Raw genomic sequence first — 1153433 nt, 5'->3', positions numbered from 1 at the left:
TATGTTAGTGAGTCATGCGCATATTTAAAGTAGCCTAGGATGCTGAATATCTTATTTACTGTGTACGGTATGTCATATCAGTGCTAAGGATGTTCGTCTTGTAATGTGTTGGGTGCGTTGTAATTGTAGTTGGTTAAATGTTGTCGTTTTGAAGGGCACGGGTTGTAGGGAATTTCCATTCCTGATTGTGCTTAGAAATAATCTATTGTAATTAGGATACGTCTGAATGTAGTATAGAATTATTGTAGTGTATTGTAGTATCTTAGAAATCAGTGTGCTCATTCCATTTCTGCGAAATGTTTGTGTAGTAACTTATAGTAGAAGTATCTGTAGAAACTTTCTTACTAGACTTCTGGTGTTTTAATTAGGATGGCTTAACTGCAGTATAGAAACGTGTACTTTTTGCGTATTTATTTCAGTATTCAGTAATTAACAGCAGTTTCAATCCTGTAAGGATGTTGTAGGAAAAATGTTTGTACGACTAAGTAGTATTTTTTGCTACTTGCTTTACGTCTCACCGACACAGATAGGTCATACGGTGACGATGAGACAAGAAAGGGCCAGGAGTGGGAAGGAAGCGGCCGTGGCCTTAATTAAGGTACACCCCAGCATTTGCCTGGTGTGAAAATGGGAAACCACGGAAAACCATTTTCTTGCCGACAGTGGGGTTCGAACCTACTATCTCCCGAATACTGGACGCACTTAAGCGACTGCAGCACTTTTGCGATAAATTCTGGGGTCGTAACACTTTTTGGCCGTTCACTACGCGGATCATCATCCAAGCTCTCCCGACCAAATTTAAACTCGCTGGTCCACTTGGCAACAGTTGAAAATGAAGGAGCAGAGTCCTCCAGTGTGTTCTGAAAGTCGGCATGAATTTCTTTTGCTTTCATACCTTTCTTTACAAGGTATTTAATCACTTCTTGAATCTCAGTTTTTCCATTGTCACGAATCACTACGCGGGAACAAAAACAAAGAGTCGTCACTACCACACTCCTGCAGCTAGAGCACTGACGCGCCACGTGTTCACTCACAAAGGATGTGTGATTATTGCGCGGGAACCTCGTTGTTCTAGCACTGGCATCTAGCGGTGATTCCGAGAACTTTTCAAAGCGTCCTCGTAAACGGGGTTGAGAGTCAGGTTGTATCACAGATAGGAAATTTCCTCTCAGTTTTAATTACTGCGTTAATGGGGTGGAAGTTCTTTTTGGGGATTACTGTAAGTACATAGGTGTTAATATAAGTAAAGGTCTTCATTGGGGTAATCACATAAATAGGACTGTAAATAAAGGGTACAGATCACTGCACATGGTTATGAGGGTGTTTAAGAATTGTAGTAAGGATGTAAAAGAGAACGCATACAAGTCTCTGGTAAGAACCCAAATAGGGTATGGTTCCAGTGTATGGGAACCTCGCCAGGATTACTTGATTCAAGAACTGGAAAAATCCAAACAAAAGCTGCTCGATTTTTGTGGGTGATTTCAGACAGGAGAACAGTGTTACAAAAATGCTGCAAAGTTTGGGCTGGGAAGACTCGGGAGAAAGAAGACGACCGGCCCGACTAAGTGGTTTGTTCCGAGCTGTCAGTGGAGAGATAGCATAGAATTACATTAGTGCACGAATAAGTTTGATTGGTGTCTTTAAAAGTAGGAAAGATCACAATATGAAGACAAAGTTGGAATTCAAGAGGACAAATTGGGGCATATGTTCGTTTATAGGAAGGGGAGTTGGTGATTGGAATAACTTACCTCGGGATATGTTCGATTTAAGTCCAGTTTCTTTGAAATATTTTTTGAAAATTCTAGGAAAACAACAGATAGGGAATCTGCCACTTGGCCGACTGACCTAAATGCAGATCAGTAGAGATTGATGATAGGACTATTTTATTGAGTCGCGTGCACATTTGAAGTAGCTTTGGTTTCTGAATATATTATTTGCTGAGTACTTAACCCTCCAAGTGATACGTAAAAACCTCTTAAGTGATAAGTGACTGTGACGTCTTAGTACAAGTTTTCTTTTTAAATTCATAAAAAATACAAAATGACAGTAAAATATATCGTATTACATATGTTTTTGTTCAGTATAAACTAGAGAATGTGATTATGTAATAATATTGGGTACACAGATTGATTCCCTTTTATTGGGGACAGTGAATAACAATTTTCCATTTTTGAAAAAACAATGTTTCAACTTTCACTGTACGTAGCTTAAAAACTGTAAAAGCCCGAAACAAAAGGTTAATGTATAAAATGTTCACCATTTTGTTAGCAACAATAGACTTAGAGTACATATTTACGTAAAACTAAAGATCAGAAAGTTATGTACACAAAACCAAAACTATGTACATCTCCTCTTCGGGCATAATTCTTTACTTCCGGTCACTTGCAAGAATTTTTCTTTTCCTCCCCTTTACTATGGGCCTGTAGAAGTGTTTCAACTTAGGGAAGCAAGTAGGATGAATGCCACAATTACACTTAGGGCACCAGAATTTGCTTTGCTTTCTTTTTATCATCCTCGTTTTCTGACGAGTCACCACTCAGAGAAACTGCTTTTGATATTTCGTCACCTGGCAAATCACTGTCATCGTTGCCATCATTGAAAACATAATTTTCATAATCTTCTTCTAACATATCCCCAATATCGTCAGAACAACATGGATCGCATATTTTAATTTATTGAAACACTAACCAATCAAGTAGAACAAAAATAGAACGCTGCCATGCGGTGTGGCGCTTCGAGCGACTGACGCTAAGATTTGTTTTAGACAGTACATAAGCAAAAAATACCTATTTGATAATTCAGCTAGATGAATCGAAATAGCCAATGAACTGAACTACTGATTAGTGCAAAGTTCGACGATACTCATTAAATGGTTGCCCAGCAACACGGCTCTAAAATAATGAGTCGTTAATAACGACTTTATCATTTCACAAAGGCATAAACTCATATCACTTGGAGGGTTTATGTCATTTACTCTCATATATGTTTTGTGTTTTCTTGTAATGTGTTGTCCGTTGTTGGTTTTCTAACAAATATTAATTACTTGCATCTTGTCCTTGTAAATTGATCGAGTACTTGTTTCGATTTTGGTATACTATTTTAAAATTTTTTGTGTTTTGTAAGTATGGAAACATGATTTTTATGTCATATACTATTTATTATTTATGAAGATTTTTAACTTTATTGCCGTTTATTATATTATTAGGAATTAATGTCCAGCTGCGCTTCACAGCAGTCAGTGGCCCAATATATCCGCTATGTTGGATTCTGCGTGAAGGTGTGGTAGGTTGTAGTACGAAGTAGTGTGTACGAGACGGCTGGGATCGCCCGACTTGCCATTATCTTTTTAATCTTCAGCTGTGTCATGGCGTTAAGCGACGTGTCTTTGAACAGCTGTTTTCTAGCCGCGTACTTATAAAACTCACCGTGATAAAGACGTATACTCACATATTTCCTTACTTTACACAGTAAAATTGGTATAAATTATGAACGGTAATCAAATTTTATAAAAATCGTGTTCTGTACACTTGATTGTACACAATATATTGTTTTACCTTAGTTTTATTTACATCACATATTTTGTGTGTGTGTGGAGGGGATTAGGTAAATGGGATTCAGCTTAAGTCACTTTCTTTGTACCAATAGAGTATTTAATAACATTCACTGAAATCGGCATACTGTACACACAAACCTCAATTTAAGCTAGATGTACAGTGTTTAACAATAAAGTTCATTGAAATAAATACATAAATGTCGTGTGGCCTCCGGAGAGGCCTGGCAGATCTTTCGAGTTAACTCCTGGTAGGCGACCAGCTCGTCTGCGAGAATGGAGCCCTACCTATTATGAATTGGAACGCTTAAGACGGCACACACACCCAGAGCCCGAACCATCGGAATTAACCAATAGGGGTTACAATCGCCAACACGACCGGGAATAGAAACCAGGAATCTTGCATCAAAGGTCAGCATACTAACCATTTAACCATGGAGTGAACATTCATTGAAATTAGTACATTGCACAGAAACACGTCAACGAATGCTAGATGTACAGTGTTTAATAACATTAATTGAAGTAATCACACTGTGCAGGAAAATACACCCTGTGGGTGGGGGTGGTCGAATTAACACACACGGTATCTCCTGCCGGTCGTAAGATGCCACTAAAAGGGGCGCAAGTGGTGCTTAACTTTTGAGCCTGGTTTGGCGACTAAGGGCCCCTTAACTGAATCCTGGCATTGCATCCACTCACTTGTGATAGTCTACATTAACAAATTTGGGCACATTATGGTGACTTTAATTAATGTGTTGATTTCAATGAGTGTTATTAAATGCTGTGCATATAGACTACCTTGACAGTTTCCTCTACACTGTGGTGATTTCAATTAATGTGTAGATTTCAATCAATGTTATTAAATACCGTGTCATCGTATAACCTACTTTAACATTTTCAGTACAATGTACTGATTTCAATTAATGCTGTTCAATACTGTACACATCGCCTACTTTTGCATTTATCTGCACAGGCGGTGGTTGATTGTTTTAAGAGCAAGCACATCTAGCCTTCTGTTTTCTATTAACACTAATCAGAGGAAAAGGATGAGAATTTGAGGAATTCGTGGAATGCCTACCTTTGGAGATTTCTACGGAGTATATTGTTGTCTACCGTATCATATGCCTTTGTTAAATCTTAAAATATAGAAATAGTCCTTTTGAGCTATCAACGACTTTATATAGGTAATCAGTTAAAGAGAATAATATAATACCTTGAGCGCTAATATTTGGTCTAAAACCAAACTGACCGGGCGAGTTTGCCGTGCGGTTAGGGGCGCGCAGCTGTGAGGTCGCATCAGGAGAAAAGTGGGTTCGAATCCCACTGACGGCAGCCCTGAGGATGGTTTTCCTTTTTTTTCCCATTTTCACACCAGGCACACGGCTGCTTCCTTTCCATTCCTAGGCCTTTCCTGTCCGATCGTCGCCTTAAGAACTATCTGCGTCGGTGCAACGTAAAGCAACTAGCAAAAAACCCGAACTGATTAGGCGACAATATGTTATACTTAATCAGGTAGGCTAAATGAATTTCTCTAGTAATTTTGATATGTTGTTATGAGAGAAATTGGATGATAATTGTTGAACTCTCTCTTACGGGCGTATTTATGTATTCGGGCTAGGATAGCAATTCTGAATGGATCTGAATTTCTTCCTTTCATTAGTGACACATAACAAATGTATTGAAAAGGCTGCAGACTATGTCAACAAATGTTCTAAGTGTCTTGCAAAATATGTTGTCCTAGTCATTGGCTGAGTTGTCTTCTAGCTCAGCTGTGTGATTTGTTATTTCTCTTTATGTTGAGCTATTGCATGTTCATGCCGTGTGTATATGTGTCATTGGTTCTATTCTGGTATTTTTATGTTGTAAGCAAGTTCTTAATCTATACCGCTGAAATAATCCAACAATTTGACTACAATGGTAGTTGGTTGGGTTGATTCTAGTGAATCTGTAAGAGTTAAGCTGTCTATAGCTGAATGTTTGTTTCCGTTCCTGCATGTTATACCATAGGATTTTAGAATTGTTGGACCTTGGCATAATTTGATTGTGATAGCACATCTCTTTTGCTAATTCTTTGAGCGTGTTTATCAAGTTTCGATATATATTATGTTTCTTTATAGTGTTTGTGATCTCGCCATTTTTTGAGGACTTCATCGTTTGTTTTACAGTCGTTTAGTGTTATTTGTCCCTTATTTTAATGCAAATTATGTCTCTAGTTATAATCCATGTTGTTATCTTTTTGAAATTTGAAGATACCTGTCTTGTGTTAAAATTAAAACTAACTACGACATATTTCAGAATATTTTTCCCTGCTGTATAAAATATGTTACGGCATCTCTACTGCATCAAGAATTTTTATTCTTCTTACCGTCTGCCAACCTCCGCGTTCTACTGCTGCTATATTCTCACCGTCCACATGCTCACTCAGATGTTCACTAACTGTGGCGTTCCACTCCACTGTTGCTTCTCCGCTGTTACGTCACACTTACGTATTCTACGTTCTAGTAACTTCTGGACTCGCCTTTCTACCACCTATATAAGCGTGCTCCTGCTTCTCTTCGCTGGTCACAGAAACATCTATCGGCTCAACCCAGCCACCGTCCACCAAACAGCAGCACACCACACAGAAGAGGCAGACTCGTCTGAACCCACCTCAACCACCACAAACAACAAAACCATTCACCCGTAAGGTGTCAACCCCCACCCCTCTACGGTTTACACCAAGAACACGCACGAAACTGGAAATGGAGCTCCTCAAAAAGCTGCCACATAAACAGAGAAAATATTGCTTCTCTAGGCCGAGAGTAGACGCACATGAAGCGATCCGGCTACACACATCAAGCTTTGAGAGCTATGAAATTGCTATCGAGATGCTAAAAGGACTGAATATTAATTTTGTAAAAGTATTGCCCAATACCACTATGAAGCGGTTCGTAGTGAGGACCCCCATTAACGGAAGTAATGCGGACGAAATCCAGCTTGCATTAAAAGCACAGGATATCCCCGCATTCTCCGCGGTGCGGATGCGAACAGGGAATAGGCCAGCAAAGGTCAACCTATTCCTGGTTGCCGTGGCGGACACCCCAGGAGCGGACAACCTGCGGAAAATGCGGATGCTCGCGAACATGCTGGTGTCGGTCGAGCCATAGCGCCCCCCAGCTACTGGCGCCCAATGTGGAGTGTGTCAGAGGCATGACCATCCAGGGGCGGTGTGCCGACTGGAGCCCAGGTGCCACAGATGCGCTGCCTCCCACTTGTCCCGCGACTGCCCCCTCGGAAGCGACCCCGCGTACTCTTAGTGCGCTAACTGCGGGGGGAGGCACGCGGCTAATTTTAAGGCCTGTCCCAGCCGAAGGGACTTCGAAGCCGCCTTTCATGGCAAAGGGCCAAATGGTAACAAACGTGGCGACCCTACATACCAACCAGGCCCGTCAGGCACAGGCGCTTCGCGCACAAGGAAATCAGGCCACTCAGACAAAAAGGACCCTTAAGGTCCTGCAGGGCCTTCAGGCACAAAGGACCAAAAAAGGCCCTTCAGGCAATCAGCGCCCATCAGGCGGAGGTCTATTGAATTTTAAACCTACACGGACGGAGGGTGAACACACCCCCGCGCCCTCAGCCCTACCAGCCAATACCTCCGTCCAAACCAAGACCTCCAACCTAAATGGAAAGAAGGCCCAGCCCCATGCAATGAAACAAAGGCAGGTTAAGTCCACGCTAGCTCCCCCCGAACTACCACAGGGCCCGCCCCATGCTAGCTCCACCTCCGCACAAATTCTGCCCCTAGTAAATTGACACACGCACCACCGCCCCAAACGCCCGCCCCCAGCACCACACCAGCCTCTACCATCTCACCGCCTGCATCTGAAACACTATCACAGTTGCAACAGCCAGAGGGGAACATGGCAGGAGGGGTGTTCGGATAAAGGTATTCGAAATTCTGAAAAACGTCTTCTCGAACCTGTACCTAACCGAAATCATAACTACTGGAGTTATGATAGCCAAATTGCTGGCCACGACCCTATCAATCCCATGGCTATGGGACCTGGCGAACGCAATCTCCGACGTCCTAACCCAAGATGGCTGAACAACCCAAGGATAATAATAATAATAATAATAATAATAATAATAATAATAATAATAATAATAATAATAATAATAATAATAATAATAATAATAACAGCAACAACACCAACAACACATAAGTGCTTCGAGTACTAATATGGAACTGCCAGGGCGCCAGGTCCAGAAAATACGAACTCGAACCCTTCCTAGTCGCGAACACTATTCATGTAGCACTCCTAACAGAAACGATCCTCCCACCGGGGAAGAAGTTCAACATAAGAGGCTACAAAATACACAGAAGCGATAAGGCCAACGGAGTTGCGGGGGTGGGGGTGGCAGTTCTGGTAAGAAAAGAAATCAAACGTATGGAGGTGGACATACCAGAGCTGGTCGAACTGGAGGCATGTGGAATTGCCATGCAAGTCCGAGGAACACTCATAAATGTCATAGCGGCATACTCCAGACCGAAAAGCCTGAACACACAAGACATAGAAGCAGTACTAAGGCTAAATCGAAACACGATCCTAGGAGGAGACCCAAATTCGAAAACACCAGCTGGGGATGGCTGAGACCTAACTCGGAAGGCACAAGGCTGTACAACCACATGCTATCCCAGGACTATGTGGTAACAGCCCCCAGCGAACCTACGTTCCTAGCGCCAAACTATCAGGTCTCCGATATACTAGACATAGCCCTACTGCAACACATTCCTCAAAGGCATAGTGAACGACCTTGGGTCGAGACACCAACCAGTGATATGTACACTAAATGCGACCCAGAGGAATATGAAAACAACCCCGAGCACATGCTCAACTATAAAGCAGCCAAATGGGGCAAATTCGAGCACAAACTAGACACACTCCTACAGGGAAGCGAGGGCATGCTATTAGACAGCACAGCCCAAATTGACGAAGCAGTCAAAACCCTTGTGGAAGCAATTCATGTAGCCACAGCAGCAAGCATACCAGAATGCAAACACAAAGAATACCCTCATTTCGAAATTCCAAACCACATTAAGGAATTAATACGCAAGCGCAACAGCCACAGACGCAACTGGGGACGACGCCATACAGGCTACGACCTCATTATGAAAAATGAACTCAACACAGAAATACAAACAAAACTAAAGGAATGCAGGTCGCGAGAATGGAACAATAAACTCCGTCTATTCGACACAAACACCAGGCCTGTGTAGAACTTAGCGAGAAACTGCACTCGTGAAACACACAGCATCCCTACTATTAAGGGACTTAACGGCCCGGTATATGAGAAACGTGATAAAGCGGAAGTCATAGCGGACTCGATAGAAGCGGCATTCACTCCGAACGAAATACCATCTGACCCCGCCTTCACCAGGCAAACCGAGGCAAAGGTAGCTGAGTTCCTTGAAAACGCACCTATGCTGGAGGTTAAGAGGACAAATATACACGAAATTAAGTGGATTATAGGTCATCTTAACCCCAAGAAGGCGCCTGGCCCAGACGAGATGCAGAATATTATAATTAAGAAATTAACATACAAAGCCCTAACACTACTAACCAGCATCTTCAATGCAATGTTCAGAATACAATACTACCCTGAACAATGGAAAAGGGCTAGGATACTCGTATTTGGAAAACCAGGCAAAGACAAGACAGACCCTAACAATTACAGGCCTATCAGCTTCCCGGACGCCCTCAGTAAATTATTCGAGAAAATACTGGTTAATAGGGCATATCAAAGGAAGAGTAATAATTCGCAACGAGCAATTCGGCATCAGGAACGGGCATTCTGCCCCACAACTACTCACGCGATTCATAGTACAAGCTACCATAGGTTTCAATAAACGAAGGGACACAGGTTCGGTTTTCCTTGATATACAGAAAGCATTTGGAAAATTCTGGCACGAAGGCCTACTAGCGAAACTAATAGACCTCGAATTCCACCCAGGCTATATGAGGCTAATCAAATCCCATCTCAAGGGCCGAGAGTTCCAAGTAGACGTACACAACACGCTGTCAAGCACGCGAAGGATTAGAGCGGGCGTAGCCCAAGGGTCCCTTATTGACCCAATCCTCTTCATCCTCTATGAATGAATACGCTTCTCTCCCAGTCACGGATGACCACCAGCTGGGGAGAGCGTATTCGTTTATTGTAATCTAAAACATTACATGTAGTTAAATTAAACGTACTCCAAGCCAACAAACCAATAACCGAAAGCAAGGTACACATAAATACAGAGATTTTAAAATTCGTTTACAGTTAGATAATGTTAGTATATACTGCAAACCACATACATATTATACATCCGTATAAAAACAGCGAACAGACCCCCCGCCAAGTCAGGGACAACCGCCCAACAGGAGGGAGAGAAGGTCGGCCCGCCGCGACCATTGCACACACATGCGACCAGGATTATTAATTACAGTAAATCGAATATATTTAACTCCACACCACCGATTGGAAACAATGAACGGACATCTTCCCCCCCCCCCCAGCCAATGAAGACCACCCAACCGGGGGAGAGACCGTCCGATCATCGCATCCATCGCTATCACATGCCACTGGTTCTGTTCAAATTCGAAATGCCACTCACTTGTAAATGATACCACATTCAATTATAATTTACAAACACAGACATATTCTTTAATAGTTACTTACATATCTCTTTGAACGTATACAACCTCATCCTTATGAGGTATTTCCTGGATTTTAACTAAGTTGTACGGTCCAGGACACCTCTTCCGTAACTACATGCACTTATCTCTGTTTTCTTTACCTTTTTCCCAAATACCTCTAACAATATTAAATAATTTTGCTATTTTTCTCGGTTTCTTCCATTCTCTGTTTAATAGACTTGAAAGTATGTACAGTTCATGTTCATTTAGAATTTTATCCAACTCTTTCATTTCTATGTATTTCCTTCTAATGTTTCTTGTTTCTTTACAGTCCTTAATCAAATGTGCCACTTCCATTTTTGAATTACATAAAATACATTTATTTTCGTAATTTTTTCTCTTAAAGCTTTATTTTTATACACTCCCATCAACCACCAGATTATTCCTCTCATTCCCCTTTTTTTAACATATGTGTCCTTTAGTCATATTCTCACTTATTTTACAAAATTCTATTAGTGTTCTCTTGCTGTTACATTCTGCCCTAATTGTTTGTCTTTTTATATCTTTCACTCTTTGAACTACTTTCTTATGCAATCTCCTGTTATCCCTTGAAATATTACTTACCCAGTATGATCCCAATCCTATGTACTCTAGAAGATTCTTCACCCCATCCACCCAGTAGCCTTCGTTTAGATGTTTCACTTAGTGCTGATAGGCTAAGCCTAATATTTCACCACCTCCCCCCGTCTTTAATCTCAACCAATATTTGACTATTCGTTTTGCAATATCTGCCCGTATACTCACCCCTTCACACATCATTCTTACTCCACTGTTTGTAGTACAGTTTGGTAGTCCCATAATTATTTTGACAAATTTGCTAACGATTACATCTAATGCTACAATTCCCTGATCTATTTCCCTAATTTCTTATCCATACAATACATTTGCTTTAAGTATTGCATTAAATATATTTTCCTGAATTTTGTATTCTACGTTAGGCATATTTTCATCTAATATTTTGATGCTAGCTGTACCGGCTGGTAAACTTCTACGTCGCACATTTGAATTTTCCACCTTAAAGTACTCCTCTACAGGAGAAACTCTGAACTTTAACAACTGTATCAACTCATAAGTTTGCTCAGAAGATGTCACTACCGTAAATTTTGTGATTACGAAGTTGTCAGTACTGTGTGGAGTTCAACTTGTTTTGTCTTCTATTGATCAAGAAGTGTGGACATTCTCTGATAGATGTCTCTACAAAAAACTATGACCATGCACCCTAGTGCGAAATGGAAGTACTATATTTGAAGAAATTTTGTATTCATAAGTTTGCTCTTTACTAAATTTGGTTCTTTCATTTGTGGGTTGGCAATATAAATCTTTTCTTTCCGCCAGTTTTGAACTTAGCTAATCCTGAATTTCTGTAATTAATTTTTGACCAATCGTGTATTTCTTCTTCGGTTTGGATGTGTAACTGTAAGCTACCCAATAAACGCCTGTGGGTGTGTCTTAATTATTCATGAAAGGTCTCAAATCTTCCCCGAGAGTATAAAAACTGCTGATTTTCCTGTCTCTGGGCCACTCGAACAACATCTAGCCTAGTGTATGGAAGTGTAGCAGGGGGCGGGTAGCGTCTCTTCCTTCGGGCAGCAGCTCTCCAAAAAGGTGATGGCCGTTTAACACCTTTATTTTCTTGTTATCTCAGCAGTTTAACCCTCGGGGAAGGTCCGAAACCTTTTTATTACGTAACCTATCTCTTAAACAGGTAAAATTTTGTAAATTTCATATAACTTTAACTGAAAATCGGGGATAGAGAGTGCTTTACACTCTTGAGCTCCCCTTCATTTTGAATTCGAGGTGACTACGTTTTTGTAACCGTTCTTCTACTCTTCAGTAATGTATTAAATTTATTCTGTATAGGAGTCACCTCCATAGTTTGGGAATAGCCCCTGCTTCATCGGCCTAGTGCCTCTTAGGTTTTAAGAAGTTTTGTGTAGGAGTGCAAATTTACGCCTCCGTTCAGTTTTGCATTTTGGGCCAATTACTTAACCTATTCTTTTTCAACGAAGGCCCAATAGGTTGGGTACAAGATACCCCTGTTTCATTGTAAGTTGTGCCTTGATGGCAATCATGTGTAAAAGTCTGGTAATACCTTTATAAGCTTGAAAAATTGAGAGCGGTTTAGCTCTTTTATTTGTGGTAAATGTGCCTCAGAGAGGCTTGATATTCGAAGGTGGGAGCAAGTGCTCCATGTTATTAGGGGTTTTCTGCCCTTTGGTAAATATGTGTTTGGGAGCTGAGAGCTCAGGAAATGTAAAGTGAAGGCTTGAAGACTAAGTTCTGTTATACCACCAAATCTTGTCGTTCCTAGACTTAAATTTTGTTACTGGTACTTTATTACTTGTTGTTATTGGTTAAAGGTGGAAATTCTATATCAAAACTGTTAAGTTTGGCTGTTTTGAAAACATAACCTTTAATGAAATTTTAATTCATTTCTCGGCTTTGTAGTTAGACCAATTACAGCCCGCACCTTCTTTCACAACTGCATTCCACGGGTAACCCCGTAACACTAGCCAAGGCACTTATTCCCCTCATTTTCCACCACCTTTTCTGTCATCATTCTTATCTCTTCTTTTATACAGTCTTTCATTTCTGTCATGTCCTTTCTCAACTCGCGAATTAGCTCCCTCGTTTGCTCAATCTGTCAAGCATCACTGACTATTTTCCTAATGTTTTCTATGTCCTCCCAGCTCAATGATCTCGTTGGTCCAGGGATCACTTCTACGCCTCCTATTATCGGAAGAATTGCCACCACTGCTGCCACCATCATAGTTCCCTCGACCCCAGATTCTCGTAGATGCACCTTATCACTTGGCGTACACACACACTTCACTCGCCCGTGATATCGACCTATGGCCGCGCGATATCGCTCTATAGCAATATTCATACTTCTCACTCAGGACTCACTGAACAATACAACCTCTCGCTTCGCTAGCTCGATTACAACTGTCTTCATCCTATATACAAACGACATGCCCACTACGGAACTTACCACTACACACCTCTACGCTGATGACACTGCTATCACAGTCCAACAACTAGCGTGCACTCGGAAGAAGCTACAATTAGCGCTACGAACTCTCGAGCCATGGCTAACGAAATGGCGCATCAAGGTCAATGTTGACAAGTGCCAAGCCGTGCTGTTCACTAGGAAGAACAGACGCACACGCAGACCAGTCAACATAAAACCGCTAAAGCTTTTCAATCAAGATATAACATGGCATGACAAAGCCAAATACCTAGGAGTAGTCCTAGACCGAAAGCTCACCATGCTACACCATATCAAAGATATCCAAAGGAAAGCTCACTTTAGACACAGCCAGCTATACCCTATACTGAACAAAAAGTCCAGTATAAACACAAACGTAGCCATAAACATGTATAAGGCCTTATTTAGGCCAAAAATCATGTACGCAGCACCAGCGTGGTGGTTCACTGCAAAGACGAACCTGGATAAGCTAGAACGAATACAAAATAAATGCATTCGATCAGCGGCCAGACTCCCTTTCGAAACACCAATACGCCAATTACGCGATATTGCTAAAGTCAGCTCGATAAGGCGCCACATGCATAAACAAACACTAAGAATATACACCAAGTCATTGGGTAATAAGATCAACCCGCTAGTAAGCGTGATCGGACGCTAAGACGTCGATCTTTACACCAAGTACCCCACACCGAAACACATTCTGTTCAGCCACAGTGTTGGGGAGACGGGGGCCGATAGCCGGGCCCCTCCCCAAGCTGACACCTATACAACACATAAACCCACGCACTGCAGACAAAATGTACCTATGTAAATATGGTCCTTTGATTACAGCTGTCTTTATCCCAGGGACCAGGTGAGGAAAGATTGATAAGAAACAACACGAGAAGACGACGGCAACGTAGCTAGATGACCAAGAACGAATCAATCCACCTCCTCCCCCCAAAAGAGACACGGGAGCGGAACGCCAGCCCGCGCCCTATAACGAAGACAACAGTACTAATATAGTTACTTATGTGTTTGTGTTATCTCACTATTATTTAGGTAGTACACTGGACATATATTCAGGCAACCAAGCCGGCACTCCAACGAACACCTGTATATATGTATTTACTGTTACTAATAACCCTAGCATTGTTGCAGATCTGCAGTGACAAGTGTGTTCTAACAACACCGCACAGAGGGACATCGCCAGGCGGAAGAAGGCAGCCCCTTGCACCAAGTAAGGCTTGGCTCTTAATCCTCCACTCTCCAAACGGAGACATGGCACTTGGGACCACTGGCTGCTGGGCAAAGGGACGAACCTGTGACCCAGAGCCCAGACAATAGTGGACCCGAGCCGACCCGACAGTGACAAGAAGGACTGATCCCCATAATAACAGACAATGGCAAGGAAATGGTTATGATTACATGACACATTTTCCTAACTAACACAACCTCTGGACTTTTCCAGCCCACATCCTTGCATGAGCTATCAAAAGATGTCAGGTTTTACACCTAGGCTCTTTCTCATTTCCGCCTTTGTGTTTTTTCCCTGACCCTTCAATACCATACTTCAACACCACCTTACCTAACACAAACTCTTGCCGTGGTAGCGAGTCTAACTCGGAAACCGGCAGATACTCCTTGTATCACTTCCCACTCTTCCCTGCTATCTCTTTCTTCTTAGAAATTAATAGCATGTCGGAGGCCATGTAGATTGAGTCGATGGTTACGGCGGGTGAGCGGGCTAACCCCCCCCCCAGTAATAAAACCCTTCGCTGGTCAGACATCGAGTGTGATTATTCTGGAGTGGAGAGAGCAGTTTATTTCGCAAGCGACTGGTCCGTTGCGATACTTTAATTTTGAAAATGCTACTTTGAAAATCGTCGTACAGACTGAGTGAGCAAATATTTTAATTTCTTCATGTTTGTTGTTTACCATCGAGACGTAAAGACTGAAAGATTGATTATTCAATGCTTTTCTGGCTTTGACTCTAACTAAATCCTCCAGACGGATGTTTATTTATCTTCTTCACATAGTGGATTATATATGGACAAATGTTAGGAGTGGTGTCACGTCATGAACTCTTGCTTGGTAGCGCAGTGGTCGCGCTCAATGTTAAGAGATATGTTTTAAGCAGCTTGAAAATCCCCCCCTTTTCCCTCTCTCCTCTGTCTGTCTCCTTTTTTCCCACGTTTTTAATTCCTATTTTCTATTTTCTAACATACACTAACTTTTCATTTTGTTATCTCTGGTTGGGTTTGTGGCCTTTAATCAGTATTGTGAAATTGTATTATCACCCCTTTCTTCTCAAGCTTTATGGTACACAAAAAATAAATTGTGGTTGTGTATTAATCACGGGTCTTAGGTTTTGGAGAGACACATTGGTGCCGCTTGTAAAATTCCTAGTCAAGATATAATCTGATCTCATTCAATTGTAAAAGGATGTGCCTGTTCTGAAATTGTTGTGATTGCATTTTTTTAAAATCTGGTTTGTTATACACCGCGTGTTCTAGTTATTTATAGTGCAAATATAACATACTCAAAATTGATTTCCTTTTTCTTTAAATCTTGTCTGATTTTTCCTCCTTTCCCTCTGTATTTTTATATTGTACTTGCCACGGACAACCCTCTTAGTCGGTCTGGCAAAGCTCCACTGACTCTGCTGATTGAAAAAGTCATTTCTAATACATTAGTTTTCGTGTCGTCGTTACCTAATGAGATTATGGGTGTTGGTATCCGACATATGCCTTTCCGCGGTCTGACAACTTCCCTCCAGTAAAATAATTCCTGCTTGCTCTAGGTACTGAGTTGCTCGAGATAAAAACCGTTTCGTAACCTTTGAGCCGTGGAACGATCCCATTATTATCATCTGTGTTGTGATTATATATCGTTTTGGTCAGAACTATAAGTCTTATCACACCCCAAAGATATTTATCACGCCACACATGGTAGCAGACAATCTTTTTTACTAATTATATGCCTTGTTTTATCACTTGTAGATATGGCATGTTTTTTCAGATAACTTTCCATTGGTTGTAACTTCCAATTCTTCACCACTTCCCTCATATCATAATTTGTCCTTGCCCAAACCTCCCGTTGGGGTTTTGATTTCTTTTTCTCCTTCTTCTAGTTCATCAATGCATTCTCCTTCATCTGATCCATTCAATGATGGCACTAAACCTCCTCCAGCCTTTTGTCAATACGCAATGTCTCCGTCTCCACTACCCCTTTATCTTCTTCCCCGCAACTTACCTCTGTTGAAAGTGCGATTAATATTCAAATAGTTAAACAGTCCTTGCTTCAGGTGCCTCAATTATTACAAGCTACTGATCCTCGCAGCTTGACTACTTGGCTTTTTTTCTGTTCGATAATTTTTAAATATTACACCATAACGGATTTTAAATAACTAGATGCGAGTCATGAAGTATTTTGCAACTCAGTTGATGCCTTCATGTGATATGTGGCCTATTGAGTGTGGACCGTCGTTCAATGCATTTACTTATTCTCTGCTCGCTAATTGTGCGCCTCCTAGCGGGCTAGCATTGTACTAGCCTCCCTGTTCGCCTGTGCGTGCTGCCACCTGGATACGTCAAGTGGAACTCGCTTTGCGATCGTCACATGTGTAAGCTCTACAATGAGTGAAATGCAGTTGTCTGGATTGTTTGGTTCAAGAAGGAAGCTTGCTGCCTAACGTTCTGGTTGAATTTTAAGTGGAACAACTAGTAATCGAGAGCTGCGAAGATGTTACCCGGACTAGATCCTGGTAGAATGATCGCCATCCGTCCGATTAGGCCTACAATGTTGGTTTTTCTTTTTTAATTTTGAAGTCTCCGACGCTGCGAGTATGTTTTGAATCTTCTTGTCTACGGCACTGATCTCATCAATGAATCCATCTAATGAATGATATTGAGAAGCAAATAGAAACTGTTTTGGCGTAATAACATTGTGAGAAATTATTGATTCAAGTTCCGTATAATTCAGTATTGGTGAAACATTAGAAAATCAGGCCATAATCATGTCAATGCAATGTTTGGTTTGTAATTGGGGGTTTCAATGAAAATGTAAATATGTATTTCGGTATGACCTTCATGGTGGGATAATTAAATGATTCATAATGTAAAGTTAAATGAATCTATACTGTGGGAGCTCCTAACGATAATTGCTTATGAATACGTTAATGGTATAAATCTCTATTCGGTGTTTTAAATTGATACGTTTTAACTTATTGCAGTCATGGTTATTATCTTGTATATTTCACAACCACCATTTTGGGGATAAGGTAGTAAGGTGAACACATTTTACTGATGGTCTACTCGGTTTGTTTGGGTAGCCATTTTGTTGGTGTGGGTGTCACGTGTTTCGTTGCCATGTAACCGAGTGTAAACAGTTTGGGAACGTGTGCTGTGTTGATCCTGACATTTGCGTGTCGTCTCATTATTATGACATTTGACATTCGCCAATTGGATTGAGAATTTTTTTCTTGTGTGGTTGGATTTTCGCCTACTCTTTCGATAATTTAGTCTGATTTACTGAGTCTCTTGTGGTAGTGATATTTAATTTATTTCAGCCTTTATTAGTTCTTCGTGCTCGTTAATTGGATTTTATTGATTTTCTTCTGTTTAATTTGGAGCTTGCATGCCTTTTGTGTTTTAAGAACCGATTTTATATCCCAAGTACAAAACCGAGTTAGTCCCTTAGAAATTGTTTTCTGTTTTCAACTCCTCATTGAAGACTTCAATCACTGTGAGATTGGTATTAATGCATTTTCCCTTTTACTCATTTCTACTTAATTGTTATTATCTCAATTGGTTTAATTTGTAGTTTGTTTATCATTGTGGAATGTTTATTCAATCAATTCAATATAATTAAAGTTTATTTTCTCCACAAAACTGAGAATTTTATTATTTCAGCCAAGGATAAATTAAAATTAAATTTTAATCGTTCCGCTCGGCCTCGTGCGGCCTTGCTTTCCCACTCTGCGGCGATCTTCCCTTGGGATCTCTTTGGTAAGTGTTTCTAATTGTATTTGTTGTTCTACTGCTTGTTTTGATCCCTGGTCTTGCGAAACGCTCTCATTTCGTCTGATTTCTTGTGTCGTGAGAACACTAGCTTATTTCCTCGACTAATCGGTCTCTTGTATTCTAAAACTACTGGTTTCTTTTCAAAATTTTGGCTCGGTAGTATGTCTAATTCTCTTCTTGCTTTTACTTACGGACTGCAATACATCATTTTTCCATATGAGACGAACAGCATGGAAAGAGTTTATTTCATGCTTTGACACTCATATTCCTGTTACCCACCTTAAGAATGCTCTCCGCGCTTTTACCCGAGTATTAGAACATGCAACTCAAACAGCAATATCCAGTTACATTCTGTCTAATTTCCTTACCTCAATAACTCCGGATTACATCGTACCTGATTTAGATTTCCCTGCTGCCCCCACCAATACCCAATTCTCAACATTACTACAACTCATCCATTTCCATGAACATGAGTCGGTTCTACATGCAACTTCTAATTCTACTCCGGGTCCGTATTACATTACCTATACAATGATCCGATTATTGCCCTCGTGTGCTAAACAAGTGCTAATTGACATTTATAATAATATTTGGAAGACCACCTACACACGCGTACAATGGAATGAATTTTTCCTACTTCCCGTCCTCAAACCATGCCAGATAACATCTGAACCCAGTAGCTATCGTGGGATAGTGTTAGGAACATGCCTCTGAAAAACATTTCTAAGAATAATTTTGCAGGGATTTATGTGGGCATTAGGGTATTGTAATCTGGTTCCAAAAAGTCAGTATGCCTTTCTTTAAGGGAAGAGCCCCCATGATGCCATCAATACACTGATTATTGATGTTTTATTAGCAAAACATCGTAAACACAGTACGCTATATTTTAGATACCCAAGCAGCATATGATTCTGTGCCACTTCACATTCTGTGGAAGAACCTCGCCTTAAGAGGAATCTCAGTTATTATTTTACATATCTTGCGACAAGTGCTCACATACCGTACACTCATAGTCAAATCATCACAATAATTTATCCCTAGTGGACGAACTTCTTATGGTCTGCCTCAAGGAGACATCCTAATTTGAACATTATTTGCGCGGTTTAAGAGCGACTTTGAGCAGTTAATTATGTGCTCGGCTCGTTTACTTGCTAATCCTGACGATTTCGTCATCTACTACTCTCATGAGAACATAGATACGTGTAGTCATCAATTGTCACATATCATTGTCGAAGCAATAACATGGTTAGATTTCCATGGCCTTCAACTCTCCATTGTAAACAGCTCACCTATGATTTTTACCAATAAGCGCAGTTATAATCTTTCTCCTATTACCTTTGATAGGTATACCTTAAGGTATGAAATACCCTTTTACATCCACCATAAATACATCGAAGTAATATTAGATATTAAACTAAACTGGAAACAACTTATCTCCCACTTAAGTTACAAAGCTGATGTATATCCAAAGTACTTAAAAGAGTCACGCGCCGGCACTCCACGGAATTATTCATATTATAAGATCACCACATCAAATATCTCACACATCGGTATTTCAAACTTACCTGTAGCATTCAAGATCACACTCGCTTCACAACTGTTCCACTAACACGGAAAACAACGCAGGAAAGATCGCCTAACCCTAATATTCACCGACGGAAAACATGATATGATATGTTTTGTGGATCGATTCAGTGATGGTTGTATGAATAATAGTGAAGCTCTTCAAATATATTTTAGCCCATTTATGTAGGAAATGATGAGTATTTTCGTTATGTGGTGGACATTGTGTGGCGTAAAATATGTAGGGTCATCTAAAGGTATAGTTGACGGTATAATTAGAGAATAATTTATTGAGTGGTGAATTGCGGTAGTAATTTAATTCTTTGAGATGGCCAATGGTTAGGATAGTGTTATTGAGAAGTATTTCCGCCGCGTATGTTTGAGTTTATTAGATGAGCGAGTTTCGTAGCGTTGCTTGAATGCTTTTCGAAGAGATTGGTTAGGCATACGAGCTGACTTGAGTTTAATTTGGTATCACATGGATAGCGGAATGTATTTTACGAACACACGAGTAGGATCTTCGACAAGCTACTCGAACAATAATTAGATTGTGGGAGTATTGTCAACTTGTAGCATTGCTAGATGTAGTAAGTTGGCGCTGTAGAAGCATTTTCCAGCAGGGTGGAGTGGAGCCGATGCAACGCAGATCGTCTGGCATTTGATCGTTCACTTATTTATAACAGTAGTTAGTACTTTATTTCAGGTGCAGCCATATGATGCCGTTGGTTGGATGGAGACATGCAGTTATTTATTTATGGAGCAATGATACTATTATTATGTATTTGAAGGATTTTTTGTGTTTATCATGCGCCGTTAGAGAATTCAAGTTATTATTCAGTTAGTTAGAAGGTTATAATGAAGTAATAGGAAAAGTAGAGCAGGGAGGACAGGTTCGTCTATGCGTCAGCGAATGAACAAACAAGATGAATGAATAGAAACTGAAATTGCTGATTTTCCATTATATTAATTTACATTTATTTAAGTGAATCAGTGTTGTGTAATGATGAGATTTTAATTTAATGACTGACAATTATTTTTCAAGATGGACTTGATTATTTTAATGCGGTGCGATAAGAGATGAACAAGGATAATTTATTTCACGTTGCATATTCAGTTGTTCAATTGTAGTCAGTTAATTTCATTTTATTAAAATTATTATACTTCCAATTTCTCATTGCAACTTTCATTTATGCCTAATTTATGTGAACTCATTATTTTGAGACTGATGTTGGATCATTACCAGGTTAATTATTGATAGGATGTGCCCGCTTTCTTTCCGAAGGGGGATGCCCTGAGTGGAGGATCATGTAAACCACTGAATTCTAGTCGAGCGAATTATAAAATTTATTATCTTCGAACTAGGCGTCCCACGAACGGTCACAACATATATCAATGATATGTGTAAAGAAGTGGAATCAGGGAGAAGACATTTTGCAGATGATGTTATTCTGTACAGAGTAATAAATAAGTTACAAGATTGTGAGTAACTGCAAAATGACCCGGATAATGTTGTCTAGATGGAAAGTAGGCAATGTTATGATGATAAACGGGAATAAAAGTCAGGTTGTGAGTTTCACAAATAGGAAAAGTCCTCTGAGTTTTAATTACTGCGTTGATGGGGTGAAAGTTCCCTCTGAGGATCACTGTAAATACTTAGGTATTAATATAAGGAATTTTCTTCATTGGGGTAATCACATACGAATGATTGTAAATAAAGGGTACAGATCTCTGCACAATGTTGTGTGGGTATTTAGGGGTTGTAGTAAGGATGTAAAGGAGAGAGCATATTTGTCTCTGGTGAGACCCCAACTAGAGTATGGTTCCAGTGTATGGCACCCTCACCAGGATTACTTGATTCAGGAACTGGAAAAAATACAAAGAAAAGCAGCTCGATTTGTTCTGGGCGAATTCCGACAGAAGAGTAGCGTTACAAAAATGTTTCAAAATTTGGGCTGGGACGACTTGGGAGAAAGGAGACGAACTTCTCGACTAAGTGGTATGATCTGAGCTGTCAGAGGAGGGATGGCGTGGGAAGACATCTGTAGACGAATAAGTTTGGGTGGTGTCTTTAAAAGTAGGAATGATCACAATATGAAGATAAAGTTGGAATTCAAGAGGACAAATTGGGGCAAATGTTTGTTTATAGGATGGGGAGTTAGGGATTGGAATAACTTACCAAGGGGGATGTTAAATATATTTCCAATTTCTTTGCAATCATTTAAGAAAAGGCTAGGAAAACAACACATAATGAATCCGCCATTTGGGCGACTGCCCTAAATGCAGATCAGTAGTGATTGATTGATTGATTGATTGATTGATTGATTGATTGATTGATTGATTGATTGATTGATTGATTGATTGATTGATTGATTGATTGATTGATATTCGGGGAAGAACCCTATGATCGATTGAAATATGGATGTTTGTAAAGAACCAATTTCAAAAATGTTGACATCAAGGGAAAAATGAACCTAAGTAGAGCAGATCCGGCAGCAATCCCAAGATGAAGAAATGGAGGCAGAAGTCCAACTGCACTGGCTGTCGCCGACTCAAAACAAGAAATAGCAACAGAAGACCCGATAGAGCAGACTGTTTACAGAATCAATCTTCACGATACCAAATTTCTAACACAAGAGTGGAGAGTGCTGAATGTCACTTCAATCGATAAGACAGGAAAGACAGACGTTTTAGACCTTGGTGAAAGAGATTTTGAAGAGCTCAAAAAGAGACGCCTTAACCCTTTATAGGGCAAAACTTTTTTTAATTCATAATGGCCAAAATCTAACATACTTACCTTCTAAAGTAAATACTAGAACCAACAAACCTTTAATCGATAGCAGCTAAATCCTTTTACGATAATCACTACTAAAATTGTTTTTCAAAATTTTAACCACAATCCTATTAGGGACATGCATGTATTGTGGTCAATAAATTAACCACATCCATAAATTATATTCATTTATTGAATTAGTTTTAATTATGCTGTTATAATCATTGATACATTTTTGAAACAGAGCTGAAAAATACAATATCATTTAATTCTGCTGTTATAATCATTGAAACATTGTTGAAATAGAGCTGAAAAATACAATATCATTTCTTATTGTGATATGGTTCAAAGTAAGTTTTGCACAGTGCAACATTGCATGAGGAACAAGACAGTTTTGATCGTTTGGGCTTACTCCTTGTGCCACAAAGTGCACACCTCCTGCAAGTACCAGGTACTGGCATGTGGTCTGTTACACTGTGAAATTGTGATGTGTATATTCCTGGAGTTCCTTTTCCAAATTTTGCTTTGCTAATAACAACTTTAGGGCTAGGAGTGGGGCCTCTTTTAGATTTAGAGCAAAAGTCACCTATCAGTTGGTTAGCTAAAGAACTTCTGAATAGCAGATGGCTCATATTTTTATTCCTTGCCAAAGAACAGGTCTCCTTGTAGATGAGATATGAATTTACTATGGCTGCGTCAATGAGATAATACAATATTTTCATCCAGCCTCGCCTTGATTTCCAAGATATATTGTAACTGGAGTGATATTGGTCAAATTTGTCAACACCACCCATATAGCAATTATAATCTGCTATAGACTTCGGGCATGCCATATCCTCTTTCTTACCTTCTTTATTCCTTCTCGTAACAAATGTTGTACATTCTGGATTATGCATATTACTTGCTATTACAACTGCTTTTTCCCTCTGTCCCTCCACTTACTGATCGATACATCACCTGACATTGTAAAATCCGAATCTCCATATCTCAGATCTTTATCAGCAGCTAATGACATCTTAGGAAAGTACTTCCTAGTTGATAGAATTGTCCCACAACCAAACAAACCACGAGTCAACAGTTTTGACAACAGTGGCAAGCTACTAAAAAAATCTATCAAAAAACAAACAATACCCCATAAATTCATATGATCTAGCTAATCCTAACACTGTTCTTTCACCTAAAGACATATCTGTATTATTTTCACTTTTCCCTTCATAAATCTGAAAATTCAACACAAAACCAGTAACAGCACAGCATATAACAAACACTTTATAGCCACGCTTGATAGGCTTTAGTGGCATGTATTGTTTCAGACTACTTCTGCCTTTGAATGCCACCATGCTTCCATCGATTGAAAGATACCTACTCGGATTGAAGACTTTTTTTAAAAATGTCATTCAGTTGTATTATTAGTGGCCTCACTTTATATAACTTATCATAATTGGGTTCATGTCCGACTCGTTGGCTGAATGGTCAGCGTACTGGCCTTCGGTTCAGAGGGTCCCGGGTTCGATTCCCGGCCGGGTCGGGGATTTTAACCTTAATTGGCTAATTCCAATGGCCCGGGGGCTGGGTGTTTGTGATGTCCCCAACATCCCTGCAACTCACACACCACACATAACACTATCCTCCACCACACTAACACGCAGTTACCTATACATGGCAGATGCCGCCCACCCTCATCGGAGGGTCTGCCTTACAAGGGCTGCAATCGGCTAGTAATAGCCACACGAAATTATAATTATTATTGGGTTCATTCCTTTTGGGCATAGCATCATTGTCATTCAGATGAACAAACCTAAGGATTTTCTAAAACCTTTTTAGGGACATGATTGAAGCAATTCTTGGCACATAGATATTAGGATCAGATGACCAATAATTCCTCAAGCTGGGAAGGCAATGAAACCCCATTATGATAAGAATGCCAAAGAATGCCTTCAGTTCAGGTATAGTTACATTTAGTGTGGTGCCTTTCTGAACTGCATACTTATTGGACTCATCAACTATGATTTTGAATATACATTCAGTGAAGAATATCATAAATATCTCAAGTGGAGAAGCTAAATTCACAGATACATTGGGTCCAAATGGGTGAGAGAATACAAAGCTTTGAAAACTACTGGGATCTTTTGCTCTGTTAGTAAAATTATACTGTGTAGGCTGTGGAGGTGGACTGGAGGAGTCTGAGTCTGGTTCAGTATCAGAATATGAATCGGATGTTGAAACGAAAGATTGCTGGTTCTTATCTGCTTGGTCCTGGTCAGATGGATAATACATGCTGCCATCCGAATCCTCTTCCATCAACTGTGCACTTCTGGTACCTGCCAGTGCGTCGCCACTGCTTGTACTAGAATCTGCTACTGGTATGACTAAGGCATCTTCAGCATCAGAATCACCACCGGCCTCTGAATCTGTTCCTGGTGTATCCAGGAGTACCTCAATTTCAGATGTTCGTAGATGTGGCATGTTTCTGCAAAAGTAAATATAAGAAAAAATATAAGAAAAAATGATTTTTTAAAATAAAAGATATAATAATCATGCACCAGCATTATTTCTCTCTTCATCTAAGACTTCATTATGCACTATGGACATTCTATACTATTTCAAAGAGCAGCTAAACAAGCTGTAATACGTTTACGAGAGTTTTCAGGTTACTGCATTCTTATTATTATCTCCGTATCATCTAAGCACAATACATTGTTATCAATATTTCAACTTTATTCTACAAAACACACTTTGTACTCACCTAATCACAGGAAACTGGAGAAGAACCAAGAATTTAGCAAGAAAAACAAGACCTGCAAAATTAAGAAGTGAGGTTAGATTGGACAGCTGGTCACAAAGCCTAAAATATATTCACATAAATGGCTACAAGTTGCGCAGTCAATTACAGTCATAACAAAACCTATTTCTTTTATTAATAACTCACTGATATAACATAGTTTTACGCACAAAATTATGAGAAATATTAACTTACCGGCTGAATAAACTCGTGTGCTGCTATTAGCTATCGGAAATGCATTGTGGTTAAAATTTTGACCACAAAAAACGTGGGCGATTCCCTATGATGGCCGTACTGAAAACTAAGGTTGTGGTAAATATTGGGACCACAAAGCAGTCTAGCTGAACACTGATGATGATAAGGTTGAGTTTTGTAGCTAAATACAAAATATATTGAACCTTGTCCGAGGTGGTTAAATAATTAACCACAATCCTATAAAGGGTTAAGGCTAAACTCGGATTCGGGCAGATCAAGTTTCAAGCCGTCAGGGGAAAAACGAAACAAAATGTTGATAAAGATGGAGCTGACTGTCCTTCAGGCCAATCTTCAGGATAAAAAGCTGCTGTGGCCAATTTCGCCAGGAATTTCAAGTCCGAGGCTATTGACATGGCTCTTACTCAAAAGCCATGGGTAGTCAAGGGCAGAGTAGCAGGACTGGCGGAATCTTGAGGTAGGCTGATATATGATACAACATCGGAAATACCCAGAACATGTCTGCTTGTCAATAGGATATTAAAAATGTCTTTTGTTGCAGGAACACTGTTCACGGAACTTAATCGTGGCCAAGATTAAACTTGGAAATTGGGAGGACCCAGGGAAATAACCATAGGTTCTGCATACCTCCCATATGACTCAACTAATCTGCCCCCATCAGAAGAACTTGAGAACATAATTTGCAACGCAAATAGGAAAGGCGAACACCTAGACCATTGATCAGATGCAAATTCACACCACACAGCATGGGGCAGGACGAACTGCAAATGCAAGTGGTGATTCTTTACTAGACTTTATTATTAGAACTGAGTTGACGATACTAAACCTAAGAAACAAGCCTACATTTACAAAAAAATCGTAGGTAGGTAATAGACATTACACTAAGCACTACGCATATTGCAAACTTTATTAAAGACTGGAAGGTGCTGGAGGAACCATCATTGGCAGACCACCAGCACATCCAATTTGCAATAGATGCGAGACTGTCTGGGATTGAGATGTACAGAGACCCAAAAAGAACTAACTGTGATAAATACATAGAAATTCTAGGGAAGGCTGTTCAAAAAATTCCAACTAACACGAGAGGAGAGGAATAATTGGATGAGACGGTGGAACTATTAGAAAAGGCAATTATAAACTCATTCCGTGCCAACTGTCCTCTCAAAGAAAAGAAAAACACCAAAAATGTAAGGAGGTGGAACAACAAACTAGCAAAAATGAAAAAGAGGTTAGGATGCTGTAGAGAATATCATCTAAAAAGTGTATGTGGGTTGTATATCATAGAAAACTCACTGAGCATAACCTAGAGATACCGAAAGAGAAAAGAAAACCTTGGAGACTGTTCTGAGAGAAAGTGGAATCACACAATGAAACAGCAAGTCTCCAGAAGGTTCTGAAAGCAACGCTTATAAATCAAGTGGTGACATTTAATCAGGCGGGGAGGGACACGCTGGAATAATGGCGTGTCACTTTCATGAGGCTGAGATGACGGAAGGAGAAACGGTTGGAACAGAGACCGGAGCTCGAACAGCAGACTGGAACTGTGCAAACAGAATAATAAAACATAACCATATAAAATGGGCAATCGACACTTTTCATCCTATAAAGGCCCCGGGGCCAGATGAGATACTTCCGATACTCCAACAGGAAGGACGGGAGATACTCGTCAATGCACTGACGGACTTTTTCAGAGCTAGTCTAGCTTTAGGGTAAGTGCCGAAATCATGGTCTGAAGCTAAAGCCGTATTCATACCGAAGATGGAGGGGCAAAGTATGCCCGGCCAAAGCATACAGACCATTACGTTGAACCTCCTTCATGCTGAAACAATGGAGAAAATTCTGGATAAATATATCAGAAGAACGGTGCAACTGAACTCAACGTTACATGAAAATCAAGTTGCATATATACATGGCAGGTCCACTGAAAAAGCACTTCACCAGTTGGTTTGTAAACTAGAGGAAAGCCTAGAATGTAAAGAAATTGTAATGGCAGCATTTCAAGTATAGAAGGAGCCTTCAGCAAAAAAACCTGTGACTCTATTATCAAAGAATTGGAAAAGAGCAAGCTGTGTAAAACCGTCGTCAAATGGTTTAAATCCATGTTAGACGGAAGGAAGATAATAGCAACCCTGTTTGAAGAAACGCTGACGGGTAGGGCCACCGGAGGCTGTGCTCAGGGAGGAGTTCTTTCTACTCTGCTGTGGAACATCGTGGTGAACAAAATCATAGCAATGCTCAATGAACAAGGTTTTCATACACAAGGATACCCAGATGATCTAGTGATTGTGGTACGACGTAAGGTGATGAGTGTTATCCAGGACCTCATTCAAAGATCGCTTAACCTTGTAGAGAACTGGTGTCGGGAAGAACAACTATCAGTCAACCCGAACAAGATAACTCTGTTCCCTTTTACAAGGAGGAAATTAGAGGGAAAGAGATCATTGAAAGCTCTTTGGAAAAGATATATATATATATATATTATGACCTTTCAATGATGTTGAGGTCGTGTGTCAAGAAATCATTGAAAGTCATAAGATAAGCAGATTTAAGCGAACAGCACGGAAGTAATGTGAATCACCGGTATGCGGCTGATATATGCGTTTCATCATGTACGAAAGCCGAGACAACTCGCAAATTTATTGCGAATCTCATGTAAGAAGAGGGAATATCAAGCTCAGAACCCCGCGGTATATAGAAGATTGAATGGAGGTATAATTCGGACACAAACACAGATTAGTATGAAAATTATATCAACAGCTGAGAAGAGGAAAGGTCAGACGTTGTATTTAGTCCGGAAAGCGTCTTAGAGGACCATGGAATAACTTGGAATCATGCACGGTCAACCATTTAGAAGGCGTACGATGTGACGTATCACATGTGTTAGAAGAATGAATAATTGTAGGCTGTTTTCCTTTGTGAGGTTCTGCGAAAAAAAGAGCGACTGCGGTGACAAGTTCCTTAAATGTCAAAATAAGGTTTGATGGAAATTACAATATGGTGGTTCTATTGGATTATGAAAAGCGAATCATTCATTACTGTAAGATAATGAAAATGGAATTTTGTTTTTTTTTCTGACAATACATGTGTGAAGAAAGCAGTTAGCAAGCCAATATTGAGGATAGCTCTGATGTACGTTTAACATACATACATACATACATTATCATTATAGACTGTTATGCCTTTCAGCGTTCAGTCTGCAAGCCTCTGAGAATTTACTAAACGTCGCCACAATCCTCGATTTGCAACTAGTGTTGTGGCCTCATTTAGTTCTATACCCCTTATCTTTAAATCGTTAGAAACCGAGTCTAACCATCGTCGTATTCGTCTCCCTCTACTTCTCTTACCCTCCATAACAGAGTCCATTATTCTCCTAGGTAACCTATCCTCCTCCATTCGCCTCACATGACCCTACCACCGAAGCCGGTTTATGCGTACAGCTTCATCCATCGAGTACATTCCTAAATTAGCCTTTATCTCCGAGTTCCGAGTTCCCTCCTGCCATTGTTCCCACCTGTTTGTACCAGCAATCATTCTTGCTACTTTCATGTCTGTTACTTCTAACTTATGAATAACATATCCTGAGTCCACCCAGCTTTCGCTCCCGTAAAGCAAAGTTCTTCTGAAAACAAACCTATGTAAAGATAGTTTCGTCTGGGAGCTGACTTCCTTCTTACAGAATACTGCTGATCGCAACTGCGAGCTCACTGCATTAGCTTTACTACACCTTGATTCAATCTCACTTACTATATTACCATCCTGGGAAAACACACAACCTAAATACTTGAAATTATCGACCTGTTCTAGCTTTGTATCACCAATCTGACATTCAATTCTGTTGAATTTCTTACCTACTGACATCAGTTTAGTCTTAAAGAGGCTAATTTTCATACCATACTCATTGCACCTATTTTCAAGTTCCAAGATATTAGACTGCAGGCTTTCGGCACAGTCTGCCATTAAGACCAAGTCGTCAGCATAGGCCAAACTGCTTACTACATTTCCACCTAACTCAATCCCTCCCTGCCATTTTATACCTTTCAGCAGATGATCCATGTAAACTACAAACAGCAAAGGTGAAAGATTACAGCCTTGTCTAACTCCTGTAAGTACCCTGAACCAAGAACTCATTATACCATCAATTCTAACGGAAGCCCAATTGTCAACATAAATGCCTTTGATTGATGTTAATAATCTACCTTTAATTCCATAGTCCCTCAGTATAGCGAACATCTTTTCCCTCGGTACCCTGTCATATGCTTTCCCTAGATCTACGAAACATAAACACAACTGCCTATTCCTCTCGTAGCATTTTTCAATTACCTGGCGCATACTGAAAATCTGATCCTGACAGCCTCTCTGTGGTCTGAAACCACACTGGTTTTCATCCAACTTCCTCTCAACGACTGATCGCACCCTCCCTTCCAAGATGCCAGTGAATACTTTGCCTGGTATACTAATCAATGAGATACCTCGATAGTTGTTGCATTCCTTCCTGTTCCCTTGCTTATAGATAGGTGCAATTACTGCCTTTGTCCAATCTGAAGGTACCTTACCAACACTCCACGCTAATGTTACTACTCTATGAAGCCATTTCATTCCTGCCTTCCCAGTATACTTCACCATTTCAGCTTTAATTTCATCTATTCCTGCTGCCTTATGACAACGGAGTTTATTTACTATCCTTTCCACTTCCTCAAGCATAATTTCACCAACATCATTTTCCTCCTCCCCATGAGATTGGCTGTTTGCAACACCGGCAGGATGATTTCCTTTTACATTGAGAAGATGTTCAAAATATTCCCTCCACCTCTCCAGTGATTCCCTGGGATCTATTATGAGTTCACCCGAATTACTCAAAACACTGTTCATTTCATTTTTCCCTCCCTTCCTAAGATTCTTTATTACTGTCCAGAAAGGTTTCCCTGCTGCTTGACCTAGCCTTTCCAGGTTATTACCAAAATCCTCCCATGACTTCTTTTTGGATTCAACAACTATTTGTGTCGCTCTGTTTCTTTCATCTACGTACAAATCCCTGTCTGCCTCGGCCCTTGTTTGGAGCCATTTCTGATAAGCCTTCTTTTTACGTTTACAAGCTGCTCTCACTTCATCATTCCACCAAGATGTTCGCCTTTTCCCATCTTTACACACAGTCGTTCCTAGGCATTCCCTTGCTGTTTCTGCTACAGCATCCCTGTATGACACCCATTCACTTTCTATATGATGAACCTGCTTACTGTCTACTGTTCGAAACTTCTCACTAATCATATCCATGTACTTCTGTCTAATTTCCTCGTCCTGGAGATTTTCTACCCTTATTCGTTTGCAGACAGATTTCACTTTCTCTACCCTAGGCCTAGAAATACTTAGTTCAATACAGATCAGATAGTGGTCTGTATCATCGAAAAATCCCCGAAAAACTCGTACATTCCTAAAAGATTTCCTGAATTCAAAGTCTGTTAAGATATAGTCTATTATGGATCTGGTACCCCTAGCCTCCCATGTGTAGCGGTGAATAGCCTTATGCTTGAAGAATGTATTCGTAACAGCTAAACCCATACTAGCACAGAAGTCCAGCAAACGCTTCCCATTCCCATTAGCTTCCATATCTTCCCCACATTTACCAATCACCCTTTCGTATCCTTCAGTTCTATTCCCAACTCTCGCATTGAAATCGCCCATTAGCACTATTCTATCCTTGCTGTTCACCCTGACCATGATGTCACTCAATGCTTCATAAAACTTGTCAACTTTATCGTCATCTGCACCCTCACATGGTGAATACACGGACACAATTCTTGTCCTAATTCCTCCCACTGACAAATCTACCCACATCTTTCGCTCATTTACATGCCTAACCGAAACTATGTTGCGTGCAATGGTATTCCTGATAAAGGGCCCTACCCCAGACTCTGCCCTTCCCTTTCTAACACCCGTCAAGTACACTTTATAATTTCCTATCTCTTCCTCCTTATCTCCCCTTACCCGAATATCACTTACTCCTAGCACATCCAGATTCATCCTTTTTGCTGACCCAGCCAGTTCTACCTTCTTTCTTCCATAAGCCCCATTAATATTGATAACTCCCCATCGAATTCAATTTCGTTCGCCAAGTTGTTTCCAAGGAGTTCCTCGCCTGTCAAATGGGAGTGGGACTCCATTACTCCCATAGGTCCGAGGCTTGCTTAAAGTGTTCTGAGCTCGGTAAATTCATGAAGCAGGATGCTACCCTACTTGCACATAGTCCAAGTGAGGATCTCTCCTCTAACGGGTTATGGACCACCGGTGAATTGTATAGCCCTATCCGCCTGAGCACAAGGAGGGCCACGACTCAGAATATGTCCGAGATGCCCACTCCCATTCCATAGCAACTGGTATCCCGACTCTCAGGACCACTTACTAGGGCACTCAGCCGTTGCCCATGGTTCACGAACTAGGACGTGACTACAGTAACCCACAAACATGAACCATTATACGTTTAAAACTAAGTAAATCTGTTTAATTTGAAGGCCAAATAGCGTTAAAAGATCAATCATTGGTTATATAGCATTGACATATGCGGGGAAGTGTTAACTAATGGAAGTTGAATTATAAGATCTGTATAAACTCTGTTTAACGAATCTTATGAAAGTTTCAGGGTTGGAACCAGTAAGATTGTCCACAATTATGAACCAAGACAATAACAAAGTGGAGATGTTCGCTTAAACTGGCAGTGTTCCTGATGGATCCAAACTCTACTGAAATGTCCGAGATAACATGAACAGATGACCAGGATACCACTGCTTACATGATGGGATGAACGACTGGATCTTCAAACGATGAGTACCCGTACATTGTCTGTCCTTGCTCTATTTGTTGTTGCTTATTGTAGAAATAGGTGTTAATATCTCATAGGTGATTTCAAAGAAAAAACTTGAATAAACTAATGGGTCAGTTGTCATTAATTTAGTGATGTGTAGTCCAACCGCTCATGTGATGAAATTTCGCTTGCCGTCTGTAACTGATAGGGTTAGGACCGATCACGTTCATTCGTTGCTCCTGCACTGATGGAATAATTGGGGAATGTAATTGTAAGATAATCTCGAGCACTGCAGGTAAGTTTTCGGATATGTATGTGTGTGCTAATTAGTGTTGTGATCCTTTATATGAGTAATTCGCAGTGTTGTTATGTGTTTATTCAATAGGAATTAAGTGATGTTTCGTATACATGAAATTAGGCTCTTCGATTGCCTTTGCTTGTTTACCTAGGTAATGATTTGATACGCTGCATATTATGATGGTGTAAAACAAGTGTAGGATCGTGTGAAGTTATGATTCAGTGCGATATGTTTGTGAATAAGATTTGTTGGATTATGTATTACGATGGTAGATTTATTTTTCGAGATAGTCAATGTGATAGGATGGTTTATTGAGTGATATGTTCGCCGCGTATGTTAAGTGTCGGATAAGGAAGTGAGGTATTTATTGCTGAAATTGTAAATATTTCGAAGAGATCACGTTGAGAGCATATGAATTGTCACGGTTTTAGTTTTGGCATGACATAAATAGTGGAACAGATGAATGGATATGTAGGTAGGATCTTCAATAATTATTACACCTGAACGGTAGATAGAATTATTTGTGGTCGATGTCACCTGTGATTATGAATTGAAACTTGTAGTACTGCTTTAGGTAGCTATTTGTGCATTAGCATTATTTTCAGCATCATGGAGAGGAGCTGACGCAGTGCAGATCTTCTGGCATTGGATTATTTAACATTTCATAGTTTGTGGTTGATTTTTCTGGTGTGGCGATGCGGAACATCCAGATGAATGATGGCATGTGATCATTCAGTTATGGAATAATTACATTATGGTTGTTCATTAGAGATGATTCTATATTTTTGTTGAAAGACCGTTAGCGAATTCAAGTTATTATTAGCTAGCTAGATGTTCATTGAAGGAGACAGATAGAACAGGGAAGACAAGCTACGGATGAAAGTGAATTATAGTTGAATGAACAAACAATTAAGAGGAATTGGAAGACTCAATTAACTGATTTCCTTTCAAGTGATTTATAATTTTGTTGTTGAAGTTTCGGAGAGTGTAATGCGTTATTGTAAAATTTGAATTCAGTGTTGAATAATTCTTTCAAGAAAGACTTTGATTTAACAGAGTATGACAGGATTTACATGAGAGTATATTCCAAGGTGTTGCTTATTCAGATTATTATTAATTATATTTAATTAGAATTGGTTATTAAATTTAATTTCCTTCCAAATTTTTATTGCAGTTATCGCTTCTTGCCTGGTATATAAGAACCTAGAAGTAATGAAATAAGATGTAGAATCGTCAGTTTTTGATTAACTATTGAAAGTTTGTGACCGCTTTCTCGTCGAAGGGCCATGCCCTCGAGTGGAGTTTTGTGCAAACCACTGAATTCTAGCTGAGGCCTATTGAAAATATTATTATTCCGAACCATACGCGTCCATGAACGGTCACAATATATATATGTGGAAGAACAGGCACTGCACCTAGGTGTAGTGTTAGATAAAAATCTAACCTGGAATCCACATATAGAAAGGAACATAGACCGGGCCAGAAACTTGCTGTATGCATTTAAAAGATCCATCGGGGAAGGCATGGAGCCTAAGACCATCAATAGTAATGTGGATATATACCTCGTACAGTGATCATTAGGCCGTTGATGGCCCAAGCTGCAACCATCAGGTGGCAGAAATTAAGTCAAGGAAAAGTCAGCGGAGATTGGATAGCCGCAGAGATTGGCACCAAAACCATAACTGGGGCTATGGGAACTACACTGACAGAAGCCTTGAATACTTAACTTGACATCCCACATCCCTACGCAATTTCATAAAAGGACAGGCTAGAATGTGTTCATATAGATTGGCACAATCAGAGTTCTGGAATCCGCAAAGACCCAATCTAGGACACTGTAAAATGAACAGAGTAATAACAGAGGAAGTTCTACACATGCCTCCTGATCATATGATACGAAAGTATAACTTTGAAAAACCGTTTGAGACCCAGATAATAAAAAAAGAAGACTGGGATGTCAACAAATGGAATACTGACAATGAAGATATAGTGTGTTGGAATGATGGCTCAAAGGCTGTGGACGGCACAGGAGGTGGAAGCAACGAGAGCTGAGAGATCAATCCAGATGAGACTGGGAAAACACCCTACAGTCTTTCAAGCGGAAGTGATAGCTCTCACAACATGTCTTGAAGAAAATCTCAAAATAAGCTATAGGAATAAGAACATTTTCATTTTTACGGACAGCCATGCGGCTATTAATACACTAGAAGCCGTCCTGATAATATTCAGAACTGTCTGGTATTGACATTCACTTCTCCTGAAGCTCTCAAAGTACAACATTGTCAAAATAATACGGGTACCAGAGCATGCAGGTATAGAAGGAAATAAGAAGGCAGAAAAAATGGCCAGGAAAAAGGCAGAAGCACATTTTGTAAGCCCAGAACATGTATGCGAGATTTCCTATGGACAAGCCCGACACTACATAGGAAAATGCGTACAAAGGAAACGAATGGAGAACTGGAAATGCACTCAAGGTTGCAGGCTTGCAAACGAACAGATAAAAGGACCAAACAAGAAGCATACTAAAGAACTGTTGAAACACTGCAGAGAAAATGTAAGATGGCTACTAGGACTATTGACAGGATAATGACATCTGAAAAAAACACCTGCATAGAATTGGAGTAATAAGAGACAATATATTTAAGAAATGCAATGAAGCAGAGGAAACGGCTGAAAACATACTTTTCGAATGTGATGCGCTGTAATAGACTCAAACTCCCCACTCTAGGACTACCAGGTGAAGAGAGAGAAATAATCCAAGAAGACCCAATAATAATAACCTGCAGCTTTGTGAAGGGAGCAGGTATATCTCGGTGGGATTCTGGGTGCGAATCCGCGATGGGAAGGGATGGTTCCCCCACAGATGATTTTATCTCAAAGGTCCCCACCCACTAAAATTGCCCATGGGGATTCCTTCATTATAAAATGAGGAAAATGTAACACATATAGTACTGAAACAATGTATTTAACTGCGTATATTTTCATTAAAACATCAACAATAGTACACAAATGATAGAAATAAAACGATGACTGCCAGACCTTGAGCAATAAAGTAACGCAGCGGTTGCAACTCTGCACATGCAGCCTCTTTTTCATGTTTCATTCTGGCAGGCCCATCTGGTACCCGATAATCATTTTCATTTGAACATCATTCGTTTATAACAAAAGAATTCAAACTAAAACCTTTTAAATTTACATTTTTAAGGGGGAGTGGTAATTTACTTAGAAGGGAATTATATATCCCTATATACTGTTTGAAATAAACACTAGTAGTTTAGCCCTACCATCCTTCCCTCGCCTCCCCCCCCCGGCAATATTTTTCTGATTTCGCATCCTGGTGGGAATGAAGGAAAAACGTGGTAGCAAAAGATCTTAGAGATCGACGCTAATTAGGAACTTATATTTAGAGGCCCCATGAAGAGAAGAAGATGAATAAGAAGGACACTGCAAATACAGGGAACAAATTTCACAGGGCATATCAAACAAAGATTAACAGCAGCAGAGATAGCTATTAATAACATCAAGTATTTATATAAAATATCCCTTCAGACAGCGTTGAAGTTATTCAGAGTGAAAATAGCACCTGTAATAACCTACGACATCTCATGTATCTGGCAGCACCTGTCAGTAAGAAACATTTTTTAGAGAGCCTTGTGTTTGTCGAAATTCACCTCTTCGACACTGGTGTATAACTAAGGAAATAACTTTTTTGAAAGAAATACAGGTCAAATTCTCTCTCCCATCAACTCCCATACCAAAGTTTTTTTCGCGAACATCAGAGAAAGAAATTGGAAATCTGGCTGGACTTCTACAGTACGGATGCGAAGACAAATGGAAGGAAGCCAAGTACGAGTTACGGCACGTAACAATATGCCTAGCTGTGCATGGCTTTCACTTCAAACTAAGCACCACGACGAAGTATCACTCGCCAAATGAGGGATGTATGTGTGCTTTGTGCGGGAAGCAGTGTGATCGCTATCACGTACTGAGGTGTGCAGGAAGGAAAATTGTTCTAATTAGGTTCTGCATTGGATGACTTTGTTTATTATTTTTGTATGGCAATTGGCTGCATTAAATATATTATTATAATGTTAAGTACCTACTCTACACGCTGGATCCCGGAGTCTATCTGACACAAGTCTGGGTGCCGGAAACATCGGTATATACGGTAATGAACAAGCAGGTTATTTCGCCACACGTGCCGCTCGACTTTCGACTCCTCCCTTTCGCGTTGCTGTACCTCCAACAGATTAATACCAACTTATAAAAGATAGCGCCCATCGTACTTGGCAGGAGGACTGACAAAAATCTTCCACGGACAAAGGAAGATTTTACTATCATATACTACCCTACATCCCTCCCAAACCTCGGTATATGGGAGGTTCATATTCCCGTCGCCACATCGCAAATATAATTCGTTTACGTTTCCATCATGCTCTCACACCTCAATACAAATACAGATTTCATATTACCAACCTGCCTAATTGCATATGCGGTAACCGAGATGGAGATGTAAATCATGTATTCATTCAATGTCGGACGGTATCGCAATTGACCTATCTAAAGCATTTGATAGAGTAGATCATGCGAGAATACAGGCAAAAATGAGTGCAATTGGACTTGACAAAAGAGTGACTAAATAGGTGGCTATGATTCTAGAACTCAGAGAATTAGAGTAGGCGAAGTTTTATCTGTCCCTATAATAATTAAGAGAGGCAGTATTACTGGACATTTATGTTTTCTTATATATATCAATGATATGTGTAAAGAAATGGAATCAGGGAAAAGGCTTTTTGCAGACGATGTTATTCTATACAGAGTAATAAATAAGTTACAAGATTGTGAGCAACTACAAAATGACCTCGATAATGTTGTGAGATGGACAGTAGGCAATGGTAAGATGATAAACGGGGTTAAAAGTCATGTTGTGAGTTTCACAAATAGGAAATGTCTTCTCAGTTTTAATTACTGCGTTAATGGTTTGAAAATTCCTTTTGGGGATCATTGTAAGTACCTTGATGTAAATATAAGAAGCGATCTTCATTGGAGTATTCACATAAATGGGATTGTAAATAAAGGGTACAGATATCTGCACGTGGTTATGAGGGGTTTTAGGGGTTGTAGTAAGGATGTAAAGGAAAGGGCATATAAGTCTCTGGTAGGACCCCAACTAGGATATGGTTCCAGTGTATGGGACCCTCGCCAGGATTACTTGGCTCAAGAACTGGAAAAAATCCAAACAAAAGCAGCACGGTTTGTTCTGGGTGATTTCCGACAAAAGAGTAGCCTTAGCAAAATGTTGCAAAGTTTGGGCTGGGAAGACTTGGGAGAAAGGAGACGAGCTGTTCGACTAAGTGGTATGTTCCGAGCTGCCAGTGGAGAGATGGCGTGGAATGACATCAGTAGACGAATGTTTGAGTGGTGTCTTTAAAAGTAGGAAAGATCACAATATGAAGATAAAATTGAGATCAAGAGGACAAATTGGGGCAAATATTCGTTTAGAGGAAGGGGAGTTAGGGATTGGAATAACTTACCAAGAGAGATGTGCAATAAATTTCCAATTTCTTTGAAATCATTTAAGAAAAGGCTAGGAAAACAACAGATAGGGAAGCTGCCACTTGGGCGTCTGTCCTAGGCAGATCAGTAGTGATTGATTGATATATTCATCTGCTCGTGAAATACTCTTGTGCCGTCTTTAGCATCTTAAAAATCCTTTTCTAACCAGCGTTTCCTGTTTGATACATAATCCGACACCTCTTATGATTGATACGATCAATAAGTTTATTGAAGATTCCAAGCTTGTTTTGTAAACTTCCGTATCACATTAACATTCTGAATGTCATATGCTCCTGGTTCCAGTAGTGTATTTTGTAATTCATTTTGTTATTTTTGACGTAATCCTATTGATGTACAGATGAATACACGTTTTACTATGTGATGTGGTGTTAGTATTCTACATCCTTTGTGAGAGTGTATCCCATAAAACAAGACTTGTGCCTGGCCAAAATATAGGAGCCCATAACCTTCATCAAGCAGAAGAACACTTTGATGGATATCCCGCTAATCAGTAGTTCTCGTCATATTCGTATCTGTCAGAACCATTTTCTTCTTCTTCTTCCTTTGAATTTTTACGTGTCGCCCAGTCACAAAACGTGATTATAGTAGTGTACGCACTATAACATTTATCACTTGTGTCAAAGACATAAAAGTACTGATATTCATACTTACACCGAAAAGTATTTGGTTGCACATGCAAATTACCAAAGCAAGAACCATTATTGTTCACACAGATGAAATATCATCTAGTACTTGGAGAAATGTATGAATTTATGACATATACCACAGTCATATAACGCACTGTAAACTTTCACCCTCTCGAGGGCCTTAACATAGTCACAGCACTACGCCAGTTAACCGTATACCGTAATCCCATCTGAGATAAGTGTAAACACATCACGAATGGAAACAGGAACGTATGACCTTCAAGGAAACAAATGCAATACCAAGTTTACAAAATTAAGTGAGAATCATCAAGAAAACGATCGATTATCTGAATCATAACAGGGGTTGAGTCATATAATATACAAGAAACACTGGTTGGAAGAGGGGAGTTTATGCGTACTAATCGTGTAAAAATAGTCTCCGTGCAGAAGAATAAACAGGACATTGGAAAAGTAAATGGTTAATATCTCCATCTTGATCTCCACATATAGAGTGCGGTCGGGTGATGAGGTGTAAGCGATATTGTATTGTGGTGTAAGGGCATGATTAAACGGTAAACGTATTATGTTCGTAATGTGTCGTCGAGTGTATGATCCGTGTAACAATGCTTAATGGGTATATGAGGTTGAAGTTGATAATAAAATTATCCTTCATATCTAGCAGAGTTACACCAATCCTTCTGCCAAGTATGGTTGGCTGCGTATTTGATAAGGTTATAATAGTCAGGGGGTATGTCTACTGTAAGGGCCGAGTATTTTGCTGCAGAATCCGCTTTTTCATTGCCTATAATTCCGGAATGTCCGGGGAACCATACTAAAGTTAAAGAAACTCCAGATTGTTCAAGTTGGTTAATGAGATGTTTGACATTGTACAAATACCAATTAAAGGAGGATTTGCAGGAAGTTAGAGATACTCTAGATACCGTATATCATTAATAAATATTAGAAACAGTACTGGTCCCAGCACTGATCCTTGTGGGTCACTATGTTTTACATTGTAGATGGGCCCTTTAGTTTCATTGATATCAGTTAAGTAATTTTCAAACCACTCAAAGGCTATTCCTCTAATTCCTGCATTTGCAAGTTTATTAAGTAATAGGATATGGTTAACTGTGTCAAATGCCTTTGCAAGATCTATGAAAAGCCCAGCTACTATTTTATTATTATCTAATGCATTCTGTATAAGGGACACTATGTCAAAAGCAACTGAAATTGTACTGTGTTTGGCTAGGAAGCCACACTGAAATTTGAAGAAAAATGTGTTTTTGTTAAGAAATTCAAGAATTGTTTTTATTATTACTTCAAGTACTTTTGCTAGTAAATGTACTATACATTGTGGCCTGTAATTATTGGGGTCAGACTGTGTTCTTTTCTTAAGAACTGGTATCACTCTTGCAATTTCACATTTATCTGGTATTACTCCTCTTTGCAATGACAAATTAATTGTCTCAGTGAGCAAGGGGACCAGAAGATTTACACACCTCTTGAGGAGTATATTATTTATTCCGTCATCTGTATAGTTATTATTGTTGGCTAGTGCTACTATGATTTGTGTAACTTCCTTAACATCTGTTGGTCTAAAGTACAGAGAGTTGCAGATTGTATGATTAGATAGCAAATATGGGTTACATGGACCAAGATCTTTAACCAAGTTTTAATTACATTAACGAAAAATGTGTTAAAAGCTTTACAAATATCTTGACTAGAAGTGTGTTGAACATTTTCATACACAAGTTCTATAACTTTTTGTTTACTATTAGTTCTACCAAGTATCTGGTTTACTGCCTTCCACATTTCTTTGTTTGTATCCCCTTTTCTAATTACATGGTTATAATATGACCTTCTTAGCAACCTTTTCTTTTTAATTACGTCCTTGCAACATCTTGTGTACTCTTCGTTTGTTTCAGTTGAAGGGGTTTAGCTTTAGTATTGGCGTACAGATACTTTTCTTTTTACCACTTCTAGGAATTTTTGTGTTAACCATGGATTATGTGTATCTTTTCGTGGTGGTTTTGCCCAATATTAAAACTAGCTACTCTAAGTCCCTCACTAATAAAAGCACGGATGATGGATTTATAACCTCACACCCCTGAGAGGGGGACCCCCTGGTGAGAAGGTTAGTAGCTTGTCCGCCCCAAAAGGGAAGAAAAGCGAACACCGTAGAGCGGGCAGAAAGAACAAGCAAAACAACAACGCACAAGAATAAACCAAACAATAGGAAAGAGCACACTTACCTGGGAAGTAACAGGGAAGCAGATTAAGTGCGCGGTCAGAAATTAAATAAGAAACCGTGACAGTGCTTCATCGATTTAGTGAAATGCAAATCCACAATTAATAAGAAAATAAATGACTTTAATTCACCGTATTCCAAGAAAAAGTAAATGTTGCAAAATTAAAGGAGAAAATGGAATTCAACATGAAGTTAAAGATCTTGAAATGTTATTTAAACTCTCCGGTGGCTCTAATAAACAATGTAAAGTCTTCCAGTTGTGGAATATTCAAAACCAACAACTTAAAAGAAATTAACTTAATTAAATGAAATTAATAGTTATTTGAAATGACATTAAGTTAAAAGGACAACCAAACATAAATTCAATAAATAAGTTTTTTAAAGAAAATAGAATGCTGACCTCGATAAGAAAACTAATGAAACACAAGGATTAAAGCTTACCTATTCGACCGGTCGCGTACTCTAAAATTGTTAATCTTAAAATCTAGAAAAGCTAGCCCTAGGTTGCTGTAAAATTCGCCACAAGGAAACTCTTACTGCACGGCGAGCCTTCGCAAGGGATAGTATATAATACCACTAAAACACGCGAAACCACTTTTCAAAATTTGCCAAAGCGGGAAAAATACATGGTGAAATAAATATAAGATATCTTTACACTAGAACACACGTAAATCAATCACATCCACATTAAAGAATGTACCACTAAGACACCACACCCTGATCAAAATCCAAGTTAGCCCAACAATCAAATAAAAAACCCGTTGCTAAGGCAACAACAACAACAACAACAACAACAACAAAAAAGCGTGTCCGCAAGGACAAAAACGGACGCAGAAAAGACCCAAAATGAATAATAAATAAATAAGAGCCGGAAAAGGCAGAACAGGAACCAATAATTAACCCCAAAACCAACCCCCAAAGAAAAAAATTTAGTAAGGTTAACCAAATTTCAAACAGAACCTTGCGGTGGCTCTCCATTTACATAAATTTCTAGAAAAATTTTCCAGTTAAAATCTTAGTTAAACTTAAAATAAATTTTGATTTTAGTCCGCACCGTACTTTTCTACTAAAGCACTAAGATGGAGTTTCTTTGTGAACACATGGTAATGTAACGAACATTCAGTCATTACACCGATCGGAGATGATGATGATGATGATGATTATTATTATTATTATTATTATTATTATTATTATTATTATTATTATTATTATTATTATCGTCCCGGTTAGAGATCACTTTTGTCAATGCTGACCAAGATTTTCCTTGACATTTTTCAGTTTCTTAGATTTTAAAAAACGGTAACTTTCAGTTTTCGATCCATGAATAGGGAAGACCCCCTGCGAGCTACATTCTGTTATCTTACACAACCAGGCTGCAAGTGGAAATAAAATGCAGTTTAACTGCTCGTGCACCAATCTGAGACTAATCTAGGCCAGCTACCATGGTTTTTTTTTTTTTTGCTAGTTGCTTAACGTCGCACCGACACAGATAGGTCTTATGGCGGCGATGGGACAGGGAAGGGATAGGAGTGGGAAGGAAGCGGCCGTGGCCTTAATTAAGGTACAGCCCCAGCATTTGCCTGGTGTGAAAATGGGAAACCACGGAAAAACATTTTCAGGGCTGCCGACAGTGGGGTTCGAACCAACTATCTCCCGAATACTGGATACTGAGCGCACTTAAGCGACTGCAGCTATCGAGCTCGGTACTACCATGTTTATAGGGCACAAAATGCCCACAGGGGCCGGGTTTTATCCATTATCGATGCTAATGCTCCGAACTATACCGCCGGTCCAACACACACGACTTCTTCCCATGGCGATTCAACTCCAACTGCCAGCGTTCCACGCTAAGGAGCGTGGCTTGCCTTGTTGCCACACGCACAAGCGCAGAGCCTTTCAGGCAGGCTCGAAAGATTAAAGCCTAGTCGCCAGAGCGTACCAATTCATACCGCGACAAGATATGGTAATCGAAATCAAACAAGAACGGCGAGAAATTTCACATTAAATGTGAAACGATAATGTTCTTTCACAAGGTTCATTGACACAAATTTCTAGGAGTGCAGAACACAGTCCAAAGGGTTTACTTGGGAGGTTAGGTAACTTAAAATATTGTCACAAATTGTAGATCCAGCGGCCCACGATGTGGTAGGTTTTCATTACACCACCTAACCAATGATTGTCAACAAGACCCCCTTCAGTGTATTCACTGCCAAGAGATGGCTCTTCCAATTGTTCCATGCATATACACCAAGTGACTGTCAAGACGTTTATGTGCACAGATAATATATCATATAAGGAGGCCAGTGATAAATTAAAATTTCCTGAATATAATCCCCAGCTGCATCCACAGCACTCCACCCCCCACCCGTTTTCACTTCCTGACCAAGTTCTTCATAGTACAAATATATCTTCTCCATCTTCCCCTACAACTACTCAGCCCTCCTTTATGTTGCAAAAACAATGACTCCAAACTGAAATTAATAACATTTTTATGCTACTGATACAACTATTAGGGAGCAATATTCAATGGTCTCATATTGTGTATAAACTAAAAGATATTGTGACCAATTTCCTAAGCTTGTATCATCAGAATACGGCAATAGCATAGTAAAACTTTAATAAGCAGGGATATGAATTAAATTTACTAATCCGAGAATATATCTCACATAGAGTCCTTCTACAAGCAACATGGTTCAAATCAACAAATAAATGGATATAAAACTGAGAGACTCGATGGAGAGGATATGATGGCATGGCTATATTAATTGCCAATAATTTGTCTTATTGAGTGGTACCAGTCCATTCTAATATACCTAATTTTTAAATACTAGTAATAACCTTTCTCAATATATGTATAATTAATATCCACTGTCCAACTGAACACTATGATACAAGACAGCAGAAGTATACACTTTTTCAACAATTTTCAGAATATAAGCCTTTAATTATTTTTAGTATTATTATTTTAAACATGTTTATTCCCGATCAATACCTTACATATACATACAAAGGTAGTAAAAATACGGTTTAAATCCCACATAAGGTAAACTTGTGTGTGACCGGGCGATTTGGCCGTGCGCGTAGAGGCGCGCGGCTGTGAGCTTGCATCCGGGAGATAGTAGGTTCGAATCCCACTATCGGCAGCCCTGAAGATGGTTGTCCGTGGTTTCCCATTTTCACACCAGGCAAATGCTGGGGCTGTACCTTAATTAAGGCCACGGCGGCTTCCTTCCAACGACTAGGTCTTTCCTATCCCATCGTCGCCATAAGACCTATCTGTGTCAGTGCGACGTAAAGCCCCTAGCAAAAAAACTTGTGTGTTCGCTTCACAAATACAATAGCTAGATTTTGTATAACATGGCATCTAGTGAATATCATTTACTCTATTATCATTCTGATGATATTGTACTACAGTGATTTTATGAAATGTTTTTCTGCATTTGGTGTAAAAAACAAGAAATGAGAAAAATGGAAATGAGACACATGGGTTAAGGAGAAGGTTGGTTTCTTAGTAGAGAGGAATAGTGTGCTAGTTGATTTGAACATTGCAATGGAAATTTACAAGTTGATCTACATTGTAATAATTGTTAATGAGCCATGTGTATAGCCTTGTCTTCAGGGTAGTCTCGTGGCCACTGATCACGTCCACAGGTAATGCATTTTATAGCCGTGGCCCTAGACAACTTAGATTTCTTTGTCCAAGTAAAGTGTTCCGGAGTGGTGTACTTATTCAAGTTCTGTCTTGCAGCCTAGTGCAAATTTTTGACTTGTGTTCTTTGCTGAAGAGCTTTAAATTTTTATGCATGTATAGGGTCACTGACTGCACAAATAGCTGCCGTACCTTAAGTACCATGTTTTTCTGGAATAATTCATATGTTGGAAACATCAGTGGCCTTTTGTACAAGACTTTCAGTATGTAGATCTGGCATGTATTTATCTGAGCCAAGAGTGAATCAAATATTCAACTCAACCTGTTAATTCCATATTGTAGTTGCAATTGAACTAAGGCAAAGTATGCAGACTTCAAGGCTATTGTTGAAAAAACATTTCTAATTCTGTAAAATGTATAAATAAACTCTGAAGTTTAATGATCAAATTTGATGCATAAACATTCCATTTCAGATAACTATCTATAATTACCCCTAGGTACGAAACATTGATTAATTTCTGTAAAGTATAACAGTTGCAGTTTTCTGTATTTTTGCAAGTTGGTGTGTGGAGTCTTAGAGTTAGATTATCTAAGGGTTGCATTGTTTTATTATGCGAGAGGCAGAGGAATTTTGTTTTATTTACATTTAATGTAAGAAGGTGGTTATTTAGCCATTTCTGAATTATGATTAGGGTTTCTTGAGCTTTGTTGAAGGCGTGCTCCCAAGTTTCACCCGTAACTGTGACAACCGTGTCATCAGCATATGAGTTAATTTTTGCATTACAGTTCAGCTCGCACAGATCGTTGATATATAACTGTTCCTTGGGGTACTCCGATTATTTACTTGAACACCTTTACTTAGGGTATCCTTGATTCTTACCTTTTTATTCCGTTAGAAAGAAAGCTTTTAATTAGATTTTGAGGAATTCCACGAATGCCTACTGTTTCAAGTTTTCTAAGGAGTATATTCTGGCCTACAGTATCAGTGCCTTTGTTAAATCCATAAATATAGAAATAGTACTTTTGAAGCTATCAATGGTTTTATACAAATAATCAGTTGAGGAGAATATTGCATCTTGAGCACTATCTTTTGGTCTGAAACCACACTGATTGTGAGAAAATATGTTATACTTATTCATGTAATTAAGTAATCTTGTTTAAATGCATTTCTCTAGTAATTTCGAAAGGTGGGTTGTGAGAGAAATTGGGCGATAATTGTGTAACACTGCCTAATCGCCTGATTTTTGGATTTATGGATTGGGATTGTGATAGCAATTTTGAATGGGTATGCAAATAGTCCTTTCATTAGTGATAGATTAAAAATATAATGCAGAGGCTGTAGAATATGCGAACTAATTGTTTTAAGTTTTTACTTGAGATATTTTCATAGCCATTGGCTGAGTTATCTTCTAGTGCAGCTATGTGATTCATTATTTCTGTTTCTGTCATGGCAAGAAAAAAAGAGTTATTGTGGATGTGGTATTGCATGAATGTCATATATAGGCCTGCATGTGTCATTAGGTTTTTTGCTGTTATTCATTACTTTGTCAGCAAGTTCTAAACCTATACTACTGAAATAATCTACAAATTTGTCTGCAATGATAGTTGGAAACTTAAATTACCACCATACAGCTTGCGGATGTGCTTAAGACACACCTAAAAGTAACAACGTACTAAATGCTGCCTAGAGAATCACTGATTAATACTGAATGATGGGTCTCATTCTAGGATAACGTCACCACGAACTCCCCCAAGTGCAGTCGATTTATCTTTGTGTAGCGTCTTCCTGGCTCACCAAATGACCTGGCAAACTATATAGGATACTCACATGAGTGAACACTATACCATATATATAACAGTAGAAGTCAGCAAACCTAACCTAATTCAGATGAGCCACCATTATAGAGTTTATACCAGATCACTAAAAAATATTCATCAAGACACTCACAGTTCCTATATTTTGTCCCATATCCAAAATTTGGGGGTCTCCACAGTAACATATTTCCACTTGATGGCAATTATACAAAAATACTTGGATGAACAAATACCTCAATTTATAAATCCAGTGGCTAAGATTGACTGATGGGATAAACAATGCCATCAATTGATTGTAGCCAGAAAAGAACTTTTCAGGCAATATTGACGTGAACTTACACCACAAAATTAATCTTAAAAAGCATAATGCCAAAATGAGAAAATTTTTAAATAATAAACGCAGAGATGCCTGGAAATATTTCATCTCTTCGTTAATTATATCATCCAGTTCCAAAGTTATGTGGACAGCCATCCATTCATTGACTAACATTAATCATAACTACAGTGCTAAAATTATTGATACAGACATACTCCAGAAGTTTTATAATTAATTTTACACCAGATATGGTACTGCCAGGTTACCAATTAAATAGTCAGGCATTCAGCAATCAATATGGAACATTAATGCAGCCCATCCATCTAAGTGAACTGGATGCTTGTATAAAAAGAAGAAATCCACATCACCTGGACCAAATTACATAACGCATTCAATGATCCCTTCATTGCCCTATGCAACGAAAAAGTTACTAGTACACTTCTTCAATGGTATACTGCTTTCAACCCAGCTACATTCTGAATTGAATGAGTTTTTGTTAATACCCATACAGAAAAATAATAATGATTCCATGAACTAACTCAATCATAGAGGAATTGTTCTAGGATTTTGTAATAGAAAAGTATTTTTAAAATACTATAAAATCATCTCATCTGGTTCTGGAATACTATAATCTTTTCCTCAAACACCAATATGCATTCATCCAAGGAAGAAGTACTTATGATGCACATAATATTTTTATAACATATATCCTGCTAGCTAAGTTAAGGAAGCATAGCATGATAGCCATTCCCTTGGATATAAAAGGAGCCTATAATAAAATCAATACTGATCTTCCTTTAAGGAAACTCCATTATAAAAAAAGTTCCCAATAACTTTCTAAACCTAGTGAGTCACTTATAACATATAGAAGATTGATCGTCAAAGCTCCTTGCCTAACAAATCCGACTCGATTTGCTTTCCAAGGTATCCCTCAGGGAGACATATTAAGTGGTTTACTTTTTGCTTTATATATGCATGACTTAGAACACCTTGTTTTAAGATCAGCTCGAATCATAGCATTTGCTGATGATATCCATATACATATACTAGTTATGAAAACATATGCATGTAGACAAAACATAACGTCAAATTTGCAGGAAGTTAACTCCTGGCTATTGAACAATGGATTCAATCTGTCCACCAATAAATGCACATCGATAATTTTTACTCATAACAGAATCTATAATCAAACATCTCTTACCATAGACTCAGTAGAGATTCCTATTCGTAACGTTCATAATTATGTAGGCTTATTTTTTGATAAAATTTTACATTGGAAAACCCATTTCCATAAACTTCACCAAAGCAGTAATTATATCAATATCATTAAATCAGTTCTAAGGAGGCAATTGGGAGCTGATCCCATAGTCGCATTATCATTATGTAAAGCTACAGTACGAACAAGATTAAACTAAGGAGCGCATAACTTTGACACTTCTTCTAGGACCAATCTACGAAAATGAGATATAATCCTATTCAGTGCCATCCGCCCTTGTAATGGTGCCCTCAAAACAACACCAACAAATGCATTATCAGTTGAAGAAGCGAGCTGTATTAAATACACGCCGATTACTGTTAGCAAAAAATACATTTTAAAAAGTCTATAACACGAAGTCCGATTATACCCAAACTCCAGCTATTATATGAATACTTGCAAAGACCTAACGCGCGTAATACAGGATGCGGCAGAAATACCTGAAGAATTTCAGACGTAAATAATTTAGCAACACAACAAGCCATTCAAAATGTTGTTGCGCAGTTTAACAGAGCAGGTTTTGCCATTTATGATACATACAGTAGATTGGAGTGAACTAAAGGTCGCATTGGCCACATCTTTCAAACAGATGTTATTGTCGTGGAGCGCGCGGTCTTGGTCTTGGCCTTGGAGAACACGTGCATCTCTCGTCCGGGCTAGTCAGTCAGCCAGCCAGCTAGTCGCTAGCATGGCGTGGAGTGGTGAACACCGAGGTTTCGTGATTGAGACCTATTTAAAAATAACGACTCTGTTACCACAACAGAGCGTTTGTTTCCCAGACACTTTGGCTTAGGTCGACATAAGAAAGTTCCGAGCAGGACACCATTCTGTTTTAGGCAACTTCCTGCAGCCGACACTCACAGACTTAGGGAATCCTACTGTGTGGTTCCAACAAGATGGTGCCACTGCACACACAGACCGGTCATAAAGTATTCTCCAACATTTTATTTGACCGTCTTCTTCCAATTGTTCAGAGAGTGACTGGGATTTATCAGTGTGGATTTATCCCAGGAAAGTCCACTGTAGATCAGATTTTCATTTTAACGCACATTTTAAAGAAGAGAATCGAATTTGCGATTGGCACGCATCACCTCTTCATTGACTACAAAGTAGCGTATGACAGTATAGATAGAGAGCAATTGTACCATGCTATGATTGAACTGTTTATTCCTGGAAAATTAGTAATGCTGGTGAGAATGACAATGCCTGGGACACGAAGTAGTATAACAACGGGTGGGATGATGTCTGAGACATTAAATATTCAAAATGGGGTACGGCAGGGTGACGCGCTGGCACGTCTCCTTTTTAATGTTGTCTTAGAGAAGGTGATGAGAGATGCAAATATCCTGAATAGAGGAACAATTGTCTATAGATCAGTGCAGATACTTGCTTATGCCGATGATATAGACATAGTGGCAAGAACTCGAAATGCAATTGAAGAGACATTCATCGCCGTTGAACAGGCCAGTAGGAAAATGGGACTGAACATCAACCAGCAGAAAACTAATTTTTTGGCTGCTGGGAAAGCACGCAAGGAGAACATTCCACCCTCAATAACCGTGGGCAATTACACCTTTGAGAGAGTTGAGCCGTTTAAATATCTGGGATCGACACTCACCTACTCAAATGATACCTCTCATGAAATTAAACAGAGATTAATAGCAGCCAACAAAGCCTATTTTGCTCTAACAAGGCTTCTCTGCTCAAGGCTCTTGACCCGTACCACTAAATTAACCATCTATAAAACTAGCTACTAGCTAGGGATGGATCAAGCATGCTCATCAGCAACGAGGCAAAGATCTCACCGCGACACTTGGCGAAAATAACTAAGTTCCAATGAGACGCTTCAGAAAAATAACGAAGTTCCTATATGGCACTTTAAGAAAGTATCAAAGTCCAATCACGACACACGAAAAATAACAAAGTTCCAATGTGTCAATATGACAAAGTTCCAACACGATGCTCGCAGAAAATAACAAAGTTCCAATCAGGCACTTCAAGAATATGATAAAGTCCCGACACAACACTTAGAGAAAATACCGAAGTTACAATACTTGGATTTCGAAGACTTTTCAACTGTAAGTTAGACACACACAATACTCCTCCTGTCACCCGTGTCACAGAGACGGCGGAGTGACAGATACTGAATTCGTAGGTCGGGTGATCCTCCTTTCATACACGTTCGCATGGAAGTGTCTAGAACTCGGATATTAACTACCCTTATAACTCCTATAATACTCGGTGGATTTTCTTGAAATCTTGACAGATTACGTCCATTGTAATAGTTTTTAAGATGGCAGTGTCGAAATAGTGATAAAGTAGCGCAAAATGTACTTTTGAGGGTAAGCTGGAACATTACCATACATGGTGGCGTATAGCTGGCTTACGGCGGCCACGTCACTCTCTGGGTACGTCACTGCGTTCGGCGGGCTGCCTACCTTCCAGCTCGCGCGAAGTTCAACAAACAAACTTCGGACTTATCTCGTAGCGGCGTTCCCGGTACATGCCTGCTCCTCTCAGGGTAAAGAAAATTCGATAAGTTTTTTCTTTATGCTTCCTTCTCGAAGTATGTTTTTAAGCTGGAAGAATTATATGTGCCGTCGGTGGTTCCATCTAGTTTATCCACTGTGTACGCGCCATTGGTGAGGTTTTCTCCAATTTGATAGGGTTCTATAAACAATGGGCATAACTTTGCATAGACTCTTCTTTCAGGATGCGATACCGCTGGTTTGCGAATGAGTACAAGATCGCCGACCTGCAATGGTTGTCTAAGAGCACGACGTCGTTGTCTTCTCTCCCTAAGCTGTGCTGCATGTCTTAGCTTGCCTAAGGCATTTCCTATCCTAGTTTATTGGTTAATGTCCACCTCAGGGGGAGCGTGTAACCATTGGTCCCACGGTCGGTCAGGTGTTATGCCTCTATGAAGTCTTAGTGGAATGTCCTGAGTTGATTCGTGAGTCGTAGAGTTTAAGATTTCCTGCATGATTGGAAGTACCTCTATCCATTTCCAATTTTGGGATCAACAAGAGATTCGACAGAACTTTGCGATTTCTCGCATTACCCTCTCGGCAGTGTTGGCCTCGGGGTGTCGTATCGAATTCATGATATGTCGTATTTGCATGTCTTCCAATGCTACTCGAAACTCGTCAGATGTAAACAGAGTCCCGTGGTCAGTCAAGAGGAACTCAGGCTTCCCGACCTCTGGTATAATATTTCATTGAGTCGCCTTAGGATATTAGCAGTGGTGGATCTTTGTATAGGCAAAAGCATCGTGTATTTTGAGAATACATCAACTACCACAACGATGTGCCTATTGCCTCGAGTTGCCTTGGGCAAAGGGCCGTAGATGTCTAAAGCAAACTCCTTTCACGGTTTCTCTTGGACGATTGGCCTAGGAATCTCTCGTAGTAGCCGGTTGTTAGGCTTAATCCTCTGACATAGATCGCAAGTTCTGATGACCTTGCGGATATCCCGTCTCATATATTCCCAACTGAATTTCTCCTGAATAATGCTGGTGCCTTCATCTGTGCCAGCATACCTTGTAACAGAATGGTAGTGCCAAATTATTGCAGAACGTAATTTAGGTGGGGCATAGATATTACTCTTAGTTTTTGCCCGATCTACATATTTGCATATGAGTCCACCGTAGTAGCAAAATGATTTAGCTAGTTGACGGATACGGGGGTATACGTTATCGTCAGCAGGAATAGATCCTTTAAAGTATCTGATGAGCTCATACGTTTTCCTATGCCTTCCTTGCATCTGGGGAAGATAGCGAAGCTTCCTTAGAAATTCCTCATCATCATCATTCAGTACTTCAATGGGCTGGACCGTTATTTCTTCCATGGGATTGCGACTCAAGGAGTCCGCAAGTGTGTTTTTTCTTCCAGGCCGGTGTACAACAGTAATATTAAACTGCTGAATGAACAGCGCCCACCTGGTCACTCTCTCACTGGTAAGGTCTGATGACATTATAAACGTGAGGGCCTTATGGTCGGTGTAAACTGTAACTGGGTATCCGAAAACAATCTTTCGCCAGTACTGTAACGAATAAACAATTGCTAATGCCTCCAATTCCGTCACGGTGTATGCCTTCTCATGAGGCTTGAGTTTCTACTCATGAAAGAAATAAAGAATCTGGAGTTGGGATTAGCTGTGTCAACTTGATACAGTACTGCCCCATTCCCAATCGTACTAGCATCACATTCGATGTTGACCGACCATTCAAAGTTCGGATATGACAATTTAACACAATTGGTAAGCATTTCCTTTGTGGCTAGGAATGATTGTTCGCAATCCTCTGTCCACTTCCAACGATTATTCCTCTGCAACAACAGTTGCAACGCAGCTACCGTTTCTGTATACTTCGGGCAATGCTGGGAAGGGAACTGACAAAGGCCTACAAACTGTCGGACCTGTTTAATCCGAATCGGCTTTGGAAAGTTCAAAATACATACAATTGTTGCTGGGTTGGGATTAATGCCATTTCCACTAATCACATGGCCAAGGAACAGAACTTCTGTTTTAAAAAATTGGCTCTTCTTCACATTTATTTTGAAATTCTTGGCTTCTAGTTCTTGCAATACTTTATGGACAGCTTTTCGATTTTGCTCTAATGTTTCAGAGGGGATCAGGATGTCATCAACATAAATAGTGGTTATAGACTTCACCTCCTAAGATAGTTTATTTTCTAACGCCCTAATCAATACGGCTCCTGAATTTCGAATTCCAAATGGAAGCCGATTAAAGGCGTATGTGATGTTGTCAAAAATGGAGCCTGTAAACACTCTACTCTCATCGTCCAGCACGATGTGAAAGTAAGAGGAAGTCATATCAAATAGAGTGAAGTATTTCTTCCCATAAAATTTCCGGATAATATCTCTAAGTAAAGGTGGGTGGTCGTTCTCCATGACTAAACTCTCATTTAAAGTCCTAGCATACAAACATACCAGTAGACTACCGTTGGATTTTCGGACTATAGCCAAAGGGTTGACGTAGGGAGTGACGCACTTTGATATTATCCCATCTTGATCCATCTGTTGGATGAGCGATCTCGCTTCGGCTCTATACTTCTCCGGTATAGGATAGGGACGTTTTTTATATGTGGAAGTATCTTTGACATCCAGATGATATTTAAAATCTCGGATCTCTCCGGGTTTGTCATTGAACACTTATGGATAAGTCTCGAAGATTTCCTTGACTGAATCCGCAACGTCTTTGTTGGCCACTGGATCTTCAATCACACTGATTATGGAGCTGACATAGTCTGGACCGTCGTCGTACATCTCATCTATCAGGGGTACATCTTCGAGGGTCCCACTTCATCGGGATCACCAGGGGCGTATTCTCCTTGAATGCAAGGCATTCACTGCATACGTTATGATAACACAAAGAACTGTCTGATGTACGATTTTAGATTGTTTTAAGTCAAGTATTAACGATTTCATCTCTCACAAGTTCAAAAGGTCCGCGCAACTGTACTAGTTCCGTTGCTTGACTACGTGTGGTGCTGGTGTAGTCTCGCCGTCTACTCCTCTCTAGGAAGAAAGAGACAGCATGGCGGAGTTAACGATGCAAGGCATTCAATCTTAAAATTGCATTCGGTGGCAGACGTAGTTCTGAAACCCTCCGAACGACGTCGCTGCAATTGAAACTTTGTCAGAATTTGTCACCCCATACCCGTGCTACCCTCTGCCATCTGTTAGCAACTTGGAGAAAGTCGACATGTTTACAGCGAACGAGACCCACAGATTATCCCCCAGCGAGAACCCAACGTGACGAAACTGACCAATGCCACTGAGGTGACTTTCCTCCAGTGCTTCAGTTGTGGCTAACTAGTGAGTTAATTCATTGTGTGTTTTGCTGATTAGTGGTTTCATTCTGTGTGTGCTGTTCCTGTGCTATTCGTCGTTTTCGGTCTTTTTGTATATTTTGCGCTTATTGTGGTATTAACGATGGATGAGTCTAAAACGGATGTAATTGTAAATCAGTTTACTGGCCGTTCGTTTGATGAAAAGATTCAAATAGTTCAAGCCGGGAGACCTCTACCTTCCCTCGTATATTTCTTCTTTACCGGGCGAGTTGGCCGTGCGTGTAGAGGCGGGCGGCTGTTACCTTGCATCCGGGAGATAGTAGGTTCGAATCCCACTATCGGCAGCCCTGAAGATGGTTTTCCGTGGTTTCCCATTTTCGCACCAGGCAAATGCTGGGGCTATACCTTAATTAAGGCCACGGCCGCTTCCTTCCAACTCCTAGGCCTTTCCTATCCCATAGTCGCCATAAGACCTATCTGTGTCGGTGCGATGTAAAGCCCGTAGAAAAAAACTTCTTCTCCTTCTTCTTAATCTGCTTACCCTCCAGGGTTGGCTTTTCCCTCGGCTTTTCGGACTCAGCGAGGGATCCCACCTGTACCGCCTCAAGGGCAGTGTCCTGGAGCTTCAGATTCTGCGTCGGGGACAAAACTGGGGAGCGTGACCAGTACCTCGCCCAGGCGGCCTCACCTGCTATGCTGAACAGGGGCCTTGCGGGGGATGGGAATATTGGAAGGGATAGACAAGGAAGAGGGAAGGAAGCGGCCGTGGCCTGAAGTTAGGTACCATCCCGGCATTTGCCTGGAGAAGTGGGAAACCACGGAAAACCACTTCCAGAATGGCTGAGGTGGGAATCGAACCCACCTCTACTCAGTTGACCTCCCGAGGCTGAGTGAACCCCGTTCCAGCCCTCGTACCACTTTTCAAATTCGTGGCAGAGCCGGGAATCGAACCCGGACCTCCGGGGGTGGCAGCTAATCACACTAACCACTACACCACAGAGGTGGACTCTCGTAAATTTAAAATAGAAAAGAAGAACTGTGTACGCACGTTCAATCCAGGAACTTACAGTAAAACTGTTTGGCTCGAGCTCACTTACATGTAATTAGGGTGAGTAGAATTGAAATTTACTTAATACATTGTGTTAACTGCATGGTTACTAGTTGTATGCCTCAGTGGAGATTCCAGGATACGCCAATGGGGATCACCCTCTTCATCTCCGACTGGCCCAGCATCGCTATTTAAACCATCGAATTCTTCTTGTGGGGTATCTATCACTTGTATCCGACCATCGTCTCCTTCGATCAGCTGTAATTCTACAGGTTCAACGTTATAGAATGTAATGACGTTTGCCATGTAATCAATCACTCCTCCATGTTTGATGAGAAAATCCGATCCAAGGATAACATTAAATTTCATCTGAGAGATTACTAGAAAGACGTGCTCAAATTGAACATGTCCCACGACGAATTCCATAAAAGTCTGTAATTTACATTTAATGCACTTATCTGGAACTATTCCTTTGATCCTAATTATGGCTTCTAATAGTCTACCTGAAATGAGGGAGGCTTGAGCTCCTGAATAGACCAACGACATAACTTTAATGTTGCCAACCCTGATGGTGATTACTGGCAGGCTACGTTGGATTCTTGGCCTAGACGGTGTCATGTTTTCATGGATTATTTTCGAGTCTTCTACGTGCCAATAATGTACCTGAGTTACGCAGAGCGGCTCTTCCCTCCTTCCGTTTTCAGGCAATCTTTCTAAGAGGACATCGGAGGTTTTTTTGCACCCGTTGTGTTAGGGTCCGGGGCGGGCGTTTCGTTTCTCCTACTAGCGGATTCCTGATACTCTAATAAAGCGGCTCCTCCTTGATCCTCACCTTTCCGCTGTTCTTTCAAGTACTCTTGAGTATCTCAGTTCCCTCTTAGCAGTGATCGTGTGCAGTTTAGCGGACAGTCGCTGTGACGAGGTAGCGTGGACGGTATTGAATAGTGATTCTACGAGTGTAATTCGTAAACTACGGGGGAGCAAAGTGGTGGCGAGGAGTCTCCGGATCCTTCAATCCTCACAGTTGCTCGGGAAGAAACAGTTCAAATGGAACAAGATGTGGATGATAGTTCAAATGAGAATAGCGGTACATTGAGTAATTCTAATACAACAGATGCGGGTGTGAATAATGAGACTGGTGCTCCGGTTTCGAAGACTGAGACGCAGGAACTTTACCCTAGTACTCATTATGGACCATTCATTATTTTTGTGGAGTCCACGGCATCAGGCAATGTTGGTAACATGCACCCCATGACCTTGGGTAGAATTTTCTATGAGAAAAACATTCCAGGAATTAAATCCGTGGCCCGAAAGGGTCGAAATAGAGTACAAATAGAATTTGTATATGCCGTGCAGGCGAATTCATTTTTGAAACACCCTTCATTAGTTGAGCTTAAGCTCCGGGCATATATAACAAGCTCTAATGTATTGAGTGTAGGAGTTATCAGGAGAGTAGAGAAGACGTTAAATGAGGCTACTATATTAAAACACTTGAAGTCTACAGCAGCCATAAAATCGGTACGGCGTTTGAACTGTAGAATTGTTAACGAGGAAGGAACTCAGTATGTCCCCACGGGATCTATAAAAGTGGTTTTTCGGGCGCAGAATCTTCCACAGTATGTGTCATTATATCAGGTACATTTAGAGGTGGAGCCATATGTTTTTGCTCCCGTCCTCTGTAAAAAATGCCAACGGTACGGTCACGTTGATAAACATTGCAGGGCAACAAGTCCAAGTGTGGGAAATGTGCATTGCACCATACTACGGCAAACTGTACAGAAACTTTCCTGCAATGCGTGCATTGTCGCGGCACCCATTTAACTGGAGCCGTTGACTGTCCAGCTCACCAACAGCAAGTCCGTATTAAAAAGATCATGAGCAATCAGAACTTATCTTTCAAGGACGCTGTACAGCAAGTTCAACCTATTGAATATAATATTGTGGACAATTCCCAAAATTTTCCCCCTTTAACTGGGGAGGAGCCGATTCCTACACAGGAGAATCCCCGTAAGGGAAAATTTACACAAGTAATTTTAAAATCACCTAGACCAGTACCAGCCCCATGATATGATCGGCATGGTTATTATAATTTGGTTAGAGAGATTCCCCGTACGGAGATGGGTGCTTCACGAGTTACAACTTTTTCCAATGGTGCAAGCCGGAGGATGGAGGTATCTTTGGACGAGCCTGCTGCCACTAGTAGCGCCCCAATGGCGCAACCGCTTTCATCACTTCATAGGCAAAGAGAACATCTCCAAAGTGGTCTTTATCAATCTATTCATCAATTGGTGCAATTGTTGGGTGATCACCCAGCGTTAGCTCATAATGTATACCAGTTAAGGGACAAGGTTTGCAGTTTCATTCAATTCCATGATCAGAATCATTCAATGGAACTCTAGAAGTCTCATGAACAAACGTCATGAGCTATTTAAATTAATTCAGGAAACCGTACCTCACTTTTTAGCCATACAAGAAACTTGGTTTGATCTTGCAACTCGCATCGCGTATCCTAATTATAAAGTTTTACGTAATGATGGCCCCGGCTATGGCGGGGTTGCCTTTTTGGTTCACTCTTCAGTGATATATAGAATTCATTCGAATATTCAGGCCATACCCCATACATATGTTATAGGCTTATATTATATGCATATTTTACTTGTGAACATCTATTGTCCTCCTGACGTTTCCATTAATGAGAGACAATGGGATCAATTTTTTCACCAATTTACTACAGAACCATATGTTTTTATATTTGGGGATTTTAATATTCACCATACAGTGTGGGGAGGAAATTTGGATACACCTCAAGGTATGCAGTTCCTTAGTGCAGTAAATAACCATTCGCTTGCTATTTTGAATGATGGCTCTCCTACGCGATTGACTGCGCCTTCTGCCCCTCCTAGCGCAGTAGATTTAACATTGTGTACCGGTAGGCGAAGTATGGTGTCTATCACTACATGTCATACTTTAAGTGATACTTATTCCAGTGATCATTTTCCCATTGCTATTTCTTATGGTATAGGCCGACCTATTTCTCCACCGAAGCATACAGTTCACAATAACATGGTTCGTTCCTTGAGGAGATTTAAACCACACATATATACCTCTTACATTGAGGATGAGTCAAACTTTACTTCAGATTTTAACAGATTATATTAATCTTCACCACCCCATCATTGCCACACCTCCTTTATCTTCTAGGAAACCTATGAAAGTTAAATGGTGGGATGCGGAATGTCATTTACTGATTCAAACCCGCAAAGTGCTTTTCCGAAAACATAGGCAGCACGCCACATCTGAAAATTATTTCCGGCTCAAACGACACATAACACAGGCTCGCAGAATTTTCCATAAAAACGTCGTGTCGCTTGGAACGAGTTTATATCGTCCTTCACGCGTCAGGTTCCAATTGCAGCCTTGTGGAATGCCATTAGGGCAATCACAAGAGTTTCGCAACACTCCCCTGCCATGGCCATCCCAGGTCAGGTCTTATCCGATTTTCTTGTTCGAGAGACGCCAGATTATGTCGTACCACAGTATGTTCATTCACAAGACCCACAAGATGCACGTTTTTCCGTATTGTTACAACCATGCGATTATCAGGAATTAGAGGCAGTTCTACAATCGTGCTTGAAATCATCCCCCGGTCCAGATAATGTATCATATCATATGCTTAAATTATTACCTCTTAGAGCAAAGAAGGTATTATTAAATATGTACAATGATATTTTTCGCAATTACAGTACCCCAGTTAGTTGGAATGAATTTTTTCTGATTCCTATTCTTAAAAATAAGCAATTACCCACTGAAGTTAATAATTATCGCGGTATACTACTAGGTTCGTGCCTCCGTAAAATCTTTATAAAGATCTTACTTCGAGGAATTATATGGGTATTAGAATACTATAACTGGACGCCTCGATATCAATATGCCTTTTTTAAGGGACGTAGTACATATGATGCATTTAACAGTTTTGTTATAGACTTGTTATTAGCTCGTCATAGAAAATATAGTACCATAGCGGTTTTCCTTGATATACAGCGGGCTTATGATTCCGTACCTTTGAACATATCATGGGAAAAGCTTGCAACTCTTAAGATTCCTGAGGGATTTATTATCATTCTCAGACAACTTCTTACATATAGATCACTGAGATTTAAATCGACACATTATACAATCCAACCCCGGCTGGTAAGTAATGGGTTGCCGCAGGGCGATATTGTGAGTGGTATTCTTTTCGCTCTTTTTATGAAGGACTTCGAAACGGTAATTCTCCGTCATGACCGAATACAGGCGTATGCTGACGATTTTTTGCTTTATTATACGCATGAGAATTTACAGCTCTGTAGGCAACATATTATTTACAGGCTTCACGAAGCCAGAACATGGTTAGAAGCCCATAGGTTAAATCTTTCTATAGCGAAATGTCGAGCGATGATATTTACACATCACCGAACCTATGACCGATCACCACTTTCATTTCATCAGTATGAAATCCCCGTAGTTAGTCACCATAAATATCTTGGGTTATTTATCGATCAGAAACTTACATGGAAATAATATTTTTTATATTTGCCTTCGAAAAGCGAACGGTATATTCAGGTAATACAAGCTGTAACACGTAGGCAATGGGGAGCAGATCCAGTTGTGGCGCTATCCTTGTATAAAACCACTATTAGAGCGATATTGGACTACAGATCACATATTTTTGACTTGGCATCATATACGAACTTGAATACTCTTAACATCTGTCAATATAAAGCAATACGCTCTTGTATTGGAGCTTTAAAGTCCACACCTACAAATGCACTTTTGGTAGAATCCTGCGAAGCTCCCTTACATGTGCGTAGAAAAATACTTGCTACGCAATATATACTCAAGAAATTTTCTCTGACAAGTCATCCTTTAATTCCGAAGTTACAGTTACTCTCGGAGTATTATTCCTTACCGCGTCAGGGTTTGCGACGATTGCCAGTTCTGTATCATGTTTTTACCACATTGAAGTCGAAACAGTATACATTATTACACAGTGTTAACTTAATGCCTTATTCCTTACCCTATCCGGTATCTTATTATAAGCCTCTGATAATATATCCTACACGTAGTAGCTCTACTAACGTAATTTGTTTGCAAGAGACCGAGATTCGTCCTGTTAAAAGAGTGAAACTTTCCAGTATCCCACAAAGCATAAACATTTTTACAGATGGGGCCAAGAATATTACTGGAGTTGGGGCCGCTTATTATATACCTTCTCTAAATGTTAAAAAACAATATGGTTTACCTAGTGATTGTTCGATTTTTACTGCGGAGCTATTCGCTATACAGCAAGCTTTACTTTTTTTTCAGCGTCAGGGATATACGCGGGTTACGATCTATACGGATTCGCTGAGTGCATTACAGTCGTTGGTCTCGTACGAGTCATCCTATAATTGGTATGTATACAATATCAAGAGTCTCCTCTATATGCTTGACAATTTCTGTATTTATATAACATTAGTATGGGTACCAGGACATGTGGGTATCTTAGGAAATGAAAAAGTAGATTGTCTTGCAAAACAAGCTTCTCGTTTCCCTGTTCCGAATACTAACAATATTGTTCCTTCTTCTGACTATGTAGTTGTTATCCGACAAGCTGGTCGTCAAGAATGGCAGAATTACTGGCGACACACTGCACAAGTCAAAGGTAACTTTTATTATCATTTACAACCAACAATTCCGGTTAAACCATGGTTTATGCGAGGATCATATTCTAGACAACATATTATCAACATCATTCGGTTAAGGTTTAATCATGCCCTTACCCCACAATATAGATCTCGTTTCCATTTAACGCAGGATACAAACTGTTCGTGTGGTACAAATATTATTAATGGCGACCCCAACCATATCTTATTTGAATGTTCATTATATGACAACCCCCGTAAAAATTTTATGACTAATCTCAAGCGACTCAAGCAGGTATTTCCAATCAGTGTTTCTTGCTTGCTCTGTAATCCTACCATCGAGATTATTAGAGTTCAATATTTGTTTCTGGATGAAGCCATTATCGTATTATAATTCTGTCCGCTATATATGGTAAGATGTTCTCATGTTTTTGGATGGTTCCATTTGAGTGATTCTTCATATCATTAGTGTTTTCCTTGAGAGTGAATTTTCGGATTATCAGAATGTGTGACACTATAGAAGAAGTGTGATTGCAAGAACGGAAGTTTCTCGTATGGGATCAGTGTGCTGTAGCAAACTAGGGTTATTATGTGATATAGTGAACAATAGTGTTTGTGTAATCTACTTGCAAGATCAAACATAAATTATTGAACAGAAGTTTTCATTTATACTAGTGCTATTACATAAGTAAGGGAGTATTGACTGGGTGAAATGTCGTAGACACAGCCCATAAGCATCAGCAAGCAAGCAAGCAAGCAAGCAAGCAAGCTCTTGAGTATCTCGCCACCGTCTATTCAATTCATCCCGATAAGAAACCTTGTCCTCTACGTTTTGGGCCTCTGTTGCCTTTTTCCATGTTAATCTATTTTGGTACGGCACTTTCCCTCGGTCCGGCCGTCCTTTATACCCTCGATATCGGGTAGATGTGTTCGTGGTGTAGGCCGTTCCTCTGGTATTTATGGATCTGGACGTCCTTGTGTCACAATGGCGACAGGACTGGTAGTCATTTCTTTAGCATTACTCCCTTTCGGTAAAGATTGAGCATGGGCTGTGTCTAATCTACGAAGTATCCCATCCATTTGTTCTAGAGATTGTATATTAGCAGCTACCAGAATCTCCTGGACTTGGGCTGGGAAATGTAGCGTGATCGCTTGGATCAACTCTTGTTCAGGCACTGGTGGGTCCAAAAATTGCATCTTCTTAAGTTGCCCGATGAAATAATCTGAGTAACGGGATGTGTTTATAGAAGTATTATACTTTTTAGTATATAACTGTAATTTAATTAAATGTTGCGTCTCTAAATTCCAAAAACGTTTCAGTAGAGCTTCTTTGAACTCAGAATAAGTGTTAAAGCAAGATTTAAAAGAGGAATACCATGATAGAGCGCGTCCCTCTAGCAACTTGGAAGCGACACGGAGCTGTCGATCGGGACTGATTTTATTATCTTGGAAATATTCTTCGGTGTTGAGTAGAAATTCCCTAGCGGTGTATTCGTCCTTCCCGGAGAATTTAGCAGGTTTTTCATCGGCCATTCGGATGATAGTGGTAATGTTTGTGTTTTCGTTAGTTATCAATAGACCAGATGAAAATAAGGGAATATCCTTCAGTTCTAAATTAGAGACCTTACAGCCAAGGGTTTCTATCTGTCCATGTAATTCTGTTTTAACATCCTTCACCTGTTGTTTAATAGTATCTTCTACCACCTTAACTTCATCTTGGAGGTCCTTCTTTAGTTCAGATATCTCTCGATATATACGCGTAACCTGAGTGTGCGTAGTGTCGAATTGAGACAAAAACTTTTTATCAAACTCTCCCTGTTTACTTTTTATAAGACTGACTTCATTATTTACTCTTTGAATGTCGGTTTTAGCGTGTCTCTAAGATTCTCCTGAATGGAGGCTATTTTAACCTCGGCTAAGGATAATTGTGAATGTGATTCTTGAAACTGAGTTCTTAAGTCTTCTACCTCTTTAGTAATTTCTTGAGAAATTGGAAGAACAGCTTTGAAGTCGTCTTTAAGAAGAGTTACAACATGGGTTTTAATTCCTTCTTTCATGACCTCCCTCTATTTTTAATAGGACATTCATTTCGGAAATTTTTTCATCTACCCTAGCGTTGGACTCTTTAAATTTTTGTTCAGTGCGAGCACCAGCCTGAGTAAGTCTTTGTTCTAGGGTGGCATTCGCTTCTGCAAACTTCTTATCTACTTCCGCAATAATTTGAACTACGGATTCCCTAAGTTGACGTTCAAGATTAGAACTGGATTCATTAAGTTGATGTTCAAGATTAGAACTGGATTCATAAAGTTGATATTCAAGATTAGAACTAGACTCATTAAATCTGCGTTCGACATAAGAACTAGATTCGTTAAGATGACGTTCAAGTTTAGAGCTGGACTCGCTAAGTCGGCGTTCTAAGTTTTCAGTTGCTACTTTCATACTGAGCCTAAGGGCTTAAGTCGCTGCCATAATCTCCTCCATTTTATTAAAATATATAACGCTAGTACCAAGTACAGAAATAATGATTGACACACTTCACATTTTTTAAAAAATATTTTCAAAACTTGCATTCAGTCAAAAGTTCAAAGTCTTAAGTCGTAGTGCCACGGTTTCAACACAAATTAATTTAACCAAGTCTTTGGAATTAATGCAAATCACTTCTACCAAGTCACTTAAATTATGCACTTATATTTCAGTTAAGTCAGTGTCCAATGAAATTTCCGAACACTCCTATTCTGATCGAATTTAGTCACCATAGCTCGGGCTGTATGTAAGTCTTTATGTTAAGCTACAACAGAATCGAGCCCTTGAAACTTGGGTGTCAAGCATTCCAACTCTTACGTGAACCCTCCAATGAAATCGAGCCCCACGTTGGGCGCCACGTATACTACCTCCTCTCTGTACCCGTAAAAAGTGTTCATATCTTTAAGGCGCTTGATATTAAATTAACGAACATGGATCTTATCCTAGGAAGTGGCTTTATCATTGCAGTTGGTACAGAGAGGGGTATAGTTATCAATTTTAGAGATTCCTTTGATAAATTGATTTTATTGATCATCAAAAGCAAGTTCATATCACATTCGTACAGCAGCATGGAAGTGTCGTGGCTGGTTGGTACCTTCGTGTCCTGGGATGGCGCTGGACATCGCCTGGACAGGGACCACACCTGCTCGGATGAGGAGTTCTGGAATGTCTCGGGGTTCTGGAATGTCTCGAAGATTGGCACACGTTCCTGGGTTCGATTTGAGACGTAATTCACACTTGAGTTTTCTGCACGGTACTCCACACATTCATGGCACTGTCTGAACAGATATGACCTTTTAATGATGGTTACTGCACACTAGATATTAAATCAAAACCTTCTGCAATAATCACTCGAAGAACAAGATGATTTTGACTTTGTACCGGTAGAAATGCAAGTTCATAACGCAAGCTTACCGTAAATTGGAATGTTCTAGTGGATTATAGTCACCACAGTTCTCAATGCATAGTTTCTGAAGATTTAAAACACATTCGCAATGAACTGAATAAATAGCACTCGGAAACTGTCTTGTTCCGTCAATACGCCAAGTGAATAGCCATTAAAGAAAATAATATTTGAAAGAAAAAGTCTGACTTCATAAATTATGGATTCACTCAAACTACTGGAGAGTTCTTGGCGTTCTGGGAACGCGACATGCGTATTCTGAATTGTCACAGACTTTAATGAGGATAAAAATCAAAACACAAGTCCCAGTGCAGCACTTGGAAAGTATTGCATATTTTACAATTAAACATAATGTTGAACGTCCCCTAAGTTTCACAGTTTTTACAAGACGTAAATTCAATGAGGTACTTGGGAAAACAAGTCATATCGTTCACACGAAAGTTTATGTTGGTAGGGCACAAGATCATCCTACACGCTCGGAAAGTTTCAATGTTCCAGAAATTGATTCACTAAATACAAGTTCGAATAAGTTCGAATCGTAAGTTCAATGTGGTATACAACACTCGTGAAAATTCAAAGTCCTTTCAATCGTCGTCGGATAACTAAGTCCCTATGTGGCACTTCAAAAAATAACAAAGTTCCAATGTGTAGAAATAACATGGTTCCGGTGTGTATAAATATTAAAGTCCCACCACGACACTCGAAGAAAATAAAGTTCCGATGACAATGTTCCAGTATGTCACCTTAAGAAAATAATAAAGTCTTACCGCGACACTTGGCGAAAATAACTAAGTTCCAATGAGACGCTTCAGAAAAATAACGAAGTTCCAATATGGCACTTTAAGAAAATATCAAAGTCCAATCACGACACACGAAAAATAACAAAGTTCCAATGTGTCAATATGACAAAGTTCCAACACGATGCTCGCAGAAAATAACAAAGTCCCAATCAGGCACTTCAAGAATATGATAAAGTCCCGACACAACACATAGAAAAAATACCGAAGTTACAATACTTGGATTTCGAAGACTATTCTACTGTAAGTTCGACACACACAATACTCCTCCTGTCACCCGTGTCACAGAGACGGCGGAGTGACAGATACTGAATTCGTAGGTTGGGTGATCCTCCTTTCATACACGTTCGCATGGAAGTGTCTAGAACTCGGGTATTATCTACCCTTATAACTCCTATAATACTAGGTGGATTTTCTTGAAATCTTGACAGATCACGTCCATTGTAATTGTTTTTAAGAAGGCAGTGTCGAAATAGTGATAAAGTAGCGCAAAATGTACTTTTGAGGGTAAGCTGGAACATTACCATATATGGTCGCTTATAGCTGGCTTACGGCGGCCACGTCATTCGCTGGGTACATCACTGCGTTCGGCGGGCTGCCCACCTTCCACCTCGCGCGAAGTTCAACAAACATACTTCGGACTTCTCTCGTAGCGGCGTTCCCGATACAATATATATATTCAAAGAGTATATGGAGCGGAAGATAGTTAGAATTCCATTGCTCTGGATTTTTAAGCGGAATTGAATTTCATCACCTTCCTTTACAGCAATTGGTGCGCCTACTTTTAATTCGATTGGTTTGGCACATGATTAATAATCGCATATACCAGAGAACTATGTGAAACTGTTATCGGTGTTAGTGTACCTGTGCAGGGAAGCTTATACATCAGGCGACATTTTCGTAGCATATATATTGGTGACTGATTTGATGGTAGAATATTAATTTGAAAAAGAACTTTTCTTGGTTTATTGTTCAGTTCTTTTTTATCATTTCAAACTCATCTTTTGTAGTAGCAAACGTTTCTAAATACTGTTTGTTAACAACATCTTGCTCGTGGATAGGAAAATCAACATTTAAAATTCGTTTATTCTTCATATTTCATTCTCCGTGAGATTCTACTGCAGATAATTTTTCTGAAGTTTAGATAAGTCAAATTTTAACTCGTCAACCTCTCTACGCGCAGCTGCATACTCTTCTAGAAAGATTTTATTTGCAACGTCCTTCTCATTTAACGGATTATATGCGTTAGTAATTCGTTTAATTTTCGTACTCAACGTGCCACCTACACCAACGTTTAGTTTCCTGATATAGCTTATTTTATTCTTCAGTTTTTCGAGTTCTTCTAGCGCTGCTGAATGTTTTCCAGTTATAATTTATTGATCACATCGGTCGAATGAATACGTTTGCTGATGTATGTTACTTGTTTATTTTGCATATCAATCGATCCATCGTCACTTAGTTGAAGTAGCCTACGTTTTGAAAACTTTTCTAAAAATAAAAGCTATATTGCATCTTGTTCCTCTTCAGGATCTGCTACACCCGATATTCTCTTGTTGTTCACGTTGAGATTATTGTCAGTCGGAGGAAGGTGATCTTCCACGATATCACGTATAAGTGAATCAACATATTCTATGCGTGCTGAAACGTCATTAACTCGTTTCTCCAAATTTCTCTGCACATTGTTAGTGTGCGTACGCATTGTGTCAAGCGAAACTGCTTCGTTTTCATTCATAGCTGGAGTTATTCCTTTCAGCCTTTCGTTCTTAAAATCACCTGAATCTTCATATAACTCACATATATCACGTATTTCATTTTTAAGATTTAAAATGTGATGTATTTCTTCTTTATTAATACTGTCCTTGACGGCTTTTAACACATAATTTTTATTACAAGCATCTTCCATGTTTATAGGAAAGCCAAAGTTCTTCAGCCGATTACCTTGAATACTTACTTTTCCGTCAGATATTGATGTTACGTAATTTGTATTAATTAACATTTTTCATTCACATATGATTTAGTGGCAATATCATGTCGTGATGATGGTCGCGTTACGTAAACGTTACTAGTTCTGTTGTTTGGCATCGTGATGTTCTTTCTCTACTCAACAATTCGAAAATGAGTTCGTTATTGCATGCACTATAGTATTTATATGTCATATAATATATATCAAATCCATTTCGATATCGACCATTGCTTATTTCGCTCTAGTTATCGATAACGAGAGAGCTGAATTTCGAGTGCGACCAAAACCGATAACATAAATCAGTGAACTGGTTGTAACTCATATATGTGTTTACACGATCATCGCAAACATGACGAAGGTTTCTTGCATCTTGTTTAAACAAAATAATAAAATAAGCGTTGTCTCTAATCAGATGTGTGGATATGCAGGAATAGGTTTGACAAAAGTACAAAACATCTACGATATAGTGTTGACCTCGACTAAAGTAGTTTTTCGTGTGCTGCGGTTTGTCGCTTGCTACATCGTCAAAAATAAAAACAGAATTCCTTAGAGCTTTTTCTGGCGGTATTACTTGCTCATGATCAGAGTAAAATTCGCTTTTTATTTCTTTAATATATTTTAAAAGCTTCTCTATTTCAATATATTTCTTATGCGACAAAGATTATGAGTAAACATACACATTCTCAAATCGTAACCCGTTTAGTTGGAATAACAAATTAATCATAACAGTGGTCTTTCCTGTATTCGATGGACCGTATGTAATACAGCGTACTGTGTCCGGCGACAGTTTATTATGTCTATTATTCCTTCGTATTGAACGGTTTGTTTCGTTCAGATTCGCCACTTGTAAAGATAATTATTGTTTTATTGCCTTTACCACATCTCTCCTTTGATAATAATTTTCAACGATCGAGTGCAGAGGAGCAACCCGTAGAGCAGGGCCTCTCAGGGTGCATGCGCGTGGTGCATGCACTGTGCACGGTGCAAAAGACGACTTGGCTTGGTTGACCAGAGTGCAGACCCCCCACTCCTCGATTTGGAGCAATAGCGCTTACTCTCTCTTTCCTCGCGCCTGTCTCGCTCGCTCCGCCTGTCTCCCTCTGCCCCACTTGCGCCGTAGCGTTCCAAATCCGGGCTGAGTTGAGCCGAGTATAGCCGAGTAGAGCCGAGCTTAGCCGAGTAGCCCAGAGACGAAGCGTTGATCCGAGCCATGCCGAGCGGCAGCGATGCACAGTGCACGGAGCTCTTGCGCCTCTATCTGCACGCGTGAGATTTTGGGCGTTTGAGAGGCCCTGCCGTAGAGTGTTCTTTTTAGATGACGACGTTATTGTAGATTAATAAATAAACACGAACTTTTTACTTTCTGTTTCACTTATCTAGTTCCAATATGGTTCATGCAGCACACTACAGCCAGTATTAAGAAGTGCTGAAACAGCTATTGTGTTATAGAGATCTAATGGTATGTTGCCAACTTCACACCCCCTCATATACCGACACGAAGGGGACCATTTCCTGTGTTCTGTTAAAGGATTGTCATCTTATTCCCACGAAAACAGTCTAACCTAGTCAGCGTTCGGTGACCGACGCATTGTGTGGAGGTGTCAAGAGAGCCGGCGTGGAATGTGAACGGTGGGCAGTAAAGTATTTCGAGAAGGAAGGAAGGAAGGAAGGAAGGAAGGAAGGAAGGAAGGAAGAGGAAGATGATTGGCGTGGATCAATATCGCGTGGCTATTGGAAGATGGCAGATGTAATGGAAAAAGGAGATAGCTAGAAATAAAAGAAGTATAATGGAAACAAGAATGATGGACGAGATGATTTTGGCGGCAATGGTGATTATGATACCACTAGCTATAGGAGGAGTAGAGGTAAACCCCGGCCCGACTTCTAGTGGAAACATGAACTGGGAAGACGTGGAGGTCATGAGAAAAGTGGTGAAAGAAGTGGTGGAAGAAGTATGCCCGTTTGAGCAGATTAAGAATATAATGAAAGAGCAAATGAAAGAACTTGATCATATAAGGCGGTGGATACAGGGATAAACAAACGAGACAATGAGTAGAGTAGAAACCAACGAGAGAGAGATCATATCACTCAAGTCAAAAATAAGGGAGATGGAAGGAGAGGTGGTGAAGTTGCGAGCGAAAATTGAAGACTGTAACCGAGAACGGAGGAAGAAATGCCTATTCATATATGGAGTACCGGAAGACAAAGCAGAAGATAAAGTACTGACAACATACAAAGTTGTGGAAGTCATCCAGAAAATGATGAGAATTGATTTTTGCGAAGTTGATATTGATGATGTAGAAAGGATAGGTAAAAAATGGGGTGATAGACCGATAGAACTGAAGCTATTCTCCACCTTGATGGGGGAAGTAGTGATAAGAGGTGCAGATAACATACGGAGCACAAAAATTTGGATTAAAGAAAACATTGGTAGAGAAGGGGTAAAGAACATAAACACTCTGAAGAAACATTTGGCCAGGGCTAAATTACAGGGGTTAAGAGCGCATATTAAGGGTAAAAAATTAGTAGTGACCAATGGTATTTGGACTAGAATGTGGACTGCGAAGAAATTACGAGAAATGGAAGATGACAGGAATGACGAAGTGTTAGTGGGAAAGAAAGTGGAGGAAAGACAAGCCAGAGACTGTAAAGTGGGGGATGACGGACATGGAGGCAAAGAAAGAAACAAGGATAATAAGGTAAAGGAACCAAGCTCGCAGCATGAAGGAAGTAACTTGATAGATTTTTAGCCAAATCATTCGAAGAAGCGAACAGGGAGGTAATTGCAGAGATGAGGAGTGCGGTAAGGAAGGAAACCAGGGAGACCAGGACATTAACGAAGGAGTCCAGGACGGAGGCCAATGGGAGAGAAGAAAGAAGGATACATGGAGAGATGGAGAGTAGAAACACAGGATGTAACACGAGTAAGTAAACGAAGCGAAAACACGACTGGGAAGCGGGAAGAAGAAGCAAGAGGGGCCCTAATGAGAGGGAGAAGTCTGAGCCTAAGAGAGTTATGGGGCAAAAAGAACACAGTAGACGAAGGCATAGTGACAAGAAGCAAAAAGTTAATGTGTAGTGAGAAGTAAATGGCTGTATACACGATAATAGTGGAGTGTGTGCGTGTTATTCATAACTGTGTTAAGAGCGAGTAAATGGCAGGTGTGATAGAAGAGGCAAGTTTCCAGGTGGTCAAGTGTATAGTGAATGAGGAAGAGAATGAGATAAATTGGTCAGATGTTAAGGAGAAAGTCAATATCTGGAGACGGTTGGTTTATGAGCTGGGGTCCTAGTTATCCTAGTTATAAGTGAGTGAACAGGGCTTAATTTATCGTGGTGAGTTGCATGGGTTCTAAAGTTGACAATATAGTGAATTAGTAAAGGTTGAAGAGTGATCAACAAGAAAGAAATGTAAAGTGCAATAAATTGCACATTGGCATTACAGTGGAGTTAACACGAAGTCAGGTTCGCAACATAAGTAGAATATAAGAAAGGTCAGTGTCTAAGAGAGAATGTGCTGAGAGCGAACCCGGCCGGAAGTGGAACATTCTGTGGTCTATGTGCAGACTCAGCCCGACACAACATTGTACTCTGCTCAGTTATATGTTTCCAGTTTTATTTTCACATTACCATTAATGCCATACTGTCTATAGATTGAATTACCTTGTTGCAGTAGTTCTTTTAGTCTTCGTTTTATCCCTTTTCTTAATAGCAATATTGAGTTTTTGAGGTTTTGTTTATATCTGAAAAGATATTAGTGACGCATTGACATTTTATTATTATTATTTTCAGTACTATTAGTTTTCGTTTATCCCAGGTCTTAATAGCAATATTGAGATTTTTTGAGGTTTTGTTTATATCCGTAAAGATAACAGTGACTCATTGACATTTGATTATTATTATTTCCAGCAACTTTGTGTTTCCACATTTGGTGTTAGCTATGTTTACTTTACGAGTGTTACTTTATGTGTATAGCAACTTAAGCTGTCTAGGTTGGGCATTGTTATTTTTGTCCCTTAATGGATCAATAAGGCTTCATCGCTGTAGATCTGGAAGAAAAATAAAGGCTTCTATCTATCTATCTATCTATTCTCACGTAAATAATTCGATTCCGCAAAACCTACATGTAACTTCGTGTAGGTATCCCGTGTAACAGAAGCCAGCTTTAGCTAAAATTACGGGGTCTATACACGGTACACGCCATCTAGCGAAAATCTGTATCCAATCTACCACAGATTTTAAATTTAACGTAATAGGAATGTACGCCATGATGAAGTAAAATTAGGAGAGCAAAAAATATCTCTCTTATTTATATATCTTACGCACCTTATAAAAAATCTGAACTCAAATACATTTTAGTATGCAACAGTTGCACATCGTGTGAAATTTAATTCGTATATAATTAATAACACACTTGCCAGCAGGAGATCTCATTTGGGTGTGATGCGTCGAAGCCGCAACGTTGTTGCAGCTCCATGTAAACGAGTAGGGAAAGGAGGAATACTAGGCAAAGTTCTTAACAAAGCCTTAGATAATTTGCCAGTAGGATTGCACATACCAGGGTTAGTTAGAAAAAGATTTAGGAGTGGTGATCAAGGAATAAACCTATTAGGAAAGGCATGTAAAGAATACGATACCACTTATGCTACATTCAAAGATCAGAACAGAAGGAAAGAAGCAAATGAATTCTTAGCCTCTAAGGCTTGGTCTCGTGTAAACTCTCAGGACGCATAATTGGGAGAAAGAGCAGTTGCACAAGCAGTTACGGGTATTATGAAAGCGAAAACTAAAGTAGGTGTGGGTAGACGAAAAAGAAAATCAAAACATCGAAGAGAACGTTTAAAACCGAAAAAGACAGCATGCTGTGATAAAAAAAAGCTGGTTTTCTTCCACTCCTTCCGATATTTGCAGCCTTGTCGGGATTGGACGGTCTAGCAAGTGGAGCTGCAGGCATAGCATCGGCTGTAAACAAGGCGAAAGTCGTACAGGAAGAATTAAAAGAAATGAAGCATCACAATCTAATGCTAGAAGCAATGCATCGGAAAGTGCTTCCTAATCTAAACAAAGGAAGGGTCATTTAATAATTCCTCCAGCATACAAAATATAATGGAAGACTTGCCGAACAGAGCTATATCGTTACGCATTTCGTCTGAAAATTCCTTACTTCAGAGGTGTGTTTATGTGAGATACGTTACCGAAAATTTCTCATAGAAATGAGAGTTGTTCTTTGAATTTAGATCCGATAAGTAAATCTGGTTCGGACTGGGTTGCGTTCAGTGAACGAGGTGCATATGTGTACTACTTCGATAGTTTTGGTAATTTACGTCCCCCTAAATAGGTATTAGAATATATACAAAACTGTTGCATTTGGTATAATTTTCTTTCTTATCAAACTCTTAATTCATCAATTTGCGGACATTTGAGAAGCTTATTTCCAAAAGGTACAAATCCAAAAAGTAATATTTTACAGGAGAGAGGACAAACGTTCAGAGTGTAAAATTTCAACTGAAAATTCATTTGAGCATTTTTATGATGTTCAGATAGAATAAATGCATTGTTGTACAAATTATTTCTGTTGAAGCTTTTGCGGTTTAGGAAATATTCAAAGAAAATGATGGATTTGGTACTTTTTGGCACTGAAATTCTAAATATCTTCACCTGAAAGACATAAATTTCACTGCGGTCATCAGAATTTTTGATAAAACTGACTGTATTTAGTTATAAAATGGTCATATTTAAGGTATTTACAGTAAAGGCATAGATTATTTAAATAATATTAAATAAAATTGAACAAAACAATGAAAATAATGCAAAGTACCAGCAATGAACTAAAGGAATTCTCTTTCTTCTCCTTAACAGCATTCTCAATTTTCTTTCGACTTACATTCAGGAGGCTTAAAAATGCACCCCTACACACACTGACAACACCACTATCTCTTCTAGCTTTATATTTAATCGTAATTTTCTTCGAAACACGCGTACATGGTGTCTTTTGATTAGGCCTGTGCCTTTGCTGGTGATACAACCAATATACGAAGCAACATTTTTTTTCCCCAGAAGACACCATGAAACGCTACTATTTCTTGTTCTGTTCAATCACGGGCTCTACTAAACTCACCGACATTGTGGAAACAAGCAATTTTTGGTTAAACACTCGCTTTACTCTCGTATTTTTGCACTTCAGCACGCGTCTTCTTCCATTTATCTGGAGCTAATACCTTCTTCCTTGCTTTATTTACTTCTGCGGGAGTATCACAGTACTCATCTGAGATATCTGATTCCATACTTTTGAAAAGCAAACAGCACACAGTTACAAAACCAACTTCGTAAGAAAACTGTCACTTCACGTCGTGTAAACATAGCGCGGCAATTTTGCTGCTGTTCACGTGACCCAGAAAAGCCTCTCATTGGCTGCATGGATACGGTACGTATTGGCACATTCAGGCCACAGGATTTGGTATTTATTGGCATCAAACGAGATTTTTAATGCCCTGTTTGATATGGATTTATGTCGTTTTGGGTATTTCTTTTTCTTTTATACGATGGAGCTACCTACCAACGTACGTTTTCCATCATAATCTCAATTTCGATTTTTTTTAAGTTGGTACCTTTTGGAAATAAGCTTCACATTTGTGATTAATATTTTTATACTGTATAAATAAAACACGAGTTTAAGATTTGTTTTCAGTGTTCACTGTGCCTTATGAAAGACGGATCACACTCGAGGGTAAAGGCTCGGAGATTGATGTAGTATTAGAAACCCCAATTCTGTTAAATAGAGCTTCTTTCTATGAAATAGGTCTTGCCTCACTATTATTCGAAACGTCACTATTAAAAATAATACATTTGCTATATATTTGAATAATATAAAGAATATTTTGAGTGTAGCAAAAGGTACTTATGAATACGACATGACAGGGAACTTCTCAACTCATGAGTCAAACGTCACCCAGTTGCAACAGTCAAGTTTTAGGGAGGAAGGAGGTCTGAGATTGCTCTTGGTAAACTGTCAGAGTGTAGTAAATAAACAATTAAAATTCGGTACATTGATGGAATCTTATGAGACGGATGTGGTGATAGGAGTGGAATCGTGGTTGAGAGAAGGGGTGGGTAATACAGAAGTATTTCCAGAAGGGTATACAGTCTATCGTAGAGACCGAGGAGATAAAAAGGGAGGAGGGTTATTTATTCTGGTGAAGGAAACTTATTGTTCGCATGAATGGTTTAGTGATGAAAGGGATGAAATATTAGGGATAAAATTAGTTTGTGATAATATGAAGGAGGTGGGAATTATAGGAACATATAGGCCTGGAAGAGAGGAAAGAGACATGGTAATATTTGAGAAAATAATAGATTATACTCATTAAAAAAATAATGATACGGTAATAATTGGAGGAGATCTAAACTTGCCTGAAGTTGAATGGAATGGAGATGCAAGTGAAGCCCATGAACAGAAACTGGCAAATAAGTTAATTTGGGAGGGAGGATTTACACAAGTAGTACAAGAACCAACTCGTCTCAATAACTTGCTAGATGTATTCTTGGTTAAACCATGGAAAATTGTTGATAAAACTGAGGTAATTGAAGGAATAGGTGACCATAAGGCTGTAATAATGGATGTAGGACTTCTACCAAAAATGCTTAATAAGAGGGTCACAAAAGACAAGAAATTATACAGAAAAACTAAAGTTGATGAATTTGGGACTTACCTTAAATCACAATTCAGTTGTTGGATAAGTGAAGGGAATAATGTGGATACACTTTGGGCTAAATTTAAAGGAATCATTTGGGAAGGAGAGAAGAGATTTGTACCTGTTACGAAGGGTAAAATGACCTCAGACCCTGTTTATTACACAAGGGAAATAAGAAAATTAAAAAGAAAATGTAGAATAGTAAACAGGAAAATCAAAGAAGGTAGGGTGAGTAGAGAAAGTAGAAAACAGCTAATGAGGGAACTGAATAGAGTGAAAAAGGAAGCAAAAGAGAATTATATGAATGGCATTCTTCAAGAGAGTAATGACAACAGGAAATGGGAAAAGCTGTATTCATATATTAGGAATCAAAAGGGAAAAGGAATCCAAATTCCTATAATGGTGGGAGAAGGGGGTGAACACTATTTAACAGATACTGAGATAGCAAACCTCTTTAGTAGGGAATTCCGAGATTCAGTAGATGATTGTCAGGACTCGGAAACCGTAACAGAAGATAGAGAGGGAGAGACACAGAGGGAAACAAGAAGCTTCTCATTCACAAATGAAGATATTTTCAGAGAAATCCAACTGCTTCAGCAAGGAAAAGCAGCAGGAAGTGATCGAATTACTGGGGAGGTATTAAAGACAATGGGGTGGTATATAGTGCCATATTTAAAATTTCTCTTTGACTATGTCATAAATAATAGTGATACCAAAGGAATGGAAGGAATCTATAATAATAATACCAATTTATAAAGGAAAGGGTGATAAAAGGAAACCAGAGATCTACAGACCAATCAGCCTGACCAGTATAGTTTGTAAAATACTGGAGTGTTTAATAGCAAAGTACATCAGAGGGATATGTGATGATAAAAATTGGTTCATGAGGAGCCAGTATGGATTTAGAAAGAAATTTTCTTGCGAGGCACAACTGGTGAGATTTCAGCAGGACATATCAGATCAGTTAGATTCAGGAGGCCAGTTAGATTGCATAGCCATAGATCTTTCCAAAGCCTTTGATAGAGTGGAACATGGAATATTATTAAGGAAATTGGAGGGAATAGGATTGGATGTAAGGGTTATACGTTGGATAAGAACATTTCTAAATTCAAGGGTTCAGAAAGTCAAAGTAGGAAATAATATATCACAGGAAGAGAAAGTCTGGAAGGGAATTGCACAGGGTAGTATAATCGGTCCGTTACTTTTCTTAATATACGCAAATGATTTAGGGAACAATATAACATCGAAAATAAGATTGTATGCAGATGACATAATTGTTTATAGGGAAATAAATAACATTGAGGATTGTTCAGAATTGCAAAGGGACCTTGACAGTATCCAAGAATGGGTTGAAGAAAATAATATGAAGATTAATGGAGGCAAATCAACTGTTACATCATTTACAAACAGGAGCTTTAAAACTGAATTTGAATATACTTTGGATGAGGTAGTTATCCCAAAAGATGGCAAGTGCAAATACTTAGGTGTTAGATTTGAAAGTAATTTGCACTGGAAGGGTCATGTTGATGACATTGTTGGGAAAGCATACAGATCGTTACATGTCATAATGAGACTACTTAAAGGATGCAACAAAGAATTAAAAGAAAAAAGTTACTTAAGTATGGTTCGTCCATTATTGGAATATGCAAACAGTGTTTGGGATCCTCACCAAGAATACCTAATAAAAGAACTAGATGGTGTGCAGAGGAAAGCAGCAAGATTTGTAACAGGGGATTTCAGGAGAAAGAGTAGTGTATCAGAAATGTTAAAGGAACTTGGGTGGGAAACTTTAAGTAAGAGAAGGGAGAAAACTAGACTTATAGGATTATATAGATCCTATACAGGAGAAGAAGCATGGGGAGATATCCGTGAGAGGCTTCGGTTGGAAAATAATTATATTGGTAGAACTGACCACAAGTACAAAATTAGAAGGAATTTTAGCAGAAGCGATTGGGGTAAATTTTCTTTCATTGGGAAGGGCGTGAAGGAGTGGAACAGTTTACCAGGGGTAGTGTTTGATCCTTTTCCAAAATCTGTACAGATATTCAAGAAGAGAATAAACAACAACAGAGATAATAAATTAAATGTTAGAGGGCATTCGACCAGTGCAGGGTATTGTAAATAATAAATGTGTGTGATTAAATTAATTCAATCCCCTGGTCTAAGGAGTTTGGACAGCCCAAGTAGGGGACTGCCTGTAGGGGTGAAGTACAGTGGGGACTTCGAGGGCCCTGGGACCGCTACGGTAGCTGTGAAGGCCCTTCAGGAACTCTGAAAAGTGGTGGCAAAAGGGGCTCTGGTTAAGACGCAGCAGGTCGTTATGCTACTTAGGTTCCAAAATGGGTAAAATATAAATATGTAAATAAATTCAGTGTTAATTTTAATCTTATACCAGTTGTATAGTATTATTAGAAGTAATTTTACATACCGTACTGTATATGAGTTGACTATGTTTGTAAGATATTATAAGTAGAATTTTGTAAGCAATATCAATTTATTAAGGATGATGTGTGTGTTTAATAGAAAAAATTATTAGCGTAAATTGTATAATATTGTATTCTAGGAAAATTTTCTTCGTCTCCTGTTAATTTAAAATTTAGTGCTTGACAATAATGTATTTTAGTGTACCATTTGCCACCGAGGTAGACACCTCATTAGCAAATAAAGAGATTTTGATTTGATTTTTGATACGAAGATCTCGTTGCAAAAATAGGAAGTTTGCTCACTATTAAAAATGTGAAACTATTTCTTCAAGAGTACACACCAAAACTTAGTTTTTTATCTCAAATATTAACAACAAACCTACTGTGCATTCTCCGTTTGACATTGATTTTAATGTACCTAATGGGGTTGGTACTAGCTTAGGTAATCTGTTAAATGTATATGAGAAATATGCTAACCATGAATCTCAGCTGATTGAAATCGCTAACTTGAGCGTTAATAGGACAAATAACGAGATTGGTATTAAAATGAAGGGAGACAAAGCAACTGTAATCACATTACCTGAAGGTAGTTACACTTTCTCAGAAATAGGAGATCTAGTTCAAGTAGAATAATTAACAACTTCACTATTCTCGAAGAGGTGAATCACCCTCTAGAGAGAGATACTAAACTTATTACTGTTACTTATCAAAAGACCTATCTACGCTGTAAAACGTCTTCACACCTAGACGTAGACTTTGATGTTACCGACTCAATTACAGATATGTTAGGATTTTCACGTCAAAAATATGAAGCTAATAAATTAAAAATTCAGGGGTGATCATTAAAATTAATAACGTAAACTCGATTCGCGTATGTTGTAATCTCGATTTTGGTTCAGGTTCCTATCTCAACGGTATACAAACACATTCGTTATATAATTTTAATCCGCTTGTTCCAACAGGCTATCCTATTGCAGTTCAACCGCCAACTATAAGCTTCTCACCAGTAAACACTACTGTTATTCAACATATATCTATCGTACTCGAAGATCAGTTCGAAAACCCAATCGACATACAAAATGAGTATGTAACAGTAGAGTTAATTATTCGTCCAGTGAAAATACAATAATCGTATGTAACATAAAGATTACATTTATATACTATCTTTCGAGTAAGTAACAGTTGAACAACAACATCATGGTAGTAATTTATAATAACCGGTCAATAAAGCTAGGATTAAAAGAGAAAGCAGACAGAGCAGTAAAATATAGAGTCAAGTAAAAAAGATCTCATCTTGTACGCTATACGAAATATTAACTGCAAACAATAAAGATTTTTGCAGTCGCTAGGCTACCGACTACTATAAATACTTTTTCTCCTTCAGAACCTACTTAATTCTCTTTTCGTGCGTAATCAAGTTAACATCAAGAAGAAAAATGTTTAACGTAACTGGCAAAATTGTTTTTGATACCGGAGTAGCCAGGCAGGAAGTAAGGAGCTAGCGTTCATATGCAGGCACGAAATATGAAAACATCTATGAAATTCGAGTTCCTGTACACAACAAAGAGCATGCCTTTTTACCTCCTGAAGCCGATGTTCACATAGAAAGGGATATAGTTAGATGAATCACAGAGAATACACTTTCAACTACGGCCGTCCCCGATCAAAACTTTGCAGCAAATCACTACGATTAAACTCGTATTGAATTAAATGGGAAGGAAATTGAAAGAACTCGGCGTGTAGGTACGACTAGTGCTATGAAAACTTTCGCCTCTTATTATAAAAATGAAATATTAGAGCTTCAAACTGCCGGTTACTTTTCCCTCAATTACTACACCTCCAAACGAAGCGAATATTGCTTACGCAATCACAAAGCTATTCCATACAATCACCCCACTGCGTGTTCCTTGCGATTTATTTGAAAACTACAGGAAGCCGTTTATAAACTGCAAACTTGAAGTTATGTTTATTCGTTCTAGAGATGAAAAATGTGCACTGTTTTCGGCCAACGCTGAAGATACATGTAAGGTTAAAGTACTCAAAATGTATATAAAGTTACCAACTCTAATACTGTCTGTTGAAGATGAAAAACCCATAAAGTTGATACAAAAAATCCGTCTATTCTTGTAGCATTTCGATCGTAGGTTTATCATGAGTTGCCCACTATTCCAAATTCAATGAAAATTAATTGGACGATTATGACTACGTCACAAATAGAAAAACCGATAGTTTTCATGCTTCCTTTCCAAACCGATAGAAAGAATAATGCTTCTTCTTCTTCTCAGTTCGATCACTGTAATATTCGATCCGTTGTTGCCGTATTCTTAAATTTAAACTTCTTCCATATGAAAAAGCTGTGGCTAATTTTAACAATGGCGATTGCAGTGAATTGTATGATATGTTCATCAAGTTTAGTAATGCGTATTATCAGCTTGACGATAATCGCTCTGAACCGAATATATCACGAAGTGAATTTCAATCGCATTGTCCTATTTTATTTTTTGCATGGAACAGCGAGAATCGATGAAATCTTCCTCTGCAGATGTTCGCATTGAAATTGAAACAAACGAACCTATTCCATCCAACACAACTCTACATTTCATCATTATTCATGACCGCATAATAAATCATAAACCTCTAACGAGTGAAGTATTTTTCTTCCAATAATCTTGCACGAGTTTTTCTTCCTTTTTCTTTTCCTAACTGTATATATAAAAGAGGGAGAGAGGGTTCTCTGCTTCAGTTCTTCTATATCGGACACACCATGAGTGCAAAACCTAGAGGAGTGATTGTTGACAATTAGAAATTACCCACTGGAGGTTACAAGATAGCTTGTTGTAATATTGATTCGTCTACAAATGTGTTATCCACAGCAATATTAGGTATGAGTGCACCTAATTTGCATTTCACGCTTACGTCGTTCTGCAATCTCCTCAGTGATCAACAATACCAATATCTGCTTGCGTACAACTGTATTAATGAATTGCGTCTAATGGCACTGCGAGAGTATACTCGTTCATGCATGATTGACTTTAACACTATAGAAAGTGTGCCCGATTTAAAGACAATGAGTAACGGGTGTTTTCCTGTTGACTGTCCGCGTCATTTACCACATGTTGCAAGACATTCAGACAGCTGTGCTATGTTCAACGTTCGTGCAGTTCATAGTTGGTTAAAATCATCAGGTGGTGGGATGAGAATAGTGTGTTCAGTAATAAACAAATTCAAGAAAGAAGGTGTGAGCAGATTCAATACATTTGAGTGGGCTTTCTTCCCTGTAAATATATTAACTATTTACGAACAACATCAGTTAGGTGCGCTCTGGCAGTATCTACCAGATCATCTTAAGGCAATATTACACCATCCATGTCAATATATATGAGCCAACAACGACAACCACTGCCATTAACGCCCGAGCTTAATATCGGTTAATAATTCATCAATTATTAAGGTGAAGAAAATAGATAAAGGTTTCCTTTTTTGCCTAAATTTTCTGCCTATTCTGCTATCAAGTAATTATCTTTTTTCTCCTCTGCAGGTCTCCTCGTTGTGCAAGAAATGGCAAGATTGTACAAACATTTATTTTCAAAAACATTCTTTAGTTATTTCTATAGTTTTATGATTAAAATGAATTAGAGTGTAATTTAATAACAAATATATGTTTTTTAATTATCCTACTCCTACTTTAGTCAGAGTTTAAGGAATAAAGAGAGGTGGCGCAGGAACTAATAGGGTAGGATATTTGGAAAAATCCAACAACTTTTGATCATCTAGTTTGGTTTTATTTTTCGAAGAAAGAAAAAGATTAATAAAATTAAGGTTTACAATGCACTTTAATAAAGAAAGTAGAAATACAGTGCAATAGTTTAAATAAAGAAAAAATTACAGTGCACTTTAAAATAGAAACTATAAATACAGTACAACACTTTGAATAAAGGGAAAACAAAAAATATTTTTTATCTAGTTTGCAATTCTATAAGATTACAATTTTCTCTAAAATATAAAAATTAATAAATTGAATACAGAAGAAACAAAAATAAAGTTTTTATGTTTATCTAGGTTGCAATTCTATAAGATTGCAATTCTCTAAAAGAGCTTCTCCTGCGCATTTTTCTACTATCACCTACAGAGTAAATTGCATTCTCTTTACATAAGGAAGGGTAAACCGATGAGGAAGAGGAGGAGGTGCTTACAAGAAAAAGATACACAAAAGGGAACCTACCATGAAAGATAGCTCCCCGAGGCAAAATGTTTGCTATACATTGGTTATAATTTGTTGATCTAAGATTTTCTCTTTCTTTATTTCGCCTATTCCTTCTCTGCAAGACTGTAATGTCCTAATGGTAATGTATTAATTTTGTTGTCTGTGATGTAACTTTTGTCCTCATTACATGAGGGTGCTACTTTATTTTGACGAACCCTGAACACAGAATGAGAAGTAGAAGTGATGCACACTTGCAATTTGGTCAGTCGTTCACCTTCATACAGACAACGTCTATCCTGATCAATTGTAAGGTGATGGACAACATTTTTGGCACCTTTAGCTTTACAAGTAGGTTTCTCCTTTTCACACAACTTATATCATATACCTTTGGTCGCAAACCTACAAATTCTTCGACGATACTTCCACCGTTTTCATCCTTTATTAGATCTATTTCACCTTGTTTTTCACCTTGTTTTTCAATTTGGAAAGGATTATTTTCGTCATAGTCTCCTATGTCAAACAAAACTGAATTTTCCTTCACAAACTCATATATATTAAATGAAAAATTGTATATTAAACTCTCGGTGTCAGTGTATAGTAGTTGCGAGTTTGAATCAGTGTTTGTCAAAATAACGTTGTAGTGAAAATCGTTCATTTTCATGTTTGATAAATCTAGAATTTTAGCACCGAGGTAAACCGGTTGATTGTGAAGAATTTTAATTTTCTTTATTTCGATAATCATACACTGATTATCCACTATGATACGGCGTTTGAAGTTTGTTTTTGTGATCAACGCACGAGCACCACAACGATCCTCCCACTGAGCGACCCATTTTATGTCGCGCAGCTTCCTTACGTTCATTAATGAACGACCGAAAATGGCGTTATTCATTAATTTATAGAAAATTTTCTCGAACTCATTTCTTGCTAGCTTTCGTTTCTCTGTGTTCAAATCAATGTAGCATTTTAACCATGCGCTCTGATTAAATTGAATTGCTCTGTAAATGCGAGTTACTTGCATACCTAATACTACACATTGTTTTAATAGTCTATAATGAAGAATATACCGTTCTTTGTTGTAAAGAGTGCTCATTAGTGTCGTAGATTTTTCAGGGAACAAAAGATAATCGGCATGTTTATAATGAGGTTTTGGAGGGTAAATTAAATATTCCTCCACCATTACCCTATATCTGCTTCATCTCTTATATTCATAATCTCCAAATTCTAGACCTTCTTTACCCAACCCGACCGTTTGAAGAAACTGTTTCATAGTGAATCCATACAAATTTTACACGTCAAAATACATTATGTATGATTCTGGTTTTGACTCGTCATATGTATGTAACAAAGGCTTTTCAGTCGGTCAAACACACAGCAAATACAATGTAAATTATAACACTATAAACATACCTGTGTTTTCTTCCCTGTAAATATATTAACTATTTACGAACAATATCAGTTAAGTGCGCTCTGGCAGTATCTACCAGATCATCTTAAGGCAAACTTACACCATCCCTGTCAGGATTTATGAGCCAACAACAACAAACACTGCTATTAACGTCCGAGCTTGGTATCGGCTAATAATTCATCAATTATTAAGGTGAAGAAAATATATAAATGTTTCCTTTTTCGCCTACTTTTTCCGGTTTATTCTGCTATCAACTAATTATCTTTTTGTCTCCTCTGCTGGTCTCCTCGTTGTGCAAGATAAGTACGTGAGTTTTCATTACATTAATACTTGTATATATTTTATTTTTGTCATTACTGTTTCATGTTATCACTGAACTCTCTATCATTGACAAGTTTACTCTACGTAAACAATACTGTACATATATAAGCTGGTTTTTAAGTGATTTGGTAGAATCTGAGGATGTTCTTGTAGAACGAAACATTTCATTCTTTGTATGTTAGTGTGTATTTTTCCAGGTATGTTAATAGTGTTACAATTTACATTCTATTTGCTGAGTGTTTGACAGACTGAAAAACCTTTGTTACATTTAATTAAGTCAACCACATCGGTTTAGTTTCGAAATAATATGGTGCAAGGGTGTCTGTTAAGATATACATCTCATCTACGAGCCATTTAACACAATCATTACCTCGATAGAGTTTGAAAGAACACAAATCTCTGTCAGAACTAAAGTGTAAATAATATGCCAGGCGGTATGGCATATGTTCGTGAATTGGAGTTGAATGCGATGTGTTATCATCTGGAAAACAAGTAGACACAGGTTTCAGTATGCACTCTGTGTCGGCGTACTAATATAAGGCACTGTCTCTTTAACATTATACACTGTAAAGTGAACTAATTTCACTATTCGAAGGCATTATACTTCTTGCCACCGAAAATTGTTTACAGTCCTTACTGTGCAAATCTAATTTTTCCTCACTACGGAAGTACGACAATCATCGTCTGCATATATAAATTTTATTCTAATGATTCGTAAGAGATGAGCGCACAAGATGTGAAAGATTCTTAATTAAACAGAAGTGATACTTCTCAGTGTCACCATTCTGAAGCATTAGTAGATCTACTTTCTTTTCCACACGATGTTTGTGTGAAGCGTACAAATGTACAAGGGTAAACTCTTTATTGACTTCTTTCTATCCTATGCACACCCAGTTGTTTTCATCGTACTGCGCACCAAATACATTCACACATATCTCGTTTTGATCTTCGAATTTTGTGATATATGGCATTTCCATCGGGAATGGTATATCTTTCAAATTTCAAATTAAATTGTAATGTGGATAAGAAGAAATGCGGTTCACATTATATTTAGCTGGAAATAGACCAGCAACCACACTCCATGGGAAGCTAGCATCCCGTGTGTTCTGCAGATTAATAATTGCCTTCCTTTTTCTAGTTGCTGAAGGCAATGTTAGACTACTCTGCGACTTGCCCATGTACACACTATCATATTTATTAGTGTTTATCCGCAATTCACAAATTCGTAGCAGAGACCAACCCGAATCACGAGCCTCTAACTCTGTCAATTTTTCAGAATCGGTTTCGATACATGCTCGTTGTACCACTCTCTTAAATTCGTACCCTCGTTAATTTCTGCAGTCCTAGTATGAAAATAATTGTTAGCTATTTTATTGTGAGGAACATGTTGTGTGCAGAGAACAGTATTTACTTTCAATGCTTGTGTATTAAGTGCTTTCTTCACATATTTATTAAACCACACGTAAGATTTATCTAGGACCTCTTCGGGAAGTAAGAAAACATTTTTAACATTTACCACCGCTAGTGTGTACACACTGCGACGAAAGGCTTCCGCAATTTGCTTACATTGGAAAACAGACAGATGTTCTGTCTGAAGAGTTAGCCCATTCACACTGCGAGCGTGTAAAAAAATTTCTAAAATTTGCATACGCACTTCCTCCAGCTCATTAAGATTTTCAATCAGCTCTAACTGAGTAGCTTCTTCTCGCTTCTCGCTAGGTTCGAACTTATATGAAATTATTAGGGATCCATTTAACTCCCTCATAAACTCACGAATGAGTTCAAACGCTCTATCAAAAAGAGCTTGCATTCTTCCCTCGTCTTCATCCGTCTGTAAACGAACGCCTAACTTTCTATGTTTGCTCGAAGGAAACGCCATGACTAAAATGTGGCCACAAATTACGATCTGGTGCTAAATGTTTCTGCGTTCTCAAGACAAGTCCGACAGTTGCTGTAGCGCGGACTTATCAAGTATGTACAATCCGTCATCTCACAGTATAACCATCGAGCCAGCTCACTCCCTACTACATCTAGTGAGCAGTGAGCAGCTTCGCTTGCAAACTCGTCCTAAAACTTACCAAACAATGTATTCCGGTAGTAAGAAATTTTAGTCGATTCTTGTGAGGAAAAGGAAAATTCAGATTTGTATATTTCTTCGAATGTGTTGTACTCAACAAGCAATAAAAAAATGTTCATTACTTGAAAATTCGGTTAAGAGAAATCGCACTACAGCAGCTATTACCTCCTGCTGGCAGGGCCGTAGCGTGGTATGTAGGCGCCCAAGGCAAGGCTAAAATCGGCGCCCCCACCCCCTGTAAAACTCGTAATTTTGTTCGTTCCAGTTTTGGTTCGGGGGGGATGATACCCTATTTTTTTCAATAACTACTGATCTGCATTTAAGTCAGTCACCCAGGTGGCAGATTCCCTATCTGTTGTTTTCCTAGCTTTTTCTTAAATGATTACAAATAAATTGGAAACTTATTGAACATCTCCCTTGGTACGTTATTCCAATCCCTAACTCCCCTTCATATGTAAGGATATTTGCCCCAGTTTGTCCTCTTGAATTCCATATTTATCTTCATATTGTGACGTTTCCTACTTTTAAAGACGCCATCCAAACTTATTCGTCTACTAATGTCATTCCACGCTATCTCTCCACTGACAGCTCGGACCATACCACTTAGTCGAGTAGCTCGTCTCCTTTCTCCCAGTTTTCCCATCTCAAACTTTGCAACATTTTTGCAACGCTACTCTTTTGTCGGAAATCACCCAGAATAAATCGAGCTGCTTTTCTTTGGATGTTTCCAGTTCTTGAATCAAGTAATCCTGGTGAGGGTCCCTTACACAGGAACCATTCTCTAGTTGGGGTCTTACCAGAGAGAGCTCTTTAGAACCACTCCATTATCCACCACCTATGGGCTCGCCGTGTTGCTGACTGGAAAAACAGGCAGCTATTATAAATAACAGCATCACGGAGCACCCACCCTCCACTACATATTTGATATACATATACTACGATTTGGATTATTTATATACAAAATACAGTCTTTGATTTGCCATTATTTGTTCTTGACCTTGGTGCTCTTTTCTGTCGTCTATATAAAACTTCGAACATTGAAAGACATTCACGTTGCTTTTGCATGAGCAAATGTTTTCAGAATTTCTCTAAAGTCTAAGTGTTTTTCTGTGTCATTTTCTTTTGGTAGAATTGCGATAGAGTTTAGCCTTTCCTGTGCCACTGTGGAGCGCAAATAAGTCCTTATAAGCTTAAGCTTACTAAAGCTTCGTTTGGCACTAGCAACTGTCACGGGTATTTGTAGTAACACTCTTAATGCGACCCACAAGTTTGTAAACAAATCTTTACTGTTTGTGTTTTGATCATACGCAATTCTTCCTTTGGTGTGACTGTGTTTTTTCCACGATCCAAAATCGAACTTAGAGTTCAATGCCGTTGATATCAGCCACTTTGGTTGTTTTGTCAGTTAAATATCTTTCAAGGTCCAAACAATTTTGTTTTAGATCTTATTTTTCTGGAAGTTGAGCAACATTACCCAAAAATCCCCACACTTGTTGGCGTCCTTTCAACGCAGTTGATCTCCTCTTAAGTGAATTCAAAACTTTATCTACTAATGGATAAAAAATTTGTCTCATAAAGGTTTCTTCAGGGAACGATTGCACTTCCTCCGAAGTATCATACAAAACAACATGTTTTCGTTTACGAATCATTTTCTCGGGAAAAAACAGGTTCGATACCAAGTTCACCAGCTATTCCTTTAGCGGAGATTACTGCGTCCACATATCCATTCTCTAAATCTGTTTAAAAACTCCAAACACTCATTGAACTTTTCAGAACAGTCATTGATGTCTACCTCTGTCCCTTGAATGCTTTTACTGATCAAATCAACTTCAAAAAATGTCATTCCACAAGACCGAAGTTACGACGAAGGAAAAGTCTTCCATCTGATTAGTCAAAGATTGAGCTTCAGAGGCTGTTTGGAGGTCATAAATTTTGTCACCTAACTCAACCAATGCATCCCTAACTTCCGCGTATTGGTATCTAACAGCCTGAACAGCATTTATGCGAGATTCCCAACGCGTTTCACACACTTGCTTTAAAGTAAGTGCTTTAGTATGGTCGCTTATTACACACAAGCGCTTCGTTGAACTAGAGAAGATTATTAAGAGGCGATGTAAAATACCAAATAAAGATGTAGACTTACCTGATGATTTTGCTCCATCAGAAGTTACTAGATTTAGGCTATGGCACCCACAAGGAATGAGCACAGCCAAAGGGTAGTTGACTAATACAACGGCTTGAACTCTTTTATGTACACCTGCCATGTTGGCGCCGTTATCGTATCCCTTACCACGACAGTTTGTAATGTTCAAACCACACTCTCCAATTTTTTTAACAGCAAGTCAGCGAGCGCTTCTCCAGTGGTTTCTTTGACAACTCGATAGGCTATAAAGCTTTCTTCTACCTTGATCTTCCCATCATAATCTTCAGTCACGTAGCGAATCGTTAATGAAACTTGCTCCTTGTGACTTATGTGTGGAGTACAATCAAAGATAAAGGAAAAATATCTGGCTTCCTTTATTTTCGTCAAGATACTTTGCTGTACTGAGTCACCTAGTATAGTTATTAGCTCATTTTGTATTGACACACTTAATAAATGAAATCGTGTTTCTTAAGTGTCCCATTACTACATTATCATATTTTCGTAAAAATTGCACAAGTCCAAAACATTTTCCTTTTTTGTGAAAACTTTGGAAGATGGCCCACGAAATGTCATATTGTGCTCTGCTAGATATAATTTCCACAAACCGTCGCAATCCTACTTCTGAACGCTGACCATCAGTTTCAATTTGCTTCATGGTGTGCTAGTTGATTGATGTGTTTCCTTTAATTACTTTTTCTCTTTCAAACCATGTAGCCATATTTATGTAATGGACTGGTGACAACTCATGGGATTTTAAACGGTCTGCCAAATTTTTGCAGTTGTTAAAATCCATTGCTTGACGAAAATGTGACTTTGATGAGGGTTTTAACAATCTACAACAGATACAATAGATATAATATGATGTTTCTGAATAAATCAACAATCGCCTTGATATTTTTTCTCCATTTTCCAAAAACCGATACAGAAATTGGTTTTAACATAGCCTATTTTCGTAATTTCTCGGTTAACTATGGTCTTCTTTAGATTACTCAGTCGGCCCTTTCAAAACAAACTCATTACGCTGAATGTGCATAGTAAGCAATGGCTACGTTGCAGGATCTAAAGTAATCACCGGCACCTGCTCCGATTTGGAAATAAATTCAATTTCAGTGTCTGTTAACAGTTATATCACTCTTTTATTGCCAGTATCACTATCACGATCACTGTGGTCATGATCGCTTGTAACGGTATCATCAGTAGAAGAACGTACAGGTACAAATTCAGTGTCTTTGGCCTATTGACTGCTACTTTGTGAGGAGGAACTACATGCAGACGTACTGGTTTCAGCCGTGGCAACATTTTGTGTTGTATTAGTTAAAAAAAATTTAGTTTTGGCACTTTACTTAATAAAGCCTCATTCGCTAACTCACTTTCCTTGTACAACTTTCTCCTTTGCACCCCTGACAATTTTTTCGACATAATCCTTGAGTTTTGCACTAATTACTATCACTATGCACTTCACAACAACACCGTTCAGTACTCATAAAGCTCGTAACGCACGGAAAAATAAACTATTAGCAATTGGCTTAAACAGCGACGGCGTGTCTATATCAGTGTCACTCTAAAACCAAGTAACCAAGACAAGTGTAAACTGTGTCCGACGCGCACTGCGGGTGGGGAGGGGTATTGATGTCGACTCACCGGTGCCGATGAGTCACGATTCTACTACAACCCTCACCACCTGCTACCACAGCGGACAGCGCTGCTCAGTATACACAGTTACTACGGTGCATTATGCATAGAGAGAATTTGTGCGCAATCAGCCATGCATCCAATGTATTATTGTATAACACAGAGACCAATACAGTCGTCTACAGAATTAGACTACAAACGCGTAAAATATATTACTTTTTCCCACGGCGGCGCCCCCCGATCGCGGCGCCCAAGGCGACCGCCTCTGTCGCCCCACCCACGCGACGGCCCTGCCTGCTGGCTTTCATATTCTTTACTGAGTCCGTCACATACACTGTAAAATTAAAGAGTGCAAACCCCCTGTTTCATTGTTCTTAACAATTACCAGACAGTTCTTGCTGTTGTTCTGCGCTCAGCTGTCCCGCTCCACCTTGATCATGCTGTGCATTTGCGTCGACTTCCTCCCCTCGATGTACTTGCAGCCGTTGACTCTGTATGACTGGATACGCTTGATTTTAGGATCCAGATTTAATCTCCACTTTCTTCCACTTCACCATAGCAACACGGACCTGAAAAGAAGAAGCGCATACTATTTTGAATTAACAAAACAATTATACAAATAAGGAAATAATAAGTTACATATGGGAAAGAAAAGACCTGCATACTTACTTAGTTAAAATAATTGTTGTAACTGTCGGCATTCTACTGTAGGAAACACACTTGATGATACCCCTTCTCTATGACTTTATACATCATTTTCAGGTTTTCTTAGTAAATTTGTTTCTTCTAATTATTCTGCAGAAAGTTTCGCAAATTGCTCTGGTAAGAAAACACTCACGGTCTCATCATCTTCACCTTCAATATTGGCTATTATTTTACTTCCGAAACGTGTTTCCACGGCTCTCAGTTCTTCAGCCTTAAAAGGATGGTTAATTTGCAACTTGCTTAATTTTCTGTTATGAAACTGAGGTGCCTTTGCTATCTTATTTAATTTCAGTAGCATATCCATTCTGTTGAAAATGGTATTGCCTTTTAGAAATAACAAACTAAATAAACTTAAAACTCGCTTACTGAAGAGGAATGACAAGTAGTAGAGAAGTCCTCTTCCAACTAGATGATGGTTAGCACGCCGTGCTCTGCTCCTTAAATACTCCCTGCTACCAGCTTCACTCCTCACCAGTTGGGTGGAGTCGTCGCTGGTTAGCCTTCACTCGAAATTACAACTTGCCATAAACATCCTGTTCACCTTTCACCGGTAGATAACCTTCAACAAGCTGCAAAGCAGATCTTGCACATGAACAGCTACACTGCACCTCACTTTATTTTTCCCCTCACCCACAGTAGGGGGGGCTTCAGTACAGAACAAGTTGCTTCTTGCATAAACAAACATCCTGTTCACCTTTTACTAGCAAATGAACTTTAAAGCAATTCCACTCGCTCCATGGTCACTGCACCTCGCCAGCAACAATAACCTTCAGTAAATAATTGCCTCTTACGTAAGGACCTCCTGGTGTGTGTCGTTAATATTCCGCACACGCCTGGCCTGGCCAGTGAGAGGCCCCCTCAGAGGTTGAGGTGGTTCAGAATCCCCCAAAATCACCCTACTGTTATTCAAAGAATAGCACTTCCCCACCTGGCCTCTCCAATGCCCATATCATATTATAAACCAAAGATCATTATACCAAATACAATAGAGACAATACGCGACACTTACGGATTTAGCCTTGTTAAAATGGGAGACAATTCGATGGTGGCGGTCCTAGTGACTTGACCTGAAAAGTCGCGCTAAATTCAAATATCAATGGAAATGCATATACGAAAATGGGTAAATAAATTACGTCTAGAAAGAACGTATTATTGAGATAATAACTTCGAAGTTGCTAAAGCAATTCTGGATAAATGGATGCAGAATTATTTAAAAGGTTATTATTTAAAGACTAAAATTACACATATAAACAAGATGTGAAATGGACTACTGTGAAATGGGTTGACCTTTCATTTATGCATTACGTTTTTTGCTTTAGCATTCCTGCCTGAACTTTTGCGGTTAGTTTTGTCTTTTTTCATTTAAAAAACTTTGTATCATCACATTAAGACACTTGTCAATAAAAATATCGGCACATTCCTTACACACATGATGCAATGAATTAATATTTAAAATCTGGACAAATTTCCTCTTAACATGAAGCCTGCTAACAGCAAGAAAATCTATAAAATCCCGGCTTTATTCTGAGAAGAAGGATAAAAGAAAGAATATTATGAAAATATTTTCGATAGTGATGCTTTGAGGAATATTTCTGTACCATTAGAGTAAAAATGTAACATACCCTTGGCTGTATAGTCGAGAATTTTTAAAGTTGCTGGCCTGGAAATGATCTGAACAGATCTGATAATTCTTATATAAGCGTAACGTCCCTTCTTTTTTGTACACCTTATCCAAATAACTTCTGTGACATTTCAAAACCCACAGATCACACCTACAACAACACATCGGTATTGAAGGTTAACTGCTGCACTATACAATTAAATATGCGTATTATATTTTAAGCCAGTTAAAATATGGGTCGAGCTTTTCAGAAGATTATGAAGTACTATAAAAATCTCTTTGTCACTAAAAGAATATATATGCAAACACAATATTACTTACATTTTCTTGTCACGAGGGTAGCGAAAGAAAGACCGCGAATTCTTCTCTACTTCATAGTTACTGCAGCCAAACACAGCACACACGTTTCCCCTCATGTCGAGAGGAGATATCAAGGAATGACATACGCTACTATTTAATTATATCAACTCACTGAACACGCATAAATAACACCAAAAACTTCATACACAAAACGCACGTGCTCTTATGACAGAATCAGTAGTTCTCAGGTCTACCCACTAGACAGAGCTCTAATAGCTGTCCCTCGATATCTCGCTGAGTGTCGCGTATTTTCTCTACTGTATTTGATTATACCTCCTATATATTCATTTAATAATATTATTAATAAAAATCCTTTTGTCGTAGCACCTAATTAACGTGTTCGTTTGTCTAATCTGTATATTGGTATTGACATTTTTACAGATGGCTCAAAAAATAAGAATGGGGTAGGATCGGCCTTCTTTCCCAATCTCAGCATTTCACATAAGTTTCCATGACCCTCGTCATTGTCAAATTTCACTGCAGAAATTTTCGCCATTCGGCAGGCGCTTTTATATATAAAAGGTCACGATCTATACTGACTCGCTAAGAACACTACAGTAACTAATTTATATCAACACACCCATAAGCTGGTATGTTTATAACGTCAAAAATTTATTGTATGAGTTAGAAAAACGATCATTATATTACCCTAGCAAAACAAATTACCCTAGTTTGGATTCCTGGTCATACCGGTATTTTAGGCAATGCAAAAGCAGACCAATTGGCGAAGGAAGCGGCTTCCGATACAGAATCCGTAATGAATATTGCTACCCCCTTCAATGATTTTCTACCCTTAAAAAACAAAATAGCGATCAGCAGTGGAATGATATTTGGCAATCATCATCCAGAAGAAAAAGAGGATATTATTATAATATTCAACCCTATGTATATCCCAAACCATGATATTTCACAATAAATATAAACGAAGACATATAACAAATATTATACTCTTAAGATTTAATCTGTACCTAAGTTTTAATCCGAGTTACGTTATAAGGATAGGCCGATCCCAAAATTTGTCACTGGACTTTTTTTGTAAACAATGCTTCCGTGGCCGGCGATACTCGCCCCAATTTTGTCCTCTTGAATTCCAACTTTATTTTCATATTGTGATCTTTCTACTTTTATAAACACCACTCAGACTTAATCATCTACTGAACCCATAATTCTACGGTGAGAAAAATATTTTCTTTCTCAATATTTATTTGATATCAAGAAACTACTCTTATGTTTGAGGGCAGCCATGTTGCGCTCCTAAGAGCCCCGATGTCGCGTGAGAAGGATCTCACGGCAAGCTCGTGAAATACCGGGACACCTCGGTGGAACCCAAGTGCCCGACAATTCTTTAAATTCATGGAATTCTATACAACGAGGGATTTTGGCAATACAGCAAATAAAGAAATAAATAAGTTAAATTATTCGTACACCCTACGTGAAGACAGAGCCCCCAGGGAAAAACTTAAATGCAGTTAAGCCTAAGTACATCTCAGTATCAGATCAGTGAACTAGCTACACGTGCCAAGGTCAGGGGATGAAGAAAACGCGCGAAACGCACGGGCAGAAATAATTTATTTCCCCTGTTGTGAGTGTGGTAAAATTATAAGATTAACATCTAAAATAAGTGCAAGCCTGTCCGGAGTTCTGGGACAAGTCTCATCAAAATCGGTCTATTAGACGCAAATTTAGCAGATTACACAATCAAGCCTCATAGTGGGGATAGCGTCCCTTCTGAGATTATAAAAGAAACCCCCCACCGTAGATTTTTCAGTGTCGATCTGGAACTTGAAGCCGCGGGAGCTTGTGCCCGTCGTCATTGGAAATTCGTGCCAGATTGATCGACAAATAATTAAATACATGTCCGTGGCTAAGGTCCACACACTCGGGTAAGAAGAGAAAGTGATTGGAAAAGTTCTGAACGTTTGCCGACGAACTAGGAAAGTGTAGGCTGGTTGAAATATACACAGCGGTTTTTATTTATATCATCTCATGTACGCTTGAAAGTGAAGAGGGTTTGGGGAAGCTATTCAGAGTAGTTCTGCTCCCTTTATCTGTTGAACACCTGTTTTATTGGAGTAACGGAGAGAGACTCTGGGAACGAGTCAGACAGTTGTAGTCGACTGCAGAACGAGGGAAGTCGTGGTGCAAATTACAGAGAAAGTGCCTGATTTATGTGGTCATTTTAATATCGTGTGTGAGAAGGGTAGTGTCGGTATGAGTGAGATTTTGGAAATGAAAATGTTATCTGTGAAAATGTACGGCTAAGCCCGAGGTCTGCTGGTGACGATGTGACCAGAATGCTGGGAATGGTACCATGTGCAGGTCTGTCTATATTTCTATTATGTTGTAGTTAGTTTAAATTGTTCTGTCCCAACAAAATTTTCAAGATGATTGTCGGGTTGATATTCGTAATTATCAGGCGAAAGGTGTTGTAATTTTTGGTCAGCGTGTGAAAATTTCAGTGTGTAAATTTCATGTCAAGAACGGTAAAATGCGACGTTTAAATTTTGGTGTTAAATGTTCGATGAGATAGTGTCCAAAACGTGGATTTTTGGAAAGTTATAAGTGTAAATTAGTCGTGGCGAATATCTAAATTTCAAATATCAGTTGAATTCAGAAATGTTTGTCGATAATAATAATAATAATAATAATAATAATAATAATAATAATAATAATAATAATAATAATAATAATGTCTACGCGGGATAAAGAATTTTTTCTATGTTAAATTTGCATTTAACCGGTATATTTATTTGTTTACAAGGATCGCAGGCATATTTAGATAATTTCAGTGAAATTTGATAGAGTTACAGTCATTAATGGGAAGGAAATTTTGAGACATCGTGTATATCAATGATACGAAAAGTCGCTGTGTGCTCTTGGATTCTCGAGGTCTGAAAGTCGTAATAATAGTAAAGTAAGAGATGTGTTTAATAATGGTTGTTGTTTTCACCAGCGGATTGAATTATGAAAAAGGGTCTTGGAAATATAAGAGAAAGGGATTGAGAGCGACGAATTTATATGTATGTGGAGATGGATGAAATGAAGCTTGGATTTTAAGTGATACCGCTGGAATAAAGCGAGGAGAATGAGTTTGAGACAGGCTATATTTTTGAAGAGGAAGTATTTAGGAAACAGGCTGTGTTGAGGCAGGCTGTATTGTTTTCCGCAATCAATCCGTGTGTGAAGCACCGTAAATTTATAGAAAGATCCCAAGTGAAAACGATTCTAGTAAAAGGTTAAAATCTTGGTAGTAAACGTCCAGTGATTTTGTTACGTAAAGCCTGTATGAATATTAAAATGATGCGACCTCAAGGATAAAAGAGCACTTTGGACACACGGTTGGTGTTGTATTGAATTTGTTCACTGGATAGGTCATTGATAAAAATAGTTGGAGTTGATGATAGGCGATTGGAGAGTTTCGAATGCGGTAGTGATGATTATTATTTTGTAGGCATCCACTAAATGGTAGACGTGTGTTGGGAATTTTCATTTGCTTCCCTAAAACTTCAGTGCACAGGCAGAGATTGTGTTCGAGGTGGAGAATCGTTCGTCACGTATATTTATTTTTGAGTTCATATATTGTAATGAGGTAGAGACTTACTGTATTTTTCGACTTGCATTCATTTGATAGTAAGAGACGTTGGTTCCGTCGTGCGTTATTTGTCTGACCAGATTTAGTATTAAATGTCGGAGTTGTTTTAAATTGCTAGTTCGCCTGATATGTTAAGGGAGGCGTAGTACGACCCACTTTGACGCCCGACGATAGAATTTGGAAGGTATCATGTATATAGCGATTAGTGTTAGGATGTACAGATTTCAAGTGAGCCCGACGATAGGTCTGGGATGGCAGCTGTACATACTCAAGTCTCAGTTTAGATGTTTCCTTTGTTTTTTTTTTTTGTTGAAGTGGCCTGGACGAAGGTAGCATCTACAGTATGATATGATTTATGAAGAGGGTCAATGCGTTGCTCTCCTTGAGATAACGGGACCGCTATCAGCGAATGAGGGTTGTCCAAATGTTGGATATCGGCCCGATATAGATAAAATATTTTTACTGTGATTCTCCGTGCGTGTTAAGCTTTAATGACTTCGAGATGTTAATTTATTTTTACGGACTTAATTGTTTTATCGTTTTGACGTCCGTTTCGTTTGATAGTGTGCATATTGACACTTAGTGTATTAATGTGAGACTTGAGTTGCGAATGCGGTTTCGATTCGTCAGCCAGTAACAATATTTTATTTTCAATCTTGTCGTACTTTCATCTTTATTCATCGTTAAATTTAAGTAAGTAATCATTTTATAAGTAGTGTGTTGGGACAGACAGTAAATAGATAGATCTGTACGGGTAGCATTGTTTTTCAAGGGAAAGAATTCCTTAAAGTTGTAGTAAATTTTAGCGTGGACTGGTAATTTTATTAAGCACAACAAACCCCTTTCTAACCTGAAAATCGGTTCGATAATAATACTTTTCAAGTGACTTTCCACTTTTTAATTAGCTTCAGTGTTTGGCATTTCTTCTAAATGCATGATTAGTGTGTGTTTCCTGCATTTCGCAGTTTTGTTCCTTTAGAACGACATAACGTAAGATCCTCACGGATCATGTTGTTGTTGGTTCCTTCCGAACAGCTGTTTTGGGTGATGCACATTTAGCATCGGGATTTCCTTATCACTTAAGGGTGTCATGAATGACAAATACATGGTGGAATTTTATTTCAATTGTGAATGATGCTGTTAATTCGTAGTGAACACCATGCTTTCACATAATATTTCGCAACCTATCCAAAGCAACTGATAGTCAGTTTGGTTCGATTAAGGGTCCATTCGGCGGGTGTTCCGTATCCGTGAAAGGTATTCGACTGGTGGATAACCTTCACTGAGAGAAAATCAGGCGTTCTACTTGTTGAAAGTCAGATTTTCCACGGATCGTGTGGATTAACTCTCAGTTCTCGTTTGGAATAATAGGTGCCCGGTTTTCAGGTCTTCCCCTTTTCAGTTTTTCAGTTTCGCTGTCCACTAACATATTAACTTCTCCGAAGCAACCCTTCGATAGTGTAAGAAACAAATTGACGTTATGTAATGTGACTGTGTTTGGAACATTCAAAAATCAATAATTTATATTTTTTATTTTGCAAGAATGCATATTAAATTAATGATGTTATCGTGCTATTTCAATTTAATAAAAGTTAGTAAGCACATTTTGCTCCTCATTTCAAGTAGTTAGGCTCTCTTCTGAACCCCATCGTTTGGTTAAGATCGTGACCGAATTTATCCCCGCATCGACCCATGATTTAAGAGTTCTAGATTGTTCTACTGTAGCAGCCGTGGCCGACCGACGATGGAATGGTAAGTTCAAGGGTTCAGTAAGAAGTGGCGCCATCAACGTTGGGGCTTAAGCCACGCTAACGATGAGGAGCCCAAAGTCACGATAACGATACGATGCCACGATAACGATAATGAAATTATATATTGAAAATAAATGTTAGGAAAATATAAAATAATGTTGAGGCCTAAGCCACATTATAAATAATACAAGCGGGTGAGAACTATGGCTGAGCCACAGTTAAACGAATTATGCCCAATGAGATTGCTAGATATTATCACGTTTAACGAGGAGCGTAACTACTTGGTAGATAATAATAATAATAATAACAGTCTCAATGCATTTTAGGAAATCAGTACTTAAAGCTTTATTGAAGCTTATGTCATGTTGCCAATATAAATTTTGGAAGTGGTAACGCTGAATTACATTCAAAGTTTATGCGTTAACATGTTCTTTATTTAATTAATTTACGGAAGCGAAACTATTTGGGATATTTATCCAGAGTAACTTATTAACTTCAGAATTTTCTTTTTATTAAACAATTTGTGATACCATCCATATAAACAAAATTTTATAAGACAACTGTTGGAATGTTGTCAGTTTCGGTATTAAATTATAATAGCGTTTGTATGTGAAAACGCAGTAGATAGTGAATTCTTTCCTAAGTAGTTTGGAGTATTCTGGTTGCATCAACAACCAGCGTACTCATTATTGTATTCTTTGTGGTATTGTGATATGGAGGATCAGGCGGTGATGGAGATGCTAAAGCAGTTGAGGGAGGACATGAAAGTTCGTGATGAGAGGTTGGATAGTAAGATAGACAGTTTGGATAGTAAGATGGAGGATACGAAAGGGCAAATGTTAGAGAGTTTTGATAGTAAGATGGAGGACACGAAAGTCCAGAGTGAGAGTTTGAGAGAGGACATGAAGGTTCATAGTGAGAATTTAAATAGTAAAATGGAGGATATCAAATTTCAAAGTGAGTGTTTGGCGAATAAATTAGCTAAGATTCAGGACACTAGTGAGGAGTTACAGTATAGTTTGAAAGACACTAGTGACGAGTTAAAGAGTAGTATTGAGGATACCCAGGCTAGGTGTAAAGAGTCTAGTGATGAGTTGAAGGCTGGATTGAAGAACGTAGTTCATGAGACACACACTATTTGCACCGAACTTAAAGAGGAAGTTAGGGGTGAGATAGGTAAACTCAACCAGCGTTTTGATGATAGCCAAGTGGAAATTAGGAATGAAATTGATAAACAATTTGCGGAAGTGCAGGTCAATTTAAAGAACGATTTTGATAAACAGTTTTCCAAAATCCATGACAGTTTAAAAACCGATATGGACAAGCGTTTTGACGAAAGCTACGACATGTACAGTAGGTTATGCGATAGTCAGGAGGAGATGAGGAAGGAACTTGACAAGCATTTACTGGAAAGCCAGGCAGCGCACAAACAGCTGATCGGCAGTCAGGTCGAATTTAAGGACGACATTACACAACAGGTCGTAGAGATGCGGGTTTCCATTGATAAGGAAAAGGGGAAAACGCTAACCATAATAGAAGAACAACGTCAAATACTATCAGCGGACATTAAGTCACTGAATAACAAGGTAGATAAAATTAGTGTGGAATTGGATAGTCAAGTATTGTCAAAAACCGAAACCATGGAGAAGAAACTGTTGCAAATTAATGAGGAAGCAATTAGTAAACTCCAAGTGGCTAATGAGGACTCCGAAATTTTAATTAAGGAAATTCAAGAGGAGTTAGTTGAGATGAAAAATGAACATACCCGGGAATTCAACGACAGGCAAAATGGTATAGAACAGGACTTAAGGGAAATTACGTCAGCCCAGGAAGAAACAGGCAAGAAAGTTGGGTTCATTAAGAGCGAAGTGAGCAGTTGGGTTAGCAGCGTGGTAGATATGCAGTCCAAGGTGGACAAAGTATTGAGTCAAACCTCGACAGCTGTTAACTCTGACCTCAGTGGTCAATTGCCAAATATCAGTCATGTAAATAATAACGGTCAGAGCTCGAATGTAGATACCAGTCGATCTCAAGTCTCAGGGGTCACAAACGTTATTAACATGATTAAGTTACATGAAGACCAGCCTAAGAAATTTAATGGAGGTCCACATACCACGCCGAAGGGATTTCTTAAGGATCTCAGGGAGTACAGCCGGGACGCCAAGATTCCTGAGGAACGTCAGTTAAGGGTAGCTGAAAGATATTTAGAGGGGGCACCACTTTTATGGTTCAAAGGCTTCCGATACCACTTTGACACCTTTGATGAATTCCAGAGGGCGTTTCTAAATAAATTTTGGAGCACGGAAATTCAGCAAAGTCTCAGATTAGAACTATACTCACGTCGTTATACTGCAATAGGCCCTACTAAATTCAGCGAGTATTTTATTGCACAAATGGTAAAGTTCAGAGAACTTGAGGCGCCGCCCTCGGAGCAGGAATTGGTCCAGGCCATCCAAAAGCAGCTACCTCCCGAAGTACAAAGGATGCTCATTGCATCAAAGGTAGAGACCCCCATGCAAGCGGAAATGATCCTTAGGCAGCTGGATCATACCCATAATCAAGTAGCACCACGAGGGGGACGATCGCACGAGCAACATGTAAACACCGTTAGCCAGGTTCCAGAGGGAGGTCAAGAGGCACCTGAGCAGGGGAAGCCACAGTCGACTGAGCGGAGGCGTGAGTTTCGTAATAACTGGGGACCCTCGCATCCACGAAATGAGGATTGGAAAAGCGTAGGGGTAACTGGAATTATCCACATAGGAGGAACCCTTACTGGAGGCGATACGATGGGGGCGGAGAAACCCAGAGGAATTTCAGAAATGGATATAATAACCGCAGGGTCTGGGGAAATAATCGAACCCAGAACTTCCGCCGTGATGATGATGATGAAAGGTACCGCGAACGTGTTCAGTACGCCGACGGGTTAAGGAAGGACCACGAAAGGGAAAAATGGAAGGGGGCTATACAGCGCCAGGAAGTCAACACCGATTGTTTCGGGGCTGAAAGTCTGGAATTCCAGAAGGCACATAGGCAAGACCAGCGAAACTCCGGTCTGAACCCGTTTGCGCCAAATTTTGAGCAAGAGTCAATGTCGGCTCTTGATAGAAAAAAACTTCAAATTCCCAGTAGGAAAATTTTCAGAGTCTTTCATCCCAGATTCTGAAGGAGAGACGTCAGATGAGTGGGTGGTCGCACAGATCGATTCGTGGATCATTACCTCTGATGACTTGGTAGAAGACCACTTAAAACAGGAGAGCAATCAAGTAAAGAAACTGCCTTTAATAAATGTCCGCATCTGTAATTTTCATGTCAAAAGTTTGGTAGATACCGGAGCCAGTATCAGCATCATCTCCCAAGCTCTTTTTGACGATTTGAGACAACGAAATAAATTGCCAATTATTCCGGTGTCAAATGTGAAAATTCGAGGGGTCATTCCTGACAAAATTGCTGTTTGTAAGGTACAAACTTATTTGGACGTACAAATTGGAAATTCCACTTTCGCTCATGCATTCGTAGTCATGTCTAAAATGCACTACAATGTAATTTTAGGGGCTGATTTTATCCGTGAGACCAACGCAGTCACTGATTTGAGCAGGAACCGGATAAAGTTCAGGAAAGAAGAGGGAGCAGAAGTCGTTACACTAAACGAGGAATTGGGAGAAGATAGAACATTAGAATATGGCGAAGAGGAGGCCCAATGTGTAGACTTCGTAAATTCATTTGAGGGAGTCGCTGGTGAAATTGACAGTGTAGATGACGAAGGGATTCATCATGAGGAGTTACATGACGTCTTGGAGGCTGAGGTTGACACTGATTACGAGGCCTTAATCGGGTTAAAGGTCGCGGAATGCCCTGGTACTGTAGAAGAGAAGGAAAAACTTAGAGCTCTCTTAATGGAATTTATATCTGTGTTCGATTCCAAACCGGGTCTAATCCCTAATTTCACATATGCGCTAGCTATTACGGATTGGACACCGTTTAAGAGGAGACCGTACCCTATACCGGACAAATATTACGCTGAAGCTGCAAAGATTATTAAGGAAATGGAGGAGAACGGGCTAATTTCCAAGCAGCCCACTCCATATTTGAATCCGTTGGTCGGGGTTCAAAAACCGGACGGGTCTCTGCGCGTGTGTTTGGACGCACGTGCTCTCAACGAGCGCTTAGTCCCCGAGCATGACCATGCCCCTCCTATTAAAGAGGTTATCAAACGTTTTAGAGGAAAATCATGTTTTATTAGCGTAGATTTGACATCCTCGTATCATCACATCGGTTTGGAACTCAATTCTAAATTATTTACTGGCTTCATATTTGACCAACAGACGTATGTCTTCAATCGTCTTCCATTCGGGTTGAAAAACGCCGGTGCAGCTCTCATACGCGCCCTAGATCGATGTCTCATTGATGAAGTTAAAGCCGCTACAACTCGGTACGTCGACGACATCTTGCTAGCTTCAGCGTGTTTTGAGGAAAATATCAGGGATTTGAGGAAACTACTGGAGAATTTAAGGGCATCAGGTTTCAAAATCAACTTGAAGAAATCGCATTTTTGTCAAAAAGAGGTCCTGTTTCTCGGCCACGTCATTGATGGCGAAGGAGTTCGCCCAAACCCGGTGAAGCTCCAAGCCATAGACAAGTTCCCAAGACCGCTCAAAATTAAGAACGTCAGGCAATTCCTTGGAATGTGCAATTTCTTTTCGGCCCATTGCATGAATTACACGGAGGTTGTAGCCCCACTTCAGAGCTTGCTTCACAAGAACAACAGATGGAAATGGAGTCCCGAGCACGAGGAGGCATTCAGAAAGACCAAAGAGCTCTTGCTAAACAGCGTTAAGCTAGGGTATCCGGATTTCGAGAAACCCTTTATCGTACAGACTGATGCATCGACCGTAGGAATCGGGGCACTCCTATACCAGGAATGTTCGGACCAGCCTCATAATAGGAATTATTTATCTTTCTACAGCCGAAAGTTGAGATCACATGAAGTCAAATACAGCGTGACCGAATTGGAAATGTTGGCTATTGTTCAGGCATTGCAACATTGGAGGAAAATGATTTATGGTTTTCACATAATCATTAAAACCGACCACAAGGCACTGACCTTTATAATGAAAACAGCTGTCGCTAGTGAACGAGTGGCTAGGTGGGCCCTGTTCATACAACAATTTGACTTCGAAATTGTGCACTGTTCCGGAAAATCGAACATCTTGGCAGACCTGTTAAGCCGAAATCCTAATGAGGAAGAACACGCCGTGAATCATTTGGACTTAGTCCAGGAAGACCACGATTTCCTATCAGAGTTGAGACAACTGGGAGACTTGCAATTGAGAGATCCTTTCTGCGGAAAAATGATTTCTTTCCTCCGAGGGACACTTCCGGCTGACGATCCACGGTACTTTGCCATCCAAAAACTGTCAAACAACTACTTGTACGTGAATAACATGTTGGTAAAATTCGTGGACAGCGATCACGTGAAATCCCGAATTTTGGTACCACCGCAGCTTCGGAAGGGATTAATCTGGCATGTACACAGGGTTATTGGTCATGGAGGGATTGATAAGGTGGTGTCAACCATCCAAGAAACGTTCACCTGCGTGAATCTGAGGGAAAATGTCAGAGACATCATCATCACATGTGATACATGCCAACGGGTTAAGGCAAACCCTTATCTGATCAGGCAGGCGCCTATTCCTCTCTATTACCTTCGCAACCTAAAGAGGTGTTCGCGATGGTTATCTATGGGCCGCTCGTGAAAGGAAAGCGTGGGAACAAGTTCGTGCTGGTAACCATTGATGTTTTCTCCAAGTATACGACTCTGTTTCCCATGCAAAAAGCTAACACTAAGCTAGTCTTGAGGTGCATTTCCCGAAATATCATTCCGGAAATGGGCACACCGAAATTCCTTCTGACAGATCATGGTCCCCAGTTCACCTCTGCACAGTTCAAAACTGCCCTTCAGAATATGGAAATTCATCACATCTTGAGCAGCGTGAGACATCCTGAGGGAAATCCTAGCGAAAGGGTAATGCAAGTAATTGCAAAATTCTGCAGAATTTATTGCGCCCGAGAGCATTTCAAGTGGGTTGATGTGCTACCCCTAATAGTAACTTGTGTAAATAACACCATACACGAATCTATTGGGAGGATTCCCTCTATCGTGCACTTCAATAGGTATCCTGTGAGATCCTGGCATGGTGTCATCCAATGTCCCATCGATCCCCGCCCGTCACAGGAATTATGCATTCAGAGTACGGCAGAACATCTACGTCGGCAGGCAGACCGCCGATTACGCAGGGTGAGGAACCGGAGATTCCACCGTCCCTTAGAGGAAGGCGAATTGGTGCTTGTTAGGAGACCCATGATGTCAAAACCGCAGGAAAACATATATGCTAAATTTGCTCCCTTGTATGTTGGGCCTTTCAAGGTAGTCAAAAGTTTCAGGAATAATTCCTATAGAATTCAGAGTCTGGATGGCCGCAGTGAAGCTATATTGAATGCAGCAAATTTAAAGATTTATCATAGAGCAGAAGAAAGAGTTCCACTACAGGATGATGCAGCCTTACCAGCTGGGGAAATGGTCACCGAAGAAGATGAAGAAGAAGAAGTACAACCCGTAAATATGATCGTCACGTCGAGAGGAAGACATGTCGAGGCACCACTCCAAGAGCAGGCAAGCAGCTGTAGTAATCAAGAGGAAGACGCTAAATGTTTACAATGTTCGTTCTTAAGAGAAGACTTTATTGATGACATCTGTAACGCAATTCTATTGTTGGAAGAAGAAAACAGGGAAATACGTGAAAGTAACAGAGCCCTAAGTCAAGAGAGAGATTGACTGGGAAATTTTACGTAGAATCATGGTTCATTTGTATCAAAATTCCCATGTACAATTCAGAATTTTGAAGGAATATATATGTTTAAATATTTCCCCTTTCTGGGTAAACATTTCGTCGTTGTAGGTGGATTATGAACCCATAATTCTACGGTGAGAAAAATATTTTCTTTCTCAATATTTATTTGATATCAAGAAACTACTCTTATGTTTGAGGGCAGCCATGTTGCGCTCCTAAGAGCCCCGATGTCGCGTGGGAAGGATCTCACGGCAAGCTCGTGAAATACCGAGACACCTCGGTGGAACTCGAGTGCCCGACAATTCTTTAAATTCATGGAATTCTATACAACGAGGGACTTTGGCAATACAGCAAATAAAGAAATAAATAAGTTAAATTATTCGTACACCCTACGTGAAGACAGAGCCCCCAGTGAAAAACTTAAATGCAGTTAAGCCTAAGTACATGTCAGTATCAGATCAGTGAACTAGCTACACGTGCCAAGGTCAGGGGATGAAGAAAACGCGCGAAACGCACGGGCAGAAATAATTTATTTCCCCTGTTGTGAGTGTGGTAAAATTATAAGATTAACATCTAAAATAAGTGCAAGCCTGTCCGGAGTTCTGGGACAAGTCTCATCAAAATCGGTCTATTAGACGCAAATTTAGCAGATTACACAATCAAGCCTCATAGTGGGGATAGCGTCCCTTCTGAGATTATAAAAGAAACCCCCCACCGTAGATTTTTCAGTGTCGATCTGGAACTTGAAGCCGCGGGAGCTTGTGCCCGTCGTCATTGGAAATTCGCGCCAGATTGATCGACAAATAATTAAATACATGTCCGTGGCTAAGGTCCACACACTCGGGTAAGAAGAGAAAGTGATTGGAAAAGTTCTGAACGTTTGCCGACGAACTAGGAAAGTGTAGGCTGGTTGAAATATACACAGCAGGTTTTATTTATATCATCTCATGTACGCTTGAAAGTGAAGAGGGTTTGGGGAAGCTATTCAGAGTAGTTCTGCTCCCTTTATCTGTTGAACACCTGTTTTATTGGAGTAACGGAGAGAGACTCTGGGAACGAGTCAGACAGTTGTAGTCGACTGCAGAACGAGGGAAGTCGTGGTGCAAATTACAGAGAAAGTGCCTGATTTATGTGGTCATTTTAATATCGTGTGTGAGAAGGGTAGTGTCGGTATGAGTGAGATTTTGGAAATGAAAATGTTATCTGTGAAAATGTACGGCTAAGCCCGAGGTCTGCTGGTGACGATGTGACCAGAATGCTGGGAATGGTACCATGTGCAGGTCTGTCTATATTTCTATTATGTTGTAGTTAGTTTAAATTGTTCTGTCCCAACAAAATTTTCAAGATGATTGTCGGGTTGATATTCGTAATTATCAGGCGAAAGGTGTTGTAATTTTTGGTCAGCGTGTGAAAATTTCAGTGTGTAAATTTCATGTCAAGAACGGTAAAATGCGACGTTTAAATTTTGGTGTTAAATGTTCGATGAGATAGTGTCCAAAACGTGGATTTTTGGAAAGTTATAAGTGTAAATTAGTCGTGGCGAATATCTAAATTTCAAATATCAGTTGAATTCAGAAATGTTTGTCGATAATAATAATAATAATAATAATAATAATAATAATAATAATAATAATAATAATAATAATAATAATAATAATAATAATAATAATAATAATAATAATAATAATGTCTACGCGGGATAAAGAATTTTTTCTATGTTAAATTTGCATTTAACCGGTATATTTATTTGTTTACAAGGATCGCAGGCATATTTAGATAATTTCAGTGAAATTTGATAGAGTTACAGTCATTAATGGGAAGGAAATTTTGAGACATCGTGTATATCAATGATACGAAAAGTCGCTGTGTGCTCTTGGATTCTCGAGGTCTGAAAGTCGTAATAATAGTAAAGTAAGAGATGTGTTTAATAATGGTTGTTGTTTTCACCAGCGGATTGAATTATGAAAAAGGGTCTTGGAAATATAAGAGAAAGGGATTGAGAGCGACGAATTTATATGTATGTGGAGATGGATGAAATGAAGCTTGGATTTTAAGTGATACCGCTGGAATAAAGCGAGGAGAATGAGTTTGAGACAGGCTATATTTTTGAAGAGGAAGTATTTAGGAAACAGGCTGTGTTGAGGCAGGCTGTATTGTTTTCCGCAATCAATCCGTGTGTGAAGCACCGTAAATTTATAGAAAGATCCCAAGTGAAAACGATTCTAGTAAAAGGTTAAAATCTTGGTAGTAAACGTCCAGTGATTTTGTTACGTAAAGCCTGTATGAATATTAAAATGATGCGACCTCAAGGATAAAAGAGCACTTTGGACACACGGTTGGTGTTGTATTGAATTTGTTCACTGGATAGGTCATTGATAAAAATAGTTGGAGTTGATGATAGGCGATTGGAGAGTTTCGAATGCGGTAGTGATGATTATTATTTTGTAGGCATCCACTAAATGGTAGACGTGTGTTGGGAATTTTCATTTGCTTCCCTAAAACTTCAGTGCACAGGCAGAGATTGTGTTCGAGGTGGAGAATCGTTCGTCACGTATATTTATTTTTGAGTTCATATATTGTAATGAGGTAGAGACTTACTGTATTTTTCGACTTGCATTCATTTGATAGTAAGAGACGTTGGTTCCGTCGTGCGTTATTTGTCTGACCAGATTTAGTATTAAATGTCGGAGTTGTTTTAAATTGCTAGTTCGCCTGATATGTTAAGGGAGGCGTAGTACGACCCACTTTGACGCCCGACGATAGAATTTGGAAGGTATCATGTATATAGCGATTAGTGTTAGGATGTACAGATTTCAAGTGAGCCCGACGATAGGTCTGGGATGGCAGCTGTACATACTCAAGTCTCAGTTTAGATGTTTCCTTTGTTTTTTTTTTTGTTGAAGTGGCCTGGACGAAGGTAGCATCTACAGTATGATATGATTTATGAAGAGGGTCAATGCGTTGCTCTCCTTGAGATAACGGGACCGCTATCAGCGAATGAGGGTTGTCCAAATGTTGGATATCGGCCCGATATAGATAAAATATTTTTACTGTGATTCTCCGTGCGTGTTAAGCTTTAATGACTTCGAGATGTTAATTTATTTTTACGGACTTAATTGTTTTATCGTTTTGACGTCCGTTTCGTTTGATAGTGTGCATATTGACACTTAGTGTATTAATGTGAGACTTGAGTTGCGAATGCGGTTTCGATTCGTCAGCCAGTAACAATATTTTATTTTCAATCTTGTCGTACTTTCATCTTTATTCATCGTTAAATTTAAGTAAGTAATCATTTTATAAGTAGTGTGTTGGGACAGACAGTAAATAGATAGATCTGTACGGGTAGCATTGTTTTTCAAGGGAAAGAATTCCTTAAAGTTGTAGTAAATTTTAGCGTGGACTGGTAATTTTATTAAGCACAACAAACCCCTTTCTAACCTGACGGTTCGATAATAATACTTTTCAAGTGACTTTCCACTTTTTAATTAGCTTCAGTGTTTGGCATTTCTTCTAAATGCATGATTAGTGTGTGTTTCCTGCATTTCGCAGTTTTGTTCCTTTAGAACGACATAACGTAAGATCCTCACGGATCATGTTGTTGTTGGTTCCTTCCGAACAGCTGTTTTGGGTGATGCACATTTAGCATCGGGATTTCCTTATCACTTAAGGGTGTCATGAATGACAAATACATGGTGGAATTTTATTTCAATTGTGAATGATGCTGTTAATTCGTAGTGAACACCATGCTTTCACATAATATTTCGCAACCTATCCAAAGCAACTGATAGTCAGTTTGGTTCGATTAAGGGTCCATTCGGCGGGTGTTCCGTATCCGTGAAGGGTATTCGACTGGTGGATAACCTTCATTGAGAGAAAATCAGGCGTTCTACTTGTTGAAAGTCAGATTTTCCACGGATCGTGTGGATTAACTCTCAGTTCTCGTTTGGAATAATAGGTGCCCGGTTTTCAGGTCTTCCCCTTTTCAGTTTTTCAGTTTCGCTGTCCACTAACATATTAACTTCTCCGAAGCAACCCTTCGATAGTGTAAGAAACAAATTGACGTTATGTAATGTGACTGTGTTTGGAACATTCAAAAATCAATAATTTATATTTTTTATTTTGCAAGAATGCATATTAAATTAATGATGTTATCGTGCTATTTCAATTTAATAAAAGTTAGTAAGCACATTTTGCTCCTCATTTCAAGTAGTTAGGCTCTCTTCTGAACCCCATCGTTTGGTTAAGATCGTGACCGAATTTATCCCCGCAACGACCCGTGATTTAAGAGTTCTAGATTGTTCTACTGTAGCAGCCGTGGCCGACCGACGATGGAATGGTAAGTTCAAGGGTTCACTACTAATGTCATCCCACACAATCTCTCCACTGACAGCTCGGAACATACCTCTTACAACTGACAAATTTCATTGTCATGGTCTGTATTGATGTAATTTGTTTAAGAACACTATTTTATAGGGTCCATCTAATCAATCTAATCAATACACATCCCTTCACAAGTGAAAATGCAATGCTCTCATAGACTGTATTTCAAGTAAACTATCAAAGGTATTGTATCTCTTGACAGCTACCAGAAGTAGAAGAAGCAGAAGAAGAAGAAATACCTTGGGTTGTATAATCACCGCCGTCTCGATCCTCTTATACTGCCTGCTCTATGCCACTATTTTAACACAGGAAGGCGCGACTACCGATATTTCTCCAAGTCGCCGTAGGAGTGCAGCAGTAGACGCACAATCTTCGCTGTCAATGTGGGGGGTAGCACCGTGTTGTTGGTGTATGAATGTGTGGAAAACCTGAGTTATTTCGTACAACGGGTAAATGTGTCTGGTCACTTCCGTTCGTACAAGCGATATTTTGTATATAACAGTGAAATGAATTAATCATGTTATGCTTATAGATATTTCAAAAGTGATTTTGATGTGTTGGTACTTGTTTCTTTCCGTTTGTGTAAGGTATATTTTTCGCAGAACTGAAACTTCAGATTCTTTCCCCCCAATATTCAACTGTTGTGTACCATTTTGCCAGTCTAGGCAAGGTTGTTCACAGCCAGAGAAGATACCACTCCATGAAATACCGTCTAGACGGGAATTAAGAGAAAAGCGGATGTCGGCTTTATCTAGGCTAGGACCTAATAAAGGAAGTAATTGGATATTCTCAGATTACTCTCGCACCTGTGCCTTTACACCTTGTTTCAGAATGTGATGGACCCTCCGCAGCTCAGGCGGCAGCGCGCCGGCCTCTCACCACTGGGCTCTGTGGTTCAAATCACGGTCACTCCATGTGAGATTTGTGATGGACAAAGCGGAGGCGGGACAGTTTTTTTTCGGATACTTCCGTTTTCCCTGTCATATTTCATTCCAGCAACACTCTCGAATATAATTTCATTTCATTTGTTATTCATGAATCATTGCCCGGGAGGAGTGCGACAGGCTTCGGCAGCCGGCACGATTCATATCCTCGCTGCTAGATGGGGGCTTCATTCACTCCATTCCTGACCCGGTCGAATGACTGGAAACAGGCTGCTTTTTTTCAGAAGGTGATTAACGCCGTGGAGGATGGTGGATTCCTTGTGATAAGAATTGTGACGGGCAATCACACAACAAACGTCTTCATGTTTACACATTTTGGACATCAGGTATCCAGACGATAATATTCTAATCAAATTAGAAACAGGAAATCAGATCCTAATTTGCGGGTGCTCGGTTCGTGTTGAAGAAGAGAGGATGGAGTGTGACATTTGTGTCAGCAACATCTCACTGCCTAGAGCTTCGACACAACTAAATAGAACTGATTATGCATTAGGACAGAGGAGGAGTTCGATACACAAAACCTTGTTTTGTCGCTCTGGTGAAGCATCTATAGGAGTTCGTTTAAGCTGCTGTGCCCTATTGTCGAAGTTCTTGAAACGTACGATCGTAATACGAGGACTTGCGACGTCTTCCCTTTCAGAATACCGGGCGTGTTGTCCGTACGGTTAGGAGCGCGCAGCTGTGAGCTTGCATACGGGAGATAGTGGGTTCGAACCCAACTGTCGGCAGCCCTGAAGATGGTTTTCCGTGGTTTCCCATTTTCACACCAGGCAAATGCTGGGGCTATACCTTAATTAAGGCCACGGCCGCTTCCTTCCCATTCCTAGGCCTTTCCTCTCCCATAGTCGCCATAAGACCTATCTGTGTCTGTGCGACGTAAAACAAATAGAAAAAATACCTTCCAGAATGTGTTTTGTTACAGTGTGAGGTCAAAGAACATCGGCAAACTGTTAGTGATATTATCCTAACCAAGTTCGTAAGACCTCTATTATTTGATATTGCGTTGGCAAGAACACGAAAAGTGCGGTACCACTCCAAGCCTTCGTCCAGGAAAATCTTTAAATTGTGCATGAAGAGGCCAACTGCGACTTCATACAGGTAATATTGCCGATATTTAATATTACTGGTGTAATTTACGAGCTTTAGTGAACATATGACCAAACTGCATAGTGTTTTGTAGGCTGTCGTCATTAGAATAATTTTAGAACATTGGGCGTCTATGTCTGCCATCTAGCGGAGAAATTTTGTCGCAGCGTGGTCGCAAAAAGGCTCGCACAGAGCAGGCAGTATAGGAGGATCGAGACGGCGGTGGGTGAAATGTGAGTAATGTTGGGGTAATTTCACATGTACCTTGTGGCGACACTGTTTGTCTTTGAACATGTGTTTTTAAATTGGATGTAAAGTGAGTCCTATGGATGTTTATGTGTATATAAATTATTGCATACAGTGTATTATCGTGACAGTGTTCCAGAACTGTGCAGTCTAGTCACTAACTCGAGACTGTATTTATTACCGATACCATATAATGTTTTTCAGTCATTAAATATGTCACATACAATAGATATTGTTAAAAAATAAATTCAATATACATACGCTTACTAATAACAATATTTAATTTCAATATATAACAAACTCATTAATTTGGAAGTATTCTCGCACTGAATAAAAGAGAATTAGACTTCTTCAGCTGAGCAATGAAATGGCTGGAACCTGTTTTTTTGTAACCTATGACGAGGTACATCGACTTGGTTAGCTAAGCATTTCTGAGCTTGATCTTGTATGTTTCTGGATATACTTTAAGAAGTGCATTATAAATATATGTGTTCACAGCATTTGTGACAGATAGCTTAATAAGCACGCGGTATACAGTGTACCATCATAGGAGAGTTTGTTACAATACCTAGTGCCCTGTTGTGGAGAAGTAAAATTTCAGAAATTTGGATGTAGTTTCCCCACCGTAGAATGAATGCAAAGTAGGCATTTATCTCTGGAGACCCACGATGAGGCCACTTTCAAACTTTGTCAGGTGCTGATAAAGCTGTCTCACACAAGTACGCAGCATCTCCGTGTCCTGTACAGTGTGTCTCAAATTTTATTACAATATTATAAGCCCACCTGTTCAATACAATACAATATGATCCACTATTTCATATGGTCAAAAAAGTTTATACATAATACATAAAAGTCAATGGTACATGTTTCACCCTCCTTACGGGCATCATCAGCCTATATCAATCTTAAAAATAATACATGTAGAGTCATTCTAATCTTATAAATTATAGGTTAAAATGTTGAAAATGATTTCGTAAAACATTATACAATAACATCTAGAACAACGATAATGCACCAAAATATGTTAAAAGAGAGTAAATTAAGTTTTGAAGATTAAAACGTGATTAAACATGAAATTTTGAGAGTTTAAAACTAAAATGGATCCTTTTTTATAATATCATTAAGACTGTGATGGCCTTGAGTGTAAACACAATCATCAAAGGGGATGTTTCTTCAATTCCCAAGTTGAATCCAAGACGGTAAAATCACTGTCAGTATTTAAAATGGAAGTGTGAACGTAATGAACACGTTAAAATGTATATGGTTAGGATATCTGAAAGTCGAAAGGAAAATGGAACGTCTTGTAGAGGCGTTGCTAATGATAAAACGTATGTCAAAGCTAGCGGAGTTTAGAAATTAGGGAGTCGATTGGATCTAAAAGATAGTCAAGTTGCTGTTATAATTCCGTTGAAACATTTGTTGGAAGAAATGATCAGGATTTTTCGTACGGTACGTATTAGGTACGTCAGGTTGTCGAAAACCCAGTCAAGCTAGCGTTGCTGAAACAACCTGACGTACCTAATACGCACCGTACGAAAAATCCTGATCATTTCTTCCAACAAATGTTTCAACGGAATTATAACATCAACTTGACTATCTTTTAGATCCAATCGACTACCACATCATTTCTGAACTCCGCTAGCTTTGACATACGTTTTATCATTAGCAACGCCTCTACAAGACGTTCCATTTTCCTTTCGACTTTCAGATATCCTAACCATATACATTTTAACGTGCTCATTACGTTCACACTTCCGTTTTAAATACTGACAGTGATTTTACCGTCTTGGATTCAACTTGGGAATTGAAGAAACATCCCCCTTTGATGATTGTGTTTACACTCAAGGCCATCACAGTCTTAATGATATTATAAAAAAGGATCCATTTTAGTTTTAAACTCTCAAAATTTCATGTTTAATCACGTTTTAATCTTCAAAACTGTTAATTTACTCTCTTTTAACATATTTTGGTGCATTATCGTTGTTTTAGATGTTATTGTATAATGTTTTACGAAATCATTTTCAACATTTTAACCTATAATTTATAAGATTAGAATGACTCTACATGTATTATTTTTAAGATTGATATAGGCTGATGATGCCCGTAAGGAGGGTGAAACATGTACCATTGACTTTTATGTATTATGTATAAACTTTTTTGACCATATGAAATAGTGGATCATATTGTATTGTATTGAACAGGTGGGCTTATAATATTGTAATAATATTTGAGACATACGTCAACTTCAATACGGACCCAAAATGAGAATAGTTACTTGTATCCTGTACAGTGATCGCTCAATATCCAACGCTGTTCACTCCCCTTATATAACCTGCCCGGCCTGGTAACTGGATTAAACATGAACACCCCTAATGCACTCTGGTGGCTGTTCTACCTGTCACAGAGAATTGCAACTCTATAATCATTTACATATCCACCGATGGTGTGTAGATGTATCAATTTACATTGACATCCAACCATTTTGTCTGTGTGCTTCAATTCTTTTGTCAGGCAGTGTATTTAGCAGTTACTCTCATGAACCCAGTCAGGACATTGCTTGGGAAGAGGAAAATACAATGTTGATGATAACAAGGACAATGACTTCGAAATGGAGTGAACAGGCGCAGACTCCACCATTGCCGTTTCTTCACATGGTACACTTTCACTATTTCAATTTAAAATTTTTTTATGCTGATTAAAACCAATTTTATGAACTGAGGTGGCATTCTTCGGGTTGCTATTGTTGAGAGATTTTCCTCGTCTCAAAAGCTATTTTTACTAATGTGGCACAAATGGCACGTTTATCACCAACAGGATCCAGTTGGAAATAGTTCCACAGCTCACTCACATTCTCCAAAAATGGTGTATTTCAAAATGCATCAGCTTGTATTACTTCAAAATAACAACTGACTAGAAATTTTAAAATAGTAATAATTTAAAAGTCAGGTTTTATGCTAAAGTTGCTGATATTTTTACAATAAGTTGCTTCCCTGCTTGTAAGCTGATAGCTTAAATAAAACACAGAATCTGTTTACTAAAATTATCTGTTGTTGGTTACTCCCAGAACTAAGTTATTTTGTAGGCAGTGTGTGTGATTGCTCCATAGCCATCCAAATAAAAAATAAATGCTTCAAATTAGTGCTGTATCATGGTTGAAGATACACTATGTGATCAAAAGTATCCGGACACCTAGCTGAACATGACGTACAAGTTCGTGACACCCTCCATCGGTCATGCTGGAATTCAGTATGGTGTTGGCCCACCCTTAGCCTTGATGACAGCGTCCACTCTCGCAGGCATACGTTCAGTCAGGTGCTGGAAGGTTGCTTGGGGAATGGCAGCCCAGTCTTCATGGAGTGCTGCACTGAGGAGAGCTAGCGATGTTGGTCGGTGAGGCCTGGCATGAAGTCGGCATTCCAAAACATCCCAAAGGTTTCTATAGGATTCAGGTCGGGACTCTGTGGAGGCCAGTCCATTACAGGGATGTTAATGTTGTGTAACCACTCCGCCACAGGCCGTGCATCATGAACAGGTGCTCGATCATGTTGAAAGATGCAATCGCCATCCCCGAAGTGCTCTTCAACAGTGGGAAGAAAGAAGGTGCTTAAAACATCAATGTAGGCCTGTGCTGTGATAGTGCCACGCAAAACAACAAGGGGTGCAAGCCCCCTCCATGAAAAGCACGACCACACCATAACACCACTGCCTCCGAATTTTACTGTTGGCACTACACACGCTGGCAGATGACGTTCACCGGGCATTCGCCATACTCACACCCTGGATCACCACATTGTGTACTGTGATTCGTCACTCCACACAACGTTTTTCCACTGTTCAGTCATCCATTGTTTACGCTCCTTACACCAAGCGAGGCGTCATTTGGCATCGACCTGCATGATGTGTGGCTTATGGGCAGCCTATCGACCATGAAATCGAAGTTTTCTCACCTCCTGCCAAACTGTCATAGTACTTGGAGTGGATCCTGACGCAGTTTGGAATTGCTGTGTGATGGTCTGGATAGATGCCTAGGGACTTTGAGGGCCCTGGACCCGCTACGGTAGCTGTGAAGGCCCTTCAGGAACTGTGAAAAGTGGTGGCAAAAGGGGCTCTGGTTAAGACGCAGCAGGTCATTATGCTATTTAGGTTCCAAAATGGGTAAAAAAATAAGTAAATAAATGCAATGTAAATTTTAATCTTATACCAGTTGTATAGTATTATTTGAAGTAATTCCACATACTGTATATGAGTTGACTATGTTTGTAAGTATATGACATATTATAAGTAGAATTTTGTAAACAATATAAATTTATTAAGGATGAGCTGTGTGTTTAATAGAAAAAATTGTTAGCGTAAATTGTATAATATTGTATTCTAGGAAAATTTTCTTCTTCTCTTGTTAATTTAAAATTTAGTGCTTGACAATAATGTATTTTAGTGTACCATTTGCCACCGAGGTAGACACCTCATTTGCAAATAAAGAGATTTTGACTTGATTTTGATATTAAACTTGACGACCCTCTTCAACTGTCGGCGGTGTCTGTCAGTCAACAGATGAGGTCGGCCTGTACGCCTTTGTGCTGTACGTGTCCCTTCACATTTCCACTTCACTATCACATCAGAAACAGTGGACCTAGGGATGTTTAGGAGTGTGGAAATCTCACGTACAGACTTCTGACACAAGTGACACCCAATCACCTGACCACATTCGAAGTCCGTGAGTTCCGCGGAGTGCCCCATTCTGCTCTCTCACAATGTCTAATGACTACTGAGGTCGCTGATATGGACTACCTGGCAGTAGGTGGCAGCAAAATGCACCTAAAATGAAAAACATATGTTTTTGGGGGTGTCCGGATACTTTTGATCACATAGTGTATCTTCCTCAAGCTACATTATGGCACTTTTATTGCCCTGGTACATGACTTTTAAATAAATTTGTACTTCAGACATACTGGCACCAGAACAGCTGCAGAAATACAGAGGAAGGTCCCTTTTGTTGTGGGATCATTAAGAGCTATAAACGAGCCCAATTTTTGTACCTGCTAACTGCTATTTTGAAACTTATGAGTTGAGGCACATTCTTCGTGCGACCACTGTAAATCTGCTGCTTCAGGCTAGTTGGCAGTATTAATTAAAGATTTTAGTAAAAGTTTTAGTATTCTGTTCTGTGATGTGGGTTACTGTAGTCATGTCCTAGTTTGTGTTGCACTAGCAAGGAGAGAGGAAGTACTGTTGGAGCTCTTCATTAAGATGAGTTCTAACTTTCAAATATCAAAGGGTTCTTCATCATCATCATCGTCATCATCATCCCCCTCCTTTTCCCCTACACAGCTCCTGCTGGGTTGGCGAATTTATGGAACTTCTACAAATTCCTTTCTCCTTCCACCATTCCTCTTCCATCATTTTGTCCCAGCCCAGGTTTCTTCATCTTGCACTCCTCCTTATCGAATCAATCCACCTTGTTCTAGGTCTCCTTCTCACTCTCTTTCCCTCAAACTTCTTCTCCATCATTTATTTTGGTATTCATTTCTCCTCCATCCCCTTTACATGTCCAAACCATCTTAGTTCACTGCTGTTAGATCTCTCATTTAGGTTTTCCATTTCAGCTCCTTTCTCACATCTTCGTCCGGCTCCATGGCTAAGTGGTTAGCGTGCTGGCCTTTGGCCACAGGGGTGCCGGGTTCGATTCCCGGCAGGGTCAGGAATTTTAACTATCGTTGGTTAATTTCGCTGGCACGGGGGCTGGGTGTATGTGTTGCCTTCATCATCATTTCATCCCCATCATGATGCGCAGGTCGCCTACTCGAGTCAAATCAAAAACCTGCACCTGGCGAGCCGAACATGTCCTCGGACACTCTCAACACTAAAAGCCTTACGCCATTTCATTTTTTCACATCTTCGATTCGCAATCTGTCTTTCCTTGTCTTTCTTATCTTACTTAGTTATAACCAGAATTTAAACATAAATGTTTCTATGTTTCTAAACAATTTCCACCAGTTTGTAAAATGAAAAAAATTAAATAAGAGCAGTGTGATTTGATAGAATCTGATGATATTCTCTCAACAATGAAAGATGTCATTCTGTGTATAATAGTGTTTTTTACAGGTATATTATAGTGTAATAAGTGTTGTAATTAGTGTTTAACAGACTGGAAAACTTTCAAGTTACATTAACCGAGTCAACACTGAAAGGTATAGCTTGTTTCTTAACAAAATAACAGATTATAAGATATTTTAAAGAGATGTTACCCCCGTATGTGTTTTGTAAATATGTATATATTATATGTTGCTTAGTTATAATTAGTAGTAGTAAGTGCTGTTAATATTGTTAGTATTTGAATGTATTATATCATCTGTAATTGGAGAATTAAAAACTCTGTTGATGATAAATAAACAAATCAAATCAAACCCACGGTACCCCTGCCTGCCGTAAGAGGCGACTAAAAGGGACAACCTAGGTGTGGACATGGATTGCGGTTTGGTATCGTGTTATGGACTCCCTGTGGATGTGAGGGGCTGAATACATTCACAGGTAATTCCTGCCTGTCGTAGAAGGTGACTAAAAGGGTCATGTTGCCATCAGTCCCGTCTTTATTTTTTTTTAGGGTTAGTTGTAGACCGATTCAAAATTCTTGATGTGTGTGCTGCTCGGAGATGGGATTCTTACGTGTGTGATTACGCCCAAAAGCCCGCTTGTGACCCCGGGAAGCCTGCGGGTGAGAGCACCATGTACCCATGCAGTCGTTTCCGCTTGACAACACAGGTCCCCGCACAGCCGAATGCCAGAAGGACATATTCTTATTAATTTTTTAAAATATTTTTTCTACATTTATTACTCTGTACATGCTATAGGGTACATGCTATTGTGGGTGATTGGAGGAAGGGAGTGCTAGTGCTCATTGCCTCAGTCATCGTGTATTAGGCATTGTTCAGTATCGGACCTCGGGCAGTACCTGCTACGACCAGGTGGGTATTGCCTTGGCTGCTTGGTTCGGCTGCAGAGGCCCCTGATCGGAGTGGGTGGAATTTGAGAAGGATGACTTCGGGCATGGCTTTGAAACTTCTTCAGCCTGCCCAAGGTTGTCCCCCACCGAAGTCTTTAACATTTGATTCCTTGAGGGGTTCAACCCCCTGGGAACAAGCACAGCATGAAGGAATGGGATCCTGCTTCCCTAGGTTTCTGGTTGCTACCGGAACTGATGGGAGTGACTTCAAGCTGGTAAAGTCTATTTGTTTAGTAGGCACGTAGAAGGTGTCTACAGTGAACTGGGAAATCTGAAGAAAATGTGCAACAGTAGTTTGTTGCTAAAGACGTGCACTGCCGTGCAAGCTGATAGGTTGCTCAAGTGCAACCACTTTGGTGATATTCCCGTCAAAGTGGAGGAGCACATCACCTTGAATCTGGTTCGTGGAGTTATTTTCCATCGCGATCTCATCTTGAACACTGACGATGAGTTGATGGAAGACATGAAGCACTGTGGCATGACACACGTCCAGCGCATTATGCGCAGAGTCAACGGCGAAGACATTGCCACAGGTGTGTTCATAGTCTCCTTCAAATTGCCAGTGTACCGGGTGAGTTGGCCATGCGGTTAGGAGCGCGCAGCTGTGAGCTCGCGTGCGGGAGATACTGGGTTCGAATCCCACTATCGGCAGCCCTGAAGATGGTTTTCCGTGGTTTCCCATTTTCACACCAGGCAAATGCTGGGGCTGTACCTTAATTAAGGCCACGGCTGCTTCCTTCCCATTCCTAGGCCTTTCCCGCCCCATCGTTGCCATAAGACCTATCTGTGTCTGTGCAACATAAAGCAAAAAAAAAAATTGCCAGTGTTACAAGAAAAAGTCAAGGTAACAACTTATCGCTGCAATGTGAGGCCGTACATCCTGCCTTCCATGCGCTGTTATATATGCCAGATGTTCGGGCATATGGTATTTCGTTGCTCTAATCAGTCTGTATGTGGTACATGTGGCAGAGGAGCTCACAGCATGGAAGAGTGTACAACTCCTTACAGGTGCACTAACTGCCCTGGTCTTCATTCACCCTGAGATCGGAACTGTCCGGTATATCTCGGTGAGAAGAAGATCCAGGAGATCAAGTTCCTGGATGGCCTTTCCTGCGCACCATAATTTCTGTTCTATGAATGCACCCACCAAGACGTTAAGACTACATGAAGATAGCACAGAGTCTTCCACGTTTGTCGTTTACATCTTCTAAACCTGTTGCGATTGCTGCACCCAAGGCGGCTGTTGCTCCTGCGAGCAAAGCCGCAAAGAGTAAAAGCTTGAAGGGAGGTATCACCCCACCTTCGACCACTAAACAAGTCTGTGCCGGCTGGGACTCCTAAGCTGGCGCAGGAGTGGGGGAAGGCCAAGTCTCGCCCCGCACCAGCGGAGATGGCATCGTTGACCAGGACTGAAAAATACCTCCCAGCCCGTCTAAGCAAGAAAAGAAGGCGGAGAAGTGGAGCACCCTTACCAGGCGCTCCCGCACTTCTCCTGCTAAGAGGGAATCATGCCCTCCGTCTGGAAGGTATGAACCTGCGCCAGCAGGTATGCCTGCTCCTAAACCTGCACGCTCCCCTCGTAGGACAAAATCCGGCCCCCAAAATAAGTTGAAGTTCTGGACGATGACGATGGGATGGGTGTTGAGCTTTCCTCTACATCTACGGTTGTAGATGTTGATGTTAGTGCTTAGGTTTTAAGTATAACCTAACACTCATCCCTTTTAGTCCACACTATGGCACTGTTACAGTGGAATTGTGACGGGTATAGTAGGCATCTTGCTGAGCTGCACCAGCTAATTAGTGAATATTCGGTGAGTATAGTCTGTATTCAGGGATCTAATCTCAGATCAGGTCACTGTACGGTCTTGAAAAATTTTCGGCTATACTCGACAGAACGACATTATGCCAACCGGGCTCCCAGTGGTGTTGGAATTTTTGTCCATTCTGATACTTATAGCGAAGAGGTTCCCCTAAGAAACGTGCTGGAGGCTGTAGCAGTTTGCGTTCTGCTGCCTGTCATAGCAACGGTGTGTAATGATTATATTCCACCAGGCCAGCCTCTTAAGGTGACACTCCGGAGATAAATATCAATATTTTGGTCATTTTGGTAAAAAAAAAAAAAAATGACTGAAATTGAAAGGATTGAGTTTCTTCTTTCTTGTCACAAAGTTATTTCATTGAATTCAAACAATTTATCACTTTAATAATGCTCTGTTTGCCAGTCTGCACACAGCAGAAATCATCTGCTGCACTGCTTTGTTAGGTAATGATATCATTGTCATGTTTCCATTCAATCAAATATGCCTGTTCTTTGAAATTATGCATCCATGGGATGGACTAACAGCCCCCTCCCCCCCCCTTCTCGATATGTTATTTATACAGACTCAAGCTGTAAGATCTACCATATTTCTGAATGAATTTATGAATATGAAGCCTGTTACGGACTAATATTTCAGTACTTGACTCTTATTGAGCAACATTTTATGCTTGTATTGGTAATCCTGATGGTACTACAATAGTGCCAAAAACTACAGTATAAGTTTAGCCCCACTGTCGGCAGCCCTGAAGATGGTTTTCCGTGGTTTCCCATTTTCACACCAGGCAAATGCCGGGGCTGTACCTTAATTAAGGCCACGGCCGCTTCCTTCCACTTCCTAGGCCTTTCACATCCCATCGTCGCCATAAGACATATCTGTGTCGGTGCGACGTAAAGCAAATAGAAATAAATAATAATAAACTAGAAGTTTTGTTATTCCTGTATGTTTGATCTTTTTTGTCTGTTCTGTGGTGGTAGCTAGTCTGTTTACTTTCGTGAAGTACGTGCGCAAGTAACGTCTTGTAGTTGCGTATCAAAATACTGTTATTATTGAAAGACAGTGTGCTGTAATAATTGATAGCTTGTATCCAAGAGAATAAACAATATTCATAAACATAAATCAGCCTTAGCTAAGCAATAAATTGCTGAAATTTTGATTGGAAAGAAATGGGGATCAGCTATTACCGAACAGGAGTCTCCATTGAAGAAATCAGGGACAAAAGGTCATGAAATGTTAATAGAATCAGATTGTTCTCATCAGGAAAGTGCCGCATCAACTTCAAGCCATGTGTCCTGCACCTATAGCCAACAGTCATGGCATGACAGAAACCACAATCCCCATAACTTCAACTCAGGAAAAGTTGCATTGTGAAAAACAAAATGCAGGTGAATAATTTTCTGTTCTTTGGAGGAGAAGAAGAAGAAACAAGCTTCCAGAGCTACCAGTACTCGTGCAGAAGCTGCTAAGAAAGGAGGGGAAGGAAAAACATATTGTTCTGGTGACTTTGAGGTAATGAATCAGGAAGAAAACGTCACTTGAACTTTGCTTTAATTTCCCTGCCAATTGTAATTTTTACATTTAAATCACATTTTTCTCTCATAATATTCAGCCAATTGTAACAAAATTTGTATGGTATATGTATCACAGCTATGTTAAGAAACCTGCTTATGGAATTTTTGATTGCAGAATTTTTTCACGTAGTAGAGATTTCTAAGTCCAATATTTTAGAACGTAAAAATTACACAAACTTTAGTACGATATATCTCCTTATATAAATTATGTACAGAAAAATTGGTATGTAGTGCTTTTAAAAGAAGTATTGTCTACCTAATTACAAATTTACATGAACATGTTAATTAAATTGCATGAAAAAAATGGAATTGAAAATTTCAAAAAAATCAAAGCAATCTTTTTTTTTTGGAAAAACTATTAATTGTATATGAATGAAATGCTTGTGATATCTCTACTTTTATGTAGGTGACATTCCCACAAAGTTTCGTGAAAATCCATGTATTAGGTAAAAATATACTTTTATCTCTGGAGTGTCGCCTTAATATAAATGATGTAACTGATCTTATAGATCAGCCTCCACCTCTATTCCTCCTTTAGGGGCCATCACCCTATATGGGGTTCTGAAATGCCTTACCCCTGGGGAAGGGAGTTGGAATCATTAGTAAGAGAGCTGGATGGATGTATTTTGAATACAGGTGAACCAATTCATTTCAGTGTCTGTTACAGCCATACTCTTGCATAGACGTCAGTCTATGCAGCGAACAATGGTTCCCCATTTTCGGTGCAATACACACGATGATCTCTGTGACAGAAACCATTTTTCCATTGTTCTTACTTTGTTGAAACAGAAATACATAGAGGCTCCTCCTTGATGGACTCTTAAACATGCTGATTGGGCAAAGTTCACATCACTAGCTGTCTTTAACGACGTGACAAGACGGAGCGTAGACGGCGATATAACTTACATAACACAGATTATTCTTGCTGCTGCTGAGGAGTCTATTCCATCGTTTTCAGGGACTACTCGCCAAAAACTTGTTCCGTGATGGAACGAAGAAATTGCAGCAACTATCAAAGAATGCCGTCACGCTTATAAACGCTATTGTAGGCAGCCTACTGTGGCCAACTTTGTAACATTTAAAAAACTCTGTGCTAAGGCGCGAGTTCTTTTTCGGCAGAGTAAGAAAGCTTTGTGGGAGAGATATGTATTGTCTATGATGTCACATACACCGTCATTTCAAGTGTGGACTAAACTTCAACGTATTTCGGGTATACATGGATCATCTTAAGTACCAGGAATTTCCATTGCAGGCAGCATCGTCGCTGAACCACTCTCGATTGCTAATCATATAGCCAGTTATTTCGTGTATGTCTGGGTCTGGGAATTACCATTGTGATTTCCTCACTCTGAAGCGGGAGGCAGAACGTCACCACCTCACTTTTGCCACTCATTATTCAGAGGACTGTAACGTGCCCTTTACGGAGTGGGAACTCCGCAGCGCCTTGGCACTTTGCAAGGATACGTCTCCCGGACCAAACAATGTCCATATCCAGATGTTGAAACACCTTAGAGAAGATAGCCTGTTATATCTCCTTTGTGTGTTCAACCAAATCTGCACAGAGGGTGAGTTTCCATCTCAGTGGTGAGAGGGCATAGTCATTCCTGTCCTCAAGCCTGACAATCCTAAGTATGCAGGAAATTACAGACCAATTTGTCTTACTAACTGTTTGTATAAGCTATTTGAGAGGATGTTAAAATCGCCAACTTGTGTGGTGTCTGCAGAAAAAAAAAGGACTTTCGTCTGTGCACCAATGTGGTTTTTGAGCCGCTCGCTCAACCACTGACCACTTGGTACATCTGGAGAGTTCCATCCTGGGTGCATTTCTCTGCGAACAGCATTTCGTGGGTGTTTTCTTTGACTTAGAAAAGGTCTATGACACCACGTGGCGATATGGTATCCTTTCAGTCCTGGATCAGTGGAGATTCCGAGGTAACTTGCCGGTATTTATTGCAAATTTTTTGTCCCTCCGTGTATTCCGTGTACGAGTAGGGAGGGCATATTCGCAGTACCACTTTCAGGAAAATGGAGTCCCACAGGAATTGGTTCTTACTGTCAATAGTCGCGATTGCCATAAACGGTATTAATATAATAGGGTTTGAGGGATGTTTCACCATTCAACACAATGTAAAATATTAGAAGTTTACTAAGTGAAGACCGGTTTCAACTCCCTTGGAGTCATCATCAGATCTTGTAGAATAATTCAATCAGAGGGAATTTGATAACATTCATGAGGATTGCCTACATAAATCTCAATAGCTTGACATAAAACATAATGGCAATTGCCTAAATACATATCAATAGGTTGACATGAAACTTAATGACAAATTATATACACAATGACATGAAACGCTTGGCACTTTAAGAAATTTCTTGGATCTGGGTTAAAAATACTGCTGTGTGTTTGTAGAACATGGAACAGACTTGTCGGTCTTGTTTCAGTCAACTTGAAAACATATGAACTAGTTGAAATAAAACCTAATGACAAATTATATACACAATGAAATGAAATGCTTGGCACTCTAAGGAAGTTCTTGGATCTGTGTCATTGTGTACATAATTTGTCATTAAGTTTTATGTCAACCTATTGAGATGTATGTAGGCAAATCCTCATGATGATTGTTATCAAATTCCCTTTGATTTAATTATTCTACAAGAACTGATGATGACTCCAAGGGAGTCAAAACTGGTCTTCACTTAATAAATTTCTAATATTTTACATTGTGTTAAATGGTAGAACATCCCTCAAACCGTATTATATTAGTTATACGTCAACACAGAAATGAAAATCATAACCTATGACAAATGATATTGTCGCTGCTGCTGGTTCAGCAATAATACTCTCGCTATATGTAGACGATTTTGCTCTGCATTATAGATCACACAATATGGCAGTTGCAGAGCGACAATTACAGCAAGCTATTAGGAGAGTGGAACGGTGGACTTTAGAACATGGCTTTCGGTTTTTATCCGCAAAGACCTCTGTTGTACACTTTAGCTGGAAGCACACTCTTCACTCGCATCCTGAGCTTTATTTAGGGAATGTCGCTCTTCCTGTAGTTTTCACTTACCAATTTCTTGGGCTCCTTTTCGATAGCAAATTATTGTGTTGTTGTATTCACAAAGTCGCACACACAAGATGCTGTTAATTGTGTACACTGTTTTATTTACAAATTATATGCACATTATACACAAACATTAATAAACTGCCATCTTGAACAAAACACTGCTCGAGGAAGAATAAGAAGAAGAAGACTGCTCCATTAGCATGTCAACCGATTACCAATACAACCAAATCACAACATAAGTTCACATAATTGACTAACGACTTTCACTAGCAACTCTCACTAACAACTTAACTCCAACTCCCAAGACTGCCTTTTTATATACATTGCTCGGACAGGCTTCTAGAAAAGTATGACACAACATGTTTTCTCGTAATTTCTAGAGTCTCCAATTACCTATTTACAATGAATGGAATTTTCTGTACAACTCTAGTGACAAGATGCGTTGTTCTGGACTATTACCATGTGTTGCAGAACATTACACGGGATTTATATATCATATTTACAGGTAATAATAAATTATATACTATTAATTACATGTGCTTAGATTAAATAAACTCGTATTAACATACATACAGCAGACATGTCGTGACATAACCTCACATGTTTTGTTATGACCATGATTTATACCAAATAAAGTCCGTACATAACTATGTAGATAATAATAATCACAATAACCATTAGTAATAATAATCGGGCTCAGTATATTCATTATTTACCCATGGGTTAGAGAAAGTTTCCAAGTTATAACGTGCAGCAGTTAATGCAATGCACTAAGAAATTGAATATTTTAAAGTATCTTAACAGCACTACTTGGGAGGGGGCTGACCGCACGGTGCTCCTATGATTTTATAGGGCACATATTTTATACAGGTTAGACTACGGCAGTGTAGCATATGGATCAGCAAGGCAAAGCGTCCTTGTGAAACTGAATAGCATTCACCAAAGCGGGGTTAGATTGGCAACGGGAGCTTTTTGTGCAAGCCCCATTGCTAGCCTGCTCGCTGGATCTGGTGTGCCGCCTTTACACCTGAGGCACCAGCAAATGCTTCCGTCCTATGCTGCAAATTTGCGACAGATGATACTTCACCCAAGCTATTCTTGCGTATTCCACATTGAAAACCGTCGGCTGTGCGCTGCTTATCCTCGAGCAACGCTGCTGGTAGGAATACGCTTGGATAGCAGTCACAGATTGTTTGATGTACCTTCGGTTCCCTGTCTTGTCAGACAACCAAGTGGGATAATTCCGTGGATAATACGACGACCTGAAATAATTCTAGATCTGCACACTGGCCCGAAGGAAAACACGGACACCTCGATTTATCAGAGGCTCCTCCTGTCCGTTGTTGTCCAGTATCCATATTCAGTCAACATTTACTTGGATGGTTCGAGGACAGAAATTAAAGTGGGCTGTGCGTTTGTTGTCAACATAGGTTTCTTTTTGCTCTCCCGGAAACCTGTACTGTGTACACAGCAGAGCTCTATGCTATCTGTGAAGCTCTGTGGTACACACCGTCCGATGAGCGCCGACACTTTCTGGTGTGTACAGATTCCTTGAGTTCGCTACAATCTATCGATACGTATTTCCCTCGGCACCCTCTGTTGTAGTGGATTCAGGACCTGCAGGCTGGGTGTTCGGATGCCGTCACCGGAATCACATTGATGTGGCTCCTAAGCCGCATGGGTGTAGAGGGAAATGAGTTAGCTGATAAGGCTGCCAAGGAGGGTGTTACACTGCCCTGTTGCCTTACAAGGTTCCAACAAGTGATATTTGCTCTCAGCTGAGACATTTGGTTATGTCCCATTGGGAGATGTAGTAGCAGACCACTCCCCTTCCAAATAAGCTGAGAGCGATGGAAGGTACAATGAAGGTATGGAGGACTTCCCTTCGGGCTTCTCGGAGGGTAGCAGTAGTATTATGTTGTCTTCGGATCGGCAACAGTATATTAATTCACTCCTATTTACTGAAAGGAGAACCCCCTCCGGTGTGTACTTGCGGCGATCATCTTACCGTGGTACACACTCTTACATAGTGCGTGGACCTGGTCGATCTGCACCGTAGTCTAGAACTCCCAAGTGCCATTTCCCTCATCCTACGAGATGACGAGCAGACAGCAGACCTCCTCATCCATTTTATGAGGGATAGCGCGTTTATTTTATCGCATATAAACATAGTGTTTCGTATTAGTCTGTATTATTGTTCACTACGTTTTATTAATTTGACTCTGTTTTAGTTTGTGTTTGTATATTTTAATGTGTCTTTTAAAATAGTAATATGCATGATATATTATTGCATTTTAAGGCAATGTCTTATTCTACCATAATCCATCATCTATCATTTTACCGAAAATAAGGCATTGCGAATTAGGTCTACTGATTATTTTAAATTCGCAATCATTGGTCATCTTCATTTGTTTTAAATTCTAGTCATTGGATACATTTAAAAATTTTAATTATTATATCATGTTGTCCATCTCGTACCATTAAGGGCCGATGACCTTAGATGTTAGGCCCCTTTGTACAACAAGCATCATCATCATTAAGAGATGTTAAAAAGGGAAAGTCCAAATGTGGGGTAGGACTGTTCTTTAGGAATACTAGTGCATTCAACATAGATTCCATTAGGCATGTAAATGAGCGAATGATTGGTAGATTTAGCAGCTGAGAATTAGGACGAGAATTGTCTTGGTCTGTTCACCATAATAAGGGTGTAGATGGGGATTAATTTGACAAGTTCTATGAAGCACTGAGTGATATCATAGTCAAGGCTAACAGCAAGGATAGAATAGTACTAATGAGCCATTTCAATGTGAGATTTGGAAGAAGAAGGTGATGGGTAAATGTGGGGAAGTTAGGGAAGCTAATAGGAATAGGAAGCATGTGCTAGTATGGGATTAGCAGGTACAAATACATTCTTCAAGCATAAGGCTATTCACAACTTCATGTGGGAGGGTAGGGGTACCAGGTACAAAATAACCTAGAAAGACTAGTTCAAGCGACAGAGAAACTTTATGGACACTAATAAAAAATCTTAGAAAGGGAAGGGAAAAAAGTAAATGAATAGTGTTGTGGGTAAATCAGGTGAACTCATAGTAGAGTCCAGGGAATCACTGGACAGGCAGAAGGAATACTTTGAAAATCTTCCCGATGCAAAAGGTAATCTTTCTCGATGTTGCAAACAGAAGAGTTCATGGGGAGAAGAACAATGTCAGTGAAATTACACTTGAGGAAGTGGTTGGAAATGAACTCCATTGTAGTAAAGCAGCAGGAATAGAAGAAATTAGACCTGAGTGGTAAAATATAGTGAAATGATAGGGATGAAATGGCTTCATAAAGTAATAAGATTAACATGGAATGTTAGTAAGGTACCTTCTTATTGGATGCAAGCATTGACTGCACTTATCTATAAACAAGAGGACAGCAAGGATTGTAACAACTATTGAGGTATTTAATTGATCAGAATACCAGGCAAGGTATTCATTGGCTTTTGGGAAGGGAGGTTGCGATCTTGGTTGAGAGTAAGCTGGATGAAATGGTTTCAGACCACAGAGGGGCTTTTGGGATCAGATATTCAGTATGTGCCAGGCAATTGAAAAATGCTATGAGAGGAATAGATAGTTATATTTATACTTCATAGATATATGGAAGACATATGGCAGAGTGCTGAGGGAAAACACATTAGCCATACTGTGGGATTATAAGATTAAGGGTAGATTATTAAAAGCTTACATTGAAATGGGGGAATTGTAGAAGACAGGTGGTCTAATGTTCTAAGGGGAAGGAGATTGCAGGCTAAGGGCTCTGTTCAGGATCAGAATTCAGGACAGGTGTCTGTGAGAAATCGGTACTTGTCACTGCACGTAGAACAACAGAGAGAAGATGAGGAACAGGGAACTGAATCTGAGAAGTGTGGAAGTAGAAGGAAGGGAAAAGGTAGGAAAGGGAAATGTAGAGTAGAGGATAGGAAAAGTCAGGTGGAACAGGGTCATGGGAGGGAGAAAAGGGAGGAGGAAGAAGCTCCTGTAGCTGTCACTAAAGAGAGGGCTGACCAGGAAGGGAGGGGATCAAATGAGGTGGGTAGGGTTGAGGCTCTGGTCACGGGGGATTCCATTGTTAGACATGTGGGAAAAATGTGTGGAGGAAAGGGAATTAGGGTAGAGTGTTATCCAGAAATTAGTTTGAGGCAGATGCTGAAGAAAGTAGAAGAGAAGGAGGAGGGAAAGGAGAAGGTTGTAGTGTTTCACGTTGGTACCAACAACGTAAGGCCAGCTGGTATAAGTACCAAAATAGTTGGGGATGTGTGGGATCTGGAAAATGCAGCACGAGTGAATTTTAAGGAAGTGGAGTACTGTGGAATACTGTGTAGGACGGATGCTGACTGGAGGGTGATTGGAGATTTAGATGAGACTATGGAGTGGGTATGTGGGAAACTGGGAGTGAGATTTCTAGTTCCTAATGGGTGGGTAGGAGATTGGGATCTGCGCTCAGATGGCCTTAACTTAAACCGCAGTGGTAGGAACTCATTCTACCATCAATTCTCACTGCAGCCCAACTGTCAAATTTTTCATTCAAAACTGATCTGCATTTCTCCTAATATTTGCTTCATGGAAAATTATAACATAACTAATTCTGTCTTTGCAGATGAACCTGGCAAACAAATTTCACATGACCTTATGTTTTTATTCATGGAATATCGAGAAGCAGTCTGTATGCAGGCAAACCTGACATTTTTTTGCATACGTATATTATCCAGCTTTAACGCATCCTGCACCTTCTACTTCAATTTTCTTCATGGCGAATGATAACATGAGGAATTCGGTCTTCCCTCACGTTGCGTTATATGCTGTTCTTGCTTGGGTGCCCGAGGTTAATGTTTCTTCTGAGTGGTTGCTTTTTTTTGATCAAATTCTGAATCTTCCTCTTCATTTCTTAACAGACATAAAACTATGTCGAACTGAAGTCTGTTGGCGGGCAGTATATCTTCCATGTATTCAAAATTACACTGCAGATACCATTATAAAATAATGGCCACCACCACTTTTTGCCTCTAATTCTTATCCTGTCATTTTTTTTTTGTTTGCTATTTGCTTTACGTCGCACCGACACAGATATGTCTTATGGCGACGATGGGATAGGAAAGGCCTGGGAATGGGAAGGAAGCGGCCGTGGCCTTAATTGAGGTACAGCCCCAGCATTTGCCTGGTGTGAAAATGGGAAACCACGGAAAACCATCTTCAGGGCTGCCGACAGTGGGGTTTGAACCCACTATCCCCCGATTACTGGATACTGGCCGCTTATCCTGTCATTAGCAATGCCATTGTCATGTAAATTCACTCCTCCAATTCCTTGGTTGTACTTGTAAAACAATTTTTGTTGAGGAACCATGATGTACTTCTTTTCCTTTCTGTTGTACCTCTTCACATGCATTAGTGGCTCTAAGGTATCAAAATCGGTCACAACTGTGACAACAGAATTATCATGCGATGTAACTGCAAATAATTTATTGCTGGGATCAGTACTGAAATTAAAGCTAGCTTTTGGCTCCTTTGCTAGGTTTTTTGCTGTATGAATTGGACAGGATGCCATTCGATTTTCTAGCACCGTTCCAGTTGCAAAGAATCCCTTTTCTGACAGCACGGTAACAAGAGAATGGCTTGTGAAGAAGTTATCAAAAAATATAGTGAGATTTTCAGAATCTTGGACTACTTTCAGCAAATTCTACCTAAACTCAAATTTTCATCATTCTTCTACAAAGCTCCTCCATAAGGCTCAAACTGATACAGATATCCTGTTGCAGAGGCTATACACCAAAGTTTGAATCCAAATCGCATCATAGCAGAATGGCATCCAAAATACTGTATCAGCTCTTCATCTTTAGATATTTTATGAAAAAAATATAACAAACAGTAAGAATCATTTATTGAGCTCATTGAAGAAAGGTCATAGCTTGGAGAACTAACCCAGCTTTACCAATTCTTCATAGTTACAGAGGAGGATGTACTTCATTTCATCACATCTGTTCTGCAACATTATTTTGTGTATGAGAGGTACCTCTTTGTCAGTATCCAAACTTCAGTAAAATTTTGTCAGAGACCATGACCGGTAGCCGAGGAGTATAAGGATACTAATGAATCCTTCAGCTGTTCGTAGTTTCACTTGGTGGAAACTAATTCTGAAATGAAAACTGTGGACTAGAGGCAAGAAATGGTGTGATTGTGAATGTGGGATCATTAAAAAAAAAACAGTATATGAAACAATTTATTGGATATACTATGAATGAAAAAAGAAATCAAAATAAAATATTACTTTAACTACTTACGTGTATCTTAGACCCCTCAATAAATCAGAAGTACCAAATGTTCACTCTGCATTGTCATGTTTAGTGCTACATCCAGACAGATAAACAGACCAAGATTTCTCTTAACCACAGCTATTTCACTGTAAATTACCTTACTTATGGTTCTATACTGTTAAAATTGGCAGCAGAGAGTGTTCACAAAGACATTGGGCTTAATGCCATTATTGGAGGTTACTGTTAACAAAATTTATGCTTCTGCTGGGCAACTCCCTAAATGTTGCGTACATGCAACACCAATCAATGTTGTCCAATACATCGTCAGCACAAAATTGTGTCTGTATGAAATCTAAGGTTATCTATTTTGAAAAGGCCAATAATGACATTACGCCTAAAACATTCAAAAAATTATGGAATTTTGAAATACAAGTAACATTTACTTGTTGTGTTTAATGGTGATTAATAATTATTAATAAGCTACAGAACTGTAAACAATCAAATGTAAACATATAAATAGAGAGATAAAGGTTGGCCCTGAAGATGAATGTGAAGAATTTTACATCATAAATTTGTTTAATTGGTTTTTAGAGGGGTTAAGGCAAGTGTTGCATTTATGCAATGTTGGAAAGAAGTGGGTTAACTGAAGAACAATTCCCCTATATTGCTGAATCAAATAATCCTCATGTTCTAAATTTTGATTATATGATAAACAATTCATAACAACTCACAACATCCGATTCTCCCAATAATATCTTTGAATGTCAGTGTTCTCCCTTGCAATTTTCATCAGCTAGGTGGGGAATACTATGTAAGAATATTAATATGATAAAATTTCAATTTATTCCTCTCAGGACATTCACAATATCAGACAAGTAAATATTAACTGCAAATTTCAGTGTTGTTATCACCAACAAGACATAACAGAGTATTTTGAACTTCTAGTGTTGTACTGGTCATTCATAATCATAGAACACTGGGGCTTACCACTCAGTTACTGTGGAGTGCCATACAGGTTTATGACGTCATGCAAAGTCGATTGCTCGCATGCGATTCAATCAATCACAACTGATCTGCATTTAGGGCAGTCGCCCAGGTGACAGATTCCCTATCTGTTGTTTCCCTAGTCTTTTCTTAAATGATTGCAGTGTTCTCCCTAGCTGTGTGCAACTTGCATAATATTTTAAGTTGCTTTACGTTGCATCGACACATATAGGTCTTATGGTGACGATGGGATAGGAAAGGTCTAAGAGTGGGAAGGAAGTGGCCGTGGCCTTAATTAAGGTACAGCCCCAGCATTTACCTGGTGTGAAAATGGGAAATCACAGAAAACCATATTCAGGGCTGCCAACAGTGGGGTTTGAACTCACTATCTCCCAAATGCAAGCTCACAGATGTGCGCTCCTAACCGCACAGCTAACTCGCTGGGTTTACATAATATTAATACATATTTGAGTCATTGTGTGTTCCAAATTAAAATGTGAATACTGTAAATTTTTTAAATGGAGAAGCTTCATTATTGTCAGCATAATTGCATGAGTTACACCGGAGTTTAAACGTTTAGCTTATCGCGTAGTGTCATGTGGTACTCCGCAGCAATCGAGTGATTATGAATGAGCAGTAGAACACTAGAAGTTGAAAATACTCTGTTGTGTCTTTTTTGTGATAACACTAAAATAGTTCAGTTTTGCAGTTTACCTGTCTAATATTATTGTTAATGCCCTGAGGGGAATAAATTAATTTTTTACGTAGCTTTCCCCGCCCGGCTACTCATTCCTGCCACCCAGCTGACGAAAATTTCTAGAGAAAACACTGGATTGCAAAGAAATTGGAAATTTATTGAACATCTCCCTTCTTAAGTTATTCCAGTCCCTAACTCCCCTTCCTATAAACGAATATTTGCCCCAATTTGTCCTCTTGAATTCCAACTTTATCTTCATATTGTGATCTTTCCTACTTTAAAGACATCACTCAAAGTTATTCGTCTACTTATGTCATTCCACGCCATCTCTGCACTGATAGCTCGGAACGCACTGCTTAGTTGACGAGCTAGTCTCCTTTCTCCCAAGTCTTCCCAGCCCAAACTTTGCAACACCTATCAATTTTAATTATATGATAACCAATTCATAACATCTCACAACATCAGATTCTCCCAATAATATTTTTGAATGTCAGTGTTCTCCTCAGAAATTTTCATCAGCTGTGTAAAAATATTAATATGATAAAATTTCAGTTTATTCCTCTCAGGACATTCACAATATCAGACAAGTTAATATTAACTGCAAATTTTAGTGTTATCACCAACAAGACATAACAGAGTATTTTGAACTTCTAGTGTTGTACTGGTCATTCATAATCATGTAACACTGGGGCATACCGCTCAGTTGCTGTGGAGTGCCACACAGGTTAACAACGTCATGCAGAATCGATTGCTCACATGCGATTCCACGCTAATCCAGGCACCGCTCACACACATACACACTATGTATAAGTCAAGCTAAACTTTTAAACTTCGATGTAATTTATGCAATTATGCTCACAATAATGAAGATTTATCATTTACATATACAGTTTTACAGTATTTATATTCTAGTTTTAAACAACCAATTACTCAAATATGGATTAATATTATGTAACTAGCACATATCTAGATTATGTTATCTGGGTGGTCTGTAAAAATGGCAGGGCGTGTGCCCATTTAAAAGGTCCTAGGGAGAACACTGAATGTATCACGAAGACCATAATCATGTGTACTAGAATTAATAGGCTATATTTACGTCAAATCTTCATTGATTTAAATTAAATCTTGATGACTGAAACTTAGCTGTCATTAACTCAACCTTTCATAATAAATCAGTAATGTTACCAAATTACATTTCTAACATTACTGAGCACTTTCAAATAAATATTCAAATGATGACTTGAAATCCAATTAATTCATTAATAGTCAGCTGCCGGTTCATAAATTATTCCTTCACTTGAAATGATGAAAACACTATTCAACTCTACAAAACACATACTGGTACTGTATTTACACCTCGGAAATCTGGTGAAGGCACTATCAGTCTGTGGAGCTTGAATCTTCACAAAAATAGACATGCACATCCATACAAACTATTTGCATAACTCTTGATGGTCCTGTCCTGGCATTGAGGATGAGATCCGTCCCAATCTACCACACTTGCACTCATACGTATGCATGGTGAAATCTGACTGCATGTTTGCCCTTATAAATTCCCATCATTACTTAAATCAGTTTAATATACATTTTGCTTGAAATTATTCCCACAACAAAAACAAGATTATAATAGCAAAGTAAGCAAATCCAAATAATTGAATGTAAATCAAGTTAATCCACTTAATTTAAAATAAAGATACCTAATGCATGGGTCATAATGTACTTTATAATATTTACAATTGATTTGGAAATGACTCTGCGTCTTAATGGAAATTTAGGGAATCATCCTATCAAATTATTCTAACAGATTATCCTATTCCTTGGGCGAGTACACAAGTGTACATTATAAAATAAAATACAGGGTCCTGCGGAAACAATCTACCACTTTCAGTGGTTAGTAGCATGTGCGACCCTGCAGTGGGGATAAAACCGAACAGGGTAGGAGGAAGGATGCCATTTTAGTTACTATGGAGCATTGGACCGCGCTGTATTGCACTTATGTGACTGAAGTGTATTTCAAGAGTGGTGACAGTGTGGTAGCTACACAGCGGAAGTTTCGACAGCAATTCAACATTGGGAGACATGGAAGAGTATCAGAGCAGCACACAATTCGGAGGTGGGTTGATCAGTTTCATGCTACCGCAAGTGCCACAAATAAGAAGCCACCGGTAAAGCCAAGGACAGTGCGGATGCCAGAAAACATTGAGATCGTAGTACGGAATGCTATTGACAGGAGTCCTAGGCGTTCAGTAAACCAACACACTGCAGTTTACACATGTCAGACAGAAGTATGCGCTGCGTTCTCCACATTGATTTAGCTTATCGTTACGTACAGTGTTCGCGGGAATAATTATCCAACATTTTGGGGACATACTGTGGCTGGCCAGATCCCCCGATTTGAGTGTTTGCGATTTCTTTCTGTGGGGTTACCTCAAAATCCAAGTGTTTACATCATGTACCCCCAACTTAGAGACTCTGAGGCAACACATTCGTGAAAAGGCCCGGCAATTCCACCTGAAATGCTGGTGAAAATAATGGATAGCTTTGTTCGTCGACTCCATGCGTGCATCGCAAGGGACGGTGGTTATCTAAAAGATGTGATTTTCAAAAAATGAAAATAAAACGTGACTTGTATTATTGCATCATAAAATGGCATTATGTTACCTATCAGTTACCACTCTAGTTGTTTACATTCCCTATTTAGTGTTACTATAGGACCTATATTAAAATGATAGATTGTGTCTGCCGGACCCTGTATAATTGAGTATTCATTCTGTTCAGCTTCACCTCTAGCCAGGCTACCCCATGGTTTCAGTGACCACACATAACTACAGTAGCATCAGAAAACAAGATGAAAAATCTCTGTTACAGCTCCATATCTGCCAGTCCAAACTACAGCGCTCATTATGATGGCATATTTCTTGTGTCTTGTGCCCACTCGTAAATGAACAGTTATTTCCTGGTGCTGCCTAGACTACAAGGCACTGATAGATAATTGCCTGTGCTCCACTACCTGTATGACATAATAATAACATAGTTGAATGGCTGCTACTCATTATCTCTTGACCTACTGACTAAGCTCCTTCTTATCTCCCAAAACAAGCTTCTCGTGTACATAATATGAATCTGGCAGTTGGAATTCCTATCTCCAAAGTCCATGACTAAATTGCATAGCAATTCTAAATGGCGTGTCTCTTAACCTTAATATTTACAAAGTTCAAATTTCCTCGTAAAATTTCTCAACTGATAGATATCTCTGCACTCCTTAAGACTTACTAGATAAAGTTCTGACTGCTTATTCATCACAAGTATCTGCCTCTTGTTAATTTGTACATTAACTGTATTGTAGTTTGAAAACAAAGCCATAGTTCTGTTTCTCATACAAAGTCTGTAGTTCCTATGTTAAATGTTCTATCATTCATGTGGTAAAGTTCTTGTGTTCTATAAAAGCTAAATACAGTATTATAATCAACCAAACCAAGTCAAAGACTTCCCTTCATGTTCATGCTGAAAGTATAAGATGAAAACCTTCTTCACAATATAAGACATAAGACCCTCTCTGGATCGAAGAATATGACTCTCTCTTGATCATAAGAATAAGACGCTCACGTGCCTGATGCTAGTGCTTTGATTAATTCGGCTATTCTTGTTATGTCACCCTTGATAGGGGCACCAAGCACATCTTGGTTCAATCCTTTTTAAATATTTTCATGATGCTTTCTTTCCATTGGTTTTGATTTAGAGCATCTGATCAGTTTCTTCAAAATTAATTCGCTTTACTGTTTGTGCCAATCACCTCAAGTACCGCCCACGATTAGCCTCACACCAGGCGTCAGGCACAGGTGATGCATTGTTCCATTGTAATCTCAGGTTTCTCCTCTCGCTTGAAATATAGCCTCCTCAAGGTCATGTCGGCTTGAACAACAGCTCTCAAGTCCTTTCTCTTGTGACAGATATGCACTCGCCTAATCTTTTCACTAGAGTTGGTGCTGTTCACAACCTGTCAACTTGCCCCATTTGCCACAGAATGAAGTATAAAATTGTGAGGGCTATTACTTTAATGTATTGGTAGTTCATTATTCAATTTTGCCGTATTAATCGGCATGAGCACTGAATAAGGGCTCAGTATGAAGTAATGTTAGTAGGGATGAAAGATAAGAGAATTGAATGTCAGGTTATGTACACAAAACTGGAACACCGGGCGAGTTGGCCGTGCGCGTAGAGGCGCGCGGCTGTGAGCTTGCATCCGGGAGATAGTAGGTTCGAATCCCACTATCGGCAGCCCTGAAGATGGTTTTCCGTGGTTTCCCATTTTCACACCAGGCAAATGCTGGGGCTGTACCTTAATTAAGGCCACGGCCGCTTCCTTCCAACTCCTAGGCCTTTCCTATCCTATCGTCGCCATAAGACCTATCTGTGTCGGTGCGACGTAAAGCCCCTAGCAAAAAAAAAAAAACTGGAACAGATAATCATTTCAAGTATTTATGATGTGAATTCTTCCAGGATGGTATTGTAGTAAACAAGATTGAATTAAGATGCAGCAAAGCTAATGCAGAGCTTGCAGTTGCGATCAACTATATTCTGTAAGAAGGAAGTCAGCTAGCTCCCAGACGAAACTATCTTTGTACTGGCGTGTTTTAATACCAACTTTGCTGTATGGGAGTGAAAGATGGGTGGACTCAGGATAACGTATTACTAAATTAGAAATAACAGACATGAAAGAAGCAAGAATGATCACTGGTGTAAACAGATGGGAACAGTAGCAAGAGGCTACTCGGAATGAGGAGATAAAGGCTAAGTTAGGAATGAACATCATTGGTGAAGCTGTGTGCATAAACTGGCTTTGGTGGTGGGGTCATATGAGGCAAACAAAGGAGGATAGGTTACGCAGGGAAATAATGGACTCGATCATGGCGGGAAAGAGAAGTAGAAGGAGACCAAGGTGACGATGGTTAGACTCGGTTTCTAATGATATAAAGATAAGATTTATGAAACTAAAGAAGGCCACAGAGCAAATTACAAATATAGGATTGTGGAGACATTCAATAAATTCACAGAGGCTTGCTGACTGAACGCTGAAAGGCATTACAGTCAATAATGAAGATGTTTGTACAGTACGTATGTGTATTAACTTAGCTTCGAAAAAGTGTTAAACTCATCTGTAATGGCACAGTTAGATGATTATATAGGGTATCAAAAGTACTGAGAAATACATATGAAAAATGTTATATCTTGGTAGATCACACTCCTTATTATTTTCCACTTAAAATGTTAAGATTGTTCAAGGGCTCACTTCTTTCTTACAAAGTATCATTGTTCGCTACTGCAAGCTCACTGCATTAGCTTTGGTGCATCTTGATTCAATTTTACGTAGTATACTACCATTCTGGGAGAATAGTAATATTATCAAAAAAGGCTTTCACGGCCTAACCACCCAAAAGCTGGTTCTATTCCTGTGATTTTAATAGTAATATTGTTATTTTTAACAAATACACCAGACAAATACTAAGGTTATAAATTAATTAAGGCCATAGCTCCTGCCTCACCAGTGCTAGTCCTTTCCTATCCCATTGTCGCCAAAAGATTTATTGAGTCTGCACGATGTTAAAACGCTTGCTTGTTACAACCTCTTCATTCTCTCATTTCCTTTTTTACCAGTATGTGAAGTTTATTTCTATCTGCTCTTCTTCCAATTCTCTGATGAATTTCACCTAACATCTCTGTTTCTCATCCCTCACTATCCATTAACACATCTTTCTTGCTTCCTTGTAACTTTGTCTAGTTACTTCACTTTTCTTCTGTAACCATATTTTCCATGTTGTCTTCCTTTTGTCTCACTGCCTCTCTAACTTTCTTGCTCCACTAAGGTGTTTCTTTATCCTTCCTCTTAACACTAGTCCATCCATTACTTTCTCCTGCACTCTCTAAAATGCCTTCTTAAATTCACACCATTCTTCTTCCACTCCATTTGACTCCCTGTTTGGGACATTTCTTGTGATTTCTCAGAATTTCTCCTTGGTCTCTATTTCTTTCAATTTCCATGCTTCTCTCTCTCAAATCCTTAGCTCTTGGTAATTTTCCTATCCTGAATTGAGCTACAATTGATCTATGATTGCCATTAAAGGCTTCACTTGTAAATGCTGGAAAGTCTAGTAGAGTAGTTCTTTGCTTTTACTCCTCTGAGTAAAGAATTCATCAATCACGGTCTTTGTCCTACGATCTCCCACCACTGTCATCTATTCTTTTTTTAATGTCTAATTTTTAGAAGTAGCTCTTTTGTAATGTTAATTAATTCCTTTTCTTTTTCAGGCTGGTTTTGAAGAATTTCATATTGTTCGTGGGGAAGCTTGCATTGATTTGGAAATTATGCCTCTTAAAACGCAATAGAACAACCCTAGAAAGTTTGTTCTTGACCAACATTATGGCATTTCTTATCATTACACTAGCTTGCTATCTTCTACATTTCACAGAAGGTCAAATGTCTGACTCTAACATAGTACTTTTTCTCACCGATGATCAAGACCTAGTACTGGGTGGATTGGTAAGTGTCATTATTAACATGTTAATATTGTTATTGTAGAATATTGCATTTAATTATCTTTTTTAATAATCTTGGTTTAATTTTCATCCCTTACGGAATTATAGAATCTTCAGATTATCGATAAACGAAAATTGCTCAGTATTTTATATCATATTTGCCTGGGTTTATCTTTGTACCGGTAATTAATATTCAAAGGGTATGTAGTGGTTGTTAATTCTTCCATTAATAACTGATGGAATATCACAAAGACTTGAATGGATAAGTTGATGGTGAAATGAAAGATTATGTTGTAGAGTAACAGATTGTTGGAAATAAATGGCTGTTCTCAGACTTCAGTTACCAACTGAAGTTCTGAATGAAAAAAGTATACCTGCTTCATTCCAGTAAGTCTCCATTTGCTGTAACACATTCCTTCAGTTTTTCACCAGGCTCTCAGTTCCATCCTTGAAGAAATGGCTTGCATGAGGCAATGAACCCCCTGATTTTAAACACTCTGTCATTCAGGAAGAGGCTGTTATTCGTAAACTTGTTATTAGTTTTTAAGTCAGGGTAATATGGAGGGTGCAAGTGTTTATCATAATTCAGGACGCTCAGCTTCTGTTTCATAATTCTTGCCTACTGGAGTTTAGTTTCATCTGCCAAGATCGGTGGATCCTTCCTATTGACCAAGGATAGCAGCATTCTATATAACTGCCAATGCATTTCATCCATTTTTGCATACTCATTGACCACAGTAATGCTGTCTGTAATGCTCTGTCAGTTCCTGTAGAATCCAGTTGTCTGTGTCTTACACTTTTCCTGTTTATTGTAAATATTTAAAATGCAAAAGTTAAACTGTTGGGCAAATTCACAGTGATGTTGCATGAATTTGCCTCGACACATGCCTATAAATCATTGTTATCCACCCTTAAAATGCATCCTTTGCATTCCTCATCTTGGAGACTCAGGTCCCTGCACCATTTTTTCAAACCAACGGATGTTCTGAAGTTGAGTCTACAACCCATTCCTTCACCTCATAATGATATATTGCCTCATGTCAACGTGTGAACCTGTGCGACTGAATTACTCGTAAATCATTCTGTTCCAACATGGTGCACAGAGAACCATAAAGCATCCCATACACGATCTAAGTATTTGCTTAACAAAGGCTGTTGAGCAGACTGATTCATAGTGAGTTGTGAAGTTGTGTGTTGTGGAGTGTTGTCCAACAGTTCGAGAGCTGAGGGGGTGTAAATTCAGACGCATGTGAAATAATTTCTGCAACACGTAGCGTTGCACAACATATGGCGGCATATTTGAACAAGTTTGTGAAGTGTTTACGAAAACAATCCTCAGTCTAAGTGGAGCTCTCATACGGTTGCATTTGAATTTATTCGAACGTCCAAATTGATTCCTGACTTACATGTTCCTTACCATTTTCTAGAGACTTACGATTTTGTACACATCTACATCTCAACTGAATTCACAGTGTTGGTGCATCAATTTGCCTCCATACATGCCTTTCAATAATTCTCATGCACTCATTAATTCGCATCCTTTGCATTCCTTATTGTGGAGATCTGGGCCCTGCACAATTGTTTTCAAACCAACTGATGTACTGTTTGTTCAGAAGTAACGTAGGCTGTTGTGCAGACTGATTGATCGCATGTGGTTAAGTGTGTAGTCTTGTGCAACAGTTTAAGAGCTGTGGTTTAGATTCAGATGTGTTTGAAATGATTTTTTCAACACGTAGCATTGTACAGCATACGGCAGCATGTATGGACGAGTTTGTGAAGTGTTACAAAAGCAAACGTGGGCCGATGGCCTAGATTTTAGGCTCCTTTAAACAACACGCATCATCATCAAAGACAAACCTCATTCGAAATAGAGCTCTTACCCATATTCTGATGCAAGTGTAATGGACTAGTATAACTTGGAAACGATTCTCTAAACCCATGGGTAAATAGTGGAAATATCGAGCTTGATTAGTAGGTATTATTATTATTATCTACATAGTTATGTACGACAGGTTATGTATGGATTTTATTTGGTATAAATCATTATTATTTGGGTGTTGTATGATCTGTCTTGTAACAAAACATGTGAGGTTATGTCACGATACGTCTGGTGTAAGTACACTGACTTAGCAAATGTTATGGGATAGTCACCTAATAGCATGTGGGGCCTCCTCTGGCCCTGCGAACTGCAGTGAGACATCGTGGAAGTTAGTCGACAAGTCCCTGGTAGTCCTCTGGACGCAGCTGACACCAAATCGTTTGCAGAGCGGCCGCCAATGCTGGTCTGTTCGTGGGTGCAGGATCCATGGCACGGAGCCTGCGTTCCAGAACATCCCAGATATGCTCGATAGGGTTCATATCGGGGCTCCTGGGTGGCCATGGCAGTCGTTGGACCTCCGCTGCATGTTCCCGGAACCATTCCCGAGCGACGTGGGAGCGATGTGGCGGCGCGTTATCATTTTGAAACACCGCAGAACTGTCTGGGCGCTGGAAGGCTAAAAATGGGTGGAGATGGTCTCCGAGCAGCTCAACATACCGCGTACCATTCAAAGTCTCTCCCAGAACAACAAGGGGGCCCATTCCATACCAGTAAAATGCATCCCAGACCATAACAGAGACACCAGTGCCCTGGACCACACCTTCGAGGCAGGCGGGAACCATCGCTTCATGTGGTCTGCGCCATATATGGTGCAGTTGAAATCGTCCGACCATATCACGTTACGCCATTGTTCCAGTGTCCATCCCTGGTGACAGGCGACAAATGCGCGTCGTTGTGCCCGATGACGTTGGGTTAACAGTGGCACCCGTGTGTGGCGCCGGCTCCCATACCCCATAGAACCCATGATCCTACGGATTGTCCACTGGGAGACGTGTCTAGCATGGCCTGTGTTGAATTGAGCCGTGATTTGTTGCACGGTTGCCCGTCTGTCACAATTGACAATCCATCTCAGATGTTGCCGGTCACGGTCATCGAGGGTGGCTGGATGGCCGGTCGTTCGTCTGTTGTGGACGGTGACACCCGCATTCACCCATTCACGATACACCCTTGACACGGTTGATCGTGTGAAGCAAAATTCCCGCACCACTTCCGAAGTCGCCCTTCCCATCCGTCGGGCACCGACCACCATACCCCGTTCGAACGGTGTCAGCTCACGACGACGTTCCATGTTACGCCTGTCACATGCACAGCCACTGCTCACAAGGTCTCTTATACGACTGCTGCTGGCACAGAGGGCGTGTGGTGCGCAGACAACACACCTGCGCATCAGTGCTCCGCTATCCCATGACATTTGCTCAGTCAGTGTTTATTAATACGACTTTATTTAATGTAATTAAAAGTAAATAATTTATTATTACCTTTAAATATGATGTATAAATCTGATGTAATGTTGTGCAGCACAGGGTAAGAGTCCAGAACAATGCACCTTTTGTCACTAGAGTTTTATAGAATGTTCCGTCCATTTGTACATAGGTTATTGAAGAATCGAGAAGATGCGAAAGCATGTTGTGTCATACTTTCCTAGAAGCCTGTCCAGGCAATGTATATAAAGAGACAGTCGTGGATAGTTGAGTTGAGTTGTTAGCGAAAGTTGCTAGTGGAATTCAGTGTGTGAACTCCTCGTGATTTTGTTGTTTTGGTGGTTAGTTGACATGCTAATGTAGCAGTCAAGTGTTTTGTTCAAAATGGTGGTTCATTAATGTGTGTGTATAATGTGTATATAATTTGTAAATAAAACAGTGTACACAATTGTCAGCATCTCCTATGTGCGTCCTTGTGATTTTGACAACTGGCGACCGTGTGCACAGGACGCGAGAAACATTTTCAGTAGTGAATAAGAGTCAGAGTGGAAATCGGTATAAAGTGATACTGGAAAATATGTCTGTAAAACAACTTCAAGATGAACTCGCAAAACGAAATCTTCCAATGAATGGTAGTAAGAGAATATTGAAGACACAGCTAGAAGAAGACCTCATTAAAAACGGTGAAGATCAAAGAAAAATTTTATTGAGGTGGACGAACAACCGGACTCGTCATTGGAAGATGAAGTAAATATGACCACAATGTGTTCCAACTTAATGAACATGATACAATCAATAGTAAGATCTCCAAAGGTAATTTCACCTTAACAGAACAGATTTCACAAGTTAATTCCGCCTTAACGGGACAAATTTCCAACAACATTTCAAAAGTAAATGACAGAATTTCAGATGTCAATTCCACCTTAACAGAGCAGATTTCACAAGTTAATTCCGCATTAACAGAACAGATTTCCGAATAAATTTTGAAGGTAGATGACAAGATATCTCAAGCTAATACAGTTTTAACCAGACAAGTATCTCAAGTGTACATGCAAGTTTACAAAGTAGAACAGTGCCTAGAATCGAAAATTTCAACCGTAGATGATAATATTTCGCAGACCAATTCCCAAATTAACAACATCACCAATCAATTAACGCAGCAAATATCGGACATCAGGTCAAAACTGGGGCAGGTTGAGCAGATCGATAGTAGGGTAAGCCAGCTGGAAGGGGACATCTTGAAACTCAAGGAGGAGGTGGAAATCCAGGTTTCAGACATCAAACAACAGGTCGAAAGGAGAATTTCTACTGTCAAGGGAAATTTTGGAAGCCCTATCTCTGCTGTTGAGGGTAGTATTGGGAGCCGTATTTCTGCCATTAAAGGAAGATTAGAAAACCGGATTTCGACCATCAAGGGAGATGTTCAGGATATGAGAGAGACCATCCTTCACACGGTAGAAGATAGATTAAATCGGAGAGGACCTATCACCACGCCTTCAACCCTCTTTAACCTAACCAGCAATACAGGACACCTAGACCCGAAGGTGATTAAAGAGAGCCTTCCAGAATTCCACGGGAGACTGGAAGAGAACCAGACTAGCTTCATCGAGGGATCGGTCAGTCTACTAGGAAGGACTAATCTACCAGATTACATTTTCGTTCAACTTGTCACACAGAAATTAAGGGGGCAAGCCGTTATTTGGTGGGATAACTTGAAAGGCTTGGACTTAAACTGGACTGACTTCAAGAGGGAATTCCTTGCTGTGTTTAATTCCAAAGGGGTGAAGAGCTCTGTGAAAAGGAAGCTACTGACTGATGCACAACAAACTGGCATGGAAGCTAGCGTGTTTATCCCCCAGAAATACCAGCTCTTCAAGTGGCTGCATCGTGAAGGAAGCGAGAACGAGATCTTACCAGACATCGTAGAGCTACTCCACGATAAGATTACACCCCTAGTGAAGTTATCACAACTGAGATCCTTTGATGATCTGCATGGAATCATTGCCCAGATGGAAGAACACAAGAGTAAAACCGCGGAAGAGACCAGCTCGGTTAGGAAATGCTACCAGTGTGGAAGAACGGGACACCTGAAGAACAAATGCCCAACTTCTGCATCGGAAAACTAGGTCCACCCCATTCTGAATTAAGGAAGGATGGGACCGGGAATAGGAATGCACCTCGAGACCTGACAAACAAGCAGCCCTGGACAAGTAGGAAAGGGATTGGTCAGATTGTGAGCAGAACAGGCCAACCCCGCCCAACTATCATCTTGAGGATAGGCAACGAGAATTTTTCAGGCATACTCGACAGCCAAGCAAGCCACTCATTTGTAAACGGGACTGTTGCCAGATTACTACCGCCTATGAAGTCTAACCATCTCAGAAGGGTAGCGGGAGCAGGGGTCGGGGTAACCTGTTCCTCAGAGCACAGACTAACGTAACCGCTAAATGCATGGACCTGCCTGTTGTAGTTAACGTAGCAGTGATTCAGAACCTAAATACCTGACATTATATTAGGTCATGACTTTCTGGTAGAATACAAGGTGATCCTAGACTATGCAGCTCATGAAGTCTTTTGGGGAAAAGACAGATGTCTGAGGGTTGCCTGGCACGATGGAAATCTCCGGACTTGCAATGATGTGGAAGTTGACCTGGGAGATATTCAGTTAACGCATCTTCAACCAAGTGAAGAAGAGGAGCTAAGACATGCCTTAAAGGACTTCCCAGAAGTCATCACCAATAAAATAGGATGGACTGCCACTAGAACGCACACCATTGAATGCAGCACTTCCTCACTCATCAAGCAACGCCCATATCCAATCAACCCGGCTAAGCGCAATTTCATCATTCAGAAGATTGAAGAGATAGAAGGGCAAGGTCTCATCGAACCCTTTACATCCTGATGAGCTTCGCCTATTGTCCTACTGAAAAAGAAGAATGGGGAGTATCGACTGTGTGTGGACTTTCGCAAGTTGAACAAGAAGACCGTTAGTGACGCCTACCCCATGCCTGACCTGAAAGAATCGCTGAACAAGTAAGTGGATCTAGGATTTTCAGCACACTGGATCTCAACTCCGGATAATGGCAAGTGGAGGTGGAGGAAAGGTCTAGACCACTGACCGCCTTCTTGATACCGGGAGGGTTGTACCATTTAATACCGGGCGAGTTGGTTGTGCGGTGGGGAGTGCACAGCTGTGAGCTTGCATCCGGGAGATAGTGGGTTCGAACCCCACTGTCAGCAGCCCTGAAGATAGTTTTCCGTGGTTTCCCATTTTCATACCAGGCAAATGCTGGGGATATACCTTGATTAAGGCCACGGCTGCTTCTTTTCACTCCTAGCCCTTTCCTATCCCATCGTCACCATGAGACCTATCTTTGTCAGTGCGACGTAAAACAAATTTTAAAAAATGTAAAAATTCACCCTCAACTCCCCCCCCTTTCACCCCCCTTAGTGAAGGAATAACCATAAATCCTCCCTTAGTGAGCACCTACATTGTAATATAAATGCATCCTCAAAATTTCATTTCTTTATGTCCAGTAGTTTTGACTCTACGATCATGAATCAGTCAGTCAGGACATGTTATTTTATATATATGTATTGTTACTAATAAAACTTCATTTGTTTCATTACTCTAATTTATTTTAGAATGACCTAATAAATGCACGCACACATATTTAAACACAAACAATTCTAACTAGTTATGAATAGCCACACTAATTGCCAGTCTATTTACAAATCTCTCTACCTTATGGCGCAGCAAGGATCTAGCCTGTTCCTTTACCTGGGACACTAATCCTTACTTTCACTTTCCCCCAAGTCCAGTCACCTGCTACAGCCACTGTGCATAGACAGTTGATTTGAACACAGTTCCCCTGGCTGTACAACACACGACGACTGTTCGTTGGTTCGACTCCAATGATAGTCCAGTACTTCTCACAGTTCCATGCAGTGAACAACTAAACAGCTCAACACCATTAAACAGCAGGACGATACAATAGCGAACATTAACAAAGATCCATTTATCCTCGTACTCAAAATAGCGGGTTTCCTCGCTGGCTCACGGCGATCCTCAGTCCACAGAATTACACGAACACACAGTACAGTCTTTCGTTCTGTCGTCTTCACCTACACACTGTTGTCTCCGACACCACAACAACAGCTCGTCGTTCAGACCTCGGTGGAACACTGGCGACAGCCAACACCTGTGTTGCCCTCAGCCCAGCCACCGAACCGCAACTCACTGAGTGTCACACTGACTCCCCCCCCGGAGTCCAACTCTGAGTGCGAGTCCTGCACTGACTCAGAGTCCAACACTGACCGACTCTCCGCAGCTAGCCTCCCTTTTTATAGCTCACATAATTTGATCTAGAAATTTTACGATTTCACTACAGGCAGAACATTCCCGTTGAATCTACAAGGAACTCACAGCTAAGCCGGCTGCCGAGAACAATACACGGAAAGGCCTGCCCCACCCCACAGGCTGGCTAGGAAATTCCAGGTCGTCTGAGTTACCAGCCCCTTCCTGGAAGTATCGAAAGGAGCTACCACGGGGCTGGCGCATAACAATATTAATGAGACATGTTTCATCCATCTTTCGAGACATCTTCATCTAATGGTTCTCTGATGTCCTTACTTACTTATGGTTCTTGGTTTTGACTGAAGATGTCTTAAAAGCGGCATGAAACATGTCTCATTAATGTATTTTAATGTAGTCTTAACAATAAAGATGATTCATAGTATTGTAAAGGTGGAACATTTGATGTAAGGATTTCACAAGTTCATGCAGTAATGAGTTAAATAAAAATATTCTTTGATGTTGCATTTCTTTCTTTGCATCTCCCTGTATTTAAGGTCTGGTTCAATGGCTAAATGGTAGCATGCAGGTGTTTGGTCCAGAAAATTCCACGTTCGATTTCCAGCTGGGTTGGGGATTTTAACCTTAATTGGTTAATTCCAATGGCTCGGGGCTGGTTTTGTGTGCCGTCTTCAGCATTAGAATTCATCAAACGTAGGGCCCCATCCTCACAGACGCGCAGGTCGCCTATACAGCGTTAAATTGAAAGAGCAGCTCCGGGCCTCTCCGGAGGCCACACGGCATTATTATTATTACTATTACTCTATTTAAGAGTGGCTTCTTTTGATGACAGCTGCTTCCCCCATTGCCTAACTTGATCAACATGATCAACCATGACTTGTAAATACTACACACCACACAGACCAGCCTTTGCACGCAATTTTAATTGAGGCACTCGTACCTTTCAGTTGACACTGAATCCTCCCAAACATCCAGCGGTCAGTGGAGCCCTCTGTTATGTAAACATGTTATGTTATTGATGTAATAGTCCGATCTTCTCCATCCCACTGTACATTCACACAATGTACTTGGGAACATCTAAGGATGTGACCAAACTTCTTTTTTGAGTGGTGTACATAAATGCATACATAAGGGTGGCGTACGAATAGTTGATACATTTAATTTTAGAATATCAACTTTACTTTTCACAGAACACTAATGAAATTTTAGATACAGGCAGCTTGGACCCTGGAAATACATTTCACTATATTACATATTCAATGTGGCCTCCACTGCGGCAGATAATCTTCGAGACGAGTACGCATGTTTCTGACGACTTTTTTTCATAGGTCTTCATGAATTTCACTGCAGAGCTGCACAATCCGAGCATGCATTTCCATGCAGCTTTGAGGTCTTGAAGCGAAGAGGTTTTTTTTTCAAATAGCCTCATAAAAAGAAGTCACAAGGATTTAAATCTGGGCTTTAACGAGGCCATAGGAATCCGCCCTCACTGTTGTACTGTGGGTAACGAAGAGACATTACATGATCACCAAATACTCCCCTCAAAAACTCAAGAACATCGTTAGCTGTGTGAGGTATTGCACCATCTTGCATAAACCACTGCGTATGAATAGGGATAGCGAGAATTAGAGGCATGAATTCATTCCCCAGCATGTCCTTCTATTGCTGTGCATTAACTGTCTGACTGAAGAAAAATGGTCCAGTTAACGCATGACTCACATAACTACCCACAGACTCACTTTTTCTCCCTACGTGTCTTTTTCGTGAATAATGTCTGGTTTTTCTATAGCTCAAAACTGCACATTTTGTTTATTAACTGCCCGTTGAGATGAAAATAGGCTTCATCAGATAACCAAGTGTTAAACGTACATTATCTTTAGTCCATAAGACGTTCTGCAAACTCTTCTGCCTGTGAAGATCTGTTAGCTTCTGTAGAACAGTAATTTTGCAGGGGTACAATTGAAGGTTACCGTGTAACATTCTTTGAATTGAATGGTGCGATATTCCACTTTATCTTTAAGCTCCCCATGTTGACTTGCGTGGGCTACGCTGCATGGCGACCCTCAGCGCAGTGATGTTTTCAGGAGACTGGACTGTTGGTGCACGTGGTTGCTTTTCTTCCTTCACACCGCCTTGCTCTTCAAAGTTTCTGTACAAGCGAAGGATGGTGTTCCTTGCTGGTGCCCACCTAGTCTGAAACACAGCTCGAAATTTCCTTGGTGTCGCCGTAACACTTTTTGATTCACAATAAAAGATAGTTGTTTTGGTGCGGCGCTGAACGGAGAGTCGCCATGGTTGGCCATGGCAGAAAACTCACTGGAATGCAGGCATTTGGAGGCAAAGCAGCTGTGTCACCTGTACAGATATTTCCATGAAACAGGTAAGGTGTGCGCAAAATTTTAACAATATAGTACAAAAGTTGCATTTTATATTTGCTTTTCAAATATGTCAACTATTTGTGTGCCACCCTGTACATACATACATACATACATACATACATACATTGATAAATTTAAGGTTTACTGTTTGTTCTTGGTATAATTTTCTACCAAAAGGATTAATTCTCATCTCTTGAATTATTCACATTTTAGCAAAATATCCTTAATATCAGTTTCATTTACAGAACTAGTATTTCATTGTTGCTCCTGTAATAACAGCTTTCTGTATTTATCCATGTGCAATCAAACCAGCTGAATTTGCAAGTTACACTGATATATCAAGATTCTTGTAGGCCGTAGGAATTTATAATTTCTAACTGAATCTTTTAACAAAATGTTTCCTTGGTTATTATATATTACAAACATATTAGTAACATATTTCTTTTTTTACAGACACCAATGGTGAAAACTCAGAAACTGATAGCTGATGTGGGAGCTACTTTTACTAATGCTGTAAGTATTTTGGTGCAAGTTTTTGGAATATTCCTAATTTCCTATTAATATTTTGCATTAAGCCTATTGGTTTTACAAGTTTACTATCATGCTCCTCATGTTTTTCTCCCTCTTCTTTCTTTTGAAGATGCTATCTGTTGTGACTTTGTTATAAGTGCTGAGTTAAAAATATATACATTAGAAATAATGTGTGCTTTCTCTTTCAGTAGTAATATATCTTGAAACACTGATTATATAATGATTGCAGCCTACCTTATTAAATTTCATTGCCTCATCTTCATGCAATCGCATCACTCCCTGATACTATCAGCGTTCGTTGAGAAGAATCACATATTAAACAACACTACTGCTCCATGAGCTTATTGTCTATGTCACCTGTAGAGACTCTTCTCCAACTTTCTGGAAGACGTAACCTTCCATCAGTGTTCTAGTGAGTTCCATGCACATCGGTATAAATTGCTCGATCAACCACCCGGTCTTCATCGTCGGTGTGTGGTTGGAGGGTGCTGCTCCTCGCTTGTTGTTTCCCATATATCTAGGAACTTTGTTTGTGGACTCCATAATATGGTGAGTTAAGGCGACTCTATTATTTATCCCTCATGTACGGAACCAGGGCAAGTTTTACTTTGCTCCCGATTCCAAGTCAAATGTATTTGGATAAGGTTCCTTTCTATTTACGAGTGCTGGACACTTAACTTGGTGAAGTTCCTTTTAAAATGTGCTTTGAGCTGGACTGTGGAAATGCATGATTTAAGTCTATAATTTATTCACTTATTCTGTTAATTGGCTTTCATATTTTTGCTTAACAGCCTCCGGTGTTAAAATTATCTGTTTCTAAGGACTCCCTCTACTGTTCTTTTTCTCTCTTGAAAACTATTCCTTTTTTTCATAAATCCTGTAAAAGTGCGGTCTTTGAATAATGTTTTAATTGTATTAATTGTTCTACTTGTAACTAATATCTGTTTCTACTGGTCTAGGAATGTGGTCAGTTATTGATGTTCTGATTCAAAGTCATAATAAGTTACTATTTCAAAGAACTTGTTCTTAGTTTGGTTAACTAATTAACTGAACCATTTCCTATATCCATGTATCCTTTATCCATGTTTGCTATTTGCTATTTGCTTTACGTCGCACCAACACAGAGATGTCTTATGGCGACGATGGGGTAGGAAAGGGCCAGGAATGGGAAGGAAGCGGCCGTGGCCTTAATTAAGGTACAGCCCCAGCATTTGCCTGGTGTGAAAATGGGAAACCACGGAAAACCATCTTCAGGGCTGCCGACAGTGGGGCTCGAACCCACGATCTCCTGATTACTGCTTTATCCATGTACCCTCCATGGAGTCCTCTGAGTGCCCAGCCTGTTTTGGCAATGAGTTATGATTATGCACTTTGGATTATTCTTGCAATTACCTATTTTTCATCATTCTAAGTAGTATTGGTACTTGTATCACATAACTGTTGGATATTACTGCTGCTAAGAATGAGAATGGTTGTGGTGTTCCCTGGAACATTTTAATTTAACCTGACTGGCATTACTACGTCATTTTGAACTATATTGGTAAAAGTAACACTTCACTGGTAGCAGATCATGTATTACTACTGCTATAATTTTCTTTTGGAAGTTATATTCATCTTCTTGGTTTTTTTACAACCAAAATGGCTTACTTTCCTGATAATGTTTCTTTAAATAGCATTATTCTAGTGATGAACTTCCTCAGGTGACACCTCGTCACCTATTGTTACCAAATCCACCTTGTGCTGATTTGATTTCATTTACTGATAGTATAAATTTATCTTCGAATCTTCCTACTCATGCTTCACCATCATTTTATCCTGATACTTCATCCTCTATGGAACATCCCCAGCCACCTTAAATACTAATAATGTCTCACCCCTTTCAATCAAATCCAAACCACTTTCATAAGCAGATAGTTAGATTTCGAGGATCAGTATTTACTAGTTTAGGCACTTCCTGTTACAGTTAGATTTGGAGGATAAGTATTTACTAATCGAGGTACTTCTCTTATAGACTGCTTAATAATTTCAACATTAAATATGCTGTGCAGAGGGTTGGATTGCATAGTAGGTGAAGAACTACAAGGGTGAAAATTGTTTGGATTTGGGTGAAAAGGGTGAGACATTATTAGTATTTTAAGTGACTGGGAATGTTCTGTAGAGGTTGAAGTATCAAAATAAACTGATGGTGAAGAATAAGTAGGAAGATTCAAAGATAAAGTTATACCATCAGTAAATGTCCGTAGATCCTTCTGCCTTTAACGGGCTCTGTAGTATTATGAGAGGACCAAGACCCTTCCGTGCTCCACTTTTTCCAAATATCACTGTGGACACTGTAAGGCTGGTATTTTCTACATCCCAATTCTTCCATGTTATTGCCTCAGTCATGCATCTCCAGTCATCTACTTAAGGGCACCCGGAAGGGGTGAAATCGAAAAAAAAATATTTTTTTACTTTTTTGCAGTTTTATATACCTGTGACTTTCTTCTTTAGAATAATTTTTGTTTCAGACCTCTGCGACGTTTGAAAGGGTGTTCATTTTTAAATTACCTGGAGTGCTGCAGATGTCGGGCATGACATGTCCTCTAACTGATGTGACATAACATTACTTTCCATTTGTAAGCGGTGACAGAGACTCTGTTGAAGGTGTTTATGTTTCAGAACATGGTCATTTTCTGCCAGAGGATATCTCTGCTGCAGGAAAGTGCAACTTTCAATTGTTGGCCAACCTGGACGGCAGAATGATTGAGAACATAACTGCATGTGTTTATTGCTTGTTTTGGCGGCTTTTTTACAACAGTATTCAGCTGCTTTTTTTTCATTTGGTTTTATACACTTAACAAGATGCATAAACATAGTAATAGGATTTTCAAGGTGTGCAAGAATGTGGGAAAGAGGAAAATCACTGTTGTTATTCCGAACGTTACAAGTGAGTGTGCAAATGTGTGTTCCCCAACTGACTACAAAAAAGATGCAGAATGAACAACCACAGCACGGTTTGTTTCCAAAAGGGGAGGACACGTGGTGCAAATACCATAAAATGAAGGAAACTGCGACCACAACCACAAGCACAGTCTCCCACATGCAATCGCCGAACCCATAAGGCCAGTCTTCAGAGACTTATCCTATGAAAATCTCCTCCGGAAATGCCTTCTCGGTAAAACCCAAAACCCTAATGAATGCTTAAATCATTTGATCTGGACTCGGATACCCAAGAGAGTATTTATGAGTATAAAAACACTCCACTTTGGTGTTTATGATGCTGTGGCAATATACAATGGGGGCAATATCTCGAAGAGCGAAGTTCTACAAAGACTTTGTATACCGGTACCTCTAGGGCACAACACTGAAATGAATGTCAATTATAGATAAGGAAAGAAAAAGGAAAGCAGATGCAGCAGAAAGGGAGCTGGTAAAGCTTGGAAGACAGAAGAAACGAAGTGTAAATAGAAGATTACAAGTTGAGATGGAAGAGAACCCAGATGATCCTCTGTACGAATGTGGAATGCATAAGGAACTTTGAGGCTCGTTTCCTGAAAAGTAGTTTTTTGTGTATCTAAGGAACATTTATTCGGATACCACTGAACGTACATTAACCAAACTTGTAGGTGGCATGTAACTAATCATTCTACGTATTTTAACATGAGATTTTTAAAGTCAAAGGTACAATTTCTGAATTATGGAACAAAATGTCTCCTTTTAAAACATAAAATTTTGATGTTCACTTAAAAATGTATATTTTCAAAAAAACAGAAGATATTAAAAAATTATGTCGTCTATCTACGTGCGAGGGTGTAATAAATATGTATACAAAAAAGGAATTCCCTTGGTTCATAACTTTATGACCGAGCTCGATAGCTGCAGTCGCTTAAGTGCGGCCAGTATCCAGTATTCGGGAGATAGTAGGTTCGAACCCCACTGTCGGCAGCCCTGAAAATGGTTTTCCGTGGTTTCCCATTTTCACACCAGGCAAATGCTGGGGCTGTACCTTAATTAAGGCCACGGCCGCTTCCTTCCCACTCCTAGCCCTTTCCTGTCCCATCGTCGCCGTAAGACCTATCTGTGTCGGTGCGACGTAAAACAACTAGCAAAAAAAAAAATAAAAAAAATAACTTTATGAGAAAATGTTCCTTAAAAACACCCATTTTAACATGGCAGACATAGCCCCTTCCGAATGCCCTTAACACTGTTGGCAGTCATTACACAACTAAATGTGGTAGGCCTACTTACTTTCCTTTCCAGAACTTGGCAGCTCTGGCCATCCTTTATTTTGCCTAATTCTTTTCCTCCTGATTGAGAGGAAATCACCCAGATCGTTGCATCCTTCCCCAGCAACAAGATATCAGGCAAGGATGCCATAGTTGCCAAACTTCTGAAAATGGTTGGTCCCAATTTTGTTGCCATATTGGAGAATGTGGGCTAGCTCTTATATAGCCTCTCTATAAAAAATGCAAAAATGCAGATGTGAATAACTACAGAAGCATATCTCTTCATTTAAATGCCTATAAAATCCTGTCAAATTCACTTCAAATGTAACACTAATGATTTTCACAATATGGCAGTGGCGATACATAAATCTTGCTAGTCATGAAAAGAACAAAAAAACCATGACTATATAGAGCCAACGTGCAGGATTAACAGTAACTATAAGACATTGTATAGGCAAGCAGGGTCCCTAAACTTTATGGTTAGCGACACTGAATCGAACCCAACTGTTAGAAAATAACTATAAATCACTACCTTCAGTATTAACAGGGAAGAAAGGGTAAGGTTTTACCCTTAGTGTATATGTTTACATGTCAGGAAGTATAGATGAAATTGTGTTAAGATAGACACAAAAACATGTATCATAGTTTGGATACTAAAAGTAAAAAACCTTGTCGCGCATACAGCTCTTTAAATGGTTTGGCTTGCCACGATGATGGCTGCCCAGCCAGATGACCTGTAGATAATGGAGTTTCACATGTTCAGCATGACGGCATACTCAGTCATAGATCACATTACTTTCTTGACCAGATCTACTGCCTCTCATATCAAACACTGTCACGAGGCTGCATGAACTACGTACCAGACCTCAGTCCAGGATTAAGTTCGTAGGACGGACCGGGAATAGAATATAGTGCCCCCAGTTAAAAAAGGCAAATATGTTACCCTTATACCTTTGGGTTTTACGAAAAAGAATGTTTAAAAGTCCTTAATTTGTCCATGTTAACTGACCTTGTAAACATTTAAAAAGAACTTCAAGGAATTTAGATGGAAAAGTTTTTCTGAACATCAATGTGTCGAAGAGGGAAAGAAAGACTAATATGTAATAGTTTAGTTTGGTGGTATTCCAGTAAGTTATAGCATAAGAACTATTTTTATACTGTAAAAACATTACTGGTATTTCTGGTTTTATTTTCAGTTTGTGACTACTCCGATATGTTGTCCTAGCCGTTCATCAATTCTTACTGGATTATATCTTCATAACCATGGTACAGTAAACAATTCAGTAGATGGCGGATGCAGTAGTCCTAGTTGGCAGCAAAAACATGAGACTCAAACTTTTGCTGCACATCTTCATGAAAATGGCTATACAACTTTCTATGCTGGAAAATATTTGAATCAGGTAGCTTACATTAATCCCTCATTATTCCTTCTTTCTTCAGGGATGTTGCTTAATAATAGTAGTGGTAATAATAATAATAATAATAATAATAATAATAATAATAATAATAATAATAATAACAACAGTGTGCATATTTTTTCAATTTATGTACAACTTAGGAGTTTTGATTGGTGACAAACATTTTCAGAAATTTTTTGGTTCACATACATATACGTGCATAAACAGAATATTAATAATGCATGCATACATACATACATTCACATTTGATGTGAAAATAAAAGTGATAATAATAATTATAATATGATATTTATCACTGCAGTCATAATATCTGAGTACTATCAAATTCTGACACATATGTTGGTCTATTCTTATCACAACTGGGCCTATCTGAAGAAAATACATTTTGAGAAATATATTTTATCATTTTATGATTCAAATGTTTTGAATATTCTTGGGAGTGATGACAACAATGATGGTGATGAGAATTATTGGTATAATATTGATGATTTGGATTCTAATTCCAAACAAGTATAAAACACTAATGAGGAAATTAAGAACACAAGGCTAAGTCTAATACCATTTGGATTCATCTTTATCTTTTTGTCTCTTCCTTGTCTCCATCTTCATCTGACTCCCTTATCCTAAACTTCTCATATCAAGACTGAAGATTATCGAGATTGCTCCTTAGTGAGTATTGATGCTCACTCTCCAGATGAAGCTGTGAAACAGAAACAATGGTCGTTGTGGTCTGTAACGTCTTGGCCCTATGAAAGGAAATATAAAAATTCATAGAACTAATCATTTGGTGAGATCAAGGAGGCATGGCATAAAAAAAAAAAGAATAAATAAATAGAATGTTTGTATATTTAATAGTGGTTATATTTAGTTATAAATACGTTTAAAAATCAAACATGCATCAAGTGGTGACTCCGACATGATTTTCCAGACGTAATTCTGTCATCTCTCAGTTTACAGCAGTGTACAATGGAGGAAGATAACCCTAACATGGGAGGGAACTATGAAAGTGAGCTTGAAGGCAAAACGTGTGTTATTAATAAAGTTAGTATTAAGATTCCCCCATTCTGGTCGGAGAAACAATATATATGGTTCTACAGGTGGAGGCGCAGTTTGCCATAAATATGATAACGAAGGAAGAAATGAAATGCAATTACCTATTTTTTGCTATTTGTTTTACGTCGCACCGACACAGATATGTCTTATAGCGACAATGTGTTAGGAAAGGCCTAGGAAGTGAAAGGAAGCAGCCATGGCCTTAATTAAGATACAGCCCCGGCATTTGCCTGGTGTGAAAATGGGAAACCACGGAAAACCATCTTCAAGGCTGCCGACAGTGGGGCTCGAACCCACTATCTCCCGATTACTGATTCAATTACCTAATTGCCCAACTAGAACTAAAGTATGTGGAGAATATCTGGGACATAATAACCCGAAATCAGGTAAATAAGTATTCTGGTGCAAAATTACAACTTCTTGATATCTATATATATAAAATAAGAGTTTTGTCTGTACATTGCTCAGAATTTGAAAAGGATGGTATTTCTGTATCAGTCGTGTCCACAGTAACAAGGAAATGCACTTTTTAATTTTCCGTAATGTCTGTCTGTCTGTCTGTCTGTCTGTCTGTCTGTCTGTCTGTCTGTCTGTCTGTCTGTCTGTCTGTCTGTATGTATGTATGTACACGCATCACAAGAAAACGGCTGAAGAGAATTTAATGAAAATCGGTACGCGAAGTTGGGAAATAAGTCTCTACAATCTAGGCTATAAATAATTTTATTCATGCTGAAAGAAATGGTAGTTTACGGGAAGGTCTAAAATTTAATTCTCAAATATTTATGCTATTAAAGGTCGTATCTTAATGAAATTTGGTATGCATAGTCAGAGAATAAGTAGCTATACTCTAGGCCATAAATAATTGTATTCAAGCTGAGCAATATGGTAGTTTAGGGGAAGGGCTAAAAATTAATTATCAAATATTTATTATTAGTGGTCGTATCTTAATGAAAATCTGTATGCAAAGTCTTTGAATAAGTTGCTACAATCTAGGCTATAAATAGTTTTATTCACGCTGAGTGAAATGGTAGTTTAGGGGAAGGCCTTAAATTTAATTCTCAAAAATTTTTGTTATTGGTGGTCGTATTGATAAATACTACATAACTAAAGTTACACAGTATTAAATTTCCGATTATTTATGTCTTAGACATTGTTAACGTACCAGCTATGATCACAGAGATATTCTTGAATTTGGATTTTTGTTACTAAGTCCATATCAGCGCCGAGTCTGGAGAAAATGGGTAAACAGAATTTAATGAAAATCGATATGTAAAGTCGGAGAATAAGGAACTACAGTCTACACTATAAACAATTTTATAAGATGCTCTAATAACACAGAGTCGAAAGAAAACTAAATGTGAAAGCCTATAATATAGAAAGCTAATAAAAGTGATCAACAATAACATTACATTGACCATTGTTTGTTCTGATGTGCTTTGTGTCTTCTGTTGTCACTCATCTCCGATAGATAGGATTACTGCTGCGTACCGAGTTGTTTTTAAATTTTCCTTACATCGCACTGACACAGATAGGTCTTATGGTGACGGTGGGATAGGAAAGGGCTAGGAGTATGAAGGGAAGCGGCCTTGGCCTTAATTAAGGTCCAGCCCCAGCATTTGCCTGGTGTGAAAATGGGAAACAACGTAGTACCATCTTCAGGGCTGCCGACAGTAGAGTTTGAATCCACTATCTCTCGGATGCAAGCTCACAGTTGCGCGCCCCTAACCACATGGCCAACTCGCCCGGTCGTACCGAGTATAACAGCCTACCTGAATATTGGCGGGAAGTAGCTGGGGTGTTAGATAAATTTCTTCTTTAGCTTGCCATTCCTCTGGTTCATAAATTTTCTGATACCACTGGTACGTAACACACTGGTTCATCATAGCCTCCGAGTTATTCAATCCTTATTCTGAGGCACTCATTGGAATGAGCAGTGTGTATATTTAATGGAATAATGGCAGAGGAGTGTACATGGCTGTCTGCGGTCTGGTCATTCCAGCTCTGGGACTTTGGACTGTTAGATCGGCACCATAGTACTGTTCGTTAAAAGTGAGAAAATGTGCGGTTTTTCATTTGATCGAGTATTTTATATGGTAACATTGCTTTTAATCGCTACATTCCTACTGACTTCTTGTAATTACCTATGTTGACTTCAGTGGAAAACCACAAAGTCAGTCTTTCCCGTAGCGAAGCACCAGTACATCAGCTAGTAAAATAAAGTGAAGATAAAAGAATTAAGAGGTTAGTTACTGGTATTGAGCTAGGAGATTATAAGCTGAGCCAGTTACTAAGGAAAATGAAGTCTTTGGCAGGAAGAGATGTCTCTGACACAGTTCTTCTCACTCTTCGGCTAGAGAAACATCCGGACTCAATAAAAAAAGCGTCCTCGTTGTAAGTGAGGAATGTCTTGACAGAGTTGCCGTTATGGCAGACAAAATGCTAGAAATGAATCCTCATTATGATTTAAGGAATAGATTAGAGAGAAGCACAAGAATATCTTGATGTAGTAAGAATGAGGAATGAAAATCAGTATAAAGAAAAAGAAAAGCAAGACAGTGGAATCAGTAGAGGGGAGAGTTAGTTGCTAAAATTTCACAGTTAGAGCAACAAATAGCAACATTATCAACAGGAAGATGCTGCAGCCATAGCAGAAGCTCATACTGTAGATCTCCAAGCAGAGGCCACAGCTCGAGTTGCCGTAGGAGGAAATTCGACCCTAATGGTAAATGCTGTTGTTACCATTTTAAATTTGGAAGGAAATGCATGCCTGAAAAATGCAAACAGCCGTGCCAGTGGGATGCACAGGAAATCTCCAACGGGCAGATGTTTCCATTATTCCGGCATCCAAAGGTGATAAGTTAGACAACAGTTTTAAATTATATGCTGTGAATGAAACTCCAATTTCAGCTGGAGGTGTGAAAGTCTTGAACCTTGATCTTGGCTTACGCCGACAGTTTCATAGGGCCAAGATGTTACAGGTCTGTGAAGAAATAAATGTAGACCTAGTATTTATAAGGGGAGACTCCGTCTATTTGAAGATGGCAGTGTTTGAAGAAGCATATGGTGGTACAAGAATTAACTCATTGGTATTTACTGTTCATTATGATTTAAGGAATAGATTAGAGAGAAGCACAAGAACATCTTGATGTAGTAAGAATGAGGAATGAAAATCAGTGTAAAGAAAAAGAAAAGCAAGACAGTGGAATCAGTAGAGGGGAGAGGGAAATAGAACAGTAAAAAACAGGGACAAAGATATTATTATTGTAGAGAACTCCAAATAGAGAATTAATTAAAGAAAAATTCAAAACTGGAAATGAAAATCAGGGCATTATTACTAGGAGTGTTTTATGGTATCTACTATGTGCTCATGAAGGCTAAGGTAATGTACAAAGTATATTACATACCCTGTCTTGACATTTGCTGATGAGAAATGTCCAGTGTAAAAAAAAAAAAAAAAAAAAAAGCGAGCAAATTTGCTGTGCGTTTAGGGTTGCACATCTTTGAGCTTGCATTTGAGAAATAGAGTGGGTTCGATCTTGACTGTTGACAGGCCTAAAGTAAGGCCACAGCTGCTTCCTTCCCACTCGTAGCCCTTTCCTATACCATCATCGCCATAAGACCTATCTGTGTCGGTGCGAGATAAAGCAAATTTTTAAAAAAGTCAAAGAAAAGAGATAGAGTCAAATACAGGCAGCATAGGTGAAATTTTGGAGAATATACACTGACTGACAGAGCAAATGCAACACCAAGAAGGAGTGGTCAGAACTTTATGCCAATTGCAGGGTAGACTGACGTCACTGAGGTATGCTCATGATGTGAAATGCGCCGCTGTGCTGCGCACGTAGCGAACGATAAGTGGGACACGGCGTTGGCGAATGGCCCACTTCGTACCGTGATTTCTCAGCCGACAGTCATTGTAGAACGTGTTGTCGTGTGCCACAGGACACGTGTATAGCTAAGAATGCCAGGCCGCCGTCAACGGAGGCATTTCCAGCAGACAGACGACTTTACGAGGGGTATGGTGATCGGGCTGAGAAGGGCAGGTTGGTCGCTTCGTCAAATCGCAGCCGATACCCATAGGGATGTGTCCACGGTGCAGCGCCTGTGGCGAAGATGGTTGGCGCAGGGACATGTGGCACGTGCGAGGGGTCCAGGCGCAGCCCGAGTGACGTCAGCACGCGAGGATCGGCGCATCCGCCGCCAAGCGGTGGCAGCCCCGCACGCCACGTCAACCGCCATTCTTCAGCATGTGCAAGACACCCTGGCTGTTCCAATATCGACCAGAACAATTTCCCGTCGATTGGTTGAAGGAGGCCTGCACTCCCGGCGTCCGCTCAGAAGACTACCATTGACTCCACAGCATAGACGTGCACGCCTGGCATGGTGCCGGGCTAGAGCGACTTGGATGAGGGAATGGCGGAACGTCGTGTTCTCCGATGAGTCACGCTTCTGTTCTGTCAGTGATAGTCACCGCAGACGAGTGTGGCGTCGGCGTGGAGAAAGGTCAAATCCGGCAGTAACTGTGGAGCGCCCTACCGCTAGACAACGCGGCATCATGGTTTGGGGCGCTATTGCGTATGATTCCACGTCACCTCTAGTGCGTATTCAAGGCACGTTAAATGCCCACCGCTACGTGCAGCATGTGCTGCGGCCGGTGGCACTCCCGTACCTTCAGGGGCTGCCCAATGCTCTGTTTCAGCAGGATAATGCCCGCCCACACACTGCTCGCATCTCCCAACAGGCTCTACGAGGTGTACAGATGCTTCCGTGGCCAGCGTACTCTCCGGATCTCTCACCAATCGAACACGTGTGGGATCTCATTGGACGCCGTTTGCAAACTCTGCCCCAGCCTCGTACGGATGACCAACTGTGACAAATGGTTGACAGAGAATGGAGAACCATCCCTCAGGACACCATCCGCACTCTTATTGACTCTGTACCTCGACGTGTTTCTGCGTGCATCGCCGCTCGCGGTGGTCCTACATCCTACTGAGTTGATGTCGTGCGCATTGTGTAACCTGCATATCGGTTTGAAATAAATATCAATTATTTGTCCGTGCCGTCTCTGTTTTTTCCCCAACTTTCATCCCTTTCGAACCACTCCTTCTTGGTGTTGCATTTGCTCTGTCAGTCAGTGTATTACAGAAGACAAGGAATAAGAGAGTGGGGAAAATGAAGGTGTATGGTATGGAAAAAATTAAAGGTAGAAAAATGAAATTATAGCATGGAGAAAGAGGGACTGAGTAGTTTGGACATATTGAATCAGTGAACGAATAAAACACATTGTGGTGGATGGACATGGTTAAGACCATCATAGAGCAGCTGGTACTGGACTGGAAACATGGTGATAGGTGAGAAGTCATGGAAATATAAAGTAATATAGAAAAAAAGTACAGTTGAAACTGGCATATATATGTATGTAACCCATGCATAATTCTGATTCATACATACATTTCTGTAGATCCCAGCAAAATATAATTGAAAATATTGTTGATTAAACCTCATTTTGTATGTAACCCACTTACAAATATTTAGTTGTTATATTTATTTACGCCCACATTGGAGCACTTAAATCAAACCCAAATACATTTATGTTAACAAAGAATTAACTGAAGATGTAGCTTGCATCATCTTCTTCCTTTCCCAAAACCTCTTCATTCTGGCTGACCTGGCTGCCCTTTCTTCATCAGATATGACATATTGTTTGTGTTGTACAGTTTTTAATGACAATCTTATTTGTTTGTTCTTGAGAATCCTTTTTTCTTCTCTATTTTCAATTTGCTTCATTGTAATATTCATCTCTTCTAAATCATTCTGAACTTCTTTAAACCAATTATTTTTTGTTTTACTTTTCCAAAAGTAATTAAATATTTCTTTTATTACCCTATTATCATTTAATCTAGAAAGATGACAGAAAAAGGCAATTCTTCTCTTTCTCATCATATCTATTATAGATTCACTTTCCCTATAAACCACTGCATTAGACAATAATCTCCATTGTCCATCTACCTGATGTTTTTTATTAATGATTGTTCTGAGTATCCTTCTGTCAACCTTTTGCAGTGTATCAGTTGTTGCTTTGGTGTTCAATTTAAATAGTGTTTCACAAGCATAAGTCGCGTCAGGTTTAATGACGGAACAGTAATGCTGAAGTTTAGCATTTATTGAAAGAGATTTTTTTCTTGTACGTTGGCCATGTAATTCGTTGTGCTTTTTTTAACTTAAATATTCTGCTTTCTATTGATGATTTTTCATTGGAGTTCCAAGTCATAATTTCACCAAGATATTTAAACTTATTCACAATTGTAATTTGTTTGGTATTGGCTAAGGTAATGGTTGGTGCTGTAACAGGGAAGGTTGGCATTATTCTGTTTTTTCATATGAAATTTCCAATCCAACTTTTCTTGCTATGTTATAAAGTTCTTCTATTTGCAATTTAGCTTCTTCCATATCATTAGCAAGTAGTGCAAGATCATCAGCGAATGCTAAACAATTGAGTCTTATTTTTCTGCCAATCTTGATGTTAGGTTGACACATCTTATTCCATTCCCGCACGATTTTTCCAATACACAGTTAAACAATAATGGTGAGAGTCCATCTCCCTGTCGAAGTCCAGTATTAATGTCAAATGGCTTTGAGAGTTAATTTCTAAATCTGACTTTAGATTTAGTGTTCTTAAGGGTAATTCCAATAAGGCGAATAAGTTTTGGGTGTAAATCAAATTCTTTTAGGATATTCAATAATGACTCACGATGGATACTATTATACGCCTTTTTAAAATCAACAAAAATGATAACTAACTTTTTGTTTCTAACCCTACGATGCTTCATAATCCACTTTAAACTGATAATTCGATCTGCACAACTTCTCCCTGGATGAAAGCCTCCTTGGTATTCTCCAAGTTCACAGTCAAGTTGTTCTTGAATTCTCATGTATAATAACTTTGAAAATTTTTTGTAAGTGATATCCAGCAATGATATCCCCCGATAATTGTTGGGATCTGATCTATCACCTTTTTTATGTAAAGGGTGTATTATCACCATATTCCACTCTTCGGGCATTTTTTCAGTATTCCAAATGTCTATGAGGTATTTATGTAAATTCTGAATTGTTTGTGTATTAGCATTCTTCCATATTTCTGCAGTTAGTTGATTCTCCCCTGAAGCTTTGTAATTTTTAAGTGAATCAATGGCTTTCAACACTTCATTGTAATCTGGTGGTATAACATTTCTAATGGTGTTTTATTTTTTGAATGAAGGTCATACTCTAGGTATTGTGTTGGTTCTTCGCTATTACGTAATTCTTGAAAGTATTGAGCTAAAATTTTTGCATTCTCTTGGTTACTATGTACCAGTTCTCCATTTGTATTTCTCATCATAAGTGTTGGTGGAATATAGTTTGATTGGTATTGTCGAAACGTTTTATAAAAATCCCTCGTCTTATGTTGTATGAATGCTTCATCTATGGCGTTTAAAGATTCTTTGTGATAATTTCTCTTAACCCTTCTGATTTCTTTGGCTGTTTGTTTTCTAGCATTATTTAGTTCTTCACGGGACTTTTCTGATCTCTTTTGTTGATCATTCAACCATGCTTTGTGCCTGTTTTGAATCGCTGTGTCACACTCCACATTCCACCAAGCATGTTTCTTTCGTTTTTTAACAGGAGCAATTTCTTCAGCTATGGTTTTTAATTTTTCAATTACCATCCCCAAATTGTCGCTTAGAGAAGTTTTAGACCTTTCAAAATAGAGTTTATTATTAATTAAATAACTAGGGTCATACTTCTTCCTCCTATTGGATTTGGATACTTTGTTCTTCTTTTTTGGCGTTAATTTTATTTTAATCTTGGAAATATAGTGATCTGAATCTATGTCTACCCCAAGGAGTACTTTCACATTATAAATGTCTTTGTGATAGTTCTTGTCCATGGCCACATGGTCAATCTGGAACTCCCCCAATTTAATATTAGGGCATTTCCAAGTCATTAGTTTGTGTGGTCTTCTTTTAAACCTTGTAGATTCCAAAATTAATCCATGATCTATACAAAGATCAATTAATCTTTGACCATTTTTATTTGTAAATTTATGCGCTGGCCATTTACCCACTACTGTACGAAATCGTTTTTCTTTTCCTATTTTAGCATTAAAGTCACCAAGTAAAATTTTAACTCATTGCGGACCGTGGACGGCGTAAGACGCTTAATGTTCCGCGCGAAGGAATGCTGTTTATATTCTTCATCTATGCATTCTTACACCTTAGTCAGCGTTACTGGTTGTAGCAGGAAGTTGGTTGACCTTGTTGAGATAAGCCTCTCGTTGAGTGGGCCCATGTTTATCTCAGCAGTTTTAGCTGAAAAATCTCATAACTTCCTCGCGTGTCAAGGCGGTACTTGAGATTCCAATGCAGTGCGTGTCGTCCTTACCGAGTGTAGTATAATGGCTTATAATACAAAATTTCTTACGGAAGATTAAATAGATATTGTTCACAATGATTATTCTGGTGATGAACTTATTTCTGAAATAGACTCAGATAGTGAAAGTGAGAGTGACGAGGAAATTGCGATTCCCGAATTCTATAGGCCTATAGAGAAAAGTGAAGTGCCTGATACATATCATACTAGTTATTCTCCACCCATTCACCATTTACAGAGAATTCTGGTATAAACGTTCAAATAGAAAATAAGCAGGATATTTTGAGTTACGTGAGTATTTTCATGAATGACGAATTTTATCAGTATGTGTGTGAGCAGACCAATCTATACGCGAGTCAAGTGAGAAGTGCGGCGCCCCGGCCTTTCACAAAGAATTCGATCATGCAATCGTGGAAACCGATTAGTCCGAAATCCTGATATAAAAATGTACTGGACCGAAGACCCTGTTATTCATACTACGATATTTTCTAAAACAATGTTCCGAAAACGCTTCCTTCATACTTTCCTTTCTTTACTTCGGTGACAGTAATCGTTATGCCGAAAGTACAGATAGGCTGCATAAAATTAGACGTTTGAAACCTGTCACACCATATATCACACCTTACATATTTACTAGAGGTAAGCACAAAGTATCATTTTTCTAACGTTTATAGTTTAGGAGTAATTGTAAATTGTGATAAGTGATGCACGTCAAGTGGGCCGGGCATGAAAATGGCCGGTCCAGGCATTCAAGTGTCCCGCTCACAAGCAGGTACTGAACGTGTTAAGGCAATGTATTAGTGAAATTTGGTGAAAATTGTGAAAAAAAATCCTTTTTTAGTTTTTACGTTCTTATAATGTTTATACCTTGTACTTTCTTTTTGAGCTTTGTTTTATTTAAATATCAGCCATTTAAAGTCCTTAGCGGCCATTTAAATGACCCGGAGCAAGTGGGCGTTGCCGCCCATCGACACCATTCTCATGAATATCTTTCGTTTTTTTTTTTTTTTTTTTTTTTTTTTTTTTTTTTTTTTTTTTTGTTGAAGATTTTGAATTGGGCGCACGGGTTGAATGTAAGAAATTTTGTTCCTGTGGGTCTTTATGTTGGCTATTCTGATGGACTATCGATATATCGAGTGGAATTGGCGCTTATTTCAGTGATGGAGCTTGACCCTGTATTGAATGTAAACAAAGAGTTGTGATCTCACGTTTTGTTTTTATCATTCGTGTTTTAAGCCTACTCTGCTTTTCTGTAATTTATTAAATGTTGCATTTGTAATAAGTGTGTTAAAAATGATCCACAAACAATAAGAGGATCTACTTAGTCAAAGCAGCTTAGTTTTTGAGGTTGGGATTTGTGAGGTTGTGTAATTATCAGTGTACATAATGGGAAGGAGAAGTGAGACTTGTCGTCGCCGGAAGAAACGTCCTAGTAAAGTATTGGATAAAGTGAAAAATGCCATTTCTAACAGGAATAAGAATGTAAGTACTAGTTTACAAGATCAAGTAGGGGAAGTTAAAATCCCCACACCAAATATTGTGCCCGGGGAATGTATAGTGTAATTTGGGCTAAGTGTCCGAAGGAAGTGCTTATGTCAAATAAAGAACTGGAGATTGCTGTAACATCAGCAATTGCTGAATTCAACATGGGTTGTGAAGCAAGCTAGAAAATAAAAGCTAGTGTTAGGGGTGTTAGAGTTAGCAGCTCAGGACAGAAAATTAGTGTAATGAGGGACAAGCGTAGAATTTACCACAGTGGAGTGTCTGGGTGACAAGGGTTCAAAACAGCCCGAAGGAAACTAAAACTCTCAAAACTGCTAGTGAGGCCAGGAAGAAGGCAGCAGAGGGTCAAACATATGGTGCTGGGGAGTTTTAAGTCAACTAGATTCAAGTACTGGACTATTGTTCATCTCTAAAATTTCAATCTCTTTTTCCTCAGAATTTATTTTCCAGCACTTTTCAAGATTCAAAATGCTCCTCATGCCACAGTTTTCAACCAATCTTCTTGAAACTTTTAGGATAGTTTCAGATACAACATAATAACAAACTGATGTGCAAATTTTAAAATACACGCAATAGATCAGTGGCAATTTGTTTTTTTCTCATCATGATCATCATAAAATATATTTAAAAAGTTAAGCCTATGTGAGATAATTTGTTCCTTTCAGTACAATTAAAATTTGTCAAAACCCACACATCACTTCTTTTATATTGGTCTTTTAAAACCAAGATTAAATTTTAAGCCAAATCTGTTGAGCCGTTTGGCATGAGGAGCATTTTATAAATACATCGAAAATTTTTAAAAATATTCATAAATTTATGAATATCTCAAAAACTCTTATTGATAGAAACTTGAAACTTTGTATGTTGTATTATGCTGATACTGGCATTAAATGATCAAAATTCTAAGGTGATAGGATGAAAATGGTAGATTTTAGGATTTTCACAGATGCATTGCCTTAATATGTGTATCAGAGATACCTGATATCAACTGGTCCAATTCTTCCCAAAATTTTTCTGTTTCTTCCTTTTCTTTGTTATTTTTGTCATTCGTTGGGGCATGGACATTTATCAATGTGTATGTTTTATTCTCTACTTTAACTGTTAGGAGTGCCATTCTTGGGGAGGTCGAAGAAAAAGCTTCAATTGAATCTAATATGCTGTTATGGACCAAGAATCCTACTCCAAATTGAGGAACATTCTTCATCACTCTTTTCTCTGGAGGACCTTTGTAAAGGCGATATCCTCCTGATTCTAATGGGTCCTGATCTGTATTGCGCAGTTCTTGAAGAGCTGTTATTACTATCTTATGCTGGTCCAATACATCTGTTAAATGTTTTAACTTGCCAACGTTCATAATTGAATTGATATTTAATGTTGCAAAAAATGAAAATTGTCCTGGTTTATTGAATTTTAGTCTTTTCTTAACCTGATATGTCTGCATGTCATCTGTTGGGCTTCCAGGCGCTCCAGCTCGCCTTGATCTTCTACGTGGCACCCCACCATATCCAAGTGGTGTCTTTGTTTGGACCTGCTGATTTTGTATGTCCAAACCGGTGGATTTATTCGTGAGAAGACTAATCATATTTGGCTGATTATCTGATCAGTGATCAATGTTTCTGACCGTAGTCAGGGTTTACCATTCCAGATGTGATCTGAAAGGATGATTAATGAAATATGGTTTGATGAATGATGAATTTGTGGAGTGGGTCTTTAATGGAGTGGTTTCCCGTTGCCTTCTCCATCCTATGCCGTTGGCCATCTAGTGGCTCTTCCGCCTTTAGGAGCAATTTCTCACTCCAAGGGCAAAAGAGTGCCCTTCCTTCTATCCGCTCATCCGCCCTCCTAGGAGGCCGTTGGCACTTGATAGAGGGTGGTCTCCTTATACCGGGAGATACTCGGTCCCTTCATTCGTTAGCCGCCTGTAGATAATCTATATATACAGCCGTTGCCCCCTCTCTACCACGGGGAGGTGAATGTCAGGATTTCACCATCATTGAAACTGGGCCCAAAAGGCATTTCCCAATTTCTCCGGTTCTTTAGAGAGGTAGTTGTTATACATACTAATTTTCATTAAATACAGTTCATTTGTACGTAACAAAGTTGTGGACGTGCATTTCCTGTTGCTATAAAACTAAGGCGAGTTAGAGATGTGATACAGTAGTCGGCTTTGTTGGCGGTGCGACTTTAACTGCAGATGTTAGAAGGGTTCAGTAATGTTACAGAGGTCATAGAAAGTGACTACGCAACATTGAACTAAAAGTGAAAGATTACGAGACCGACACCTGTTTGTGGAATACAGTTGATTTTCATGCAAGAGATTTTAAATAACCGTACGGACATATGCATTTTTGTTGTTACCAATCCATAGGTGAGATAGAAATGCGATAGATTAGAGTCAGCAACGTTCAATATTGTTGGTGGTGGAACTTAAGCCGGAGATATTGGAGGGGTCGGTACGGTGTGTAACGAAGGTCCTGGAGAGCGATAGTGAAGCATGAAGCTGGAGGAGAAAGATTAAGCAGGATATGAAAACTAGGCACATAAAAATGATGCCATCAGCAGATGTTTGCCATATTCATTAACAAAAACAGAGGTTCTGTTGGTAAAAATTATAAGTTGCTGTCAGCCGGTCACAGAGAGCAGGAAAAGGGGAAGGTCAAATTTATGAGCTAAAGCTGAAATAGTTGCAGATTTAGGAATTGCTTTTACCATGCTTTGCTTAGTCATTAGATAAAGAAATGCTGTTTTAGACAGATTTTTTAAAATTGGCAAAATCAACAAAACGTAGTTATCAAAAACAGGGGCAGGTGCAGATTTGGAAAAGGCTTTCTTTACATGGCTTTTGCAAAGATGCACTGCAATTCTTCCATTCATTGGAGACATGTTGATAACTAAAGCAGTAGATTTAACTAAAATGATGAACATCACTGAAGATTTTAAGGCCTCCTCAGGATAGAATTATCAGAACAGTTTGTGGCGAACAGAAGTCTGTGGACGAAGTCACATTGCAATACTGGAAAGAAGAGATTCTACCAGAAATCACAAGAAAATCTCAGCCTCAAAACATTTACAACTGTGATGAGGTCAGTCTATTCTACAATCTCCTTCCAAGTAAAACACTAGCTAAGAAATGTGACCCATGCCATGGAGGGGCAAAAAGGGAAGATTTGCATTACTGTTCTTGCCTCCAATGCATATAGCTCTGACAAACCGCCTCCAGTTGTGGTAGAAAATTCTCAAAATCTAAGGTGCTTCAGGGATGTCAAATTACGCTGTATACTTATATCTCTGAAATAACCTTTCTTTAATCTAATTATTGAAAATAGACAAAATTATTTTAATAATGATTTATTTAATATATAAACTTGATTTGTAGGTAATTCTTAGTTATACGTGCAATCAGCTTTTAACCTTGATAAACATGTAACTCAGATTCAACTGTATATTTGCCTTAAGCCAAATGCATGTGGTAGAAAAGTAGTAGTAGGTTCGAACCCCACTGTCGGCAGCTCTGAAAATGGTTTCCCGTGGTTTCCCATTTTCACACCAGGCAAATGCTGGGGCTGTACCTTAATTGAGGCCACGGCCGCTTCCTTCCCACTCCTAGACCTTTCCTGTCCCATCGTCGCCATAAGACCTATCTGTGTCGGTGCGACATAAAGCAACTAGCAAAAAAAAAAAAAAGTAGTGGTAGTAGTACATCATGCGATAGTCAGGAGATCTTTTCAGATAGACTGGCTGCCAGAATATTGTTGCTCACTTAACACCACCCAGGGATCACGTGTAGGGTACTTCAACGTTATACTTACGAACGTGAGCAACATCAACCCTAGTAGTAGTTGTTGTTCTGGGACTGAACTGAGCAACAGCAGATATAGTGAGCATAAGATAGGTCTACCTTATTTGTGTAGCAGGATAGTCATTAGTCTTTATGTTCTACGATAACAGGTTTGATGCTTGCTGAGGTCAGTGGCATTTTTAGTACTGGTTTCCCTACTAGAAGGAGCCTGAGCAGTGCGAATGAAATTTAATCTTTCAGAATTAAAAGGGTCTTAGTCCAAATATGCACTGTTTAGGTATCCAGACTTCTAAACAATTAACAAACATTGCTTTGAATGGTGGAGGAAGGAAATGTCAGATCTCTTATTTCTTCAGAAATGATAATTCCAACAAGAAATTATTTTCTTTATATGTTTGAAATAATTTCATGCACTATAATAAAGGTAAATCATAAACAGTCAGCATTCTGCTTCCTTGTACCATTGTGTGCCCAGTGTCTGTTATTGTTATGAATGTTTGGAGCAGGATTATGAGGGAAGTGGGGAAGGGATTTTAAACCAGTTAAAATCCATCAAAACATGGTAGTAAGTAAGGAAAATATTCAGTGGAAGAATTCCTTACATATGGCACTCTTGGTACTATTACCTTTCTTTCTTTTGTTTTATTGCAACATACAGGTGAAAAAATATCACACTCTTGAGATTGCAACATATAACGTCCATGACTAATAACTGACTGAGAATGTTTCACCTTCAGCTTTGTTTATACTTTCATTTGTAATTCTGTATTTATTTTGACATTCTTTTCCATTTAACCATTTAACATGCAGTCTGAAGCGGGGTTAAATAAGACATGCAATTAGTGCACCGGGAATTTTTTTGAAAATGCCCCTATCATTTTAATTAAAAATTGAAGTTAATCCTATCTGTTAGCTGTCTGAAACCTTTATAGTTATTACAACTACTGTTTTGATTTTCAAATATTGTATTATATTCCCTTTGTTTTTTTTTTTTTTTTGAAAATTATAGACAGCTACTTCAAGAGTTGCTGTGATATGATTAGTTAATTTCAAAATTTTGCAGCTTACCCTTGAATTGGCTAGTTCACACAAAATTTGGGGTGTGATGCCCTAAGATTTCCGGTGCAGTGATTCACTTATTTAAAAAAATCATAAAGACACTGTGGTATTAGATTGCTAGAGGTGGAATAAACTTATCACTATTGCCAATGCAACAATTTATGTCTAAATCTACTCCATCTAAAGAATTATTCACCCACAGATTTCTTTACTTTCAGATTGAAAATATAGTCCTACTGCTTAGACATATTCAAAAGATCATTGTCGGATGAGGCTATATTCCATATTTCCGGCACGGTAAACGCACAGTTACTGCGTACGGGGAGCTGAACCCCTCCATGTAGTGACAGAGTACGAACAGGACTCTCTGAATGTGAATGTGTGGTGTGGATTGTTGAAGGAGAGGGTTATAGACCCGTTCTTCTTCGCGTAGCCTATAGTTAATAGAACACGTTACCTAGACATGTTGGAGCTGTTTGCTGTGCCACAACTTCCTCATGACGTGATTCAGCAAGATGGTGCACCATGCCATTATGCGGAACTTGTGAGAGATTTCTTCAATCGTGAGTTCCCAGATTGCTGGATTGGGAGAGGTAGTCCATCGATTGCTTGGCCCCTTAGAAGCCCCGACATTAAGCCACTTGATCTTTTCTGTGGGGGTTTGACAAGAATCAAGTGTAGCAGACGCCAGTTCTTGATCTACCAGAATTACGCCATCACATTTATGCAGCCATCGCAGATGTTATAGCTACCATGCTGCAGAACACTTGGAGAGAAGTGGAATACAGATTAGATGTCTGTCGCGCCACTAATGGTCCACATATCGAGGTTTATTAGGTGGGTAAAAAAACATTTTGAGTTACCCTATTTGTAGAAACAAACTACCAATAAATATCTCAACTACTTCTCAACTTATTAAATTTTACATTACTATACCTTTAACCTGGACACCGTGTATCATGCCATGTGTTATTCAAAATGGAATTTGTGAACTTCGCACGTTCGGTCGTGGTGGGAGTCTCGGATTCTGTCGAACCTAAGACAAATTTTAGGAAGTGAATAGAAATATGTGTGCCTTATTTTGCCAACATAATTTAAGTTCATTCAGAAATGATTTTCAAATAGTCACTCACGATGAGACGTGAGTGACTATTTGAAGGTCAAATCATATATTAATTTATTGAAAGAAGATAAGCCAAAGAAATAACACAGAAATAAAATATTGTAACAGCCGACATGCAGTCATGTGTTTGTAAAGGAACCGGAAGTGAACAGAGTAAGTGATTATAGGAATAATCGACAGTTAGGGCTAAACCATGCCTAATAATCATGTTACCGGGTGAGGTGGCCATGTGGTTAGGGGCACGTGGGTGTGAACTTGCATCCTGGAGATAGTGGGTTCGAACCCCACTGTCGGCAACCCTACGCGGGTCTCAGCCAACAACAACATAATATGAAATATCAGTAGGGCCAACTAGTGGATAATAAACCAGGAAAGTGGAAACAGGCAGGACCTACCGAGGGCATGGACATGGCTTAGATTGCAGATTCCGAAATAAATCGCCGTGATCCTTAAATTTGACAAAATATTATTTACAAGTGAAATTTTACCAAAAACATTCCAAACCAAATCCACCAAATTACAACTTACGAACTCTAAGCTCTGTGATACACATATCTTAAAGGTTCTTTGATAATGGGCTTCACTACGAGTTTCAAACTTCAAACCAACTATACAACTAGTTACAAATCCAGTAGTACAGTGCAAGTTAGTAGGTTAAAAGCAATGTAAAAACAATTACAATTGATGGTGAAGTGAATGTACTCTCCTAAACTCTAGCGTATATCAAGTGACACTGAACTACAAGAGGCAAACCCCAACGTAAATGTATTAAATCTCAATCTACATATTTAGTGAAATAAAAAATGGGAATGCCTCGAAAACAAACTGGGAACCCCAGCAGAAAAGCTAAGGCGTCGTAAATAATTGATTTGACGAATCTAGGTTAGGCTAGGGCAGACTCATATACGAAATAGCAACTGAACATTACGGAAATTTTAGCCGGAACGGAAAGTAAGAGTTCTTACCCGAGGGTAGCCCATCCCGGAAGCGAGGCGTAGCACACGACGCAGACCAACACAGACTAAAGGCAGATCAGGCCAAGACAAGACCGAATTATTGCGAACGCAGCCTCGCTCACTTTATATAGGAAAACTCTGGCCTTGGAGTAGCCAATCAGAATGCATGAGTCCGCCCATCCCCTCCTAGGTTCACCAATCACAATTCCTATTTCCGTCGCGAACTTTAACTAACATTCTCGAATACACACGTTCGCAAATCTTCCATTTCCAAAATAGTTAGAAAATTCCTTCTAGAAAACATAACCCACAAAAGGCACACATCCTGTTCAACAATTTTCTAGATACTTCCAGTAAGTACATAATAGAAATCTACTATTTACAAATACATATGTTACAAATATTACACAGTACAGGTTAGGTCATTACAAATAAAGCATTATATCATACTTTACAAATAATGACTTCAAAAACACTTTCCACTTCCACTATATTGTTCACCTGCGACATATTAAACACGGGGGATTATTGCATATTATTAGTTTTGAAATGTGTTTGAATTTACGTATTTCTGAGGTCTGAGTTTTGAATAAAATTACACCAACCTATTCTGCTTATGGATGCAGAAACAGATCTGGAAAGGGTTTTGAAATGTACTTGGACAATTGCTTGTTTTCAGCTCTGAAAATAGCACATTATAAGGCTCTCCCAGCAACGAGTAGAGTTTTCTCATGCATTTTAATGGTAACAATAACAACAAAATTGGTTGGTATTTTTATGGAGGCCAAGGCAGTAAATGTCAGATTTCTTCGTTAATATTCACCGTATCAAAAACCTGTATATAACGAAAATTGTTTAGAATATGTTTCATGCGATTTTACCGTGTAAGGAAAAATAACAGAGATTTTCAGGAATATATCATTCTTCACAAATTCAAATATCCCCAAAAATATTTGTTTTATCTAAAACCTGCACATAAAAAAAGTTACGGGAAAGGTCACTCCTGATCATTTACTGTATTTTTCATTCATTTTCACCGTACGAGATATCACAGTTGAGTTATTCTCAAATCAAGCTTTTATGGCTATTCATCTCATAAAAGACGTTGTTATAAGTGCTGAATAGCATCAAGGTAGGTTTTTCCGTACATTATAATGATGTCAATAATAGTCCGACTCCGTGGTTGAATGATCAGTGCACTTCGGTTCAGAGGGTCCCAAGTTCAATTTTCAGCCAGATAGGGTATTTTAATTCATTTGGAGACTGGGTTCTTGTGTTTGCCCACCACTCTCCCCTTCATATTCAGACAACACACTACAAACCACCACAGAAACACTCAATAGTGATTACATCCCTCTGTATAGGATTGGCGGCAGGAAGAGCATCCGGCCATTAAACAGGTCCAAATTCACATGTGTGACACAGTTCGCACTGACAACCCAACAGTTGTTGGGTAGCAGAGAAGCAGATTTCATTATTATTTATATTAGTACCCTGTGTAGAATGGGTACAGTATTGTATATTATGTTAACGATATTTATATATGGAGCTAGGTAATACAATTTTGTCTATCCATCGGTTAACTAATCATATTATTTTCTATCTTCTGCGTGTGTGAAGATTATATACATACTGGTAAGTCATACATAAAAAAGTACACTTCTGTGTATAGTTTGATGATACTGTGTGCATATTCTGATATGTAAAACCATGTAACCTGGAATATGGTAATGTTAATTTGTTAAATTTAAATGTGTCTCACAAAATCTGACATCAGGTAATTAATAAAATTCCAACACCTCACACACTGTTATTTATAAAAACAGGTGTAGAGTATTATTTATGAAGACTCTAACAATCATTACCTTCAGCAATTATATGTGAAAAACTTGTCATACTTGTGCATGTGGTTAAAATAAGTGCCATGTATTTGTTTATCAAATAATCGTCATTATGGTAAAGATCTGGGTTACATTTTGATTAATATCCTGCTCAACTTTTCTTACAGTGAGTCATCTTGATGATTTACAGGTGCCTAAACTGTATATATAACCTGCATAACATATTTTCAATATGTTGGATATGGAATATCTAGGAACTGTCACTCGTCATGGAATCAAGTACAGTACTAACCCTGAATTGCGTCAACCCTCTAATTTTTATCTGCTTCCATGCATTATTGACCTTATCTTCTTCTTTACCAACGAAACAATAAATATCACTTTTGTTATTCTTCTTCATATTCATTCAATATTCATATGTCATTTCCTTCATATCTCATTATCACATTTCTTCTTTCACCAAGCTCGATAGGTGTAGTTGCTTAAGTGCGGCCAGTATCCAGTATTCGGGAGATAGTAGGTTCGAACCCCACTGTCGGCAGCCCTGAAAATGTTTTTCCGTGGTTTCCCCACTTTCACACCAGGCAAATGCTGGGGCTGTACCTTAATTAAGGCCACGGCCGCTTCCTTCCCACTCCTAGCCCTTCCCTGTCCCATCGTCGCCATAAGACCTATCTGTGTCGGAGCGACGTAAAGCAAGTAGCATTTCTTCTTTCATATGCAAATACCCTTCATATACACGTTGACTTGACGCATAGAATTCTGTAACCATCATCTATCTACTTGATTATTCCATTTCTTCTTAATCAATTTCTGCTTCACTTCACATTATTCTCATATCCTCATATAATCCAACTATGATCTATATATGGCACTGTACTATCTCCATCTTACAAGATATTAAACCGTTATTCACTAATAATAATAACCATTATGTCGTTATAGATCTTATTATCACATATGATAACCTCATCATTTGATTAAATGTCATTACGAATGCACTTACATGTTATATATTTCACACTAGCAAGATACCCGTGCTTCGCTACGGTATTATACTGAAATTTATAATTGAATGCTTAACGTTTTATATAGGCCTATAATCTGTGGAAATTCGCGATCTGACTCGATTTCTGAGAGATTACGGCAAAGTTCCTCCCATTTTTCAATCCTTTCTTTCCAGCAATTGATTTCGTACTTCCCGGGCTAGGTCCAGGTATTCCACCCGCTCAGTTGGGTTCCTAAATCTTTGCCATCTTTTCCTATAAACATTTTTAATATGGATCAAATCCTTGAGGAGATCCGGTGTGGTGTCATCGTGGTTGAATTGGTGGTACTGAACCTGCGGCCGGACTGCAATCGTAGTCATTACCCGGCCAGGACCCGTTTCCAGCACGGTCCGCACATTTGACGATGGTCCAGAACATTATTATTAAAATTATTATTATTATTATTATTATTATTATAGATGTTCTGGACCCCACAGCAAGATGCAAGGCTGCTACTTGGCAGTAAATTACATCTGCTGCCATTGTCATTTTTAACAATGTGACCAGTACCATTGTTGAGTGTAGACAAGTGCGTGGGATTTCTGGCGATACGAATGACATACTTCCATGCATTATTGACCTTATTATAGAGGTGAACAATTGCACGGTCAATATAATTCCTATCATTTATTTCAAATGTGTTTAAATTTTTATTTATATGCCAGGAATATCTACTGTAATCTAAGAACGTTCTCCGAAGGAAAAGATGGCTCTTGAAAATGAACCCAGGAATGATTAAAAATGATCGGTTTATGATCAGAATAAGTACATCGAAAATCCACAGCCCATTTCCAGTCATTCGACCGGGTCAGGAATGGAATGAATAAAGCCCCCATCTAGCGGCGAGGATACGAATTGTTCCGGCTGCCGAAACCTGTCGCACTCCTCTGGGGCAATGATTAGTTAATGAAAAATGAAATGAAATGATATTGGACAGTGTTGCTGGAATGAATGATGACAGGGAAAACCGGAATATCCGGAGAAAAACCTGTCCCGCCTCCGCTTTGTCCAGCACAAATCTCACATGGAGTGACTGGGATTTGAACCACGGAACCCAGCAGTGAGAGGCCGGCGCGCTGCCGCCTGAGCCACAGAGGCTCCTTATAAGTACATTATGAACAGTAAAATCAATTAGTCTCACCTCCTTTTTCACCCCACCGCCGTTAAGTTTATTTACCTCCCACCCCCAAAAAAAGAAGGCGAGTTTCTTTATGTGTAAAGGAGATTCCAAACACGAATGTTCAAGTCTGTTACCTTCAGTTTTGAGATATAAGTATCCCCATAAAAATAATTCTCTTTTTTCACTTCCTTTCACACTCCTCCTCCCCCCCCCCCCCCACAAGTGAATTTTCCAGCAAAAGTACTTGTTTCTTTAATAGTAAAGGATCTTCTAAATACCATTTATCATGACTCTAACGTCTTCAGTTTTTGAGATACGTGTCCCCATGAAAGGAATTCAACTCCTTTTCACTCCCGCCCCCAAGATGATTCCCCCCAAAACGTGTTTTTCTTTTTTTTTTTAAGAAGACACAAATACCAATTTTCACGTCTGTAACAACTTTAGTCTTTATTACATGTAAGTATCCTCATACAATTAATTAATTTTTCACTTCTTTCACCCCCCCCCCCTTCATTGGATTTTCCGAGAATACGTGTTTCTTTACTTTTAAAACAGATTCCAAATACCAAATTTCACGTCTGTAACATCTTCAGTTTTTGAGATATCAGTAGACTAATTAAAATAATTCAACACCATTTTCAGTCTCTTTTACCCCCACACACACCCAGGTGGTTTTTCCGAAAACTAAAAATACGTGTTTCTTTATTTTTAATAGAGATAAAAATACCATTTTTCACTTCTGTAACATGTTATGTTTTTTGAGATATATGTAGATATTCTCATTTTAAAATTTCACCCACCTTTTTAGTTCTCCTTAAGTGGAGTTCCCAAAAACAAATCACCTATATTTCTTTACATTTAGTGGAGATTCCAAATACCAATATTTACGTCTGTAACATTTTACGTTTCTGAGATATTCTGTAGATATAGTCTTTCAAAAAATTCACCCCAATTTGTCACTCCTGTTTAACCCCCATTAACTGGATTTTACAGAAACAAAAAAATATGGGTTACTTTATTTTTAAAGGAGATCCCACATACAAATTTTCAGGTCTGTGATATCTTCTGTTTCTGAGATATATATATATCCTCATTCAACCCATTATTCACCCCTCCTATTGGGATTTACAGAAAAAAAAAAAAAATGTGTTCCTTTATTTTTAAAGGAGATCCTAAATATAAATTTTTACATCTGCAAACTTTTAAAGTTTTGAGATATAGATACACTCATTTTAAAATTCCACAAACCCCCCCCCCCCCCACTATGTGGATTTTCCAAAAAAATATACATTTTTTTAATTTTTAAAGTAGATCCCAAATACCAATTTTCAGGTCTGTAATATCTTCAGTTTCTGAGATATAAGTATCCGCATAAAATATATTCAACCCCTTTCTCACCCTTCCTATTGGGATTTTCCGAAAACAAAAAAATACGTGTTTCTTTATTTTTAAAGGAGATTCTAAATGCCAATTTTTACACCTGTAAGCTTTTAAAGTTTTGAGATATAGATACATTCATTTTATAAATTCACCCCCCTTTTCACCTCCATTATTTGGATTTTCCCCAAAACGAAAAAATATGTGTTTATTTATTTTTAAAGGAGATCCCAAGTACCCATTTTCAGGCCTGTAATATCTTCAGGTTCTGAAATATACGTAGCCTCAGTAAAGGCATTCAACCCATTTTTCACCCTTTTTCACCCCTTCTATTGGGATTTTCCAAAAAACAAAAAAATACGTGTTTCTTTATTTTTAAAGGTGATTCTAAATGCCAATTTTTACACCTGTAAGCTTTTAAAGTTCTGAGATATAGATACACTAATTTTAAAAATTCACCCCCCCTTTTAACCCCCTTAGCAACGGAATATCCAATAATCCTTCCTTAGCGAGCACCTACATTGTAATATAAATGTATCCTCAAAATTTCATTCATTATGTCCAGTAGTTTTGGTTCGGCGATGATGAATCAGTCAGTCAGTCAGGACATGTTCTTTTATATATATATATAGATATATCCTAGCCAAGCATTGGTTATATCATACAGATGACTACCTATCATTCCTTCATTTCGACACAAATATATTATTAATTTGCGAGAATTTACTATTTCTGAGCTAAGTTAAAGATCTCAGTGCCTTACTATTTGTTCACCGTACACAAGAAAATATAATTTTATTCGAAAAAGATTATTCTACTTACTGCACTAATGTATATGACTCATCTTTTTCCATCTGCTCCAACGGAGTTTGCATTAGATGTACTGGGACATCTATAGATCAGACATGGCCACTACATCCTTTGCTGGTCACTGGGATGTTATGGGATAGGTCGGGTTTCCCTAGCCGTCATCTCAGGTTAGCCTCCTCCAGACATCGGGCCATCGTCGTCTTAGCACACCTTGACAGCCATTTCTTGCGCAAATGCAACAAAAGTAAATATAGATGAAGTCAATTTGATCATCATAGGGATTTCATAGCCTTCTAACATGGTAATCTATATATATAAAATAAGAGTTTTGTCTGTACATTGCTCAGAATTTGAAAAGAATGCTATTTTTGTATCGGTCATGTCCACAATAACAAGAAAATGCATTTTTTACATTTCCGTAATTTCTGTCTGTCTGTCTGTCTGTCTGTCTGTCTGTCTGTCTGTCTGTCTGTCTGTCTGTCTGTCTGTCTGTCTGTCTGTATGTATGTACACGCATCACGAGAAAACGGTTGAAGAGAATTTAATGAAAATCGGAATGTACAGTCGGGTGTTGAACCGCTACTATCTAGGCTATAAATTATTTTAATCATGCTGAGTGAAATGGTAGTTTAGGGGAAGCCTGAAATTTAATTCTCAAATATTTATGTTATTAGTGGTCGTGTCTTAATGAAAATCGGTAGACAAACATGTGAAATAAGTCGCTACAATATAGGCTATACACGCTGAGAAACATGGTAGTTTAGGGGTAGGCCTAAAATTTAATTGTCAAATATTTATTGTATTAGTGGTCGTATCTTCACGAAAATTGGTGTGCGAAGTCGGGGAATAGGTCGCCATAATCTAGGCTATTAATAATGTTATTCACATTGAGTGAAATGGTAGTTTAGGGGAAGGCCTGAAATGTAATCTATATATAAAATAACAGTTTGTACATTGCTCAGAATTTGAAAAGAATGGCGTTTCTGTATCGTTCATGTTCACAGTAACAAGAAAATGCATTTTTTACTTTTCCGTAATGTCTGTCTGTCTGTCCGTCTGTCTGTCTGTCTCTCTGTCTGTCTGTCTGTACACGCATCACGAGAAAACGGCTGAAGAGAATTTAATGAAAATCGGAATGTACAGTCGGGTGTTGAACCGCTACTATCTAGGCTATAAATTATTTTATTCGCGCTGAGCGAAATAGTAGTTTAGGGAAGGCCTGAAATGTAATTCTCAAATATTTATGTTATTAGTGGTCGTGTCTTAATGAAAATCGGTAGACTAAGATGGGAAATAAGTCGCCACAATATAGGCTATACACGCTGAGAATAATGGTAGTTTAGGGGAAGGCCTAAAATTTAATTGTCAAATATTTATCTTCACGAAAATTAGTATGCAAAGTCGGGGAATAGGTCGCTATAATCTAGGCTATCAATAATGTTATTCACACTGAGTGAAATGGTAGTTTAGGGGAAGGCCTGAAATGTAATCTATATACAGAGTGAAGCGAAATTCGCGCACTCGGGCGTCGCAGTGCGACTCCCTACATGCCAGCAATAAAAATGTCTTTCACAAAAGTTCGTCCTGCGAGTATATCAGGCAGAGAAAGGACGTTGAATAGTGGCAATCTGGCAACACTGTAACCACATGTACGGTAAGTACCTCTGTCAGCATCAAGTATCCGTGCTGAGCAGTTGGTGCATTGGATAGGGTTTTGGGTTGGCATGCAGGTGGTAGAGGGTTCGATCCTGGGTTAAGGCACAATTTTTTGTTTACTAATTTCCATCGGACATTACATACTGTAATACAGTAAGACTCCGTACCTTAGGTCTCATGTATCCTACATTTACAACATTTTGTAACGCTGAACACAACAAATACCTTGCTAGGCCTATTGGTAATGTAAGCCCTTACGAAATACAATGGACTTGAACGAGGCAAGAATAACAGTTGCTACTAATCTATGAGATCGTTGGAGGACGGTAGAAAGAAAACAGGTTTCGCATTTAGTATATGAATTTGTGCGAATAAATTCACGCCCACGACGTGGAAAGGACGTCTTTCAAAGCTGACCAAGGGAAACGATTGTTCGTCCATTTGTAGGATCGTAGTATGTAAGTGCAAAGGGTTTCTAGAGGACCCGCTGCAATGGCTGTTGACGATTTAGTTGCCAGATACCATACCACCTGGACTACATTTATGAAATAAAAAAAATACGCTTCAACCCAGGATCGACCCCTCGACCTCCTGAATGCTAACCCAAAACTGTAACCACTGCACCAACTGTACAGCACAAAGAATACGTGCTGACAGAGGTAGTTACCCTACATGTGGTTACAGTGTTGCCAGATTGTCACTCTTCAACGCCCTTTTTCTGCCGGATATACTCGAAGGACGAACTTTTGTGAGAGACATTTTTTTATTGCTGGCATGTGAGCAGTCGCGCTGCGACGCCTGAGTGCGCGAATTTCGCTTCACCCTGTATATAAAATAAGAGTTTTGTCTGTACATTGCTTATAATTTGAAAATAATGGTATTTCTGTATCGGTCATGTTCACAGTAGCAAGAAAATGCATTTTTTACTTTTCCGTAATTTCTGTCTGTCTGTCTGTCTGTCTGTACACGCATCACGAGAAAACGGCTGAAGAGAATTTAATGAAAATCGGAATGTAAAGTCGGGTGATTAACCGCTACAATCTAGGCTATAAATTATTTTGATCACGCTGAGTGAAATGATAGTTCAGGGGAAGGCCTGAAATTTAATTCTCAAATATTTATGTTATTAGTGGTCGTGCCTTAATGAAAATCAGTAGACAAACATTGGAAATAAGTCGCTACAATATAGGCTATACACGCTGAGAAAAATGGTAGTTTAGGGGAAGGCCTAAAATTTAATTGTCAAACATTTATTGTATTAGTGGTCGTATCTTCTCGAAAATTGGTATGCAAAGTCTGGGAATAGGTCACTATAATCTATTCTATCAATAATGTAATTCACACTGAGTGAAATGGTAGTTTAGGGGAAGGCCTGAAATGTAATCTATATATAAAATAAGTGTTTTGCCTGTACATTGCTCAGAATTTGAAATGAATGGTATTTCTGTATCTGTCATGTCTACAGTAACAAGGAAATGTTTTTTTTTTTTTACTTTCCCGTAATTTCTGTCTGTCCGTCTATATGTATGTATGTACACGCATCAAGAGGAAACGGCTGAAGAGAATTTAATGAAAATCGTCATGTAATGTCGGGTGATGATCCACTACAATCTAGGCTATAAATTATTTTATTCTCGCTGAGTGAAATGGTAGTTTAGGGGAAGGCCTGAAATGTAATTCTCAAATAAGTTATTTATGTCATTAGTGATCGTATAGATAAATCTATATATATCACTCTCACAGCTGCGCGCCCCTAACCACACGGCCAACTCGCCTGGTCGTACTGACTGAAACAGCCTGCCTGTATATTGGCGGGAAGTAGCATGCCATTCCTCTGGTTCATACATTTTCTGATATATCTGGTTCGTAACACATTGGTTCATCATAGTATTCGAGCTATTCAATCCCTACTCGGAGGCACTGATTGGAATGAGTAGTGTGCATGTTTAACGGAATAATGACAGAGGAGTGTTCACGGCAGTCTGCGACCTGGTTATTCCAGCTCTGGAACTTCGGACTCTTAGATCGGCACCGTAGTACTGTTCGTTGAAAGTGAGAAAGTTTGCGGTGTTTCATTTGATCGAGTATTTTATATGATAACATTGCTTTCAATCGCTACATTCCTACTGACGTTTTTGTAATGACCTATGTTGGATTAAGTTAGGAAAACCACCAAGTCAGTCTTTCTGAGAATCCCGTAGCGAAGCACGGGTACATCAGCTAGTTTCTATATAAAGTGTGACATTTTTTAACTTCAATTCTAATTCCGCTTGTAGATTACCAAGATGTCTACTCTTAATTCACCTATTTGTGTTATAAATGCTGTTCTATATGTCAATTCAGTTATTTCCCGTATCTTAAATATTTCTTTCTTGGTAGCTATCAGTGGTCATCCCTTGCCAATTAGAAGTTGTGACGTAAGTTTTTCTCGCTATCTTCCTTACGAACTTGCCACTTTATTTTCGCCCTTTATTTTCTGTGTTCTTCCGTTAAATTATGTGGAGTAAATCATCTTCTTTAAATTTTATTAAGATTCTCTTCAAGTCTTGATCTGCTATTCGCGATGTATATCTATCTCAATACGATCGTTGTCTCGGTGTTCTGTTTCAATTTGCAGTTTTCTTTTATAGTAGTGTTGTAACAATTCCAGGCTATACTTTGTCTTATTCACTGCTGCCTTGATCTTTCCTGACTCGATCACACCATACATTACATTTTACTGACATAGATGATTGAATTTATGTGCCGTATTTACTCATGCCGTGGCAATTGCATCCATTTTAGTTCCAATAAACTATCAGTTTAGGACAGTGAACTGGCACATTACTGTACAATGATCCCATGAGAATTTTCAACCCATCAACACAAAAATTAAAACTGAGAGTACTGTTCCTTAGGGTAAAACTTACAACCTGACTTTTCACCCTGTTTACTACCATACCACTGTTTGCTGAACATTGTCGAGGTCTTTTTTCAGTCACTCACAACCTTGTAACTTATTTATTACTCCGTACAATGTAACGTCATCCACAAAAATCTGTATCAGTGTTTTGAATTCTTTACTCATACTATTTATATTCATAAGGAAACATAAAAGTCCAGAAATACTGCCGTGCAGAACCCCCCCTCCCCCTCTTAATAAATACAGGATCAGCTACTCTAATCCTCTAAGTTCTGCTTTCTAGAAACCCATTCAATCACTCTTTTGTCTAATCCAGTTGCCCTTATTTTCGTCAGTAGTCTCCAATGACCTATGCTATCAAAAGCGTTGTATAGGTCATGGTAAAACAGTCCATTTGACCTGAATTTAAAATATCTGCTACATTTTGCTTGAATCCTACTAGTTGAGCCTCACTGGAATAACCTTTCCACAGAAATCTTGTCTATTCCAACTGCTTATCTAGCTTTCGAATTGTTTATCTTTTTTAAAATATCTTTCTTACATACATACATACATACATACATACATACATACATACATACATACATCATTATAGACTGTTATGCCTTTCAGAGTTCAGTCTGCAAGCCTCTGTGAATTTATTAAATGTTGCCACAACCCTCTATTTGCAACTAGTGCTGTGGCCTCATTTAATTCTATACCTCTTATCTTTAAATCGTTAGAAACTAAGTCTAACCATCATCGTCTTAGTCTCCGTCTATTTCTCTTACCCTCCATAACATAGTCCGTTATTCTCCTAGGAAACCTATCTTCCTCCATTCGCCTCACATGACCCCACCACCGAAGCCGGTTTATGCGTACAGCTTCATCCATCGAGTTCATTCCTAACAGTCTTTATCTCCTCATTCTGAGTACCCTCCTGTCATTGTTCCCACCTGTTTGTACCAGCAATCATTCTCGCTACTTTCATGTCTGTTACTTCTAACTCATGAACAAGATATCCTGAGTCCACCCAGCTTTTGCTCCCGTAAAGCAAAGTTGATCTGAAAACAGACCGATGTAAGGATAGTTTTGTCCGGGAGCTGACTTCCTTTTTACAGAATACTGTTGATTGCAACTGCGAGCTCACTGCATTAGCTTTACTGCACCTTGATTCAATCTCACTTACTATATTACCATCCTGGGAGAACATACATCGGTTTTCTGTGGTTTCCCATTTTCGCACCAGGAAAATGCTGGAGCTGTACCTTAATTCAGGCCACGGCCACTTCCTTCCAATTCCTAGGCCTTTCCTGTCCCATCATCGCCATAAGACATATCTGTGTCGGTGCGACATAAAGCTGAAAAAAAAAAAAAAAACATACATCTTGAATACTTGAAATTATCTACCTGCTCCAGTTTTGTGTCACCAATCTGACATTCATTTCTGTTGAATTTCTTACCTACTGACATCAGTTTAGTCTTCAAAAGGCTAATTTTCATACCATACTCATTGCACCTATTTTCAAGTTCCAAGATATTAGACTGCAGCCTTTCGGCACAATCTGCCATTAAGACCAAGTCGTCAGCATAGACCAGACTGCTTACTACATTTCTACCTAACTGAATCCCTCACTTCCACTTTATACCTTTCAGCAGATGATCCATGTAAACTACGAACAACAAAGGTGAAATATTTCAGCCTTGTCTAACCCTGTAAGTACCCTGAACCAAGAAATCATTCCACCATCAATCTTTACTGCATCCCAATTGTCAACATAAATGCCTTCGATTGATTTTAACCCCTTCGGTGGCGGGTTTTGGCAGACCTCCTGTGCCAGAAAAGTGAGGTTTTTTCGGAGGAATTTATTTATTTTTAGGAAGCAAGGAATGAGTAACAATTATTAAGGGAACACATTCATATATTATTCAAGGTTAATAAAAACTTACTTTACACTCTATTTACACTTCTTAGAGTAGGCCTGTGATATAGTTTCATAAAATATTGGTGTTTTGAGTAGGGCCTATACTGTCCTGTGAGCAATGCATTTTTATTTCAGGCTTTTGTATTATTCCCATCAGCAATACTAACGCAATAAATTGCCAAATTTTGTAAGAGCTTCTTTTTTCCAAAACTGTACCCTTCCATGCGGAGATTTATTTACAAGGTTTTCAATGCACTTTTAGCATAGGGCCAACGAATTTTTTTCGGTCACTGTCAAATTTACAACTTCATCTGTTAGAATCAGTTCAAAACAGTCAATCGCACTCACCTCTGGTAATAAGCTAAGCTTCACACCAGGATTTCCCGTAAATTGAATAAAATTAGTTCACACACTATCCCCAGGCTTACACTTTTTCCAAACGAATGTATATTCAACATCTACCATCACCTTAGCGTCTGACGTAATATCTTCTTCACTTTCACTAGAATTACTAAGGTCATCATCTGAAGAATCAATAGAATCATTATAGCTACTATCAGAAATACTAATGTCACTTAGTGATTCATCTTTGATGTAGTTCCTTATTTTGTCTTCAGACAAACTTCTCTTCCATTTCGCGCTCGCCATTTCTTTTTACCTCGTCAGCTGGCCAGAGGTTGTATATGTAAAGTAGAGAAGATAAGGCATATTTTAAGCCAGACGCTACGTGAATACAGCTGGAAATCCTCCCGCCATCTGTTGAGAATACTTGAAAACATTTTCCCAAACGATTAGAGTACTCGAGAAATTATTGGGCGATCGCGAAATGAACACTGCAGCTAAACGAGAATTTCTCGGGCGGTGACGTTATGGGCAGGCGTGCGCCACCCGAGAATTTCTCGGGCGTGCCACTGAAGGGGTTAATAATCTACCCTTAATCCCATAGTCCCCCAGTATGGTGAACATCTTTTCCCTCTGTACCCCGTCAATATGCTTTCTCTAGATCTATGAAACATAAACACAACTGCCTATTCCTCTCGTAGCATTTTTCAGTTACCTGGCGCATACTGAAAATCTGATCCTGACAGCCCCTCTGTGGTCTGAAACCACACTAGCTTTCATCCAACTTTCTCTCAACCACTGATCGCCCCCTCCCTTCCAAGATGCCAGTGAATACTTTGCCTGGTATACTAATCAATGAGATACCTCTATAGTTGTTAAAATCCTTCCTGTTCCCTTGTTTACAGATGGGTGCAGTTACTGCTTTTGTCCAATCTGAAGGTACCTCACCAACACTCCATGCTAATCTTACTACTCTTTGAAGCTATTTCATCCCTGCCTTCCCACTGTACATCACAATTTCATATCTAATTTCATCTATTCCTGCTGCTTTATGAGAATGGAGTTTATTTACCATCCTTTCCACTTCCTCAAGCGTAATTTCACCAACATCATTTTCCTCCGCCCCATGAGCTCTGTTGTTCACGACACCACCATGAAGATTTCCTTTTACACTGAGAAGATTTTCAAAATATTCCCTCCACCTGTCCATTGATTCCCTGGGGGATCTATGAGTTCACCTGAATTACCCAAAACACTGTTCATTTCCTTTTTCCCCTCCCTTCCTAAGATTCTTTATTACAGTCCAGAAAGGTTTCCCTGCTGCTTGACCTAGCCTTTCCAGGTTATTACCAAAATCTTCCCATGACTTATTTTTGGATTCAACAACTATTTTTTTAAACTCTGATTCTTTCATCACCATACAATTCCCTGTCTGCATCAGCCCTTGTTTGGAGCCATTCCTGATAATCCTTCTTTTTACATATACAAGCTGCTCTCACCTCATCGTTCCACCAAGGTATTCCCTTTTTTCCATCTTTACACACAGTTGTTCCTAGGCATTCCCTTGCTGTTTCCAATACAGCATCCCTGTATGTCACCTATTCTCTTTCTATATCCTGAACCTGTTTACTGCCCGCTGTTCGGAACTTGTCACTAAGCATATCCATGTACTTCTGTCTAATTTCCTTGTCCTGGAGATTTTCTACCCTTATTCTTTTGCAGACAGATTTCACTTTCTCTATCCTAGGCCTAGAGAACTTAGTTCACTATAGATCAGATAGTGGTCTGTATAATTAAAAAATCCCAGAAAACTCATACATTCCTAACAGATTTCCTGAATTCGAAGTCTGTTAAGATATAGTCTATTATGGATCTGGTACTCCTACCCTCCCATGTGTAGTGGTGAATAGCCTTATGCTTGAAGAATGTATTCATAACTGCTAAACCCATACTGGCACAGAAGTCCAGCAAACGCTTCCCATTCCCATTAGCTTCCATATCTTCCCCACATTTACCAATCGCCCTTTCATATCCTTCAGTTCTATTGCCAACTCTCACATTGAAATCGCTTGCTGTTGACCCTGACTATGATGTCACTCAATGTTTCATAAAACTTGTCAATTTCAACCTCATCTGCACCCTCACATGGTGAATACACTGAGACAATTCTCATCCAAATTCCTCCAATTGCCAAATCTACCAAAATCATTTGCTCATTTACATGTCTAACAGAAACTATGCTGGGTGCAATAGTATTCCTGATGAACAGCCCTACCCTACACTCTGCCGTTCGCTTTTTAACACCAGCCAAGTACACTTTATAATATACTATCTCTTCCTCATTATCTCCTCTTACCCAAATATCTCTTACTCCTAGCACGTCCAGGTGCATCCTCTTTGCCGACTCAGCCAGTTCTACTTTCTTTCTCCCATAAGCCCCATTAATACTGATAGCTCCCCATCGAATTCCATTTCATTTGCCAAGTTGTTAACAAGGAGTCCCTTGCCTGTCAAATGGGAGTGGGAGTGGGACTCCGTTACTCCCATAGGTCCGAGGCTTGCTTAAAATGTTCTGAACTTGGTAAATTCGTGAAGCAGGATGCTACCCTATTTACACATAGTCCAAGTGAGGATTTCTCTTCTAATGAGTTAGGGACCACTGGTGGATTGTGTAGTCCTAGCTGCCTGAGCACAAGGAGGGCCATGACTCAGAATATGTCCAAGATGCCCACTCCCATTCAGTAGCAACTGGTATCCTGACTCTCACAACTACTTAATAGCCCACTCAGCCGTTGCCCATGGTTCACGAACTAGGATGTGACTACAGTAACCCATGCCATGAAACATGTAATATCTTTCTTATCATAGGTAAATTTCACCTCCTCCAGGTGGACATTATCATTATGTCCAACTGTCTTTGTGTACTGCTGATTAAATACTTCTGCCTTCTGTAAATCCTCACATGTATGTTCCCCTTGTCCATAAATATTCCTGGAATGTCCTTCCTGGTATGGGACTTTGGCAGTCATAAGAATTGTAGTGAAAAGTGGAAGAGTATAATAGGTTCCTGCCTTAAAGTACATATAATTACCATTCCATTTTTCATTAAAATTCATATGACTTCCAGTTATGCTTGCCACCATGTTATCTTTAGCTGACTTTTTTGCTAAATTCAGTTTCCTGGAAATTTCCTTCAGTCTCTCTATACTTTCAGAAGCATTCCTAACTCTCTTTCTGACCTACATCTCCTTCTTAAATTTCTCTGTTACAGCATAGTGTGTCTTTAACATTCCATACTACTTATAAAGTTACTGCCCATTTTTACACACATCAGCAATTGCTTTAAACCCATCCCATAGACTGTTTACATTTTTATTTACCAGTTTTCACTGATCAATTTTTACTTAACTCCCTCATGCCCCTCTTATCAACCATATGGTACTGCTTAGGTAACAGTCCTACTTTTATAATCTTCCTTCTTATCACATTTATTTGTAACATTGTCTAAAATTGCTTCATGATCCTTTATAACATCTACAACTTTGGTTTCTCTATAAAGCTCATATGGTTTTTTATCAGCACTATGTCTAAAATATTCTTCCCTCTATTTGGTTCCATTATTTTCTGATTCAGCTGTCCTCAAATTAGTATATTTACAATTTTTTGGTCATGTCTGTCATTCGCGTTACTTTTTCAATTGACATTTGGTAAATTGAGATCACCTGTTACAATCACATTTATTTCTGTGTCATTTCCTGCATCTTATAAAATAAGTTTGTGTTTGCGTGTCCCTGTTCGCTTCCAGGTCTTTACATCCCAAAAAAGTCTACGTATATATTTTTGCTCCTGTTCGTTTTTTTACCTGAGCGTTTATGCCTCAGTTGGGTGAACGTCTTCCATATCATAGTCAAGAAACTTGGTAATTAAAGTTTCTAATTCTATTCTTATTCATGGCCTTGGGGTTTACTCAGCTTACAGCAGTGATAAAATTAAAAATATTGGATGACTTTCGCTCCTCCAGGGCTCTCCATGACCTTAATGGAGGTAGTTTTTCTGTGTAAGTTTTGCTTGTATATTATGCTTTCCATTGTACTTCCAAACTTTTCTGTGTTGGTAGTTGCATTATATTGATTGTGGTATTGCTATTGTGAATTTTCTTATTAAATTTGTCTTTTCAGTATGGAAAGCATGGCGCAGGAGGTCCTGAACATGTCCCACCTGGATGGGACTGGTGGATTGGATTGGTTGGCAACTCCCGCTATTATAACTATACACTTTCTGTTAATGGAACAGCCAGACGCTATAGTAGCGACTATTTAACTGATGTTATTGTAAGTCTTTTTTTTTTTTTTTTGCTATTTGACACATTAAACACTACAACTCACTTGGTTGAAGGACATCATCATATTCTGAAGTCATGTTCAGGACTGTGTTGTTACATGACTTATTGAAGAGTTTGTCAGCATTGCATTTTCATGTTGAAACTAGTGTGTGCCAGCTAAGCAGTACCTTTTTTGTTTAACATATAAAATGCAGTAGATTTACAGCAATTTACAGAATGAAACTGGTCTGAGGCAAGGGGATGCACTATCTCTTCTTCTATTCAACATTGCTTTGGAGAAGATTATCAGGAAATTTGCTCTTGTACCTACTGGCATCATATTGGGGAGACAACTTAAAGTCCTTGCATATGCGGATGATATTGTTCTTATTGGCCGCAATGAATTAGAAATTAGGCAGTTATTTGTGGAACTAGAGGGAATGGCAGCAAAAATTGGGTTATGAATAAATGATAAAAAGCCACATTACATGGTTGTACAGAGAGTGAATCATGAGGAGGTTGACAGATTGCCTTTAAAGATTGGGAAATATATATTTAAAAGAGTGGAATAGTTTAAATTCCTTGGTGTATTAATCGATGAGCAAAACCAAAGGCAACAGAAACACCAAGCTAGAATTGTATGTATGTTGGGTATTCAGCCCGAAGGCTGGTTTGATCCTCTACAGCTCCACCAACAGCTGTCATAAACAGCCTAGGTGTCACTGAAGAGGCATACTAGGGAAATGAGGAGTGAGGTAGTTTCATGTTGCAAATGAGGCATTTTACTCTATGAGCCCTATATTAGGCTCCAAGTTTTTAACAAGGAATGCAAAAATGATTATCTACAATGCAATCATTCAACCAGTACTTCTGTATGATTCTGAGACATGGAGTATAACCAAGAAAGAGCAGCAGCAGTTGCAAGTCTTTGAGAATAAAGTTTATAGAAAAATATTTGGCCCATGGTTCAGTCCTATCTCTCAAAGCTGGCAGAACAGATCTAATTATGAGATTTACACCCTCTGTCAAAAACACACAATAATGGGTGTGATAGAATCCAACAGACTGCGCTGGGCTGGACATGTACTGAGGATGCAGGATAACAGAGAACCATTAGATCTATACAAGGGATCTCTTAATGGGATAAGACCTTCAGGAAGACCCTGAAGCACCTGGAAGAAGGAGATCAACAAGATATGCCGGACCTTCCAAATTGATAACTGGGAAGAGCAGGCTGAAGATCGAAAAGGATGGAAGAGGATTGTGAGATCGGTACAGGAACTTCACATCCCTAAGAAACCTATAGAGTGAGTGAGTGTGATTTACAGCAATGCAAGCCATTGCAACTGAAATTTAGGAGAAGGGTAATGATGAGAACTCTACTGCTGCTGCCGCCGCCGCCGCCACCACCACCACCACCACCACCACTTCTTCTACTTTGTGTCCGGCTCCATGGCTAAATGGTTAGCGTGCTGGCCTTTGGTCACAGGGGTCCCGGGTTCAATTCCCGGCAGGGTCGGGAATTTTAACCACCATTGGTTAATTCTGCTGGCATGGGGGTTGGGTGTAAGTGTCGTCTTCATCATCATTTCATCCTCATAAAGATGTGCAGGTCACCTAAGGGCGTCGAATCAAAAGACCTATACCTGATGAGCCAAGTATTACCTCGGACACTCCCGGCACTAAAAGCCATGCTTCATTTCATTTTTCACTACATAATGCCCTTTTACACATGAAGTTTCTTCCAGTTCTTGTATAAAATTTGGTCCTTTGTCAATCTCTTTACATCATTTGGTATTTTCTACTTTTTCTAGGCAAGTCCAAGAATATAGTCTATTCATTTTAGTCTGGGTTGTTCCTTTCTTGTTTTCCCCTGACACCAAGCTTTAAAAATCTGATTTGGCTTTCTCTGTTGGTGCATTCTGATGGCATGCCTTAACCTCCTTTCTGTCAAAGATGTTGGTCAGTGGTCAGACATTCCCCTTTTATTGTGGTGATTCTATATCTCTTCTCATCTCTTCCGCTGTATCGTAAGATCCGTTAAAACCGATTAATTCTTCCACTTTGTAGTCAAAATTGGTCCAAAAATTCTCAAAAATTTTATGTATAGAATACTTAGTAACCCACACAAACTCGCAAAATTATTCATTTCTCGTCAGCTTGGTTTCCCATCATTTTGAATATGAAATGCGATGAAAATTACCCAATAGGTTGTGGTAAAACTAATCGCTCATACAATTTCCCTTTTTAACGGTTTTAGACCATACGTTATGCAAAAATGATCATTTGATGCTTATTTTAATTATAATTTTGATGCATTATTATCAGAAACCTAAAATAATAATAATGACGACGATGTTGATGATGATGATGATGATGATGATGATGATTATGAATGTGAATTTGTTCTAAGGACCAAGATCTTGAAATATTTATTTTCAACCAGCTATAAGTATTTTTTAAATGTTATTGTTATGATAAATTGTTAAAATAATTAATGATACAAAAATTATACATAACTAAAACAACAAATATTCTTTATGGTATTTTGGCTTCTTAATTATTAAAATCTAACATACTGCACTTGAAATTATTGTAATATTACTGTGTCTGTTTAACATCATCATTTAAACATGAAAATACATGCCTACCTCAAATGGAACATCCCGTAACCTTCATAACATTATAACTTTTTTTTTTTTGGACGTACTGAATGTCCATTATTTCCGGATTGAAGTAGATACACCATTGGAATGTCAAAATTCTGCTGTATAATTTTCCTACCTCATTCACATGTGTCAGAACAGTGAATAATGAAAATGGGAGGATTCTGTATGGACAAATAATAATACATACATATATACATACATTATCATTATAGACTGTTATGCCTTTCAGCGTTCAGTCTGCAAGCCTCTGTGAATTTACTAAACGTCGCCACAATCCTCGATTTGCAACTAGTGTTGTGGCCTCATTTAGTTCTATACCTCTTATCTTTAAATCGTTAGAAACCGAGTCTAACCATCGTCGTCTTGGTCTACCTCTACTTCTCTTACCCTCCATAGCAGAGTCCATTATTCTCCTAGGTAACCTATCCTCCTCCATTCGCCTCACATGACCCCACCACCGAAGCCGGTTTATGCGTACAGCTTCATCCATCGAGTTCATTCCTAAATTAGCCTTTATTTCTTCATTCCGAGTGCCCTCCTGCCATTGTTCCCACCTGTTTGTACCAGCAATCATTCTTGCTACTTTCATGTCTGTTACTTCTAACTTATGAATAAAATATCCTGAGTCCACCCAGCTTTCGCTCCCGTAAAGCAAAGTTGGTCTGAAAACAGACCGATGTAAAGATAGTTTCGTCTGGGAGCTGACTTCCTTCTTACAGAATACAGTCGATCGCAGCTGCGAGCTCACTGCATTAGCTTTACGGCACCTTGATTCAATCTCACTTACTATATTACCATCCTGGGAGAACACACAACCTAAATACTTGAAATTATCGACCTGTTCTAGCTTTGTATCACCAGTCTGACATTCAGTTCTGTTGAATTTCTTACCTACTGACATCAATTTAGTCTTCGAGAGGCTAATTTTCATACCATACTCATTGCACCTATTTTCAAGTTCCACAATATTAGACTGTAGGCTTTCGGCACAATCTGCCATTAAGACCAAGTCGTCAGCATAGGCCAGACTGCTTACTACATTTGCACCTAATTGAATCCCTCCCTGCCATTTTATACCTTTCAGCAGATGATCCATGTAAACTACAAACAGCAAAGGTGAAAGATTACAGCCTTGTCTAACCCCTGTAAGTACCCTGAACCAAGAACTCATTCTGCCATCAATTCTCACTGAAGCCCAATTGTCAACATAAATTCCTTTGATTGCTTTTAATAATCTGCCTTAATTCCATAGTCCCCCAGTGTGGCGAACATCTTTTCCCTCGGTACCCTGTCATATGCTTTCTCTAGGTCTACGAAACATAAACACAACTGCCTATTCCTCTCGTAGCATTTTTCAGTTACCTGGCGCATACTGAAAATCTGATCCTGACAGCCTCTCTGTGGTCTGAAACCACACTGGTTTTCATCCAACTTCCTTTCAACGACTGATCGCACCCTCCCTTCCAAGATGCCAGTGAATACTTTGCCTGGTATACTAATCAGTGAGATACCTCGATAGTTGTTGCAATCCTTCCTGTTCCCTTGCTTATAGATAGGGGCAATTACTGCTTTTGCCCAATCTGAAGGTACCTTACCAACACTCCACGCTAATTTTACTACTCTATGAAGCCATTTCATCCCTGCCTTCCCACTATACTTCACCATTTCAGGTCTATTTTCATCTATTCCTGCTGCTTTATGACAATGGCGTTTATTTACCATCCTTTCCACTTCCTCAAGCATAATTTCACCAACATCATTTTCCTCCTCCCCTTGAGCTTCGCTGTTCACAACACCACCAGGATGATTTCCTTTTACATTGAAAAGATGTTCAAAATATTCCCTCCACCTCTCCAGTGATTCCCTGGGATCTATTATGAGTTCACCTGAATTACTCAAAACACTGTTCATTTCCTTTTTCCCTCCCTTCCTAAGATTCTTTATTACTGTCCAGAAAGGTTTCCCTGCTGCTTGACCTAGCCTTTCCAGGTTGTTACCAAAATCTTCCCATGACTTCTTTTTGGATTCAACAATTATTTGTTTCGCTCTGTTTCTTTCATCTACATACAACTCCCTATCTGCCTCGGCCCTTGTTTGGAGCCATTTCTTATAAGCCTTCTTTTTACGTTTACAAGCTGCTCTCACTTCATCATTCCACCAAGATGTTCGCCTTTTCCCGTCTTTACACACAGTTGTTCCAAGGCATTCCCTGGCTGTTTCTACTACAGCATCCCTATATGCCACCCATTCACTTTCTATATCCTGAACCTGCTTAATGTCTACTGTTCGAAACTTCTCACTAATCATATCCATGTACTTCCGTTTAATTTCCTCGTCCTGGAGATTTTCTACCCTTATTCATTTGCAGACAGATTTCACTTTCTCTACCTTAGGCCTAGAGATACTTAGTTCACTACAGATCAGATAGTGGTCTGTATCATCGAAAAATCCCCGGAAAACTCGTACATTCCTAACAGATTTCCTGAATTCGAAGTCTGTTAAGATATAGTCTATTATGGATCTGGTACCCCTAGCCTCCCACGTGTAGCGGTGAATAGCCTTATGCTTGAAGAATGTATTTGTAACAGCTAAACCCATACTAGCACAGAAGTCCAGCAAACGCTTCCCATTCCCATTAGCTTCCATATCTTCCCCACATTTACCAATCACCCTTTCGTATCCTTCAGTTCTATTCCCAACTCTCGCATTGAAATCGCCCATTGGCACTATTCTAACCTTGCTGTTTACCCTGACTACGATGTCACTCAATGCTTCATAAAACTTGTCAACTTCATCCTCATCTGCACCCTCACATGGTGAATACACAGACACAATTCTAGTCCTAATTCCTCCAACTGACAAATCTACCCACATCATTCGCTCATTTACGTGCCTAACAGAAACTATGTTCCGTGCAATGGTATTCCTGATAAAGAGCCCTACCCCAGACTCTGCCCTTCCCTTTCTAACACCCGTCAAGTACACTTTATAATCTCCTATCTCTTCCTTGTTATCTCCCCTTACCCGAATATCACTTACTCCTAGCACATCCAGATGCATCCTCTTTGCTGACTCAGCCAGTTCTACTTTCTTTCTTCCATAAGCCCCATTAATATTGATAGCTCCCCATCGAATTCCATTTCGTTCGCCAAGTTGTTTCCAAGGAGTCCCTCGCCTGTCAAATGGGAGTGGGACTCCATTACTCCCATAGGTCCGAGGCTTGCTTAAAATGTTCTGAGCTCGGTCGATTCATGAAGCAGGATGCTGCCCTACTTGCACATAGTCCAAGTGAGGATCTCTCCTCTAACGGGTTATGGACCACCGGTGGATTGTATAGTCCTAGCCGCCTGAGCAAAAGGAGGACCACGACTCAGAATATGTCCGAGATGCCCACTCCCATTCCATAGCAACTGGTATCCCGACTCTTAGGACCACTTACTAGGCCACTCAGCCGTTGCCCATGGTTCACGAACTAGGACGTGACTACAGTAACCCACAAACATGAACCATAATAATAATAATAATAAAAATAATAATAAAAATAATAATTAGACAAAATGTCTGTGTTCCAAGTAGGGGTGGACTATGTGATTGACCTGGAATGGTCCATCCAAGCTTCCATTCTGTTAACTATCGTAAGAAATCCAAAAAATGTTATGCTTCTCTTTAGGTTAATAATTATTGGCACTGCTATGAAACTATGCCAGTGGAAAGGCTGTGCCCATAAATAATCTCTGTCTGTGACTGATCTTATCACTGAGTTTACTCCCATAGCCTTCATATCAAACCCCTTTCCACAAAATTGTGAGATGATGGCTCTTCTGCCTCTTATACCATTTGGACTCGATTGTCTCATTCGTCATTGGAGCTGTTGACTGGTTTAGACAAGGGTAATTCCACGAGTTCTGAAGGCAAGCAAACTTATTGTCTTATGTGACTACATAGGAGACAGTGAATTAGGTATTGGAGGAGATATGTGTTTTTCTTGCCCATGTGTTCTCAGTTTATCGGTGTTTATGATGTTTGACACTTATTACCAAATTAGTATTTTTGTTGTTCATGTTTTTTTTATGACATTCATTACCCAGTTACTGTTCTTGTTTGTTTTTTATTACCTATTAATTTTCTTGTTGTTTGGCATTTATTACCCAAGTAATGTTCTTGTTATTTGATGCACTATTTTTGAGTACTGTATATCAGTATTTCATGCCTTTGTAAGACACCCATCATACTTTCCATTCCATGCCTTGGGTAATGCTGCCCCTCTCCTTGGATTATTATTGTCTTTGTCAATGAAATTCACAGTATTTTAAAACCATTTATCCTGTTCCACACCTTTTGATATTCATACTTCTCTGAGTGTAAATGTTTTCTGTATAGTTATAAATGTTCTGTGTAGAGAGATTACAGTTTAGATTTCCTGCGCCAGAAGCGAGTGATGAAGGGAAAGTTTTTGATGGTATTAGCTACTCCAGCACCACATGCTCCGTTTACTCCTGTGCCCAAATACCTGAACAGGTTTAAGAATGTCAAAGCAATGAGGACTCCAAACTTCAATATTCCAGGTCATATGGTAAGAAAAAATTAGTGAGCTTCTTCTGAGTATTATCAACTAGTTTAAAATTACTTTGACTGGTACTGTAGTAATTAGTGTGATAGTGAAATAAACCAGTTTCTACCATTTGAGGTTTTGAGTTTACTTGGCTGAATGGCCCTTATGAGCCCAAGGTGGTGGATCCAATCCCTGCTTAATCTGGTGATATTTGAGGGTTCTCTAATATGTTAGCCTTGTGTCAGTAAATATACTGGCACATAATAGAGTTCCAGCAGGACAAAATTTCCAGTACCTCAGCATTTCTGAAAACTGTGGAAACTGTAGTTAGTAAGACAGAAGAGCAATAACATTGTTATTAGAATGAGTGTTTGTTATATACTCTTTCTTCAAATTATTTACTTATTCTGCAGTGCGAAGAGAACTACCACACAACTTTGTTTTATGAGTAATATTTTGAGATGAAACCTTTACAGGAAAGAATATGGCATTGAGAGCTGCTTGGGGTTCATTACTTTTAAAGAAAGCCAAAATTATAGCTAACTATTTTGCCAGGTTCTTCTGTTCGTGATCTCCATTCATGAGCACCACTAAAAATTTTTCGTTTGTGGAACTCATTTTTTAAAACATACTAATGTCTGTCTGTCTGTCTGTCTGTCTGTCTGTCTGTCTGTCTGTCTGTCTGTCTGTCTGTCTGTCTGTCTGTCTGTCTGTCTGTCTGTCTGTCGACATCTGGCCGGAGGCTGGTTGGATCCTCAAATAGGACCACCGAAGTTCATGCATTTATGGCAGTGCTATAATGCGGCATACTAGACAAAATGGAAAGTGAGATAGTTTGGCATTACTTTCCTCACTGAACCGGACACAACTGACTCTAAAAGTAGCAACTTTCATAACATCCAGGCACACTAGTCCTGCTCTGAATGTCATTACTCTGCTCCACCCATACCTCAGTAGCTTCCATACCATCACAGCCATAAATGAGTGAGACTGAAACTTCAATGAAAGTCACATTTTGTACAGCATCCATCAAGCAGGCTAAACACTAATGTAGCACAGAATAAAGTGAAGCAGGCATTGAGAGCTTGCTCCCTTTTCAACGTAAAATAACTTCAGAATTAAGAACCGAATAACGGGGGGGGGAATGCTCCCTCGACTTATATATGTGACAAAAAATCATATTGTTATAAAATGAAGCTTGCTAGAATTATAACTAAAGGTACTGTAAAGTGTTAGTGCTGCTAGTGTTCTTTGCTGGAATCAACAATAATTATCTCATTGGTTTTACATTCCACCAACTACTTTTTAGTTTTTGAAGATGCCAAGGAGTTCTTATATGTGCTGGTAAACCTATGAGCACAAGGATTGCATTTTTGAGCTCCTTCACATTATGCCAGACTGAGCCAGGTTTGTACCTGCCACCATAGGCTCAGAAGGCTTCACCATCCAAGCTACCCAGCCCATCTTGCTAGAATTACAATTTTTCTGCCAATGCTTGAGTGTATCCAACCAAGTACTGATCTTAGCCTCAGCTGCATTATGAATTCATTTTGGCTAAAGTATCTTCAGTTCTTATTTGATTTCTGAAATTAAAATGACTTTGATAGGGTTTGAATATTTTACCTTGTTGAGGAAATGTGTAAAAAAAATACCCTGGCATTAATGTAAATACTCTATCACTGCACAAAAGTTATCTCTTCCTTAAAAACAAATAACAATATTACTAACTCACTGAAATAATATGAAAATTGGAAATGTTTTGATTAAAATGCCAAATTAGGTGGAATGCTATGCATTGCAGATCCTGCAGGTCTGTTAGCTGTTCCTCTGTTTACCATAGACCATTTGATTTAAATAGAGTCTTGTAATCAAAATAATTTTTTTACAAATTCTCTAATAACATCGGTAACTTCAGTCACTATTATGAAATGTTAGTATTTGTTGTTTTCCCTGTAATGTGTGTTGATACATGATTGTGGAAATTAACTGTTTCAATTGTTAAGGAAAAACACTGGTTACTTCGCATGAAGCCATCACCTCTACCAGATTCCATGCTACCAACCCTAGACAGTATCTATCACCATCGATGGGAAACATTGCTATCTGTTGATGATTTGGTGGAGGCAGTCATAAAACAACTTAATTCTATGGAATTATTATCAAACACATTTGTAATATTTACATCAGATCATGGCTATCACATAGGTAGGTCTGAATAACGCAGTATGAAACCCTTAAGGAACTAGATGACTGGGATTCTTCCGTACCTTTCTCCATTCCTTATACATTCAATGTTTTAGGTCAGTTTGGACTTCCATGGGACAAACGTCAGCCGTACGAGAGTGATATTCGGGTGCCTCTCCTGATACGTGGCCCACACATACCAAGCAAAATGCTTATCTCCCAACCAGTATTAAATATCGACTTGGCTCCTACATTCATTGCAATGGCTGGCTTGCTGCCCATTGAGAATATGGATGGGAAGTCATTCCTTGATCTTCTAATCTCTAAACCGGAATATACAGGGAGAATATTTCTTGTTGAATACAGAGGAGAAGGAGATGATGAGAGCGTTGCCTCAGAATGTGTATTGCCTTTGGATAACAACTTGGCAGTAAGTACCAACTAGGTACCTATTTACTACTATTTTTATGAATTCATTTCTATGCACAGCGGTATATTTTATCATCAGTTCTGTCATAACTTGTAGTTGTTTGCTTTAGTGTGTGTAATTGAAATTTTGGCTTAGAATTGAGATGAGTGTCCCATGATTTTGAAAAGAAGAATCTGGCATAGGATTTTTTTTTTTTTTTTTTTTTGTGTGTATTTTGGTTTGTATTCAAACTAAAATATCTGCTGAAAGTTACTGGGGTTTGGGTCTGAACCAAGTGATTTTGATTTCTTAGTTTTATAATGGAGTGTATCTTACCAATCTCATATTTCTTATATCTAGAGACTTGTTATCATGATGATCATGATGATGATTGTTTTTTTTTTTTTTTTTGCTAGGGGCTTTACGTCGCACCGACACAGATAGGTCTTATGGCGACAATGGGATAGGAAAGGCCTAGGAGTTGGAAGGAAGCGGCCGTGGCCTTAATTAAGGTACAGCCCCAGCATTTGCCTGGTGTGAAAATGGGAAACCACGGAAAACCATCTTCAGGGCTGCCGATAGTGGGATTCGAACCTACTGTCTCCCGGATGCAAGCTCACAGCCACGCACCTCTACGCGCACGGCCAACTCGCCCGGTGATGATTGTTTCAAGGGGCCAGAAAATGTCATTGACTCCTGAGTTGTCATAATATTCTGCTTCGAATCTTCATAATTGGTGGAAAGTTTGAATTCAGGATTGAGAATCTGATAATTAAAATATTCATGCCTTGTAGCAAATTGGTTTTTTTTTTTTTTTTTTTTTGCGTCGCACCAACACACACAGGTCTTAGGTGACGATGGGAGAGGAAAGGGCTAGCAGTAGGAAGAAAGCGACCGTGGTCTTAATTAAGGTACAGCCCCAGCGTTTTCCTGGTGTAAAAATGGGAAACCACTGAAAAACCATCTTCAGGGCTGCCAACAATAAGGTTCAAACCCACTATCTCCCGAATGCAAGCTCACAGCTGCACGCCCTTAACTGCACGGCCAATTCGCTCAGTAGCAAATTGTTCATAGAATTACAGTACATATGTAAATTCCACTTGATGCTATGCTGTTGTTGGAAAAGAACTTCACAGTACAACTCATTATGTGATGATGATGATGATAATGATTATTATTACTATTATTATTATCATTACTACATTCCTTCAGTTGCTATAGATTTTTAAAGAGATTCCAGGATGTCAGAATTTTATCGTAAAGGAGTTCTGGAAGTGCTAGATGGCAAAGACGTGGAATTGTTGCTTTTCACCCTTAAATTAATTCAGTTAAGAAGCACATATGTGCAGGTGTGCTAATTCTTCATGTTTCACTTCTGAAAGTTAGAATTCAATCCTCTTATTCTGGGTCATTCATACTTGTTACCCTGGCTTATGCTCTAACGCACCAAGCTCCCATGGTCTTCTTGGTGGGATTAGAATTAAGGTAAACAATTCAAAGTCAAATACCAAGGGAGCTGCCTTGCGTGGTTCCGGCTGTGTAGCTGTTAGCTTGCATTTGGGAGATGTTGGGTTCGAACCCCAATGTCAGCAGTACTGACGATGGTTTCCTGTGGTTTCCTATTTTCACACCAGGCAAATGCTGATGCTGCACTTTAAATAACGCCATGGTCACTTCCTTCCCAGGCATTGCCCTTTCCTATCCCATTGTCACCATGAAACCTGTCTGAGTTGTAGCAGCATTACGCTACTCACGAAAGAAATGAAAGTCACATATTTCATAATCAATATTCTCTTTATATTGGTAATAAAAATTAGATGTTTATAATTTTTTTTTTTTTTTTTTTTTTTTTGGATACTTGTAGAGGAAGCTCTCTGTGGTAGGGTAGAGAAACTGTATCAAAATATTTTTTTGGTAGCAACAACCAGACTACTTCTTCTTCTTCTTCTTCTTCTTCTTCTTCTTCTTCTTCTTCTTCTTCTTCTTCTTCTTCTTTATGCAAACCACTATTTATTTTTCATAACTCAATGGAATTAACTTGTGGGAATCATTGCTCATTGATCAGGTTCAAGTTGGCAGTGTGCATGCCAGTGGTTACAAGTGTTCTCCATGCATTAATTATAGTTTTATTGGAAAAATATCTTGACATACTTGAAAAGTGTAACGGTGCATTCGGATAAGTCTTGTGGTGATTTAAAGAAGATTCACCTATTGGAAAAGCTCTTAGTAAGCGAGAAGTGTTCTCTTAAGTGTCTGACTTAGTGTGGCAGTGAAAGCCTTGGTCAGGGTGGCCGTGCTGTGATGGGGAGGGCAGAATTGTCAGACTTCCTATCGCTGGGCAGCCACTGTTGTGCTTAACTCTCGCATTAATTGGAGACATTGAGCCCCGGACCTAAGCAGTGTACAATATGTGTGAAAGCAGTGGACATCGTAATCAACTATTGTGAAGTGCAACCGTTGTTCATTAAGTAGTCACAGGACGTGTGCAAAAATGTCAACTTCTGAATACTGGAAATTAAAGAAAGGGGGAAGAATATGGACTTGTTGGAATTGTGAAATGCCACCACTAACGAATTCTTTAATTTCCAATACCAGTGACACTGTTTATGAATCCATGAATATATAGAAACATGAACATAATAACATATTGGGAAGGAACAAATAGGTGAAAATTCAAGTCATTTAAGGAGAGGTAGGAACACAAAAAGGAAACAGAGTAGGATAGAAACAATAGGTCATCATAGGAAGAGGGAAAATAGAAAGAGAAGAAAATATTTTTTTTTTAAAAGACAGAATATTAAGTCAGTCTCTACATCTTCAAATAGGTGGGCTCTCTCCAGAGATGGGAGTTACATATTGTCGTCGTCATCATCATCATCATCATCATCATCATAATCATCAATTCCCCTTTTCCAGCTGACACCGGGTAGGGGCAAATATGATTCCTCTCCACGTCATCCTGTCTCTTCACCACTCCCCATCCAACACTGTGTTCCAGTCCTGGTTCTGTTGTCCTATGCTCTTCTTCACAGATTCCATCCATTGTGATCTTGGCCTCCTTCATCCTCTCTTCCCTGTCATCTGCATATCCCGTACTTGTGTTGGCAGTCTTTCTTCTTTCATCCACTTGATATGCCCAAACCACCTCAATTTGTTCTGTTCCAGTTTGTCGTTTAGTTTTTGCACATTTAGCTCTGTTTGTATGTCTTCATTTCTCACTCAGTCCTTGTCTTCTGTACCATACTCATGAGGAATTTCATTTCAGCTGCCTGTACTATACTCTCATCTCTCTGAGTCATTGTCCAGGTTTCTGCTGCCTTTTTTCATTATAGGTAAGTAATATCTCTTCTCTAGCCTGCATTAGCACATCTTTATTCCACGTTAATCCCTGTACCTGGTGGTAAAAGGCACTCCACAGTTGTACCCTTCCACTGATTTCCAAATTCAATCTTCCAGTTTCTGTCAGTTTACTTCCTAAGTATTTGAAGTGTTCTACTATTTCCAGTTTCTTGTCTGGCTCCATGGCTAAATGGTTAGCGTGCTGGCCTTTGGTCACAGGGGTCCCGGGTTTGATTCCCGGCAGGGTCAGGAGTTTTAACCTTAATTGGTTAATTTCACTGGCACGAGGCCTGTGTGTATTTGTCGTCTTCATCATCATTTCATCCTCATCACGACATGCAGGTTGCCTACGGGCGTCAAATCAGAAGACCTGCATCTGGTGAGCCGAACTTGTCCTCGGACACTCCCGACACTAAAAGCCATACGCCATTTCATTTCTTTTTTTTTTTCCAGTTCCTTGTCTCCAGTTTTGACAACTCCTTATCCTTCTTTACTTCCTCTATTCATCACCATTGTCTTGCTCTTCCCCGTGTAGATCCTCAGTCCCCATTGTTCAATTCAGTACCAGCTGTTGTTGTATCTCTTCCTCATCCTCTGTCTAGATCACATAATCATCTGCAAACATCATTTCATTCATTCTTTCCCCTTGAAAATCTCTTTTCTTGCTGCCTTTACGATGTCATCCATCACCATTATGAACAGTAAAGGTGACAACACACCTCCCTTATTCCAGTTTGTCCAAACCATTCTGATCTACAGACAGTTGTCTTCACACAGCTATTACAGGCCGGGCGAGTTGGCCGTGCGGTTAGGGGCGCGCAGCTGTGAGCTCGCATCCGGGAGATAACAGGTTCGAGCCCCACTGTCGGCAGACCTGAAGATGGTTTTCCATAGTTTCCCATTTTCACACCAGGCAAATGCTGGGGCTTTACCTTAAATTAGGCCACGGCCGCTTCCTTCCTATTCCATAAGACCTATCTGTGTCGGTGTGGCGAAAAGCAAATAGCAAAAAAAATTTTTTTAATAGCACAGCTGTTACAATTATCGTATCTTGCTTTTATCACTGTTATTAGTAGAGCCTGGATTTCCATGCAAATGCATGTTTTTAAATCAGTTAGTTACACTTCTCAAACTTTGGATATATTCGTTTTATGGCTTAACAATTAGGGGCTGCCTGGCCGAGGCGGTAAAGGCGTGCTCGGTTTGCCCGGAAGGACGTGGGTTCGAATCCCCGTCAGGAAGTCGTAAAATTTAAGAAACAAGATTTCTACTTCCGGAAGTGCATATGGCCCTGAGGTTCACTCAGCCTACACCAAAAATGAGTACCAGGTTAATTCCTGGAGGCAAAGGTGGCCGGGTGTAGAGCTAACCACTCTACCCCATCATGTGCCAAGGTTAACAATGGTGGAAGCCTTTACCTTCCACTCCTCCAGGGGCCTTCATGGCCTGTACGGGGGTGACTTTGCTTTGCTTTGCTTTGCTTTGGCTTATCAATTTCAAATAACCGTTCTTTTTTTGTGCATGTTTGCATGTTTTGGCCTATTAAGGAGAAAATTCATGTATAATGCATATCTTGAAGATTTTGGATTTAATAGCGAATATTTGGACGTTTAGTACTGCATAATATGACTTTTCCTCTAACTATTGCACATATATAATGTTAACTTCCATGATAGTGGCTTTTCTGAATGTTAGTTTGCAGAATTGGGGACCCTTTTTCCATGTTATACGTTATGTCTAATATTGAGAGACGGAGAGAATGTATTCCAGGCATTCTATCTGACAACCAAAGTTAGTACATACGGTAGAGGTCCTATAATTCAATTAACCAAACACTTCTTATATGTTGCTTGAGTAAACATTGATGCAAGCGGGAAGGCCCCACGTCGATCACTAATTCTTAGGAATAAGGTGTCCCAGTTTTACAGTTGTACATTGCTATAAATTGAACCGTAAATTGTGCATTACTCTTTGACGACTCATACTTTCGCCTATGTTAGACGAACAAAACGAAACTCGTATCGCACTTCTGTGGTGCCACATCACTAAGATAGCAGCTTACAAACCTTGGTTTTGCATTGAACCCTCTTCCATTGTTATCCTGTAATTTCCTACCCAGAACTCTCACTCGTCACATGCCTTTGTTATTGCAGCAGGCAATCGTTACCAGTTATTGAGGACATTCAAATGTGTCTGCAATCATCGCACAGAAAAGTGACCCGATCAAATCCTGATTTTGAATTTGTCAAGCTTAAAGAAAAAACAAAAAAAAACGTATTGTGGTGAAAATGTAAAAGACGTACAATTTGACTTCACTTAGTCCCAAATGTCTTAAATTAAGTATGGACCTGTCAATTCTTGTGACGTAGAAAGATCATTTTTTGTGCTTAAGAATGTGCTGATAGATAAACACATGAGCTTAAATAAAGACAATTTGTAGAAATTAGTAGTTGTAGAATGTTTCAAAAGGAGCTGAATTTTGATAATGCATATTTTCCACTTCATTGTGCATGTTTATCGATATGATAGTGCATGAATGCATGCATATTTTGAGATTTGATAGTGGATGGAAATCCGGGCTCTAGTTATTAGTTCCTTGCCAATGCCCCTGTGTGTCAGGCTTTCCCAAACTTTTAATATAGGGATGTTGTCGTATGCCTTTTCTAAGTCTGTAAAAGTCATTACTGTATCCTTCCCATATTCCCAGCTCTTTTCCATGAACTGTCTCAGAATGAAAATGGGTTCTACTGTTGATCTCCCACTTCTGTATCCAAATTGTTCCTCTTGTAACTGATTTGCCATCTTTTCTCTAATTCCCCTTTCCAATATCTTCTCCATTATCTTGGCAGCATAGGAGAGGATGGTGATTCCTTGGTAGTTACTGCACATCTTCTCATTTCCTTTCTTGAATATTGGTATCATAACCTCTTTTTCCTAATCCCTGAACAATTTTTCTCTCTCCATACACACCTGAGAATTATATAAGTCCACTGGGGTCCTGCTGGTCCTGCAGCCTTGATCATTTCTATGGCTACTTCATCCATTTCCACAGTTTTTCCCTTTTTTTTTTTTTTTTTTTTTTTTTTTTTTTTTTTTTTTTTTTTTTTTTTTTTTTTTAATGCTCATTCCACCTCTGTCATTGTAATGTCTGATTCCTTCTCTGTTACTTCCTCTATTCCTGCTGCCTGAATACCTTCTCCATGTACCTGGTTTCTCACATTCAGCAGGTCACTGAACTATTTTTTCCATCTGTTCATTATCTCTTCTGGTTTTGTCAGTATTACTCCTTCCTTACTCTTCACAAATCCCGAGTTCAAAGTTCCATTCCTACATTTTATTTTAATTCCAATTCTTTTTTTCCTCACAGTTCAAATCCTCCTTTATTTCCTGGGTGAAAGTTTTGCAAATTTTCTTCTTTTCTTTGGCTACAATTTTTTTGCAAACTCTATGTATCACACACTACTCTCTTCAGTCTTTTGTAGTTTCCATTCCTTCCAAGTTTTCTTCTCTTCCTTTATTTTGTCTTTCACTCTATCATTCCATGTTGTCTCATTCTCTCTTACCTTTCCTGATGTTCTGCCACATGTTTTCTCTGCACTCCATACAAATGCACTCTTAAAATGATTCCATTCCTGTTCAACATGGCTACTATCTATCCTTGGTATCAGTTTTCATAATTATTTCCTGAGCTCTTCCTGAACCTTCTTTTCCATTAATCTCAGACCCTTATCTTTTTTCTCTTTGTCTTGTAGTTTTGTGACCTTGCCTATTTGCAGCTTTGCTATCACTGCTCTATGGTCACCCCAAAAGCTTCAGCAAGCATAGCTGTAACACCCATAAGGCCTTTCTGATGTCCTTTTTCCACTAATATGTTATCAATCAGGGTTTTCATTCTTCTGTCCCCCCATCTGCACCTGGTCATTTTCTGGCTATTTTCTTCCCGAACCATTGTTTCTTATTATTAGTTAGTTCCTCTGGCAGAAGTCTGTTAAGATTCCCTTTCTGGATTCTTGTTGACATATCCATATGGCCTCAGAACCTCTTCTCTTCCCAGTCTCTCTCTTCCCACTTGTGTGTTCAGATCTCCCATTATAATTACTTCCTTGTCTTCTATGTATTTCTTCACTTCTTCGAGAAATCGTTCTGTATTCTCGTCTTTATTTCCAGTTTGTGGAGCATATACTTGGAATAGATCTCTTGTTCCTGTCTGAAACTGTATTCTTGCTATGACCATTCTGTCATTGATCTTCTTCACCTCCTCCACATATTCCACGGCATCCTTTCTAACAATCATTCCTACTCCGTGTACTGCATCCTGTCATTCTTTCCTCTCTTCCTCTCCATTTTGTTTCACTAACACCAAGGAGGGACCGGGCGAGTTGGCCGTGCTCGTAGAGGCGCGCGGCTGTGAGCTTGCATCCGGGAGATAGTAGGTTCGAATCCCACTGTCGGCAGCCCTGAAAATGGTTTTCCGTGGTTTCCCATTTTCACACCAGGCAAATGCTGGGGCTGTACCTTAATTAAGGCCACGGCCGCTTCCTTCCAACTCCTAGGCCTATCCTATCCCATCGTCGCCATAAGACCTATCTGTGTCGGTGCGACGTAAAGCCCCTAGCAAAAAAAAAAACCAAGGAGGGTTATGTCCTTCTCTTTTATGAACTCTGTCAGCACTTTGGTCTTTTCTTTCAGGGTCAAGGTGTTGACTGTCCCGATACAGATATACCATATTTTCTTGCATAATTAACACACTTTTTTGACAAAAAATACAGGTGAAAACCTCGGATACCTAAATGATTCAAGGAATTCAGATATTTAAAAGATTATTTACAATTTATTTACATTTAAAAGATACGTCAAATACAATATACACACAATTGGTTCAATTCCTTTGTGGTTATCATCATTTGGCATAAAATTACAGTGTGTGTTTTTTTCTGAAAAGTCAAATAGCGTACATCAGGTAAGTTGGACACGTGGGTTTGAAGTACCAACACTGGAAAATGTTCTTCCCATTACGATCTGACAATACACTGAAAGTACAATTCATGTAAGTACATAATAATGACATACCAGCAAAAAAAGAAAAGTCTTACCATTTATAGGCTACCGTCGCCGGGTTCTCTCCCAGCACTACAGGAAGAATTGCTGGTACTGCTATCACTGCTCACATCTGTCCATAAGATGTCATCTTCACTCCCGTCTAATGAATTCGAGTTTCCTGTTTTCTTGAAGCTGTTTTCAATCACCTTCGAAGAAATCATGCCCTGAAGGGCACAATATCCACTCACAGAGGAGTTCCACAGGTGGTTTTCGAATCTTGCCTGTTGGAGTAAGTTTGACAACTTATAAATCTCATTTTTATCCTGTATTGGCATCAACTCAACTAAGGTTAGGTTGAATGGAGAATCCCACCTTCCAATACTTATTTCTTTTTATTGCTAGTCTATTTACACTAGTGTCCAAACGTTAAGCATAATCACTAAACGAGGCCATACCACCTGATAGGAATGTCAGACGGATTGCTGAAGAAACAGAAGCTGACACACACACACACACACACACACACACACACACACACACACACACACACACTATATGTCACACAACTGTCCAAAAAAGCAGTGTCAGAAAGGTTCTGATAGCTAAGGTACACCTTTGACATCAACTAACAAAACTTGACAATGTCTTCCACACAAAATATGCTGCTAATAGGGCGTATGGTTACCCCTAACGGCCACACATGCTTTGCAGCAACGTGGCATGCTCTGTATCAGATGGTCCAAGAGCTCTTGTGACAGTCGATCCCATTCCTCCGAAATAGCAATGCGAAGGTCTTGGAGGGTCCTTGGTGGAGGCTGACAGGATACAATTCGCCTCTCCAATGCATCCCAGACATGTTCTATAGGATTCATATCCGCAGATCTCGCTGGCCAGTCTATGCGATGAATATCTTCCCCAGCCAGAAATTCATCCACCAGAGCAGCACGGTGCGGTCGGGCATTACTGTCCATTAAGAGAAAGTCTGGACCAACTTCACCTCTGAAGAGTCGAACATGTTGTCAGTACCTCATCCCTGTATCTCCGAGCGTGAACAGTGTTCCTTGGACCACTCATGAAGATGTGGAGGTCAGTACGGCTATTCGACATGATGCCGCCCCACACATGATGCCACCACCACCATACTGGCCCCATTCCACGATGTTCCTTTGGTTGTATCAGCTACCTGGTTCTCTCCAGATTAATGTGCGACGGGAGTCGTTCTGCAAATTGAAGCGGGATTCACCTGTGTAGAGTACATTTCCATTCGTTCATGGTCCAGTTTTGATGTTGACGACTCCACAGTAAATGGGCCCGTCTCTGTGCTGGAGTGGGTTCGAACCCCACTGTCGACAGCCCTGAATATGGTTTTCCGTGGTTTCCCATTTTCACACCAGGCAAATGCTGGGGCTGTACCTTAATTAAGGCCACGGCCGCTTCCTTTCCACTCCCAGCCCTTCCCTGTCCCATCGTCGCCATAAGACCTATCTGTGTCAGTGCGACGTAAAGCAACTAGCAAAAAAAAAAAAAAAAAAAAAATGTGCTGGAGGGAGTGGGACGCACACCGCTGGACGTCGGGCAAACAGCCCAGCTGTTCTGAGCCCCCGGTACACAGTTTGCCGGGAAACAGCAACCCCTGAGACTGCTGCAAGCTCCGCCGACAATTGTCTTGCAGATGCACTCCGACTTCGTCGGGCAGTTAAGGCCAGATATCGGTCCTGCTGTGGGATGGTTACCCTTGGTCGACCTGGTACTGGCCTACGACTAACATCTCCTGTGTCTTGAAATCATCTCCAAAGCCTAGGAATGACACTTTGTGGCACATTCAAGGATACGGTGACTTTGGTCTGTGTCTGGCCTGCTTCCAGGCGGCCGAGTATTCTACCCTGCAAAACGGGGTCCAAATGGCGTCGTCGTGCCCTTATGTTGTCACATTCACCATGAGGCTATACTCCGCACACTATAACAGGGCAAACACGGCTGAGGGATTATGGCGTGCAGGCACTGGCTGTGTTTACCTTGCAGTTACGCCACTAGTCAAAGCAGGGAACACTCCTTTCCTATACAGAGCGAACACGTAATGTTGGTAGGTGCATATGTCGTGCGATTTGTGGTCTGTTTCCTGTTGTACTGCTTACTCGTACTTATGCTTAACTTTCGGACACTTGTGTATGTATATAACATAATCCAGCTTAAAATATAATTACAGTCGACTCTCGATAATTTGACACGCGTTAATTTGAATCTCTTGATAATGTGAAGTTTTCTCCTTGGCCCTTGAAAAATACTCGATAAATTGAAAAAATCAATGTTATTTGGTCCTCTCGGTAATTTGAAGTTGTAGGAATGCCATCTTGCTCGCCGACATTCTATAATTTGAACTCGGGCTTCCCTACTCTCCATAATTTGAAGTCGGTGATTACAGTATGTATTGTTATCATGCACAGACCTGTCGTTTGTTTACATCAATAATGAGATGTATGAGTGAGTTTGCAGTCATGAGTCTTCTTTCAAACGTTAAAGTGTGGTACAGTATGCTAACGTTTGATTTGTGTAAAAAAGTGAAAAAAGTGAAAAAAGTGAAAAAAAGCATGTGATTCAAGCTGTGGAGGATGGACAATTTAAAAAAACATGTCGCCAAACAGTTCGGTATTTTACCATCAACATTGTCGATGATTTTGCAAAATAAAGATCGCGTCACCGAAAGTGCCTTAAGTGCGAGTAGAAAATGGTCATGTCAGGGTGAATTTCCCCGTCTTGAAGAGTGCTTGCTTAAGTGGATTCGTCAGTGTAGAGGACAAAACGTTCCCCTGGGCGGTTTCATGTTGAAGGAAAAAGCCAAGTCTTTTGCGCAGTCTCTCGGGATTAAAGGATTTGCAGCAGTGAGGGGTGGCTTTCAAATTTCAAAAACCGACACGCCATCACATTTAAAAAGATCTGTGGAGAGAGCGCCAGCGTGGATAGTTCCATTTGTTCCGAATGGATTGATAAACTAAATGAACTTTTGAATGGCTATGACCCAAGGAACATATTCAGCACTGATGAAACCGGGCTTTTTTATAAATGTCATCCTGATCGCACCCTGACGTTCAAAGACGAGAAGTGTCATGGAGGGAAACTGAGCAAGGAAAGAATAACTGTCCTTCTAGCATGTACCATGGATGGATCTCAAAAGTTGAAACCACTCGTTGTAGGGAAATCTGCCAAACCATGCTGCTTCAAAGGAATAAAATTGTTGCCCACAGCTTATCGGTCAAACAAAAAAGCATGGATGACGACAGAGTTGTTTAATGAATGGCTGACCTCGGTTAACAGTGACATGAAAGAGGAAAAACGCAAAATCTTGCTGTTTTTGGACCACTGCACCGTGCATAATAACCCACCACCATTAGCCCACGTAAAATTGATTTGTCTTTCCACCCAACACAACATCAAGATTGCAACCATTAGACAAAGGCATTATTCAAAGTTTAAAAACTCTCTACTGCAGAGAAATTGTTTCTCTTGTGCTGGATAGCATCGAAAAAGGTGAGAAGGCGAACATAACAGTTTTGACCGCTATAATCATGATTGATAAGGTCTTAAAAAATGTCAACCCTATCACCATTTATAACTGCTTCAAAAAGTGCGGGTTTAAGTAAACCGAAAACGTGGAACAGTCATCAGAGCCGCCAAAATTTATGAATTTTGACTCAGGATGGGGACTTCTATCTAACTGTGGAAAGTTAACGTTTGAGGATTACGTTCAAGTTGACAATGACATCGGTGTCCACGGTGCCCTAACCGATGCTGAACTGTTGGATTTAGCCTCTCTGGATGAGGACGAGGAAGAAAATGAACAACTGCCAATTCCAGTCACATTGAGCCAGGCAAGGGCAGCTCTTACTACCCTACTCTCCTACGCCCTCAGAACGGACACAAGTGACGATTTCTTCTCAGCTCTCACCACTATCGAAAATTCATTGGACCATGATAGATGGAAGTCGCTCACTCAAAAGAAAATTACGGACTTTTTTCAAAATGAACATTTCTGTATGAACATTCAAATGAACATTTCTGTATGAACATTTCATAATTGTACAAATGTTGTGAAAGAATTGAGTAAGTATAAGTGAAACTCTTGTTTATTTGAATTTTTCCCTCCCTCTTGGTTACTTGAACTCCTATTATTTTGAACTCTCAGTAAATTGAACTTTTTCTCTGGTCCCTTGAGTTTCAAATTATCGAGATTCGACTGTACGATATTAAACAGTACATGTTTTGTTCCTAATATGGAACATCTTCAACTAAAAAGGTACAAAAATTGGCATAAATAAAAAGCACTTATGATGATAATAATAATAATAATAATAATAATAATAATAATAATAATAATAATAATAATAATGTTCCTTCATGTTGGGTTAAAACCTCAACAAGTCAGTATTCAAATATGTACTTTTAGTATCTTTAAGATAGACTTAAAATATAAAATTTTAAAATACGATGATCGGAGGAAACTCCTAAAAAATAACCAAAGTTGAGGTTGACTTTTTTAAAGTTTTAAGATGTTGAAGGGAGTCTGTAATGAAAGAATTGAAACATTTGTTTAAAAAATGTAAATCTTGTAAATATACAGTGGTGAAGAGTATCCTTGTAAGAACTATAAGCAGCTGCTGCACTGGAGACACTGATAAGTTTCAGTCTGTTGAAAACTCTAACCCATTTTCAATTTCTTATAGTACCTTGTTCATTATGGCTTTGGTAGTTAGATATCTCTGCAGAAAACTTTCTTCTGACAACTCTAAAAAGTCATTTTTTTCTTAGTCTGGGTCATCCTTTGCCTTCTTCAGTTTATAAATAGTCTTCATACAGTAGTAAAGCTTCAAACTTACGTTTTCTACATGCTACATTTTGAAATTTGAACAGCTGTAAAGAAGTTTAACATAGGGCTGCTGCCATGTTAATTTAACACAAGTGTTAACAATTTACCGAGCTCGATAGCTGCAGTTGCTTAAGTGCAGCCAGTATCCAGTATGTGGGAGTTAGTGGGTTCGAACTCCACTGTCGGCAGCCCTGAAGGTGGTTTTCCATGGGTTCCCATTTTCAAATCAGGCAAATGTCGGGGCTGTACCTTAATTAAGGCTACGGCTGCTTCCTTCCCGCTCCTATTTAAAAAAAGTGTTAACAATTTGTTAGAGTTAACAATTCTTGATGAGACGGTCATTTTGTTGAATTATGTGTTAACTCCTTAACAGTCGTGTGAACACTTAACATTTGTTGAAGAAACTAGGCCTTAATTGGAGCTTAATGTTGTCATCAGCTCCCGTTTGGAGCGCTGTGCCAGCATACAGCGAGCCACCTGGTGATCAACGAGCGTACCACTACAGTCCTCCAACAGTGAAGCCTTCTTAAATTCAAACCCTAATTATTGTAGAAGACTTCCTCATCAACAGTAGAGATTTTCTTCTGAAGACACGGAGCAAAGTTATCTGCAAAACGTAAAGAGTTTCACCTTGTTTTCTTGATACGTCGTAAGCCCAAAGGCCCATATCATGTCTATTTTGGTACCTATAACTGCTTGCCTTACATTGTTGGTAGCAACGCGAAACATTACCACCTTCTTCTTTCCCTCCGCTTTCTATTCTACTTTCCTAAAAATCTGTCTTAACCTGATTCTTGGTTAACATTCTACCGTAGTTCAGAAAGTTAGCACTGTACGCTCTGAGCTACCCAGTCCTTGTGAATCAAAGTAAGTATATGATGACATTGTATAAGCTCTAGATATCTAAAGTAGCAATTGTATTGGCATAGAAATAGGGAAAATGACTCAAGATGTAGTACTTTTGTCAACCTGGGATTGTACTTTGTTATCCAGGGATTTGTTTGGTTTGAATTACAGTAAACTACTCTCTGAGCAGCTGCTGAAAATGGTATATTCCCATTCAAACACTTAGCTTCAAACATGTCATAATATTCTTAATAAATGTAAGGTGTCTTTTTGGGTGATGATTATAACAAAATAATGGTTCATATCAGTCTTGTCTTGTAAATATTGGTTATTAATATTATTTAAAAAAATTAAGATGTGCTGTCGTAACATTGAGGTATGTGGTGTTTCTGTTCTTCTTCTTTTTCAAAATGTTCATTGTTGTGCATATATTATTGTTAGTATTAGGAAATCACTTGACAACTCCTATACTGTTGGCATATTTCAAAATATGTAATTGTACAGTCTATGGAAGCTAAATAAATGAATGAATGAATGAATGAATGAATGAATGAATATGTACTGTTCTGTTTCTTGCAGGAGTGTGTACCTGAGGCTTGCTGTAAATGTCAAGACTCCCGTAATAACACATTTGTATGTATCCGTCATTTGGCACCAAACGACAATTATATATACTGCAGGTTTGACGACTCTGAGGTACTGTGCTACTTTAAAATCTTGAATATGATTAGTATACTAAGTACATTGTGAAATAGATTTAAACAAATTGAAAGTTAGTGAAAATGCTTAATTTAACAACAATCTAAATTCAGACTAATGTTTCTATCAAGATTCCATTGTGAACCTGCAAAATTTATCAGTAGTGTGGCAAATTCATACCTGAACTCTGACATATATTCCAATTCATTTTAAGGTAAGGCATATTATATATCTTTTACATGTCAGCTGAGTGAGTGGTTGCGTGGTTTGGATCACGTAGCTCTCAGCTTGCATTTGGTAGATAGTCAGTTTGAACCCCACTGTTGGCAGCCCTGAAGATGGTTTTCTGAGGTTACCCATTTTTACACCTGGCAATTGCTGGGAATGCACCTTAGTTTAGGGATAAGGACGCTTTCTTCCCACTTCCAGCCATTTCCTATCCTTTCATCGCTATAAGACCTGTCTGTGTTAGTGCAGCATAAAGCAAATTGTGGAGAAAAACAATTTTACATGTCACTAAGACAGAGTTTTAGTCCTGCCTTATCATTATTGCTAAGAGGTAGCTAAAAAACTTCAGGTCTCAATGAGCTGGGTAAGTCTGTAATGAAATAAAATATGTTTCATGAAGTTTTCTTCCTTCCACTTCTTTTCATGGCCTCTGACATTTTTTCCTGTTCCTATATCGGGGTATGATAAGAATTAAGCATTTTTATGAAATCGTCTGATGACTAAGGATATCTTGAGTCTGGCCCCGCGGTGTAGGCGGCAATGTGTCCGCCTGTCACCCAGCGGCCCTGGGGTTGATTCCTGGCCGGGTCAGGATTTTTTAATTGTAATGATTAATATCCCTGGCCTGGGGACTGGGTGTTTGTGATGTTGTTAATCTTCCTTTCCTCACACACAACATTCCATACTACCGCCATTCCAATTACACGCAGGTTCATACAATATGGTGCCAGTAGGGGCAAAAGATCCACATGGGTCGACGCCCCGAGCAAATAGCATTTAAAATAAAGTATATCTTGACCCCTTAACTCTTTGAGCTTGTATGTGAATGCCTCACTGTTCAGTCTACAGGCAGTAACTAATTCACTCTGACTCAGCATTCTGCAATTATCACACAAATTTTATCATTCAAGAACTGAAAGACATCATTTAATACAATTTTTAGGACAACTTAGCAAGGCTTCAGATCCTGCTCTGGTGCAGTATATCAGAAAGTCCAACGACTTATCTGCGCATGGCAGTGGAGTTTCTTCACAATACATATCCAGTATTGTGTGAAAATCCTCAAAATCATAATTCCATGCAAAGTCTAATCATGCACTGTCTTTTCACATATTTGTCTTTGCAGCAAAAGAAATCTCCCCCAACAGTATTAAAGCAAGACTCCAAAGAAAAATGTGCACTTTTACCTTCAGATTCAGTTCAGTGTGATTTGAAAGTGCTCAAATATGTCAGCCTTGTGTCGGTAGGTTTACTGGCACGTAAAAGAACTCCTGCAGGACAAAATTATGGCACCTCAGCATCTCTGAAAACCTTAAAAGTGTAGTTAGTAGGATGTGAAACAAAGAACAATCAATCAGTCACTACTGATCTGCATTTTGGGCAGTTGCCCAGGTGGCAGATTCTCTATCTGTTGTTTTCCTAGTCTTTTCTTAAATGATTGCAAATAAATTGGAAATTTATTGAACATCTCCCTTGGTAAGTTATTTCAATCCCAAACTCCCCTTCATATAAACGAATATTTTCCCCAATTTGACCTCTTGAATTCCAGCTTTATCTTCATATCATGATCTTTCCTACTTTTAAAGACAACCCTCAAACTTCTTTGTCTACTAATGTCATTCCACATCATCTCTCCACTGACAGCTCAGAGCATACCACTTAATACCAATATAATGGTCTGTTTATTGGACATTATAAATTTTCCAGCTAACTCATTCTTGGTTGCCAGCGTTTCACCCCAGTGTGCTATGTTGGGCTCATCAGTTGGTAAATAGCACACCTACCAAGACGCATGGCTAGTGCATACCGTGGAGGCCACTGCATAGGCTACTTGGAGTCAACGGCAGTGCCAATGCACTATGAGAGACTTTGTCTCATTTCCAAATATTGATGCCTGCCTGGCCATCAGATGACATAGATGTTGATTCCCATAGGGAACCTGAAATATTTCTCCTGAATCAGTAAATTTATAATACCAATATAATGGTCCATTATTGGACATTATAAATTTTCCAGCTAACTCATTCTTGGTTGCCAGAGTTTCGCCCCAGTGTGCTAAGTTGGGCTCATCAGTTGGTAAATAGCACACCTACCAAGATGCATGGCTAGTGCATACCGTGGAGGCCACTGCATAGGCTACTTGGTGCCACCGGCAGTGCCAATTCACTGTGAGAGACGTTGTCTCATTTCCAAAAATTGATGCTTGCCTGGCCATCAGATGATATAGATGTTGATTCCCATAGGGAACCTGAAATATTTGTCCTGAGTGATTTATAATACCAATATAATGGTCTGTTATTGGACATTATAAATTTTCCAGCTAACTCATTCTTGGTTGCCAGCATTTCGCCCCAGTTTGCTAAGTTGGGCTCATCAGTTGGTAAATAGCACACCTACCAAGACACATGGCTAGTGCATACCATGGAGGCCACTGCATAGGCTACAAAGAGCCATCGGCAGTGCCAGTGCACTATGAGAGACTTTGTCTCATTTCCAAAAGTTGATGCCTGCCTGGCCATCAGATGATATAGATGTTGATTCCAATAGGGACCCTGAAATATTTGTCCTGAATGAGTAATGCTTCTTGCAGTGATTCAGAACCTAATACCTTATATCATATTAGGTCATGATTTTCTGGTGGAATACAAGGTGATCCTAGACTCTGCAGCTCATGAAGTCTTTTGGGGTAAAGACAGACGTCTGAGGGTCGTCTGGCACGATGGGAATCTCCGGACTCGGAAGGATGCGGAAGTCGTCGTAGACTTGGGAGATATCCAGTTAACGCATCTTCAACCAAGTGAAGAAAAGGAGCTGTGATGCGCCTAAAAAAATTCCCGGAAGTCATCACCAATAAAATAGGATGGACTACCGTTGTAACGCACACCAATGAGTGCAGCACTTCCTCACCCATCAAGCAACGTCCATTCCCAATCAACCCGGATAAGCACAACTTCGTCATTCAGATGATTCAAGAGATGGAAGGGCAAGGTCTAATTGAACCCTCTACATCCTGTTGGGCTTCGCCTATCATCCTACCGAGAAAGAAGAATAGGGAGTATCGACTGTATGTGGACTTCCACAAGTTGAACGAGAAGACCATGAGTGACACCTACCCCATGCCTGACCTGAAAGACTCGCTGAAACAAGTAAGTTGGTCTAGGATTTTCAGCACGCTGGGTCTCAACTCTGGATATTGGCAAGTGGAGGTCGAGGAAAATTCTAGGGCACTGACTGCTTTCATGACACCGAGAGGATTGTACCAGTTTACAGTAATGCCTTATGGATTGAAGAATGCTCCTGCCACCTTCATGCGACTGATGGATAAGGTATTGACCAGATATGTTGGAGATTTATGCCAATTGTATCTTGACGAGATTTAATTCACAGCGAGAATGTTCAAGAACACCTTGTACATCTGAAGAAAGTACTGGTATGACTGAAGATTCATGGACTGACTTGCCAACTGGAGAAGTGCCACTTCATCCAGTCTCGCGTAGAATATCTTGGCCATATCCTAACACCTGAAGGATTAGAAAGGCAACCGGAGAAGAATCGAGCTTTCGAAGAAGCTGAGCGTGTGGACCAAGTGACAAGTACGTCAATTCCTTGGCTTGTGTGGATGGTATAGCAGATTCGTGCCACACTTTGAAGAGAAGGCAATACCACTCACCGATTTACTCCATAACAACCCCCCATTCCGATGGACCAGCAGGGAAAAGGCAGCATTCCAAGGCATTAAGGCTGCAATATGCAACGCTCCCGGTCTAGCCCATCCCGACCCTCAACAGAAGATGTGCCTGCAGACGGACGCCAGCGACTCCGGCCTAGGAGCAGTGATATTCCAGGAGAGGAGTGACAGTGGCAGGGACATCATCGAGTATGCCAGCAGAAAGCTATCTCCCACCGAACAATGCTACTGCACTGCCGAGAAAGAAGCTTTAGCCGTGGTGTGGGCCATGGGCAAATTCAGGGGCTACTTGGAGGGAAAGAAGTTCTGGCTCTATACCGATAACACCGCTCTCAAATGGTTGAACTTGGTCTCTGGCTCAAAATCTAAATTGATGCGATGGGCTCCGTTAATTGCAGAATCTGACTTCAATGTGTGTCATGTTCCAGGATCTACGAACATAGGAGCAGACAGTTTATATAGACACCCAGCGATGGAACCTGAAGCTAGGAGCACCATTGTCGAGAGGGAGTTCCCACGAAAACACCAGAGTGAGCCAAAGTAGCCTGTCCTTATGACCATCAAGAAGGAACTTGATCTGGAAGTAATTAAACAATGGCAAGAACAAGACAAGCTCTTTAGGACTATGATACAATGGATTAGGAGACAGAACACTGATAGTCGACTTGTCCCGAGGAAATTCAAGATGTGCTGCAAGAACTTCCAGTTTGACGGAGGACTCTTGATGTACAGATCTCACCTCTCCAACACGGCTGCATTAGTGGTGATCCCTAGACAGCACACGATGGACATCCTCAAGAAGTTCCACGACAGTACTGAAGCCGGACATCCAGGAGGCGAAGAGACGTATCAGTCTATCCGATGAAGATTCTTCTGGGTCAACATGGGGAAAGACATCCTGGACTATGTGAAGGGGTGCTACATCTGTGCCTGCACCAAGGCAAGCAACAGGAAGGCAGATTCCAGTCAGGAAGGAAGATGGCTACAACGCCCTTGGGAGGTCATAGCCCTGGACTTGAGGGGTCCTTACCCTAGAACACCATGGGGATAAACAGGACTCCTAGTAATCACCGACCTCTCCACAAGATGGATTGAAGCCTTTCCGATACCAGAAGCTATGACGGGACGCATCACCAGTCTTCTACAGGATGAGGTATTCAGCCGCTACGGTTATCCACGGTACATTCTGTCAGACAACGGAAGTCAGTTCACCTCAAGGAAGTGGCAGCAAATGACAGAATGTGATGCGGAGCACTGGACCACCCTTATCTACAACCCAAGGGCCAATCCAACAGAATGACAAAACCAGGAGCTAAAAAGGATGCTACGGGTCCACCTAATAGACAGAGAATATCGACTGTGGGACCGTCAGATGCCGCAGTGACTCTTTGCTCTGCGGTAACGCATCAACCGTGTCACTGGCTATTCCCCAGCGGAAATGTTCCTTGGTCAACAGCTATACAGCATGGGGGATTGGGGGATTGGGACATTCGTCCACCACCCACTTCTGGTCGAGATGATGCAGCTGTTTCCCTAGCAGTGTGGTAGCATAAGCAGCATTAGGACATCAAGGAAAAGCAAGCTTTGGCCGAGAAGAGATCCCTTCCCCAGGCCAAGGCTCATGATGTCGAAGAGGCCCAGACCTTCCTACCGGGCCAAGAAGTACTCCGATGTAACCACCCGCTCAGTAATAAGATTGGAGTGCTTCACGCAAGTCTCGTACCTAAGTGGGTTGGTCCTGTCGAGGTAGATAATCAGTTGGGCCATAGGGTCTACTTACTAAAGACCAACCCTCCTGTCAAGGTCACTGATCAGAGTTGCGTCGAGTCACCCAACCGCTGTGCATACAGAGTAAACCTTGTACTGCCTCAGGTCCACCTGGAGGAGAGGCTACTAAGGACACAGCACAACCTGGTCATCATGAGGAGAACGCATCGCCTATCATCGAGGAAGAGGCCAGCAGCGAGGCAACACTGACCCCCAACGTCGCACTAGCCGTTCAAAAGGAGAGCACATCCAGCGACGTCGAGGAAGAGAGAAGATACAGTTTATGACCAAGGCAAAGTCAGCGAGTGTGATAGACTGTTGAAATTGTTTCAAGTTATAGGGGGGATACTGTCAAAAGTGTAATAGACTAAGATAACTTGAAAATAATATTCTTTAACCCATGGGAAAATAATGCCAACATCAAGCTCAAATTATTATTATTATTATTTATTATTATTATTATTATTATTATTATTATTATTATTATTATTATTATTATTATTATTATTATTATTATTATTATTATTATTATTATTACTTGTGAGGTATGGCTACGAAGTGTTTACATTCATTTAGTATTATTATTATTTACGTAGTTGTGTCATTTGTTTGGAGGATTGTATTGTTTGTGAGGTTATATCATGAAACATGTGCTATATATATATTAATATGAGTTTAGTTAATGTTAGAACCCGTAATTAATAGTATATTATTTATTATTACCTGTATAGATGATGTATAATCCAAAGTAACATTGTGCAACACACCGTAATATCCAGAAAAACTCTAGGTACGACGAGAACTATGGAGAACCTTCCTTACATTGTAACTATGTATTAGGTACTCCAGAATTGACGACAAGATATGCTGTGACATATCCTTCTACAAGCCTAGCCAGGCAACCTTTATAAAGAGACAGTCTCGATGGTGAAGTTGAGTTATTGTTTAACAGGAGTTGTTTTGATGAGACGTTTATAGAAGTCATGCTTGAAGTATTGTACCCGGATGAGATAGCCCAGAGTTATCATGATTTGATATTATAAAATAAATGCTTTGTGAGTGTATTGAAATATACACATTGTCATTCTGGCAGTGACCAAGAGATTTCAACATAGTCAGACGTGTTTACGACAATCTGTCACTAAGAGTTAAGCCTGTCATAATGGGTAGTATTATTTCCTTGTCGAAAGCTAAGAGGATTAAATCTAGAACTCAGAACAACAGTCATAATTGCAACAAGGAAGTGAGAGAGCATTTATTCTTGAACAAGAACCTTTCCATGTGTCGCAAATACAAAGAATATTTCGCAATGGAGTTTCCAACGCCTCGAGGCATTTTGTTGTTAAGTTGTCAGAGGAAGATATTTAAACAAACCGCTGCAGTTTTAGCCAGTGACAAAATGAGTAAAAGACTCGCAGATGTGCCAACATAAACGAAGTCAAAATGAACTCCAGTTATCTCCAGTAATAATAATAATTAAAATATTCCAATCACCGAATTGAACAGATGGGATTTTTGTGATATCATCCCCAAGTTGATTAATTGTAATCTTGATGAATTACAATATAGAATTCTAGGAAAAGGCCCACGCTGTTTTCCTATTGGTCAGCGATATCTCACCAGCATAGACGCTGACTTAGCGTGCGAAAAATGGAGGACAGAAATCAAGTAATATCTCCGTGATCGCCGAACGATATGAGATCAGAATAAGACACGTGAATGTGTATTGCCAGTTTATTAAGTGGGATAAATTAAGAGACCCAAATCCACCTGCAAGTGCCAATTTGGGATAACCAACCCCCCTCCCTCTGGTATGACCGTGGATGACCCCGGCGGGAAACCATATCGTCCATAAATAACCAGCAGTTGTACCTCACATCACCAGTTGTTACCAGTCACCAGTCGTGTCAGTCGTATGAAGTAGTTGAGACTCTGACACGTTGACTCTGTAAGTCAGTACCTCGGGACGCATTCGAAGTCAGTTAAAGCTGAAAGTACGTGAGTTGTTATGAGAGTGAAGACGAACAGTGAGATTATCCATAGTACCGAGTGTAAATAATCAGTACAACTGTATGTTGAATTTAATACATTTCATGTGATTGAATATAAATAACTAACGGAACGCCGATAGTACTTTCGGAAGGCAGTGTGCGGAGCCTGAAGTAAATATTTCAAGATAGACGGTGGTACAATTATCCGAGCAGGGAAAAGTAGGAGCGAAGCGATCACGAGACGGCCTAGAATACATCGATATGCGCCGGGTCGAATAAAACGACACATCGTCGTGTCACGACTTGTGATTCGGGCTCAAGGAAGAATATAATGGTGAAAGTGTAATGGGTCTTTAGGCACCTATAAGTGTTGTTTTTGTATAAATCATTGTAAATTCTATAGTAACGTATTAATCATGGGTAATCGCCCAGAAGTGTTTTGTTAATATTATAAAGTGCGACATGATGCACGAGTAAACCAAGATGGGGCCATGAGGCTTCTCAATCGCCACAAGACAGTGGAATTCTACACAGGCATGAGTACACAAATTTGATATATTTGGGGATGTTATCACGACAAAACCGGACTCAGGGTAAATTAATCATGGTTACATAACGCACCACATGGATCGCTTCCCGAATCCATGATTTATTTAAGATAGACGGACGAACTAATTTACATTAACGTAATTATGGGTTAGAGTAACTAATTAAATATTTGTTTGTTGTATATAATGTAAATATGGGTTATTTCTTTCAATTTATGCATGCTGTTTGTGAATACTTTGATTTAAGTCCATTTCAAGTGTTAGATTTTTCTTTTATGCTAACCCAGTTTATTTTGACTTTTCAATCACCACGGTGATTATTTGTACCTTAGTTAGGCATATTTGTTACCAGACAACCAGATTATGAAAGTGGCAGTGTGTGTAAAATTTGTGTTTGCATACGAAAGGTCATGTGAAATAATAATAAGTTAAAATGAAGGAAATAATAATAATGCTTTATAAGTTCGCTAGTTAAAATATAATAATAATTGTACCGGGCGGTACACCTCCACACCGCTAATTTAAAATGTGCGCCTATTGAAACTCCTCTGCTGGAGGAAGTCTGAACTTTATGGACAGTATTAATTTTCAAGTTTCTCAGAAGATGTCTCTACCTGGAAATTTTGGAGTTTTTGAACTGTGTCATTTTCGACGTATTTTTGTTTTGCTTGTAGTAAGAAGTGTGAACTTTCTCTTCTAGAGGACACTACTGAAGATCAACAATAGTGCACCCTAGTGCGGAGTGAAAGAACTATTTTTTTTGGAGAAGTTCTTATTTCAAAAGTTTGTTTCTTGTTAAATTTCTTTCTGTTATTGTTTAAGTTGGCTGTATACCCCTCTTTTTCCCCTTGTTTTAGATTTATCCAATCCCGAATTTCTTTTAGTAATTTCCGACCAATCCGATGTATCTTCCCCCAACTTGGATATGTTTCTGTACCCTAGCCAATAAAGTGATTGTGGGCGGGTGTTCTCTTCCCTAAAACGCCTAGAACCTTCCGCGAGAGTATTTAAACTGCTGATTTTTGGGTCTCCGGGCCACTTCTGTTCCATCTTTCAGTGTGTAAAGTACATAGCAGGGGGCGGGAAGCGCCTCTTTCTTCTCCAGCTGTTCAACACCAGGTAATGGCCTCTTAATAACTTCTTTTCTTGCTAGGTTGGCAGTTTAACTCTCGGAGCAGGTTCGAAGCGTTTCCACCATGTAACCTTTTCCTAAAATGTAACCAATCTTTTCATCTATTCTCTTTTAAAGCTGCATATTGGGATAGAGAGTGCTAACCCTCTCGAGCTCCCACTCACATTGTTTTGAGGTGAACTTATTTTCTCAACCTATTCTTCGTTAACGTAAAACAAATTGCTCTTTTCTAAAGTCACCTCTGTAGTATGGGATTAGCCCTTGCATTAGTGGCCTAGAGCCAGATTAGGTTTTAAAAACAAGTGTATTAGGAGTGCAGATCGCCTCCTCTCAAATTGTTATTTTAGAGGTCATGTAATTGCCCCTTTTCATTTAATAGACCTCAGTAGGTTGGGTATTTTACCCCTGTGTCTATGTCCAGTGAGGACAACTCGAAGGTGGAGTTTGGTGTGGCCTTTGAGAGGCTTAAAGTTGAGCGCGTGTGGCTCTTTTGAAAATTGAGTGTTGTATGCCTCGTGGAGGCTTTTCAGTGTAATTTGGAGCAAGGACTCCTAGGCATGAATGGGGTTTTCTGCCCCTCTGTTGAAACTTGTGTTTGGGGTAAAACTGAGCTGATTGCCCAAGCATTGTGAAGTCAGGGCGCGAAGCCCAAATCCTGTAAATATTGTAACTACCCTTTGGACTTGCTACTTTGTACCTGCCATGCTTATTATTTCTTTGTTTTTGAAAAGAAAATATAACCTTGTTAAATTTTACATTAACTTTGATTCCGTAGTTTGAGACCCGTTCACGCCCGCACCTTCTTTCACCTCTACCTACCACTAAAACACGGTAACAAGTGGTAGCAGAGCGTGGTTGAATGGGTCTCAATTTAGCCCTTTTTGACGGTTAAACATTGTTTTATTCCGAACTCTAACAATTTTCTCAGTTGCTGGAATTTTTTTTTGAGTTTTTCAAAATTGTTCTGTCATCATGCCCGGACCTCGCGATGTTCTCCATCTTAACTATTTGCGCAAAGAGGAGTTCATATATGAGTTAACTATTAGAAATGTGCAATCTGGAGGCACGGTTGCAGTAGACACAAACAAGCTTAGAGAGTCCCTTGAATTGCCTATTTCAATCCCCACATTGGGAGAGAAAGAAGTTGACGACTCTCTTTCCACGATCGTCGAGAATATTACTGGGCTAGCATCTGTAGTTAGTTTTTTTGATGAAAATGATCCTTCTCCTAATCAAATTAAGCGTGTGCAAGCCAGGCTATATCACTTTTCAAATAGAGTTAATGATCTGTTGTCTCTGAAGTTGAATGACGTTCAGAGGAAGGAAGCTAGTACGCTGCTTGAAAACATTTCTGAATTATCTAGCAAGGTCACTCAATTGTTAACTGGGGAGGTTCCTCCCAAAACTGATCAACCCGTCACGGTGAATGTAGGTAGCGAGGAAGAGCCTCATAAGGGAGAAGTCAATAGGAAAACCATTGCTGCTCAAACAACCTCTGCCCCATTGGACGAGTCTGAACGCCGTAACTCATTAAATAATGTACGTTCTGAATTAACTACCTTGCCATTGAAACCTTTACCTACTATGTCACCCGGGTTTAGTAGCTTGCCTCATCCATTGGCAATGTTGCTCAGAGGTATCTCTAAGTTTTCCGTTAATACCACCAGTGACGTAATTTCATTTTTAAGATTTCTAGTTGAATTTCAGGATCATGCCCTTGTTTTTTCTCTTTCTCCATGTCAAATTTTGCAAATTATCTATCCGTATGCTATTGGTATTCTCTCTGATAAAATCGTAAGAGCCATTGCCGAGCAATCATCTATTGAGGATTTCCATGCCCACTTGCTAGCTAACTTCATCCCTGCTAGGGCCAGGTCCTCCCTTATTCAGAAGTACTATTATCGGGTACAGCGCTTGGATGAAAACTTGGCAGACTTCATCCAAGATATTAAGTTTTATACTAGGGTGTTTGCTCTTCATTTCCCTGAGGATCAGATTGTACAAGCTATTATGGAAGGGATTTCACCACCCTACAGGTCATATTTGTGTTTTGCGGCGTGCCCGCAAACTTTCTCGGAACTTGAAGCATTGGCCGTCTCAGCGGAAGGAGTTAGATACGCCGATTCTTTGCGTGTAGCGAAAGAAACCCCGCCTTCCTTTAGTAATACTCGGCCTCCACCTCGCCGATCAGTCACCCCTCGTAAATGTTATGCTTGTGGGTCGCCTGACCACCTGCGCAATAAGTGTCCACTGATCAAGTCGAGTGGGACAAGTAATGGGGCTGGTTCATCACAAGGCTGTTTTAAATGTGGGGCTTTCTCACATATCGCCAAGAATTGCCCAAATTCGAATAGCACCCCCTCCTGCTCAACTTCTGGTGCAAATTCCACCTATGCCAATAATAAAAAGTGACTAGTGGCTTCGGCTGAGTCGACTAATCCATCTTCCCGAGACTCAGCCCCTAGTAAACAGGTTGTAAATTCAGGGAACGAGCAATTTTCAAATGCATCTTTTGAATGTCCCAAAGAGTGTCTTAGGATGGTGGCGGATTCCCCCGCACCTATCCCTTTTCTTAAGATTGAGTTAAACAATGAGCCTATAACCGCTTTATTAGATTCAGGCAGTGTCTGTTCGATTATTTCGGCTGAATGGTATTCTAAATTGAAATCTGTTCGTAAACTACCTGACTATGTCTCATCTCCTGTTCTATATGTTTCGGCTAATTCATCTCCATTAGAAATTCTAGGTTCCTTACTGGTCAAAATTCGTATTTTTAAATTTACATGGAAAACCAAACTGTTTGTGGCTAAGCACTTGTCTTGCCCCATCATACTGGGAGCGGACTTCATTTCTCACACTGGTCTTGTGCTCGATCTTCAGAGTAAGTCGTGCACATTCAAATTTGCGTCCAATTGTAACATTCCCTTGTTAAAGTGTAATTCTGTATCATGTTCATCTATTTCGCCTACCCAGGATGAGATGTTGTTAGACCTTAGACATCTACCTGAGGAGCGGGCTGATAGTATTCGCAAATTGTGTCAGTCCTTTCCGGAGGTGTTCTCTGATACTCTTGGTGTTACTGACCTTATTGAATACAAAATTGAGGTCACGGATTCTATTCCTGTCCGTTTTCCACCTTATAGGCTATCTCCACCTAAAATGAAGGCTCTGAAAGAAATTATCAATCAGATGTTGAAGGATGGTATTATTAGGCCCTCTAAGTCAGCGTATTCTTCGCCTATTTTTCTAGTCCCGAAACCCCAAGGGGGCTTCAGGCCTGTCATTGATTACAGGGCTCTCAATCGGAAGGTGGTGTTACAATCTGTGCCCCTTCCCAACCTTCATTCTTGTTTTTCATGGTTTCGTAAGGCCAAGTTCTTTACTATCTTGGACTTGAATCAGGCCTATAATCAAATTCCCCTTGCCGAAGAGTCTAAACACCTTACAGCGTTTGCAACGGACTGGAATTTATATGAATACAACCGCGTGCCTTTCGGGCTCCCCACGGGAGCAGCTGTACTCACTAGGCTGCTAGATAGGGTCTTCTCCGACATCAAATTTGAATACTTGTACCACTACTTGGATGATGTCGTCGTATTTTCGGAAACCTTCGAAGAACATCTAGATCATCTGCGAGAAGTTCTCAATCGCCTTCGTAAGGCTGGGTTAACTGTCAAGTTGTCCAAGGTTGCCTTTGCTAAGCCCTCTATGTCATTCCTAGGGCATATTGTGTCACCTGATGGTGTTGCAGTCGATCATTCGAGAACACAGGCCATCCGTGATTTTAAACCTCCCAAGGACATTAAAGGCATCGCCAGGTTTATTGGTATGGTGAATTTCTTCAGAAAGTTCATTCCTAACTTTGCTAATAGAGCGGCGCCCTTAAACCTTCTTCGTAGGAAAGGCATCAAATTCGAGTGGGGACCTTCTCAACAAGCCGCTTTTGAAGATCTTAAATTGGCTCTCTGTAATGCCCCTGTACTTGCTATGCCTGATTTCTCGAAGAAATTCATCGTCCAAACTGACGCGTCGTCGTCAGCAGTAGCTGCAGTCCTTCTTCAAGAGACTGAACTAGGGAGGCGACCCATCGCCTATGCATCTAGGACCTTGTCGGCTCAAGAAGCCAAGTATTCCATCTATGAGCTCGAAGGTTTGGCAGTCTTATTCGCCTTAGAAAAGTTCCGTCTCTATCTGGAACACGTCAAATTCGACCTGGAGACAGATAATCAAGCCTTAAGCTGGGTCTTAGGTAGGCCGCGTCGTACTGGTCGTATAGCCCGTTGGGCCATCCGTATTTCTGCCTTCCAATTCGATGTCAGGCATATCAGAGGTACCGAAAATGTTGTTGCTGATGGACTCAGTCGTATGTTTTCTAACGACGTCGAGACCCATGAACCGGTCGACAGTTCATCACCTCCCGAGTCCGTACTATCTGGTGTTAATGCCATCTTAACAGATGCTCCCATGCTTTTTAGGGATATTGAGAAATACCAACGTGAAGATCCGACGCTGGCTCCGATAATGGAAACCCTTTCTTCTGGGGAACATGTTGTCCCTTATGTTCTGAGGAATGGTGTTCTATGTTGCCCATCGAGGCATGATAAGATGATGAAAGTTGTCGTTCCAGCTGTTCTTGTACCTATGATCTTCAAGTATTATCATGAAACCCCATTAGGAGGGCATCTGGGTATCTTTAAAACTCGTGAAAAGATTCGTGAAATGTTCATCTGGAAAGGTATGGACGGTGAAATCCGTGAACTTGTAAAAGCTTGTAAATCTTGTTTGCTCAGTAAACCCACCATGTCCACCAAGGTAGGCCTTTTGTCTTCGCATCAAGCGTCGCGCCCCATGGAACGCCTGTATATTGATTATGTAGGACCCTTCCCCCAGTCAAAGGGAAATGCTAACAAGTTCATCTTTGTATGCGTAGATGGCTTTACTAGATTTTCCTGGTTATTTCCGACTAAGCTGGCTACCGCTCAGTCTACCATTACTTGCTTAAATTCTATTTTTGCTTCTTTTGGTCCGTGCCAATATATTGTATCTGATAATGCTAAGGCTTTTACATCTAATTTATTTCGTAAATTCTGTTTTGACTTGTCCATCTCTCATGTAACTACTTCTGCTTATTACCCTCAACCATCTCTGGCTGAACGAGTTAACAGTAATCTCAGGTCCGCACTTATTGCCTATCATCATGAAGATCATTCCAGGTGGGACACGTCCCTGCATTGGTTAGCTTTTGCTTTGAATTCGGCGGTTCATGAATCACATAAATTTACTCCAGCCTCGTTGATGTTCAAGTTTGTTCCCAACACGCCGCTCTCTAACCTCTGGTCTCTGAGTGACATTCTACCCGAGACAATAGATCCGGACAACATTAAAGATCTTTGGAAGAAGGCTAAAGCCAATCTTAAAGTGTCTCATGAAAAGGTTAGGGAAAGGTATGATCGTGGACGGAGACCCACCCCTTTGAAGGTAGGTGACCAAGTTATGGTCAAGAACTTTCTTCCCGCGGGCAAGCTTGCCCCCAGATTTCATGGGCCTTGTATCATTCTCGATTTTCTTACGCCGGTTACATTGTTAGTAAGCAATCCAGCCACCGAGAGGATATTTAGGGTTCACCTGTCCCAGGTGAAACTGGTGTAAATTTTGTGTCAACTTGCTTCATATAATTTGATAGGAATATGAAGGTTATATTTTTTTTGAGTTTCCACTCTTAAGGCATTCTGCTCCTTCTATTTTGTTTTATATGTAAGCATTTTTGTAAAACCTTCCCCGATCCGTTAAACTGCCATTCTGTCCTTACCATGGCCATTACCACGCTCCCGTCTCCTGCTATACACACTGTGGCTTGCTTAGATTAAATGCCATGGATATTTGCACGCCGCTGGCCCCTCTACCTCTCCAACAAGCCTGTGCCCTCAAAAAAATGATGATGGTCCAACAAAATTCTGCCGCCTAGTTTTAATGTTTCAGTGCCCCCGCAGCCGCGCGGCGCCGTGCCGCGACTGGGTTTGAGGAAGGGCCCCCTCGGCCCCAGCGAGGACGACATGTGCACGGCGTGCCGGAGCTCTCCTCCCGGCCTAGGCTGATGTGCGGCGCACGACCTGCTACTTGCCCGCAGCCTGTATATGTTCACCGCGGGCGCGGCGTGCTTCAACACCTCTGCTCCCCTCATAGTGCGGGCGAGTGGTATCACAGGGTACTTGAGGGGTCCGAGCGGCCTCCTTTGGACGCAAGCTGCAACGGCCGGTCTGGCCATCCAACTTCATCAACATCAACTACATGAACAGTTACTATAAGCAATGACTACACTTGGGAATTCAACAGCAATATTTGGTGGACATTGCAAAATTTTTCATCACTTTTAAGTATTAAAAGTTTATCTTCAGAATTCAACTTCTACAAACATAAAGACTGTACTTCACCTGCAACAACAAAATTTTGAAACTGAATCAAACCAAATTAAGAAAATCTTATAAATTTTTTTTGGCAATTAATCTCCATATCTACATCAAAACTTGGACCTTGTTTTCAAACAATTTCATGTGTCACCCCGGGAGGAACTTTTGGGGGGGGAGGTCTGTACCGGGCGGTACACCTCCACACCGCTAATTTAAAATGTGCGCCTGTTGAAACTCCTCTGCTGGAGGAAGTCTGAACTTTATGGACAGTATTAATTTTCAAGTTTCTCAGAAGATGTCTCTACCTGGAAATTTTGGAGTTTTTGAACTGTGTCATTTTCGACGTATTTTTGTTTTGCTTGTAGTAAGAAGTGTGAACTTTCTCTTCTAGAGGACACTACTGAAGATCAACAATAGTGCACCCTAGTGCAGAGTGAAAGAACTATTTTTTTTGGAGAAGTTCTTATTTCAAAAGTTTGTTTCTTGTTAAATTTCTTTCTGTTATTGTTTAAGTTGGCTGTATACCCCTCTTTTTCCCCTTGTTTTAGATTTATCCAATCCCGAATTTCTTTTAGTAATTTCCGACCAATCCGATGTATCTTCCCCCAACTTGGATATGTTTCTGTACCCTAGCCAATAAAGTGATTGTGGGCGGGTGTTCTCTTCCCTAAAACGCCTAGAACCTTCCGCGAGAGTATTTAAACTGCTGATTTTTGGGTCTCCGGGCCACTTCTGTTCCATCTTTCAGTGTGTAAAGTACATAGCAGGGGGCGGGAAGCGCCTCTTTCTTCTCCAGCTGTTCAACACCAGGTAATGGCCTCTTAATAACTTCTTTTCTTGCTAGGTTGGCAGTTTAACTCTCGGAGCAGGTTCGAAGCGTTTCCACCATGTAACCTTTTCCTAAAATGTAACCAATCTTTTCATCTATTCTCTTTTAAAGCTGCATATTGGGATAGAGAGTGCTAACCCTCTCGAGCTCCCACTCACATTGTTTTGAGGTGAACTTATTTTCTCAACCTATTCTTCGTTAACGTAAAACAAATTGCTCTTTTCTAAAGTCACCTCTGTAGTATGGGATTAGCCCTTGCATTAGTGGCCTAGAGCCAGATTAGGTTTTAAAAACAAGTGTATTAGGAGTGCAGATCACCTCCTCTCAAATTGTTATTTTAGAGGTCATGTAATTGCCCCTTTTCATTTAATAGACCTCAGTAGGTTGGGTATTTTACCCCTGTGTCTATGTCCAGTGAGGACAACTCGAAGGTGGAGTTTGGTGTGGCCTTTGAGAGGCTTAAAGTTGAGCGCGTGTGGCTCTTTTGAAAATTGAGTGTTGTATGCCTCGTGGAGGCTTTTCAGTGTAATTTGGAGCAAGGACTCCTAGGCATGAATGGGGTTTTCTGCCCCTCTGTTGAAACTTGTGTTTGGGGTAAAACTGAGCTGATTGCCCAAGCATTGTGAAGTCAGGGCGCGAAGCCCAAATCCTGTAAATATTGTAACTACCCTTTGGACTTGCTACTTTGTACCTGCCATGCTTATTATTTCTTTGTTTTTGAAAAGAAAATATAACCTTGTTAAATTTTACATTAACTTTGATTCCGTAGTTTGAGACCCGTTCACGCCCGCACCTTCTTTCACCTCTACCTACCACTAAAACACGGTAACAATAATAATGCTGTGAGAGTTCACGGGTGAAAGTAATAATCAATGTAGAGATAACATGTGGCGTAAAAGACTTTAATTCAGGCAGTAAATTTGATTTTTATGTAAATTATTGATTTCACGTTTTTTTGGACTTTATCATAACCATAAAAAATTGTTTAGAAGTGATAGAGGCACGTGTATAGGATGGTCACGTTATGTTGAAAGCCCAGAGTGGTTTGAGCCCAATTTTAAGATCGGAAGCCGTGCGGGACGAAAATCCGGCACGAGGTGAGAATTGAGCCGGACTGTTTTTGATGATGAAATAGATAAATCTTGATGCCTAAGACGATGTAAGGTCAATTCCGGTGTTATGAGTGGCAGAATCCACGCACCGAGGATTAATTATTAAATTACATGTTTGAAGAGTTCCAGTGGTATAAAAAGGGACTTCAAATGAAAAGGAAGGAATAAGTTAGCAATCGCAGGCATTGGATGTATTTGCCCAGCCGCGATGTGCCATGGGATTTGAGATGTGTCTTGGGAGGACATGGTGTCCCCATAAAATTAACGGCAGTATGGAAATGAAGGTTGCGGTTCCGAATACTGTGGTGTCCCGATCGATGTAAATTGGATCTTGGTGGTTCATATTGGGACTCAACATATGTGACTAAATTCTAGAGAGTGGAAGTAAAAATATAAACTTTCCATTTTAATAATAAAAATCCAAGTGAATCTTGTCTTAAATCAATTGCTTAGTGCCAAAGTAGACCAAAATTGTAAAAGCTTATGCATTAACCATAAATATCGCTAATGGTAGTGTAACACATGAAATAGAGTTATAATAATAATGATAATAATTCAAAGAGGAATAATAGGAAGAATTTATTAGATTAATTTGAGAATAATTATGGTGAGATCAATGTAAAATATTAAATCCATGATGAATAAGTGTTACGATAATGATAATCTCCACTGATGAAATATATTATTATAATAATAATAATAAGAAGAAGAAGAAGAAGAACTCTTTCAATTGTATTTTGAGAATAATAATTATGATGAAAGGAAATTAAGATATTTAATGGATGATGATTCATTGTTAAGAATATGATATAATAATAATAATAATAATAATAATAATAATAATGATTTATTATGAAACTGATCATTAATTTGTGTGGATTAATTATGAGGAAAAACAACCCTTTGTTTGAGACTTTGGCAAAGGATAGCATGAAATCATCCCGGATGATAAATGATAATAATCAAATATAGGATGATAATTGAAATTAATGATGATAATAATAAAATAATTGATGGTAATCACAGAATATGATAATGATCAGATAAAGAATGATAATGATAATTATTTACAATAATCATAGGAAGATGATATAGGGATGTCGTCATGCATAGAATTGGTCGGAACCAGATGTTGGTTTTCCACGTGGGAGATTGTTGGCGGTAGGTGCGGAATAAGCCACAGCCGTCACATGTCTTCATTGTGTGAGCATAGTAATGAACCTTTCCGTACGTCTTGTCGTATTGACAAAACTAAATATTGAGATAAGTTTTGAGTTAACGAGCTACACCTGGCATGTTCGTGAATCTGGAAATATAGGCTAGAGTTTGTCTGTACAATAAATTCCCATTTTAGATACGATAACATTTCCACGGTGGAGGTCCGGCCTACTAGAATGTACATACCGGAAGTGACTCATGTCCAAAGGAACGTGGAGATGACAGTAAATAGTTACTCTCATGCCTATGTCTCCGAAAGAAGATCTCCAGCGGTGAAACGTCCACTCATACGGATGTGGATTCGATCCCCCGTAACCAATGGGGCGAATTCACCAAATATTTTACGCTATCAGAGTAGTGAGGTGAATCCAAGTATTATGTCTTTTCTTTTTTCAGGATGGAAATTTCTAAATGTAATAATTGTCATCATGTGCAGTTTGCAAAATAAGTCAATAAATTGCTCCTTATTGCAATTTCAATAGGAAACAGTTTTCATATCTTTTTATTGTAGTTAGTCCAGTTTGCCCATGGAATTTAAGTTGTCACTTCCCAGTCCTATTGTGGAGCTTATAATTTGTATCTATGAATGAGCCGTCCCCCTTTACCTTAATTTGCATGCCCCGTTCATCCCTGTGTTCATGTGGTGCGCCTATATATAATTTTTTTTGTTATTGATTAAAATTTTTAACATCTTTTACGAACTGATCACCCCTGAGATTAAGGCTAGTCTGGGACTCAGGAGGTGAGCAGGTGCAGTATGTCAGTTGGTTTGATAGAGTTAGTAGTTGATATGCAGTGGTTGCAGTCTCCTTGTGCTTCGTGATAGGCAGTTGTTAAAAATGGTGGTTTGTTGATGTGTGTGTTTAATGTGAAGTTAATTTGTAAATAAATTAATTTACGCTACTGCCAGCATTTTGTGTACGTCTTTTTGAATACATCAGATTATTTATTTGATTATTTAAATAATCTGATGGAGGTTATTTGAATAATAAAAGTATTCGATTATGTCATCACTACAACGGATTGATATTTGAAACACATTTGATTATTTTTTTTTGATTATTTAAATAATCGGATGGAAGTTATTCGATTATTAAAAGTATTTTATTATCCTAGCACTACTTGGAAGCAAGTTTGTCTGCAAATCATCCATCCATTAATATAGCAACATGGAGCTGTGTGTTACACTGTTCACTTATTGCAACGTCGAGACAGTGTTTCTCTCCCCTTTCATGGATAGCGTTCTTTTGGAAGAAAGATCATAGTTGATCTGACTCTGATCACAGTTCCATACAGAACGCATTTGGATGTTTTCTGTCCGGATATGCGCATTGACTTCAGCAACAAATGTTTGAGCCCTTTGAATCATCTTTTCCTCATCGTCCTTATCTTTTTTTGTTTGGAGCATAGATATACAGCAAGTTGTTACCCTAAACTCCTTTTTCAAATGAGTATTAAATCCCAGTTATGCTGCAAAGTTCATACACCCGATATTTTGGGCTGCGTCTAATGCCCAATATTGTAAATATTCATAATGAACGGAAGAACCGTGTTCTTGTTCTTCATCAAATTTCGTCATTACATGCTCATGTGACTCTGACGTGATAATCATCATATATGTTCTCTAGTGTGTTGTCAGCAAACACCGAGAGGACACTTTCGATTTTCAACCTCTTATCAGGAGAAGGTTGGAATTCAGTTTTGCCGCTTCCATCAGTTAATGTTACAACAGTATCTGCGTCTAACCAGTGATTATAATTTTGCACTATAATAGATACCAGAAAACATGAAATGATTAATCTTCTACACCCATACAATCTTCACAAAGAACAGTTCGTTGTAACTTCATCTCAACCAATCACAATTCATTAGCAGGGTTGATTACTGACCGCCGATCCATCTCATGCTTCACTACACAAATAAGGTCACAAACTGCAACTTCACATACACACTGCATCATCTCTACTGGTCTTGACTGGCGTAGCGGCAGGCAAAGCTCGAATGTGGCATGGCATACAGAGGCCTCTAGTGGACGACTGCAGAGGTTTGCAGAAAAACAAATATCACCAGTGAATGAAATGACATTGAAATGATCCCTCAAGGGATTGTGGTGTAAATGTGTTTGTTCAAGCCCAGATACTTTCCTTGTAAGACATCATCTGAAAATCCCTCAAGTATAAACGCTCACCAAAAAACTGAGTTTCATTTATCCCAGAACCTCTCTGTAAAACAACGTTTGTGGTATTGCCTTTTGGGACTAAGATGAGCAGGCTACTGGCAGAGCTAATTCTGGAACATGTGACATAGAACTGTACATGTGAGAAACAGCCCTCTCTCTCTAGTGGAAAACAAAAAATTAAGTGTTTCTTTATTTTTAAAGGAGATTCGAATACCCAATTCCATGCCTGTAACATCTTCAGTTTTTTAGTATCTCCATAACAACAATTCAGCACTTTTTTCAGTCCCCCCTCCAACCTAAGTGGATTTTCCGAAAACAAAAAATACGGGTTTCTTTATTTTCAAAAGAGATTCCAATTACCAGTTTTCATGTTTCTGACATGTTCAGTTTTTGAGATATACGCATCCACATAAGAAAAGAATTCAACTCTTTCTTCACTTCTTTTCACCTCCATTAAGTGGCTTTTCCAAAAACAAAACGAAAAAAAAAAAAAATGTGCTCCTTAATTTTTAAAGGAGGTTCCAAATACTAATTTTCACATTTGTAACATGTTAAGTTTTTGAGATATACTGTAGATATACTCGTTTTAAAAATTCACTCACGACAATAATAATAATTTTGTGTGGCTATTTCTAGCCGGTGCAGCCCTTGTAAGGCAGACCCTCCGATGAGGGTGGGAGGCATCTGCCATGTGTAGGTAACTGCGTGTTATTGTGGTGGAGGATAGTGTTATGTGTGGTGTGTGAGTTGCAGGGATGTTTGGGGACAGTACAAACACCCAGCCCTCGGGCCATTGGAATTAACCAATGAAGGTTAAAATCCTCGACCCGGCCAGGAATCGAACCCGGGACCCTCTGAACCGAAGGCCAGTACGCTGACCGTTCAGCCAACGAGACTCACGACAATTAAAACTTGAAATGTATCCACTGACTAAAATCTAGAACTAACGTATCCACAAAGACACACACGAGATGTCAGTTGGTACAATTATTTTATTTACATTTATATACAAATTAACACACATAACCTTAATCACTGTTGTGTGTGGCCTTCTAACCCCAACTTGGCAGGTTCGATCCTGGCTCAGTCCGGTGGTATTTGAAGGTGCTCAAATATGACAGCTCCATGTCGGTACATTTACTGGCACGTTAAAGAACTCCTGCGGGACTAAATTCCGGCACCTCGGCATCTCCGAAGACCTTAAAAAGTAGTTTGTGGGACGTAAAGCAAATATTATTATTATTATTATTATTATTATTATTATTATTATTATTATTATTAATCACTGTTGACAAAACCAAAACATTCACATCACAAACTGCCATTTTAGACAACTGCCTATCGCTGCACATCGAGATGACAACATTGAAACACAAATAAAACAGATGACTGCGTAAAAGCATGTCACTTCAGTATGGAGACTGCAACGGCATGTCAACACGAGAATAACTTCCAATCAATAACTCGTCCAACAACTGTAACTTAACAGCAACTCTCAATAACTCAGCAGTAACTCACTTCACAGTCAAGATCGTCTCTTATATATATGTGCCTGGCCAGGCTTCTAGAAAATTGCATTACAAAATATATCTTCGTGAAAATTCTATAGTGCGTAATACACAGTTTACAATGGATGGAATATTCTCAATTGTTCTTATGCCTATACCATTCTGGAAGTTACAATGTGTTTCACAATTATGGATTATAATTTATATATTCAGGTAAAAATAAATTATAATATTAATTTACAGGTATTTACATTAACAGAACTGATATCAATGTCTATGTACAACACGTGTTCCATGACATAACCTCACACACAATACGATCATTCAGCTAAGTAAATAATAACAATACTAATACCAAATAGATGTACACTGACTTAGCAAATGTCATGGGATAGTCACCTAACGGCGTGTGGGGCCTCCTCTGGCCCTGCAAACTGCAGTGAGACGCCATGGAAGTGAGTTGACAAGTCCCTGGTAGTCCTCTGGACGCAGCTGACACCAAATCTGTGAGCGGCCGCCAATGCTGGTCTGTTCGTGGGCGCAGGATTAATGGCACGGAGCCCGCGTTCCAGGACATCCCAGATATGCTCGATAGGGTTCATATCGGGGCTCCTGGGTGGCCATGGCAGTCGTTGGACCTCCGCTGCATGTTCCTGGAACCATTCCCGGGTGACGTGTGAGCGATGTAGCAGCGCGTTATAATCTTGAAACACCGCAGAACCGTCGGGCGCTGGAAGGCCAAAAATGGGTGGAGATGGTCTCCGAGCAGGTCGATGTACCGCCTACCATTCAAAGTCTCTTCCAGAACAACTAGGGGGCCCATTCCATACCAGGAAAATGCACCCCAGACCATAACAGAGACACCAGCACCCTGGACCACACCTTCGAGGCAGGCGAGATCCATCGCTTCATGTGGTCTGTGCCATACACGGTGCCTTCCATCGGCATGGTGCAGTTGAAATCATGATTCGTCCGACCATATCACGTTATGCCATTTTTCCAGTGTCCATCCCTGGTGACTGGTGACAAATGTGCGTCGTTGTGCCCTATGACGTTGGGTTAACAGTGGCACCCGTGTGCGGCGCTGGCTCCCATACCCCATAGAGCCCATGTTCCTACGGATTGTCCACTGGGAGACGTGTCTAGCACGGCCTGTGTTGAATTGACCCATGATTTGTTGCACGGTTGCCCGTCTGTCACTGTTGACAATCCGTCTCAGATGTCGCCGGTCACGGTCATCGAGGGTGGCTGGACGGCTGGTCGTTCGTCTCTTGTGGATGGTGACACCTGCATTCAACCATTCACGATACACCCTGGACACGGTTGATCGTGTGAAGCCGAATTCCCACACCACTTCCAAAATCGCGCTTCCCATCCTTCGAACACCGACCACCATACCCCGTTCGAACGGTGTCAGCTCACGACGACGTTCCATGTTACACCTGTCACATGCATAACCACTGCTCACAAGGTCTCCTATACAACTGCCGTTGGCACAGGGGGCGCGTGGTGCACAGACAACACACCTGCGCATTAGTGCTCCGCTATCCCATTGACATTTTCTCAGTCAGTGTACACTTCATAGCTATACATACAAGTAATAATAATAACCGTAATCGTTAAATAATAATAATAATAATAATAATAATAATAATAATAATCATGATAGTAAAATAATAATAACAATAATAATTCAAGCTTGATATCTGCATTAGTTACCCATGGGCGAGAGAATATTCTTTTCAGGTTATAACTGTATATCGCACTTGCGTAAAAATGAATGATAAAAATAATAACCATGAATCCAAAATAATCAGTGGGTCCAATTCCCAATGCCTCATATTCTGAGATGATGCTTGTTGTCCAAATGTCCAAAATCTAGGTCACCGGTCCCTCATAATTGTACTAATGACTGGTTAGGCGGAACCATGATGTTCCTTCTATAGTGATACTAATCACAGGTAACGTAGACTCACGGTGTTCCTCGCATGGTGGTACAAATCACTGATAATGTAGACCCATGATATGTCACACACAGTGGCATCACTCACAGGTAACACAAACCCATGGTGTTCCTCACGTAAGTGCACTACTCACAAGCAATGCAGACCCACGGTGTTCCTCACTTAGTGGGAACTAATCACAGGCCACGTATACTCATGGTGTTGCTCACATAGTGGTACTAATCATAGTCAATGTAGACCCACAGTGTATCACACATTATGGTACCACCCACAGGTAACACAGACCCATGGTGTTCCTCACATAAAAGCACTACTCACAGACAACGCAGATCCATGGTGCTCCTCATATAGTGGCATTACTCATAGTTAACACAGACCTGTTCTGAATACAGGGGAACCAATGCAATTCAGCATGGTGTGCGGCAGCCCCTTCCGCAAGGACACCAGTCTGTAATGCCGCACACCCGCTCCCCTGCCTTGGTGGAATCTACACAATGATACTAATCATAGGCAGTCCCCAGACCCATGGTGTTTCTCACATAATGATACTAATAGCAAGTAACTCTGACCCATGTTGTTCCTCACTTAGAGGTACTAATCACAAGTATCCTCATGGTTCCATCATCGCTTGGTCTCCCCTTTTGTGTCGCCTCTTATGACAGGCAGGAGATACCATGGGTGTACACTTCACATGGTGTTGGTGCTATGTAAAGCCCCTAGCAAAAAAAAAAAAAAACTCTTCACATGTGTCCCCAACCTCAGGGGGTATTGGTAGATTTACCAGCACAGAAAAGAACTGTTGCGGGACTAAATTCTGGCGCATTGGCACCTCTGAAAACCATAATAGTAGTTAGTGGTGCAACTACCGCAAGCTATTGAAATACTGAACAGATAAACGTTGAATCAAATAAGTGTAAATAACAAGGATAATGGGCGCCACCTGCCAAACAATTGCAGGAATATTTAATTATGTAGAGCAACGAGCCACTCCCTCTCCCAAGGCGACGGTCATCAGGCTGACGAGGCTCCAGACTTACTTTATAACCTTACCTGTTGCTATATAACCCCTGAAATTAAATTTGGGTAACATGCCAGGTTCAGCCTCACTCCACTGACTAAAGACTCACTTTAGGTTTGATTCTATGACTTTACTCCCAGAATAAGAACTAATATGTGACATTCACCAACAAAATAAACACTTATGCAACCCACTTAGTGCTTGCTGTTTACATAGAGCTAATATACACAATACTACCCAATAAAATCATCTCTTCACGAGATTTACTCGTTTGCCGTCCACAAAGGCAAATTACACATCATTAAAATCACTAATAAAAATAGAACATCATTATGCAACCCACTTAGTGCTTGCCGTTTACATAGAGCTAATATACACAATACTACCCAATAAAATCATCTCTTCACGAGATTTACTCGTTTGCCGTCTATAAAGGCAAATTACAAATCATTAAAATCACTAATTTAAAAAAAAATAGAACATCATTATACTTTTAACATACCTCCAGGTAAGAGCCCCTTCGCACTCCACTGTTACCGTGAATCCTAATCTGGTAGAGAAAAGTACGACGACTATTTCTCTACATATGGATGCAACCTTCTTTAAGACGAGCATCCCTAACCTTATTTACACTTCTTCGTCGACGTCTTGAATTCTTTCCAATTGCTGGCTGGACAGAAAGCGTTACATGTCCGGAGGCAAGCAAACAGCAAAATTCTCCATCAACTGAAGCTGCATACTGGGGTGACAAGTTCCAAACAAACACTTTCTTTTTCAGAAAGTCCACTGCAAAGCCGGTAAGTCGTTGAGATTATACCATGTTCACTCCGCAACAGATACTCCGAACAATAGCAGATCGTATAGCAAACTGCGCAAATACGTCGCTCCCGCAGACCAGTACAAATGAGAAAAACACAGTATCAGCATCAGAGTCAGAAACAGAATGAGAATCAGAATCAGAATGACTCGCCGCACACGCGTACCCACTCATATATGCTTGCTACACGTGGTTATCGCGTCCTGAAAAGTTTACTGGTAGCAACGCTCACACCGGCACTTCTTCGCGCGTCACTCTGTCAACCCAAACCTCGCTCAAAACAAAGCCCTCGCATTGGCTATCGAGTATATGATGTGACATAGACCGTCCACTCATGTATGTCACATTGATTCACTCCAATTCTTCAACCGATACAACCTGCCGTACCCCGTGTTTTCAAGCCACTTGTTGCAACACGTCCAACTGACTTCAACCGTCCTTCCCGATATAGTCGCAGTTTTCCCGGTTGCACAATCCTTACGGCTAGGCCATATTTACAGACTCTTACCCAAACGGAAATTTATACAAAATATAATGATGAACATATGCAATATTCCCTAACTATACATTCTTCTTATAATATTACGTTTTTACATGGTAAATAAACAAAATTACATGATTTTAACCTTACAAACTATACACGAAAATTTCCTAACCTAAAAACTCGGGGATCGTACATACGTACGGTTACAGTGGGACATAAAGCAAATAACATTATTAAAATTGCTGCAGAGTATTTGTAATAGAATGCTTATTATTGGACAGGAAGTGCCGATAGGTAAAATGATGACTGCAATTGACCCTTTTAATTAGAACATCTGTAATAATAATAATAATAATAATAATAATAATAATAATATTGACTTTTACATTCCACTAACTACTTTCTACGGTTTTTTGAGATGCCAAGGTGGCAGAACTTTGTCCTGTAAGAGTTATTTTACTTGATGGTAAATCTACCAATGCAAGATTGACGTATTTGAGCACCTTCAAATACTGCCGAACGGAGCCAGGATCGAACCTGCCAAGGTGGGATCAGAAGGCTAGTGCTCTATCATCCGAGTTACTCAGCCAGGAATTAGAACTTAGAGCAAGTTAGTCGTGCAGTTAGGGGCGCGTAGCTGTGGACTTGCAGTCAGGAGATAGTGGGTTCAAACTCCACTGTTGGCATCCCTGAAGATGGTTTTCTGTGGTTTCCCATTTTCACATGAGGCAAATGCTGGCAATCGGGCAGCCTACAGAAGTATGGCAATGTTACAGAGTCATCTTGTGATACTGTTGCCATGTGTGGCCGAGCATTATCGTGGTGGAAAATGGCTCTTGAAGACCCTGCCATGAAGGACAGTACATGTGGCCATAGAATGTCATGCACATATTGGTGTGCTGTCAGTGTCCCTCATATCACTTCTAAGAGTGTCCAACTGTTGTATGCTATGGCCCCCCCAGGCCAGCACACCAGCAGTGAGGATAATGTTGTCTCACAGCAAAGGCGGGATTGAGAAGCTCATTATAATAATGATAACCTGGATTCATCACTAAAGGGAAACTAGTTCCAGTCTGTTGCAGTCCAGGTTTGTCTTTCACAATGTCACTGTAAATGGACACTATGACAACAGTTTATACCGAGCTCGATAGCTGCAGTCACTTAAGTGCGGCCAGTATCCAGTATTCGGGAGATAGTAGGTTCGAACCCCACTGTCGGCAGCCCTGAAAATGGTTTTCCGTGGTTTCCCATTTTCACACCAGGCAAATGCTGGGGCTGTACCTTAATTAAGGCCATGGCCACTTCCTTCCCACTCCTAGCCCTTTCCTGTCCCATCGTTGCCATAAGACCTATCTGTGTCGGTGCGACGTAAAGCAACTAGCTAACAACAGTTTATTGTTAAAGCTACCCCCCTAATCAATACACAATAGCATAATGCAAATTTAAAATTCACATTTGTCACATCTAAGCATTTTTCGACCCTGATTGGTTCATCTTCAGTAGAATGTTAAAATTGGCATATGTAATGATTAAAACACTTAGGTAAATAGATATAATGTGACTGTTAAAACGCTCAGACCTACAGTCAATTTTAGAGGAAGCCCCACTTACAAGCTATCTCAGTTTGTGCGTAAATTCCTTACATCCCATTACCATTTTCAGGCTAAGACTTAATTTAAAAACACAATAGAACTGGTTGATAGAATTAGAGATTTAAATATTTTACCCCATTATACCATTCATTCCTTTGATATAGTCAATATGTACCTGAGCATACCCATTAAGAACACAGTCAAACTAATAAAAAACAACTTAAATAAGCACAGCAGACTTAGTAAAGAAGAAATAGAGGAGTTTATGTGTATGTTAGAGTTTATTTTAGATAATAGTTATTTTAATTTTAATAACACCATGTATCAGCAGGAAGGCCTGCCAATGGGGGCGATCTTGGCGGACATATATTTGGACCATCTCGAAGAAACTAAAATTCTCGGCATCCCCATTGGTATTGTATATTGGGCATGTTTTGTGGATGACATCTTCACAGTTATAGATCAATAACTTACTGGCAGTGAAAATATACTCGACCATTTTAGTGGGATAGATCCGTATATAAAGTTCACCAAAGATTCTGAAAAGGAGGACTCACTAAATTATTTAGATCTCACTATTATTATTATTATTATTATTATTATTATTATTATTATTATTATTATTATTATTATTATTATTATTATTATTATTATTATTATTAATATTAATAATAACAATAATAATAATAAAATAAATTATCTTTTAAGATTTTAAGGAAACCTACACAAGCCAGAAACACCATTAAGCAAAATTCAATGCATCCAGGAGCCCATAAAAAGCGTAACAGCATGCTACACAGGGTTTTCAAGATTCCTTTATCTTGCAAGGATTTTAAAGATGAAATTGAGACTATATGCCATAGCTAACAGTAACGGTTATAAGAAACAATTTACAGACCAAATACACAATAAAATTATAAACAAACCTTACACCACGTTAGTCAAGGATTCAACTGCAAAAAAGTATTATGCCTCCTTCACATTTAATAGTAATAATATTTACCAAATCTATATATATAAAGTAGCTTGTCCTGACTGACTGACTGACTGACTGACTGACTGACTGACTGACTGACTGACTGACTGACTGACTGACTGACTGATTCATCATCGCCGAGCCAAAACTACTGGACATAAAGGAATGAAATTTTGGAGATATATTCATATTAAGATGTAGGTGCTCGCTAAGAGAGGATTTTTGGATATTCCGTCGCTAAGGGGGTGAAATTTTAAAATGAGTGTGTCTATATCTCAAAACTTTAAAAGTTTACAGATGTGAAAATTGGTATTTAGAATCTTCTTTAAAAATAAGGAAACACGTATTTTTTTGTTTTGAGACAATCCCAATAGGAGGGGCACAAAAGGGTGAAAAAAGGGGTTGAATGCCTTTAATCGGGATACCGGTACTTATATCTCAGAAACTGAAGATATTACAGACATGAAAATTGGTACTTTTGATCTCTTTTAAAAATAAAGAAACACGTATTTTTTTGTTTGGGGGAAATCCAATTAATGGGAGGGTGAAAAGGGGGTGAATTTTTAAAATGGGTGCATCTATATCACAAAACTCTTAAAGTTTACAGATGTAAAAATTGGTACTTAGAATCTTCATTAAAAACGAAGAAACACGTATTTTTTTGTTTTCAGAAAATCCCAATAGGAGGGGTGAAAAGGGGTGAAAACGTGGTTGAATGACTTTCATGAGGATACTTATATCTCAGAAACTGAAGATATTACAGACCTGAAAATTGGTGTTTAGGATCTCCTTTAAAAATAAAGAAATACAAATTTTTTGTTTTTTGGAAAATCCAATTAATGGGGGGTGTGAAAAGGGGGTGAATTTTTAAAATGAGTCTATCTATATCTCAAAACTTTTAAAGTTTAAAGATGTAAAAATTGGCATTTAGAATCTCCTTTAAAAATAAAGAAACACGTATTTTTTTGTTTTCGGAAAATCCCAATTGGAAGGGTGGAAAAGGGTGAAAAAGCAGTTGAATGCCTTTAATGAGGCTACTTATATTTCAGAACCTGAAGATATTACAGACCTGAAAATTGGTATTTGGGATTTACTTTAAAAATAAAGAAACAGGTATTTTTTTATTTTGGAAAATCCAAATAATGGAGGGTGAAAAGGGGGGTGAATTTTTAAAATGAGTGTGTCTAAATCTTAAAACTTTAAAAGTTTACAGATGTAAAAAAATGGTATTTAGAATCTTCTTTAAAAATACAAGAACACGTATTTTTTGCTTTCTTTAAATCCCAATAGGAGGGGTGTAAATGGGTGAATAATGGGATGAATGCCTTTAATGAGGATACATATATCTCAGAAACTGAAAATATTACGGAACTGAAAATTTGTATATGGGAGCTCCTTAAAAAATAAGGAAACACGTATGTTTTTGTTTTTGGAAAATCCAATTAATGGGGGTTAAACAGGAGTGACAAACTGGGGTGAATTTTTGAAAGACTATATCTACAGAATATCTGAGAAACGTAAAATGTTATAGACGTAAAAAGTGGGTATTTGGAATCTCCTGTAAATGTAAAGAAAGATAGGTGATTTGTTTTCGGAAACTCCACGTAAGGGGAAATAAAAAGGGGTGAAATTTTAAAAAGCGAATTTCTACAGTATATCTCAAAAACTTAACATGTTACAGAAGTGAAAAATGGTATTTTTATCTCTATTAAAAATAAGGAAACGTGTATTTTCAGCTTTCGGAAATACCACTTGGATGGAAGGGGAGGGGTGAAAGTGACTGAAAATGGTGTTGAATTCTTTTAATTAGGCTACTGATATCTCAAAAATGAAGATATTACAGACGTGAAATCTGCTTTGGAATCTGCTTTAAAAGTAAAGAAACACGTATTCTCGGAAAATCCAATGAAGGGGGGGTGGGGGGGGTGAAAGAATTGAAAAATTAATTGAATTAATTGTATGAGAATACATACATCTAATAGAAACTAAAGTTGTTACGGACGTGAAAATTGGTATTTGAATCTCCTTAAACAAAGAAAAACGCGTTTGGGGGGCGGGATTGAAAAGGAGTTGAATTCCTTTCATGAAGACACATAAATCAAAAACTGAAGAAGTTAGAGTCGTGATAATTACTCTTTAGAAGATCCTTTACTATTAAGGAAACAAGTATATTTTGCCGGAAAATTCACTTACGGGGTGGGGGGGAGGGGAGTGTGAAAGGAAGTGAAAATAAAGTGAATTATTTTTATGGGGATACTTATATCTCAAAACTGAATGTAACAGATGTGAACATTGGTGTTTGGAATATCTTTTAAACATAAAGAAACACGTCTTCTATTTTTTTGGGGGGGGGTGTAAATAAACTTAACGGCGGTGGGGTGTAAAAGGAGGTGAGATCAATTGATTTTACTGTTCATAATGTACTTAAGGAGCCTCCGTTGCTCAGGCGGCAGCGCGCCGGCCTCTCGCAGCTGGGTTCCGTGGTTCAAATCCCGGTCACTCCATGTGACATTCGTGCTGGACAAAATGGAGGCGGGATAGGTTTTTCTCCGGATACTTCGATTTTCTCTCTCATCATTCATTCCAGCAACACTGTCCAATATTTCATTTCATTTGTCATTCAACGATCATTGCCCCAGAGGTGTGCTTCGGCAGCCGGCACAATTCCTATTGTCGCTGCTAGATGGGGCTGTATTCATTCCATTCCTGACCCTGTCGAATGACTGGAAACAGGCTATATAGTTTCGATGTACTTATTCTGATCATAAACCGATCATTTTTAATCTTTCCTGGGCTGGTTTTCAACAGCCATCTTTTCCTTCGGAGAACGTTCTTAGATTACAGTAGATCCTCCTGGCATGTAAATAAAAATTTAAACACATTTGAAATAAACGATACGAATGAGATGGACCGTCAAATTGTTCACCTCTATAATAAGGTCAACAATGCACGGAAGTATGTCATTGGTATCGCCAGAAATCCCGCACACTTGCCTACGCGCGACGATGGTGCTGGTCACATTGTAACAATGACACTGGCAGCAGATGTAATTTACCGCCAAGTAGCGATCTTGCACCTTGCTGTGGGGTTCAGAACATCTTTTAATAATAATAATAATAATAATAATAATAATAATAATAATAATGTTCTGGACCGTTGTCAAATGTGCGGACCCCCCTGGAAAATGGTCCTGGACGGGTAATGACTAAGAATGCAGTCCGGCCGCGGGTTCAGTACCGCCAAGGCACCTAAGACGACACCACGCCGGATCTCCTGAAGGATTTGATCCATATTAAAAACGCTTATAGGAAAAGATGGCAAAGATTTAGGGACCCAACTGACGGGGTGGAATATCTGGACCTAGCCCGGGAAGTACGAAATCGATTGCTGGAAAGAAAGATTGAAAAATGTGAGGAAACATACCGTAATCTATTAGAAAACGAGTCAGATCGCGAATTTTGGCGGATTCTCGCAGAAAACGAGTCAGATCGCGAATTTCGGCGGATTATATATCTAAAACAATTAGCATTCAATTATAAATTTCAGTATAATACCGTAGCGAAGCACGGGTATCTTGCTAGTCATTAATATTTTTAAAAGGCAAGGCATACAGGACTAGAAATACCAATTTAAATATACTGTTAATTCACAGATCATTAATAATAATAATAATAATAATATTAATAATAGTAATAATAATAACTCAGGGGTGTATAAAATTAATTGTCGATCCTGCAAAGCATCTTACATGGGAGGAATATTGTAACAAGATATCAAGAACATTTAAATGCCATCAGATATAACCACTTCTCAGCCATAAGCATGCATGTGAAAGAATCTGATCACAGTTACACATCAATCAAAAAAGATTTAAAGACTGTTAATCTAGCACAGAAAGGCCCATACTCAAAATCTTGGAAAATATACATATTCACATAGACCAATATATAAACCCGGAATATAAAATGAATGAAATGTAACAAAAAATTGAATCCTTTATTTGAAGCTTTTGTTCCATGTCTTTGTAAATTTACTTCCAATGACATATGGCCCCGCCTTCAACCAATGATAGCTTCATCTTCTCTGCATTCAGTTCCCCTACCTATCCCTTCCAGCTCCTTATCTCCACCTCCCTCTCTATCCCTCAAAACTACGAACCTGCAACATCATAACAAGCCTGGTTAGTGTGAATTAGACTACACATTTGAATACATCATTCTACTGGGCAATGGGAGGTTAGTCATATTTTACTACTTATAAACACATGAACTATACACTCATCACATTCCCCTTTACATCAAATTATTTTAAGCATTTTTGTTTACAGGAATTTTTATCACCACAACATGTGTTTTTCTATTTAATTTAATAGAGAAATATACACTCAAGTTTGAGCATTAAATAAATTTTACATTTCATTCTTTGCTATAGTCTGTAATTGTCCTGGTTCTTTTCGTGCATGTTATGATGTGATATCTACTACACTTCTGTCCACACAAAGTGCACTTACAATCTTTGTCTGGCTCACGGAACTTCTGGTTTACGCATATCTTGTGGTGAAACCCATGAATGGAGAGTCGTGTTATCACGTGACGTTGTGTGTTGCACTCTCTAGTCAATCTATCATCCGTCATCGCTGGTGAGGCGTAGAAGTCGAGGTAAATTTCACTTTTCTTCCTTTCCCTGATGTTTACTAGTGCCCTGCTTGCTTCCGTTGATTGTAGGTAGAATTGTGATCGTATGTCTTCTATGAAATATGTCTCCCGCATCATTTCGTATACCATCCGGGATGGCGCTGTCTTTCCAACTAGGGTTATCTTCATGATCATTGCTTTTATTCTTTCTGTTCTCATCAAGTCTCTGATCTTCAGCTTTTCCCACACGATCTCAATCCCATATGTTACCAGTGGCGCTACTGTCGTCTTTAAAAGTCTCATCGCCATGCTGATTGATAGGTTTTAAATGTTTTGGATGCTGTATGAGGCTCTGATTACTGCTGCCGTTCTTTCTTGAATATGTATACCAAAGGACACCGCGTTGTCTGTAGTGTTATTCCCAAATATTTGTAATTTCGTACCTTTTGTAATGGCTTGGTGTAATGTTATGTTGTCTTTGGGTGTTGATTTCCCACCTTTTCTGAAGGTCATTTGTACTGTCTTTTCTTCTATTCTTTTTTTCTATTAAAACTCCTTATTGCCAGCTAGCCTAATTATGAAACATTATATGTTCATCAAATACTGCCCAGTTCTGTTAACTGACTTCTAACTATTTGAGCATCAAGAGACAACATTGGCAACTCATTGAGTATTTTAACTATAACACATGCCAATTTTAACATTCTACTGAAGATGACCCAATCAAGGTTGAAACATGTTTAGATATGACAAATGTGAATTTTAAATTTTCATTATGCTATTGTGCATTGATTAGGAGGATAGCTTTAACAATAAATTGTTGTCATAGTGATTAGCTGTCAGTATGGAAATCTGAAATTTATATCTCATGGTACTGTAAATGGAGATGATAGTGGGCTGGTGTCAATGGTCAGGACACACAATGGGAGCTGTGAGACTAAATTTCCTTCAGCCAAGAACCTTCAAATTGTTCAGGGAGAGACAGGGGCTGTAATGATGGTGCTGCATATGCCTGGATGATGGACACCGTGTCAGTTGGATCTGATTGTGCTTGTCAGGGGTCAGATTATCCTCTCTCCTGGTGGTCAGTTCAGGGCATCCTAAGCCCGTTGCCATGTGTGCGTGTCCTCGCGCATCTATCGGTTCCAAAACCTCTAGGAGTCTGGTCAGGAAGACCTAGGTGATGGGCGATTGGTCGATACAATCATTAAGCCTAGTGCATTCCAATAATGTGCTCGCTCTTAAACTGACACCTAATCATTTGACTGTCTGCTTGAGATGTAACTGTGTGCTGAGTTTTGTAGCCAAACAACAACTCCTCCTTGATGTGTGATTCTTTTGTCACTGAGTGTTTATTTGGTTTTGTTTTGATTTGACTACTTACTCCTGCCTCTCCATAAGATTTCATGTTTGCAGATCTTTTCCTGTTTTCTTTCAGTTGCTGCTTTTTCTGTAGCATTCCTCAACATCATCTATATAAAACTATCACAAAGTGATCTGCATTTGTTGCATCATTCTAATACTATACGAGTATGATTCTTCAACTCTTCATTAATTTGTAGGATTAGAAATTTTCATAAAATCATTAACAGAATTAATATGTTGAACTTGAAAATGATTGTTAGTTAATAACCTGATCACTTGCAATTCTCTAATCTTTGAGTAAAATTTAGAGTGTAATATCCACTATTATTTCAATATTTGCTATTATTTTTCCATATAGCTACATCTCATAACTTTTTGATTATTAACATTAAGCCTTGACAATGTCCAGCAAGTTCAATAAATAATGTAATAAAATAATAGTGTGCCAACTTAAGATGATGGTGAACATTGGAATTTTTTAAATAAGAAATCAAAGGACTGTAGTCTTATAAATTAATTTTTATTGTAACTTTGTATATTGATGACTGCAAATTTATTTAGTAATCATATTTGTTAATGATTTTATCTTATGAATCAGTATTTTATTTCTGTCTTCACAGGATTTTAAGGAATTGTATAATCTGGAGATGGATCCTTATCAGCTGCAGAATATAGCTTACTTGCTTGATGAGAATAGTACTAACTCATATAATGAATTGCTCAGTCAAATGTCTACGTGCCATGGAAAAACATGCAGAATTGGCTGATAACATGGTTTCAAAAGTTTGAACTCTGCCTACCTTACAAACCTTGTGTTACAGAGTAGTGTACATGTTTATTGTACATGTTTAGTGTACATGTATTTTTCTTTTCTGTATAAAGCTGTGCAAGTAATCACCACAGTAATAGTAATATTTCATTAATTAGTTTCATATTTTGACAATTTTTATACAAACTGTTTGGATTAGAAAGAATTCTATCTACCTTTGCTTTTGCAGGACATATGCTTTGTAGCCATTGTGCTCCTAATCACCCAAGGCTAGTACTACTGCAGTAGTGCTTATATACGTATGTTTACTACCATTTATTCCAGTAATATTTTTCAATAAACTTGCATTAAAGATCAAGTATGTGATTGCTGCTCTCCCTCCTCCTCCTCTTCCTCCTCCTTCTGAGTGATTATTATTTCAGTGATGTGTTACACTTATGCTATGCAGTAATATCTGATAATTAATGAATACAAAATAGACCCTAAAATATTAGATATTAATAATAATGTTATTGGAATGGAATGATCAGCTGTAAGTCTGGCTACTTGGTTGAATGGTCAGTGTAATAACCTTTAGTTTAGAGAGACCCGGGTTTGATTCCTGGTCAATTCCTGTAGCTAAAGGGCTGGGTGTTTAAGTTAGTCTGGCGTCCAGCTATAAAACTGGGCACAATTCACTTATAGTGCCGACTCCAAGTAGTTGGAAAAAGCCAGGAGGAGAAGAAGAAGAAGAGACGGAGGAGACTGATCTGCCGTAGAGCAATTAGTTAGGTGCATGCATCAGGTTCTCAAGGTTATAATCCAAGTATAGCTGGTTGTCATCTAAGAGCACTTGAAATACTCTTAGAAATATTGTCAGTAGATTTAGTGGCATATTAAGAAAACTTTTTCTGGTAAAATTCCAGCACTGCAGAATCTTCTTACAACTGGGAGTAGTTGAAGGGATCTAGTAAGCATCATTATTATTATTATACTGTAAGAAGGAGGTGCAGACTGGAAAGAAATAGAGTTAGAAATGGCTGTGGAAGTAAGGAGAAATTGAAGGAACATACTAGGAAATTGAATCTAGTAAAGAAGGCAGCTAAGGATAACATGATGGCAAGCATAATTGGCAGTCTTACAAATTTTAGTGAAAAATGGAAGGGTATGTATAGGTATTTTAAGGCAGAAACAGGTTCCAAGAAGGTCATTCCAGGAATAATTAATGAACAAGGGGAATGTGTATGTGAGGATCTTCAAAAGGCAGAAGTATTCAGTCAGCAGTATGTATTGTTGGTTACGAGGATAATGTCCAGATAGAGGAGGAGACTACTGCTAAAGGAGTATTAAAATTTACATATGATAACAATGACATTTACAATAAGACACAAAAGTTGAAAACTAGAAAAACAGCTGGAATTGATAAGATTTCTGGGGATATACTAAAGACAATGGGTTGGGATATAGTACCATATCTGAAGTACCTGTACTTATTTGATTATTGTTTGGTCAAAGGAGCTATACCAGATGAATGGAGAGTTGCTATAGTAGCCCCTGTGTATAAAGGAAAGGGTGATAGACATAAAGCTGAAAATTACAGGCCAGTAAGTTTGACGTGCATTGTATGTAAGCTTTGGGAAGGCATTCTTTCTAATTATATTAGACATGTTTGCGAAATTAATAACTGGTTCGATAGAAGGCAGTTCGGTTTTAGGAAAGGTTATTCCACTGAAGCTCAACTTGTAGGATTCCAGCAAGATATAGCAGATATCTTGGATTCAGGAGGTCAAATGGACTGCATCGCGATTGACCTGTCTAAAGCATTTGATAGGGTGGATCATGGGAGACTACTGGCAAAAATGAGTGCAATTGGACTAGACAAAAGTGTGACTGAATGGGTTGCTATATTTCTAGAATATAGATCTCAGAGAATTAGAGTAGGCGAAGCTATATCTGACCCTGTAATAATTAAGAGGGGAATTCCTCAAGGCAGTATTTTTGGACCTTTATGTTTTCTTATATATATAAATGATATCAGTAAAGGAGTGGAATCAGAGGTAAGGCTTTTTGCAAATGATGTTATTCTGTATGGAGTAATAAATAAGTTACAAGATTGTGAGCAACTGCAACGTGACCTCGATAATGTTGTGAGATGGACAGCAGGCAATGGTATGTTGATAAACGGGGTTAAAAGTCAGGTTGTGAGTTTCACAAATAGGCAAAGTCCTCTCAGTTTTAATTACTGCGTTGATGGGGTGAAAGTTCCTTTTGGGGATCATTGTAAGTATCTAGGTGTTAATATAAGGAAAGATTTTCATTGGGGTAATCACATAAATGGGATTGTAAATAAAGGGTACAGATCTCTGCACATGGTTATGAGGGTATTTAGGGGTTGTAGTAAGAATGTAAAGGAGAGGGCATATAAGTCTCTGGTAAGACCTCAACTAGAGTATGATTCCAGTGTATGGGAACCTCACCAGGATTACCTGATTCAAGAACTGGAAAAAATCCAAAGAAAAACAGCCCGATTTGTTCTGGGTGATTTCCAACAAAAGAGCAGCCTTACAAAAAAGTTGCAAAGTTTGGGCTGGGAAGAATTGGGAGAAAGAAGACGAACTGCTCGACTAAGTGGTATGTCACTAAATTTTACACTATTGAGATTCTTCCACCGTTTTGATACTTTAAATATCAAGTATCAAAAGTATAAAGTCAAAATGGTGGAAGAATGTCAATAGTGTAAAATTTAGTGATTAGATTTTGATACGGAAAATGAAGCTGATTACTTGCAATAAGTGGTATGTTCCGAGCTGTCATATGGGAGATGGCGTGGAATGATATTAGTAGACGAATAAGTTTGAGTGGCGTTTATAAAAGTAGGAAAGATCACAATATGAAGATAAAGTTCGAATTCAAGAGGTCAAACTGGGGCATATATTCATTTATTGGAAGGGGAGTTAGGGATTGGAAGAACTTACCAAGAGAGATGTCCAATTAATTTCCAATTTCTTTGAAATCATTTAGGAAAAGGCTGGGAAAACAACAAATAGGAATCTGCCACCTGGGCGACTGCCCTAAATGCAATCAGTATTAATTGATTGATTGATTGATTGATTGATTGATTGATTGATTGATTGATTGATTGATTGATTGATTGATTGATTGATTGATTGAAGGGAGATGGGTAATATTATAAGCATCACTATGAGCAGTGGTACAGGGGTTAATTCGGAGTCGTGCTATCAATAAGCTGTATGATAAGAGTAGAAATACCCTTGTTAATCTATTTGATTCCGGGACATTGAATCAAAGATCGGGTCGATTAGTGCGCGGTGACACAGACGAACGGAACGGGTATGAACTGTGTGTATCTGTGCCGTAGATACTGAAGATTTCCAGTGCCTTAGGACCATGGAGTTTTTCCGTTACGTCGCCGCCAGCAGATGGAATGTGGACATGAGTCAACACTAAATCCCAGATTGGACGTCCCATAGTTAACCAAGATGTCATCGAGGGACAATAAGGCTGAGTAATACCATGATGTAAGGGGTACGGATAATTCACTTTAAAATGCTGTAGCTATTAATTGATAGGGATTGACAGTTTGTTAAATTGTAAATGTGCAAAGGCATGGCACAGAGTTTATTTAGTAACAAGTCTGAGTGACAAATTGTAGATATGGGGAAATTTGTTTGTGGGAAGTTTTTCCTTTTTCATTGTATGTGGGGAATATTGCTAGTATCCTTGGGGTTACTTTTCTGGGTAGTTGATTTGAATATAATGGTGAGTATCATTAGTTCTTTAACATGCTGGTGTTAAATGTTAATCAGTGGAGACCGGCCTTAAGAGGGGCTGGTACTCAACGGCTGACCTATCATGAATGCCAAGTGATCTTATTGTATATTATCCAGTGTTAAAGAAGAAATGTTGTGGTGAAATCACCTAGAGCACTAAAGCGATGACCCCAATGAAATATATAGCTTGGTCCCATTTTAAAATTATGTACGACTATAACGTGTGTATTCGATATCTGTAGGACCCTAATTACAGTTTGAATTGTGTGAAGTTACAATTGTGCTTGTTTGTAATTAATGTGTGAGCTTCTGTCGTCATATGGCAAGTGTAAAGTAAGAATTGGTGACAATGTAAGCCAAGTAGGCCCACTGGATAGAGATTAGGCCCATTTTAAGTGATTGATGATAATAATGATAACAATGATAATTATAATATAGAAGCCGGTGTTTTGTTATTTAGATTTCTGGGTCTGCTGGATTACTATCGGACCAGCTGTGTGAAAGAGCATGTGTAAAGGAAATAGTCTGCTGAAAAATGTGTCAGGCAACGATGTTGGTATGGATTAGAAGTCAGGACTCACGGTGTGAAATTTCGAAGTCAGATTGTGGATGGACACATGTGAAGGCTCTTTGAATTGAGAAATAAGAAATGTATTATGAATCACCTCGCTGTAATGAGGGTGTTTATTTTATGAAGCGAATTGATGTGTTTACGCGATATTTTAGGGACGATATTGCTCTTCCCTTGACAGCGATAAATTATGTCCCGTTGCCACGTCTACGGCTGATAGGGTGAGCAGACTGGCACTAGTGTTTAAGAGTGAGCCTCTTGTATTTTTTTGTGCCTTCGACTCCACACCGTGAAATCGAGGTCCGTATTTGTTCCTGCGTGGAGTGCTAATTGATTCATTTCCTCAGCCGACTTAGATAAATGTCAAAAATCAATGACCCGGTTACTTTTTCTTAGTTGTTTTCATGTATATAAAATCAGCAGGGATTTCAGGTCCTCTGCAAACATCCTAGATCCCGGGTTTCGCTCTGGAAGTGAGACTGGCAGTCTCAAAAATGTTGGGACTGGTGATTAGTGTTTCACCTGTGTTGTGTATATAATTTCTGTATGTCTTGAGTGTTATGTGTTTAATTGTGTTGTGATGTCATTCAGCGTCGACAATGGTTTCTACCATTGGTGCGACGGGTTAATGTATATACGAGTGGGGTTTCGATTTGAACCCAAGGCATCTGAAGTTTGTGTTTGTTTATGTTATATTATCTAAGGTTATTCCAGTGGGAAATCGATTTATGTTAGATTAGGTGTCACTCAGATTTGTTATATTTGAGTATTTTGATTTTTTTTGCCCAGTAAATTGGGAGTAGTTTCATTGATTAATGCGTAATATTCCGTACACATGACATCATGAAATAGATGCTTCTTGAATGATTATACTCGGGTCTTATCCCTGGAGGGTGTGTCGTAGAGATAGGCTGGGAAATGTAGGAGGGCGAGTATTCATTCTGGTGAAAGAAGAATTTGTAAGCTACGAAAAAGTTAAAGATGATAAACACAAAATTCTAGGGGTAAGGCTCATCTCTAAAGATAATAGGCAACTTGATGTCTTTGGAGTGTACAGTGCAGGAAAGGGTAGCGCAGATGCTGATTCAGAATTATTTAATAAGATAATCAGCTATGTGGGAAACGATAAGGAAAGGAACATGATTATAGTGGGTGATCTCAATTTACCAAATGTCGATTGGGAAGGTAATGCGAACAACAGGAAGCATGACCAACAAATGGCAAATAAATTAATATGGGAAGTGCACCTGATTCAGGAAGTGATGGAACCAACTAGAGGGAAGAATATTCTGGATGTGGTGCTGGTAAAACCAGATGAGCTCTATAGAGAAACCGAAGTAATAGATGGTATTAGTGATCACGAAGCTGTTTTTGTGGTAATTAAAAATAAATGTGAAAGAAAGGAAGATATTAAAATTAGGACTATTAGACAGTACCATATGGCTGATAAAACAGGCATGAGGGAGTTTAAAAAAAGTAACTATGATTGGTGGAAAACGGTAAATAAAAATGTAAACACTCTGGGATGGGTTTAAAATATTGTTGAACCAAACCAAACCAAACCAAACCAAACCAAACCCCATGGCACTACAGCCCTTGAAGGGCCATGGCCTACCAAGCGATCGCTGCTCAGCCCGAAGACCTGCAGATTCCGAGGTGTCGTGTGGTCATCACGACGAATCCTCTTGGCCGCTATTCTTGGCTTTCTAGACCGGGGCCGCGATCTGACCGTCAGATAGCTCCTCAATTCTAATCACGTAGGCTGAGTAGACCTCGACCCAGCCCTCAGGTCCAGGTAAAAATCCCTGGCCTGGCCGGGAATCAAACCCGGGGCCTCCGGGTAAGAGGCAGGCACGCCACCCCTACACTGCGGGGCCGGCACAAAAGAATTGTCAATAATTGTCGAGGAATGTGAAAATAGGTTTCTACCTTTTAGGTGGTAAGGAATGGTAAAGATCCACCATATTATAACAGAGAAGTAAAGAGACTAAGAAGGAGGTACAGGTTGGAAAGAAATAGAGTTAGAAATGGCTGTGGAAATAAGGAGAAATTGAAGGAACTTACTAGGAAATTGAATCTAACAAAGAGGTCAGCTAAGGATAACATGATGGCAAGCATAATTGGCGGCCATGCAAATTTTAGTGAAAAACGGAAGTGTATGTATAGGTACTTTAATGCAGAAACAGGTTCCAAGAAGGACATTCATCGTTAATGAACAAGGGGAGTGTGCATGCGAGGATCTTCAAAAGGCAGAAGTATTCATTCAGCAGTATGTAAAGATTGCTGGGTACAAGGATGATGTCCAGATAGAGGAAGTAACTAATACTAAAGGAATATTAATATTTACCTATGTCAACAATGACATTTACAATAAGATACAAAAGTTGAAAACTAGAAAAGCAGCTGGAATTGATAAGGTTTTGGGGGATATACTAAAGACAATGGGTTGGGATATAGTACCATATCTGAAGTACTTGTTTGATTATTGTTTGCTTGGAAGAACTTTACCAAATGAATGGAGAGTTGCTATAGTAGCTCCTGTATATGAAGGAAAGGGTGATAGGCATAAAGGTGAAAATTGCAGACCAGTCAATTTGACATGCATTGCATGTAAGCTTTGGGAAAGCATTCTTTCTGATTATATAAGACGTGTTTGCTAACATCTGGGACAGAACAGAAGAGAAATGTGATCCACCAAGGAAGAGAAGAAAGGAAGAAACTTCATTTTCGGTTAAAGATGAGTATAAGAGGGTTTACCTGGAAATATATGATATTATTCTAGCACAGTTAAAATATCGCTTTTGTTCATTAGGAGATCTGTACTTCATTGAAATGCTTGATTGTAAGAAATTTTCATTTTTTTCCGTCGATTTTCCTGAAGAACAATTCAGTAAATTGATTGAAGTTTATGGAAAATATTTTTATATAGTACGACTTAAATCCGAATTGAGGGCAATGTTCACTTCTGAACACTTCAATGATAAGACTGTGGCTCAAATCCAGAAATTCCTATTGACCAGTGGTCTCCACAGCGGTCTTCCCGAACTTTATAAGTTGTGCACATTGATTACAACTATTCCCGCTACATCATCATCTATAGAACGCTCTTTCTCGGCTCTAAAGCGAATAAAATCTTTCGTCCGCAATTCCCAAGGTCAGAGTCGTCTCTCTGCATTAGGAATGATGTCTATAGAGAAGGACCTTCTTGCTGAGATGAAAACACGTGAGGACTTCTACGGTGACGTCACCAAGGAATTCTGCAAAAAGAATCGCAGAGTTGAGTTCACCTACATGTAATTAGGGTGAGTAGTATTGAAATTTACTTAATACATTGTGTCCCTGCATGGTTACTAGTTGCATGCCTTGGTGGAGATTCCAGGATACGCCACCGGAACCTACCTCTACTGAGTTGACCTCCCGAGGCTGGGTAGACCCCATTCAAATTTTGTACCAGAGCGGGGAATCGAACTCGGGCTCTAGGGGGGTAGGAGCTATTCGATTTCTAGCCTTTTAATCGAACCCGGGCCTCCGGGGGGTAGCAGCTAATTATGCTGACTATTACATGGCAGAGGCGGACTTTCTATTCTATAAATCAGTTTTAAAACCCTCCCGAGATTCACAATATTTTTTGGGTTTTAATGTTACACAGTGAGTAATGTCCAAGGAGATGCTTAAACGTAATTAGTCCTGCAGTTGTGAATGAGTTCATCGTTATTGTCCTTTGTTCTTAAGGTGTAGAATGTTTTTCTCTTACAGGTAGGTCCTTCTGAAACATCTAAAAGAAACACTCTACAAAATGTACAGAATAGAATACTCCCGGTCCACCTCTGTAGTTAGCTACCATTTCCGGAGTCCCGGGTTCGTAAGAATCCGTTTTGTACAGCAGGTGGTAGATTATTATTATTAGTATTCGAGGTGACACTGTACGTAGCAAATGCATTCTCCCTGTCAAGCTCGAAGTAAAAGCCTTGCGTCGGCAGATTGTACCTCGCACACATCCGGTTAAGAGCTGCGAGCAGAATCAAACACGTCACCTTCTTCACTTCCAACGCATCAAGCAAAGAGCCTGTATCAATCAATGATTTATTTCCTTCCCCTTTTCACATGCAAGTATCTCAGGTAAAATGTAATTGCTTCTTCTGTAAATCGAGAGAGAGAGAGAGAGAGAGTGTGTGTGCGGAGAATTTTAAAACTCGTGTGCTCGTAAGCTCATAGCATTTTGAATTTTTGTGTGCGTGTGCTGATAATTTTAAGTGGTTTTACATTTGCAAGACAATGTCGGGAATCGAACTCGGGAACTTGCGCGTAAGCTCACAGCATTTTGCTTGTTCTACAATCATTTTTGTGTGCAAGACAATGTCCGGAATCCAACTCGGGGACTTCTATCACTAAAGACCAGAATGCAAACCAAATTCATGACTGTAGTAGTTGTACGTCGGGAAGGGCATCTAGCCGTTAAAATAAGGTTAATTCATTCAAGATATCGACTGTTAGCGTCGGGAAGGGCATCTGTCTGTAAAACTGAGGTTGGCTCCTCCAAGATAGCGGCTGTCAAATTTTTGTGCATCCTAAATCATAATGTAAGTGTCGACTAAAAGCAGTCAGAAAGGGAGGGCTTTGTACTTTAGTTCGTCGGGAGGGAGTTAGCGATATTCACATTAACTACTACTGCACAGCAGAAACGAAAATAATAATCGATACAGTCCTGCTATAAGCTAGTTCGTAGTGATGTGCGCGAGTGATGCCTGGAATCGCGGTACTCGATTCTTTCGAGTCCAGGCTCGGACTCGCTTCGCTTGCGAAGGCTCGATGATAGCATGACGTCACACGTTCGCTCACTCGCCGGCTCGTAGATGGATGAAGCATGCGTACAAGCGGTCGCTGAGGGTTTATGGGATTGCGACAGCGCGGTACGATATGAAAAAACTGAATGAATGCGCAAAAGGAATAACCTAAATTTGATAATTACTTGAGAACGATAATAATGCCACTTAATACGCATAATAAGATATGAAAATATCCGTTTACGGCGTCTCGCACACACTTCAGTGAATATGCCATCTATTCTAATATTGATAATATAGCTTATCTGGCGTTCATAGCCCAACTTGGTCGGTTCGATACTGGTTTATTCCGGTAGTATTTGAAGGTGCTCAAATACGTCAACCTAGTGTCGATAGAATTATTGGGACGTAAAAAATCTCCCGGGGGACTAAATGCGGTACCTCGGCATCCCCGAAAACCATACAAATGTACGTACTTGGACGTAAAAGTTATAACATTATTATTATTATTATTATTATTATTATTATTATTTCAAATCCCTGTCACGGTATGTATGTTGTAATTAGTGTATTTTAAACATGTGCTATTTGTAGACTATAGACGGTATTTCTGCACACATTGTATTGCTTCGCTACTGCTAAATTATATCTCATGTAGCCATTATGCATATACACGGGCGTAGATGTGCTAATATGATCGGTAGTATGACAGATTTATTGTAACCATAGCCTATTGCTAACCGCGCCAAAGCCTACAATCGTCCGGGGGAACAGGTGAATTACAGCAGTTTATATGTACATCATACTTTCGGCAGATATAATGTCGGGTATTAAGATGAGGCGTCCAGAATGTGACGTACGTTCACGCAGCAAATCAGCGGACAGAACGTCATTCTGTTCTAGCTAAACAGCGGACAGTTTGTTAGTAAGTCACAACCTTTAGTGCCTATGATGATGATAATAATAATCATAACAATCGAATTATTGACGACCGATGACTGAACAACATCAATCATCAGCAGCAAACATATTGCACTCCACGCCACAAAAATATTCTGTGGGTGACCCTGAAAGCCGTGCACTCCAGTACAGTAGATTTTAGTTCTAAGGCATGTCCACAGATAGCGACACCAGTATACTTGGACTCGAGTCTGGAGTCGAGTAATACCGATTCTAAGAGCACATTACTCGATTCCGTCGCTAGCCCATCACTACTAGTTCGTAAGGCTGAGGGTTCGATTCGAGCATACATCTATCGACTGTAAAAAAAAGTTTTCTTTAGATGTAAGTGTTTGTATTTTCTTCAATGTGTTCTGTGATCGTAGTACTGTAATGCGTTTAAAGTCCTGTGATAGAGCACTGTGTATTGGCAACACAGAAGAGGCATACAAAGTAAAATCAGTAAGGTAGTTTTGGAGTTTATTGTTCAGTATTTTTTTGTTCAACTTTGTAATTGTGTAGTCGAAAGAGATAGGTCCCTCCCTAGCATTTGCATAGCGACATCGCTAATCATGTTTTGAATGAGATTATAAATTTAGACTGTAGAGTTAGTGACTACAGTGCCCTTAGCTCAGTCCACGATTTGCTACTTAAAACAATAATCATCACCACTACCAACTACCTCCCTCTGTAGAGTGTTAGCCTCCAGATTGCAAGATAGGCGGTTCAAACTGTGATGTTTACATTACTTAGTAGTGGTAGTGCTTATTGTTTTAAGAGGAATGTGTCGTTTACTGTGATTGAGCACTAAACATAGAAGAGGCAACAGATTAATTTTTCAATGTAAGCAACGCAGAAGAGGAAATACTAGGGTTGTACACCCTTGTCGTTAGCCATAATAATATATTTTTTTGTTTGTTTGTTGGATGGGAACGTGCTAACCTCACAATGTTATTCGAAACAATAAGTATGTGTTACTACCCTTTCCCGTAAAGCCTATCCATGTATTCTGAATGTTGTGTTAATGCACGAGCATTGCATTTTCCGATCTGATGTAACAAACATGTTTTATCTTGTTTAGGAGACGTAAAGCTTTTTTTCAATTTATTCTGTGTTAGCATTAGACCTAGTCAGCATGATCTAATTTGTCGGATTCAGACGCGAAGCCTTAACGATAGTTAGAGGGAGGAAAAGGAGGAGGAGAAGGGATTCAGCTAACCTCTATAACTATAAGGAGGAGAAAGGGATTGTGCCAACCGCCGTAACTCTGAGGAGGGATTGAGCTAACCTCCGGTAATTATAATGAGGAGGGAATGTGTAAGGAGGAGGAGGGATTAAGCTCACATTCTTAGGAGGAGCGGTTGAATTGCCCTCTGTAACTGGGAGGAGGAAGGATTAAGCTGACCTACTAGACGTTACGCTGTCCTGGTAGGCAACTTGTTATAAAACTTAGACCCTCTCGTGTCGGGATTAGTGATGGGACATTCGATTCATTTTACTGAATCGATTCATTTGATTCCGTTCACGTTACTGAATCGATACAGTGATCCGACTCACGGCTCATTGGTCACCGCTCCTACTGCATCTGTGTAGTATGTGCTGGTAAGACAGCAGCAACAGCATTCAGTGCTCGCAGCTGCCATCTGGTCTTCATACTATGAACTCCTTTCTTAGAAACAATGCTAGTTACTTAATACATCGAAGGTTTCAGGCGACGCAGGGTGGGAAAGGTTAGGATTAGGAAGGTAGCAGCCATGGTCTGAATTAAGGTACAGTCCCAGCATTTCCTGGTGTGAAAATGGGGAAACTACGGAAAACCATCTTAACGGCTGCCGACGGTGGGATTCGAACCCACCATCCCCCGAATGCAAGCGCATAGCCACGCGATTTTAACCGCACGACAACTCGCTCAGTCATTTTTGAAAATATGTATTTTTCTATCAGCTGAGGATTTTTTAAATCGTCATATTTTGTATAGGCTACCCGAGATGTACAGTAGCCCGCTGGTTTTCTGATTCAACATACTGTTATTGCGTCTGTCCACATATGATTGAAGTCTTGTGCAACAATGTGACATATGAACTGAGAGAATACTGAGCCGTTCTTCCCAATATAAAACAGGTACTTTTGAGTGGTCATGAGCATGACTCATAGTCATAGGGCAGGCTAGAGTCGAATTTAATTGTCAAAAGTCAACTAAGTTATAATATTAAGATTCATTAAACTAATAAATAGTATAACCTAATAGCCTACCTACTTACTAGCTACTCCAGAATTATGTTGTGACTACCTTTTAACACTGCAAATAAATCCATCTATTATTTAAACCTCCCTGTAAGAAGAGGACAATGAATGCAAATGGGTATTATTTTCAAATGAGCTGAGCTCGAGAGTCCATTATAGCATACTATTCTTTCAGTGTAGCATGGCTCACTGTATGTCTCGCTGCAGTGAGCCGATAAGGAGCCGTGTGTATCATGTGTCTCACTGAGCCGCGCTCGTTCATGATTCTTTCGATGTGCCATGATTCACTGTATGTCTCGCTGCAGCGGAAGCTCGGCTCTCCGCGTGTCCAGTGAGCCGATAAGGAGACTCTTTTTCTTTTTCTTTCTTGATATTTGGTTGGGCTCTGTATGTAACTAATAAGGAGACTCGACGTTAGCCCCTGACGGGACGTACTACGGCTCCACTCTGAAGCTTTACCGAAGCCTTACGGAGCAAGCCGAAGCTTTCCGAATGGCGTACGCCGCCATCATGAATCGAGTAGTTCAGATTGCTTGCTTGCTTGCCGATGCTTATGGGCTGTGTCTACGACATTTCACCCAGTCAATACTCGCTTATTCATGTAAACACACTAGTATAAATGAAAAATGTCAGTTCAATAATTGATGCTTGCGCTGGCAAGTAGAACAACACAGAACACTGCACTTCACTATATCACATAACAAACCCTGTTTGCTAGAGTAGCCTGTTGTCATACGGGAAACTTCCAATCTTGCAAGCACACTGCGTCTAAAGCTTCACCCACACGAAAAATCCAAAATAGCACTCGCAAGTAATACACTAATGATATGAGTAATCACTCAAATGGAACCTTGAAAAGCATGAGTAATTCTCACCCTACATTACAGACAGAATTATAACACGATATTGGCTTCATCTAGAAACAAATTTAACACTCGAATAATCTCAACTGTAGGATTACAGAGCAAACAAGAAACACTGGTAGGAAAAACCTGCTTGAGTCGCTTGAGGTTATTCAGAAGTTTTTTACGGGGGTTAGCATATAAAGAACATTCAAAGAAAATGTGGTTGGAGTCGCCATTACGGATATCTGTACCACACAAACAGTTTGTCTCCTGCGTTAAATGGAAACGGGATCGATATTGTGGTGTAAGGGCATGATTAAACCGTAACCGAATGATGTTAATAATATGTCGTCTAGTATAAGATCCTCGTATAAACCAAGGTTTAACTAAAAGTGTTGGTTGTAAATTATAATAGAAGTTACCTTTGACTTGTGCAGTCTGTCGAAAAATATTCTGCCAGTCTTGATGCCCCTCCTGTCGGATAACAACTACATAATCAGAAGCTGGAACAATATTGTTAGTATTCGGAACAGGAAGACGAGAAGCTTGTTTTGCAAAACAATCTGCTTTTTCATTACCGTCGATACCCACGTGACCTGGTACCCATACTAAAGTTATGGAAATACCGACGTTGTCCAGCATATAAAGGAGACTCTTGACATTGTAAATATACCAATTATAGGATAACTCATACGAAACCAAAGATTGTAATGCACTCAGCGAATCCGTATAGATTGTAGCTCGCGTATATCCCTGTCGCTGAACAAAAAGTAAAGCTTGCTGTATGGCGAATAGCTCCGCCGTAAAAATCGAACATTCACGAGGCAAACCATGTTGTTCATTAACCTTTAGAGAAGGTATATAATAAGCGGAACCAACTCCATTAATGTTCTTTGCCCCATCTGTAAAAATGTTTATGCTTCGTGGAATATGAGAAAATTTCACTCTTTTAACAGGACATATCTCGGTCTCCTGCAGACAAGAAACATTAGTAGAGCCATTACGCATAGGCCAAATTATTTGAGGCTTAAAATAAGAAACAGGATAGGGTAAGGTATAGGGTAGTAAAGTAACACTGTGTATTAAGGTACACTGTTTCGACTTCAATGTATTAAACGCATGAAACAGTACAGGCAATCTGCGTAAACCCTGGCGCCGAACGGAATAATACTCCGAGAGTAACTGTAACTTCTGAATTAAAGGATGACGTGTTAAAGAAAACTTTATAAGTAAATATTTCGTCGCAAGTATTTTTCTACGTACTTGTAAGGGAGCTTCACAGGCTTCAACTAAAAGGGCATTGGTAGGTGTGGACTTTAAAGCTCCAATACAGGAGCGTATTGCTTTATATTGACAAGTGTTAAGAATATTCAAGTTAGTAGAAGATGCTACGTCAAAAATATGTGATCCGTAGTCCAATATCGTCCTAATAGTGGTTTTGTACAAAGATAGCACCACAACGGGATCTGCCCCCCATTGCCTACGGGTTACGGCCTGTATGACCTGAATATACCGTTCACTCTTCGAACGCAAATATAAAAAATGATGTTTCCATGTAAGTTTTTGATCGATAAATAACCCAAGATATTTATGGTGACTAACCACTGGTATTTCACACTGATCAAAAGCAAGTGGCGATCGGTCATAGGTTCGGTGATGTGTAAATATCATTGCTCGACATTTCGCTATGGAAAGATTTAATCCATGGGCCTCTAACCATGTTCTAGCTTCATGAAGCGTGAAATTAATGTGTTGTCTACAGAGCTGTAAATCTTCATGTGTACAATAAAGCAAAAAATCATCAGCATACGCCTGTAGTCGAGCATGACGCAAAATGACCGTTTCAAAATCTTTCATAAAAAGAGCGAAAAGAATACCACTCAGAATATCGCCCTGTGGCAATCCATTACTTACCTGCCGGGGCTGGAGAGTACAAGGTGTCGATTTAAATCGGAGTGTTCGATAAGTCAGAAGTTGTCTGAGAATGCTAATAAATCCCTCAGGAATCTTAAGAGTTGCAAGTTTTTCCCATAATATGTTCAAAGGTACGGAATCATAAGCCCGTTGAATATCAAGAAAAACCGCTATGGTACTATGTTTTCTATGACGAGCTAATAGTAAATCGATAACAAAACTATTAAATGCATCAGATGTACTGCGTCCCTTAAAAAAGGCATATTGATATCGAGGCGTCAAGTTATAGTATTCTAATACCCATAGGATTCTTCGAAGTAAGATCTTTAGAAATACTTTACGAATGCACGAACCGAGGACTATACCGCGATAATTACTTACCTCAGTGGGTAACTGCTTATTTTTAAGAATGGGAATTAGGAAAAATTCATTCCAACTAACCGGTGTACTGTGATTGCGAAAAATCTCATTATACCTATTTAGTAATACCTTCTTTGCTCTAATAGGTAATAATTGGAGCATTTGATAGGATACATTATCTGGACCTGGGGAAGAATTTGATCATGATTGGAGTACTGCCTCTAATTCCTGATAGTCGCAGGGTTGTAGCAATACGGAAAAACGTGCATCTAGTGGGTCTTGGGAATGAACATACTGTGGCACTACAAAATCTGGCGTCTCTCTAACAAGAAAATCTGATAATACTTGACCTGGGATGGTCTTGGCAGGGGAGTGCTGCGTAACTCTTGTGATTGCCCTGATGGCATTCCACAAGTCTGCAATTGGAACCTGACGCGTGAAGTACGATATAAACTCCCTCCAAGCGACACGACGTTTTTGATGGAAAATTCGGCGGGTTTGTGCCATGTGTCGTTTGAGTCGAAAGTAATTTTCAGGTGTTGCGTGCTGCCTATATTGTCGAAACAGTACTTTACGAGTTTGAATCAGCAAATGACATTCGTCATCCCACCACTTAACATGTACAGGTTTCCTAGAAGATAAAGGGGGTGAAGCGCTGATGGGGTGATGAAGGTTAATATAAGCTGTTAAAATCTGCAGTAAAGTTTGATATGAAAAAGTATTTTCCGGTATTTTTTGTAACGCATCCTCAATGTAAGCGGAATATATTTGTGGTTTAAATCTCCTCAAAGATCGGATCATGTTATGTTGAAATATGTGGTGCGGTGGAGAAAAGGGTCTGCCTACACCATAAGAAATAACAATAGGGAAATGATCACTAGAATAAGTATCACTCAAAGTATGCCATGTAGCGGTAGACACCATATTTCGCTTACACAATGTTAAATCTACTGCGCTAGGAGGGGCAGAAGGCGCAGTCAAACGCGTAGGAGAGCCATCATTCAAAATAGCAAAAGCATGGTTATTTACTTCATTAAGGAACTGTGTACCTTGAAGTGTATCCAAATGTCCTCCCCACAGTGTGTGATGAAGATTAAAGTCCCCAAAGATAAAAACATATGGTTCGGTAGTAAATTGTTGAAAGAATTGGTTCCATTGTCTCTCAGTAATGGAAAATTCAGGAGGACAGTAGATATTCACAAGTAAAAAATGCATATAATATAATCCTATAACATATGTATGGGGTATGGCCTGAATATGCGAATGTATGCGATATGTCACGGACGAGTGGACCAAAAAGGCAACGCCACCGTAACCGGGTCCATCATTACGTAAAACTTTGTAATTTGGATACTTAATGCGAGTCTCTAGATGAAACCAAGTGTCTTGTATAGCTAAAAAGTGAGGTACTGTTTCCTGTATTAATTTAAATAGCTCATGACGCTTGTTCATGAGACTTCTAGCATTCCATTGAGTGATTCTGATCATAGAATTGAATAAAACTACAAATCCTGTCCCTTACCTGGAATACATTATGAGCTAACGCGGGGTGATCACCCAATAATTGTACCAATTGCTGAATAGATTGATAAAGACCACTTTGAAGATATTCTCTTTGCCTATGAAATGACGAAAGCGGTGGCGCCATGGAGGCGCTACTCGAGGCAACAGGTTCGTCCAAAGGTGCCTCCATACGACGGCTTGCGCCTCCGTAAACAGGTGTAACTCTTGAAGCTGCCATCTCCATGCGGGGAATCTCTCGAACCAAATTTTGATAACCTTATCATATCCTGGGGCTGATACTGGTCTCGGTGATTTTAAAATTACTTGTGTGAATTTTCTCTTACGGGGATTCGACTGTGGAGGAGTCTGCCCCTCCCCAGTTAAAGGGGGAAAATTTTGGGAAGTGTCCACTAGATTATATTCACTAGGTTGGACTTTTTGTACAGCGTCCTTGAAAGATAAGTTCTGATGGCTCATGATCTTTTTAATGTGAACCTGCTGTTGGTGAGTTGGACAGTCAACATTGCCAGTTGAATGGGAGCCGCGACAATGCACGCATTGCAAGAAAGTTTCCGTACAGTTCGCCGTAGTATGGTGCAATGCACATTTCCCACACCTGGGACTTGTTGCTCTGCAATGCTTATCAACGTGACCATACCGTAGGCATTTTTTACAGATGATGGGAGCAAAAACATATGGCTCCACCTCTAAATGCACCTGATATAATGACACGTACTGTGGAAGTTTCTGCGCACGAAAAACCACTTTTATAGATCCAGTAGGTACATACTGTGTGCCTTCTTCGTTAACAAGTCGACGGTTCAAACGCTCTACAGATTTTATAGTAGCAGGAGACTTTAAGTGCTTTAATATAGCATCCTCGGTCAAGGTCTTCTCTACTCCCCTGATAACTCCTACCCGCAATACATTAGAGCTAGGTATATATGCCCGTAACTTAAGCTCAACTCATATAGGGTGTTTCAAAAATGAATTTGCCTGTATGGCATATACAAATTCTACTTGTACCCTATTTCGTCCCTTGCGGGCCACTGATTTTATGCCTGGAATATTTTTCTCATAGAAAATTCTACCCAGTGTCATAGGATGCATGTTACCGACATTGCCTGTTGCTGTGGACTCCACAAAAATAATGAAAGGTCCATAATGAGTACTAGGATAAAGTTCCTGCGACTCAGTCTTCGAAATCGAAGCATCAGTCTCTTTATGCACTTCCTCATTGGGTGGAATCGATGTACTCACGGTACTACTATTCTCACTTAGACTATCATCCTCATCCTGGTCCATTTGTACTGTCTCTTCCCGAGCAACTGGGAGGGTTGAAGGATCAGGAGACTCCTCACCACCACTTTGCTCCCCCATAACGTACTTATTACACTCGTAGAATCACTACTCTATACCGTCCACGCTACCTCCTCACAGCGACTGTCAACTCAACTGCACACGAGCACTGCCAAGAGGGAACTGAGTAGTTCAGATAACTAACTGATCTGAACTGAACTATTCTGAAGAACATTGCTGTATGTTTATTTTCACCTACTGCAGCTTCGCATGGTCAGCACTGTTTCTATTATTTTATGCTCAGAGTATTAGCATATGTGTATATAAACGTGACTCGTGTGTTGAGAATGTCTTGTGAGAAGATATTGGATAGTGCTTTCCGTCTCTGGAGCTCAATGATTTTTACTGTTTGTTGTTATATCTCCGAGTGGTACATGTGATCTACTGCCCGTTGCTTGTGAGAAGATATTGGATAATGCTTTCGGTCTCTGGAGCTCAATGATTGTCACTGTTCTTATATATGCGAGTGGTACATGTGATCTACAACCCGTTTAAAGCAAGCCCAGTCTTTTAAAATGTACAGACTTTATATAAATAAATGTGTAAAAAAATATTTGTGTATTTTTTAATATTATATTTGACGTTTATATTGTATATTTCAGCTCAATATTGCATCGAGTATTATAACCTCATATATTGGAATGAATGCCCTATTTTACCTACTTTACCTCAGATACCGATATACAGTTTGATTAATCAATAAGAATTGCACTAATAATCAGTGATCTGCATTAGGTGCTGTTGCCCAGGTGGCAGATTGTACTTTCACTTTAAGTCTCGACTAATACAGTATAGACCTACGGGATTGATAAAATTAGCCAAAAGATAATTAATTATAGTACAAGGTAGTGAAACTAAAGCTCTGCTTTTATTCCAGTATTGCTGATCTTGATGGGTATATCCATCAGTGGTTGGTGAATTTGCTTGAATCTGTATCAGAAAGTCAGAAGAAAGTGACAATGAGAAGGTTGAATATAATCCCATCAAACTCAGTACCTCTAGGTTATAGAAGAGGTTATGTAATTCCATAGGCAGAACTGACAGTGAGCTGATATTGAAGGGTATTCTTTTTTTTTCTGCCAAGCATGAGATAATAAGATTCAAGAAATTCACCAACCACTACCGTAATGGATATAGGCTATCCTTCAAGATCAACAATACCAAAATACAAGTACAGCCTCAGTTCGACTACCTTGTATTATAATTATTTAATCTTTTGGCTAATGTTATCAATACCATATATTGTATTAATTGAGACTTATAACAGTATTTCTAGTGAAAGTATAATCTGCCACCTGGGCGACAGCACTAAAGATAATCTCTCATCCTAAAGGGTCAGTGGTACACTCCTGTTTCTATTGTAAAAAAGGTCAAATCACATGAAATTTTCAAACATGATGTACTATGGTATGATTTTTTTATCACACTCCATGAACTGTGTGACTGATATATGATAATTACCTTCCTGAAAGCTGCAGTCAACAGCTAAATCTGCTCTCAAGATTGTTGATTTGCAGCTTCCCTGTTGGTACATAGTAGTACTGCTGAAAGTGTCAGTCATTAGTGGCTCAAATTGAGAGTTCTGCAACTGTTAAGCCATGATCAGAAATTTGAAAGAAAAGCGAGGTGTCATTTGCATAACTGAAATTTGCTTCCAGAGGATTCCTGTGCAAAGTAAATTTTACAAATTTCTTACAACCATACATCATCATCTTCAAGCTCCAGTTTCCCAGGTGTGGAGTACAAGCGCTTACTACTTCATCCTGTTAAAGTTTAGTTTCTGTTCCTCTATATCTTCCCACTTGGCATACCTCTTGCTGACCTCCAATTTCACTGTCTCTATCCATAAATTCCTTGGCCTCCCCCTTTCACTTCTCTGTCAAAATGATTCCTTGCTGTTCTCGTTCTGTCCATTGTCATAACATGTCCAAACCATTGTAGCCTGCCTCTTCCTAAAAGCTCGGTAACAGGCATTTTGATGCCAGCCTCCTTTCTATTTGCTTCATTTCTAATCTTGTCCTTCCTGGTCTTTTGGTTCATTGTTCTGGTGAATTTAATTTCTGTTGACTGGATTTACTATTTGCCTTGTTATGCAGGGTACATGTTTCAAGTCCATATGTGACAAATGGAATGAAGTAGGTATGAAACATGGTCAGTTTTGCTTTCTGGGGTATTTTATCATCCCAGAGTAGGTTTCTCACTTGAAAATGAAATTGAGAAAATTTCTGAGTCCTGTTAAGTATTTCTTTTCATGTGTTATCTTTTGGAGTGATTCTTCCAAGGTAGCCTATTTGAAGTTAGAACCAGACTGCAATAGACTTCCCTCCAGGAAATTGTTTGAATATGTACCTTTACTGTTGATAGTCATTTAAAGAGCTTTTGTTTTATTGATTTTTAGTCCATATTCTTTAAATTGCTGTTCCAATATTTGGACACAGGTTAAGCACTTTTGATAGAGCATCTTTACTTTATCAATCTGGATGTCTGGCAGACCTATACCTTCTAGGTATTCCCAGATTATCTCTCTAGGCACACTGTCGTAGGCCTTATCGATGTCCATACCAACCATTACTAAGTTCTTAACATAGCCTATTCCCAGTGCTTCTCCGTTATCATTCTGATGGCAAATATCAGGTTTGTAGTGCTTCAGTTGTTCCTGAACCCGCATTGCTCCTCCTCCAATAACGGTTCAACTATATTCCTAATTCATTTTCAAATGATCTCCAAAAGTTTGATTGAGAAAGTTGAGTGATTCCCCTATAATTTCTGCATTTCTTCCCATCTTCCTTTTTATACAGGGCAGTAGCGGCGATAGTGGGGGGGGGGGGGAGGGAGGACAGTTGCCCCCTCACTTTGTGGATAAAAGATTACATTTTTATTCCATTTTTAGCCAGCTGAAACTAGGAATTATAGAAATTATTTTTAAGCAAAGTAATTTGTACAAGCCCTGTTGTCTTATCGGCTAATTTTCCCTCATCTTATTTAATTATTAACAAAATTATTAGAGGAAATACACACAGAATGTCGTTCATCCCGCATAACCGATTTGTATACCGCCACAGCAAGTAGTGTACACTGCATGTGCTATGAGGAAGGGTAGCAAGGGTACATTTTTTGCCAAGGTCATGGGCACTGAGGTATGGTTCACCTGCTTGCCGCGTGCATTCTTCAGTCTGGCAGTCTCTTTAGTATCTGTTAGTTTCTTAGTGTGTAGTCAAATACTAAATGATTTTAATTGTATAATCACACCGTACTTTATTTAACTGTACTAAATGCGTAATATTGTTCCTTTGGTGAAAGTTTTATTGTATGGTATAGTATTGAATCGACCACCTCTGGGGTGTAGTGGTTAGTGTGATTAGCTGCCACGGTTCACGCAGACAGTTCTCATCCTAATTCCTCCAACGGCTAAATCTACCCAAGTCATCTCCTCATTTACGAGCCTAACCAAAATGATGTTGTGTGCAATAGAACTCCTGATTAACAGTCCTTCCCATTTTAACACCTGTTAAGAACACTTTCTAATCTATCTCTTCCTCATTATCTCCACTTACCTGAATATCTTTAACTCCTAGCACACCCGGATGCAGACTCTTTGCTGACTCTGCCAGTTCTACTTTCTTTCTTGCATAAGCCTCATTGATAGTGATGGATCCGCATTGAATTCCATTTTATTTGCCGTTTCCAAGGTAAATGCCCAGAAAACAAAAGCAATGAATATCAATGTGAAGAGCAAACAGAGATTCATTGTCAGTGATGAAGACATTCAAGAAGTCGAAGAGTTTACATATCTTGGCAGTATGGTTACGCAGGATGGAGGAGCAGCTGCTGATGTCAAAATGAGAATCCACAAAGCAAATGTGGCATTCATACAACTCTATCCGATATGGAGGGCCAGAGAAATCTCAATGAAAACCAAACTTCGCATTTTTCGAACAAAAGTAAAAACAGTACTGTTACATGGTTGAGAAACCGGGAAAGTTACCTCAGAGATCACTCATTAACTACAGGTATTTATAAATAGATGCTATAGGAGAATTAAATGCATTTTTGGCCAAAAGTAATTTCAAAGGAAGATCTCTGGAAACAAATAGAAGAAGAGCCCATTGGCATACGAATAAAGCGGAGGAAATTGAAATGGTTCGGCCACATACTGCAGAAGCAGCAGGATGCAGTGGAGAGAAAGGCTCTGTTTTGGAACCCCCAAGGATAACGGAAGAGAGGTAGACCCAGAAAGTCATGGAGAGACAGTGTGATGGAGGAGGCAAAACAAGAAGGGAAGACCTTTGCAGAACTGAAGACCCTAGCTCAAAATAGGATACTTTGGCGCTCCGTCGTCAAAGCCCTATGCTCTCCAAAAGAGTAAAAGGACATAACTAAGTACGTAAGTTTAAAAGGCGTGTTTAAAATATTCTGAGCTTGGTACATTCTGTGAAGCAGTGAGAATCTCTCCTATAGGAGGCAGGGACCACCGGTTGATTGTATAGTTCTAGCTGCCAGAACAACAGGAGGGTCCTGGCTTGGAACATGTCAAAAATGTCCACCCCAATTCCATAGCAATGGGTATCCCAAATCTGAGGACGATTAACTTTGCCACTCAGCCGTTGCCCATGTTTCACACACTAGGATATGTCTACAGAAACACTCACCATAAACCACACATTTGGACTTAACAGTTGAGGGTTATTCAAACATTTGTGTAATGTAATACTGTTATGTAACAAAATGTGTGACATTATGTTAGCTGGCGACATTACCTTGAGAGCTGCACGAACCATGGATCTTAATGTCATGGTCCATTCTCCATCAATATTTCAGATTACAGCCTGCATGGTTGCTAGGCAACATAGCATCACACATTTTATTGAAAGGCATTTATGCCCATTTGATTTTCCCAGAGGGAAATGCAATAACTTTTTTAAATATTCATTATTTTCCATTACTGAGACACAGTTTGCAGAAAATGTGTAATTCTTTACTCCGTTCTACACTCTTGTTTGATCACAGGAAATGTAGTTTTATAGAAGTTATTAACTGCACAAGAGTTGTTCAAGAGTACCTATGTGGAAAAACTATTCTGAAGTTTAGTTTGGGAGCCATTCTCAGCTAACAGCCACTTTCTTTGGGTACACGTTTCTGATATCTGAGAACTTGGCAGCTGTTAATTGTCATGGTAATAAAATGATGGAAATATTAAAGCTTTTTGCAGAGTCTGTTTGGTTAAGCTCAGCTGATTATGATAATTTTTAAAATATACACACTGTCAAAAATGAAAGTTTTGAAATTGTTTGAGAGATGACACTCATAACTTGCAGATATTGACAAGTCCTTAAACATTACATGGTTCACTCTGTTATTGTCTGCTATTATCACACAAATTTTAAGCCCTCATGTTACAACAGGCTTCACTTTCATAGGATGTTAGGTCCTTACCTGTGATATTTACAGGAGTAAGGGATAAAGTTTGTTTCTGTCTGTTAGGTCATCAGCCCAGAGGCTGGTTGGATCCTCAATTAGGACCACCAAAGGCTATGCAGTTACATGGAAACTGCAAAAAATAATGGCAGAGCCCAAATGAGGCATACTAGGCAAGACGAGGAGTGAGGTAGTTTGCCATTGCTTTCCTCACTGGACCAGAAGGTGCTACTGTAGCACGATTGATCCTATGAGCAACACCTTTCATAACACTCAAACACTAGTTGTGCTCCAAATGTCATTACTCAGCACGACCCATACCCCAGCAGCTTCCATATTGTCACAGCCATGGATGAGATTAGGACTTCGGTAGAAGCTACACTTTGCTCTGGCCTGTGCCAAGAGACAGATACAAAAAAAAGTGAAATAAATAAAGAGGCACTAAAGATGCCACAACAGTTTTTGCTGCTGCTGATAATTTAAGCAAACCCATTGAGCACACCTCCAGTGTAGACTGTACTCTCCTGTACATACACAAATTTCCCATTAATTAAGCCACATATTTTTAAGTTGAATGTGGTACCATTAATGGTGGACTTTAAATAATGTAAGTTTTCGCTGGAATTGTCAACAGCCACATTCAATGGGAAGTGTAAGTGCTGAAAGCAAACCCATTGAGCACACCTCCAGTGTAGACTGTACTCTCCTGTACATACACAAATTTCCCATTAATTAAGCCACATATTTTAAGTTGAATGTGGTACCATTAATGGTGGACTTTAAATAAGGTAAGTTTTCGCTGGAATTGTCAACAGCCACATTCAATGGGAAGTGTAAGTGCTGAAATTTTCTGAAAATTATTTTGCTTTTGAACTTTGGTAACTACTAACTCAAAAATTATAAAAAATGCATACAGCATCATGAGAACTGAATAATTTCTACCATGTTCTAACAGAGAGAACTAAGTCTCGCTCTTCAGAAATATTTTGAGAGTTTTACCACAAACATACCAGTACAGTTTGTAGATCCGTAACTACAAATTAATCGATACTTTCTTTTTTTTTACAAGTTGCTTTACGCTGCACCGACACAGATAGGTCTTACAGCGATGATGTGACGGGAAAGGATTAGGAATGGGAAGGAAGCGGCTGTGGCCTTAGCCCCAGTATTTGCCTGGTATGAAAATGGGAAACCACAGAAAACCATCTTCAGGGCTGCCGACAGTGGGGTTCGAACCCAATATCTCCTGAATACTGGCCGCACTTAAGCGACTGCAGGTATCAAGCTTTCCAAAAAAGAGATAATGTTTATTCAAGTTTCTGTATGATGAGCTGAAGAATCTTGGCTACTACCCGGTATATCATTTGTAGGTTTGCAAGACTGATGTATTATGGAGGCTGAATACAGCATGGATTAAGGAGGAGATATTTCAGTTATGCAACCTTCTTTAATGCTAAGTAGTATTTTTTACTACTTTGTGAAAGACTTGCCAGAAAAAGAAGCCATATTTTCTTCTGAAAAGTGTGCAGGAACACTAAATCACCAGTTGCAAACATCTTGTGGGGGAGGGGGAGGAGAATCTACTTCTGCATATTTTCTAATACATACCTGCTTTTACAACCTAAGGAGAAAAATTCACATCACTGCTGTGTAGATATGGTGAAAGTTGCAAAGGTTCTTCCCATTGATATTTCAACTTATATTCTTCACAATAATAATATTTCCATTTATTTAGGAACAATGTCCTGTATTTACAGGCTGCCACTAAGGACAAGATAAAACAAACCAAATTTCTGTACAGATCTATTAATTGAAGAAAACTCTAAATTATAAAGGAACAGTATAATAAGAGTGGCATTCCAGAGCCGTAGCTGTAGAGGTGGTGTCTCAGGATTTTGATGGAGCCTCTGAGGACGAGGGTCGCAATTTCAGGGATGAGCTTCATTGGAAGCGCTTCCATATGGCGACGAAATGACGAGGTACGGTACCGCGAACTCGACCATTATTTCTATTTCCTGAAGGTGGTATTTAGATTTGTAGTAAGGGATAGTGGATTTGTATTTGTTAATCTTTTCAAGATTAACTTCCTCTGGCTGACAGCTATGGTGCTCGAATCTGACAGTTGGATCTAATATGAATCCTTGAGAGCTGCTGTCTTTAAAGGCTATGATGTCAATTCTCTGCAAACTACTATTTATGGCCAGTCCGTGTATCTCTTCATGTACATTGAATCCCTTCTTTCTTAGTTCTTCGGCAATGAGAGATCTGATCTGGTGGTGCTGCGTGTTTCTTAGGAGCTCCCCGCGTGTGCAGAATCCCAGGACATAACCAAGAGTTTCTTTCTCTTCGTGGCAATGCCGACAGAGGTTGTTGTCCAGGGATCTGCCTGGCACCGAGCGCACCGCAGAAACATTAGCAGTCATCTTTATAGCCTCTCTCCACTCGTTACAAGACAGTCCGGTATGATCTCGCACCCAAGAGTTTGCTGGTGTACTCTTTGTACGGTTGTACTCAGAGTCCTTTTTGCGGCAGTGAACACCAGGAGGTGAATTCATGTTCTCGTAGCTCTTGCCGGATCTTCTTAGTATCGTACAAGCCGTTCTTGGTGCTTATTTTCTGGATATCAGCGTTTGTTAGTTTTAGGCGTTCTACGCATTCCCGACTCTCCGCATGAGAATCCCTTGACGTGACGCTGAGTGGGTGTTTAGTCTTAAGCAAGATGTTACAGGCGGTAATACATTGAAGGAAAACTTCCCACGAGGTTTTAAAAAGAGCGAGTCCTTTGTATTTCTTTTCAGTGTACAGTATGCCATTTGGAGTATCCGTCGGTAACTGCAATATCTCCTTTGTTGCACTTTTAATCATTTTATCGCTATCGGATAAGAATTTCTGTGCGATTTTCTTGAAACTGCATGTCAGGAAAGGGTACACCAGGGTGGGACAGATTGAGGAATTCAGTACTATGCGTTTTTGGTCTTCCTTAAGCAGTGGCGACGATGTTAGAAGTTGGAGCTTATTGTGAAGGTTTTTCATTACAGCAGTCTCGTCGAACACTAGAGTATCCCTGAAGGTAGTTCCAAGATAACGAATTTGTTCGCCGTCTCCAATTAAGTCAATCCTACAGTCTTCCTCCATGGATAGTATTATCCTTCAAGATGAATGGAAGATATTTAAGTTTGAGAAAGTTAAGGCAAATTAAAAATATGTAAGTTAAAAGAACCAGAAACCTCATATCAATCTACAACTTCCATGTGGGAAAAGGAAATATCCTGAAGTAGCAGATACAATTAAGATATGTTTCACTCTATCCTGTAGGAGTGCAGATGTAGAGAGCTTTCTCTCAGATGAGTCAAGATTTGACCAATGACAAAGCATCGCCCATGTCACCAGGAATATTAAATACAAGAATAAATATTCAGGATGCTTTTAAGAATTACTGCAGTAAAACAAACCACAACTGATCTGGTCACAACGAAGCAACTGACAATGACAAGATCTGCTCATTCTTGCTACACTGCTCATCCAGAAAGGAAAGAATGAGCACCAAATGAACTTTATGGAGAGGAAGAAAAGTACATCAAAATTGGAGAAGTAAATAAGAAATGCAACTTAAATACTGAAGAATTTGAAGATTTCAAGAAACTTAAGGAATAAAAGTGAAGAAATGGCAACTAGTGACAAGCTTTTTGAACAAGTAAAATTGAAGTTAAAGAAAGCTGTGTAATAAATGGTCTTGGCAATATAAAGGTTACTCAGGGAATGAATTTCATGGAATGATAACTTTAAAACAAGAGAAAGCTTGTATATAAAGAAGTAGAATGCATGCAGAAGAACTTAGATGGATGTCTTATCTTATAACAAACATTTTCCAGAAAAAATAGTAATTTAATGGTTCATAGCAAACCTTTTTAGTTATTGATCTAATATTCATATTATAGTACTTCTTTTTTTATTGTATTATGGTAGTATTCTGATAAAAATTAGAAATTAAGGGCAAATGACAGATTGCTGTAAGAGGTGACGTAAAGATTGTTTTGTGAAGAAGATATGCAATGTGTTTCTTTTTGTTTTATTTTAGAAAAAATTAGTATATCGATACTGAGTGGCAGCCTTGAGTTTTGTACACATTATTCACCCACTTCCAGACACAGGTCCGACAGTGAGCTGCTGATAAGTTTTTCCTTCCTCTGCCAAGTATGACTGCTATTGTTTATTAAGTGGCTTAAAGTGTTCTGTCTCCTGAATTTCCTCCATCATGACTTTGATACTGTTCCTTGTATGATTATTTCAACAAATGTAAACATCACTTATATTTTACTTAACTAGCATACCTATTCTAAATTACTTATGTATTCATAATAGGATATATTGCAGTTGATTTCGATGAGAAAGACTTTGGTAGAGGAAGGTGGTACAGTACTGTACTACAGCACCCTGAAGATAATCTCTTGCTCTAAACAGACAGTGATACAGCCCACGAGTCTATTGTAAAAGGTCCAATCACATTAAATTTTCAATTGTAATATCTTATGTAGATCTCACAAAAAAGCTTTGCCTCTTTTTCAACTCACAACCTTCTGCCCTATGAAAGGTCAACTATAAAGCAAGTAAGTTAAAAATAATTATACCCACCAAGTTATGCACAACCTCCATCATAATGTCTAATGATCCTTCAGAACAGTACTTCTGAGGATTTCAATTCAGGAAGAAATAAATAGTAGTTTGTATATGCCTAAATGTGTTTATTCATGATTAAATAAAGGACCTCAAATCTGTATCACATGTTCCTTTTTTTCTTTCTTTCCTTTTTGTGTGTGTGTAGTCCATATAGGGTTAATTATCAATGTTGGGGCCGATGACCTTCGATGTTAGGCCCCTTAAAACAACAAGCATCATCATCAAACAAGAGTTTTACAGTGATGCTCATAACTTGCTACTTTTTGCATTAAAATCCTGAAAACAGTGATTGATTAATTCTGTGTATTATTTACCTTCATACTGACTATATATTTCAAAACATTCTAAACCCTTTTCTTTACAAGAGGCCACAAACACATATCTCATCTAACACTGATATCACAACATTTTGGGCTGATGACCTAGATGTTAGGGCCCTTTAAACAAACATCACCATCATCATATCACAACATTCCAAACTACTCATTACTAACTGAAATAACAACCGCTTTTGATCTGAAACACTCAAAGCACAATGTTCATAGTCGCTTAAAATCAAATGTTGCATGATACTATACACTCACTGACATAGCTACTAGGTGTGCAAGACCACCCCCATTTAATTCACAAAAATCTAAATATTGTTGCATTATTGTTCTCAGAATTTTATAAACATTTCCTTGTTTTTCCTTCCCATTTACTTTGGTCTGAATATTCTTCCTCCATGCTCTGTCAACATGCTATGAGCAAAATAATCTCATGGTTGCAGGTCCCATGACTGCATTCCAAGCATTGTAGAAGGCTTCTGCCAAATTGGACATGAAGACCTTTGGGGATACACAACCAACCTCATTGTTAATGTAGGTGAAAAATATAGACAATATTTCCTGGTCACTTCTATTGGAAATCAGAAATGCACAAGGAAAGCCCTGTCTTAAGTCATCCAGAACTAAAAGCGTTATTAACTCAAACCCATAGCTATTAAGCCCATGAGTTCCATCAGTGCATATACAGTCACTACCATATTTCTTTAATATTTCACTTTGAGCACTGTTCATAATAATTAAAATAAAGTCATCACTAATGAGGTTTGGATGCTTTTCACTGGTGGTCCCCTGAGGTTTATAGAATAATACACAGGGACTGTCACCTGAATTAACTTCACTGACCCAGGCCTCAACACTTGTACCATCCTCCTGATGTCTGACTGATTTAGAGCTCAAGTTAAAACTACGCTCAATATTATACAAATCCTGTTTTGTGATTAAAAGAATTCTTTCAAGCTTTGAGTCTGTCACAGATTCGCAAATTTTGTCCAGAATAGCTTGAAAGGGAATCTGGTTGGCAATATCTGTTGCTAATGTTTTCCTGTTTGGCTAATGTTTACTTCACACATTCCATTTTCATGTTCAATTAGTCAAATACTTGCTGGACAGATCTCGTCAACTTTGTTGCTTCCCTGAAGCTTCAAGTGCCTGATGCCTTTACTTTCAGATACAAAAAAAGCCTGATCGATGACACACACAGTAATATTTCTTCATGTTAACTGCTGCAGTGTAAGAACCCCTTTTCTTTACATACTGTGAATATGTTTCGCTTTCAATGTGCTGTTTCCACTCTAGGAAGCTTGAGAAAGAAGGAAATTTTTTATCCTCTGTCTCAGGTCCTCCAATTAAGTTTGTGTGGCACTGACGCTCGTGCCGTTTTAAATTATAACTGTGCGTGAACTGTTTATCACAAAATTTACAGTGGTGCGGAAGAGATGTCCGCCCTTTAAACAATGCGCAATTTCATCTAGTTTCTATGGATGGGTCTTAGAAACATGTTTCCTAAGGTTTTTATTACACTCATAGCTTTTACCACATTCAGAACACGAGTATTGCTCAACGTTGCTCATTATAACGCTATGTAAGTAGGCCTACCTAAACTGAAGAAAAACTAAATAAACACGCGGCACGTAACTAAATACACACTATAGCTGGGCACACCAAACGAAATACACTAATCCCACAGGTACAGTAACGAACACTATGCACAAGTAGATATTCGAAAATATACACACGTAATTTTATTCTCAAACCACTCGTACAATAAATACACTTTCCTGGTGTCAACACGAAATCGTCACTGCCCGGTTCTCTTCGTATCTATTCGTAGTGTAGCCTACATTATAAACACTACTATAGTTCGTTCGTTCGTTCGTTCGTTCGTTCAGCAGATCTCCTACAGTTCGTTCTTTTGCACTGTCAACTCAAAGCCAGTGCGCCGTTCGGAAATCTTCGGCGTGTTCCGTAAGGGTTCGGCCGTGGTATCCAGGTGGAGCCCGAGTACGTCCCGTCAGGGGCTAACGTCGAGTGATAAGGAGCCGTGTGTATTATGTGTCTCACTGAGCCGCGCTCGTTCACGATTCTTTCGATGTGCCATGATTCACTGTCTCGCTGCAGCGGAAGCTTGGCTCCCCGTCAACGTCCAGTGAGTGCGCCACTCAGCACTGTCCGCTGGGAGTAAGCTGAATCGTGTGCCGTGAGCTCGCCGTTCCTGTGAATCGATTCACTCGGACACTTGAATGAATCGATACACTGCTTCGAATCATGCATTCAGTAGCCAACACTAGTCGGGATGGGATGCCCTCTAAGATAGTAATATGTCGAGAAGAGCAGCTTGCATTAAAACAATGTTGGAAAGGGCAGCTAGCTATAATCTATTGTAATTAGGCCCCTGACTATGCCCTGTTAGGATCGATTCCTGGTTCAAATAGTCGTCATCTTTCTCTACATTTTCAAATTCCATAGACAACGTAGTTAAGATAACAGCAGTAAGGTTAGAGTATGAGAGTATTGAGAAGGGCAGCTTGCGTTAAGATGGTAGTGTGTTGAGAAAGGCTGCTTGCCTTAAGTATAGCGAGAAGGGCAGCTCGCACAGCTCTACTTCTAAATTGACGTTTTGGCAGATTTTGGCTCCGTCTGGTGATTATGCGCTGAAACATAGGCATCCAACCAATCCTAATCTGCCATTCATATCGATTTATATCGGCAGAGCACGATCTCGAAACCCAGTTGCCAACTCTAATATTTACATTCGCCACGTGGTTAACCTATCTCACGCGAAGCCCATCAAATTATCAAGACAAGGCAACCTATCTCGCTCAGCGTGTATGGTATTTGGTATGCTTCGCGATCTTTTGCATTTTCCTTCAGTAATTAGTGTGTTTTTCATATTGTTGGAGGGTTCTAGTGACTGAGATCAGTGGACTGTTCCCTTTGTAGGCCATAACCTCCTTTCTGTGCCATCCATTAGCGGTGAGTGATGTTTTATTTCCTCATCCTCATTTATTCTTATTAATATATTCTCTTATTAGTGGCAGATGTTGTTAGTAAGTGTAGTTTTTGTGAATTTGTTTTCAATCCATATTCATTAGTTTTTCTGAGTACGGTATTACATTTAACAAGGGCTGTTTACCGCGGTCATATTTCATCAGCTGTTCTCGCGGGCGTAGCGCGCTGGCAACAGAGGAAAGGCGATGCTCATTTGTTTTGCGAAACTTCAATTTAGAAGTAAGGCCGTGCGGAGTATAAGATGGTAAGTATATCGAGAAGGGCAGCTTGGTAAGTATGTCGAGAAGAGCAGCTTGTGATAAGATGGTAAGTATGTTGAGGAAGGCAGCTTGCTATAAGATGGTAGTATGTCGAGAAGGGAAGGTTGCCCGTGGTTAGCCCCTCCCTAATTATGTCCCGCGGCGTGGCTAAGTCCTGTCAAGATCGATTTAAATTCCGCGCCATAAGGTAAAATCCATGAGGTTTCGCCCCGTTAAGATGGTTGCACGGAGTATAAAATTCCATGCCCACGTGGTTAAAGTTGGTAGCTGTCATCTTGACAGATGTCAAAAAAGCACGTAGATCAAAATTTTCCGCTACCACGTGCATAAGGTGGCAGCTATGAGGTTAGGGTCTATCATGATGCCAGCAGTGAGGTTAGCAATGTTTAAAATCACGCGCCCACGTAGTTTAGACCTGTCAAGATAGCAGATGTCAAAAGCACGTGGATTTCAAATCGCCCGCCACCGCGTGCATAAGGTGCTAGCCATGAGGTTTAGTCCCGTCAGATGGCAGCTGTGAGATTAGCGATGTTTAAAATTCCGCACCCACGTGGTTAAAGATGGTTCTACCGCTAGAGCGTGTACACATCTATCGAAATAAACTTCTTCGACTAGAGTGCACTTCCATCGCCTTTCAATTATGCATGCATCGACTATCGTACTAAACTTCTTCCACCAGAGTGTGCATCGATCGCCTGTCGATATGCATGCACATCGACTATCGCACTAAACTTCTTCCACTAGAGTGTGCAACCATCGCATTTGCGCGCGCACCTCCACTATCCACTGTTCATCGATCTGCATACCTCCCACCCGCTTACCGATGCAATAAGAAGCGGTGCACAGTGCGAATACATAGCCACTCTCTCGGAAGAGAGGTGGCTGTGCCTGGCTTCTTAGCCGGCATCCTTCTCTCGAAACTCGACTGTTCTATTCTCTGCGCATCTCCAATAATTTTTTACTCGGCCTGGTGGCTCACCAACTCTAAATTTGCTGCCTCGCCGAACCCAAAGAAGCATATAAGGCTGACACCAAGATGGAAGTCGGCCTCCCCACTCTGTGTGTTTGTCTCGCCAGGAATGTCAATCCAGCTATCCCCGAAGAAGACATTGAAGCAGAACTCCGCACGACTGGCATCCATCATGCAATACGATTCTCCGCCGTCCCAGGACCATCAACTGATGTGCTACTATATACTCCATCTGCAGATGACTTCTGGAACGCTGTAGATAATGGCGTGTATATCCATGACAGTCTCCATCGAGTAGAAGAAGTTCCGCTACCAACTACATCAGCCCAGCCATCTGCCTATACCATAACCGAGCCTACAACAACTACGCCATCACCAGAACTACCACAACTACAGACTTCTTCAAATTTCTACACCACTCCCATTACCACCAACTACACCACCACGACCACCACCGTCCCATCGACTTCTACCTTCACTACTTCACAGATCCCTGTCACAACAGTTGGCACGTGCCACCCTACATCGCTCATGTCCTCTTCAATCCTTCATTCCCTCATCCCTCCACAACCTCAACATCAATGTGCACTTGCTGTAACAACAGATTCTACAGTCGACGCACCGCCTTCCCCATCTTCACCCAGAACAGCAGCCTCCGCAACATAATCGACCTCGCAGCCATCACCAACTTCTCACAGAATGTCCAGCTGTGTGAACCCTGGAGTGGACCCGGCTCTCTCCGATAGGACCAAATTTCACCAACTACAAGCTGAAGACATCCCAGTCCGCCGAGTCTTCCGCATCAAGAATGCATCAGGGCCAACTTTTATGGTATGCATCCACGTCCCGAGCGCCGCAGATATTCAACAACTCATCGACCACGGAGCTTACATGTATGGCCAGCGTTATAGAGTAGAACCGTCCATCTCCCCTCCCCCCAATTCTGTAAGACATCCCACCAACAATTCTCACCGCCGCCTCCAGGCAGCCAACTTCCCACCTCGTCAATCTGTCAGTCAACCTTCGACACTGGATATTATCCGGTGCCTAATATCTTCCCTTCATAATCTCACTACGTCCTTGCATCTCCTCACCTTTCAATACTATCCTAATATACTTTTTGAACTTCAATCCTAGCAAAATTCCCCTAACATTCACATCTCCGTAGCCCAGAGGGCTCATATTTCCCTCTCATTTAAATTTGTCGCATCGCCCTTCCCATCTTCTTCATTCCTGGTCTCACACAGTTTTATTCGCTTCCCTTGGCCCGAGAGAGCGTGAAACGCTCTAAGGGGCCCGTCCCGCCCTCCGGGCAGGGAACGAAAACATTTTCGTCGTCTTAGCAGGGCAATAATTTTGGTAGAGGGCTACCAAGGCGGTAGACCTATAGGGAGAGGGCACATTTCTCCACCCCCTACTTTTTGTAAGGGGAGCTAGGGAAAAGAGGACTACCTTTTAAGCCCCCTACTCCACCGAATTCAATAAAGCATAAACATTTACTTATGTTAGCCTGTTTAAACTCCATGCCCACGTGGTTAAAGATGACAGCTGTCAAAAAGCATGTGGATTTCAAATTTCCCGCCACAGCTGTCAGAAAAGCACGTGGAATTTAAATTTCGCGCGCCCACGTGCATGAAGTGGCAGCCATGAGGTTTAGCCCCGTCAAGATGGCAGCACTGAGTTTAGCGATGCTCTGTTGTTTAAAGATGGCAGCTGTCAGCAAAGCACATGCCTTTCCTTATAAACAATAGCACGTGGTCGTGACGTCACCCGGGGTCAATGATCTCGGGTGCTGACGATGCTGAAAAATCAGACCAGCGGGTGAGGTTTGCCGTGCGGTTAGGAGCGCGCAGCTGTGAGCTCACATCCGGGAGATAGTGGGTTCGAACTCCACTGTCGGCAGCCCTGAAGATGGTTTTCCGTGGTTTCCCATTTTCACACCAGGCAAATGCTGGGGCTATAACTTAAAGCCACGGTTGCTTCCTTTCTACTCCCATCCCTCCCCTTTCCCATTATCGCCTTAAGACCTATCAGTGTGTGTGCGACATAAAGCAAAATGTAATTTTAAAAACAAATCTTTGGTGCATCCTTAACAGGTTTAGGACTGGGCACGGCTGCTGCAACTACTTGCGGCACAAGTAGGGCTAGATCAGCTCAGCAGTGTGATATTGCGGTGTAGAAGGGCAGAGTATCGAAAATCTTTTCCAGTGCTGCCCTCCCGTTCTTACTTGGAAGCCCTAATATCCTGTTCAGCCTCAATGCCAGGCCTTTAGAAAAAAAAACAGCAGCGGTCTCAACTCCTCACCTGCAGTCAATTGTTCACGTTTCAGTGTGTCAAGCACATCTGAAACCCGAGCAAAAATATAACTTTCTTGAAACCCTATTCCCTTGGCATCGCTCTAAGTAGCTCGAGCTTACACCCCTCATGTACTTCTTGGAGACAGTGTGTTTCCGATAGTTAGCCAATAGGACAATATTCACTTAAGGAGTATACAAACTTACAAAGTTGTTTAATCAACACATAGCCCTGGTAGAGGAAGGTTCCACTAATAAGGCAATGAATCGGTACAAATCGCACCTCGTCTGATGCTTCTTAAAAACTTCTCAGCCAATTGGAATAACTTTCTAATGTTTACCATTCTTGTTATAATAAACAGAATTCAAACACAAAGATTTAAAATGCACATTTTTCTGAGGAGAGGTTTATTTACACACCGGGAAATTATGTACCCCCTCGCCCACTAGGTACCGCCTGAAATAAACACTAGTACTAGTACTTCCCACCATTTCTTTCTGATTTCGCACCCTGGTGCAGAATGTTGACATAGGGTAGTTTTGTATTTTCATCCATTCAATGTGATTTCTATATGATTTAATAAAGCATAACTCAATAAACTAATCCTTATAACATTTTACTCAGTTTCTTATACAGTTTATATATTTCTTCTGCGATTGGTTAAATGATAATTAACTTGTATTGTCCCATTATAACATATTATAAACAATTTTACAATAACATTTTTTAGTTTATGTCCCACTAACTACCTTTCAGGCTATTGGAGGTGTTGGAATTTTGTCCAATAGGTGTTCATGGCAAGACACACGCCAAGTTAGGATAAATAAATACACAGGATGAAAATGTCCTTAGAGCTAGTTTTAGTAGAGATAATGCAAAGCGCAAAGGAATAGGTAATTACTCAAGAGAAGAAATGATTCAATTACCAACAGTTCATATATTTCTTCTGCGATTGATTAAATGATAATTAACTTTTATTGTCCCATTATAACATATTATAAACTATTTTACAATAACATTTTTTAGTTTATGTCCCACTAACTACCTTTCAGGCTTCTGGTGGTGTTGGAATTTTGTCCAGTAGATGTTCTTTTACGTGCCAATAAATTAAAAATGCGACGCTTGAATATTCGAGAACCTTCAAATACCACTGGACTGAGTCAGGATCGAAGCTACCAACTTGAGGTCAAATGGCCAGCGCCCTGCCACCTGAGATAGTCAGACCTAATTAAACGATCAGTAAATTTAATAGACAATTTTCACCACATTTTGCATGCACCAGGCGAGTTGGCCATGCGGTTAGGTGTGCGCAGCCGTGAGCTTGCATCCGGAAGATAGTGGGTTCGAACCCCACTGTCGGCAGCCCTGAAGATGGTTTTCCTTGGTTTCCCATTTCACACCAGGTAAAGGCCGAGGCTGTACCTTAATTAAGGCCACGTCCGCTTCCTTCCCACTCCTAGTCCCTTCCTATCCCATTGTCGCCATAAGACTTATCTGTGTCAGTGCGACGTAAAACAAATTGTAAAAAAATCTTTTACATGCTTCGTCATTTGGTAACCTCTGATGACAGGAGGTTATGCAAGATTGCTCTCTGCAAGATTTCAAGCTTGGAAGATGAAACCACAATCCTAATTATAAACAGAGGTGTCTAGTTCTGAGTACTGAAAGGCACAAGTGTCTAAAATGCTATGCTTCGTTTTGTTTCTTTACGTCGCACCGACGCAGGTATGTCTTATGGCGACGATGGGATAGGAAATGACTACGAAGTGGAAGGAAGTGACCGTGGCCTTAATTAAGGTACAGCCCCGGCATTTGCCTGTTGTGAAAATGGGAAAACACGGAAAACCATCTTCAGGGCTGCCGACAGTGAGGCCCGAACCCACCATCTCCCGACTACTGAATACTGGCCGCATTTAACCGACTGCAGCTATCCAGCTCGGTGCTATGCTTTTTTACATTGCACTGACACAGATGGCAATGATGATGGGATAGGACAGGACTAGGCCTGGGAAGGAAGCAACCATGGCATTAATTAAGATACAGTTCCAGCTTTAGCCTGGTGTGGAACATGGGAAAACATGGAAAATAATAGTCAGGGCTGGCGACAGTAGGATTTGAGCTCGTTATCTGCCGAATACAAGTTCACAGAAAGTCTGAAAGGAAGCAGTGTGAAAACGTAAGTAGACAAAGAGCCATATTAGATAGATAGTGATTTATTGCAATAATCAATTCCACGAGCCCAAGGCTCGTACAAAGGAGTTGTACATCGAGTAATATATTCGATGACGGATCTACAAACACAGACACTTACAATGATAAATTCAGGTGAGTTACACAGAAAAAGTAAACGCATCAATAAAGAAAGTGTTAAAAATAAAATACCATTCTATAATTCCCTTAATTATACTAAGATACTTAAACTATTTAGTACAAAAAGTGAGTAACAATGCACAGGATGATTGACAGAGAGGGTGGTTGTTTTAAACATTACCTGTTTATACCAGGTGGCTCACGGACGCCGTACTTTCTACTTATAAATGTCCCGCATGCATAAGTGATGTGTGGGGTGTCTACCAACTGATTTTAACAGGGGAACTACTGCCAGCGGGCAGGTTACGTCAGAATATGAAGAGATAAGAAACAGAGTCACACTCGCAGCATGTTATTCAGCGTTGCCGGTCGAATGCACCCCTTGCATTAGTAAACATCGTTTTCGACCGCATAGTTCTAGGCTGGTGTATGCTACAGCCGCACTATATTTGCTGTCTGCATATCGGCAGTAGCTAGTGTGATCAGCAGCGGTGAATACACAGACATTATTTTAATCTGAACAATCTGGTCGGAATGCAACAGAAGCTCCAAACAGACGTATGCATTCTACATACGTACTTCACCGAACAGTATTAGTTTTTGTTTCATACATGCAACTCTCCATCGAGTGGAATGTCTACACGTGTATAAATAAATAAGTTAATAGATTTCATTTACTGCATCTTTTTTTTGCTAGGGGCTTTACGTCGCACTGACACAGATAGGTCTTATGGCGACGATGGGATAGCAAAGGCCTAGGAGTTGGAAGGAAGCTATTTTTTTTTGCTATGGGCTTTACGTCGCACCGACACAGATAGGTCTTATGGCGACGATGGGATAGGAAAGGCCTAGGAGTTGGAAGGAAGCGGCCGTGGCCTTAATTAAGGTACAGCCCCAGCATTTGCCTGGTGTGAAAATGGGAAACCACGGAAAACCATTTTCAGGGCTGCCGATAGTGGGATTCGAACCTACTATCTCCCGGATGCAAGCTTCACAGCCGCGCGCCTCTACGCGCACGGCCAACTCGCCCGGTTTGGAAGGAAGCGGCCGTGGCCTTAATTAAGGTACAGCCCCAGCATTTGCCTGGTGTAAAAATGGGAAACCACGGAAAACAATCTTCAGGGCTGCCGATAGTGGGATTCGAACCTATCTCCCTGATGCAAGCTCACAGCCGCGCGCCTCTACGCGCACGGCCAACTCGCCCGGTACTACTGCATATTTTTGCGAGTCTACAAACAGAAGCGGAGGTTAGGGAGTGGGGTGAGAAGGGACAGTCGCTCCCACCCGCACTTTGTAGAGTAAATATGACTCGCAGCCCTTTTCTGCCTCATCGTCGCCATAAATCCTATCTACGTCGGTGCGACGTAAAGCCAATTGTAAAAAAAAAATTCAGTTGTAATCGTATTGCAACAGGAGCTAATACCAACGTTCCTATGTTATTTCTTTGTGTTATGTTATTTATTAAGTAAATGCCTCGTAGTATGTTTGTGAGACCTGGTGAACATTTTATTATACAACATTGAATCAAAATCTCAAAAAAAAACTATTATTACGAATAGGCCTAATCCACGGGGCTGATTAATTACATTTACTTATAAAAAAGCATAATACAAACGAAATAATTTAGTCCGGTGAATGTAAAGTTGGTATTCTCTCGCGTTGAAATTACAATTACAATTAAATATATCTGTTTTTACAATTGACTTTATGTCGCACCGACACATATAGAACTTATGGGAAGGAAGCAACCGTGGCCTTAATTAAGGTACAGCCCCAGCACTTTCCTGGTGTGAAAATGGGAAACCATGGAAAACCATCTTCAGTGGTGTCGACAATGGGATTCAAAACCATTATCTCCCGAGTGCACGCTCACAACTGCGCGCCCGTAACCCCACCGCCACCTCGCCCGGTATAATTACATAGAAGTACGGCATGATTATGCAATTAAAATAATTTAGTATTTGAATACTCACTAAGAAACTAACAGACACTAAAGAGACTGCCAGACTGATGAATGCGCGCGGCAAGTGGGTGAATTATAACACAGTGGCCACGACCTCGGCAGAAATTTGTACTCCTACTACCCTTCCTCACAGCACATGCAACGTCTCCACTACTTGCCGTAGCGCTATACAGTAAAGGAAAGATTTAGCACATAAGACAACAAGGCTTGTACAAATAGCTTGTTTTAAAATAATTCCTAGTTCCAGCTGGCTAAAATGGAATAAATGTCATATTTACTCTACAAAGTGCGGGTGGGAGCGACTGTCCCTCCTCACCCCACCCCCTAACCGCCGCTACTGTTTGTAGACACGCCAAAGATGCAGTAGTACCGGGCGAGTTGGCCGTGCGCGTAGAGGTGCGCGGCTATGAGCTTGCATCCGAGAGATAGTAGGTTCGAATCCCACTATCGGCAGCGCTGAAGATGTTTTTCCGTGGTTTCCCATTTTCACACCAGGCAAATGCTGGGACTGTACCTTAATTAAGGCCACGCCCGCTTCCTTCCAACTCTTAGGCCTTTCCTATCCCATCGTCGCCATAAAACCTATCTGTGTCGGTGCGACGTAAAGCCCCTAGCAAAAAAAAGATGCAGTAAATGAAATCTAATAACTTATTTATTTATACACGTGTAGACATTCCACTCGATGGAAGAGTTGCATGTATGAAACAAAAACTAATACTGTTCGGTGAAGTACGTATGTAGAAGGCATACGTCTGTTTGAAGCTTCTGTTGCATTCCGACCAGATTGTTCAGATTAAAATTATGTCTGTGTATTCACCGCTGCTGATCACACTAGCTACCGTACTGCCGATATGCAGACAGCAAATATAGTGCGGCTGTAGCATACACCAGCCTAGAACTATGCGGTCGAAAACGATGTTTACTTTTGCAAGGGGTGCATTCGACCGGCAACGCTGAGTAACATGCTGCGAGTGTGACTCTGTTTCTTATCTCTTCATATTCTGACGTAACCTGCCCACTGGCAGTAGTTCCCCTGTTAAAATCAGTTGGTAGACACCCCACAAATCACTTATGCATGCGGGACATTTATACGTAGAAAGTACGGCGTCCGTGAGACACCTGGTATATATTGACCTATGAGAATGTACGTTTACTGGATACGAAAGTACCGGTAATCACTCAGAACACAGGTGGCTCCGTGAATTCTAGCGCGTGGTGTCAAGTTGCTTCGGATTCTAGGAGGAAAAGTGTACAGGTAAATAAGGTCAAATTTGTAATTGATACCAAAAATAGATTTTCATCCCTGAGGGAAGGAAGCGATACGCAAGGACTTATCCGTATGGGAAGCAGTCAAACGTATAGCACAAACACCGTTACGAGACACGGCAAAGTTAGGCCTAATATCCCACACACTGCACCGGCAAAAGTGTCAAACATTCTTATATTTGGTGATAGCCAGGTGAGGGGAATTGCGAAGGAAATGAACGATGAAGATATTGCAGCATCGGCCGTCATCTATTTCGGGGCCCCAATCAAGAAGGTACCGGTACTGGAAAACACGGAGCAGGCAGCAAGAAATCTCGGAAGTCGTGATGGAGTTGTGATCACCGGCGGGACGAACGATGTAGCTCACAACGACGCTAAGAATGTCATTTCTCAACTTAAATGTACTCTAGGTGAGCTGACCCACACTAACATCTTCGTAGTGAACTTGCCCCACAGGCATGACTTGAGTAGAGACTCGTGTGTGAAACTGAATTGAACAAAGTTAATTCAGATATGGTTAAAATTTTAAACATTTTCGTAATACCGTACTCAGGTAATTGAATGCAGCAGTTTCGAGGGACACTGTTACACGAAGCATGGCCTTAATCTAAACATTTCAGGTAAACGAAAGATTGCAAATATTGTTCTAGATTTTATTAATCATAAGATATGTACCGGTACTGTATGAAAAGGCAACTCCCTTCAGTTATAATATTGACCAGGAAAACTAGGAGAAAGAGCCAGCTGTACTTCAAGCTGGCTCTGTCAACTAGAAAATGAAACTCAGGAAAGTAAGGAATTTCAAGTTACCTACCCAATTACAACAGTCAAGGTTTAGGGAGGAAGGGGGTCCGAGATTGCTGTTGGTAAGCTAGCAGAGTGTAGTAAATAAACAATTAAAATTCGGTACATTGATGGAATATTATGAGACTGATGTGGTGATCGGAGTGGAATCGTGGTTGAGAGAAGGGGTGGGTAATAGAGACGTATTCCAGAAGGGTATACAGTCTATCGTAGAAACCGAGGAGATAAAATGAGAGGTGGGTGTGTTTATTCTGGAGAAGGAAATGTATTGTTCGCATGAATGGGAGGAATCTATGGTAATACCAATTTATAAAGGAAATTGTGATAAAAGGGAACATGAGTCCTACAGACCAATCAGCCTGGCCAGTGTAGTTTATAAAATACTGGAGATTTTAATAGCAAAGTACATCAGAGGGATATGTGATGATGTGATGAGGAGTCAGTATGGATTTAGAAATAAATTTTGATGTGAGGCACAACTGGTGGGGTTTAAACAGGACATATCAGATCAGTTGGATTCAGGAGGCCAGTTAGATTTCATAGCCATAGATCTCTCCACAGCCTTTGATAGAGTGGAACATGGAATATTATTAAACAAATTGGAGGGAATAGGGTTGGACGTAAGGGTTATACGTTGGATAAGAACATATCTAAATTCAAGGGTTCAGAAAGTCAAAGTAGGAAATAATGTATCACAGGAAGAGAAAGTTTGGAAAGGAATTGCACAGGGTAGTATGATCGGTCCGTTACTTTACTTAATATACGTAAGTGATTTAGGGAACATTATAACATCAAAAATAAGATTGTATGCAGATGACGTAATTGTTTATAGGGAAATAAATTACATTGAGGATTGTTCAGAATTACAAAGAGACTTTGACAGTACCCAACAATGGGTTGAAGATAATAATATAAAGGTTTATGGAGGCAAATCAACTGTTACCGGTACAACATTTACAAACAGGAGCTTTAAAACTGATTTTGAATATACTTTGGATGGGGTAGTTATCCCAAAAGATGGCAAGTGCAAAAACCTAGGTGTGAGATTTGAAAGTAATTTGCACTTGAAGGGTCATGTTGATGAAATTGTTGGGAAAGCATACAGATCGTTACATGTCATAATGAGACTATTTAAAGGACGCAACAATTAATTAAAGGAGAAAAGTTACTTAAGTATGGTTCGTCCATTACTGGAATACGCAAGCAGTGTTTGGGATCCTCACAAAGAATACCTAATAAAAGAAAGAGATAGTATGCAGAGGAAAGCAACAAGATTTGTAACAGGGGATTTCAGGAGAAAAAGTAGTGAATCATAAAGGTTAGAGGAACTTGGGTGGGTAACTTTAAGTAAGAGAAGGGAAAAATCTAGACTTATAGGATTATATAGAGCCGATATAGGAGAAGAAGCATGGGGAGAAATCCGTGAGAGGCTTCAGTTGGAAAATAATTATATCGACAGGACTAACCACAAGTATAAAATTAGAAGGAATTTTAGCAGAAGTGATTGGGGTAAATTTTCATTCATTGGGAAGGGCGTGAAAAGTGGAACAGTTTACCAGGCGTAGTGTTCGATCCTTTTGCAAAATCTGTACAGATATTCAGGAAGAGAATAAACAGTCACAGAGAAAATAAATGAAATTTTAGAGGACATTCGACCAGTGAAGGTTACTGTAAATAAAAAAAATTGTGTGTGAATAAATGAATTCCATCCCCTGGTCTATGGAGATTGGACAGCCGAAGTAGGGGACTGCCTGTAGGGGTGAATTACAGTGGGGACTTCGCGGGTCCTGGGACCGCTACGGTAGCTGTGAAGGTCCTTCAGTAACTCTGAAAAGCTGTGGCAAAAGGGCCTCTGGTTAAGACGCAGCAGGTCGTTATGCTACTTAGGTTACAAAATGGGTAAAAAGTAAATAAATAAATATAATGTGCATTTTAATCTTATACCAGTTATATAGTATTATTTGAAGTAAATCCACATACTGTATATGAGTTGAATATGTTTGTAAGTACAGGAGATATTATTAATAGAATTTTGCGAACTATATAAATTCATTAAGGATGCGCTGTGTGTTTAATAGAAAGAATTGTTAGTGTAAATTGCATAATATTGTATTCTAGGAAAATATCTTCTTCTCTTGTTCATTTATTAATTTAATGCTTGACAATAATGTATTTTAGTGTACCATAGACACCTCATTTTCAAATAAATTGATTTTGATTTGTTGTGATCTATTCCATAAATTATCCTTTGCTTTTTGTTTGAAAGTTATTAAAGTAGGGGCAATTTTCACGTCAGCGGGAAGTTTGTTGTATGCTTGAACTGCCGAAAATTTACAACTATTCTTCCCATATTTTGACTGTGGATGTGATGTAAGGCCAAATCCTCTGCATTGGAATTTGTTATTAAAGTAATGTTGTGAATTATTATGTTTCTTTTTATTTTGTACATTATTATGACAGAATTAATCTCTGTAATTGTGCTGAGATGTAGAATTTTGGTCTGAATGTACAGGTCTGTTAATGGGGTGTGTAATGGTAAGTTAAATACCGATATGTACCTTATTGCCCTGAATTGTATCACCATTAGTGCATTCAAGGAAGACTTCATAGAATATGACCTAATTACACGTAAGTACTGCAAGTGGGTATGTACTAGTGAATAATAAATTTGTATAAGGATGGGTTTAGGGATTAATTGTTTAAGTCTTGTTAGTAACACAGCCACTGGGGCGGTTTTCTTAGTTATGTATTCAACATTATCATTTCAGATCAGGTTCTCATCAATAAGTAATCCAAGATTATTTTCCTATTTTCGTATTGTATATGAGTAATTTATTACTATTTGAGCGAAGTATTTTCTCTTTGGAAGTAATTATGTATTTTGTTTTCTGCAGATTCATTGTCAGTTCTTTTACAGTGGTACCAATATGAGAGAGTATGTCCTGCTGCATGTTTACCAAAACTGTGTCCTTATTCTTGCCCGTATATACGCTATTGGTGTCGTCACAGTATTATGTGATATAGCCATTTAGATTACATTAAGAAATATCATTTGTGTAAATGAGAAATAAAACAGGACCTAGTATGGAACCTTGTGGGACACGATGGGTTACATGATTGGCAGAGCTCGAGAAATATCATTTGTATACATGAGAAATAAAACAGGACCTAGTATGGAACCTTGTGGGCACCTAGGGTTACATGATTGGCAGAGCTAGAGTAATTATGCTCGGTAACATGTTGCTTTCGTCCTGTTAACTGATTTTCAAACCATTTCAGGGCAAGGCCACGAATTCCAGCGTTTTCTAATTTACTTAAAGGAATACTTTGATCAACAGTATCAAAAGCCTTGGTAAAACCTATAAGTAAGCCTGCTGCAACGTTGTTTGCTATTTACGGTGCACTGTAACATTGTAATAAGATCAACAATAGCTACCTCAGTAGTAGACCTCTCCCTGAACCAATATTGACCCTTATAGAAGAAATTCTTTTTGTTTAGAAAAGTCGAAGGCCATTCCTTCACAACTGTTTCCATAATTTTGGAAACAAATGATATAATCGAGATTGGCCTATAATCGCTTCAATTTAGTCTATTCCCTCCCTTAAAAACAGGGATCACTTGAGCTATCTCTAGTTTATTGTGTATTATATCAGTAGTCAGGCATTCATTTATGATCTCTACCAGTTATCCTATTATAGGGTCCTCTGATTTTTTAATAGTGAGGTAGTAATGCAATCTATTCCGCAGATATTCATACTTTTATGGTTAGATATGATGGACTTTACTTCTGTTATATCCGTTGGGTACAAGTAAAGGGATCCAAGCCTAGCAAATTCACAGAAAAACACCGTATTATGTTCAGGAATACCTAGAGATAGGTTTTTGGCAATGTTTATAAAAATGGAGTTGAATGAGTCACACAGAACCTGTTTATTAGTTATTAATTTGCCTTCAATTTCAAGCGTGCCACACGAGACATTCGTTAATTTTTATTATATATGACTCCGTTCATTAATTTCCATGTCTATTTTGAATTGTTATGAGATTTGAATTGGTTTGTGTAGTAGTCATGTTTGAGTCTTTTTTAAATTAGTTACTGTATTTCTACATCTGCAGTATTCTTGTCTCAGAAACCCAAGGAAATTTCCTAGGCTTGTTTATGCCCTTTAATGTTGTATTATGTTCATTAGGACAGCTCGTATTATCGTTCTTTTGTTGTATTTGGTTAATGAATGAATCATACAATATATCTATGTGGCAACTGTTCGCATGTATCTTTATTGTGTACAACGGTGTTCTTATGGTAATGGGAGAAAATTCTTATTAAAGTCTAGGGCAGTGGTACCCAACCTGTGGGCGATTTGGGTTATCAGGGGGACAATAAATAACTGGGGGGCGATTTGGGGCGATGAGTATTCAAAGGGGGGGAAATTAAAATAGTACTGTACAGTAGAAGTTGCAGGGTAGCACGAGTCGCTGGCTGTTCTCAGCCGGCAAGTTCATTGCACTCACTCCTCTCCACAGTCCCCACCTGTTGTTGCTCAGCGTGGCAGGCTGGTGACTCAACTCCCTCCCCCTCCTGACATCACAAAACACTTGCCATTGATCTACATTCGTCTTCAGTCTTAACTAGCCTTTGTGTGCCTCACTATCAGTTTTTGTGGGTGTCTTTCCTGATTTTGTGCGTTTGTTTGAAGTGTAGAAGTTCATGCACAATTGATTCAAAAAAGAAGTTTCGTCAATACTCAGCTGAGTACTTAAAATTCGGTTTTATCGCGTCACCGCAAAATGTGCACTTTCCACTTTGTCTTTTTTGCGATAAAATATGTACTTGTAATGAAGCCATGAAGTCTTCGAGAATGAAAGATCATTTATCAGAAGTACACAGTGGTAAAGTGAATACAGAAATTTATCTTCAACACCTCAAAGCTAAAGCTGATAAACTGTTGTGAATTGCGAGTGAATTATTTAAAAAACGAGCAACCGACCTTGACAAAGGTCTTCTTAGTTCTTACGAGGTGTCTTTATTGATCGTTAAATGTGGTAAACCTCACACAATTAGCGAAACTCTTGTTTTACCGGCTACCAAAAAAGGTTGAAATCATGCTAGGTGAGGGCCCTTGTAATAAATCATTCGGTTCCTTTGAGCAACAATACAGGTTCCAGGTAAATTGACGAAATGACCACGGGCGTTGAAACCAAACTCGCCAATTTGTTGAATAAAAGTAAATTTGCATTGCAGATTGATTAATCAACTGTGATTGATAACAAAGCAATTGCATTTAATTATCTTACGTGAGGTTTATCAGTAAACAAAAGGAAATTACCGAGGAAATGATGCTTGCTAGAACTTTGATAACTGATACGAAGGGATCGTCGATTTTTGAAGTGGTGCAAGGTTATTTTGAGAAAAAAGAGATTCCCCTAATAAACGTGAGCGCTTGCGCAACAGACGGTGCTCCTGCCATGTCAGGTCGCCATGCGTGGTTTCTAGGCCACCTCAAGAAAGAAGTGTCAGATGTCATCACTATTCACTGTGTGATTCATCGTCAACACTTCTCTGCGAAAAAATAGAGTGATGTTCCGCATGAAGCCCTACAACTGGTTATTACTGGTGTCAACAATATCAAAGCTCATTCTCTCAGTGACCGTCTGTTCCGATAACTTTGCCATGAAAATGACGAGGAATTCGAACGTTTGCTTCTACATGTGTCCGCGAGGTAGCTTTCCAAAGGAAACTGTTTGCGCCATTTCTTCGAATTATTTGACACTGTTACTGAGTTTCTCGACACGTCTGATCCTGTTTTAAGTGAGAATTTGAAGCAACGCAAGTTGGAACTTGCGTACTTTACACATATTTTTGAAAAAATTAACAAAGTCAATATAAGGCTTCAAGGAAATAAGATGAACCTTATCAGAGCCAAAGGAATTATTTTCATCATTCATCGCCAAGTTTGATATTCACAAGATAAATATTGGCCATAAGAGCTGATTGAGTTTCGGAACCTTAGAAGGTGTTCAGTGTCAGATAACGATACTCCTGAACTCCCAGAAGACAAAATCCTAATTTTTACTGATCACCTTGACCAGTTAAAAACTGACATGGAATCATGGTTTGAATAAGATTTGACCAAGTTACAAATTCAGGATTGGATTCTAGGTCCACTCTCGTTTGAAGCTTTAGATAAGTTTGATAACTCTTTTCAGACGGAGTTTCTATATCTGAAGTATGACTGTGAGGCGAAAATCATTTTCAAGCAGAGCGGTTATGAGTTAGCCTGGGGGAAGCTTATGTACACTTATATACAACTGTGGGGATAAACTGAACCACTTCTCATCTCGTTCCCGTCAGCATTCTTAGTTGCAAAAGAATTTAGTTCCGTTGTCCAGCTCCTCACAGAACAAAGAAATAATTCGGATATTTGCCTCAAAGGTGACTTGCGCCTGAACTTGACGAACATTAAGCCGGATATTCAATCTTTAACTGCAATCCACCAAGCACAAGGCAGAGATTGAAAAGGTAAAATAAAACAATAACAATGTTTTCAAACTTTATTTTACTTTTCAAAATTTAACTGTCAACTTTCTCAATGTTTCCAGATTCCAATTTAAAAATGAAAACACGTACTTCTGTTTTCTAAATGAACGTCAATGATTTTAGTTAATTGTTTCACTTCTTTGTTCTTAAAAATCTGTAAAAAAGGTACATTTTAATTTTTTCTATTTTATTTAAGAGTGACCGGATAAAACTGCTTTGGTTGTTTTTATAAACCGGTATGGTATTAAAATTTTTAAAATTATAAAACTGCTTTATTATTTACACTTTACTGCAAATTAAAATTAGGCATGCAATGAAAATGAGAAGGGGGCGATAGGTGTTAGTCAACCTACAGAAAGGGGAGATGGGCCACAAAAGGTTGGGAATCACTGGTCTGGGAGTTACCACGTCCTACTGAATGAGTGTCCAAAAGGATAGAGAAAGAGAAATAATCACTTTAGTCAAGATTTTTTTTCACCAAGAGTGAGGAATTGCTCCAGAACTACAGATTGATTTTCAATTACTGCAATAAGCCTCTCTGATATTTCGTTTTGTTAACGCCCATAATCGGCCTGCTGTAGCGCAGCCCTGGCCATAAGCATTGTGTCCTCGGCCTATTGCTTTGCAGCTTCGACAGTCATCAGTAAAGAAAGAGAACAATTTTAGATTAATATTTTATTCTTAAAAAAGTGACTTGCTACTGGTTTTATGTCGCACAGACTCGAGCAGTTCCTATCCCATTGTTACCACAAGACATGCCTGTGTCAGTACAATGTAAAACAAATTACAAAAAATACCCACGTGCCATTGCTAACTTGTCAGTAAAATAAACATATAAAATACATTAAGCATTAGCCAAGGAAATCCATTTGGTGCAATATGCATATGTATTAATGGGGATAGAAAAGAATGAAGTGTGTCATACATTTCATGCATACTGCTGGAGTAATATCCATTTGTCACAAAATTTAAATAGGATAACTCTGGTGTAGACATTAATCGTTAATTATGAATTCATCTCGTTTTGCAGATATAACCAGTTATTTCCTCAACACGTTAATATTTTGTATGAATAACTTTTGAAGGGTGGCCTATATTAGACTTTGCATAGCCAATCGCATCAGATGTGTGGACAATAAATATTTCAATATCTATGCTTCGCCGGTATATTTGTAACCAAAGCAAACAAAATTGTCATACACTGAATTCTTCAATCAAACTCCTGTTTATAACAAAATTTATAATGAACTGTCTTGCTATCCTTGAGTTCACTTGCCAAGAATGAACGGCAAATGTCATAGAGCTTGAGCCAACTCTTTATCATACTTCATAATTAAAATGTACATGGCATAAGCAATTACTTGATATCAAAGTGTAATCCAGCAGCAAATTTGGTAAGGACATAGCAAAAGCATACTTCTCTCTCTCTTATTGATGGTCATTTTTTTCATGCACCACAACTCAACATATCACCTATTCCTATACAGGAAAGTTCCCTTTATTCTGCCAGTCTTCTGAATATAACGTAAAAGCTTTCCAGGCTGTTGAACACTAATTATAACACCTACAAAACTATAACATACCTGTAAAAACACCCAATGATTTTACATATATGTTATATTGTTGTAGGTGTTGTTATTTGTGTTTAATACACTGAAAAGCTTTTAAGTTACATTAACTGAGTCAACACTGAAAAACATGGTTTCATTCTTTGAAACACCCTTGTAAAGAGAAACTTACCAACTGAGTTTTATTACTGTCTTTCTCATGTGCCTCAGTAAGTTGAACTCTACTTTTCTCCCTAATTGGAGTCTCGCAATTCTTCACAGTTGAAACATAAGACTAATTAAATCCAACTAAGTAAAAGGTAATGTTTCTAACAAGTATTCTAAACTAAAGCATACCATAATCCAACAGATGACTGTGTTTGGACCCTATGTAATAACTTTTGCAATTGCTACGGCCTCCAAAACTGTAAATGCGGACAAAAGTCACTGACTGAATACAGCAGAAAGCATTTCCATTAAAATTTAATTGGCACTTTAGTGTTCCTTATCATTGTTATCAAACTAAAGAATACTTACAATTCTACCATGACCCTGAGCTGTGAGTAAGTATTCTGATAAAGGGGTTTCCAAACATACCCTTGCTTCAATTGAATTTTCCATGCACCTCTAACGTCTTTTGATGATTACGTATAAATAAATCACTTACCTATTATTACTAGCTGATGTACCCGTGCTTCGCTACGGGATTCTCCGAAAGACTGACTTGGTGGCTTTCCTATCTGAATTCAACATAGGTCATTACAAAAACGTCAGTAGGAATGTAGCGATTGAAAGCAATGCTATCATATAAAATACTCGATCAAATGAAAAACCGCACACTTTTTCACATTCAACGAACAGTACTACGGTGCCGATCTAAGAGTCCAAAGTTCCAGAGCTGGAATAACCAGGTCGCAGACTGCCGTCAACACTCCTCTGTAATTATTCCCTTAAATATGCACACTACTCATTCCAATCAGTGCCTCAGAGTAACGATTGAATAGCTCGAATACTATGATAAACCAGTGTGTTACGTACCAGATATATCAGAAAATGTATGAACCATAGGAATGGCATGCTAAAGAAGAAAGTTATCTTACTCCCCAGCTACTTCCCGCCAATATACAGGCAGGCTGTTACAGTCGGTACGACCAGGCGAGTTGCCCGTGTGGTTAGGGGCGCGCAGCAGTGAGCTTGCATCCGGGAGATATTGGATTCGAACCCCACTGCCGGCAACCCTGAAGATGGTATGCCGTGGTTTCCCAGTTTCATACCAGTCACACCAGGCTGTACCCTAAAGCCAAGGCCGCTTCCTTCACACAACTATTCATTTCCTATCCCATCGTCGCCGTAAGACCTACCTGTGTCGGTGCGACGTCAAGCAAATTAAAAATACCTCGGTACGCTGCAGTAATCCTATCTATCGGGAATGAGAGGAAACAGAAGACAAAAAGCACATCACAACAAACAATGGTCAATGTAATGTTATTGTTGATAAAGTTTATGAGCTTTCTATACTGCAAGCCTTCACATTAGTTTTCATTCGACTCTGTGATATTCGGGTGTCCTACAAAATTATTTATATCGTGGACTGTAATTCCTTATTCTCTCACTTTACATACCGATTTTCACTAAATTCTGTTTACCCATTTTCTCGTGACTCGGCGCTGACATGGACTTAGTAACAAAAATCCAAATTAATGAATATCTCTGATTATATGCGGTACGGTAACAATGTATAAGACATAAGTGATCGGAAATTTAATAACTTCTTACATAACTACTACTAACTTACGACATAACTAAAGTTATGTTAGTTATGCAGTATTTATCGATACGACCACTAATAACATAAATAACTAAATGGAGAATTACATTTCAGGCCTTTCCTAAACTACCATTTCACTCAACGTGAATAACATAATTTGTTGCCTAGATTGCAGTGGTTCATCACCCGACATTACATACCGATTTTCATTAAATTCTCTTCAGCCGTTTTCTATTGATACGTGGACAGACAGACAGACAGACAGACAGACAGACAGACAGACAGACAGACAGACAGACAGACAGACAGAAATTACGGAAAAGTAAAAAATGCATTTTCTTTTTACTGTGGACATGACCGATACACAAATACCTTTCTTTTCAAATTCTGAGCAATGTACAGACAAAACTCTTATTTTATATATATAGATTACATTTCAGGCCTTCCCCTAAACTACCATTTCACTCAGTGCAAATAACATTATTGATAGCCTAGATTATAGCGACCTATTCCCCGACTTTGCATACCAATTTTCGTGAAGATACGACCACTAATAAAATAAATATTTGACAATTACATTTTAGGCCTTCCCCTAAACTACCATTTTTCTCAGCGTGTATAGCCTATATTGTATCGAATTATTTCCCGTCTTTGTCTAGAGATTTTCATTGAGACACGACCACTAATAAGAAATATATTTGAGAATTAAATTTCAGGCCTTCCCCTAAACTACCATTTCACTCAGCGTGGTTAAAATAATTTATAGCCTAGATTGTAGCGGTTCATCACCCGACTTTACATTCCGATTTTCATTAAATTCTCTTCAGCCGTTTTCTCGTGATGCGTGTACATACAGACAGACAGACAGACAGACAGACAGACAGACAGACAGACAGACAGACAGACAGACAGACAGACAGAAATTACGGAAAAGTAAAAAAAAAATGCATTTTCTTGTTACTATGGACATGACCGATACACAAATACCATTCTTTTCAAATTCTGAGCAATGTACAGACAAAACTCTTATTTTATATATATAGATTACATTTCAGGCCTTCCCCTAAACTACCATTTCACTCAGTGCAAATAACATTATTGATAGCCTAGATTATAGTGACCTATTCCCCGACTTTGCATACCAATTTTCGTGAAGATACGACCACTAATAAAATAAATATTTGACAATTAAATTTTAGGCCTTCCCCTAAACTACCATTTTTCTCAGTGCGTATAGCCTATATTGTAGCGAATTATTTCCCGTCATTGTCTAGGGATTTTCATTGAGACACGACCACTAATAACAAAAGTATTTGAGAATTAAATTTCAGGCCTTCCCCTAAACTACCATTTCACTCAGCGTAGTTAAAGTTAGATTGTAGCGGTTCATCACCCGACTTTACATTCCGATTTTCATTAAATTATCTTCAGCCGTTTTCTCGTGATGCGTGTACATACATACATACATACATACATACATACATACATACATACAGACATACAGACAGACAGACAGACAGACAGACAGACAGACAGACAGACAGACAGAAATTACGGAAAATTAAAAATGCATTTTCTTGTTATGTGGACATGACCGATACAGAAATACCATTCTTTTCAAATTCTGAGCAATGTACAGACAAAACTCTTATTTTATATACACTGACTGACAGAGCAAATGCAACACCAAGAAGGAGTGGTTCGAAAGGGATGAAAGTTGGGGAAAAAACAGAGACGGCACGGATGAATAATTGATGTTTATTTCAAACCGATATGCAGGTTACACAATGCGCACGGCATCGACTCAGTAGGATGTAGGACCACCGCGAGCGGCGATGCACGCAGAAACACATCGAGGTACAGAGTCAATAAGAGTGCGGATGGTGTCCTGAGGGATGGTTCTCCATTCTCTGTCAACCATTTGCCACAGTTGGTCGTCCGTACGAGGCTGGGGCAGAGTTTGCAAACGGCGTCCAATGAGATCCCACACGTGTTCGATTGGTGAGAGATCCGGAGAGTACGCTGGCCATGGAAGCATCTGTACACCTCGTAGAGCCTGTTGGGAGATGCGAGCAGTGTGTGGGCGGGCATTATCCTGCTGAAACAGAGCATTGGGCAGCCCCTGAAGGTACGGGAGTGCCACCGATCGCAGCACATGCTGCACGTAGCGGTGGGCATTTAACGTGCCTTGAATACGCACTAGAGGTGACGTGGAATCATACGCAATAGCGCCCTAAACCATGATGCCGCGTTGTCTAGCGGTAGGGCGCTCCACAGTTACTGCCGGATTTGACCTTTCTCCACGCCGACGCCACACTCGTCTGCGGTGACTATCACTGACAGAACAGAAGCGTGACTCATCGGAGAACACGACGTTCCGCCATTCCCTCATCCAAGTCGCTCTAGCCCGGCACCATGCCAGGCGTGCACGTCTATGCTGTGGAGTCAATGGTAGTCTTCTGAGCGGACGCCGGGAGTGCAGGCCTCCTTCAACCAATCGACGGGAAATTGTTCTGGTCGATATTGGAACAGCCAGGTTGTCTTGCACATGCTGAAGAATGGCGGTTGACGTGGCGTGCGGGGCTGCCACCGCTTGGCGGCGGATGCGCCGATCCTCGCGTGCTGACGTCACTCGGGCTGCGCCTGGACCCCTCGCACGTGCCACATGTCCCTGCGCCAACCATCTTCGCCACAGGCGCTGCACCGTGGACACATCCCTATGGGTATCGGCTGCGATTTGACGAAGCGACCAACCTGCCCTTCTCAGCCCGATCACCATACCCCTCGTAAAGTCGTCTGTCTGCTGGAAATGCCTCCGTTGACGGCGGCCTGGCATTCTTAGCTATACACGTGTCCTGTGGCACACGACAACACGTTCTACAATGACTGTCGGCTGAGAAATCACGGTACGAAGTGGGCCATTCGCCAACGCCGTGTCCCATTTATCGTTCGCTACGTGCGCAGCACAGCGGCGCATTTCACATCATGAGCATACCTCAGTGACGTCAGTCGACTTTGCAATTGGCATAAAGTTCTGACCACTCCTTCTTGGTGTTGCATTTGCTCTGTCAGTCAGTGTATATAGATTATTATTATTATTATTATTATTATTATTATTATTATTATTATTATTATTATTATTATTATTATTATTATTATTATTATTATTATTAATATTTCAAATAATGCACTGACTAAGAACAATATTTCAGATTGTGAGAAAACTTGCCAATATCAGTGTCTACCACTTCCAGTGGTAGCACTGTAGGAGCAATTGTCACATCTTGCAGCAAATGTGTTTGAGGAAGAGTCTGTAGGAGTGACATATCCCCCTCGAGTTGGATCTTTAGGCTCTGAAACACAGTCTATATTTAAAACCTTTTAAGAAGACTATACAAAAATGGCTATTATGTCTACTGTAAATAGTTACCTCTTATTCTGGCAGGCTGCCAGGGCAAGCAGTTCCCCCTACATACACAAAGCCAATCGCTTCCAACACCCTTAGCTCAATAGCTGTAAGAGGTATGGTAGTAATGGGCTTATTTCCAGTTCCATTTCTTTGGCACCTGCTATTAGCTGTTTTTTAGAAGCAGAGACTTTAAGATACCTTCAATCCTGTACATGAAAACTATATTAGTTGATTAAACACAAATACAAAAATATGACTTATAAATGTAATTAAATGCAAAAATTGCCACTGTTTACTCTCCTTGACAGTTCCTCTGGGCACACTGCTGAGGATTTCTGTCAGAACCTTCCACACACTTAGGCCTTGTTTCCCATCTTTCCCTAGAAATTTTCCACTTGCAAACAGATTGTGATTCTCACACAATTTCGTCTAACTGGCTTTCTATAGCTTTTCCAGCTCTTATAGTTTTAAAGCTGAACGTAATATCCCACATTGCTTAATCACCACAGTTTATACTGCACTGCAATATTTATTAATATCTCATTCTTGTGAACAAAGAGATATGCAGAGAAATTCTAGACTTATTTCCAGTAAGCATATCATTGTGGCCTGAAAATTACACATATTTTTATTATACTGTAGTGTGTTCAATCTGCAAACCTCTATGAATTAACTAAGCACCTCCACACTCCTTAATTTGCAACTAGCTCTGTAGCCTTGCTTCGTTCGTATTAAAACTGAACATAACCATCAATGCTTTGGTCTCCCTCCACTGCTCTTACCCAATAGAGTCTATTATCCTTCTAGGCATTCCTCTGAAGAATAATATTATAATAATTAACTTTCGGAGTCGCCAACGGGATACAGGAGAGCGTATCGACACGACGCCACAGAAGATGACTACCACAGCAGTAGTCGAAATGCCTGGAAGAAGAGAGGGGAGTGGACCACGGAATAATAGCCCGGAAGATTTTTATTATATGATAATTAAAGACTTTAAAATACTCTCTCATCAGCTATAGATACCCAAAATCGGTTACAATTTATAATATCTACATTCCGTTACCATCTTTCTAACTGATTGGCTGAATGGTCAGCGTTGAGTGCTTCGATTCAGAGGGTCCCGGGTTCAACGATTCTGATTAATTTTTCTCTCTCGGGGACTGGGTGTTTGTGCTTGTCCCAACACTTTCCTCTTCATTTTCAGACAACACACTACACTACCAAATATCAAAGAAAAACGAAATAGTGATTACATCACTTCATACAAAGTGTGCGTCAGGAAGGGCATCCGGCGGTGAAACCAAACCCACATGTGCGTCGCAGTTCGCACCCACGAACCCTCTGTTGTGGGAAAAGCGTTAGAAGAAGGAGTAGAAGAAGACTGTTACCACCCCACAGTGGAGTAATAAATTGTGTGTTGTATAATCACGTAAAAATGAATGGAAAAATATTTAACGTACCACTCACAATTAACACAAATTCATTCACCGGGATGTAGTAATATAGAAGGGAAATGAAAATTGTAGGGAGACATGGAGGGCAGCATCAAGCCAGTCTATAGACTGATGACCCAAACGACAAAAATAAATTCGGTACGGGAGCATCGTACATTTGAGTAATTTCGAATGCTTAACCTTACGAGTCTGCTTAAGCAAAGAGCGACATTTTGTTCTGGGAGTGTAATTTAGGATTATTTACGGCTATGTTTTTGAGCAAGTGTGTGTCATTTCCTCAATTAATATGCAAATCGTTAAGTTAACATTTCGCTCTGTTACCCATAATATATACGGATATTCTTCTATTCTGCCTCATATAACACAAGAAAATACCAAAATCAAACACTATTATAGATTACCACATCCAACACTCTACAATAAAAAGGAATATTCTAAACCACATGGTTCTCTAGTCCTAAAATGGGAATTCGGTACTCTTGTCAATCCTAACATTCTAGTAATTCCTATAATATTTCGCTGTTCGTAAAATTGTATTAACACTTACCTTGAATAGTTTCTTGAAAAGAATATCCATTTCAACAGCAAAAACAAACCTTCTAACGAACAATGTGTACGGTACTACCACGTTCAAGTTGGCGCTGAACAGGTTTTAAAGACCCCCGAAATGCATTTCACAAGCTGCCCTACTCAATCTCCTGTAAGAGATCATCACTTCTTGTTGGTAAAAAATTCTTGCTTTCGACCGGGGTGTGCCGAAGAAACTATTTTTACCGAGCAAGTTCAGTGACGTCACACAGCTTTCACTTGGACCGAATCGACAGATTACGGAATAACTCGGTGCCAGAACTGACGGCCCTTCAGACTATAATACTCGGACTTGCCGATCCGAACGTCGTCGTTTGTCATGTACGGAACAGCACCCCAGGTGTGGTGATATTTTGTACTGCGATCACGAGAAAAGGGTTAAAAACAGGTTACGGTAAATAAGCGGATCATCACTATTAGATATATGCATTAAGGTGCGAAAGTACGGTATTATTTTACTATTACCGAACGTTTAATTTCTGTTTACGCATAGTAATAACATATTGTAATTTGGGTACGCAGTTTAGAATTGTTGTAGCGTGCTTATTTGATTACTGCAAAGCATTTGTTTAGTAGGGGAAATATCAATCCAGATATTTAGTTTTATACTAGAAACCTATTGTTGTATTTAGGGTAGACTTACTGGAGTTTGAAATAGTTGGATAACTATGCTGATTATACAGTATCTTGCTTGCTTTCCTGCTTGATAATAATAATAATAATAATAATAATAATAATAATAATAATAATAATAATAATAATAATAATAATAATAATAATCTGTCTATAAGTATATGTATTTAGTGTAGATATACATTTCCATAGTTAGCCTGTTATTAGAAGTATTTTCAATCAATCAATCACTACTGATCTGCATTTAGGGCAGTCGCCCAGGTGGCAGATTCCCTATCTGTTGTTTTCCTAGACTTTTCTTAAATGATCGCAAAGAAATGGGAAAATTATTGAACATTTCCCTGCGTAAGTTATTCCAATCCCTAACTCCCCTTCCTATAAACCAATATTTGTCCCAATTTGTCCTCTTGAATTCCAACTTTATCTTCATATTGTGATCGTTCCTATTTTTAAAGACGCCACTCAAACTTAGTCATTTACTGATGTCCTCCCACGCCATCTCTCCTCTGACAGCTCGGAAGATACCACTTATATCTCAAATATTATTATAATATTTATAGGTCCAGCTCGGAACATAACACTTAATCGAGCAGCTCGTCTCCTTTCTCCCAAATCTTCCCGGCCAAAACTTTGCAACATTTTTCTAACCCTATTCTTTGTCGGAAATCACCAAGAACAAATCGAGCTGCTTTTCTTTGGATTTTTTCCAGTTCTTGAATCAAGTAATCCTGGCGAGGGTCCCACACACTGGAACCATACTCTAGTTGGGGTCTTACCAGAGACTTATATGCCCTCTCCTTTACATCCTTACTACAACCGCTAAATGCCCTCATAATCGTGTTCAGAGATCTGTACCCTTTATTAACAATCATATTTATGTGATTACCTCAATGAAGGTCTTTTCTTATATTAACACCTAGGTACTTACAATGATCCCCAAAGGGAACTTTCACCCCATCAACGCACTAAATAAAACTAAGAGGACTTTTTCTATTTGGGAAACTCACAACCTGACTTTTAACTCCGTTTATCATCATACCATTTCCCACCGTCCATCTCACAACACTATCGAGGTCACCCTGCAGCCTCTCACAATCCTGTAACTTATTTATTACTCTGTACAGAATAACATCATCTGCAAACAGCCTTATCTCTGATTCAACTTCTTTACACAATTCATTGATATATATAAGGAAACATAAAGGTCCAATAATACTGCCTTGAAGAATACCCCTCTTAATTATTACAGGGCCAGATAAAGCTTCGCCTACTCTAATTCTCTGAGTTCTATTTTCTAGAAATATAGCCACCCATTCAGTCACTCATTTTTTCTAGTCCAATTGCACTCATTTTTGCCAGTAGTCTTCCATGATCTACCCTATCAAATGCCTTAGATAGATCAATCGCAATACAGTCAATTTGGCCTCCTGAATCCAGGATATCTGTTATATCTTGCTGAAATTGTACAAGCTGAGCTTCAGTCGAATAACCTTTCCTAAACCCAAACTGCCTTCTGTCAAACCAGGTATTAATTTTGCAAACATGCCTAATATAATCAGAATGAATGCTTTCCCAAAGCTTACATGCAATGCATGTCAAACTGACTGGCCTGTAATTTTCATCTTTATGTCTATCACCATTTCCTATATACACAGGGGCTACTATAGCAACTCTCCATTCATTTGGTATAGCTCCTTCAACCATACAATAATCAAATAAGTATTTCAGATTAGGTACTATATCCCAACCCATTGCCTTTAGTATATCCCCAGAAATCTTATCAACTCCAGCTGCTTTTCTAGTTTTCAACTTTTGTATCTTACTGTAAATGTCATTGATATCACAGGTAAATTTCAATACTTCTTTAGTATTACTCACGTCCCCTATCTGGACATTATCCTTGTAACCAACAATCTTTACATACTGCTGACTGAATACTTCTGCCTTTTGAAGATTCTCACATACACACTCCCCTTGTTCATTAATGATTCCTGGAATGTCCTTTTTTGAACCTGTTTCTGCCTTAAAGTGCCCATACATGCCCTTCCACTTTTCACTAAAATTTGTATGACCACCAATTATGCTTGCCATCATGTTATCCTTAGCTGACTTCTTTACTAGATTCAATTTCGTAGTAAGTTCCTTCAATTTCTCCTTACTTCCATGACCATTTCAAATTCAATTTCGTTCCAACCTGCACCTCCTTCTTAGTCTCTTTACTTCTCTGTTATAATATAGTGGATCCTTACCATTCCTTACCACCTTTAAAGGAACAAACCTATTTTCACATTCCACAACAATTGCTTTAAACCCATCCCAGAGTCTGTTTACATTTTATTTACCATTTTAAACTGATCATAGTTACTTTTTAAAAACTCCCTCATGCCTGTTTTGTCAGCCATATGGTACTGCCTAATAGTCCTAATTTTTATACCTTCCTATCTTTCAAATTTATTTTTAATTACCACAAAAACAGCTTTGTGATCAATAATACCATCTATTACTTCGGTTTCTCTATAGAGTTCATCTGGTTTTATCAGCACCACATCCGAAGTATTCTTCCCTCTAGTTGGTTCCATCACTTTCTGAATCAGGTGCCCTTCCCATATTAACTTATTTGCCATTTGTTGGTCATGCTTCCTGTCGTTCACATTACCTTCCCAATTGACATTTGGTAGATTGAGATCACCGGCTACTAACACATTCCTTTCCATATCATCTCCAAAGTAGCTGATTATCTTATCAAATAATTCTGAATGAGCGTCAGCGCTACCTTCTCCCGGTCTACACTCCAAAGACATCAAGTTGCGTATTATCCTTAGAGAAGAGCCTTACACCCAGAATTTCATGTTCTTCATCCTTAACTTTTTCATAGCTTACAAATTCTTCTTTCACAGAATGAATACTCCCCCTCCTACCATTCCTATCCTAACTCTACGATACACACTCCAGTTCCGTGAGAATATTTCTGCATCCATTATATCATTTCTCACCAATGATTCAACTCCTAGTACAATATCTGGTAAGTATATATCTATTAAATTACTTAATTCGATTCCTTTGTTTGCAATGCTTCTACAGTTGAGCACTAACATTTTTATGTCATCCCTACTTGATTTCCAGTTCCCTGTTCGCATAACACCGCTCTTTACGCCACCCCGTTTCCCTGAATGTACCTGCCTATAACCCTTCTAAACAAATTTCCTAACTTATATGTACCATTGCTGTTTAAGTGAAGGCCATCTGGGCGCAGGTCCCTGTCTCCTACCCACCCATTAGGATCTAGAAATCTCACTCTCAGTTTCCCACATACCCACTCCATAGTCTCATTTATATCCCAAATCACCTTCCAGTCAGTGTCCCTCCTACGCATTATTCCTCTGATTACAATCTCCGCATCCTTAAACTTCAGCCGTGTTGCATTTACCAGATCCCACACATCCCCAACTCTGTTGGTACTTATACCTGCTTGCCTTACGTTGTTAGTACCAACGTGAAACACTACCACCTTCTTCTTTCCCTCTTCCTTCTCTTCTACTTTCCTCAACATCTGTTCATCCTAATTCCTTGATAACGCTCTACCCTATTTCCCTTTCCTCCACACACTTTTCGCACATGTCTAACGATGGAATCCCCCCATGACCAGTGCCTCAAACCTACCCACCTCATTTGATCCCCTCCCCTCCTGGTCAGCCCTATCTTCTCTCACTGCTGCAGGAGCTCTTCCTCCTCCCTTTTCTCCATCACATGACCCTGTTCCACCTGTCCTTTCCTTTCCACTACACTACATATCCCTTTCCTACTTTTTCCCTTCCTCCTACTTCCACACATCTCAGCAACAGTTCCCTTTTCCTCATCTTCCCTCGGATGTTCTACCCGCAATGACTCGTACCGATTTCTAACAGACACCTGCCCTGAATTCTGATCCTGAACAGAGCCGTTAGCCTGCAATCTCCTTCCCCTTAAAACATTAGACCACCTGTCTTCTACAATTCCCCCATTTCCTTCCCATCCCTCCTTTACACCTACTGTATCCTGTACATTATTTGAGGGAGGCCTACTTTCCTTCCTGTCCTCTGAGAGAATCCTAATTATCTCCCTCAAACCCTCCAACTCCTCCCTCATACTCCTTAATGCCTGGCCACACCCACATTTAATACAGTTGCACTGCTCAGCCATTATTTGCGGAATAATGGGAAGAAAATAAAAAATAAAATAACTTATTCTGTGCAAATAAAAGTGGAAGGAAAGAAATATTGTTTAGGATAGCTCGCAAAAGTCACACAACAACAAGATAATTAATATAAGCTACTACTACCCTACAATACTACTTAGTGGTACGAATTTTTTGTACAACACCCAAAGAGAATGAAAATTGCTGTTAATTACTGAAAACCGAAGGTAATACACAAGAATTAGCTCTACAGAATTCTAAACTGCTGTTAAGTCTGTCCTAATTACTGCAACAGAAAGCTAGTAAGAGAGTTAATACAGATACCACAGATACTATAGATACTATACTAAACAAATATTTCACAGTAATAGAATCAACATACTAACCTATATACATATAAAATAACTTGTCCTGACTGACTGACTGACTGACTGACTGACTGATTCATCATCGCCGAGCCAAAACTACTGGATATAAAGAAATAAAATTTTGGGGATACATTCATATTAAGATGTAGGTGCTCGCTAAGAGAGGACTTTTGGCTATCTCGTCGCTAAGGGGTGAAAAGGGGGGTGAAATTTTAAAATGTGTATATCTGTATCTCAAAACTTTAAAAGTTTTCAGAAGTAAAATTGGTATTTAGAATCCCCTTTAAAAATAAGGAAGCACGTATTTTTTGTTTTCTGAAAATCCCAGTAGGAGGGGTGACAAAAGGCGAAAAAGGGGTTGAGTGCCTTTAATCAGGATACCGGTACTTATATCACGGAAACTGAAGATATTACAGACCTGAAAATCTCTTTTAAAAATAAAGGAACACGTATTTTTTGATTACATATGTAAAAATTGTTATTTAGTATCTTCATTAAAAATAAAGAAACACGTATTTTTGTTTTCGTTTTCGGAAAATCCCAATAGGAGGGGTGCAATTGGGTGAAAAATGGGTTGAATGCCTTTATTATGGATACTTATATCTCAGAAACTGGAGATATTACAGACCTGAAAATTGGTGTTTGGGATCTCCTTTAAAAATAAAGAAACATATATTTTTGGTTTTTGTAAAATCCAATTAATGGGGGTGAAAAGGGGTGTAATTTTAAAATGAGTGTATGTATATCTCAAAACATGTATAGTTTATAGATGTAAAAATTGGTATTTAGAATTTCTTTTAAAAATAAATAAACACGCATTTTCTCGGAAAATCCCAATAGGAAGTGTGGAAAAGGGTGAAAAATGGGTTTAATGCCTTTAATTAGGCTACTTATGTTTCAGAACCTGAAGATATTACAGACCTGGAAATTGGTATTTGGAGTCTACATTAAAAATAAAGAAACAAGTATTGTTTCGTTTTTGGAAAATCCAAATAATGGGGGGTGAATTTTTAAAATGCGCGTATCTACATCTTAAAATTTTAAAAGTTTACACATGTAGAAATTGGTATTTAGAATCTCCTTTAAAATTAAAGAAACATGTATTTTTTGTTTCAATCAATACTGATCTGTATTTAGGGCAGTCGCCCAGGTGCTTTCCTAGCTTTTCCTAAATGATTTCAAAGAAATTGGAAATTTATTGAACATCTCCCTTGGTAAGTTATTACAATCCCTAACTCCCCTTCCTATAAATGAATATTTGCCCCAGTTTGTCCTCTTGAATTCCAACTTTATCTTCATATTGTGATCTTTCCTACTTTTATAAACGCCATTCAAACTTATTCGTCTACTAATGTCATTCCACGCCATCTCTCCGCTGACAGCTCGGAACATACCACTTAGTCGAGCAGCTTTTCTTCTTTCTCTCAGTTCTTCCCAACCCAAACATTGCAACATTTTTGTAACGCTACTCTTTTGTCGGAAATCACTCAGAACAAATCGAGCTGCTTTTCTTTGGATTTTTTCCAGTTCTTGAATCAGGTAATCCTGGTGAGGGTCCCATACACTGGAACCATACTCTAGTTGGGGTCTTACCAGCGACTTATATGCACTCTCCTTTACATCCTTACTACAACCCCTAATCACCCTCATAACCATGTGCAGAGATCGGTACCCTTTATTTACAATCCCATTTATGTGATTACCCCAATGAAGATCTTTCCTTATATAAACACCTAGATACTTACAATGATCCCCAAAAGGAACTTTCACCCCATCAACGCAGTAATTAAAACTGAGAGGACTTTTCCTATTTGTGAAACTCACAACCTGACTTTTAACCCCGTTTATCAACATACCATTGCCTGCTGTCCATCTCACAACATTTTCGAGGTCACATTGCAGTTGCTCACAATCTTGTAACTTATTTATCACTCTATACAGAATAACATCATCCGAAAAAAGCCTTACCTCCGATTCCACACCTTTACTCATATCATTTATATATATAAGAAAACATAAAGGTCCGATAACACTGCCCTGAGAAAACTCCCCTCTCAACTATTACAGAGTCAGACAAAGCTTCACCTACTCTAACTCTCTGAGATCTATTTTCTAGAAATATAGCAACCCATTCAGTCACTCTTTTGTCTAGTCCAATTGCACTCATTTTTGCCAGTAGTCGCCCATGATCTACCCTATCAAATGCTTTAGTCAGATCAATCGCGATACAGTCCATTTGACCTCCAGAATCCAAGATATCTGCTATATCTTGCTGGAATCCTACAAGTTGAGCTTCAGTGGAATAACCTTTCCTAAAACCGAATTGCCTTCTATCGAACCAGTTATTAATTTCACAAACATGTCTAATATAATCAGAAAGAATGCCTTCCCAAAGCTTACATACAATGCATGTCAAACTTACTGGCCTGTAATTTTCAGCTTTATGTCTATCACCCTTTCCTTTATACACAGGGGCTACTATAGCAACTCTCCATTCATCTGGTATAGCTCCTCCGACCAAACAATAATCAAATAAGTACTTCAGGTATGGTACTATATCCCAACCCATTGTCTTTAGTATATCCCCAGAAATCTGATCAATTCCAGCCGCTTTTCTAGTTTTCAACTTTTGTATCTTATTGTAAATGTCATTGTTATCATATGTAAATTTTATTACTTCTTTGGCCTTAGTCTCCTCCTCTACCTGGACATTATCCTTGTAACCAACAATCTTTACATACTTCTGACTGAATACTTCTGCCTTTTGAAGATCCTCACATACACACTCCCCTTGTTCATTAATTATTCATGGAATGTCCTTCTTGGAACCTGTTTCTGCCTTAAAATACCCATACATACCCTTCCATTTTCACTAAAATTTGTATGACTGCCAATTATGCTTGCCATCATGTTATCCTTAGCTGCCTTCTTTGCTAGATTCATTTTTCTAGTAAGTTCCTTCAATTTCTCCTTACTTCCACAGCCATTTCTAACTCTGTTTCTTTCCAGTCTGCACCTCCTTCTTAGTCTCTTTATTTCTCTATTATAATAAGGTGGGTCTTTACCATTCCTTATCACCCTTAAAGGTACTGTGACCTTATCGGTCATGTACATATTTATTTATTAATTATTTGGCAGTGAAAAACCTTTGTAAAGCTCCCTCGTACTTGTTACAAAAAGTTGCATTTGGTTGCACATGCTTACACAACCTTTGTAACCTGCTAAACACCACTCCGTCTTAACTAAAAGGATACACAGATAGAGAGAGAGGTAAGAAAATCTCAAGCCAGAAAAATCGATAATGATACCGTCACCCGTTGAAAAAATGGCCGAACACGATGTTGCCAGCTCGCGAATCGCATTATTATGATGAGATTTCGAGACATGCATAGTATTTAATATGAGAAACCTCGGGATGTTATATGATTTAATTATAGACATCTGCCAAAATTTTAATTCTTTATAATATATTAACGTGTGGAAGAATACGCAATCGTTGCATTATATAACAAGCTAAGCGTCCCTTGTACGCAGCACCTTCATGGAAGACATTGTAGGGGCATTATTTTGATAATTATTTTTAAATAAATGGCCGAACATTTCAGGTTCCGCACATAACCAGACTACTTAAGAATCTGAGTCACACGTTTGAGTGTATTACCGATGTCATACGACACGTGGAACTATTAATTTAAAAAAAGTAGTGGGGACTATCCACTGTCTCTTGCATGGAAGGGGGAAAGTTTATAAAAGGAACCGCGATGATGACAACAGTATCCACTTTACGCGAAGGATCCAAAGCAGAACCACGGTTTGATGGTGTTCTGATCTATTTAATGTTTCAGACTGTAAATGTACAGTTTATATCTTCGAGAATATTGTAATTGTCTACAAACAATAGTATTTAAAAACAGGTTGAAGTTATGTGATCGCAAGAACGGTATAATTGTAACTTTTTAAGTGATGCAACAAGTATTAATTTCATTATAGTGCAATTAATTGTATTTTGTGTGTTAAAGTGACGCAACAAGTCTTAATCTCATAAAAACTGTTATAAGTGTAGAAGATAACCATTGGAATATGAACGTGCTCAACGGGAGTAGCAACGGACATGAACCCGTGACCAACGTCAACACCATGGAAGCTTAAAAGGAAAGAATCAGGGTCTTACCCGGGACCCGAACCTTGGATTGTTACGACATGATGATAAGTACTAAAATGAAATAATTTTTTTAATAAATGCGCGGTTATTCATTATGCAGATCACGTAAATTAGGTTAGACATGTAAATTGCATGTATTTCTTTTTAATTAGAAAGAGAACTTGTGAGTGGTCTTCATATTCATTTATGTTCATTTCATGGAATTTATAGTCTACTCCATGGGCTTAAATATATATATAATTAACGTAATGCATGTATTTGACGTGATGATAAAATATTAGTTAGTCAGAGTGCTTAGATTAGGTAAATGTAATAGATAGTGGATTTGTTTTTGGCACTGAGCCGAGCCGTAATTTTGTATAATTTATTTACGTGATATCCAAGCTTATTATCATAATGCATGGTGATTATGCTTGTAAAAATGGATTATCGACTGTTAACATTAGGATAGCAAGGCACTCTTATTTTCATGTAATTCGCATGATGATATATTTGTAGATGGCTGTATTAATTATATGCGTAACTTGTGACATGCCTAGACATCGAACAGACGCCTTCCTATTGAGATTAGCGTTTTCCTTTAATGTCGAATAATTTCCCTTTCTGAATATGAGAATATCCTTATGGATATGTTTAAAATCCATATTTGATTTTATTGATTTGATTTTAAAATGTAGGAAAAACCTAGGCTGTATTCTGTAATCGGATGGAATCGAAGCTGGTCATTCTGAGATGATGGATATGAATATGAGACAATGAACAGTGGATTGATATTGTATTATATAATTGTGGCAGGACAGTGAATTTATAAGCCAGTGGAGCTTTGGAAATATGATATGAGAATATATAATGAAATAAGATTATTTAACAAATATGTGTTCCAAGGGAAACGATTTGCTTTCACCTTGAGATGTTGAAAGGATATTTCTGCCACACCGAGCCATTATTAGCCGGGCTTTGACGTCCAGAGATTTACGATGAGGGGAGAGTGAAGAAGGTTTGTCCCTTTTAAAGGATTACCGTATGCTGTATTGTTCGAGCTATTCCGCTTAGAATGAAATCCGTGCGACACCGATTATTGTTTAAAGGGTTCTTTGACTTTTTCATGTATGATCTTATAATAATATTTAACTAACTGGAACGCCAGTATTATCATTTATTTGTTGACCATATGATTAATTATGAAAGGCAGTTTTATTAGTCCCGTTTGTCGATGCTATCTTGGATATCATTGGTTCGAGTTTTGAGGCAACCATGGATTTTTGTTGTCACATTTTTTTTATATACTGCCTATTGCATGTGTATATTGTTATTGTTTATTTTCATATTGTGTACATATTTTCTTTTTTTTATACATTCTTTTAGTCGTATTTCACTCTTTATGTGGATGACAAATCGAGTTTTATTTTCGTAATTTTTTGTCAGTGGATTCATTGGGATGTGGGTTCGTTTTCTGGAACCGACATCAGTCATTTTATTTTGATTAGGATTATATCGACTAGCATTCATTTATTCTTTGTTTACTTTTGTATATAATTAATTTAGCTAGGTGACCACTTCAAGTTATCTTCAATTTATTTTGTTGTATAAATAATTGCTTCTGATAGTGAAGAAAGTTCGTAATGATAACCGTCGCATTTATAAGGATATTTTTAATTTCTTTTTATTTTGAAAAGTATGTTATACAAATTATGATGTAATATTTATCATCATGTCGGGAAGAAGAAAGAAGTAAAGGAGAAATAAAATTTTTTTTGACACTTTACAATTTGTATTTAGTCCGTTGGACATTGCATATTCAACATTGATATAATATAAATATTCAGGATCAACCTTTAATTAATTTGATTTATCAAGGCTCAATAAATAGGTATTTAAACTTTTGTCTGCCTGTCATTTTGCCGAATAACATTGTATCCCAGGTTTCCTTCCGTTCATTTATGCCTTTAAGCTAGTTATGTGATATTTTCTTTGATCTTCTGCCGCGAACGCACCATGGCCTTGGGAGGTCGGTGGTTTGATTCTTTGGAACGGAAGGGTGCAGTAGACCCTTGCACGGTCGGAAGAGCATTTGCTCACCCATCATTCTGAATTTTTTTTGTTCCTTCCTGATGAGGTGGCATTTGACTCTAGACTAACAAGGTCCCTTTCCATCAGGCGCTTTGGCGTATGGTGCTATATGGCGGTATCCCGATTTTTTTAGGGATTATCATGCAGTCATTTGGTTCTATGCGGCAAATGGCGTGGGGTGGAAAGGTTGCAGTACAAACCTGTTTTCGCATTCAACGATTTCTTTAAACCCATCGCAGAGTCTGTTTACATTTTTATTTACCGTTTTCCACCGATCATAGTTACTTTTTAGAAACTGCCTCATGCCTGATTTATCAGCCATATGGTACAGCCTAACAGTCCTACTTTCCAGACCTTCCTTTCTATCACATTTATTTTTACCTTCCACAAAAACAGCTTCATGATCACTAATACCATCTATTACTTCAGTTTCCCTATAGAGCTCATCTAGTTTTATCAGCACGACATCCAGGATATTTTTCCCTTTGGTTGGTTCCATCACTTTCTGAATCAGCTGTCCTTCCCATATTAACTTATTTGCCATTTGTTGGTCATGCTTCCTGTCATTCGCATTTCCTTCCCAATTGACATCTGGCAAATTCAGATCTCCCGCTACAATCACATTTCTTTCCACGTTGTTTCCCGCATAGCTGACTATCCTATCAAATAATTCCGAATCCGCGTCAGTGCTACCCTTTCCCGATCTGTACACTCCAAATATATCTAGATGCCTATTATCTTTAGAAATGAGCCTTACACCTAGAATTTCATGTGTCTCATCTTTAACTTTTTCGTAGCTTACAAATTCTTCTTTCACCAGAATGAAAACTCCCCCTCCCACCATTCCTATCCTATCTCTACGATACACACTCCAGTGCTGTGAGTAAATTTCTGCATCCATTATATCATTTCTCAGCCATGATTCAACTACTATTACATTATCTGGTAAATATATATCTATTAAATTACTTAATTCTATTCCTTTCTTTACAATACTTCTATAGTTCAACACTAACAATTTTATGTCATCCCTAGTTGATTTCCAGTTCCCTGTTCCCGTATCACCGCTCCCTAGGCCATCCAGTTTTCCTGAATGTACCTCTACGGAAAATCCCAATAGCAGGGGTGCAAAAAACGGTTGAATGCATTTGATGAGGATACATATATCTCAGAAACTTAAGAGATTACACAACTGAAAATTTGTATATGGGATCTCTTTTAAAAATAAAGAAACACTTTTTTTGGAAAATCCGATTAATGGCTGTTAAACAGGAGTGATTTCATCGGCGTCCGCCTACGGCGCAATCTCCAGGTTAATGACGAGAGCAGGAAGATCCAAACCATATCGACACATCGAGGTACATATCGCATGCATCGTCTTTCCTTTGGTATAAAAACAGCTCCGTCCGAATTTAATAGAATCATAGATCAAGTTTTATCTGGACTATCAAAAATTCATTCATATTTTGATGACATTATTATTCATCGTTTTACAATGACAGAATGTCAACCAAACCTATTTGCCTGCCTTCAAAAGCTCAAAAAATTCGACTTACATCTAAATCAAAGGAAGTGTGCTTTCTTTGAAACCAGCATCGTATATGTGGGCCATGTCATTGAATATAATAAAATCATGAAGCCACCAGCAAAAGTGAAAGCAATACTTGAATGCCTCGTCCGGTCAATACAGACGATGTTCAAAGATTTTTGGAATGATAACATATTATTCAAGGTTCATTCCAAATACTTCAACCTTGACCTACCCCTTGATGTAGCTTCTCCGCAAGAATAAGAAGTTTCATTGGACTATTTCTTGTGAATCAGCATTTGCCAGACTAAAGGACGAGATTGCAAGTGATCGAGTGCCGACACCTTATAATGCAGATATACCACTGGTTCTAGCTTGTGACGCCAGTCCAACAGGTATTGCTGGAGTCCTGTCACACATTGTTGATGATGTTGAAAAGCCTATCGCATTTGCTTCAAGGTCCTTGTCTTCAGTTGAACGTAACTACAGCCAGCTGGATCGTGAGGCTCTATCAATTATGTTTGCTGTCAACTATTTTTATATGTATCTATTTGGACGCAAGTTTAAGCTGATAACAGACAGTAGCCCACTTACCAGAATCTTCCATCAGAATTCAAAATGACCAGCTATGACTTCTGCTAGATTATTAAGATATGCTTCATTTCTTTCGGGATTTGGCTATGAAGTTGAGTATAAAAAAGGGTCAGAATATACCAACGTTGACTGCTTGTCAAGAGCAGCGATCAATCAATCACACATTTCAAAAGATGTAGTAATCAATGACGAAGTTCATAAATTCTGTTATTCAACCATCACTAAAATAGCAACCACGGAATTATATCCTGACAGTATTCGAATTTCAACAGAAAACGGTGAATTGTTATAAAAAATCAAAGCAGAGCTTATGTCATCTGAATCCATAGACAACGAATTCACGCTAGATGATGAAATCTTATTCAAGGGTCAAAGAGTCGTCATTCCGTCAAAACTCCAGCCATTAGTCCGGAAGGAATTACATAGCAAACACATAGGGATTACAAAAATGAAACAATTAGCAAGGCGTTATTGCTACTGGAGGAATATCGATAAGGATATTGAGAAAATGATAAAATCTTGTCAGGCCTGAGCTGACATTCGATCCTCTCCAGCGAAAGCACCGATTCACCATTGGGATATCCCTATAGACAACTGGAGCCGCGTCCATATGGATTATGCAGGTCCATTTCAAGGTTTCTACTTCCTTCTACTTATTGATGCAAAATCCAGGTGGGCAGAAATCAAAGTAATTCGAGAAACTCCGACATCTGTGAAGACAACTGAGCTATTAAGAGAAATATTTTCATTTCATGGATTCCCAATAGTGATGGTCTCTGATAACGCTACAATACTTTTAAGTGACCTATTCAAATCCTTCTCTAGGGAACACGGTATATTCCAAAAATTCATAGCTCCTGGACATCCAGCAACTAACGGAATGGCTGAAGGAAACATCCAGACGCTAAAACGTCGACTAAAAGCTATGCCGAATGAGCCCTTGTCTATATCCATAAAAGTGCAAGAGATCCTTCTGAAATATCGTGTCACCCCTCTAGATTGTGGAAAATCACCAGCTGAACTGTACCTGAACAGACCATCACGGATCTAACTAGACGTTATTCGCCCAATCAAACAGGAAGGAAATCAAGAGGAGACTCATGGACATCGCAATATAAGCGTGGGAGACAGAGTCCAAGTGAAATTCTATGACGGAAATAAGATGTCATGGATGTATGGAGTAGTCATTGGAAAGTTCGGTCATTTACATTACCAGATTCAGCTATACGATGGTTATAGCCTCAAAGGACATATTGACCAAATACTTAGAACGGAGGTTCCGTAGAAGACGGGAACAATCACTGATCAGAAATTAGGCCCAAGTCAACAAGAAGAACATCCTGAATATTGTGACCGTTCACCGTTATGCCATGGAGATGTTAGGAGGTCTGGCTAATTATATATGCCGTCTTCCGCAACATCCTGTGACATATAACGCAGTAGTTAGCATTCTGGTTGCTTAACCGGGGTATGATCCGCGACGCGCCAGTCCGGAGGGAGCAGTTTTCCTACGCTGTGACGAGAAGAAGACAGCGCAGTATTGTTAACCTAGAAACCGCGCTCTCTTTCCGAGCGAGTGAGAAGAGATGATAACGCTACGCACGGAGATGGAGGTTTTTTGGAGACCGGGCCGAATTAAGGTGTGTTAACTTCTGAAAAATAAACGCCCACTATAAATTCAACACCGCATTCATTAGTACCACTTCACCATAACTTACGAAAAAGAGGAAGAAGAAGAATACTTCTATATGAGATAATTTTTCTAAATTTATAAATCAGGTCTCATTCGAGCAAACGTATTTTATGCTGATTGTCAATACATATAAACACAATACTTTAAATATGGATCAGTAATGACGCCTATCATACAGTAGTATGCAGATCAAAGGCGACTACTGAAATCTGACATGTGAAAAAAAGTGGGAGATATTGCATGATGAAACATGACGCATGATTTTCCAAAAGGACGCTTTGGAAATTATGAATAACCTACTGATCGCTTTGGTTTCACAGATGTTCAGTAGAAAGTAGAGGTCATGAGCTTTAATTCGATTATTATCACGTCGTTCAAAAACTTCGATTACCGGACCCATATTTTCAGCAGCGACATATTTCACTTCCCCCCTGACCATTTTTCCGAAGGTTATAAATATAGCCGGGACCGAGACACTGTATCTCATTCTCATCCGTGTAGCTGCAGTGGTAACACGTTACTTAATTGTCGTCTGTATAGTGGCAGCCCAACATATTAGAAGCGGACTTGGATATCAGTTACTTGGATATCAGTTACTTGGATATCAGTGTATCTAGTGTTGTGCCATTGAAGAAACACATCAATGTGATTTAATATTTTCACGGAATAAGCCGTGTGGTACAAGTTAATGTACATAATTGCCGAATAGAAGCCCTAATTTGGCATTTCAACATCACAATCGTCGAAGATAGTTAATTATGACTTATGGTGCAATCACCAACGGAGGGCAAACGCTTCAGGTTATTTATCGTGGTGAGACAGTTAATTAATATATGCAGGGGTTAATTACCATCGCTCTTGAGCATTTAAGAACGAGTGACATTTAGCAAAAATTAAATAACTGTTCTTGACAAAATTAATATTCGCATCCTCCAGGGACATTCGTTGTGATAGTCTGTGTGACGGTCAGGGAATGAACAGTGATTTTTACAAACGTATCACTACTTATGTTAATCTGTTTGAACTTAAGAGTGGATCTTGTTACAAGTAGGCCCCCTTTGAAAGTGCATAAAACAGTATTTGATAACTCATTCTCCATTTTTCTGTATGTTCGTGAGTGGTCGTCGAACCCAAGACTCGGAGCCTGCAAGAATCGCGCCTCAGTGCCTGCAATCAGCTTTACAAGGATCGTCCCGAAATTCAACTGAGAAAACAGCAGTTCGAGTCATCGATCGTCGTATGAAGAAAAACCAAGGACTACTAGGAACAAGAATATTCATCATGTTCGTGTAAAGATCTAAGATGTACCCTAGATGACAGCAAGCCTTACTCACCAAATGTTAAGTACATACTTTAATATACCCTAAACACGAGAGATGCATGCCAGTAATAATAATATTTGTAAATATTATAATGTCATAATTAAATATTAAATATATAGGGAACATTATGCGCGTATGATTGGGGAAGATTTATTATTATTAGTTAGGATCATCAAGTGATTTTTAAGATAATCATTGATATTTAACAAAATTCATTTGCATGAATTATTATATAGACTTCAAAGTTCTTAGCTTATATGAACTATCTTTGGGAAGAACGGCAAGTTAGCTAGATTTATGTTTCTTCGTCTGGTAAAGATCTTCAGAGTTGTTTGGATATAAATGATACTTTGAATTTCGGGTATTTGTAATCCCGGATAATATTAGATAATCATTGGAGTTGATCCAACTCGAGGTGTAATTAATTTATAATTATATATGAAATTGTGAGAATAAAATAACCTGGAATAATGGGGTTTTCTCTGTGAATTAAATGAACGGATTGAGATATGATGCCAAGACATGAGAGGGCGAAGCTGTAACATGTTTGTTGTTGGAGTGATAAGGAAGAATAAATAATTATAGCTGTTGTGAGATATAAAATTGGGCTGAATATATAGCCAGATAACGAGTAATAAGAAATAATGGCTTTCAAGTGAGTGCATACTTGACAATGAGCCGAGATGATATGTAAGAGAAATGAAAGGGAGAGTGACGGATGATTTATGGTATCCACAACCCAGGACTAGTCACAGCTGTTATTGTGATGAACAGGTATATGCTGGTCGACCGTAGGCCGAACAAACTTTGCAGTCTCTAGCAAAGCGATGTTAATGGGCCAAGCTCTTTTCATTTACCAAAGTAATCTCAATCCCATTCTAATTATACGTTGCAAGTAACACGGATAATTTCCGGATTTTGTGAAGGATAGATCCCTTCCCGTGCTAAGCATTAATTTAGTCTCTGATTGGAGTCCAAAAATTTTTACCTTGGAAGCCGAAGCCTGTTGGTTCGAATGATGTTGGAGCGAAGATTTAACCAGATATTATGGCTTGGTTAAGCCATATCTTCAAGATGTGTTGTGTAAATATATTTGATATTTTTATATATATATGTTTCTGTGTGTTTTATTATTTCCCAAAATAATATGGTGATGGGTTTGATTCCAGCTTCGACTGAGTTTCTTTAATATATAATTTGTTAGGTAAACCCAGGATACGCACATATATGTTCAGCGTGTATGTTCATCGTAAGTGTTCAATGTAAATATACATTTGTCGTGGTCAAATGGATCACTTGTTCGATACTCGGCAATGCAATCTCGTGTGTATATCAGATGTGCTTATATTGTGTTATAATTTCTTTTCTCCAAATCATGACCGGTAGACAAAGGATACTATTTAATATCCATTTATGACTAACACAAGAAGGATATCTGGTTCTTACCCAGGAGTCTCGAGTTCGATCCTCGGTACCGGAACCATATTTAATATCCATTTGTGATTAACAAATAAATTCAACATCCATTTTTTTAATATCATGTATCAGTGTATGTTGATCGAATGAATTGGTGTACATCAAGAATTAATTATGCCAAGACAATTTCAAGAAAAGAAGGCATACAATGTATATAATTATGTCAGTTTAATTGTTTCTTTTATTCATATGTTGAGACACAACATTATTTGTGTGGTTCATATCAGTATAATAAATATGTTTAGAATATATACTTGAACGGAGATTCCTCTCATTTAACAAATATTAGCACATTCCTCTCATATTATAGAATCCTACTTTCATTATTTTAGATAGTGCCTATTTATTTCTTTATCGAACATTCCATTACCCATATTGCTCTACGAATTCAGCCGGTGATCTTATGAAAGTAGGGGGGATGAGACTTCAAGCCTGGTAAGTGACTTCTGGCGGTTCTCATCGAAATGTTCCATCTGTATATCTGTTTGTGAAACCAAATTAAATAATATTGCCTTGATATACCTGATGTAAGCCTTATTTTTGTTGCCCAATTTTGGGGGACAGTTTCATTTTGTCGCCCGATGTGTTCACAGCTGGTTCATACTTAATTTGGTGCGACGACTAAAGCCCTAACGGTTGCAATATAAACAACCTTTCATCTTCACTGACTGGATGAATGAGCCAATCCCTGGGAGTAATCAAGGACTCGAGGCAGAAGAAGACATGCAGAATCGAAGACTTGAAGCAGAAGAAAACGGACCTCCACCCCCAAACCTAACCTGCCGACCAGATAGTACACGCCGTCCGCCGCAGTACCTTAAGGACTATGTTACTTAAATGATCACCAAATTCTCTTCTTCAACAATAAGCGTGGGAGACTGTTATATCCCATTAGAATGCGGGCTTGTCGACCACAGCATTTATATAGAAACTGTGTTATTTTTTGTAGAGGTTGCTTTATGTCAGTGTATCATGAGACACTTCAATACAGTATTTGTGTAAGCAAGGTTTTCTTGTTTAAGTATAAAGGTCATTCGTGTATGGTCATAACAGAAACACCATGAAAACAGAAGGAAGTTTAATTTATGTGCTTACACTGAAATCTGTTTTATGAGAAGAATTGCTAGGTACCCAAAGAGATCTTACTATATCACCTTGCCTAGAAAAAGTTTGCTTCCATTTCTCCCTTAAACCGCACTCGGAAGGGAAACTATGGAACGACAGTTTTCATGCTTTTTTTAATGTCATCCGAAATACAGAGAGGTACACAACAGTGCACCTTCTTCTCAACCTCACAGACACTCACCGACAGAAACAATATTGACAATAAATTGCACAAAATCAACACAGCATCACAATTACTCCGCATATCACAACGTTAAAGTCCGGCAAGAACAGAAAGGATACTTGACATCTAGCGGCCAAACCGTGAACACGGCCGGGCCGGCTGTTCAGCGACAAATTAGTAGCCAAGTCCCGGCCTTGTATATCTCGTAGGCAACGGTGAGACTGATGAACTTTCAAAATTCATTCTGGGTCACTTTCGATCGAAAGGTTTGTGTTCTTCCTTGCCTCTTCCAATAACTTTGCTTCAAGTGGATTTTTGTAACGAACTTCCCCTTGTAAAAATCGCATTCACTATAAATTTTATATCTTCCTCCTTAACATTAGTGTAACTATCAATTTTAAATTTCCCATTGTGAAGCACTAGATAATGCGTTGATGTTATTTTGAACATAATTGAATTTTAATTCCAGTGAATACAAAGCTTTCCGTGTTTTTAAAGTCATTATAGGGTTATCCTGAACTAGTACCAATAGGTAGCGCGCGTGTACTACTCGGACTACGCCATTCCACCTTCATTTGTTTCAGTGCTTGAAGGTTAGAAAATCGCTGTCCTTTAATTGACTCATAAGTACTATTGTGGTATCCTGAGTTCAGCAAAATGCCGGATTACTGTTGTGTGCCATTGTGCAAAAACAGAGGCATGCCATTTTCGTTCCATCAGTTTCCGAAAGATGTTAAACTTAGAAAACAGTGGATACATTCAATCAGAAGGAAGAATCTTAAACTGAGCCAGATTACGAAGAATGATAGAGTCTGTTCAGCACATTTTAGGAGCGATGATTATAGAACGACGTTATTAGGTACGTAGATAAGTATATAAATGATTACTAGTACGCCTATGGACTATTTAACATTAAATGTGTTAAAGTGTGTGTAGAGGTACAGCAGAGAGGTACATGCCACTTGCAATTATATTATTGTTCGAATGACTATGAATATTTTGATTTTGTAGGTAAAAGGTCGCGGTTGAAATTACATGCAGTGCCATCTGTATTTCCCTGGACTCCTGACACCGGCTCAGATGTAAAGATGAGAGAGGTTAGGGCACGTAACAGAGGAAAGAAGGAGGATGATCTGATGACAAGGCAAGACACAGCTGTGCTTCTGGACACCAATGACTTAGGCCTACCTATAGCAGCATTTGAAGAGTGTCAGTCATCTAGTGTTAATGAAAATATGAACCTTCCATTATCAAGCGGTACCGGTAACTTATTTAAGGATGTTGCATGCCAAAACAAAGACAGTGAGGGTGTATTTGATATTGAAAGACTTCTAACAATATCTGGTGCAGTGCAACTCTTCACAGGTTTTGACAACAGAGATCATTTTTATTTAGTGTTTCAAGCCCTGGGAAGGGGTCGATTTAGTCTGCAGGTATTTCCAGTTTCACCAGAATACTGTTTCTTTTTAACAATGATGAAATTGAGAATGGCCAAAACAGATAGGGAACTTGCATATGATTTTGGTTTAAATGTAACAACAGTAGGGCTAATTTTTTCTGTATGGATAAATTTCATGTATTGCCAGTTCAAAGAATTAAATATTTGGGTTGATCAGAAGACTGTGAGGGAAAACTCCCCTACGGTATTTAACCCTTTATAGGGCAGGAATTTTTTGTTGGTTATGAGTATATTTTTATGTTTCTCTTAATCCTGAGTTGCAAACGAATAGGTTAGGACAGTTTTTAAGGCAATTTGCTCCTAAATTTGTTATATACGAATATAAATATTTACAATAAAATGAAGCCTACTAAAGCAAAACATGGTAGGTAGACTATATTATGTTACAAGTGAGCAGTTGCTGGAAGCATGATATAAAAACAATCTTCATTGTTCATTTATACCAGAGGCTCATGGAGCTAGTTCTCCATTAAAGCTGGAATAAAATACTCATAGTAAAATTTCTCAAGCTGTGGTAGCATTTCTTGAATAAACTCCTCATTCCTCTCAATGTTTATGATTACCATATCAACAGCTGTGTAGACAGCAAAACTACAGAACTGTCTTTCAGTGATAAACAACTGTCCTTGCACTTGAAAATAATAGTTGTGTGACTGCTTTAAATGTATGCAATCTTTGTCCTCAATTAAATAAGGTGCAATACTGGCAGATACTTTGTCATATTCATGGCTTGGCACACCTTTCAGTTCCAGCACTCTATCATTCCCAATGAGTCCATCACAACTTGCTGCTAGATAGTTTTTGGTGCGATGAATAATCAACCCACAAAACTATGATCTGTAATTTCTTCATACCTCCTCCTTGCCAGACATTCCTTATCCAAACCCCACTTCACAAATTTATTTTGGTATTGACTACCTGCAATTATTGTATGGGCCAAAGTTTTGACATCTTTAGTGTGGCATATTCTACCAAAATAACTTGCAGTTTGCCTGTACTTCCTTTCCTTGTACCATAGTGCACATCTGGATTGCCCTCTTGTTTCCCTTTCTATATCTTTTATGGCATCCTCAGAGACAGACACTAACTCAGATAGATAATGTGAGTTTGTGTCTGTTCCATAAAAATGATCATGTGCAACAGACAAGATGTTAACATTTGATTTGGGAAGTGATGACAAATAAGTTTCATTCCTGAATTTTCAATTAAATGTCTCACATATGATTCATAACCTTCCTCTTTTCCGAGTGAGGCTGGTCTTGGATCAAAATATAACCGTGAACCTGTGTTGCTATGGGTAGATTTGACACTTTTACGGGACTTCCATGTACTTTCCTTTTTCGTGCAGGCTGGTGAAATGTTTGTAAAACGTCAGTTGGTGTTTCTGAACATTTTATAAAACCAGTTTTGCTGAAGTACTCAAGGGCATTACAAAGGGCAGCAGTATGCTTACAACAGGCTTTGGGTCCAATACCTGCTACACACTCACAACTTGCTGCTAAAATGCCAGAACCACAGCGATCTGGTATCAACTTCACGGTGCACTCTTTGTTTTTGGTGAATTGTGATCTCACAGAAGACAGTACCAATACCCTATCACTCTCAAACACACACTTACTGATTTTAATGAACTTTTCATTAAATAAATTATATCCGGCATCACATAACGACTTATAATTCTTCACTGGAGCTCCATCGATCACGGGTTTTCTGAAAACGAAGTAGTCCATCAAGTGAATATGTGATAATTTCACATGAGGCAGAAAGGAGATTGATAAATCTTTAAAGTTCATGTCACTTGGAAATATAGGCCTACTGGTAACCCTATTTTCTGATGGCGTCTCCGTTGTCCGATGTATTCCCATTTTCATATAAGCCCACAATCTAAAAAAACAAACATTCATAGATAATTGTAGTACCAGTGTGTACGGTACTGATGATATCCCTGTATTTATTATTTAAAATACTTTCGAGCAGACAGCGTGTAAAACATCTCTATCGTACCTTTGACAAGGCTCTTGTTTATTACCACCAACTCTCCCTCCTCGCTTCCTGAACTCTTCTTTTAAAGTGATCATATTCATTTTATCTATGTTCGGATAAATATTAAATACGGCAGTATTGGCATCATCCATATTCTCATTCATAACTTTACTATGCATAACCTAGGCCTAATCACGTACTACATGTATTGAAAAACATTCTCATTATAGTCCGAGTAGTACACTTATGCCATCTAGCGGCAAAAGTTTTCATAGAATAACCCTACAGCAGTTATTTAGTTTCGCTTAGTAACTGGGTTGGTATTACTTAGTAAACATGGGGAATGTTTAGTTGTATAAATTGCCGTTCGATATGTCAAGAGTGACATCTATTCATTTGTTATAGGTTATGGTGCTCTTAGTGGGATGATTATTCTCGGTGAGTGGATTGTTATAGCTCTGAAATGTCATTTGTCTAGTTTCTATTATTGTATTCAGTTATTTGGACGCTGGACGTTAGAAAGAGATGTAGAATCACATATTTGGACTGCTGCTATTTTGCTTTGTGTAAGTGATGTATTGTTTGTTATATTCTGTTGAAACATGGGACTGATTTTTGCGGGTTGAAATTGATGAACAATAGAAGCGGATTGTGTTGAATGTGAAGCTGCTGAGGAAGTGCCTAATGGATAATATTTTTATATTAGGTTTGTGGTGGAAGTGAATGCGCTATATGCATTTGTTACAATTTAGTGTATACTGAGAGTTTACTTACGTTCATGGTAACCTTCGTGGGATTTATTACCTATTACATATTATTACATACTTATACTGAATTACATATATATATGTGTGTATTTTTGGAAGAGGCATACTCTTTGGTAATTTTCGGAAGAAATTTAGGCTAAATGTTTAGGCCAGTGTATTCACTTCCACTTTTGGGTGGGTTTTTTTATGTGTGTATCACAAATGGTCTATTCTATCAGAACAGTTTATCTATTGTCTGCTTTACTGTTTTTGATAAGTACTATTTACAGAATTGTTCTAAGGTAGGCCTATTTTATTATCGTGCATAGAGCTGTTCAAATGGTCAGAGGATGTACTGTACATCACTCCGAAATGGAGATTGTCTTTGAACTTTATTTCCCCTTAAAACACTAATCTGTAGTCAGTTACCTCTCTTGAACATCATATCAATTTGTAGACTATTCTGGACCAAATTTAAGGCCAGCATGTTCACCTACCATGTGATTGGTATGATATGGTAGGCTTTCTTTGTAAACAATTCCACCACACTGTGTATGTAGGGAATACATTTGGGAACTTCATGAATTGGAAGTGTGGTTAGTGATGTGAGTGTTATTTATGTAGAGTTTGCTGGATTTTTGAGGAAATGATATGAAGTATATGTCTTGTATATTAAAGATAAGTGTAGAAGAGAGAACAAGCTTCCACTTACAGTACACTTTATGCTAATTATATTCATGATGATGGTCATGATAATAGAATACGTTAACACTTAGAAATTAATGTTATGATGCATTAGCATTGCCAGGATCAACTGAGGGGGAGGAGGGTATAGTTACAAAATGCCGATAAAACATAATGAAGGTGCATGTACGGTGCTCGCATGCATGACTTGTCTATATAAGACCACTGATACAAGTGAATTATGTTGATATTCAGATTGAAGTACACTACAAAATCTTATATTAAAATACAGAACAATACGATCAAGGTCAATAGTTTTACAGTGAATTTTATTTTCAGTTTACAATCTAAAATCCATTTTTCGAGGCTTCTTAGAAAATAGATTCAACAGATCTGTCGCTTTTACAGTTATGTCTGTGTTTGTTTAGTTTATAGTTTATTGAGAATTTCTGTTGATTTTCTCTTTGTAAAAATTCCATGTGGGTGGATGGGTGGGTGTTATAACCCCCAGTAACCCTACTGGCTGTGCCCCTGTTATGATGGCAAGGACTGTAACAACTTGATGTAATGATTAATACTAACTTACTTACTACTTAATATAGGCCTATCAAATTTTAAACTTTTGATAATGCATAAATTGTGTGCCTTAGGTGATGGACATAATTTCAGATGTTGCAGCCAAAATCTAGTTTCATTGTGTATTCTGTGAAGTGGTGAGTCGTAATGTAGAAATAGCTGAGAATGATTTAAAAATGTAGCTTCGTAGTGATCACCTGCCAATTAGTTGTCACAATGACAGAAGTTAATTTTTTGTAGACAAGTGTGTGTTATCTGGTTGTAGTATAAATCCTTGTTAGCATAATTCTTTCAATAATTCAGTTCCCTACCAATCCGATCACACATTCATCTTTAGTGGAATGATGCACATCTTTTTAATGATTTGATAGGTTTTTTTAAATTTTACAGGTTTGTAAAGAAATCTAAACAAAGGTGGAAATATGCTTCAGAATTATTGAATACTCATGCAAATTTATGAATTATTATTTTAATACTTTGTTCTGTTCGGTATCAAGACATCTATTTTTTAACTTTATTATTTATGGCTAATAAAACCATGTAATGTCAAATGTCAGGTAGGCTATGAAAATCAAGAAAATGACCTAACTTATGATAGAAAATTTTATTTGTGACAGAAATAAAGTATACATTAATATTGGTACCTACTGGTAATCTTAACTTTTGAAAATAAAATTAATTTAAACATTTTAGAAGAAATATAAATAGAGTCAAGAAGCACAGTTGCAAATATAGATTATTTTGCTATTCATTAGACACTAGTTCAACCTAATTGTTTATAAACATGAAATCTTAGTGTATCCAGTGTTGAGAAAAGACAATGGGTCTTACAGGCTTTTACTTGTTATGGAAACATCCCTACATTGTTACTTGTCCTATTGTAATAAAACAACACTTTATTAGTCTTAGTTATTTTAAAAGTTTCAGGTTTACCACTTTGGAAAGAAGAGCCATGTCCTGTGGTGTACGATCGTCTATTCAGTTCCCCTGATAGCATAAGTTATGAAGTGCTGTCTGACATTGGTGTTACTGTTGTTTGTATGTGTATTTTATTTTGTGTTTCATCAAAATGAAATGGCTGTTGTTTTGGTGAAACAAAAAAAAAGTGGCAAAATATTGAGAAGTAAAAAGGGGACAATAGTTGTAAACATTTTCAGTTATTTAAAGAGTAGGAATCCCAGCAAAATCGTGAGTTGGAATGCTAAAGAAATGGCTGTTGATAAAGGTACATCCAGATCATTAGTGTTCAATCAATCACTACTGATCTGCATTTTTTAGGGCAGTCGTCCAAGTGTCAGATTCCCTACCTGTTGTTTTCCTAGTCTTTACTTAAATGATTTCAAAGAAATTGGAAATTTATTTAACATCTCCTTTGGTAAGTTATACCAATTCCTAACTCCTGTTCCTATAAATGAATATCTGCCCCAGTTTGTCCTCTTGAATTCCAACTTTATCTTCATATTGTGATCTTTCCTACTTTTAAAGACACCACTCAGACTTATTCGTCTACTAATGTCATTCCACGCCATCTCTCCACTGACAGCTCAGAACATACCACTTAATCGAGCAGCTCATCTTCTTCTCCCAAGTCTTCCCAGTCCAAACTTTGCAACATTTTTGTAACGCTACTCTTGTTGGAAATCACCCAGAATAAATAGAGCAGCTTTTCTTTGGAATTTTTCCATTTCTTAAATCAAGTAATCCGGGTGAGGTTCCCATACCCTGGAATCATACTCCATTGATGTATGCTGGGATCAAAACTTGGGCTACAACTAGACTTAGGTTTTCCCTATTCGATTGTTGCTTTAGTCAACATCAAGCCTTCAGCGTTTTGAGCTGCAGCCAATAGGCAATGGAGAAGCCTGCTGTGTTGTCAAGGCTGCTTCACATGCTATTGCCCTGGCCTCTGCCACTGCCAATACTCAACACCTGATCAGTGGAGGTGGTAGCCTAAGGTTTAGCAAATTAAAGTCCGGCTTTGTGGCTTATTGGATAGAATGCTTTCCTTTGGTCCAGTACCCCTGGTTCAATTTTCAGATTCAACCCCCTCATACTGTTAATTCCCCTGGCTTGGGGACTGGGTGTTTATGATGTCTTTGCCATTCATTTATCCTCATTAGGTCACCACCAAGCCTATATAGATACCATGCACTATTATTAGACTATTATTATTATTATTATTATTATTATTATTATTATTATTATTATTAAATAAACATGTTGAATTTTACAGTGATTGTACCCATCATTCCTCTGGAGATCAGTGGTGGTGTCCGACCCATGGTCACAGGTTCGATTCCAACCAAAAACAGAGAACACTAAGCCTGAAAGAATGCATTTCATTTTAGCATATCTACCTACAAAAAGAAAACTGTATCACTCCAATAACAGCAGCCGTATAAGGATGTAGAAGTAAACGGGAGTGAAATACCAGCGCTCTGCTATCTATATGTCAGAAGTATGAGGTGAGGAAGTGCGATGAGTAACGCATGGTTGATAGTTAGCAGTGGCGAGCTGACGGAACAAAGCGTAGCACAGCTATCATCCCGGTCCCAGCACCTATCGGACATACATCAGCAAGCCACATGAGGTGGGTCGAGGGGAGGGGGACGAGAGTCCTCGATGCCTTGCTCTCAGAAATACGTATGATGTTTTTTCTCACTGCTTTCAAGTTTTGTAAATGGAACAGTGTGTCATGCTTACATTATTATGTGGTTTAGAATTCCATCCTTCCTCAGTTGAGGTTTGGGCTTCACCAATAGCCTTCATAGCCCTCAGTATTTGCCACTGCCATACTCTGTTTGGGGTCGTACCAGAGACTTTCATGCCCTCTCCTTTACAAACTTACTACTCCTTAAACAACCTCATAACCAGGTGCAGAGTTCTGTAACCTTTATTTACAATCCCATTTATGCGATTACCCCAAAGAAGATCTTTCCTTATATTAACACCTAGGTACTTACAGTGATCCCCATAAAGAACTTTCACCCCATTAACGCAGTAATTAAAACTGAGAGGACTTTTTCTATTTATGAAACTCTCAACTTGACTTTTAACCCCGTTTATCATCATACCATTGCCTGCTGTCCATCTCACAAAATTACCAAGGTCATTTTGCAGTTGCTCACAATCTTGTAACTTATTTATTACTCTATACAGAATAACATCACCCGCAACTTCACAGTGAATCAGCTTGTGGCCCCTGGTGACACCTTATAGGAAATAGGCAAGAAAAGTGAAAATTAGTGAAATTTAGTGAGTGTTGAAAGGGCTATAAGGTGCATGATTTCTTTTTAAGAAATCAACCACAGACATTATTGCCGGTGTTAATGTTCTTGAATTGTGACCCCAACCCTCTGAATTTAAAAATAAGTGCATTTTTTTTTTCCCCTTTGGCTTTACTTCGCACCGACACAGATATGTCTTTTGGCGACGATGGGACGGGGAAGGGCTAGGACTGGGAAGGAAGCGGCCGTGGCCTTAATTAAGGTACAGCCCCAGCATTTGCCTGGTGTGAAAATGGGAAACCACGGAAAACCATCTTCAGGGCTGCCGACAGTGGGATTCGAACCTACTATCTCCCGAATACTGGACACTGGCCGCACTTAAGCGACTGCAGCTATCGAGCTCGGTTAAGTGCATTTTGTGCCCCCTCTAAAAGATCTTGGTTTCATTTACGAAAAGTAGGACAACGAAGTTCTTATGTTGGAAAGAGACTATATAGTTGCTTGGCACCATAAATATTTTCATCAAGTAAAGAAATTTCGAGGGGCGAAGAATATTGTTTATTTAGACAAAACCGGGGTAACCGCGGGATAATGTATCAGGGGAAAGAAGTGGATGATAAGGTTCTGGAACAAGAAGAGGCTATTGATGCTGATGATATGGAAGACCCAATTTTGAGATAAGAATTTGATGGAGCTTTGAGAGATCTAAATAGGAACAAAGTACCTGAAATTGATGACATATCGTCAGAATTACTGTCTGGTTTAGGAGAAACCGGCAAGATAAGGCTGTTTCATTTAGTGTGTAAAATGTATGATAGAGGAGAATGCCATCAGATTTTAGACAGTGTTGTCATACCTCTTTGCAAGAAAGCAGGTGCTGTCAAGTGTGAAAATAGCACACTAATAGTTTAGTATCTCATGCTTGCAGAATTCTAACACATTTACAGAAGAATGGAAAAACATGTTGCAGCTGATTTGTGAGATGGTCAGTTTTGCTTCAGAAGAAATGTTGGAACATGTGAAGCTTTCCTGACTTCATCTGAATGTAGAGGACTCCCCTGTGGGTCGGGGATGCAGACGAAGAATACACTCACGGTATCCCCTGCCTTTCATAAGAGGTGATTAAAAGGGGCGACAAGAGATGATGAAATTAGAACCATAAGAATACTTATGATTAGTACCATTACGTGCGGAACACCATGGGTCAACGTTACTTGCGACTAGTATCGCCTTGCAAGGAAAACCATGGATCTACGTTACATAGGAGCACTATCATTATGCGAGAAACCCTACGGGTCTGGGTGTTGTTTGTGATAATGGTCATCACGTGTATTCCACTGGTCGGTTCCACTGTGTCCAGAATGGGTCTGCGTTGCCTGTGAGTAGTACCACCTTATGAGAAACACCATGAGTCTACGTTGTCTGTGACTAGCGCCACTAAGTGAGAAACACCATGGGTTTGGCTAGTGCCCGTGATTAGTACAACTGTGAGTAAAACCATGGGTCTTTGTTGCCTGAGAGTAGTAGTACCGTTATGTGAGGAACACCATGGGTTTGTATTGCCTGTGGGCGTTGCCAAAATGTGTGATACACTGTGGGTCTTCATTGCCTATGATCAGTACCACTATGTGGGCAACACCATGAGTATACGTGGCCTGTGATTGGTTCCACTAAGTGAGGAACACTAGGGGAATACCAGTGCCCATGATTAGTCCCACTATGTGAGGAACTCCACAGGTCTGCGTTGCTTGTGAGTAGTACCCTTATCTGTGCAACACCGTAGGTTTGTGTTACCTGTGAGTGGTGCCACACCATGGGTCTACATTACCTTTGATTGATACCACCATGTGAGAAACACCATGAGTCTACGTTACCTGTGATTAATACCACTATAGGAAGGAACATCATAGTTTTGCTTTACCAGTGATTAGTACCATTATGAGGGGCCGTTGACCTGGATTCTGTATCCCTTTAGATAATGAGTATCATCCCAGTAATGAAGACATAGTGAATCCACGGATTGATTTGTTTCACAATCATTTTTTCATCATCATCCATTTTAGATTCTATCCAGTGGATGCTTTTTGAAGTTTTAATTTTCATTTCGTTCACCTCGTACCATTAGGGGCCGATGACCTAGTTGTTAGGCCTCTTTAAATAGCATTCGTCATCATCATGAACTTGAGGGTCGAATTAAGAAGGGCAAGGCCATGTGTATGGCATTCCGTAGATCTAGGAAAGGCATTCGATATGTTGATTCCACCAAGCTATTTGAGATTTAAAGGTGATTGTGATGTGATACCGAGAAAGGATTATCCACAGTCTGTAGAAATATGTCTGCTGTGATAAGAATCAAGGACTATGAAAAATGAAGCAGTCCACAAAGGAGTGGGGCAAGGCTGCAGTTTGTTCCCTCTCCTTTTCAATTTTTACATAGAACAGGTGGTAAAAGAAATCAAACCTCATTAGATTTGCTGATGATATTGTTTTGTTTGAGTCTGCAGAAGATCTGGAGAAATTGCTTGAACGGTATGGATACAGTCCTGGAGGTGGAGTACAAAATGAAAATAAATTAATCAAAAACAAAAGTGATGGGGTGGAGTTGAGCAAAGTTGGCTGATGCAGGAAATATTAGATTAGGAAATAAAGTCTTAAGGGAAGTAAATTAATATTGTACGTTTGTAGTATATTAACTAATGATGGCAGAAGTAAAGAGTACATAAAATGCAGACTAGCACATGCAAGGAAGGCCTTTCATAAGAAAAAAATAAATAATAAATTTGCTCACTTCGAACATTGATGTAGGAATTAGAAAGATATTTTTGAAGACTTTCGTCTAGAGTGTGGAATTGTATGGAAGTGAAACATGGGCAGTACCTAGCTCAGAAACAAAGGGAATAGAAGCTTTTGACATTGGTCTTACAGAAGAATACTGAAGGTAAGATGGGTTGATCGAATCACAAATGAAGAGGTAATGAATCAAATTGATGAGAGGAGAATGATTTGGCAAAATTTGACCAGAAGAAGAGAGGGAATGATAGGACACATCGAGGACTTGTTCAGCTATTTTCTGAGGGGAGTGTAGACAATAAAAACTGTAGGGGTAGATCAAGGCATGAATATGAATAACAGATTAGAGGAGATGTAGGATGTGGTAGTTACGTAAAAATGAAAAGGTTAGCACAGTACAGGGTGGCATGGAGAGTTGCATCAAACCAGTCTATGGACTGAAGATCTGAAGGAGAGCAACAATGTATTGGAAGGCACCGGCAAGACAGTAGAGTTAAGTCAACAAAGCAGGCTTTTTTTTTCAGGCCTAAGGGCAGTAACAGATCATGGGCCCTGATTTTTTTTTTTTTTTTAAATCCATGCAGGTAATGAGAGTGGATTTGTGGACAATGCAAAGTTAGGAATTATAAGTTATTCCTGTGTAAAAAGAATACCAGCAATGCACACAACAAAATGGATGGGGAAGGTAATGAACAAAATCATTGAAATGGCAAAGCATGCAAGAAATATTTATGTCCAGAGGTGTCCGTTATGAAGACTACGTACTTAAGGAGCATTTTGTGGAATTTGTGAATTTCGTTAATACCATCAAATGGAAATGTGATGCCTATAAAATAGACAAAAAGAGCAGGGACATGAAATGCTTTGCCAACCTCTATATCACTGTGAACTGAACCCATTGAGCTCATATGAAATGTTATGTAGGAATGAATAACACAATATACAAAACAAAAGATGTAGAAAATTTTAATCATGACTTTTTCAGAAGAAATTAGGCCTTTTATAATTCAGTTGGAAGAAAGTTGATCTGAAAATGACTGTGATAGAGACATCGATACTGAAGGAATCAAACCACTGGCGACCGAGTGAAGGATTACATGGTAATTAGAACGACTTCTTCTTCTACCAATTTTCCCACACTTGCGGGGTCGCTAATGCGAACTGTGTCGCATGTGGATTTGACTATGTTTTGTGGCTGGATGCCCTTCCTGTTGCCACCTTCATATTGAGGGATGTGATTACTAGTGTTTATTTCTGTGGTGGTTGGTAGTGTGGCATGTTTTCTGAATATGAAGAGAAGAGTGTTGGGGACAAACACCCAGTCCCCCAGCCAGAAGAATTAATCAGACACGATTCAACCCCAACCTGGGCGGGATTCGAACCCGGGACCCTTTGAACCAAAGGTCTCAACGCTGACCATTCAGCCAAGGAGTTGGACATAAGTAGAACACCTGAAAGGTCTAACTATTTATTATTAATAAATGTTTATTATATTATTATATTGTCACAATAAATTATTAAATAAATAAATATTGTTTACTGCCCCTCGTAAGATTACTAATACTAATGGGGAGATTAAAATCTTTAAGATATTCTTATTATGCACAGGCTATTAAAAACTAACTCTTGTTGCAGTATATCTGTTACATCAGATGATTTGTGCGTGGCATAGAATACACCTGAGAAGGAAGTGTTGTGTCGTCGACATCTGTCAAGAAGTAATGCGTCAAATCCTTATTAGTTCACTTTGATTATGTTTAATATTAACCCATTTCTTCAGAACGTATTTCAGGTACTGGTAGCTGTGAACTTGTGAAAGAAAGCACAATACTCGTAGTGGGTAGATGCTCTATAGGGTTTACAATACAGTTTTTGCAATGGTTCTCTGTTGTACAGAAAACTGAATAATGAACAGGACCACCTGTCAAGCTTTAATTACTTTTGACAGTGAAGTCCTGCCCAAGATGTAAGCTCTTTTAATGACAGGAACATCTGGGGGATTTGCAATATTCATATTAGAACTCTGTTATGAACTATATACTATAATCCAAAGCAGACATTTCAAGTGGTTTGGCCACATTTTGTGCAATAAGAGCTTAATACATCGAGCCCTAAATGGACAACTACGTGGTAGACCTAAAACTTCTCTGGAGAGACTGAGTAGCTTGGAAATTTAAAAAAGTATGTGGATCTGAAGAACGAGTCCTGGACAGTTCATAATACCATACAGAAATCTAAATGTAGTAGGTATCAAAGATATTTCTTATTTTCATGCTGGCTATCACAGAAGACCAGTTCGTTGATGAACGTTGTCAGTGACATCATCCCATAAAGTAACTTCTGTGCAAGAATGAGTTGTGGACAGTAAGGCTCTGGAAATATACTGGTCAGCATAGCTCCCTAACCTGTATCTGGCATTACTTCGGTGGGATGAAATAGAATACTGACTTTATTCCAGGCCCCAACGACCCATCTTAATCTCATTTTACTACAGCTTTCCTGGAAGATTGGACTGTCACTCCACCAAAGACATTTAGACACCTGTAGAAAGCCTCCCTATGGAATTAGAGCTATCATAAAGGCGAAGGTTGGTTCTACCCTGTATCAATATTCATTACTAAGAAATGTGTTAAGCGGAATTATATGATTAAGTTTGAGTATGTGTTTGTATACTTTTGGTGGGTACCGGGCAAGTTAGCCGGGCGGTTAGGGGCGCGCGGCTGTGAGCTTGCATCCAGGAGATGGTGGGTTCGAACCCCACTGTTGACAGCCCTGAAGATGGTTTTCCGTGGTTTCCCATTTTCACACTAGGCAAATGCTGGGGCTGTACCTTAAGGCCATGGCTGCTTCCTTCCAACTCCTAGGTCTTCCCTATCCCATCGTCGCCATAAGACCTATCTGTGTCGGTGTGATGTAAAGCCACTAGCAAAAAAAAATTTTTTTTGGCAGGATAGTAGAATTCAAATGTTAATGGAATGATGATCCCACACATCTCTGGAAAACAGACCATTTTACATGTTGCAAGTTCACCAGCAAACAGATAAAAAAACAAAAAGCGACAAGATTTTTTTGTAAAAATTCCTCAATTTCACTGTTGACAATACCAATATAGGAATTGTTCCCCAGATATTCACCACACCGAATCCTCACATCGACACAACATTTACAATGATTTATCACTGAAATATGCATTTACAGTAGCTCGCTGTGCCGTGGCATCACTCTTTACACCATGCTAGATGGTATTTATTGATACGTAGGAGAAATGTTTGATTTATGAGCATCTGTTTGAGCATGGAACTCCCATTCCCTTTAACTCATGATTAGGCTTACCATATATTTTTTTTTTTTTTTTGCAAACCAGGACACATTGTAGAAATAACTCTGGAGAGTTAAATCATCAGCAAGCTTTAGGTTCGGTTTTTAAATTTAAAATAACTTATTAATTCAAGTTATTTTATATGATGTAATGTTATTTTCCTTTTTTAAACTGATAGGCATTGTGTATTTGGATACAGAATGAGTATAATCATATGTAATTACCAATTATATATGTACTTTATTGTAGAATTAACACATTTACTGCTGTAACCTAGTTGTATAATTGAATGAAAGCATGTTTTTTACTGGCGTGGATTTTTGTTAGAAATGTCTTTTCATTCTTAATTTTGTTATAAAATTCACTGTAGCCAAGTTCAGTGTTTAATTTACATAGCATATGACATTTAATTGTTGAAACTGTCATTCTGTCCCGGTCTTCAGATCATACATTATTCATTGAAAACATCTTTTCAACAGAAACTGAAGAGCCAGATAGATAGGAACATGTTCTTGCCAATTACACAGGTTAGATACAGAAATATTTTAATCCTTGACATATCAGAACAGTTGAAGACAATTTTCTTCACATTTTTATTTCTTGGTTTTCCAGTTGTCGAAATTCGATGATCAATTTGCTTGGCAAACACTTCAACAAACAATTCATCCAAGATTATTGCTGGTTTTGCTCAAGTGTTTCATTGATTTGTTCAGTTGATGTTTCAGTTTTGGGCCAGGTAATGGTGTTGTTGCTTATCCTCATAAATGATTCTGCTCCGCACAGATCAATATAGGAAAGATATTGGCCATAAAAATTATTTCATTATATTAACAGAATTAATACTTCCATTCTCCTCAAGTCTCTTAAACAGATTTCGAACTTCTTGGTATACATATATTATCGCGCCTTTTTTTTATAACACTAGAATTAAAAACATGACGACAAATAGTCTTAGTACTGCAACAAGCGAAACTAAACAAAAAAGCATGAAACGGAGGGACACATTCATCCTTAACGTTGCAGTATAAAACACATCACGTCTATGTAATAATTTTGACGTCCCTTTAAACCAAGCTTAATAACAAATTGACCAGTAAATACAGGCTGACTCAAATCAATTGAAGATTGTGATGACTACAAGTATGAACATCCAATGAACCATCCCTTAATAATGGCGTAGATCTCAACTAACGAAAACAACGGAAAAATACAGCAAGTTTAACCTTTTAACTTTTACTATTTTTGTATGAACATTGAAACTTCGATAAATACACTGACAGTGTTTGGAAAAATCAAGAATCAAACGATAATTAGCCAAATCTTCCAATTTAATTGGCATATTAACTATGACTTGGACATCAATATTATGTTATTAACGTCTAGTCCATTAATGATACATTTTAATTGTCAAATTCTCTTGTTTACTTTTTAAGTAGTGGCAAAATTTTATCAGTATTATGTAATTAACATCTAGTCCATTAATGAGACATTTAATTGTCAATTTTTCTTGTTTTACTCTTAAAGTGTGACTACATTTTATTGTGTAAAACATTTTTAATGTGCAAATTTATTGTAAATAGGACTTAATGAATGACGTAACCTTTAGACAATCGTATAAAAGATGGCTGATGATGCTCGATACAGCGAGCGAAACGTGTACCAAATAACGTTAGTATTGTAATGTCCCTTTAGAAAACAGATCAGATGTAAGTAGAGATGGTCGATAAACCACAGCCTGCTACTTTGTCACCAATATTTTTCTGTCACCGATATATCAGATACGCTGTGGCGGAAGTATCTGTGACAAAATATCGTTTACGTCGTGTACTTGCGACTTGAATCACATTCACAGGTCTACCAGCGCTACCTAGGTTATAACCACCAACTACTTGAGTAAAGTGAACTTCTGTTTCAGAGGTTTACCTGAGAGATAGCGCGATTGTACTTTTTAAAAACAGAAAACAAGGCGGCATTTTAAAATGAGAATAGGGTAGTACGTTCGATTGTTTTTACTTAAGTACTGAAACCTATGGTTTATAAATATATTTATAGAATAGGAACTCTATTAAATAACTTTTCGTTAATGTTAAATTTATTTCACATTGAGTTAAAAAAAAATTGTAACAGCCGGGAAAATCCGGCAGTTGCCTCACAGATCAAGGGAATCACCATTTCCATTCCTGTTTTATGTGGTTGCTCTTTCAGTAAATAAGTGCTATTTTACTCACAAGTGCATCGTGTAGTGAATAATTTAATTAATTATTTATAATAGATAAATATAATACAGAGATAGGTAGATTAATAATAATAAATAGATTAATACATAAATATGTTTAGTAAGAGACAATGTAATAGTCCTGTGTGGAGTTTTTTTCTCTTCTATTGACAATGAATATGCCAACTGTAATATCTGCAGCCAGAAACTGTCTTACTGTTCATGTTTGTGGGTTACTGTAGTCACGTCCTAGTTCGTGAACCATGGGCAACGGCTGAGTGGCCTAGTAAGTGGTCCCGAGAGTCGGGATACCAGTTGCTATGGAATGGGAGTGGGCATCTCGGACATATTCTGAGTCGTGGCCCTCCTTGTGCTCAGGCGGCTAGGACTATATAATTCACCGGTGGTCCATAACCCGTTAGAGGAGAGATCCTCACTTGGACTATGTGCAAGTAGGGCAGCATCCTGCTTCATGAATTTACAGAGCTCAGAACACTTTAAGCAAGCCTCGGACCTATGGGAGTAATGGAGTCCCACTCCCATTTGACAGGCGAGGGACTCCTTGGAAACAACTTGGCGAACGAAATGGAATTTGATGGGGAGCTATCAATATTAGTGGGGCTTATGGAAGAAAGAAAGTAGAACTGGCTGAGTCAGTAAAGAGGATGCATCTGGATGTGCTAGGAGTAAGTGATATTCGGGTAAGGGGAGATAATGAGGAAGAGATAGGAGATTATATACTTGACGGGTGTTAGAAAGGGAAGGGCAGAGTCTGGGGTAGGGCTCTTTATCAGGAATATCATTGCACGCAACATAGTTTCTGTTAGGCACGTAAATGAGCGAATGATGTGGGTAGATTTGTCAGTGGGAGGAATTAGGACAAGAATTGTGCCCGTGTATTCACCATGTGAGGGTGCAGATGAGGATGAAGTTGACAAGTTTTATGAAGCATTGAGTGACATCGTGGTCAAGGTCAACAGCAAGGATAGAATAGTGCTAATGGGCAATTTCAATGCAAGATTTGGAAATAGAACTGAAGAATACGAAAGGGTGATTGGTATGTGGGGAAGATATGGAAGCTAATGGGAATGGGAAGCGTTTGCTGGACTTCTGTGCTAGTATGGGTTTAGCTGTTACGAATACATTCTTCAAGCATAAGGCTATTCACCGCTACACATGGGAGGCTAAGGGTACCAGATCCATAATAGACTATATCTTAACAGACTTTGAATTCAGGAAATCTGTTAGGAATGTACAAGTTTTTCGCGGTTTTTTCGATGATACAGACCACTATCTGATCTGTAGTGAACTAAGTATCTCTAGGCCTAGGGTAGAGAAAGTGAAATCTGTCTGCAAATGAATAAGGGTAGAAAGTCTCCAGGACGAGGAAATTAGACAGAAGTACATGGATATGATTAGTGAGAAGTTTCGAACAGTAGACAGTAAGCAGCTTCAGGATATAGAAAGTGAATGGGTGGCATACAGGGATGCTGTAATAGAAACAGCAAGGGAATGCCTAGGAACAACTGTGTGTAAAGATGGGAAAAGGCGAACATCTTGGTGGAATGATGAAGTGAGAGCAGCCTGTAAACGTAAAAAGAAGGCTTATCAGAAATGGCTCCAAACAAGGGCCAAGGCAGACAGGGACTGGTACGTAGATGAAAGAAACAGAGCGAAACAAATAGTTGTTAAATCCAAAAAGAAGTCATGGGAAGATTTTGGTAATAACCTGGAAAGGCTAGGTCAAGCAGCAGGGAAACCTTTCTGGACAGTAATAAAGAATCTTAGGAAGGGAGGGAAAAAGGAAATGAACAGTGTTTTGAGTAATTCAGGTGAACTCATAATAGATCCCAGGGAATCACTGGAGAGGTGGAGGGAATATTTTGAACATCTTCTCAATGTAAAAGGAAATCATCATGGTGGTGTTGCAAACAGCCAAGCTCATGGGGAGGAGGAAAAGGATGTTGGTGAAATTATGCTTGAGGAAGTGGAAAGGATAGTAAATAAACTCCATTGTCATAAGTCTGCAGGAATAGATGAAATTAGACCTGAAATGGTGAAGTATAGTGGGAAGGCAGGGATGAAATGGCTTCATAGAGTAGTAAAATTAGCGTGGAGTGTTGGTAAGGTACTTTCAGATTGGACAAAAGCAGTAATTGCACCTATCTATAAGCAAGGGAACAGGAAGGATTGCAACAACTATTGAGGGATCTCATAGTATACCAGGCAAAGTATTCACTGGCATCCTGGAAGGGAGAGTGCGATCAGTCGTTGAGAGGAAGTTGGATGAAAACCAGTGTGGTTTCAGACCACAGAGAGGCTGTCAGGATCAGATTTTCAGTATGCGCCAGGTAATTGAAAAATGCTACGAGAGGAATAGGCAGTTGTGTTTGTTTCGTAGATCTAGAGAAAGCATACTACAGGGTACCGAGGGAAAAGATGTTCGCCATACTGGGGGACTATAGAATTAGAGGTAGATTATTAAAATCAATCAAAGGCATTTATGTTGACAATTGGGCTTCAGTGAGAATTGATGGTAGAAAGAGTTCTTGGTTCAGGGTACTTACAGGAGTTAGACAAGGCTGTAATCTTTCACCTTTGCTATTTGTAGTTTACATGGATCATCTGCTGAAAGGTATAAAATGGCAGGGAGGGATTCAGTTAGGTGGAAATGTAGTAAGCAGTTTGGCCTATGCTGACGACTTGGTCTTAATGGCAGACTGTGCCGAAAGCCTGCAGTCTAATATCTTGGAACTTGAAAATAGGTGCAATGAGTATGGTATGAAAATTAGCCTCTCGAAGACTAAATTGATGTCAGTAGGTAAGAAATTCAACAGAATCGAATGTTAGATTGGTGATACAAAGCTAGAACAGGTCGATAATTTCAAGTATTTAGGTTGTGTGTTCTCCCAGGATGGTAATATAGTAAGTGAGATTGAATCAAGGTGGAGTAAAGCTAATGCAGTGAGCTCGCAGTTGCGATCAGCAGTATTCTGTAAGAAGGAAGTCAGCTCCCAGACGAAACTATCTTTACATCGGTCTGTTTTCAGACCAACTTTGCTTTACGGGAGCAAAAGCTGGGTGGACTCGGGATATCTTATTCATAAGTTAGAAGTAACAGACATGAAAGTAGCGAGAATGATTGTTGGTACAAACAGGTGGGAACAATGGCAGGAGGGTACTCGGAATGAGAAGATAAAGGCTAATTTAGGAATTAACTCGATGGATGAAGCTGTGCGCATAAACCGGCTTCGGTGGTGGGGTCATGTAAGGCGAATGGAGGAGGATAGGTTACCTAGGAGAATAATGGACTGTTATGGAGGGTAAGAGAAGTAGAGGGAGACCAAGACGACGATGGTTAGACTCGGTTTCTAACGATTTAAAGATAAGAGGTATAGAACTAAATGAGGCCACAACACTAGTTGCAAATCGAGGATTGTGGCGACGTTTAGTAAATTCTCAGAGGCTTGCAGACTGAACGCTGAAAGGCATAACAGTCTATAATGATAATGAATGTATGTATGTATATTACATTAAATTAAATGCGGCTAATTACATACCAATAATGCCATGGCATGGGTAATCTTATTTTTCATTATTTTTATTCAGCCACTGTCATTAAGCCCAGCAGTCGCTACTCGCACTCCATCAACCAGCACAGTTTCAACAGTACCTACTCCGTCAACCAGCACAGCTTCGACAGAAATCCAAGAAGTCTGTCAGGTTCTGCCATGGTTATGTCAAACTTCAGTGGCAACTTACATACCAAGAAAAGTGACCTTCTCTTTAAAAAAAGAAAAGGAACTGGATGAACTACTTGCTCAAATGGTAATATATGACCTTCAGCCTTTTCAAATAGTTGAAAACAAGGGTTTAAAGGCATTTGTCACAGCACTTAATCCAGGACATGTACTACCAAATCGACAGACGATTTCAACAACTTTGGTACCTTCGTTACATGAACGGTGTTTGAATAAAAAAATATTATGGAAGCTGTTAAGAAGGTGTGTATTACAACTGATTGTTGGGCTTCCATAAACAATGAAAGTTTTTTGGCCATTACTGCTCATTTCTTGACTAATAATTTTGAGCTAAAATCTGTTCTCTTAGAATGTTGTGTTTTAGAAGGAAGCCATACAAGTGGGCATTTATCACAGGAATTACAAAGGATTATTCAGGAATACAAATTGGAAAATAAAATCATGCTTGCAATGTATGATAATGCAGGTAACATCACAAGAGCTATTACAGACCTCCTTCACTGGAAACATTTTGGCTGTTTTGCTCACCAGCTCAATATTATTGTTACAAAGACTATCCACCTAATCGATGGGCTCCTGAAGAAAATGAAAATAGTGAAATTTTTGTAAAGGAGTTCTCAAGCAACTGAATAATTACTGAATTTCCAGAGAAACAGTGGAGGCACTCAAGTAAAGAAGTTAATTCTTGATGTCCCAACAAGATGGAATTCCACGCTCTGCATGTTAGAACAGTTTTGTGACATCAAAAGCACCACAGCAATCATTGACAAAGATTTATACCTGTTCTGAACTCCCAAGAGTGGAAAGTTATCCATGAAACGTGTAAAATATTAAAGCCCCTTGAAAGTGTGACAAAAACAGCTAGTGGTGAAAAGTACATATCTGGATCACTTGTCATAGTTTTGGCCAATGGGTTACAGTCAGTTTATGAAAAATTTAGTACTGAAAGTTTACTGACTTGTCAGAAAATATCATTCAAACATTGAGCTCTGGGCTCAAGGAGAGATTTGGCCATGATGAAGACAGCAACACTCTTGGATTATGTACCTTTCTTGATCCAAGATTTTAAAACTTTGCTTTTCAAGATCACGCAGCATTGGAAAACTGTAAAAAGAAGCTACAAAATTTGATAGCTTCAAAAATTACCGTAGGTCTCTGAAGGGTGATAAACCTCAAAGCCCCACTATTGAGAACAGAGATGAATTTTCACCATGGTCACTAATAGACCTCAAGCACTTCCACAAGGGACTCCTACATCCAGGTTAATAATTGAAGTACAGAGATACTTAGATTGTGATATTCTAAGTAGAACTGAAGATGGATTAAAATGGTGGTGTGAACACAAAGTTCATTTTCCCTTCTTGAGTGAAATAACTCAAGAAATTTTGTGTGTTTCATCTACTTCGGTACCCTGTGAATGAGTCTTCTCTAAGGGGAGCTTAGTCTTCAATGACAGGAGAACGAGACTGCATGGATAAAAAAAGGCACAACAAAACTTGTTCCTCAATAACAAACCTTGGAGTGTAGGAAAGGGTTCTTTCATTGTCTTGTGTAGGTCTACACACTGCAACTTCCAAACCTACAAACATCCTACATTTGCAGCTTTAGTTTCTAATGTGTGTACTTCAATGTATTTTATGCTTCCTACTAAGTATGTGATAATAAATGTTTATATTCTGAGCGTATTCTTTTCATATTATTTTATTCTATAAAATCATGTTTGCTTGAATATTCATTCCCCTATGCTTCAGTTATTATTATTAAGAAGAAATTTGCACAATGTACATAAGCTTATAAATAATGTTTTCACAAGTCTCTGGTACAGAACTCGGTTATGGGCACTTGTCTTTTCTCATGCATCATGCTGTGGCAACGATCACAGTGTTTGTTGCCCAATTCATCTAGGTTGTGGTGCTTCCTTGTTGCAGCAGCACCTTTGCTGTTGTGGTACTGGTTTTTTGAAGCTAGGTATTGTTTTGCAAGATTAGCAAAACAGTCAGTTCAGTGACTGCTTTTGTCATCATGAAGAAAGTGTCCTGAAAAAGAGTAATGAAACATGCTAGTGTTCTTCCTATGTTTTGTGTACATTTGTAAATATGAACATGTACTATATGCATTATCCTTGATATGCTTTTTTAATTATGAATACAACCTCTCATTGTACGAGTGTTATTTTTCTCAAAGAGCTGCTTAAGTGATCTTGATTGTTATTTGTTTCTTATACTTGAAATTCAGTTCATAAAGAACATGTCCTATTGTGTAATGCTATTTTCTGATTTTACAAGGGTAAAGTAGCAGCTTCGAAGTGCAATGTTAGTTTTGTGCATTTATGCACCATGTCATCTTTTTAGATAGTTGCTACATTATAAAGCACATTTATTTCGATTCAAATAAACCCTATTTTGCAGAACTAAATGCAAGAAAGGGCAAAATTGGCTGAATTTTTTTTTTTGCAGATTGTAAGGGGGAAGTCTAATTACCAGTACTTGCAAAATTGTACAGTGTTATAACTTAATAGGTTCCGGTACACATTTAAAATTTTTTTTACAATCCATAAATGTATATGGAAAGTACAGTGAATTTTCAATTTATGTTGGTGTTAGGACTGATTTTTTAGAGTGCATGTCATAGTAGTTACTAACGGTGCTCGTACCTTCTGTGATAAATTAGGCCCTATAGGCCTATTGGAAATGCACAGTTAACAAGCTAAGAGTACCTGTAAATGTTGTTGGCTTATAGAGATATAAAGAGAAAAACTGCTTTGTGACAGGACTTAAATTATCCTGCAGAACAGCAAGTGTGTCCAATTGTAAGCTGATGAATGTTTGCTACAGTACTTTGCAACTGTGATACGGTAAGCTTGAAGAAGTGTGCAACAGTTTACACTGTAACACAGTATTGAATGATAAATATATATGGGAGGAATCTTTGTATTAAGTTCATCAATTCCTTATTCGTTGTTAGCGAAGAAACTATGAATATAATATGCCTTAGTTTTTCAGTTTCTTCAATCGTCATTGCACTTAACATAAATAAGGTTAAGATTGTTTCTGTAACGAACACAAGGTTGAGTATCAGCCCCTGTTGTATGTTGTACTTGTATGACATTATATTGTACGATTAACACGCGTCATAAAAGTTAGTCATTTTATTCTTAAACCTACATTAAGTACTGTAAGCAATTGGTATCCCGGAGACAGGACATGGGTAATTACATTCCGTTTGTTAATTTATTGCACATTAGGTTAACAACCTTTTCCCTATGCATTACTTAAATCTTACAATAAATTACAAAGGTGAATATTATTTTTCCCACTTCTAATGTCCCGAATCTTCCGAAAAAATACTGCCCGATGATATAATTTATCATATCAACTACCGTATAGTATTTCCATACTGGCCACCCGCGACCAAAGAGTGACTGTGACGCCCGTTACGATAATCATATGCTCGCGCTACCTGTGACAGAATCACCGATAAAAGTCACAGATTATTTTGTGTCACAGATACACCTCACACCGATATTCTAAAATATCGGTTAAGCTCATCTCTAGATGTAAGGCTTTTCAGGCGTTTGCTCTATTAACCAGCGTTTCGTCTTATTTCTGACACTAGACTAAACTCTTTTCCATTTAATTGCCTCATGCTGAAGATTGAGTCCACTGTAGATCTGCCACTTGTAAAGCCATGCTGTTCCTCTTGCAACTCTCCTTCTACCTTTCTTCTCATTCTCCTCTTTAATATTATTTCCAGTAATTTTTGCTAATTGTGGTAACAGACACCCATTGTAGTCAAACAGGTCCAGCAGCCTTTATCATTTCCACAATAAATTCATCCATCCCTTGTGCCTTCATTTTCATTTTACAGATTGCTAATTCCACCTCTAACATTGTTGTATCATCTTCTTCTGTTGAGTCATCACACTGTATTGCTAGTCTCCTCTGCACAATTTCTGCATAGTTTATCAAAATACTCCATCTTTTTATTTCTTCTGGATGTGTTATCATCTCTCCACCTTCCACTTCCATCAGCTTTGTATAAATTCTTTCTTTCCTATAACCCCTTTATAATTCCTTGCAGCATTCTTTTACTGGCTGCTCCATCCGTTTCCATCTTTTTTGAAAATTATTCTCAACTTCTTTTACCAATTTCTTACGTTTCCTTTTATTGTCAAGATACTTCCTTTTGCTTTCTTTTCTTAATCTCTATTCCATTCTTGCCTTGTTTTCTTCTTTTCTTTACCCGCTGCGGGTGGAGGACGCACATGTAGAATACACCCGCGGTATCTCCTTAGCCAAGTCCTGGCATTGCTTCCACTTAGTTGTGCCGGGCTCCTCACTTTCGTCTATCCTGTCCGACCTCCCTTGGTAAACTCTTGTTCTTTTCTGACCCCGACGGTATTGGAGCATTCGAAGCCTAGGGAGTCTTTCATTTTCACTCCCTTCACGGCCCTTGCCTTTCTTCGTCCGTTACTTCATTTTTCGAAGTGACGGATCCCTTCTTTCTTCTTCTTTTCTCTCTCTTTACCCCCTGTGGGTGGGGGACACAGATGAATAATACACCCACGGTATACCCTGCCTGCCGTGAGAGGCAACTAAAAGGGGCGACCAAGGGATTATTGAATTAGAACCATGAAACTACTTTTGATTCGTACCACCACGCGGGGAACACCATAGGTTGCCTGTATTTGTGAGTAGTACCACTATATTAGGTACGAAATAGGTTTGTGATTAGTAGCAGCCTGGCCTGGGGTTTTCCAGTACCTGTGCGTCGTACCCTTGTGAGCAACACCGCGGGTCTGGGCGTTGCCTGTGATTTGTACCACTATATGAGCGACACCGTGGGTCTGTGTTGCCTGTGATTAGTACCCACTATGTGAGGAACACCACAGGACCCGTGGGACTGGCACCTGTGACTAGTACGCCTAGGTGAGGAAACTCATCGGTTTGCTTTGGCTCCGAGTGGCGCCATTGTGTGAGAAACACCATAGGTCTGCGTTACCTGTACGATGTACAATACTTGTGAGTAGTACCATCTTGTGTGGAACACCGTGAGTCTTCGCTGCTTTTGATTAGTACCCCAACATGACAAATACTTTACTCGCGACATGTACCATTCTGTGGGGCCTTAGATGTGGATTTTGCTCCCTTTAGACATCAAGCATCATTGTGCTTTATAAGTGGTCCCTTGGTCAGTAATACTATTCTTTACGATCTTTTTTTGAGTCTGATCCACTGGATTTTTTTTTTTTTTTCATGTCCATTCATTCATTCTTCATGACATTTTTAATTTTATTTTGGTCAGTGGATGAATTTGAACTTTTTGTTTCGTTTCGTACCATTAGGGGCCGATGACCTCGATGTTAGGCCCCTTTAAACAACAAGCAAGCACCTTCTTTTCTTTCATTGCTTCTCTCACCATGGTGTCTCTTTTTATTTCACTCTTGTTGATGTTCTACCACAGGCACGCTCTGCCCCACTTAAAAATGCCATTTTGAACTTGGACCGTTCATCTTCCACATTTCCTACTTCAGTAACTGGAATTTGTTTCAGCCTCTCCAGAAATTCTTCTTGTACATTGTTATACAGGGTCTTTATTTATGCTTGGAAGGGAGTTTATCGCTCGAACTTGGCCGCCGATGACAGGCCGCTACCGATGCAACCGCTCGCGCACGGTTTCTGCCACTCTGCAGTTGTTGAGAGCTGAACTCCGAGATAGTAGGGTGTTCAATGAAGCTACTGCGTACTGTATGTCGTATTGTATAGTGTTTTATTGTGATTGTGTATAGTGCTGTAATGTATGTGAAATATTCGTTACGTGAACGTGTATATCTGCATAATACTTGCATTAGGTGCAGAAAATCGTGCGCTAGGACAAGGCAAAAGTTTCAAGCGAAATTTCCAGGGAGACCCATTCCTGTCAATCGGACAATAAATCAACTGGCCAAGAGATTCAAACCTACAGGTTCAGTAAACAATAAAAATAGACGTAAAGGTTGCTATCTCCTTACTGAAGCGTGTTTGGTATGAGGCTCATAAGTAAAAATCTGTGGCCCCCTCGTAGCCCAGATTTAACGGCATGTGATTTTTATTTGTGGGGAATGTTAAAAAATGTAGTTTATGGGAACAACCTCCGCACACTAGATGAACTTAAAGACAATATACGAGTTGCAATTGCATCCATCAATGCTGAAGAATTTGGTAGAGTAACCAAAAACTTCATTAGGTGATGCCGATTATTTTGGCAGCGCATGGGGAACATTTTCAGCATAAACTGTAAAAATGGAGAGTAAAATGCATGATAATGATTTTGAGCACTGTAGCGGTAGCCGGCAACTGAACCCTCACTGGCGGCCAAGGTCAAGTGAGAAAGTCCCTTCCAAGCATAAATAAAGACCCTGTATATTAATTTCCATCCTTCCATTTTACTATCTCTTATCTCCTTCTTTTTCTATTTTTCCCATTTTCATTTTTGGTATTACAACTCTGATCTCCATCGAATGCTTCTCCTGGTAAAGCTGTTACATCCATCAACTGTCTGTGATTTGTCCTTTCCACCAGAAAGTAATCGATTACTAATTTTATTCTTCTGTCACCCCATCCATATCTTGTCATTTTTTCCTGCTGCTGTTTTTCTTCTGAAACCATGTGTTGCCCACAATGAATCCATTCGTCTCACAAAACTGAACTAATTTCTCTCCTTCATTCTTTTTCCCATATCCCTATGGTCTGATTACTTCCTCCTTTCCTCGTCTTTTGTTTCCCATCTGTGCGTTGAAGTCTCCCATGATATTCACCTCCACATCAATTAAGCCCTATCTACTTTCCTAGATTTTCCAGGAATTTCTCAATATCTTCCTCTTTGTTCCCTATCTGTGTTGCATACACTTGTTTTATTTGGGTTCATTATTCTCTATATTCAGCGTCTTACTGCAAAGAAACAAAAGATACGGTAAATTTTGAATTGAAAGGAGAAAATTGGTGACTACAGTATAGTACAGTGCACTGTGGAAAAGAGAAAAAGTGAACATAGATGGAGAACAGTTAGAGAATGTAGAACAGTTTACATATCTTGGTACTATTATTAATGGATGTAATGAAATCAACCCTGAAATTAATAAGACTAAGTAAAGGTACAACATTTTATCAAGTCAGAGAACTTTTATAGTGTGACAAAATATGCAAGAGAACGAAATTAGCATTATATAAATAGTATTTCCTACCAATTGTAACATACGGAAACGCTGGTAACTAATAACAGATAAGATAGTAAGATCCAAGCAGTAGAAATGAAATTTCTAAGAACACCGGTTAAAAAGACAAGAAGAGATGGAATTCAAAATATTAAATTCAAAGAAGGGGTAAATATGGACCTGTTAATACAGAAGATACAGAAAGAAAGACTGAGATAGTTCGGACATGTAAAAACAATGGGAAAGGAACGGGTAGCAAGAAGGGAATTGGAAAGAGAAGTTAAGGGAAAGAGACCAGTTGGAAGACCGAGAAGAAGGTGGATGGATCAGATTTGGAAGGACATCAGAGAAGCTGGATCAGATGTGGCAGAAGTAATGGAGCAGGAAAAGTGGAAGGACAGAAAGGAGTGGAGGAGGCTTGTTAACCACACCCGGGTGACAGGAGTGGGATGATGATGATGACAGTGAGAGGGAGGGGAACTGACAGGGAGTGCAGAGGTGAAGGACAATAAACGTTCATTTAAGTGCTGACTTTATTTAGTTTTATTTTCAGTGGACAGAAATCCACATCATTTTCAATTTACGTTGTAAGAAATAAGTTATTTCTGTTCAGTGCAGTTTATGTATTTTGACTGGTTACAATAAAGAGTTACAATCTCAAATAATTTTGTACTGTATATAATGAGTTACAATTTTCACTATTGTATTTTTAGAGGTGCTTCAGAAATATTTCTTAGATAATATCACTTCGTTTCTTTTTATCTTGAAAATCGCCGGCAACGTGTAACAGTTGGAAATTTGAGTTCAGGATGGCAAAGGAAGACCCTCGGCGTCCCTCAGGGGTCGGTTCTCGGACCACTGCTATTTATCATCCAAATGAATGATATATCAAAAGCTCTTAAATTCTGCAAATTGCAAGTGTACGCGGATGATATACAGATTTACTATCATTCAAAACCGAGTGATATTGATACTGCAATTACTAAAATAAATTCTGACCTTCAACATCTTAGTGACTATGCAAATAAAAACAGCTTATTAATGAATCCAAATAAGACTCAAGTTGTTATTATCGATACCAGTAAAAACCTTTATTCCCTCAAGCAACAGAACATTCCCCCAATAATTTTAAACAATAAAATCATACCCTACTCTACTTCAGTGACCAACTTAGGAATTATCATGACTGAGACTCTAAACTGGACTCAACAGGTAATAAGCACATGCAATAAAGTACATAAATGCTTATATCCCCTGAAACGGTTCGCTAATATATTCTCTGTTCGACTTAAAGTGCAAATAATTCGCTCTCTTATACTACCTATATTTGACTACTGTGACACTGTGTTGACTGGATTAACCTGGGACAGTAACAAGAAACTGGACCGGAGCCTGAACAGCTGCATAAGATATATCTTTAATCTGCAATATGATGCTCATATATCCCCTTATTATAAGGAGCTGTCGTGGCTTCGAGTGCACCAGCGCCGTGAACCTCACATGCTATTGCTTCTGCACAAAGTTCTTTCCACTAATACTCCCGACTATCTGTCTTCATCTTTTTCTTACCTCTCGTCCTATCATGAACACAATACAAGATCTGGTTCCTCTCTTGCCATACCTGTAAACCGCACTGCTGTGTACAACCGCTCCTTCATAATCTCTGTGTCTAGGTCATGGAATTCGCTACCTGCGAACATTGGAGAAAATCCTTCTCATCGCAAGTTTAAAGTGGCTTGCCAGGAGCATTTGCTGGGTACATCCCGCTGACTTGCTGGATAATTGTTGAGTGAATGAAGGAATGAATGGAATGAATGAATGGATTACTGCAGTTACATAATTTAAGTGTACATTATTTTGTGTATTTTAAAATTAAGGATTCTTTCATTATTATTATTATTATTGCTATTTCTATTAGTATTATTTGTTTTATTTGTATTTGAAATTATAAGTTATGTATATGTATACTCATCTAGTGGTTAAGTGTAAGAGAGGGCCTTGAGCCCTAACTTCGCCACCAATAAAGGCATTATCTATCTATCTATCTATCTAAGGTGAATAAGCTGTGGCTTGTGGTTGCTTGGGTTTTAATTATGTGAAATATTCACCAACAATCCAGTCATGCTTGCCAGGAATAACTTCAGTTAGGTTACTTATTTGAAGGCATACTGTGTATCTTTTTGGCAGGTACATGTACATTGGCCATGCGGTTAGGGACGCACAAACGTTGAGCTTGTATCCGGGAAATTGTGGGTTCTAACCCTACTGTTGGCATCCCTGAAAATGGTCTTCCGTGGTTTCTCATTTTCACATCAGGCAAATGCTGGCTGGGGCTGTACCTTAATTAAGGCCATGGCCACTTCCTTCCCACTCCTAGCCCTTTCCTATCCCATTGTTGCATAAGACCTCTCTGTGTCGGCATGACATAAAGAAAATTAAGGAAAGTTATCATTTACATTGTTGTTTTTCTTAAGTAAATATCTGTGTGTTCACTCATGATGAATCTCACTCCGTATTTAGGGGCTAGCTGTTTATCATCGGATGCCTGATAAGTTTCAAATACTACTGGATTTTCAGAAATTCAGTGAGCAGGGAAAGTCACATAACACTACAACACTGTGCAAAATCAAGCATTGAATTCATTGAATTGTTAAATATATTACATATTGCTGACTGAATAACAGGAATTTTACCTTTTTTAATGGAAATTCTGTCATTCCCATCCAAGGAGTTTTAAATCACAGCTTGTATGCTTAAACCCCATATCTTTGTAACCTGTAACACAAAAATTGTGACGTGTCAGTTTTTATTGAATGTGTAAATATAAGAAAATAAAATTATGACTGTTTATATTGAGTGCAGTACTAATGAAAACGGAATATCTTGAAAAGGCCTCTTTTCCTTGCAATTATAGTGCCTTAAAAAAAAAAAGATACGCCAATCAATATTTCGCTCAGTATCAGGAGGAGAGCTTCGTAATCGCAATCGAATGTCAGTACTCCACTTCCCTGCCATGTGTGTTCTGTCTCTTGCTTGACTGTGACGTATGCTTGTTACGTAAGCTGCCCACCTTTATGTCAGGCCAGCCCGGCTGCACTGGCCTGTTGAACTGAGAAATAAAATTTTATTTTGTTGCTTTATCAGTACTATACCTTATTGTTCTTCTGTTACAGCTTCCCTATAAGTGTCCAAGGCAAGGAGGCCCTGGTTTTTCAAATGGATGTGGGGTTCCATTACTTCCACATGTCATCAGAACTGACCTGGCACAAACATTTTGTAGATGGCTCTTTCCTGTATATTTTTATACTAAGCTGACTCTCTGATCTTAAAAAAGGACATGGCTGTTGAAAGTATTCACTTGAGAGTTGAGGTAAGCAGTATTATTAATATTTATTCTTATTTTCAGGTATCCTTGTTTTCTTCTTTCTGCAGGTCTTGTAGATACAAGCTTGCACTCGTGAAATGGGTTTGAACTGTATTTTGCAGCCTCGATTATTTCTTATTTTCTCACCAGACAAATACAAGGACTGTTTCTTAATTAAGGCCATTCTTAGCCTTTTCTCATTCCTGTGTCACCAAAAGTCTACCTGTGTTATATCAACAGAAGACCAGCTACTGACCGACATTAAATTGATCATTAAGAAGGTGAACCACCAAACGCGTTGGCTATGGGGTTTGGGTCACATAAGTGTTGGTTGTTACTGTTGTTATTATTATTATTATTATTATTGTTATTGTTATTATTATCATCATGCTTGGATTAACTGATAAGCCTACCCTGTTCTGAAGTTACCATGTTGAAGGGTGTGAATTATTTCTGCTTCATTCTGTACCAAACAATTCCAAGTACCTCCCTTCATAACAGAAGAGTGAAGTCATATTCTGTGGTAGGACAGCAGAAGTGCATGTTTTGAAGATCTTACGTGCAAATAAATCTCAGTCCTAGGTCTGGATAATAATTGTAGACACCCTGCCTCAGGTCAAGTAACATAGGTTATCAGTGTCTTTCCACACATACTTAGGTTGCTGAAAACCTTCATTATGTTAGTGCGATGTTAAACTACTAATAAAAAAATGCACGCTTTGGATTTACTAAGTCCCCAATAACTGCCATGACATCAGCAAAGAGTTGGGAGAGATTTGTCCTTGTTTTCATGCTACAGTCAAACCATTCTCTCTGTTTGGTTATGTTGCATAAATTCCCAACTGATGTACAATGCGATTGTTAAGAAAGGACTATGTGTAATTTACTGCCAGACACACAATCCTACAGATGTATCAGTTTGTTTTTCAGAAGTTAAATCATTAACGATATCAAGCATTACTACTCAAACCACTCATTTCAATGCTTACAAGTTGGCAATTATATTATTATTATATATATATATTTTTTTGCTAGTTGCTTTACGTCGCACCGACACAGATAGGTCTTCTGGTAATGATGGGATAGGGAAGGACTAGGACTGGGAAGGAAGTGGCAGTGTCCTTAATTAAGGTACAGCCCCAGCATTTGCGTGGTGTGAAAATGGAAAGCCACGGAAAACCATCTTCAGAGCTGCCGAGAGTGGGATTCGAACCCACTATCTCCCGGATGCAAGCTCACAGCTGCGCGCCCGTAACCGCACGGCCAACTCGCCCGGTCAGCTATACTTATTCGATCGTCACTTCTGTTTGCTACCTGTGAGGGTTTTGAAATTGATTGTGAATGATTGAGCTATACTCTGCTCTTCTCAAGTACGCGTAATTGTGGTATGGTATCTCCTTGTTGTGTGTGTAGAAGTGGGTTCTAATTATTCTAGTCTTTGATTCCAAAAGAAGTGATCGGTTTTGCAAAATGAAGCGGAGCCATTGTCACATTGCACCTACTTTTCAGAAGACAGCGGTGCATGTTGTTACAAAAATTTAGAGACAGTTACACAAAGAAATGGTCTTGCTACTTGCTTCATGTGTTAATAAAAGCCACATATACAGAGAATCAGTATTATGAAACAGGTCTATTTCATCATTCTTCATAAAAAGTAATGAAACTGCTGTACAATAATGAGTTGCTGTTCACATCATTTCTTTTGGAACATAATATTTTAGTATTTTTAACAGGAAATTCACTTACGGTGGGGGGAGTGTGAAAGGAAGTGAATTATGTTTATGGGGATACTTATATCTCAGAACTGAAGGTAACAGACGTGAACATTGGTATTTGGAATCTCCTTTAAACATAAGGAAACACACCTTTTTTTTGGGGGGGGGGAGGTGGAGAGTAAATCAACTTAACGGCGATGGGGTGAAAAAGGAGTTGAGACGAATTTATTTTACTGTTAATAATGTACTTATACTGATCGTTTAAAATCTTTCCTGTTTTCGTTTTCAAGAGCCATTTTTCCTTTGGAGAACTTATAGTTAGATTACAATAGATACTCCTAGCATATAAATAAAATCTAAACACATTTGAAATAAACGATAGGAATGAAATTGACCGTGCAATTGTTCACCTCTATAATAAGGTCAATAATACACGGAAGTATATCATGCGTATCGCCAGAAATCCAGCGCACTTGCTTACTCGCGACAATGGTTTTGGTCACATTGTTAGCAATGACATTGGCAGCAGATGTAATTTACCGCCAAGTAGCGATCTTGCATCATGCTGTGGGTTCCAGACCATCAATAATAATAAAAATAATAATGTTCTGGACCGTCGTCAAAACGTGCAGACCGCGCTGGAAACGGGACCTGGCCGGGTAATGACTACGATTGCAGTCCGGCCGCGGGTTCAGCACCGCCAAAGCACCCATGGCGACACCACGCCGTATCTCCTCAACGATTTAATCCATATTAAAAATGCTTATAGGAAAAGATGGCAGAGATTTAGGGACCTAACTGACCTGGTGGAATGCCTGGACTTAGCCCCGGAAGTACGAAATCGATTGCTGGAAAGAAAGATTGAAAAATGGGAGGAACTATGCCGTAATCTCTCAAATCACAAATTTTGGCGGATTCTCTCAGAAAACTGGTAGATCGCGAATTTCGGCGGATTATATATAAAACATTAAGCATTCAATTATAAATCTATATATATATAAAATAGCTTGTCCTGACTGACTGACTGATTCATCATCGCCGAGCCAAAACTACTAGACATAATGAAATGAAATTTTGGGGATACATTCATATTAAGATGTAGGTGCTCGCTAAGAGAGGATTTTTGGATATTCCGTTGCTAAGGGGGTGAAAAGGGGGGGTGAAATTTTAAAATGAGTGCACCTATATCTCAAAACTTTAAAAGTTTACAAATGTAAAAATTGGTATTTAGAATCTTCTTTGAAAATAAGGAAACACGTATTTTTTTGTTTTCAGAAAATCCCAATAGGAGCGGTGAAAAGGGGTGAAAAAGGGGTTGAATGCCTTTAATGAGGATACCGGTACTTATATCTCAGAAACTGAAGAAATTACAGACCTGAAAATTGGTACTTTTGATCTCTTTTAAAAATAAAGGAACACGTATTTTTTTGTTTTTGCAAAAGCCAATTAATGGGAGGGTGAAAAGGGGGTGAATTTTTAAAATGAGTGAATCTATATCTCCAAACTTTTAAAGTTTGCAAATGTAAAAACTGGTATTTAGAATCTTCATTAAAAATAAAGAAACACGAATTTTTTTGTTTTTGGAAAATCGCAATAGGAGGAGTGAAAAGGGGTGGAAAAAGGGTTGAATGCCTTTAATGAGGCTACTTATATCTCAGAAACTGAAGATATTACAGACCTGAAAATCGGTGTTTGGGATCTCCTTTAAAAATAAAGAAACACGTATTTTTTTGTTTCTGGAAAATCCAATTAAGGGAGGGGGGAAAAGGGGGTAATATTTTAAAATGAGTGTATCTATATCTCAAAACTTTTAAAGGTTATAGATGTGAAAATTGGTATTTAGAATCTCCTTTAAAAATAAAGAAACACGTATATTTTGTTTTCGGAAAATCCTAATAGGAAGTGTGGAAAAGGTTGAAGAAGGGGTCGAATGCCTTTCATGAGTCAACTTATATTTCAGAACCTGAAGATATTACAGACCTGAAAATTGGTGTTTGGGATCTCCTTTAAAAAAGAAACACGTATTTGTTTGTTTTTGGAAAATCCAATTAATTGGGGGGGTGAAAAGGGGGTGATTTTTAAAAATTTGTGTATCTATATCTCAAAACATTTAAAGTTTATAGATGTAAAAATTGGTATTTAGAATCTCCTTTAAAAATAAAGAAACACGTATTCTTTTGTTTTCGGAAAATCCCAATAAGAAGGGTGTAAAAGGGTGAATAATGGGTTGAATGCCTTTAACGAGGCTACTTATATTTCAGAACCTGAAGATATTACAGACCTTAAAATTGGTATTTGTAATCTACTTTAAAAGTAAAGAAACACGTATTTTTTCGTTTTTGGAAAATCCAAGTATTGGGGGGTGAAAAGGGGGGGGGGGTGAATTTTTTAAAATGAGTGTGTCTACATCTTAAAACTTTAAAATTTACAGATGTAAAAATTGGTAGTTGGAATCTCCTCTAAAAATAAAGGAACACGTATTTTTTTTTGTTTCCTGTAAATCCCAATAGGAGGGGTGTAAAAGGGTGAAAAATGGGTTGAATGCCTTTAATGAGGATACATATATGTCAGAAACGAAAGATATTACAGAACTGAAAATTTGTATATGGGATCTCCTTTAAAAATAAAGAAACACGTATTTTTTTAGTTTTTGGAAAATCCAATTAATGGCGGTTAAACAGGAGTGACAAATTGGGGTGAATTTTTTGAAAGACTATATCTACAGAATATGTTTGAAACGTAAAATGTTACAGACGTAAAAAGTGGGTGTTTGGAATCTCCTGTAAATGTAAAGAAACATAGGTGATTTGTTTTTGGAAACTCCACTTAAGGGGAACTCAAAAGGGGTGAAATTTTAAAATGAGAATTTTTACAGTATATCTAAAAAAACTTAACATGTTACAGAAGTGAAAAATGGTATTTTTTATCTCTATTAAACATAAAGAAACGTGTATTTTTAGTTTTCGGAAATATCACTTTGGCGGAGGGGGGGGGGGGGGCGGTAAAAGTGACTGAAAATGGTGTTGAATTCTTTTAATTAGGCTACTGATATATCAAAAATGAAGATGTTACAGACGTGAAATTTGATATTTTCAATCTGTTTTAAAGGTAATGAAACACGTATTCTCTTAAAATCCAATGAAGCGGGGGGGGGGGGGGGGGTGAAAGAATTGAAAAATTAATTGGCTTAATTGTATGAGAATACATACATCTAATAAAAACTAAAGTTGTTACAGACGTGAAAATTCGTATTTGGATCTCCTTTAAAAACAAAGAAAAACGCGTTTTGGGTGGGAAACCATCTTGGAGGGCGGGAGTGTAAAGGAGTCGAATTCCTTTCATGAGGACACACAAATAAAAAACTGAGGAATTTAGAGTCGTGATAATTGGTATTTAGAAGATCCTTTACTATTAAAGAAACAAGTATTTTTGCTGGAAAGTTCACTTAGGTGGGGGGGGGGGAGAGTAGTGTGAAATGAAATGAAAAAAGTAAATTACTTTTATGGGGATACTTATACCTCAAAACTAAAGGTAATAGACGTGAACATTGGTGTTTGGAATCTTACTTAAACATAAAGAAACAAGCCTTCTTTTAAATTTTTTTTTTTGGGGGGGTGGTGCGGTAAATAAACTTAACGGCGGTGGGGTGTAGAAGGAGGTGAGACCAATTGATTTTACTGTTATTAATGTACTTATAAGGATCCTCCGTTGCTCAGGCGGCAGCGCGCCGGCCTCTCACAGCTGGGTTCCGTGGTTCAAATCCCGGTCACTCCATGTGACATTCGTGCTGGACAAAACGGAGGCGGGACGGGTTTTTCTCCTGATACTCCGGTTTTCCCTGTCATCAACCATTCCAGCTACACATAATAGTAATAATAATAATAATAATAATAATAATAATGTTCCGGACCGTCGTCAAATGTGCTGACCGCGCTGGAAACGGCTCCTGGACGGCTAATGACTAAGAATGCAGTCCGGCCGCGTGTTCAGTGCCGCCAAGGCACCCAATATGACACCACGCCGTATCTTCTGAAGGATTTTATCCATATTAAAAATGATTATAGGAAAAGATGGCAAAGATTTACGGACCCAACTGACCGGGAGGAATACCTGAGCCTAGCCCGGGAAGTACGAAATCGATTGCTGGAAAGGAAGATTGAAAAATGGGAGGAGACACGCCGTTATCTAATAGAAAACGAGTCAGATCGGGAATTTTGGTGGATTCTCGCCGAAAACGAGTCAGATCACAAATTTCGGCGGATTATATATCTAAAACAATAAGCATTCAATTATAAATTTCAGTATAATACCGTAGCGAAGCACGGGTATCTTGCTAGTTTCATTATAATACTGTAGCGAAGCACGGATATCTTGCTAGTTTAATGTATTTTACAATATGTTGAAGGGTGGAACATCCCTCAAACTCTATTATATCATCTAACTCTTCGTTTCATTTATTATTTGTGTGTTGTATGATCTTTCTTCTGTAACAAAACGTGTGGTTATGCCATGGTTATGTATGTCTATCAACAAGAATTTTTTTAATGTAAGAACATGTAATGAATATTGTACCGGGTGGTACACCTCCACGCCGCTAATTCAAACTTTGCGCCAGTTGAAACTCCTCTACTGGAGGAAGTCTGAACTTTATCTACTGTGTTAATTTTCAAGTTTCTCAGAAGATGTCACTACTTGTAAATTTTGAAGTTTCCGAACTGGGTCGTTTTCGATGTATTTTTGTTTTGCCTGTAGTAAGAAGTGTGGACATTCTCTTCCAGATGGCACTACTGAAGAACTACAATTGTGCACCCTAGTGCGAAGTGAAAGAACTATGTTTTTGGAGAAATTTTGAATTCATAAGTTTGTTCTTTGTTAAATTTCTTTCAGTTATTGTTTAAGATGGCAATATTAGCCCTTTCTTTCTGCCAGTTTTGAAACTGGCCAATCATAATTTTCTGTAATTAATTTTCCACCAATAAGGTGTTTCTTCCTCATCTAGTGTAGGGGTTTTCGTCGTTAACCAATAAAATTTTTGTGGGAAGGTGTTCTCATTCCTGAAACGCCTCGAACTTTCCACGAGGTTATATAAACTGCTGATTTTCGGGTCTCCGGGCCACTTCAGTAAAATCTATCAGTGCGTAAAGTACGTAGCAGGGGGCGGGAAGCGCCTCTTTCTTCGGGCAGCAGTTCATCCACCAGGTAATGGCCGTTTAATAACTTCTTTTCTTGTCAGCTCAGCAGTTGAACTCTTGGGGCAGGTCTGAAGCCTTTCCACCATGTAACTTTTCCCCTAAAATGTAAAGTCACTTAGTATCAATTCTATCTTTTAAACTACATATTGGGATAGAGAGTGCTTAACCCTCTCGAGCTCCCACTCATATTGCATTGAGGTGAACTTATTTTCACAACCGTTTCTTCCTTTTTTGGAGATGGCCTTCATTTAAACCGCAGTGGTACGTATAAGTTAAGAAATTTGTTTGGAAGGGTAATAGGGAGGTACATTCAGGGAAACGGGATGGCCTAGGGAGCGGTGATAAGGGAACAGGGAACTGGAAATCAAGTAAGGATGACATAAAATTGTTAGTGCAGAACTGTAGAAGTATTGTAAAGAAAGGAATAGAATTAAGTAATTTAATAGATATATATTTACCAGATATTGTAATAGGAGTTGAATCATGGCTGAGAAATGATATAATGGATGCAGAAATTTTCTCACGGCACTGGAGTGTGTATCGTAGAGATAGGATAGGAAAGGTGGGAGGGGGAGTTTTCATTCTGGTGAAAGAAGAATTTGTAAGCTACGAAAAAGTTAAAGATGAGACACATGAAATTCTAGGTGTAAGGCTCATTTCTAAAGATAATAGGCAACTTGATATATTTGGAGTGTACAGATCGGGAAAGGGTAGCACTGATGCGGATTCGGAATTATTTGATAGGATAGTCAGCTATGTGGGAAACGACATGGAAAGAAATGTGATTGTAGCGGGAGATCTGAATTTGCCAGATGTAAATTGGGAAGGAAATGCGAACGACAGGAAGCATGACCAACAAATGGCAAATAAGTTAATATGGGAAGGACAGCTGATTCAGAAAGTGATGGAACCAACCAGAGGGAAAAATATCCTGGATGTGGTGCTGATAAAACCAGATGAGCTCTATAGGGAAACTGAAGTAATAGATGGTATTAGTGATCATGAAGCTGTTTTTGTGGTAGTTAAAAATAAATGCGATAGAAAGGAAGGTCTTAAAAGTAGGACTGTTAGGCAGTACCATATGGCTGATAAAGCAGGTATGAGGCAGTTTCTAAAAAGTAACTATGATCGGTGGAAAATGGTAAATAAAAATGTAAACAGACTCTGGGATGGGTTTAAAGAAATTGTTGAGGAATGCGAAAACAGGTTTGTACCTTTAAGGGTGGTAAGGAATGGTAAAGACCCACCTTATTATAATAGAGAAATAAAGAGACTAAGAAGGAGGTGCAGACTGGAAAGAAATAGTTAGAAATGGCTGTGGAAGTAAGGAGAAATTGAAGGAACTTACTAGAAAATTGAATCTAGCAAAGAAGGCAGCTAAGGATAACATGATGGCAAGCATAATTGGCAGTCATACAAATTTTAGTGAAAAATGGAAGGGTATGTATAGGTATTTTAAGGCAGAAACAGGTTCCAAGAAGGACATTCCAGGAATAATTAATGAACAAGGGGAGTGTGTATGTGAGGATCTTCAAAAGGCAGAAGTATTCAGTCAGCAGTATGTAAAGATTGTTGGTTACAAGGATAATGTCGAGATAGAGGAAGAGACTAAGGCCAAAGAAGTAATACAATTTACATATGATAACAATGACATTTACAATAAGATACAAAAGTTGAAAACTAGAAAAGCGGCTGGAATTGATCAGATTTCTGGGGATATACTAAAGACAATGGGTTGGAATGTAGTACCATATCTGAAGTACTTATTTGATTATTGTTTGGTCGAAGGAGCTATACCAGATGAATGGAGAGTTGCTATAGTAACCCCTGTGTATAAAGGAAAGGGTGATAGACATAAAGCTGAAAATTACAGGCCAGTAAGTTTGACGTGCATTGTATGTAAGCTTTGGGAAGGCATTCTTTCTGATTATATTAGACATGTTTGTGAAATTAATAACTGGTTCGATAGAAGGCAATTCGGTTTTAGGAAAGATTATTCCACTGAAGCTCAACTTGTAGGATTCCAGCAAGATATAGCAGATATCTTGGATTCTGGAGGTCAAATGGACTGTATCGCGATTGACATGTCTAAAGCATTTGATAGGGTGGATCATGGGAGACTACTGGCAAAAATGAGTGCAATTGGACTAGACAAAAGAGTGACTGAATGGGTTGCTATATTTCTAGAAAATAGATCTCAGAGAGTTAGAGTAGGTGAAGCTTTGTCTGACCCTGTAATAGTTGAGAGGGGAGTTTTCTCAGGGCAGTGTTATCGGACCTTTATGTTTTCTTATATATATAAATGATATGAGTAAAGGAGTGGAATCGGAGGTAAGGCTTTTTGCGGATGATGTTATTCTCTATAGAGTGATAAATAAGTTACAAGATTGTGAGCAACTGCAACGTGACCTCGAAAATGTTGTGAGATGGACAGCAGGCAATGGTATGTTGATAAACGGGGCTAAAAGTCAGGTTGTGAGTTTCACAAATAGGAAAAGTCCTCTCAGTTTTAATTACTGCGTTGATGTGGTGAAAGTTCCTTTTGGGGATCATTGTAAGTATCTAGGTGTTAATATAAGGAAAGATCTTCACTGGGGTAATCACATAAATGGGATTGTAAATAAAGGGTACCGATCTCTCCACATGGTTATGAGGGTGTTTATTGGTTGTAGTAAGGATGTAAAGGAGAGTGCATATAAGTCTCTGGTAAGACCCCAACTAGAGTATGGTTCCAGTGTATGGGACCCTCACCAGGATTACCTGATTCAAGAACTGGAAAAAATCCAAAGAAAAGCAGCTCGATTTGTTCTGGGTGATTTCCGACAAAAGAGTAGCGTTACAAAAATGTTGCAATGTTTGGGTTGGGAAGAATTGAGAGAAAGAAGAAGAGCTGCTCGACTAAGTGGTATGTTCCGAGCTGTCAGCGGAGAGATGGCGTGGAATGACATTAGTAGACGAATAGGTTTGAATGGCGTTTATAAAAGTAGGAATGATCACGATATCAAGATAAAGTTGGAATTCAAGAGGACAAACTGGGGCAAATATTCATTTATAGGAAGGGGAGTGAGGGATTGGAATAACTTACCAAGGGAGATGTTCAATAAATTTCCAATTTCTTTGAAATCATTTCGGAAAATGCTAGGAAAGCAACAGATAGGGAATCTGCCACCTGGGCGACTGCCCTAAATGCAGATCAGTATTGATTGATTAACGTAATGTAAATTGTTTCCTTCTAAAAGTCACCTCTTTAGTGTGGGATTAGCCCTTGCAGTAACGGCCTAGTGCCAAGTAGGTTTTATATAAAGTGTATTAGGAGTGCAAGAACGCCTCCTCTCAAGTTGGTATTTTAGAAGCCATGTAATTTACCTGTTTCTTTACTTAATAGGCCTCAGTAGGTTGGGTATTTTTACCCCTGTTTTCATGTCCTTGGAGGACAACTTGAATGTGGAGTTTGGTGTGGCCTTTGATAGGCTTAAATTTTGAGAGCGAGTTGCTCTTTCTTGAAAATTGAGTTGTATGCCTCGAGGAGGCTTTACCTTGTAAAGAGGAGCAAGTGCTCCTAGGCATGATTGGGGTCTTCTGCCCCTTTGTTGAATTCTGTATATCGTAAGGTTGGGCTTATAGCTCAAGAATTGTGTGTCTGGCTCTCGGAGCCCAAATCCTGTAATCACTGTAATTGTACATTTTCGAATTGTGTTTCGGCTACTGAGTACCTGTTCTATTTGTTATTTCTTAATCTTGAAAAGAAAATATAACCTTGTTAAATTTTTATCTTAACTTTAATTTCGTATTTTGAGACCTGTTCACCCCCGCACCTTCTTTCACCTCTGCTAATCCACCAAACCACGGTAACAAATAGTATATAATTTATTATTACCTGTAAATATGATGTATAAATCTGATGTAATGTTGTGCAATACGGGGCGAGATTCTAGAAAAATACACCTTCGTCACTTGAGTTCTACTGTGTTTTCTATTAATTTGTACATAGGTTATTGGAGACTCGTGAAGATATGAGAAAGCATGTTGTCATACTTTTTTTAGAAGCCTGGCAAGGCAAGGTATATAGAGAGATAGTCTTGGGAGTTGAGTTGTTAGTGAAAGTTGCTAGTCTAATTCAGTGTGTGAACTCGTGTTGTGATTTTGTTGTGTTGGTAGTTGGTTGACATGCTAATGTAGCAGTCACGTGTTTTGTTCATAATGGTGGATCATTAATGTGTGCGTACAGGGCTTTTTTTCTGGTGGAATGCACCGGAACGGCATTTCGGTACCTCTTTATGGATACAAATCTCTAAGTAATATTTAGACTTCAAATATGATTTTTTTCAGGTTAAGGAATTTTAAAAATATTATTTTTACTGTTCCCACGCTAAATGACCTTAATTGAAAAGGAAATCTCACATATCGCCTTGTTATTTCTAGAATCAAAATGAATCAAAATCGAAAATATTCTTCCGGTTTGCAGGCAGCATGGATATATGGTATTCGTTCTTGTTCTTTCTTTGCTCACTTTGTAGCTGTTTTGTATATTGGTCCCAGTTCTAGTTACGTTTCATCTGGATTGCCCTCAGTATAGAGAACTGTTGTTCGTTGATGTAGATAATTGCCTGTGTTTGTTGCATTCTCAGCCGTAGTTTATACTACTTCTTACGCGGCAATAGACATAACCTCAATCTGTTGACCATGAGGCGAGAATGAAAAGAATTTCAGAATATTTTTGTGTGCCTACCACCGATTGCAAAAATTGCCCAAGCAGTTCGTCAGTCCATCAAGCTGGAGTATCATCAAACTCAAGTGTGGAACTTGAAGAAACAGATGTGTCGACGAGTTCCATAACGGTCTGTAAAGTTCAAAGTGAATTTCAAAGTCTGTGGCCTAGTTGTTGGACTGTAGAACAAAAGAACAATTTTGTAAAGAAAAACAATTGGTTGTATTTTCATGACTGCAAGTTAGGTTGCTCAGTGTGCAAAAACATTGGAAGTTGAGGTGTACAGAAGAATGTGGGTAGAAAATCATAAACAGAAGCTAACATCTCTCAGGAAAAAGATTGTTGACCACAAAGAAAGTGCTGGACATAAAAGTGCTAATAAAATAACTGAAGACGGGGGAAGAAAGAAAAACTTCAGACAGTATGTCTTTTAAAGTCATTAGAGAGAGAAAAGGAAATTACTTGTGAAATATTTCGTACTGCTTATAAGGTGGCAAAAAAGAAGCAAGCTTTCTACAATTTTGAAACTGAAATTGATTTACAAGAATTGAACAAGATTGATATGGGGAGAATTTTGCATTCAAGTAATGCCTGTATAAATATAGTGTACCAGGAAATGATTGTGGGGTTTGAGCATGGGAAGGATCTCGGGTAGTGTTTGGTGTATTTTGGAGCAGGTACGGAGACGGATAGTATCGTAGGGCGAATAATAGATGGTAATTCTTTTTTGTAAAATTTATTAACAATATCCACAGATATATTGCCCTGCAATCTGAATGGAGAACCCAAATTTGTAGTTAATATTTGTCAAAAATGTAAAATCAAAGATTTATGTTATGATCTTCTTGAAGTCTGTTTGCTTGAGAATATCAAGAATAATTATCACTCTTCCATAGAACATGAATAACCTACAGTCTTTCTAATTTGAATGTAAACACAAAATATCAATTTGCACCAGGGATCAGTTCATTATTTATGGTGCTGACGTACAGTCTTTTTAAATTTTAAACCACAAAAATGAACACACACTTGTCATGGACAAATTGAATAAAATATTTAATCTCTTGTTGAATGTCTTTCAGTTCGTTTGAATTTTTAAAAAATGGAATTAATAAAGCACTTGAAAATCCTAAAGTTCGTCTAGGTAATGTGAATTCAAATTAATTAATAACTTTGAAAATGAATTTATAGCAAAATGTGAACTTCTTTTAAATGATAAAATTATGAATTGATATCCACTCGAAGCACTTGTAAGAGCACTGTACTGGACTAAGTGCTTTGTAAAAAGTCAGTTGTGATTACTCACTCAGAATACGAGAAGATCTGCTTACGAGTGTTGGAGTTGGAGACTTGGTGTCTGGAACATTCCGCGGAGTGCGGGCGAAGACTCGAACTCAGCACCGGCGATGTTCAGTGAAGATACCACGTCAGTCTCCCTCGTCGACGTCCCTCGATGGGTACCATAACTGAAGAAACCATGAAAATCCTTCGTTGGAAGCGATGTTTGATGTAACAGGATCTCGTAGCACTTTTGCCAAGATTTCTGTTGTTCTTGGTGGAAATACCGGAACACGGAAAGTTCAATTAGCACTATTGAATTCACAAATATCACGGATACTAATACTACACACTGTCGTAATGCACAATTCTATTCTTACACTGATTTTACGATGTTAAAATGAACATTCACAGTCCATGCTGCGGAAAACACAGTTCTTATATACACAGTTCATGGATTTGAGAATTAACATAGTTCATAATCATCACTAATTATGTCTGAAATACGATTGTAAAGTAGTGAGCACAGTCCATAAGCACTTGAAAATGTGATTTGTAACGGTCTCTATCACAGTCTCTGAACAAATATTATTAACAGATTAAGGCGATTTTATGGTTGTATTTACACCACACTAGTTTGTTCTACTTAATATTATTGTAAAAAGTCCATTTGCCGGGCTGAGTGGCTCAGACGGTTAAGGCGCTGGCCTTCTGACCCCAACTTGGCAGGTTCGATCCTGGCTCAGTCCGGTGGTATTTGAAGGTGCTCAAATACATCAGCCTCGTGTCGTGGATTTACTGGCACGTAAAAGAACTCCTGCGGGACTAAATTCCGGCACCTCGGCGTCTCCGAAAACCGTAAAAGAGTATTTAGTGGGACGTAAAACAAATAACATTATCATTATTAAAAAGTCCTTAATGTTCACTGGGTTTCTCACAGTGGTGATTGAAAGATCGAGAAAGTGCACTAGGAAAATAGTTAAGTCTTGCCCTGTTATGGGACGAATGTCGAGTAGATAAAGTTACACACAGTTCACTGATATAGTCTATTATCGTAAGAGAAATATGTTTTACACTGGTTGAAGTGGTTTTAAATTATGATTTCAGTTTACCACACGTAATGATGTAGGATATTGTCACAGTTCGGAATTATGTGGAATTAGTACAGTTCACGATGTCGTAGACTAGTCAGCAAAATATTGGACACTACAATTCTCACTTCAAATTATAGCTTTACTCTGTTAATAAATTCACAAGTATTATATTACGATAATTCACCTTGAGAAGCGTCTAGAATTTTACCGTCGGCGCGGCGGAAACTTCACGTACGGTATGACGTTCTTTCACTATTTCAACAGCGTTCGATTACAGCCATGATTATGTCCTCGCGAATCGCAACGGAGCGTACTTTCTGCACACACTGTGCACACACACTAGTCTGTACACGGGTCTGCACTGTCTATGGCCTTGGCCCAGTGGCCTATATATACACGTCTGGTGGGCAGTGCTCGAAATCAGGCGATGAAGGGGTGAGTATTCCTCCCAAACTTTAAATTGTCATATTTCGGAAACCGCTGGATGGATTGATTTCAAATTTGCAGGGTTTTGTTCCCAGAACATTGGGTACAATTCATTGGTCTCGTGTTAATCGGTCCAGGCATTAAAAAGTTCATGAAAATAGCCGAGAGACTTCTGTAGGGGAAGTAAGCTGCAAGCAGCGGTGACGTCACTTGACCTTGCTTGACTTGCGTTCTCGCTCATGGAGAGCAGTAGGTACGGGAACATTCTCTCACACAGCTGTTCACGGATTGGAACTGAATTGTATGTTAAAAAAGAACATAATACTCATGTTCACTCATGGGAATTGGGGGGGAGGTTAGGTGTAGTTTAACCACGTTCATTGTAAAAAGTTGAAAATTAATTACATTATTCTTGCACCACCATTTTAAGATTAATTTAATATAAATAATAAATTTGGTCATGATTTTCCGGATCTTTTAGGGACTGATTTAATTTTCTTTGTAGCAAGGTACGTTGGCTGATAGGGCAAATGCTAGGATAGGCATCATTAGTTTTAACTTCGGAAGTTTGGGCGGCACTCAGATTAGATCACCACCTTCTATGGGTGCATAATATCTTCCCTAACAATACATTTGATTTCAAAAATGATGAAATGATTAATGCACACAACATTATTAGGCCTATCATGCGGTTTGAAGTTTTCCTTAAGAGTGCTCTTAACCCAATTTCTTTTGGAAACGGGAACACTGAAGCTTGTGCCCTACCTTTTATTGACATCCAAGCACACAGCACATTAAACTATAAACATATTGCATAGGTAACTAAAAATAAAGAAAACACTTTCAGAGAAGAACACCAGAATCAACATTAACCTAATCACCACCGATATTGTTGGAATAAATAAGCTCTCTGAGAACAAACAGCTTCTTACTGCACTGAAAGAGGATCTGTAACCTTCTTAAGGCTATAAATAAATATAATGTACGATTAATAATATTCAAATTTCCGTAAATATTTGGTAACAACACAACTTACACAATTCGAAACAAACGCATGATAGCACTCCAGCTACCGCCATTATGGACAGTTTCGATAGGTTGGTTAAGGTCTGAGGTATTGTAGTTGGTCTTGGTTCAGATCAGTCTAGTCAGTTCCATTCTCCTTTGGTCGATTCTAGAGACTAGTCACTAGATATTGAGTCTTTCTTAGTAATTTACTGACAGAATTTCAATGATAACGACTAGTGACTTTTCTGGAGATTTTTGGAGCCATTTGGAGACAATTCTAATTTTAATTTATCTCAATATAAATAAGAGTTTTGTCTGTCTGTACATTGCTGAGGAATGAAATGGCATATGGCTTTTAGTACCGGGAGTGTCCGAGGACATGTTCGGCTTGCCAGATGCAGGCCTTTCGATTTGACTCCCGTAGGCGACCTGCGCGTCATGATGAGGATGAAATGATGATGCAGACAACACACACACAGCCCCTGTGCCAGTGAAATTAACCAATGATGGTTAGAATTCACGACCCTGCCGGGAATAGAACTTGCGACACTTGTGACCAAAGGCCAGCATGCTAACCATTTAGCCATGGAGCCGGATACATTGCTGAGAATTTAAAAAGAATATTTCCGTACCGGACGTGACCATACTAACAAGGGGAAATGCACGTTTTAATTTTCCGTAATTTCTGTCTGTATGTATGAATGTATGTACGTACACACGCTTATCACAAGAAAATGCCTGAAGAGAATTTAATGAAAATCGGTATATAATGTCGGGGAATAAGTTGCTACAATCTAGGCCATAAATAATTTTATTCACGCTGAGTGAAATGGTAGTTCAGGCAAAGGCCTAAAATTTAATTCTTGAATATTTGTTATGGTGCTATCGATAAATACCACATAACTAAAGTTATATATTTTTAAATCTCCTATCATTTATGTCTTATACATTTTTACCGTACCAGCTATTATAACAGAGATATTCATGAATTTTGATTTTAAAAAAATTGTTTAAAATGCTAAATCCATATCAGCCCCGAGGTACGAGAAAATGGGTGAACAGAATTTTATGTAAAGTCGGGGAATAAGGAACTACAGTCTACGCTGTAAATAATTTTATTCACTCTGTTTGAAATGGTAGTTTAGGGGAAGGTGCCAAAAATTTAATTTTTAATTACCTACCTTACTGGTCATATTGAAAAGTACTACATAACAAAAGTTATAGAGAATGCAATTTCCGATTACTTATGTCTTGTTCAGTTTTACCGTACCGACTATAATAATATTGGTGGTGATGGTGATTAAATTTTAAAGATGATTATAAGAATGTGGAAAAAGTCATGAAGGAACAATCACTTGAATAATAACACAAGAGGGAATCATGGAAGAAAGGACGACTCACTTTACATTAGATGCTCTAATATCACAGATTCGGAAGAAAACTAAATGTGAAGGGCTCCAATATAGAAAGCTCATAAAATTGATCAACAATAACATTACATTGACCATTGTTTGTTGTGATGTGCTTTGTGTATTCTGCTGCCATTTATCTCTGATAGATTGAATTACTGCTGCGTATCAAGTATAACAGCCTGCCTGAATATTGGCAGGAAGTAGCTGGGCAGTGGGGAGTTAGATCTCTCTCTTCTTTAATGTGCCACTCCTCTGGTTCATACATTTTCTGATACTCCTCGTACGTAACACACTGGATCATCATAGTATTCCAGCTATTCGATCCCTACTCTGAGGCAGTGATTGGAATGAGCAGTGTGCACACTTAAACGGAAAAATTACACAGAAGTGTTCACGGCTGTCTGCAGCCTGGTCATTCTAGCTCTGAAACTTTGAATTGTTAGATCGACACCGTAGTACTTTTCACTAAAAGTGAGAAAATGTGCTCTTTTCATTTTATCGAATATTTCATATGACAACATTGCTTTTATTCGCGACATTCATACTGGCGTTATTGTAATGACCTATGTTGACTTCAGTTGGGAAAACTATAAGGACAGTCTGTCTGAGAATTCTGTTGCGAAGCACGGGTACATCAGATAGTTATTTGATCCAAATAGCATTGCACTTTGCATAATCACGCGGGCGCTTGATGCAATATATTAAACTATGCATTTGCTAAGTAATGGCATCTAAGTTCATGACTGATTCACACGTGGAGCATGAGTTCATACTATTTTCGGTAGGCTTATCAGAGACCGATCATCTCACTCACACACTTCCTGTGAGGGAATAGAGATGTGTAATTTTTAGCCTTGTAGCCTCGTATAGCAACAGTTGGGCTTTGAGACAGTAAGTGTTATAAATATATCGTAGCACTGTATTGCGCAAGACATGTAGAATAAGCAGTTTTGACCAATTGTATGTCCTGATTTTTCCTGATTTTCATATCAAAATCTCTTGATTTTTGGTTTTGTAAAGTTGGCAGGTATGTAGTCTTCAATGACCTTTCGGAGCACTTCCACATTTATTTTTCTCTCTACCCAGCCTCTACAGGTCTTCTTTACAAATACCCACATCTCTACTGCTTCCGTTTACCTTTTGTTCTCTTTCTTCAGTGCCCAACTCTCATTATTATATAGCTGCTCCAGAAAATGTTTTTGAAAAAAATGATTTCTCAGGTCTATATCCATGTGTCTGCTAGTCAATAAGTTCCTTTTACTTACTTTCTTTGCTACTGCAATTCTCTTGATTTTTTAGGTACATATGTTATTCTGTGTAATGACATAACTGAGGTCTCAATTGTAACATTAGCTTTCAGTGATTAAGCGTTTTTCTACCAAATATTGCTTTTGCCTTCTTTATGTTTATCTTCAGTTTCCATCGAGTTAGAGCCTTTGATAATTTCTCGAGCATCCTCTTCATTCCTATCTCTTGGAGTCGGCTATAGCTACAGCGCCATCCAACAATCCAATACATAGAATTTCTTTGTCCGATCACCATTACTATTTGTCTTCACCTTTGAGGTGTCAGTGTTCATTTTGTCCTTTATGTTTGAATATAAGTAAAATATGTTCTATATAACATACCATCAAGTGTTCATTTTGTCCTTTATGTTTGAATATAAGTAAAATATGTTCTATATAACATACCATCAAATTAATAATTTTTTCCAAAAGTAAGAACCTTGAGATTTGTGATAATCTTTATGATTAAGCATAATTAAGAAATAACTGATTTTCAGTAATTAACTTCATATTAGTATTAAAAGAATGTGTTCATATTATTGATCACCCTTAATAAATTCTGAGAGGCTTTAAATTTTAAGTAAAACTTTAAGTAACATTTTATGTAAAAGTTGAAAACATGTCTCTTGGTATATTTCTGTATCAAACAGGAATTAGGTGGTAACTTGCATAAATTTTATACATCATTGGTGAGAATAATCTAAAAGTTTGATGTAAGAATAAGTTTTGAAATCAAAAACAAATGAGGCATCTAGTATTATCAAAACCGGCCAAGTCACTGAAGGCATATTTCTGAATGTTGACGAAAGACCTATAGAGACAACGCAATGATAGTCACAAACGATTTTTTTCATAGTTATATCCTTAATGGTTTAATATTTAAGTTCCGCTGTTTTGAGAAATCTGACTCAAAATGAACCCATCCTTTTGTTGATATAAATTTTTACTTGGCAGTTTTTGTTGCAATTTTGTATAATTTTAGGCAATTAAATGAAAATAAATGACAGCGTAATTACTTTTCTTCATTGCAATAAAAACATTCAGCATAAATGGAATAACAATATATGAAGAAGAACATCATAATGCTGAGGAGAATACAAAATAGGATTTCTCTCACTAAAAGTTTGTAGTTCACTTAGATCTTGAACACAGTAAAAGAAAATGATCAGCAGTAATAGTCACTTATATTAATAGAATCATCATTAAGATGGGTACTGGTCACACATACTAAGCAATAATGTTGTTTGAAGTCTTCAATTTGTTCTTATTTATAATACGTCAGGCATTTCACGTGGACTATTGATGCAGACTTCAGAGACGGTGTTGGAACTCTCTTGACCAGTGAAAGCTGTTTCACTTGCTAATATTTTAGTTTTATAAAACTGTAGTGAAGGATGATCTTGCCATGTTGAACCAAAGTGATTCTGCAGGAGAGATATTTTATGTCTTTTGTTTTAGACAGAGGAAGAGTAATGCTTTTGATCACTGTGTGAGGTGTCATTTGAGCCAGCGATTTTCCTCTTTTACACAGACATCGGTACTTCCCAGGATCAGAATTTTGTGCGAGGAACTTTTATAATCTGTAGTAAAATAAAATGAAATATTATTCTTACAACTTTTGCTTTCGCTGTTGTGATTTCCACTGTGATGTATCTCTTGTTTTCTTTCTTGCACTTGATCTGGGGGCTTCACCCATTTATGTTTGCATTATGTAGGACAAGGTATGAAAGGAAATTTTTCAGTTCACCACTTGGAAAAGGGCTCTATTCAGGATCAGAATTCAGGACAGGTGTCTGTGCGAAATCGGTACGAGTCACTCCAGGTAGAACAACAGAGGGAAGATGAGGGACAGGGAACTGTTGCTGAGATGCGTGGAAGTAGGGGGAAGGGAAAAGGTAGGAAAGGGAAATGTAGAGTAGAGGATAGGAAAGGACAGGTGGAACAGGGTCATGGGAAGGAGAAAAGGGAGGAGGAAGTAGCTTCTGCAGCAGTGAGAGAAGATAGGGCTGACCAGGAGGGGAGGGGATCAGATGAGGTGGGGAGGGTTGAGGCTCTGGTCATGGGGGTTTCCATCGTTAGACACGTGGGGAAAGTGTGTGGAGGAAAAGGAACCAGGGTAGAATGTTATCCAGGAATTAGGTTGAGGCAGATGTTGAGGAAAGTAGAAGAGAGGGAGGAGGGGAAGGAGAAGGTGGTAGTGTTTCACGTTGGTACCAACAACGTAAGGCAAGCTGATATAAGTACCAACATAGTTGGAGATGTGTGGGATCTGGTAAATGCAGCACGGGTGAAGTTTAAGAAAGCGGAGATTGTTATTAGTGGAATACTGTGTAGGAGGGATACTGACTGGAGGGTGATTGGGGATTTAAATGAGACTATGGAGTGGCTATGTGGGAAACTGGGAGTGAAATTTCTAGATCCTAATGGGTGGATAGGAGATAGGGATCTGCGCTCAGATGGCCTTCATTTAAACCGCAGTGGTACATATAAGTTAGGAAATTTGTTTGGAAGGGTAATAGGGAGGTACATTCAGGGAAACGGGATGGCCTAGGGAGCGGTGATAAGGGAACAGGGAACTGGAAATCAAGTAGGGATGACATAAAATTGTTAGTGTTGAACTGTAGAAGTATTGTAAAGAAAGGAATAGAATTAAGTAATTCAATAGATATATATTTACCAGATATTGTAATAGGAGTTGAATCATTGCTGAGAAATGATATAATGGATGCAGAAATTTTCTCACGGCACTGGAGTGTGTATCGTAGAGATAGGATAGGAAAGGTAGGAGGGGGAGTGTTCATTCTGGTGAAAGAAGAATTTGTAAGCTACGAAAAAGTTAAAGATGAGACACATGAAATTCTAGGTGTAAGGCTCATTTCTAAAGATAATAGGCAACTTGATATCTTTGGAGTGTACAGATCGGGAAAGGGTAGCACTGACGCGGATTCGGAATTATTTGATAGGATAGTCAGCTATGTGGGAAACGACATGGAAAGAAATGTGATTGTAGCGGGAGATCTGAATTTGCCAGATGTAAATTGGGAAGGAAATGCGAACGACAGGAAGCATGACCAACAAATGGCAAATAAGTTAATATGGGAAGGACAGCTGATTCAGAAAGTGATGGAACCAACCAGAGGGAAAAATATCCTGGATGTGGTGCTGATAAAACCAGATGAGCTCTATAGGGAAACTGAAGTAATAGATGGTATTAGTGATCATGAAGCTGTTTTTGTGGTAGTTAAAAATAAATGTGATAGAAAGGAAGGTCTTAAAAGTAGGACTGTTAGGCAGTACCATATGGCTGATAAAGCAGGCATGAGGCAGTTTCTAAAAAGTAACTATGATCGGTGGAAAACGGTAAATAAAAATGTAAACAGACTCTGGGATGGGTTTAAAGAAATTGTTGAGGAATGCGAAAACAGGTTTGTACTTTTAAGGGTGGTAAGGAATGGTAAAGACCCACCTTATTATAATAGAGAAATAAAGAGACTAAGAAGGAGGTGCAGACTGGAAAGAAATAGTTAGAAATGGCTGTGGAAGTATGGAGAAATTGAAGGAACTTACTAGAAAATGGAATCTAGCAAAGAAGGCAGCTAAGGATAACATGATGGCAAGCATAATTGGCAGTCATACAAATTTTGGTGAAAAATGGAAGGGTATGTATAGGTATTTTAAGGCAGAAACAGGTTCCAAGAAGGACATTCCAGGAATAATTAATGAACAAGGGGAGTGTGTATGTGAAGATCTTCAAAAGGCAGAAGTATTCAGTCAGCAGTATGTAAAGATTGTTGGTTTCAAGGATAATTTACAAGTAATATTGTAATAATACTTGAGACATTCAAGGATAATGTCGAGATAGAGGAGGAGACTAAGGCCAAAGAAGTAATAAAATTTACATATGATAACAATGACTTTACAATAAGATACAAAAGTTGAAAACTAGAAAAGCGGCTGGAATTGATCAGATTTCTGGGGATATACTAAAGACAATGGGTTGGGATATAGTACCATAACTGAAGTACTTATTTGATTATTGTTTGGTCGGAGGAACTATACCAGATGAATAGAGAGTTGCTATAGTAGCCCCTGTGTATAAAGGAAAGGGTGATAGACATAAAGCTGAAAATTACAGGCCAGTAAGTTTGACATGCATTGTATGTAAGCTTTGGGAAGGCATTCTTTCTGATTATATTAGACATGTTTGTGAAATTATTAACTGGTTCGATAGAAGGCAATTCGGTTTTAGGAAAGATTATTCCACTGAAGCTCAACTTGTAGGATTCCAGCAAGATATAGCAGATATCTTGGATTCTGGAGGTCAAATGGACTGTGTCGCGATTGACCTGTCTAAAGCATTTGATAGGGTGGATCATGGGAGACTACTGGCAAAAATGAGTGCAATTGGACTAGACAAAAGAGTGACTGAATGGGTTGCTATATTTCTAGAAAATAGATCTCAGAGAGTTAGAGTAGGTGAAGTTTTGTCTGACCCTGTAATAGTTGAGAGGGGAGTTCCTCAGGACAGTGTTATCGGACCTTTATGTTTTCTTATATATATAAATGATATGAGTAAAGGAGTGTAATCAGAGGTAAGGCTTTTTGCGGATGATGTTATTCTCTATAGAGTGATAAATAAGTTACAAGATTGTGAGCAACTGCAACGTGACCTCGAAAATGTTGTGAGATGGACAGCAGGCAATGGTATGTTGATAAACGGGGTTAAAAGTCAGGTTGTGAGTTTCACAAATAGGAAAAGTCCTCTCAGTTTTAATTACTGCGTTGATGGGGTGAAAGTTCCTTTTGGGGATCATTGTAAGTATCTAGGTGTTAATATAAGGAAAGATCTTCATTGGGGTAATCATGTAAATGGGATTGTAAATAAAGGGTACTGATCTCTGCACATGGTTATGAGGGTGTTTAGGGGTTGTAGTAAGGATGTAAAGGAGAGGGCATATAAGTCTCTGGTAAGACCCCAACTAGAGTATGGTTCCAGTGTATGGGACCCTCACCAGGATTACCTGATTCAAGAACTGGAAAGAATCCAAAGAAAAGCAGCTCGATTTGTTCTGAGTGATTTCCGACAAAAGAGTAGCGTTACAAAAATGTTGCAATGTTTGGGTTGGGAAGAATTGAGAGAAAGAAGAAGAGCTGCTCGACTAAGTGGTATGTTCCGAGCTGTCAGCGGAGAGATGGCGTGGAATGACATTAGTAGACGAATAAGTTTGAATGGCGTTTATAAAAGTAGGAAAGATCACAATATGAAGATAAAGTTGGAATTCAAGAGGACAAACTGGGGCAAATATTCATTTATAGGAAGGGGAGTTAGGGATTGTAATAACTTACCAAGGGAGATGTTCAATAAATTTCCAATTTCTTTGAAATCATTTCGGAAAATGCTAGGAAAGCAACAGATAGGGAATCTGCCACCTGGCGTCTGCCCTAAATGCAGATCAGTATTGATTGATTGATACACGTTATACTACACATTAATGTCAAAATACGACCACACAGGAAATAGGATTCCTTTCCCGCAAATGGCGTAACAAGCCTGCGAATACGTAAATCAGTGTTGCAAGCGAACAAAATAGGAAATATTATGACTTCAAGGAATATACAGTATAAGGAACGATTTTGCCTACTGATATCACATTGTTGCATAATGTAACAACATAAAATTCCAGACAATAATGCTGCAACATGACATGGCTGGTTATGAATTCACTGCCTACATGACTTATCCCATTCTGTTGCACAACCAAGAATTCAGTGCTCTGTAACATGATGATATGGATGATTTTAAAGCATGTTCTTGTTTCACGTGATAGTGCTATACTTCTACTTCAAACTGATAACCTTAACTCATTTTCGTAAATTTTGTGACTTGACCAGTTTTGATACTAGATGCCTCAAATGTCTAGTAATAATATAAAAAGAATGTTAGGGCTTGCTTGGCCCATCCACGAGTCAGAATTTAGCACACTAATGATTCAGATGAGAGAGAGAGAGAAATGTGTGTGACTAAATTATTTGTAATTCATTTGGAGGTAATTTCTTCATTTACTACTTTTGTACTTGGTGTTCCAAAATATTTTTTTTGCTAAAAATTCTCTTTAAGTGTGCAGTAACATTTCTTTAGGGTAGATGTTTGTGTTTTGTAGATGTTGGTATTCATACTACTTGAATAAGACTTTCAAATAGTTGCTCAGCACTATATTAATACATTTAAGTTCTTATATGATCATCATTGTTAAATATAAAATGTTATCAGTAACTTTTTGTCAGATTTGAAACTTCAGCTATTAGTTTTATAATACTGTATGCTGATATAAGATTTGGAAAACCAAATCTATATTGATATTTTCTTATTTTTGTCTAATCTGAGTCACATATTTTTCATTAAGGTGTTCTTCAACTGCAGTACATCACAATGAGGAATGGTAAAGGAAACACCATTTTAATGGTTTGGATATGGTTTTCCTTGTGAGGAAGATGAATCGTGCATGGTAGCCAAATATGTGATAATCATCTTCAGGTTCATTCCAGTGTGACTGAAATATGGCCATTCTGTGTATACTTCTATCTCTGCTGCTGGAAAAGCAATTTCTTTATGTGAATGCACAAGCAGGTATGTTTCTCTAAAGTAATACCGTATTTACACAAATAATGCCCACATATTTTTTAAAAACATTGAGGCATGAAATTGGATTGCGGGTTTTATTTGCGTAAATGTTGCCATTTTTCTTTCAAAATCAGCCTTCCTAAAGTTAGGGTGCGGATATTATTCGGTGGTGGGAATTATTTGCATAAATATGGTATTAACTAGTTGACATTTATGATTAATCAGCTTTGTGTATCTAAGATATCTCTTTTGTAAATAAAATCCATAACTTACTCTGTCCACTTTTACTGAGTTTTACTGAATTTGTAGCCACCTAGGAAGTTCAAACTTTGAATAATTATTCCTTATACAGTGTAGTTTTGTTCAAAAGTATTAACATTTCTGAAATTGACAGAAATTCTCTCAGTTCCTGCTAACTCCATCTCTCTTGCACGCAAGAACAGTTTATTTACTTTTTACGAAATCTTTAGTTTATTATCCACTTAATCAATGCAATTTACTCTCAGACAGTACTAGTTTCGACCCTACATAGTGGTCATCCTCTGCTATTAATCATAAAATTAGAATTAGGACATAGTGACATCTTAAACAAAAGTTTGGGGGGTGGGGGGGTTAAACCTCCTGAGTTGAAGCTACAAATACAAAAACATTAAATACATTAGAGTACACATTAAAAGTCTAAACATTAGACATATGATAAATGGTAAAGTGGATTTGAATAAAAACTAATAGGTCGCAAGATTAATGACACTTAAAATGATTTCAATACTGCACTTATGTTGAAGAAAAGATTACATAAAAAAGTCACTGTCTATTAGTTAGTTTTTTTTTTGCGCTATTTGCTTTATGTCGCACCGCACAGATAGGTCTTATGACGACGATGGGACAGGAAAGGCCTAGGAATGGTAAGGAAGCGGCCATGGCCTTAATTAAAGGTCAGCCCCAGCATTTGCCTGGTGTGAAAATGGGAAACTACGGAAAACCATCCTCAGGGCTGCCGACAGTGGGGTTCGAACCCACTATCTCCTGGATGCGAGCTCACAGCTGCGCGCCCCTAACCACACGGCCAACTTGCCCAGTACTGTTTATTAGAACGCCCATCATGGATCATAGTAAAATATGCATTACAGGTGAATATCACAGTATTGATGAAAATAAAATTGATTAATTGTTGATGTGCCTGTCAACGCCGTATCCTTGAAGGAACAATCTTCTTTTGTTACAATAAATGAAGGATATCTAGTTATGAAAGTAAGTCTATCCGTCCGTAACGGCGTTAATTGGGGGATATCCTTCTAGGTTGCAGTGGTGCACCCAGCACAGCTGTCAGTGTCGACTACAGCTTTTGGACACAAGTGCATTGTATTTTGTGTGTTTGTATTTGTAGCTTTAACTCAGGAGGTTTAACCCCTCCCCACCTTTCGTTTAAGACGTCGCTATGTCCTAATTCTAATTTTATGATTAATAGCTGAGGATGACTGCTATCTGCGGTCAAAACTAGTACTGTCTGAGAGTAAACTGTACTGATTAGGTGGATAATAAACTAAAGTTTTTGTAAAAAGTAAGTCATGTCCATCAATATGGGCCCAACCATGAAATTTATTGCTTATAGAACAGTTTGTCAAGCCCACTTGGTGTTCATTATCACTAAAGCATCAAGTCTTTACGAACCAATGCCATGGTTAGCTTTCTCAAGTCTTGTTGGTCAAAAGAATAATTAGCATGTGAATGTTAGCCAGGAGAGGCAGTGGTACATAATTCCTAATGACCATATTGTGTGTCAAAAGCCCTCTCCACAGTGCTCACATGAACTGAGGACACATAATACCATTGATGGTCATTCGCCCTCCGAATGGAGCAGACCTCTTGGTGTTATTCGACAGGTGTAGGCTATGTGCCATCACAGAGTTCCACCCTCTCCGTACCTCATTATCATCAAACACTACCCAGTACCCAACAAATAACAAGCAGTTATCACAACAACAAAAAACAACTTACACGCGTTTAATGAACTTAGTTTCCCTTTCTGAGGAAACTCGTAACTAATTTCATGATCAAAGAGATGTGGAAAAATAAATGAAGATGGCAATCTGCCCATCATCACTGCCAATGGATCGTGCCTGAGCATTAGAACACTAACACATGCAGACACATTCACTCTTCTCTGACTGACTCTACAGCTAACATGAGAACTCTTCGCTATCAGTCAGCTATCGCCTCAGTGGTACGGTGTTGACTGGCACATCAACAATTAATAAATTTTATTTTCATCAGTGCTGTGATATTTTCTTGTAAAACATATTTTACTATGATCCATGATGGGACTACTAATTGACAATGGCTTTTAAGTCATCTTTTTGTCGACACAAGTGTAGTTTTGAAATCATTTTAAGTGTCATTCAAATACATTTGGCCATTTATCAAATATGTAATGTGTGAATTTCATTGTGTACACTAATGTATTTTATGTGTTTGTATTTGCATTCTTAAGCCCTCAGCGTGGGAGGACTTTCACCTCGCTGCTACTCTGTGCTGTGGGAGGAGAAGAGCACAGAGCTTGCTTAGAAGTGCACGTCATCACATAAAACGTTATAACAGAGACAAGATTCATTGGATTTAAACCAAATTTTCAGTTTGTTAATGACAAATGTAGCCAGTGATAACATAATTTACTGAAACCATACTATCATATTTTAAAGACCATGCTTACCTTAGAAATGTAATTTGGTGTGGTAAATTTTAAAACATTCCTCTGTGCAGAGACCAGTTACGCAGTCTGGGCACCAGTACACTGATTCCTTCCTTTTGCCCTGTTTGTAGCACACCACACACTTCTTCTGTGGCCTAGCTTTGCAGTTGGAGGGATCCTCTGTAAAAGGTGCCTTTCGGTGAGACGAGGCACAGTGTTTTCCACTGGATGACGACCAGGAACATTTCTAGTTACATCACTCCCATACCTGGTTAGAATTCCCTCAACCAAATCTATCCTGAACTTCAAGTGGTCAACCCTGTTGTTCTGGAGGTTACATTTATATATTACAAAAGAGTTGTAAACTGTAATATTTAAAAGCCTCCTAAAAAAGTTTTATGTACAATTTACTAATTTTTTTCCTTTCTATCAAATAACTTTGCAGCATTTGATCTTTGAGGTCAACTCCACCCATGTATTTATTGTAGTCAGCTGCACAAACTGGTTTAGCTTTTCCCTCTCCCCTCTTCTGCACAATACTTATCACGACCTTTTGTTCATCCATTTCAGAACAGATATTGGTCCTGCATGCTGAGCTACAGTTTCACGTACTTTCAGCTTTGTGTCTTTCACTTTCTTTGATACATTCTTTCTATATAGTCTCAATGTACTTACACAATCTGTTTTATTGTCTTTCAAGAGTTTGGCTAACTGTGGGCTGTTATAAAAATTTTCCATCCATAATGTGTGGCCGCAATGAAGTAGAGGTTCTATGAGGTGCATAACAATTGCAGTGATCTTGGATGTATTAGAAGAAATTAAGGAAGAACTAAAAATAGTGTCTTTTCCTGTATACACCATGAATGACCATTAATATCCAGTTAGTGATTCAGAGTTCATATGTTTTTATGCCAAACTTCGAAGCCTTCAGAGGAATATACTGTTTGAATGAGAGTCTGCCTTTCCTCAATGTGAGGGATTCATCTATTGTAATGTTTTGATCCGGGAGGTACATTGACTTGAATTTATTATTGAGATAGTCTAGAACAGGTGAAATTTTGAAGAGTTTCATGGGACCCTGAATAAGGGGATTGGTGATATTGTCAGTGAAGTGAAGAAATCTTGTTATGCTTTCTAATCTATCAAGTGAGATGACGGAATAAAATTTGGGAGTAGCCAGTAAATAGCTTTTTTTGAGAAATAGGACCTCAGTTAGGTCAATGGGTTCCAGTTACTCTGGGGGAGATGTACATTGTCTTCGCATTATATATGCTGATGGGCATTGTTCAGAAACCCACACAAAGTGCCGGAAAGGTCATGGCCTCAGTTTTCTGGGATGCAAAAGGCATTCTGCTGATAGATTATCTTCCTACTGGTCAATTACGGGGCAATACTATGCAAACCTCCTAGACCAACTACAGGAAAAGATATGCAAAACAAGGTCTGGTTTGGCAAGGAAAAATGTCATCTTTCATCTTTCATCAGGACAACGGCCGAGTGGACTAGTAAGTGGTACCAGTTGCTACGGAATGGGAATGGGCATCTTGGACATATTCTGAATCATGGCCATCCTTGTGCTCGGGTGGCTAGGACTATACAGTCCACTGTGGTCCCTAACCCGTTAGAGGAAAGATCCTCACTTGGATTATGTGTAAGTAGGTTAGCATCCTGCTTCACAGTTTACCGAGCTCGGAACATTTTAAGTTAGCCTCGGACCTATGGGAGTAATGGAGTCCCACTCCCATTCGACAGGCGAGGGACTCCTTGGAAACAACTTGGCGAACAAAATGGAATTTGAAGGGGAGCTATCAATATTAATGGGGCTTATGGAAGAAAGAAAGTAAAACTGACTGAGTTAGCAATGAGGATGTATCTGGGTGTACTAGGAGTAAATGATATTCGGGTAAGGGGAGATAATGTGGAAGAGGTTATAAAGTGTACTTGACCGGTGTTAAAAAGGGAAGGGCAGAGTATGGGGTAGGACTGTTCATCAGGAATACTTGGGCATGCAACATAGTTTCTGTTAGGCACGTAAATGAGTGAATGATGTGTGTAGATTTGGCAGTTGGAGGAATTAGGACAAGAATTGTCTCAGGGTGCAGATGAGGGTGAAGTTGACAAGTTTTATGAAACATTGAGTGATACCGTAGTCAGGATCAACAGCAAGGATAGGATGGAACTAATGGGCGATTTCAATGCGAGAGTCGGAAATAGAACTGAAAGATACGAAAGGGTGATTGGTAAATGCGCGGAAGCTATGGAAGCTAATAGGAATGGGAAATGTTTGCTGGACTTCTGTGCTAGTATGGCTTTAGTAGTTACGAATACTTTCTTCGAACATAAGGCTATTCACCGCTACACATGGTAGGTAGCAGATCCATAATAGACTATATCTTAACCAACTTTGAATTCAGGTAACTGTTAGGAATGTACAGGTTTTCTGGGGATTTTCTGATGATGCAGACCACTATCTGATCTGTAGTTAACTAATTATCTCTAGATCTAGGATGGAGAAAGTGAAATCTCTCTGCAAACAAATAAGCATAGAAAATCTCCAGGACAAGGAAATTGACAGAAGTACAGATATTAGTCAGAAGTTCCGAGCAGTGGACAGTGAGCAGGTTCAGGATGTAGAAAGGTATTGGATGGCATACAGGTTTGCTGTAGTAGAAACAGCAAGGGAATGCCTTGGAACAACTGTGTGTAAGGATGGAAAAATGGCAACATCTTGGTGTAAAAAGAAAGATTATCAGAAATGGCTTCAAACAAGTGCTGAAGCAGACAGGGAACAATTGTCAATATGGACCATAATGAAATTCATAACTTATGACAGGAAATTGTACATTGATAAAAGAAATAAATAGTTGTTAAATCCAAAAAGAATTGTTGAGAAGATTTTTGTAATAATCTGGAAAAGCTTGGTCAAGAAGCAGGGAAACCTTTCTGGACAGTAACAAATAATCTTAGGAAGGGAGGGAAAAAGGAAACTAACAGTGTTTTGGGTAATTCATGTTAACTCATAATAGATCCCATGAAATCACGGTACAGTTAGAGGAAATATTTTGAAAATCCTCTCAACGTAACAGGAAATCATCTTGGTGGCGCGAACAACCGAGCTCATGGGAAGGAGGAAAATGATGTTGGTAAAATTACATTTGAGGAAGTGGAAAGGATGGTAAATAAACTCCATAGTCATAAAGCAGCAGGAATAGATGAAATTAGACCTGAAATGAAGTGTAGTCGGAAGGCAGGGATGAAATGGCTTCATCAAATAATATTAGCATGGAGTGTTGGTAAGGTACCTTCAGACTGGACAAAAGCAGTAATTGCACCTATCTATTAAGCAAGGCAACAGAAAGGATTGCAACAACCATTGATTGGTACACCACGCAAAGTATTCACTGGCATCTTGGAAGGGAGGGTGTGATCAGTGGTTGAGAGGAAGTTTGGATAAAAACCATTGTGGTTTCAGACCATAGAGGGGCTGTCAGGATCAGATTTTCAGTAGGGAGCAGGTAATTGAAAAATGCTACTAGAGGTGTAGATATGTTTATGTTTCGTAGATCTAGAGAAAGCATATGTCAGGTTACCAAGGGAAAAGATGTTTGCCATTCTGGAGGTCAATGGGATTAAGGGTAGATTATTAAAATTAATGAAAGGCATTTATGTTCACAATTGGGCTGTAGTGAGAATTGTTGGTAGAATGAGTTCTTGGTTCAGGGTACTTACCAGGGGTTAGACCAGTCTTTAGTCTTTCACCTTTGTTCTTTGTAGTTTACATGGATCATCTGCTGAAAGGTATAAAGTGGCAGGGAGGGATTCAGTTAGGTGGAAATGTAGTAAGCAGTCTGAACTATGCTGATGACTTGGTCTTAATGGCAGATTGTGCTGAAAGCCTGCAGTCTAATATCTTGGAACTTGAAATAGGATCAGTGAGTATGGCATGAAAATTAGCCTTTCCAAGACTAAATTGGTGCCAGAAGGTAAGAAATCCAAGAGAATTGAATGTCAGATTGGTGATACAAAGCTGTAACAGGTAGATAATTTTGAGTATTTAGGATGTGTGTGCTCCCAGGACGGTAGTATAGTAAGTGAGATTGATTCATGGTGCAGTAAAGCTAATGCACTGAGATACAATAGAGAGAAATTTTGATTGATCCACCTTTTTTCAGTACATAATACGTAGGTGGTTTGAAAAGTTCTCGGAATATACTAGAATTAAGTATCTTACCTCGGTGGAACTGCTTTTATTTTTCAACATAGTCTCCCTGTAGACTAATGCATGTGGTCCAGCGATGTTCCAATGCCTTGATCCCATCTCGAAAATGAGATTCCTCCAGGCCTGCAAAATACCTGTCCAATTCGGCTGTCAGTTCTTCCCTTGTAGAAAATCTCCGTCCACCAAGGAAAATTTTCTGCTTGGGGAATAGATGAAAGTCTGATGGTGCCAAATCAGGTGAATAAGGTGGATGTGGCAACACTTCGTACCCCAGTTCATGAAGTTTTGCCATGGCAATAACATTTGTGTGCGGCGGAGCGTTGTCCTGATGAAAGATGACCTTTTTCCTTGCCAAACCAGACCTTGTTTTGCATATCTTTTCCTGTAGTTGGTCTAGGAGGTTTGCATAGTATTGCCCCGTAATTGTTTGACCAGTAGGAAGATAATCTATCAGCAGAATGCCTTTTGCATCCCAGAAAACTGAGGCCATGACCTTTCCGGCCGAACGCACTGCCTTTGCTTTCTTTGGTGGTGGTGGTGGTGGTGGTGAATCAGCATGTTTCCACTGCTTTGACTGCTGTTTTGTCTCTGAGGTATAGTAGTGGATCCAGGTTTCATTTGTAGTCACAAACCGGCGCAAAAAATCTTGTTGGTTGCACTGATAACGGGCCAGACTTTGTTCGGACATTTCCAATCTGGTGCGTTTATTGTCCATTGTCGAGAGCCGCGGCACCCATCTTGCAGATAATTTTTTCATACCCAATTCTTCAGTTAAAATATAATATACCCGTTCAGAAGACATCCCTACAGCTTCAGCAATCTCCCGCACTTTCATTCGACGATCCTCCATGACCATTTTATGCACTTTATGCACCGTTGAAAATGGAGCAGAGTCCCCCAATGTGTTCTGAAAGTCGGCATGAATTTCCTTTGCTTTCATACCTTTCTTAGTGTTATGTAAAATGGTAGCATTATTACGTGTGGTTTTATAAGCTATTCTTAAATTGTCTCTCTTGAAAATGTTAGTTATGGGGTGGATGTGGGTGTTGTTGAAAGTAAAAAGTGTGAAATCTTTCTTGGGTTTGTTGTCTCTACTTAATTTAGATTTCGTTTGGTGTTTTATTTTATGAATGATTTTATTGCTCATGTCTCTATTGTAACCGTTTTGCTTCACTATTTTATGGATTAAATTTAATTCTTTTTTTAGTTCTTCTTGAGATAGAGGTGTGTTGAAAGCTCTATATATCATACTGTAGTATGCTGCTTTTTTATGGGTGTAAGGGTGAGTAGAGTCTATTTTTATTGTATTGGATGTTTGTGTAGATTTCCTATAGATTTTGTATGTTAAGTGGTCTTCAGTCTTAGTAACAGATATGTCAAGATAGTTCAGAGTGTGATCTTTCTTAGTTTCCATTGTGAATTTTATGTATGGGTCTATTCTGTTTAGCTGTTCAAGTATGTTATTTTCGTTTGTAAACCTGCAGTCCACAGTACTTTAGAAAGCAACTAGTGGACATAATGTAATCAATAAAACACGATATTTTTAAACGTCTCATAAGGATGCCAAAGACTTTTTAGATTTTAAGAACTGTACCCTGAAGTAACACTTCAATGAAATTTGTGTCACTCAATTTTAGACTAATATTGTTTTATACTATGCAATCGTTATAAATAAGCAGATTCATCAGCAGCTGATGGTGACCTTAATAATGGGTCGAAACCGGTACTGTGTTTTTAATGTGAATGAAATATTTTAGACACCTTATATAATAAAGTATTGATTAGGTGGAATATTCTCGACTTTATACTTGTGTACTCGAACTATTAATACAGACAATTAAGCTGATAGATTATAGTAAACTTTAAAGTTACATTAAAAATGAACAGCTGTGACATAACATTTTTCTTCTAGTTTGGAGAAGATCTTTGAATTTTTTCTTTATTTTTTCCCCTTATTTCTGTGTATGATCTGCTGTTCACCTCACAAACTCAAAGTTTCAAAGTTCTGATCTTCAGACCACTATGTATCCAAAATGTCCAAAAGTCAGATTTCTGCAAAATTAACAACAGGTTCATAAAAATATATCTGTGAGAAACTTTAAGACAACATTTCTAAATATTTCTAGCTGTTACTTTACAATTGTCTCTTGCATTGGAGATTAGTTCGTAATTCTCTTTTAAAATTAAAATGAAATACATTTAATTTTGAATAAACTGAACCATTCTTCAGATAATCAGTGCCAAACTAAGGTTCAGATACTTTCTGCACTGACAGAGACTGTTCTTAATAATCTTACGCCCATTATTTTGAATTAATTTGTTTTTATTGTCCATATGGACTAAAAAGCATTGCATTGAATGTAAGATAACCAGAATCTCTCTTTTTTTTTTTTTTTTAAATTCAGGGGAAGGTGTAACATCATCTCGTGGTGACTACTGTGCCCCGTACAGAGGAAAAATTTGCAAGCACTACTTGGAAGGTACTGGTCAAGTGTGGTTCAACTTTTCCCAACTCGGTGGATTTATAAATGAACAGATTACAACTGGCTTGTGGGAAGAAATGATTCAAGGACTCAAAGAACCTTGTAGAAGTGCTGCAGAGGTTTGTATTATATCTACAGCTGTGGCATGTTTTATTATGTTCAATCTTCTTGAAGTGGTACTTGGTGAGAAATCTCTGGATTTCTCCCTTGTTGTAACCAATGAGATAATTTTATACTTGCTAATATACATTGGAGGACTTGAATAACTACCCACCCACAAGGTTGAACTTCGAATCCTGGTCGATCCTGAGTTGAGAGATCTCAAAACTCGGTAGCATCAGGAAAGATATCTAGCCTTAAACCCTCAACTAAAACCAAAATGAACCTGGGTGGCTCCAGTGTCCCCCAGAAGCCAGGATAACCTGAAAGAAAATGAATTCATTATATGTGCGGCTTCTTCGCTGAATGGTCAGCATACTGGTCTTGAGTTCAGAGGGTTCTTCCATTCCTGGCCAGGCCGAGGATTTTAACTGCATATGATTAATTCCTCTTGCCTGCATCTGGGTGTTTTATATTGTATTTGCCTCAATACACTTCCCTTCATCTACATACAACAAAACACACTACCAACTGCCACAGAAACACGTAATAGTGAATACATCCCTCCACATAGGTTTGGCATCAGAAAGGGCATCCAGCTGTAAAACTGGGCAGAATCCACCGTGGGTAAATGCACAAAGAGGCCAGGAAGAAGATGACATCATCTTAATTTGCATTGATTTTTTTTAATTTTTTATAATCTTCATAATTGTCTTGTTTGCCTTCCAACATTGTTTCTCATCCTTGGCCTATCCTGCATAATCTGGTATTCAGTACCAACTGTAAATGTTATTAGATTTCTCATCTGAAAGTCATCAAAATAATCTTAAATTAATACTCTAATTAAACCTCTTTACTCATATCCTTTGTAGTTATTTACATAAATACCATGGATTTTCTCTACTTTATCTGCCCAGTGAACAAATATATAATATCGGTGAGCTTTGGTGCCCTACATGTACAGTGTGTGTTCTGTCTTCAGCATAAACTTTCTGAACCATGTCGGGCTGAGTGTCTCAGACGGTTGAGGCACTGGCCTTCCAACACCAACTTCGCACTTCGATCCTGGCTCATTCCGGTGTTATTTGAAGGTGCTCAAATATGCCGCTCTTGCGTCGATAGATTTACTGGCACATAAAAGAACTCTTGAAGGACTAAATTCTGGCACCTCATCATCTCCAAAAAGCATAAAAAGTAGTTAGTGGGATGTAAAGCCAATAACATTTTTCTCCTTCAGCTTCTTCTCTGAACCATTTAGTGTATATGGCAGTTTTTCTGACTCTCCTTGCTGGCTTCCTGCATAACTGTTAGCAGAGAGTAGTATCAGGCACATCATTTTCATATTTACCTGTCACCACCTTTGTCCTACAAGGCAGTGCTCTCGGATGTTTGCTATTTTTCGTGTTTTTGGACGGTCTAGAGCTGATACTCTACCCCTTTGTGACAGTTGCAAGATATTTAGATCAGGAACTCAGCTGATGCAACTCCTCTACTGTCTTAGTTCAACGTTCTTTCGAACAGGTACCATACTTGGAAACTTGAAAACAAAACTAAGTATGGAGTTGACATTGTGGACCAAATATCCCGAATGTATTTTGTCAAGCCAGTGGTGTGTAGGTGGCCATTGCAGACATTCAGTAACATTCTAGACTTGACAGGCATAAATGCTTGGGTGCTGTACTAGTAAGTTACAAATATCAGGATCTTGTGCCAAAAGTTTGTTACAACTCCCTAAGTAACTTACCAAGACAATGACGCATAATAGAAATAAAGGGACCCAAATTGCAGACTGTGAAGATAACAACAATGTACCTCAAAGTGACCAAATACACAGGAAATGTAAATGTAAGGAGGACATGAAGTGTGTGCACATGTGAAGATAATACTGAAGGATTGTCTGTAAGAAATGCTTTGGAGTGGAGAAAATGATTCATCACCTGCATACATATGTTTCTGTAAATTATGAACTTCTAGGGTGATATAACTGACTTAGCATATGTCATGGGATAGTCACCTAATAGCGTGTGGGGCCTCCTCTGGCCCTGCGAACTGCAGTGAGATGCCGTGGAAGTGAGTCGACAAGTCCTTGGTAGTCCTCTGGACACAGCTGACACCAAATCGTTTGCAGAGCGGCCGCCAATGCTGGTCTGATAATACCAATATAATGGTCCGTTATTGGACATTATAAATTTTGCAGCTAACTCCTTCTTGGTTGCCTGCGTTTCGCCCTCATGCGCTAAGCTGGGCCCATCAGTTGGTACTTAGCACAGCTACCAAGACGCAAGGCTAGTGCATACCGTGGAGGCCACTGCATAGGCTACTTGAAGCCACCAGCAGCGCCAATGCACTATGAGAGACTATGTCTCTCTTCCAAAAATTGATGCCTGCCTGGCCATCAGATGATATAGATGTTGATTCTTATAGGGAACATGAAATATCTGTCCTGAATGAGTAAATTTATGATAATTTATAATAAATAGTAAATTTATAATTAATTTGTAATAAATTTACTCATTCAGGACAAATATTTCATGTTCCCTATGGGAATCAACATCTATATCATCAAATGCTGGTCTGTTTATGGGTACAGGATCCATGGCACAGAGCTTGCATTCCAGGACATCCCAGATATGCTCGAAAGGGTTCATATCGGGGCTCCTGGGTGGCCATGACTGTCGTTGGACCTCCGCTGCAAGTTCCTGGAACCATTCCCGGGTGACGTGGGAGCGATGTGGCGGCGTGTTATCATCTTGAAACACCGCAGAACCGTCTGGGCGCTGGAAGGCCAAAAATGGGTGGAGATGGTCTCTGAGCAGGTCAACATACCGCGTACCATTTAAAATCTCTTCCAGAACAACTAGGTGGCCCATTCCATACCAGGAAAATGCACCCCAGACCATAACAGAGACACCAGTGCCCTGGACCACACCTTCGAGGCAGGCAGGATCAATTGCTTCATGTGGTCTGCGCCATACACGGTGCCTCCCATCGGCATGGTGCAGTTGAAATCTTGATTCGTCCAACCACATCACGTTATGCCACTGTTCCAGTACCCATCCCTGGTGACTGGTGACAAATGTGCGTCGTCATGCCCGATGATGTCGGGTTAACAGTGGCACCCGTGTGCGGCGCTGGCTCCCATACCCCATAGAACCCATGTTCCTACGGATTGTCCATTGGGAGACGTGTCTAGCACGGCCTGTGTTGAATTGAGCCGTGATTTGTTGCACGGGTGCCCGTCTGTCACTATTGACAATCCGTCTCAGATGTCGCCAGTCACGGTCATCGAGGGTGGCTGGACGGCTGGTCGTTCGTCTGTTGTGGGCGGTGACACCCGCACTCAACCATTCACGATACACCCTGGACACGGTTGATCGTGTGAAGCCGAATTCCCGCACCACTTCCAAAATCGCACTTCCCATCTGTCGGGCACCGACCACCATACCCCGTTCGAACGGTGTCTGCTCACGACAACGTTCCATGTTACACCTATCACATGCACAGCCATTGCTCACAAGGTCTCCTATACATCTGCCTCTGGCACAGGGGGCGTGTGGTGCGCAGGTAACACACCTGCGCATTAGTGCTCCGCTATCCCTTGACATTTGCTCAGTCAGTGTACTTAGGTCAGACACGTATTGAACTTATACACGCACTGTTCATACCGTAATATATCAGCATGGTTGAATGTGGTGAGTGTAGACTTGTGTAAGAAGTAATAAGAAAATAGACAGTGTATTGATATATCTGCCTGAGAGTTTTGACTGGACTTATAATGTGACTATTGGTTTAGAATATAGTATAATGATAATGATAGTATAATGATCAAGAAGTGCATTTCCATCATAAAAAACCTATCTCCATCTCTGTTTTTTTTAAATTCATAATCAGACTCCTCTGCGAACCATGTGACCTTGCCGCGGTGGGGAGGCTTGCGTGTCCCAATGATGCAGATAGCCGAGCCGCAGGTGCAACCATATCGGATGGGTATCTGTTGAGAGACCAGACTAACGAATGGTTCATCGAAAGGGGGGTAGCAGCCTTTCGGTTGTTGCAAGGGCGGCAGTCTAGATGATTGACTGATACGGCCTTGTAATAATACTCAACATGGCTTGGCTGTGTTGATACTGCTACACGGCTGAAAGCAACGGGAAACTACAGCCGTAACCACCTCCCGAGGACATGCAGCTCTCTCTGTATGAAAGATGTACTGATGATGGCTTCCTCCCGGGTAAAATATTCCGGAGGTAAACTAGTCCCCCATTCGGATCTCCGGGTGGGGACTACACGAGAGGGGGCGATCATCAGGAAGATGGATACTGACATTCTGCGAGTCGGAGCGTGGAATGTTAGGAGTTTGAATCGTTGTGGTAGGTTAGAGAATCTGAAAAGGGAGATGGATAGGCTAAAGTTAGATGTAGTTGGTATAAGTGAAGTACGTTGGCAGGAAGAAGAGGATTTTTGGTCAGGCGACTACCGAATTATTAACACGAAATCAAACAGGGGTAATGCAGGAGTTGGTTTAATAATGAATAAGAAAATAGGGCAGCGGATAAGCTACTACGACCAGCATAGTGAAAGAATTATTGTCGCCAAGATAGACACCAAACCAATGCCCACCACAATAGTGCAGGTCTATATGCCTACTAGTTCAGCGGATGATGAAGAAATTGAAAGAATATATGAGGAGATAGAAGATTTAATACAATATGTCAAAGGTGACGAGAATCTAATTGTGATGGGAGACTGGAACGCAGTGGTAGGCCAAGGAAGAGAAGGTAGCACAGTAGGAGAATTTGGATTGGGACAAAGGAACGAAAGAGGAAGTCGGCTGGTTGAATTCTGCACTGACCATAATTTAGTCCTCGCCAATACTTGGTTCAAACACCACAAACGACGGCTGTATACGTGGACGAGACCTGGAGACACTGGAAGGTATCAAATAGACTTCATTATGATTAGGCAGAGATTCAGAAACCAGGTGTTGGATTGCAAAACTTTCCCAGGAGCAGACGTGGACTCTGACCACAACTTGTTGGTCATGAAATGCCATCTGAAGTTGAAGAAATTGAAGAAAGGAAAGAATGCAAAAAGATGGGATCTAGACAAGTTGAAAGAAAAGAGTGTGATGGATCGTTTCAAGGAACATGTTGCACAAGGACTAAATGAAAAGGCCGAAAGAAACACAGTAGAGGAAGAGTGGAGAGTCATGAAAAATGAAGTCAGTAGGGCTGCTGAAGAAATGTTAGGAAGGAAGAAAAGATCAACTAAGAATCAGTGGATAACTCAGGAGATACTAGACCTGATTGATGAACGACGAAAATACAAGAATGCTAGAAATGAAGAGGGCAGAAAAGAATACAGGCGATTAAAGAATCAAGTGGATAGAAAGTGCAAGGTAGCTAAGGAAGAATGGCTGAAGGAGAAGTGCAAGGATATCGAAGGCTGTATGGTCCTGGGAAAGGTAGATGCTGCAAACAGGAAAATCAAGGAAACCTTTGGAGAAAGGAAATCTAGGTGCATGAATATTAAGAGCTCAGATGGAAAGCCACTTCTAGGGAAAGAAGACAAAGCAGAAAGATGGCAGGAGCATATCGAACAGTTGTATCAAGGTAACGATGTAGATAATTTCGTTCTGGAACATGAAGAGGCTGTTGATGCTGATGAAATGGGAGACCCAATTTTGAGGTCAGAGTTTGACAGAGCTGTGAGTGACCTCAATAGGAACAAGGCACCTGGAATTGATGATATTCCCTCTGAATTACTGACTGCCTTAGGAGAAACCAGCATGGTAAGGTTATTTCATTTAGTGTGCAAGATGTATGAGACAGGAGAAGTCCCATCCGATTTTCGGCAGAATGTTGTTATACCTATTCCCAAGAAAGCCGGTGCTGACAGGTGTGAAAACTACCGCACCATTAGTTTAGTATCTCATGCCTGCAAAATTTTAACACGTATTATTTACAGAAGAATGGAAAAACAAGTTGAAGCTGAGTTGGGGGAAGATCAATTTGGCTTCAGAAGAAATGTAGGAACACGTGAAGCAATCCTGACTTTACGTCTGATCTTAGAGGATCGAATCAAGAAGGACAAGCCCACGTACATGGCATTCGTAGATCTAGAAAAGGCATTCGATAATGTTGATTGGACCAGGCTATTTATGATTCTGAAGATGATAGGGATCAGATACCGAGAACGAAGAATTATCTACAACCTGTATAAAAATCAGTCTGCAGTGATAAGAATCGAGGGCTTTGAAAAAGAAGCAGCAATCCAGAAAGGAGTGAGGCAAGGCTGCAGTTTGTCCCCTCTCCTTTTTAATGTTTACATAGAACAGGCAGTAAAGGAAATCAAAGAGAAATTTGGAAAGGGAATCACAGTCCAAGGAGAGGAAATCAAAACCTTGAGATTTGCCGATGATATTGTTATTTTATCTGAGACTGCAGAAGATCTCGAAGTTGCTGAATGGTATGGATGAAGTCTTAGGTAAGGAGTACAAGATGAAAATAAATAAGTCCAAAACAAAAGTAATGGAGTGCAGTCGAACGAAGGCAGGTGATATAGGAAATATTAGATTAGGAAACGAAGTCTTAAAGGAAGTAGATGAATATTGTTACTTGGGTAGTAAAATAACCAACGATGGCAGAAGTAAGGAGGACATAAAATGCAGACTAGCACAAGCAAGGAAGAGCTTTCTTAAGAAAAGAAATTTGCTCACTTCAAACATTGATATCGGAATTAGAAAGATGTTTTTGAAGACTTTTGTGTGGAGCGTGGCATTGTATGGAAGTGAAACATGGACGATAACTAGCTCAGAAAGAAAGAGAATAGAAGCTTTTGAAATGTGGTGTTATAGAAGAATGCTGAAGGTGAGATGGATAGATCGAATCACGAATGAAGAGATACTGAATCGAATTGGTGAGAGGAGATCCATTTGGCTAAATTTGACGAGAAGAAGAGTTAGAATGATAGGACACATCTTAAGACACCCAGGACTTGTTCAGTTGGTTTTTGAAGGAAGTGTAGGTGGCAAGAACGGTAGGGGTAGACCAAGGTATGAATATGACAAACAGATTAGAGCAGATGTAGGATGCAATAGTTACGTAGAAATGAAAAGGTTAGCACAGGATAGGGTGGCATGGAGAGCTGCATCAAACCAGTCTATGGACTGATGACTCAAACAACAATCAGACCTAAAAGTATATCTAAAGTGAGGGTCATTTTTGACCCCTTCATATTTCCAGCTGGTAGGAGTGATACAGTCTTTCTAGATTTGATTCTTGTTACCTTATATCTTACTATCAAAATTCACGTCTGTTAATTCGTCTTTTGGCAGTACTAGCAAGATGTGCTCAGTGTAGTTGTATGTTGTGGTTTGAGTAAATAAATTTTACATTTCTGTTGGTCGCAACTGCTTTTTGCTGATTCTTTATTGCTACACTTATTAGTACAGACTACAATACCATATAATCCCAAATATCCCCCGCACTTTTTTGTCGAAAATATCGCTTCTGAAAATTGGGTGTGGGTCTTATTCAAGCCTTTTATTTCGCGGCGCAATACTTCACACATCTTAGGGAATATTACTTTTTTATTGTATGTTAGTTTTAAGGGTTGGCACTGAGTGAAAAAAGACAAAATTTACGTTTCACTGCTTGAATCCATTTTTGCTGCATTCTGCCTCAGTTATCCTCTTAGAAAAAGAATAGAATATAACATAAAACTAAATTTCCACCTGATTGACACTATATATTTGCTTTAAGCAAATGAATTATTTGTAGCACATGTTTCATTCCCTTAGGACATCTTCAGCTACATTACATTGCATAGGTGAATTCTTTGTAATTGTATCTCTTCATTTGTGCTAGTATACGTTATAAATGTGATTTAGGGGGAAGGAATCTGCTGGCAATGAATTGGCACTTTGACTCAGAATAAGTAGCAATAATATGGATATATTTAAGTCTTATAAAATGTTATTTAGGCATAATATGAGATATGTGTGTTACATTTAAAACTTTTGTCGAAGAAATTGCAAAGGTTATTTTAAATTTTACTTATAATACTTGATATTGTGTCTCTGGTCTATGTTTACCTTTGACTTATATCTTTTGTGTATGAATTTTGAGTATTTGCTGAAGTCATACACTATTATTTTTCTGTTTAGAAGTTGCTGTGTACATATGCATTCCCACAATGTGTCGTGCAGGATGGAGAAGCAGTGGGCCTCCCTCTCTGTGCTGAGGACTGTGTTGCAGTTCGTCAACTTTTCTGCTATAACAACTGGGCCCTTATTGAAGATAACAAGCAGCGGGGGATTTATTTCAAATCTAGGGGACATTTTCAACTTCCCGTGTGTGAAAATCTTCCAAAATTCAGAGATTCACCAACACCTACCTGTTCCTATGCACGATTAACAGAAATGAAGTCTGAAGAAATTACTTGTAAGTTTTAATATTCTAGTGATTAACAATTTATTACTTACTTACTTACTTATTGAAATATGTGTATTGTAACCGTAATTATTGATCTGGTTCGCTAGCTGACCATCAGAGTGACACAAGATGTGTCCAGTTCTTAACTGAAGCATTATAGAGAAGGAGAGGTTTGCATGAAATAAGTACCAGGGTTGGAACTTAAATAGTGGCAACACTGCTGTGGAGACGCTGTGCAATGGAATCTAATATTGTCGCTGATAGCAATGTTGGTTACATGCCTGCCTTTCCTCTGAGCAAATGGACTTGCCCTTCCCACATCACCTGCGTGCGCACAAGTGAGAGAAACACAGTCACATGTGAGCTAGTGGTCTAACATAACGTTGTCACTATGTTTTCCAAACAGGAACAACGGAGTTGGATCAAGATTGAATGTGCCAGAGGTCATACAGCATGACAGTGTCATCAAGGTCTTCAAAAGGCTTGCGGGGAATCTGCATTGCCTTTCAGAACAGTGGCACGTTGGGTAAAAACCTCAACGATGGTCGGCAAACTGTGGCGGACTTTCATCTGGCAGGTCGTCCTACGAGTGAAGAAGAAGTTACTGGACTGTGATCGAAACCAGACGATTCATGAGCATTCGCTTCAGAACTGTTACAGAGATTCGACATTCAGTAGACCTCTCCATTTGCACCATCAACAGAACAGGCTCTTCTAAAGGTATACTACAACTTTCACATCGCTGGCAACGGTTTATACACAACGATGGTGACTACATTGAAGGACAGTAAAGGTTGCTAACATGTAACTCTTTTTGTATCCCTTGTAAATAAATAGGTGCCACTATTTAAGTTCCAACCTTCGTATAATGAATTATTTAAAATTGCTGATATACACTTCAGAAAATGGAAATGGCAACACCATGAAGGCATTGGTCGTTTGTGTTGAGTTTCAAGATATGGAACGATGCCATGTAGGTATGTAAATAATCAAAGTTTCAGACCCATTGTATTGTTGCTACAGGTCTCCCCACGTGATTGGTCGCGGAGGAATCAACTCCAGTATACGGACTCTGGTGTAGCGTAGTTGACTTGCAGTCTGTGCAGTGAAGTGTTCCTCGTCAAACATGCCTCGACGACAGAGATGAGCACACTATCAACAACTGTCGCCGTTTGAGAGGGTTCGGATAATTGGGCTATGTGAGGCTGGATTATCGCTGCACGTGTTGGCTGACAGGCATCTATGGTACAACGTGTATGGCAGCAGTGGTCAAATGAAGGTACCCACACTCGTAGACCTGGCACAGGTCCAGCGCGACAGACAACTGTGAGAGAGGATCGCCGCATCATTCGGATGGTCCGGATGGAACCCCATGCAAGAGCAGCGCCAATTCGAGCAGCTGTGGCACCCCACGTTACACAACAAACAGTGCAGTGCGTGCAGCTGGCTTACGAGCCCATGTCCCTGCAGAAGGTGTTCCATTGACCCCACAGCTGCGACGTGTAAGGCTGGCCTGGTGTCGAGAAAGATCGACATGGGCCGATGAATGGCATAGGGTCATCTTTAGTGATGAATCGCGCTTCTGTCTTGCCCGCAGTGATCGCCGAAATCGTGTGCGCCTACGTACCGGGGAGAGGGGCCGCCCAGATGTTACTGTCGAGAGGCACACAGAGCCAACACCAAGCATTATGGTCTGGGGAGCTATTGGCTTTAATGTGAAATCGCAATTATTGCTTGTTGAGTGCTCTATGACTGCTCGACAGTTCGTTGATAGGGTACTCAATCCAGTGGTTGTCCCTATGATGGCGAACATTGCTGATGGGATGTTTCAGCAGGACAATGCCCGGGTTCACACTGCACGCATCTCCAGAAAAGCTCTCCACGACATCACAACCTTAGAATGGCCTGCCAGATCCCCGGACCTCAATCCTATTGAGCATGTGTGGGACATGATGGGTCGACAACTGGCCAACCGTCCTCAGCCACCCACAACTCTGGAACAACTGACCCGTGCAGTGTAGCAAGCATGGGCCACAATTCCTCAGGAAGCGATCCAGGGCCTTATTGACTCTATGCCTCGACGAATTCATCAATGTATTGCAGCTCGTGGTGGGCACATACTATGTTGATTGTTGTCCAAACTTGCGGTCAGAGGGACCTGAAAGTGTAATCATCGAATCACAACCGAACACTCGTCCTGCATGTTCAATTGCAGCAATGTAGCACCACTCCTTTTGGGTGTTGCAATTTCAATTTTCTTCAGTGTATTAACAAAATAGATGTTGGATTTCATATCACCTCTGTACAGAAGATTTTGAGAATGCCCACTCCTTGGACTGGTAATATCCACTGCGGTCCTGCTGTTATACTCGTTCACCCCTGAATCGTCTTCCGATGGAGATGTAGACAGTTTGGGGATGTCTGGAAGTTCTTGAAATTCTAGACGTTCTCGAAGTTCTCAAAATTCTAGGTGGTCTAGAAGTTCTTGTAGATGTTGATATAGAACACGGCAATTTACTTCTGCCCGAGATATATTTGGTTAGCACTACGTTGGTGGATTGTACACTCAAATAATAGTTAATGAATTCTACACAACAGAATGTAAATGAAATCTGATAGTGTTTGCAAATCAATCACTTGAGAGAAATTAAATAAGGTTGAGTGTTACTAGAGTTGAACATGCAACTGAGTTATACAGTTGAAAATGTTATTAGACTGAGTCGAATGTAAAATGAAACTGAACTCTTAATGTAAAACAGCCACTTAGGAAATTGCAAAATTATGTCACTTATCACTGTCGAATGTTAATAAAATCGAGCTAAGAATAATGTAATACTTGGAAAAAAAAAAAAAAGTACTTCACCTTGTGATTATAAGTTCACACAGTTTTCAACTAACTTCAATGAAGATTTTTATCGCGTGAATTTAGTTCCGTTCACTTAACTACAAGCAATAACGTCGCAACACAAATATAATCTGTTCGAAGACAGTCCTTAGTTCAACTTATACAAAAGGTAAATATTATTTACAGACACAAGTTCTATTGAGAATCTTAAGAATGTTTATGAAATATGGGAGAAATATCCTCCACTCGCTAAACACAAGTTTAATGGAGTAATCAGAAAGTCATGACAATTTATAAAGTACTACTTGGAATGTTATTCACTCGAAAAATCCTAAGTTCAATTGTAATGTTATACTTAGTCAAATATTTCAATCACTTGATGAAACTAAACACACAGTTCGAGGTTTATTATCGGAGAAATATTCCTATCACCTTAGACTGTGATTACTGAGTTATTCAAAATATTTCAATCACTTGAAGAAATGTTGCACTCGTGAGAAAATATGACAAGTTCTAATAACAATTTAGTTCGTCTCAGTAAGTCACTTAAAATAAAAGTTAAATTGAACTGTTTAAATTCGCGCTGGAAATTTTTCTATCACTCGCGAATGGTGTTGAGAATTTCTAAGTCCGACACAGATTATCACAGAGTTAAAGTTTCCTTATCACGCAGAATTTGTCAAACACTTGACGCGAACCGAACCCGTACTTCACATTACGACGATATAGGACCACCAGTCGACTGTCCGGCCTCGACTGTGGTACTTAGTTGACTGACATGGACATGCATATTTGCCTTCCTTTTATACTAGATTCTTGAAAATTAAGGCTGTTACATTTTATTGAATATCTCCCTTAACCTTGGTTGAATTTTCTTCAAACTTGGGGACTATGATGATAAAAAAATCGGTTAACATGATGATGTGCTTTTAATTGTACTCCGATCAAAAAAAAAAAAAACCGTTATTATTAATAGAACATTTAGAATGTTCTCTCGGCTGACATAATCTAGCCTTGGTAAAGATATGCAGGACGTGATGTCACATGTTCCACGTTGCTCTCAGCTGACCTGCTGTGGTGGGCTGGGTGCTAGCGCACGGTGCGTAGTTTGACTTCAAACATCGGGAACTCTTGTCGTGGACCAGCGTTTCTGGTACAGTATGCTCATGTAAGGTACTTTATTTTCTTCAATGGCAGTAGATGAAGTATGGTAAAATATATCAAAGGAATGTGTTTTGAACTACTTGTGAAAAATATGAAGAAAGGAAAGAAAAGTTCTGAAATTCAGTACAACCCCGCTTTTACATTCCTGGAATTTTTCATGCAATTTAAATAATTTTTTCTCTGTCCCTTCAATTCCCTATGATCACAATGCTTTCCAGTTCCCACTGTTACATTAATGAAATTTTCAATTTCCTACCATTTACACCTTGTAGACCATTAAACGTTATGGGAAGATTGTGGTTTCAAAGCAAACAACCAGTAACACAGTTGGTATACAGAAAGAACAAAATTCCCTTGTGGTGACCTTAAGTGTCGCAAGGCTGCACCAGGTGAACTATCTTTACCGAAGTGGAGCCGAACTGTATGGAGGGCAGGGTATGGGACCAACCTGCAGACAATCGTGTGGCCAGTGTTAGCACAGCTTCAGTTTATCAGTTGCTTGCATCTTTGCTGTGTTGTTGCTCTTGAAGTCTATCCTGCTGGAGTGTTTCTAATAAAAGTGAGCAAAAGTGAGTGTACAAAAATGGACCGAAAAAGAGACACTGTGTGTTTCAATCGAGAAGTTACAAATCCTCAAGCATGTTATCGTCAAAGAATACGTGTTTAACTCTCTGTAACCTTGGGGTTATCAGTTTCAACGTTGAAGACTATGAATATAGACACAGCAATGGAAGTGGTGAATAAAAGGGGAATCATCTTAGTCCTGCCCGGCCTGTGCTACGTCAATGTTGTTACTTCAACTGAAAATGGATCCACATTGAAACCCAAGAAGTTCAGTTCATCCTCTGAATTTGTCAAATTCAGTTTTATATCATCTTGCTGAAGTTGAACATTGATCGAGTCATCCCTGTTCACTACAATATCAAATGTTTCCATTGTTGACACGTTTCTCTGCTCTTTCGTCAAAATTCAGATCGCCAATTGTCTCAACAATATCTGGTCATCTCTTCTGGGTGAAAATCTTCATAACGACAACCATCCAATTTTGGAAGATCCTTCAGGAACTGCTCATCGTATGAAATCTCCACTCAATGTTCCTCAGGAATCCAAATTCTGAAGGCGTTGGAATCCGCAGTGAAGCCCAAGAACACGCTCTTTCGTGCATGTGGCTCAAACTTGCCTGTGATCTTGGTTTGATTTAAACAGTAGACCAATGAACCAAATTCCTGAAAGTTCCTCACGTCAGGTTTTTCTCCCATCTATGCTTCAAAGGGGGTATTTCCATCTAATGCAGCACTTGGGCTGCAATTCTTGATGCGATTCGCAGTTGACACTGCTTCTGCTCGGAATGAAGGTGGAAGGCCAGATTGGATCAGTAGACACCGATCTATTTCAACTGAGGTGCAGTTTTACCGCTCAGCTACCCCATTCTACTCAGGGTTATTCGGGACCGTCAATTGAAGTTTAATGCTGGAGCTCTTCAATATGTTGTCAGACTGCCTGTTGACGTACTCCGTTCCATTATCAGATTGCAGGAACTTTATATTCTTATCGAATTGAAGGCCTAGAATTCATCAAGTACTTCGGTCTTCTTTTGTAGAAAACAAACTTCACTCTGAGTAGAGTTGTCGATGAATGTAACAAAGTATCTGGCACAACCATTTGCCTTCGACTTTCGTGTGCCCACAGACATCCGTGTATATGAGTTCACCAAGAGCAGATTTCGTTCAACACGATTTTGGAAACTGCTGACGTGTCATTTTCCCCTGAAAACAAACCTTGCATTTAATGACCAAGATAATGTCACAAATTTAAAGTCCTTGCACTGTGCGGTTTCTTGCTGCTTCTTGAAAATCTTTAATGTTCATATATCCCATCATACTGTGCCAGTCCATCAATGATTTCCCATCTTTACAGCTTGCCGGAACAGTTATATCCGACTCGATCATGCGTGAATCATTCACAAAGTATATTCCGCCGATCCGTGTGCGAAACTACACTGTTGTCCTTTTTGTTCATTGATAACTTCAGCCTTGTGTTCATCGAATGTCACACAATATGGAAAATTCTAAGTTCCCATGGAGTGAAGTAGATATTTTTTACCAATAGAGCTTGTCAAAAACAGATCAGATGTAAGGCTTTTCAGGCGTTTGCTCTATTAACCAGCGTTTCGTCTTAGGTCTGACACTAGACTCATCAGAGTGGGATGTGTCAGACCCTACCCACTGACGCTGGGGTGTATAACCCTTGTCAACAATCCTCCCGACTGACTGAAGATTGGTTCATAAATCCAGCACATGCAGAACTTCACTCTAGTGTCTTATTGCGTAGGTTCACACTTGTCACTGGTTTTTGTGGAGCTGGAGTTTGCCAAGTTCAGCATTTCACAAAAGTTTTGATTCAATGCCCTTAAAACTGTCAAATGTCCTTGGCCATGTGTGTTATCCAAACACCACTGTTTCTTGTCTGTCAAATGAGCCAGCAAGATACTTGCTTCGTAACACTCAAAACCAATGCAGCTTACAATGCTGTGTTTTCTGTCTTGTTTTTATTTTGATCACTTTTCACTTTTGATTGATAATGCACTGCTTTGTGACTCAGCTCTTTGCTCTTGAAACACCTGAATGTGTTACAGTCATGCTAATCCGATTTACCTGTTTTGCCATAGAGTTAACTGTTGTTATTGTTATGTTTCTGCACCAACATCATATTCTGCACGAGTTTGTCACACTTTCGGGCAGTCTTTCTTGGATATCTGTTGCTCGGGACAAATGAATCAAAAAGTGTTCCTAAAATTCTGTAAACCATCAACATGAAAGATGTTTACTGGTGGGCTCAAACCTGGGACAAAATAAAATCAACCATAGAAAAATGTTGGAATAAACTTTTTGTTGGAATTTTAATTGAGGACAATACTAAAACAGACTAAAACTTGGCAAACTAATTGGAAAAATACCAGGATGTCAGATCAGCAAAGGTTAAATAAGTGAATGGTAAAATAGTGATGACTCAGAACTTAATTTCAATGACCCAGGCATCATTGACTTACTTCCTGAATTAGAGGAAAACAATAATGGAACAGATGATGATGATGATGATGATGATGATGATGATGTGGCAGAGAGCATCAGCCATGACACCGCACACGAGAGATTGGAGTTTAAAATATGGGATAGATAATTAGGCTGCGTGAAGTACGCGTTTTCTTCAAGAGTTCTTTGTTTTAATTTTCAGATGGCATTATTATTCATTGAATGATGTGACAGATCAAAGCCTCCTGGCATTCTACTAATGAAACAGTGGTGTGACATAGCAGCTAGGAAACGATATGAAAAGAAAATGGAAGATTTCTTAAAAAAATTTGTACGTGCTGTATAGTCAAAGTATATCCAATATGGAACATTGTTTTTTCAAAATATGTACAGTAGTTTGGGTTTATTAAAGTACTTATTTAACATCTTATATGTATTATTTTCATTTACTTTCATCTAGCTTCAAATGTTTATCTTCTAAAGAAAAGGACATTTTAATTATTATCCAAAATTTTGGTTATCCAAAACCATCTCCCCCCCCTGTTCTGGTTAGCAGAGTTTCTACTGTATACGTACATAACCTTTGATGGTGCTATTTGGGGTTCCAACCAGCCTTTGAGCTGATGACCTAACAAAAAAAACAGACTGACTGGCAGATAGTGTATCAAACAGCACCTGCAGTATGATGAAGCTAGTTACATTTTTTGGTCGCAAGGACACTTCAGCATATACAGACGCTTTCCTATGTAAAAATAGATCTGATGACTTGACATAATCTTTAAAATGCAAGAGAAAATAGGAGACTATTTGTTTTGTCACACCAAAGTCTTTTGTTGATGGTGGGATAGGGCAGGGCTTGGACTGTGAAGGAAGCTATTGTGGCATTAATTAAGATACAGCGTGGTGTGACTTGTGGAAATGGGAAACCATGTAAGACTGTCTTCAGGGATGACAACAGTGGGGCTAGAACTGATCATCTCCTGAATGCAAGTTCACAAGTGGCCCAGTTTGCGCAGCCAGATCGCTTGGTATAATATAGGACAGTTCTTGCAAACCGTTTATTGTGAATCCTGATAAACTGCTTATCAACCAACTACTGAATTCCTGTCAAAGAAACGTTCCGGTGTAGAACTTCATGGCCTAACGCTGTCGGTAATTAAACCAGTGGAATCCTTGTGGTTTTGTAATACTGAGATTAGTTACTGAATGTCACAAAACTAATGAAATATAATGAGCCAATTATCAGAAGACCGAGCATGTTTCCACGCGGCTTGAGTCACATAGCTATCAGCTTGCATTTGGGAGATAGTGTGTTCGAATTCCACTGTCGGCCACCCTGAAGATGGTTTTTTGTGGTTTCCCATTTTCACACCAGCCAAATGCTGGGCCTTTACCTTAATTAAGGCCACGGCTGCTTCCTTCCCACTCCTAGGCCTTTCCTATCCTGTTGTCACCATAAGACCTGTCTGTGTCAGTGCAACGTAAAGCAAAAAAATAAAAAGGCTGAAGGAAAAGCAATAAAACCACAAATATGCCATCTAGAAGATCAAAGCAAGCCTTTATTTCTAGCATGTTGAATAATATAAGAAACTTTTTTTTTTTTCCCTAGAAAAGGCAATAACAGACGGATGTGAAGAAATAATAGGCAGGCATGAAGACGACTTGTATGAACTGTAATCAAAGGAGGTAATTGCACCTATGAATTTCAAGATGAATGTAAAAAGAGCTAAAGAAATATTCTCTATTGAGGTCATAACTGCTGTAGAATATTTGAAGGAAAATTCTTTCCTCTTGAAGGCACAAGCTTTCCAGAATTTCCTTTTTTAAATTTGTGAAAAAATGGTTTGATATTTATGGTGTAAACTGTACTAATTCACATTAAGTAAACATGCACTCTCTTAATATAAGCGACTGTCCTGATTGGGAAATGAATTTCGACAGTATCTGGCAGAAATGAGGAATTGCTGTGAAGGAAAGCTGTTCTAAGTAAAGAAACATACAAAACTGTTCTATTGACTACTTCTGCTGTTCAGTGCTTCAAGCACCTTCTTTCTTCCGGATTTAATTTTGTACTAACTAGAACATTTAATTGCGATTCAATAGAGAACTACTTCAGTAAAGTAAGACATATATCAGGAAGTAGATTGTAGGGCGGTAATATTCTACATGAACAGGATAATGAAAACAGGTTTATTTTCATTATCATTCTACATACACAGGAATAATGGCCAAATGGAAATGACAGTCACACCAATGAAGAATGTTCAGAGGAAAATAGTTTTGTAGAGTCCATGTGACAGATATCCTAAACTACCTTATTATTATTATTATTATTATTATTATTATTATTATTATTATTATTATTATTTATTTTCCACTAATTGTAGGTACAATTTATGGATGGTGAATGGAGAAAGGGCATAGCCCCACATACACGAAAGTGCCCCCATCACCACTTAAAATTACAATATTCAAATATACAATTGCATTCTACATAGTGTGCTTATATACAGTTACCGTATTTACAAGACATATTTACATAATACTCACAAGACCTGTTCAACATTCAAGTAATTCGACACCCCCCCCCCCCCCCCCCACACACACACACAGAGTCTCTCTCTCTCTCTCTCTCTCTCTCGCTCTCAATCTCTATCTCTCTAGAATCCCCACATATACTTTAGCTAGGCCGACTCACTCATACTCGCATACAGTCTCACTCACTCGGGATCCCATAAACTTTCATCCGTCCTCTCACTCATACTGAAAATTCACACAGTAGAGAATTTTTCTTATGTACAGAAGGTTTCATTATATATACATCCTTTTTACCTGTTTACAAAATTTCTCTGGAGGTAGTTCTTTTATCTGTGGTGGGAGTTCATTCCACAGCCGAGCAGAACGATTAAAGAAGCCACTGTGGTATGATACTGTTCTTGCAAATGGAGGGAAAAGGGACACACCTCGACCTCTTTGAGCGGAACAATAGTTCAACTGCAAGCGGTTGAAAGGGTTTATATGAATGTTACCTGCAAGGGATTTTCTCAGTAAAGCAATATCTATTTGTTTACATAGGGTTGTTATGGGGGGACAGTGACCTGGCTGTGTTTAAATGACCGTGTTGAGTAATTAGTCGTTCTGCTCGGCGTTGAACTCTCTAGTTTCGTCATGTTCTCTACTGTAGTAGGGTGCCAGGAAGGAAGCCCGTACAACAGTATTGGCCGTACTAATGACAAATAGGCTGTCTGAACTGCTTTCTTCCTGGCTCCCATTAGAGATCTGCAGATGAATCCCAGGACTCTGTATGCTTTGCACTTTAATGAACCTCCTTATAACTGGAATTATGCATAATACTTTCCCAGATTCTTTATTTATATTATGTTTACTGTAATATTATGCACTCATCATTTATCTAAATTTCAGGTCTTGGATTCGTGACTGTGGAACAAGCATCGATGACGAACAATGGAAGTTTGATAGTAACTCGAGTGCAAAAGGAAACTCAGTGTAAATTATGCTATCAGCTGATCAGTAAAAGTAAAATTAATTCCCCTCTGACAGATTTAATTTTCATAAGAGATGTTTCAGATAAGCTGCATTATCCAGCAGAAGAATAAATGTGAATAATTGACTATAATTTTTTATTTCATGTGTGAAGCTACGATGTTTTAGCCTACCGCAATGTGCAAAAATGTGACAAATTTCTCTGCCTGTACTGAAAAAATTCCCAATCTTCTTATTTTACTGAGCTCGATAGCTGCAACAGCTTAAGTGCAGCCAGTATCCAGTATTTGGGAGATAGTGGGTTCGAACCCCACTGTCAGCAGCCCTGAAGATGGTTTTCCGTGGTTTCCCATTTTCACACCAGGCAAATGCTGGGGCTATACCTTAAGGCCACGGCCGCTTCCTTCCCAGTCCTAGCCCTTTCCTGCCCCATCGTCGCCATAAGACCTATCTGTGTCGGTGCAACGTAAAGCCAATAGCAAAAAAAAAAAATCTTGTTTTATGACTGCATAGAATCACTTTAGTCAGTTCATCGTTCAGGTCTCTTTGAAAGAATTGTTCGGGCTTTGCGGTCCTCCCAGTACTTCTTAAACTCCCCGATCTTCGTCCCTTTCCTCGGTTGAAAATGTGCATGTTGTTGGTTTGTTCCACGTAAGGGTAAAGCGGAGGTTTGTATTCTTGATTTTTATATTCAATTTTATCTTATTTGTGGTGTATTTTGTTGTAAGGCCAATTTCCTTCAGATCCTCTCTTACTTCTCTGATCCATTTACATCTTGCTGTGGTATTTTTTAAGACGAGATTGTGTTCTACTAGTTGTTTCAGAAGTCTCGAATCCTGCATCCTCGTGATATGTCCAAGGAATCCTGGTCTTCTCTTATGCATAGTATTTGTTCTAGCTCTTTTTACACAACTTTTTTTTTTTTTTTAAAGGTATTAACCTCCTCTGTCCATCTTTCTGGTATTTTTTGTTGATGCAGGTTCTTCCAACCCTCCTTTAAATTTCTGAAGTCTGTCAGTCTTTGATTGTTGATTCAGGTAAAAAAGTGTTTCTGCTGCATATGTAGCTTCCGGTTTTATAACTGTGTTGTTGTGTTTTATTTTTGCATTTTTTGATGGACATTTCTTTTTGTAGATGTCCCATGTTAATTTTGTGCTTTAGCTAATCTATTTGTTCTTGTTTGGATTGAGATTTTAAAAATTAAGGTTATGCTTTATTACTTCTCCAAGATATTTAAATTGAGTTTCTATTTTGATTTTATTACCATTTACGGTAACTTCTTTTAGTTGTGTTGGTTTATGGTGCATAATTTCTGTTTCTTCAAATGATATTTTGAGACCTATTTTATTTGCAATATTTTGAAATTCTGATACTGGCTTTTTGCTTCTCCTTTAATAATGTAAAGCTGTCATAATGAGCAGTTATGCGGCTAATTCAAAATGTTTAAATTCGAAATATTAAGGATTTAATTTACCTGCAGCAGATGCCCTGACAGCCAGGGACATTGTTACAGCGCTCTGAGCTGAGTAGTGGAGGATTGTAACACTGTTGCATGTATGGGGTTCTGGTTGAAATGGCGAGGTGTTGTAAGCATAGCAGATGGTCAGACAAAGATGACAGACTTGTTACCTTTCACACTGTATATGACTGTCATAGAACAAATACTATGCATAAGAGAAGACCAGGATTCTTTGGCCATATCACAACAACAGGAATTGCCTCGAATTTTGGTGAGAAATATGGGTGTTAAGATAGTGGGATAAAGTTTTATGGGAGTCAGTGCATTGGGCTGGGTAGCTCAGTTAGTAGAGTGTTGCCCTCCTGAGCTCAAGTTGGTGGGTTCAATCCCAGTTCAGTCTTGTGGTATTTGGGCTTACTCAAATACATCAATCTTGTGTTGCAATATTTACTGGCATGTTAAAGAACTCCTGTGGACAAAATTCTGGCTCTACAGCATCTCTGAAAATCATAAAGGTAGTTAGTGGGATGTAAAGCAAATACTTTAAGTTAGCTACTCTGTAGATTAGCATGACTGAAGTTTGGGAGTGATCATTAAATGGGAATGACAGTTGTTTCTGCCTTGTCTCTTTGATATTTGTGAAAAGGTTTGGAAGAGCCCAGAAGAGTGATATTCATCTCCCGCTTTCGGCTCTGCCTCATCAAGGGTATCCTTACTGTGACATGGTGGTTGGGGTTATGTGATCAGATGATTCTGAATATCTTAGCTACTATTTGGGCTTCCCGAGCTGGACAACTTGAATGTGATGAGCCTGATTACTAATGACCCAGACTGAAAGGGATGCCCTCGTCCTCCAGATGGGGTGCATGGTTAAATACTCCTACCACTTAAACTAATCTAATTCTTACAACAGAGCAAGTTGGCCATGTGGTTAGGGGCACACAGCTGTGAGTATGCATTCGGGTGGAAGTGAGTTCGAATTCCACTTTCTGCAGCTCTGAATATGGTTTTTATGTTGTTTCCCATTTTCACACCAGGTACATGCTGGGGCTGTACCTTACTTAAAACCACAGCTGCTTCCTTTCAACTCCTAGCCCTTTCCTATCCCATACTCGCCATAAGAGCTATCTGTGTCAGTGCAGCTTAATGCAACTTGGAAAAAAAAGTTATAAAACCTAAAGAGAATAGCTGACCAGATGCATTATGATCACAAACTAGGCAAAGGACTATGGGTAGTTATTTATGTCCTCCAACCTAGAACATCCAAACTTCAAATAAACTAGGAGCTATCAGCAGACTGAAAGAACAGCTAAGGAAATTTTGAGTTAAAATAGCTGCTCTACCCAAGGTGATATGGAAAGGAATTAATATCAACTCTGGGAATCGCAGGATATTTTATAGTGAGCGAAGTACTAATATCTTCAGCACAGAAATCAGAGTTGATAAAACTTATCAGCGATAATATTTGATTGTCTGTAGCAGTTCCTGCTGTCTGAGAATTGAAATGAAGTTCTTCAATATCACCAAAATCTGTGTTTATACTCCGACTGAGCAAGCAGAAGAAAATGTGAAAGGCCACTTTTGTGAAATCCTGATTAGAATACGTGATAATGCCCCAAAATGTATTAAGATTGTGTTAAGGTATTTAAATGCTAAAATTGGGGAAGAGGAGGCATTTAAGGCAATTATTGGTCCTCGTAGTCTGCATCACGAAAGCAATGACATTGGCATTAGGTTTGTGAATTTTGCAACTAACAAGAAAATAATCATTAGCAGCAATCAAATATTAATTCTTAAAAAAATGAAACTGTTTGTTTGCAATCATCTGCAGCATGTACTTTCTGCATAGGAATGTACACTGGATGGAAACACTCAAAATCGGATAGATCATGTTGTTATAGATCAAAGAACTGTGTCAAGAAATGTTATGGCTGTAAGAAGTTATCATGGAACATATATGGTTACCAACCATTTCTTAAGTCAAAATGAGATGTCACTCACCCACTCACTCTATAGGCTTCTGAGGGACGTGAAGATCCCGTGCCAATCTCACAATCCTCTTCCATCCTGTTCGATCTTGAACCTGCTCTTCCCAGTTATCATTTTGGAGGGTCTGGCGTATTTTGTTGATCTCCTTCCAGGTGCTCCAGGGTCTTTCTGAAGGTCTTTTCCCATTAAGAGATCCCTTGTATAGATCTACTGGTGCTCTGTTATCCTGCATCCTTGGTACATGTCCAGCCCAGTGCAGTATGTTGGATACTATCACACCCATTATAGTGTGTTGTTGTGAGAGGGTGTAAATCTCATAACTAGATCTTTTCTGCCAGCTTTGAGACATAGGATTGAATCATAGGCCCAAATATTTTTCTATAAACTTTATTCTCGAAGACTTGCAACTGCTGCTGCTCTTTTGTGGTTATACTCCATGTCCCAGAACCATACAGAAGTACTAGTCGAATGATTGTATTGTAGATAATTAGTTTTTGCATTCCTTGTTAAAAACTTGGAGCCTAATATAGGGCTTACAGATTAAAATGCTTTATTTGCATTCTTAATTCTAGCTTGGTGTTCCTGTTTCCTTCAGTTTTGCTCGTCGATTAATACACAAAGAAATTTAAACTCCTCTACTCTTTTAAATATTCATATCCCAATCTTCAAAGGCAATCTGTCAACCTCCTCATGATTTGGTCTCTGTACAACCATGTAATGTGTCTTTTTATCATTTACCCGTAAGCCAGTTTTTGCTGCCATTTCCTCTAGTTTCACAAGTAACTGCCTAATTGCTAATTTCCTGATAATCTTCTCCAGTGCAATGTTGAATAGAAGAGGAGATAGTGCTTCCCCTTATCTCAGACCAGTTTTATTCTGGAAGGAACTTGGTTTTTTTGCCCTTGAGCAAAACACAGCTAACATGTCCATACACAGTTTGCACATGTCAATTAATTTTATGGGAAAGCCAAACTCCATCATGATGTTCCACAGCCCTTCTCTATGGATTGAATCATATGCTTTGAAGAAATTTATAAAGAGATAATGAACCAACTCCTTTTGTTCCCACACCGTATCATTAATAGTCTTAATTGCAAATATGCTGTCTGTAGTGGATCTGTTACTACGAACACCGTTCTGATAGTCCCCAATAACATTTTCAGCAAATAGTTTTAAAGGCTGTAAAAGAATAAGACAGAATTTTGTAGGCCGTGTTCACAAGAGATATACCGCTATAATTTTGAAGTTCTTCCTTATCCCCTCCTTTATGAACTAGGACAGTAAGTGATTCCTGCCATTCTTTTAGAATAACTTCATCCTTAATCGTGCCATATCCTTAGAATGATCTTATGTATGTATTTATGTAATCTTTCTCCACCATATTTAATAAGCTCACCGGGCGAGTTGGCCATACGGTTAGTTCCGTGCGTCTGTGAGCTTGCATCCGGGAGATAGTGGGTTCAAATCCCACTGTCGGCAGCCTTGAAGATGGTTTTCCGTGGTTTCCCATTTTCACACCAGGCAAATGCTGGGGCTGTACCTTAATTAAGGCCACGGCCTCTTCCTTCCAACTCCTAGGCCTTTCCTATCCCATCGTCGCCATAAGACCTATCTGTGTTGGTGCGACGTAAAGCCACTAGCAAAAAAAAAAATTAATAAACTCAGCAGGAATGTTGTCACTACCTGAAGCTTTATTGTTTTTTGTAATACCTCTTGATATGAGGGCTCTGGTATTCGTTCTTCTGATGGGGAACTAGATGGTTTACCAATATAGGTTTCTGGATCAGCACAATTCAGCAAGGAATCAAAGTATTGTTTACAGTAATTTAATCATTTGTCCTGATCAGCAATTAAATTTCCAGACTTTACTCATAATACTCGATCTTGGTTGAAATTCCTTTTTGTGTTGACAGTTCCATACATCTTGTGGAGTCTTGGGTAGGCTTTTTTCTTTCTACGAATTAATTTACTACATTCTTTCTGTTTTTTCTCTGTATAGTTCCTCAACATCTACATTCTTATTAGACTGCAGCCACTTATTATGCCATATTGCCACTTCATTAACTGCATATTGGCATGCCTCATCAAACCATTTCTTTTTCTTACCAACACCTTTTGGTATCCCTTTCATTGCTACTGTTGTCATGATTTGTTTCTCGTTATTCCTCATTCGTTCAAGAACTTCATCATTTGTTTCATCAATGTAGGATCCTCTCCCAGAATATCAAAGCTGTTTGTAATTTCCACATTGTACTTCAATCTTTCATCCTTCTGCTTCAGTTTCTCAGTGTCAACTTTGCATCTTTCCTCAGTCTTTGACTTACTAGAGGTTTTCAATTTAATGTTAACAGAAGCAATTATCATGTTGTGATCAGATCCTATCTCGACTCCTCTGTAAGCTCTGATATCAGTTATGGAGCTTCTATGCCTGTTATCAATTAGTACATGATCTGTCTGATTGGCAGTCTTGCAGTTACACGAATATCATGTCAACCTGGAAGTAAAAATGGGAAACCACTGTAAATCATTAAAGAAAAAAGAAAGGAAAGGAGTATATCTAAATGTCTCAGGACAACCGACGGTGAAGTTTGAACCCACTCATCTCGTAAATGCAGAATGCTCGGCTCCACAGCTGTAGCACATTAACACTTGTGGCCACTCTGCTCTGTGACAAAACACTTCAATAATCCTAATTAATTCACCAACATGTCCAGAAGCAATTAAATTCACCTTATCTATCTCTTCTGTTATTTTGAAACCAGCAAATGGGAATATGGATAATCAGTCCCTAATCTAATTACAAAACATCTGCATTAAACACACTTTTCAAAAACAAATGCTGCTTGGGGATTTTACCAGGTTGCAGAATTCGGCATCTTCATTTTTCTGACAACCGCTTTGCATTGGATTGGAATTTTAGTGACATTTGTTAAAAAAAATAGAATATGTCTAAATGTGCATCTATGTGAGAGATGGCTTTGAACCAATTTCCCCACCTAATCAACACAGGTTCAGGTTGCAGTGATTGTGACTATCTAGGTAGTTTTGGTCTAGTAGGTGTGAACAAAACCTGTACAGTGAAACCTCGTTAGTTCATTCCTCATAAAACATTTTCCCGCTTAGCACATCGTAAATTCAAAGTCCTAATTCTCACTTTATTTTGCTTGAACCAGAATTCCATTATAAATTCATAAACCCTTCAAATAAACAGTTTAAACAATATCAAAAGATCAGAGTACATCTGGCAATAGATGTCATTAAGGATTTCTGAGAATTTTAGCTTCACTTCACTTGGCAAGAGGTCATGGCCATACAGTGGGCAATATTTGTGTCAAGTTACTTAGAAACCACTCCACGTTAACCCTTTCACTCTATATGGTCATGCCATTAAGAGATTTCCTAGAATACTAAAGCGAACAGGTAATTCTATTGAAACCGAGCAAGTGGCTGTGCAGGTTGCGTCATGTCACTATCAGCTTGCATTCGGGAGATAGTGGATTCAAACCCCATTGTCGGCAGCCCTGAAGATGGTTTTCTGTGGTTTCCCATTTTCACACCATGCAAATGCTGGGGCTGTACCTTAATTAAGGCCACGTTGCTTCCTTTCCACTCCTGGCCCTTTCCTTTCCCATTATCGCCATAAGACCTATCTGTGTCAGTGCAACATAAACCAGATTGTAAAAAAAAAAAAAAAAAAAAAAAAAAAAAAAAAAAAATGCACCAGTCCTTTCATTCATTTTTTCTCTCTCTCTTCAGTAAGTGGTAAAGGGGGGAGATTTTTTTAAACCTATTTTCAGCTCGCAGGCTGGTTGTATATTCAAGCTTACCCCATCCAGGAAACATACATGGGCACTAATGAGTCGAACTACATCAATGGAAATCGGGATGACTATGTCACTTAATGACTTGCTACTCCAGTTAGTTAATTGTCAAGATTTTTTTGCTTTCTTTGTTGCTGTAACCTTTGTCACACTGACTGACTGACTGACTGACTGACTGGTCTTATGGCAACAGTGGTATAAGGGAAGGCTAGAACTAGAAAGGGAAGAAGCGATCATCTCCTTAATTAAGATACAGCTTTTGCTTCGAATTAATATAGAGAAAGCATGAAAAACCATCTTTGGAGCTGCCAGAAGTGGGTTTCCAATCCACCATCTCCCTAATGCATTCTGTACTACCCCATATTAGACAGAGTTTGGAATTGAAACAGAGGCCAGCCTAATTATCTGTATATGGATCTTGAGTTCTTCAATTATATGTATAAGAACATTGGTGCCTTTGCTGGTGAGACCTAGTGTTTACAGGGCACTTTGTCTTCTTGTGTGAGCTAGATCAAATTTGTTACTTTCATAGAACTGTCTCATTATCATCCTTGGCTTTGGTATGTAAGTGATTGAGGTATGAGCGAAGCTAGTAATGCCATTCCTCATGCAGCCAGCCCCTATTATGAAAATGTCACTCATAGGGTTGGTTGGTGCATGCATTTCATTTCATGCACTTTTGGCTTAGCGAGGAAAGCAACAGAAAACTACCTCACTCCTCCTTTCTAGGACACCTTTTCAGTGACATCTAGGCCACCTATGAGAGCTGATGGTGGAGCTGTTGACGATCAAACCAGTATTTGTGCTGAATACCCAGCATACAAAGAACGTTATCTACCTTAACAAAAGATACTTCATAGAGCGAGTTAGCCGTGTGGTTAGGGTTACGTAGCTGTGAGCTTGCATTCAGGAGATAGTGGGTTTGAACCCCACTGTCGGCAGCCCCGAAGATGGTTTACCATATTCTCCCCATTTTCACACCAGGCAAATACTGGTGTATCTGAATTAAGGCCATGAACACTTCCTTCCCATTCTTACCCCTTTCTTATCCCATCGTCGCCATAGGACCTATCTGTGTCGGTGCAATGTAAAAAAAATAAAAGAAGAATAATTGAGAAGCTGTTTGACTTGAAAGGCAACGACATGATGGTCTATGAAACCAACCTTAACATTGGTAGGATTTGTCATCCTGACTACATAATCAGTCCAGGAACCCAGCAGTCGGTCAGTCAAAATCGTTTGTCATTTTCTTTAATACTGTAAATCATATTTTTCTCTTTTTCACTTTTTTTCAGATGATTGTATAAGAGGTCGGGGTCGTTTTTATCAAGGAACAATGAATGTTACGAAGTCTGGTTTACCATGTCAGTACTGGGATATACAAGAACCACACTCTCACAATCGACCACCTGATGTATTTCCAGAAATGCAAAATGCAGAGAACTATTGCCGTAATGCAGGTGGAGAAGAGCCTTCTCCATGGTGTTATACTACAGATCCAAATGTTCGCTGGCAGCGTTGTGATATTCCAGTTTGTGGTAAGCTTCATTATTAATTACAGTATTAACATCAGCAATTTTGGCAAATTATTTTCCTACCTTTTTCATGTTATAATTCTGCTGTATTTATTTCTTTGAGTTTTCATTTAAATATGGTACAGATTTTTCCAGATTTTGGATTGACCAGGTAACTCGAATATAGGAAAAATTCAGGGAAATTAATGTGGGCTCTAGCAGTCTCCAAATAATTGGGAAAAGTCGTATACTTACTTACCGTATTTCTCCGAATCCAAGACGACTATCCTTTCTGAGAATCTCATATAAAAAATCAAGGGCCGTCTTGCATTCACGTCCTAATAGTAATAAACAACACTGGCAGCTACCATGGTAACCACGCTGCTCCTTTTCACCTCCCATGCACAAGCGCGCACAAAATCTTAACAATCAACGTCTGCCTCTTTATTATACATTGCTAGCTGTGTCAACCGGTTGTACAGTCTCTGTATAATGTCACTGGATCTCAGGAAATAGTAAAGAGAGAATGACATTCTGTTAGCCTCTACAAAAATGTTTCTCCAATCTGCAGAATGGCATCAAAACATGCAAGCTTTTGAATTCTTAGAAAGGGGACGGCTACTCAGTGGCAGAGTTATAATGCATCTACTGTACCTGATGCTTAGTAAAATAAAGTTTTATAGGCAGCAGGAATTTTTTCGTGATGGATAGTCGTATTGTAAAGATACGTGGGACAGGTATTGCTGGCAAATTTTCAACGGGTTCTCGTCGATATTATGATGCCAATTTTAAGTTAATGGTTATTAAACACCCAGAAATGAAGAATATGTGTGCAGCCGCAAGAAAATATGGCATAGGCCTAACTGAAGCCAATATTCAGCCTTAGTATGAAGACAAAGATAGGTTAAAAAATGCATAGTGTACAAAAAATGAATTCAGTGGCCCGTAACAAGGACACTTCAAAGAAGTCGAAAATGAAATTGTGAGGTATGTGTGCAGCTGCACAATTATTCTACATTTCCGAGTGTTTAATAAACATTAACTTAAACTTGGCATCATAATATCGACTAGAACCGGTTGAGAATTTGCTATCTTTACAATACGACTATCCATCACGAAAATATTCCTGCTGTCTATAAATCTTAATTTTACTAAGCGTCAAGTGCAATAGACGCGTTATGATTCTGCCACTGAGTAGCCATGGCTTTTCTAAGAATTCAAAGGGTCGCATGTTTTGATGCCATTCTGCATATTTGAGAAACACACAGGCACTGTACACTGTACAACCGGTAGCGATGTGTAGTAAAGAGGCGGTCGTTTATTGTCAATGCTTTCCGAGCGCGTGTGAAAAGAAGCAGCGTGGTTACCGCGGCAGTTGCCAGTGGTATCCATTAACTTACTGTTAGGCTGCGAATGCAACAACCCTTGAGTTTTCGCATGAGATTCTGAGAAAAAAAGTCTTTGAGTCAGAGAAATATGTTTTTTTTTGCTAGTTGTTTTACGTCGCACCGACACACATAGGTCTTACGGCGACGATGGGACAGGAAAGGGCTAGGAGTGGGAAGGAAGCGGCCGTGGCCTTAATTAAGGTACAGCTCCAGCATTTGCCTGGTGTGAAAATGGGAAACCACGGAAAACTATTTTCAGGGCTGCCGACAGTGGGGTTCGAACCTACTATCTCCCGAATACTGGATACTGGCCGCACTTAAGTGACTGCAGCTATCGAGCTCGGTAAATATGGTATCACTCCAGAGATTTCTGTGGCAAACACCTGATCTTTCTTCTTCAAACAGCGTCACCTAACCTAACCGTATATGTAGCCTATCATGAAAACATATTTGAAACGCATGTAGAGAAATAACCTCCTCGCGAAAAATTTACATGTAAATAGCCGTAACTAGACGCGAGAAGTTATGAAATATCCTCTGAAATCAGTGATGTACTCTGCCATATCTTGAGGTGTATGACATTCTTACGTAATTTCCGCATATAACATTAAAATTAAGATATCGTTTATTCAGTCTTTAATTTTACGAGTTAACAACTGCTATCGGCCATGTCATTTACGCATTTATTACGAAAACGTGTTATCCCCTTTTTCATTTCGAATTTTCTTTAGAGAACAGCAGTCGATGGGTATTACTAATCAACTCCAACATCGCCTTTGAATGGCAACGAGAGAGCTCGCAAATGCACAAAGTGAGAAAACTATACTGTACCGAAGATGATCGATTGCATTTTGTTGCAAACTTTTCAGTTTTCTTATTCAAACAGCGTTACGTATCCTAACTTAACCGTACTAAACGTATGATGAAAACACACTTCAAGCGCTGGTAGAGAAATTATACCTTTCTCGCTATAAATTTTCATAATAGCCTTTCCGTAATTTAACTAGACGCAACAAAATACAAACTAACGTATGAAATCAATTAAGCACTCTGTCATATCTCGAGGTGTATCCCATTCTTACTTAATTGCAGTATTTAGCCTCAAAATTAAGCGGTCGTTTAGTCAGCCTTAATTTTTAACGAGTTAACGACCGTTATCAGACACATTATTTATGCATTTATTACGAACATATGTTCTCTTTCATTTCGAATTTTCTTTACAGAACAGCTGTCGACGGATATTACTAATCGACTCCGACATCGCCTTTGAATGTCGACGAGAGAAATCGCTAGTGCACAAAGCGAGGAAACTATGCCGAAGGTAATCGATCGCATGCAATATCATCGCTGGGGTGCATAAATATCGGTAACGGAAAAAAACCGGGCACGCTTAATCGCTCGTAATAACGGATGCGCCAGTGATAGGGTTCTCGCTGTAACCGAAGGACGATACACAGTTTAATATAGGAATTTTGAAGGGACAGAAAAAAGTAGACGCTATAACGGAGTTCTCGTTATATGCCGTACTCGCTATAGCGGACTTCTACTGTACTTGTTTCTTGTAAGGATTAGATATGTAATATTATTTATTTCTCAACGTAAATATATTAGAATAGTTTAGATACTAGGATATTAGACTGATTGAAACATTGAAAAGAACACGTGTAAATATTTGCCACTGTAATTGGGATTAGAAATCCTATAGTGTGCCGTAAATAAATAAATAAATGAACGAATAATTATTATTATTCTTATAAATGAGGAACTTTATAAATTTGAACTATTTAATTGACAAAAGCATAGTCACTCCTTCAATCACACATAAAAACAATGTAATTTACAATCTGATGCACTCATGGTGCAAAAACAAAATGCCGAAGACGTTGTACATTAGAAATTTAGGTGACTATGTCGATGTGCTGACGAATGAACTAGTGACCTGGTCCTTCGGTGTACAACACCATTGGTCCTAAAACAGATCATATGCTAGGATTAGCGACGTTCTGCAGAAATAAATTTACCATTTAAATTTATACATAATCAGAAAAAAAAGTGAGCGCTGTAAAACCCAACCAAAACAAAAGAACACAGAAGCTACTTGTGGCACGATTCCATTAAAATTGAATGAGCGTTAACTCACAACCCCTGGGTAATCTTCCCGGTTACCAGACAATCTAACGATCAAACCTAAATCAAATAATACACAAAGATATTACACATACTGTACACACAAATATAGACAAGCAAATGAAAAGAAAAATCTGTCAAACAAATAAATCTCATCTGGAAAGGAAAGGTACGAACTACTGCATGCGGCTTTTAAAAATGGCCGCTCACCCTCTGGGGTGCGGTAACTATGTCAACGACCTGGCCGACGGGAGTATGAGAGACTCCAAGACTCACAAAAAATCATAAACACTGACTTTGTCTCGGCAGCCTTTCCGCTCTCGAAACCAAGCAAGGGCTTTTTACTTCCATCTTATCTCGTCGAACATATGAGCCTACACAAAACTTCTTACGACAGGTAAGGAACCAATTCTCTTTCTAAATATCAGGCTCAGTTACCAGACCGCTTCTTGGGTCTAACTCGTTTAATTCAAAGTACTATCCTGTACTATTTTCTCATAAAAACACAGCGCTCTACACATATGGTGCAACTTCACGCCCCCAAGACCCAGGTTCGAGTCTATATCTTTGGCAGTGTGAAACTCGGTCAGAAATTTTAATGACATTGCCTACAACGTGGTTTTAGTTTCCTCAACAGACTTTAATCATGGTGAAAACATGCAGATAAATCATGTGCGTGCAGCATAATATAATTTAACATAATATAACTATAAGTTTTCTATCCTTCCCGATATCAGAGAGTGACAAGCTCTCCTTAGATGATTATTATTTACAGCAAAAATTTAAGTCATCATACTTGAGGAATATTCTGACCTACCACTAATATAAACAACCTTAAGTTAATATAGATGTTGATTCCCATAGGGAACATGAAATATTAGTCCTGAATGAGTAAATTTATAATACCAATATAACGGTCCATTATTGGACATTATAAATTTTCCTGCTAACTCATTCTTGGTCGCCTGCGTTTCGCCCTCGTGTGCTAAGTTGGGCTCATCAGTTGGTACTTAGCACACCTACCAAGACGCAAGGCTAGTGCATACCATGGAGGCCACTGCATAGGCTACTTGAAGCCACCAGCAGTGCCAATGCACTATGAGAGACTATGCCTCACTTCCAAAAATTGATGCCTGCCTGGCCATCAGATGATATAGATGTTGATTCCCATAGGGAACATGAAATATTTGTCCTGAATGAGTAAGTTTATAATACCAATATAATGAGTTAGCTGGAAAATTTATAATGTCCAATAACGGGAACATCTCAGCGGTCAAAGGGAATTTCATCACACACTTGGCTACCTACCAACTGACAACGTTCCCTTTCGACTAGTGCGCTCACCTCAACACGTCCAACAACAAAGAGCCACACCCATCACAATCTCTTTCCACAAATACATCAAAGAAGATGGCCTAATGATGTCTACACAGACTTCAATATAGCGTACGGCACCAGCATTCCAACTAATATTATCTTAAAAAGAACCAGGCCATATGAAAATTCTTCAAAATTTATAAGCATATAAATGAATATCAATACGTATTAACTTCAAGAACCAACCACCATTACCAATGCTCAGCTTTTCTCAAGTTTTTAACATCACGCCATTTGACAATTAAATGGAATGTGCTTTCTGATTTTTATCTTTATTGTAATATCTTTTAATATAAAGAACCAACAACCTATGTTATAATCCTCAAATAATTGTCATGTTTTTAGACTCAAATATTGTTAAGTAATAGTATACTACATTTTATATTGTAATAGTTGTTTAACGATCTCTAATCCATTTTACAAGACATAGTTTTTAACAGTATTCATAAGTCATTCCCAATCAGGTACCTGATCTAATCCTAAGGTAAAAAATGGCTGATGATGCCTACTATTGATCGGCGAAACATGTACCATCCAATATTTTATGTTAACATTTTGATAAGGACAAAGTCCTAACTTTTAAGATTGTATTGTATAACATTTTGATAAGGACAAAGTCCTAACTTTTAAGATTGTATTGTATTGAATAGGTGGGAGAACAATAAAAACATACTAGTGTTATTTGATACAAATACTTTCAATACGGACCCAAAAATAAATTTTATCACATGTAACATGTCTTTCACATCGAAATCACCACGTTTAATTTGTCAAAACCATGTCTCAAATGTTCTAATGGTGGATCATGTTAAAACCATGTCTCAAATGTTCTAATGGATGGATCATGTTCATATGTTTCTACCAGCAAACGATGACATTCCACAGCCTTTCTCTTTTGATTAAATAAGAAAAGCTATGTGTGCCGCAAATATTCTTTTTCAGGCACAAACGTCGACATGATCACCAAATGATACAACACAGACGCTAGCGTTTGGCGGACTCAACTTGTGTGTGTTGGTAGGTTAATGTCAGATGAACAAACTGATGTGTGTGTCAAATTTATGCGCTGTGTACTGTTCGCTGGTACTATCTCTTAGTGAAATCAGAAAAGACTTATACATACACCTGGAAATAGGACAAACACAGTGGCAGGTCAGTTTGAGAAGAGGGAGTGACAGAAATGGCATACAGAGACAAACATAGAAACAAAAGGACAAAGACAGTTTCCACAACTTCATACACGGCCATCTTCAAATTGATAGGTGCTCTCGTAATCATTCCTGTTTCCTCTACATCCATCTCTTCTCAGTCCCTATGAGCTTGTTTCTGGTTCCCAGTTTATCAGGAGGGCGGGCATCAACACTCACTAAGGCGCCATCTTGATAGATCTTCATTCTTGATGTGGGATTAGTGTAGAATAAGAAGAAAGTTAGATAAGTATAGGAAAAAGGAAGAAACATAGACAAAGATAAATACAGGTGGTAAATGAATAGGAACACAGGACAAACACAACAGGAGAAAAGGAACGCAATGAGGTGATAAGTAGTTTGGGATTTAGAATGGGTTGCACTTGGCCTTAGGTATTATAATTACTAATTAGCATCCGGGAGATAGTGGGTTCGAATCCCACTGTCGGCTGCCCCGAATATGGTTTTGCGTGGTTTCCCATTTTCACACCAGGCAAATGCTGGGGCTGTACCTTAATTAAAGCCACGGCCACTTCCTTCCCATTTCTAGGTCTTTCCTGTCCCATCGTTGCCATAAGACCTATCTGTGTCGGTGTGACATAAAGCAAATAGAAGAAAAAGTTTTCCCAAGGAGAAGGTTTGCAAAATCATTGTCAAAAAAGAGACTCGGTAAATGTACTGTAGAAAAGGTGCAAGCAATGTACAACTGTGTCAGCAGCACACAGACTCTGGTTGGAAAGACGGAATGGTTTAGAAATGAAACTGGGCCAAGACAGGAGTGTACTTTCGTCTCTTTCTTTTCTTTTTTTTCTAATGGTTATGGGTGAAATTGTAAAAGAGACAAAGGAAGCATATGGGAATAGGGAGATGAAGTTATTACTATTTGCAGATGACATTGTGGTCTGGGGAACAAACACCAAAGATGTGCAAGGACAACTTGATGTACTGAACAAGAAAATTAGTGCAGAGAAAAGCAAGACGGTGGTGATATCAAGAGGAGAAAGACAAGGGAAATGTAATGTGAAAATTGGTGGTCAATGCCTTGAAATTGACAGTTTCAAATACCTAGGGAATTATTGAATGCAGAATACAAGGCTAGACATGGAGATTAGCAAGGCAATGCAACAGGGCAATTCATTCTATCAGAGTGTAAGAAACCTTGTCTGGAATAAGGAAGTACCAAGAAAGTATAGAGAGATACTATACCTGTACAAAATATATTTTACACCCATATTGACTTATGCGGCTGAGACCTGGACAATGACAAGTAGGGAGGAGAGTAGAACTCAAGCCAGCGAAATGAAATACCTAAGAAGTATGATAGAAAAGACAAAGAAAGACAGATTTATAAACGAAGATGTGAGAAAGGAGGTTGGAATGGAAAACCTAAACGACGAATTGATAGGAGTAAACTAAGATGGTTTGAACATGGAGGAGGAAAGAATGATGGAGATGAAGTTCGAGGTAGAAGAAGAAGAAGAAAGAAAAAAAGAAGAAACCTGGACTCAACCATAATTTTCTCTGAAAAGGTCGAGTGTCTACGGATAAGCTGAAACTTGTTCGCTTATTTAGACCCCTCTTCCACTGAGCGAAGTTTCTGGGAAATTGGGTTGTTACGTGTGGCGGGTTCTCCTCGTAAGATAACATCGTGAGGTAGTTAAAATTCATCAGAATATAATTTTAACCATTTAGGAATTGCTATGTGTTCGCAAAGTGAAGGGTTCTCAGGTGATGCTGATCATTTGGGGTAATTTAGTGGCACATTGAAATGGTTGAACCATGAAATGAAAAAAAAAAAATCATTGTGTGTCAACTTTAAAACGGTCGTAACAGACGAGTTTACCTTGAATTATTTAACCTGAGATTGTAGTAGTGGTGGTGGTGGTGCAAATATTACAAAATTACATCATCTCATTTGTAGAAATTTACAGACATAATTGTTGTATAAATGTTAATATTGAGGTGTATTACTAGGTACATTCATGTTGTCAGTTATTTCTTAATCATGAATTTTCTCTTCGTATTGATTGTTACAGATGATATGAAAGACCTATCAATGGAAACCTTCTTTACACCTATGTTCATCTTGATTCTGGCAGCTATTGGATTTGTTGGTATTATGGTGATACTACTCTTATTTCTTTTGTGCCATCGGCTCTACAAACATCGATTAGGGTACAATCCTACAGCTACAAGGGAGGTAATGCTTTTCTCTCTCACATATGTGTACACCCTACCCACCTACCCCTATTAAATACCAATATCCTGTTTTTTAAATTACCTTATTACCCATTGTCCATTAATTTATTTCAATTAAGTTTATTGTTTAGTTCCCTGTGTTCGGAAATGTGGAAAACCCACCTGTAGAGTTTTTAGTTCTAAACATTTTTCTCTACCTACAGTGAAATTGCTTTACATACAGCCATTATAAGGAATGTGAATGACCTCAGTAGGTTTCTGTGATGCAGAAATTGAGACTTCAACCACCGTTCAAAAATCCTGTAGGTACCACTAAAAATTGTATGTTTTTAAAATAGGAACTATACTGGTAGTTAGCGTGTACCTAAATTTGTTGAAGCAGCAACAGTGTGTTCATTGTCATTGTACACCTCCTGTAAGCTGTTCTTAGATGAAAGCTATCCTAGAACATTTTTGGTGCCGTGACTGTTTATAGTTTTAAGTCGTGTCTATCACTTTACAGTAATGTTGATAATACTTTGCTCACATCATGACAAATGATGTAAATTATCCTTACTGATATTATATTGGAATGAAAGAGGTGGTTGACAATCAAAGTGTTCCTCAGTGACTATCCACTTGCAAAGATTGTCATGTCAGAGTGTAAGCTGAAGTATATTTGCCACTTCATTTCCTGAATGTAGCCGTATTGGGACTATGCCACATCATATATCGTATTTATCTGTATAATTCTCCCACTCTTTATTTTGAAATGGAAATTTCGGTAAAAGTAAAAAATTTGTATCATTTTCCTGCCATGATTATGTTAAAGTTTTCAGTCATAATTTGAGTTTTCTATTTATTTTTTTTTGCAAAATGTGTGGTCATGAAAATGTTAAGGCTACGGCTAGACGGGTGTTTTTAAATGTATCATTCGTTTGTTGAATAACGCAAGAAATACACAGTGGTGTGCAGTATGAAATGGCTAGACACTACAGAAGTTGTTGTGTAACATCGAAGTACAAAGCTGTTCACGATATAAACGGATGAATAGGGATGTATCACACAAAATTTCTCTGCTAGGTGGCGTAATAGTCATACACGGTATGCGCTTTACGCTTCTCGATTGTTTTACATGAGACTTACACAGAGTATTTCTAAATGTATGATAATCGAAACAAAACTGTTACTTTAAATGCATGAAAATGAAGTTACCATATTCTGCTGATGTTTTGAAAGAGATGGGAAATAATATAAGGTGCAGTAACGATAGCGGATTTCAAAGCGCAATTGAAGGAAAAGAAGTTGACTGAAAGAGAAGGACTAAAAGTAGCAACCTTTTCTTTTAGTGTTTTTGTTAAGATTAAATTCTTTAAGTGCAAATAGCCTTTTAAAAACATATATATATATTAGGGTAGAGGCATACATAAAGTACAATATTGGTACGATTGCAGTACCAGAGGCTACATCCAGTACTACTGAATTGAATTTCCCTGCAGCGCACGAATTTCAAGACCTTGTTTCAGGTCATAAGACATATATAAATATTTTAAGTTTGGAATTGATGAATTATTTCATGTTCAAGAAGTCTGGAATTGATGGTGCTCCAGTGTCAAATTATAGGTTACTTTGTTATTCAGGGTGTACCACGCACACAGTGTTATGGCTGCTTCCCTACTTCTAAATCTTCTTGCTCTCGGGATTATTTCCAAGGTGCCAGTGCCACTCCATGAAAGTATCGAAGGTACAGCGTTCTCCTTAAGCCTTCGTCTTTCACCTAAAATTATTGAATAATAGTGAAAATGAAAACCCTCAGCATGTTTCTGGTCATTCTACCAGATCAGGAATGGAATGAATGAAGCCCCCATCTAGCGGCGAGTATAGCCTGTCACACTCCTCTGGGGCAATGATTAATGGCTGACAGATGAAACGAAATGAAATTGAAAGTGTGTTACAGGAATGAACGATGACAGGGAAAACCGGAGGACACGGAGAAAAACCTGTCCCGCCTCCGCTTTGTCCAGCACAAATCTCACATGGAGTGACCGGAATTTGAACCACGGAACCCAGCGGTGAGAGTCTTGGGTGATGTCGCATAAGCCACGGAGGCTTATTGAATAATAAAGAATGTTATTGTTTTTACGTCCCACTTACTACTTTTATGGTTTTCGGAGACGCTAAGGTGCCGGTATTTTGTTGAGCAAGAGATCTTTTATGTGCCAGTAAATCTACCGACACAAGGCTGACGTATTTGAGCACCTTCAAATACCACTGGACTGATCCAGGATCGAACCCTGCCAAGTTGGTCTTAGAAGGCCAGTGCTCTACCGACCGAGATACTCAGCCCATCTGAAATGATTGAAATAGGTGATATTAACTAATCAGGACGTCACTAACTTATTATAAAATTATTTCTTGAACGGAATGAAATTATCTCATTCACTCGTTTCAGTATTGACAAAATTTTAAACTGCAAAATGCTTCAATCAGACATTAATATTATGAGTCACAATTTTATTTCTTAGGTCCTGTCTACGAAGTGCATGCAATCACTTTTTATGGAATGGCTCCTCCTTAGGAAATTGATGGTATGATTACAATTGACCTTGATTTTGGAACATTGAAATAGTGCAATAGTCAGGCAAAACAGTTTTCTTGCGTTCTTTTCTGCCATTGTGATATATTAAAACTTTAACTTCATCAATTAACTAGAAAACATCCATTAAAAACATAGAGGAACCAATGATGATCGACAAGCACATACCGTGTACCACTCGTGAGACATCTGTCAGTAGTGTTTCAGTACATACGAGGAGCAACACTGCAGTAATGGGACTAGTCGGCATACTATGCATAGTTTTGGTCTATGAATGCATCACTGGTACGTTTGTAGTAACCATTTGGGTGTCACACACTTGGCCTTTAACATATACTGGTCTCTATACTAATATTAAACTTGCAAACCAGCACATACTGGACTGGGCAAGTTGGCCGTGCATTTAGGGGCGCTCAGCAGTGAGCTTGCATTTGCAAGATAGTAGGTTCGAACCCCACTGGCGGCAGCCATGTAGATGGTTTTCCGTGGTTTCCGATTTTCACATGAGGCAAATGCAGGGTCTGTACATTAATTAAGGCCATGGCCGCTTCCTTCCCACTCCTAGGCCTTTCTTGTCCTATCATCGCAATACGTCCTATCTGTGTCGGTGCGACGTAAAGCAAATTGTAAGAAAAAAGTACGTACTGGTAAGTGAATAGTGGTTAGCGATGGGTAAGAAAAACTGGAATTGCAATGCACGGTTTAAATTAACGATTGCATTCACAGAAAGTAATGGCAGTCATGCTGCAGCATGTGAGTTTCCTGTCGAGTTATCACCTGTACGCTGCTGGCAAAAACAAAAAAGAACAGTTTTAGTGTGCCAAAACGACAGCCTTATCATTTTGGTGACTAAAATCCAGGCCAGTATTCATAAATTGGAAAAGAACTGTTATATAATTGGATTGACAGCCTTATCATTTTGGTGACTAAAATCCAGGCCAGTATTCATAAATTGGAAAAGAACTGTTATATAATTGGATTAAGAAACGACGGCCGTTCAGTTTTGCAAGAAATGCTACAGTTTAAGGCGCTGGAGATTGCAAAGGAAAGCAATATAGGAATCTCATGGTTTAAAACAAGCAGAGGGTGAAAGTGTAGATTCATGAAGAGGAAGGGTACATCTCTGTGCCAGCGATTGCTAAAAGGACAATTCTGAAGAAGTGGTGATTTGGATTCAATCATCTAAAACTGGAGGTCCTGTGGCTATTATCATGGTATCACACAGACCAGGAGCAAGTATAGTATAGGCTGGGAACTGCGCGCTGCATGTCAAGCCTAGTAGTACCTCACATGGCAAATGCGCGGTGGGACATGTGATAGTGGACGGTGCTCGAAGGTTCGAATCCCATATCAAGTACTACATACTTACCTGCCATTGCATGTTTGTGACATGTTTCAGTTTTATGTATGATAAAAAATATTATTATTATTATTATTATTATTATTATTATTATTATTATTATTATTATTATTATTATTATTATTATTATTATTATTATTATTGGAAAAATGCTATCATTCATCCTCTACACAAAAAAGGTGATAGAGCAGATCCTAACAACTACCGCGGCATTTCCATCACATCTGTAACTTATAAGACACTCTCTAAAGCACTACAGAGGAGACTTGTGGAACAAGTGGATCATCAACTAGGCGAGTATCAAGCGGGATTTAGGAAGGGAAGATCGTGCGTTGATCAAATCTGGAGTCTGAAACGTGTACTAGAGAATCATCTCTCAAAGGATCTGGTAGTCGTTTTTGTAGACTTTAAAAAGGCGTATGATTCAGTCGACAGGGAAGTGCTATTCAATATATTAGTGGAATTTGGAATTGACGCCAAAACAACAGCAATTATTAAGCAGACTTTAACTGGGACACATTCGAAAGTTAAGTTCATGGGAGAGAACTCCGAGCAGTTCGAAATTAAAACAGGAGTCAGGCAGGGTGGTGGATTGTCTCCAATTTTTTTCAGCTGTGTGTTGGAGAAGATTATCCGGGAGTGGGAAAAAGAACTGGACAGAAAAGGATTACTTAACCAAGTATACATTGGAGGGTCAAAAAGTGGTGTCATGATTAATTGCCTTGCCTTTGCTGATGACGTTGCGCTGCTATCTAGGAATACTGACACAGCAATAGAACAGCTGAATGTACTAAAACTACAAGCAGAAAAAGCAGGACTACAGATTTCTTTTGAAAAAACTAAATATATAACAAACATCAAAACAGCCCCTCGGTACCTGAAGACAGAACACGGTAAAATAGAAAGAGTTGATAGCTTTAAGTATTTGGGTGAAATAGTGCAATTGAAAACAAATGAAAGAGAAGCAAACAACACCAGACGGGAGAAAATGGCTGCAGCTTTTCGTAGGACATATCCTATATACAAGAAGAAAACCATCTCCAGACGAGCTAAACTAAGGCACTACAACACAGTGATTAAAACGGAATGTCTTTATGCTAGTGAATGCCTCCAAATGACAGGAAAAGCGGGACTGAGAGAAGCTGAGAAATTTGAAAGAAAGATCCTTCGCAAAATAATGGGTCCAAAGATTGTGGATGGACAGTATAGGCTGCGAGGAAGGGAAGAACTTTACCGAGACAATGAAAGGCTAACTGAGTCCATGAGAAAACGGAGACTTAAATTCTGTGGGCATTTATTTAGAATGGATGAGAAGAGACTAACGAAAAGGATTTTCACAATACTAGACAGCAGACCTAAAGTGTCGGACAAATGGTTCAGGGAGGTAAGAAAGGATCTCAGACAGGTGGGACTAAATTCGGAAGACATCTCAAACCGAACAAAGTTTAGGTCAGTGATCGACAGATTTCAGGGATTCCATGACGAACCAAAACTTAACCGTGGGTGGACGGACGAAAGAAGACAGGCTGCCAGAGAGAGGATGCTGAAGTTCTGGGCTGTGAGGAAGGCTTCCAGAAACATGTAATTGTTATCTAACGTGGTCTCTAATGGCCGTAAACGAATATATATATATATATATATATATATATAATTATTATTATTATTATTGTTATTATTATTTTGAATTTAGAAAGTACACTTTTTTGAACAGACTATTCATTTTTCTAGTCAAAACATTTATGAAATTTTTTGTCAGCACAACAATCCTCGTGTATTGGCTTTGTGTAGATATATAAAACTTTGCCGGACTGTGTGGCTCAGGCGGTTGAGGCGCTGGCCTTCTGAACCCAACTTGGCAAGTTCGATTCTGGCTCAGTCCTTTGGTATTTAAAGGTGCTCCAATACGTCAGCCTCGTGTCGGTAGATTTACTGGCACGTAAAAGACTCCTGCGGGACAAAATTCCGGCACTTCAGCATCTCCGAAAACCATAAAAGTAGTTATTAGGACGTAAAGCAAATATTATTATTATTATTATTATTATTATTATTATTATTATTATTATTATTATTATTATTATTATTATTATTATAAAAGTCATGGATTTATTTTGTACATCGTGAATATTTAATATTTTATTTAGACAAGTAAAAGCTTCCAAATATGGCTTCCACCACAAGATTTAGTATTGCCATTCTAGTATTAAATCCCAATGGAGAACCTGTTTGTGCAGCACAAGGGAAATATACTGTTAGGAGAACCATACTGTACAAGATATTAACCTGAATTTTTGGCAATAGTTGATTTAATAAATCTCACCGAAAATGATGTCTCGGAAAAATTTGGGAGATATAATGGAGTTCCGCGTTTCTTGCACTATTGCTTTGTCTCGTTTCTTTTCTTCTGTTTTGAGCACACAAAACGTCGCTTAGATGTATTGTTCTTTTTCCTTCAGCACTAGGGATGTGCATGGGGAAAATGAGCCCAGTTTATAGTTTGTAGCTGAAGAGGGTTTGTAACTAGCTGAAGGTCACCCCTTGATCTTGTAATCAGGCAGCTGTACAGTTGCCAGTAACTGTGTCACAACAGCCCATGGAGGTCTGTGTAGTATGGTCTCCTGCACTGTGACTATGAGATAGTAAAGAACTACACTACAAAGGAATTGAAAACACAAATGTCTAGAGGATAGAAAAATATATTTCTATACCTTTTGACTGTTCACCTCATGATGAGGAAAAAGGGCAGTGACCAGGTCTTGTAAATCTACTCCTTTCATCTCATCTGGGAACCCAAGGAGTAATGTTGGTTTTTCAACTTCTTCCCTTGGTACTTGCTTCTCCTGAGTTTTCCCATTGATCTAATATTTGCTGTTTTGTGTTTCGAGAAAGAAAGTGAACATCTGTTATCCTTCCACTTGAGGCACAAAATGTTGTTGGATGACCACGTTTCATATTCCCCTCTTTCCAGTCCTTCAGATGAAGTATCAGGTGGAATGTGTTCCCTGTTGGGCCCAACAATCCTACAGTAATAGTTCCTTTTTCAGTAACCTTTTTACAAATGTCTGGAGACATGTACCAGTTGTAGAGGTACAGGGCGTGACCCTTGTTGTACAAAAAGTCACATGCACATAATAGCATTAGTCAGTCAATCATGTAATTTCGTGTATTTATGCTAAAATGTTGTAGTAGCCTGTATTTGTCACAAATTTTGTATATTTTAGTGTTAAATCTAGCCCACTTCCTGCGATTAAATTGTACATATGGTAGCCTACCACACAGTTTCATGAGGGATCTTTCTAAGGCAATGTTTTCTGACAGTTCAAATAGCAAAGAAAATTTGTCTGAGAAATGCGTAGCTATAGGTCTGCTTTTTCTCAGTTTGTCACTAGCATTGCCTTCAACATTGTCATCAGTGAAACGGAGGAAACTAGAAATGTGGAGAAATATTTCCCTGCTTGTTGTTCTTGAAAAGTAGGAGTCTGAATGCACCCATCTTTATTTCAGTGCAATGGATATGCAGTTTCCAAACCCGACTGGGATACACAATGCAAAGTGCGTTTCTATTTCATCCACCATTGTGTCAAAGCATTTCTCTTCACCTGTTCACTTTTTTCTATCCTCATCTGCACATTGTTTTTAGCATAATTATTTGTCTCTGATGCAGTTACAAGAAATAACAGGTTCAGATAATCTATAAAAGCTTTGAAACTGTGGCCATATTCTTCCAGAATAAAAACTCAGAAATCCACCATTTGATTTTAGGGGCGAATGACAGAATTATTATCTCCACTTATTCACACCCAGTCTTCCTCTTTCCCATGTTTTGGTCCTGGAGCCTGACATGAAAGTTATGCTCATTATCACTCTGCGAGTGACTGGTAATATTTAAATTTTCGGACTCATTATGAAAGTTATGTTCACCATCACTCTGTGAGTCACTGGTGATATTTACATTTTCTGACTCATTTACACCATTTACACTCAACTCTTCCTCATTATCGTCTTTTAGTTCCTTAAGATCTTCACTTACTATATCCTTTGAATCACTATCTAAAACATTATTAATTAATTCCTCTAACTCCTCTTGTTCAGAAACTTACACGCTGCTAGTTGCCATAATGGCTTGAAAGGAATGTGCGATATTTCCTAGTCTTCTGTGCATGTGCTATGAAGATCAAACAAAGAGGAACTTGGAATTACCCGTGCCGCAACCTTTTAGTCTACAAAAACCTTAACACAACAGCCATCTGTTACAAACTGGGCACTCTATAAGAAGATGTGTGAGGTTCGGCAAATGCACGGGTCCACTTTGTCATCAGAGTTCTAGGCCATGTGAGCACAAGCGGGTATGCCTCATCATCTGAGTTCATTGGGTTAACATCTAGGACATAGAAGGGACCATTACATGAAATTTTAACTTAGTACTTTGAACGGTCTTGAAGAATTTAATGTTCCCATAACCTGGAAATCAAACTATAATAATGTTCAAAACATCTAGAATTGATTTTATGTTTTCATTTGTTTTTATCATGTTGTAAGTTTGACTGTAAACTATGGAAATATTTTTAAAATTGGCAGGTACTAGTATAAACCGTGACCTTATTCAGGATAAGGAAAGTGGTAATGAGAACAGGAAACACAAGTATAGGAAATATGATAATGGTTAACTAGATTTTGGTTTCGCGTGCACTCTTGTGAACAGTGAAGAGCGTCCATAGGGTATTTTGTGATAGAGTACTCTATTGAATGTATGGTGCTTAGCAAATTGAAGTGCTGTTTATGAAGTTTTAATTGTAATACAGTAGAAGTCCGCTATAGCGAATACGGCATATAACGAGAACTCCGTTATAATGACAGCTGTTTTCTGTCCCTTGAAAATCCCTATATTAAACTGTGTAGTATCCTTCGGTAACAGCGAGAACCTGATCCCTGGTGCATCTGTTACTATGAGTGATTTAGCATGCGTAATTTTTTCCATTATCAATATTTATGCACTCCAGCGATTTTATTGAATGTGATCAATCATCTTCGGTATAGATTTTTTGGTGTGCGCATTAGCAAGCTCTCTCGTCGACTTTTGAAATCGAAGGCAATATCGGAGTCGATTAGTAATACTCGTCGACTGGTGTTCTATAAGCACAATTTGAAATGAAAGAGAACATCCTCTCGTAGTAAATGTGTAAATAACATGGCCAATAGCAGTAGTTAACTCATTAAAAATAAAGGCTGAAGCAAATGATCGCTTAATTTTAAAACTATGTACTGAAATTAAGCAAGAATGTGATAAACCTCAAGATGAGGCACAGAGTGGATGACTGATTTCAGAGGTTAGTTTATTCAGTAAAACCTCTTAGGTGTTTCTGCAGGGGACAAGGAAAGATAATGCATTAAGCAAGAAAACGTATATTGAATACACGAATAAAAACTAACACAAATGTAAAAACACTTCTTTTTTTTTTTTCCGACATACGTGCATTTTACGTCGTGTATGTATGGGTACAGAGAAAGATATAGGCAATCTACCATTTCTGAAGATGCGATGAGAGTTTTAAAAGGTGTGAAAAAAGGCGAGAGATAATACGAAAACCTTTCCCAGTGGGGCATATTTTAAAAAGTGTGTAAAATACCTGATAACCAGAGCCCGGATTTCCATGCAAATGCATGTTTTTAAATAAGCTAGTTACACTTCTCAAACTTTGCAAATATTCGTTTTATGGCTTAACAATTCCAAATAACTGTTCTTTTTCTGTGCATGTTTGTATGTTTTGGCCCTTTTAGGAGAAAATTCATGCATAATGCATATTTGGAAGATTTTGGATTTAATAGAGAATAATTGGACGTTTAATATTAAATAATATGACTCTTCTCCTGACTTTGGCAAATATATATTGTTAACTTACATGGCAGTGCCTTTTCTGAATGTTAGTTTGCAGACTTTGGGACAATTTTTCCTCGTTATAGACTACAGTATGTCTGTTACTGAGAGATGGAGAGCATGCATTCCTGGCACCCTATGTGACGGTAGCCTACATATGGTAGAGGTCCTATAATCCAATTAACAAAACACTTTATTTTTGTTGCTTGAGTAAATAATGACGTAAGTCGGAAGGCCCCACGTTGATCTCTAATTCTCAGGAATAAGGTGTGCCAGTTTTACAATTGTACATTGCTATAAATTGAACCGTAAATTGTGCTTTACTCATTGACGGCTCATTTTTTCATCTGTGTTAGACGAACAAAACAAAACTTGTATCACACTTCTGTGACACCGCGTTTCTGAGATAGCAGCTTACAAACTCCTGTTTTGCATTGAACCCCTTTCCATTGTTTTCCTGGAATTTCCTACCCGTAATTCTCACTTGTCTCACGTCTTTGCTATTGCAGCAGGCAATCATTACCAGTTATTGAGGACATTCGAATGTGTCTGCAATCATCGCATGGAGAAGTAACTGCAGCAGCTAGAGATAGGATGAACAAATTAATTCGTTCAAATCCTGATTTTGAATTCGTGAAGCTTATAAAAGACGTACAATTTGACCTCACTTTATCCCAAATGTCTTCATTTAAGTATGCATGTGTCACTTCTTGTGATGTAGAAAGATAATTTTCTGTGTTGAAGAATGTGCTGACAGATAAACGGATGAGCTTAAATCAAGACAATTTGGAGAAGTTACGGTAAATTTTGTACAATGTTTTGATAGTGCATATTTTTCAGTTTATTGTGCATGTTTTGCTATATGATAGTGCATGGAAATCCGGGCTCTGCTGATAACAAATAGAAAAACATTTGCAGTGGGGCGCCATAAAATATCACCGCATTATTGCAGATCAACTCTTCGACCATGAATTATTTTATTATTTTACATGTAACTAATCTCATTATTAGACCTGTATTGAACTATGCTATGATATACTAACAATTCGTTGGTTGTTTTGATCCACCTTTTCAATACAAATTACAGTTTGTGTTGCTAAGTTGTAATGTTACAACACTAATTTACCGGGGCATGTTTCGCTTTTATTCACAAGCATCATCAGCCTATACAATTGCCTCAAGGTTTGTCATATTGGGATTGTTGTTACAAATTTCATTACATTGAATGTAAATCTAATTTCAGTGATAATAATTTTTAAAACACAAGAATAATATACACATTAAAAATTATGACAATATGATTTGCAATGTTAAATTGGAGTAACTCTTAATTCTAAAACACACTGACGTCCAAAACACAGTTTTTACAATTTGAAAATTTGGCTAAAAATTGTTTGCAATGTTAAAATAAAATTGATTCAACTATAATTTGGCATTAAAATTTGAGTCATAAATATAAATATTGGATGTTAATATATAGGAGCCTTAGTTTCTGAAGTGCGTTGGTTTCTAGAATACAGTAACATTTCAGTATTATTTAGAGAGCACAATTCTTAACTAAAATTCTCAATACTGAAATGTTACTGTATTCTAGAAACCAACGCACTTCAGAAACTAAGGCTCCTATATATTAACATCCAATATTTATATTTATGACTCAAATTTTAATGCCAAATTATAGTTGAATCAATTTTATTTTAACATTGCAAACAATTTTTAGCCAAATTTTCAAATTGTAAAAACTGTGTTTTGGACGTCAGTGTGTTTTAGAATTAAGAGTTACTCCAATTTAACATTGCAAATCATATTGTCATAATTTTTAATGTGTATATTATTCTTGTGTTTTAAATATTGTTATCACTGAAATTAGATTTACATTCAATGTAATGAAATTTGTAACAACAATCCCAATATGACAAACCTTGAGGCAATTTTATAGGCTGATGATGCTTGTGAATAAAAGCGAAACATGTCCCGGTAAATTAGTGTTGTAACATTACAACTTAGCAACACAAACTGTAATTTGTATTGAAAAGGTGGATCAAAACAACCAACAAATTGTTAGCATATCACATGAATTATTTGGCGGTTAAGCTCAGCCATGTGCTGGGGAAATGGCTTTGACCGTCATCTTAAATTCGACAACACTGTGATCGACTAGAGTCGAAACTCGACGGTGCGAGTTTCAACATACGCACCACCGTTGAAAGATGCAGATGCCTGTCCACTTCCTGGATTTGTCGTTGTAAATAAACAATTTCACAACTTTTTCATTATTTATAAAGGGGCTACCACAAGACAAATATGCACCACGCTAGTCACCTTCACACGATTATGTTCCTAACCCTTATGAAGTCTTTACAAAGGAAAAATTACGTAGTCTATCACGTGACAAATATTTGCTGCTCTTCACTGCATCACTCAACACAGAATACATTTCTAACTTCTGAATGGAATGCGAAATATAAGCTCAAACAGGTTTACTGGGTTATTCAGCAATATCAACGAAAACTGGAGAGGGAAAACTGAACTTTCCTGAGGCTAATGGCTTGCTTCCCAAAGCTATAATTTACTCTCTAAAGTTCCGGAAACCAAGACCATTTCCCGTTCTCGTGTAACTTTCTTCGACCTGCCTCCTCTGGGGAGGGCTCTAATCTGTGTTGGGAATCATGTTCCTTTCAGAAGGGATGATAAAGAACAATTTCAGGGCTGGGAAAAATGTGATCGTACTGAGCAATGATAATGAATTATGTGACATGATAAATGAGGTATTTTAAAATAGATTTAATACTGTATGAATCGGAACTTCGAATTTACAACGCGCTAAGTGAGAAATCGCTTTAATGAGGAACGCGCAATACGAGGTTAGATTCTATTTTCTGGCATCTGGTTAAATTTTGGAATATGTTATTTGAGATTTGTTGATAATTTAAAAAAAATGCAATTGTACGGGGTAGAAGTTGTTTTTTTGTTTTTTTGTCAGGAGGTGATAAGTGCAGGTCGACGGGCATAGATTTGTTTGAAATTGTGGACAACCTCATGGTCAAAAATTAAATAGATTGGGCTCATTGTGTTGGTGGGTGCACAGCTGGTGGCTGTTCAGTGTCGGGCCATTACAGTGGTGTACAAGCACTCATACATGGCAAAGCTTCTGATGCAGTTTGGACCCGCTGTATTATCCATAGAGAAGTACCTGTTTCATGGGATTTGAGTGTTGAGTTCAATGATGTCCTGCAAACTGTCATAAATTTGGTGAACTTTATTAAAACTTGAACTCTTGAAGCTAGATTTTTCAGTAAAATGTGCCAGGATATTGGGGCTGAGTATACATCTCTCTTACTTTATTGCAGCACTTGATGGCTTTCCAGAGGAGATGTACCTACTCTGCTCAACAAAATTTTGGAATAACATGGATACGACTATATTGGATTCTTAGTCATCCCTTGGTAGTTTTACAGTTAATATTTAACAAAATAAGCATATTTCGCTCTGAATCAAATATTTTGAACAATATATACCAAAACAAGCAAAACAAAAGGCATCTTCTGAAATTAAGTCCAGACAACTACACTTTGGAACTTGATCGCACCATGTTAACAGTCTTTAGTAATGGGTACGACCACTATGTATACAGGTGAGTTTTTCCAGCCTGTGCTACATGCTTCAAATGAGGTCATCAATTTTTTTGTGGGACAAACAGTCCCACTCCTTTATTGTAGCTTCAGTAAGTTCCTGAAAATTGTCCGGTGGGTTTGGATGCTGTAAAATGGCGACTTTCAGCATGTCCCATGCACGTTTGTATTCATCTACATGGTATGTCACTGCAAGGCTGATCACAAACCGACTGTAGCATTTGTTGATAGGGGACAATGCACCATCTGATACAGCACTCGGGGTAAGTTCACGTGTCTAGTATACAAGCAGAAATCATGCCTGTAGTAAACACTGTCGAATTTCAGGGTCATGATAGTCTAATGAATAATGTATGTATGTCAACACAGCATAGAATATCTCAGAATACTCATTTTGGCGGTATTCCAAACTCTTTTTTTCAGGTGTATATTATCATGTGTTTTTGAACTTAGGTGGGAAATTTATTTCTATTTAGAAGAAGGAAACCATGCCAGTGCTAGGTGCTTTCTGGTCACTGTATTAAAAGTTGCATATTTAAGTGATCTTTTTGCAAAATCGAACTTATTGAGTAAGTCTCTGCAAGGAAGTGTAACTCATTTCGTTTAGCTTGTTGACAAGGTTTTTGGCCTTAACAAAGAAGCATTATTCTTTGGGAGATAAAAATCAATGTATTATCTTCACTATAGACTGTTCTGTCTTTCAGCATTCAGTCTGCAACCCTCTGTGAATTTCCTGCCATAATCCTCTATTTGTAACTAGTTCTTTGGCCTCGTTTAATCTATACCTCTTATCTTTAAATCGTTAGAAACTGAGTTTAACCATAGTCATCTTGGTTTCCCTCTACCTCTCATGCCCTCCACAAGAATCCATTATTCTCCTAGGTAACCTATCCTCCTCCAGTCGCCTCACATGACATTGCTTCATCCATCAAGTTGATTCCTAACTTATCCTTTATCTCCTCATTCTGAGTACCCTCCTGCCATTGTTTCCACCTGTTTTTACCAGCAATCATTCTCGCTACTTTCATGTTTGTTACTTCTAACTTATGAATAAGAAATTCTAAGTCCATCCAGCTGTCACTCCCGTGAAGCAAAGTTGGTCTGAAAACAGACTGATGTAAAGATAGTTTTGTCTGGGTGCTGACTTCCTTCTTATAGAATTGTGTTGATTGCAACTATGAACTCACTGCAATAGCTTTACTGCACATTGATTCAATCTCACTTACTATACTACCATCCTGGGAGAACACACACATCCTAAATACTTGAAATCCTCTACTTGTTCCAGCTTTGTATCCCCAGCCTGACATTCTTTTGGATTTCTTACCTACTGACATCAGTTTAGTCTTGGAAAATGTGAACTTGCATTCGGGAGATAGTGGGTTCGAACACCACTCTCGGCAGCTCTGAAGATGGTTGTTCGTGGTTTTCCATTTTCATACCAGGCAAATGGTGGGGCTGTCCCTTAAGTAAGGCCACGGCCGCTTCCTTCCAACTCCTAGGCCTTTCCTATCCCATCGTCGCCATAAGACCTATCTGTGTTGGTGCGACGTAAAGCCCCCTAGCAAAAAAAAAAAAAAAAACCTATCTGTGTCAGTTCGACGTAAAGCAACTTGTAAAAAGAAAAATTCCACCCGTGTACTTCAGAGACCTCGAGACTGGCACATGTTTGCTTAGATCACACAGCCGACAATGTGATAAATTACCCCAAGCTGTAGCAAAATGTTTATTTGCTCGCTATCTACCGTCATACTGATATACTGTGTCATCTAACATACATTTGAACATTAAAAGTTGGCGTGAATGCTAATCCGACTTAGGTCAAATATGGTATTTTACATGCGTGAAACCTAATCCGACCATGGTCAGATATGGGAGTGAATGTGTTAATGCAAATTGTTAAGCACCTTAAAAACTAATGAAAAATTTTACAGAATGAATCTTCTACAGTAGTAACTTACTTCGTATGACAAGATATAAAGTGTAAAATGTAATCACTATGTGACTGATGATTGTAATATGTTTATTATTAGGGCCCAGATGTTGGTGACATGTTATCTTTTTATTCAGTGGACTGGTGCAGTGCTCCAATATATATGTAAACTCTACTCAAGGCACTCTGGTTACGTATATACCCTTTCTGTTTTGCATGTTTTGCTGAGTTTTTTTAATTTTGGAGAATTATTCAGTCATATTTAGGAGAAATTTGTCTCTAGGTCATTTTATCAGTTTTGTCATGTTAATTATTTTGTGAAATTATATCTGAAAGGCTTAACTAATAATTTATACAAAATATTGAAATGAAACATTTCAACATATTATTTTGCTAATACAGTAACTGGCAATGGAAATATTTTTCGACACTGAACGTTAAATGGCTGCACAAATACAGGCCTGAGTTGGTTTTTCAGGAAACATGTTTCTTGGGGACAGGATTGTCTGGAAAGTTACCTGGAGTTGCCAGTTGCCAAGAATTCTCTGACAGCTGTAGCTGTAAATGAAGAGGAAGGAGTGTGTATGGATTTTCCAGGAACAGTGTTGCCTCATTTTCGCACAGTTCATAGTGTGCAGTACACGGAAACATTCCAGTACCACTTTGAAAATGCCTAAATTTAAACCACATTTGTCAGTTCGTAAAAAATTAGTAGCTTGGCGACGATGTGTTTTGTGTTGATGGAAGCATACTACAGTATATTGTAAGCTGTGCAAAATCAAAGTGTCGACTGAAAGGTGGTGCGTGCTCTTGAGCTTTCATCAAAGAAAGCTGCAGTTCAGTGCTTGCTACCTGCTGATGCTTCGACATTCATCAAGTCCTCACATTTTAATAAGGAAATGTGTGATGTGTTAGTGTTAGCAAATATTTCAATATTTAAATTTTCTAATCCATTCTTGGAAAAATAAACCTAGAAGTACCAGGCGTGTCGACTTTACGAAAGAATTATTTACCACAGTGCTACGAAAAAATATTCAATTAAATAAGGTGCGGTACTCATGGAAAGAAGCTATGGGTTTCTATTGATGAGACCACTGGTGCTGTGGGATGCTATGTAGCCAACGTGGTGATAGAAACATTTGAATTGGATAGATCAGGTGAAATATTTTTATTGATTGCCGAAGGGTTAGAGAAGACCAATTACTTGACGATATCCAAATTGTTTGACAGTGCTATCTTTCTTCTGTTGCCTCAGGGAGTAAAACATGAAAATGTGCTTTTATTTTTTAAGTGATGCAGCGCTGCATATGGTATGAGCAGGTAATTCATTGAGGGCACTTTACTCTAAAATGGTATGCGTTACATGCCTAGCGCATGGCTTACATATTGTTTGTGAAGACATGTGAGCAAATTATCCCAACATAGACAGGCTTGTGGCAAATATTAAAAACGTTTTCTTAAAAGCCCACTCACGAGTTACACAGTTCAGAGCAGAAGTTCTGGACACTGCGTCACCACCGCAACCTACAATCGTACGCTGGGGCACATTGTTAAATATTTGCCTTATTATTGTGAAAATTTCCAGGTAGTGAATATATAGTACTGTGAAGAATTTTCTTCAATACAGATTGTTTAAGATACGCTCTCTGAACCAAACATGGAGGCAGTTCAGCATTTACTAAGTCAGACATTGCATTATTGTCAACAACTATCACATCACTGGTAGAAGAAACAAGTAAAATCATTTTTAGCATCTTTAAATAAGTTTTAAAATATTCTTTATGTTGTCAACATCTGGGCCTTATTGTTTATATTGTGTTAAATGATATGTGCAGGAGTTTGGTGAAGAATTTTATGTTTTTGTAACTAGCAAAATTTTGGAAACATTCACTGAAGCTTTAACTTTTCATACAGTCTTATGACTTCACGTCTCCTCACATGACAGTCAAAGGTACTGGAAAACTTAAGACATAGCAGTTAATGATCAAACTTATAATACATGTCAGAATGTAGATTCCGATAGTATATTCTAGAAATATCAAAGGAGAAATGCAGTGGATTTTTTCAGGAGTGTTTGACATGTCTAGTGGTAGGGTCTGCTATGGGGTTCCACTGTCTTCATTTCATTCGGTTGTGGGTCATGTCAGGTTGTCGATTACTTTCTTCATGTCATTGTGCAGTGGGTCAACCTGTCGTTGCACAGATTCTTGCCTAGGTTTCCTTCTGACGGCTTGCAGCATGTGTTGAAACCATTATCATCTACTTTTGTGCATTTTCTCCTGGATTGGCACAAGCCCAAATCTATTATGTCTACGTTGGAAACTGTCCAGTCTAGTGACATTGCCTGACCATCTCAGCATCATTGTTTCCATGATGCTTTGTCAGTGTTCCTCTTTCGTAGTTTGCCAACATTTGGTACCATAATGTACATCACGATGTACGATGGTGCGGTTGAACGGAACTGGTGATAGCACCGAGCTCTTGTGGATATCAGCTGTAATGTCAAAGCTATTGAACGTTCCTGTGGCAGCTTTGGACATAGCTTCTTAGCACTGCCAAATGACAAAGTACTCTATGACACAGTTTTGTTGATATGCTAACTAAATCGGACCTTGTGGAACACAGTTAACGTGTGCACTGCTGCCTGACACAGATGTACGTTAACTGGTTCCTGCGCTATTCACCAGTGGCATGCATGCGTGTCATTTTAAGTGATCCGGTTTGGGAAATAAAACTTATTGGCTTCTGGTGCAATTTAGAGATTTAACTAAGATGTCAGTAAACATGTTGGATGCGTTCTCAAGATCAGGAAAGTAAGATGGAACTGTTCATTCTTCTCACAGTGTTTATCAGCTAGGAGTCTTGCCACATATAATTAATCTATTATGCTGCAGTTCTTCTCAAATCCAGCTTGTATCTTTGTGATTTTGATTACCTTGCAAATCCACTTGCCCAAAACTTGTTTGTTGGAAGAAAGAACGGTGAAAACCATAAATTTACAGATTGATTCACAATAATAATACAGTACATTTGATTCAGAATGCCAGGTACATTTGTGGTCAGTACGAGCCCTTCGTTACAGAAGCGTATACTTAAGTGATGTCAGATATCAGAAAATGTAGCCAACAATGTAAATGAAACCAACACAAACGTTATAATTGGACAAAAGACTTGCAGATCAATAAAAAAATATGTGTTCAAAGAACTGACACCTCGGAATGGAACATACTAATACATCCTAACCCACCTCTGTTTGAATTATTTTCTGTTTGGTGAATTTAGCATAGACTAATATGTGGAGGTGTTTACAATGACAATGATAGAACTGACCCTATCATAAGATGGGTGAAACATTTGACTCTGTAAGTAAATTTATGCACTCTGCACTGGAAGAGGCATCGGATAATATCAGTGGTCCTGTAAGTTTGCAGATGAATATCCATAGTAATTACAATCTCGGAGTCTAATGGACTTGAGTACTTGGATATAACTAACTTTCTTTAGGGTATAGAATATGATTTATTGCAAATTTTTGTACTAAATGTAACATATCAGGCATTGCAATAGAAAACAATGGCTTAAATTTGATAGTGAATGGAGCATGACTGTTTTTATGTTGAGTATATGTTTCCTTATATTAGCTTTGTTATATGAATTGATAAACACATAATATTTGGTTTCAGGAAGTTAATATAGACCTGGAGAAATTACCAAGCAATGTGGCATATCATTCAACTGGAGCTCAATTGAATCCAAAGCTAGAGAAGTTGGAATTTCCAAGGAATGACATCATATACATAAGAGATCTGGGTCAAGGTGCTTTCGGTAGAGTGTTTCAGGTAATAATTAGTGCTGAAGTAAATTCATCTCCTTGTCCCGCACCTGTTTTCAGCCGCACCCTCGACGGAGGGGAGATTCGTGTACCATTTTAACCACATACCACCCCTCCTGCTATTCTTTAATTTCTGCAGTACCAGGGACCAAACCCAGGTATCGAGAGGATGTAGTTATTAATTTGAATTTGATCAGAGATTTATAGGACTATCATGGCTTGTTACCTAGTTTTAGGAACATTGCTTCATTTCTGTGTTGCAATTTATTGTTTAAACATATATAATACTTTGTAATATCTGACTCAGTTAATCTGGTTAAAAGGTAAATGGAACTGCAACGTAAGTTGCACATGAATGCGCAATTTAAATACGTGTATGGTTTATGGGCAATTTGGCAACACAGTCACGTTTGCGACATGTTGCACAACGTATAAATAAATAATACCGGTATATGTACGACGCATGGCTTACCGGTAGACTATCGGCAGTTTGACAACGTGGTCGCGAGACAGTGTACTATTTATTCACCACCTACATATTATGAGTTCCCATTTGAAATACGTAAGGCTGTAAGTTATCGCTTATCGGCAACGTCGCCAGGAAATACCGGCTAGGTAGGTTGAATGGACCTCGAACCAGCCCTCAGATACAGGTAAAATTCCCTGACCCGGCCGTGAATTGAACCCGAGGCCTCCGTGTAAGAGGCAAGCACGCTACTACACCATGGGTCCGGCTCCTGTGTTATTGCGCACGAAGTGAAATCCAAGACGATAACGCAGATTTCCATGGAATTATTCAGCCGAATTATTTACGATGTCTCAGTTGTCATCGCTAGACTCTTATCTTACTACTACGTCATAAGTGTCCGGGCATGGGATGAAAACTTTTATCCAAGCAGTCAAGATAATTATTATCCAATGCTATTAAAGTTTTATTTTATAAACTCGTCAGTAATGTAATGTAAAATCATCAATAACTGGGAAGAAATATTAACCTAATTACCGTATGTTTAAAAGAAATTGAAAAAAATTAATGTTTGTTACTGACGTCTCGGAATACAGTCAACTATACAGTAGATCTACACCGCGCTAGCTAGAGCTCCGGTTTGCGAGCTTTGCGCAAGCGCAGTAGTGTGTCGTAACCAACGAGCTAAACTGATAAATTGTTGCATGCTTCCTTGCTGCCTAACAGTATTGGCTGCTCTGGAATGGACAGATCACAGATGCATTCATTTGTTTCAGATTTACGTGATTACTGTAGACATGTGTGCGTGAGAATTTAAGTTTTTAATTTGTGTTTTGGGTGTTTGCAGAAATAATTTGTTTTAATAGTGAACAATTACGGAAAGTCATTTATATTGCAAAACATTAACGTGTGAAGCATTTATAAGCGATTATGGGTAAATATAGAAACTATTCTGCGGGCTTCAAGCTAAGCGTAATTGCCTTCGCTGAACAGCACGGGAACAGAGCTGCAGAAAGAAAATTTTCTGTGAGTGAAAAGTTGGTGCGTGACTGGCGGAAAGTAAAAAACAAGCTAGAAAGCACAAACCCTTCTAGACGCGCGTTTAGAGATCCTAAAACAGGGAAGTTTCCTATAATTGACGAAGAAGTGTTTAGGTACGTCAGTGAAATATGTAACAATGGCTGCAGTGTATCATATGAAATGTTACAAATTAAGGGACAGGAGGTAGCGCGCAAACACAACATACCGGTAACTCAGTTTAAGGCGACTTGTGGGTGGATTAAGGGGTTCATGCGACGACACAATCTGTCAGTGCGAAGGAGAACAACACTAAGCCAAGAGTTGCCTGCTGATTACACGGACAAGATTGTAAATTTTCACCGATTTGTCATACGTTTGCGCAAGGAAACTTCGTGCTTGCTTTCTCAAATCGGTAATGCCGATCAGATATGCCTCGCAACAGCACTATTGCGCTAAAAGGATCACGGAGTGTATTAATGAAAACCAGCGGTAGTGAGAAGTTGCGATGCACGGCAATGCTAGCCATTACAGCTGACGGGAGAAAGTTGCCGCCTTACATCATTTTCAAGAGGAAAACGATGCCTAGGGATATACAGTTTTCCCGTGGAATTCATGTACGAGTGCAACCAAAGGGTTGGATGGACGTAGAACTCATGCTGGACTGGGTTAAAACTGTGTGGAATAGAAGACCTGGTGCACTACTAAAACAACCAGCTCTGCTTGTTTTAGATAGTTTCTGAGGTCACCTCGTGAACGAAGTGAAGCAAATTCTCACTACAAATAAGACACGACAGATAGTCATTCCTGGTGGCCTAACATCTGCTTTGCAGCCACTAGACGTATGTGTTAATAAACCCTTTAAAGACCACTTACGTCGATTTTACAACAAGTGGATGATGAGCGGCGATCAGCAATTGACGCCCGCCGGAAATATCAGGCGTCCACCCTTGGACTTGTTATGCTCGTGGGTGAAGAAGAGTTGGGATCTTATACCACCTGAACTAGTCTCCAAGAGCTTCAAAAGGACTGGGATTTCGAATGCACTAGACGGTTCCGAAGATGACGCAGTGTGGCAGGGAGACGAAGAATCTGATACTGGTATTAACAGAGGCGAGGACGGCGCATCAGATAGCGAAACCTGGGATAGCGACACCGAAGTTTCGGAATAAATTACGTACCGGTAAGTCCGCATTTCACAACAAAGCGATAATTTTTTGCAAGTGTAATATTTTAACTTTAATACTCAAATTAATGACAAATTAATACGTTCATTTTTATTTTCAGGTTGGAAAAACGTTCGCCGAATTGTTGCGAAAAATTATGAATTTTGTTTTAGACTATTTTAATTATTTTGATGTATAAACGCGAGTATTACGTGCATCTTAAATTTGTATCAAATACAATTTAGTTATAAATACATTTTTTGAGTAATACAAATACTGGTATTAAATATTCATCGTATAATGGTCGCACCCTATATTTTTTTTCGAAAATTTTGGTATAAAAAGTGCGACGATTATGCCGTGAAACACGGTAATTAAAACACAATGGCAATTTCTAAATCATAAACATTTTACCAGTTACACTACTGTTCACTAAAATCAGAACACCTAAATATGTTGCACTATGATATACTGCAAACATGAAATGGTAAATTCTTATAGATTGGAAATTTAAATGAGTCCCCTTTTGATTATTGGTTTGAAAATTACATCTCTCTCTCTCTCTCTCATAATGGACATGGCCCTTTTAGGAGGGCAAAATAAAGAGCACATTGAGAAAGATCTTAAGATTCTGAGTATTTAATCCTAACTCAGATTTGCAGTTCAACCAAACTGATATCAAGTAAAAGGAGAGCCAAACACTTTGATAGTATGTGTTATATATATATTTTTAAATATGATGTTACTCTGCATTCATTTCAGATGATGAGGGACATCTTTGGTCTCATTCTCAGTTAGGACTACTCTTGTGTGTAGAACCTGTCTGATAACTGGGTGATTTTGGTGGCGGTAGTTCTGCGAGTGATTGTAATAGAAGGCATCAGAAGCAAAGCAGCATATGTCCACTGAATGTTGTTTTGAGAAAATCAGTTTATTTTTAGTTATTTCATTTTGGAATATAAATAATGTAATTTTTTTGTCTAGTGGTAGAACGTATTGTTGGAAATGTGTGAATTGAAATGAAATGTCGTATGGCTTTTAGTGCCGGGATATCCCAGGACGGGTTCGGCTCGCCAGGTGCAGGTTTTTCTATTTGATACCCGTAGGCGACCTGCGCGTCATGATGAGGATGAAATGATGATGAAGACAACACATACACCCAGCCCCCGTGCCATTGGAATTAACCAATTAAGGTTAAAATCCCCGACCCGGCCGGGAATCTAACCCGAGACCCTCTGAACCGAAGGCCAGTACGCTGACCGTTCAGCCAACGAGTCGGACATGTGTGAATTTATTAGTTTTCTACATCCAATGTTTTTATTTTTTAAATTGTAAAGAACTTGGACATCTGTTGTTTTGCAATTCAGTACATTTTATTAGTAATACAATTTACATTTGGAAACTCTAAACATAAACTGTTTTACATAATGTATTATTGTAGGGGATAAAAACTATATTGTTAGACCAAGGCATAAATATGACAAACCGATCAGAATGGATGTAGGATGCAATAATTGAAAACTAAAGTAGATCTTACCTTTCATCAAAGTAGCTGTTGAAAATGATGTCCATACAAATATTGAAAATTCTGAAATACTTCTTGTATCTCCACCTCTGTAATTCCACACATCAAGCATCTGATTTCATTCTGCAGGGCATTCTGCAGCACCACAAAAACGACAGAAATTTGCGAACAGTTCTCTGATATATTTTCTTCTTTAAGATTTTATTTATCATATGGCTTTTAGTGCCGGGAGTGTCAGAGGACAAGTTCAACTCGCCAGCTGCAGGTCTTTTGATTCGACATCCGTAGGTGACCTGCGCGTTATGATGAGGATGAAATTATGATGAAGACGACACACAGCCCCTCTGCAAATGAAATTAACCAATTATGGTTAAAATTCCCGACCCTGCCGGGAATCGAACCCGGGACCCCTGTGACCAAAGGCCAGCACGCTAAACATTTAGCCATGGAGCCAGACAATCTAGTGATTAGAAATTGTATACCACCACCTCTCCTATCCTGTCAGCCAACATTTTGATGGTGAAAACTACTTCCACCAATGGGACTTGAACCGGATAACCATGGTGTTAGACCATATAGTCTTGACGCCTTAACGATCGTGTCTTCTTTAAGAGAAATGTCTCGACTAGAAATATTCAGTGACCAATACTGTATGTCACCATGAAATGAAATGGCGTATGGCTTTTAGTGCCGGGAGTGTCCGAGGACATGTTCGGCTCGCCAGGTGCAGGTCTTTCGATTTGACACCCGTAGGTGACCTGCGCGTCGTGATGAGGATGAAATGAGGATGAAGACGACACATACACCCAGCCCCAGTGCCAGTGAAATTAACCAATGATGGTTAAAATTCCCGACCCTGCCGGGAATCGAACCCGAGACCCCTGTGACCAAAGGCCAGCACGCTAACCATTTAGCTATGGAGCCGGACTGATAGCTAACACAAATAACATGCCACAACAAGTGTAGGAATGCAACGCTAATAACGTGTGCTCAACAAGAACCTCACTCGTAAACTAAACATTCATTGTGTATGTGTACCGCTAACCATGCTTCTGCAATGCCTGATCATGCACTCTATCCCTGCAACTCGGGAAGAAAGCAAGCATTAACCCAGTCCACCTGCGTGGCAGCACCAGCTAAACAGCTGGTAACTTTCTGCTGCCTCTCTCTCTATGATATATTCATTCTCGCTACTTTAGTGTCTGGGCCCATCAGCCGGCCTCCTCCACATCCACCAAGATGCATGGCTAGTGCACATAGTGGAGGCCACTGCATAAGCTACTTGGAACCACAGGCAATGCCAATGCACTGTGTGAGACTTGGTGTCTTTTACAAAAACTGGTGCCTGCTAGGCCATGAGATGATATATTGATTCCCATAGGGAATCTGAAATATTTGTCCTGAATGAGTAAATTCATAATTCCAATATAAATGGTCCGTTATTAGAAATTATTTTGGGTACCCGCAGTCGAATTTTTACGCTTTGCTGTTTTGTCTGAGAGTACATTTTAATAATCTGGAGGAGGCCAGCATTGTATTTTTTAACATAGTTGAACTTCCTAATACATCAACTTAGTGCATTTACGATTCTTTAATGACTTCTCTTCTTCAGCATTTTTCACGAAAGTTTCTATTTTCAAATTTAATACCATATGTTTGTGCTGGAGAGTGCCTCTGAACTGGCAGCAAGACTCCAACAAGTATTCCTCCAGCCTATTGTTTGGCACAGTGTGAATCACTGCCTTGAACTAATAGATGGTGGTGTTTTGAAATTGACATAGATCAGCCATATGAGGAACTTATTTTTATCATGCTTCACCAGAAAATAGGAACCAGTTGCGGGAATGTGCTGAAAGCTTGAGTGTTAAAATGCAGGCAGTAGGAAGGATTTTAGGAGTTGGATGGATTTCAGCAAGTGCTAGGTCAGTTAGGGGGCTATTTGGAAGGATTATTCAGCACTTTCAGCTCATTTTATGAGTGCTGTGGGAGACCAAACAAGAAAATCTAAGAAAAGAGTCGTGTATGAAGGACTGCTGGATCATCCAACTAATGTCGACTCTGTCCTGAATTGGGTTTGGTAATTGATTCTTTGATCAATCAATCAATCAATACTGATCTGCATTTAGGGCAGTTGCCCAGGTGGCAGATTCCCTATCTCTTGCTTTCCTAGCCTTTCCCTAAATGATTTCAAAGAAATTGGAAATTTATTGAACGTCTCCCTTGGTAAGTTATTCCAATCCCTAACTCCCCTTCCTATAAATTAATATTTGTCCCAGTTTGTCCTCTTGAATTCCAACTTTATCGTCATATTGTGATCTTTCCTACTTTTATAAACGCCACTCAAACTTTTTCGTCTACTAATGTCATTCCACACCATCTCTCCGCTGACAGCTCGAACATGCCACTTATTACATGTAATAAATATCATTTTTGGTCCGTATTGATGATATTTGATTGAAATAATAACATTAAGTCATTTATTAGACCACCTAATCAATACAAAATCGTCTTGGATGATTTACATAAATTTGTTAACTAATAGTGGTACAGTTTCGCCTTCCCTGAAGGCATCATCAGCCATAGTCTTAACCTTAAATTAAAAATAAGCGTCTAAATAACATGTAATAATGAAATGAATTTTAAAATCTTGAAGAGATTTGAAGTAAAATAACATTAAAAATAACAATGATGGTTTAAAAATACAATGTGATGAGATATAATAGTGGAAGTATTAACAAAATTAACATTGGAAGGCTGCTAAAATAAGTGCAATGGATAAAACAACAGATTGTTATACAACAAGTAGTAAGATTGTATAAAAATAAAGTTGATAGTCTGGCGGTTATAATTAGACGATGGCAAAAAATCGTATATAATCAAAGTAAAGAAGAGAGAATAAAAGTCAAAGTTAGTCGAGAGATCCGAAGTTAATCATGATCTTGAAGATAAGACGAAAGTCAGAGGCATATGGTGAAGTTGTAGAACACGTTGAGGATATGAAGTTGTAGAAGTTGTAGAACAGTTTCAAATAGGATCTCTATGGACCATCTCAAAATTTGAAGTAATGCTCAAATGTTGTAAATTGTGAGTTTGTAGATTGTGGTCTCGTTTACAAATTCCCAAGCACACTTAAAAAATGCATGGCATCCAAAATTGAGATTTTACGTGAAGCCATTTCCAGGAAAGCCAGCCTGTTCTGCATGAGCATCTTTTTATATTTCTGCACTGGATGATGCCGTGGTCCAGTGGTTGGAGATGGCCTGTACAGTTCCCGGAAAGAAATGCTACATGTACATTTCTTAAATAAGATAAACCAATTGTGTGCGCAGCACATTGGTCAGTGAACAGTAAATTTTCCTCTCCTGCCCACCCATTTTGGCATCAAGTGATTGCAAGAAATTTTCAAAAATTGATGTCGTCCAAGCAATGGTATTGGCCGTGTACTGGCATGGAAAGGTATGTACATTCTTGAAACTGCGTGGATTCATCAACTTCCCTATTATGAGCAGCGTCAATTTCTCCTTACCGCTCCCGTTGCAGCATAATAGCACTTATAGTCTCTCTTTATTGAGTTTACCTCTATGGTATTTCTCACCCTTGAATGCAAACTTTTTATTAGGAAGAAGCTGGAAAAATAGCCCTGCTTTATCTCCATTAAAAACCTTATTAGTCTTTTAAGATTTCCTGCAGTGTCGCATCTCTCTAAATCTGAACAGAATCAATATCGACATGGGCAGTCTCCCCAATTACGGATTTGTATGAAAGTTAATTCCTTTCCTTTTTTATACGTAAAGCCTTCTTTTTGGTGGCTAAATGTGGTGCCTTAGCCTGAATCATTGTTCTATCAATAGGAATATTTGAAGCCCGGGCTTGTTTAAACCATTTCACCAGAATATCTTCTAAATCTGGAAACTGGCTTTTTACAAACGCATTTCATTTTGCTCCTTCCTCTTGGCTGACAAGCATCCTCAATCTTCTTCAGTGTTTAAAGTCATAAGAATGTCCAACATCTAGATGATTTGCACTCATTTTAGGTGTGGATTAGCATCCACTTTCTGAGTGAACTTGTTTGTGTCATTTTTAAACTGTCTAATTTTGTTCTTCTCCATTACTGAATGCGTAAGTACAGTAGGCCTAATTTACATACGTTGTTACACAATTCAATTTCAAATATAAAATTAAGCACCATCACGTCAGCTTTATGCATAAGAACAGTAGGACTAATTTACGTACAGAGTTAACTTTTCTACCAAATTCTTACCCAGGCCGGTTGTCATTGGCACATCGTGCAAGCAACATGGCCGGGAATGCTAATTTAAGTTCTCTTCACAGCGGGAGTTACGAATGTACTAAAGGGCGACATAAATGCTCTACCTGAATTTCTTTAGCATGTATTTAATAGGACATGGACTGGGACTTTCGAATAATGGTGTAATAACCCGAGGGGCTCTTAACGAATTTAGGTTCCTGTAGGGGAACAGTGACAGCTTTTAGGCTGTATGCGTCAGACAAAACAATACCAGATGATTTGAAATCTCTGCTTCGAGGTGTGAACATTACTATATCCACTGCAGAACGTAAACGTTCCTTCAGCTGAATGAATATACTGAAAGCAACCACAAACACAATTGAAAATTATCAGCAACTTGCTGTTCCTGAAATTGGACCCCAAGTACACTATTTCAAGCCAGATAAGTATGTGAAGAAATGGTTCAGAAAGGGACCTTGTAGTGCTGATGAAAACAGCTATATGAAACAGAGGGAATCAGAAGTTACACCTTCAGAATTGAAAGTAGTCTAAATAAATAAATGATTGTTTGCTCTATTAACCAGCGTTTTGTCTTAGGTCTGACACTAGACTCATCAGAGTGGGATGTGTCAGACCCTATCCACTGACGCTGGAGTGTATGCAGGTGAACTTATCAGAAGCCTATTTAAGAGGCACAGTCTGATAACTGCATAAGGGAGATAAAACTCCACAATGGAATTAATGCCCGCCTAGCAATTCCGAATGGAAATTCTAAGTTCCCATGGAGGGAATTAGATATTTTCCCACCAATAGAGCATATAAAAAATCAGATCAAAAATTAGATGTTTGGCTTTTCAGGCGTTTCCTCTGTTAACCAGCGTTTCATCTAATTTTTTAATCTGATTTTTTATATGCTCTATTGGTGGAAAAATATCTAATTCCCTCCATGGGAACTTAGAATTTCCATTCATAATTGCTAGGCGGGCGTTAATTCCATTGTGGAGTTTTATCTCCCTTATGCAGTTATCAGACTGTGCCTCTTAAATAGGCTTCTGATAAGTTCACCTGCATACACCCCAGCGTCAGTGGGTAGGGTCTCGCACATCCCACTCTGATGAGTCTAGTATCAGACCTAAGATGAAACGCTGGTTAATAGAGCACACGCCTGAAAAGCCAAACATCTAATTTTTGATCTGATACACTGTGACAATTCGGAGAGTGATGTGTCATCTGATAGTGAGACTAATGTTGAAATGTCAGGAGATAGCGAGTGCAATGGTGTAAGCGACTCAAGTGAACGTGCCGGTAGCACTAGCGGTGATATTCTGCTCGATGTATGGACAAAGATAGGATCTGAACAGCCAAGATTTACATTTACGGGGCAACCTGGACTGAATGTACAAATTGAAAATGTAAATAATCCGCTAGAATATTTTCAACTGTTTATAACGCCTGTACACAAGAGTATGTTAGTGTAGGTTTCCTTTTTCTTTCCTCACTGAACCAGAATCTCTTTCCTTGCCCTTTGCACTGTAATCATGTTAACAGCTTAAATGTGAGACTGTTTTTTCAACCTGATTAAAATACGTGACCAATTAAAAGTATCTCACCATAAGTTCACGTTGCTTTGCCGTGCGGTTAGGAGCGCGCAGCTGTGAGCTTGCATCCGGAAGATAGTGGGTTCGAACCCCACTGTTGGCAGCCCTGAAGATGGTTTTCCGTGGTTTCCCATTTTCACACCAGGCAAATGCTGGGGGCTGTACCTTAATTAAGGTCATGGCCACGCCCTTCCCACTCCAAATCCTTTCCTGTCCCATTGTCGCCATAAGACCTATCTGTGTCGGTGTGACGTAAAGCAACTAGCTTTCCTCAGTGAGCCAGACGCCTTGCCCTTCGTACTATGATCATTTTTGACAGCTTGATACATATTCTGTACTTTTGAACCTGATAAAAATACTATACTTCACAAGAATATCGCACTATATGTTCGTTCCCAGTACCTTATGGAAAAGGTGCCACTGCGTTAGTAGCTCCTCAAAAGAAACGTACCGCTTGATAGGTTAAAGCCAAATCTTAAACATAGTATTTTATAATTTTTATAGAGGTATGCCAGGGCAAATATCTTCAGGTGATGTACTATTTCTGTTTTTTTTTCTCGCTTCCCTCACTAGAGATAAGCTTGCAACTCTGCACAGGAATTAGTTTTTCCCAGAACTGCAAGGGCTGTGCACCTACCTTGAAAGCCTATGACATCTTTCTCAGAAACCCAAATGAAGGATTCTCCTGTGACATTCTTAATTTCCTTGAAGGTGTAAAAAATGGTTTCAGAATATCAAGAACTATGTAGTTAGCATTCTGCAGTCACTGGAGAAATAGAAAGTACTAATATACAAAGAAGTTATATTCAAATACATCACATTCAGATATATTTTTTCCCCTTTAAGTTGATGTATCTCTAATTTTTATACACACAACAGAAATACATTAGTGTGAACTGTTAAGTTTCTTCCAATAAATATGTTCGGTGTAGAGAATTTCATGATGCCATTATGTTAATGGTTGTTAGTTTGTGAAGTTCATTTTTAATTACATTATGAATAATTTAGAGCATTAGTATATTACAAGTACCTTGAGAGGCTATAGATCATAACGCACAATACAAGTCTTATTAGTTGTTCGACTTCAGAGAATAATTCATTGTTATGCTTCATTTTTTCAGGCTAAAGCACCTGGGTTAGTGAAAGGTGAAGAGTTTACCCTTGTTGCTGTAAAAATGTTGAAGGATGAAGCATCTGAGGATCTACAGGTTGATTTTGAGCGTGAAGCATGTCTCCTGGCAGAATTTGACCATCCTAACATTGTGAAGTTGTTAGGAGTTTGTGCTATTGGACGTCCAATGTGTCTTCTCTTTGAATACATGGGTCGTGGAGATCTCAATGAGTTTCTTCGTTCTTGCTCGCCTAGTAACTATATTGTTCGCAGTTCAGAGGGAGACGGTGAAATGTTTAAAGATGTGCAATTGACTCATGTCGACTTGGTCAACATTGCACGTCAGGTGGCTGCTGGTATGGTGTATCTCTCAGATCGTAAGTTTGTTCATCGAGACTTGGCAACTCGTAACTGTCTCATCAATGATGAGATGGTTGTAAAAATTGCTGACTTTGGTCTTTCACAAAAAATATATTTGCAGGATTATTACAAAGGTGATGAACATGATGCTATTCCTGTACGTTGGATGCCTCTTGAAAGTATTCTTTATAATAAATACACGGTTGAATCTGATGTTTGGGCTTTTGGTGTATGTTTATGGGAAATATTTTCATTTGCTCTTCAGCCATATTATGGTATGACTCACGAAGAAGTAGTCAAGTACATCAAGGAAGGAAACGTCCTTCAATGTCCGGATAATACTCCAAAATCTGTGTATGAATTAATGAAATTGTGCTGGAACCGTAAACCACCTTCTCGTCCAGGGTTTAGGACAATTTATCAGACATTGGAAGATATTCAGAATGAAGTTGAAAAAGTGCAAAATTGTCGTGCAAGCCCGTATATTCGAGGAGTACATGTGTGAAAGTGTTGTGTGAAGTGAATGGTGGGAATAACAGTGATTGTTGTTGCTGTTGATTTTTTAAGCAATTTCGTTTGCTGTTGTGATTGTCGCTACAGGAGAAGAATTAGCTAGTCCTGTCTGCTTGTACATAAGAACAAGAAATGAAAACCTGTATTTTGATTTCAATCATATTTTCTATAATCGTTGTTGTTTGTCATATTCATGTGATGGACCAATGTTGTGTGTCTTTAACTGTCCATACCCTTGTATGTATTTTATGACCATGATGCAGATTGATATTAGATTTTGTATTTTGTGGTAATGCTTATAAAGCAGTGCAATATGAAAATGAATGCAGTTGAAAACCAAAGTTTTTAATAATTTAAGTGCTTTGATAATTCAAACTCTCTGTGGTATACCCATACCTTGTGCAACCTATGAAAGATTTTATACATCATTGTTGAAGTAGAACACCACTTGTGTTAATGGAATGGCATGTTGTGAAGTAATTTTTTTGCTTTGTTTGCTTGGTAGTATGTTGATTAGAGTAAGAATTTGTGTGCATTGACATAAGGAAGGTTTGGCATGCTCTTAAGAATATGTCATGAAATGCACAAAACTGTACAAATGTGCACTGAAATGTATGTATTTGTATCCTTAGAGAATCCTTTGTTACTTTTCCACCCTTCACCAGACCTCTTTGTACAGAACCTTCATTCTCTCCTTTTTGCAAACTATGGAAGTGGTAATTCATGCAGCTACCTCAGCTTCCCCTTTCTGGTATGTATGTATGTATGTATGTATGTATGTATGTATGTATGTGGTTATTGAATGTTAGTGTTGAATTAAGTTGATAGCATGTAACCTCTGTTTCAATTCTTAGGCTAAATTGAATGACTGAAAGAAAGAAGAGGAGTATTTGTCAGTATACCGGGTGGGAAAATTGAAACTGAGCCAGAAAACATTTACAATAGGACTGACCCTTGTTAATCAGTATCACTGAAGGTGCTGGAAATGGCCTCATCTGAAGAAATGAAAAACTGAGGTTCCAAAAGTCCTGACTCCACTTCACTCAGAAACCACCAACAGAACTCAACACACACAGTTTTGTCTGGATACTTTAATGCATACACAACAGAAAATTTGTAAGGATACAGATGCAGGTCCTGTTGGATAATGATTCGACATGATGATTTCTTAATTTCCACTTACACAGATAAACGGTGTCAAGATTTCGTCAAACTTCTTCAAGGTTTTCCTTCACTCGAGCAATGTTTTCTGGTGTTCAAACTCTTTTCGGAGGGTTGCAATTTTTATTTGCTACAAAGCCCGTTTCATGCCATTTAGCCACTAAGTTTTGCCAAAACACTTCCAGTCTTAAACTCTTGCGGAAACAGTTCCGCACAGTTTTTCCACGAATCGTGCTTCATATAACACTCAACACTGAACACTCGCTTTTTGTGTTACATTGAAGTAGTCACTAAACACATCTGCTCTTCTCACTCACTTGCATGTAACGACACAGCGACGTACTCGGGAGATCAGAGTGCGCAGACATGTGACAGTAACCAATTGGTGCATCGAAATCACGGTTTCCAGCGTTTCCTGTGATGGGTAGTTCTGTTCATTAACGTGGGTCGATTCCGTGTCGTCTTATAAATATTTTCCTGGCCAGTTTTATTTTGCCCACCCTGTATTTGAGTTCCAGGAGCTGTAGAAACTTCCCAGCATTATGACAGTAGCATTGAATGAAGAAACAGACATATTCCATAGACTACAGCTCTGAGAGTTTTAAGGAAGTATACCAAAGTATCAATTTGGTACAATATGAGAATATTAAAAATACTTTGGTGAGCATTCCAAGATATGTTTCCTGGGCAATTATTGCTAGAAAGGGAAACAAATGTATTTGAGGTGCATTTATATCTTTCAAAGTAGTATGTTCATCTCTGACTGGGTAAGGGAGAGCAATATCCTCGTTAAATAAGCATTTTATCATGTAAAATTAAGCGATAAATTATTTGTTGCTCACTATCCAAAACTGGCTGCTATTGAGCCGTAGTTGATTGGTTCATATTGCGTTCGTTTGCGTAGTGTAGAGACCAAAGAATTAACCTCCAAACATTGTACGAAGTGCTTTTATTTTATCAGTGCCATTCAGGAAGGGGTTTGATGAAATTCAGACTTTTTTTTTGTGGTAAATTGACCTAATGATATTCCAACATAAACGCTCAATATAGATTTTGAAACACGAAATAATTTGATCGTCCTCAAAAGAACAATCTACCATGTCTATTTTAAGCAATTGTTAAAGATTTTTTTGAGGAAAAATTCCACCTTTACAATACTTAAAATTGTTATTCCTTTTCAGAACAGCATCAGAGGGACATGTTTTGTTTCTCTGTAGGAGACATCTTCAGGCAAAGAGCAAAAATAGTAAAGATACACATAAATTTCTAAAAACTAAGCTTTCTTAAATGACATGTCTAATCTTCTTGAGTTATAAACTAAGAACTCAAGTCAAATCGCACAGTTAAAAATATATGTTTCAAGTGACCTGCGTACATTAAAATAAAAAATAAAAAAACATTTTCTAAATTATTTAAAAGGACATCTTCAGAGAAGATCATAAAGTTAAAATGAAACTACAAGGTATAAAATTGGTTACATAGGCTTTTGGATCATATTGGTGGTTCTTTTTAGACCCTGTAAATGCTATTTAAAAATACTGAATGATAGTCCACACTTAGCTGATGAGTTATTATTCTTGATGGTGGAACTTCTCAAGTTATTGTGGATGAATTGCTGGGCTAGTCTAATTAGTGGGTCCATGTGTTATATGGAGAAGTCTAAAAGAGAAAAAAGAGAAAAAAAAAAGGAAAAAGAAAATTAGAAAGGATCTGAAAAGAATAAAAATATTATAAATATCGGAGTACTTCGTCGCCTGTCTCTTTTTGGCCTGGCTGACCTGTGTGCAGTCTTGTGTTGAACTATGGACAGCTGATCGTTTGCTGGAAGTAGCGAGCGTGTGAGCAGAGGCAAGAGGGAGGGGTTGAGGGGAAGGTAAAAGAGAAGGGGTAGAAAGGCTATGCATATTTGTAGTTTTTACAAAAAAAATGTATTAATGATCTCTCTGAAAAGAATATTGAAGGTTTCTGATATTTCATTTAAGTTACCATTTGGGTTACTTCTGTGATCTGTATTAATAAAAATGTTCTCATATATACACTCACCAGCAAGAAAAGTTAAACACAATGTATTTCAGACAAAATTTAATGTTAGTCCATTTGAAACATGGTGAAAAAATGAAAACCTACAAACTGTTTTCCAGTCATTGACCGGGTCAGGGATGGAATGAATGAATGAATGAATGAATGAATGAATGAATGAATGAAGCAGATATAGGCTGTTAGTATGATGGGGTCGCCACTCCCAAAGTAATTTACTAATGACTGATAGATGCTATGAAATGAGAATGGAGAGTGTTGCTGGAATGAAAGATGATAGGGAAAACCGGATTACCCGGAGAAAAACCTGTCCCGCCTCCGCTTTGTCCAGCACAAATCTCACATGGAGTGACCGGGATTTGAACCACGGTATCCAGCGGTGAGAGGCCGACGCACTGCCGTCTGAGCCACGGAGGCTTCTCTTGAAACATGGTAAAAATGAAATAATATGACATTACAACAATATGACAATGTGTTTTAAATTGTTTTAAATTAAATAGCCCATTTGAAAAGTTTCAGCTCACTAATTGAGAAACATCATTGATCATGAGTCACAACAGTCCACCAACACAAATTTGTAAATGTCGAAACTGGAGCTCTGCACCGTTTCGTATGCAGTCCATTTGTCAACAGGTTTTCAACACATTTCCATTGCTTCAGTAACAGATACTACAACCTGCAGCCGCAGTTACAGCTGTCAGATGTGCCAACTTTCCTGATTTAAGCGGGAGACTCCCGATTTTTCATCGTTCTTCCCGCTCTCTCAATTTTCAGAGCAGTTTCAGTAATTTTCGTATTATTTTAAACTCCCGCGTGTTTCCTCATTCTATTGATATATGGCCGAGTATGGCTGGTCGATAGTAGTTCCAATAATCACAACCGGGTGGCAGTACGCGGGGCACGATGGCCAGCCATGTGCTCCTCTTTGGTGTATAATACAGTCAAATACACAAATAGCTTAATAATAGGAAGTGGAAGTCGCAAGTGAGTAACCTAACCTCAGAAGTAGCACACCATAGACGTCTACCCGGGGCAGGACCTAAATAGATACTCATGTTATGTCACATAGTATTGCTTCTTGGTTGTATATCTTAATATTTGTTTTGGCCAAAATGTCAAAAAAGAAATATGATGCAGTGTTTAAAAGCGCTTATAGGGAAGAGTAAGTCATTTATCATAGAACATAACCTGCCTGTAAATTGTGCCGACTATGCGGGAACCTTTGTTTCACAAAATGTTTGCGGCTTTGGAAATCGCTAAACGATGTGGGTGTGCTAGAATGAAAACTGCGGCTATCCTTACAGAAATGTGCATGGAAGAAAGAGCGAAAATTGTATCACATTTGCAGGTGAATGCATTTTCTGTTGCTACTGATGGTAGCAATAAAAGTGGCTTGAAAATATATCCTATTTTTGTAATATTTTTTAGGCCTGAACTCAATGAAATTCACGAGTTGTCTACTCTCTGTGCCTAATTTAGAAGGGGATGCTACTGGAGCTAACATTGCCAATCCTTTGCTCTCAACTTTGCAGGAATTCTGCATTCCATTAAAAAAACTGCCCAGCTCTTGGTGCTGATAACGCTCCAGTAATGTTAGGATTAAAGAATGGTGTGGCAGGATGTTTGAAGCAGGAAAGTAGTGACATTATCATCGTAGGCTGCTCTTGTCATCTAATTAATCTTGCTGCAGAGAAGGGTGCGGCATGCTTGCTTGTAAGTGTAGATGAGAAAGTATAATTTATATATTTTGTCTGGAAAGAAGTGCAAAGAGGAAAGAAATGTTCAGAGAATTTCAGACATTACACAACAGAGAGATCAGGAAAATTCTGAAGCATGTGCCTACTCGATGGTTATCACTAAAATGTGTTTAGATAGGATTTTGCTGCAGTGGGCCCCTTTGGTTACTTTAGTCGGGAGCAAGGATTCTCAGATGGGAACTTTGAAGAATTACGAAGTTCGTAGGCACAGTCTAAGTGCAGATGTCTTGTTTGTCTGAAAAGCATTGTCGTAACATTTCACCACACTCCTCAGTTAAAAGGAAAACCCAGTAATTAGTTTCACAACAAAAAAGCAAATTTAAAAAAAAAAACTGATAACGCTAAGAGTCATCCTTTGTCATGTGAAGAACAACTGTTCATGTTCCTTTCATCAAATTACATAAATCTTTTTCCCTTTTTCTTTCAAGTTTTATGGATATCTTTGAGAATCCAAACGTAGCTCTTCAGTCAAGTATGCCACACATTCACTTATTGAAGTCAATTTTGGAGGAACTATTGAGAAATGTGATGGCAAGGTTTCTGAAACCACATTTTATTAAAAGCTCCTCCTCTCCCCTTGATGTTATTATCATACTCCAGAAAATCAAAAGGATAATTGTGATCTGATGATAGGAAACTCTGCATTTGTTTTGGTGAACACCTTAAGTCTGAGGAAAAGTGCATGTTCTTTAAGTCTTTAAGTCTTTAAGTCTTTAAGTTAGAAAGTGTTTGTCTTCATCATGTGACTACATGGTACTTAAATTTCCATTCAAAAATGAAGTTTTAACTAATGCAGAAGTTGCAAACATTTCTGCTATAAGTAAGGCATCATTTTCTAGCCATAGATTTTTCATTAGCACGTTTCCGAACATTCTGACTAGTGAAATGGAACATTTAGATAAAGAAACTGATTTTCTGCACTCCTAGTTCTGTAACTTTCAGCTTGAAGAAACAGACCTGACAAATGGAAGAATTGATGTTTAGTGGGCATTGGTAGGTCAGATGAAATCAGCTGATGGTGTACTTAAATATGACAGACTGTCTAAGGTGATGCTTATCGTCGCCATAAGACCTATCTGTGTCGGCGCAACGTAAAGCCCCTAGCAAAAAAAAAAAAAAAGTGATGCTTGCTATCTTATCAATTCCACATAGCAATGCAGAATGTGAAAGGATTTTTAGCAGAGATCCTTGCTGTCTGAACAAACTTTGGAGAAACTTTTAACCTTAAAATCAGTTCAGCAAGGCAAGTGTGTGTTGAACGGCAATTAGTCGTAATGTGTTTAGCATGTTAAGGATGAGAAGTCACATGTTCCTAAAGTTCAGGTATGTCCAGTATTTAGTATTCACATATAAATAATGAAAAATATGTATGTGTAGGCCAAATAGAGTTGTTAATGTATTGAATTATAATGAATTAGTACATGTTCTGCCATCAGTGATGTGTCGCAATAAGTCGCGATTCACTGCCAAATCTCTCCTGATTTGTTTTACTTTTGAAAGTTGGCATATCTGAGCTGTGATTCGATCAGGCATGGTCAGGATGCAATCTTGAATGCTCCCCTGTGATATGAGCTCCCATTTTGCCTGGAGCCAGCCTGAAGTCGAGCCAGTGTGTCAGGAGAACGACCCGTAGCATGTCTCCCATGCATATCACAGACATGCTCTATCGGGATTAGGTCGGGAATACCAGCAGGCCACACCATGCGCTCAATTCCAACTTCATCCAGGTATCTTAGAAGTGAAGCTTCCACAGTGTGGAAGAGTTATTTAGTTGTTGTTCTGGGTTGAACCTCGTTGTTTCCTGTACATTCCGTACAGAGTGCCAATGTTTCGAATACATTGCAGTATTCTTTGTCAAGGCGACTGAAACCCCTACTCGATCTGGGGTAATCGGTCTCCCAGGCAGCAACCACATGTGATTCATTGTATTCAAAATGTCAGCAAACTGTACGGAATGTACAGAAAACAACAGCATGGTTCAACCTGTAAGAACTAAATTCATCCAGGTACTCGCGTACACCAGGATAAAGTTCTCACCAATGATAGCTGCGAAAGGCACCACATGATCCACTAAAATGTCCTCGATATATCATTGGCCTGTCAGACTTCCATTCTCGACCAACACAAGCTTCATGCCCGCATCAATGGTAATTCCAGCCCTGACCGTCATAGAGCCTCCATTGAATGGTGTCCTTGCAGAGAAAGTACAGGGTGAATAACGTTCCCCCGACCTTCTCCCTTCCATCCGGTGCCCTCATGCACAATCTGGATTCATCCATAAACAGCACTGAACTCCACTGCTCCACAGTCCAGTGTCTGTGGGCAAAATTGCATCCGAGAGGCACGGTGCTCACAAGTAAGCAGAGGCCCTGTGGTGGGCCTCCTGGACTTTAAAGCCGCTTCATACAGCCTCCTCCTTACTGTCCTTTTTTACTGATGTTTATGCCCTGTACTTGCTGCAAACGATTTCTGGCTTCTACTGCTGTTGTGTGTCGATGAGGAAGAACTTGCATTATGAGAAAGCGATCATCATGCTCGGTAGTGCTTCTCCTACGACCAGAACCGGACCTCCTGGTGTAGATATTGTCCTCTTTGTACCCTTTAACAGTTCTGTACTCTTTAGAACAAGACGTGCCTATAACGTCTGCTACATAGCGTATTCTGCACCCATCCTCAACTAATATCACAGCCCGTCCTGTGTTTTCAGGTGAAAGAGCCATTATGATCCGATTTAGAAGCGAGACTAACTGTTTAGACAAGCCGTAATGTCCACAAAAATATGCGGCATGGGAATTCACAGCAACAAACCTTAAGATAGCGGTTTGTGGGTATTCTTGTCCGAAGGCAGGAAACGGCAGTATTCGTGTTGTGATTATCATGATCAATAATGTTTATCAATTATTGCATTGAAATTTCTCAAATGGGCTAATTAATTTATAATACATTGCCATATTATTGTAAAGTCACAAAATTTAATTTATACAAGATTTCATATGGACTAAATTAAAATTTTGTCTGAAATACGTACCGTTTCGCTTTTTTTTTTTTTTAAATGCTGTGAGTGTATTTAACAGAACACATTTGCTGGCTATTTTGAGAATGGACATGTCTTGTTCTGTGGTTGATAATGAATGATTCCTCAAAAAAATCTGTAACACTTGTTCAAGGTTGACAATATGGGTTAATAATGAAATTCATGTCTGTTTTAATATAATGGGATTTTGACTGAAGTTGTACTAAGATATCAACATTTATTGCATCTCTGTGCATTTTAGTTAGTAAAACTTTATAATAATATCTTTTCCTGCTGAATTCTCATCTACATGTGCCCTATATGTCAATCGCAGAAAATTATTACTTAGAAATAGTGAAGTATTCAGTTGAATGGATCAAGAGAAAAAGTGGTTGTTGTACACATTATAGTTTATTATACAATTATGTTGTCTGTAATTAAACAGTCATTAAACAAGAGTGCACAGTTTATATATTGTTTATTTCTATAACTGGGTTATGAGACCAAGATGGACATTTGTCATGATGTGGTTTCTCTGGTGTATAGTACTAATTTTTATCCAAAGTATTACAGTTAGATGCCCGTCTTCACTGTTAAACCATGTTTCAGTATATACTGTTTGGACTTAGTATGACTGTGCAAGCCTCTGTGATAGAACTGCTGTTGAAAACTTTTCTTACATTCATGACTTTTACCTTGAAATCACAAAATTAACTATAGTCTCCTAGATTTCCCTCTTGGACTATTATGGCAAGTTCATGGTCCTATTTTTCTTATTATCCTATTTTCCTTATTTCATCTATTATCTTGTTGATTCAGACCCACTACTTCTTACTTCTAGCATACGAATAAAGTAGCTTGAATTGTTTTGGTGCCACTCCCGTACATTGGAAGGCTGTAAAATAACCTATAATCATTTTTTTCTATGAACCCACATATCTTGAAATATATTGTAGATTTTGTCATAAGCTTTTCTGGATCTTTATTATTAAAAAAAAAAAAAAATCCTTGAGAGAATACACAAACTAAATACTTACAATTGTCCTTCTGCTTCCATTTTTATTTTCTGCCTGGCATTCAAACTTCTTTAGCTTCCTATATACCAAAATCATTTTCACACCATGCTTTCTGCATTTGTCTTTATGTTCCACATATTACACTGTATATTTTCCACTGAGTCTGCTGTGACAGAGCCTCCGTGGCTCAGGTGGCAGCGCGTCGGCCTCTCACCGCTGGATACCGTGGTTCAAATCCCGGTCACTCCATGTGAGATTTGTGCTGGACAAAGCGGAGGCGGGACAGGTTTTTCTCCAGGTACTCCGGTTTTCCCTGTCATCTTTCATTCCAGCAACACTCTCCATTCTCATTTCATAGCATCTATCAGTCATTAATAAAATCACTTTGGGAGTGGCGACCCCATCGTACTAATAGCCTATATATGATTCATTCATTTCATCCCTGACCCGGTCAGCGACTGGAAAACAGGTTGTAGGTTTTTTTTTTCTGCTGTGACAACGATTCCAGGAGCATTAGCCATACTGCTTATAACATCTTCCTGAATTCCACACTGACAAGTTACACCTTTCAGTAAACAATCAGTGTTAACTATGAGCAACAGCAGTGAATATTTACAATACTGCCTTCAATCAACCAATTAATCATCAACGATCTTCTCATGTGCCAGAATCCCTATCAATTCTTTACCTGATCTTTTCTTAAATGTTACCAAAGTAATTGGAAATTTATCAAACGTTTCCCTTGATAAATTATTTTGCTCCTTTATTCCTTGTCCTATAAATGAATATTTGCCCCAGTTTGTCCTTTTGAATTCAACTTTATCTTCATACTATGATCTTTCCTACTTTTAAAAGCTCCACTCAAGCTTATTCTTCTACTAATGTCATTCCACACCATCTGTCCATTGATGGCTTAGAACATACCACTTAATTGAGCAGCTCGTCTCCTTACTTATAATTGATAAGTTGTTTCTTCGTCTTTTTCAAGTATAATACTGTTACGATATGTTTTCTTTTTCAGATTATAAATTTATTAATAAAAATTAGTTTTGGCAGACTGAAGAACCTAACCATTATAAATTAACTGAGTTGAAACTGAAAAGAGATGGCTTCAAATATTGCAACAACAAGAAAATCCCTACTCGTAAGTCTTCCCAGCCGAAAATTTGCAACGTTTTCATAACACTACTCTTTGTCGGAAATCACAAGGAACAAATCGTGCTGTTTTCTTTTGAATCCCTCACAGTTCTCGTGAAGAGATCTGTATCCTTTCTTTACAACCTCATTAATGTAATTACCCCAAAGATCGTCATTCCTTACGTGAACACCTAAGCACTTAAAGTGATCCCCATGATGTACTATCAACAGTAATTAAATCAGAGAGGACTTTTTCTCTTGGTGAAGCTTACAGCCTGACTCTTCATCCTGTTTACCATCATACCATTGTCACCGTCCATCTCATAGTGTTGTCTAGGTATTTTTGTAATCACTCATAATCCTGTAACTTACTACTCTACCTAGTGTTCTATGATCTGGAAAAGGCTTTTGACTCAGTCCCGGGACCAGCTATGTAGACAGTACTGAAAGACTGGCTGTCCACAGCATTTTCTAGATGTAGTCAAGGCTCTTCTTGATAACACGTCTGGTCAAATCGTTCATCAAAATATTATCTCTTATCCCTTTCTGATCACTCATGGATTGAAACAAGTATGTGTGCTTGCTCCAGCACTCTTCGCTCTTTACCTAGCTGCCATGTGTTATATGGAACATATACAGACAACCAAGGTGTAAATGTCAGATATCGCTTCGATGGGGGACTGTTCTTTCTGGTTAGACTTCACTCCCAAAAGCTTACTAAGATTTCCTCCGTTACAAAATTGCAGTATGCAGATGATGCTGCCGCACCTGCTCCTAACACTTGAAGAGCTGCAACAGTCGGTCAGTTGTTTCAAGAATGCCCTTGATCGTTTCAGTTTCTCCATTTATATTCAGAAAACCAAAGTACTCTCACAGCCTGCACATGGATCGAACCTCCCACCTTTCAACATCTCCATTGCGGATACACCACTGGAGCAGGTTGACCACTTTTTACATCTAGGAAGTATCCTCTCAACAAATGCTAACTGCTCGCAAGATGTGGATAGCAGAATTGGTGCTACCCAGTCGGCATTTGGACGTTTATCCCGTCGTGTCTTCATGAATAAGGACCTTACAATGCATACCAAGATCATGGTTTACCATGCTGTTGTCATATCAACATTGCTTTATGGTTGTGAAACATGGACCCTTCACCGTCAGGATATCAAAAAGCTAGAACGCTTCCATCTTCAGAAACTTTGATCCACCTTGAACATCAAATGGGAGGACTGGGTCACCAACCTTGTACTCCTTGAGAAAGCACATGCTATAAGCATTGAGGCTACCATTATTGGCCACCCTCTCAGATGGATAGGGCACATCCATCACATGAGTGAAACCAGGCTTCCTCGTCAACTTCTGTTTGGTCAACTCTGTTCTGGCACAAGATCTCGTGGAGTCTCTTCGAGGAGTTTCAGGGATCAGCTAAAGCATACTATGAAAAGAGCTGGAATTAACACTCAATCTTCGATTAAGCTTGCTGAGAATCGTACACTTCGGTGCCATACTGTTTCTACATCAGTTTCGGTGTTTGAAGAAGAATGACGGCGACGTGAAGAGTATAAACGACAAGCACGGAAGCTCCGTCAAGCTCAGTTCCGCCCTGCCCCAACCTCTTCATGTGATCTGTGTGGACGTATGTTTCATGCCAAGATTGGACTACTAAGTCATATGAAACATATTCACAAAGCTTTGCGAGTGTGAAAACGTAAACTGCTGAAGAATATTGTTTACTCGGATACGAGTTGCAGATGGTGACGATAGAGTATATCATCTGTGAATAACCTTATCTGTGATTCCAGTTCTTTACTCGTATCATTTATATAATAATAATAATAATAATAATAATAATAATAATAATAATAATAATAATAATAATAATCGTTTGGCCTCAGCTACCATGTGCAGACATTTCAATTTGACATCATCTGGCTGTCTGCTCGTCAATTTCGACATTCCGTTTTACTCTAGGCCTACTAGATGCCCGACAGAGTAAACCGGATCTCTCTTGGGCATCTGTGGGTGAGATTTTAATGAATTTTGTCAGGTAAACACCAAATGTGTCACCAGAGTCTTTTACATGCCAACATCGTACGACATGGAGTGTCGAATGGACTTTTCTCTGCCCTTCAAAAATACAACTACCTCTGCTGGGTTTGAACCCACTATCTTGGGATCTGGAGGCCGACACTCTACCACTGATCCACAGAGGCAGTACCAAATAATGTTTCATGTACTCTAATTCCCTGCGTTATGTTTTCTAGAAATTTAGCCACCCATTCAACTCTTTTGTCTAGTCCATTTGCCTTCATTTTCATCAGGGGTCTCCCATTATCTACCCTATGTTATGTCCTAATTCTAAAATATCTGCTATATATTGGTGGGTTCCTACAAGTTGAGTCTCACTGTGATAACCTTTGCTATTTCTATATAACACTTTTCCGCCTTGTCAATACTTGAACATTTATTATGCTTAATTACTGTACATGTTTCAAGAATAAATACTCTTCTTGAGCAGTGCCAAAACATCAAGCTAAATCTTTGGACTTCATACATTTGTACAAATACAGTTATCAATAGAACAATTATATATAAATCTTGAAATCATTAAAAGAATTCTTTGTGTCTCAACTGATTACTTACTCACTATGTCCTTTGGGAAATCTTTAAAATAGAATAATTTCAAATCATAAAATGAATAAAACCTACTAAATTAGTCACTATATACTAAAATTCAAATCCACTTTGCTCTTGGGACTTAAGTCCTTATTTACACCTAAAAACAGAAATAAAATGTTACTTTTTGTCTAAATTTAGATTTACTATATCATTTAGTAAACACTTTAAACAGAATAATTTCCAATTCTTAAAATAAAATAGACTATTAAGTTGGTCACTATATGTTGAATTTAAAATATTTTCTGCTCTCTTCTTGAAATTTTTCCTTTCCTTAAGTCCTAAAAAAGACGAAACATTATATTTAAATTTCCAATCTGTAATTCAATTATCTTATTTATACTTACTGCTATATTTCTGAGACCTTTCACATATATTGGAAATGCCTCCTCTTAATCCCGTCCGACCATGCGAGCCATTTTAACCATCAAATTCCTTTAAAATAAACAACCAACAAACCGACTTTAGAGAACTGTTGATAACTGTATTTTTACAAATGTATGAAGTCCAAAGATTTAGTTTGATGTTTTGGCACCGCTGAAGAAGAGCGTATTTACTCTTGAAACTTGTACGGTAATTAAGTATAATAAATGTTAAAGTATTGACAAGGCGGAAAAGTGTTATATAGAAATTATCAGTCAATGCGGACAGGATTGAACCAATATGGTTAAAATAATGAATCTTTGCTAAACGTGAACTGCCTTGTATGTCAAACCAATTAGTAATTTTGCAAATGTCTAATATAATCAGAAAGAATGCTTTCCCAGAACTTACAAACAACACATGTCAAGCTGACTGCCCTGTAATTATCCACATAGTATTTATCAACCTTTCCCATGTATACTGGGGCTACAATTACAACTCCCTATTCATTTGGTATCACCCCTTCATGCAAACGGTAACCAAATAGGTATTTCAGATATGGCACTGCATCCCAACCCACTGCATTTAATACATCCCCAGAAATCTTATCAATCTCAGCTGCTTTTCTGGCTTTCAATTTTTGTATCTTTTTGCAACTGTCTTTATCATAGATAAATTTCAGTAATTCGCCAGTATTAGTTGCCTCCTCTATCTGGATATTATCCTTATATCCAACTACCTTTACTTACTGTTGACTGAACACTAGTGCAAGTCATCACATATATACTTCCCTTGTTCATTAATGATCCCTGGATTTTCCTTCTTGGAACCTGTTTCTGCCGTAGAGTATCTATACATGTCCTTGCATTGCTCCCTAAAATTCATATGTCTGCCAGTTATGTTTGCCATCATGTTATCCGTAGCTGACTTTTTTTCTAAATTCAATTTCTTAGTAAGTTTCTTCAGTCTACTCTCTACTCTCACAATCATTCCTAACTCATACCACATCAGTTATAACTTGGAGGTTACACGTCAGTAAAACATTCCATTACTAATTGTAAACATGCCCAAGAGTGCCATGACAGTTGATATGATGGGCGTTGGAAGATGATGCTGTTAGCCGACTGTGCTAATATTTAATATCCTCAACCACACTATGAAGATATAAAGATAAATTACAAAATTGACTTCTCAAATCGATCTTTAACCAAGTCCAGCAAAGTCCCATGTTCATATTGTGACTGATCCTTTGTCATTAATCGTGGGATATCCATTCACGTTAGTAGATCCCACCTTGATATTCAGCGAAACACCCTTTTTGAGAGGCAGTCCCAAATTTTGCGCAGATCATGGATTTTGAACGAGGTAAATACTGACGTGCCAACTTGGAAGTGGAGGTACCAAGTTCCAAAGCCCGTGCATTTACTGTTCTTCTCGGTCCTAAGCATCTAGCTATTAAATATTATGAAGCATGGAAAAACCAAAGAAATGTAAATGTTCAGTGTAAATGTGCAAATAGTTCTGATCCAGGAAGAGCAACAAAGGGAGACCGATAAAAGTGCTGTGAAAAGTACAAATACCTACTTACTCAATATCAATATTACAATCAAAGTCATAAAGCATTCAGGTCAATTATTGAACCAGATAAACCAATACCGGTATGTAAAACAAAAGAACACCTAGTGTACAATGCCTACTCTTCACATTTCTCAAATGTAAATAACAGTTAATGGAGGCACAAAGGCTCAAACTAGAAGAGTTGTTACAAATAAAGGTTGCTAAACATGAGTCTCTTTTGGTAACAGCTGACATAGCTAATGACACTGCCCCAGACCCTGATCATGTCTTCATGAGGACCATTAAACATGAGACCGTATTAGAGAGAATCACTCTCATTGCATAAAAAATGTTTGAAATAAGGTGTGTATCCCGGAGTTTCTAAACAGCTAGGTATGTGCTTGTTCACAAAAGGAAATACTGATGATATTGGAAACTGATGGTTGATCACCATGTGGTCATGTTGAGAATCATTGAGCGACTGCTGGACGGGTGTCTTGGAGTACATGTCATTCAATGATTGCCAGCATAATTTTACCAGTTCACCAGGAACCCTTATCAATACATCTGTTCTCCATTCAATTCTAGTTGGCACAAAAGAGAAGACGACCATCACTACGATTGTATTCCTGGATGTACGAAAAGCATTCAACAACGTAGGATGTGCATATCATTGAAAGCCTCTACAATCCTTGTTTATTCCAAGCAATTTACCTCGTCTAATATCAAACCTTGAGGAACATACTTCTCTCAGAATGAGGTGAACCACTGAATGACCAAGCCAATTGAATTGAAATGGGATGTTGATGCAAGGTTCTCCTCTTTCATCTACACTTTACAATTTTGCAACAGATCATATACTGGATGAACTGTCTGAGGAACCAGTCGCTGATGAATACAGCTATGATTTAATTCCTGGTTTATGGCCTATTATGGTTCTTGCCTTTGCAGATAACACCATTATTGTAGTTAAAGATAATCGGTCCGCTATAGAACTTAATAGAACAGCAGCCCTAGGTTTTAACATGATCGGTCTAGAAATCAGTTTTTTAAAATGCATCGCAGTTAGCATCTCCAAAGGAAAATTGTAGAATGACCATCTAAATATCTTTAACGATACCATTATTCTGTATCACCTGATCAATACGTCCGCTATCTCTGTGTAAACTTTACCGATGCCTGCATTTTTGATTTGGAGTCCACTCTTACTGTGCTCAAGACTAAATTACAGTTGTTGACATCTTCACCTCTGTTACATCCTGACCAGAAGTTTAGTGTAATCAAATCATCAATTTGTCCCATTTTAATTCATGTATTTCAAACAACACATCCAGAAAAAATCCCTCAAGCATTTCTTATCAATGGAGACAAGATTATCAAAGGAGCACTGATAGTAATTTTACACCTGCTTATAGATACACCCAACTCAGTGATGTACACCCATCATAAGGATAAAGGTCTTGTTCAGAGCCGAATGTGAAGATGTTCTCCAACAACTAAATGGATTGAGGACTCTTTAAAAAAATATATGCAAACCCATACATCACTAAATTTCACAATGTGCTTGGGTAAAGTGAGGTCTGTCTGTGCCAATTAAAATTAGTAAGATCTGAAAAAAATTTAAATACCAGGGACAATTGTATACATGCTCGTAAAGTTGGAACTGAGCTCCGTGGCATGGAATATCAATCATGGTGTAAACTACCTCATAAGGGTAAAGGTGTTATTCTTTATAAAGACTACACTTTTGCTAATAATTGGATCTGGCACCACAATGGACTCTCTTGCTCAGAATGGAAAGACGCCCCTAAAATGACGCGTAATGTTGCTACAACATTTTATTATAATTTTTGGGTCCACCTTATTCAATACATAAAAATTTTGTTGTGTAGATTTAATTACAACATATATTTTTTCACTCGGTACTAGTTTGAATGCCCTACTGCGTCATCATCAGCTGATAGAAGTTTGTAGAAAAATTGGTAATCATATAAGTTTATCAACATCAAATTGATCACAATTTAAAACCATATTAACAACAATGAAACTGTGTTGAAAATATACTGTCTCTGAGTTCATATTTTCAACAAATTGAATACTTGCGAGTCTTATGCCATAATCTGATAAAAACATATGCAAACCGGTTTGCTCACTTATGATATAAAGTGGATTTAAATAAAAGAACAGCAAATTATAAAATAGAGTAGTCTTGAAACACTATGTGCTTAATTTATCGCACTTCTTAAAACTTCATGTAGTATCGTAGTAGAAATAGTTCAATAAAATCTACAGTGTCCCTTTAATGGAGCAATCCTAATGAGGTGGAAACGAACACTAAGACCATTGAGATGTTATCAAGAACAACGTTCCCAGTTCAATGCAGACCTGTAATAACAAGAATGTTATAAACTATCACTTCACCAAGGAGGCAAGATATGAAATTGTCTTATAATGTAATTGTTTTTATGTGACTCACCTCAAAAGATCGCTGACTATGTGAAGCGCAATGAAGCACAGCAAGCAGTGTTGTGATAAAAATCAAGTGTCCAAGGTGGGTTGGGATTGAAGAGGGGAAGCAGGGGCGAGTGGGAGGCGCAACTGAAGAACGGCAATTTGGTTTAGCTCTGGAGGGCGTGGTCCTAAGAAGCAACTAGCACAGCTATTACGCATAATATGAAACACCGAATTATTGACCAGGACCTGTATGTTTTTAAAAACACAATAAGGAAATCAACTAGAATATTTGATTTTCAGAAATCTCATTTAAATTAAGGTTTGGATTAAAATACTGTTCCAGGTGTATTAGCAACACTCCGTAACATCCAGTAAACTTCCTTTCCCTAAGTTCTCCAAGACCTCAATGTCATGTTCTATAGATGTGAATTTATGCTTTAGATCGTGCATATGCTGGCCTACCGCGGAAAACCTATTATATTTTATGGCATTAGTATGTTCTGTATATCTAATTTTAAAGTTTCGTCCTTTTTACCTAGATATGTGCACCCACAGTCGTTACATCTAAATATATACACACCCGATTTGGAATATGGGTTCGATCTATTGACTGAGGCTGAATTATGCAATACATCAGTATTATTATTATTGGTATGAAACGAAACCCTGACATTATGCTTCTTGAAAATATTAGTAAACTTATATATATCCTTATTATAAGTAAATATTGCGAACGCCTTTTGATTAGGTTTGTCTTTGAGCAAAGTGGTTTGTAAATGTTACCTAAACTTGTTAAGTTAATGTTGCTGCAGTCTGAGCTGTGCCAGGGAGAGATCTGGAAGGTAACCACTGTCAGCATTGCCACAGTGAGATCGAAAACCTTCCGAACGTCCTTGGCTTTTGCCCGCACGATGAAACTCTTTGCAATACCCGTCACCATACCATCTGTCATATGCTAGCAGACTCTCAAAGCAGAGGATATACCACTCGTGAAGTAGTTTCTGGAATTGCTATACAAGGGAGCACAAAGGGAATAGACATAATAGCCTTTGAAGGTGACTCAAAAACTAGTGATTTACTAGATCCAACTGTGAGGTTTGAATTGAGTTCAGACCAGCCACAGGAGGTTGACAATGAGAAGAAGACTATCTATGAACCTACTGTGCCTTACTATAAAAATAAGTACAACCTTGAATGTACTGAGGCTCATGAAATGATACCAAGCCTTTTTGTAAAGACCTGCAAAATGCAAGGCATCCCAAAAGATACCATAAAAGAAAATACAATCTCGGCAGTTAAAGGATCTGTCGTGATTTTACAAAATCACTTACATGCAATGTAACTGTCGTATTGTCCTTAATCTCTTGTACTACGCGTATTTTACCTTTTTTTTCCTATTTGCTTTACGTTGCACCGACACAGATAGGTCTTATGGCGACGATGGGACAGGAGAGGCCTAGGAATGGGAAGGAAGCAGCCGTGGCCTTAATTAAGGTACAGCCCCGGCATTTGCCTGGTGTGAAAATGGGAAACGAGAACCATCTTCAGGGCTGCCGACAGTGGGGTTTGAATATATTCCGGATGCGAGCTCACAGCTGCGCGCTCCTAACCGCATGGCCAACTCGCCCGGTTTACCATCTTTCATCAGCTATTGTATTACCATATTATTTGTCTTTGTTATGCTTTGTCCTTGTGGCTGCTGTGATCATTTTCAGGAAGCTAATAAAATAAAATTTCTGATCTGCACCTCCTCCTTTATCTTTATTTTTCTGTTATGATATAATGGGTGCTTTCAACTTTTAAAGTTGCATACCTGTTTTCACACTCCCCAACAGTTGCTTTAAACCCATCCCATAGGCTGAATACGTATTTGATTGACCATTTTCCATTGATTATAATTGCTTTTAAAAAATTATCTCATGCCTCTTATCAACTATGTGGTATTGCCTGATAGTCCTTATTTTACAGCTTTCCTTTCTATCACATTTATTTTAAACTCCTGTTTTCACATCAGGCAAGTGCTGGGGCAGTACCTTAATTAAGCCCACAGCCACTTTCTTTCCACTCGTAGCCTTTTCCTAACCCTTCATCGCCATAAGACCTATCTGTGTCGTTACGACATACAGGAAATGGAATTACTGTACTTTTAACTACGACAAAAACAGCTTCATGATCACTTATACTATCCACCACTTCAGTTTCTCTATAGACTCATCTGGTTTTATCAGCACCACATCGTCCGGCTCCATGGCTAAATGGTTAGTGTGCTGCCCTTTGGTCACAGGGGTCCCGGGTTTGATTCCCGGCAGGGTCGGGAATTTTAACCATAATTGGTTAATTCCCCAGGCCGTCATTTAATACTCATCACTACGCGCAGGTCGCCTATGGGCGTCGAATCAAAGACCTGCACCTGGCCTCGCCGGAGGCCACATGCCATTTTATTTCATAGCACCATGTCTAGAATATTTTTCCCTCTAGTTTATTTTATTTTTTATTTTATTTATTTTAAAAGAGGCACCTGAGCCAAGGCTCATAATGGTGCAGTACAAATAATTACATTTGGCAACAAAGATGAGATTTGAGAACATCAGCTTCTAGGACAAAAATATAATATACTGTACAATTAATAATTATAATATTAATTACATTTGGCAACAAAGATGAGATTTTAGAACATCAGCTTCTAGGACAAATGTATAATATACTGTACAATGAAGAATAATAAAAATAATATTAAGGTATCCTAGTGATAGAAACCAAATATGAACAGCAGTGATACAGTATACTAAATCAGTACTCTATAGGCTTGGCATTTTTACTTTTAGAAAATTAACAAGCTTGGTTTTAAAGATGGGTAAGTTAGCGGCTTCTCGAATATGCTCAGGAAGGCTATTGAAAAACTTTACAGAAAAATGCCATAAAGAATTAGTGCCATACTTAGTAGACTTCAATGATTTACAGTGAATTTTAGTAGATCCTCTTGTACTGTATGAATGTATGTCAGAATTCAAGTTGCAAAGTGTGTTCGAATGAGTTTGTCCATTTTTCAATTTATACAACATAATAGCTGAAGCTTTTTTACGAAGACCATCTAGTGACAGCACATCATTACAATACTGGTAGACCTGTATGGTTGGTGTTAAGGTGGGTAAGTTGAAGAGTATTTTCAGTGCTCTTTTCTGTAAGATACTGATCTTTTCAAATTGTTCTTTACTGCAACATGCCCAGATATGAATCATATAATTCAGGTGGCTTTCAATTAGTGCATGATAAATACTCTTCAACAGTCCACGAGAAACTTTGTATTTTAATCGGCTGAGTACACCAATAGCAGGAGTTATTCTATCACACAGCATTGTGATGTGATTCTCCCAAGTTAGCGACTCATCTATGCTAAGTCCTAGAAATTTGGTTGATTGAACACGAGGTACCACTTGGTCATAGAAACTCAAGTTGATGTCCAGAGGAAATGTACATAATGGTTTGTGAAATATGATATAGTTAGTTTTATTATGATTAATTCTTAGTCGGTTGGTAGTAAGCCAGGTCTGAATTAAAGATATGTCATGTTGCATCTTTTCTTCAAGATTATATGTACAATTCCCTGTGTAGAAAATATTTGTGTCATCAGCAAATAATGACAAATTGCCGAACAGCGGCAAGTTACCAATATCATTGACAAATACAAGAAATAATATTGGTGCTAGAACAGAACCTTGAGGCACACCAGTTGTTATAGTCTGTAACGTGCTTTCTGCTCCCATACAACTAACGAACTGTACCCTGTCTCTGAGATAATCTGTAAACCAGTTAAGTGCTAAACCTCTAACCCCTGCTGCTTCCAACTTCAGTAATAAAATGTTATGGTCAACTGTGTCAAATGCTTTCTGAAGATCTATAAAAAGGCCTGATGCTACCATACATGAGTCTAAGGACTCCTGTAACTTAATAATAATGTCTTCCACAGCATTGTAGGTTGGTCCCATCACTTTCTGATTTGGTTGTCCTTCCCATATTAACTTATTTACCATTTGTGGGTGGTTTGTTCTGTCATTTGCTCTCCCTTCCCAGTTAACATTTGGTAAATTCAAATCACCCACTACAATAACGTTCCTTTCCGTGTCCTCCCCACATCGATGATCATTTTATCAAACAATTCTGCATTAGTGTCAATGCCAGCCTTGCCAGATCTGGGGTTGTAGTAAGGATGTAAAGGAGACGGCATATAAGTCTCTGGTAAGACCCCAACTAGAGTATGGTTCCAGTGTATGGGACCCTCACCAGGATTACCTGATTCAAGAACTGGAAAAAATCCAAAGAAAAGCACCTCGATTTGTTCTGAGTGATTTCCGACAAAAGAGTAGCGTTACAAAAATGTTGCAATGTTTGGGTTGGGAAGAATTGAGAGAAAGAAGAGGAGCTGCTCGACTAAGTGGTATGTTCCGAGCTGTCAGCGGAGAGATGGCGTGGAATGACATTAGTAGACGAATAAGTTTGAGTGGCGTTTATAAAAGTAGGAAAGATCACAATATGAAGATAAAGTTGGAATTCAAGAGGACAAATTGGGGCAAATATTCATTATAGGAAGGGGAGTTAGGGATTGGAATAACTTACCAAGGGAGATGTTCAATAAATTTCCAATTTCTTTGAAATCATTTTGGAAAAGGTTAGGAAAGCAACAGGTAGGGAATCTGCCACCTGGGCGACTGCCCTAAATGCAGATCAGTATTGATTGATTGATTGATTGATTGATTGATTGATACACCCCAGACATCAACATCATCATCATCATATGCAGTTTCTAGCTGTTGGATAGGTCTGCTTGGAACATAAGCCTCTCAATTTCCTCTTATCTTCCCACTACTTCCCCTTCTTCACTCTTGTCCAGTCTCCTCTTCTCTGCACACACTCTTCCACTCCTTTTATTCACCCGTCTCTTGGTCTTCCTCTTGGTCGTTTTCCTGTTATCTCCATTTTGTGCATCCTCCTGGGTATGCTTTTCTTCTCTGTCATTCCCTTCATGTGCCCATACCATCCAAGTCTAGATGCCTCTACCCTATTCTGTAGTGGCTCTTCTTTTGCTATATCGATAAACTTCTCATTTCTCATCTAATCCATTCTTATCACTCCTACCCTGCTTCTCAGAAATTTCATTTTACATGACTATCGTAGTCACGGCTCTCTGCCCATTCCCCATGTTTCTGCTGCATACGTATCACCATGCTGTATATCACTCTGAGGGACATAATTGCTCCAAACCAGTCTTCTGACAATTTTTGGGAAGCTCCTGCTGGTCTTCCACCCTCGATTATTTCCTTATCATTTCTTCCACTTTCCTCTATGATACTTCCCAGGTACTTCAAACTCTCTACCTTTGTAAGCTGTTCCCCTCCAAGCATTATCCCTCTCATAGGTCTCTCATTCTTTCTACTTGTGATCACGATCTCACTCTTCTTGGCATTATGTTTCATTCCATACTGTTTCACCTCATCTTTCCATGCATCTGACTGTTCCTGGATATCCTCTTCCTTTTCTCCCCAGATTATTATTAACAAATGCATCGCAATTGAGAAATATCCCAGTGGCAATGATCACTTGCAGTAGTGTGATAATAATACTTTATTAACGGAAATACCATTTTACATAACAGTAGAGAAGTATAGAAAAAACACAGTAAAAAGAAAGTTCAATGGAGTATAAGTAGAAAAAATATGTACAGATATATACACAGGATATATTACAAGTAAGCACAGGAAAGTAATAGTCAATTCTGGAGATTATGTAAATGAGTTCTAAATTTTGACAATGAGCAGTTAAATATATCAATATCCACTTTGTTTAGAGATAATAATAATAAATGATAATGATAATAAATGATAATGATAATAAAGTTAAAACATAATTACACAACAACAAGTGTACAACAATTCCATGGAAAGAAAATAGTACAAGCAATACTACTAGTTTAACATTCTAAATCCAGCTTCATCATATACAAATTCACACACAACGTAATTATTTCCAGTGCTTAACAATACGGCTTACAATACTATACAATACTTACTACTAACTGAACATTACAACACCGTCTTACACAAATTCACACGTACTTCAAGTATTTCAAAATTTTACACCTGACTTGCAGTAGATTGAGCGGTCCAATTCTATTATCTTAGCATTGTAAATACAGCACGTTAATATATAAATTCACCCATACCTTAAATAATTCAGATGCCTTAATACTACAGTTTACAGTGGATTGAGCATTGCATTTAAATATGACACCATCACAGAAATTTACACACAGTTTACAGATTAGCAAGTTATCTGCAAACAGCATCACTTTCATTTTTTTGTCCCCAATTTTCCTCGCCACTTTTGTCATTTAACTCATCCATTACTACAATGAAGAGCAAATGTGCCCGAGCACTTCCTTGTCTTAATCCACTCTTTTGCTCAAACCAGTCTGTTGTCTCCTACTTTCACACAACTGACACCCCCATGGTTCATCTCCCTCGTTCTTTCTATTGTCTGCTTTTCGACACCTTTTATCTGTAAGGCTTCCTATACCTTGTTTCTGCACACACAATCATATGTTTTGAAGTGACACCATACAATGATGTGAATATTTTTCAATACCTTGACACCCTTTTTAACATATACTGTAGATAATAGTAATTACACTAGAGTCCCATTAATCTGAACCCTGTTAATCCAAAAGTCTGATTAATCCAAACTGAAATATTCAATTTTAAAAAAATTCTTCTTACAGAAATGAAAGAACATATTATAGAATGAAGATTTGCTTGCATTTTATTAGTCATATTTTACTAGAATAACTTAATGTAAACATAATTACTCATCATAAACCATTAGTCACTGGTCGTTTATCTTTACAAAGTCTGTTAGTTTCTTTTTCCGTAGTGATTGGAATCTACTCGAGGATGCAGTGTTAAACCAGCGTTTCATAAACATCACATCAGTGGGCATAGCAGCGGAGTGTTGCTTGACGTAGCGTACGGCAAGTTCTAAGGCGGCCGCGGCATCTGAATGTGACACTAGTTGTTCATTGTGGTCTTCTTCGTCGTCACTGTTCATCAACTCTAGATTCTTTCTCCACCATAGCTACAATTTCTTAGTTTGTTTGTAATTGATAACAGTCAGCTTCCGTCCACTTGCTAATATCATTTTCATTGGCTTCCTCACACCCAGGAAGTTGTTGAACGATTTCAAGGAGATTGACATTTGCAGACGCTTCCGCTGGACTCTCGATGAATGCGAGACTCGGCCACAATTTCTTCCACGTTTTCCTCATGAACTGTTCACTGACACCCTCCCATGCGTGTGCTGCCCAGTAAACCACGTTCTTTACATTCATGTTCTTCAGTTTTTGAAGAATAGTAAGTGAACTTTCTTCTTAATCACGTACCTGAGAAGTTTGTTTATACACAAGTTTTAAATTTTGCAGAATGCCCTGGTCCACTGGCTGCAATATCAACATAATTGCTCTTATTTCACCACAAGTTAATTCACTTACTGCTGGGTGCGATGGAGCATTGTCAATTAAGAGCAATGCCTGAGAATGCAAACCACTTTTTACACTAAAACATTTTTACTGAGGGAACGAACTGTTTTTCAAACCATTCCTTGAAAAGTTGTTCATCCATCCATGCCTTTCCTTGATTTCTGTAGTAAACTGGAAGAGTGTTCATGTTAAATTTTATAAATACTCTTGGTTTTGCTGATTTGCCGATAACCATTAGGAGCAATTTATTTGTCAAACGCTAATATAGTAACACGTTCCTTACTCGTCTTAAACCCAGGTGCATGAGAATCCTCTGCAAATGCAAGGCTTTTACTGGGAAGGGCCTTGAAATTTAAACTCGTTTAATCAGTGGTGAATAATTTCCTAATGCTACCAAGTCATTAAGTTCCATGTTGTAATCTTCTGCAGCGGCATGCTCACCTGATAACTGGTCTCCTGTTATTGTTAATTGACGTATTCCCTGCCTTTTCTCCCACCTATCGAACCATCCAGTACTGGCAGTGAATGAAACATCTCCATTCAATAATGTATTTAAATGATGCGCCTTTTCTTGAACAAGAGGTTCACTTAACAGAGTACCTTTTTGCCTCTCCTGTGAAAACCATAAATAAAGCGCTTCATCAAGTTTATCGAATTTGGACACTTTTGATGTGTGGCGGATTTTAAGGATGTCTGTTGACGATGCTGTACAAAACAGTTTGATTTTAGGACGGTTTCTCTTCCAGTTGGAAATCGTAGCTTTTCCAACACCAAACTTGACAGATAATTTTGATGGACTGTCACCCTTATCCAACCATTTCAGGGCTTCAAGTTTTTCCTTAAGAGTACAAGACCTGTGCTTTCGTTTGCTTGATATTTTCAAGCCTTAACTTAATTGAATTTATCACAGTATAGCGTTGCTAATAAACTGAGACAAAGCCAGCAGCTAACTGAGGAGGCAGAATCACCCAGAGACCTTCACAACTGTGGCGTGCTGCGGTGAGTCACGTGTTCACGTTCTGCAGCGCTACTACTGAGAGAGCAACCGGTACGAGTCACTGCAGGTAGAAGAACCGAGGGAAGATGAGGATCAGGGAACTGTTGCCGAGAAGTGTGGAAGTAGGAGAAAGGGAAGAGGTAGGAAAGGGAAATGTGGAGTAGTGGATGGGAAAAGACAGGTGGAACAGGGTCATGGGATGGAGAAAAGGGAGGAGGAAGTAGCTTCTGCAGCTGTCAGGAAAGATAGGACTGACCAGGAGGAGAGGGGATCAAATGAGGTGGGTAGGGTTGAGGCTCTGGTCATGGGTTATTCTATCGTTAGACATGTCAGGAAAGTGTGTGGAGGAAAGGGTACCAGGGTAGTGTGTTATCCAGGAATTAGGTTAAGGCAGATGTTGAGGAAACTAGAAGAGAAAGAGGAGGGAAAGGAGAAGGTGGGTAGTGTTTCACGTTGGTATTAACAACGTAAGACAAGCAGGTATAAGTACCAACATAGTTGGGGATGTGTGGGATCTGGTAAATGCAGCAAGGGTGAAGTTTAAGGAAGCAGAGATTGTTATCAGTGGAATACTCTGTAGGAGGGATACTGACTGGAAGGTGATTGGGGATTTAAATGGAGTGGCTATGTGGGAAACTGGGAGCGAGATTTCTAGATCCTAATGGGTGGGTAGGAGATAGGGATTTGCACTTAGATGGCCTTCACTTAAACCGCAGTGGTGCATATAAGTTAGGAAATTTGTTTAGAAGTGTTATAGGGAGGTACATTCAGGGAAACAGGGTGGCCTAGGGAGCAGTGTTAAGGGAACAGGGAACTGGAAATCAAGTAGAGAGGACATGAAACTGTTAGTGCTCAACTGTAGAAGTATTGTAAAGAAAGGAATAGAATTAAGTAATTTAATAGATATATACTTACCACATATTGTAATAGGAGGTGAATCATGGCTTAGAAATGATACAATGGATGCAGAAATTTTCTCACGGAACTCGAGGATGTGAATGGAAATTCTAAGTTCCCAAGGAGGGAATTAGATATTTTTCCACCAATAGAGCATATCAAAAATCAGATAAAAAATTAGATGTATGGCTTTTCCGGCATTTGCTCTATTAACCAGCATCTACCTTCCCTGACTCATGACTGTCCCAGAGCTCTCTCGCCTCCCGGCTTTTATAGCCTGAGCAGAGGCGCGTGTAATGAGAAGCACTGGGCGCAGCCCGCGAGTCAGCGAAGGTAAAAGGCGACAGGTCCTTGAGGAGGTCCTGCCAGTACTTCATTTATTAAATTTAGATTACATTATATACATTGGTATTACGGCTTAAACACACAAAGTAGCATTACAAAGGTTATAACGATACAAGAAAGAAAGAATACAAGAAAGCAGTATAACATTATCTGATCAAGTGTCTGGTTGTCTTTGTGCTGGTCGTACCTTGTTGAGTTGGATGGTGCCGTATCGGTCCTGAGCTGGGGTCGTTCTTCATGGCGTGAAGGCCGGTGAAGGAACGGTGGAGAGGCCCTGCCGGAGACGGGGACGGGCTCCGTTGGTCTCGGCGGGCGATTCTCCCCCTGTTCAGGATCATGTAGCTGAGGTGGTTGCCTTCGCCCCCCCGAGTTCCGCGGCCCCGTCCTCTTCCTCTTCCGCGAGAGACCGTGGGCTGGCGAGGCGTCGTTTGAAATGTGAAGCCGTCCGGGACCCATGCCAGGGTCTCGGAAGTGGCTTGATCCAGTTGTATGGCGTGTGACCATCCCTTGCTGACGGCCACATATAGCAGGTTCGCCCTCGTGGCGATGAAACGCTGGTTAATAGAGCAAATGCCGGAAAAGCCATACATCTAATTTTTTATCTGACTCGAGGATGTATCGTAGAGATAGGGTAGGAATGGTGGGAGGGGGAGTATTCATTCTGGTGAAAGAAGAATTTGTAAGCTACAAAAAAATTAAAGATGAGACACATGAAATTCTAGGTGTAAGGCTCATTTCTAAAGATAATAGGCAACTTGATATATTTGGAGTGTACAGACCGGGAAAGGGTAGCACTGACACGGATTCAGAATTATTTGATAAGATAATCAGCTATGTAGGAAACGAGAAGGAAAGAAATGTGATTGTAGCAGGAGATCTGAATTTACCAGATGTCAATTGGGAAGGAAATGTGAACGACAGGAAGCATGATCAACAAATGGCAAATAGGTTATTATGGGAAGAGCACCTGATTCAGAAAGTGATGGAACCAACTAGAGGGAAGAATATTCTAGATGTGGTGCTGGTAAAACCAGACGAGCTCTATAGAGAAACCGAAGTAATAGATGGTATTAGTGATCACGAAGCTGTTTTTGTGGTAATTAAAAATAAATGTGAAAGAAAGGAAGAGATTAAAATTAGGACTATTAGGGAGTACCATATGACTGATAAAACAGGCATGAGGGAGTTTTTAATAAGTAACTGTGATTGGTGGAAAACGGTAAATAAAAATGTAAACAGACTGTGGGATGGGTTTAAAGCAATTGTTGAGGAATGTGAAAATAGGTTTGTGCCTTTAAAGGTAGTAGTGAATGGTAAAGATCCTGTTATAACAGGGAAGTGAAGAGACTAAGAAGGAGGTGCAGGTTGGAAAGAAAGATAGAAATAGCTGTGGAAGTAAGGAGAAATTGAAGGAACTTACTAGGAAATTGAATCTAGCAAAGAAGTCACCTAAGGATAACATGATGGCAAGCATAATTGGTGGCCATACAAATTTTAGTGAAAAATGGAAGAGTATGTACAGGTACTTTAAGGCAGAAACAGGTTCCAGAAGGACATTCCAGGAATCCTTAATGAACAAGGGGAGTGTGTATGTGAGGATCTTCAAAAGGCAGAAGTATTCAGTCAGCAGTATGTAAAGATTGTTGGTTACAAGGATAATGTCCAGATGGAGGAGGTGACTAATACTAAAGAAGTATTAAAATTTACTTATGACAGCAATGACATTTACAGTAAGATACAAAAGTTGAAAACTAGAAAAGCAGCTGGAATTGATGAGGTTTTGGGGGATATACTAAATACAGTGGGTTGGGATATAGTACCATATCTGAAGTACTTGTTTGATTTGTGTTTGCATGAGGGAACTTTACCAAATGAATGGAGAGTTGCTATAGTAGCGCCTGTATATAAAGGAAAGGGTGATAGACATAAAGCTGAAAATTACAGGCCAGTCAGTTTGACATGCATTGTATGTAAGTTTTGGGAAAGCATTCTTTCTGATTATATAAGACATGTTTGTGAAATTAATAACTGGTTTGATAGAAGGCAGTTTGGGTTTAGGAAAGGTTATTCCACTGAAACCCAACTTGTAGGATTCCAGCAACATATAGCAGATATCCTGGATTCAGGAGGTCAATTGGACTGTATCGCGATTGATCTGTCTTAAGGCATTTGATAGGGTAGATCATGGGAGACTACTGGCAAAAATGAGTGCAATTGGGCTTGACAAAAGAGTGACTGAATGGGTGGCTCTGTTTCTAGAAAATAGAACCTAGAGAATTAAAGTAGGTGAAGCTTTATCTGTCCCTGTAATAATTAAGAGGGGAATTCCGCAAGGCAGTATTATTGGACCTTTATGTTTTCTTATATATATCAATGATATGTGTAAAGAAGTGGAATCAGATATAAGGCTTCTCACAGATTGTTATTCTGTACAGCGTAATAAATAAGTTACAAGATTGTGAGCAACTGCAAAATGACCTCGATAATGTTGTGAGATGGACAGTAGACAATGGTATGATGATAAACAGGGATAAAAGTCAGGTTGTGAGTTTCACAAATGGGAAAAGTCCTCTCAGTTTTAATTACTGTGTTGATGGGGTGAAAGTTCCCTTTGGGGATCATTGTAAATACCTAGGTCTTAATATAAGGAAAGATCTTCATTGGGGTAATCACATAAATGTGATTGTAAATAAAGGGTACAGATCTCTGCACATGGTTATGAGGGTGTTTAGGGGTTGTAGTAAGGATGTAAAGGAGAGAGCATATTTGTCTCTTGTGAGACCTCAACTAGAGTATGGTTCCAGTGTATGGGACCCTTACCAGGATTACTTGATTCAGGAACTGGAAAAAATCCTAAGAAAAGCAGCTCAATTTGTTCTGGGCAATTTCCAACAAAAGAGTAGTTGTTACAAAAATGTTGCAAAGATTGGGCTTGGAAGACATGGGAGAAAGGAGACAAGCTGCTCGACTAAGTGGTGTGTGGAAAATTCTAAATTCCCATGGAGGGAATTAGATATTTTTCACCAATAGAGCATGTCAAAAATGTCAAAAACATATCAGATGTAAGGCTTTTCAGGCGTTTTGCTCTAAGACGAAACGCTGGTTAATAGAGCAAAACGCCTGAAAAGCCTTACATCTGATATGTTTTTGACATAAGTGGTATGTTCCGAGCTGTCAGTGGAGAGATGGCGTGGGAGGACATCAGTAGACGAATAAGTTTGGGTGGTGTCTTTAAAAGTATGAAAGATCACAATATGAAGATAAAGTTGGAATTCAAGAGGACAAATTCTTGTTGTTGAGTGATCCCCAAAACTTTGGCATAGGAATAAGGTTTCCATACGTCCGCATTTATCCCGGGCCCTCCGTAATAAAGTGGGTGGTCTATCTGGTCCACTGTAGGGGCTTCATTGTGGTGCACTAAATGACCACTCGCAACAATACGAAGTCGAAGACGTTACCACATGTTGCAGGGGCTAACAGAGAACTTAATTTACTGAAACTTCGCATGAAGAATCTGCGCATTGCTCAGAGTACAAACAGCTCTGGCGTGTAAACGTACAGTCTAATCAAATGCATAATAATGGAATGACCACATAATGTGAATAAACAAATTGTCAATATGCTGTCTATATTTGGGGAGGATCACTGCAATGAGCAACAAGCCACTGTTCTTTAAGCACAACAATACGCAGACAGACAACATCCAGATCGCAGTATGTTCCAAAACACAGAAAACAGTCTACGTCAGCATGGTACGCTCCACGTGACAACATGAGGACATTGCAAAGGGATCCAGATGAAGTTGCATCTACCACAAAACCTCATACAAGTACTAGAGCTGTTACACATTGGGAATGTAACATGAAGTAAGGATCCAAAATGAAATTTATTTCATACAAGATCACAGGAATAAATGTTTTCTGTTTGTTGCTTTAATTTTGGACACTATTGTACTAATTCTTATTAAGTTCACTTCTGATGGGTTTATTGAAGGTAGAGAAGAGAACAAGCCCAATTCAAGCCAAGGAAATTGCCTATATCTTCAGGTGCCAGCCTAAACACGATGCGATGTTATTACCGGCTGGCTGGCACAAGCTTCCTAGTGTTCATGCTGAGAAGTGAGCAAGCCCAGCGGTTCACAAGGTCAAGTCATGACGATGTGAAAGATCTTGGGCCACATTAGGGAGGAATCCAGAACACCTGTGTTCATTGCAGTTACATCCTCATTGAAGATATATATTCTAAGTGAATTTGAGAGTAAAATTTAAAATAAATCGAATGCATTAAAAGTGTGTTGTGAAGAGTGAGGTGTAGGAACGATTTTATCTTGTTGAAGACAAGAGAGAGAAAAGAGAATTTGTGCAATCCAAAATAGGATAGTGCCTCTTACGAAGCTCAAATACCAGCACATTAGCAAAGGCATTATTGGACTCGTTCTCCTTCGAGTCAGATGAGTGCTTCATGCAGTCCAGTTATTCCTATCTCTATAAAACATGAAATAACAGAGGCTTATATTAAAATGTGTGCCCAGGACCTACGTCCTTTCAATGTTGTGTCAGGTGCAGGGTTTCAAATGGTTGCACATGAAAAAAATGTAGGAAATGACTTTGGTAAAGTAAATGTGTCTGAGGTGCTACCACACTGGACGATTGTTTCCTGGCGAAGTCATGAAGTGGCTGATGATATTCGTCGCTCTATAATACCGGACATTCATGGCGCAATAGTGTTTTTCTTGTGCTGGAACTGCAGATATCTGGACGGATGATTACAAAAATAATCATTTTATTTCAATTACGGTTCATTACATTCATGAGTGGTCAGTAAAAGAACAGTTCTTTTAATCTGCCTCTTCCTCAGTACTCCGATGTCTGATGAAAACGTCATAAAAGAATTTACCACCCAGTGTGCTGCATTAGGAATTCAGTGGGCAGATTTACGAAGGGTTATATTTGTAGCAAATCAAGGAATATTACGAAGGCCTTAACAGTTCACAAAGGCTTTATGCAAATTCCTTGTGTAGGACATTGTTTAAATACAGTTTTTCAGCACATGTTCCAAGATGACATTCTTAATCCTCAGGCGCAGGATGTACAATTCATAATTAAGGAAACAAAGAAATCTGTGTCCTATTTTAAATGTATAGGGTTAGTCAGTCATGTTAAGCATATTCTGTATCAGGATGTAGAAAGAAGATGGAATACTAAGCTAATCGTGCTCAAATCTGTACACAACCAGTACCGTAAAAGATTGACATCCTATTGGCTGCAATTGCAGGCAAAGAGAAAAATAAACTGGAAGCAATCAATAAAGATCTCATAAGTGACTTGATTTACTTCCTAGAACCTTTGAAAGAAGCCGCGGATGATTTAGAAGGAGACATCACTCCAACTATACAAAACGTGCTCCTTGGGTCCATCATCTAGTACCGGGATTGAACCTGGATGCAGATGAGGAACTAGAATGCTATCTTGAGATTATGGCTGTGGACAATCTTGGTAATTGCAACTACATTATTTACAAAATAGTACCTAATATCTCATTTGTTTAACTCAGAAGGGAAAGGTGCAAACAGTTAGTCAACACAGCACACCAGTAATCGGCCACTCAGCCAGCCTGGCCAGTACACCAGCCTAGAGAGGAAAACAAGCCCTGTTAGCCGAGCTGCCTTGATGTGGCCCTCGTGACGTAACAAGCCCAGGCTCGCTGTGTGCTGCTGTCGCACGATGCAAACCTAGCTTAGCTGTAGACACAAGTACGAGCCCAGCCGAGCACGAGATTGCTGACTGCTCATTTGTAATTCCAGGAATAATTGGACTGAATGCACCTTTACATGTCCCAATGTAATATAGTACAAATTTATTCCTACTTGTGTGTTTTAACTACCTTTGATCCTTTATTATTAGAAACACTTTGCAATTGTGTTTTTGACTCAGTCTGGATGAAACACCAAATTGAACCTTGAACAGTGTGCACATTAGTTTTTTACTGTAAAAACTTGACTTTTGCCTGGGTATGTATCAAAATAGGCCATCTTTTGACGTATATTAATTAGTTAAAAGGTAACTGAATGCCTTGCCTTGCTTTTACTTGTACTGCTTGTTACCTTCCAGAAATTTGTTAAGAAATACAGATACCTGCACCAACTTCTGTCCCTCCATTCTTTTTTCTTGAATATAGATCAAGGTAGGTAATTGGAGACTGAAAATCAAGATTTTACAAGCTAGGTTGATGATGTGCCTTTGGACAATGATTAACTTCAAATACATTCATCATATATATGTTTATTACAGTTAGATAATTTGTTGATGGTTCAAACTTAAATACACAATCAAGTCATATTATTATGACCACCACCTATATTTGACATTGGCAGCGCAAGGAATATGTCATGAGCTGGTATGTTAGTTATATAAGGTGTGTGATAGGCCTTGTGCACAAATATCACTTGTTTCTGTCATTAGTAAAAGGGGTGATTTATCTAAGTTGCACAAAGGGATGACAATCAGCTTTCAGGTCAAGGGAGGCAGTTGTTCTGGAACAATAAAGGTTGTGAACCGTTCACATGGTACTGTTGTGAAAGTGTATTAGGAGTGTACAAATGGTGCTATGGAGCACCACATGCCATTGATGTGAGAGGTGAACATCAACTACAAAGGTGCACAAGAACCAATCAGCATACCACTGTACAGTGGAATATCTTGCCTTCTAAATGAGCCAGAGTACTACCAAACATGTGGTTAAAACTACAATTGAGTGAACCCTGCTGCATACGGGCCCCCAAAGTAAACATGTGCTCACTGCAGGTATGCTAACAAAAGTGCCTCGGCAGAAAAAGCTTCAGGACAGTGTAAAACAAACACCCTAACAACCATACTGGAAGAACGCAATCTGATGGCAACAGAGTTATGTTCTGGGAAATGTTGTCACGGCGTTCTTGGGAACCCCTTATCCACGTGGAAGGGGGTCAAATGAAGGTGAAGTAAGTCATGATTTCTTAATTGTTCAGGATAAATTATTTTTCAAAATCTAAAGCAACAAACTCGTATGGGGGGCGGGGTAGTTTCAAAACCAGTAATCTCCACCTTTTTCATAAATTGAGTTATTGGTACTGCATTAAACTTGGCATTGTATTCAACTCAAACTACCCCTTTCCTTCAAACCCAACAAAATCTGTGTTATTTTCTTATTATTAAATTATTAAATAAGGGGTGTCAATTTCAAACCTAGCAATTTGTTAATTATTGTATTTCAGCTGGTTGAGGCGCTGGCCTTCTGACCCCAAGTTGGCAGGTTCAGTCCTGGCTCAGTCCGGTGGTATTTGAAGGTGCTCACCTGGTTTGATACAGCCCTTCATGCCACCCTATCCTGTGCTAATCTTTTCTTTTCTACATAACTACTAAATCCTATATCTGCTCTAATCTGCTTGTCATATTTGTACCTTGGTCTACCCCTACCATTCTTACCACCTACACTTCCCTCAAAAACCAACTGTACAAGACCTGGGTGTCTTAAGATGTGCCCTATCATTCTATCCCTTCTTCTGCTCAAATTTAGCCAAATCGATCTCCTCTCACCAATTTGATTCAGTATCTCTTCATTTGTGATTCTATCTACCCATCTCACTTTCAGCATTCTTCTGTAACACCATATTTCAAAAGCTTCTATTCTCTTTCCTTCTGAGGTAGTTATCGTCGCATGTTTCACTTCCATACAATGCCATGTTCCAGGTGAAAGTCTTCAAAACCATCTTTCTAATTCCTATATCAATGTTCGAGGTGAACAAATTTCTTTTCTTAAGAAAGGCCTTCCTTGCTTGAGCTAGTCTGCATTTTATGTCGTCCTTACTTCTGCCATCATTAGTTATTTTGCTACCCAAGTAACAATAGTCATCTACTTCCTTTAAGACTTCACTTCCTAATCTAATATTTCCTGCATCACCTGACTTTGTTTGACTGCACTCCATTTGTCCATTACTTTTGTTTTGGACTTATTGTCATCTTGTATTCCTTCCCCAAGACTCTGCCCATACCATTCAGCATTTTCTCCAGATCATTTGCAGAGTCAGATAAAATAACATCTTTGGCAAATCTCAGGATTTTGATTTCCTCTCCTTGCACTTTGGTACACATTCCAAATTCCTTTTTGATTTCCTTTATTGACTGTTTTATGTTAACACTGAAAAGGAGAGGGGCAAACTGCAGCCTTGCCTCACTCCTTTCTGGATTGCCGCCTCTTTTTCAAAGCCCTCGATTCTTATCACTGCAGACTGATTTTTGTATAGATTGTAGATAATTCTCCTTTCTCGGTATCTGATCCCGATCACCTTCAGAATCTCAAACAGCTTGATCCAATCAACATTACCGAATGCCTTTTCTAGATCTACGAACGCCATGTACGTGAGCTTGTCTTTCTTAATTCGGTCCTCTAAGATCAGATGTAAAGTCAAGATTGCTTCACGTGTTCCCACATTTCTTCTGAAGCCAAATTGATCTTCTCCCAACTCAGTTTCAACTTCTCTTTCCATTCTTCTGTAAATAATACGTGTTAAAATTTTGCAGGCGTGAGATACTAAACTAATGGTGCAGTAGTTTCCACACTTGTCAGCACCGCTTTCTTGGGAATAGGTATAACAACATTCTGCCAAAAATTGGATGGCACTTCTCCTGTATCATACATCTTACGCACTAAACGGAACAACCTCTCCATGCTGGTTTCTCCTAAGGCAGTCAGTAATTCTGAGGGTATGTCATCAAATCCCGGTGCCTTGTTCGTATTTATAGGTCTCTCAAAATTCTGTCGAATTCTAACCTTAAAATTGGGTCTCCCATGACATCAGCATCAACAGACTCTTCTTGTTCCAGAACACTATCATCTACTTTTTTACCTTGATACAGCTGTTGGATATGTTCCTGCCATCTTTTTGGTTTGTCTTCTTTCCCTAGAAGTGGTTTTCCATCTGAGCTTTTAATATTCATACACTTACTTTTCCTTTCTCCAAAGGTTTCCTTGGTTTTTCTGTACGCAGCATCTACCTTTCCTATGATCATACAACCTTCAACATCCTTGCACTTCTCTTTCAGCCATTCTTCCTTAGCTACTTTCTATCTGCTTCATTCTTTATTCACCTGTATTCTTTTCTATGCTCCTGAATTTTTGCATTCTTCTACTTTTGTCGTTCGTCGATCAGGTCTAGTATCCCTTGAGTTATCCATTGTTTCTTAGGTAATTTTTCCTTTCCTCCTAACTTTTCTTCAGCAGCCTTACTGATCTCATTCTTCATCACTGTCCATTCTTCCTCTATTGTGTTTCCTTCATACTTTTCATTTAGTCCCTATGCTACATGTTCCTTGAAACATTCCCTCACACTATTTTCTTTCAACTTGTCTAGATCCCGTCTCCTTGCATTCCTTCCTTTCTTCAATTTCTTCAACTTCAGATGGCATTTCATGTCCAACAGGTTGTGGTCAGAGTCCACGTCTGCTCCTGGAAAAGTCTTGCAATCCAACACCTGGTTTCTAAATCTCTGCCTAATCATAATGAAACCTATTTGATACCTTCCAGTGTCACCAGGTTTGGTCCATGTTTACAGCTGTTGTTTGTGGTGTTTGAACCAAGTGTTAACTAGGTCTAAATTGTGATTGGTGCAGATTTCAACCAGCCGGCTTCCTCTTTCATTCCTTTGTCCCAATCGTAATTCTCCTACTGTGTTACCTGTGTTAATACAAATAAAAGAGCAACTTGGGTGTTGATAATTCTGTAGTCGCCTGACCAGAAATCCTGCTTTTCTTGCCAACGTACTTTACTTATACCAACTACATCAAATTTCAGTCTATCCATCTCCCTTTTCAGATTCTCTAATATACCACAGTGATTCAAACTTCTAACATTCCACGCTCCAACTTGCAGAATGTCTGTATCCATTTTCCTGATGATTGCCCCCTCTCGTGTAGTCCCCACCCGGAGATCCGAATGGGGGACTATTTTACCTGCTAGGAAGCCATCATCAGCACATCATTCATACAGAGGGAGCTGCATGTCCTCAGGAGTCGGTTAGAGCTGTAGTTTTCCGTTGCTTTCAGCCGGGTAGCAGTATCAACACAGCTGAGCCATGTTAAGTATTATTACAAGACTATATCAGTCAATCATCTAGATAGCTGCCTTTGCAACTTCCGAAAGGCTGCTACCCACCTTTCGATGAACCATTCGTTAATCTGATCTCTCAACAGATACCCATCCGATATGGTTGCACCTACGGCTTGGTTACCTGCTTCATTGGGACACGCAAGCCTCCCCCCCGTGGCAAGGTCACATGGTTCACAGGGGAGGAACTTTTATTATTATTATTATTATTATTATTATTATTATTATTATTATTATTATTATTATTATCATCAATTCTTGTATTTAGTAATTAAAAATGGATGCTAGTGCAACTTTCAGTTCGGTAATTTCTCCAGTGTCACCAAGCAAAGCTGGAAAACAGATACAGCAACCTGATAAATGGCCAAAATCGACAAATGGCTAAGGTAAGCAGTCATTGTTTAAACTAAATATTATAGGCAATTAAAGACCGAAGTAGATAGAAAGTGCTGGACAGCTAAGGAAGAATGGCTGAAAGAGAAGTGCAAGGTTGTATGTTCCTAGGAAAGGTACATGTCGAATACAGGAAAATCGAGGAAACCTTCAGAGAAAGGAAAACTAGGTGTATGAATGGTAAGAGCTGAGATGGAAAACCACTTCTTGGGAAAGAAGACAAGGAAGGAAGATATTCACCATATTTTGTATCAAGTAAATGGAATGTCGTGTGGCTTTTAGTGCCGGGATATCTCAGGACGGGTTCGGCTCGCCAGGTGCAGGTCTTTCTATTTGACGTCCGTAGGCGACCTGCGCGTCGTGATGAGGATGAAATGATGATGATGATAACAACACATACACCCATCCCACGTGCCATTGGAATTAAGCAATTAAGGTTAAAATCCCCGACCCGGCCGGGAATCGAACCCGGGACCCTCTGAACCGAAGGCCAGAACGCTCACCGTTCAGCCAACGAGTCGAACTATCAAGTAAAGAAGTTCTGGAACAAGAAGAGTCTGTTGATACTGATGAAATGGGAGACCCAAATTTGAGGTCAGAATTCGACAGAGCTTTCAGAGAGGAACAAGGCAGTTGAATTTATGAAATACTCTTAGAGTAACTGACTGCCTTAGGTGAGGGCAGCGTGGCAAGGTTATTCCATTTAGTGTGTGAGATTTATAATACAGGAGAAGTGCCATCCGATTTTCGGCAGAATGTTGTTATACCTATTTCCAAGAAAGCGGTGCTGACAAGTGTGAAATCTACCACACCATTAGTGTAGTATCTCATGCCTGCAAACTTTTAATACGTATTATTTACAAAAGAATGGAAAGACAAGTTAAAACTGAGTTGGGGGAAGATCAGATTGGCTTCAGAAGAAATGTAGGAACACATGAAGCAATCCTGACGTTATGCTTTATCTTAGAGGACCAAATTACGAAGGACAAGCCCACATACATGGCATTCGTAAATCTAGAAAAGGCATTCAGTAATGTTGATTGGACCAAGCTATTTGAGATTCTGAAGGTGATCAGGATCAGATGCCGAGAAAGGAGAATTATCTACAATCTGTATAAAAATCAGTAAGCAGTGATAAGAATCGAGGGCTTTGGAAAAGCAGCAACAATCCAGAAATGAGTGAGGCAATGCTGCAGTTTGTTCTCTTCCTTTTCAATGATAATATTGAACAGGCAGTAAAGGAAATCAAAGATGAATTTGGAAAGGGAATCACAATCCGAGGAGAGGACATCAAAACCCTGAGATTTGCCGACGATATTGTTATTTTAGCTGAAGAAGATTGCTGAACGGTATGGACGGAGTCTTGCAGAAGGAGTACTTTACCGGTTACGACCTGTACATGAGTATTTTTTGAGTATAAATGACATTTAATTATCACGCGTAATGTTCTGAGCGCGCCTGGTTTGTTTACCGTCAGCGGGGCAAGCAAGCGAGTGAAGGACAGCTGTGAGCTGCGACGTAGCCACAGGGGCTAGCTAGACCGCCCGCCCGTCACACCACGTGTTCCCAGCCTGGACTCGTATATTCTAGATTCCACGTCACATCTTCCCTAATGTTCGACGGGGAAAATTTTGTAACTCCCGTAATAATTACGCTAGCGGCTTGAGCGATATGTCATCTTGTTTGGGATCACCTGAACGTCGCAATGCTCCAGTTTTAAGTAAATCCATCGTGGGATTCAGGAGATATTCATTCAAGCCGTATTGTGACGTAGATGTCCCGGATCGAATAAAAGGAGGGCCCACTGTAGCCTATTCACTCAGTTACAGCTGAGTAGTCAGCGTGGACACTCTCGCTGCTACTATCGTCGTGTAGTGACAGTCCCGACGAGGAACCCTGTAATTTTCTAAGTATTCATAAAGTGAACTTGTATTTTCTTCGAGTGTGGGAGAACGAATTCTTCCAAGTATTCTCAAGTGGACTTGCAATATTTCGAGTGTTAAAGAACATTTTCTAAGTCTTCATAATTGAACTTACAATATTTACGGGTGTTCGAGGCTGGAATTTTTCCAATTATTCATGAAATGGACTTGTATTATTTACGTGTGCTAAAGAACGAATTCTTCATAAATTGAACCTGCAATATTTGCGAGTGTTAGGAGACTCATTCCTCTAATAAACAGTGATTTATAAACTTTGCTAGTGATGATCTCTGAATGTGCTCAAAGTTCCCGTAAGCATAAATTTGTGATTTTGCCGGTACTGGTTCAAAGACTTATAAACTTTGCCGGTGGTGAACTCTAACTTCATTCAACGTCTTTAAAACATAAATTTAGGATTTCACCTGTGTTTATTCAAAGACTTGGATACCTTGCCAGTGATAGACTATAAATTTATTCATGTGGATGGACTTGTGTTTTTCGTCACTCAAAGACTTGTACATTCGCCAGTGTTGATTCAAAACTTTATAAATTTCGCCAGTGATAGTCTGTATATTTATTCATGTGGATGGACTTGTTTTTTCGTACATGTTCACTCAAAGACTTGTACCTTCGCCAGTGATGAACTTTAAATTTGGTCATAGTTTCATGAGAAGGGACTTGTGTTTTTTTTTTTTTTTTGCCAGTATTTATTCAGAGACGAAGACTTTTGCTAGTGGTGAACTCTGAAATTATTTATAATCCTCGTATACAGAGACATATCATTTTACGAGTGTTAAATTTTGAAAGTCTTGACGAATAATAACCAGTGACTTCGCTAATAGGTTAATCACCCAAGGTTTTTATGAACTCATATTTATCAGTACTGCGAGTGACCTTGGGGAGACATCAACCCTCTGTCATGTTGGACTGAGGTAGTAAATGATCATCTGCAACATCACCTGGATCATCGGGGTTCAACCTGGGCCTCGAAAGTTCGAGGCATCTCTACCTTCTACCAACCCAGACAGTCCAGCCGCTTCTGTACGGAGTCCCTGGAATCTTCTGGAACGTGTTCCAATCTGCTCGGCTTGGTGAACTGGAGAATCCGAGCCATATTATACGACTATGTGGAAGACAACTTATATCTACCTGGAGGTGATGTGCAATTTCATGTCTTATATGAATAAACTCATGTTCAGTCAGAATCGAAGTTTTCTTGTAGATAGGACCCTACCTCCTGTACCGAGCCCTAGCTACTAGTCACCCAGTTTTAGCCCTGAGAACTATATTCTTGCTTACTTTAAAATATAATCTGAGAGTCGGGCTCTTTTACCGGTACAGTACTTGATGAAAATAAATATCCAAAACGAAGGGAATGAGTGTAGTCGAACAAGGTTAGTTGATGTAGGAAATATTAGATTAGGAAATTAAGTCTTGAAGGAGGTAGATGCATATTGTTACTTGGGTAGTAAAATAAGTAACAATGGCAGAAGTAAGGTGGATGTGAAATGCAGATTAGTATAAGCAAAGAGGGTCTGTCTTAAGAAAAGAAATTTGCTCTCTGAACACTGCTGTAGGGATTAGAGAAAGATGTTTTTGACTTTCGTCTGAAGCGTGGCATCATATGGAAGTGAAACATGGACGATAACTAGCTCGGAAAGAAAGAGAATAGAAGCTTTTGAAATGTGGTGTTACGGAAGAATGCTGAAGGTGAGATTGGTAGATTAAATCACGAATGAAGAGATACTGAATCGAATTAGTGATAGGAGACCGATTTGGGGAGAAGAAGAGGTAGAATGGTAAGACACATCTTAAGAAACCCAAGACTTGTTCACTTGGATTTTGAAGGAAGTGTAGGTGTTAAAAACGGTAGGAGTAGACCAAGATAAAGGGTTTGAACCCCACTATCGGCAGTCCTGAAGGTGGTTTTCCGTGGTTTCCCATTTTAACACCAGGCAAATGCTGGGGCTGTACTTTAATTAAGGCCACGCCTGCTTCCTTCCCACCCCTAGCCCTCCCTTGTCCCATCGTCGCCATAAGACCTATCTGTGTCAGTACGACATAGAGCAACTTGCACAAAAAAAGAGGAAAGACTATGATACGAATATGACAAGCAGATGTAGGATGTAATAGTTACGTAGAAATGAAAAAATCACAGGATAGGACGGCATCGAGAGCTGCATCAAACCAGTTTATGGACTGATTACTCAAGCAACAACATATTAGATATTCATATTCCAGAAGTAGAATTCAAAATTTTAATTACTTCTCAAACTAAGAGTCGAGAAGGAGGAAAATAACCTTTGTGGATTTGGAATGAATTATAACACCTTAGCACATTCCCACTCGGCAGATTTTCATGAGTCTTACTTGTCACTAGTCTAGTCAAGATGCAAAATGCAATAAAAGAATATATTTTATTTAAATGTCTGAATATACAGCAAATGACTTCAGAATTATAACATACTTGCTGCACAAGTATTTTTTAGATAATATCAAATTTAAAAGAGCCTCCATGGCTCAGACGGCAGCGCATCGGCCTCTCACCACTGGATACCGTGGTTCAAATCCTGGTCACTCCATGTGAAATTTGTGCTGTACAAAGCGGAGGCGGGACAGCTTTTCCTTCGGGTACTCCGGTTTTCCCTGTCATCTTTCATTCCAGCAACACAATCCATTATCATTTCATAGCATTTATGTCATTAATAAATCACTTTAGGAGTGGCGACCCCATTGTAACAATAGCCCATATCTGGTTCATTATTTACATCTCTGACCCGATCGAAGACTGGAAAACAGGTTGTAGGTTTTCATTCATTTTCATTAACTTCAAAATAAGTTTTATTGTGATTTTTGAATACCAATGGAATCATTTTATAGAGAAAGGAAAAAGAGAACTGTGGGGAATAAAATTTTAATAAATTGATTCGAAAATTGTCTAGTTCATTTCGGACCATACAGGCATGTTTAGCTATTTTGTCATGTTTTCCTTCTTCAAAGAAAACATTTAAGAAGCCATCTTACTTAAAACCTATCCTCGCTTTGTAATCATTATTGCAAGTCAAGTGAAAATAAGAGTAAACAGGTTAGCTCAATGCATTGTGCCACAGTTATGGTTACTGTCTCTTTTCTTGGGAGACAGGTGGGTTTGAATCCGACGTCGGCAGTCCCTGAAATGGTTTTCCGTTGTTTCCCTTTCAGTACCAATCAAATGCCAGGACGGCACATTTATCAAGGCCGTGGCTGCTTCCTTCCCATTCCTAGCCCATACAATTACATCTACACCCATAGATAACAACTAGTGATGGGCAGTCTGAGACGAGGTCTCGAGATTTCTCGAGACTAGTGCAGGCACCATTTCTCGCGAGAAATTTCGAGATGTCTCGAGAGCGTTGTCCCCGCATTGTGCGGCGAGCAGCGTGTCGTAGGCCTACAGATAGTCGGCGATGAATGTTGTTTGTGCCGAGTATGCGAATAGCCAACCACGGCCCTTCTCATTTTCGTAAATACGTGTCAACAAGCGACTAGGGCGTTCATTTCTACCGAGGTCTATTTTGAAGCAGTATAACATAATTATAAAGGATACTCATTCTGGCATTGTATGCACTGGTAGGTACACGAATGAGTGGTTTAAGTACAGAACCTGAAGGCTACTGTAGGTACACGTACCTGGATACTAGAGGCGTGCATTATTCGAATTCGAGACGAGGCAAGATGCGCCTTGCCTCATATGCAACCACCATTACGCATGAGTGGAATGTGTAATCTAAAATGCTTCAGTTTGCTCCAATTATTTCGACACGTAGGTGTACATCGTTATCAGACTCCGCATTCAATAATATATGACCACTGCTTGTCTTTACCGATATTTTGGTGACGAAGGAAATAATTCCTTATAATGTTATAGAGTATTCGCGTCATAATTAGGTACTTCGATATATAACGGTGCAATGTGAAAGTGTGTCTAGTTGTTCGCGACAACTTGAAGACGTTGTCCGAAACGCAACGTAAGTCGTGGATGTCGATTTTCTTAAAGAGATGTCACATAGCACAGCCCACTGTGTCGCTTATTCAAAAGAAGTAAAATACATTGGCAGAAATACTTCTGGGATGATCCGGTACTTACAAACGCATAATATCACAGAGCACCTCCGGCCCGGTCTGCATCACAAGAAGCTACCCTGCCGACAACGATTGTGAGGCATCCAGGTAGGTTTACATCCTAATAACAGTTCTTAACCCATTATACGGGTTATTCAGCTAAGAAGACCACCTGACATAACTCGTGAACAGTTTAAGATACTGGCATTCTGTATTCACATTCGTTAGTGGTATTAAGGAGCTCATATTTCAACCTGCAGTGCTTTCCTAGGCTTTTGAAAAAAAATTCGTCACACACGTTTCCATTTGAGAACTGATGATGATAACTATCAAGCTTACACTCGTAGTTACTGGGACGTCGCACAGCCTGCAGCACACGAGAATCGGTCTCGAGAGCGTTGCCCATCATCCCTGCTGAAAGAATTGGAGCAAACTCGGGCATTTTAGATTACACGTTCCACTCATATGTAATGGGGGTTGCATATGTAGCAAAGCACATCTTCCCCGTCTCAGGTTCGAATAATGCATGCCTCTAGTATCCAAGTAGGTGTACATACTATCTACAGTTATTCACAAATTATGCATGGTTATTCAGCTAAGATGTCCATCCGAAATAAGTCGTGAACAGTTTAAGATAAGCTTACTGTCATTCTGTTTTCACTTTCGTTAATGGTATTAAGGGGTTCATAGTTGAACATGCAGTACTTTTCCAGGCTTTTGAAAAAATGTATTGGCTCACAAGGTTTCATATGGGAACGTTATTTCACGCAATAACTGCCAATTATATACTATAGTTACTAGTACGTCGCACAGCTTGCACTACAGGAGCATCAGTCTCGAGCGAGATCGTTGCCCATCACCCCTGCTGAAAGAATTGGAGCAAAGTCGGGCATTTTAGATTACACGTTCCACTCATGTGTAATGAGGGTTGCATATGTAGCACGGCACGCCTTCCCGTCTCAGGTTCGAATAATGCACGCCTCCAGGATCCAAGTAGATGTACATCCTATCACAGTTATTCACAAATTATGCATTGTTATTCACCTAAGATGACCACCACAAATACGTCGTGAACCGTTTAAGATACTGACATTCTGTTTTCACTTTCGTTAATGGTATTGAGGGGTTCATGGTTGAATATGCAGTACTTTTCCAGGCTTTTGACAAAATGTATTGACACACACGTTTTCATATGAGAGCGTTACTTCACTCAATAACTGCTAATTATATACCATCAAGTTTACAGTCGTAGTTACTGGTACGTCGCACAGCTTGCACTAGAGGAGGATCGGTCTCGAGATTCTCGCGAGAGTCTCGAGATCTGCGACGTCAGTTTCGAGAGTCTCGAGGGCGCGTTGTCTTACCAGGATGCCTTTTACCGGAAGAAACACGTAGTCGCTGTGATTTTTGACCTGGAAAAAGCTTACAAAACTACCTGGCAGTATGGGATAATCTCCACACTACACCACTACTAATTTACCTACATTTATCAGATGACTGGTCTCTTAAACCATTTTATAGTAATTAACACCTACTATAACACCCTCATATTGCGGTACATGTAGCTCATGCTGATTCCCATGGGGAATCTGAAATATTTGTCCCGAATTAGAGACTGTGAAAGATTCCCTGTGGGAATCAATATCTATGTCCTCTGATGGCCAAGCAGGCGTCAGTTTTAGGTAATGAGACAAAGTCGCTCATAGTGCAGTGGCACTGCCGGTGGCAGCAAGTAGCCTACGCAGTGGCCTCCACGGTATGCACTAGCCATGCGTCTTGGTAGGTGTGCTAGGTACCAACTGATGAGCCGAACCTAGCACACGGGGGCGAAACGCTGGCAACCAGGAATGAGTTAGCTGGAAAATTTATAATGTCCAGTAAAGGACCATTTATATTGGTATTACATGTAGCTCATCCCGATGGAGTGTACAGGAAAAGCAACTACAGAATTAGTGAGCTGAACATCTCTGACATTCCTGGTACTGGAAAGCCATATGTTAAAACAGCAAAATTTAAAAAATCAAAATAAGCATCATTCATGGAAAATATATAATAAATATTTCAAAAAGTTGAATATCCTGAGAGAAAATTCGCACAAAAGTGCACAATTTTTACAGTAGTAGGGAAGAAATAATGTGTCAGAGGATTATCTCTTTCATTACAATATAAAATATTTGCTGATGTTTACAGTCATGTAGATTGCTATGTTTATTACTATCATTGTAACATGAACATCATTCGCTTTCATGTAAGGAAATTTAGTAGCTTGTGTGCAAATACCTTGTGGGTAGTTGATGGCCAAAATGCCTTACGGGTGGCGTCTGTAAGCTGTTTGAGAGGACGATGTGTGAGCTATGGAAAGGAAGGGTCTCCGTGAGTAACTACCAGTGTGGTTTACAATCTCATCATTCTGCCACTGATCATCTGGTCGGATTGGAGAGCATCATTCAGGATGCCTTGTACCGGAAGAAACACGTAGTCGCTCTGATTTTTGACCTGGAAAAAAGCTTACAAAACTACCTGGCAGTATGGAATAATGTCCACACTACACCACTACTAATTTACCTACATTTATTGAGAATTCCATGTCCCACCGGCTCTTTTGAGTCCGAGTAGGACATGCCTTTTCTCAATATTACGTTCCAGAAAATGGAGTACCAGTGGGATCTGTACTGAGTGTCATGCTGTTCGCAGTCGCCATCAATGACATAGTTGCGGTTGCTGGGCCCGCAGTCTTTCCGTCACTGTTTGTAGATGATTTCCTAGCTAGGGTCCTCATCTTCACAGACATGCAGGTCGCCTAATAGGCTGTCTACTAGAAAAAGACCAGCACCAGGCCTCTCCGGAGGCCATACGCCATTATTATGTAGATGATTTAGCTCTATATTACAGCTCCAGAAGGATGGCGTTTGTTAAAAGACGGCTGTAGCAAGCCATTAACCGAGTCGACATATGGGACCTACAACATGGTTTTCAATTATCAGCAGCGAAAACCTCAGTTGTACACTTCTGTTGACGTCGGATTTTTCATCCTGAACCAGAGCTCCGCTACCAGTGGTAGACACCTGTAGATTCCTGGGTCTCCAATTTGATAGGTGACTAAGGTGGCAGGCCCACATTGGTCAGTTGAAGGTTGCCTGCATGAAGAGACTTAATATACTTAAGTTTCTCAGCGGCATTTCCTGAGGTCTGACTATGCGGTGATGTTATGTTCTTACTCTTCCACGATTCTGTCCCAATGGACTATGGCAGTGCAGATTATAGTTCAGCATCAAGATGTATGCTGAAGCTGTTAGATAGTATTCACCGTAGTGGAGTTAGGCTGGATACCGGAACTTTCTGTACTACCCCTTTTTCTAGCCGTATCGGGAGTTCCACCTTTACAAATAAGACGGCAGCAGATACTCCTCACGTACGCTGCCAAGATTCGTGAAATGTCACAACATCCAGGTTATCAATGCATCTTTAGTACTTGCTGAACGACTAATTAACAAGAAGCTGCCTGCCTTCCCTCCCGTTAATCGCCCCCTTGTGTTAACAAAGTGACGTCACCTTCTTGCACAAATCCCTCACGGGGTCATTCACCTTTCATCATTCCTTTGACTCTCCTTATCCTACAGCTCCGTCCATCTTATACCACCCTTTGCATGAACCGAGTCCTACAAAGTAGTTTTATTGACTCGTTCATTGCTGTTTTGGAACAACCTCCCCGCCAACATCAAATGTAAAAATATAAATATAAGTAAATATTATGTCAGGGAGCACATGCGGTGAGAAAATATATGTGAATATGTGGAATAATGAAACAGGGAGTGAAAGGATGTGTAAATGAGGAATATGTGTATATTATACTTTGTTACTTCACGTGTAAATAGTGTATATGATTTTAGTTTAGGATTTAGGTAATTATTTCAAAAGGTCAGGGGGCACTACGTGTAGGTGGCCTGTCCTTTTCCCTAGCCTTGCATAGATACTGTAAAGGTTTATGGTAAATGAATGAATGAATGAATGAATAAATAAATAAATAAATAAATAAATAAATAAATAAATAAATAAATAAATAAATAAATAAATAAATAAATAAATAAATAAATAAATAAATAATACCACCAGAGGTACCAAGATGTGGATATCCACGATTATCTGGAGCGGACCGATAGCGAAGTACCTTCATAGCTACTACAGTGTGACAGACAAGGAAGAGGGAAGGAAACGGCAGTGACTTTACATTGGGCACCATCCCGATATTTGCCTGGAGGAAAAGTGGGAAACTACGGAAAACCACTTCGAAGATATTTGAGGTGGGAATCGAACCTCCCCCCCCTACTCATTTGATCTCCCGAGGCTGAGTGGACCCCATTCCAGCTCTTGTACCACTTTTCAAATTTCGTGGCAGAGCTGGGAATCGAACCCGAGCCTCCGGGAGTGGCAGCTGATCACACTAACCACTATACCGCAGGGGCGGACGTAGATAATGAATGATGTGTAATATTGTGTGAAATGATATTACGGTTGTTTGTTAGTTGGTTACTTAGTAAGTTAGTTGGTCTCTTACTAAGGCATATAATGGCGTGGAGCAAATACCATGCAGTGTAATTTGGTTTCGTGTTTTTGAGTTTAGATTATATAGCCTATGCTACTTGTTTAACGCCGCACTACCACATCGAAGGTTTTCGGCAACGGAAGGATGGGAAAGGACCAGGATCGGGATGATAGCGACCGTGGCCATAAATAAGGCACAGCCAAAGTATTTGCGTGCTGTGAAAATGGGAAACCACGGAAAACCATCTTCAGGGCTGCCGACGGTGGAATTCGATCCATAATCTTCCGAATGCAAGCTCACAACTGCCCGATTGAGATTATACAATATACATTTAATTTAATTTACAATGTAATAAAATAGATAATTAACGTACTATCCGTCTCCTTGGATGAATGGTTGCCTTAGTGGCTTTGCGTTCAGAGAGCCACGGGTTCGATTACGGGCCGAAACAGACCGGAGATTTTAATGGCGTCTAGTTAATTCTTTTTGTTTGGAGGCTGGGTGTTTTTCCTCGCCTTAATACACTTTTCATTTACATACAACGCACCACAATACCAACCACCACAGAACCATGCAGTGGTGAATACATCCCTCCACATAGGTTTGGTGTCAGGAATAGCATACGGCGTAAAATTAGATTTAATCTACACTTAATAATGACTCAAAATAACATTTAAAAAGCCAAGAAGGAAGGAAGGAAGAAAGAAAGAAAGAAAGAAAGAAGAGGGGAAGTTAATGTACGGAATATGTGTCTAATGAAAATATACCTAGGCTATTATACTTGAAAGGCTTATAACCAATAATGGGGTACGTAACCTACATTGTAATTGTGCATGAAGAAAATATAAGTAACGTTTCTTAATTGTACCAAATTCTGTGTCACACGCAATACCTCCATTCGTAACGCCTGTGCAGAAGGATCATGTGAAGATTTGCGAAGCTTTCGGAAGATGATAGGTTGCAACCACAGCGTCAGCAGCCTTGAAAATAGTATTCCGTGGTTTCTCATTTTCTTAGGAGTGAAATACTGCGACTGTACCTTCATTATGAACACAACCACTACCTTCCCATCTGAGCTCGCCGAAAATCTTTCTGAGTTAGTCCAATGTTGAACATGTATAAATTAACCTTGGAAAAAAATTAGGACAGTCCTCGCAGATGAAAAAAAATTATTTTACAATTTTGCTTTACGTCGCACCGATACAGATAGGTCTTTAGGTGACGGTTGGACAGGAAATGGCTAGGACTGGGAAGGAAGCGGCCGTGGCCTTAGTTAAGGTACAGTCCCAGCATTTGCCTGGTGCGAACATGGGAAACCACGGAAAACTATTTTCAGGGCTGCCGACAGTGGGGTTCGAACCCACTACCTCCCGAATGCAAGCTCACAGTTGTGCGCCCCTAACCGCACGGCTAAAACAATTCTAAAATAACACATTCTGAAGTGACAATTCTAAAATGACATTTGAAAGATCCGGACTGAGTGGCTTAAACGGTAGAATGCCGGTCTTCTGTGCCCAAGTTGGCTAATTCGATTCCGGCCCAGTCCGACAGTATTTAACGTTGTTGTAATATAGGCTACCAGCCTCATGTCCGGGCCCGTAAATGAACTCGTGCAGGACAAAGTATCGCTACCTCAGTATCTCCAAAAATCAAACATGTAGTTAGTGGGACGTAAAACTAATAACATAAAAATACATTTGGAAGACAAGGATTGTTCGTCAGTTTATTCCAGATATTTGTGGCTTTCCTGGCTGTTTGCCTTTTCGTTTGGGACTTTAGGTCTTACGCCACGTGACTCTTCAGGTGAAAATTCCCTCCTAGGATCCATGGGGATTCGGACCTCAGCCATCTGAGGGCAAAGCCAACACCTAAGGCTAACCACTCTCATAATTTAATAAAAAGTTTAATTAAATTTTACAAGAACTAGTCATTACCATGTGTGTATTACAAAGCAATCAAGTCACAATTCCTATACATTATTAGATTAATATTCCGGCTCCATGGCGTGCTGGCCCTTGTCACAGGAGTCCCGGGTTCGAGTCCCGGCAGGCTCGGGAATTTCAACCATAATTATTTAATTGTTTAATAATTGTTTAATTCCTCTGGCACGGCGGCTGGGTGTATGTGTCGTATTCATCATCATTTCATCCTCGTCACGACGCGCACGTCGCCTATGTGCGTCACATCAACAGACCTGGCGAGCCGAACTTGTCCGCGGACACTCCCGGCACTAAATGCCACACGCCATTTCATTTTTCATTAGATGAATAAATAATTCTCCATTTTATACGTGGTCTTTCTCTTTTCCTGCATAGAGGATGATGTGGTGCTCTAGATTCTAAACAGGCCACAGTGGTGCCACGAGTGGAGGAAGTTTGGGAACTCCTGCCTGTGTCTACCAGACATTAGCCTGGTATTCATTTTCTTAGTAAGTTGAGTAAACTCCAGAGCCATGAGCCTCTCCGGAAGTGGTAGTCTGCTTCCTGACGGGTTATCCAACTTCCAGGTGAAACAACCATGCCTTTACTGCATTAGCTAGGCAGTAGGCAACTCCTACCTAGTAGCAAATACAGTAGAGACAATACACGACACTGAGCGAGATATCGAGGGACAGCTATTGGAGCTCACTCTAGCGGATAGACCTGAACGGTACTGATTCTGTCATAAGAGCACGCGTATTTTGTGTGAAGTTTTTGGTGTTATTTATGCGTTTTCAGTGAGTTGACATAATTAAATAGTAGTGTGTGTCATTCCTTGATATCTCCTCTCAACATGAGGGGAAAGGTATGTGCTGTGTTTGGCTGCAGTAATTACGAAGTAGAGAAAAATGCGCGGTCGTTCTTCAGGTTCCCTCGTGACAAGAACATGTAAGTAATATTGTGTTTGCATATATATTCTTCCAGTGACAGAGATTTATATAGTATTTCATAATCTTCCGACCTGCTCGACCCATGTTTTAACGGGCTTAAAATATAATATGCATATTTTATTGTATAGTGCAGCAGTTAACCTTCAATACCGATGTGTTGTTGTAGGTGTGATCTGTGGGTTTTGAAATGTCACAGAAGCGATTTGGATAAAGTGTACAAGAAAGAAGGGACGTTACGCTTGTATAAGAATTATAAGATGTTCAGATCATTTCCAGGCCAGGGACTTTAAAAATCCTCGACTATACAGCCAAGGGTATGTTACATTTTTACTCTAATTGTACGCAGATATTCCTCAAAGCATCACTATCCACAACATTTTCAAACTTTTCTTTCTTTTATCCCTCTTCTCAGATTAAAGCCGGGATTTTATAGATTTTCTTTTTGTTAGTAGGCTTCATGTTAAGAGGAAAATTGTCCAGCTATTAAATGTTAATTCATTGCATCATATGTGTAAGGAATGTGCCGATATTTTTATTGACAAATGTCTTAATGTGATGATACAATGTTTTTAAATGAGGAAAAAAGACAAATCCAACCGTAAGATTTCAGGCAGGTATGCTAAAGCTAAAAAAGTAATGCATAAATGAAAGATCAAGCCATTTCACAGCAGTCCATTTCACACCTTGTTTATATGTCTAATTTCAGTCTTTGAATAATAACCTTTTAAATAATTCTTCATTCATTTATCCAGAATTGCTTTAGCAACTTCGAAGTTAATATCTCAATACCACTTTCTTTCTAGACGTAATTTATTTATCCATTTCCGTATATACATTTCCATTGATATTTGAATTTAGCGCGATTTGTTCAGGTCAAGTCGCTAGGAGCGCCACCGTCGAATTGTCTCCCATTTTAGCAAGGCGAAATCCGTAAGTGTCGTGTATTGTCTCTACTGTATTTGCTAGTAGATTCCATCTACTACTTTAATGATTAATGTTGGTACTATGTTCAGAATGAGAGGAGGAACTTGGTGAAATACGTGCGCAGTTTCCTATATTAGCTATGTTACGTAAATCCCGTGGCTTACAGAGGTGTAAGAAGGTGCCGGGGTGAATGGGCGGACAAGCAAATGACCAGAGCATAAGTTAAAGCACTAAATTCTTTCCTTTTTTTTTTTTACTTCAAGATTTGATAAATACAAGATCTGAATAAACAATAACATTGTTATTTCTTCTCGGTGTTTTCCAAATTCGTACGTTCCTCATCGCCAGATTTTTCATTCCAGGCTTGTGTCTATGTCATACACCTGTCAATGTCATAATTATGTTACGTACACATGTTATGTAAGGCTCTATAAGATGGGTATGCTCACTGCCTTCGTAATGTCCAGGCCGTATTGTACCTCTGATGACGTCACGCTTTTGGGGGAACTTGAAGGCGATACGCATACGCTCCGCTTGAATAACACACTCGTTTAAATTACTTAAAGAACTGTTAACACCTTATAAAACCAAAACCTATCGTCAAATATTTGTTAATTCTGACATACAATGCATATTCTTCTCCGTAACGTTCTATTTCTCGCTTATATACGTTCGTTTGCGTGAGTACAGCCTAACATTTTGAGACATATTCTTGCGATTTTATCCATTTTCTGGTCAACTGGAACATTCACATCATACACACTGACAGAAAACATGCAGCCAATTACCATACTATTTATTACAAATATAAATTATTTCTGTACCTCACTGTTTCCACTTCATGAACACTGCAGCTTTCCTGGACCTCTTACAGGAAGTTACACCAGTAAGGAGTAGGTCTGCTCTCTTTGAAGCACTTTGTTGAATACACAAGTCGGTGTGAATTTTGGAAAAATTATTTAAAAACATATTCACCCAAATATATATACACTGTCCGGCCAGGTCTTCCAATTTCTTCCCGCAGTCACAAATGACTAGGGAATCTGCCAACTGCATTGACTCCAAAGCCAAGGATATTGTGACACACTTAGGATTGTCTGAATTTAGAAATACCATCTTATATGTATCTGACACTAACACACAAAATACTTTGTACACCTCAATTCTAAGTTCTATTGACATGTCTGATGGATACTTTAAGCCCCCTCGATTTAGGAAATTCAGATATCTTACTTCTGGAGATAATTCATATATAAGATCTGAATCTGTCAGAAGATAACATTTACATAAATCACACTGCTGTCTGACACTTTTTTTTTTTTTTGTTGCTATTTGCTTCTCGTCGCGCCGACACAGATAGGTCTTACGGCGACGATAGGACAGGAAAGGTCTAGGAATGGGAAGGAAGTGGCCGTGGCCTTAATTAAGGTACAGCCCCAGCATTCGCCTGGCGTGAAAATGGGGAACCACGGAAAACCATCTTCAGGGCTGCCGACAGTGGGGTTCGAACCCACTGTCTCCCGAATACTGGATACTGGCCGCACTTAAGCGACTGCAGCTATCGAGCTCGGTGATGCTCATAAATAAGACTTGCATTTTCAAATACACCGAATTCAGATAAGCCATAGGTCTGATTACATAAAAATACAGGACCTACCTATTGGGACCCATGTTTATGACATAATAAAAAAAAATTACCTCACCATCTGGACGTGACACTCTTATTTCTCTCAGGATGTGATTTTCAGGAAAGTGCTTGATACACACAACTGTGTTTTGATTAACTATTAAATTCTCCCTGGGAATAGCCTTCTTCCATAACTAAACTAGTTCTTCATCAAAAGGAAAGACAAATACCGGAGTGTACTCTCCTTGTTTATAATTGGCTTTGCAGCCAGGCACACAGCAACTCTAAGGCATGGTGATTTCCCTCACTGATCATCTTAATTCAAGTATATACAATTCGTGGTTAATAATAAAACACAGAATGCAGAAACTCAATTAATTCTACACTATAAATATAACTTTACACAAATAAACTACAAAATTAAAACACCGAAGAACGATCTTCTTAACCTATAGCTTCACATAAATACACGCTCACACTAAGTTTTCTTCACTAATTAACGAGTTTCCACTTAATAATGCAGTCGATGACGACTCATTCTCACATATATCTGAGTGAACATGCAGCCATCGTTAAAAGTTTCAATAAAACTGCGAAAAACTGTGTTTAACTCTACTAACTCATGTGCTAAACTTCCCCCCTAACGATCAGCTGATTGCTTTCCCGCGCTAGTTACAATACGGCCTGGACATCACGAAGGCAGTGGTATGCTTACCCGCCATTTTGGTTCATACATGCGCAATGTGCCATGTGATCAAACTCTAGTTTCTCCTACGAGCGCTCGCTTCATCACATTGAACGTATCGCTATAATCACCACGTGCATGGACAGAGTAGTGCTATATTTGTGTGTGTATTTATTTCATTATGGTGGGTTGTTCTGCACCTAATTGTAGTAATGTCTCTAGTGCGGGATACAGGTTGTTTAGATTCTCTTCTGAAAATTCTAGGAGAGCAATCTGGCTTCAAAACTGTAGACGTGACAGGTGGAAACCAACATCAACTTCGAGGCTTTGTGAGGTAAGTTATTTCACATTAAACATTGGGTTAGAAGTACCGTACCTTTTTAATGATTAATGCTAAGAGTTATTTATTTTTTTAGTGCTATAGCTTGCCTCTCTGGTATTCTTTTCAAGTATGCACAGTACGAGCAATTATCACTTCTTATGCATCGACATTCTGATACAGCTTTGGTCTGATCAAAAAGGACAGACTACCGATAATAGCCGCATAGATTTAGTAGAAAGGCTGTCTGTATAAGAATAATGTGTGATCATAAAATACTAAAACTTCCTCATAATATGCCTAATTCAGAATAAAAGTATACTAGGCCTATATGCTGATGAATAGCATACTTAGAAAGGTCATACTTCTGTCCACCCAAGTAAAGATTTGAAATTTTACTTGCCGTTTAAGCAATATTCCATTAAAATGTCTATGTGTACCTTACCACTATGATATTTTAAATATTGTCTCAATAATCATAAGCCCTTAATAGTTTTGATGTGGAGGTAGGTAAGGTGTAAATGTTTGAGGATTTTGTTTTGTTTATAAATAGACCTACACTTAAGATTTTGAGGTACCTGTGTAACATGATTGCAAATTTTAACCAGGGCTAGGAAATAAAAACTGGTACCTACTTCAAATCAGTTACAAAATTGTAGGTACCAGTTCAACAATAATGTCAACAGATATGAGTACCATTTTAGGTATGTGCATATATTTGCAAAAAGGAGACATTTTGAGCATTTTAAAATGCTTTACTGTAAGGTTCATCTCTGTAATGATGGGCATCAGTTATGATAAAAATATCATAGAATGGTACCTATTCTAAGCAGAGAAGGGGAAACACTGTTTCTCCCTGTTTAGTTGTATTCATCTATCTAGCAGAAATATCTGATATGAAATGACCACAGTACTAGGACTCATGACATTGTCAAACGAACATAGAACGGTAGGTCTATTGCCATGTTTCTGCTTAAAATATTGAAATTCATGGTTTCAGAACAAGAACATGAGTCGCGTGATGGAAAAGCCATTGTAAGTTGGTTCATGACCTTTTGTAGTACCGTACCTGATTCAATTGAGGTTCCAGTATTATTTACAAATGAGTCCAAATTAATCTTTCATTGTAGTAGACACATCAATTTATTGTAGCAATGATGGTAATAAATTTATTCATAAAGGTGAATTTTCTTTACCAGGTTCAGAATGAACATGATAATGCAGAGCATGGTTAAAAAATACAGAAAACAATGAATTTCTCTGCTTTCCCTCTTAAAATAAAATATTGGATAGGTCTGTTTATTGTGGATGTACTGGTGCACTAGTAGGTACTATAACTAGGTGAACATTATTTATATTGATTCATAATGTGTAAATCCACAGATATAAAAGCTTGTACTATCTTGTATGAGAGATGCTAACTTGAAATGCAGGGCAAGCTTCTTTCAGTTGGGGATCAAGATTCATAATCTTCATGTGCAATGTTTTCCATTTTAGGTACACTTTGAAGATAATCAGTGGGAATATAAGATAGCAGATGGTTGGAAAAAACTGAAGCCCAATGCAATTCCTACATTGTTTAATGTCCCAAATCCCCCCCAGGAGACTTTTATCTGCCAGAAAGTCTCAGTATAAGGTATGTATAATAATATTTATTCTTCCTCAAATGACTGAGGTTGCCAAACTGACAAAGAATACCACAAAATATAAATTTTGTTCAGAGTACAGAGTAAAAATCTTCTTGATTTAAACCTTCAATACATTCTATTGATAATGTACAGAAAACGAAGAAGCAGCAGATAAATTACTTTAAATATTTTAGCACAGATGTATTGTTTAACAATTAATTATAAATATAAATGTGTAATTTTTCTGATTGCCTAAAATGAGCCAGTCTTTAATTATTCTGACAAAAGGAATGCCTAGTGGAAGGAAGATATGTGAGATCACTTTTAGTTCAGATCCATTATGTGCTTCCTTCCAGCTTCACAAGATGAAAATCATTCAGAAGGGAATGTTTCTGAACAACAGCTTCAGAATGAAGAAGGCTGTTCATCAAATAGTGAAGCCTTTGGACCTTCTACTAGTTCTACAATAGCAGAGTTGCAGGAAGAAATCAACTCATTAAGAAGTGAACTTCACAAGAAAAATGCATTAATGAAGACATTTCTTAATGATGAAGAGATCTCAGCCTTAGAACACACGCCTTTACCATGGAGCAGTGAATCCATTGGTTATGGTTTAAAGCTTAGGTTCAGTTTAGGTATTCATGGCTACAATTATTTACGTAGCACAAATTATCCTATCCCTTCCTACAGTACACTCACTAAACGAATTAGACATTTAAGAATAGAGTTTGGCATTTTTAAAGACCTTCTTGAGCCTTTGAGATGTAAAGTGCAAGCTCTTGATGTATTAGACAGAGTGTGTACTCTCTCCATCGATGAAATGGAAATACGCAAGTCAATTGATTTTAATATGCATGAGTATTCATTTTGTGGAAACATTACTCTTGGTGATGCTGAGTCTTTAGGCAACCACATTACTCTTGTTCTAATCAGAGGTGTGAAAAGTGCTTGGAAACAGGTAATAGCATGTGAAGTAACAGGCCCTTCAACCAAACAACTTATTGAAAGATGTATTCATTTTTCAGAGCTGTGTGGCCTTCATGTTATCTCTATCTCTTCAGATATGGGTAGTAACAACAGAGCTATGTGAGTTGTTTTTGGTGTAGAGGTGACACGAAATGAAAGTCGAAGGAATGTCAAGTTCAGTATTAATAATAATGACATTTATGTAGTACCAGACGTTTGCCATCTCCTTAAAAACTTGAAAAGTGCAGTTTTAAATACAGGTCTTCATCTCCCTCAGTCACTTGTAGGAAATGAAGGGCTTCTGAATAGCTTTGTGTCTGGAAAATGTATTGTACATCTGTGGCACTTGGAAATGAATAAGAATAAGGAATTGAGATTACTTCATCATTTGCAGAGAGCTGATGTGGAGCCAAGTCATTTTAGTAAAATGAATGTCAGCTCAGCTGTTCGCTTCTTTTCAGTAAAGACAGCAGCAGCACTAGAGTTGGCTGTAACGTTTAAAATGTTGTCCCCTGAAGCATTAACTACAGCATACTTTTGTCGGTTAATTGCACAGTGGTTTTAAATGTGTTCCTCGAAAGTTGCAAAGGCAGGTGTGACTGGTAAAAACAAAAATGTAAAATTTCAATTCCTTAGTCTATTTGTAGAGATCTTTCAAAATATTTCAATAAGTAATGGCTGGAAACCTCTGAATACAGGAATGATTATGTCAATATTGTCATTGTGTTCAATTTCAGAGCAACTTCTAAATGAAGGATATAAATTTGTGCTACTGCACAGGTTTACTCAAGATGCTGTTGAAAATATTTTCTCACAAGTTAGGAGAAAAGCTGGTTCTTGTCCCTCTGCACTACAGTGCCTCAAAGCATTGAAACTTATAACAGTTTCCCAATTTATCTCAGATGTAAAGAGATCTTCCTATTTTAGTGACAGTGATTCATTCTTAATTGATCATATACCACAAAATATTCCATCTGCACCATTTTCTGCCTCAGTTCCTATAACACCTATGCCCTCTTTCATTGACAGTACTGCATTTTCTTCTGAAACTACAGTATTTAATTCTACTTCCTCAGACATCACTTCAACTTCTGCCTTTAATTTGCATCCCATTGATGTCACTGCACTAACTTCAACTTCTATTGATCAGTTTCACACTTCCATTGACATTGTTGAACCCATTTCTCCTTCTCTTATTGATCTGCATTATGCCTCCACTACCTCTGCTACACCTTCTACTTAAACTGCTGATTTAAACCTGCATCCAACTGCCACTGACATTACTACACCCCTTAATACAGTCACTGTGGATCATTCAATATTCAGTTCTGCCCCCAAAGTCCAGTATCCAAACTCCTCAGTTACAATATTTGTCAAAACTAACTTCATATGACAGAAATAATTTGTTCAACATCGGTGGCAGTACAACAAATGCATTACTGAAAACCAAGATCTGTGGTATATGCAGACAGTTTTTGAACTATGAGCTTTCTGACTCGAGCTCTGAAACATTAGTAAATTTTTCAAATTTGGGTGGTCTAAAGAAATGGAACCAAATTGTGAAGTTATGGATTTAATTTGTCACTGTGAGGTTTCCTATAGAGACTATAAGCATTATATAATGCAAAATGGTGCAAATCTTGTAATAGAGAATATTTTGAGTGATAAATGTACCAGTACATGTTTTCCAATGTGTTGTAATTTAAAAGAAAAAAATTGTTAGACATTTCTTCAAAATTCGATCCTATGCTGTTGTGGACTTTAACAAGAATGTACGGAAACGAGGTAAAATGTATGGGACTGCTTCGGAAAAGAAGAGAAAATGTAAACAAGGAATGTTATTGTTTTGTAAATACTGTAATAAAAGGAGATAGTAAATTTGTAAAATATTACTTAAATTTCATATTTTAAAAAAATGTGCTGCCTGAGCAAGTTAACCAATGTTGCAACCCTTTGAAATTTAACAAGGTGAGTTGTGTTGAGAAATCATAATACTTCTCCTCAAACCAGAGGAATCTCTGTAAAAAAAGAAAAAAGAAAAAAAAGCTACTGTTAACTTTGCCTAAGAAAAAATTCAATATTCTCCACAGCTCGTGAGTCACTCCCCTTACAAGTCACTGGTAACTGATTATCAGTGCAATACTTCAGGCTGGGAGATAAGATTCAGCTATAGAAGTAGTTACTCTATTCCTGTTTTCTTCCTGAATGTAATTTATAATAATATTTGTTTCATGAATGTTCGGTTGAATAAACTAAAATCCTCTGTTAATTACAACTGCATAAGCTTATGAGATACATAACATTCACTAAAAAAAATTATTTTGCACATAGAATGTCCTTTTTTAAATACTGGTAAATAAGAAAAGGGGTCCGCCTCTGTGGTGTAGTGGTTAGTGTAATAAGCTGCCACCCCCGGAGGTCCGGGTTCGATTCCCGGCTCTGGCACGAAATTTGAAAGTGGTACGAGGGCTGGAACGGGGTCCACTCAGCCTCGGCAGGTCAACTGAGTAGAGGTGGGTTCGATTCCCACCTCAGCCATCCTGGAAGTGGTTTTCCGTCGTTTCCCACTTCTCCTCCAGGCAAATGCCGAGATGGTACCTAACTTAAGGCTACGGCCGCTTCCTTCCCTCCTCCTTGTCTATCCCTTCCAATCTTCCCATCCCCTCGCAAGGCTCCTGTTCAGCGTAGCAGGTGAGGCCGCCTGGGCGAGATACTGATCATCCTCCCCAGTTGTATCCCCCGACCCAGAGTCTGAAGCTCCAGGACACTGCCCTTGAGGCGGTAGAGGTGGGATCCCTCGCTGAGTCCGAGGGAAAAACCAACCCTGGAAGCCTATACAGTACCATGTCAATAACAATACAATAATGAGCTCGTCAGCTCCAACAACAGTGACTTAAAGTCCAGCAATCAGATACAGAACTAGAGAGAATTATCAACACGTTAATGTACGAAGGATGAGCATTATAGCTCTGAAAACAGGTACACTATTTTATAAGAGCATGTTTGCTCCACTAACTTACATAGCCTAGGAGTTTGAGCTCCATAAGTTAATATAGTCCAGCCTCTCAGAGCATAAGCTATTAATAGCGCACTTACAACCTGTAAATAGTTCTTAACTAACATCTTTGCCCTGATGTGGGCTTATTTATCGCTCAACAGTTTGTTACACACTGGTCTATACACAATTACAAAATCAACTGGGGCAATAAGTGCCCATTCTTAATGGCCTTAATGTAAAAAGAAAAGGTTTACAATGATTGGCCATGAACAAAAGGGTAGGAGGTGAAACACTTGAAACCCTCTAGAAGTTTCTAAAACCCGAAGTGGCCTAATGGCCCTACGACACAGAGGCTAAGCCTATTCTACGCCGGGGTGACTAAATGAAGAATATAAAATTCTAAGAGAGTGTTAAGAATTTTAGATAATTAGAAGCTGTAGTCACCCCACACCAAGTTGAATGGGAATCAACAGAGGGAAATCACTCTTCGTTCCTTTATGTTTCCTAGCAGGGATTTGAACAGAGCTATCACATTGCATAACATTTGTTCAAGTTCAATTACATAGATGACCTTATAGAAGGCGCGCAGTTTAACTGGACGGAGAAGTTTTACCCCCGGTACAAGCTATAATGTAGGAGCTTTCAGCCTCGGCGTGTAAATCTACGTGCGTCTCCGAAAACCATACAAGTAGTTAGTGAGAGGTAAACCAATAGCATTATTATTGTAAATTTACGAAGAACATAATATCATTAGAGGCTGCCTGGCCATGTCAGTAAAGGCGCACTCAATTCTCCCCGCAGGACGTGGGTTCGATTCCCCGTCAGAAAGTCGACAAATTTAAGAAACGAAATTTCCACTTCTGGAACAGCATATGACTCAGAGGTTCACTCAACATACACCGAAAATGAGTACCTGGATAATTTCTGGGGGTGGGGTGGGGGAAGGTGATCGGGCACAGAGCTAACATGAAGATAGTTTGGAAAATCGTAGACAAATAAATAATGCTAAATTTCTCTACAAAATCATAAACAGTAGCCTAGATAATCCGTACTTCTTGTCATTACTGCGTACCTTGCCTGAACTCAAGAGGATGGACTGTGTTCAGAACTGAAAGGACACTATCTTCCACTACAAATCACCACTCTGCACAATGTGTGTTGGTTTCAATAAAGCTGTTCAACAAGGCAAGAATATTTAGCTCATTCCACGTTAAGAAGACAGTATTGCATTTAATGGACGTACAAGGAGTGAACACCCCACCCCCTCTGAGACACCCATAATTCCTCGTGATTAAGGGATATTATACTATACGGTACTTAGTAATGTGTTATGAAAGACAGATAAAAAGGATGAAGCATTTTTGCCCATGAGTTATTAGAATAACTACATAACATTTTATTTATCATAAATTTATTCGTAGGGAGGATGCACAATGACGGGAACAGCCATCGCTGTGAGTTGGTGAGAGTGAGAGTTGGTTGTATATTGCATAGTATTTGTATGTGTTCTATTATTTTCATACTGCACATAATTTGCTACTGAAGATGTTGGTGCGCAGCGATACGTCATGGAATAACTTGTACTCATAAAACATATTGCCATGTGTTTTATTTGTGCTTGGTTTTGTTATTTAGCTGTTCTTTCTTAAGCGCATGTTAACTTTTCGACCGCATTTAATTTTTACTATTGTTTTTGTGAGCGATACGACAGCACAGCAGTACCCCATGTTGCCTGGGGAAATTTATTAAATGCATTGAATGCATCCCTCACCCCTCGAGCCCATAAAACATATTATTTTTCTATTTTCTCCGCCAATTTGCCTTACACTTCAATGCTGTGGTTTGTTATGTGCCGTAGTTTACCTCTGATTCTGTACAAACTAAAAATAGCCCCTGTAAACTCCCGTCCCCTTTAGTTCATAAAAATAATTTTCACCTTAGTTTCTTCTGCTTTTTGTATTGAACTTAAATACTGAATTTCACAAATATATGTGCCGCCGTTTTCCCGTGATGGCGTTTAGCAAATCCGTTCGATGTGTCAACCCTGTTGTTATAAGAGCAATACTGTTTTCTTAACATGGAATGAACTTCATAATTTTGTTGCCACATTGAAGAAAACAGAACACGCTACTATATTTTGATGAATAGGTTAATGTGTAATTGTTACAGAATAGTTTAGACTAGCGTAAGTTTATAGTAGTAACTAGATTATAGCTAAGATAGCTTCTACATTGTAATAATCATTATAGGTTTACTATGCTACCAGTTGTAAACCGGAACTAAATAAACAACCACTTTATTCCACTTGGTGCCGAGGTTAAGGATAGTAGGAGCCTTTGAATTCCACTCCTCCAAAGGCCTTCCTGGTCTGCATGGAGCTGGCTTTGCTTTGCTTTAAGAATAAAATATAGAGATAGATATAAAAGAAAAGAAGATGTAAGCGCGAGTCATAAGCTCGCGTTGATTATGTCCCTGCCCTTTGTACACACCGCCCGTCGCTACTACCGATTGAATGATTTAGTGAGGTCTTCGGATCGCTGCGCGGACCAATCCTCCCGTCTCACACACTCTCAGTGGTGGTGTCGCCGGTCCAGCTCCACCGGGGTGAAGCTCTTTTCAGGAGACGCGGCGGCGGCCGTGGCCGCACGAACCGCGACGCTCCCACCCTCCGAACGCAATGTCGCGTTCAGTTTTAGCAACCGACCCTCAGCCAGGCGTGGTCCGGGAACGGAATCCATGGACCGCAATGTGCGTTCGAAATGTCGATGTTCATGTATCCTGCAGTTCACATCTCGACGCGCAATTTGCTGCGTTCTTCATCGACCCACGAGCCGAATAATCCACCGTTCAGGGTTGTTTTTTTCATTTTTCGATCGTTCTCTCCACGGTGAGAAGCAATCATTTTCATGGGTTTCTCGTCACAGAGCTAAGAAGTGTTTCGAGCATGTGCGTTGCGTTCATTTAAAACCTGCCCGCTGGGCCGAAGCCGCGACGGGTCCCCTCGTGTTATCCCCGCTCCACTGAGCGAGGGAGGTGGGTACCCAATCGTATTGCTGTATATGTGAAAGCAGCACACAGAAGCACGTCTGATCGTATTGCTGTATATGAGAAAACAGCACGCAGAAGCACGTCTGAGCGTATTGCTGTATATGAGAAAGCAGCACGCAGAAGCACGTGTGATCGTATTGCTGTATATGAGAAAGCAGCACGCAGAAGCACGTTTGAGCGTATTGCTGTATATGAGAAAACAGCACGCAGAAGCACGTCTGATCGTATTGCTGTATATGAGAAAGCAGCACGCAGAAGCACGTGTGATCTATTGCTGTATATGAGAAAACAGCACGCAGAAGCACGTCTGAGCGTATTGCTGTATATGAGAAAACAGCACGCAGAAGCACGTGTGATCGTATTGCTGTATATGAGAAAACAGCACGCAGAAGCACGTCTGAGCGTATTGCTGTATATGAGAAAGCAGCACGCAGAAGCACGTCTGATCGTATTGCTGTATATGAGAAAACAGCACGCAGAAGCACGTCTGAGCGTATTGCTGTATATGAGAAAACAGCACGCAGAAGCACGTCTGAGCGTATTGCTGTATATGAGAAAGCAGCACGCAGAAGCACGTGTGATCGTATTGCTGTATATGAGAAAACAGCACGCAGAAGCACGTCTGAGCGTATTGCTGTATATGAGAAAGCAGCACGCAGAAGCACGTCTGAATGTATTGCTGTATATGAGAAAGCAGCACGCAGAAGCATGTCTGATTGTATTGCATTAAATGAGAGAACTGACAGTGAACTTTTCTCACAGAATAATATCTTCTTCTTGCAATTTTTCTGTATGTCGTAACGCAATCTGCCCGAGCGGAAGTTGTAAAATGCTCGCCTCGTTTGCGAGTCTGTCAAAATGTGCTTTCCACAATGCTTGGACTAAAAAGTGGTGGCCGTGTGGTATCAATATCTCGAAAACACGGCGTCAATTGGAAAGACCTGCACCAGGCCTCTTCGGAGGCCAAACGCCATTAGGCTATTATCTCGAATACGGTCAGTTTTAGGGACTTAAAACTTGGTTTCTGGTCACATAAGGACTTGCCGAGATTTGTTCCTCGCGTTGCATGACTTAAAATGAGATTTGTCTCGTCCTTGTATGTCAAGTTTGATTTTCGTCCATAGTAGCCTGTGCTGTTCAGCGAAGGGCCTACATCTAGGATAGAAGCTGAATTTTCAAAAACCCTTTCTTAGTGCACCTACAGAGCAGAAGATGAAATATTCCTAATTTCAGCTTTCTAGGTCTTTTGGATCGGGAGATCTCGTGATCAGTGAGTGGTATTTGGCTTTTATGTAGACGGTGTAGCTACAGACCTAAAACTTGCGACATTGTTATCCTCTCTCCATGTTCATTTAGTTCATAAGTTAACCTTCCACCTTGTATATCACAGCTATAGATTTACAGAAAGCTTTTTATTCCGTCAGCAGACGGGCGTTCGTTGTGAAGCTGGATAGAATTGGGGTTTAAAATAAGAAGATTAGTGCGATAAAAGAACTGTATGCAGAGGTTAAATGCACGGTTAAAGTAAAAGAAGACTAAGGGTGTATGTATGTATGTTGGGTATTCAGCCCGAAGGCTGGTTGGATGCTCAACAGGTTCACCATTAGCTGTCATAGATGGCCTAGGTGTCACTGAAGAGGCGTACTAGGAAAAATGAGGAGTGAGGTAGTTTTTCGTTGCTTTCCTCACTGAGCCAGAAGTTGCAATTGCACATCAGTCTGCTAAGACCATTGAAATGCGTGCACTAACCGACCCTATGAGCGACATTTTCATATAATTCATAGCAGGGACTGGCTGCATAAGGAATGGCATTACTAGCATCGCTCATACCTCAGTCACTTTCATCTTGTCAAAGCCAAGGATGAGACAGACAGGTCAATGAAAGTAACAATTTTGTTCTAGCCCATACCAGAAGACATAGTGCACTGTAAACACTACATCCCGCCAGCAAAGGCATAGACTAAGGGTAGAAGAGGTAAATTCAAATATTGGACTAAAGCAGGGGTGCAAACTACTCGTATCACCAATACTGTTCATACATTTTATTAACGATATTTTGTATAATGAAAATAAGGAGAGTATGACAAGCCCATGTCTTAACAATAAAGAAATTACTGATCTAGTTCCCGCAGACAACATCATTCTGATCTCTAACATCAGATGGTATGGAAAGCAGCATCACAAAAACCGTTGAATTTTGTAGGAAATGGAATGTTAAAATTAACGTTAAGAAAACAGAAGTAATGGTGTACGAAAATGGAAATAAACTAAATAAAAAATGTGATGGTGTAGAATTAAATATAGTCAATAAAATATATTATTTAGGAATTATAACAACATCTAACAGTAAATGGAATGAAGAAATAAGACGAGCAAAAGTGAAATGGCTGGCCACTGGATCTAGCACGAGATGTTTGGAGAGGAATATGCTAAATACTGAATATAAGCTACTGAAAAAATAATTTAAATTTGCTTGTAAAATCCAAAACGTTGCATGGGGCATTGGAGAATGCTATAAAGAAATAGATGTGTAGGTAATGAGTTCTGCAAATGGGTAATAATAGGTCTCCCAGAAAGTTCAGCTAATAGTGGAGTTAAAATTCAATGTGAAGATATTAGTATTCAAGCAGATATATCTAGAATGGCAATAACATATTGGTTAAGATTAAGAAGGGGTGATGGGAGGGGAATATTGAATTTAGTATACCAAGTATATGTATCAGATGGAACCTTTACATTTTGATTACGGGGTAATCAAGGAAAAAATATTGCTAGACAGAATTGGAATGGGAGATTGTAGGGTTAAATAGATTCAGAACGAAGAAAAGAAACTGAGTAGGAAAGTAACTATTAGAATGAAAGATATTGAGAAGCACATGATTATGTCAGAATATAAGACCAAAAGAACATTACTAGAATTGTGAAAAATATCGAAAATTTGTCAATAAGTAAATATATAAATAAATACAGAAAGAAAGAAAGAAAGAAAGAAAGAAAGAAAAGAAGGAAGATCTACGAATAGAGAAGCAAGTAGTATGGTATAGTGGTTAACGGGTATCTATAAGAACAAGGGTCAAAATGATAAACATGATGAGAATCGTTGTTTGTTATGTGAAGAAAGAAAAGAAGAGAAAACCTACGAATTATGAAGCAAGTAGTATGGTGTAGTGGTTAATGGGCATCTATATGATGTTGAGGGTATGTAGGGGGACAGATGCACATAGGGTCAAATGTCTAGGTAGTGAATATAAAGTGAAAATAAAAAGAGAAAACTCCCATACAATTTTAAAATTATAAATAAAGAGAGGATCGCAGAGGGAAGAACAGCAAAATGTTGTGTTTATAAAAAATATGTAGGAAAAGAAAATGGGAGAAAATAAAATAAGCTCTAACTTAACCAATGAAGGGTAGGACACATGTTTGTCCTAGAATATATAACATTGTATAACATCCAGGACAACAAAGTGATAATTTTAAAATGCTTATAAACAGGTGTAATTATAACGTTTAATGGAGTAAGAAACAAATTAGTTGTAATAAGAAAAATTCAAATGCATGTATCAACATTTAAAAAAATGAATACTCTCGCCTCAGTTTCAGGTGATCCGGCCCTAGGGGCTAGGAGTATCCTGTTCTTATACGCTGAACTGTATTGTCAGAACTGTTCTTACAAACAAGTATAATATATAGGATGCCTGGTTCCATGGCCAACTGGTTAACATGATTGCCTTTGGTCCGAGGGTTCCCGGATTCGATTCCCGGTTGGGTCATGGATTTTAAGCTTAATTGGTTAATTCCTATGATTCCGGGGCTGGGTGATTGCACCGTCTTCGACATTAGAAATCATATTAGGTAGGGCCTGATTCTCACAGATGTGCAGGTCGCCTATAAATCATCTAGTTGAAAGATCTGCGCCATACGAAAAGAAGAAGGGATGTAAGGTGGAAATCTCCCATTTTTGTGTGGTGGATATACATAAATCCAGCTTTCTACAACGTGGATTAAAAAAAATTGCATAACAATTATTATTGTTATGAATTTGTTTTTAAAGAACAATTTGAGTGTACAAAATCAAGTTTTCTTGGCTACAGCTTGAACAACTCACGAAAATCACGATGAATCGACAACACGACACGTCCGTTTCATAGTGATTCAGATGTACTTATTGTGCACTTATTGTTCGTTTCCATCTGTATCATTTGTTTTTCATTTCTTTTCTTCTTAGGTTTAATAAACCTTTTAGGTTTAATTATGTTTTGTAATAACCTTTTTTCACTGAATTTTGTCGCAGTGAGTTGTTTATTGCTCCTAGAATGTAAATGTGGTATATTGTGCTGCATAAAAATATGTCTCTTTTGACTTTTTTATTTGTTCCTTCATAATTTTTTGGCACATTTTTATCTTGTATTAAATAAATTTACTTTAACTTAACCCCCCCCCCACCTTATTTCACTGAAGAAGGCTCAAATGAGTCGAAACATGTTTGGACTTTATTACTCCATCTACTGATGGAACTATGTGATGTACTGATTTAGGAGGATGCTTTTAATTTTTCCTTTGTAAAGTAAAAACTTCTCAGATATGTTCTTAATTGTCTCAGTGCGGAAAATCATGTTTCTTTAGAAGCAGTCGAAACCTGTAAAACAGCTAATGCATTGAGAAGAACATTGATATTAGAGAAATATTCTTTGCCACATTTGGACGTAGCCACTGCAGTTTTAGCAATGCCTGTTTCACAGACCATTTTTCTCGCCTTAGTGAATCTTCTCTTACAGTATTTTCATCATGACAATAGTTTTTTGTAGAACTTCGCAGTAGGCTGAATAGATGGAAAATCAGTGACTGGCGTAAACGACAACCGAATAAGTTCCCTCAAGAAAACTTTCCTTATAATAACATATTATGTTTTTGTTTGTCATCAGTACATAGACTGGTTTGATGCAGCTCTTCATGCCACCATATTCTTTGCTAAACTTTTCTTCTCTACATAACTACTACATCTTACATCTGTAATCTGTTTGTCATATTCATACTTAAGTCTACCTCTGCTGTTTTTACTGCCTACACTTCCCTCAAAAAGTGACAAAATATAGTTTCCCTTTCTGAGGTAATTCTTCCCATTATGCACTGATTTTAACTAATTGTTTGTGATTAGCTTTCCTTAAAGAAATTATTTCATTGCTGGAGGGCCAAGAAGAAAATAAATTTCGGGAGGAGCCAGGGTCCTCTAGCCCGTCTCTTAAATACGCCCCTATTTTCTTATCATTGTGAGAAGATTTGTCCTCATTTAACTGTATGTCAATCCACAAGTGACGGGTACATTGAAATACCAGTACTTTTAGATTATCAACACCGTTATCCTAAACTCTCATCTGCAGTAGCTGAAGCCTGATGTACCCACAATTGACCTATATAAATACTGTGTGGTTCACCTACATTCTTACCGGGCGAGCTACCCGTGCGGTTAGGGGCGCGCAGCTGTGAGCTTGCATCCGGCAGATAGCGGGTTCGAACCCCACTGTCGGCAGCCCTGAAGATGGTTTTCCGTGGTTTCTCATTTTTACACCAGGCAAATACTGTACTTTGTACCTTGAATAAGGCCATGACCACTTCCTTCCCATTTCTAGGCCTTTCCCATCCCATCGTCATCATAAGACCGATCTGTGTCGGTGCGACGTAAAGCAAATAGCAAGAAAACTACATCCTTGTTAGAAACGCAGCTTAAAAGAATATATTGGGGAAGGAGAGAGTTGAAAAATAATTTACTGATGTCAAGGGTTACGCCCCGGGAAAATCATCTTCTAAAAAGAATAACGAAGATACCTTAATGCATCTAGATTTGGCCACAACATCCGGTGTGTTAATGGACAAAATACAAATATTTTATATACCATCTGAGAGTGAACTGTTGGACATTTACTGTTCGGCCAAGAGAGAGCAAATGAACTTCATACATATGATTTATATACGTTGATTTATATACTAGGTGAGATATTATATTAATTTATTAACAACTTGGATCCTGAAGCTGATCTGGATCAGCCATCGAGAAAGAAGAATATTATCTACAATCTATATGAAACTCAGTCTGCAGTGATAAGAATCGAGGGCTATGAAAAAGAAGCAGCAATCCAGAAAGGGGTGAGGTATGGCTGCAGTTTGTCCCCCCTTCTTTTCAATGTTTATATAGAACAGGCAGTAAAGGAAATAAAAGAAGAATTTGGAAAGGGAATCACAATCCATGGAGAGTAAATCAAAACCTTGAAATTTGCCGATGATATTGTTATTTTATCTGAGACTGCAGAAGATCTGGAAAAGTTGCTGAGTGGTATGGGCAGAGTCCTGGGTGAGGAGTGTAGGATGAAAATAAATAAGTCCAAAACAAGTCAGATGATGCAGGAAATATGAGATTAGGAAATGAAGTCTTAGAAAAGGTGGATGAACATTGTTACTTGGGTGGTAAAATAACTAACGATGGCAGAAGTAAGGAGGACTTAAAATGCAGGCCAGCACAAGCAAGGAAAGCCTTTCTTCAGAAAAGAAATTTACTCACTTCGAACATTGATATAGGAATTAGAAAAATGTTTCTGAAGACTTTCGTTTGGAGCGTGGCATTGTATGGAAGTAATAACTCGCTCAGAAAGAAAGAGAATAGAAGCTTTTGAAATGTGGTATTACAGAAGACTGCTGAAGTTGAGATGGATATATCGAATCACGAATGAAGAGATAATGCATCGGATTGATGAGAGGAGATCGTTGTGGCCAAATTTGACTGAAAGAAGAGATAGAATGCTAGGACACATCTTAAGATATCCAGGACTTGTGCACTGGTTTTTGAGGAAAGTGTAGGGGGTAAAAACGGTGGGGTAAGACCAAGGTATGAATATAACAAGCAGATTAGAGCAGATGTAGGATATAGCAGTTATGTAGAAATGAAAAGATTAGCACAGGATAGGGGACATAGAGAGCTGCATCAAACCAGTCTATGGACTGATGACTCAAACAACAACAACAACTTGGCCATAAAAGTATTAAACTTGAACCGCCGTGCTTTGGTAATTTTTTACAGCATTTAATATTTTTTGGTGAACAATATTTTACTTATTTTCAAGATATCCTTCACCTTTTATATAGCTACTGTCCTTGTGAATACCCTCAACAAATATTACTTCAACTGGTTCAACGGTTTCTGGTGAAAATGGGAAACCACGGAAAACCATCTTCACGGCTGCTGACGGTGAGATTCGAACCCGCTATCTCCCGAACGCAAACTCACAGTGTTAACAATTATTTATATTAATAATGATTAGTGCATAGTAACAGAAACATATATTTTCTCTGGCATAATAGCAACTAATTGACAAAGTATTTTCTGTACTTTCTTTAATTTATCATGTCGTGAGCAGCCACACGTATTATTATGGACAAACAGAAGATCCTCACAGACAGAAAGGATCGAACTCAAACACACTCGGCCGGATATTTCATACAAATCGGTTGTACAGTGGTATACAGTACTGCATCACAGAAGCGTTTGGTGGTTTGCCTGTATAGCCGGGCGTAAGGCTATTTCATCTAACACCATCTAGGACCACGTGACCCACTGGTGGGCACACTGATTTGTTAACCTGGGTCGCTGCTTCACGTGAATTTAGCGCCTATGGTCAAGCTTCCCATACAATATGCCTATATCAATGAACTCTGCCGGACCCGTATTTTGAAATACAGGCCTTGGGTTGGATCATTAGGGGGTTTAAGTAAATTAAAAACTCCGTTATTTACGATGTCAATATTAATAATATATTTGCTTATTACAAAGGAAACACATTAAAATACATAACACTAATTACAGAACATTAAAACTGATAGCGTTACAGGTCTCATCCCTCTAAAACTATTCAGTCATTCTAATGCCACATTTGTTTTGTACAGTTTATACAGAAATTTGGTAAGCAATTTCAGGAATGTGAATAACACAAAGTATCGTAGGATTTTTTTTTCTTTTTCAGTTGTAAACTGAAAGTTTATTTAGACCGAGCTGTATGCTCGCTCTGGAAAGACTTCCGGGATATGGACACTTTGTAAGGTTCACAGGATGTATTCATTTCCTTAGTTGGGGTTCGAGAATAACTGCTGTCATTTCCCTCGTCAGTTTTTTGTAGCGAATGAAGCAGTACAGAGCCAAAGTCGTCAAGTATCAAAAAGTGAGCCACTAATGCCAAATTTTGTAACGTACTTACATCCCACACAATACAAGGTGTGATCCCCGATGGGAATTTCCAAAATTATGACAGCACAAATAAGACCTTTAAAAATCACACTTCCGAGATTAAGAAACAAAACAAACAAACAAGGAGAACACTAAAACATGAATGTAGGTTGTTGATCCCACACAGTAATCCTCGATTTTTATGGCAGCACTAGATGTGCCTGTGGGCTTCATACTCGGTCATGTTGGACTCTAGTGTCAACACTCATAAATCTACAGCTAAACCAGAAATCGAACTCTCCACAATCATTCAGTAAACCGTACACCAGTGGTATTCAATGTATGGTACGCGTACTACTAGGGGTACGCCAGTATATCGTAGCTTCTGACTGTTTTCGGTGAACAATTCAGAAAAAAGTTCAGGCAGCTCGTTTCAATGAAATGATTGTATTGAACCTATGACCTTTGAGTCATAAGGAGCCAGAGTCGCAAAGTCATTACATGAGGTCGCATATAAATTACAAGTCATGAGCTCTAGCTACATTTCTATCTCTGACCGGAGACGGCACGTGGAGAAACAGGTGGTGATTCTCATTCTCACGCTAGAGAAATTTCGTCACCCGCATGTGCAGAATGTGCAGGGATATGTCGGGACAATTTTTCTAATAAAAAGTACATTTTAAGAAGAGTTGGCGACGAAACCGCCGTAGTAAACGTCAGTAAATTGTAAGTGAAACAATTTGGTCATTAATGGTACAGATTCTAGACCACTAAATAGCTTCAGAAGGAAATTTGTCGAAAGACGCCCCTGTTCGTTCGAACTCTGTTACTTCGACCAAATATAGTGCCTATCTTATGAGGTAATTTAACAATTCAGTTGGTTAAGAGAAACCCTTAAATGCTTATCATCAACACTGCTACTAAACTAAACAACTATGTGTTACGTCGTGATCTGTCATAAGTACACTTTTATGGGGTAGAAAAATTGTCTGTAAATTTTTGGCGGTAAATGCAGATGGCATGAGAGTGGGAGTAAGTGTTATAAAAGAACGAAGCGCCATTTTGCAATCCCGCACTGTGTTCAGAGAATTCGAAGTGACCGCACGCTTCTCAGAAGAACAGTACTATTCGGTTGTGTGGACTAAGTTCCCACCAGACGGGCAGTGTGGCCAAAGGTGGCTATATAATATCATCTCCAAGTGGAGAAAGATTGTCAGTCAATTAGTTAATGGTATTCCCATGTAGAACCATCATGTAAATTCATATCAAGTCAACAGACGGTCATTGTAATGCCGAAGTCCTGCAGTCGAATTAACCAACTTTTCTTTATTTAACTTCGTTTGCGTGTGCGGATCGGTGTGTTGACGAACGTGTTCGGTTCGCGAGGAAGAGAACGTGTGAAGGGCATTTTTTGTTTATGTCATTTCTTTCAGGTGAATGATAACAAAGGCAGAGAAGGGAAAAATATGTTTTGTGAAGCCACTGTCTGTCGAGATGGCTAAATAAAGAATAAGAGAGGCTGGTGAGCCTGTAATGATGGGAGACGACATATGACTACAGGTATGTGAACTACCACATTTATAAAGTACTTTTATTTATTTCATGATGTCACCATATTTTTGTATGTCTGTGACGCGTTTTGGTCACCCTTTTATTTCGTGAAAATATCATAGGAATATGACAAAACGCCATTATCTTTTATGTTTCTTGGATAAGCGGGAAAGTCGCGAAACTAGCGTGTGAAATATTGTTTAGTAGTAGATTTGATGGTTGAGAAACGAATATAATGTCTAAAGCAAAGTATCATTTCCGTACGATTATTTTCTATATTTTTTTGCCGAAGTTAAGATATTAATTTACCATAAAATTCTGTTCGGTGTAAAGTTGGAATTCATGTAAGCGTAATCCGTGGGTATTTATTTAGAGTGAGTGCACGGTAATAGTGAAGTGTCAGCTGGCGCAGAAGGCACACCGTTGTGTACAGCGATGTAATTTTTGCCACGGGAAGTTGCGAGGCGAGGCCGGTAAAATTTGTTACAGGGGATTGCTATTCCAAAAATCTGTTGAAATCTATGTAGAATTAATGAGAGGACAGTTTTTTTGCTAGTTCCTTTACGTCGCATCGGCACAGATATGTCTTATAGCGACGATGGGACAGGAAAGGCCTAGGAATGGGAAGAAAGCGGCAGTGGCCTTAATTAAGGTACAGCCGCAGCATTTGCCTGGTGTGAAAATGGGAAACGACGGAAAACCATCTTCAGGGCTGCCGACAGTGGGGTTCGAACCCGCTATCTCCCGGATGCGAGCTCACAGCTGCGCGCTCCTAACCCCACGGCCAACTCGCCCGGTTAGAGGAAAGTAACGGTAAAAATTTTGTACGTCAAGTTGTGAGTTTCGGTTTTGAAATACTAGCTCAGACATGCGAGGAGAGATGGTTAGATGTCACAGAGTGTTTTATGTAACAGCATTGTGAGTCACCCAAGAGAGATATTCCATATTATTGTCGTGTAGAGAATTTGTGATAGCGAGTGTTTCAAGTCTTGCGAAATGGGAAGGAATGAAGGAATGTGGATCAGGTTGCTGAAATTCTGTAGTGCTGATGCCGGGATTTTCAGTCTAGGAAACCCGAGGAGTTATTTTATGTAATTTAATGAGATGGGAATAGGGTCACTCCATAGTTAGAATTCCACGTGAAACCGTAGGACCGTGATGGATAAGAATATTTGAGTGACGTTTTAAATTAAATCTCTTCGCATATTCTATGTGGGTCAAGAGTTATATTTCATGTGATTTGCCAGCGAGGCGAGGTTTTTATTCGTCGCAAGTTAAGATAGCATGTGTGTTTTGTTTAGATATATCGGGGGAGAGCTCGTGTTTCCAGCCAGCTGTTAGGTGGTCGAGCCAGCTTACTGTTAGAAAGAAACTGTAACCGAGATTTGTCATTTGTAGTAAATGTTTGGAATTAGATTTCATAATTTAGAAGAGACTCGTCTTAGTAGAAACTTGAATTCATTATCGAAGCGACGGATATGAGACAATTGTATGATATGTTGGAAATAACCATTTTCAGGGATGTCAACATTTGAGAATCGGTAGTGGTGTTGTCTGATTTTATGGAGGTTTATACACAATTCGCGTTTATTTTGTTTGAATGTCACGATAGCTGTCAATTTATAGAGTTCGTGATGTATGATTGTGTTGTGTTGTTGTTAGCTCCACAGGCACAAATGTAGGTTCTTGTGATATGAGGTGCATTACGACACTTAAGTCTCATCGACCTGAAACTATATCGAAGGAGGTGCCGAAATTAGTCTAAGGGATAACCGTAGGCGTTATAAGCGATGTGACATGGTTTGTTTATTTTGCGTTGGGTGTAAATGTATGCAGATTGTAGGATTTAATGTTAGGATTATCCAAGCTAGTTTCTTAATAATTGTTAGTGTTATAATGTAAACTTGTTGAGTGACGTAATGATATAAATAAATAGTACTGGTAATTATGACAATATATCCCATTTCCATCGGCGATGAAGAAAAGTATGAGCATAAAACAATATTAGATCAAGACTTCGTTTCTGATAAACCGGTCCGAGTAACACAATAATGTAATTAAATAACTAGGGATTTAAAAGAAACCATTCGTCCGGGGTAGATAAAATTTGTTGTTAATTAGGATTATGAGATTACTTCATTTATAAATTTATTTAATTCAGTGGAATCGGTTTTAAGAACTACCTTTAAACCAAGTGACTAACTTGAAAATGTATTGTGGAAATCTCAGTTTTATTTGCTAGGAAATCTCAACTTATTTAAAGGGACTTAACTTCCACAAATGCCTTGCTGACGGGACCTTGTGTTTACAGTGCACTATGTCTTCTGGTATGGGCTAGAGCAATCTTGTTACTTTCATTGATCTGTCTCAGCTTTATCCTTGGCTTTGACAAAATGAAAGTGACTGAGGTATGAGTGATGCTAGTAATGCCATTCCTTCTGCAGCCAGTCCCCGCTATGAATGGTGTGAAAATGTTGCTCATAGGGTCGGTTGGTGCATGCATTTCAGTGGGCTTGGCAGACTGATACGTAATAGCAACTTATGGCTCAGTGAGGAAAGCAACGGGAAACTACCTCACTCCTCATTTCCCTGGTACGCCTCTTCAGTGATGCCTAGGCCATCTATGACAGCTGATGGCGGAGCTGTTGAGGATCCAACCAGCCTTCGGGCTGAGGACTAAACATACATACAATTTCCACAAGTGTTGTGTGCGTTTGCTGTTGTTGTTATTATTTTTAATTTTGATTTGTTGAGCATCAGATGTGCTGGGGATTTATTAATCAACTACTGTAATTTAATTGTGTTCAGCCTTCAGCTTAGAAATATGGATGGTCATGGGGTCATCAATCTCAGTGCCTTAGATTAGGGCCATCTGCCATTATAGCATCATTTTTCTTGCGGTCATCATCCACAATTACTTTAACGTAAATCACAAAGTTAGATGTCGGTCCATAACATAGTCGCAGGTCACATCGATTCAATTAAGGGTTCATGCCGTACAACCACTGTGTAACGCATATCGATTGGACTGCCTTGATTATACCAAGAGACCAGGGCTCGTTCTACAGGGGCTGGATCATCACGAATCATTATGGTGGTACATGCAATCTCACATGGAAACCAATCTTAGGGATCTCCAGACTTTCTTTATTTCATTCTTAAATTAAGATAGTGGTTTCTAGTAAGGATGCCCTTCAGGCAATTGAATTAAGGTCTCAAAAGCCAGTGTCTCTCATCACCGTTGTTATTGTTATTTTTTTCATATGAACAAGACTGAGTTCATTGTTTGGGGATGATAATAAAGTCACAAGTTTCTTCGACCTCATCGTCAATAATGAATAAATACCACTTTCTTTTGACTCGACTCCTCTCATTTAGTATATAGTTTAAATTCCTGAAACCCGCCTCTTACTTAAGCAAGGGACGAAGAACCCGTACCGAGCTCGATAGCTGTAGTCGCTTAAGTGCGGCCAGTATCCAGTATTCGGGAGATAGTAGGTTCGAACCCCACTGTCGGCAGCCCTGAAAATGGTTTTCCGTGGTTTCCCATTTTCACACCAGGCAAATGCTGGGGCTGTACCTTAATTAAGGCCACGGCCGCTTCCTTCCCACTCCTAGCCCTTCCCTGTCCCATCGTCGCCATAAGACCTATCTGTGTCGGTGCGACGTAAAGCAAATAGCAAAAAAAAAAAAAAAAAAAAAAAAAAGAACCCGTAGACGTCCAAGAGAAGGATCTCATGCCGATTTGCTAATAGGTAAGGAAGGTAGGTATGCTACGAAGGACCTTAAAGGGTTCAGTATTTGGTGTTTTTGTCTACCATTACACAGAAACCCCTCTCCGAATTATTCATTCTCAAATGTGTATGTACATCCCACTGAATTGGAAGTAAAAGTGCTAACTTATGCTGCATTGCTCTTTTTGAATTTTCTTTTTCGAAATTATCGCTTTAACTTTTTCAGTGGCAGTGTATATAGTAGTATAGTTGTAATTGTTGCATTAATAATAATAATAATAATAATAATACTCGTGTATATATATCGTTACTAGGTAACGAAAACTCACGCCGCGTTGCCTGAGAAGGGAACAGAGGACTCCAGTGCTATCATTAAGCACTGGAAGTGGCAGCCATTGATCACCGCTCAGTTCTGGGCTTCTTCTGTAAAGTTCATTCCGAAGGAGTTACTAGGTTTCCTTTTCCCAGCGACTACAGTATATGTGTACATTATTGTTATTACTGGTGTAGCGGCCTGTCATCTCGGCGACCGTGGTTTGATTCATGGTGTTGTTGGGACAGTACTCTATGTTGAAAATCCCGTAGTTTCAGGAAAGTCATGCGATCTTACATACCCTTCAAGCCACAGTGCGTATAAAGTAGTGTCGTGCAAAACACGCTCTATGCTCGGTTCGTGTTTGTCGAGTATGGCTATGACCGAATTTTGCTTCTCAAAGGCGAGGCGAGCCACGCTCCTTCACGCGCTGAGTCACAGGTAGAAGTGTTAGCCTCCCTCCATCCTTGCTTATCCGTGCTCTGTTGTTTTTGTCTCGCGTACCTTTATCTTTCGAAACATTCCGCTTTTGCGTCAATGGTGGGCTCATGACTGGGCACGAAACTCTCAATAATTAAACTCATATTTTTATACTATGTTTCTACACTATACTGGGAGAAATGGTTAATCGATTTCACGTGCTGCTACGTGTATTCCTCCTGGCTAGCGTATATTACCGCTCTAAATCATCATCATCATCATCTGTTTACCCTCCAGGTTCGGTTTTTCCCTCGGACGTAGCGAGGGATCCCACCTCTACCGCCTCAAGGGCAGTGTCCTGGAGCTTCAGACTCTTGGTCGGGGGATACAACTGGGGAGTATGACCAGTACCTCGCCCAGGCGGCCTCACCTGCTATGCTGAACAGGGGCCTTGTGGAGGGATGGGAAGATTGGAAGGGATAGGCAAGGAAGAGGGAAGGAAGCGGCCGTGGCCTTAAGTTAGGTACCATCCCGGCATTCGCCTGGAGGAGAAGTGGGAAACCACGGAAAACTACTTCCAGGATGGCTGAGGTGGGAATCGAACCCACCTCTACTCAGTTGACCTCCCGAGGCTGAGTGGACCCCGTTCCAGCCCTCGTACCACTTTTCAAATTTCGTGGCAGAGCCGGGAATCGAACCCGGGCCTCCGGGGGTGGCAGCTACTCACGCTAACCACTACACCACAGAGGCGGCACCGCTCTAAATACGGGAACTAAATACACATTATTAACGCATAAGCCATATATTTCACTACTAGCCATACCAAAGACACTGTGTATAAACTGTGCACATTAATGCCATTATAACACATAAAATTAAGTATAAACCTCAAGATTAGTGGAAAAAGTGTCCGACTCGTTGGCTGAACGGTCAGCGTACTGGCCTTCGGTTCAGAGGGTCCCGGGTTCGACTCCCGGCCGGGTCGGGGATTTTAAACTTAATTGGTTAATTCCAATGGCATCCTCATCAGGACGCGCAGGTCCCCTACGGGAGTCAAATAGAAAGGCCTGCACCTGGCGAGCCGAACCCTTCCTGGGATATCCCGGCACTAAAAGCCATACGACATTTCAGTGGAAAAAGTCCTATCGAAGGATATGTGGCTAGTGCAGAAGCTTGAGCTCAAAATTGGGAATACATTTCGAACTAAGTATTTATTGTTATGATTATTATGTGTTAATAACAAGTCATTGACTTGGTCTGGGTCTAGCTGACACCTTCGACTCGTAAAACGCATTCCAAATTCTTTCGCTGCTTACTGGAATGCACAACGTACGTCTAGCAATTACTGACAGAGTCAGCAGATTGATTTCATGCTCCTTCCACCAGCGCAGTAGGTCGTCGTCATCTTCACCAGCATTCATATCGCAGCACTAGCAGCTCAGTTGTTGCCTGTCCACTCACTGAATTTGTTCTGTTTCTTTGGAGGCTGTTGTGCACAGTCGACATGAAGAATCTACGACCAAACACCTTGTTTAGTTACTTTATTTCTCATCTTAAGTAAACCAGGTGTTTAGTGGACGTTAGGAAACAATTACTTAAACTACACACAGCAAATTATATTTTCTTTCTTAATCCGTCTATCGTCCAAGGTTTGTTTTCTCTCGGACTCGGCGAGGGATCCCACCTCTATCGCCTCAAGGGCAGTGTCCTGAGCGTGAGCCATTGGGTCTAGGGGATACAACTGGGCAGAAGGAACAGTACCTCGCCCAGGCTGCCTCAACTGCTATGCTGAACAGGGGCCTTGTGAGGCGTGGGGAGTTGGAAGGGATAGGCAAGAAGAGGGAAATAAACGTCCGTGGCCTTAAGTTAGGTACCATCCCGGCATTTGTCTGGAGGAGAAGTGGGAAACCACGAAAAACCACTTCGAGGATAGCTGAAGTGGAAATCGAAACCCCACTACTCAGTTGACCTTCCGAGGCTGAGTGGATCCCGTTCCATCCCTCGTACCACTTTTCAAATTTTGTGGCAGAGCCGGGAATCAAACCCGAGCCTTCGGGATGGCATCTAATCACACTAACCACTACACCACAGAGGCGGACGCAAATTATATTACGAACCTGATAGACAGATCTGTTATACAGATGCGTCTTATTTCGTCCATTGCGGCCTTCCTTTTATCTTCTTCTTAAATTTTGAGGTGGTGAAACGGAGGCCATGGCGATGTGGCTATTTTGTGTACAGTTGAGACTTGTAACTTTTCACTGAAGAGCTTGTGAGCTCTGATCTTTATCTTATGGATTTTCTGAAAGTAAAATCAAGGTTCAACATAATATTAATGTAATTAATGACTATATGCATATTACTTAAGTGACATAAACTGCAGAAGCCGACCTCAGAGTCTGATTCATTGACTGAGCACTGCTGTCGCTGTTTATGGAACCACAAGTGTACTGAGTGCTGTCTCATGTTCCAGCTCATTTCTGAATGGTTTAGGGAAAGCTATCATCTGTTCTGCAACCTCATAACTGAAGCCATCTGACTCTCGGAAGGCGTTATGATTTCGCAACGATACAAGGATTTGATCATACTGCTTAAGATAAGACTGTAACATCGTTTAGAGACTTTTCCTCCTCGTAATCGGTTTTTTATAATGGACAGCAAGACTCTGACCTTTTACGAAAGACATGGCTATAAGGACACTATAAATCACACTGAGGAATGTTTAACTCGTGAACTTCCTCAATTATACTTTCACTTGTTTTCTTTGTATCTGGAAATTTTGTAGTAAAAAGCACATTACTGATCAGCTTCCACTCTCTGCTTATTTTGCAAGTTGCTTTATGTCGCACCGACACAGATAGGTCTTATGGCGACTATGGGAGAGGGAAGGGCTAGGAGTGGGAAGGAAGCGGCCGTGGCCTTAATTCAGGTACAGCCCCAGCATTTGCCAGATGTGAAAATGGGAAACCATGGAAAACCATCTTCAGGGCTGCCGACAGTGTGGTTCTCTTCTTTTCTTTTTTTGCTAGTTGCTTTACGTCGCACCGACACAGATAGGTCTTATGGCGACGATGGGACAGGGAAGGGCTAGGAGTGGGAAGGAAGCGGCCGTGGCCTTAATTCAGGTACAGCCCGAGCATTTGCCAGATGTGAAAATGGGAAACCATGGAAAACCATTTTCAGGGCTGCCGACAGTGGGGTTCGCCATTCTCTGTCTTTGCTTGGACGTTTCTACTAATGGTGGAAGGATGTGGTAACACATCAACAATACCTACTTTGCCAAAATTAGCACCGATATTAATTAGTTCTTGCCCTAATTATTTAAAGCCTTTTCCGGAAACAAAATGTTAAACGGTCGGAAATATTTGACGCACATGAAAACACTCGCGCTAGCATTAAATTTGCCAACGTGTTTCTTTTTAATGGGTTGTACCGAATTTATAAGTTAACAGTGCATTGCATGATTCACAGGAAACATACCCTGTTTGCTGTGACCAGGAGCAGGATTTTTCTCCAAACATCAGAACAGAGCTCATCTCCCTTGATTAGTTTATATTCGCTGCTTTGAATTTTAACCATAACGCTGTCCGTCGATTCACGTGGCATGGTGAACTTCAGCTCAAAACTAATGGTTAACTCAACCACTCCATCATCCCTTTTATACCTCCAAATTTCCGGCCTTTGTTCTATGTAAAAAAGGTCCTACTTGTATCTGGATGAACCACATTGCTTGCAACGTCAGTACAGCAAGGACATCCCCGCTGGTCAGCAAATTTCGCTTCCAACAATCCCTGTCGAACGAATTGCAGCAAACTCAGGCATTTTAGTTTACACGCTCCACTCATGCGTGATGGCGGTTGCATATGCAGCAAGGAACACGTTGCTCCGTCTTGTTTTGTTTTTTAATGCTATTTGTTCGGGGCGTCGACCTAGAAAGATCTTTTGCCCTACTTGCACCATCTGTGAGGAACCTGCGTGTATTTTGTAAATGGCGGAAGTGTAAAGTGTTGAATGTGAGGAAAGGAACTTTAAGGACGACACAAACACCCAGTCCCCAGGCCAAGGATATTAATCATTTACAATTAAAAACCCCTGACCCGGCCGGGAATCGAACCCGGGGCCACCAAGTGAAAGGAATCCGTCTTGGTTACCCGTCTCAAGTTCGAACAATCCACACCACTAGTGTAGAGACAATGAGCAGGCGGGATAAGCTACGCAACATGATGATAGTGATTATAGTTAATATTATTTGGCATCCAGAAACAATCATTTCCGGCAGGTAAAATCGCAATATACTCGTACTTCGGGGAGTGTGAAGGTAAAAGAATTGGATGTACTGAAGTCTAAAGATGAGAGATGAACTTTTTCTATAGTTCAGGAGAAGAATTATGCTTATTTCGTTAGGTGTGATGAGTTGTATCGTCACTGGCTTCCCAGCGAGGTGACTCTCACTTATGAATGTCAGAGGCTTGAAAGGTAAGTCATATCCCTCTGGTTCTTTCCTTGTCTATTTCGTGGAATAACGACAGAGAAATAGGCTAGGTAAGGGAAATAAACCATAAGAATGGGCAGGCGTAAGGTGAGTACGGATGACAGATTATCTTAGAGTGAGATAAGAAAGGGTAGGAGATAGGTGCAAAATGAGAGGGAGCAGTCTTGTATTCAGAGGAATTAACTAGATGGGGCAGAAATCCCCAATCCCGTCCGGAAGCATCCGGGACCCCGGAACCGAAGGCCCCGATTCAGCTAAAGATCCGAATAATAATAATAATAATAATAATAATAATAATAATAATAATAATAATAATAATAATAATAATAATAATGTCCGCCTCTGTGGTGTAGTGGTTAGTGTGATTAGCTGCCACCCCCGGAGACCCTGGTTTGATTCCCGGCTCTGCCACGAAATTTGAAAAATAGTACAAGGGCTGGAACGGGGTCCACTCAGCCTCGGGAGGTCAACTGAGTAGAGGTGGGTTCGATTCCAACCTCAGCCATCCTGGAAGTGGTTTTCCGTGGTTTCCCACTTCTCCTCTAGGCAAATGCCGGAATGGTACCTAACTTAAAGCCACGGCTGCTTCCTTCCCTCTTCCTTGTCTATCCCTTCCAATCTTCCCATTCCCCCACAAGGCCCCTGTTCAGCATAGCAGGTGAGGCTGCCTGGGCGAGGTACTGGTCATTCTCCCCAGTTGTATCCCCGACCCAGAGTCTGAAGCTCCAGGACACTGCCCTTGAGGCGATAGAGGTGGGATCCCTCGCTGTGTCCGAGGGAGAAACCGACCCTGGAGGGTAAACATATATTTTTTTTATTTTTTATTGCCATTTGCTTTACGTCGCACCGACACAGATATATCTTATAGCGACGATGGGATGGGAAAGGCCTAGGAATGGGAAGTTAGCGGCCGTGGCCTCAATTAAGGTACAGCCCCAGCATTTGCCTGGTGTGAAAATGGGAAACCACGGAAAACCATCTGGTAAACAGATAAAGAAGAGAGAATAATAATAATAATAATAATAATAATAATAATAATAATAATAATAATAATAATAATTTTTAAAGCTGTTCAACTATCATCGATCCTAATAAGAACGGAAGTCGAAATTTTGTCCTGCAAATAAATTTATTATCGTAAGGGAGGGCGCCAGAATTTGAACCCACAACCTTGAACGTAATTAGCGAGTGGTTCTCAGTCAAGTCCGCATAGTTGCTTTTAATACACAGGCGGAAAAAAATTATCCAAAAACCATGAAATAAGGAATGTAGAATACGTAAATTTTGGCAATATTTGTCGAAGTAACATATTTAATTGACTAACGTACAAAACTACCGGTTAATATCCGCGCAAGAAAAGTAATCGCAAATGTGCCATGCTGGTCCATTAATTACCGGTGTAATGGACTGACTGTTGAATGCAGGCATGCAAACGTACATGCATTGTGTCGTACAGGTGCCGGATGTCAGCTTGTGGGATGGAGTTCCATGCCTATTGCACTTGGCCGGTCAATACAGGGACGGTTAATGCCGGTTGTGGATGACGCTGGAGTTGTCGTCCAATGATGTCCCATACGTGCTCGACTGGGGACAGATTGGGGGATCGAGCAGGCCAAGGCACCATGTCGACACTCTGTAGAGCACGTTGGATTACAACAGTGGCATGGGGGCGTGTATTATCCTGTTAGAAAATACCCCCGGGAATACTGTTCATGAATAGCAGCATAACAGGTCGAGTCATCAGAAGGACGTACACATCTGCAGTCAGGGTGTGCGGGATACCCACGAGAGTGCTCCTGCTGTCATAGGAAATTGCTCCCCAGACCAGAACTCCCGGTGTAGGTCCAGTGTGTCGACGCCGCAGACAGGTGGATTGCAGGCGCTTACCTGGCCTCCTTCTAACCAACACACAGCCATCACTGGCACCAAGGCAGAACCAGCTTTCATCGGAAAACACAACGGACCTCCACTCCATCTTCCAATGAGCTCTCGCTTGACACCACTGAAGTCGCAGGCGGCGGTGGTTTCGGGTAAGTGGAATGCACTCCGCAGGGCGTCTGGCTCGGAGCTGTTCTTCAAGTAACCGATTTCGAACAGTTCATTACGTCACGGTGGTGCCAACTGCCACTCAAATTGCTGCTGCAGACGCAGACCGCTTCACCACTGCCATACGCCGAATACGGTGGTCCTCCCTGTCGGTGGTGCCACGGGGACGTCGGGAGCCCGGTCTTCTTGCGAGCGTACAGACGTGCACATTAATGGTGCCCCGACATAAACAATCAACACTGCCCCACTCCAGTACTGAAAAGAAGGGGAGAGAGTGAAGGAGTAGTGTTGAAGGCCAATCCAGTACAAAATATGGGGGAAGGGAGTGAAGGAATAGTGTCGAAGGCACAATGACTCACCTTCTCGCTTAACGCATTGCTGCATGGACTGCATGCAGACAGCCCGCTACAAGACTTCGTTGTGATCGAAATGGGCACAGTGGCGGATGTATTGAAGTACAGCATTAGGTTACCTACTCGTCCGGCCCCGCGGTGTACGGGGCAACGCGTCCGGCCGCCCCGGGTTCGATTCCCAGCCGGGTCAGGGGGTTTTAATTGTAAATTATTATATCCCTAGCCTGGGGACTGCGTGTTTGTGTCGTCCTTAACGTTTCTCACATTCAACACTCAACACTTCCGTAATTCCTATTACATGCAGGTTCATATATTGTGAAAGTAGGGGCAAAAGAACTCTATAGTTCGACGCCCCGAACAAATAGCATTTTAATATTAAAAAAATTAAAAAGTAATCTACTCTGATAATTACAGTATTAGGAGGTAAAGGAGGTTTTTAACCGAAAATATTTTATACTAGTTAGGAATATTTTGTAGCTGCGTTATATCGGGTCTACCAATCCTTCTTCACCTCGTTTTTGCCATATTTCTATCCATCTCCAAACTGTCTTAAGACTGCATGGTATTGCTTGTGCTTGTGAGCCTCCCACATGCCAATAATACGGCCTCGATTCACCTGTGATAGGATAGGAGCCATCTTATTACAATGTTACAGTATAACGCCGGAATACACACACCGTGTATTCAGCACTACCTGTTCACTCCCTTCCCCTCATCTTCAGTACTGGAGTGGCCTTCAACACTATCCCTTTACTCTCTCCCCTCCTTTTCAGTACTGGAGTGGCCTTCAACACTATCCCTTTACTCTCTCCTATCCTTTTCAGTACTGGAGTGGGGCAGTGTTGATTGTTTATGTCGGGACACCATTAATGTGCGTGCGTGTACCTTCTCGTGACCACTGCTGCCAGCACGCATGCACAGTGGAGACACTCCTGCCAAGTCGTTCTGCAATAGCGCGAAAGGAAAATCCACCTTCACGTAGACCTATTATACGGCCTCGTTCAACCGCAGTGAGTTCTTCGTCGTCGTAAAGGCATTCTTGACCCACTCACAGTCACTCCGGCCAATCTTACAGGTAACTAACGGTCTCGTACAGTATTTAAAGCAAACTTGATGTGCAACGTCATGGGGCCGCTACAATCAATCAATCAATCAATCAATCAATCAATCAATCAATCAATCAATCAATCAATCAATCAATCAATCAATCAATCAATCAATCAATCAATCAATCAATCAATCAATCAATCAATCAATCAATCCTGAACTGCATTTAGGGCAGACGCCCAAGTGGCAGTAATCCTGGTGAGGGTCCCATACACTGGAACCGTACTCTAGTTGGGGTCTTACCAGAGACTTACATACCCTCTCCTTTACATTCTTACTAAATCCTTAAGCAACCTCATCTGTTATTTTCCTAGCCTTTTCTTAAATTATTGCAAAGAAACTGAAAATTTGCTGAACATCTCCCTTGGTAAGTTATTCCAATCCCTAACACTTCTTCTTCTTCTTCTCTTTCATCTGTTTACTCTCCAGGGTCCATTTTTCCCTCGAACTCAGCGAGGGATCCCACCCGTACCACCTCAAGGGAAGTAATCCCTAACTTCCCTTCCTATAAACGAACATTTGCCCCTATTTGTCCTCTTGAACTCCAACTTTATCTTCATATTGTGATCCTCCCTACTTTTAAAGACACCGCTCAAACTTATTCGTCTACTAATGTCACTCCACGCCATCGCTCCGCTGACAGCTCGGAACATACCACTTAGTCAAGCAGCTCGTCTTCTTTCTCCCAAGTCTTCCCAGCCCAAACTTTGCAACATTTTGTAACGCTACTCTTTTGTCGGAAATCACTCAGAACAAATCGAGCTGCTTTTCTTTGGATGCTTTCCAGTTCTTGAATCAAGTAATCCTGGTGAGGGTCCCATACATTGGACCATAATCTAGTTGGGGTCTTACTATAGACTTATATTCCCTTTCCTTTACATCCTTACTAGAACCCTTAAACACCCTCATAATCATGTGCAGAGATCTGTACCCTTTATTTACAATTCTATTTGTGTGATTACCCCAATGAAGATCTTTCCTTATATTAACACCTAGGTACTTATAGTGATCCCCCATCAACGCAGTAATTTTATTAAAACTGAGAGGACTTTTCCTATTTGTGAAACTCACAACCTGACTTTTAACCCCGTTTATCCTTATACCATTGCCTACTGTCCATGTCACAACATTATCGAGGTCATTTTTCAGTTGTTCATAATCTTCTAACTTATTTATTAACCTACTCTATACAGAATATCATCATCTGTAAAAATCCTTATCTCTGATTCCACTTCTTTACTCATATCATTTATATATACAAGAAAACATAAAGGTCCAATAATACTGCCTTGAGGAATTCCTCTCTTAATTATTACAGGGTCAGATAAAGCTTCACCTACTCTAATTCTCTGAGATCTACTTTCTAGGAATATAGCAACCCATTCAGTCACTCTTTTGTCTAGTCCATTTGCACTCATTTTTGCCAGTTGTCTCCCATGATCCACCCTATCAAATGCTTTAGACAGGTCAATCGCGATAGAGTCCATTTGACCTCTTGAATCCAAGATATCTGCTATATCTTGCTGGAATCCTACAAGTTGAGCTTCAGTGGAATAACCTTTCCTAAACCCAAACTGCCTTCTATTGAACCAGTTATTAATTTCGCAAACATGTCTAATATAATAAGAAAGAATGCCTTCCAAAAGCTTACACATGCCACGCATGTCAAACTTACTGGCCTGTAATTTTCAGCTTTATGTCTATCAGCCTTTCCTTTATACACAGGGGCTACTATAGCAACTCTCAATTCATTTGGTATAGCTCCTTCATGCCAACATTAATCAAATAAGTACTTCAGATATGGTACTATATACCACAGGGGCGGTGCGTGGTATTGTTGCAGTGTTGCACAACTCCCAATAATTTTACACTTCATTTATCGTCTTTTCTCCTATTGTTTTAGTTTAATATACCTAACATATATATTGGAAAGCAACTCCCTAGGGGACAGCGTGGCGCAATGTACCTCAGCAGGGATGAGCCTAAGCCTGTACAGCAGAATGTAGCATGCTTGCCGGTATCGGTCCCAGGAAGTTGCACGAGACTAGCAAGTCCCCACAGCAGAATGTAGCATGCTCGCCGGTATCGGGCTCAGGAAGTTGCACGAGACTAGCAAGTCCCCACAGCAGAATGTAGCATGCTCGCCGGTATCGGTCTCAGGAAGTTGCACGAGACTAGCAAGTCCCCACAGCAGAATGTAGCATGCTCGCCGGTATCGGTCTCAGGAAGTTGCACGAGACTAGCAAGTCCCCACAGCAGAATGTACCATGCTCGCCGGTATCGGTCTCAGGAAGTTGCACGAGACTAGCAAGTCCCCTGTCGAGAAACACTTCCAAATGTCCCCGTTAGACAACGCCACTCTGCGGAGATTACTTCATTCCTACTTTCTCTCCTCTCACAAAGTTAATTTCATTTCCATTTTTAAAATTTACAATTTTTGCTTTACGTTGCACAGACGCAGATAGGTCTTACGGCGACGATGGGATAGGAGTTGGAAGGAAGCGACCGTGGCTTTAATTAAGGCACAGCCACAGCTTTTGCGTGGTGTGAATATGGTAAACTGCGGACAACCATCTTCTGGGCTTCCGACAGTGGTGTTCGAACCCACTATCCCCCGAATGCAAGCTCATAGCTACGCGACGCTAACCGCGCGACCTACTTGCTGGGTAATTTCTTTTCCACGCCATACCAGGCCACCCACAATATTACTAACATCTTGCTTCAATGAAAAACAGGACAGCAAATGTTCATTTCAAGTGAGGCAAAAGTAACTGTGCCAGGCTAAGTGGCTCAGACGGTTGAGGCGCTGGCCTTCTGACCCCACCGTGGCAGGTTCGATCTTTGGCTCAGTCCGGTGGCATTTTAAGGTGTTCAAATACGTCAGCCTCGTGTCAGTATATTTACTGGCATGTAAAAGAACTCCTCCGGGACTAAAATGCAGCACCTCGGCGCCTCCGAAAACCGGAAAAGCTGTTAATGGGACGTAAAGTCAAAAGCATTATTATTGAGTTATAGTGTATATTTAGCCTCTTGTTTCCTGGGTTGAAATTCCCAGTCGATAGCTGCAGTCGCTTAAGTGCGGTCAGTATCCAGTATTCGGAAGATAGTTGGTTCGAACCCCACTGTCGGCAGCCCTGAAGATGATTTTCCGTGGTTTCCTATTTTCACACCAGGCAAATGCTGGGGCTGTACCTTAATTAAGGCCACGGCCGCTTCCTTCCCACTCCTAGCCCTTTCCTGTCCCATCGTCGCTATAAGACCTATCTGTGTCGGGCGACGTAAAACAACTTGCAAAAAAAAAAATTGCCATATATAGGCTACTTCAGTTTTAGTAAATTAAAGTAAACTCGTATCCTCATCCCCAGGTAGTGCAGCCTTTACAGGCACACCCCCGTTGCATGTGAGCTGCATGTACCATTTCAACCACATACCAGCCCTCCTGCCATTCTTAAATTTCTGGCAGTACCGGAAATCGAACCTAGGCCCCCGACGACGGCAGCTAATAGCACTAGCCGTTACGCTACGGAGACGGACTTAGTTTTAGTAGGAATGTAGTTCATTACTTAACGATAATGGAGTGTGTTGTTATTTCTGTAAGCTATTAAAATGTGACACTACAAATTTTGGTGCAACACCCAGCTTCAGATACCACCAGCCGCCACTGATATACCAACAAATTTTCTTTTGTATATCCCCAGTATTCTTATCAATTCGAGCCGCTTTTCTAGTTTTCAACGTTTGTATCTTATTGTAAATGTCACTTTTATCATATGCAAATTTTAATACTTCTTTAGCAATAGAATACTTCTGTCTTTTGAAGATCCTCACATACACACTCTCCTTGTTCATTAATGATTCCTGGAATGTCCTTCCTTAAACCTGTTTCTGCCTTAATGTATCTACCGGGTGAGTCAGCCGCGCCTGATGTTTCTGCTTTTAGGCATCCCAACGAACGTCGGTGGGGTGATCGTCGATTTTCCTGAGTCGTATACCAAGCTACAGTTGCCTTTAAAGAACTTACTGCGTCATCACTGCACGACTTTTGCAAAAGCATGTATGCGGCACGTATTTACACAATACATAAACTGTCATACGGCTATGTAAAATGCACGTGTCAACTACTACTAAACGTTTTCATTCCTCCCCTGAAGGGGGAGGCGGGCCTCTTAGACGGTGACGCCGTCTCTCAGGCCGGGAGATTTGTTACGGTGAAGGAGATGTGCGGAGAAGGTGAGGGGGTAGGCGGCCGTGGCCTATACTACGAACTGTCCCGGCATTCACCTTAGTGCAGGAGAATGGAAAACCACGGAAAACCATTCTCAGGACAGCCGACGGTGGGACCAGGCGTGAAGTCCGGCACTGTGCCCCAGGCCCGTCTCCCGAATGCAGAGGCGTAGAGCCACGGTAGAGCCGTGGCCAAATTTCCTCTGCTAGGTTGGCCGGTCAGAGTACAGAGCATATGGGACAACAACCCACTCTGCACCTACCGACGTCGTGTCAATTATAAGCTTTAGGTTGGTTATGAAATGATCGCTAAAAGCGATGGCATCATCATCATCATCTGTTTACCCTCCAGGTTCGGCTTTTCCCTCGGACACAGCGAGGGATCCCACCTCTACCGCCTCAAGGGCAGCGTCCTGAAGCTTCAGACTCTTGGTCGGGGGATACAACTGGGGAGTATAACCAGTACCTCGCCCAGGCGGCCTCACCTGCTATGGTGAACAGGGGCCTTGTAGGGGGATGGGAAGATTGGAAGGGATAGACAAGGAAGAGGGAAGGAAGCGGCCGTGGCCTTAAGTCAGGTACCATCCCGGCATTCGCATGGAGGTGAAGTGGGAAACCACGGAAAACTACTTCGAGGATGGCTGAGGTGGGAATCGAACCCACCTCTACTCAGTTGACCTCCCGAGGCTGAGTGGACCCCGTTCCAGCCCTCGTACCACTTTTCAAATTTCGTGGCAGAGCCGGGAATCGAACCCGGACCTTCGGGGGTGGCAGCTAATCACGCTAACCACTACACCACAGAGGCGGCTAGCGATGGCATACTGATAGAAAATGTGTGCAAGTCTGTGAAGCCGGACATAGTTTTACACCGAGTAAGCTTTCTGATATACTGGGGACCACAGCAGTCACCGTGGTGTAGTGGACTAATCACAGACGTGCTGACGCATGTTGTGTTGGTAGGTGGGTTCGAATTCCACGACCGCTATATATTGTTATTCACATTTTATACTATTCGTGCCACATTCGACCAATAGCATGCATGTTGAATGTGTAGTGGCCTGACACTTGGTGTATCCTAGCAGTCCTGGTCATCTCTTCGCTATGTATTCAACAGATCAGTATGCTGATATCCTCCTCATCTGCGGCGAAGCAAGAGAGAACGCACAGGAAGCACAGCGCCTGTACAGGAAAGATTTCCACACAGACAACAATCGAACGCAAATACGTTTAGGAGGGTGGAGCGACGTTTACGTATAACTTCATCACTTTCCCGAACAGGTCCTGTTAGAGAGGCACCAGTGACGTCCGATTAAACTGCTGAGATGGTTTCGGATACTTTCCGGGAGTATCCACAGACGAGTACCCGGGCAGTAGCACAACAGGCCAACATCAGCCAGTCGCCTGTTGTAAGGATATTGCATTCCAGTGTTTTTCGTCCGTATCACCTGCAACTACATCAAGAACCCCACGGACGAGATTTCGAAACTCGTGTTGATTTATGTGTGTAGATACTGACCCAAGTGTCAAATGATCCAGTGTTTGTATCACATTATATTTTCGGACGAGGCACGATTTCATAATAATGGTTCTGTAAATCGTCATAATATGCACTACTGGAGTGTCGAAAATCCCCACTGGGTGAGGCAGGCAGCATTTCAGGCACGATGGGGAGTAAATGTTTGGTGTGGTATATTGGGTGATCACCTAATTGGACCATATTTCTCTGAGGATCATTTGACAGGAGCCCGCTACCTACAGTTTCTTCAAGAACAACTAACATTGCTGCTAGAGGATGTGCCCCTGGGTGAGCGTGTAACCATGTGGTATCAACACGACGGACTCCCACTCACATGTTAGCAGATCTTCGCAACTACCTGAATGTTACCAATCCCGGTCGATGGATATGAAGGAGAGGACCTGTCACCTGGCCTGCTAGATCACCCGATTTGACGCCACTGGCCTTCTTCCTACGGGGCAATTTGAAGGATATAGTGTACGCTCAGCAGCCGGAAGTCCGACTCGTTGGCTGAATGGACAGCGTACTGGCCTTCGGTGCAGAGGGTCCCGGGTTCGATTCCCGGCCGGGTCGGGAATTTTAACCTTCATTGGTTTAATTCTAATGTCCCGAGGGCTGGGTGTTTGTGCTGTCCTCAACATCCCTGCAACTAACACACCACACATAACACTATCCTCCACCACAATAACACGCAGTTACCTCACCATGGCAGATGCCGCCCACCCTCATCGGAGGGTCTGCCTTACAAGGGCTGCATTCGGCTAGAAATAGCCACACGAAATTATTATTATTATTATTATTATTATTATTATTATTATTATTATTATTATTATTATTATTATTAGCAGCCGGAAAATCCTGAAAGCCTTCGAAACTTTATTACGGAAGCCTGTGAATCCGTAACACCTACAATACTACAAAGGGCCCAAATGGCAGTTCAACGGCGTGCTGAAACATGCATTACTGCAGAAGGTCATCTATTCGAACACTTACGGCGCTGACGGGCCGTTGCTCAGTCAAGCGGATTCAAACTCCCGACCATTCTATCCACATCCAGCCCTGTTTATAAAACATCCACATAAGCAGCCCTAATCGCCTAGAACAGTGCAAAAATAAAAATAAATAAATAAATAAATAAATAAATAAATAAATAAATAAATAAATAAATAAAATAAATTCTTTATTATTATTATTATTTATTTAATACAATTAATTAGTAGTTAGTTGTTAGTTATTAATTAGTTAATTAATTAATTAATCCAAGGTCCACCTCTGCGGTGTAGTTGTTAGCGTGATTAGCTGTCACCCCCGAAGGTTCGGGTTCGTTTCCCGGCTCTGGCAGGAAATTTGAAAGTGATACGAGGGCTTGAACGGGGTCCACTCAGCCTCGGGAGGTTAAATGAGTAGAGGTGGGTTCGATTCCCACCTCAGCCATCCTGGAAGGGGTTTTCCGTGGTTTCCCGCTTCTCCTCCAGACAAATGCCGGGAGGGTACCTAACTTAATGCCACGGCCGATTCCTTCCCTATTCCTTGTCTATCTCTTTCAATCTTCCCATCCCCCACAAGGCCCCTGTTCAGCATAGCAGGTAAAGCCACCTGGGCGAGGTACTGGTCACTCTCCCCAGTTGTATCCCCGACCCAGTGTCTCACGCTCCAGGACACTGCTCTTGAGGGGGTAGAGATGGGATCCCTCACTGAGTCCGAGGAAAAAAACCAACCAACCCTGGAGGGTAAACAGATTAAGATAGAAGAAAGAAAGGAATAACCCACGAGGTGAGGGCATTTGGTCGGATACATTGGCTCTGTGAATTATTCTCGAAGTACAAAATGCGAATAAAATTTACACGCTCATGGGGGATTCGAACCCACCTTCCAAGCGCAGCTGTATTGAACAGCACCGCACTTGACCTATGACACCACGGCGATTCCAGCGTGTAGGTTTCCAGAAAGCCTATTAGATGGACTACTACTACCACTTCACAATGCACACACGTTTTCTATCAGTATATCATCAGCGTTCATTTCATACCCTGTCCGACTCGTTGGCTGAATGATCAGCGCACTGGCCTTCGGTTCAGAGGGTCCCGGGTTCGATTCCCGGCAGGGTCGGGGATTTTAACCTTCATTGGTTGATTCCAATGGCCCGCGGACTGGGTGTTTGTGCTGTCCCCAACATCCCTGCAACTCACACACCACACTTAACACTACCCTCCACCACAATAACACGCAGTTACCTACACATGGCAGATGCCGCCCACCCTCATCGGAGGGTCTGCCTTACAAGGGCTGCACTCGGCTAGAAATAGCCACACGAAATTATAATTATTATTTCATACCCTACTGAAAGCTCATAATTATCTCGTAGTTTTTACATAACCGCATGAGAGTTGATGCATTATGTAAATGCCTGTCGGATACGGTTCATGTATCTGTAAAGGTAATGGTGCAGTGAGTGATTAAAGGCTATTGTTGCTTGGTATACGGCAAAGGAGAATAGACCATAACGACACCAGTGACGTTCGGTGGGATGCCTAACAGCATAAGACGTCAGGCGCGGCTGACTCACCCGGTATACCTACCTTTCCATTTTTCACTAAAATTTGTATGACTGACAATTATGCTTGCCATCATATTATCCTTAGCTGACTTCTTCGCTAGATTTCTAGTAAGTTCCTTTATTTTCTCCTTACTTCCACAGCCATTTCTAACTTTATTTCTTTCCAATTTGCACCTCTTTCTTAGTCTCTTTATTTGTCCATTATAATAAGCCGAGTCTTTGCCACTCTATACCACCTTTAAAGGCACAAACCTGTTTTCACAATTCTCAACAATTGCTTTAAACCATCCCAGAGTCTGCTTATATTTTTATTTACTGTTTTTCATCGATCATAGTTACTTTTTTTTTTAAACCCTCATGCCTCCTTTATCAGCCATATGGTATTGCCTAATAGTCCTACATTTAAGACCTTCCTTTCCAGCAGATTTATTTTTAACTACGACAAAAACAGCTTCATGATCACTAATGCCATCTATTACCTCCGTTTCTCTATAGAGCTCATCTGGTTTTACCAGCACCACGTCCAGAATATTCTTCCTTCTAGTTGGTTCCATCACTTCCTGAATCAGTTGTCCTTCCCATATTAATTTATTTGCCATTTGTTGGTCATGCGTTCTGTCGTTCGCATTACCTTCCCAATTGATATTTGGTTAATTCAGATCTTCCGCTACAATCACATTCCCTTCCATGTCACTTCCCATATAGCTGATTATCTTATCAAATAATGCTGAATCAGTGTCAGCGCTACCCTTTCCCGGTCTGTACTCTCCAAAGACATCAATTTGCCTATTATCTTTAGAAATGAGCCTTACACCTAGAATTTCATGTTTGTCATCTTTAAACTTTTTTGTAGCTTACAAATTATTCCTTCACCAGAATGAATACTACCGTTCCTATCTCATCTCTATGATACACACTCCAGTTCCGTGAGAAAATTTCGGCACCCATTATATCATTTCACAGCCATGATTGTCTGGCTCCATGGCTAAATTGTTAGCGTACTGGCCTTTGGTCACAGAGGTCACGGGTTCGATTCCCGGCAGGGTCGGGAATTTTAACCACCACTGGTTAATTTCCCTGGCACGGGGGCTGGGTGTATGTGTCGTCTTCATCATCATTTCATCCTCATCTCGACGCACAGGTCGCCTACGGGAGTCAAATCAAAAGACCTGCAGCTGGCGAGCCGAATATGCACTCGGACACTCCTGGCACTAAAAGCCATACGCCATTTTTACAGCTATGATTCAACTCCTATTACAATATCTGGTAAGTATACATCTATTGAATTACTTAATTCTATTCCTTTCTTTACATTACTTCTACAGTACAACACTAACGTTGTTATGTCTTCCTTACTTGACTTCCAGATCCCTGTACCCTTATCACCGTTCCCTAGACCACCCCGTTTCCCTGAATGTACCTCCCTATAACCCTTCCAAACAAATTTCCTAACTTATACGTACTACTGCGGGTTAAGCGAAGGCCATCTGAGCGCAGATCCTTATCTCCCACCCATCCATTGGAATATAGAAATCTCACTCGCAGTTTCGCACATACCCACTCCAGAGTCTGATTTAAATCTCTAATCACCCTCCAGTCAGTATCACTCCTACACAGTATTCCACTGATAATAATCTCCGCTTCCTTAAACGTCACCCGTGCTGCATTTACCAGATCCCACACATCTCCAACTATGTTGGTTCTTATACCTGCTTGCCTGACGTTGTTGGTACCAACGTGAAACACTACCACCTTCTCCTTCCCCTCCTCCCTCTCTTCTACTTTCTTCAACATCTGCCTCAACCTAAGTCCTGGATAACACTCTACCCTGGTTCCCTTTCCTCCTCACACACTTTCCCCACATGTCTAACGATGGAATCCCCCATGACCAGAGCCTCAACGCTACCCATCTCATTTGATCCTCTCCTCCTCCTACTCAGCCCTACCTTTCCTGACAGCTGCAGAAGCCACTTCCTCCTCCCTTTCCTTACTCCCATGACCCTGTTCCACCTGTATTTTCCTATCCTCTACTCTACATTTCCCTTTCCAACATTTTCTCTTCCTCCTACTTCCACACTTCTCAGCAACAGTTCCCTGTTCCTCATCTTCCCTATGTTGTTCTACCTGCAGTGACTCGTACCGATTTATCACAGACACCTGTCCTGAATTCTGATCCTGAATAGAGCCTTTAGCCTGCAATCTCCATCCCCTTAGAACATTAGACCACCTGTCTTCTACAATTCTCCCTTTCCTTCCCATCCCTCTTTTACACCTACTGTATCCTGTACATTGTTTGAGGGAGGCCTACCTTCCTTCCTGTCTTCTGAGAGAATCCTAATTATCAGCTTCACACTCTTCAACTCCTCCCTCATACTCCTTAATACCTGGCCACACCCACAGTTCCTACACTTATACTCCTTAGGCATTCTTTACGAAAAATGAAAAGAAAGGGAAAATAAAATAACTTATGTGCAAAAATATAAAGGAAAGAAATATTTTCTAGGATAGTACACAAGGGTCACACGACAATAAGGTACGGTAATTAATATACTGTCCGCCTCTGTGGTGTAGTGGTTAGTGTGATTAGCTGCCACTCCCGAAGGCCCGGGTTCGAATCCCGGCTCTGTCACGAAATTTGAAAAGTGGTACGAATGCTGGAACGGGGTCCACTCAGCCTCGGGAGGTCAACTGAGTAGAGGTGGGTTCAATTCTCACCTCAGCTATCCTGGAGGTGGTTTTCCGTGGTTTCCCACTTCTCCTCCAGGCAAATGGCGGGATGGTACCTAACTTAAGGCCGTGGCCGCTTCCGTCCCTCTTCCTTGTCTATCCCTTCCAATCTTCCCATCCCCCCGCAAGGCCCCTGTTCAGCATAGCAGGTGAGGCCGCCTGGGCGAGGTGGCCGTAATCCTCCCCAGTTGTATCCCCCGACCCAATGTCTCACGCTCCAGGACACTGCTCTTGAGGCGGTAGAGGTGGGATCCCTCGCTGAGTCCGAGGGAAAAGCCAGACCTGGAGGGTAAACAGATTACGAAGAAGAAGAATAATTAATATACTACTACACTACAATACTACTTATTCGTACTATATTTTTACCCTACAACACCCTAACAGGATAAAAACTGCCGTTAATTACTGAATTTGAAAGGAATACACAAGAATTTCACAATTCTAAACTGCAGTTAAGCCTATCCTAATCACAACAGAATTTTAGTAAGAGAGTTTCTACGAATATATCTACTATACTACACAAATATTTTACAATAATAGAATAAGCACGCCAATTTATAATAAGATATTACTTGTATACTGCAGTACTACAATAATTTTAAACTACGTTCGGACGTGTCCTAATTACAATATGTTACTACTAATCACAAACAGAAATGAAAATTTAAAGTTTGAAATTTGCAAGAACTACTCAAAGATTACCAACAAAGCTAAACGCGTAGACATATTATTATTAGTACTATTTTATCTTACTATGCTCTAATAGATACACATGAAAGATACACACACAAAGATACACACGAATATAGCAGGCAATATGCGGTACTATCTATATATACCGTATCTACACTACAATTCTCAACTGAAATGTGGTAATATGATTTTTACAGCTGGTGGATTACTATTATTTTCCCTACTACGTGTGACGGAGAATAGTAGTGTCCTTAAATGCTAAAAATACGAGGTTGTCTACAATAATTTCTGTCAAAACTACGCCGGGGCTTGAACTGCAATATTATTGGGAAATAGGAATTTGATTATTAAGTTTTACTCGATGAATAAACGAAGGTGCAAAGTACAAAGTATGCCGGGAACTTCGACTACAAATTATCGGAATACAGCAATCAGCTGATTTTTGTATTTGTTTACACAACTACCATGTGCATGTACTGTTTGATCTCGTCAGAATTCAGCCACAATCGTCAACAATCCAAGAACTGTTGAGTAATTATCCAGTGAAATACCGTGTAATCTCTTTAACTTCTTTTTAAATCGAATTTTACAGGCGTATCGTGTTATTTAATTTAATAAATTATTACCTTCGCGATAGTTTGAACGGATATCTATACGAAATACCGGAAAAGCTGCGGAAGTTATAACTCTTTATCATAATCTGCCTTTGTAAGTATTGTACCAACGAACCTACAGATATTAAACAAATAAAGTTAATTTTATTGCCTAAAGTATTTCCTAAACCTAAATTCGAAACATGGTACACCGAGCTAGCGTACTTAACCTAGAAAACGCAATCTACTGAACACCAACTGTACTACTTGTTATACAATTCAAATAAATATCACTAGTCCCAATTTCTACCAACAAGCACTAAATACCATTATATAAATAGCACTAAATGGATAACACACACACAAAATTAAACAATTTCAATAGGTTTTAACTACTTTATCACTACGATAATGCAAGAGCACTCTCAACAGCCGACCATTCACAAGCGCATCCAAGAATGGATCCGCCACTCTAATGCGATTTGCGGGAAACTTGAATCAACGTCATCTTTCAGATGTATGAACACGCCTACCAACTTTCGTTAATCTAGAACAACCCCTCCTTGGTGTTTGGATATTTTCTCCGCCAGTGTACGTAAAAAGAACTCGTTTAGGACAAAAAAATGAAATCTAGATGCCTCTCAATATCTATACAGATTGAAATGATACAATACATATAGAGTTGATTACGTGCGGGAATGATCTTGTAGTAAGAAATAAGTTCATGGAGATAATTGAACAAATTGAGACTACTAAGGATGATAATTTAGATACAGATAGGAAAAAAGTGGCAAATAAGGTCAATTGTTTGACAAAGTGTTCAAATATAAGGAAGCGGGAAATAATATGTAAAATATGTGTAGTCCTTCTATAAGACCAGAATAACAAGTAGAGGAATACATGCTTTGGTGGTTAATACGGACCAATAATTTCCAGGAAAAACGACAGTGATAAAGATGTTTTGCTGAGAATTTTGCATGGAAGAAAGATCCGTCAAATACTGACCCGCAACGCATGGTGTCTATAATTTCTCGTAGAAAATTGAACGATGTAAACATGTGATGCGGGCCAGTATCACCTGTGAGCAAAGGAGAACGACAACATAAATAAGAAGAGAGAAAGAAAGAAATGTTTACAAATAGGCAGTAGAGCACATCAAGTACGAATATAACTGGAACTCCAGAGAGCTGCTTAAGTCGACCATCGCCTCTTACAGGTTTCAGAAGAACTAGTCTATTCATCATCGCCTTACGTTGGAGGCCCCGGGTTCGATTCCCGGATAGACCAGTGATTTTTACCTGGACCTGAGGGCTGGTACGAGGTCCAATCAGCCTAAGTGATTACAATAAAACTGAGGAGCTATCTGACGGTGAGATGGCGGCGCCGGTCTATAAAGCCAAGAATAACGGCCGAGAGGATTCATCGTGTTGACCACACGACACCTCGTAATCTGCAAGCCTTCAGGCTGAGCAGCGGTCGCTTGGCAGGCCATGGCCCTTCGTGGCTGTTGCGCCATGGGGTTTGGTTTTATTATATGTGCATAGAGACTCCCGGAATACTGCAGACGTTCAGCTACGTTGTTTGCATCTAGAGAGGATTTCTTTCATAAGCTTTTACCTCAAATTATATCCTGCTGCTATTTCTTGATAGATGCAGTATTTGTGCAGTTAGCTTCTGCTGCAGCCTCAGTCTCATCGACGGCTGTGACAGTATGGAAATTCATGGGGTATGAATGGTGCTGAGTAATGACATTTGAAGCACAACATATGTTTTGCTAGTTGCTTTACGTAGCACCGACACAGAGAGGTCTTATGGCGACGATGAGACAGGAAAGGTCTAGGAATGGGAAGGAAGTGGCCGTGGCCTTAATTAAGGTACAGCCCCAGCATTTGCCTGGTGTGAAAATGGGAAACCACGGAAAACCATCTTCAGGGCTGCCGACAGTGGGATTCAAACCCACTATCTCCCGGATGCGAGCTTCTAGCTAACCGCACGGCCAACTCGCCCGGTGAAGCACAACTAGTGCAGCTGGATGTTATGAAAGGTGCTACTCATAGGGCCGATCAAGTGAGGAAATCAGCGGCAAACTACCTCACTCCTCATCATGCCTTGTACGTCTCATTGTGTTTTTGAGGTTACCCTATAACCGCATAACGTTGGTGCTACTATTTAAGGATCCAACCGGCCTCCGGGATGAAGACATAACAGATCCACATTGCGCTAGCAAGGCTTCATCATGCATTGTGCTTTTTTAATTTCTATCTCATCTGCTGAAAACTTTATATCTCCACTAAGCCCTTTTCTTCAAGTAACTGAGTTTGTCATTAAAATTAGCAGGGTAATGAACACTCCGACACCTAAAGATGACAGATATTACTGTAATTAGATGTCACGAATAATTAGATAAAATTTAACGAGAACTGTTGCGTATGATACGCTACATGTGCAGTGGAGCCGAGTGCTCACTGCGGGGCCGCGCGGATCGATGAACGTAACATCGTGTGGTGCCCTGGTCTTATCTCTCGAAAGCAGATAAAGATACAACGGAAAGGCCCACTTTAAAATACATTAATGCAATATTTGATGCTTTGTTATTAAGTCGCATAGCTTATCGGAAATTAACTTTGCGAATTGTACAGTGTGCTATTAAGTTGTTTGAAACTCGCAGGTATCCTGAATGGGACACGCCAATATTAAGTAGTCAAACTCTTGTGTCGTGACAGTTCTTGCAGTGTTTGCTCTAATTGTGAGACTCACGTGTCGACTGTGTCTAAAACGAACGCCCTATCCTCACCGGCGTTGTAGTCAGCTGAGGGAACATTGCTCAACGCTGGAGCTAATGTCTCGTAGTATCAGTAGATGGCACTGATGGCAGCTTTCCCTCTAACTTGCGCGAAGGCATGCCAGTGACAGGTTCGCCGTAATACAGTTGATGTTACTTTCCTGAGAGAAAAACTTCATTGTTGGGTCTTTGATATTATAAACGACTAAATAAATGGGTAAGGATATCATTTTCTTATTTCACAAATAATTGACACTATCACGTCAAATGTACACCTTTCATTATTATTATTATTATTATTATTATTATTATTATTATTATTATTATTATTATTATTATTATTATTATTATTATTGTTGTTGTTGTTGTTGTTGTTGTTATTACTGTTAAGTGCCATGCCATTATTGACTTATATTATTACAAATTAAGCAAAGAATACTTGTAGTTTTACGTGTCTGTTGATATCGAGATCATAGCCACTCGGCATTCAGTTTTACGTGGAATCCGAACAAAGGGTCATGCTTTTTCCTTTCGAAAATCACATCCCTGTGGCTCGAACTCCGCGTACAATTGGTGGTTCCGTGATTATGATCTCGATTATTATTATTATTATTATTATTATTATTATTATTATTATTATTATTATATGTCTAATACTAATGAAATAACAGATGAGTAGTATTATAAACGTTAATAATAATAATAATAATAATAATAATAATAATAATAATAATAACAATAATTGTAAACTCAATCAACAAAACTAAAATTCCGTATTTAGAAGGCTGTGATACGGCATCTACATTTGTGCAAAGTATTAATTTTCTTGAGGATATGTCCCTATTTTTTATGTACTGTTAGACTTACCATAATAATTACACTTTATTATTACCAGAGCTTTCATAGATTCAGCATTATTTGTAAATTGTTTGTGTCCCACACGTTCTCCTAGCAATAGAATACTATTTCTCTTGGAGGATTTAGTTCAGAAATTTTGAGTACGTTAACGTAAGAAAAGTTGTTGTGCTTTAAATTATTGAATATTTCTTGTCTTTTGCTGTTAACGGGTGTGTTTGTTTTTCCCCTTTGCTTTAGCTCATTTTACTTGACTTCATCAGATCTACGTCACTTATGACTATGTTTTCTTATAATAAACGTGTACGCCTACGCTACTCCTGACCTGGCCAATATATTTTAGGAAGTGTCCGATCAAGTTCTATATATTCAAACAGCTGAGTGCTTCGACCTAAATACTGAATGAAGGTAGTGTGGAAGGATACAGTAGACTCTGTGAAACAAGAAATTTTGGTAGCACTTTCCTTCTCCTGATATTTTTCAAATATTATTCTTAAACTAATTGTTATAATCTACGTCGAATAACAGTATTAGATCACACACTTCTTATTGTAATATTTTATGAGTGTATTTGTACCTTTTAACTTTGGGGATCGTGAATGGATGATGATGATTCCTACTTCAGAGTTTTCATTCTCGGAAGGAATCTCGATGTCAGTGGGGTACTTTCCTGAAAAACAGGAAATGAAGTTTTTTAAAGGTTCGAACATTTTGCACATACGCCAATCATCTAGTTTTACTTGTAATTTCTGATTTTTTAAATAACCAGGGACACTAAAGTACTTAAGCTTTTAAAATTCGAAGAGTGTTTACATAAACGAAACCACGTTTCATCACTGCGATTGTCTGAGTGTCAGGAGGTAGGCACTCTGTCACTGTTTACATGCCGTATGCACGATATTACGTACGCAGTTTACAGATATTAAGCTTCTCCCTGGCAGATGATATATTTTAAAGAAATACTGTTTCTTCGTGACACCGAAGTTGTGTTTTGAGCACTTTATATTTTGTTATATTAGTTCAGTGTGTCTAGAATGTAGCTTTGTAGTATAATCTGACGTTTCACCAGTTAAATCTTCAATTTCTAAAACTTTCACTCTAATACTACAGCTCAATAACTGCATATAGAAGAGTGACTATTTACCTGATTCTGATGTGATTCGCTAGCTACTAAATTAAGTTGATGGGCATCGAATGCCTTTATGTGAAAGAAATAAAGTGAGTTGATTTACTAACGTCAGAATCTGCGTGGCGCTTAACAGTTTGTAAATGTTAAACAATGTCTTCCTATCATGAGCAGCGAAGGAATTAGAACTGCACTGTACACAATAAACGTCATATTTTAATTTCTTCTTAAATACTGGATATTCCTTTGATAAATATTTATCAAAAACATGTTCATTTCCAACATATTTATCGCACACCCGGCAATACTTGACAATAACTATGCGGAGAAAGGGTGACACGCTGACTTAGTATGAACTGACCGACCGCCACGTGAATGGCAGAAAGCAGTGATCATATATCCATTTATTTTCGAAACTCTGGGATATACGGAAGGAGATTCTCAAATACACAACTGTCTCGTAAACTACAATTATGGATGGTCATTTTATGAAAGGGCGTAAATAATGTTATGTTGGAACGCTCGCAGATTCACATCCCCACACGCACGCGCTCTCACGTGTGGTCGAGAGTGCCACGTGTACTGCCGTCGTTCATACATTTCATGAATGAAAACGTTCGTATCGTAGCTTATGAATTACGTCCGGTCCAGTTGTCATTGTGGGGCTGCCAGACAGGCATCACGGCTCATAGTAGAAACACCCTACAGTCTTAAATAATAATAATAATAATAATAATAATAATAATAATAATAATAATAATAATAATAATAATAATAATATATTACATACTGAAAGTTTCGTCGGGCTGAGTGGCACAGACGGTTGAGACGCTGGCCTTCTGACTCCAACTTGGCAGGTTCGATTCTGGCTCAGTCCGGTGGTATTTGTAGGTGCTCAAATACGTCAGCCTCGTGACGGTAGATTTACTGGCACGTAAAATAACTCCTTTGGAACGAAATTCCGGCACATCGGCGTCTCCGAAAACCGTAAAAGTAGTTAGTGGTAGTTAGTAGTAGTAGTAGTTAGTGGGACGTAAAGCCAATAACGTTAGTATTAAAATTTTCATATTAGTTCCGTACTGACGTCACTAAACCCGTACAACTGTTAAGGATCCACCAATTCAATACACTGTTTAATCACATAAAAGACATCACCTGATAGAAATTATAAGTACATGTCATCCACATAGTGGACATCTTCACTGCATAAGTACTAAACCATTATTACATCGAGATTATTAAAAGGAGAACAACGGGAATTAAAATATCCATATGGGTAAATCATGCATGAGCCGTTAAAATTGTGGAATGAACCACCAAATTAAAATGCATGAAATGGAAAGTACATATATCGGATCTTTAAAACATTAAAAGTTTTTTGCGTGGCAAACCAATCACATGATAATTCTTAAAATTGTTCGTTGATATGTTAATACACAGTGTCTTGGTGTAATGGGAAATCAAATTAAACGTGTCTCATATTACAAAGTGTGCATAAGAAACATTCAAATTAGGGGTAAACATCCTCCTACAGCGTGGATCAGTCTATCTTATATTGTACTGGGCTTCGAAATGGAACCATTGAACCTTTTACCCATTAAGATCATGTAAACCGATAACCCCATATAACACTTGAAAGACGTGTAATGTTCCCCACTGGCTCTGCTGTAAGTTCTCAATCTGGTATGTAGCCTTGTTTGTATGTGACAAGTTCTCTGTGTATTAATGGGCCATGCATGATTTACCTCATGGATATTTTAATTTCCATTGTTCTGTTTTTAATAAACTTAATGTAATAATGGTTTAGTACTTATGTAGCTGAAGATGTCCGCTAGGTGGATGAAACATGTACTTGTAACTTCTATGAGGTGATGTCTTTTATCTGCTTAAATGTTGTATTGAATTGGTGGATCCTTAACAATTATATATGTTTATAATAATATATGTAAGCAGAAAATTATTTGAGACAGTGTCATGTGGCTTATTTGCGTCAGTCTTCAATCTTTAGTCGCACAAGTGCGACTTCTTGCGCGGAAGAGATCCCTATCTGCTGCCGCCCCATTGTTTCTGCTATAAGATAATTTATTGTATGTCTACACGTATTTACAGAGGAGGTTCACATGCATTGAGTTTTGCATCATTTAGGTCGTATGTGAAACAGAGCAGCCGGAGGACGAAAGTTTAAAGCGACTTGTGTGTGCAAGGTTCGCGGTGCACGTTAAGTACAAAAATAGACCGTGATTAATGGCTCTGCCACATGGTGGAAATGCTGACGGTTTTAGCTATCTACCAGTGGCAATAATAGAATAAACAAGGATGCGTTGGTTTCTCTGCACTTGTAGTAATTCATTTTCAGAATATCATCTTGAGAAGGTAGAGCATTTATCGAGAAAACAATTTCACGTCGTATAATTTGGGCGATGAGATGCACTAGGGGAAGCCTCTCCCTCTCGCAGGCAGGCAATGAGCGGAAATCTATGGAGAACTCGTTTCTGGTGAAATTGGCCGTTTTAAAGGAAACTGGAAGAAGCCATTCCACCGTGTATTTAACAACCAGGATTTAGTTTTCTGGAAGACTGGAGTGAGCAATAGTGATTCTTATCGAAATTCCGTCCTACTTCCATGCGTTTTCATGTTTTTTCGTATCTTCTACTTTGGCTCCACGTTTTCACGGATTTACAGAGTAAAATTTATTTCTACCTTTTATGGGCTACAAACAATCTATTTCCTACCATTATTTTCTCTATCTGTCACTATCCCGAAAAGGATGTAAATACAACATTCATTTAATGTCCGACCGCTAATGCAAACGCCATCTAGCTTATTTCAATAATCTGAGGCTATCAATACATTTATTTATAATTGGAGGGCCACTGCTTAGTATGGAGTCAGGCCCTTACAGCAACAAACACCTTCACCACTATCTCAGGGTTTCAGGTATGGGACTTTAGTACGCGGAACAGTGGTGTATCATTAACCATCCCTTAACTTATAAGGCCGATACCAATGAACTGATCGAAACAAATTAAAGAAAGCTGAACGTTTTGACTGTGCGTATGGTACACCACATTTCGGATTAAGAACAACTATCATTTAGGAGAAAATGCCTGAGAAGGGAGGAAGGAAAGTAAGTCTTTAAACTGTTAGTAGAGATAAAGTATAGTTGTGAACGGTCAGTGGCGGCCTCGTAAATTACGGTCGGATAATATTGACATAGAAAATAAATACTGTAATATTATGACTGTTGAATTTGGAAATGCTTGTTCATTCCGGACATCTAACTTACTTCTTTTCTGCTGTCAGAGTATGTGCAGAGAAGGTAAATAGTGCCTGATTGTTGTCTTTCTTACCACAACGATCACTACCAGGATAGCTTCCTCATATATCAAGGTTGAGTCACCAATCCATATTCGGCACATCCTTATCTCAAAGGAGTGCCGTATAATAGTCAGTGTCTATAAAAATCAGTTACAATTTCCTCATATCACTCCGGAAACATACCGACAACAAACTTTCATTGGCATCATCTTCACGTCCAGTCAGTTGAACCGTGCCGCTGTAGAAAATTGATGCCCCGTATGACAGTGCTCAAAACAAGGTTTGCATATTTCTGTTTAGTACAGTTTTTTTTTTATTTTGCTATGTACATTATACTAGGCGGCCCACGAGCGCCGCAATTTCTACTCACAAATGTCCCGGATGCACTAGTGATGCATGGGATGCCTAATCACTTGTTTTCGAAGAAGCAACAACGTGCTGTATTTCGGATGTTGTGAAACAAATAGCAGTCATTTTACTGCACGAGTTCTACAGTATAACAGGGTGCATTTGTAAATACGTAAAAGGTGCAGAAAATAACATTTAATAACTTATTCATTTATGCACGTGCAGACATTCTACTCCATAAAAGAGTTGCTTGCATGAAACAAAAACTAATACACATTATTGTAGCTTCAAAGATGCTCAAAAACCTGAAGGTGCAGGCAGTGCTGAACACGTCTCGCAGTGTCTGCATGGACACATCTCAACATTTCATGTGTCACTGTAGAGATGGCTGAAAAATAACGTAGCAGTTACTTTGTCACAGTTACATGCCTGTCACTGTTACATATGTAACGAGGACAAAACGGGTTACTGAGTCACGACTACAAAATAACGTAGGCTACTACTGAAAACAGTAACTGGGAAGTTGGAACTGTCACTAGTAGCAGCTTACAGACACAGAATGTGACCTTCTGAATTCAGATAGTCATCCAAGTGAGAGCGCTTTAGTAGGAGATTGCTTTAAGTCAAATACACTATAGTGTTTTTTTAAAGTTGCTGCTGTCATGTGGTAACTAAAGTGTAAACTGTTATAACATATTCAACTGTTTAGGGGTAATCGTTGACTCAGGTAACGTTGGTGAGTAACGTTGGACGTTATTTTTAACTGTTACTTTTCACAGTTACTTTATTTTAGCAGTGACACATGTAGCAGTTACACAAAAATAACCGTTTGTCACACCTCTAGTCACTGTAGCACAGGCCTCACTAAGTAGTTGTTATAGTTGTTCAGCATATTCTGGCTCAGTTTCGTACACTTTCGATTTGATATATCCCCACAAGAAAAAGTCCAGGGGAGTAAGATCAGGCGATCGTGGTAGCCATTTCCACAGTCCACCACGAATTATCCACCGTTCAGGATATTTTGCATCAAGACGTTCCCTAACGCCTCGATAGTAGTGAGATGGCGCACCATCATGCTGGAACCAATGTTGCAGTACTAGCTGCAGCGGAATATCTTCTAGAAGGTTTTCTAGAGACAAGTCTGTCTCTAAAAATTCCAGACAACACCTGCTGGTGAGCCTAGGGGCTTTAAAAACAGGCCCAATGATGTAGTCTTCCAGAATACCGCGCCACAAATTAACCCCCACTGTAGTTGCATGTCCTGTGCTCGAACCCAGTGGGAGTTTACTGCGGTCTAATAATGGAGATTGTGAGTGTTGACGATGGAATCGTTCGAAAAGTAACATTCGTCGCTCCACAGGATATTCCTGATAAAATGTGGATCTTGCTGTATTGCCCTGGCCATTCTTCGACAATATTGTTACCCTGCGATCAAAACCATCTCCGTAGAGTTGCTGATGTAGGTGCGCCTCATATGGGTGTCATTTTCTCTTTTTCAGGATGCATTGTATTGATGTTCGGGATACTCCTAGCAAATCCGCTGCTCGTCTTTGCCCTAAGTAATATTGAACATGTGCACGTTGTAACAATGATGGGCTGTAAAACATTATTATTATTATTATTATTATTATTATTATTATTATTATTATTATTATTATTATTATTATTATTATTATTATTATTATTATTATAGTAAGGTGCAGTTAAACTCACCGTGTGAAGGATTGCGTTAAAAGTATTGCGGTACATTCTGTACAACGTCAGCATTGCTGCAGACGGTTTTGTCCCTGATCATATGTGACTTGAACGATCCATTAGCTCTTAGGTGCAAGTCTGTTCGGCGAGATACGTGTATAGAAGGCAGACGTCTGTTTGGAAACTCCTGTGCGTACCGTCTGTGAGCATCGGCTGCATTCCGATCTGATTCTCCATAGATTAAAATTATGGCTGTATATTCGTCGTTGCCGAACACACTAGCCATTGCCGATATGCAGACAGCAAATGTTGTGGTGATGTACCATATACCAGCCTAGTACTATGTGGTCGAAAACGAGGTTTATTAATGCAAGGGGCTGCATTAGACGGGGAGCATTGAGGTTGTTATCTCTTTACATTCTGACGTAACCTGCCTGCTAGCAGCAGTGCTCCTGTGAAAATCAGTTGGTAGGCATCCCTTTCATCATTAGTGCATGCGCGACATTTATAAGTAGAACGTACGACGCTCGCGGGCCACCTGGTATATTACGAAGGGTATATAAAGAGAAATAAACATGCTGGCAAATATGCAAAAACAATAGAAGCGTAACAGAATCACAAGTTGGCGATGTAGGATTTTTATCATAAAATTATCGATCATTGTGTGGCAGATCAATACCGTGTATAACCACTTCATGTCCATACAATTCACTCTGTGCCATGCATCTCAAGGAACTGACTGACGACTCTGGCTTTATTGGAACGAGCATTATTATCCAGTAACGTAAATCCCTCGCTCACAGTGGCAGCTAATCCTGCAACTACAGGTTAGAGGATGTTGTCTGTGTACACCGGACCAGTCGTGTTACTTTGGATAGCAATTACAGGCGTACGTTGACCAAATATGACGGGACAACAACGCTGCAGATGGCGCACCGGGATGAAAGGCTTGCTCCATCTCTCACCGCATCGACTTCAGACCAATGCTTCTGTTGTATTGGTACAAACTTATGGTGACCTTGTCGGCAAAGTGCATGTATGCGCTTCCGCTGTTCCTGATGCCATAAACTACGAGTTGATGCCGATCTCACACGAACTGCACTATGGTGCTGCTTAAGAGGAACTTTCGGCACGGGCCTCCTTGATATCAGGTCTCCGTTGTGCAGTGGATTTCGCACTTTCTGATCTGATGCATTCTACCGGCGACCTCCAAAGATCCTGGCGAAGCGAGGAGGCATTTTCAGTGAATTTACGACGTGCTGATTCTTTCTCGGAGTTATTTTGCGTGGACATCCCGTTCCTTGTCGAGCATCAACTATTCATCTTGCAGCAATGCGGTCAGTAGAAGAAGTGGTCACTTTGCCTATGTTTAGCTCAGTCTTACACCACTGACTTTACAAGTGTTGTTACACTAACCGACACGACAAAATCCCCCTTTCGGACAAATACCGAAGCTGATCTGGATTTAGCGCCACTATATGACTCAGACATACCGTGCATACTGAAAACTTGTTTGAGGCATCGTGATTCATGTTGTGTGAAATCGTAATATGCAACACTTCTTTCGAACTTTGTATTTTACAGGTGCTGAAATATACAGGGTTGAACACTGTAAGTTTGAATTTACGTTTGTTCAGTCTACCCTTTCTCCCAAACGGGTTTCTGCTCCATCCAGATTGTGTTTCTTCTGCTGAGAACGCACATCTTGACTTAATTCGATCTCAAGCTTGAAGTACTTATGACTTAACACGTCGATGTTACCAGTTCACCACTGTCCTTCAGCCATCACTATCTCATATATTACTGTCAGGAATTAAGATATTTCCACATTATTAACTCTAGAATTTCCTTTATTATTTCTACCAACATCTTCAACCTGCTAAGATTTAAATGTGTCTAATTTCCTTGTTAAATAACAACATATTTCAGTACATGGACTTATCAACCCTAAGAACGTTCAGAAATCAGACGTTTTTCTGAATTCCTGTTCATGTCTCATACCTAGAGTTCAAAGAAGAAATATTTGGCGCGTACATTTAATTCAGAAGGCATAGTATAGTACGCGCACATTGTAGTGATAGATTTTTGTACTGGGTTGAGGAGTAAGGCAGGAGCACTGCCGGTTCCGGTAATACTGCCAACTGAATGGAAATGAAATCTGAATTGAATCGATAATATGATCGATCGATATGAATTTTCTAAACCTTTATTATCTTACGCCAACAACTGTGTCACACACACAATATAAAATACTATATAACATTTCCCGATGCGAAACGTGTTCCTAGCATGAATTCTATAGCTTGGCTTTGCTGTGTAAACAACAACAGTACGAGTACTTAAAGTGTACGCCAGATGTCGCACAGCGATGATAAGCGATTCTTAGTTTGTGTTTCAAAGGTTGCCAATACGAATCTCGAAGATAACCGAAGTCGACCGATTCAGCACTAGGGTGTAAATCTATCGCTAAAAAGTGCGCAGATAATAGTTTGTGCCTTGTAAGGTCATACAAGAAAGACTTAAAGGCTGCAACGTACAAGCGAAGTTTCGAAGTGTGAACAGTGTTAGCCTTTTAAGTGTAGCGTGTGGCACTGTAGAACTATTATGGCATTTGGACTGAGTCGATGTTCTATGTCCAGACTGCCGACGTTTCGAAGAAGGCGGCTGACATACCGGTACTGCTACTCGGAACGTCGGCAGTCTGGACACAGGACAACCCAGACGAAGAACGTAGTAGCAGTCTTCCAACAGACCGTGGAAGCTTCAACTCTTAAGAGTGTGGAGCCATGTTCATTGCTTGGATGCTGTGTAGAAACAGCAGTGCTAGTTCGGGCTAGCCTGGATTTTCAATTTGTACTCTCATATGCGTTCACGGATGTTTTATGATTCTGAACTATCCCCGGTCTAGAAAGCCAGGAATGAGGGCCGATAAAATCATCGCACTGAGCACGCGTCAACGCATAATCAGTAGGCCTTCGAACTGAGCAGCGGTCGCTTGGTAGGCCACGACCCACCAGGGCTCTACCGCCACGTTTATTGCTTTTCTTTGTTTCTGAAGTCTTAGATATGTTGACGTTATCATAGATTTATTGCATGAACTGTTTAAAATATCCTTTGATTTTCTCCTGTAAATAGGTAGTTGGCCTACTGAACAACTTAGGGTGCATATTTTCAGCATTAGCTTCACATATCCAACAGAGTAATTAGAAATCCTCGCACTGGAAACGTCCTTAGCTGCCTAATCTTAAGGCTGACTGAGTGAACATTTAATTCTGTGTTGAAAATTGAATCTTCCTTTGTAATCAACGTGAATATGTTCTTAATCTGGGAAAGGAGCAATGTCTTGGAACGCCTGATCTATGCCCATGAGCTGCAGAGTCTTAATGGACAAGTTACGCCTTCCATGTTCAAGCATTCCAGAACACCTCTCCAGCAAAGCGCTCATGTTTGCTTAACGAAAATGATGGTCATTATGCACCGAAAATTAGAGGATATCTGTGTAATAACGTTTAGGGCCCCATTTAGGGCGGGACTGTACTGCAACTGGACGTGACATGGAGTTCACTAGTGGAGGAACTCTGGGGGAGATTTTAAGCCGTCCTGTGTGGATAACTTCCCACACTCCCCTAGTATTTGAAGACTCAGGAAATCGCTCCGAATAGATCTCTTTACCGCGTGCCCTAAATGGTCGATTGGGTTAAGGTCGGACAAATATTATGGCCGCAATATTTGCTGGCATGTTACTGAATGCTCTTCAATAGTTTAGGACATCCCTGGTCCGTTAAGACGGTACATTATCCTGTTGGAAGATCTCATTGTTGAAGCGAATTTGCAGTCATAAATATATCGCAAGCAATAAAAGATTCAAGAAAAATTAACAGTCTGCCTCTGTGGTGTAGTGATTAGTGTGATTAGCTGCCACCCTCGGAGGCCCGGGTTCGATTCCCGGCTCTGCCACGAAATATGAAAAAAGTGGTACGAGGGCTGGAACGGGGTACACTCAGCCTCGGGAGATCAAATGAGTAGAGGTGGGTTCGATTCCACCCTCAGCCATCCTCGAAGCGGTTTCCCGTGGTTTCCCACTTCTCCTCCAGGCAAATGCCGGGATGATACTTAACTTAAGGCCACGGCCGCTTCCTTCCCTCTTCCTTGTCTATCCCTTCCAACTTTCCCATCCCCCCACAAGGACCCTGTTCAGCATAGCAGGTGAGGCCGCCTAGGCGAGGTACTGATCATCCTCCTCAGCTCCCCAGTTGTATCCCCCGACCCAATGTATCAAACTCCAGGACACTGCCCTTGAGGCGGTAGAGGTAAGATCCCTCGCTGAGTCCGAGGGAAAAACCAACCCTGGAGGATAAACAGACGAAGAAGAAGAAAAAAATTGACCATGAATTGTAACCAGTAACTAATTAGCTAATAATAAATCTATAATGTTCATTATCGCACATTATAGCGTTTTTACACCTAGAATAAGTGTATCTGTCCAAATTTTGATGGAAAAAATAGCGATATTCTACTACTCTATTGAGGTCTTCACAGATAGGTTCCCTAAAGCCCAGAAGAAATTATCTGACAAAAGGGAGACCTTTCCATGGTAGTTATAATCTGTAGGATATTTTTCACAAAGCATTTATTGATGTACCAAATGCTACAATGTATACACAATACTATTATGTACATATTTCACTCTACAGCTCTCATTGGTTTTAACGTCCGGCTCCGTGGATAAATGGTTAGCATGCTGAACTTTGGTCCAAGGGGTTCCGGGTTCGATTCCCGGACCGGTCCGGGTTTTAACTTTCATTAGATAATTCCTCTGTCTAGGGGGCTGTGTGTTTGTGACGTCTTCAGTATTAGATTTCATCTTTGATAGGGCTCCATCCTCACAGACGCGCAGGTCGCCTATACGGTGTCAACTCGAAAGAACTGCAGCAGGCCACACGCCATTATTATACTGGTTTTAACCTTAAACAAGGGCACATTTAATTAAAAGAAAATCTTAAAATTATTGTTAATATTTTCCACGTTTTTACAATATAATTCAATACGTTCAAGTAAGCTGATTGATCTTGGTACAGGGTATAGAAATGCCAATATCCACCTTCCTTGAAATTCGTATTACTTTACCAGGAATACTTCTACACGAGAGCAAAAAAAGAAACTTCGTGACAGCATTCACTCATCAGAAGTTCATTTAACATAAATCATTTAATTGGACAACGAATATACTACACATAACTAAACATATAGTTGTTCAAGAAGTTTACTCTATATATTGTTGATAAAATTGAAATTTGGGCTTATTTTTAACGTTTGGGTCTCCTTAAAACTCATTGCCAAGTCTTTGTCTCTGATGGTCACATCGAGTATATGTATGAAGTTCCAACAGTAACTAGTGGCTCATCTACGTCCAAGATTTTGCTTTGGCTCGTGGTGTGGGTTACTGTAGTCACATCCTAGATCGTGAATCATGTGGCCTAGTAAGTGATTCTGAGAGTCGAGATCCCAGTAGCTATGGAATGGGGCTTAGCTTCCTTGTGCTCAGGCGGCTAGGACTATACAAGCCACCGCTGGTCCCTAACCCGTTAGAGGAGAGACCCTCACTGGGTATTATCGTAAGTAAGGGTAGCATTCTGCTTCATAGAATTTCTGACGAGCACGCTTAGGACGTTTAAGCAAGTCTCGGACCTACGGGAGTAACGGAGTCCGAATCCCATTTGACAGGCGAGGGACTTTTCGGAAAGAACTTGGCGAACGAAATGGAATTCATGGGGATCTATCAATGGTGCTTACGGGAGAAAGAAAGTAGAACTGGCTGAGTCAGCAAAGAGGGTGAGCCTGGATGTGTTAGGAGTTAATGATGTTCGGGTAAGAGGAGATCACGAGGAAGAGAGAGGAGATTATGAGGTATAATTGACGGGTGTTAGAAAGGTAAAGGTTAGGACTAATCATCAAGAATACTATTGCACACAATATAGTTTCTGTTAGGCACGTAAATGAGCAAATGATGTGGGTAGATTTGGCAGTTGGGGGAATCAGGACGAGAACTGCCTCAGTATATTCACCACACGAATATGCAGACGAGGATGAAGTTGACAAGTTTTATGATGCCTTGAGTGACATTGCCGTCAGGGTCAATAGCAAGGATATGATAATGCAAATGCGCGACTTCAATGCGAGAGTTGGAAATAGAACTGAAGGGTACTAAAGGGTGATTTTTAAATGTGCGGAAGATATGGGAGCTAATAGGAATGGAAAGCGTTTACTGGAATTCTGTCCTAGTATGGGATTAGCAATTATAAATACATTCTTCAAGCATAAGGCTATTCACCGCTACACATGGGAGGGTAGGGGCACCAGATCCATAATAGACTTTATCTTAACCGACTTTGAATTCAGTAAATGTTTTAGGAACGTGCGGGTTTTCCGGGATTTTTTCATGATACGGACCACTGTCTGTTCTGTAGTGAACTAAGTACCTCTAGGCCTAGGATAGAGAAAGTGAAAAATATCTGCAGACGAATAAGGGTAGAAACTCTCCAGGACGAGGAAATACGACAGAAGTACAGGAATATGATTAGTGAGATGTTCCAAACAATGGACATATAATAAAAATCTTCCGGGCTGTTATGCCGTGGTCCACTCCTCTCGCTTCTCCCAGACGTTTCGACTACTGCTGCGGTAGACGAAACGTCTGGGAGAAGCGAGAGGAGTGGACCACGGCATAACAGCCCGGAAGATTTTTATTATATTGACACCGGCCGTGAAATCCTTCATACTTTAATAAAAACAATGGACAGTAAGCAGGTTCAGGATATAGAAAGAGAATGGGTGGCATACAGGGATGCTGTAGTAGAAACGGCAAGGGAATGCCTAGGAACAACTGTGTGTAAAGATGAGAAAAGGCGAACATCTTGGTGGAATGATGAAGTGAGATTAGCTTGTAAACGTATCAGAAATGGCTCCAAACAAGGACTGCTGCAGACATAAAACTGTATGAATAGGAAAGAAACAGAGCGAAACAAATACCGTAGTTTTTGAATCCAGGAAGAAGTCGTGGGAAGATTTTGGTAATAAACTGGAAAGGCTTGGTCAAGCATCAGGAAAATATTTCTGGACAATAATAAAGCATCTAAGAAAGGGAGGGAAAAAGGAAATGAATAGCGTTTCTGGTAAATGAGGTGAACTCATAATAGATCCCAGGAAATCACTGGACAGGTGGAAAGAATATTTTGAAAATTTTCTCAACGTTAAAGGAAATCTTCCTGGTGACGTCGCGAACAGTCGAGCTCATGGGGTGGAAGACAATGATGTTGGAAGTGGAAAAAATTGTAAATAATCTCCACTGTCATAAAGCAACAGGAATAGATTAAATTAGACCTTAGATGGTGAAATATAGTGGGAAGACAGTGATGAAACGGCTTCATAGAGTAATAAGGTTAGCATGAAATGTTGGTGAGGTACCTTCTGATTGGACAAACGCATGATTGCACCTATATATGAGCAAGGACCCAGGAAGGATTGCAACTATCGAGGTATCTCATTGATCAGTATATCGGGCAAGGTGATCACCGGAATTTTGAAAGGGAGGGTGCGATCACTGGTTGAAAGTATGTTAGATGAAAACCAGTGTGGTTTCAGGCCACATAGGGGCTGTCTGGTTCAGATTTTCAGTTAACTGAAAAATGCTACGAGAGAAATAGACAGTTATGTTTATGTTTCTTAGATCTAGAGAAGTCATATGTCAGCGTACCGGGGGAAAGGATGTTCACCTACTGGGGGACTATTGAATTAAGGGCAGATTGTTAAAATCGATCGAAGGCATTTATGTTAACAATTGGTTTTTTTTTGCTATGGGCTTTACGTCGCACCGACACAGATAGGTCTTATGGCGACGATGGGATAGGAAAGGCCTAGGAGTTGGAAGGAAGCGGCCGTGGCCTTAATTAAGGTACAGCCCCAGCATTTGCCTGGTGTGAAAATGGGAAACCACGGAAAACCATCTTCAGGGCTGCCGATAGTGGGATTCGAACCTACTATCTCCCGGATGCAAGCTCACGCTGCAGTGAGAATTGACAGTAGAATGAGTTCTTGGTTCAAGGTACTACAGGAGTTAGAAAAGGCTGTAATCTTTCACCTCTGTTTTTCATAGTTTACCAGGATAATCTGCTGAAAGGTATTAAGAGCAGGTGGGGATTCATTTAGGTGAAAATGTAGTAAGCAGTTTGGCCTATTGTTGACGACTTGGTCTTAATGGCAGACTGTGTCGAAAGCCTGCAGTCAAATATCTTGTAACTGGAAAATAGGTACAGTGAGTATGGTATGAAAATTAGGCTTTCCAAGACTAAATTGATGTCAATAGGTAAGAAATCCAAGAGAACTTAATGTCAGATTAGTGATACAAAATTTGAATAGGTAGATAATTTCAAGTATTTAGGATTTGTATTCTCCCAGGATGGTAGTATAGTAAGTGAGATTGAATCGAGGTGCAGTAAAACTAATGCATTGAGCTCGCAGTTGCGATCTATTATATTCTGTAAGAAGGAAGTCAGCTCGGGACGAAATTATATTTTCATCAGTCTGTTTTCAGGCCAACATTGTTGTACAGAAGTGAAAGAAGGGTGGACTCAGGATAACTTTTCATATGTTAGATGTAACAGACATGAAAGTAGCGAGAATGGTTGCTGATATAAACAGGTGGTAACAATGGCAGGAGGGCACTCGGAATTAGGAGAGAAAGGATAATTTAGCAATGAAGCTGTACGCATTAACCGGCTTCAGTGGTGGGGCATTGTGAGGCGAATGGAGGAGGATAGGTTACCTAGGAGAATAATGGACTATGTTATGGTTTGGTAAGAGAAGCGGAAGGAGACCAAGACTAGGCTGGTTAGACTCACTTTCTAAGGATTTAACGATAAGAGGTATAGAACTAAATGAGTTCACAGAACTAGTTAGAAAAAGGGGACTGTGGAGACGGTTAATAAATTCATGAAGGCTTGCAGACTGAACGCTGACAGGCATAGCAGTCTATAATGCAAATGTATGGTATTAATAGAATGATATCAACGTCATTAGGTTTAACGATAATAGGTAATTGAAGAGTTTAGTGGATGAAGGTGTTATGTTACAATTTGATAAAATGTTTTCGGGTGCTCTTTTTCATTATTTCACTTAATCAGTGTTTGTTGTGCGCTCTTACGCAGTCTTATTGAAAATTTTGGGGTTTCATTAACGGTACGTGTAGCTTGGCAGAGAAAGGGCTATTTCCAGAATCACATCTTCATCCACTGACATGTTTCGAGGAAATCTTTGAAAGCTTGTGTGTGCCTATTCAATGTCCTCATTATTGGGTTCATTACTTAGTTCACTGACAAAATTTACATATAAGCACTGGAATGAACTGAAAGCATATAGATAAAAAAAATCGCTGTATATTTAACACCATTTTGGCAGAAAAACAAGAGCACTAGGAAATCTTTTGCGAATATTACATTTGCAACAGCCTTCTCACAAATGAACTCTCATATAAAACATAAGAATTCAATTAAGCCGAAATTACTGAGAAAGCAATGTTACTTTTCAGTGACTGATTCATAAAAACATATCCACAAGGAAGGTGTTGCAAGTTTTCAATTTTTCCGGCGTCAATTTCACTCCGGGGTCAGTGGTCCTTTCCAGCTCATCCTCTCCATCCAGGACGGATCTCGTGGTACCACTGTTCCGTTTCGAGACATTTATTTTCTTGAAAGGTGTATAAGGATAATAATCCTTACAGAGACAGGTATGAGCCGAATTCCTCCACTCTAAACCATTTCATCTCCTCTCTGAAAGTCACTTCTTCACCGACCATGTTCATCCTTGGATTCATGAGATTGAGCTGGGTTACTCAAGGTCGACACTTTTCAACGGAGTGAAAATATCAGGTGCCTTTGACGCGTTTTTCTTTAACAGAACAACACCAAGCCGTGTACACACTATCTTATTCCACTGAAATCGGACTTCTTTGAAGGCGTAGCGAAATCGGGGATCATGCTAAGTTTACAAGGAGAGCGTAACCTGTTCTTCCATCTGAAAATCTCCATTTTTCTTAAACTGTCACTTAATTTGTTCATCCGCTAAACTCTCCAATTCAAAAGTCAAAATGGCTGATAATATTCAAACTTGGTTGTGCTGCTACGCAAGGCTCTCAACATATATTGTATCAATAGTAGTTTCAGTTCGAGAAAATTACCTAATCCTTTAATAATGCTTGTACATGTCCTTCGCTAATCAAAGCAATTCGAGTAAATATATCAGTGCAATATTCAATACGTAATCGGAACGTATTTTGCTCTTCATGCAGCTGATTGATAATACTGTATAATAGGAGTCCTTGAAACGCTTGGTGGCCTTTTAAACACTTGAGAACTAAGAGCCTAAACTTTGCTGTTAGGGGTGTTTAGCACTGAAGTAACATTTATAGTTAACTGACTGTACTGGGATTCGACTTCCAACCCTGAACACAGGAGCGTAGAGTATCCAGCTACTTCACGCAGCATACCCGAGGGAAATAAACTAGTGACTAACATGGCTCAAAGCTGAAAGGGAACATTAACAGAGTTTAACACAGTTTAACCCTTTATAGGGCAGAACTCTTTTTTGTTGGATATTTTTAATTTTATTTTTAAGTTATTCCTGAGTGACATCTTATTAAGGAAAACATTAATATAGATTGAATTTCAACATTCCTCATAGTTATAATCATGAAAACAGTAGGCAATTCTTTTAACCAAAAAGCATTTAGGGAAACCATGGGTGGTGATGTGGTCAGTGGTAATAAATTTACCACATTAAAGAACAGTAATATATGGTTATACATGTTTATTTAATTCAATTTTATTACATATATTTACAGTTTAAAGTCTAAACATTAGTGTGGTAAGGCTCAAAACATTTTTTGCATAAAGCTACCTTACAGCTAGAGCTAGAGCTGACGTTTTTGGCTTTCCTCGAGTACCACAATGTGCACATCGCCTACATGTACTGGGTATATGCACATGACCTCCACCACCCATGGAGGTATTATTACCCTTGAACTTTGCTTTGGTAACAATTACCTGACCAGAACCATTGGTTTTCTTTCATCAGAAAGTAAACTATTGAACTGTAAATGACTCATAATTTTAATTTTTGCAAGTTCACTCGTTTTCTTATCGAGAATGAACGAATTCACAATAGCAGAATCAATCATGTAATAAAAGAGCTTCATCCAGCCTCATCTTGACTTGACTTGATCAAATTTATCAACTCCACCCATAGACTGGTTATAATCGAACACTGACAGGGGCCATTCTATGGATTCCTTCTGACTTTTATTATTCCGCCTGTTTACGGAAGTTTTAGCCTCTGGATTGTGCATGTTACTACCAATAATAACAGATTTCCTGCCCCTATCTTTCCATTTGGACACTGAAATATCCTCTGCCATTGCAAAATCACATTCACCTAATTGCATAGAACTATCAGCTACCAAGTGGAATTTAGGAAATAACTTTCTAGTGGATAAAGTTGTCCCACAGGCAAACAATCCTCTGGATAGCAGCTTAGATAGCAATAGAATGGTACAAAAGAATCTATCAAAAAATAAACTATAGCCCAAAAATTAAAATAATTTCCCAAATTCCATTACAAACCTCTCTCCTAAAGGGTCACCACCACTACCTTCTTCTTTTCCTTCATAAATGTTAAATTTTAGCATGAATCCTGCCATTGCACAACATACAATAAAAACCTTATAACCCCTTTTTATTGGTTTTAGTGGCATGTGTTGTTTTAGGCTGCTTCGACCTTTGAAAGGAACCATGCTTTCATCTACAGATAGGAATCTTGAGGAATGTAAAGCCTGTTTGAAAACGTTATTCAAGTGATTTACTAGAGGTCTCACTTCATACAACTTGTCATAATTAGGTTCACCTCGCTTAGGCATGCAGCTATTATAATTTAGATGAATGAACCTCAGAATCTTAAGAAATCTCTTCACAGGCAAAATATCAGCAGTTTTACCCACTCTAAAATGTTGATTTGTGGACCAAAACAGCCTAAGGCTAGGTAAAGGGTGAAATCCTATTATAATAAGCATCCCAATGAATGCTTTCAGTTCATCACTTGTCAAATCTAAAGATGAACCCTTTTGTACAGCATACTTATTTGATTCAGTACAAATGTTCATCAATAGAATCAGAAATACTTTAAATGGAGACAGTAAATCTACAGGAACATTAGGTCCAAATGGCCGTGAAAATGAAGAATTCTGATAACCTTTTGGAGCAATTCCTACTTCGAAGAAGTTGTACTGATTGTGAGGCAGTGGTGGTGACGGCAGGTCAGATTCTGACTCCTCGTCAGTTGATAAATGGTGTAGGTCACTCTTACCATCATAATCCGGATCATCTATATTGTCATCAGAGTCAAAATCCATAGGCAGTGAGGAGTTATCACCATTATTGGTAAAATTATCACCACTTCTGAATGAGGATGTCAATGGCAAGGCATCCTCCGCATCCGAATCTCCACCACACTCTGAATCAAAAGGATGTAGAGTTTCCACTAATTCTTCTATGGATGAAGCGTCCAGTCTGTTCCTATTAGCCATTTCCTTCCTAAAATAGAAAAATAGAAATAAACGACACCACATTATGAAAGCATGTTGAAATGAAATGTCGTGATGAGGATGAAATGATGCAAACGTCAAGAAAACCAAATCCCCGAGCAAGAGGAATTAGCCTTGGCTGGGAATTGAACCCGGGACCCTTCAGGCCAAAGGCTAGCTTGTTAACCACTTAGACACTAAGCCAGACAAAACATGATTACTGTAAAATTGCATTAGCACACACTGGTACAAACGCCACAATAACACTAGGCTATTAGACATCTGATGAACAGCAGGCAGATGACCTTGTATTTCCTCACCCCTAAATAAGCAACAAGTACAAGCAGTTAAACTTTTCTTGCTTATGTTATCCATATCCATAACCATAGGCCCTAATATGCCCCCAGTTACTTATTACAACACTTCAAATCGTTGATCATGTTCAATACTTTGCCATATAGTAAGTAAGGGATCAACATAGGACATGCTTGATTGAAATTGCTCATAACATCTTAGCCGTACGTTTTTCCTGTAATACTTAAGTAAACACAAACCTTTGTGAAGAATGTGTCACAATGTGAAACCTCTGAATGGCTTCATACTTGAAAGAATCTCAGATGAGACACAGCCTACAAAAGGAAAAAAAAATAGGTTAGGTTGAACTTATCATCACGCTTCACCTAGGATGGTGATAAATATAGATATGAAATTTAATTACGTTATCTCAGAGATACTATATAAATAATCTGAACTATATAAAACAATAAACAAGTAATAAATACTCAGAGACAGCATATAAGAGTGCACTTACCTCAAAATAAAACACAAATATATTACTCAGTAGTCACACAGGCTTTGTGGTTAACTTGTTGACCACAATAACAGAGCATTGCTGCCATCTCTCGACGTGCAGCTGAAACTCCATTGTGGTTAAGAATATGAACACAAAGCGTTCCTGCAAACTGCAGCAAAGGATAAACATCGAAATTTAAAAATGCTTTAGGAATTATTGGACGTTTTGCATCTTGGTTAAATATTTAACCACAAACCTATAAAGGGTTGGGCAAAATGATCCAGCTTTGAGATTTGTGAAGATGTACCTCGTATGTACTGAAGTAGCTTTCACAGAGGCAGAGAAGAGAACTGTCCAGATATGATCTTCCCATTTCTAGGTCAGGATGAGAATCTTAGGAGATTGTGGAATGTTAACATCATCATATTCCAAAACTATTTTCGTTGATGTGAAAGCAGATAATTTACCTCTCTTACAAGGAAAAGCTGATGTGATTAAAGAAATAGATTGATATATCAACGGATTATCATGTCATTCATTTCATCTCATTAACTCCTCTGATGAGGATGACGTCAGGAAGGGCATCCGGTCATAAAAACCCGCCACGACAGATTTATCTCACCTCATACCCGACCCCGTAGAGAAACGGGACATGGGTTGGACAAACAACATCAACGAAGTAAAGACCAATACGAGATGGGGAAATAAGCGAGATTCAGCTGCTGTTGTTGATGTAGTGAAGGTAAGGCATAGATTTGCAACTGGCAAGTGAACGGTAAGGTATTGTGGTCCTATTAGTTAATCATATAAGCATGCTTTTGAAGAAAACAGAACGTCTATCTAGCACCAGGAATTTGGGAATCTGACAGAAGGAAATGGGTGCAATCATTAAGGTAAAATGTACGATTTCAGAAGAGAGCTGAGGCGTGGGCATGCACTTTTAAGGTAATATTATAATGCTTGCTTTTGTTGGGTCGATTGATGGGCACAAGGAGGTGAAACTGAGGAGTATATTATCAATTGGTGTCAATGTGACGATATCAACAAAAATTTATCGTCTGAAGTTTATGACTGATACTAGCTAGAGTGTAGTAATTTACCGAATTTACCACTCGTCACTTCCGGGAGAGAATTGGACGAACTTGTTGTGACTTATTCAACTGGACATCGGATACATGATTAATTTGAGGAGTGTATTTTAAAATGATGTCGCTGTGACGAATCAGCAGGAAGTCTCTGGAATATCAGAGAAAATGTTCTTAGAGAATAAAACTTCTTATCATGGAGTGCACACTGACTTAGCAAATGTCATGGGATAGTCACCTAACATCGTGTGGGGCCTCCTCTGGCCCTGCGAACTGCAGTGAGACGCCGTGGAAGTGAATCGACAAGTCCCTGGTAGTCTTCTGGACGCAGCTGACACCAAATCGTTTGCAGAGCGGCCGCCAATGCTGGCCTGTTCGTGGGTGCAGGATCCATGGCACGGAGCCTGCGTTCCAGGACATCCCAGATATGCTCGATAGGGTTCATATAGGGGCTACTGGGTGGCCATGGCAGTCGTTGGACCTCCGCTCCATGTTCCTGGAACCATTCCCGGGCGACGTGGGAGAGATGTGGCGGCGCGTTATCATCTTGAAACACCGCAGAACCGTCTGGGCGCTGGAAGGCCAAAAATGGGTGGAGATGGTCTCCGAGCAGCTCAACATACCGCGTACCATTCAAAGTCTCTTCCAGAACAACTAGGGGCCCATTCCATACTAGGAAAATGCACCCCAGACCATAACAGAGACACCAGCGCCCTGGACCACACCTTCGAGGCAGGCGGGATCCATCGCTTCATGTGGTATGCGCCATACACAGTGCCTCCCATCGGCATAGTGCAGTTGAAATCGTGATTCGTCTGACCATATCACGTTACGCCATTGTTCCAGTGTCAATCCCTCGTGATTGGCGACAAATGCGCGTCGTTGTGCCCGATGACGTTGGGTTAACAGTGGCACCCGTGTGCGGCGCCGGCTTCCATACCCCATAGAACCCATGTTCCTACGGATTGTCCCTGGGAGACGTGTCTAGCACGGCCTGTGTTGAATTGAGCCGTGATTTGTTGCACGGTTGCCCGTCTATCACTGTTGACAATCCGTCTCAGATGTCGCCGGTCACGGTCATCGATGGTGGCTGAACGGCCGGTCGTTCGTCTGTTGTGGACGGTGACACCCGCATTCAACCATTCACGATACACCCTGGACACGGTTGATCGTGTGAAGCCGAATTCCCGCACCACTCCCGAAATCGCACTTCCTATCCGTCGGCACCGACCACCATACCCCGTTCGAACGGTGTCAGCTCACGACGACGTTCCATGTTACACCTGTCACATGCACAGCCACTGCTCACAAGGTCTCCTATACAACCAACGCTGGCACAGGGGGCGTGTGGTGCGCAGACAACACACCTGCGCAACCGTGCTCCGCTATCCCATGATATTTGCTCAGTCGGCGTAGTACAGTACGTTAGAAATGAGACTCCGCAGCAAGCAGTGCAGCTGCGGCCTGTTCGAATGCCAGCAAATGCCAGTCACATGCGAGCGGACAGCTCGACTGCGCTTCGCAGTGAATCGAGAGATTAAAAGCACAATGGTGCTGTAATAACGTATTACACAAAAATACCCTGTTAACAAAGCCAATAAAAAGTAACTTGAATAGGAGTGAATTGTAAGCCTAGTGATTGTGGTGGTCGGGCTAAATGGCTCAGGCGGTTGAAGCTCTGGCCTTCTGATCCCAACTTGGCAGGTTCGATCCTAGCTCAGTTCGGTGGTATTAAGATAAAGTTACCTTAGGGATAACAGCGTATTTTTTCCCCACGCTAGTGCAGACACTAAGATTTATCACACTGACTTCGTATACACAGCGCCGTTGAACAAACCTTTATAATATTAAACAAGTGTATTGCTTGTGGTTGGGTGAAGGCGTGCTTAGTTCACTAAGTTGGACATGAGTTCGATTACCCTCTCCCTTATAAACGTGACACACTTTGAAGAGGGTCATGGCCCTAGAGTTTGCTCAGTATATATCAGAAATGAATACCTTACGAAGTGTATTACTGGGGGAAAAGTCGGATGGACACAGAGTTAACCAATCGATCACTTTTACGGATAGCGGAAGAGAGCCTTCAAAACCATTAGTCGGCTGCATGGTGCAGCGAATTAGAAGATCGCATCCTGTGCTCAAGATTGCAGGGAAAAATCTGGTCGACATTTAAGGGTAGATGCATCGGTGTGATTCTCATCCGTATCCAATAGACCAGCAAAATATGCCCCAATGGCTGTGAAGACATCAGATATTCCACATGACAATGATCACTCGCTCTTACGAATCCTTGGATTTTATTACTGAACCATATTGTCAAGTTTGTAAGGATTGTGACCAGACGCGGTTCTACCCGTAGACTAAATATTCACGTGCCCTACCATCAGTGAAACATTTAAGATAACGCATATTTATGACGTTATTTTTTTAAAGATGCTTTTTGTAGCGTTTGTGTGTTGCGCTCCTTTTTTTGTACTGGAAGGAACTTGACACCATAGCAATGGTCGCAGCCTGGTTTTGGACTTCCTCTCTCATTGATAGCGCCTCACTCACACTTACTGCTGTGAGAAGAGGAAGAGGGATTACGGTAAAATCCACTTACTAAAGCCACAAAGATTTTGAGACTGGACACTTCGGCGCTGTAATACAAATCTTCCACACAGTTTATAGAGATGGACATTCGGGATCTCTGGTGACGAGTTTGAAGGCCGCTGGCGGCGCTGTTATCAACTTGAGCACGTCAAAACGGGGAGTGATGAGATGATTCACGTTAGTACTGGGAACGTGTGTGTAGAGTTTCGTGACATTAGCTGCAACGATTGATCCTTACTGGGAGGGCTACATGGCAGTCCGTTCCCATGCCTAATTTAGCTATTCTGCAATCCAAGGAATGTGCAAGAAGCGTGATTTCTTGTTATCAAAGAACGCGATCAGTGGCGTATTGAAGAAAAAGAGCAAAGGCCGACTGGGCTTAATTCCAGAGGGGAAAAATAAAGGCAAATCCACAACCAGCCACCAGCCGTACACCAGAAGTGGAGAGGAAAGTGACGGTCCTTGCCTAAGATGGTAATCCTGTCCCGCAAAGGACTCTCGCACGTAAGTTCGGGATGTCTGTTTCAACAGTTAGCACCATAATCAACAAAGACCTGCCATTAGAAAAGCGGCATAAGCGCCAAGTTCACAAGCTGTTGCCTCGTCACATTTGGGAACGTCGCACTAACGCAAGGAAGCTGTATGAGGGCTATCTGGCATGGGATAGACGGGAAAATGTGGTAACATGAGACGAAGCATATGTGTACCTTAGTGACTGTAACAAACCCCGCTCGCTTTACTACCGCCCTAGAGACAACAACAATTATCAAACATTGTATAAAGAATGCCAGGAATGTTTTCCATGGGGTTTCATAATCATCGCTGGATACTGCTACAGTGGCAAGCTAACCAATCGTCGTGTCGCTAATAACGTGAAGGTGAACTCTACAAGAAGTTTTAACACCCATTTACAGCACGGATATCCCAGCAATGTATGGGAGGCCGAAAAATCAGGTATGGGTACATCAAGATAAAGCGTCCAGGCACACCTCTCGTTCAACTCGTCTGTTCTTAGAGAGAATGGGGATTAAAACTGGAATCCGTGCAATTCCTTTTACTGACATTCCGGTGAAGGCACTCATGGACTTTTGTGCATTTAGACTCCTAAAAGAAGCCTTAGGTAATAGACGTCCACGCACTATCAATGGTATCTGGCAAGCTTGTCAGGCGGAGTGAGATAACTTAGAAACATTCTGCTGCAGTAGAAATTACGTTGTCGGGCTATAGCTAGAAATGCTGGCTTTCCAAGTAAGCTTGATCGTGGCTTTTCATTAGCTAATTACGCTTCAAACATCGTCCCTAGAGAACCCGAACGACCTTCTGTATTCTTTCCACTAGATGATGAGTCAGGAAGAGTGTCGTTAACTTCCTTCGGTGCAGCCTGGCAGGTCCAAGGACATTTCCTTTTGTTTGTTTCCTTTCTAGAACGCTTCAGCTTACTTTCTTCAACGAAGAAAAGCTTTATATGATATAACTAGCTGATGTACCCGTGCTTCGCTACGGAATTCTACATTGTATACAGAATTGTAGGTTAGGTAGTGTACACGTTGTGAGCAAGACTGTATTAATTACATTGCATAGCTCTTAACGTTACTAGAAACGCGACGGAGAAATCAACAAACGTCTTTTCTCATATGAAGACTGTGTTAGGGAATTTTCATTGTAATGGTAGGCCCACTTGCCTACCCTCAGTCACAATCAGGTTTGGGAATTGCTTTATAATGGCAGACGCTCACTCTCCACCTGCCTTTTTACATCCTCAGAAAGACTGTCTTAGTAGTTTTCCCAACTGAAATGAACATAGGACATTACAATGACGTCAGTAGGAATGGCGCGAGTAAAAGCAACGATTTCACATGAAATACTCGATCAAATGAGAAACAACACATTTTCTCACTTTTAACGAACAGTACTACGCCGCCGATCTAACAGTCCAAAGTTCCAGAGCTGGAATGACCAGGCCGCAGACAGCCGTGATCCGTGAACACTCTTAGTCTCTTTTCGGGGGGGGGGGTCGAATAGTGGAGAGTCCCAGGTCAAAAGCTATGCCCTTTTACTAATATGTTTCCTAGGAGTACCCGATGAGCCGGAAAATCTCAATTCACTGCACTGGCGGCGGAAAAATCTATCTGACTTGGAGGCAAATTTTTCTTCAAAGCCAGAGGAGAAACCCCCTCTTCACTGCTAATTTTTTATAAAGTTAATGTAGAATTTAGAATGAAGAAGCTCTTTTTAAGAACTACAGTACTACGCCGCCGATCTAACAGTCCAAAGTTCCAGAGCTGGAATGACCAGGCCGCAGACAGCCGTGATCCGTGAACACTCTTAGTCTCTTTTCGGGGGGGGGTCGAATAGTGGAGAGTCCCAGGTCAAAAGCTATGCCCTTTTACTAATATGTTTCCTAGGAGTACCCGATGAGCCGGAAAATCTCAATTCACTGCACTGGCGGCGGAAAAATCTATCTGACTTGGAGGCAAATTTTTCTTCAAAGCCAGAGGAGAAACCCCCTCTTCACTGCTAATTTTTAATAAAGTTAATGTAGAATTTAGAATGAAGAAGCTCTTTTTAAGAAACGGCTCTATTCAGGGTTGAATTTTGAGTTATTTAGTGAATTGTGGTGCTATAATTTGGAATATGCCTAAATTGTAATTCTAAAGCAGGTCATAGTACTGCTACTACTAAGTGAGGCTCTACCTTTAGTGTGCACACTGTTCATTAAAAACAGTGCGTCAGAGTAGGGATCGAATAGCTGAATACTATGATGAACCAGTGTGTTACGTACCAGCAGTACGGTATCAGAAAATGTATGAGTCAGGGGAATGATATGCTAAAGAAGAAACGTTTCTAACTCCTCAGCTATTTCCCGCAAATATTCAGTCAGGCTGTTATAGTTGGTACGCAGCAGTAATCCATCTATCGGAGTTGAGCGGCAGCATAAGAGACAAAGAACATCACAACAAACAATGGTCAATGTAATGTTATTGTTGATGAATGTTATGGGCTTTCAATATTGTAGGCCTTCACATTTAGTTTTCTTCCGACTCTGAAATACCACTCTTATCATAGTCGGTACGGTAAAACTGAATAAAAACATAAATGGTCGGAAATAATTCTCTATAACTTTTGTTATGTAGTACTTTTCGATAGGACATAGCTATTTAAAAATTAAATTTTGGGCACCTTCCCCTAAACTACAATTTCATCCAGGGTGAATACAATATTTATAACTTAGACTGTAGTTTCTTATTCCCCGACTCTATATACCGACTTTCATTAAATTCTATTAACCCATTTTCTCGTGGCTCGGCGTCGATATGGACTTGGCATCAAAAATACAAATCATGAATATCTGCGTTATCAAAACCAGTACCGTAACAATGTATAACATAAATGATCGGAAACTTAATTCTATATAACTTTAATTATGTAGTATTTATCGATAGGACCACTAGTAATATAAATATTTGAGAATTAAATTGTAAGGATTCCTCTAAACTATCATTTCACTCAGCGTGAGTGAAATTATTTACAGCCTAGATTGTAGTGGCTCATCCCCCGACTTCATGTGCCTATTTTCGTTAATTTCTCTTCAGCCGTTTCCTCATGATGCGTGTACAGACAGACAGACAGACAGACAGACAGACAGACAGACAGACAGACAGACAGACAGACAGACAGACAGACAGACAGACAGACAGACAGACAGACAGACAGACAGACAGACAGACAGACATTACGGAAAAGTGCATTTCCTTGTTACTATGGACATGACCGATACAGAAATACCGTTCTTTTCAAATTCTGAGCAATGTACAGACAAAACTCTTATTTTATATATATAGATATGCACGAAACTAGAAACACAAATAATATGAGGACAGAAAAATATTCCTACGGTATTAGCTTTCACTGTTTTAAAGTGAACAAAGCCATTGGCGCCAATGAAGCAGTTCTTCCGCTGGACCTAGACAATTCGAGATGTATTTAGCAGGGCGAATTAAAAAAATGTATGTTCATGTAGGGATTTAGTGGTTATTTCAACTTCTTCTAGCGACATAGAAACATTATTTGAATTTATGATAAAAGAATGTTCGTTTCGTGCTTGTCGGTTTTCCGTGTAATTGTGTTGGCCGGACTGAACCAAACAAAAGTGATAACCGGGAAGTATTATTTATTTAGCGTTTGGCAGGACATATTACAAATAATTGTAAAATTAGACAAAGTATATTAAGTTACATATTTACGTCCCACTAACTACTTTTACATACCTTTGCTGGCAGGACCTAGTGTTTACAGTGCACCATGTCTTCTGGTATGGGCTACAGCCATTTTGTTACTGTCACAGATCTGTCTCTGTCATATCCTTGGCTTTGACAATATGAAAGTGACTGAGGTATGAGCGATGCTAGTAATGCCATTCCTTCTGCTGCCAGACCCTGCTGTGAATGGTGTGAAAATGTTGCTCATAGGGTCGGTTGGTATATGCATATCAGTGGGCTTGGCAGACTGATACGTAATAGCAACTCTGGCTCGGTGTGGAAAGCAACGGGAAACTACCTCTTTCCTCATTTCCCTAGTACGCCTCTTCAGTGATGCCTAGGCCATCTATGACAGCTGACGGACTGAACATAAATACAACTACTTTTACGGTTTTCGGACATTTAAGGATTTGATGAGTAGGACGAAACGCCAGGGTACATTTCGATACGACGAGTATAAGTCTCCTTATAAAATAATTTTTAAGGGGATGGCATGATAGACGAATAGGTCTAATTAACCGATTCTCGCAGACGGCTCTTCGATTATCTTGCTTCATAATATACTCTACCACAAGATGCATACCTTGGTTTCTTATCAAGACTACCGTGGTACGAATACCGGACAATGCATACGGGGTTTTGAAATGAAACATAACATCCCAGTCGTTCAGAGCCCACGTAAAACTCGAGGTCACGTGATTATGGTCACGGTATCAACACTCATCTAAACCAGAAGTTCTCAAACTATTATGAGATTGTACCTCTCGCTCAAAAATGTTCAATGTACCCCACGAAAGAATATCTAAATGATAGGTTAAAAATATGAGTTCCTGTCTAATTATTGAGGCATTTTAATTGATTATACACCATTCTTGTAAATACACATTGCAAATAAGACGAGATTGTGAAACTAAATACATTTTTATAACACATCACAAGAAATTTAAGAGTGTGTGTCTGTATCAAGTATAATGCAATGATACTAAAGTAATACAGGACACCCTGTTTGTATGAATGTTTAAAAAAACGCTAGATTAGCCTGAATATCAAAGTAATAAATAAGGATGAAACATTTTCGATCTTAATTCAGGAATTCAGACTTTGCGAACCATCAACATTTCAATAGGATGGATGTGTCTGCATGGCGTGGAACAGTTTTCTGATGTGCCGTAGTCCATGTGAAACTTTCAATCGAAGCGTGGCTCCATAGACTATATACATATTTATTTATTTATTTCCATATTTCAATTTTTCTTCATTTTTTCCCTGAAGGCGGCTCGCGTACCCCACTAAAAGTCCCAGGCGTATCCCTAGGGGTACGCATACCACAGAGTGAGAACCACTTATCTAAGCCTATGAGATTTTTTAAAAACAAATGATAGGGTGAATTACGCCACCAAGTCTGCTGCTTGAAATTATTATTTATGTACTTTATTACAGGGTTCACATCTGTTTTTCACACTGTTCAACAGTAAAGTGCACCCATTTTCCTCTTTGAAAATCTGGAATTCTAATGTAAAACTAGCTATAAGCAGAATGCAGTGCTTGAGTTAGATAACATCACGTATATCATAATAACATGAAAGGAAAGGTCTTATAGTTACAAGAAACAGACCGAGCTTAGTTTTTCATTTCCATCTGCGAACCATAATAGGTATCCCACCATACTGCACCCATGCGAACGTAATCGTTGGATTTACGAAAGCGTTGTTTACAAGAAGAGAAAGAAAGAATGAATTCGGTCATTTGGCTGAAACTGATAGATTAACAGAATAACAACATTGTTTTCTATAACCCTAAATGTATTTCCTCCATTATAATGAAGTTAATTTTTTTCTTCAACGATGACTACTTCGCATATTTTTGTCTTAAAAAGTGCATTTCCTTATAACATGAGGATAATGAGTTAGAGAGGGACATATTTGGTTAATTTCCACCTCCTGTATCTCTTGAGGAGGTCCCCTTGAGGATAGCAGACGATCATTGAGACACAAATTGAGCAATATGTTCGACTTGATCGGTCTAATTTGCCGATTCTTGCAGATGTCTCTTCGATTATCTTGCTTCATAACATCATTAATTTAGGATCGGTTGCCCCTACCATGTTATGTATACCTTTCATCTTCTTCGTACAGCGGGTTGCATCTTGTGCTGGTTCTTGAGGGCGGGGAGTCGAAGTATTCTGTCTAATCATCAGCAAAAAGAGCTTCTCCAGTTTCCCGTATGATGGCGCCTTAGCTGTAGCATCCTTTGACAGTTTGTAGTTGAACTTGCCAGATGTCGAACAGAGGTGAAAGGAAGCCGCCTCGTCACTCTTCTATAGCCATCCTTGTATCCCGAAGAACGGGCTGATGCAGTCAAGTACTTACTTCCCCCAAAGAAGCATATTGCTAACTGATCTCCAGCTTTTTTTCTTTTTTTTGTTAGGGGCTTTACGTCGCACCGACACAGATAGTTCTTATGGCGACGATGGGATAGGAAAGGCCTAGGAGTTGGAAGGAAGCGGCCGTGGCCTTCATTAAGGTACAGCCCCAGCATTTGCCTGGCGTGAAAATGGGAAACCACGGAAAACCATCTTCAGGGCTGCGGATAGTGGGATTTGAACCCACTATCTCCCGGATGCGAGCTCACAGCCGCGCGCCCCTAACCGCACGGCCAACTCGCAAAATGGCATTTTCAACCTTGAAAATTATTTCCATCTGTCCAGCTTCTTAGTTCATCGGTCTGAGGAGGAGCCTTCGATTCAATGGACTCCGAGTTCATTTCTCGACCTGTCCGGGGATTTTAATCGGTTCATTCATCTCGGGGCCTGAGAGTTTATGTTCGTCTTATTATTTATCTTCATTCACATATAACACATCACTCTACCTATCACTTCGGTAACACGCAATATGATTACATCCCTCCACGTTGGGTAGGCGTCAGGAAACGCGTTCGGGCATAAAACTAGGCTTAATCCATGTGTAGTATCACTCCAATTAGCTGCGAAAATGCCTGGAAGAAGGGAGAGAAAGTTATGTCCGTGTGGTTGGAGTTTTACGTAAAACTGTCCATCCGGTAGCCATGAACCTTAAGGGATGTAAACCTGTTACCATGCGTATCGGGTGCTATTATCATGTTCTCTGTTGTTGTTCTAGGAATATTTTGTGAAGAGTATTATCTCGGAAACCTGTAGAAGGAGATAGAATTGAATCCATGTAGGGCAGAGGTGAATCACTGTGTATGGGAGTATCTGTTAACACACTGAGCTGATACAATTAAAAAACCAAACTCTACGGCGCAAGAGCCCCGAAGGGCCACGGGCTACCAAGAGGAAGGGGAGTTAGGGATTGGAATAACTTACCAAGGGAGATGTTCAATAAATTTCCAATTTCTTTGCAATCATTTAAGAAAAGGCTAGGAAAATAACAGATAGGGAATCTGCCACCGGGGCGACTGCCCTAAATGCAGATCAGTAGTGATTGATTGATTGATTGATTGATTGATTGATTGATTGATTGATTGATTGATTGATTGATTGATTGATTGATTGATTGATTGATTGATTGATTGATTGATTGATTGATTGATTGATTGATTGATTGATTGATTGATTGAAGAGCTGATACAAGGGTATGCAAGTAATTACCAACTCCAGCTGCTTTAACTCGCGAGATTTCCATAGAGATGGTGAAAGTCGCAGCGACAACTCAATATCCGTCTGCTAGCGATATAGTTGGCGCAACTTGCTTTGGGCCTCGGGGTCCTGAAACCTATTCCCAATGTAGATTCCTTTAGCCCAGAGCTGGTTGTTTGCGCTGTTCCTTTCACACTTGTCCCACACAACAATATATAACACCAACCACCTCTGCACTCATAGTTAGTATCACACGGCTGACGCTGCCCACCCTCACGAGTTTACCTTAGAAGAGCTACATCAGGCCTAAATAAGCACACACAGCTCAAAACTGGCACATTTTTCCGGAGAGTATTTTGAATGTCTCACCCTCTATGCAGAAACATACGCGAGTTTCGAGTTACAATAACAAATAGGCTCGATTTTGCAAAGGACCACATTTTGTATTTTAATGTTATGCAGCCATGCAAAACTCTGGCTTGTTTCTCCAAAATGTGGATTATAATAACGAAAGATGTTCTCTGTGGTGGGTAGCCTATGTGTTATACTGCACGCATTACTGTGTATAAGGGAACTATGATATTTCATCCACAGCCTGTTTCCAGTCATTCGACCGGGTCAGGAATGGAATGAATGAAGCCCCCATCTAGCGGCAAGGATAGGAAGTGTGCCGGCTGGCGAAGCCTGTCGCACTCCTCTGGGGCAATGATTAATGAATGACAGATTAAATGAAATGATATTGGAGAATGTTGCTGGACTGAATTATGACAGGGAAAACCGGAGTACCCGGAGAAAAACCTCTCCTGCCTCCGCTTTGTCCAGCACAAATCTCACATGGGGTGACCGGGATTTGAACCACGGAACCCAGCGGTGAGAGGCCGGTGTGCTGCCACCTGAGGCACGGACACTCCATGATATTTGATATATTCAAAAATAGTTTACTTTGTTATTGCAAGTGTGTTTGTGTACGACTTGATGATGTAGTTTCAGAGATAACACTGACCTTAATTACAACAATCGGGCTGAATAGCGTGGAAGGTGGAGTTGACCTGAGCTCAAATTGGCCGGTTTAATTTCGCCTCAGTCCTGTGGTACTGAAGGAGCTAGGATACGTAAGAGAACTCCTGCGAGTCAAAATTTTGGCACCTCGACGTGTATGAATACCGTAAAACTAGTTAGTGGGACGTAAGACCGGTAACATTACTATTTATTAGAGCATAATCTTGCCGAGAAATGTGGAGATTCTGAAGACATGAGGTCATGATTCCTAAGGTACCGGTATTGTACTTAGGCTATGTGAAGCTATGCCATTGTAATTAACTGGGAAATGAAGTAGCCGTCTTAGGTACCATCCGAGCGTTCACCAGTCATTGATATCACGGAGAATCACCTCTAGGATGGCCACGACCTAAACTTTTACCTGCAGCTGAGTGTATCGCGTTCCAATCCCTCATACCAGGCTCTGTTTACTGGCAGGGTCGGGAATCGAACTTGGACAACAGGACGTGAAGCTATTTTAGAAGCACCTAAATTGTGACATGTCCTATTCGTATAGATCACAATTATGAACTTTAAAATCAGAAAGGGAGGAAAACATATTTTAACGTCCATTACACAATGGTTAAAGTGTTGCCGTTTTAAGTCAACGTTTCAGGATTTTCTTGCCTTGACCTCTATTTTCAGGTATTTCCAGATCTACTCAGTCCTATCGTAGGAATGTTCTCCATCACAGGATCAAGAGGGGAAGGTACTACTCGAGGTGTGGCGCTGGCCAGTGGTATTGGTCAACATATAGCAAAGCTATTGCCGTGGATTAATAATGTTGTTACCCTTCCAACATTAATGTGTTAGGTATAGCTCAAAAGAGCGGTGGAGTACTTAGATTCGAATCTCAACATTGACAGCTCAATCGGAGTGTTGACGTCCACGCATGTTGCAGAAGAATGCTGAGATGGTACCTTATCATTCTTGTTATGCATTACCATCTCTATTGCTAGATTAAATGTAATTTTTAACACCGACTGTGCTGTACTGTAGGGCCTGCACGACAGATGTTACAAAGGCGTGTTCGGTTCATCTAGAAGGACGTGGGTGCTTCCCCGTCAGGAAGACCAAAAGTTTAGAAACGAGATTTCCACTTCTTGAGAGACTCGCAACCCTCGACCTACACCAAAAATGAGTGCCGAGTTAATTCCTTGAGGCAAAGGTGGTCGGGGATGTAACTAACCACTCTACCCCCACTTACCGAGGTTACGGATAGTGGAAGCCTTTACCTTCCACTCCTCCAATAATCTTCATGGCCTGTACGGAGATGGCTCCGCCGTGTTCTTGTACTGTATTCTGCAGCAGAGGTTTCTCAAATAATTATTAGATTGTACCCCTCACTGATGGCTAAAAGTTCAATGTACCCCCAAGAAAAAATGCCTATATTATAAGTTTTAAAAAATACGAGTACCTGTATATTATTGATCCATTTTAAATTGATTATGACCATTCTTTTAAGTACACATCATAAATAAGACGAGTTGTGAAATTAAATACATTTTTATAACACGAGTTGTGTCTGTACCAAGTATAATACAATGATAAGGAAGTAACACAGGGCACCCTGTTTGTATGAAAGTTTCATGAAATGCTAGATTTTAGCCTCAATATCAAATTAATAAATAAGGGTGAATAATTTTGATCTTAATTCTTGAATTCGGACTTTGCGAACCATCAAACTTTCATTGGGATAGGTGTGCATGCATGCCGTGACACAGCTTTCTGATGTGTAGTAGTCCAGGTGAAACTTTCAAGCGAAGCGTGGCTTCATTTACACATATCTAACGTGCTTTACGTTGCAATCGACACAGATAGATCGTATGGCGACGATGGGATAGGAAATGCCTAGGAATGGAAAGGAAGCGGCCGTGGCCCTATTTAAGGTGCCTCGTGTGAAAATGGGAAACCACGGAAAACCATCTTCAAGCCTGCCGACAGTGGGGTTCGAACCCACTATTTCCCGGATGCAAACTCACAGCTGCGCGGCCCTAATCGCACGGCCAACTCGCCCGGTACATATCTAACTTTCTTCTTATTTATTTCCGTATTTCAATTAGTCTTTATTTTTTTCCCTGAAGGCTGCTCGCGTACCCCACGAAGAATCAGGCGTACCCCTAGGGGGTATCACTGCTCTACAGTGTTGTACCAAACTCGACCAAACCGATTGCAGTTCCGTGGGATGAGGGGCCTAGGAAAGGCAATTGTGACGTCTACACCAAAATTATGAAGTTCTTGAACTAACTGAGAAGAGGGAAGACAGGTGAACATAACTTTTGGGCACTAGAAGATTATCGGCGACGGAATCAAAGTTTCGTGAATTTAAACAGGCACGGCACATTTCGTTACGAAAGACTGTCCACAAGCACCGACTCTGGTTGTGACTGTACCTCGAAAACGACAATCTGCATGTAAAGGCGGATCAATGTTTCTGTCTCAAGATGTGAACGTCATGGCGTACCATCCTCCGGGGGGATGTAAAATTTTATAGTTCTTTAAAATCGGTTCAGTGATCATACCGGCATTTTTGTTCCTCACTGTGTCCCAGGACGTGAAGTCAGTCTCAAGATAGTATCGTAGCAATTTTATACTTCGGGTCCGATGACCTAGATGTTAGGCCCCTTTAATTGACAAGCATCATCATTATTTCGCTACTTCCTCAGGAGAGGCTCTTCTGGGTAAACTATTAACTTTTTAATCATTCACTACTGATCTGCATTTAGGGCAGTTGCCCAGGTGACAGATTTCCTATCTGTTGTTTTTCTAGCCTTTTCTTGAATAATTGCACAGAATGGGGAAATTTACTGAATATATCCCTTTCTCCCTTTCTCACACGCACAGAACATGAAGCCTGAGAATGGGAGAACCTTTCTTTTCTGTAAAGCATTCTTAAGGACAATAATAATAATAATAATAATAATAATAATAATAATAATAATAATAATAATAATAATAATAATAATAATAACAATAATAATAATAATAATAATAATAATAATAATATCTTATTCTTCTTCCGATTTTCCCTCAGCTGTGGGTCGCGAGTGCGAACTGCGTCGCACATGTGGACTTGGCCCTGTTTTACGGCCAGATGCCCTTCCTGACGCTAACCATATATGAAGGGATGTAATCACTATGGCGTGTTTCTGTGGTGGTTGGTAGTGTGGTGTGTTGTGTTGTCTGAATATGAAGATATGAAGGGGAGAGTATTGGGACAGTACAAACACTCAGTCCCCGAGCCAGAACAATTAATCGGAAACGATTAAAATCCGAGCCAGCCGGGAATTGAACCCGGGGCCCTCTGAAAAGAAGGGCAGTACGCTGACCATTCATTCAACGAGTCGGACAATAATAATAATAATAATAATAATAATAATAATAATAATAATAATAATATTTGTTTAAAACCTAAATATCTAAGAGTGTGAGAGCTTTCACCGGCTTCTCACCAAGTCAGTTGCGGTTCTTATTATAAACATTAGATGCGGGATTTTAATTAATTAATGTATTTTACGTCCAACTATTTTAACGATTTTCCAGAACGCCGAATTGCCTGAATTTTGTCCCGCAGGAGACTTTTGCGTACCTGTAAATCTATCGACACGAGACTGGCGCACTTGAGCACCTTTAAATACCACCGAACTGAGCCGGGATCGAAGCCGCCAACTTGAGCTGAGGAGGCCAGCTCTCTATCGCATAAGCTACTCAGCCCGGCTGTTGGATTTTAAAAATGGAAAGTCACGTCCCTGTGGTTCATATTGCACGTGAAACTGGAGGTTCTATGAGAACATATCACGGTATCAACAGCCACTATTAGGTTTTTACATACACTGGTACTTTACAAGTTATAAACTTAAACTTAAACTTAAGTGCGGCCAGTATCTAGTATTCGGGAGATAGTAGGTTCGAACCCCACTGTCGGCAGCCCCGAAGATGGTTTTCCGTGGTTTCCCATTTTCACACCAGGCAAATGCCGGGGCTGTACCTTAATTAAGGCCACGGCCGCTTCCTTCCCACCGAGCTCGATAGCTGCAGTCGCCTAAGTGCGGCCAGTGTCCAGTATTCGGGAGATAGTAGGTTCGAACCCCACTGTCGGCAGCCCTGAAAATGGTTTTCCATGGTTTCCCATTTTCACACCAGGCAAATGCTGGGGCTGTACCTTAATTAAGGCCACGGCCGCTTCCTTCCAACTCCTAGCCCTTCCCTGTCCCATCGTCGTCATAAGACTTATCTGTGTCGGTGCGACGTAAAGCAATTAGCAAAAATGAGCTAGCATCCTTCCCAGTCCTAGCTCTTTCCTGTCCCATTGTCGCCATAAGACGTATCTATGTCGGTGCGATGTAAAGCCTGTAGTAACGAAGAAAAACTTCATATTTGGTCTGTATCGTCAACCTTAGTGGGCTTGTTAAATTACAGAAATTACACTGGGAGGTCGAAATACTGTCCCTCAGTTACTCGTTAGCGTGCCAGAAGGCAACTGCTCGGAGACAGGGCGCTTAAATGCTATCAACCTCGGATGGGATCGAACCCGGTGTCCTAGGAACAGTGACCGCGTCACTTACCGTAGGTCTTCAAAGTTTGTAAACCGTTTTGTGCATGTTAAGCACACCTTAAATAAGTACTTAGGCAATTCCTGCAAATTTGATTCGTGTTTGAAAATTCCCACGTAAAAGAGAAATTGGTTAGAAAACTGCCCGATCATTTGGTACAATATTTGGTGCGTAAAACAGAGTGCATTTGGCCGTTGGGTCATGATAAATATGACAAAGTGGGAATCGTCTTCTTCTTATTTTTCTATTGCTTTTTCCCATACTTGATGGTTCGCGGTTGCGAACTATGTGGATTTGGCCCTGTTTTACGGCCGGATGCCCTTCCTGGCGGCAACCCAACATGGAGGGATGTAATCACTATTCCGTGTTTCTGTGGTGGGTGGTAGTGTAGTATGTTGTATGAATGTGAAGAGGAAATTGTTGGGACAAACACAAACACCCAGTCCCCAGGCCAGAAGAATTAATCAGACGCGATTGAAATCCCCGATCCGGCCGGGGACCGAACCCGGGACCCGATGAATCGAAGGCCTCAACGCTGACCATTCAGCCAAGGAGTCGGACTAATGTGAGAATCATCTATCTCGCGGTTTTCCTAACAGCCAGTCGATACACGAGTAATCCATCTACTGTTACACGTTATGATTTATGCAATTCTGAATGTCTGTCTAGTTAATACAGTTTTACAATAGTACATGTCCTTTATAACATGGCAGTCAGAGAGTGCTCCGCGAACCTATTGATGTCTTCTTCTTCTTCTTCTTCATCTTTTTCGGTATTCCTTGAAAGGGTCTTAAAATTTAAGGAGCAGTAAAGTAGAATTATGATAACACATTTTTAAGGTGACATTCAGAAAGAGAGATATATGAGAGCTCCGTGTCGGTGCACTCTGATGTTTGTTAAGACCGACAGCAGTCGAAAGGACGTGTTATAGAGGCTTAATAATAACCAAAACCCCATGGCGCAACAGCCCCGAAGGGTATTGGTTATTATTATTATTATTATTATTATTATTATTATTATTATTATTATTATTATTATTATTATTATTATTATTATTATTATTATTATTATTACCGAGCTCGATAGCTGCAGTCGTTTAAGTGCGGTCAGTATCCAGTATTCGGGAGATAGTAGGTTCGAACCCCACTATCGGCAGCCCTGAAAATGGTTTTCCGTGGTTTCCCATTTTCATACCAGGCAAATGCTGGGGCTGTACCTTAATTAAGGCCACGGCCGCTTCCTTCCCACTCCTAGGCCTTTCCTGTCCCATCGTCGCCAAAAGACCTATCTGTGTCGGTGCGACGCAAAGCAACTTGCAAAAAAAAATTATTATTATTATTATTATTATTATTATTATTATTATTATTATTATTATTATTATTATTATTATTAAGAAATTAGACCTGAAATGGTGAAATATATTGGGAAGGCAGTGATGAAATGACTTCTTAGTTTAACAAGATTATCATGGAGTGTGAGCAAGTTACCTTCTCATCAAACGAAAGCAGTAACTGTATTTGTCTATATGCATGAGAACAGAAAGTATTAAACGTTATAATTCTCATGTTAGGTCCGTATTGAAATGTACGTAAATACAAAATATGTTACAAGTGTTATTTTTTTAATATCCACCTATTCAACATAGAGAGATCTTTTTTAAGAAAAAATCTTTTTTTAAGAAAATATCTCTCTGTATTGAATAGGTGGATATTAAAAAATAACACTTGTAACATACTTTGTATTTAACAGAAAGGTTTGGATCAATATCAATGTATTTCATTGATTAGTATACCAGGTAAGGTGTTCAGAGGCTTTCTGGACAGGAGGGTGCGATTAATGGTGGAGAGTATGTTGGATGAAAATCGATGTAGTTTCAGACCACAGGAGCAGATTTTAGTACGCGTCAAGTAATTCTAAAATGCTATGAGAAGAACAGACAGTTATGTTTGTGTTTCGTACATCGAGAGAAGACGTATGACGAAGTACCAAGCGAATACTGGTAGCCGTACTGCGAGATTATGGGATTAGGGGTATGTTATTACAGACAATCAAATGTACTTTAATTGACAATCCAGCCATAGTGAGAATTGATGGTAGGAAAGGATCCAGTTGGATGGAAATGTAGTAAACTTGGTTTTAGCGGCACACTGTGCTGCTGAAAGCTTCCAATTTAATATTTTAGAGCTTGAAAGTAGGTAGAGGGTATTTGATAAGAAATTAGCATTTCCAAGACTAAAGTGGTGTCATTAGGAAAGAAACCTAAGAGGATTGAATACCAGGTAGGGAATATGAAACTGGAACAGGAAGATCATTTCACCTACTTTGAATGTATATTCTGTCTGGTGAAACTGAGCCGAGGTGCAGCAAACTACTGCAATTAGCTGGCAGTTGCTATCAACAGTATTCTGTAAGAAGAAAGAAAGTTCTCGGGCGAAACCGTCTGTTTTCAGACGGACTTTTCTGTACGGAACAGAAAGCTGACTGGACTCAAGACATCTTATTCATAGGTTATAACTTATAACAAACATTTTTTTTTTAAATATGCTTTACGTCGCACCGGCACAGAAAGGTCCTATGGCGACGGTAGGATAGAAAACGTCTAGGGGTTGGAATGAAACAACTTTAGCCTTAATTAAGGTCCAATCCCAGCATTTGCCTTGTGCGAAAATCGGAAAACCATTTCCAGGTCCGCCGACGGAGAGGTTCGAACCCACGCATGACACGCATACGATTGCAAGCTTACTTTAGAACAATTGAGGTGCTGTCTGATTGTAAGATAGCGGGCCTCTTCTAGAAAGCCTAATAACGACCGAGATCGTAATGTATTGACCACGTGCTGCCTAGTAGTTTGCAGGCTGGGTTGAGCAGCGATCACTTGGCGGGCCTTGGCCTATGAGGATTGTAGCGCCATGGGATTTATTATTATTATTATTATTATTAACAAATGCGTGGAAACAATAAAATGGATAATGCATACAAATGAGAAATATTTGCAAGTTGTGTAACATAATAATTACAGGCAAATCGCATAGGAATTCTTACGAAATTTGCAGGATATGACTTAAAATATTCCCGTATTGGGGTCATAACATTATTACAACAGTATCACCCAAGAATTCACTCAATGTGCTGTCTCTTGGACCCTGCGGCTCATAAAGGACAGGACGTTGATCAACTGCTTTGTCTTGTTCATTTACAATCCTCACAAATGGGAAATACTCTATAGTTTTCGCATTAATCGACATATTGAAATATCTCCACGAGACTCACAATTTAGAAGAGTAGAGTGGCAGTCACGGGATGCCAGATTCATTTGGGACTGCTTTCAATCACTTCAGACAGATTCGTGTCTGTCATCTTCCATTCACCGGGCGAGTTGGCCGTGCGGTTTGGAGCGCGCAGCTGTGAGCTCGCATCCGCGAGATAGTGGGGTCGAACCCGACAGTCGGCAGCCCTGAAGATGTTTTCCGTGGTTTCCCGTTTTCACACCAGGCAAATGCTGGGGCTGTACCTTAATTAAGGGCACGACCATTTCCTTCCCATTCCTAGGCCTTTCCTGTCCCATCGTCGCCATAAGACCTATCTGTGTCGGTGCGACGTAAAGCAGTTAGCATCTTCCATTCTCTTGTGATAGGCTCAATTCTGTGACCTTCCACTCACTTGCGACAGGCCCGTGTCTGTAATCTTCCATTCCCTTGTGACTGGCTCATGTCTGTAATCTTCCATTCCCTTGTGACTGGCTCATGTCTGTAATCTTCCACTAGCTTGTAACTGGCTCATAACGGTGATCTTCCACTCACTTGCGACAGGCCCATGTCTGTAATATTCCATTCACCTGTGACTGGCTCATGTCTGTAATCTTCCACTCACTTGTGACTGACTCATGTTTGTAATCTTCCACTAGCTTGTAACTGGCTCATAACGGTGATCTTCCACTCACTTGCGACAGGCCCATGTCTGTAATATTCCATTCACCTGTGACTGGCCCATGTCTGTAATCTTCCATTCACTTGTGACTGGCTCATGTCTGTAATCTTCCATTCACTTGTGACTGGCTCATGTTTGTAATCTTCCATTCACTTGTGACTGGCTCATGTTTGTAATCTTCCATTCACCTGTGACTGGCTCATGTCTGTAATCTTCCATTCACTTGTGACTGGCTCATGTTTGTAATCTTCCATTCCCTTGTGACTGGCTCATGTTTGTAATCTTCCATTCACTTGTGACTGGCTCATGTCTGTAATCTTCCATTCACCTGTGACTGGCTCATGTCTGTAATCTTCCATTCACTTGTGACTGGCTCATGTCTGTAATCTTCCATTCACCTGTGACTGGCTCATGTCTGTAATCTTCCATTCACCTGTGACTGGCTCATGTCTGTAATCTTCCATTCCCTTGTGACTGGCTCATGTCTGTAATCTTCCATTCACTTGTGACTGGCTCATGTCTGTAATCTTCCATTCACTTGTGACTGGCTCATGACGGTGATCTTCCATTCACTTGTGACTGGCTCATGTCTGTAATCTTCCATTCCCTTGTGACTGGCTCATGTCTGTAATCTTCCATTCCCTTGTGACTGGCTCATGTTTGTAATCTTCCATTCACTTGTGACTGGCTCATGTCTGTAATCTTCCATTCACTTGTGACTGGCTCATGTCTGTAATCTTCCACTCACTTGCTACTTGCTTATACCTGTAATTTTGTAATTCCACCTTTCTCTTTCCATTCTTTGTCTCCTCCGACCCGAAAATTATAAACGTATAGGAAGCTTTGGGACTCTTATATCTCCTCCTCCCTTATGGTACTTCGTTTTGCCTGACTGACACTCTTTCTTTGCAACAATCACGAACACCGGTAACATGTCACAAGTTCTTGCCGGATAGCCATAGATCATGAGAGGGTGAATCCTCCTGGACCTCGCTCTATAAACTCTTCCTTGTGTGGAGTACGGGGATGACACACCCTTGCCGTGTCGTATTGATCCTGGCGGTAGCTGAGGGGGGCGGCACTCACCAGCAACCTTCACAGCTATATCAGCTGGTTGTCATTATTTTCATTTAGTTCCCCATTATTACATTCAATCAATCAATCAATCAATCAATCAATCAATCAATCAATCAATCAATCAATCAATCAATCAATCAATCAATCAATCACTACTGATCTGCATTTAGACCAGTCGCCCAGGTGGCAGATTCCCTATCTGTTGTTTTCCTAGCCTTTTCTTAAATGATTGCAAAGAAATTGGAAATTTATTGAACATCTCCCTTGGTAAGTTATTCCAATCCCTAACTCACCTTCCTATAAACGAATATTTGCCCCAGTTTGTCCTCTTGAATTCCAACTTTATCTTCATATTGTGATCTTTCCTACTTTTAAAGATACCACTCAAACTTATTCGTCTGCTGATGTCATTCCATGTCATCTCTCCACTGACAGCTCAGAACATACCACATTCACATATGTGTATGAGAAAAGGAGCCAATCCCCTCTCAATTTGGACCATCTCCTACAGTACAGATGATGATAGACCCTTGAAACCGAACACATGGAAATCATTCCTTTTTACTGTCTGGTATTTATTTCTTCTTCTGTGACACCAACGTACCGTGGCATGTAGGTCGTCTTCTCGTGGGCATTTTTTTGTATTAGTTATGCCGCCTGACTACGGCGCTTCTTGTTTACAAATCACATAACCTCATTCTACACATTCCCTATGATCCAAACCTGCACTAACGGAAGAAACAAACATAGTGTACTGGTTTGATATTTGGAACGAGTAGGATACAACATGAATCCGGATTTTGGCGTGTAGACTGAACATATTGGTATTTGTGTTCGTCTTAATGCTCAACTATTGATATACCCAAAACACACCACACTACCATCCACCATAGAAACACACAATAGTGAATACGTCCCTCTACATGTTATAGACGTGAAGAAGGGCATCCACATGAAGTCCCGACCCAATACTGAACCCATGACCTTTGTGCCCTAAGAACATTATGCATAATGTAACAAAATAATTAAAAGTTGGATTCTTGATAGCATGGATTTGACACGTGACGAGGGGGTGATTACCTTCGGTCCCACGCTCTGGGGTACGTGACGTCAACCACACGTGTCGACGGCGGAAGAATCTCAAGTCATTTTTATGAACTATTTCAAAGCGCGTGTACACGGCGTGACCACGCCAAGTCAAAAAAATATAGTGCCTATCAAAGGAGGTTGATCATCTCACAAATCGAACCCGTAAAAGTTTTAAATGTCCATGAACACTATCGTCAGAAATGTAGCAAGCATGTAGTCACTTTCAAAACTCTTGAAATTACAGTTTAGGTAAGTCAGAAAATTTATAAAATTTTTCTTGGCGGCAAAGGGAGAGACCTGAAGAGAGGGGGTAACTGCTATAAATATGAAGGGGCGCCATGACGAAGCTTCCTTCTCCGGCATTTGTGATACAAAGCGGACGAAATTGTTGAGCTGCTCTGCGAAATCAAATCAACGAAAGTAGACTGAGTTCGACTGCAGATTTTAGCCATTGTGGCTAAGTCTTGACTCCATGGGGAGATAGTTTTCTTGAGAGAAATAAGTGTATCAGATAGGACGGTCAAAGTACTGAAATATTCTAATGTGATTAAGTAATTCGTGTGCGGGAATAATTATAGTCCATCGTGTGCGTACAAGCAAACAAGTGAAGGGTATTTTCTTTTTTTTTTAATGCTTTATTCCAGGAAACCTGAAGAAATAATTATAAATTGTAAAGCCATGAATGTAAAGATGGCTAAATAAATGCCAGGGTCACAGGTGAGCCCTAAGACGAATACTGGCGTGGACATGAGGTAGGTGGCTTTCCATCTTACTACCTCTTATATCTTGTCTCGTGATTTCTTGTATTTGAATGGGGATTTACGACGCAGTGGTCACCCCTACTAAGTTTTGTAAATGTGAGGGTACGACTAAAAGAGTCATTTGTTTTATTTTCCACTTGGATAAAATTTTGAAGTCTTGCGAGTCCATATAATGTTGTAAAAAGTTATTGAATAAGGTTCTGAAGTGATATCACGTCCAATGTAGATCGTCATCCGTGTGAGTGTACTGCCTGTATTTTGTGATGTCAATGTAAGATGTTCATTCGATGTAAAATTCTTCTGTCTGCAATTTGACGTTAATAATAATAATCCATGGTCACTCATTTTCAATCGAGTGGAAGCGCGCTGTCGGGTGAGAGCCAAGGGTGATGAATTTGGTCACGGAGAGAAACGTTTTCCTATGCCCATTTTAAACTGTGTCTGACTGACAATAAAAGATCTAGTAGAATGTTTCAGTCATTTCTCGTAAAAATCAAGTTATTAAATACGATATCATTTATGCGAAGTTATTCATGATTAATGCATTGTGCGATATTAGATGTCGGAATTTCTAGTGAGGATTTTATTCCAGTTCTTTGTCGATGATAATTGTGGAGCTGGGAAACAGAGGTTAGTTTGTGAATCAGGTTGGACCTGTCATTGAAGCCGGGATACAGAGCCCGAGGAGTGTTTTATATGAGTTGAGATGAGATGTGCGAATCAGGTTAGAGTCCTGTCATTGAAGCCGGGATATGATAACCCGAGGAATATTTTATAATGTTGGGAATGGAAAGAAATTCATAGAAATCCATAGCGGTATAATTGGCGACGCGTATAATTAGTGTGGGCATCTTGAAGCATATCTGCGCATTTTGTTGGGTAGAATATCGTATTTGTTGAATCATGTCGGCAGAGTTTAAAGGGAGCATTTTGAGAAGTCAGTCATCTGTGAATAAACCAGGTGGTTCCTGTAACTGCCAAGCGAGCATGGGGTGAGAGACCTAAGCGGACAGCGGGGATAATAACGGGAATAGGAGTGGAGTCGAGATTGTACTGTATTCTCGGCCAGGAAAACGTTAAAATGCTGGATTCAGTTGAAATTCATAGCCGGTAATGATCTGAGTATTGTGAAATACTGTAATTGAGGACGTAATGAACATTTGAAATCACGAACTTTGAGTATAAGGAACAGAGTAACCCAATTTCAAGGTTGTCCAAAATATAGAGCGATGGTCGTGATGATCGATTTGTCTGCGAGGGGTGTGCAAAATTCATAATGGTAATGACGAGATATGACATCGTAATTATATGGCGAGTTGTTTGGTTTGTACGTAGATTATTAGGATATCCAAGTGTTAAACGGTTAGGATTAGATTAGATTTTTAAGCATGATATCACGAGATGAGATATATAGCTGGACATGAATGATGTAACAAATTCTTTTCCAGCCAGATAAACATCGCAATATTGAATTTACATCGCAGCTGCGTAGAAATTTGGGAGGAAACCAGAGTCCGCGGAGATAAAATTTGTTGTTTGTTAATATTTCGTAAATCATTTAAATTTATTAAATTATTAAATTCAGTGAAACCGCATTTTGAAATAACTTTAATCAAGCGAATAACTTGGAGATGCATTCTGGAAATTTTAGTTTGTTGTCTGGGGAATATTAAAAATAAAGTAAAGATTAAAGGGACATATCCGAAGGAAATGGATTTTACTGCCACAAAGTTTGTGAGCATTGCTATTGTTGTAATTATTGAACTTTGATTGATTGAGCAGTGAATGTGCTGGGGATAGTAAAGTGGAACTTTGGTCATCAACCGATGTAACTTAATTGTGTTTAGCCTTCAGCCTAGAAACTTGGATGGTCAGGGGGTCATCAACCTCAGTGACTTAGATTAGGGCCATATGCCATTGTAGCATCATTTCCTTGCGGTCATCATCCACAATGACTTTAAAGTAACTTAAAAGATTAGAGGTCGGTCCATGACATAGACGCAGGTCACATCGATTCAATTAAGGGTCCATGCCGTAGAACCACTGTGTGGCACACACCGATTGGACGGCCTTAATTATACTCAGAGTCCAGAGTTCGTGTTACGAGGGCTGGACCATAACGAATCACTATGATGGTACATGTGATCTCACATGGAAGCCGAATTTAAGGATTTCCAGACTTTCCTTTCTTAAATGATTAATAATTGAGACAATGGTTTCTAGTAAGAATGCCCATCAGGCAGTTATGTTAAAGTCTCACACCAGTGTTCTGACATTTATGTTAAAATGATTGTGGTGTCCAGTGGACACATTTGACTATGACACCGTTGACATAGTAAACTACTTCAGAATTTTCCTGAATAAATAGGAATCCTTTAAATAGACCTTTCATTCCAGTAGATAGATTAGAATTAATGAACCCTACCTTTACCTCAGCAAGTGACGAAGAACCCGAAACGACCCAAGAGACAGATCTCATGAACTTTGCTGATAGGTAAGGAAGGTAGGTATCCCTCAATATGGACCTAAAGGGTTCAATACATTGAGGAAAAGGACAAGAAAAAGAAGAAAACTTTTGCCATACATTAACTCCAGTATATCTCACAATGGTTACGTATTCGAATAATAATAATAATAATAATAATAATAATAATAATAATAATAATAATAATAATAATAATAATAATAATAATAATAATACTAATAATAAAGGAGTTGGGTTGAGGTTAGGGGCGCGCATCTGTGAGCTTGCATTCTGGAGATAGTGGGTTCGAACCCCACTGCCGGCAGCCCTGAAGATGGTTTTCCGTGGTTTCCCATTTTGATATTAGACAAATACTGGGATTGCTCCTTAATTAAGGCCACGGCCACTTCCTTCCTACTCCTAGGCCTTTCTTATCCCATCGTCACCATAAGACCTATCTGTGTCGGTGCGACGTAAAGCAAACTGTAAATAATAATAATAATGATAATAATAATAATAATAATAATAATAATAATAATAATAATAATAATAATAATAATAATAATAGACATCGCGTAGGTCACCTCTCACACTATGTGCATGGAAGCATTGACGACCAACAACTTTAATTATAAGAAAGATGCGGGCAGGGGGTCAGACAGCTTCACTCACATTAAGTGTGGCTTGTTGTCCGTGTAACCGGCCCCGCGGTGTAGGGGTAGCTTGCCTGCATCTTACCCGGAGGTCCTGGGTTCGATTTCCGGTCAAATAGTGGATTTTTGCCTATATCCGAAGGCTGGGTCGGGGTCCAGTCAGCCTATGTGATTACAATTGAGGAGCTATCTAACCATGACATAGTGGCCCTGGTCTAGAAAGTCAAGAATAACGGCCGAGAGGATTCTTCTTGCCGACCACACAACATCTCGTAATCGCAGGCCTTCAGGCTGAGCAGCGGTCGCTTCGTTGGCCATGGGCCTTCGGGGCTGTTCGCCATGTGGTTTCGTTTTATAGTTGTTATTCACGCTGTTCAGTACTCACAGGATGGACAGTATTGAGAACATTTTCATTAAATGTAGCGGGTACGCCTCTATGTGGCCTCTATGTTCGTTTCCAACCACAAACCAGCTCTGCTGCCATCTTACATTTCTGACAGGGCGGGCTGGAAAACGAACCTAGGCCTACAGGAAAGGGATTTCATAGCGGTAACGATTATCCGTGGAAATGGACAACTAGGTGTAGTAAAGCAAAATCAGTGAGCTCTCAGCAGTGAATCTTCATGAATTCAAGTAACGTAAAACATTGGATGTGTAGTTACGCTGCTCCCCACTTGCGCACATTTGTGTAATAGTGTTTTGTGCACTGGTAGAATGCCGGACAGACACGAACTCCGTAATTCAGAAAATGTTAAGAAGTGTCCACTAATCCCCCAGTCCGAATTCAACAACTTACTCTTTTATTTATTTGGTTTTTAGCCCTATCGGCCATATCGCCAGCAAACTATTAAATATTCACAAGTCACACAGCAATGCATATATAGGCCTACATATGACAGACACCTGAAAGAAACGAGAGTTCTATGATAAGACCGTTGAAGAAAATAGATAGAAAGCATCACCTGAGACAGTGTCATTCAAAACACACATTCCCTGGATGCTTCGACATTCACAGTTGATAATTGTGTATTCTTTCGTGTCATGAAATCAATACTTTTTAATTTTTCGTAAGAGGAATTCCGCAATTTGCCTTTCAGGTAGAAAAACGCGTGCATGGCTTTTTCCGCCAAACAGGTGCATCTGGCCAGCTTGGAGAGGTGAATCTAGTGTTGAGAAAGTAAGGTACTGAGAAGTGCTGTTAGACGTGGAGGATAGTGATATAGTGTAAAAGTAATATATGGTAAAATGAGTCAGACACACCTATTTTTTAAAATTTTGCATTCAGACATTACAGGAAAGTGAAATCTACCGATGAACAGGGTTGGAGTTGCTCCAAGTAGAAGAAGAACTGTATTAGCTAAATTTTTTACACTTGAAGTGATCATGTTTTGTCTTGATGCGTGGGAAATCACACTCATGATCCATCTTACATACAAGAATATGCAGGAAATTAGTAACGAATGCAATAAAAAAAGGAAAGCTGAAGATGATTACGGTAATAAGGAGCTGGAGGAGCAAAGCAATATGGTCAGCATGTTGACTCATCGAGATATTACATACATAAGGAAGAACATTCACAACGTGACTTAGGAGGTACCATCCGAAATTGCTCAAATGAGCATATGAGAATTTTTACTGAAAAATTATCTCAACATGGGTTTTATAGCTTTTTCAACTGAATCAAATCTTCGTCACTTGTGTGAAAAGGACATAGTTTTGATGGATGGCACGTTTGAGCATGCTTCTAAGTTTTCCCTGCAGTTATTTACAACCCTTAGGTATAGCGATGGGATGTATATCCCACTAGTTTTCTGTTTGCTAAAGGATAATAAGATGGCAACCTACTTTAGTGTTCTCGACTGTGTTAAACAGAAATGTTCTAACAGAGAAATGTCTTTCGAACCGAAGACTTTCTTTTTAAGTGAGGTAGTAATCCACGCAGAAATTCATTCAATCTTTCCTCAGAGTGATACAGGTGGTTGCAGATTTCATGTAGCTCAAGCTTGGTACGATTTTTAAAAATCTTGAATGTTCACATCTGTTATACAAATTCATGTACTTTGCAGAGGACATTAATCACTCCAGAATAAAATAATTTAATTATGCGCGAGCTCAAAACACTCGTTATCGTCAAAACCACATAAAAAGAAAATGTTTATAAGATTGGAATTTAAGTTGATTTTTAAAAGTTAGATTATATTATTGGATAGTTGGATTATATAATAGATTCTTGACTGTCTTTCCCTTCTCATATAAGAAACTCACTTACTTCAATCACGTAACAACAGTAGAATATCTGACTCCTTGGCGAACCCTCATATCCCGTTAATCAACTTTATAGTGGTTTGCGTTCGCTGAATTAGAGGTGTTAGGACAACACAGCTTGCTATAGTACATAATCCTTTAACACGTTTCGAAATCTATCCTTTTTACTAGGTGGCGGAAAATTCAGGCGCTAGGACTTAGACCAGTTTACAAGTGAACCGAGTGTGAAGAAAAGAAAATGTTTTCGTTATTATTTCTCTCTAAATTACCTGAAACGTGAAGAATAGGTAGATGCGTTTTGTGATCTGATGAGGAGCATCCCAGAAGATCCATTACTTGCACAGTTCGCTTACTACCTCATAGAAAATTATACTGATGAAGAAAATGCATTTTTCTCACATTGCGCTTTGGAGAACGAGAAATTCGGGCGAGAGTTTTCATTATCGTTTGAACTCTTTGTTTGAATCGGCTCACCCTAATTTACATTTGACAAGAGTACAAACAGATTCTTACATTCAGCTAAATAGTGTCGGCTCTAATTCCATACCAGAAACTGACAAGAAGACCAAAGAAAGATAAATATTCATACAGAAGAAAATTGTGCAATGGCAAAATGGTGAAATGTGTTTCATTCAAAACTTAAATGTTATCGTTAAAAATATCTTCTGAATAAAAGTACTTGCAATTGAAGCTCGTTGTTTTGCTATATATCTTACTGATGTGTTGCGGGGAATGGCCAAGAGAAAATCACAGTGAGCAGAGATTGCCAGGTTAGTCAAGCTGACAGTCTGGCTGCCTATCCAACAGGGGCTACTTGTTCTTTTCTTGGGTCCAGAATGTAATGGTACCTTACTTTTTTAAAGATCACATGATTCGCCTCTTCTCTTTTTTATTTTAAAATTCGCTTTTTTATATTTTTCATTTTTCTGGTTTTTGTAATTCTTTATTAGTTTTTCCTTTTATTTTCTATTTAAGGCCAACACACACCCATTCCCCGAGCCAGTGGAAATAATCAATTAGGGTTAAAATCCCCGACCCGGTCGGGAATCGAATCGGGGGCCCCTTGAACCAAAGCCCAGCACGCTAACCATTTAGCCATGGAGCCGGCTATACTCGCAGACGGTCACTATCATTGAGCTACTGTACTTAGCTCGTGTTGTTTCACGGCAGACGTTTTCAGTTCTTCTTTTTGGCTCGCAGGCTTACCTGAAAGCCATGATATGTGACAGTGGAACTGTGTGGTGCGTCTGGTGCCAGTTTGAGTCCGACTTCGTGCGTGGATGTTTGTGTTGTCTTAAGTAATAAACAGATTGTATTAGTATATCGTAATTAATTAGATCATCTGAGCTGAGATGAGTTTATTTAGTATTTGTCTATAATACAAGAATTACGTCGATCGGCTACGTAGCGTAGATCGTTAGACGAATGCCTCCTGTAGTCAGAGTTGTGGGATCGATCCCTGTAACAGTGTGGGAATACAGGGTCAGTAGATTTCCTGGTCCGTCAAAGAACCCCTTTCAGGACAAAATTATACCATCTCTTATGACTGATGGAGCCTCCGTGGCTCAGATAGCAGCACGCCAGCCTCTTACCGCCGAATTCCTTGGTTCAAATCCCGGTCACTCCATGTGAGATTTGTGCTGGACAACGCGGAGGCGGAGAAATGTTTTTCTGGGTACTCCGGTTTTCCCCGTCATCTTTAATTCCAGCAACACTCTCCAATATCATTTCATCTGCCAGTCATTGATGATTGCGCCACAGGAGTGCGACAGGCTTTGTCAGCCAGTACAATTCCTATCCTTGCCGCTAGACGGAGGCTTCATTCATTCAATTCCTGACCGGTTCGAATGACTGGAAACAGGCTGTGGATTTTCATTTTTATTTTTCTTAAGACTGAAAGTAGTTTCAGGGAAATGATATAAAATTATTATTATTATTATTATTATTATTATTATTATTATTATTATTATTATTATTATTATTATTATTATTATTATTATCTAAAGTATATAGCTTTCGAGGAAAGTGATCGTATATAAAACCTAAGATATGAAAATGTGGAGAATGCCTCTCAGTGAATACGAAAAGTCTTGCAGAAAAGCTAGAAGTCAAAGAAAAGAAGATGCTAAGGAAGATCTTGGGCCCAGTAAATGAAAATGGAGAATATAGGAGAAGACACAAAGACTTGCAAGACGTGGACCGAAGAACGGAAGGAAGCTCATCGTGGTCCATAGCTGGCCGAAACGAAATAAATAAGAATAATAATAAGCATAAGAATAAGAATAATAAATTAATATTCTAAAGGCTAATGCCTTTTCGATGCAACCACTCTTTTCTTTCATTGGCTGTTCGTTTCAGTTCCATGTAATTGACACAACCTAACCTCTTCTTGATGTCGTCCAAATACTTCATCCTAGGTCTTCCTCTGCCTTTCTTTCCCAGCACTTTCCCTTCAAGTATGTTAGTGATGAAAGTATTGTGTCTGATGACATGTCCAATAAATTTTAATTTCCTGTTTTCCATTTCGTTTAAAAATCTTCTCTCTTCTTTAACTTCCCTTAAGACTTCCAGGTTGGTTTTTCTTTCCGTCCAGCTCGTTCTGGTCATACCGGGCGAGTTGGCCGTGCGCGTAGAGGCGCGCGGCTGTGAGCTTGCATCCGGGAGATAGTAGGTTCGAATCCCACTATCGGCAGCCCTGAAGATGGTTTTCCGTGGTTTCCCATTTTCACACCAGGCAAATGCTGGGGCTGTACCTTAATTAAGGCCACGGCCGCTTCCTTCCAACTCCTAGGCCTTTCCCATCTCATCGTCGCCATAAGACCTACCTGAGTCGGTGCGACGTAAAGCCCCTAGCAAAAAAAAGCGTTCTAGTCATTTTCCGCCATATCCACATTTCAGCAGCTTCAAGTCGATTCCTTTCTAATTTACCCAGAGTCCAACTCTCACTTCCATATTGAAGTGTACTCCATACATATGACTTTGCAAAGGATTTTCTGACATCTGTATTCATGTGTGTGCTGGTTAAAATGTTTTTCTTGCTCATAAATGCCTGTTTTGCCAATGCTATTCTTCTCTTTACTTCCAGGAAGCATCTATTATCCTCTGTTATCATACTACCAAGATAACAGAATTGTTTCACCTGATTAATTCTGACGTCATACATTTTGATATTGGTTTTAATTTCTTCCATATTTTTCCGTACTACCATTACTTTCGTTTTCCGTTTGTTGACTTTTAATTTTCATAATAATAATAATAATAATAATAATAATAATAATAATAATAATAATAATAATAATAATAATAATAATAATAATAATAATAATAATAATAATAATAATAATATATCATATTCAATTCCCATCTCTGTCGCAAATTTAAGAGTTATTTGAGGAACTGGACCGAGGTCGGCTGAGCTTCGAGAACAGAGCCGTGGGGAGGAGTGTGTTTGTAGTCTTCTCTCGACCGCCTTAGAAGTGCCTTTCAGTGGTTTACTGCCTCAATCCCGTGATGGTATACAACATAAGGGCCACCATTTCATTCAGGGTCTCACCTAGATAGATTTTTAACTATCAACGTAGATGTGTAAATGACTGCCGCATCGTTTATCACTGGAGCTCTGAACATAGTTCACAATCTTCAATACGCTGTAAAATCTACATCAGCTAGCAGTGCCTGTTACCATCCCTTGATTGATAGACAAGGTGTAATTTTGTTCCTATCTCTTAGCATGGGCTGATGTCTCTGTCCCATTTCTGGCTGCAATTGTATGTAAACTATCGGGTTGAATGACTCAAACGGTAGAGCATTGGTTTTCCGAGCGCAAGCTTGTGGGTTCGATGCCGGTTCGGCCCGGTAGTACTTGAAAGTGCTTCAATACAACAACCTCACCCTAGCGGATTTACTGACACATAAAGGAACTCCTTCGGGCAAGATATCCTGCACGTCGGCGTCTCTGACAACCGTAAATGCACTTGGTGGGAAGTAATACAAAAACATTATTAATAATGTGGGAAATGCTAAGGTATGGGCGACGCAGAGTAATAGCGGCACGGATAGTCTAAGTGGTGCTACAATAGCACATCCTGGCCCACCGAGGAAAGCAATGGCAAACCACCTCACTCCCCTTCATTCCTTAGTAAGAAGCTACAAAACATGAAGTTAGACACATCAACTCCAGTTTTATGAAAAATCCAAATCACAGGGACGTAACTTTTCATTTCGGCAATCCCACATGCCTTTGGCTAGGATTAGAATCGCGCCCGCCTCGGTGACGTTGTCACTCAGTTGTTATATGCCCGGTTCAATTGCTGAGTCCTCAGTGGCTTGTTCTCTGGTCCTCGTAGCCCTTACTTCAATTCACGGCTATTTTGAGGGATTTTGATCTTGATAATAATGTTATTGTTATAACGTCCCGAATTTACCGACACGAGGCTGACATATTTGAGCCCCTCAGATTACCACCGGACTGAGCTGATCGCACCTACTAAGTTGGGCTCAAAAGGCCAATGCTTTACTCAAACCACCTTTAATCTTATACGGTTAATTTCTTTGGCTCAAGGAGTAAGTGTTTGTGATTTCCTCTACATTCGTGCAATCACACACAGCACCACCATCCACCACACTGTCACGCAGTTTTCGATACACGGCAGACGCCGCCACCCTCGTTGGAGGGTCTGCCTTACAAGGGTTGCACCAGACTAGCAATAGCCACACGAAATTATTATACATATACATACATACATACATACATACATACATACATACATACATACATACATACATACATACATACATACATACATACATACATACATACATACATACATACAAATCATACATACATACAGTACATACATACATACATACATACATACATACATACATACATACATACATACATACATACATACATACATACATACTTCAACGTTATAGACCGTTATGCCTTTCAGCGTTCAGTCTGCAAGCCTCTGAGTATTTCCTAAACGTCGCCACAATCCTCGATTTGCAACTAGTGTTGTGGCCTCATTTACCTCTTATCTTTAAATCGTTAGAAACAGAGTCTAACCATCGTCGTCTTGGTCTCCCTCTACTTCTCTTATCCTCCATAACAGAGTCCGTTATTCTCCTACGTAACCTATATACCTCCATTCGCCTCACATGACCCCAACACCGAAGCCGGTTTACGCGTACAGCTTCACCCATACAGTTCATTCCTAAATTAGCCTTTATTTCTTCATTCCGAGTAACATCCTGCCATTGTCCCCACCTGTTTGTACCAGCAATCATACTCGCTACTTTCATGTCTGTTACTTCTAACTTATAAATAAGATATCCCGAGTCCACCCAGCTTTCGCTCCTGTAAAGCAAAGTTGGTCTTAAAGCAGACCGATGTAAAGATAGTTTCGTCTGGGAGCTGACTTCCTTCTCACAGAATACTGTTGAACGCAACTGCGAGCTCACTGCATTAGCTTTACTACACCTTGATTCAATCTCACTTACTATATTACTATCCTAGGAGAACACACAACCTAAATACTTGAAATTATCTACCTGTTCCAGTTTTGTGTAACCAACCTGACGTTAAATTCTGTTGAATGTCTTACCTACTGATATCAATTTAGTCTTCGAAAGGCTAATTTTCATACCATATTCATTCCATCTATTTTCAAGTTGCAAGATATTAGACTGCAGGCTTTCGGACAATCTGCCATTAAGACCAAGTCGTCAGCATAGGCCTGACTGCTTACTACATTTCCACCTAACTGAATCCCTTCCTGCCATTTTATACCTTTCAACAGATGATCCATGTAAACTACGAACAACAAAAGTGAAAGATTACAGCCTTGTCTAACCCCTGTAAGTACCCTGAACCAAGAACTCATTCTACCAGCAATTCTCACTGCATCCCAATCGTCAACATAAATGCCTTTGATTGATTTCAATAATCTACCTTTAATTCCATAGTCCCCCAGTATGGCGAACATCTTTTCCCTCGGTACCCTGTCATATGCTTTCTCTAGATCTACGAAACATAAACACAACTGCCTATTCCTCTCGTAGCATTTTTCAATTACCTGATGCATACTGAAAATCTGATCCTGACAGCCCCTCTGTGGTCTGAAACCACACAGGCTTTCATCCAACTTCCTCTCAACGACTGATCGCACACTCCCTTCCAAGATGCCAGTGAATACTTTGCCTGGTATACTAATCAAGGAGATACCTCGATGGTTGTTGAAATCCTTCCTGTTCCCTTGCTTATAGATAGATGCAATTACTGCTTTTGTCTAATCTGAAGGTACCTTACCAACACTCCACGCTAATTTTACTACTCTATGAAGCCATGTCATCCCTGCCTTCCCACTATACTTCACCATTTCAGGTCTAATTTAATCTATTCTTGTTGCTTTATAACAATGGAGTTTATTTACCATCCTTTCCACTTCCTCAAGCGTAATTTCACGAACATAATTTTCCTCCTCCTCATGAGCTCGGTTGTTCGCGACACCGCCATGAAGATTTCCTTTTACGTTGAGAAGATTTTCAAAATACTCCCTCCACCTGTCCAGTGATTCCCTGGGATCTAGAATGAGTTCACCTGAATTACCCAAAACACTGTTCATTTAATTTTTCCCTCCCTTCCTAAGATTATTTGTTACTGTCCAGAAAGGTTTCTCTGCTGCTTGACCTAGCCTTTCAAGGTTATTACCAAAATCTTCCCCCGACTTCTTTTTGGATTCAACAACAATTTGTTTCGCTCTGTTTCTTTCATCTACGTATCAGCCCTTGTTTGGAGCCACTTCTGATAAGCCTTCTTTTTATGTTTACAAGCTGCTCTCACTTCATCGCTCCATCAAGATGGTCGATTTTTCCTATCTTTACAAATAGTTGTTCCTAGATATTCCCTTCCTTTTTCCACTATAGCATCCCTGTATGCCACCCATTCACTTTCTATATCCTGAACCTGCTTACTGTCCACTGTTCGGAACTTCTCACTAATCATATCCATGTACTTCTGTCTAATTTCCTCGTCGTGGAGATTTTCTACCCTTATTCGTTTGGAGGCAGTCTCTATCCTAGGACTAGAGATACTTAGTTCACTACAAATCATATAGTGGTCTGTATCAGCGAAAATTCCCCGAAGAACCCGCACAATCCTAACAGATTTCCTGAATTCGAAGTCGGTTAAGATATAGTCTATTCTGGTACCACTACCCTCCCATGTGTAGCAGTGAATAGCCTTATGCTTGAAGAATGTGTTCGTAACTGCTAAACCCATACTAGTACAGAAGTCCAGCAAACGCTTCTCATTGCTATTATCTTCCATATCTTCCCCACATTTACCAATCACCCTTTCGTATAATTCGATTCTATTTCCAACCCTCGCACTGAAATCGCCCATTAGCATTATCCTATCCTTGCTTCCCACCCTGACTACGATGTCACTCAATGCTTCGTAAAACTTGTCAACTTCATTCTCATCTGCACGCTCACATCGTGAATACACTGAGACAATTCTCGTCCTAATTCCTCCAGCTGCCAAATCTACTCACAGGATTCGCTCATTTACGTGCCTAACAGAAACTATGTTGCGTACAATAGCATTCCTGATGAACAGTCCTAACCCATACTTTGCCCTTCCTGTTTTAACACCCGTCAAGTAAACTTTATAATCTCATATCTCTTCCTCGTTATATACCCTTTCCCGAATATCACTTACTCCTAGCACATCCATATGCATCCGCTTTACTGACTCAGCCAGTTCTACTTTCTTTCTCCCATAAGCCCATTTAATACTGATAGCTCCGCATCGAATTCCATTTCGGTAGCCGAGTAGTTTCCAAGGAGTCCCTCGCCTGTCAAATGGGAGTGGGACTCCGTTACTCCCACAGGTCCGAGGCTTGCTTAAAATATTCTGAGCTCGGTAAATTCGTGAAGTAGGATGCTACCCTACTTACACTTAGCCCAAGTGAGGATATCTCCTCTAACGGGTTTGGGAGGACGGGTAGATTGTATAGTCCTAGCCGCCTGAGCACAAGGAGGACCATGACTCAGAATATGTCTGAGATGCCCAGTCCCATTCTATAGCAACTGGTATCCCCACTCTCAGGATCACTTACTAGGCCACTCAGCCGTTGCCCATGGTTCACGAGCTAGGACGTGACTACAGTAACCCACACAATGATCCATCGACACCCTATTATTATTATTATGATGATGATTATTATTATTATTATTATTATTATTATTATTATTATTATTATTATTATTATTATTATTATTATTATTATTATTAGCTATCATGTAGCATAGGTTTGGGTTTACTTTATGTTTTCCTACTATCTCATAAGCCTTAGTGGTGCCATCTATGGCTTGAACATGGCTCTAAACAACAAAAGGCGTATCTTCCCTTGTTGAAGAATTCAAAATTTGATCAGTGAGTGATCTTGAAGTGCAGAGTGATATTTGCTTTGCTTTTTTTAATCCTGGAGATTTACTGGGACGTTAAGGAACTCCTGCGGGACTAAGTTCCGTCACCCCGCGTCTCTGATAACCGTAAAAGTACAGTAGTTGGTGGGACGTAAAGCCAATAACATTATTATTTTATTATACACTGTTCTTCACACACATACAACATACCACCCTACCAGTCGCCACAGAATTACGCCATAATGAATACATCCTTCCACATAGGTTTGGTGTTAGGAATGGCATCCGGTCGTAAAACTGGATCAAAGCCAAATCCAACGACGAAGCCAAGTGATTGAGAAACAGGCCATGGAGAAGAAGAGGCTGTATAGCTGTAAGTTTGTATTCGGAACACAAAGAGTTCCAATTCCACAATCGTCAGCCCTAAAAGCGGTTTCTCGTGTTCCCTCCAAGCAAATACCGCGGTTAGTTAAAACCACGACCACTGCCTTCCATGTCGTATTCCTTTCCCATCCCTCCGTCACTGAAAACTTCTTTTTGTGTGATGTTCAATCACTAACAAATAAGAAACGTCATTACGAACTGCATGATAGTCGTTTTAACATTACCACATAGGAAAGCAAGCCAACCCAGTGTACATGCCTCTTACCCAGAGGCCTCAGGTTCGACTTCCAACTGGTTCAAGAACTTTAATCCAGGACTGTGGGATGAAACTAAATTCATTCAGCCTGACTGGTTAAGCAGGTAGCTATCTGATATGAGAGTTATTGAATCTGGTGAACAAAGCTAAACGTAGACTGAGGATTTCACCACCCTGACAATGTGCCTGTAGGCATTCTGACTGGACAGTACTCGTCTTGGTAAGCCAAGACCCTTAATGGATCGTAAGTGTAATGCATTTAGTTCTCCTGTTTCTAGTGACACGTGCTAACGATATGAAAGACAATCTTTATATTCCCATTTCCTCCAGATTTAGGTTTTGACGACCGAGCTCGATAGCTGCAGTCGCTTAAGTGCGGCCAGTATCCAGTAATCGGGAGATAGTGGGTTCGAACCCCACTGTCGGCAGCCCTGGAGATGGTTTTCCGTGGTCTCCCATTTTCACACCAGGCAAATGCTGGGGTTGTACCTTAATTAAGGCCACGGCCGCTTCCTTCCCATTCCTACGTCTTTCCTATCTCATCGTCGCCATAAGACATATCTGTGTCGGTGCGACGTAAAGAAAAAAAAGGTTTTGACGCCCTAGAACACTAGATATGATTCTTTCTTATTTTTCATGACCGAACCCTGAACTGTATAGTTCGTTCCACTTGTTTTTGCTTCTTTTAATACACGGTATTGTCTTTCATTTCCTCCTCGTTTTATTGTATTCGTGATCTTTCTTTGATTATTCCTCGTTGCCCTACCAGTGTTTGTTATTTTCACAAACCCTTTAATATCTATTGATATTTAACTGTTCCTCTTCCACTAACTCAGGCAACCAAAGATGAAGCTTATATGCAAACATGACAATATGAATCAAGTTTCCGTTTATGACAGGCCAAGTGAGCCATCTGATGATGAGTGATGATATATGTTCACTCAATATATAATTATCATTATTTTTAGTATTATTATTTATTGGTTTTATGCCCCAATAACTCGTTTTGCGGTTTCTAGAGGCTCGGAGATGACAGAATTTTGTCGCGTATGGTTAATTCCTCTGGCGATCGGCTCCATGGCTAAATGGTTAGCGCGCTGGCCTTTGGTCACAGGGGTCCCGGGTTCGATTCCCGGCAGTGTCGGGAATTTTAACCATCATTGATTAATTTCGCTGACACGGGGGCTGGGTGTGTGTGTTGTCTTCATCATCATTTCATCCTCATCACGACGCGCAAGTCGCCTACGGGTGTCATATCGAAAGACCTGCACCTTGCGAACCGAACATGTCCTCGGACACTCTCGGCAGTAAAAGCCATACGCCATTTCATTTCAATTCCTCTGGCGCGGGGACTGGGTGTTTGTCCTCGTCTTAGTGCACTGTTCTGCATTCACATACAAATACAAATCTACCGACATAAGGTTGGCGCATTTGAGCACCTTCAAATACCACCGGACTGAGTCGGGGTCAAATCCGCCAACTTCATCAGTAGAACAATAGTGAAATTTAATTCAACCTTTCGGCATGATTAGAAAAGTCATCGTTATATCTTGGGAAACGAATGAGGTCTCCACGAAACGTCACGTTTTCTAGCAGTTTGTGTCGCTTTACATGAAATAGCACCAAACGATAAGTCCAGAAATCGACTATGTCATTGAAACTGGTGTCAGTAATCGTCTCCTTTTTTTTACGTCGCACCGACACAGAAGGTCTTATGACGACGATGGGATTGGAAAGGCCTAGGAATGGGAAGGAAGCGGCCGTGACCATAATTACGGTACAGCCCCAGCATTTGCTTGGTGTGAAAATGGGAAAACACGGAAAACCATCTTTAGGGCTGCCGCTAATGGGTTCGAAACCACTATCTCCTTAATGCAAGCTCACAGCTGCGCGCCCCTAACCGCACGGCCAACTCGCTCGGTAGTAAGTGTCTATAACAATTTTCTACTCCTGAGGAGAAGTACCGGGGCTCGTTAAGTTGTTCCTTTTGCTAGTGGTTTAACTTTGCGCTGATACATAAATGGTTCTTGGCGACGCAATGACAGGAAAGGGCTAGGATTGGGAAGGCTGCGACCATGGCCTTGATTAAGGTACAGTCTCAACATTTGCCTGGTATGAAAATAGGAAACCACGGAAAGCCATATTCAGGGCTGCTGACGCTGGGGTTTGACCCACCATCCCCTGAATACGAGTTCACAGCTACTCGGTCTCTCAACTCTCTTCAGTTTGCATAATATACGTAGTTACATAATGTGAGCTTTAATACCGAACTGCTGATACGCAGAACGTTACTGGGAGGGACCTGCCCCTCTAACAACGTCCAGCGCTGCTGAGTGCTTCTAATGGGAAAACAATGGAGTGACTGACGGTGGAATTCCAGCTCACCACACCCCTGAGGCTATGGAGCAACTGAGATTTCCTAGTCCGCAGTAGTGGCGATTGGGAATTAAAAGTGGGAGGGGGAGTGTTCAGACAACGAAAAGTGCCCGGGTTTGAGAGGTATAGCGGGCGGGGGGTGGGGGGAGGGGTATATACATCAAAACAGGAAAAAGGAGCTACAAAGTGGTAAGATTTTTATGCTCTCAGAGCGAATTTCGACAGAGATATGAAGGTTGACAGTTAACCAACTAAGTGCGATAAAAAATAGTGTTTTAGATTTTGATTCAATACTATACGATAAAACTTTCACCAAAGGAACAATATTACAATTAATAGAAGTATGGTGTGAATATACAATTAAAATCATTTAGTATTTGACTACAAACTAAGAAACTAACAGACACTAAAAAGACTGCCAGACTGACGAATGCGTGCGGCAAGCGGGTGAATTATACCTTAGTGTCCATAACCTTGGGGGGAAAATATACCCCTGCTTCCCTTCCTCACAGCACATGCAAAGTCTCCACTACTTGCTGTGGCGCTATACGAATCGGTTAGGTGGGACGAACGATATTTTGTGCGTATTTCCGCTAATAATTTTGTTAATAATTAACAGTTGCTATCAGCAGTATTCTGTAAGAAGGAAGTCAGCTCCCAGACGAAACTATCTTTACATCTGTCTGTTTTCAGACCAACTTTGCTTTACGGGAGCGAAAGTTGGGTGGACTCGGGATATATTATTCATAAGTTAGAAGTAACAGACATGAAAGTAGCAAGAATGATTGCTGGTACAAACAGCTCGGAACAATGGCAGAAGGGTACTCGGAATGAGGAGATAAGGGCTAATTTAGGAATGAACTCGATGGATGAAGCTGTACGCGTAAACCGGCTTTGGTGGTTGGGTCATGCGAGGTGAATGGAGGGGGATAGGTTGTCTAGTATAATAATGGACTCTGTTATGGAGGGTAAGAGAAGTAGAGGCAGACCAAGACGACGATGGTTAGACTCAGTTCTTAACGATTTAAAGATACGAGGTATAGAACTAAATGAGGCCACAGCACTAGTTGCGAATAGACGATTGTGGCGACGTTTAGTAAATTCACAGAGGCTTGCAGACTGAACGCTGAAAGGCATAACAGTCTTTAATGATAATGTATAAATGTATATAAAGGAAATAATTTGCTGGTAAGAGAACAGAGGTTGTACAAATTCCTACAATTCCTAGATTAATCCGGCTAAAATGGAATAAAAATGTAATTTCTCCACGAAGTACTAGTCCGTGATTACCTCCGCGATTATTATTCTTTCTGTAAGCTCTGCTCGGATGTGTACGCCCCTGGGTGGGATAAACCAACATGGGGAGGAAGAACAACTCCATGCTTGGATCTCTTCAAGCGGAAGTGTGAAACTCATGCCCTTCCGGTGACTTGCGTGTCTCGTCTGCAAATATCAATCGGGGAGATGCGCTCTGCATGCCGAGTGCATGTACCCACGTCAGAGGGATCAGGTTCCTCTCTACACTTCCCGACAGTGGTCTGCAGTCAGTGTCCAGCTTCCGCATGCGGCCCTCAGCAATGATTCAGCTTCAGATGGCATTAGATACGTGTCTGGCTCCATACTTGAATGGTCAGCATCTTGGCCTTCGGTCCTCGGGGCCCCAGGTTCGATTCCTGGTTGGGTCGAGGGATTTTAATCTTAAAACGGTTAATTCCCTTGGCCCGGATACTGTGTATTTATGCTGTCTCCAACATTCCTGCAACTCATACAACGCATACAATACTCTTCCACCACACCAATAAGCAGTTTCTCGTACACAGCAGACGCTGCCCACCTTTTTCTGTGGGTCTGCCTTACAAGGGCTGCGCCATGGTAGCAATAGCCACACGAGATTATTATTATTATTATTATTATTATTATTATTATTATTATTATTATTATTATTATTATTATTCCGGGCTGAGTAGCTGAGTAGCTCTGAGTACAAGTTATTGGGTTCGATACCAGTTCCATCCTGTGGTATTTGAAGCTGCTCAAACGTCAGCCTCGCATCGATGGATTTACTAGCACGTTGAAGAACTCCTGCAGAGCAAACGTTTGGTACTTTGGCGTCTCCGAAGGCCGTAAAATTTGTTGGAGATACGTAAAACCAATAGCATTATACACTGAGAGGCCAAAAGTCGTGGGAAGACACTGAATGTGATGTTAATAACGGGTTGCTTCTCCGTGAGCCCTCAAAACGGCAGCATTACGAATGGGGGGCATCGACTCTACAAGGTGCTGGAATCGTTCTGGAGGGTTCTAGACCCACCCATCTTGCACTGCTACCCACAGTTGGTCTTGTGTAGTTGATGCTGGGTTCATGAAGCGTATACCAGCTTCGATAGCATCCCATAAATGCTCGATTGGATTAAGATCGGGGGCTATGGAGGGCCAATCCATGGTGGTAACTTCACTGGAGTGCTCCTCCAACCACCTGCTTTACACCACAGAGTGGTGACACGGCGCATTGTCCTGTTGAAACATGGCATCTCCATCATGGTACTCTAGCGCCAGAATAGGATGCAGATGGTCTGAAAGAACGTCCGCACAACGTGCAACTGTCAGCGCTACCTGCAGCCAGACAATGGGGACTAATTGCGATCATGAGAACGCCGTCCATACCAGAACTGAACCACCACGCCCCTGGACACAACCTTGTTGACACGCAGGATCCATATCTTCGTGGGGCATACGCCACACTCTCTCGCGCCCATCAGCTCGATACAACCGGAACCGGGATTCATCGGACCATACCACACACGGCCACTGTTCCGTGGTCCGTTGGCGAAGTTCGCGGGCCCATACACGTCGTTGAGCTCCGTGTCGAGATGTCAGCAAAGGAACACGAGTTGGTCGTCGGCTGGTGAAGCTTATGCGGTGCAGTTGCCTCCTTACAGTCCTGCTAGAAATGTGTTCCCGACTCCCAACATTCAGCTCGACGGTGATCTGTCTCACAGCAGCCCGTCGAGCGCCCAGTGTGGTTCTGCGGAGGAGACGTGACGTCCGTTCGTTAAACACCTGTGGTCTTCCCGTGCGGTTGTTTACGCGGGTGGTAACATTCTCTCTGCGAAATTGAAGATCCACCCTCGACACTGTTGACATCGGAAACCTGAATTCGCGGGTAATCTCCGCAATGCTATGACCCATGCGTCGTGCACCGATGATCATCCCAGGTTCAAAGTCGGTTAACTCGCGACGTGTTGCCATCTTTACGGCTACGCCGCAGCTAGCCGCAACGCTCAGGTGTCATATACGGCACATTTTCTAATGGAACACCCCTTACCGTGACTTTTGGCCGCTCAGTGTATTATTATTATACGGTAATTATTATTATGTCCGTCTCTGTGGTGTAGTGTTAGTGTGATTAGCTGCCACCCCCGGAGGCCCGGGTTCGATTCCCGGCTCTGCCACAAAAATTTAAAAAGTGGTATGAGGGCTGGAACGGGGTCCACTCAGCCTCGGGAGGTCAACTGAGTAGAGGTGGGTTCGATTCCCACCTCAGCCATCCTCGAAGTGGTTTTCCGTGGTTTCCCACTTCTCCTCCAGGCGAATGCCGGGATGGTACCTAACATAAGGCCACGGCCGCTTCCTTCCCTCTTCCTTGCCTATCCTTTCCACTCTTCCCATCCCTCCACAAGGCCCCTGTTCAGCATAGCAGGTGAGGCCGCCTGGGCGAGGTACTGGTCATTCTCCCCAGTTGTATCCCCGACCAAGAGTCTGAAGCTCCAGGACACTGCCCTTGAGGCGGTAGAGGTGGGATCCCTCGCTGTGTCCGAGGGAAAAGCCGACCCTGGAGGGTAAACAGATGATGATGATGATGATGATGAATTATTATTATGATTATTATTATCATGTTATCAATCTCCATTTGTACTGAAGCCTTTAACGTAAGATCATGGGTTCAGTACATAGTCGTGCGTCCTCTGCACATGGGATCAAGTATGCTACATAATCGGACGACGATCGGTTACTCTTACTGTTATTAAGAAGTCTGTCTTGAGTGCTGTATACGAAGGTATGTCTGAGCTTTAGCTATGAAGTCTCTCAGCGAAGTTCTTTATTATGATTCTTCGCTGGGCTCTCCCCTAAAATCCACAGGAAAATTCTGATATATACCAGTTTTAATGTTACAGGACGTGTTCGATTCCTAGCTCTAAACACAGAGATGCATGCATTGAATAAACACTACAATAACACAGGTTATCCAACAGGCTTAATGAACACAACCTGACGAGACCAATACCTCTGATCCCTAAAATAGAAACAATATCAGTAAGAATGTAAGATAATAATAATAATAATAATAATAATAATAATAATAATAATAATAATAATAATAATAATAATATTGTTTGTACGTCCCACTACCTACATTTTACGGTTTTCAGAGACGCCGAGTTACCGAAATTTTCTCCCGCAGGATTTATTTTACTTACCACTAAATCTACCGACAGGAGGCTGACGTATTTCAGCACCTTCAAATACAACCGGTCTGAGCCAGGATCGAACCTACCAAGTTGGGTCAGAAGGCCAGCACTTCAACCGTCTGAGCTACTCAGCCCGACAAGAATGTAAGAGGGGACACGATAGCTGAATGGCATCGTTACTGCATTCTCTCCGACATGGCCACAATTCGAATCCCGGCCAATGTATGTGGAATATTTTAAGACGTTAACATGCCCCTTTTGTTCGGATTCCACGTAAAATAAGAAGTTCTATGCGAAATATCAGGTCGTTAGGTAAAATATGGCCAAGTTTCGGGGCTGCCACACTCATCATCCGCATTGTGCCTGCCTGTTCGAGCGGAAGGCCGACTTCTCGTGTACCACTGAGCTACAGTTCATGAAAGTCTACTGGAGTGCTACAAGATGTTAACAGGAGTTGACTTTTTCGCAGTGGTGGCCCGGGAGAGAGTGGGAAAATTCTCCCCTGTATTCCACTATGAACCTCCCAGAAGATTTCCTTCTCTCTTTTAACTAAATGCTTATAAATCCGTCACATTCATGTTGCTGTGTTCTTCTTCTTCTTCTCGTTTCGTGTTGGCCGACTAAGGACCACGACATTCAACTATTGAGTTCGGAGTGGGTTTTGATGTTTGCCCAGTAATTGCGCATCCCCTGACTGTGTTGTTCCTTTGTCCAGAGGGTTGTCTTTATTATTGGCGATTTGTCTTGGAACCTCATTTGTTTAAGCATTTTCTTGAGAGATGTCCGGTCTTTTAAGTATCTTTCTGTTCCTCCCAGTTCTTGCAGATCTTTGCTTACTTCCGTCAGCCATGGTACCTTGGTCTTCCTCTTTTGCCAGTAAGCGAGAAGCTGCTTGGTCAACCTGACAGGATGCATCCTGTAGACGTGTTCATAAAATGCTAGGCGTCTCTTCCTGGCCACATTCGTGATTTTTCACAGTATTTGTAGAGCTCTTTTGTATTCGGCTTTTGTATTCGGTCCCTTCCTTGGCTGATCCCAATATCTTCCTCATTATTTTCCTCTCCTGGATTTCGAGTTTGTTCGTGAGTCGCTTGGTGTTGTATATTAGACAATCTGAAGGATATAAGGCTTCAGGTCGATGACTGTCTGGTAGTGCTTCATTTTAGTATTACGGGAGATACACTGTTTATTGTTGTGTTCCTGGTCAAATGGTATCTTGTTAACTCGAGTAGATAATGCTACTCCTTCGGAGGTATTGAGCGCCAGTCATTCTTCCAGGCACTTAAACCTGCTGATTGTCCGGCTCCATGGCTAAATGGTTAAAGTGCTGACCTTTGGTCACAGGGGTCCCGGATTCGGTTCCCGATAGGGTCGGGAATTTTAACCGTCATTGGTTAATTTCGTTGGCACAGGGGCTGGGTGTACATATCATCGTCATAATTATTTCATCCTCATCATGACGCACAGGTCGCTTACGGCCGTCAGATGAAGTGACTTGCACCTGGCGAGCCGAAGATATCCTCGGACACTCCCGGCACTAAAAGCCATATGCCATTTCATTTTTACCTGTTGGTTTTCTCGATCGTTCCCTGCTCCAGACGCGATGTGCAAGGAGATTCACTGATGTGCGTGATATATTGTGTTTCATCGAGTCACATGTGCATGTTGTCTGAAAATAGGCGACGATGAGACAGGAAAGAGCTAGGAGTGGGAAGGAAGCGGACATAGCCTTAATTAAGGTACAGCCTGAGTATTTGCCTGGTGTAAAAATAGGAAACCACGGAAAGCCTACTTCAGGGCTGCCGAGAGTGGGGTTCGAACCCACTATCTCCCAAATACTGGATACTGACCGCATTTAAGCGACTGCTGCCATCGAGTTCAGTAGAAGTATCTATTGAATTGGATAGAAGTAAATAATGTTATTTATTTTACGTCCCACCAACTAATCTTGCGGTTTTCGGAGACGCCGAGGTGCCGAAATTTTGTCCCGCAGGAGTTATCTTACGTGCCGATAAATGTATCGACGCGAGGTTAACTTACTCGAGCACCTTCAAATACCACCGGACTGAGCCAGGATCGAGCCTGCTAATTTGAGCTCGGAAGGCGGCGCTTTTACCGTCGGAGCTACACAGCCCGTCTCTCATTCTCTTCCCCCACTGTCTTCTCCCGCAGCTAAGGAAATGAGGCACCCTACAGAGAAATACCTTCCCTAGTCCATTTAAAAGCCCGTTTTTGTTCCCCTCTTGTAGCCAGATGTTGGCACATGGCGTAGTGCTGACTCACTCCCACTCAAAGCAGTAGACGTGGGAGCGCTCCACCACACACTCTATGACATTTAACTTGGAAATGCAGTGTATTAGTACATCCGTGCTTCTCAAGCTGTGGTGCGTGTACCCCTGAGGATAGGGCATGCCAGTAAAACTGTCTCACACCACTTGCGAGTACGTGAAGGTAGCAGCATCCTCACTCATAAGCAGGGCTGGGATTTCTATGTAAAACGTACATATTTGTGTTTCATTAGCTGTAGTGAAAATGTTGTATCTTCACAAATTAGGATATTTGGCGTGATTTAAAACATATTTCATTCTCCATATTTGTCCATATTTCCATCCTTAGGGCATATTTTTTTACATATTTGAGGGAACTTACACATGTATTTACATAATTTAACGGTTTATTGTCCGGCTCCATGGCTAAACGGTTAGCGTGCTGGCCTTTGGGTCGGGAATTGTAACCATCATTGGTTAATTTCCCTGGCACGGGGGCTGGGTGTATGTGTTAACTTCATCATCATTTCATCGTCATCACGACGCGTAGGTCGCCTACGGGCGTCAAATAAAAACCAGACCTGCACCTGGCGAGCCGAACCCGTCCTGGGATATCCCGGCACTAAAAGCCATACGCCACTTCATTTTTTCAGCGGTTTATTTTATATATCTTCCATATTTTATGGCTTCAAAGTTATTCTTCTCAGAAAATAATTTGAAATTCATTTTACTAGAATCAATAACTGAAAATTAGATTCTGGTATTCCAATGAAATATGGTAAGAAAGTTCCGCTCTTTGCATATTTCTTCTTCCTTGCTGGCTTTTGCCGTGTTACTCGACCCGCTGTGACCCATGTCAAAAGGTTAAACGATTTTTATGTGGCTTTAATGTGCGTTCTTATAGTTGTGGCTACTATTTTTATTTTATACAATGTGTATATATATGTTGAGTACCGGGCGAGTTGGCCGTGCGCGTAGAGGCGCGCGGCTGTGAGCTTGCATCCGGGAGATAGTAGGTTCGAATCCCGCTATCGGCAGCCCTGAAAATGGTTTTCCGTTGTTTCCCATTTTTACACCAGGCAAATGCTGGGGCTGTACCTTAATTGAGGCCACGGCCGCTTCATTCCAACTCCTAGGCCTTTCCTATCCCATCGTCACCATAAGACCTATCTGTGTCGGTGCGACGTAAAGCCCCTAGCAAAAAAAATATGTTGAGTATTCAGCACGAAGGCTTGTTTGATCCTCCACAGTTCCACCAACACTGTCATAGATGGCCTAGGCGTCACTGAAGAGGCATACTAGGGAAATGAGGGGTGAGGTAGTTTCCCGTTGCTTTCCTCACTGAACCAGAATTTGCTATTGCATATCAGTCTGAAATGAATGCACCAACTGACCCTATGAGCGATATTTTCATACTATTCATAATAGAAACTGGCTGCATAAGGAATGGTATTAATAGCATCGCTCATACCTCAGTCACTTTCATATTGTCAAAGCTAAGGATGAGACTGAGGCAGGTTAATGAAAATAACCAATTCATTCTAACCCATACCAGAAGACATAGTGCGCTGCAAACACTACGTCTCGCCACAAAAGGCATGTACAGTATATAGGTATGTCAGTACTATTTGATACAATTGAAATTTGAAATTAGTTCATATTTCATTTCATATTTTGCATTTTTTAGCCCATATGTATGTACATATTTAGCCATTTTTATTACATATAGCCTAAATCCCAGCCGTGCCCATGAGTAATTGTTTAGACTATGGCCCCTCATTTTCCTGCGTGCTGGGAAGCAGGAATTTTAACTGCTTGCGGAGCAGAAGAAACAATTACACTTACAAATAATTCTACTTATGGTACACTGGATAATATCGACGGAAATGATCTGTCTATATCAACTCGGGTTTATATTGGATCTATCTCAACAGATTTGATCTATCTTCAAGTTATTGTTAACGAATAATTCGTTTTTAGTACCGACTGGCAATTGCCCCCGACGCTGCCAATTACTACTCGCCATATACGTACACGGTTATACGTACTACAGTACACATCAAGTAATTGTCAAACGAGTATTAGTATCTCTACTTGGACGATGCCGTATTTACGCGTGCAGATCTTTGGTACGCACTTATTTGAAGGAGAAAGAAGACACGTCCGCCTCTGTGGTGTAGTGGTTAGTGTGATTAGCTGCCATCCCCGGAGGCCCGGGTTCGATTCCCGGCTCTGCCACGAAATTTGAAAAGTGGTACGAGGGCTGGAACAGGGTCCACTCAGCCTCGGAAGGTCAACTGAGTAGTGGTGGGTTTGATTCCCACTACAGCCATCCTGGAAGTGGTTTTCCGTGGTTTCCCACTTTTCCTCCAGGCAAATGCCGGGATGGTACCTCACATAAGGCCACGGCCGCTTCCTTTCCTCTTCCTTGTCTATCCCTTCCAGTCTTAGCTTGGTGGACTTCATTCCAGCCCTCAGTCCAGCCATGGCGGTAAAGGCGTGTGCAGTTCACTCGAAAGGACGTGTGTTCGATTCTCCATCATAAATTAAGAAACCATACATACCGTATGCAGTGTCTTTATAAATTTATTACCTGAGAAATACAAATAAAAAAATACCCGTAAGACCGAGCGAGTGGCTACGAGGTTTGGGTCACGTAGTTGTCATTTTGCATTCGGGAGACAGTAAGTTCGAACCCCACTGTGGGTAGCCTGAAGATGGTTTTCCGTGGTTTCCCATTTTCACACCACGCTGTACCTTAATTTAGGCCACGGTTGATTCCTTTCAATTCCTAGCCCTTTCCTATCCCTTCGTCGCCATAAGACCTGTCTGTGTCGGTGTGACGTGAAACAAATAGGAAAAAATCATACCCTTAAGAGCTAAGAAGGCCCTTGGGGGAGTACAAGTTATGTGTAATTTCGGTTCGGTACGAAGCGAGATAGAATGATTAGCTCCATGTCCGGTTGACTTCGCTGGGTGCTCACTTCAGCTGTAGGCTGAGTGAACCCCCGAGTCACGTGGAAGCCACGTTTCTTAATTGATGATGGAGAATCGAGCACACGTCCTTTCGAGCGAACTGCACACGCCTTTACCGCCATGGCAGGACTGAGGGCTGGAATGAAGTTCACCAAGCCTCGTGAGACCAACTTAGGAACCGCCTGATGTGAGAAACAGTGGACCTGGCTGTGTGGTTCAAACGATACGGCCGAAGAGTTTTCAGTTTTTTTTAAATTGCAATTTCCTTTATGTCGCATCGTCACTGATATGTCTTATGGCGGCGATGGGACAGGAAAGGGCTAGGAGTGAGAAGAAAACGACCATGTCCTTAATTAAGATACAGCCCCAGCATTTGCTTTGTGTGAAATTGGAAAACCACAGAAAACCATCTCCAGGACTACCGTCACTGGGGTTCGAACACACTATCACCCGAATGCAAGCTGAATGCATGATTGTGCAATATCTGGCTGAGCAGCAGTCGTCTTGCCGATTTAATAGGTTGTGTGTCCCACAGGTTTGGTTTTCGAAACTAGGATTATATTTCGTGATAACTAATGTGTAGCTCAGTTATTCTGTAACTGATCTCATTGTTCTTCCAAGCTGAGTTCCACGGCTATTAGTAGATGTACAATCGGAAACAAAAGTCTACATACGCCCGCTTATTCCATAATTTTTTGGGTATGTTGATTGTTTTGACTTGCGCATGTGACGTCATTCCAAACAGTGAAGACTTTTTCCCTTTATTTCAGTGTGAAAAGAAGCAGAAAGTATGAAGAAAAAACTAATGAAAGCCTCCAAAAAAGAATTTGTTCCACTGACATGGGAACATTCTTGTTTGGGGTTGCATGTCTGGTGCTGGGGTGGACAATTTTGTGTTTATTGGAAATAAAATGGATAAATGGAAGTATCTGGATATATTAGAGAAATATCTCTGTTGAAAAACTGGGACTAAGAAATGACAGGGTCATGCAACAAGACAACAACCCTAAACATATCCTAGCAATAGTAAGAAAATGGCTGCTTTAAAATGTTCCCAAAAAATTTCATTCACCTCCCGACCTGCGGCATTAACCCTATTGAACACCTTTGGGAAGAAATCCATAGGTGGATTAGGAACTATTACATTCAGAAGGAGGACGATTTGAAACTTGCCATAAGAACAGAATGGAACAAAATTTCACCAGTGGTCACTAAAAACACAGTGGAATCGATGCCCATGCGTCTGGAAGCTGTGGTAGCTGCAAACGTTGGAAACAAAATGTGCTGAACTTAATATGAGGGTTCACTTTTGTTCCTAAACATTTTGTTTCGTTTCAGAAATGAACGATGTATGGCCTTTAGTTCTACACTTAGTTCTTAATGCCATAAAGTATCTACAAGTCTATCATTTTATTCCTAACGTGCAGGTAGGTATGATGTTCTGTTTTGATAACATTTACATACAGTTTTGAAGTGTATGTAGACATTTTGCCGGCCCCGTGGTGTAGGGGTAGCGTGCTTGCCTCTTACCCGGAGGCCCTGGTTCGATTCCTGGCAAGGTCAGGGATTTTTACCTGGACCTGAGGGCTGGTTCGAGGTCCACTCAGCCTACGTGATTAGAATTGAAGAGCTATCTGATGGTGAGATAGCGGCCCCGGTCTAGAAAGCCAAGAATAACGGCCGAGAGGATTCGTCGTGCTGACCACACGACACCTCGTAATCTGCAGGCCTTCGGGCTGAGCAGCGGTCACTTGGTAGGCCAAGGCCCTTCAAGGGCTGTAGTGCCATGGCGTTTGGTTTTGGTTTGGTTTATGCAGACATTTGTTTCTGACTGTATCTCTAGTCCCTACTAGACAGCACTTTGTTTTATAAGGAGACAACTGAGGATGGTGATGCTTGTTGTTTCAAGTGCCTAACATCTAGGTTATCTGCCCAGGAGACAACTAAATTCACGTCTGTCTTTATACGGCATGTTTCCTTGAAAGCATGACTGAGCAGAACGTTTGAGGGTACGTGATCATGATGACTAAAGAGACAACTTCTGAACCAGATCTGCGTGGGTTCAAATCCCACCGAAGGCGGATTGGTTCTTACAAAGAGCGAAGTTGCATAGTAATGAGTGGCCGACAGTAGAGCTTGTTTTTGGCTAGCAGTTAAACGTCCCACCTACACAAAAGCTACAGGTTTTCAATGACGCTGGGATGAGAAAGGGACAGAACTGGGAAGGCCGTAGCTTTATTCTAGCAGACCCTGCCTGTTGTAAAAATCTGAAACTACGGAAAACCATTTTCATTACTTTCAATGGTGGTGTTGGAATCTGTCAAAACCCAAATGCAAGTTTACAGATGCATGACCCTTGCTGCACAGCTAGCTTCATTGGTGCAATAGGACGTAATATGAATTGTACAATGCGGTAGAAAGACAGTCTCTTGAGAGGAAAAAAGGGAAGGAGTGTAAACGTTTCTGGGGATGATGATAATGATGATGATGATGATGATTATTACTTCTTGGTTTGGGGCACATATTGGGACTCAAAGTTTCTGGCTACGATTTCCGGCTCTGTCAGAGGTTGAGATCTGCTGTGAAGGCTGGCTGGGACAGGTGAGGAACATTGAATAGATTTTTCTTGAAACGTCAGTCCTCTGCCATCCTCTTTATTCTACACGAGCTGTTCAAATCACGCTGTGTAGCCGCCTGCAACCTACAAACTACACGTGACTGTCAAAACGCGGCTGTTAAACGGCGATCAAAACGCTGGGCTACTCTACACGAACAAATACAAGCTGATATTGAACAGGTTACTTTCAAAACGGACTTTATGCAAATCAGGTGTATTGCAGGACTTATTTTGGTTGAAGACATTCTTAAAATTTAAAAATAATGTCGAATTACCCTTTGGGAAGATCAAATAATCATAAATATGTTTCTCGGTCATGACTATCCATCAACTGCTAGGTACCGTCGTGTCTCACATACTGTATCGCTAATTTCAGATGATCGCCAGTCTTAAGGCAGAGCCTGCACGAATGCTAGGAAACATTGCCTGGCCATACATACATACCCTACATCAGAGCCTGCACGGCTGCTAGGAAACATTGCCTGGCCATCCATACATACCTTACATCAGAGCATGGATGAATGCTAGGAAACATTGCCTGGCCATCGATTCATTACTTACATAATAGCCTGCACGGCCGCTAGGAAATATTGCCTGGCAATCCGTTCATAATTTACATCAGAGCCTGCACGGCTGCTAGGAAGCATTGCCTGGCCATCCATACATACCTTACATCAGAGCCTGCACGGCTGCTAGGAAACATTGCCTGGCCATCCATACATACCTTACATCAGAGCCTGCACGGCTGCTAGGAAGCATTGCCTGGCCATCCATACATACCTTACATCAGAGCCTGCACGGCTGCTAGGAAACATTGCCTGGCCATCCATACATACCTTACATCAGAGCCTGCACGGCTGCTAGGAAGCATTGCCTGGCCATCCATACATACCTTACATCAGAGCCTGCACGGTTGCTAGGAAACATTGCCTGGCCATCCATACATACCTTACATCAGAGCCTGCATGAATGGTAGGAAACATTGCCTGGCCATCCATACATACCTTACATCAGAGCCTGCATGAATGGTAGGAAACATTGCCTGGCCATCCATACATACCTTACATCAGAGCCTGCACGGCTGCTAGGAAGCATTGCCTGGCCATCCATACATACCTTACATCAGAGCCTGCATGAATGGTAGGAAACATTGCCTGGCCATCCATACATACCTTACATCAGAGCCTGCATGAATGGTAGGAAACATTGCCTGGCCATCCATACATACCTTACATCAGAGCCTGCACGGCTGCTAGGAAGCATTGCCTGGCCATCCATACATACCTTACATCAGAGCCTGCATGAATGGTAGGAAACATTGCCTGGCCATCCATACATACCTTACATCAGAGCCTGCACGGCTGCTAGGAAGCATTGCCTGGCCATCCATACATACCTTACATCAGAGCCTGCATGAATGGTAGGAAACATTGCCTGGCCATCCATACATACCTTACATCAGAGCCTGCATGAATGGTAGGAAACATTGCCTGGCCATCCATACATACCCTACATCAGAGCCTGCATGAATGGTAGGAAACATTGCCTGGCCATCCATACATACCTTACATCAGAGCCTGCACGGCTGCTAGGAAGCATTGCCTGGCCATCCATACATACCTTACATCAGAGCCTGCATGAATGGTAGGAAACATTGCCTGGCCATCCATACATACCCTACATCAGAGCCTGCATGAATGGTAGGAAACATTGCCTGGCCATCCATACATACCCTACATCAGAGCCTGCATGAATGGTAGGAAACATTGCCTGGCCATCCATACATACCTTACATCAGAGCCTGCATGAATGGTAGGAAACATTGCCTGGCCATCCATACATACCCTACATCAGAGCCTGCATGAATGGTAGGAAACATTGCCTGGCCATCCATACATACCCTACATCAGAGCCTGCATGAATGGTAGGAAACATTGCCTGGCCATCCATACATACCCTACATCAGAGCCTGCACGGCTGCTAGGAAATATTGCCTGGCCATCCATACATACCTTACATCAGAGCCTGCATGAATGGTAGGAAACATTGCCTGGCCATCCATACATACCCTACATCAGAGCCTGCATGAATGGTAGGAAACATTGCCTGGCCATCCATACATACCCTACATCAGAGCCTGCATGAATGGTAGGAAACATTGCCTGGCCATCCATACATACCCTACATCAGAGCCTGCACGGCTGCTAGGAAATATTGCCTGGCAATCCGTTCATTAGGGATGGGCGCGACTGAAGCCTGGAATCGAGAGCGTCGACTCCATCGACTCCGAACACCGGTCTCGGTTCGCATGAAGCCTCTCGACTCCAAGTTAAACTGATGCTCATTGCGGGGCCGTACGGTCGCTTCGCAAGAAGCCTCACGACTCCAAGCGAACTTGACTCTCACTGCGGGGCCGCTTGCGTGTCGAGGCGCGGAAAATAACATGAAAAATCATACATGTTGCTGCTGATTTGCCCATTGTGTTTTTTAAGAGTACTGTAGAGTGAAGTACGATATTGTTAACGAAGACGACGAGCATAATGGTGTAGTTGAAATAAAATTACATGTGTCAGGTCAGAAAGTATCGGCATAGCAGACCAAGGACATTTAATTTCACGTCTTTATTTGTCGTGATCAGGAAATTGATAAACAGATATCGATGGTAAATCATTATGAATTGCACATGAACGATGAAAACAAATCTAATATGGGTAAATCCTCTAACATAATTCGAACATAGATTAAACCATTAGAAGCCTCCGTGGCTCAGGCGGCAGCGCGTTGGCCTCGCACCGCTGGATTCTGTGGTTCAAATCCCGGTCACTCCACGTGAGATTTGTTTTTCTCCAGGTACTACGGTTTTCCCTGTCATCTTTTATTCTAGCAACACTCTCCAATATAATTTCATTTCATCTGAGAGTCATTCATCATTGCCCCAGTGGAGTGCGACAGGATGGGGGCTTCATTCACTGACTGGAAAACAGGTTGTTGGTTTTCATTATAATTCAAGGACCACGTTAAGTCTTGGTGCATTATTATTATTATTATTATTATTATTATAAGCATTAAGTAATAAGAAATTGTTGTCATACGTTTTGTTATTATGTAAACTGAATTTCATATTGGGGATTAATTACGATTCTGTCATAATACATTATTAATATTATAAAAAACAATTGTTGAAACATGTGTTGTCATCATCATCATCATTATCTGTTTACCCTCCAGGTTCGGTTTTTCCCTCGGACTCAGCGAGAGATCCCACCTCTACCGCCTCAAGGGCAGTGTCCTGGAGCTTCAGACTCTTGGTCGGGGGGTACAACTGGGGAGAATGACCAGTACCTCGCCCAGGCGGCCTCACCTGCTATGCTGAACAGGGGCCTTGTGGAGGGATGGGAAGATTGGAAGGGATAGGCAAGGAAGAGCGAAGGAAGCGGCCGTGGCCTTACGTTAGGTACCATCCCGGCATTCGCCTGGAGGAGAAGTGGGAAACCACGGAAAACCACTTCCAGGATGGCTGAGGTGGGAATCGAACCCACCTCTACTCAGTTGACCTCCCGAGGCTGAGTGGACCCCGTCCAGCCCTCGTACCACTTTTCAAATTTCGTGGCAGACCCGGGAATCGAACCCGGGCCTCCAGGGGTGGCAGCTAATCACGCTAACCACTACACCACAGAGGCGGACAAACATGTGTTGTAATATTCCATTAAATTAAGGCCACGGCCGCTTCCTTCCAACTCCTAGGCCTTTCCTATCCCATCGTCGCCATAAGACCTATCTGTGTCGGTGCGACGTAAAGCCCCCTAAATATATATATCCATTAGTACATGAAAGTTGTTTGTATTATGTATTTTAAGTTCACGTTGGCGATTATTGAAGATTATTTTGTCAGAATATATTATTAGTAGTAGTAGTAGTATACACAAAAGGCCCTTTTCGCGACAGCCCTGGTAGGCATTGGCCTACCAAGTGACCTCTGCCCAGCTCGAAGGCCAGTAGATTACGAGATGACGTATGTTCAGCACGACGAATCCTCTCGACCGTTATGTTTGGCTTTCTAGACCCGGTTCCTACCTCACCGTTACCACGAAACCTGAGATACAGGTAAAAATCCCTGACCTGGCCGGAATCGATGCCGGGGCCTCCCTAGACTGCGGAGGCAGCTATTATGACGCACAATGTACGGTAACATATTTGTCGTAAAACCATACTGTAAGCATTCGCTTCTTTTTGTGTGTGTGTTTTATGCCCTAGGCCAGGGGTATCAATCATTTACAATTAAAAATCTAACCCGGCCGAGAATCGAACCCGGGTTTACCTCATGACAGGCGGACGCGTTGCCCCTTACACCGCGAAGCTGAACTCATTCAACACAATATTGGCGATTATCTAAACGTACACTGTCAAAGTATTATTACCACTACTATTCTCGTCATCATTATCATCGTCGCCAAAATAGACCTACAACATTAACACTAACGATCATAAAATCCCGAAACAATATTTAATGTTTGCTGGCTAATAATCATCTTGTATTCATCGTATCACAAGATACCAGGGGAGGAACGGGGAACTATAATCCCAAGCAGTTCCGACAATAGTTGTTAGATGGCGTTAGTGCATCAGTGGAGTCGACACTGGAGTCGAGAGTGTCGGTTCCAGAGGTAGCAGTCTCGACTCTTCCCGACTCCGTTCGCAGCCCATCCCTACCGTTCATAATTTACATCAGAGCCTACACGGCTGCTAGGAAACATTGCCTGGCCATGGATTCATTACTTACATAATAGCCTGCACGGCTGCTAGGAAATATTGCCTGGCAATCCGTTCGTAACTTACATCAGAGCCTGCACGATTGCTAGTCAAACTTTCATTACACATTTCGTGACGGTAATTTTTCAGATTACCCCAGCCATTAAGACATATTTATGTCACCAATACGTGAAGAGAGACGTTGGTGGACTCACTCCAATTTGACTAACTGTTTTTAAAATGATAGTTTCATATCATGTTCTGTAAACATAGAAGGTATCCAGACAAGTGTTTTCACTTCTATTGCGTATCAGTTTCTTTATTCTATGAACCTTTTGATTTAGGTATGTCCTAAAGGGCACCTGTCCTTGAACTCCTGGCAAAAACCCAGAAGTAGACATGTGGCTGCAGATACCTCAGGTATGCCTGGGATAAATAGAAGGAAATGCATGCAGCATAATTATGTCGGAGCATAGTGGGTTATATATGGGTACACGTTCAGCAGTGGACAAGTATCGGTAGACCTGACAGTTGACAACTACATTTTATTCTAGTGTTCTTGGCTATCCATTGGAGCAGGAACGTACAAAATAGTACATCTGGACTGTTATAGGAATATTTACCTCTTAAATTTGTAGTACGGAAGGTATGATGTAAAGGAAGGTGACAGCAATTTGATGACTACATGAGGAAACATACAAACAAACACGGTGCCTAATTAATACAAGGCTATCTCAGGACCTTTTCTGAATAAGGGAAGCGACTTCTGTTGATAGGAACCCACATTGAACGAACGGTTCGACAAAGAATTTAACATGTGCATTATTTGGTCACAGCATGTCTTTCAATATTAAGTAACAAACAACTGAAAATCACTTAGGAATGGAGAACCCTTATTGAACCGCGTTGTCATAATGTTAGTGTTGAACTGTAGAAGTACTGTAAAGAAAGGAATAGGATTAAGTAATTTAATAGATATATATTCACCAGATAGTGTAATAGGAGTTGAATCATGGCTGAGAAATGATATAATGATATGATATATATAATTTTCTCACGTAACTGGAGTGTGTATCGTAGAGGTAGGATAGGAATATTGGGAGGGGGAGTATTCATTCCGGTGAAAGAAGAATTTGTAAGCTACGAAAATGTTAAAGATGAGAAACATGAAATTCTAGGTGTAAGGCTCATTTCTAAAGATAATAGGCAACTTGATATGTTTGGAGTGTACAGACCGGGAAAGGGTAGCGCTGACACGGATTCAGATTTATTTGATAAGATAATCAGCTATGTGGGAAACGATAAGGAAAGGAGTGTGATTGTAGCGGGAGATCTGAATTTACCAGATGTTAATTGGGAAGGAAATGTGAACGACACGAAGCATGACCAACAAATGGTGATATGGGAAGGACAGCTGATTCAGAAAGTGATGGAACCAACCAGAGGGAAAAATATCCTGGATGTGGTGCTGATAAAACCAGATGAGTTCTATAGAGAAACTGAAGTAATAGATGGTATTAGTGATCATGAAGCTGTTTTTGTCGTAGTTAAAAATAAATGTGATAGAAAGGAAGGTCTTAAAAGTAGGACCGTTAGGCAGTGCCATATGGCTGGTAAAGCAGGCATGAGGCAGTTTCTAAAAGGTAACTATGATCGGTGGAAAACGGTAAATAAAAATGTAAACAGACTCTGGGACGATTTTAAAGCAATTGTTGAGGAATGTGAAAACAGGTTTGTACCTTTAAAGGTGGTAAGACATGGTAAAGACACACCTTATTATAATAGAGAAATAAAGAGACTAAGAAGGAGGTGCAGACTGGAAAGAAACAGAGTTAGAAATGGCTGTGGAAGTAAGGAAAAATTGAAGGAACTTACTAGGAAATTTAATCTAGCAAAGAAGGCAGCTAAGGATAACATGATGGCAAGCATAATTGGCAGTCGTACAAATTTTAGTGAAAAATGGAATGGTATGTATAGGTATTTTAAGGCAGAAACAGGTTCCAAGAAGGACATTCCAGGAATAATTAATGAACAAGGGGAGTGTGTACATGAGGATCTTCAAAAGGCAGAAGTATTCAGTCAGCAGTATGTAAAGAGTGTTGGTTACAAGGATGATGTCCAGATTGAGGAGGAGACTAATGCTAAAGAAGTATTCAAATTTACATATGATAACAATGACATTTACAATAAGATACAAAAATTGAAAACTAGAAAAGCGGCTGGAATTGATCAGATTTCTGGGGATATACTAAAGACAATGGGTTGGGATATAGTATCATATCTGAAGTACTTATTTGATTATTGTTTGGTAGAAGGAGCTATACCAAATGAATGGAGAGTTGCTATAGTAGCCCCCGTGTATAAAGGAAAGGGCGATAGACATAAAGCTGAAAATTACAGGCCAGTAAGTTTGGGAAGGCATTCTTTCTGATCATATTAGACATGTTTGCGAAATTAATAACTGGTTCGATAGTAGAAAGTTCGGTTTTAGGAAAGGTTATTCCACTGAAGCTCAACTTGTAGGATTCCAGCATGATATAGCAGATATCTTGGATTCAGGAGGTCAAATGGACTGTATCGTGATTGACATCTCTAAAGCATTTGATAGGGTGGATCATGGGAGACTACTGGCAAAAGTGAGTGCAATTGGACTAGACAAAAGCGTGACTGAATGGGTTCCTATATTTCTAGAAAATAGATCTCAGAGAATTAGAGTAGGCGAAGCTTTATCTGACCCTGTAATAATGAAGAGGGGAACTCCTCAAGGCAGTTTTATTGGACCTTTATATTTTCTTACATATATAAATGATATGAGTAAAGGAGTGGAATCAGAGGTAAGGCTTTTTGCGGATGATGTTATTCTCTATAGAGTAATAAATAAGTTACAAGCTTGTGAGCAACTGCAACGCGACCTCGATAATGTTGTGAGATGGACAGCAGGTAATGGTATGTTGTTAAACGGTGTTAAAAGTCAGGTTGTGAGTTTCACAAATAGGAAAAGTCCTCTGAGTTTTATTTACTGCATTGGTGGGGTGGAAGTTCCTTATGGGGATCATTGTAAATATCTAGGTGTTAATATAAGGAAAGTTCTTCTTTGGGGTAATCACATAAATGGAATTGTAAATAAAGGGTACAGATCTCTGCACATGATTATGAGGGTGTTTAGGGGTTGTCGTAAAGATGTAAATGAGAGGGCATATAAATCTCTGGTAAGACCCCAACTAGAGTATGGTTCCAGTGTATGGGACCCTCACCAGGATTACCTGATTCAAAAACTGGAAAAAATCCAATGAAAAGCAGCTCGTTTTGTTCTGGGTGATTTCCGACAAAAGAGTAGCGTTACAAAATTGTTGCAAAGTTTGGGCTGGGAGGAATTGGGAGAAAGAAGACGAGCTGCTCGACTAAGTGGTATGTTCCGAGCTGTCAGCGGAGAGATGGCGTGGAATGACATTAGTAGACGAATAAGTTTGAGTGGCGTATTTAAAAGTAGGAAAGATCACAATATGAAGATAAAGTTGGAATTCAAGGGGACAAACTGGGGCAAATATTCATTTATAGGAAGGGGAGTTAGGGATTGGAATAACTTAACAAGGGAGATGTTCAATAAAATTCCAATTTCTTTGCAATAATTTAAGTAGAGGGTAGGAAAGCAACAGATAGGGAATCTGCCACCTGGGCGACTGCCCTAAATGCAGATCAGTATTGATTGATTGATTGATTGATTGATTGATTGATTGATTGATTGATTGATTGATTGATTGATTGATTGATTGATTGATTGATTGATTGATTGATGGTGATATGATAATATTGCGAAACGGATACCGTCATGAAGAAGAGGATATTCCAGCGGACGGTAAATATAGTGTGGACGCTTTTCAACAGCATGTTACTTACTCGTGTAGATTGGTTCGCGTTCCTACCGCCAGGAGATACAGTGCCTCCGAAGGCGTTGTCACCGCCTGTAGCTGTTTAAACGCCAACAAAGCCCGCTGTGAAAACGCCCGTGAAGACGAAAAGGAAATTTTCCATTCTTATAACTGGGGGATACTCGAAGGCGTGGTTTATTAGGGGTCACGCAGTGGCGTTTTAACAGCTCGTGTAGAATTGCCCTAAGTGGCTTTCCAGCTTACGGCCTGAGCCGCCTAAACTCAACTTCCTGAAAGACCTTCGCTCGATGTAGCGGGCGGGGTGTCTGATAGCTGTTCCCCGTATGGGTAATATATTTCGCGAATCTAATGGGACTCCTACATAACTAAGTTATGAACCGAGTACTCTCTCACCAAGGATGAAGATTTCTCCGCTTCACGTTGCCATCATGTTCAAAGTTTACGTCGTCTGAATGCAGCATCTATTGGTGAAAATTAGAATTGTCATTGTCTTCTTTCTAGCAGCCATTCGATGAATCTGACAGTTTGAAGTCCACAGGATGCCCACCGAGTGACGTGGTGGGAGCAAGCGAGTGGCTGCGTCCTTCGCATCACGTACTTGTGAGCTCCCATTTAGGACATGGTGGCTTCCGCAGCCCTGAAGATGGTTTCTGTGGTTTTCCATTTTTTTTTGCTAGGGGCTTTACGTCGCACCGACACAGATAGGTCTTATGGCGACGATGGGATAGGAAAGGCCTAGGAGTTGGAAAGAAGCGGCCGTGGCCTTAATTTGCCTGGTGTGAAAATGGGAAACCACGGAAAACCATCTTCAGGGCTGCCGATAGTGGGATTCGAACCTACTATCTCCCGGATGCAAGCTCACAGCCGCGCGCCTCTACGCGCACGGCCAACTCGCCCGGTGGTTTTCCATTTTCACACCAGGAAAATTCCGGGGCTCTACCTTAATTAAGGCTCGGCCCCTAACTTCCCAATCCCATCCAGCCCATCCATGCGTCGTCGAAAATCTTCCATGTGTTGCTGCGACGTTAAACCACTAGAAAAAAAATCCCTACTGCTGGCTGGTGATCCTCTGTATAGACTTGTCTCCATACGTGATATGCTCGCTTGCTCGAGCACAGAATCGTAGTTCCGAGATCGCTTTTGAACATGAACTATTATAACCTGACAGCATGCAGCGGCAAAACATCCATTGTGTAGGCCTACATACTTATTTCATTCCACTATTCTATCCACTATTGTTCTCAACAAACTTACTTTAATAACATTCAAGCTCTTTAGGCCTTTCCTTTTTCTTTCTTTCTTTCTTTCTTTCTTTCTTTCTTTCTTAATCCGTTTACACTCCACAGTTGGTTTTCCTCCCGGACTAAGCGAGGGATCCCACCTCTACCGCCCGGAGCGTGAGACTTTGGATCGTTGATAACCTGGGGAGAATGACCAGTACCTCGCCCAGGTGGCCTCACCTGCTATGCTGAACAGGGATCTTGTGGGGGATGGGGAGATCGGAAGGGATAGACAAGGAAGAGGGAAGGAAGTGGCCGTGGCCTTAAGTTAGGTACCATACCGGCATTTGCCTGGAGGAGAAGTGGGAAACCACGGAAAACCACTTCAAGGATGGCTGAGGTGGGAATCGAAACCCCTCTATTCAGTTCACCTCCCGAGGCTGAGTAGACCTCCTTCCAGTCCTCGTATGACGTTTCAAATTTCGTTACAGAGCGGGAAATCGAACCCGGGCCTCCGGGCGTGGCAGCAAATCACACTAACCACTACACCACAGAGGCGGGCCTTAGACCTTTTCAACTGTGAAATTACCAGCGTTTCGCCCTATTGTGGTAGTGGACTTATCAATAGAACTCCTACACCTTCCCAAGACATCGCTGCAAGCTTCCTATTTAGGGCAGTGACAGTGCACTTGGCGAAGAATGTACCTCCACTTGTATAAATGACTGCCTGTGGTTTTTATATCAAAAATTAGTTCTCAGAAAGAAACCATAATTTAATTTCATCGATGAAATGTTGTAAAGAAGCATTCCTTTTAGTATGTGTCATTTGTACAACGTCGCACCGACACAGACAGGTCTGATGGCGGAAATGGAATAGGACTGGGAAGCAAGCGACCGTGGCCCTAAATAAGGTACAGCTGTGCATGTTTGCCTGGTGTGAAAATGGGAGCACGCGGATAACCATCTTCAGGGTTGCAGAAAGTGAGGCTCAAAACCCACCACCTTCCGAATGCAAGCTCACGGGTACGTGACCCAAATCGTGGGGCCAACTCGCTGGCTCCTATTAATATACGGCAGGTAGTGATTGTCTAGAGACTTAACAGCTGACAACCTAGTGTCCCTACCGGGGCGCACATTTGTGATTAATTTGGCGTGCGTATTTGGGCACCTTCAAAACCGGAACCCACCAACGTGGTTTAAGAAGGCCAGCGCTCTATGGTCTGAGCCATTCACCCGGCAAATTTACAATCTTGAACTGGGCTAGGTGTTCCAAGCCTCTGAAGCATCATAGTAGTCGTTACAATTCGTCTTCTTCTTCTTCTTCTTCTTCTTCTTATTATTATTATCCCCTACAGAAAGAAACGTTGATATATCAGAGAGTACATTGACGACATGCATCTTCCATTCACACTCTAATTACGTTCAATTATGCTGCTACCTGGCGGGCGATTCGAAATGTAGGGCGTGGTTAGCTACGTGTGCTGGCTTGCCAACCTGACAGAGGTGGTGCCAACCTTACAGACCTAAGTTCGATACCCAAGAGTGCAAGCTTAACTAACAGACTCAAAGTTCAACTCCCGGGTTAACCGCATAAGAGTGCAAGCTTAACCTTACAGGCTTAAACACCGAGCTCGATAGCTGCAGTCGCTTAAGTGCGGCCAGTATCCAGTATTCGGGAGATAGTGGGTTCGAACCCCACTGTCGGCAGCCCTGAAAATTGTTTTCCGTGGTTTCCCATTTTCATACCAGATAAATGCTGGAGCTGTACCTTAATTAAGTCCACGGCCGCTTACTTCCCACTCCTAGCCCTTTCCTGTCCCATCGTCGCCATAAGACCTATCTGTGTCGGTGCGGCGTGAAGCAACTTGTAAAAAAGAACAGGCTTTGGCTAACTAGGCAAGATGTCGGCTGTATACTATTCTTATGGACCTGAGTATAGAGGGCTACCTCAGGGGCTCACAACTTGTAACTTAGGCCCTATTAGCTTTATCGACCTAACTTTTGGGAACTGACGCAAGGGCTATTAAGCAAGATAGGTCTGAATTTAGAGAGCTACCTCATGACCTCACAACTTGTAACTTAGGACCTATTCGTTTTACCGGCCTAACTTTTTGGAACTGACTCAAGGGCTATTAGGCAAAATGGCGGCTATACACTATTCTTATGGGTCTAACTCTAGAGAGCTACCTCAGGGCTTCGGAGCTAAGCTACGACGTTTGAACAAGATGGCGACTATGCATTGCTCTTAGGAGACACAGGCGCAAATGTCAATACATTGCATTTATGGGACAATCACTGGAGAGCTAGCTCAGGGGCTTACAACTTGTAACTTCGAATTCGACTCCTTGGCTAATCGTAACCTTACAAGCTCGAGTTTAACCCGCCGGCTAAAGTAGAGTGCGCTTTCTGAGCTTGAGTTTAAGGGTTGGATTACTGTAGGCTACAGTTAATTCTGCTACTGGAAGGGGATCGATCTTTCTACTCCCCATCTTCACAAAGGACTCTATCTTCCTCCTCTTCCTTCTCACAAGAGACTCTATCTTCTTCATCAACCTCCTCCTCATATGACCTACTCCTCCTCCTCCTCCTCCTCCTCATAGATTTACTAGCGTATAAGCTCCTCCTCATAGACTTAGTACCATATGACTTTCTCCTCCTCACAACGGTATCTATCATCCTCCTCCTCACGAAGGGTTCTATCCTCCTCCCCCTCCTCTCTCTTACAAGGGAATCTATTCTCGTCCTCCTCCTCCTCCTCCTCCTCCCGTACCTCTACCGCCTCCTCCTGCACCTCCTGAGCTAATAGGTAAACGGAGATTCGTCTGGTTTGCAGATTTGAACTCCTCTAACTCAGAGACTTGGTTCTTTGTACTATTCATACTAGCATCTACTGCTAGGCCGAGTAGCTCAGGCGTGAAGCACTGGCCTCTTAGCCTCTAGTTAGCGGGTTCAATCTTGGTTTAGACTGATGGTATTTGAGGGTTCGAACTTACAGGTCTCTTGTTATTACTCTTATCGGGGGAGAACCTTAATCGTGAAAAAGCTAGCCCGCTTGTACTTTTGGAGGTAGATTATTAATGCATTTGGTATCAGGAAATCAGAATATGTGATGAGTTCCATGCTTTGCGAGCTTGCTATGATACGACGTGGCTTGTAATAGTACATTTATCAAACCTCCGCACTGCATTTCTATTAGGTACGTTTATTCAATATTCAATTTTTTATTTATAGTAAAGTTTATAAGTCGGAAGGTCTCTGTACTGGATCTTGCACGTAATATAATGTGTAAACTACTTGGGAAAAATCAGAGCTATTAACAGAAGGCTAACTATAATATGATTCATCGAGGAGAATGCAACGTCTCGCCGAGTCTTGGGCGTGGCAAGTTCATGTAAATGTTCTTGTAACAAGCTATTTCAAGAAGTGCGGTTATATCAAGTAACTCGATAGCCATGAGCCGAACGAGTTGGCCGTGCGGTTAGGAGTGCGCGGCTGTGAGCTTGCATTCGGGAGATAGTGGGTTCGAATCCTACTGTTGGCAGCCCTGGAGAAATATGTTCGTGGTTTCCAATTTTCGCACCAGGTTGTACCTTAATTATGGTCACGGCCGCTTCCTTCCCACTCCTAGCGTGTCCACTGTCAAGTATTCACTGTCAATAAATTATCTGGTCTGTCTGCGTATCCATCTGTCTGAGAACAGTAGTCAGCGAATACCATTGTTGCTCTGTTGGTATTAGCTACTGATATCTGGTACCATTGTGATTTCTGGACTTTTTGGTCGTATTTTTTTTCTGAGATAATGTGTGTTATTGCATACATTTCTACAGCGTGCTTACATGTGTAGATACCGGGCGAGTTGGCCATGCGGTTAGGGGCGCGCAGCTGTTAGCTTGCATCTGGGAGATAGTGGGTTCGAACCCCCCTGTCGGCAGCCCTGAAGATGGTTTTCCGTGGTTTCCCATTTTCACACCAGGCAAACGCTGGGGCTGTACCTTAGTGAAGGCCACGGCCGCTTCCTTCCCATTCCTAGGCCTTTCCTATCCCATCGTCGCCATAAGACCTATCTGTGTCGGTGAGACGTAAAGCAAATAGCAAAAAAGGAAAATGTATAGACAATGTGTTACCTATGAACGGCGTTTACCACATTTTCAAGGAAATGTGTTTGAAAATCTATGGTCCATTTGCAAGGCATAGCTACGCAGCGTATGTTTGCTAAAGTGAAAGTCTATTTAAGCCAAATGATCAAATCAGTGAGAAGTATAAGCTACAGTATTCAGTTCAAATCAGGATACCATGTGTCGAGGATTCAGTACTGGAACTTGTGTTTTATACACAAAATAAATTAGGGGTATTCTGTGTACTGTATACTGGCTTGTCGTTGTTCCCACTGCACATGGCAGCTCGTCTTTCGTTGTACGTCTTAAGTACTGTCATTACAGGTTCAAGTTTTGTTGTATATAGGGAGAATCTCCCAGCATTTTTGTCAATGTCCATAAGTGTGATAATATTTTATTGTGCTGTATATGTATCGATGAAGTGCTCCTGTACGGAATTATTTATGTCGGAATATAGATAGTTTATTTTAAGTTAGTATGAAGTAGTTACTGGAGAACGTTGGTGCAGTTCCCACGCGTTTAATCGTATTCAGAGCTTTAGGCAAGGCCCGTAGTGGATATATCAGCACAAAGCTTCTTGTACACGCTTTGGGAGAGAATAGAAAGTTTATCATACTCTAACATCAAGAGATCCATTTTAGTGAACCAAGGCACCCAAACGACGGCCATCCAATTATTATTATTATTATGATTATTATTATTATTATTATTATTATTATTATTAGTGGTTTAACGTCACACTAAAACATCGAATGTTTTTGGTGATGCAAGGATGGGGAAGAGCAAGGATTGGGGTGAAGTGGCCGTGGCCTTAATTAAGGTACAGCCCCAGCATTTGCCTGGTGTGAAAATGGGAAACCACGGAAAACCATCTTCAGGGCTGCTGATGGTGGATTTTTTTTGCTAGTGGCTTTACGTCGTACCGACACAGATAGATCTTATGGCGACGATGGGATAGGAAAGGGCTAGGAGTTGGAAGGAAGCGGCCGTGGCCTTTATTAAGGTACAGCCCCAGCATTTGCCTGGTGTGAAAATGGGAAACCACGGAAAACCATCCTCAGGGCTGCCGACAGGGGGATTCGAATCCACTCTCTCCAGGATACAAGCTCACAGCGGCGCGCTCCTAACCACACGGCGATGGTGGAATTCGAATCCACCTTCTCCCGAATGCAAGCACACAGCTACACGACCCAAACCTCACGGCCGACTCGCTCGGTATTATTACTACTTTATTATTATTATTATTATTATTATTATTGTTATTATTATTATTATTATTGTTATTATTATTATTATTATTATTATTATTATTATTATTATTATTATTATTATTATTATTATTATTATTATTATTATTACTTCAAGTTCAAGTTTAAAACGTTTTAAATGACACCGAATTGTGGGGTAAGCAGTTGTTTAAGTTACAGGCTTCTCGAAGACCCACAAAGCGACCCCTCTCATAAGGACCTAATTTCACAAGAAAATGTAAATATTCGTGTCCATGATACGCTACGCTTACATCGGACTGTTATGAAACACCGAGTATTATTGAAATGCGTCCAGTTTTGGAATCCAGGCATAGATGGTGCGTCGGTGGGAAGAGTACCATGTCACGTGACACGCATTGGCCTTGAAGTGAATTAAAATACCTACTACCCCGCACCATGCACATACTCTGAGCAAGTTTAAATTTACATCAATATCAAGGTGTTGCATTTCTTTCTGGCATTGTGTCTCTCATATAGCCCTAAACGAATACGTAACGTCAAACAAATTTGATCTCGCGTTTCCAGAAAACTCTTTAAAATAACAAGATCCAGATCATTGTCACTCGTATCTTTCTTCAGATTATCGCATGACTTTAATTCCAGATCCGTCACGTCCAGACGCAGAAGGTTGGATTCCCGGCCTTGGAGAAAACAGACCCCAGTCCCGAAGCCTAGGAAAGTCCTTTTTTGGTTATGTTCCTGATGCGTTTTCGATGAAAACACCGGAGATGCCGTCCGAAAAACCCTCTCAGAATTCTTCACAGGTAAGTGCACGCAAATTTCATTTTGAGCTGGCTATTGAAATTCAAGTATTGCGATATGTATCCCACATCCCACTTTATTGCTTTTTACAGTACGAGGATGAGTTTCTTCAAATGTTCAAAATATCAGTTCGTCCTTGCCTGGGGAAGGCAGGTTTTCAAGGCCCGGAAGTGTCTTGAGGATCACTACCATGTAAACCAGCACGTGCTCCCTCACCACACAGACGTACACGCGGAACGACTGTCCTTTGTTTACTTTTTGCGGCTTTCTCGGTCTCGGCCCATAGGTGGCCACGGCTTAGCATGCTGCGCTTTGGTCACAGGTGACCCGGTTTCGATTCCCGGCGGGGACGGGAATTTTAACCATAAATGGTTAATTTCGCTGGCACGAGGGCTGGGTGTGTTTGTAGTATTCATCATCATTTCATCCTCATAACGACGCACAGGTCACCTACGGGACTCGAATCGAAAGACCTGCATCTGGCGAGTCGAACTAGTCCTCGGACACTCCCGGGACTAAAAGCTATATGCCATTTCACTTCACTTCAGTGGCCACGGCTGGTCTGTGGTCCAACATCTCTGCACTCTGACCGGCCAACCGAGCAGAGATTGGGTGGCTACGGCTCTGCCGAGGCTGTACGCCTCTGCATTCGGGAGACGGGACAGGGCTGGACCTCATGGCTGGCCCCAACCTTCGGTTGTCCTGAGAATGGTTTTCCGTGGTTTTCCATTCTGCTGCACTAAGGCGAATGCCGGGAAAGTACCTAGTATAGGCCACGGCCGCCAACCCCCTCACCTTCTTTGAGCATCTCCCTCCCGGCCTGAGAGACGTCGTCACCGTCTAAGAGGTCCCTTCAGGGGAGGAATGAAAACGCTTAGTAGGCCATCTCGGGGAGGACGTTGCCAGGCGATGCACAAGTCTGCTAACCTCTATACTTATAGGGCCTGGACAGGACCAGTGATATGGGAACAAGCAAAGGGGCTCTGGGGTCTTAAGCCCCACGTTAGAGCCACGAATCGGTACTGGTCATCCTCCCCAGTTGTATCCCTCGACCCAGAATCTGAAGCTCCTTGAGGCGGTAGAGGTGGGATCCCTCGCTGAGTCCGAGGGTAAGCGGATTAAGAAAGAAAGAGAAAAGACTCTGAGTCACTAAACAAATTATTCTGTTGGCCTTGCTTATTGTTTGTTGCTGACTCGTTGGCTGAACGGTCAGCGTACTGGCCTTCGGTCCAGAGGTCCTGGGTTCGATTCCCGGCCGGGTCGGGGATTTTAATCTTAATTGGTTAATTCCAATGGCACGGGGGCTGGGTGTATGTGTCGTCTTCATCATCATTTCATCCTCATCAAGACGCGCAGGTCGCCTACGGGAGTCAAATAGAAAGACCTGCACCTGGCGAGCCGAACCTGTCCTGGGATCTCCCGGCACTAAAAGCCATACGACATTTCATTTCATTGTTTGTTGCTGAAAATTCCCCTTGGAACAGCAAGAAACGTTGATATGCAGATCTAAACAATCTGCACGAGCAATCAGATTGTCATATCCACGCATGGATACCTTAGGTAGGTACCTTTGGTAAAACTAGGATAGATTTGCAGTTGGATAAGCAGAAGCAGGAAAATGTTGTAAGACACAACAAAGCCGTTAAGAAAAATAGGCAAATTCTGAAACGGCTGACTGCGGTGACATGCGTTTTGGGGAAGCAAGAGTTACCATTCCGTGGGCACAATGAGGCTAGTGAATCCAACAACAGAGGGAATTACATAGAAGTAATTAAATTGTTAGCCGAGTTTGATGAAAAATTAACAGTCACTTCACAACAGCGAGTGTATTTACAGGACTCTCTCCACTCATTCAAAACGATTTAATTCAAAGCATCTGCACCGTAATGATCGCTGAAATAAAGATTCAGGTTGGGGAAGCTAAATTATTAGGAATTATGATCGATGAGACTTCTGATGTTTCGAACTTTTCACAGTTATCTACTGTATTGTCCTCAGATACGTTCGTAATGGTGATGTTGTTGAAAGATTTGTTGGTTTCTATAATGTGAGTTCTGATAGGACAGCGAATGCATTAGTGAGACTTGCGATTGTGTGTCTGGATAACTTTGACTGCCGCTAAAAATTAGTTGCGCAGACTTTCGATGGAGCTGCGGTGCTGGCAGGTCAGCTGAATGGTGTGCAGGCTAAATTAAAAGAAGTAGTTCCTGAGGCTGTATTCACCCACTGCTACGCTCACAAGCTTAATTTAGTCCTCTCTCAAGCCGTATCATGCACAAAAGAATGCCGTATATTCTTCGCAACGATGAGTGGCTTTGCGACATTTTTTAGTAATTCTTCTAAGAGAACTAACCTGCTGGACAGTGTCCTCAAGAAAAGGTTTCCTAAACTAGCTCCAACAAGGTGGAACTATTCCAGCCGTTTAGTACAGACCATCGCGGAATATCGTGTTCCTCTCCAAGCGCTTTTCGAAAGTATTTTGGAGGAACCTGGGAACTGGGATAACAATACAATTAATGAGGCAAACGGATTTCTCGCGAATTTAATAGAATTTCAGTTCAATTTTTTTCTGAACGTTTTAATGAAATATTTTCATTGACTGATGTTACATATAACATCCTTCAATCTAAGACCCTAGACATTGCATATTGCACCAGAGAAGTGAATTCTTTAGAAACTAAAATATCTATAATGTGAAACAGTGGATTTGATAACATCTGAGACAGAACAGAAGAGAAATGTGATCCACCAAGAAAGAGAAGAAAGGAAGAAACTTCATTTTCGGTTAAAGATGAGTATTGGAAGGTGGGAATCTCCTTATACTTAACCTTAGTTACGCATAATATTATTCTAGCACAGTTAAAATAGCGCTTCTGCTCATTAGGAGATCTGTCCTTCATTGAAATGGTTGATTGTAAGGAATTTTCATTTTTTTCGGGCGATTTTCCTGAAGAGCATTTCAGTAAATTGATTGAAGTTTATGGAAAATATTTTGATATAGTACGACTTAAATCCGAATTGAGGGCAATGTTCACTTCTGAACACTTCAAAGATAAGACTGTGGCACAAATTCAGAAATTCCTATTGGCCACTGGTCTCCACAGCGGTCTTCCCGATCTTTATGTTGTGCACATTGATTACTACTATTCCCGCTACATCATCATCTGTAGAACGCTCTTTCTCGGCCCTAAAGTGAATAAAATCTTTCGTCCGCAATTCTCAAAGTGAAAGTCGTCTCTCTGCATTAGAGGAATGATGTCTGTAGAGAAGGATGTTCTAGTTGAGATGAAAAAACGTGAGGACTTCTACTGTGACGTCACCAAGGAATTCTGCAAAAAGAATCGCAGAGTAGAGTTCACCTACATGTAATTAGGGTGAGTAGTATTGAAATTTACTTAATACATTTTATTACTGCGTGGTTACTAGTTGCATGCCTCCGTGGAGATTCCAGGATACGCCACTGCTCCTAAGGCTAAATGGCTACTAAAGAGAGCTAAAGACCTGAGGATAAATGGGGTATAAATACGTGTGTACCCGGGATGGGAAAAATATATGTGCGAAAAGATGATACCTCCCTAGTAATGAATGTCAAAACAATTGATGATATTGACAGGTTAGAATAATGAATTGTACAGTTTAGCCACTTAAACAAAAATTACCATCATAATCATCATAATCAATGGATAGGTCAGAAAATCAATTAAATAGCTTAGGAGAAGTTAGAGACAAAGGGAACAAAATTAGAATATTATATATTAATGCTCAGAGTATACGTAAGAAATGGATACAATTATTATCAACTCGCATTGTGCAAGCACACATGCCTGATGTTATAGCTGTTACAGAAACTTGGCTAAGTCCAGACGAAGAAATACAGTATATTATAACTTATCAAATTATGGTGGTTATTTTTGTTCAATATCGTTAAAAAAGGGTGGTGGGATTGTCATTTATGTCAAGCAGTGCTACAAAGCTACGGTCCTAGCAACTGTAAAAGCTACATATGTGCCGTTTAATGTGTTATTAGTGGAAATTTCTGGTTCTGATAGAGAGTTTCTTGTTCTATCTTGCTATAATCCAAATATTAAATATGCTGATTCATTCATCACTTGTCTTTAAGAGATGTGGAGTAAATATAACAGGAACTTCTGTGTTACTGTTGGAGAATTTAATATTGATAAATCGGAACAAAACCAGCGGTCAGAGGAATTGGACAGGCTAAGTGTATGTTATAATCAAATATCTTGTAATAATGTTTTTCCCACTAGAGTTACTAATAGTAGTGCAACTTTGATAGATCATATATATATAATCGAACACTGCTGTTTCCAGGTGAACACATTTTCAATTATTTTAGTGACCATAATATATTAATCTTTGACTTAGAAAATCAGATCCACGTCCAAAAGAAACAAGAAACGCTTTGTAAACAAGAGAATAAATGTTAAACGTGTAACTAAAAAAATAATCCCTTATTAATTGATAAGAATGACAAGTGCAACATAGTAGTAAATACACTAATTAGCTATATAGATGAAAAGTGTACGCTGTTCGTCAATAAGCAAGGTAACTTAAACAGTAAGGGACCAACATGCCAATCAGTCACTACTGATCTGCATTTAGGACAGTCGCCCAGGTGGCGGATTACCTATCTGTTGTTTTCCTAACCTTTTCTTAAATGATTGCAAACAAATTTGAATTTTATTGAACATCTCCCTTGGTAAGTTATTCCAATCCCTAACTCCTCTTCCTATAAACGAATATTTGCCTCAATATGTCCTCTTGAATTCAAGCGTAATCCTCATGTTGTGACCTTTAATACTTTTAAAGACAACACTCAAACGTATTCGTCTACTGATGTCATTCCACGCCATCTCTCCACTGAAAGCTCGGAACATACCACTTAGTCGAGCAGCTCGTCTCCTTCCTCCCAAGTCTTCCCAGCCCAAACTTTGAAACATTTTTGCAACGCTACTCTTTTGTCGCAAATCACGCAGAATAAATCGAGCTGTTCTTCTTTGGATTTTTTCGAGTTCTTGAATCAAGAAATCCTGGCGAGGGTCCCATACGCTGGAACTCTTACCAGAGACTTATATGCCCTCTCCTTTACATCCTTACTACAACCCCTAAATACCCTCATAACCATGTGCAGAGATCTGTAACCTTTATTTACAATCATAGTTTTGTGATTACCCCAATGAAGATCTTTCCTTATATTAACACCTAGGTACTTACAATGATAACCAAAAGGAACTTTCACCCCATCAACGCAGCAATTAAAACTGAGAGGACTTTTTCTATTTGTGAAACTCACAACCTGACTTTCCGGTTTATCATCATACCATTGCCTACTGTCCATCTCACAACATTATCGAGGTCATTTTACAGTTGCTCACAAACTTGTAACTTATTTATCACTCTGTACAGAATTACATCATCTGCAAACAGCCTTATATCTGATTCCACTTCTTTACTCATGTCATTTATATTTATAAGAAAACATAAAGGTCCAATAATACTGCCTTGAGGAATTCCCCTCTTAAATATTACAGGGACAGACAAAGCTTCGCCTACTCTAATTCTCTGCGTTCTATTTTCTGGAAATATAGCCACCCATTCAGTCACTCTTTTTTCTAGTCCAATTGCACTCATTTTTTCCAGTAGACTCCCGTGATCTACCATATCAAATGCCTTACTGTAGATAGGTCAATCGCAATACAGTCCATTTGGCCTCCTGAATCCAGGTTATCTGCTATATCTTGCTGGAATCCTACAAGTTGAGCTTCAGTGGAATAACCTTTCCTAAAACCGAATTGCCTTCTATCAAACCAGTTATTAATTTCGCAAACATGTCTAATATAATCAGAAAGAATGCTTTCCCAAAGCTTACATGCAATGCATGTCAAACTGACTGGCCTGTAATTTTCAGCTTTATGTCTATCACCCTTTCCTTTATACACAGGGCTACTATAGCAACTCTCCATTCATTTGGTTTAGCTCCTTCAACCAAACAGTAACCAAATAAGTACTTCAGATATGGTACTATATCCCAACCCATTGCCTTTAGTATATCCCCAGAAATCTTATCAATTCCAGCTGCTTTTCTAGTTTTCAACTTTTGTATCTTACTGTAAATGTCACTGTTATCATATGTAAATGTTAATACTTCTTTGGTCTTAGTCTCTTCCTCTATCTCGACATTCTCCTTGTAACCAACAATCTTTACATACTGCTGACTGAATACTTCTGCCTTTTGAAGATCCTCATAAACACACTCCCCTTGTTCATTAATGATTCCTGGAATGTCCTTCTTTGAACCTGTTTCTGCCTTAAAGTACCTATACATACCCTTCCATTTTTCACTAAAATTTGTATGACCACCAATTATGCTTGCCATCATGTTATCCTTTTTTTTTTTTTTTTGCTAGAGGCTTTACGTCGCACCGACACAGATAGGTCTTATGGCGACGATGGGATAGGAAAGGCCTAGGAGTTGGAAGGAAGCGGCCGTGGCCTTAATTAAGGTACAGCCCCAGCATTTGCCTGGTGTGAAAATGGGAAACCACGGAAAACCATTTTCAGGGCTGCCGATAGTGGGATTCGAACCTACTATCTCCCGGATGCAAGCTCACAGCCGCGCGCCTCTACACGCACGGCCAACTCGCCCGGTATATGTTATCCTTAGGTGACTTCTTTGCTAGATTCAATTTCCTAGTAAGTTCCTTCAATTTCTCCTATTTCCACGGCCATTTCTAACTCTATTTCGTTCCAACCTGCAAAGTAAGGAACTCCTCTTCAGCGCCAAATTCCGACCCTCCAGCGTCTCGTAAGATTGATAGTAGTTATCATTGCCTAACATCCTGGCCATGGCCTACCATCACTTACAAATACACATCAGTACGAACTACACAGTTATCATGGAGACTTGACATGTACTAAGTGTGCGCTGCTGATGACCATGGTATCCCAAGCCTCCAAAACAACTGGCCTTTTGAACACGTGTAACAAGAATTTTTTTGCTATTGGCTTTACGTCGCACTGACACAGATAGGTCTTATGGCGACGATAGGACAGGAAAGGGCTAGGACTTGGAAGGAAGCGGCCGTGGCCTTAATTAAGGTAGAGCCCCAGCATTTGCCTGGTGTGGAAATGGGAAACAACGGAAAACCATCTTCAGGGCTGCCGACAGTGGGGTTCGAACCCACTCTCTCCCGAATACTGGATATTGGCCTCATTTAGGCGACTGCAGCTATCGAGCTCGGTGTAACAAGGAAAGAGCTATTCCTGCATTTGAACGAAGGTAGTAGTTCTAAGCATGCATGCAGAGGTAGGAGGTTCCTGTGGGCGCCCGCCCATATTGCCCAGATATTTATTGGCATACAATGAGGCCAGGGCGTCATAAAATCCGTTGATAAGATCAGTGACTCATCACACGAAGAAGTGGAGTTCGATCACCGCGCATGTTCTGTGGTCAGTCCAGAACTTGTTTTAAGTGGTGTAGGTTGAAGCCCAGGACACTTGGTAAGTAATACTGCGGAATATTAAAAGAGAACTCAAGCTAGACAACTTTGGTTCTACAGTGAATGTGGTGCACGCCCTGGGCTCCAAAAAGTGCACGGATTCGAAATAAGATAAGGCTGATGATATTGGTTTTGCGTCGCACAAACTGCTTCTATGGTTTTTGTAGCCTCATGGTGCCGCACATGTTGTTTCTCAGGAGTTGTTTTGTGTGCTAGTAAATCTACCGACACGAGGCTGCCGTATTTGAACACAATCAGATACCGGTACCACTGGACTGAGCCGGAATCGAACCCCCCATCTTGGGTTCAGAAAGCCAGTGCTTTACCTTCTAAGCCGCCCAGCCCGACGAAAATAAGCTCATGGTTATTGGACAATGTTCTAGATATATCTTAATCACTAGGGCAGAATGGACCTCCGAACGTTTCTCCTTGTGAGAGTTCATTCGCTCACGCTGTTCATGAAGGCTAGGGTACAACCACTCCTATTGACAAGCTAGGCCATGAATGTAAGAACACTGTAAAGGGGTGGCCGGCTTTCGTGTATGAGGTCAGTTCATTGTTATGAAGCATTCGCCCATAATTGGCCACCTTCACGGGCTAGCTTCTGACCGGAATGCTGCGGCTTCAATTATTGGTAGTGTCACAAATTTAGTTTAGGTCTGAAAGTCAGGGTGGAGTAAATTAAACCTTGCGAGGATAATTGAGAAACTATCTGATCGGATATAGCAACGGTCCCTGGTGAACTGAAATCCCTGGTGCTGACTGCACGACTCCCAGTCCAGGCGGAGGAAGGTAGCAGGTAGCCTATGGTGCCAGTGGCTTTGATTAAGTCGAAGTAGACAATAGAACAGGTCCACATTATTGAAATGTGTAACTACAAGAGGATATCGCTCTTGGGCTGCGATAGTGGCATAACACAAAAAATCAAGTTCTCGGATAAATGAGTAGGCTACTAAGTTTCCCTTAGTAGTGACATGCAGACATCACACAATTAACTCATGGAATAAAGGGCAAGCGGCACTAAATGGATCGATAGGAGTTTAGTTAATAAAAAGTGCTACTTAAAATTTGCTCCTTCAGTCTCCTTGCCGAAGCCATGATCTAGGCGTTTTGAGGTGCATCATAATCGCTACAATGGTCTTTATGCAGATTATGTTGAGAGTTTGCGGCCTATAATAATGAAACAACTCCGATTTCGTATTTTTCGAGTTGTGCCACTATTGTAGCTCACTAGCGCTATGTTTTAACCCACTGCTAACAATTGAAAGAGCATCAAATTTAGAACACTGCAGTATTATTTCTTGTTTATAGTCATGGACACATGATTGCAGGTCTTAGGCTTGTAGGAGCCCAATATTGGGATGATTTTGTGTTCAATCTCGTTCCCTCTCGTTGTTGTATTAACTTGGATCAATTAATATATTTTTGTAAAAGACATCCCACTAAGTACTGACTGTTTACAAACGTCTCTTGTTCTCACAGCGGGTCTTCGGCTGACAGTCTTTACTTAAAACGGCCTTATCTCTACTAACAGGTTTCACTTTGCACATCACACAGCAGTTGTAGTATGGTTCGAATGTACATCTGTGAGCTATCGCAACGTAGAAGTGCTCGACTCCAGACAAGACCGATAACTCGCAGGATTAACTCACGTGATCGCTCTGCACACTGACAGTCGTACTACCACGTAACAGTACTATATTGCCATAACGTTTCGTTACCTAATTTAAGCTTTTTGAGGGCACTGGGTACATACGTACTATTTGTAAATGCAAATAACATACCTTTTTTCTTATTAGGTTTTCCACGCGGTGCAGGTTTCGCTCTTCTTTGTGCCAATTGCCGCTTCGGGAGAACGAAAGCATCGTTAAAAGTCACGTTGATGGATATCGTGTCCTCTCTCAGACGGTCTAGTCTCAGATTTCTCGGTCTTCCTCGCGGAAAGCCTCCATTAAGGTGAATGTTAACGGCCGTATTGGCCTCAGACTGCTCCTAGTTGCGGATGATGTGAATGTCCTAACGCAGAGTTTTTGTGTGTCCATCTTCTCATGTAAAGGCGCCAGTACTATGAGTCCTCGCATATTATCGTTTCTAACGTGGTCCAGCCGCGTGACACTTTTGCAGTATAACTTGCGCATCTCCAAGGCATGTAGGATCGTTTCATGTTTCATGGAAGCCAGCCAGCATTCAGCCCCACGAAGAGCAAGAAGACGCATGATGTTCTTGTAGACCCAGACCTTTTAGGTGAACAGGCGTCCGGCGATCATGCAGCGGTATATAATTGTGCTTCATTAAAACGTGGAACTTGATAAAATACTTCACAGAACGATCCAGCGTTCCACCGCTTCATTGAAAAGTTCATACGGCCTGTTCAATCAATCAATCAATCAATCAATCAATCAATCAATCAATCAATCAATCAATCAATCAATCAATGATCTGAATTTAGGGCTGTCACCCGGGCGGCAGATTCCCTATCAGTTGTTTACGAAACATTTTCTTAAATCTTTTCAAAGAACTTGGAAATTTAACGAACATTTCCCTTGATAATTTATTCTAGTCTATAACTCCTTGTCCTATAAATGAATATTTGCCCCAATTTGCCCTGTTGAATTCCACCTTTATCTTCATCTTTCCTACTTTTTAAAAGCTCCACTCACGCTTATTCGTCTACTAATGTCATTCCATGCCATCTTTTTACTGACAGATCAAAACATACCACATAGTCGAGCAGCTCGCTCCTTACTCCCAAGTCTTCCTAGCCCAAATTTCGCAAAATTTTCGTAACACTACTCCTTTGTCGGAAATCACTCAGAACAAATCGGGCTGCTTCCCTTTGGAACTTTTCCAGTTCTCGTATCAAGTAGTCCTGGTAGGGGTCCCATACACTGGAACCATGCTCTAATTTGGATCATACCAGAGACTTATATGGCCTCTCCTTTAAATTCTCACTACAACCCCTGAATACTCTCATAACCCGTGTGAAGAGATCTGTAACCTTTCTTAACAACTTCCTTTATATGGTTACCCCAATGAAGATCATTCCTTATATTAAGACTTAGGTGCTTACAGAGGAAGTTTCCTCTTGGGGAAACTTACAACTTGACTTTACATCTCATTTACCATCATACCATTGTCCGCAGTCCATCTCACAACATTGTCTAGGCCCCCCTGCAGTCCTTTAAAATCCTGCAACTCATGTACTCCTCTATACAGTATAACATCATTCGCAGATAGCCTTATCGGTGACTCCAGTTCTTAATTCACGTCACGTATACCAGGAGGCCCGCGAGCGCCGTACTTTCTACTTTAAAATGTTCTGCAAGCACTAGTGATGCGTGGGATGCCTAATCACTTGTTTTCGAAGGAGGCTACAACGTGCTGTATTTCGCATATTGTGAAACAAATAGCAGTCATTTTACTGCACACGTTCTATAATAGTGTACATTTGTAAATACTCCGAAGATGCAGAAAATAAAACGTAATAACTTATTCATTTATACACGTGAAGTCATTCCACTCTATAAAAGATTTGTTTGTATGAAACAAAAATTAATACATGTTATTGTAGCTTCAAACCTGTCCGACTCGTTGGCTGAATGGTCAGCGTACTGGCCTTCGGTTCTGAGGGTCCCGGGTTCGATTCCCGGCCGGGTCTGGGATTTTAATCGCTTGTGATTAACTCTTCTGACTCGGGGACTGGGTGTATGTGTCCGTCCCAACACTCTCCTCATCATATTCAGACAACATACTACACTACCAACCACCACAGAAACACGCAATAGTGATTACATCCCTCCATACAGGGTTGGCGTCAGGAAGGGCATCCGGCCGTAAAACAGCGCCAAATCCCCCATTTGCGACGCAGTTCGCACCCGCGACCCCACAGGTGTGGGAAAAAGCGGTAGAAAAAGAAGAAGATTGTAGCTTCAAACCTCAGAAAACTAGAATGTCACGCTTCGATCTATAAGATCGTTTCCCTCTACAACTACTCATAATAGATATGCTCAAAGCCATATCCCTGATGGTGCAGGCAGTGATGAACGCGTCTCGCAGTGTCTGCATGGACACGTCTTAACATTTCAGGTGTCACTGCAACACAGGCCTCACGAATTCATTGCTGTAATTGTTCAGCATTTTCTGGCTCAGTTTCGTACACTTTCGATTTGATATATCACCACAGAAAAACGTCGCGGAGGTGAGATCAGGCGATCGTGGTGGCCACTGCCAGGGTCCAGCAGACCTATTCAACATTGAGAATATCGTGCATCAGGATGTTCCCAGCGGCTTGAAAAGAGTAAGGTGGTGGACCATCATGCTGGAATCAATGTTGAATTACTAGCTGCAGTGGAATATCTTCTAGAAGGTTTCCTTGAGAGAAGTCGGTCTCAAAAAATTCCATCTAACACCTACCGGTGAGCCTATGAGCTATAAAAACGGGCCCAATTGTGTAGTCTCCCAGAATACCGCACCACAAATTAACCCCCGACTGGAGATGCGTATGCTGTGCTCGAATCCAGTGGGAGTTTGCTGGAGCCCAATAATAGAGATTGTGAGTGTTGACGATGGAATCATTCGAAGAGCAACCTTCATTATTCCGCAGGATATTCCTGATAAAATGTGGATCTTATTGTATTGCCGCGACCATTCTTCGTCAATATGTTAACCTGCGATCAAAATCGTCACCATGCAGTTGTTGATGTAGATGCGCCTAATATGAGTGCCATTTTCTCTCCCTCAGGATCCTTTGTATTGATTTTCGGGATATTCCTAGGTCATCCGCAGCTCGTCTTTGCTCTAAGTAACATTAAATATATGCACGTTGGAACAATGACGGTTTGTATATTATTATTATTATTATTATTAAGTTCAACTTACCGTGTGAAGGATTGCGCTCAAAGTATTGAAGTACATTCTGTACAACGTCAGCATTGTCGCAGACGGGTCTGTCCCTACGCATATGTGTCTTGAACGATCCACAAGCTCCTAATTGCAGCTCTGTTTGGCGAAATACGCGTATAGAAGGCAGACGTCTGTTTGGAAACTCCTGTGGATATCGTCTATGAGCTTCGGCTGCATTCCTACCAGATTCTCCATAGATTAAAATGATATCTGTGTATTCGTCGTTGCTGAACACACTGGCCATTGCCGATTTGTGGAGAGCAAATGTACTGTTGCTGTACCTAGTACTATGTGGTCGGAAAAGAGGTATGCTAATGCGAGGTGTTGCATTAGACGGGTAGAGCTGAGGAACATGCTGCGAGTGACCGTCCGGTTGTTATCTCTCCAAATTCTGTTGTAGCCTGCCTGTTGGCAGTAGTGCCCCTGTGAAAGTCAGCAGTGGCGAATTTCCCATACATGCGATTGATGTGTTACATCCCTTGTATTTTCAAAGAAAAGCAAATATTAACTGACCATATTTTAATGGAAGTTATTTATATACAATTCAAACGCACAGTTATCGTTACTAGATGAAACAAGCGTCGCTGGCCAGTGATTGCGACTAATTGCCAAACTACTCCAGAGATGGCAGCACGAGCATTGGACCCTTGTAGTTTGTTGATCTCTTTCGTGGAGTTGGAATGCGGGACGAACCGCCACATCCGTCAAGAGGGCGGTGAAAGGTGGAATCCTAAAAGTTATCGCGTGTGGCCAGGATTTATTTGCTATTCGTGAAATACTGGAGTTCTTGCTTATGAGCGGTACTTTTCTTGTGCTATAAATGATTATATATACCAAATGTGTGCTGTTGTAATATAAATGATTCAGTTTCGTGTGCTTGTAGTGTAAATATCAAACAAAGAAAATGCGGGAATGATGCGATTTTGAAATGACATCACACCAATCAGAGAGTAGTTCAGCAGGCACGGATGTGGGAGCGCTAGGGTCTCGCGTATCTGCCGCGCAATCCAAATTGAATTCTAACCATTGTGTAATTGAACGATCATTAAGAGAACCATTTAGTATACTTTCTTTTACGGAGAAGAGCAGAATTATAAATGAAGTACAACAGCGACCAACTCTGAATGTAACTACACAAAATAAGTCGTGTGTTCGTCATTTCAACAGAAATATTTATGAAACAGGCCATTGGATTAGTGGATGCGAGATCTTAAATAAAATTTTCTGTTGTCCTCGTTTGTTGTTTTCTCTTGAAACATGTGTTTGGAATGATGGGCTGTTTGCGTTGATATTTGCAATTTTTTGCCCGTTACATCCCCTAAAGCAGAAGTCAGGAGTCGCCACTGAAAATCAGGTAGTAGATATCCCATTCATCATTAATGCATGCGGGACATTTATAAGTAGAATGTATAGTGCTCGTAGACCGCCTGGTATATGTAAGAAAACTGAAGGTCCAAAAATACTGTCCTGTGGGACCCCGCTCTCAAACAGTACAGGATCAGCTAACATTTCGCTCAGTCTAATTCCCTGTGTTTTAATTTCTAGAATTTTAGCCACCCATTCAACCACTCTTTTGTCTAGTCCAACAGCCCTCATTCCCGTCAGTAATCTCCTGAACCTAAATTATCTGTTATACTGGAATCCTACAAGTTGAGCTTTATCTTTCCTAAACACGAAGAGCCTCCTATCAAACCAGTTAGTAATTTCGCAAGCTTATCTAATATAATCAGAAGGAATGCTTTCCCAGAGCTTACAAACAACGCATGTCAAGCTGACTGGCCTGTAATTATTCGTTTTATATTGGTACTCTTTCCCTTGTACACTGGGGCTACTATTGCAACTCTCCATTCATCTGGTATCGCTCCTTCATGCAAACAGTAATCAAATAAGTTTTCCAGATATGGCACTATATCGCAACCCATAGCCTTTAATATATCCCCAGAAATCTTATCAATCCGAGCTGTCATTCTAGCTTTCAACCTTCGTATCCTTTTGTAAATATCTTTGTTACCAGAGGTCAATTTCAGTAATTCGCAAGTGTTAGTCGCCTCCTCTATCTGGACATTATCTTTATAGCCAACTGACTCTACATACCGCTGACTGAATACTTCTGCCTTATGGAAGTCCTCGCATATAAACTCCCCTTGTTCATTAATGATCCCTGGACTGTCCTTCCTGGAACCTGTTTCTGCCTTAAATTATCTACGCATATGCTTCCATTGCTCCCTAAGTTCATATGGTTGCCAATTATGTTTGCCATCATGATATCCTTGGCTGATTTTTTCGCTAAATTCAATTTCCTAGCAAGCTTCTTCAATTTCTCCTTATTCCCGCTACCATTCCTAATGCTATTTCACTGTAATCCGCGCCTCCTTTTTAATCTCTTTATTTCCATTTTATAATATAATGGGTCCTTACCAATCCTTACCACTTTTAAAGTTACATATCTGTTTCCACACTCAATTTTTTCCTGTCTAGAATTTATATCCTGTAGGTGGAATACAGTATATTAATACTGTTATTTAACCCTTACTGATACAATTTCAAAGGTGAAATTTATGGGTGAGATACCCAAACCTGTTAAGATAAATACAGGGGAACGGCAGGATGGCGGTTTGTCACCCCTTCTATTCAACTGTGTTCTAGAGAAAATTGTAAGAATTTGGAACGTAAAGCTTAAAGAGCATAACATTTTGCCAGTAACTTTGGGAAGAAAAAACAAAGGCATTGAAATAAATTGCCTAGCATTTGCAGACGATTTCGCTGTATTGTCAGAAAACCTAACAATTTCAACAACACAAATCAATCTCTTGGAAGAAATGGCCAACAAGGCAGGTTTGAGAATCTACGTAGAAAAAACAAAATTTATTACAAACATCAAGAATGCTCCAAAATATTTGGCAACAGATATTGGTCCAGTGGTAAGAGTAACGAAATTCAAATATCTGGGAGAAATAATTCAAGAAAATGGTTTAGACAAATCTGCATTAGAAGAAAGGGTACACAAGATGGAAAGAGCATATGGCAACACAAAGAATTTTTATAACAAAAGTGTCTGTCTAAAAATCTTAAAATAAGGCACTACGCTACAGTGGTGAAACCAGAATGCTTATATGCAAGTGAATGCCTGGTACTAAACTATAAATTAGACAAACTTGAGGTACTAGAAAGGAGAATCACGAGAAAAATATTAGGCCCTGTGGAAACAACAGAAGTATGGAAATTAAGATCTAATGATGAAATATACAGGAACATAGAAAACATAACAGAAACCATAAGAAAAAGGAGTTTGCAATTTTCGGACATATTTACAGAGTGGATGATTCCAGATTAACAAAAAGGATTTATAAGTACATTTGGGACAAAAAAGCAACAACTAGCTGGATTCAAGAAGTAAAGAAACATTTAGAAAGAAATAATATAAGAGAAGAAGAAATTATGGACAGAAAAATTTTTAGAAAGAAGGTAGTAAGTATGGAAGGATTACAAGGAAGATTGAACAAGAACCCTGGTGCGAAGTGGTCCGAGGACAGAAGAAAACAGCATAGTGAAAGGATGAAAGAATATTGGAAGAAGCGGAAGAGAAAACAACAAAGTATGAAGAACTGATTTGAAATTGGCACGTGGTCCTTAGCAGGCCACATCGGAAAGAAGAAGAAGAATACTGTTATTTGTTTGACGTCCTTCCAGTTGCTGTAATAATAATAATAATAATAATAATAATAATAATAATACAGAGCTAGTAGCTGTGCAGTTTGATCACGTAGCTGTCAGCTTCCATTCGGGAGATAGTGGGTTCGAACTCCAGTATCGGCAGTCCTGAAGATGTTTTTCCGTGCTTTCCCATTTTCACACCAGACAAATGCTGGGGCTGTACCTTAATTAATCCCGTGGGAGATATCAGAAAAGAACCGTACGTCTAGTAGCTCTTTAGATCAATATTTACGACATGAGTGAAATATCTCTATAATTATCCAGGTTTTGTATCATCTCAGCCGCACTGTTTCATGCAGCTGGCCGAGTGAATTGTTGACCTTTAATGTGCTGTATCAATGACCAGATGTGGGAAGCGCGTTGAAAGACGAAGACTGTAGGAAGTAACATGGCTGTGAGAGCTTTGCGCAGGAAGTGACTGACTGTCCCAGGTCACTGACACGAACTCTGTCGTCACACATAGTGCGTACATGCACCTTTACAAGAGATGCGGGTACTTTTATCTGCTGGGCCGCGGGTTCCGTATGAACTGCGCATGTTGATACCGAACGTCAGCTACTTCCTGCTTGGTGGCGAAATAACGCTCCTTCGGTGTAAAGATTACATTTAGTTGGAAGTTACACCAGCTATCAACACGAGGCTGGCAAATATGAGCACCTTCAAATACAGAAGCCGGGATCTAACCGCCAACTTGGGCTGAGCAGCCAAGCGTTCTACCGATTCGGCCAATTAACCCGGCCATCCTATCAAGAGAGAGGATCACAAGCTTGAAGGAAACTTGTAGCTTGTTCGTGACTGTTGCTATCATTACCACAGCCATGGGACCGCCTCCAGTTGCACCTGGAATCCGATCCATAAGGTCGTGTCTTTTCATTTTTTTTAAGTACTTGCAGTGGCTGAGATTCGAACCGCGACTGCCTTGGTGAGAAGGCAATAACCCTTCTATAAAGGAAGTGGCACAATACTCAGATCATAATTTGAATTCACTCATTGAGGTTCCTCGTACTAACACTAGCCAATATTGTAGTAATTAAGTAGCGTGCTGCCCTTTGGTCACAGGAGTTCCGGGTTCGATTCCCAGCAATGTCGGGAATTTTCACCATCATTGGTTAATTCCGCTGGCACGGGGGCTTGGTGTATGTGTCTTCTCCATCATCATTTCATCCTCATCACGGCGTACAGGTCGCCTACGGGTGTCAAATTAAAGGACCTGCACCTGGCGAGCCGAACATGTCCTGGGTCACTCTGGACACTTAAAGCTATACGCCATTTCATTTTGCAAGAGAAATTAACCAAAAACAACGATCAATAACACTTACTGTCTTAGAGCCATTCGATTATGTTAGTCCATCAGTGACACTTCATGAAGAAACCTAACATATATTGGAAGCTGGTATCTTCATGAGATTACACTGGAGTGTCGATGAGTGAGCACTTAGTAACAATGTTTATTACATTTTTATACGTATAACAGAACGCGGAAAAGAAACACTATTATTAACTTTTAAAATACACTATTCCTGCGCACTCGTTCTTTTCACGCCACGATTGTTTATACCGTAACACGCCTAGTGTTGTCACAAAAGTAGTGTACCTCGCTAATACTCCAGCGTCTGGGAGGTAGGCAGCCGAAACATAATATGGTTCCTATGTTCACAATACTTGTATTCGTACCATCTAACACTTTCTTAATTCGCGAAACAAAGATTTTTCTGTACTCTGTAGGTGACCATAGATTTCACACTACTTCAGCTTCCATTATTTATGATACAGAAGTTTTTTCTTTTCTTTTGTGTACGTTTTGCTTTACGTCGCACCGACACTGATGGATCTTATGGCAACGATAGGCTAGGAAAAGGTTAGGAGTAGAAAGGATACGAACGTGGCCTTAATAAAGGTACAACCTTTGCGTGGAGTGAAAGTAGGAAACTACGGAAAAACATATTTAGGGCTGCCAACAGTGGGGTTCGAATACACTATCTCCCGAATGCAAGCTGACAGCTACATGACCCAAACCGCGAAACCACTTGCTCGGTGAAGTAGTAAAACTCTAATATTTGGATATCTATATATATAAAATAACATGTACTGACTGACTGACTGGACATAAAGAAATTAAATGTTGAGGATACATTTATATTACAATGTAGGTGCTCACTAAGGGAGGATTTTTGTTTATTCCGCAGCTAAGGGAGTGTGTTTTTAAAGTGAGTGTATCTATAATTATCTCAAAACTGAACAGTTTAAAGACGTGAAAAGTGATATTTCGAATCTCCTTTAGAAATAAGGAAATACGTATTTTTTTGTTTTCGGAAAATCCTCATAAGGGGGTGCAAGAAGGTGAAAAGGGGGTTGAATACCTTTTATGAGGATACTTATATCTCAAAAACTGAAGGTGTTACGGTCATGAAAATTGGTGGTTGTAATCTCCTTTAAAAATAAAGGAATGCGTATTTTTTTATTTTTTTTGGAAAATGTACTTAAGAGGGTGTAAACAGGAGGGACAAAGAGGGTGAATTTTTAAAACGAGTATATCTACAATACATCTCAAAAACTAAACACGTTACAGACGCGAAAATAGGTATTTGGAATCTCCTGTAAAAGTGAAGGAGCATGCATAATTCGTTTTCTGAAAATCCAGTTGAGGGGAAGTGTTAAAGGGGGGTAAATGTTTAAAATGAGCATATCTACAGCATATCTAAAAAACTTAACATATTACAGACGTGATAATTGGTATTTTTAATCTCTTTTAAAAATAAAGTTACACGTTTTTTTTGTTTTCGGAAAACACACGTAATGGCGGTTGACTGTAAAAGGGGGTAGAATAATTTTTATTATAATACTGGTATCCCCAAAATTGAAGATATTACAGACGTGAAAATTTGTATTTGGAATCTCCTTTAAAAATAAAGGAACGAATTTTTTGTTTTCCAAAAATTCACTTAAAGGGGTTGCAAAAAGGACTGAATAAGGGGTTGATTTATTTTTATTAGGATGCTTAGATCTCAAAAACTGAAGATGTTATAGACATGAAAATTTGTGTTTGGAATCTCCTTTAAAAATAAAGAAACACGTATTCTTTTGTTTTCGGAAAATCCAATTAGGGAGGGGGGTAAATGAATTGAAAAATGAGTTTAACTCTTTGTTTGAGAATACTTATATCTCGAAAACGAAGGATGTTACGGTCGACAAAATTGGTATTTGGATATACTTTAAGAATAAGGACACAAGTATTTTATGGTGAGGGAGGGGGGTTGGAATCAACTTAAGGGGGATGTAAAAGGATTTGAATTATTTTTATGAGGATACAAATAAGAAGTGGACTTAAAACAATACAACTCTAAGGGGGCTTTGACTGGGGGATGTGGAGTAATGTCAAAAATATGCATTTAAATGAAACCGTTTGAATTATGAAGTAAAATTTCAAATGATATCGTAGCTGTTAAGTAACAGAAGGTCTGAAACAAATTTAACCGCTTAGGGGGTTAAAATCCGAAAACAAATACTGTATATTCATTGTTTCCTGAGAAACGGTTTAACGTACGAAGACAAAAATCGAAATAGCGGTTTATATTTTAAATCCTAGGTGTGAAATAGGAAATATTTTTTAACGTTCCATCCCTTAAGTGTTAAATGAGATTGGCTCCGTAAACGAAATTTTTCACCCCTCCAAAACCGTTCGAAGTAAAAAGTTGTAATTTTACGAGAGGGGTCCTAGGTGTAAAATATCGTATACTTCAAAACATTTCTCTCCTAAGGGGTTTAGATGGTGGTTGACTCTCAAAAACACAATATCCATTCTTCCGAAACAGTTCCAGGCACGAACTTAACTTTTTTATGAAGGGTGATCTTCTATATCCTAGATGTTAATAAATATTTTAAAACATTCACCCTTAAAAATGTATTCATTCCTCCATTACTGTTCGACGTACAAAATCAAAATTTTACAGGTTGGTTTAAAACATTCAAATTCTTTCCTATGGGGTTCAAAATGAGTGCTAGATCTGAAAATAAATTATCATTCCCCAAAACCGTTTGAGGTACGAACTGAGGGCGTATTTTACAGGCTCAGCTGACCGTGGACTCTCCAAAGGTAAAACTTTGAATAATAATGTTCAGTTTAAAACCATAGCGAGCACAGGTGTCTTGCTAGTATTGTAGAATATACGGTACGTGTTAGTAAAGGAGATTTATAGAGCGTAAACTTCTGTTTGTTGTCAAATTCTCACTTTCGGTATAAAGTGTTCGTCTAACTTCAGAATAGAACTTTGGATATACCGTATTTCCACAGTGTATACTAGGATGGATTCACGATCTTGAAGGCTATGACGAGAAGCGACCGTCACCGAGCACACAGAGAACCTGTTTGTATTTCGTTGTGTGATCTAATATCAACAGTACACTCTATAATCTCCCTCAGCGTCGGATTGTATCATGGCACAGTCAAGCTCTGGCAGTGTCGTTTCGTAATAAAACATGAAAAGGATCCGGGCGACATTACAACCATTTAATGTTGAAAGGGGACTTCTGCAGGTTTTACGAAATGTTTGGTTTTGATGCGATACTACAGATGATAGTAGGGCCACCGGTTGGTGTTGAAAGGAGACTTCTGCAGTCCACACCAAGGCTGTGCCGCGCTTCTGAAATCCCCGTTGATGTTAAATGGAGTCATCTCCTCTAGATGTGCATAACATCAGTATTGTTTTGGTATTATTTCATTACATTGAAGTGTTGTTATTGGAATTGCTTTTTGTGTTTCAGTGATTACTGTATTCATATTGTAGTTCATTTTTATATTTCTATTAAGTTTGGCATTATTGCTTCAGTGTTCATACTGAGAATTGGATTTATTCCTTTCAAAAAACAATAATAACACACTTTGTATTTATTTTTAGGTTTTATGTGGAAGTTGGCATTCACATTTCTGAAGTTCACTCCATTTGATGTATTAAGGGGACTTTTGCAATAATGACAACTTTTTCATGATCTATGAATTGCATTTTGCATTTTCGTGCCCTGAAGTGTGCATTACTACAGGCATCATGCACTGGCTGAAGCGTAAAACATAGATCGACATTTTCCATCACCTAGACAGTAGTTTGCCTTCTCCTGTAAAATTTAGAAATGGAGAAAGGGAAATTTAGAAAGGGAGATGTTCAATAAATCTCCAATTTCTTTGAAACCATTTAAGAAAAAGCTAGGAAAACAACAGATGGGTATTCTGCCACCTGGGCGACTGCCCTGAATGCAGATGAGTATTGATTGATTGACTGATTAGAAATTATCAGAAGTTCCTTTTCAATTTACATAGAAATCCGTCTTCTTCTTCCTTTCGTTCTTCTTCTAATGCTATATCCTCATCGAATGTCAGCTGTCATCAGGCCGATTTGTTGTTTATTTTTCTGCAAATCGGAACAATATGGAAATCACACAGGTTTTTAACCAAGATACTCGTCTTCATCTAAGGCCTCTTCTTCCTTCAATTCACCTTGGAGGATAATTTGAAGAAGCTGGCACTTGTTGCTTCTCATCATGTGTCCAAAGTACATTCGTTTTTCCTTTATGATGGTGTGCATGACTTCTACAGTATCTTCAAATACTTTATCCACTCATGATATTTTTACTAGACATCTGTAACATCATATCTCAAAAGACTAATTGTTTTTCTTCCTGGAACTGGTTGTAAGTATCCAGGCCTCAGCACCATATAGCAATATTAAAAATCAATGACGGTGGGCTCTCAAGAGCACATTGGCATGTGAACACCCGGTTCTCGTGCATATTCACGCATTCGTGGATAATGCAAAATTGTTTCCTTTGTTTTGACCTGAGTTCATCAATCAATCAATCAATCAATCAATCAATCAATCAATCAATCAATCAATCAATCAATCAATCAATCAATCAATCAATCAATCAATCAATCAATCAATCAATCAATCAATCAATCGAAAGCATTCGACTTATGTCGATGTTCCGTTTCACTGACAGCTGTTCGATTTGATTGACAATACGCGGAGCACACGGCATTTTGTGCTACGATGCTGAAGACTATACGCATGCGCATGTAGATGACGTCATGGTTTATGCACAGATATCTCCATAAGCGAGGAGCGCGATAAGGTATGATCCTTTCTGTCTACAACGGCCATCTAATCGGAGATAGTGTTACAGCTGACCACAAGGCTCCGCCACCTTCCGTGTTACTGCTAGCTGCAGCCTCCCAATAGTTACTATTGCATTATCATGCCGGAAGATTTCGCTAGTAATTCTCAACAGGTGTTTGTAATCGGGGAAAGAAGTTTGCTTTACGTTGCGGGGTTGGGGAATCTTTTCAAGTGAAATGAATTTGAGTACCGGTAAATGTGGTATGCACTTATTTTTATGCTTGTTGTCATACCTAGGTGAACTTCGTCATCATCATCATCATCATCATCATCTGTTTACCCTCCAGGGTCGGCTTTTCCCTCGGACACAGCGAGTGATCCCACTACCGCCTCAAGGGCAGTGTCCTGGAACTTCAGACACTTGGTCGGGGATACAACTGGGGAGAATGACCAGTACCTCCCCAGGCGGCCTCACCTGCTATGCTGCACAGGGGCCTTGTGGAGGGATGGGAAGATTGAAAGGGATAGGCAAGGAAGAGGGAAGGAAGCGGCCGTGGCCTCATGTTAGGTACCATCCCGGCATTCGCCTGGAGGAGAAGTGGGAAACCACGGAAAACCACTTCCAGGATGGCTGAGGTGGGAATCGAACCCACCTCTACTCTGTTGACCTCCCGGGGCTGAGTGGACCCCGTTCCAGCCCTCATACCACTTTTCAAATTTCGTGGCAGAGCCGGGAAACGAACCCGGGCCTCCGGGGGTGGCAGCTAATCACGCTAACCACTACACCACAGAGGCGGGGTGAACTTCGTGCTATGTAAAAACCAAGAAAATGTGCTCACATCGTTTAGTATTCGGTACAATTGTAGAAAAATTTGCTGTGAATTTTACTTTCACCGAGCAGAGTAGCTTCGACTAACAGTGGCCACGGCTTTTCAGCTTTTTATTCGGGAGGCGGTGGGCTTGTTCCACCTTCGGCTGTCCTGAGAATGGTTTCCCGTAGTTTTCCATTCTCCCCACTAAGGCGAATGACGGCACAGTTCCTTTTATAGGCCACGGCCGCTCCCCTCTAACTTTCACAGCTACACATCTCCTGGCCTGATAGAAAACGTCACCCTCTAGGACAGGGCTTCTCAAACCCTCAAAATCTCACGCGTGCAAACCGAGACGCAGAGGTTATATGCACCGTGCATCGGCCCGACTCGGCTTGGTTCCTACCAGCGTTTTGTCTCTGGGCGACTCGGCTAAGCTCGGCTCAACTCTGCTCGGGTGCTGGAGCGCTGTAGAGCAAGTGAGGAAGGGGGAGACAGGCATAGAGAAAGAGAGAGACAGCGCTATTGCTCAAAATCGAGGAGTGGGGATCTGCACTCTGGTCAACCTAGCAGAGTCGTCTTTTGCACCTTGCGCTGTGCAACGCGCCGGTGCATGCGCTCTGAGAGGCTCTGCTCTAGGAAGCTCGCCTTACCCCACTAGGGTACAGAATGAAAATATTTTGGTAGTAGTAATAGTAATTTTACCGGCCCCGTGGTGCAGGGTTAGCGTACCTGCCCCTTACCCGGAGGCCCCAGGTTCGATTCCCGGCCAGGTCAGGGATTTTTACCTGGACCTGGGGGCTGGTTCAAGGTCCACTCTGCCTACGTGATTATAATTGAGGAGCTATCAAACGATGAGATAGCGGCCCCGGTCTAGAAAGCCAAGAATAACGGCCGAGAAGATTCGTTGTGCTGACCACACGACACGTCGTAATCTGCAGGCCTTCAGGCTGAGCAGCGGTCGCTTGGTAGGCCAAGGCCCTTCAAGGGCTGTAGTGCCATGAGGTTTGTTTTAGTAGTAATTTTAGTTTTTTGTACACTCTCAGATTGATCTCGAATAAAGGGTTCTACCATATGAGTGGAGAAGGAACCGTACAAATAACTCTTTCTTTCTTTTTTTCTTTGTTTCTTTCTTTGTTTCTTCCTTTCTTAAGACGACACTCTGGAGGTAAAAATCGATATTTTGGTCATTTTGGTGAAATTTTTTATGACTGAATTTGAAAGGATTGAGTTTCGTTTTTCTTGTCACGAAGCTATTCCACTAAATTCAAACAATTGATCACTTTAATAATGCTTTCTTTGCCAATTCGAATTTTACATTTAAATCCCATTTTCTCCCATAATATTCTGCCAAATGTAACAACATTTGTATGGTATATGTATCACAGCTATATTAAGAAACCTGCATGTGGAATTTTTTATTGCAGAATTTTTTCAAGTAGTAGGGATTTTTAAGTCCAAAAATTTAGAACGTAAAAATTACACAAACTTTAGTACGATATATCTCCTTATATAAATTATGTATAGAAAAATCGATACGTAGTGCTTTTGAAAGAAATATTATCTACGTAATGAAAAAATGAAATGGCGTATGGCTTTTAGTGCCGGGAGTGTCCGAAGACATGATCGGCTCACCATGTGCAGGTCTTTGGATTTGACTCCCGTAGTCGACCTGCGCGTCGTGATGAGGATGAAATGATGATGAAGACGACACATACACCCACCCCCGATGCCAGAGAAATTAATTAATGATGGTTAAAATTCCCGACCCTGCCGGGAATCGAACCCGGGACCCCTGTGACCAAAGGCTAGCACGCTGACCATTTACCCATGGAGCCGGACATCTACCTAATTACGAATTTACATTAACATGTTAAATACATTTCATGAAAGAAATTGAATTAAACATTTCAAGAACATATTTTGGAAAAAACTGTTAATATTCAGTCCTCAGCCCTAAGGCTGGTTGGATCCTCAACAGCTCCGCCATCAGCAATCATCGATGGCCTAGGCATCACTGAAGAGGCGTGCTAGGGAAATGGAGAGTAGGGTAGTTTCCCGTTGCTTTCCTCGCCGAGTCAGAAGTTGCTATTACGTATCAGTCTGCCAAGCCCACTGAAATGCATGCATCAACTGACCCTATGAGCAACATCTTCACACCATTCATAGCAGGGACTGGCTGCAGAAGGAATGGCATTACTAGCATCACTCATACCTCAGTCACTTTCATATTGTCAAAGCCAAGGATAAGACAGAGACAGATCAATGAAAGTAACAAAATTGCTCTAGCCTATACCAGAAGACATGGTGCATTGTAAACACTAGGTCCTGCCAGTATGCAAGAAATGTTCCTGTATCTCTACTTTTAAGTAGGTGACATTCCCACAAAGTTTCATGAAAATCCATGCATTAGGTAAAAAATATATTTTTATCTCCGGAATGTCGCCTTAATCCGTTTACCCTCCAGGGCTGGTTTTTCCCTCGGACTTAGCGTTAGATCCCACCTCTACTGCCTCAAGAGTAGTGTCCTGGAGCGCGAGGCTTTGGGTCGGGTGGATACAACTGGAGAGGAGGACTAGTACCTCGCCCAGGTGGCCTCACCTGCTATGCTGAATAGGAGCCTTGTAAGGGGGTCGGAAGATCGGAAGGGGTAGACAAAGAAGAGGGAAGGAAGCGGCCGTGGGCTTAAGTTAGATACCAAGCCGGCATTTGCCTGGAGAAGTGGGAAACCACGGAAAACCACTTCGAGGATGGCTGATGTGGGAATCGAACCCCCTCCTCTACTCAGTTGACCTACCGAGGCTGAGTGGACTCCGTTCCAGTCCTCGTGCCACTTTTTAAATTTCGTGGCAGAGCCGGGAATCGAACCCGGGTCTGCGGGGGTGGCAGCTAATCACACTAACCACTACACCACACAGAACACAAACAAGGAAATTACTTGCTTACTTTTACTGATCTGCGTTATATTTTGGTACATTTGAGACGAACGAAAATGTTGTTGAACCTCTTGAAAATTATGACATGAGCCGCCACTGCTCAAAATACATTGCTAGCGCCTTGTATGTGATAAAAGGATCTGCTCTTAATGGGCTGGACAAATTTGTGTATGGGCAGACAACGAATATGGGGTCGAAAAGAGTGTGTGGACTGTACGTAGTCATGTGATGCGGGCGAGGGTTGGGGGACATTGACCTTGCTATTCCAGTGCTATCGACCGCCTCCAGGCTCGCACACGGGAGTGGCCGGGTAGCGGAGAGCGCTCAGGGATATTTCCCATGTATCATGCCGTCATTACGTGTCACACAAGTCACGTTCAATATCATGAACACTGCTAGAAAAACCTCTGATTCTTCACCAGAACCAACTCGCTCTTTTCAATCGAGATAATAATAACGTTCACATTTTTCTTACTAATTTGTAACGGAAATTTGCACCTTGTCCGCCTCTGTGGTGTAGTGGTTAGTGTGATTAGCTGCCACCCCCGGAGGCCCGGGTTCGATTCCCGGCTCTGCCACGAAATTTGAAAAGTGGCATGAGGGCTGGAACGGGGTCCACTCAGCCTCGGGAGGTCAACTGAGTAGAGGTGGGTTCGATTCCCACCTCAGCCATCCTGGAAGTGGTTTTCCGTGGTTTCCCACTTCTCCTCCAGGCGAATGCCGGGATGGTACCTAACATAAGGCCACGGCCGCTTCCTTCCCTCTTCCTTGCCTATCCCTTCCAATCTTCCCATCCCTCCACAAGGCCCCTGTTCAGCATAGCAGGTGAGGCCGCCTGGGCGAGGTACTGGTCATTCTCCCCAGTTGTATCCCCGACCAAGAGTCTGAAGCTCCAGGACACTGCCCTTGAGGCGGTAGAGGTGGGATCCCTCGCTGTGTCCGAGGGAAAAGCCGACCCTGGAGGGTAAACAGATGATGATGATGAATTTGCACCTTTCTTCATTTGCAGTTGGGTTTTCATTCGTATTGCGTACTATTTAAGAACATATTACAACAATATGGCTCCATCTTCAGTTCGGCCCACTTTCATGATCATGAGAATTCTTATAAATCTATATATTAAAAAAATGTATGAAAACTAAAGTCAGTCAGTCCGGCCATTCTATCCAATCGATTTCCTTAATTTTTTTAAACTGAAAGGTATCCATGCTCAGATTTGTCCTCAGATACTATAAATCACTTAACTTCTGTCTTCCTCAAACTATCTGATTTTTTTCAATTTTTTGTCTCTTTGAAGCAATCATATCTTTGGTTCTGATTGAGGTACGGAGTTTGTTTTGGCCTAAGAACACTCAGTGGATCAAGCTCTTTCATTTCAGCTCTTAACTATTCAAATTGGTTGCTTCTGAGAAAAGTTTTGAGTGCACATTCAGTTAGACGTCTCATTTCTTCAACATTCTTTTTTCTCATTGAAGCAATCATATCTTCCGTTCTGATTGAGGTACGCAGTTCGTTTTGTTCTAAAAACACTCAGTGGATCAAGCGCTTTCTTTTGATGTGCCTCTTACCTGGAGGGCCCGGGTTCATTTCCTGGCCAGTTCAAATTTTAATTCTACACTGAGGGGCTTGAACACAGTTCACTCAACCTTGTTAAACCAACTGAGGAACTATATAAGAGGTAGCGAATCCGTTGACGACAATCAAACAATCCGGCTGAAGAGATCGCACGCTGACCACGTGGCACCCTAATATCTAGCACACCCTCTGGCTGGGCAGCAGTTGTCTTGGTAGTTCAAGGGACTTAATATCCTGTATGTGCCACGGGAAAACGACAATAATAATAATAATAATAATAATAATAATAATAATAATAATAATAATAATAATAATGATACAGGGATGAAATGACGACATCGAACTGATATAACGTACAAGCTTCTGTTTTGAGGAAGTTAGTTTCTCGGACCTCTGGAGACGTCTGAGGTCCTGTGTCAGCCTCAAGCTCGGACAAAAACACGATTGCTTGCACCCAGGTTGAGTAGACTACAGAATTAAGGGCAAAATAAAATGATACAGTACTTAAATACTGTTCATTAAAACAACCATAAACCTTCGCGGTAAATGGCTTGAAAGAAATATCTGGAATAATTTGTAAAATATATATATATATATATATATATTTTTGAATGTGACGTTGGGAGAAAATAGAGTACATCAGTATTTGGGAGTTAGCGAGTGTAATGCTCAATTCATAGACAGAATACACAGGGGAGGTAGTGAAATGTGCCAAGGTTCAGCCCTAGATCATAGGAGCGTCTGTCTCTCAACGCTGCCATTATTTCTGGAATATTAGTCACAAGCAAGAAATTATAAATAGAGCCACAAGCTACTGAGGGATAGCCCTAAGGCGATGTCTGCTGGGGAAACGAAATCAATACACCGGCGCCTAATAATCCGCAAAACCATTCCCCATGTGGCTCGCACTTGTTCAGCCGTATCGAAGGCGAAATTTAACATGGACTGATTTGCCGTGAGGCATTACGGGGACGTTGTCGGGTTTGGTGTCATTGGTTGTTCTTTTTGGACATCACTGTAGCGTCCGCAGATTTTTATTAAAGTTGGATTTACCGCAATTTCCCGGTATTTTAATTCGTATGTTTCCTTCTCCTTCAAAGTACAGGATGAATACACATTTCCGTCTTCGGAGACCAGGCATAAAACATGCGAAATAAGACAGGAACTAATATCCTATCTTGCTACTTTCCCACATGTCAAAAGGGGCATGTATTATTTCCGTGGGTTACGCCTTAGTTATACACCCCCATGTCCTCGTCGAACATTCCACACTTCCTGATTACTCTTACGTCACGTCGGTGCCCGTGTTCAGAGCGTGCCATTGTCCTGATCTTCGAAGACTGCATTTCATATTCACCCTGAACTTACTACTTACACTACTAAACACACCAATGAATATCTACAGAGTACAAAGTAAAGTCGGTCCGTTTTCTCTGTCTGTTGGAAATCGCTAAATCTCATGAAGTACTGATCAGATTTTGTTCGAACATTTATGTGTATTAAAAGTATGTTTTAGTTCGACCATGAATAAAGCACGGGGCTAAACTCAGAACGTTACACGTCTAGACCTGAGCGGTGAATATTTCTCTCAGCGTCAACTCTACGTCGCCCTGTCGCGTGTTAATTCTAAAGAAAATTGGTTTGTGTTGGCCCCAGATGAAGAGTAATGTAACGTAGTGTATACGGATATATTTAATATGTAAGGCCACCCATGCGAAGCCGAGGCGGGTCATCTACAATAGTATTAAATATTACTTGTTTTTTTTTTGCTAGTTACTTTACGTCGCATTGACACAGATAGGTCTTACGGCGACGATGTGAGAGGAAAGGGGTAGGAGTGGGAAGGAAGCGGTCGTGGCCTTAATTAAGGTGCAGCCCCAGCATTTGCCTGGTGTGAAAATGGGAAACCACGGAAAACCATCTTCAGGGCTGCCGACAGTGGGGTTCAAACCCACTATCTCCCGGTTGCAAGCTCACGGCCGCGCGCCCCTAACCGCACAACCATCTCTCCCAGTGACAAGCTCGGTGGAGCGCTACATAAATAAGAAAGCATAATTAAGAATTACGTGAGTCACAATAAACAAATTGTGGTCTTATTCAGAGACTTCCGGATAAACGAGCGAGTTGGCTACACGGCACAGGTCGTGAAACTGTCAGCTTGCATTCCGGAGGTGTTGGGTTTAAACCCCACCGTCGGCAGCCCCGAAGATTCCTATCCGTGGTTTCCCTTTACATGGCAAATGGGTATCTCAACCTGTATATGTGTCTCAAATAAGATAATGATGATGTTATTTGCTTTACTACTTTTACGGTTTTCGTAGAGCCGAGGTGCCGGAATTTAGTCCCGCAGGAGTTCTTTTACGTGCCAGTAAATCTACCGAAACGAGGCTGACGTATTTGAGCACCTTCAAATACCAGCGGACTGAGCCAGGATCGAATCTGCCAAGTTGGGGTCAGAAGGGCAGCGCGTCAACAGTCTGAGTCACTCAGCCCGGCTACCTCAAATAAGGCCACGCCTACTACCTTCCCAGTCTTAGCCCTTCCCCATCCCAGCGTCGTCAGAAACCTGTAAGTAGTAAGATGTTAACAAAGTAGGCTTGTGGTTTTACGTGACTGTTGATATCGTGACCATAGCAACGGGACCTCTTTTCTTAAGTGGTATCCGAACACTTAGGGACGTGGCATTCGATATCATGATCACAACAGCGGGATCTCGTTTCTTAAGTGGTATCCGAACTCATAGGGACGTGGCATTCGATATCGTGTTCACTGCAGCGGGATGTCGTTTCTTAAGTTGTATCCGAACACTTAGGGACGTGGCATTCGATATCATGATCACAACAGCGGGATCTCGTTTCTTAAGTGGAATCCGAACTCATAGTGACGTGGCATTCGATACCGTGATCACAGCAGCAGAATCTCGTTTTAAAATGGTATTCGAACTCTGCTGGCGATATGTAGTGTTTACAGTGCACTGTGTCTTCTGGTGTAGGCTAGAATAAATTTTGCTACTTTCATTGACCTGTTTAAGTCTCATCCTTGGCTTTGACAGGATGAAAGCAACCGAGGTATGAGCGGTGTTAGTAATATCATTCCTTATGCAGCCAGTCCCTGTTATGAATGGTGTGAAAATATTGCTCATAGGGTCAGTTAGTGCATGCATTTCAGTAGGCTTGGCAGACTGATATGTAATAATAACTTCTGGTTCGATGAGGAAAGCAATGGGAGACTACCTCACTCCTCATTTCCCTAGTATTACCAGGCAGTTGGCCGTGCGGTTAGAGGCGCGCGGCTGTGAGCTTGCATCCGGGAGAGAGTCGGTTCGAATCCCACGGTCGGCAGCCCTGAAGATGGTTTTCCGTGGTTTCCCATTTTTTTGTTATTTGCTTTACGTCGCACCGACACGGATAGGTCTTTTGGCGACGTTTCCCATTTTCACACCAGGCAAATGCTGCGGCTGTACCTTAATTAAGGCCACGACCGCTTCCTTCCAACTCCTAGGCCTTTCCTATCCCATCGTCGCCATAAGACCTATCTGTGTCGGTGTGACGTTAAGCCACTAGCAAAAAATCAATCCCTAGTATGCATCTTCAGTGACACGTAGGTTAACTAGGACAGCTGTTGGTGGAGCTGTGGATGATCAAACTAGCCATCGGGCTGATAACCCAACATACACATCCGAACTCATAGGGACGTGGCATTTGATATCGTGTACGGCTCCATGGCTAAATGGTTAGCGTGCTGGCCTTTGGTCACAGGGTTCCCGGGTTCGATTCCCAGCAGGGTCGGAATTTTAACCATCACTGGTTAATTTCGCTGGCACAGGGGCTGGGTGTATGTGTCGTCTTCATCGCCATTTCATCCTCAAATCAACAGACCTGCACCTTGCGAGCCAAACATGTCCTCGGACACTCCCGGCACTAAAAGCCATTTTTTTCATTTGGTATCGTGGTCGCAGCTACGAGAAGTCCTTTCGTAAGTGGTTTCCGAACACCTAACGGCGAATACATTCCTCCACATAGGGTTGGCATCAGAAAGTGCGTTACCGAGCCAGTTGACCGTCCCATTCGTACTGAATATACAGAATGTTCCCAAACATGTGGAAAGCAATCGGGGAGATGAATAGTACACCCCAAAACAACATAAGAAGTCCCTATGGACGTATGCCTTAAGGTGGATCGTTTGCGAGTTACAGACTTTCCAACTCCGTTCAGGAAGTATTGGTAACAGCCTTACCTGGTACATCCCATGTCGAGTAGCTGTCATCATGTTGGTATGAGTGTGTTGTAGATATCTGATGAAGAGTGTTTAGGGACAAACACAAACACCCATACCCCGAGTCAGAGGAATTAGCCAGTTGAGTTAAACTATCCAATCCGTCCGGGAATCGAACGCGGACCCTTTGAACCGAAGGTCTCGACGCTGACCATTCAGATAAGGAGTAAGACCTACATATATCTTTCAATACTATATTACTATATTGTAAAATTCCTAAAACTATTTTTTATAAAAACTCTCCATTGGCAAGAATGTGTTTGATTCATAACACGGGGCGAGTTGGCCGTGCGGTTAGGTGCGCGCGGCTGTGAGTTTGCATCCGGGAGGTAGTGGGTTCGAATCCCATTGTCGGCAGCCCAGAAGATGGTTTTCCGTGGTTTCCCATTTTCACACCAGGCAAATCCTGGGGCTGTATCTTAATTAAGGCCACGGCCGCTTCCTTCCAACTCCTAGGCCTTTCCATACATCTTCGCCATAAGACCTACCTGTATCGGTGCGACGTAAAACCACTAGCAAAAAAAAATTCATAACAAAATATAATACTAGAATCAGACCATGCTACTTCCTTTAGGGCATTTAACCAATTGCCTTGGAACTTTATTTCATGTGTTGGAACCTTTGGGTTATTAAAGCCCTGCGACATTTATTTTGGATATTTATTGTTGCATTGTTTAGGTTCTTTTCCTTTAATTGTTTATAACGCGTGCTTAGTTCTTGAGTTGTACACTGATGAGCAACTGAATTATAGTTGCATTGCTTGTATTGTGCAGCACCCACTTTCACCCTGATGATGGAGTAACATGATCTCCACAAGACACTGGAAGCCTTGGGGATCCATATTAATTCACGACCAATGCACAGACTCCCATATGTACAGAGATTGATAGGAGCACGGGGCAAGCCGTGTATACCCTTTTAAACAACATCCCAAATGTGCTCAATAGAACTGAGATAAGGTGACCTTGTAACCTAGGCAAGAATACTCATGACTATCTAGTGTTCATCTAACCAGTTGTCTACGATTCGGGAACGATTGGTCGATGAATTGTCTTGCTGTAGGTACAGGTGTCCTACAAGGGTGCTGGCGTTGAGCAAATGGCCGGACATGATCTGACAGCAGGTTTCGGAATCTTTCACCAGTGAGGGGCGTTGGTAGATGTATGAGGGATCTCATCACATCCTTTGTGGATAATCCCCATACGAGGATACTACCACCACCAGCCTGCTAGTAAGAGGAATCCATTGCCACACGTGCTTGGCGACACACTCGTACCCTGCTTGACTCATCTGTCCAAGCGAGAGTCCATTGACGGAGTTCCTTTGACCATGTCCGTCTTTGCGCCTTGCTATGTGGTGTAAGTAGAAGTACTGTAATGGGGTAGTGGCTTCTTTACTTCATTGCGAGGAGTTGATACTCGATGGTATGGCTGCTTACACGTCGTCGTTTTCTAGAATAGAATCTGCAAGTGATGTGTTGTATTGTGACCTGTCTATGCGCCCTTACCTCCTAAGTTAGCCGTCGGTGATCCCTGCCAACAACAGGTTGCACACCACGGCAGTTGACCCTGACGGCGGTGATTTTGCTCGAATCCATGTACTCATGGTACACTCCTGACACGGTGGTCAATTGCCTGTGCGACTTGTGAGATAAAATACCCCATACGTCTAGCATTGATAATCTAGCCGCGATGAAATGCACTGAGATCTCGTGTCTTAACCATCCTGTGCTCAATTGCCACTTACATGGTCAGTGCGAGGTCTGACGACAATACAACTACATGCCATGCCACACTGTTACATTTTCCGAGCCGACCACAGAGCCGTTTCACCAAAACTGTAGCTATCTCTAATTCAGTTGCTTATCAGTGTAATTTATAATTAGTCTGCCACATTGTCTATTCTTTAATGTGTTTTACCTAATACTTGTTTATTAGTATTACGTTGTGTTTATAATTTAATATAAAGTATTATGCATGTAGCAACTGTAACTGTAATCTGTTGTTGCATAAATAATAAATAACTGCAACGGGATGATCTGGGCGTTCTCAGTTCTTAAAATGAAGGCCAGCATCTCGGCGAGGAATCAACTTGCTGGCTACATGGTCAGCTGCTCTGTATTAGGAGGCAGCCACTTTCTGACATAACCAAGAGATCGATCACTGATTGTCTGAAAATAGAGTTCCATGACAGGAAATTGAATTTTAGGAGAGAGCGTCAGCATTCTGTTGCTAAAATTAGACAGAAGGTTGAAAGCGGCTATTACTTGAGCCTCAATTCATATTCGTCAAAACTTGAAACGCAAGCATTACAAACACAGACACAAGTTGATTAATTAAACTAGGTCCAAAGTGTCACATCCGAAAGCTATAAGTATTTGTGCGGGGGGATAACGTTCTTGAATGAGTGACTGCCATCAACTCACAAATGTGGTATACCAGCAGATGATGAGAAGCCATTCACTTACCTAAAATATAGAAATCTATGTGTATTATAAAGCTTCATGTTAATCTATTCTGTGGCATGCACTACCAAAAGATGATATAAAGTACAGGGTGTTCCTAAACACGCGGGAAGTAATCGTGGCATGGATAGGACACTCCAAAACAACACAAAAAGTCCCCAGGAACACATGCCCTACGGTCGATCGTTTTCTAGCTACGGCTGGTTTAGTTATTAGCTGGAATTGTTCGTATTTAGGATTAAGTTTGTAGTTAGGCATGCCGTTACGGACATTGCCACCAGTTTGTGACACAAGGTTACCATCGAGATCTCGAGTGCTCGAACGTTTCCAATAATCAATGAGGCGGCGTGTTCAGGCGTGCATTCAGATGCATGGTGGACATTTTGAGTACTTCTTGTATTATAATGCAGTACCCGTGCTCGCACACCAACATGGTGACAGCTACTCGACATGGGATGTACCAGGTAAGGCTGTTACCAATACTTCCTGTACGACAGGGCCTCTCAAACGTCCAAAATCTCACGCGTGCAGACAGCGGCGCAGAGTTCCTGTGCACAGTGTATCGGTCCCACTCGGCTCGGCTCGGACCAACGCTTAGTCTCTGGGCTACTCGGCTAAACTCGGCTCAACTCGGCTGGGATTTGGATCGCTACGGAGCAAGTCAGGAAGAGGGAGACAGGCGAAGCGAGCAAGACATGCGTGGGGAAAGAGAGACACAGCGCTATTGCTCCAAATCGAGGAGTCTGCACTCTGGTCAACCAAGCGAAGTCGTCTTTTGCACCGTGCACAGTGCATGCACCAGGCGCATGCACCCTGAGAGGCCCTGCTGTACGAAGTTGAAAAGTCTATAACTCGCAAACGATCGACCTTAAGGCATACATCCACAGGGACTTCTTATGTTGTTTTGGGGTGTACTATTCCTCCCCTCGATTGCTTTCCACATGTTTGGGAACATTCCGTATATTCAGAAAGAATGAGACGACGTTCACCATGTTGAACAGGACGATAAATTGATCATATTTTAGGAGGGGACGCACGTCCGGAAATCCATGGTTTGGGCGCTGTAGGGTGTCAAAATTTGACAACACTTCGCATATGGTGATGGGCGGGTGTTCCACATTTTGTCAAAAATCCTTCGCCAACCCAACATGAGTCGTGCATTAAATTACAATTGTTGGCCTGCAACTTTATTACAGAACCTACACCGTCGGTGCAGAGATTGACACTTGTGGTCAAAGGCGTTATTACTTAAGGTACTATCAATGGTATGGTGTACGGAACTGTTGTATCATCACAGGAAGAACTCATCCCAAGAATCCACGCAGCTTCTCACACACTGAGCACACAACCGCATACCGGGTGCCTCACCTAAGAGTCGTCAGGCGACTTTTCTCTGGTGTTTCTATTTAGTTTTTGTAATGTGTAGGTAAAGGAAGCCCAAATAAAGAATACTCATCAAGTAAGTTATACGACGTCCAGTGACTAAGAAAAACGTCGGTTCGATTCTCACTGCAAATGAAATGTTGTTTGAAGTGTAATGTTATGTGGCCAATAGAGCCTAGTGCAACATCCCGTTCAAGTGACATCACAACCACTTCCAGTAGCGGATGAGGGAGGCTGCTTTGTGAAAGCAGAACGCAGCGCGGTCAGGCGAGGGAGTGTACCGGTATGTGGAACTGTTTCTCTTGTTGTACTGTCACCGTCAGTAAATATCCTTGAACGTAAACACCGGAGAAAAGGCACCCGACGACTGTTTAGGTGAGACACCCGGTATATTTGACTATGTGCACCACTCCCTGCACCTCCGATGATGACCCTGTAATCAAGTTGTAGATCGACAGTTCGAACCCCCTTTAGTAATTTAATGCACAACATGATGCTCTTGTTTGTTTGGTGTAGGTTTCTTGAGAACATGTGGAACACACACCAATCACCATATCCGAAGCATTGTCAAAATTTGATGCCTCACAACGCCCAAATCATCCATTTTCGGACATGGATCCTAGCTTGAAAAATGATCAGCTTGCCGTCCCGCACAATATAGTAAACGTTGTCGCATTCATTCTAAACCAACCTATATAATGAAGAAAATAAGTCCAGTTTCAGATTTCTAAACTTCCTGATCCGCTCTAAATGGATTTAAGGTCCAACCGTAGCTATACGGCCGAAAACTGTTGTGCAATAATCGCTCGTCTCTCTTGTTCCTATCTCTTGGAGCAGCCACAAGTTCTTGATAATCACAAACACTGTACATAACTGTCAGAATGCTTCCAGTCTTTTATAATCTTCTAATTAACCTACAACATTCCAGTGAGTAATGTGGCCGAGCGAGCTACATGCTCGGTAATTGTCTTGTAGCTGTTAACTTGCATTCGGGAGACTCTGAGTTTGAACCCCACATCGGCAGCCCAGGAAATGGTTTTCCGTGGTTTCCCATTTCCACGCCAGACAAAGACTGTACCTAAATTAAAGCCATATTCTCTTCCTTCCCATTCCTAGCCTTTTTATAAACCGTCGTCACAGAACATCGGAGTTTGTGCGACGTGAAAGCACTAGTCAACTAATAATCATCTGCCTTGTTTGAAGTTGTTGTAACAAGTTCTTGCGAACTTATGACATACCTAACCTTTTGCTGTCATTTTTAAGTTAATCACTTTTTCGCGTAGAAATTTGCGCCCTGATACAAAATTTTACATTGAAAAAATGAAATGGCGTATGGCTTTTAGTGCCGGGAGTGTCCGAGGACAAGTTCGGCTCGCCAGGTGCAGGTCTTTTGATTTGACTCCCTTAGGCGACCTGCGCGTCGTGATGAGGATGAAATGTGATGAAGACGACACATACACCCAGCCCCCGCTCCAGCGAAATTAACCAATGGTGGTCAAAATTCCCGACCCTGCCGGGAATCGAACCCGGGACCTCTGGGACCAAAGGCCAATACGCTAACCATTTAGCCATGGAGCCGGACATTTTACATTGAGCCACACTTGTATGTTTCAAACGCAATTTTTAAAATGTACAACATAAAACCAAAGCAAAATTTAAACGGAAGGAAACGAAATGTGCAGTAAATGCAAAACAAGAAATAAAACAAATATACTGATGGCGCTACGGAAAACACAATCATAAATTATTTAACGTTTAATTTTTATTTGTTAGTATTTACAGAGACCACCTCTGTGGTGTAGTGGTTAGTGTGATTAGCTGCCACCCGCGGAGGCCCGGGTTCGATTCCCGGTTCTGCCACGAAATTTGAAAAGTGGTATGAGGGCTGGAGCGGGGTCCACTCAGCCTCGTGAGGTCAAATGAGTAGAGGTGGGTTCGAGTCCCACCTCAGCCATCCTGGAAGTGGTTTTCCGTGGTTTCCCACTTCTCCTCGAGGCAAATGCCGGGATGGTTACCTAACTTAAGGCCACGGCCTCTACCTTCCCTCTTCCTTGTCTATCCCTTCCTGCCATCCCATCCCCTTACAAGGCCCCTCTTCAGAATAGCAGGTGGGGCCGCCTGGGCGAGGTACTGGTCATCCTCCCCAGTTGTATCCCCGACCCTGAGTCTGAAGCTCCAGGACATTGCCCTTGAGGCGGTAGAGGTGGGATCCCTCGCTGAGTCCGAGGGAAAAGCCAACCCTGGAGGGTAAACAGATTAAGAAGAAGAAGAAGTATTTACAGAATGTTTAAAAATAGGTAACCGAAAACATTGGTGTTCTAACTATCCTTACACAATTACATGCTCCGCATGGCGTCCGTCATTGTCTACTTTAAATCAGCAATTTGAAACGTACTGCATGTGGTCAATGATGCATGTAAGCATACCAGCAGAATGATATGGCTTTATTTCACATATAGCAGACTCATTGTTTACCTTCAAGCCGTCAAAGGCATGTAGTACCTGATGGAAACACTATTCCTTTAACATGCTCCATAGAAGGCGTCACCCATCGTCAAGTCCGAGCTTCTGGGGGAGTAGGGAAAGGCAGATCCCTTGGAGACGACCCTACTAGGAAGGAATTCCTGGAGGAACGGTAGATTACCATGGCCAAAGCGTGGCGTGGCCCCGTATTGCTGGAAGACTTGCTGCTCAAAATCCGAACTTCTGAATTCACAAAAAGTCTGTAAATCGGCATAGAAACGGATAAGGACGTGCCGGTGAACAGTACCGCTGACAGCGATAGTCTCCTCATGATTCCCAATGAAATACGGGTACCGAGCAGTTAGCGTCATTTAGATGTGAGCTAGCACTGGGGAGATGGTAGGTTTGAATCCCACCGTCGGCAGCCATGAAAATGGTTTTACATGGCTTCTCAATTTCACACCAGGCAAATTCTGAGGTTGTACCTTAATTAAGGCCACGGCCGCTACCTTCCCACTCCTTGTCCTTTCCCATTCGCCGAAAACCCTCAGTGTGTTAGTGCAACGTTAAACCAGTAGGAAAAAACGGGTCAGCGACAGCATGACTTGATATTGCTGCCCATACGATGACTTTTCAGGATGTGGGAGTCTGTGCAGGTATTCGTCACGTTTCTCCCACCCAAGAAATCTGCTGTTCTGTTATTTATATGTCTTACCCTCGTCTGACGACTACCAATTGTCAAGACTGCATTCTTCCTCATAGAGGCAGGCCAGTACACGGACACAACACTGCAAGCGGAGGCGTTAACTCATGCACCACCTGGATCCGGTATGAGTTGGCACCATGCGCCATACACCTGAGGTGTGCAAGTGCAATTCCTGTGATATGCGACAAGAAACCTCCTTCGGTGACTGACATTCTCAGTGCTTCTGGTGGTGCGGGGTCTTCATTATGATTCTTCACACACCTTATTTGACGGAACGTTCCCCACCCAACACACAAGAGTTTTGTTTTGTGGTGTAGCTATCTCGAGCTGGTTCTGGAAAGCGGTTGCCACGAATTTCAGGGAAGGCACACAATTCCGTCCTGTTCCGTAACTTCCGAAATAATGTTCTACGCATCAGGACGGCATGCAGTGATACGTCGGCTGCCAGTCACTCACTCTGAAACATAAATAAAAACACAGAACGTAAGTTACCTTACATTGTTAAAAGGCAGAGACTCCGTTTCGGTTACCTTTTTTAAAACACCCTGTACTATGTCCTTTCTTTCTTTCTTTCTTTCTTTCTTTCTTTCTTTCTTTCTTTCTTTCTTTCTTAATCTGCTTACCCTCCAGGGTTGGCTTTTCCCTCGGACTCAGCTATGGATCTCACCTCTACCGCCTCAAGGGCAGTGTCCTGGAGCGTGAGACATTGGGTCGGGGGAAACAACTGGGGAGAATGACCAGTACCTCGCCCAGGCGGCCTCACCTCCTATGCTGAACAGCGGCCTTGGTGGGGGAAGGGAAGATAGGAAAGGATAGGCAAGGAAGAGGGAAGGAAGCGGCCGTGGCCTAAATTTAGGTACCATCGCGGCATTTGCCTGGAGGAGACGTGGGAAACCACGGAAAACCATTTCCAGGATGGCTGAGGTGGGAATCGAACCCACCTCTACTCAGTTGACCTCCCGAGGCTGAGTGGACCCCGTTCCAGCCCTCGTACCACTTTTCAAATTTCGTGGCAGAGCCGCGAATCGAACCCAGGCCTCCGGGGGTGGCAGCTAATCACACTAACCACTACACCACAGAACTATGTCCTGTAAATTAAAATTGATAGGAACCCGAATTCGGAACGTTATCGTACGACTTAAGAGAGAAAAATAACCCTCCTTGAATTGTGCTGATTTGCAATGTCTGTGAACATGATCACGTCCAGAAAAAAAGCAAGCAAGCAAGCTTAATTTTTCATGCTTATGCTATTATCAAATCCGCAACATTGCGACATTCGAAAAATCTCACTTGCGTTTACCCCAGCTGAGTTTTTGCGGAAGTCCCATAGAGCAATCACTGCCAGTGCTAGTGTTCGAACCTCACATCACTGCATTGGCAACGTCTAAACCATGGTCTCTCAAACGCCCGAAATCGCACGCGTGCAAACTGGGGCGCAGAGTTCCTGTGCACAGTGCATCGGTCCCACTCGGCTAGGCTCGGACCAACGCTTCTTCATCTCTGGGCAACTCGGCTAAGCTCGGCTCAACTCGGCTTGGATTTGGAGCGCTACGGAGCAAGTGGGGAAGAGGGAGACAGGCGGAGTGAGCGAGACAGGCGTGGGGAAAGAGAGAGAGAGCGAGCGCTATTGCTCCAAACCGAGGAGTGGGGGTCTGCACTCTGGTCAACCAAGCGCAGTCGTCTTTTGCACCATGCACCACGCAATACATTGGTGCATGTACCCGGAGAGGCCCTGGTCTAAACGTTTGAGCTTTGCCAGTGGAAAATGGGTGAAATCTTTTATAAATATTGAACATGTTGAACTTCAGTCGGGTGTTTGTCAGTGGGGAGCGGATATGTAGCAAGGCATAGCGATATTTATCAATGGTCACTACCGGTGACCTTCGGTACTGCAAGGTTGGGTGTATTGTGTGGGATGGCACGGTGAGTTGTGAGCTCTCTTGATCCCTCAGAAATGGTTCCTGTATTTGCTGCAAGGTACGATGGCATTAATTACTACCAGGAAAAACCTCATTGCGAATCAGAGGTAAAGTGTCGGATCCCAAAATCATGTGTTCGAATTCCGCAGAGGTAGACGGATTTTTGAAGGGCGGGAAAGGTCCGTTCGTCACTTCATTTTGAGCAATGTCGGCTTGTAAATTATCTCTGGTGACATATTTGGTCTTTACCCGACAAAACAAACTAAATGTCAGCCATAGATCGCCGAACAGACGTGCGGTTTACTCCGCCGTTTGGTAGAGTGTAACGGAACATCGAATTTGACGCTCAGGCAACCTAGAAGGCGTCAAATTATAAAGCCTGCACGTGGTAGTTCACGCCATATTATTATTATTATTATTATTATTATTATTATTATTATTATTATTATTATTATTATTATTATTATTATTATTATTATACCACTAGCAAGAAGGCCTAGGCTATCTATGACAGCTGTTGGTGGAGCTGTAGAGGATCAAACCAGCCTTCGGACTGAATACCCAACATACATACATACATACATACATACATACATACATACATACATACATACATACATACATACATACATACATACATACATACATACATAGCAAGAAGGATATTAACTCAGTAGTATATTCCTAAGCCGCCTCTGTGGTGTAGTGGTTAGTGTGATTAGCTGCCACCCCCGGAGGCCCGGGTTCGATTCCCGGCTCTGCCACGAAATTTGAAAAGTGGTACGAGGGCTGGAACGGGGTCCGCTCAGCCTCGGGAGGTCAACTGAGTAGAGGTGGGTTCGATTCCCACCTCAGCCATCCTGGAAGTGGTTTTCCGTGGTTTCCCACTTCTCCTCGAGGCAAATGCCGGGATGGTTACCTAACTTAAGGCCACGGCCGCTTCCTTCCCTCTTCCTTGTCTATCACTTCCAATCTTCCCATCCCCCCCCCCCGCAATACCCCTGTTCCGCACAGCAGGTGAGGCCGCCTGAGCTCCAAGACACTGCCCTTTAGGCGGTAGAGGTAGGATCTCTCTCTGAGTCCGAGGGAAAAACCGACCCTGGAGGATAACCAGATAAATAATAAGAAGAAAAGCACAAATTAAAAATAAGGTATGTGGAAAAACATCGCATTTATAAATGCTCAAATTAGTCCACCGTTACAGAGATTGAACCCGCGATCTTGGCCATAATAACAGTCACCGTTCGATCATTGGCATAGTACTTACTGAAAATGAAAACCTACAACCTGTTTTCCAGTTTTTGACCGGGTCAGGGATGTATGAATGAAGCATATATATGCTATTAGTACGATGGGGTCGCCACTCCCAAAGTGATATATTAATGACTGATAGATGCTATGAAATGAGAATCGAGAGTGTTGCTGGAATGAAAGATGACAGGGAAAACCGGAGTACCCGGAGAAACTTAGTATTTACTACAAACATCAAATTTAGTTATTTCTTACCGGGCTGAGTTGCTCAGACTGTTGAGGCGCCGGCCTTTTGACCCCAAATTGGCAGGTTCGATCCTAGCTCAGTCCGATGGTATTTGAAGGGGCTCAAGTACGTCAGCCTCGTGTGAGTAGATTTACTGGCACGTAAAAGAACTCCTGTGGGACTAAATTCCGGCACCTAGGCGTCTCTGAAAACCGTAAAAGTAGGTTTTCCTACAAGTTGCTTTACGTCGCACTGACACAGATAGGTCTTATGGCAACGATGTGACAGGAAAGGGCTAGGAGTGAGAAGAAAGAGGCCGTGGCGTTAATTAAGGTACAGCCCCAGCACATTCCTGGTGTGGAAATGGGAAAAATACGGAAAGACATCTTCAGGGCTGCCGACTATGGGGTTCGAACTATCTCTCGAATACTGGATACTTGCCGCACTTAAGCGACTGCAGCTATCGAGCTCGGTCGTAAAAGTAGTTAGTGGGACGTAAAGCAACTTATATTATTATTATTAGTTATATTTTCTTCTTCCATTGCTCTTATCACACCCTAGTTCAGTCATTGGTGCGCACAGGTTCATGGCCGGCTGCCGTTCCTGACGCCAACCATGAGGAGGAATGTATTCGCTCCTGCGTGTTTCTTTGGTGGCTGGTAGTGTGATCTGCTGTGTGTATATGGAGACGAGTGTATTCTGATAAAAACAAACCCATGGGAATTAACCAAACGTGGTTAAAATCTCCGACCCGGCAGGGAACTGAACCGGAGGCCGCGACGCTGACTATTCAGTGAAGGAGCCGGACATTAAATTTACGTACGTAGTTACAAATTCATTTTCTCATACGTTTTCTAAAAATTATGGAATGAGTTTTTCACGTGGTGCTCTGCCTTGCACATAGGCTACAGCAAAAGCAAAGCAAACTCATCCACGTAAGGCCATGAAGGCTTCCACAATCCGTAACCTCGGCACTTGATGGGCTAGAGTGTTTAGCTCTACGCCTGGCCGCCTTTGACCCCAGGACTTAACCTGGTACTCATTTTTGGTGTAGGCTGAGTGAACCTCACGGCCATGTGCACCTCCGGAAATGGAAATCTCGTTTCTTGAATTTTACGACTTCCTGGCGGGGATTCAAACCCACGTCCTTCCGGGTGAACCGAGCACGTCTTTACGACCTCAGTCAGGCAGCCCCTTCCTTGCACATATAAAACCCCATGGCACTACAGCCCTTGAAGTGCCTTGGCCTACCAAGCGACCGCTGCTCAGCCCGAAGGCCTGCAGATTACGAGGTGTCGTGTGGTCAGCATGACGAATCCTCTCGGCCGTAATTCTTGGCTTTCTAGATCGGGGCCGCTATCTCACCGTCAGATGACCTCAATGCTAATCACGTAGGTTGAGTGGACCTCGAACCAGCCCTCAGGTCTAGGTAAAAATCCCTGACCGGGCCGGGAATCGAATCCGGGCCTAAGCACGCTACCCCTACACTACGGGGCCGGCGCCTTGCACATATGGTACATGTAATTAGAGAAATGAGTTTTTAAAATAGTTCAAGGCGTGGTCTTGCTGATTCCCATGGGATTGAAGGTTGTTGCGCATTTAAAGGCAAGAAGAGCTCTCCCACTCCAGAGACATTTAATTATACTTTCATGAATATTTAGAGCTTTTTTTTTTTTTTTTTTTTTTTTACTTCGATGGTATGGAAAACTGCGTACAATTCTGCGGCTACATTTTCTGTGGAATGATCAACACACATGGATGTACACACTAGAGAGGGAGAGTGCTCAGTTTTTAAAATAATCAAGTTTCGCATCAAGCAAATGCCTGGGCTGTACCTAAATCAAGGGTACGGTTGCTCCCTTCCCAATATTAGCCCTTTCTTATCCCATAATCGCTATAATGCTGTCTGAGTCAGTGCGACGTTGAACTGCCAGTAAAAAACTGAATAATCAAATAAATAAATAAATAAATAAATAAATAAATAAATAAATAAATAAATAAATAAATAAATAAATAAATAAAAAAAAATAAATAAATAAATAAATAAATAAATAGTCAGGAGCTACTCGTATGTTATTTCACTTCTTGAACGCAAATGGATCGACGGCAGGAACTGCTCTCGATAAGTCGCTAATTGAAGTTTCATTCGATTTTCAACACTGTTGGCAACATTCCAATTGCTTCATTATAGCTAATGCATTCTTATTGGTCAGTACTAAAAGTGAGCACAATAAGAATTCTGAGACTGAAAAATGAGACATTTTTACGAGTTTTAATAGTATTAGTAACAAATACAGTGTTACCTTTTCTGGTTTAACATGAAATAATATTAACATGGAATCCTTTTTGAAACATATTGGTTTTCAGGATGAACAAATATCCTCATCCTACTTGTAACTGCACAATTATAAGACGTCGATCAGGGATATTTACATTAATATTTGATTGAGAATTGGAGTGGGGATGGGGGTGAGCAATGAAAGGGTCATACACGTCCCGTATTGCACTCATAAGACCTGGCGACCTTAACAAGATAGTACAGGAGCATATATTAACCCTTTATAGGGCAGTAATTTCATACTGTGTTAAAATTTTCTGAAGTTTTGTTGATTGTTGTCCGAAAATATTAAATACAGAAGTTATTCGAATATATTTTCTTACCTAAAGAATTAGTAACATGACATGCCATGAAATTAAATGAACAGTAGTTTTCGTTGCATGATCACTACTAAAATAATTTACCAACAGTCTGAAAGAATATCCATACACTAACTGATAAGTAGTTCAATCTAGCAGAATGGGCATGTTATTCAATTCGTGATAAACATATTCAATCAGTCACAATGGACTGCATTTAGGGTTGCCGCTCAGGTGGCAGATTCCATATCAGCTTGTCACCTAGCCTTTTCTTAAATGCTTTCAAAGAACTTGGAAATTTAGCGAACATTCCCCTTGATAAATAATTCCAATCCCTTATTCCTTGCCCTATAAATGAATATTTGCCCCAATTTGTCGTATTGTATAGGACCCTCTCTAGGATGACTTGATTCGAAAACTGGAAATTATCTAAATGAAACTAGTAAGATTTATTCTGGGTGATTTTTGACAAGGAGTAGTGTTGCGAAAATGTTGCAGATTTTGTGCTGGGAAGACTTGGCAGTAAGGAGACGAGCTGCTGGACTAAGCGGTATATTCCGAGCTGTCAGTGGAGAGATGGCGTGGAATGACGTTAGTAGAAGAACAAGGTAGAATGGATTTTTTAAAGGAAGAAAAGGCCTTAATATGTATATAAAGTTGGAATTCAAGAGGACAAATTGGGGCAAATATTTTGTTTATAGGAAGAGGCGTTAGGTATTAGACTAATTTACCAAGGGAGATGTTCAATACATTTCCAACTTCTTTGAAATCATTTGAGAAAAGTCTAGGCAAACATCTGACAGGGAATTTGCCACCCTGGTGACAGTCTGATATACAGTATTTCATTTTTTGGGTATATTATTCAGACCTAGCGATTCTTTCTCCCCACAGGTTCATCGTTGATAGATAAAAAGCCAAGAGTCGTCACTGCTCTCAAGGGTGGGGAAATTATTCAATCAGCGTTCTATAAAGGGTTAAATCACAAATTCTAGAGGCGACAGTTATTAAGTGTTCGTTGTAAAATTAATGTTTCTTGACATGTGGTTTGGCAGTGTCCTTTGACTGAATTGAACTCAGTCTAGTCTTTCCACTTTCTCATTTAACACCTGAACGTAGGGGAAATACCAGTAGTGAGGCAAATGACTTGGCTCATGTCGGACTTGCTGGCGACTGTAATTAATATTATACAGGGGTGATAATGTGTAGTAATCGGTAAACACTGCTTGTTGCTTAGCGACGTGCTACTTGAAAACCCCATGAACAGAAAGGAAAGTGCTCACAGGAAAATCCTCAGACAATTAACTCGTCATATTCACGCAATCACGTCACGAAGGGTATATTTATACCTGGACCCTGACGGCAGGATTCGAATTACCATAACAGGGGATCTCCCCTTGGTGATAAAAAAGAGTCCTTGGCTTGTAAAATAACAATTCGTTCCCTGGCAGGGGAGAGAGCTTCCCCACACATCCATAGCAAGAGTGGGCGTCATTCTACAACGTACTTTCTTCTCCGCAAGGAATTGGTAAAAGTCAACACTTTGGTGAGTAAACAAGATAACGAGATGCAGTCGGTGAGATTGGGTAACTATAGTATCAGTGACGAGGAAAATCGTGTATTTACTTATACAGCACATCACATTTTATGACATGTCACCTAATTTAAATTATTTTCTTGCACATGAGGATAATTAAGATCATATTCTACGATGAGCCGTAGAAAGGTATGTTGCTTTAACTTCCCTCTGCCACTGTAGTAGTGTGGAGGCTATCAGAGGACCCATGCTATCTAGGTTTGGCAAGTCTGGTAGACTTCACTGAAAATGAAAAACCTCCAACCTGTTTTCCAGTCAGTGACCGGGTCAGGGATGGAATGAATGAAGCACCCATCTTGCGGCAAGGATAGGAATTGTGCCGGCTGCCGAAGCCTGCCGCACTCCTCTTTTTCTTTTTGATAGTTGCTTTACGTCGCACCGACACAGATAGGTCTTATGGCGACGATGGGATAGGAAAGGGCTAGGAGTGGGAAGGAAGCGGCCGTGGCCTTAAATAAGGTACAGGCCCAGCATTTGGCTGGTGTGAAAATGGGAAACCACGGAAAAACATCTTCAGGGCTGCCGACAGTGGGGCTCGAACCCACTATCTCCCGGATACAAGCTCCCAGCTGCGCGCCCCTAATCGCACTCCTCTGGGGCAATGATTAATGACTGGCAGATGAAATGAAATTATATTGGAGACAGTTGCTGGAATGAAAGATGACAGGAAAAGCCGGAGTACCCAGAGAAAAACCTGTCCCGCCTCCACTTTGTCCAGCACAAATCTCACATGGAGTGGGTAGACTTCACTATACATGAAAAATAAGGTGGAGAATAGGGACGTCCAACAGAAATAATAATAATAATAATAATAATAATAATAATAATAATAATAATAATAATAATAATAATAATAATAATAATAATAATAATAATCCATCTTAATATGTTTATCCTCCAGGGTTGGTTTTTCCCTCGGACTCAGCGAGGGATCCCACCTCGACCACCTCAAGGGCAGTGTCCTGGAGCTTCAGACTTTGGGTCGGGGATACAACTGGGAGGAGGACCAGTACCTCACCCAGGCGGCCACACCTGCTATACTGAATAGGGGCCTTGCGGGGGATGGGGAGATTGGAAGGGATAGACAAGGAAAAGGGAAGCGGCCGTGGCCTTAAGCTAGGTACCATCGCGGCATTTGTCCGGAGGAGAAGAGGGAAACCACGGAAAACTACTTCCAGTATGGCTGAAGTGGGAATCGAACCCACCTCTACTCAGTTGACCTCCCGAGGCTGAGTGTACCCCCGTTCCAGCCCTCGTACCACTTTTCAAATTTTGTGGCAGAGTCGGGAATCGAACCCGTACCTCCGTGGGTGGCAGCTAATCACGCTAACCACTACACCACAGAGGCGGGCGCTGATATATTTTAAATAATATTATCAAACACACTGGAATCAATGGAATTTATTGTTTCTTTGTTTTTTCTTTTCTTAGTCATTCTAGTGTTCACTGATCCATGATTTAGTTACCGTATAAGGTTTCGAAGTTTTAGTCTTTATCACAAGGCAACTTAAAATGCGGAACAGCGTTTGATTTCAGCTTTCATCTAGGTTTAACTGAAGTAACACTGACTTCAAATCTCGTTGATAATCTTCATCTCCGAAATATTCAGGACAAACCCTTGCATTAAATGAAATGAAATGGCGTATGGCTTTTAGTGCCGGGATATCCCAGGACGGGTTCGGCTCGCCAGGTGCAGGTCTTTCTATCTGACACCCGTAGGTGACCTGCGCGTCGTGATGAGGATGAAATGATGATGAAGACAACACATACACCCAGCCCCCGTGCCATTGGAATTAACCAATTAGGGGTAAAAACCCCGACCCGGCCGGGAATCGAACCCGGGACCCTCTGAACCGAAGGCCAGTACGCTGACCGTTCAGCCAACGAGTCGGACACCCTTGCATTATTTGTTCAAAACGAAACACGTCTTTTACAAGCATGGCCCTATCGTTTTTTTAGGTCAGTGTCTTTAGGGAATGAATGAAGCTGTACGTATGTGTCGTTTCTTTGCATGTCTGCTATGATATGTACAGCCTACGACGGCGTACCAAACCATACTGAAAACTGTACACTATTACTGCTTTTTAAGTTATATAATATAAAATGAACACACGCTCTGTGTTACAGCGCAGATATGCTACTGTCGTGTATTATTAGCTCCAATCTTCTGCTTGCGCAGCAATTCTTAATCAAACTACCCCTACCTGCTTCAGCGAGGGTCCCGAGTGACGTCAGAGCTTCGCTTTGCTACTGCGCATCTCTCTCGTGATACCTATCTCCTATTCTGCGTACCTTGAGTCATGGAAGGACGACGAAAACTTCTCCTCAATCATGAAATTAAAACGTTTCCTCAGTCATGAAACGACAACTATAACTCATCCGCAGTAAAATCAGTCATAGAGAGAAGGCAATAACTTCTCAGTCCTGGCCTGACCGACCTGCGTCCTTCTGTCTGTCTGTCGGTGCAGGTTTCCCTATTGAAACCCTGTCTTGGAGTTATGTCGCACATGCATCCGAACTTCAAAATGAATCTGGCTCTCTGGTCCGCCTCTGTGGTGTAGCGGTTAGTGTGATTAGCTGCCACCCCCGGAGGCCCGGGTTCGATTCCCGGCTCTGTCACGAAATTTAAAAAAGTGGTACGAGGTCTGGGACGGGGTCTACTCAGCCTTGGGAGGTCAACTGAGTAGAGGAGGGTTCGATTCCCTCCTCAGCCATCATCGAAGTGGTTTTCCGTGGTTTCCTCACTTCTCCTCCAGGCAAATGCCGGGATGGTACCTAACTTAATGCCACGGCCGCTTCCTTCCCTCTTCCTTGTTTATCCCTTCCAATCTTCCCATCCCCCACAAGGACCCTGTTCAGCATAGCAGGTGAGGCCGCCTGAGGCGCTGTACTGGTCCCCCTACCCAGTTGTATCTTAATTATTACAGGGTCAGATAAAGCTTCGCCTACTCTAATTCTCTGAGATCTATTTTCTAGAAATATAGCCACCCATTCAGTCACTCTTTTGTCCAGTCCAATTGTACTCATTTTTGCCAGTAGTCTCCCATGATATACCCTCCTTTCTGGCGTGTTTATTGCCTTTACAAGATGGGTACGGCAATACACGGGATATATGGTATATGTTTGGTACTGAGGAGCAGTCGAATGTGTTCTTTTCTTCAGAATTTCACATTGGTTTAGAACATCATGCCAGTAAGATGAGTGGTTTTCTTGATGTTGTAATTCCAAAATGAAGCGAGTTACAGATACCAATCATGGAGTAGTGTGAGTCCTCATGCGCTCACTTAATAGCATGGCATTGTGTTGCACATTGCAACCTTTTGAAAGTGTTACAGAAAAGATCAATTGGCAAGTTATCTGCCCACTAAAGTGCAACAAGAGTTAAAGAGAAATAAAAAGTGTCGTGATTATTAGTAAAACGTGTGAAGCGCGCGGTCGACCACGCAGGAGTGACCACTGTATTGGCACAACCTCAAGATTAGAACGAAATGCATCAAGTCCGTTCGGTGACAGTATGTCGTCTGGTGCCGCCACAGGAAGAACCGGGGGATAGAGAAGTGAAGCGAAGTCCTATTCAGCAATAAAATCTCGCTTCGAACACTATTCGTGCACCCATGGATAAATTTCTGTCAGAATATCTCACTTCTGCTGTGCAACAAAGAGGCGGGTCGGTAATGGTGTGGGCTGCATCTCCTCCATAAAAGAAATAGGTTTCCTCTGGTTCATTGTTGGCTCCAAGGAATATATCGAAACGATAAAGAATAAATGCCCCACTCTGCATGAAAGCTTCACGGGAGATATTTTGTTTCCAGCAAGATAATGTCCAACTCGAAAGCCAGGCTTAAATCCGAGAGAGAATTTCTGGAACTACATTGGTACTTAAGTAGCGGAGTCGCGACCAAGAAATATCAACAACTTCATGATAAAGATTTTTACAAATTCTTCTGAAATATCACTTGATTATTGCCAGAATATTGTTCGCAGTATACCTACAAGAGTAAAGATATGTCTCAAGTCTTCAGGCGGTGCCACTGAAGACTATAGTCATTAACAGAGCGTGTGGAGAGCAGTGATTGATGATGATAATGATGATGATGATGATGATGATGATGATGATGATGATGATGTTTGTTGTTTAAAGGGCCCTAACATCGAAGGTCATTGGCCCCTAGAGCAGTGATTACGCGTTCGTATGGTTGTAATAAGCCTTGACAAATGAAAAATACATTTATACTTCTTGCTTAGTGGTCTTAAATTTTAGGTTGATATAGTAATTCTAATTATTGAGTTCTTGGCTCAGTAGCGTGCATCAAGGCTTGCAATAATTATACTCTTGCATTTTGTATGAGTAAACGTGGAGAGTAACTGGAGAAGGCTACCCACAGAATAGCTGTTATTACTGCTGGGAACTCCGAACAGTGCAGCTTGTTACTTGTATGGCTGGGCTCATGGCTCATAGTGCACTACCTTTCTCCGCAACTTATTTCTGAACTCGAACGTAAGAAAACACCACAGAACATGGTTTCCATTCGTTTTCATATAATACACTGACTGACAGAGCAAATGCAACACCAAGAAGGAGTGGTCAGAACTTTATGCCAATTGCAGGGTAGACTGACGTCACTGAGGTATGCTCATGATGTGAAATGCGCCGCTGTGCTGCGCACGTAGCGAACGATAAATGGGACACGGCGTTGGCGAATGGCCCACTTCGTACCGTGATTTCTCAGCCGACAGTCATTGTAGAACGTGTTGTCGTGTGCCACAGGACACGTGTATAGCTAAGAATGCCAGGCCGCCGTCAACGGAGGCATTTCCAGCAGACAGACGACTTTACGAGGGGTATGGTGATCGGGCTGAGAAGGGCAGGTTGGTCGCTTCGTCAAATCGCAGCCGATACCCATAGGGATGTGTCCACGGTGCAGCGCCTGTGGCGAAGATGGTTGGCGCAGGGACATGTGGCACGTGCGAGGGGTCCAGGCGCAGCACGAGTGACGTCAGCACGCGAGGATCGGCGCATCCGCCGCCAAGCGGTGGCAGCCCCGCACGCCACGTCAACCGCCATTCTTCAGCATGTGCAAGACACCCTGGCTGTTCCAATATCGATCAGAACAATTTCCCGTCGATTGGTTGAAGGAGGCCTGCACTCCCGGCGTCCGCTCAGAAGACTACCATTGACTCCACAGCATAGACGTGCACGCCTGGCATGGTGCCGGGCTAGAGCGACTTGGATGAGGGAATGGCGGAACGTCGTGTTCTCCGATGAGTCACGCTTCTGTTCTGTCAGTGATAGTCACCGCAGACGAGTGTGGCGTCGGCGTGGAGAAAGGTCAAATCCGGCAGTAACTGTGGAGCGCCCTACCGCTAGACAACGCGGCATCATGGTTTGGGGCGCTATTGCGTATGATTCCACGTCACCTCTAGTGCGTATTCAAGGCACGTTAAATGCCCACCGCTACGTGCAGCATGTGCTGCGGCCGGTGGCACTCCCGTACCTTCAGGGGCTGCCCAATGCTCTGTTTCAGCAGGATAATGCCCGCCCACACACTGCTCGCATCTCCCAACAGGCTCTACGAGGTGTACAGATGCTTCCATGGCCAGCGTACTCTCCGGATCTCTCACCAATCGAACACGTGTGGGATCTCATTGGACGCCGTTTGCAAACTCTGCCCCAGCCTCGTACGGACGACCAACTGTGGCAAATGGTTGACAGAGAATGGAGAACCATCCCTCAGGACACCCTCCGCACTCTTATTGACTCTGTACCTCGACGTGTTTCTGCGTGCATCGCCGCTCGCGGTGGTCCTACATCGTACTGAGTCGATGCCGTGCGCATTGTGTCACCTGCATATCGGTTTGAAATAAACATCAATTATTCGTCCGTGCCGTCTCTGTTTTTTCCCCAACTTTCATCCCTTTCGAACCACTCCTTCTTGGTGTTGCATTTGCTCTGTCAGTCAGTGTATTAGGGTCTCCTGTCCACATGAGAGCTACATTTGCCGCCTTTTCTCCGATGACTGTATTTAACCTATCCTGCTGAAGGATGATTGCGTAGTTCTCGATCAATTCTGCACGTAAATGCCAAATGATAAACATTGGTAAAAATCAGAAGGAAAATGTCAATTTCTAAAATGCTTGTATTTATCTTCATCAATACCATTGTTTATATTTGAAAATTTTGCCGTGGTTTACCCTGCGTTATAAAATATCTATTGTTTTGTCGAAGTGCGAGGGTTTTTTGTGTGTGATATTCTCCAATGGAAGAATACAGTATGTAGCCCCGAAAATCTGTTTTAAGTGCACTTAAATTTGAAGAAATCAGAATTCCAATAATTTAGTAATATTGGGCTACATCCTGATACAACCATAAAGAAAGCCTTATTCCCATTAGATACGCGCCAGTCAGACTGAGTCTCACGAAGTGTTTTGAGAACTGCGCCTGCAGCTTTGTCTTAGAGTTTGAAAACAGCTCCAGGACTTCACTGTGCCCTGTTCTATGGTGAACCCTGGATGAATAAGTAATTGAGGGTAGAGGGCATGAGATGATCACTAAATATTTTAAGAAGTACTGCAGGCACTGGAATTGCGTAGCAGAGAGCTCATAAAGCTTTGAAGAGAGATCCTTCTACCTCCTCGAGCGAGACTATCTGAAGTCTACTTGGACTCCATTATCTTCTTCTTATATCTGGTCTCTTACCAGTTAAATATCTTAGGTGGGCATTTTGTATAGATTTATTTCAGTTTTTTCGGCATGATGCCTTCCCTGACGACCGGACGAGTTGGCCGTACGGTTAGGGGCGCACAGCTGTGACCTTGCATCCGGGAGATAGTGGGTTCGAACCCCACCGTCGGCAGCCCTGAAGATGGTTTTCCGTGGTTTCCCAGTTTCACATCAAGCAAATGCTGGGGCTGTACCTTAATTAAGGCCACGGCCGATTCCTTCTCACTCCTAACCCTTTCCTATCCCACCATCGGCATAAGAACTATCTGTGTCGGTGCGACGTAAAACAAATAGCAAAAAAAGAACACCTTCCCTGACACCAGTTCTATGTGGAGGGATGTAACTACAATTGTGTGTTTCTGTGGTGGTTTGTAGTTTGTTATGTCATCATCATCATCATCTGTTTACCCTCCAGGTTCGGCTTTTCCCTCGGACTCAGCGAGGGATCCCACCTCCACCGCCTCAAGGGCAGTGTCCCGGAGCTTCAGACTCTTGGTCGGGGGATACAAGTGGGGAGAATGACCAGCACCTCGCCCAGGCGGCCCCACCCGCCATGCCGAACAGGGGCCCCGTGGAGGGATGGGAAGACTGGAAGGGACAGGCAAGGAAGAGGGAAGGAAGCGGCCGTGGCCTTAAGTTAGGTACCATCCCGGTATTCGCCTGGAGGAGAAGTGGGAAACCACGGAAAACCACTTCGAGGATGGCTGAGGTGGGAATCGAACCCACCTCTACTCAGTTGACCTCCCGAGGCTGAGTGGACCCCGTTCCAGCCCTCGTACCACTTTTTCAAATTTCGTGGCAGAGCCGGGAATCGAACCCGGACCTCCGGGGGTGGCAGCTAATCACGCTAACCACTACACCACAGAGGCGGACAGTTTGTTATGTTCTGTTGTTTATAAATGAAGATGTGTATCAAAACGAACGCAAACACCCAGCCTTCGAGCTAGAAAAACTGAACAGACCCGGCAGGGAATCGACCCGTGGTAATCTGAACCGAACGCTGCCACGCTGACCATTCAGCCAAAGATCCGGACTACTTGGATTGTTTTACATCAGTGGATAACACTCTAACCCCATCTGTTTCTTGCAGTTATAGTGCACCAATATTATGGCTGCATTTGTACCGACAGTCAAAGTGCTACATGGTAGACCGACAATATCGGGGTTAGCATTCAGCGACATCTAATTCATTTTCGTCGCATGACTAAATATGTGTGTGCGTTGTTAATGTGACAGTTTGACGCAAGTGTAATAGACTGATATAACTTAAAAATAATATTCTTTAACCCATGGCTAGATAATACAACTATTGAGCTCGAATTATTATTATTATTATTATTATTATTATTATTATTATTATTATTATTATTATTATTACTTGTGATGTATGTCTATAAAGTGTTTACATCTACTTATTAGTATTAGTATTGTCATTTACGTAGTCGGACGATCGTATTATTACCGGGCGAGTTGGCCGTGCGCGTAGAGGCGCGCGGCTGTGAGCTTGCATCCAGGAGATAGTAGGTTCGAATCCCACTATCGGCAGCCCTGAAGATGGTTTTCCGTGGTTTCCCATTTTCACACCAGGCAAATGCTGGGGCTGTACCTTAATTAAGGCCACGGCCGTTTCCTTCGAACTCCTAGGCCTTTCCTATCCCATCGTCGCCATAAGACCTATCTGTGTCGGTGCGACGTAAAGCCCCTAGCAAAAAAAAAAGATCGTATTATTTGTGAGGTTATGTCACAAAGCATGTGTTGTGTATATATTTATTTATGTGTGTTTAGTTAATGTAAGAACCTGTAATTAATAGTATATAATTTATTATTACCTGCATGTGTGATGTATAATCCACAGTAACATTGTGCAACACACTGTAACATCCAGAATAACGTATCTTTGACACTAGATTGTTGTAGAATTTCTTTTCATTATAACTATACTATTAGGCGCACTATAATTTACGAGAAGAAATGTTGTGTAGCACCTTTCTAGAAGTCTGGCCAGGCAACATATATATAAGAGGCAGTCTTGAAGGTAGAGTTGAGTTATTGTTTAACAGGAGTTGTTTTGATGAGACGTGTGTAGAAGTCGTGTTTGAAGCATGGGTAGAGTTGGTAGTTGACATGCAGTGGTTGCAGTCTCCTTGTGCATCGTGATAGGCAGTTGTTCAAAATGACGGTTTATTGATGTGTATGTTTAATGTGAGATTAAGTTGTGAATAAATTAAGTGTACGCAACTGACAGCATTTTGTGTGCGTCTTTGTGAATACATCATTGGCGACCGTGACGAGGACGTAAGAATCTTCGAGTGAATACGAGTGCAAGTGCGAAATGGAACAAAATGCAAGTGATACTAGAAAGTATGTCCATACAACAACTCAAAGATGAACTTGCCAAGAGAAATCTTCCGACGAACGGCAAGAAGAAATCGCTGCAGACGCGGTTACGGGAAGATCTCGTCGGAAAAGCAGAAGATCCCGAAAAGTCTTTCATCGAGGTCGGCGAAGATGCGGAGGGGTCATCAGAAGAAGAGGTAAATATATTTAAAAATGCGTTGTAACTTAATGACTATGATTCAGGCACTCAAGGACAAAATCTCAGACGCTGATTCACGAGTTAATTCCACCTTAACGAATGTAAATGACAAAATTTCAGACGTCAATTTTGGCCTAACAGAACAGTTTGCAGACCAAATTACGAAAGTAAATGACAAATTTTCAGACCAAATTACGAAAGTAAATGACAAAATTTCAGACCAAATTTCTCGAGCTAATACAGTTTTAACCGGACAAATATCACAAGTGTACATGCAGGTTTACGAAGTAGAACAGGGCCTAGAATCGAAAATTTCAACCGTATATGAAAAAATTTCATCCCAAATTAGCGACGTCACCAATCGATTAAGACAGCAGATATCGGACATCAAGTCAAAATGGGACAGGTCGAACAGATCCATAGTCGGGTGAGCCAGCTGGAAGGGGACATCCCGAACCTCAAGGAAGAGGTTGAAATCCAGGTTTTCTGCATAAAACAACAGGTTGAGGGGAGAAATTCCTCCGGCGAGGGAATTTTTGGGAGCCGTATTTCTACAGTTGAAGCACGGTTAGAAAACCGGATTTCGACCATCAAGGGAGATGTGCAGAATATAAGAGAAAGCATCCTTCACGCAGTGGAAGATAGATAAACTCAAACAGGACGTACTGCTACACCTCTAGCCCCCTCAAACCTAACCAGCAATACAGGACACCTAGACCCGAAGGTGATTACAGAGTACCTTCCGAAATTAAACGGGCGACTGAAAGAGAACCCGACTAGCTTCATCGAGGGATCGTTCAGTCTATTATGAAGGACTAATCTACTGGAGGACATCTTCGTTCAGCTCATCACCGCGGTTAATGGGGCAAGCCGCTACATGGTGGAATAACTTGAAGGGCTTAAATTTAAACTGGACGGACTTCAAGAGAGAATTCCTCGCTAGGTTTAATACCGAAGGGGCGAAGAGCTCCGTGAAAAGGAAGCTACTGACTGAGGAACAACCCACTGGCATGAGAGCTAGCGCCTTCGTCCTCCAGAAGTACCAGCTCTTCAAGCGTCTGCACCCGGAAGGAAGAGAGGACGAGATCTTACCAGACATCACAGAGCTACTCCACGATAAGATTTGACCTCTCGTGAAAGTATTGTAACCGAGATCCTTTGAAGATCTACGCAGAATCATCGCCCAGCTGGAAGAGGAACACAAGAGCGGAACTACGGAAGTGGCCAGCTCGATTAGGAACTCTACCATTGTGGAAGAACGGGACACCTGAAGAACAAGTGCCCAACCTTGACGTCGGAGAAACCACGTCCGGCCAATTCTGGATTAAGAAGGGGTGGGACCGGGAACAGGAAGGTGCCTCAAAACGTGACAGACGGGCAGCCCTGGAGAAGCAGGAATAGGATTGGTCAGATTATGGGCAGAACAGACGAATCTCGCCCGGTGATCATCTTGTTGATAGGCAACGAGAGCTTCTCAGCCATACTCGGCAGCCAAGCAAGCCACTCGTTTGTAAATAGGACTGTTGCCAGATTACTACCGCCCATGAAGTCTCGTCACCTCGGAAGGGTAGTGGGGTAGCGGTCGGGGTAACCTATTCCATCTAAGGACAGACTGACCTAACCTTTAAATACATGGACCTGTCTATTGTAACTGACGTTGTAGTGATTTAGAAGCTATTACCTGACATAATATTAGGTCATGACTTTCTGGTGGAATACAAGGTGATCCAAGAATATACAGCTCATGAAGTCTTTTGGGGAAAAGACAGACATTTGAGGGTCGCTTGACAGGATGAAAATCTCCGGAATCGGAAGGATGCAGAAGTCGACGTAGACCTGGGAGATATCCAGTTAACGCATCTTCAACCAAGTGAAGAAAAGGAGCTAAGACCTGCCTTAAAGGACTTTCCGGAAGTCATCACCAATAAAATAGGAAGGACTACCACCGTAACGCACACTATTGAGTGCAGCACTTCCTCACCCATCAAGCAACGTCCATATCCAATCACCACGGATAAGTGCAACTTCGTCATTCAGAAGATTGAAGTGATGGAAGGGCAAAATCCCATTGAACTCTCTACATCCTGTTGGGCTTCACCTATCGTTCTACCGAAAAAGAAGAATGGGGAGTATCGACTGTGTGTGGAATTCCACAGGTTGAACGAGAAGACCGTTAGTGACGCCTACCTCATGTCTGACCTGAAAGACTTGCTGAAACAAATAAGGGGGTCTAGGATTTTCAGCACGCTGGATCTCAACTTCGGATACTGCCAAGTGGAGGTCGAGGAAAGTTCTAGACCGCTGAACGCCTTCATGACACCGAGAGGATTGTACCAGCTTACAGTAATGCCTTTTGGATTGAAGAATGCCTGCCACCTTCATGCGACTCATGGATAAGGTATTGTCAGGATATGTTGGAGATTTCTGCCAAGTGTACCTCGACGACATATAATTCACAGCAAGAATTTTCAAGAACACCTCGTACATCTGAGGAAAATGCTGGAACGACTGAAGATTCATGGACTGACTTGCCAAATGGAGAAGTGCCACTTCGCCCAGCCCCGCGTAGAATATCTTGGCCATGTCCTCATAACGAAGGCTTAGAAAGTCAACCGGAGAAGAATCGAGCTGTCGAAGAAGCTGAACGCCCTCGGACCAAGCGACAAGTATGTCAGTTCCTTGCCTTGTATGGATGGTATAGCAGCTTCGTGCCACTTTGAAGAGAAGGCAATACCACTCACCGATCTACTCCATAACAACCGCCCGTTCCGACGGACCAGCAAGGAAGAGGCAGCATTCCAAGGCATTAAGGCTGCGATATGCAACGTTCCCAGTCTAGCCCATCCCGACCCTCAACGGAAGATGTGCCTGCAGACGGACGCCAGCGACTCCGGCTTAGGAGCAGTGTTATTCCAGAAGAGGAGTGACAGCGGAAGGGACATCATCGAGTATGCCAGTAGAAAGCTATCTCCCACCGAACAACGCTACTGCACTGCCGAGAAGAAAGCCTTAGCCGTGGTATGTTCCATGAGCAAATTCAGGGGCTACTTGGAGGGAAGGAAGTTCTAGCTCTACACCGATAACGCTGCTCTCAAATGGTTGAACTCGTCTCTGGCTCAAAATCCTAATTGATGCGATGGGCTCTGTTAATCACAGAGTTTGATTTCGATGTGTGTCACGTCCCAGGATCGACGAACATACGAGCAGACAGTTTATCTAGGCACCCGGCGATAGAACCTGAAGCTAGGAGCACCGTTGTCGAGAGAGAACCCAAGGAACCTATCCTTATGACCATCAAGAAGGAACTTGATCTGTAAGTAATTAAACAATGGCAAGAACAAGACAAACCCTGTAGGACCATGACGCAGTGGATTAGGAGACAGAACACCGATAGTCGACTTGTCCCGAGGGAATTCAAGACGTGCTACAAGAACTTCCGGGTTGACGGAGGACCCTGTACAGATCGCACCTCTCCGACACGCCTGCAGTAGTGGTGGTCCCTAGACAGCACACGATGGACATCCTCGAGAAGTTCCACGACAGCAGTGAAGCCGGACATCCAGGAGGCGAAGAGGCATATCAGTCTATCCGACGAAGATTCTTTTGGGTCAACATGCGGAAAGACATCCTGGACTATGTGAAGGGGTGTTACATCTGCGCCTGCACCAAGGCAAGCAATAGGAAGGCAGATTCTAGTCACCAAGGAAGACGGCTGCAACGCCCTTGTGAGGTCATAGCGCTGGACTTGATGGGTCCTTATCCTAGAACAACACAGGGTAAAACAGGACTCCTAGTAATCACTGACCTCTTCACAAGATGGATTGAGGCCTTTCCGATACCAGAAGCCACAACGGGACGCATCACCAGTCTTGTACAAGATGAGGTATTCAGCCGCTACGGCTTTCCACAGTGAATTCTGTCACACAACGGGAGTCAGTTAACGTCAAGGAAGTGGGAGAAAATGATGACAGAATGGGGTGTGGAGCACTGGACCACCCCTATCTACAACCCAAGGGCCAATCCAACGGAACGACGGAACCAGGAGCTAAAAAGATTGCTACGGGTCCACTTAATAGTCAAAGAACATCGACTATGGGACCATCAGATACCACACTCAGTCTTTGCCCTGCGACGACGCATCAACCGTCTCACTTGCTATTCCCCAGCGGAGCTGTTTCTTTGTCGACAGCTATACGCTCCCGAGGATTGAGAGACTCGTCCACCACCCACTTCTGGTCAAGATGATGCAGCTGTTTCCCTAGCAGAATGGCAGCAGCAGCAGCTGGACATTAAGGAGAAGCAAGCTTTGGCCGAGAAGAGATCCCTTACCCAGGCCAAGGCTCAAGATGTCGAAAAGACCCAGACCTTCCTACCAGGCCAACAAGTACTGCGACGTAACGATCCAGTCAGTAATAAGATTGGAGGGTTTCACGCAGGTCTCGCACCTAAGTGGTTTTGTCCCGTCGAGGTTGTTACGCAGCTGGGCCATAGGTTCTACTTACTAAAGACCAACCCCCCTGTCAAGATCCACACATCGGAGTTGCGGCGAGTCACCCAACTGCTGCGCATACAGAGTAAGCCTGATACTCCTACAGGTCCACCTAGAGGAGAGGCTACTAATGACACAGCACAATCTGGTTATGAGGAGAATGCATCGACTATCATCGAGGAACAGGCTGGCGGTGAGGCAACCCCAACCCCCGATACGGAATGATCTGGTCAAGAGGAGGAGAGCACATCCAGCAACGTCGAGAAAGAGAGAAGATACAATCTACGTCCAAGACAAAGTCGACGAGTGTCATAGACTGTGGAAATTGTTCTAGTTATAGGGGGGATATTTACGCAAGTGTAATAGACTGATATAACTTGAAAATAATATTATTTAACCCATGGATAGATAATACAACTATCGAGCTCGAATTATTATATTAATATTATTATTATTATTATTATTATTATTATTATTATTATTATTACTACTACTTGATATATATGTATATATTTATATGAGTTTAGATAATGTAAGAACCTGTAATTAATAGTATATAATTTATTATTACCTGTATACATGACGTATAATTCACAGTAACATTGAGCAACACACTGTAACATCCAGAATAACGTATCTTTGACACTAGATGGTTGTAGAATGTTCTTTACTTTATAACTATACTGTACTATTAGTAACTCTAGAATTTACGAGAACATATGGTGTGTACCATCCTTCTAGAAGCCCGGCCAGGTAACATATATATAAGAGGCAGTTTTGATGGTATTGAGTTATTGTTTAACATTAGTTGTTTTGATGAGACGTGTGTAGAAGTCAAGTTTGAAGTATGTGAATTGGTTTTGTAGAGTTGGTATTTGACATGCAGTGGTTGCAGTCTCCTTGTGTATCGTGATAGGCAGTTGTTCAAAATGGTGGTTTATTGATGCATATGCTTAATGTGAGAATAAGCTGTGAATAAATTAAGTGTACGCAACTGACAGCATTTTGTGTGCGTCTTTGTGAAAACACGGTCGCCAATGATTTACTGCGGTTTTCTCTGTCATATTTCATTCCAGCAACACTCTCCAAAATAATTTATTTCATCTGTCAGCCATTATCATGACCCAGAGGAGTTCAACGGAGCTTCGGCAGCCGGCACATTTCCTATCCTCACCGCTAGATGGGGTTTCATTCATTCCATTCTCGATCCCGTTATTATTATTATTATTATTATTATTATTATTATTATTATTATTATTATTATTATTATTATTATTACGGGGATTCCCGTGGAATGCGGAGGTGAAAGAAGGTGCCGAGGTGAATGGGTGGAGAATTGAATTTTAAACTTTAAAAGGTTGTATTTCTTTTCCAAAACAAACTTAACAACATACCAGGTACAAAAGCAATATTGAAACAAGAGTAGGAAAGTCCAAGATTAGTGGTTTTTACAAATTCTGGGCTTCAAGCCCCTACTTTTACAATTTTACAAAGGAAGAGGTATTATTTAGTGAGGGGCAGAAATCCCCTAATTCAAAGAGCACTTGTTCCCAAAATTACAACATCTAGCCTTCAGGAGGCATTCATTAATCTTACAAGAACTTTGAAAAAGAGCAAACAGGCTCTCATTTTTCCACGCCTACTCAAGGCGACATCAACTTACCATTTCTGGCCTCTCAAGGCACAACTTACAATTGGAAAATGATAATACAGGAGTATTTAATACCCGACCTACTGGGCCTTCATGGAAAAAGAACAACGGTTAAATAAATGGCCCGAATACAAAATGAATGGAGGCGAAAACTTGCACTCCCAGATGTGAACACTTAAAACCTAAAGGGCACTAGGCCGATGAAACAGGGGCTATTCCCAAACTACTGAGGTGACTCGTATAGGAAGAAATTTACCACATTACAAAATGAAAAACAGTCATAAACGTAGTCACCTCAAACCAAGATGAAGTGGAGCTCGAGAGGGTACATCACTCTCTATCCCCAATTTACAATTGAAGATTTTATGAAGTTTTTACATTAGCCGAAAGAAGATTTACATTTTAGAAAAGTTGATAACATAGTTAAAGATTCGGACCTTTCCCTCGGGTTAAACTGCGGAGGTAGCAAGAAAGACAGATGTTATGTGGCCATTACCTTGTAGATGTACTGCTGACTGATGAAAGAGGCCGACCACCTCCTGATTTGACCCACACACTCAATAAGATGACGATCAAGTGGCCAAGAGACGTGCAAAGCCGCAGTTTATAAACCTTCAGGGAAGGTTCGAGATCTTTCACGAATAAACCAGTCACACCCTCACAATTTTATTGGTCAATTTAAAAGTTACACTCAAAATCGAAGAGAAGAAGAAGAAGAAGAAGAATACTGTGATAGGTTGAAAATTAATTACAGAAATTTGGGATTGGCTAGATTCAAAACTGGCGGAAATAAAAAGGAAATATTGCCAACCCTAAAAATAAATGAGCATCAATCGAAAAAAACTTATGAATACAAAACTTCTTTGAATTATAACTTCTTATACCTCACACCAGGGTGCATGAGCATAGTTTTTAGTGGTGTCCTCTGTGGAAGAATGTCTAAACTTCTTGATGAATGTCAAACAAAACAAGTGGAAATTCACTCAGGTTAGGAAACAGTACAATAACAAAATTACATCATGCTTTAGTGGTGACCTCTTCTGATTAAAGTTCCAAGTTGGTGTAGTTTCAGTTTCACTGTTTTACCAATAGAGGAGTTCGTTTAGGCGCTGAATTTAAATGCGCGGCGTTGGGGTGTACCTCCCGGTACAATTATTATTATTATTATTATTATTATTATTATTATTATTATTATTATTATTATTATTGTTATTATTATTAATTGTAAGGATCTGGGAGGTGTTCAGACGCCTCCCCAATCCACCCTTCCCCCATATTTACGCCCTAGCATTTTTACAACATTTACAGGCTCGATGGGGAAAGAAATGATGAACAAATTCCCCAGCTTGCTTAGCTCTGCGATGGATTTATGGGGTTTCCCAAACTTCGGTGGTGACCTTTTGAAGATCCAACAAGCCTTGAGAAACCATCGAGTATAAAACGATCCTTTAAGATAGTGTTGGTAACACATAGTGGAGGATTTGAAAGTAGAATACATCACGGTCGAGTGAAGACCAGACTAAGAATGAAGTGGAGGGCACCTTGAATGGCGACTAGACGAGTGGTGGGTGTAGTCGGCTCGGGACGTCAATAGCGCTGACCCGCCTTAAAGGGGAGGAGGTCTTCGAGCAGCCAGGGTGTGTCCTCCTGCATCCCTCAAGTAATGGTCCATTTTAAAGGCATATAACAGTACTAACGGGTACATGTGGGAGACCGTGGCAGAGAAACTTCAATTAAGGGAAAATTCATCATTCTGAAATCTCTTCATCCCTATAGCCGTTCCAGAGACGTTAAATACATTTAATCAATTAATATACAAAATTCCTTTGAAAACGAAAAAAATTAAAAATCCATCTTAGTCAATACAGTTCAGTATAGCCTATATTAAAACACACGTAAAAGGTCATGATTAAAAACTTCGGTTTAATAATGTAATTTTTAACTTTACATCATTCGTTAGTCCGCCTCTGTGGTGTAGTGGTTAGCGTGATTAGCTGCCACCCCCGGAGGATCCGGGTTCGATTCCCGGCTCTGCCACGAAAATTTGAAAAGTGGTACGAGGGCTGGAACGGGGTCCACTCAGCCTCGGGAGGTCAACTGAGTAGAGGTGGGTTCGATTCCCACCTCAGCCATCCTCGAAGTGGTTTTCCGTGGTTTCCCACTTCTCCTCCAGGCGAATGCCGGGATGGTACCTAACTTAAGGCCACGGCCGCTTTCTCCCCTCTTCCTTGTCTATCCCTTCCAATCTTCCCATCCCTCCACAAGGCCCCTGTTCAGCATAGCAGGTGAGGCCGCCTGGGCGAGGTACTGGTCATTCTCCCCAGTTGTATCCCCCGACCAAGAGTCTGAAGCTCCAGGACACTGCTCTTGAGGCGGTAGAGGTGGGATCCCTCGCTGAGTCCGAGGGAAAAACCGAACCTGGAGGGTAAACAGATGAAGATGATGACATCATTCGTTTTTCTACTTATTGTTTTATATGTGGCTTAAGAAGGCCTAAATATTTGGTCGAGACATGTACCAAAGTTTCTTTGAAGTGTGTTTCAATAGAGGCTATATTGAACTGTATTGGTAAGGTGGATTTGTAAATTCTTTTTTCCTTTTTCAGGGGAATTTTGTATATTATACATCGTCAATACGAACCATTGTAAGCATGAGATTCTTAAACTATATTATAATCAATTAATTAAAATATGCTAAATTGAGGTCTCCGGTAACATTGGACGTCGCCCGTGGTCTAAGTGTTAGCATAGAAACTTCCCTTCCAATTATTCGGAGTTCAACTTCTAGTTCTGCTGCAGAGAATCGAAATCCTCGTTTGAATGTTGGTAAAAATTGCACTCAGTCTCGTGAAGGCAGCCGAAAAGGGAAGGGGTCTGAATCTTAGACTCAGTCACCGTCCGTGACTTTCTGCTACAACTGCTACTTACAAATACAACAAACACTACAGATGTACAGGATATCCACACAGCCTCTAACATAAAGCAACAAAACCAACATTATTAATATCAACTGATGATCATATGGTTCTGCTGGCAGGCACTACGAATTAGACTTCATATATCTGCAAAATGTTGACTTCTAGATTTGTTCATGAGAATTGTGATCTTGGCCGGCCCCGTGGTGTAGGGGTAGCGCGCCTGCCTCTCACCCGGAGGCTCCGGGTTCGATTCCCGGCCAGGTCAGGGATTTTTACCTGGACCTGAGGGCTGGTTCGAGGTCCACTCAGCCTACGTGATTAGAATTGAGGAGCTATCTGAGGGTGAGATAGCGGCCCTGGTCTAGAAAGCCAAGAATAACGGCCGAGAGGATTCGTCGTGCTGACCACACGACACCTCGTAATCTGCAGGCCTTCGGGCTGAGCAGCGGTCGCTTGGTAGGCCAAGGCCCTTCAAGGGCTGTAGTGCCATGGGGTTTTGGGGTTTTGTGATCTTGATGTCTCGCTTTAAAACAAAACATTTCATGACTAATAGTCATATTCTTATGAAAAGTCATGTTTTACCCTAACATTTTGCACTTCTATTATGGATTCTTACCATCACAATTACCCTGTTTCTATTGTTCATACACACCCTATATTTAGTTTTGTTTCGCACGTCCTAGCATTAGAGCGCTATAACATCCCTCCAGATAACATCTTACACAATTAGAATAATGTTTTATACTATAAAACTTTCAGATCGACTGTTACTTTAATGGAAGGTAAATATTAAAATGTATTGATCTGTTATTACCAATATTGTTAATTGGTCTATACTGGATCTTGTAAGGACGGAATCTGTGAAATGCTAGGTTTTGTACCTGAACAGTCAGATCAGATATAATGGGCTTTCTCTCATTGACTGCTCCAAATTTGCATTCCACATGCATTCTATATCTTGGAGGGTAGAGAGTAAAAGTATACATACATTATCATTATAGACTGTTATGCCTTCCAGCGTTCAGTCTGCAAGCCTCTGTGAATTTACTAAACGTCGCCACAATCCTCGATTTGCAACTAGTGTTGTGGCCTCATTTAGTTCTATACCTCTTATCTTTAAATCGTTAGAAACTGAGTCTAACCATCGTCAAGTTGGTCTCCCTCTACTTCTCTTACCCTCCATAGCAGAGTCCATTATTCTCCTAAGTAACCTATCCTCCTCCATTCGCCTCACATGACCCCACCACCAAAGCCGGTTTATGCGTACAGCTTCGTCCATTAAAACACGTAGATTTCACACTTCGGTAGCTAGGCAACCAACTCCTGTGCGATAACATTCAGAGTCAGTAGCTCTACCACCACATTAAAGAAATTTACAGACCGATATTTCGGCGGCCCAGTGACCCTTTAAAATAGCACGCCACGAATATATTTTCAGTTTAATTTTACTATGACTAGGACTAGATGCTCAAGTTTTCTATTAAAATATCATTAAAAGTGTGTCGCGTATTGTACTTTGTGTGAAGGGAATGATTTAAAAAGTTTTTTTGCTAGTGATTTAACGTCGCTCTAACACATCGAAGATTTTCGGCGGTGTAGGGATTGTTAGGGGCTAGAATTAGGAAGGTTGCTGCGCTGGTCTTAATTAAGATACAGCTTCCGGAATTTGCCTGGTGTACAAATGGGAACCCACAGAAAAACATCTTCAGCGCTGCCGACGGTGGCAATCGAACCCACCATAAAAAATCAGTTCAATGTGCTACAAGAGGGTGGTTAGTGCTGTACGAAAAAGTGAGGAGACAATGTTTGTAAAGTAATCCGTGATGTTGAACGAGGTCTACCTAGCATACGGGCGTGGTCATGGTTGGACTGGCGGCAGTGCTCTTGCGCATTTTCAACTTCAGATGGGTAGGTAGCACCAGGTATTCCTCACGGTCTCACTAGCATAGCGCACAAGGTGTGATCGTGTTCTTGCCCAAACAGGACAGGTCGAGAGTAATTTGAAATAAGTTCAAGATCGTTATTGGATAATAAATATACAACCCATTACAATTTAAGAAATACTGTAAATGAAGTAATTAACCAGATGAAAAACGGCAAAGCATGTGGACCAGATGGCATGTCCAACAAACATCTGAAGGGAAGTAGTGCATTTCTCGCTGCGGCCTTTTACTTAACCAGTGTGATGCACAGGCTAATACACCAGAGATATGGATATACTATATTCTATCATCAAACTCCTATACAAGGGTAAAGGCAAGACGGATGATCAAAATTCTTATCGCGGAATAGGTTTGGAGAATACGGGGCTTAAATTCCTGTCCACTCTAATACTCAACCGACTAACAGCTTTAACGGACTCAGTGATACCTGATGAAAAATTTGGCTTTCGCAATGTGTCATGCTGTCCAGTAGCTAATGGGAAATATATACCGAAGTTCTCCGTTTTCCGAGAAGAAAACTCCATGTGTTCTTTATAGACTATGCTAAAGCATTCGACTCATTAGACAGGGCTGTATTAATAAGTCAACTGGAGCAACTTATAGAGGAGGATAACTACCTATGCAGAGTCCGGCTCCATAGCTGAATGGTTAGCATGCTGGCCTTTGATCAAAGGGTTCCCGGGTTCGATTCCGGGCAGGGTCGGGAATTTCAACCATAATTGGTTAATTTCGCTGACATGGGGGCTGGGTGAAAGTATCGTCATCATCATTTCATCCTCATCATCACGCGCAGGTCGCGTACGGGCGTCAAATCGAAAGACCTGCATCTGGCGAGCCGAACTTGTCCTCGGACACTCCCGGCACAAAAAGCCATACGCCATTTCATTTTTACTACCAATGCAGGATAAATCAATCAATCAATCAATCAATCAATCAATCAATCAATACTGATCTGCATTTAGGGCAGTCGCCCAGGTGGCAGATTCCCTATCTGTTGTTTTCCTAGCATTTTCCTAAATGATTTTAAAGAAATTCGAAAATTATTGAACATCTCCCTTGGTAAGTTATTCCAATCCCTAACTCACCTTCCTATAAATGAATATTTGCCCAGTTTGTCCTCTTCAATTCCAACTTTATCTTCATATAAACGCCACTCAAACTTATTCGTCTACCAATGCCATTCCACGCAATCTCTCCCCTGACAGCTCGGAACATACCACTTAGTCGAGCAGCTCGCCTTCTTTCTCCCAGTTCTTCCCAGCCCAAACTTTGCAACATTTTTGTAACGCTACTCTTTTGTCGGAAATCACCCAGAACAAATCGGGCTGCTTTTCTTTGGATGTTTTCCAGTTCTTGAATCAGGTAATCCTGGTGAGGGTCCCATACACTGGAACCAAACTCTAGTTGGGATCTTACCAGACTTATATGCCCTCTCCTTTACATCCTTACTACAACCCCTAAACACACTCATAACCATGTGCAGAGCTCTGTACCCTTTATTTACAGTCCCATTTATGTGATTACCCCAATGAAGATCTTTCCTTATATTAACACCTAGATACTTACAATGAACCCCAAAATTAACTTTGACCCGATCAACGCAGTAATTAAAACTCAGAGGACTTTTCCTATTTGTGAAACTCACAACCTGACTTTTAACCCCGTTTATCAACACACCATTGCCTGCTGTCCATCTCACAACATTATCGAGGTCACGTTGCAGTTGCTCACAATCTTGTAACTTATTTATTACTCTATACAGAGTAACATCATCCGCAAAAAGCCTTACCTCTGATTCCACTCCTTTACTCCTATCATTTATATATATAAGAAAACACAAAGGTCCAATAATACTGCCTTGAGGAATTACCCTCTTAATTATTACAGGGTCAGATAAAGCTTCGCCTACTATAATTATCTGAGATCTATTTTCTAGAAATATAGCCACCCATTCAGTCACTCTTTTGTCTAGTCCAATTGCACTCATTTCTGCCAGTAGTCTCGCATGATCAACTCTATCAAATGCTTTAGACAGGTCAATCGCGATACAGTCCATTTGACTTCCTGAACCCAAGATATCTGCTATACCTTGCTGGAATCCTACAAGTTGAGCTTTAGTGGACTAACCTTTCCTAAAACAGAACTGCCTTCTATCGAATCAGTTATTAATTTCACAAACATGTCTAATATAATCAGAAAGAATGCCTTCCCAAAGCTTACATACAATGCACGTCAAACTTACTGGCCTGTAATTTTCAGCTTTATGTCTATCATCCTTTCCTTTATACACAGGGGCTACTATAGCAACTCTCCATTCATTTGGTATAGCTCCTTAAACCAAACAATAATCAAATAAGTACTTCAGATATGGTACTATATCCCAACCCATTGTCTTTAGTATATCCCCAGAAATCTTATCGATTCCAGCTGCGATTCTAGTTTTCAACTTTTGTATCTTGTTGTAAATGTCATTGTTATCATATGTAAATTTTAATACTTCTTTAGCATTAGTCTCCTCCTCTATCTGGACATCATCCTTGTAACCAACAATCTTTACATACTGCTGACTGAATACTTCTGCCTTTTGAAGATCCTCACGTACACACTCCCCTTGTTCATTAATTGTTCCTGGAATGTCCTTCTTGGAACCTGTTTCTGCCTTAGAATACCTATACATACCATTCCATTTTTCACTAAAATTTGTATGACTGCCAATTATGCTTGCCATAATGTTATCCTTAGCTGCTTTCTTTGCTAGATTCAATTTTCTAGTAAGTTCCTTAAATTTCTTCTTACTTCCACAGCCATTTCTAACTCTATTTCTTTCCAGTCTGCACCTCCTTCTTAGTCTCTTTATTTCTCTATTATAATAAGTTGGGTCTTTATCATTCCTTACCACTCTTGAAGGCACAAACCTGCTTTCACATTCCTCAACAATTGCTTTAAACCCATCCCAGAGTCTGTTTACATTTTTATTTACCGTTTTCCACATATCATAGTTACTTTTTAGAAACTGCCTCATGCCTGCTTTATCAGCCATGTGGTACTGCCTAATAGTCCTACTTTAGGACCTTCCTTTCTATCACATTTATTTTTAACTACGACAAAAACAGCTTCATGATCACTAATACCATCTATTACTTCGGTTTCTGTATAGAGCTCATCTGGTTATACCAGCACCACATCCAAGATATTTTTCCCTCTGGTTGGTTCCATCTCTTTCTGAATCAGCTGTCCTTCCCATATTAACTTATTTGCCATTTGATGGTCATGCTTCCTGTCGTTCGCATTTCCTTCCCAATTGACATCTGGTAAATTCAGATCTCCCGCTACAATCACATTCCTTTCCATATCCTTTTTCACATATCTGATTATCTTATCAAATAATTCTGAATCCGTGTCAGCGCTACCCTTTCCCGGTCTGTAAACTCCAAATATATCAAGTTGCCTTTTATCTTTAGAAATGAGCCTTACACATAGAACTTCATGTTTCTCACCTTTAACTTTTTCGTAGCTTACAAATTCGTCTTTCACCAGAATGAATACTCCGCCCCCCACCATTCCTATCCTATCTCTACGATACACACTCCAGTTCCGTGAGAAAATTTCTGCATCCATTATATCATTTCTCAGCCATGATTCAACTCCTATTACAATATCTGGTAAATATATATCTATTAAATTACTTAATTCTATTCCTTTCATTACAATATTTCTACAGTTCAACACTAACATTTTTATGTCATCCCTACTTGATTTCCAGTTTCCTGTTCCCTTATCACCGCTCCCTAGGCCATCCCGTTTCCCTGAATGTACCTCCCTATTACCCTTCCAAACAAATTTCCTAACTTATATGTACCACTGCGGTTTAAATGAAGGCCATCTGAGCGCAGATCCCTATCTCCTACCCACCCATTAGGATCTAGAAATTTCACTCCCAGTTTCCCACATACCCACTCCATAGTCTCATTTAAATCCCCAATCACCCTCCAGTCAGTATCCCTCCTACACAGTATTCCACTAATAACAATCTCCGCTTTCTTAAACTTCACCCGTGCTGCATTTACCAGATCCCACACATCTCCAACTATGTTGGTACTTATATCAGCTTGCCTTACGTTGTTGGTACCAACGTGAAACACTACCACCTTCTCCTTCCCCTCCTCCCTCTCTTCTACTTTCCTCAACATCTGCCTCAACCTAATTCCTGGATAACATTCTACCCTGGTTCCTTTTCCTCCACACACTTTCCCCGCGTGTCTAACGATGGAATCCCCCATGACCAGAGCCTCAACCCTCCCCACCTCATCTGATCCCCTCCCCTCCTGGTCAGCCCTATCTTCTCTCACTGCTGCAGAAGCTACTTCCTCCTCCCTTTTCTCCTTCCCATGACCCTGTTCCACCTGTCTTTTCCTATCCTCTACTCTACATTTCCCTTTCCTACCTTTTCCCTTTCACCTACTTCCACACATCTCAGAAACAGTTCCCTGTCCCTCATCTTCCCTCTTTTCTACCTGGAGTGACTCTTACCGATTTCGCACACACACCTGTCCTGAATTCTGATCCTGAATAGAGCCCTTAGCCTGCAATCTCCTTCCCCTTAGAACATTAGACCACCTATCTTCTACAACTCCCCCTTTCCTTCCCCTCCCTCTTGTACACCTACTGTAACCTGTACATTGTTTAAGGGAGTCCTATCTTCCTTCCTGTCTTCTGTGAGAATTCTAATTATCTCCCTCAAACTCTCCAACTCCTCCCTCATACCCCTCAATGCCTCGCCACACACACAGTTCGTACACTTGCACTCCTTAGCCATTCTTTACGGAAAAAGATAAAAGAAAAGGAAAAATAAAATAATTTGTTTGCAAAAAAGAGTGAATGGAGGGATATGTTGTCTGGGATAGTACTCAAAGATCACACGACAATAAGGTAATTAATATACGACTACACTACAATACTACTTAGTTGTACTCTATTTTATCCTATAACCCCTAACAGGATAAAAACTGCTGTTAATTACTGAATACCGAAAGGAGTACAAAAGAAGTACGCAATTCCAAACTGCAATTAAGCCTATCCTAATTACAACAACAGAATTTCAGTAAGAGTTTCTACGGATACATCTACTACACCAGTACTACACAAATATTTTACAATAATAAAGTAATCACACTGAATTCTAATAGAATATTACTCGTATACTACTGTACAGTACACAACAATATTTTTTAAACTACGTTCAGACGTATCCTAATTACAATTCCGATACCGTATGTCACTGCTAAGCACAAACAGAAATGAAATTTGCAAGAACAACTGTACTCAAAGATTACCAACAAAGCTAAATGCTTAGAGAGAATTATTATTAGTGATATGCTCTAATAGATACACACGAAAGATAACACACGAATATAGCAGGCAAGATACGGCACTATCTAAATATACTGTATCTACACTACAATTTTCAGCTGAAATGTGGTTATATGAACTTTTATCGCTGGTAGATTACTAGTATTTTCCCTATTGCGCAGGACGGAGAATAAAAGTGTCCTTAAATGCTGAAAAATAAGAGGTTGTATACAATAATTTCTGTCAAAACCACGCCGGGGGCTTGACTGCAATATTATTGGGATATAGGAATTTGATTATTAACTTTTACTCGATGAATAAACGAAGGTGGAAAGTACAAAGTATGCAGGGAACTAAGACTACAAATTATCGGAATAATGATTCAGCTGATTTTGTATATATTTACACAAACACCATGTGCATGTAGCAACAATCGTCAACAATCCAAAAAATTGTTAAGTACCGCAATTATCCTGTAAAATTACCGTGTATTCTCTTTAACTTCTCTTAAATCGAATTTTACAGGCGTATCGTGTTAATTTAATGTAATAAATTATTACTTTCGTGAGAGTTTGAACGGATATCTACACGAAATATCGGAAAAGTTGTGAGTTACAACTCCGTATGATAATCTGCCTTTGTAAGTATTATACCAACGAACCTACAGAGATTTAAAATTGTTGTTTTAAAAGCTAATATTATTACCTAAAATATTTCATAAACCTAAATTCGAAACAAAGTAAACCTAGCTAGCCTATTTAACCTACAAAACGTCATCTACTGAACACCAAATTAATTACTTGTTATAGAATTCAAATAAATATCACAACTCCTAATTTCTCCCTACAAGCACCAAACACCAATATATAAATAGCACTAAATGGAACGCACACACACACACCATTTAAATGATTTCAATAGGTTTTAACTACTTTATCACTACAATAATGCAAGAGCTCTCTCAACAGCCAACCGTTCACAAGCGCATCCATTCGCTGTTATCGAGAAATGTTATTTACATTGATGACAACCTGTCTAGATCATAGGCAATTCAGCAGACGACATGAATTTTACATGGATATCCATTAAGTCCGATATTGTTCAACATTTCCATAAGGGACGTCGTTGAATCAGTCATCAGTAAAGACGTCTTCATATATATAATATGATGATGACATGATTTTAGGTTCAACGTCATATGAAAAGCTACAGGAAGCATTTGATAAACTCATTACCTGGTCGGATAAAAAAAGTCTAAGACTTCATGACATTTAGAAGTGGTGGGAAACCCACATCTGTAGAAAACGTTAAGTACAAGAATACTGATCTTGCCAGGGTAAATTCCTACAAGAAAATAGGCGTGACGTTTTAAACAAACGGAAGAGTTTTCACCAAACACATTAGAGACAGAGCAGCTGCAGCAGTTGCAGAAATTAACGACGTTAAGGTCCTTCGACAATTGTGTGTAGAGACAGTGTAACGGTTCAAATCCCGTTACAAGATAATATCTGTATTTTATTATTTTATTATTTTATCTGTGATATTATTATTATCATTATGTCCGTATTATTATTATTTTATCTGTGAGATTACTATTATTTTGTTATAATTATTATCCAATTCCACTATGCAATGCTTATCGCTTGCGTATTCGTAATTGAGTGTATGCATATATACGTATATGCAGATTAACATTAAATACCTGTACAATGAGAATTGTTATATATCAGATGTTGGATATGACGTTGTTATATTGTGCTATACTGGCGATTCTGCCAAGTCATCGCTACGTCATGGCTACGTCATCGTGAGCTTTTGGCAATGCGCTCAGAGAGTCGGTCGCCCCAGGGCATTTCACCATTACATGCAACAGTTTGAGGCGTTGTGGGAGTATGTCATTGTTATTTCTGGAGATTACGTAGCTGTGTCAACCAACGTTTATAAAAGGTGGGTGCATATTGTAGCGTCAGTCATTATTTAAACGGAAGCAGTACAGTGAAGAAGTCTACTAGATGAAGAGGCCTCAGTCGGTCAGTCAACGAGTGTGAACGAGAGATGGAGAAGACTCAGTGAGCCATTAATCATTGGTCATTGAGAGAGTGAGGCCAAAGGTTGGTCGGTCACTTAGTTGAAGACACGGACGCAAGGGCTTACCATGGAGTCAGAGAGGGCAACCCTGGACCTGCCAAGAGGTAATACCATATTGACTTACAAAGAAGTCAGATGATATGGAGAAGAAGCAGTCACAAGGATGTATCACCAAGTTAGGCGTAACACAGCTACAGTAAACACCAGATCAAAGGAATACGTCGTAATTACACTCAAAGTGTTGAAGGTACAGTCAAGTGAATCAGTGAGGGAAATATTTCGTATAAATTGTTAAATGTCCGGTCAAGAAGAATTCAAATTCATGCCTAGTTTCTTTCAGTTGCAATGTCATAATTTCATATTCTCATCTGTTTTATCGCAACAAGACTCACTATTTTTTATATATTATTTAAAGAATATATTTTGTTCTATCAAACGAATTCATAGTTTTATTTCAATGACAGTAAAATATCTTAACCTCAAAATTAATGGGGAAACCGAACGCCAATCTCCTTTTCCCAGAACTTATATGGTATGTTGTCAAAAGTAAGCTTATTACCCCACACCCTAGAGATAGTCAAGAGTCTCATTCTATTATTGCTGCACTGAGTGGCAGCTGACGCCCTTCAAATAACGTATGTGTAAGTAAGCAGGTAACAAGTAAGTGTGAGTATTTTATTTAATGAATATTAATTGTCAGATATTCCATTTTAAATGCAGATATTCAGATTTTTCAAGTTAAATGCAGTTTTATAATATTTGTAAAATTAGTCAGCGATTAAGGAAAGTCACAACAGCAATATCTCTACTCCACATCAAGATTTCCCCCATCATGGCATACGCCTTAGACATTATCTGGGAACAACTGTCAAAGGATAACCTAGCTACACAAGAAAGAGTGAAGGCCGTGTATCTTAAAAGAGCTCTACCTGTTAAAAAACGCTCCTTCGAGACTAACTTATGAGCTCACAAGACAACGTCTATATAGAAGAACTGCGATTAAGAATAGAATTTCCTTCTACGACACAACACCAAGCTTTACTTAAGGAACTGCAAGATTAAAAAAGCTAATATATGGATAGATTTTTACCGAATAGACGCCATGATGACGTCAGAATGGATGAATTCTGACTACGAACTGCGGCATACCACAACGCGCTTCGCGTTCCATGGATTTCATTAGAAGCGTGCCTTAGAAATGACTTCCACGAACGAGATGAAAATTGTGTTTGCGAATTGTGTGAGAAAATTTGCCAATGGTACCACGCACAGCTGTGTTCCAAAAGAACTGTATTTAGTTGAACTGAATTGAAATATAATCAATATATACATGGATAAATAAAATAAATAATTGAATAAAAATAATGAACCGAAATGTCTGTAGTATGGGCACCAGAGTTCACCAGAATGGATCCCTCAAATTTTAATAAAGCATGATAATTCTCTCCCCAAGGGCGTGTACATAAACCTTCTGAAACCGAGCTCGATAGCTGCAGTCGCTTAAGTGCGACCAGTATCCAATATTCGGGAGATAGTAGGTTCGAACCCCACTGTCGGCAGCCCTGAAAATGGTTTTCCGTAGTTTCCCATTTTCACACCAGGCAAATGCTAGGGCTGTACCTTAATTAAGGCCACGGCCGCTTCCATCCCACTCCTAGCCCTTTCCTGTCCCATCGTCGCCATAAGACCTGTCTGTGTCGGTGCGACGTAAAGCAACTAGCAAAAAAACTTCTGAAAACGACTAAATAGGTAGAAACTGCACCTAGATTCATCAATAACTCTACTGATTCTAAAATAGCTAACTATATTCTAAATAACAACCATGCGAGAGCACCTCATCAACACACCAAAATATACATAAAAGCACACACAAAATACTGGTGGAAGACTTCATATTTACAACAACCACAACAACAAAAACGGTTGGAAACCAAAAGCGAGGAAGAAGCTACCGTTTGCAGTCAGTCCGTTGAACAAAGCACATATATATGTAGATAAATACGCTTCACTGTCTCTGTGTTTCAACACAACTAGCATATTCGTATAACTGGCACATTTTATATCAGATACTGTACCTTTATAATATTGTGTTCACTGACTCTAACTCTTGGTTTAAAGATACATTCACTCAAGTAACACACGCTTGTTGTTCCAGAACATATAATATGGAAAGTCAGAAATACAGCACCCCGTAGCTATCACCAACATATAAGTTACCAAGCCGCCACAAGTAATAAAATACCAAGTGCCTAAGCACTCCACAATTTGTAGATCAGTACCACAGATCACACTCCACAAAATTTCACGCCATTCACGTTCCAAACAAGTTTCAAGGCAAGTCATGTTTCCCTAAAATTTGAAGTCCTCTCCAGTTTTTCTGACCCCCCCTCCCCGAAGACCGTTCCCAACGCGTGGCAATCGTCATTATCCTACATTGCCTCCGACATGCTATTAGTTCTAAGAAGAAAGATATAGCAGGGAGGAGTGGGAGTGTGATATTACAGGAGAATCTGCCTGTCCCCATGCGCAGCATGCTACCAAACCAATGTGGTGATGCGTATCAATAGCGGTGTAATCGGGTAATAAGGGTCAGGACAAAACCACATACGTGGAAATAGAAATATACCTACATGTAAAACCTGACATTTTGTAAATAGCACATGCAAGGACGTGGTTCTGGAGAGGTCCAGGTAATTGCGTTAGTTGGGAACAGGTATCATGCACAAGCCATAAGCCTATTCCTCGTCAGTCCAGTTATTCAGGGGATCAGTCCTTCTGGGCACTGCTGTGACTAGCGCGGGCCTTGCCGGTTGCCGAGCCATGCGCCAATAGCTACTAGGGCCTGCCACCCCGCTCAAACCCCTTGGGGTCCCTCGCCCGGAGACTGAGGCCAAGCCCGCCAAGGCGGAGACCTGCTAGATGGATGCGGGACATGGCGCCGGGCCTCCTTCCTCTCTGCCCGGGCCATGGCTCTGTGTACAGGGGAACTGCGATGAGAGGCCGGGTGGCTCCCCGCGCAGTTGGTGCACACCTAAGTGTAGCACAGGCCGTGTAATGGTGATCACCACCACAGCGGTTTCACCTTACTTGGAGCCCACAGCTAATCTGACAGAGGTCCCATATCAAACAACGGAAACACTGCAAGAGCTGCTGAGGGGGACGTTCTATTCTCACCTGACTGCCGCTACCCACTAAGGTCCTCTCCTGATTGGCTCCTCGCTCGACTGCCTTCCTGGGAGCAGTCCTGGGTAGCCCTCTCCTGGTGGACCGTCGCCGTCTTCTTCTTCCTCCTGGTTCAGGGGTGGCGTCTGCTTCTTGGCGGTAGCGGTTCCTTCTCGGAGGGGGAAGAGGCGTCGTCCTGATGTCCCTCCTCCCGGCCTGGTGACCGTGGTGTAGCGGGTGGCCCTGCTGCTGTGCCAGCTTCTCCCTCTCGGCTGGAGGCGGCGGCGTCGCTGTGAATTCCCTGCGCTGTGGGGTGCACATCGATGTCTGCATCGTGAAAGAGGCGCTAGCAGGCCGGGCCCGAGTAGCAGCTTCTTTACGCCCGGGGGCGTCCGTGTCCGTGCCGCATTCCTCCGACCGGGTCGCTTTCCTGGTCTGCACGCGGGTGACGGGCCTTTCCTGGGTGGTCCTGGCAGGTGTTGTACGTTCCTGGTTGGCGGCTTTGTCGGTTTCCGTGTACTTCTTGAAGTACAGCTTTTCGAACTGGGTCGCCCCGCCTCGACGCTCGGGAGCGTCGCCGTCCTCCTCGGTTCTCAGCTCCTGGCGAGCCAAGAAGCGTGGGTCCGTGCCCAGCTGCTTGTGCTTCTGCCTCCTGGCGGTCTGCGTGGTCGTCGGCTGCAGCTTAGGGGCAGCTGTCCCCTGTCTGGGGACGTCCTGCAGCCTGGCCCCCCGTCCAGGCAAAAGGACGGTCTGCCATGTCTCGGACAGCCGCTTCTCGTAGAGGTCGACCCACTCCTGACCCGACGGGCGGATGATGAGCCCCCAGTAAAAGACCAGGTCCACGTCCTCGAACTCACCGCCCGTCGCTCGGAGCTCCGTGAGGATGAGATTTGCCTCCAGTTCCCAATTCGTGTCCTTTCGGTAGAAAACCAATAGGGCCGGCGGGACTGGGTCGAAACGTACCGTCCTCTCTGAGTCTGCCTTCGACCATTCCATTTCGTACTCCAGCTCCTCCTGTTTGTCCGCCATCCTGTTCGTACCTGAAACAATTATGCCTGAAACGAGAGAAATAGCACTGATTCTTGCTGTCAAAACAATCTTCGCCTAACGGAGCACTTTATTTCCTTTCTGTCGAACATTTGAAAGGTTTCATGGCATGTCGCCCGTACTTGTCCCAAAATGTGGACGAATTAGCCTAGCTTCAGAAGCTACTTGCCGTGCAATCCCACTTGACACCATCCAGTTACTTGATGTGCTAATTGCACGCCAACTAGCCGCTTGCAATATGGGCTCACCTTCTCCTTTCCATTTATTTTGACTCTTCCTTTTTCAGATAAATAAGCTGAATTCTCCTCTCTATGTATGACTGTTATACTGGCATGTACTATGTATCTACCAATTTTCATCTCTGTTGGACGTTTCCTACCGAATACTTACTAGTGTATAATATTGTAACGGGCTGGTGGGGTAGATAAATGAATACAGGAGCTGGTAACGTTCTACTTCTAAAATTTATTTACAAATTACTAAGGCTTCATATTAACACACACAGGCATTCCGAGATCACAGCTTCGACTCATTGTTCAGGTCACACAATTACAGTCCGCGCGCTCTCTCTTAGTCCTCACTGTTCATTCACACAGACTCCAATCACTAACGCTACGGTCTCACTCAGTCACACGGCTACTCTCGTTGCCACTGTCACGATCTACAATTCACAGCCTACTCACGTCAGTCTTTAAGTTCAGGATGGTATCCGCTGTCCACACGCTCCAGTAGAACTCTGTTCACAGCCCCGTGCCGTCATTCCAGTGTCCTATCCCACGCTGCAACAGAGAAACAACCCCGCTCACAGCATCTGGCCTCAGAGACACAACTCACGCCGACAGGTATACAGAACGAGTCCACAGTTCTACAGACGGACACTCCAGCAGACTGGTACACTCAGCTCAGACTGTAACTCACTCGTACTGAACCCGTCATGTTGCCCTCCTTCGCTCACAGGCTGAGTTCACACTGAACTCATCGCTTCTCGCTGAGTCCACACACTGAACTGAACTGAACTGAACTCTGCTTTTTTCGGGTGGGGGCGAAGCCCGCTCTCCCCGCATTGCAATCGTCGCTATTCTACATTGCCTCCGACATGCTATTAGTTCTGAGAGGAAAGAGATAGCAGGGAAGTGTAGGAGATGATACTACAGGAGTATCGGCCTGTTTCCATGTCAGACTTGCTACTAGGCAGATATTTCTGTTCATAAGGTGGTGTTGAGGCGTCGTATTAAGGGTCAGGAAAAACACATAGGCGGAAAAAGCTTACATGTTGTGCCCTTTTGATGGCATGTTTGACGGCGATCCTCTTGTAGACTCTTGCCTCGGCTGCTAAAAAGAAAAATACTCACGGCACACATAGATTCTTACCTCAGGGTTGGACCGTCCAATGTTTCCTCGTTCATAGGGCTAATGGAGATGGAAATAAATACGGGTCAAACTAACTACGAAATACCTTTACCCAAGACTGATTGAAATCAAATGAATAAAATTTATTAACAAGAAAATGAAATTAAGCAAAAATTGTAAAATTAACTGAAATTAATAAAATAAGAACTGGAATAACTTTCTATCGTTCAAAGGACGCAAATGTAAATAGAATAAAATAACAATATCTTGAAATCTAGGCTAGATTTAAATACCAAAAGATACCAAATACCAAATAAAATTAACGATATTTTTTACAGTCACAAAAAAATGTTGGTAAAATAATTTAACCGTTAATGGACTTGACACACGTAAATTCTGACCCCAACATGGTCAAATGAATGAAATATTTACGCTGTTAAACGTGTTAAACCAAATTTTGCTATGAACACACACTCTCTTCTCAAATGAGATACTACTTCTCTTGTTGTTATTATTAACGCACTATATTTTCAAGTGGCTGAACGTGGCCTATCATGGCTATCTTTACTCTTAATACAATGAAACGTTACCGACTAATTTATCAACCATAATAAAATATAAACTTATTCACTGTGATAGTTACTGGACAATGTTTATCAAAATACAGTACATTTGTTCTGTCGGTGGTCAATTGAACTCGCCTTTCTACACACATGGGATTTACTAGCGCATGTTACATTCAACAATCCTACTTACTATGCAACACATTCAGTTATGTACACTGGCGCAAGGTTTCAGTCCTCTGAACCTATATTTTGCGCCATTTACTTTACTCTGGTTTACTTATCAAAGTTGGTTCATTGACATGACTTCAGCTTAAGTTCTAATATTTGGTTGTAACATCTGTTTGTTTCCTTGCGTTGCCTTACCTTATGATAAAGATAAATGTTGTAATTTATTGACGGTGACCACCGGGCTGTCTTTTTTAATTATAACTAACATCCGAGGGATCGAAACGCCCTTAAAATCATATGTACAAAATCTACACAACACGGTCAACTTAGTGCTCATCAACATAAAGCATAACAAAATACAACAAACCTGAGTTTATTTATTTATTTATTTTTTATTTATTTATTTATTTATTTATTTATTTATTTATTTATTTATTTATTTATTTATTTATTTATTTATTTATTTATTTATTCACGAAGCACAAGATACAGCTACACTGAGCAAATTTCACTTGCACTGTCAACAGACTATTTAACAAACGTAAACTTTCATAATAAAATATAACAAACATAACAAAATATAACAAGATCAGGTACACATCCTACTAATAACTGTCCAAATCGAAAACCATGAGAATGTCCATGTTCATAGCCAAGTCGTCGTGGGTCAAGATGGCGGTATAATCCCTTCAAATCAACTTACAGTATCTTTAAGATACTATTTACACACCTCTCGAATACACTTTTATTTGATGCTATATCAAGCTCTTGTCTCCTATTAATATTGTTAAAGAGTGTTGGGAGGCGGATTAGGAAAGATCGTTGAAGTATTGAGTGCTGAGTATGGGGAATGTGGAGAAGGTCTTTGGTTCTGGTGGAGCGGGAAGGAACACGGAGAGAGAAGAGAGAAACAAGATGTTCCGAGCGGTAATGTCCATTTAAGATCTCGTGGAGGAAACTCAGGTCAGCTACCTGTCGCCTGATGTGCAGCGGTGACACATTAATTGCCATTAATACCTGCTGCGTAGACAGATTTCTGAGCTTGGGGTTTCTGTTCCTTACAATTGCAGCAAAGAAGGACACTGCTCTCTCTAACTGCTTAGTATTGGAGGGGGAGGCTGTTGTCCAAATCGGAGAGCAGTAGTTTAAGAGAGGTTGAACGATCGTGAGGAAGAAGTGACGAAGAGCAATGGGGTCAGAAATTTCTGTGAAGCGATAGAGAATGCCTAGTAATTTCATAGCCTTGGTTGTATATGTTTCTATATGGGTCTTAAATTGTAATTTTGTATCGAATATTACACCTAGGTCACGCTGTTGCGTAACCACGGTGATGGGCTTGTCGAGTAGGTAATATGATGTCGGTAGAGGAGATTTACGTAGTGTTATGGTCATGTGGCTGCATTTTTGTGGATTGGGGATAAGTTTCCAAGTACGGCATCAGTTCGAGAGGGCATTAAGTGAGGACTGTAGCAGAGCTGCATCTGCTGGATTCCTGATCTCCCTAAATATCTTGCAGTCGTCAGCAAAGAGTAGGGTATTCGCTGTTTCGTTGAGTTCGGACGGCAGATCGTCCATAAACAAAGAAAACAGCAAGGGGCCAAGAGTACTGCCTTGTGGGACACCGGAGGTGACTGGTAACCATGAGGATGAAGTGCCTGATATTACCACTCTCTGTCAACGGTTATGTAGGAAGCCAGCAAGAAGGGTCAGAAGATTGCCATGTATATTAAATCGTTCGGAGAGTTTATGGAGCAACAGAGTATGGTCAACCGAATCGAAAGCTTTCGAAATGTCTACGTAGCAGATATCCTGCTGTGACTTAGCTGCAATGGCGTGTGATGCAAAGCTATGCAGAGTGGCCAGGTTTGTTAGACAAGAGCCACCTGGTAGAAAACCATGCTGCTTGGTTGAGATATACGGCAAAGTGAATGCGAGGAGACGCTGGTGTATAATTTTTTCAAAGATAAAGGATAGTGTGGGGAGAATAGAGATTGGTCGGTAAGATGAAACATTAAATTTGTTGCCTGATTTGAGAAGTGGAACAATATTTGCCTGTTTACAGGTAATAGGAAAATAGCCCGCGGCAAAACATCTGTTAAATAATTTAGAGAGAGGGACGCAAAGAGTGCTGGCAGCATTTTTTAGGAAAAGAGGACCTATAGTGTCGGCACCGGTAGCTTTGTTGGTACGAAGAGTTTGAAGAAGGTTATGAACTTCACTTGGTGTGGTAGTTATGCTTGATAGGGTTCTGTTTGAAGCTGTACCAACGGGAGGGAGCGGTTGGTTTTGTAAGGGAGGGGAGAAGTTTGAGAAGAAATACCTGTTGAACAGTTCATTGCGATCGGCGCCATCTGCTGTTGAATCGCTGTGGTTCACGCTGACAGGAATCCGCTCCGTCCTTCTCCGTGTGTTGATGAGACCTCGTAGCGCTTGGGATTGCTGCGAACGTTTTCAGTGACAGTGTCTACGTGTGTTTTGTAGTCTCTTCTGACCATAAACCTCGCGTAGCGGCGGATTTTAACGAAGGTATTGTGAGTGTGTGGGTTAGGGAAGTCTTTCCACAGGCGCCAAGCTCTCTTCTTATTAAATAGTATCAGTCTGGTCTCTTGTGATATCCAGTGTTGATGTTTGCTAGTAGTATCCCGTTGTGCAGGTACGAAACCCCTACATTGAATTATAATAACATGACTTGATATTCACGCACCTTCCTACACGAAATTATGTTAATCAAGGTCAATTACTTAAATCATTACTTTTAAATAACACAAGTTACCACGATAAATCAAAACACAAATTAGATCACAGTTTATATAGTCTCACACGGTGGTAATTATATTGTTACATTCTATAGATGCTGAGGTTATATTGTCGGCGATCATTCCTTGTTAGATCCTTATCATATTACAAGATTCATCTCACAATTAAACATTTCATCATCAATAAATAATTCCTATCTCATTTCTATCTTGCTCAGTGGTTTTGTACCTTTATCGGTCCATTTGCTCCTCCATATCATATCTATGAGCACATTATTTAATCTAGTACCTTATCATCCATGCTAATTACTGGCGTATTCCACACCTCTTTTTCTCTCAAGTTTATCAACGTAGACTATTGAGCTCCAATTCATCGAGCTAATAACATCATATTCATTATGTCGTCTTCTTTACCTTAAAGACGAATTTCATTTATTCTTCGCGACGTGACTATTCTAGGCTCTATCTTATCACTTCACTTATTAATTATAATCAGGGATACCATATTTATGCTCGTGATTATCTTTTATATCTTTTATTTGGACCTCTTGATCATATTCATTTCAATTAGTATTATCTATTGCAAGTTAGCAATGAATTCCCTATTGAACAATGTAGCATTACTCTCTATACTCAAAACATGATTGCCTACACAATAGATTTTTGACCCTCCAACTCAAATTTGCATACAATGACGAATCTATCCGTTTAAATTCTGATATCGGATTATTTTTATTATAGTCTATAATATAGTTCAAAGATACCGTAATATATTGTATTCCTAGACGATTATATGCTACCTCAGCTGAATTCATTATACGTTCGAAATAAAATAAATTTTTTTTTTATTATCTCAAGTCGGTTATTGATTATTATGGGCTTAAATTATCACTGTGACCAATTATTCATCACGTGCATGTTAATTATAAAGAGTTGTATGATTTGACAAATTTGAACTGACGTTTATTTCTTCTCATCATTATCATTATTATTATTATTATTATTATTATTATTATTATTATTATTATTATTATTATCATCGTTATCATTACCGTGGTAACTCTCCTTTGAATAAATAACAAATATGCTGGTCCTAAATATACGTCGGATCTCGCAAATCATAAACACACAATGAACATTGACACTGACACACACAAACTTTTATTATTATTATCCACGACGCGAGTTTAAAATATTCAAATCCCGATTGTTAAATCTGACTGCTCTAATCTCTGCAGTGGAATATGATTATAATTACAAAATCTTATCATAATTATTATTACTAGGTACGTGAATTCAACACTATAACTAAACTATATCATTCTAACCTACACGGACAACGCGTTGTTCAACATCATATTGATTTACAAAGATTATAAATTCAACATTTTCTTTACCTTATTTGTTGGCTGCTAACTGCATTCTGCCGGTCCCCACTCCTAGGTGGTTTACTCCATGCTGGACCTCGTAATTAGGTTATAAAATACGTAGCACCGCGAATGGGATACATTATAATTTCACGGAGCACACGCATTAATTCTTCCACACGAGTTATTTAGGCTTATCCTATGATACAGCTTATACAAATTAAAACAATATTTTTATACATTAAATTTTTGATCCAAGTTTTTATCTGGAAGGAAATGATTCCACTACTCGACATTTGTTCTCTACCGATCAGCTGGTCAGACACCTGCTTCCTGCTTCAGTTCCTAACCTTCGTGAATTGTTTGTAAACAAGATTACTGGTCAACTACCTGTCTCTGTTGAAACTATGGAATGTGTCCTTGGACATGTGCGCCTTCCGTTACCTGGTGCTGACAGCCAGCTACCCTTTTAGCTCGTACCAACCTGTGTTAACTGAGCTTACTCGTACCAGGAAACGACCCCGGAACTCCGATGACGGCAGCTAATAACGGTAACCATTACACTACGGAGGTATAGTTGTATTAGCTGATGGTCGGACACTGGTGCTCTGGAAAATATCAAAATACAGCAATTAATTTTCACATAACTGCAAACGCAGAAAAACATGTCTTCGAATAAGTTACCTTACGTATCCGTACATTTGTCCAGTACACACTTTGTCAATAAACTTAGGTAGTTCTGTTATATTTAGAAAATGACAATCATTGTTTAAGGCAATTTGTAGCGATTGCTGCTCATTTAAACTCATTCTGAAAGCATATAAATGTATATATATAAAAGTATATTCCGATTTTTTAAAATATCTCGTGTGGCTGTTCCTACCCTGATGCAGCCCTCTCCGGCGAGAGTGGCCGCCATCTGCCGTGTATGGGAACTGCGTGATATTGTGGCGGAGTACAGTGTTGCGTGTGGCGAATGAGTTGCAGGAATGTTGAGAACAGCAAAAGTACCCGAACCCCGAGCCAGAGAAATAACCATTTAAGTGTTTTGCTAGTGGCTTTACGTCGCACCGACACAGACAGGTTTTATGGCGACGATGGGATAGGAAAGGGCTAGGAGTGGGAAGGAAGCGGCCGTGGCCTTAATTAAGGTACAGGCATTTGCCTGGTGTGAAAATGGGAAACCACGGAAACCATCTTCAGGGCTGCCGACAGTGGGATTCGAACCAACTATCTCCCGGATGCAAGCTCAGAGCTGCGCGCCCCTAAACGCACAGCCAATTTGCCCTGTCTATTTAAGTTTAAAAGCTTCGACTCTAGCGGGAATCGAAGGCCACTCCGTTGACCATTTCAGCCAACTAGCCGGACATACTCAAGAATTTTTTTTTGCTAGGGGCTTTACGTCGCACCGACACAGATAGGTCTTATGGCGACGATGGGATAGGAAAGGCCTAGGAGTTGGAAGGAAGCGGCCGTGGCCTTAATTAAGGTACAGCCCCAGCATTTGCCTGGTGTGAAATGGGAAACCACGGAAAACCATCTTCAGGGCTGCCGATAGTGTGATTCGAACCTACTATCTCCCGGATGCAAGCTCACAGCCGCGCGCCTCTACGCGCACGGCCAACTCGCCCGGTTACTCAAGAATTAACTACCCAGGAATACTGTAGGAAAATATGCTGCACAGTTATGCTTGTACTGGTTGTACTGGGGGGGACTTTTCAGCATATACATTTTGGTGTCGGGAAATGGACAGGAACAGTTGACCACAATTTCTCATTTATGTATGTTCAGCCCTCAGACCGAAGGCTGGTTGGTTCCTCAACAGCTCCACCATTAGCTGTCATAGATGGCCTAGGCATCACTGAAGAGGCGTACTACGGAAATGAGGAGTGAAGTAATTTCCCGTTGCTTTTCTCACTGAGCCAGAAGTTGCTATTACATATCAGTCTACCAAGCCCACTGAAATGCATGCACCAACCGACTCTATGACCAACATTTTCACACCATATATAGCAGGGACTGGCTGCATCAAGAATGGTGTTACTAGCATCGCCCATACCTCAGTCACTTTCATACCGGGTGAGTCAGCCGCGCCTGACGTTTTATGCTGTTAGGCATCCAACCGTACGCCACTTATGTCGTTATGGTCTACTCTTTTTTCACATATACCAAGCAACAATCGCTTACAGTCACTCACTGAACCATTACTTTTGCAAAAACATGTACCGTAAGCGACAGGCACTTACACAATGCATCAAACTGTCATGCGGTTATGTAAAAAGTACATGCCAATTATGAGCTTTCAGTAGGGTATGAAATGAACGCTAAAGGCCGTGGCATACTGATAGAAAACGTGTGTGCATTTGTGCAGTGGAAGTAGTAGTCCATCTACCAGGCTTTCTGGAAACCTAATCGCTGGAGTCGCCGTTGTGTTATATGTTAAGTGCGGTGCTGTTAATCCAGCTGCGTTTGGTAGGTGGGTTCGAATTCCACTTGAGCCTGTAAATTTTATTCGCATTTTGTACTTTGAGATCATCCACAGAGCCAATGTAACCGCATGCCTTCACATGCGGGGTTATTTAATTTATTCATTTATTCTTTCTTTCTTTCTTAATCTGTTTACCCTCCAGGTTTGGTTTCTCTCTCGGACTCAGCGAGGGATCCCACCTCTTCCGCCTCAAGAGCAGTGCTCTGGAGCGTGAGACATTTGGTCGGGGGATACAACTGGAAAGGATGACCAGTACCTCGCCCAGGTGGCTTCACCTACTATGATAAACATAGGCCTTGTGGGGGTTTGGAAGATTGTAAGGGATAGGCAAGGAAGAGGGAATGAAGTGGCCGTGGCCTTAAGTTAAGTACCATCCCGGCATTTGCCTGGAAAAGAAGTGGAAAACAACGGAAAACCACTTCCAGGATGGCTGAGGTGGGAATCGAACACACCTCTACTCAGTTGACCTCCCGAGGCTGAGTGGACCCCGTTCCAGCCCTCGTGCCACTTCATGGCATAGCCGGGAATCGAACCCAGGTCTCCGGGGGTGGCAGCTAATCACACTAACAACTACACCACAGAGGCGGATGGCGGACTAATTTATTTATTTATTTATTTATTTATTTATTTATTTATTTATTTATTTATTTATTTATTTATTTATTTTTGGCACTGTTCTAGACCATTAGGGCTACTTATGTGGATGTTTTATAAGCAGAGCTGGACGAGGAGAGAATGGTTGGGGGTTTGAATCCGGTTGACTGAGCAACAGCCTGTTAGCGCTGTAAGTGTTCTAATAGATGGCCCTCTGCAGTAATGCACATTGTAGCATGCCATTGAACTGCCATCGGGCTCTTTGTAGCATTATAGGTGTTACGGATTCACATGCTTCCGTAATAAGGTTTCGAAAGACACTACGGTGTCCGGACATTTCGTACCACGGACATTCCGTACCACTTGACTTTTGAGGACATTTCGTACCACCTAGGCCGTTATCTACCAGCGAACTATTTTCCTGTAATCCCCAAATATTTAAGCCAGGACAATGCGTACCACGTGATGTCAAACTGGAATTCGATGTTCACGCCAACGGGCATAATGAGTCTGACAGATACACTTTAGCAATCAGAAACAAAAATAATTTACAACATTTGCTGAAGAACATTTCTATTATATTTTAATAATTGCCCTTTAAACTATATTTAGAACTTATGTTTACGTAAATATTATAATAAGAAAGTCATTCTTTGAAGTATAAATCCTGAAACAAAACAATACAATAGAAATATACATCGTGTCCGGGCGCAATTTGCCTGGCGAGCATAAGGATGGATAATATTACTATTGTTGTGAATATTTATAAACTACTATACTATTTCATTATCAGGTAAGTAAAATAAAAGATTCTGATTAACTGGCCGATATGGGCTTGAAGGTCACGCGGGAACAGGAAATTGCTGAAAGGTGGAAGTAGATAGGTCCCCGCGAATGACGAATACGGGATAAGAATTAACACGTGTGCCAATCAGATCACTTGTGCCCGACGGAAGGTTAACATCAGTAGTGGTCACACCGTGCGGAGTCTTCTGCGTCACTAGTGGACAAGGGATACACACATGAATACATTAATGAGGATATCCTTTTTACTTTGCAATACTTCTCATTCTTTCAAGTGGTACGGAATGTCCTCTCCTAAATATTTGAAAGTCATCAGCCGACACTTCGCAGGTAATCAGCCCGTCATTTGGTACGAAATGTCCTAGAACCGTACACTACATCCTTAAAATAGCCCCATAGAAAGAAGTCCAGTGGCGTCAAATCCGGCGATCTAGCAGGCCAGGTGACAGGTCCTTTCCTTCATATCCATCGACCGGGATGTGCAGCATTCAGGTAGCTGCGAACATCTGCTGACATGTGAGGGGGAGATCCGTCGTGTTGATACCACATGGTTACAGGCTCGCGCAGAGCCACTTCCTCTAGTAGGAATGGTAGTTGGTCTTGAAGAAACTGTAGGTACCGGGCTTCTGTCAAACGATTCCTCAAAGAAATATGGTCCAATTACGTGATCACTGATCACCCAGTACACCACGCCGAACATTTACTCCCCATCGTGCCTAAAACACTGCCTGCTTTACCCAGTGGTGATATTCAACACTCCAGAAGTGCATATTATGGTGATTCACAGAGCCATTATCATGAAATCGTGCCTCGTCCGAAAATAAAATGTGAGATACAAACGATCGATCATTTGCCACTTGCGTCAGTATCCACGCACAGAAATCAACACGTGTTTCGAAATCTCGTCCGTGGATTGGTTGATGTAGTTGCAGGTGATACGGACGAAACGACCTAGAATGCAATATACTTACAACAGACGACTGGCTGATGTTGGCCGGGTTCTCGTGCGAGGATTCTCCCTGGAAAGTGTCCGATACCTTCTCAGCAGATGCACCGGACGTAACTTGTGCCTCTCTATCAGGACCTGCTCGGGAAAGTTACGAAATTACAGGCAAACATCGCTTCACCCTCCTAAACGTATTTGCGTGTGGTTGTTGCCTGTGTGGAAATCTTTCCTAGTACAGGCACTGTGCTTGCTGTGTGTTCTGTCTTGTTTCACCGTAGATGAGGAGCATGTCAACATACTTAACTGTTGAATACATAGCGAAGAAATGACCAGGACTACTAGGGTACACCAAGTGTCAGGCCACTACAAATTCAACATGCATGCTACTGGTCGAATGTGGCACGAATGGCCTCTTATTTGATCCACAAGTGGTTAACGTAATTAGCTGCCACCCCCGGAGGCCCGGGTTCGATTCCCGGCTCTGCCACGAAATTTGAAAAGTGGTATGAGGGCCGGAACGGTGTCCACTCAGCCTCGGGAGGTCAACTGAGTAGAGCTGGGTTCGATTCCCACCTCAGCCATCCTCGAAGTGGTTTTCCGTGGTTTCACACTTCTCCTCCAGGCGAATGCCGGGATGGTTACCTAACTTAAGTCCACGGCCGCTTCCTTTCCTCTTCCTTGCTTATCCCTTCCAATCTTCCCATCCCTCCACAAGGCCCCTGTTCAGCATAGCAGGTGAGGCCGCCTGGGCGAGGTACTGGTCATTCCCCCAGTTGTATCCTCTGACCAAGAGTCTGAAGCTCCAGGACACTGCCCTTGAGGCAGGGCAGGCCTTTGAGGGTGGGTGGCATCTGACATGTGTAGGTAACTGAGTGTTATAGTGGTGGAGGATAGTGTTATGTGTGGTGTGTGAGTTGCAGGGATGTTGAGGACAGCACAAACACCCAGCCCTCGAGCCATTGGAATTAACCAATGAAGGTAAAAATCCCCGACCCGGCCGGGAATCGAACGTGGGACCCTCTGAACCAAAGGCATGTACGCTGACCATTTAGCCAATGAGTCGGACAGCCGTACAGTGATGACGTAGTAAGTGCTTCAAGGCGACTATAGTTTGGTGTGTGGCAAAGGAAAATCGACCATCACCCCACTGACGTTCCTTGGGATGCCTAAAAGCAGAAACGTCAGGCGCGGCTGACTCACGCGGTATTGTCAGAGCCAAGGATAAGACTGACAAGAGAAGGGAGCGAACCGGGGAATCACGGATCTTACGTACATTTTGCACACACGTTAAATGAGCCAAGAATTAAACAACGGCCAAAACGGAAATTAACTCATTCGATCTACAGAACGCCCGCCTCTGTGGTGTAGTGGTTAGTGTGATTAGCTGCCACCCCCGGAGGCCTGGGTTCGATTCCCGGCTCTGCCATGAAGTGGTACGAGAGCTGGAACGGGGTCCACTCTGCCTCAGGAAGTCAATTGAGTAGAGGTGGGTTCGATTCCCACCTCAGCCATCCTGGAAGAGTTTTCCGTGGTTTCCCACTTCTCCTCCAGGAAAATGCCGGGATGGAACCTAACTTAAGGCCACGGTCGCTTCCTTTCCTCTTCCTTGTCTATTCCTTCCAATCTTCCCATACCCCTGCAAGGCCTCTCTTCAACATAGCAGGTGAGGCCGCCTGGGCGAGGTACTGGTCATCCTCCCCAGTTGTATCCTCAGACCCAGAGTCTGAAGCTCCATGACACTGCGCTTGAGGCGGTAGAGGTGGGATCCCCGCTGAGTCCGAGGAAAAAACCGACCCTGTAGGGTAACCAGATGAAAAAAGAAGAAGACCTACAGAAAGCGTTAGAGTTCGCGCGTTTGAATAGGCGCGCTTGGCTACGCAGGACCGCGCCACCGATCTTCTTCCTTATTCTGTTAGTAATTGCGTAGCACGTCGCGAAAATGATGTAGCCGCATTAAGAGAAATAATTTGATTCCTGCATTGATTGTGGGTCAATGAATGCAATAGAATAAGATTGTTATAGTGAAAATAAAGGTTAATCAGTATAACGAGGGACGTTACAGATGAAAGCAAGTTATTTCTTGTAGCTTCTCCAAAAATGATGCTTGTGGTAGAAATGTTAAGAGTACAAAACGGTTCTACACCAACCACACCTAACGAAGCGCGGATAGGGGATTATTATATGGTCCATATTTCTCTTTCTTTCTTTCTTTCTTTCTTTCTTTCTTTCTTCCTTTCTTAGTCTGTTTACACTCCAGGATCGGGTTTTCCCTCGGACTCAGCGAGGGATCCTACCTCTACCACATCAAGGGCAGTGTTCAGGAGCGTGAGACATTAGGTCGGGGATACAACTGGGGAGAATGACCAGTACCTCGCCCAGGCAGCCTCACCTGCTATGCTGAACAGGGTCCTTGTGGGAGGATGGGTGGGAAGGGATAGACAAGGAAGAGCGAAGGAAGCGGCCGTGGCCTTAAGCTAGGTATCATCCCGGCATTTTCCTGGAGGAGAAGTGGGAAACCACGGAAAACCACTTCGAGGATGGCTGAGGTGGGAATCGAACCCACCTCTACTCAGTTGACCTCCCGAGGCTGAGTGGACCCCGTTCCAGCCCTCGTACCATTTTTCAGATTTCGTGGCAGAGCCGGGAATCGAACCCAGGCCTCCGGGGGGTGGCAGCTAATCACACTAACCACTACATCACAGAGGCGGTCTATTTTTCTTCCAATGAAAAAGTAACTTTGCCTATGTTGATTACCATTATACAAAGAACCACTAGTCTCATACAGTAAATATAAGCGTATGTCAGTATGGCCTCAAATCAGTTGTTGGACAGTGTTCGCTGCGGGTATGGTGTGGAGCAGCGGTCTGTGTTGCCGAGCGCTCTAATTCAAACATACGAATTTTATCGCTTTCTGTAGTTTGCACGAGTTAATTTCCGAAAGAAATATTTTGGCCATTGTGTTATTGTTGACTCATTTTACGCCTGTGCAAACTTTACGGATGATCGGCGATTCCCCGGTACGCGCCCTTCCCTTGTGGGACAAATCAATGAATTTATTTATTTATGCTATTTGCTTTACGTCGCAGGATGGGAGACCTAGGAATGGGAAGGAAGCGGCCGTGGCCTTCAGTAAGGTACAGCCCCAGCATTTGCCTGGTGTGAAAACGGGAAACCACGGAAAACCATCTTCAGGGCTGCCGACAGTGGGGTTCGAACTCACTATTCCCGGATGCAAGCTCACAGCTGCGCGCCCCTAACCGCACGGCCAATTCGCCCGGTGACAAATCAATGAAAGTAAAATATTGCTGTAGGCCATACCAGAATACATAGTGCACTGTAAACACTAGGTCACGCCAGCAATGCCACACACAATTTCTCATTTCGTAAAAAAGAGGGTCCATAATAATCGGGTTGAAAAATACTACAATTACACCAATGTCGAGCCATTACAGTGCAGTTGACTACTGTTAAGAGACGCTTGAGTGATGATATGACATATAACAAATGGGACGGCATTAGTAGGAATTGATGTAATCAGGAAGATGACTCATTTCATGACACTGTTTACGAATGTGCAATTAGTTTTTGTAAGGGTCTATGACAGCTGTGAGAGCGGCCCTGAAGTGGAGGGGACCAGCTGGCGAGCAGTGAACTGCGGGCGAAAAACACTGTCATGTTCTATTCCCGTCCGAAGGAGAGCGACATGTTATTTTCATCGTGTTCGTGCCCTTACTCACAGGGGCGTGTCCACACGGTGTGTGTGCGTGAGTGGGATGTGGCTCTATTCGCGGCGGGCAACGACGCCCAGCACGAACTGTTACACAGGAAACGAGCCCATTCGGAAGTCAAGAGAATAGTTAATCTCGTGTATAAATATATGTCACCTCAGCCGTCTGCGCCTGCTACCGTCGTTGGTGGTCCGGGTTCGATTTCCGGTACTAACAGAGATTTATGAATGACAACAGGACTGGTATGTTGTACATGCAAGAATTTTAACTTTCATTGGTTAATTACTCTGGCTCAGGGGCAGGGTGTTTGTGCCGTCTTCAACATTAGAATTCGTCTTCAGTAAGACCCCATCTTCATAGACACGCAGATCGCCTTTACGACGTCATCTGGAAAGATCTGCACCACCTCGACGATAAGAGAACACAAGTTTACTTTACCTCGACTACCTGAGATTTCCTTTTCTCTTGGTCACATTTTAAGAGTACCGTACGTGATAGAGATCAGTATGAGCAGATTTACTGAATAATATAACCGGTTCCTCTGAACTCTGAACTCAATCCAGCTAGCAAAACTACAATGCGTGGAAAAATTCAAGTTTGGATGCAGGAAACCCCTAACCCACAACGATGCAGGATGCAGACGACCGAAAATTCACACGGTAATGATAACAGTTTCAGTAGACATGATAGATATGCCAGTAACATACAGTGTATTGACAATAAGGGAGCCGACGACTGTAAAGTTAGGACCCTTTATACATAATCAGTTTTAAAATCACCAGGTATTGTAAATTAAGAAGCAGGCAGTATAAAATTATTTTAATATTCACATTTCACAAGGAAGCAAATCAATATTTATGAATTTACAAAACAAGAATCAATTGAAAAAGTAGTGAACTCGTTCTAACCTGACTTCCGACGCAGGGAATATTATCGTAGTCAGAAGTAACAGCCACTTCTTGTGCCGGAGCATGTTGGCTACACGGAACCATAGACTGTGGGTTCGATACCCACCGCTTGCAAACCTGATGGTGATTTTCCACCGTTTCCCATTGTCCTGCCAAATGTCGAGGCTGTATCATAATGGAGGCTCCGGCCACTACCTTCCCGGTCCTAGCCCATGTCTACCCCAGCGTAAACAACTAACTAAAAACCGAGCTGCTTCCTGTATGGCCGGTTAGCGTGCTCCGAGCAGCCGTTCCACTGGAGGCTGAAAATAGGGTGAGCTGATCGTGCGGGTAGAGTCGTGCACGCAAGAGCTTGCGTTCGGGAGATGGTAGGTTCGAAGCCCATCGTCGACAGCACTGAACGTCAGGTTTTACATGTAGGCATCTTTCTATTTCCGCCTATGTGGTTTTGTCCTGACCCTTTTTACCCGATTACACCACTATAGATACCCACCACCACATCTGGCCTGGTAACATGCTGAGCATGGGGACAGGCAGATACTCCTGTAGTATCACACTCCCACTCTTCCCTGCTATCTTTTTCTTCTTAGAACTAATAGCATGTCGGAGGCAATGTAGAATAGGACGATTGCCACGCGGGGGGAGCGATCTACGGGGGCCCCCCGAAAAAAAAAGAAAAACTGAACGTGATTTGTTGTGGTTTCTCATTTTTACAATGGGGAAGTATCCAGTCTATAGGCTACACTGCTGAAGGACACGACCGCTTCCTACCCATTCTCAGCGTCACCGAAAACCTGCCTGTGTTAGTGTGACATTCAGAAGGAGAAAGCTCCACCTTTCCTCGACAGTAAAACAATAGCAAGAGGAAGTGTGGATCTTGACATTTTTCTTTATGGACTGTGTCACCGTTCTCCACGAATATTGCTTCCTTTTGAATTTTCATATACTTATAAAAAACCTATCGCCTGCTTATTAATTACTAATCGTCTGAGTGGCTCAGAGGGTTGAAGCGCTAGCCTTCTAACCTCAACTTGGGAAGTTCGATCCTGGCACAATCCGGATGTATTTGGAGGTGTTCAAATACGTCAGCCTCGTGTCGGTAGATTTACTGGCACGTAAAAGAATTCCTGCAGGACTAAATTCCGGCACCTCGGCGTCTCCGAAAACCGTAAAAGTAATTAGTGGGACGTAAATCTCTTATTATTATTATTATTATTATTATTATTATTATTATTATTATTATTATTATGTCCGGCTCCATGGCTAAATGGTTAGCGTGCTGGCCTTTGGTCACAGGAGTCCCAGGTTCGATTCCCGGCAGGGTAGGGAATTTTAACCATCATTGGTTAATTTCTCTGGCACGGGGGCTGGATGTATGTATTGTCTTCATCATCATTTGAGCCGAACTTGTCCTCGGACACTCCCGGCACTAAAAGCCATACGTCATTACATCATCATTTCATCCTCATCACGACGCGCAGGTCGCCTACGGGAGCCAAATGAAAAGACCTGCACCTGGCGAGCCGAACCCGTCCTGGGATCTCCCGGCACTAAAAGCCATACGCCATTTCATTTTTCATTATTATTATTATTATTATTATTATTATTATTATTATTATTATTATTATTATTACTAATCGGCTGGTAGTATGCAAAAGATAGCACAGTGAGCACACAAATTACGAAATATGCAATATTTTTACAAATATAATAAGCGAACGAGAAAGAGGCGAGACAAGTGTGATATCATTGCCGTGAAGTAAAGTTATTTCCGAGCAACTGGTTGCGTAGCTATCAACTTGCGTTCGGGAGATAGTGGATTCGAACCCATTGTCGGCAGCCCTGAACGTGCTATTCCGTTGTTTCCTATTTTTACACCACGCTAATGCTGGGGCTGTACCTTAATTAAAGCCACAGTCGCTTCATCCCCACTCCTAGCCCTTTCCTACCCTGTCGTCTCCATAAGACTCATCTGTGTCGATGCGACGTAAAAAAAAAGGTTTGGCAATTACAATATGCTCTTGCGTGTATCTAGGGCAGCTTTTCCTCGAATATTACAGCTAAAAAATGGTGATACTAAAAAAATTTCCTTGATTTGCCTTACTGTAGTAATAGGAGGTAATAAAAGCTGTTTTGTTCGTCATAATATGAGCATAACACATCCAACAGAAATTGTATGTACTAAAAGATAATGTTACCGGGCGAGTTGGCCGTGCGGTTAGGGGGCGCACAGCTGTAAGCTCGCATCCGGGAGATAGTGGGTTCTAATCCCACTGTCGGCAGCTCTGAAGATGGTTTTCCGTGGTTTCCCATTTTCACACCAGGCGAATGCTGGGGCTGTACCTTAATAAAGGCCACGGCCGCTTCCTTCCCATTCCTAGGCCTTTCCTGTCCCATCGTCGCCATAAGACCTATCTGTGTCGGTGTGACGTAAAACAAATAGAAAAAAAAAGAAGATAATGTTAATCGACTCTCTTGCGTAAGACAATCTAGAAGTATCAAGACTGTTTCCTATTCGTCATTTCTGAGCACATTGTACAGGACGTGGTCAGTGACGCAAAATTATTTAAATGTTTGGTTCGCTCTTTAAAGCTGCTAAACTCCCGTCAGCCTGCCTCTCCTTGCTCTCTTTCTCTCTCTCTCTCTCTCTCTCTCTCTCTCTGCTTCCTCCCTCGCAATATTATTGCACACTTGGTTAGATGACGCCTGTTGCTACTAGGCTCGCAGCGGCATTAAGCAATGTTTCATTGGTGGGAGGTCGCAAGGTCGTGCCGCCCAGCCGTTAACATTGTACATACTGTATCTCCACTGCGCTGCTGATCTACGATCGAGTGGCGTTAAAGCAAGAACTTAACAGAAACAATGAAACTCTCGTACAATCGCGGACAGGGAAAAACTTGAATATAACGGTAATACAGGTGAATTAAAGCAAGCGATTTTATATAGTACATAGCTTACCACTTGTATAGTTCCGAAGTATAGAATGTGCCAACAATGTCCTCAGGAGCTTTTTAACGTCTCCCAAGCCAATGGCACGATGTTATCGAATTTACACACCCTCAAATACCATCGAACTCAACGAGGAACGAACCCGTCTTCTTGAGAGCAGGACAGCGATTAAACGATTGCGCCTTGTGGTCAGCATATATAGAAGAATAAAATCTTCAGAAAATTTAAATTCACTCATCTTCGAAACGATGGCGGTTCCGTGTACCCTTCGTGAAAACACATTAAAATGACGTGAAACGACATCTGAAGTAGCGTACTGGAGAGGAAAGAAGAGATCCTTCCTTTATGTTTGCTAGGGAACTACCAACCCGCCCCTACAAGTATTCTTACTTATAGAACCAAACCAAATCCCATGGCACAACAGCCCTTCTCCGACTCGTTGGCCTAATGGTCAGCGTACTGGCCTTCGGTTCAGAGGGTCCCGGGTTCAATTCCCGGCTGGGTCGGGGATTTTAACCTTAATTGGTTAATTCCAATGGTCCGGGGGCTGGGTGTTTGTGCTGTCCTTAACATCCCTGCAACTCACACACCACACATAACACTATCCTCCACCACAATAACACGCAGTTACCTACAAATGGCAGATGCCGCCCACCCTCATCGGAGGGTCTGCCTTACAAGGGCTGCACTCGGCTATAGCCACACGAAATTATTATCATACTACAGCCCTTGAAGGGCCTTGGCCTACCAAGCGACCGCTGCTCAGCCTGAATACCTGCAGATTACAACGTGTCGTGTGGTCAGCACGACGAATACTCTCGGCCGTTATTCTTGGCTTTCTAGACCGGGACCGCTATCTCACCGTCAGATAGCTCCTCAGTTCTAATCACGTAGGCTGAGTGGACCTTACTTATAACGTTATAATGAATAATTAAAAACCAAGTCACTGCAAATCTGAGATTTGCCACCATTCTTTACGTTGCTATTAATTCAGCTGTCATGAACATTAATGTTCTATTGCGTGCCAACAAGGCTGCCACCTTCCTTGAGAAAAGAAAGCTGCGCATTTTGAACTTTTCATAGTGTGCGCCAGATGTGATTCAGTTCTGTACTTTTACTGTGTTACAAGTGACGAAATGCTACTTGCTAACTTTATAATCGCCCAATGATCTTGTCACAAGCCGCACCTTACATATCCAGACCAATGGTTTTGTCACTAGCCGGACCTAACCAGTCCAGACCAATGGTTTTGTCACTAGCCGGACCTAACCAGTCCAGGCCAATGGTTTGGTCACTAGCCGGATCTAACCTATCCGTCCCAACGATCTTGTAAAGATTCCTAAGTAGGCAGTCTTGTGTTCCCCCTGTGACATCGTCCGCGCTGCACCATTTTGGATCTCACCGCGAAGGATCAACCGGAATCTTTACTTTCGAAACTCAATAAGAACATATAACTTCTCATGATCGTGACCGAACTATACAGCGATACTCAGTCAAATGTCAGATTACTAGCGGTTATATCTGGTGTTTTTAAACAGTTCGATGATACGGTGTTTCAGGAGCTGGTTCTTAACGACAGACAACGTAAAGATAGTGTAGTGGCTTAGGCGGCGGTAAAGTAGAGGGCTCTCCATCGCACAAAGCACATCGTGGTGAGGATAGAGCCGAACTCTGCCCACCCTATCTAAAGCTACTCCTGTACCGGGTGCCTCAGTAAAATGGGTAATCCGCTTTAGGAGCTTTCATCGTGATACACGAAACGGCTAAAGGCAACGACATAAAGTCAGAGAAGTTGCAGAATGTTATAGAGGCTTCAGACTATCCGCAACGCTATCTGCAACGCTACGTAAGTGCTCTGTGCATTGCTCTGGGTGCAAACAACTGCAACGCGAAAACATTTGAGGATCGTCAGAACAGAAACCGATAATCACCGAAAAGCAGTTATTAGAGAATCTAATAAACACTCATAAAGTTGTGGTTACTCAAATTATAAAGAGAAATTACTACCAAATAGAGTAACAGGGAACGACATTCTGAGAGTTAAATCAAACACAACATGTCTATTTTAATTATCAAGGTATTAAACTTAAACCAGAGATGTCTGGTTTTGATCCGACTGTCTGGAGTTATTGGACTTAGATCAGACCGCAGCGGATATACTTCGTCAAGTAGCTAATAATGGCGGGTGACCCCCGACGAGGCCTGGTGCAAGTCTTTCCTGAGGCCCTACCTGTAATGAAATCCAATGCTGAATACGACACACACACCTAGCCCTGAGATGTGGAATTGACTAATGAAGGTTAAAATCCCCGACCCAGCTGGGAATCGAACCCGAGACGCCCTGGGGCCAGAGACCAGCACGCTAACTATTTAGCCATGGAGCCGGACATCAAGCGTAAGCACTTACTCTTGATAATACCATTTAGTTTATTGCAAACAAATGCAGTATACGTATATTTAAAATAAAATGCCATATTCCAAACAATCACACTGGTCATCTTCGTTTACTTGTTTATCATCTTCTTTTGTTTTTTATTATCCTAAAGCAGATCTCTCCACCAGAAAAGGTCACCATTCGTCCAGTCCTTTCCAAATTGGTTGACCTTCAAACCCATCACGTTCTATTTATTTTTAGCTATTAGACTATTTAATGTCTTCAAATTTTGTGGATGATTTCCTCCTCTCTTTAAAATACAAAAGCACATTTCCTGTATAGACATATTTCTACAAAGTATTTTACTTGAGTCATATTTCTGTTTGTCTTCTCCGTCATTTTCCTTGAAATATTCAGTAAATTACATAGTTTGAAGTCTTTTATACCATGCACGATTTTATATGACACTCCGGGAGATTTAATGTTCCGTAATACGTAGCCCTTTCCTGAAGTTAGCAGTGCCATGTTCCTTATATATGGGTATACAGTATATATATAATTTTTTTTCATATTATTCCTTGTTTATATTAATGCTTTGCTGGATTTATGGGATTGTCATCCAACCGATGCATTTCAGATGTCTTTTTAAGTGGATTTAAAGTGTTTTGTTTAATTATTTTTGTGGAATCATGTGTGTTTAACCCAAAACTCCTCCCTGAAATACGAAAATACGAGTGAAGCAAAAGTGGATTTTACGGGTTTTGTTCCGACGCTAGTCTAGTCCAATGCATAGCAACGAAACACCCACGTTATATGAATGACGAACTTCTGGATATGCTGCTTATATCTGGAGAGTGTCATCGCAATGAGAGACCAGCAGCTGCGCTTTGTGTACAGACACCATCCAGATCGCAGTATGTTCCTTAGTAAAGAGACTACTTCTTACTGAAATGGCACGAGTCATGTGGTAAGTCGTCCACACAGAACATGACCAAGGGATCCAGAGAATCCCCAGAAATCTTATCAATTCCAGTCGCTTTTCTAGTTTTCAACTTTTGTGTCTTATTGTAAATGTCATTGTTATCATATGTCAATTTTAATACTTCTTTAGCATTAGTCTCCTACTCTATCTGGACATTATCCTTGTAACATACTGCTGACTGAATACTTATGCCTTTTGAAGATCCTCACATACACACTCCACTTGTTCATTAATGATTCCTGGAATGTCCTTCTTGGAACCTGTTTCTTCATTAAAGTTCATGTACATACCCTTCCATATTTCACTAATATATATATATTTGCTTTACGTCGCACCGACACAGATATGTCTTATGGCGACGATGGGATAGGAAAGGCATAGGAATGGCAAGGAACTGGCCATGACCTTAATTAAGGTACAGCCCCAGCATTTGCCTGGTGTGAAAATGGGAAACCACGGAAAACCATCTTCAAGGCTGCCGACAGTGGGGTTCGAGCCCACTATCTCCCGATTACTGGATACTGGCCGCACTTAAGCGACTGCAGCTATCGAGTTCGGTCACTAAAATTTGTATGACTGCCAATTATGCTTGCCATTATGTTATCCTTAGCTGATTTCTTTGCTAGATTAAGTTTCCTAGTAAGTTCCTTCAATTTCTCCTTACTTCCACAGCCCCCGCTTCGGAACTGGGTATTTATGACATCTTCATTGGGTCAGAGGCTATGGAGCACATTATTATTATTATTATTATTATTATTATTATTATTATTATTATTATTATTATTATTATTATTATTATTTTTTTTGCTAGGGGCTTTACGTCGCACCGACACAGATAGGTCTTATGGCGACGATGGGATAGGAAAGGCCTAGGAGTTGGAAGGAAGCGGCCGTGGCCTTAATTAAGGTACAGCCCCAGCATTTGCCTGGTGTGAAAATGGGAAACCACGGAAAACCATCTTCAGGGCTGCCGATAGTATTATTATTATTATTATTATTATTAATATTATTATTAATATTAATATATATAATAATATAATAATATATAATAATATATAATATTATTTATATTAATAATAATAATAATAATAATACCAAATGAACATGTGATATTTTACAGCGTTACAAGCGGTCCTACACGTCGTTCACTGGTTTATTAGCTTTCTCGGTAGATCAGTGGTGGTGTTCGGCCCATGATCACGGGTTTGATTCCAAACAACAAAAGAGAATACTGAACCTGAAAGATTACATTTCATTTTAGCAGATCTACGTATAAAAAGAAAATTGTACTACTCCTATAACAGCAGACATTGCAATGTCTTCCTACAAGGATGTAGAAGTAGACGGGAGTAAAATTGAAATGCCAGCACTCTATTATCTATATAATTAATTCAGGAGTATGAGGTGAGGAAGTATATGTGTTAAGGAACACATGGTTGCTTTCTCTCCCTGGTTAGAAGTGGCGATCTGACAGTCCGGAGCTTAAAGGCTAGTACACACCAAGCGACAAAGTTGCGGAACACGTGTATCGCAACAAGTCCCAGGGGATGTCCTGCGACATTTTTTCCGTGTTTGGGACTGTCGCCATACAAAAGTTGCATGTCGCAGGTCTCCCATGTTGTGCAACATGATGTAGTCTGGACGTGTCGCGAAACAAAGTCCCGGTACACGCCGATGCCAGTGTGCAGATAGCCGCCACGTGTTGGTGTTGTGTTTCTTGTTCTGTTGTTTTGCGATGGAAATTACTCTAAAAATCATTGAGGATTTACACACCCTCCCTTGTCTTTGGGATGTTATGTCTACCGAGTATAAAAACAGAGACAAAAGGAGGGAAGCAATGGAGTCTCTGGCTAAAAAGTTCACTATGTCCACTCACGAGATGGAGAAAAAGATTCAAAACATTAAAAGCATATAAAGCAATTTCTTGCGCCATTTCGCGCCGATTCCTGTGGTGCAACTGGCTCTATAGATGTGGACGCGGGACATTGTATCGCAACAGTCTAGGGACAGTGTCTCGCAACTGTCCCCATACAATGTCCCGCAACTTTGTCGCTAGGTGTGTACTAGCCTTTACATACCTATCCCGTCGGTCCCCTCACCTATCTGATATACAGCAGCAAGCCGCGCGAGGTGAGTCGAGGGGAGAGGGACGCTACTTTTCGCTAGTTGCTTTACGTCGCAACGACACAGATAGGTCTTACGGCGACGATGGGATAGGAAAGGCGTAGGAGTTGGAAGGAAGCGGCCGTGGCCTTAATTAAGGTACAGCCTGGTGTGAACATGGGAAACTACGGAAAACCATCTTCAGGGCTGCTGACAGTGGAATTCGAACCCCTTACCTCCCGGATGCAAGCTCACAGCCGCGTGCCCCTGACCGCACGGCCAACTCGCCCGATGGGAGAGGGACGTACCGGCAGGGCTCCAATATCGGTATCCGATGCCTTGCACTCACAATTACGAGCGACGTTTTATTTTTCCTCATTGCTTTCAGTTTTGTAAATGGAACACTGTGTCAGATACATTATAATGTGCTTTGAGATTTCCATTGTCTCATTTGACGTTTGAGCTTCACCGATAGCCTTGGTACCCCTCAGTATACGCCACTGTTGCTGTGAGAAATAACGGAAACATGAACATGCAGATTCTGCTGTAGCCAAAGCGAGTGGAGTGACGAAACTATCGATCGTACTGTTATTAAGTAGGTTTTGTCCCTTGTTTCCCATTTTCACATCTAGAAAATATGGGGGCTGTACCTCAGTTAAGGACACGGTCATTTTCCTCTCAGTTCTAGGCCAGTCTTATCTCATCGTCGCCATAAGGCGCCTGAGTCACTGCGACGAAAGATAAGGTGAGATAAGGTATACAAAACTGCTCCCTTACATATACATCACAAGACAGAAACTAAGTTTGTGCAAGAAAGTTGGTTACATAGTGTCTTACCGTAGCTATCTATATAAACAGAATTTTTTTCGCACTTACTTGGGATATCCGTAATTTTATGTAGCTGAATGAGTCTGTTGTTTCTTTCTCTGTGAAATTTCTCAAGAATTACGTTGTACTGTACTTTTACTTTCGTTGCAGGTTTCCTCAAGTGACTCTGGAAAAATGACAGAGGTTTCTGAAGAAATTACTGTAGAATCTGTTACTACTGACGAAGCGCTGCCAATTGATGAGGTAAGTTGTGCACGCCATGTGCTCACTGCTTCCATTGTACTACCCAATTACCAGTACGTGTTTTTGAGGTTTTAGATGATTCCTTTATTTGTGGTGGAGTTTTGGGACAGTTCGGTATTAGTAGTGATGAACAATTCAACGACAGTCCAAAAAGGGGAAATATAACAATAGCTGTACTGTAAGATAAGATATGGCACAACTTCTATACTTGACAATGCGTCTAGAATCGTGGAATATAGTAAATTTACAAAAGATAAGATAGACAGGCTACTCTCAGTTATCCTTGATAGTAAATTTTGTTGAGAGTACCAAGTTCTCTAGGGCACGGGTAATAACAACAAAGGACCGGAGTACTCGAAGAATGAGGCTGTGGAGGTGTGACTATATTACCACCCATAGCTCAGTACCATAGACATATAATAGAGACCAGATATTAGCAGCTAATGCTGAAGCCGGAAGCATATGGCCGCTGCCATCTTACGTCATTACACTCTTGCATTTAATGAATGTAAAATCATAGCCAAAATACGAATATTGGACGGAAAAAAATAGAAAAGCACATGAAAATTACATAATAATAATAATAATAATAATAATAATAATAATAATAATAATAATAATAATAATAATAATAATAAGGGCGTACTATATTGTTTTACACTTTATTTTTCTACCCAAATGAATTACATTACACATCAGTTGTTACGTCCACCTTCTCAACATAATCTCCTTGTAACTGTATGCACTTCTGCCATCGATGTGTCAGTCTCTCCAGACCTTCCTGAAACCAATCTTTCGGAGTGCTGCGTACCCACGCCTTGACATCTGTGTCCAGTTCTGAAAAATCTTCTAAACGGCGACCACGCAGAGGTTCCTTCATGTTCCCGCCAAGTCGGGGGAGTATGGTGGGTGTGGCAGCACCGTGAATCCTATTTGAACAATGGCAGTTGTGGTCTCTCGGCTAGTGTGGGGCCGGGCATTGTCATATTGCAGAAGCACACCTTTAGTCTATTTTCCTGGACGCTTAGTTTGAACGGCACGACGTAAGTGCTTAAGGGTTGCCACATATGCTGCAATGTTAATCGTGGCCCCAAATTTCAGTCAGTCAATGAGGATGATGCCCTTTGTGTCCCAGAACACTGTCGCCATCCGCTTGCTAACTGATGACACTGTTCGACATTTCTTTGGCGGTGGACTGCCCCAATACTTCCATTGCATCGATTGTCGTTTCGTTTGTGGCTCATAGTAAGGTTGGCTGGTGCTGACACTGTCACATTCCCTCCAGAACTGGTTCCCTTGTCCACCGATGTGCGCCCTGTTTTCCAACCCTCCACCCTGCTGTAAAATGTTTTCCGTGAAGGCGCATGTTCTCCACAAACTGCCACCAAGCGTCGATGATTTTCTGCACTGGTCACGCCTTCTTTCCATAGGAACCAAGTCGTACAGCGCTGTCCCTGACGGTTGGTTTCCGTATTGTCTGCTTCTACGCTGACAGTGTTGTTATGAAATGGCTATGACGAGTGCATTCGTTGGCCCCTGTGCGTGTGCTGCTACCAAACGGTGGAACAAGACACTAGTTACACGTCACCACCTTCAAAAATGAAATGTGAACCATAATCGGACATATAAAAAATAAAGTTTAAACCAATATAGTACGCCCCTCGTAATAATAATAATAATAATAATAATAATAATAATAATAATAATAATAATAATAATAATAATAATAATAATAATAGCAATGCGTACATCAGAAGAAAGGCAGGAAATGTTTAAAATGAATTTAAGCGAGTGAAGGAGAGAATGTATGACTAGCTCAGGTTGACGGGTTCCAGTCCAGCGGTATTTGAAAGTGCTAAAATACACCAGTCTCATGTCTAGATCTACCGGTACATAAAAGAAATCTTGCGGGACGAAATTCTGGAAGCTCGGCGTATATGAAAACTATAGAAGTAGTTAGTAGAACTAGTAACATTATTATTCTCAATTCTGCACTGAGCTTGAAAGCTGACCTAATTTCCGTTCACGTGGCTCGGCACCATAGTGCTCCTATATGTTTCCTGGATAACCAACCTGCAAGCTGAAAATATGCCCAATAATCTCTCTCCTTCACTGGTTATTGTAGAGAGAAGGAAACGTCCGCGCAAAAGGAAAGGAAAGGTATTAAGTAATATCTGGAACTTTCGAAAATCACACTGCAAAGACTTATTAAATAAATTGCATCCTTTAAGACGCCTCTCTTTTCAAGAATATGGTTACTGTACATCACCATAAAGACAGAAATATGTAACATTAATTTGAGTGAGGAAGTGTGTTTATTTCCTTAATTCCTCATTGAGCGTGGAAACCGACTTAATTATGAATATCTTGATTTATTTCATCTTAACTTTTATCATTTACTAGGGTAGGGGAACATTCATTATCGATGCTTACATTGAAGTTACCTTGTTATGGTTATGTCTGGTGATTTTAATATGTAACTAGCAGTGATCAGCCATTACAAAAATGAGAAAAAAAGAGAATCGGGCGGCGATATTTACTTTCTAGTGTATGGCCTTACGTGACGATTATTATAACTTTGGTATCGGAAGTCTGTAAAATCTTGAAGTCGATGGATACGAAGAAGTCATGTGGTCCAGACCGTATTTCAGGAATAGTGTTACGTGACTGTGCTGAGGAGCTGGCATAATAATCAAATGGTCACTTCGTACAGGCGATTTCCCGTCCGAATGGAAGAAATGATACATTATTCCAGTGTTCAAGAAATATAACACAATTACAGACTAATAGCTCTTCTTCCATTCATTTCCAGACCAGCATGGTTTTGTCCAGAAACGCTCAACAACCACCAGTCTTGCTGTTTACTCCCACATCAAATCTAGCGCACTAGGCAATTGCAAGCAGGTTGATGCCCTGGGTACGCGGATATTTCCAAAGCTTTCGACTCTGTGCAGCATAATGCTCTACTGAATAAGTTGTCACGCATACGGAATTCATGGAAGCTTACTCGAATGGTTTAAGTGCTATCTTTACGACAGGAGGTATTCAGTAAAATACAAGGAGCTCATTTCTCGTTCTTACTAGCCTATGTCTGGAATTCCACAAGGTTCATTACTGGGACCTTCGTGTTTCTTCCTATTTGTTAATGATCTGCCATAACAAATTAATTCGAGCAACTACCTACTCTATGCTGATGACCTTAAAATTTACAGGGTACGGTAACTGAAAACATGAGTGACTGTGAATTGCTACATTTAGATATAAATAATATTAGTGACTGATGCGAAAAGTGACAATTATCCTTGAATATTTTAAAGTGTTGTGCATTATCCTTCACGAGAAAACCGAAAGTTAATGCTTTTAAGCATTCTATAAAGGGTCAAGAAGTGAAGAGTGATACTAAAATTAATGATATCGTTGTTCATTTTAACAAAAAAATGGCTTTATCTTTCAAGTAACATGTGTTTAATATCGTGAATAAGGCATTTAATAAGTTAGGCTTTTGAAAAGAAATTGCAGGAGTTTTAATCCATAGTCTCATTGAAAAACCTGTATTTCTCACTCATATGGTTGGGTCTAGAGTACTTCTCTGAGGTGTGGACCCTTTCACAGCAATACTTAATTAATTCTTTACAGCTATTGCAGATCAGATTCGCAAAATGGATCAGTACAGCGTGTTTTTGTACCAAGCTGTTGTTGATAGATTATGACCTGTTTTGTATGAAGATACATATTGATCCAATTAGAATTCGGCGCAAGTATGTGAGTGCACGTTTCATACATAAATCTATTGGTAATTTCCTAGACTGTCCTAATTAACTCCAGTTGCTGCCAGTTCATGTTCCTTCTTGTAACACCAGGCAGACTGTCACCTTTCATGTAGCCAAGTGCAGAACTGAATCACACAGAAAATCTTGGTTTATGCAGTTACTAAGATCCCTGAATGAAATTGGTGGGATGGTGGATGTATTCCACTCTCCAGATAGGCAAATTCGTAGACATCGCTATGGACGCGTCGTAGACGGGATTTTCTTTTTTTGCTAGTTGCTTTACGTCGCACCGACACAGATAGGTCTTATGGCGACGATGGGGGACAGGAAAGGGCTAGGAGTGGGAAGGAAGCGGCCGTGGCGTTAATTAAGGTACAGCCCCAGCATTTTCTTGGTGTGAAAATGGGAAACCACGGAAAACCATTTTCAGGCCTGCCGACAATGGGGTTCGAACCTACTATCTCCCGAATACTGGATACTGGCCGCACTTAAGCAACTGCAGCTATCGAGCTCGGTAGGCGGGATTCCTGGTATCCTATTCTGTAACTGACAGTTAAATGTTATTTTTCTTTTTAATTTATGAGTCATTTCAAATGTGCATATATTTTTCTGTTTTCACGTTCTTCTCTCCTATGTATGTGTTGCAAATATGTATATCGTCACTGCACCTAGAAAAATCCGCTACGTGAAAATATTTAAGCTTAGAATTGTGACCAGAAAGGTTCAGTCATCCAAGGTTCAGAATGTTCGTTCTGAGGGATACATGTGCTACAGGTCAGTGTTTCTCCCCTCAATATCGTCACATAACGGTATTTAAAGCCGCGATGATGATATATTGTACATTGCTACGTTATATTATTAGTAGCATTGTTATTATTTGTATTTATTATATCATCTGTAACTGGAGAAGTATTGACCTTGTTGATGATAAAAAACAAATCATATCAAATCAAATCACCGTGATACTCATCACGCGAGTACAGGTTCGCGCTCACCGGGTTTCTCGGGTGTGGAGTGTGAGCTTGCAGTCACGAGATGGTGGGCTCGTACTCGATCGTTGCAGCCTTCAAGGTGATTGGCCATTTTCACATGGATCAAATGCGGCAGCTGGGTCTTAATTAATGTCACAACCATTACTCTCCAAGTCCTTTCCTATCTCATTGTCATCAAAAATGTGTATGTGTTAGCAAAGATACAGCAAAAAATAAAAATATATCTAATCACTAGGCTGATGACCACGGAATTCCAAGAAAGGAACAACAGTTTTCAGTGTTAATTAATATTAGATGGAAATGAAAAAAAGTCCTCAGATAACATTCGTCTCCTCACACCCGTAGGTGGGGGAAAGTGTTCATTTAAAATGGAGAGATAATTAAGAAGTGTGGTGCCCTAGAGCAGCGTGCTGCAGTGACGCAGCTCATTCTCTTTGAGTTGTGAATTGCCGCAGTCACCCTCTGACCCAGATACTGGAACGAGTCTTCCCTAGTGTGATTATTGTCTCAGCATTCCACTTGTGGGCAGAGCGCTTGGGAGTCAGCCAGTTCACTGAATGCCAGGGAAATTCAGTGGACTGAAGACGATACATCGTACTGATCAGTTGACTTACAGATGTTGTACTAGTACGTTAAGAAAATAGCATACAGTCTGTTCGAATTACACTGGATGGCCTCCACTATAGTTCTTTGGAATTCTGTATTACCGGAGTTGATTTTTGAAGTAGTGATCATTTGGCTGGCCCAAGTAATAATTAACACAGATAAATTTTCCGCTGAGAGCAGTGAATTAAGTGGGTAGGATAACGTGACAATTATGAGTAGCCTCTCGAGGCCAAAACATTTCCCATTTCAGTCAATCAGTCAATCAATTATCTGCATTTAGAGCTGTCGCCCAGGTGGCAGATTCCCTATCAAAATGTATAAATATCTTCAAAAAAACTTGGAAATTTATCGAACACTCCGCTTAACCCCTAAATATCCTCATAATCATGTGAAGAGATCCGAAACCTTTTCGCACAACCTCGTTAATGTCATTACCCCCAATTAAGATCACTAACACCTACATACACATTGATCCCCATGACGTACTATCACCCATCAACACAGTAATTAAAAGTGAGAGGACTCTTCCTCTTGGTGAAACTTACAGCCTGACTTTTCATTCCATTCACGATCATACCAGTGCCCGCAATTCACCTCACAATATTGTCTAGGTCTTTTTGTAGCCGCTCACAATCCTGTAACTTGTTTACTACCCTATACAGTATAATATCATCCGCAAATAGCATTGTCTGTGATTCCAGTTCTTCGCTCATATATTTATATATATACAGTACCAGGTGGCCCTCCGGTCCCGAACGTTTTACTTACATCTATCCCGCATGCAATAATGAAGAACGGGATGCCTAACAGCTGGTTTACAAAGGAGCGTTACACTGTGCTGCATTTTCGATGTGAAACAAACGTTCTGTAAAAGGGTGCGGTTTTAAACACTCCAAAAGTGCAGAAAATGTGTAATAACTCATTAATTTACACACGTACAGACATTACACTCACCAAAAAATTGCTTGTATGTGGTATGTGCCTTGAACAATCCAGAAGCTCTTAATTGGAACTCTGTTCGGCGAAATGTGTGTATAGAAAACATGCGGATATTTGGAAACTCCTGCGCATACCGTCTGCGAGCTTCGGCTGCATTCCGACCAGATTCGATTAAAATTATGTTTGTATATTCGTCCTTGAACACACCAGCCATTGTCCATATATTGACAGGAACTATAGTGCTTCTCTACTATATACCAACCTAGCGTTTGGAAACGAGGCTTATTAACGCAAGGATGCGCATTTGACGGGTAGCAGCGAGTGGGCGTGCTGTTCTTATCTCCCCATATTCTGATATAACTAACCTGCAGGCAGTAATACGATTATGAAAATCCCATTCATCATTAGTGCACGCGGGATACTTACAAGTAGAAAGTACGGCGCTCGTGGGCCACCTAGTATCTTATAAGAAAACATAAAGGTCCAACAATACTGCCCTGTGGGACCTCCCGCTTAATAATTACAGGATCAGATAACATTTCACCTACTATTATATTCTATAGTTTTATTTTCTAGAAATTTAGCCACCCATTCAACCACTCTTTTGTCTAGTCCAATAGTCCTCATTTTCGTCAATAATCTCCCAAAATGTACCCTATCAAATGCCTTGAATAGGTCAATAGTGATACTGTCTATTTGAACTCCTGATTCTAAAATATCTGCTATATCTGCCTGGAATCCTACATATTGAGCCTCACTGGAATAAGCGGTCCTAAAACCGAACTGCCTACTATCAAACCAGTTAGTAAGTTCGCAAACGTGTCTAATATAACCACAAAGAATGCTTTTCGAGAGCTTACAAACAATAAACATCAAGGTGACTGGCCTGTAATTATCCGCTGTATGTTATCAGCCTTTCCCTTGTACTCTGTGGCTACTATTGCAACTCTCCATTCATTTGGTATAACTCCTTCATGGGAACAGTAATCAGATAAGTACAGTAGGCTATGTCAGACATGGCACTATATCCCAACCCATGGCATTTAATATAGCCCCAGAAATCTTATCAATCCCAGCTGCTTTTCTGGCTTTCAACTTTTGTACCTTTTTGTAAATGTCTTTATTATCATACGTAAATTTAAATAATTCGCCACTATTAGTCGCCTACTCTATCTAGACATTATCCTTATATAGGCCTATAACTACCTTAATATACTGCTGACTGAATACTTCTGCCTTATGTAAGTCCTCGCATATACACTCCCCTAGTTCATTTATGATCCATAGAACATCCTTCTAGGAACCTGTTTCTAGCTTAAAATAGCTATACATATCCTTCCATTGCGCCCTGAAATTCGTATGGCTACCAATTATGTTTGCCATCATGTTATTCTTAGCAGACTGGTTTTCTTTGTTTCTTTCTTTTTTGGCTAAACTAAATTTCCTTTTAAGCTCATTCGATCCCCCCTTACTCCCACAACCATAACTCTATTTCTTTATAATCTCTTTATCTCTCTGTTATAATATTTGACACGGATTATAGTTCTCTACTGTGGTATTTGTACCTATAATATCCGGCGTTGTAAATAGAAAACTATATAAAACTGTATCGTTTTTAAAAAAAAGCCCGGAGCGATCTCTTGTGATGTATATTGTTTACAGTGCATTCAGAACAAATTTGTTACTTTCATAGACCAGTCTCAGTGTGATCTTTGACACAGATTATGAACGTGACTGAGGTATGAGCAATGCCAGAAGCACCGTTCCTTATGCAACCAGTCCCTGTGATGAACGGTGTAAAAATATGGATTGCAGGCTCATTTAGTGATTATGTTTCATTGGACTTGACAGACTTATATGTAGCCTAATAGTGTCTTCTGGCTGAGTGAGAAAAGCAGCGGGGAACTACAACACTCATCACTTCACTTGTACGGCGCTTCAGAGACACCTTAACTTCCTATGAGGGACAATGTTCGAACTGTTAGGGACAAAACAAACCTTTGGGTTAAGGACTCAACAAACAAACAAACAAACAAACAAACAAACAAACAAACAAACAAACAAACATTTTTTTGCAATTGGCTTTACGTCGCACCGACACAGATCGGTCTTATGGCGACGATGGGATAGGAAAGGCCTAGGAGTAGGAAGGAAGCGGCCGTAGCCTTAATTGAGGTACAGCTCCAACATTTTCCTGTTGTGAAAATGAGAAATACGGAAAACCATCTTCAGGGGGGTTCGAACCCACTATCTACCCGATGCAAGCTCACAGCTGCGCGCCCCTAACCGCACGGCCAACTTGCCCGGTAACAAACAAACAAATAAGCAAACAAACAAAACAAACGCACGCATAGGCTTCCATATACACAAGCAAGTAAAACCATCTCCACACAGACCATGAAGGCCCCTGAAACCCTAACGGGGAATCGAAACCACGTGCTTCCGGTTGAACCGAGTGCACTCGGTTAGGCAGCCCATTACATATATTGTTTGAAAATGGTCCCATTAATGACGTAATTAAACTTGGCGCTAGGCTTAGTGTCTCAGACAGTAGAGCGCTGACTTTCTGATCCCAGGTTGGCAGTCCTGGTTCAGTCTGGCTGTATTTTAAGGTGCTCAAATACGTCAGACTGCTGGGCTGAGTGGCTCAGACGGTTGAGGCGTTGACCTTCTGGCCCCAACTTGGCACGTTCGATGCTGGCTCAGTCCGGTGGTGTTTGAAGGTGCTCAAATACGTCAGTCTCGTGTCGGTAAATTTACTGGCACGTAAAAGAACTCCTGTGGGACAAAATTCCGTCACCTTAGCGTCTCCGAGAACCGTAAAATTCGTCAGAGGGATGTAAAACCAATAAAATTATCATTAAAAACTAACCGCTGTTAGCAACATAAATTAAAATGCCACATGCGCTACATATTCGTTTCACAATTTGCATGCCTCACAGGAGTCTTTCAGTGTTAAACACTACATCACTTAAAATTCATTCCCAGGGCTAACGTCAGCATGTCCGAATTTGTTTATTTATTTACAACTTGCTTTACGTCGTACAGAAGCAGATAGGTCTTATGGCGACGATGGGATAGGAAAGGGCTAGGAATAGGACGGAAGCCACCTCGGTAGCATGTCAGCTACCCCTATGAGGGCGATAAAGTCCATGTCTCCACTGGAATATATCTGTAATTTAGACTTGAAGTTATTAAGAAAGATGAAACGTTCCAGCTATGCCTAAGGTCATTCGGTCAGCTGAAAACAGAGCTCTTTGCCAGGAAACTTTGCTTGCTTGCTTGCTTGCTTGGCGGAGACTCCTCATCAGCACAAAATGCAGGCACTGCTGTGTCTGAGCATTTGAAAGCTAATAATAAAATTACAATAATATGTTGTGTTACACACATTTGTCCCTCGGTTTTCCCGCAGAAGTTCTTATACGTACCTCTATGTCTACCGACACGAGTCTGACGTATTTAAGCACCTTCAAACACCACCAGACCGAACTAGGATCGAACCTACCAACCTGGGCTCAGAAAGCCAACACTCTACCGTGTGAGTATAACTGCGTCGTTATTGAAACCATTATATTATATTATATTATATTATATTATATTATATTATATTATATTATATTATATTATATTATATTATATTATATTTGTCCGACTCCTTGGCTGAATGGTCAGCGTTGAGGCCTTCGGTTCAGAGGGCCAGGGCCGGGTAGGGCATTTTAATCGCGTCTGATTAATTCTTCTGGCTCGGGGACTGGGTGTTTGTGCTTGTCTCAACAATCTCCTCTTCATATTAAGACAATACACCACACCAGCAACCACCACAAAAACACGCCGAAGGGCATCCGGCCCTAAAACAGGGCCAAATCCAAATGTGCGACTCAGTTCACTCCCGCGACCCCACAGGTGTGGAAAAAGCGGCAGAAGAAGAAGAAGAAGAAGAAGAAGAACATATTCTATTTATATTATTATTATTATTATTATTATTATTATTATTATTATTATTATTATTATTATTATTATTATTATTATTATTATTATTATTATTATTATTATTATTATTATTATTATTATTATTGAGTATTATCATCACACCAACAGAACTGTCAATTAAGTAGCCGTGTTGACACTCCGAATCCCATGGTATCTCTGAAGTTATGCAACTCTGGACGTGAACAATGCCTGTGTAGGTGGACCTCTTGCTGTTGGCTTGTGGAGTAGCGGAAAAAACTGACTACCCTACTCTTAGAAACTATCGAAAAGGAATGTCTAATTAGTAAGCCCTGAGGCCTAGTTGGGAGTACTGAATTGGTCACCAGCGTCATTAATTAATTGAATAAGGCACCAAGCATATCATCATCATCATCATCATCATCATCATGTAGAGCCGGTCTCATTAACTCGGACGGTAGAGCGCTGGCTTTCTGGGCCCAGCTTGACAGGTTCGATCCTGGCTCAGTCCGGTGGTATCTGAAGGTGCTCAAATACGTCAGCCTCGTGTCGGTAGATTTACTGCCACGTAGAAGAACTCCTGTGGGACAACATTTCGGCACCTCGGCGTCTCCTAAAACTGTAAAAGTAGTTAGTGGGACGTAAAAGCAAATAACATTATTATTACTTACCTGTAGCTAACATCGAAGGACGACGGTTGGCTTCCAACATGCCTTTCGAAGTCATGCGTTGATGTAGGCTAATCATGTCTGTACTTGTTCCGAAACGGCACCGAACGACATAGAGATATACCACAATGCCCCAAGCCGTGTATTAACCGACAATAACTACAACCTCTAAGAAATGGCCGTTAGTTTTGTAAGGCTTTGTGAGCATTAGCATGAGATTAGGGAATTCTGCTTAAGAAAGAAAATTCTGGTTTCAGCGGTCAGTTTTGGGTTCTCAAGGCCAGCTGGGCGCGACGTACCTTAAAAATCCTCTATTTTCGTTCCCATTTTCAGAGTATAAGCCAGTAATAAGTATGGTTAAAAATGTGGTGTAATGTTCTTGTACCCGATACTGGGCATTTGTCCGAAAGACAAAATATTTGTAGGCCTATCCGTAAAAGGGTAGGTCTACTTGTCGATACTTTAAAATACAGTATTAGTCTATAATAATTGTGGTCATGGCATGGATCAGTTACATTTATTATGTTGGTTGAATAATGACAGTAAACAGTTTTGAGAAATTCAACCGAGTAGTCTGCATTTTAAAATCATTTCCTCTATGTACTGCGGGCGCTTTTAATTGCAGAATTAGATTTATAAGTATGCCTATCATTCATATTAATATGTGCTTGCCTGTGTATGAATCTACTACTAAAAACGTTTTCATTCCTCCCCTGAAGGGGGAGGCGGGCCTCTTAGATGGTAACGCCATCTCTCAGGCCGGGAGATTTGTTACGGTGAAGAAAATGCACGTAGAAGTGGGGGGGGGGGTGGCGGCCGTAAACTGTCCCGGCATTCGCCTTAATGCAGGAGAATGGAAAACCACGGAAAACCATTCTCAGGACAGTCGACGGTTAGGGCCAGCCGTGAGGTCCAGCCATGTCCCGTCTCCCGAATGCAGAGGCGTAGAGCCACGGTAGAGCCGTGGCCACCCCTCCTCTGCTCGGTTGGCCGGTCAGAGTGCAGAGCTGTTGGACCACGGACCAGCCGTGGCGACTTGAGGGCCGAGACCCACTCTGCATCTCCCGACGTTGTATGAATTATAGCTTTCTATTCCGAAGCACACTTAAAATTTTGGGAGGAAACCCAGAATCTGAAACTATGAAATTTGTTGTTTATCAATCTAAAATGTTTGTAATATTAGAATTGCTGGGTTTTACGCTCATTAAATCTTCTACGAAAGCATCTCGTATTTCCTCAGGAGGGAAGAAAGCTGAAAGGAATAGTGCAGCTACTTTCCAATAATTTGATAATGGTAAACATTACACTACGTCCCTCCAGTTCTTGTTTGCACGAAACAGGTTGGCGGGCAGGTGGTCTGTTCATAGTACACCTGTTCGCGCGCAGCTGGTGTTCGTGCGCGAAGATTCCACCCTCTAACATCATACAAGTGGGTTCCGTATTTCTCTTCTTCAGCTCAGACTCGGTTAACTCTTTTGTGGAGAGAAGTGAGGTAAAATCCCACTCTTGGATATCGTAGAATTGGGTTTCCTTTTTTCTATCCCTTCAACTCGAGGAGAGAAGTATCTATGACAGTTTACTCTGCAATACACACACAATACAGTCACAAACACACTTCACATGCACCAAGTACATGGCGCTGTTATTCGCTCGTCAAGGCAAACTTCAGCCGCCAATTTTTTCGCTCTAAATGTTTTATTAATGAAATAAATTTTGAAAGGACACAATCCATATTATAAATATTTTGAAAAGCAAAATATTGAACCCATGACGTTCGAGTCATAAGGAGCCAGAGTCCCAAAGTCATTATATGAGGTCGCATATAAATTACAAGTCATGAGCTCTAGCTACATTTTTATCTCTGACCGGAGACGTCACATGGAGGAACAGGTGGTGGTTCTCATTCTCATTTCGCCACCCGCACGTACAGAATATGCAGGGATATGTCGGGACCATTTTTCTAATGAAAAGTACATTTTAAGAAGAGTTGGCGACGAAACTGCCGTAGTAAACGTCAGGAAATTGTAAGTGAAACAATTTGGTCATTAATGGTACAGATTTCAGACCAATAAATAGCTCCAGAAGGAAATTTGTCGAAAGACGCGCCTGTTCGTTCGAACTCTGTTACATCGACAAAATATAGTGCCTATCTTATGAGGTAAATTAACAATTCAGTTGGTTAAGAGAAACCCTTAAATGCTTATCACCAGCACCGCTACTAAGCTAAAGAACTATGTGTTACGTACAAAAAGTGTCTGTAAAATTTTGGCGGTAAATGCAGGTGGCATGAGAGGGGGAGTAAATTTTGCAATCCCGCATTGTGTTCAGAGTATTTGAATTTGAAGAAGAACAGTAAAAATCGGTTGTGTAGACTAAGTCCCCACCGGGAGGGCAGTTTGGCCAAAGGTGGCTGTATAATATCATCTCCAAGTGGAGAAAGATTGTCAGTCAAGTTAACGGTATTCCCATGTGGAATCGTCAGGTAAATTCATATCAAGGCAACAGACGGTCATTGTAATGCCGAAGTGCTGCAATTAAATTAACCAATATTTATTTATTCAACTTCGTTTGCGTGAGTGGATCGGTGTTTTGATGAACGCGTTCTGTTCGCGAGGAAGATAACGTGTGAAGGGCATTGTTTTGTTTATGTCATTATGTTCAGGTGAATGATAACAAAGACAGAGAAGGGAAAAATATGTTTCGTAAAGCCACTCTCTGTCAAGATGGCTAAGTAAAGAATGAGAGAGGGTGATGAGCCTGTAATGATGGGAGACGACGTACGACTACAGGTATATGAATTACCACCTTTACAAAGTGCTTTTATTTATTTCATGATGTCACCCTTTTTATTTCGTGAAAATGTCAAAGGAATATGACAAAAGGTCATTTTCTATGTTTCTTGGATAATCGGGAAAGTCGCGAAACTAGCGTGTGAAATTTTGTATAGTAGTAGACTTGATGGTTGAGAAACGAATATAATGTTTAAAGCAAAGTATCATTTCCGTACATTTATTTCCTATATTTGTGGTTTGCCAAAGTTAAGACATTAATTTATAGTAAAATTTCTGTTCGGCGTAAAGCTGAAACTTATCTAAGCGTATTTCGTGGTTTACCATTTAGAGCGAGTGTGCGGTAACGGTGGAGTGTCAGCTGGCGCAGAAGGCACACCGTTGTGTTCGGCGATGTAAATTTTGTCAAGGAAAGTTACGAGGCGAGATTGGTACAATGTGTTACAGGGAATTGCTATTCCAAAGTCTGTTGAAATCTGTGTAGAATTGATGAGAGGAAAATAACGGTAAAATTTTTGTGAGTCAAGTTGTGAGTTTCGGTTTGGAAATATTATCCCTGATAGCGTGAAGAGATGGTTAGTTGTCACAGAGTATTTTATATAAAAGCATTGTGGATCACCCAAGAGAGATATTCCATATTATTGTCGTGTAGAAAATTAGTGATAGCGAGTGTTTCAAGTCTTGCAAAAATGGGAAGGAATGAAGGAATGTAGATCAGGTTGCTGAAATCCTGTAGTGCTGATGCCGGGATTTTCAGTCTAGGAAACCCAAGGAGTTATTTTGTGTAATTTAACGCGATGGGAGTAGGGTCAGTCCATAGTTAGGATTCCACGTGAAACCGTAGAACTGTGGTGGATAAGAATATTTGAGTGACGTTTTAAATGAAATCTCTTCCCGGGTCAAGAATTACAGTATATATCATGTGAATTGGCAGCGAGGTGAGGTTTTATTTGACACAAGTTAAGATAGCATGTGTGTTTTGTTTAGAGATATCGGGGTGTAACCGTTACTTCAGCGGCTACAACAAACACAGTAAAGGGAGGAAAGTAAGTGCAATTACACGGTACCTAAGACACTACACACACATGAAAACAGCTGATGAACTACGCGGCACTCCGCCAATAACAACACTGGTAAATATCAGTAGGGACAACTTGACGACAAAAACCCAGGAACGTGAAAGGAGCTGGGAACCTACCAAGGGCATGGAGATGGCTTAGGTTGCAGATTCCGGAAAATCAACCCTGATCCTTGATTTTTCAAATATATTATTTACCAAAATATTACTTACAAAGGACTTTACAAACGAATTGCGAACAAATTCAGTCATACCGAACTTGTGAACTACAAATTACATGTTCCTTGAGACACACAAATTGCACGTTCCTTGACAATAGCTTCCTATAAGTTCAAAGAGTCAAGCAAATATCATACATCTAATTAAAACCCAAGTCGTACAATACAATTTAGAGTGAAGCTAAACGTACCTTTCAAAATATCTGAACAACATAATTGAAAAAGGGTAAAATCAGAACAGTAATATCAAAACTTGGCGCAGAGGCCAGTTCAACTTGGTCCCACGCCCAAAAACACTTCTGATGCGGGGCAGAGGAAAACTAGCGTACGTCAAGTGACACGGAACTACTAGAGGCAAAACCCCAAGGTAAATACATAAAACTACAATTTACATGTTTAGTGAAACAAGGAAAGGGGAATACCTCGGAAACGACAGGCAAGCCCAGCTGAAAAGCTAAGGCATCCGAAATAATTGAGTGGCGAGTCTGGGTGAGGTTCGAGCAAACTCCCATATGAAAAAGCAAGCGAACATTAAGTGAAATTTACGGTGGAATAGAAATCGAGAGTGCTTACCCCAAGGTGGCCCATCCCGGTAGCGAGACGACGTCAAAACTTCGGACAGCCAGGCAGACCACGAAATGCTGCCTCGCTCTCTTTAAAAAGGGAACCCTTGCCTTGGAGTAGCCAATCAGAACGCAGGAGCCCGCCTACGCCATCCAAATTCACCAATCGCAACTCCTACTTCAGTCGCGAAGTTTAAATAATTTTCTCGAATGCGCACGATCGCGAATCTTCCATTTCCAGAACAGTCAGAACATACTTTCTGGAATACATAACTAACAAAGGCCAATACACCCTGTTCAAAAATTCAAGTTACAACTTTCTGGATAGTTCCAGTAAATATCGAAATGAAATCTAGTTGTTACAAATACCATATGTTATCAAAATATTTACACTGTACAGATTAAGTAGTTACATGGAATACAAATAAAATATTTTATCACCACACTTCAGATCATACAGTAAGTACTACTTAACAAGGTTTACAAATAAAATCTTCAATAAATACTTTCCACTTCCAATACATTCTACACCTGTGACATGGGGAGAGGTCGTGTTTCCGTTATTCAAAGCCAGCTGTTAAGTGGTCGAGCCAGCTTACTGCTAGAAAGAAACTGTAACTGAGATTTGTCATTTGTAGTAAAATGTTTGGAATTAGATTTCATTATTTAGAAGGGACTCGTTTTAATAGAAACTTGAATTCATTATCGAAGCGACGGAAATGAGGCTATGGTACGATGTATGGGAAATAACCATTTTCAGGGATTTCAAAATTTGAGAATCTGTAGTGATATCTGACGTTTTTGACGGATATACACAGTTTTATTTGAACGTCACGACAGCTGTCAATCCATAGAGTTCGTGATGGATGATTGTGTTGTGTTGTTGTTGGTTCCCAAAGCACAAATGTAGTTTCTTGTGATTTGAGGTCATGCTAGTGGAGCTCATTGGGGTGCAGTATTCCAGCCACCCTAGAGTTGGGTGAGGTGCATTACGACATTTCAGTCTCATCAACATGAAACCATATCGAAGGAGATGCCGGCATTAGTCCAAGGGATAACCGTAGGCGTTATAAGGGGTGTGACATGGGTTGTTTTATTTTGCGTCGTGTGCGAATTTATGCAGATTATAGGATTTAATGTTAGGATTATCCAAGCTAGTTTCTTAATAATTGTTAGTGTTATAATGTAAGCTTGTTGAGTGACATCATGGAATAAATAAATAATACTGGTAATTATGACAATGTATCCCGTTTCCATCGGCGATGAAGAAAAGTATGAGCATAAAACAATATTAGATGAAGATTTCGTTTCTGATAAACCGGTCCGAGTAACCCAATAATGTAATTAAATAATTAGGGATTTAAAAGAAACCATTCGTCTGGGGGTAGATACAATTTGTTGTTAATCAGGATTATGACATTACTTCATTTATTAATTTATTTAATTCAGTGAAATCGTACTTGAGAATTAGCTTTAAACCAAGTGACTAACTTGAAAATATATTTGGAAATCTTAGTTTTATTTGCTAGGAAATCTCAACTTATTTAAAAGGACTTAAATTCTACAAGTGTTGTGAGCGTTTGTTGTTTGTTTATCTTTTGATTTTGATTTGTTGAGTATCCGATGTGCCGGGGATTTATTAATGTGGAAACCTTGGTCAGCAACTACTGCAACTTAATTGTCTTCAGCCTTCCGCAAAGAAATGTGGATGGTCATGGGGTCATCAACCTCAGACTTAGATTTGGGTCGTCTGCCATTATAGCAGCATTTTCCTTGTGGTCATCGTCCACAATGACTTTAACGTAAATCACAAAGTTAGATGTCGGTCCATGACATAGTCACAGGTCACATCGATTCAATTAAGGGTTCATGCCGTACAACCACTGTGTAACGCATATCGATTGGACTGCCTTAATTATACCAAGAGACCAGAGCTCGTGCTACGGAGAGTAGATCATCAAGAATCATTATGGTGGTACATGCAGTATCACATTGAAACAAATCTTAGGGATCTCCAGACTTTCTTTATTTCATTCTTAAATTAAGATAGTGGTTTCTAGTAAGGATGCCCTTCAGGTAGTTGAATTAAAGTCTCAAAAGCCAGTGTCTCTCATCATCGTTGTTATTGTTATTTTTTAAATGAATAAGACTGAGTTCATTGTTTGGGGATACCAATAATGTCACAAGTTTCTTCAACCTCATCGTCAATAATGAATAAATATCGATTTCTTTGACTCGACTCCTCTCATTTAGTAGATACCATAGTTTAAATTACTAAAACCCGCCTCTTACCTAAGCAAGTGACGAAGAAACCGTAGACGACCCAAGAGAAAGATCTCATGCCGATTTGCTAATAGGTAAGGCAGGTAGGTATCCTACGGAGGACCTTAATGGGTTCAATATTAGATGAAAATATGTTTCAGAATGATTTTGTTTTATGGCGTTTGCATTACCCGCTGGAGGGTCTGGAAGAATTTCATAATGTGTACCTCATCTTGCTATTCCTCTACCACCCAACCAAAACTTCCGAGAGAACTCTTATCTGTTCACATCCTGACATAAAAAAAGTGATCGACCAAAGAATTTTAAGTCCCAGACAATTAGCGCGCATTTTCATAGAGTATGACGCACCGAGCTCGATGGCTGCAGTCACTTAAGTGCGGCCAGTATCCAGTAATCGGGAGATAGTGGGTTCGAGCCCCACTGTCGGCAGCCCTGAAGATGGTTTTCCATGGTTTCCCATTTTCACTCCAGGCAAATGCCGGGGCTGTACCTTAATTAAGGCCAAGGCCGCTTCCTTTCAATTCCTAGGCCTTTCCTATCCCATCGTCGCCGTAAGACATATCTGTGTCAGTGCGACGTAAAGCAAATAGCAAAAAAAAAAAGTGTTTGACGCAAGTGTGATAAACTGATATAACTTGAAAACAATATCCTCTCACCCATGGGTAAATAATGCAAGTATCGAGCTCGTATTATTATTAATACTTTCCGATTATTATTATTATTATTATTATTATTATTATTATTATTATTATTATTATTATTATTATTATTATTATTATGACTTGTGATGTACATCCACTTATTAGTATCATTATTAGTTTACGATCGCATTATTTGTGAGGTTATGTCATGAAACATTTGCTGTATATAGATATTTATATGAGTTTAGTTAATCTAAGAACCTGTAATTAATATTATATAATGTATTATTACCTGTATATATATGAGAGCCTCCTTGGCTCAGGCGGCAGTGCGCTGGCATCCCACCGCTGGGTTCCGTGGTTCAAATCACGGTCACTCCATGTGAGATTTGTGCTGGACAAAGCGTTGGTGGGGCAGGTTTTTCTTCGGGTACTCCAGTTTTCCCTTCATGTTTCATTCCAGCAACACACTCCAATATCATTTCATTTATCGTTCATTAATCAGTGTCCCAGAAGAATGCGACAGGCTCCGGAAGCCGGCACAATTCCTATCCTCGTCGCTAGATAGGGGCTTCATTCATTGCATTCCTGACGCGGTCGAATGACTGGAAACAGGCTGTGGATATTAATTATTACCTGTATATATATGATTTGTAATCCACTACAGAATTTGTAATCCACTACAGAATTGTGAATCACACTGTAACATCCAGAATGGTACTGGGTAGACGAGAACTCGGTAGAATATTCTGTACATTGTATCTAGACCTTAAGCACTCTAGAATTTACGAGAAAATGTATCTTTCTAGAAGCCTGGCCATGCTCATATATGAAGAGGTGGTCTTGATGGTGGAGACGAGTTATTACTTAGTTGGAGTTATGGTTTAACAGGAGTATACTTGTGACCTCGTGCTGTGTTTAGGCAGACATGCTAGTCAGCAGTCGATTGTTATAATGTTGCGATCTCCATGTGGAAGTGCTTAGTGGTAGGCATTTGTTAAAGATGGCGGGTTGTTGATGTGTGCATTTTGTTTGTGACAACAGTTGATTAGGTTATGTGTACGTTTGTGTGAAGTTAAGGCGAAATAAATAAGTGTACGGTACCAACTGACAGCATTTTGTGTGCGTCTTTGTGGATACATCAAGTTTTCTAGGTTAATTAATGCAGGAGGGTACCCTTATACGCTTTTAGAGCAAGATTAAATGGTAATTTTCGTTACACATCACCGTAAACGCTCTTTGTCACTTTCGTAACATAATAGAGCTACGTGAATTTATCGAAAAAGCGTGTTTTGGGCAGATGTGTATGACAAGAAATAGTTTATTACGTAAGACCATATCACGGAACGAGATATACAAAGTTTGTCGCCAATCTTTCGTACAAGAGTCCACTCGGCCTTTGTGTCAGGAAGTGTAGGCTATTATGTACATGATTTGATTTGATTTAATTTCGTTGATGGTTTATTTGTTCCAGCAGGATTTAAAAGGCCAGATGGCTTTCTCTTACATATAATCATATTGATATGAGTCTGCATAATAATTATATTTACAAACACTAAAACAAAACATGTAACAAAGAAGTGTATGATAACAGATTTTAGATATGCAATTAATAGTTATAAGTAATTTAAACATATAGATAGGTAAGTATACCAACTAAAATCCACATATTTTAATCACTATACTGCATATCATTTTTTTTATTTGCTTAACGTCGCAACCGACACAGATAGGTCTTATGGCGACGATGGGAGATGAAAGGCCTAGGAATGGCAAGGAAGCGGCCGTGGCCTTAATTAAAGCACAGCCCCAGCATTTGCCTGGTGTGAAAATGGGAAACCACGGAAAACCATCTTCGGTGCTGCCGACAGTGGGGTTCGAACCCACTTTCTCCCGGACGCGAGCTCACTGCTGCGCACCCCTAACCGCACGGCCAACTCTCCCGGAATCAATAATGTAAAGGCCGAGCGAGTTGACTGTGCGGTTAGGGACGCGCAGCTGTGTGTTTGCTTTCGGGAGATAGCGGGTTGAACCCCGCCGTCGGCAGCCCTGAAGATGGTTTTACGTGGTTTCCCATGTTCACACCAGGAAAATGCTGGTGCTGTACCTTAATCAAGGCCACGCCCGCTTCCTTCCCATTCCTAGCTCTTTCCTATCCCATCGTCGCTATAAGACCTATCTGCGTCGGTGCGACGTAAAGCAAATTGTAATATATATATATTAACAAGTAATTAAATAACAATTAGATGCCCGGTTTCTTGGTTGAATGTTTAACGTAGTACCTTCGGTTCAGAGGGCCGCGGGTTCGATTCCCGGCTGGGTCGGAGATTTTAATCTTAAATAGGTAAATCCCTTGACTCGGGGATTGGGTATTTGTACTGCCCCGATATCCCTGCCACTAACACACACACACACACACACACACACAAAATACAACCCTTAACTATAATAACATGCAGTTTCGTACACACAGCAGATGCCGCTCACCCACGTCAGAGGCTCTACCTTACAAAGGGCTGCAGCAGACTAGAAATACGCCCACCGGGCGAGTTGGCCGTGCGTGTAGAGGCGCGCGGCTGTGAGCTTGCATCCGGGAGGTAGTAGGTTCGAAGCCCACTATCGGCAGCCCTGAAAATGGTTTTCCGTGGTTTCCCATTTTCACACCAGGCAAATGCTGGGGCTGTACCTTAATTAAGGCCACGGCCGCTTCCTTCCAACTCCTAGGTCTTTCCTATCCCATCGTCGCCATAAGACCTATCTGTGTCGGTGCGACGTAAAGCCCCTAGCAAAAAAAAAAAAGAAATACGCCCACGAAATTACAATGAAATAATTAAATATACATTAGACACAGTAGTATATGCACAATATGAATGTAATATGAGTCAGTGAATAAATGATTTGTAATTTATATTATTTTAAGATGAATGCATGCTTACAGACACACACCTTTGATCCAGTATAGGCTACACATTAAACTGAAATGAAGTTCAAACACTTGTAGCTCCTGTTTATACCAGTTGGTAGGAATACAGAAGAGGGCGAATCGCAAAGTGGAGGTGTTGATTGGGAAACCGAAATACCCAGGTTAAAGAAGAGCTGAGACCTGGCACAATACACAGTTTGACGAGCGATGAATCACAGGGGAGTAGGAGTGTCGAAATTTATAACGAACTTCAGAAATGGGGCTTCTTGCCAGCTGTGTGGGTGTGGCACTACCGCGGACCTTCTGCTCTCCACTCCGTCATTCTTGGACATGGGACGATATTCTATTAGCTGATGGTAAGACCATCTCCATAGTAAATATACTTTAGTACATAGATATCTGACTCCGATTTGCCGACCAAATGTCGTGGCCAAAGCTTCATATCAGAGATAAAATAATGTTATTGGTTTTATGTCCTACTAACTGCATTTACGATTTCCAAAGACGCCCAGGTGCTGTTTTTTACCCCGCAGGAGTTCTTTTACTTGCTAGCAAATCTATGGACACGAGCCAGGCGTTCGAACACAACCGACCTGATCCGGGCTCGAACATGCCATCTTGAGCTCAGAAAGCTAGCGCTCTGCCGTCTCAGCCACATAGCCTGCTGTACATCCGACAGAAGAAGAAATCCTTCTTTGTCAAAGAAGTATGTCATAAAATGAGTCACATGAGTTGTTTAAAAGACACATGAAATTGAAATGAAGGGCATAAAATTATGTGAGATATTAAATCAGTAACACATCCAGTGCTAAGAACGTTGACATTTGTTGGCAGATCTGACAAGACAACACAGTTTTCTTACTAGCCGGAAGATGTGTGGGTCATGCTAATGCGGACGACCAATTCTATCCTCTATGAAGTAAGTTGTGTATTATGTAGGCGTATTTTCGTGATCAAGGGCCGAGAACATCCCATCGAGATTCTAATTTTCTACTATCAACGTATCGTAGTGGTTCAACGATGAAGTTCTCTTCCCAGGATTATGAGTTCGATTCCAGCTGAGATCCTCAGTATGTTAAGGTGTTTATAGAATGGGGCAGAATTCAAACAAGCCATCATCTCTTAAAAGTCATAGACATAGAAGAGACGTTAAACTAAGTACTTTACTGTGGCATATCAATGATTAACCTACAAGGATCTCCGGTGTGAATGTACTCTGTGAGTCGCCCCTCGCGTTAACGGATAAGTTACAAGCAAGAAAGTCGGCTGGGTCCGATTTTGGGCTCTGCTGTGGAGAATTTATAGCCTTATTATAGGGTTGAACGTTTTGTGCATAGCTTCACAAGGACAACTGTAAAGATACGAGGATTCGAATCCCATATTTTTTTATTTTATTTTTTATATTTATTTATAAAGTAGCGATGTTAGTGCTGCTTGGCTGTCTCTTTCTTCACCGTAACTTTAGGTTATTCGAAAAGTGCTTTCCTTTCCAGCACATCACGTCTGCTTCTTTCCCATTTCTAGACCTTTTTAATTTCAAATACAAACACTATAGCCACACAGGTTATCAGATATATTGCATAATTTCTAAGTACTCGGAGCTGTCAGCCAAATAATAATAATAGTAGTAATAACCCCCTTCAACTGCAGTCAACCTTATGAGACGTTGCACTTGCAGAATTTAGCTCTGAAAAGGTGTTTTTAGCATTACACTTCCTTACATGAATTTGAGCTCCCTTCAAAGCCAATCGACTTCTCGAAACTCTATCTTGAGCATAGGAAGTGATTACCTTATCAATTACACGACGCAATCAATCAAGCTGTTCACCACACAAAGTAATAATAATAATAATAATAATAATAATAATAATAATAATAATAATAATAATAATAATAATAATAATAATAATAATAATAATAATAATTTCGTGTGGCTATTTCTACCCGAGTGCAGCCCTTGTTAGGCAGACCCTCCGATGAGGGTGGGCGGCATCTGCCATGTGTAGGTAACTGCGTGTTATTGTGGTGGAGGATAGTGTTATGTGTGGTGTGTGAGTTGCAGGGATGTTGAGGACAGCACAAACACCCAGCCCCCGGGCCATTGGAATTAACCAATGAAGGTTAAAATCCCCGACCCGGCCGGGAATCGAACCCGGGACCCTCTGAACCGAAGGCCAGTACGCTGACCATTCAGCCAACGAGTCACCAAACAAAGTAAAGTACACACACACACACACACACACACACACACACACACACACATATTCTCCTGTTATTGTGTGCAATCCGATCCATAACCTAAAAGTAGTTTTCAATTCGAGGCAGAATCAGGACTCGAACTCTGATCATCTCGATTGGAAGCTGAAATACTAGTCTCTAGAACACGGAGCAAAGAATTTCACGATGTAAATATCAGAACACCTCTTAGCTACCAAGCTCATCCCGAGTAGTCCCGGTCAATTAGATTTACAGCATCTTCCGGGAAAGTAATAGATGTAGACCCTCGGACAGAAGAGGTTAAACAATTTCACAGTCACTTAAGAAGGAGTTTATTGCCCGTTATCAAAACGCTGTCCTATTAATGCTAATGAACGTGGGCAGACCGTAATTACTTCTCAGGCAGTTGAGCTTAGAAAAGAAGGCTGGAGAGTTGAAAGCTTTCCATCTCTGTGAACTGAACGCGAGCCTTCCCAATAAAGCATCTTCAAGCAAGAGTTAGCCCGGTGGTGAATATGGACTATACACTAAGCCCGTCCTAGCACTGAGGAGTCACGAGAATCCACAGGGATGGAACGGTCGTGAGCCTGTTGTTTTAAAAGGGATGCGAGATATAATGATTTTGCCCAGGTAACACAAATTTCACAAATGTGTCATTTGCAAAACCAAATTTATTGACAAAGAAAAACTTCAAAAAGTAAGGAAATCTATGTTTGTGAAGAATTCACATCAGAAAAAAAATGTCTTGAGGGTGCTCAAAATTAAAATTAACCATTTCTGGTAACGATTTTAAATCTCATTAATAACAAATTCGCCGGGCTGAGTGGCACAGACGGTTAAGGCGCTGGGTTTCTGAGCCCAAGTTGGCAAGTTCGATCCTAGCTCAGTGTAGTGCTATTTGAGGGTGCTCCAATATGTCAGTCCCGTGACAGTAGATTTACTGGCACGTAAAATAAATCCCGCAGGACAAAATTCCGGCACCTCGGCGTCTCCAAAAACAGTAAAAATAGATAGTTGGACGTAAAACCAACAACATTATTATAATAAAACATTTATTTTAATAATTTGACACTGAATACTTCTGCAAATGACTCTAATCTCATTAAACAGTAATTTAAACAACTCAAAATGTAAATCTTAACCAAAATAATTTTGACGTAACAAATACACTAAACTTAATTAATAAAATTTAAGTTCAATTCTGATCTTAATGAAATAATTAAAAATTAATTAATGCTGAAGTCATTTAATATAAAATTATATTACATTATTTAAAAAATTTATTTAGCAACCATTTCATTAAACATATTTTTTAATTAAACATAAACGAAAGAAATACTAAGGTACGAATTCGCCTTAATCTCAACAAATGAGGAAATAACACCGAGCGAGTGGCTACGCCGCTTGGGTCACGGAGCATTCGGGAGATAGTGGGTTCGAACTCCGCTGTCGGCAGCCCAGAGGATGGTTTTCTGTAGTTTCCCACTTTCACACCAAGCAAATGCTGGGGATGTACCTTAATTATGGCCACGGTCGCTTCCTTTCCACTCTTAGCTCTTTCCTATCCCATCGTCGCTATAAGACATATTTGTGTCGGTGCGACATAAAGCAAAATGTAAAAAAAAAAAAAAAAAAAAAAAGAATCCTCTCCTTTCAGAAGATTTAGTAATTCAACTCTGGCAACACACATCAAATATTCACAATTGTAATTGCAAAAATGAACCAGTGAGATACAACCAAAGTCACACACAATCAACGATGTTCAGAGAAAAGAATACAATTCACAAAATCACACAATATCAAACACGTAACAAAATACGGTACACGCTATTTACAAGCTTATTTAAATAAAACCATTTAAATAATATCTACACGGTTATTATTCACAAGAAAATAAAATAGATTACACGCATATTATATGAAGAACGTCCTAAATCACACTCTGCCAACGTAACGAAGCTTAATTGATCGTGACTGAAATTTAAATAGGTAACTTAAAAGATCGGAATCAAATCGTAACGCTGGTATTATCCACATGAATAAAATCCACTTGAACTAGCAAGAAAAGGTGAGCATAAATATAACACCAACACGCACATCTATCTGGACGCTTCTTATAATTGAATGTGGAAAAGTCCCTTCTCTGACATGGGCAGGCATATCTTTACCAACATCCTCTACATTTGAGTACATACAAATTACAATAATGCTCCACAAATGAATTACACAATGCTCGCTCCAAAATGCTCCACAAATTATTCCATATTACATTAATAGGGGCTTGACGGCCTAAACGGTATTTTCCAACATTGCAGAGTAATAAAAGAAATACGAGCACACCATTACAAAGCTTGAACATTATTCGCATACATAAACACTCGACTCCAATTTTTAGGCATTATTATAACAAAGGATGAAACTGTGTTTGGTTAAATAGTAATTATTATCATCATCAACCTACATCCTGCCCTGCCAATATCCAAATTAAATAAGTCGAGATGACTTATAGAAATGACAAGTCCCATTCAAATGACTTAAATCGAAAACACACTAAATTATACAAGTAAAGGTGGACTATTGCTCACAAGTTATTTAGATTTAGATTTGGTCAGAAATTCGATCAAGTTAGAAACGTCTGGAGCTTTGAGATTCATTCAGCCTATGCCAAAATGTGCCCTTTCACAGAGCTAACCACACTTTATCACTTAAAACCTAGGGCCTTCATATCGTGTATGACTTTGCTCGTGAAAATAAGACACGTTAATATGACCTACCAATTTATGAAAGACCGTTAAGATTAAAGTCGTTGATCAGTGATGGAAGCAGAATAATTTTTCGTAATCTCTGGATTTCAGTCCGCCTCTGTAGTGTAGTGGTTAGTGTGATTAGCTGCCACCCCCGGAGGTCCGGGTTCGATTCCCGGCACTGCCACGAAATTTGAAAAGTGGTACGAGGGCTGGAACGGGGTCCACTCAGCCTCGGGAGGTCAACTGAGTAGAGGTGGGTTCGATTCCCACCTCAGCCATCCTAGAAGTGGTTTTCCGTGGTTTCCCACTTGTCCTCCAGGTAAATGCCGGGATGGTACCTAACTTAAGGCCACGGCCGCTTCCTTCCCTCTTCCTTGTCTATCCCTTCCAATGTTCCCATCCCCCCCGCAAGGCTCCTGTTCATCATAGCAGGTGAGGCCGCCTGGGCGAGGTACTGATCATCCCCCGACCCAAAGTCTCACGCTCCAGGACAGTATCCTTGAGGCGATAGAGGTGGGATCCCTCGCCGAGTCCGAGGGAAAAGCCGAACCTGGAGGGTAAACAGATTAAGAAAGAAAGAATGTATGCATTTCAAAAGGCAGGGATTAATACGCTGATACTCTTGACAGCCTGAGGGCAGTTCTGAATCAAATCAGTATTAGAAGTTCTAAACATAAAGACATGAAGTATATTGTAACAGCTTTCCTTCCGGCTCGCATTGTTCTCCTTCAATAGCATGTATATTGGCATATACATCCCCTGTCATATGTAATGAGTCTTATCAGGAAACTCATATCCCCTGATCCCTTGTGAGAAAGGAGAATGAACTTGGTAGACGTTCGGAGCTTGTGCCGTCTTCCCCTCTGGTGCATTGCGTGGTATTTATCGATTACATCCCTCCGTTCTGCAGTACACAGGGCGGCTCTGGTAATGCCAGGGTTAATATTGATCTGCTTGTCCATGAACTTGGTGAGAACAACTCTGCGGTCCTGGGGGTTGCTGTCAATTTAAATCAGCCCTCTCTTTCTTCATAATCCACATGCAAGTGCAACTTCTCTTCATGTCATACTGAAAGTTGATTAGGAAAATCTAAACCAAGGTTAGAGATGCGGAAATAGGAATAGCTCCACGACTAGTTGTAAATTGAGGATTTTAGAGACATTCAAATCATTCACACAGAGTTGCAGGCTGAACACTAAAAGGCGCAATTGGTATGTATATATGTATGTATGTATGTATGTATGTATGTATGTATGTATGTATGTATGTATGTATGTATGTATGTATGTATGTATGTATGTATGTATGTTTTCGCTACAATGAAGAACTAAAGGATGAAACTCTGACACGCTGGAATCTTTTAAAATCCGTAGTAATACGTCGGGCAAATAATATTATATATTACTTGTTAGTATGTTTATGGGGGCTGCCTGGCCGAGGCGGTAAAGGCGTGCTTGGTTCGCCCGGAAGGACGAGGGCTCGAATCCCCGTCAGGAATTCGTAAAATTTAATAAACGAGATTTCCACTTCCGGAGGTGCATATAGCCCTGAGGTTCACTCAGCCTACGTCAAAAATGAGTACCAGGTTAATTCCTGGTGGCAAAGGCAGCCTGGCGTAGAGCTAACCACTCTACCCCATCCCGTGACGAGGTTAACAATGGTGGAAGCCTTTACCTTCCACTCCTCCAAGGGCCTTCATGGCCTGTACAGAGGTGACTTTGCTTTGATTTTTTATATGTTTATACAAGGAGAGTTTTTCTTCACTTAATTACTGTAATTTATTTACATTTTTATGGTATATATGGATAGATAGATCATTTATTTATCTGCCGGGCTGAGTGGCTCAGACGGTTGAGGCGCTGGCCTTCTGACCCCAACTTAGCAGGTTCGATCCTGGCTCAGTCCGGTGGTATTTGAAAGTTCTCAAATACGACAGCCTCATGTCGCTAGATTTACTGGTACGTAAAAGAACTCCTGCGGGACAAAATTCCGGCACCTCGGCGTCCCCGAAAACCGTAAAAGTAGTTAGTGGGACGTAAAACAAATAACATTATTATTATTTATCCCGACAAAGTTACGGACTGAGCGAAATGGCCGTGCGGTTAGCGTCGCGCAGCTGTGACCTTGCATTCAGAAGATAGTGGGTTCGAACCCCACTGTAGGCAGCCCTGAAGATGGCTTCCGCGGTTTCCCATTTTCACGCCAGGCAAATGCTGGGGCTGCACCTTAATCAAGGCTACGGCCGCTTCCTTCTCACTACTAGCCCTTTCCTATCCCTTCGTTGCCATAAGACCTATCTGTGTCGGTGCGACGTAAAGCAAATTGGAGAGAGAGGATAAGTTCAGAATAAAACTTAAGATCATGCCAGCAATGGAGCTTTAGATGTGAGCTTGCATTTGGGAAATGGTGGGTTCGAATCCCACCGTCGGCAATCCCGAGGATGGTTTTCCTTGCTTTCCTATTTTCACACCAGGCAAATGATGGGGGTGTAACTTAATGCAACGTCGTAAAAGTGGCCGACTAAGTTTAGTTTATACTAGTTCAAACTGCCTATTAAAAACAACTAGAAGTTAAGTAGATAAATAACAAATAACTGAACCCATACAAGAACTAAAGATTTAAAAAAGAGGTATTTACAATGAAGTACATAAAGCTCCAAGCATCCTTGCTTTGGACAGAAATAGTGAGTACCGGTAGTGACTGATATAATTTTTTCTTCTTATTTGCTATTTTCCACGTCTCTTGATGAGATAATTCGAAAATAGAGCACTGATGACCTGTAAGGTTTGCATTTTTGTAATGGTGGGGGTATACCCAAAATAAACTTACGTTGAACAATTGATAACTTCAGGATATAATGATGACATGTGACTATTACGAGGTACGATTCACCACGCTGCCTAACTCTAATAAGAAACAAAGAGTTTGCAGCGAGTGCATTATGAGTCTTTATTTTCCGGGCCGATGACATCGATGTCTGACGCCTTAAAACGACCACAATCATCAAACATCATGATCATGATTTTACTGCTAGCGGTAAACATTTCCCAGGTAGGCATTGCATCACCTATATACCGCTGCCAGAGGTATGCAGCTGCTGAAGAATCTTGTTGCTTCAACTAAATGGCTACGAACATCCTGGTCAACAGTCCAGTTAACTTCGTGCATGAAGTATCACTGATAGCATGGCTGTGTGTGTGTGTGTATGGTATCTTTACTAGTGAGCGCATTTATAACTTGAGCTAGGATTGGGAAGAAAATGGTAGTCTATGTTATAGGTACTATATCATCATTGGTCTCTAGTTGAATTAGGAACCACGATAAACCACTTGTAAGGGTGACTGAATGCGAACTTCTCCAGTCAGTTCTGTTATTTGATGTTACTTTTCTCACATTTGTTGATCCCAAATTACATCCCTCCAGATGTCTTTTTCATGCTTGGAAAAAGGTAATAGTCTCAGAGGGCCAAGTCGAGTGAACAGACGGGATGTTGCAGAACAGGTCTTCTGTGTTTGGTAATATATTCAGAGACCAGTAGGGACTGATGTGCAAGCGCGTTGGAATGGAGAAGAAACCATTGTCCACTAACGCCACGTCTCAGGCTACTTACGACGGACAAACTTCTGCAAAAATATCCAAGTAAAGCTCTTCGTTTATTGTCTACATCCAAGTAGTCACAGATATACTAGAGCGTTCATCATCGTTTATAGATTCTCAGTGTTCTTGATCTCGCTATCGTAGAGTCACCGTGTACTATCACTAACACTTTAAAAGTCTTCGAAGGTGTTTTTCCCATTTACTACAAAATTTAATGTTTAAACACTGCTTTTGAAAATCTATGTATCTTACTTCGCAGCGAAAACACGACTAATAACAGAAGAACGCGTCTGCGCGTGCTGCTGTTACGCTGTTCACGATGAACCCATTCAGGTTATGGAGAGAAGAGATAGTAAGTTGCATTACAGATAGTGTTTTTTTTAGCAACCAGCTCATGGATTGCTGGGTCGCACAGTTCTCGAACCTTTTTATCTTACTTCGTTAATAGTTTCATATCTCTCCTCTAACAGGAACCGTGTTAATGCCTGAAAGAAAGTATCGGGACGATTATAGCCACTGACATACTGACCAAGTAGGCTACTCACAGTTCCAGCTGTATCCTTGGAATAACACATTTATAAAAAGGTTTACACGTAAATTGTGATTTCCAGATCATATGAAAATCTCATATTTCATGATTCATGACACTAACATCCAGCTTTTCCTTTCGTTGCTTTCTTACATTTAAAATTCGTAATATATGGTTAGTGTACAGTCTAAATGCCCGTCACTCTTTAAAGGTATTCTTCAAAGTATAAGGGCAAGAACAACTTTAACTGAAGAAAGAAACGCAGCACATCCATAAGAAAATTCTTGAAAGTGTATCGTTACAAAATAACTCGGCTCCACAACTTACTGCCAAGAAACTTGTCTATCCATATATAATTCTCAACTTTTACTTTAGAGCATTTTCTGGCCGATTAATGTACAGCACATAGGCTACCTGAAAAGTCATGCGCCATGCCTATACTTAACATTCCTGCCTGTAGCGGTATTGGGTTTTTGCCACATAACATCGAGGTTTCTGCTGTATTTTCTCGGGAGTAGCAGTTTATGTATAAAATGGTCCTCTTCTGCACGTGTGATTGTATTAAGGCACGAGCACAAGTAAGCGTTAGTAATTACGAGTACAGAAAAACATTCTGCACACAACTTGAGCCCACAATGAATAACGATCAGATTTACTATTTAAGTAAATTATTTATTTATTTATTTATTTATTTATTTATTTATTTATTTATTTATTTAAACCTATTTTCTTTTACATGACGAGGCACATTTTGAAGCCTTCTTTATTTATTCATCTGACTGAATTTATGAGAATACTTTAGCTAGTTTATACATTTATAGCCTACAGCCATTATGAATGAAGGTGATATATAAAAATCATAGCGAGAGATTTCTGATTTGCAACACTACAGTAGAGTGCGTAAAGATGAGGATGTATGCTAGGTGATGTCTCAAGATCCTGATGATTTATTAATATGTTATAGGTACAAAAGAGGAGAACTCAAATGACATTTGCCGTTATACAGATGAGCCGTTTAACTGTCCACTTCCGACTGACTACTGTTGCTACATGACGGGTCATGCGTGGTTGATAATCCCTAAGAGAAGACCAATTCACTTTCAAGCATGAAGCTGAAATAATGACACAGAGATTGCATAATGAGATACAATTCCTAGACAACGACTTTGTAACTAAAGGGGTCGAAATTTGCGTTAAAAATTGAAGAAAATCAGATGAGTCTGGAGAGCTTGTAAATTATACTTGAAATGGTGACGATGGAGAGCCTATAGATTATACTAGAGATGACATTATTGATGTTCAATTGATATTAAACAATACTATTTACAGTGAATTTTATCTCATAGAGTTGTACTAGGAACTTTATCTCACACAGTTGCCTAAGGAACTTTATCGCACGGGATTTTCGGTCCTTTCAGAAGTTATTTAGCTGAGCTCTAAAATTTTTTTTTTTTTTTTTTTTTTTTTTTTTTTCGCTTTGCAAACTGGTAAGAAAACGTTCGCTTCGCTTCAGTGTATGAAGGACGATTAGGTTCTGGTAGCTGTAAGCTTGGGCTCGGGGGATGATAGCTTAACTCCCATCATGAGCAACCTTAAAGCCGTGATTTCCCATTTGCACTTTAATTGAGGCATGGCCGTTACCTTCCCAGTCCTATCCCTTTTCTACCACACCGTCACCAAAGACATATCTGTGTTAGTCCAATGTGAAAATAAAACGAATTCTGAATTACTAAGGCGATCTTACTTCTGATTTCATTGAAAAGTTGAAGGAGTGGGGGTTGCTGGGGAACCGAGCTCGATAGCTGCAGTCGCTTAAGTGCGGCCAGTATCCAGTAATCGGGAGATAGTGGGTTCGAACCCCACTGTCGGCAGCCCTGAAGATGGTTTTCCGTGGTTTCCCCATTTTCACACCAGGCAAATGCTGGGGCTGTACCTTAATTAAGGCCACGGCCGCTTCCTTCCCATTCCTAGGTCTTTCCCATCCCATCGTCGCCATAAGACATATCTGTGTCGGTGCGACGTAAAGCAAATAGCGATTCCGTGTCCATGCAGAAATGAAGGTTAGAAATCAAAACATTCGCGACTGTGGGAAGATTCACAGCATAACGCGCTCCAAAGAAGTATTCTATATTGGAGAGTAAACTGGATAAAATACAGGACGATCCATGTAAACATATAAAATTTTAATGAGTTACAATTTCCCTCTGGAAGCTGTAAACTTGAAATTGAGTTTAATGAGCTTAGAGGCTCTATTGTTGATTATTATGACTATTGTTGGCTATTATTAATTAATTAGGCATAATTAGCTCGAAGTCTCTAGTTTTTGCAGTCACGGGCGAGTTAGCCGTGCGGTTAGGGGCGCGCAGCTGTGAGCTTGCATGCGGGAGATAGTGGGTTCGAACTCCACTGTCGGCAGCCCTGAAGATGGTTTTCCGTGGTTTCCCATTTTCACACCAGGCAAATGCTGGGGCTGTACCTTAATAAAGGCCCCAGCCGCTTCCTTCCCACTCCTAGGCCTTTTCTCTCCCATCGTCGCCATAAGACCTATCTGTGTCAGTGCAACGTAAAGCAAATTGTAAAACAAAAAAAACAAAAAGTTTTTGCTGTCATAACATGAACATACAGTTACAGTAACGGCAATCTATTCGGTTACGTAATTGAATTGTGAAAATGTATTGAAAGACACATTACGTGATTGAAACACAACGGGCATTATAATAGTGTGCGCGATGTTCCAACCAGGCCAACAAATTTATTGTTGATCAGAAAGCTGGAGTCAAATAGTTCGCTCCTCAACGAGCGTGTAATCTGTATTCGGGAGATAGTAGGTTTCGAACCCCACTGTCGGCAGCCCTGAAGATGGTTTTCCGTGGTTTCCCATTTTCACACCAGGCAAATGCTGGGGCTGTACCTTAATTAAGGCCACGGCCGCTTCCTTCCCACTCCTAGCCCTTCCCTGTCCCATCGTCGCCATTCAGAAAGTGATGGAACCAACCAGAGGGAAAAATATCCTGGATGTCGTGCTGATAAAACCAGATGAGCTCTATAGGGAAACTGAAGTAATAGATGGTATTAGTGATCATGAAGCTGTTTTTGTGGTAGTTAAAAATAAATGTGATAGAAAGGAAGGTCTTAAAAGTAGGACTGTTAGGCAGTACCATATGGCTGATAAAGCAGGCATGAGGCAGTTTCTAAAAAGTAACTATGATCGGTGGAAAACGGTAAATAAAAATGTAAACAGACTCTGCGATGGGTTTAAAGAAATCGTTGAATGCGAAAACAGGTTTGTACCTTTAAGGGTGGTAAGGAATGGTAAAGACCCACCTTATTATAACAGAGAAATAAAGAGACTAAGAAGGAGGTGCAGACTGGAAAGAAATAGAGTTAGAAATGGCTGTGGAAGTAAGGAGAAATTGAAGGAACTTACTAGAAAATTGAAGCTAGCAAAGAAGGCAGCTAAGGATAACATGATGGCAAGCATAATTGGCAGTCATACAAATTTTAGTGAAAAATGGAAGGGTATGTATAGGTATTTTAAGGCAGAAACAGGTTCCAAGAAGGACATTCCAGGAATAATTAATGAACAAGGGGAGTGTGTATGTGAGGATCTTCAAAAGGCAGAAGTATTCAGTCAGCAGTATGTAAAGATTGTTGGTTACAAGGATAATGTCGAGATAGAGGAAGAGACTAAGGCCAAAGAAGTAATAAAATTTACGTATGATAACAATGACATAAGATACAAAAGTTGAAAACTAGAAAAGCTGCTGGAATTGATCAGATTTCTGGGGATATACTAAAGACAATGGGTTGGGATATAGTACCATATCTGAAGTACTTATTTGATTATTGTTTGGTTGAAGGAGCTATACCAGATGAATGGAGAGTTGCTATGGTAGCCCCTGTGTATAAAGGAAAGGGTGATAGACATAAAGCTGAAAATTACAGGCCAGTAAGTTTGACATGCATTGTATGTAAGCTTTGGGAAGGCATTCTTTCTGATTATATTACACATGTTTGTGAAATTAATATCTGGTTCGACAGAAGGCAATTCGGTTTTAGGAAAGGTTATTCCACTGAAGCTCAACTTGTAGGATTCCAGCAAGATATAGCAGATATCTTGGATTCTGGAGGTCAAATGGACTGTATCGCGATTGACATGTCTAAAGCATTTGATAGGGTGGATCATGGGAGACTACTGGCAAAAATGAGTGCAATTGGACTAGACAAAAGTGTGACTGAATGGGTTGCTATATTTCTAGAAAATAGATCTCAGAGAGTTAGAGTAGGTGAAGCTTTGTCTGACCCTGTAATAGTTGAGAGGGGAGTTCCTCAGGGGAGTGTTATCGGACCTTTATGTTCTCTTATATATATATAAATGATATGAGTAAAGGAGTGGAATCGGAGGATGGTGTTATTCTCTATAGAGTGATAAATAAGTTACAAGATTGTGAGCAACTGCAACGTGACCTCGAAAATATTGTGAGATGGACAGCAGGAGGCAATGGTATGTTGATAAACGGGGTTAAAAGTCAGGTTGTGAGTTTCACAAATAGGAAAAGTCCTCTCAGTTTTAATTACTGCATTGATGGGGTGAAAGTTGCTTCTGGGGATCATTGTAAGTATGTAGGTGTTAATATAAGGAAAGAAAGATCTTCATTGGGGTAATCACATAAATGGGATTGTAAATAAAGTGTAAAGATCTATGTACATAGTTAGGAGGGTGTTTAGGGGTTGTAGTAAGGATGTAAAGGAGAGTGCATATAAGTCTCTGGTAAGACCCCAACTAGAGTATGGTTCCAGTGTATGGGACCCTCACCAGAATTACCTGATTCAAGAACTGGAAAAAATCCAAAGAAAAGCAGCTCGATTTGTTCTGGGTGATTTCCGACAAAAGAGTAGCGTTACAAAAATGTTGCAATGTTTGGGTTGGGAAGAATTGAGAGAAAGAAGAAGAGCTGCTCGACAAGTGGTATGTTCCGAGCTGTCAGCGGAGAGATGGCGTGGAATGACATTAGTAGACGAATAGGTTTGAATGGCGTCTATAAAAGTAGGAAAGATCACAATATGAAGATAAAGTTGGAATTCAAGAGGACTAACTGGGGCAAATATTCATTTATAGGAAGGGGAGTTAGGGATTGGAATAACTTACCAAGGGAGATGTTCAATATTTTTCCAATTTCTTTGAAATCATTTCGGAAAAGGCTAGGAAAGCAACAGATAGGGAATCTGCCACCTGAGCGACTGCCCTAAATGCAGATCAGTATTGATTGATTGATACGACCTATCTGTGTTGGTGCGACCTGGAATGAGTCAATATTGTGTTGATGATGTTCGAGAACGCTTCCCTACTGAACTCACCAAAAAGTAATTGCGCCGGTTGAGCCAGAAGGCAGGTTGCTCGTATGCCACATGTCAGAGAGCTGCATACGAGCATACGGAGTTCATGGCGTGTAAGAGTTTAATTGATAGAACCAGACGCGGAAAGAATAGCTCTGAGGAGTCTTCCACAGCTACTCAGTAATTGCGAACAGATTGCGTACGTGTGCTATTATTGGTTCAAAAGTTATAAGTAATTCAAATGGTCAACTTTTATATGGATTATATAGCCTAGTTTGCTTAGTCTTCTCCAGCGTCACCTACTATAGGTGACGTTAAAAGTTTAGGCTACACCCTAGCGAATAGCATGACTCTGATAGCACATTCTTCCTCCATTGTATACTTTCAATGACTGAACCTTCCCTATTTCCTGTTAACTCCAGCTTTGTCACGCTGGTAATCAAATGATCAGTATCAGGGCTTTTGGGATACGATCTTGAAACTACCTCTCTAAGAGCGGCTATTCCGTACCAACATGTCACAGTTTAATTTTATTTGTTGTGTTACTCCTATTTCATTCACGGACTGTCCGGTTCCTTGGCTGAATGTTCAGCGTAGTGGCTGTCGGTTGGGAGGGCTCCGGGTTCGATTCCCTGCCACATCGGGAATTTTAACCTTAAATTCCCTTGGTTCGAGGACTACAACTCATACACCACATGCAACTCTGTTCTCCACTACAATAATACGCAGTTTCCCATGTTGGAGGGTCTAACGTACAAGGGCTGCACCTGCTTAGCAATAGCCACACGAAATTGTTATTGTTATTATTATTAGTCTGTTATTATTATTCACGAACTTGGGGACAACATAGCCATTCTCCTCATTGTCTTACTGCTTTTATACTTGGGTATGTCAGTCACCAATTTGGATGCATTTCTTAATTAATTTTGGACGGATGATCAATTTTTTTACAAGTTGCTTTACGTCGCACCGGCACAGATAGGTCTTATGGCGACGATGGGACAGGAAAGGGCTAGGAGTGGGAAGGAAGCAGCCGTGGTCTTAATTAATGTACAGCCCGAGCATTTGCTTGGTGTGAAAATTGGAAACCACGGAAAACAATCTTCAAGGCTGCCGACAGTGGGGTTCGAACCCACTATCTCCGGAATAACTTACTGGATACTGGCCGCACTTATGCGACTGCAGCTATCGAGCTCGGTTGTGATCAATTTAGAAAATGTAAAAACATTCTTAGATAGAAATAAAAAGTGAACAACGTCGATTGTTTCGACAGCTTGCAAGAAACAGAAGTGAATAGCATATATAGGAGCGGGGCGTATGAAATACGTATTATATGACACAACAATGATAAGCGTAGGGAAGAGAAATACATTATGTTTTGGAGGATATACTACAGAGCAACTTTAAAGGATCTGGAACGGAAAGGCATATTTTAGAGGACATACAGAGTGTAACAACAAGGCACGGGCAAACTTTCAGCACACATTCCTCAACCGTAGAAAAAGAGAATTTGTTGTTAGGCTTATATGGACATGGATCCGGAAATGTTGTATTTCCATGCTAGAAATCATTCTCTATAACGCCACATAGTACATTAATAATGGGAAACACACAGGAACAAAACGTACCAGCATCAATCAATCAATCAATCAATCAATCAATCAATCAATCAATCAATCAATCAATCAATCAATCAATCAATCAATCAATCAATCAATCAATCAATCAATCAATCAATCAATCAATCAATCAATCAATCAATCAATCAATCAATCAGTCAGTCAATCAATCAATCAATCAATCAATCAAATACTGATTTGCATTTAGGGCTATCACCCAGGCGGCAGATTTCCTATCAGTTGTTTACCTAGCTTTTCCTTAAACGTTTTCAAAGAACTTGGAAATTTATCGAACCTTTCTCTTGATAATTTATTCCAATCCCTTACTCCTCGTCCTATAAATGAACTATTTGACCCAATTTGCCCTGTTAAATTCCAACTTAATCTTCATACTATGTTCTTTGATACTTTTAAATTGCTCCACTAAAGCTTGTTCGTCTACTTATGTTATTCCATGCCAGCTCACCACTGGCAGCTCGAAACATACCACACAGTCCAGCATCTCTTCTTCTTACCCCCAAGTCTTCCCAGCCCAAAGTCTGCAATATCTCCCCTAACACTACTCCTTTGTCGGAAATCAGCCAAAACAAACCGTGCTGATTTCCTTTGATTTTTTCCAGTTCGCTTATCAAGGAGTCCTGATGAGGGTCCCATACACTGGAGCCATACCCTAACTGCAGTCTTACCAGAGACTTATACGCCCTCTCCTGTATATTCTTACTACAACCCCTAAATATTCTCACAACCATGTGAAGAGATCTGTAACCTTTCTTAACAACCTCGTTAATATGATTTCCCCAATGAAGATCATTCCTTGTTTTAACACCTAAGTACCTATAGTGTTCTCCATGAGGTACTATCACCCCATTAACACAATAATTAAAACTGGTGAAACTTACACCTTGACTTTTCCTCCCATTTGCATTCATACCATTGTCTGCTGTCGATCTCATAACATTGTTTTAGTCCCCCTGCAGCCGCTCACAACCCTGCAACTCATTTACTGCTCTATACAGTATAATATTATCCGCAAATAGCCTTATCTGTGATTACAAATCTTTACTCATATCATTTATATTTATAAGAAAATATGAAAGTCCAGTAATACTGCCCTGCGGGATCCCACTATTAATCACTACGGGATCAGATAACGCTTCACCTACTCTGATTCTCTGAGTTCTATTTTCTAGAAATGTAGCCACCCAATTAACCACTTTTTTGTCTAGTCCAGTAGCCCTCATTTTCGTCAATAATCTACCATGATCTACCCTATCAAAACCCTTGAATACGTCAATTTGACCTCCTGAATCTAAAATATCTGCTATATCTGGCCGGAATCCTACAAGTTAAGCCTCACTGGAATAACCTTTCCTAATCCCTAATTGCCTACTATCAAACCACTTAGTAATTTCGCAAACGTATCCATCAATGCTTTCCCAGAGCTTACAAACAATACATATCAAAGTGACTGGCCTGTAATTATCCTCTGTATGTTTGTCACCCTTTCCCTTGTACACTGTGGCTACTATTGCAACTCTCCATTCACTTGGTATCGCTCCTTCATGCAAACAGTAATCAGATGAGTACGGTATTTCAAATATGGCACTATATACCAACCCACAGCCTTTAATATATCTCCAGAAATCTTATCAATCCCAGCTACCTTTCTAGCTTTCAACTTTTGTATCTTTTTGTAAATGCGTTTGTTATCATAGGGTGGAATCAGAGGTAAGGCTTTTTGCGGATGATGTTATTCTGTAGGCTATAGAGTAATAAATAAATTACAAGATTGTGAGCAACTGCAACATGACCTCGATAATGTTGTGAGATGGACAGTAGACAATGGTAAGATGATAAACGAGGTTAAAAGTCAGGTTGTGAGTTTCACAAATAGGAAAAGTCCTCTCAGTTTTAATTACTGCATTGATGGGGTGAAAGTTCCTTCTGGGGATCATTGTAAGTATATAGGTGTTAATATAAGGAAAGAAAGATCTTCATTGGGGTAATCACATAAATGGGATTGTAAATAAAGTGTAAAGATCTATGTACATAGTTATGAGGGTGTTTAGGGGTTGTAGTAAGGATGTAAAGGAGAGGGCATATAAGTCTCTTGTAAGACCCCAACTAGAGTATGGTTCCAGTGTATGGGACCCTCGCCAGGATTACTTGATTCAAGAATTGGAAAAAATCCAAAGTAAAGCAGCTCGATTTGTTCTGGGTGATTTCCGACAAAAGAGTAGCGTTACAAATGTGTTGCAAAGTTTGGGCTGGGAAGAATTGGCAGAAAGAAGACGAGCTGCTCGACAAGTGGTATGTTCCGAGCTGTCAGTGGATAGATGCCGTGGAATGACATTAGTAGACGAATACGTTTGCGTGGCGTCTTTAAATGTAGGAAAGATCACAATATGAAGATAAAGTTGGAATTCAAGGGGACAAATTGGGGCAAATATTCGTTCATAGGAAGGGGAGTTAGGGATTGGAATAACTTACCAAGGGAGATGTTCAATAAACTTCCAATTTCTTTGAAATCATTTAAGAAAAGGCTAGGAAAACAACAGATAGGGAATCTGCCACCTGGGCGACTGCCCTAAACGCAGATCAGTATTGATTGATTGATTGATTGATTGATTGATTGATTGATGTTCAATAAATTTCCAGTTTCTTTGAAATCATTTAAGAAAAGGCTAGGAAAACAACAGATACGAAATCTGCCACCTGGGCGACTGCCCTAAATGCAGATCAGTATTGATTGATTTATATTTCGCCAGTGTTAGTCAGTCGTCTCCTCCATCAGGACATTATCTTTACATCCAACTACCTTTACATATTGCTGACTGAATACTTCTGCCTTCTGCAAGTCCTCGCATATAAACTCCCCTTGTCCATTAATGATCCCTGGTATGTCCTTCCTGGAACCTGTTTCTGCCTTAAAATATCTATACATTTTCTTCCATTGTTTCCTAAAATTCATATGGCTGCCAATTTTGTTTGACATCACATTATCCTCAGCAATGCATTATTGTACTCTCCCACTGCATCCGAATTGTGGCCGATTGCTTCGATTAACACTCCGTTGGGCATGAGGATGCTTGCCTAGCGCCCAAGGTAATCTGAACTCAATCCTCTTGAGCACATCTTTAGTGCGCACCCTGGACACTGTTCCGATTAATTTCTATACATCATAGAAAGCTGTGCAACGGTCATGGATCAGGATGGCTTCCCAACGCTTCCAGTGGCTTATTGAACCCATAACACCTCGAATCACAGCTGTTATCACGGCGAAAGATGGTCCTACACGCTACCACATGACATTCCTCTTTACATGAATAATGTTAACATTGATACATGCATCAACTAACCATCAGCGCATATGGGATTCAATGGTATGGGTAATAATAATAATAATAATAATAATAATAATAATAATAATAATAATAATAATAATAATAATAATAATAATACCGAGTGAGTTGGCCGTGCGGTTAGGGGCGTGCAGCTGTGAACCTACATTCGGGAGATAGTGGGCTCGAATCGCACTGTCGGCAGGCCTGAAGATGGTTTTCTGTGGTTTTCCAATTTCACACCAGGCAAATGCTGGCTGGGGCTGTACCTTAATTAAGGGCACGGCCTCTTCCTTCCCACTTCTAACCTCTTCCTGTCTCATCGTCGCCATACGACCTTCTGTGTCAGTGTAACCTAAAGCCAGTTTGAATAATAATAATAATAATAATAATAATAATAATAATAATAATAATAATAATAATAATAATAATAATAATAATAATAATAATAATAAATAATGTTACTGATTTTACGTCCTATCAGCTACTTTTACTGTTTTTGGAGACAGAGGGTGCGGAAATTTTTGTCTCGCGAGTGATCTTTAACGGAGGTACCGTAATGGTAAACCAACTGACGCGAGACTGTCGTATTCAAGCACCATCAAATACCATCGGACTGAGCCAGGATCGAACCCACCAACTTGGAGGAAGGGTTAGGATTAGGAAGGCAGTGGCTGAATCCTTAATTAAGGTACCAGTATTTACCTGGAACAAAAATTGAAAAGGACGGGCTGTCGCAGTCGGGTTCGAAAGGAACATATCTTAATTGCAAGTTTATAGGTATACGACTCGCACCGAATAGCCGTCTCACTCTGTGGGTAGCATTTCTACCTCTCACCCAGACGTCCCCGAGTTCGACTGCCGACTCGTCCAATTATTTTAATCCTGGTATGAGGTTTGGAATGGGATTCACTAAGCCTCCTCAAATGAGGAGCTACCTCATACGAAGGGCAGCGAAGCCGGTCAAGAAAATAGGCCTATGGGCGAGGGAGCCGTCACATTGACACTGTTCCTTCAGCACCCTATAGGAAACCTACACCTATAGCAATACATTATTGGACTTGCTCACCGCATCCGAATTGTAGCCGATTGCTTCCATTAACACTCCGTTGGGCATGAGGATGCTTGGCTAGCGCCCAAGGTAATCTGACCTCAGCCCTATTGAGGACATCTGGGGTGCGCGGCCTGGACACTTTCGGCAAATTTCCGTAGGCCTACATTATGGGAAGCTGTGCTGCGGTCGTGTCTTGTTTTGAGCCCATGCCATCCTGTATCACTGCTGTCATCAGGAAGAAAGGTGGTCCTACACGCTAGCAGCCAGGTACCCAGGGACATATTTTGAGAGAAAATGGCGGAGTGGTAGTATAGAAAACGACTACTACTACTAAAATGTTTTCATTCCTCCCCTGAAGGGGGAGGCGGGCCTCTTAAACGGTGGTGCCGTCTCTCAGGCCGGGAGACTTGTTACGTTGAAGGAGATGCTCGGAGAAGGTGAGTGGGTTGGCGGCCGTGGCCTATACTAGGAAATGTCCAGGCATTCGCCTTAGTGCAAGAGAATGGAAAACCATTTTCATGACAGCCGACGGTTGGGGCCAGCCATGAGGTTCAGTGCAGTTCCGTCTCCCGAATGCAAAGGCGTGACCACCCCTCCTCTACTCGGTTGGCCGGTCAGATTGCCGAGCTGTTGGACCACGGACCAGCCGGGGCCACTTATGGGCCGAGATCCACTCTGCACGAACAATTACACAACATGTGCCTAGTTACCGACATATTGAATTGTCTCTTCACATCGAATTGATAGAAAAGTGTTTTTTAAATTACGTAAATGGCATATGGCAGACGTGGTAGCTTACGCCATGTAATTACTACCGTTAGAGCATTCACTAAAGGCTTAAAGACGGGTCTGAAGGTTATTACACATAAGCAATTTTTCGAAGTGAAAGCTTCGGTGTCCTGGTGAATAAAGAGAAGGAATACGCAAATCCGCGAGCTACTGATATCTGTAAATGGCAATAAGAGTCACAGAGCCGCGAGGGTTCAAATGATTAAATACATGGATGTAATTATTGGGTCATAAATACTTTTCCACTCTTATACTGCATATTTTTGTTAATATTTATCAGGTAGGCCTACGGTATATATTGAATCTCTTTGCCTCTCGTTAATTCGTCTATCCTTATCTTGTTCGGCAATACGCCCCTCTCTGCCTCATTCAGTTCGGTAATGCAGGACTAATGGTCATAATGCATCATGCAATAGCGAATGAGACAGTGAGTTGGTGCGAGTATTTTTACTTCTTGATGTTTATTGATGGACTTTGGTGAAGGTTAATTTGTCATGATCGCCAAGCTTTGGCCTCGGCCTCGTAGGCCTATAGCACTGAGCGAACGGAATGTCTTTCCGTTGTGCTCTTTGAATCTTGCGCACTGCATTTTGTTTGAGTGGCGCTGCAATCGTTTACGGTGGGTTGTGATACTGGGTAAGGCAGCTAGCTGAAGGGAGTTGTATATTTAGATTGAACCGAGGCGATACAGTTGGGGAAAGTTGTCGGCTATTGATCGTGTGTTGTTTTAAAGCGGTGTTTTTCATTTTGGTTAGGTATACATTCATTTCATCGTGTTCCCAGCCTGTCGATTGTGAGAAGAACTAGGAATTACCATGAGTACTCCTGTGAAAAAAGTTCCCATTCATCTACAGGTTGGTGTTATTTCATGTGCAAGATACGGTAACTAGTAGATAAAATATTTGCAATATTGATTACATTATTGTTGTATTAATTTCTGCGTGGTAATATTATAGCTTCAGTTATAAGAATGCAAGTAGATAGCTTATTGTATGTACTAGCGATGGAATTATTTTATTCCTGTTGACTTTTATTGTGGAGTACCGTAATGTTTATTTGCATTGGTCAGTTTATTACATTCATTGTTGCGGGCCATTTCATTCATTGTTGCCATTCGCATGCCACAGTCGTGAATATGCGAACTGAATTTCATTTTGTAACTTAGTCCGTAAATTATGTACGGTGTGTAATTGAAAGTATTTTTCTGTGTATTTGGTAAGATGAAAATAATATTGTCAGGTTCTCTATCAACTACCAGGCAGGGAACCTATTAATTCACGTGATTAGATATTAGGTCCTATTTTTTTAATTTTTTTAAAATTAGTATTTACTAGTCACTAACTGCAGGATGACTGCTGAATGGTTTAAAATATTGTTTTAACTCATATTTGTTTAGGGCACGTAAAATGTTAAATTAAGGTAATTTAAAGGGGTAATCAATCACTAAAGGTTAGCCTATATACATGGTTGTACCAAAGGTATGGATTTGAGAGAGAGAATGTTTTTTGATATTGCATTGCAGAACCTTGCTTAATTAATGTATACATGTGCACTTGTAAACTTTTTCCATGTTTTGAATTGAAACTTAATTTTCATTGATGGTGAGTGAGGAGACTTACTGGTAGCCTACAAGTTATTAATGATTGGTCTGATCAAGCATAAGGGCTTCAAGATCAAAATGGAAAACCTATGAAACTCATAGTTACCGCTTCACTTATACCAAAATATAACGGTAGTTAACTGCTGTTATGAATACAGTTGGATATTCTATTGATTATTAAAATAGACTTGAGCTGACTGGCTAAAATCACAGGACAGATAGCCTGCAGTTTGCAATTGGGCTATATATAAAGCTTGTAGAGGACACAATTTGTATATACAGACAGCTAAATAATGTAGGCAATTGATTTAATTGATTTTGTATGGCTATTTCTAGCCGAGTGCAGCCCTTGTAAAGCAGACCCTCCGATGAGGGTGGGCGGCATCTGCCATGTGTAGGTAACTGCATGTTATTTTGGTGGAGGATAGTGTTATGTGTGGTGTGTGAATTGCAGGGATGTTGGGGACAGCACAAACACCCAGCCTCTGGGCCATTGCAATTAACCAATGAAGGTTAAAACCCCCGACCCGACCGGGAATCGAACTCGGGACCCTCTGAACCAAAGGCCAGTACGCTGACCATTCAGGCAACGAGTCAGACAGGCAATTGATTAATTAAGACAGAGGAGAAAGACCAGCTGTCAAGCTTCTCAAAGAAGTGAAAGTGAGATCAGGCAGCATGCAGAAAGTTAGATAATTTACGAATGATAATACATTTTTTTTTTTTTAATTTTAAATTATATAGGCTAGGCCTATTGTATATCTAGAAGTTGAGTAGTTTCTCTACAAGGCCTCTTATTAATGGTACATAAATGATACTAAGGCATTAAGGTAGGCTCTGCAATGTAGTGCGAAGCAGAGTGTTACCAGAAGTATTTCTCGTGGCAATATAAATTAATTTCCACAAGTTAAAAGTGCACCGTGAAGTTATTGTGTGCTGGTCGTTTTGACAATAATGGTCGTCACACTAGAAATGAGGATTTGGATTTTGGTCCTGAAGTGTCTGATGTTTCAATTTGTGTCACTTGTTTCCAGTGGAAAGATTATCTTGTTGTAATAAGGACAAAAAATTGTCTTAAGTCACATGAAATTAGTTGTATCAGTATCGAGTGAATTGAGTAGTTGGGTACTTCATGTTTAGTTTACTGATAAAATTGAGAGCTATTTCAAAGTTTTAAGATCAGCCTTAAGTAGTGATAAGCTGTATTTTTATTCATTTAACAGTTTCTAAAAGTAGCTAGAAATTGGAGTGATTTTGAGTAGCCAGTTGGTCGAAGAAACTTTTATCATTGTTTTATCCTTTAGGGATGTTAGGCCCCTGTCAAGTATTGGAATTGTTATTGCATTTATATCTTTCGCTCTAGTTGTATGTGGCCTCTCAGTGCAGTGTGTACTAATTAGGATTTCAGTTTTTTTTCTTTCTTCGTTAGAGCCTTCGAGGGACCACGTGACAATTTCAGTGCTTCATCCTTTGTTGTTCCTTCTTCCCCCAAAACCCTTTCATCTGCGTACTATGTCTCCTTTTCCTCTCCTCAGACCATTTTGAGCCTGTTTTCTTTCCCTGCTGACCTTGGAATCCTTCCATTTTTAACACTTTCTTTCTAAAAATCTCTCTCCCTATTGTTTATATTGTTTATTTCCAAATGTTTCCAAGTATTATTATTATTATTATTATTATTATTATTATTATTATTATTATTATTCTTTTTGGCAGGGGTGAAAGCTGGGTGGGCTCAGGATGTCTTATTCATAATGTAGATGTAACGGGCATGAAAGTAGCGAGAATGATTGCTGGTACAAACAGGTGGGAACAATGGCAGCAAGGTACTCTGAACAAGAAGATAAAAGCTAAGAATAAACTTGATGGATGTAGCTGTATGATACATATAAACCAGTTTCAGTGGCAGGGCCATGTAAAATGACTGGAGGAGGATGGGTTACCTGGGAAAATGATGACTTGGTCATGGAAAGTAAGAGAAGTAGAGGGAGATCAAGGTGACATTGGTTTTTGATGATTTAATAAGAGATGTGAAAGTGACGGAGGCCACAGAGTTACTTGCAAATAGAGAATTGTGGAGTCACCTAATACATTCATTGAGGCCTGTAGATTGAATGTTAAAAGCATAACAGTCTATAATGAATTCTGTAATTCAGTAAAATTCTTCAAAAGTGGGAAATCATAAATTTTATTGTACAGTATCTAAGCCTACTAGTACAGCAAGAGAATAACTCCCTAGCGTGAAACAGATGTGTTCATTGCACTTTTTGGACTGACTCAGCTCTAAAAATATATTTACTTTTACAGGAAAATATTAGAAATCATGCAACATTTTTGATACCACCTGCATCAACAGCCTCTAGGAACAAGAGAGCAGGGATCTGCATGCCACTGCAGTGTGTTCTAGCCGTCTGGGTGGGAAGCTATTCTTGCGTACCACTTACATAACTTTATTTTGGCTGAAATTTATTATGTATGAAGTCACTTCCAGAATTCAACACAGATGTCATTACCAACTGTGATACAATAAACACAGCTAAATGAACTATACCACCCTTATGACCCACACTGCTCAGCATATATGCTGTAAATTAATATACACACAATCCCCACCTAAAGGACAGCAAACCCCTTATGCGTCGCTTCATTTGGCATATATATGTCTTAAGGAAATCAATGGCTTTTACCAACAGTTGGTATCACAACTGATAATTGTGTGAGCAATTAAGTAAGGTTCTAGTAACAAGACATCCGTACGGTGTAGCTGTAGCTCACTTGATGGTAAATCACAAATTTAAATATGTCCTGAATGAATAAGTAAATTATGTAGAGCGAGTTTGCTGCACAGAACAAGTTTTGAAACTCTAGAGTGTGAAATCAGGAGAGGGGTGTGTTTAAAGCCCTTTGCCAACCACTTTAATATAATAGCTCAGTTTTACATCAGGTGAATGCTTGGACTGGACCTTAAATAACGTAATGACAACCAGTGTTGCTGACCAGATGACATGTCTGCTGAGAAAATCTTTGGTCTAGATGTGGACAGGTCTGGACAAATTCCAAGAGCCCAGTCACATGGTGACAAAAAATGTGGGGGTGCCTAAAATTTTCTAATTGTGACTGCCAAATTCCAATCTGAGGGCAACACACTTTTCTTGTTTCTGCTACCTCTGTAGCTTGTTAAAGATAGATTATTTCTGAGTGAATGGCTGTACGGTTTAGGTCACATATTTGTCAGCTTGCGTTCGGAAGATAGGTTCGTACCCCACTGTCGACAACCCTTATGATGTCTTTCTGTGGTTTCCCATTTTCACACCAGGCAAATGCTGGGGCTGTACCTTAATTAAAGGCCACAGCCACTTCCTTCCCACTCCTAGCCCTTTCGTATCCCATCATCACCATAAGACCTGTGTGTGTCGGTGTGACGTAAAGCAAATTGTAAAAAAAAAAAAAAAAAAAAAAAAAAAGAAGGATGGAGATTATGAAGTTTATAAGCATAGGCTACAACTGAACAGTGAGTAAAATCAATGAGTGATGAATATATCTCGTTACTGTCTGGTCTGGACTGGTCATGTCACCTGATTTTCTCCATTATTTTCTTTATGTACTGCACTGCTATGTGGTATTGTTTGGGATTTAATAAATTTGTTTGACAAGGACCAGGTTTTTATACCTGACTCTTAGATTTTTCCTGATTTGTTCAGTCCTGGATGTGGATGAGCACCATACAAGAGTTGGAAGGAGATCTTGGGAGCATTGCCAGTACCGTAGCTCAGACGGTAGAGCTCTGGCCTTCTGAGCTTAAGTTGGCAGGTTCCATCCTGGCTCTGTTGATAGATTTATTGGCAAGTTAAAAACCCTTGCAGGACAATATTTTGGGACCTTGGTATCTCCAAAAAATGTAGCAGTAGCTAGTGGAGCGTGAAACCAATAACATTACTATACGGGATGCATCCAAATGCAGATCGCATTGCTCAGTGATACATTCTTATGTTGGTGGTGTTATAGTATAGAAGACCATATCTTATGATAATTTCTTCATTTAGTTGTTTCAAGAGAGACTCCACCAGCTCAGAAGTTTGTTCAGGAGATCTTGTGACATGTATGCTGTCTTATATTTATGGAAATGGTAAATTTTGAACAAAATGATAAATCCTCACATATACATATAGAACTTTAATATCTCTGGGATATTTTTATAATATTGATACTCGTTTACCTTTAAACATATGTAGTGGAGGTGAGCGGGTACATGATAGCTGTGTAGAAGTAGGGTTCAAGAGCATTGTATGCAGAGTACATTGAATAAATAACATATATTACTGTGAGGTTTTCAGTTAATACTAGATTACCATAGTGTATTTGTTACACTGTGGTGCCTACACACAAATTGATTAGACATTTGCATTACTGTAGAGACATGTGAAAAAATAGCTCATGATTTTTGGTAATTTCTTATGAACGATGCTTTCATATGTTAGATGATAGTTATTGACTTTCAAATTTCAAGCAATTTAATTAGACACATAGCCTATTGGTTTTTGCTTTATCCAAAATTCTGAACTGGTGAATTGTGAGAAAATGGTTAAGTACTGCATTGGTGCTGCCGCCACCTCACCCCACTGTATATGGTTGAACACACACTGTTGGAACCCTTTTGTTCCTTTCCTTTGTCCTATTTCATAATGTAGAAGAAAATTCAGCTTGTTTCATTTTACATATTTTGCAAATTATTTGAATGTTTAGGAGCATGTTCTTCTATTCACTGTAGCAATTTGATAGTAAAAATAAGTCAAAAATTCATAAAATTTGCACTGGACAAGCATAGAGAAAATTATAATAATGATATACTGGGGTGCCATTGAACTTCATGTGTTCAGCATATCTGGAGAAGAAAACGGTTGGAATATTTGCAAGGTTGGTAGTGTGTAGTTTCACTCCTTGCTTCTTGTCTAGGCAGCTTGGTGGATTGTTTGACTTCCATTGTTCTTACCGTTGGATCATTTTTTACTATTTGCTTTACGTCGCACTGACTCAGGTAAGTCTTAAGGGCGATGATGGGATAGGAAAGGGCTTTGAGTGGGAAGGAAGTGGAAATGGCCTTGATTAAGGTACAGCCCCAGCCTGTTTTGAGAATGGGAAACGATTTTCAGGGCTATTGACTGTGGAATTCAAACCCACTGTCTCCTGAATGCAGGCTCATATTGTGACCCTAATCGCACAGCCACCTCGCTTGGTGATCATTCATTTAACTGTGGTGGTCAGTTGAATATCTTTTTTAAATTCAAATCTCAGTCACAAGTTTTCTATTATGTAACTTTATTCATGCACATCTTCTCATCCTACTTCTGTTACATTTGGTTTGCCTTTCAAATGTTTGATACTTGTGATAATTGCAAGGTAGAGTGCTAATCTCTTTCATGTATTGTAAAAATGAGTAAATTTGAAAGGTGCAAGGTTTTATTTTGCTGAAATAGTACTTCACTGCTTATTTTTTTATGGATGTGATATTCTCTAATGATTAATCATTTTGATAATGCAGTTGAGTTTTTATTACAAGTTTTCCAATTTTGATACATTAGTAGTAGTAGTAGTAGTAGTAGTAGTAGTAGTAGTATCTCTTGGTTTTTCATTGCAGTGGCTCACACATCTTATGAAAATAATGGGATAGCACAGGGCTGGGACTAGGAAGGAAGGAACTCTCGGCTTCATTAAGCTACCTCATTTGCCTGGTATGAAAATAGGAAACTACAGAAAACCAGCTTCAGAGCTACTGGTATTTGGGTTTCAACCCACCATATCCCAAATGCAACTTAAGAACACAGCCCAAACCACATAGCCAACTCACTCAATCCCTATTTTGATACCTTCTTGTGAATGCCAAACTTTGTGGAGAAGAGACCTTTTGCTGTTGGAAGTGACTTTTCTGGATTGAATTGATGTAGTTTGGTTGATTTCTGCGGCTAATTCTATCTTTGCTAACAAGGATTTTTTAAGGCTTCGGTGTATCTCAGTCAATAGTGTGTTAATGCCACAAGGCTATCTGTGAAATGAAACCAGTGCTTTTCAGCGATTTTGTCATGGGATTTATTCTTATGATAAAGAGATCCTATGATGGACAGAGCAAGTATCTTCAGCAGATTTTCTTTGAGCTTTCCAGTTATCTTCTGTTTTGCTGTCCAGCATTGTATCATAATCATCATCATCGTCAGAAATCTTTGGAATACAAACTTACACTTTACACATAAATCTCGATTTTTGCTCGGAAGATGGGGTACAGTTTTCATCCTAAGGGAAACCGATAATAGAAATAGGGTAATTTCCCACTCTTTGCCAAACTTTGTGCATGGTTTTTCCTCTTCAACTCCAAGTGAATCCTCAAACGGTTTATATGTGTCATGACTCTTTCCTTCCCAATTCCAGCCTTTATTAATTACAAGTACTCCAGTATAGATACAGAATATTAGACTTGACACTTCTACATAGAAAGGATTGTTGTCTGCCAAATCCCTTGTGACTGTTTTCATAAATGTTGACTAAATAATTAGTATTGCAAGATGTACTACTATCCCATTATATCAGTCACAGAATTTACCGGTACGATGCTAGCCCTTAAAATAAAGTGGCATCACTTTGCACTTCTTAAAGCAACATTTTACAAGCAGCTAGGGAAAGTTATTAGTGGTTCTGGAATGATTTCCCTAATTCTTCTCAGCTATCAAATCAAACTTTAGTCAGTCCATGTTAAAGTCAACACATGTACTTGCTTCCTGTCATAGAAATGGTTTAGCAATTTGTTTAATTCAGTATCCATATTTCTTGCTGTAAACATTGTTCGATTGTAGCATCAGGGCCGGCATTGTTTGCAGCATTTATGGACAGTTTTTAAAATAACTCAGTTTTTAAGTAGCCAGCTTTCAGTGAAGTATTTGACCAAAGCTGGACTTGCTGGTGGATGGATAATCAATTCACTTGTGTGATATATTTGAAGGACTTATCACAGAGCTGAACTACATCATATCACAAATTTTTTCATATGTTCCCACAATGTAAAATTGTGATTGTACTCGTAAATGTTGACTATATAATTAGTATTGCAAAATTTACTATCCATTACATCACTCTCAGAATTTACTGGTACGATGCTGCGAATGTGGTATCGCATGATATGATTTACTCGTCTGCCCAACAGAATTGGTACGAAATTGTTTTGTAGCTTTAGTGTGCAGAATCGCATACAAATACTTAATTCTTGGGTCATATTGATAAATGCTGTCCTTCAAAATCAGTGTAAGAATTTTCAGTCTGTCTACAGCATGATCAGTCCATTTATCTCAAGCTAGCATATTTAATATCAATGCTGCTCTATCCGTTGATAGTGAACAGTGATACTCTTCAACATTATTATAATGATTATCTCAGTTAATAGTATTATTCCTCACCCTGCCATTCTTGTTGCTTGCATATTTCAGCATCGTCATTGTGCAATTAAAGAAATCTTAGTGTTCCCTAAGTTGTGAGTTTGAATCATGGTACATTTGGCTGCCATTTAAGTGTGTTTAAATTTACTGGCACATTGAGATAGATAGCCTTTTCAGAAAGATTTCTAGCCCTCAGTATCTCTTAAAATCAGTGGTATTTCTAAGGACATTGAACTCTTATGTGACGCCTAAGATTTGGCAGCTTGCAAGACTGCCCACTAAGCTTTGAACTGCTCAGATCTCTTCTGGATAATTACGCACGTGTTGGAGTCCTAGACTGGAGGGCTCACAGAATTTGGTTTCATGACTGCAAAGTCAAATGATTGTACAGGCTTTATGATCACACCTTGCTTGTACTGGACTTAATAATGGATTGAAAATTGAGAGATTTTGTGGAACAAAGGCACATGTGATTTAAAAAAAAATCCCTGTTTAGCACATCATCCCCTTCCTAATTGCTTGATCAGCAATGAATTTGCATTTTTAATTTGAATGAATCAATTTTGGTAGTTTCTTGCTATTAGTCCTTTTAATATTTCAATATGTAAAGACATTTTTACTTTATGTTTGCACGTACTAGCCAGAATAATAATAATAATAATAGTAATTATAATATCTATGTATTTACGCTTTATTGTAACTACATTTCCTTAGTTTGTTAGATTGTTGTTCATATTATTTTAAAATTATGGCATGTCCTTCAAGTAGAATTTCTCTGTAATTTTTTTTTTTTTTTTTTTACAACTTGCTTTATGTCACACCGACACAGATAGGTCTTATGGCTCTGATGGGATAGGAAAGGCCTAGGAATGGGAAGGAAGCGGCCGTGGCCTTAATGATTTTCTCTTTAACTGATAACTCTGTGTATTTGGTAAATTGGCATTGCTGAATTCCAGATCATCCCAGATTGTGGGTCTTTCACTGTATTTAATGATTTGAAGGCAAGAGTTGTAGAATCAAGGAACATTAAAATGCCAACTGCAGATAGGAAATCAGAATTGTGTTTTTCATTAGTAGAGGTTTATGGAGTGAATACCGAGCAATGTAACAGATTATAGAATAAAGATATAAAAATGGGATGTAAGAAATCAAAATATACGAGGGTTGAGTCATAAGTCATAGCAACTATTTTTTCTCGCAAACAGGAGACAATTATTAAATGTTAAACAATTAATTTATTGAAACCACCTATTCAATATTTCACAAATCTGGCTCTGTGTCAAATCACCAACCCAATCAAGAAACAGGACATCAATATTGCATTCAAAACCCGTAATACAAACAGAAATATATCTTGAACTCCCATACAGTAAATTCAACACACGACCGATACTCTAATTCAGGAGTTTATAGACTCAAATGCACCTAATGTGAATTTTCTTATGTTGGGCAAACTGGACGCAGCTTTCATACAAGATATTTAGAACATTACAGCGCATCCAAACACAACAAACACTCCGCTATGAGCATTCATATGAAAGAAACGGGGCATAACTTCACCACCATAGACCAGAACCTTCAAATCTTAAAGATTATTAATAAAGGTAGTTTAATGACTGAATTTGAAAATACCTACATCTTTTTAGACAATTTTCTGGTATTGAATAGGTGGTTTCAATAAATTAATTGTTTAACATTTAATAAATGAATATCAATACGGTCAATATGAAAATAATCACTTGTAAACAGTAGACAACGCGGAAAATCTAATTTATGCATTTGGAAATATAGGGCATGTACTTATGCATAGTGCCTGAAGACAAATTCTGACTTCAGGAGATTCTCGTAGGAAAGTGACAGAACACAGGCCTTTAGTAAACATTGTTTTATTATGGTGTAGACAGCAAATACAAAAGACTACGTACAAAGTACAGGTCTCCACTGGTTACAGACCTTCAAAATAATCACCCAAGGTTTCCACTGTGCATTGCCAGCGGTGGGGCAAGCGCTGAATACCATTCGCTGCATGTGTATCGCTAACGTGCGACACCTTTCTTCGAAATGCTGTTACGATGTCGTCGTCGTTAGCAAACCATTTTCCACATAATGGCTTCTTGACTTTGGGGATTAGATCATAGTCACATGGGCTCAGATCAGGCGAATAAGGCAGGTGTGGAAGAACCTCTCATCCCCACCGTTGTAAGCGGCGCTGAACGATGGCTGCTATGTAAGCTGTCACGTTATAGTGTAGGATTATGGCGTTGTCCAAAAGATCTGGAGTTTGGTTTGCACTGCACGGCGCAATTGGTACAACAAAAAGGAATTGTAATAAACTGCATTGACAGTGTGCCCCTCACACACTGGATGACACACAAGAACACCTTGAACATTGTATTTCAGGATTACCATAACTTTATTGGGCCACTGTTCTATAGGGCATGGCATGCACACCTAATGCTTCCCGCAGCTCTGCATGGCATTGGTGTGCACTTCTGCTGTGGAGAACTGCTATTTTAATATATGATCGTTGCTCCTGCTTGTTGACTTCCATTTTGTGACGCTCTCACTCACACACTGAACTTGGGGGCATGCTTAGACCCACACTGTTGTTTACGTACACCATCTAGTGGCATCATATGCAAGTACATACCGTATGTTTCCAAATGCATATCTTAGATTTTCCGTGTTTTCTCCTGTTCACGAGAAAAAAAATTAGTTGCCATGACTTATGACTTGACCTACGCATTCCTCAATGTTCTTGCAAAATTAAATGTCAGTGCCAAAATAGAGATACTGCTTGGAAAAAAACAACTTTATGAACAACTCGTATTCATCATTCTAAAGAAATATTTGTAATGCTAGGCAATATGGATTAACCAAAATTTTCGTAACAAGCCAGTTTACTGGTTCACAAACCTCTAGTGGTTCTTGACAATCAAGCAAATGACAAGAGATGGCACTGTGTGAGGTCAGTGTTCATCTGTCACCACTCTGTGTTATGAAATAATTGTAAATGTGAAAGAAATGTAATAAAAGGTAAAATTTTGTAATAATTTTTTGTTTACTTCAGTCTAAAGTACTTATAAAACATAATCACTGTGTGTCCAAACTTGGCAACCATATCTGCACTCATTGTCAGTTTGTGCCCCCATCCACCGGTTCGTTCCGAACTATGTTGCTGAACTTTTTGGGTTGCTTATTAAGTGAGGGTTTGCCCATATATGACATGGTATGTATTTCCAATTTAAGGAGGGAAGGAATTTTAACAACTGAATATTTCAGCTTACCTCAATGTTCTGAATTTTCTTAACAGATGCTACCAAAGTTGTTACTGTTAATGAATACTTGAACAGATGACCCTTTCAGATACAACTTAAACATTGCTCAATATGCAATTGAATTAAATTGCCAACCTAAAGGGAAATGAAGCTGGCCATTCTATAGTCATCATGGCTACTTAAATCAGTCATCACTGATTTGCATTTGGGGCTGTCGCCCAGTTGACAGATTCCTTATCAGTTGTTTACCTAGTACTTTCTGAAATGATTTCAAAGAACATGGAAATTTATCAAACATTTCACTCATAAATTAATCCAATCCCTAATTCCTCTTCCTATAAATGAATATTTACCCCAATTTGTCTTCTTGACTTTCAACTTTATCTTCATATTACGATCTTTACTACCTTTAAAAGCTCCACTCAAGCTTATTCATCTACTAATATCATTCCAGCTCGTCTCCTTGCTCCCATAGTTTTCCCACCCCAAAGTTTGTAATATTTTCGTATCACTACTCTTTTGTCGGAAAGCACCCACAACAAATCGTGTGGCTTTCCTTCGGATCTTTTCCAGTTCTTCTATCAAGTAATCCTGGTGTGGGTCCCATACACTGGAACCATACTTTGAGATCTTACCAGAGGCTTATATACCCTCTCCTTTTCATCCTTACTGCAACACCTGAATACTCTTGTAAACATACAAAGAGATGTGTAACCTTTATTTTCAACCTAGTTTATGAGATTTCCCCAATAAAGATCTCTCCTTAGATTAACCCCAAAGTACAGGGTGTTTCAAAAAGAATATACGTATTACTAAGTATTATTTTGTCCAAACTATGGATCGCTGCGCCTCGGCTCGGCTATTGGAGATACAAATGCATAGTCTAGTTTATATTAATAGCCGCTAGATGTCAGTTGTCTTCTGTTTTACTTATGAACTGTCATATGTTTAAAATGGCTACTCCGCAGCAGAAATCATTTTGTGTTCTCAAGTTTGCGAAGTGCAATTCCATGATTACAGTGCAAGGACGTTTCAGGTTGAGGTACCAAATTGACCCTCCGAATGGGTGGAACATTCGCAGATGGTATCGACAGTTTGTAGATACAGGATCTGTATGTAAAGGAAAGAGTCCTGGCTGCCATCGTGTTCCTGAAGAAAATATTGCATGAATTAAAACTGCTTTCCAACGTAGTCTTTCAAAATCAATTTGTCGTGGCAGTTGGGAGTTACAACTTCCTACAGCAACAATTTGGCGTGTTTTGAGGCGTCGGTTGGTTATGGAGCCGTACAAGTTATAGCTGTTACAAGCTCTGCGTCCTGATGACAAACGCAAATGTGTGGCATTTTGTAATGAGATTTTTGACACTATCGACAATGATAACACTTTCACACAATGCATAGTGTTCAGTGATGAAGCGACTTTCCATGTTAGTGGTCAGGTGAACAAACACAATGTTCGAATTTGGGGCCTACAGAACCCACATGCAGTCATTGAACATGTACGAGATTCTCCCAAAGTCAATGTGTTTTGTGCGATATCCCGATCATCTCTGTACGGCCCATTCTTCTTTGATGGGAACACGGTTAACGGTCAGCTGTATCTGGCTATGTTACAAAACTGGTTCTTTCCGAGGCTGCACGAAGGCAACTTTATTTCTTGGATTGGTCGTCAAGGAGCTGGCGACTTAGCATGTCTCAGCTGGGCTCCACGGTCACCGGATTTGACACCCTGCGAAGAACCGGATCCGTACTGCCGTAACATCAGTGACGGACATGCTTGCTCGGGTATGGGAGGAATTTGAGTATCGATGTGATGTTGTTCGTGTCGCTGATGGAGGACATATTGAACATCTGTAATCTGAACTTGAGAGGTTCGTAAATATGTGTGTAAAGTTTCATATTTGTATGTCTTACAGTTGAATAAATATATGCATTCAAAATACGTATATTCTTTTTGAAACACCCTGTACTTACATTGTTTCCCCTGGGATACATTCACACCATCAACACAGTAATTAAATCTGAGAAGACTTTTCCTCTTGGTGAAACTCACAACCTGACTTTTCATCACATTTTCCACTGTACCATTGTCTGTTGTCCATCTCACAACATTGGTGAGATCTTTCTGCAGTCTTTCACAATCCTGTAATTTATTTACTACTCTACACAGTTATAACATCACCTGCAAAAAGCCTTATCTGTGATTCTAATTTTTTATTCATATCATTTATATTCCTAAGAAAACATAATGGTCCAATAATATTGCCCTGCAGGACCGATCAGAAAATGCTTCACTTACTCTAATTCTCGTTAGTTCGATTTGCTAGAAATTTAGCTATCCATTCAATCACTCTGTTGTGCAGTTCAATAGCCCTCATTTTCATGAGTAGTCTCCCATTATCTATCCTGTCAAATGCCTTAGATAGGTCAATTGAGATGCAGTCCATTTGACCTCCTGAATCTAAAATATCTGCTATATCTTGCTGGAATCCTACAAGTTTAGCCTCACTGGAATAACCTTTCCAAAACCAAAAGTGCCTTCTAGGAAACCAGTCACAGCTGCAATGAGGGGTTAGTGAAGTATCATATGTGTAAATGTATGATAATTTCAAATTGTTATTGATTTAGTTTTAGATCTGTAGAGTTAAAAACTTATTAAACATCCTTGTAGTATTTCCACAAGTTTCCTTTGAAATAAGTAGTTGCAGGAACACTTGGCTGTGTGTAGGAAAGGCTTGATAGGAGTTGAAATATCTATGACACATGTACTATAGGGTAATTGTTATTTCAAAGCATGTCAGAGAAGTTAAAGGTGTTTGTATTTCCAAAACTAAATGGGAAGCGACTGGATTATGGAGAGCTAATCAACTGCATCTTCAAGGTTTCATATTTCCAGATTTCACACTTTTTATTCTTTGATACTAATACACCATTGATGGAGGATATATTGAACATCTGTAATCTGAACTTGAGAGGTTCGTAAAGATGTGTGTAAAGTTTCATATTCGTATGTCTTACACTTCATTACAATTTCATTCCTGTTAAGCATGGTGTATGGATCTTATTTTGGGTACAAGTTTTTAACATAATTAAAGATGAGTAATGTAAAATAAGCTCTTCTGATACAAATAAGGTGTGATTGGAGGTGGATTGATGTGGTGTGACATTGATTCCACAAGGGAACAAAAGCATTAAGGAGCCATGACTGCTGCACAACCTCCCATAATGCACGGAGATTGGTCTTAGCAGGGTCCAGGGTACGCAGATTCCTCTTGATAACATCTCAAATGCGCTCTATAGGATTGAGGTTGAGAACTAAGCAAGCACCCTCATGACAGTGGAGTGTTCATTGAACCAATTGGCTGTAATTTTGTAGCAATGTACTGATGCGTTGTTAAGCTACAAGAAAAGGTTTCCTGCAGAGTGCTGGAGGCGAACAAATGGGTGGATGTGATCAGACAGCAGGTTCCTGTAAATTCCTGGTGAGGGATGTTGGGAGATACAGTAGGGTTTCCACTTCCTCCCACGTGAACAGGCCTCATACGAGGAAATCGTCACCACTGGCTGAGCTGTAACCCTCTGGCAAGAGGGACTCTTTGTCTTATTTTGGGTGACACACGCATACCCTGCCATCGTCATGAACCAACCGGTACTTGGACTTATCTGACCAGGTTACTTTTTCCCATACTTTGAAAGTCCGAAGACAGTGTTCCTTTACTCATGTCGGGTACTGCCCCTACAGACATGCGGTGAGCAGATGTACCCTTTGCCCTATTATAGGAAGATGGTTGCAGATGGCATAGCTGCTCACATCTCATTGTTATCTAACATTGAATGTGCTAGTGATCTGCTGTAATCAACTCCCATCTATCTCCAATTGCCATCTGAGCTAGCTGATGGTGACCTTAGTCATCAATACATTATACTTCACAGCAGTTGGTGGTGGTGGTGGTGGTGGTGGTGGTGGTGGTATTCAATGAATTCACATACTCGTGCAACAATCCTGACATAGTGACCCATGGAATGCCCAGTGCCTGCACGACTTCAGAGACGGAATAACCCGTACGCCTAGCACTGATATAATCTGGCCACAATCAAATGCTTGCCCATCCTGTGGTCAGCTGTTACTTGTACTGCCAGTGTGAGGTTTGCCAACATTCCAGTCATGTGTTACACATTATTATTACATTTATTGGGCCGAAAACAGCTTTTTTTTTTTCTTTCTCTCTCTCTCTTTTGTCAAAACTATACCCATTTCTAATTGTTGCTCATCACTGTAGTGCTAGTATATAGAAATCAGGTTGCAAATTTTGTAACAGTGTTTTTTTTTTATTTTTAAAAATTTTGTTTTATTTTGCACCAGTAGAGATAGGTCCTGTGATGACGATGGGATAGGAAATGACTAGGAGTGGGAAGGAAGCAACCATGGCCCTAATTAAGTTACAGCTCCAGCGTTTGCCTGGTGTGAAAATGGGTGACCATGTAAAACTATCTTGAGGGCTGCCGACAGTGGGACTCGAACCCAATGTCTCCTGAATGGAAGTTCACAGCTACACGACTCTAATCGCACGGCCAGCTCGCTCGGAATCAGAGTTTTAAGTAGCAAATAGCAGCCGAAGTTACATATATTGCAACATACATGAGTAGAAGACTGGTCATGAAGCCAAGCAATGCAGTTGATGTTGTTGCGCTGACCATATTGCACCCCATTATCTACAGATCTTCTGGTTTGGCAAAATTCATTTTGGCTGGTCTAAGCACATGACGCACTCTATGTGACACAGGGTTGGCTTGTTTATGAGGTGTAGAGCAAATAAAGCAATCTATTTTCCATTAACAATGTTTTGAAGAAAGATGATAGGTTCTGAAAAGGAAAAAGTTTCTAAAAGTGCTTTCAGGACTGTGTGTTTTTCTTTTCCACTTAAGTGTTGTTGTGCAGGTCATCAGTCCATAGACTGGTTTGATGCAGCTTCCATGCCACCCTATCCTGTGCCAACCTCTTTATTTCTACATAACTACTAACTACATCATAAATCTACTCCAATTTGGTTGTCATAATCATTCCTTTGTTTACCCCTGCTGTTTTTACTGCCTACATTTCCCTCAAAAACCAACTGAACAAGTCCTAGGTGTCTTGAGATATATTCTTTCATTCTGTCTCTTCCAGTCAAATTTTGCCAAATCGTTCTCCTCTCACCAATTTGATTCAGTATCTCTTCATTCGTGCTTCGATCTACCCATCTCATTTTTAGCATTCTTCTGTAATACTACATTTCAGAAGCTTCTATTCTCTTTCTTTCTGAGCTAGTTATCACCCATGTTTCACTTCCATACAGTGCAATGTTCCAGACAGAAGTCTCCTAATACGTCTTTCCAATTCCTATATCAATGCTCGAAGTGAGCAAATTTCGTTCATTAAGAAAGGCCTTTGTTTGTTTTAGTCTGCATTTTGTGTCCTCCTTACTTCTGCCATTAGTTATTCCGCTACCGAAGTAACAATATTAATCTATTTTCTTTATGATTTAATTTCCTAATCTAGTGTCCGACTCGTTGGCTGAACGGTCAGCATACTGGCCTTCGGTTCAGAGGGTCCCGGGTTCGATTCCCGGCCGGGTCGGGGATTTTAACCTTAATTGGTTAATTCCAGTGGCACGGGGGCTGGGTGTATGTGTTGTCTTCATCATCATTTCATCCTCATCACGACGCGCAGGTCGCCTAAGGGAGTCAAATGGAAAGACCTGCACCTGGCGAGCCGAACCCTTCCTGTGATATCCCAGCACTAAAAGCCATACGACATTTCATTTTTCCTAATCTAGTATTTCCTGCATCAGCTGACTTCGTTGGACTGCACTCCATTATTTTTATTTTGGATTTATTTATTTTCTTCTAGCACTCCTTCTCCAAGATTGTGTCCATACCATTCAGCAATTTCTCCAGGTCTTCTGCAGACTCACAATAACAATATCATTGGCAAATCTCAGAGTTTTAATTCCCTCTCCTTGCATTGTGATTCCCTTTCCAAATTCCTCTGATTTCCTTTACTGCCTGTTCTGTATAAATATTGAAAAGGAGATGGGACAAACTGCAACCTTTCTTCACTACATTTTGGATTGTTGCTTGTTTTTCATAGCCTTTGATTATCACTGCATAAGTAAAGAAGGCAATAATCTGCATGAAATAATTGCAGTATTGTCCTTCCATTTTCATCTCTTGATTTTTAGGTGAAGTATGTTATTTGAATCCTAATATTTGATGCAGTCACTGTCTCATTCATCACTAAGGCATTGTTGCATAGTTTGTCACCTCCTCTGAAGGTTGTACTGAAAGAAGTGGAAAAAGTTGTGAACATCTGCTGTATGTAGAATGTAAAAGTACAGTGGCTGTCACCAGAGAAAGTGTTAATTTGGATTATTGAACTTAAAGAGGTGGTAAATTAACTTTAAACACACTGATTAAAAGAAGTTAACCATATACCAGATTCTGTTGTGTTGAGTTAGAACTGATATAGCCTATTATTCAATGTGAAAGGTAGAATAATAAATGCAATGAAAACTTACACCTCTCTGTAATCTTCAACCCAGTACAAGAAAAGAAAAACTCTGTATGTGACTGAACCAAACAAATGAAGGAACCTCCTCCATTAGAACATCACAAATTAAAGACAGTTTTTAACATGTTCACACGAATTAATAACATGTTGCTACTCCACGAATCCTGAGGCACTCTTGGATGCGACGGGGCATGCAAATTTAGAGGAGGTGACAAATCATTGAGAATTTCTTGAGTCAAACAGTCTTGTTCCTCAATAGCAGCATTTTTTTGGGCCTGAATTGTTAGTGGTGGATGTTGACTGTTGTAAATTTGCTCTTTTAAGATAGATCCACACGTGCTCTGTACAGTTCATGTCTTGGGAAATCTCTGGCCAGTCCATTCTGCAGATCCCACATCTGTCCGGGTATCCATTCATGGCTGCTGCTTGGATGTTGATGAGCATTATCATCCTGTAGAGTAAACCCATCTCTAACAATCTCTGCATAACCACTTACTATGGGTCGGAGAATTTTGTGTTCGCACAATGTGAGTCATGTTTTCCTTGAATGTGAACCAGTGATGTATGGCGGCTGAACGTGATATCTGCCCATAGTAGTGTTGAACCTCCAAGCTCTTGGTGAAGTTCTACTAAGAATGATTCATTGTAACAATACATTCAAGTACTCCTTACAGAGTTTGTGAGCTTCACTCTTTCACCTGGCTCAGCAGCAGAATTATGCTACTATTTTGATGTTTGTAACATTTATTAGCTGTTAGAAAAGTGAGACCAGACAGGTGCTATGTTATTCTAAGAATAAATAGCAGTAGCTGTCCTCCAACTCTAGTGCCACTGCTCCTTGGCACGTGGCTAATGGGCATATATTACAAATCATCATCTAGTAAATGCATCGATCCTGAACACCTCTGAGGAATTAACTGGGAATAAACAGATTTCTGGGGATATGTATCAAAAGCTATGGGTTGAGATGTGGTGCCATATCTGAAATACTTCTTTGATTACTGTTTGCATGTAGAAGCGATACCAAATAAATGGAGAGTTGCAATAGTAGGCCCAGTGTACAAAGGAAAGGGGGACAAACATAAAGTGGATAATCACAGGCCAGTCAGCTTGACATGTGTTGTTGTAAGCTATGGGAAAGCATTTTTTCTGATATTACACATGTTTGCAGAATTCCTAACTGGTTTGATAGAAGGTTGTTCTTGTTTAGGAAAGTTTATTCCCGTGAAACTCAACTTTTAGGATTACTGTAAGATATAGCAGATACTTTATATTCAGGAGGTCAAAAGGACTGTATTGCTATGAACCTATCCAAGGCATTTTATAGGGTAGATCATGAGACGAAAATTAGGGCTAATGGACTATACAAAAGAATGGTTTAATGGGTGGCTAAATTTCTTGAAAATAGAACTCTGAGAATTAGAGTAGGTGAAGTGTTATCTGATCCTGTAATGATTAAGAGAGGGAGTCCAACAGGGAAGTATTATTGGACCTTTGTTTTCTTCTTATATACATAAACTAGCAAGATACCCGTGCTTTGCTACGGTATTATAATGACATTTATAATTGAATGCTTAATGTTTTGTATATAATCTATCGAAATTCGCCATCTGACTCGTTTTCTGAGAGATTACGTCAAATTTCTTCCCATTTTTCAATCTTTCTTTCCAGCAATCGATTTCGTACTTCCCGGGCTTGGTCCAGGTATTCCACCCGGTCAGTTGGATCCCTTAATCCTTTCCTTTCCATCTTTTCCTATAAGCATTTTAAATATGGATCAAATCCTTGAGATCCGGCGTGGTGTCGTCTTGAGTGCCTTGGCGGTACTGAACCCACGGCCGGATTGCAATCGTAGCCATTACCCGGCTAGGACGCTTTTCCAGTGCGGTCCGCACATTTTGACGACGGTCCAGAACATTATCACCATCATCATCATCATTATTAGGGTGGGTGATATTACTTGAATTTAGGTTATTATTATTATTATTATTATTATTATTATTATTATTATTATTATTATTATTATTATTATTGATGTTCTGGACCCCACAGCAAGATGCAAGACCGCTACTTGGCGGTAAATTACATCTGCTGCCATTGTCATTTCTGGCGATACGAGTGATATACTTCCGTGCATTATTGACATTATTATAGAGGTGAACAGTTGCACGGTCAATATCATTCCTATCGTTTATTATAAATGTGTTTAAATTTTTATTTAAATGCCAGGAGAATCTACTGTAATCCAACATTATGTTCTCCAAAGGAAAAGATCGTTCTTGAAAACAAACGCAGGAGAGATTAAAAATGATCACTTTATGACCATAATAAGTAAATTATGAACAGTAAAATCAATTGGTCTCGACTCCTTTTACACCCCACAGCGGTTAAGTGGATCTCCCCCACCCCCACAAAAGAAGGCGTATTTCTTTATGTTTAAAGGAGATTCCAAATATCAATATTCACGTCTGTTACCTTCAATTCTAAGATATAAATATCCCCATAAAAAGAATTAACTTTTTTTCACTTCCTTTCACACTCCCCCCCCTCTTAAGTGAATTTTCCAACAAAAAATACTTGTTACTTTAAGAGTAAAGGATCTTATAAATACCAATTATCACGACTCTTAACATCTTCAAGTTTTGAGATATGTGTCCTCATAAAAGGAATTAAACTCCTTTTCACCCCTGCCCCCCAAGATGATTTTCCCCCAAAACACGTTTTTCTTTGTTTTTGAAGATCCAAATACCAATTTTCACATCTGTAACAACTTTAGTTTTTTTTAAGACGTAAGTATCCTCGTACAATTAATTCAATTAATTTTTCAATTCTTTCACCTCCCCCCACCTTCATTGGATTTTCCGAGAATACGTGTTTCTTTACTTTTAAAGCAGATTCCAAATACCAATTACACGCCTGCAAAATCTTTTGTTTTTGAGATAATAGTATCTTCATACAAATAATTCAACTCATTTTTCAATTCCCCCCCCCCCCCTGTAAGTGGATTACATACATACATTATCATTATAGACTGTTATGCCTTTCAGCGTTCAGTCTGCAAGCCTCTGTGAATTTACTAAACGTCGCCACAATCCTCGATTTGCAACTAGTGTTGTGGCCTCAGTTAGTTCTAAACCTCTTATCTTTAAATCGTTAGAAACCGAGTCTAACCATCGTCGTCTTGGTCTCCCACTACTTCTCTTTCCCTCCATAACAGAGTCCATTATTCTCCTAGGTAACCTATCCTCCTCCATTCGCCTCACATGACCCCACCACCGAATCCGGTTTATGCGCACAGCTTCATCCATCGAGTTCATTCCTAAATGAGCCTTTATCTCCTCATTCCGAGTACCCTCCTGCCATTGTTCCCACCTGTTTGTACCAGCAATCATTCTCACTACTTTCATGTCTGTTACTTCTGACTTATGAATAAGATATCCTGAGTCCACCGAGCTTTCGCTCCCGTAAAGCAAAGTTGGTCTGAAAACAGACCGATGTAAAGATAGTTTCGTCTGGGAGCCGACTTCCTTCTTACAGAATACTGCTGATCGCAACTGCGATCTCACTGCATTAGCTTTACTACACCTTGATTCAATCTCACTTACTATATTACCCTCCTGGGAGAACATCAATCTTTCTTTCCAGCAATCGATTTCGTACTTCCCGGGCTAGGTCCAGGTATTCCACCCGGCCAGTTGTGTCCCTAAATCTTTGCCATCTTTTCCTATAAGCATTTTAAATATGGATCAAATCCTTCAGGAGATCCGGCGTGGTGTCGTCTTGAATGCCTTGGCGGTACTGAACTCGCGCCCGGACTCCATTCCTAGTCATTACCTGGCCTAGGACCCGTTTCCAACGTGGTCCGCACATTTGACGACGGTCCAGAATATTATTATTATTATTATTATTATAATTATAATTATTATAGATGTTCTGGACCCCACAGCAAAATGCAAGACCGCTACTTGGCAGTAAATTATATCTGCTGCCATTGTCATTGTTGACAATGTGACCAGCACCATTGTCGCGCGGAGGCAAGTGTGCGGCATTACTGGCGATGCGATTGACGTACTTCCATGCATTATTGACCTTATTATAGAGGTGAACCATTTGACGGTCAATCTCATTCCTATCGTTTATTTCAAATGTGTTTAAATTTTTATTTATATGCCAGGAGAATCTACTGGAATCTAAGAACGTTCTCCGAAGGAAAAGATGGCTGTCGAAAACGAACCCAGAAAAGGTTAAAAATGATCGGTTTATTATCAGAATAAGTACATCGAAAATATACAGCCTGTTTCCAGTCACTCGACAGGGTCATGAATGGAATGAATAAAGCCCCATTTATCGGCGACAATAGGAATTGTGTCGGCTGCCGAAGCACTCCTCTGGGGAAATGATCGATGAATGACAAATGAAATGAAATATTGGACAGTGTTGCTGGAATGAATGATGACAGGGAAAACCGAAGTATCCGGAGAAAAACCTGTCCCGCCTCCGTTTTGTCCAGGACGAATGTTACATGGAGTGACCGGGATTTGAACCACGGAACCCAGCAGTGAAAGGCCGGCGCGCTGCCGCCTGAGCAACGGAGGCTCCTTATAAGTACATTATGAACAGTCAAATCAGTTGGTCTCACCTCCATTTACACCCCACCGCCATTAAGTTTATTAACCCCCCCCCCAAAAAAAAATAATTAAAAGAAGGCGTGTTTCTTTGCGTTTAGAGATTCCAAACACCAATGTTCACGTCTGTTACCTTCAGTTTTGAGATATAGCCTAAGTGTCCCCATAAAAATAATTCACTTCTTTTCACTTCCTATCACCCCCCCCCCCAAGTGAGTTTTCCGGCAAAAATTACTTATTTCTTTTATGGTAAAGGATCTTTTAAATACCAATTATCACGACTAAAATTCTTCAGTTTTTGATTCATGTGTCCTCATGAAAGGAATTTAAATCCTTTTCACTCCCACCCCCCAAGATGATTTCACGCTCCCCTCAAAAACGCGTTTTTCTTTGTTTTATAGGAGATCCAAATACCAATTTTCACGTCTGCAACAACTTTAGTTTTTATTAGATGTATGTATTCTCATACAATTAAGTCAATTAATTTTTCAATTCTTTCACCCCCCCCTCCCCCCCCTTCATTGGATTTTCCGAGAATACGTGTTTCTTTACTTTTAAAGCTGATTCCAAATATCAAATTTCACGTATGTAACATCTTCATTTAGGAGATATCAGTAGCCGAATTAATTAATTCAACACCATTATCAGTCACTTTTACCCCCCCTCCACCCAAGTGGTATTTCCAAAAACTAAAAATACACGTTTCTTTATTTTTAATAGAGATAAAAAATACCATTTTTCACATCTGTAACATGCGAAGTTTTTTGAGATATACTGTAGAAATTCTCATTTTAAAATTTCACGCCTTTTTAGTTCCCCTTAAGTGGAGTTTCCAAAAACAAATCACCTATGTTTCTATACATTTACAGGAGATTCCAAATACCCACTTTTTACGTCTATAACATTTTACGTTTCTCAGATATTCTGTAGATATAGTCTTTGAAAAAATTCACCCCAATTTGTCACTCCTGTTTAACCGCCACTAATTGGATTTTCCGAAAACAAAAAAATGCGTCTTTCATTATTTTTAGGGGAGATCCCATATACAAATTTTCAGTTCTGTAATATCTTCAGTTTCTGATATATATGTATCCTCATTAAAGGCATTCAACCCAGTATTCACCCTTTTACACCGCTCCTATTGGGATTTACAGAAAACAAAAAAATACGTGTTCCTTTATTGTTAAAGGAGATTTTAAATACCCATTTGTACATCTGTAAACTTTTAAGGGTTTAAGATGTAGACATACTCATTTTAAAAATGCACCCCTCTTTTCAGCCCCCATTATTTGGATTTTCCAAAAACGAAAAAGTACCTGTTTCTTTATTTTTAAAGTAGATCCCAAATACCAAATTTCAGGTCTGAAATATAAGTAGCCTCATTAAAGGCATTCAACCATTTTTTTCACTCTTTTGCACCCTTACTATTGGGATTTTCCAAAAACGAAAAATACATGTTTCTTAATTTTTAAAGGAGATTTTAAGTACCAATTTTTACATCTATAAACTTTAAACGTTTTGAGATATAGATACCCTCATTTTAAAAATTCACCCCCTTTTCAACCCCCGCATTAATTGGATTTTCCAAAAACAAAAAAATACTAAAGGAGATCCCAAACACCAATTTTCAGATCTGTAATATCTTCAGTTTCTGAGATATAAGTATCCTCATTAAAGATATTCAACCCCTTTTTCACCCCTTTTCACCCATCTTATTGGGATTTTCCAAAAACAAAAAAATAAATGTTTCTTTATTTTTAATGAAGATTCTAAATACTAATTTTTACATCTGTAAACTTTCAAAGTTTTGAGATATAGATTCATTCATTTTAAAAATTCACCCCCTCTTCACCCTCCCATTAATTGGATTTTCAAAAAACAAAAAAATACGTTTTTTTGTTTTTAAAAGAGATCAAAAGTACCAATTTTCAGGTCTGTAATATCTTCAGTTTCTGAGATATAAGTACTGGTATCCTGTTTAAAGGCATTCAACCCCCTTTTCACCCTTTTTCACCCCTCCATTGGGATTTTCCGAAAACAAAAAAATACGTGTTTCCTTATTTTTAAAGAAGATTCTAAATACCAATTTTTACATCTGTAAACTTTTAAAATTTTGAGATATAGATACACTCATTTTAAAATTTCATCCCCCTTTTCACCCCCTTAACGACGGAATATCCAAAAATCCTCTCTTAGCGAGCACCTGCATCTTAACATGAATATATCCGCTAAATTTCATTTCTTTATGTCCAGTAGTTTTGGCTCGGCGATGATGAATCAGTCAGTCAGTCAGGACAAGTTATTTTATATATATAGACTAGCAAGATACCCGTGCTTCGCTACGGTATTATACTGAAATTTATAATTAAATGCTTAACGTTTTATATATAATCCTCCGAAATTCGCGATCTGACTCGTTTTCTGAGAGAATCCGCCAAAATTCGCGATCTGACTCGTTTTCTGAGAGATTACGGCAAAGTTCCTCGCATTTTTCAATCTTTCTGTCCAGCAATCGATTTCGTACTTCCCGAGATAGGTCTAGGTATTCCACGCTGTCAGTTCGGTCCCTAAATCTTTGCCATCTTTTCCTATAAGCATTTTTAGTATGGATCAAATCCTGAAGGACATCCGGCGTGGTGTCGTCTTGGGTGCATTGGCGGTACTGAACCCGCGGCTTGACTGTATTCGTAGTCATTACCAGGCCAGGACCCGTTTCCAGCGCGGCCTGCACAATTTGACGACGGTCAGGAATATTATTATTTTATTATTATTATTATTATTAGATGTTCTGGACCCCACAGCAAGATGCAAGACCGCTACTTGGCGGTAAATTACATCTGCTACCATTGTCATTGTTGACAATGTGACCAGCACCATTGTCGCGCGTAGGCGAGTGTGGGGGATTTCTGGCGATACGAATGACATACTTCCGTGCATTATTGACCTTATTATAGAGGTGAATAATTTGACGGTCAATCTCATTCCTATCTTTTATTTCAAACGTGTTTAAATTTTTATTTATATGCCAGGAGAGTCTGCTGTAATCTAAGAATGTTCTCCGAAGGAAAAGATGTCTGTTGAAATCGAACCCAGGAAAGATTAAAAATGATCGGTTTATGATCAGAATAAGTACATCGAAAATCTACAGCCTGTTTCCAGTCCTTCGACAGGGTCAGGAATGGAATGAATAAAGCCCCATCTATCGGCGACAATGGGAATTGTCCCGGCTGCCGAAGCACTCCTCTGGGGCAATGAGCGATGAATGACAAATGAAATGAAATATTGGACAGTGTTGCTGGAATGAATGATGACAGGGAAAACCGGAGTATCCGGAGAAAAACCTGTCCCGCCTCCGATTTGTCCAGCACGAATATCACATGGAGTGATCGGGATTTGAACCACGGAACCCAGCTGTGAGAGGCCGGCGCGCTGCTGAGTGAGCAACGGAGGCTCCTTGTAAGTACATTATGAACAGTAAAATCAATTAGTCTCACCTCCTTTTACACACCACCGCCGTTAAGTTTATTTACCCCCCCCCCCCCAAAGAAAAATTAAATGAAGGCGTGTTTATTTTTGTTTAAAGGAGATTCAAAACACCAGTGTTCACGTCTATTACCTTCAGTTTTGAGATATAAGTATCCCCATAAAAATAATTCACCCTTTTCACTTCCTTTCACCCCCCCCCCCCCGCAGGTGAATTTTCCGGCAAAAAATACTTGTTTCTTTAATAGTAAATGATCTTCTAAATACCAACCAATTATCACGACTCTTAACTTCTTCAGTTTTTGATTTGAGTGTCCTCATGAAAGGAATTCAACTCCTTTTCACTACCGCCGCCCAAGATGTTTTCCCATTCAAAACGCGTTTTTCTTTGTTGTTAAAGGAGAGCCGAATACCAATTTTCACGTCTGTAACAACTTTAGTTTTTATCAGATGTATGTATTCTCATACAATTAAGTCAATTAATTTTTCAATTATTTCACCCCCCCCCCCTTCATTGGATTTTCCGAAAATACGTGTTTCTTTACTTTTAAAGCAGATTCCAAATATCAAATTTCACGTCTGTAACATCTTCATTTTTGAGATATCAGTAGCCTAATTCAAAGAAATCGACACCATTTTCAGTCACTTTTACACCCCCCCCTCTTTCCACCCAAGTGGTATTTCCGAAAACTAAAAATACACGTTTTTTGTTTTTAATAGAGATAAAAGTACCATTTTCACTTCTGTAACATGTTAAGTTTTTTGATATTTACTGTAGAAATTCTCATTTTAAAATGTCACCCCTTTTTATTTCCTTTAAGGGGAGTTCCCAAAAACAAATCACCTATGATTCTTTACATTTACAGGAGATACCAAATACCCACTTTTTACGTCTGTAATATTTTACCTTTCTCAGATATTCTGTAGATATAGTCTTTCAAAAAATTCAACCCAATTTGTCACTCCAGTTTAACCGCCATTAATTGGATTTTCCAAAAACAAAAAATACGTGTTTCTTTATTTTTAAAGGAGATCCCATATACAAATTTTCAGTTCTGTAATATCTTCAGTTTCTGAGATATATATGTATCCTCATGAAGGGATTCAACCCTTTTACACCCCTCCTATTGGGATTTACAGAGAACAAAAAATACATGTTCCTTTATTTTTAAAGGAGATTCTAAAAACCAATTTTTACATCTATAAACTTTCAAAGTTTTGATGCATACACTCATTTTAAAAATTCATCCCTTTTTCACCCCCCCCCCATTAATTGGATTTTCCAAAAACAAAAAATACGTGTTTTTTATTTTTGAAGGAGATTCTAAATACCAATTTTTACATCTATCAACTTTCAAAGTTTTGAGATATACATACACTCATTTTAAAAATTCATCCCTTTTTCACCCCCCATTAATTGGATTTTCCAAAAACGAAAAATACGTGCTTCTTTATTTTTAAAGGAGATTCCAAACACCAGTTTTCAGGTCTGTAATATCGTCAGTTTCTGAGATATAATTATCCTCATTAAAGGCATTCAACCCATTTTTCACCCCTTTTCACCCCTCCTATTGGGATTTTCCGAAAACAAAAAATACATGTTTCTTTATTTTTAATGAAGATTCTAAATACCAATTTTTACATCTGTAAACTTTAAAAGTTATGAGATATAGATGCACTCATTTTCAAAATTCACCCCCCTTTTCATCCCCATTAATTGGATTTTCCAAAAACAAAAAAAAAGTGTTTATTTATTTTTAAAAGAGATCAAAAGTACCAATTTTCAGGTCTGTAATATCTTCCGTTTCTGAGATATAAGTATCCTCATCAGAGGCATTCAATCCATTTTTCACCCCTTTTGACCCCTCCTATTGGGATTTTCCGAAAACAAAAAATACGTTTTTCTTTATTTTTAATGAAGATTCTAAATACCTATTTTTACATCTGTAAACTTTAAAAGTTTTGAGATATAGATGCACTGTTTTTAAAAATTCACCCCCTGTTCACCCTCCCATTAATTGGATTTTCCAAAAACAAAATAATACGTGTTTCTTTATTTTCAAAAGAGATCAATGGTACCAATTTTCAGGTCTGTAGTATCTTCAGTTTCTGAGATATAAGTACCGGTATTCTGATTAAAGGCATTCAACCCCTTTTTCATCGTTTTTCACCCCTCCTATTGGGATTTTCTGAAAACAAAAAAATATGTGTTTTACTTATTTTTAAAGGAGATTCTAAATACCAATTTTTACATCTGTAAACTTTGAAAGTTTTGAGATATAGGTACACTCATTTCAAAACTTCAACCCCCTTTTCACCCCCTTAGCAAAGGAATATCCAAAAATCCTCTCTTAGCGAGCACCTACATATTTATATGAATCTATGCCCAAACTTTCATTTATTTATGTCCAGTAGTTTTGGCTCGGCGATGATGAATCTGTCAGTCAGTCAGGACAAGTTATTTTATATATATAGATAGATATGGACTAGCAAGATACCCGTGCTTCGCTACGGTATTCTACTGAAATTTATAATTAAATGCTTAACCTTTTATATATAATCCGCCAAAATTCGCGATCTGACTCGTTTTCTGAGAGAATCTGCCAAAATTCGCGATCTAAGTCGTTTTCTGAGAGATTACGGCAAAATTCCTCCCATTTTTCAATCTTTCTTTCCAGCAATCGATTTCGTACTTCCCGGGCTAGGTCCAGGTATTCCACCCGGTCAGTTGGGTCCCTAAATCTTTGCCACATTTCCCTATAAGCATTTTTAATATGGATCGAATCCTTAAGGAGATCCGGCGTGGTGTCGTCTTGGGTGCATTGGTGGTACTGAATGCGCGGCCGGACTGCATTCGTAGTCATTAACCGGCCAGGGCTGGTTTCCAGCGCGGTCCTCACGTTTTGACGACAGTCCAAAACATTGTTATTATTATTTCTATTATTATTATTATTATTATTCTGGACCCCGCAGCAAGATGCAAGACCACTACTTGGCGGTAAATTACATCTGCTGCCATTGTCATTGCTGACAATGTGACCAAAACCATTGTCGCGCATAGGCAAGTGCACGGGATTTCTGGCGATACAAATGATATACCTCAGTGTATTATTGACCCTGTTATAGAGGTGAACAATTGCACGGTCAATTTCATTCCTATAGTTTATTTCAAATGTGTTCAGATTTTATTTATATGCCAGAAATATTTATTGTAATCTAACTAGGCTATAAGTTCTCCAAAGGAAAAGATAGCTCTTGAAAACGAACCCAGGAAAAATTAAAAATGATCAGTTTATGATCAGAATAAGTACATTATGAACAGCAAAATCAATTGGTCTCAACTCCTTTTTCACCCCACTGCTGTTAAGTTGATTTACAACCCCCCCCAAAGAAGGCGTATTTCTTTATGTTTAAAGGAGATTCCAAATACCAATGTTCACATCTGTTACCTTCAGTTTTGAGATATAAGTATCCCCATAAAAGGAATTAACATTTTTTCACTTCCTTTCACACTCCCCCCACCCTCCATTAATTGAACTTTCAGGCAAAAAATACTTGTTTCTTTAATAGTAAATGATCTTCTAAATACCAATTATGACTGTAACATCTTCAGCTTTTGTGATATGTGTCCTCATATAAGGATTTCAACTCTTTTTCACCCCCGACCCCCAAGACGATTTCCCCCCAAAACGCGTTTTTCTTTACTTTTAAAGCAGATTCCAAACACCAATTTTCATGATGGCATAATCTTTCGTTTTTGAGATAATAGTATCTTCATACAAATAATTCAACTAATTTTTCAATCCCCCCCTTTCGGTGGGTTTCAAAAAAAAAAAAAAAAAAGTAATTTCTTTATTTTTGAAGGAGATTCCAAATACGAAATTTAACGTCTGTAACATCTCACGTTTTTGAGATATCAGTATCATAATTAAAAGAATTCAACCCCATTTTCAGTCACATTCCCCCCCCCCCAAGTAGTTTTTCCGAAAACAAAAAATACATGTTTCTTCATGTTTAATAGAGATAAAAATACAATTTTGCACTTCTGCAACATGTTTTTTTGAGATATACTGCAGAAATGCTTATTTTAAAATTTCACCCCATTTTAGTTCCCCATAAGTGGAGTTTCCAAAAACAAATCATCTTAGTTTCTTTACTTTTACAGGAGATTCTGAATACTAATTTTTAAGTCTGTAACATTTTATGTCTTTTGAGATATGCTCTAGATATAGTCTTTCTAGAAATACACCCCAATTTGTCACTCCTGTTTAACACCCATTAATTGGATTTTCCAAAAAAAAAAGTCTTTCCATATTTTTAAAGGGGATCTCAAATACCAATTTTTAGGTCTGTACTGAGATGTGTGTTTACGGTCTTTAAGACAGCGGGAATCGTGAGCGCCACTATTAATCCATTATGGGTACCTCGAATGAACCCGTAAAACGAGTACAGATATGCAGAACATGCACTTTAAAACAGGAGGTGGATCCGCAGACTGGGAGCACGGTACTGTATAGGCTGGGAAGTGGGCGTCGTAGGTCAAGTGTCGCAGTAGCTCACATGGCAAGCGGTCGGGGAGATACCTGTTAGTGGACAGTACTCAAGGTAGGAGGTTCAGATCCCACATAAGGTGATTTTTTTTTAATCAGCCATTTGCCTGGGATGTGGTAAGGTTGCATACTCGATATCTTCCAAGGACTGATTTGCTTATTTGGCCCTGAAAAGGGCCGTTGGTATGGAGTTGGGTTGATAGAGGCTAGGAAACATGTGACAGGATTGCAGTTATCCACACAATTTAACGCAGCACCTGCTCGAACTGACGACCTCCGGTGTCGATACAGAGCTGTGCGCAATGTTGTAAGGACAGTCTATCCCTTTGCAACATCTCTGGCAAAATGGATCGGCACGCCTCGGTGATGAGCTATCTAAGGTGACAAGGACTGGCCGGCTCCTGTGCATACATCAGTTGTTTTACATGGCCCCACAGAAAAAAATCCAGGGGCGTAAGATTGGGCATTCTGATGGACCAGGGGACAGGTCCTCCCCTTCCTATCCATTTATCAGGATACGTTGCACGGTGATGGTTCCGGACGACCACTGCCGTGTGTGGTGGAGCTCTGTCATGTTGAAACCACATCCTGCAGCGGTCAAGGAGTGGCACACATTCCAAAAACTGTGGTAGTTCCCTGTTTGATCTCCACCCACCTCACCACTGTTCTATAGGGCATGGCATGCACACCTAATGCTTTCCGCAGCTCTGCTTGGCATTGGCGTGCATTTCTGCCGCAGGAAACTGCTATTTTAATATATGATCGTTGCTCCTGCTTGTTGACTTCCATTTTGTGACGCTCTCACTCACACACTGAACTTGGGGGCATGCTTAGACCCACACTGTTGTTTACATACACCATCTAGTGGCATCATACGCATGTACATACCATACGTTTCCAAATCCATATTTTATATTTTCCATGTTGTCTCCTGTTCGCAAGAAAAAATTGTTGCCATGACTTATGACTCGACTATTATTTAGTGTTCTTGTAGAACATTGTTTGTAAGTCAGTCCAAGAAAATCTGAACTGCCTAAAGTTCTGATCAGTGCTATTGTGTATACATGTGGAGTAATGTGAATATAGCGCACAGGAAATAAATGCCATAAAGATTAAATTTCCTGAAACTGAATGCTAAGGATTAGACCAACCTTAATTAAAACATTGTCCCAGTTCTTGGTATGAAATTTGTACAAAACATACTGGTTGCCAAAACTGACTTTACAAATTGCTTAATTTATCCATAAAAGCTATTTACTTAGTTTTAAGGTACTCATCACTTATTCTTCTTGTTTTAAGATATTGCTGCTATGTTCATGGGAAGAAATTGATACTGTGAGTTAGTGCTTTTCTGTGATATGCAGCTCAGCAAACTGTGGCAATTTAACACATATAGGTCTTGCTCACTTTCATACATTTTAATCCTCCGGACTGGCTATTTTTCACTAACTTCAGATTATAAAATAAAATATTAGTTTTGAACTTGGGTAAATTTTTATTTCACTAGGTTTAAGTTCATACTTTCTGTTTCATATCTGTAAAACGATAATGCAGTTGATAGATCCCTTACTGTGGAAATAGTGGATTGAAATTACTACGTTTTTCATTTTCTTAAAAAGTTCACCGTATAACCTTAACTAATAAAATATGGCTGATATTGAGTTTATTTGGTTTTTAGGCCATTCAGAATTATTTGTATAAGAGATACATCTATGTAATAATTAGTATATAAATATTGTGTGTGTGGTTTCTTAGGTCTGTTCAGTTGGTTTAATATCGCTGTTGTTCAGTCTATGTTCTAGAGGTGTGTCGGTACTGGTGTACCGGTACTAGTCACTTATTCTTGGAATGGAGCAGTGAACACCTGCTCCAGGATCTCTCCTCTACCGGTCCACTGCTACTGTGACAGTGTTGCGCTGCGACTCGCAGTTTGCTGCTATCGGTCCACTGCGACTGTGACATTCTTGCGCTGTGACTCAGTTTGATGCTACCGGTCCAATGCTTTAACAGTGTTGCGCTGCGACTCGCAGTTTGCTGAACCGGTAAATGCTGTTACTGCTATCCGCAAACGGTCTAGTGATACAGCCATCGGCGTCCCGTACCGTTAGGGAGGTTGTGACACGAACAGGACGGAGACATACCGGTATGGTGTTCATTATTTCATGTGAACGAAGGAAATCCACAGTAATCTACTTCAACACTAAAATGTTAATAATAATAATAATAATAATAATAATAATAATAATAATATATTATTATTATTGTGATTATTACTAATGGTTGCTTTTCTTAATATAGTTAAAATATAGTCAAACGCCATTTTTGATACTATAACTAAACATTTTATCTGGCGAATATGATCAGTGAACATTTTAAATTTGCAACACTGAATACTTTTTAAAACGTCAGTTGTTTCAAAATGATTATCGGCGATCTCTAAACAGAATTATAGGTCATTCACATGTGACATGTCAGAATCTTAGGGAAGAATTGCACACAAAATGCTTTCATTTTCAGAGTTGGGAAGTAATTGGGTAAAAGTCATCGGATTACTTGTAACGATTACTTTCATAGCAAATTTTACTTTTAACCGTTACGTGTTGCAAAAAAAAGTACGGTAATTCTTACTTGTAATTTACTTCTTGAAATAAAATTGTGCCGAGCAGAGTAGCTTGGTCACCGGGCGAGTTGGCCGTGCGCGTAGAGGCGCGCGGCTGTGAGCTTGCATCCGGGAGATAGTAGGTTCGAATCCCACTATCGGCAGCCCTGAAAATGGTTTTCCGTGGTTTCCCATTTTCACACCAGGCAAATGCTGGGGCTGTACCTTAATTAAGGCCACGGCCGCTTCCTTCCAACTCCTAGGCCTTTCCTATCCCATCGTCGCCATAAGACCTATCTGTGTCGGCGCGACGTAAAGCCCCTAGCAAAAAAAAAAGTAGCTTGGTCAGTACGGTGCTGGCCTTCTGCCACTACTTGGCAGGTTCAATTCTGACTCAGTCCGGTGGTGTTTGAAGGTGCTCAAATACGTCAGCCTCGTGTCAGTAGATTTATAAGCACGCAAAAGAACTCCTGCGGGACTAAATTCCGGCACCTCGGTGTCCCCAAAAACCGTAATAGTAGTTAGTGGGACGTAAAGCAAATAACGTTATTATGCATGTATTTATTAATTGAAGATAAAAAATATATTTTAGTCTTTCATTCTACCACCAATGTGCCATTATCGAATCAGACAAGACAGGCCTGATCATGACATCATCGAAGAACAGAGCAAATCGTGCATCCCCTGGCTACGTAAGCCTACTATGCTATGTTTCTGAGCTCCATTTGTGCTGGTACCGGTTGTCTCTGGACCGGTAGTGTGTCACCGCGTTCTGCGTGCTATGCCATGCTCCTCAGCTCCATCTGTCACTGAACTGGCAACGTTTCACCGCGCTCTGTGTGCTATGCCTTGCAGTGACTCTTTATGTATAGAATCACTGTACTATGCCATGCTCGTCAGCGCCATCTGTGGTTGGACCGGTTTGTCACTGGACCGGCAACGTGTCACTGGAGCAGTTGGAGCAGCGACACATTATTTCTGGGCCGTCACACCTCTACTATGTTCACATGCGGCTGCCATTATGTGTGCACTGCTGTAGAGTCCATGTGGTTCTGAAACGATTTGGAAGGAGGAATATGACCTGTAGAGCTGTAGTTTGCTGTCTTCAATATTTTTTCGAGAACTGTATGAACCAGTCTTACACTGCAGTGCCGATCAACTCGCGTACATTTATTTCGTAGTAACAATGATGAAAACCAGAGAACATACGCCATGCAGGTTTTGTTCTCCACAATAAATGGTACAGTCCGTACGACCTTCGACCTTAATATGTTAAGTGAAGCTCATTGTCTTTCAGCCATTAGGTCGTGGTCACATTGCAATGGATGTCAGCGGTTCTCCTACGATTCTCCTACACATCAAGTCTTGTCGAGGCTGTATGACGGATGAAATTAATCTTGTCATGTATATTACATACAACATTCCCCTCCAGTCTTAAGTGAACAGATTTATCGCCTACAGCATTCCCCTCACTCCACTACATAGCAACCGTGACCGGGGCATGAGAACTGGCTTCAGTCCAAACATAGTCACTGGAGGTAATGGACGATCATCAGCTTAGTTTAATTACAGAAAACGTTCTCAGTCACTAAGATGACTGTAGAGGACTACTAAAATCATAATTTGTCTCACTTTTTCTTAACATCACCAATTCCCAATTCATTGGCAAGTTGATGCACGTAAACAACATCGTACATATATGTGCGTGATTTAATATGAGTTATATTACAGGTATGTTCTGGTATAACATGTATTTTCAGTAGTGTTTTCAACAGACTGAAAAGATTTAAAGTTACATTTACTGAGTCAACACTGAAAAGTATGGCTTCCTTCTTAACTAAATATATAGGTGGAGGCATGAGCATTTACATGAGCAATCCAAATTTCTAGAGAAATATTACCACGGTCAAGCTGCTGCAAGCTGGGAGCCATACTGTGTTTATGTGCAGGCCTTCTTCTTAGCCATTAAAGTTGTGGAAATGCTTCTCAATATTTCAATCCCCTTATGTAAATGAGCATCGTAATTGGCAGGTGGTAACTAGCACATCAGTTCCCTCAAATTTTGTTTCATGGTTCAGATGGGTGAGTGAATATTCAGGTGCGAAAGATTTCTAGGTCGTTTCTGATGTTTGTAATGTTTGTTGTTTTATTCTGGATTTACTATTAGGCTTGCTAGTTCCTATGTACACTTTCTTACAAAAACAATGAATACATGTATTGCATCTTGGAGATAGACTTTATGCCTCTTAAAGATAAAAGGAAATTGCTTTTGTGTACTTTTTTGATTAAGTGCTTGAGAGAAGAGGTAGAAACTGTGGTTTTGAGAGTAAATTGAATACTTACAGAAATTATATATGTAACTTTTTTTTTCTTTGTTACAGAGTGCACAAAACAGACTCCTAATAAAGAATGGAAGAGTGGTTAATGAAGATGGAATTGTTGATGGAGATGTTTATATTGAGGAGGGTGTTATTAAGTAAGTAATAAATTTTGTCAAGAATATGATTTTTATTGTCAGATAGATTTAACAATATACATTTTGTAAATTAATAAGATGAGCATTTGAAAACTTTCTAGTATTTGTTGAGGGGTGATAAATTGATGGTTCTTGGAATTAACTATATGCAGTTTTCCTTTCTACAAGAACCTCTTAAACAATTATTTACCAAGCAAGTGGCTGCACCACTTGGGTCACGTGCCTATCAGCTTGCATTTGGGAGACAGTGGTTCAAACCGCACTGTTGGCAACCCTGAAGGTGGTTTTTCGTGGTTTCCTATTTTCACTCCAGACTGTACTTTAGTTAAGGCTGTGGTCGCTCCCTTCCCTCTGTTTCCTATCCCATCATCTCCACAAGACTACCTGTGTCAGCGCAACGTTAAATAACCACTGACATTTACTATTTTGACTATAAGTTTTGGGTCGGTTTTTTCTTCATCTTTATGTATATGCTATAAGTAACATCTCTTCAGTTGTGGACCACATTTTGTCAGTATGAGGTCATATATGATACCTTTCACTCCAGAAGACTCCTGATTCATTTGTTGAAGATGTATGCTGCTTCTGGTACATAACCAATGTCTTGGATGTGTTACGTGTGAATATTTATTGCTCTGCAGTTATTAGTTTTGGCACTACACGCGCTTAAAGATTTAAGATTGTTAAGTTAAAGATTTAAGATTGTTAAGATTGGCTGCCATCCTCCCAGGTGCTTAAGTGTAAACTTATCGCACTGTTTACATTTTAGCTGGAGATAGTGAAAATGAACAAATGTAGAGTACCTCAGAGCAGATATTTAAATGTCTCCCAGCAACTGGGCGACACAATTCACATCAACGCAACATTGATGTGCGTATTCTTTTGAAAATTCCTGGCAATTCTCGAACACGATGTGCAGCCTCAACAATCCATGTGACTTGGTCCTCCTCACTTCCAGCTGGGGTTTCTTACATCAGGTCTTTAATCTGACCCCACAGAAAAATGTCTAGAGGAGTTAAGTCGGGCAAACGAGGGGGCCAAAGCACCAAACCACCCCTATCCATCCACCTATGGCCAAACACGGCTGTGATGTGGTTTCATGGTGCTGCAGCAAAATAAGCTTGGGCACGATCATGCTAGAACCACATCGTGCGTCAGAGGAAAATCTAAAAGTTCTGACAATACCTCTTGGAAGACAAATTAAGTATTTCCATCCATCTAGCCTGAGTGGGAGGATGTAGGCCCCAGTCAAATTATCAACAATTATACCTGCCCACAAATTGACAGCAAAACATTCTTGGTGTACACAAACGAAAGTAGCATATCGATTTTCATCTGCCCAGATAGGATTATTGTGGGCATTGAAAATAGTTGCCCTCACAAGTCCAGGTAACACAAGATTTTGATCTGTTTCTGACAAAAAACAATCACAAAATACACCTCGCAGTGAGTAATTGCCTAATAACAGCAGCTGCATTCTTTGTCACAAATGAAGGTCATTGTCTTTGTATACATTCCATGCAAAGCGGTAGTCAACTCGCATGTGATGGGCTACTTTCTTTGTGCTGGTAGAAGGGGGACTCTTCAAACGCATTTAAAACTTCATCAAACTCTGGGGTCTGTGCCTCTCTGGATCGACGTGTCACACGTGTTGGTAGACAGTGAGCCTGAATCGCGCGAGTGTTGGTCAATATTTACAAACATTTGGCATGAAGGTAATGTTCTGTTTGGGTATCGCTCACAGTAAATCTCTGGGCCTCAGCAAAGATGTCAATTATTTTCATAGATTTTGGAAACAAAACAAAGAATGAAGAAAGTTCATGACTGCAACAGTACATGTTTTGGAAAATGTACAGGAAGCCTGCTATAAGGTAGGTGAACTAAGAGCCAAAAATCCCCCATATAATAGCTGAAACATAATAAATACCTACTTGTAAAGGGATGGTGAAAATAGTCCTGGGTTCAGAAGCTGCCAGTGTGCCAGTGAAATTTCAAAAATTCCTTTGTTGACACTTGCTGAGTTATTGAGAAGTCCCGTGATAATGAAGGCATTATGGAGGAGGAAATCGACAGCAGTCATAAGTTCGCACGTCAGATCGAGTCCACAGATATTAACGACCACACACAACTTTTGCTTATATTTGGTTCATTAATGGAGATGTCTTACATGACTTCCCTTAGTTCCCACTGGAAGATAGGGTTTCCACGAAGCTGCACCATCTCGCTCTATTGCTTGCTATCCTGTCCAACTCCTTCCCTGTTAAACGTAAGGAACTTCATCTTATTTGTCCGTATTGAACTGAGATCACAATTAAAGTCTATCAGGTTCCACCTTTTCAATACTAATACAATGTTGTTGGATGATATTTAAAACATTATTTATTACAGTACATGTTTCGGTGCTCTATTATGTCACCATCATCAGCTGATTTAGAAAATGTGAAAAAAACTTGGCGATCGAAATATTAAACAAAATATTGTCATACTTAACTCATACCTATACATATTTACATACAACAGCATATTTATTGGTTAAATCCTAAACATCTATTATGCTATATTAAATATCCCTAATATGTAACAAGAGAATTCTTGTAAGTCATGAATATAAAATTTTTCTCATCTGGTTGATGAGTTGTCTTCACATTCCTATCAACCAGATGAGAAAAATTTTATATTCATGACTTACAAGAATTCTCTTGTTACATATTAGGGATATTTAATATAGCATAATAGATGTTTAGGATTTAACCAATAAATATGCTGTTGTATGTAAATATGTATAGGTATGAATTAAGTATGACAATATTTTGTTTAATATTTCGATCGCCAAGTTTTTTTCACATTTTCTAAATCAGCTGATGATGGTGACATAATAGAGCACCGAAACATGTACTGTAATAAATAATGTTGTAAATATCATCCAACAACATTGTATTAGTATTGAAAAGGTGGAACCTGATAGACTTTAATTGTCCTTCCCTGTTGTCAACTTTCATCCTCTATGGAACGTCCTATTCGTGTTCTGTATTTCAAGCCAAAGGTTGTAAACTTGGAATCAGTTCGGCTATGCTTCCTAAGTATTTAATAATCAAAACTAAGGTGTGCAAGTTATTAGCCCACAGCATGCAAGTTTGTTGTCAGGACTGCCACCTTAGCCTCTAACCAAACTACAGTAATTTTGCGTTAGGGTTTTTCCCTTGGTCTTTTAAGAGCCCTCCTCTCCACAAGACAGTGGTTTCTCTCTCTGTTTCCCCCCATGAGAGTGGAGTGCCTCTTCCATCAGCTACACCATTACGAAAATCTCCTCTGCTGCAGTTGCCATTGGGGACTTTACCATATCCCTGGCAAAGGACCTAATATAGGTGCAGTCTATTGTTCAGTCTGGTCCCCCATTCTTAACCTTACTAGCCTAGGTGGCTCTGCCAGGAGCCGTAGCTCACACTGGCATTGCTCTCGGGATCACTGAGACACGCAAGCCTCCCAACCACATCAAGGTACCAGACCATGGGATAGAAATGGAGATGTAATTGCAACTAATTTCCTTTTTTGAAGAAATATTTTGTGTGACTAATGAATATATACTTCCAAAATAAATTAAAATTGAAGGATTGTGTTAGTGTTTGTACAGGAGGAGTTGCATTTTTGATGGGCCAGGAGAAAGGATTTGCAGCTCAAGTATGCAGAGTTAATCCTAGCATACAATTCACACGAAAGCCATTGTTTGCTAAATCTTTGCCACCTTGAAAGTTGTGCTGGCAAAGTAGTAAAAGTTGTAAACCTTGTCAAATTGCAATCCCTAAATTCCAGGCTATTTTCAGTTTTGTGTCAGGAAATAGGATCAGAACACACTACACTCCTGCTATATACAGAAGTACGGTGGTTATCACAAGGGAAAGTGTTAATGCAAATATTGGAACTTAGGTACTTGCATTTTTAACTGTTGAGGGGCATGAGTATGCAGATTTATTTGCATATGATGAATTGGTTTACTAGTTGGCATATCTTTCCAATATTTTGGTACACTTGAATGAGGTGAACAGAAAAATGCATAAGTACAGAAATATTCTTACTAGTTTAGATGCCGGGCTGAGTGGCTCAGACGGTTAAGGCGCTGGCCTTCTGACCCCAACTTGGCAGGTTCGATCCTGGCTCAGTCCGGTGGTATTTGAAGGTGCTCAAATGCGTCAGCCTCGTGTCGGTAGATTTACTGGCACGTAAAAGAACTCCAAGTTTTAAGGATATGTGAATAAGCTGAATTTGTTGGTACAGAGAATTGAAAATGGTTCGCTTGAGATGTTGCCCAGACCAAATTCTCAGCTTGAAACTAATAATGGAATATAGTCATTGCTGGGACAAAACCTCCTATGTGATAATATTTTTGGAGGTATACTGACCCGCAGCACATACATTATGAAGAGCGAGAATGCCTTGACAATACACAATATTGAACCTTAGATGACAGAACCTTACCGGCCAAAGTTCTCAGCTAAAATATTTCACATGGGAGGTTTTGTCCCGGCAGTGATGATATTACAAATACAGAAATAAACTGCTGTTTATTTCATTCATGGATTTCAAAAAGGCTCATGATAGTATACACAGACCAGGGGCCGATGACCTTCGATGTTAGGCCCCTTAAAACAACAAGCATCATCATCAGCATCAGTATACACAGACCCACTCTTTAAAAAATCCTCAGATCATATGGCCTTCATCCTAAATTAACAAAAATTATTGAACTAACTGTAACCAACACAATTTCAAAGGTAAAGTTTAGGGGAGAAATGTCAAATGCTTTTACAATAAATACAGGCCTCAGACAAGGTGATGGATTTTCCCCACTGCTCTTCAATGTGGCTCTAGATTACATCATGAAAATTTGGCACATTGAAGAGCAGTGGGGAAAATCCATCACCTTTTGATTAACTTATCTTTATTCCTTAATTATTACAGCCCTTTTGCCATTGGTTTCTTTAGTTTGTCCCGCAGTCATAATCTCAGCTTTCATATTGGTTACCTCCAGCTTGACCGACTGTGTTACATTATTGTTTAGTGGTCACGAGATGTGCTTAGTGTTGTGGGAGGAAATCTTGATTCAGTCTCTTTGATTTATGAATGCTTAAATGCAGGATATGTATGTCTGTAAATTGGCTGGCATATTAAACTTTTTTCAGGGTGTAATTGTTACTCTTTCATATCTTTTAAGATGGATAGTTGGCAAGTTATAAAACCATTGTTACTGATTCCAACTTAATGATATTCTGAATCCATAGAGATTTTGCTTCTGTACTGTAAAGTTAACCTGAAAAGTGATGTTGGCATATTTTGATCTGTGAATGGACCTCCCTCTCACACAACTGCAAACTACTCTATTTGCTCTTTGCTACCTATTGATTTGATTTCTAGCCCTATACTACCACCCTTGGAAAATATATAGCTTTAGTACTCAAGGTTGTCTGTCCATTGCAGTTCAGTACCTCCTGTAATCTTATCCTTATCACAATCACTTTGTTGTAAAAAATATCAATTTTTAAAGATAGAAGGGAGAGTGTATGAACATACACTAGGATAAACACTATGTGAGGCTACTGTGTTCAGAGAGTGCTATGAAAGGAGAGATGAGGATAAACATGAAAACACAAAAGGACAAGAACTGACACCACAGCTTCACATACTGTCTTCGTAGATGAGCTCTCTCCTCTGACCTCATCAATTCCAGTTCTGTCAAATCTATTTCTTTTAGGTCCCAGCTAGCTTTTTTCTGCTTGGATTCTTCATCAGGGAGGCGACATAAACACTCGCTAAAGGGAGCCATTCCTGAGAATTATTCTTTCTTGATATGGAAGATGTAGAACACTTGTTTGTTCCTATTACATTGGTCAAAAGAATGTTGATTTTCATACCATACCCTGTGCATTTCAGTTCAGGTTACAACATAACAGATTGAACTGTTTGAGCAAGTTGGCTGCACGGTTTGGGCTGTGTGTAGCTATTGGCTTGTATTTGGAAGCCCTGAAAGTGGTTGTTATGTGGTTTCCCATTTTCACACCAGGTCAGTTCTGGGGCTCTACCTTTAATCAATGCATTGTCGCCTCCTTCCCTGTCCTAGCCCTGTCTTATCCTATCATCACTATAAGACCTGTGTGAGTTGGTGCATCATAAAACCAAAAGAGAAAGAGAGAGAGAACTGCTTGAGCCTGCCATTATTACTAATAGTCATAATTGCATGTGAACTGTGTTATTGTGAAATGAGAAGATAGGCCTAAATATATTGACAGTGACTCTTGAGAAGACTGCCTGATCATATATATTTGTGTGGTTAAGATAAGCCCAGCCCTTGGAGAAAATTTAGTTTTTCATAATTCCTCGAAGACCTCAGTTGATCCTTCGTATATCCAGGAAGCATTGAACTAGAACATTCTTCCTCTGAGCCTCTGTAAGATGGCAAAGTTAGGGATGCATTCTCTTTCTTACACTTGGCCAGTCCTAACCTAATACTCTAGTTGCCTGACCAATGCCTCCTTAATAATAAAGTGTTTGTCTCAAAATATTGAAGTGTATACCAGTTCAGTGATGCTGCACTCATTTTGATCCTGTTTTTGCATTAAGCTGTAAATATACCAATAAAACTATCTGGGTAATTTCTTTTTGCACAGGCAAGAATCAAACCTCTGGTGTTTGACACTGTTCTCACAGCAATCCAGCATGATACCAGATCTCCAGCACAGGTGCTGCTGGTGTACATGATTATTTGACTTCTATATTGAACTTGTTCATGTGTTAAATTTGTTGCAGTTTGTGTTTACAGCTGTATAAAATTGAAGGCACTCAAAGTCCACAAGATTACATGTTTTGAGTGTGCTTCATAAATAAAGCAAAACATCAATACTGGCGAGTACTTACAAGGAAATCGCAATTTACTCGTGGTTTAAAGTATTTGTAAAACTGTAACTGCTCTGTCCTGCACTCATTTGAAATTTTTAATGTGTATTTTATTGCGAGTAAATTGCGAGGAATGTTTTATTAAAGGATGGAGGGAGTGACATATGATCACTACATTATTATTATTATTATTATTATTATTATTATTATTATTATTATTATTAGTTTCATATTACTCTACCTAGGTACATGTATTTGATGTGTTCAAGTTATTCAGAAATTAATGCTCATACCTGGAAAGCAGATAATTCTTCTATAAGTTTCTGATTTCTGAAAATTATATCTCGAATAGAGATTAATGTTATTTTTTCATTTAAAGGATGCTGTCAAATCAGAATATGCTCCACACTGTTACAAACTAATATTAAGTTGAGATATCTTTGTTACCCTATCATTCATTATTGGATGCTTGCCTTTTTTTGTGTGTGTTCATATTGCCTGCTATTTCTGATCCTAATTATTACTCATTTGCAACAATTCTGTTTTCCAGGCAACTTGGTCGCAACTTGATCATTCCAGGTGGGACACGAATAATCGATGCTCGTGGGAAATATGTAATGCCTGGTATGTTACTTTTTGTGTTGTTTAATTATGTGCACCTGAACATTATATTATCTTTGCCTCAATCTGTTATATAGCTAATTATCTGAATACATTTCTACTTGAGCAATACTTATGGGGAAGTGATAGCAAAAAAATATCTTTTATTAGCTGGTTCATGGAAACATCTCTTGAAATATTGATTACCTTTATGTGCTGTTGGGAAAATTAAGTATCTTTTGTGTTGATAGTTATAATTGCATAGTGAATATTATAGTTATTTTAGTAAGAATATTGTAACTTATATTTTGGTTGCAATGGACTACTTAGGTACAAGCATCCTGTTTTTTAAATTATAACGTACAGTCATTTTACAAATATGATCCTCTTGCTGTGGATAACTGTGACCTTAGCTATGTATGTAGTGTTCACGTTAAAATTAAGTACCAGTGTTATCTAGACCTACCAATTTTTATTCTCTTAAACTGAACCTTCTGACTGAACACACACTCCTCGTGATGACTCTGACTCAACTCACATAGGAGATTCATTTACGGTGCTTTAACTTTAGTTATTTTGTATATTTTCATTCTTCATTACTATTCTTTCGGTTTCTATCAATCATTTTCATCCTTGGTTCTATGTTTTTACCTCCAGATTACAAATTAAGTAAGCTGAATTCCCCAATCTCATAATTACAGACTCTTTAACTCCTGGTTATTCATGTTATTCATTGATTGTTCAGTTTCCTTTACTGTATGCAAATGAGAGATCTTAAGCTGTACAAACTAATATGATTTATTTTCCCTGCCCGCCTCTGTAGCGTAATAGTTAGTGTTATTAGCTGCCATCCTCGATGACCCTGGTTCAATTCCCGGTACTTCCAGATTTGAGAATGGCACGAGGGCTGGTATGTGGTTGAAATGATACATGCAGCTTGCCTCCATTGGGGGTGTACCTGAAAAGAGCTGTACCACCTCAGGATGAGAACACGAGCTTACTTTTTACTTTCCCTCCAAGATATTTGTACAAAACAAGTAACTCTCAACCACCCAAAAATTTAAAATCACACAATCAACCTATTTATGCTACTTTATGAATGTGTGTGTGCACCTACTTTGGGGAAGACTGTTGAGTAGTGTACCTGGTGGTGTCCATCTATTATATTTCGTGTAGTACTGGAGATATTCCCAGCAGTCACGCAGACCACACGTCTGTGTTGTTTTTGCTCGTTCTCATAGTGTATGCTAAACAATGACCTTTGCAGAAAATATCTGTGTTTAGTTCAATTTTTAGTTCATTTCATCATTGAATGTCTATTGTTCCACTAATTTATTTTAATGCTTATTGCTGCTTTGGAATTTTGCTGATATGTCTATGTGTAGCTTACTTGTGCATTTACAAGCAGTAGTTGGTGTCAGAATGTGAATACATGATGATATTAATTAAAGACTGCAATGTATTAACATATACATACATACATACATACATACATTATCATTATAGACTGTTATGCCTTACAGCGTTCAGTCTGCAAGCCTCTGTGAATTTAGTAAACGTCGCCACAATCCTCGATTTGCAACTAGTGTTGTGGCCTCATTTAGTTCCATACCTCTTATCTTCAAATCGTTAGAGACAGAGTCTAACCATCATCGTCTTGGTCTCCCTCTACTTCTCTTACCATCCATAGTAGAGTCCATTATTCTCCTAGGTAACCTATCCTCCTCCATTCGCCTCACATGTCGCCACCACCGAAGCCGGTTTATGCGTACAGCTTCATCCATCGAGTTCATTCCTAAATTAGCCTTTATCTCCTCATTCCGAGCACCCTCCTGCCATTGTTCCCACCTGTTTGTACCAGCAATCATTCTTGCTACTTTCATGTCTGTTACTTCTAACTTATGAATAAGATATCCTGAGTCAACCCAGCTTTCGATCCCGTAAAGCAAAGTTGGTCTGAGAACAGGCCGATGTAAAGAAATTTTAGTCCGGGAGCTGACTTCCTTCTTACAGAACACTGTTGAACGCGACTGCGACTCACTGCACTAGCTTTGTTGCAAATGGATTCAGTCTCACTTACTATACTACTATCCTGGGAGACCACACATCCTAAATAATTGAAATTATCAACCTGTTCTAGCTTTGTATCACCAATCTGACATTCGATTCTGTCGAATTTCTTACCTACTGACATCAATTTAGTCTTCGAGAGGCTAATTTTCATACCATACTCATTGCACCTATTTTCAAGTTCCAAGATATTAGACTGCAGGCGTTCGGCACAGTCTGCCATTAAGACCAAGTCATCAGCATAGGCCAAACTGCTTACTACATTTCCACCTAACTGAATCCCTCCCTGCCATTTTATACCTTTCAGCAGATGATCCATGTAAACTACAAACAGCAAAGGTGAAAGATTACAGCCTTGTCTAACCCCTGTAAGTACCCTGAACCAAGAACTCATTCTACCATCAATTCTCACTGAAGCCCAATTGTCAACATAAATGCCTTTGATTGATTTTAATAATCTACCTTTAATTCCATAGTCCCCCAGTATAGTGAACATCTTTTCCCTCGGTACCCTGTCATATGCTTTCTCTAGATCTACGAAACATAAACACAACTGCCTATTCTTCTCGTAGCATTTTTCAGTTACCTGCGCATATTGAAAATCTGATCCTGACAGCCTCTGTGTGGTCTGAAACCACACTGGTTTCCATCCAACTTCCTCTCAACAACTGATCGCACCCTCCCTTCCAAGATGCCAGTGAATACTTTGCCTGGTATACTAATCAATGAGTTACCTCGATAGTTGTTGCAATCCTTCCTGTCCCCTTGCTTATAGATAGGTGCAATTACTGCTTTTGTCCAATCTGAAGGTACCTTACCAACACTCCACACTAATTTTACTACTCTATGAAGCCATTTCATCCCTGCCTTCCCACTATACTTCACCATTTCAGGTCTAATTTCATCTATTCCTGCTGCCTTATGACAATGGAGTTTTTTTACCATCCTTTCCACTTCCTCAAGCATAATTTCACCAACATCATTTTCCTCCTCCCCATGAGCTTGGCTGTTTGCAACACCACCAGGATGATTTCCTTTTACATTGAGATGATGTTCAAAATATTCCCTCCACCTCTCCAGTGATTCCCTGGGATCTATTATGAGTTCACCTGAATTACTCAAAACACTGTTCATTTCTTTTTTCCCTCCCTTCCTAAGATTTTTTATTACTGTCCAGAAAGGTTTCCCTACTGCTTGACCAAGCCTTTCGAGATTATTACCAAACTCTTCCCATGACTTCTTTTTGGATTCAACAACTATTTGTTTCGCTCTGTTTCTTTCATCTACGTACAAATCCCTGTCTGCCTCGGCCCTTGTTTGGAGCCATTTCTGATAAGCCTTCTTTTTACATTTACAGGCTGCTCTCACTTCATCATTCCACAAAGATGTTCGCCTTTTCGCATCTTTACACACAGTTGTTTCTAGGCATTCCCTTGCTGTTTCTACTACAGCATCCCTGTACGCCACCCATTCACTTTCTATATCCTGAACCTGCTTACTGTCTACTGTTCGAAACTTCTCACTAATCATATCCATCTACTTCTGTCTAATTTCCTCGTCCTGGAGATTTTCTACCCTTATTCGTTTGCAGACAGATTTCACTTTATCTACCCTAGGCCTAGGGATACTTAGTTCACTACAGATTAGATAGTGGTCTGTATCATCGAAAAATCCGCGAAAAACTCGTACATTCCTAACAGATTTCCTGAATTCAAAGTCTGTTAAGATATAGTCTATTATGGATCTGGTACCCCTAGGCTCCCACGTGTAGCGGTGAATAGCCTTATGTTTGAAGAATGTATTCATAACAGCTAAACACATACTAGCACAGAAGTCCAGCAAACGCTTCCCATTCCCATTAGCTTCCATATCTTCCCCACATTTACCAATCACCCTTTCGTACCCTTCAGTTCTATTCCCAACTCTCGCATTGAAATCGCCCATTAGCACTATTCTATCCTTGCTGTTGACCCTGACCACGATGTTGCTCAATGCTTCATAAAACTTGTCAACTTCATCCTCATCTGCACCCTCACATGGTGAATACACGGACACAATTCTTGTCCTAATTCCTCCAACTGACCAATCTACCCACATCATTCGCTCATTTACGTGCCTAACCGAAACTATGTTGCATGCAATGGTATTCCTGATAAAGAGCCCTACCCCAGACTCTGCCCTTCCCTTTCTTACACCCGTCAAGTACACTTTATAATCTCCTATCTCTTCCTAATTATCTCCCCTTAGCCGAATATCACTTACTCCTAGCACATCCAGATGCATCCTCTTTGCTGACTCAGCCAGTTCTACCTTCTTTCTTCCATAAGCCCCATTAATTTTGATAGCTCCTCATCGAATTCCATTTCGTTCACCAAGTTGTTTCCAAGGAGTCCCTCGCCTGTCAAATGGGAGTGGGACTCCATTACTCCCATAGGTCCGAGGCTTGCTTAAAATGTTCTGAGCTCGGTAAATTCATGAAGCAGGATGCTACCCTACTTGCACATAGTCCAAGTGAGGATCTCTCCTCTAATGGGTTATGGACCACCAGTGAATCGTATAGTCCTAGCCGCCTGAGCACAGGGAGGGCCACGACTCAGAATATGTCCGAGATGCCCACTCCCATTTCATAGCAACTGGTATCCCGACTCTCAGGACCACTTACTAGGCCACTCAGCCGTTGCCCATGGTTCACGAACTAGGACGTGACTACAGTAACCCACAAATATGAACCATGCAATGTATTAAATCCCTATTATTTTAATTTGACAAAGGAATGTAAAAGGACACCATATAATGTTTTCAGATCCATTGTTTTTTATTTTGTAATGGCAGTACTGAATGCAGGAGTGGTATCAGAGAAGTCATGTCTGTATTGATGGCTCTCATGCACATTTTGGGGTGGTCAGAGTCACTACAGGTCTGTGGTTGAGGGTTATTTGTTTTGTACAAATATCTTGGAGGGAAAGTAAAAAGTAAACTCGTGTCCTCATCCTGAGGTGATACAGGTGATGCACAAACTTAAGTTCCCAGATGAGGATCAAACCTACATTCTAAAGAGCTTGTGAGAAGCATTTACCCAAATACAAGGTGGTAAAATTTTTTTACACTGGTGATATTACTTGTCCAAACTAGAAAAAATGTTCCAATAGACATGTTCTTGAAAAGAAGCATGTTAAGAAGTGAACTTGGTTGTATTAAGCCCTTTTAATCTCACTTGTCTGTTGATTAGTTGCTATACGAGCATTATTTCTTTTGTCATCATATCTACATTCATTTTGCATTGCTGAGCAACATGGTTAGGCCTATTTCGTAAGCTGTCTGCCTAACAGGATTTGCTGATGATCAAGCTGCAACTGCATGTAGTATCAGTTCAGCTATTCATTTAATTGACATAACTTAGACTCTCCAGTCATCTTCAGGCCTTAACATTAATGCTAGTAAGAAGTTCAATTGTAACAAATCATGGGAAACTGTTGCAATCCATTTTACACCTAGGATCAGGAGAAATGATCTCGTCCATATCAAGCAGCGAAACTATCAAATATTTTGGATGCACATTCAATGAAGATGCTCTCTTGCATTTTCATACAAATCTAGAGAAATGAGCTAAATCACCTCTATTAAAGTACAATCAGAAACTCAGTATAATCAATCAATATACAGATATTTCCTACTCTTGTTTACCCTCTGTAGACAGCACCACTTACAAAAATCCCATTATTCATCCTTCGTGGTCAAGATGTTATAATTTGATGAGCTGTAAAGGAAATTATTGGATTGTCCAACAGGAATACTAGCAATATGTTGTATGCACCTAGAAAATTTTGTGGTCTGGAGTTGTGATTAATTGTAAATGCAAAACCCCATTACAGCATCACTCAATTATAAATAAACTATTCAGATGTAAAGATCCGCAGTATATGAACATTTTTAATTATCTTGGTGAATTATACAATAATGTCTGTTTTAATACAGTCCTCGTATTCAATACAATGCTACCTCTTCTATGAGGGAGTCAAATTTACATAGAAGAGGTAGCATTGTATTGAATAGGAGGACTGTATTAAAACCTACGTTATTGTATAATTGATGCTGTCAGTACGGATATGAAGCTGATATCATGCAATATCATAGTGAAATCAAGGAAGGCCTGACCCATATTAAGTACTAGGCATCACATCTATAGCTTTTCATCCCCCAGACAGATAAACTATTACCGGTACTCTATATTCATTTGAAAACTGCTCATTAGTGCCATGGGAAAGAATAGGGGATTCTCATTTCAAGGAATTTGCAGCCGCTAATAACTATATGACTGAGAAGATAATCTTGACTTCATCAAAGCTAATGGCTCACATCAAAATAAACATGAACTATGTCAATCTAAGAGGAGTTTCTGGTAACAATGGTTGTAAGAGTGGGTCATTCCTTTGTCATAATTGTGCAAAGACGGAAATTCTGAGCAGTGTGCTGGATAAATCTCTTCAGTTTGCTGCTCATTAATGAAAGGCTCAACAGGGTAAAGAAACAACTTACAAAATTTTTGATCATTGAGAATTATGAGTGTTTTAAAGGGGTCACTGTGCTAGATGAAGATGAGCCTAATAGATTTCTCATATTGTTGCTTTCAAGATAAATTCTCGCATAGCACATATTCTTGATCCGACAATTCGTAATGAAACAAACAATACAGAATAGTCTGCACAAGTCAGTCAAGATACAAAGATTCATGAAGGGTGCATTCCTTTGCTAAGAAAGAAATATTGGGAACACTACCAGGAGCAATCAGTTCGTTTTCGTTGTTCATAGCATTCTGTTCAGCGTGAGAGGAACTATGTACCAATCTGTGGCCCAAATTCTTGCAACATTGGGCATTTCATGTCAAGACCTCAAGTTGGGAAAAATAATTTATAAATATAAAATCTAGCAGTTCATTTGTAAATAAATGTTCTCCGTCTTAACTATATCGTCTCGTATTTCCATTATCATAAAAGCAGAATCAAATGCTGATTTTTTTTCTTAAAGTGAATAGCCAAAGAAGTATATCTGCATAAATATTTTTGTCTTGAAAAATCTTTGTACTATCTTTTTAAAGGTAAGTAAATCTTTTGTCATATTTCATGATCCTATCTAAGAGACTAAGGGAATTATGGCAAATTACAAGAAAACATGTATTTAAAAATTCTTATCTCCTACTACATCACCAACATCACTGATATTCATATCAAGAAGGCCTGTCTAGTGAGTGCTCTCAGTTGTAACTGCAGAACATATCTCATATTTAGCCTGCAGGTGGGACTAGGATATTGTCTAGATATAGTAGTGTCTTAATCATATCTGCATATGCTGCCCAAAAAACAGAACTACATTACACACTGAATAGTTCCTTTTGAAGTTATCTTGAAAGCTTTTGAAGCGCGGCTGCAGCAGGCTACCAGTGTTACCAGTGCAGCCAACCTGCCACTAGAGTCTCTTGTCTACTCCAATGAATAGGCCTACACCTTTTATATTTAAAATCAGCCCTGTCAATTCTTAGTTATTTAATTAACTATTTGTTATCTCTAGGGCCCGGATTATTTAAAAATGCATATTTTGAATGTTAGTGCATATTTTGTACATTAATGCCTAATCAGATATATTTTTCTCTTATGTGTGATTGATTATCGAAGATTTCTGAACTAAATGAAAATCGAATGAACTCTATATCCAAGATTATGAATTTCATTATTGGTTTCGTATTGAATTAAGAGCACATATAATTAAATTAACAGTTTTAATCCACCTACTCAATACTATACAATAATTGTAATGCACTCCCCTGTGAACCACATGACCTTGCCGCAGTGGGGAGACTTGCGTGTCCCAATGAAGCAGATAGCCGAGCCGCAGGTGCAACCATATCGGATGGGTATCTGTTGAGAGACCAGACTAAGGAATGGTTCATCGAAAGGGGGGTAGCGGCCTTTCGGAAGTTGCAAAGGCGGCAGTCTACATGTTTGACTAATATGGCCTTGTAATAATACTCAACATGGCTTAGCTGTGTTGATAATGCTACACGGCTGAAAGCAACGGGAAACTACAGCTGTAACTAACTCCCGAGGACATGCAGCTCTCTCTCTCTCTCTCTCTGTATGAATGATGAACTGATGATGGCTTCCTCCCGGGTAAAATATTACAGAGGTAAACTAGTCCCCCATTCGGATCTCCAGGTGGGGACTACACGAGAGGGGGCGATCATCAGGAAGATGGACGCTGACATTTTGCGAGTCGGAGCATGGAATGTTAGAAGTTTAAATCGTTGTGGTAGGTTAGAGAATCTGAAAAGGGAGATGGATAGACTAAGTTAGATGTAGTTGGTATAAGTGAAGTATGTTGGCAGGAAGAACAGGATTTTTGGTCAGGCAACTACCAAATTATCAACACAAAATCAAACAGGGGAAATGCAGGAGTTCGTTTAATAATGAATAAGAAAATAGGGCAGCGGGTAAGCTACTACGATCAGCATAGTGAAAGAATTATTGTTGTCGAGATAGACACCAAACTAATGCCCACCACAATGGTGCAGGTCTATATGCCTACTAGTTCAGCGGATGATGAGGAAATCAAAAGAACATATCGAGAGATAGAAGATTTAATACAATATGTAAAAGGTGACTAGAATCTAATTGTGATGGGAGACTGGAATGCAGTGGTAGGCCAAGGAAGAGAAGGTAATACAGTAGGAGAATTCGGATTGGGACAAAGGAACAAAAGAGGAAGTCGGCTGGTTGAATTCTGCACTGACCATAATTTAGTCCTTGCCAATACTTGGTTCAAGCACCACAAATGACAGCTGTATACGTGGACGAGACCTGGAGACACTGGAAGGTATCAAATAGACTTCGTTATGATTAGGCAGAGATTCAGAAACCAGGTGTTGGATTGCCAAACTTTTCCAGGAGCAGACGTGGACCCTGACCACAACTTGTTGATCATGAAATGCCATCTGAAGTTGAAGAAATTGAAGAAAGGAGAAAATGCAAAAAGATGGGATCTAGACAAGTTGAAAGAAAAGAGTGTGAGGGATTGTTTCAAGGAACATGTTGCACAAGGGCTAAATGAAAAGGCTGAAGGAAACACAATAGAAGAAGAGTGGATAGTCATGAAAAATGAAGTCAGTGGGGCTGCTGAAGAAATGAAGGAGATACTAGACCTGATTGATGAATGATGAAAATACAAGAATGCTAGAAATGAAGAGTGCAGAAAAGAATACAGCCGATTAAAGAATGAATGGATAGAAAGTGCAAGGTAGCTAAGGAAGAATGACTGAAGGAGAAGTGCAAGGATGTTGAAGGTTGTATGGTTCTGGGAAAGGTAGATGCTGCATACAAGAAAATCAAGGAAACCTTTGGAGAAAGGAAATCTAGGGGTATGAATATTAAGAGCTCAGATGGAAAGCCACTTCTAGGGAAAGAAGACAAAGCAGAAAGATGGCAAGAACATATCCAACAGTTGTATCAAGGTAAAGATGTAAATAATTTGGTTCTGGAGCAAGAAGAGGCTGTTGATGCTGATGAAATGGGAGACCAAATTTTGAGGTCAGAGTTCGACAGAGCTGAGAGCGACCTAAATAGGAATAAGGCACCTGGAATTGATGACATTCCCTCTGAATTTCTGGCTGCCTTAGGAGAAATCAGCATGGCAAGGTTATTCCATTTAGTGTGTAAGATGTATGAGACAGAAGAAGTTCCATCCGATTTTCAGCAGAATGTTTTTATACCTATTCCCAAGAAAGCCGGTGCTGACAGGTGTGAAAACTACCGCACCATTAGTTTAGTATCTCATGCCTGCAAAATTTTAACACATTATTTACAGAAGAAAGGAAAAACAAGTTGAAGCTGAGTTGGAAGGAGGTCAGTTTGGCTTCAGAAGAAATTTAGGAACACATGAAGCAATCCTGACTTTACGTCTGATCTTAGAGGATTGAATCAAGAAGGACAAGCCCACATACATGGCATTCGTAGATCTAGAAGCATTCGATAATGTTGATTGGACCAATCTATTTAAGATTCTGAAGGTGATTGGGATCAGATACCGTGAACGAAGAATTATCTACAATCTGTATAAAAATCAGTCTGCAGTGATAAGAATCGAGGGCTTTGAAAAAGAAGCAGCAATCCAGAAAGGAGTAAGTGTTTACATAGAACAGGCAGTAAAGGAAATCAAAGAGGAATTTGGAAAGGGAATCACAATCCAAGGAGAGGAAATCTAAACCTTGAGATTTACCGATGATATTTTTATTTTATCTGAGACTGCAGAAGATCTCGAAGCTGCTGAATGGTATGGACGAAGTCTTGGGTAAGGAGTACAAGATGAAAATAAATAAGTCCAAAACTAAAGTAATGGAGTGCAGTCGAACGAAGGCAGGTGATGCAGGAAATATTAAATTAGGAAATGAAGTCTTAAAGGAAGTAGTTGAATATTGTTACTTGGGTAGTAAAATAACTAACAATGGCAGAAGTAAGGAGGACATACAATGCAGACTAGCACAAGCAAGGAAGAGCTTTCTTAAGAAAAGAAATTTGCTCACTTCAAACATTGATATAGGAATTAGAAAGATATTTTTGAAGACTTTCTTGTGGAGCATGGCATTGTATGGAAGTGTAACATGGATGATAACTAGCTCAGAAAGAAAGAGAATAGAAACTTTTGAAATGTGGTGTTACAGAAGAATGCTGAAGGTGAGATGGATAGATCGAATCACGAATGAGGAGATACTGAATCGAATTGGTGAGAGGAGATCGATTTGGCTAAATTTGACGAGAAGAAGAGATAGAATGATAGGACACATCTTAAGACACCCAGGACTTGTACAGTTCACTTGGTATCATCAATACTCTTAACTACACCTTTCACTTGATTAAAGTTCTCTTAGTAGAACGAAATTGTGGATAACCAAGTTGTACAAAACTCACCTGCCTCAGGTTTCTCTTCCTCCAGAACCTGTTCTCACAAGATGGGGAACTTGTTTTAGTTTTAGTGCATATTTTCAGCATTTTTAGTGCATATGAATCCGGGTCCTAGTTATCACCTCATACACCATACACGTTTCGAGGACCTCACTGTCCTTTTCCTTAGCCGTTTTTCATACTACCAATTATCTCTTGGACCTTTTTACTTATTCAACACCAAAGTTCTAAACATCTCTTAATAGAAATCTAATGTGTGTCATAATTAAAATAAAATACATCATAAATGTCATAAAGGAACACTAAAACTATGCTATTCTATTTAGTCCTTTGTCTCGCTCACCTGTGACTTTGCTGAGTGTTGTCTCATCTGAACTGGAAGAATTAAAAGAAGAGGTATGCCAGTTGGAATTCTGAATTGATCAGCAAGATGATCTGCTGGATGAAGCTGAGCAATACAGATGGAGAAATTGTCTTCTAATTCATGGGGTAAAGAGGATCCCAAGAAAGATGTACAATATATTCCATGATGGCAGCTTTATTATATCTCAATTATTGATGTTACACTGAACAATATCGATTGCTGTCATAGCATTGGAAGGCTTCACAATCAACGCCTGAAGTGGTTGCAACTGGTAAACGGCCAATAATTGTGAAGTTTACTCTATGTTAAATGTGATCATGTGGCGAGCGAAGAGGTTACTCAAGCATAGCAAAAGGCTGATAACAGAATCACTTGCAAAAACTCGTAAGGGAATCTTTAACACAGCTAGCAGTCACTTTGTCATTACTTAAGTCTGGACACAGGATGGTCGCATAGTGCTTCTGCTTCCATGTGGAATGAAAGCATAGTGGCCAAACTGAATAAACTGCTTGATGACTGATTCATGTTTGCCATGTGTTGTTTGATCACTGTTTTAAAATGTTTTACTTGTTTTCATATTTTCTTTAATTGTGTGCATGCATGTAGTGGTGCTAGTAACAGTTAGCAGTCCCTTTCTCTGCGAAGTTGAGGTAAGTACTCGTTGTTGTCAATCTTTTCGTAAGGTAATCCTGCCATACATTAAGAGCTATGTTCACTACCTGGCATTGGCGAGGGACTCAACAATACTCTTTCCTACCCCTTCCCTCCAATCTCCAGGGGCATTCTTTTGAAGAAGGCCCTTTCCTCCACACCACAGTGTTTATAGTGTTGCCATTTAAACACACATACTCACACATTCTCTCTCTCTCTCTCTCTCTCCAACTGTTGTTGTGTATTAGCAAAAGTTGGCTCACATTTACAGTAATTTTCCATCCTCTATGGTAGCACTTGATCGCTGTGAACTGGTCCGCTGGGATAGATACGATAGTAGAAAGGGGGGCAGAATAACCCGTTTATTATAGAAACGACTTAAAAGGTGAAGTATTATGTATGTCATTGCATGGCAATCAGCCGGGACCTGAGTTCATGTAAATTGAAATTGGTGTTAGCGTGGCGGAAGTTTTCTTCACACTTTTCTATAAACCTCCTGGCATAATGAACATGACTGAGTTAAACTTTTTTTTTATTTGACCTTGTGTCTATGAGCGTGTAATAATCGTAGGTGACTTTAATATCAACCTACTGCAACAATCAGCCCAGGCTGAAAATAAAATTAGTAAACATTATGTCTTCCTGTAACCTGGCTATCCTTTCCTTAAAATCTCCAAATCACACATATACAAAATATTTACACCTCATATACACCAATCTATCATAAATAACAATCTGCAGAAAGTTCTAAATCGTGGCTAAATTCCTATTCCATCAGTCTCAACTAATGACCTTATTTACTTACCTGCTCCCTTTGTGTACCCAAATACAAGCCAAAGTTGAAATATAAAGTAATATATAATACATTAATTTGAATCACCTGAAGGATGATGTCTATAACTTATTGTGGAATGACATTCTACTACTAGGAAGATATTCTACTACTAAGATGATATTGACACAAAACTGACAGATTTAATTCTCTTGTTACCAAACTGTACATCAAGCATGCTCCCAAACGACTTGTGAAATTTAGTCATCCTCCATGGCTGTTGTTTCATGATGAAATTAAATTAAATTTACAATGTCTCGTGATGCATGTTTCAGAAGGTGCAAGAGAATTCCAATATAAATGGTCCATTGTTGGAGATTCATACATATTTCAGCTATCTCATTCTTGGTTGCCAGTGTTTTGCCCCAGTGTGCCAATTTGGGCTTATCAGTTGGAAACTAGCACACTTACCAAGATGCATGGCTAGTGCACATAGTACAGGCCACTGCGTAGGCTACTTGAAGCCACAGGCAGTGCCAATGCACTACGAGAGACTTTGTCTCTTTTAGGAAATTTGATGGCTGCTAGGGCATCAGATGATACAGATTTTGATTCCCATACAATCAATACAATCAGCCATTTCAATCATTAAAATGATGTGGCCTCTTTAAGTCGTGGGTATAGGTAGGCCTTCAACAGTCTTCTCCAAGTAGAACGGTCTTGGGCAGATCTCATCCAAGTGGTACCAGCGATCTTCTTGATATCTTTGTCCCATCTGTCCGGTGGTCTTCCTCTAGGCCTTCGATGTTCTCTCGGACTCCACTCCAGCACTAGTTTTGTCCATCTATCATCATTTCTTCGTGCAACATGGCCAGCCCACTGCCATTTTAAGGAGCGTACTCTCTCTAAGATGTCTTTAACCTTTGTAACAGACCGGATGTCATCAGCTCTTTTCCTATCTTTCTTTGTATAGCCTAGCATTGACCTTTCCATGGCTCTCTGCGCGGTCCGAAGTTTCCCTTTTGTGAATTCGTTCAGAGTCCAAGTCTCACAGCCATAAGTCAGCACAGGAAGGATGCATTGGTCAAATACTGTTTTCTTCAGATTTGCTGGCATTTTTGATCTTAATACTGAAGAATTCCTTCCAAATGCTTGCCATCCAAGCTTGATGCGCCTATAGATTTCTGGTCTTATATCACCTGTCATATTTATAATCTGGCCAAGGTAGATGTAATCACTGACCTCTTCTAATGGCATGTTCTTAATATTCACATTTCCAGCTTGAACCCATTCGTTGGACATAACTTTTGTTTTGGAAAGGTTTATGCTTAGGCCAATCAACTGACATTCTAATGCAAGATCTGTAATTAAGGTCTGGAGCTCTTCGAAGTCGTTCCCGTCTTCCCATAGGGAATCTTAAATACTTGTCCTGAATAAATTCATGATTCCAATATACACTCATATTCATAAAAATCAGAACACTTTGAAGGACTAGAGATAGTAAGTTCATATTTCACAGGACATGTGCATTAGTATATTTTGAAGAAATGGTTAGAATTTAAACCATGTCGGCCCTCAGGTTCAAGGTCCACATTGATATCTTGGCGCACCACCACCGACCGGTAAAATGTGCGTGCGGCTCTCGTTGTTGCTATAAACCAATGGTAATGGATCAGTGTGACATGAGCAGATGTGCAGGATGCCTCACAGATGTATGTGAGAACCGTACAGTCGAATGAGTGAGTTTGAAAGAGGGTGAATTAATGGCATGAGAGAACGTGATGCATCCATCCGGGAAATTGCTGCTCGTGTGGGACGAAGTGCATCAGCAGTGCAACGGGTGTGTACAGAATAGTTCACAGAAGACCATAGAACATGGCGAGATGCATCTGGTCGCACCACCCAGACACCACCACCCCCATTCCCCCGAGAAGATCGACACCTCATCCGAATGGCATTGTAGAACAAATCTGCGTCATCTTCGGCTCTGGCGCAACAGTGGAAAAGTGTAACACATCGTAGACTATTAGGAGTGTCAGTCCATCGCCGTTTATTACCATCTGGGTTACCGGTGCGTCGTCCACTTCTCCGCCTACCTTTGGCTAATGTGCATAAACATGCTGGACTGCAATGGTGTATGGAACGACGTCACTGGGGACAGGAAAGGCAGCAAATAGTATTTTTGGATGAATCCAGGTTCTGTTTGTTTGAAAATGATGGCCGCATTTTGTTTGCAGCAGACAGGGGGAGAGGCATCACATTGACTGCATTCACACAACATATACAGCGCCAACTCAACGCCTTACTGGGTGGGGTACTATTGGGTACAACCACAAATCACAGTTGGTGCATGTCCAGGGCACTGTGACCCGTTTGACCTATGTGAATGACATCCTGCGACCCGTAGCCATCCCCTTCCTGCATGACACCCCAGACGCCATATTTCAGCAGGATAATGCGTGACCACATGTTCCTACTTGAACATGTGCTTTCTTGTTGTCACAGGATGTCAGATTGTTGCCCTGGCACACCTGATCTCCGGACTTGTCGCCGATCAAAAATGTGTGGGATATAGTGAAACGATGGGTGCGGTGCCCACCACCAAAGATGAACTGTGGAACGAGGTGAATGCAGCATGGATGGCTATACCTCAGAGCGCCATTCGCACCTTATACGTATCAATGCCATCACGTATGGAACAAGTTATCAGTGCCCAGTGCCTAATAGGCAACAGGACACATGCTGAATCTAGGTGACTGAAATGCTAATCATCTCTGCAGAACATACTAATGAATATATCCTGTGAATATGAATTTCCTATATCTAGTCTTTCAACGTGTTCTGTTTTATGAACATGAGCTTAAATGGTCCATCGATTATGGCCCCTTCTCTATTCTTCTGGCTCTTTCTAAAGCTTTAGAACAACTTGTTTATGAACAAGTATTGCAGTATTTAAATGGCCATTCTCTCCTTGGCCCCTTACAATCAGGCTTTAAGAAGGGGTACAGTACTGCAACTTCTCTCCCTAAAGTGACTAAAGACATCACACTCACTATGGAACAGTGCTAAGTTATTGTTATAACATGGTTGGATTTCAGTGGTGCTTTTGACACAGCAGACTTACTATGATTAGTTAGGAAAATGGAATCTTACTGGTTTGAATCTTTAATGCTCCAGTTTTTTGACATCTTATTTGAATGATCATTGGCTGTGGGTAACAACCCATGACAGAATTTTAGAATAGCAACCTAGGAAATTATGTACCCTCAGTGTAGTGTTTCGGGACCACTACTTTTTATGTTGTATATCAGTGACATATCATTTTCACTAAAATCATCTGGCTCCACCGCTAAATGGTTAGCGTGCTGGCTGTTGGTCACAGGAGTCCTGGGTTCGATTCCCGGCAGGGTAGGGATTTTTTAAACATAATTGGTTAATTTTGCTGACACAGGGGCTGAGTGTATGTGTCTTGTTAATCATATTCAAATATTCGTTTTTAGGAAGGGGAGTTAGGGATTGGAATAACTTACCAAGAGAGATGTTCAATAAATTTTCAATTTCTTTGCAATCATTTAAGAAAAGGCTGGAAAACAACAGATAGGGAATCTGCCACCTGGGCGACTGCCCTAAATGCAGATCCGTAGTGATTGATCATCGCATCCTCATCATGACGTACAGGTCGCCTACGGGCGTCAAATCAAAATACCTGCATCTGGCAAGCAGAAGTTGTCCTTGGACACTCCCGGCACTAAAAGCCATACGCCATTCCAGTTACACTAAAATCACATAGTTACTACTTATATGCAGAAGACCTTCAAATACAAAGCCACTGCAGAATAAGCAAATTATCAGATGTAGTGGAAAACATAAATGCAGAATTGAAACAATTAAGTGAATATGCATGATCAAAGGGCTTCTCAGAAAGCCATCAAAAACACAAGCAGTTGTCGGCTCTTGGAAGCTCCTGTGTGTGACCATCAGTACATGTATTCCGCTTCTGTTAATAAACAGTTAAATCATTCCTTACAGTACATTCCTTGGCGTGACTGTGGCTGAAGTTCTGAATTGAACAGTTCATACCAAAAATGTATATTAAGGTTTATGCATTGCTGCATCCATTGAAAAGAAACAAAGATGTCTTGCCACAGGCTAGTCCAGACCTTAATTCTTCCTATCCTCACCTACTGTGACGTAATCCTTGTTGATGCAGCTAAGGCACAAACAATGAAATTGCAGTGGGCTTTGAACTGTTGCCTCAGATTAATTTTTAACGTGAGCAATGATATGTGTATAACTCCTCACTCTCAAGAACTTCACTGGTTAAAACCTGACAAAAGACATAAATATCATATACTTGTACCAAGCGAGTTGGCCATGTGGTTAGGGGCACGGAGCTGTGAGCTTGCATTTGGGTGGTAGTGGGTTCGAACCCCACTGTCGGCAGCTCTGAAGATGGTTCTCTGCGTTTTCCCAGTTTCCCATCAGGCAAATGTTGGGGCTGTACGCTAATTAAGGCCACGTCCTTCTCACTCTCAGCTCTTCCCTATTCTATCATCTCCATAAGACCTATCTGTGTCGGTGGGACATAAAAGCGGCTTGTATATATCACATACTTGTATTAATACAAACATTCCTACACAGTAACTCTCCTCAGTACATACCCTCTAAATTTCACTTTCTCTTCTCCTTTCATATCTGTAACATGCTGGCACTACCCTTGCTATTCCTCTTCACCATTCATTCATCTATGTATAAGAATTCCTTACCAGTCAGTGCAAGGGACATTGATTCATTAACTAAATTCAAAAGTTCTTGCCGAAATTACCTGTTGTAAGCTACCGACTGCTTGATGTGTGCACTAGACAGCACTTGCGCTTTCTCTCTCTCTCTCTCTCTCTCTCTCTCTCTCTCTGTGTGTGTTTTCCAGTTGTACATGTAGACCTAGTTGGTGTGTGTGTGTGTGTGTGTGTGTGATGTATATAGTTCATAACTAGCTGATGTACCCGTGCTTCGCTACGGGATTCTCAGAAAGACTGACTTGGTGGTTTTCCTAACTTAATCCAACATAGGTCATTACAAAAACGTCAGTAGGAATGTAGCGATTGAAAGCAATGTTATCATATAAAATACTCGATCAAATGAAACACCGCAAACTTTCTCACTTTCAACGAACAGTACTACGGTGCCGATCTAAGAGTCCGAAGTTCCAGAGCTCGAATAACCAGGTCGCAGACTGCCGTGAACACTCCTCTGTCATTATTCCGTTAAACATGCACACTACTCATTCCAATCAGTGCCTCCGAGTAGGGATTGAATAGCTCGAATACTATGATGAACCAATGTGTTACGAACCAGATATATCAGAAAATGTATGAACCAGAGGAATGGCATGCTACTTCCCGCCAATATACAGGCAGGCTGTTTCAGTCGGTACGACCAGGCGAGTTGGCCGTGTGGTTAGGGGCGCGCAGCTGTGAGATTGATATATATAGATTTATCTATACGACCACTAATGACATAAATAACTTATTTGAGAATTACATTTCAGGCCTTCCCCTTAACTACCATTTCACTCAGCGTGAATAAAATAATTTATAACCTAGATTGTAGTGGATCATCACCCGACATTACATGACGATTTTCATTAAATTCTCTTCATCCGTTTCCTTTTTTTGCTAGGGGCTTTACGTCGCACCGACACAGGTAGGTCTTATGGCGACGATGGGATAGGAAAGGCCTAGGAGTTGGAAGGAAGCGGCCGTGGCCTTAATTAAGGTACAGCCCCAGCATTTGCCTGGTGTGAAAATGGGAAACCACGGAAAACCATCTTCAGGGCTGCCGATAGTGGGATTCGAACCTACTATCTCCCGGATGCAAGCTCACAGCCGCGCGCCTCTACGCGCACGGCCAACTCGCCCGGTCATCCGTTTCCTCTTGATGCGTGTACATACATACATATAGATGGACAGACAGAAATTACGGGAAAGTAAAAAAATGCATTTCCTTGTTACTGTAGACATGACAGATACAGAAATACCATTCATTTCAAATTCTGAGCAATGCACAGGCAAAACACTTATTTTGTATATAGATTACATTTCAGGCCTTCCCCTAAACTACCATTTCACTCAGTGTGAATTACATTATTGATAGCCTAGATTATAGTGACCTATTCCCAGACTTTGCATACCAATTTTCGAGAAGATACGACCACTAATACAATAAATGTTTGACAATTAAATTTTAGGCCTTCCCCTAAACTACCATTTTTCTCAGCGTGTATAGCCTATATTGTAGCGACTTATTTCCAATGTTTGTCTACTGATTTTCATTAAGGCACGACCACTAATAACATAAATATTTGAGAATTAAATTTCAGGCCTTCCCCTGAACTATCATTTCACTCAGCGTGATCAAAATAATTTATAGCCTCGATTGTAGCGGTTAATCACCCGACTTTACATTCCGATTTTCATTAAATTCTCTTCAGCCGTTTTCTCGTGATGCATGTACAGACAGACAGACAGACAGAAATTACGGAAAAGTAAAAAATGCATTTTCTTGCTACTGTGAACATGACCGATACAGAAATACCATTATTTTCAAATTATAAACAATGTACAGACAAAACTCTTATTTTATATACAGGGTGAAGCGAAATTCGCGCACTCAGGCGTCGCAGCGCGACTGCTCACATGCCAGCAATAAAAAAATGTCTCTCACAAAAGTTCGTCCTTCGAGTATATCCGGTAGAAAAAGGGCGTTGAAGAGTGGCAATCTGGCAACACTGTAACCACATGTAGGGTAACTACCTCTGTCAGCACGTATTCTTTGTGCTGTACAGTTGGTGCAGTGGTTACAGCTTTCGGTTAGCATTCAGGAGGTCGAGGGGTCGATCCTGGGTTGAAGCGTATTTTTTTTATTTCATAAATGTAGTCCAGGTGGTATGGTATCTGGCAACTTAATCGTCAACAGCCATTGCAGCGGGTCCTCTAGAAACCCTTTGCACTTACATACTACGATCCTACAAATGGACGAACAATCGTTTCCCTTGGTCAGCTTTGAAAGACGTCCTTTCCACGTCGTGGGCGTGAATTTATTCGCACAAATTCATATACTAACTGCGAAACCTGTTTTCTTTCTACCGTCCTCCAACGATCTCATAGATTAGTAGCAACTGTTATTCTTACCTCGTTCAAGTCCATTGTATTTCGTAAGGGCTTACGTTACCAGTAGGCCTAGCAAGGTATTTGTTGTGTTCAGCGTTACAAAATGTTGTAAATGTAGGATACATGAGACCTAAGGTATTGCTGTATTACAGTATGTAATGTCCAATGGAAATTAGTAAACAAAAAATTGCGCCTTAACCCAGGATCGAACCCTCTACCACCTGCATGCCAACCCAAAACCCTATCCAATGCACCAACTGCTCAGCACGGATATATGATGCTGACAGAGGTACTTACCGTACATGTGGTTACAGTGTTGGCAGATTGCCACTATTCAAAGTCCTTTCTCTGCCTGATATACTCGCAGGACGAACTTTTGTGAAAGACATTTTTTATTGCTGGCATGTAGGGAGTCGCACTGCGACGCCCGAGTGCGCCAATTTCGCTTCACTCTGTATATAGATTACATTTCAGGCCTTCCCCTAAACTACCATTTCACTCAATGTGAATAACATTATTGATAGCCTAGATTATAGCGACCTATTCCCCGACTTCGCACACCAATTTTGGTGAAGATACGACCACTAATACAATAAATATTTGACAATTAAATTTTAGGCCTACCCCTAAACTACCATGTTTCTCAGCGTGTATAGCCTATATTGTAGCGACTTATTTCACCTGTTTGTCTACCGATTTTCATTAAGACACGACCAATAATAACATAAATATTTGAGAATTAAATTTCAGGCTTCCCCTAAACTACCATTTCACTCAGCGTGATTAAAACAATTTATAGCCTAGATTGTAGCGGTTCATCACCCGACTTTACATTCCGATTTTCATTAAATTCTCTTCAACCGTTTTCTCGTGATGCGTGTACATACATACAGACAGACAGACAGACAGACAGACAGACAGACAGACAGAAATTACGGAAATGTAAAAAATGCATTTTCTTGTTATTGTGAACATGACCGATACAAAAATAGCATTCTTTTCAAATTCTGAGCAATGTACAGACAAAACTCTTATTTTATATATATAGATGGTTAATGTACAATATATATGTTCGGTCATCAGCCTTAAGGATGTTTGGATTCTCAACAGCTCCGCCATCAGCTCTCAGATGGCCTAGGCATCACTGAAGAGGCGTACTAGGGAAATGAGGAGCGAGGTAGTTTCCCGTTGCTTTCCTCACCAAGCCAGAAGTTGCTATTGCATATGTCTGCCGAGCCCACTGAAATGCATGCATCATGCAACCCTATGAGCAACATTTTCACTCCATTCATAGCTGGGACTGGCTGCATAAGGAATGACATTACTAGCATTGCTCATACCTCAGTCACCTTCATATTGTCAAAGCCAAGGGTAAGACTGAGACAGGTCAATGAAAGTAACAAAATTGCTCTTGCCTGTACGAGAAGACATAGTGCACTGTAAGCACTAGGTCCCACCAGCAAAGGCATAATGTAGAGCACAGTATACAGTATACTATTACAGTATAATTATTTTATATATATGTGTGTGTGTGTTAGTTTTATGCAACTCTGCTAGATTATTAGGTTAATGTATCTGCAGATAAGTGTTGTATACATGTGGTTAATTGTAAGAGAGGGCCAGGTACCACTTGAAAGAAGCCAAATAAATAAATATATTGCCCTTAATGACAAATTTATTCATTTAATTATTTAGTGGCTGATTTACAACTGGTTATTGTTTTAGTTAAATGGATAGACAATTGTTTTTGTTCCAAAGATGTTTCCCACAAAAGCTGTATCAGATTTTCATCTTCATACTTTCAGTCCTCTCTAAAGCCCTAGAAAAACTAATACATAAATAACTGGGGCAATATTTTGAAAAATATTCGTTCTAATATACCCTTCGACTAGGTTTTAGGAAAGGACGCAGCACTGCGACAGCCCTAGTTAGAATTAGAAATCAGAAAAGCCGTAGATGACAGGTAATGTACTTTATCATTTTTCTCTATTTTGCCAGCTCATTTGATACAGTTACTGACACCTTATAGCCTTGTTTGGGCCAGAACTTCATCTCGGTTCCACTGCACTGTGACTCTTCTTGTCATACCTCACAAACAGATGTTCAGTGTGCAGTGTTGGACAATAAAACGTCATAGTGGAAGACTAAAATTACAGTTGTCAAACAGGGATCTATGCTTGTGCCTCTTCTATTCATTTATTCATTATATTAAAGATATTGTTAATCACTTATATGGTTTAGCCACCATTGATATGCAGAAAATGAATACTCTATAAACCTAAGCAACTCTTATGACAGTGAGAACTTCCTCTTAATTAATTGAATTAAGACACAAGCTGTAATTAGAGGACAGGCTTGGACTACAGCTGTTCGAAAAGAGACTATTAACCTGCATCTGTAAACAACAGTGTGGTAACACCATTGCAAAAGTCTGTGGAACGCCTTGGGGTCAGTATAAAAGAAACCTTAGTTTGGAATTTAAAAATAACTGATACTTGTGGTAAAGTACTGTATATGCTTTACATAGCTCACTCAGAATTTACCAGTTGCTTCTTCCACACGATATGAAAATAACATTAATTCAGATGCTTGTTAAACCATACTCTCCCGTTGAGATTTGTATTAGTTTGTACTGTTTTACAGAATGCATATAAGATTATCCTCGGGACTGCATGTGTAAATGGGGAGGGGAGCTTTGTTCTGCAGTATATTGTTGTTGTTGTTATTATTATTATTATTATTATTATTATTATTATTATTATTATTATTATTATTATTATTATTATTAAACAGAATCTTTATTCAGCTTAGTAAAACAGAGAGGTGACAGCTGTTGGAACACCCTATGGCAGGCCTGGCTATGTCATTCTCATGTCTTGCTGACACCAGAAAGAACCCTTGATTACTGTGTTCTGGTTTATGTCAAAGAGTGTGGGAATGACACCAGAATGAAACTTTGTTTTGGGTGTTCCGGCAAACATCAGGGCATTCTAGAGAACATCGGAGAGTGTGGGAAATATTCTCCCTCGTGTAAGAAGATGCGTAAGCTACTTGTTGGTTCCCTTGGGACAAACTGAGGGTGGGGGTTGTCTTCAGATTCTAAAACTCAAAGCTAGCATCATCGATTCTGATCTTCGTTCTCAGTCAAAGCAGTCTTGCAACTTCAATGATGTACTTTAGTTCACACAGCGCTTTTCAGCGCTGACACATTTCGTTTGGGAGCAGGCATCTTTTCCGTGTAAATCGTAATATAAAATTGTCATTGTGTTTTTCTTTGTTGCCTGTCGCAGTAGAATGGGACTAGCTCACTGCAATAGGAAATCTTTAATTTCTAAGTAGGCTTTTTATTTACTGGGTCATCCCCTTGATGTTCTTCAGCTCACTTGTGTTTTCTAATTTACTACTGTTTAACCTTAGTTCTAAAATTGTATATTCCTTCGATATCACCATTAAAACTGTCGGAGTTTACTTGGGTTCTGAGGTAAGTACTACCAATCTTCCCATGCCGGCGAGCACAGCTGTCAATTTGGTCGCCTTGAATTTATTTCTCATTGTAGCATCTTAATGTAAAATTGTTTTATATTCCTAGACTGCAATTTCGGGTTAGAAATGTAAATAATATCTTTAAACCATTTTCAGAGTGTCGACAAGCACAGTCTGTTAATACGTTTAAGCTTTGTGTTACCCGGCTCCATGGTTAAATGGTTAGCGTGCTGGCCTTTGGTCCAGAGTGTCCCATGTTCGATTCCCAGCCGGTTCGGGGACTTTAACCTTCATTGGTTAATTCCGATGGCTCGGGGGCCGGGTGTGTGTGATGTCTTCAGCATTGCAATTAATCATAGGTAGGACCCCATCCTCACAGATGCGCAGGTCGCCTATACGCGTCAACTCATAAGACCTGCACCAGGCCACTTAGCAGGCCACATGAAATTACACGAGGGGGGATCAGATGTAAATGGGATTTTATTTATTTAAATTTATTGGAAAACACAAGGCAATTACAATTTGTTTCCACATAGTTTCCTGCTTTCAAAATGCATTTGTCCCAGTGTATGGGCAGCATTTTGATACCCTCATCAAGAAAATAACAGGGTCATGTCACCAGCAAGTTGCGCGCAAAGACTTTCACACTCTCGTCATCTTCAAATCGTTGCCCTCCTAGAGCTTCTTTAAGCGGTCTGAGCGAATGGAAATCGCAGGGCTGATCGCAGGAGGATGATCAAGTGTAGTCCAGTGCATTTCCTGTGGCTTGGAGACAAAGCTGCAATATGGGGCCGCGCTTTATGTGACGTACACACTCTTGCCCACAGATGTGTGACAATATGTGATGTAGCGGGTCACCTTAATTTTAATATAAATAAATAATCTCTCATTTACTTCTCCATAAACAATATCTCATGGGCGCCAGTCTTCAAGCTTATGGCTTGAAGACGATAGTTGATAATTAATAATAATAATAATAATAATAATAATAATAATAATAATAATAATAATGATGATAATAATACGTAATGAGACTCTAAATACTCCCAAAGGTGGGGTGACGGGACACTAACCATTAAGTACACACTAACTTGGAAGTTAAGGACCATTAATAAGAATTTCAGAAAATACTAAGTAAAACAACTATTTATTAGGATTAAAACGTGATGGTGTATTTACGAAATCTGAACTTACAGAAGAAAAAGAAAAGAAAAATTGAATGAGATAAAATTTAAGAAAATGAACTGTTACGCGGAGACTTGCAGTAATTTATGCCATTAGCTCACCATTTGTAGACTCTGGTACCTGGATACGATCTATATAGCAGCTGATGTTTGATGAACCTCTCGTACAGCGTTGTCATCTCTCGTTGTTGGTACCAGTCCTATTTTTGATTCGTGCATAGTCCCCTAGTTGTCCTGTGACTTTCCTAACTTTAACACTTCCTACAGTAATCCATACATAAAGTTGTAATGAGTCCAAAGTTCAATAGCAAAACCATCTTGGGTTACGTTTAACTAAAAATATACTTTACAAGCATGAGTGACAAGTTTTACGATATTTCACTGATCATGTGACAACTAAAAAGTTATGTCTTAAGCTTAAACACAATTGTCTAAAATCTTGGTATTAACATTGTCTGTACAACTTACAGACAAAACTCATCTATTAACCATCTACTTAAAATCTTTGTATGAGATCTGTCTAACTGTAATGATTCCATATTCTTGAATTGTATAATTGTCCTTGAACCTTCATTGTATGTTTTAATGATTTTATGAAGCTAATAATTTCCTGTATTGTAGACCTTTGTCTTATTCCCTATATACTGGAGTAATACTAGTGCAGTATGTATCGGTTAAAATCCTAATATTTGTCATTACGTCAGTCATATTATTCTTAAAATGAACTTGTTAGTAAAATGAAAACATTCAATGTGAAGTGGAACTTGAATGATCACTGCAGATTTTGATTTGAGCTTGTTGATATATCTGTGTACCGAGCTTGATAGTTGCAGTCGCTTAAGTGCGGCCAGTTTCCAGTATTCGGGAGATAATGTGTTCGAACTCCACTGTTGGCAGCCCTGAAGATGGTTTTCCGTGGTTTCCCATTTTCACACCAGGCAAATGCTGGGGCTGTACCTTAATTAAGGCCACAGCTGCTTCCTTCCCACTCCTGGGCCTTTCCTAAGCCATCGTCGCCATAAGACCTATCTGCGTCGGTGCGACGTAAAGCAAATAGATATATCTGTAAATAAAAAATATGTATAAGATTTTGATCTATAAGTCTGTATAAACTTTTTTTAGTGAGAGAACTATCACTTACTCTTCCTGCTGCTGTATAATTGTCTAGTGTTACAACTTCGTGATAACTGCTTGTTGCTATGTTAGTGAAATGAAATTTATAACCTGCAATGTAATGGCCAACCAGGCTAATATCAAGATTAAGAACAGATTTATTAACCTCAAGGTTAAAATTAGCAAGATCGCCAAGGACATATGGTTTTTAAAGGAATGTTTAAAATTCAAATTCAAACTAGTGCCTAAATTTTTAAAATCTGTACAAAGATGAAACTTATCCATGCCAAATTTAGTAGACACTCAAAACAAAGTGAATGAAATCTGGCTGAAAAATAAGATTAAAACCCATTATAGAAAGAAATCTTTGTTAAACTTACAACTTTATCGAACACACTTGGAAATTTCTGAACTTTTAACCCCGTTAGAATGGCAATCTATACAACATTTTATTAATGAGAAGCTTGTTGATATATTAGATAAGAAATAAAAAACTTTACAAAACAAAATCTCACAATTAAGAGAGAATAAATCAAAACCTAAATAAAATAATATAAGAGTAAAACGGGCTAATTCAGGCCTTAAAAACATTCCAACCACTGTAAATTTGTTGGATATCACCTTTACAGATAGTGAAATGAGCCTACTGAATAAAGGAGCAAAATTCAACTGGCCTAACCACTGTAACAGAAGCAGAATCTGACCTAGGGAAATTGCCTTTAGAATTGAAAAATGATACTAGATTGGAGATCAAAAAGAAACGTCCACCTTTAGTAAGAGAGATAAATAATAACTTAAATACCGTTCTCACTAAGCAAATCAAAGAATTAAAGACTAAAATGAATGAAAATGATATAATAGTAACAAAAGCTGATAAAGGGAAACTACAGTTATCTTAAATAAACAAGTTTATGTTTAAAAAAAAAAAAAAAAAAAAAAAAAAACAGGAATTTTTTTCGGATGGAGCTTACTTGGTGATGTAGAAAGATCCTACAGTTAAAATTCAACACAATCTAAAGAAATTGCTTAAACAGAATATCAGAAACTTACAAGTATGAACCCAAAGATACCAATAGCCAAGGCTATGCCCAAAGTCCACAAAATTAACATACGTATATGACCTATAATCAACTGTAGAATAGCCCAACTTATATGACTTCTAAGTTTATACATCAATTTTTGAAAAAGTACTATAAATTTAACAATAATTCTACAATTAATTACTCAATTGATTTCTGTGATAAGCTTAATAAATTTGACTTACAACTGTATTATAAAATGTGTTCATATGATATAACCAACATGTACCCATGCATACCGATTAATGAAACCATTAACATAATCAAACTTAAATTATTCAGTCACAGCAAATTGAGTAAGTATGAAATAGAAAAATTCATTAATATATTAAGATTCATTTTAAGTAATAATTATTTTACATGTAATCAAAAAATATCATCAAACGTGTTTAGGAATGGGAGACCCTGCATCAGGTATCCTGGCCAACATTTATATGGATCATTTGGAACATGTTAAAATTTTGAACAACATAGAAGGACTATGCCTTTGGCTAAGATAAGTGGATGACACATTTGCATAACAGATGGAAAACTAAATAACAGCAATAATATTCTGAATTTTTTAAATAGCTTAGACAGCAACATAAAATTCACTAAGGAGGAAGAAAGCAACAACTCGTTACATTTTCTAGATATCAGTGTAAACAGAGTAGGAAACAAATTTGACTTTCAAATTTATAGAAAACTGACGTTTGCCCCAATAACGATTAAGAACTAATCACTCCACCCCAACTCTCACAAGCAAGCAGCCTTTTTAAATTTGGTTTACAGAGCCCTAAAAATTCCACTTACAAACAATAGTTTAAAGAAAGAACTTAATTTTGTAAAGGAACTAGCGCTCAATAATGGATATAAAATAGAGATGGTTAACAAGATCATTAACTAAGTGAAAATAAAACTGGCCACAAATCTTATTCCAGTTAATAATAAGAAATCTAACTTTGCAACTTTTACATTCACTAACCCAGCAATATACCAGGTTACTAATACCATCAAAAAACAAGATGTTAATATCGCCTTCAAAACCCAAAACATGAACCGAAATATTTTCTTCAACCATAATAATGATAATATAAATAGCATTTACTATTAAGGATCAGGAATTTATAGGCTTGCGTGTACAGAGTGCAATTATTTGTATGTTTGGCAGACTGGCAGAAGCTTTCTTGTAAGATATTTTGAACATGTCAATGCAGCGAAACACAGGAAGCATTCTGCAATGAGTGCACACATGCAAGAAACTGGACACCGTTTCACAACTATTGAGAGGGATTCAAGAATATTAAGAAGGGTAGAAAAGGGAAGAGTAATTATGGAATTGGAAAATATATACATTTATTTAGATCAGCAATACAATAAGAATAAGAACCTAACTGATGAAAATGAATTAAAGAACCCCTCTTAGAACAATTACCAAAATTAATACAAATACTTAAGTTTGATATAAATAAATTCTGTAATAATAATAATAATAATAATAATAATAATAATAATAGTCTGCAACGTTAAGGATGATTTCAATAGTCTCAGTACTGCAACAAGCACAACTAAACAACAAAGCATGAAACAAAGGGACACAATCATCCATAACGTTGCAGTACACAACACATCACATCTATGTAACAATCATTGGTGCCCCTTTAAACTACGCTTAACAACAAACTGACCAGTGAATAATATAGACCGACTTAAATCAGTTGAAGATTGTGAAGACTACAAGTATGATATACACAACAGAGTATAAATCTCCAATGATCCAACCCTTAAGAATGATGTAGTTCTCAATTAACAAAAACACAACGGAAAAAATACTGCAAGTTTAATCCTTTAACTTTCACTAATTTCATTTGAAACTCCGATAAATACACTAACAGTATTTGAAAAATCAAGAAACAAACGAGAATTAGCCAAATCTTTCAATTTAATTGTCATATTTAATATGACTTGGACATCAATATTATGTCATTAACGCCTAGTCCATTAATGATACATTTTAATTGTCAAAAAAATTTGTGTACTGTTTGAGTAGTGATGACATTTCATCAATATTATGTAATTAATGCCTAGTCCATTAATGATACAATTTAATTGTCGATTTTACTTGTTTACTTTTTAAGCAGTGACAATATTTTTGTTTAAATCATTTTCAATGAACAAAATTATTATAAATAAGGTTTAATGTATGACTCAGCCTTGAGAAAATCTTATAGAAGATGGTTGAAGATGCTTGATACAGCGAGCGAAACACGTCCCAATAACGTTTGTATTGTAATGTCCCTTTAGAGACAATAAACATTTTATGTATTGAATTGAGTGGATAATAAAAATAAGAATTGTAAATACTAGTAGTAAGTTCAATACGGGTAAAAACATGAAATTGGTCTTATGAAATATGTGGTATATTTCGAGCTGTCATTGGAGAGATGGGGTGGAATGACATTAGTAGCCAAATAAGCTAGATTGGAGCTTTTAGAAGTAGGAAAGATCATAATATGAAGACCGTTTGAATTCAAGAGGACAAATTGGAAAAAATATTCATTTATAGGCTGAGAAATAAGAGATTGCAATAAATTATCAAGGGAAATGTTCAATAAATTTCCAAGTTCTTTGAAAATGTTTAACAAACAGCTGGGTAAACAATTGATAGGGAATCTACCGCCTGGGTGGCAACCCTAAATTCATATCACTGATGATTGACTGATTGTTATGAAAGTAATGAGGCATATATTTGTTAACTTCTCTTTTAACCTGCTTAATATGTTCTCTATATAGTTATTGTCCTCTCGTTTACAGGTGGAATTGATCCTCATACCCACTTGGACTTTGAAATGATGGGAGCAAAGACTGCTGACGACTTTTACCAAGGAACAAAGGCTGCCTTAGCTGGTGGAACTACAATGATAAGTTAGTTATTGATGTAACTGAACTTTCATCCTAGTTAAACATAATATACTTGAAATTTATGATTCTGATGCTGGTATTTATTCTTTTCCAGTTGACTTTGCTATTCCAAAAAAGGGCGAGTCTCTGATAGAGGCTTATGAAAACACCAGGAGGTTAGCAGATGAGAAAGTATGCTGTGATTATGGATTGCATGTTGGAGTAACGTGGTGGTCAGATAAGGTAAACAGCTGCTATAGTTTTAAAACTTTCCTCTGGGAATGCAGACTTTGAGGGCGATAGGATAGACTGTAAGCGGCTTTTACACCTTCCACTATGTACGTTACTTACGGGTAGATAAATTCGCCTTCATCCACAGATGGGCACATCTATGCCATTTGCCCATCATGAAAACATACCATATTTACTCATGTATTAGACCCCCCTCCAGTTTTTCGAGACGAAGAAAATGAAAAAAGTAAATCTCGCATAAAAGACCCCCTAACATAATTCGTCAGAAAACGATTCCGCTGCGAAGTGGGTACAAGCCTTACTGCAGCTCTGATGACCATCACACAAATTTGTGAATAGCTTTGTCCGTATGACCCACGCAATGAAAACACATGTCGAAGTCGTGCGGCACATCTGTATTTCTTAGTTAAATGTCCACCTCCATAGCGTAGGCCTACTACAGCTCTGATGACGTCGCATAAATAGGTGAACAGTTTTGTGTCTGACCTGCACAATTACATGTTGGTATTGTGGCAAAACAGTGCATTTTCTATTTCTTTGAGATATCCGATATTAGGAGGTTTGTACCTAACACAGAGAGTGCATTTATGGTGAGCTATGGTTATTTCAAATAGCATAAACTCTTGATTTCCTATTATACTGGTTGTCTGAGCATGCCATTATTCTAAGCTTTAGACTAGATCTAATGATTGTGGCCCTTCCACCGCTCCGTTTTAGTATCCTATCATTGTGAAGAAATGTGAAGCCTGGTGCAGAGATGCCAACTACTACGGATTGGAATATCGAGTCTTGAATGTTACGGATTTTAGAACTTCGACAGATTAAAACTTCCCTATAGGGCTAACTCATTTTATCATTTCCAAATGTGAAGTCATATACCGTAACTTGTGGGAGGCAAATGTGTTCTTTCTGAAAACTAATGACCCTCCAATCCAACTTTAATGTATATGTTTATAAGCATTGTGCAACATTTTCCATCTTTGCGAACCTAAAGACTCAATGCCATTGGCCAACATTTTGAAGGAAACGGCCTTGAGGAATTCCCCTCTTAATTATTACAGGGTCAGATAAAGCTTCGCCTACTCTTAATTCTCTGAGTTCTGTTTTCTAGACATATAGCCACCCATTCAGTCACTCTCTTGTCAAGTCCAATTGCACTCATTTTTGCCAGTAGTCTCCCATGATCTACCCTATCAAATGCCTTAGATAGGTCAATCACGATACAGTCCATTTGGCCTCCTGGATCAAAGATATCTGCTATATCTTGCTGGAATCCTACAAGTTGAGCTTCAGTGGAATAACCTTTCCTAAACCCAAACTGCCTTCTATCAAACCAGTTATTAATTTTGCAAGCATGTCTAATATATTCAGAAAGAATGCTTTACCAAAGCTTACATGCAGTGCATGTCAAACTTACTGGCCTGTAATTTTCAGCTTTATGTCTTATCACCCTTTCCTTTATACACAGGGGCTACTATAGCATCTCTCTATTCATTTGGTATAGCTCCTTCATGCGAACAATAATCAAATAAGTACTTCAGATATGGTACTATATCCCAGTCCATTGTCTTTAGTATATCCCCCGAAACCTTATCCATTCCAGCTGATTTTCTAGTTTTCAACTTTTCTCTCTTACCGGCAACCAGCATGCTTTGCACGACTAGCAAATGCTACAATACCAATATAAATGGGCCGTTATTGGACATTATAAATTTTCCAGCTAACTCATTCTTGGTTGCCAGCGTTTCGCCCTTGTGTGCTAGGGTGGGCTCATCAGTTGGTACCTAGCACACCTACCAATACACTGGCTAGTGCATACCGTGGAGGCCACTGAGTAAATTTACATTACCAATATAAATGGTCCGTTATTGGACATTATAAATGAGGGAATCTGAAATATTTGTCCCGAATGAGTAGGGTTCTGTCATCTAAGGTGCAATATTGTATGAATAAGGTCAATTCATTCTCGCTCTTCATAATGTATGTACTGCAGGTCAGTATATCTCCAGAAATATTATCACATAGGAGGTTTCGTCCCGGCAACGACAATATGCTGGAATGACTTGTAGCACTTTCTGGGCAGCACGAGCAAAAGGTGATTCATACCAATTCAAGCAAATGCTTTTACTTGCCAGTATTTGCTGAAAATGTATGCTTTTACTTATTGCTTGTACTTGTAGTATATTCTACATTTACATGCATATATCCCAATATCTAATTCGCCACCAGAACTGTAAGATGTTCCCTCTGATCAGCTATCATACAGTGTTGTAATTATCTATATCTCCTAATTAATTTACGCTCTGCATACTGCATAAACATTACATGTCTTGCATATAGTTTAAGCATACATGCTTATATAATTTGTGAAGGACATTTTATAATTTTCTGGTGCATTCAAGTTCTATTTTACCAGCCTTGTGAACATTTTATGAACAGCAATAAACTGTGATATTTTATACTTTTAATCTACTTTGAAGAGTGCTGTTATAGTTCTGAAGGATTATTTATTCATCTAGCTGAGGGTGACCCACCTCAGTTGAAACTAGAACTAGTTTATTGGGGTGTAAAATATAAGATTTGAATTTATATCTTTGTGTATTGATCAGGTGGAACGTCCCCCTCCTTTGAATTTAGATACCAAATCACACATTTTACTGGCACACTCCAAACAGATTGGGGCAAAGGTTCTTTGGGTCTCACAGTAAACACAATATCTTTTTTTATAGTTTATCGTTTGAGGGTTGTGGTTTTTCTTCCAATAATCTCATTTGTGGTTACAAGCTCTCACCTCGAATATAAGATGAAATTTATTCACTCTTCTCTCCAACTGCACTTTCACAAGAGAGGAGGCGGGATCCAAAGGATTATCTTTGAAGGCATTGACAGCACTGATGTGCAAGACCCTGTAGAAAATAGCCATGGGCCACCTCTCTGTTTATCATCCAGTGCAGTAAACCACTTCTCCCCCCACCACATACTTTTTGTCCAAGGTGTCTCCGCCTCCTTTGTTGCAGTTATTGTACATTGTGATTTCAGACTTATTCATCTCAGCATCAATTGCACTGTTGTGGTTCTCAGAAGACAAGAGACCGGGCGAGTTGGCCGTGCGCGTAGAGGCGCGCAGCTGTGAGCTTGCATCCGGGAGATAGTAGGTTCGAATCCCACTATCGGCAGCCCTGAAGATGGTTTTCCGTGGTTTCCCATTTTCACACCAGGCAAATGCTGGGGCTGCACCTTAATTAAGGCCACGGCCGCTTCCTTCCAACTCCCAGGCCTTTCCTATCCCATCGTCGCCATAAGACCTATCTGTGTCGGTGCGACGTAAAGCCCCTAGCAAAAAAAAAGAAGACAAGAGAATTAAAGCTCTCCCCTTCTTTGGGACGTCTGATAACAAAGTAATGTCTCTAGTAGATCCAAATACAGATGATCCTAGTTCTCCCGAATTTGATGGCAAAAATGCCAGTGGAATTGCATGTTTATTCTTTTAGGGAGGTCTTATGGTGAAAGACTTCACCATGTCTTTTCAGACATTTCACGACTTCTGTGTAACCAAACCAGTTAATCTGCGGTTATATTTCCGTTAGATCCGTACAGGGGAGGATTGAGTCGAAGAATTGCCTGGGTAGGTTTCGAATGACAGTGTTCTTCTGCACTAAGTGTTGACCCGTCAGAGTTCTTAACCACAGTATATGTACCCATTGTAGGTAGATCAATTTTAGCCCGTACTTTCATGGCTTACTGGGCTATAAATCTTGAATCTACATCTTCCCCCTGAAGCTGACCAGCATCTCATCAATACTTGCAGAGGACCCAACACTGAACGCACTCTTGACAGTTCCTGGCAAATGAGTCATAAAATTGATGCTGTAGGATCGAGCTTCACTTCTGTCGTCAAAGTTGTCAAATCTTAGATTTGAGAGAAAAGTTTATACAGTAATCTGTTCCTACTCATTATGCAGCAGAATATTTCTCTCCCGTACCATCCGTCACAAAAACTGACTTTGTGCCTGCATGATTGGATTTGAAAACTGCAGGGTAAAATAACAAGTCTACGAAGACTTTCAGCTCTGTCATGTCTTCATTTCTAAAGTCTGTTTGTGATTTACACTTGCTTCTCTCTGTGGTGAGTTTAACATTTGTCCATTGAAGATGATTTCATACAGGTATGGGATCAGCTTCATTACCAATTTGAGCTGCGCGTTGTAAAGCTGGAAGTCTCAAAATATTGTGTTTCAGTGTCAAAGAATGCTTGGGGATGCAGGGTTTTGATGACCATTTATATTGATTTTTCCCATAATAAAAACAAGGTTGAACTACATCATGATTACTTTTGACGGAAGATTTACTCCCACAGTTTGCTTCTGCCTCATTGTTCACTGCACTACGTACCAATTCCTCATTATTTTCACTGTTTCTGGAAGCAATATTGTCTTCACAACTGTCTCCAACACTACAGTCCTCTTCGAGCCACTCCTGCACAATTTTAGTAAAGCTTTTATTTGTAACACATGTTCTGGAAGTATCCATATGAGTCTTATTTGTGACACTAGTTCCTGCAAGACTGTTCTTATAATAAGCATCCTTCATGAAGTGTTATCACTGAGACTGTTCTCTTCACACCCACTGATGAAGTAAACGCCAAGATCCAGTCTCATGGGCCACTTGCACGGGATGTATCATGACTGATCGCTGGGACAGTTCACTTCTCATCCACTGATAATGTAAATACCGAAGTCCGGTCTAGCAGGCTGCTTCCAGAAGAGCAATCACGACTGCGTCTTAACCTTGAACTTGTTATGGTCATACTATGGAGGAGAAGTTATTTTCACAATATAACAATAAGGTAGCTTGCAGCACAAGTTGTTGCAACAGCAGAGTTTCAAGTAATAAATTACTCGTGCATTGGCAGTCTTGGTGACCAGACCTCTGTACTTGAGGGTTAAAATTTTCCCAACTTTTAAATTCAGTGTAGAATGTAATTTCATTATCTTTTTCATTTTAAAAGACCCCTTTGATAAAGACCTCTGTACTTGAGGGTTAACATTTTCCAGACTTTTAAATTCAATATAGAATGTTATTTCATTTTCTTTATCATTTTAAAAGACCATTTGATAAAGATTTCATAGAAGTTGTTTGTCCTTATGTCGTTTGGTACATTTTAGTAGTTCCTATTTGTTAGAGTGCATGAATGGTGATCAGTAGATCATGATCCAGATGTTTATTTATTTATTTGTGTCTTTATTAAGTGGCGAAGTTAGGGCTCTTGGTCCTCTCTTACACTTAACCACATACAATTTTTTATTTTTAGAGTATTAATCTAAAATATCGTTGTAATCAATTACTGTTATTGAGATATGTAAGTCAGATAAGGAATTACAATAATACAATTAAGGTAAATACTGATGAAAAATTATAGGATAAATAGAGAGTGGATAATAACAAAAAAATATCAACTTATAACCTAAAGAATATATCTAAAACTAGCTTAAAAGAAAACTTATTCAGAAGGCCTACAGGGGTTAAGTCGGATTTAAAAAGAATCTCCTTTGAAATTCATGGTGTGTCAGTGCTTTTGAAACATGTCCTTCTGAAGCGCATATCTCAAACTATAAAATAATGAATAAATTGAACTCAAGAATCAGTTCTACAGTAATTGGAGACCTTACTATATTGAGGCACTTGAGAACCAGATCATAATTTTATTGAGATCGAGAGAATAATTTGAGGTTAATGGAAAATGCTTGGTACACTTCAGACCATCTTCAGGTTTTATGTCTGTATCTGGTGTTAAGCTGTTGAGTAAGATATTTCTTGTTGGGTTGACGTTCCTTGGAATTTTATCTATGGAAAGGGACTTCTTTCACACTTAGAATAAAGCCAGTGGAATTGCAGCTTTAGGTTGTGTATAGTGTCATTTTATAGGGTCGATGCATAAGTTTGTGCGGTATTCTTTTGGGTTGGCAACAATGCGGCATGAAGGGATTGCTTATCGTTATTCCATTGTTTTAACTGAGTTTGGAGTTTGTGTGTTTAAAACACAGGTTTGCTTGATTGTGAATGTATTATTTGTGTATTTCAGACAAACGGATATGGGATGTAAAGTTGAGAAAAGTGAGCATTTCCGACACATTTTACTCTTTGAGTTTAAGCGAGGATCCAGTGCATCAGGAGCTGCGAGAACAATTTGTGAAGTGTTCAGGAATGAAGCATTTGCTGAAAGAACAGCACAAAAATGGTTTTCCCGCTTTCGAGCAGGACGGTTTGACTTCTGACGATCCACGTTCTGGAAGACCTTCAGATTTTGATGAAAATCGCTTGGATGAGTTGCTTCATGAGAATCCTTGTCAAACAACGTGCAAGTTTTTTAATGTGATCAGTCAACTATTGTACGCCATTTGCATTTCGATGGGTAAGGTACAGAAATTGGTTATGTGGATACCACGTGTGCTAAGTGACAGTAACAAAAATTGAGTAAACATCTGTTTGTCATTGCTTGCCCGACAATAGCTGGCTTGTGATAGGCACGAAGCATTCCTTTCGAACATTGTCACCGGTGACAAGAAATGGTGTCTGTATGTCAACATGAAGAAGAGAAAAGAGTGGCTCAGTCCATCAAAAAAAGCAACTCCCCATGGCAAAGATAGTGCCCATCCACAGAAAATCGTGTGTGTTTGGTGGAACAAAGATGGCATTCTTCACAATGAACTTCTTCCGAAAAACGTAACGATTACCTCTGCTGTGTATAGTGACCAGCTAAGACAACTTGCCGTTGCTATCGACAACAAAAGACAAAGGCAACCAGTCTTATTGCTCCATGATAACGCTCGTCTGCATACAGCACAATTGACCAAAGGTGTGATTGTTGAACTTGGCTGGGAACCTCTTCCTCATCCTCCATATTGCCCTGATCTTCCTCCCCTCAGATTTCCATCTTTTCTGCTCTCTTTCTAACCACATTCAGGGGCAAGTGTTTCCTGATGAAGCTTCTTTCTCTTGATGACCAGTGGCTACCAGATTTCTTCCAGTCAAAACCAGAACAGTTCTACAGGCGAGGCATTCAACTGCTACTTGAACGTTGGCAGTAGGTCATAGAAAGTGGAGGTGAATACATCTCTGAGTGATTGTGAGTTACAGTGCGTGACATTAAAATAAAATAAAATAACCGCACAAACTTTTGCATCGACCCAATAATTGTCTATTTTCTGTAAAGATTTTAGGTTTTCTAATAATGAGTGAAGCACTGACAACATTCCAAGATATGTTAAGTTATAACCAATATTACAGTACAGTATTTTCATCTGATTTCTTACAAAATGCTGAAGTAGTATAAAATACAAAACTTACAATTCAGAATGCAAAATTTATTACCATTAATAGTAGCTAATTTTTAGAACAAAAAATGTAATTAAATGTATGAAACTTGCATCTGATATATTTCTTCAATTTCAGGTGAAAGAAGAAATGGAGTTGCTTTGCAAAGAACATGGAGTTAACTCATTCAAGATGTTCATGGCATACAAGGATGTGTACATGTTAAATGATTCAGAACTTTATTGTATTTTTGACAAGTGTAGAACTCTTGGAGCAGTTGCACAAGTTCATGCTGAAAATGGGCACATAATAGCTGAGGTAAGTTTACACATACAGTAGTTTCATGATTCTGAAGCAATCCTTAGGAACATTTAAATTAATATTGATGAAAATGTTATTGAGAAGTATTTGGAACTTGAATAATTTCATGATTTCTGCTATAATACTTCAGCTTCTTCAACTTTCAGTATGAAGTTGTTTAGAGATAGGAACACGAAAAGGAACACGTAATAGGATGAACACAGTGACAAGTCAGTGTAGGAAGAGGAAACAAGGACAAATATGAAAACACATGGACAATCTCCACTTCTTTACACACTGCCATCTTCAAATGATGGGTTCTTTCCTAGTCATTTTCTGTTTTTCTACATCCTTCTCTTCTCAAACCTTGATGAGCTCGTTTCTGCTTCACAGCTTCATCAGGATGGCGGGTATCAACACTCTTTGAGGGGCCATCTTGACAGATCTACAGTCTTGATGCTGAAAATGTAGGATAGGAAGGAAGCCAGATAAGTACAGGAAAAAGGGGAAGAAAAAAAAAGATAAAAACTAATACAGGTGGTAAAAGTTTAGGACGCAGGTCAAACACAAAACTTTCAGAAAGTTAACTACAGGGTGAATGGATTATCTGTGCTGCGTGTACAGTCCCTGGCCATATTATTAGACGCACCTTGAATTTTTAACATACTAAGAGTTTAGGAGGTATAAAAAGCTACCAAGATTATTTTGATCTAAATGAAGGGATTTAATTTCTTCAAACATTGCTCATAATAGATCCCAGGGAATCACTGGACAGGTGAAAGTCTATTATCTACTATATATTATTATGTACCCTTGAAATCTGCTCCTAACAATAAATAAATAAATAAATAAATAAATAAATAAATAAATAAATAAATAAATAAATAAATAAATAAATAAATAAATAAATCAGCAGGGATGGATGAAATTAGACCTGAAATGGTGAAGTATAGTGGGAAGGAAGGGATGAAATGGCTTCATAGAATAATATTAGCATGGAGTGTTGGTAAGGTACCTTCAGATTAGACAAAAGCAGTAATTCACCTATCAGCTAGTGAACAGGATGGAGTGCAAAAACTATTGAGGTATCTCATTGATTAGTATACCAGGCAAAGTATTCACTGGCATCTTGGAAGGGAGGGTGTGATCAGTGGTTGAGAGGAAGTTGGAAGAAAACCATTCTGCATACCTGCCAAGTATTCCAGTTTTTCCATAAATTTTGAGTGTGTGTATGGATGAATGTTATTGTACAGATTTTGAATATCCGCGCTCGTTTTCGCTTTCTGCATCTAAATTGGATTTGTTTGACTTTCGATAATAGCTGAAATTTGACCGGTAAATGTATCGATTATCACCGTGCTTTTGTCACCTGTTCGACCTCAACAGCTACTTCATTCACTCATCACTGAGATGTTCCCAAACAAGTAGCCGGCTGTAATTTTGAAGAAAATAAATCAGTGAAAAGTAGCAGGCTGTGAATTTATATATAACTTTAGTAATTGTGTCGTGCTTCATAGCAGTTGAAAGGCTTTGTTTGTGTGTGGGTATGAGGTTATGAGTAACATTGGCAGTTGTTCTGTAACTCGGGGAATTGTGTGATGAATTTGCAAGTGATTTAGTATTTTTAGTGGTGCTCGTAATGAGTTCAACTAAGAAACAAGGCATGTTCTGCTGAATTTCCTTCTTTTATACGATCACAGAAAGGTGAAACATTCGCATTCTGTTCCATGTGCTCATGTGATATAAACGTTTCTCACAGAGGTAGAACACATTAAATCACATTAAATATGTTAAACACGTCTCCAATACAAAATTTAAGGATGGCAGTCAGAAAATTACCTCTTCTGGAGCCGACCTTGATATAGTAAGAGCGGAATGCTTGTTCATTTCATTTTTAATTGAACATAATATCCCGTTAGTTGCTGCCGATCATGCTGGTGCTCTGTTTAGGAAAATGTTTCCAGGTTCAGAAATTGCAAAAAAAAATATGACTGAGGTCGTACGAAGACCACACACATTTTGAAAGAAATGGCAACAGATTCAAGAAGTGAACTCGTTGGTTACATGCAATGTGAACCATTTTCTTTAGCTACAGATGAGTGCAGTAATAGTAATGCCAAGCTTTACCCTATTGTCGTCACCTTTTTGTGGCAAAGCAGGAGAAGATAGTTTGCTCATTGTTGTCTGTCCCAGCCTTGGTGGGTGATTGAACAGGACATAATACTGGTAATTTCACAGTTAGTGTTACAAAATACCAATTCAAAAATTGTGTAACGTTCTGTTCTGACAATGCTCCAGTCATGATTGAAAAGAAGAATGGAGTTGCTGTGGGCAGCTTTGAAGATTATTATTTTGTTGTAATTTACCATTTTATCCTAACCTAACATCACCAGAAATCTGTATACAGTATTTTGATGCAGTGTTAAATCGTTAGCATAAAAAGCCTTACAGCTGACACGAGTATGTATTGAAATGACAAAGTTATTTTTTTCTCCTCATGCCTATACAAAATATTTGGTCATCAGGAAATATTTGCTCACATAATTCCTTGTTGAACTGCTCCATCAAACAACTTGATAATGTTATACTGTCAAATACTGTACTCTTTGCCATAGTTTTCAATTGGAATATCTCTCTGACCAATTACGGTATTTTGTTTGGTTCTGTCTTCTGTGAGTTGGAATTTTATCTACGAGGTGAATTAATCTGTTGCAGAATGTCAAGAAACTCCTTGCAGCTGGTGTTACTGGTCCAGAAGGCCATGAGCTGTCACGCCCAGAAGAAGTGGAAGCAGAAGCAGTGAATCGAGCATGTGTTATAGCAAATCAGGTAATTTTTATTTTATTAAGATTGTTGCATTGATGTATAATCTAATAGTACTTTTGAATTTGGCAGAGTTGACCTCATTATTTCACATTTCCATGTAGTATATTATTTATTTCAGTTTTGCTCCAAATGTTGTTGTATGGCATTGCATAAGAGGTATTTTGGGCTTGTTGCTTGTTTGTTGAATTGGAATTTTTTTCATTTTCCAAACCTTTCTTTAAATCTTAGTTGCTTATGAAGTTTCATAGAACTTCTTAATGTCAGATTGAGAATTCGTGGAGTGTCAGCATGTCAGATATTTTTTGCTTTGAATAGTTTCACCATATTTATGATAGTTATAATAATGCTTAATTTTACCTAGTTCCCTCATTTATAACTCTGTTTCATTAAATTAGTTCTTTGAATTGTCTTGTATTTTCCGCAGAAACCTAGGAATGGCACACTCACGGAAGATCTAAAGGATAAATTGGAATTCCTGCTTAAAAATTGTCCCCCCCCCCTTAGTTCCACAGTTTTGATACAGAGTACATTTGTCACAGTTTATTATAGTTTTGATACTCAGTGTCATGGACAGCTGTCTGATGGTGCCATACTTCATGTGTATGCTTATACACCCACCTTCTTTCACTCTTCCCATTACTCTCGTGCAGCTAATTTGAGGAAAATATGGTTCCTCATCTTTTAACTCAATTTTTCCACTACTCGTCATCCATCACCATGTTCAAGTCCTTGTCTTGTTGTTTTTTGCTGTTTTTAACTAGGTCCATTCATTGTAATATGAATCTTCCTCAAACTAGAGGGAAGAATATTCTAGACGTGGTGCTGGTAAAACCAGATGGGCTATGTAGAGAAATCGAAGTAATAGATGGTATTAGTAATCATAAATTTGTTTTGTTTTTTCTTTTTGTCAATTTGTTCAGGACGTCGACCTATAGAGATCTTTTGCCTTTGCTTGCACCATGTGATATAAACCTGCATGTAATTGGAATGGAGAAAGTGTAGTGTTGAATGTAAGGAAGGGAACGTTAAGGACAACACAAACACCCTGTCCCCAGGCCAGGGGTATTAATGATTCACAATTAAAAACCCCTGACCCAGCCGGCAATCGAACCTGGGGCTGCCGGGTGACAGGCGGACACGTTGCCCCCTACATCACGGGGCCGGACTGTTTTTGTCTTAGTTAAAAATAAATGTGATAGAGAGGAAGATCTTAAAAGTAGGACTATTAGGCAGTACCATATGGCTGATAAAGCAGGCTTGAGGGAGTTTAAAATAAAAGTAACTATGATCAGTGGAAAATGGTAAATAAAAATGTAAACAAGACTCTGGGATGGGTTTAAAGTAATTTTTGAGGAATGTGAAATCAGGTTTGTACCTTTAAAGGTGTTAAGGAATGGTAAAGACCCATTATATTATAACAGAGAATAGAGAGACTAAGAAGGAGGTATAGGTTGGAAAGAAATAGTTAGAAATGGCTGTGGAAGTAAGGAGAAATTGAAGGAACTTGCTAGGAAATTGAATCTAGCAAAGAATTCAGCTAAGGATAACATGATGGCAAGCATAATTGACAGTCATTCAAATTTGAGTGAAAAATGGAAGCGTATGTAGAGGTACTTTTAGGCAGGAAAAGGTTCCAAGGAAGACATTCCAGGAATCATTAATGAACAATGGAAGTGTGTATGAGAGGATCTTCAAAAGGCAAAATTATTCATTTAGCAGTATGTAAAGATTGTTGGTTACAAGGATACTGTCTAGATAGAGGAGGTGACTAATACTAAAGAAGTATTAAAATTTACCTATGATAACGATATTTACAACAAGATACAAAAGTTGAAAACTAGAAAATCAGCTGGAATTGGTAAGATTTCTTGGGATATACTAAAGACAATGGGTTGGGATATAGTACCATATCTGAGGTACTCATTAGATTATTGTTTTCATGAAGGAGCTATACCAGATGAATGGAGAGTTGCTATAGTAGCGCTGTGTGTATAGAAAGGAAAGGGTGATAGACATAAAGCTGAAAATTACAAGCCAGCCAGTTTGACATGCATTGCATGTAAGCTTTGGGAAAGCATTTTTCCTGATTATATTAGACATGTTTGCAGAATTAACTTGTTCGCTAGAAAGCAGGCAGTTCAGGTTTAGGAAAAGTTATTCCTCTGAAGCTCAACTTGTAGGATTCCAGCAATATGTAGGCGATATCTTGGATTCAGGAGGTCAAATGGACTGTGTCGCAGTTGACCTGTCTTAAGGCATTTGACGATCATGGGAGACTACTGGCAAAAATGAGTGCAATGAGGCAAAAGAGTGACTGAATGGGTGGCTATATTTCTAGAAAATAGAACTCGGAGAATTAGTGTAGGCGAAGCTTTATCTGACCCTGTAATAATTAAGAGGGGAATTCCTCAAGGCAGTATTATTGGACCTTTGCTTTCTTATATGTATAAATATAAGTAAAGAAGTGGAAGCAGAGATAAGGCTTTTTGCGGATGATGTTATTCTATATAGAGTAATAAATAAGTTACAAGATTGTGAGCAACTGCAAAATGACCTTGATAATGGTGCAAGATGGACAGTAGGCAATGGTACGATGATAAGTGGGTTAAAAGTCAGCTTGTAAGTTCCAAAAATAGGAAAAGTGCTCTCAGTTTTAATTACTGTGTTGATGGGGTGAATGTTCCTTGTGGGGTTCATTGTAAGTACCTAGGTGTTCAAAACTGAAAGAAGAATTATCAGAACTTGTATAAATAAAAAGTACCAGGTTGAAGGAGTCTGGAGATTCCTCCCCAATGAAACTGTGAATCGGGAGATTGACCCAGTTACCAGCACAATGATGAAGAAAAGAATCTCGTATTTTTTTCACATCTTACAATTACCAGAAAATGGGATCTTATGACAACTAGTGATGAGAAATCTGTGAAAGAAGACAGGAGGGCATTGAATCAAAGAAATTGAGGATCTCAAAACAGTTGGACTCGAAATTGCAGATGCAGAGAACAAGAATAAAATTACCATGACCAGGCCTGTAGAGATTTCAGACGAATTAAGAACACTGCGATCAGAACAAATGAAGAAGTACTGGGCAGGTAAGAAGTAGTGTACATGGAAGACTCATGTGGTCCAATGTGGCTAATAAAGTTAATAATAATAATAATAATAATAATAATAATAATAATAATAATAATAATAAAAAAGATCTTAATTGGGATAATCACATAAAAGGGATTGTAAATAAAGGGTACAGATCTTTGCACATGGTTATGGGGGTATTTAGGCGTTGTAATAATAATGTAAAGGAAAGGGCACAAAAGTTTCTGGTAAGACTCCAACTAGAGTATGGTTCCATGGTATGGGACACTCACCAGGATCAAGGGCGCCCATACCCGGGGGCAAGGTGGGGCCACAGCCCCCCTCTAGCTCTCAGGGAAAGGCAAAAATCTAGTGTAGTCATGTGTTTTCCTTTCAAGAAAATGATTTAAAAGTTAGTGTTATGTACAAGCGGTAGTACCGTCCACCACTAACAGGCAGCGGATACCGTGGGTTATTCTACCGCAGAATACAAATCGCCATTTATCTTCCAAAATATTAAAATAACTACGTACCCCCAGGTCTGGGCCCCCCTCTAGAAACTGTCATATGGGTGCCCATGACCAGGATTACTTGATTCAAGAACTGGAAAAAATCCCAGGAAAAGCAGGTCGATTTGTTCTGGTTATTTCCGACAAAAGAGTAGCGTTACAAATATGTTGTAAATTTTGGACTGGGAAGACTTGAGAAAAAGGAGACGTGCTGCTCGACTAAGTGATATGTTTTCATAATTTGCATACAAATTTGTATTTTTTATTTTTCTATTCCACCTTTTCAATACAATTGATTTTGTGTTGTTAGAAATTCATATTGCTACAACACTACATTAAAAGGGACATGTTTCGCTCAGTTTAGAGCATCCTCAGCCTTTGTAATTTATCTCAAGTTTAAGACCTGTCATTGTTAATTTGCTTATAACTAATTTGTACTTAATTATGATTCTAAAAACTAAGTGGTAAAATATGTGAACATAGGCATTTGTGAATACAATGGACAGTTTAACAATTTAAAATGACAGTGCTAAAATTGAGATATACATTAATTCTAAAAACATTGACGTCCAAAACACAGTAATACCTTCACAATAATGAGATTTGGCTAAAATTCTCAAGTTCTTTGTTTTTTAAAAACAATTATTGGTTGACTTATTGTATTAATATTAATAGTTGTAAATTCTGCTAAAACTCAATAGTGTCTAAAGCTTAGTCTTAAATGTGTTGGAAATATTCTGCATCATGTATTGGTTTGCGGCATGCTTTTGTAATTTATTAGTTGTAACCGGTGAAATGCAACTTATTGGTAGTTTCCTCGAACTGGTCTTAATTTGATGAGCAAGTTTTACATTGGAAGTAGTTCCTGTTTATGAGAGCCTAGTTAAAAGGGACCTCAATCCGAGAATCTTGAGGTGTTATATGTTTTCTTTTTCCACAATAATTAAATGATGGTGCATCCCTTTGACTGCTACTACAATGCCTCACCGTAATGTAACGTAACAATTTTAGCACTGTCATTTTAAATTGTTAAACTGTCCATTGTATTCACAAGTGCCTATGTTCACGTATTTTACCACTTAGTTTTTAGAATCATAATTAAGTACAAATTAGTTGTAAGCAAATTAACAATGACAGGTCTTAACCTTGAGATAAATTACAAAGGCTGAGGATGCTCGAAACCAAGCGAAACATGTCCCTTTTAATGTAGTGTTGTAGCAATATGAATTTCTGACAACACAAAATCAATTGTATTGAAAAGGTGGAATAAAAAAATGAAAAATACAAATTTGTTTGCAAATTATAGCAAATTTCAATATGGGTCTAAACATGAGAATAGCTACATGTAATAAGTGATATGTTCTGAGCTGTCAATGGAGAGATAGCGTAGAATAACATTAGTAGATGAATAAATTTGAGTGGTGTCTTTAAAAGTAGGAGAGATCACAATATGAAGATAAAGTTGGAATTCAACATGACAGTTCGGGGCAAATATTCATTTATAGGGAGTGGGGTCTAGGGATTAGAATAACTTACCAAGGGAGATGTTCAATAAATTTCCAATTTCTTTGCAGTCAGTTAAGAAATGCCTAGGAAAACAACAGATAGGTAATCTGCCACCTGGGTGACTGCCATAAATGCAGATCAGTAGTGATTGTACAATACCTCTGTTTCTCTTTTTGTAATTTCATACTTTTTCATATTTCTGTATATATCCATTCATTTATATCCCGACCCATCTAGTATATTATTCTCTATTTTATCACTTAAATTTTTCGTATGTCTTCATTTCTCACTGTTTATACCTTCATCTTGTATAACATTCTTATCAGAATTTTTTTTCTGATGCTTATATGGGATATTAATATTTTTTTTAGTCTCTGGTGTGGTCTCAGCGGCATATGTCGTTACAGGTACATCAGGTACATACTGTGTTTATGCTTGTAATAGATATACTTTCCCCCCCCCAATTTTTAAAACAAAAATTTTGGGGGGACTTTGTATAAGAGTAAATATTTATAACGATAAAATTTAAGCATATTAGCACATTGGTGATGGGTCCTGAGAATTCTTGTACTTCCTTGGCCGACCGTACATGACTGGCTACGAGAATTATAGTGATTATGCATGTCGTGGTTCCTTGATCGCTGCTGCAATCTGGTAGTGAGATCGAGTTTTAAATGGGCTATTGGGGCATTTTCTGTTCTTTAAACCTTCATCTTTTAACAAAATAATATCAGAAATGTTGAGCTGTTCCTTGGCGCTTCAGTGCAGCTGTCAAAATGGCATGGCACATGCATTTGCTAACGGGTACAGATATTTGTGATGAATTACATGCAGACCGGTTATCAGATGTACCTAGTGACTGCGAGTTAAATACTTCTAATTATGTGAGTGATTCTGACAGTGATTTTGGCCCTTCTGTGTCAAATCGTGGACACCAATCTCATGTGTTAGAATGCAGCAGTGACTCGGATACTGCTGATGAAGAAATATACATAGGTAATATACATAGATGATGTAGTAGGCACATAATGTACAGTCGGCAGTTTCTCAAAAGATAATCCAGTTCGTACTTTGGAACATTCAAGGGTACAGCAGGTCTTTGAAAAGCAGGTGCTTTGAAAAGTTCTCGGAATGTACTAGAATTAAGTATCTTACCTCGGTGGAACTGCTTTTATTGTTCAACATAGTCTTCCTGTAGACTAATGCATTTGGTCCAGCGATGTTCCAATGCCTTGATCCCATCTCGAAAATGAGATTCCTCCAGGCCTGCAAAATACCTCTCCAATTCGGCTGTCAGTTCTTCCCTTGTAGAAAATCTCCGTCCACCGAGGAAAATTTTCAGCTTGGGGAATAGATGAAAGTCCGATGGTGCCAAATCAGGTGAATAAGGTGGATGTGGCAACAATCCGTACCCCAGTTCATGAAGTTTTGCCATGGCAATAACACTTGTGTGCGGTGGAGCGTTGTCCTGATTAAGGATGACCTTTTTCCTTGCCAAACCAGGCCTTGTTTCGCATATCTTTTCCTGTAGTTGTTCTAGGAGGTTTGCATAGTATTGCCCCATAATTGTTTGGCCAGTAGGAAGATAATATATCAGCCTTTTGCATCCCAGAAAACTGAGGCCATGACCTTTCTGGCCGAACGCACTGCCTTTGCTTTCTTTGGTGGTGGTGAATCAGCATGTTTCCACTGCTTTGACTGCTGTTTTGTCTCTGAGATATAGTAGTGGACCCAAGTTTCATCTGTAGTCACAAACCGGCGCAAAAAATCTTGTTGGTTGCACTGAAAACGGGCCAGACTTTGTTTGGACATTTCCAATCTGGTGTGTTTATTGTCCAATGTCAAGAGCCGCGGCACCCATCTTGCGGATAATTTTTTCATACCCAATTCTTCGGTTAAAATATAATATACCCGTTCAGAAGACATCCCTACAGCTTCAGCAATCTCCCACAGTTACAGTCGACGATCCTCCATGGTCATTTTATGCACTTTTGCGATAAATTCTGGGGTCGTAACACTTTTTGGCCGTCCACTACGCGGATCATCATCCAAGCTCTCCTGACCAAATTTAAACTCGCTGGTCCACTTGGCAACAGTTGAAAATGAAGGAGCAGAGTCCCCCAGTGTGTTCTGAAAGTCGGCATGAATTTTGTTTGCTTTCATACCTTTCTTTACAAAGTATTTAATCACTGCTCAAATCTCATTTTTTTCCATCGTCACAAATCACTACGCGGGAACAACAACAAAGAGTCGTCACTACCACACTCCTGCAGTTAGAGCACTGACGCGCCACGTGTTCACTCACAAAGGATGTGTGATTATTGCGCGGGAACCTCGTTGCTCTAGCACTGACATCTAGCGGTGATTCTGAGAACTTTTCAAACCGTCCTCGTACACTGTACAAAATCCTGCCAGTGTTAGTGAAGTTATTGATCTCGTATTTGGAGATGACTTTTTTACCCTACTTGTAGATAAGTCTAACATTTACCATAGACAAACTTCCGATCGCTTCAAATTATCCCCTAAATTGCTAAAATGGGTTGATATAACTGTTGAAGATATGAAGAAATTTCTTGCTGTTATTATTCTAATGGGGCAAGTTAGGAAAGACTGATGCAGAGATTACTAGAGCACTAACCCTCTTATTGAAACTCCAATTTTTGGGAAGATTATGAGCCAAACCAGTTAGATGGGAGCAAATTTGGAACTGCTGGCATTTCAGAGATAATGAAGCTATTGGAGATAGTGATGACTAACTTTATAAAGTGAGACCGGATTTAGAACATTTTGTAGGCTGCTTCAGATCCTTGTACAAACCTGACCAGGAGCTATCTGTGGATGAAGCTTTGATTCCTTGTAGAGGTTGCCTCAGATTTTGGATATATAATCCAAGTAAATTGACTAAGTATGGATTACTAGTCTGCATGGTGTGTGAAGCAAGAACAGGTTACATTTGCAACTTGGAAATATACACTGCAGGTGATACAAGACTTGAGGACATAATTGTTGCTCTTTTAGAACCAGACCTGAATTTGTGGCACCATATATATCAAGACAATTACTATAACAGTGTTTCAATAGCAGAAAAGATATTAGAATTTGAAACTAGAATATGTGGTACTATCAGGTCCAACAGAGGTCTCCCTTGCCCCTTGCAGATACTGGGAAGAAAGTTAAGAAAGGAGAAAGCATATTGTGTAGTAAAGATGAGGTTCTTCTTCAGACTTGGAAAGATAAGTGAGAGGTACGAATGACTTCTACCATTCATGTAGCAGATATCAAAACAGCTTGCACTAAATGGGGAGTAACAGTAAAGAAACCTATGTGCATACTTGACTACAATATGTACATGAAAGGTGTAGACAGAACAGATGAGTACCTTTCCTACTACACACTGCAAAAAAAGGCTATCAAATAGAGCAAAAAAGTGATTTGGCTAATAAACTGTGGACTGTTCAATGCATTTATACTTTATAGGTATCAGAATCTAGGGAGTATGACATACAAGAACATTCTAATGGCAAAAGCAAGCTACTGGGCAGGGTTTGAGACGCAAGAGGAAAATGGAATGGAAGAGGTGCAGAAAGCCCAGCAAACACCAACCCCTAGAACACCACGGCAAGATCCTCAAGGGTGGATCTCATAGCAGCTTGCAAAACACAAATTGTGGGATCTGGAACAAAGAAATACCCAACAAATCCATGCAAAGTGTGCAGTGCCAACCAGAAGAGGAAGGAAACAAGACGTGCCTGCAGTTCCTTCAAGGTCCCAGTTCACAATGGGGACTGCTTTGAAAGGTTTCACACTGTGCAGAACTACTAAACAACCTGTTGAGTACTTGTTTCAAGTTTGAGGTCGATATCTAGAATACTTTTCAAGTTACAGGAGTTTCAGTGCAGCAGTGTAATTTTGTTCCTGCAGGCTTGGACTATCCGGTCAGCAGAGAGTAGGAGCCTCCTGTCAGACCTGGTCACCAATGTGTTAAAACACGCACCATCTCGAATGTTAAATAACCTTTAACATCAATAATGATATAGGAAACCAGTAGTGAATACAATGTATTGATGGTCTCTCTACAAACGAAGCTATGATTGATCGGTCAATTGATAACTAGCATCATCTGTGCAACTTGTGTAATGAAACACAGATGGCATACAGCATAATATAATTTAAATTTTGAAACAAAGTACGACTGTAGTTCTTGTAACACTAACCGTTTATTGTTTCTGTTAACACGTAGACCTAACCTCATTCGCTGTGACTTTCAGCATCATTGTCATCATCCAGTACAGATTCATATTCTCGTTAAAAAGAACCAATAGTGGTTAGTTTTTTCATGCATTGTTGTTTAAAAACTTAAATTTGAACTTGAGTACTACGTCTTTCATTTCTCATAATTGCCAATAAATTCTGCAAACTATCATCTCCTTTACACACGTTATGGAATTAATTGCTATCCTCCGTGAAAAGTATATTGTGTGATCAGCACAACTGATTCTGCAGCTGTTGGTCTCCGTTTAGTACTCTAGTTTTATTGCATACCTCAATTCATCCAGTTTTAAGATTTTAAATGTTATTAAGACAATTTAAAAAATGCATTTGATAGATGGGGATTTTTTTGTTGCCATAATTGTAAGGGAATTTTGGAGGTGCATTCATCATGCAGTGGCATCCATTATGCGAATAAATCAATAATATACCTTGTATGCACATTATATCTTTAGCCTGTACTCTAGTACGTATTTATTCCTTGGGAGATTCAGTCATCTGTGGTGAGAAAACACTTCCGAGTTATTCCTCCTATTTTTTTTCCATATCTTATCTTGAATTCTCCATTTATTTATTTACTTCCCATGTTCTTGAAATTCTCCACAACTTCTCATCACTGTAGTCTTACTTTTGTCCCCAGCGATTCTCATTCTCCAGTGGTCAATTTTCCTATATACTGCTTCAAAATGCTCCCCAACTTCTGTCTCATCTTTTCCCCAGATCACATTGTCAGTGAGTAGAGCTATGTTCATTTTTATACCCATTTATGTTGCTTTTTTTTTTTCCTGCCTTCATGTTATCATTCATCAAACTTATAGATAGCAAAGTAATAATACACTTTCTTGTCCCCACTTAAATTTCAATTTTAAACCATCCTATTCAGCCCGCTTGGGCCTTTTTAACACAACTCCACCATTTAAAATCTTTTCTCTTTGTGTGTACTTCAAGTAAGTCGGTATGTTAATCCCTCAAGCCAGCATTTTAATCCAGATCTGCTCACTTCTCAGGCGGTTTTTAAATTGAAGCTCAGCAGAGGTTTAGACACCATCAAGTTAAAGAATTCATAATGTTAAATCTACGAAATATAACATAATGAAAATTTTAGGACTACTTACTCAGATCAAGTGCAATATTTCTGAGCAATGTATGCGACAGCTGCTGTTCAGGGGTGGCCATAATCACACACAATATTTACAAAAATATATAAGGGAATAAAAAGTCTGCCTTTCCAGAATGTATGGGACTCGAACACAGAAATATTTATGCAAAATTTGTGCTGAGAAAATCTCTTTTACTAATGTGCAACTCATCTTCTATCAGCTGTGATAATGACCAATTCTAAACTTTCTAGACAAAATTGCTTGCAAAACAACAGAACAATTTGAATATGTTAAGTACCTAATTGGAAAACCTTTAAGTCAGAAGATATTAAGATTTTAAGCTGCCTGCAGCAGATGCGAAGGTGGAGCAGGGCATCCTCGCAGCTCTCTGAACTGCATACCAGAAAATTATAGTACTACTGAGTGTACGGGGTTCCAGCTGAAGTGGCGAGGCCTTATAAGCATAGTAGATGGCGATGGCTTACCTTCAACAGAAATGTGGAAGTTAAAATATGCAGCAAACAATAGACCTGAAAGGTCTCCATTATACAATTAATTTCTTGGCTGAAATTTAGTTTGGGCTCAATAACTTGAGGATTTTAAAAGTTATTTTTCTACATTCTTCATGTTGAAAGTTTTGAGACACCTCGGTATTACTGTAAATCAGAAATAGATTTCACGCAATCATCCATTGGCTTGTGTTAGTAGATATTTGTGCTTTCAAACTGTACAGGCATTTCTACAGTTTTGCATGTTCTGGTTAACTGAGGTGTTGTAATGCACTTCTAGAATACAGTCTCTTGAACATCTCACTCTTTTAAAACAGATAATAGGTGGTATGAATTTCTTACAGCTGAAAAGTTTCATGTTATTGGGAACAAGAGAGTGACTCCAAGGTATATTAGCTGGATTAATATTCTTTCAGGCTGATTTCTTCTCTTTTAATCTTTTATAGATACCCATACTGGTGTGTTTTTTCTGTCTACTTCTCTTTCCAGTTGTAAAGAATTTTAGTTTCTTTCTTTGCATCCAAGTGATAATTTTGAAATTTCATATTGTTCTCTTTTGAATCTCAAATCTCAATCTCATCCAAGTGTCTCGTGTTAAATGATACCTCCTAAATTTTGGTTAGTCTTTATATCAGGGCCTCTCAAACGCCCAAAATCTCGCGCGTGCAAACTGAGGTGCAGAGTTCCTGTGCACGGCGCATCGGTCCCACTTGGCTCAGACCAACGCTTCGTCTCTGGGTTACTCGGCTAAGCTCGGCTCAACTCTGTTCAGATATGGAGCACTACGGAGCAAGTGAGGAAGAGTGAGACAGGTGTGGGGAAAGAGAGAGACAGTGCTATTGCTCCAAATTGAGAAGTGGGGGTCTGCACTCTGGTCGACCAAGCAAAGTTGTCTTTTGCACCGTGCACAGTGCATGCACCCTGAGAGGCCCTGCTTTATATGACTTGTCTGCTCTTCATTGGCATGGAGCTTAGCATATTGTACTCCCTCATTGCACATATGGCCTTCGACTACCATTTGATCTTTCTAGGAAAGTTTACTTAAACTAAATGACATTGCTAGTGACTTTATTATCATGTATAGGAGGTTCTACAGGTAACGGCAAACACCTTTCAATTAATCTCTTCAAAAGCTGTACTGTATGTGATTGGCAATCAAGGACTAGTTTTACAAATAATAAGTTCGCTCCCTCAGTTATATCACTATGTGATCTTCTGTCATCTCGTCCTAGTTTGAGTCATAAAATGGGAAGAGTTAAATCCATGAGGAAATGAGATTTTTTTACATATGGATATGGATGAATAACATCTATATATATAAAGTAGCTTGTCCTGACTGACTGACTGACTGACTGATTCATCATCGCCGAGCCAAAACTACTGGACATAAAGAAATGAAATTTTGGGGATATATTCATATTAAGATGTAGGTGCTCGCTAAGAGAGGATTTTTGGATATTCCGTCGCTGAGGGGGTGAAAAGGGGGGTGAAATTTTAAAATGAGTGTGTCCAAATCTCAAAACTTTGAAAGTTTACAGATGTGAAAATTGGTATTTAGAATCTTCTTTAAAAATAAGGATACACATATTTTTTTGTTTTCTGAAAACCACATTAGGAGGGGTGAAAAAGGGTGAAAATGGGGAAAAATGGGTTGAATGCCTTCAATGAGGATACCGGTACTTATATCTCAGAAACTGAAGATATTACAGGCCTGAAAATTGGTACTTTTAATCTCTTTTAAAAATAAAGAAACACGTATTTTTTTGTTTTTGGAAAATCCAGTTAATGGGAGGGTGAAAAGGGGGTGAATTTTTAAAATGACTGAATCTATATCTCCAAACTTTTAAAGTTTGCAGATGTAAAGACTGGTATTTAGAATCTTCGTTAAAAATAAAGAAACACGTATTTTTTTGCTTTCGGAAAATCGCAATAGGAGGAGTGAAAAGGGGTGGAAAAACGGTTGAATGCCTTTAATGAGGCTACTTATATCTCAGAAACTGAAGATATTACAGACCTTAAAATCGGTGTTTGGGATCTCCTTTAAAAATAAAGAAACACGTATATTTTGTTTTCGGAAAATCCTAATAGGAAGGGTGGAAAAGGTTGAAGAAAGGATCGAATGCCTTTCATGAGTCTACTTATATTTCAGAACCTGAAGATATTACAGACCTGAGAATTGGTGTTTGGGATCTCCTTTAAAAAAGAAACACGTATTTTTTGTTCTCGGAAAATCCAATTAATGGGCGGGGGTGAAAAGGGGGTGATTTTTTTAAAATTTGTGTATCTATATCTCAAAACTTTTATAGTTTATAGATGTAAAAGTTGGTATTTAGAATCTCCTTTAAAAATAAAGAAACACGTATTCTTTTGTTTTCGGAAAATCCCAATAGGAAGGGTGTAAAAGGGTGAATAATGGGTTGAATGTCTTTAACGAGGTTACTTATATTTCAGAACCTGAAGATATTACAGGCCTGAAAATTGGTATTTGGGATCTACTTTAAAAGTAAAGAAACACGTATTTTTTCGGGTTTTTTTTGAAAATCCAAATACCGTATTTCATGGCATAATCGTCGCCACCGCGTAATCGTCGCATCCTTTATTTTCAATACAAAAATCGGACTTTAAACCTTTAATTACATAATCGTCGCACGTCCAAATTTTGTTCACTAATCTGGTTAAAAGGTAAATGGAACTGCAACGTAAGTTGCACATGAATGCGCAATTTAAATACGTGTATGGTTTATGGGCAATTTGGCAACACAGTCACGTTTGCGACATGTTGCACAACGTATAAATAAATAATACCGGTATATATACGACGCATGGCTTACCGGTAGACTATCGGCAGTTTGACAACGTGGTCGCGAGACAGTGTACTATTTATTCACCACTTACATATTATGCTTACCGGTAGGCTATCGGCAGTTTGACAACGTGGTCGCGAGACAGCGTACTATTTATTCACCACCTACATATTATGAGTTCCCATTTGAAATACGTAAGGCTGTAAGTTATCGCTTATCGGCAACGTCGCCAGGAAATACCGGCTAGGTAGGTTGAATGGACCTCGAACCAGCCCTCAGATACAGGTAAAATTCCCTGACCCGGCCGTGAATTGAACCCGAGGTCTCCGTGTAAGAGGCAAGCACGCTATTCCTACACCATGGGGCCGGCTCCTGTGTTATTGCGCACGAAGTGAAATCCAAGACGATAACGCAGATTTCCATGGAATTATTCAGCCGAATTATTTACGATGTCTCAATTGTCATCGCTAGACTCTTATCTTACTATACGTCATAAGTGTCCGGGCATGGGATGAAAACTTTTATCCAAGCAGTCAAGATAATTATTATCCAATGCTATTAAAGTTTTATTTTATAAACTCGTCAGTAATGTAATGTAAAATCATCAATAACTGGGAAGAAATATTAACCTAATTACCATATGTTTAAAAGAAATTGAAAAAAATGAATGTTTGTTACTGACGTCTCGGAATACAGTCAACTATACAGTAGATTTACACTGCGCTAGCTAGAGCTCCGGTTTGCGAGCTTTGCGCAAGCGCAGTAGTGTGTCGCAACCAACGAGCTAAACTGATAAATTGTTGCATGCTTCCTTGCTGCCTAACAGTATTGGCTGCTCTGGAATGGACAGATCACAGATGCATTTATTTGTTTCAGATTTACGTGATTACTGTAGACATGTGTGCGTGAGAATTTAAGTTTTTAATTTGTGTTTTGGATGTTTGCAGAAATAATTTGTTTTAATAGTGAACAATTACGGAAAGTCATTTATATCGCAAAACATTAACGTGTGAAGCATTTATAAGCGATTATGGGTAAATATAGAAACTATTCTGCGGGCTTCAAACTAAGCGTAATTGCCTTCGCTGAACAGCACGGGAACAGAGCTGCAGAAAGAAAATTTTCTGTGAGTGAAAAGTTGGTGTGTGACTGGCGGAAAGTAAAAAAACAAGCTAAAAAGCACAAACCCTTCTAGACGCGCGTTTAGAGGTCCTAAAACAGGGAAGTTTCCTATAATTGACGAAGAAGTGTTTAGGTACGTCAGTGAAATACGTAACAATGGCTGCAGTGTATCATATGAAATGTTACAAATTAAGGGACAGGAGGTAGCGCGCAAACACAACATACCGGTAACTCAGTTTAAGGCGACTCGTGGGTGGATTAAGGGGTTCATGCGACGACACAATCTGTCAGTACGAAGGAGAACAACACTAAGCCAAAAGTTGCCTGCTGATTACACGGACAAGATTGTAAATTTTCACCGATTTGTCATACGTTTGCGCAAGGAAACTTCGTACTTGCTTTCTCAAATCGATAATGCCGATCGGACTCCAATCTTTTTTGATATGCCTCGCAACGGCACTATTGCGCTAAAAGGATCACGGAGTGTATTAATGAAAACCAGCGGTAGTGAGAAGTTGCGATGCACGGCAATGCTAGCCATTACAGCTGACGGGAGAAAGTTGCCGCCTTACATCATTTTCAAGAGGAAAACGATGCCTAAGAATATACAGTTTCCCTGTGGAATTCATGTACGAGTGCAACCAAAGGGTTGGATGGACGTAGAACTCATGCTGGACTGGGTTAAAACTGTGTGGAATAGAAGACCTGGTGCACTACTAAAACAACCAGCTCAGCTTGTTTTTGATAGTTTCCGAGGTCACCTCGTGAACGAAGTGAAGCAAATTCTCACTACAAATAAGACACGACAGATAGTCATTCCTGGTGGCCTAACATCTGCTTTGCAGCCACTAGACGTATGTGTTAATAAACCCTTTAAAGACCACTTACGTCGATTTTACAACGAGTGGATGATGAGCGGCGATCAGCAATTGACGCCCGCCGGAAATATCAGGCGTCCACCCTTGGACTTGTTATGCTCGTGGGTGAAGAAGAGTTGGGATCTTATACCACCTGAACTAGTCTCCAAGACCTTCAAAAGGACTGGGATTTCGAATGCACTAGACGGTTCCGAAGATGACGCAGTGTGGCAGGGAGACGAAGAATCTGATACTGGTATTAACAGAGGCGAGGACGGCGCATCAGATAGCGAAACCTGCGATAGCGACACCGAAGATTTGGAATAAATTGCGTACCGGTAAGTCCGCATTTCACAACAAAGCGATAATTTTTTGCAAGTGTAATATTTTAACTTTAATACTCAAATTAATGACAAATTAACTTAATACGTTCATTTTTATTTTCAGGTTGGAAAAACGTTCGCCGAATCGTTGCAAAAAATTATGAATTTTGTTTTAGACTATTTTAATTATTTTGATGTATAAACGCGAGTATTACGTGCATCTTAAATTTGTATCAAATACAATTTAGTTATAAATACATTTTTTGAGTAATACAAATACTGGTATTAAATATTCATCGTATAATGGTCGCACCCTACAATTTTTTTCGAAAATTTTGTTATAAAAAGTGCGACGATTTTGCCGTGAAATACGGTCTTGGGGGGTGAAAAGCGGGGGTGAATTTTTTAAAATGAGTGTGTCTACATCTTAAAACTTTAAAATTTACAGATGTAAAAATTGGTAGTTAGAATCTCCTCTAAAAATAAAGGAACACTTATTTTTTTGTTTCCTGTAAATCCCAATAGGGTGAAAAATGGGTTGAATGCCTTTAATGAGGATACATATATGTCAGAAATGAAAGATATTACAGAACTGAAAATTTGTATATGGGATCTCCTTTAAAAATAAAGAAACACATATTTTTTAGTTTTTGGAAAATCCAATTAATGGCGGTTAAACAGGAGTGACAAATTGGGGGTGAATTTTTTGAAAGACTATATCTACAGAATATCTTGGAAACGTAAAATATTACAGACGTAAAAAGTGGGTGATTGGTATCTCCTGTAAATGTAAAGAAACATAGGTGATTTGTTTTTGGAAACTCCACTTAAGGGGAACTCAAAAGGGGTGAAATTTTAAAATGAGAATTTTTACAGTATATCTAAAACAACTTAACATGTTACACAAGTGAAAAGAGGCATTTCTTTATCTCTATTAAACATAAAGGAACGTGTATTTTTCGTTTTCGGAAATATCACTTGGGTTGGGGGGGGGGGGGGTAAAAGTGACTGAAAATGGTGTTGAATTCTTTTAATTAGGCTACTGATATATCAAAAATGAAGATGTTACAGACGTGAAATTTGATATTTTCAATCTGCTTTGAAAGAATTGAAAAATTAACTGGCTTAATTGTATGAGAATACATACATCTAATAAAAACTAAAGTTGTTACAGACGTGAAAATTCGTATTTGGATCTCCTTTAAAAAGAAAGAAAAACGCGTTTTGGGCGGGAAATCATCTTGGAGGGCGGGAGTGTAAAGGAGTTGAATTCCTTTCATGAGGACACGTAAATCAAAAAATAAGAAGTTAGAGTCATGATAATTGGTATTTAGAAGATCCTTTACTATTAAGGAAACAAGTATTTTTTGCGGGAAAGTTCCCTTACGGGGGGGGGGGGGGGGGAATAGTGTGAAATGAAGTGAAAAAAGTAAATTACTTTTATGGGGATACTTATATCTCAAAACTGAAGGTAATAGACGTGAACATTGGTGTTTGGAATCTCCCTTAAACATAAAGAAACAAGCCTTCTTTTAATTTTCTTTTTGGGGGCGGGGGTGGCGGTAAATAAACTTAACGGCGGTGGGGTGTAGAAAGAGGTGAGACCAATTGATTCTACTGTTATTAATGTACTTATAAGGATCCTCCGTTGCTCAGGCGGCAGCGCGCCGGCCTCGCACAGCTGGGTTCAGTGGTTCAAATCCCGGTCACTCCATGTGACATTCGTGCTGGACAAAACGGAGGCGGAACAGGTTTTTCTCCGTCGTCAAATGTGCGGACCGCGCTGGTAACGGCTCCAGGACGGGTAATGACTAAGAATGCAGTCCGGCCGCGTGTTCAGTGCCGCCAAGGCACCCAGTATGACACCACGCCGGATATCCTGAAGGATTTTATCCATATTAAAATGATTAAATGAAAAGATGGCAAAGATTTACGGACCCAACTGACCAGGAGGAATACCTGAGCCTAGCCCGGGAAGTACGAAATCCATTGCTGGAAAGGAAGATTGAAAAATGGGAGGAAACGTGCTGTAAAATAATAGAAAACGAGTCAGATCGGGAATTTTGGAGGATTCTCGCAGAAAACGAGTCAGATCGCGAATTTCGGCGGATTATATATCTAAAACAATAAGCATTCAACTATAAATTTCAGTATAATACCGTAGCGAAGCACGGGTATCTTGCTAGTTTAATATAAAGATATAGTATCAGCAGAACAAGTAGAAGAACTAGTGTCTTCACTCTTTTGAGTTTAAGCGTACCACCATTGCACAGCAGCTGTGTAGGCTACTGCTGCTAATCATTTCACTGCCAGCTGTTCTTATATTTAACCAAACACATCTGTATATTAAAAAAGTTTACTAAGAACAGCTTTGGCAAGTCTGTCCGTCTGTTCAACTGGACTGATTTGCTTCATTTTTACACTGACTGACAGAGCAAATGCAACACCAAGAAGGAGTGGTCAGAACTTTATGCCGGTTGCAGGGTAGACTGACGTCACTGAGGTATGCTCATGATGTGAAATATGCTCATGATGTGAAATGCGCCGCTGTGCTGCGCACGTAGCGAACGATAAATGGGACACGGCGTTGGCGAATGGCCCACTTCGTACCGTGATTTCTCAGCCGACAGTCATTGTAGAACGTGTTGTCGTGTGCCACAGGACACGTGTATAGCTAAGAATGCCAGGCCGCCGTCAACGGAGGCATTTCCAGCAGACAGACGACTTTACGAGGGGTATGGTGATCGGGCTGAGAAGGGCAGGTTGGTCGCTTCGTCAAATCGCAGCCGATACCCATAGGGATGTGTCCACGGTGCAGCGCCTGTGGCGAAGATGGTTGGCGCAGGGACATGTGGCACGTGCGAGGGGTCCAGGCGCAGCCCGAGTGACGTCAGCACGCGAGGATCGGCGCATCCGCCGCCAAACGGTGGCAGCCCCGCACGCCACGTCAACCGCCATTCTTCAGCATGTGCAAGACACCCTGGCTGTTCCAATATCGACCAGAACAATTTCCCGTCGATTGGTTGAAGGAGGCCTGCACTCCCGGCGTCCGCTCAGAAGACTACCATTGACTCCACAGCATAGACGTGCACGCCTGGCATGGTGCCGGACTAGAGCGACTTGGATGAGGGAATGGCGGAACGTCGTGTTCTCCGATGAGTCACGCTTCTGTTCTGTCAGTGATAGTCACCGCAGACGAGTGTGGCGTCGGCGTGGAGAAAGGTCAAATCCGGCAGTAACTGTGGAGCGCCCTACCACTAGACAACGCGGCATCATGGTTTGGGGCGCTATTGCGTATGATTCCACGTCGCCTCTAGTGCGTATTCAAGGCACGTTAAATGCCCACCGCTACGTGCAGCATGTGCTGCGGCCGGTGGCACTCCCGTACCTTCAGGGGCTGCCCAATGCTCTGTTTCAGCAGGATAATGCCCGCCCACACACTGCTCGCATCTCCCAACAGGCTCTACGAGGTGTACAGATGCTTCCGTGGCCAGCGTACTCTCCGGATCTCTCACCAATCGAACACGTGTGGGATCTCATTGGACGCCGTTTGCAAACTCTGCCCCAGCCTCGTACGGACGACCAACTGTGGCAAATGGTTGACAGAGAATGGAGAACCATCCCTCAGGACACCATCCGCACTCTTATTGACTCTGTACCTCGACGTGTTTCTGCGTGCATCGCCGCTCGCGGTGGTCCTACATCCTACTGAGTCGATGCCATGCGCATTGTGTAACCTGCATATCGGTTTGAAATAAACATCAATTATTCGTCCGTGCCGTCTCTGTTTTTTCCCCAACTTTCATCCCTTTCGAACCACTCCTCCTTGGTGTTGCATTGTCACTGTCAGTCAGTGTATTTTATTCTCTCCTGAATTACCTGCTGGTGTATCATCAGGCATTGATAGGTCTGTAACATCAGCCATCTTTGAGTAATCCTAAAATCAAATCACTAAACGACCAGGTGAAGGCTACCTAGCCCGCAATACATTCTGTACTTAGCAGGTTGCACACCTTTAAGGAGCAATATATTTATTACAAGATATTGGAATCATTCCGTATTGACGGTTTTCACTTTACAATGGCGAAAAATGAAAGTATCCTCCTATTCAATACATCATATATTCCGTCATTAGACGGAGTAAACAAGTTCAGACATGTTTCGGCTCGTTTGAGCCATCTTCAGTGAAAAAATTAGGGGGGTTGGAATAATTTACATAATATGAGTTGAAAAAATGCTAAAAAACATAATGAAAGCGCAAATGAAAAAACAAACAAAAGAGAGCCTAGACGGAAACAAAATAGCACAAATATACAATATTTACATCAATATGCAGAGCAAAAAACAACTTATTGCGACAAAATTCAGTGAAACAGGTGTTAATTTAAGAGAGGACAACCACCTACTGCACACCGTAAGTTTTAAGCTTTCTTCACAACCATTCCACACTTTTTACTTATCAACCCATGTTTCTCATACAACCTCATTTTTTCCATTACAGATTAGAACTTCATTGACGGTTTCCACTAGATTACTACAATTTACTATGCATCTGTCTTCTACCTAACACAGCTTCTCATATTCTTATATGCGGCCCTTCCGACCCCTCTATAATAAGGCAAAACACCAGCCAACATTATGAAACAATAATGAAGAAAGGGACCGCTAGATTGAGAAGATATTAAGAATGCTGCTATTTCTGAAGCCTTAAATTTAAGGTGTTTTTTCTCCTTATCACAGGCTTTTCGCCTGCAGGTTAATTCAGGCTTGGTTTCTCTCAAAATGTTTGCTCCCGCTCTCCTCCTGACCATTTTAATGTGATGGGTTTCCACTAGGATTTTGACAGCGATTTCAAACTGTTTGTCGCTTTTATAAACTAATAATTTGTAAACTATGAGGTCCACAACCTCACCATGTGCTATTATTCATTTCCATCTGCATCATTTGTTTTCTCATTCCCTTGTTTCTTAGGTTAATGCAGTTTTTAGTATCAATTATTATTTCAAATTAACACCTGTTTCACTGAATTTTGTCGCAATAAGTTGTTTTTTGCTCTGCATATTGATGTAAATATTGTATATTTGTGCTATTTTGTTTCCGTCTAGGCTCTCTTTTGTTTGTTTTTTCATTTGCGCTTTCATTATGTTTTTTAGCATTTTTTCAACTCATATTATGTAAATTATTCCAACCCCCCTAATTTTTTCACTAAAGATGGCTCAAACGAGCCGAAACATGTCTGAACTTGTTTACTCCGTCTAATGACGGAATATATGATGTATTGAATAGGAGGATACTTTCATTTTTCGCCATTGTAAAGCAATATATTTATGTAAAGATATTGGCGAACTTATGCAATTAAAAATGACTACGACTATAGGCAAACTTGCAATTTCAACCAAACTTGGTACGCATATGAGTTAATACTATCTGGAGAGAAATACTGTCGGATTAGGACAAACCTTGCATCCCTAGGGGTGGAGTGAGGAGGGAGTGATATGCAAAAATAATCTAAATTGACCTATGTTAGTGTTGAAACCATAGTTTTTACAGTTGCTGGGATGAATAGTGACATTCCGTATGCCACCTTTGCCATGGGGGATGAGAAGGGGTAAAAAAGAAAATATCCAATATGACCAAGACTATGTAGCCTCTATACCGTATTTACTCGTGTATTAGACCCCCCTTTGGCTTTTTGAGACAAAGAAAATGAAAAAAAAATTAAAATCTGGAAAACAAGACCCCCCCCCCAAATCATAATTCTTCAGAGAAGAACGATGATTCCACTTTGAAGCGGGTACAAGCCTTACTGCAGCTCTGAAGACATCACACAAATTTGTGAATAGTTTTGTCCGTACGACCCACGCAATGAAACGCACGTTGAAGTCGTGCGGTACATCTGTGTTTCGTAGTTAAGAAATGTCCCCCTCCGTAGCGTAGGCCAACTGCAGCTCTGATGACGTCGCACAAATAGGTCACTAGTTTCGTGTCCGACCCGCGCATTGCAAACACGCATCAGTCCTTTATATATGTCTGTATTTTGTAGTTATGAATGTCCGCCAGCGTAATGGTGAGCACAGTTAGCTGCCGTTCTCGGGAGGCTGAGTTCAATTCCTGGTATCTAATTGCCAGAGATTTACCAAATGGCAGGAAGGTTGATATGTGGTAAAAATGGTATATGCAATATGCAACTCCCTTCCACTGCACAGTGGGTAATTTCTAGCATCCAGGCGGCCAAAAGTAAGATTTTCACCCCTTGTCTTCGGTGCGCATTTTCTGTGAGTCGTGTTCATAAGACTCTTGGGTACAGTAATTAAGTATTGAAAAGTCACGCTGTCTGATTATCTAATCTCACCGAAGGCCTAAAGTGGCTCTCCTCCGGTAGGGCATCATATTCTGGCGAGGCGAGCGCGCAGTTATTATGTGAGGGCTCAGTAAGGACGTCAGAACTATATATTTCTTTAGTTTGCAATGTGATTACATTAAACGAAGGTATGTATTTTATATAGTATGTAGCATTTTCTGAAAGTTACTATATTTTTGTCCGGAATATGCACTTAAAATTCAGGTACAGGGTGTCCAAGAGCTATCTAATTATATAAATTTGAGCTGACTTTCAAAATGGATTGCCTTTGATTTCCGCAATGAAAGTATTTGGAGGAGTTATCTATACTTTAATGAATAGAAAACTGTGACTTTTTGCTGCGACCAGGCGCGACCATGAGAGTAATTAATTTTTTTCAGAAGCCATGTACTCTGTAACCCGGAGGTCGATTTTCGAGCTGTTGAGGAACAGCAGGGAATATAAGCGGAATGAAGATATTGCGAATGTTGTAATTGAACATGTAGGCTTTGAGGATTGTTCTCAGGATATATCCAAGTCAATAAGGAAGTTCGTCAATATTTTGTGTGCTAAAATTCGATCACGCTGGACAAAATATAGTAGAAAAAGGGACAAATTGCTGAAGTACAATAAAAGTTGGTTCGACTGGAGAATCAGCCTTGCAGAAGGACGTGCGTCATAGCAATGTCAGGATGAGCCTGCCACTACTATAGCTCATTCCATGTTAAGAAAACAGTATTGCTCTTATGACAACAGGGTTGCCATATAAAACGGTTTTTCTCAACGCCATCACGGGGAAACGGTAGCACATAAATTTGTGAAATTCGGTATTTAAGTTCAAGACAAAAAGCTGAAGAAACTACGCTACAAATTATTTTTATAAACTAAAGGAGACGCGGGGTTTACAGGGGCCACTTTTGGTTTGTACAGAATCAGACTAAAACTACGGCACATAAGAAACCTCAGCACTGAAATATAAGGCAAATTGAGGGAGAAAATAGACAAATAATTTTATGGGCTCGAGGAACGGGGGATGTATTTAATTGCATTTAATAAATGTATCCAGACAATAAAAGCTAGAAGAAAGACGCAATAAATAAATACTGCAGATGACTATAAAAGATCACAGTATTAATATTAAGAAAGAAATCGTACACGTAGGCTTATCGCATAACTCTCATTCAACAAAATACAATTACGCACTGATTTAAAGCCTAAAATACACACGCAATGCATAAATACTGTAGATGACTTCACTACAGAAGTGACCTGCCAGTGGTTCACAGGGCGGTTGAACAGGAGCTACATTTCACTGTGGTGGAAGGAAAAGTCTGCAGTGCATTGTCTTCCTATCAGTCTTGTCAAAGGTGCTGGATGTGTGGCGTGTCCCCCAAAGGGATGAATAATATTCCTGAAGTGACTGAAAGAGTAATTAACCCAACACCACTTAAGTTTGGGTTATGACCACTTCATGCATGGATTCGAAGTTTCGAAAGCCTTTTACATATAGCGTACACACTTGACGTAAGAAAGTAGCAAATAAGAGATGCCGAGGAGAAGAAACTGGTTGAAGAAAGAAGAATATACAGGTTCGGTTCAGGGAGGAAACGGGTCTATTGGTTGATATCCGAAGGAAAGTGCTGGCAATACCGTTGATGGAAACCGCTAGAATATTCTTCAGAGAGGCTTCCACTTCTGCGGATATTATTGCAGTAGATCTAAATTTAATGAACCATCTACGTGTCATCTTAGAAACTCTTTCGTGTGGGTATGCCATTTATAAAATGACATTTGGGATGTACTAAAGGAAACTATACAATTGTACTTACAAAAATACAAATCGTACTACATGCCTGTAACTTTGCACAAACTCTTGGTTCATGGAGATGAAGTAATTAGGCACTGTATTATACCTATTGGACAACTCTCTGTGGAAGCCCGGGAGACCAGGAATAAAGATAACAGTAAACCTTCCAGAAAGGACACAAGTACTGACCTTTTCCATAGGCTGCTTATATCATCGGACCCTTACATTACCAGATTAAGGAAATCAGGGAGGAGGAAGTTGATTCCGCTTTCACGAGAAGTGCTCAACTTACTGTCTGAGTCCCCTGTATCTGGTTCTGCCGAAGGAGATAATGACAGTGAAGTTAGCGATTCTGATGTTACTGCATCTAATAACTAAGTACATGTATTCCTATGTCTGTTTTTAAACATTCTAAATAGCATGTCGCACTATTAACATCTATTTAATTTCTTAAAGCTATAACGAAAAATGATTAAAATTACAAAGATTACTAATTCTATTCCTGGCGTAGTAATTTGTTCTTTGTACTTGATTGACCACACACTTAATTATCTCCAATAATAGCAGTTACATACTAAGTTTCATGTAAATCGGTCCATTAGTTTCCGAGATACGATTTTTGGCCGGCTAGATTCCTGAAATTACACACTGTGCACTGGGGGCCTGTAAAAAAAGAGCTACACCACCTCGAGATAAGGAAACGAGTTTACTTTAGTTAAGAAGTATGCACGGTTGTTGCTATTAATATAGCAGGCAGACCATTCATAAGTGATAGTTTAATATCTCGTAACTCGGGTCAGTATAGGTTTTTGTTTAGAGAAGACGGTTTAAAATGTTATTTTAAAAAATCCAATCATAATGATGATTGTTTTACACACCAACGTACCTCATGAATAATAATAATAATAATAATAATAATAATAATAATAATAATAATTATTATTATTATTATTTTATGTCCCCACTTAACGATTTTTGGAGACGCCAGACAAAACCTACTATGCGTTAATAAAAAATGAAGACAATGATCATACAAAATTAAACCTTATGAAAATAAAACGGATTACCCCCACACCTGTAGATACCAAGCTGCAGTCGCTTACGTGCGGCAAGTATCCTGTATTCGCGAGATTGTGGGTTCGAACCCCACTGTCGGCAGCCCTGACGATGGTTTTCTGTGGTTTCCTATTTTTGCACCAGGCAAGTGCTGGGGCTGTACCTTAATTAAGGCAACGGCTGCTTCCTTCCCAGTCCTAGCCTTTTCATGTCCCATCATCGCCATAAGACCTACCTGTGTCGGTGCGACATAAAGCCAATAGCAAAAAAAAAAAACCCCTGTAGATATCCATAAATGCGGCAAACTTTGTTATTTATTTTTAATCTTTCTGTCGTAGAACTTCTAGCACTATGCAGGCACTCGATAGCATGCCTAACCTAAACAGTGCGGTCTCTCTTATCTCATTTACATCTGTTAGGTAAATCCTGATGTGATAAATGTGGAGAACAAGCATGAAACATATTTAAAAATAAGAGTTTGACTTTCAACAGCAGCAGTTATCCAAAGAACGCTTCCAGTCACTATGTATTACATTCGGAAGTATAACTCTTAGCATACGCTTGTTATCAGCTGGTTGTTTGGCACGTTTTCTACAGCACGGCTTTATTCAGAAGGAATGGCTTCTGTTACACATACACGAACTGGGAGTATGAGACCATCTCCAGAAACCATTTGGGAATAGATTCTTACTGTTTGGACTCTGTAGTCAGGAATGAAACTTTTAAAAAGTTTCAAAAAAGGCGGGACCTCAAAATCTCGAAAGCTGACGAGATGGCAGTGGCTGCATTCACAAAATATTACTCAGTCATTCGGAATGATGACATACTGGTGGCAGGGAAGTTGGCGGTACAAGACTATAATTCACATGAAAGCAGTGATTGGGTTTACTCAGGTTTACTGTTTACTGTGTGGTAGGCCTACTGCTCAACTGACAGACACAAATGACTGGCCATTGAGTTATTTTGTATCGATATTACATAATATAAAACGATACCCCTATCCCTTTTCTCTATGAGGTCGAATATGGAGGAAGACGAATCATCGTGGTAGCGAGTTTTTACGACCGTATGCCCTTCCTGACATCAACGTAATCAGAGGAATTAATGAGATGAAACTAATGATGTGATATGAGTAACTAAAACTGACTATATTTACTTTATATGTAGGCCTAAAAATTGTGTTCGTCATTTATTGCCTTTTTACATTTAGAAATACTGCCTTCAAACGAAAATAGCCAATATAACTCAATTACATTAATAAGTCTGTTAAGGAATAGTGTAGAATGTTTACATGTACCTCACGAGTAGTAGTATTATTTTACGTCCCCATTTAATGATTTTTGGAGATGCCAAACAAAAAATACTATGCGTTAATAAAAAAATTGAGACAACAATTATACAAAATGAAACATTATGATAATAAAATGGTTTAATCTTTATAGCCTAGAAGCCATATGTTCACTGCACAAAATTTGAGGTTATTGCATATTGGAGCCCTCCTTACTTTTTTTGGCTGTAAAAGTGGAAAAAGAAGGGGGTGTCTGATACATGAGTAAATATGGTATGTATATACCAGCGTAGCTCTTAACCAAACTTGGTACACATATGATTTACTATCTGGAGCACAATACTGTGGGGGTAAGACACCCCTATGGTTGGGAGTTGGGGTGGTACTGACAAGTAAGAATCATCAAAAACTACTAACATAGTGTAGAGTCCATGCTTTTTGGCATCACTGAGATAGTTGAAATCCTGAACATCATATCTATAGGGTGACGCATAAATAGGTATATGCAGTAAGTTTAAAAATATTTATTTGAAGGTATCAGGCAATATGGGCTACAACCGAGACAAGAAACTTTTAATTAAATACACAACAGTAACTCTAAAACTGCAAAATAATTCGTAAGATATCAATCAACATCACAACAAAATATCTACAAAATTTCACTCTACACATAATTAAGGGGAAGTAAAAATCCTAAAGTAGACATTAAAAAAGTACCCGGGTAGCAGACAGAGCCATTTCATATTGAGACACATTATCTGACCTATTTATAACAAATGCTACAGAACACCACGGGTTCTCTAGTAGTGTACTATACTTTAAATGCTTAAGTAGCAAATTTAGAACTTTCTGATCAAGAAGCTACAATCAGCATTTCCCATCATCCTGATTTTCACTGAAAGTCTTCAAAAAAGGAATACACTAGAAAATGGAAATTACAAACGATGATTCTTTGAAACTTTCCAGACAGAATTGAACTAGATATTCTGCTTCAAAATAAGTTTACATTCATAAAAACAGTATCGTAAGAGAATCTGTTCTACACTGCTTGACAAAAATGTTAAGCACCCAAAAGGAGTGGTTGAAAGCGAATGAATCTAAATATGCTGAAAGACCATGTGCCTTTATTGAACAGATTACAATATGGGATGAAAGAGACAAGGCCATTAGCAGTTACAGGTGGAATGTTGGTGCCAAGTCAGTAGGGTGTCTCACCTCCCCTGGCTGCAATGCATGCTCTTGTGCAGTTTTGAATGGTGTCAAACAGCCTGTGGATCCTCTCCTGAGGCAAGTTCATACACAGTTGTTGCAGCTATCCCTCCAGAACCCGTAGGTTGGTACTGGGACGTAGTCCCCTTCCAATGTCATCCCACAGGTGTTCAATGATGGAAAGGTCTGGGGATCTTGATGGCCACAGGAGGACCTCAATATGCTCTAGGCAGTCCATAGACACACGTGCTGTGTGTGGACGTGCATTATCTTGTGGTGTGCCATAAAGAGCAGTACGAGCTGACGCAGAATGTCTGTGACGTATCGCTATGCCGTCAGTCTGCCGAAACACTATTAGAGATGTCCTGAATGCATATTCTAGAGCTCTCTACAACATGAAGCTAGGCATTAAGGCTGTGTCTCTTTCCACAATATGGGCAGGATCTGCTCTCGACGCTGCCAAATCCGCACACAATGGTCATCGGATGTTATGGAGAAGCAGGACTAAACACTGATGCGACACCAGTCGTCCTCTGTCCCTGGCTCCCAGGGAGCCACCACTCCAAACGCAGGCGTTGGTGTTCTGGTCTCGATGGCAACTGATGTATAGGGTGGTAGGACCCCAATCCGGCTGATGCGAATCATCGAGACAATGTGAGGGAACTCGCGGGATGTTGTAGAGTCTACAGTACATGTTCGTGGATAGTGGGTGCCAAAGTTAAGGGGTCCTGCAATGCTTGGCGCACCATACAATGGTCGTCCCTCAGGGTGGTGTTTCCTGGTCGACCCAAACCTGCACTGTGTGATTGGATGCCCTCATGTATCCATTGAATCCAACATCGTGTCACTGTGACATATGAATAGCCCACATGCCTGGCAATTGCACGATATGACCAACCAGCCTCATGCAGTCCCACAATATGGCCTCTGACAAATGCTGTCAATTGATGGACAGGCTAACGCATCTGCGAGGCATCGCGGGTTCATCATACTGTACATAGTCCCCTCTGCACGTCTTGCTTAACTGTCTCTCACAGCAGTTGACTGGTAACAACTGATCGACAACAGGATGGTGCCATCACAAATGCACTCTGGTGGACATTCTACACATTAGATCCTTGTAAATCTAGTCATTTACTCACACTTCAATGGTATCCATGTATACTGGAATGGGATAATATTGGACCAAATACACGCTAATAACTGAACAAAGTAGATGTTACATCATTTTAGTAACAGGGTAGCAAGATGGACTTAAAATGTACAAAAGTATTTTGTCTTGATTTTCTAACAGAGAAAGTAGGTATGGACATTTTTGTAGAGAGTAACTAGATGGGAAACCAGTATTTTGTTTGCCTCAAAAGGACGCTCAGATAAAGGTACTCGGCATGTGTCGAGTGTCTGAGAAGTGCTGCTGTGGAAGTACACTTACGTTTTACAGATCTGAAGAAGACATAAGTTTGGTAACGAGTAATGAAGTCCATCATAATGGAGTTTGGTGTAATGTAGTTGTTTTACAGGCAAACTAAGTTTGTTAATCAAGCTGAAGAGAGTTGATGGTTTAATGAGCTCTTGATTCATAGTAGTCTCAGAAGTGGAGTAGATTGATATCTTTCTTCCATTTTCATTCCTTTAAAAAATGGCTCACGTCTCAAATACCAGTATGTGCCATTGAGATTCAATCTGTAGACTTGATGTAGGGTTATGTTCACTGCCTGGTAATTACAAAATCTATAGAAAGCTTGCTGAGAAATGTTTAAAATATTCCCAGGAATTTAGTGAGTTTGATTTAACCTTTTGTATTTAAGAATAACTTCTTTAAGTGAAATATGCACAGAGAATTTAGTATCCAGGAGGTTTCAGCATACTATAACTGGTGGATTAGTTTAAGAACTACCGGTATGTATTCTTTTAGGATAGCAGGCTAGTTAATGGAAGAGGATCAGGCTATAACAAAGCTGATGCAACATGCTCATAATTAGGGACTGAATATAAGGCAGAATGCCTATACTTCATTTTTATAAATATGATACAAACTATTTAGTTTTAAAACATGCCTTCCAATTGAGATTGCTAAATAAAATTCAGGAAACTAAATCATCAAAAATTACCAGTGTTAACACCCCAGTGTGTCATGGGCTCATCAGTTGGGTACCGCACCTTCCCAAGACACTGGCCGGCTAGCACACCAGTAGAGACACTACTGCAAGCTATCCTGTGATAAGCACAATGCAGTGCCGACATACTAAGGAAGAATTACATCTCCACTTTTTATATATGCCCTCCAAGGCTAGCATGACCAAAAACAAGTCGGTGCTGCATTGTGCTCATCACAGGTTAGATTGCAGTGGTGTTTCTACTGGCGTGCTAGCTGACCAGTGTCTTAGGAAGGTGCGGTAGCCAACTGATGAAACCATGCCGCACTGGAGCAAAACAGTGGTAATTTCTGACGATTGAGTTTCTTGAATTTTATTTATTTAAGTTCATTTTGGAGTCGTTTGGTTGTATACAGCAAATTTATTGTTGCCTATGATTGTCTGTTTTAGTGTATAATGCCTATAAATACCTGTTTCTCTTTTTTTTTAATGAAATTAACTTTGCATTGAAAACAGCTAAAATGTGCTTTCATCATTTTTGAAATTATGCAGCACATACTCACTGCATAATTGTGACATCTGCTCTTGAAGGTAGGGTTGCACCATTATATTCAAAGGGACAGTGGGTGTTTATGTGCAGTATCTCATAGAGGAAGATTTACTCAGCATCTGTGTCTTGGCTGCTTGTTAGAAAGAACACTTAGCAAAGCCACTTAGCAAAAAAAAAAACAAAAAAAAAACAAACACCAATTTACGTAAATTTCTTAGACTTTAGTAGTGATGGGTTTCGACTGACACACCAATCCTATTCTGTATAGTGTTTGAATTGTCAATGAACTCTGTAAAAAAAAAGTGCCATATTTTGCAACGTGTGGAAGCCATGAAGTATAAGTCTGTGAAGAAAATCTAGACGGTGAAAGGCAAATCTGATCTCTTTGTTTGCAATATCTGAATACAAAAAACACATAATAGAGTAGTACCATACTAAATTTGAAAGAATTAAAATTTCCATTTAAGTATGTACTTATTTTTAGACTATTTCATTATGAATATTTTTGGATTTATTGGATGAAGTGAATTCAAGCATTCTTACATGGGAACTAATGGACTCATTTGTAAGGGATTAGAGAAGTGGATATGAACTTAGGAGAATTTTGATCAAAATCATAGTACTTACGAATTAAGAGAGAATATATTGATTAGGTTGAAGAGCTATCAACAAACACTAGATAAATTTGTTGATGTCTAGTTTATTCACTGTCACTTGCAGACTGGACGGAAAGCTATAATCGTCTACTTTGAAAATATGTTGTTGAATAGTAATATCCATTTGCTCAAATTGATTTTGGTCTTAACTAGCCCATCTCTCAGACTACTAAAACTGTTAACTTCATGTTTAATGGGTTGAGCATTCTGCATTGAGCCAATATATGGTGTATATATATATACAGGGTGAAGCGAAATTTGCGCACTCGGGCGTCGCAGCGCGACTCCTCACATGCCAACAATAAAAAACTGTCTCTCACAAAAGTTGGTCCTGCGAGTATATCAGGCAGAAAAAGGACGTTGAAGAGTGGCAATTTGGCAACAATGTAATCACATGTAGGGTAACTACCTCTGTCAGCAAATATTATCCGTGCTGTACAGTTAGTGCAGTGGATAGAGTTTTGGGTTCGCATGTAGGAGGTCGAGGGGTCAATCCTGGGTTGAGGCGCATTTTTTATTTGCTGATTTCCATAGGACATTACATACTGTAATACAGTAAGACACCCGTACATTACATCACATGTATCCTACATTTACAAGATTTTGTAACGCTGAACACAATAAATACTTTGCTAGGCCTACTGGGAACGTAAGGCCCTAACGAAATGTAATGGACCTGAACGAGGCAAGAATAATAGTTGGTACTAATCTATGAGGTCCGCCTCTGTGGTGTAGTGGTTAGTGTGATTAGCTGCCACCCCCAGAGGCCCGGGTTCGATCCCTGGCTCTGCCACGAAATTTGAAAAGTGGTACGAGGGCTGGAACGGGGTCCACTCAGCCTCGGGAGGTCAACTGAGTCGAGGTGGGTTCGATTCCCACCTCAGCCATCCTGGAAGTGGTTTTCCGTGGTTTCCCACTTCTCCTCCAGGCAAATGCCGGGATGGTACCTAACTTAAGGCCACGGCCGCTTCCTTCCCACTTCCTTGTCTATCCCTTCCAATCTTCCTATCCCCCCACAAGGCCCCTGTTCAGCATAGCAGGTGAGGCCGCCTGGGCAAGGTACTGGTCATCCTCCCCAGTTGTATCCCCCAACCCAGAGTCTGAAGCTCCAAGACACTGCCCTTGATGCGGTAGATGTGGGATCCCTCGCTGAGTCCGTGGGAATAACCGACCCTGGATGGTAAACAGATTACGATACGTTACGATACGATACTAATCTATGAGACCACTGGAGGAGGGTACAAAGAAAACAGATTTCGCATCTAGTATATGAAGTGGTGCGAATGAATTCACGTCCACGACGTGGAAAGGGCGTCTTTCAAAGCTGACCAATGAAAACAATTGTTCGTCCATTTCTAGGATCGTAGTATGTCAATGCAAATGGTGTCTATAGGACCCGCTGCAATCACTGTTGACGATTAAGATGCCAGATACCATACCACCTGGACTACATTTACGAAATAAAAAATACACGCTTCAACCCAGGATCGACCCCTCGACCTCGTGCATGCTAATCCATTGCACCAACTGTACAGCACGAATAATATGTGTTGATAGAGGTAGTTACCCTATATGTGGTTACAGTGTTGCCAAATTGCCACTCTTCAGCGTCCTTTTTCTGCCTGATATACTCTCAGGACCAACTTTTGTGAGACATTTTTTTATTGCTGGTATGCGAGCAGTCGCGCTGCGACACCCAAGTGCGCGAATTTTGCTTCACCCTGTATATTGCTACATTGCTATAGGTTTTATAGATGCATGATAAGATGAATACCTGTGGCTGTTACCATTTCAAAAAACATATTTTTCTTAAGTTTATCTTAATTTATGTCATTTAGTAATATTTTTGTTCATTTGCTTATGGAGTATTTTTCTATTCTCATGTATCAAGAAGTTTGCACCTTGTTTTATGTGTTTAGACCTCTTGAAAGCATGTGTATCTTCATTATGTTTTAGTTTCACTTGCATGTTTCTTGTAGGTTGCTTGCCCCCTCTATGTAGTGCATGTAATGAGTATTGCGGCAGCTGACGCACTTGCTGCAGCAAAGAGTAAGGGATATCAAGTGTATGGAGAGACTCTTGCTGCCACATTGGGTACTGATGGCACCCATTACCGTCATGCTTGCTGGAATCATGCTGCTGCTCATGTACTCAGTCCTCCTTTGAGGCCAGATCCTACTACAAAAGATGTGCTAATGGAGAGACTTGCAAAGTAAGTAATATTTTTCTTACATACTTTACCAGATCATCTTTTTTTCTTGTAGGGAAATGTCTATGTAGTTCTGTGTTCACGTGTGCATGTTTTTAAGAAGAGGATAAATAAAGTGCCAGTTTCACCAGACAAACATTAATCAATTATAAAAGAAAATTGTTAATCTTAATGATCTCTTGCATTCATATGGCCTGTGTGATATGAAAGCTTGGTAAGTAATTACAGTTCTCGTAGTACAGTATACTAAAGATGGATTACATATGTATGAGATAAAATTCCTATTCAGAATAATCCTTCAGATATTCTGTATTTGTAGAATTGAAGTATTGAAATACCGAGGTATCTTAGAACTGACATTAGAGGTAGCTTCTTTTATAGCAAATTTATCTTAAATTGTAAGAGGTTAAAAGTATTTTGATCTATGTCCAGCAGTCCACAAAGAGCTATTTAATGTAAAAGGATTTGATTTTTGCTTTTCCATATATGGACTGCCCTAAAAAGATAGCATAACACGCTTGTGTGATGAGTTAGGCATTTGAGTTTCACACCACAAAACAGCCATATCCTGTTTTAAGTAACTTTTAAATTTGTTTGTCCATTAGTAGGAAGATTTTCTTCTTCTGCTTCTTGTTATTTTTTTTACCCTTCCTCCTCTTCCATGTGAACAAAGCACTCTCCTACAAAGACTACCACATATTTTATCTGTCAGTGTCTTTGCAGTGGTTTTGTACATTCAATGACTTCTTACTTGCTAGCTGAAATAAAGTTTCTGTGAACCAGGTGTTCTTTATCTCTAAGTTGTGTCTTTGGGCATTTGCGGACAGGTGTGACAGTCATCTGTAACATTTTTGTAATTGCTGTTCTTATTTAAATATAGATATTTAAAACAAACTTCTAATCAACAGTTGTACTGGTACAGACTTCCATAGCTGAATCAACTGACAAAAGCTTTAATCCTGTTCTGGGATATTAGGCCATAATGACAAAATAAATGTCAACATTTCAGCTGCTGTTCAGTAGCCCTTGTGAAGATGAAATGACATGAGCTGGGTGGCCGTTCAGACTTTATAGCAGCAAGAAGTCTAGGTGGTGACATTTTTTTTTAATGCTATTTGTTCGGGGCATAGACCTACAGAGATCTTTTGCCCCTATTTGCACCATGTGATATGAACCTGCGTGTAATTGGAATGGAGGAAGTGTAGTGTTGAATGTGAGGAAAGGAAAGTTAAGGACGACACAAACACCCAGTTCCCAGGCCAAGGATATTAATAATTTACAATTTAAAACCACTGACCCAGCCGGGAATCGAACCAGGGGCCGCCAGGTGGCGGGCGGACGCTTTGCCCCCACACTGCGGGGCCGGACAGGTGGTGACATTCGTATTGGCTTGCCTCTCTTTCAGATTGATGATGTCAGGACTTGTGTGCTGTGTGACCCGGTGTAGTCCTGCTGGGAAGTAACAATCACTCAACTCGGCTACACTGTAGTCCCTCTTCTTTCCTGTTGAAACCATTGTCAGTTTCATTATCTCGATGCACATGGTGCTAGCAGATGGTAACTAGAACTGTGGCTTCCTCAAATTTCATTTCCTTATCGAGGACAGAGGGTGTGCTCATCCACTGCAGATTTTTCAGGTTGGTTGAAACAAACACTGATGCTTATGTTCTTTCAACCTGGTGTTAATGCTGCACTTGGGGTTTCCAATATAGACCTTTGCATCCAACCTGCACAGCTATTTACGACATTGTGGAATCATGTCCATTATTTCCACCTCTGTTGCTACAACATATCAGCATTCTATACAAATGTTTTACTTAGAATGATCTTATACCTGTGTTCCTAGTTACAGTTGAAAGAGATGTGGAACCAACAACATGACTCCCCTTTTCCAAAACTAACAGTGTCAAAGGGTGATTAATTGGAATACACGCCATAGCTCTCAGAATATATCTAGAGCCTATGTCCATTTGATGTTGCTATTCAGTATGTGCATATTTTCTTTCTTTCTTCAGTTTTCTATTATTTTAGACTGTCAAAAAAATTATGAAAGAAGGATCCATTTAACACTAGAATGGCTAAACTTTCCTCATAAAGGCCGGAGGCGGTCATTTTGACTGCTGCCACGTACTGATATATATCTAGCATTCAGGGTCTGGGAAACATACGAATGTTCAATGGTTTATTTTAAAACCGCATAATTAACCATTGGAATGTATTGTTAAATATTAATAATTGCTTATTTTCTTTCACCTCTAATAGGTAATAATGAAATATTTTGGTGGACATGCTATTGAATGCGTGTGAAAACTTATGAGATAGTAAAGATAAGTCTCTATTTGTTTAGATCTATTCAAGCACTTGATAAGTAATTAATGCAAGCGATTATCTTACGTGAAAATTTTCCGCCGATTACTTTGTTGCTCGAAGAACGCGTATCAGTGGTTTTGTTCTGTTTGCAGTTGGAGTTCGCTTGACATTGTCGTCGCATACGACTGGCACATTGGACCTAAGGCTGAGGCTCAGGCTGAAGTGTAGAGAATTCATTCAACCAGCATCTTCACAAAATCAGATCTTAGTTCCTATATTGAAGAATATAGTCATTGCAAGTGATAAATATCATTATGGTTCTGTATTGAAAATTACTATACTTGTAAGATGCTAATTAATTTATTAATTTAACCACCTATTCAATACATTATAGTTTTATACAATTAGGATTTGATCATTATTACCTTATGAAATGAGAGACATGTTTTGCCTTTCATAGAAGGCATCTTCAGTCACTGTACCTCCTTGAGGTTAAATCAGGCACCTGATTTATAGTTAAAATATAATCACTAAGATTTAATATTAACATACTTAAAATAAGAGTAGTCTAGAGGAAAATTGAAGATCAATTTTTGGTACTATTGTGAATAACAACAAGATCAGCCGTTGGCTGTTGATTAATAGTTGTGACAAAGGTACATAGTGCAGTGCTTAGTAGCAGTGGTCTGTTTTGAATATTTAAATATTACATTTTCCGGAATGTTAGGAAAAATTGTCGAGCAATATGAGAATGTTAATTGAGACCTTGTTCAGAAGTAAAGTCGTAAAAATTGAAAAAAGCTATCTGGTTGAAGTCTTAGGTTCGTGATTTTTGGCTTGCAATAAGTAATTGTGGTTTAACATTTGGCGTAAATGGACAACTGATTGGAGTATCTCGTCTTGTTAACAAACTTAAAATAGAAGCAGTCGGAAAGAAAGATGAGTAAAATTTTTTTGTACTAGTATGAATAACAACCATAACAGCCATTAGCTGTTGATAAATAGTTCACCAAGCTGGATAGCTGCAGTTGCTTAAGTGCGGCCAGTATCCAGTATTCGGGAGATAGTGGGTTCGAACCCCACTGTCGGCAGCCCTGAAAATGGTTTTCCGTGGTTTCCCCATTTTCACACCAGGCAAATGCTGGGGTTGTACCTTAACTAAGGCCACGGCCACTTCCTTCCAAGTCCTAGCCCCTCCCGTCCCATCGTCACCATAAGACCTAACTGTGTCGGTGCGACGTGAAGCAAGTAGCAAAAAAAAAAAAAAAAAAAAAAGATAAATAGTTCCCTGCCTGAGAAGCAAAAGGGCTTATGTACAATGTATTAAAGTAGGACATAAATCCTTTTACTTCTCAGGTACGGAGTTGTCAAGGGTACATAGTACATAGTATATTTTGAGTTTTTAAATATTGCATTTTTCAGAATGTTAGGAAAAGCATCCCAGCGATTTGAGAATGGTTAATTTAGACTTTATTCGGAAATAATGTCGTAAAATTGAAAAAAGAAAAGAACAGGTTGAAGTCTTTGGCTCGTGATATTAGCCTTGTAAAGGTGATTGGTGATTTAACATTTGGCGTCGTCCATAGCGAAGAGATCAAATGTTAAAATAAAACTCAACTTGATTGGAGTATCTTGAGTTGAAATAAGCCTCCATTAATATTGTTAGTGAAGTGAAGTTGTAAGTAGCACAGCATGATGGTGTTGGTGCGTGCTGGATGCTATCGTGTTGGTTAAAGGGGGCATCTAGCTTGTGATGGATGGTGTGAATGCCAAGCGTGTGTAGACTGTCTGTAATTGAGAAAATTTATTATTAAACTTATTGTTCTCAAGTAATGAGCTAAGCAGTTAATATCACTTACCCCTTAGGTCGCTAAGATGTTATTTGTTCGTGCTGAGTGTTGTCGCACTAATGAAGGTCGCTCGGTTCCTACTTCTCGCATTGTATCTATGAGGTTGTAGTGGAGGGGGAAGCACTTGGGAGGGAGGAGCTATGTCCACGTGCAGAGGAGAGTTGACGGAAACAGGGGAGGTAGAGTGGAGGGGCGTGCCTGTCGACGTGTTGGAAGTTTTAGCTGACTTGGTATTAAAGATTTTAAAAAGTTATTGTCTTGAAAATTCATTTTTTCAAGTAAAATAGGAATTCGATCGTAAAGGGGGCTTTTTATATATATAATATCACCGAGCTCGATAGCTGCAGTCGCTGAAGTGCGGCCAGTATCCAGTAATCGGGAGAAGTGGGTTCGAACCCCACTGTCGACAGCCCTGAAGATGGTTTTCCGTGGTTTCCCATTTTCACGCCTGGCAAATGCTGGCGCTGTACCTTAATTAAGGCCATGGCCACTTCCTTCCCATTCCTAGGCCTTTCCTATCCCATCGTCACCATAAGACATATCTGTGTTGGTGCGACATGAAGCAAATAGCAAAAAAATTATCTGTTATATCATTCAAGTTTTTGTCTTTATTAAAGTGTTGGTCCAAGATGATGTATAAGTTTTCAAATTTGGTCATTAGTCTGCCTTTCTCGATTCTTTTTATGATTGTCAAATTCTGTTCTATTGTGGTGAAATGGTGACCACCAGTATCCCTCATGTGTATACTCATTGCAGAAAATTCATTATGTTTTTGAGCGTTCAAGTGTTCTAAATATCTAGTTTGAAAGCTATGTCCAGTTTGACCGATATATAAAAAATTACATTCTGAAAAATTGAGTCTATAAATTCCTGAGCCTATGTAGCAGTTATTATTTATGTTGACAGTGTATTGATTAAAAAATATGTTTTGATTTGTGTTCCGTGTTTTGAAAGCGATATTAACTTCATGGTTTTTTTAGGGGGTTAGCTATCTGATGGTTAATTGGATTAGTGTATGTAAAAGTTGCGATCTTTGGTTTATTGGGTTTTATTGGGGAAAGTTGTGGTGTTAGTTTTAGTTTTACTTTGTTAATAATTTTATTAATCGTGCTGGTGTTGAAGCCATTGAATTTGGCTATTTCTTTTATGTTATCCATTTCTTTTTTTCAAATCACTACTGATCTGCATTTCGGGCAGTCGCCCAGGTAACAGATTCCCTATCTGTTGTTTTCCTAGCCTTTTCTTAAATGATGATGATTATTATTATTAGCTGAAAGTGGAATTTTTAAAGCTCTAAATATTAAACTGTAATATGAAGCTTGTTTATGGGAGTTGGGGTGTAATGAATTATTGTGTATTGTTAGCGGAGTGAAGGGAGGTTTCCTGTAGATCTGAAAGTCAAATTTATTATCCATTCATGTGATACTGATATCTAAAAAATTAATCGAGCTGCTGTTCTCATCTTCCTTTGTGAATTTTATATTATTATCTAAAGTGTTTAAAAATGTGAGGATGTTATTGCTGCTATTGTATTGTTTGTCAATTCTTGCTAATGTGTCGTCAACATAACGGAGCCATAGATGAAGCCCATTAATGTTTTTTTTTTATTGGGGAATGTTGTGTTGTTAGTCTTAGTTTTACTTTGTTAATAATTTATATATATATTGGTGAAAGTTTCATTGTATTGCAAGCCAAAAATCTAGAACCTGAGACTTCAACCAGATATTTTTTTCAATTTTTATGACTTCACTTCTGAACAAGGTCTCAGTTAACATTCTCATATTGCTGGACAATTTTTCCTAATATTCCGAAAAATGTAATATTTAAATATTCAATACAGACCACTGCTACTAAGCACTGCACTATGTGCCTTTGTCACAACTATTAATCAACAGCCAACGGCTGATATTGTTGTTATTCACAATAATACCAGAAATTGTTCTTCAGTTTTCCTCTAGACTACTCCTATTTTAAGTATGTTAATATTAAGTCTTAATAGTTATATTTTAATTATAAATCAGGTGCCTGAGTTAATCTTGAGGAGGTACAGTGATTGAAGATGCCTTCTATGAAAGGTGAAACATGTCTCACATTTCATAAGGTAATAATGATCAAATCCTAATTGTATAAAACTATAATGTATTGAATAGGTGGTTAAATTCATTAATTAGCATCTTACAAGAATATAGTCATGTCGAGATTCTCTGTCCTGTAACTTCCTTGTAGACTATCCATGAATTTATTGCTGCTAGATCAAGTCCGTTGTAAAATACATGGCATCCAGCCCTAATGGTGTATTTATGCCCCATTTGATCAGCTACATAGTTCCGTTGCAAAATTCAGTAGTACGAGGAAGCTTCTTGTTTTTTTCACTTACTTGAACCTTCGAGTGTAGTGTTTAGCAGAAGCACATTCTTATTCACTTTTCCTTCAAATACTGTGAGAGTAGTGTGATCTTCCTTATAAAGTATGACAGTCTTGTACAGATCCATGTGTGATGCTTTTATTGACTCTGAAATTTCCTTCCTCACTCAATTGATTGTTCCAACAATACCAGTTTTCTTCTCTTTCACTCTCTCAGCCAAATTTACCAATGTAAAGAAGTTATCAGTGGTCACGTTACATCCTTTCATGAGATATCGGTTTATAAGTTTCAGTTAAACATTTTCAGGCGGTCACTCATTGGCAGGTCACATTTAGTCTTTCCCAAGATAAAGAAACCCATTGCACACAAACTAAGAATCAACCTCTACCAGTAGCCAGAATTTTATGCCAAATTTATCTGGGTTCGTTGGCCATGTACTGCGTGAACCTAAACCGATCTTTGCTGGAGAAGAGTTGTTCATCAGTTGTGTCATTCGCTTCTGGATTTCCCACTACTGTCAATAACAGTCTAAATAGTTTTTCCATCCTTACCACATAACTGATCCCCTGGTGCAAATGAAGGAGACTACCAGTTCGTGACCTCTCCCACCTTGTCCCTTTCCTCTTCAAACAGGGTGCCCGCTGCTAAGGGATTGTCCTCTGCTGCAAAATTAATCAGGGCTAGTTGAAGGAGTAACTGCGTCTATTGTAATTACAATGTCCACTTTGTACACACTTTCATTAGGCGAATCAATATCAATATCTGATATATCACCGCACTGATGCGGTATAAAATCGCTGTGCGGTTAGAGGCGCGCAGCTGTGAGCTTGCATCCGGGAGATAGTGGGTTCGAATCCCACTGTCGGCAGCCCTGAAGATGGTTTTCCGTGTTTTCCCATTTTCACACCAGGCAAATGCTGGGGCTGTACCTTAATTAAGGCTATGGCCGCTTCCTTCCATCTCGTAAGCCTTTCCCATCCCATCATTGCTATAAGACCTATCTGTGTCGGTGCGACGTAAAACCATTAGCAAAAAAAAAAGGTATAAAATCCTCATCACTCATTACGTTTATTTTTTTTATAATGTATCTTCATCACAGGATTCGTCTTCTCCTAGCTTTTCAAGTTCTACTAATAACTGAACAGGAGTAAGTTTTTGCTGCCGAGCCATTATTATGCACTATACTACACAAGTGATAGAAACTAACTCATCCATTCGCGACCAGTGCTAGAGGCATACCATTTATTCGCTCCTATAGTGACAGGAAGCAAGCAGTGAGCAAAATAGTACACTCCCTGTCAAAAAAGTGAAGCGGTCAAAATGACCACTTATGGCCTTCCCAGGTATAATGGACAGTATTGGAGTTCTCTTATTATCTATTGATGTCATTTTTGGTGTGAATATGCATAACCCTAAAAGATTAAGTCACAAAATCACAAACTCATGCATTAAAAAAATGTGAGTGTGGAATTACCTTGAAATAGGCCAACGGTCAAAGTGACCGCTCTGGCCGTTCTAGTGTTAAAGGTAAAGGTGCATCTGTAATACTTTCACATGCATACCTTGTGTTGCAAATTCATAGTCTAACAACTAACGAAGGACATGATAGAATGTTACAGGAGTTTATATTGAAGTAGGTAATGGGTATTGGGATATCTATGAAGGTTTTGTGTATTTTGTCTAGTGTGTGGTCAAGTGATCTGTATGCAGACATTCTGTTCAAAAAAGAATGTATATCCAGTTTGCTAGATGATATTAAACTGCATGTATCATAAGGGAAGTATCAAGGTAAGACAGGTCGAAACCTACCTTGAAATTTTTGTGGATCAGTCTTTGTACTATAAGAGGTCAACATATGGAAAATCAGCCTTCAGATTTAACTGCAAGTCTCCGAAATCATGTGGTGAATCTCGCATAGATCAGTGGGATAACGTGCGAGTATTGTACATGTACATTGTACATGTTGGCAGGAATGGCCAATGTACCCAAAGTCAGTGATAAGCAACACCACACATGCTAGTCAGCTGTGAGGTGCTTCACTGTATCCAACAGCAATGTAACAGTTTTGATGGTTGTTTTAAAGAAAGCAAAACAGTGAAAATGAGTTCCTCAAAGGATGGCGTTTTAAATCCTATTAACGTCGCAGAATTTGTAATAAATTATTTCTGCGAAAAGGTGCTTTTGCTTTCAGCAAAAGTTAGTTCCAAAGGAAAGGAAATGGGACAATATATGATTGATTTGATGGAAAATAATCAGAGGAGTGCAACGCATTCAGATGGTTTCTCCACAGTGGAGACAGTGAAAGCAACTCAAGTGATTCCATTTGTCAAAACCTTCTGCCGATTTCAAGCAAAACTCAGGGTCCCAGTTCGAAACTGGAATAAGACACCTCGGAATCTAGTGAAGCTCTGAGTCTGCTGCCATACAAATCATGCAGTTATATTCCTAGCCACGTAAAATGTGAGAAAACATCAGTATGGAGTAAAAGAAGAGGGCTGTAAAATTCTGGCTTAACGAAGTTGGTAAATAGCGATTATCACTTTCACACGTTCACAAATAGTTTAGTGAAGTTGGAGCGATATCTTTACTTAAGGAGGAAGCGGTTGGAAAATATGGGTATGTTGGCAGGTCCAATTTTTTAACATAAAACATGTATGTACAGTATGAAATACTCTATCCCTGTTTCCAGGAGGCAAGAAGGGGAAGGCAAAATGTAAGTGATGAAGATTTATGACTGTGGGCTTAAAAAATGCACATGAATTATCTATTGAAAGAAGTAATTTCTCCGCCTCTCATGCCTGGATCAGCAGTTTCAAGAAACAAAACAGAATTGGGAGTAGGGAAATTATGAAATGTGTATCCCATTCCCATATTCAGGATGAAAAACAAAAGAATATGGCTGCAGAAGAATTTCTGGAGACAGCTCAAGAACGCTTCTCCATTACACCCTGTCCTCTATTTAAAAAAAAAACTGACCGACTGACTGATCGAAAAGGACTATATTTTGTAGGTGAGAAACACATGCACACGATAGCCCAATCGGTTAGTTCACTCATACATTCAACACCATAATACCAACAATCAGTATGGACGGTTCTTTGTTCCCTAAATTATTTATTGTACTGCAGAAGCCGAGCGGTACCTTCAGTTCTCTGGATTTTAAAAAATGTTTAAGCAGATAACATCGTTGTCATTGCCACAAAATCAGGACAATTGGGGAAAACAGGACTGAAAATATGGTTTAGAGAAGCTTTTTTTTCTTTTTCTTTTTTTTCTGAAGACGACTGTGCCTTATTTTTCGATGTGTGGACCACATACAGTGATGCAACTTGTCATGAAGATCTCTTCAGATTCCTCCAGGTACCACGGGCATAATTCAACCTTTAGACAAATTCTTCTGGCAGTGGAAAGCTTTTTACTGCCGATTAACAGAAATTCTAACCTCTCGTAATGATGTAAGTTGAGGTTCACCACAGAGATACAATCCTTAAACTGCAGTCCTGTATACATTTTCAGTTTTCATCTCAACAGTTTTGGGATATGATAAAATATTCATCGTTCGCAATGAATTGCACAAAAGAGTGACCTCCCAATTTCATAGTGCCCGCTAACTATTGTTTGGAGAAGAAGAAATGTGTGAAGAACCATGCAACAATGAAGTTCTAATTTGTTGTGCTTGGTGTACAAAAACTTACCATGCAATTTGTACCAGTTATACCAGTCATTTCTGCTTTGTACCAGTCATTTCTGCTATTCATTTTTGAGTGACTGACAGGAGAATGAAACAATACAGTTACAGAGCTGGTTGAGACTGCATGCATATACGTCCCGCCACACCAGCTGCGCCACCCGTCATACTTGTGTACCAGGATTCCATGTATGATTTCGGTGCCTTGCAGTTAAATATGGAGGCCGATTCACTGCACGCTACCCTGTTACAGTACAGCGATTGTGTCAAAAAAATTTCAAGTTAGGTTTCGACCTGTCTTACCTGATACTTCCCTTGTCAGTAACATGTGGTTGCACTCTCTAGAAACTGAAACTAGAAATGAGTTTCGAGTGGTGATGAAGAAAGGTTGCGTTTTTGGCTTATGATGCTATTCTGCTATAAAAGAGGAAATAATACTGAACAGTCCGATTCATTGGCTGAAGGTCAGCGTACTGGCCTTCGGTTCAGAGGGTCCCGGGTTCGATTCCCGGCCGGGTCAGGGATTTTAACCTTAGTTGGTTGATTCCATTGACACGGGGCTGGGTGTTTGTGTTGTCTTCATCATCATTTCATCCTCATCACGACGCGCAGGTCGTCTACGGGAGTCAAATAGAAAGACCTGCACCTGGCGAGCCGAACCCGTCCTGGGATATCCCCGCACTAAAAGCCATACGACATTTCATTTCATACTTGAACAGATGTTGAAATACGTTTGAAATCTATGAAGACAGAGTTGTTGATGAAATAGTGAAGTGGAGATAGTTTATGGTATGAAAAATTCAGGGATTTTAGTTTAGAAGATGTCTATTGATTCGGAAGATCTTCAGTATGCTGTTTGCTTTACGTCACACTGACACAGATAGGTCTTATGGCGATGATGGGATAGGAAAGGCCTAGGAATGGGAAGGAAGCGGCCGTGTCCTTTACTAAGGTACAGCCCCAGCATTTGCCTGGTGTAAAAATGGGAAACCATGGAAAATTATCTTAAGGGTTGCTGACAGTGGGGTTCGAACCCACTCTCTCCTGGATGCAAGCTCACAGCTGCGCGCCCCTAAGTGCATGGCCAACTCGCCCAGGATCTTCAGTATGAACATCCACCTTATAAATATATCTATTGAGGCCTGTTCATAACTTTTTAATTGGGAGTTAACTGAGATTTTGAAATTTCCCAGAAGTATTGTTAGTGATCATTTAATGAATGGTATTCCTCCCGTCATCATTGTTTTCATCCCATATAGTTTTTTGCATGATTAAATATTAATGCGTTATTATACAGTATGATTATGCATGTATGACAATATTGTGCCAAAATGTCAGAAACTTCTTATTGTGTCCAGTGAGATTACAAAGGAAATTTTATCTTGAGTTACTATTATGCTATCGGATAACCATTTTGGATGGTTACATAAGGTAGTTGGAGAAATTGCACCAAAAGTTTCAACACAATGGGCCAGAGTTGATTTTTAAAGAGAGTATTGTGTTCTGTTGAGAGGAAATCAAGGCTTGCATGTCTGTCGCCTGTAGAAAAATGTACAGAGTTTTCGCTGAAGTCTTGCCACACTCATCATATTCACTGGATGTTGTACCAACTTTGACTTGTTTCTATCTTTGCAGAATTCCTCGAAAGAAAAATGATAGGTAATTAAACAGAGATAATTTCTTTGCTTCCACAGCAACAGAGTTTTATCTGTAGAGAATTTTAAAATTGTGAAATTGTTGGGCGTAAGTCATGGAAAAATGCAGGATAAATATAATGATTTCATTTTAAATATAGAAAGAAAAAGTATATTTCTTTTCCTCCCTAAAGATGTGTTGAGAACTTCGAAGGAAGCCCAGTTATGTTTATGTAAGGGAAATATTGTATGTTCCAACTTGCTGTACCTTCATTTTGTTTCTTTGTATAATTGGGTTCTTCTATGTAAAAACCCATGTATATTATTTGCTGGTTTGCAGCTATAATTACTGGCGAGTACTCTTGAAAGCATGTGGCCCTCAGTGAGGTTAAAAGTTAGAAGTGTGTGCATTTTCCCATTGCACTTTGTTTGCTAGAGACTTAACATATTTATTTCATGGCAACATTCAGAAATTTGAACTGGCCAGTGTTTCATTTCTGCTTTGAATTAAGGGCATTTCAGGCTCTGATTCTGGTTATGCAGCAATTCCTGATGGTTATTGTTGTCCAATTGCTTCCTTAATTTCCGTAGGTGGTTTCAAAGTGCAGTGCATTGGATAAAGACAGATATCATTATGTGTTGAGAAAAGTACCTTGTTTTACATTATGTGTTAAATATATGTTGACCAGATTGCCATTGTAATAGTCATTTCATTGTAAATAATTTTAAGATTGGCATGAGAACAATTTACACATGGCCATATGCTGATTGATGCAGGAAGATATAATTACCTTTATTATGGAGCCACATTTTATAGACCATCACCAAGCTCGATAGCTGCAGTCGCTTAAGTGCGGCCAGTATCCGGTATTCGGGAGATAGTGGGTTCGAACCCCACTGTCAGCAGCCCTGACGATGGTTTTCCATGGTTTCCCATTTTCACACCAGGCAAATGCTGGGGCTGTACCTTAATTAAGGCCACGGACGCTTCCTTCCCATTCCTAGGTCTTTCCTGTCCCATCATCGCCATAAGACCTATCTGTGTCGGTGCAACGTAAAAAAATAGACCGTCCACTTTGAATTTTTGTGTAGAATGTACTGATAGTCCTTTTCTTATTAAGTCTTTTTTCATCGTCCACTTGAATTTTTCTATTGAATGTACTGATAGTTCTTTTCTAATTATTTGTTGTTTCATTTCTTGGTCTAAAGTCATCCATAAATCCTTCCTCTAATAAAGTAAATTCCTACAGTGACTTCGCTACTTATATTTTGTTATTCAGCAAATTTACTTTACTACTTAGTAGAATATCCCTACTGGTCCTATGATATTCCAGATTACAAAGTTAGTTTTAACACTCTGTTGATCGTACATCCTGGTGGTTTTTCAACTTTTATATAAGGTAAGGTATTCCTAGCAAGTATTATTGAGTTACCCGCTGATGGCGTTTGGTTAAGACAACAAATCTCTAAAGTGTGGGGTGCTACTCTTACATGTTTCATTACTAAGCATGTTTGCCCTTGGTTTGTCCCAGAATTGCATTTGTTATTGCTAAGTATTTGCGAACCATTAATTTGTTCCATAATGGTTGACTAGGAGCTAAATAGATTTTATACTCGGCTGTGAAAGGTCATAACCGCGTGCCCTCTTGTCTTAGGTCTAAATCTGCCTTAATGAAAAGACTAAATATTTAGGGAAAGATAAAATTAACACACAGAAAGAAAGTATCCCAAGTAGCTGTTCCCTTATGGCTGACAGTGCATGTTGCTTTGTCTGGAATACCTGTAAATTGATGCATAGCACTAACTTAGTTATAATTTGAAGTACTGATAATTTTAACTTAGTTATAATTTGAAGTACTGATAATTTCATAGTTGCTGTTGTACTGCATGGTAACATTAACACATAAAACAATAACATAATAATAACGAGCAAAGGGAAGATAAACAAAATACACAAAACAAGGACAACTACAGGTAATATGAAAAGACGGACAACAGGATGTGTGGAAGATGCTGGATGGCCCTGCCGGGAACGTAACTTGGTGGTGATTGTATTCATGATGAAGATTATCAGCTTTTTTAAAATACTGTTTATTAAACATAAACTCTTTAAATTCATTTATAAAATAACCTTAAACTTCAAAAATTGATGTTAAAATACACATAACTATATTAATAGGAATTTGCACAGTGCTCGTCGACACTCGCAAAATTATTTGAAAATATCATTTGTTGTTAACCTGAAATCGTCGCCTTCCTGACAAATATAGTGACCCTTCAGGTCTAGGACTATAAAACAATAAATGTTACGTTAAGATACTACCCTGAAAACAATTGAAGGCAACCAAATTGACAGCCATGCTCGCAGGCATGGGAGGGTTAGTAGTCCTGCCCTCAGAACCCAAGTGATGTTCTGTGCACCAAATAAATGCCATCGGGTTTAAAGGTGATATCAAAGGAATTTAAAATTTTGGAAACAAAGATTAAACAGTAGCAACTTTGGAAACACAAGTAAGCTAATGGACATGAAGAGGATTCTAAGGACATTACCAGTATATTCCATATAATGGATACGTACTGTGAGGCGGCAGCATATCCAATTAAAAACTTTTTTCTGAATTGAGGATTTCCTTATCGCAGTGGGCTAGTTCCATTCTACCAGAGACAGGCAAACAAAGAATATTGGTGGCCTGAGTCTTTTTCAAGTAATATGTTATGGTTGTGTGCCCCAAAAATAAAAGCGTGATAGCGCTGGAAAGCTTTTTTAAAAATTAAATTAATTGATCAAAGATGCAAGACTGCCCCAGACAATTTCTGTAAGTGAAAAGGTTAGGTTAAAACATTAAGGAAAATAAAACATACATTATCCCAGTACCTAGGTTGGAACTCCACCTCGGAGCAAGAGCTCGGATCAGACATAACTGCCTTTACAGAGGACCAAGAATCGATGACACTAGCATTGCATCTTGGAATTTAACCCCTCTCCCCGAGCTGTTTGTACGAGTCACCTTCCAGAACAAGGGAGGCAAACAACCAATAACATGCAGAATTCGACCAGAGCAGACTACGCATGTTCTTAACATGAGGGTGGAATATTCTCACAATCTCTGGCAGTTGTCAGAACGCCTGGACTGCCATTATTCCCACATGCTCTGTTGTTCTCCAGAACACCAGAAACAAGATTTCTTTCTGGCATCAGAGAGACATGAGAATGAAATAGCCAGGCCTGTTATAGGTTGTTCGAACAGTTATCACCATTTTACAGTGGAGAACCAATATTCATTTTTCTGTATGATAATAATAATAATAATAATAATAATAATAATAATAATAATAATAATAATAATAATAATCTGTACAACAAAGATTCCCCTGCCTTTACACATGCAACCACAAAGATAATTTTATATGCATATTATAAACTGGTACAGCTTGTCAAAGAATGTTACAAGTTGTATTGGTGCAGAAAGTTGTAGAAAACCAGCTACAGTTCATCATTGGCAGTTTTATTGGTATCCCTTGTTCAAGAGCTTAAAGAATATGTAGTTTGTTCCTTCACACTTGTAGTTTAAAGTTATCTCAAACATTATTATAACGATGATGATAATAATCACTATTCTATACTTAGCATTGACAAGTTATAATCATGTGCCCTCTTGACTTAGGTCAAAATATGCCGTATTGAAAAGACTAAATATTTACGGAAAGACAAAATTAGCACACATTATTCTGCATTCTTCTTCACACTATTCTTTATGTACTTTTCACACAACAGAAATACTATCTGCCCGCCAACTGGGTAATTTCGTAGTATGGTTGCACTAGTGCAACATCCTTCAACTCGTTCTTAAGCATCGACATAGCATTCTGATTAAGTGCAACTTACCTCTAGTAAGCAAGCCCTGATAGTTTTACCCAAAATCGTGACATATTTAGCCACCCACATTTCACGATGTGATACACTGCCAAGACCAATGAAAACGCAATGCTAATTCTTTCATCAGTACTGCGTAGATATACCGGTACAGTTGTGCGAAACCCAGATGCTTATCACTGCTTTTTTTAGAGTATTTTGTTATCTGTTAAGAGCTGTGTGTATTCAATCCAAGTTAGTTTCTGATATTACTTTAAGAAATGATGAGAAATAGGTTCTATTTTTCATGGAGCCCGATCATAAAATGTTTATTTTGTTATCTCCAGTTAGCCTCCAAATAATATTGATGGAACTTATATAAGAATTTTTTTTGTACAAAGGAAAACCTTTTAACCATACATCTCAATACGAAATGATTGTTGCCGGGCTGAGTGGCTCAGACGGTTAAGGCGCTGGCCTTCTGACCCCAACTTGGCAGGTTCGATCCTGGCTCAGTCCGGTGGTATTTGAAGGTGCTCAAATACGTCAGCCCTGTATCGGTAAATTTACTGGCAAGTAAAAGAACTCCTGCGGGACTAAATTCCGGCACCTCGGCGTCTCCGAAAACCGTAAAAGCGTAGTCAGTGGGACGTAAAACAAATAACATTAGAAATGATTGTTGCTGAAAAATGTTTCACACTACTATCCTTTCAGATGCATAAGGGACATGTGACTTCTTGATGCCATACTATATTAACGCACCAGATTTTCTACTTTCTATTTCTTAAGAGTCTTTTCTTTAGGCCTGAATAGCAGATCTCTAGTAGTTAGTTTGATTTGTGGCTATTTTCACCTGGAATGCACAGTTTGCTCGATTCTGTTCTTCTTCCTGGTTCTTTCTTCACTTCATGAATATAACTGATGATACAATGATAAATGGATGCACTTCCTGCATGATTGGTTATACGAGGTTCATAAGAAGACTAAGTAGACATATAAAAATGACAAAGTTTCATTGCTACGACCTCAGCATTCTTATGATGCACCATATTGAGATACTGTATGCTATGTTGTTCTAAATGGAGTTCAGAACCAAGCAAGGAACATAGCTGTAGTTGGGAAGAGAACTCTTTAAATACTTCTCTTTTACTTCTGTATAGTAAATGTAGTAAATGACCAAATTATCTAGATGTCAAATTTTGAGTTGTTAGGATGCAAATTTATTATCCTTGTACAAATTGTAAAAGCCCACCATTTACTTTTTCAAATTATGAAACAGGTATGATACTGAGTTGCCAGCAGGGAGGTACCTGCATTACTGATGCTGGGCTTCCCCAGATGTTTTCATGTGATAAACGGGCAATTTTATGGATTGCTTCTTGATTTCAGTAATACCGTATTTACCCGAATAATCTCTGCCGTCGAATAATGCATGCACCCTCATTTTGGGAAGGCTCACTTTGAACAAAAATGAAAGAACTAAAATTCCTTGCATCAAAAGCGTAACGTAGGCATAAACGAACTTTTTGTATCACTCCGCGAGGTCCACGTGGTCGTCACGCAAATATGAAAATGTAAATTTACGGATATAGCTGCTTTGCCTGAGATGATAAAAATAAATTATCACTGCTATGAAATATATTTTCCATGAAAATGAGCAAGTAGGCCTACTTACGTGACATGTATTTCATTAATCTGAATTTGCAATAGGGTCGATTCCCTGTAGATGGAAAGATTCGTTGTCTCTTGCATCACTAGAATCCTCTCCTAAACTACTTGCAAGTTTGTCACACTCCATGTCTAAAACACTCTCACAGGTGGTCTCTTTATACTGGACAGTAACATGACCGGTGGTGGATAATTCTTTTTGTTCAATGTACATACTTGAAATAGACACATTGGCGAAATCTGATGTTAGTTTTGCAATACAGTAAAACCTCGTTAATTCAAAGTCTTTGTAATACAGAAATTGGACTTCCAATTACGTGATTTCGAATTAATTGTAATTCAGAAATGCCAACCCTCGCCAGTTTTCGCGGATTCTGCTTTTCCACGTACTGCCTGCTATGTGATATTGTGGCGTTCCTTAAAATGCTGAATACAAAAGAATTACGATTTCACTCTATTTTCAGCTATGAAACACACTATAGACACACCGAAGTGAGTGAAAGTGCAGAAAGCTACCCCTGCACGTTCTGGAAGACGCGTTCTGTCATGACACAGAGAAATTTTGAATTTAAATTACTCTGTAAAATATGGTAGTATTTAAAAAAAAATGTAAAGTCAGTTTAGAATTAAAAGTCTGAATTATTTTCTGTTTAAATATGACATGGGGACAGTTTTCTTCCATGTACGGTTGCACAAAGCATAACTGTAGACTCAGCATCGAAAACTAGGTGAGCCAGGAGCGTGTTGGCAACCTTGACACAAATAAAACCCGCACCCCAATTTCGTGCCTCAACATTTTAAAAAAATGCGGGGATTATTCGCGTAAATACGGTAATTACCATTGCATACTCTCCTCACATTTTAGTTTTACTCCCAATAAATTGATCAATATCAGGATTGCTTTCTTCCACAGTTATTTGATACATCCTGGCATTCTTATGAGCTTTGTGTTTTTGTGCCACTTTTTATAGGCAATTAGAGCTTATACAAAAAATGAAGAAAAGAGAAAAAGAAAGTTAATCTAGCTGTTATGAGGAATTTTTGATAACTTTATGGAAATTGTGTGTAAATGTATATTAAATTATTTTCTAATTCTAATTGCATGCAACTACTGTTTTAATTAGATACAAAATGTTTGATAATAATGTACCTTCCTGATTGTCCTGATTTCTGGACTTTCTGTTTTTAACTATAACATCTTTCATGTGCTCAACTATGCTCTTGTTGTGCTGTGTGTGGAACTATATGAAGTGCTTCTAACTTTGTATTGGCTTTGGGTAACTTTATTCATGTCTTTCATGCTGTGTGCGATTTTGAAACGAACTATTGTGGTCACAGGTGATCAGGTCTTGGGAGTGAAATATTGCAGCACTACGTAGTACTGAATGTGTCAGTACTGGGAGAGAAACTGATAGGGTGATGAGCAGACAGCGTAGAATTTTACTGTATGAAAATATTGCTTCTGGGTAAATGACCCTTGCTGAAGTTAATCGTTCTTGGCCTAACGAAATGGTTGTACTGGAAGAGGGAACTTGAGTTGAACCTTTTTAAACACTCCTTAGCTTTGGCCTAGGATACCCTTCCCAAAATCTAGGTTCTGACTGCAGATATCCTCAGCATGGTTTATCCCAGAGTTTTTTTTTCATATTCTTGCCATGCAAATATTGGGATGATAGCTGTCAGTAGTTCACTATACTCCGTATTTTCTTGCATAATTAACATGATGTTTGACAAAAGGTAGAGGTGAAAAATTTGGGTGCATAAATTATTTAAGGAATTCATACATACAAACATTTTATTTACAATTTATTTACATTTAAAAGATACATCGAATTATGCCATAAGTTTTCTTATGATTGGTCATATTAGAGTACCTGTACATCAGACAAGATGGACATGCAGGGTTGAAGTACAGACACTGGAAAATATTCTTCCTGTTACAAGTTGATAATACAACTTGAACTGAAATAAATATTGATTAAACTAAAGTATGAATCACATAAGTAATAATGGCACTGGCGAAAAGGAAAAAGACCTTAACTTTTATAACAGTTTTCAACATCAATACTGGCATTGCAGGAAGAATTGCTGCTGCTATCACTACTCGCATCTCTTCATAAGAAGTAATCTTCACTCCTGTCTAATGTATTAAAGATTCCCATTTTCTTGAAGCTCTTTTCGATCACCTAAAAAATCACATCCCAAGCACAAAGGAGTTGTACAGGTGGTTTCCAAATCTTACCTTTGGAGTAAGTTCATGCACACTTTCAGGCATTCAGCACTGACAGAGTTTTCGCACATTGTCCTTGAATGGTTTATTTATCGAAACGTTCAATGATTGAAGTACCATTGTCAATACACAAGGAATCATTGCCAAATCAATTTTCATGTTTTCTGATAATTTCTTAGTGTTTTCTGTCAGATGGCCCCAAAAACTGTCAAACAAGATGAGGGCTAGGCATCGAAGGAAAAAACCTGCTCAATGTCCCCAAACCTTTCCTGTCCGGTCTTGTACAAGTGACATGTCCATCCACCTTTTTTCTTCAATATGAATGTGGATCCCTTGCAGAAATTCTACTTTCAGAATTTTTTTTCATTTCAGAATAATGTGAGATGCAAGCTTTCTGCCATCAGTTGTTACAGCAAGCATTACAGTACATCATTGTTTGTTGCGTCCAGTAGTGCGTACGATAACACTCGATGTCCCTTCTTATTGATTGTTTGACTTTGCGGCATATCGAAATTGATTGGTGTCTGATCTACGTTTACTACTTGGGAAGGCAAATATTTCTTCACTTCCAGCTTCCGAAGTGATGAAAATCAATTACTTGTTGGTTGAAAACGTTTTGAATTCTTTTGCATAATGAAAAGAGAAAGTCCATTTTCTTCATAAAATTAATTGTCCAGCCTCGGCTAACCTAAAAATACGAGATACTTATCCCATGTGCTGCAGCTATTTCTCATCCTTTAAAATATAGCATTTCATGAGAATGGCATAGTCAAAGTTGCATAACAAAATCACACCTGCAGATCCTCTTGTACTTGTGGAAACTTGCCATTTTTTAGGCTGCAGAATGCTTTTTGATACTTGTTGGTTGCTTGAAGTGCAATTTTCTGTTTCCACCAGTAGCACACATTGCACTAGGAGACTAAATACTTGCAGGCCGCTGCCTTATTCCTGTGTGTTTCAGTGTAAATGATCACTGCGAATGTATATTGTTACATATCAGTCCTATGGTAGCCCCTTTCAGTACTTCCAGAAACGGGCTAGTGAGTCGCATGAGCAGGGAGTTTCCAATCTGGAGGGTGAGGCCAACCTTTCCATGTATTGTTCTTGTCTGCTTATTTACCCATGCGTTTCTGCGAGGTGCAGGGAGAATGTTCTGTCTCTAACCACATCACGAATATTCCAGTACACATCATTAAAGCTATATAAAAGTGGATAGCCACAAACAGTCAGTGTTAGTCTGTGTGGGACTCCATGGTGGAGTCAGAGTGGGACTGTGTGTTGGGGTTCAGTGGCCGGGCTGAGGGCGACAGAGGTGTTGGCTGTCACTACAGTGTTCCATCGGAGTCTGAACGAGGAAGTGTGGCTGTTATGTTGGCTGTCCAGCGAGTACCTGGACTGAAGACAGCTGTTGGCTGGCGTCAGGGTATTTTCGGCTACAGGACGGAGTAATTTTTGTGCGTGTGTGTGTGCATGCGTGCTTTCGTGGACTGAGGAACATCGTGAGTCAGCGACTGGAGCGGCTATCGTGAGTGTAATTGGAACAGTGCTAATGATCACTGTTGTGAGGAGTATTGTCCTGCTGTTTAACACTGTTGAGTTGTTGCTGTTTCGTTGCTCACTGTGCTTGGCTGTGTGAATTACTGGACTGTCTCTGCAGTCAAACAAAGGAACTGTCATCGTGTGTTGCGTGGCGAGTAGCCTTGTGTTAAAATCTTGCAGTCTGCACGCAGGGTGATTGGGCCTGGAGGAGTGAATGAAAGGTGAGCCTGTGGATAGGATTACAGCCTTCTCAGGTAATCGTCACTAGTCAGGACTGCACTGATTTAGTCGCTGAACTAGTACCGTGGTACTCTCAAAGGGTGATAACAGGAAAATGTGCGATATTTGAAGTGCTAGGTTTCACAATAGGAAGGCTGCTATGTGACATCTTTATTTTGAAAGGCATCCGGAATTACACAGTGAATCAGTGAGAAAGTGGGTTCAACAAATACACGAATGTTTATTTATCCCCACATTAAACAAAAAATTTTGGGGTGCATAAATTTTGCAGGGGCTAACTAATTATGCAAGAAAATATGGTAATACACAAGTCAGTGAAATTCCCAGTACTACTGGTTATGCTCCTTTTCCTTAAAAAATGGTTTATCTTAAGTTTTTATTTGCTTAGTATATTCCACAAATTGTGCCTCCTATATGGTGTACTTTATCACCCACAACAACTCGCATACATTAAATACAAGATGATCAATAATGTACTTTAACCAGCCAGTATGAATTTCTTTTCGTGAGATTACATAAAATAGGAGTAGAGTTAATTCGTAATTTTATGTGATTGTTGATATTGTGATCATAGCTGCTTTGCAGTAGCACCAGCAAGAACATCTTGATGATTGGGCAAACACTTGTTTTGACCATCTAATACTATTAGAAAATGCATCTGTGACCATGATAGAGACCTTCATATTGTCCTTGGGGTGGTTTTTTGAAGTTTTAATAAATCTCAGAGTATCCAAACATTGTCTATCTCAGCAACAGGGATTTATTCATACAAGCAATTGTAACAATTTGTCAGCAGTAAACTTATAGTCAAAATAATAGTATGATTTGGAGTTTGGCTTTTAGAAGTCTTATGCATTTGATCCCTCGATAAAGAGAATTAATAGAATTCAGCCATGATCTGCTTTAATTTTGCAATTACATCTCTTTATTTATATTATTTTGAATATTTTCATGCACTGAAAATACAGCTAATTCTTGAGTAAATTCGGGAGATGTTTGTGTTTTGGTAATAATGTTTGGTAAGATTTACTCTAGAGATCAACTTTGATTTATCAATTGCATGTGTCATTTTAAAAATCTCACTAACTTTGTTCCATTTCTCAGTGTTGCTTGGAATGGTGGAAGTTTGTGTGTGTTGTGGTGAAGCTGTCATGTTGTCATGATTCAGGTGAACTGTCCCCTCTATGTGGTGCGTGTGATGAGCAAATCATCAGCAAATGTCATAAACCAGAAACGAAGTGAAGGTATGGTGGTTTATGGAGAGACTTTATCTTCATCTGTTGGAACTGATGGGACTCACCAGTGGAACAAATGCTGGCAGCATGCTGCTGCTCATGTCACAAGTCCTCCTCTTCGCCCCGACTCCTCTACACCCCAACACCTGCTGAATCTCCTTGCCTCGTAAGTGAAAATTAATGGCCTTTATCCATTAATGATTGTTCCAGTTTCATTAATAATGATAGCAGATTATAATGAAAACCTGCAGTAATTTGTAACGTGTATTTTACTTTGCACTCAAATATTTTTTTAAATATCCAAAGATAGGACCATGAACGGGTTCAGTAGAGATGGAAAGGTTAATGGGGGTTGCTCAGAAGTAATGGTTATTTGACTTGTAAATCCAGATTGTAGTGCCATTTAGTGGAGGAATCTTACATTCACTGTCACTGATTTGATTCTTATATGAAGTTTAGGTGAACAGTTCAATTGAAACTGATGACCTGCCTCAGTATTGTCCCTTATTGAAATACTAAAGGATTATGCTTGTTTTTCTGGTAATGAGTACAGATCGCTGAATGTCTGGTGACAAGATGTTTCCAAAGCAACATTCCACTAAGAGGTATCATGTTTCTCAGTGTGGTAAAAATAATACTATTATAGAAATCCTGATCTTTGTGGCCATACTTCTTTACAATGGAGATCAAGGATGGACATTTTAAGAAACTCATTCTAACAGACAGTATAAATTTACAATATGCTGTTGTTGCTTCTGATTTTCCTGGTCATCCCATTGAAATAAAGAAGTGAAGTCATATAATTTTAGGAGGTTTTCAAACATTTACCATGCTCTGGATTTTGATTCCCCCCCCCTCTTCTCTCTGCCATAAAGCATATTGCATCTAATTTAAATTCATAGCTTCATTAGCAGAGATATGTTCTCTATACATCGATGCAGAAATTATACAGTGTATGTATAATATTGTTACTATGCAATGGTGATTTCTTGCTGTGAAATCCTCACCACTTTCTTAAATACTGTAACTTTGTTTCTGATTCTCTCTCTTGTTTGCTCCACACATACACATAAAATTAAACTATTTTATAATCAAGCTTACTTGATTCTAGCATTACCAGCGGCCTCTAAAATTAAAGACAATCTTTTAAAAAACCTGTTGTCTAATCCACTGAGAATCTATTCAGTTAGACTTCAGTGTTTGAGGAATTAAGAAAACAAAATAATCAGTAAAGGCTTTATTCTACTGCATATCAAGTATAAAATCCAAGCCATTCTGTCCTGGTTTCTTTAAACCAATATATCTTTGTGATTTTCCATTTAATAGACTAGTTTACTTATAAGATGAACAGGGTCTTGAATGGTGGGCAAGATGTAGCAGGACCACCTTCTGTGTTATTGCTCCCAGAGTACAGAGAAATTGCCATTGTCAAATTATTACGAGGGGATTGGGATGTGTAGAATTAATGAGGAATAAACAGCAGCATCAGCCAATGAGTTTTAACCCAGTCCAATGCAATGGTATTTGAAGGAGCTCAGATACACTAACCTTGTGTCTGTAAATTTACTAGCATGTAAAAGAACTCGTGCAGGACAAAATTCCAGCACTTCAATGTATCCAAAAGCCATAAAAGTGGTTAGTGGGAAGCAATTCAGTATCGTTAACATTGTCACTAATGGGTGACTCAGGAAAAACGTAAATATACTTAATAAAATTTTGTAATTGTTTGTTTACATAAGGACCAACTGTTGTTCCTCATGTACACATACAGTTAGCAAATTACTGTTATTCTAAAACTTCCTTTCGTTAATATCAATCAATCGGTCACCACTGATCTGCATTTATGGCTGTCGCTCAGGTAGCAGATTTCTTATTAGTTTTTACATAGTCTTTTCTTAAATGATTTCAAAGAAGTTGGAAATTTATCGTACATCTCCTGTGGCAAATTATTCCAATCCCTAATTCCTCTTCCTATAAACAAATTATTGCCCCAATTTGTCCTCTTGAGTTCCAATGTTATCTTCATACTATGATCTGTCCTACTTTTAAAAACTCCATTCAAGCTTATTTGTCTACTAATGTCATTCCACACCATCTCCGCTGACATTTTGGAACATTCCGGTTAGTCGAACAGATTGTTTCCTTACTCCCAAGACTTCCCAGCCCAAAGTTTGCAACTTTTTATAACACTCTGTCTGTTAATGTTTGAAGACGCTCAAATAAGTCAGCCTCATGTTTGGAGATTTCTGGCACGTAAAATAACTCCTGTGGTACAAAATTCTGGGACCTCTGCATCTCCAAAAACCGTCAAAAAGTAGTTAGTGGGTTGGAGGATTATTATTATTATTATTATTATTATTATTATTATTATTATTATTATTATTATGTCCGATTTCAGGGCTAAATGGTTAGTGACCTGGCCTTTGGTCACAGGGGTCCCTGGTTAGATTCCCGGCAGGGTCAGGAATTTCAACCATAATTGGTTAATTTTTCTGGCACGGGGACTGGGTGTATGTAAACTTGTGAAAATTTGAATTTATAATTCCACCTTTACAATACTGTAACTGTCTTTATTAAAAAGACTACATTAGATTATACTCTTGATACATGTTTCGTCCTCTTCAGTCACAAATATGAAACATTAAAATTAAGGTGAGGACACGTTGAAATAAGTAAATAAAAAGTCTTTGGATCCTGTGACATGGCGTGATGGTGTCTTGTCAATCTTGAATGTTAAAATGGTGCGGCATGAACATGATATGAAGCGTGAAGTCCAATTAAAATAATAGATGAAATTGTTGTTAAAAACCACGAATTGTCCAATCATAAAACGTGAGTGGCTGTGCAGAAAAATTATATGCATATTGTACATAAAACAGTGTGATGGTAATGCCACATTAAAATAGCTTTCTTGATTAGAAGGTGGAGTTATACTGATGATGCAAGTTGAACTTGATTATGTGTTAACCGTAGGGGCCTCCTTGCCAGTCCTACGTTGACCACTCCACCTCAAGTGTTAAAGCTAATCCAATGTATGACCTCATGAAGTTCAGCTTTAAGTACAGGGAATACCATGGATGAAGATTTGAAATGACTCATCAGCCTCTCAATATTATTAAATAAGTTGTATTAATGACTATGTCCCAGGCATGACATTAAACTGCGTCTACCGAGTGACCACCGGTATAAGTGGTCCCCCTCTACCAAGTACCAAAGGCCTCCTCGGAGGGCGGATGAGCAGGCAGAGGTCCAGGGTACCCTCTTGTCCTTGGGGTGGGAAGCTGCCCCTACAGGCGGAAGAGCCACTGGATGGCCAAAGGCATAGGATCAGGAAAGCAAGGGGAAACCACCTGATTATCATCCCATGAGTGCATCATGCAGAGTCAAGAAATGAATATTGGTATGCTGTGTGACCCGAGTAGCGATCGGCGTCAGTTTGGGTTCGGGCCGAACTATGTGAAATGTGCGACCGGGCGTGCAGATATGGACGATCAGACCTCACACGGTAAATCTGCTACGGATCGATAAAATGCAGACCAACTTCGCAAACGTAAAACAACAGCTACATGGAATGTGAGAGGGTTACTTCAGACGGGAAAACTTCGCATTGTAGAAAGAGAACTAAAGAAACATTAAATCGACATTTGTGGACTGTCAGAAACTCACTGGAAAGGATGTGGGCATTTTGAAACAGATGACCATGTAATATACATCGCTGGGGCAAATGATACAGGTCATAATGGCATCGCGTTTCTAGTTGATAAGCGGATATCCCAATATGTTGAGGAATACAGACCTATCAATGAAAGAATACTGACTCTCACTCTAAGCACTAAACCACATAAACTACACCTGATCCAGGTATATCTACCCACCATCGCTGCAGACGACCAAGAGATCGAAGACTTCTGTGCAGACATGGAAGATACTATAGTGTCACTTAAACCAAGAGGTATTACCATCATATTGGGAGACTTCAATGCAAAAGTAGGAACCACCTCGACGGACAAACACCTGCGAGAAACTGTAGGACAGTATGGCCTGGGTGCACGTAATGAGCGAGGCAATTGGTTGATACAGTTTGCAACTGACAAGTCTTTCCATTATGAATACCATGTTTAAACACCACAAACGTCGTCTCTTTACGTGGACCTCCCCGAATGGGCATTTTAAGAACCAAATTGATTACATCCTTGTTGATAAAAGATGGAAAACCACCTTCTGTAATGTGAAAACAAAACTTAGTGCCGAATGCAGATCGGATCATTGTCTACTCTGGGCCTACCTTAGAATCAAACTGAGCAAACCAGTCATCAAAATAAACTCGAAAAAGTTAACGGCCCCTGAGCCAATTACTTTCCAAGGAACACTCCGAAGCACTTGGAAGAGAATTGAAGAATGGATCACAGATGCAGCGAGCCAGGTCCCAAAGATAAACACCGTAGTGAAGCAACAACATTGCATGAGTGACAAAACTTTGGCACTGGTTGAAATGAGACTTAACATCCAGCTCAGATCCAGAACAACAAGGACGACTAATTAAAAAAAATGAACAATGATATCAAACACGCTTGTAAAAGAGACAAGAATAAACGCATTAAGAAATTGTATGCAGAACTAGAGGCACATGTGACCAAAAATCACAGCGCAGAACTGTACGACAAGGTGAAATACTTAGCACGAGTGTTTATGCCTAAGACTCAGATTATTAAAGGTGACCAAGGGAATATCATCACAAATGTAGCAGGCATTGCCATAGTATGGAGAGAATACTGCATCATGCTGTTCCCTGATGGCCCACAACCAATGCCAGGTTACCAGAACCCAACAGACATTGAACCAATGATCCTTAGAGAAGAAGTGGAATGTGCAATAAAAAAAGCTCCAAAACCGGAAAGCACCAAGCCAAGATGGAATCGCTGCTGAAATCCTAAAGAACATGGGTGACCTAGGTGTCGACATCCTCCACAGGTTATGTCAGAAGATATGGACATCTGGAAATTGGCCGTACCAGTGGTGCCACTCCATCTTCGTACCACTGTTCAAGAAAGGTTCTCCACTTGACTTTGCAAACTATCGAACGATAGCCCTCATCTCCCATGCCAGTAAAATCATGCTCACGGTGCTGAACGAGAGGCTGAAGACCTTACTTTCACAAATCTCAGAGGAACAAACCGGGTTTGTTCCCGGTTAAGGAACTCGTGAGCAGATTCAAAACATCCCACAGCTCATAGAAAAGACAAGGGAGTACAATATCAAGATGTTCCTGTGCTTCGACAAGGCTGTTCGAAAGCCTTCGAGAAGGTAAAATGGTCAAAGCTCTGGGCTATACTCGTTGAGATGGGGACGCCGAGACATTTAGTGTAACTGATTCAACAACTGTACTCTTCGAACACTGCTACAGTGATAGTTAATGGCCACTTCTCAGACATCAGACTAGTGCTGGAGTGCGACAAGGTTTCATTCTCTCCCCCTCCTATTTAATGTATACAGCGAGTACATTATGAGGGAGATTCTCGAGGATTGGAGTGACTGCATCACAGTTGGTGGCAGGAAAATTAACAATCTCAGATATGCAGATGACACTGTGATAATTGCAACAGATGACCATGAACTAGAAGCGATCATACGGAGGTTAGACCAGCGAAGCAGAGAATATGGCCTTGAAATAAACAATAAAAAGGCCAAAGTGACGATTGTAGACCGTTTTAATAACAATAGACCTGCCATAACAAGAATTGATGATTATGAGGTTGTCAGTCGCTTCGAATATCTAGGATCTATTGTCACAAATACCGGAGACTGTGAACCTGAGATCCGTAAGCGCATTGCGATTGCGAGAAATTCAACAGCAATACTTACTCGCATCTAGAAGGGGACCTCCATCACTTCCAAGACAAAGCTCACCCTCATTCAAAATCTGATCTTCCCTATCGCGAACTATGCAGCAGAAACTTGGACGATGAAGACAGCGGATCACCGCAGGATTGATGCTCTAGAAATGTGGTGCTATAGGAGATTACTGCGAATACCATGGACAGCACACCGTACTAACGAATCGATCCCGCAACAGCTCAGCATCAGAACAAGCCTGTCCACCCTTATCAACCAAAAACAATTCAGATACTTTGATCATATTGCCAGAAGACAGGAGGCAATGGAAATACTTATCGTAGAAGGAAAAGTCGACGGCCGAAGACCTAGAGGACATGCACCGTTACGATGGATGAACCAGATCAAGAGCTTGACCAGGATGAGCTTACAGCAAGCAAGTCACCATGCCTAAAGCAGAGACTCCTGGAGGAAGATCACGAAAAGGATTGTCGCGTGTACCCTTACGAAGGGTTGGACTAAAAGAGAGTATTAATGACTATACATGCCAATAAATGCCTGCCATACTTGATATACTATCTAATGCAACCTATAAGTAGGTATCTAATGTTGAAGTATTCATTTAAACGAATAATCATGCATGTTAGGGTTTATTTTGATGATCAATTCCTGCCATATTATTCATAAGTATTGTATTATGCTGCCATTTATTATGCGATATGGATTATCTACCAACGCGGCAGCCCTGAAAATGGTTTTCCGTGGTTTCCCATGTTCACACCAGGCAAATGCTGGGGCTGTACCTTAATTAAGGCCACGGCCGCTTCCTTCCCACTCCCAGCCCTTCCCTGTCCCATCGTCGCCATAAGACCTATCTGTGTCGGTGCGACGTAAATCAACTAGGAAAAAAAATCTACCAACGAAACATCTTTATTGCTTCAATAAATATTAATGATCCTTGTCTGTGCCAATATTTTATCCTTTCTCTTCTCATATTTCATTAATTTCAATTATATCTTCACAGCATTAACATCTTTTCTCAGTTAATTCATTCCTTCCTATCTTCATATAACATCATCTCATATCTCTCTTCTCATATTTCACTTCATATGTAATGTAACACATTTCAATATTCATCTTATATAACCCACATTGATGCAGAAATTCTCTTCATCTTTAAAATAAATCAATCTCTGGATCAATATTTACATTTTCAAAATAAACATGTCTTCCGTCTATCTGTATATTCATATCTAACCTTATCTCACCCATTTATTCGTTAAATACGATAAATTACATTTCCCCTAACTTCCTATGGCATTCTATTCTTAAAATTTTTCATACATGTTATGGCATCATATACTATAACTGATTGATATCGTAGAAATCACACTATCATATAATATAGTCTCTTCCCTAATTGGATATGATCTTATTTTCTTAAGAAGACTGCCTAATTCCTTCCTTAAAACGACACACTATTGAGTCACTCGCGAGAAAATAGCTTAGATCGATATGTCTCAAAGATGTAAACGATCTATCACATGATAATCAAAATACAAACAATCTACAATGCATGAAAACTATGGAATTCAGTTGATATTACTCTGAAACTTATCTTATTCTCTGCCTGCCGGGATTGCGTTAATTCTGTTTAGCCATCAGTTGCATTGGTCAGCCTCGTTGTTCCGCCATCAGTCATCGGGATTTTCTTGGGAATTGAGCTCTGCTTTGTCCATCAAATCGGCTGGGTTTCCTCTGGACAGCTCCCCCACATTCTTCTTTACAGGTCCACGACATACGTCTTGCGCAGTCGGGGAAATAAGAAATCATAGAAGAGATTAGTGAAAACATATTGACAGATGCAAAGCCTTCTTGTATGATAATGGTCTTAAGTATCTGCGTAGATAGATATTTATGTTTTTTAAAATTCTATGCAGACTACCAGTATGTCTGCTTAGCTTTACATATTTATTTCAGTTGTAATTGCTAGTTGTATTTGTTTAGCTAAAATTGTGTATTCTAGTCTAATCTTCCTTCTTATAAGCGAAGGCCTGTTCAATGCCCTCTTCTTATGATTTGGCTAGGTGAGTCTTGCCGTGTTTTTCATATTCAATGAAATTATTTTACTGTTAATATTCAAATTATACATATTTTACACCTATATGTGTACAATATCTCTTTCTTCTTTAGTTGATGTTATAACCTTAATGCATTTCCTTTTCAATTGCTCTTCTTGCATCTAACTTGCGTGCGCTTTTTCTTTCAATGTGCATTCAATTCAATTTTTATTTTTCTAAGTGTTGGCGTTAACAATTCGACCATTACTTTGTCTCACTCATGGCCGCAAGGATTCTGGTCATTACTGTTCCGTGTAATTCCATATTTCCTTCATGTTTTAACATCTTATGCGTACTGTTTAATTTTATTATCGGTAATCGCATGCACGTAATTGCTCTCAGAACAATGAAACGTCACATTACTAAGGGCAGAAATATACACAATAAAAACTGTAGAATCCTATACAATACATATTTACATAAGCAACAACATTAACAAAGGAAAATACATTTACAGTAAATACAGGAGTAGAAACAGGAAAGAACAAGAAGGAAAATTAAGTTATATGGTAAATATCATGACAGAAGGACGGAAACAATGTGAAAATGTCTAGGTTCTTGTTGACAGATAAGGTATTAAACATTGCTGGAATACGTATCTTAACAAAGATCTTAAATGAACCCGTATTCCTTAATATCAGCTACTGCGCTACGTTGATGGTGATGTGGCTATATTAAATCAAGACCTTGGAAATGCGGCCTATACCCCATACAGTTTAAATGCTCTAGATCCGCGTATCAGTTTTACACTACAATCTGAATACCAACAGAATCTAAATTATTTAGATTGAAGTATTTCTAGACATCCCAACCGGCTATCTTATGGTATTTTTAGGAAACCAACTCAAATGGTTAGTACAATCCATAATGATTCTCTCCATCTGCAATCCCGTAAAAAAGCAGCATACTATATTATGGTAAATAGAGCATTCACTGTCCCCTTCAAAATGAAGTAAATGTTATATGATCAATAGCTAAATCAAACAAGTATAATGCACAATTTATCAATAAAATCATCAACACAACTAAAACATCAAATTTCTACTTTAAACAGAGAATCAATAGACAAAAAAAAACTTAATCCTCCTTCACGTTCAATAATATAAATATATACCAAATGACTAATATTTTCAACAAACATAACCAACAAATAGCTTTTAAAACTAATAACAATTTCTTTAATACACGTACTATCAATCAAACGAATCAATTTTCTCAATCAGGTGTCTACACACCACAATGCAATAGCTGTGAATGTACATACTGTAACGAGTTGGCAGGGTAGTAGGATCAATTAACACGACTGGTTGCTTCAATACTAAGATTTTTTAGCTAGGGACTAAACTACACAGGACTACACACAACTTTTGCTCATAACACACACTTACGCAGTTCGCGCGCTCTCTCCCTCCCTTCGTTTCTCACTTGTTCTCACACTACACAGTTTTACACTCGCACACAAGGTCCCGCGTTGCTCGGCTACACGTTCTCTCCTTCGCCGACAGTCTGCACTGTAGCACACTAGTCCGATAATCACGGCAGTTCACATACTTCACTACACTGGCAGTCGCTCACGACTGAACCACACCAACTTCTAACTCAGTCTAACTCTCACTGACTCCGGGCAGGTCGTTCCTCTCTTATATACCTGTGCTGGCTCTTCTAGAATCGTCTGGATGCTTGATGGATCCAGGAACATCGCGAGATGGAACACTCCAGATTAATTGTGGAGTCATTTCCATACTCCTCTGCTACGGGACCGCGAGCGGAAGCGAGTGGGGCTGGCCTAGCACTTAAGTGCTGCTAGTGATTGGCGCAGTTGAAGCGTAAAGGGTGGGTCTATACGGTTCCAGGTCGGGCCCACTGCCAGTTGACATGGCGGACATGAAACATGTCAATGCTTCAGGATACACTCGTTTCTCTGCCATGGCACAACACATGACAGACTTAAAACATAATTTTACATCAATTGACCAAGATTTAAGCATATTGAAAATGGATAAGAAGGGCACCATGCTCAACATATTGGAGAACTGTTACATTCATTTAGAACAGTACTTTAACCCTAACCATAATATTAATGAAATAAATGAAAAACCTAAAATTCCATTTGATAGAATCATTCCTATATACGCAACATATAAACGGAAAAAAAAGACACGTTAAGTCCGCCAGTCAGTTCAAACCTACTTACCCACCTCCCACCCGCCTTTCCTCACACATCCCTCCTCCATCCCCTGCCATCATACGATATACTCCTGCTGATATAGATGTTGATTCCTGTAGGGCAACCGAAATACGTAGGTGGATCAAAAGGTTAGTTGCACTAACGCGCCGCAGCAGCGTGCTGTGTGTCGCAAACGTGGGCACAGCGGAGAAAGGGACAGACACTGTCCAGACGTCTGTTAGGCAGGTCGCTGTGGTGTCTCGTCTAGTATTGTGTGAATAGCGGCCAAATGCAATGGCACGTCAACTGGACGTTCACTCCAAATATGGGGTGCTTGCGACAATCTGATTCTTATGGGCCAAAGAATTGCACAGACATTCATCATGAAATTCGTGCTGTGTATGGGGAGTGGGCCATTTTCCGGCAAGGTGTTGTAAAGTGGTGTCAGCAATTCGAAGCCGGACGCAGGGATATCACGGACAACCATCACAAAGGCTGGCCTGCAACATCCAGGACCCGTGCAAAGGTCAACAGTGTGAATGCGATCATTAGACAACCGGTGCATTAAACTGAGAGAAATCGTGACGCAGCTGAACATGTCATATGGCAGTGAGTTCGCCATTGTTCATGAGGACCTTGGATATCGTAAGCTGTGTCAAAGATGGGTCCCACGGCTGGCTGGCCCCACTTTGAGTGAACCATCCTGTAAATTGAGACATACCAGATTGTTTAATTTATTGTTGGTTGTATGTGAGCATATGGTTTTTCCAATTGGATCGTGGCTGAAGATGACCCAGTGTATATGGGCTCAAAACTAGTTGCAATTATATAGGACACTATACAAACTAATGGTATTGAATATGTGGACCTTTCTCTACCCTTTGATAGTGTATTGATGTTAGTAAAACAAAACCAAACCCCATGGCACAAAAACTTCAATGGGCCTTGGCCTGCCAAATGACCGCTGCTTAGCCAGAAGGCCTGCGGATGACAAGATAACACATGTTCAGTGTGACAAATCCTCTCGACTGTTAGTCTTGGCTTTCTAGACCATGGCCGCTACCTCGCTGCCAGATAGCTCCATGATTGTAATCGCATAGGCTGAGTGGACCTCGAACCAGCCCTCAGATCCAGGTAATAACCTGTGGCCTGGCTGGGAATTGAACGCAGGGCCTCAGGGTGAGTGACAGGCACGCCATCCCTAGACCGTGGGACTGGTGATGTAATCTTAGTACATTACCTTTTTGTATCGTATCAGTCTTTTAAAACCTCTGTACTGAGAATGATAAAAGTTTTAACTATTCAGCCAGTGTATCTTTTATGTATTTGATAGTGTTTAGGCTGCCTGCAACGTCTATTTTGACGTTCCATTTTACTCTACCAGACGACAGAGAAATCAGAATTCCATTACTGGAGTATTACTATGTTTGAATTAATTTTGTCAGGTAACCAATGAATGTGTTGCTGGACATCTTTTATGTGCTATCATTATATGACACAGTGTTGAATGGACTATTTTCCACCTTTCATTAATATAATTGCAGTGGAATGCCAATTATCTGGATTATTTGGGGCAAGACTCAATCTGGACATTCAAATATCCAGAACTGGGTAATTTACATGGGAAAAAAGGTTATTTCTTAGGGAATAAGAAACAAAATTTGCTTATAATGTATTAATTTAATGACTACAAGAGCAATGTGTGGTGTGGGGTTTTTTTTTTTTTTTTTTTTTTTTCCTCTGTTACTGTACATACTGTATTAAATAACTTCTTATTAGCCCTGAAGATTTCTGTGGTTTCTCATTTTGACACCAAGCAAATGCTGGCTGGGGCTGTACCATAAGGCCATAGCCACTTCCTTCCCACTCTTAGTCCTTGTCCTTTTCTATCCCATCATTTCCTTAAGACCTACAGTATCTTTGTCGGTGCAATGTTGAGCAGATTGTAAAAATAGAAAAAAGAAAAGAAGAAAAGAAAAAAATAACACTATTACTGCTTGAAAAAGTCAGTTGTTTTGCTGTCTGAACCCATTTCCATGCAGCTAAGTTTTGCATCCACTTGATGGTGAGTAGCTGTAGATGGTCACACTCAAGCTACCGCTCCATCAGTTGTAGGGCTGTGTCAAGCACATAAATGCCCCACTAGCTGATGGAATCCAGGGTCCGAAGAACCACACGCCAGCCATTCGGCTATGCTTCCTCCTGCTTTCTTCTTCCTTTTTCTGTTTTTTTGTATGTTTCTCTTTTTGTACCTCCTCCTCAGTTGAAATGCCTTTCAATTTATTCAAAGCTCTTTTTAATGTGGTTGAATTCAGCAAACTCCATGCTTCTTCCACCATGTAAGAGCAGTGTTTTAAATTAATTTTTATGTGATGAGCCACAATCCCTTCTTCATCTGTCAAAAGTTGCACCAAACTTCTTACATATGGCAGCAGGAACAGTGTTTGGAAACGTCCATTTTCTCTTTCAAGAAGATTTTCTGTGGAGTGGGTGTGTGTGTGCATTATTAATGATTAACACCAGCTTACTACCTTCTTTTCCAAGGGACTTTTGATATATTTGTACTTCTGGTATGAAAATTTTGTCATATCATTCGATAAACAGAGCAGCAGTTGTCCAGGCCGTGGATTGACTGTAAAAGAGAGGAAGGTTTTTCACATTTTTGAGGTTTTACAGTTTTCCTGTCAACAGAAGTGGTATTTTGTGGTTTCCGGTAGAATTAGCACAATTTAGCAGAGTTATGCAGTCTTTACTAACCTCATGACCAGGAAGGCCTGTCTCATTTGCATTATATAAATATTCAGGGTCACAATATTTTATTTATAATTTTTTCAATAAGGTTTTCTGCAGCTTTTGGCACTGCAGATAGCTTCTTGCAACTTAAATCTAAAACCTGATAAGCTTCATTATTAGGTATCCGCATTGATGCTATCTACAAAAAGACATTCATCAAGACTACAAGAATCAGGGGTGAAATTACTTAGATCTACCATCCAGAAGACCAAAATGGACAAGTTATGAAATGAGGAGGCGAGAAAAGAAGCTGGAATAAAGACATCCCTATTAGACTGAAGCGGCACATCCAGACTACGGTGGTACAGGCATGTGATGAGGATGGAGGTTACAAGAACAGACAGAATAAATTTGGAAAGACAGGTGGAAGGGAAAAGACCTGCAGGAAGAGCTACCCAATGGATGGACATGATCAAGGTTGATCTAGTTACCAGAGGATGGAGAGTGGATGATGTTCTCCATGACAAGTTGTATATGGACAGGAAGAAGTGGAAGAGGCTCATTAACAGTACTCGGGAAACTGGAACTGTACAATGATAATGAATGTTTAATGCTATCTAATTAAAGTCAAGAACTTTCCACCTTTCAGTGCATGTACAGTAATTTATTATACTGTCATAGATGACACTTCATCATAAGGACATGTTTCACCAGGCGAGTTGGCCGTGCGGTTAGGAGCGCGCAGCTGTGAGCTCGCATCCGAGAGATAGTGTGTTCGAACCCCACTGTCGGCAACCCTGAAGATGGTTTTCTGTGGTTTCCCATTTTCACATCAGGCAAATGCTGGGGCTGTACCTTAATTAAGGCCATGGCCGCTTCCTTCCCATTCCTAGGCCTTTCCCCTCCCATAGTCACCATAAGACCTATCTGTGTTGCTGCAACGTAAAGCAAATAGCAATAAAAAATAAATAAAGGACATGTTTCCTATTAAAAAACATCTTCAGCTTAATAACATAAATTGACATGATACACAATGAATTAAAGACGCATGTAATGAATTGAAGGTTTAAAAAGCACTTAATGTTCCATGGTAGTTGTTTCTTCTTCTTCTTCTTCTTCTTCTTCTTCCATGTTCTTTTTTTGTTTTGTGAGGGTGTAGTGCTTTTTGTTACCAAGCAGTATGGGTTCTAAAAGGAAACATGTTGTTTTCTCATTGGCAGACAAAATAATAAAAGAAGAAGAAGAAACACACTGTCTTTTTATTGTAATAATCTGCTTGTAGGCAATTAATAGCTTTAAAAACTATGTGTATTGTGCCAGGAAAAGTTGTTGGGCTCGTGAGCATGGGAAGGATCTCAGGTAGTTTGCGGTACTTTTGGGGCCGGTACAGAGAAGGAAGCTTCGCAGGGCGAATAATAGATGGTATAAAATTTTCTGATAAGTTTATTCAAGATTTGAATAAAAATCACCCTGCTTCTATTTTGCATTTAAACACTAGAGACTGCCGTGAAAATATATTCTTCCATGAACATGTTCAAATTAAAATTAAATTCCAGAATTCTTAAATGCTGGTAAAGTTGAACAAAATATAACACTTTGTCGAATATATTCTCTTGACGTTTGAAAATGTCCAAATTAATTATTATTCTTAATAACTTCACTTAAATAAACCCTACAATTCATATAGGTTTATCCTAAAGTCCAATTAAGTCTCCACTCATAAATTCAAAATTAAATGTTTCAAAATAAATACTTTTATCATGAACCTTCTCATGAAAACCTGAAGTTTATATTAATTCATCAATTGACTAAAGTTTCAAAAGTTCAAATTAAATATTGAATCTTGTAAATCACTTCTGTGAAATCCTAAAGTCTATTTAAGTTGAAATAGATTCAATATGATTTCAAAAAACACACTTGCTTCAGAAAATCCTAAAGTCTTTTTAAACTGATTTGTTGTCATAAATAGACATACAGTTTATCTAATTTACTTCCTGCAGTCTATCTAGGTTGTAGAATTGAAATTCACATGATAAATTTCTTTTAATGAATTAGGCACTTGCACTTGACTAACGTAGCACTCATGAATTGTGGTTGATCAAGTGCCTTTGTAATGAGTCAGCAATATGTTGAGATTATTCACAACAGAAAAATTGTAAAGTGCACTCATATCACCTGAGTACAGCAAACAGGGACAGATGAAATGCGGCTCTGCAGATCGGTAACTGGAACTCCCACAATGATCAGCATGAGGTCGAACTCAGCACCAACAGCGGCGTACTCCGTTCAAACTCCCTCGACGTACCACGTATCATCCCTTGATGTACCACGCGTCTCCTCCAACGATGTAGCCTGTCCCACGTTGAATTTGATGTTTGAAGAAATATGAGGTTTCAACACTTTCCAGTGTTGTCAGAGATAATGGACACACGGGAAAGTTCAGTTGACATGGTAATACATAACGTAGCACTGTCTGTTAAGAGTGACTAGTGTTGCACTTTGAAATTACATGAGTTTGAAAGCACAGTTCATACTTGCACTCTGCAATGCAGTAGTAAACGTAACAAAAATAATGCAGTCTTTAAGCACAGTCTGTAACACAGGTCTCTATTTGAAATATTTACAGTAAAAATGATCTCAGTTCTTAAGTCACCGGAGTTTTAATGCACAGTTGCTAAATGCACAGTTCATGTAGCGCGAGATTTTAACACTAGGCACAGTTCATGGCATTTAAGACATGTAGTAGTAATAATAATAATAATAATAATAATAATAATAATTTCAGAATGAAGGTTAAGATCACAGTTAATGGAAAATCATGTGTAAATTCAGTTCATACATGACGTATTCAACAGTCTCTGAAATTCTAGAACACACTTCCTAAGTAGATTTTCTGTGTAGGTTAGCCATAATAGAGTCCACAAATCCTATAAACGACATAAAATGTCCTTAAGGTTCAGTCTCTTTTCTAATAACACTGTTCAAATATTCATTAAATACGTGAAAAATTGTCCACGTTCGATCTTACTACAGTAATCGTTGAGTGTTTGACTATCGTAAGACATTGAACAGTTCAAAGTCATATTCAGAGATGAAACACACATTGAAACGTCTCAAAATTCATAAATACGTCAACAATCATAAGTTTAAATTATCACACACAGTCCTTTCAATGTCCATAATGTTGTACTTGATAGTGACAGAGTTCGAATGCACATTGAGAACAGTCAAGTCCACAACACGATAGAAATTGACAAGTCTAGCACTTGTATTAAATTCAACCTAAATGCACCTTCAAATTCACAAGTTCACAACTCTGTAGAAAATTCCTAGGTTTTATAACACAAAGTTCAACTTAGAGGCACCTTGAAATATTCACAAGTCCACGACGCAATTGAAATTTCTAAGTATCGCGGTCTTGTATGACAAACTTCTAAGTATTTCAACACAGTTTTCACTTTGACTTCGCGTAGCGCGATACAACAGCATTATCGCCTTCCATGGTTGAGTTGTAGATTTCAACTGAGTGTACACGGCGAGTCGTTGACCTTATATACCCGTTGTGGGCTGGCTCGCTGCTTCAAGCGATGGAAAAGTGGTCTCGTACGGTGAACTTTCTACCTTAATATCTTTGAAGTTACTGAACAGATTGACTTCAAATTTCGGCTATTACCATTTCAAAATGCGGGCTTCATGCTGGTGTAGCTCATATTTCTGTAACACAAGCCATTCAAAAGTTACGAAAATATATCCAGACTATTCCATAGGGGAGGGTCGAGAACATGTGACAATTACGTCACTCAGCCTGTTCCCCGCTCGCGCTGTCTCTCTCACTCCTACAGCAATCAGCGGAGTTGAGAACTTTCGTCCGTACAGCTGTTTTAAATGCTAAAGCTGAGCAGTCCTTTAATAAATAATGACTTATAAAAGTGATGTGCCAGGCCATAGGCATTCCTAGTACAGTATGTTCCTTGTGGAAAGTGAACTAAAAAGCAGAGGAAACTACTGGATTGAAAACTGTAGCTCAATACAGAAATCCTGAATTATATAACTCTGGTGATATTAGAGGTTATGGGAATCTAGAAAGAAAAGGGAAGAAAGAAATGGAATAGTGTATTTAGTAAAATTTAAGAATTTTGATTATGTAAATGAATGCTAACAAGTCCTCGCTTCCCCGCTGGTCTCTTTAGAATCTTTACTGCCTCTCTTTGCCGTTGACTGCCTGCTAACATCAGCCGGCTGGCAATGACTTTTACTTTGTCTGCCGACAATAAAACATGTTTCCTTTTAGAAACCATACTTCTCGGTAACAAAAAGCACTGCACCCTCACAAAACCAAACTGAACACGGAAGATGGAACGTAGCATCAAATTGGTTCGACACACCTAAATGCCAAGACCACACTGATTGTGGCAGACAATTTGAGACTGGCTGAATCATTGCCCATGTGTGCACTATTGCTACACTTGCTTTGCAGTAGGAGGGCCAAACACGGCACGTGAATACTGAATATTCATTGTTTGCAGGAAAACTTTTTTAAAAGCCAGTTTTTTGGATTTCTTTTTTTCTTCTCAAAGTGGCAATCCATATAACTGGTTTGGATAGTTGGAGTTCTACTACTGTACCTGTGATTTTGGGATCCAGATCCCGACATACTACCTCTGATCCTCAGAGCTGGCTATGATGATGATCATGATCGTATAGCCTGTCTACCACAGACGAGCATTTTGATTTGAGCAGTTTAATCTGCCTATGTCAACATGATTGATGTAAGGTCATTTTGGTTGTGTCAGCTCAATTGATAAGGAAATAGAGGACTACTAGCATACATACCTAAATTCCACAGCATCAAATGCGTTTAAATTTCATTGTTTACCGAGTAGTTGTAGGTATAAATGCAGAGGGCTAATTACTGTATTTTAAAAAAAGGAAAGAGGGGAGAAAGAAAAAAACCTCCGTTGGGAGATTTTTATCCTTTACGTTTTTCAGTTTGGATATTGTAATATGAGTTTTAAATAGAAATAATCATAAATTATGCACCAAAATTATATAATTATAAATTATTTCCTTATAAGAAATTCATCTTTTTTTGTATTGTAATTAGGCTGTGTAATAAGAACCTTTGTTTCTTATGTTCAGCCTCAGATAATAAATTTTGCTACAGAATGACATAATTTATTAACTTTAAATAATTTAATACTTACTTATCTGCATCAGCTTTGTTTTATCTGTATTGTTTTGTGAAATGTCTGTGCAAACTTACACAAAAATATTAACTAGGGCTTTTCACAAAAGTTATATTATTGAAGCAATATTGCCATTTTTGTAAATAATATTTAAGTATTGCGTTTTTGAGAAAAAAATGTCTTTCTTTCATGTTTATATTAACCATATGGAAATGTTAATTTTGATTAGAATACTTAGGCCTGGTATTCAGAGTAATATAATACATACAATCATAACAGTTCCCTTAATATTCAAATTGGCGTACAATTGATGTAGGAATACAAGGATCTGTACTGGGCCCCCTATTTTTCTCTTTATATATAAATGGCATAGCTTCCAGATTAAAGCACTGTAAATACCACTTATGTGCAGATGACTTACAGATATACATACACACAGCAAACCCGAAAACCTACACTCCGAAACACTTCATCTGAATGAAGACTTGATGACCATAGATATATGGGCCAAAAATCACGGTTTAAAATTAAACCCATTAAAATCCCAGGCAATAATTATTGGTTACCCTCAATTATTTTGCAAACTCAATCGAACAGCATTACCACAGTTGTCCATAAGTGTTACTCCCATACAGTATAGCCAAAATGTAAGAAACCTTAATATTTGACGAACATCTGTCCCGGTCTGTCCAAATTATATCTGTGTCTAGAATAAGTATACGGAATGCTACACTGTCTCACAGGGGAAGATCAGCAATGGTCAAATCTCCGATTGTGCTGAAACTTGGAAAACACATTGAGATACACGTAAAAAAGATGTCGGCATCAATTTTGTGTGCCGACATTCATAAGGGCATTAACTAACGGGCTTAAAAGTTGCGACATTTCAAGTTCCACGCGAACAGAGATGAATAGCTGCTGGCCAATGCTAAGCCTGCCTCGTGCCACACCTCTACACCTCATCCCTTCTGCCATCCTTCTGGTTCCCCGCCGCACATTTCCCTTCACCCCGTGCTTGTCCGTCTGCTTAGCTGCTGAACGGGACTGGTGCTACAATTTGCGTGCTCTATCAGCCTTCCCTCATAGCTCTCCTTTGTAATTTTCACATTGTATTTGTCAGTTTACTTTTCTGAAATATTTATGAAAACATTTGTGACGATTACTTAAGTGTAATGTTGTTGAGCGTGTCAAAAATTATCTGGTGCTGAAAACTAAAACCTAAAATTCCACATGCAGTACAAAATACCATGCTTCCATCTACATTATTATGGCCTACGTCACGCAGATTGACATCACCTCATGAGCGTCAAAACCTATCTAAAAACAGTTGACTGCTTAACACTCGACCTCAGTCGCGTCATAAAGCTGCACCTCCCGAAATACTAGGTAAACCTTCTTTACTGTGGCTTCCGTGATTTGCTTGAAGATGAAAATAATTTTTGACACGATCAACGACATTACGCTTAAGGAACCGTCGCAGACATTTTCATAAACATTTCAGAAAAAATAAACTGACAAATACAATGTGGGAATTACAAAGGAGAGCGATGAGGAAGGCTGAAAGAGTATGCAAGTGTAGCACCAGTCCCCTTCAACAGCTAAGAGACGGGTTGGCGCAGGGAGAAGGGAAACGTGCAGCGGGAACCAGAAGGAGGGGTGAGGAGAGGCGGTGCAGAGGTGTGGCACGAGACAGGCTTAGCATTGGCCAGCAGGTATTAATCTCTGTTCGCGCGGAACTTGAAATTTCGCAAATTTTAGGCCCCTTAGTTAACGACCTAATGAATGTCGGCACCCAAAATTGATACAGACATCGCTTTTACGTGTACCTCACTGTGTTTTCCAAGTTTCATCGCGATGGGAGACTTAACCATTGTCTATGTTCCCTCGTCAGTAAATTCATATTCATCACTTTTAAACTAAAGAAAATTCTTGTTGAATCACTTGCATTACCTCATTTTGATTATTGCGATACAGTTTACAACAACCTAGGAGTGGACTGGGGAAGGAAATTAGTGTGCTCAGAATGCTTGTGTAAGATTTATCTGTGGACTTAGTTACGCTGACCATGTCACACTGTCTTACACATGGCTCGAGTGGCTTCACCTGCAAGAATGACGCACACTTCATACTTTTTGCTTTTTGCATAATATTCTTAAAATTTCTCAACCAGCCTATCTCCGTGATTGCATCAAGCTCCTCTCCACAGACCATAACAAAAATACCCAATCCTGCAGCACCACGTGTTTATCCCTTCCTGTACACAGAACAGCTATCTACACTAAATCATCCACCGTTACTGCAGCCCAACAATGGAATCTCTTTACCAGTGGACGTCAGAAGCATATAGAGCAGCTAATCTTTTAAATATGCCTGTGTCGAAATACTTGGTAAACATGCATGAATCATCAAGTTATGACCTGAAAACACCTCCTCCTACTGCCTCTTCATCATTATTTCCCTCTTCCTTTCACAGATCATCTTCTTACCAATCCTCTTCACCTCTCAATTGAAAGCGATATCTTGGTATAGTGTAGAAATGTATATATTTTCTAAACTTTCTCTTAAGCAGTAGTTATAGTACTCATTATTCGTATATGTTTAATGTACTCTATGTATGATGTGTATTATATAGATGATATTTGTTATTTACGTGTGATTACTTTTATTAATACTATTACTGTTATTATTGTCATCAGTAGTTATTAAGTGTTCTAGGTTAACTCTTTCCGGTCTAACTGCGAGCAGCCAAAATTACGTTCACACCGCTTTGCGAGCATAGCCCGTAGTAAGGTTTGATAATTCGCTAAAATTCGAGAACGAGCTATGTACACATTCTGCCGACTACATCGTGTTTCTTCATGTGTTATTTACGAGAGTATTTCAACAGATGGCGAATTGTCTAAGTCAGAGAATTAATAATATAATTGACGAGTGTGCATTAGTAGGTGTTGTCACTCAATGTGCTCTAAAACATGGCGTTTCGCGACAAGCAAGTGCTTGATAGAAGTTATATTTTTTATATTTTATGTAATCGTAATCCCTCACATCTAAAAAAACAGAAAACTTTACTAATATGTAGATATTCTTACGTATTCACGCAGTTATGAAACGTGCGGGAACATGCGGTAAACTGTAAAATGAATTCCAATCATAATGAAATGCAAGATGTTGTTTCGAATTCCTATTTGAATGTCAATATTTCCATTTGTGAATAAAATTACAATTACATGCCTTCAATATCATCTTCGCCAACATCACCTTCCGAGCCAGTAATGTCACATAAAAATATATAAATAAAATTTCATAAGAGCTCCCATTTTCGTTGTTGTTATTACTGTTATTATAATTGGAACAGTTATTATTTTATATCATTTTCATTATTGTTGTTGTTTTGTAATTGCAATGCACATTTTACATGATCAATCTAGGGAAAATATAACAGTATTTCAGAAAACTGTACTTACTTAATAAACCGTCAGACTTATCTTTCATTCGCAAAATATGGTATAATATATAAACAATTTTAAACTCTCCAGTGATAGCTGACGTGAAACAAACATTTTTATAAACTAGATGCTCAAACAAGCACATATCTCCTACAGGTACAGAGAGATAATCTTTTTCAAACCCTAAGAAATGCCCAGTCCAGAACATTTGTTAAGGATATTCAGGCCCACAGCGGAATGGGTTAAGACTAGTTAAGTGTAAGAAAGGGAGTACATCCTTAAATTTGCCAGAGTAAATAAAACATATGATGATTATTATTATTATTATTATTATTATTATTATTATTATTATTATTATTATTATTATTATTATTATTATTAAGGAAATTTGTGAAATGCTGAAGATAAACTTAGAAATTGCAAATTTATAGAGTGGAAGCTGTCCTAGTAGTATTTTAATATTCCTTTCATGTCTGTGGTGACTCATTTTTTTCTTTGGCATTGTGAAGAAACCACTTCTCCATCACCTTTGTTATCTGTATTGCTTTGTGAAATGTCTGTGGAGACTTACACATAAATATTAACTAGTGCTTTTTCACAAAAGTTAGGTTAGTGAAGTAATTTTGTCATGTTATATTTTCAGGGATGGCCTGCAAGTGACTGGCAGTGACCACTGCACTTTCAATTCCAGTCAGAAAGCTCTTGGCCAAGGAAACTTTTCCAAAATACCTAATGGTGTGAATGGTGTTGAAGATAGGATGTCTGTAATTTGGGAAAAAGGTGTTCATTCTGGCAAGATGGATCCAACTCGCTTTGTGGCTGTTACAAGTACAAATGCTGCAAAAATATTTAACATATATCCTAGAAAGGTTAGGAACATGATTGGTATTATTGCATATATAATTATATTGCCGGGTTAGTGACAAAACCTCGTAATTACATTTTGGTAAAATTTTCATGAGAGCATAAAACATTGCAAAATGTTACACATATTAAATTCAACAATTTTTTAATTTTTTTTCATGCAACTTATTGAGAGGCTTCGGTTAAATGAATTGCACTTTTCATAGTCTTACCCTATTATTTATGTCACAAAATGGAGTTACAAATTTTTCTTAATCTGAAAAGGATATGTCATGTGGTTAAAACGGTACATGCAGCTCACTTCCATTGGGGGTGTTCTTGAAAAGAGCTGCACCACCTTGGTACGAGACACAAGTTTACTTACTGTAAACAATCATACAGAAACTACACTGCCAAAATACATGTATTAACACTAAGGTGATGGCAATGACACTGATCTTTTGCCAAAGTCAATAAGGTGACTTAATTTATGAGTTTCACATATTACAAGGGTGAATCAAAAAGTAAGTTAGACTTCCAAGTTATGGCCGTTTATGAAACCACCTACACATAGGCAACACAGCTATGACAATATACACTGTAAGCTCCCTCTTTCACATAGTCCCCAAGAGACTGTAAACATTTCTCGGAACGGTCAACCAACTTTTCGATTCCTGCGGAAGTGTAGAGTATTGAATGCGAGGAAAGGAAAGTTAAGGACGACACAAACACCCAGTCCCCAGGCCGGGGATATTTATCATTTACAATTAGACCCCCTGATCTGGCCGGGAATCGAACCCGGGGCCGCCGGGTGACAGGCGGACGCGTTGTCCCCTACACCGTGGGGCTGGACAATCGAAAGGTTGGTTGACCATTCCGAGAAATGTTTACAGTCTCTTGTGGACTATGTGGAAAAGAGAACTTAACATTGTATGCTGTCATAGCCGTGTTGCCTATGTGTAGGTGATTTCATAAATGGCCATAACTTGGAAGTGTAACTTATTTTTTGATTTGCCATTGTAACATTAAATCACCTCTTCAGCCTGAGGCTGCTGTGGCTGCATGTGGTAAAGGTCACCATGTGACTAACATTGCACCTACCTTACACAACTTTAACATTAAGACCCTGTATTTGTTTGTACTGTACTTAAGAACATGGCTTTAAGTTATGAGTTATGTAAGTTATCTCTCTCTCTCTCTCTGACCTGTCATTTTATTTATTTTAATATGTGTTGTTAACCAACCTCCTTCCTTTCTATATTTGAGTAAATGAACAAGTGGCTCTTGTAGTTCCTGTTTTTAAAATATGTCTTTGTCAACAGGGTTGTATTGCTGTTGGTTCTGATGCAGATATTGTTGTTTGGGATCCCAATACAGCACGTACTATATCATCAAAAACACATGTTCAAGCTGTTGATTTCAATATTTTTGAGGTAAGTGTTCTAGAAACTGGTTGTTTTGATCTGTTAATTATCTCGCCACTGAACCAGCAAGTGTGTGTGTGTTTTTTTTTTCTCTCTACATTTAGCCCAGTCCTGAGCTGACAGGGTCGATCTGTCACTGCATTATTATTTCTCCATTTATTTAGTTTTGCTAGTTGGTTGTTGATCATATCCATATACTTCTAGTTTCCCTAACCTGAAGTTTATCCACCCTCATTGGTCTGCAGGCAGACTCAACCTTTTTTTGTGTACTTGTTCTGATATTACGTTATTTACTACAGATCATTGAAACATCTTCAGAATACCCATTACTTTCTTACAGATTTCCTGAATTCTATATCAGTTATAATATGGCCATATGTGATAACCTAAAATTTTGTGCAGCAAACACATGACTTCTAGGCTATAAAGAGCTATAAATTGTACATGTAAACATTCTATACTATTTGTAACTGTTAACTGCTTGATTACACAAATGGCATAATAATAATAGTAATAATAAACTTATGAACACAGTAAACACAGTAACAAAACTTAAGGTTCAGCAGAAGCGATGCACTACAAAACATAAACAACAGGTTAGGAAATATGACCACTACAGAATGGATGTGGAAAGCAGTATGGAACCCTGCAAGGTAATGGAATGTATCCTTTTGCGAAGAAAGGAAATTTAGAGGGTAATTGCCCTTGGATAACACACATTTATTTTAAAAAGGAAATAAAGCAAAACTCACAGTAGAAAGAACAAAAAAAAAAAACCTCAAAGGTATTTACAAAGTAAATTTTAGTGTTACCTGTGCCTACAGACATGCGCAATGCACAAAAGAACTTTAACTACAACTTTAAAAGGTCGTATCCAACAATACATGACTATTAAAATGAGGGCTAATCCCAATCTACACAAGGTAGGAAAAAAAAAAAAAAAAAAAAAAAAAAAAAAAACCTCCTAACATAGAGGCACAGAAAACTTGCATCACTACCTAAAACTCTTCAAAAAATGTGCATAGATTTTGAGCGCATATGTTAGGTGACACAGAAATGCCGGGAAGCAAACCCGAGGGATAAGTAAATTACATTATTGGTTACAAGGTTTTTAAAAAAATTTGCCTCCGAAACAAAAGGTACAAGATCTTAGCTGAAAAGCTAAGTCATTTCAACAAATTTAGCGGTGAACTTGAATCTTGAGGATAAACTCCTGCGCTAGAAAAGAAATTATTACATTTAAATGAAGCTAATAACTGAAATAAGAGAAGGAACACTGCTTACCCTGAGACAGGACCGATGGAGGAGCGTGTCTGCTGTCTAGGATGGTCAAATGATCAAAGACAGAGATCATACCTTGCTCCCACCGAAGGAGTGCGTAAAATTGAGAAACAGGAAATGGTGCAACCACCAAAGAGAACCAATCAGAAAACAGGCTTCACCCTCGACTTTCACATTCACCAATTACGTTAACTCTTATTTTCTCCGATCAAAAGTCTCTTCGTTCTTGCTGATGATAAATGTTCCAGAAAAGTCTCTTCTGCAACAGGAAATGCCCTTCTAAAACTGCCCGTGTAAGTACACGCCATTTCACAAATTTTAACAAAAATTAAATCTCACAGATAAATTATAATTTTGATACAACACATAAAAAGGGGTTTCTAAAACAGAATTCTTCCAAGTTCAAAGGTCCAAACAATGTAATATTATATACAACACACAGAAAAAAAAAATTAAAACAATAAATTAAGAAATGTCCATAGATTCCCCCTGCTGTCTTAACACTGCTACACTATTCTTTAACAAACTTTGAATGTATTTGAGTTATACTGGCTATTTTCATTGGAAGGCAATATTTCTAGATGTAAAAAGACAATGAATGGTGAGCACGACTTTTAGGCCTACATATAAAGTAAATTTAGTCAGTTTTGTTACCGGTACTCATATCACGTTATTTGTTACATCTCATTAATTCCTCTGATGAGGTTGACGTCAGGAAGGGCATGCGGTCGTAAAAACTCGCTATGAAGATTCGTCTCACTTCATACTCGACCCCATAGAGGAAAGGGATAAGGGTATCGTATTATATTATGTAATATTGATACAAAATAACTTAATGGCCAGTCATTTGTCTAATTCAGTTGAGCAGTATGCCTACCACACAGTAAACCTGATCGCTCCTGTCATTTGAATTATCATCTTGCGCCGCCAACTTCCCTCTTACCTGTGTGTCGTCATTCTAAGCGACATCATCTTCACTGCCATCTCATCAGCCGTGTCACCCATTCACTGCAGCACTGCAATCGAGAGCATACGAGGTCCCGTCTTTTTGAACCTTTTAAAAATAGTTTTGTTCCTGACTATAGAGTCTAAACGGTGTGAATCTATTCCCAAATGGTTTCTGGAGATGGTTTCTGATATTCCCAATTGGTGTATGTGCAGCAGAAGCCACTCCTTCCGAAAAAAAGGTGTGCCAAACCACCAGCTGATAACTAGCGTATGAGACGAGTTGTACTTCTGAATGTAATACATAGTGCCTGGAAGCTTTCTTTTGATAACTGCGGGTGTTGAAAGCCAGACCCTTATTTTTAAGTATATTTCATGCTTATTCTCTGCACTTATCACATCATATTTATGTAAAGAGCTGTACACAAGATAAGAGGGACCGCATTGTTTAGGTTAGGTATCCTATCGCCCGGATAGGGCCAAAAGTTCCACAACGGGAAGAATAAAAATAAATAACAGGAAAGTTTGCCGCATTTATGGATATCTACAGGTGTGGTGGTAATGTGTTTTATTATCATAATGTTTAATTTTGTACGTTCGTTGTCTCCATTTCTCTTTATTAACACATTCCCTAGTATGTTTTGTTTGGCATCTTCAAAAATAGTTTAAAGTACGTGCGGACATATTATTCTTCTTTTCTCCATGGGGCCTCTAAATATTAGTTCCTAATTAGCATCGACCTCTAAGATATTTTGCTACCATGTTTTTCCTTCATTCCCACCTAGATATACCTGCTCCCTTCACAAAGCTGCAGGTTGTTCTTATTGGGTCTTCTTGGATTTTTTCTCTCTCTTCACCTGGTAGTCCTAGAGTGGAGAGCCTGATTCTACCCAGCACCTCACATTCGAAAAGTATGTGTTCAGCTGATTCCTCTGCTTACATGCGGACATAAAATTATTATTATTATTATTATTGTAATTATTTGTTAGGTACATTGGAGAGTAAAACAATCGTTATAATTGGATGGATTTCATCACATTTTTAACTTACTTCTTTCCAAAAAAATACCTATATCGGCCCGAGTTAAGAGATATTAAACGATCACTTTCTTAATGATCTCGCCTGCTATATAAATAGTAACAACCTTGAATATTTCTCAACTAAAGTAAACTCGTTTCCTCATCCTGAGTGGGTGCAGCTCTTTTTAGATACAACCCCCAGTGGAGAGGAGTTACATGTACCGTTTGTACCACACATCAGCTTTCCTGCCCTTCGTAAATCTCTGGCAGTACGGTACCAGTAATCGAACTCGGACTCCCGAGAAAGGCAGCTAATTGTGCTATTACACTGGCGGACATTATTAACTACAAAACACTGGCATATAGCATGACTGAATGCTTGCAATGCGCGGGTCGGATACAAAGCTATTCACCTATTTGTGCGACGTCATCAGAGCTGCAGTAGGCCTACGCTGCGGGGGCGAACATTTCTTAACTACGAAACACAGGTGTACCGCATGACTTCAACACTTGTTTTCATTGCATAGGTTGTACGGACGAAACTGTTCACAAATTTGTGCGATGTCATCAGAGCCACAATAAGACTTGTGCCCACTTCAATGCAGAATCGTTATTCTTTTCTGACAAATTATGTGGGGGGGGGGTCTTGTATGCAAGATTTTTTTCATTTTCTTTGTTTCAAAAAGCCGGAGGGTCGGGGGGCGTCTAATACACGAGTAAATACGGTATATAGTGGACCTGATGCAAATCAATGACTCGGCTAATGACTATTTACTAAAGCCTTTGCAAATCATTACTTGATGACTTTCTACAACAATTATCTGTGTTTCTGGATTGTTTCCGAATTTTCTCAGTGCGTTGTGCTTGTTTATAATTTGCTGTTGATTTTTTTGCTTAGTGGAATTAATGTTAAGATATTGTATCAGGTGAATGATATTTTGATTAAGCATGTTACTTAGTCAAGTGATATTTTTAAAAGGATATCTTCTAATATTTCTTTGTGAAGAACCGTAAATATAGTAAATATGATGACAATTATTTGTACTTAGTTTTTACATAGACAAGTCAATGGTGAAGAGGTCTTCGTTTGTGCTGTTTGTGCAGTGTGTGAATGTTTTGCCACCAATGTGTATACTGCCAGATAAATGGAAATCTCATTTAGAAACCAATCATTGGAACAATATTAGTCATACTTGTTACTACTTGACTTGGAAATTAAGAGAGTTTCAAAAGGATAGCTTTTTAACTCTTTCTGGTCTAACTGCGAGCATAGCTCGCAGCGGCCAAAATTACGCTCAGGCCGCGCTGCGGGCATAGCCCATAGTAAGGTTAGACAATTCACAAAAAATCGAGAACGAGCTATGCACACATTCTGGTGTTTTCATCGTGTTTCTTCATGTATTAGTTACGAGAGTATTTAAGCAGATGGCAGTATTATGTGCCTAAGTCAGAGAATTTACGATATTTTCCATCAACATGCATCAGTAGATGTTTTCACTCAGTGAGCTCTAAGACGTGGCTTCTCGCAGCAAACATGTGCTTGACAAAAGTTCTATTTCCGATATTTTATGATATATAATAAGTTTATGTGCAAATGAACATATTATTGGCATATGAATTCAAAACAACTCCTTATATTTCATTATGACTGGAGTTCGTTTTACGGCATAGCGCATGTTCCCGCGTATTTCAAATTTGCGTGAATACGTAAGATTGTCTACATATTAGTAAAGTTGTCTGTTTAGAAGACTGTATTTTCTCTTTCTCAGAAGTCTTTTGTAGTAAATGGAACAATATTTTTACATTTGAGTAACTTTTGACAAAATTTATCAATTAAAATAGAATTTCATAAGAACTTCCATTTTCATTATTATTATTATTATTATTATTATTATTATTATTATTATTATTATTATTATTATTATTATTATTGAAAAATTATTATTTTATATGGTACTCATTATTGTTGTTGTTGTTTTGTAATTGCAATGCACATTTTGTATTAGGAAAATAGGGTAAATATAACAGTATTTCAGAAAACTGTACTTGCTTAGTTATCCGTCAGAATTTTTTTCCTTTCGCAAAACATGGCATAATATATAAACAATTTTAAAATCTCAAATGATAGTTGGCATAACACGTACACCATTTTTGAAAACTAGATGCTCAAACAAGCACAAAGAAAAAAGAATCATGCAAATATCTCCTACAGGAACAGAGATATAATGTTTTAAATATCCTTATAAAAATGCCCAGTCCAGAACATTTGTTAGAGATATTAAGGCCCAGACTGAAATGGGTTAAAGCAGGTGTCAGTGTCAAACAGTGTTCCACTAGCATCTTTCAATATGGGGTATAGAATCACAAAATCATAGAATGATTCTATTACAAAGATAGTTGTTCTACTGGCTGCAATACATGTGAACTTCATGATCACTGGATCTACTGGGAAGCTTCTTTCAGAAATTTCCTTGTCTGACAACACTATCAGTCAGACTGAAGAGGGTAGAGCCAGATAGATGGAAGCAAATAGATTTGCAAAAAAAGGTAGTAGCAAAAGAAAGAAGAAAAACAGGGAAACATTTACCAAAGAAGTAAAGGATGATTTGAACTGTGAGGAAAAAAATATTTCAAATTAAAAGAAACTGTAGGAATGAGACAGAGAAGACAGGATTTGTGAAGAATAAGGGAGGAGTAATAATGACAAAACCAGAACATGTAATGAACAGATGGAAGGAATATTTCAGTAAACTGCTGAACGTGAGAAACCAGACATGTGGAGAAAGCATCCAGGCAGCCGTAATAGAAGTAACAGAGAAGAAACTGGACATTACAATGACAGATGTAATGGGTGGTTAAAGAGATGAAGACAGGAGAAGCTGTGGGAATAGATGAAGTAGCCATAGAAATAATCAAGGCTGCAGGACCATCAGGACTCTGGTGGACATATAGAATGCTAAAGTGTGTATGGAAAGAGGAAAAAGTGCCTGAGGATTGGGGAAAATGGGGTAAGAATATCGATATTCAAGAAAGGAGATGATAGGATGTGCAGTAACTACCGAGGAATCGCCATCCTCTCCCATGTTGCCATGATAATGGAAAGGATATTGGAGAGAAGACTTAGAGAAAAGGTGGAAAGTCAGTTACAAGAGGAACAATTTGGTTTCAGAAGGGGAAGGTCAACAGTAGAACCCATTTTCATTCTGAGACGGATCGTGGAAAAGAGCTTGGAATATGGGAAGGATAAGGTAATGACGTTTATATACTTAGAAAAGGCATTTGACAACATACCCAGAACAAGAGTTAGGGACAGCCTTATACACAGGAGCGTTGGCAAGGAACTAGGTGTATATAAAGTAAGAGTTTTGTCTGTACATTACTCAGAATTTTAAAAGAATGGTATTTCTGTATTGGTCATGTCCACAGTAACAAGGAAATGCACTTTTTACTTTTCCGTAATGTCTGTCTGTCTGTCTGTCTGTCTGTCTGTCTGTCTGTCTGTCTGTCTGTATGTATGTATGTACACGCATTACTAGAAAACGGCTAAAGAGAATTTAATGAAAATCGGTTTACAAAGTCAGGGAATGGTAGTTTAGGGGAAGGGCAAAAATTTAATTTTCAAATATTTGTTATTAGTGGCCCTATCTTAATAAAAATTGGTATGCAAAGTCAGGGAATAAGTTGCTACAATCTAGGCTGTAAATAATTTTATTCGCGCTGAGTGAAATGATAGTTTAGGGACAGGCCTAAAATTTAATTCTAAATTATTTATATTATTAGTGGTCCTATCGATAAATACTACATAACCAAAGTTATGTCGAATTAAATTTCCGACCATGTATGTCTTATACATTTTTACCGTCTCGGCTATAATAACACAGATATTAATTTTTGTTGCTAAGTCCATATCGACGCCGAGCCACGAAAAAATGGGTTAACAGAATTTTATGAAAATCGGTATATAGAGTCGGGGAATAAGAAACTACAGTCTAAGCTATAAACAATTTTAATCACCCTGGATGAAATTGTAGTTTAGGGGAAGGCGCCTAAAATTTAATTTTTAAATACCTATGTTTTTAGTCCTATCGAAAAGTACTACATAACAAAAGTTACAGAGAATACAATTTCTGATCATTTATGTTTTATTCAGTTTTACCGTACTGACTATGATGAGTGGTATTTCAGAGTCGGAAGAAAACTATATGTGAAGGCCTACAATATTGAAAGCGCATAACATTGATCAACAATAACATTACATTGACCATTGTTTGTTATGATGTTATTTGTCTCTTATGCTGCCTCTGAACTCCGATAGATGGAATTACTGCTGCGTACTGAGTATAATAGCCTGACTGAATATTGGCGGGAAATAGCCGGGGAGTTAGAAAACTTTCTTCTTTAGCATGCCATTCCTCTGGTTCATACATTTTTTGGATACAGCTGGTACATAACACACTGGTTCTTCATAGTATTCCAGTTATTAGATCCCTACTCTCACACGGTTTTGAATGAAGTAGTAGTAGTAGTAGTAGTAGTAGTAGTAGTAGTAGTAGTAGTAGTAGTAGTAGTAGTAGTAGTAGTAGTAGTAGTAGTAGTAGTATGGCCTGGTCTAGAATAACAATTTAGGCCTATTCCAAATTATAGCACCATAATTCAGTAAATAACTCAAAATTCAACCCTGAAAAGAGCCGTTTCTTAAGAAAAGCTAATTCCTCTTCACTTTTATTAAATTCTACATTCATTTTATTCCAAATTATCAGTGAAGAGGGGGTTCTCCTCTGGCTTGGAGGAAAAATTTGCCTCCAAGTCAGCTAGATTTCTCCTACGCCAGTGTGGTGAAATGATATTTTCTGGCTCATCGGGTGCTCCTAGGGAACAGATTAGTAAAAGGGCATAGTTTTTGCCTTGGTAGTCTCCACTATTCGACCCTCTCCCCGCCGAAAAAGACGAAGAGTGTTCACGAATCACAGCTGTCTGCGGCTTGGTCATTCCAGCTCTGGAACTTTGGACTGTTAAATCGGCAGTGTAGTCCTGTTTGTTAAAAGTGATAAAATGTGTGGTGTTTCATTTGATCGCACCATTCCTACTGACGTCATTGTAATATATGTTCATTTCCGTTGGGAAAACCACTAAGACAGTCTTTCTGAGGATGTAAAAAGGCAGGTGGAGAGTGAGTGTCTACCATTATAAAGAAAACTCCCCAATCTGATTGTGACTGATGGTATGCAAGCAGGTCTACCATGATAGTGAAAATTCCCTAACTCAGTCTTCATATAAGAAAAGGTGTTTGGCGACTTCACCGTCGCGTTTCTAGGGTAATGTTAAGAGCTATGCAATTTAATACAGTCTTGCTCACAAAGTGTACACTAGAATTCCGTATACAGTGTAGAATTCCATAGCGAAGCACGGGTACATCAGCTAGTAATAATGATAAAAGCAATATGTGATAACTGTTACAGCTGTGTGAAGACAACAGTGGGTAGAAGAGAATGGTTTGGAATAGACAATGGTCAAAAGAAGGGAGTGTGTTGGCACCTTTCCTGTTCATAATGGTGATGGATGACATTATAAAGGCAGCAAGGAAAGAAATTTTTGATGGGAAAGAATGAATGCAATGATGTTCAACACTGAAAACTTTATTTCTGGTCCGTATTGAAAGGAGATAACATACAATATAGGGAAATTTGATTGATCCACCTTTTTTTCAATACATAATATTTTGTTAATATGATCACAACATTTTTATTAAGTACCGGTTTCAGTGTCTATGGACACCATCAACAAATTCAGACATTGTTCTAAATCCAACTTAATAAAAGATAATCCCAGACCTAAGTCATTCTCATCTCTTACATTCAATCAAAACATCTATTCAAGAAACATAACGTTAATATTGCTTTCCACACCAACAATAGAAATGTGGACATTCTCCACAATTCCAACCTGGTCAGCAAATCGGACCCTTTCACTAAGTCAGGAGTTTACAGGTTTCGGTGCAGCGACTGTAACAGTTCATATATAGGAAAAACTGGGAGGAGCTTTAAGATTAGATATGCCGAACATCTCAATGCGATCAAATACAATAGGTTTTCTGCAGTTGGTTAGCATATACAGGCTTATAAACACAAATCTAATGGATTAGATGAAGATTTAACAGTATTAGACACGTTGAACAAAGGCCCTTTACATACATCTAGACCAATATTTCAACACAAATCTCAGCTTGAACGACATTTCCGAAAAGCACAGAATTTTTTTTGATTCTCTTATTTCAATTCTCAACAGTGTTAAACTCCCAAAAAAACCCAGCTTGTTCTTTCAGATTATACGTCACACATTATCACGTTATCCTTCCCTACCACGTCCACCTGACTCAGCCCCCTCCATCACCCCTCCTCTCCTCCTTCCTGACCCACCCCTTTCCCCCCCTTAACGATGTTCTACGCTTCCAGTAAACTCTAGTATTTGCTCCTTGCCACTCTTCACGCATACATCAGGCCGCTTGAGGCGAGTCTGCTACTTAACTTTATAGCTTTTTTGCCCTGTTTCCAATAATTCATTTTAACTCTTAACTTTCTTTTCATACTTAAGGTTCTGCATTGGATCAAGAACATTCTCTCCATATATCTACTTTCTCTTTGCCTGAAACATGATCCACTTCTTTGAGTACCTCATAATTGACAGCTTCTTTTTATGAGTTGACATTACAAGACACCATCAAACTTACTTATGTTAAATTATCAATATTCTGTGGAAGGACTGCATACTACATCTGTTTTTGGATGTCCATGTTTTATTTTCACCCAGTGTTTAGCAGCACTATGCTTGAGACTTTTTAACCATTCCAAAGTGATCAAGTTTTTAAACACTTATTAATATCATCACTTTCATTTTATGTTTTGACCAACAAGCACATAACTTGTTAATATTCTTTTAAGCATTGTATTTTTACTTCATCCTATTAATGTCACTTATTACCAAGGTAGTATATACTTGTATATCTTGGTTCATACGACCTGTTTCAGCTGATGATGGTGTCCATAGACACCAAAACTGCTACTGAATAAAAATGTTGTGGTCATATTAATAACATATTATGTATTGAAAAAAGGTGGATCAATCAAATTTCCCTCTATTGTATGTATTGATGTTTGCGGATAATGTGATCTGGGTAGAAGATGAGGAGGAGGTACAACAGCGGCATGTACTGAATAGTATTGAACCATGGGAATTGAGGATCGTTGTGAAGAAGAGTGAGACAATGATGGTAATGAGTAGAGGAAGTAAAGAAAGAAAAGAATCTATCAAAATTGGGGACAAGGAATTGGAAATAGTAGCACACTTCAAATACTAGGGTCGTGAACTGACAGAAAATGGAAGAATGTATTTGAAAATTAGTAAAGGGATACAACTGGGAAGTGCCTTTTACCCCCAGGTCTGTGCCGGCTGGGATGGTTTCTGCCCCATGGAATGTGGAAATCATTGTGACATCTTTCTTATCACGCCACTTTAGGACAGAAACCTGGTCGGAATGCCAAGCTATAAGTTCCCTCTTCTTTAGTTTCATGTTCACATCCTTTGGGACATCCTTTCTGTTGAGGCGCAAAGTTCTTACACAGTCGGTTTTCAATGATTTTAACTTATGAGTCAAAGCAAGTGAATTATAAAAATTATCCATCCACAATGTGTATCCTTCATTAAGAAGTGGTTCCACAAGTGAACAACAGCATAAGATTTTTATGTCTGTTGATGTATGTGTTGTTTCAAAATACAGTGTCTTTGCCTATGTATACTATAAATTACCAAAGATAGTCTGAATTGACTCGCACAATTCATGTGATTTTATGCCAAATTTTGTGGATTTTAGAGGTTTTTATTTTGCCTAAAAGACAACCTACCCTGTCATAGGATTAGTAACTCATCAACTGTGACATTCTGATCTGGCAGCTACTAAGTCTGGAACTTATTTTTCAGGTAGGACATAATCAGATATATTTTGAAAAGTTTGGAAGGGGCTTGTTATGTATCAACTGCCTCAATGTTATTGAAATGCATACAATTACTAATTGATTCAAATCTATCCATCAAAATAACAGACCCGAAATTTGGCATAGACAAAATAGTTCTTAGAAAAATAGCTTTGTAGTGTAGGCTTTTGTGTTATACATATGAACATAAAAGGAGCAATCACAACATATATCTTGTCCTTCATGATTAGTTTCCAATCCCACATTCTAGAACGAAGTGGTAAGAATAAGCCCCTACATCAGATTCTTTGCTCAGCATATATATTTGTTTCATGAACTATTAGTTCCATTCAGTTCATGTAATAATTTGACCTTTCTACGTCGCACAGCTTTTCCCTTTTTGTTTTGTTTTGTTACCGTGTCTAGAGAGAAAATAGTAAGTGAGAAATGAGAGCTTCCCGCAAAACCTCTTCAATACCACGATCAGAGACCTCGCGGCCTGCTATCCTGCACAGTCCACTTCACTTGTTTATCGTATTTTCAGTTTCTATATTAGAGGAGACAGGCTTAACTATTAGGTGCTCCAGCATTGTCTGAGATGATGAATTGGTAGAGACATTGATACATGCAGCTACACTTTGGAAAGGATGAATATGTTTAAGATGATATTGAAGACTACTAGTACTTCCAACACAACGTTTTATCGCATTTCTTACAAAACACTTGTTTTTCTGTTTGTCACTGTACACCAGCCGTTTTAGTTTAAGACCGCAAAATTCACCAAGTTTTTCTCGCATGTGTTCATAAGCCTTATTTGTAACTGAAGTTCACGAACACTGAATGCGAATATATACTGTCTGCTGTATAACAACAGCACACGAACTGAGGTTTAAGTTGTCACATTTTCTACTGTGTCTTGCTAGCAATAGGTATCTGGCCATTCCCACATTACCTGGAAATTCCTTGAAATTTCGTAATGACAGTCGCTTCAAGAACCTTGCCCACATCTTTCCATTATGCCGCCTGATTGTGTTTTGTAAAGGTCCGCAAATATAGCCTACTACAATAGTCTGCAAGATATAAACATCAGCTAACGTTAATTACCAGTCCATCATACAATAGCTAATGCTAGCACACCAAATGGCAAATAACAATACAATACACATGTTTTGTGCCGTGAAACAGTTATTTTTCTTTCATTGCACTACAATTTTAATCAGTTCAGTTTATCGACTAAAGCACATTGATCGGTTAATCAGGTTTTTTGATTAATCAGTTAATTGGAGCTTTAGATTAATTGATTAAATCAACAGCTCTAATTATTAACACTTCCCCTCTATGCCCAAACACCGCTCTGGTGAGCTAATACTGTGGGTACAAAGCTCAAGCGCCATTTATTTTTACATTTAACTGTTTGTATTATGGCGAGTTTTTAGTTTAAACAAATACCACTCATGTGTAGCTTAGGGTTTCAAGCCTATACAAAAAAAAAATTGCACTAATTGCCAGCATCTGTTGCAAACTATTTGTGTTGCCTGTAATCACGTGAGGTAATTGGTCCCTGTCAGACAGAGCTCTCTGAGTAAAATGGCTAACAGCAAGTTGTCCAGTGATAACATTGCAGAGATTTTGATCAATTCTGGATCAGAAATGGGAGATAGTGATTCAGAAGCAGAAAATTAAAAATTGAAATGGAATGCAGGCATGTGGAGACTTCATAAAAGTGGTGTCACTTTTCCTTGCCAACAGTACTGCAGCAGAAGGAGAGAGTACATTACTGCAACTATCTTTTGCCACAAGAGTGACAGTGAAGCATTTCCCATCCAAGATACCCAGTGCAGAGAACAGGCCAACTATAGTGTGTAAGGTCTGTTCAGATGCAGGAAAAATGAACACAAGTCTTAGGGTATGAAAAAAAGAACAGGATGTGTTAGGCATGTGGTGATGGTCTTTGTCTTCCCAAATGCTTCCAAAATTTCATTCCAGATAGGATTACTCAAACTACTGTAAAAACTAGAATGGCACTGTACCTGACTTGTTACAACCCTGTTGATGTCTGTGATATTTTGTAATGTACAGTAATATAGTTTATCTTTTCCTATTTCTCATTTGTGTTACCAGTTTTCCTATGCAAGCAATTATGGTTTTTCTTTTCTTTTTGAAAAGTACATTAAAAAATATATTTGTAGAAGATTTCCATTATTATATTTAGAGGCACCTGTTTTCCGCAAAGTGCAAAATCGTGCAATTTTTTGCAAAAATTTACAAATTTGGCTCAAAAACACGAAACTATTTATGTTTAAGCAAAATCGTGAAACATTGTACATTTAAGCAAAATTGTGAAATAATTTACAAAATTATTTGGAATTATATCATTTGAAGTTTACAACGGAGATTCGAGGCGAGTTGTGGCAATAAAATCCAATAATCTATGCCACAATCGACTATATACTCTTTCAATATATATATCTTCTTTTTTTCTAGGGGTTTTACGTCGCACCAACACAGTCGATATATATCAGAAGCTAAGATATAGTATATCGATTATCGTTAAATTAGCTTCCTGTGCAGCGAGAAATGTGTCTTGTTCATAATTACATCTAACGTGACACTGTATTTCCTCTTGCCTGTTGAAAATTGCTGCTGATCAGTGCGTTTAATTTCCTGTTTTGTGCTCAGTTTATTAAAATGGTTGTGACAGTTTTTGATCGAGAATAAGAATTTTCATCAGAAGGATTTTGCGTGTTTGACAAAACTAGGGAGATACTGATGTGCAAATACTGCAGTGTGCGAATTGAGTGGCAGAGAAAGGACACGTGCCTGAAACACATTAATAACAGAGTTTCACATAAGAAGAACAAGGAAAAGGCGCTAACGATGATGGGCATCAGAAGACAAGCTAGTCTCACAGACACTAGTTCAGCAGCAAAACAGGCGAAATACGATAAAGACGCATTCATTTTATCTACACCTTGAGCTTTTGTGGAGGCAAATATTCCACTGGGAAAAGTTGATCATCCGAAGCTGAGAGAGTGGATGGAAAAATATATACCAGGTTTCTGCAATACTATACATTTTTTTCTGAGGAAGAGATGTGAGATTATGTTTTTCTAATAACTGTGTGCGGTTATGTTAGTTTTCTCGTTTAATGACATTTAGGCCTAGATAATGCATGCTGGATCCCTCATTTACTTACAATTATAAAGCATTTAATTCATTCAAATGATGTTAAATAGCCCTCTAATATTAGGCCTATTGATGTTTTTAAGGTGCTGGAGACTTGCTGGGAGACTGAGGGAAGGTTCTGTACCTCGAATTAAATAAAGACTAGGAGGAAAGATTAAAAGAAGCTGTGAAAGATGAGTGTGTTTCAATTCTTTGTGATGAAACGACTGATAAAAAAAGAGCAAAGTGTTTTTATGGTTCTTATAAAAGTGCTTAGTTTACAAGTTATTTGTAGGGGGAGTGAATGTTATTGCAAATGCTAATGCTACAGAATGTTCACAAGCAATTATGAGTGTAATTCACAAACTTGAATTTCAGTACCAGAATGTAGTTTCTATAACTTCTGATTTAGCATGTTATATGGACAAGTGCATAAACGCAGTTAGGGTTTTAGTTTCAGAAGGGTTAGTACACACGCAGTGCTGGGCACATAAACTGAATTTGGTGGACACTGTGTGGGTGGTGGAACTTAGTACTTTGAACCAATGTGTTGTACAGGCAAAACAGATCTTCCTTAATACATGAAAAAGGAAGCATGCGCATTATTCTTGAAATAGAAATATGAAGACGAACCCACTAAAGCTAAACTCTTCCCTATTCCTGTGATCACCAGGTGGAACTCATGGTTTAAAAGTGTTGAGTACCTTGGAGAATATCTTCATGATCTAGTAGACTTTGTTGAAACTATTGAAGATGAGAGTGTTGCTGTGAACTATTTTAAAGCCTTGACCCCAAATGAAGTAACAAAAATTCATTACCTAGCTATTTTTCTTGTTGAGCATTGCTTAAAATGTTGCAACTTGCTGCTCACATAAGAGAGTTCCAACATGCCGTTAATTCATGTAGGTACTTAAATCTAAACTTAGTAACCATTCAGTGGATTTTAAATTGCTGCATTTTTTTTTTTTTTTTTTTTTGAGACAACCTTGGATAAACTTTCCAAACTACCAAAACAAATGCAGACGCATTTAACATCTGTTTCAATCTGTAGGTGGAGCAAGCCTGAAAAATCTGAATCAATTAATAGAGTTTGTCACAGGAAAGTTTATAATTTCTTCTCTTGGTAAACTTTTTCATCCAAGAAGCATAATGGAAGGGATAAAGCAAATTCCCATCCTACGAGAACGTTCAAGGTCAGAATACCTTGAACCATACACAGTGTTTGGAATGTAGAGCAGGTAGAGATATTGATGTGATTGCCATTCTTCTTTCCTTGAAACCAGAATGCGAGCATTTTGTGGAAGCTGCAGTGAAGGCCTTATGGATCCCAGTCAGTAATGTTGATAGTGAAGGGCATTTTCAACGTATTGTAATCTCTGACTCCCAGTAATATGGAACCCGTGGTAGCTTTGTCTTTTTCAGACTGATATGTAAATTATACACTTACGCTAGGCCCTACTTGTTAGTGACAGCTGATACAATTTTTTCAAACTTCCGTGCTTTGATATAATGTGTAATACTGTACATATGTGTTCTAAGCAGAAGCATAACTTATGTATTTATATACTTATGCAGAAATAAAACTTTGTTATACTTCAAATATGCTATCAACTAAGTTTTTGGTTTACCTTTTATTGCTGAAAAGTGGGAATAAAATTTAGCAAAATTGACAAAATAAAATAAATAAAAGTAGCTAAAAACATACCAAAATAACTGTTAAAAATAACTAAATAAGGCAAAAATTTTCAACACAGACAGGTGCCTCTAACTATATTTAAAGATTAAGTATCTCATTGGAAAGAGGAAAGGTGATCCATTAACTTAAATAGAATATAAATTCAAAATCTTTCTGTAAACGAATGAATGTAGCCACTCGCGCACACACAAAAAAAAAAAAAAAAAAATAACTACAGTATCCTCATACCAAGCACAACTAAAATTGTCAGTGTGGAAAGTGTTAAAAATCTGATTTTAGCACAGTGGAGCTGTGACTTCAAAAAAAAAAAATTGTCTAGGTTTTCTTTCAGTCCACAGAAGGCTGAAAAAGTTGTGCACTTTAAAGGGAGACCCCACACAAAAATTTAACTTTTCTTCTACTTTGCTGATTTTGATCAGACTTTAAAATCATATATATCATGTAAAGATATAGCAATACACAGGTTTTTGAAGTCCAGAATTTCATTGGTTTTTGAGTTTTGAATTTTTAATAATGATTTTTAATGGTATTTTTGAAAACAAATATTTGGTACTCAGACCTCAACTTTCACATTCCAGACTTTTAGGTACAGTCACAAGATATAGTTCAATAGTTCTGTGCATTCGTTTTATGAGAAATGTTATTAATTAACTTTCAGTATTTTTTTCAAATTTCAAACTTAAGTTTTCTTTAATTATCGGTACATAAATGTGATGGTAAAGTAGGTGAACTACTTTTTTGATAATATTAATGCATAGAAGTATGCAAGTACCTCATGACTACCTCCTGCAAAAATTTCATTGAGATTGGTTAATATTTAGGATTGAAATGTTAGCATTGAACTTAGAAAAACGAACTTACAGGTAAATGGATTTTGTTAAAAATGAATGCTAGTACAACACACATACCCATAAAAATTCACCAGCACCAATTTTTTTTCCCATTTTGATGTCATGTCAAGTTCTGTATATACTGATGTTGTACTTCTGTGTATACACAATCTAAACACAATGGAAAAACTTCTTCACACTATTTGCACTAAGAGAAAAGTATTAGAAGTTGCTATATTTGCACAATAAGACCACATGCTGCTGCTTCTCTCTGGCAGGCACTTCTTTCATGTTCACTGCATCAATAATTACAGGCCCATTTTCCGTGTTCAATGCCATAATATTTACAATAACCAATATATTAGCAACAACTTATATTAGGCAGTCATTTAAACAAACAAAAAAGAAAAACCTACTGTAAAGGAAAGAACAGCAAACGTTCATGAATTAAATTCTCAACAAAAATTTTGTTTATATCACTAGTGCAGATTTTACTCGCTACAAATCTCTACATGTCAAAGAAATGTAATGAGCCAATATTGGAATGCAAAAAGTTATGGCATCGATAGGGGCACCTGTTTTTGCAAAGCTCAAAATCTTTAAAATTTTTGCAAAATTTTACAAATTCGGCTCAAAACATAAAACTGTTCATATTTAAGCAAAATGCAGAATAATTGACAAAATTATGTGGAATCACTCAGTGATCCAAGAAGCATAATGGAAGATGATTTGGAAAACCGTAAAATCTCTTGTCTAAATCAAATTCCCATTCTACGATAACTTTCAACATCAGAATATCTTGAACCATACACAGTGTTTAGTGATCTAGTTGGTAGAAGTTGAAGGTGTTTGCCATTCTTCTTTTCCCGAAATCAGAACATGGGCATTTTGTGGAAGCTGTAGTGAAAACTTTATGGACCCCAGTCAGTAATGTTGATGGTGAGAGGTCATTTTCAATGTATTGTAATATGTCTCACAAGAGAACAGCTCTGACTTCCAGCAATATGGAACTCATGGTATCAGTGTCTTTTCCAGACCGATATGTAAATTATGTACATAGTCTATGCCCTACTCATTAAAGTGGCAGGTTAGTTTATTTCCAAGCATCCATGCTTTTGTCATATACAGTAGAAGTCCGCTATAGCGAGAATTCACAACGGCAAAAATACTCGCTATAGCGGATTGTCGTTATATCAGATTTTTCGTAAAAGTCCGGAAAAACCCCGCACGCATTACAATCGGTATGAAACGGCAATTCGTTTGTTCAAAACTTGCGCTTTTTGCAGATTTCCATACTATGGCTTACTCGTAAGTTTTTTCTAATTCCGAGACAGCGTGAACGCGGATGTTCAATTTCATTCTGAAGAACTGGGTAGTATCACTCCAGTGGCTTCTTTGGCAAACTTTTCAGTTTTCTTATTCAAACAGTCACCTAACCTAACTTAACCTCGTATGTATCATGAAAACATATTTCAAGCACCAGTAATAATAACCGTTTCGCTATAAAATACTCAGGAATAGCCTTTCCAAAATTTAATGAGAGGCGAGAAAATACATTGTAGCCTCGTAGTGCGCGTTCTTCATTAAGACGATTTCTCCCTTATCACGTCATAAATTCGAAGTCCTGATTCACGTTGTATTAAATCTGTTTAAAATACCTCATTTATCGCATCATAAAATTTCATTATTTCCGCTCAGTACAATCACATTTTTCACAGCCCTGGAATTGTTCTGCATCATCCCTTGTGAAAGGAACGTGGTTTCCAACACAGATTTGAGCCCTCACCACACGAGGCAAGTCGGGGAAAGTTACGCGAAAACGGTAAATGGTCTTGAATTCCAGAACTTCAGAGAGTTAATTATTGCTTCGGGAAGCAAGTCATCAGCCTCAGGAAAGTTCAGTTTTGAACTCCATTTTTTTTTTTTCAATTGATATTGCTGAATAACTCAGTAAGCCTGTTTGTGCTTGTATTTTGCATTCCATTCAGAAGTTAGAAATGTATTCTGTGATTGATGCAGTAAAGGGTAGCAAATATTTACCGCGTGATAGACTATGTAAGGATTAGAAACAATCGTGTGAAGTTCACCAGAGTAGTGCATATTTGTTTTGTGGTAGCCCCGTTATAGATACTGAAAAAGTCGTGTAATAATTTATTAATGAAGACAAATCCACGAAGTGGATAGGCATCCACATTTTTCAGCGGTGGCGCGTATGTTGAAGCTCGCACCGTCGATCGAAGCAAGACCGACTCCAATCCTCAGACTTCAATGTTACTCTGTCCGGCTCCATGGATAAAAGGTTAGCGTGCTGGCCTTTGGTGACAGGGATCCCAGGTTCGATTCCCGGCAGGGTTGGGAATTTTAACCATAACTGGTTAATTTCGCTGGCACGGGGGCTGGGTATATGTGTCTTCTTCATCATCATTTCATCCTCATGACGCGCAGGTCGCCTACGGGTGTCAAATCAAAATACCTGCACCTGGTGAGCCGAACTTGTCCTCGGACACTCCTGACTCTAAAAGCCATATGCCATTTCATTTAATGCTACTCTCGCATCGTTCCAAGATGGCGAATCAAGAAGCTGGGCATGTTGGAACCGTGGGTTTATAGTTTTCATATGCAGTCTGTGTAATTTCATTAAAGTGGACAATAAATATTAGTTTCCTTGTAGAATATAACTGTGCGAGTGTATTTATGAGTCAGTGGACACTTAGGATCTTACCAGGAGGTCCCGGGTTCGATTCCCAGCCAGGTCAGCAATTTTTACCTGGACCTGAGGGCTGGTTCGAGGTCTACTCAGCCTACGTGATTAGAATTGAGGAGCTATCTGACAGTGAGATAGCGGCCTCGGTCTAGAAAGCCAAGAATAACGGCCGAGAGGATTCGTCGTGGTGACCACACGACACCTCGTAATCTGTAGGCCTTCGGGCTGAGCAGTGGTCGCTTGGTAGGCCAAGGCCCTTCAAGGGCTGTAGTGCCATGGGGTTTGGTTTGGACACTTAGGACCTGTCGTTTTATGCAGTAATTGTAAGAATGTCTTTGTCTTGATCGTGTTGTGAAGCGGATTTAAGTCGAACTATGGCAGTGCCTCTCTTACAACTATTCTAAAGTTTTCTAAGGAATACAACATTAAGAGAGAAGTGGATTAGGAATATATATCGTGACTGTTTTGAAGACTGAGACAAAAGAGTAATGTGCATACATCATTTTGATCCTCTGATTAATGCTGTGATTGAATTTTATCAAATAGACCACATCAACTTGAAGCTCGTCCATGTAGGTTAAAGACATCAATGTTTGGAGTAGTGGTGGTGGTGATTACTGTTTTAAGAGGAAGTACAACTAGGCAACCATCCTCTCATTGGTTAGATTCAATAGAGGTTTTTTGCATTCATGTCCCTCAATGGGTAAAGACCTGTTATATCATTAATGTGTGAACGTTTCATTACTAAGCTTACCATCATTGCGTGAGGTGCTGCTATGCCATACATTAACGTATGTTTTAAGAGTTTCCAAAAAGGAAAGCTTATTATCGCCAGGACCGTTAATTGGGTTAACATCATCATTGCGGGTATACTTTCCTTTCATTGTGTGCTGAACATTGGAAATTGTCCACCACTTCGAAGTTAAGGCAACACATTTTGTTCTGTAATTCTCATGAGAGTGAATAAATTGAGGAATTTTGCATCTTTATTTTTAACATTCAAAATTGTGTTATAAATATTATTTTAACAGTTTTGTATTGTATTTCCATTTATCCAGTGGCATAAAATCTAAGAGAAAATGTTATTTGAGTATGTATGGCCAAACAATCCCCTTATCCCGTTTCTCTATGGAATTGGGTGTGAAGTGAGATGAATCTTCGTAGGGAGGTTTTACGATCGGGTGCTCTTCCTGATGTCGTCATCAGAGGAGTTAATGAGATGGAATGAATGACGTGATATATGATAGTAGGAAGGGGGGTGGAGAAACCCGGTGCCAGCACATAGGCTAATCCTGTCAAATAGCAGTAAGAGGTCTGCTATGGCTTAAGGTCCCCATCTGATGGACGAATCACCATCAACAATGTCATATTCCCTCACTCCATGTGAACACTGCGGAGAGGTTTGGAATTGAATCCAGGCTTTGGGCACCCAATCTAGTGATTAGAAATTGTATACAGCGACCTCTCCTACTCTGTCAACCAACATTCTGATGGTGAAATCTCTTTCGACCAACGGGACTCGAACCGGCTAATCACGGTGTCAGACCATTTAGATTTAAACACCTTAATGATCATGGCCACCAGGCGGACTGTTATTTGACTAAGTGAAATTTCTAAATAATCAGTTTTTTGTTCTCTTTTACTGTAAGGCTGTCTGTTCTAGTATAATATGTTATTCTAGTTTATTATATGTGATGGGTAGTTGTTGGCGAAGCATTTTCATATGTGCAACAGTGATTTTCCTTATGATGTTACAATAATGTTATTTGCTTTACGTCCCACTGACTACTTCTAAGGTTTTCGGAGTGTGATGTTTCATTAATCATGTTAAATTACCGCCGTTGGTATAATATGTACGTGATATTTTCCTGTTAGCCAATATCAGGAATCCGGTTACTTCAGCTGCCATGTTTCTTTTAATGTTACGGTCTGAGTATTGCAGTCGGTCTTGGTTGAAGTCCTTTCTCTCGCACATGGCAGAGTTTAACCTCCAGATAATTCATGGTCGAAGATTGTGGTCTGCAATAATGCGCTGATACTTTTACGGGACCCCACTGCAAATGTCTTCATATCTGATGTCAGGTATTCTACACACCTTTTAATACACTGTTTTTATTAATAAGCCCCAGTGGAAAAGGTTTTCATATTTGTTCTCTAGTCTTTTTCATGCCTGTTAATACTATCATCGCATTTTTTTTTTTTTGCTTTACATCGCACAGACACAGATATGTCTTATGGCGATGGTGGGATAGGAAAGGCCTAGGAATGGGAAGGAAGCGGCCGTGGCCTTAATTAAGGTACGGCCCCAGCATTTGCCTGGTGTGAAAATGGGAAACCACGGAAAACCATCTTCAGGGCTGCCGACAGTGGGGTTCGAACCCACTATCTCCCGATTACTGGATACTGGCCGCACTTAAGTGATTGCAGCTATCGAGCTCGGTCATCACATCTTTAGAAATGGTAGATAGCCTATATCTTTCACTGTATCCGTACCTACATTACATAAAATGCGCGCATAATACGCATGTCGGAAAAAATATATCAAGTGTTGATATATTCGTGTTTGAAGAGTTTTTATTCGTGTATTCAATAGTACGTTTTCTCGCTTAACACATTATCTTCCCTTGTCCCCTGCAGAAATGGCTAATGAGGTTTAACTAAATAAACTAACCTCCAAAATCAGCCATCCGCTCTGCGCCGTATCATGGTGTATCACATTCTTGCTGAATTTCAGTACATCGTTTTAAAATTAACCGATTGTTTACTTCAGCCTTTATTTCTAACGAGTTAACTACTGCCATCGACCACGTTATTTACGTATTTATTACGAAACCAAGTTCTCTTTCCTTTCGATTTGTGCTTATAGAACACCAGTCGACGAGTATTGCTAATCAACTCCCATATCACCTTCGAGTTCAAATGTCGACGAGAGAGCTCGCTAGTGCACATAGCGAATCTATATAAATAAAATTGTTCGTGTCTGTTTGTTTGTCTGTCTGTTTGTTCCACCATCACGTCGAAACGGCTGGATAGATCTCAACCAAACTTCATATTTAGAGTATACTCATCCCGGGGAAGGTTTCGATATGCATATCATTTTAAAATCTTTGAATACACGGGGGGTTTATAGGAAAACCAGAATGGTTTTTCCACCATCACGTCGAAACGGCTGGATAGATCTCAACCAAACTTCATATTTAGAGTATACTCCTCCCGGGGAAGGTTTCGATATGCATATCATTTTAAAATCTTTGAATACACGGGGGGTTTATAGGAAAACCAGAATGGTTTTTCCACCATCACGTCGAAACTGCTGGATAGATCTCAACCAAATTTCATATTTAGAGTATACTTATCCCGGGGAAGGTTTCGATATGCATATCATTTTAAAATCATTGAATAGACGGGGGTTTATAGGAAAACCAGAATGGTTTTTCCACCATCACGTCGAAACGGCTCGATAGATCTCAACTAAACTTCATATTTAGAGTATACTCATCCCGGGGAAGGTTTCAATATGCATATCATTTTAAAATCTTTGAATAGACGGGGGGTTTATAGGAAAACCAGAATGGTTTTCCTCCATTTTCTCTTATACTATTGATTTTCTGTAAACTTCGTTTACCGTACGTGAAACGTCTCTTCATTATAAACAACTTTCGTTATGTTCATAATTTACCTTACTCTTTACATGACGGAGAAATTTACAATTTTCTGCTGGTACCATGCTCTGCATTGAGTGACCAACAGACCGACAACGAACCTACAGGTTACCACGGCAACGTCTCTGACTGCATGTCAGCAGGGAAGTAACGTATTGCCATTTTCCTCATCATGCTTTTAAATTCGTGGTTGTTCCTTAGGTAGAAGGCAAGAGAGGCGTCAGTCGGCCTATCTGCGGGATATTGGCAGAATATCGTTGGATGTTATAACCGCCTTCCAATAGATTAAGTAATAACACCATTAGTCATCTTCTTATTATTTGTTTACCTAGGAATCAATGGACCTAAATTTCTCCTCTGTTACCGCTTTATTATATCCATAACTCACACTAGCATAATTTATTGAGGGGCATTTGATTTTCCAATACATTAACTTGGCATTTACATATTTGTCGTTATCCGGCTGTCCTCAATTATAATCCATTTTCTATTACTTTCAACTTTCTTAACTGTATTATTTTCTTCCTTAATTACGCCGTATGTACGCGAGTGCTACAAACTACTGGATGTATTTCCACCAATACTCATATTTAGAATACACCTGTCCTTGATAGGTTTTAGGGCAAATATTGTTTCTAAATCCCTGAACTGACTGGGGGTTTATATGAAACCGAAACAGTGATTTTGCACTTCCACAAAATATACACAACCAACGTTAATTTAAATCTACCTGCCTTGGTAGAAATCAATTTCTAAACCTTTTTTCTCATGTGCATCATTTCGATACGAGGATTAATAAGGGAGATATCATTAACGGACCGTTTTTCTGTACAAGTCCCATCGGACTTAACTCACGAGCGGGTGCGTGTAAAGCGTATTCCTTACAACTTGAAAACTACTGAAGACATTCGAACCAAAATTCATATTTAGCATCCACCTGTCCAAAGGTAGGTTTTAAACGTAAATAACATTTCATGTTCCGGAATGGACTGGCGGTTTATAGGGAACCGAAATGCTGATTTTACTCTTCCACAATATATACAGAACAAGACCAACCTGACTGGAAATCGACCAAACGTGATGGAATTCCACCTCTAAACCTTTTTTTCATGTGCATTTTTTCGTCAGGAGAATTAATAAGGGAGATATCATGAATGGTCAGTTTTGCAGGTTAAGTCCAGCGGACATAGCCAAAAAGGTGTTTTACATGGAGCAGATTCCTTATCTACATAAATCATATCGTAACGACTGTGTGCCTCTACACTGACTATTTTGGCGAAATTTTCGTACAGCTTTCCGTTTAAGGGGTAATAATGACCATCTGCATAATTTTTGGTTTAGTTTCCTGAAAGTCCTAATTTTTACCCGCCTCGCCCAAAATCCAGATTGCGGCATAATCTGCCAGAAGAAAAAGAAGATAATTGAAATTTGACAAAATTATACGTTTTAGCCTGTAACGAACGGAAAACATCCAAGATCATTAAATTTTTCACTTTTTATCCACGAAGAATATCGAAATATGCAGGCAATTTTAATGATGGTGCAGACCTTTGGAAATTCCTATCACATAACAGATTGCACAATCTCCGTTCAATTTGGAATGATCTACAACCTTGGTCTTATGACTTTTTGCCGTATCTGTATCCCTTTTACGTTTGATTTTTCTCTATTAATGGATGTTAAGTCAATTTGGAATTTTCACATGCATAATTCATACCTTCGATTACTTATATGAAATACAGAATCATCAAACCCTTCACGAAAATTGGCCCACCAAGTAGCCATATATGAGCCAAATGCTATGTATGTAGCTGTCACATAATTATCCGAAAATTAATGTAATGTGAGATAGTCTTACAAGAACGTTACCCTGTTCCACGTTTCTAACCCAATCTGACCCAAGAATAGATGACATATCATAGGACCAGCCATTTAGGCCACTAAATCCGAACTCCCCTACCCAATTGTGTTTGGCAGTAGGCAAGGGTGCCCGCCATTATAAAGAAATGTCCTCATCTAAAATGTGACTGGCATTAGGCATAGTGGCCTGCTATTTTGATGGAAACTCACCAACTTGGTGTGACTGGTAGTAAGCTGGCTGGAAGTAGGAAAATGGGCCTGGCATTATAATGATAACTGCACAACTCAATTTCGAGTGATAGTAGGATAATTGCCTGCCATTATAATAAAAACTGTAATCTGTCTGGAAGTAGGAAAGGGGGGCTGCCATTTTAACGAAAACTCCCCAAATCGATTCTGTCCGCATAGTAGGCAATGGGGCCTGCAATTATAATGTAAACTTCCCAACTCAATTGTGAATGGCAGTAGGCAAGTGAGCCTGCCGTTATATCACAAATCCATAACAAACACTTTACATTGGAAACAACGTACGGGGACCTCCCCATGCTCTTCCTCGGATAACGCTAAGAGACATGCAATTTTAAAACAATCTTATTGACTGCATGCACACTATTTACTTCGATATTCGAATACAATGTAGAATACCGTAGCGAAGCACGGGTACATTCGCTAGTAATCTATACCAAAGATGATCCATCACATTCAATATATTGTGGAGTGCATAAATATTGATCATGGAAAAAATTACGCACGCTTAATCGCTCGTAATAACGGATGCATTAGTGTTCTCACAGTAACCGAAGGATAGTACGCAGTTTAATATACGGATTTTTAAGGGACATTGAAAATCTGCCCTTATAACGGAGTTCTCGCTATAGCGGACTTCTACTGTATAACATACATCTTCAACAGAAGCTTAACTCTCATGTTTCTTGTACAATGTAAAAATAGCATATGTTTTACTACAAATACGCTATAGCAAAATTATTGACAAAATAAAATAAAAATACCAAAATAACTTTCCAAGTGTGACTCGCTAATACAATGCTGGGAGAGGCAGCAGATACTGAATATACCTGTGCTATCAAAATTGAATTTACTTAGCCATCGCTAGCATCACCATTCTCAATGAAGATTAGTGGACAAATTTTCTGCTGGAGGTTGTTTGAGGAGTTGTTGCATGAAGTGTATGGTAACATTTTATTCATCAGGCATTGTCTTTGTAGAAGTGGTATAAAAGGTATGACTTCATTTATCAGAGGCTCCAGAAATGATACAAGTATATTTACAACGATGTTATTCTGAGGGTTATGTAGCAGTTTACATTTGAACATTATTACCACTGCTTTTTCATTTTGGGTTTTTTTCAGTGCTGTATTTACAAGTGCTTCGATTACTCCTTAAATTGATGATGCCTGTTGAACTTTACTCTTGAATTATACACAGATTCTGTTTGATGGACAATGACTAGGTTACAACAGTAAAATCCAATATCCTGGGTTATTTCCATTTGTCACAGTACTCTGAGAAGTCATTATAGTATTAACTTCCATTCCCTCTTAGATTGATCCAGAACAACCATCTCCTGTAATACAGAACAATTTGTTACTTCAATATCTGCAGCTGTGGAAGTCCTTTCAATGTTAGTAATTTTGTTCTCTATGTCTTTCCCTTCCTAATTCAGTAGCAGTGGTCTATGGCTGTATATAATCAAGATTGTTTTCTGTTTTATTTATTTATTTATTTATTTATTTATTTATTTATTTATTTATTTATTTATTTATTTATTTATTTATTTATTTATTTATTTATTTATTTATTTATTTATTTATTTATTTGAATTTGTGCTTGTTATTTTCCCATTTTTCTTTATTGTTCTCATGATCTATGCCCTTTAGATTATTTGTGTAAAATGATTACTTTTGTGTTATAACTTTATTAACACTGTGTGTGATATCTTAATGATTGCAGGGTATGGTGTGCCACGGCGTTCCAGAGTATGTCATTGTGAATGGACGTGTTTGTGTTGATGAAAATGATTTAAAAGCAGTTCAGGGATATGGAAAATTTGTCCCGACACCAGTATTTCCACCATTTGTTTATGATCAAGTTCTAATTAGAGAAGAGGTAATTGTTTTAACCAATTCTTTAGATACACAGAAATGAAAACTGCCATTAAATGTTGAAATGTCAAAAGGACTAAACCAGGATTATTATACAACAATAAAACAAGATACTGTCTATTGAAATATCTAGTTTACAGTACTAAACTGCACTTAAGCTTATTCTAATTACAGTAGCTTAACTGAAACAATTAGAAGTGAAACAATTAGAAGTGAATTTCTAGACATAATTTTCCTCCTACTATACAAGGATTACAAAACAATAAAAAAGCAGTATATCTTCTAATAAAATAACTACACTCCATTTCTAAACTGCACGATGGATCCTAATTGAAACAGGTTAACTGTAGCAACAGAAATATGGTTAAAACTAAATACTTATTAATCCTTTTCCCCCCTACAAGCTAACAGAAATTAAATATACACTTAAATGCTGAAGTACACCAGCAGCTTGGAACTACTCAGAACTACAAATATAGGAATACAGGTATTGGCTGATTTTTCCTTTTTCCAGCTGTATGTGAACAATGCAATATTTGAATACTGGGAGCAGCAATAATCACCAACTATGTAGTTAATTATTTTGCCAGTGAAATACCATAAATTCCCTGGAACTTCTTTTTTTTTTTTTTTTAACAAAACTTACAAGAGTGAGTGAGTGAGTCATTTATTTATTTATTTATTTATTTATTTATTTATTTATTTATTTATTGATTGATTGATTGATTGATTGATTGATTGATTGATTGATTGATTGATTGATTGATTGATTGATTGATTGATTGATTGATTGATTGATTTACTTCTGTGATAGGTGGAAGGGATCTTAAAGTGCTATACGAAATGCCATGTCTATTACCTGCATGAATGCAAAAGCCACAGAAGGTACAACAATCTGTCTATCAATGCAGGCCTATCACCACACTTGTAATGGACAAGATCATAGTCTATCAAAAAAATGGACTGTAAACCAAATGCCCTAGTATTTGCTGATGTGATGTGCTGTTATGAGGAGAACCAGAAGCTTCAGAACAGAAAAGACTGACTGAGTAGAACAATATGTTCAATAAATTTGAGATGAAGATGAGCAAAACAAAGACCATAAAAATGACCATCAGCAGGGAAGGAACAAACTGATTCTCACATATGGTTTAGAGACATGTACTCTACTAAACAATGACTACAGCAGAATTCAGGCAACAGAAATAAAATTCTTTAGAACTATGAATCAAACTACTCGAAAGGAAAATCTCAAGAATGAAGTAAACAGTAAGTAGCCGGCATGGAGGTTCTTATTACAATGTAATAAAAAGTGTAGAGGTCTCAGATGGGAAGATGTTCTGGAACAGAAGATGTATGCAGACAGGAAGAGATGGTGAACGCTTGTACACCACACCCAGGAAACTAGAGTTGGAAAATGACGATGATGATGATGACAAACCCATCATAGTTTTCAGTCTGCATAGACACTAAACATTTTGTGGTCATTGCTTTTCAATTGCAGTTTTAGTTAGTTGCATGTTAAAATTTTTAGTACTTTTATCATGGTAGTTACAACCCTTGAATTTGATCAGTTGAGTCTTTTGTAAGCTCACTGTTCACTTGTTTTTACTGAACCTTGTTTCTAATACAGACAGAGCTGCATTTGCTGTAATTTCTGTAGATACAGGTTCAGAATCATTAGTGATTTTATCGTCTGTCTACAGAACTGTGGTCTCTAATATTGTGAGGGAGATTGTTTGCCTAAATTGTAAAGAGAATATGCCCCAAAATACTACCTTGTGCAATACTCTGTCTGTTCTTCACTGGAGAGCGATATGTCTTTACTGTTGCCGTGTGAAATTTTAATAAACTGGGTCAGTTATCCAAAAAAAAAAAAAAAAAAAACACCACATGGTGCAACAGCCTCGAAGGGCCATTGCTATTATTTCTGACGATCTAGACCAGTTCCGTTACCTCAGTCATATAGCTCCTCAGTTGTTCTCACTTACTGTAGTCTAATTGTACCTAGAACCAACACTCATATCCATTTTAAAATTTTGACCTGGTCTAGAATCAAACCTAGGCCTTCCTGTAAGAGGCAGGCTTGGTACCCCTAGACTGTGGGGCTGACAATACCATCAGACAGTTCAGAATAGTCCGTTAAGTTTATGGTTTCAAAAGATTACATGCTAAGCCTTATTATAGTTCAGAATTCTTATTCTGTTGTGTATCGCCAGCCTTGGTGCCATTCTTGTCAATTGTTTCGTCACATAGCAAAAACATGTTTTAAAAATTTTTTTTTTTAGCTCTTCATTTCTTCTTCTCATTGAACCACCGTGACTACCACCACTGAATAGGTTAGCTCAGTGTGTTGCTGCACGGCCAGTTACAGATGTAGATGTAATTGTACGAGCTGGGAATGGGAAGGAATGTCCCATTGCATTGAAAAAGTTACCATCCTGGAATTTGCCCGGAGTTGAAATGGGACACTACAGAAACCAGGCAGAGGCAGTTGGATTTTGAAAAGGGGGAAAAAAAAAGTCTGTTCGACACTCCATGTTGTACAATGTCGGCATGTTAAAAGATCTCTAGTGACACATTTGGTGTTTACCTGACAGAATTATTTAAAACTCAGCAATACGATGCCCAACAGTAATCTGTTTCTCTGCCATTTAGATTTCAAAATGGACATGCTGGCAGCCTAAATGGCATCGAATCAAAATGCCTTCAAATGGTAGCCAAGGTCATATGATTATTAATGTTGTTGTTTTTGTTGTTGTTATTGTATATATTTCTTAGCGTATGTCTTTTTAGTGCTGGGATTGTTCAAGGACATGTTCAGCTCGCCAGTTCTGTAGGTGCTTTTTATGGTACACTCCATGGGGTTGAGCTATGTGCGCTACTGTGTGAGGGTGTTGTCTATGGATATAGATGTAATTGTACGGGCTTGGAATGGGAAGGAAGTGGCCATGGCCATGAGAAAGGTACCATCCTGGAATTTGCCTGGGGTTGAAATGAGAACCCACACAAATTCATTTCAAGGATGGCCGGCAAGAGTTCAGATCCATCTTTCTCCCAAGTACAGAGCTAGCAGCCATAACTCGCTGTGCCACAACACACTGATCTAACCTGTGTTTGGTGGTGGTGGTGGTGGTGTTTATCAGTTGTGGTACTGTCTATAGCTGAGATGAGCGTATATTTCAGCACTGTCTTGAAGGAGAGAACCTGGTCAGACAGTCCTGATTTAGTATATTCGAATTTTCAGTCCCATGCAGTATTATGGCATAGTGATTAGGTTGAAAAGGTAAAATATGGCTGTAGTGTATTGTGAAATAAAACTCATTTTTCAGACCAAGAAAGGACATCAAATCACCCGTGTTGCAAGTATTAAGACAGAGGAGCCTGTTGCTGAGAAGGTTGTCCAGAATGGTAATGACGTTGAAAGTAAGCCACCTGCACAAGAGCCTGTATCAACTCCTGCAGAACAAGAACCAACTCTCTGCTGCCCTTCAAGTAAAGGTCAAAGGAATTTACAGGATTCAACATTCTCCATAAGTGGTAAGAGCTCGTATAGAAATATTCTTGATAAATATTCAGTGATATTATTAGTAAATTAACTCTTCTTCTAAATTAGTGTTGAAATTTGCAAAATTCTCCTTATCACTCAATGTTAGATAAATATATGCTCATATCTACTCGGTGGTAGAACAATTAATCTTTTTAGCACGGTCACTGGTTTCTATATTGCATGTTTTGAAAACAGCCTCTTATAGTGTAAAAAGCAAAATTATTTTCCTTGTATGTGCTCCTGCTATGCATGTGAATGTTTTCTGTTAAATGGGAAATCCTTTTCATAAAAGGAATTTTTCGTAGTGGTATAACACGGCTGTATTGGGGCGGGGAGTTGGACAATCAGATATTCTTTCATAAAAATAGTCCCCATAGGGTACTTTTCTTGTTGCCTTTATTTCATCAACTGTCGGTATTACATTCTAGCCATTTTGAATGGTTTCAAATTGTCTGTCATAGCACTTAAGTTAAAGGGTATAATCAAAACTAAGGTCTCTTGCAATTCTTTTTGCATACCTGCCATAGTTCAGTTCATAAATAGTTATAGTTGTTGGTGGTGATTTGTTGCTCCATGTGAGGGACTTGGGATATAGTGATCAACAGCCCCAGTTGTCTTATGACCTGTGTTGGTGTGTTGGCTGTATTAGTAACTAATTTCAGTCAGTATTGGAAATGAATAGAGGGCCAATTTTTGGACATATGCTTCATTCATGGAGAGATGAATCAGTATTGGGAATGACTGAAGGACCAACTTCTGGACATGCGTTTTATGGACATGCTTTATTGAAAAGAGATGAAAGGACATTTTCTCATACCGTATTTACGCGAATAATCTCCGCATACTTTTTAAAAGAAATTTGAGGCACGAAATTGAGGTGCGGGTTTTATTTGCGTCAAGGTGGCAGTGCGCTCCTGTTTCATGTAGTTTTCGATGTTGGGTGTACAGTTATGCTTTGTGTAACCACAGATGGAACAAAACTGCTCCCATGTCATATTTAAACGGAAAATGGAAGACTGTTAATTCAAAACTGCCTTTAGATTTTTTAAAAATATAATTTCTTGAATTTTCTTGGCGTCACGACAGAACCCGTCTTCTGGAATGTGCACGGGTAACTTTTCTCACTTTCACTTGTTTCTGTGTGTCTACAGTGTGTTTCATAGTTGCTAAGTTTAAGTGAAATCCTAATTCGTTTGTATTCAGCGCTTTATGGAATGCCACAATATCATGTACAGTAGCAGGCAGTGTGCGAGAAACAGAATCCGCAAACACTGGTGATGCCAATAGTTGATGAAAAAGTGTGGCTCATAATTATAATAAGGTAAATTTAAGGGTTCCACCTTTTCAATACAATATAATTTTATTGTGCAATGTATCACAGCATGTTTAATATGGTACCAGTTTCGACACTGTTTTTGTCATCATCGGCCGATCATTAAAAAGAGCAAAAGAACAAAATATACAAGACAATATTCACACACATGACACACAAATAACAAGTGTAACACTTAAAAGTAAGATAGTCCTTGATGGAAAATCTGCATTTAAGTTTAAAATACATGATTCTTCTTGTTATAATGTATTTAAGACATGATGATGGTCTTGATTAATCTTGATGTTAGGAGGAAAGCCAAGCTTTAATGCTGAGTCTTAATTGGGTATGTGTTTAAAATCTTGAATGTACACATTAAATTTTTTTTTTTTCCCCTGTATAAGCCTAGGTTCAATGCGGAGCGTAAACAACCTGAAGAAAAACAAGGCCTAATTAGGTATGCAAAAGACATAAAGAGGTAAGGAGACTAACAGGAAGAAGAAAGACTGATTGAAAACAATTGGAAACAAAAGAAAACTAATAATATGAAACTCGCCCTGCTCAGCATGCCGTGGAGCCTGATATGAGGAGAGGAACTGAGCTATGAGTCGTATGTGGAAGCGAGAACGGAGTAGAGGTAGGGGTGAAAGTGGAGTTGGAGGGAAGGGGGAGAAGGACAGAGGAAGTAGGGGTAAGGGGAAGGTGTTTAAGGCAGAGCAGGGGAATGATGCAGTGGGGGTAAATAACATGAAAAGGTGTTGTGTGCTGCGTGTAAGATCAAGCCCTGACCTGAAAACTTGGTATTTTTGAAAACCCTAATGAGAAAGTCTAAAAGGATGTTGGGCTTCTCTGATATTTCTTTTAAGTTTAGATTAGAGTTAAAATATTGATCAAGGTGTATAAAACAGTTTTCTCTTATGTCAAGGAGGGGGCCTTTGTTTAATGTGTCTAGGATTTCTATATCTTGATTTATGTTAGTGAAACAATGTGTTAAATCATGCATGTGTTGTCCCACCGCCGAGAATCTATTATACTTTATTGCGTTGACCTGTTCTAAGTACCTGATTTTGAAGCTACGTCCAGTCTGTCCTATACAAGAATTGCAATTATTGCATTTGAATCTGTAAACACCTGATCTTGAAAAAACATTAGTTCTATTTACTGAGGTGGAGTTGTGTATCAATTCCATGTTCCTGTTGTTAGTTCGAAAGGAAGCCTTAGTATTGTGTTTCTTAAAAATGTTTGTGATTCCATAGACGTCTTTATTAAAAATGAAAGTAATGCAGATTTTCCGTTAAGGACTATCTTACTTTTAAGTGTTACAGTTGTTATTTGTGTGTCATGTGTGTGAATATTGTCTTGTATATTTTGTTCTTTTGCTCTTTTTAATGATCGGCTGATGATGACACAAACATAGTGTCAAAACCAGTACCATATTAAACAGACTAAGTAAAGGTACAACATTTTATCATAAAGTCAGAGAGGTTTTATGGGATGACAACGTAGCCAGGAGAACAAAATTAACATTATATAAACAGTATTTCCAGCCTCCGTGGTTCAGGCGGCAGCTCGTCGGCCTCTGACCGCTGGATACCGTGGTTCAAATCCCGGTTACTCCATGTGAGATTTGTGCTGGACAATGTGGAGGTGGGACAGGTTTTTCTCCGGGTACTCCAGTTTTCCCTGTCATCTTTCATTCCAGCAACACTCTCCATTCTCATTTCATAGCATCTATCATTCATTAATAAATCACTTTGGGAGTGGCGACCCCATCGTAATAATAGCCTATATCTGCTTCATTCATTACATCACTGACCCGGTCAATGACTGGAAAACAGGTTGTCGGGGGTTTTTTTTTTTTTTTTTTTTTTTTCATACCAGTTGTAACATATGGACTAGAAATGCTGCTAACTAATAAGAGACAAGGTAGTAAGATCCAGGCAATAGAAATGAAATTTTCAAGAAAATCAGTTAAAAAGATAAGAAGAGATAGAATTCGAAATATTAAAATCAGAGAAGACCTAAATATAGAACCATTAGTACAGAAGATACAGAAAGCAAGACTGAGATGGTTCAGACGTAAAAAGATTGGGAAAGCAACGGGTAGCAAGAAGGGAATTGAAAAGAGATGTTAAGGGAAAGAGACCAGTTGGAAGACTAAGAAGTTGGATGGATCAGATTTGGAAGGACATTAGAGAAGCTGGATTGGATGTGGCATAAGTAATGGAGCAGGAAAAGTGGAGGACAGAAAGGAGTGGAGGAGGGTTGTTAACCACACCCAGGCGACTGGAGTGGGACATTGATGATGATGATGATGATGATGATGATGATGATGATGATGATGATGATGATGATGATGATGATTAAACATGTTGTGGTACATTGCACAATATAAGTGTATTGTATTGAAAAGGTGGAGCCCTTAAATTTACCTTATCTTATTGTGATTCTCAGTTCAAGATTTTAACTTAAGCTCATAATTATAATAAATTCGTATGCACCAAACAATATTGTCATTGGCGATGAAATGAAATGGCGTATGGCTTTTAGTGCCGGGAGTGTCCGAGGACAAGTTCGGCTCGCTAGATGCAGGTCTCTTGATTTGATTCCCGTAGACGACCTGCGCGTCATGATGAGGATGAAATGATGATGAAAACACATACACCCAGCCCCCGTGCCAGCGAAATTAACCAATTAAAGTTAAAATTCCTAACCCTGCCGGGAATCGAACCCGGGACCCCTGTGACCAAAGTCCAGCACGCTAACCAATTAGCCATGCAGCTGGACGATGAAACTGAATATTTTTTTAATGCCGAGATCAAATGGACGTACGGTTTTAAAGGAAATGGGGTCACTGTACTACGCTGCAATGTTGGCATAAGCAAAAGACTTCCTCCCCCTTGTCATAGGAAAGTTTGATAAGCCACAATGTTTCCGTGCAAGTACAATGCATCTAAAATGCATACAGTACAGTAATCGAATGAATAGAACACTTGCACAGTGGAGCCAGCATAGATTTCTCCTCCTCTTTGAATAATTTTTTCTTTCGTTGCATGAGGTTATGTTTGACAGTGAGTTATTCAAGTGCATTATTTGAATACTGTAAATGCGCCTTGTTGGATACATTTTTGAAATAGTTTTTTTCCATGCATTTGAAAGGTTTAAACTGTGAATCAATGTTAACTACTTGCAGTAATGGGTTTTAGAATATTTTGTGCCATGACAAGGGTTGGCAATTCTGAATTAAGAGTTGGCGGTTAATTCAAAATCATGTAATTCAAAGTCACCTTTTTGCGTCTCTACGACTTCGAATTAACAAGGTTTTACTGAATCACAAAACTAACAAACGAGTTTGCAGATGTGTGTGTTTCAAGTGTTTACATTGCGCGAAAAGAATTATCCACCACTTGTGTTACTATCCAAGTAAAATGATACCGCATATGAGAAGTCTCTTAGACGTGGAGTGCGACAAATTTGTAAGTAATTTAGGAGAGGATTCTAGTGATGCAGGAGACAAAGAATCTTCCAATCTACAGCAAATTGAGCCTATTACAAGTTCAGATTAATTAAATACCTGTCATGTAAGAAGGCCTACTTGCTAATTTTCATGGCAGATATATTTCATAGCATTTTGGAAATAGTTTTTTTCCATGGCATTTGAAATCTTTAAATTGTGAATCAATGTTAACTGCTTGCAGTAACGAGTTTTAGAATATTTTATAGCATTTGTATCATCTTAAATATGTTCAGACGAAGTAGCTATATCCGTCATGTTCATATTTGCGTAAAGACCCCATGGAATTCAAGGAGTGATATAATTCAACATAATTAATTGGCCAGAGCTGAAAAGCATTAAGTCAGTTTTAATTACTTTTCAGGAGAGAAATGTCATTACTAGAAAAGAACATAACAAAAATACTATTAATGTTATATATTTTGAAGCAGCTACTTTGGTTATATTTGTTTTAGTTGGTGGTCACTTTTAATTTAAGTAATTTTGAAAATTTTGAAAATGTGACTTAATGCCTTTCAGCTCTGTGGTCAGTTTATTATGGCATACAGCCATCCATAATGAAAATTTCACATGATATTTTGACTAAAAAGGTATTTGTAACATTGTAAAAACCTAAATCTTGTGCAAATATAACTTACAGTAGCACTCATGACAAGGAATGTTATGGGGATGCCCTTTCATTTGCCATATTTGGCCACTTAAGGTCAGTTAAGCTGTCTTTACTAATGTTTAATCTTTGCCTGTTTTCTTCTTGTTGATGTTTCTCCCACTAGTTTGTGTAAGGTAAACCTTTTCTAAGAGTCTTTTATGAAGTTTTTTTTTTAAAGATTCCCTTTTCCTTTTCTTTTGGTAGAGACAATGCACAAATAATATACCTCCTATACTCTGTTATATAAAATAGACAGTGAGCAAACAGGAAATGCCACAAAATATTTTAACATGGGGAATCTTGCAGTGTGGCCAACATTGTGTAAGGAATACAGTGCTGAAAAGCAGTAAGTCATTGACTTAATGCTTTCCTCCTTCGATTGCACTACATGTAGCTGTAGTTTCTGGAACAAAGAGAAGGCTTACTTAATTCTTTCTTATACCATCTGAAGGTCCTCGGTTCAATACTTCACAATACTGAATGTTTAAAAAACGTGCAGTTTTGACTTTATGCTTTTCAGCTCCGGCCAATTCAAATGCATATCTACAAGTAATAACTCACTAGACTTAGATGCTGTGACTCCTATACAGAGCATAGGGCATCGACGAACTTCTGCTACGTGACCCTATTTTGCACCATGGCCTTGATCTCTGGCCAGGTCCTTCCTCTTTTCTCAATGCCTTCTGCCTCTGTGCTCCTCCTCCAGGTATTCTTCAGTCTCTCTGTTTGTCTTGTGACTTGTGGATTCCATTCCAGTGCTTGCCTGGCAATGTTGTTCGTATCGCATTGCAGTGTGTACCCAAGCCACTTCAGTTTCTTGTGGCACACCTTGATGTCTATGGGTATTTGTTTAATTCTGCTCCACAGTTCTTTGTTGGAGATGACCTGCAACCACCATATCCTGAGGATGTTCCTCCGTCTCTTGTTCATAAAAGTCGGAAGGCTCCTGAACAGTTGTTTATTTCCGGGTTTTGCAACCGTAATGTAGAACACGCTTGACATTCGTATTAAAGTCGCACAGTTTAATGTTGGTGTATGACTCCCTAGATCTCCAGATCAGCATCAAAAATGCACCTTTAGCTTTGTTGATTCTATTTTTAATATCCTCCAGGGTTTCCCCATCTGTGGTGACAATACTCCCCAGGTAGCAAACTGTTTGACTTGTTCTATTTTTTGGTTGTCCAATAAGTCAATCAATCAATCAATCAATCAATCACTACAGATCTGCATTTAGGGCAGTCGCCCAGGTGGCAGATTTCGTATCTGTTGTTTTCCTAGCCTTTTCTTAAATGATTTCAAAGAAACTGGAAATTTATTGAAGATCTCCCTTGGTAAGTCATTCCAATCCCTAAACTCTCCTTCCTATAAATGAATATTTGCCCCAATTTGTCCTCTTGAATTCCAGCTTTATCTTCATATTGTGATCTTTCCTACTTTAAAAGATACTGCTCAAACTTATTCGTCTACTGATGCCATTCCACACCATCTCTTCACTGACAGCCCAGAATATACTACTTACAAGTTAAAACTCTCATATTTGTTCCGTATTGAAGTTGACCATATATCAAGAATATTACAAGAATATTTAATAAGACCACCTATTCAATACATACCAAGAATCTTATGGTTAAATTTTTACATAATATTATAGAGTCTTATCAGGTACATGTTTCACCCTCTATTAGGGGTACCGTCAGCCTTACCTCAACCTTAAAGTCATTGGTCTTGGACCTTAACAATCCTTATAAGATATAAGAATTAAATCTGAACGCTTTATGTATAGTCTATGATAATGTATATTTATGATTCTGAAGCACAATTGATAATAAAAATAACACTATCACTCAGTTGATCACTGGAAGATGAGCAAGAAGTGAGGTCTATGCACATATGATTGCAGCCAGATTATTGGTTCCAGACATATGGTTCATTCCATCTCCCGAGTCATGCATGCCTTTCTACCGTGTTGAGTTTTCCATAAATACGTGGATTTGGGGAAAACCATCGCCACTAGGGTCAACTGGCATTGGCTAGCTCTGATGGTGAGAGGCGATAGTCGAATGTAAAGTGCAGTAGATCACTAGTGAATTCGGTGCTGGACAACAATGAAGTGTGAACAGCCATGCTATCCAGAACCACATCCTCGCAATGCGGTACAGGAGTCGCCATCCCACAATCTCTGTGCATTATGGGAGGTTGTGTGGCGGTCACGGATCTTTGATATCTTGTGGGGACATTAGATGCTACTAGCCAGCTATCTCTAATTCAATCGCTCATCAGTGTATACAATCAGAAGAGTGCATCTGAGTTGTTATCAAGAGGAATCCGTGTGCCCTAAACCCTACTCCAACTAATCTCTGTGCATTATGGGAGGTTGTACTGTGGTCATGGATCTTCGATATCTCGTGGGGACATTAGATGCTACTAGTCAGGTATCTCTAATTCAGTTGCTCATCAGTGTATAAAATCAGAAGTGCAACCAACTTCTATAGAGCGTTCCAACCTTAAATTGCAGTACAGCAGTAATGGGATAATTCCGTCTCTTTCCTTCTCCCATGTTTTGCGGGTAGCGCTGTCCTACTCTAATGCAGCGGGTTTGCCAAATATCCGTAAATCAGAATGTTATCGGTTAAAATGGGTGAATATTGTGTCGTACAGAATTTCAAGGCGCATTTGATGCCGTTAACAAAAAAAAATGTAAAAAAATAATTTAGTGTGAAAATGGTACTATAATGGAAAGTTTCGCCAAATGCAAAATCTTCATTGCATAGAACTTATCATGTCATAACTCCTATTTTATATTCACTATTTTCATAATTTTTTCATTGCTGGTAAAGAAACACTTCAGCTCGATGTAGATAAGTTTATTTTTAAATTTAAATGATAACAAAATGCATTATATGTGTTTATGTTTAATCATGTTCAGGAAATTTTATGTGCAGGCACGAAAAAGTCAGTCGCTGGCCAGCGTCTTTCCTATTGAATTTCCATGGGGAGTCAAAGCGAGGCAAATGGTCTTCAGATATGGAAGTTATTTTTAAAACAATCCCGAAGTTCTTATCTTGCTTAGTTCTTAATTTATGACAGGAAGAATATCTCCTTGAATTTTGGTTTCGCGCGTGACTCAGCTGGCTGGCTGTCTGTCTGGCTGGCTGAAGTACCGGTAATGATCTCCCAAACATGCGCTTTTAACATTTCCAGACAGTCGCATGCAGTGCAGTGCTCATTTCGTCAGTAGTATGTATAATAGTGATTAAATACATATCAGTGACATTTGTACAATTCTTGAGGGAAAGTGTATTTCGTTTGTGTGGTTCGTAAGTTCGTGCTCGTGCGTGGGGATCTAATTTCAAAGAAAAAGTGCAGGATCATGGCGTTGTTAAAGCAAAGCAAACGCTCTTCGGATATGGAAGTTATTTTTAAATCATACCTCAAATCCTTATCTTGTTATCTCTTAATTTATGACAGGGAGAACGTCTCGTTTGTTTACGTTTCATGAGTGACTCGGCTGGCTGTGCTTTTCAGTATACTGACAGCCATGTGCAGTGGTGTTCATTTAATCAGTATTATAAGATTGATTAAATAAAGATCAGTGATATATATATATATATAAAATATTTAATGGCGTGTGGCCTCCGAAGAGGCCGAGTGCAGGTCTTTCGAGTTGACGCCGCATAGGCGACCTGCGCGTCTATAAGAATGGGGTCCTACCTATGATGAATTCTAATGAATTGGAATTAACCAATGAAGTTTAAAATTCCCGACCCGGCCGGGAATCGAAACCGGGGCCCTCTGGACCAAAGACCAGCACACTAACCATTTAGCCATGGAGCCGGACAAGATCAGTGATAAATGTATAGTTCTTGAGGACAAGTGGATTGTGTTTGTGTAGTTGTTAGTTCGTGCTCGTGCGGGGGGTTCTTAGTTCGAAGAAAAGTGCAGAAGGATGTACAATGGATCGTCAAATTAAAAAGAAACGTTCCGTAGGTTAACTTAGGGGAAAAGAACGCAATATTATAATGAGTGTCCTGGATTACTTTTTAAATACTATGAATATGAGCAGCGCAGTCAGTGAAACAGCTAAAGCTACAGGTTGTTCCGAAAGAACAATCTATGCTATAAGGAACGAACACACACATGGTCCTCTACGAACTCCCGCAAAAGAAAGAGCAAAGAAGAGGAGGACGGCAGAAAAATGCAAGGAAAATTAAATATGATGAAATTGTGCGAAGTGGAGTGCGTCGGGTGGTTCACTCTCTTTCATTTGCTAACATACCACCGACATTGAACGTGATTTTGAGTCGGGTAAATGGAGAAGATTCTTTGCCACGATTTTCCAAAACTATGTTGTATCGCTTCTTACATGATATAGGCTTCCGTTATTTAAGATGGGGTAATAAAGCAGCTTTCACTGAAACCGATGAAATTATTAATTGGACGCACAGATATGTCAGGGAGATAAAACGTTTGAGGGCAGAAAATAAAGCTATAATTTACACAGATGAATCGTGGGTAAATATTGGGCAGACAGTGACAAAAGAGTGGAAGGATATGACAGTGAAAAGTGCACGGCAGGCCGCCATTGAAGGGGTGAGTTCGGGACTTAGGCCACCGAAAAGCCGAGGACTGTGATTTGCCTTAGTCCACGTGGGTAATGAACATGGTTTTGTTCCAAATGTTGAACTAACATTTTTATGCCATAAAACTAAGACAATTGGGCAAATTACGTGAACGAAGTAAAGAAAAATGAAAGAGATTTGTGGAAAGCAGACGAATTACACGACGATGTCGACGATGAAAAGTTTTTAATACGACTTCCTTCATCGTCGGGATAAGTTCATCTCCCGAACACGGTTCATCCAAAGGCCTTGCAGAAAGAAGGTGTACGTCCAATGTCTGAGAGCAACGCCAGTGATTAAGGTATGTTGTATTTATTTTACCATCCTACAAATATTAATTTATGAATGAATGAACTTAAAATTACAAAATTACAAACGAAAAATGTGGAACTGTGACGCCCTGTTTGAGTCACACTCGAGCGTGATCTTCACGAGTCGATTTCGCAACAGCGTGCTCCATCTACGCTGTACTGCAATTTAAGATTGGAACGCTCTATAGTTCATATTGGATGCTGTTGATATAGGCACATGAGCTTGATGAAATTAAGTGTAGAAATGCTCTTTTTAAATTTTGGATGAATTAGCAGATTCCATGAATAATTATAATTCTTCTTCTTCTTCTATTGAACGTTGGTGATCACATTGGCTCTTCTTATCTTTGAGTCTGCCACATGGGAAAGTGACATCGTACTTGAACCAGTCTCTCAGGGTCTTCAGCCAGGAGATTCTTCTTTGGCCAGGTGCTTGTCGTCGTGAGATCTTCCCCTGCATCACCAACTGTAGGCTCCTGTACTTTTCATTCCTTATCACATGTCAGAAATATTCATGTTTCCACTTCTTGATGATGGAATTAGAGTACTTGAGTTTTCTTGTTTAGTCTTTCCGTCACTTCAGTATTTCTTACTCTTTCAGTCATAAATGAAAGAAAAGTTCCACCTAATCAATACTATTTTATTGTCACATGTAGGACCGGTTTCGACCTCTCAAAAGGTCATCCTCAGCTACACTAGAATTGCATTTACATATTATGCCTCATATTGAGAGCTAATGACATACTCTAGAATTCAACGATTTTAAAGTGGTTATACCCATGCTGAGAATTCAATATTATACAATTACAAAAATTAATTGCTCTTATTACACTCAATGTACATATGTAAGAATCTAATATGAGTTCGTCTTTTCTTTAGTGTGATGAGTATGTCGGAGTATTTTTAAACATAGGCATTTGCCTAGTCAGTTTAATTGATCTCTAATCTTATGAATATTTAGTCCTGTATGAAATGAACTTAGTTGAACAATTGGAAATAATCAGTATTATAGCCATTTTAACCATAATTTACACTAAATCTAGAAATATACTTGTTGATAGTTCAATAAAACAAAACGTGCTTGACTGCACTGTTGATTGTCTAATGCGGCAGGTAATAGTGGTTCTTGCGTTGTACAGTTCGTGTTATATTAGAATAATAATACAGTAAGTTAGCACATAAACAAACACTTAAACACATTAAAACAATAAAAGTCACAATAAAAATTAGTGGACATGGTTTAACTTAATTGCACTGTTGACTGTCTAAAGCTGCAGATAATAGTAGTTCTTGCGTTGTTGCAGTGCGTATTATGTTAGAATTATGTGAAATAGCTCATAAGCAAAACTCTTAAACACATTAAAACATTAAAATCACTGTAATGTGCGTTGGATGTAAACTTCAGTTGACAGTCCAAATTAATAAGAGACAGACACCTTCTATGTTGTTTGTAAGTTTTAAGCTTAAAATATTGTAATCATTGCCAAATGTATGAATATTACTCAACCACTTTCAATTTAGTATTTTGTAACCTTTAATAATTTGTTTGTTTGACGTTGATTAATGTTCTAGAAATTTGTTCACTTTTTGAATCCAAGGTCATTAATGGTGGCTCTTTCCTTTCTTATGATGGTGAATATCTGCAATTCGAAATGATTGAATTAGAAATTCTGATTGAAATAAAAGTTGTATACTAGTGTGAGTTCTATGAAAATTTACTTACTGCTGTGGGGTGGTTGAGATGTTTGCTGTTTGGCTGTCTGTCGCGTATTGTACCTTGTACTTCTGATAATGTTGTCGGCTGTTGTGGAGGGGTTGGAGGGGTGTGTGGGGGAAGCATTGTTATGTGTATGGGTGGGGCCGGGCGTGTCCGCTGTCTGCGCTATGGTTTGCGTATGACGCTGTTTCTTAACTAATTTGATGTAATCATTCTTTACAATTGGGATAATTACATTGAGTGTAATAAGAGCAATTAATTTTCGTAATTGTATAATATAGAATTCTCAGCATGGGTATAACCACTTTAAAATCGTTGAATTCTAGAGTATGTCATTAGCTCTCAAATGAGGCATAATATGTAAATGCAATTCTAGTGTAGCTGAGGATGACCATTTGAGAGGTCGAAACCGGTCCTACATGTGACAATAAAATAGTATTGATTAGGTGGAACTTTTCTTTCATTTATGACTTATGGTGACTATCAATACGGAATAAAAATGAAATTTATCAATCAAGTTACTCTTTCAGTCCACGAGATACTTAACGTCCGCCGATAGACCCTCGTTTTGAAGCTTCTTGCACAGGGCCTGGGTTAGAGTCCACCCTTCCATTCAATACAGTAGTGTAGGAAATGCATAGCTCCTAACCACTTGCAGCCTCAGATCTAGATTGAGATTGTAGTTGCTACAGAGTTTCCAGTGAAGGTGTTTTGCGCATGTTGAGTTCTTGCCTTGTTCTCATGGCTGAGCTTCCACTGTTCATTCAGATTACAACCAATGTACCTGTAGTGTCAAACACACTCTATCTCCTCGGTGTCAAGCCTGAGTCTCGCATTGATGTACCTCAGCTTGCTAACGATCATAAACTTTATCTTTTTCTAGTTCATCTTGAGCCCTCAGTTGTTGCAAGTAGTGTTGACTTTCTCCAGAAAAGCTGGAGAACTTTTGCTTCGTCTACAAGCAGCATGATATCTTCTGCATAGTGAATGTTGTTGATACTCCTTCTGCTGTTGCAGATAACTTATGTTATGGCTATTTCCAGTGCTTCATCCAGTATTGCCTGTGAGTAGATGTTAAAAAGCAGGGGAAATAAAACACAACCCTGATGGATCTTCGCTGGGTTTCAATCTCTTCAGACAGGCTTTTTTTTTTCACATGGACAGTGGCTTTCTTGTGCCAGTAGAGATTTGTGATGATATGGGTGTCTCTACAGTTGAAACCAATCCTTCTTAGCATTTCGCGCAGTCTACCGTGTTGTACTTTATCAAATGTCTTTTCATAATCGATAAAACCTATAAGGAGAGCCCGAATTTCCATGCACTATCAAATCTCAAAATATGCATGCATTCATGCACTATCAAAATTCAGTTCCACATTGTGATATTTTCATTTTCTTTTGAAACACTACAAAAACTAATTTCTCCACGTATTCTTCATTGAATTTCATTCGTTTATCTGACAGAATATTCCTGAACACAGAAAATGATCTAAGACACAATAAGTGATATGTTCATACTTAAATGGAGACATTCAGGATGAAGAATATCTGAAGTTATCTCTTTTAAGAAATTTACTTATAAATTCCTTTCCCTCAATCCATTTAGACACGAGGTCTCTTCGTAGACTTTTAACAGGTGGCATGACACCAACACTTCACAGCAGAGTCGAACACTAAATTACAATTTGAAGCCTGTAAGCATGCTGCTTTCCAACTCCCTTCTTTTCTCAATTATTTTGGCCTCAGGCGTGTGACCAGTGAGAGTTCGGAGGTCAGGGTAGGAAATTCCAGGAAAACAAAACAGGATTCTCTGCAAAACCAAGGTTTGTAAGCTGCTATCTCAGTAACGCGGCGTCACAGAAGTGTGGTTCAAGTTTTGATTTCAACGCCTAACATAGATGAAAAAATAAATAGCTGTCATTTAGTAGTGCAAAATTTAGAGTTTGGTTTCTACTGGGTTACCTTGTTTCTAAGGATTAGAGCGGTCAACGCGGGGTCTTCCCGCTTGTGTCAATGCAACATTGAAGAAAAGTTATATAATCCGATAAAAATGTCCAGTTATTCGATATTAAATCCAAAATTGCCAAAACGTGCAAATATGCACAGAAAAAGTACGGTTATTTGGAATTGATTAGTCATAGAACGAATATTGGCAAAGTTTCAGAAGTGTAACCAGCTTAAATAGGAACATGCATTTGCATGGAAATCTGGGCTCTACCTATAACACATTCTTTTTCATGTCTTGTATGCAGTCCTGTGTGCCATATCCATTCCCGAACCAAAATTGTATTTCTTGAGTATGACTCCTTGCATCTAGCATCGATTCTGCTGTGGATGATCTTCAGGAACATACCGGTAGCTTGTCAAGCTGATCGTACGGTGTTCCTTGCATCGCTTTTCATTGGTCTTCTTCTCTAGAGTGACGGAGGTGGGCTTCAGCCTGGAATTATGCCAGTTATGTACACCACATTGAAGAAATCTGACTTTATTAATTTAACCATTGTGTTTTAATGTTTTGGTCCATATTGACTTCAATGTATCCACCACTGAAATCATTGTTATACATGTAAATCAGCCCTGTCAATACTATTAACAATTTTTTTAAATTATTTATTTCATCACTAATCGCCGTGCATGTTTTAAGAACTTGACACGTTCTCTTCTTCAGCGGCCCAAAAACTTCCAAACATTTCTTGGATCTAACCTATCACCACATATTTAACAACAATCGAGCTGTTATTATAAGACACATCCTCTGTGTAACACATTAAAACTTTCGTACAAAACAATTCAAAATTAAAATATTAGGTATGGCAATCCAAATAAACTCTAAACTTACAATCTTCCACATAAAATTCTATTAAAATAACAGACTTGTCCAGCAACTAAAACATTTAAAACTGCATATAAGTCTAATTATCTTAAAATAAGTGTCTTTCACTTAATCTATCTATATATATAAAATAACTTGTCCTGACTGACTGACCGATTCATCATCGCCAAGCCAAAACTACTGGACATAAAGAATTGAAACTTTGGGGATACATTCATATTAAGATGTAGGTGCTCACTAAGGGAGGATTTTTGGATATTCCGTCGGTAAGGGGGTGAAAAGGGGGGTGAAATGACTGTATCTATATCTCAAAACTTTAAAAGTTTACAGATGTAAAAATTGGTATTTAGAATATTCTTTAAAAATAAGGGAACGCGTATTTTTTTGTTTTCGGAAAATACCAATAGGAGGGGTGGAAAAGCGTGAAAAATGGGTTGAATGGCTTTAATCAGGATACCAATACTTATATCACAGAAACTGAAGATATTATAGACCTGAAAATTGGTACTTTTGATCTCTTTTAAAAATAAAGAAACACGATTTTTTTTGTTTTTGGAAAATCCAATTAATGGGAGGGTGAAAAGGGGAGTGAATTTTTAAAATGAGTGTATCTATATCTCAAAACTTTGAGAGTTTACAAATGTAAAAATTGGTATTTAGAATCTTCATTAAAAATAAAGAAACCTGTATTTTTTTGTTTTAGCACAATCCCAATCGGCGGGGTGAAAAGGGGTTGAATGCCTTTAATGAGGATACTTATATCTCAGAAACTGAAGATATTACAGACCTGAAAATTAGTGTTTGTGATCTCCTTTAAAAATGAAGAAACATGTATTTTTTGTTTGTGGAAAATCCAATTAATGGGGGGTGAAAAGGGGGTAAATTTTTAAAATGAGTGTATCAGTATCTCAGAACTTTTAAAGTTCATACTGTAGATGTAAAAATTGGTATTTGGAATCTCCTTTAAAAATAAAGAAACACGGTTTTTTGGTTTTCGGAAAATTCCAATAGGAAGGGTGGAAAAGGGTGAAAAAGCGATTGAATGCCTTTTAATGAGGATACTTATATCTCAGAAACTGAAGACATTACGGACCTGGAAATAGGTGAATTTTTAAAATGAGTGTATATATATCTCAAAACTTTTAAAGTGTACAGATGTAAAAGTTGGTACTAAGAATACCCTTTAAAAATAAAGAAACTCGTTGGTATTTGGAATCTCCTGTAAAAGTAAAGAAACATAGGTGAGATGTTTTTGGATACTCCACGTAAGGGGAACTAAAAACCGGGTGATATTTTAAAATGAGCATTTCTACAAAAATCTCATAAACTTAACATGTTACCGAAGTGAAAAATAGTATTTTTTACCTCTGTTGAAAATAAAGAATCATGTATGTTTTGTTTTCTGAAAAACCACTTGGGTGGAGGGGTAAAAGTGACTGAAAATGGGGTTGAATTATTTTAATTAGGATACTGATATCTCAAAAGCTGAAGATGTTACAGGCGTGAAATATGGTACTTAGAATTTCATTTAAATATAAAGGAATACGTATTTTTTGTTTTCGGAATTCCACCTAAAGGGAGGAGGGAAATTAAAAAATTAGTTGAATTATTTGTATGAGGATACTATTATCACAGAAACGAAAGATTTTGCAGACGTGAAAATTGGTATTTGGAATCTGCTTTAAAAATAAACAAACATGTATTCTCGGAAAATTCAATGAAGGGAGTGGGAGTGAAAAATTGAAAAATTAATTGAATTAATTGTATGAGGATACTTACATCTAATAAAAACTAAAGTTGTAATGGACATAAAAATTGATATTTGGATCTCCTTTAAAACAAAGAAAAAAGCGTTTTGGGGCGAAATAATTTTGGGGGCGGGGGTGAAAAGGAGTTGAATTCCTTCTACGTGGACACATATCTCAAAAACTGAAGATGTTATAGTCGTGATAATTGGTATTTAGAAGATCCTTCACTATTAAAGAGACAAGTATTTTTAACGGGAAATTCACTTAAGTGGGGGGGGGGAGGGGGAGTGTGAAAGGAAGTGAAAAAGTGTGAATTCTTTTTATGGGGATACTTATATCTCAGAACTGAAGGTAACAGACGTGAACATTGGTATTTGGAATCTCCTTTAAATATAAGGAAACACGCCTTCTTTTTTTGAGGGGGGAGGGGGGGTCAAATCAACTAAACGGCAGTGGGGTGAAAAAGGAGTTGAGACCAATTGATTTTACTGTTCATAATGTACTTATTCTGATAATAAACTGATCATTTTTTATCTTTCCTGGGTCGTTATGAAGAACCATGTTTTCCTTTGGAGTACATAAAGTTAGATTACAGTAGATTCTCCTGGCATATAAATAAAAATTTAAACACATTTGAAATAAACTATATGAATGATATTGACCGTGCAATTGTTCACCTCTATAATAAGGTCAATAATGAACGGAAGTATATCATTCGTGATGCCAGAAATCTCATGCACTTGCCTACGCGGTCAGCAATGACAATGGCAGACGATGTAATTTACCGCCAAGGAGCGGTCTTGCATCTTGCTGTGGGTTGCAGACCATTAATAATAATAATAATAATAATAATAATAATGTTCTGGACCGTCGTCCAAATGTGTGGACCGCGCTGGAAACTGGTCCTGGCCGGGTAATGACTAAGATTGCAGTCCGGCCGCGGCACCCAAGACGACATCATGCCGGATCTCCTCAAGGATTTGATCCATATTAAAATGCTTATAGGAAAAGATGGCAGAGATTTAGGGACCCAACTGGCTGGGTGGAATACGTGGACATAGCCCAGGAAGTACAAAATCGATTGCTGGAAAGAAAGATTGGAAAATGGGAGGAACTTTGCCGTAATCTCTCAGAAAACGAGTCAGATCACGAATTTTGGCGGATTCTCTCAGAAAACAAGTTAGATCGCGAATTTCGGCGGATCATATGTAAAACATTAAGCATTCAATTATAAATTTCATTATAATACCGTAGCGAAGCACGGGTATCTTGCTAGTCTATCTATATATATATAAAATAACTTGTCCTGACTGACTGATTCATCATCGCCGAGCCAAAACTACTGGACATAAAGAGATGAAATTTTGGGGATATATTCATATTAAGACGTAGGTGCTCGCTAAGAGAGGATTTTGGGATATTCCTTCGCTAAGGGGGTGAAAACGGGGGTGAAATTTTAAAATGAGTTGCTCTATATCTCAAAACTTTAAAAGTTTACAGATGTAAAAATTGGTATTTAGAATCGTCTTTAAAAATAAGGAAACACGTATTTTTTTGTTTTCAGAAAATCCCAATAGGAAGGGTGAAAAAGGGTGAAAATGGGGAAAATGGGTTGAATGCCTTTAATCAGGATACCGGTACCTATATCTCAGAAACTGAAGATATTACAGACCTGAAAATTGGTACGTTTGATCTCTTTTAAAAATAAAGAAACACGTATTTTTTTGTTTTTGGAAAATCCAATTAATGGGAGGGTGAAAAGGGGGTGAATTTTTAAAATGAGTGAATCTATATCTCCAAACTTTTAAAGTTTGCAGCTGTAAAAATTGGTATTTAGAACCTTCCTTAAAAATAAAGGAACACGTATTTTTTTGTTTTCAGAAAATCGCAATAGCAGGGATGAAAAAGGGTGAAAATGTGGGGAAATGGGTTGAATGCCTTTAATCAGGATACCGGTACTTATATCTCAGAAACTGAAGATGTTACAGACCTGAAACTTGGTACTTTTGATCTCTATTAAAAATAAAGAAACACGTATTTTTTTGTTTTTGGAAAATCCAATTAATGGGAGGGTGAAAAGGGGGCGAATTTTTAAAATGAGTGAATTTATATCTCCAAACTTTTAAAGTTTGCAGATGTAAAAATTGATATTTAGAATCTTCATTAAGAATAAAGAAACACGTATTTTTTGGTTTTTTGAAAATCGCAATAGGAATCGTAAAAATGGGTGAAAAAGGGGTTGAATGCCTTTAATGAGGCTACTTATATCTCAGAACCTGAAGATATTACAGACCTGAAAATTGATGTTTGGGATCTCTTTAAAAAATAAAGAATCACGTATTTTTTTGTTTTTCGAAAATCCAATTAATGGGGGGGGGGTGAAAAGGGGGTGATTTTTTAAAATGAGTGTATCTATATCTCAAAACTTTTAAAGTGTATGGATGTAAAAATTGGTATTTAGAATCTCCTTTAAAAATAAAGAAACGCGTAATCTTTTGTTCTCGGAAAATCCCAATAGGAAGGGTGTAAAAGGGTGAATAATGGGTTGAATGCCTTTAATGAGGCTTCTTATATTTCAGAACCTGAAGATATTACAGACCTGAAAATTGGTATGTGGTATCTACTTTAAAAGTAAAGAAACACGTATTTTTTCGTTTTTTGAAGATATAAATATTGGGGGTTGAAAGTGGGGGGTGAATTTTTAGAAATGAGTGTGTTTACATCTTAAAACTTAAAAATTTACAGATGTAAAAATTGGTAGTTAGAATCTCCTCTAAAAATAAAGGAACACGTATTTTTTTGTTTCCTGTAAATCCCAATAGGAGGGGTGTAAAAGGGTGAAAAATGGGTTGAATGCCTTTAATGAGGATACTTATATTTCAGAACCTGAAGATATTACAGAACCGAAAATTTGTATATGGGACCTCCTTTAAAAATAAAGAAACACGTATTTTTTAGTTTTTGGAAATCCAATTAATGGCGGTTAAACAGGAGTGACAAATTGGGTGAATTTTTTGAAAGACTATATCTACAGAATATCTTGGAAACGTAAAATGTTACAGACGTAAAAAGTGGGTGTTTGGAATCTCCTGTAAATGTAAAGAAACATAGGTGATTTGTTTTTGGAAATCCACCTAAGGGGAACTCAAAAGTGGTGAAATTTTAAAATGAGAATTTTTACAGTATATCTAAAAAAACTTAACATGTTACAGAAGTGAAAAATGGTATTTTTTATCTCTATTAAACATAACGAATCGTGTATTTTTATTTTTCGGAAATACCACTTGGGTGGTGGGGGGTGGGTAAGAGTGACTGAAAATGGTGTTGAATTCTTTTAATTAGGCTACTGATATCTCAAAAATGAAGATGTTACAGACGTGAAATTCGATATTTGCAATCTGCTTTAAAAGTAAAGAAACACGTATTCTCGGAAAATCCAATGAGGGGGGGGGGTGAAAGTATTGAAAATTTAATTGACTTAATTGTATGAGAATGCAAACATCTAATAAAAACTAAAGTTGTTACAGACGTGAAAATTCGTATTTAGATCTCCTTTAAAAACAAAGAAAAACGCGTTTCGGTGGGGAAACCATCTTGGAGGGTGGGAGTGTAAAGGAGTTGAATTCCTTTCATGACGACACATAAATCAAAAGCTGAAGAAGTTAGAGTCGTGATAATTGGTATTTAGAAGATCTTTTACTATTAAAGAAGCAAGTATTTTTTGCGGGAAAATTCACTTACGGGTGGGGGGGAGTAGTGTGAGATGAAGTGAAAAAAATAAATTATTTTTATGGGGATACTTATATCTCAAAACTGACGGCAATAGACGTGAACATTGGTGTTTGGAATCTCCTTTAAACATAAAGAAACAAGCCTTCTTTTAATTTTTTTTTTGGGGGGGGGGGGTTGCCGGTAAATAAACTTAACGGCGGTGGGGTGTAGAAGGAGGTGAACCCATTGATTTTACTGTTCTTAATGTACTTATAAGTATCCTCCTTTGCTAAGGCGGCAGCGCGCGGGCCTCTCTCACAGCTGGGTTCCGTGGTTCAAATCCCGGTCACTCCATGTGACATTCGTGCTGGAAAAAACGGAGGTGGGACAGGTTTTTCTCCGGATACTCCGGTTTTCCCTGTCATCAGCCTTTCCAGCAACACATAATAGTAATAGTAATAATAATAATAATAATAATAATAATAATAATAATAATAATAATAATAATAATAATAATGTTCCGGACCGTCGTCAAATGTGCGGATCGCGCTGGAAACGGCTCCTGGACGGGTAATGACTAAGAATGCAGTCCGGCCGCGGGTTCAGTGCCGCCAAAGCACCCAATATGACACCACGCCGGATCTCCTGAAGGATTTTATACATATTAAAATGATTATAGGAAAAGATGGCAAAGATTTACGGAGCCAACTGACCGGGAGGAATACCTGAGCCTAGCCCGGGAAGTACGAAATCGATTGCTGGAAAGGAAGATTGAAAAATGGGAGGAAACGTGCCGTAATCTAATAGAAAACGAGTCAGATCGGGAATTTTGGTGGATTCTCACAGAAAACGAGTCAGATCGCGAATTTCGGCGGATTATATATCTAAAACAATAAGCATTCAATTATAAATTTCAGTACAATACCGTAGCGAAGCACGGGTATCTTGCTAGTCTATATATATAAAATAACTTGTCCTGACAGACTGACTGACTGACTGACAGATTCATCATCGCCGAGCCAACACTACTGGACATAAAGAAATGAAATTTTGGGGATACATTCATATTAACAAGTAGGTGCTCGCTAAGGGAGGATTTTTTGATATTCCTTTGCTAAGGGGGTGAAAAGGGGGATGAAATTTTAAAATGAGTGTATCTATATCTCGAAACATTAAAAGTTTACAGATGTAAAAATGGGTATTTAGAATCTCCTTTAAAAATAAGGAAACACATATTCTTTTGTTTCTGGAAAAACCCAACAGGAGGGGTGAAAATGGGGTTGAATGCCTTTAATGAGGATACTTATATCTCAGAAACTGAAGACATTACAGACCTGAATATTGGTATTTGGGATCTCCCTTCAAAATATAGAAACATGAATTTTTTGTTTTTGGAAAATCAAATTAATGGGTGTTAATCAGGAGTGACGATTGGGGTGAATTTTTAGAAAATCTACATATACAGTATATCTCAGAAATGTAAAATGTTACACACGTAAAAATTGGTATTTGGAATCTCTTGTAAAAGTAAAGAAACATAAGAGATTTGTTTTTGGAAACTCCACTTAAGGGGAACTAAAAAGGGAGGTGAAATTTTAAAATGAGCATTTGTACAATACATCTCAAAAACTTAACGTGTTACCAAAGTAAAAAAAATAGTATTTTTATATCTATTAAAATAAAGAAACATGTATTTTTTGTTTTCTGAAAAACTACTTGGTTGGAGGGGTAAAAGTGACTGAAAATGGGGTTGCATTATTTTAATTAGGATACTGATATCTCAAAAGCTGAAGATGTTACAGACGTGAAATTTGGTTTTGAGGATACTTACACCTAATAAAAACTTACAGACGTGAAAATTGGTTTTAGATCTCCTTCAAGAACAAAGAAAAAAAAGCGTTTTTGGGGAAAATCATCTTGGGGGCGGGGGTGAAAAGGAGTTGAATTCCTTTTATGAGGACACATTTCTCAAAAACTGAAGATGTTAGCGTCATGATAATTGGTATTTAGAAGATCCTTTACTATTAAAGAAACAAGTTTTTCTTGCCGGAAAATTCACTTAACGGGGAGGGGGAGTGTGAAAGGAAGTGAAAAAAGTGGATTATTTTTATGGGGATACTTATATCTCAGAACTGAAGGTAACAGGCGTGAACATTGGTATTTGGAATCTCCTCTAAACATAAAAAACACGCCTTCTTTTTTTTGGGGGGGGGGGGGTAATCAACTTAACAGCGGTGGGGTGAAAAAGGAGTTGAGACCAATTGATTTTACTGTTCATAATGTACTTATTCTGATCATAAACTGATCATTTTTTATCTTTCCTGCGTTCGTTTTCAAGAGCCATCTTTTTCTTTGGAGAACATAAAGTTAGATTACAGTAGATTGTCCTGGAATATAAATAAAAATTTAAAAACATTTGAAATAAACGATAGGAATGACATTGATCATGTAATTGTTCACCTCTACGCGCGGCGATGGTGCTGGTCACTTTGTCAGCAATAACAATGGTAGCAGATGTAATTTACTGCCAAGTAGCGGTCTTGCATCTTGCTGTGGGGTCCAGAACATCAATAATAATAATAATAATGTTCTGGACCATCGTCCAAATGTGTGCACCACTCTGGAAACAGGTCCTGGCCGGGTAATGACTACGATTGCAGTCTGGCCGCGGGTTCAGTACCGCCAAGGCACCCAAAACGACACCACGCTGGATCTCCTCAAGGGTTTGATCCATATTAAAAATGCTTATAGGAAAAGATGGCAAAGATTTGGGGACCCAACTGACCAGGTGGAATACCTGGACGTAGCCCGGGAAGTACGAAATCGATTGCTGGAAAGAAAGATTGAAAAATGGGAGGAACTTTGCCGTAATCTCTCAGAAAACGAGTCAGATCACAAATTTTGGCGGATTCTCTCAGAAAACTAGTCAGATCGCAAATTTCAGCGGATTATATATAAAACGTTAAGCATTCAATTATAAATCTCATTAAAACACCATTGTGAAGCACGGGCATCTTGCGAGTATACTAATAAAATCCTTCAATTCGTCTACAATAAATTCCTACGGCTTCTTCCGATGAACAGCCCTGCCCACGAACAATCTCTTCCTGGTATGTTACCTTTTGTTTTCACTCCAGTAAATAAGGTTGACCTTGAACTCTGACAGATTCCTTGCGGAAACATGCAAGGCAGTTCAAAACATATTCTTTTTCCTTTGAGACCAGAAACCATGCCACACCATTTGTCTATTGGAACCATTTGAGTCTGATTACACATACTTGTCACTGTATGGCTCTGTCAACTAATGTATGCAACTCTGTACTGCTGCATGTCAACACCCGTCAGCTCGCTTCTCAATTCAAGACAAATATTTAAGGATGCCAGACAAGAACAGCACGGCATGCTTGAAGGATACTCTGGTCCTGAGAGCCTCTTTGACCTTGTTTATATTTATTAGCGCTGTCCTTGGCCCTCTGTGATTGGTCTTGAGCTTAAGCTTCGTGTTCCCAACCACCAGGTTGTGATCTGACGCAATGTCAGCTCCTGAGTACATTTTGACTGCCTAAAGGCTGTTCCTGAACCTCTGGGTGACCAGGATGTAGTCAATCTGATTCCTGACTTAATGTTCCCTGCTCTGTCTTTAGGAGACTTCCATGTGTAAAGAAGGCGTGGTTTAAATTTGAAGAAAGTTTTTAAGATGATTATTTTCTTCCTGGCATATCTGAATGATGCGACTTTCCCTCTCATTCTGTACATCCAGCCAGAAATCTCCCACCATTTCTGCTGTTCCCTCCCATATCTTTGCATTGAAGTTCCCCATGAGGATATTCAGATCCTGCTTCTTCGTTGTTCACACCACCTCCTCTACCTCTTCATAGAACTGCTTCATCTTCCTTGTCCACAGTTAGTGCATGTACCTAGGTAATGTTAACTTCGAGATGACTGGCATGCAGCTGCAGTAATGTAACTCAGTCTGAGAGCGACTAGAAATTCTTCTCATTGCAGCTTGCCCAGCACGAAACAATTCACAGTGACTCCTTGTCGGCGATCTGGCTCATTGTTCCTTGTGTGGAACACTGTGTGGTTGTTGGACATGCATTGTCCATATTCCGGCCATTTCATTTCACTTACACCAAGAATCTGGATCTCCAGTCTCTTCGTCTCCCATGTGGCATTGATGATCTTGCAATCCTGATGGCTGACCATCTAAGGTCTGCTGGGTACTGAGGGCTATAGGTTTAGTGTTCTCAGACATTACGATTGTACAAGGAAAAATTAATGTGATGGTTTTCTGTTGCCTTCTGCATCACAGCGTGACACCCGTACCACTAATCCAGCCCCACGTCCCTTTGTCCAGTCCCGAGCCTTTTCAGCGCACAAGGTCCTCATTGGTCCCAAGCCAGGTCTGCTGAAGATGCTGCTCTCTAACAGTATGGGTTCCAGTGGGATTTAATCCATTGAGGGACCATCACCATCCCCAGGGCGCTCCTCCATCTGAAGCTGTTGGCCCTCCAAGGGCTGTTTAATTAATTGACAGTTGCGTGACATCCAGCGTTAAGTCATTGGCTGCATGGTCTAATTCATTACTATCGCAGGGTAGACTGACCAGATCTGGTTCCATAAATTGTTCTGTATAAATTGGGTACTTTTTTTTTTTACCAGGATGTTTCAGGTATCTGTAAACACAGTTCAATTCCTCTTTCTGTAGTATACAAAGGAGTGTGTCGAATCTTCTCTCTGTGAGGAACACTGGCAGTTTTCCAACCGTATTTTTATGCAGCTTAAACCGCAGTATGCTATTGCTCCATTTTATTCATATTTTGTTATGATACAACAACATTTTGACCATAAAGAAACTTTGTCTGCATTTGTGCTATTCATGTGGGTGGGGTACGCAGGCGAAGAATACACCCACAGTATCCCCTGCATGTCGTCACCGCGGTTCATCGTATGGCTAAAGTAAACATTATAAGGGGCAACCAAGGGATGTTCTAATTAGAACCATGAGACTCCTTGTAATTAGTACCATCACGCGAGTACCACCCTGGATCTCCTTTACTTGTGAGTAGTACCAATATGTTGGGTACACAGTAGTTTTGTGATTAGTTGCAACAGAGGATGAATCAGGATGGGTTTTACAGTACCCGTGATTAGTACCTCTATATGCAGAACACATCCGGCTTATGTTGCCTGTGATTAGTACCACTGTGAGAAACACCACAGGTCTAGCCGTTGCCTGTGATTAGTACCACTATATGAGTGGCACCGTGGGTCTGCATTGCCTGTGATCGGTACCCACTGTGTGAGAAACACCACGGAATAGTATGAGTCCCTGTGATTAGTACACCTATGTGAGGAACACCAAGAGTTTGCATTGCTCCGCAACATGAGAAACACCATAGGTCTGTGTTACCTGTGCGTATTACATTACCTGTGAGTAGTACCACAATGTGTGGAATACCGTAAGTCTACGTTACTCATGATTAGTACCACTACATGAGAAATACCATGGTTCTTACTTTCCTAGTGATACGTACCAGTATGAGGGGCCGTTGACCTGGCTTGTGGACCCCTTTAGGCAACAAGCATTATCGATTGATGATTGTGTTTTGTAAGCAGCCCCTTGGTCAATATATATTATTGTTTTAAGTTAGTTTGTGGGTCGAATCCACTGATTGTTTTAAGTTCATAATCATTGTTCATTGTCTCTCTTTGAATTCTAGTCAGTGGATTAATTTTGGAATTATTTTTAACTTTCAGTATTGAGAGATGGATCTGCTGATAATTTTACATTCATATTCATCCATTCATTCTTCATCATGTTTTGAATTCTGGTCAGTGGATGAATTTTGGACTTTTAAATTGTCATTACATTTCTTACCATTAGGGGTCGATAAGCTAGATGTTAGGCCCCTTTAAACAAGCATCATCATCAACTACGAATTTTATTAGCTCTCTTATCTGTGCTATTTTCTGGATTAGTATGCATAATAACTTTTGAAAAGTTGCCATGGTTATTTACGTTTTGTTTTCTAAATGTTACTTTTGTATTCTTTTCAGACTAACAGTTTCATCCAATTTCATAGTTCATGCATGTTTCTAATAGTGTTATGCTATGGATGTTGTCTCATGCATTGTAACTCAACTTATTATTCCACAGAAAAGATTTGTAGTTAGACAATAGTGTGAAAAGTGCAACTATAGTTTCTATTACAGAAGATGCTGGTTGTAATTGCAGAGAGCATTATTAAGCTAGAGGTAAGCAAAGCTAAGAGAGACTTGCAGTTCATTTCTTGTTTACACAGCACAACTATAGCTTGTTACTTTTGTTGTTAGTGTTACTCTGCAAACGGCGTATACCAGCTATTCCACTGAATGAAATTTCCTTATTTCTTGATCGATTTTTATTTTCAGAAATTAAACCTTATATGCTGTTACTGTATATTCAAAATAACTTCTTCAGTGGTAATCTTTTTTAATGCTCATCTGCTATTGGACTTTGATGCTATAATAATTTTTCATCAATTTACATCACATAACCATCAAAGCCTGTTCATTTGTGTTGTTAAATCTATGATATTAATTAAAATGTTTATGCCTTCATTGAAATTTCACTGTTCAGTACTCGCTGTTCTTGCTGCTATTGTATATCCTTTATTTATTTCTATTTATTTATTTACTTATTTATCTTTGTAGCTTTTCTTTTTCCATATGGAGTGAGGGCATATGATGCTCATGATGGCAATTCACCTGTCAGATGGGGTCGTTAAGACTTGAGCAGACCCCTTGATGTTACTTGTCGGGAGTAGGCTGTGTGTCGACATCATCATCATCATCATCATCTCCTCTCACCCAGACATGATGGTCACCCATGGACAGGCCTGCATCAGGCAAGCCGAACATGTCCTTGGGGATTCCCAGCACTGAAAGCCATACACTAACTGAAATAAATAAATAAACTTTTTTTCACCTTACTTATGTAGAAAATTAATCTTCATAGTAAGCAAATTTTTTTCTTTAGTAGGAGCAAAAATTTATCTGTAGATTAACTATTTGCTGGATTGTTCAAGAGAAAATCTATATTTTTCTTTTTTCATTCAGGCTGCTCAAAAAAAAAAAAAGGGGTATCACAACTTTGGTATGAACTAGCGCACACACATGCTGTTTCACATCCATGGTGGTCTGCAGGGTTGTTTTGCTTATCCCTTGGTGACATTAATGTGGTGGAATATTGAAGTCAAGTACATAACCCTAGAAGTTATCTTTGTAACTGCACTCCAAACAGGAGTGGTTTTTGACGTATGACATGGTCTGTCAATGCTGTGTGAGCTGTCATATTGGTAAGCAGCATAGGCAGGATAGAGCACAAGACATGGGAAGGCATTTACCATCAGAACAAGCCATGCGTGCAGTAACCCTCTTGCAGGAAGGATGCACTCAGCGTTACGTGACAGAGCGGCTCGGAGTGTCTCAACCAGTCCTCCGCAGGTTGTGGCAGTGATATCAAGAGCTACACAATGTAAAACAGCGGCCTGATTCACGGAGAAAATGGAAAACAACACTAGCTGAGGACCGATTTATTTTTTTACCGGCCCTCAGAAATTGCCGCAGTACATCCAGGAACCTACCGTCCTTCCTCAACCACATGCAGACTGCCCGCCAGGCCGCGGCCCCCAGTTTATATAGCAAAACTGGGGGCACGTGTACAAAAGCACTGGCGAGAGCTGCGGCGGCCGAAGAGGGAACGGCGAGCAGTGCCCTCCCAAGGGGTGTAGCTCATCCACGAGGCGCACTGGAGGGAAACCACTATCCCGGCACGCCGTGCAGAAGGCGCCACCCAGTCGGAAGCCCTCTCAAGTGCTTTATTATTATGAAAGAAACATAACGGCAAGTACAAAACAAAAGCAGAAATATGTACAAAGTGAATCAGGATTTAGAATACAAAACAAATACTTTGGACATCAACAACAAGAAAGCAGAAAATCCAGTCAGAAATAAAAAACACATACTATATAAACCCATCCTGTACACCAGGGTCCGGCAGCGGGGCGTCGCACCGGGGTAGGGTCCAATGGCCCGCTGTCTTTATGCAGCTGATGTTGCTTGCACCCCCTGGGCTCCGCAAGCGCCATGTCCCCTGCCATGTCTTGATGTGGCTCGGCTGACCGCGGGCGCCCGGCTGGGCTGTTGAAATTGGAACCCGGGCAGCAGGGTCAGGATGTCATCCCCTGCCGCAGATTCCAATTGGATAGCATATTGCCATCCGCGAGCTAGGGCAATGTAAATCAAAGACTCTCGGGTGTGGAAGAATCCTCTTTGGCCATGATCCAGGTGCGGCCATGCTGAGAGTTTCCATGGGACCAGGTGCACCTCGTGTTGGTCTCGCCCCATGGGGCTTGGCGGGAACAAGGCCTTAAAGGCCTCGGTGAGATGAACGACGGCTGGGAGAGCGGGAATTGGAAGCGTCTTGGAATAAGTGACTAGCACAGGACCGCGCCAGTCGTAGGGCATGTGCTGTGGCTGCAAGATGTTGGGGTCGTCCTGCTGGTCTTCCATGGAGTCGTCATCCTGTTGATGAAGAAGCTCACGTACTTCACCCTGAAGATTGTCGTGTGGAGCTTGTAGCTCCCAGGTGGCTGCCAGGATGTCGTTCATCAATGCCTCTGGTTGATCTTGGGGCATTTCCACGTTAAGTCGGGATGTCGACTTAGACCTGGTCTGCTTCGAAATACTGGGGGTGTCATCGTTTGCTGACCTTGGGAGTGCGCCAGTTTGCCGGTGTTGGTGCCACGAGATGCTGGATAATGGTCGGGCAACCGTGTCTGCTGGGACATGTAGTAGTCATGGGTGCGCTGCAGGCGCAGAAGACTGGAAGCGAGGTTATACACACTACAAAGAAGACCGTCCCTCCACGACTACATGGGGACTAATTATGAACTAATTATTGCACATGGGACTGTCGTCAGTATACAGACAGTCTGCAATAGACTCAGCTCAATTCCCAGAGACCGTTTAAAGTTTCCCGGTTGAACCTTCATCACCGAAGATGCCATTTGCAGTTTGCACAAGAGCATGTCAACTGGTAGCTCCAACACTGGATCCAGTATTATTTGCCGATGAATCCAGATTCCAGCTTTCTTGGTGAGATGGTCGTATTAGTCTGGCGACATCAAAGAGAACAAAATTTGCCTTGCAGCGTGCAGGAAATGGTCGCTTACAGTGGCGTATCTGTGGTAGTTTGGGGGAGGAATTTCTTTGAACCATAAAAGTGACCTCGTAGTCATTCGAGGGCGATTGGCAGCTGTGCGCTACATTGAGGATGTTCTGGAGAACCTTGTACTACTGATCATAGACAATATTGGGCAACATTTCACATTAGTGCATGATGGAGCCACTGCACATTCTGCTAGGACCACCAGGGACTTCCTTGCAGCTGCTGGAATTCAATTAATGGACTGGCCTGCATGTGGCCCTGATCTCAGTTGTATCGAGCATCTGTGGGATCAACTTGGTAGGCATATCCAAAATGGAAGAATGGACAGCCATCCCCCAGCATACGATCCGGAGCCTTATCAGAAGCGTACCACCCTGATGTGCTGCTGTGCTACGAGCCAGAGGTGGGAACACAGAGTACTGAAAAGTGTTAAGTGTAAATTTCAGTTTGTTTTCAGTTGCATTAATGTGCAGTGAATTTCGCTTTTGGACCACTGTGTCTGTTTGGGACAATCAAGTGAAGCGTATGTGTACTTTTTGTTCATTTTTTGTTTCTGTACAAATAAATGAACATGTTTTGGTTCTGTATAATCTGCATCTGCAAAATAAAGGCACACTAAGTATTAAAACTAATGAAAAGTTTGATACTTTTTTTGTTTTGTGAGTAGTATATTTAGCTTTGCAGTTGATGCTCAATTTATATGGTCAAGTATTGCATTAATATGGAATTTTTTCCCCCCCTGCTGAAACCAAGAATAGTTATCTGAAAATATTAGTCCCTATGTTTTCAACTGACATGTGGATTATACAATACTCCTATATCAGTAAAAAGAAAATGCAGACTACTTCTTTGTCAAGACAAGTACCTCGAGATGAGATGACTAGATGACTAGGTAGCATGTTAACTTTCAACACCTATCTATTGTTCAGTTGACAGTAGTTCTCCTCTAAGAGAGAATTATGAAGAGGAACATACAGTGTTTTCAGCTGACATGTGGGTTATACAGTATTTGTGTATCAGTAATCACAATGACAGTCAACATCGGAAAAGGGAGCAAGTCCTGCTCCATGTCCTAGGATTCCATACCAGTTGCTAATAAAATTAGTTGCATGTACAACTACAGATGCTCAATAATACATGTGTATCAGTTTATATCAACTTGCACAAGTGCATGGAATTAATGGCTAATCATTCTTAAATTTACCAGCAGGAATAGTCAGAAAATAAAGAACTTTACTCTGAAGTTGTGGAGAAATGTTCTTAGAAATAACGTAAACCCTTGATGTGTAATCTTGGAGAGGAGTTTCCCATTTCCAAAGATAGCAATGGGAGGTAGTGTCCACAGGAAAATAGGTTGACTGTTATAAATATTTTTGTTGTTGTTTGAGTCATCAGTCCATAGACTGGTTTGATGCAGCTCTCCATGCCACCCTATCCTGTGCTAACTTTTTCATTTCTACGTAACTATTGCATCCTACATCTGCTCTAATCTGTTTGTCATATTCATACCTTGGTCTACCCCTACCGTTCTTACCACCTACACTCCCTTCAAAAACCAACTGAACAAGTCCTGGGTGTCTTAAGATGTGTCCTATCATTCTATCTCTTCTCCTCGTCAATCGATCTCCTCTCACCAATTCGATTCAGTATCTCTTCATTCGTGATTCGATCTATCCATCTCACCTTCAGCATTCTTCTGTAACACCACATTTCAAAAGCTTCTATTCTCTTTCTTTCTGAGCTAGTTATCGTCCATGTTTCACTTCCATACAATGCCACGCTCCACACGAAAGTCTTCAAAAACATCTTTCTAATTCCGATATCAATGTTTGAAGTGAGCAAATTTCTTTTCTTAAGAAAGCTCTTCCTTGCTTGTGCTAGTCTGCATTTTATGTCCTCCTTACTTCTGCCATCGTTAGTTATTTTACTACCCAAGTAACAATATTCATCTACTTCCTTTAAGACTTCGTTTCCTAATCTAATATTTCCTACATCACCTGCCTTCGTTTGACTGCACACCATTACTGTTGTTTTGGACTTATTTATTTTCATCTTGTACTCCTTACCCAAGACTTCATCCATACCATTCAGCAACTTCTCGAGATCTTCTGCAGTCTCAGATAAAATAACATCATCGGCAAATCTCAAGGTTTTGATTTCCTCTCCTTGGACTGTGATTCCCTTTCCAAATTTCTCTTTGATTTCCCTCACTGCCTGTTCTATGTAAACATTGAAAAGGAGAGGGGACAAACTGCAGCCTTGCCTCATTCCTTTCTGGATTGCTGCTTCTTTTTCAAAGCCCTCGATTCTTATCACTGCAGACTGATTTTTATACAGGTTGTAGATAATTCTTCGTTCTCGGTATCTGATCCCTATCATCTTCAGAATCATAAATAGCTTGTTCCAATCAACATTATCGAATGCCTTTTCTAGATCTACAAATGCCATGTACATGGGCTTCTCCTTCTTGATTCGATCCTCTAAGATCAGACGTAAAGTCGGGATTGCTTCACGTGTTCCTACATTTCTTCTGAAGCCAAATTGATCATCTCCCAATTCAGCTTCAACTTGTTTTTCCATTCTTCTGTAAATAATACGTGTTAAAATTTTGCAGGCATGAGACACTAAACTAATGGTGCGGTAGTTTTCACACCTGTCAGCACCGGCTTTCTTGGGAATAGGTATAACAACATTCTTCCGAAAATCGGATGGGACTTCCCTGTCTCATACATCCTGCACACTAAATGAATTAACCTTACCATGCCGGTTTCTCCTAAGGCAGTCAGTAATTCAGAGGGAATGTCATCAATTCCAGGTGTCTTGTTCCTATTTAGGTCACTCACAGCTCTGTCAAACTCTTGACCTCAAAATTGGGTCTCCCATTTCATCAGCATCAACAGCCTCTTCATGTTCCAGAACCAAATTATCTACATCGTTACCTTGATACAACTGTTGGATATGCTCCTGCCATCTTTCTGCTTTGTCTTCTTTCCCTAGAAGTGACTTTCCATCTGAGCTCTTAATATTCATGCACCTAGATTTCCTTTCTCAAAAGGTTTCCTTGATTTTCCTGTATGCAGCATCTACCTTTCCCAGGACCATATAGCCTTCGACATCCTTGCACTTCTCCTTCAGCCATTCTTCCTTAGCTACCTTGCACTTTCTATCCACTTCATTCTTTAATCGCCTGTATTCTTTTCTGCCCTCTTCATTTCTAGCATTCTTGTATTTTCGTCGTTCATCAATCAGGTCTAGTATCTCCTGAGTTATCCACTGATTCTTAGTTGATCTTTTCTTCCTTCCTAATTTTTCTTCAGCAGCCCTACTGACTTCATTTTTCATGACTCTCCACTCTTCCTCTGTTGTGTTTCCTTCAGCCTTTTCATTTAGTCCTTGTGCAACATGTTCTTTGAAACAATCCCTCACACTCTTTTCTTTCAACTTGTCTAGATCCCATCTTTTTGCATTCTTTTCTTTCTTCAATTTCTTCAACTTCAGATGGCATTTCATGACCAACAAGTTGTGGTCAGAGTCCACATCTGCTCCTGGGAAAGTTTTGCAATCCAACACCTGGTTTCTGAATCTCTGCCTAATCATAATGAAGTCTATTTGATACCTTCCAGTGTCTCCAGGTCTCATCCACGTATACAGCAGTCGTTTGTGGTGTTTGAACCAAGTATTGGCAATGACTAAATTATGATCAGTGCAGAATTCAACCAGCCGACTTCCTCTTTCGTTCCTTTGTCCCAATCCAAATTCTCCTACTGTACTACCTTCTCTTCCTTGGCCTACCACTGCATTCCAGTCTCCCATCACAATTAGATTCTCGTCTCCTTTTACATATTGTATTAAATCCTCTATCTCTTCATATATTCTTTCAATTTCATCATCATTCGCTGAACTAGTAGGCATATAGACCTGCACTATTGTGGTGGGCATTGGTTTGGTGTCTATCTTGACGACAATAATTCTTTCCTTATGCTGGTCATAGTAGCTTATCCGCTGCCCTATTTTCTTTCTTATTCATTTCTTATTCATTCCCTACCCGGAGATCCGAATGGGGGACTATTTTACCTCCGGAATATTTTACCCGGGAGGAAGCCATCATCAGTACATCATTCATACAGAGAGAGCTGCATGTCCTTGGGAGGTAGTTACGGCTGTAGTTTCCCGTTGCTTTCAGCCGTGTAGCAGTATCAACACAGCTAAGCCATGTTGAGTATTATTACAAGGCCGTATCAGTCAATCATCTAGACTGCCGCCCTTGCAACTACCGAAAGGCTGCAACCCCCCTTTCAAGGAACCATTCGTTAGTCTGGTCTCTCAACAGATACCCATCCGATATGGTTGCACCTGCGGCTCGGCTATCTGCATCATTGGGACACGCAAGCCACCCCACCACGGCAAGGTCACATTATAATTCTGGTGAACGGAGGAGGATAGGTTAGCTAGGAGGTTAATGGACTCGGTCGTAGAGGGTAAGTGAATTAGAGGGAGACCAAGGCAAAGATGGTTTGACTCAGTTTCTAATGATTTAAAGATAAGAAAAAGGTGTCCAACAAGGAAGTGCCCTATCACCAATCGTGTTCATAATAGTAATGGACAAGATCATAAAGTCTGTCTAGAAAATAGCAGACTGAATGCCCTGGTATTGCTGATGATGTGCTATTATTGGGAGAAACAGAAGATGAAGTACAGATAAAATCGACTGGATGGAACAATAACTTGTGAGCTGAAGATGAGTAAAACACAGACCATAAAAATGATCATCAGCAGGGAAAGAAAAAACTCATGCCCCTTCTTGGAAAGAATCAAATTTTAATCTGTTCTCATTTCAAGTACCTCGGAAGCACAGTCATGAAAGACAACACTGTCAAGCAGGAATTACTCAGCAGGACACAGAAAGAATCAGACTTTTACACTCCAGTCAGAAACCTCTTCTGGGACTACAAAATATCACAAAAAGCAAAAAGAACACTGTATCACACCTACTTCATACTAATTCTCACATATAGTTTAGGGACATGTACTCTACTAAACTAGGACTACAGAGAATTCAGGCAGCAGAAATGAGTTCATTAGAATTACAAATCAAACTCCTTGAAAGGATAAAATTAGGAATGCTCTGGTATTGGTCATGATATGCTCTTAATGGGAGAAACAAGCTGAATTACAGAAAAAAGTTGACTGAATGGAACAATATGTTCAATAACTGTGAGCTGAAGATGAGTAAACCAGACTGTAGCTGGTTACAAATAGGGTGAAGGCATTTAGTAAACTCACAAAGCCTTTCAGACAGAATGCTGAAAGGCATAACAGTTTATAATGAAGACAGACAGGCAGATGGATGCCGGTTAGAATGAATATGAACTGTGTACGCAGAATGCTTGCTGCCTGTGTCCCTATTCCAAGTGTGATTTAGAAGTTAATAATAATGTTATTGGCTTTACATCCCAATAACTACTTTTAGGTTTTCGGAGACGCCGAGTGCCGGAATTATGCCCCACAGGAATTCTTGTATGTGCCAGTAAATCTACAGACATGAGGCTGATGTATTTGAGCACCTTCAAATACCACCTGACTGAGCTAAGATCGAACTTCCCAAGTTGGGGTCAGAAGGCCAGTGCCTCAGCCGTCTGAGCCACTCAACCTGGCATAATAAAGGAGCATAGACTTCGGTGCACATTATGAGAATGAACAGCAAAAGACCTACCAGAAAATACTTTGAACTTACTGTGCAAGGAAACAGACCAAGGAGAAGGCCAAGGATCCCTGGATATAGACAGTAAAGTCAGATATAGAGGAGATGAGAAAATGGGAAGATATCCTGGAACAGAACATGTATTAAGACAGGAGGAGATGACAAGTACTTGTCAACCACACCCAGGAAAGTGGAATTGGAAAATTATGATGTTGATTTATGGAAGTAAACAAGGCCACAGAGCTAGTTACAAACAAAAACAAAAATTACTGAATGGAACAATATGTTCAATAATTGTGAGCTGAAGATGAGTAAAACAAGGAATGTTGCTGGTTACAAATAGGGTGAAGACACTTAGTAAATTCACAGAGGCTAGTAGACTGAATGCTGAAAGGCATAACAGTGTTATAATGAAGATAGATGTATCTGTGATGATGTATAATTCTTTTATATGTAGATGATAAAACTTGTCCAGATGACCTCTAGATTACTCTTTTTGTTACAGTTTAATCTAAAGTATAGGCTGCACCAAATAGTGCTTTCTTTCAGAGTGATACATTCCAGTGATTGGAAATTTCCATTGGTGCAGCAGTTAATTGACATAACAGTATAATTTTTCTTCATTAATTGTTTAGAATGTGGCTATACATGTATATTCATAGCTGTACATTATTATTATTATTATTATTATTATTATTATTATTATTATTATTATTGTTGTTTTGTTGATCTAATAACGACATTTTGTTTTATTAATATTATAAAGTAGGGGCTGCCTGGCCGAGGCAGTAAAGGCGTGCTTGGTTCATCCGGAATGACATGGGTTCGATTCCCCGTCGGGAAGCCGTAAAATTTAAGAAACGGGATTTCCTCTTCCGGAGGTGCACATGGCCCTAGGGTTCACTCAGCCTACACCAAAAATGATTACCAGGTTAATTCCTGGAGGCAATGGCGGCCGGGCGTAGAGTTAACCACTCTACCCCACCAAGTGCCGAGGTTACGGATAGTGGAAGCCTTTACCTTCCACCCCTCCCAGGGCCTTCATGGCCTGTACAGAGGTGACTTTGCTTTGCTAATATTATAAAGTCTCACTTATTTTGTGACTGAATGTAACTGCTGAATCTTGAGAGAATATGTTACATTTCTTGTTAGTCTTTTTTTTCTATGCCATTAGCTCACAATTCACCGATTGGGATAACAAAACCATCTCTCTCAGGAAAACGTATGAAAACATGGTGATTTTACTGCAATGATTTATTTCTTTACAAATATGTAGTTGACAAGTAAGTTTAGGGTTCATATATATATATATACAGGGTGTTAGGGGTATACGTGCAGATATTAAGCTAGTCGGCAAATAAAAATACATCTCACAATATATGCTATGTACTTTTTACCTTGTCCTATTAGTTTGCCCATAACTGAGCCAAATATTTCAGGAGCTAATGTGTTTTGAACGGCCGTAGTAGGATACGTCGGTTACGTCATTCTGTCCACGCGTAGTGGAAGTACAGTAGCAGAGTATAGGGCTTGTTGAACCTGTTTCTTATCGCAGGCCAACACATGTTGTTGTGCACTTCCCCTAAAGGAGAGGTTGACTCACGTGCCTGGCCACTTGCTGTACTCGAAAACCGGTCTAGGGTAGTCTGTGTGAAAAGTACACAGAATTCTTACAGTGACGTCGAAGATCCGAACCACCACATGCATGCGAATCAAGTGTTGTGTAGTTGTGTGTGATTTATAAGACGTCATTGGCATTACTCAGTGATCCAAGCTGACAAAATTAAAGGAAATAGTTAATAAGTAATGAAAAATGGGCGCAAAATTTCTGTGCTGTTATTGCGACACTCTACGATGAACTTCTGACAATAGACAATGCGAGTTGTCTATGCTTATTCATAAAATTTTCAGGTCAATGAAAGGACGGTGGGCACTAAAAGAAAAGACTAAGTATTCAGTGAAATTGTTATTAATGAGACAAATTTCAAAAACCGTAGTTTCATCCATCGTGAACATTGCTCGAAGGAAAAAGAGCTACTGTGGAATTGCCGCCGGGCATTTGTAATAGAAGGCTTATTCTGCCTTTTCCTAATATGTTTACCCTCCAGGGTTGGTTTTCGCTGGGACTCAGCAAGGGATCCCACCTCTACCGCCTCAAGGGCAGTGTCCTGGAGCGTGAGACATTGGGTAGGGGATACAACTGGGGAGAATGACCAGTACCTCGCCCAAGCGGCCCCACCTGCTAGGATGAACAGGGGCCTTGCGGGGGATGGGAAGGGATAGAAAAGGAAGAGGGAAGGAAGCGGCCGTGGCCTTAAGCTAGGTACTATCGCGGCATTTGCCTGGAGAAGTGGAAAACTACGGGAAACCACTTTCAGGATGGCTGAGGTGCGAATCAAACCACCTCTACTCATTTGACCTCCCGAGGCATAATGGGCCCCGTTCCAACTTTCGTACCACTTTTCAAATTTCGTGTCAGAGCTCGAAATCGAACCCGGGCCTTCGGGGGGTGGCAGCTAATCACACTAACCACTATGCCACACAGGCGGACAGAAGGCTTATTACTGGACAGTAAGTGCCGATAGGTAAAGTGATGACTGTAATGGACCCGCTTAATTAGAACTTCCGTAATCATAATAATATTACTACTACTACTACTAATAATAATAATAATAATAATAATAATAATGTCTTTACGTTCCACTAACTAATTTTGACGGTTTTCGGAGACGCTGAAATGCCAGAATTTTTACCGCAGTGTTTTTAGTGCAAGTAAATCTACAGACACGAGACTGGCTTATTTGAGCACCTTCAAATACCACCGAACTGAGCCGCCATCGAACCTGCCAAGGTGGGATCAGAAGACCAGCGCTCTATCGTCCGAGCTACTCAGTCCGGCATTAGAGGTTAGAATAAGTTGGTCGTGTGGTTAGGGGCGCGCAGCTGTGAGTTTGCATTTTGGTGATAGTGGATTCGAACTCCGCTGTCGGCAGCCGGGAAGATGGTTTTCCGTAATTTCCCATTTTCACATCAGGGAAATACTGGGACTGTACTTTTATTAAGGCCTCGAACGCTTCCTTCCCACTTGTATCCCTTTTCTCTCCCATCGTCGCCGTAAGACCTACTTGTGTCGGTGCGACGTAAAACAATTTGTAAGTACATGTTTCGGTAATTCCGGAGACATGTCCGCAATTATAAGATTAATAATAATTCGGACTTGTTAAAAGTTGAGTGTTTTCTGTAGTGTTTTCTGACAGATTACCAGCTACGGAGTTTGAGTGGGGCGTTTAACTTTTATTTTAGTAATAGTTAGTAATAATGGACTAACACAGTTTTTATTATAATATTGGTAGGTGGCTTTACGACGAATGCAAGCTGACAGCCGCGCGCTCCTAATCACACGGCCAACTCGCTCAGTAATAATAATAATAATAATAATAATAATAATAATAATAATAATAATAATAATAATAATAATAATAATAAATGTTTACGTGCCAATGGAGACGCGCGGTTTCGGAATTTTGCCCACGGGTATTCTTTAACGTGCCTGTAATTCTACCGATCAGAAGTGGACGTATTTGAGCACCTTCAAATACCAGGGGACTGAGCCAGGATCGAGCCTGCTAAGTTCATGAAACCAGAGCTTGAACCGTCTGAGCCACTCAGCCTGGCAACGTTTATTTTGATACGTTTAATAGGCACTGCAAAAGCAGAATGCTTTAATTTACCATTAAACAAGTTCTTTTCATTTGGAAGCACGAAGAGGAGGTACGTTTAATTAATTTATTTTTATAACATGTCCCTTATTGATATGAAGCAAAACGTTCGATGTGCTTTGACAATTCAATTCTGATACTACTCCCTTGGAAATCCTATCCCACGCATTCTTTCGTTTACGTAAGAAACTTTATTTACGTACACGTCAACACGGGGTGTTTCTGCATACGGCGAGTTGGTCTCCCAAGAATCCATGGTATTGAAATCACACTGTGGGAGAATATTTCACGTAAGCAGTTTGACAAATTCACTAGACCTGTCACGTGCCGGTTTGGTCGTGTGCTGTTCCTAGCGACGGGGGTGTGGTGGGACGGGTTCCCGCCCCTACATGAAACCACCGGACTAGAGGTATGAGCTGTCTGTCTGACCTTGACCTGAATAACAGCTGTCAGAGAGGCGAATTATCGTCCGTACTAGTACGCGAGTTACTTCGTAGTAGTACGAGGGCTATGTTTTTTTTCAAGGTCCGATCGGTCGCGACAGTCAAACGCCCGCGAATATATGATGAACCGCTGCGCAGATGTGTTGCGCAACGTCGTTGTATTTGAATAATTCCAGTGTATGAATACCACGAATACCATGATATGCTGCTAGTGTATCGTGTGGCAGAACAGAACACGGGTCGCCCTCCATGAATCCATCGGAAAAGGCTTCCCAACAGACGGGTACCGAATCCAGCAACGATACTAGCTGTACTGCAGCGTATTCGCGATGCAAGTTGTGTTACATCACGCTTTCAGAAGCGATGGCCTAAACGGCCACGTGTAATTCTAGACGCGGAAGAAGACATCCTGACAATGGAAATGAAATGGCGTATGGATATTAGTGCCGGGAGATCCCAGGACGGGTTCGGCTCGCTAGGTGCATGTCTTTTGGTTTGACTTCCGTAGGTGACCTGCGCACCTTGATGATAATCAAATGAGGATGAAGACAACACATACACCCAACCCCATGCCAGGGAAAATAACCATGATGGTTCAAATACCGACCCTGCCGGGAATCGAACCCGGGACCCCTGTAACCAAAGGCCAGAACGCTAACCGTTTTGCCATGGAGCCGGGCATCCTATCAATAGTAAACGATGATCCCGGGCGCCGTACGCGTAGTATAACACGTGCCGTTGGTGTACCAACTTGGACCATACGTAGGACACTGCATGAAGAACTAGTGCATCCTGACCATATTCAACGGGTGCAGTGTCTTTGACAGCTGATTACCATTTTCTTACGAGTTGATGTACGTCGCCACGACACAGATAGATCTTACGGCGACGACGGGACAGGAAAGGGCTAGGATGGTGAAGAAGCAACCGTGGCCTTAATTAAGGAACAGCACCAGCATTTGCCTGGTGTGAACATGGCAAACCACGGAAAACCGTCTTTAGGGCTGCCGACAGAGGAGTTCGAACCCACTATATCCCACTCATGGGCTGTGGAACATCCCCCCTCAGTAGGAGAAGGCAATTTCCAGCACCGGTTATGAATTAATACCTGGATGGGTGTAGTAGGAAGTCGGTTACGTGGACTAATCATCTTTTTATTAACGTTACCTTGCTCCTGTAGATACAGTACGTTACTTGAGCTTTCAGAGGACGTGTCGCTTCGACTACGCAGAACCACGTGGATTTTACACGATGGTGCAGACATTTCCTCAACGGTGGACAGGACGATGTGGAACTATCAATTGGCCAGCCAGATCTCCAGACCTTATTCCAATTGACTTTAATGTCTGGGGTAACATGAAACACAAACTATATCGAACTGAAGTACCCACTTCGGACGACTTCCGTGAACGTATTGTTTAAGCAGCAGAGGATATTCTGAGCAACCCTGGTGAAATGAAATGAAATGAAATGAAATGTCGTATGGCTTTTAGTGCCGCGATATCCCAGGACGAGTTCGGCTCGCCAGGTGCAGGTCTTTCCATTTGACTCTCGTAGGCGACCTGCGCGTCGTGATGAGGATGAAATGATGAAGACAACACATACACTCAGCCCCCGTGCCATTGGAATTAACCAGTTAAGGTTAAAATCCCCGACCCGGCCGGGAATCGAACCCGGGACCCTCTCAACGGAAGGCCAGTACGCTGACCGTTCAGCCAACGAGTCGGAAACAACCCTGGTGTCTTGGCTCGAATGTGTCGCAACTGGATTCGGAGAAGTGAAGCCTGCAGGGAAGCCCAGGGTGATCACTTTGAACAATTGCTACGAGTTTTACTTTGGTATGTCAGATGTTACGCCATTTGTGCAACGTAATGACTTGGGAGTACAGTACAGTATCGTTATAGTATTTTGAGTCTCGATAGGTCGATATTCTCATAAATCCGAGCAGGGAAACTTATGTACCGGTAACAAAAATTATAATCGAGAGTTTCAGTGCGCGAGTGCGGAAGACGTGCTTGTTAAAACGCTAGACATTGACCTTGAACGCATTTCGGCAGTTGCTCAATCCTACACTACATGTTGTTTTCTTTTTTTTTTTTTTGCTACTTGCTTTACGTCGCACCGACACAGATACGTCTTATGGCGACGATGGGACAGGAAAGGGCTAGGAGTGGGAAGGAAGCGGCCGTGGCCTTAATTAAGGTACAGCCCCACCATTTGCCTGGTGTGAAAATGGGAAACCATAGAACAGCATTTTCAGGGCTGCCGATAGTGGGGTTCGAACCTACTATCTCCCGAATACTGGATACTGGCCGCAGTTAAGTGACTGCGGCTATCGAGCTCGAGTTAAAACAGAAGACACTTTGCGTTTTTAAGGGCCGATGACCTTAAAACAGCAATCATCATCATCATTAACACGTATAAAAATTCAAAAATGCTTGTTTTATATTCATCACTACTGAAATTCAATCAAATTAGTTATTTCATTCCCACACTCGTAGAGGGGTGGGTGGGCCGTCAGCTATACGTGTAGCTCTTGGGCCATGGAGTAAGGAAGTAGAGTTGTGAGGATGAAATAATTCAAGTTGGACGTATGTCTTGTACATACAATGAATTGAATTGAACATGTTAGTAAATACCTGAACGCACAGAGAGATAATCGCAGCAACAACACGGACCCCAGAGTAGGCCCGCAGAACACACCACCCAGGACAGAGACCCCCCCAAACACCCCGTTTATTGAGTAAATGTTCGTGGTACGATGTTGACATAGTACAATGTTGACATACATACCTGGGTAAATAAATAAACAAACAAACAGATAGAAGTAGTTGGCCTTGAACTTGCTGTGCCGAGTGAGACGAGTTCTTAGTCCAGATATGTGAACAAAACAAGCACTGAGGTCATTGACCATGCTACACTTTTAAAGGCTACAGAGCAGATTAAAGGTGATCTATCACAAGGCCGAACTTAAACATGTAACAGAACGTAAGATGTAACTCTGTCACATGAGAAACGAAACACACCCGGGCTGGGGAAACAAACACAGGACAGAAACATAGAAGTATACCGGCACACGACACAAAAGTTGAATTAAAGACGGAAAAAGTATTGTGTCACATGAAGCTAAACTAAATAATAAAAATAATAATATAAAAATAACAATAATATTAATAACAAAACATCAAATATGAATAACAAGTATACGACTTAAAAGGAGAGTAAAAAGAGGAATAAGACGAACGTATGAACAGGTGAATAATAATAATAATAATAATAATAATAATAATAATAAACCGAGAAAAGAGTAATAAGAAGAAGTTCAATATGAGTAGTAGCAATAATAATAAGACTGAATAATAATAATAATAATAATAATAATACCGGTAATGTTATTTGCTTTACGTCCCACTAACTACTCATACTGTTTCTGGAGGCGCTGTAATTTAGTCCCGCAGGAGTTATTTTTACGTGCCAGTAAATCTACCGACACGAGGCTGACGAGCTCCTTCGAATGCCACCGGACGGACCCAAGATCGAGCCTGCTAAGTTGGAAACAAGAAACCAGTGCTTTAAACGTCTGAGCAAGTCAGACTGGCCACTTTTATTTTGCTTTATTTTACCATTACACATATGCTTTTCGTTTGCAAGCACGAAATAATAATGTAATTTTTTACGTCCCAATAACTACTTTGGCGGGTTTTGGAGATGCCGAGGTGCTGGAATGTTGTACCGCAGGACTTTTTTTAATGCAAGTAAATCTACAGACACGAATCTGGCGTATTTCAGCACCTTCAAATACCCCCGAATTGAGCCTCCATCGAACCTGCCAAGATGGGATCAGAATACCAGCGGTCTATAGTCCGAGGTACTCAGCCCGGCATTAGAGCTTGGAATACGTTGGTCGTGCGGTTAGGGGCGCGAAATTGTGAACTTTCATTGGGAAGATACTGGGTTCGAACTCCACTGTCGACAGCCCTGAAGATGGTTCTCCGTGGTTTCCCATTTTCACATCAGGAAAATGTTGGAGCTGAACCTCATTTAGGTCACGAACGCTTCCTTCTCACTTCTACCCCTTTTCTGTCCCATCGTCGCCATAAGACCTATCTGTGTCGGTGCGACTTAAAGCCAATTTTGAAAGTCATCATAATTAGGACATTATACAACTGTCGAGATCCATAGTTATAAACGATGAGAAGTATTTTCTAGGCAGACAATATTGGCGAGTAGTCAATAATAATAATAATAATAATAATAATAATAATAATAATAATGGTATTTGCGTTACGTTTACGGTTTTCGGAGACGATGAGGTGCCGGAATTTAGTCCCGCAGGGGTTCTATTTACGTGCCACTAAATCTACCGGCACGAGTGTGACGTATTTGTGCACATTCAAAAACTACCGGACTGGGCCAAGTTCGAACCTGCGAGGTTGGAGTCAAAAGGCCAGCACCTCAACCTTCTGAGCCACACAGCCCGACAGGAGGCACGAAATGTAGGTACGTTTAATTTATTTATTTGTATAACATGTCCATTATTCGTTTGAAGTAATACGTTGGCTGTGCTTGCCTAATTCAATTCAATCCCATGCTTGCTTTCGTTGGCGTAAAGACATAGGTTTTCAGGTCATTTCCATACTCACTAGACCACGGGGCTGACGACCACAGATATCCCAATCCCCTAAGTGACGTAACAGCAAATGAACCAGTATTAACGCTGACAATTCGATACAGCTCCAGGGTCCGAAACCGATAACTATAGTCCGTTTTGGTTGAAAGCGTCCTGCGCGAGAAATGGTTGCGCATGCAGTGGTGGGAGCTATCGTCCCCCCACTCCTACAGCAGGTCCAGTCGCCAGGCTAGCGCTGAAGTGGAAACGTCTCTCAAGCGGCGCGTGTTGTTACGTGCGGGCTAAGTTGAAATTACTGAAGTGACGAGCATGGCTTCTAGGTCCTCTTCTAAATCTGGGAGACCACTGCGAGGCAAGGCACGTGAAAGTGTTTATACCATGAGTGAACATATGAAACATATCATCCAGATCTCAATCACACTGAGTCGGTTTGGGGAGATATCAAAGGAGAGGTCCGTGATAAGAATATATCTCACCGGGCGAGTTGGTCGTGCGCGTAGAGGCGCGCGGCTGTGAGCTTCCATCCGGGAGATAGTAGGTTCGAATCCCACTATCGGCAGCCCTGAAGATGGTTTTCCGTGGTTTCCCATTTTCACACCAGGCAAATGCTGGGGCTGTACCTTAATTAAGGCCACGGCCGCTTCCTTCCAACTCCTAGGCCTTTCCTATCCCATCGTCGCCATAAGACCTATCTGTGTCGGTGCGACGTAAAGCCCCTAGCAAAAAAAATATATATCTCAATTAATAGTAATACAGCATAATTAGTTTTTTAGCATAAAAATGTGTGCCATAGCATCTCTAATGCCTTCACTGTTCATAAATGACGCGCTCCTATTCCCAATATAAATAAAAATGCTTATTCTGTACGAAATATTTCTCTGTCTTATAGATCACTCGTGACTTGACAGCAGACACACTCGACAAAAAGGAAGCTCTTTGCGGACATTGCTTGCACGGTATTCGCAAGACAAACTGAAAAATTGTTGCGACCACGTAAAAGACACTGAGCAGGAATACTGGGAGCGTGACAACACCATGCATAAGGAATTAGAATTAGACCAGTCCGACATCAACCTCGGTGAAACTTCAGATGACACTGATTCAGACGAGAGTGAAGATTATTCTGAATAATTTGTAAATAAGATCCCCGAACTCCGAATATTAAACAAAAGTGATCATAGAACACGTAAGAAGTCCGATAATATTTTTGCTCTGCTTTTATGAGACAGATTTATATTGTCTATTGTTCCGGAGCATTTTATTGCTGTTTTCGTTGTTTTTGTTGCTGCTGTTGCTGTAGGAGACCTGTTCTCTGTCATAACAATAGCAGGTTATTCAAGAGTATTATAAATTATTATATTTCTTCTGATGGACAAGAAAAGTAGATATTGTTAATGTTATTATGAAAGTAGCTGAAGTATTTCTACTAATGCTTCTTCTCTGCATTTTCCCGACAAATTTGCATTAATTAATCTCTTTTATACGTATTTCACTAGAAATCACGTTAAGTAGATTATATCTCCCGGCTGTCAGTGGAAACAACTTCCTCCTATTCGTTAGGCGATTGATGAACTGATAGCGCGTACCGATGCGCCTTTCCTCGGTATACAGTACAGTACAGTACAGTACAGTTTCAAACGAACTTCCTTTATTCGCAGTATTACCAGTTGCAAGTTACTGTCTTATGTTCAATTGATTTTCTACCAAATGGTTCAAACCTTTTAATTTTATATAACAGATTTCATATTCGTAAGAATGTATAATAAGAATGTATAAGAATAAATTAAAGGCTACAGAGTGCCAAAATATTGACCTCCACTTTTACTATACACTGAGATTTATTTCACGTTGTGTCGAAAGCATCATCCGATATGAATTCTTTTAGGCATGGCCCTCTGATTTCTTGACGTCACCAACATTTACGACGAAAGTTACGAAGTATTTCCGTACTGGAATAGAACTGAAATTTTAGAATGTTATGCTCAAAGGCCTGTGTAGTTAATTGACAAGGTTTTAAGGCAGACAATCGAAATATAAGACTCGATTTGTACAATGTACGGTACTATTTTATTTTCACTAGTTTATCATATTAAGTAATTCCTACACCTTTGAGTTAGTGTGATGTATGTACACCAATGAGCCATTGCATAATGACCACCCCGACCCGGGAACGTATCGCGCCTAAGCTTTCCACACTATTTCAGTCAGTTCCCAGGGCTACGTCCGCTGCCTGAACTCGACTGTCAGCTGGAGGAAAGGTTCAAGTTCTTCCCCCACCACCAGCGCGAACGCTCCCATAGTTCCTCGCACACGAGGCCAGGCCACACCTCCGGTCGTCCAGAAAGACGCTTACTACGAAGATGGACTATAGGGTTGTCTGACGGAAACTAAATACTAACAACAAAACCAGTCTGGCGAGAATGTAACGTAACATGGTGAACACCGGTAGCAGCCTTCAGCTGTTATCGTCGTTCAGTTGCTCGTAAACATAAAACCAGTTTGGCAAGTATATTACGTAACATCTCGTGGCATTACAAAGGTAGCGTTCAGCTGTTATAGTAAAACCAGTTTGGTACGGATGGCGCGTGACTTGCCTGTTGTCAACGGAATGCTATTCATTCGCAGAACGAGGCATACTACCTATTCTAAAAACATCATATCACTTTGCTCTCGAAAATAACTTCCGCGGATTACTAAAAGTTTGATATATAGTGGTTCGTCACATCGTTCTCTATTGCTACAAGAAATATCTGCACGTATACACCTAACACCCTGTATACAGTTCCTAAAATATATTACTTCATTTGTATTTATTTTGATATCATCCGTTTGATATTCCCTACCCTGTCATCAATTTTGGTCTATAGGGTTTGCAGTCATTAATATTGTGCATTCAACATTTCACACAGTCTACCTCTTGCTCCAACTGACATCCTGTTTGCATGCCAGTTAGAATGAACATGAACTGTATTATTATCTTATCTGTACTTTGAACATGAACTGTGCGTGGAGAATGCTTGCTGCCTGTGTACAAAACTGTAGAAGGTGCAGGTCTTCTCTGCTACCTAACTGTTGAAAATAAGCTTGCCTCCTTTCTTTTTGCTATCAAACTAAATGGTTTCTTTGAAATAATTGCCTGCTTGCTGTTCATGACATCATTAGAGTATTTCTTGATTTATGAGAGGCTTTTTATTTTATGATGCTGCTCTGCTTTTATAGATTATTATTATTATTATTATTATTATTATTATTATTATTATTATTATTATTATTATTAGGGGTCGGAATTTTTGAAGATATATCTTAATCAAAAATCATTGATCTGCATTTAGTGCTGTCATCCAGGTGGCAGATTCCTTATCAGTTGTTTAGCTATCCCCTGCCTGTCGTAAGAAGCGACTAAAAGGGGCGACCAAAGGATGACTGTATTTAGAACCATGAAACTACTTGTGATTAGTACCACCACGCAGGGAACACCATGGGTCGCTTTTACTTGCGCGTAGTACCACTATGTTAGGTACCAAATATGATTGTGATTAGTAGGAACAGTGTGTGTTGCCGGCTTCTGCTCGCCAGGTGCAGGTCTTTTGAATTGACACCCGTAGTTGACCTGCGCGTTGTGGTGAGGATGAAATGATGATGAAGACGACACATACACCCAGCCCCCGTGCCAGCGAAATTAACCAGTTATGGTTAAAATTATTGACCCTGCCGGGAATCGAACCCGGGACCCCTGTGACCAAAGGGCAGCACGCTAACCATTTAGGCATGGAGCCGGATTTGTCACAGTATTTTTATCCATTCATTGGTAATCGGAACCCCTTCGTTCGTTAACATTAGCAGAAATCAGTTCTGTATATAACATGTCATGATTATAGCAGTCTCCATAAATACCTGCCCCTGATGATGATGATGATGATGATTGTTGTTATTGTTATTATTATTATTATTATTATTAATATAACCAATTTAACCAGTCTGATGGAAATTTGGATATGAATCTGTTTTAAAGTGTTACTAATATCTGCTTATTTAATGCTTGTTGTATGCTTTTAGGTAAGTGAGGATTTGGTTCCCAATTTTACAGATTTATGCATGCAATTTCCTTGTTGCTTGATGCATGCTGTCTTTGGTCCATTCAACCACAAATTAAATTCATATTATTGCTGAATTTTATTGTTAGTGAATTATGAAATATTAATTGTTTTTATTAGGAAGTTGAAGCAATATCAGTGCAACTTCCAAGATTTTAAATTTTTTAAATCCCTAAAGCAGTGTTCGGTTTTTCTTGTAAAACATATACACAAAATCATTTATATGCTTATACTTAACAAGTTTCATGGGATGATTTCTTAAATATTTTAAATAGCTAATAACATGTAATGAACTAATAATTTTTCTCAAAAGACTAACGGTAGAACAATCCACATAGGTTCATTCACTGTTGTGTATTTGATCTTCATATTGAAAATTATAAGTTCACATCTCTTATAGTCTGAGTAGATGTTTTGTAATTCTGGTGTAATTTCCTGGCCAGACATCTTGCTGACACCTTAAGAGGAAATGCAAGTGAGCTGTAGAAGTCCAGTCTAACCGATTCATACTTCTCTATTTTATTTTATTTCCTTTCTTTTGTTCTTTCTGTACCTGAATGTAATGCCACTTTCAACATATTTGCTTTACTGAGCTTTCAGGCCTTATTCTCTGTAATTTAATAAGTTTGAATACGGCCTAATGAAGCACGAGAACATCTATAATTAGATTCTGACTACATTAATTGTATCTAAGGAGAGGAATGAAGCAAATAATAGTGTTGAAATCTTTACTTTCCTACTAGAGAATTGCACTTCAGAGGAGCAGTATTGTGTAATACAATAATTGTAATGGTCACAGAAGTGAAATCAAGGTTAGCTTCACTGAGAAGTGGCCCAGCAATACAGTGCAAACTAAATGAGTGAAAGGAAAGTGTACTAGTGGGTAGAATGATTCGAAGAAGACTAAACATCCATTGTTGATGAACAGTACTGGGGTCGTCTGCTAACAGCTGTCGTTGCTGAACATATTGTTTGCATAGATTGTACTTATTTGTTGCAGTAGGCAGATTTCTGTGGCTACTGTTTCTAACGTGGTGAACATAATTGTTGGAACTGCTTATTGGGTCATCATGCGAATCCAAAATATTTGCAATCTGTATGCCAGGTTAATATGAGTTCATGGATAATTAATGAACACAAGTTGAATTCTGTACAGTGTTGTATGACTTTGACATGTTATCGTCCTGAGGACGAAGAGTTTCTTGTATGCATAATTATGTAGGATGAAATCTGGTTTCATTACTTTTCAAAGTATCTAAATTCACCAGATCCTGGTATGTATATGTTTTAAATCCTCTATCAAGAAGTTTTTCCAGGCTAAGACTGCAAATGACTCTACAGCAAACTCTGGCATACAGTGAACTGTTACGAGAACTATGAGAGAAAAAGGACTCTATCGAGGAAAGTTTTTACAATACAGACGCACTGATAAATAAGGATTGGATGAAAGAGGAATACGAGTTGAGACATTTGATGAAACCCTTTCTAATACACGGCTTTCACCACCATATCTGTGCCAAGAAATCCTACCACCGGGCCAGCCAGGAGTGTGTTTATGTATTGTACCCTTGGTAATGTCAATCAGCGGTAAGCTCCTCTATCATCTTCTTCTGCCACGGCGCTCTGTAATAAAATATACTTACTGCTAGGAGACTCTCATCTGCTTGGGGCGTGATCAGTTCTGTACTCTTCTTCATCCTCTTCTTCAGGTATCGAAGGATCAAGTACTATGGGAACGATATTCAGTACTAAATGATAATGGACCAGGTTAAACTTTTACTAATTAATTTATTTCAATTGAGATTAATTAAAAATCAGAAAAGTAAGCACACCAAGTTTTAGAATGGACTTGGGCTGCTAAACGGCCATCAGTAGCTCGGTTACGTCATAATCAAGAACTCTTATAACCGAGTAATTAAAATTGAAATTAATTATTGACACCACCGGTGTACATCATTGACAAATGACTGACGTAATCTAATTACCTTTACCTGCAATGCCAAATACATTAATTGTTATATAGAAGAACTCCGAGCAGTCTTAAAAATTATATTTTGTTAATTTAATTTGCAGATATCAAAAATAAAATCATCAAAAGGATTACACTGACTTCTGTGAATTTGCACTGCTCTGATAAATTACGTAATTAGAAGTTTCCTGAGGACACACCTGAGTTTAGGAGTTCACTGCTCCCCGCTACCTTATTATTTAAATTCCCGTAATCTTAAATGTGATCTCAACTGACCTTTTATGCACTGGTATCGGAAGGGTACCCAAACAACAATTTTATACATGAGCATTTCATGAATCACTGTGTAGTCACCACGGATTACCTAAATTAAAATTTACATAACGAAGTCAACTGAAGAGACCTGCCTAACAATTACACATTAATTTAAATATTCAAATGTTTAACTCTACCAGGTTTGCATGACTTGCATACCTTTTACCTTGATTATTCTTAATTCTGTTGTTTTACACATACAGTCTTATACACTTTCAACTCTACACAGGCCTGTTTAGCGACTTAATATTTGATAAGTTGCACTGTGCCTGGATGCTGTAAGTGTAATGTTGTTTTAAGAATGTAACCAATCTGTCTTTCTCCCCTAAGGTTATTGAACTCATATTTACATTAGAGTGTGAGTGAATCCTCCCATGTTGACAAAGAAAACAAATTAAACGAAAAAATGAAAGAGACCACTGAGTTTCAATAATCAGTATCCTACGATCTAAAATACACTCCTGAAGGAGAAGGCATCCTATTATAACTAACCTATAGTATTTACATCAAACAAAAAGATCACATACAAATTAAACTAACTTCAATCTTAGGTGCTGAAGGCACCTGTCATTTAAATGACTGGAACGTCACTCTACTACAATATGAAAGAAAATCAGGTTCAAAACCAAATAGGCATAAAAATACGTACGACTGAGAAATCCACAAATTATCCTTCCATGACAAGATTACGAATTAAAAAGTCAATCAGAATGCCTGCACAAAGAAACAAATATTAATTTAAACTCCGTAGCAAATGTTCCTGGGTCATAGCTTATTGTTACAATTCACAGGTGTAAATTTTAGAGTGTAAAATAATTGGGTATCAATTTAACCCTGCTTCAATATCAGAGTACACAATCTGGAATAAATTAAATATCGATTAAATGTTCACAGTGCATCTGGATGTGAGTATGGGGTCTCATCTCATGTATGCAAGCCTCTTAGGCAGACCTCTGCTTGTCTCTATTTCTATTACACCATGGCTAGTTCTTTATTTCTTATTTCCTTGTAGATTCTCATTTTCTCTTATTTCATCAAAGCTTCATTACTATTCTTCCTTAATGCATAGACATTTATTCACTAACTTATCGCCTGTTTACCAGGACTATGTCTACTGGTATCTCAATATATTATTTCCACTTCTTGCGGGAATTTTTCTCTTTCTCATATTTTTTGTTTATTGCTCCGTATTTCATTTACCTCAGACCTCAATTCCCATCTAGACATCTGATCTGCACCATGTTATTTCACATTTTCATATATCACTTATTACAAATTCCCAGTTATTTTTGTTACTGTGTGGCCAAAAAAAAAGGTGACTTCCTCACATTACATTTAATCGATATTGAATTTATTCCAGATTCTGATATTGAAGCAGGGTTAAATTGATACCCAATTATTTTACACTCTAAAATTTACACCTGCCTGTCTCTATTTCTATTACACAGTGGCTAGTTCTTCTTTATTTCTTATTTCCTCGTAGATTCTCATTTTCTCTTATTTCATCATGACCTCGCTCAACCTGCACAGCCTGTAACATGATCCTATATTCCTCTACTTCCTATCAACTGATATGAATATGCGGCAAAGCGACGCTCTTGAATACTCTGTCATATCTGTCCCTGTTCTGAAGTCAGGCTAGGAATTGTTCTCTGCTCACATTCGTTGTCCTCTGCTAGGCTGGTCATTGGAATGTCCTTAATGAGTTTTAAAGACCTGCTCCCTCAATCGAAATACTGGTGACTACACAAGGGATTTACTAACTGCTTCCTTACTACCTGTACAAATGTTCCGTTAGCCTTTGTGGAATGTCATTCTCTCCCCTTTACTGTTCCAAAACAAACCAGCAACTTGTGTTTCTCCCATTGACGTGCGATATACACGTTGTCCTCGGCAATAGCCAACGATTATGTTAAGAAAATCCTATTTCTTCCCGGCGAGTGAATAAATAAAGTTTATGAATTATTCACTTACATTTCGATTATCTGGTTGTAATTCCTGATTAGTCTGTAACCTGGCGTTCCCTCTCGTATTCGGTTGAATACTCACACGATGGGCTTTACTTGTAAACTGAAGTGCTGAAGTGTGCTCACAACAAAGTACTGAGTGCTCACTGCCGAATGCTGGAATATAGAGTGTTGAACTGATGACTGCAGAATACCGACTGACTGACTAGTTCAATGGACATCTGTTATATGCCTACGGTCCAAATACGTGATTCTCACCCAGCTTCTGGTGATATTACGGAGCGTCACAATTTTATCCATTGGCTTCGCTAGGTTATGAATCCATGTCCATGGTTTCTTACTTTTACTGTATCACGGTATGGAGTAGAAAGTCTGAATACGATCGTACTGTTTTGCCTAATTCACTTGGTGTCGGTTGAATTAAATTAACGTCGGCCATGTGCTTAGTGGCGTATCTTAAGTTGCTCTGTCTTACACGGCCTTGTGGAAAGTTTTCAAAAAATGTTCTCAGGGTGTGGTGACCATCTGTCCCACGAGTGCAGCAGGCGGAAGTTCTCATGCAATATTGGGGTAAGTGCATTTACAACATAATTGTTTAACAACCCCCAACAGAACGTGCCTTACCTCTGCCAAGCTGGCTTAGCTCTTCCACGTTGGTGGGTTGTGAACAATCTGCAGTCCTCGCTAAAATTGTCGAATGTAAGATTTATACAAAGAATCTGATGAATTAATGTATTCTGCCATAGCGCCTAAGGCAATTTGGGTGCAGTATTTTGCAATGAACAGTGTGATACATATCACGTAATGAAGTGCAAGAAGAGAAGTCTCTCCGACTCAATTTTGCTCTGAACAAAGTTCTCCTTGAGTAAAATGTTATTTTTTTAAATGTAATATTGCAAATTTTGCACATTGTGTGCAATAAAAAATATTATTATTATTATTATTATTATTATTATTATTATTATTATTATTATTATTATTATTATTTTGAAGCAGAACTCAAAAGACAATCCATGGAATTGCAGCACACATCATCTCCTGTCAAGAAAATGATCAAGGCAGCACCCTCTGCTGGAAAATTTATGCTAGCATTGTTCTGGGATATGTATGGACCAACTTTTGGGACATTGGAGACAGAAGAGAGTTAACTGTATAAGATACAGCACTATATTCGAAGAGAAACTAACGTCTGCCATTTGCAGTCATTGTCATGGGCTTCATTCTTCTCCACAATAATACATGGCTACATACTACTGCTGTTGCTGCTGCTGTTGGAACAGTTACCACTGTTAAGAACCAAATTGCTAAATCCTGAATCATCCCCATTTCAGTATAGACTATCATGTCTGGGAAGCCTAGGTAACCATTACAAGGATGAAGATTTCATTCTAACCAGAAACTAAAGGAGGCAGTGCATTTCTGGATTAACAACCAGCCTGAAAACATTTTTCTTCTGTTGGTTTATGGAAGCTTGTAGCACATTAAGAATAGATGGTGACTACAAAAAAAAAAAAATCATATGTGACACTGTTGTGCGATTTGTGTCTCAATAAAATGCGGTTTAGTTTTAATTTTGTGTTCAGTATATTTTTTCCAATTTTTTCTTGTTTTTATATGCTGGAAGTAAAAACTTTCATGTAAAATGAATATTTGGCCCATTTGTTTTTGGTTAAGTAATCTCACTGTATTGAGTTTGTAGGAACATTTTAATTAGTACACATTGGAACAAAGTAATTTTTTGAAATTATGGTCTTTTCTTATTTGACTATTCTTTTAACTGTTACAGAGGAGCTGGACGACACTGCTCGAAAATCTTGCATTCGTGTCAAGAATCCACCTGGTGGTCAGTCATCTGGTGGGTTCTGGTAAGGGTACCCGAAACCATCATGCTAACTTGATTGCTTCTGCTGCTTATAGTGTCTGTGAGGAAAGAAGAAGAAATGATGCTTCCTGCATGTACTGGTAGATTTCTTTTCTTTGGTGCGTTATCAGAGGGACATAGCTATTTATTACTGAGGGCTGTTTTGATATTTATAAGTTCATTTATAATTTATTTTATTGAATTGTTTCATTGCAAGTGTTAAATTAGTGTTGTTTACATAATGAACGCTGACATGTGGTCTTTATAGGTCTTAAGTCCATAAGTGAAATACTGGTATTCCTATGAAAGGAAAAGAAAGATAATTTGCGACAGTGTTGTGCAGAATAAAATGTATTGAACTGTTGAAGTACTCAAAATATCAGAGTTTGTATGAAGAAGTGATTACAGAATGTCTCTTGTTACATACTTTAATCTCATATTAATGTTTATTAACAATTTTGACAAGTTTTATATTGCATTTCATAAAGTTGACATGAATATTAATTTTTACTGCTAATATTTATGTTGGAAGTATATTATGACCAATGATATCTTTATCATAACATTGGGAGAGGCATTCTATCTACTGTGCTATTCTCTCATAATTCTCTGACTTAAGAGAAAGAAAAAGTGACTATGACAAAATGCTGGATATTCTGTGGAGGACTTTGTAATTAAACTGATTCCAGTACATTACCAGCTATTTTTTCCAGTTTTCTATATGAGCATTGTATTTCTTAATATATAATATGAGTTGTTTTACATAAATTGTAATTTAAAAATCTATTGGAAAACTTTGAAATGCATTTGATAGTTCTACTTAATGCCATAATTTTAGCATGGAGTCTGCAAAATAAGGTCAATGTTAAGCAGGCAGCCCTGTGATAAAATATCGCAGTACATTTTCCTCATAATTTTTCATATGGTGCTTAATTGAGCTATATTGTATTGCCTGTGTGCTGCTAATATTCATAGTATTTGTTAAGTTTTATCCCTCTACCAAAGGTTACCTTTCATTACCAATAGTTTTAAGATACTGTTTTATCTCAGATATAATGGACTTTATTATTGTAACAGAAGGATCTGTTCTTGTTCTGTTGTGGGTGTAATTCAGCATTTTAGTGCCTATTATGCTGAACTTTTAAATTGGTTATTCTCAGTACAAAACTTTGCAGAAATGAATTCCATTATGGGTAATTTGAATCAGTCCAGATAAATAGAAAATTTTTGTGGACTTGATGTTTGAATATTTGTTGCTTGTGAATGAAAATGTGATTGCTGACAGCAAGTGATTGTTGACCTAATGAACTTTCTTTCCAACCAAGGATAGGGTTGATGTGTGTTGTAAGAAATAATGTGGTAATACTGTCTCTTGTATTTGACCTGGAGTGATACAATGCTGAAATACAAGTGTATAAATCTTCAGTTATCCTCATTGTTTTCTGTAATAAATGCCCAACTGCTTTCCCAACTCACATCAAATTTGCCTTCATTTCCCATGTAAATTAAAAGATGGTGATGTTCTGTTTATATCTAGCTCAGTGGCCTTGCCTAGTTTATCACTTCTTACCTCTAAATCTTTCAAGTCTGAGTATAATCCTCATCTTCTTGATCCCCGTTCATTCTCTTACCCTTCATAGCAGAGTCTACTATTCTCCTAGGTAATCAATCTATCCTCTGCCGTTCACCTCACATGACCCCACCATCGAAATTGGTTGATATGCACAGTTTCATCCAGTAGGTTCATCCCTGGCTTGGTCCTTATAGTGAGAGCCCCCCACCCGCACCCTCTCCACTGCCATTGTTCCCACTTGTTTCTATTAGCAAATATTTTTAAGCATGAAATAAATATAATTAATATCAGTATTGATGGAATTTTAAAGTATTAATCGAGCAGTAAATGAATCCACTGTCAGTAATTCTTAAGAATAAAAAATCTTTTTTAAAAGTTACTGATATAGTCTAAAGCCAAAATGGCTAAGCAAATGTCTAATATTTTCCTAAATAATATCCAATATTTTCCCAAGTCTATGCTTGAAAACCTTGTAGAAAATAGAGGTTTTGCACATGTTAAGTATAATGCTATGACACTTTGCCTCAAAGAAAGTGGATAACTGCAGTTTCTATTAAACTAACTTTGTGATCCTGACATTAGCGGTGACAGCTCCACTGCACATGAAAGCTGAGCATTGCCTAGGCAACCAGAGCTGTCCTTGAAAGCAAGCAATCGGCTTCTTGACCACGGTATCCTTTGTTCTTCTGTCTGCAAATTTCAACAGGCTCTACGAAACATGTGCCTACACCCATCTATTTGAACCACAAAGTTAGTTTAATTCTACTGTAGTATACAGATAAACATCTCTCACTGCTTTTTATTTGTTTACCACTATTATTGGAACACACTCATTTTGCAGATGTGTGTTCTAATGCCCAGGCTCTGGGATACGATTCCATTGGCCTTGGTGTTAGGTGGTTTGCAATTTCCGTTTATTTGTGTGCGGAAAACAAATTTGTGGGCTAAATTTTTAGTCAAGGATTTAGTTACTCCTTCCATCAATGGCAAAGATCATTTCAGTAGTGTAGGTGTTTTTATGTGTCTAGTGTGATGACTGGCTTTCGCGTGTTGTGTAGTATGTGATGATAATGAGGTAAGGAGAGGGTAAAACCTTGTGTTGGCACATAGACTACTCCTGTCGAATAACACACAGGATTGTGCTCAAGGTTTAATGGCCTCATACAACAGACCACCATCAACAATGTCTTATGCCCGTACTTGATATGAGCAGTGCAGAGACGTTTTAAATTGAACCCAGGTTTTTGGGATGCACTGTTGTGATCCAGAATTTTATACAACCAGTGTCCTGGAGCGTGAGACATTGGGTCGGGATATACAGCAGGGGACAATGTATAAAATTCTGGATCAGAACATTGCATCCCATAAACCGCTCTTGAGGCAGTAGAGGTAGGATCCCTCGCTGAGTCCGAGGGGAAAAACCAACCCTGGAGAGTAAACAGATTAAGAATGAAAGAAAGAAAGAATGAAAGAAAGAAAGAAAGAAAGAAAGAAAGAATTAGCTCTATCAGTACATAACAAATTAATAATATAGAAAATCTATTTTTCAATCTTACCTGCCAGCCAACATTCAGATTGTGAAAATCCTATCCACCAACAGGACTCAAACTGGCTAACCAGCATTTATTTTATGCAAATATTTTATGTGGCATTTCATGAAAAGTAAAGGACCAAGCCTTTAACCTGAATCCGCCCAGCGTGCCATATATGGCACGGCAAACTACACAGTCTTCTTGGACTCTTATTATTGAAACCGCGCGCACTGTATCCAACGCTAAAAGTTACAACTTTATTCTCAAAAAATTCAATCTTGGGCGGATCCAGGTTAATTATTGCTGTATTAATAATATTATTGCCTTTTCACCACAGAAAAGGTTTCTCGCTTATCGGCAGCACTGAGGATGGTTTGGTTTCCCATTTTCACACCAGGCAAATGCTGGGGCTGTACCTTAGTTAAGACCACAGCTGCTTCCTTTCCATTCCTAGTCCTTTTCTATCCCATCATCGCCATAAGACCTATCTCTGTCGGTGAGATGTAAAGCAACTTAACTGTGATGAACAGTTTTTAAGTGGGATGATAACTCTTTAAGTGACCTGCCAAAGTCTGTGCAATTAGAACTTTGTTATACTGAGTGGGTGGTTCGTGACGTGTGGCTGTTAGGTTGCATTTGGGAGATTGGTTTCTTTCTTCCCATTCCTAGCCCTGTCCTACCCCATTATCAACATAAGGAGTCTGAGTTGGTGTGACATAAAACCAGTAGAGAAATAAAACTTGCATTATCTCGGTTAATTTGTTTTCTATAAATTTTCATCTTTAGACACTTTTGTTATTAGAGCTGATTTAACACTGGACTAGCATTAACCAGGTGAGTTGGCTGTGCGGTTAGGGGCGCGCAGCTGTGAGCTTGCATCCGGGAGATAGTGGATTCAAATTCCACTGTCGGCAGCCCTGAAGATGGTTTTCTGTGGTTTCCCATTTTCACCAGGCAAATCCTGGGGCTGTACCTTAATTAAGGCCGTGGCCGCTTCCTTCCAACTCCTAGGCCTTTCCTGTCCCATCGACACTATAAAACCTATCTGTGTCAATGCGACGTAAAGCCACTAGCTAATAGGACTAGCTTTAGATCTTTTGCTATTGGATAAAAATATTGATTAGTTTTTTTTAAATAGTGGTAACATCTCACTAACACATCAAAGATTTTCCGCGATGCAAGGGTGGGTAAGCATCGGGAAGGTAGTGACCGTAACTAAGGTACAGTCCAAGCCTTTGCGTGGTATGTAAATTGTAAAACCATCCTTAGAGCCGTTGATGGTGGGTCGTCTTCTCCTGAATGCAAGCTCACAACTGCACAACCCAAACCACACAACCATCTTGCTCGGTAGATTCATTTTAGTCTACTTTATCATGAAATGTTCCAGTAGTAGATCTACTGTGCTGATATTCCAGTTCTTGAAGGTAGGACAGTAGCGGATCTTCTAATAATAAAATATACTGTGCGGGAGGTGCATTTTGTGCAAGATGGTACAACTTGCAATAACAGTACTGAATTCATTCAATTAAAGACTGCACCTTACAAAATGAAAAAAAAAAAACTCTATAAAATATCTGCTCTATGTATTTGGGAAGTTGAAAGAAAACTATCTAATGTTCCATTTTGTTCGGGAAAAAAAAAGTAGACACTGTCTAGGAGTTAAAAAATAAATATTTTGCAAGTATATTGTTTCATATCTCTGCTCAGGACAGAAATATGACTTGTAAAACTGAGATCACCTCTCAGGTTAGTTATTCAAATATTTCCATTACTCATTAAGGAGGATGGTTTTAAAGACACAACACACTATGTGTTACATAAAATAAATTTCATTATAAAGCCCGTATTGTCATACGTATACTTAATCAAAAAGGTATGGTCAAATGTTCCACCTTTACAATACAAATTTTTTATTTATTTATTTAAATAACATTTAAAAATAACGGAACATATTTCATCTATCCTGTAGACATCAGCCGAAAAGTTTTAAGATTAAGAACAAAGGACAAGGACAAAAACACATTAAAATAATTCGGAATACCAAATGCTTCAGTTAAAATGTTGAAAAATTATGTTGGAATGTTCTGAGCACAACGTTTGATACTGTTAAAAAAGATATTGAACACGGGAGATAGTAATTCGGTAAAATTGGTAATAGTCCTTCTTGATGTGATGATGTGTTGAAATACAGTTTGCCGAATGTTTAGTTCTAGTAGAATGAAGATAAAAATATTAAATGTATGTTAACAATAAGTTGGTTCCAGTAAAATAAAATTGAGTTCATCATCACGCCAACCATACCTTTTTAAGTACACACTATGTAGTATCTTATTTTTGCTGAAGGTTGAAATGTATAGTTTCCATACATTTCTCATCTATTTTTATTACGTTGTGTGAACTTGCATTGTAAAATAAACACTATTGAGAGCATTAAAATGTAGTAATAATAGCAATTACAAGCATGAAACAACACATCACCTCCATAACTCCATACTTGCGTATATAGTATGATAGGATTCAGAAGTTAGTTGTTTGATTCAAATCTAGGCATTATTGATCTTTGATTCCAAGAGTGTGACTTCAGAATATTCTCATGTTACAGAAAACTTGTTCATAGGTTACGAAATTAATGTTTGAGTGCTATTAACTTGCATATTTAATACTAGCTATTGTACCTATCATTGATGTGTTCGTCCTTTGAAAATGGCAGCAGTAATGCCACCTAGCAGAGATAACTGGCAGCAGAAGAGACAGAGTGCACCTCAACTATCAACAATAGTCAGTAAGTGCAATGTTTTCTTAAGTTTTAGAAACTCAGGACATCGTAGGCCATCACGTATTAAAGCATTCAAAGCCTAGGCATCCAAGCCCCTCTGTTATGATTCTGTTTACCCTCAGTGTTTGAGTGATTGATACTTCATGTTCTGCTCATTTCAGTAGTCGTCTTTACTACCTTATTCATTAGGGGATAGTTGCCACATTATCTCCTTTTATAGTAGAAATCACCACCACCATTGATGCTTGGCCATTGATGGACTTGGTAATAACCTAAATTCGTTATAATCTCCATTATTATAGCATGTACAGTTAAACTGTATCCGGCATAAAAGATTGAAAAATAGATTTTCTAAATTATTAATTTGTTATGTAGTGATAGAACTAATTATTTTTTCTTTTCTTTCTTTCTTTCTTTCTTTCTTTCTTTCTTTCTTTCTTTCTTTATTTATTTATTTATTTATTTATTTATTTATTTATTTATTTATTTCTTAATCTGCTTACCCTGCATGGTTGGTTTCTCCCTCGGACTCAGCGAGGGATCCCACGCCTACCGCCTCAAGGGCAGTGTCCTGGAGCGTGAGACATTGAGTCAGGGGATACAACTGGGAGAATGACCAGTACCTTGCCCAGGCAGCCTCACCTGCTATGCTGAACAGAGGCCTTGTGGGAGGATGGGAAGATTGGAGGAGATAGACATGGAAGAGGGAAGGAAGCGGCCGTGGCCTTAAGTTAGGTACCATACCGGCATTTGTCTGGAGAAGTGGAAAACCACTTCCAGGATGGCTGAGGTGGGAATCGAACCCACCTCTACTCATTTGACCTCCCGAGGCTGAATGGACCCCATTCCAGCCCTCGTACCACTTTTTTTTCAAATTTCGTGGCAGAGCCAGGAATCGAACCCGGGCCTCTGGAGGTGGCAGCTAATCACACTAACAACTACACCACATCTCAAAGGCTTCTAGCCTCTTAATGTCACTCTTGGTTAACGCCCATGTCTCAGCACGATACAGCGTAACTATGAACTAATTCTTCCGAAGATATCTGGAAGTTTGTGAAAAATGTAATAAAAACAAGTATCTCTATTATTATTATTATTATTATTATTATTATCCTTGGCTTTGATTATATGGAAGTGACTGAGGTATGAGCGATGCTAGTAATACCATACCTTATGCAGCTAGTCCCTGTTATGAATGGTGTGAACATATCGCTCATAGGGTCGGTTTGTGCATGTATTTCAGTGCGCTTGGCAGACTGATATGCAATAGCAAGTTCTGGCCCAGTGAGGAAAGCAACGGGAAACTTTTTCACTCCTAGTTTCCCTAGTATGCCTCCTCAGTGACACCTAGGCTGTCTATGACAGCTGTGGAGGATCAAACCAGCCTTCGGGCTGAATACGCAACATACACAACATACATTATTATTATTCATAAGGTAAAAAGTAAAAGTGCATAAAATATAGTTTGGAAATTATATTTTACATGACTTTTATAATACACTTTTTCTTAAATATGGGTAATATTAATGCAGAAATTTGACATTCCCTCTTTTGGTCCCCTTAACCCTGCAAGTGCCGAACACCACACATTGTGCTGTTGCTAGAATGCCAATGTCACAAGCGGAACATATTTTGTAGATACTAACAGAATAATTTATTGTGCCATTAATCTTTCATGAAGTTTAGGTCTTTCGTACTTTGTATAACAGACAAGGAATGAGCTGTAGGAGGGGTGGTTAAACTCCAAGGTCGTCTTTTCTCTTTGTGTCCTGTGAAGGGTGACTGTAACTGTGTAGTTGTCGGTGGTTTCCCATTTTCACACCAGGTAAATGCTGGGGCGATAGCTTAATTAACCCTTTGCAACTGCAGGGTCCCACAAGAAGGATTCCATAAACTGTAGCATTTCTGGAGGTGTATGAGGCCTGACAGAAAAAAGGGAACTATCTACTGACAATTCAGAGTAGTGTTCAGTGGACATGAACATTGTGCCTCGTGTGTAACCTCTTAAATTTTGACTCTCCCTGTTTTTGTGTTTGAAGTAAATTGAGTGAGGTGAACAATTTTGGAATCACTATGAAATTTGTCATGTTTTGTGTATAATAGAATGTTAAACTGTGTTCCTTTTAATGCAAAATGTGAAATTCTGAGGGGAAAGTCATTTGGTAATTTTTTTTTTTAAATCAACTGTATCTCATCAGATATGGAAGGTAACTATTTCATTTTTATCTAGGAATGTAACACAAAGTTTACTCAGTAAAACAGTCTAAAGCATGATATATTCTTGGTTTTTTAAGTATTGTTTTGATTTTTTTTAAACTTGTTTGCAAAGCATTGCAAAATGCTCCAGCATTGAGGGTAGTATACTTGGCACTCGCAGGGTTAACATTTCTACACCACTGTATACTAACCAGTAGGGCCTGAGAGTTAATGTTCTATTAAATGAAGAAATGTGTCCCAAAATTGCTGAAATATGCACATTTAGAAGGAAAAGAAAGAAAGAACCTTTGTCAAGATTTACATTTTACTGAAAACAGATGACTAAATACTACAAATTATGAATGACTTTGGAATTCTGTATCTAATTTTTATTTGGAGCAGAACATTCAGACATAATTATCTTCTTCTTCTTCTTCTTAGAGTAATTCAGTCTAATGAGTGGTTTGCCCGTACAATGAGTCTTCTCCAACTGGGTCAATCCTGTGCAGTATGTTTTGAGTCTGCATAGCTCCTGCAACCTGAGTTCACAAGAAATGTCATCATGAATGTCTTTCTTGGTTTTTCACGAAGGCGTTTCCCTGGTATTTTACCTTCCAAAATTTCCGTCCACACATTTGCTTGCCGACTTTTGTCTCACGCAGTGCATAAGCATTTATACCAGCGAGATCTAGTATGTTGAAGAATACGTGCACTGGCCATCGTCGACACATCGATTTTACCGTGTACTTACGGCTCATTTGATCTACTATGTCGACAACAAATTTGGTAGAATTATAGAAAGAGACTGTTTCAGGTTTTTATCTTTGGATGTTGTTCGTTGATGCTTACATCAGTATGTACTGTACTGAGAATGAGGACATTCTTGTTCATTTTACCCTGGTAGGACTTGAGAGTTGCATCCTTATTTTTGAACACTACTGTGCTGTAGAGTGGGTCACTGCTGTTTTTCACAGAAAGGGAAACTTCTCTCCTACTACGGTTCAGTGTGCCTTCGATACTTTTGTTCTATTTCTTTGATGATTTCGCTAGTTTCAGTAAAGTAAAAAGAGTTATCACAAATATTTCTTCCCTGATTGATGAAAGGCTCAGCAATACTACATGTTTACTTAGGGTGCAATTGGTGGGTCGTATTTCATCCCTTCCAAGATATGTAAAACCGTTTACAACATACCGTATTTACGCGAATAATCCCCGCACCCTAACTTTAGGTAGGCTTATTATGAAAAAAAAAGAAATGCCAACTTTGATGCAAAAAATCGCATCCCAATTTCGTGCCTCAATTTTTTTTTAAATGTGGGGGTATTATTCGCATAAAAACGGGTATTTACGCGAATAATACCTGCCACCGAATAATCCCGCACCCTAAGTTTAGAAAGGCTGATTTTGAAAAAAAAAATGCCAACATTGACGCAAATAAAACCCGCATCCCAATTTCGTGCCCCAAATTTTTTAAAAAAATGTGCGGGTATTATTCGCGTAAATACGGTACTTGGCTTCCACATCTACAGCCAACCAAAATTTAATACCAAACTTGTCTGATTTATTGACCATATACTGCATAATTGGGCATCTAGCTTTCGATTGAAAGATCTGTTCATACACGGTATTGTCCTCACTTGGTCTGTAGCAAATAATAGAATTAGATATAAATTTGTCCCGCACAATGGACACAAGCACCAATCCATCAATTTTCAGGTGATCCCTGCTGGTAGAATTTTCATCGAATTGAAGAAACCTCATGATTTTCAGGAAACGGTTTTGTGCCACAGTTTGGGAGAAAATTCCAGGACCCCACTTTTGTGACCACCGATCGAGAATGTTCGTGTCAGCTCCATAAGTTCTGCGAGCGTATAAAATACCAATGACAGCGTCCAATTCTTCCAAAGAAAGTGTCCGTTCAGGATTATTCAGAACTTCACAGGCTCCAACCTCAGTATATCGTTTGATGTGGCGCAGCTTGGATTCGTCAATAAAAAGATGAAAAGCTGTAGCAGCACAAGTTCCTTCAATGTGGCGTTTTGCATGTCCTGTGGGACCTGGGATTTCCCTCAGTATATTTTACTGTCCTCGACCGCCTGGCAGGCTTTGTAGATCAACAAGAGTCCACACTGTTCCATCCAAAGCAACTTCTTCCTCACCGACCGCCACGTGCTGACCACGCCCATATGTTGATTTACCACAACTGCCTTCTGCAGTTGATATTGTGCTCCTTGCTAGTAATTTCCTTATCTTCCTTAGTGTTTCCTTCACCCGCAAAATATAAACCAAACATGCTTACACTGTGCACGGAATTACGTAAATACAAAATGACTAACGTCAAATAGGCTTACCTTTGTCATCAGCTGTTTTGCTGGTGTGCGTGCGTCGCTGTTTGGCGGGTAATTCCCTAAACCTTCTTGAGGTCGAAGGCTGCAGTGTGATTTCATGTTCACATGGCAATTCTACAGGCTCGACGCAACTAGAATCGCTATCTGAACTATTTCTGTTTGTCAAGCTATACACATCTTTGCAATTATCGAGGTCCAAATCAGTCCCAGCTTCATCGCTTGATTGTGATGGGGAAATGTTATGCTTATGGTTCAGAATTTCAGCATCCATCAGCATCCATTACACAAAAACATGTTTCTTCGGGGTAATTACAAACAATCGGGAAAGCTAGTTTGAATGTTTGTAACAAGTCAACACAACAATTGACTGGTCGTTATGATTACACCTTTCATTACTGAACAAATACTGACTATATTTTCCTGTCAGTGTACTTGTATCATTGTTAGAAAAGAGCAAACAGCTGTCCCATTGCAGCACAACAATACGTTCTATTCAATACTACGGTATTAAAGTATACTTTAACAGCTTGTTAGAATGATATCCCGCTTTAAATGAATGCCACAAACATCTGATGGGGTAGCTACTATGACATTTATGTAAGTCTGTTGACATGTCCCTTCTACTCCTGCCTGCATTTACACTAGTGCACTCAGCTGAGTGGATGAAATTACCACTTGCATACCACCAAAGCTTGACTGTCACCATTTGACTGAGTCTCTGCTTACATCGGTAGGATTGCCCTACACTGGTTAAGACTACAAGCAATTTGTGAATTCAATAAATTTGATGTTAAATATTTAAAGTAGGACAAAATTCATAACCTATAATCAACAGTGTGCATCAGTTTTGTCATTTTATGGACGAAAAGAATAATATTCAAGCCTAAACACAGCTGTTTTGAGAGTGTATTAAGATTTAATTTCCATATGGTACAACATGTGAAAAAGTTTACGCCAAATGTAACAAAATGTTTTAATGTGTATACAACAAATAATTTCAAGACATTCAGCAATGTAACAGATAGTAAATGTGTTTATACAGAGACTAAAAATGGCATTGTATTTTAAATATTAGAATAAGGTTTTAAAGTTTCAAACTTAACAAATATTATTTTCAATAAGACGACGTAATATATAAACGTTTTATATTTAAGAGGTTTTTAAAGTTTATTATGGATAAGTTTGTTAACACCAAACCATAAGTGTAAGTTCTAGAACAATGTTACCAACTTAACCTTGTAAGAATATTCATAGCTGAAGATGTTCAAAATATGAATGAAACATGTCCTATGTTTTAACAATTAAGCCATAAAATAAGGATGAGATCCTAATTTTATAATTGCTTTTAATGTATTGAATAGGTGGAAATCAAAGTTTTATTGTTCTCCCTTTAACATATCACTTGAGTCGAGCAGCTCGTCTGCTTTCTCCCAAGTCTTCCCAGCCCTAAACTTTGCAACATTTTTGTAATGCTACTCTTTTGTCGAAAATCGCCCAGAACAAATCGAGCTGCTTTTCTTTGAATTTCTTCCAGTTCTTGAATCAAGTAATCCTTCATGAGGGTCCCATATATTGGAACCATACTCTAATTGGGCTCTTACCAGAGACTTTTATGCTCTCTCCTTTACATTCTTACTACAACCCCTAAATACCCTCATAACCATCTGCAGACATCTGTACCCTTTATTTACAATCATATTTATGTGAATACCCCAATGAAGATCTTTCATTATATTAACACCTAGGTACTCACAATGATCCCCAAAAGGAAATTTCCCACCATCAATGCAGTAATTAAAACTGAGAGGACTTTTCCTTTTAACCCAGTTTATCGTCATACCATTGCCTTCTGTCCATCTGACAATTTTATCGGGCTGATGAACTTAGATGTTAGGCCCCTTTAAACAACAAGCATCAACAACATTATCAAGGTCATTTTGCAGTTGTTCATAACCCTGTAACTTATTTATGACTCTGTACAAAATAACATCATCTGCAAAAAGCCTTCTCTGATTCCACTTCTTTACTCATATCATTTGTATATAAAAGAAAACATAAAGGTCCAATTATACTGCCTTGAGGATTTCCCTTCTTAATTATTACAGGGTCAGATAAAGCTTCGCCTACTCTAATTCTCCGAGTTCTATTTTCTAGAAATATAGCCAGCCATTCAGTCACTCTTTTCTCTAGTCCAATTGCACTCATTTTTGCCAGTAGTCTCCCCTGATGTACCCTATCAAATGCCTTAGATAAGTCCATCGCGATACAGTCCATTTGACCTCCTGAATCCAGGATATCTGCTATATCTTGCTGGAATCCTAGAAGTTGAGCTTCAGTGGAATAACCTTTTCTAAACCCAAACTGCCTTCTTTCGAACCAGTTATTAATTTTGCAAAGATGTCTAATATATTCAGAAAGAATGCTTTCCCAAAGCTTATATGCAATGCATGTCAAACTGACTGGTCTGTAATTTTCAGCTTCATTTCTATCACCCTTTCTTTTATACACAGGGGCTACTGTAGCAACTCTCCATTCATTTGGTATAGCTCCTTCATGCAAACATTAATCAAATAAGTACTTCAGATATGGTACTATATCCCAACCTATTGTCTCTAGTATATCCCCCGAAACCTTATCAATTCCAGCTGCTTTTCTAGTTTTCAACTTTTGTATCTTACTGTAAATGTCATTTGTTATCATAGGTAAATTTGAACACTTTTTAGTATTAGTCACCTCCTCTATCTGGCCTTGTAACAAAAAATCTTTACATACTGATGACTGAATACTTCTGCCTTTTGAAGATCCTTGCATACACATTCCCCTTGTTCATTAATTATTCCTGGAATGTCCGTGTTGGAACCGTTTTCTGCCTTAAAGTACCTATATATACCTATATATACCCTTCCATTTTTCACTAATATTTGTATGACTGCCAATTATGCTTGCCATCATGTTATCCTTAGCTGACTTCTGTGCTAGATTCAATTTCCTAGTAAGTTCCTTCAATTTCTTGTTACTTCCACAGCCATTTCTAACTTTATTTCTTACGTACCTGAACCTCCTTCTTAGTCTCTTTACTTCTCTGTTATAATATAGTGGATCTTTACCATTCCTTACCAACTTTAAAAGTAGAATCCTTTTTTCACATTCCTCAACAACTGCTTTAAACCCATCCCAGAGTGTGTTTACATTTTTATTTACCATTTTCCACCGATCATAGTTACTTCTTAAAAACTCCCTCATCCCTGTTTTATCAGCCATATGGTACTGCCTAATAGTCCTAATTTTTATACTTTCCTTTCTATCACATTTATTTTTAACTACGACAAAATCAGCTTTGTGATCACTAATGCCATGTATTACTTCGGTTTCTCTACAGAGCTCATCTGGTTTTATCAGCACCACATCCAGAATATTCTTCCCTCTAGTTGGTTCCATCACTTTCTGAAGCAGCTGCCCTTCCCTTATTAACTTATAAGCAATTTGTTGGTCATGCTTCCTGTCGTTCGCATTAGCTTCACATTGACATTTGGTAAATTGAGATCACCCGCTACAATCGCGTTCCTTTCAATATTGTTTCCCACATAGCTGATTATCTTATCAAATAATTACGAATCAGCATCAGCGCTACCCTTTTCCGGTCTCTACACTCCAGAGACATCAAGTTGCCTATTATCTTTAGAGATGAGCCTTACACCTAGTATTTCATGTTTGTAATCTTTAACTTTCTCGTAGCTTACAAATTCTTCTTTCACCAGAATGAATACTTCCCCTCCTACCATTACTATCCTTTCTCTTTGATACAACTCCAGTTCTGTGAGAATATTTCTGCATCCAATATATCATTTCTCAGCCATGATTCAACTCCTATTACAATATATGTTAAGTATATATCTATTAAATTACCCAATTCTATTCCTTCCTTTACAATACTTCTACAGTTCAACACTAACAGTTTTATGTCATCCCTACTTGAGTTCCAGAACCCTGTACCCTTATCACCGCTCCCTAGACCACCCTGTTTCCCTGAATGTACCTCCCTATAACCCTCCTAAACAAATTTCCTAACTTATAAGTACCACTGCAGTTTAGGTGAAGGCCATCTGAGCACAGATCCCTATCTCCTACCCACCCATTAAGATCTAGAAATCTCTCTCTCATTTTCCCAAATTATCCACTCCATAGTCTCATTTAAATCCCCAATCACCTTCCAGTCAGTATCCCTCCTTACACAGTATTCCACTGATAACTATCTCTACTTCCTTAATCTTCACCCCTGCTGCATTTACCAGATCTCACGCATCCCCAACTACGTTGGTACTTATACCTGCTTGCCTTACTTTCTTCGTACCAACGTGAATCACTACCACCTTTTCCTCCTCCTTCTCTTGTACTTTCCTCAACATCTGCCTTACCCTAATTCCTGGATAACTCTCTACCCTGGTTCACTTTCCTCCACACACACCTTCCCGCATGTGTAATAATGGAATCCCCCGTGACCAGAGCTCAACACTACCCACCTCACTTGATCCTCTGTCCTCCTGGTCAGCCCTATATTTCCTCACCGCTGCCAAAGCTACTTCCTCCTCCCTTTTCTCCCTCCTATGACCCTGTTCCACCTTGTCTTTTCCTGTACTCTGTTCTATATTTCCCTTTCCTACCTTTTCTTTTCCTCCTACTTCCACACTTCTCAGCAACAGTTCTCCGTTCCTCATTTTCCCTCTGTTGTTGTACCTGCAGTGACTCATACCGATTTCTCACGGATACCTGTCCTGAATGAGCCTCCGTGGTTCAGGCGGCAGCGCGTCGGCCTCTCACAGCTGGATACTGTGGTTCAAATCCCGGTTGCTCCATGTGAGATTTATGCTGGACAAAGCGGAGGTGGGACAGGTTTTTCTCCGGGTACTCCAGTTTTTCCCCTCATCTTTCATTCCAGCAACACTCTCCATTCTCATTTCATAGCATCTATCAGCCATTAATAAATCACTTTGGGAGTGGCGACCCCATCATGCTAAGAGCCTATATCTGCTTCATTCATTCCATTCCTGGCCTGGTCAATGACTGGAAAACAGGTTGTAGGTTTTCATTCACCTGTCCTGAATTGTGATCCTGAATAGAGCCATTAAGCCTGCACTCTACTTTCTCTTAAAGCATTAGACCATCTGTCTTCTACAGTCCCCCCCCTCTTTCCTTCCCATCCCTCTTTTACACCTACTGTATCCTGTACATTGTTTGAGGGAGGCCTACTTTCCTTCCTGTCCTCTGAGAGAATCCTAATTATCTCCCTCAAACTCTCCTACTCCTCCCTCATACTCCTTAAGCCTGGCCACACCCACAGTTGCTACACTTGCACACCTTAATCATTCTCTACGGAATAATGAAAAGAAAAGGAAAAATAAAATAACTTATTCTGTGCTAAATAAAAATTAAAGGAAAAAAATTGTCTATGTTAGTAGCCTACACAATGATCACACGACAGTAAGGTAATTAATATAGGCTACTACTACACTACAAACCGAGCTCGATAGCTGCAGTCGCTTAAGTGCGGCCAGTATCCAGTATTCGGGAGATAGTAGGTTCGAACCCCACTGTCGGCAGCCCTGAAAATGGTTTTCCGTGGTTTCCCATTTTCACACAAGGCAAATGCTGGGGCTGTACCTTAATTAAGGCCACGGCCGCTTCCTTCCCACTCCTAGCCCTTCCCTGTCCCATCGTCGCCATAAGACCTATCTGTGTCAGTGCGACGTAAAGCAACTAGCAAAAAAAAAAAAAAAACTACACTACAATACTATTTAGATGTACTAAATTTTTTATCCTGCAACACCCTAACAGGCTGAAAACTGCTGTTAATTACTGAAAACCGAAAGGAATACACAAGAATTACACAGTTCTAAAGTGCAGTTAAGTCTACCCTAATTACTACAACAGAATTCTAGTAAGAGAGTTACTACAGATACTTCTACTATACTACACATAAATTTCACAGTAATAGAATAAGCACACTAATTTCTAATAAGATAGTCTCATTTAAATCCCCAATCACCTTCTAGTCAGTATCCCTCCTTACACAGTATTCCACTGATAACTATCTCTACTTCCTTAATCTTCACCCGTGCTGCATTTACCAGATCCCACGCATCCCCAACTACGTTGGTACTTATACCTGCTTGCCTTACTTTCTTCGTACCAACGTGAATCACTACCACCTTTTCCTCCTTCTCTTCTACTTTCCTCAACATCTGCCTACTTTCCTTCCTGTCCACTGAGAGAATCCTAATTATCTTCCTCAAACTCTCCTACTCCTCCCTCATACTCCTTAAGCCTAGCCACACCCACAGTTGCTACACTTGCACACTACAATAATTTTAAACTATGTTCAGACGTATCCTAATTACAACAGGTTATTACTAAGCACAAACAGAAATAGAATTTACAATTGAAGTTTGAAATTCGCAAGAACTACTCACATATTACCAACAAAGCTATATGCGTAGACAGATTATTATTAGTACTATTTTAACCTAGTATGCTCTGATAGAAATGAAAACTGCCATTTGGGTAAATGCTGAAGGAGCGAGAGGGCTACTGTACACAAAGATACATGAATATATCAGGCAAGATACTATCTAATATACAGTGTCTACACTACAGTATGTAACTGAAATGTGGCTGTGTTATTTTTACAGCTGGTGGATTACTATTATTTTCCCTACTACATGGGATGGAAAATAAGTGTTCTTAAATGCTGAAAATTAAGAGGTTGACTAAATTAATTTCTCTAAAAGACTTCAGTCGAATCTATGCTGGGGAATTGCAATCATTGGAATATAGGTATTTGATTATTAACTTTTACTCAATAAATAATTGAAGGTGCAAAATATGAAGTATGCTGAGGACTTGGAACTACAAATTATCAGAATACAGTAATCAGCTGATTCTTGTATTATATTAACGTTAGTTTTTTTTTACATTTAAATATCTGTAGGTTCATTAGTATAATACTTACACAGACAGATTATCATAGGGAGTTCTAACTTCTGCAGCTTTTACATTCGAGCAGACAATAGATAGATAGATAAATAGATATCTGTTCAAACTATCTTGACGGTAATAATTTATTCAATTAAATAATATGATACGCCTGTAAACTTCGATTTAAAGAAAGACGTTAAAGAGAATACATGGTATTTCACTGTTGAATTACTCAACAGTCTTTGGATTGTTGGTGATTGTGCGATGACTAGACTATAAAATTATAAAAAATGCATGTAGATTTTTGAAAACTTTCTACAAGTGCTAGAAAACCTCAGAAAGTCCAGTGTATACATAGCATTTCTACAGATGTAGCTGTAAACTTTTCATTCTGGTGATTGTGCAATTGAGCCCTACTATCAGCACCCTGAAGATGGTTTTCCGTGCTATGCCAATTTCACACCAGGCAAATCCTGGAGCTGTACCTTAATAAGACTGCGGCTACTTTCTTCCCAGTCCTAGTTCTTTCCTTCATCAGTTGTTACCAAGTACATGTATTTATAAGGTCACTGGACAAAATATTAGTCATCCTAGTGGGCACACACAGATGGATTGTTAAACCTGTACAGATGGCACAGAGAAAGAGTCCCGTCCTCACCCACACTGCCTCTACGTGAGTATAAGGCAGCAGCGATCAGTGAGATATTGATGTTTCAAGCGGACAGTGTACGTCAACACGGGTAGATGTAAGGATGTGACAGAGTGGCAAGAAGAGGCAATCATGTTTGGTCATGCCCATGGCCATATGGTGCGTGAAGTTTCTGGATTTGTTGGTGTTTCGTAGCGGACTGTTCAACGTATCTACAAGCAGTGGTATACTACGTGTGGCCATGATACACGACATCAGAATTGTTATTGGGAAAAAATCCTGACTGACAGGGACCGTAGATATGTTTCACCGCTTGTGAATCAAAATCGCTTTCAAACCCAACAGGAATTGCTGCAGTCAGTGAATGAAGGTCCATCCAGCCTGTTAACGAGAAAACATTGCGACAGGAACTGCATGCAATGAACATTTGGAGTCTGTTACCCCACAGGAGGCCATGGTTCACACAGGCACATAAAGCTGCCCATCTTCAGTGGGCTACAAATCATCAAACGTGGAGAGTGGTATGACGAATCATGTTTTTACCTGTATTCCAATGACGCACATCGTCGAGTGCACCGAAGGCCAAATGAAGCTTTTTTTTTTTTTTTTTGCTAGTTGCTTTATGGCAACGATGGGACAGGGAAGGGCTAGGAGTGGGAAGGAAGCGGCCGTGGCCTTAATTAAGGTACAGCCCCAGCATTTGCCTCGTGTGAAAGTGGGGAAACCACGGAAAACCATTTTTAGGGCTGCCGACAGTGGGGTTCGAACCTACTATCTCCCGAATACTGGATACTGGCCGCACTTAAGCGACTGCAGCTATCGAGCTCAGTAATGAAGCATTTCATCTTGGATGTAGATGCAAGATCAGGTTCAAACTGGAGGTGGGTCTGTGACGTTTTGGGGGTGCTTTTCATATCGTAGATTGTTCCCACTCACTGAGGCGACCACTAACATGAACCAGCATATTTATGTAAACATTCTGGGTGGTCAGGTGTTGCCTTTCACTCAACATCTGCATGATGAGTATGCTATTAATACCACAATTTTTCAAGATGACAACAGCAAAGTTCATCAGGCTGGACACATATGTGACTGGTTTTATGAACACTCCTACACCCTATTACATCTTCACTGGCCTGCAAAATCACCTGACTTGAACCCCATTGAAAATCTGTGGGACATGTTGGAACAGCAGATAAAACGCCGACATCAGCATCCCTGCAATTTGGTGGAATTTTGCAGTTCAAATCCTCAGCGAATGGCTTAACCTAGATGCGACGTACCTGCACAACCTTGTGGACTCGCTTCCTAACCGAATCCAGGTGGTTATCAAGTTCAGAGGCGAAGTTACACAGTATTAAATGATGCATGTAATGATTTCTCCAGGGGTAACCAATATTTTTTCTGGTGACCTCATAACAACCCATAAATAAATCTGCCCAATTATTGCTGTTTAGATGCAGTGTTTACACAGCACAATGTCTCCCAGTGTGGGCTAGGTCATATTTATTACTTTCATTGACCTCTTGATGTAAATAACAATTGTTACATCCAAAGTAAGTGGAGTGAGTAAGTTCCGTCAATATTTCTTCACCTAACATTTGCCCTTGCTCGCACCAGTCCATCCGTCTACTTAAGATCAGATACGAACATAGTGAACATTTTAAATGGCAGGTTTCTCAAAGCATGATATATGTGATATTTTATTAATTTATGTTGAAGCAAGATGTGTGGAAGGGCAGTACAGCTTTACCGAGAATGATTTCCAAATTAAAGGCATCCATATGAATGGACTTTTGTTATGATACTTCAGAGACATTGAGACACTAGAGTACTACAGCCCAATTTTGAGTGAAGGGGCCGTTCACAACAGCAACATGTGTTGGCAGCTGAGTAAGATATCCTAGACGTGGTAGACAGTGCCGGAATTTAGTCCCGCAGGAATTCTCTTACGTGCCGGTAAATCTACCAACATGAGGGTGAAGTATTTGAGCACCTTCAAATACCACCAGACTGAGCCAGAATCGAACCTGCCAGGTTGGGGTCAGAATGCCAGTATAAGTTTTTGATGTGTAGTATAGATAAGAAAAGATCCCACCTTATCAATACCAATTTTTTGCTTTTTACAATAGAAGAATTTTATTTCTGCTCTTAGCCAAATTTTGTTGGTCCTCTTTTGTGTATTACATCTCTGGATGGTAGATCTATGTTTGTTATTGTATTTACTGAGAAATTTGGGTGTTAAATCATTTGAAAGGCATTCTTTCAGAAATGCTATGTTTTTAGTTGCATTCATTAATTTGATCTTTATGTTCCGGTATTTGTATGCGTTTTGTTTTGCCTGGCTGGCCGTTATATCTTGATTAATTAGTTTCATTTTCCATATTGATAGTTAAAATGTAATATAGATAAGAAAAGGTTCCACCTTTGGTATTGATAACCAAAAAAGGAAATGGAATACCTTAAACACACCGCTCACGAAACATATCCCCATACATACCAGATTTCTACTAGTAAGAAACATAGATGAAAAGACACTTCCTGACTCACATAAAACAACAAGGAAAATAAACTTAGAAATACTGCAAAACAATACACAAGCTATAGAAAGCGCGAAGCGACACCTAAGAGACAATGATATCAATCTCACCATGACTACCATTCAAGATGCTATAATTGCAGCAACGGTACCAGCCAAAATAAGGAAATCGAAACCATGGTTTGACACTGAGTGCTACCAACACCGAAGAAAGACGTTAGATGCCCTACACAAAGTAAGACTCAAAAATGTAAAAGATGACCTAGAGGAATATGCTAGGAAAAGAAAGGAATACAAGATGCTCTTGAAAAGCAAGAAATCACAATTTATAGAAAAAGAAGCACTAAGAGAAGCAGATGAAGCACGCAAGGACCCCTACATAGCACTTAGAAGAAAGATCACCAGAACATCAGATGAAATCCAAATGGAAAGTTAGGAATGCCACTTCTCTCGAATTTTAAATAAAAGACAGACAAACAAATCACATGATAGTAGGACACCGAATGAGGAGGAAAAGACCTCCCAAATTACAACAGAAGAGGTTGAAACAATAATCAAAAACACAAAAAACAAAAAGGCAGCAGGACCAGACGGTATTTATAATGAGATGTTAAAGGAATCAACAGGAGTGTTAATTGAAATATGGACAGAGTTATTCAATAAATGCCTCAGCTCAGGAGAAATTCCAGATAGCTGGAGAAAGTCGACAATCAAAGTCCTATACAAGGGATCAGGGGATACAAATAATCCAAATTCTTACCGTGGTATAGCACTTGAAAATAACATATTTAAAATCTATACAAAGTTACTCAACAAACGTCTCACGGAGACAATAGATCCATTGATTCCAGACCAACAATTTGGCTTTAGAAAGGAAGGTCCACCTTACAGGCCGTATGTAATCTTCTTAATGACATTGACCAAGCACTGAGACATCCAAAAGGCAAATTCAGAACCGTCTTCATCGACTACACAAAAGCCTTTGATTTGTTGAATAGGACAAAACTCGTAGCAAAAATGGAATCCATTACAAACAGAGGAAATGAAATTACAACAGCCATAAGAAATATACTGACCTACAACAGAATACAAATAAAGGACGGAATAACAACTTCAAGAGTGATCTTGCAGACAAATGGGGTTCTACAGGGGGATCCCATCAGCCCCACCCTATTCAACATCGCCACCGCAGATATCGTGAAGATCTTAGAAAAATCAAATTCATTATCTTTATATATGTATGCAGACGACATGGTCATAGGTTCCTCAAACAGACTTGAATTACAAGAAGCACTAAATGACTTACATAACTGGGCAGAAGAAAATGACTTCAGTATAAATAGTAACAAAACAAAATACATGGTGTTCCGGAAAGGTGGAAGATTAGCAACAGAGGATAAAATGACTTTAGGAGGGAAAGAACTGCAGACAGTAAACTACTATAAATATCTAGGAATCACTCTACAAACAACACGCAATTCATTCAGGATACACGTAAAGGAAAGAATAACAGCTGCTATAAGAGGAATATATGACATAAAGAACATAACCAGTCTATCCCTCCAGACGGCTATGATCTTATTTAATGCCAAAATATCGCCAATGCTGACCTACGGATTAGAATTGATATGGGAAAATCTATCTTTTTCAGACCTAAACTCAATGGAGAAAGTAAAAGCCCGATATCTGAAAAGAGCACTTGGAGTGGCAAGAACAACACCTTCCAGGCTTGTTTACGAATTGGCAAGAGAAACCTTCTAGATCGAGGACTTACATTACAAACTATCCCTGCCATCTACTGAGCAAGCGACAAAACTGATCCAGAAAAGAGAGAAGAAGCGCGAAGAAATCCCTCTGGACTTCTATAGCACAGATGCAATGATCGACAGGAGATGGGTAAAAGAAAATCAAGAACTTAGAAATGTAATTACAAGATTGGCAGTTCATGGTTTTCACCATAAAATTTGTAAAAACAAAAAGTTTCATGAACCAAACAATGAATGTGTATGTGCATTGTGTAATAACCACTGTGACAGATACCATATAACCATGTGTCCTAAACGAGAAAGATCGATCGTGGACTATAGCAAAGAGTAACTATATAGGTGCAAATTTTCCTTTTACTTCATCTATGTACATTAGTATGCAATAATAATAATAATTAAACACTGTACTAATATCAGTATGATCCTTCACTGCACTGACAATACTTACGACAAACATTTACCTGCTCTAAAGCACTGTCACAGTTTTGTAACTTAGCCCTAGCGTAAGGTTACCAGACATTTTACCTGAAGTTTGGAAAACGTGTCAGATCCAGACTAAGATCTTCCATTACCGAACCTCACTGTCGGCAGCCCTGAAGACAGTTTTCCGTGATTTCCCATTTTCACACCAGGCAAATGCTGGGGCTGTACCTTAATTAAGGCCATGGCCACTTCCTTCCCATTCCTAGGCCTTTCCTATCCCATCGTCGCCATATGACCTATCTGTGTCGGTGCGATGTAAAGCAAATAGCAAAGAAAAAAAATAATCTTCAATTGCTGATAAGCTACTGTTACTGTTGTTTCTGCTGCTGTTGTCAATGTTGTTATTATTATTATTATTATTATTATTATTATTATTATTATTATTATAATATCATCACCATCACTAAATTAGCTTAAGTTACTACAACACTGAAATACATTTTTCTGGCAAAATCACACATTTTCCTGATTAATGAATCTTCTACAATGTCCTTCTTGAATCATGCATGCTTTGTTGGAAATTCGTAACATGTCATTAGAAAGTTTCTGGATACGAACCAACATGAATTTGACTGTATTAACACATAATAATCATCAAGGAGTTCGCATCATGTTCGCAGCCAAGAAAGCCTCCTTGAGAGAAGCGTTACTGCCTGACAAACAGAAACAAATTTCAACTAGTTTCTGTGCTCTTTGCTGTAATTCCACTCTTCATAGAAGGTGTTGTGAACATATTTGGCTACTTCAAAATATTCACAGTACAGGTTGAACACCTGAAGATAGAGCAAGTGAGTGTGCAGTTTGGGTCACATATCTATCAGCTTGTATTCAGGAGATAGTGGGTTCAAACCCCACTGTTGGCAACCCTGAGGATGGTTTTCAATGGTTTCCCATTTTCACACCAAACAAATGCTGGGGCTGTACCTTAATTAAAGCCACGGTCACTTCTCTCCCATTCCTAACCCTTTAGTATCCCATCAGCACCATAAGACCTATCTGTGTCTGTGTGATGTAAAGCAAAATGTAAAAAGGGAAAAAAAAACACCTGAAGGAATTGTGTGATTTTGTTGGCCAAGAATGCAAAAATATTCTTGAAAAGTGAAAAAACATTGTTCCATCTTCTACACATGTTGGTATAGCTCACATCCCATTCCCTTACCTTATCTTGATTCACAAATGCCTTCAGTAATATTTAATCAAACAGAACACCTTAATCAAAGATAAATGTGAAGAAATTGGCATATCCTTAGATTTATCCCTCTATGGTATTGATTTTAGAAGCATACATTCAGCATTATGAATATTATCAAAGTGAACACTCCATGCATTTAAGTACTTCATTGCTGTGTGCTGGAAAACAAATCAAACAAGTAACAGATAAATAAAATACACAAATGCAAGGGCAATTTAAGGCGATATGGAACGAATGACAAAAAGGATGCAGAAAGTGCTGGACAACCCTGCCAATGAACGCAAACTGGTGACACTCAAACTCTTGAACTCAGAAATCAGGTTCCTTAAAATACTATCTATTAAGAAAGAACAAGAAGATATCTTCCTAGCCAATGTGGCTCTGGCGTCAGTGCGCTGGCCTCTCACCGCTGGGTTCCGTGGTTCAAATCCCGGTCACTTCATGTGAGATATGTGCTGAACAAAGGGGAGGCGGGACAGGTTTTCTCCGGGTACTCTGGTTTTCCCTGTCATCTTTCATTCCAGCAACACTCTCCAATATAATTTCATTTCATCTGTGTTACGGAACCACATTTATTCCATGGACTGCCGTGTCATATCTTACTGGCATATCTATGAACATTACAAGTGACACAACACTGTTTATCTTGTTTGTGTAATCTTGGGTTGTGGTGTAGATCATGGCGTACAATGTATCTCTTGGTCAGTGCAGTGAATTGTAAACTCGTTTTATGTAAATAAATTGGAGCATTTGTGTTAAATTGTGTTAACGTTACATTATAAGCACTTTTCTCAACATCTGGCGACCGTGACAGGACTAGTTTCTGCGTAAATATGGCAGAAATTACGAAATTGAAAAGTGAACGAACACAATTGCGCCGATTGTTTACACGTGCTGGCAATGACTTTGAACAGAAGTTAAATGCAGAACAACCCACAAGAGAAGAGGTCTCCGCAGGATTCAAGATCTTCGAGGACAAAGCTGAACGATTATTCGTGCTCGATGAAAAAATTCGTGATGTTTGGTACGCCGGAGAGCACGAAGAAGAAGAAGAGATCGCTGCCGAATACGAAATCGTGGAGGGATACCGCGAAAGGTGGTTAACCTTAAAGACTAGGTATGAGAATTTTTTGCATGATGACACACTCAGTGACAATGGGGCAAATAGTATTGCTAGTACTAGTTCTAGTAAATCCAGGAGTAAAAGAAATTTAAGATTGCCGAAATTAGAACTTAAACAGTTCGATGGAGATGTGCGCAACTGGATAGCCTTCTGGGGGCAGTTCAGAAAGATACATGAGGATGACGAAATCGAGGAAGAGGATAAATTCCAATACCTTTGCCAGGCTACTGTACCCGGGACGTCAGCTAGAGAACTCGTGGAAAGTTTCCCACCCTCAGCTTCAAATTATCAGAAAGCTATAGAGCAATTAAAATCGAGGTTTGCAAGAGATGAACTTCTGATTGAGATTTACGTTCGTGAACTCTTGCAATTAGTACTTCAAAAGAGTAGCATGCTAAATGATATAAGTCTACGGAGTCTTTTTGATATACTGGAGACCCAGTTAAGGGCACTAGAGTCACTAGGGGTTACTAGTGATAAATATGCGGCAATGCTCTACCCGCTTGTAGAATCAGCACTACCAGATGACATTTTGAAAGCATGGGAGCGGTCTCGTATGTCGCAGGCATGTAAGAAGGGTGACCAATCTAATTATCTCGAGACACTTTTGAGATTTTTGAGACAAGAGGTAGAAAGTGAAGAACGTCTCCTTCTGGCTCATTCTAATTTCCTAGGTGGCTATGGGAGTGCATCGCAAAATAACAAAGAAAAGCTACCGACAGCAGCAGTAATTTTCTCGAGTGAAGAGAAAAGGGGTGATAGGGCATGTATTTGGTGCGATAAAGGGAACCACATGTCTCAGGACTGTTTTAAAGCTAGAGGTCTCACTACAGAGAAAAAACAAGAAGTTTTGAAAAAGAAAGGAGCATGTTTCCATTGCCTCAAGGTGGGCCATAGTGCAAAAAAGTGCAAAGTTGTGCTCAAATGCTTGATTTGTTGCAAGGGGCATCACACTATTATGTGCAAGGGTTTAAAAGATATAATTCCAGTCGATAGCAGCAAGAAAAGTTCAGTTGAGAAAGAAAACGAACCAGGTAGAACAGAGAACTTACTGTCTCATCAAAAGGGTCAGACATTGTTGCAAACTTTGGTAGTTAAAGTGTCGGTGGACAAGGTTGTTAAGTTGGCAAGAGTGTTACTAGACTCGGGATCTCAAAGATCATACATCACGAAGGACAGTGTTCACAAGCTTGGGCTGAAGAAGATAGGGGAAGAGACGTTAATACATAATCTGTTTGGTGGAGTAGAGACAGGGCGAGAAGTGCATGGTATTTATGAAGTTACTCTTAGAAGTTTAGATGAAAAATTTGAGTGCACCATTCCTATGTTGGACCAACAGAAAATTTGTGATTTTGTACCCCGGCTTGAGACACAGCGGTATTACCCAGTGCTCCGAAACCACAACATAATCTTATCAGATGTAGGCTATAATGTTCCTGAGGTAAAGATATTACTTGGAGCAGACGTAATGGGGCAACTGCTAACAGGCTGCAGATTAGTTTTAGATGACACGATGGTTGCTCTCGAAACTAAGCTGGGCTGGACGGTGATGGGGCAGCGTAGAATATTCAGCAACTGCAATACAGTAACTGACCTCTTTTGTATGGCAGGTTTTAATGTAGCTGATTTGTGGCGTCTGGAAGCCATAGGCATTAGCGACCCGGCAGATGTCAAAACCAAAGAAGTTCTAGAAGCAGAGACACTTGAATTCTTCGAGAAGACAGTGAAAGTTGACCAAGAAGGAAGATACGAGGTTTGCCTTCCCTGGAAAGAGGGGCACCCGCAGCTGAGGGACAACTACGATCTAGCGGAGAAGAGATTGTTGAGTGTAAGCAAAAGACTAGAAACCATTGGCAAGTTGGAAGAGTATGATGAAATCTTTCGTGAATGGCTGCGGGAGGGCATAGTGGAAATGATACCCTCTGCCAGCAAGAATGATGGTCACTACCTCCCTCACCAGCCAGTAATAAAGGAATCTAGTATGACCACCAAAATTAGGCCTGTGTTCGATGCCTCAGCCCAAGACAAAAGAGGCAACTCACTTAACAGCTGTCTGGAAAAAGGGCCCAATTTGGTGGAATTAATACCCAAGCTGTTGATACAATTCAGAAAACATGCTATTGGAGTGACAGCTGATATCAGAAAGGCATTTTTACAAATCAAGCTAGCCCAAGGTGACAAGGATTTTTTAAGATTTCTTTGGTGGAAGGACTGTCGTAACAAAGAGGTGGCAATCCTCAGGCACTGCAGAGTTGTCTTTGGAGTGTCGTCTAGTCCATTTCTACTGGGTGCGACTATATCACATCACTTGAGACATGCGCCTGAGGAACTGAATAGTACTGCAGAGCGACTCAGAGACTCTTTCTACGTGGACAACTGTGTTACCAGTGTAGCCAATGAAGAACAGTTGCAGAAATTTGTGAGGGAAGCTACGGCACTGATGTCTACAGCACAATTTGATCTTCGCGGATGGATCAGCAGCCCCGTTCATCAAGAAGACAGAGCTGCGATGCAAGATGGAGTTGTTCCAGCCCTGGGTCTCTTATGGGATGTCACTACAGATGAGCTTCTCTATGATGTCAAAACCATTGCGATGACCACTTGTCGAGTTACCAAGAGGAATCTGTTGTCTGTGGCTCAGCGTGTTTTCGACCCAATTGGCTTCACATGTCCGTCTACCTTACTACCAAAGCTGATGCTGCAAGAAACATGGAACACAAATTTCGATGGGATGAAGAGCTTCCGGATAGCATTACAAGTAAATTCAAGAACTGGGTGGAGCAGATGCAATGGTTAGCTAGATGTCGCCTTCCAAGGAGAATGGTACAAGCGGACTGGGGAGCAGAAGATATCAGTCTTCATGTATTTTGTGATGCGAGCAAACTTGCTTATGCAGCTTGTGTATTCTTAAGGGCAAGGAGAGGCGCAGAGGTATCGGTCCAGTTGGTCCAGGCTAAGGCGAGGATTGCTCCTGTCAAACATGTCACTATACCACGTTTGGAACTGTTGGCAGCAGTTATTGGTACCAGAATTTCTACCCAAGTGAAAGAGGCATTGGGACTACAACGGTGCAGAACATTCTTTTGGAGCGACTCGTCAGTAGCCTTGACTTGGATAAAGCGGGCGGACAACTGGAGTACATTCGTGGGTAACCGTTGTCATGAAATACGACAGTACACCAATACTGAGGATTGGCGCCACCTACCGGGGACTCTGAACGCAGCAGATCTTCCATCAAGGGGATGCAGTCCAAAGGCACTCTTTGAGAGCAAATGGTGGGAAGGACCACGGTGGCTAAAGGATAATCCAGAGCAGTGGCCTTTTTATGAAATTGCCGCACCTGAAGACGAAGTCAATATTGAGAAACGGAAGACAGTTATATCGAGTGTGGCGTGTAGTTCACCTGACTTTTGCTCGCGTCTCTTGTATTTCTCAAGTTATGTCAAGATAGTCAGAATGATTGGTTGGATCATCAGATTTTTCCGCAACCTTACTAAGGCAAAACAAGCAAGAAGAGGTGAACTCACTGGTGAAGAAATGCAACAAGCCGAGAACACCTTGTTGAGAGTTGTGCAGCAGGAATGCTTTCGAGATCACGAGCAGGAACTTGAGAAGAAAGTCAGGGTATTCAAGGACGAAATGGGAGTTCTGAGGGTTGAAACAAAACTTACTTTTGGGGAAGAAAGTGAAGCATTCATGAAACCCATCTTGTTGCCGTCAAACCATGCCATCGTGACCAGAATGGTTTGGGACGAACATCATCGGTCACAGCATGCAGGGCTACTGACGCTGTTAGCTAGACTCAGGGAAAGATTCTGGATTCTTGGAGTTAGGAAAGTGGCAAAAAGAGTTATTGCGAGATGTGTCAAGTGTAAAAGGTACAAGGCTAGTCCTACAGCACCAGCTTTTGCTCCTTTGCCCAAGGATAGAGTAGGCTCAACAGCAGCTTTCGAGGTCTCGGGAGTGGATTATGCTGGACCGCTGTACCTAAAGTCTGGAGAAAAGGCGTGGGTTGTATTATTTACTTGTGCGGTGTATCGTGCGATACATCTGGAGCTGGTGCAGTCTTTGACAACTGATGCTTTCATTCTGGCGTTAAGAAGATTCATTGCCCGGCGTGGAAGAATTTCTGTGCTGTACTCAGACAACGGGACCAATTTCATAGGACTTAATAATGCCCTGAAAGCGTTGGATTGGGATGAGATTGTCACCCACTCGGCTGTGAGAAAGATTACTTGGAAATTTATCCCACCTACAGCAGCCTGGTGGGGAGGATGGTGGGAGAGACTAATCAGAACAGTGAAAGAACTACTGCGTCAAATCTTGGGACGAGCCTCTGTGTACTATGAAGAGTTATATACTGTGTTGTGTGATTGCGAGGCGACGATCAACTCTAGACCACTTACATACATTGCGGACCATTCGTCTGAACTAAAGCCTTTGACACCAGCAACATTTCTGCAGGGTATTGCTACAAATGAGACTCCAGATTTGGATGCAGTTGACAAGGTTGACTATGTTAAACGATGTAGGTACCTCCAGAAACTACGTGAGGACCTACGACAAAGATTCAGGAATGAATATTTGGCGCTCCTAGTTCCCCACGGCCAGAGGAAGACCAACAGCATCAAGGTGGGAGATGTGGTATTGATAGGAGCAGATTCCACAAAACGCATCAACTGGCCCCTCGCGGTCGTCATGGAAGTGTATCCAGGGAAGGATGAAGTAGCAAGAGTAGCCAAACTGAAGACATCTGAGGGAGAGCTGATCAGACCACTCCAGTGTCTCTATCCATTGGAGGTGCACACAACTCCAGAGGATTGGAAGCAGCCTGAAACTGTGACTATCACTTCGCCTGAGACAAAGCCTCCACATGAAGAATTCAAATTGTCAAAAGGGGGGCGGAGAATTAAAGTGCCATCAAGACTTGATTTGTGAATACTCTTGATGTGACCTTGCTTTTGTGTTCATTTATTTATTGTGTTATGTGTTTGTGTTTCAGTTGTGGTACGGAGTATTTTGCAATTGAAAATAACAATTGCAAGGTGGGAGGATGTTACGGAACCACATTTATTCCATGGACTGCCGTGTCATATCTTACTGGCATATCTATAAACATTACAAGTGACACAACACTGTTTATCTTGTTTGTGTAATCTTCGGTTGTGGTGTAGATCATGGCGTACAATGTATCTCTTGGTCAGTGCAGTGAATTGTAAACTCGTTTTATGTAAATAAATTGGAGCATTTGTGTTAAATTGTGTTAACGTTACATTATAAGCACTTTTCTCAACAATCTGCGAATTATTAATCTTTGCCCCAGAGGAGTGCGACAGGTTTCGGCAGCCGGCACAGTTTATATCCTCGCCTGACCCAGTTGAATGACTGGAAACAGATTGTGGCTTTTCATTTTTCAACAAGATATCTTACTCCACATCTACATTTTAATGTGGGAAATTAAATTTATTTCCATAAAATGCCAAAAATTCATAAAATGAACTATTTCACTATGGGAGTGCACACAGGCACTTGGGTTCATGGTCCTGCCCTCAGAACCCGCATGATGTTCTGCGCACAAAATAAATGCCATCAGTTTTAAAAGTGATATCAAAGGAATTAAAATTTTAGAAACAAAGATTAAACAGTAGCAACTTAGGAAACACAAGTAAGGGGATTCCAAAGACATGACCATGCAATTACTTCCATATAATGGATACCTACTGTGAGGCAGCAACTTGTCCAATTGCAAATCTATTTTGGAATTGAAGTTTCCCTTAGTTCAGTGGGCTAGCCCCATTCTACTGGAAACAGGCAAACAAAGAAAAATACGACAATTTTATATTACGATTTATTTGGTAAAGTTGTCGTAACACTTTTGGCTGAGCAAGAGCCCGAACGGTAGATGTCTGCTCTGACAGATAACCAAGATGAAAACCCCAAACACGAACTTTGCATCTTAAGATTTAAAACCCCAGTTTGCACGCATCACCCTTCCAAAAGAAGGGAACCAAATGACCAGTTACGTGCAGAATTTGACCAGATTAGACCTTGCATTTTTTACATGAGGGTGTAAAAGTTTGCACACTCTCGAAACACAGAGCAGAACACCCAGAAAAAAGGGTTCTTTCTGGTGCCAGCGAGATGTGAGAACTAAAAGACCAGTCCTTCCATAGGGTGCCCAAACAATTTTCTTCTGTATTTTACCGCGCCAAACAAATTCCCACCTTTGTGCACATGTGACCCCGAAGATAATTTTATAATGTTATTCTAATTTTAATCATAATGCCACACACTTTATAAATGACACATCCTTCTCCCCTAAAAGTAAGCCCTGGCATGACAAAATTTCTCGCATAGGCCCTATGGATTAAAAAATAACACAGAAAAGAAAAATGAGGGGATGCCCACACTACAGGCTTGATGCTTCTTGCAAAATACAGTCTTCCTAAGATGAAACCAGAAAGGAAAAAGCTTGCACATTCTTATTTAGATTCCTGTTGGTGCTGGACCTAATGTTGCTGATTTGGATGAGAGAATGATACTGCTGCTACTACTAATAATAATGTTTTCATTTCCCCACCCTGAGGGGGTGTGGCGGGTCACCTGGAAGGGAACACCTTCTCTCACGGCAGGGAGAATGATAGCTTGGCTATCTTTTCATTTCGCTCACTCTCCAACACCAGGGTTGCTCATCTGCACTGCAGGTTTTTCCTTATTTGGCAGGATGGTACAGCTCCCAGGGGCTGAAACACAACGACATCAGCAACAGCGATATTGTTCTGATACAGGCCACAGGCCAGAAAATGGCATTATGGAATATTGTCCACTGAGGAGATGCACATAGCAATGAAAGGATTTGAATATCTTACTCCCAGTTATGGAGCATATTCAAATTGTTTGCACTAAATGAAGTCCGAGTTTTTACAGTGTGCTTTATGTCGCACCGAGACAGACGGGTTTTATTGCGACAATGGGATAAGAAAGACCAAGGGGTGGGAAGGAAGCAGCCATAGCCTTAATTAACGTACAGCCCCAGCATTTGCTTGGTGTGAAAAATGAGAAACCACAGAAAACCATCTTCAGGGCTGCAGACAGTGTGGTTCGAACCCACTATCTCCAGAATGCAAGCTCACAGCTGCGTGGCCGCTTGCTCAGGGGATAAAGTCTGGTAATATCTTTCGAAAGGAACTATGCCTTCTACTTGTTGACAGCACATTATGTCCTACCAGAAGACTGGAGAAATCCATTGCTCCAACTGAGCGTACCTTTGCTCCAGAGGAGCCCAGCTGTATCACGGTATAAGGTAACCACAAAGAACTTTACATGACAGGGTAGAAATTCAGTAACTATGCCGTAAGTTTTTATAGCATTATCCACCTTGTAGTGGTGCAATGTGTTCACTGCAACAGCAGGACCCACCCATCAGCCCCCAAGAGTACATTTACTTTTATAACCTAATGTAACTTATCATGCGCAATTTTTCATTGCTGAAGCACGCTAAGACACAATTGGATATGATATAATTTCCAGTAATCAAGTCAAATGCATTCCGTTACCAACCTTTGCACAATAAAAACACAACTAAATGCAATCTGTAATGAAACAACGTACAATACAGAAGAACAATCATTTTATATTGAACTTAATGTAGCAGAGGATAGAGCACGCCCACAGTCCTGAAAAATTTGAGCTCCCTCATATCAGTGGGGAAGTCGTCTTGAATAAGAACTCTGCCAAGTACCCAGCAAAGTGAGCTATTTCCTGCTGAAGCCGGGAATGCTTTAGATGCCTCCACCTGTTTTCAGTATTCTAAGTGTGCACCAGTGATGTGTTGCTTGGCTTGTCACTAGCCGGACCTAACCAATCCAGTCCAATGGTTTTATCATGAACCGAACCTAACCAGTCCATACTCATCACAGTCCAATGGTTTTGTCACTAACCGGATCTCACCAATCCAGACCAATGGTTTAGTCACATGAACCGGACATAAACAATCAAAACCAATGGTTTTGTCACTAGCCGGATCTAACCAGTCCAGATCAGTCACATTGTTAGTGACCCAAATTATACATGAATTCAGCTTTTCACCACTGTCCTACATAGAATTCGCTGCTATTGCCCGACACAATGCTAGAGAAAATAAAGCTGCTTTGCAACCCTAACCTGGGCTTACTCCCTCGACCCCCTTTGCTTGTTTTAAACCTAAGAATTTCATTTTTTGTCCGTATTGAACTGAGAAGGATGATAGGAAAAACTTAAAACGGTCCACCTTTTCAATACAAAAAGTTATATTTTATTTATAACATGTATTTGTACTTGGAACTAGTTTCGACGCTGTGTTTGCGTCATCATCAGCCAAAATGGGAAACAGGCAAGCATGTAGGCATTTATGTTACACAAGGCGTTACATTAAACAATACACATCTTACAAGGAGATAAAAACAGGGACGAATATAGGAAACAAATGAATCGTTGAGAAAACAAAAGTTATACAAATTAAAAATAACCTTAACCACACATCTTGCAGTGCGAAAGTGTTCTTCTTGAATGATTCCTGAATGTAAAACACACGCGCACACATTTCTGAGGAGCCAGCAGGCAGGACAAAGTAAAGTGAAACCTTAAGAGTTCTTCTGAGAAGAGTTCATCATTTTTCTATGTTCCGACTAACTAATGAAGTCTCCCTTGAGTTCCTGATAAACATATACAACAGGAAATTCTCCTTCACTCTCCACACTAGCTATAAAGAACAACGGTAAAATTTTAAATATTGCGCAGAGACGTGAAAGCATGATTTTGAACATGATATAACTCCTTCAGATAACCCAGTTTTTACACAAGGTGTTACATTAATTAAGAGAAGTGTGTGCGCGTGCGTTTTGTATTCAGGAATCATTCAAGGCAAATATTTTCGCACTGCAAGTTGTGTGGTTAAGCTTATTTTTAATATGTATAACTTTGCTTTCTCAACGATGCATGTGTTTCCACATTCGTCCCTGTTTTAATCTCCTCGTAAGTCGTGTATTAATTAATGTAACACCTTGTGTAAAAACTGGGTTATCTGAAGGAGTTATATCATGTTCAAAATCATGCTTTCACGTCTCTGCGCAATATTTAAAATTTTACCGTTGTTCTTTATAGCTAGTGTGGAGAGTGAAGGAGAATTTCCTGTTGTATATGTTTATCAGGAACTCAAGGGAGACTTCATTAGTTAGTCGGAACATAGAAAAATGATGAACTCTTCTCAGAAGAACTCTTAAGGTTTCACTTTACTTTGTCCTGCCTGCTGGCTCCTCAGAAATGTGTGCGCGTGTGTTTTACATTCAGGAATCATTCAAGAAGAACACTTTCGCACTGCAAGATGTGTGGTTAAGGTTATTTTTAATTTGTATAACTTTTGTTTTCTCAACGATTCATTTGTTTCCTATATTCGTCCCTGTTTTTATCTCCTTGTAAGATGTGTATTGTTTAATGTAACGCCTTGTGTAACATAAATGCCTACATGCTTGCCTGTTTCCCATTTTGGCTGATGATGACGCAAACACAGCGTCGAAACTAGTTCCAAGTACAAATACATGTTATAAATAAAATATAACTTTTTGTATTGAAAAGGTGGACCGTTTTAAGTTTTTCCTATCATCCCCTTTGCTTGGTCGCAGTCCAATGGTTTTGTTATTACAGATCTAACCAGTTGTCACTAACTGGACTTGACCAATCCAGATCAATGATTTTGTCACTAGCTGGACTTAACCAGTCCAGACCAACTGCTTTGTCACTGACCCAAATTATACCTTAATTCAGTTTTTCACCCCACTGTCCATCATAGAATGCGCTGCTATCAGCCTACAGAAAGCTAGAGACCTAAAAACCACTTCGCTGCCCTAACCTCGAGGCTTACGCTCCGAGACCCCCTTTCCTTTCTCACAGTCCAATGGTTTTGTCACTAGCCTGAATGATAAATTAATTCAGCTACAGAATGCTAGGAACGTAACAGTGGCTTGGCGGCCCTAACTGGGGGCCTACACTATCTCACGCCCTTTGCAGGGGTAACAGAAATAGGTTTCAGACTCACTCCTGAAATGACAAATTAAGGATGAACGAGCGTTTAAATGGTTACCTAGAAGGACTTTCCACCAATTAAGACAGAAGAATAACTGCATTAAATTAGTTGTAAGTATTTACATATCTCAATATACCACTGTATAATATAAGAAAAGCAAAATCAGAAGGGCAGGAAAACTGTATATCACAGATAGAGCAAAGCATTAGAATTATTTTTCTGTCATAAGTTATGAATGACATTATGGTCCGTATTGACAATTGATCAATACTACTGCTCCCACTCAACAATCAGACTGGTGTTGGTATCCATACCAAGTGCATGCAACTTACGAAGAACATAGGGACATTCACTTCTAAACAAATTAAACAATAGATACTGTACTACATCTGATGAAAAGGAATACCTATTCAAATTATGAATGTTCCCCTTAAAGCTACATAAGTCATTAGTCATATTACTAATGAACAAACATAAATTATCAGTCAAGTTGCTCGTCTCCCAGATCAACTCAAGAACATTGGCTACTGTAGGAACGACAAAATAGTTTGGCATCAACCATAGTAGTTTTGATGTGTTATTTAATTTCAAGTGTGGATATGTTGTTTGGACCTCATCAATGTTTTAAATTAAGACTGTTAATTGTGTCATACCAGAGTGTTTATATTATTATTGGTTATATGTGTGCTTATGTCTTCCAATTGGAGCGTGGCTGAATATGACCCAATATATATGGGGTCGAAACTAATCCCAGTTTTATAAGACAAATATACTGTACATTCTAATGGTATTGAATAGGTGGACCCTTCCTACCCTTTGATAGTTATTTTTCTGTGTTAGCTTAACTCAAGAGTTGATCAATTATATAAAATATGCCTAGGGTAGAGAAAGTGAAATCTGTCTGCAAACGAATAAGGGTAGAAAATCTCCAGGACGAGGAAATTAGACAGAAGTACATGGATATGATTAGTGAGAAGTTTCGAACAGTAGACAGTAAGCAGGTTCAGGATATAGAAAGTGAATGGGTGGCATACAGGGATGCTGTAGTAGAAACAGCAAGGGAATGCCTAGGAACAACTGTGTGTAAAGATGGGAAAAGGCGAACATCTTGGTGGAATGATGAAGTGAGAGCAGCCTGTAAACGTAAAAAGAAGGCTTATCAGAAATGGCTCCAAACAAGGGCCGAGGCAGACAGGGATTTGTACGTAGATGACAGAAACAGAGCGAAACAAATAGTTGTTGAATCCAAAAAGAAGTCATGGGAAGATTTTGGTAATAACCTGGAAAGGCTAGGCCAAGCAGCAGGGAAACCTTTCTGGACAGTAATAAAGAATCTTAGGAAGGGAGGGAAAAAGGAATTGAACGGTGTTTTGAGTAATTCAGGTGAACTCATAACAGATCCCAGGGAATCACTGGAGAGGTGGAGGGAATATTTTGAACATCTTCTCAATGTAAAAGGAAATCATCATGGTGGTGTTGCAAACAGTCAAGCTCATGGGGAGGAGGAAAATGATGTTGGTGAAATTATGCCTGAGGAAGTGGAAAGGATAGTAAATAAACTCCATTGTCATAAGGCAGCAGGAATAGATGAAATTAGACCTGAAATGGTGAAGTATAGTGGGAAGGCAGGGATGAAATGGCTTCATAGAGTAGTCAAATTAGCGTGGAGTATTGGTAAGGTACCTTCAGATTGGACAAAAGCAGTAATTGCACCTATCTATAAGCAAGGGAACAGGAAGGATTGCAACAACTATCGAGGTATCTCATTGATTAGTATACCAGGCAAAGTATTCACAGGCATCTTGGAAGGGAAGGTGCGATCAGTCGTTGAGAGGAAGTTGGATGAAAACCAGTGTGGTTTCAGACCACAGAGAGGCTGTCAGGATCAGATTTTCAGTATGCGCCAGGTAATTGAAAAATGCTACGAGAGGAATAGGCAGTTGTGTTTATGTTTCGTAGATCTAGAGAAAGCATATGACAGGGTACCGAGGGAAAAGATGTTCGCTATACTGGGGGACTATGGAATTAAAGGTAGATTATTAAAATCAATCAAAGGCATTTATGTTGACAATTGGGCTTCAGTGAGAATTGATGGTAGAATGAGTTCTTGGTTCAGGGTACTTACAGGAGTTAGACAAGGCTGTAATCTTTCACCTTTGCTGTTTGTAGTTTACATGGATCATATGCTGAAAGGTATAAAATGGCAGGGAGGGATTCAGTTAGGTGGAAATGTAGTAAACAGCCTGGCCTATGCTGACGACTTGGTCTTAATGGCAGACTGTGCCGAAAGCCTGCAGTCTAACATCTTGGAACTTGAAAATAGGTGCAATGAGTATGGTATGAAAATTAGCCTCTCGAAGACTAAATTGATGTCAGTAGGTAAGAAATCCAACAGAATTGAATGTCAGATTGGTGATACAAAGCTAGAACAGGTCAATAATTTCAAGTATTTAGGTTGTGTGTTTTCCCAGGATGGTAATATAGTAAGTGAGATTGAATCAAGGTGTAGGAAAGCTAATGCAGTGAGCTCGCAGTTGCGATCAGCAGTATTCTGTAAGAAGGAAGTCAGCTCCCAGACAAAACTATCTTTACATCGGTCTGTTTTCAGACCAACTTTGCTTTATGGGAGCGAAAGCTGGGTGGACTCAGGATATCTTATTCATAAGTTAGAAGTAACAGACATGAAAGTAGCAAGAATGATTGCTGGTACAAACAGGTGGGAACAATGGCAGGAGGGAACTCGGAATGAGGAGATAAAGGCTAATTTAGGAATGAACTCGATGGATGAAGCTGTACGCATAAACCGGCTTCGATGGTGGGGTCATGTGAGGCGAATTGAGGAGAATAGGTTACCTAGGAGAATAATGGACTCTGTTGTGGAGGGTAAGAGAAGTAGAGGGAGACCAAGACGACGATGGTTAGACTCTGTTTCTAACGATTTAAAGATAAGAGGTATAGAACTAAATGAGGCCACAACACTAGTTGCAAATCGAGGATTGTGGCGACGTTTAGTAAATTCTCAGAGGCTTGCAGACTGAACGCTGAAAGGCATAACAGTCTATAATGATAATGTATGTATGTATGTATGTTTTGTTCAGTTGCAATTGGTTTCCATATCAAGACATATTTGCCACTATCAGCCAATTAGTTATTCATCTTAATAATTTTCTAGATTACCTGGTAAATAATAATAAATAATAATGTCTGCCTTCGTAGCGTAACGGTTAACACTATTCGCTGCCGTCCTTGGGGCGGCCCCGGATTCCATTCTCGGTACTGCCACAAATGTAAGAATGGCAGAAGGCCTGGTAAGTGGTTAAATGGTACCGGTACATGCAGCTCACCTCCATTGAGGGTGTGCCTAAAAAGAGCTGAACCACCTCAGGATGAGCACATGAGTTTACTTATAATAATAATAATAATTAATCATTTCTAGCCAGGTGCCGTCCTTGTAAGCAGACCCTCCGATGAGGGTGGACAGCTTCTGCCATGTGTGGGTAACTGCGTCTTATTGTGGTGGAGGATAGTGTTATATGTGGTGTGAGAGTTGCAGGGATGTTGGGGACAGCACGAACACCCAGTCCCAAGCCATTGGAATTAACCAATGAAGGTTAACATCCTCGACCCAGCCGGGAATCGAACCCAGGACCCTCTGAACCGAAGGCCAGTACGCTGTCCATTCCGCCAATGAGTCGCACATAATAATAATAATTTAGTGCGGCTATTTCTAGCCGGCTGCAGCCCTTGTAAGGCAGACCCTCCAATGATGGTGGGCGGCATCTGCCATGTGTAGGTAAATGCATGTTATTGTGGTGGAGGATAGTGTTATGTGTGGTGTGTGAGTTACAGGGATGTTGGGGACAGCACAAACACCCAAATCCCGAGCCATTGGAATTAACCAATGAAGGTTAAAATCTCCAAACCGGCCGGGATTGAACCCGGGACCCTCTGAATCGAAGGCCAGTATGCTGACCATTCAGCCAACGAGTCGGACAGTAATAATAATAATAATAATAATAATAATAATAATAAAGTTACTTTTCAAATTCACATATAAGTTCAGTACGATACCAACTTAACTGACCTATAATATAGTTCTAGGCTAAATAATATAAAATAACAATGTAATTGTAATATTTTATACTGGTATGCAAAATTACTTACAAACGGCAACAAAATTCAAACACTCAGTCAATAGCCTAGAGCTTCCAAAGAGTCTTGCATCTTCATCTTCAGCTATCAGGAAAGATAGGGCTGACCAGGAGGTGAGGGGATCAAATGAGGGTTGAGGCTCTGGTCATGGGGGATTTCATCGTTGGACATGTGGGGAAGGTGTGCGGAGGAAAGGGAATCAGGGTAGAGTGTTATCCAGGAATTACGTTGAGGCATATGTTGAGGAAAGTAAAGGGAGGGAGGTGGGGAAGGAGAAGGTGATAGTGTTTCATGTTAGTACCAACAATGTAAGGCAAACTGATACAAGTACCAACATAGGTGAAACCAGCACAGGTGAAATTTAAGGAAGCAGAGATTGTTATCAGTGGAATACTGTGTAGGAGGGATACTGACTGGAGGGTGATTGGCGATTTAAATGAGTCTATGGGGTGGGTATATGGGAAACTGGGAGTGAAATTTCTAGATCCTAATGGGTGGGTAGGAGATAGGGATGTGCGCTCAGATGGCCGTCACTTAAACCGCAGTGGTACGTATAAGTTAGGAAATTTGTTTGGAAGGGTAATAGGGAGGTACATTCAGGGAAATGGGGTTGTCTAGGGAGCGGTGATAAGGGTACAGAGATCTGGAAGTCAAGTAGGGATGACATAAAAATGTTAGTGTTGAACTGTAGAAGTATTGTAAAGAAAGGAATAGAATTAAGTAATTGAATAGATATACATTTACCAGACATCGGTATTGTAAGAGGAGTTGAATCATGGCTGAGAAATGATATAATGGATGCAGAAATTCTCTCACGGAACCAGAGACTGTTATCGTAGAGATAGGGTAGGAATGGTGGGAGGGGGAGTATTCATTCTGGTGAAAGAAGAATTTGTAAGCTACGAAAAAGTTAAAGATGAAAAACATGAAATTCTAGATGTAAAGGCAGGATTCCACTGAGGCAACATTTGGGTGACATGGAGCATGTGGCTGGCAACAAATGTTGCTCTCTGTAGCATGTGGCTTGTTGTCAGTGGGGCAGAAAGGATGTGGTATGCTACATGTGTTGCCGCGTGTAGCATGCGTCACTTGTGGAGACTTGTCGCCAACTACAAACGTTATTCCATCAAGGCAACCAAGACAACAGTTCCTCACTCAACTTTGACTGGCTGGTGACACCTATACTTCCTTGATGTTTCGGTACTTGTTTCGAATTTCTCAACCTATCATCTCACGAATCATCCTGGAAATGTGCAAAGCACGGAGTGATCCAAGCTGATAAGGCATGGAGCCCTTGCCAAACAAACCACGTCGGAATTCTCAAGAGGCGAAAAACATTAGTGATGAGTCTATGGAGTACCGTACTTTGTCAGATGAAGGTCGTGCACCATGGCAGAATCGGTATGCCTAGAGGTACGGGAAGATCTATAAACTTCTTGTTCACTGGAATTTAATGATATTTTTAAAAATTTTAATGTATTAGTTTTAAGCAGAATATCCCGACCCTATTCTGATTATTTTACCCCTTATAGTTCACATTTCTTTTACAATTATACCGGAGTTATCTTTCATTCTCCGAAGGCCTACAGATTACGAGGTGTCGTGTGGTCAGAACGACGAATCCTCTCGGTCGTTATTCTTGGCTTTCTAGGCCCAAGCCGCTATCTCACCGTCAGATAGCTCCTCAATTCTAATCATGTAGGCTGAGTGAACCTTGAACCAGCCCTCAGGTCCAAGTAAAAATCCCTGACCTGGGCGGGAATCGAGCCCGGGGCCTCCGGGTAAGAAGCGGGCACGCTACCCCTACACCACGGGGCCGGCAATAAGTAGACACAGTGAGGAAGAAAAAGACTGTGATGAAAGTGTTGGAAGACTTTGCATAATTAAAGTACCGGCTAAGGATATCCAAGTAAAAAGTAGATTAATTGTTGTATGTTAACAGTGTAGACTGCCTGCTGTCATTTCTTGATGGATACAGTACTTTTGCATCCATCTCTTGGCACAGGCCAGAGTAAAGTGTAGCTTCCACTGAAGTCCCAGTCTCATCCATGGCTGTGACAATATGGAAGCTGCTGGGGTATGGGCGGTGCTGATTAATGACATTCAGAGCACAACCAGTGTGTCTGAGTGACATGAAAGGTGTTGCTCATAGGGTTAGTTGTGCTACAATAGCACTGTCTGGCCCAGTGAGGAAAGCAATGGCAAACTACCTCACTCCTCATCTTGCCTAGTATGCCTCATTTTGGTACTGCCATTTGTTTTTGTGGTTTCCCTATAACTGCATAGCCTTTGGTGATGCTATTTGAGGATCCAACCAGCCTCTGGGCTGATACCTAACAGACAGACAGAACAGTGTAGAAAAGAGAACCATATGTTGTTATGCCATTAAATGACGTACTTACGAGAAATCCATAGGCATGGAAATGCCATAAAATACTGATACATACGTAGAATATATTTTTTTTATTATTTTTTTTTGCAAGGGGCTTTACGTCGCACCGACACAGATAGGTCTTATGGCGACGATGGGATAGGAAAGGCCTAGGAGTTGGAAGGAAGCGGCCGTGGCCTTAATTAAGGTACAGCCCCAGCATTTGCCTGGTGTGAAAATGGGAAACCATGGAAAACCATCTTCAGGGCTGCCGATAGTGGGATTCGAACCTACTATATTATTATTATTGTACAATAATGTTACTGGAGAGCCTCCGTGGCTCAGACGGCAGCGCGTCGGCCTCTCACCGCTGGATACCGTGGTTCAAATCCCGATCACTCTATGTCAGATTTGTGCTGGACAAAGCGGAGGCAGGACAGGTTTTTCTCCGGGTACTCCGGTTTTCCCTGTCTTCTTTCATTCCAGCAACACTCTCCATTATCATTTCATAGCATTTATCACTCATTAATAAATCACCTTGGGAGTGGCGACCCCATTGTAATAACAGCCTATATATGTTTCATTCATCACATCCCTGACCCGGTCAATGACTGGAAAACAGGTTGTAGGTTTTCATTTTCAGTGTTACTGGCTTTACGTCTCATTACTACTTTTACCGTTTTCTGAGTCACCGAGGTGCCGGAATTAAGTGCAGCAGGCTTTATTTTACGTGCCATTAAATCTACCGACACGAGGCCGACATATTTGTGCACCTTCAAATACCACCGGACTGAGCCAGGATCGAACCTGCCAAGTTGGGGTCAGAAGACCAGCGTCTCAACCGTCTGAGCCACTCAGCCCGACAGGCATTGAATAAATCACAATCTTATTTACAAAAGTTCATATGCATTTAACTTATTTCATTGATTAGAGGAAATCTGTGGCTTAAAATCAATTCACCTCACGTTCCTCATTATCACCTGCCGTTTGGAGCATCGATATCAAGAGGAAAGGTACCGGTAAGTAGATTATACGCGAACCGTAGGTTTCCTCTCAATGGAAAAGCACCACCAGTTTTCATTTTCTGAATTATTTTATGCTCTCGGTGGAAAGCTGAACGCATTTTAAATTTTCTTCAGTTTGTGGACACTGCAGTCATTATTTTCTTGGGGCTGTTTTAATAACAATGTTATTTGTTTTACGTCCCACTAACTACTTTTTAAGGTCTTCGGAGACGCCGAGGTGCCGGAATTTAGTCCAGCAGAAGTTCTTTTACGTGCCAGTAAATCTACCGACACGGGGCTGTCGTATTTGAGCACCTTCAAATACCACCGGACTGAGCCAGGATCGAACCTGCCAAGTTGGGGTTAGAAGGCCAGCGCCTTAACCGTCTGAGCCACTCAGCCCAGCTGGGGCTGTTTTAAGGTATGCTTTCTTTGCTACTGTTTTTATAATTACTCAATGTTAAGGGGCCCATAGACGTGCAATATTATTGCGCAAAATGGATTGTGCAATATATTGTTAGCTGCCCATAGACGTGCAATATTATTGCGCAATATCGGGATTTGTGCAATATAACTGATAGTGTGTACTTAATATTGAGGGTTGTACAATATATTGTGCAAAGCGGTCACAGACGTACAATATGCGTTGCAATATATAGTCAGTCCATGCCGTTATTTTGTTTGGTGAACATGTTGAGTGACACTGATCTTTGCTGCCTTTTGCTCGCCGTGGGCGTAGGTGCCAAAAAGAAGCAGCAACGGAAAAGGAGGACATGGGCCAAACAGTGGTTTCTGGACAGAGAAAGGTTCACTCATGAAAATTTACTCACTGAACTGAGAAAATGCGAGCCAAATTATTTTCGAAACTTTCTGCGCATGAATGGTGAATTGTTTGATGAACTTATCGCTTTGGTTACGCCTCAAATCGAGAAAAAGAATACTATTACGCAGAGAATTGATTTTTTTAATAACTTCTTGTTTATCGGCGTTCGGGTATTTTTCGCGATATTTATCAATAAGCACCTCGTACTGTTCACTTTTTTTTTTTAACGCGATTACTGTATTCTTTGCTCTTAACGTCCCATAGAGCCGGAAGGTCATGGTACACTTCGATAAACTCCAAAAGAAACTTTTTCTCCTCCTGTTTGTCTGCCATCGCGATACGTTCTCCCCCACCTGTTGATAACAACTGGCGGGAGGACGGGATATTGCACAATATTGCCAACACACGGCACAGTATTTTGTGGTTTGTGCAATATATTTCAAACTTCTTTGATTTCGTACAATATATTGCACAACCCTTCAATACGAAGTACACACTATCAATGATACGGTATTGCACAAACCCCGATATTGCACAATAATATTGCACGTCTATGGGCCCCTTTACTTTCCGCAATCCCGGAGCATTGTGACAATCCCCAATTAAATTCGCAGTGTTTTCAATAGCCCACTTCATCTTGCCGCACGGAAATTGTAGCACCGATCCACACACTGTCGGATCCCAGGCGACACTGTTCGACAAGCATATTTTTGAAGCATGCGGCACCAGAGAGTGTTCAACAGATGGCGACATATCTCATGCCACACAACCGCACGCTACATGTCGTGCCGTGTTTCTTCAATTGCTCCATGTCGCCCAAATGTTGCCTCAGTGGAATCCGCCTTAAGGCTCATTTCTAAAGATAATAGGCAACTTGATGTCTTTGGAGTGTAGGTACAGTCCGAGAAAGGGTAGCGCTGACACGGATTCAGAATTGTTTGATAAGATAATCACGTATGTGGGAAACGACATGGAAAGAAATGTTATTGTAGCGGGAGATCTGAATTTACCAAATGTCAATTGGGAAGGAAATGCGAATGACATGAAGCATGAACAAAGGACAGCTGATTCAAAAAGTGATGGAACCAACTAGAGGGAAAAATATCCTGGATGTGGTGCTGGTAAAACCAGATGAGCTCTATAGAGAAACTGAAGTAATAGATGGTATTAGTGATCATGAAGTGTTTCTGTCGTAGTATAAAAAAATGTGATAAAAAGGAAGGTCTTAAAAATACGACTATTAGACAGTACCATATGTTAGATAAAACAGGCATGAGGCAGTTTCTAAAAATAAACTATGATCGGTGGAAGGCGCTAAATAGAAATGTAAACAGACTCTGGGGATGGGTTTAAAGAAATTGTTGAGGAATATGAAAACAGGTTTATACCTTTAAAGGTGGTAAGGAATGGAAAAGACCCACCTTATTATAAGAGAGAAATAAAGAGACTAAGAAGGAGGTGCAGATTGGAAAGAAATAGAGTTAGAAATGGCTGTGGAAGTAAGGAGAAATTGAAGGAACTTACTAGAAAATTGAATCTAGCTTAGAGGGCAGCTAAGGATAACATGATTGCAAGCATAATTGGCAGTCATACAAATATTAGTGAAAAATGGAAATGTATGTATAGGAATTTTAAGGCAGAAACAGCTTCGAAGAAGGACATTTCAAGAATAATTAATGAACAAGGGGAGTCTGTATGTGAGGATGTTCAACAGGCAGGAGTATTCAGTCAGCAGTATGTAAAGATTGTTGGTTACAAGAATAATGTCCAGATAGAGGAGCAGGCTAATGCTAAAGAAGTATTAAAATGTACATATGATAACAATGACATTTACAATAAGATACAAAAGTTGAAAACTAGAAAAGCGGCTGGAATTGATAAGATTTCTGGGGATGTACTATAGACAATGGTTTTGGGTTTTAGTACCATATCTGAAGTACTTATTTGATTATTGTTTGGTTGAAGGAGCTATACCAAACGAATGGAGAGTTGCTATAGTAGCCCCTGTGTATAAAGGAAAGGGCGATAGACATAAAGCCGAAAATTACAGGTCAGTAAGTATGACATGCGTTGCATGTAAGCTTTGGGAAGGCATTCTTTCTGATTATATTAGATATATTTGCGAAATTAATAACTGGCTCGATAGAAGGCAGTTCGGGTTTAGGAAATGTTATTCCACTGAAGCTCAACTTGTAGGATTCCAGCAAGATATAGCAGATATCTTGGTTTCAGGAGGTCAAATGGACTGTTATCGTGTTTGACCTGTCTAAAACATTTGAGAGGGTGGGTCATGGGAGACTACTGGCAAAAATGAGTGCAATTGGACCAGACAAAAGAGTGACTGAATGGGTTGCTATATTTCTAGAAAGATCTCAGAGAATTAGAGTAGGCGAAGCTTTATCTGACTGTGTAATACTTAAGAGGGGAATTCCTCAAGGCAGTATTATTGGACCTTATGTTTTCTTGTACATATAAATGATATGAGGAAACACATCAGGGGTAAGGGTTTTTGCGGATGATGTTATTCTGTATAGAGTGGTAAATAAGTTACAAGATTGTGAGCAACTGCAACATGACCTTGATAATGTTGTGAGATGGACAGCAGGCAATGGTATGTTGATAAACGGGGTTAAAAGTCAGGTTGTGAGTTTCACAAATAGGAAAAGTCATCTCAGTTTTAATTACTGCGTTGATGGGGTGGAAGTTTCTTTTGGGGATCATTGTAAGCATCTAGGTGTTAATATAAGGAAAGATCTTAATTGGGGTAATCAAATAAATGGGATTGTAATTAAAGGGTCCAGATCTCTGCACATGGTTATGAGGGTGTTTAGGGGTTGTAGTGAGGATGTACAGGAGATGCATACAAGTCTCTGGTAAGACCCCAACTAGAGTATGGTTCCAGTGTATGGGACCGTCACCAGGATTACTTGATTTAAGAACTGGAAAAAATCGAAAGAAAAGCAGCTCGATTTGTTCTGGGTGATTTCCGACAAAATAGTCGCGTTACAAAAATGTTGCAAAGTTAGGGGTGGGAAGACTTGGGAGAAAGGAGACGAGCTGCTCGACTAAGTGGTATGTTACAAACCATCACTCTCATTTTTTATCCGTATTGAAAACAGCGATCTCACTTAGTTTACAAAAGGAGTACATTTATTGTTCCACCTATTCAATACAATCAGTACCACGTTATATGGTCAATTAGACATAGAAAATCTAAATATTATGGGGACATGTTTCGCCCTTCTTGTTGGGTATCATCAGCCACATTAATTTAATCTTAAAACAAACATTTTTTAGAGGACAATGACACTTTATAATTTGTAAAAATTGAACTATGTTTTCTTATATTAACTTTACAAAATAGTGGTTATAAAATATGCGGTTAGGATATGACATGTACAACACATGCTAAAATTATTGTAAACTTATTTGCTTGCATGTTGTTTAACGGGGCCTAACATCGAGGTCATCGGCCGTAAACTTATTTAAAATCTTGTCTAAAATAAATTTTGTGTCAAATATAGAGTTCTAAAAACTGCACATGTCTAGTACTGAAGTGGATTCTCTTCGTTATAAACGTCAGCATATATTTGCTGGGGCAGTTGTAACGTAAATTTTCAATGGACTAAAATGGTTGAAAACTTGAGGGTGAATCTTGTTTATATTCCGACATTAAAAAGATTGGCTAAGAGAAAAGGCGAATATTTAAATGTTATCCTCATAAAGTTGATTGGTCTAAAATATTATCTGATGTAACCGTTGCAAACAGACGTTAGTGTGCTGGTTGAAGCTGCTTTGAGACGAGTTTTTTCCGAGTATTAGTCAGGTTATGTTTGATTTTCACATGAAAATGTAGTCCTTCTAAAAGATGTGGAGCATCGATGAATAGAATGTGGTTCTACTGCAAAAGAACAAAAAGACGTGTTTGACGTGTGTGTTTAAATCATATGTTAGTGTCCAAGAATTGTGTATTATATAAAGTGGGTAGTTACTCATATGCCGTAGTAAATCTATCTTACTGTATTAGCAGCGTTGGTCTGTCTGGAGTTCCTACGTCGCGTGTTGTAACGATGTGATAGAGGAAGAGGGCGGAGGTGGGCGGAGCATTACATGTCGATGTTAATGTGGGAGGGGGATTGTTTGGAGGGGCAAGTGCAGGCTTAGTATTCGGTGGGATAAGGGGAGTTTTTGATTTAAAGAATTTAAATATTCGTGGGACTTTGTTTTGGATTGACTGTTTTAATAGCTTAGACGTTAACGTATATAAGGGATTCTTGACATCCGTATCATCGTTAAAGTTGCGATCCTTATTAAGTGTTTTGTTCAAATATATATATATATATATATACTCTAATTCATTTAGGAGTTTACCTTTATTTGTATTTCTGATTATTGTGAGATCCTTTTCTATGGAAGTAAAACGGTGACCTGTTTCCTTCATGTGCGTGATCATTGCCGAATATATATTGTGCTTTTCCGCATTGAAGTGTTCCATGTATCTTATAAAGAAGCTTCGTCCAGTCTGTCCAACATATGAAATTCCACACTGGGAACATGTTAACTTGTAGACTCCTGAGCCTGAATATTTATTGTTATTATTATTGATTTTATTATAATTGAAAAATATATTTTGTGTTGTGTTGCTTGTTCTGAAGGCTATGTTCATATTAAATTTTTTGAAAGTGTTCGCAATTTGGTGGACAACTGGGTTACTATATGTAAAAGTGACGTATTCAGTTCTTTTAGGTTTGTCTGGTATAAAGTTTGTGGATAACTTGTTTTAATCTTATGAAGTAAGCGGTTAACCATTTCGATCTTATAACCATAAATTTTGGTAAGATTCCTTATGTAATTTAATTCTGTTTTTAAGCTTGTAGGGGATAATGGGATTCTTAAAGCTCTCTATATCAAACTATAAAATGATGCCTGTTTCTGAGAACCGGGGTGTAGTGAGGAATTATTTATGGTTACGGACTAGTGTGTAGGCTTTCTGTGAATCTGAAATTCAAAGGTGTTATTAGTTATTATTTAGGTGTTATTAACCGTGTTATTATTTAAGGAGCCTTTGTCTGCATCTTAGTGAAATTTACGTTAGGGTTGATATTATTTAAACTTTCTAATACTTCGCTGCTATTAGTGACATTCTTATCAATTATTACGAACGTGTCATCCACGTACCTCAACCAAAAACAAATCCCTTTAATATTTGTTCTGATTTTTGTGTGTTCAATCGTGTCCATATAAATATCAGCTAGGATGCCCGAAATTGGGTCTCCCATCGCTAGACCGTTCTGTTTATAGATTTTCTTATTAAAAGTGAAATAATTGTTGTCTAAACAACATGACACTATTACATTTTGTCTTAGACAACAATTACTTCACTTTTAATAAGAAAATCTATAAACAGAACGGTCTAGCGATGGGAGACCCAATTTCGGGTATCCTAGCTAATATTTACTTGGACACGATTGAACACACAAAAATTAGAACAAATATTACAGGGATTTGTTTATGGTTGAGGTACGTGGATGACACGTTCGTAACAATTGATAAGAATGTCACTAATAGCAGCGAAGTATTAGAAATATTAAATAATATCAACCCTAACGTAAATTTCACTAAGGAAGATGAAGACAAAGGCTCCTTAAATTTCTTAGACATAAAGGTCACCCGAACTAATAACACCTTTGAATTTCAGATTCACAGAAAGCCTACACACTCGTACGTAACCAGGGGCGTATTCTCCTTGAATACAAGGCATTTATTGCATGCGTTATGATAACGCAAATAACTGTCTGAAGTATGATTTTAGGTTGATTCAAATCAAATATTAACGATTTCACCTCTCAGAAGTTCAAAAGTTACGCGCAACTGTACTAGTTCCGTTGCTTGACTACGTGTGGTGCTGGTGTAGTAACGCCATCTATTCCACTCTAGAAAGAAAGAGACAGTAAACGGAGGAGTTAAGGATGTAAGGCATTCAATCTTAAAATTGCATTCGGTGGCAGACATAGTTCTGAAACCTTCCGAATGATGTTGCTGAAATTGAAACTTGGTCAGACTTTGTCACCCCGTACACGTGCTACCATCTGCCATCTGTTAGCAACTTGGAGAAAGTCGGCATGACCAAGTTTACAGCGAACGGGACCCACGGATTACCCCCCAGCGAGAACCCAATGTGACGAAACTGACAAATCCAACTGGGGTGACTTCCCTCCAGTGCTTGATTTCTGGCTGACTAGTGAGTTCATTCATTGTGTGTTTTGCTGATTAGTGAGTTCATTCTGTGTGTGCTGTTCCTGTGCAATTCGTCGTTTTCGGTGTTTTGTTATATTTTATGCATATGTGGTATTAACGATGGATGAGTCTAAAACGGATAACGATTTCCTTGCATAACCTTTTTTTAAATACATTTTTGAACCGATACATTTAATTATACTAGCGGCTGATGTACGACTTTGGAGGCCTAAACCTATACCAGTCCATCGGCTACCTGTATATCTATTAAATTAGGGTATTTCGTATATGAAATGTACATTTTTGCTATACTGTATGCTGTACGAAAAACCTTATTGGAATTTGCATGCTGTTTACTGAGTTGTTGACCAACTAGGTGATGTAGTTGCTGCCGCTCTGCAAGGTTAAATTTATTTGAAATTATTCTGTGCGCCTTGGCTTTTTATGATAAAATATATTTTTCCTCAGTGATGTTTGCTGTTTCTCTTTCTTGCTCCCATAACACATTACTTTTAATGTTTGCCCATTCTTTTGAAATGTAGAGCCGTAACTCTTTTTCAACACCCAAAGCAATTTCCACCATGATTTTGTTTCTTCGACTGCGTAATAGTCACATTCTCGTTGTTTATCTTGACACTGCATGCATAACACATGTCTGCATCACTAACTTGTTTTGTTTTACACTCCACACACTTTACTTCACCACACTTTCCTCCAGCTACTGCTACACACTCAACTTCACGGTTCTCCGCCATCTTGCTACCACTGGATATAACCAAATACAGTAGAGACAATACGTGACACTTCGGGATTTAGTCTTGTTAAAATGGGAGACAAGTCGCAAGTGGCGCTCCTAGTGGCTTGACCTGAAAATTCGCGCTAAATTCAAATATCAATGGAAATGTAGCCTATATATGGAAATGGATAAATAAATTACGTCTAGAAAGAAAGTGTTACTAAGATATTAACTTGAAAGTTGCTAAAGCAATTCTGGATAAATGAATGAAGAATTATTTAACAGGTTATTATTTAAAGACTGAAATTAGACATATAATCAAAATATGAAATGGACTGCTGTGATAGGGCTTGAGATTTCATTTATGCATTACTTTTTTAGCTTTAGAATTCCTGCCTGAACGTGCACGGCTAGATTGTTTCTTTTTACTCATTTAAAAGCATTGTATCATCATATTAAAACACTTGTCAACAAAAATATCGGTACATTGCTTACACACACGATTCAGTGAATTTACATTTAAGAGCTGGACAATTTTCCTTTTAACTTGAAACCTACTAACAGAAAGAAAATCTATAAATTTAGCCTCAAAAACATTCAAACTTTCCCTGTAAGCAATACTTGCCATAATGCCATTACATTAGGGTAAAGCAAATTTGTATCATCATATTGTTTCAACAAAATATGTACATTTCTTAAACCACCCATATTTTCTTCAGTGTTTGACAACGCATTACAGCATTCCAAATGGGGTAACTTGGAACACAACCAGCCACACTCATATGAATATGTATTTTCCTGAATTAAAACAAACCCACAGATCACACCTACAACAACACATCGGTATTGAAGGTTAACTGCTGCACTATACAATAAAATATATGTATTATATTTTAAGCCAGTTAAAATATGGGTCGAGCAGGTCGGAAGATTATGAAGTACTATAAAAATCACTTTGTCACTGGAAGAATATATATGCAAACACAATATTACTTACATTTTCTTGTCACGAGGGAAACTGAAGAAAGACCGCGCATTCTTCTCTACTTCATAGTTACTGCAGCCAAACACAGCACATACCTTTCCCTTCATGTTGAGAGGAGATTTCAAGGAATGACACACGCTACTATATAATTATGTTAACTCACCGAAAACGCATAAATAACACCAAAAACTCCACACACAAATACACAAATACACGTGCTCTTATGACAGAATCAGTAGTTCTCAGGTCAGTCCGCTAGAGAGAGCTCTAATAGCTGTCCCTCGATATCTCTCTGAGCGTCGCGTATTGTCTCTACTGTATTTGACATAACCGAGCATCCTCAGTTTAAGGAATGAACAATACATACAAGCTCCAGTTCATAACGTCCAAGGTAGACTACTAAGAAGAGAATGCAGTTTAGCAATGTTGAAAACGATCATGATCTACCTAACTTATTAACTCTATTAAAACTTGCGTGGCACAAGCTTGCCAAGACAACTGCTGCCTAGTTAGATGGAGTGCCACATGGTCTGTGACGATGTCCTCGGCCGTATTGCTTGGCTTTAGTTATCAGGTCCACCGTCGCTCTTATTAGAGGGGGTCACACGAGTCTGAGAGAATCGTGTTTCAGTCCCCAGTCAAGAACCAAAACCCTTGAACTGCCCGGGAATCGAGCCCAGGTTCTCCAGGTAAGAGGCGGGTACGCTACATGGGACTGGATGCCATTTAAATAATTTTTTAATCAAGTCCCAACGTCATTCACCTGGATGCGAAATTGTTGAAAACAAACCACTGCTCAAAATGTCCGTTCATTAACAGACACTTGGATATCTAGAATGTGACAATAAAATCCTAGCAGTACGGCTGACCACTTGGCAGGACATCTGGCTCAGCAGCAGTCGTAATGGCAGACTCTGCGTGTGAAATTACTAGAAATAATTCGTGTGGTTACTACAACCTGGCAGAACCCTTAATAGGCAGACCCTCCGATGAAGGTGGGCAGTGTCTGTTGTGAGAAGGAAACTGGATATCAGTGTAGTTTTAAAAACGTGTGGGAGTTGCAGGAATGTTGGGAACTGCACATACACGAAGCTGCAGGAATGATCCATATGCGGTAAAATCCGACAACTCGGCCAGGGATCGAACCCAGAACCTCGCAGTTCGAAGATCATAACTTGGCTACTGTGTCAGACGGAGTAGCGTGATTGGAAAGGCCTTGCAGTTGCGGTGCAGTCAGTTGGGTTTCTGATACCGGTAGTGTTTTAATGTGTGATCCATGTGAGTAGATTTACTGGGAACTGCAGACAGGTAAGATTTACCTTACTGCAAACACCAGAGTGCTAATGAATCATATCTCTCTTAAGCCCAGAGAGTTGCAAACATTCCGTATGCGTAGAATATGTAGGCTACCTATTACTTAGTGAATGAGTCCAGCATAATGTTTCATGGGGTATTCACAATGCATTTGTCCGTAGTCGGTGCTTACGTGGCGATATTTATGCCTATTTATTGTAACTTCCTTAGAAGAATATCTGAGACTTCAGATAAGTCAAGTCTTCTTAAAGGATGCCTAGGCGAGTACGAAATAAGAAATAAAAAATATATGACTCAAGAAGGGTCTGAACTCTCACTGTTCCAAGTAGGCTATCCAGGTACAACATTCTTTCTTTCTTTCTTTCTTTCTTTCTTTCTTTCTTTCTTTCTTTCTTTCTTTCTTTCTTTCTTTCTTTCTTAATCCGTTTACCGTCCAGGGTTCGTTTTTCCCTCGGGCTCGGCGAGAGATCCCACCTCTACCGCCTCAAGCGCAGTGTCCTAAAGCGTGAGACTTTGGGTCGGGGGATGAAACTGGGGTGGAAGACTAGTACTTTGCCCAGGCGGCTTCACCTCCTATGCTGAACAGGGGCCTTTTGGGGGAGGGGGTGAGAAGATTGGAAGGTATAGACGAGGAAGAGGGAAGGAAGCGGCCGTGGCCTTAAGTTAGGTACCATCCCGGCATTTGCCTGAAGGAGAATTCGAAAACCACGAAAAACCACTTCGAGGATGGCTGAGGCGGGAATCGACCCCCCTCTACTCAGTTGACCTCCCGAAGCTGAGTGGATCCAGTTCCAGCTTTCGTACCACTTTTCAAATTTCGTGGCAGAGCCGGGAATCGAACCGGGCCTCCGGGAGTGGCAGGTAATCACACTAACCACTACACCACCGAGGCCGACCCACGTACATCTACCATGCATAATTCCGCGCAGCTACTTACAGCGTGCAAGTTTAACCCTTACAATTCTGTATTCACGAGTTTTCGTTTCGAAAAGGTACTGATGTTTTAGAGCCTTATGGCCCGGTTTTATGCCTTTATTGAACGCTCTAACGGTAGTAATTACATGGCGTAAGCTATCACATCTGCTGTACAGCATTTGCGTGCCATAGATTATAAAATACTGCGTAAAACGCGTTTCTATCAATTTCGATATGACGCGTCTATGCAAAACGGCGGTGAATTGACATGTCTGTAATTGGTCCTAACCTATCACGTTTTCTATAATACCACGACCGCCCTTTTGTATATAAAAATCGCCCCTTGGACCAGTTAGGGGTTTATACATCATATAAATACGTAATTAATAGTATGTGTTGTATTAACAAAGACGCACACACGCGATGCTGTCAGTTGTGTACACTATTTTATTTACACACTATATACATATGTTATATTCACATAAATAAACCACCATTTTGAATAGCTGCTTACTACGAAAGTTCAGAAGAAGACTGCAACAGATGCATGTCAACTACCAACCCAACAAAACCATTTCACATACTTGACTTCAAACACTCGGTTAACACGACTTCCGCACAAGTCTCATTAAAACAAATCAACTCTACCATCAACACTGCCTCTTTATATACGTTGCCTGGCAAGGCTTCTAGAAGAATATGACATAACATGTTTTCTCATAAATTCGAGAGTCTCCAATAGCCTGCTTACAATGTAAGGAGCTTTCTACATACTTCTGGTAGCACATAGCATTGTTCTGGACTTATTACAGTGTGTTGCACAATCTTACATTGGTTTATACATCATATATACAGGTAATAATAAATTATATAATATTAATTACGTGTTCTTACATGAAATAAACTTATATTAATCTATATACACAGCAGATGTTTCATGACATAACCTCACAAATAATACTATCATGATTATACCAAATACGGTTCGTTCACAAGTACGTAAATAATAATAATAATAATAATAGTAATAATAATAATAATAATAATAATAATAATAATAATAATAAATGGACTAAACACTTCAGAGCATACCTCACAAGTAACCTAATAATAATAATAATAATAATAATAATAATAATAATAATAAATATTTGCATTATTTACCCATGGGTTAAAGAATATTGTTTCCAAGTTATATTAGTCTATTACACTTGTGTCAACCACGACCTCCCTTTTGTATATAAAAATCGCCTCTTGGACCAATCAGGGGCGCAATTCTCTGCCGACAGCTATACGATTGGTTATGGCTTGTACAGTACAATAATATTTCGCAACAATGATATTGGACTCACTTACTGCCTCTTGTACTGTTTTGCATTGTGCGGGGAAGTCTATATCGTGCTAACTGCACATACAATTGCTGTAAGATGTTGTGTTAGATAGGACTAAGAGACATGTAATTCCTCGCTGGTTGTATATGTTCGGGAAAAAATAGGAGCAGCTGTACCACCCGGTATAAATTGTTGTACATTATTCGGTGAAAGTAGTTGCATTATACTTGAGACAGTACGGTGTATTTATTGTAGAACGCTAGATAAAAATTATTTTGACAAACAGCATATTTGTGACATAAAACAGAAAAATTACCTTTCTAGATTGTTTAGAGCTCGTTAGCCTTTTGACTTAATGACTGCGGCACAACGTGAGGGCATGAAGTCGATTAGTGAGGTCAGGCAGCTATGGGGTATTTTCTTCCATTCTTCGCTCAAACACTGTAGAAGTCCGGCCCTCGTTTTGGACGTCCGTTGCCTCAGTTTTCAATCCACTTCTTCCCAAAAATGCTCTATCGGATTTAAATCTGGGCTCAGGCTCGGCTACGCAAGCACCCCTGATCTTACTCTTCTTGAAAATGTCTTTGCCATGATGAGAGGTGTGCTTGGGATCATTGTCATACAATGTCCAATTTCGGCCCATTGTCTCTTTAACGTAGGGCAACATGCATTCTTTTAGGGTGTCACACTACTTGAAGGCATCCATAGAACCTTCAGTTGGTCCCGACGGACCGATATCTGAACGGGAGAAACATCCCCACACCATGACGTGACCGCTAGCATGCCTTAAGTGGGTACTTGGTAAGGGACAATGTCCCTTTCGTTTACAGGTCTGCATACATATCGAATTCTGTCAGAAGAAAATCAATTTAATTCTCATCACTCCAAAGCACGCGAGACAACCGTCGACTGTTCCAGCCTTTATGCTACTGTATCTGGTAAAGACAAGACGCGCCTTTCTGTTCTTCGGTGATATGAACGTCTTTTTGCTGGGACATCATCCCTGCAAAGTGGACTGTCTGAAGATCGATTTTACGCTACTTTGGGTATGTTGACGTTGTGGTATTGACGACGTTCTTTGTTTACGTCCACAGCAGTCCTGCTCAGATCAGCTTTTGACAATCTTCGAATGAGATGTTTGACTCGGGGCGTGATTTTACTGGGTCTACCCGTTCTCTGTTTGATGTCTGTGGTTCCTGTTGGCTGTTTCTTCTTCCACCAAATGTTCACAGTTTGTCTGGCCAGACCCATACCTCTTGCCACCTGTGCCTGCAATTTGCCCTGCTGTAGGGCGTTTAACACGGATTTTTTAAAGTCTGCTGAATATGTCTTTGGCATATTGGTAGCTGTCTGAATAAAGAAAATAAAACAAAACCCAATGTAAACCAACTGCACGAGGCTACAAGCAGTGTCAATATACCTTTTGAGCTACCAAGTTAAGATTTTTCCTTCTGTACTCACCACAGTTGTGCGCAGCGCTGATCCAAGTGTCCATTCGTCTGCATTTAACTGAGGAGTGTGTACGGGATACGAGGTGAAAGAGTTGCTTGCTCAGCGCGCGCTCTAGGGATTGAAATGTGTTCGTCAAAGTACTTATTGCCGCTACTGTATCTCCAGATGGATGAGTGGAAAATCTCCAGGACGAGCAAATCAGACAGAACTGCATGGATATGTACTGCATACAGAATATATGTTACTTAGGGTACCTAATTTTTAAGGGGATATGGAATCGCCTATCTTCACAATGTTAATTTATAGGAACATTTTCTTGGGAACCATGTTAGGTACATAACACAAATTTTTACTCTGTATGGAAACAGCTAATATATGTATACTGAAACGATAATATGCTTTAAACAGGAATATTGGGGGAAATATAATTTTTTCTTACCTAAGAATGTTTTCATTGCCGTTTTCCAATATATTATGACCAATAACTTTTTGAAGAAACTACAGATCTACATAAAATTGTTTCCATGTATGTAAAACATTTAAGTAAACATATCCTGAAAGTTTCTTTATTTTAGGTTGAGCAGAAGTGAGAAAATGTTCCCTGAATGCAAGAAAAGTAAATTATCAGGAAATTGAGTTTAAAGTTAAAATATTCCTGCTCCATAGTTTGCTTCAACTTCACAACATCTGAAGGCATCCTGCAGTCTTCTTTTGGCACCCCTAATGGTCTGTCTTGCTTTTTTAGCTACGTAGTTGTCAACATTATCACATATGGATTTGGCCTTGTTTTATGACGGGATGACCTTCCTTACGCCAACCCTATATGGAGTGAAGTAATCACTATTGCGGGTTTCTGTGGTGGTTGATACTGTAGTATGTATGTTTCAAAACATTTCGCTTTCCAATGTGACATGTATGCAGTGTGAGACTTATTGGTAGTAGTGAGAGATATATTGTACGTTTCCCTGTTGGCCAGTATGCATTCGATGTTCGCTTGTCTGCACTTATTATTCTTTGAACTTACTGTTTGTGAACCTGCATCCCATGTAAGTTGTGTTTTGAAAAGTATCATTGTTCAGCTGGTAGTTAAAATGCCAAGGGCTAGTGGAAGATTATTCAAAAAGCCATACGCATTGTCAACATACATAAAATTTTGAAAGATAGCCATCCATGACAGATGGTGAACCAAATGGTGCCACGCCACTTCTGAGAAATATCTGAATTTAACATAACGTAAGGGGGGCAAATAAGGCCCACTTACAGATAGACTGCCGTTTGCTCTTAAAGTGACAGAGATACAAGAATTTGTTTCAGACAAAAAATGTTCTTTGATATACCTTCTCACCAGATATCACAAATAAATAATTGTACATGTATCCGTGGTTCTCACATAGCACAATTATGTAATTAATGTAATTGGGCTTTATTTCCTGCTCTAACATGTAATAAGGCCCGCAGTGGAAGAGTACCCTAACCTCATCTCTATGGGCAATTACGAGGTCAAATTGGAAGAGGAAATGGCATGTTTTGTAGGTAAGAAGTTTTAAACGACATGTTCATCAATTCAAAAATATTTATGTTGAAATTTTAAATTTGAAAATATAATATATAAGTTAGGAGATCTGAATTTTCCTCTTTAAAAGTTACAGGAAGCATAATTTCCTCTCATCTTACTCCGAAAAACTAAGCGAATGTGCTTTTAAAAACTAATCATAACCACTAAATACAGAATTCTTGAAATTCAAATAACAAAAACATTCAAAAAACGCTTAATTTTCAGACAGTCATTTTTAACTCTCCCTTTCACTTATTTAAAAAACTAATTTACTTTAAGATAACATTTAATTCTGAAAACAATCTTCCTTGTCGTTTATAGTCAGTCCAACACACACTTTCATCTCTTCTCGTGTCCGACTCGTTGGCTGAATGGTCAGCGTACTGACCTTCGGTTCCGAGGGTCCTGGGTTTGATTCCCGGCCGGGTCGGGGATTTTAACCTTCATTGGTTAATTTCATTGGCCCGGGGGCTGGGTGTTTGTTCTGTCCCCAACATCCCTGCAACTCACACACCACACATAACACTATCCTCCACCACATTAACACGCAGTTACCTACACATGGCAGATGCCGCCCACCCTCGTCGGAGGGTCTGCCTTACAGGGGCTGCAGTCGGCTAGAAATAGCCACACGAAATTATTATATCTCTTCTCTTGATAATTCAGTAACGGTCACTGCGAGCGGCGCAGCTGAAATCTCAAACAGGAGTCAGCGGCTAGCGGCGGGTAGCGTTGTCCTTGAACCAACTTCCCGTCCAAAATGACGCTCCGCTGGTACTATGGCTACATGCATTTGCTAACGCAGGTTTGAGTTTCATCTATGCCGCCACACAACGCAACGCTCCGCTCGCCACTTGCACTGTGGCCGAAGCCTAACGCTTCCCTTGGTTTTTTGACCGATGCCACTACTCACAATTGTTCTCACGACGCTGGGATAACGCCATTTCAGATCTCCTGGCCTTCTGGCTTTTCTAAATTACGTGTCAATACTGGGAATCGAATCTAGGCCGAGGAGCTAGCATGCTACCCTGAGACCACCGCGGTAGTCTTTAATACAAAAGTAATGCGTAAAAACATGTCTTCGACTTCAAATTCAAATCAATACCAATGTGTACACTGGATAAAAATAAAAAATTATTTGCTTATTTAAAATAATTTAGTCTATTTAGTGTATTTGTGCAACTTTACGACCTAAACTAACATTGGGTTAGCATATTTTTGTATTAAATTGAAACTAAATCTTTTGTAGCAGCTGCAGGAAACAACGCCCACATGTTGCAAAGCGTGGGCCTTATTTCCTGCATCGTGATCTTGAGGGTTTTCGATTGCATCATCTTGTGTTCTTAACCAAATTCGATAAAATGTACACCGTTTCATTGCTTATTTAATGCACTATTAGATACATATATTATTTTAATGCTATCCTAGCACCAACATTCCCTTTTTTACTTCCCATTCCAAAGAAAAGTTATTAAAATGGGAACAACTCCCCTTCTCGAGTCTTGACTCTGGCATAGCAACCAAATACTGAGGAGGGCCGAGTTCTCACTTTCTCCAACAGGTAGCAGGCATAAACAGTAAGCAGACGTGTAGGTTCACTACCGATCAAAGAAGCGACAACCGGGCGAGTTGGCCGTGCGCGTAGAGGCGCGCGGCTGTGAGCTTGCATCCGGGAGATAGTAGGTTCGAATCCCACTATCGGCAGCCCTGAAAATGGTTTTCCGTGGTTTCCCATTTTCACACCAGGCAAATGCTGGGGCTGTACCTTAATTAAGGCCACGGCCGCTTCCTTCCAACTCCTAGGCCTTTCCTATCCCATCGTCGCCATAAGACCTATCTGTGTCGGTGCGACGTAAAGCCCATAGCAAAAAAAAAAAAAAAAAAAAAAAAAAGAAGCGACAAATACGAAAATCAAACAGTGGGATACCTGCTGGGCCTTATTACCGCAACCTACCTTAGTTAGAATTGTGATAGAGCAATGTTAAATATACCGTTTTAAAGGGGAGGCTTCAGGGAATAAATATTGTTAATAAAAATGTGTTTGAAAATTTGAATAAAAATCCGATTCTATATCCCCTTAACAGTACGTATTTAAGTTTTTCTCAACACAGGAATTCGTGTGCAATGTCCTTTACACGAATGTCAGATCAGTAGCTTGCTTGCATGATTTAGGTACGGTTATGGTTGTTATTGTTTAAGCCATCAGTTCATATACTAGTTTGATGCAGCTCTCCATGCCACCCTATCCTGTGCTAACCTTTTCATTTCTACATAACTGCTGCATCCTACTTCTGCTCTAATCTGTTTGTCATATTCATGCCTTGGTCTACCTCTACAGTTCTTACCCCTTACACTTCCCTCAAAAACCAACTGAACAAATCCTGGGTGTCTTAAGACGTGCCCTATCATTCTACCTCTTCTCGTCAATTTTAGCCAAAACGATCTCCTCTCACCAATTTGATTCACTATCTCCTCATTCGTGCTTCGATCTATCCATCTCGCCTTCAGCATTCTTCTGTAACACACATTTCAAAATCTTCTATTCTCTTTCTTTTTGAACTAGTTATCGTCCATTTTTCACTTCCATACAATGCCACGCTCCAGATGAAGGTCTTCAAAAAAATCTTTCTAATTCGAAGTGAGCAATATTTTTTTTTTTTTTCTTAAGAAAAGCCTTCCTTGCTTGAGCTAGCCTGCATTTTATGTTCTTATTTCTGCCACCATTAGTTTTTTACTATCGAAGTAACAATATTCATCTACTTCCTTTAAGACTTAAATTTCCTAATCTACTATTACCTGCATCACCTGACTTCGTACGACTGCACTCAATTACTTTTGTTTTGGACGTATCTTTTTTCATCTTGTACTCCTTACCCAAGACCCCGTCCACACCATTCAGCAATTTCTCCAGATCTTCTGCAGTCTCAGATAAAATAACAATATCATCGGCAAATCTCAGGGTTTCGATTTCCTCTCAATAGACTGCGATTCCCTTTCCAAATTCCTGTTCGATTTCCTTTACTGCCTGTTGTATACAAACAGTGAAAAGGAGGGCACAAACTCCAGCCTTGTTTCACACATTTCTGGATTGCTGCTTCTTTTTCAAAGCCTCGATTCTTATCACTGTAAACCAGGCTGCGAAATCTTGCCCCCCCCCCCACCCCACCCACTGACGATTTTATCTCAAAAGTTTTTCCCCACTAAAATTGCCTGCAGGGGATTCTTTCATTATAAAACAATGAGGAAAATGTTGAAAACATACATTACTGAAATTACTGTTTTTTCTGTGCATATTTCCATAAAAACTTTAGCAATAATACACATAATGCAGAAATAATAGGAATGACTGCCAGACCTTGAGCAATAGAGCAACGTAACAGTGACAATTCCGCACATGCAGCCTATTGTTCATGCTTCAGTGTGGCAAGTCCATCTGAAACCCGGCAATAACTTTCCGATATTTATCATTCTTGTTATAACAACAGAATTTAAAAAAAAGATTTAAAATTTACATTCTCTTGGGGATGGGGTAATTTACTTACAGGGGAATTATATATCCCCTTTCCGACCGGGTACTGCCTGAATGACCCTAATGATCCTTCTCCCCCTTAACCCCCCGCCTCCCATACCATTTCATTCTGATTTCGCATCCTGCTGCATACTGATTTTTGTACAGATTTCCCAAAGCTTACATGCAATGCATGTCAAACTGACGGCTGTAATTTTGAATTATCAATTCCAGCCGCTTTTGTAGTTTTCAACTTTTGTATCTTACTGTAAATTTTAATACTTCGTTAGTATGTCACCTCCTCTGTCTGGACATTAGCCTTGTAACCAACAATCTTTACATACTGCTGACTGAATACTTCTGCCTTTTGAAAATCCTCGCATACACACTCCCCTTGTTCATTAATGATTCCTGGAATGTCCTTGGAACCTGTTTCTCCCTTAAAGCACCTATACATACTCTTTCATTTTTCACTAAAATTTGTGTGACCGCCCACCATCATGTTATCCTTAGCTGACTTCTTTGCTAGATTCAATTTCCTAGTACGTTCCTTCAATTTCTCCTTACTTCCACAGCCATTTCTAACTCTATTTCTTTCCAACCTGCACCTCCTTCTTAGTCTATTTACTTCTCTGTTATAATAGGCCTATAGCGGATCTTTACCATTATTTACCACCTTTAAAGGTACAAACCTATTTTCACATTCCTCAACATTTGCTTTAAACCTATCCCAGAGTCTGTTTACATTTTTATTTACCGTTTTCCACTGATCATAATTACTTTTTAAAAACTCCCTTATGTCTGTTTTATCAGCCATATGCCTAATAGTCCTACTTTTAAGACCTTCCTTTCTTTCACATTTATTTTTAACTACGACAAAAACAGCTTCGTGGTCACTAATACCATCTATTACTTCGGTTTCTCTATAGAGCTCATCTGCTTTTACCAGCACCACATCCAGAATATTCTTCCCTCTAGTTGGTTCCATCACTTTCTGAATCAGATGCCCTTCGCATATTAACTTATTTGCCATTTGTTGGTCATGCTTCCTGTCGTTCGCATTACCTTCCCATTGGCATTTGGTAAATCGATATCACCCGCTACAATCACGTTCCTTTCCATATCGTTTCCCACATAGCTGATTATCTTATCAAATAATTCTGAATCAGCGTCAGCGGTACCCTTTCCCGGTCTGTACACTCCAAAGACATGAAGTTGCCTATTATCTTTAGAAATGGGCATTACACCTAGAATTTCATGTTTGCCATCTTTAACTTTTTCGTAGCTTACAAATTCTTCCTTCAACAGAATTAATTCTTCCCCCTCCTACCATTCCTATCCTATCTCTACAGTACACAGTCCAGTTCCGTGAGAAAATGTCTGCATCCATTATATCATTTCTCAGCCATGATTCGACTCCTATTAAAATATCTGTTAAGTATATATGTATTACTTAATTCTATTCCTTTCTTTACAGTACTTCTACAGTTTTCGAGTTCCCTGTACTCTTATCACAGCTCCCTAGGCCACCTTGTTTCCCTGAATGTACCTCCCTATAACCCTTCTAAACTAATTTCCTAGCTTATATGTACCACTGCGGTTTAAGTGAAGGCCATCTGAGCGCAGAACGTAAAAGGGGATCGATGTTTATTAAATACGATACAGAAGAAGAAAAGAAAGTTCCTTGGACACGTACTGAGACATGACTGTCTTATCCAAACCATCATTGAAGGTAAAGTACTGGCAAAGAGACCCAGACCGGGCGCGCGGCTGTGAGCTTGCATCCGGGAGATAGTAGGTTCGAATCCCACTATCGGCAGCCCTGAAGATTGTTTTCCGTGGTTTCCCATTTTCACACCAGGCAAATGCTGGGGCTGTACCTTAATTAAGGCCACGGCCGCTTCCTTCCAACTCCTAGGCCTTTCCTATCCCATCGTCGCCATAAGACCTATCCGTGTCGGCGCGACGTAAAGCCCCTAGCAAAAAAAAAAAAAAAAAAAAAAGAGACCCAGGGTACGACAAACGATGTCATACATCAAGAACTCCGTCGGTGAACTGGCATGTGGTTCATATAGCAACATGAAGAGGCGAGTAGGAGATCATCAGATGTGGCTACAGCGACAAGGCATTGCCTTTAGTAGATGATGAAGTTGATGATGTATATTAAAATTCCATAATGAAAATAAGTTACACGTTTATATTGAATGTACCAAGATTTGTCAATTTATGAACTTTAAAATAGGTAAAAGAACAGGATCTACGAGGTTTTGAAGTTTAAAATGCTTCTACCGAAAATTTAGTAAAAAGTTGATGAGCCCCTTTCTTCCCTGTAGCCTTTAACTGAAATCAGAGGTAAGGCTTTCTGCGGTTGATGTTATAACTTACTGTATAGTGCAGTGGCGTGCGGTGAACACATTCATTACCCCACCTGCAAAAATGTTTTTTTCAATATAAGCAATCGTGGCTCCACTACGCTCTCTATAGTCAACATTACCATTTTATAAGGCTGCATTTTTCGTGGAAAGGTCTACTTGAGAAAGATCTTTCAAGAATATTTTCAACCACACGCTCGCACATACTTCCAAATTGATATTCACGGCAGTTACAACACCACCATAACTAAATCTGTAGCAGATTTTAAACAATGTACTTACAGTTTCATCCGGTGACGCTTCGTGATAGTACAGTCATGGTTTCCACAATAATACACTGGGACTAACTAATCTAAATTGAATCAGCACAATTTAACTGGTATTTTACCGCCGCCGAAGTTTTATAGTTTCACTCCATTACTGCATCAACGACAAACGAGGGAAAATATTCGCCATTACGTAGAACACATGTTATATTCGTGAAGAATGCCACAGAACACGCGAAACCTTCACCTAGAATCCAAGAGAAACACTACAAAAATTCACTATATACCACTATCACAGAAAACCAAATACAAAATTATTTTACTTCGCGCGTAGCCAAGGCCGCACTAGATAGACAGGCCACAAGGCTCGGACCGTGACGTCACGCGAGTGGCTGGCGTTCAGCGTGGTAGTATGATAATAATATTAATGTCTTTGGGTAGTATACGGCCCGCTCTCACTGTCTCCATGATATTCTTAATTTATTGAACCTTAACGATATAACTGAACACGCCTTCAACTGTGGTTTTACTTAGGCTTGTGCACTACACGAGTTTTATGCGGGGGAAAACTAGCGGAACAGTCTATGTACATTTATTTACGTAAAATTAAGGTGACATCTGTCATTGGTAACGGAAAACGGTTTCATGCAAAAGATTAAAACCCATAATACGTATAAAAACAGTTTTAATGTTACTATGCAAATACATGATAGCAATTCACAACAATAGTCTGGAACCTTTCTGAGAAATTAGGCTTCAACTTAAAACTTATCTAACAATTCTTAAGGTTTCAGTTTATCAATCTTCCTTTTCTTTGCCGATTTATGGCTATCCTTACTTGAGGATTTCTTCTTCTTAGCCACGAGTTTGTCTGCGATTTCTATAGTTATTCAATAATATATTACAAAAGATGCATATACATTTGTCAACGTAATCTCTAAAACTACTTCTACAATCACAGCATGTTTCAAACATGACGTTTTCATTTTCCAGAACTTTGTTGACAAGCAAAATCAGAATGTTTCTTTGAGAATCACCATGTAAAAACCTCGATTCAAATTTATCTCTTATAAGTACACTAAATAATTTAAACTGTGTGATCAAAATGTTAAAAATAAAATCTGATGGATATTTCAAAGCTCCCCTGTCAATTATATTGAAATAAAAATTGTCCTCCGGCTTTAACACATCTGACGTTACATTATCATTATTTAACAATAAAACATCTTGACAATTTATACATGTACAATTTTTCATAATTATTTTACAAATAATAATAATAATAATATATCCACCAATATAAACTAGACCTAACAAAAAATTTTCAGATACAATAACATCATTTAACTCAAATACCACATTTTCAAAATGTGAAATGTCTGTTGGTTTGAAGCTTTTACAATCCGAGCTCTTGCAATCCACATACTTATTTAATTAAATATCACTAATAGGGATGGCTGGATGTTTAGCAGAGTATGCATTTATTACCGTCAGGGCTTTCAATTTTCGTTCTGACTCAAGGATTTGCTTCACTGAAATATGGTAGCAGGCACCACTCATTTCCCTGTACTACCCAAATCTTGCTTCCAATTCGTCAGTTTGAAATTTCCCTAACAATACATACTTGAATCCTAAACTTGTTTTCAAGAAATTTATTAACTCTAAAATAGTTTTTGTAGTGTGAACTAAGGCTGTTTGAGTTTCATTAGTAAATTTTCCATGACGACTCTCTGTTTTTTTGTGTAATCTCCCCTTGAACAGACAGATTATCCAATCTAATTAACCATGTTAAAACTTGCGTAGAAATAAAACATTGTAGTCATGAATTGAAAATATTGCGTTACAATGAGGGTTATTTCTAAGAATACAGCTGTGCTTTTAAAACCATCTCCATTTTTTATTTTATCAAAGTGTTTTAAAGCGGCGACATTTTTCTCATCGAAGAGCTTAGAACAAAGGTTTACATTTTGTCGCTCTAATGAATTTGGGTACAACACTTTTTGGTTCAGGGCAGGAGCAAGCTTAACTACATCATTCTCTTCTCCTCTGTGGAGCTGTTTAAGGTGACCAACACTAGCAAAACATTTTTTGTCTGACTCAGGGTTGTCAAAGTCAGGAAACGCGAAAGTTTGTAAGTTATCGGCTTGATTAAGCCAGTTATTTCTTAAGCTTTTAAATAAATGAACAGTATCGAACATTACAAAAAAATCTTTTGTGTTTCTTCAAATGGATTTTGAAAAGTGGTTTGTAAATTGCTTTTGCACAGCTTTTCAAACATTTTTCTATTAACACTGTTATTATCAGAAATTATGCATACTACCTTATAACCTATAGTTGCTTCTACAACCAGGTACACAACACGACGTGGGCATAATTCACAATGTTCACACAAGTTTAACTCATTCAACACCATTGATAGCCTTACTGCTGCGAGGTTCATATCAGCCCACAAGCCACTGGCGAAAAATGAAGCGGATGGCTATTCGTGTGACGTACCGCCGGAAGTGGAGGGGGAGCCTTATGGCCTGTATATCCAAAGACCTTAATATTACTTATCTAGACTCACAGAGCGCGCTGGTGCTATGCGGAAAATTGAATATCTTCGCGCTTCGCCATGTTGCGGGTACTTCAGTTTTGAATGCATGGTTAACACGTGGTGATATTTAGTTTCTTGTGTGTTTTTCATGGTTATTCCTATCGGTTAGCGGATCTGTGATTGTGTTATGTGATAAAGTGATAATTCATAGTATTGGCAACTATTTTAGTGATAAGTGCGAGCTTACATTGATCGGCGATATTAAAGGAGAGCAGGCCCAAGTTTTCATTAGGGACAATTCTTGAGAACTAATCAACTATTCTGAAAAAGCGCACACTTTGTTCTTACAGACTGTGTACCCGTATTAAAATTTCGATAAACACGGGCCAAGAATCCGAAAAATATGATTGATAAAGCTTGGTAAACCCATCTATTTTTAGGTCAAATTATGACTTCAGATTATTAACAATTATCAGAAAAATGATTTATTGATACCATTGTCCATGTTTTCACATCTCCTTTATAATACAAGAATTGTTAAATATGCTGTTCCAGAGAAGTTTGACTAGGCTGACTCCTACTTTGCACTAGAAAACACTAATCGGTAATCAATCTACCTGTTTAACTGTTATATTCATATATGCTTAATATTCAAGCTCCTTTATCTTCTTCCTTTTGTGAATCATAATGTTCCTGGAATAGAAAAGTTAGAACACATTTTCAATTTTAATTTGTGCTCAGAAAATCTCCTTTCAGTTCGAGTTGATAAAATCAGTAGGCCTAATATTAGTATTCAATATGAGAATAGTATGAGAGGGAATTTTGCATCCTAAATGATATATTTTTCCTCTCTTAAATTTAACCAACTGGTAAAAATATATTTAATTCAGAGAAACTTAAACTAAGGTATTATTTTCATTGTTAGATACATTTAGAATTATGAGGTAGAGTAGCACTAGTGAAATGAGTTTTTTTTCAGAAAGAATATTTTCAAAATGTAAAATAATTTAGTGAAATGTGAATGATTGCTGGCTCCACCACTCTGTTCTGAAATATAGCACATGAGGTTCTATTTATGAAGCAGAAGAATATTTTGTGATAAATCAATGGGAGAATGTTCTGTCATTGTACCAGGAATGGTTGAGAAAAAAAAGGAGATGGAAATACCATACATTTCTTTGATTTTGATACATGGCTAATATTTTTAGACATATTGCTTACAGTTTTCCATTGAATAAGCCTGAACTTCTGTCGAAGTGGCTTGTTGCTGTTAAAAGAGGCAAGTTTGTTCCAACTTATTCCCATAGACTATGTTCAATTTACTTCATAGTAGCAAGTTTTTGGCAATCTGAAGGGAACACAATTCTGAAAGATGATGCAGTGCCAACATTGTTTGACTTTCCAAATCATCTAAAAAAGGTACTTGTAGGTCAAGTAATTTGGATTAGATATTGTATTACTTCATTTTATTTTTAATTTTTTATCAGTGATAGGGTTTTGCTTATGTTAGACCCAATAGGCCTATTTATTTTTTCAGACTGAAAAGGTTCCCCAAAGGATTTTAAAAAGGAAGTTAGATTTTGGAGAGACAAATCAACAGAATGACACCATAGATCCCAGTCCATGTAGCAGATCAGTCAGTGCTGTTACACAGTGCATTTCATCTGAGCACAATTATTTTAGTGCAGAAAGCCCCACAAAACATATAAAAATCTCAGTATATCTCAGTAGATTTTAGATAGCTATTTTCCAAACCATATAGAAATCATAATTGAAGGTATACTCGTCCTGATACACTATTTCATATCCTGGAAATAATAAAAAGAAAAATTTCATTCAGATGGGAATTAGTAAAGTAAGTAAAGTTACTTGTGGTGAACACTGGGCATAGCTTTTTTTTTTTTTTTTTTACAGATTTCTGCAGTCATGTACCTTTTCAACAATCTGTTCATAGTACTAAATAATACCTGCTGTGATTACTCATCAGAAAGAAAAGATCTGCCAGGTAACTTTCATAGAAAACATTCTATTTCACAGGTCTTCTTTTTGCCAATATCACAGATTCTTGCTTTTGATACAACTGTTTGTAAATACTGTAAATATTGAAAGAATTGATGGATTATTGATGCATTCCAGTCTCCTATGTCACAAGTAAAAGATTGTTTTTCTCCTCTTGATCTGTAAATCGTACTGAAGTTGTAAACTGCTGTGATTTGAAAATGTCTTGGTATTTTCATGATAGCTTAACTGCCGAGTCTATGATTTAATTGCATGTGTATTAAAAACATGGTCATTTTAGTAGGCCTAATGTGAGTTACATATTCTTTCTTGAAGATTATTAATTCAATGTACTGTTATACAATGTTTTTCTGTTTTTGGGGAGTGTTCTCTAAATTTAAGACATGTGTTTATCTACGTAGGTATATATTTACTACCTCATTACTAGTGTTCAGTTTGTATGCATAAGTACCATTTCCGTGTTATTGCCGTCTTGATTCTTGTATATTTATTGCGTATATTCACGTTAGTCGGTGTAGGCTGTGCCATTTATTATTAATGAATTAGGACCTGGGAATAGCTAAGTTTCCGTGATGCTTGGAATGCAACATTTCCGTACGGATCTTCTGTTTTCTAAAGCGGCACCTTTTTAACATTTTATTTTGGATGTATCTAATGAACATCTTTTCTTACCGTGCCATCCTGTATCGCAGGAATAAAAATAACCTGTCGAGAGGTGTTTTCATTCGTGCGTAATTGAAGTTAATGCATGAATTCCATACTACGATCTCCTCGGCGAGCTGTGGAGTGCCCGCAACATGGCGATACGCGCATGGACAGCGCTTCCCCAGTCACACGCTACTGCGCAGCCAACGGTGTAGGGCCTTGTGTATATCTAGTTGGCCTTGGCTTAGCTCTGTGTTCATGCTGGGCAACCTAAATATTTGTCTGCGGCTATCGGAATACATACTCTACACGTGCCACCAATGAATTGCTGTAAAAACTGTATACATGCCGAAAACCAAGAATAAAATGTATTCTTCTACATTACAATAATTCATTTTATAAACTGCCTCTATTTTTATTAGCAAGATGATGTGCAAGTGGCTATACTGTTAACATGTTGATTCTTTCTTGTAGTCTCTAGTGTGTGGCGCTGAACACTTCAAGTGTCATGTATTAAAACTAACGCACCTTATCCAAGCTAGCTGGCCTGTCGCCGTAAATTGCTGTGAATGTCGATTCGGGGGGGGGGGGGGGGGGGGGCACAACCCGCCCCGCTCCCAAGACAAGGGAACTTCAAGTGCATGCGTCAACCAAGCGACTTAAATTTCCTTGCGGGTAGCTCTCTCACGCACCGGCAAGGAAACCCAGCTCGCTGGAGAATCTGAATTGCGGTAGTGCGAGCTGATTGTCGAGACAGCTGTACTTAGCTTGGCTTAGATATTAGCATTTTTTGAACATTATAAAAATCGTTCTAAGGAATAATAAGAAAATGTTAGTACAAAGTTATTTACCCCAGCAGCGCTGGGATAGATGGGGTTCAGTGCACGCCACTGGTGTAGTGTAATTCATAAGTTACTGCAAAAAGACCTCGACAATGTTGTGAGATGGACTGCAGGCAATGGTATGGTAACAAACGGGGTTAAAAGTCAGGTTGTGAGTTTCACAAATAGGAAAAGTCCTCTCAGTCTTAAATACATTGATGGGCTGAAAGTTCCTTATGGGATCACTGAAAGTACCTACGTGTTTAATATAAGGAAAGATCTTCATTCGGGTAATCACATAAATGGTATTTTAAATAAGAGGTTCAGATCTTTGCGAATGGTTATAAGGGTATTTAGGGGTTGTAGTGAGGATGTAAAGGAGAGGGCATATAAGTCTCTGGTAACACCCCAACTAGAGTGTGGTTCCAGTGCATAGGATTAGTTGATTCGTGAACTGGACAAAATCCAAAGAAAAGCAGTTCGATTTGTTCTGGGTGATTTCCGACAAAGAGTAGCGTTACGACATTGTTACAAAGTTTGGGCTGGAAAGACTTAGGCGGAAGGAGACGAGCTGCCCGACTAAGTGGTATGTTCCGAGCTGTCAGTGGAGAGATGGCGTGGAATGACATTAGTAGACGAATACGTTTGAGTGATGTCTTTAACCCGGCATTACTCGCTAGGTCTTTACGTGCGCCGTTACTCGCTGGTGAGCGCAGCGCTCACCTTTATGTTTAAAGGCTATAATATGTCCATATAAAGATGGAGGTATTTTACTATGTCCATTTGAGATATTTATTTAGGAACACAGCCGCGTGGAGTGGCTATGGAGGCAAGCTCTACATTCGGAAGACGCATGAGTTCGATCCCCACCGTTACCTGTCCTGAGAATGGTTTTCTGTTTAGGCTTCCAGGCAAACACCGGGGCAGTTTCTATTCATAGACTACAGCCAATTCCTTCGACCTATTTAGCCAACTTCGTTCACCATCATTTATTTCATCTTTATTAGTTCTTAAACTGAGGTTGGCGTCAGGAAGGGCATCCAGCCGTGAAACAAGCTATGTACATTGATATCACAGTTTGCTATAAACGAAAGTTCCTGTCATTCCCCAGAACTTGAAGACACTCTGAAACAGAGTTATGATCACTTCCGTAAACCTCATCTGTTTCATTACCATCAGTCTCGATGTTCAAGACCTTTCCTCCTTCGTTTCACACAACCACGAAAGTATCTGATCACTGGATGCCACAATAACATGTAAATATTGTCTAACAACGGCCACAGTATAAACATTTCACATTAAACACAAGCATAAAACAAACCCTGACTTATTACAATGAGCGAAATATAAGTAGCACAGTTCCTCGCTACTGAGCGCACCGCTCACCAAACATACACTGCCGTGCCTAATAATGAATTGCGGGTGTTTGTTTTCAAAGATAATGAAAATGACTGATACATCCCCTTCATAATAATCTGGTACAAAGGTACAGGGACTTTCAAAGGTGGAGGTCTTGTAACATCCCAACAAGAAGCAATATACTACGAAGGTGAGCGCCGCGCTCACCATGCGAGTAACCGCGGGTTAAAAGTAGGAAAGATCACAATATAAATTTGGAATTCAAGAAGACAAATTGGGGCAAACATTCACTTATAGGATGAGGAGTTAGGGATTGGAATAATTAACCAAGGGAGATGTTCAATCAATTTCCAAATTCTTCGCAATTATTTAAGAAAAGGCTGGGTAAACAACAGATAGGGAATCTGCCACCTGGGTGACTGCCCTCAATGCAGATCAGTTCGTTATTGATTGATTGAACTCTTCGTCAACATCCGCCACAGTACACTATCAACCACCACAGATACACGCTGCACTGAATAGTGTACATCACCGGGCGAGTTGGTCGTGCGGTTAGGGGCACGCGGCTGTGAGCTTGCATCCGGGAGATAGTGGGTTCGAATCCCAGTGTGTCGGCAGCCCTGACTATGGTTCTCCGTGGTTTTCCATTTTCACACCAGGCAAATACTGGGGCTGTACCTTAATTAAGGCCACGGCTGCTTCCTTCCAACTCCTAGGCCTTTCCTATCCCATCGTCGCCATAAGACCTGTCTGTGTCGGTGCGACGTAAAGCCACCAGCAAAACAAAAATAGTGTGCATCCTCGCACATACGGTTGGCGTCAGGAAGGGCATTCGGCTGTAAAACTGGGCCAAATTCACATCAAGTGGTATCCCCAGTACACTGGCAAGAAAGGCCAAGGAGAAGAAGAGACTTACTTACTCGAACTAGTTTGATGATGATGCTTGTTGTTTTAAGGGGCCTAACATCGAAGGTCATCGGCCCCGAACTAGTTTAGCTATCTACTTTTATTTCTTCGAATTGACCGCACTTGTGTTATTTCCTGCTTTTTAATAAGATTCGCATAGTCAAGATTACAGCGTGACTTAGAACAATGTGTTCTGGCTTCAGTTACTGTGACGCAAAGGACAGACAATAATTTAAAGTTTACTTAGCCTCTGATATTTTTAACTTGTGGTTTAACTTCGCACTAGCGTTTTGGTGACAATGGTATGGGAAAGGGGGATTTGGGAGGTACAGCCTCGGAATGTGTCTGGTGTGAAAATAGAAAACCACAGTAAACCATCTTCAGGGCTCCCGACGGTGGGGCTCGAATCTACATTCTGCTGAATGTAAGCTAATGGCTACACGACCCGCATCCTAGCCACTGGGCAGCAGGGTGTGCTGACTTGAACAGCTTTGAACTCTTCTTCCAGTCACCTTCATAGAGCAGGCATAAGATTAGTTGGTAACAAACTACATCTGGAATTGTGAATAGGCCGGTCTATTAATTATTACAAGTTCGTCAGGTAAACGTTTTCGGTTTTCAATAACACCTTCCTAGTTCATGCCGTAAATACAGTAAATATATTGTAAAATTCGCTTTTTTTAAATTTAATGCGAATGTTGTTAGCCGAGGGTGGGTGGCGTCTGCCGCGTATGGGAATCTGTGTGGTGTGTGAGCTGCAAAAATATTACGGACAGCACAAATACCCAGTCTCTAAGCCAAGGGAATTAACCGTTTAAGACTAAAATCCCTCGACCCGGCTGTGAATCGAACCGGAAAACCGAAATCTATGACGCTAACCACTCAGCCAAGGAGCCGGACAAATACGTAAACTCATATTCTTCGAGGTGGTGCAGTTCCTTTCAAGTATATATCCAAGAGAGGTGAGCTGCATGTACCTTTTTAACCACATACCAGTCCTTCCTAAATCTTTGGCAGTACTGGGAATCGAATTCAGTACTCCGCGGACGCTAAAGGCGACTATACACTAAAGCAACTTCTACGATCCTAGCTACCTGCCACATGCGATATTGGTTGCAACCCGGATTACGTAGTACGTCTCATTTTAGCGCCGCCTTCTGTTTTTGCGGTTTTCCATAACCACATAACCTCTCGTAGTGCGATTTGAGAATCCACACAGCCTCTGTGCTGATAACTTAACAGAAAGCTCGGATTGCAACCCTGCATAGTGCATGGAAAACTGCTGCTGACCCCTTTACATCTAGTGCGACTGGTTGCTCCAATTTCTGCGTCAGCTTGTGCAGACAGGAGCTGCTGCGGCATACATGTAGTTGGACAGGAGGAGGAAGATGAGATACAGACACATGTGATTTACCTCGCAATGACTTGTTAACAAACTTGTTGCACGTGCCATTTAAGAAATGTTACTCGTAATTACTTTCTGAACAAGGTATGTAGCTCCACTTATTTCAACATTCAATACTAATTTTCGGGATAGTAAGCCAGTAAATCCCACAAAATTCGCTTTTCATCGTATTCTTTGGAGACTTTGTTTTATTTGTATCCCAGCTCATTTTGCCACATGAAAGTGGATAACTGAACCCAGTAAAGATGGGTAAGCTTTTGGCTACGTGCAACCGGCAATCTGGCGCAGCAAGCCGCATACAACTGTGTTGCCACAGCGAGCAAGCTATCGTGCCGCATGCTGTGCGATTGCCTGTGGTTACCTCAGTTGTGAAGCCGCCTTAATAATGCTCTCCGTTACTCTATGGAGGTGGGTGTTAAATTCGTTATAGTAGCCTATCGTCCAGAACTTCTCGGGTTGCAATATTTCTAGCTGCGCAGTAACTGTACCATTCCATTTATTTCTACTTCTTTGAGTGGGGTGCCTACGAACGCTGTTCTCCTATATATTGTTTGCATTTTAAATTGACTGATTTTACCTATTTGGGGAAATGACAGAAATTATCTACACGAGTGAAGGAGAGCCAATGCTTCTGTTACATACCATTAGACATTACTAGAGATCAGTAACGGCGATTAGGGGGCTTTGGGGGGGGGGGGCGAGGGGGTGCAGTACCCCTCCACTTTTTGGAGAACATATTACATTTTAGTCGCATTTTAGCCGGCTCAAACTATGAATTACCGTATAGGAATTATTAAAAAACTTTTTGTACAAGCCTTGTTGTCATATCTGCTAATTCTTTCCTTTATTTTATTTAATTATTAAAAAAAATATTAGAGAAAATACGCAAAAATGTCGTTCGTCGCGGCTAACCGATTTGTATAGCGCCACAGGAAGTAGTGGAGACTTTGCACGTGCTGTGAGGAAAGGTAGCAGGGGTATATATATTTTTCTTTTGCCAAGATGGTGGGCACTGAGGTATGATTCACCCGCTTGCCGCGCGCATTCGTCAGTCTGGCAGTCTCTTCAGTGTCTATTAGTTTCTTAGCGTGTAGTCAAATACTAAATGATTTTAATTGTATTATCACGCCGTACTTCTATTTAATTGTAATAAATGCGTATTATTGTTCCTTTGGTGAAAATTTTATTGTGTAGTATTGGATCAAAATCTTAAAAAAATCTATTATTACCGCACTTAAATTGATAAACTCTCAACCTTTACCTCTCTGTCGAAATTCGCTCAGAGGGCATCAAAAACTTATCATTTTATAGCTTGTTTCTTCGGTTTTGATGTATATAACCTCCCACCCCCACCCCTGTCCGCTGTGTATATGCTTTGCCCCCACGCTTTTAATCCCCAATCGCTGCTACTGCTGGAGATGCGAACATAGGGCACTGTTTAATGTCCGTTGTACCACAACGGCAGATTTGAAAAATATATAACTCAAGATTGTAGACTTAGTTTATTTTTATTTTGCACCCACATGGTAGATTTAGTTCATATTTTTTATCTTCTTCTCTTTGTAACGGGAAAATGTATTTGGGCCGAAAGTCTATAATGTTCTTCAATAAATACAATATAACTCAAGATGAAAAGAATCAGCATCAACACTCTGCTTCCTTTGAAGGTAAGACCTGAAAAGTTGTACCGGTAAATCAAGAGAAGAGCAGAGGATAACCAAACGAACCTCCAGTGAACGTACTGTGCACGACTGTAGGTAGATTATATGACGAAGAAAGTTTGCAAATTCTGCCTAAAAGAAACACACTCATGAAACAAAATCGAAATAGGCCTCCGAATCCCACATGTCTTATAAACCTTCAAATTTCTGATGAGTATTTGGTTACTTAATGCTAGTTGCTTTACGTCGCACCGACACAGATAGGTCTTATGGCGACGATGGGGCAGGGAAGGGCTGGGAGTGGGAAGGAAACGGCCGTGGCCTTAATTAAGGTACAGCCCCAGCATTTGCCTGGTGTGAAAATGGGAAACCACGGAAAACCATCTTCAGGGCTGCCGATAGTGGGATTCGAACCTACTATCTCCCGGATGCAAGCTCACAGCCGCGCGCCTCTACGCGCACGGCCAACTCGCCCGGTGGTTACTTAATGAAACTGGTGCAGAGTTATTAACACTTAATTCGGGTTGAGTCGATAAAAACAGAATTTTAGTGTTTAGAATAGTAAGAATCAGATACTTAGCTGCTAGTTCGATAACCTAATAATAATAATGTTATTTGCTTTACGGCCCACTAACTACTTTCATGGTTTTCGGAGACGCCGAGGTGCCGGAATTTAGTCCCGCAGGAGTTCTTTTACGTGCCAGTAAATCTACCGACACGAGGCTGACGTATTTAAGCTCCTTCAAATACTATCGGACTGAGCCAGGATCGAACCTGCCAAGTTGGGGTCAGAAGGCCAGCGCCTCAACCGTCTGAGCCACTCAGCCCGGCAGTTCGATAATCTTGAATGACAGGACGTTTAAATCGTTACCTACATAGTTTGTGCATTTGTTTTATGTACATGGAGTATTCATACTCCACGTCCTAGGACACGAACCGTATAATGTATGGAGCAGTTAAAGAAGAAGATCACCACTAAACATCCCGATGAATCCAATTGCATCCGTGACCTACTTCGAACTCTCGAATAGGAATGCGTAAGGATTGCTTTTCCAGCGACGCAGGTAAAGGGATGCTGCTCCGTTTCTCTCAAATATTTGGAGGAAATTTTCATCTGAGGGCTTTCACGAAGAACAAATAATGCTGTGGAAGGATGGCACAGCTAATTTCAAAAATTAATGGTTGTGCATCACCCGTCGCTGGAAATTCATTGAGGTATTAACGGATAAGCAGCACATGAATGAGCAAAACAATACTTGTTCAATTTCTTGGAGGCCAATCATAGGGTCGTCCAACTCGTAATAAGAAATACATTCGAAATCAGGAACACATTGAAGAAATGGTATGCAGTTACCAAGATTATAAAGGACATGATCGTGTCGAGAAGTACCCGAGAGATATTGGTTATAGACTGTTATTAATCTCGCTGAACATAACCCGGAATCAGATGGCCATTATTCATATTTTGTAAAGATTTTTAATTTTATTATGTAAATAAATATCGTCACCTAAAATGAATTGAACAGAACATCAAGGTCTTTCTTTCTTCCTTTCTTAATCCGTTTACCGTCCAAGACTGGATTTTCCCTCGGATTCAGAGAGGCATCCCACCTCTACCGCCTCAAGGGCAGTGTCCTGGAGCGTGAGACTTTGGGTCGGGGATACGACTGCGGAGGAGGACCAGTACCTCGCCCAGGCAGTCTCACCTGCTATGCTGAAGAGGGGCCTTGTGTGGGGATGGGAAGATCGGAAAGGATCGACAAGGAAGAGGGATTAGGGGCCCCTTTAAACAACAAGCATCATCATCAGGAAGAGGGAAGGAAGCGACCGTGGCCTTATGTTAGGTAGCATCCCGGCGTTTGCCTGAAGGAGAATTGGGAAACCACGAAAACCCACTTTGTGGACGGCTGAGGTGGGAATCGGACCCCTCTCTACTCAGTTGACCTCCCGAGGTTGAGTGGACCCCGTTCCAGCCCTCGTACCACTTTTCAAATTTCGTAGCAGGGCGGGGAATCGAATCCGTGGATGGCAGCTAATCACATTAACCACTATACCACAGAGGCGGACGTATATCAAGGTATGGACGAAAATTGTTGGCCGAAATGTACAACTGGACAAGAATGCTTGGCCGAAATGGTCTAGACCAACTGACTTGGACAAAGTAAGTCTGGGTGAAATATACAATTGGACGAAAAACTTGGAACGAAATGTCCTCTAGCCGTCTAAATTAAAACAGAACAGTGCATTGGACTTCTGTAACCGGTCGATTCATAAGACGGCTTTACACATTTTAGGCACGGTAGCAAGCTGCAGGTGGGTGGAAACACAAAATGTGTTGGGATATAAATAAAACAAGTGAAAAGTGAGTTTTGTGGGATTTTCAGGATCTCAATTATAAAGGCAATAGGAAGAAGGCGAAGTTGTGGGAAGAAATAACTCGGAAGTGCTGTTGTTGGGTTAAGGATGTAAAAATTCAAGTGAAAAAACTTGAGAACGACCTTCCATCTATACAGGAGGAAAAGGAGTGGGTCAGCTCAGTGGGCACACTTCACTACAGTTTTCTTCTTGAGATTGGCGCACCAAGGAAGGGACTCTCAACTGATGTGTTTTTATAACCCATTATGGCGTGTAAACATTGCTTTCGTACAACAACGTGCCTTACGACCATATTATTTGCTATTGGCCCCTATACGTTACCAACATCTCTGCACAAACCGACGCACATTTTGGAGCAACCAGTCGCATAGGTGTAAAGGGGTCAGGTGCATGCTGCGTTGCAATCCGCGCGACAACCAATATTCGCATCCTGATAACAACTAGACTGGTACAAGCAGTGTAAATCTATGTCAACAAATTGCAAGCTGGCGCGATACACAACACTAGCCTACTACAATCGTTAGACAATATTTTGAAAGCTTCAAACAAATGAAATTCGGGTAACCGAGAGGCATTCACACAGCAATTTCAGACTCTGGAGAGCACTCGGAGACGGAAATAGTCCCCCATATGCAGCAAGTCACAGGACGTTTTATGTCAACTAAGATCTGGAATGAGACTTAAGAACATTCCCCGTACGGTGAACGCTGAGATAGGCTAGGAGGCTAGACCGATTTGCAACTATGGGAATTCTCTGTAAACGAATTGTCTATGGCTGTTATTTGGCGATATACTACTTCATATTATCTGGTATTGTTTTGGCCAGCAATGATTGAACGTATTCATTAACACGCAGTTGACCTGCAGGGACCATCTCCAAATCCCTCTGATATTACACCAATATTGCTGGGATTTGTCAGTTATTACATCCTTTCTGGATTTCTGGCTCCTTGGGTGAATGGTCAGCGACGAGAGCTCCAGTTCAGAGGGTCCACGGTTCGATTCCGGGCCTGTCGGAAATTTTAATCCCGTATAGTTTTTTTCCTGACTCAGGGACTGGGTATTTTTATTTGCCCCAATACTCTCCTCTTCATATACACACAACGCAGTATATTCCCAACCAGCACAGAAATACGCAGTAGTGAATACATCCCTCCAGGAAGGGCATCCGGCTGCAAAAGATGCGCCACAGTTCGTACACCTGTGAACCCACCAGGGTGTGAGGAAGAAAGAAAGATTCTATAATTGTCAGTGTCAGTAAACATTTATTTATTTTTAATTACAATTTGGTTCACGTCGCATCGACCCAAATTGCTCTTATGGCGACAATAGGATAGGAAAGGGCTGGCAGGAGGAAGGAAGTGACCGTGGCATTAATTAAGGCATGTGTCTGGTATAAAAATGGGAAACCACGGAAAACCATCTTCAGGACTGCCGAAAGTGGGGTTCGAACGTCTTACCTCGTGAATGCAAGCTGATAGTGTATCTGCCTTACCCAAACCGCGCAGCCACTTGCTCGGTAGTAAACAAACAAACAAACAAACAAACAAACAAACAAACAAACAAACAAACAAACAACAAATAAACAAATAAACAAACAAACGTTTAGCATACGCTACTGTAATACGATTAGTGCTAGTTGCATATTGCCCTTACTTAATAATATTATTATGCATGTTAGTAGTTTCGAATATCATCGGCCATCATCCCTATGTATTTAATTTAGTTAATTCGTGTTGTATAGGAGTATAACGGTTAATGATGGGTCTAGATTCGCGATTAGGAAGTACGGTAGGGTACTTGAAATAAGGTGCTATTGCAACATTTGTTTGGTGCGAAGATGACAAACATACAGAGAGAAACTATATTGTGAAAAGATCTCCGAATGGTGAAGTTTCCCAGTCATGCTGTGGAACGTGAATTGACAGGTTTGCCTACAAAGGTGGATAAGGAATTTTATCACTGTAAGAATGGATTCTATGCTTCCCTGTAGGGATGCGCACAATAATAGAGAAACATGAAACACTTTATTTCCATCTTATTTCAGTTGAAAGTCGAGATGTTTGAATACTTTCGTACATTGACAGTGCTTAACCATGAATACAAAACAACTGCAGTAGAAACAGATAAATGGCGGTATTTCAAACATGTAGCTGTTGAGATGTCGGGGCGATGAGCGGTACTCTGGTCTTTATCTCGTTTGCATCTGGCCGGTCGGGGCTGTTATGTTCCTAGACCCTAAATCAAACAAAAAGAAACGACTAAATCAACTCTTAGGGCTAACTGATAGTCCATAAATCTTCCGCATTAAGCATTGCGTCTTGACTATAATGAGTTTGAAGGCTGAGAGAACATAGTGTTAACCTTCATTCACACCGTTTTGAGATGCAACTTGAACAATTCAGTCTTCAAATAGACTGAATTTTTACATGCTACTTGACAGGAAAATGGTTTTATTAGTTTTTTTATCTTCACTGAGAAGTAAGAACAATTTCTGTACGCTTTTATGGCTACGTGAGGGTTAACACTAGGTATTGCTATTTGTTTCAACAGCTCAATTATACTCTGTTACTGGTTCAGTCTTCCCCTTAAATATATAACTTATTTATGAGTAATGGAGGGTAAGATATTGAGAATTTATTCGATATAAACCTGGTTGATGATGTCAACAGCTTCACTAAAGCAATTTGGATCCTTTCCCCACGAGACGTGTGTATGGGCAGATATCCTACTGCAGTCACAGGAGAGAAATCGTCTATGTCACTCATGGTAAGGAGAACTCAACCAGGTACATAACTTTATAAATTTCCTTATTGAATTTTGCAATTTTGAAACATCAAACTCCACGAGAAACTAACGGTAAACCTCATGAATCACTCGAATGAGAACTGCTCTAACATGTACAGTTAGTATAATAATTGATAACATAGTCCGAGCTAAAGGGTTTGCCATTTTCGTGAATCTTGACGAAAATTGAACTTCCCTTTGTGTTGTCTTTATCACCAAGTAGAAACTATTCTTTCTTTAGTTTTAGCAGCGAGTTTGTAGTTTTATGTAACTGTTGTTATCGTGATCATAGCCACGGGGATTTTTACAATAGGTGCACAATTTATTGGAATAAAGTTCATTAATGAGGCAAAAACCTCGAGAGTTTTCAGTTGTTTAATGAGCAATTACATGTTGTTAATGAATACAACAATATGAATGTATCGCTGAACTTTGAGATCATTTATCATATTGTAGTAGAACATGTATTATGGTAATTTTAGGTAATATTAAATAAATCTGTGAAAGTCAAGATGAAAAATTAAATTCATATACCTCTATCTAGTTAGTATATTTTGTCTCTGAACCATAAATATATTCTACTGTATGGGTAAAACAGCCTAATAGAGGTGGCAGGAATTACTGTCGTTCTGAAGATTATACTAATATTTCAGTACCGACAGCAGACTAGCTTACTGAGCTCGTAATATTCGCTAAAGATACGTGGAAAATGTTTAAGGAAATATTGCATTTCAATAGAGAGTATAATCTATACAATGTAAAGCACATCTGCATTCCTGAGAGTAGACGCTTTAGTAGTTAATATTGCAGGTTGTAGAGAATATTTTAATATCGCATAGGCAGTGACAGAGAATGAATAGGTTCCTGATTTGTTTATACCTTGAAACTTTACTGAACTGCCTTGTTAGTGCAGTATAAGTATGCTCTCAATGATTTGATGCTAACTGGGAGGTTCTCCTCATTATTTTTGCTTAAACCTATGTACACTCTATATTTAATAAGAAGTCATTTAGAAAACTTACGAATATCTGCAAGTTGCAAATTTCCACTGAGTCTTATTTTTATCTACTGCAGTCCTACTTTAATTTTAGGGAAGTTAAAGAAAATAAACGAGAAGGACCGACAATATCTTTATTGAGATATCACTGATGTTTTACAAACAGTTTATGTATGTATGTATGTATGTATGTATGTATGTATGTATGTATGTATGTATGTATGTATGTATGTATGTATGTATGTATGTATGTATGTTTTGAAGGGGCAGGAGATCAGGTCCCTGTTTTACTGTTTTGCGTATGATGAGATTACTCCTTGTACTGTGAACGTCCTATGAACAACACAATTTCCTCCCGTTTAGTGTAGGAAATTTGGATTCACCAAGATATTTTAAGTCTCTACAGTTACTAACATGACTAGTCCATTTAATCCTTTAGCGGATAATTAAATAATCGAAAGTGAATCACTTGTGTACTATTATTACGATACAGGCTTTGGATGAAATACTGTAAATACTTGAATCAGAGAATCGCAGTGAGTGTGTTGTATGTATTCGTTATGCCATTAGGATGATAGTAATGTCTTTGCACACGTAGTAAGTCTTATTTCCTTAAAACGCTTGTTATTTTCTCAACGGAACTCGAAGGATGATATAGCCGCTATCATCATCTATCCTTTTCGGACTGATGTTTTAGAAAATGTATGCTCTCTTTGAATTAGCGAGTTTCTAAATATTGTATTAATATGTTAGGGTAAAATATACGTGCAATTTAACTTGGATATATGGAAATTAGAAATGTCATTTTATAATAATATATGTGAAAGCCTCAGTACACGCTTACAGTTTGTAAAGCAACAGATCTGAAGTATTTTCAATCTTCACTGTGATACAAAATGTAAAACTCTGGTGAAAATTTACACGGATATATTGAACCCATAATTCTACGGTGAGAAAAATATTTTTTCTCAATATTTATTTCGTATCAACAAGCTACTTTTATTTTTGAGGGCAGCCATGTTGCGCTCCTAAGAGCCCCGATGTCGCGTGGGAAACATCTCACTCGCGGCAAGCTCGTGAAATACCGTGACACCTCGGCGGACCTTGAGTGCCCGATAATTCTTTAAATTCATGGAATTCTATATAACGAGGGATTTTGGCAATACAGTAAATAAAGAAATAAATAAGTTAAATTATTCGTAAACCCTACGTGAAGACAGAGCCCCCAGGGTAAAACATAAATGCAGTTAAGCCTAAGTACATGTTAGTGTGAGATCAGTGAACTAGCTCCACGTGCCAAGGTCAGTGGATGAAGAAAACGCGCGAAACGCACGGGAAGAAATAATTTATTTCCCCTGTTGTGAGTGTGGTAAAATTATAAGATTAACATCTAAAATAATTACAAGCCTGTCCGGAATTCTGGGACAAGTCTCATAAAAATCGGTCTATTAGACGCAAAATTGGCAGATTACGAAATCAAGCTTAATAGTGTGGGTAGCGTCCCTCCTGAGATTATAAAAGGAACCCCCACCGTATATTTTTCAGTGTCGATCTGGGTCTTGAAGCCGCGGGAGCTTACGCCCGTCGTCAGTGGAAAATTGCGCCAGATTGATATACAAATAACTAAATACATGTCCGTGGCTGAGGTCCACATACTCGGTTAGGAAGAGAATGTGATTATAACGTTCTGAACGTTTGCCGACGAACTATGAAAGTGTAGGCGTTTGTTAAAATATACACAGCAGATTTTATTATATCATCTCATGTACGTTTGAAAGTGGTAAAAGAGTTGGGGAAGCTGTTCAGAGTAGTTCTGCTCCCTTTATCTGTTGAACACCTGTTTTATTGGAGTAACAGAGAGAGACAACTCTGGGAACGAGCCAGACAGTCACAGTTGACTGCAGAACGAGGGAAGTTCGTGGTGTAAATTATAGAGAAAAGTGCGTGATTTGTGTGGTAATTTTTGTATCGTGTGAAAAAAGGCAGTGTTTGTAAGAGTGAGATGTTGGAAATGATAATGTTATTTGTGAAAATGTACGGCTAAAAGCACGAGGTCAACTGGCGACGATGTAGTCAGAATACTGGGAATGACGCCATGTGCAGGTCTGTCTATATTTGTATTATGTTGTAGTTAGATTTCATTGTTCTGCCCCAACAAATTTTTCAAGATGATTGTCGGGTTGATATTTGTAATTATCAGGCGAAAGGTGTTGTAATTTTTGGTCAGCGTGTGAAAATTTTAGTGTGTAAATTTCACGTCAAGAAACTGTAAAATGCGACGTTTAAAATTTGGTGTTAATGTTCGATGAGATATGGTCCAAAGCGTGGAATTGTGGAAAGTTATAAGTGTAAATTAGTCGTGGCGAATATCTAAATTTTAAATATCAGTTGAATTCGGAAATGCTTGTAATAATAATAATAATAATAATAATAATAATAATAATAATAATAATAATAATAATAATAATAATAATAATAATAATAATAATAATATAATGTCTACCGCGGGATAAAGAATTTTTTTCTATGTTGAAAGTGCATTTAACCTGTATATTTTTACAAGGATCGCAGGCATTCAAAGAAAATGTCTGTGAAATTCGATAGAGTTACATTTAATCATGGGAAGTAAAATTTTGGGACATCGTGTATATCAATGATACGAAAAATCGCGGTGTGTTCTTGGATTCTCGAGGTCCGAAAGTCGTAATAAGTAAAGTCAGAGATGTGTTTTATAATGGTCGTCGTTTTCACCGGAGGATTGAATGATGAAAAAGGGTCTTGGAAATATAAGAAAAAGGGATTGAGAGCGAAGAATTTATATGTATGTGGAGATGAGAGGGATAGGAATATTGAAGATGAAATGAAGCCTGGATTTTAAGTGATACCGCTGGAATAAGGCGAGGAGAATGAGTTTGAGACAGGCTATATTTTGACGAGGAAGTAATTAGGAAACAGGCTGTATTGAGACAGGCTGTAGTGTTTTCGCTACCAATACGAAATTTGAGACGACTACTGTGTGAAGCATCGTAGATTTCTAGTAAGATCCCAAGTGAAAACGACTCTAGTAAAAGGTTAAAAATCTTGGTAGTAAACGTTCAGTGATTTGATACGTAAGCCCGTATGAATATTAAGATAATGTGACCTCAAGGATAAAAGAGCACTTAGGACACACGGTTGGTGTTGTATTGAATTTCGTTCACTGGATATGTCATTGATAAATAGTTGGAATTGACGATAGGCGATTTGAGAGTTTCTAATGCGGTAGTGATGATTATTATTTTAAAGGCGTCCACTAAATGGTAGACGTGTGTTGGGAATTATCATTGCTTCCCTAAAAATTTCATTGCACAGGCTGAGATTGTGTTTGAGGTGGAGAATTGTTCGTCACGTATATTTATTTTCGAGTTCACGTATTGTAACGATATAGAGACTTACTGTAATTTTCGACTTGCATTCGTTTAATAGTAAAGGACGTTGTTCCGTTGTGTGTTATTAGTCTGACCAGGTTTAGTATTGAAATGTCAGAGTTTGTTCGAAATTGCTAGTTCGCCTGATATGTTAAGGGATGCGTAGTACGACTCACTTTTGACGCCCGACGATAGATTTAGGACGTCACATGTTATCCTTGGAGTTACTGATGATGAGACGTCCTAGTTCACGCCCGACGATAGAATTTGGAAGGTATCATGTACATAGAGATTAGTGTTAGGATGTACAGATTTTAAGTGAGCCCGACGATAGGTCTGGGATGTCAGCTGTACACACTCAAGTCTCAGATTAGATGTTTCTTTTGTTTTTGCGAAGTGGCCTGGACGAAGGTAGTACCTACAGTAAAATATAAATTATGAAGAGGGTCAGATCGGTAATGATGAGGCCAACTAGTGCGTAGCTCCAACAGCTGTTGGTGTTCCTTAAGGTAACGGGGCCGCTATCGGCGAATGAGGGTTGCCCAAATGTTGGATATCGACCTGATGGAGATTAAATATTTTTACTGTAATTCTCCGTGCGTGTTGAGCTTTAATGACTTCGATATGTTATTTTATTTTACGGACTTAATTGTTTTGTCGTTCTGACGTCCGTTTCGTTTTGATAGTGTGCATATTGACACTCAGTGTATTAGTGTGAGACTTGAGTTGCGAATGCGGTTTCGATTCGTCAGCCAGCAACACCATTTATTTTCAATCTTTGTCGTACTTTCATTTTATTCGTAGTTGAATTTAATTAATTAATCACTTTATAAGTAGTGTGTTGGGACAGACAATAAATAGATAGATCTGTAATGGTAGTCATTGGTTTTCAAGGGAAAGAATTCCTTAAAGTTGTAATAATTTTCAATGTGGACTGGTAATTTTATTAAGCGTAACAAAACCATTTCTAACCTGAAAATCGGTTCAATAATAATACTTTTCAAGCGACTTTCCACTTTTTAATTAACTTCAGTGTTTGGCATTTCTTCTAAATGCATGATGAATAAGTGTTTCCTGCATTTCGCAGTTTTGTTCCTTTAGAACGACATAACGTAAGATCATCACGGATCATGTTGTTGTTGGTTCCTTCCGAACAGCTGTTTTGGGTGATGCACATTTAGCATCGGGATTTCCTTATCACTTAAGGGTGTCATGAATGACAAATACATGGTGGAATTTTATTTCAATTGTGAATGATGCTGTTAACTCGTAGTGAACACCATGCTTTCCCATAATATTTCGCAACCTATCTAAAGCAACTGATAGTCAATTTGGTTCGATTAAGGGTCCATTCGGCGGGTGTTCCGTATCCGTAAAGGGTATTCGACTGGTGGATAAACTTAATTGAGAGAAAATCAGGCGTTCTACTTGTTGAAAGTCAGATTTTCCACGGATCGTGTGGATTAACTCTCAGTTCTCGTTTGGACAATAGGTGCCCGGTTTTCAGGTCTTCCCTTTTTCAGTTTTTCAGTTTCGCTCTCCACCAATGTACTAACTTCTCCGAAGCAACTCTTCGATATTGTAAGAAACAAATCAACGCTATGCAATGTGAGTGTGTTTGAAACATTCAAAAATAAATAATTCATTTTTTTAATTTCAAGAATGTATATTAAATGAATAATGTGGTCGTGCTATTTCGATTTAATAAAAGTTAGTAAGCACATTTTGCTCCTCATGTCAAGTAGTTAGGCTCTCTTCTGAACCCCATCGTTTGGTTAAGATCGTGACCGAATTTATTCCCGCAACGACCCATGATTTAAGAGTTCTAGATTGTTCTACTGTAGCAGCCGTGGCCGACCAACGATGGAATGGTAAGTTCAAGAGTTCAATATTTACCTCGCACTGTCAAACTGTATTACGACTAAATTACGTAATATAGGTTCGAACGTAGGAAGTTATTTATATCATCAAGTTTCTCCTGTGTACAATCTATTTGGCAGGTTTTGGAGTGTGTAGTTCCCTTTCAGTGTCTCATTTCCCTTGTTGAAGTCGTCCTTGTTTTCACATAACTTATGACGGTATAATTGGTCGAATTTCATTGTTGTACTTTCGATTTTTGCTTGCGTAAGCCTCCTTCATAAGAAAAATGACTTTCCAAACTTCTGAGTTCAGAATATGATGTTCACGTGGATAATCTTGGTACAATTTCAGTATAAAATAAAACTTTTATTGGGATTTATTGTTTTATCATATTCTACTTTATTCTACTTTAACCCTACACTATTTTCTATGAGGCTGAATAAGATATGTTAGTAATTTTGCGTGGGAAACTTGCTAAGGGTTGGTTTTAATAATTATTTGTGTCAAAAATGTTTCTTAGAACCTCATGAACCATGTTAGGGGATAGTCTACCCCACACAGTTTATACATCATTCTCAAGCAACTTAGATTTAGAGCCATACTTTAAGAAGTGCGGTGTTATTTGTATCCAGCCTAAAATATATTTATTCTCTTTTGAGACATCAAAAGGCTTTCTAACGTTCATATTAACGTTCAGGAGGCTTGACAACTACCTTTGGGACTGAGTACCTATACATTTGAAACTCCATGATTTACGGGAAACTTCTAAAATATACCTATTGGATAGTAACGCTAGTACCTCGGTATTGTCCAAGTATCTTCCGAAAGGAATATTCTTTGATTCATAAACGTGATCAATGCTTTTTACAACATACGTTTAGAAATGGTTTTCATGACTGTCACCCAAGGAAATTTTATCTAAATCACGGTTATCATTTTGTTCAGTGACTTAATATTTACACGAATGTATACTGGAGTGTCATAGAACTGTGGATTGAGGTAGCATGCAGTTTATGTCGAAGGTTAATCTTTGTTAACAAGGAAACGACCATTATTGTTAAGTGTATTGTTTAGAATTTCTTCTTAATTTCCCTCCACTTTTCTTTATTTATAATGTGTTACAGTGGAAGAATAGTTTTCTTGAGGAGGGAGCCCATTAGTAGTGTTTTATGGTGAATCATTGCGAAGTGTACTATTAGCTTCATTGGCAATTAAGAGCGTTTTATTTACTAAATCTACTTTCAGTGAATTATTTATTGATTGAACCATCGATTCACCAGGAAGTGCCCTAGGCATACCCCCACTGTTTTGATCATCGCTAATTGATTGTTTATTCGTAGAATTCATCAGCAATTCCGAATCACTCTTCACTTGGCCTATGCTTCCTTCTGTGACCAAATGATTTATGAAAGTCATACCTGACTCAACAAAGTCACCCGACACCATGCTAACCATTACGCTAGCTCCTTTAAGGGCAACTTTTGTGATATAAGTTATAGTACGATTTGTTAAATCTCGAGTTACTGAAGTTACTACATTCACTAACCTTTCAAAAATTTTCAGGGCTACATTGCCCACATAGCGCCAGCTAGGAAGTCCATCATCGTTGGGATATATCCTTTCTGATGCTGGTTGGTGAAGTAATTTCAGAATTAAATCATATACAAAACTGACGATAGAGCTAAAGAGACTGGCAATGTATTTTAAAGCATCCCATATTTTATCAATGATACGTAAATTAATCAATTTTACCATTAGATTTTGAACCATATTTAAGACATATTTATATACAGTAGGAATAGCTTTTCCTAAAAATTTCCAAATAGATAAATACTGAGGTGCTTGATGTAAAGACCTGCCTACTGCATAGTAGCCGGATGGTGTCATGCTCGTACTGAAACACTGTGAGAAGATATAGCTTACCACATCGGTTATTAAGCTACCGGTATTTCGTATAATAATTTTACAGATTTCTGTCGTGTGCTGAATCATTTTAGGTGATGTGAAGAACTGTAATCCTAGAGTAATTATGTCCTTCAGTTCCAACAAATAATCCCAAAACCCTTCTTTTGAATAGAGTCTCACTGGTACCTCTTCAGTACTTTCAACAACATCGGAAACAGCGTTGTGTAAATACGACGTTATCAAGTCTACGATCAGAACTGCAAAATCCCCCAGTAACCTGAGAAATTTTCCTCTTATGTGGCGCATATTACGGGACGTTAAGCTTTTAACAGATTCATTAATTATAATCCAAAATTCACTAACTATTTGTTGTATGACATTAAAGAGTTTTCGTGTGTTTTCTCTGTATGAATATTTACTGTACTCCCTCTTTAACCTTGTTGCACTAGGTGTGTCGTCCGAAGATACATTATGTAACCATGACATAATAATACGAACCAATTCCGAGCACAAGCTTGGAAGTGACGTGCTAAGTGTACTCCTTGTCATTAAGAGCCATGCTCTTCGAAACCTCTTCGAGAAGACTGCGCCACCTGTGAACAGGTCGTGAATCCAGGTGAGTATTTGATTTACTACGTCAGCACAGGTTTGAGCCAGGATTTCTATGAAGCTTCTCATTCTCTGAATTCTCACATACCTCTCCTTGACGCTGGGATGATCATCTACTTCCTCTGACCAAATAGAATCACTATTGTTGAAGTCCAGATCGGGCAATGCATTCCTCCTCTTTCGTAGAAAGGCTGAGTTCATCTTCGGTTGCTGGGTGAGATATTCAATTATGTGTTCGAAGAGTTCAACTCCACCCTTCACGACAATACCAGTAACTTCACTCACTATCTCGACAAACTTGGGCTCTGTTAGCCAGTGAATAACGTACCGAATCACTTCTTTTATCCTTGCTAGAAATGGCATTGGTGTTTCCTCTGTAAAGGAGCTTCTGCTCATAATATCTTCATTGTTGTGTGATTTAACTTGCAGAGCATTGTGTACCTTTGCCATTGTCCATGTTGCAATTTGTGCGGCTACATTTCCTGTGGCCCTAATTAAATATTCAACAACTTGTCGAACTCCTGGCGAAGTTAACTGTTGTACTACGTACAAGAACTTTTCCCATAGCGTGCCAAACAAGTTCGATATTTCACCGATCGTTCTTCTTGTTCCAGGAACATCTCTTTTAATTCTCCCTGGATCTTCAGAGGAGATGTCATGTATCCAGGTGAGGACTTTTCGCATTAATTCCGAGCAAAGCTGGGCCAGTTTACTGCTTAAACTATTCGAGGTTTTTATAGGGGAGATGTCATCGAATGATTCTTTCTTTGAGGCTTTACGTAAGGTGTTCTTCCCAATGGGTGCAATGCGCAACTCCAAGCTACTGTAATCCACATCGTCGTAGACTTTGGATCCAGAACCACTGATCTGGGAAGAGAGGTACTGCACTACTTCAACAGCTATTTCTGATACATCTCTAACGGTAATTCTAGTCAGTTGACTTAAAATTTCTGTAACTTGCGGTGATGTGGCCATCTGTATTATCTTTACCACGAGCTGCTTAATAAGTTGATATACATCCAGCACAGGATTATCAAAATAGCTTCGCTCTAAGACACCTTGATCTCCGTACCCAGAAGTTTGTCCTCCACCAAAAAAGGCATTGTACAGACTGGTGGCGATCCATTTCACGACTGATAGTATGAAACTCCCTACCTGTTTAACAATGGACTGCAATCCTTCCGATGACACGAGTTTTTCCACTATTGGTTTTCCAATATGCCAGCCATAATAAAGAACTTTCTTTGCAACTTCATATACTTTTTGAGCAATGTTTTGAATGTCACCAAAAGAAAGACTTCGCCTAATCCTCGGACTGTAGTTGGAATCATTGGATGTGAAGCTATGGATCCACGTCAGAAATTTCCTCACCAAGTCGGCACAGGCTTGTGCCAGTGTTTCTATGAAGTCCTTTATGGTGGTGGACCTCACACTTTTTTTCATTTGACGTGAGGTGGGGTCAAGAGACATGGGATGTAACTTCGTCGATTGGACTTCCTTTGCTGCAATATCGTCAGATGTAAAATCTGAACTTCTTCTTTCTCGGAAAAGTGATCTGTACCGTCTAGTGGATCTCAGCTGGTTGGAGAGGTATTCTGTTATGTGTTCCAACAATTCAACTCCCCCTTTGACAACAATTTCTGTCACGTTAGAAACAATTTCTACTATCTTTGGCTGTGTAATAGCGTGGATAAAATAACGTATCGCCTCTCTTATGGCAGAAAAGAAACCAGAAAAGGAATCTGTTTGGAAGAATGCTCTTTCCATGATATCCTGACCCTCGTGCCGTGAACGATTCTGTAAGAAATTGTGTAGGAGTTCCATTAATTTATTAGCAATTTTAGCAGCAATATTTCCGGCGAATGAGATTACAGATTCAGTAATCTTCCGACCAGTGGGCGAAGTTAGCTGTTGCACAAGATATAATATTTTCTCCCAAAATGTTCCGAATAGATTTCTGATCTCTCCAAGTGTTCGTCTAGCTTTTCCTATGAGGCCTGTTGTGGGCAATTCCCTTTTAGCCCGTCCAATATACGACGTGTCGTCGGATGATAAATTGTGAATCCACGTGAGGACAGTTCGTACTAACTCGGAACACAGTTGTGAAAGTAGAACACTTAGGTTTCTTGATTGAGCCCCCTGTACAGCTTGCTTCCCTTGTGGTACCTTTTTGAGGCTAAAGGCGCTTTTTGTGTTTTCAGGGAACATACTTCGCTCTTCCAAATCGTCATAGTAAAGCGAACCACCGCCATGACCGCCACCACTATTGCCAGCACCGCTCACTACTGAACTGAGATATTGGACGACACGGACCACAATATCTGCAATATCCCTCACACTGATTTTCGTGACATCCGATAACATCGTCACTATTTTAGGGGAAGTTAATACATCGATGAATTTGACAATGACACTTTTTAGCATGCTAAATATATCCAATACTCCGTCCCCGAATAATCCCCTTTCCATTATTCCCTCGTCTGTAGAAGTTCCTCCGGTGAAGACGTTGTGTATTTGAGCCATAATCCATCCCACGACCCTTCTAACTATGCCACCTATATATCCAATCGCATTACTGACCATATATCTTACATTTGGAGATGTCAATTTTGCCGTTATATGTTTTATGTTCTCCCAAATATATGAAATAACTTTCTGCACGACTGTATAAATATCGATGAGTGACAGGTCTCTTCGTTTCCTTGAACTGTCGTCTGTGCCGTCTACGAAGATTTTATGAATCCAACTCAGTATTTGTTTAATAATGTCCGCACAAGCTTGAGCCAGCATTTCTATGAAACTTTTCGGTTTCTGAGATCTCACATTTCTTTCCTTGCTGTACGAACTTTCGTCTAATGACTTCGTCCAATATTCTTCTGCATCATTGCCGTTTGCATCTAGGAAATAACTTCTCCTCTTCCGAAAATAAGAAGTGTTCGTCTTTAGTTGCTTGGTGAGATATTCAATTATGTGTTCGAAGAGTTCAACTCCGCCCTTCACGACAATACCAGTAACTTCGCTCATTATCTCGACAAACTTGGGCTCAGTTAGCCAGTGAATAACGTACCGAATCACTTCTTTTATCCTTGCTAGAAATGGCATTGGCGTTTCCTCTGTAAAGGAGCTTCTGCTCATAATATCTTCATTGTTGTGTGATTTAACTTGCAGAGCATTGTGTACCTTTGTCATTGTCCATGTTGTAATTTGTGCGGCTACATTTCCTGTGGCCCTAATTAAATATTCAACAACTTGTCGAACTCCTGGCGAAGTTAACTGTTGTACTACGTACAAGAACTTTTCCCATAGCGTGCCAAACAAGTTCGATATTTCACCGATCGTTCTTCTTGTTCCAGGAACATCTCTTTTAATTCTCCCTGGATCTTCAGAGGAGATGTCATGTATCCAGGTGAGGACTTTTCGCATTAATTCCGAGCAAAGCTGGGCCAGTTTACTGCTTAAACTATTCGAGGTTTTTATAGGGGAGATGTCATCGAATGATTCTTTCTTTGAGGCTTTACGTAAGGTGTTCTTCCCAATGGGTGCAATGCGCAACTCTAAGCTACTGTAATCCACATCGTCGTAGACTTTGGATCCAGAACCACTGATCTGGGAAGAGAGGTACTGCACTACTTCAACAGCTATTTCTGATACATCTCTAACGGTAATTCTAGTCAGTTGACTTAAAATTTCTGTAACTTGCGGTGATGTGGCCATCTGTATTATCTTTACCACGAGCTGCTTAATAAGTTGATATACATCCAGCACAGGATTATCAAAATAGCTTCGCTCTAAGACACCTTGATCTCCGTACCCAGAAGTTTGTCCTCCACCAAAAAAGGCATTGTACAGACTGGTGGCGATCCATTTCACGACTGATAGTACGAAACTCCCTACCTGTTTAACAATGGACTGCAATCCTTCCGATGACACGAGTTTTTCCACTATTGGTTTTCCAATATGCCAGCCATAATAAAGAACTTTCTTTGCAACTTCATATACTTTTTGAGCAATGTTTTGAATGTCACCAAAAGAAAGACTTCGCCTAATCCTCGGACTGTAGTTGGAATCATTGGATGTGAAGCTATGGATCCACGTCAGAAATTTCCTCACCAAGTCGGCACAGGCTTGTGCCAGTGTTTCTATGAAGTCCTTGATGGTGGTGGACCTCACACTTTTTTTCATTTGACGTGAGGTGGGGTCAAGAGACATGGGATGTAACTTCGTCGATTGGACTTCCTTTGCTGCAATATCATCAGATGTAAAATCTGAACTTCTTCTTTCTCGGAAAAGTGATCTGTACGGTCTAGTGGATCTCAGCTGGTTGGAGAGGTATTCTGCTATGTGTTCCAACAATTCAACTCCCCCTTTGACAACAATTTCTGTCACGTTAGAAACAATTTCTACTATCTTTGGCTGTGTAATAGCGTGGATAAAATAACGTATCGCCTCTCTTACGGCAGAAAAGAAACCAGAAAAGGAATCTGTTTGGAAGAATGCTCTTTCCATGATATCCTGACCCTCGTGCCGTGAACGATTCTGTAAGAAATTGTGTAGGAGCTCCATTAATTTATTAGCAATTTTAGCAGCAATATTTCCGGCGAATGAGATTACAGATTCAGTAATCTTCCGACCAGTGGGCGAAGTTAGCTGTTGCACAAGATATAATATTTTCTCCCAAAATGTTCCGAATAGATTTCTGATTTCTCCAAGTGTTCGTCTAGCTTTTCCTATGAGGCCTGTTGTGGGCAATTCCCTTTTAGCCCGTCCAATATACGACGTGTCGTCGGATGATAAATTGTGAATCCACGTGAGGACAGTTCGTACTAACTCGGAACACAGTTGTGAAAGTAGAACACTTAGGTTTCTTGATTGAGCCCCCTGTACAGCTTGCTTCCCTTGTGGTACCTTTTTGAGGCTAAAGGCGCTTTTTGTGTTTTCAGGGAACATACTTCGCTCTTCCAAATCGTCATAGTAAAGCGAACCACCGCCATGACCGCCACCACTATTGCCAGCACCGCTCACTACTGAACTGAGATATTGGACGACACGGACCACAATATCTGCAATATCCCTCACACTGATTTTCGTGACATCCGATAACATCGTCACTATTTTAGGGGAAGTTAATACATCGATGAATTTGACAATGACACTTTTTAGCATGCTAAATATATCCAATACTCCGTCCCCGAATAATCCCCTTTCCATTATTCCCTCGTCTGTAGAAGTTCCTCCGGTGAAGACGTTGTGTATTTGAGCCATAATCCATCCCACGACCCTTCTAACTATGCCACCTATATATCCAATCGCATTACTGACCATATATCTTACATTTGGAGATGTCAACTTTGCCGTTATATGTTTTATGTTCTCCCAAATATATGAAATAACTTTCTGCACGACTGTATAAATATCGATGAGTGACAGGTCTCTTCGTTTCCTTGAACTGTCGTCTGTGCCGTCTACGAAGATTTTATGAATCCAACTCAGTATTTGTTTAATAATGTCCGCACAAGCTTGAGCCAGCATTTCTATGAAACTTTTCGGTTTCTGAGATCTCACATTTCTTTCCTTGCTGTACGTACCTTCGTCTAATGACTTCGTCCAATATTCCTCTGCATCATTGCCGTTCACATCTAGGAAATAACTTCTCCTCTTCCGAAAATAAGAAGTGTTCGTCTTTAGTTGCTGGGTGAGATATTCAATTATGTGTTCGAAGAGTTCAACTCCACCCTTCACGACAATACCAGTAACTTCGCTCACTATCTCGACAAACTTGGGCTCAGTTAGCCAGTGAATAACGTACCGAATCACTTCTTTTATCCTTGCTAGAAATGGCATTGGCGTTTCCTCTGTAAAGGAGCTTCTGCTCATAATATCTTCATTGTTGTGTGATTTAACTTGCAGAGCATTGTGTACCTTTGCCATTGTCCATGTTGCAATTTGTGCGGCTAGATTTCCTGTGGCCCTAATTAAATATTCAACAACTTGTCGAACTCCTGGCGAAGTTAACTGTTGTACTACGTACAAGAACTTTTCCCATAGCGTGCCAAACAAGTTTGATATTTCGCCGATCGTTCTCCTTGTTCCAGGAACATCTCTTTTCGTTCTCCCCTGATCGTCAGCGGATATGTTATGTATCCAGGTGAGGATTGCACGAATCAACTCTGAACAAAGTTTTGCAAGTTTACTGCTTAAGCCACTGGATCCTATACTGGTTGATCTCTCCTTTGGTATTGTTGTGTGTAAACTTCGACGAGTTTTATTGCTAGTAGTAATGGCTGTATTTAGATCTTGGGTTGTATCTAGTATTTGTTGGAAATAGCTTTCCTGGCTTTGAGATTCTGTTGTGTTAGGCACGTTGATTAGGCTATTTTGAGAAATTTCGTTGACGTTCTTTCCTATAATTTGTTCTGAATATAATGGTTGTTGGGATATTCTGTGGATCCATGTATATACCGGTAGCTGTTGTGTGGTGTTAGAATTGCCTACTGTACGTTCGTTGCTTTCTGTGTCTGCCTGTCTTTCTTCAGTTGTTTCTTGCTGAATTTCGTCCGTTGATATACTGGAGAATGGGCGTTTCGCAAGTGGAAGTTCTGAAAATTGGCCTCGTTCTTCTGTCTGCTCATAGTATTCTCCTCTGACCTGAAACAAAAGATACTGAATAACGTATAAGAAGGTATTGGCTATATCTTGAAATGATATCTTTGTAATACAACAAAAATATTCACTAGTTTGGAAAATGCAAATAACTGGATTATTTTAAATATTAATTATTTATTCTCGACATTATTTCCACTTAATCTTCCTCCGTGTACCCTCTATCTAATTCAGAAACAATTATTGAACAATTTTCGCTTTGAGGTTGAAATTCTCTCTTACAATGGAACATCGGCAATGGTTAAGTCGCCGAACGCGATAAAACTTGGAAAACACATTGAGGTGCACGTAAAATATATGTCAGCATCAATTTTGGGTGCCGACATTCATTAGGGCGTTAACTAAGGGGCCTAAAAGTTGCGACATTTCAAGTTCCGCGCGATCAGTAATGAATTCCTGCTGGGCAATGCTAAACCGGCACACTGCCTGCCTGGAGATACACCTCTGCACCTCCTCCTCTCCCCAGTCCCAACTGGTTCACCGCCGCACGTTTCCCTTCTCCCCGCGCTTGCCGGCTGCTTAGTTGTTGAACGGGACCAGCTCTATACTTTGCTTCTTTCCTTACTATAACTATTTAAATCCTTTAAATAACGTTCCGTTTCACACATAATGATAATAAATAACCTAAACTATATACCCATATTTTATTCAAATTTTATATTTTCGTTCCTGCTAATTCCGATGAGTTGTCACATTCGTAGGTACAACCTCGAGTTAAGTACCCTCGGGCGTGGTCAAACGTGGGATGGGGTACCGCGTCCGACCTACGTTTAAATTATGATTTACTTCTAAAACGCCTTAAAGCTGTCGGTAGTGTCCTTTAGAGTGGATATACATCTGAAATTAATGAAATTAAATCACCCACCATTAAATAAATCACCCGCCTTTAAACAACGTTAAATAAATTTTTATTTAAAGAAATTACGTGCCCGGGTAGAGGATCTCAATGAATGTCATGAGATTCGGTACCTCGGAATATCAAAACCTGGTTACAAGTCCAGATCTTCTTTTTTATGTCCCCTCCCCCCACTCATTTTGTGTACGCTATCAGTTGTGTCATAACGAAACGAAATCGCGGTCGACAGCAACAACAATTATAAACTCCGAGTTTGAAACTACTGGTATTTTCCGTATTGCGTACTCTGGTATAAGGAATATAGGTAGAATGTTTTTATTTGTGCTTGTACTGAACGATTTACTTATGTTTTGCAGTGGCAGACACAACACATTTCAATTGCAGCAATGGTTGTCAAATATAAATCAATGTAATGCATAGACAACTTTGATATGAGTATGACATGGAATGTAGTAAAGTTTGACGTAATAAGAAAAGCATTGAAAAATAAAAAGATGTGCATTTATATATGCAGTACGGTAGATATACAGTAATCACAGGCAGACCTGCAGTCTTACAGTACCGGTACTTTTGCGTTATAGCTGACGAAGGTCTGTGTATTCAACAAGTACCGATATTAAAGTATCACACTACAGTCTTCTGGGTACAATGGCAGTTACATACGCAAACATTTAAATGGCTATTATGCGAACTGGTACAACAATAAACAATTACAAGGCAACACAATAAATGACTCCATATACATTACATCGGCCAAACTCCCCGTCAATAACTGATAGTAAACAAAAACAATCTTTGGTCTATTCGAAACATTAAATAGTGAAAAGAAAACTGAAACAAAACACATTTAACAACAGGCACCATATTTTTATCACGGGACATATGCTTTACAACAGTGGTGTTCCTCGGGTGTTCTAATGGTCCAGGATGATCATCAAGGCATTCACTGCGGTACCACGAGTACTTCCACATGTTTTTAAGTCGAGGAAATGTCAGCTGGCCCCATGATATAGGGGTAGCGTGCCTGCCGCTTACCCGGAGGCCCCGGGTTAGATTCCCGGCCAAATCAGGGATTTCTACCTGGACCTGTGTGCTGGCTCGATGTGCACTCAGCCTACGTGATTACAATTGAGGAGCTACCTGACGGTCAGATAGCGGCCCCCGTCTAAAAAGCCAAGAATAACGGTCGAGAGAATTCGTCGTGCTGACCACACGACACTTCGTAATCTGCAGGCCTTCGGGATGAGCAGCGGTCGCTTGGTAGACCAAGACCCTTCAAGGGCTGTATTAGCAATGGGGAGAGTAGATCACCTTCTGCTGACACGGTAGGCATAATCGTGTAGCTGTGCGTAGTACAGGGAATTGATTGGGCCACCGTGCTAATCGACTTTCCTCCTCGGCGCGCTAACGTTGTGCAAGTGTACATTTCCAAATTAAAACCGCTTTGGTGGCTGTTAAAAGCATGTGATGGGCTGTGTAACTGTATTATATCTCTTACGTTTTCCACGAACATTACGGCTTCCACCATAACGTCAGTTTCCCCATCAAGTTTTTTCGTTGTTGTCACGACAGTAATTTTTCGAGATATGATTCCAAATTCGTTTTTTAAAGTCGTTCAACCAGCCTGAGAACGCCTTAAAGTCATGGATCCCTCGAGAACCGGCACTTTGCATTGCCCCCTGTTTGATTGTGACGTCATGGATGGTGGACATACGGAAATCCGCGTCAAATTTTTCCTTGCAATCCATCGCAATAAGATAAAATTTGTCTCAGAGAAAGCTTCCTTCATCCACTACATTTTTCCAGGCGGAGAGATGTGCCTCACTATGCAAACGACGGAATTTCTTTTGCACAGTTGAAAATTACAGATTTTTCCGTTTTCCACCCCTCCAGTGGTTGACTGCTCATGTTTTATACTGTAAGTCTGCGGTGTCCGTCGAATTGGCACTGTCTTGGCTTTGTCCAGGTTCTGGCTCGCTATATTCAATATCCTTTTCGTGTTCCTCCGACTGATCAGACCTGTACGTCAAACTTTTAACGTCCTCCAAATAGAGACTTACCTTCAAGACAGTAACTTATAAGCTCTCAAAAACAAAATAAAAATAATTAAAGTACATGTTATTATATGTATATTTGTTGACAGAAACAGCGGAAAACACAAATGTATGTTTTTAAAAAACGAGAGAGTTATCGGTACCAACATATAAGACGGTCCAGTGCTGAAAACTAAAACCTAAAATGTCACATGCAGCGAAAAAGACCACGCTTCAATCTATGTTATTACGGCCTATGTCACGCAATGTGACATCACCTCGTGAGCGTCAAAACCTATTTGAAAACAGCTGACTGCTTAACACTCACCCTCAACCGCGTCATAAAGCTGCAGCTCCCGAAAGTTCAGCGGACCTTCTTCACCGTGACTTCCGTGATTTGCTTGAAGATGAAAAATCATTTTTGACATGCTCAACGACATTGCGCTTAAGGTATCGTCGCAAACGTTTTCATGAACATTTCAGAAAATGTAAACTGACTAATACAATGTGGAAATTACAAAGGAGAGCTATGAGAAAGGCGGATAGAGTACGCAAAGTGTAACACCGATTCTCTTCGACAGCTAAACAGACGGGCAGGTGCGGGTAGAAGGGAAACGTGAGGTGGTGAACCAGAAGGAGAGGTGGAGGGGAGGAGGTGTGGCACAAGGCAAACTGTGTGCTGGCTAAGCATTGGTCAGCCGGTATTCATCGCTGTTCGCGTGGAATTTGAAATATCGCAATTGGTAGGCCCCTTAGTTAACGCCCTAATGAATGTCGGCACCAAAAGTTGATGCTGACACCTTTTTTACGCGTACCTCAATGTGTTTTCCAAGTTTCATCGCGATCGGCGACTTAACCATTGCCGATGTTCTCTTAGAATATCGTGATGATATACGTCATGATAAACTGAACGATTCCATGTGCTATTTTCTAAATTATATTATCAGCTTGTCGGATTACTTAAGGAGAAATTTGTTCGAAAATTACACGTTGAAAACTTCTCAATATCACGTGTACGAATAATTTGATGTCACTTAACAGTCTTCTACTGTAAATTCCTACAGCTGTATCTTTAGTTGTCATCTGTGAGATTTCTTGTGGATAGCCCTTTATTCATGAGTTTCATTCCTTTGGGTATTAATCCACTTATTAGATCTCCAGTCTTCTGAATTAGGCTGGTGACTAGATACGAGGGCTTTTTTTTAACCTGTGATCGGTCGCGAAATTAAAACAACGGTGAGAATCCAATGAACCGTTACGCAGATGTGTTGCGCAGATGAGCGCGCAGTGAGCACGTAAACATGCCTAGAGCAATAAAGTCTTCCGCCAAGTGTGAAGTGCGTGCTTTAATTCGACTTCTTCATGTTGAGCAGTGTAATGCAATTTTCTCGAATAGTCTGATCCATTCGCTGAACAAGACCATCGGTTGACAGTCGCTTCCTTCCCTGACCGCCTGCATCATGAACGTCTGTACGTCCTGCTTCAAAGTTCCTGCACCATAGCCCCACTTTGCTGTCACTCGTGAAAGTTTCACCGTACACGTTACTGATTCGTCGATGAATTTCGGCTACATTGCACCGAAAGCACACACTTCACACTTGGCGGGAGACTCGATTGCTCTATGCATGTTTACGTGCTCACTGCGCGCTCATAACCGCCAAGTAGGACGTGACGCGGTCGACGGGCATACGAGAGGCACTGCGCAACACATCTGCGTAACGCTTCATCGGATTCTAACTGTTATTTTAATTTCGCGACCGATGGGAGGTTGAAAAAATAGCCCTCGTATTGTGTTACCTGAATGATGTTAGGGGAAATTAATTCTTCCACAAGCATCAATACCACTGAAAGAAAATTTCTTCGGAGTGATTTGAAAAAGTCCTTCCAAGTCATTCCGTTCTCCATTTCGTTGTTCTTCGTTTGTCGAATAAGTTCTGATTTATTTTACTCCAAACTGTAATTTTAATTGTGCGATACTTCTGGTATTTCACGTGGTCGTTCTGAGTTGTTTGATTTCTGAAGTAGTCAATGTTCTTGTAAAAGATTCGTTATGGTTTCGGTATACATAATTTGAGGGTTTTCATTGACCACCCTATGTGTATCTAAGCCATAATTTATTTCTGCTTACTATGCTGCTTGGAAAGTGTCGTTGAACTTCTATACGGTTCTCCTGAAACAGAAAACAAATATGTCAGAATAGGGTATTGCACTGAGTATGCCATTGAAAATTCTATGACCACTGTGGGAAATCGTATTGAGAATATTATATGCAGCATTTTTAACTGAGAAGGAAGTCATAAGGAGATAATAGCCACATTTAGATCAATGTTTAGAATGAGCCCTTCTTTCTTGATATGCTTAATAGTTCATGTTATGTATCATTTCGCCACCTTTGAATTAGCAGTCTTTAATTTCTACTTTACTGTAGAATTGATACTTAATAATGCGCAGTTCAGTGGCGGCTCGTTTGGGAGGCGCTAAGGTGCCACCCCCCATTCGGGAATTTTAATCTTAAATGTTAACAAGGGAAATGTTTTATTATAATGTTATTATCATGGGCGGGAGTTGTACTGTACTGCGGCCCGATGCGCTGCTGGCCCTGCGCAGGAGGGCGCTCTCTCATAGCGGACCAAACACTCCGAGTCTCACTTGACTGGCCTTGAGGGAGTCAATCAGAAGCACAGTAGATATGTGTTGTTCTAACGGAGATTCCGGCGCGTTTCTGCCGCGGCGTATCATTGCAGCCAACCTACCCGAAATATTCGTGATTTGATTTCTATTTAATAGGGGTCAGTTTGTGCCATTTCTCTCCTAAAACTAAAAACTATTTTACTGAGGTACTTACCTGAGTTAAATGTGCCGGTGTATATTTAAAAGAGTCTTGTAATTTTTAGGATTATTAACTAACGAAACGAGTAACGACTGTAACTACTGTCTCCTCGCACTTGACTCATGTTGGCCATACTCAGTGGAGAGCGCGATGTTTAGCTTTGATAATAATAATGTTATTTTTTTACGTCCCACTAGCTACTGTTTTACGGTTTTCGGAGACGCCGAGGTGCCGGAATTTAGTCCCGCAGGAGTTCTGTTACGTGCCAGTAAATCTACCGACACGAGGCTGACGTATTTAAGCACCTTCAAATACCACCGGACTGAGCCAGGATCGAACCTGCCAAGTTGGGGTCAGAAGGCCAGCGCCTTAACCGTCTGAGCCACTCAGCCCAGCTTTAGCTTTGTGTTCATGAATGATCTCGTGAGGTGAGTGTGACAAGGTGAAATTAGGAGAAAGGTTGTGATTTATATATGGGCCTAGTGTTATGTTTGCACTTCGTACAGTATGATTACCGTCGAACATATTAAAGAACTAACCAGAACGTAATCAGAGGATGAAGGTATGTACTATCTTGTACTAAATTGCATTTAATAATAATAATAATAATAATAATAATACCCGTGTGGGGATTTACCGGTTACCTCCATCGGGCGCGTCCCATTGGAATTGGGGAAGCTCGCTGGCTCTGCCGCCAGCAGAGTCAGAGTGTAGTAGGGAAATATAATACCACCGTGAAAAAAAACTGGTCCGTTGCCAGGGTTACGGCGAAGACTGGTAAATGACCAGAAGCCAGAAAACATCTTGAGGCAACCTCTAGGGCGAACAACCCTAGTTGTAAAAGGATGGGTACCCGTCCAAAGCAAAGTCAAGTCAAAAAGCATGATGGCACAACATTTCAAGAAACATACCCCAGGGGGTAAATCTTCGGATAAATCCCTCGTCGTGAATGCCACGGCGCACGAGTCTCGTTCGGATTCTGGGGGAGACTCTACATCATGCAAGAGACGAGCCGGAGCGTCTCGATGTACCCCGAAGAGTCAAAAACTCAGGCCAAAATCTAAAACCTCTCTAGCAACTTTCAACATAAATTAACTTACACAAACTGGCAAGCTGAAAACCCTCACCAAAGCTCTTAACAAAAATCAGATATCCATAATGGCCCTACAGGAAACAAGGTACCCAGATGAAGAGATTTTTGAATCCGAAGGCTACCGATTTTTCAAGAGCAAAGCGCAAAGAGAAATCCTCAATGGAGCTGTGATGCTTGGAACCGCGTTTGCTGTTAGAACCAAGATCCTTAAATCGGTTGCAAATTTCGAACCTGTGAATGACAGATTGTCTATACTCACAATTAAATGCGCGAACAAAACCTACGCCCTAGTTAACGCACATGCTCCTACAAACGATAAGAATTAGTCTGATCCAGACGAAGTTGATAATTTCTGGGACCTACTGGATGAAAAATTAAACAAAATTGCCAAACACCATGTCAAGCTTCTTTTGGGTGACTTCAATGCCCAACTAGGTCGTGAACAGAAGTACAAGAAAGTTATAGGAAATTACCCTGCTCACAAAAGAACCAATCCCAACGGCAAAAGACTGGTGTCCATTTGCGAAAATCACAACCTGCAGGTCATGTCGACCCACTTTCGCCATCTACCCAGAAAGCAAATGACTTGGCGTTTTCCCGTCCAAGCTCTCGGAGAGTTCCAAATCGATCATGTTGCAATCTCCAGGAGAAACAGCCCTGAGATTATGAATGTCAAGGTAAAGAAAGGCATCAATGTGGCCTCAGATCATTATATCTCTCTTATCAAATTCAAACCAATTCCCGCAAACACAAGGAAGACAACTAAACAGATCACACGCTTCGACAATGATAAACTTCGGCAAAGGGTCGAGGAGTTCCAGGAGAAGGCTAGACCAAATGACTGTGACTTTAACAACGCCAAAAGTCTCCTTGTTGAGGCCACGAAAGACGTTGCAGAAATCAAGAGAAGCAAAAAGCATGCCTGATGGAATAATACCTGCGAATCAGTCCTCCAAGAAAGACTCAATGCGTGGAAACAGTACTACTCTACGAAATCAGAAAATGATTGGGAAACCTACAAAATCCAACGTGCCCAAGCAGCTAGGGTGTTCAGAACTGAGAAACGTAAATACGAAAAATCTCTCATTGAAAAGGTAGAACAAAACTTTAGAAAGAATGAAAGCAGAGAGTACTACAGAGCCTTCAAACGCAAACTCACTGGCTATAAACCACCATCTCTATGCTTTGAGCGAAAGGACGGCACACTGGCGACGTCAAATGAAGAAAATTGCAGCATTCTGGCAGATTACTTCAAGAATTTACTTAATTGCTCTAAACCACAAAGCGCCATTGAGACCAAGGAACCCTTACTCAGGTACCCAGATTCCAGACCACCCGACAGAGATGAAATCAAGCGCCAAATTGCCCGTCTCAAAAATAACAAAGCGCCGGGGGAAGACTCAGTAGTAGCAGAACTATGGAAATATGCCCCAGAGGAATCACTTGATATCTTGCAAAAGCAAATAGAAGAAATTTGGAACAAGGAGACCCTACCCGAAGATTGGAAAATAGCTTTGATCCATCCATTACACAAAAAAGGCAGCATGAAGAACATCAACAACTACAGAGGAATATCTTTGCTACCCGTGACTTACAAAATTCTATCACTTGCCATCCTGGAGCGTTTGGAAGCACAAGTCGAACATCAAGTAGGTGAATACCAAGGAGGGTTCAGAAAAGGTCGTTCAACAGCTGAACAGATTCAAAATCTCAAAACGATCATCAGATATTGTACACTAAGGTCCAAGCAGTATGTGTTTGTCTTTGTGGACTTTAAGAAAGCGTACGATTCCATTGACCGGGAAGTCCTGCTAAACATCTTAAATGAATTCGGAGTTGATTTGAAACTGCTGGCGTTAATTAGAGCCACCCTGACCGATACAAAATCCAAGGTGAAGTTTCACGGATGTCTCTCGCATTCCTTTGACATCAAAACAGGAGTCCGACAAGGTGATGGGCTATCCCCGATACTCTTCAACTGTGTTCTTGAAAAGATCATCAGAACCTTGCGGGTGAGATTACAGGAAACCAACTACAGTCATTGAGAATAGGAACCAAATCCAAGGGGATCACAACAGACTGCTTAGCATTTGCCGATGATATTGCTGTTCTCTCAAACGACATAGAAACTGCTAGAACTCAAGTTGAAATTTTAACGGAAATTGCCGAACAAACTGGTTTGCAGATATCGTTTGGGAAAACAGGAGTAATGACTAACATCAAAGAGGCTCCACCAAAACTCCATACAAAATACGGGGACATCACCCGAGTAGACAAATTCAAATACCTGGGTGAGATCATCATGAAAAATGGACTGGACAAAGAAGCACTTCAGGAGCGAGTACGCAAACTGGAAATAGCCTACCAAACATCCCGCACAATCTACAACAAAAAATGCCTTTCCCAAAACACCAAGATACGTCACTATGAAACAGTTCTGAAGCCAGTAGTTCTATATGCAGCCGAAACCCTGTCTCCAAATGCCAACAAAGGACTCCTTGAAGAACTGGAAAAAAAGAGAACGCAAAATTGCGAGACGAATCTTGGGATCAAAGTACAGAAATGGAATCCATCAAAAGAGATCCAACAAGGAAGTCTACAGCAAAATAGAGAAAATTACCGACACAATCAGAAAAAGACGGGCACGATTTTATGGTTATCTGAAAAGAATGGACGGAAGAAAGTTAAATAAAGAAATCTTTCACTTTTTTATTCAAACCCCAAACCACAATTCCCTGGTTTAGAAATACCAAAGAAGACCTGCAAATGCTACATATCTCAGCTGAAGACGCCCTCAATAGAGATCTCTTCCGCAAGAAAATATTGACGAACGGGCTAAACCGAGACGAGCAACCGAAGAGAAGACACGGTGCCCCTTGGACAGAGCAGCGTAAGCAGGCCCACTCACAAAGAATGAGGGAAAATTGGGCTCTAAAGAAGGCCAAGTTCAGTGTCAAATGCAACAAGACTTAACGTGGTCCTTGATGGCCCCAGCGAATTATATAATAATAATAATAATAATAATAATAATAATAATAATAATAATAATAATAATAATAATAATAATAATAATAATAATAATAATTGCGTATGCATTGCACCGTATAGGGTTCGAAGTGTGTATCTTGATAAAATGGTTTGAAGAACTTGAGATTTTTGTGGAATTATGAAACTAAGGCGCGCTCCCCAATGCTGATATCCACGAGCCGCCACTGGCGCAGTTGCAACTCAGACAGCAAGTTGAAATGACGCAATAGTGCTGAACGAGTGTAAAGTGTAGGAGGTGCAAAGGCGAGCGAAACATGGGAGTATCAACAGAGCAACATCGATGTGCTTTAGGCAGGTGGCAATGCAGAATGAACAAAGGAAGCAATGCAAACCGGAGTCAATAACCATAATATCATGCAGATGCTGTTTACATCCGTGGTGGTGATGGTGCTATTGGTGATCGGTGGTACTGAACTAAACCCAGGTCTTGTCTTGGGAAGATATGGAGAAACTTAAGGAGGTCTTGAAAGTGGACAAGACGCGGAATATGATAAAGGGACAAATGAGAGAATCTAAGGAATTGAGGACCTTCTTAGAAGCAGAACTCAGTGATATCTAGGGGAGCCTGTTACAGGAGAAGATCGAGATGGCTGAAATGAAGAATAAGGTACTGGAATTAGAAATAAGGATAAGAAAGATGGAAATAAAAGAACGGATGCGGGAGAAGGCGGAGAGGAGGAGAAATAGAATAATCTATGGATTGATAGAGTCAGATAAAGTGAACCCAAATGATATGCTGGGTAGAGTACTCTCCTAAATCAGAGAGAAACTGGAAGTTGAATATTCTGATAGTGACATCGATTATGTATTCAGATTAGGGAAAAATACGGGAAGGAGGCCGATCAAAGTATGCATGGTATCGAGCTTGAAGGCTCAAAAAATATTGGAGGTTGCGAAGAAACTGAAGGGGTCAAAAATATGGATTAAGAAAGAACTGGTCAAGAGGAAATAATAAATATGAAAACGCTTCACTTTCATTTAAAAAAATTCGCAGCTTATATGCAGCAGATTTGTGGTTGCGGGTGACACGTGTAGCAGACAGTGGATGGTGATCCAACTACGGCCTGATATGTCAGCTATTGGACAACGAGCATGGCACAGCTGAGTCAGGTGTTGCTGATCAAAGCGGAAAAAGAGGCCACGACGACCTAGTTACGAAAGTAAGTCATCAGCACCAATCCAGACAAACAGTGATTCCAAGCGCAGGAAGAAGATAAGGCCAGCGTTAAACTTAAAGGACATTTGGGCTAAGAAAGGGCTGACAGGTACTGAGGAAACTAGGGGTAGAGAAGAAAGAATAATTAGTTCCCCAGGTGGTTCTATTATTCAATTAATTACATCAAGAATGACCAGGAGTAGAGCCGTGAGCTCAACAGATATATTCGCAAATAAATAACTATGTTGGGGCGTGGGAATAATGAATATAGAGGGTATACTGAATAAACTGGGAAATGATGAGGTCAGGGGTTTAATGCGGGAAAATGAGATTACGGCGATGATTGAAACGTGGATGGCGGGTGAATATAAGTTGCAAATACTGGGTTATAAAATGTGGAGTAAGGCGAAGCAAGGAAGGAGTCTAAAAGGGCGCTATCCCGGAGGGATATCAGTGTTCAAAAAAGATCAAATAAGAGACTAGGTAGAGCTGTGGGAATCAGGACTGGATGAGATGATTTGGGTAAAAATAACTAAACAAAAGCAGGAGGAAAGAGAAATTTCCATAGGGTTTTGCTACAACCATCCCTTGGGGTCCTCCTTTGAGAAAATCCTTCTTTGATGATCTTGTTGGTGAAATAAACGAGATCAAATTAAAGAATTAAGAAGCAGGAATAATTGTAATGGGATATCTCAATGCAGGATTGGGAGAAAAAATCCAATGTACCATAGACAAATGATGAAATTCTAATAGAAGCAAGAAGTAACAGAGATAAAGTATGTAACAAGAATGGTGAGAAATAATTACTACACATGTGTGCAATAGAGGCATAGGCCTATATTCTGAGTGGTGGATGGGCGGGGGATACAACAGGACTCTTAACGTATATTGTCGTGTCATGAGGGAGTGTGATAGACCTAGTTTTAGCATTCCGGGTAGCGCTAACTTTTATCAAAGACATTATGGTACAGAATTGGACAGCATCCCATCTTTTTCCGGTTG

At 39.7% G+C, this 1153433-nt stretch overlaps 3 protein-coding genes and 1 non-coding gene across 9 annotated transcripts; 3 read left to right on the top strand and 1 right to left on the bottom strand.

Moving 5' to 3' along the window:
• The first annotated feature begins 110423 nt into the window (after positions 1-110423).
• Positions 110424-250814, top strand: LOC136864119 (N-acetylglucosamine-6-sulfatase). Its single transcript, XM_067140719.2, has 10 exons — positions 110424-110714; positions 138044-138275; positions 148718-148777; positions 154197-154400; positions 189500-189652; positions 196711-196884; positions 198867-199068; positions 199164-199477; positions 214122-214238; positions 250319-250814. The coding sequence occupies exons 1-10, from the start codon at positions 110707-110709 to the stop codon at positions 250463-250465; spliced, it is 1611 nt and encodes a 536-aa protein (XP_066996820.2). The 5' UTR covers positions 110424-110706; the 3' UTR covers positions 250466-250814.
• A 79636-nt stretch (positions 250815-330450) lies between these two features.
• Nrk (Neurospecific receptor kinase) lies at positions 330451-467897 on the top strand. 2 transcript variants are annotated; one of them, XM_067140717.2, is made up of 9 exons: positions 330451-330548; positions 357794-357990; positions 382508-382731; positions 392039-392235; positions 400383-400659; positions 419760-420002; positions 428094-428257; positions 447312-447467; positions 458603-467897. In XM_067140717.2, the coding sequence occupies exons 3-9, from the start codon at positions 382662-382664 to the stop codon at positions 459455-459457; spliced, it is 1962 nt and encodes a 653-aa protein (XP_066996818.2). In that variant the 5' UTR covers positions 330451-330548; positions 357794-357990; positions 382508-382661; the 3' UTR covers positions 459458-467897. The 2 variants fall into 2 exon arrangements, with proteins under 2 accessions (XP_066996818.2, XP_066996819.2); XM_067140718.2 differs by having other exon boundaries at positions 330541-330676.
• A 54318-nt stretch (positions 467898-522215) lies between these two features.
• On the bottom strand, positions 522216-522370 carry LOC136865012 (5.8S ribosomal RNA). The gene has a single exon (XR_010859412.2). It is a non-coding gene; the product is annotated as a 5.8S ribosomal RNA (ribosomal RNA).
• Positions 522371-559947: 37577 nt separating this feature from the next.
• On the top strand, positions 559948-1046657 carry CRMP (Collapsin Response Mediator Protein). 5 transcript variants are annotated; one of them, XM_067140711.2, is made up of 16 exons: positions 559948-560097; positions 649649-649809; positions 753253-753345; positions 832475-832569; positions 840005-840078; positions 869681-869791; positions 869883-870010; positions 877472-877651; positions 880349-880462; positions 913512-913744; positions 958481-958706; positions 960003-960113; positions 987205-987360; positions 990689-990896; positions 1017536-1017577; positions 1045158-1046657. In XM_067140711.2, exons 1-15 carry the CDS (start codon positions 560094-560096, stop codon positions 1017568-1017570), a joined length of 1929 nt encoding a protein of 642 aa, XP_066996812.1. In that variant the 5' UTR covers positions 559948-560093; the 3' UTR covers positions 1017571-1017577; positions 1045158-1046657. The 5 variants fall into 5 exon arrangements, with proteins under 5 accessions (XP_066996812.1, XP_066996811.1, XP_066996810.1 ...); XM_067140710.2 differs by lacking the exons at positions 913512-913744; positions 1017536-1017577 and adding an exon at positions 936287-936519; XM_067140709.2 differs by lacking the exon at positions 1017536-1017577 and having other exon boundaries at positions 559949-560097.
• The last annotated feature ends 106776 nt before the right edge of the window (positions 1046658-1153433 follow it).

The sequence above is a fragment of the Anabrus simplex genome, chromosome 2 (genome assembly GCF_040414725.1).
Source record: "Anabrus simplex isolate iqAnaSimp1 chromosome 2, ASM4041472v1, whole genome shotgun sequence".
In the NCBI taxonomy this organism is placed as follows: Eukaryota; Metazoa; Arthropoda; class Insecta; order Orthoptera; family Tettigoniidae; genus Anabrus; species Anabrus simplex.
The sequence above is the reverse complement of the archived record's forward strand: the minus strand, read 5'-3'. Positions and strand labels throughout refer to the sequence as shown.

Bases quoted from the DNA above. Each gene is read 5' to 3' on its own strand.
- LOC136864119 (XM_067140719.2), top strand. The intron at 138,276-148,717 runs GTAAGTGTCATT...CTTTTTTTACAG, and splicing joins ACCTAGTACTGGGTGGATTG to ACACCAATGGTGAAAACTCA. The intron at 199,478-214,121 runs GTAAGTACCAAC...TGTTTCTTGCAG, and splicing joins CTTTGGATAACAACTTGGCA to GAGTGTGTACCTGAGGCTTG.
- Nrk (XM_067140717.2), top strand. From the start codon at position 382,662: ATGGCCATTCTGTGTATACTTCTATCTCTGCTGCTGGAAAAGCAATTT. The intron at 392,236-400,382 runs GTTTGTATTATA...TTTTCTGTTTAG, and splicing joins CTTGTAGAAGTGCTGCAGAG to AAGTTGCTGTGTACATATGC. The intron at 400,660-419,759 runs GTAAGTTTTAAT...ACTTTTTTTCAG, and splicing joins GAAGTCTGAAGAAATTACTT to ATGATTGTATAAGAGGTCGG.
- CRMP (XM_067140710.2), top strand. The intron at 832,570-840,004 runs GTAAGTAATAAA...TCTGTTTTCCAG, and splicing joins ATTGAGGAGGGTGTTATTAA to GCAACTTGGTCGCAACTTGA. The intron at 880,463-936,286 runs GTAATTTTTATT...GTCATGATTCAG, and splicing joins CATGTGTTATAGCAAATCAG to GTGAACTGTCCCCTCTATGT.